Raw genomic sequence first — 1,115,079 nt, forward strand, 5'->3', positions numbered from 1 at the left:
TGTATCAGTTTCCCCTTCATGGCTCCACTTCTGGCACGATGGTGTGCAACTCAGAATCACTCCTCAAAAAAACTGATGAAAACTATTTTTAAAACACATTTAAAAATAGTTGGCCTTATGAGCATACACAAATGGAAATGCCGCTACAGATATACAGCAAATGAAGACACATTTACTAAAGAATATTTACTAAAGCTCCATAAAATGATGAGTCTTTAGTTTTTGAAGATCCACACTTTTCCCCTCTCCACTCATTGAGCTGGGAACTCCACCCAGACTTGTACAACCAAGAACACAAGTTTTTGACTCCCCCCAGGTCCTGGGTGGAGGGTTGTCTTCCTGGGAAGGACATGACATTAGCATTTCTCATACTGCCCCTAGATACTTGTTGCTGAGGCAAAGTTCTGTACTACTGCAGCCAACAGGTGGGGGCCCCTTTCTTCCACCACGTTTCCTCTCATGAGACAAAGGTTCTACCTTGGGCATGGTAGGACATTGAGGTCCCAAATGCTATTGACTCAGCTCATAAGACAGGGGATTGTGCCAAGGGAGACAAGCCAAGGACACCTGGGGCTCTTGCCCATATATCCACTGAGCACTTACTTCTTCAAACTGGGCTGTCACTTAGAATTGACCTATTGTTCCTTACTCCAGCACCAGAGTTTTGGCTCAGAGATTTTCCCTGGGAGGAAAGGCAGACCATAGAACACAGAGCTCAAATTATCTCCCCAAAGGAGCCAACTTTATTTGCAACAGCATATGAAGTTCAAATCTAAGTGTGCTTTCAAAAACAGTAGAAGTGTTGGTGAGAGGCAATGGGGAGGAGACTGATAAATTCATTGAAGATACAGGCTAAATGATAAGCCAACTAGTTGCTGGAGAAAAATAAGAAACCAGCTGCAAGAACTAGAGTCTGAATAAATTTCAAACTTTGACCATCAGGAAATGTCCCTTCATAGCAGCCTGAATTTGACTGTATTAGGGTGTAAATAATTTATTCTCCAGGGCATTGTTATGAACAATAGAGCTTTTAACCAGAAGTTAGTGGAGTTTCATAGGTTAGTGTGGTCAGGTAACTTGACAAACACTGCCTAAGTTCTGCTAAAACCTTGTTATCCCAAATTGGATGGGCATGTCCAAGGATGAATCCCTGAGGAAAAACATCAGAGGCTTTACCCTGTGTCTGTTTAGGGGATAGAGGAGGAAGAGAAGGGAATGTACAACACTAAAATAATCCAGTTAGTCTTTAAACAAGTAAACAAGCTAACAACAATGACAGGCACTGAAAGAGGGGAGAGATGAAGCCAGTACCCAAAGTTGCTGCAATATCTAAAATGTTCATTTTCCAAAAAAATATGAGACATGCAAAATAAGCAGGAAATTATGGCCTAGATACCAGAAGAATAGCAGGCAATAAAGCCACCTGCAGGAGAGACCAGATGTGAGAAAAGAAGCCATTATAAATATGTTCAAAGAAACAAAGAAAACCATGATTTTAGAAGTAAAGCATGATGATAGTGTCACATCACATAGAGAACATTAATAAAGACACAGAAATTATTAAAAATAACCAAATGGAAATTTTGGAACTGAAAGGAGCAATAACTGAAATTTAAAAATTCACTAGGTGGAATCAATATTACACTTAAACGGGCAGAAAGTAAAAGTACTTAAGAATAGATCAATAGAAATTATGCAATCCAAGAACAGAGTGAAAAAAGAATGAAGAAAAAATGAGCAAAGTCTCAGAGAAATGTGGGACACTAATGTATACCAACAGACATGTAAAGGCATCACCAGAAGAACAGAGAAGGAAAGGAGCAGAAAAATATTTGAAAAATTAGTGGCTAAAAAATTCCCATTTCCTAAAAAATTTAAATCTACATATCCAGAAGGTTCAACAAACTGCAAGTAGGATAAACTCAAAAAGACCCATGAATAGACACATAGTAAAAATGCCAAAGAAAATCTTGAAGGCAGCAAGAGGAAAATGACATCTTGCTTAAGAAAACTCGTATAAGATTAACAGTTGACTTATCATCAGAAACAATAGAGGGCTGAAGGCAATAGGATAACCTATTCTCAGCCCTCAAATTTTAAAAGCTCTTAATCAAGAATCATATATCCAGCAAAATTATCATTTAAAAGTGAAGATGAAATAAAAAGACATTTGGAAAACAAAATCTGAAAGAATCTGCTGCCAGTAGACCTACCTTACAAGACATACTAAAGTTAGTTCTTCAGGCTGAAAGCAAGTGACCCAAGACAGTAATTTGAATACACACACACACAAAACAAAGAACACTGATAAAGGTAATTATGCAATTATAAAGGAGTATAATTGCCTATTTCTTATCCTTTCTTATCTTGTTTAAATATCATAAAGCAGTATACATTTAATTGTATTTCTGGGAATATAACATACAGAAATGTAATATATTTTCCAATAGCAGGGCAAAGAGGTTGGTGAGAACAAACCAACATTGGGTTAAGAATTGACTCCAGATGTTTCACTTGAATCCAAAGGAACAAATGCATAGAACCTGAAATGGAAAGAAGGCTAATATGAGAAAAATTATACATATAACATAAAAATTGTGTTCTACACTGGAAACTGACACAACACTGGAAACTGACTATAACTCAATTTAAAAAAAAGAAAAATTATACGTATAAACTTGCTCTCTTTTCTCCTCTCAGCTTCTTTAAAAGACATAAAATTACATAAAGGAATAATAATTATAATGATGTACTGTCGGGCTTATAACATGCATAGAGATAATACCTATGACAAGAATACCACAGTAAGAAAGAAAAGAGAGTAGAGCTATATGGGAATGCTGTTTCTACATTCTCTGAAATTGCTGGTGTAATTGTGAAACTGTTTTTGATAAGACATATTTGGTAAGGCATAAAGCAATCACTAAGTAAATAACTAAATATATATAGCAAGAAAATCATTAAAGAAGTTAAAAAGTAATATTAGAAAATATTCAATTAATGAAAAAGAAAACAGTAATGCCAAAAAAAGACTTGTGGTGTAGAGAAAATAATAACTTAAATGAGAAATGTAAATCCTATTGTTTTGCTTAGTTTTGTTTTTATGAACTCTGGATACAAGTCCCTTATCAGATATATTATTTGTGAATATTTTCTACCATTTTGTGGGTTGTCTTTTCATTTTCTTAACATTACTTTTTCAATTAATGCTATGTCTCTCTCTCTCTCTCTTTTTTTTTTTTTACTTAAAATGAATCAGAGCAAACACAACATGTGTACAAATCTATAGATAAATCTGCTCTGGAAAAAGTGCATAAATACATGGCAAAGAAATGAGACTTGGCATTTTAATGCTGATCATGCCATCCTCAGTGCCATAACACCAAATCTGTGCTTGCAACACAGTAAACTATGTGTATCTGCTATACCCTACTTCTCAAATCCAGGACTTATAAACTCAAATCAGAATTTGCCATCAAAAACTCAAACTTGAATTTCTGTACTAGGAATGTCTCCAGTAGAGAGCACTAATGTTTTTTGAATATTCAATGTAAGTAGCTTTAATTGAGATAAGGCCTAGGAAGGAGTTACAACCATTTCCCATTCCCATATATCTGGGTACACAAGACATAGGCATTTATTCCATATCCATTAACAGTTTACAGAGCACCCACTGTCCCCAGGCACCACATTAGGCCTTGGGATCCTGAGGAGGAAAAGATACACTCTTACCCTCAAGGAATTTGGCCTAGTGAAGAAGACTGTCTCAATCCCCTAATAACATCTCCTTGCATCAATCAAGGAAAGCATTTACTAATCATGCACTTTCCTATCACAAACTACATACATATATGTAGAAAAGCACATGGACTGTAAGCATTTGCAAACAGTAGGTTCAGGAGGGCCTTAGAGAAAATCTAGTCAAAGTCTCTCATTTTATACCTGGAAACTTTAAACCCAGAGTGGATAAGTGACTTACCCACAATCACGACAAGAGCTAAGATTAATATGGCACTTCCTATACGCCTAGAACTGCTCTAACAGTATTGTTTATTTAATCCTCACCACAACTCATTTTTGAAATACAAAACTAAGGCACAGAGAAATTAATTAACAACAAAAATCAAACAGCTCACAAGGGCAAAGTCAGGATTTGAGTCTAAGTAGTCTTGCTCCAGAATCCATACTTTTAGTCACCATACTATATTTAAGTAGCTATGTCTAAAGGCAGTCATGATTTTCTGACTCATGTTTTTACACTGTCTTGTTATTTTATACTGTCAGGGTTTCCAGCATCTCTAGAACCCATTGGTCAAAAATTATCAAAGAAATCTCAAGATATTATGGTACTTCAAAGTCACAAGATCCTCGATTTGGGGAAAATGGCTCAATTCAACGTGGATGTATATGTTACCAGAAGGTGAAGATGAAGACATGCACAGACATGAGAAATATAATAAGTAATCTTGTAATAAGTATTCTTTTATCTTACTTTGACAAATGTTGCCACTTCTGTCTCATTTCCTTGTCTTCCTGAATCACTTCCATGTACTCCTTCTCACTTCCAAATCCCAGTCTTTAAGTGTGTTGATTCTTCAATCAAATAAGAACATGTTAATGTAGACAGAGCTAGGGATAAAATCTTGAGAGGACCCTGCACTATACAAGATAGAGAAAATGTGCATTTCAGAAGCCTCAGACTTCACTTCACCCATTCATTTATTATCTAACAAATATTTATTGGGTGCCTGCCATATGCACAACAATGCACTAGGTTCTGGGGATGTGCTAGTCTATGTGATGGATGTGACCTTTACCCTCCTGAGGTCCACAGTCTTACAGCATTCCTCCAGAGTAAGTTAGGGATCAATAGTTAAGCACTTGTCAATTCTCAACCTGTTGGGCCTCTGAATGATGCCTGAGGTACAGGAGGATGAAAAGAATGACTCAGCAAACTGGGGACTGCTAAGAGATGCTGTCACTCTCAGGTGTGCAGACTACAGAGGAGAGAGCATGTTATTTTGAAATGACAGTAATACACTGTTTGAGTGATATGCATGAACTATAAAATAGTTTATAAATAGAAATTATTTGCATTATGATTATGTTTTGTCAGAATGCACACATCTTTTTTTGTGTGTTTGTGTCCTTGAGGACCCTGAAGAACAAAATTTTGTATCTGATTATTGAATTGGTTAAGTAAATTAAGCAAATCCAGGCATTTTATTTGATAATCAAGTTCACACAAAGATGAAGGTAAAATTATAAAATTTACACCCACTTACATATTTGTTTCATCCTTTAGTATGCTTCCCCCCCTCATTTTTACTTGTAATCAATCTGTCTGTAACTCCCCCAGTTACACAGAGGCCTTTACCAGACACAAAAAGCTATTCTGCTCACAAAAACAACAGGCTTCCTTAAGCCTTAAGTTTTTTTTTTTTTAATTTGCCCTTTAGGTCTCAATTTCTCTGAGAAATCTGGGAAGTCCTCTCCACTTTAGCCCACTCTTTCATCTACCAATGTAAGACCCAACTACATTTGCCCTTCAATTTTGTAATGAGATAAAGGACGCCTGAGTTATTATCATACTGCTCTTTTTCATAAGGTGACCTGGTTACATTCAGCTATTATAAAGCATATTTGAGTCATAGGCTCTGAACCATGTCAATATCCTGTACTAGGAGATTTTAATCAGCCCTGAATTTGCTCATATATCCAGCTACATATTTGCCTCTATTTTTTTTTAAACTATAAGTTTCTTGAGGGCATATGTTTATTTGTTTTTAAATCCTCCAAAAACAATTTGGTGGAGAGACTGAATTGGAGATAAAGAAGTTAGCAGAGATAAATTAGTAGAATAAGTGGATAACTGGAAGGTGTGCCTGCATTTGGATACATAGCATTCAGGAGACAAAGACAAAGAGAACTGTGGTGTAGGGACACACTGGGGTTTGTTTAGTTAGTCCCCACTGATTTATCATGTCCAGCCTAACGGTCCCTGGAGGAATGCTTGGAGACTTGTGGACCCCAGGAGGGCAAAGGCCACATCCATCAAATGGACCAATGTATCCTCAGAAACCAGTCCAGTGTTTTGCACACAGTAGGCATAGAATAAACATTTGTTGGATGATAAATGAGTGGTAAGATGAAACGAAGTCTGAGATATCTGGAACATGAAATATTCCTATCTTCTTTTCTGATATAGTCCAGGATAGCTACATTAAACACATAGAAAACAGAAACTCCTGCCTAGACTGTTAGTGGCTTGCCCCAGATCTCACTGCCAGAAGAGCCACCAGCAGAAGCCAAGATACCAATTCTCATACACTTTCTGACTCATATCTTTTCCTCTATTTCTAAAATGTTCTGAATCTTGTTCTTTTACAATTTATATTGATTCTTAAAAATTCTTAACAAACTATATATATGTGTGTATATATACATACATACACACACACACACACACATACATATGCATACATATTATGTCCTAGTCTTAGAGAATCAGTTAAGATTAGAACTGAAGTTCAGTATTAAATGTGTATTACAATTAACAGATAGCCTAATATTAGGCCAAGAAACACATATGCACAAATACATACACGCACAGTCATTGAGGAATAAAAGATGGGAGGGTCATGGAATCAAGGCCTAGCTGGTATTAGACCTGGGTTACTTCAAATCAAAGAAATGAAAAAGTTGACTATGAGGAACCTCAGAAACCAGCTGTTTTCACAGTATCAGGAAAACTTTTGCCCAGATTTCAACATGGTCCAGGGAACACAGATTGAATTCTTACAGGGATCCCAGCAAGCACTGTCTCAGTCACTAGCAGAACCCATCAGGGCTTTTTTTATATCACTTCACAGGAGCTAAGGAGCACTAACTCTGCTTTAATTCTAAGCTTTCAGCCTGGCTTCACTTGCAAATATTTTCTTAGAAGTCTTCATTTTATGGATGGGAAAGAGACAATAGTCAATAACTGGCTGGCTCCTGTGTGGCAGATTCCAATATGGGACCCAGATGACAATACAAATTCTTTAAATGGGATGCATGGGAAACTTTCAAAGAAATATTTGGACATCTTCCCAGGAGACAGATTAGCTGGAGATGGCGGGCATCCTGCTGCAGGAAATCATGTTTTTCCCTTGAAGGAGAGCCTGGAAGATCACCTTCCTAACACTTGTCATAAAAGGAAGGGATGTCATATAGTTAAGACAGAGGGTCAATCAGCATAGTGGGCTGAGAACACAGAGTAATTGGTCATGAATATTTAAGACTGGGACCATGATAAGGGATCAGCTCACACAGAAGTGCACAGCTGGCCTTGCACAATTACAGTTTCTAGTCAACCTACCTTATTCCAAAAACACTTGCAATGTCGACCTCATCCTGTCCTTGGACTTCTCACCACTGAGCTCATTCTCAGGGGTCACTCTCAGAATTTCTCCCAGGCCCGAGGAGAGCTCACATTAAAACTCTGCAAACAGGAGATTGAAAAGTTCAGGAAAACATGGTGAAGTCTTTGATCAAAAATAAATAAAAATTCTTCATCAATGACAATATGCTCAATCATACACAGTTGAACCAGCAGGATGACTTTCTGAGAATGCAAAGCCATGAATGCCTTCTCACTTTTGTTCTTTTCTTCTGACCTGATGTCTCAGTAGGACTAACAAACTTGAACCCTGGTGTTGAGAAAATATTGCAAAGTAGTATTTCAATTGAGCACTGTAAAGCTAGCCAAACTTTCCCAGACCCATGTTCCTATGCTCCTCCTTCAACCCTGCATGGCCCACCAACCTCTCCTCCCCTTTCAGGTGCTGCATGCTTCCCCTGTAGATTACATACCTCTGAGAAAAGGAATAATGATTCCTGTTTAACTTCGTATTCTGCCTCTCCTCTCCAGAACTCCAGTGCTTTCTTTTATACACTGTAGAATTTCAATGTTTTAATTAATTGAAAGAAATAGAGAATTTTCCATTATCAGAAATAATTTTATAATACAGAATTGGAAAATAACTGTTAATACTGGATAATATTCTGTCTTCCATTAATCATAAAAATTTTCTCATGACACAGAGAAATCTGAACTCTTATCAAGGCAGCCACATGGAGCAGAGATGATGACACTCAGAGTCTCTCTTTTTTTAATTTTTTTTTTTGTTTTTTGGTTTGGTTTGGGTTTTATTGTTTTGTTTTGTTTTTCAGGGAATCAACTCATTAAGGCCCTGCCAAACCTAGGAGTGAGTTGATTGCTCCATGTAGGTCATGCAGTTCAATAACACAATTTGTAGTGATCCTTTCATTTCTGTTATTTGTGACTCTGCTTGTGCCATTGGGCAGAGGAAACGGCCACATTGCTGCTCACAGTCATCTCCTTTATCATATGAATGTGAGGAGCCTACCACTAGATATGTCCCCAAACCAATGGGATGCTGTAGAATACAGAGTATTTCTATGTCTTTTTCTTCTGGATTTTCTCAGGTTACCAGAAAGAGATTGACTGAGCCCTGAGGGTGGATTGGTCATTTTAAGACAATATTTGGGGCAGATAAGGCAAACATATAGAATTTAGGTCTTTCTAAATTTTACTTCTCTTTCATGAGTCTCTTTCTGATTATTAACACCTGCACTGATCCATCTCTTCATGTAAGTAGTACTTGGTTGTTTTCTATGAGTTCACCTAAGTTCTGAGCTGCTTGAGATCAGAAACCAATATTGATGCTTTTTGATATTGTTCTTGATATCTAGCATACTGATGGGCACAGAATGAGTGCTTAATAATTATGATGAGACTTCTAAACACAATTTTACACTTTGACAAATTTGGCTGTGGAAATAGTGACTGAGTCTTTTAGAATTTTCTATGAACAGAATAATAAATGTATATAGGAAATTTATAAAATATAGATGGGAAATAAAATACAGCAGCATCTTTCAGAGACACAGCTTCTCTTTCCTTTCTCTTTCCAGATCCATGGAGGTGACAGATCATTCTCTGTCCACCTCTGATGGAGACTATATTCTTTACTGTCCAGTAGCATATTCCCTTTGATTGTCTCTTAGGTATGCAGAATTGCGAGCATATTCGAACTTTCCTTCTTTCCTTCGGTCAAATTCTTGTCAGCAGTTTTACACACACACACACTCTTCCCCCACCACCAATCTTTTGCAGATTATAATCAGGAGTTCTTCAGGCTTCTGCCTAAGAGGGTGGACTTTGCAGACTGGTGGGCCTGGGTTTGAACCTTACATGATCACTTTGGATAAGTTTCTGGATTATTTAAAATTAGCTGCCAGTTACAGAGACTGCAAAGAACAGTGGCATAAACAAAGTGATGTTTGTTTCTCTTTCACATTAAAAAAATTTCTAGAGAGACAATCCAGAACTGGTATTATGATTTCAAAAATCTCCTGAGGCTTAGGCTGGTTCCACTTTTTAGGTTTGCTAAACATCAGATGAGGTCCTCAATCTCATAGCCCTAGATGGAGCTTTATCCATCACATGCAATGTAGAAAGGAGGAAGGAAGGAAGGGAAGGAGACAGAGGAAGGCAAGCATCTATGATCTCTTAAGGAAATTTCCCAGAGGCTGTCATACACTTCCTGTTACATTTCATTGACCAGAATTTAGTATTGTGACCTCACTAAGCTGGAATAGAGACTGGGGAATGTTGTCCTTATTCCAGACAATACTCAGCTGAAATGTGGGTGGTTCACATCGTTAGGAAGAAAGGGGGAAAGGAGCATTGGAGTAGCCAAATACCAGTTACTCTATACCACTTTTTTCTTGACTGTTATTAACCATCTCACAGGAGTCTTAGGATTAAAATAAATGTTACTATGAAAGCATCTAATACAGTATCTAGCATAAAACAAGCTTTCGGTTAATGTTAGTTAATATCCCTCCTTATTCCTTTTTTGTGAATTTTCTCATTTCCCTGATACCCCATCATTGGCATCCAAATTCTATTTTAAATACTTGCCCCAGTTGATGGTACTAAGCTGTAGTCTTGTACCTTTTCATAAGAGGGAGCAACAAATACATTATTATTCAATGTCAGCATTAATTTTTTAGCTTAAAGTTTGGCTTAGATTTAAGACAAAGCTCTTGGAATCAAATAGACCTAGATGTGAATCCTGGTTCTGCCACTTAGTCACTGTCTAACCCCAGCCTCTTGCTCCCTCCATTTCCTCATCTGTGACCTGGGGTAAGATTCAGATATGAGGATTAAATGAAAATAATAGAGAGAGAGCGCCTGACAAAGTAAGTGGTAGTTTTTCTTATCTTTTTAAATTTGGCCTAATCTGGGTGAAACTTTTTGAAAATGAACTCTTATTCCATTAAAAAAAAAGTTTTAAAATTGGTCATCTCCATACATATACAAATGAGTGTTGTTAAATTGTTAGTCAAACCTTTTGATAATTGTCTCCAAAATCAGTGTAAACCCAAATAGCAGCAAAGTCTTTCTTGTATTTTTTTTAAAGAAAAAAACAGCATAGCTGAGCCTTAACCTTATTTAGCCTTGATTTGAATGATTTTTGGCAGATCCACTCTTAGAAGCAGAAACATTTCCACCAATGAGTATATTTCATAACATCTTTCCCCCAGTGGCTAGTTGTTAAGCCCCTACTGTGTCCCAGAAGCTGTGCTAGTTTCTGGGGACATATTGGTAAGCAGAAATGCACATGGTCCCTGCTGCTGTGGAAGTCGCAGTTACTGAGGGAGACAGGTGAATCAATCACTGAAAATAAATGAAAAATTGCCATTATTAAAGTTGTTAGGAAGGAGACATACCGGTGCTGTGAAAGTATGTGTGAACATCTTATGATCCAAGGTTGAATGGTGATTTTAGGAACAAAAAATTGACCAGTCAGTTGAAGTAAAGAGATGTTATGAGCATATGGTTTGAAATGAGCTCAGACACAAGGTGAGCCTGCCCTTGGCATGGACCAAAACATGCCACAGTCTCCAGCACCACTCCAAAGAATGCATTTCATGGTTTGGGGCTGTATTTAAAATAAGTGCCCGTGATATATAACTTCTCAATGTGATACTCTGAAAGGGGCTACATAATTTAGGAATAATCTAATTATTTCATAATGTATTCATGCTATATTGATAAATATTAAATTCACATACTTTTTTTTTGATACACCAAGCAGAGATATCTGAGAAAATTGGCTGTAAAGTAGGATCTTTTCAGAGAGGGTTAGAGTGTTGATCTGCATTACCTGTAGTGAGAATTTGAATTTGAAGCCATTTGGCTGAATGGGGTGGCATAAGAAACACTGTTGGCAGAAGAATAGGTAGCCCACAAAGTAGCAGTGGAGGATGACCACAGGATGAGAGGTGTGAGCAGTGTGTTCCAGAGAGCAGGCAGGACTGTGCTTGTGATGGCCCATCTCAGAGCCAGCAGGCAGCCCCAATGTCCCATCTCTCCAAGGCATTCCAGGTTCACATAGACAAGAACCCAGCTTGGCACCTTGGCAGTGGGGTACCATTTCTCCTTGTCCTGTCCAGCTGAGCTAACGGGGCATCCTTTGGGGAAAATGTTGCCTCTCTGGTCTCTTTTAGGGGTTTGGAAGTTGGCTGGGAGGCTCTGTTCCCATGTAACATGTTAGGGCATGACTGATCCTCGGGGGAAGAGCTGCCTGCCATCGGACTGTAGGTGGTTTCTTGTTCTGAGCTGATAAATTTAAGATGAATTCCATTCATCTAAAGATTTTTAAGTTCATCTCTGTAGGCAAACCTAAATGAGTTTTAGTTAAATGAGGTATCAAAATAGGCAACTGAGCAAGGGCTTGTCTTCCAAAAGCATTTGTGAGTCATGATGCAGTTTCTAGAGGCATAGTGTTGTGCACGGTGGGCAGGTTCCCAGCCCTCCCCAAGAGTATTTGTGCTAGGTATTTACCCTAAGGCGTCACAAGCCTTTCACTTTCACCTTCCCAGGAATGCCATTGGAACTAGGAATTTCCCCAGCTCTTCAATTGCTCTGTAATTGGAATTCTACCCTCAGGGTGCAGCAAAGTTGTTTCGACCTCAGGGACTTCTCAATTGCTGTTCTCTGCCTAGAAAATTCTTCCCCTAAGAATCTGAATGACTGCTTCCTTCTCAACGGAAGGTCAGCTCCAGAGTGACCTCAGGGATACTTTCCCTAATATCTAGATAAAGTACCACTGCCTGCTACCATCATAGTCCTTCAGACCTGGGTTCATTGCTTGCTGACTTGTTCATATTCTGTTCCCCCCAACACAAACACAAGAATATAAGTTCTGTGAAAGCATGGTTCTTGTCTCCCTTGTTTACCTGTTCTTAAGCCTGGTAGAGAGTAAACTTCCCAACCTGCTGCATGTGATAGTAGGCAAAAAGTTTACCCCTTTGGACATAAAATAGGGATAACATAACCTGTGCTTCCTGCCTCATAGAAAAACTGAGGACCTGGAGTTAGGGTCCCGAAGATACTTTCTCTCCCAGAAACTTGTGACTAATTTTTTGATTCCATATATATATATATATATTGCAAATATCAATACCATTTACCCAATTACATAACCCCAAAAGTCTTAGAACACATTTTGTGCTTGTCTTTGCTTTGCTCCCCACTAAACTACTCCTTAAACAATAGTAATCAGTTTGTCCAGAGGCCATATCCTTAAGGTCCCTCCCTTCAGCACCCTTCCTTCACAGCTTCTTGATTGCCTTGAGTCTTTCCAGGACCACTGATAATTGTCTTCCAACCAGCAGTTCAGTTTGTATTATTTCCCCTCTTCCACCTCCCAAATTTGTCATCCACACTGCAGGAAAATAATTGTTGTGGAAGGCAAATTCCACACCAATACTGCTTAGTTTAATAATCATGTAATGACTTGCTTTGCCACAGGATCATGTCCAAATACCTTGAAGAACCATGTAAGGCAGTCTTCCTCTGTGTGCTTCTGCAACTCTCCAGCTTCACCACTTGCCCTTCTGTCATTTCTAAATCATCAGTGCACACAACATGGACAGAATGTGCACAGTCACGTGCCATATGCACCAACCATCCCAAACTGTTTGCAGTGCAGAGAGGAAGGATTCCAGGTGGCTTCGCTCCCCTCTATCTGTGGTGTTCACATTGCCTTGTCAAACACCTGCTCATCTTTTAAGAGTCAGTTCAAGTGTACCTATTCTTAAAGAACATTCCAAACACTTGCCCTCTGCCCACCACTTCCAAGAGCTCCTCATTTCTTCCTCTGCACTGCCTCTGAGCCTTGTAGTATGCCTATAATAATACCCATGCCAGAGATCATCTCTGCCTCCTCCTCAGTGCTCCTTCATGGTCAAGTTATTTGATTCATCTCCTGAGATTCCTGGGCCAGGCATTATACTTGGCATGTTAATCAGTATCTGGAAAAGAACAAAACAACAAAATTCAGTGTACTTATTATCTAGTAGAGGGCTTCATTCAATAACATACTTTTGACTGATATTTGAAAAATTGAAAGATCTCCTTGAAGGTTAGAGTTAGGAAGAAGGGATATTGTATTTATGCTGTTAATAGATATCAGTTGAATGGCCAAAATATTTTGTCAATGAGCTAGTGTTAACTGAACATTTACTGTGTTCAGAGTTCTGGATGTGGCCAATTGCAGGGGATGCTTGAAATAGCTTTTGGACATTTCTGAAATGACTCTGGCTTTATCATTTCACTGGGTCATAATGTTAAATGGTCAGCACAGGTTCTCAGATTCCAGGCAGTTTAGAACATAGTGCCTGAATGTTTTTTCATCCACTACCCTCTTAAAGGATTTTGAAACACTGTGTCCTTTCCTCATCCATTTAAAAAGATAATATGTAAAAATTTTATCTTGACTTTAAATCATTATAAAAGATGGTGCTTCTTACATTATAAATATTGATTTACAAATACCACTCTTTTTAATGTACACAATGGAAGCTAAATTAAATACCAAGGTGATTTTGTATCTACCATGTCATCCATATAAAAAAAAAAAACACACACATTATAAACAAACTGGTCTAGAAAAGCCAGGAATTTCACATAGTTGTTTCCCTTGCAGAACTCATTTCATTCCTCTTCTCCTATAAAACTTAATCCCCATATAACATTCTTGTGTTTGATATATTTTCTTGATTACAAGTGCATTCTTAGCTCACTCTCATCCATGTACACCCACCCCTTGGCTCAGGACACCTGCTGGACATTGGTTGAACATCAATTTCAACTTTTCTGTCTCTTACTTCAAGAGACAGAAAAGGTCCTCACAAAATTGGGAAGGAGGAAAAAGAAAAGTAGAAAAGGAAATCAGTGCAGGACCTGACTTTTGGTGAGGGAGCCAAAAAGGGGAAAACACTCTTTTACTGGGACACACACAGAGAGATCAGTTGGGATTGAAGGAGATCCAATGAGGGTGAGAGGAGTGCACAGCAGATGCCTGGCTGACAGAACTGAAAGAAACCAGCACAAAATATCCCTGTAATCAATCCCCAGACCTTGACTTGAGCTGTTGTTGCTGAGCTAGGAATGTCTGCTGAAGCTGAGGGAGAGAGCTGAGGCTGATGGCACAGACTGAGTCTCATGGGGTTGGAGTGTGTTGTTTTCTGTGATTGGTAGTGTCTATGGAACAGAACTGCCTGGGACCTGAATTCAAAAAGCAACATTGCTGATGCACATGGTGTGGATTATCTAGGTATCTCATGGACATATTCACTATCTCTGCAGGTCCAGGGCCCAATTTGGCATTTTTGCAATAGAAGAGAAGCACGGTTCTATCAGAATCATCATAATTTTGGTCTGAGAGACCCAGGGGAAGTTCGGGTTGAAATCAGAATCCATGGCCAAAGAACCTGCATATTTCATAGGCACAACTGTGATTTTTATTGGGTCCAAGGCAGAGGGTGTGGATATGCTCTGTGGTTGTCTTGGTGGTCCCATGCCACAAGGAAGAGAGAGCCAAGAGCAGAGATCTGGGTGCACAGAAGGGGAAGTTGAAGCCTTTCCATCAGCCTTGTCTACTACATGAAAATGTGACAATAGGGATGGCACTGACCTGATACTGCACTGAGGACCCAGCTGGGAGACTGAAGGATCATTACAGAAGGCCCTAGTGCATGACATCTTTAGATTTGTTTCCACTGGTGTTTCTGTGTAGAATTTGGACATTCCCATGGCAATAGAAAGGGCAAAGGAACTGTTATCAGTGTGTATTGGAAACATTCCAACACCACATACCACAGCCTGCACCCCAGAAATGGTTTGGAAGTCTCAATTCCAATAAAAGTAGAAGCCTTAGCCACTCTCCAATCTGTGATAAACACCTAATCAAAATGAGGTTCTGTTAAACAACAAAAGTAGATTGTGTTCACCACAACAAAAACCACATTGGCAATCATAGAAACAACAGGCAATGCACTCACAAGAATGACATGGCACCACACTATACCAAAAACAAATCTCACAGCAATATCATGGAAATGTGTGCAGCCAACATAGGAAAACTTCCACTTAAAAAAAGCCCTTCAAGTCTACAACAGATAACTGACAATCTTTAACCCATAAAGATAGCTATAATAAAATGAAAAAGAAGAACAATTCCCAGACCCAACCTCCAACACATTTGGAAACTGAACAAAAAATAAATTAAAAAAAGGCAGCATGTGAACACCCTTATCTACAGAACAGACTGAAATAAAAATTAGATTATGACTACTTCTTAAAAAAAAAGTTTTAGTTTTCTAAAATGTCTGAATTTTCAAAGCCACATTTTATATTCTCCACCACCTTTTTCTTGTCAATGAGCCTGAGTAAGGTGTTCACTCAGTGACCAAGAAGATCTCAGGTGTTGTCAGCAGGACCTAAAGCAAGCCTCCTCCTACTTGCTTCATCAAAAGAAAATCGACCTATAGTTCCTGCCACTGAGCCAAGAAAACAGGCAGTGAAAAGACATTCAGTGTTGTTAATCATCAGAGAAATGCAAATTAAAAGCACAGTGAGATATTACCTCGTGTCTACCAGGATGGCTATCATCAAATAGACCACAAAGCCACAAATATTCAGCAACAATGTGGAGAAAATTGAACCCATATACACTGTTGGTGTATAGTTTATACAGAGACTAGTGTGTGAGAGCTGAGTCCTGGAGGCCTGTGATTTATCCAGGAGGTCAAGTCATTGCAGGCAGCATGTGCTGCTTGAAGCCAGTTTTCAGCCCTGGCTGTCCATGCGCATCAGTCTCCTCAGGAGCTGAGTCCCCCAAAATCACAAACCCCCACCCAGAGATTCTGATATAATTGGCCCAGGCATCCTGATTTGAAAAGCTTCCCACTTGATTCAATGTGTAGTCACATTGAGAGACACTGTGAGCAACTAGTTCACTCTGGGTTTAGTCAGTATAATTTATACACACAAACTAGGAAAAGAAGGAACAATAGAAATGCAAACTATTACAACCACAATGGAAAACAGGACGGTGACTTCTCAAAAAACTAAAAATAGAACTAATATATGATCTAGCAATTCCACTTCTGGGTATTCATCCAAAGAAAATGAAAACATTAACCTAAAAATATATATGAACCCCAATGTTCATGGTAACCTTATTTACAATTGCCAAGATATGGAAGCAAACTAAGTGTCCATCAACAGATGACTGGATAAAGAAGTTATGGTATATATAAAATGGAATATTACTGAGCCATAAAAAAGAATGAAATGTTGCCATCTGCAACAATATAGATGGACTTGGGGAGTATTATGCTGAGTGAAATAAGTCAGACAGAAAAAACAAATACTGTAGAATATCACTTATATATGAACTCTGAAAAAGAAAACTAGTGAACATAACAACAACAACAACAACAACAACAAACAGACTCACAGGTATGGAGAACAAACTAATGGGTATCCATGGAGACAGGGAAGAGGGGAGGGCAAGACTGGGATAGGGAATTAAGAGGTACAAACTACTACTTATACAATAAATAAGCTACAAGGATATGTTATACAGCACAGGGAATATAGCTGATATCTTATAATAACTATAAATGGAGTATAACCTTTAAAAACTGCAACCTGGAACTTATATAATTTTGTACATCAAACCTACCTCAATTAGAAAAACGTCGAAGACCAGTTTGCCCCATGTGACCCAGGTCCCTCCAGTTTTGCCTCCTTTTCCTATCTGTAGGGCTCAGTGTCATCATCTGTTAAATAAGGTACTCAGGCTAGAAGGCCAGCTCTACTTCAAGAATCCTGTAAATCTATTGAAAGCAAACTAAATGATCAAATGAGAAAACTCAACCCCAGAATGAGCAATCCTTACTGCTGGCAGAAGTTCCATCTCCACCATGATTAAATGAGGACTAGATAGTGCACACTTGTTCCTTGCTTTCATGGACAGGAAGACACAGCTGATGTTATGTGAGATTTAAGAAGTAGGGAGAACAAGCCACATACTGCACTAAACTTAATACTCTCATCTGCCTTTGATTTCCCTTCCTTGCACATTTACTGGAGGTGAGATGTGTTTAATTAAGGTTATATACCAATAAAAACCAAATTATTATTTGCTTTTACCCATCAAATTTGTCTATATAGAAAATGTTTTCCAATAATAAAAATAACATTTATTAACCATAAAATTTCAAATAATTTTAAAACACAAAGAGTAGAAAGTAAGAGTTATCCATCTCTTGCCCAGATATATTTTATTTCCTTTAAGGAGTTTAACACATATCATTCAATACCTTTTCTTATATATATATATATATACATAAAGTATATTTTAAATAAAATGAAATAATACTATGTGTAAATTTTACAACTTGCTTTTTCATTTGACAATATATACTGTAGACATCTTTTCATTTGAATTTACATTGCTTTACCTCATTCTTTTTAAAGGCTGAATAGTATTCTACTGTCCAGATGAAATAAACTGTATTAAGCCCTCCCTACTGAGCCTGGTCCTCTCCCCCGTAAGGTGCAGGCCCCTGCATCTGTGAAGGGGAGACGTGGTCTTGGGGGAAGAGCAAGATGTGCAGACAGAGGTGAGCAGGCAGGGAAGCAGGGCCAGCTGACTGCCACTTTCTGCCCCTCCCCTCTGGCTTTCAGCAACGCTTCCTTCATCCTACAGTTACATGAACTGCCTTTTTCTCCTTTCAAGTTTCAAAATTCCCTGCACTCAAAGAATTTTGGAGAAACATTACATGAGCATTTTCTGATTGTTCATTTCAGATTCCTCCTTCTCTCTGACAACAACACATCTGGCACTAATCTAAATACTCATGAAGCAAGACCAGCAAACTCACAGAAAGCAAGAGGGGAAGGACCCCCTTGATCTTTCAGTCAACATGGAGGGTTAAAATTGTCCAATTTAAAAATACAGCTGGGCAGATAAGAATAAGAGATACTAGAATATTTAAATCAAATACTTCTGGCTAACTGAGTTATATTGCCAAGCATTTAAGTCACCCTCACTCCAAGAAAAATATTTTACCAGGAATCAGGCCCTTAACAAATCCTATAAAACAGAAGTTAAATAGGACTATCTGCAGACTGATGGTAAGGGTCTATTATTCTCAGAATGCTGGGCCTTTAATTTCAGAATGAAATCCAAGCATGTTACCCAAGCAGCTTATACCTTATATAGCAGATGGTGGACATCAATGGGACAGTTCTGTGTTACTTTGTCAACAACATCTGAGATGGATTGCATAAAATCCAGGTTGGTGAACAGAATTTTGTACAGATATAAAAGAAACAATACACATTTCTCTCAACAAACTTTTTTAAAATGTAACTTTAACAAATACAGAATTCACTATGACTTTTAAACCATCACATTGGAATGAATGTGTCAAATTAATCCAAGTGACTCTGTGCGTGGATTGATGGTGACATGTCCCTTCAAGAGATGAAATGTGTGGGTTTAGAGAGGGAAAAGAAATCAAACAGTAACAAAGAAAGTCCAGTCCTGCTTTAGAATACACAGTGACTCAAACTTTATATGAGATTGTAAAAAGCAAGTGCTCAGTGTATGTGGCATGTAATGAAAAATATTGTAGATAATGAGCATGTGATGTATAGACACTAATGTCATGAAAAAGTTAGCCAGGATATAAGAAAAAACCTAGTCAGTGACTCACACTGTAAATCTGAGCTAGAAGACTGGGAATGGGGAATGGTGGTGGCTTCTAGGTGAAACAATCAATATGGTAATAACCATGTTATTAACTAAAAAATCTTACATTCAATTCCATAAGTGAAATAAGCTAAAGTATAAGTAATTCAATTACAAAATTCTTAAAAATGCTTTAAAAATCATGAAAAGTGTCAATGTGCTCGAGGGAAGAAGAAGGCGCCATGCAGCTGTTCACTGGACTTTGCTGGTTTATGTCTATTTTAACTGAAGACTATCACGAGCGAATGAGTGCCGTGATATCAGGTACTGTCAGACATACATTGTGTGCCATTTCCCTGAACAGTCATACACATCGAAGAACAGGCAGTGGTTTGTATTTACCTATTAAATGTAAACTGAATGAGGCAGAAAAATATACCAAAATACAAATAAAGTCCATTTTACTTAAACCTTAAAATATTGCCTCTTAGTTACTGCTTTTACAAACGCAGTAATAATTCTTTGTGACTACTTGCTAAACTGATGATATCTTTAATTCTTCTTTCCAAGGCTGTCCTTAGACAGATGCTTTATATAACTTGCAGCAGGGAACACAGCAGGACCAGCTGTACTGGGTTAAATGTTGGACTGGGGATGGATCGTCATGTGTGATGGGAAGGTTATATGTACGCTATCGTACTCTTATACAGAGGCAAATTCCAATCAATCCTCGAGATTAACTAGTTTTCATATCAGTAGGAGATGAATTTCAAATCCATTCTCTTCTATTGCTCTTAAAGCTTCTTCCTAACCACTCTTGGTTTAACCAACCATTAACTGTTTAACAGATAGCCAGACCCAAAGAGGATCATGATGAAACACCCAGTCAAGTGCGTGGACCATGCAGGAGCCAGAGCAGCCACTGAAGCTGCAGCCTACACTCCCAAGGTCCTCCCTGAAAGGTGGCCACCTCACTTGGGAGCCCCACGGGTAGCCACTCTTGCACACACGAGGTGACAGCATTGCTCCACACACGTCATTCTCTGCACACTCAGAAAGCAAATGTCTTACCTCTGGGTGAAAGAAAATTTCAGGGCCTGGGAAACTTTCCTAGCCAACATCGATAATGAATTTCTTCTGGCTTATGGCATTGTTCCCTGTTTGCTGTTTGATCCACTTCCGCTGATCCACGTCATACTTGGCAAACTTCTTGACTATATTGGGGCAAATGTGACAGTACTTCTCCTGCAGACACACACACAGAGATGTCACCAGGCATTAGCGGCCACCCAGTCTGCCCTCCGGCAAACACCCAGTAACTCCAGCACCACAAACCCCCGACATCAGTCCTGCCCAATGCCACAGCTCCAAGGGACACTTACTGGGCTCAGTGATGTCTAACAGCTATGCTCTGGCCACGTACTCTGCTTTCTTTCCAGCTCTGATGTTAGTCCCAGCCTCACTGTGTCACATGTTGCTGCCTACTATCTGAGATGATGTCTGACGGTGCCTATCAAGTCCCTAGTCTCCATCTCCTCTCTTCTTACTCCTTGTATGCCCCCACGTGGCACCTGCCCAGGCACTCGCTGCCACCCACTGGGAAAAGTAGACCCGCATCGCAGCCCAACCCAGATCTGAAGGCAGCAGATCTGGCCCTGTGGTCACCACATCCGATTGTCAGGTGGTTAACCTGCTCTGCGGTCTGACACAGCACACTCAGTGGCTCCATGACAGAGAGTTAGTGAGTGCCTAGGCACGTGGGATGCACAAGTGAATAAAACACACACAGACCCCTGCCCACTGGCCCATACACTGGCTGAGACTCAGAGTAACAAGTGACAGTGATAAATAAGTAAATGGCAGAGCAATTTATAAGGTGCTGGGACCATGAACCAAAGGAAAGCCCGACTTTGACAGGATGGAGCTGCCACACATTGGGGCATGAGAACCCGCTCAGTGCCAGCCCCAGCCTGTGCTGTGCAAAGTGTTTCCTCAGCTGGTGATGCCTGACTGGGGGTCTCTGGGTTGATCATCTGTCCTTAGAGCTAACCTCACAAGAACAGCAGTTGGCCCCTGGGTACCGGATTCTGAAAGTCAGCTTCCTGTGGGCCAGGTGGGCTTTGTTCAATGCCTGCACTTTGTCAGGCCCAAAGCTGGTGCTCAGGAGGACCTCTGAAGGCATTTTCATGATACTAAGTTCAAAATTTCTTAGAATCCCTGAAATGAAACCTAATACCATCCTTGGTATACTCTGCACAACTGTAAGACTGATGGGCCAGACTTGCTACACACCCCTGTGCTCACTGATAACTGAGTGAGTGGGTCACCCCATACAACTTCAAATCTACCAGGCTGAGGGCAGAAACAGTAAGTTGTCCTAAGACACCAGGTCAATGTCTCGCAGCAACTCAGAGGCTTAACTGAAGGCAGGAAGTGCCTCCACAGTGTTGATGGTGTGCAGTGTGTCAGCCCCAAGTCCTGGACCACCACTGTCCCCACCAACAGAATCCACGCATCCACAGGCCCACTCCTGCCCACAGGGGCAACAAGACACAGGGTAACTCTGACCCACTCCCACAGAGGGAAGTGGGGCAAGAACTAACTGACAGCATGGATGGGGTGGCTGACCTGCAGGGAACACAAGGAGCTCTTCCACTGCCTACCTTCATGGCTGAGTGATACATTGTCACTGCCCAAATGGGCCAAACCTGGTTCAGGGTCAGAGATGGACCCCAGAGAGCCAGTGAGGAAGGTAAAGCCCACCACGAGGACTAGGAGAGCAGCCTCTGTCACAGTCAGCATACTCAGGGCCCTTCTCACCTGCATGGCCACCCCGACAGTCAGGAGCCAGAGGCTGTGAGACATATTGGTAACAGGAATGGGGAGGTGAGGGAACTTGGGTCAACTATCCAAATTTATTTCCTTGAAGAAACACAAGGAAAGGACTAGGGGAAGTTCTAGGAAATATTTTAACATAAAAAGAAAGTCATGCTACTTCTGTAAACCTTCCTCCAGGGGGAAAGGATTGACTCCCATGGGCTGCCCAGGACCACACACCCAAGCTGTGAAGTGACCCATCCCTGGAAACTCTAGTCCTGGGCACACCCGGGCACCCAGCCACCCTACTCACACCGGCTCTGACTCGCACCTGTGCACCCTGTCCTAAAAATACCTCTCCGTCCACCAAGAGTGTCATGCAAAATGTGGGACTCCCCCAGGCACTAACTTTCCTTCAACCAGCTTGTTACTGGGTGCAAAAGTGGGAGGGAAGGGAGGAGGCTAACCTCCCTTAAACTCCCCTGCAGCTCAGAAACTGTGTGTTCAAGGTCACATGTCACTTCCATGCTTAAATTTTTCTCCAAAAACAAAATCTTTGCTCTTTATATAATAATTATCCTTGTATTACTAAGAATCTCTTCATTTTGACTAAAACAAAACAAAAACAAAACAGTAATTTGTCCTGATTTTGCAACCTGAAGAGAAAATTGCTTTGAAAGGGGTCTGTCAACTGCTACCTACAGAGTGACACAAAGACCAAACCGATGGATCAGTCAAGTGGGCATTTTAAATAAGGACCAATGAGCCATTTTCCTCCGAATCTTACTGATTTAATTTTAGAGCTTCCTGTAACTCCTCCAGCATGGTAACAGAGTCTAGAAAACACAGGTGGACTCTGTTCAATGATTCACCCTAGAACAGCATCACTCTGAATGGTAATTCTCAGGGTACAGAACCACACACAGCAAGAGCTGGAAATGAGTTTGAATTCTGGCTGACTGCACAGGATTCCTCACAGTCACTGCTGCTGCTGTCTGCTCCTTACTCGGGAAATGAAGCCTGGAGGGAGAGGTGCAAGACACATTGGCTAATTGAAGGTTCTGTCTAATCAGGCTCCAATTAAATGACATCGTACTAGGCAGGATGCTCAATACCAGTTATCAAGCTGCTCTCATTTACAGCTGGAGAACTCCACAAGCATCCATGTTCAGAGAAGAGGCTAAGTTTTCAGCCCCTTAATTCAAGTGGTAAACAGATGGAGACCCACATTCATGGGGAGGGGAGGGAAGGCACAGTGGGAGCAGGGGTGGTGGCCACAAGGGGAAGTGTGCAAACACTATTTCTCTCTCACCACCAAACTGGCCCATTTCCCATCTGTTTTTACCTTAATGGCCTTTGTGGTCTCCAGTGGTTGCTCAGGAGGGATTCCCACCTCCCTCTCCCTTGGCAGCTGTTGAATGAAATACATATCTCTATCTGCAATAGGGATGTGTTTGATGCAGCTTCCAATTACCTAACCTTCCACCTGGGGAGACAGAGAGGCAAAACACCATGTGAGTAACTCCAGGAGGAAAGCCCTCCCTGGACTGTAAGTTAGACTCCTGCCCCCACCTGCCCTGGCAATGCAAGCATTTACTGAATCTCCACTCTGTGCAAAGCTCAGGACTGGGGGAGGGGGAATAAAATGACCATGCATGCAATTCCATTAGGAGAACCTGAGATGCTCTGTAAGAAAAGTGGCCTTTCCATTAGGAATGTGAAGAGAAAACCACAGAAGGCAGTTAATTTCCAAAATGCTGCTGTCTGTCCGAACAATGGGTCATTTTATTGTTCCTCTAACAAAAAGGAAAAAGTTTTAACTATTAATTTTATAAACATTTTTATTGAGTTATAGGCATTTTACAATGTTTAGTCAAATTCCAGTGTAGAGCACAATTTTTCAGTTATACATGAACATATATATATTCATTGTCACATTTTTTTTTTGCTGTTTAACTATTAATTTTTAAACCAACTACAAATTGGCTTGCACTTAAAAGTCAACCACCTGGTTAGCATGCAGGACTTAGAGTGTGACAACCTGGACTCAGATCCTGGTTCCACATCTGTGGGCAGAGTAACCATGGCCACATCTGTTAACACATATGTTTCAGCCTTGGCACCTTCACCCATCATATGCGGTGAGTGGGTGCACAGAAGAGACCCAGTGACAGACAGCGGGTCAAGTACACAGCATGGTTTAGGCATGCATTAAAGTCTCAATAACCGATCTGCTCACTCTAGTAAGAGCTGCACTTGATAGGAAGGAACAGTCTGGCAGGTACCCCTCAACCCTATGCTATGTGAGATCCATGCTGGGGGGAGTTTGGATCCACTCACCCAGCTGCCCTCCCGGACCAGTGACCAGGCTGTCAGCCATCACCAGCAGGAGAGGGCCAGGAGCTGCTGTGTGGTCCCAGGTCCTCACCAGCCCCCTGGGGTGCCACTCAACATGCAGGCCACAGGCTGGGAAGGTCCAGCTCATGCTGGTGGGAGTAGCTGTGCAGAGTGGACAATGTCCCCACCTGCACCAGGTAGAGGAGGCACTCTGAGCTCCCTGATGGCACTGGCTGCTTGTCACACACTCATGGAGACAGAAGGCTGGAGCAAATCCTCATCCATCTGACAGATGGATCAGTTCCACTATGTACAACACAGTTACCACTGAAGTTGCAAGAACAGTGACAGAATTCCTCTTATGTCTTCTGAGGTGCCCAACTTCTAGAAGTGAGAGAGTGTGTAGCCTTTCTCAGGAGCCCAAGCCAATTGTAAAATATTTAAGATCAAGATAAAAGATATGTACACATTATTAAAATAAAAAAAATCATAAGAACAGTAGCTCTCACAAACAGAAACTATTCACAATTTCTATACTCAATACATTACATATAACATTTTCTAAAATTAATTCAACCCATGTTGAGTATCAGCATCATCACAGATTAAATATATTAAAACAAACCACAGCCAATGGTAGGAAAACAAGTAAGTGAGTTGTGCTACACCCACATGATGGGCTGTCAGGTAGTTACTAAATATCTTTCCACAGAGTATTTAACCATAAAGATACATCAGGGATAAGTCAATATGCAAAATACAACCTCAGGAGCACATTGTACAATTAGAACATGAAATCAGATGGAGGGTATCCCAACTGTGCTTAAAATGTGTGTTGTTTGTCTAAGAAAAAGAGCTCAGTAGACTATACCAAAAAAGTGTGGCACAGTCCTCTGGGCAGGTTTGTGGGTCATTCTATTTTCTTCTTTACATTTCTCCATTTTACCTAAATTTTGTACAGTAAATGTAATTTTTATAAATAGGGGGAAAAAACTGCATTAAGAAACAGAGAAAAATTTGAACAACAACTTTCTCTGTGGGCCTGCACGTAGTGTGAAACTTGTTTCAGATGCACAGGGGAGGCCAGGAAGCAGACCCACAGGCACAGGCCCTGACCTTGGCCTGCACTGACCTCTGAGGACGTGACCTCAGAGAGGAGCCAGGCAGGACCACACAGCAAGTGGCACCTAAACACCTCACACCCAGGAGGGGGCAGTGTTCTGAGACTGGATGAAGGGGCTGCGAGCACAGAGCATGCTCTGCAGGCCTCCTGCCTCTCCTCACCCCCGGGCAAAGGGGACACTGGCAGGGTGCAATGACAGAGGGGAAAGATTTGGCTTTTTCCTCCTGACTGTAGACACATCAGCCTCCCCCTGCAGTGATTTCTGAACTTTGAGGTATTAAAGCACCAGCATATTAGTACATCATCTCTGCAATGTCCTGAAATAAAACAGTGACTATTTTTAAATGAAATAAATGAATTGTTTTTTAAAAAAAAACTAGTTTGCATTTTTTAAATTTGTCTTAGTTGATTTACAAAATTCTGTTAGTTTCCAGTGTATAGCATAGTGATTCATTTATTGCATTTTTAAATGGAGCTTAGCACATAAACACACAAACCTATATTTGCACAAAAGATACTTGTAATACACAAAATAACAAACATTAGTATCAGGGGTTGCCTCCAAGAAGGGACGTGGAGAAGGAAAGGCATGTCTGAATTCCCAATGTAACCCCCTCCAGATAGCTTCAATTTAAAAAAAAAAAAAAAACTTTAAATAATTCATTTAACTAGTCCATTGTACCAAATGTATATATATATATATATATATATATTATATATATAGTCTCTTGAAGCCTGAATTAGAAATCACTTCTGTTATATTTTGAAAATTAAAACCAAAAAGTGACATTGCAGAGCATCCTACAAGTCAAGGTGAACAATCTCTCCTTCTTGGCTCTTAAATAATTTTTAAAAAGCAAGAAACAAATCCTCTCCAGAGGATTGTCACAGAACACAAAATCATCCTCCAAATGTTCATGTGCCACACCCACTGATACCCAGATTACAGTTCAGAATGAAAGCCAGGAAAACCCTCCTGTCAAAGTGACACCGGGGCCAAGCAGAGCCCAGGGACATCAGACGACTGCTGAAACCAGACTGCACAAATCTGCTACTGCAAATTTCCAACTGCCAGTGCCACAGACACTAGGCATCTTCCACTTTCTCACACAACTGTGTTTAAAGGCTCTTGTTACCTTTGCTAAGTACAGGTATGTCTTCAAAAGTGGTGCTTTAATTAACAGAAGGGTTTTTTCTTTCACTGCTTCCTTCACCTCAAATCAGGTTAGGCCCACAGACAGAGCAGAACTCGGGGCCCTGCTGACCATTGGGATAGTGTGAGTGACCCCATCCCTGCTGTCAATGATGATTCCTGTTAATGTGTGTTCACCAACTTGTCATGATGTCCACTACACAGCTAAGGCCAGCACTGCCTTCACAAATACCACAGAGACCATCAGCATGGGGACTTTCTCAAGTGTTCCACAAGCCTATCTTCAGGTTGGAGCAATAAGCCCTTTCTTTCTTACTGAGACTGAATGAACTTTCCCTTTCCCTACCTTCCATCTTCCTCCCAAATCCAAATTCCAAAGTGGACAACTAACATGTAAATTCTGTGCACTTAATCTGGAGGAGTCAACTTCTCAGTAAGATAAATCAAAGCTTTGCAAAGAAAAGCCAGAGAGAAAGGAATCTTATTGTGGAATCAGGAGGTTTTAATTTCTAATCCACTGGTTCCCAGTGTGGGTCCACAGATGGATTGCAATAAGACTACTTGTGGGGACTTTAGAAAGACAAAATACTGGGCCTGGCACCCAGAAATTCTCATCTGGCAGAACCAGGATAGTGGTTCTCAACCAGGGGCAATTTTGCCCCCAAGGAGCACCTGGCAATATCTGGTGCCATTTCTCGCTGTCACACTTGAGGGAGGGGAGGCTGGTGGTGGTGCTTCCCCTGGTGGGTCAAGAACAGAGATGCTGCTAGACATCCAACACACAGCTCAGTAACCTCCCCTCCCCTGAGGACTGCCCGATCCAAAATTTTGAGGCTGGAAACCCGTGGTCTGATATAAATTCTGAGAATGTGTATTTTGAAAAAAACACTTTTGAGGAGACCTTGCTGCATAGATCACTTTGAGAACCACTGGGCCAGTGTTTCCTGAAGTGTCTCCTACTCCATGGAACAGAAACAGCTTAGGGGTGGGGGAATATTTCTGGTTAAATTTGGAAGTGGTGGAATAAACAGAGTTTCCTAATGTAGGCATTTTCAGAGCCTTTAAGACATCACTGTCTACTGAGAATCACCACACAGAGGACACAGCATGTGGAATCTTCCAAGTTAAACATCTATGCAACTCCTACTCTTTTTTCCTACAAGTAAGGGAATAGAATACGCAGGAAGCATTTTGGAAAACAATTTTATCATTTATTCCCCCAAATTTCAGTCAATTCCCTTATATAGAGGCAGATACATTACACCTAAAAACAACAAACCCCCCCACGAAGAACAAGCAGCTTCAGGGGAAGTTCTGCAAACTCATGGAACCACAGGAGCTCAGATCCACAAAGGGAAACCCTTGAAAGACATTTATTTTGTTTCATTTTGTTTTGTTTTAACAGATTCTATAGTATATTTTCTTTTTTATGATCAGAAGTAAAAGAAGCCAAAGAACCACACCTACATATTGATCTTGTCTTCCTGAGGATACCTTAGATTCTAATGAGTGTAAACAGACAAAAGCTGAACAAACTCTACACCAGCAGTAAAAACATAAATCACAGAAATTGCTCTGTACAGTGTTTGAGCTCAGACCTGAATGGGATGAATTCCTGTGAACTTGAGTGCATGGGAAAGGAAACCACATGACACAATCTTACAGAGGCCTCTAGAATCACCATTTCTTCCACATTAGACAACTAAGGTCACTTGGGAATCATGAAAGTCACTTGTCCTTACCTGAACTGCAATGTAGAGTCCCGGTACATTAAATAATTTGAACATAATTTCTGCAAGATATTCTTTATTTTCTGGTGTATTCAGAGGAGGTTCTGTCTGTAAGGAAATATTCACTATATTTAGTGTTCACCCAAATTTCATGTAATTACATCAGAACAGCAAAATGTTAATCTAAAAGCATGTTCATTAAGATGCTGTACAACTCCTTAATTTGACAGACAGAGTACACCCAGAGTGATTGATTAAACATATTTTGGCTGTGAGGTTTAAAATCTTTGAGAGAGTAAAGCCTCTCTAAACACTTCTGCTCTTACTAATCCACCCCAAAACAAGAAGAAGCTACAGAAAAGGAAACTCCACCTCGGATAACAGAACACCCAAACACCGTGAATCTGAAGAGACATGCACTGAGCTGCCAAGGGCAATAACAGCCCCACTGAGACCAGATGAGTGAGGACATAGAAAGAGAACACCAGTGACTTCAGATACCAGGCAATATCCAGTTCTCCAGAGAAGAGCAAAAGCAGAGAGCCCTTGCTTGGAGTCAGAGCAGTCTGAGCAGCACAGCTGCAGGAGCCTCGCTCCCCAGGCCCCTCCCCTCAGAGCACAGGTGGCAAGGTGAGAAGTTACACCTCCACCATCTGCTGTGAGAAAGACAAGCCTGGGACAGAATCTGCTTCAGCCAGACACTGCCCACCACCCAGCCTAAACCAGACACACAGCCAGTTAAGAAAGAGCTCCCCTCACTCAAAGATGAGGAAAGAACACAAAAAGACTAGCCAAACATCAAATAAAAACACTCATAGAAAAAGAGTGGAGAGAGAAAATAGGAAAAAACAAATGGCAGATAAAAAACATGTACCCAGAAAAATATAAAAATAAAGCAGATGAATATCATGACATAGATATCCGAGTTTTTTAAAATGTCTATTTAAAATAATAACTATTATCTAATAGGAGGAAATTAACAGGATTACAGAAAGATAAAAATAAATAAAACTGCTTTTTGTCATTCAGCAATATGTTGAACATTTTTCCATGTTAATAAATATGGATTTACATCACATATTTAAGATAGGGGAAAAAAGAGAGAGAAAAGGAGAAAAAAAAAAAACAAAGAAAGGGAAAAAAATCTAGGCCTTTTGGCAAAAAAATAAATAAATAAAAATCCACATTACCCTTTGTTATATACTGAGCTGTGTGTCCCAATACTCTTATGCTGAAGCTGCAACCCTCAGGTGACTCTGTTTGGAGATGAAGCCCCTAGAGGGGTAATCCAGGATCAGTGAGGTCACAGGACAGCACTAACATCTCTGCAGGATAAGGCAGAGGGATCAGGGAGCTCTCTCTCACTCACACACAGAGGAAGAGCCACACAAGGACCTGGTGAGAAGGAGGCCATCTGCAAGCCAGGAAGAGAGATCTGATCATAAACCAACCATGATGGCACCTTGATCTCAGACCTAAAGCCCCCAGAGCTGTGAGAAAACAACTGTCTGTTGTTGAAGCCACTCAGCCTATGGTGTTTTGTTAGGCTTATTGAGCAGAGCAACATACTCTTAAAGCAGAAAAAGGGCAGCCTGTCTTGGCCATTGGCACAGCTGCATGCAGGACACTGGGACACACAGGGCCACATTTACAGAGTTTTCTGGCAGGAAAATATGACCCCAGAATTCTATATCTGGCCACACTGCCAATCAAGTCTGTTGCAAAAACAAAATATCTTTAAACATACAACAACTTGAGAGAATTTGGTTTCTATGAACCCTTCATGAATTAACCATCAGACAATAAGCTTTAGCCAAATAATAAGAATGCATAAAGTACAGCCAAAGACTTACAGTGAGCAAGTAGTCCATTTAAGATGTAGGGATAAATTCTTTTCTTTTCTGGGAGAATCTATAGCTATAGAACAGAATGTAAATATTATAAATTAAAACAACAGGAGTAGTATCAAGTTGACAGGCACAGATGGAAAGGAGGAAAATATAAAGACACTGATGCCCTTGTGTCATGGAATCAAAAGATATTGTTTTCTTGGTAGAGCAGCAGAGACACCAGTAAACATAAAGTCACAAACATAAATATCAGAGTAAGTTCACTAACATAAACAATCAAAAGCAGGTGATAGAAGAAAGGAGGAGGAGGTAAGAAATGTGGCCATGTACCAACGTGGTCACTAAGCACAGTAGGAAGTAATCATCCCTAAACAAATACAGCTAAATATCTTATACAAATGTACAGTTATGTTAAAATATGTTTTACCAATTATCAGAACGAATATGCACCCAATAGAAACCAAAGAGAAAGCCAAGCCTGAGTTTTAAAATATCCATACATAAATAAAACACACTAAAACCAGAAAGCACAGCACCAGAAAAGCAGCAGTGACCACACACACCTGCCACACAGCCCAGGCCATTTCAGCACGGGCAACGGGAGAGCTCCAACTCCAATCAGCCCAGCTACACCCCACCTTCGATTTTACCAAGTTTGGAAAGTGATTTCCTCTCTCCATGCATAATTAGCACTGACTTCACAGGAGTCTAAACAAAGTGCTCATGGCAGCACCTGGCATGGGGAACGTACTCAGTGAAAGTGCATTATTATCACTAAAATCATCAGCATGTACCAGTGAGAAACTCACCTACTGAAGAGAAAGTCTCTGAACAAAGACTATGAGACAAAATCAAATTCCATTGTCAAGCCAAGGGACATCTAAAACAAGGTGCCTCAGAGAGGTGCACAGTTGTCACAGCTTCCAAGATCAGAAAAACATAACTGCACATAACAAGGAACTGATTACACAGATTAGGTCACATCCATAAAATGTAACACTTTGCAGCAATTAAAAAGGATGGGCAGTGTGTCTGCAGATATGAAACAATATCTACTATAAATTTGCTACATGAAAAGAGGCCTCTCCATACATACACATTCTTAAATATACTTCTGTATCTACAACATTTTTTTAAAAAAGCAAGGTGTATGAGGGAGAGAAATGAGGAGATGTTTATGGGCACAAAGTTTTGATCTTGCAAGATGGAAAAGTTCTAGAGTTCTGTTACATCACAATATCAATGTAGGTAACGTTACCAAATGATACATTTAAAACTGTGTTAAGTGGGTAAATTTCATATATTTCAAATTATAATTTCTAAAATTTTTAAAGTAAAAATCAAAATGTACCATAGTATGTCAATTTTGTTACCATTTTATGAATCAAGTTTATGTATAATCCATGTGCCTGCACATAATTATTGCTGGTTAAGCACCAGTAAAGTTGGTTTCCTCCAGGAAGGGGATCTGGAAGGCAACACAGAAGTGGGAAAGAGACACTCTTGCACTGGAAATCGTACTGCACCTTTTGAATTCTGTGCTGTGTGTATGCTAACTCTTCAAGCAAATAATCAAATCTGGCTATCAACTAGCTGGGGGCTTTAGTTTATACTCCTGTCTGATACAAAGCTCAAACATCATGCCCCAAGTAAGTTTTAATTACTCTGATTAGAATCAATACACTCCCTGAATGGGAGAGAGAAAGCAATCTTAAGACATAGACAAGAAATAATAAAGTCATCAAAAGCAGATTGTAAGTAAATGATCTAAACGTTATTTAACAACACATTACTTATTTTAATGTGCCTACCTCAAGGGGCTGAGATCAAATTAGTTAATACCTTAATGTTCCCAGTACACATTTAGCACTGTGTTAGTGATTACTATATCAGATTTTTTTTTTAGTTTTCTTTCATTTAAAGCACATGAAGAATAGCTGTGGATTCCAATATTTAGGTTACAATATATCTCCTTATGGCACCTCCTATCCAACGTGAAAAACAGGCGTAATAACTACCTACCCCACAATTGTCTGTGGGATTAAATAAGTGAGTTAATTCATGCAAATGCTTGGTGGGGAGAGGGCTGGGCCTTTAGCAAGTGCTGAATATATCAACAATCAACTGTAATATCAAGAATATATCTCAGGCCAGAAGAAATTGAATGTATTAACTCCAGAGACCTAGAGTCTTCTCTTACCTTGAAGAGGAATCCAAGCACCTTAATAAGTTAATTTTATAAACATAACATTTAAACTGATTAGAGGGGGGAATAGGATGAAGAGAGGAAGGCTAGAAAGGTATGCAAAGTGGGAGCATAGTCATGCAATGTTTCCTTCCTGCCTGGTTTAAAACAAAAATGTGAGCCTATAGAAGGCATTCCAACAAGAAGTAGATTAACCCTGGCTCTGGATTCTTCCTGGGTTTAATTTCAGTGTCAAGTGATGTTCCAAATAAATCCCAGATGAATGAAAAATATATATAAACATCAAAGGAAAGTAGGTTTACTTACATAAAAATTTACAATTATAGATGTTCAAAAACATAACCTACAAAAAATCAAGTGAGAAAAAGTATCTGCTTATGACAAAAAATTCTTATCTGTTATATGAAAGAGTTCACACCATAAACAGATTGTGGCCATACATACAACAGAATATTATTCAGCCCTAAAAAAGGAAGGAAATTCTGACACATGCTACAATGTGGCTGAACCCTGAAGACATTATACCAAGTGAAAAAAGCCAGTCATGAAAGGACTAATACTGGATGATTCCACTTATATGAGGACCCATAATAGTTACAGTCATAGAGACAGAGGGGGGATGGTGGGGGCTAGGGCTGGGAGAGGGGGAAAGAGAATTATTCTTTAATGTGGACAGAGTTTCAGTTTGGAAGATGAAGAAGTTCCTGAGATGGATGGTGGTGATGGTTGCACAACAATGTCAATGTACGCAACTCACCAAACTGTACATTCAGAAATGGTTAAAATGGTAATTTTTATGGTATATGCATTTTATCACAAAAGAAAAATTTAAGTAGAATAAAGTTCAAAGAAATCATAGCAACAATAAAAGCAATAAAACACTGATATGTACAAAACCCAGGACATGAATAGGCAATTCACAAAGGAGAAAATACAAATAATAAATACATGAAAAACTGTTTAAGATCAAAGGTATTCAAACTGCAAATTAAAAAGTCAAATAATCAAAAATGATATTAATCAATCCTGAGTTCAAATAATGTGGCTTCTTGTACATTGAAGATTTCAGTGTGAAATGGTATACCAGAGATTCAAAATTATTAACACATCTGGACCTCCAAATTATATATATATATATAATTTTTATATTCTTAATATAAAAATGCTCTAAATATAGAAAAAAAGTGCAAATATTAATTTATGTTATGTCTTACAAAACCAAGAGACTGGAAATAAAAGTAGACATCTAAAAATAGTGGGGCTGCTAAACAGACAGGAAACAACCACTGGATACATGATTGCATGACCATTAAAGCGAGGATTATGAAAACCGTGCAAGAAAATGGGGGAGAGGGATGGAGGACACAATATTGAATGCAAAATCATATAAAAACATGAGTGAAAAGATTAAGTATAGCTATACTAAATGTTAATATTTATGATAATGGGATAGGAGTGTGAAAAGCCCCACAAGAATCTTCCAAATTTTCTAAATCGCACTTATAGTTCTATAATAAGAAAAAAAAATTCATTACAAGAGTTGTGAAACCCTGAGTTACAGCCCGTGTGCGAAGGCCACAGAAACTCCCAATACAATTTCATGGTTTATTTCTCCACAGGCAGAGAAGCTAACAGAAGAAAGACTTCACCCCAGGGCAGAAGCCACAGCACATCCTGGTATGGCTTTTCCCTAGCCTGTTGGCTCTGTAACGTGGAAAACACTTTCCATATCCAACCACAGTTGTGAAGACAGCTGAATTCTTGATCTGCCACTGTCTTCATACCTGTAGTCACATCATTATGGCAGGCACTGCAATTTCCCTACCCAGTATCTATTCTGCCTTCTGCCTTAATGACAGACCACTGATCAATCACAGGCCCAGAAAACAGCATTTCCCAGACTTCCTGGTGTACAGGGATGGCTAAGTAAGTTCTGGCCAATAAGAAGCAAAAGTTGTTGGATGTGTCTTCTGGGAAAGCTCCTTACAAGGTTGAAGGTAGACTCATGTAGTAGGCCCACTTCTGCTCTTAACCCCTTCTTTCCTGGAATATGGAGGTGATGACTGGAGCTGCAGCAGCTAACTTGTGATCTAAGGCAATCTTAGAATGGAAGCCATATGCTAAATATACTAGAGCACACAGATCCCTAATGACACCAGAAACCTGACATACCAGCACTGCCCTCCCTGCTACAAATGACTTTAAGAAAAATAAAACCTTTAACTTGCTTAAATCACTGATTTTTACACTTTAGTACTTGCTGCCAAACAATTCACCATCTGTGAAGAACTAACATTAAAATCTATACACTTCCATTAAGAGAATGTTTACAATAAAATTAGGTTCTCCTGGCTCCTGAATCTAATTCAGCATTATTAAAGACACATTCTTCTGGGTTCTCAGAACCATAATCATAAATCTATGTTTTCCTCAATCCTCCTTTTCTCCTATGTTTACCACCAGTAATTGTTCCTTTAGAGGACTAATTTAAATAAAACCTTCCAAAAACCATTATTTATACATAACGAGATCTAAATTGGAGATATCAAGTTTTTCTTATTTTTTAAATACTGAAGTATATGATTAAAACTTCACATGAATGCAAGTTACATAAGCATTTTATTCATAATAATGGTAAAATATCATCAAGTATTAATTCAAAAATGAATAATTAGTCAGTACTATAAAAATCAATCCATATTTCTGGATAAAGAAAGCAAGCTGAACACATGCAACTAATATTGCTCCAGTCCCAAACCTCTCCATAACTGCAGTAAAGAAACATTTTTAAAACATAAATCCTCAATGAAGGGCAAGTAGGAGTGGAGATGACAATATACTGAAAATGGGAAGAACACGGGCCAGCAGTAACAGACTCAGCAGCGCCAAGGATGTCCAGCTCCACACCGGCCAGTGCTAGTGTACAGGACAGAGCAGGTCTGAGCCACCCTCATGAACCAGGAAGGGAGTTACTGCGGTAAGCCAGGACAAGCCACATGTCATGGTGATTATTATGTGTCAGCTTGACTGGGCTAAGGGGTACCCCGAGAGCTGGTAAACCATTCTTTCTGGGGTGTGCCTGAGAGGGTGTCTCTGGAAGAGCTTAGCATGCAGCAGACTGAGTAAGGAGACCTGCCCTTGCCAATGTGGGTGGGCAGCACACAGGCTACTGAGGACTTGATTGGAACAAAAGGATGAAGGAAGGATGATCCTCCATCCCTGAGCTGGGACACACATCTTTCCTGCTCTCAGGTGGATGGCAGAGCTCCTGGTTCCCAGCATCCTTGGGCAGCACTGCTTGTTCTTCCTCCCCTGATTCATATTCAAAAAGGTTTGCAAATCTCCTCTACAGTTACAATTCAATTACCCTTCAAGAGCACTGCAGTTCTTTAGAATATATGATTCTGTCTTGAACTCTGGGCAATTCAGTATTAGAGAAAAGAGTGTGGTTCACATTTGCTATCTGTTTAGTCCACGTGACCAACATGAGTTGAGTCTCTGAAACTTCTTGAAAAACATGAGCCCTACTGAGCTCATTCCCACCATGGATGTGCAGATGTCTGTCATGGCAGTCAGAAGGGACAATTTCATAGGCTACTGAGGGAACTTTAATTTAAAACTTTTAGACTCTTTTACACCAAGAAGCCATTAGCTGATGTAGTGGTTCAGTAAATGTCTTCAATGAATTTCTGGACATGGCCACAAATCCCTGTACCTGCTTCACTCCCCTTCAAATATCCCATTAACTGATGAGGAAGGACATAAGCCTGAGATAAAACCACCCTTCTCATAACTTCCTCTGTCACATCATGCAGCAAACACACCTCCTAACTTCAAAGTACAATAAATGTAACACAATATTTTCTTATGTTTAATGTAATAAACAATTATTTTTGAAAATTCTCTTCAGATACTCATTTTTGGCAAAGGACTTAAGCTTTTCCATATTCATACCAAGCACCTCCAGTTCGTTCCCAGCAATTGGTTTTATTGTACTGCGGTGTATATGCCAGCTAGAGCAGAAAAATTCCTGGTAGGAAAAATTTCCTGTGGGCTGTGTCCTGGTGATTGCATTTGCTCCACGGGCCTAAGACTCAGACTCCCTCTGAGCAGAGCGGGATGGGGCAGGCAGGGAGAGGAAGCTGGGCCCCAGGCCCATGCCTGCAGTCCTATCAACAGGTAGTTATGTGACATATGAGAGAAGGGAACATGCCAAGCATGGCAGGTGGGAGTCTGTAATTTGTTTTGGCTGTAAAGACAAAGCCACTCAGACATACAGTCAGTTTCCTGGCTCCATGTATTTTACATAAACCATCGTAGATACACAGGAGAGAAAATACACAGTGGCCTGTAAAACACATTACTTGGACGTGGCAATACCTAGTTGTAAAGATACAGCCAGGAAAAAGCTTAGAGCACTTTCAAGGACTTGATTTAATAGACACAAAATATATAGATTCCACTAACTACCATAACAGCCTTGTACTTAACATATTTTAAGCCAGATAATTCTAAAGAATATTCCATATTTAACATTAGGAAGAATTATATAATTGGATCAGGGACCATTTGACAATGCACTAGCATGGAAAAAATGCAAAGCTAAATTATGTAGGTTTTAATGTGCAGCTTATGTTACATGCAATTGCTCTCCTTAAAGTAAGTGTTTTATACATGTAATTAATTTTAACTTAAAAAGAACATAAAACAATGAAAACAGGCTCCACAACCAAGAGACACTTCTCTTCATTTCTCTGTATTGTTTTATTTCATCTGAACAAGATCAATTACATCCACAATATCAGGGCCTGTAACTCAGCTCAGTGTTAGTGTGAGATTTAACCTTGGCAAAACAGCACCTTGACTCAGCTCCCTCTGCTGTAAGAAGCAAAGGTCAGAGCCAACCAGTTATTTCAGGAGGACACCTAACTACACAGGTGGTTTCCTACCCAAACCCATTCCTCCCTCCTCATTCCTTGCTGCTGGAGGCCGGTTTAGGTACTTACCTCTTGGGGCCAGGTGATGAGATGTGGTCCCCTTACCAGCAAAAGGAGAGAATCTTGACTCATCAAAATGTACCAAAGTAATTTTGTTCCCCTCTAGGGCCCACACTGGGCATGGACAGACAGGGCAAATCTGCTAGGAAGGTTTCTGAGGATGAGAGTCTTAATTCTAAAACTCTGAAAGTAAATACACCAAAAGTCAGTACAGGAACTCGGGCAGCCACCCTGGGGCCTGAGGGGAACCAGCACAAGAGGCCAAACAGGTGAATTAGGCTGGGTTCTCACCTCCATCTCTGAGCTGCTCAAGTAACCAGTCCTGAGTGGCCTGACACTGGCATCCTGTTTTGTGGGATAATAAGCCCTCTTTGGTTTTGGACATTTTGGTTGAGCCTTCTGTTATTTGCCCCAAAAGCACTCCAACTCATACAAAGAGCTTTAGTGGGAATTAAAAACTCCCCAGGGAAGAATATCCTGGGTTTAAAATCTAAGCAACCAAGAATCCACAGGGCTCTTCTCTCAGTCCCAGTTACTCACCATCAAAAAGTGATGGCCCTAAGGTTCAGCTCAGGGAAAATTAAAAATAACTTGTTCCATGAACCTCTCCATTAGATCTCAGTCTTCAATTATTCCATGTCTTATTGGCCACTAAAGCAAGAGAAATCAAACTATGTCAAGCTTCAGTCCATGTCAGTAAGAGCAACAGTTTTAAAAACACTGGCCCAGAAGAGACTGAGTTATTAGAGAAAACAGGTCCTTTGCACTGGGTGAATGTTAATTTATGTAAAGAAATAACAGGCACTTTACCAGAAATATTAAGTTATATTATCATTTATATTCTACTTCACATCTCTAAGTACAAAGTATCATCTTAACAGTGGAGTATTAGATGCAAAAGTACAGCTAATCCGCCATACCATTCCATTTGGAGTTTGGAGGTTTTTAGAACAAATACCTAGTTAAACAATTTTAGTGCTTCTTTTTAATTAATCAGTCTACAGCTCTTCTGCATCTGACAGGTCAGTGAGTCAACCTGCAATTTTCCACAGAAGCAGATCTTGCTCTCACATGAAGCCCAGCATTCCCAGAGTCAATCCTGCATTCTGGGGTTTCTTAAATTCACTTGATTCCTCACATGAAAAATACCTTGTTCAACTAACACAACACTGTAAATCAACTATACTTCAATTTTGAAAAATACCCCATTCAAAACCAACAACAACAAAACCTCTTTTCCAACACAAGAATAAAATACACAGCTCACAAGTACAATTGCTATGAAATCTACCATTTTGCATGATTCATCCTACTCTCTGTTCTTGGTGATACACTTACAGAAGCAAATCCCGGTGGGGAGTTTACCTTTGTGGCATACGTGGGTTTATCTATGGCTTCATCCCCTATGAAAAAGTCCAGGTCATCAACTCCCCTCAGCACCCTCCTTTGGGCTTGGTCAACCACTTTTGCTGACTCTCTGATGGCAATACCTTAGGGAGAACAACGCAAAGATTTCTGTCTGCATCCATACTCATTTCAAGGGTCAAGGAAGCATAATATAACCCCTGTGTATGTACAAGTAAATTTTCAATGTCAAGGTCTTATTTGGAATTGAGAGTGTTCACAGAATAGACGCTATCACAGAGCACATAAAGTAATACAGAAACCTTTCTTATGTTCTGGTATTATGTTTAGTGCGGCACAAAGGAGCCTAGCTGGTCTGCTTTTAATACTGACAAAAGATGAATTACTAAATTTTTCAGTTTCATTTGAAAAAACATCCCTCATGATAGTGAAGTGAAAAGCACATATCAATCGGTTCCAAATTTTAGAATACAATGTAGAAGGACACAAAATTAAAAATATAATGTGAAAGAAGAAAATAAACTGAAAAATGCTCATACATTCTCAAGTCATTTTAATAAAACTGTGTCACACAGATTTAAAATATATTTTTATTCTTGTTACAAAATCACTAAAAGAAAAAACTGAGGTTGCTGACTAATATCTCACAAGAAAAATTCAATAATCAAACAACTGTATTATGTAAAAATATTAATGGCTTTATGATATATTATTTTAATAAAAGTTTAACCACGATATTTAGGAATATACTTATAGTTAATAATCATATGAAACTTCACTGTAGAATTTAACATCTAATGAAATGTGGAAAGCTTCATGAAGATTCAATTTTCCACTTAAATTCCTAACCCCTGGTCACACTTTGCTTTCCCATAAACTCATCTTCATCAAATTTATTCCAAAACAAATGAGTAAACATATACAACAATTTTTAAAAGTAGAGTATGTGTAGTTCCCAATTTATTAGAAATGAAGAATAACAGCAAAGCTAAGGGAGTGAATTTTAAACCTTGTCCTCAGAAAGGCATCTTGAAATAATAGCTTGAAAAGGTAGGAAAAAAAAGATGTACAGGACAGAAATCACTTTGCTCACCTCCTCTTCTGACTCCATCTCACTGCCGCACTTGGTCCAGAAGCTTTCAACTTACAGAAGGTGGCACAAATCCAAAGCGCAGGATTTCTGCAGGACTAAGGCAGCAGGCGTGACGTGGACGTGTTGGGGGCGGAGCCCAGAGGAAGCATCCGGGGCAGAAGCAGCGGGCATGCCAGGACCACGAGGCCGAGAGTGGGGCTGGGGAGGTCTGGAGGGCCGGGACGAACTGCGGCAACTGCAGCCACAAACACACCCGTCCCCGAACACAGACCCCGCCACGGGCGGCGCACTGACGGGCACCGCGCAGCCACCTGTGCACACGCAGCACGTCAGAGGTCCCTGACAGGACGGCCCGCAGCCGACACCAAACGCCTCGCGCGGCCGCGGCGCTGCTGCCGGGCCGGCGGGAGCCCCTGCAACCGTCTCCCCGCACCTCGCGCCCCGCTCCGCCCTGGGCGGCGGCGGCAGCGGCGGGAACCGGGGCGAGCGGGCGGCGGGCTCCGGGGAAAGCCGCAGATGCCCGGGCGGAGGCCGCGCTCCCTCCGCGGCGCCCGGGCTGCAGGGACCGGCGCTCGCGCCCCGCCCCGCATCGGAGCGGCCGCCGGCTCCGGGACTGAACGGCCGCGTCGCCCTTGGCCCAGACTCGCCCTCGCCCCCGAGCCCCGGCGGGGTGGCGGCCTCCGCAGGGGCCGCGGCAGCGAGAGCCCGCCTCTGCGATGAGGTCCAAGCCCCCCTAGGCCACGGACCTAGGACCGCGAGGGCTTCAAGAAGCGGGCGGCGTCCCTGTGCTTCCGGAGCGAGCAGGAGGACGAGGTGCTGCAGGTGGGCAGGCTTCGGTCCCGGACCAGTGGACTGGCTCAGGAGGAGGACTGGAGCCCCAGGAGGAGCCTGCCGGTGCTGCCGTGAGGAAGGCTTACCAAGAGGCTGGAGTCAAAGTAAAGTCAGGCAGACTCCTGGGCATATTTGAGAACCAAGACAGAAAGCACAGGGTATATGTCTATGTCCTTACTGTCACTGAAATATTAGAAGACTGGGAAGATTCTGTTAATACAGGAAGGAAGACAGAGTGGTTCAAAGTAAAGGATGCCATCAAAGTTCTCCAGTGTCATAAGCCTGTACATGCAGAGTATCTGGAAAAATTAAAGCTGGGTTGCTCGCCAACCAGTGGAAATTCCACAGTCCCTTCCCTTCCAGAGAGTAACACCTTGTTTGTAGCTGCTGCACAGCCAACCTCTGGGCTGCCATCCAGCATAAGATAGACAGGGTTGGAAGGACCTCTTCCACCATGTGCAATCTCATGGGCAGAGGCTTCTTTATTTTCCATGACAAATATCTGAATGACGCTTACAAACTGAATTTGCCATGCGGGATTTTTTTAACAGTCTGCTTGATTTGTAGGTGCTTTCAAATCTTCTTTAAAAAGAAAAAAGATAGTGTAAAATATTTTAATAAGCCAAAGCCGTGTGGAATTTTTTTTTTTAGATGCCTTAAATGTGCTCTCCCACCCAGCCCACCCACCTTGTTATTTTGGTTGGCATTTTCACTTTTTCCCCAGTATTTTTTTATCCATTTGATGTCAGTCTGTGGTTTTTGTCAGATCAACACACATGTGAGTATATTATCCTGGTGAATTGTCTTCTCATTCACAATATTAACATATTCAATGAATCCATTTCTCAACTCATTTATCTCAATTTTCACAACTGGTACTATGTCACTAGCTACCTGATATGGCCAATTCCCCTGTAACTCAATAGTCCTTTAATACAGAGTTTAACTCTATACAGCTGGTGAGTTTTAGGCAGTTACTGTAAGCAAAATGCATGTAGTAGATATCTTATCATGGAACCTGTATTCATGGAATTGAATTAGGGTGCTCAGTTGCCAATTCCCTTTATTCATAATCTCTCTTTACACAGAACACACAAGAACCATATTTCCCTCAATGTAAATTGCTGCTTTTAAATATATATTTTCAGTTTGAATTTAGTGACATCTCTTCAGTTAAACTTGCTGGTTACCAGTAAACACCTTAAATAGCAGTCAGTGGTGACTGCATCAGAATTGAGTAAAATGGCCTTCTTGTTCACCTGTTACTGACCTAGGTTTTTAGGGTGCCTCGGAATGTCTCATCTTTTATAGGTGGTCAGCAGGTAGGTACTATTTATCATGTAACTAATTACTGGGACACTGGAATGTACCTAAGAATTATTTTGTCTTATTTTTATATTCACATAAATCCAAGAATCCCATCTAAAACACATAAATACCTAATCTGAAATGCCTGTACTTCCTCAACCAAATCAGAGATGAGATGGGGCAAGTAAAAGATGGTTCTCTATGTAGATATTAGCTTTTTGTAAAGATCATAACTGTTGAGAATAAAGTAGGAAGAAGCATCGTTAGACATTTGTTGTACAAATTGTTAACCTTTAAAAATATAATTGCTGCTGAAAATAGTGCTGTTATAAGGAAAATCAGTGCCACCATTTTGAAACTGGGATCTTGTGCCATAAAAGCAGCTGAGCTAAATATGAGTATTAGTTCACAAATTAAGGCTGCCAAAGGAATAAGACAGAAAAACTTTAAACCACTGACATTTCATTCTAAATTATGTAGTGTGATCAGACATGATCTTCCAGAATTTTTATATTTTTCTTTGTACAGAGGTTATGTTTTCTGGGTGTTTTTTTTTTTTAAGGAAATACTTAAAAATCCCACAGATTGACACTTGTTACCAATCTTCAGTGGACTAAGTTTTTCCTCAGTAATCTCTGAAGTTTCTTTAAATTATATACTTAACACAGAAGATAAATTGATTGTTTTTGTACATAACACTGTGTCCACCTGAAATGTCACAATTACTGGGGCTGCCTGGGTATGTTGTACATTGATATTCTTAAAGGTAATAATGCATGAATTTCTTTTATACACTCTTGGACTATGTATTTGATGTGTAAAATATGTACAGTATTAATGTCAACCATTTCTTAAAGGTGAGCCTATAAATATGGTTGTATCATTTTCTTTGGTCAGTAACATTTGGACCAAGTAGTGCCACTTGGGTCAGGATTTTCTTCAGTGCCATTTAGCAAAACATCTGTCTTTGGTCTATGCAACTAGCAAAATTTTGTATAATGCATCAGAATACTTCAGAGTTGTCACACTTTAAATTTCACATGAGGGGTTCGTCACTATTCTTGAACTCAGCCCACTGAAGCTAGAGGAAAGGCCCTGAGGATATTTATTTCTGTTAAGAGAAAAAAGCCTACATTTGCAGGCTCAACAATTGAATCTACTACAGATAAAAAATAGTGTCTACTCTCTCAGTCCCTCAAAGTTTACAGAGTGTTGGGACTTTCATTTGTGCTGCTTTCTGTTGGGTAGTTGGATAAAACTGGGCAGCTAAAATTTTCAGTCCCAAGTGCCTACTAAATTAAAAAAAAAAAGATTGTAAATTGACTTGCAGACACAAAGTAGCAAGTATCCTACATGTTTGATTTTGTTTTCTTAATTTCTTCCTTTTTTTTTTTTTGTAAACAGGTGAAATTTTCCAACTAGGCACATGCAATTCAATTTTCTGTCTATCCCATAGTTGTATAAAGTAGCAAAACTGAAGGGGGGAATGATTGTTGTATACACTTTAAAATTGCTTTGTATGGTCTCATTTGAGATAACTGGTGTAAGAATCTTGATGTTTTATATATTTGGATATATCAAATTGAAAAATTGAAATTAAAAAAAAATCCTCACACAGTCTGTCAGTGCAAGTTCCAGTCTATCAGTGCAAGTTCCAGACTCCATCCTCTTTGCAAGATCAAACTTAATTATGCATGGATTTAGCATTAAACTGCCAAGAGAACATGAAAGACTATCAAGAGACAAAGGCAAAAAGGTTCTTCAATTCATGACTTTACTCAAGTTCACCAAGAATTTGAGGGCAATATTTCTACTCAAAAGAAAAAAATCACCACCCTAAAGAAAAAGTGCTAATTTAGTGAGAATGAAACTACCACGCTCAAAAATTTAAATGATAACAAATAAATCTCATCTTTCCCAAAAGGTAGATACAAGTACTCTGACCCCAAATCATAGTAGACCTGTGTTTTCATGCCCCTTAGAAATAACAACATCAAAGCACATACATTCTGTTAACTGTTATGTGGAAGCACCTAAACCCATGAAAGTGAATAAGGGTGTATAGAGCTTATACCCAAAATCTTTTGTTGACACCTATGAAAAGCAAGCTGTGGACCAAAGAGCCCTTGTGAACATGATGGAGAACCAAGTCTAGGAAAGCAGCTGTAATGAGTATCTCCAAATACTTATGGAGTATACATATGACTTATCATAGAATGAAGACTTCAGTCACCAGCACCTGTCTCCAACACACTTTAGCTTACACAGGACCCTGACTCAGGTGTACACAGAAAACACAAGAAATGTGCAGAAGACACTAAGATGGAAGGGAAAATAAATATATCAAGTAACAGGACCAACACCTAAACAGTGCAAGTGGTTACATACACATGGCATCTCCATGCACTGGAACAGCATGAGGCCATGAAAAATGGTAAAGAAGTTCTTCTTGTATGAATCTAGAAGGTTCACTAAAATGCAGTGTTATGAGAAAAAAAAACAGGATACGGTGTATGCAGTATGCCACCACCTGGGTAACAACGCATCTGTGTATGTCTGCTGGTATCTGTAAAGTTACCTCAGAAGGAAGCACAGTAACCAGAAGCACTGTTGCCATCTAAGAGGGGAAGTGGGTGGGAGAAAGTTAATTTCACTGTAACTTCTTTTTATATCACTCAACTTGTATGTCACATGAATGTATTACCCATTCAAAGTTAATTAAATTTGGACTTCTGCTTCTGGAAAGATGGATAAACATACTTTTCCCTGCTCTTCCCACTAAGCATGGCTAGACTCCCTAGGCTTTATATTTGAAAGAAACAAAAACATGCTGAGAGGTGAAGAGAATGTGGCAGACTGGCCAGGGATCAGGACCTGAGGAACTAAACAGTGGTGACTTCCTGAGTTTTCTTTTTGTCTCATGCATCCCACACTAGGTGCCAGGGAAGCCAACAACCCAGAAACGCCAATGGGAGCAAATAAAAAATGTCCCCAGAAAGTCTGCTCTCTCCAGCCAAAGGAGATGAAGGGACAGTGGAAACACAGAAAACTTACACAGTTACTGCCTGACTCCAGCCAAACATTACAGGAAAACAAGCCCCCACCTGCAATGTAGACACCACATGTGGAACGAGGACCTCCATTCCCCTCACTGCCTCCATGTTGGGGTTATGACAGGAGGCCCAGTGGAACATCAGGAATTCCACCAATGACAGTAGGGCACCCCTTGCCATCCCAGAAAGAAGGTACCTGCAGAGGTCTTGGGGGGAAGCCCGAACTCTGGTCCACAATCAGCAGTAACATGGATCCCCTCCCCAGATGAGTGTCAGCAAAGGCCAAGATTAAAATCTGAGCTTCAAATCCTAACTGGCATTATCCCCTTCTCCCTGCTGGAGCATTAACAGAAATGACTTACTAAAACATAATATATAAATAAGATCTGGAACCTCATAATATAATACCCAAAATGTCCAGCACTGAATAACAAAAATTCTCTCAACATAGCAAGAACCAGGAACATCTCAAGTGAAAGGAGAAAAGATAATCAATAGATAAGAACACTGGCATGACACAGGTAACAATTACCAAACAAGACTTTAAAAGCCATCACAGAATGAGCAACTACAAACACACCTGAAACAAATGAAAGACAAACAAACAAACAAAAAAGTCAGCAAAGAAACACAAAATCACAGCAAAGGTAAAAGGCCACATGGAAATTTTAGAACCAAATAACCTAATACCTGAAATAGAAATCTCAATACATGGACTCAACAGCAGAAAAGAACAGATGAATCACTGAACTTGAAGACACGACAATAGAAATTACCCAAATTGAAAAACAAAGAGAAAATAGACTGAAAAATGAACAGGGCCTCAGGGACAGATGGGCGCAATATCAATGAATATGACATTTATGCATTCTGAGTCCCAGAGAGGATAAAGCAGTAGGGCTAGAAAAGTATTCAAAGAAATAATGGCTAAAATTTTGCCAAATTTGTCATGAATGAATGAATAAATAAATAAATAAATAAATATAAATAAATAATCAAACCTAAATATTTAAGAATGAACAAATTCCAAACAGGATCTTAACCCAAAGAAATCCACTCTGACATATTATAGTTAAACACCTAAAAACTAAAGACCAAAGAAAAAATTCTGAATGCCTCCTGCAAATTTCTCATCAGAAATCAGGGAGCCCAAAAGGAAGATACATATTTTTCAAGTGTTGAGAGAACTGCCCACTCAGAATTCTGTATTCAGCAAAAATATCCTTCAAAAATGAAGAGCAAATCAACTAACTATTATCTATAAAATAGATAAACAACAAGGTCCTCCTGTACAGCATGGGAATTCAGTACCTCATAATGGCCTATATATATAAAGTTGAATCACTCTGTGGTACACCAGAAAGTAACGACATTATAGATGGACTGTACTTCAATAAAAGAAAATGTTTTTACTTTAAGTATGTATTTTTAACTGAAGTATAGTCAGCTTACAATGTTGTGTCAAAAAAAAAACTTTTTAAATAGCAAAATAAGGCATTCTCAGATGAACAAAACTAACAGAATTTGTCAACCAACATATCTACTCTAAAAGAATGGACAAAACAAAGAGAAAATGATAAAAGAAGGAATCCTGGAACATCAGGAAGGAAGGAAGAACAATAAAAATAGTACAAATATGGACAATTACACTTTCTTACTCCTTTGTGTTTGCTAAATTTTGTTTGGTAGTTGAAGCAAAAATTATAATGCTGATGCACTTCTCAGTATGTGAAGAGGAAACATACAAGACTATCATAACAAACTGGTAAGTGTTGACACCAGCAGACTAAGAAAAGTTATGTGTATATGATGTAATGGTTACAGCAACCACTTAAAAAGATACACAAAGAGCTGTAGCACAGGGAACTATATTCAATATCTTGTAGTAGCCTATAATGAAAAAGATATGAAAATGAATAAATCTGTATGACTGATCTACTATGCTGTACACCAGAAACTGACACAACATTGTAAACTGACTCAACTTCAATTTAAAAAAAAAATGATACACAAAGAGAAGCACTCAAAAACAACACAGATAAGTCAAAATTAAGTTCTAAAGCATTTTCAGGTAATCCACAAAAGTCACGTAAAGCAAAACAGAGAAGTGAAAAGCAGAACAAACAGAAAAAGGACCAATCAATAACCACAATAAATCTAAGTGGTCTAAACACACCAGCTAAATAACAGTCAATTTAAAAAAAATGACTGAGCTCTATGTTGTCTATAAGAAACACTTCAATTTAACAGTATACAAACATACTTGTTTTACTACACTTCAGTTTATTGAGTTTTACAAATTGAAGTTTTGTGGCAATTCAGAATCAAGCAAGTCTATCAGCTTCACTTTTCCAACAGCATTTGCTCACTTTGTGTCTCTGTGTCACCATTTGGTAATTCTCACACCACTTCAAACTGCTTTATTATTATTAATTTGTTTATGGAGATCTGTGATCAGAGATCTTTGATGTAACTACCACGACTCACTGAAGGCTCAGGTGATGGTTAGCATTTTTTAGCAATAAAATATTTTTAAATTAAGGTGCATACATTGTTGTTTTAGACATAATGCTATTGCACACTTAACAGACTACAGCACAGTATACACATAACTTTTAAATGGACTGGGAAACCAAAATTTCATATGACTGGCTTTCTTGTGATATTTGCTTTATTACAGTGGTCTGGAACCAAAACCACCACATCTCCAAGGTATGCCTATATGTAGGTTAAAACTAGACAGATGAAAAAAAGATATTCCACATAAACATTAATCAAAGAAAGTATGAGTGGACACATTGCTATCAGAAAAAGTAAAATTTATAGCAAAGAAAATTACCACTAACAGAGAGGGATACTAAATAATGATCAAAAGTCAATCCATCAAGAAGACATAGCAATTCTAAATGTGCATGTACCAAAGAAGAGTGCTGCACGATACATGAAGCAAAAACCGAAAGGAGAAGTAGAAGAGTGCACAGTTACAGCTGCAGACTTCAATCCCTTCTCTCAGCAACTGATGGCACAAGTAGAGGGGAACTCAGCAAGGATACAGGACTCAACAATACTATCAACCTGCAGGGTCTAACCAACACGAAGAGAGTACTCTGCCCAGCAGGAGCAGAACGCACATTGTTTTCAAGTGCACAGGGGACCAAAGTAAACTTAATACTGATCATAATACAAACCTCAAAACTTTAAAAGAACTGAAACCATACAGACAATGCTTTCTGACTACAATGGAAATAACCCAGAAAGCAGCAAGAGATGGGTAACGAGAAAATACCCCCAAACACTTGTAAACTAAACAACATGGTTCTAAATAATCTATGGATCAAAGAGGAAGGCTCAGGGAAACTAAAAACTATATGAACAGGATGAAAATAGAAAATACAAAATATTAAAATGTGTGGAACATAACTAAAGCAGTGCCAAAAGGAAAAATTTTAGAAAAGAGAAAAAGTCTCAAATCAATAATCTATGTTCTCACCTTAATAACCTAGAAGAAGATAAAAGTAAACCCAAAGCAAGCAAATGAAAGGAAATAAAAAGAGGAAATTAATGAAATGCAAAACAAAAAATAGAGAAAAGTCAATGAATCAAGAAGACAATTTATCAAAAGTTAAAATTTTGCTCAGCAAATGACCCTGGGAAGAAGGTGAAAAGGCAAGCTATGTGATAGGAGAAATTACACACATCTGACAAAGGACTCATATCTAGTATATACCAAGAATCCTCAAAATAACAAAATTATAGAGATGGAAACAGAAGAGTGGTTGTCAGAGGTCAGGAATGGTGGAGGGGACGGGGAGTGTGTAATTATAAAGAAATAGCGTAGGAAAGATCTTTGCGATTATGAGACAGTTCTGTATCTTGACTGTAGTGGTGATTACAGAAATCCACACACGGGATGAAATAACGGAGAACTGCACTTACATTGTACCAATGTCAAACCTCTGGTTATGATGTTGTACTATAGTTGTGTAAGATGTAACCTTTGGAGGAAACAGAAAGAAGAGTAAATAGAACTTTCTAAACTCTCTTTACAACTCCCTGTGGCTCTAAAGTTGTTTCAAAATAAAATATTTTAAAGACAAAAAAATAGTTTTAAATGATTTAAACAAATTAAAAATTAAAACACCTCAGTTAGCTGTAATGATGAATCAAAACTAATGAGATTAAACTCAATAAAGAACAATGTAAACATTTTGAAGATTTTTTTTTAAAAATAGAATGTGTGTAACCAGAAAAGACATGCTATTCTCCAAGTGCTAAAAAGTCATCTGAGGGCAATCTAAGGAAGATTATTAGGGACCATATATCTAAGGAAGATTTCATCTAAAGATTTAGATATAAATTCTGGATCTTAAGAACACCTGCTACAGCAGTTGACAATAGTAATTTTTAAAATATAAATATCCAATATGTTTCCCAAAAGAATGTCATATATTTTACTAAACCTTTACAGAATAAATAATTCCTACCTTATATAAACTGTTTCAAAGAATAGAAAAAGAAAGCTAAAAAATTAATTTTACAAAGCCAGTAAAATTCTGATATACAAACTGGATTAAACTAGTACAAGAAAGGAAAATTATCTCACTTTTGAATATTGATACAAAAATGCCAAATATATGCAAATACTATTTAGCATGTACTTGATATTTCATAATCAATTAGGGTTTACCTCAAGAATGAAATAAAAGACTGTTCAATATTTGAAAATGTATCAATGTAATTCACCATGTTAGGAGCTTAATTATAAAAGTTATATAATCATCTTTGCAGATATACAAAAAGCCTTAAATGTCAACATCTATTCATAATAAATTTTTTTTTAAAAAAACCTCTTGGTAAACTAGGAATGCAAAGGCACTGTATTAACCTGAAAAAGCATTTCTACAAAAACCTAATCACCAGTGAAACACTAAAATCATTATTTTTTAAGTCAGAAGTACAAAAGGGCCTGCTACTCCCAAGTTCTAGCAAGTGCCGCCAGGCAAAAAAAAAAAAAAAAAGTATTGGCATGAAAAGAGACACGATAACCATTATCTGCAGTACATCTTGGATGATTTTAATAGATATTGTTCAAAAAAAATTTACAGAGAGCACATAAAAAATAAGTACAGTAAAAAATGTCCAGCCTCATTAGTCATTAGGGAAATGAAAATAAAAATCACTATGAGATACAACTTCACACCTGCTAGGATGGCTAAAATGAAAAAAAAAAGGACAATAACAACTTTTGGAAGGATGTGGAAAAGTTGGAACCTTCAGCTTTGCTGGTGTGAATATTAAATGGTGTACCCACTCTAAATAACAGTTTGACAGTTCCTCAAAATTTAAACAAAGAGCTATTCTGTGTGTAACAATTGCATTCCTAGGCATATATCCAAAAGAATAAAAACATATGTCTACACACACACTATACACGAATGTTTATAGTAACCAAAAGTGAAAACAACTCAAAAAGCTATCAGTTGATGAATGGGCAAAAGCAAAATTGAATACCTATATACAATAGAATTTTTTTTTTTACCAATTAAAAGGAATAGAGTACTGATATATACTACAATATAAATGAATCTTGAAAACATTATGATAATGAAAACAGCCTCCAATTGTAGGGGTCAGTTTATATGAAAACGCCCAGAATGGCCTAATCTATTGAGACAGAAAATATGTTAGTCTTACCAGGAGCTGAGGGGGTGGGGTGCTAGAAATAACCACTAATAGCTATGGAATCCTATTATTCTAAAGTTTAATAGCTTTCATGACTGAATAATGTTGGGAATATACTAGGAACCACTAAATTGCACATTTATGGGGGTTAATTTCATCATATGAGAATTATATTTCAATAAAGTTGTTATTAAAAATAAGTTATGTATGGAGTACATAAAAATGAAAAATTAAGTTTATTAAAATAAAGCCATATATCACTTTGGCTAATGGAATCTTTATGAATTTTAAAAAATTAGAAATCTAGAAAGAATGATCAATATGTTTCTCTAAAGAAGAAACACTGAATTACAAAACACTGTAAGCTTGAAATATAATAACCCAAACTATGTATGCAAAATGAAAAAACAGATCATCAGTGCATTTGAATCCTACTTACATAGCAGCTATTATATGCCAGATACTTAATCTAAGTAATCCATACATATTGACATATTTGATCTTATAACAAACCAATGACAAGAGACTACTACAATCCTCCCATTTTAGAGCGGGGGATACTGAGAAGTCAAGTCATCTTCTTAGTTTCACTTGGCCCCTAGTAAACAGAGCTAGGCTCAGACACCAGTAAGTTTCCTCCAGAGGCCGGGCTTTTAAGCCCCTACACACACTGCTGACCTTGTCAATCATGAACTGAAATAGGAATAAAGACAGGAAAGGAGAACAAAGAAGCAAGCAGAGAGAAAAGTGCCCAAATCAAAGGAGGTCAAATATCCTGATAGGGCTGAAGACGAGAGGCTAGAAATACAGTGGAAATGCATGGGTAAAGGGAAGAAAAGTTGACAGATCTCCTGAGGTCAGGAAACAACAACCTGTAAACTAGAGTCAAAAGTGGTGTCTTCACTGTCTCAGCAGCAGAGAATGAGGATGACCAGGAGGGGATGATGCACCTGTCTTCTTAAGCTGTGATTTGCACATTTTCAGAATCTCTTACTATAGGTGTTATTTAAAGGTTTTTGTTCATATATTTGTTAATGATTAGGATGTACCCTCTAAGAATTCTTTATTATCTTTTCCAGTTTTTAAGTATTGAGTTTACTATTTTTCATGTTTGTTCTTCAATTTTACTTTTAATGTATTACTCATCTTTTAATTTTTGTGTAGAACATTTTTGATTGGGATTTTTTTCATTCTTTATGTCAACTTTATGATTAGAAAACCCTTTTTCATTCTAATTTAATACATTTCCCAATGCATTTCACTCATTCCCTTATTGTTGTAACAATTCCATCAAACCCTTTAACATTTCCTTTCAAATTTTTTTAAGGAAGTAAGTATCCATCTTTACTTCTTTTTCTAAACTGTAACTAATTGTGTCAGCATCATTTGTTTAAGAAAACTTTCCCTCATCTGTTATTTTTTATCCCTGTATCTTTAAAATATTGTAGTATTCAGGGACTTAGCAATATCCACAAAGCATGGCTCCAAAAATCTTCTCTATTGTGTTTCTGAATTTACCTGTATTCACAACATGTGCATTTCTGTTAAAAATGGCTTCCCTCCAACTGATAGACACAGATTGATGGCAATCAAGGAAATAAATTATTATGGGGCTGTTGAATCTAGGTCTCGAATGATGAAAATATTCTCTCCATCAAGAAAGTCAAAGAGAGGGTGAAGGGGAGGAGGGGCTGAAGAGAAAGGGAAACATCCTGTGTGTTCTGGCTTCCGTATTATTTAGCTCCAGAAGAATACATTCTTAATAACTATCAAACAAAATAAAATTTCTCAATGTCATATTATAGAAGATTATGCATATCATGTTTCTGCAGCTCCCAGGGGGAGCTTTTGTGGACTTACAGGAAAAGCCTCATGACCTGGACAATGGGAGAAGATCTGGGGCTTAGACCCTAACAAAGACATCGCCGTGTAATACTACTGTGTGATAACACCCCCAACACCACCGTAGGCTATCATGAAAAACAGGGTTCCTGGGCAAGCACTTAGGCAGTAGAACAGAGATTCCAAACAGAAAGGCCAGAGCCATCCCTCCAGTTAACACCAAGACAGGTAGTGGACACATGGCCGGGTATCATAAGGAAGAGGTCAAACTTCTGCAGATGCCAATTCAGGATGATTCAAGTTAAAAATATTTTGAAAAATCTCACAAGCCAAAAAGAATTCTCGATGACCTGAAGTGGAACAGTAAGATAACCAGTGTGTGTAAGATAGACAAGCACACAGGAATGCAAGTATGAGAAAGCTTTTTCACAAGCAGAACAGCTCAGGGGACCACATCAGAACAAAGATGAGCACCTTTGCTGGATGAGAATAACTGGAAACGATCATCCAAACACAAAGTATATCTGATATTTGTAATTACATTTATATATTATTTTATCCCAAACTGCATACATGTTTTTAAAGTCTATTTTCAAATAATCTTTTAAAAATAACCCTTAAAACCTGAAATAAACAAGTTTTCCACCGTTTTCCTATATGGCTATCTAGAAAGCACAGCCCTTCGCTATCTGCTATAATCAAGATCCCTTCACCCAGTGAAGTGAAAATTATCCAAGAATATAACCTTGAGAATGTTTATTAAAGTATCTTAATTTGCTGTGTCATTCTGCAACAGGAAATCCCTTTAATTTAGATATTGTCTCAATCAGAATATTGTGTGATCACTTCTAACTTATATATCTTTCCATGTTTTTTCCTCTTTCTTCTAAGTGGAAGCAGAATCTTCCAGACTCAACTTTACAATCACCATTCCAGACAGCATTTCTGAATAAGTCATATTTTAATATTGCCTCCCCACTTTGAATAAAGCATGGATCTTTTCACTACACTTAAAGTAAAACTCGATAAATATTTATTGATCACTTAAATATGTCAGGCACTGTGATTAAGAATTTAAATAAATAAACTTCATCCTTTAAACTATCTTTTTAAAATGCACTACTATTAGCCCCATGTTATATACAAGAAAACTGAAATATACTGATGTTAAATTAAGTTTGGGGGTCATTGACCGCTATGGGCTGAATGTGTGCCCCACCCCACAGTTCATCCATTGAAATCCTGGTGCCTGTGGGAGGTGATTAGGTTGTGAGGGTGAAGCCCCCAGGAATGGGTCAGTGCCCTTAGAAAAGAGACCCCACAGTGATCTCTCACCCATTCCATCATTTGAGAACACAGGAGAAGACTGGCTATGAGCCATAAGGTGAGGCCCTCACCCAGGACATTAACGTGCTCATACCTTGATCTTGGACTTAGCCTCAGATCTGTGAGAAAGACATTTTTGTTGTTTATGTCACTAATGTGGTAGGATTTTGTCACAGCAACCCAGCAGAATAAGACATACGTCAAAGCAATGGTCTAAGATTGGCATCCAACCAGTCAGACTCTAGAACTGACCTGCTCTTGTGATATTACAATTACTAACCCATCTTCCTCTTTCCCAATTCTCCACTACTTTAGCGAAACATCAAAATCATCTCTTGAGTTTTTCTTTAACACAGATACATCAGTTCTACTCTTTACCTCCATCCTGATTCAGCATTTCTGATCTTTTATTCTTTGATTTTCTCAGCATTCTCCCAATCTTAAACAGATGAAGTCAAATGTGTGATTGTGATGTTTAGTCACCAGGGAGAGCTACGGCCTTAGAACCGACACTTCTTATATTCAGGGACAAAATCTTGACTTATTCAGAACCCTTATTACGTCTGTATAGTCTTGCTGCTAATAGACACTCCATAAATATTTTCTCAGTGATTAAATCTTTATAGGCCTCAACACTATTAACAGTTGCCTCAGGGTGCTAATATCTGGAAAGTCAATAGGAAATACCTAAAATAATGTATTATACTGAGTTGATTGCTAATTTTATTTTCAAGACAGCACAGAAGGGAACTGGTGGGGGGGAAGAAAATTTGTAGTACATTTCTAAAATTTTGAAAATTGTATGGCTAGTGCTAATTGACTGTAATATATTGTGTGAGAATTATAATCACAAGTTTTGACAACCTGTAGGTGATGAGCACTTTTCAGTCAGAATGTACAAGGCAGTGAACATCAGGTGTGATTACACCAGACTCCAGCAGCTGAATTTCAGACCTGTATTTAACCATAGGCGTTTGTTACGATGTAAAAGATAAATTCTGTCTGTTACAATGTGGTCAATTGTAAATTTAAGTTTATTTTCCCATTTCATATTAGGTTTGTACTCACTGTTCTAAATTACATGGTCTCCACATATTAGTACACTTTAAATGCAGTTTTCTATGTAACATGCATTGCTTTCATATACAGTGACATTAAAGTCGTTTCCTTTCTAAGTTTGATTATGTCAGTATGCTTTTTACTTTGTAATATTGTGAAAACTATTTTCCTAGCTTTTAATGTGCACACAATATATGTTTATAAAATAGCAATAAAAGTAATTTAGGCAAGCTTCTAATTATTGAAGGTCACAGAAATACTATTATCTAAAAATTTATGTGATTTTCTAAAAATTATGGCAATTTTTTACTGGCGTATTTACTTAGATATTTAATCTTTCATCAATAAATAGCACAGTGAAATATAAATTAAATATATAAATTGAATTTGATAGATATATTACTCTTAACACCTTTCTTTCCTAAAGTAAAAAATTTCATGTATCAATTCAAAGAAACACAGCAGAAAACCAAATATACAGGAATTAAAATTCTTATTTCAAATTGGTAGCAAACAAAAAGTGAAGCAACTGCGTTATCTGGTAGAAAAGCTACCACCAGGCGGCGCAGCTGAGCCCCCAGCCAGGAGTGGCGGCGCGCTCCCGCTCGCGCGCGCCACGCTGGGTGACTGGGAGCCGGACCGCTGCCCTTTGCGCCTGGGCTGGCCGCCGTGGGGCTCCAGCTACCGGCTGGGGTGGGGGCTGGTTTTCTCGCAGGCCATCGGGGAAGGCCGCTGGAGAGAGGGGAGGGAGGACAGGGGGTGGGAGCGGCGGGAGGGCAGCCGGAGAGCAGGGCGAGGAGGTGGTAAGGGGAGGGGAGGGGCCGCGCGAAGCTGGGGCCAGGCCGGGAGGGGTGCGGGGAGGGTTGGGACCGAGAGAGAAAGTAACTCCAGGACGAGACCGGAGCTTCTCGCGCCGCGGGCACAGGCGGCGTGGCTGCGCCCGAGACCGCTCCGCCGCTCCCGCTCCAACGTAAGCCCGGCGCGGGCGCCACCGTTCAGCGATGCGCACCCCTGTCCCTAACGTGGCTGTGACGCCCAGAAAGTCGCCCAGCAGGGATTCGGACCTGGGCAGTGGCGGCGGGACACGCGGAGCGGGGACATCCAGCATCAAGGCCTGATGTGGAAGAGGGGACTGCCCACGTGGCCGGCCCTGGCCCCGGGTAGAACCTCTCCAGGCAGGTTGGGAGCTCAGGTCCTGCCACGCTGGCCTCAGTGCAGGGCTGGCGAGTATGCGGTGTCAAAGCCGGGCTCCCGAAGCTGGGGCTTTGGGCTGACTGGGCCCAGCTTTGTGTCCAAGTCAGAGAGAGAAAAGGTCTCCAGCGGGACAGATGTGCGTCCTCTGCCGCCCACCCGCGAGTCCGAATTGGAGCGGGAGGGGCTGGCGCGCTGCTGGTCGTGCCAAGCGCGTGGGATCTAGAGCCCCAGGGGGGCACCTGGGAGATGTGATCGCCCCTCGGGAACCCCGTTGCCTGCGGGCATCCCCGGATCTGGACCGCGCACCGCATACACTCGCAAACAGCCCCCTCCCCCGGAGCTGGAGCGTGCTTCCCTCCCTCGTCCCCAACCCCTGACTGCAGAAAGATAAGCTTCAAATTTTCATTCCGTGTCTCATATGTGCCTGAAGGTATTTAGCTGCACGAGTGAATAACAGCATTAGTTTCAATTTCTTTTTAATCCCTGCAACAATAAACTTTGAGAACAACAACAAAAGAAAACTAAAACCAAAAGTATGAAAATTCTATGTGACAATATTATTTGATGGTACATTTAATTAGTTAGATTAATTTTATTTCACTTAAGGAAACAATACTGTAAAAAATTTCTATTAACATGCATAAAAAAATACATAAAAATATCAGTCACTTTTACAGAACTATTATTCAGTGTTTTACATATGCGGAGTCAGACTTGCCATGAAGCTGATGGAATTTGTTTCCGAGCACCTCATTTGTACAAACCTTTCCAGGGACCTGGAAACAGTCCTAGAATGTGTTTATATGGTCAGTTATTTTTGTTACATTTAGAAATATATTTATAATTGTGATTTTTTTCTTATTGTAATTAATATTTTATTTTGTGACTGATAGTAATTTACAATTTGTCTTCTATTTCTTAAATAGAGCCGCTTCAAAATGAAGGGGGCTTTAAAAGTTAAAGGGTCATATAGCCTTGAGCTGTATTAGTTAGCTATATGAATCGACTGCATTAATTTGTTTAATTAATATGACAATATGCTTTACACACAAAGAAAAAGGACAGGAAAATTAAGGAACTTCTATATGAAGGCTGTAAAGTTAATGATATAATATTCAAAACAAGGCCTTCTGGCTCTTGAGTCCCTGTTCTGAAAGTCCACACTTATAGACATAGATATTAACACAGATGGATCTCCAGACTCTGTCATACATGTATGAGGTTTAGCTCAATTTATGTAAAATTCCAAACAAGCAAAAATAAATGGCATGTTTTACAGATACATACATTTACAGTAAAAATACAAAGACTAGCAAAGAACTGGTTAACATAGGACACATGGTAGGAGTTACCTCTAGAGCAAAAGGAGAATTTAGTGGGGAGGAGCCTCCAAGGGCTTCAAGTGTCTTTGCCATTGTATATTTTTAAATGATTATTAATTCTACAGTTATCAGAGTATTATTTTACTTTAAGTCATATGTAGCTTATAGATACCCTCATGTGTGCAATACGTATAAAAAATTCAATAAACATTGTCACATATTTCAAAGTACATAGGTTCCCCTAAGTATACATAGAAAATCCCACATCTCTTTCTTATTGCTTTAAATAGACAGGAACTGTATTTTTTAATTTAATGGAATAAAAATAAAACATTAGATTTTAAGCTATATTTTGGCATATTTCAAAGGAGAACACATCTTTATTTTGGTTTCATCATGAAATATTAATAACATAATAACCAAAAATACCTGGAATCTTGGTAACCATGAATAATTAGTGATTTAATCACATGTATTACAGAGACCTGGTTCCATCTAAGGATAGACACATGGAAAGAGTGTCATACTTATCAAACCATAAGAAGAAGCTGGGAAATCTGCAAAATCACACTGCTGCTGAACCCATCAGAGTGCTGACTTTGAATGGTTACCATCAGGGTAAAATTTGAGGAACGCTGTCATGAGCCTCCAGACAGACAAGACACTGGCAATCCGTCACCTGTCCCAGAGCACTGAAAGTGTTAGGTAGTTAGATAAGTGGGGGCACCAGGCAGACAGGTGGAGGAGAGAGAGGATGGTCTGGATGATGGTGGCATGCCTGCCTCCAGCATAAAGGGGCTTTACTTCTTCTAAGTGAGTGCCAGCAAGAAACCAGTTAGAACTAAAAGGCTGGAGCTTCATGGTAGTGACAAGGACCTAACCGGACATGACACAGTGCTCATTGTAATATAATTAGCATTGAGGTTCTGGCCCCTCCATGGGTTTTTCTGTGTTCATCATGGATAAGGGCATTCACAAAAGGGGACAAACATGACTGAGCACTCCAGGGGCAAGAGCCATCAATCAATCAAAAGACCACCTCTAAGTGAGGGTACAAGAGGAAGGAGCAAAGACCATTGCTGTGTGCACTTGGATCAGCCTGCCTCCTGTTCTTGGAGGGGTACTTCACCTTTCCTAATAAAATCTTTCACTGCACAATGCTTTCATCTCCCATGTGAATTCTTATCTTTTGAGTAAGTCAAGAACTGGGGCCTTTTCCTTCCCCCTTTTAGGGTAACAGAAGGAGACAAGGTGGGGATGCAAACAGATACAAAAGTATCAACTAACTCCTTAATGAACTGCTCAAAGCTGAGCACTCCCAGTTGGGAGAGTATGGAGTCCTGGGATCACAGATGGTCGCAGCCCCTTCTCCATGGACCTCACTGTTTGCTTGTGAAAAAGCCTGGGGGCAGGAAAGAGTGGAGAAAGCCTCCCACAGTTGGTGTGTTCCTGTTGCCCTGGGATGGCACTGCTGAGGGAGAAAACAATTCTTACCTGGATGCTTTCCCCAGTGGAATAATGTCTTAAGATGCTGAAAATAAAGGACAGTAAATCCTGTCAATTTCAGGGGGTTGAAAACTCAGAGTTTGGTTAATGGAGACAGGCAGACATCCTCCTAGTTTCAGAAAATTAAAGATTTCTTTTTACTATGGAGGGCAGGGCAGGATCACCAAGGAAACTTGGCTCCAATGACTCAGAGACACGTGAGCTACCTAAGACTGATGCTAAATAAGGAAAATGTGGAAAGCCTCTTTGTTTCTCACCACCTGGAGTAACCAGGACCAAGAAACAAGCAACAGCAGACCAACCCCCAGCAGAGGGATAAGAGCACACAGGGACCAAGATGCAGGGTCACAGGGAACATCTACAACTGAAGGTGGACCAAGCACATTCCAGAATAAAACTCAGATAGTCTATCAGTCTAGCTCCCGCCCTAACCACAAGGTGACACTGAAGGAACCTGAGGTTGGCCATGCATGGCAGGTAATTGAAACTACCAGCAAAACAGAAACACAGCTCAGTTCCTCAATGAAAGCCTACCAGGAAAAGAGGCGTGCCTATTTCCAGCCTTAAACATTATTTACTTAGGCTTCTGACCCCCTACATGGAATATGTAGATTTCAACTAAAAGTTATGAGACCTATGAAATGGAAAGAAAAAAGAATCCACTGTTGAAAGATAAAACAAATAATAGAAGTGAAAATCAGACAGGGAATATAAAATCACTATGATTAATACATCACACGCTCCAGTGAAAAGACATGAAGACATTCATGAATAGATGGGTCATTTCAGCAGAGAAATGGAAACAATAAGAAAATGTCAAAGAGCAGGCTAGGAATAAATTTAAACACATGCCCAGCAAAGGGAATGAAGAATGTCTTTGACAGGCTCATCAGTAGGCCTGACACATTCAAGGAAAGCCTTGGTGGACTTGAATATAGGTCAACAGACATTACTCAAATGAAAACAAAAGAGGAAATTCTTGGAAAATTTTAATAATTTAAATTTAAAAGAACAGAGTATCCAAGAGATGTAGGCCAATCAGTCTGAAATATATTTAATTGAAGTCCCAGAAGGAAAAAGAAAGTAAAAGAATGAGGGAAAAAAATTGCAAAATGAATGGTCAAGAATTTTCAACAAATAATGAATTAAAAAACAACCTAGAAATAAATTCATACTGCTAAAGGCCAAAGATGAAGGGAAGCATTAAACTCTGTCAGAGAAAATTACATGATCATCTTTAGGAAATGGGGTGTCTCCCAGGTGTTTGAGACCAGGTGGAACCAGAATAAAGTTATCAACGTGCCTAAAAAATTGATGTATAATTTAGAGGAGTGAATGATCCGCCAAAGGGGTTAAGAGAAATCAGAGAAGGGAGGTAACAAGGTCAGTTATCCTGTGTAAAGTATGCTTTTCCTGGCTAGAATTTGGATCACCCAGTCATATATAGTGTACAAATCAATGAATCAATTAATTAACTGTATGAACATATATAAATAACTAATAAAGACAATTTAAAATTATATTCTGATGCTATTATATATTCAAATGATAAAACAAAATATGTCTCGGTATTTGTACTCAAATAATATACATTTCTGATGTTTTTTTTTAATGTAAGTATAGTCAGTTTACAATGTATCAATTTCTGGTGTACAGCATAATATTTCAATCAGACATATACATACATATATCCCTTTTCATATTCTTTATTACAGGTCACTGAAAAATACTGAACATTGTTCCCTGTGCTAAACAGTATAAGCTTTTTGTTTATCTATCTTATACATAGTAGTGTCAGCAAATCTCAAACTCCCAATTTATTCCTTCCCACTCCCTTTTGATTTGCTTTTCAATAACATTTGCTTCTTTCTTTCAATGTAATTTCAATAATTACCTTTCCAATATCTCAGGTTGATTTTAATATTCTACTAAGTTGAGCTTAATATTCATTGACAGATATTTTAAATTTCATAGATTCAACTGACAAATAATACTATGCAAAATGCACCCAACTTTACTACTGTGAATCATGTCTTGAATCAGAAGAGCTCTGGGACCCTGAAGAAAGCAAGCACATCAGTCAAGCACTAATCCAGAGGCAGGAACCATGTGGTACCTTGAATGTGGACATTTTAATTAAAATTATTAACTATAACAGGGAAACATCTACTAGAATGTAAAGGGTCCTATAGAAAATCTAGAAATAACAGATGAAATAACAACCAGATCTCCTAGAGATGAGATCATGAACCACAGGGAGAGACTCATTTCCTGAAGTGTGGAGAACACCCAGACCTCTTTTTAGAGGGTGGGTATATCTATGGCTCATGAGAGAGTGGAGAAGTTCACCGAGGCCACAAGCCTCCCAGGGAGTACAGGAAGAAATTTTTAATAGGAGGTACCCTGCTGGAAAATCCCCACTAAGAAGCCACTGTGGAGTTGGTGGAGAAATCTACCCCCCAGGACAATCCTGAGCTGCTTATAAGTCAGGTACTTCTGGAGTCAAGGGACTGGAGGAGCTATGCCCTCTGCTGAGCTTGGAAGTTGACATGGTGCAGGAGCCTGCCTAGGAAAACACAGCAGACTTGGAAGAGAAACCCCTTTCTTACTCTAGTGTCTCTCTGGTACTCTCTACTAACAAAGCATGCCATCTGTCACAGGAGAAACATCTACAGGGTCCAAATATATTATTTCAGAGCAGTCATTTAAGGGTGGTTTGCAGCAGAGAGGCAATGCACTGATAACAAGTATATTACATTTTAATGTCTCTCAAGAAAAATGCATCTGGAAAAAAAAACATGGTCAGCTATCTGGTCTAGTTTGAGCCACAAATTTTTCACTACACGCACTTGCTATTCTAAGTATTTGCCAATAATAAGGGGAAAGAAAGAGACAACACAGAGAAAACATTCAAAAGCATCCCAGAGCTGGTTATGTCAGTGTTTTCAATTTGTGAAATCTCATCAAGCTTTAAAGTTAAGTTTTATGCACTTGTCTTATCATTTATGTATTTCAATAAAGACTTTTAGAGTAAAGCATATATGTGGCAAAGTTTAGTTTTTGATTATGTAGCACTCCATAGAATTCATGTATTTAGCTCTATTGGCACATGGATTTCTTTATATTTCAATTGTCAATTCAACTGCAAGGACTCTGAATTGAACATAACTGTATTTCCAGGCTCTTAATAAAGATTTTTTTTTTAAATTGAAGTATGAGTGTATTTTGGAAGGAAAGACTTGTCAATCATGCAAAATTTGTGTTTTCTTTGACTTCTTAGAGGTTCCTAGTTTGCCTCTAGCTGAAAGTTATAGTCATTATAAATGCCATCAGGAAGCTAGTAATTATTGTATGGTAATTATTTTATAGTAAAAAACCAAATGACCCTCATTTCATTCACTAAGTTCTTTTATTTTAAACTGAAGTATTTTTGACTTACAATATATTAGTTCTGGTGTACAGCATGGAAATTTTATATTTTTATAGATTATACTGCATACAAAGCTATTATAAAATAGTGACTATTTTCCTTGTGCTATCCATTAGGTCTTTTTGTATCTTGTTTTATGCATAGTAGCTTGTATTCCATAATCCTCTATAATAGCTTTGCCCCACCCCACACCCCTCTCTCCTGACAACCAACAGTCCATTCTCTGTATCTGTGAGTCTGTTTCTGCTTTGCTATATTTGTTCTAATTATTATTATTATTATTATTATTATTATTATTATTATTATTATTATTATTAAATTATTATTACTACTGTCTTCACCCTTCAATGGAGAATCAGTCCCTGTCTTAGAAGACAGGTCTTCAACAGTGTTATTAACAAGTGAATCACCTTTTGTGGTAGGCTAATTTCATTCATGGTCTCATTAATTCTTTTCTAAATCCTGTCATTTACTTTGTAATTTTCTGCTTTTCCCTTTGACAATGGACTTTTCTACATTGCAAGCTCTGGTCAAAGCAATGTTAACAATTGTGATATAAGCTGAAAATTAATTGAAGATAGAAGAGTGCACTTTTGATTGTCCTGTTCATGACATGACCTACTCTCTCTTGAATCCTCACCATCAACCTGAGAATGAGCTGAGACTAGCTTCCTGGCAGCTAAGAGACCCCATCAAGCTGGGTTAAGTCACCCCAGCTGAAGCCAGACAAGTCTGGTCAGTTCACTACAGACTCATAAGTGTATTATACAGGAGAAAGAACCTTCAGCAATGTCAGTCCAACTCAATTCAGATTAGCAAGACCTCCAAACTGAGTCAAAACCTTGCAAAAAAATAACAGGTAGATGTGATTTTAAGTCACTATATTTTGATATGTCATGGGAAAATATCTACATAGCAAAACTTTTCACTTCTGGCAGAAGTTTTCTCTCTCACTCAATGTTTTAAAATTTAAAAACAATGTTTTTTGTTCCTTAGGAAATATTATTCATAGCACTCCTCTCGAGTTTTATGCATTGACAGGGAATTAAGAACCAGAAAAAGCACTGATATTCTTATATGAGATGGTCATGTGAATTTATTATAGTTCAAAAATATTTTTCTTCAACCCAGCAAGAGAAATTGTGAATCTAAATTTCACTATAACTAAGATACAAAATATTACATACTATGAACTTGTAGGGTTCCTTGGGAAGAGTTAAAAGTTTAAAGTTAAAATCTACAAGTGTTGAGTCCACCAAATGAGAGAATTGATTAGAAACTAAGAATGGTTTTTATTAATTATTTTTGGATCTAGAAATTATCATATTATCTGAAGTCAGAGAAAATCAAATATCATATTACTTACATGCTGAATCTAAAAATGATACAAATGGACATATTTACAAAACTAAACCAGACTTACAGACATAGAAAACAAACTATGTTTACAAAAGGGGAAAAGGCAGTGGAGGGATAAATTAGGAGTCTGGGATCAACAGACGCACAAGGTATAGCACAGGGAACTATATTCAATCTCTTGTAATAACCAATAATGGGAAGGAGTCTGAAAAATAATATATATATACTAAATCACTATGCTGTACAGCTGAAATTAACACAACATTGTAAATCAACTACACTTTAATTTAAAAAAATAAAATAAAGCCAGCAACCTCTTGGTGCTGGTCATTGTCAAAACAAAAACAAGCAAACAAAAATAAAACAAAAAAGACAATACTGGTGATCTGATTCCCTCATTAACAGATGTTGCAAGAGTTAAGTGAATTTCTTTTCAAAATTATTTAGAAAAATTTTACAATAAAAAAGTGATAATTGAATAAGTGTAGGCTTAATCATTGTTACACTAAGTGTGTGTGAACCCATAGGTTATTAAAAAAACAGGGCAAATTTAATGACTGACAATCAGGCAATTATGAGAACAGCTGCCAAAACCAAACTGTCCCAAGTCCTGAATCATTGTGAAAACTCAGGGAAAGAACCTGTGACTTGACGAATAACCAATAAATATAATTTATGTGAGAAATGTATTACTATATTTTATGAAGATTTGTATGTGTGTCACTTGGTGATGCCATGTGTTGGGCTCAGCTGTGATTCATGAGTCAAGAGAGAATGGGGAGCGTTGCTCTGCTAATTGCACACACCACAGCTAAAACATACATCATATTCCAATACAATGACTTTTTTTTTTATTACTTTTAAACTGTCTGTCTGTTTTGGAGACAAGAATACACAAGAATTTTAAAAATGAAGAGCACTAAAAACATTCTGTAAGACTATATTTTTGAGAAATGTTTATTGAGCACCTCATCTTTACCAGCTAATATGAGTCACAGGCAAAGACTGCCTAACTCTCCTTTCAGAAGTTGAATGGGAAGAAATAATTTCCTTTTAACTAATCACAAAGGAAAAGATATAATTGATGTTGAGGACCTGAAAAAAGCCATCTGATTCTTATTCTACTTCTAATCTTAAATAATTTCAACTCTCCAATTTTATGTTTGCTTATATAGCTAAGAAGATACTTACAGTATTCTTGGATGATGATTATTTATCATCTCTAAATGTTTTTTCTTTTGACCTAACCTTTCTGCTTCTTTGAGCTACATTGGATGTTATTATCTACCCACATGTGTGCAATAATTTTCCCATGAAAATTAAGCTTCTTAGAGAAAATCTATTGTTGCTTGGGTTAACTTTACAGCCCTTCAGATCCAATTATTTATTTAGGCCATTAAGTGTTTGAACAATGAACACTTAGATTTGAAACCCAATTTGGTCACTGACTGGTTTCAAGAAATTGGAGAAAATTATTTCCTTTCTCTCTGTTTTGATTTCCATATGTACAAAATTGGAATTAAAACATTTGCTCACTTTATCTCACAGATAGGTGTAAGGAGAACATGAAATGCAGTTTCAGAAAGAACTTAGAAAATTACAATGAAATGTGAAGCATATTCTCTTAATGATAAGGAATTAAAAGTTCATAAATTGACATATTTGATTTCTCATGCACTGGAGATTTCTAAATGGGAGTAAACCTGTTAGGGTTGTAAGGATGAAAGTTTTATAATTACTTCTAGCCATTCATTCCAATATCACATCCCTGTATTCTTTGTGAGGTTGGTAAATTTAAGATGTTCTGGGTTCCCTTATAAGTGAAGCTGCATATTCTTGCTTTCTCAGGGAAGGACTACTTTTCTAAGGGTCTCTTTCATTTTGGCTGTGAGGGATCAGACAGCTTCATTGTTCAGATGATAGCTTCACATTCAGAGAAAAATAGGAAGGAAAAGAATAACTGGAAATCAAGCTATTTTCACAATTTGAAAAATTTAGACACATTTCTAAAATCATGAAAAATCATACAGTAAAAAGACATGACTATAAATCTTAAAAGAGCAATTCTAATGGGTTTCTAGACTGAATATATTATAATGCCTTTCTAGGAAATCATTAGTACATATCACTAAAAAATATTTCATATCTTTGGTTAACAGTTATAAGGGGGGAGACATATGGTACAATAAAAAAAATTTCATGAGTTTTTTTTTATTTTGAGAGTTTTAAATTTTATATCAGAAAAGAATATCTTATTGCCTCTCCAATTTTATCTCCTGCCATCAGACTTGGCCCAGGGAGGCCTCATTCAGACCCTCCAGCAGCCCAGGATCCTTGGTATCTTGTGGTCCACATATTTGTCACCTGGGATACACTTTTCAGAATATCTCCTACATATCCTTGAGACATTAACTCTCTTCTGGGATAACATAAATTAGGTCCCCTTTGTAAAATCTATCACTTGGCATGTTGTTAAATAATTAAAAAAAAAAAATTCCTGTGTTTGTGGTGAACATGAGGTTGTAATATTCTGCTGAATACAATCCTCACTGGTATATTTTTATAGTTGTATAATGGGTATATTTTTGCTGAATATCTTTCAGGTTAAGAAATATTATGTTGCTTTAATTTCCTTAAAGCTAACCACTTGTATATTAACACCTCTTCCTTATGTGGTGAGAAATATTTATTTATTCAGCCAAGTTACTCAATAGGGAGCTGTTTCCTCCTCACTGGCATTTTTATATTTGACCCTTGGGGACTTTCACTGGCTGGTAAGTTAGACAATGCTCTCCCCTACACACAGACTCCCTCCATGACATGATCTATTCAGCACATCAATCTTAGGTCTCTGCTCTTTTTGAAAGCATCCAAACTAGTTGGCTAATGTCCTATCACTACTATCATTCACATAGACAGAATTGAGTTTGTCAGGCTCCAGGCCAAAGGCCTATGTCTAATTTAAGTCCAACTATAGGCAATTGCAAAGGATTTACTTGAGGAAATTCACAGGGGAAAGCTGCTCAGCCCACCCAGACTCAGTGCCCAGCCAATGAATTGCAGTCTCAGAACCCAGGGACCCTAGTCATGCATGTCTTTATGCTTACCTCATTTCCTGGCCCAGGCCCTCCTCTTGGAGGCTTCATCATCAGTGTCTCACTGCAGAGGAGGCTCTCAGGCACCTCTGCCCTGATAACCTTATCAGGGACCCTTGAAAATATTTTTCTCTGTGGTATCCTAGCCCTTACCCTTTGGCTCCCCACAGACCTCAGATCCAACATGACAGGAGCATTTGGTTTGAGGGCTCCCTGGAAAGTAAGACAAATATTTTCATTGATCCACCTGACCATTGTCTTGGGCAATATCCTGGGGGAAAGTGAACCACCATGGGTGCTGGCACTTTCTCCTGTTTAACCTCTAACTGTGTCATCTCAACAAGTGATAGAAGGCTTGACTGTTACATTCATCTGGCCTTTTGTCTTGATCGACTACATCAACATCTGACAGCTTATCTCTCTTTAGATCAGCAGGCTCTGGGCAAGACCCAGAGATGGTGCACAGCAACAAATGCAGCATGTAGTAATAGAGCCAGAGCTTAGGAAAATATTCTATGAAAATCATCATTTGGGGCCAGGCAGCTGTCTTTCAGTTATACTCTTTTTGCGTTTACACATTTTGGAATACTCTAATTCTAAAATTTGAATATTCAAATTAGTTTCTCACCATTGTCCGTTTAAGTCCAGAATAGCCACAATTCCCAGGACACAATGCTTCTCTGACTTTGAGGAGGAGGGTTACCTTGGTCTCTCACTCTTTGCTGTGTAGGATACATTTGTAAGAATAAAACAGGAATTAACATGTATTAAACAATCCTGTCAAATCTGTGACAGGAAAATCTTCTTTCTGTGTTATCCTTTCAAGGCTTAATTTCTCCTGTATCTTAAGTCAATTGCTCTCTTTCTGGGTCACACCTGCTACATTGCTTCTGTTTCCTGTGTGTTAAATATTTATGCTAGTGGGTTTTTGACAGCATTCTCTCTTATGATCTTCCCCTCCCCTCTACTCCTCTTCTTTTTCCTTATTTTTTGGGGTTTGTGTTTTACAATTCTACTTTTTTGTTTGTTTGTTTATGCATGTATGCTTTCTGATGGAAAGGATAGTTCACCAACTTCTGGCCACTCTGCACTGTTACATAGTGTGAGAACTTAATGACAATACAATGGGGAAATGGAGAATGTGCACACAATCAGAAAAGTGAATCTTGTATCACTCTTGTTGTCATGCTTTATTCCTCTTGACACTATAATTTTTTATTCTGGAATTTGCCATGCATCAGTGTTTCATGCAGATTTATTGGGTGGGAGCGGTGCAGGGAAAAAGAAACCATTTGTACCCTTGACTCATAAAACATGGTTCCTTGACTCTGTTGAGAAATTTCAGATCCTTTTTTAAAATATAAAAATTTTTCCCTAAGGGAAAAATTAGATTTTGAAAGGAATAAAATCAGAAGAATATATGTCCTATGGAAAAACATGATTGGCAGATTCAGGTTTAAAACAAGAAAGAAAAGAAAATAGAAGAACAAAATGTATGGTTATCCATATTTTTTTCTAAAACTGAGTTTCATACTTGTTTCTATTTATTTACAATCCCCAAGTTTGAAATGGAGAATATAACTAGTCTCTTAAAGTATTAATTCTCAAACAGTATTTTAATATTTTAAAGAAGAAAATATTTTGAGTTTATTCCTTTAATAATCTTACAACAATTAATTTTTGAATGTCCTAAAAATAGCTTTAAATGCATCTGAAACTATATACATCAGATATGTTTTTAGGATCTGATAGACAGCATAATATCAATAGATGAGAAAGATCATCTGCAACCCTTCTTGTCTTCCTTTATGAGTATGGAAATGAGATACTGTCAAATATCTCTTTTCAATTATCTATTTTCAAATATCCATTGTCAATTGCTCAAAGTTTTGACATTGTCTGGGGTTTTATTGACTTGTAATAAATCACAATTGTAACAAATCCAAATTTTTTAAAAAGCAACTTCCTTAGAAAAAAGTGTTCCCAAATTTGTATTATAACCAAATAAACTGACTTTTTTATTTTCTTTGATGTAGGGCAGCTCTCAGATGGTATTATGCCCCTTTGGAGAATTACTGAGGAACAACACTGATAGAAAGTGAATACTGTTTGGAAGAAATCTGTGAGAATCAGATTTGTAAGAGGACAATAAAACATGTTTTACTATTGCATTATTCAGTAACCGTTTGGTTAAAAGTGACATTGATTCAAACTAGTTTAAGCCATAAAAAATTACTTATCAGTCCATACATTGAGAAGGATAGATACTGTGATAAGGGAAATAAGAATTATCATGGTTCTTAGTGAACTGAAAAAAAATTAATGAGAGACAGAAAGTGTGATATAAGCAAGGTTTTTATTAGTAAAGTAAAAAGGTACTAAAAGAGAGTACACTCCTGAGAATCGGGAGCAGGCCAACCGAGGGGAAAAATGCTTATTTCAGGTGAGAATGGATTCCAGGCTTCAAATATGTAACTAGCAACCTGTATAATTTTCTGCATCTCATTTCTGACTTCTTTCTGAGACACCCTCTCTTCATCATTATGAATGCTGCTCAGAGTTCCAGTTTAACAAAAAACTTATTTTTCAGGACCTCACATGCAGAGATATCCTCCTTTCCAAATTCCACATTGAAAACTCCACATATGTCTACTTCTACCACCCAGAAAAAAGAATCAATCAAGATAAATCAAATTAATCAAGCAATCAGGCAAGCAAGCAATCCCAATTCTGTCTTGCTTAGCTTAAACCACATAATCGTCCTTAAACCAATTGCAATCTGTGGAAGATACATTCTAACTGAAATGTTGGTCTCTGTGTTTTGCAGTGACTGCTTCTTGACAAATTATCAAAACTTTTGTTGTGAAAATTCATTTTGCTTGTTGGTTCTGTGGGTCAGTGTTTCAGACAGGGAATGGAGGGGAAGCCTTGTCTGCTTCACTTGACATCTGCCAGGGCATCTCAGAGGCAGGGGTCTGAAGTAATCTGAAGTCTCTCTCACTCATATGTCTGCAGGTTGAAGTTAGAGGGAGTTGGACAGCTTAGGGGCAGAATAGACAGGAATCCTATGGCATCTCTTCCTTACTCCATGTGGTCTCATCACCTGACATCAGTATGAAGCTTAGGGTAATCAGGCTTTTAATGTGTCAGCTCAAAAGTTCCAGAACAAGAGATCCAGGTGGAAGGAAGTTGCATTTCCTTTTTCTTAGAGTCACAAGTTATACAATGTAACTTCTGACACATTATATTCATTAGAAATGAGTCAATAAACCAGTCCATATTCCAAAGACTCATATATCTTGTGAGAATTTGAGAAGATGTTTGAAACAACCTCAATGTGCTTAATTTTGGGAATGGTAAATGACACATTTTGGTAGAAATTTCCACAAAGTAGAAGAATAGATAACCAAAAAAAGGGGGTGTATGTGTTTGTTACAACCATGTAAGAAATAAATACATAATAATCACAATCAGTTTTAGTTTTAATGGTCGAATATGCTATAGATATTATCTTATTAATTATAATTTGCTATTACAGTTGTAATAAAGTTAACAATTATTTATATCATCTCTGAATTATCATTAAGCCTTGTTCATTGTTCGACATTTTAATCAATCTTTCTATTTAAGAGTATTAATTTTCCTTTTTCTATCAATTGGTTAAAATAGATCTTTATTTATTTATTTATTTATTTATTTATTTTTTAGGCAAAGTAAACAGGTTTAAATTCTTCTTGAGTCCTGTTTAATTTAAGTGGATTTTATCTTGAAAAGGAATATCTGATCATGAGCTTTTATTTTCAGTATTAAAGTATGGATGATGCTGTGAGTTTATTTTTTCTTCTATCATTTTGTGTTTCAAAAGAAAATGTGAGGAATATGAGTTTGTTTATTTGCTATTTTTAGTATGAAGCTAACCTTTATCTTTGACTTTTCTGTTATATATTTTATGGGATGAATTTCCTTCCTCTCTCCTCTGTGTTTACATGTAGGTGTCTTAAGAATTATATTACATGTAACATAGGGAGCATTTCATTGCACATGCAATGATTTTTAAACATTTTTATTTGTCTAGAAAACATATCCACACTACAATTTTGGCTACCACTTCTTCCCTTTTTGTTCTGTTCTATCAGTAATCACCAGTAATCTGCATTTTAGAATCACCAGTTTGCAGCTTCTATAGATACTTGCATATTTTTTCTGTTAATTTTCATCTTGTCCTGTGAATTCAGGGAAACCTTTTCAAATTGTTCCCCATGTCACTTAATCAATAACATTCTTCTGAGAATTCAAAACAATTTCCCAAATATTTTCCAAACTATGGAACAGATCATTTTCAGAATTAATACCCTCCTTTAAGTGTTTTGTATTTTGTTCAATATATTTGATTCTGCACTATACTTTCATGGCTCACAAGTTGTTAGTAACTATGTTTTTCTTTTAATATCATTTGAATTGTAATCCCTCCAACATTGTTTATCAAGAGATGGGTTATGTTAACTTGATCTCTATCCTTCTGACAGTGCCACACCATCTTGAATAATGTAATTTATAGAAAGTTTTGAAATTGGGAAATGTGAGTCTTCTACCTTTGTTTTTCTTTTCCATTTTTGTGGTATCCTGGACCCTTGAATTTCCATATAAATTTTACAGTCAGCTTATCAATTTCTGTGAAAAATTTAGGTAGAATTTCAATAGGGAATTCACTGAATCTAAATCAGTCTGGGAACTACTGATCCCCCCAAAATATTGTTTGCCAATGTATGAATACAAGATTCCTTTCCACTTATGTAAGTTTATCTTAATTTCTTTAAAAGAGGTTTTACAGTTTTCAGTGTACAAGTCTTATAGTTCTTTTGATAAATAGATTTTAAACATTTTATTCTTTTATATGCAAGATCATAAGTGTGTGAAATTTGTCCACTGCTATTGTATAGAATTACAACTAATATTTTATACTGATTTGATATCCAACAATCTTGCTAAACTCATTTGTTACTTCTAATTGTGATTGAGTGTGTGTGAAATACTTTGTAATTTCTGTATCCACTCACATGTCATCTGTAAGTATATGGAAACATTTTTATATTTAGCAAGGCATAACTCTCATGTTTTCCTTTAGTTCATTAAACATGATTTAATTTGATTCTTGGGAGATATTTGTAGAAGTTGATATAAAGTCTTTGTAAAGTGTATCCCACATCTAAGTTTTCTCAGGGACAGTTTCTTTACTCTTTTTTCCCTATTGTGTAGCATAGTTCTGTGATTCTTTGCATGTCTCATAAATTTGTTTTTTTTTTTTTGAAAACTGAACATTTAAAGTAATATAATGCGGCAATTGTGGAAATAAGATTTTTGTTCTTACTGCTTTTTTTTTTTTTTTTGGTATATTTCCTGAACAAATCTGTAAAGTCTGTGTTCTATATCACTTGTCACCAGAACTACCTCTTTTATTAGCTTAGCAGTCACCTAATAAGTGCACACATTTTACTTAAATGTGATGTTCCAATAAGTCTCCTGGATATTGCTGAGGGGTTTTATGTGCATGTTAGACACATCTTTAATGCTCCTTCAGTTTACACTATGCTTCATCTCTCACTTTGAAGTTTCAATAACAGCCAGAAGTGAGATATTAAGACCTTCTTAGTTCCTCCTGGGCTTAAAAACTGCCCTATACATGACCTTCCACATTCTCAGGAATATATCAGAGCTATTTAAACCCCCCTATGGAGGTCCTATTTTCCAATTTTTCCTTTTAAGTCTTTTGGTCATCTTCCCATTTGCTCCAGGTGTTGTTATTGGCTCAAGCAGTTGTGGTACTAAACAATTATGGCTGATGGTTTTTAACACGTGTCCTGGGGTAAAAATTTCCACTCTACATGCTGACTCTTATCAAATAAAAAGCAGCTGTTGAATTTGGGTTTACAGGGGGCTGCCATGCCAAATAATAATAAAAGATATCTGTAGGAATAAGGCTCTATGGGGTAGTCCAAATCTATTCTACCCTATTGGGACACCAACTTCAGCAAGTGTTTATATTTGTTTATATTTAAATAGATACATGAAAGTACTTAAAGTATATTATCCTATTAATGCAATGAACAGAGGGTAGCTATTTTAAGTATGTAAATGATATATAACTTTCTGTAAAAGTTAAATGTACTAGAAAATTTTATATGGGTTTTTTTTGGTATTAGTTTCAGGTATGCAGCATAGTGATTCAGTATTTTTGCAGATTGTATTCCAGTATAAGTTATTACAAGACATTAGGTAAAATTCTCCATGTTATACAGTAAATCCTTATTGCTCATCTATTTTATATATTGTAATTTGCATTTGCTCATTCCATATTTTCTTAAGATTGACAATAAGACCAGGTCACCCACTATCACTACCCAAACCATCATAACTTCCATGAAGTTTAAATTATAATTCCTGACAAATTATTTTTAGTAAATACTCAACATACATACACAAGAGCATCTATTTAATGATAGTTCAATCATTTAAAAAAAAAAAAAGGACCTGGAAGACTTTTCCTACCTGAGAAGATGTCATATTTTAAAGAAACAAAACAATGTAGTATAAACATCACAGTAAACAAATCAGCTTCTTGGAATAAATTGGAAATTTTTAAAATAGAAATAAGACACATATGAATGAATCTATTCTGTGATAAAAGTATCACAAAAATTGGACAAAGTGCAGCTTGTTTAAGGGAAGGTATTTGAAAAACTGAATCATGGAGAAGATTATAACTTTGGATCTTTACATATCAATATACACAAAGAACTATATGGGAATAGTAAAATTGTAAAGGTAATAGAATAAAACCAAGGAAACTATATTCACCATTGTGTTCAGTAAGGGATTTTAATAAAGCATTTGAAAGCACATATACAAGGCCAAAAATTAAAAATTCTGGTTCAGTATTGGCAAATTTAATATTGTTGTTCAATCAAAGGCACAACTGAAAAATAAGCTGAGATAATAGAGAAATGAAGGTATTTGCAAAATTAGTATCTGAAAAATATTTCACATCTACACTATACAAGTTTATATCAACATAATATAAAAGAGTAGAGACCAAATGTGAAGAAGACAAAGCTCACTGATAAGCAAAGGAAAGAGGGGCCTCTGTATATGATATGTCCTTTAGTGTATATTTTCAAGACGTTTATTACAGCATTCTATGTGGAAGCAAACAATTGGAACCATCCTTGTTACTGATTACTAAAAATAACAATGTAAATGTAGGATATGTGTAATACATACGATGCCATAATAGGTAGCAAAACAAATATGTATAAACTAGAGGCCCTCAGAGCATTTTGATGGATCTTAAAACATGAAGTTGAGCACAAACAAGAAGAAAAATAAAATGTCATTGTATTATCATTTCTCAATCACATTTATGCATGTAAACAATGAAGATATGCAAGAAAAATGCATTATACTTAAAAGGATACATATATATCCAACATATGTGTGTAGACACATATATTCAATTATTCATGCCCAAAGCATTAGAATATCTCTGTTGGGGGAACTGGGGATATTGAAAGCATGTATAAAGTAGAATGGGGAAATATGTACTTAATTCTTGTACTACAAGTCTGCAATAGTGAGAGGAAAAACAAAAATAGAGCTATTCTAACCTAATGGGTAAAACTTAAATCTTAACCTGTGATACACTAGTTTTATACTTTACCTCCTACAATCTCTTTTCACAATCAACCTATTATTTATATAATAAATAAATGTTAATTTCCTAGATGCTGATGCCCAATATCTTAGATGTGTTTTCCTATAATATCAAGATAATAAAGAAATATAATTCATGGTGTTGTTTTCAAGATTACATGATTTAATATATGAAAATATTTAGAACAATGTTTGAGACATATTAAATGCTCAGCAAAATTGCCTTCTTGAAATATTTGATTGTTTATATATATATAAACAAAATTTTAAAATAAATAAAAATATATGTATACTATACTATGTACAAATTTTAGAATAAATGATATTGCAATGTTATTTCTTCATTATTAAGTGATTAGAAATCTGAATTCAGTATTGTTTCACTTACTTCTAAGGCTTATTGGTAGTCTCAATTTTGAACTTGGTCTTTGAAAAATTTAAGAGTTTTATAGTTAAATATAACTATATACATAATATATTCAATATATGAAGTATATGTAAATAAATGTATATATACTCATTTAAATAAAAAGGTAACTGTTTAGATCACAGAGCAGAAAAGCGTAAAAAGAGCCCTGGATTCTTTTGAATGTTAATTTCCACATTCACACATCCTCAGAAATTTTGCTTTATTTCTGTGTATTCTGTGATGTTTTGGGCACTTTTTTCCTCTGTGAGTCACTTTCACCATTAGGACAGCTCATCTGATGAGTAAAATATATAAAGGAGTTCCTAAAATCCCTATGCTACTCCAACCAGTCCAATATTCTGTTGTTCTCAAGGAGTTAGACAAAGCTTCTTTCCTTACTGCCTTAGCTAAGTGTTCTCAATGTCACATGACCTGGATTAGGTCTTGTGGTCATCTCAGAACTGAATTCTGTGGCTAGGAGAATAGGAGTCCTTCATGGAGCTTAAGATTAATCATTCCCATTGAACTCAAGGAGAGAGTGGAATGGGAATGCCATTTCACAAAAGAAAAACTGAGTGCTCTAGTTAGAATTCTAGGGAGTGAGTCTTAAGTACAAAACCAACAAATAGAACCTTTAAAATGAATACACAATAGTTCCATGCATTACCTCTAGAGTCTTTTTTTTTCTTTTTTTTTTCTTTTTTTTCTCTTATTATAAAGGATTATTCAAGATGTGTGTCTCCGTTTAATCTGTTTTCCTCATGTTTTTAAAGACTTTCCCAATATATCTAAGTTCTTGGCTTCTCCTTATGACAACATTTCAGATATTGACAAATCCATTGGTTACATTTGTTCATATTGTTTGTGGAGTATTTAGAGGCTCTGCTGTAAAAGGCAAAAAAAGAAGAAGAAGCACATATATTTTCCTGAAAAAAAAAATTGTCCTAGAAAGATATTCAATATTGTATTTCTTTGTTATCATTAGCTTTAGACGAACAAAACCAAGTGCGTATAGTTTGATGAAGTCTAACTGAAATTATCATGGTCAAGCTAAAGTATATAGGTTGGTTGCATCATCTAACTACATATTCAGTTTTCCCTACAGTGCAAGCATAAAATCACTGACGCTGACAATCTGAAAAGGCCCATCAACATGATGCTGAAGATGTGTCTGGTGAGGGAACCAGGATAATTTCAGAGGATGTACTATGCTTTTCTTTAGAGACATGATATATATTTGAGAATGCTTTCAGAGAATGTGTATAAAGAAAGAAATGAGTGTAGGGCTTTTCTCTCTCACCTATAGGTGTCAGATTGCAGAAAAAACACAAGCAAAAAACGTCACATTTGGGGGATTGAAAGATTGTTTAGATAAAATAAAACATAACAACATAAATAGCCATAATAAATTTATCTCTGACCACTGAATGGCAAGGATTATATTTTATCCAAGGAAACTTGGATTTTTTTTCATGATTAGTCTAAGCTGCAAGTGAATATTTTACTTGATGTTGCAACGTGTAACATGAAAATCACTAACTCAGCTTGTTTTGCTCCTTTCACTAAGTATTTAATAAATAAAGAAGGTACAAAAATTAGAGGAGCATATCTCAGTACTGCAAATTTTGCTGTTTGAAAATAAAAGTTAGAATACATTAAGGTACAGATTTTAAGCCTTAGGCCATAGTTTATAAAATTCAAGTGTTAGATACAAACCTTCTACATCCCAGAAACAATGTTGTAAGGCAATAAAGTCCATCAGGAAAATTTCTAGAGTATCAAGCACAACAGGCCGGTACATATTGTTAGATTTCAAATAACAGAAGACTCCAAAACAATTTGCATTTAACTGTATGTATATTATTTGAATACAAGACATTTAGAGGCAGGACATCATGAAACTGTATTTGTTGACATGCAGTGACATCAACAAAGACCCAGTTCTTCTCATCTTTCTTCTCTGCCATCCTGAGGGTGTTTGATTTTTCCAGCCCTCAGATGAGGCTAATGGCTGATGAACAGGAAGGAAGTTGCTGTATACTGATGTAGCCAAGGTGGGTAAATTCATCCTGCTGTAAAAATTTCTTTTTCTGAAGACAAAGTCATTGAATGTATCTAGAACAAAGTCCACAAGCTGGGATTTATAGCCCAGTGGCCTGCATTATCAAAAACTCATGAAAATTATCCCATAGTGCCTTGCAAAGCCAAATAAGCATAAGAAAGACTGGGCTAGACTAAGAATTTCAATGAGATTTGTGTCCTGAATGGATGAATTTTTTTCTGCACCCAGCAGGGATTCCTACAGAAGTGAGAATTTTCTTAATAAATCTGAACAAGAATAATAAGCTTTCTCATGTAGTGTGATACTGGAGGCCATGAATGTGGTCATTCTTTGATCCCTATGTGTTCAATTCTGCTTTACAGATTTTTTGGTTGGCAAATTTTTGAAGCTGGCTTCACTTGTTTTTGTCTGGGAATAATTTTTCAAATGTCAAATCTGTGAGTAAATTTTAATCTATTTTGCTGATAGAAAATTTTACTTATTTTATATGTCTTGATGATTTCATTAGAAATGTAGGAGACTAATCTTGTGGGGGGGAAAACACATCCGATTTCAATATGTTTTACCCTTTACATGATACCATGTGAGCGTTTCTATTTTATGCATATGGACATTAATACATTAAAAATATTTTGCATCAATATGAAAATTTTGATCAGCTGTTTTATCTTAAATTACTTTATAGAAAAAAAGAACTGTCATTGATGGTAGTACTATAGGATATGTAATTATTGCTATTCATATAATTCCTTAAGAGGAAAAGATAACAAATTATTTTAATGAGTCTCCCAGAGATAAATTTGTTTCAATCTACAAACTCACTTATGTTTTTGTGGTATATCCAAGTTAAATAGTCACTCTCTGATATTCTCAGAATTGTTCTTTCTTGTAAAGTAATAAATATAGCACATAGATCAAAACAATTTCTTTACTCAAGTGTTATAGCACTTTCAGGAAATTATTAACACTTCCGGCAAACCTTCTACTTATGATTTTAAAAAACAATATTATTAGTTTCCATTCAATATGGTAAACTCAGATATCACTATATAATAATGTGCAGTAGAACCATGAAAAGCCACTTATCTAAAGAATCTTATTTAAAATATTTCATAATTATTTTACCCAAACAATTGCAGCTATCACTACATAAATGTACAAATGTTTAAAATAGTAAACTCTAGAGTAAACTGCGTGGATTGGAATTCTGGCTCAGGTATGTTCTAGATATAATCAAGTAACTTAAAGCCTTTATGCTTTAGTTTCCTTATCTGTAAAACTAAGGATTAAAATAGTACTTTTCAAATGAGTGATTATGGCAATTGATATTACAATATAGGTAAAATGCTCATTTAAGGCATATTATTTTAATTATTAAATATATTTCCTTATCTTGAATATATGAATATATGTGAAACATAGGATATATATTTGGTCTTTGCTGCCAATTTCTGACACAGAGCTTCTAAATCTCTTGTAACTTCCTGGATGATGAGAATATCTTTTGTTCTAATGAGTAAATTCTTGGTGGGATTTTGGATACCTTCAGCATCAGAGCTGGTCACCAGAAAGACCAAGCCATTATCAGAAGTTTGGAACTTTCAGCCTCATCCCCTGTTCTCCAGGGAGGAGAGATAGGCCAAAAATTGAGTTAATAATCAGTCATTTCTACCTGTATCTCAGCAACTCCCTGTGTCTCAGGGCTGACAGCTTTTCCTTTTCTATGTGAAAAGAAGTGTTTCCTATGTTCTGTGCATTCTCTGAAAGGCAGAGAAGGGCTCCTTGTTTCCTTTTTTCTGGACCACTGCATATCATCTGCTTCTAAGCAAAGATCACTCATGCTATTTAAACTTGAAAAGATTCAGTGCTACTATCTTTAAGGTGTTAATAAGAAAGAAAAAAAAAAAGAAAAAAGACAAAGATGGAGAGGAAAAAATAGAAATAAGCAAAGAGAAGACAAGGAAGGAAAGGAAAGGAAGGAAGGAAGGAAGAATGATATAGGGAAAATAATAGGCAACAAAAATAACATTTAACACTGTTTTGTTAGCTAAACTATAGAATATAGGATGCAACAGAAACGTCAGTATTCTTTGATATGACCCTTTAACATCAGATGAGAAAACTGAAGAACTGCTGTGCTTGGTATCCTTGAGTTCATTCATCAGTGTTTATTTAGTGCTAATAAAAGTCAGGCTTTGATCTAGATGCTAGAACACAGCAGTAAATAAAAGAAAGTCCCTATTCTGGGGATATTCTTAGCAGAATTAAGATTCTTGTTCTAATTTCCCAATTCCCAATTACTATGCCTACCTCATTACAATCATGCCCTAGTGAAAGTGACCTCAATGATGCCATGAGCCTGGTGTGTATTTTTGGAAGAACTGGCTACATTTAGCATTTTAACATGCTAAGAATCTCTGGTCCTAAAAGTAATTATTTAAAACACCAAATTATTAATTAGAAAATTATTTCCATAACATGTATTCTACTGAATGTGTGCTGGCCTCACTAAAAAAAGAATAAATGACTTGTGGTTGGTAGATAAAAGCAGCAAAGGGATCATTCTTAGAAAGTTACATTATTCTTTGTTTATGTTTCCAGTCTTTTAGTGTGCCACTTATTCTGGCAAACAAACAAGCAGCCCTTAAATACTGTTACAACACAGAAAATTTGCTTAGGAAAAGATAAAGTCTATATTAGAGAGAATTTTAAAATATTTGGAAATATTGCATATGCAAAACAGATAGAGGAGTTGCAGAAAATGCTACATTTTTACTTGTCTTGATTGGCAGAGGTAGAGGAATGTAAATTGCTTGGGGTCCATCAAAACATGGCAGGTGACTCAAAGATGCCCCATGTGACATTGTACAAGCTAGACAATTTGTCACTAGAAACCTCTTTTCATTTTTGTGTGTGTCTTTGTTTGGAATCATATTGTTGAATTATCACATTTTACAGTGCATTCAGTATGCATTTATGTAAAAAATAAACATTATTCTGCAAAAAATGTTTTCTGAGAAGAGATTAAAAAAATGTTTAAGAGCTTTGTAGCAGGAAAGCATAAACTGAACAGTCCTATGTCAGGGAGGTCTACAACCTTCTCCTGGTTTTACCTTCTTTTCTTCTTTATCAGAGTCTCTGCCTTTTCTTTTCATTTTTTACCCCCATGGGGAAATGTCTGTCTCTTTATCAAGGTCAAATTTAAATGTCAGCACATTGTGAGGCTGGTCTCACCTCCAATTCTGTCTTTCTTTTGTCAATCTCTTCCTTTTCTGCCATTCTGAATCCTTCACATTTACTTCCTTTATAGTAGTTTAGAAAGATCAGTCCTGCAGTGTTGATAGGATTAGAGTAATGAGATGAGGAGGCAGGAACACTAGTTAAGAGTCTGATTGCATAATCCAAGTAAGAATTGATGCTGATCTGATATAAAGTAATGTGGTGGAGATGAACAGAAAACAATAAGACAGGTATTAGGAAATATAAAATAAAAATATGAAATTAAACAAAGTAAAGCACAAAACCAAAAAACAAAATAAAGGCAAAAACAGAAAACCAGATGAAATAAACTAACAAAAAAAACCCCTTGATTCATCAGACTAAAGAAAAACAGTAGAATAATTTGGGTGAATATATAATATATCATCTGAATCAGGAAAGAGTTTAGGGTGAAAGGGAACACTGTTGATAATTAAATCAAACAAGATGCTTCTAACTAGAGCAGACTTGTGAAAACCTGGGCATCTGGTCACCCTGAGGATAATGGCATCATTGCTGAATTATACATTGAAATGTATTTAAATCCTAATCTTAATTAATCACTAATTTTCTGGGAAAATTTTTTAAAATTAGCTAAATGATTTGAGGGTTAGTTTTATCTTGCCAAAATTGGTCTAGATGTACTGAAAGTGGTGAGTGAATAGGACTGAAATCTAAGCATCTAGCTATTTTTCTAAGATTGTATGAAAACAAAGAGGATAAAAGCTCTCCTTCCTCTCTCTTCCTTCCCCACCCATCCTCCAACTCCTGAACACAAGTAAGCAAACCAGACCTCCTCTGAAGAAGCCAGGTGCTCACCATGATCACATTGTCAACCCATGGGAAGATGTTACTCCTTGCTAACCACACTCTTTAATCAAATGATTAAGTTCCAAAGCTGCAACACTGTGTTTTTACTGATACTTTCAAAATGTGTATCTCCAATCTCAATGTCTCCAATTAATGGAAGACAATATATTTTATGGGGTACTCAACTCAAATTTTTGAAAACTAGCATGTATTTTACACTTAAAAGATATCCCAATTCAGATACTAGATTTTCATCAATTACTTGATCTGTATTTGGATTTTATAAAATTTGCAGCTCAGAAAGTACAGTCACAACCTAAGCTGATCCAAATACAAGGAAAATTTTTCAGTGAGTTGAGTAGCAGCTTTAAATTTAAGTTTAACTTCAGTAGATTAAATGAAATGTAAAATTTGGTCTCTGCTAAGTACCAGAGGCTACCACACAAAGCAATGTAGGAAAAACAGGTGTCTCAAAGTTACAGATTCACAAATTGCATGTTTACCCTACCCTCAAATCTGCTTCTCTCCTAGGCTTCCCGACTACAGTACCTGGCACTGTCATTTACCTGTGGGCTAAGGTCAAAAATCTTGAAGTCAGAATTAACTCTAGGCTATTTCCACCCCTCATATCCAGTGTCCAGGAAATTGTGATACAAATGTAAAAAAAAAAAAAAAAAAAAAAAAAAAAACTGACCGCCTTTCACCACCTCTGCTGTTAAAGCTCAAATATTTATTGATTCTTCTTTCACTTTTAGTGCCTATATGCTATTTCCCAGGCTAACTAATCCTTTTCATCTGAATGTGCTACTTAGTTGCTCAGAGTTCCTCAAAATATTTTCATTACTCATAAAAAAACATACTGCAATCAAAAGTCTGACATGATCTGGTCATTTCTCACTCTGTTGACCCATCCACCATCTGCAGATCATCCAAGGTGTTTTTTTGATTATGCCCTGAACACAGGAAGCACATCCCACAGTAAGGCTTTATCTTTGCAGACCCCTTTGAAGTTCTTTCTCATCTAGTTACTTGGCTAACTCCCTTATCTTCTCATTGAGGCTCTGCTATTTTTTTTTATTTTATTTCATTTTTTAATTGAAATACAGTCAGTTACAATGTATCAGTTTCTGGTGTACAGCATCATGTCCCAGTCATGCATATATACATAATTATATTCATTTTCATATACTTTTCCATTAAAAGTTATTGCAAAATATTGAATATACTTCCTTGTGCTATATAAAAGAAATCTGTTTTTAATCTATTTTTATATATAATTGTTAACATTTGCAAATCTCAGACTTCCAAATTTATCCCTTCCTAACCCATTTCCCCCAGTAATCATAAGATTGTTTACTATGTCTGAGAATCTGTTTCTGTTTTGTAGATGAGTCCATTAGTGCCCTCTTTTTCCTTTTTCTTTTCTTTTCTTTTTTTTTTTAGATTCCTCATATGAGTAATATCATATGGTATTTTTCTTTCTTTTTCTGGCTTACTTTACTTAGAATGACAATCTCCAGATCCATCCATGTTGCTGCAAATGGTATTATTTTATTCTTTTTTTTTTTAATCACTGAGTAGCATTCAATTGTATAAATATACCACAACTTCTTTATCCAGTCATCTATCAATGGACATTTAGGTTGCTTCCATGTCTTGGCTGTTGTATATATTGCTGCTATGAACATTGTGGTGCATGCATCTACTTCCTTAAATAAAAACTCTATCACCTTTCACACATTAATTCTATTTTCTCTTAACAAGTTACACTCTAATTTGTTTTCAGAACTCTTCTTCCATGGAGAACTGTCATAGCATAGTGGTTAGGAGTACAGACTTTTTGGATCCATATTTTCTGGGTTTTATTTCTTAGTAGTTATGTGACCTTGAGCAATTTTACCTTACCACTCTGTGCTCTGGTTTCCATAACCCTAAAAATGAGGCTAATATTAGTGCCTTGATAGTGATAATGTTACTTTATCTAAGGGGCTTAAAACAGTGCCTGGCACATGGAAAATACCCAATGTTAGGTTATATATTTATTTGTTATTATTTATTTCTCACATTAGAGTGAAAGATACATGAGAAGGGGCAATTTGTCTGTTTATTTACACAATCTTCCTAGATCCTAGAAAAAATGCCTGGCCTATACATGAATAGAAAGACCAGAGTTAAAAAATATACATACAGATGCAAGAAGACATCAACAAATAATTATAATTAAATAAGATAATGTCCAGAAGAAATATTCAAACAGGGAATTGGGAGAAGAGAGGATTAAAAAGAAAATCTATCTGTACTGTTTTGAATTAAATTAAATTGTTCTTTTAGCCTCATCCTTTTGTTAGCTCATTTCTGCATCCATCCTTCATTTAATATTTTACATAGGTAAGGCTACCTTGCCTTGGCTTATCAACAGGGCAAATCATGTGACATCCAAGATGCTCCATTTGAAAGCATGCCATGTAATGCAATTAAGAGAGGACCATGTCAGTAAATAGGAACCCGGATTCATTTCTTGACAATACCACCACAAGGGATTGATACTGCTTTGTGTCTCTCATATTAGTTTTCTTATTAATGGAACTGGATTAAGTAGTTACTATTAACCTTCTAGCTTTCTAATTTGTTGCACTTTTGTGGTATGCTCTGACTTTTTCCTGAATGTTTTCTATCTTTTTCCTCTTTCTGTCCTCAATTGGCACCAGTAGAAGGCATCAAAGTAATTTTAATGTCATGGTAAACAGAGCATAATTGCAAAGATAAACATAAGGCACAAAATTATATGCTATACATGTGTGCTCACTGATAGTTGAATGTTATGCTATTTGGATTAGCATGGGTAATAATTTCTTATCTTGCCCAACCAAATATGGTAATATGAATTGATGTCATTTGATAGGTTAAAGCACATGAAAATGAAGCAGTAAAATTAAGTGAAATAGAGAAAAGAAGGGTACCAGATAAAATTACAAGTGGACAAAATGAGGGCAAGCAGATACTATAGCCATCATAATTTGTATATTTCCTATGGCTCCAAATTCTTTCTGGTTTCACAAATTAACCAAAACTGATTCCTGGTGGAATAAGAGAATGGAGAAAATCAACAAATATGTGTAATCCTGAATCTGATTTCCAAGTGGGCATCTGATTCTGTGAGGATGTGTTGTCTTCAAGTTGCAGAAAATCTGAATAATTTTGGCTTCTACTGTAGGCACTTGTATGCTTTCCTTTAATAGAGATTCTAGAAAAAGAGAATCTCACAAAGGGTGCTCCAGTGATGGAATGATGGAATCCTTTTCAAGCATTCTGCTGAGTATTTGGGCTACTCCTCTATTCATCAGATGGTGCTGGGGTTTCAGTATCACATCCTCAGTTAACAACATCTGAAAGCAGCAAGGAAGGAGTGTGTAGAGGAGATCTTTCTTACAACTCTCCCTTTTCATCAGGAAGAAATAATGTTCCCTGAAACACCAAGTATTTTCTCTTATGTTCTCTTTGAAGACAATCCCCGGCAAACTAAGCCAATTGGGCTGAATATTGGTCATTTCCTGAGTTTAAGGTGTCATCTGAAAACACTGATATGCTTATTAAGTTTATTTGTGGTTTTTAACAGAGAAGTGGGAAGGAAAGACAGGCTGTTGGGATCAAAGGGTGTTTGTTTATTTGTAGTTGTTCTTGCTTTTCACACGTCCTTTAATAGGTAATAGTTCTAAACAAGGTCTATATTATTTTTGGCCTTGTATAAGGTTGTGCTCCATTTCTTTACCTTTTATTTTAATATGATTGGCCCCTCAGGCTGAATATCCCCACCGCCTTCCCAGGAGCAGGAGGTGAATATATGGAGTCCTTTTTTGGAGTTTTGCTGTAGGTTTTTGTATAAGTAAAGCTGATAAACACGCATGGGAACATTTCTGGACCTACTATGTGGTGGTGCACTTAATGCTTTTTAGATTTTTAAGTATCATAACTGCTGACTTCCATTGACCTTCACAAAATGAAAAAAACATTTAGAAATAAGTTGTGAACAAACCACTCATAAGCTCTTTAGCCACAGTTGAATCAATCACTTCCTTTTGATGGCATTTTGGGAAAAGAGGGTTACCAATAAAGCAAAGTCCCTACTGGGAGAGTTTCAACCACCAAAACAACAAAACAAGTGTTAGATATGGCACTGTCTTCTTAAGAAGGAGCCCTTAACATTGGCCAGTATAAGATTTTTTGTGTTAGTGTGTGAGTGTATGTGTGTCTGCATGTGTGTGTATGGACTAAATTATTAAATATCAGGGCTGCTGTTAATTCTTAGAATTATTTGTATTATTAGGAATAAAGAAGTATTCCATAAGGGCAAAGCATTTGCCATAATTTTTTGTGTCCTTTATTATAGTATTTTAATAATTTGTCAGAAAACTATATACCTATATATTTTTATTAATTATATAATTTATTGTAACTTCATAAACAGTAACTATATAATTTCTTACAATAACATTTATAATAACTTATTAGAACATTTTAAGGTGCTCAAATGTTTTATTATTTTGATATATAACAAATATGTGAGAAATTATCATTTAATATATTAAAAAATCAAATAAGGATAAAAATTAAAATAAATTCTTAAATGCTAAGTAGTACACAAATTTCATGTTGTCATGGTAACCTAAATATCAGAGATCAACTGGAGTATCAGACAGAATGGCAGACAGCTTTAATACATTTGTTTTAGAATTTTTGCCTAATGTAGTGATATTTTATGCATTTAACTACAATTTCATTCATGTATTATCATCTAATGAGTAGTATAAATGACTGTCAATGAACCAAATATGTTACTGTAGAAAATATATGTTTAAAGACATGAAATCAAAGTGAATATTGTACAAATACCATAAATGCAGACTTCCTTCTCATCGCACAGTAATTAAAATATTATTATTAAAATTCTCTCATTACAATGATTTTCAAACAGAATAACATATATTCAGCTCTTAAAATCATCTTTATATGAGTGTCCTGTTTTCCTGTGGAGTTTCAAGTTAAGTGACCATTTCTTCCTCTTTTGCTGTTGTCAATCAGGTGCATATTCAAAACATAGAGCTTACACAGTCATTGTCAAATGAAGAGCCAATCCGAAGGAAAATAAAGAAAAATAATTATCACGGACATCCTTTGAAAGCAGAATCTAAATAGCCAAAACTAATGCCAAGTAAATGCAAGGGTTATTTTTTATTTTTTTTTTCTCTCTCTCATTACTGCTGTGTTTCCTCTGGTAGCAAAATTCTTTCTAAAACTGCTATATAATTTTAGTTTTATTGAAAAGACTCCAATTGATTCTAAATACATGAGAATTTAAATCAACCTATCTGAGACAGGCCTTTGGGGGCAGGAAAATGGATATATCTGCCTCTTGAGGTCTTCAGGGTTTTTAAGAGTGACAAGATGACAAATGCTAATGTCATTGTCCTGGATGAGCATATCAGTGATTTGATATATGACATTCTGTTTTGAACCACTTGTTTGGGATATTGAGATTGAATGCTATTGCATGTATGTGATTGAAATTTTATTAAACTTTATTCTCCACTCCCCATATTCACAATCAAATAACAGGGGAAATATTAAATCAGTGGTTATAGATTATTTCATTATGTTTCACTGATGGATTTCAGACAAACACATAATCCTGATACTTATCACGATTAAGTCTCGATAAATGCTCTATCCTTGGTCACACTTTGGGGAAAAAATATCAAAGTATTGTGAGAGAAGTCCTTAGTGTTTATGAATACTAGCTTTACAATTGGTAGCCTCCACACCAGTGGTTGTGTTTTAGTGCCAGTCTAGCAGTTGTACGTTCTTAAATAATATCCTAGGATTTAAGTTTCCTAATGTCCAAAATTACTAATTTTTTGGCTTCAATCACCAAATATGTACTGATGCATCTCTCATCTTTATTTCCAGATTAAAGAATCTTTGCATTCATCTTCATTTAATGTTGTTAAAATAAATAGCACTGTGAGTTTTTAGATTTACCAAATTCTCTGTAACTCACAGGTTACTATTTTAGTGGGTCATTTTAGGATAAAGAATAAGAGACTTTGTTCCATTCTAAAGAATGTATTATTAACCCTTTAAAATAATAGAAAAATTTCAGTCTTTTCTCTTTAGGGCTTGAACTGAATGTAGGCATTAAGAAATAAAGAAATCGTGGTAACAATAGAAGTTACACATAGAAAAGTAAAGAAAATGATCACTTTTAATTCCTAATTTTAATGACTTTGATAATGATAATAACATAAAACTATAGTATAAAAGTCTAGATGTTCTAATAATTTAAAGTATTTTATCCTTTAAAGCCTCCCCGATAATTCCATGAGCTAGGTTTCACTATTAATACAATTTTACAATCAAGAAAACAGATAATAAGAATTTAAGTTACTTGTCCAAGATCACACTTCTTATAAATTACAAGCTTAGTATTAGAGCCAAAGGAGACCCAGCTTTTTAAACTAGGTTGATACTTCTTTCTCATAAATTTCAGACATCTTTGGTGTCCAAACATCACAAATTTCTCCCTGCTCCTTCTTAGTCTATACATTGCTTTTATCCTGCTACCTTTTGAATATATATGAACCAGAGTTTAGTTCTAAGATTTTATATTCTCACCTTGTACCTAGTTAACTTGTTAATGTAACTAGAGTAATTTACTTCACAAGGTAGCAATCTTCTGGAGATTAAGACATTTTTACTCCATATTATTCAGTGGCTGCTGGAGGCATCTTGCCAATGATATTAAATCTTAAATGCGATTGAGCTCTGCAGTCATCACATAAGTTAATACAGGCAGACTTCCAAGTTTTCATGCTGTTGGGTGTAAGCCTCCTGGGAACCATGTGATAGCTCTGCCCTGTTTGCCATCAAGTAGAATCTCATACAAATCAAACCCTTCTTGCATTTCATCCAAGAAAATTTGCAAAGACTTGTATACAAAAATTCTTCCCTTTAATGCATCAAGCTTGTAAATATCTTGTGAACATGTTTGATGGCAAACTGTTTTCCAAGGCAGGGCAAACTTCTTCCATGAGGAAAATTCTTTTTTCAAAAAAAAAAAAAGCATAAAGCAATAAAAAAGATCAACTTATATCACCTTTAACAAATGGAACTAGGGGACTTAAAGTTTTTCCTGAATGTTTTTCCTTTGATGAATGTGGTTAAATTGTATGTCATATATCTAAGGACAAAATGATGAGTTTTCATTCTTTGATTTACAAAGGCCTCTCATCGACTTCTGCTCTCCAACACACACTGCATTTTCCCCTTCATAGGACAGTAGGGAAGAGAGTTCTGGATTTAGAAATAAGAGATCATGGAGTAATAGTCCTATTTAAAAAAAAGGTCAACAATCGCTTAGGCTCCTACATATGGATATGTGTAATGCAGACTTTCTTATACGCAAAATGTGTTTTAAAAATAAGATACCACGTGCATAGTTCACACATAAAAAAGGAAGTCCTCTATATAAGTTTACAAATATATATAATGGATATTTTGTATGTTTGCTTGTGGGTGTGTGGATGTGAAACTAAATAAATGTATTCACATACACACACACACACATATATATATATATATATATATATATATATATATATATATATATATATACACATATATATACATACACACATACATATATATACACATATACATATATATATTTATATACACACATATACATATATATATTCAGTGCTGTTCCAGAAGGTACATTATTACCTACGTTTTTCAGACATACTGGAGGTACAAATACACCAATAAACATTTTTCAAAGACATTTATCCATGCATAAAGTCTCTATCAGTTTAGCTATTTGCTTAGTTTCATCATTTATATTATAGTGGGCCTCATGATGTTAGATATGAATGCTATATGGTCCATTATGTCAGGCCCCAGGTTGTTAAACACTCCCAGTGAGCTGGTAAACTTTTCAGAAAATTGCATTGTCATAATACTTGTCAACCGCAAGCAAATGTTAAGAACTTACTTTTTCATTGTGCATTACTAAATGCAGGATAATTAGTTGAAGGGTTTTGTGACTTACAGAAGCAAAGTCCGTGATCTCTCTGGTATCATAGACACAGTTACATAACAGCCTTAGGAAATAGAGATAGGAAATGTTAATTAAAAATGAATATTTGGATAAGTACTAGAACAATATAAAGCAGACATTCAGGAAGCTTTATATAGAAACACCAGAGAAGAATGCCATAGAGATTTGAAAGATTTGGAAAAAATTTGTAAGGTGAGCTGGGAATTAGACATATATTTTTAAAGGAGGAAGGGATATTGATTTGGAATTGGATCAAACATCTACCTTCTTTATGTGATTAAAAGGACTTTTCAAACATTTCTTCTTCAATGACTTGATGAACTTAACAACCAGAAAACTAGTTTTCAGTAATTCCTGTTAATCCACTGAAGAACTTCATTCTAACTCAACTATACACATATATATGTGTTTTAAGTTGTTATTAGCTTGTACTAGCAACCATCACCCATAGCTGAATAAATAATTGTACAACTATTTTGATGTCACAATTTACAATATTCTCACTCTTACATTTGAACCTCAATATAATGTGAGTTAAGGAGGACATGGTATATATTTTTTCAATTTTGCAGATGAGAAAAATGAGCATGGCATCTTGAATCAGATATACTTGATTTCAAATTCTGGCTTTATAACTTACCATCAGTTTGCATTTCCATGCAATCTTCAGTATTTTTTAAATAAAATTGTTTTGAACAGTTAAATTAAATAGGGGAGGTTAAGCTGTTAGTACAGTCTAACAGATTAAGAAATGGTAGTTATTTTGTTTTAAATTTAAAGCGAACATTTTCTCACTCTGTCAAGTTGAATGGTAAATCTCAATCATTGAGGTATTTTAGAATCTTTGTATACTAGACAGTGTATTCATAAATATTCATGCAATTTAACTTTTAAACCCTGAGCTGTATGTTTTGGCACATATTCTGTTCCCTATGTAATGACAAAGACATGAGAGTCCCAGTCATTAAGTGGAGTTAGGCGAGGCAGAAAGGAGAAATGACACTGATAAATAATTCCAGGCCATTTCTGTGAACCACAGATGTTTACATCAAGCTGATTAATATTTTCATAATTCACAACAGATTAATTTATTGTGGGTTGCCACCTCCAGCTCTTTTATAAATCAAATTATTAAAATTGTATTTAATAAATCATTTTCATTTTCTAAAAATATGTAAAAAATTTAGCTGTCATATTAACATATATTGTGAGTCCACAAAGGAAGATTTTTTGAACTCTAACTCCCATAATACAGAAAGAGATTTCATATATTGAAATACAGACAGCCTTTGAAAACATTTGTACATCATTATTAGATAATAAGTTTAAGGCAGGTGTCATCTTTTCATCTTTATCAATCTGATCAAGTTTGTCCAAATATTGGTCAAAAGAAGAATCTGAGTCTATAATCTTATTCCTGTCTCCTGCCCTGACAAAGGTCTAGTTTAGTTTCTTTAGAGACCTCTGTTGGAGGTACATATTTCTTGTTAACAACCCTCTTTCATCTCTCTATATATTTTCTTCTCTCACATTTTATGATTAGAGTTTTCATATTATCTTTAAAAATATGGGCAGATTATTCAGAATTATTTTGTAATCAAGGAAGTTAATTATTCATACATGACCCTAACTAGAAGCAAATCTATAAACTAAAAATGCTATTAAATAATTGATTTCCTGTCTTGTTTTAAGCAACCTGTTCAAACTGTGATTGTTAATTTTGCTGGAAATTTCAATTTAATCTCCTCTAAGATAGTATGCAGTTATTTTACTAGTTTCTTCTCTCCCCATCATAAGTTTTTAAAACAATTTTCTAAATGTATTATTGATGAAATTTACCTACCTATCTATCCATCTATCCCTTCCCTTCCTCAGGATTTAACTCATTTCTCATCTCCACCCTTCTGCTTATCTGTTGTGGACTGAATTGTGTCTTTCTAAAATTCATATGATGTCATATGATGTCCTAACCCCCAATGTGATTATGGCCATACATAGGACACTTATGAGGTAATTAGTTAAATTAAGTCATTAGGGTAGGACCCTAATCCCACAGGACTTCTGTCTTTATCAAAAGAGGAAAAGATACCGGTTCTCTCTCCATGTACATACAGAAAAGGGGACATATGAATACACAGAGAGCAGATCATCATCTACAAGGCAGAAAGAGAGGTCTCCCAGAGACCAACCTGTTGGCAACTAGATATCAGACTGTGAGCCTCCAGAATGCTATGGAAATAAGTGTGCCTGTTGTTTAAGCCACCCAGTCTGTGGTATCTTGTTATAGTAACATGAGCAGGCTCATCCTAAGCAACCAATTTCTACCACCCTTTCAGATTTCTGTATAAATATCACCTTTTCCAAAGCCCTTTCTATCACATCCATTTTCATCAACACCACGTTACTAGACTTGCTGCATTTTTATATGTTCTAGCTCATACTGTTTTGGATTTCTGTCACCTGTGACTGATTTAGAAGCTTCTTCAGTTTAGAGACTGTTTCCCACCAATTAAACATCCTTAAGACCTATCACAGGGAGTGGTGAATGTTAGGCTACAAGAAATATTTGTTGAAGTGCATTTTTGGAGACATATCAGTACCTGGAAGGCTAGCTACCATAAAGTTGTCAAACAATTGCACATGTTCAATTTAAGTTGAATTGAAATTCTAAAGACTTTTTTTATGTGATAAATTCATGAGGTTCTTCCCTCCAGTGAAGTAAAATACCTACCAATGAGAGTATTAATTATATTATGCTATATCAACTCAATAGACATTTAAGTGGCCTCTAAAAATAATGATTATGAACTCTGTGTAGCATTGTGGAAACATTATAACAAAATGTATGTGATTTGCATGTAACATAATAGAAACATTATAATAAAATGGAAAAGACAGGAGGTGAAATTGCTCATGAACTATGATTCCAAGTGTTAACAGGTTGAAACATGAGAATATTTAGAGAACAATAGTTATAACATGGTGTCAATATGAATATTTTCTCCATTTTCCAAATTTCTGTGTTGTTTTCTATTTTCACCATTAAAATATTAAATTTACTTAAAAACTCAAGGAAACATGTGAGTAGCATAGATAATACGTATTAGAAGAACATGTGTTAAAATGGTGAAATAGCATGGCAGCTGGACTTGTGGGCATGGGCAAACTGGATGGGGTTAAATCTCATATTTAATGCTTACTAGTTTGATGATCTTGAAGAAGTGATTTGCATGCTCTGAGACTTCATCTCCTTGTCCTTTGAATGAGAAATGATATTAACATAATGCCCACCAAAGAACTAAGACTGCTGGAGTATCAGGAGTGCTCTTAAATGCTAGCTAATTTCCAATACAGTGTAAACTCTGTGAGGCTAGGGACCTGTGATTCACTACTATAGATTAGTGCCTGGCATTTGGTAATTTTATAATACAACTTTACTTATAGATAAATGAATAAAAGGTTGAATGTAATGAAGCTAATAGAAAAGACTACATAGAAAGTCTAGGAATTTTGAAGAAAAGAAGAGCAGGACTTTATATACATATACGTGCATATCTATCTATAATTTGATTATATGCCTGATGTCTAAGCAGATAACTAAATAAACAAACACTTTCTGCTTCCTGAAGAGAATTAATCCAATTTTCCTTTAAGTTGTTTCCTGAGTAAGATAGATAGTTTTTTTCAGAAACTGCTTTTACCCATACCTTGTGATAATATACTGTGTCTCTGTTCAGAATGATTTCCTTGTGATAGGTTAACTCAGGTTCTAGTAGAATCAGCCATGGTAAATATGTAAAATAAAATTACTGTAAGAAAGATGAATAACATTGGTAAGATCATTTAATATTTTTGGAAGAGAAAAAAAGCAGAAACTGCCTAAAACTTAGAATGCCCCTAGGAACAAGCTGCATTCCCTGCTTTCAAAATCCTTCTTGCTACTTCTGCTCAGTGATGGCACTGAAATTCACTGATGTCTCTGCACACAGTTTTCTTTTTTCAACCTCAGGTCATATCACATTTACAGTTGACTGTCTTAAAAACACATCTGGAATGCACCCAGTTTATTGATTATCTCTCATATTTAAATTGAAAAATATAATGGACTTGGAAGGGAATAAACCAAGTGGTGGGCAATTTTCTCTATCACTTTTTCTGTGTGTAGCACAGCAGATATATCTAAACATTTTCAGGTTAAAAGGAGATTCGAGTGAGCCACTCAGTGATGTCATAATAAACTTCCTCCCCACGCACACATAGGAGTGTAACACTGACTTAGATGTGTTCCAGGAGATAAACCACTCACCCATTCTTTAGGAAATAATTATGAATGGAGTAAGTCAAAGTGTGTCTCCCTGTCCCCTCTCCAGCCCTTATTAACATATTCATACATCTATTGATTCAAAAGGTTAGTCATTCAAATATATATACTATGTATTCATCACATATTTTCTCTATACTAAAGGGCTGTGGAATTTTTGCATTCCAAGAACTTACATTCTAACTGGGAGAGAGACATTCTAAATGAAAAAAAATAAGTAAAGTAATTTCAGAATGCAAAAAATAAAAAAGTAAAGAAGAAATAAGGCGGCAGAGGTATAGAGTGAGGATGTTTTCATGGCTATTTTAGAGCTAGTGTTCTGAATGTCTTCTCTTAGGGAGTTACATTTCAAGCTGGGGTGTGACAAATGGACACTCAGCCACAACAGGATATTGGGAGAAGGGAATGTCAGGCTTAATTTCCAAAGAGGATAGTGGCTTGAGGTTTCCAAAGAATTGAAGAAGAAAGGGAAGGAAGGAAGAGGGAGAGAAAGAGAGAAAAAGATGAGAAAATGTTAGTGGGATTGAAGAAAACCATGACAAGTTTTATGGGGTGGATGTGAAGGAATAATATGTGCTCAATTTGGCCATGAAAAAGTCTTAGGTATTCTTCTAATTTCAATTGATCTTCAGTGGAGCATTTTCTCTAAGGCAGTGATATTATCTATTAGATAATTTATTAAAAAATTTACACACACACACACACTACTCCAACATCTTTTGTCTTATGAAAAAGTTGTCTAGACACAGAGATAGGACACCATGTACTGAAAGATGTCCAAAGGAATCAATGTGAGAACTGAATTGTGAAAGCTTTGAGTTCCAGTCCAGATGAACAAGAGGAAAATAGCACTTTTTAAGTATTTAAGTATTGGTGAATCAACTTTACACTAACATTTTTTAAACCATTGATTTTGTCAAAAAACATAAATATCAGCATGATGCAACTGAAATTTTTTGACATCCCTGAAGTTTTAAACAGTCTAGACGTGTTTACTTAAAGGTTGAGCAAAAGTTGAGAGGTTGACTTCTCAAGTATCTGCATATATTTTAATTACTACAAATATAAAAATTTCTTGTATAACAGAAACAGAATAGAAAGTGGTTCCTCAAAAATATATTGGTGTATATTTGTAAAAAATCTACCATTTATTGGACTATTACACTTTTCTGCACATATTTTAATTTTTCAAGAATTCAGATTTGAGGAGGAGGTTAGAGTTCAGTGGTAGAGTGCATGCCTAGCATGCACGAGGTCCTACGTTCAATCCCGGACCTCCATTATACAAACAAACAAACAGACCAAATTAGCTTGGCCCCCACTCACCTCAAAAAAGATTGTGTTAAAAAAAAATTCAAAATTTACATTGACACTAACAGGGAACTATTATCATGTTCAATTGCCTGTTGAAGAAAATGAGTTTCAGGGAGGCTTCCCCAGCTCATTTCAGATGGCAAATGTCAGGGTAGGACTAGATCTGAGCTCAGGTCCACCGAATTATTCTGCTGTCCCACACAGTTTAAACCATGGCTTCTTTCAAAGCATGCTTGAGTATTCAGCAGTAGAATGTGGGTTTCTTTTACTGTGTGGCTTACTCTGAAAACAGTAAAAGCACATAAAATTATGAAAAAGAGGAAAGAAAACATATACATTGCTTTTTTGTAATTTTTTTAAACTACTCTATATCATTCTCCTCCTCATCCTCTTTTCTATTGTCCTTTCTTACTTAATGGCTTCAAACTTTCTTATGTCCCTTCTTCATGTCCTTTTTCATACTGTGCTTTCTTTCTTTGTGGCATAAGCCTTTATTCTTAGATCTACAGTCTTATAGTACATTTGTGAATATATCTTATCTTTTTAAGAGAAAAATATGTAATATATATATGATCATAGAATAGCAAACTTTATACGACTCCTAAATCTATAATTTTATACAAATATTTTTGTCATTTTTAAGCTTATAAGCAAAATCTCCATGTGAATAGTATGTTTGCAAATACACAGACACCAAATATAAAATGATATAATTTAGAATTTTTATATATTAAAATCTATGGAAATAATCCGTAAGCAAAGTGCTTATAATTGTTGTCATGGCAGAGAGAAAGTTATGTAGTTTACATAGCCTCAGAGAATCTGTTATCTGAATATGAACCAAAAATACTCTTTAAAAGATCCTGGGCACATTAAAGGAATCATAATTTCCCCTAAAAGTAAATAAACCTATAGATTAATATTACAGGAAACTGTGTAAGAGGATATAGTAAAATATTTATTCCATGTTATTTAAATAAATACTACTTCTGTTCTACCACCTGAGGACATCCAAATATCAAGAATTTGAGTGGAAAGAACAAAGGAAGAAAAAGAAATAAGTAGAAAAAAGGCTTGCAGTCAATTTTCCTAGAAGCAGTACCTTTTTCCTGGGCTTGGCACTTTATAAAATACAATTGTCTATGCCTGCTCTTCAAATAGAATCATTTATAAACATTGTGCAAATCTATATTATAAATTTCATAGCTCCTGCCAAAATTAAGGATATTTTCTTACTTTGAAAAACACCTCATTTAATTGTTTTAACTGCAAAATTAATGAAATTCAGAACATCTAAGAAAAATTACAAAACAAATGACTAACATATTTTATAGAACCTCCTATTCAAGAGATGGAACCTGTATCTCAGTTCTGTGAATCTGGGCTTGTCTATGACTTGCTTTGACCTAGAGATCCTGACAGAAGTAATGGTTATCTTATTAAGTTGTTAAGTTTCCAGGTGTTTCTTTCATTCAACACAAAATAACTGATACAACACTGACCAACAAGAATTGGGCAAAATTATTTCAATAAATTTTCCCTGACAAATTAAATATCAAGTGATATCTAGATATTAAGTTCACTATTCATGCCCCCTGCCAGAATGTGGCTTTCTTCACCTGTCTAGAAATTCTAGAGATCCTGAGCTGCGGTTGTTTCTTTCTTAAGAGGATGGATGAGAGTGGACTAGCCTGCTTATTGACCTTGTCCTCTGTCAGCCACATCTGAAGGCAGCTGCTCATCTAAAGGTGGGATTCTGCACTGTTCCTATTTATTATTTTCTCCAGAGCAGAAACTGTGGACCTATGGTTACATGTGATCACAGTCCATGGAAGGACACATCACCATGGTCTTTTAAATAGATATAAAATGTCAACAGGCCTGGCTTATTAACACATACAGGTCCTTAATAAAGGCTTAGGTAAAGATTGATCTTTGAGCTTCAAAAAAGAAACAAAGAGCTATTGGAGGTCATCAATGAGAGGATGTGACTTCAGCTGACTCATGAGCTGGACCCACCAATCAGAGGCTCCTCAACCCCTCCCCTGCCCTTGCCATGTACCTTCTGACCACCTTTCCCACAGCTGGAGCTGTTTTCAAGGACACAGCCTTGAGAGAGCAATGTATGATGGAGACCATCTGGAAAGTACATGTGACTGAATCCAGTAAAGGCCTCCAAATAAACTTTTAAGATTCTGGTGGGCAGGTTCAGAAGTCTATTTGTCTCACAGCCACCCAAGACAAACCTCATATGTAGCTTCCCATGCTTATTAAACCTGCCACATACCAGTCTGGAGTGGTTTGCCTCTTTCTTCAGTCTCTCCTTGCACTCTATGTATGGGGTCCGTTTTTGAACCAACAAGAGCAGCTTCATTTCTCTAATGTGGCTATTGGCAGAAACCATAGATTGAATAAAGCACATCTGGTTACTACCTCCATCTACCTTAGAGGGTGGAGGAAGAGGGTAAAGGATAAAGGGCTCCTGAGTTGAGTCCATGATGTTTGTAGAGAGGAGATTGCTCAGTGCTTGGTAGTGAGTTCTTGAGTGCGGTATCTCAGCTTTACTACTTCAGACAAAGGCAGTGATTTTCGTAGGGAATGGGTGACAGCTGCGGCACTGTTTCCACCAGGTTTCCAAGGAAGAGAGGCTGAAGGATTTTGCTTTTAAGTGGCTAGGTGGGTTGCTCAGAGTTTTTTATGTGTTTATTTATTTTTTTAAGCAGTAGGTCTCCACCTGGAGTAATTCTTCCCTGGGACATTTGGTAAGATCTGGAAATATTTTTGATTGTCATTCTAGGAGTGCAATGCTATTGCAATCTCATCTAAGATGCTGCTAAATGTCATAAAATGTACAAGTCAGCATCCCTCCTCACTCCCCCCCTACCACAGACACACACATAAGCACAATCCCGTCCAAAATGGCAATAATGCCAAAGTCCAGAAATCCTGGTCTAGAGGAGCCAGGCCTTCCTTCCCAGATCAGGAGCACGCAGGTAGTTTTTGCTCTCAGTCTTTCAAATTGTGTAATTAAATCCCAGTGACACTTTTATAATTGAAACAGAATGGTTGTGCTTAAATTTAAACTACTCTATTATAACAAAATAATGTTATCCTATTTAAAATTTACAGGGAACAGATTTCAAACGATTTAGGGAAGAATCTGTTATTCAAAGGGAAATAATAGGCCCAGGTCCCCAGTGTGGGATTCCATGAAAAAATTTACATAATACATTTACCATTTACTAAATGGTATTATTTATTTTTATTATACAATTTTAGTTTTATGAAGAAGCTTTCATGTACCTTGTTATTAACAATAGCCCCAAATCACTGCTTAAAAAACTCATCTGTTACCCAAGTTGTAAATGAATCATTTCCTTGTGATGTCAGGGATCTTGGTGCCCATAAAAGGAATTTTTTTAGTGTCTATCAGAGTACACTACAAAACAGATATCATTAAGCATATGAAAAGCAATATAATGCCCTTGCTTTTTGAGAAGACTTAGAAGAAAACACTTATTTAATGAGATCCCCACACTGAACATTATACAAAGATATGTGTAGCTTAATTAGGATTAAATTTAAGCCTTGTTTAAGTTGTAATTTAAATTATGCTTATATGTTAACTTTTTAAAAAATCTATTTACGTGTATTTCTGAAATTTATTTGGATGGACATTTAGTTATATCATATTTACTCCTCTCATTCTTTCTAAAATACAATCTAAAATAGATTGAGGGTTGTTTATCATCTGAAAGTTAAAACTCAAACTATAGATGATTTTTAGCTCCTTACGCTGTTCATTTTTCCCTCCATTGTGAACTCGCCAAATGCTGTAGTTATTTAGGAGTCTTTTCCATTGTCTCCTGGAGAGAAGGAAAAGAAACAGAAATGGGATAGGAGAAATTAGCCTAATGCATTGACTTTAAGAAGAAATAAATGTGAAAGCTGTAATTGTACAGTTTTGCAGTTGGATAACTATTGTATGAAGTGACAGAAAACCAATTTTGATAGAAGTTTTATACCATTAAATGTATACTTAATTTTTTTGAAATTCTTCTTTTTGCCTTTGTTACTTACAGATCAAAGTTTAAAATGAGTGCTTTTTGTTACTTTTTCTTCTCCATGAAAGTCGTTTTGATAATTAGTCTCTTTATTATTGTGTTCCTTGATTTTAAATTATTTCTGCTTCTTCATTATCTTGATTACATTATCTTATACAGTTACCCAAAAAACTGCTGCTACCCCTTTTATTTACTGATTGATAAGGCAGTGAATATAGTTAGCAGAAATTTTGTAAAAACTGAAGTGTCTCATGTATGTGGAAGAATTTAATTTTATTTTTCTTGAATCTATATCCTGACATTGATGTTGTCATTCAAAACTGCTTTAAGCATTACTTTCTAAATTCTTACATTTATTCAACAAATATTGAATACATATAACACATTAGAATGTCCTTAGACAAAGGGATATGATGATTAAAACAAAATATGCTTGCCTCCACAAAGCTTGCATTATAGCATCCTTTATCCTTCTGATTATGCTGTTTCCCTTGATTCTTTCTCAATCTATACATTCATCTTTTAAACAAATATTTATGGTGTTCTTATGTGCTTGGCTTTGTTCTACATGTTTGGTACATAATGATGAGATGATTACTATCTTCGTGGTTTTTAAATTAGAGTGGGGAAATGAATATTATATAATAAAGGCAGACATGAATACAAAATAATGAGATTTTAAGTACTAAGAAAGAGACAAATGCTCTGTAAGAAAACAATCTGGGTAGCAGATTCTTGTATAGAATATGCAGCCCAGTTTTGTCCTTAAAGAAGTAAATCAACATGAGAGCTGAGTGAAGAGAAGGAAATAGACATGCCCAAGAATTCAAATTCATGTTTTTCTGATAGAATATCATCACATTTAAGTTCTGAGATGGGTAAAAGTCACAGTCTTCAGTACACCAGAGTCCAGTGCAACTGAAATTCAGTGAATAAAAGGAAAGATATTAGAAGATGCTGAGTGGTGGCCATGATATACAAAGTTCCATCTAACCAATCCATCTTGAGCAGATTTTCCCTTCATTCAGTGCAAGTTTAGAATGTATAAATTATTTTGATCAGAATTCAGCAATAAATCTTAACTCAAAAACAAAAACAACAGAAGTGTCTTGTTCACACAATGCCTGTGTGTCTTTGAAAAAAGAAAACTACCTGGAAGCAGTCCTTTCTGTACCTCTCTGCCAATTTTGATTAACAGATTCCCTCATCTTGACTTGGAGCAACTCTCTTAGAATCATAAATTGTGAAAATGAATTGCACATTAAAGGTTCTGGCACCCAAGAACCTTGAGTTTTCCAAATAATGTTTTCAAGACATTTAACTAAATGCAACTATTGTGTAAGGAGAAGGAAGTTGTCAATATGAACAATTCAATAGAGTAGAAGTAGTCATGTTGAATTTTTTGCATTGAATTATTCATTCTATGTTATGTGATAACATGTAATCTATCAATTATTTGTTAACTATCACAATTAAATTTGTCAGATTCTTTTGTTAAACCACTACCAAAACTAGCAATCACTAAACATGCTTTTATAAGTATCAAGCAACCAATGCAGTTTAACACATGATCCATTAGAACCTCACATTTCAAAGCCTGGAGTTCTTTGACAGGTGGAAAAAATGTACACACTGTATACATTACAGAAGAGATCTTACAAAATTCTATCAATAAATATCCACAAAACTATTGCATGTCACTGCTAAAATTCAATTTCACTATTCTGTTGAAAAAATTCCATTGGTTACGTATCTCATTTAATTGTTGGAATGAATACTCCGTGACTTCTAAGAAATGATGAACAATCTGAATTAAATAGCTAATCAACTTAAAATCAAAACTATAATAAGTTACATATTTGATAAAAGTAATCTATATGTGTGCTTATCACACTAATATAATGTAGAATAAGATGGCTATAATTGTGGATGACTAGATATACAAAGGTAGTAAAATGGTCCTGCTAGCTAGCAAATCTGATTATTAAAATCAGGACAGAATAAGAAGAAAGTAGGGAAGAGAGGGAGAGAGGAAGATGAGAGGGAGTGAAAGAGAAAAAGGAGGGAAGGAAGGAAGGAAGGATTTGTAGTCAAACTGTTACATGTCAGGCCCTAAAATAAATTATTTCCTTAATTCTCCAACACTGGTTCTATTATCCCCAGAATTTAGTTTAGCTTTTTTTTTTCCAAGGTGAAAACATCAAGGTTTAGGAAGATTAAATAAACTTTCTGTGAACACATAAATAATGAAGGAAGAAACAGGATTTTAAACTATTGACTTTTTATTACATATGGACAACACAGTTTACTTAAACATAGACTGATTAAACAAATATTTACTACTATTTATTTTTATCATTTATGTACTTTCCTATAACTGATAATCACCAGCAAAAACTCAGGATGTAATGTCTCTTTATTTCACCATTGTAACAGGAGAAATAGAAAAAATATTTTCTATACAAAACATTTGATTTTAAGATTTTTTTACTCAGCATGCTGAAGATAAATTCAATTAATGGTAGTTAAAATTAATCAGCAAGAAATTGAATGGGACAAAGGGCCTAATTGTTCCTTAAAACATTTATTTCACAGTCTGTTCTAGATGTCATTTTTTATGACATCTTGTTGGGACATCTCTTAATAATAAAAATAGTTACTTTTTTGAGATACACTTTTGAAAGTTTGTGATAATATAATACAAATAGAATAATACTGTTTTACTAAACTTGTGTAAATGCAAATTCCGAAACACAAGCATAAGGTCAGCTTTGTTTCTCAGTACAAAATTAAACTATACTAAATTAAACTATGCTAAAGGGAAGTGCTTGGCTAAGGGAGTTTGGCCATCTCAGTAAATAACCATCATTTATGCAGTTTGTTCATTTCCCTGCAATGCTTTTGCATGTTAAATAAAAATTGATATGAGTGAAATGATATGAAATCTCTACCAACAAAGTATAAAGAAAAAATAACACACTAACTTAAAATATACTTCAGCTACCTGTCATGAGCAAATTTTAAAAAGCATTTAATGAAAAGAAATGCAGTACTTGGCAATATCAGTACTTGCTTCTATAGATGATTCAGCTTATTTGAGTCTTAAAAAGGACTCAGATATATTCGTGTCTTCATATCTGAATGCTATGTGGTTTTCCTGTGGGATAAGGTGAATTATTTCCATTTAATAACTTTAGAAACAAAAGATAGGATATTTCCATAATAAATTTTAGATGTTGGTATTTAAAATAGCACCTTTGGCCATAGCTTGACCTCATATTTTGTTTCTCTTTATTTTATATTAATCTTGAGTCATCATTTGCAAAATTTTGTGCATCGTACTTCTTGTGAATAATTAAAATGGGTCAAACCAAGGAATTGTATTTGACTTCTTCAGGGCAGAAAACTGGGAGAAAAAAGTTAAGAAATTCTACCAATTTACCAGGGATTGCTCTGCAAGGCTGACTGCAGAAGACTTTCAACTGCTTACCCATGCAAGGGTTCATCAGTTAACTGGCAATTTCCACTGTCTGTATTTACAAGTTCCTGCTGTTCAACATCAATAAACTCACTGACTGAAATCATGCAATTCAGCCACACAGCCAAGCACTGACTGCAACTGCAAGGAATGCCTTTGAAAAATTGAGATCAAAGATTGAATACTTGCACTTTTAAGTGTAGATCCATTCACATTTTTTATGACTCTTTAGGGAAGCACAGCAGTGGACAGTCATATAACTGCTATGCACTTACAGTTGGTGTTATTTGTTAAGAAAATGTATGGCAGTTAGAAGACCAGAAAAGGGATTGCCAAGATGACAGAGTAGAAGGGCACATAGCTCACCCTATCCCATGAACACACCAAAAATTATATACAAATACAGAACAATTCACACAGAATAACTCCTGAAATTTGACATAATTTCTCTTACTTTGGAAATACAAGGAAAGCCCCACAAAACCAGGTAGAGGAAAAAAAGAAAGAAAAAGGAAATTGGTGCATGATATGCTTCACAGAGAGAGAGCAGCATAGAAAGAAAAGTGCCCTCACCCTGGGAAGCTCCCTCTCCAGCAAAGAGGTCCACAGGGACAGAACAGGAGCTTCAGAGGTTTAGAGGAGGAAGCAACAGCAGCTTAGCAGAAAGAACTAAGAGAAACCAGCAGTGAGAGTCACTGTGAACCCTAGCATAAGATGCATGCCAGTGGGGACAGGCTGGGCTGAGCTGCTGGAACTCAGGCTTCCATGGATGAGCCTGGGGAGGGGACTGGGGTTGACTGCACACAGGCAGCCTCAGGAGCGTGGAGTGTGGTGCGGGCTGTGGCTAGAAGAGAGTGCAAATCAATCTGGGTCCCTCCATAGAAAGCACCATTGCATGTGGGATGAGGGGTGAATTGCAACCTTCATAGCTGCCATCTCCACTAGTGCACAGGGTATTGCTCTGCACCAATGTTGGTGAGCATTCTTGTGAGAAGAGAGGTGGGGTTCAGTCACAGTCATCTTCTCAGCTTGCTCTGGAGGGGTACAACTGCTGGTGCTTTTCTCCTGGGCAGAGGAGGGGCTGAAAAATGAACCGTTACTCAGGGGCCCTGCAACATCACAGGCAAGACTGTCATTCTAGTCCCAGGCAGAGGTGGTTGATTTGCTCTTCTGGTGAATTTGTGGACCTGTGCCTCTAAGACAAATGAGTGGAGATTTGGTGCACATTGGGGATGGGTTTGGCATCAACCGTGGGTCTGTGTACCCTGCTTTTGATTTGTGGTTACCCTGTTTTTTAATTATGTTAGCCCATTAGTATATCTATTTGCTTTAGAATGGTAGTCATATAGGCTTTAACACATCCTCCGACGAATGCAAAGAAAATTTATATTTGGTTTCACTGGGCTATTCTACCAAACACAGAGAAGAACACATATTGATCCTTCTCAAACTCTTCCAAAAGATTGAAGAGGAGGAAATACTACCAAACTCATTCTACAAAGTCACCATCACCCCAATATCAAAACCAGGTAAATATACTACCAAAAAAGAAAATTATAGGCCAATATCATTGATAAACATAGATGCAAAAATCCCTCACTCCAACAACACATAAAAAAGATCATACACAATGATCAATTTGGATTCATCCCAGGGATGGTTCAATATACACAAATCAAACAATGTGATACACCACATCAACAAAAGAAAGGACAAAAATCACATGATCATCTCAATAGATGCAGACAAAGCATTTGATAAAATTCAAAACTCATTTATGATAAAAATTCTTACCTAAGTGGGCATAGAAGGAACATATCTCAACATAATGAAAGCTATTTATAACAAACCCACAGCCAGCATAATACTCAACAGCGAAAAGGTGAAAACCTTCCCTCTAAAATCTGGAACAAGACAAAGATGCCCATTCTCATCACTTCTATTCAACAGAGTAGTGGAAGTCCTGGCCACAGCAATCAGACAAGAAAAAGAAATAAAAGGAATCTAAATTCAAAGAGAAGAAGTAAAATTGTCACTAAATGTGGATTACATGATACTATATATAGAAAACCTTAAAGGCTCCACACAAAAACTAATAAATCTGATAAAAAAATTTGGCAAGATAGCAGGATACAAGATTAATATTGACAATTCAGTTGCATTTCTTCACACTAACAATGAAATATCAGAAAAGGAAAATAAAGAAACAATCTCTTTTAAAATCTCATCCAATTAAAAAAATTCTTTGGAATAAATCTGACCAAGGAGGAGAAAGATTTGTATCAGGAGGACTACAAAACATTAATTAAGGAAATTAAAGATAACTCAAAGAAATAGAAAGATATCCCATGGTCTTGGATTGGAGAAATTAATATTGTTAAAATGGCCACACTACCAAAAGCAATCATTAAAAAGTCCATGAATGATAAACGGAAGAGAGAGTGTGGAGAAAAGGGAGCCTTCACACACTGCTGGTGAGAATATAGTTTGGTACAGCTATTATGGAAAACAATATGGAGATTCCTTAACAGAAACTAAAAATAAACTTACAATATGATTCAGCAATCCCACTCCTGGGCATATATCTGGAGATAACTCTAATTGAAAAAGATACATGCACCCCAATATTCATAGCAGCACTATATACAATAGCCAAGATATGGAAGCAGCCTAAGTGTCCATTGACAGATGGCTGGATAAAGAAACTGTGGAATATTTATACAATGGAATGCTACTCAGCCATAAAAAGAATAAAAGAATGTCATTTGCAGCAATATGGATGGACCTGGAGGTTATCATTCTAAGTGAAGTAAGCCAGAAAGAAAAAGAAAATTATATATGATATCACTCATATGTGGAATCTAAAACAAATTAAAAATAAAGACACAAATGAACTTCTTTACAAAGCAGAAATAGACTCACAGACATAGAAAAAAACTTATGGTTACTAGGGTGAAAGGAGGTGGGAATGAATAAATTAGGAGTTTGTAGATATATGTACTATTATATATATAATATATAAGCAACAAGTTTCTTCTGTATAGCACAGGGAAGTATGTTCAGTATTTTGTAGTAACCTATAATGAAGAATAATATGAAAACAAATATATGTATGAATACATATATGACAGAAACATTATGCTGTGTACCAGAAATTGACACAACTTTGTAAACTGACTTTACTTCAATTGAAAGATAGAAAGAAAGAAAGAAAGAAAGAAAGAAAGAAAGAAAGAAAGAAAGAAAGAAAGAAAGAAAGAAAAAAAAAGAAAGAAAGAAAGAAACTAAAAAATTAAAAAAAAAAAGAAGGCCAACAAAAATAATAAACAAAAAGAGGAGAATTGGATTGGATTGTTCCAAAGTACCCCTTTATCTTATTATTTATAATTTAGTCAGTCCTCTATTCAACCATATATCAGTTGGTTATTGCCCCTGACCATCACTGACCTACTTTCTGTCTCTATCGTCCTACTTATTCTAAACATTTCATATAAATTGTATCCAATATGTGGCTTTTTGTGTATGACTCCTTTCACTTAGCATAATCAGAACTACATTCTTTTTATGGCCAAATAATATTGTATTCTATGGATGTACCATATTTTATTTACACAATTACTTGTTGATAGTCTTTGGCTTGTTTCCATTTTGGGGCTATCATGAATAATGATGCTGTGAATATTTGTGTACAAATTTTTGAATGTATTTTTAAAATTTTCTTGGGCATTGCAGTGGAGTTGCTGGATCATATGATAATTCTTTCTTTAACTTTTTGAAGAACTAGCTGCCTTACAAATTGGCTTCACCATTTTACATCTCCCCCGACTCCAAGAAATGTATGAATTTTCCAATTTCTTCACATTCTTTTCTGTTATTGCCTGTCTTTTTTTTTTTTTTTTAATGATAGCCATCCTGGTAGGTGTGAAGTGGTACCTCAAATTGTATTAACTTTCTTAGCATTTACAAACTAAGTGATATATGTGTAGATATGAAAGTAGATTCATAGGGACATAATTAGATACATGATAGAAGGAGGTATACAGGCATATCTCAAAGATATTTCATGTTCAATTCCAGACAACTACAATAAAGCACATATCACAGTAAAATGAACCACATAATGTTTTTGGTTTCCAAGTGCATATAAAATTTATGTTATACTACATTGTAGTCTATTTAGCTTGCAATACTATTATATCTAAAAAAGCAATACACATACCTCAATTAAAAATACTTTAAAAACTGTTAGCCATCATCTGAGCCTTCAGTGAGTCATAATTTTTTTACTGGTGAAGGGTCTTGCCTCGATGCTGACAGATCAGTCTAGCAGTTGCTGAAAGTTGAGATGTCTGGCAATTTCTTAAAATAACAATAAATAATAATTGATAGCAAAATATTGATTGATTCCTCTTTCACTTGAACACTTAGAGGCCATTGTAGGGTTATCAACTCATGTAATTTAAATATTATTGTGTCTCAGGGAATAGTGAGGCCCAAGGAAAGAAAGAGAGATGGGGGAACAGTCAAGTCAATGGAGCAGTCAGAACACACACAGCATCTGTGAATCTGGTTTTCATCTCATGTGAGTGGGGTTCATGGCACTCTGAAAGAATTACAATAGTAACATCAAAGATCACAGGTCACCATAACAAATATAATAATAATGAAAAAGTTTGAAATACTGGGAAAATTACCAAAGTGTGACAGAGAGATACAATGTGGAAAAATGGCAGTGATAGACTTGCCAGAGACCAGGTTGCCACAAACTTTCAATTTGTAAAGAAAAAACTCAATATCTGCAAAGTACAGTTAAGTGAAGCACAATAAAATAAGATATACCTGCATATAGAAACTGCCAAACAAATTATGCAAATTCATGATTCTTTTTTCTGAGAAAAAGCATACTCACAAGGTCAGATACACTTTTGTGAGAGGAATGACCCTTTAGAAGTCACTGGCATTGACTGGTTTTTGAAGGATGAACACTATTCACACAGAGTGAGAAGAGAGAGAAAACTCTTCAAATAGAATATTTAAAGTAACATTTTGGGAAGGCAAAATGTACAGGGTATCATTGTGAAACATTGGGTAGATCTACTTTGCTTGAGCAGACAGTTTTACAAGAGAAGAAAATAAACCTGGAAAAATATATAACCATCACAACTAAAATAAGGCAACATAAATAATTAGAGTAATTACATACATTCAATATTTTGAAACAATGCAAGATGATGATAAGTTTAAGTGGCATCATGAGTGAAACATCATAATTAACATGATGTGCACTGAAATTTTCATAAGAGTTTCAGAAAGGGATAGTATTTGAATGGACATAGACACATCCCAGGTTGGTCCAATAGCAGAAGGAACTATTGAGAATTAGATAAGAGATGGGCAAAGCTGTGCCTGCTATTCATTTCTCCCCACAATCCTTGTGCTGTACCATGATATCCCACTGAATCTGGGCTTTCTGAGGACCCTAGAGCTAAGGTTGCTTCTGATCTCCATGTATTTCCATTCTTTTGAACCCAATTTGGCTACTAGTTACATTATGTTTATATAAACAAAGTGTTTTATGTGAGGGTATTAATTAGCTATGTCAGCACTGGACTGCACCCTGCAGGTCTACAAGCCCTGTACTTGCCCAGCTTCAAGACCTGAGAAAGAGCCCAGAGTCAGCAACAGAGATAATCAATAGTTTAATGATTAGGGTGATCTTACACATCTGAAGCAAAGTCCTGGAGCAACATCCTGCCATGTGTGGGAGCTGGAGGGCAGGACATGATGGCAGTCTTTGCTCCTGGTGGGGAAGAAGAGGTTACCAGTCATAGGGGAGTTGATGTCAGGTTGGCTCATTGGTTACGAGGGTAATCAGCACAGGGTCATGCCTCTCACCACCCCTTGGATAAGCATAGTGGTGAGTTCTGATCTAAATCTAGAACAGTCATTAGCTGGGGCCTGGGGTGTATATGAAAGAAGATCAGTCTTATGAGTTGTGTGTAGGTGAAGCAGGCACCAGTCAAGCAGGAGATGTATAGAGAGAAGCCATCTTGAGTTGCCTGACCATACAGCCATCATCAGAGGTACATGTTATTTATTGACTGAAAATAAAGAATCACGGAGTAGTGACATCAGAATTCCCATACTCTCTTAAGGTTATAATTGCTTGTTCTCACTGTATGGGCAGAACCCTTGCCCCCAAGTTTCTGTTGAAACTCAGGTTTCAGGGAAGTGTCTTCCTGAATAATGTTCCTTATATACAGGAGGTGGAACTGGAAATTAAGAGAATGGTTAGGATATCAGAAAACTAGACAAAATGATGACAAAGGGATGGATATCCATTCAGAGGAGAACATGAGAAAAGAGAGGGGAGAATGGCAATCTGATAGTGGACACTTAAAATAACCAACGTCAGAAAACAACTTTGGGAGGACATTTTACTTTTCAACAGGAGGAGATCACCAAAAAGGAAATCATAAAGTTGGCTTGGAATGTGTGCCATCATCCTAAATAGTCTTAAGATGTGTGATGTGATATGTTGAGTTCTCTGGTGAGTGGAGTGATTAAGCTGTAATGACAGCTCCACAGGGCACAATGTCAGGAACCAGTCCCGTTGCTTTTCTGTTGAAGAGGGCAGTAGGGTGGAGGTGGTCTTCCATTTTCAAGTTCCTTCAATATGCTGGTCCTCAAGCAAGTGCATATGTATCTGGGGCAGCTGAAAAGAAGAAGGATGAAGAAGGGCATTGAAACCCTTTAAAATTGTACTCAAAGAACAAGTGACACTTACTTTTATATGTGACTGACTACAATTTAGTCACTAAATCTAGCTACAAGTCATGCTGGGAAATGTTCCCAGATAAGTACAAGTATCATTTCTACCCAGGAAAGGAGCAGTGGACATTGAATGATAGATAACTGGCAGTCTGGCCCACATCTCCTTTAATAAAGAATCAGTGTAAATCCTCTTATAAACCTGTAGTTTTATGACTCTCAACCCTTGTCTCACAGAAAAGAAAAGTGAGTTTCAGAATCAAGAGTAAGCATTTGTGTCCTGCCTTCCTCTGCTCTAACGTCACTTGCTCTCTGTAAGTCAGCTGCTCATTCAGAGGAGAAAATATTTCTCAGATGCCAAAAGCAAAATTGATCTATTGTGAAAGAGTTGAAGTGTGTTCTAAAGAATCTTTAGACACTGCTCAGTCCTCGACACTGAAGGCCTTCAGGATGTTTTGTGATTGTTATAATTATTTTTGGTTCCTTTAAGTTTGTGCTTAGAGCATGGGACAGGTAGCTGTATTTCATTTTAAATATATTTGGATGATACTATTCATTGAGTAAATGTTGGTCGGACTTAATGCATATCAAGATCTGTGTTAGTCCTGATAATTCCTTTAGAAGAGAACAAAATATAGATCAAATTGTGATGTGTTACAGACCCCCAGACACTCATAGTACAATGAGAAGATGACAAGTATTTCAACAGCCAGCATGAACAACTTTACCACACATACACATGCCACATATAGAATATGTTATGTTATACATGCTACAACATATATGCTACATATTATATTATACTATAGTGTATTATACTATACACTTTACTGTAGAGGTGAGTAATACATTCTTCCCATTTTCCAGGACATAAATCCTTAGTAATTTGCATTCAAAGGGAAAGTAGAAGAAGAAATGTTTCCACTTGTTTTGGGAAAGAAACAAGGTGTAAATATACTCAATCAATAAGACAAATTATTTGAGGGTACTTCCTTTTCTTATGTGTTCCTCAATACATGTACTTTCTTGCAGAAGTGTACTTGAGCATTTTGATCACTAACATATACATATCATGAAGATGCTGGGTGAAGATAAGTGTTTCAATAGGAAACTCCATAGCATACTCAACTGGAGAATTCTGCCACTGGCTAGAATGACAGATTCAGTGTAAATGTCTAAGCACAGCACTAAGACGATTTAAGTTTCCCTTTTGTATGTGAAACACTGAGGTCATGCTTCTTACATGCAGCATGCTTGCGGGGTAATTGGAGTAGGTGATCAGGGCAATCACACAACCTGTGGATGGCTGGAGGGGATGGTGGGCACAGAATGCTCTGGAATATGACACGATAGATTACTACTCCTCTTACAATGTGTACCCCCCCCAAAATAAGCTACTTTTTAGTATTATATATATAATAGTATTATAGATATATATAATATATCTCCTTAGATATTTAGTTTAATTCAATTAAACTTTTGGACAAATTATGCAGTGTTATAGTCTGTCAGAAACCCTGATGTTACAGGTAAATAGAATACAAATTTAACACATTTTAATTCCCTGTGTAGAAAAAATAGAACACTTTAACATGAGAAAATTCACAATTTCAAAATTTTCATATCAATCTTTAAAGGCCACTATCTGCTTTTAGCTTGGGGAAGCAAACAATGAGGGCTTTTGTGATTGAAACAACGTGGTTTCCCATTTTCTCTATGACATATTGTCATTACTCAAATCTAATTTAATCAATCCATCTTATTAGTGTTTTCTGATATTAAAAAGGATATAAAATTACATTTTATTGAATTATAAATGTGAGTAAAATAGCTATTAATATTTCCTTTGGGTTGATGTCCATCCACCAGAATGCAATTGTACTATTTTATTAAATTCAAAAATGTTTCTGTTTTTGCTGCCATTTGGTTTGCACATTCTGTGTCTTGAGTGATGTTCATAAAGTTCTCTTAAGATTTGTTTCTGCCATTGCCACAATACAACACATTTTTATAGTAATACATTCCTTTCTTATTTTATGACAAAAAGATGTAGTATTTTGGAAATATGGTTATGTTTCTAACAATCCTTCCTATGCTCTGGCAATCAGAGGAAGTCAAATTCTGCATTTTCTAAATGTTTATAAAAGCTTTATAGCTACCACAAATAATTTTAATATGAGGGAACATAAGACAGAATAAAATGATGCTGACAATATAAAAAATAGTATACACATATAATATTTTGATAAAAAGTGCATTTAGACAACATAATAATATTTAATTTTCATAAAATTCTGGTGCAGGAATGCTATTATCTACAATTGAAGAGAAGTGAGTCCGAGAGGTCAGTAAACATGTTCAAAGTTGCACATTTTAGATTTCAGATTCAGAACCACACAGTGAATCTAGTGACTCCAAATCTGTTACTTGTTCTGCTAGACCATGTTGCTTCCAGAAATAGATCCAGGCAGCCCAGATCTATCTCCACAGTTTACTTTCTCAAAAGAAATTTCAGGTAGGCCAAATTAATTAAAAAATTGAACATCTATTTTTTCTCATATTTAATTCAAGATCAAACTCCCTCTTCTAATTGTGTCTTTATATTTGACCTTCACTTCAAATCCAAGTGCCTTTTTAAATGAGTTTAAATTTATTGTCTCTAGTTTATCTTTTAAACTAAGTAAATAATTTTCAACATCAGCCTCTACTACCAATTGAAACTGGTTAGTAAAAATGACTTTCCTTGTGGTCATATTTTTTAAATTTTGTTTTGATGGGGAGGTATTTATCTATCTATCATCTATCTATCTATCTATCTATCTATTTATTATTTGTTTGTTTGTTTGTTTATTTAAATGAAGATATTGTGGATTGAACCCAGGATCCTGTGCATAGTAAGCATGCACTCTACCACTGAGCTACAATTTTGTTATAGAATGAACTGTGTCCCTGTATAATTTGTATGCTGAAGTCTAAAACTTGGCTGCCTCAGAATGTGACCTTATATGGAATAGAGCTGCTGAAGGTGTGATTAGTGAAGATGAAATCATGGTGGGCTAGTGTGGGTCTGTAACCTAATACGAACGGAGTCCCTGTGAAAAGGGAATATTAGAACATGGATAAACATGGACACAGGGAGAATGCCACCTGAAGATGAAGGTAGAGATCAGGGCAATGCTTCTTCACACCAAGGAATGCTAAGGACTGTCAGAAAAGCACCAGAAACTAGGGGAGAAACCCTAGAAGGAATCAGCCCCACTAACACCTAGATCTCAGACTTTTAGCATCCTAATCAATAAATCGCTGCTTAAGCCATCTAGTTTGTGGTATTATACAGGCCTCATCGGTTAATACATAGCCTTTTCTTTTCTTTATCAAATCCAGTATTCTTGTCAGGCTCTTTCATCTTTATTATGTCTCTAAAAAATTTGGATTTATCATCCCCTATAATGCCTAAAACGCTGGTCTTCTTAAGGATCGTCCTTTATATACAGTTTTGGAATAATATCAAAATCTGTGGTTTAAACTAGTACTCATTTATATACCAAAATTGCATATGTCTTCTAAAATCAGGCACAGACTACCCAACATATCTAAAACTGAATTCAGTACACTTGGTGCATTTCCCTATCTTCTTATCTCTTCCCCACTCTCTATTGCTGTAAGTCACTCCTTTGACTCAGTTACTCCAGCAAGAATCTTGAATGAAGGTCAATCTATATTTGCCGACTTCATGTCCTACTTTTAAATAGTACTTAAGCCCATCAATTCTATCTCCTTAATAATTCTTGAATAAATCCACCTTTTTATAACCCTTTACATTCTCTCCTGGTCAACTTCAGTACTTTCCTAACTAGCCTTTCTGACTTCTGCCTTGTGTACTTCCCCTAACTCATTGCTGTTCTGTTTAAAGACCCATTCTGTTCTGTAAGATATAATACAGTGTATTGTGACTTTTTAATTTTATTTTTGATTTAACTCAGGAATAATTGACAAATAAATTGAAATTGTGATTCTTTTTTTTTATTTATTTATTTTTTATTTTTACCAGTGTTCAGCACAATTTTTCAGTTATTCATGGACATATACACACTCATTGTCACATTTTTTTCTCTGTGAGTTATCATAACATTTTGTGTATATTTCCCTGTGCTATACAGTGTTGTCTATTCTACAATTTTGAAATCCCAGTCTATCCCTTCCCACCCTCCACCCCCCTGGTAACCACAAGTCTGTATTCTCTGTCTGTGAGTCTATTTCTGTCCTTTACTTATGCTTTGTTTTTGTTTGTTTGTTTGTTTTAGTTTAAAGCATTACTGAAGAGAAAGAAAGAGGCTGGAGGAATAACTCTCCCAGACTTCAGACAATACTATAGAGCTACAGTCATCAAGACACATGGTATTGGTACCAAAACAGACATATAGACCAATGGAACAGAATAGAGAGCCCAGAAATGAACCCACAAACTTTTGGTCAACTCATCTTTGACAAAGGAAGCAAGAATATACATTGGAATAACGACAGTCTCTTCAGCAAATGGTGTTGGGAAAACTGGACAGCAGCATGTAAAACAATGAAGCTAGAACACTCCCTTACACCATATACAAAAATCAACTCAAAATGGATTAAAGACTTAAACATAAGACAAGATACAATAAACCTCCTAGAGGAAAACATAGGCAAAACATTATCTGACATACATTTAAAAAATTTTCTCCTAGAAGAAATCAAAGCAAGAATAAACAAATGGGACCTAATGAAACTTACAAGCTTCTGCACAGCAAAGGAAACCAAAAATAAAACAAGAAGAAAACCTATGGAATGGGAGAAAATTTTTGCAAGTGAAACCGACAAAGGCTTGATCTCCAGGATATATAAGCAGCTCATATGACTCAATAAGAAAAAAATAAACAACCCAATCCAAAAATGGGCAGAATACCTAGACAAGCAATTCTCGAAGGAAGACATACAAATGATCAATATGCACATGAAAAAATGCTCAATATCACTAATTATCAGAGAAATGCAAATCAAAACTACAATGAGGTATCACCTCACACCAGTCAGAATGGCCGTCATTCAGAAATTGTGATTCTTAATACACATTAATGAGAATAACAGTTTTTAGATGCAGTTCATTTATGCAACACATCTTTCTATTTTTAGCATCTAGGTTTCTTTAACCTTAATGCATTTTGATTTCCATTCTTTGTAATGATGAAACATTGCAGATTTAAATAAATTTACATCAGTGTTTTTATTATCTGTTAAGTTTAAAACACCATAAACAAAGCCTCTTTTTTCCCTGTCTACTTCACCTTCATAACTCCTGCCCCTCCCCAAAAACATGCATACACATACACACACACACACATACAGACACACAGAGTCATCACTCTCTCTTTTTTTCTCAATTGTGTCAGCAACATGCCATGGATATAGCAAACATATTTCTTGGTTGGTCTTTTTGTGAGTCTGAATGAGGTTCTTATGCATCTGTAAGTGATTGATTAAAAAGAAATTTTTGATTTCATAGAAAAAGTGGTAAAATGCTTTGGAAAGTCTTTCAAAATAGCATTTCTATACTTGAAGTGGAATTTTGACATTTTGGCATTTAACATTTTAAGTTTTATCCATTTATTAAGCAATTTAATGTGTTTTTGTCACCTGGCCTTTTCTGTCTTATTCATATATTTCCAGATGGTACAAATTTCTTCCCCAAAGAAAGTTCATAATGACAAGAATCTTAGTTATATTCTTGATTTTTTGTTCTGTAAGATTTTATTGAACCATACAATTCTAATAGCATCTTTTTTCTTTTTTGGTGGAAATGGGAGAATAAAAAATCATTTGTATCTGTATAAGTCAAATACTACTTTCTTTCAATAATTAAATATTTTAAGTAAACTGACCTATTAACAGTTTAACTTTTTAATTTTTTCTTGTTCATTTCCCGCCATGAAAATCCCTAATTTTTAGCACAGTAAGCAAAATTTCCTTGGGTGACTAGATCTTAGAAATTGGAAAATGCATTTGCTCAGGCAATAAGGGCTTTACTATATCAACATATTTCTGCCATGCTTATAAAATCATTAAGCTGACACCTTTGGGAAGATTTTAATTAATTACAAAATGTCAATTAATTGATGGAGTAAAATGAACAAAGGTAACATGGAACAGATTTAGCAGTATACGAAAGAGTTGGATATCTTCAGTCTATGCTTGATAGAAAGTTCTAATTTCCCTATCTTGAGAACAAAGGACACTGGACTTAGACATCTGTTTCCAATTTTGCTGTTAAGGAGATTTGGGCCCAGGTAGGTCACTTAACTGATGGACATCTCTTTTCTCATAAATGAAAGGACAGGATCAGAGTAGGTAACTTCTAAAATTCTTTCCAGCTCTAATATTTTATTTTTTTGTCAAAATCTATCCGCCTCAGTGATACATGTTGTCAAAGACTAGAGATATAGAGAATGATGATGATGATAATGATGATTTTGATAATGTCTAATATTATTGAGTGTTATATGCCTGCATTTGATTCCCTAATTGTTCTAATAGGGGAATAGTACTGCCTTCCATTTTATTAATGAGAAAATTGAGGAAAAGATAATTTAACTAATATGACCAATATCATAAAGCCCTATGCCAAAGTCAATTATTTCAAATATTAAGCTTTATGGAAAGAATATTATCAGTGTTCATCAGTATCCTTTCTGTGCACCAGCAAGACTACATTATTTATCCACTTGAAGATCATTAAGGTCATGTGATTAGCTTTGTCCAATGGCCATGTGTCAAATTTACATGTTTAAGTTTTGGCACAAAACATGGAAAAACCACAATGGCTCTGCAGGTGCCTCTTTTTCTGAGATGCCCATCAGGAGGCAGTAAGCTCCATATGATGTTGCTTCAAGATGGTGGTACTTTCCTTGTATTCTGAATCACTGAGTTGCTGGTTGTGGGACAGTTCATCTTGCTTCTTACCTGGATACAGACTTTGCTAGAGTAAATTCTAAATCTTTGTTGTTTAATCCACTGAAATTTGGATTAAATCCACACACACACATATATGAGGACATTTAGCCTATATACAAAATCAGGACATTTTCATCTTCAATGAAAGTTAAGGGCATGAAGCTTTGAAAGTTTTCCATGTTATCAATTATACCAGTATTTCGTGATATAACCAGCCACCTGGTAGTTAGCATTGGCTACCATGAAAACATTCTTAAGCATGAATCATTCTCTCCTGCTAGATTATCTCCTTTTTTCTCACTTCTATCTCTCTTGAAACCTCTTATTTCTTGCTCCCAACTTCTTTTTTTAGTAACTACATACCTTAACGACTCCTCTTTTTTTTTTTTTTTTTTTTTGGAAATACTCTTTCTTTCAAGATTGAGAAATAGTATGAAATATTTGATTTTCAATACTGACGTTTAATAGCAGTGTGATCTCATCGAAGTTTTGTCTCAGTCAGATTCAATCTGAAAATGAAAACAAGTATGAGTATTATGTGAAAAGGGGTTAGATATGTGATAGCACTTCCCCAAATTGTGTGTATTGCTGGGGTCATAAATTTCTAAAAGGGAGAATTGGAGGCCCATGGAAAAGACAATAACCAACCCTTTGAAGTAAAGCAGTTTGGGCTGCCCAAGTGGGTCTGCAAAGGAGACCTGGTGCAAAAGATTATGGAAAGCTGCTGTCTCCACATATCTGCTGGGTCTCAGTGGCTCTTGATCAGCAAGATTTTCATTTGGGAAGATGATGTGGGTGTGGAGCCAAAGACAGCAAGAACTAGCTAGAATCCCCATGTATCTCTTTGTTACTCGTACCTCTAAATTAACAGATTTCAGATGAGCTGCTTTATTTTCCCCTTCCAAAATTTGTAAAAAGAATTTCTTATTTGGGCCAGTTAACAAACTATCATACATGATAGGGGATTCTTGTAAACTATTCTAGCTTAGCCAAGATGACAGTATAAAAAAATTGCTGCAAGTCAATTAATTTTCCTGTCCTTTAATTTCTTTATTTCTAAAATGTTTGATTTTGCTTCAGCAACTCAGTGTCATAGTTGTTGGAATCACATGTGAATATACACTGAAAATTACAATAATGATAAAAATTGTTGTTTCAAAGTAATTGTGACAAAATATTTTAAAATGATTTGCCTAAACACATCAATCTGTGAAAATAAATATTTAATACATTTTAAAAATAGAAGCCTCTTGAAACAGTGTGGGCTTAACTTGTCTTGTGTGTATCTGCTTGTTCTATAGTCTATGATTGTAGATTTCAAATTTTTGCAGTGCAGTATGCACAATTTACATAAAAAATTCAATAATCATCTGTTAACTAAATCCTTACTTGTGACTTATAAGATAATACATTAATAATTTAATGTTCATGACACATACAGACTAAGAGGTGGATAGCTTACAAAATCTATTACATGGAATTCTGAAGTTCTTGTACTACCAAGAAAATTATAAATATAGATTTGAATTTTATGTAACTGCTGCTCTGATAAAATTAGTTGGAAGGAAATTCAGTGCTTTGATTTTTTAATCGTTATGATATTTAATATTTATTTACTTCAATTTTAGCTAATGAACAGTGGAGACCAACACACATTTAAGCTGGTAATTTCTACTTCTGGCCAGAAACACATAGGAACTGTGTATAAATAAATGCAAATGCCATTAATGTATAGATTTTTAAAGTTCTACTATATTTTTCTTGGAAATGAAGAGAACTTTCAAAATTATCTTTCTTAATCCTATCATTTGATAGATAAAAAAAGAAAATTACCCAGATAAAGTAAGAAAAATTATATAGATCATAAATAAACTTTTTGTATAAGTTACTGAACTTTTCATGTGCCTGCTTTATTTTATTATTGCTTTTTGTAATACAACTGACTACTTACACCAACCACCAATTGGTATATATGTTACCAATTGTGCACATATTTCTATGATTCAGTCATACAAATGTTGATTATGGTTTGTTCCAAATTCATTTGGATTTGCAAACCTAATCATAACTAAAACAACTGAGGAATTAGAAATTCATTTTAAACAAAAATCAAAGGAGACCTTGCAAGATACTATCCCAATCAAACCTATGGCCCTATTGCAGAAAACAGATTTTAACAAATCTGGGCTAGGCCTTGTTATGTACATGGTATATAGACTGAGGTTCAAACCACAGTGCCTGATGTTGGGAGTATGTGGTCTTATTAAGATAGTGAAAGACATGTAGTCAGTAGTTACAGAGCAGTGCAAGTATTTGACAATGACTGTTTCATAGGAGAGGCAGTGAAGAATTCATTTCTGTGTTTTCATCAGAGACATAGAGTTCAAAACAATGACTTTGGTCCTAAACTTAGGAGATTTTATACTACAATAAATAGTAGTAAGGAGGATGTGTGGATACATTGTGTTGTGCATGTGGGGGCACACACACACATGCCTGTTGTGGGCAAAGGTATGTGTTATTGGCAGGGTTAGCTCGTTTAGTCAATACTAAAAACAAGGGGTGGGACATAGATCCCAAGTGACTTTGTGATTTTTACTATTAATAATTCTAAAGGAAAATCACTGGCAAAATAAGTAAAAATTACAGAGTTTTTCTAGTTTTTAAATCCAAAATCTGTTTATTTTTTCAAGCTACTGTTATTCTTAGTGAAGGGGAATAACAGTTCCTGCCTTTTACAGTGAAGGAATAAAGAGTATTCATGATGTGACTTTTCATTAAAATATGAAATTTTCCATCCTAAGGTCCTCAAAAATGAGTTATTCTACCCTGATCAGAAATGGTCCTCTGGACATTGGCTCATATGGGATAATTTAATGGAATTTCACATTCTGTAATTGAGACTATATGTTCATCTAATGATGCCAAGCATATTTTAAAAACCCCTCAATGCTGAAGTTTCAGTCTCCTGCCATGATTGTTCATACCTCTCAGTTGATTTGTAATTCTAAATGACAATGCAAATCAAAGTGAATTTTCATATTGTGTTTACACCATTAGTGAAAATCTAATTAAATATCTAATAATTAATGCAACTCCTTCCAGGAGAGTTAATACATTAGAGAATGTCAATGGGGAATATCCAGTGGGAATATTACCTTCATTGTTGTGTTTCATATTGTGAATTGAGTGAATTATAGTGTATATTATATTTTATATGCATATTTTTTAAAAACTGTGTGGGCAAGACAATCCAGTTCTTGGTACAGTAATGTAACTTTCTTTTAATTGGACATTATTACATTGATGTCTTACACCAAGTCACCCAGTCAGCTAGCCAGTAAACATTTAGAGAGTGCCTAATACGTGACCAGCACTGTGTTAAATGTTAGTGATATAGAAAGTGTTAATATAGAGACCTTTTTCTCAAAAGGATCTTTTCTTAAATTACTAACCATTATAATTAACTTAAGCTTCTAATTTTCAGTGGGTAACTTTTGAGTGGAATTCAGAGAAGGTTATGGTGTGTATTAGAATATCCTTTGGCATTCTATTTCCACATGAGGAGTATTTATCTTCTCCTACTTTTGGGCTTGAACTTGTAACTTGCTTTGGCCCGTAGGCTATCAGCAGATATGATGTGATGCAAGCCAAGGCTTGAAATGTGCTTATGCACTGGGCTTTCTGTCTTGTACTCTACCTCTACCATGAGGACATGCTGAGTAGACTGATTGGCCTCAAACAATTCAAAGGCACTTAAGATTAGACCTGAACTGAACCCATGTCCTGGAACTAAACCTAAGTGAGGGCATCAGAGTTCTCAGCAGAGCTGGCCCAGTGGGTCAGCAGTTTGAGTTAGAACCCCAGATGAACAATTAGTCAGTGCATAAGAATACTTAGCTTTATAAGCCTCTAAGCTTTGGGATGTTTTGTTGCAGACCCATAGCTGACAGACACAAATGAATCTGTGGTTTATAGTGATTGCAATAGCAGATCTGTTTTTCTTTTTAGATCTTGTATTTAAAAATATTTACAAGAGTATAAATATGTGTTCTCTGTTTTAAGGAAACAGAGGCTTCGTCATTATTTAACTACAATTTAAGAACCAAGCAACAAAGGCAGAAACAGTGAAAACATCAATGGTATAAATGTAATAATATGAATGATTCTATTCTGCCAAATGTATCCATGACAATTTCTTAAGTGATCATCAAAGTATAGGCAAATTATTCTCCTCGGAAGGCCCTGTAAGCTCCCTGTGTAGTTAACCAGCTTACATAAACATGGAAGACAGTGATGGAGTTGCTTCTTGATTTAAAAAAAAAGTTGTGTCAGCGTGTTTAGGTAATTTTTTAGAGTTGTGTTTGTGTTTCATCTGAGTTGGCTCAAAAAAATGACAAATAGGCAACATAAATATAAAAATTCAAGGACACTAAGAGAAAGAAATATGTGCTAGACTTAAAGCCATTAATATGCAATTGTTAACTCCTTAAAATAAAGCACACTCTTATTTTATATTATACACCTCTAGTCCTTAGAGCTATATCTTTCATGATGTTGGTATATCATGTATGAGCAATAAATAGTATTATGTGACTCAATTATCACACATAAATATATTACTAATGAAAAGTTAAATGTTTAGGGACCTTTGTATTGTTAGTCCTTGTATAAGTTACTAAATTTACTAAAACAACCTTTTCATGTACATATGTACATTAATAATAGAAAGTCATCTGGCATAAATTAACTGTATTTTCAGTGATTATAGTCACACCTCAAAACTCTGGAAGCAGTTATTTGGTACACTTTGACATGGACCTTTTAAAAACTAGATTAAATTATTAGTAGCTGTAAAATCTCTGACAAGAAAATGCTTCTTTCAGCACATTATATATAAATAAAAAATTGAAAGAAGGACGTACCCTCCTGTGAGAAAAGCAAATGTAAATATCCAGTTGTGTGGATTAGGTGAAGCAAGGCCCTAGCGTTCACTCTACATACTTTTATAGTGGGCGTTTTTTCACCGTGACTCTTTCACCTCAGGTTGACTAAATGTGACTTGTTCACAACTCAAAATTTAAATAGTTTGAGCTCATGTACGCCTTATGAAAAAAGCGAGATTCAGCATTGCATATTTAACTCTTAAAGTGTAAACAGTCTCATATTTACTATCACACAAAATAACAGAACAAAAATAGGTAAATACAGTAGAAAAATATAAATCTGTAGGCAAAATTGACCTGTAAAAATAAATGGGATTATTCCAACAATGCAAATTAGTTTGCCTGTATACAATAAATTAATGTAGTATGGCACATTAATAGATTACAAAACTACAAGGGGAAAAGCAATTGATCATTTCAGAAGATGCAGAGAAAATACGTGATTAAAGTCCAATACTGGTCCTAATAAAAAGCTCTTAGAAAACAAGAAATGAAAGAACTTCTTTATTCTGACAAAGAATACCTGAAAAAAAAAAAAACAACAAAGTAAACTATTGTGATGAATACAAAAAAGGTAAAAACATTAACTTCAAAATTAGAAACAAGTTAACAATAACCTCTATGACCTCTTCCATTCATCATTGTAAGGGAGGTACTTAAGACCTTAGTAAGAAACAGAATCAAGTGTATTATTTACTAGAATCTGAATGAAGTAATCTAAACTGTTTATGTTAAAAAAATCAAAAAGATAGGTATAAAAAGAGTAGTTTTCAGAGACTAAGTATCAGGTGTATTTCTATGCGTAGAAACAAAATGTTTGAAATGCAATAAACACATACAATTTTAACCACAGAAAAATATGAAGAAAAGAAATTCACCAAATAAAAGTCTTGCATGCCATCCGAAAAAAAAATATGACTGTGTGGAAATGCATTAAAGATACAAAAGTAACTGGATAAATATAGCTTCTTCATGAATATGGAAAGCCAACATCTTAACCATATAAAATCTTACCAAAGTGATTCAGATTTAATCTCTATGATTAAATTCTGGCAGAGGTTTGAATGGTACTCAACAAACTTACTCTAAAATTTATATGGAAAAAGACACAGCCAATACTAGTCAAGTTATTCTTGAAGAAAATTAGGTGAGTGTAAATTCCAGCCATAAATATTAGCCAGTAACACTTAGCAGAAAAGATAGAAAAACACACAAATGTGAAACTTTAAGTTTAAACTTTAAACTTTAAGTACAAGAGATGTGGTGTTGGGGCAAGGAATAGCGACTTTATTTGGAAAGCTGGCAGACCGAGAGGATGGCTGACTAATGTCTTGGAGAACCATCCAGATCCAGTCACAATACAGGCTTCTTTTATACAAAACAAAAACAAAAACAAAAACAAAAAACAAACAACAAAAACAAGGGAGGGTGTATGGTTGGTTGTTGCAAACTTCTTGCTGTAGAAATTCTTTGTTCTTACAGCTGTCCATGTGAGTCAGTTCATGGTGTCCCTGTAAACCTCCAACAAACAAGTGTTATTCTCTATTCTGCAGCTTCTTATCTTTATGTGAGTGCAGAGCTAGCAAGACTAAGCCTAGGAAACAGGGCACAGTGGTCAAAACAAAAGGAACAGATCTAATATAGAGTCAGATTTGTTCTCCTCTATTACATTAACTTCAGAAAATTATAATATCCTTATAAATTAAAGGTGTACACACACGAACTCCAGCAATTTTTTTCCTAAGTTACCTTCAACCTTCTGCATGTGTTCTGTGTTCACCAAGATAAATATACAAGTACGTTCATAACATCATTGCTTATAGTAATCAAACATTGTAAATAACTCAAATATCCACTTTTTGGAAAATGGATTAATGGAGTAATTTCTAAGTTGCATTCTAAAAATTTCAGTTTTATAAAAACTAATAATTCTAAATATAAAAATTGTAGTAAAGTGAATGTTTCGGGGGAAATTGAACAAAAATATAACATTTAATAAATATAAATGGCAACTTAAACTAAATGATATCATTTTATTGATATATATGTGTGTTCAAGAAATTATAAAGAAAAGCAGGAGAATGCATTTTAAAATCTCAGGATACCTCCATAGTGAAGAAAGAGAGGTAAATAGGATAAAAATAAAAGCACATTAGGGGCTTTAATAATAAAGTACATGCTTTAGTTAATTTCAAAAAGAAGGTTCATAAATTTCAGTTAGCCAGACAATTATCCACTTTTGTTGTTTAAATTTTATCTTACTTATTTTTGTGAAAATAGTACAACTTTAGCCTTAGGAAATTTGTGGACACTTCCTTTCTGACTTACTACATAGTTACTTCTTGTCATTTTTATATGTACCTTTAAAAATATATATTCTGTGAGGTGTACAAATTGTTAGACAAAAGTTGGAAACTCTATAAGAAAATCCTCTCTATAATTTTTTTGTCTAATTAATCTAGAAAGTTTCAAGGGATTTGTTTGTTTTTATTACTGTAAATCCTCTCACTTTAATTTTGAGTTTCTCAATATCCCGACATTCTTTTTTATCAGTCTACCCTATATCTACATATATGAGAGGACCAAGACCCTGATGCCACAATCATTCTTCCCAGAGGAAGCCCATGTCCTGGGATCTATAGGACCCAGCAGCATATATAAATATATATTTATCTACACTGGCACATTATAATCACTCACAATTACCTTTGGACTCACTTTTGGTGTTGAATACTCTATATGTCTGGAGAAGTGTACAATGGTATTTATCCATTATTACAGTACCACACACAATTGTTTCACTGCCCTAAAAATCCTCTGTGCTTTACCTAATCAATCTTCCCTTTCTCATAACACTTAGCAATTTTTCATCTTTTTATTATCTCCATAGTATTGTTTTTTCCAGAATATCATGAGGTTGGAACCATATAATACATAGCCTTTGTAGATTGGCTTCTTTCACTTATCATTATACATTTAAGGATCTATATTATCTTTCTATGGCTTAATAGCTCATTTCTTTTCAGCACTGAATAATAATCCATTGTCTGATTGTACTATGGTTTATCCATTCTCCTACTGAAGGATATTTTTGTTGCTTCCATGTTTTGATAATTACAAACAAACCTGATGTAAATATCCTTGTGTAGGTTTTCATGTGGACATAGTTTTCAGCTCCTTTATGTAAACTGCAAAGAGTTGACTTGAAGGATTTTATGGTAAGAGCACATTTAGTTCTGTAAGAAACTGCCAAACTATCTTCCAAACTGTTTTAATCATTTTGTATTTCCATCAGCAATAAATAAGAGTTCCTGTTGCTCTACATCTTGGCAGGATGTTTGGTGTTGTCAGTGTTCTAGATTTGGTTAGTCTAATAGGTATGTAGTAGTAACTTCTTGTTTTAATTTGTAGTTTCCTAATGACATATAATGCTGAACATATTTTCATATGTTTGCTTGCTATCTGTTATCTTCTTTGGTGAGGTGTCTGCTCAGGTAAATTGCTCATTTTTTAAATCAGGTTGTTTAATGTTCTATTGTTGAGCTTTTTAGAATTCTTTGTATATTCTGGCTAATAGTCTTTTATCAGATATATTTTTTGCAAATACATCCTCCCAATATGTGGCATGTCTTATCATCTTTTTGACAATGTCTTTTGCAAAGAAAACAAATTGTGATTTTTTTAAAAGTTCAGCTTTGAAATTATTCCTTTCGTTGATCATGCCTTTGGTGCTTTATCAAAAAGAAAAGTGAACAAAGTCAAAATATGGACTAGATAATCCTTTAAATAACAGAACCAAATTTCCAAAATACCATAATGTACCTATAATATAAAAACCAGTTAAAATGACTAGTTTCTTGATATAAAGTAGAAAATACATAAAAATATATAATTAGAAAAAATTTAACTACAGAATAATAACTATCAGGAAAAAACAACAAACAGGTTGTTTTTTATATAATATTGGCAAAACTGGATTAAAGAAGACAGCTTCTTGAAATTTATGTTTTGTAGAAAAGTCATCCTGAATTTTATATTCTAGAAATAGCCAAAATATTATACAAGTATGAAATAAATGAAGTTATCTTCAGTGATATAAAGAATGAGGGGTTTAATGCCTGAAAAACACATCTGAAGGAAAAACAAAAGAAAGTCACACAAAAAAATGAAACTAAATGAACAGTTTTATGTGGAAAACAAAATAGACACTCATAAATAAATTAGTCAATAATACATATGGATAAGCCTAAATTGAGTCAATTTTCCTATTAAAAGACATTAAAATGCATAGATTCTCAGATATTTGGGGGGAATCTCTATGATATTTGCAAGAGGAACACTTAAACATGCTACAAAAATTATTGAAAATAAAATATGGAAAAAGAAACACCAGAAAGAAATACCTATTACTATAAAAAGTAGTTATATCAGTTTTAGATTTAAGCAACATAAAAGAGCAATGGTAAATATATTGGAAATGTCATGTTTTATTTCTCAGTTTGGGTGGTAGAGTAATGGATATATATTTTATAATCATAACCTGTATGTATCAAATGTTTCATAATTTAGAAATGCAAATAAAAAATATAATCAAATCTTACTGTAATGTAACAAATAATTAAACATTTTTTTGCATGTAATTCCTGGGTATTAGTTATGTGTGTGTATGTTATATATATGAATGTTTTTGTCCTAGAATCAAATTATGCACACAATTTTGCTCTATGAACATTAGACATTCTATATTGAGAATCCCTTATGGTTTTAAAAGACTTTAAATATAATTAATAACAAAGTAAATTTTTATTTGTGAAAACCATAAGAAATATAATTACTCAGCTTTACTGATGCTGTTACATTGTTTTTAATGCTTCACACTGGCATTTTTCTATTAAAATAACCATTCTAATATCTCTTTATTTATGCATTTGAAACGACTTTAATTTTGTAATTAAATTCTCAAAAATCTTTAGTGAATAATATAGGTTATGAAATTTAGAGACAGAAAAAATATTACTCACAAGCCCATAATTAACTAAATTTAATCATTGATATAGAGACTTCCAGAACGGAATCATTAAAAATATACTCAATATTGTAATCATAAATTTTGCACAGAAATTTTAAAATGTTTTACATATTCAAGAAGTCATTAACTCTGTTTTCCTTTTCTTCTTTTTCCCCACTACTTATACCTGATATGGATCAGTCTTGAAGGGATCATCAAGAGGACATGACTGCTGGAATGTGTTTCACTTGCCTTCTCTGAAGAAGCCCCACCAAGTACTCAGCCTTGTGACAGTAATGTGCTTGTTGCCAAGACTACCTGGACAGTATTTTAAGGCTTTTATATAAACTTTTAAGATTCTGGTGGGGTTGCGAGGAGACTCTTGTGGCTGCTCAAGACAAGTCTCATAAGTAAGTTATCTTGCTGAAAAGACCTGCCACCCACTAAACTGCAGTGCTCTGCTTCTTCCTATGGTCTCTCCTTCCCCTCTGTGTTGGACCAGTTCGTGGATCATCAAGCAGACTGGGCTGAAGTACATCCTCCAGCAATTCTCTCTGTGAAGATGTCTGGGTGTAAATTTTTTGGCATCCTTTTTATTTCTAGAAGTATATTTGGTTATCACTCTCACAACTGCTAATTTGTCCAGATGCATAGTTTTAAGCTTAGAGTGATTTATCTTCCATTCATCATGATGAAAATGTCTCTCCTTACACAGATTCATTATCACGGTGGCCCAGTTTTTTTTTTTATTTCAATTCGAAATTATATAGGCAGAGGTATCTTTTCATCAATTGTGACATCAATGTTTTGAACAATTTTAATATACATGCTGTTTACTGAAATAAAATTGTATAACGTAAGAGTTGTGGGTTAAGTTTTATTTGGGGCTAAATGAGGACTATAATCTAGGAGACAGCACCTCAGGTGGCTCTGAGGAACTTTTCTGAAGAGGCAGGGGGAAACTCAGTATTATATATGTAATTTTAGTGAAGGGGAGTATGTGCAGTCAAACACACATTGAGTTCTTTTGCCAGTTATGAGGAGCAGACATCACTGTCAATGAATTTAGTGTTCTTCTAGATATAAGGAGATGCAAGAATTGGGGCTCATAAAATTTTCTCCTGAAAACATCTATCTGAATCTCTATTTTGTCAGGTTTCCCACAGCACAAAGTGCCCCATTCCTAATCTCCACCGTGAATTTTCAGGGAGTGTTGGAGGTCAGCGGCTACAGTGGCTCGTGATTGGTTACAGTAGCAAGCAGAGGTAGATGGCAGATGGTATAAATGATTATTCTTCTTAACATTTTTATTTGAATTATTTTTGATTACTTTTTTCTCCATTATAATTTTATATTTTACTTGAAAATATAAAGACTTATGATTGATAAAAATTCACTGTTAAATCTTTTATTTGTAAATATTAGAAAAGAAAGTTATTTTTGCTATCTCAACTTTTTTATACATTTTCTTTTAATTGTATCTGTGTTATTAACCATATAATAATCAATAATGCAAATTGATATAAAGTAACATGCATTTACAAAATCAAACAAGTTAGACTGAAATATCATTTTAAGAATTATTTTTATTTATTGGCATTTATTTTGAAATATTTTCAAAATAGACGTGATCCTCACTTTGTCTACCTGTAGATTCAATACCCTTTAACATAGCATTTATATAATCTTGTCTTACTTCTTACATTTTAAAAAATGTATCCTTTTCTTAGTACTTACAATTATTTTTTTAGGATAAATATATAGTTACCATTCCTTCTGATTCTTTGAATGTCTTAGTATTACTTTGGCTTAACTACAAACATAACAACCTTAGTGGTAACACAATTATAGAATTATAATATTTTCCTCAAAGCTTTATAGCTATTTCCATAATATATTGTGGCTAGTCAGTTTTTAATAGAAGAAGACAAGGCTATTCTTTGTTTTCTCTAGAGAAGTAATTTTGTTTATATTTTTTTCTGGTCCACTTTTAAATTTAACATTTTGAAATAGATATAGATAAATATCTATTTTGCATTATAATTAAGCTTTAAACATGGTATATTCTTTTACTTATGTTGATATGCCTATTTCCCTGCCCTGGGAACAGATCTGGGTATCCAACAGTTTGGCACATTTTCTTGGTTGTTCTCTGATTGCTAAGAGTCAGGTCATACCCATACTTTAGCAACTGCACTGGATGACTGAATTTCTAATGTTATTTCCTTCTTTTGAGCTGCAGTTTCATTAAATTTATGTATTATTTATTGTAGAAGCAAATAAAAGCTTATATTTATAGGTAAATGGCATAAGTTTTAGTGGAATGTGGAGGTCACAATACACATGTTTAGTTGATATAGATCTTTACTCTAAATAATGATGAAATTTTTTGATGTTAAATTGCCTTCCTGCTTTCCTTCCCTCTTCTTTTCTTTCTTTTTGATTGGTATTTTTTGCTCTAAAGTTTATTTTTTTGGCAAAATCTTATTTGAATTGATACAGAGATGAAGGATACACACACACACATAAATGTCTATATAAACTCTACTAAATAAATAATCATAAAATCCCTGTTTCTCAAATCAATTCAAAATATTTTAAGAATGCTGCTTTCCTTGAATTAAACTTAATTCTTCTCCTCACTTATTTATTAAGCAGCATTCCTTTGTCATGCAGTGACTATAGCCTTGTTCTTCCTGTAAGTAATTGTGTTTTATAAATTTGTAAGCAACCAGAGTGATTTCAGAATTTGTTAAAGATTTACAAAAAATTGACATGATCTTAACCACATGCTGCTATTGCCAATATGCCCTTTAGAGTGATGTTTTTACTAAAAGCAATGTCTGACTCCTTCACATTCCTACAATAATGGCCTTATTATTATACTACAAAAGATGACATCTTCAAACAAAAAATGTCTAACTCTATAACAATATTCCATGAATTCACTTATTACACAATATTAACAAACTGCTTAAAGAATGAATCAAAACCATATAAGATATTATTTCTCATGTATTGGAAAAAAATTATACGATGAAGTAAATTAAATCTAGTAGTGTGAAAACATTCTAAGCCTTTCTAATGATAAAAACTTTAAACATAAAATATTCTACTTCAAAAATGCTTTCAGAGATGTTATAAATGGTGAGAGGATGTATATATCATATATAGTTTTCTGTTTATGAATTTGATTATATTATAGCAATGGAACAGTGTAATATTAAATTTTAAAAAATGCATATCAATTGAAGATATAAATTAACCTCAAATTTGGGTTGTAAATAATTTTATATTTAGCTTTCAGTTTTCTTTATGTGTTTTTATATAATTTCAGGAAAATAATTATCATATATAAATGTACACATCTGAGTCTTTATCTAATATGTCTCAATCTCAAGAGTTCTAAAACCCCTCAATTTCCTTCTTTCCTTCCTTCCTCTTTCCTTCTTTCCTTTCTTCTTTTCTCCCTTCTTTCCTATTCCTTTATTGGTAATTTGGGGTATAAAAGTTAATTGTTGGCAATATTTTATCAGAACTTTTAATGTGAATGAAGGATGAGAGATATATACATATATACACACACACATATAGTGATGATCCAACTTGGAATAAATATTCCCATATTTCTATGAAAAATTATGAATGCATTTAACTATAGTATGTTATTCCTTAACATTTTTCATAATATACAGTATATGTACTTACAACTTTATACTGTGAACTTAATTGTTTAATATCTACCTTCATGCATGGAAGAGTTTTTATGTTATTATAACGTATACTTTAATAATGTGATAAAGGAGAATGACATGGTGTTAAGAAATTATGTTAATGTAATGGGCTTTATGAATTCACAAATTAGCTGAGCACTGAGAGTGATTGGAATTAGATAGGCAAATCTCTTGAGGGGAGTAGGGCATTGATGTGTAAAAGATTATTTCTGAGAGTGAGAATAGCATGTGTATGGCCCTGTAGCATGCGGGAACATAGTAAGTACGAGGATTGTAAGAAGTATATCTATGGTAATGATCATGAAGGTGAACAAGGAGTGATTTGAGGCAACTAACAAGGGTAAGGCCAAATATATAACAGTCAGCATATTACAGCAGGCTGTCCGGCGAGCCGGCCCTCCGCCCGCGCCGCGGGGTGGGCTAGCGCCCCGCGGGGGTCTCGGGCTCCCAGCCCACTGCCCCGCCTCCCCGCCACCCGCTAGGCGTCGTCCGGGGACCCCCCTTGCCGAGAGAGACCCTCAATCACAAGTCACCCCGCCCTCCCCACCCTCCTCGCCGTGCCACGCAACCCCGCCCCCGAACCGCCCTCCCGATCTCCGTGCAGTACCCCTCGCCCCTCGCCGGGAAGAAGTGACTCCAGCAGCCGTGGCGGCTCTTTGGGCCCAAGGGGCGGGCGCGGCAGCCATTGGCGGAGGCCGCTGCCTCCGGCTGTCAATCCCGCGGCCCGGCCCCGCCCCACCGGCGGAGCGTGGCAGGACGCAGGGCCGCGGGGGCTGTCGGGACGGCTCCAAGATGGCCGCGCGCTTGGGGTCCGCACCTGCTGGCGGCCTCGAGCCCCGTTAACTGCCACCGCTGCTGACCGGAGCCGCCAGTCGGCCTGGCGACTCCGTGGGCTGTCCCCGCGGGGCGGGAGGCCGCCATGGCGACCTTGGAAAAGCTGGCGAAGGCCTTCGAGTCCCTCAAGTCCTTCCAGCGGCCGCCGCCTCAGCCCCCTCAGCCGGCACCGCAGCCGCCACCGCCTCACCCGGTACCGCCGCCGCCTCAGCCCCCTCAGCCGGTACCGCCGCCGCCTCAGCCCCCTCAGCCGGTACCGCCGCCGCCGTCGCCTCAGCCGGCACCGCCGCCGCCGCCGCTTCAGCCCCCTCAGCCGGTACCGCCGCCGCCTCAGCCCCCTCAGCCGGCACCGCCGCCGCCGCTTCAGCCCCCTCAGCCGGTACCGCAGCCACCGCCGCCTCAGCCGGTACCGCCGCCGCCTCAGCCCCCTCAGCCGGTACCGCAGCCACCGCCGCCTCAGCCGGTACCGCCGCCGCCTCAGCCCCCTCAGCCGGTACCGCAGCCACCGCCGCCTCAGCCGGCACCGCCGCCGCTTCAGCCCCCTCAGCCGGCACCGCCGCCGCCTCAGCCCCCTCAGCCGTCACCGCAGCCGCCGCCGCCTCAGCCCCCTCAGCCAGCACCGCAGCCGCCGTCGCCTCAGCCGGCACCGCAGCCGCCGCCGCCTGAGCCCCCTCAGCCGGCACCGCAGCCGCCGCCGCTTCAGCCGGTACCGCCGCCGCCTCAGCCCCCTCAGCCGGCACCGCAGCCTCCACCGCAGCCGCCGCCGCTTAAGCCCCCTCAGCCAGCACCGCAGCCGCCGCCGCCGCCTCAGCCGGCACCGCAGCCTCAACCGCCGCCGCCGCCTCAGCCCCCTAAGCCGGTACCATCGCCGCCGCCGCCGCCTCAGCCGGCACCGCAGCCTCAACCGCCGCCGCCGCCGCCGCCGCCTCAGCCGGTACCGCCGCCGCCTCAGCCCCCTCTGCCAGCACCGCAGCCGCCGCCGCTTCAGCCCCCTCAGCCGGCACCGCAGCTGCCGCCGCCTCAGCCCCCTCAGCCGGCACCGCAGCCTCAACCGCCACCGCCGCCCGTCCACCGTGGGTCAGGAGCCGCTGCACAGACGGTGAGTCCCTGCGGGCCCCTCCCCAGCCCTGCGCGGGTCTCCGTCCCTCCCTCGGCCTCCCCCGAAGGGCTCGAGGCGGTCCGGGCCCCAGGCCTCTGCTTTCCCGGCTGCGAAAGTCGGGAAGGAACGGGGCTGTGTTGTGATCTGAGGCCGCACGTCCCGTTCGGCTTCCTCTGGGCCACTCCCCACCCCTCTCCTTCTCCGGGCCAGGTGTAACATTTTGTCTTCCCTTTTCAACTGAGGGTTTAAAACAGTGTTTCAGATAACTGTCAAAACGCTATGCATGCAAAACCCTAGGTTAACTTAAGGGAAGGAGTAGGAGAGAAGAGGGGAAGGAGCGAAGTTCACTGGTCACTTCTGTGGGGGTGGGTTAGATGGTCACAGTGGTGAACGCTTAACTGCTACATGGCCCCGTGCGCTTACCAGCATAGTCGTTACTGTTACTAACCCCGGACAGCACTGGTGTTAAGGAGGCATGACCACGGACCGTGTGCTCATTGAGCTTAATTTTACACAAACTAAGATTTCCACAGAATCAAGACAGGCAGTAAACGCCAGCTGCAGAGGACAGCTTGTGCAGGGTTGGGGAACAGCATGGCATGATCAGAACTTTCGTTTGACTGGCTTGAAATGTAGAGGGAAAGGGAAACTTCACACTGATGAATCAGAGAGGAGATAGCTGTTTTTATTAAACTAAAATGGTTAAATGAGCCTTGTTGGTTAATGATTTGCCTTAGCAATGTGAATTTGGATTCTGCAAGTATTGTATAAGTTCTGTAAGAAGCTTGTTTTAAAATTTCAAAACTCTTAAGATATTAGAAGTTCAGTTTTATTTTATAAGAATTTTTTAAAAAGTGTTTATTTAACTCAATTAGAACTGAGTTCCTTTAACATAGAATTTATTATCTCATGTATTAATACCCTCTAGAGGTACACAATGAAAAATGTGATTTATAAACAGACACATACAGACACAAGGAAAACAGAGTATGTAGCTTCAGTAACAGTTTAAGAGAAAAGTCAGAAACAGAAATTTTCCCTGGTCAAAATATCAAAAAAAGCATCTGGGGCTTATATCCTTTAATTGATTTGAGCTCTAAATGGACAAATACACAATTTTTTTTTTTAAATTGCTAAGAACAAGATTCTTTTTCACGTTGAATAATGATTTTGGAGTTTAAATAAATACCAACAATAGAGCTATGAGGGAGGAAAAATATAAAATACTGATTTTTTTTTTTTTAATCTCACCGTAAGGTGCATTCTTAAATACATAGGAGAGGACTGTCATGATTTGCGCAACTCGCTTGCAAATAGTTCAACAGTATTAACAATGATTGAATTTAGATGGTGGGCATATGGGAATTTATCATCCTATTAAACAGTTTTCTGTACTTCTGAGACTTAGAATAAAACATTGGAAGGAACCTGTTAGACATAATGCTCTATGTGAAGTAATTTGTTCCCTTTGTGAAATTCTAGGAAGGTTAAATTGCATGTTCATAACATCAAGAAAATCACAAGCATTTACGATGTAATCAGAACTACCTGAGGATCTGTGAAACTTGGTGAGTTGGTGGATTTTTTAAAATGTCTTAAAACATTTTGTTTTTACAAAGATTACAGGAGTAAGAGAAGATAAATTTTAATCAACTCTTAATATTTTTTTCCTGGTTGATGTGATATAATTAAATGTGGGGAAAAAAAGGTAAATTCTAAAAGGAGACACTACCTTGATGGTTTTCTATGGAGGAAACTCAAGCAGGAGGAAGTTTAATTTAAAAACATAAATTACTGCTCTTTATAATACATACTAAGTTGTCATTCTTTTGAATGCCTTCCTTTCCAAACAGGTGTGTTATTCTGGGAGATCATCAGGACTTCTGGGTATTTGGAGGTACTGACCTAACCAGTGGAACTGCTGATTTATAAGAAGTTGTCCAGAATTTTGGAAAACTGATTAGTAGAGGTAAATAATATTTCCTTGGCAAGTGATGACAGAAAGTGACTTGAGTGAATTTTCCTTTGTTTTTAGGCAGATGTACCTAACCATGTATGTTAACAATGATTACAGGCTGGAGACCGAGAAGAACTACCATTTTTGCCAGCTGGGATGCAGAAAAATTTGGACTTCTGGGTTCCACAAATGGGCTGAGGTAACTAAGACAGAAAACGTATCTTCTTGGTCAACATGTATCTCAGGGTAATCACAGATGTGTTCCATTACCTGATATTGTTTTAATTTGGATAAATACTCAAGAAAATTTAAGAAATAGAGTTTGCTTTTGCTTTTACATCAGTTTGGTAAAACAGAACAACCTCTTAATTACTAAGTACAAACCAAGTTTTTCATTATTTTAAAAATATTTTAGTTTCTATTTGTATTTGTTTTGTGATAAGTAAGTAAAATCTGTAAGCTCAGAAAATAGTCAAACCTAGGAAGCTGCTTCTGACAAGTGAATTAGCTTATTGAAAATCTGATATAGATCCTTGGCATTAATTTTCAAGTTTTTACAGTTTCCTTGGATTTCTTCTATCTAGGAAAACAACATGCTCTTTTAAGATGACTATACTCTGATTATAGTCTCTCCTTTATGGATTCCGTACTAAATTGTAACCATAGGTATATTTTACCATTTACAAAAGTGCCTGATTGGGAAGTATAATACAATCATTTTGTAAATTGAATTACTCTAAAATTTCAAGGATTTATTTTTAATTCAATTATGATTAGTTTTCATTTGTCACTGGCTCTTAATGCTTTATTTTAAAGTGTCTTTCATAGGCCCCCTTCTTTCGTCTTCTTCCCTTAGGCTCTCTGTCCAGTAACTCTAAGTTCTTACATGTTCATGGTAGGCTTGTGTGTTTTTTTTAAAGGCAGGTGCACCAAAAAGCACTTTCCTGTGACTACCCTCTGTTTTGTTCATCATTTATGAGTCCAAATTTTATAGAATTGATTTGAAGAATGTCATATCTTTCTTATCATTGTGTCTGGTTTTTAAAATGCTTTCCTTCTGACTCATTTCTGCATACTTTAAAATAATAATATGAATCAAATAAGTATGGGAATAAAATCACAGTTACTTGTATCACATTTGATTCCATTTATATTGCAAAGTCTTATTATTATGTTGGTGTTATGAACATGCATTTCATAATACACTTATTTAGATGAATCAGATCTTATTCATTAAGGTCATTTACTTTTAGAAATATGTAATTTCTTGTGAATACATGTATATAGAAATACATGTGTCTTTCTATAATTTAAGCAGCTTAGAATACAGATAAAATAAATCCAAGATACAAGATAATATGCCTTGCATTAATTTAAATTCACGTGAGTTAAAAGACAATTTGAATATTGTTTCCCATTTTCTACTAGCTTCTTGATCATATTCAGCAGCACATTTACCTTTACATATAGTTAAGGAATCTTTTTTATTTCTACTGTAGCTCTGTCATAATGGAAACTCTGCAGCAGAATCAGCTGTCATCTATCCCGTGTGGCCAAGTGCAGAGGTGAGAATTCTCATTTGTGGGATGACCACTCACAGCTTTAAATGTTTTTACTGTAACTGCTCTTATAAGGTAGCAAGCTAGAGAGAGAGAGAGAGAGAAACAGAGAGAAGAAAAGAGTTCTCTCTGCATATTCCCATGTGTGTGATGGCATTAGTCTTCTTCTGCTGTATTTTTCTAGAATGTGTGTGCGTGTGTGCATGTATGTGTGAGAGAGAAATGTCTTGTCTTTGTCCTAATAGCAACTCTTCTCTCCCTCTAGTTTTTTCTCTATCCTCCCCTCCTTTCTTTTTCTTTTTCATCAATACCTTCTCTTTCAAAAAATTCTTGATAAATCAAATTTCCAACTTCCTCACTTTTAATATGGTAAAGTTACTTGGATCCCCAATGTCAAGGGATCTCATACTTTAATGTCTGTAAGGATTGCCAGGGACACCTTTTAAAAGTACAGATTTCCAGGCCTTACTTTGAGCAGTTCTCTTCCAGTAGATCCAGGGTGAGGCTGAGCATCTCCGAGCCTTCCCCCTTCATATTATGGTGCAGGGGATCAGGGGCAGTTTTCCTCTGGGTCTCCGTGCTGTTGCTATGAAAAGTGGCTACAGCATCACTAATATTTTTCTTTCTTGTTTTAATTGCATTAATATTATCAAGCAGTTAATAGCATTTTCTTAAAATTATGGTCAAAGGCATAGGCATTTGATTTATAATGGTATCTGCAAACCACTCTTTTACTGAATTAATTTGTTTGTTTTGCTTGTATTTCCACAATTGTAAATGCTGTGAGTTAAGTGACTGCTTTGCTTCAACTACAGGAGAATGTGAAAACACTCCAGGAGAGAGAGGTTGCATATATCAATGCAGACTCATACACAGAAGGTAAATTTTATTTCAGATTGTCATTAAATAGTATACCAGTATTTAAGTCTATCAACTCCAACTCATAAACTAGGATTATCCTCTTTCTATGAGATGCCTCAATAATACCTCCATTTCTCCATTTTACCAGAGAGAACATTATTATGATTCAAATGAATCAATATGATTCATAACTAAGCTATTGATCCTAATTTCTTTAGAATATTTACCATTTGCCTATCTTGGATTACTACTTAAAACTTTAGTACTTTTGACATTCTTCCTGTGGAGCTATTTTTAAAAGTTGGGGTAAAATATTTCATACAGAAATAGTTCCTGTATGTATTGGACCAACTCTGAAATAAGCACCCACTACAGACTTCCTTTTGACCCTGACATGTGGCATGTGCATCTGTAGGCTTTCATCATATTATGGTTATTTCTAGGTAAGTGTCACAGGACACATGTTAGTTACTGACATGCTCTAGTCTAAAGTCTTGATATTGAATTGAATGAATGAATAAAAACATGAACATTATGGCCTTACCACTTCCTTTGCCAAAGACCCCTAGGTACTGCTGCCGTAATGAGCAATGGCCCTTACTGTTACTGCAGGAGCTGCGGCCTTAGCAGCAGAGTCCGCCTCTGTAGTCTTCTATCCCGAGTGTGTGCTGCAGCCTCTCTGGCTCCTGAAGAGTTATTTCCACCTTGTGTTTTAGTTTTAGCCAGACTGTTTGTCTGTCTGTCTATTTATCTACCTACCTATCTATCTATTCTAAAATCTTATTTATTTGTTTTTACTGAAGTACATTTGATTTATAATATGTTTCAGGTGTACAGCAAAGTTACACAGTTATATACATATACATATACATATACATATACATATACATATACATATACATATACATTTTTAGATTCTTTTCCATTATAGGTTATAATAAGATACTGAATATAATTCCCTGTGCTATACAGTAGGTCCTTGTTGTTTATCTGTTTCATATATAATAGTGTATATCTGTTAATCCTGAACTCCTAACATCTCTCTTCCCTTCCCCCTTTCTCCTTGGGTAACCGTAGTTTCTTTTCTATGTCGTGAATCTATTTCTGGTTTGTAAATAAGTTCATTTGTATCATTTTTTTGTTTGTTTACATTCCACATATAAGTGATATAATTTGATATTTGCCTTTCTCTGTCTGACATACTTCACTGAATATGATAATCTGTAGGTTCCACCCTATTTTTAATTCTCCAGGAATGATGCCTTCAATTTGAAATCTGTTATATCTTGTTTATAATTAGAAAATAAAGTTAGAATTAAATACAGGTTTGAAGTCCACTTGGAGGTATTAAAATACTCTCTTATTTATTTTGCAGGCAATTATACCCTCAGAGTTGACTGTACACCTCTTCTTTTCCAGTTGGTATATAAACTGACAAAAGAGGTATGTAAATAGATCTGTCATAATGTTTTCTGATGAGTAGATAAGTCAATAACTTTTGTTTTCTAAATTACTAATATTTAAACTGGTGACAGACATAGCTGATTTGTATAAATAACAAATCAGAACGAGCTTTAATACACTTCTTATGTGACATAACTATGAGAACAGTAGTGCTAGTCTCTGTTCTAATAATAGTTCCTAATAATTGTATACATTTGTTAAAATGTGCATGGTCTGTTGTTTCATGGGGCAGAGTCTCTTTGATGTAACAGAAAGAATACTGAGCTGGGATGGGGAAGCCTTGGCTGTGAAGATTGCCTTGGCTATTCATTCATTCATTCATTCAGCAAGTATTTATTGTGTGGTTACTATGTATCAGGTCTTATGAAATGAATTCTAGCAGCAACAGTGATAAAAGGACAAGGTTACTGAATCCAAATACTTTGTAATCTAGAGAGGCCACAGACCTGTAAATGAGGACTCATACTTCACTTGAATATTGGATACTATATACAGTGGAGGACAATTGCGGAAGAGAGAAGCTAAGACCCTGGGGTAGCTGGTGAGGTTGGAATGCATTAGAAGGTGTTTACAGAAGGATTAGTGGTTAGGCTGTGAAATGGAAGGATGTGAAAGTGGGGAGAAGGTTTCTCCTCAGAGGACACAAGAGCTAATAAAGACATGGATGTGTGAAAGAACATTTCCTGACCTCTGGGTAATGCAATATAACCTAAATGTAAGGTGTTGGTGAAAAAGCTGGTAAGAAACGGGGCCTGACACATAGGCCTAAATGTTCATAAATCTGGTGATGGAGAAATTAAAGAATCTTTAACAAGTTTGTACATTATCATTTTTATTCATTAGAAAAATTACTCTGTATCAGTGCAGTGAATAGGTTAAGCTGTAGTAAGTCTAAAAGCAAAATGGAAATAATTCCACATACTTATTTAGCACACAGGAATTTATAAATACTAGTTATTGATGTAAAAAGTACTCTGAAAATGCTAATGCACTCTGAATCTCTAAAGGTTATGTGATCTACTCTTTGAGAATATGTGTGCTTCATTTAAATAACCCCCCATTATAGAATTTAACTGTAGAAATGTTTCTTTCAAGTAGGTATCACTTAGATGACAGTGGGAAGTAGATGTCACATCTCTGTGGTCCTGTTTCCCAATTGCCCTTCATCTTGCCCTGTCCTTTTCACTGTTAGTGTCTTTAACATCTCATCCCAAGTGAGCATCCTCCCATGCCCATCACAACTCCCACCATACTGGGAAGCTTAGGTCCTTGATCCTTTTATTGAAATGTCCCATAAAAACATCTTATCTAAAAGCACGCTGTAAAGACAGCCCTTGTTGGGGAATCCTTCTCAGGAGATACATTTACACTCTGTCCTACAGAGGAGGCTCCTGCCTTTATAGGAGGGGTAGTAAGAATTTTAGGACCAAGAAGGAGAAGCTTAGGTCTATCCCCTTTGTACATTTATTTAATAAGTATTAAATGTGTAAGTGGTTACCATAATGACAGGATAAATCAAACAGAGATTCTGCTATTAGTGTGTTACCTGTGTAGCCAGGAGAGACTATGATCAAGAATTTTCAAATCCAAGATAGAGATTAAAATCACCAAAGTGAATACAGATAAAAGTGTGGGAAGCAAAAAATAAATATCTTAGTTTATTATTTTACATGTTGGAATTAAACAGCCTGCTTAATGGGAAATTGCAAATTTTTTTCCAATTTTAAAGCCTCTTTTATGTTAATTTGAATTTAATTTGCATGCCACTTGTATTAGATACAATATATTTGTCTTTCAGAGTTTTTGTTTTAGGTAGTTTTTTAACAGATTAACTGGGAAATTAAAATGTATCTTTAGAAGTTACATTATCAGGATGAACTAATTAATTGTCCAGAAGAGAAGAGTGAGATTTTATAATCTTTTTTGATTTGATTGTCAGTGGAGGAATCAGACATCATTCATCTGGAGAAATGCTGTTGGTTGCTGAGGGCTCAATCCCGAACTGGATGATTTGACTTAGAGACATTTGGCCCATTGGCTTCACCACCAATTTGTCCATCTCTGAGTGAAGGTGGGAATCCTTCTATTTTCTACAAATGTTCTTTGGTAAACACGTGAGCCTTGTTCCACCTTTGGAGCCTTGTGTAAGTCAGTTTACCTTTCTGCACCTGAATATTCTCATATATAAAATCAGTTTGACCAAGACAATCATTATGAAACTGTGCTCCAGTGCGGTGCCTCAGCATCTGGTGCAAGGTCAGGGTGGTGGACACTGAATAGGCAAAGCTCTAGCTTCCACACGTGACCTCACCTCTTCCTCAGCTGAGTAGTGTCTATTGTATTTCTTTTATATAGAAGAAGGTTCCACTGCTGTATCCTTCCCCCACCCTTAAAAAATTAAGAAACCACTGGACTAGACCATCTCTAAGGTCCCCACTTAGCTCTAAACTTTTCACTACTATATATATATATATATATTAAATGAGGTTTACAAGGAGTAGTTGTGGCTGATAATCACAAAAACTGTATTTGAAATCTGAAAGCTTGGGTTCTGCTTCTGATTCAGATCTTTTTAAAAAAATTTCTTACTTTTAGCAAGTCATTTAACTACTTCTTAGCTTCAATTTTCTGCTCTTTGAGGGCACAGAATTAGATTCTTGAAATAGACAGTCTGTATTCTTCAGGTTTCTAGTGTGTTTTAGTAATATTTGTTAGGGGAGCTAGAAGAGACAGGGCTTCCACTTCAGCAGTGCAGTTATGTTTTTACCTTTTTAGAATTAGAGATTGAGAAATCATTTCATTTGAAAACAAAATGATTCCATTTATTTTTTATGAAAAGTTTAAAAACCACAAGATTAGATTATAAATTGCCCTTTATTTCTGAAATTTAATATATTTATTTATACAGATTAAGTGGTACAATGAAGACTGCAGTACAGAATTTCTTTCTCTTATAATATAGTGTGTTAATTTTCTTTGCTTCATGAAGGAGTTGTATGAAGCTTGTTAATAACAACACAGTATATCTTTGATAGAGTTCAACTTTTCTTCTTCTTTTTTCTTTTTTCTTCTTAGTCTTTCCAAATTAGGATAATTGTGGTCTCTGACTTTTTTCCAGTTAAATTTTTAAAATATATTTTAATTTTTTACATTCTACAATCACTTTTGACTTTTGGAATTAATATAAGATAGAGACAGGTAGGCAGACAAAACCAAACACTAAATGATAGTATTTTCTTCTAGGAAGTTAAATTTTGGTTATAATTATTCCAGGGGGAAAAAAAAAACTTCCTAAGACAGTGGAAACTACTGATAACTTTTAAAAACTAAGTCAGTTTATGCGAGTCATGCCTCCTTTCATAAGCATGTCATTATTAACAGGAAGTTTGTTGGCTGTGATTTATTCTGTGTTCCTATTTTACAGGTTTATTTAATGCTTTTGGTGAAAATCATGACAGCCACATAGATTTTAAGGAGATATCCTGTGGGTTATCAGCTTGTTGCAGAGGACCTCTGGCTGAAAGACAGAAATGTAAGTGTGTTAAACATCACAAAATTTGGAAGCTATACAGAGAAAAAAATTAGCATCCATTCATGTAAAAAATCATCTGATTAAGGCTTGAATTTTCATCCCTTTGGCAAATAACAATCTCTTGCTGAGGTTTTACTGAGGTCAGTGTAAAGGTTCAATCATCTATTCTTTTTTATTGTGGAGTAATTTAAGATCTTTGTTATTAATAATGGTTGATTTTCCAGATGAATGTACAATTCATGATAAATGAACTACATCATTCATGATGTGTTTGAAAATGTTAAGCATATAGAAAATATTTTCTGGTAGTCTATATAGAAAATTTGTCTTGCTTAACTTGAATTCCAACTTATTTTCTAGCACTGTGTATATTGATATTAGCAAAATTAAATTTATGATAAAACAATTTTATTAAATACTAAATTTATCTTTTAAACCTAGCTAAAATATTATAGCGTAATTTATAAGCATATTACATTAATAAATCTTAACCATATTTGGTTAGGAAAATGCAGCAGTTTACATTTAATTGGAACCTAATTCTTATATATTCACTAGGGTCATTATCTCTGCATATTTCTAAAATACAACTTCACAAATACTGCGTATTTTGGGTATGATACTTATTAGTTCAATATTCTTTAGTAATGTTGTACTGTGATGTACTCAGTTAATTTAATAGCATAATTAATACATAATTATTACACACACGGGTGTGTGAAGTAGATAATTATTTAATCTTAAAAATTTAGATTTCTTTTATCTTCCCTGATAGTATACCATTACTCTAACCTGGCTTTGTGATAGATTATTTGTTCACATTAAAGTTCTGGTATTAAAGAGGCTGAAGTCTTTGTTTCTCAATTGAGGTTAATTATTGTCTTAAATTTTTTTTTAATTTATTTTTTGCCAGTGGACTAGTGGAAGTTAACCAACTAGACTAACTAGCAATTTTGCTGATATTGATGTTAATTAGCAAAGTGCTGATATTTCGGATTTTTAGCTTGTTGTATATAAACTTCATTGAAGATTTGAGATTGTTCTTAGGGAAAAATATTGGGTGCACATTAATTACACTGGAGAGGCAAAATCTTTATACAGTCATCTCTCATTATCTGCTGAGGATTGGTTCTGAGACTCCCTCAGATACCAAATCCATGGATGCTCAAGTCCTTATGTAAAATGGCATAGTATTTGCATATAACCTATGCACATCCTCCTGTATACTTTCAATCGTCTCTAGGTTACTTGTAATACCTAATACAATGTAATTATTTGTAAATACAATGTAAATGATATGTAAATAGTTGTCAGTGAATAGCAAATTCAAGTTTTGCTTTTGAGAACTTTCTGGGAAAATTTATATATATATATTAATATAATTTTTGACCTATTGTTTATACCTGTGAATGCAGAACCAATGGATACAGGGGGCTGACTGTACCAGCTTTTTGTTGATTCTTAATGTAGATGGAATATTTTCAACATTGTAAGAATCAGAAGTGATCAGTTTTAAATATTAGAAATTAATTTAAAAGCTTGAATTACCTTCTCAAAATCTGTGAGATATTGTATAGTAACTTGGCCCTTCTTTTTCAGTTTGCAAGAAATTTAACTTTAGATTTAGGTGAAGGATAGAGTTCTCTAAGCTGGCTAATGATATAAGGAGAGAGACTTGTGAAGTGTACAGGAATTCCTACAAGTTCAAAGGACTTTAATGACACAATCTCCTCCAAATAAGAACTTAATCCAGAATGTAATTGTTTGAGGAACTAAGTAATTTTACTAGGGCAGCTTGTAATAAAATGTATTATACTTCAGAATATGAAAGTAATTTCCCTCCATAAGAGTTTCTTTTCTTTAGTTTGCTTCAAGGTATTTGATGTTGACGGTGATGGAGTTCTCTCTAGGGTTGACATGAGAGACACGTGGTTGCACATTTAGAGGTCTGGAAGGACAACTGCACCGATGATACCCTGGTAAAGTCTGATTGTATACATCTTCTTGAATGTAAACTTCCAACAGGAACATAGAGTGAAGAATTTTTTAAAACAGGTTGAGAAAAAGATTTCTTACTACTTCTAGGTTCTATATTATGCTACTCAAAATATTCATAGCCAAAGATGCAAAATTGGGAAGAGAATTTGCCTTAGAAAATTTAATAAGCTGAATGTATTATATTAAAAAAATGAAACCACTGGAAAATTGTCATAAATTTTTAAGGCAAACAAGCAATCTATTTCTGTAATTAAAAAGAAAAAAAAAGTTGACTGAAAATACTTTATACTTCAGCTACTGGCTAATAAAAATGATACCTTCTCTATCCTAACTACTGATTTGGGTTTCTGGTTTTAAAGGAATTACATGTGGATGTATCCAACATTGTAGAAGACACATAGAATGCACATGACACCACAAAGGTGAGTCTAGCAGAGACTAATTTATTCTTTTCTAAAAATACATTATATTCTGAATTGGTATACATACCTTACATATACATACTTGAATCTCTTCTACATCATCCCTGCTAAATGCTTATTTGGACCTGTGGTTACAATACCTCCAAGTTGTCCCTAAGGAAAACCCATTCCACCTTTAAACAACTCCATTAAGTGTTATTTATATAAAAACATATTTTAAAAGCTAGGCATTTTATAAAAATTAAGTAGAGACAGCCCTTGACATCTGTAGTTTATAATCTTTACTTCTCCCATTTTAATACATTATGGTAAGACAAAGCTTATATTGAGCAAAAGAAGCCACAGAATAAAAGAACACATTGTACAATTCAATTTATATGAAGTTCTAGAACAGAGACAACTCATGTTAATAATTGTTACAATAGTGATTTTGGAGATGGGTCATTTAACTGGGAAGGACCATAGGATATCTGGGCTGATGGAAATTATTTTTTATCTCAATCTGGGTGGTGTATATAGTTTTAAAATTTTTTTTTTCAATAATATTGGTGAGGGTCTGTTCTAAGTTTTTTAATAGCAGCCAGAATAAGTGTATAATAGCAGAAACAAGCATGTACTTTACAAAGAATAAAGCCTTGAATTTTTTTTAGTTTCACAACATTTATTAAAGATATTATAATAGGTTTGCCTTAATGTCTATGTATCCCTGTGAAACTGAAGATAATCCATATATGTGAGACACATATGAGTTAATTTGACCCTTTCTATTCAAATGTTGACATGTACCAAGTAGCAGATGGTAGGATGTAGACCATAGTGGTCTTATACAGGCTTAGAAAAATAAGTAACTTTTTTTTTTCAATCACAAATCCAGAAGAAATCATCATAGTCTTATTAACTGACACTCAACAGAAATAAATAATAGAAATGAATTTTTCAGGGCTTGATCTTTGTTTGGCAACTCAGATAACCGTCTTCATTTACTTTTCTGCCCAAAACTAAGGTAGCCATTTCTATTTGGTATATATGAAAACAGAAACATAGGAAAGTTTCTGTTAGGAAATACCTTATGTAGAGATACAATTTCCATTGCCTTTTTTCTGGGTGTTTGATAAGTATGGAGGTTATCATCGCTGTCTATTTTTATGTAAGACCGTGTTTCTTCTTATGGCTGTACTTTTGAACATTAAAAAAAAAAGATCATTTAGCTGCTCCATCTCCGTGTAACCATAATAATGAAATGGTAAAAATTTAGAATAGAATTTGGACCTTTCAACCAAACCTATTACCCATATTCACTGGTGACTAGACTGTGACAATATTACCCATTATTTTGTACCATTACATTGGTATTAATATACTTTTATGGAAGTTGCATCATGAAAGCCAATAATTACCATCATAGTGCTTTAAAATCTTTTCTTATAATACATGGTATTATATATTGAATGAATACATGAATATCATTAACAATAAATATTAAATATCATTAAATAATAAATCATTAGTTAATAAAAATATAATTAAGTAATAAAAGCTAAGAACATTATTATTCATCTAGGATTGTTAAGGTGATTGTTCAAAACATGAAGTAAGAAGCATTTGGTTATATTTTTGCCTGCCAAGAAATATTGTCTACTGTATATAAATGTAATTTTTGGTACACTTTGACACTAAAAAAAAAAAAATACTGCTTTATTCAACTTGTGAAAGTAATGTTAAATTTTATTTTGAGGAAATGTTAATATAGATACTCATTTATTATATATATTTAGTTTTTTAAAATCTCTTAAGAAGTCTAATAATATTGCCAGATGTTTTAAAGAAGATCTTAGAAAATTGTTAGGGTCAAAGGGCATAATCCAGAGAGTTTGGAAAGATGCTTTCAAAGTTAGTAAATAGTCCTTTTTCTCTAACCAGAACCTTTTGTGGGTTCTGTTAGTAAACTTCACCTTGAACCAGAAGATACTGTGAGTTATTTCCCAGGTCTTACTGGAGGATGAAGATTTTTGGTGATAAATTGCCCACGTTGTGACTGACTACTTCAGAGTTTGGTTACTTTTGAACTTATTCTTGCTGGCCTACTTTCAGATGAACACATAGCATCTACGTTAAATCATTAGTTTTCTTTCAGACAAATGACCATTGCAAGTTTAATAAAACAGATTTTATTCAAATAATATAAGAAGATGAAGATTTAAGATATTCTTAAATATTGTTTCTCTTTCAGAATGGCCATCTTAACTCTAGAGGAATATCATATCTGGAGTGTGAAAAATGTTCTTGCCAATGAGTTTTTGAATCTACTTTTCCAGGTATGTTTAAGGTAAATGACAGAGACCGAGGGCAGTGGTACCAGTAGTTCTACATCTTTTCCATTATGTACTAGTTAGACAACTAGACTACAAAACCATATATTGTCAAAAGAACTGCATTAACCTGTACACCACCTGCAGATGGTAAGTTAGAGCGTGCATGCTTCTCAGAGTCACAATGTGCATGATAGGAAAGTAGAGTATAGCTGATAATGTTTATCTTAATAACTCATGATAGAGCAGATTGTAGACACATAGAAAAGAATTTAAAATGTAAAAGCCATTATAATTTGCTATTTTTCTTTACCTTTTTTTTTTTTTTTTAAGACCCTTCCTAACAAGTAAGGCAGTGTGGACAGAGACATAGATCATAAGTCGGCAGCTGTAAATTTTTCACAAAGTATACAATCTTTCCAGTTAGGAGGTTATTTTAGATGCAAATCTGTTTCTTAATTTTCTTTTATTCTTTCTTTCTTTCTTTTTTTTTCTTTTTTTTAATTTAATTCTTTAGAAGGTCCAAAAAAGATTGAAGGAGAAAGGAGGAAAAAAAGCTGTCAGGGGTGAACATGAAATCATAAAACTTGCGAGATTTTAACTATTTTCCAGTTAAAGTAGTTCTCTTTGCTCCAATTTAAAGAAACAACTTATAGTTTCCCATTTTTCATAGTTCTTCATAAATATATGTTGATTTAATAGTATTTTACAGGGTGTGAGTAGGGACAGACTGGAAGTTCAAGATTTGTAAATACTGACAGGTATATATAGAATAGATAAACAAGTTTATACTGTATAGCACAGGGAAATATATTCAAAATTTTGTAGTAGCTCATGGGGAAAAAATATGAAAACAAATATACGTATATTCGTAAAGTACTGAAAAATTGTGCTGTACACCAGAAATTGACACAACATTGTAAACGGACTATAACTCAGTAAAAAAATAAAAATAAGATAAAACTGTTAGAACACTATAAAAAAATAGTATTTTAGATTCTTCTTATTTTATTCTCCTTTTCTTATAAAAGCACCCCTATGAAGATCAATAAGACTTGATATCTTTATATCTATCATGATTCTCCATTGTAAATAGAGTAACCTGCCTGTGACACAGCTATGTTAGAATAAATGAAAATTGGACACTTCCTGACAGCTAATAATTAATGTATATTTAAAGCATATGAAATCTGATAAGTCTATGATACCCATTTAAATCAATCAGTTGCTCCACTGTCAGTTATCAGCCAGGATCTAAGTTGATGTCTTTATAAAATATAAATACATATAAAAATAATATAAACCTACTATAAACAGAAATGACTTGCTTAGTAATATGAAAATTGAGCAGCTATTTTTATCTCATTTAAAATGATGTCCTCAATTACTTTGTTATCATTAATTATATAAACATTTTGACCAGTTGTTTGTGTCTGAGTCACCTTGCAGCTCTTACATAGCAAAGCATTTTGAACTTTTATATTGCCTTTCCTATTTTCTCATGTTTATCAGGGACTTGCATAGGCACTATTTTTTCTAGGACTCTATAAACAGATGTATGCCTGAGATTTTCTTTTGTGTCTGTGTTTCTAGCATTATATTACTGACAGATTTTTTTGTTGGTTATCAATCTAATTTTTTTTCTTGGTATATATAGTCCTTTCAGCCCTTTCAAATATATATGTAGTCAGTTTACAATGTGTCAATTTCTGGTGTACAGCACAATGCTTCAGTCATACATGAACATACATATATTAATTTTCATACTCTTTTTCACCATAAGTTACTACAAAACAGTATTGGATATAGTTCCTTGTGCTATACAGTATGAACTTGTTTATAAATTGGGAGTTTGAGATTTGCAGGTACTAAATATTAACATTACATTTTATGATGCTTACTTTATCCCATATTCAGACATGCTTTTAAAACTTAATTTTCACTTAATATATAAGTAATCAGACTTACTCTAAATTGTTTTATTTTCTGTCTGTTTCTAAAATAGAATTAGCTAGTAAATTCAGTGATAAAAGCTTGAATTATACTTTTATTTTATTTGCCAAGATCCCACTCCTGGCTGACCATTTTGGGTATTTAAGTATAAAGTAAGTAAATGTCAGTAGAATTAGGAAACCATTCCTGTGGTAATATTATTTTCAGTCCTTTCAAATAAACTCAGTGCCCAATATTTTGCAGAGGAAGCATTCTAAACACGATCAGGATCTTCTATCTTGTATGTTTGTCAGAAAGCGTCAAATGTTAAACAGTTTGATAAACAGAATAGTGCACCACACTGACCCCTACCTATATCCATGCTCTAATCCTGAAATCTGTGAATATGTTATTTTACATGGCAAAGGGGATTTTGCAGATGTATCAGGTTAAGGACTCTGAGACAGGGAGATTAGCCTGGATTATCTACATGGGCCTAGTCTAACAATAGGAGTCCTTAAAAATTGAAAATCTTTCCCAGCTGTGGTCAGAAAGATATGACTTTGGAAGAAGGATTAGAAAGCTGTAAAGCTGTTAGCTTTGAAGATAGAGGAAGGGCCATGGGAAAAGAAATGTGGGTGAACTCTAGAAGCTGGAAAAGACAAGGAAATATATTCTTCCTTTGACCTACAGAAGGGCATACAGCCCTGCTGACATCTTGATTTTTAGCCAAATGATACCTGTTCCTGACTTGACCTACAGAACCATAAAATAATAAGTTTGTGTTGCTTTAAGCTGCAAAATTTGTGATAATTTGTTACAGCAGTGATAAAAATAAATATAGGTGAGGTAATCCAACTTTATGGATTGGAGGGCTCAGCATTTTAAAGATGTCAGTTCCCCTTCAACTGATTCAAAGATTTATATGTGCACATCAAAATCCCCAACAGTTAATTGTTGTTACTGTTTTTTTGTAGAACTTGACAAGCTGATTCTAAATACATAGAGAAGCGTGAAGGGCCAACAATAGCCAAGATGATATTAAAGAACAATGTTAAAGGACTTATAAAACAATATTAAGTCTATGTGATAACTACCTAAAGTTAGACATATAGACCAATGGAACAGCATTGAATTAAACCCTGTACCATACATGAACAGTAACTTTAGATAGACTATAAATCTAATATATTTGAAACATAAAGCAAAGCATCTGGGGGAGGGTAAAGCTCAGGTGGAATGTGTGCTTAGCATGCATAAGGTCTTGGGTTCAACTCCCAGTACCTCCATTAAAATAAATAACCTAAACCCCCACCAAAATAAAGCATCTACAAAATAGTGTAGGAGATATTTTAATGACTTTGAAGTGGCAAAGAGTTCTTAAACCGGACAAAGCATGAAACATAAAAGAAGAGTTTTAAGTTGGACTTCAGTAAAATTAAGAATTATTTTTATCAAGAGATACCATTAAGAAGGTGAAAAGCTAAGCCACACGGTGGGAAAATATATTTGCTATACCTATATCCAACAAAAGACTTGTATCTAGGGCATATAAAGAACAAAAACCAGTGGAGAAAAAGGCAGAACCTCAATATTAAAATATGCAAAATAATTGAACAGGTGCTTCACACACACACAAAAAAATCCACATAAGCTATGAAAAGGGGCTGACCTCTTTAGTAATAATGGAAATACGTACTAAAACCACACTTGGAACACCATTAGACATCCACTAGAATAGTTAGTTGTTAAGTGATATGAAGCATTGGTGAGGGCAACAAGCAATGGGGACTTACACATGGCCAGTGGGAATATAAATTCTTACAAATACTTTGGAAATAGGCTTTTTGAATGAAAGTTATATATGTGTGTGTGTGTGTGTGTGTATGTACACACACACACATACACATACACACACACCCACAACCTATTACCAAGGGTAAGCCATGTGTGTACCCTTCAGAAACTTCTACATCTGAGCACCAAAGGACATCCAGAAAATTCTCATAATCACTATTTGTTATACCCCCAAATAGAAAATGACCCAAACACTTGTCAACAATAAATACATAACCATAAGTGGTGGCACATGCATACAAGTTGTATACTTTAAAGCAATAAAAAATATACTAGTTTACAGAAAACACTAGTGGATGAATCTTACATAATGTTGAGTGGAAAGTACGGGACCAAAAATTTCAAAAGCAAAAAAACCAATCCATGGTGGCTGAATTTAGGATGGTGAGTCCATCAAAGGGGTGCCGTAGTAACTGGGAAGAAACCCAAAGTGGAACAGCAATGTCCTGTTTCTTGACTGGATGAAGGTTACATAGATGTGTTTACTTTGTGAAAAATCACTGAGCTGTATACTTAAGATGTGTTCACATATAAGCATGTATACTATATTTGCATTTTTTAAAAAAAAGTTTGCTTGCAAAAAAAGATATCCAAAGCCCAAGTATTTATCAGTAGGAGAATGGATAAAACAAATGATAGTATATTCAAACAATGGAATACTACTCAACAATAAAAAAGAACCAACTACTGATAGAAGGATGAACCTCAAAAGCCTAATTTATACATTTCATTGTTAGGTAAATTTTAACTCAGAAGGTAAACAAAACTGTAAACAGGCATGTGCCCTGGTGGGAGGGGTGCTGTAGCCTGTGTCTCCTCAGACCTGTGCCATTACTGGCACATCTCGCAAGAAGAGAGGCAGGGCTCAGCCACAGCTACCATCTCCTCCTGTGCATAGTGCCTGGGCGGGGGCGGGGCTGAGGCCTGAATCTGCACGTGGGGGCTCCACAACCTCCTAGGCAGGACTGAGACTTGTTTATAGCCCGAGGCAGAGAGGATCTTTCTACCCTGACACCTCAGAGAACTTGTGCTGCCAAGAGAAACAAGGAGCTCAGATTTGGCACAGAGCATAGGTGGGGCTGTTCCGCAGTCTTCCCCGAGCCCACCTACAGACCGCCTACCCGAGGCAGAGCAGGCAGCTGCACAGAGCAGCAGAGTGACCAGCACGAGGAGAGAGCAGGTGGGCAGCCACCCACCTTCCTGGCAGGAACACAGCACCTGACCACGGTGCTGGGACGGGGTGTGATCTGCCCACCTGCCTCCCCCTGATCACAGCATCTGACTGTGGCATCAGGAGGGGGAGTGACCTGCCCGCCCACCGGGTAAGAGCTCAGCTCCTGACCTAGTGTTAGGAGGGGACACAATCTGCTAGCCAACAGCCACTGAGAGCAGCACAGATGAGGGCGCCAACAGAAGGCCTATGAAACAGCAAGCTGAGTTCGCGAAGCAGGGTGAAGATACAAAGACCTGTCGATCAAATCATTAAGGGCACACCATCTCCAGGTTAAGTAGGTAACTGATACTCCTTAAGCCACGTTGCCAGAGAGATATGAGCAATGTGAAGAAGCAGAGAAACCACTCCCAATTAAAAGATCATGAGAAATCCCCTGAAAGCATGATCAAGGAAATAGACATTGATGGCCTACTAGATCAAGGTTTCAAAAAAAGAGTGATCAAAGTACTGAAGGAACTAAAAAAGATAGTGTTTAGGGATATAAAATATGTCAAAAATGAAATAGAAACTATAGAGAAGAACCAAGTAGAATTAGTAAACTCATTGTCTGAGATGAGAGCTGACCTAAAGGCTGTGCAAAGCAGACTAGAAAATACAGAAGAACAAGTATGTGATCTAGAAGACAGGACAACAGGAAGCACCCAATCAGAACAGCTGAGAGAAAAACAAATAAAAAACAATGAAAACAATATACGGGACCTATGGGGTAATATAAAGTGTGCCAATCTATGCATAATAGGAGTTCCAGAAGGGGAAAAAGAACAAAGGGGATTGAAAAGGTTTGGGAAGGACTCATGACTGAAAACTTCCCAAACCTAAAGAAGGAATCATATCCAAGCACAGGAGGCTCAGAGGGTCCCAAACAGGAAGAACCCAAACAGACCCACACCAAGGCACATCCTAATCAAGATAGCCAGAGTCAAGGATAAAGAAATGATCCTAAAGGAAGCAAGAGAAAAACAGAGTGAGTTACAAGGGAACCCCCATAAGGTTTTCAGCTGATTTCTCTACACTATTTACAACAGCTAAGACATGGAAACGACCTAAAATGTCCATCAACAGATGACTGGATAAAGATGTGGGATATTTATATGATGGGATACTATTCAGCCACAAAAACTGACAACATAACGCCATTTGCAGAGACATGGATGCTCCTGGAGAATGTTATTCTAGGTGGAGCAGAACAGAAAGAGAAAGAGGAATACCATATGAGATCACTCATGTGTGGAATCTTAAATATATGCAATGTCTTGTGGTAACTCACAGCAAAAAAAAAAGTGACAATGAATGTATGTACGTTCATGTATAAATGAAAAATTGTGCTCTACACTGGAATTTGTCATAACATTGTAAAATGACTATTACTCAATAAAAAATGTTTAAAAGTAAGTAAAATAAAATATAACCTTTAAAATACTGTATAATGAGAGGTGTGATGTTCTAGTATCTGTTCTAAGAAGTACGTTAGACACACATAAGAGTAACCAATGGTCAGAAAGATCACATGTTACCAGCTACCACCCCATGCAAATTAATGGCATTTAGGAGATATTCATATATGTGTGTACATATGTAAAATATGTATTAGTATATATGTAAATCAAATAAAATATAATCTAATGTAAAATCATATCAGCAAAAGCACTGTGCTGACATAAGTATCTTGGTGTAAATAGATTACAATTTTTTATTGAGTTGTCATAATGGGAATATTGTGAACCAAGTGGAAGTTGTAAAAAAAAAGTCATCCAAAAAAAAAAAAATCCTGACTACATGAAAAGATGCACAGTTACTATAAGGCCTCTCCCCTTATTTACTATCAGTGTGAGAAAGTCTCTTGGAATAAGTTAGGAGAATTAAAAACTCTTAACAAGACACAAAAATGCACTCTCTGTTAAAGAAAATAAACCAAAAGAAAAAACAAATGAATGGACAATTAAGATCCTACAGATAAAAATACCAATTTTTATGGGAAATATAGCCTTAAAATAAAAAATGAGATTATATTCTAATTTCACCTTTTGAATAAAGATATACAAAATTTAGCTGAATACCTTCGTATTTTGCACTTACGAAGAAAAAATGTAATTGCAATGAAAAAACAGCCATTATCCTGCCTTTTGAGTATTCTAAAGTTTTAGGTTTGAATATATTTCATCTTAAATGGTCTTAAGCACTATGCAGTGGTTGGTGTTTTAAAAATACCACTGTGTGTGGAACTTCTAAAAGTGATTCAAAAAATTTATATTTTTGTAATAATTTAGTAATGGCCCGGATATTATTTTTAACAAGACTACTCACCATGGAATGGTGCAAGATTTTTTCGATGAGTTTATATTCACACATGTTGAAGATTGTCACTATATTATGAGAAAATGTCAACCATGGCAGTATTTTGACTTGAAAACGAGATAAACTGAGAAGCATATTTTAAGTATAAAATAAATGATTGCATGCCTTTAAAGACAAGAAAGTAAAAGCACGATAAACTCTGACTTTGACACACTTAAAATATAAAAATTAACATAATGTGATTTACACACTTCTCTTTAACTCTTTCAGAACTTTCTCAGCCCCTTTCCCATTACACCTGCGTCCCTGCTCCTGACCCGCGCGGTGTACACACCCCTGTTCACACGGGGGAGGGGGACCCGGGCGGTAAGGACCAGGGACGAGGACACTCACCCGCTCCCTGCGGGCGAGGAGAATAGTCGAAGCGGGCCCGCCAGCGCACCCGTCCCCTCCTGCCCAGCCGGCCGGGGCCCCAGCTCGGTCAGGTCCACACACACCCCGGCAGGAAGCGGGCGCAGGCAGTGGGAAACCGGCGTAAGTTCAGACAGCGGGCGGGGAGCGTCCTCCTCCCGCGGACACGCAGGCAGCGCTGTCCTGGAGCCTCCATGGCGCCGCCCGCTCAGTCCTGAGGAAAACAAGCTCCGCCCCCAGGGAAGACGCTGGCTGCTTACGCGATCTGCGCATGCGCACCGCCACCTAAGACACGCTGGCTTCGCGCGCCCCCTGCAGGTCCTCGAGGGCGGTGCAGGATACTCAGAACTCCCTGTAGAACACATGACCCCTCCCAGCCAGGATGCTAAATCACCGGAAATCTCAGTGCCCTGGCCTCTTTGTTGATGGCACTGGCGATGCGCTCATCCAGCCATGCCTGCTCTCTTGCCTGGCACATGCCTCAGTCTTTGGAATCCCGCCTGAGTCAGATTCTGTTCTGGAGGAAGGACAGGTGCAGAAGAATCTCAAAATTCCAGACTTAGAAGATGATCAGGAACCCAAACTCAACTCTCTCAATTCCCTGGGGTCCCCTGAGGAGTGTGGTTTTCTCAGAACCATCTGCCCTGTGTCAGGAGCAGACCAAGCCTCAGGTAGCTTAGAGAGGCTATCATGCAGCACATGCTTTGGACGGTTCTCAGTTCTGACCTGCATGATCTTGAGACCCTTTTGTAACTCCTAACACTGTTTTCTCATACCTATAGTGATGGTTATTGATGACTGAGTTAATCGTCTTACAATGCTGAGGTGCTATTGTTCCTTGGAAAACAGAATATTTTGAAGGGATCAACTGTTTATCACTTCCCCCTAATTATGTTTTTAAAATTAGAAATGTTTCAGGGGGCACTCAGGTCCTCCTCTTGCACCAGTTCCTGGTGTTGGCAGTTTCTGCTCTGAGCTCCAGATCCTGATCCTGCCGGTGGTCTATGGTGATGCCAGTGTGTGCATGCTCTTCCTTGTGCACCGGTGTGGAAAGGAGACAGCCCTTCCCCTACATGAGGCTGCAACATTCTGACACTCAAAGCAGGCACAATGAAGAATCAGCTAGAGCCCCCAGTACCAGCTGTCCCAGGTAGAAACATCACCTTCACCACAGTGTTCCTGTGCTCCTATCAGGCCTTCACTACTCCCAGCAGGCCATGCATGAGCAGTGTGACAGGTGACTGCCTGTCCCAGCACAGCATGGTGGTGATGATCCCACCTTATCTGTTTGTCTTTGGAGTGTCCCCACACCTCTCTGAGCTTCACTTTGCTCTTCTCACAGGCAGGGTTGTACAGGCATGAACCTCACAGTGTTATGATAGGTAGTCATGGTAGCTGCTCACCCAGTGGCAGGCTCTGCCGAGAAGGCTGCTGGGAGTGCTGTGTGTCTTCACACTTGTCCTTCACTCTCCCCAGTGAAAACACTCTTGGCCTTATCCTTCCCTGGCCTGTGGCCTTTCTGTGTTTGCAAAAGAACATGGAAACAATCTGTTTGCAAAGAAGTTTTGAGGTTCTGTCCATCTGGTCCAGGAAATGCTGACTCTGCTAGATGTGCTGTTGGGTGGGCTCTCATGGGAGAGGCTTGGGCAGGACTTCCCTTGGCAATAAGCTGCCCCACCCAGGCCTTTCCATGATCCAGATTCCTGGGACCAGGGTGCAAATCCCCAGCTCCCCACTTGTCAACAATGTGACCTGGGCAACTTTCTCAAACCCAAGCTTTGTCCACCCAAGGTCATCAGAGATGGGGGATAACAGGATGTCCTGCACAGAGTGTCTGTGCAGATTAAGTGAGGTAGAACAGACAGAACAGTGGTGGGGCCTGGCCCATTGGTTGGCAGAAGGGAGCTCACCATGTGCAGCAATTTCCGCGAGTCACCCAGCAATCTGCCCAGAGGCTTAGCCACTCCATCACTATCATGTGTCTGAAGTCCACTTAACCACATGGGAGAGAAACAAACACATATTCTGAGTGTAGCTGCCACAGGGAAAAGTGTATCTGAGCGGGGAGTAATACCAGAGGGTGATCAGGATGGTGGAAGATGCCCCCTGAGGTTGAGCAGACTGGAGCTGCCCTCCAGAGCCTGGGGTTAGTGAGGATGGGCTTGTAGAAATGCCTCTCTCCTTTAACTATCAATGCTAGGTCCTGTGGGTACTGAGTCCCACAATCGGTGTGCTGCTAGTGCCCTCAGCACAGAGAAAAACCCAGGGGTTCCCACAAGGCTTCGGCCATGTCCTCTGCTTCCTGAACTCCCATTCTGGTGACCCCACCTGGGATTCAGAGATGAGGTGAGGCAGGGGCTTTTGCTGTCAACACCACTGCTCTACCCTGGGAATCTGACACACAGTAGGTGCTCGGTAAGTCATTGTTGAATGAACAGCAATACTGGGCCAAGTTTCTGTGGGTGTCTGTGCCCCCAGATCAGGGACCCCTCAGGGCCCACCTCACAAGTGACATGAAAATAATAATGCCACCAGGAGCAATAACAGTTCCTCAGAATAAGTGGGCTTTTCCAAGCACTCTCCACCTTTTGCAAAGGCCTCCCAGCAGGGAAGTGGGCTGTCAGGGGCAACACTGCACTCTCCACTGTAACAAGGAGAAAGCCAAGGGCCACAGAGAGGAGTGCCTTTCCAGTGTCACTGCTCACTTTCCCACCTTTTGGGAGACTGGGAGGCTTTTCTACTACATTCTGGCTCTGAAGCCCCAATACTGTTTGGACATGCCTCCCTCCCTGGAGCAGGGAACCACTAAGTGACCTGTCACTTGTCACCAAGCAGACAGGCTCATTTCAGCTCATTGTGCCACCTGCAGGTTGTACTAGTAGCAGGATCCTCTGGGAGACATCACACTCTCCCAACCTGAAAACAGGTAAACAGCTCACAGGTTTCCTGGAGAGGATGGTCACATGGCCTTGATCTGGCCAATCAGGATTTTCCATCCTCCCTGGCCACTGTGATTGTCTCAGGGCTGGGCACCAGCCCAATCAGGCTCCACGGAGGTCAGGCCTAGTTACTGGAATCCTGGGAGCAGAGAAGTTCTATTTCAGTTGGGAGTTGAGGGGTGATGATGTCAGCCTGTGGCAGTTGGTGACTATCTTGCTCTCATAAAGGCAGAGCCATGTGAAGATGACACCAGTGGCAGAGCCCAGAGGTGGGGAAGGATGACTTCTGCTGATGTCACTGAGCACCAGGTACAGCCCTGCCTGAAGCTATCTCCCTGTGGATGTCTCAGTTAGGTAAGTCATTCTCTCTTGCCCTATTTGCTTCTTTAAGCCACTTTGGTTTTCTGTCACTGGTTTTAAGAAAAAGATTGACTATTCCTTCAAGCTGGCTAAATGGAGACCCTGGAACGGCAACAGTGTGGTGACAGGCAACAATGTGGCTAGTAGACTCCAGAGGCCTCTGTTCAAACAGGGGATTATAAATGACAAGGGAGAGTACACATGGCCTCAGTGAACAGATTTGCTAGTGGTAGCTCGCAGTTCCTGGATATTAGAGTGCATGCACTCAGCCAAGTCTCAGCTCTGCTCTCACACCTGCTAACTCATACATCTCCTCTCCCACCTGCCCGGCCTAGAGGGGCTGGACACCCCCGGGCACCTGAAACAGCCCAGGGCTTTGTGTTTTAATTTACACAGGCTGCCCCCACTTCTGAGGGTGAGGGTGACTGGGTTCCAGTTTACAGAGAAAACAGACTAGACGGTCTCACTGGTGAGCTGTGGGGGTGGGACCCCAATCTACCATCTGACCTATGACTTCAGAGTGGACAGCCTCCCCACCCTCAGCCAGGATGCTTGCTAAGCCTAGGGGCTCAGGAGTCCTGCTCCCTCCAGCACCCCTCCTGGAGGTGAGAGTGGGGGGTGGCTCTTCCCTATACAACATTCACCACTGCAGGGGCACACGTGTGACCTCACAGTCTGTCATCCCTTCCTTATGACCTGGACCTCCTTGGCAGGGCATGAGAGGTGCCTTGATGTGTGAGAACTGCAATTCATGGGTGCATACGTGGGCAGGTGCACCATGACTGAGAGGACAGCACCCCAATTTAAGCCCCCTCCATGCTCAGATGATTACATCCTGGAATTGAGGGGTTCCCAGGTGTCAGGTGGCCAATTCTGGCCTTAGGGGCAAATTCTTATCACCCAGGGGGCTAATTTTTAAATTAAATTACACATTTACAATTCAATAGTCAAGCCCCTTTCTCAGCAGCCTTGTAGCCTCTCAGCTTTTACCCCTCGCTGTGACCATGTTCTTAGCTTCAAATTGAGTGCCATTATGGACATGAATATGTCCCTGTCATGTGTCACGTTCAGAGTAAGGGGCCACCCAAAACTCCCCTCCCTTCCCTTTGTCGATACCTCCACACAGGGAGTAGGGCCCTTTCGATGCAGTTGTGCAAATGTGTGAGCTAAGGGTTTAGAATGACCAGGCTAGGAGTGGTCTGCCCCACATGGCAGGGCAGGTGGGCTGGCAGGGGGTGATGTTTCACTTGTAAAACTCAGCTGGTGTCAGGCAGCGACAACAGACTGGCAGCCAAGGGCTCAGCTGGTGCAGAGTAAGCGGATTAAATGTGTTCACCCAGACACCTCGGGGATGGCAGCCCTAGAGTAAGACTACAAGTGAGGAAGGTGGAGGGTCCCCAGTGCCTGGACCTCCACCTTCTAAAAATCAGGACTGAGATGTGGCTTTGAAATCAGAACACTGAGGTTCAAAGCTTCCCCCACCACTTGGTCAATAATTCAAAGCAAATGAGCCTCAGTTTTCTCATGTGTAAAATCGGAACATTGAAGCCTCTCCCTCTGAGGGTGTGGAAGGAAGTAAATGCGGTGACAGCAGAGCACAGGAGCTGTCTGGGCTGAGCCTGCACACAGGCAGGCCGTTGTTGCTGCCATGACCACCGTCTTCCAGGGCAGGGTCTGCACACTCTCCCTGTGAAGGTCCAGACAGTAAACATTCTAGGCTTTGAGGGACCTACAGTCCCTGTCACAACTACCACCCTCTGCTGTTGGAGGGCAAAGGCAGCTCCTGCAGTAGGTAATCCAGGCTCGCACCCCCACTTCCTGGGATAAGTATTCCTGAGATACAATTGTCACATAACTTTGTTGGCTTTAGGTGTGCAGCATAATGACTTGTTACATGTGCATATTGTGAAATGATCACTGCATTAAGTTTACTTGACGTCTTTCATCACCCATAGTCACACACTATTTTCCTTGTGATCAGAAATTTTAAGAGGTACTCTCTTAACAACTATCAAATTCACAGCGCAGTATTGTTAACTACAGTCACCTTGCAGTACATTATGTCCCCAGGACTTGTTTATCTTCTAACTGGAAGTTTGTACATTTTGATTATCTTCCCGAATTTCAATCACCCCCTGACTCACCTCTGGCAACCACCAACCTGATCTCTGTTTCTATGGGTTTCGGTTTATTTTGTAGATTCCACATATAAATGAGATCATAGGTATTTGTCTTTCTCTGTCTTATTTATTTCACTTAGCATAATACCCTGAAGGTCCATCCAAGTTGTCACAAATGGCAGGATTTCATTTTTTTAATGTCTGAATAAGATTCCATTATATATACATATATATGCGTCACGTTTTCTGTATCCATTCATCTGTTGATGGACACTTAGGTTGTTTACATATCTTGGTTATTGTAAATTATGATACAGTGAACGTGAGGGTGCAGTTGTCTCATTGACATAGTGATTTCATTTCCTTTGGATATATTCCCAGCAGAGGACTTGCTGGATCATACGGAAGTTCTAATTTTAAATTTTGGGGGAGTCTTCTTACTCTTTTCCAGAGTGATGGCACCAATTTACATTCCCACCAACATTGCAGAAGTTTCCCTTTTCTTCACACCACCACCATCACTTGTTATCTCTTGTATTTTGATGACACCCACCCTGACAGGTGGGAGGGGATATCTCATTGTGGTTTTGATTTGCATTTCCCTGATGGTGAGTGATGTTGAGCACCTTTTCATGTACCTGTTAGACATCTGTGTGTCTTCTTTGGAAAAATGTCTATTCAGTTCCTCTGCCCACTTTTTAAATCAGATTGCTTGTTTTTTTGCTGTTGAATTGTAAGAGTTATTTATAAGTTTTGGGTGTTAACCCCTTATCAGATATATAGTATGAAAGTACTTTCTCCCCTTCTGTCTGTTACCCTAACCTCTGCTTTCTGGATGACAGGGGTCCAGGCACTTGGGAATCTCTGCTTCTCACATGTTTCCAATGGTGGGTGGGTGAGGGCTGTGTTGTGATAAAACTGCACAACCGTGGGTCACTACCCCTTCTTTTAGAAGGTGGGCTCTGAAGAGTGCAGTGTGGGCAGGGATGTTTCCCTGAAGTCATCATTTGGATGGTCATGTGCCCTGGAACTCACATCTTCTAGCCCGGATGTGATGGGGGAATTTGCAAAGGGAGGACCTTGCAGCTAAGAGACTTACCAGGTGCTCTTGTGTCTTGTTGGAAGGACCTGGAAACAAAGTTGTGTGGAACAGGGACTCCTCCAGGTCACAAGGATCAGTTCAGACTTCTGGGATGCAGAGACCTGCTCTGAGCCACTGTCACTGAGGAGGGAAGGGCCTCAGGCAGGAGGGAGGGGTTGCTGGATTTCACTTGCCCTGTTTGTCAAGTATCAGCTCTGGTGATGTGTGGCACATGGGCTTAGCTTTGGGCATGTAAGAGGAGAGGTTCCTGGGGAAGGGCTGGCTTTTTCCTCTGATTGAGGTCCTACTGTGTGCCAAGCACAGCAGTCCTCTGAGTCAGAGCTGGAAAGCCAGGCACAGAGAGGTCAGGGAGTTTCCAGGTCACACAACATTAGGGGCATCATTAGGGTCTGATGCAGACCTGACGCCCAGCCTACATTCTCTCTCCTTTCCCAGGACCATCATGATCCCACATGTCAGCATCACCCAGAGAGGCCCAGGTATGGGCGCTGGGACCTTTCCTGCCTAACATGCCAGGAGCCTTAAGAGGTAGGACAAGACACTTCCTGAGTCCATGATGCCCAGAGGCTGCTCTCAGCGAGAGGCCCAGCACACACTCTTGGATGAATCCTAGCTCTGTCCTGAGTCACTCTGTCCTCCCTGCCTCAGTCCTTCTGCCCACATGGGGCTGGAAACAGCAGCCACTTCACAAAGGTCTAAGGAAACTCCAGGATCCTGGAAGCAGCGCCCTCACACAGGGAACATGGTGGGGTCAGCCTCCATTGTCTACTTAACTTTTCCTCACCTCTTTGCTGGATGAGGAGTCCTAGCGGGGCCCTGGCTTGTCCCAATTCTCACCCCAGATCAGGGTCCAGCAGGGGGTGGTGTCCAGGCTGGACTCTGTCCTCTGCCCCTTCTGGGCACCCTCATTCCCTACACCTTGGCTGCCTGGACACTGTCTTCCAGGGGCCACTCTGTGCCTCCCACACCTACCTAGCATCCACCCACCCTGGGTTACTCCATCGCCCTCTGGCCCTTGGACACACACCTACTCCGTGTTGAGTGGAAATGAGGTGACGGACATGCTGGGCCTCCTGGACAGTCTGGGGGAGCCCGATATCCCCATCCTGCCCACCGCCCAAGAGCCCAAGTTGGGGAGAGGGTGTGCCTCCATTCATACTCTGATTTGCTCAGATTCTCAGCACCTACCTTGCTGTGTGGATATGGGGGCAGAGGGATGATGTAAAAGCAGGAGACCTGGACAGCAGAGCATGAGAAGGGGGCTAGCCCAGGCTGGTCTCATAACCCCCTTAGCCTTGGCTTTCTCATCTTTAAAGTGGGACAGACTATTGTGAGGTGAGCAGGATCCTGACCCATAGCCAGGCACTGTCCTACACGCATAAGAGAAGATCACTGACTCCTCATGAAAATCTGTGGGGCAGGGACAGGCGTTATCAACCATTTCTGCAGAAGAAGTAACTGAGGCACAGAGAGAACAGGGGAGGTGACCACCCCAGATTACAGAGCCCAGGCCATCTGGTTCCAGTGTCCAGGCTCATGGTCAGTGCCCACTCTGGGTTTCCTTCCTCCCTTCACCCTCCACTGGGACCCATGGCTGCAGCCTCATCTCAGTGTGATTGTTCAAGGGGAGCAGGATGGGGGCACTGAGGGCCCGTTTCTCTGAGCACTGCTTTCCCAGAAGGCTCAAGGGGTTGACTGTATTCACTATTGGACACCCAGGCCTGGGCCCAGGCCAGCCACACAGCAAGGCCTGAATCAATGATTGTTGAGTGAATACCTGGACCTCTGCATGTACATGCATTTTGCTCCCATTTCCTCATCTCCACAGCTGGCTACCCGGCCAACACCTTATGTCATCAGGCCTCTGCCAGGGACAGTCAAGGGGACCAGAGCTGCTCATCTGGGGACAGGGAGCCTCAGGGGCCCTGTGTCTGTCCCAAGCATCTCCTGGGCCAATTCACAGGGAAGCCCAGCCAGCTTCCAGGAACAGCAATCAGGTCCCAATCCCAGGGGTGTAGAGTAGGTCTTGAGGGGTGTTTCCTGAGACTGACTTTGTGTATGAAGGGGTCCTGGGGGTCAGGCTGCTTTCAACCTCCATTCCAGGCCCATACCCCTGCTGGCAGCATGGAGCTAGTCATAAAGTACACAGGCTGTGGGGCCAAGGCTATAGCAGGGCTCTGCTCCCTCTCTGTGGCTCAGTGTCCTCATATGTAACAGAGAACTAGTAACAGGGCAATGGGAGGGCTCACTGAGACCCTCCTCTGTGGCTTTGGTTGGACACTGCCCTCTCTCTGCTCAGTGCCCTTCTCTGTAATAGAGAACTAGTAACATTTTTCTTAGCCCCTTTTGGCCCCATTTTTCTGAGTCTCTTTCCACATTGAGCCCAGGGCTTTCACAGAGATCACAGACTTGGGAGGTAATCAGAGTGTGGTCTCAGCCCTAGTGGTCCCAACTGAGGCCAGAGGAACTTCAGGAGGGGTGGGAATCCAGAAGTGCTTCATGGAGGAAGTGAGATCTGAGCTGTGTCCCCACGGATGAGCTGTCATCCAGCTGAGGCCTGGCAGTGAGCAGGACCCATGTACATGGTGAATGAGGGTGTGAATGAATGAATGGGCACCCCTCTAACAGAGAGTGAGGGGGGAAGTCCCCCAGGCCAAAGCAGGAAACACAGGGCACCCTGGGGGAACAGAGGGCGGGGCTGCAGTGTGATGCCTGCCTCACCCTTTATGGGTGTCTTGCCCCCACTTTAGCCTGTGTTCTGGTGGATTGGGAGCCCTTGCCTCTCCTCTGCTTCAGGATCCTGCTCTTCATTCCCAGCAACACCCACCTGTGTCACCTCAGTGTCCCCAAGTGGACCTGGACCTGTCTTGTGGGAGATTGTGAAGAGGGATTTGGTGTGCAGCCCAAGACTGAAGTGGGAGGGAGAGGATAATAGGGACCTCCAAAGGGGATCATGGGCTGGGGGAAATCGGAGGGGTGGGGAAGGCAGAGACTCAGGGCTGAAGGATCCTGCTAGTGGTGGCTCCTTCTCAAGGGGCTTCACAGGGAGGAAGCATTCATGGGGTAAAGGCAGAGCTCAGTTTGGGGCTCGCTGACATGGAACAGCTCATCACAGAGACGTCCAGAGGAGCTGGATATAGGGAACAAAGGTGCCACTGATGTCAGGGTCAGAGCCTGAGACCCAGATGAGGTGGGGCGGTGGTGCAGGGTAAGGGGCTTGAGGATGTCAAGATGTTAATTCATTGGGGTCCTCAGGGTGGGGACCTTCATGTTCATTTCACATGGTGCCTGACAGAGCTAGACTTAGGGAGCTCACTGAGTAGACACGTGCTGGGAACCTAGAGTCTCCTGTTTCCATATAAAGTCCCTGGTGTGAAACCAGCTGTCACTCTTTAGAGTCATACACCCTCACCCCTGGGCTCTCTGTGTGCCTAGAGCCCAGTGGCACCTTACCTCCCACTCCCCACTGCAGGACACCTGCATTTCCACAAGCTATAAAACATCTTCTCTTGCTGTGTGTTTACCCTATTAAAACTCATTGCCCTAGGAAGAGAGGCCTCACAACCTGCCCTTATTAAAGTGGTAAAGCCTGTTGTTCAGAGAAGCCCCTGTCAGATCTCACAACCAACCAGGTACCTGTGCAAGAATTGATCATGCAGCCCCCTCCTCCTTGTGTGCACAGCACCCCCCCCAATAACAGACCCCACAAACTCAACCTTGGCCCTCGTGTAGGCACCTCTTGCCTGTGTGGCCTGATGTTGCCTATAGCAGTGTCCCTATTAAACTTTCCTAAACCCTTCTCAGACGCTGGTAATTCTTTACCAACCCAAGTAACTAGCCCGCCATTGTGCCCACAACACCTGAAACAGAATTGGCTAAATTATGCAGATTGATGATGCAGGTTAATTTGCTATAAAGTTGAAATCAAGGTTTACAAATAAAAGCAACATACATACTCACGGCAGGACTAAGAACTCACACGGATAACTAAGACCCTCCATGCGCATCCCACTGTGGCCTCAGGGCCTTTGCGCTGGCTGCTCTTTCAGCCAGGATCTCTCTCTGCCTGCTTCTTAAACACCTCCAGGTATCTGCTCAAATGTCCTCCCTGACCTTATTTTTCTCCATGGAACATATCACCTCCGGACACTGTGCATATTTTACTTAATTTTCTCTGTGTCCCCCACCAGGCTGTCTGCTGCATGAGAATGGAGACCTGCCTGCTTCACTACCTGCTGTGCCCGGCATCTGGAACCCGCCCAACACACAGTAGGACGTCAGCGAATGTGTGATGAGTGTGTGATCACTGTAGGCCACAGACAAAAGTCTTCCAGCAGTGATGGTAAGAGTCATTCATTCTCTACTTACTGAGCCCTACTGTGCACTGGATACTGACCTGGGTGGGAGGCATGCAGTGGATGAGACACAGTGAGCACACACAGCATGTTAGGAGGGACACGTGCTCTGGAGAGCACACAGGGCTGGGGGAAGTCAGGAGTGCAGGAGTGGAGGAGAAGAGGGCCAGGTGGAGACAGTGGTGGCAGAAGAGACAGAGAGTTGGGGCCCAGGTCTTGCAGGGCTTGATGGCTCCTGTGAGGGCTTTTCCTCAGGGCAGCGGAAACATGGCTGGGCGTGGAGCAGGGGCCCGGGTCCGAATGCTATGCAGGAAATGGAGAAGGTGTCTGCTGGGGAGATGTGCGTGGAGGAGGCTGTCCCTGTAGACTGTGCAGGCAGGGAAGGCTCCTCTGAGGGGGTGACATCTGAGCTGAGCCCTTGTATGGACCGTGTTTCCACCTTCTGTAGACTGGATGCTTTTGTCTGCCCTGCAGGCCTATGCAAGACACACCCTGTTCTCAGTCACCTGGACTTGGCCTCCTGCCTCCCTTGTGGGCCCTCCCACCCCAGAAGGAGTCCTTCTAGATCTAACGCACTACCTCCTCCACTGGACTTGGACTCACACTGAGCCACTGTCCACCTGCCCAACTCACCCAGAGTCAAGTCCAGACACTTGGGGGAGCCCCTCCACCCTAGAGCCCATGAACTTACTCAAATGGCCAGTCCTCAGCCTGCTCACATGCCTCACCCTCCCCTCCTGCAGAAACCCTGTGACAGATCCTGTCCACAGCACCCTGCTCCTCCGATCCTGACCCCAGGCTTTCCCATGGTGTGTGACCCTGCATGGGGTGCAGTCCCCTCCTCCAGTCTGGTGAGTAGAAACTACCTTTTCTTTTTTCTTTTGTTAATATATTTATTTTTTAATTTTTATTTTATTGAGTTATAGTCAGTTTGCATTGTTGTGTCAATTTCCAGCATACAGCATAATTTTGTCAATTGTGTTCACTTTTTCAAGAAACCATCTCTTGGCTTGATTTTTTCAAATGTTTCTAATATCTCTATTTTATTTATTTCCTCCCTGATCTTTATTATTTCCTTCCTTCTGCTTACTTTTGTTATTTTTTGCTCTTCTTTTTCTAATTCTTTTATGTGGTAAGTTTGATTGTTTATTGCACTTTTTCCTCTTTTTTGAGGTAGACCTGATTCTCTCGCTATAAACTTCCCTCTAAGCACTGCCTTTTCTGTATCCCATAGGTTCTGTGTGGTTGTGTTTTCATCATCATTTGTCTCACTGTGTTTTTTTATTTCTTCTTTGATTTCATCATCCACCCATTTTTTTTTTAAAGTAGTATGTTGTTTAATCTCCATGGTGTCATTTATTTCTCCTTTATTTTTCTGTAGTTAATTTCTAGTTTTATGGTATTGTGTTCAGAAAAAGTTGCTTCAAATATTTTCTATCTTCTTCAAATTGTTAATGCTTCTTTTGTGCCAAAGTATATGATCTATCCTAGAAAATGTGGTACGTGCGCTTGGGAAGAATGTATATTCTATTTTAGGGAAATATAATGTTCTGAAAATATTAACCAAGACAAATTGTTCTATTTTATCATTTAATTTCTATGTTGTCTTATTAATTTTATGTATGGAAGATCTGTCCAGTGATGTTAATGGATAGTTAAAGTCTTCTACCATGACTGTATTCTGATCAAATTTTCCCTTTTTATCTGTTATGTATTTAGGTGCTCCTATGTTGGGTTCATATATGTTAATGAGTGTAATATCTTCATCTATGACTCCTTTAATCATTATAAAATGTCCTTCTTAATCTTTCTTTATAATCTTTGTTTTAAAGTCTATTTTATTTGAAATCACTGTTGATATTCCTGCTTTCTTGTCATTTCCATTTTTGTGGAATATCTTTTTCAATCCTCTCACTTTCAATCTATGTGTGTCCTTCTCCCTAATGTGGGTCTCTTGTATACAGTGTATTGTAGATACTTGCTTTATTATCCACTCTGCACTCTATATCCTTTGATTAAAACATTTAGTCCATTGACATTTATAATAATTATTGATACATATGTGTTTATTATATTTTGAACTTTGTTTTGCAGTTGGTTTTGTATTTCCTCTTTGTTCCTTTCATTTTCTTTTTGTGGTTTGATAATTTTCCTTTTTATTATCTTGGTGTCTTCTTAGTTTTGTGACTCTATTGTAACTTTTTGGCTTGTGGTTACCCTACTTTGTACATATATTAACCCATTATTATATCTGTTTGTTTTAAACAGATAGTAATATAAGCTCAAACTCATCCTACCAAGAACAAAAGAGAGAGAGAGAGAGAAAGAAACCTGTGCATTTTCTTGTTCGCCTCCCCCACCCTTAATGATTTAGATGTCCTCTTTTATGATTTCATGTTTATTCTGTTGTAATTCATTGTAGCAATCACCTTTCCAATCATGGTTTTCTCCTTTTTGTACCATCCTGCTTCTTTTCTGTTTAGAGTAGGTCTTTCAATATTTCCTTTAGCATAGGTTTAGTGTTGCTAAATTCTTTTAGTTTTTGCTTGTCTGTGAAGTTCTTTATCTCTCCTTCTATTCTAAAGGATAGCCTTGCTGGATAAAGTATCGTAGGCTGCATCATTTTTTCATTCAGGACTTTGAATATTCCTTGCCCCTCCCTTCTGGCCTGTACTGTTTGTGTACAGAAATCAGCTGAATATCTTATGGGGGTTCCCTTGTATCTCATCCTTTGTTTTTCTCTTGCTGCCTTTAGAATCATTTCCTATTCTCAACCCTGGTCATCCTAAATGTAATATGTCTTGGTGTGGGTCTGTTTGGGACCTCCTTGTTTGGGACGCTCTGTGCTTCCTGTACTTGGATATCTGATTCCTTCTTTAGGTTTGGGAAGTTTTCAGTCATGATTTCTTCAAATACCTTTTCAATCCCCTTTGTTCTTTCTTCTCCTTCTGGGACCCCCATTATGAGTAGGTTGGCATGCTTTATGTTATTCCATAGGTCCCTTATATTGCTTTCATTGGTTTTTATTTGTTTTCTCTCAGCTGTTCTGTTGTCCTGTCTTCTAAGTCACATATTCATTCCTCTCAGTTATCTAGCCTACATTTTACAGCCTTTAGCTCAACTCTCATCTCAGCAAATGAGTTTTCCAATTTTCACTGGCTCCTCTTTAGAGTTTCAATTTCGTTTTTTGACATATTCTCTGTCTCTATAGACAATCTCTTTTAGTTTCTTCAGTACTTTGATCACTCCTTTCTTGAAATCATCTAGTAGACTATCAATGTCTATTTCATTGATTGTTCTTTCAGGGGATTTATCTTGTTCTTTTAATTGAGAGAGGTGGCTCTGCTTCTTCATCTTGCTTATATCTCTCTGGCACTATGGCTTATGGAGTATCAGTTATCTACTGTCGTCCTTTAGGAGTTTATTTATTTATATAAAGTGGATGCAGAAATAAAACTAAGCACAAAGAAATTAGTTTTAAAAGCAGTATAATCAATAACAGAAGAACATATTGAAACAAGATAACAATTGAGTTGGGATGAATTTTAAAACATTAAAGGAAGAAAAATATTTGAGAACAGAGTATCATCATAACAGAAGAACAAAACAAAGATAAAAATGAAATTGGACAAATTGAAAGATAATAATATTAGTATTTTAAAAGAAAATTTTAAAAGGGATTAAAAATAGAAATATAAAAATTATTTAAGAAGTAACATTTAAAAAGTAAAAGAAAATGGAACAGAAAAAGAAGAGAGGATGTTCCCGTGGAGATTGTGTGCCCTTAATAATTTTATCAAGAGGTCTTTCTTAAATAAGTGTGGTTGCCAAGTCTTACTTCTGTGCCTTTTGTCTGTTATCCCTTTGGTTACGGATGTGGCCGTTAACCTGTTAACCAGAGCCTACCCTGGCTATTGAATGGGGACTCCTATTTGTTTTGTGGTTGTCACAGCCCCTGCCCCTGCCTTGTTTCATGAACTCAGCTCATTGGTTCCAGAGACCCTCTGGTCACACCCTTGGTCTGTGCTGCTCCCAGTGCCTGTAGGTAGACATGTCACATCTCCTCAAAATGCTGCATCTTGGTGCTGCTCTCCTGCATGGTAGGTGGGCAGGGTGTGCCCCTTCCCAATGCCATGTCCAGGTGCAGCAGTCCTGCACAGTAGTTGGGTTGGTTGCTCCCCTGTTCAGTGCTACTCCCCACTCCACATCTGTTCCACACTCTGTAGGTGGGCTTGAGGCAAATGGCCACACCAGCCCTAGTCCCTGCTCTTTGCCAGAACTCTGCTCCTTGTTCATTTGTCTTAGAGGTGCGAGTTCATAGACGCACCAGGACAGAACCTTCCTATATGTCTGGGGATGTAAACAAGTCTCAGTCCCACCTATGAGGCTGCAGAACTGCCAGGTACATATTCAGGTTTCAACCCTGCCTCTGCCTGGGTGGGTATGATGGCTGTGGCTGAGCCTCATCTCTCTTCTTCTGAGAAATCACCAGTTATGTTGCTGTGGGTCAGCAGAGACAAAGGACAAATCTCCCCTTCCCTCAGGCAAGCCAGCAGTGTTGCTTTGCTTTATTTTTTTTTTCTTATTTTATGGGGGGCCCAGGCTGTTCTGATCTGTATACAATCCAAGCAGTTGTCCACAGCACACTGTAGTCCCCCAGGGTTACCTCTGTACAGTCAACCAGAATCTGCCTGGATCCAGCAGCCTGTCCCTTCCCATCCCTGATTCACTTCTAGGTTTGGGGGTTGTTGACACACTTTGTGCCCATGTAACTTAATTCTGTCAGTCAAGGGCGGTTCTGTACACATCTGAGCCTCAGAGGTTCCCTGTCCATCCTGCTGACTTCTCCGTTGGAAAGGGGGAGACCCAGTCAACCAGCACTATCCCTCCTTTGCTGCTCCCTCTTCAAAGGACCAACCCCAAGCCATTTTGCATTTCTTCCTTCTTTTTTCCGTTTCTCCTACCAGATTGGTGGCACATTTTGTCTCTTGAAAATGGCAATGTTTTATCAAAGTTCAGCAGATGTTCTGAGTGGATGGGTGTGTCTGTGAATGTCAGTCTTGGTGTATTTATTGGAGAGGATAAGAAACAAGTATCCTTCTACTCCACTATCTTGGCCTTTCTCCAAGAATATGCACTCTTAATAATTTTGTCATAAGGTTGTTTTTAATTATGGGTGGTTGCCAAGTCTTCCTTCCATGCCTTTTGCCTGTTATCCCCTTTGTTGGTGGTGTGGCTGGTGTTCTGGTGGCCTGAGTCTGCCCTGGCTATTGAGCAGGAGCTCCTTTTTTTCCTGTGGTTGTCACACTCCTGCCCATATCCTGCTGTGAAAACTCCACTTGCTGGTTCCAGAGGCCCTCCAGTCATGCTCCTGGTCTGTGTCCCAGCATCAGTTTGTGGGTGGTCTGCACCCCCACCAGATGCCTGGTCCCAGCACCACACTTGTGCAAGGTAGTTGGCAGGTAGCTCCCCTGCCGCATTAGGTCCATGCTTCATAGGTGGACTCAGAGATAACAGCTGCACTAGCCCTCACCCCTGCTCTGTTCCAGAACACTGCTTCTTGTCCATTTGTCTTAGAGAAGCCAATTCAGAGAGGCATCGGTGTGTAATGGTCCCCTCTGCTTGGGACTGTAAACAAATCTCAGTCCCACCTATGAGGTTGTGGAGCCCCTAGGTAGGGATTCAGCTTTTGACCCCTCCTTCACCTGGGAACCATGAACCAGAAAATATGGTGGCTATGGCTGAGCCTTGACACTCTTCTCCCAAGAAGTCTCCAATAATGGCACTGTGGGTCTGTGGACACAAAGGCTACGGATCCCCTTCCCCCCAGGGCACACCAGCAGTGTTGCTTTGCCTTTTTTTTTTTTTTTGGATTTTATTGGGGACCCAGGCTGTTCTAATATGTATACTCTCCCAGCCATGGCACACAGAACATTGCAGTCCCCCAAGGTTTCCTCTGTACAGTCAGCCCGAATCCTCTGCTCGACTCAGACAGCCTGTCCCATCCCACCTCTGCTGGTTCACGTCTAGGGCTGGGGATCATTGGGACTCTTTGTGCCCAATTAACTTAGTTCTGTCAGTCAAAGGCTATTCTGTACAGATCCGAGCCGCAGATGTTCCCTCTCCATCTTGCTGAACTCGCCATTGGAGTTGGGTAGACCCAGTGTATTAATGCTATTACTCTTTTGCAGCTCCCTCCTCATTGGAATGGTCCTGAACTATTTTCCTTTTTCTTCTTTTCTCCTACCAGATTTGTGGAAAATTTTATCTTTTGAAGAAGGCAATATTCTGTCAAAGTTCAGCAGGTGTTCTGGGTGGTGGGTGTGTCTGTGGATGTCACTCTTGGTGAATTTGTGGGAGAGGGTGAGCTCTGAGCATCTTTTTCACTCCACCATCTTTCCTCCTCCTTCACTTTTTCTTTTGATTGGAACACTTAGTCCATTGACATTTATAGTAGTTATTTTATAGATGTGGTTTTATTGCCATTTTGAAATTTGTTTTCCAGTTGATTTGGTATTTCTTATTTGTTTCTTTCTTTTAATTTTTTTTTCATTTTTGTCATATGATAAATTTCTTTTCTATAAGCTTGGTTTCTTTTTGGGTTTTATGACTCTTTATATACTTCTGATTTGTGGTTATCTTGTCTTTCAAGTATGGTAACCCCTTACTTCATCTGTTTGGTTTTAGTTGATAGTTATGTAGGCTCAAGTGCATCCTAAAAAGAAAGAAGAAAAAAAAAAAGAAAGGGAACAAAATCTATATTCTCTTGCTCTCCTCTTTCACCTTTTATGATTTTGCTATTCTCTCTTTCTTTCTTGCTTTCTTTATTGACTTACTGACTTATTTATATCTTCATGTTTTCCCTTGCAATTCACTGTATTTATTGCATTTCCAATTATGGTTTCCTAATTTCTATAGCTTCCTGTTTATGTTTTATTTAGATTAGACCTTTCAATTTTTTTTTAGCATAGATTTAGTACTGCTGAATTCTTTTAGTTTTGCTTGTCTGTGAAATTCTTTCTCTCTCTTTCTGTTCTAAAGGAGAGTCTTACTAGATAGAATATCCTAGTTTGCAGCCTTTTCTCATTCAGGTCTTTGAATATATCTTTCCACTCCCTTCTGGCCAGAAGTTTTTATGTAGAGAAATCTGCTGAATGCTTATGGGGCTCCCTTGTAACTAACATTTTGTTTTTCTCTCACTGCCTTTAGAATATTTTCTTTACCTTTAACTTTAACCATTTCAATTATAGTATGTCTTGGTGTAGGTCTGTTTGGTTTCTTCTTGTTTGGGACCCTCTGTGCCTCCTGTACTTGGATAATTCTTTCCTTCTTAAGGTTTGGAAAGTTTTCAGTCATGATTTCTTTAACTATATTTTCAATCCCCTTTTCTCTTTCTTCTCCTTCTGGGACCCACTATTATGCATAGGCTGGCGCACTTTATATTATCTTGCTTTAATTGGTTTTTATTGGCTTTTATGTCTGCTGTATTGGGTTATTTCTTTTATCTTGTCTCCTAAGTCATTTATTCATTCCTCTGCATTATCTAGTCTGTTTTTGATTGCCTGTAGTTGAATTTTCTATTTTTAACTAGCTCTTCTTTATAGTTTAAATTTTCTTTTCAAAGTTTTCTGTCTCTATTGATAGTCTCTTTTAGTTCTTTCAGTGTGTTGATCATTCCCTTTTTGAAGTTTAGTAGACTATCAGTCTATTTTACTGTTTGTTCTTTCAGGGGATTTCTCTTGTTCTTTTAATTGAAAGTGGTTCCTCGGCTTCTTTATTTACTTATATTTCTCTGGCTCTATATATTTCTTCTAGACCCGTTTCTGAGCTGTGGTGTGTAGTAGGCAGGGTGGGAGCACTTCAGTTGTGAAGAAAAATAGGCAGGAGATTTCCACTGGGGAGTTCCCTCTGTGGTGTTGTCTGTCACTTGTTATGCAGACTTACAAAGTACTATTTGTTGATGTTGGCTTTATCCCTGCTTTAGCTTTGGGAATGTCAGCCACCTACTCTGGTGCCCCTCAGGTTCTGAGCCCCAGGAAACATCAGTGCAGATCCAGCAGTGTCAGTCCCTTGGACCTGCCTTAGCAAGTGTGTAGTCACACACATGAATTTGTGGTCCACTACAGGTTCAGCTCAAACCCCAATCCCGCATCCACATATGGAACCATACACCACCCCGTTGTAAATACCCTCACTGGCCACCCTTCTTGAGTCAGAACTCCACTCACTGCCTGTAAGTCCCAGAGGTGTGGATCCACAAAGTGACCAGAGAGAACAAATCCACCCTCTCTGCCTGGGGCTGTAAAGAAATCTCAGTCCCGCCTGTGAAGTTGCAATGGCACAGGATATGGATTCAACATTCAGCTCTGCCTTTGTGCAGCAGTGTTGGCTATGACCAAGCCCCATTTCTCTTCTCATGAGAACACACCAACAATGGAGCCAAGTGGAGAAAGTGACTTTGGCACAGCCATGCGTCATTCCTCCCCCATTATACCAACATTGGTGCTTTTTTATGAGAGTTTCAGTCTGTTCTGTTCCACACACACACACACACACAGCCAGAGCTCACACTGCCCTCTAGTTTCCTGATGCTGCCTCTCTGCAGTGTGACCCAGCCCTCTGCCTGGGCTCTTCACTGACTCCAGTACCCAGTCCTGGCTCATCCCTGCTAGTTCATGTCTAGGGCTGGTCATCACAGGGACCCTCTGTGTCAGTATTCCCCAGTTCTGCCTGCCATGCAGTTGCCACTGTCTCCTCCAAACCTTGGAAGCTCTGCTTCTTTCCTAGCTGATCTCCCAGCTAGAGAGGTTGTGTCCCAGTGTGAGGGTGCCTTTCTTCCTATGCTACTTTTTCCCTGCAGGATCAGTCCTGCACTGAATTTGTCTTTCTTCTTTTTATTCCTTACCATATTTTGTGAGAATCTTCCTGTATTTCAAAATGAGAGACACTGTGCCAGAGTTCAGGAGGTTTCTGTGCAATTCAATGTTTTTGTAGATGTAATTCTTTGTGTATTTGTGGGAGAGGTCAAGCTGTGAGTCTGTCTACTCTGTCACTTTGGCTCCTTCAAATTTTAAAATAGGGCTAGGTCTTTCTTAATTACTCTCAACAAGCTGTTGTAGTTTCCAGCGTACATGTCTTGTAATTTTTCCTTGCCTCTATTGGATGCTGATTCAGAACATACACAACCTTCTAGAGAAACCTGTCCCACCCTGCCATTTGCTGCCAACTAGCTGGCCTGTGTCTGAGTCACCAAAAGGTTTTGTTCTTTATCTGATTCTTAATTCTTTAGAATTTATCATTTTACTCTCATAAATGCTGATTGTACTTGTAACAAATACTTTAAAATAAAAATAATAAACTTTATGCTGTGGATTCAATATGAATGAATCTCAAGTAACATATGCTTTAAATACCTTAGAATTAGTACATCAATATAGATACATTATGAACACTTGAAATGTTGCCTAAAGGAAAAGTGCAGAGATTTGCAAATCCCACCCCCAGAAGTGACCGTCATGAATGGCTTGGTGAACATCTCTCAGTCTCTCTCTCTTATTCTCTCTGCCTCTGTCTCTCACACACCACAAGATTCATTTACATCTATGATGATTTGACACATATGTGGTCATAGATGGCATCTGGGATGTAGATGATGGATTAACAAGCATCCAAACTGAGGGCTTCCTTGACATCAGGTAAAGACCTAGCACTCATTTTTCCAGCTGCACAACAATCATTCCTCCATGTGAACCGGAACTGATGAATCCCACCCCGTCTCCATGAACATTAGTGTTGCTTCCAATCTCCTACTAGTTAAACCAGAACTGTGATGAACATCCTTGAAAAGACGTCTTTGAAAAATTGTGCAAGAATTTTAGTATGATCAACACTAAGCATCAGCACTACTCGGAAAGGGGTGAACTTGTGGAACTGTAATTCATCCTGCAAACTGTTCTCCCAGAGAGGAGTATCTGCTCACTCTTCCCTCCAGGGGATCTACTGTGGCCTCTGCCTCCTCATGTTGTCACTAGAGCTGGTTGTCACCAGGCTAAAGTCCTGCCAGTGTGATGGTGACCAATGCTGTCTCCAAAGTGTGTACATCTGTGTGCATCCTCACTTGAGAGGTCAAGCACCTCTAATATACACTGGCCACCTGCATTGCCTCTTGTTGGAATTGCATGTGTTTGTTCTGTTTCTGTTTAGAACACAGTGTTTCAAGAAGTTTTTGGACCACAGGGATGTGAAACCTTTCTCTGACTTTAGGTTATGAAAAATGATTTTTCCAGGTTGTGGTTTGTCTTTCATGGCTTTTGAATATTATTATTTTTTATTTTGTAGGTTATGTTTTGCCACAGGAAGAGCTAAGCATCTCCCTTCTGGCTCTGGTTTCACATATAGAATAGCAGTGCCTATCTCGAGATTATGCACATAGTTACTAAAAATTTTCATTTTGTACATCTCATGTTTAATCCACCTGGGTTTCCCTTTCAAATAACCAAAATGCTACTTCAAGTAAAAAAAAAAACAGTCTCTTGTTAAAATATGAGAGCAGACACAAACAGCCACCTTTTGTATGATTTCATTGATAGGGAACATCCATGGTAGGGAAAGACACACAGAAAGAAATAGGATTAGGGCTTGTCAGGGGCTGGGGGAGGGAGAAAAGAGAATGTGTGCTTTGGATACAGGGTTTTATTATGAGGAAAGAAACAGTCTGAAACTAGACAGTGATGATGGTTACACAGAATTGTGAATGCAGTTAATGCTCCTGAATTGCACAATTTAAAATGGAAAAACATCTAAATTTTATTATTGTAAACTTAAAACATAAAAATAGATGATACTCTAAATGACATGAAAGAAAACAAGGAAATTACAGAAAAAAACAAACAAAAATGATGCCAGGAGAAGGGAAGTAAAGTTTGGGTCTGGGAGTGGGTTGATTCTGAGAATTAGATGGCAGTGTTGGTGTTTGCAGAGGCATCTCAGCCCGTAGGGGTGTTGATGCCTGAATTGGCTCTGGGTCTCATAGAAGTGTGTGTGTAGGTGCAGGAGGAGCTACAAGATCAGGCTCAGGGTCTCCCTGCAGGACTGGTAAAGTAACCTGTCTCTAGGTCTCCTGTAGGGCTAGTCTTACAGTCTCCCTGCAGAGCTGGTGGGATGTGACACGGTTCTGTGTTTTTTGCAGGTGCAGGTTCGGGTTCCCCTGCAGGGTTGGTAGAATGGGACCCAGTCCTGTGTCTCATGCAGGATCCAGCTCAGGATCTCATGCAAGACCAGGCTCAGGGTCTCCTTGTAGGGCTTGTGGAATGAGACCCCATCCTTTTTCTCCTGCAGCAGCAGATTCATGGTGTACCTGCAAGGTTTTGCAATTTCACCCTACTCTGTATCACCTGCAGGAGCAGGCTCAGACTGTCCCTGCTGGGTTGATGGAATATGACCCATCTCTGATTCTCTTGCAGAAACAGGCTCAGGGTCCCTCTACAGGGCTAGTCAATTTTGTTCCAGTCCTAGGTCCCTTGCAGGTGCAGGATTGGGGTCTTCTTTCAGGGCTGGTGAAATGTGACTCAGCTGTTGGTCTCCTGCAGAAACAGGCAGAGTTTCTCCCTGCAAGCCTTGTGGAATGTGACCCAGTGCTGGGTCTCCTACAGGAGCATGCTCGGGGTCTCTATGCAGGGCTAGTGGAATTGGACCTGGCTAATGGTCTCCCTGCAGTGCTGTTGGAATTGGTCCAATTCTTGGGTGTCTTGAAGGTGCAGGCTCTAAGTCTCCCTGCATTGCTGGTGAAATGTGAGCCAGTTGTGGTTCTCCTGAAGGAACAGTCTCAGGGTTTCCCTGCATGGCTGGTGAATGGGACATAGTCCTGGGTCTCCTGGAGGAGCAGGCTCTGGGTCATTTTAGAGCTGTTGCAATATGACCAATCTCAGGTTCTCCTGCAGGAGTAGGCTCGGGGCCTTCCTGCAGGGCTAGTGGAATTGGACACGGCTCATGGTCTCCCTGCAGTGCCATTGGAATTGGTCCAATTCTTGGGTCTTTTGAAGGTGTAGGTTCTAAGTCTCCCTGCATTGCTCATGGAATGTGACCTGGCTCTGGGTCTTCTGCAGGAGCAGGCTGATAAATTACCTGTAGGGCTGGTGGAATGTGACATGGCTCTTAGTCTCCTGCCAGAGCTGATTCAGTGTCTTTCCACAGGGCTGGTAGAATTGGCCCCAGGCCTGGGTCTCCTGCATGTGCAGGCTCAGGTATCCCTGCAGGGCTTGTGGAATGTGACTGGGTTTCTGTTTCCTTCAGGGGCAGGCTCAGACTCTCCTTGCAGTGTTGCTGGAATGGCACATGGCTCTGAGTTTCCTGTAACAGCAGTCTTATGTTCTTCCTACAGGGCTAGTGGAATATGACTCAGACCTTGGTCACTTGCAGGAGCAGGCTAGTTTTCTCCCTGCTGGGATGGTGGAATCAGACCCTGTCCTGGGTCTTCTGCAGAAGCAGGCTCCAGGTCTTCCTGCAGGGCTGTTGGAACATGACCCCATCACTTGTTCTGCTTCAGGAATAGGCACAGGGTCTCCTTGCAAGGATAGTGTAATTGGACCCAGCTCAGGGGTCACTACAGGGCTGATGGAATGTGACCTGGCTCTGTGGTTCCTGCAAGTGTAGGTTCTGTGTCTCCCTTCAGGGTTGGTTTAATGGGACCCATTCCTGGGTCTCCTGTAGAAGTAGGCTCAGAGTCTCCCTGCAGGGCTGATGGAATGGGACCCATCTCTGGGTCACCTGCCAGAACAGATTTGGACTCTACCTTCAGGCTGGAGGAATTGGGCCTGTTCTTGCATTTCCTGCAGGAACAGGCCTTGGGTCTTCCTGGAAGAATACTGTAATATGACCCATCTCTGGTTCTCTTGCAGGAGAGGCTCATGGTCTGCCTAGAAGGTTAGCAGAATTTGTCCCATTCCTTGGTCCAAGGCTCAGTGTATCCCTGCAAGGTTGGTGGAATGGGACCTAGTCCTGTGTCTCCTGCAGCAGCAGGTTCTGTTCTCTTTGCAGGGCTGGTGGAATGTGACTCCACTCTGTAGTATTTTTTGCAGATGCAGGCTTAGGGACCCCACCAGAACTGATGGCTCTTAGTCTCCTATGGGAGCAGGTGAGGGATTCCCTGCAGAGCTGGTGGAATTCGTCCCAGTCTTCGGTCTCTTGCAATTGCAGGCTCAGTGTCTCCCTGCAGGGTTTGTGGAATATGACTTGGCTGTGGGTATCCTGCAGGAGCAAGCTCAGTGTTTCCGTGCAGGGTTGGTGGAATGAGATCTAGTTCTGGCTCTTCTACAGGAGGAAGCTGGGATTCTCCCTGGAAAGGCTGATGGAATTGGACTGGGATGTCTGTCTCCTGCAGGAGCAAGCCTAGGGATTACCTGCAGAGCTGGTAGAATGTCACACAACTCTTGTTCTTCTGCAGGAGCTGGCTCATGTTCTCTGTGAAGGGCTTGGTGTCCCCCAGGAGCAGGTTTGTAGTCTCACTACAGGGCTGGTGTTATGTGACCCGCTCTGTGTTTTCTGCAGATGCAGTCCCAGTGTTTGACTGCAGGTTTGGTGGAATGGGACGAAGTCCTGGGTTTCCTGGAGTAGCAGGCTCACAGTCTCCCTTCTGGGGTATTGGAATGTGACCCAGTCATGTGTTTCCTGCTGAAGTGGCCTCAGGATATCCCTGCAGGGCTGTTGGAATTGTACCTCGCTCTGTATCACCTGCAGGATCAGGTTTGTGCTCTCCCAGCAAGGCTGGTGGATTTGGACCTATTCCTGGGTCTCCTGCAGGAGCAGGTTTTCAGTCTTCCTGCAGGGCTTCTGGAATATGACATATCTCTAATTTTCCTGCAGGATCAGGCTTGTGGGTCACCCAGCAAGGCTAGTGGAATTGGACCCACTTCAAGGTCTTAGTGCATGGTTGATGGAATGGGACCCAGTCCGGGGTCTCCTGCAGGAATTGGCTCAGAGTCTCCCTGCAGGACTGGTGAAATTGGACCCATTCCTGAGTCTCCTGCAGGAGGAGTCCCTGCATCTTCCTGGAGGGATGGTGGAATATGACAGAGATCTGGTTCTCCTGCAGGAATAGGCTCAAGGTCTCCCTACAAGGCTAGTGGAATTGGACACATTCCTGGATCCATTGCAAGTGAAGGCTTGGGGGTCTTCCTACACAGCTGGTGGAATGTGATTTGGCTCTGAGTCTCCTGCAGGAATAGGCTCAGGGTCTCCTTGAAAGATTGGTGAAATGGGACACAGTGGTGTGTCTCTTGCAGTAGCAGGCTCAGGTTCTCCCTACAGTGTTGGTAAAATTGGACCTGGCTCTAATTCAACTGCAGTAGCAGACTGAGGGTATACCTGCATGGCTGGTTTAGTGTGAAGGAACAGCAAGTCTTAATACATTGGACCACTACTGGGAAAAGTATAAACAGGGCTTGGTGCATGGTCTCTTGTATTGTCTGAAAAAGCCCCTTGAGATGTGTTGATTCTGATGACCTCTTCCAAGAACTTGAAAACTTTTAGAATCTCTGCCAACTCATCTTGTTTAGACTGAAGGAATCTGCCTTTCATCAGTTCTTGGAATAGAGATCAACACAAAATGAAAGAGGGAAGAAAAAATTACCAATCTATCTATTGAGAAATCAGCTGAAGACATTAGAAAGTTCTCTTGCAATGCACTTGTTTCTATTTTGGTGCATTTAGAATCATTTCTTTATTATCAACTTTGGCCATTTAAATTAGAATATATATTGTTGTAGGCCTACTGGGGTTCATTATGCTTGGACCCTCTGTGCTTCCTGTGTTGAGATAGCTGGTTCTATCTTTGGTTTAAGAAAATTTCAGTCTGATTTCTTCAAATATCTTTTCAAACCATTTGTCTTTCTTCTTTTCCATGTGGGATCCCTATGAGTCATAGACTGGTATGTTTTCTCTTATCCCAGGTTTCAGTTGCATTGCTTACATTGGTTTTCACTTGCTTTTCTATGTCGTGTTCTGACTGAGTGATTGCGGTTATCCTGCTTTCGAAGTCACTTATTTGTTCCTCTGCATTATCTAGTCCGATTTGGACTGTCTTTAGCTTAGCTATTCTCACCGTTGAGTTTTCTGATTCTATTTGGCTATCTAAAGTGTTTCTCTTTCCATTTATACTAGCCTGCATTTGTATTCATAGACTCAAGATTTCCTTCAGTGTTTTTATGTCCTCCCTTTTCAAGTCATGTTCTAGTAAATTTTGGTGGTCTAATACATTGGATGTTCTTTCAGGAGACTCCTGTCTTTTGAAAATTTGCAATGGTTCTTTTAACTTTATTATATCTCTCTATCGCTATGGGTTAAGGATTATCAGTTATCTATTATAGACTTGAACAGCTTTTGTAAGTGAAATCATTTCTGTGCACATTTAGTATTAATGCTGTGAGGATTGTTTTTGGTATGTAATGATGCCATGCATTCCTTCTGTGTCTTTTGCCTGTTATATCTATGATTGCTAGTGTGGTTTTTGTTGTGGTGAATACAACCTATTCTAGTAAAGTTAGCAGAGTGTTATTTTGGTTAAATGCTTATCATAGCTCTGACAGTGCAGGGACTAGTAATTTTTGCTGGAATAGAGGCTTCCAAATGGTTTCTGGGCTGCCGGCTGGATATGTGGATAGGGAATGTTTCCAATACACTCTCATGGAAGTGCATTCATACTTACTATTGCCACGGAAAAGTCAAAATTTTATAATGGGTTCCCTCAGGTTCTCTGCAAACAAAAACAAAAGTGGAAAAAAATCTTATGATGTCACACATTAGAACCTGTTGAAGCATGCAGTGCCACAGTTGGATCCTTAGTGTAGTACTGGGTCAGAACCACAACTATTGTTGCATTAGCATGTGGTAGTCAAGGCTGATGGAAAGGCTTCAAATTCACCTATTGTTCAGCAGATCTCTGCTCCAAGAACTCTTGCAATAAGGCATTGGAACTCAAAGGCAAGCATGAGGCATTTCAAAAACCTCTACTTTGGACAATAAGAAATTTCAATCCTCCCTATGAAAGTTGCAGATCCTTGGGCTATAGAATCTGATTTCAACAATAAATTGCCCTGGATTCTAGAAACTAGATGAAGATGGCTCTGAATGAGACCCATTTCTCCTTTATGGAGAAAATGAGCAATTATACCGTGGATGTGGAAAGACTGTGACTAAGGCCCTGGGTTACTAAGCTAATCCACAACACATATGCCAGCAGATTTAATATTAAGAGAGGACCCAGGCAGATCTGTTCTCTAGATAGTACCAACCACAGCCCAAAACAATCTCCAAACCCCTGGGAATAAATTTGTGACATCAGCCACAGCCCTAACACACAGATTCCACAGGCAGTCCTAGCTCAAAATTAACAGGTGGATTATTGGTCTGGGAATGAATTGCAGAGAAATTTTGTGATTATTGCTTTCAGATATGTCAACCAAACTTCCACTATGCACTCTTTTAACCCTCAGCACATTGTTTTCCATCTCAAATGGCCTGTCCACTTTAGAGTGTGCATTCCAGTAAAACACAGTTTCCCCTTTACTTTAGCAGATCCTAAAGCTTTTAATACTGATTTCAAACCCAAGGGCCACTGAATCCCTCAGACCAGATGCACGGCTTCTCTAGTTGAGCCCCACACGTGCTTTATTGGCAAAATGACAAATTGATCCTGGGCCTGCAAATGCATTGCATGTGGCCATGGCACATATCGAAAAACTCAACATCACATGCCAATGTGGTTGCTTTTTACTGGGGTAACAGGTCGGTTTGCTCTCTTCATGGAACCCACCACAACCCACAACACACTCCAGATCCCTGAGACTCAGCGTGTGCCATTATCTGTAGCTCTATACCTCATTTTCCACTGCCTCTGCTAGCTCAAATTTGGCAGATCGGATCTTGGTCTCAGAATCAATTGTGGGATATTTTGTGCTGCTTTCTATGAGTTATGTCAGCCAAGCATCTGCTGTGCACTCTTCTAACACTCAGCGCATTACCTACAATACCATGTGTGCTGTCCGCTTGAGAGTGTGCGTCCAAGTAAAACAGAGTTTCACCTTTGCTGCTCCATAAGCAGAGGTCATATCCTGCACAGATTTCCATTCTCTACTTTGCCTTCTCTTGCTTCCAGGTTTTCTGAGACCTCAGCCTGTCTTTGGAAGTAACAGACCACTCTTCGGGAAGTGTCCTGTGCCCAGGGCAGGGTGAGTGGAAGTTTACATTGCTGTGTACATGGGAGGGAGTGAGCACAGGTTGCACTGGTTCTCTGCCAACTGGGCATCGATAAATCAACACTTTCCAGATGTAATTCACAGAAATGTGATGTTTGTTTAGCTCTGTTTTCTATAAAGCCATGGTTGGAGGGATTGTCCGAAGACTCCAATTTTGACATTGTGTTGATAACAGAGTTGCAGATTTTAAGACGTTAAATAGAATTGATTTACATGTTTTGGGATGTATATGAAAATGAAGTTACTGTTTGAAACGTACTAAATTTACCTAGAAATCAGACTTGTCAATTTTTGTAACATATGACAGCTCTAAGTAAAATATAGACAGATAGAAAGTAAAATTGCAGTCCAAAATGTTGAAGGGGAAATATCAACTCTTTACTGTTGAAGCCTCCAACACCAACAGGAACCATGAAGTACCTATTGAAACCATGAAATAACCGAGAGCCAGGTTTTCCGTTGTGCATGTGGTGCCCTATAATCCCAATGACACATAGTGGCCAATGTTGGCATTTCAAGGGGTAACATTCCTCTCTAGGAAAGTACAAGAAAAACCAAACAAAATATATACATTTAGGCTTGATTCCAAAAGCACATACAGGCATTGTAGCTATGAGAACCCTGCTGCAGCTATGCTAGGCTATTGAAAAGCAGGTGTTCTTCTATCAGTGATGAGAACGCTTAATCATCCGATCATGTTGGGTAAAGCAATTTAACACAACCAAGTCTGCACCCCCAATATATAGTGCACCCGGTGCTTGGCTGAAGAGAAAGACGGTCCACAAAACCTGTGTCTTTAAAGGCTTTCACGACTTTTACAGTTCAGGTCACTATCTGACATAATATTTACCTATACTGTCTTGAAACACTGAGGCCTAGTACATATTCAAGTTCAGTCAAAGATTCCTCTCACATACCACACTCCCTTCACCCCAGACAAGACATAAACCCAGCATTTGCTGAATCTAGGGGAAGGTCATCATTTCTTTGTTTGAGCTAAGTATTCAATTCCTAACTAATTTAGGCGAGAGTATTTGACCTTTCAGGAGTTCACTGTTGTTCACAGAGTGTGAATATGGAGTAAATCTGATTCTAGGATGGGCTTGCTCTTCTCCTACTGGCTTCATTGCAGCTCAGGTTCTGATCTTTTAAAATGGATGCCTGAGTGGAGGGGAGGGATTAGCAAGTGCTTGATAGCAAGGCCCAAACCAGGGAAAAGGCTTACCTGGGCTTGGTGAATTTTGGTCTGAATAGTTTGTAAATGCCCCTTGGGACCTGTGGATTCTCATGACCTCTTCCAAGAACATGAGCGCTTTTATCATTTCTGCCATCTCTTCTCTTTTAGACGTCAGGAATCTTGGAGTCGTTCTTGGAGCAGAGAATGGAGTGACTTTCTCAAGTTCACGTTGACACTCCGAATGTTTCTGCCAGTATCACAGAGGTTCAGTAGGTCTCATGAATGTCTTTCGAGCCTGGTATTCTCTAGAGATGTCTCCATGCCGGTATTCTCCATTGTAGTGGAACAACTCTCATCAATATGTTCGCATCTCTCCTCAATCCGTGCAGCCAGCTTTTCTGCCAGCTTCTCTTCGTGTCTCCCATAAAGTCGACTTCAACAGGACTGGGCAAGTCTGAAGGTACCTTGGAGCCTCACCAGTAAGCTGATGACAGGCAGATCTTCCACTGTCTGCTCTCTCAGGTTCTGGAAACTTACCCGTGAACTTAGGTCTTTGGGCAGCAGCATTATCTCGAACTTACACAGTGTCCCGAAAAAAAGAATTAAGCCAATCTCCACAAAGGGCGGCAGCCACTCCATCACACTGATCCACCCACAGAATTCTGCCCAGTTACCTTGGATCCACCAGCCACAACAAGCCTCGCGGTACACACCAAGTTTCCACCTAGAATTCAACCTGTATCTGCCATCCCCTATGGTTGCTGAATATTGTCAGTGTTGGGGGAGGGGCTGCATCAAACGAGAGGTTCCTAAGTTAAATGTGATTCTATCCACTAGCGTGCCACTGTCCTTTTATCTTCCCTCTTACCTTTGGTTCAGATCTGTTTATACAGTACAAACGGAGGGAAGTGTGTCCATTTTTAGTTTATGGTTTCACACGTCTTGAAACTTTCTAACAGCTCACAGTACACAGAGACCCCACTAAAGGAAACTCATGTTTGTGTAATATTCATTCACCCAGAATACATATCCGTCTGTTGATTTCTGCTGAAAAACCCACGCTCTCAGAAAATGGATCCACTTTTATCATAGGGTCTGAAATTCCTAGAAATGAAACCAATAACAATGTGCACTTTACTGTCTGTGTCGTTTGCTCTTAGTACAGTTTTGCAGAGCTACTTGTCTTTGTTATAAGCTTATGCCGTTTCTTCTCTACTTAGGGTAGGATATGGCATTCATTCTTGCTGTTGGAAGAATTGTAAGTCTATATCACGGACTATGACTAAATCTTATGCAGAATCGTCATTTGGGTTAGGTCACGATATGCTTTTTTGAATCAATATTTATGAATATTAATACACGTGTCTGTGTTCTGAATACAAGTGTGTTGAGTACATTTAAACTGCGATACTGGTTCAGTGCGTGCTGAATGATCCTTGACATCTCTTTGAGTATTTTGTTTTGAATACTCATGGTTTCTGTGGTATATGTCAGCCAACCGTAAACTTTTGGTGTATTTTCTTTCTTTGATTGTTTGTTTGTTTGCTTGTTGTTGGTTTTGTAAACACATAAGTCCATGCATCACTCCGTTTGCTTCAATTGGAAAGTCATATATGTGAATCACTTAAGATATTGCTTAAAATCACCTATGATTTCCTGCAACCCTCTCCAATCTTATGTCTTTGATGTCCTCCTTGCCTTCTTCTTGTTTCTTGTTTGTAACTCATGCTCTTCTTGCATTTCCAATAATGGTTTTTCTTATTTCCATTTCATCTTGCTACTTTTCTATTCAGGGTAGAATTCTCAATCTTTCTTTTAGGATATGTTTTGAACTGCTGAATTCTTTTAAGCTTTGCTGGTCTGTGAATTTCCCTAGCTCTGCCGTTATTAGAAATGGCAGTCATGTGGCATAAGCTACCCATGATTACAGCTTTTTCTCATTCAGGATATGGACTATGTCCTTGCACTCCTCCCTGTTCTGCAACATTTCTGCCGAGATATGTGCTGAAACCCCTCTGGAGGTTCTGTTGTGACTAAATTGCTTTCCTCTAGATGCATTTTAAATCACTGGGGTGATCATGAACTTTGTTGATTTGAATTATACAGCTGCAAGTAGGTCTATTGGGATTCCACCTCCTTTGGACGCTGTGTACTTCCTGAAATCATATAGTTGTTTCTTTCTTCTCTTTCAGCAATTTTAAGTCTGAGTTTCCTAAAATTATCTTTTTGGGCTTTTTTTGTTAATCTTGATTTTCCATCTGGGACTCTTATGAATCTTACTCTTTCATGCTTTTTCTTACCCCAGGCTTCAACAGCAATGTTTGCATTGGTTTGCACTTGTTTTTCTATGTCTTTTTATGATCGAGGTATTTCTGTTCCCCTGTCTTCACAGTCTTTCACGTGTCCGTCTGCATTATCAAGTCTGCTTTGGACTGACTTTAGCCCTGGTATTGTCTCATCCTTGGGTTTTCTGATATTATTTGTCTCGTTTTTAGAGTTTCTCTTCCCCTTTCCCGGTATACTGCCTTTTGTGATTCTGAGACACAGTTGTACTTCATGTTTTCCTCACCTCAGTTTTCAATACTTGCTCTGGTAGCGTTTTGCAGTCTAGATGTTTGAAAGCTTATTTTTTGGGCCTTCAAACTCTTTGGAAATGAAAATGGAGCTTCCTGTTTGTTTTACTATACTTCTTTATCTCTACTGGTAATGTAATATCAGGTATCTAATATAGATTTATAGGGCTTTGTTAAGTGAAAATTTTAGACCATTTTGTGGACAAAGTTCCATGATATTTTTTTGAGAATAATTTTCCCTAGGCATTGATGCCATGTCCTTTTCCTGTGTGTGTTGTCTGGTACATCTCTAAATGCTGGTGTTGCCTTTGTTGTGATGAGCACACCATATTATTTCAATAATTAATACTTCGTTTTATTGCACTTACCTCACAATTCTGAAAGTGCAGAGTACACTTCCTCTTCTGGAACTGAAGCTTAAAGCTTTTCAGCTCGGCATTCTGCTGTACGTCATCTTGGAGTCTTTCCAAAAGAACAAGCTGAGAGTGTACTTGTGCTTTCAATTGCCATGGGAAAGTCCAAATGTTACCAGATCTTCCCAGAGATTCTCTGTCTACAGAAACAGCAGTGGAAACATATGTATGGATGTCATACATCAGGGCCTGCTGGAATGATCCCGCAGAACGATCTTTGTGTCCTCTGGGCAGTACCATGTCAGTGCCATCCAAAATGTGGCATCTGCATTTGGGAGATAATGCTGAAGAAATGCTTCAACTTCTCACATTGTTGACTTTGACCACTCTCCCTTGATCCCTCATCCTTGGGTCATGGGTGCATCAATGCAACCACAGAGCTGTACCGAATTCTCCTCCTCAAACCAATCCGTAAACCCTGTCCAGGTTACTTCTGTAGCAAATCCTAAAATTTTAATACTGATTTCAAACCCAAAGGCCACTGAATCCCTCAGACCAGATGCACGGCTTCTCTAATTGAGCCCCACACATGCTCTTTTTGCAAATTGCCAAATTGATCCTGGGCCTGCAAGATGCAGTGGATGTGGCCATGGCACATATCGAAAATCTCAACCACACACGCCAATGTGGTTGCATCCTTACTGGGGTAACAGGTCGGTTTGCTCTCTTGATTGAACCCACCACAACCCACAACGCACTCCAGATCCCTGAGACTCAGCGTGTGCCATTATCTGTAGCTCTATACCTCATTTTCCGCTGCCTCTACTAGCTCAAATTTGGCGGATCGCATCTTGGTCTCAGAATCAGTTGTGGGAATATTTTGTGCTGATTTCTAGGAGTTATGTCAGCCAAGCCTCTGCTGTGCACTCTTCTAACACTCAGCGCATTACCTACAGTCTCATGTGTGCTGTCCGCTTGAGAGTGTGCGTCCAAGTAAAACAGAGTTTCACCTTTGCTGCTCCATCAGAAGAGGTCAGATCCTGCACAGATTTCCATTCTCTACTTTGCCTTCTCCTGCTTCCAGGTTTTCTGAGGCCTCAGCCTGTCTTTGGAAGTAATAAACCACTCTTCGGAAATGTCCTGTTCCAAGGGCTGGGTGAGTGGAAGTTTATATTGCTGTGTACATGGGAGGGAGTGAGCGCAGTTTGCACTGGTTCTCTGACAACTGGGCATCGATAAATCAACACTTTCCTGATGTAATTCACAGAAATGTGATGTTTGTTTAGCTCTGTTTTCTATAAAGCCATGGTTGGAGGGATTTTCCGAAGACTCAAATTTTGACATTGTGTTGATAACACAGTTGCAGTTTTTAAGAAGGTCAATAGAATTGATTTACATGTTTTGGAATTTATATGAAAATGAAGTTAGTGTTTGAAACGTACTAAATTTACCTAGAAGTCAGACTTGTCAAGTTTTGTAACATTATTTCAGCTCTAAGAAATATGTAGACAGATAGAAAGTAAAATCACAGTCCAAAATGTTGAAGGGGACATGTCAACTCTTTACTGTTGAAGCCTCCAACACCAACAGGAACCATGAAATACCTATTGAAACCATGAAATAACCGAGAGCCTGGTTTTCCATTGTGCATGTGGTGCCCTATACTCCCAATGACACATACTGGCCAATGTTTGCATTTCAAGGGGTAACTTTCCTCTCTAGGAAAGTACAAGAAAAACCAAACAAAATATATATATTTAGGCTTGATTCCAAAAGCACATACAGGCATTTTAGCTATGAGTACCCTGCAGCAGCTTTGCTAGGCTATTGAAAAGCAGGTGTTCTTCTATCAGTGATGAGAACGCTTAATCATCCGAACATGTTGGGTAAAGCAATTTAACACAACCAAGTCTGCACCCCCAAAATATCGTGCACCCAGTGCTTGGCTGAAGAGAAAGACGGTCCACCAAACCTGTGTCTTTAAAGGCTTTCACGACTTTTACACTTCAGGTCACTATCTGACGTAATATTTACCTATACTGTCTTGAAACACTGAGGCCTAGTACATATTCAAGTTCAGTCAAAGATTCCTCTCACTTACCACACTCCCTTCACCCCAGACAAGATAAAAACCCAGCATTTGATGAATCTAGGGGAAGGTTATCATTTCTTGGTGTGAGCTAAGTATTCAAATCCCAACTATTTTAGGCGAGAGTATTTGATCTTTCAGGATTTCACTGTTGTTCACAGAGTGTGTAGATGGAGGAACTCTGATTCTAGGATGGGCTTGTAGTTCTCCTATTTTCTTCATTGCAGCTCAGGTTCTGATCCTTTAAAATGGATGCCTGAGTGGAGGGGAGGGAAGAACAAGTGCTTGATAGCAAGGCCCAAACCAGGGAAAAGGCTTACCTGGGCTTGGTGCATTTTGGTCTGAATGGTTTGTAAATGCCCCTTGGGACCTGTGGATTCTCATGACCTCTTCCAAGAACATGAGCGCTTTTATCATCTCTGCCATCTCTTCTCTTTTAGACGTCAGGAATCTTGGAGCCGTTCTTGGAGCAGAGAATGGAGTGACTTTCTCAAGTGCACGTTGACACTCCGAATGTTTCTGCCAGTATCACAGAGGTTCAGTAGGTCTCATGAAAGTCTTTCGAGCCTGGTATTCTCTAGAGATGTCTCCATGCCGGTATTCTCCATTGTAGCGGAACAGCTCTCATCAATATGTTCGCATCTCTCCTCAATCCGTGCAGCCAGCTTTTCTTCCAGCTTCTCTTCGTGTCTCCCATATAATCGACTTCAACAGGACTGGGCAAGTCTGAAGGTACCTCGGATCCTCACCAGTAAGCTGATGACAGGCAGATCGTCCACTGTCTGCCCTCTCAGGTTCTGGAAACTTACCCGTGAACTTAGGTTTTTGGGCAGCAGCATTATCTCGAACTTACACAGCGTCCCGAAAAAAAGAACTAAGCCAATCTCCACAAAGGTCGGCAGCCCCTCCATCAAACTGATCCACCCACAGAATTCTGCCCAGTTACCTTGGATCCACCAGCCACAACAAGCCTCGCGGTACACACCAAGATACCACCTAGAATCCAACTGGTAACTGCCATCCACAATGGTTGCTGAATATTGTCAGTGTTGGGGGAGGGGCTGCATCAAACGAGAGATTCCTAAGTTAAATGTGATTCTATCCACTAGCGTGCCATTGTCATTTTATCTGCCCTGTTCCCTTTGGTTCAGATCTGTATATACAGTACAAACGGTGGGAAGTGTGTCCATTTTTAATTTACGGTTTCACACGTCTTGAAACTTTCTTACACCTCAGAGTACATTGAGACCCCCTGAAAGGAACTCATGTTTGTGTAATATCCATTCACCCAGAATACATATCCGTCTGTTGCTTTCTGCTGAAACACCCACGCTCTAAGTAAATGGATCCACTTGTTTCATGTGGGCTGAAATTCCTAGAAATTAAACCAAACAAAATGTGCACTATACTGTCTGACTCTTTTGCTCTTAGTACAGTTTTGCAGAGCTACTTGTCTTTGTTATAGGCTTATGCCATTTCTTCTCTACTTAGGGTAGAATATGGCATTCATTCTTGCTGTTGGAAGAATTGTAAGTCTATATCACGGACTATGACCAAATCTTATTCAAAATCGGCATTTGGGTTAGGTCACGATATGCTCTTTTGAATCAATATTTATGAATATTAATACACGTGTCTGTGTTCTGAATACAATTGTGTTGAGTACATTTAAACTGCGATACTGGTTCAGTGCGTGCTGAATGATCCTTGACATCTCTTTGAGTATTTTGTTTTGAATACTCATGGTTTCTGTGGTATATGTCAGCCAACCGTACCCTTCTGGTGTCTCTCTGTTTGTTTGATTGTTTGTTTGTTTGCTTGTTGTTGGTTTTGCCAACACATTAGGCCATGCATCACTCCGTTTGCTTCAATCAGAGAGTCATATATGTGAGTCACTTAAGATAGTGCTTAAATTCACCTATGATTTCCAGGTAACCTCTCCCATCTTATGGCTTTGATGTCCTCCTTGCCTTCTTCTTGTTTCTTGTTTGTAACTCACGCTCTTCTTGCATTTCAAATGATGGATTTTCTTATTTCCATTTCATCTTGCTACTTTTCTCTTCAAGGTATAATTCTCAATCTTTCTTTTAGGATAAGTTTTGAACTGCTGAATTCTTTTAAGCTTTGCTGCTCTGTGAATTTCCCTAGCTCTGCTGTTATTAGAAATGGCAGTCATGTGGCATAGGCTACCCATGATTACAGCTTTTTCTGTTTCAGGATATGGCCTATATCCTTGCACTCCTTCCAGTTCTGCAATATTTCTGCCGAGATATGAGCAGAAACCCCTCTGGAGGTTCTGTTGTGACTAAGTTGCTTTCCTCTAGATGCATTTTAAATCACTGGGGTGATCATGAACTTTGTTGATTTGAATTATACAGCTGCAAGTAGGTCTATTGGGATTCCAACTCCTTTGGACACTGTGTAGTTCCTGAAATCGTATAGATGATTCTTTCTTGTCTTTCAGCATGTTTCAGTGTGACTTTTCTACAATTATCTTTGCAGGCTTTTTTTTGTTAATCTTGCATTTCCATCTGGGACTCTTACAAATCATACTCTTTCATGTTTTGTCTTACCCCAGGCTTCAACAGCAATGTTTGCATTGGTTTGCACTTCTTTTTCTATGTCTTCTTCTGATCGACGGATTTCTGTTCCCCTGACTTCACAGTCTTTCACGAGCCCGTCTGCATTATCAAGTCTGCTTTGAACTGACTTTAGCCCTGGTATTGTCTCATCCTTGTGTTTTCTGATATTATTTGGCTCGTTTTTAGAGTTTCTCTTCACCTTTCCCTGTTTAATGCCTTATGTAATTCTGAGACACTGTTGTACTTCATGTTTTCCTCACCTCAGTTTTCAATACTTGCTCTGGTAGATTTTTCTCTCTAGATGTTTGAAAGCTAATTTTACGGGCCTTTAAACTCTTTGGAACTGAAAATGGTACTTCCTGTTTCTTTTTCTATACTTCTTTTTCTCTACTGGTCAAATAATATCAGGTATCTAATATAGATGTATACGGCTTTGTTAAATGAAAATTTTAGACCATTCGGTGTACAAAGTTCCATGATATTTCTGTGAGGACAATTTTCCCAAGGCATTGATGCCAAGTCCTCTTCCTGTGTGTGTTGTCTGGTATATCTCTAATTGCTGGTGTTGCCTTTGTTGTGATGAGCACACAATATTATTTCAATTAGTAAAACTTCGTTTTATTGCACTTACCTCACAATTCTGAAAGTGCAGTGTACACTTCCTCTTCTGGAAATGAAGCTTAAAGCTTTTCAGCTCGGCATTCTGCTGTACGTCACCTTGGAGTCTTTCCAAAACAGCAAACTGAGAGTGCGCTTGTGCTTTCTATTGCCATGGGAATGTCACAATGTTACCAGTTCTTCCCAGAGATTCTCTGTATACAGGAACACCAGTGGAAAAATATGTATGGATGTCATACATCAGGGCCTGCTGGAATGATGCCGCAGACCGATCTTTGTGTCCTCTGGGCAGTACCATGTCAGTGCCATCCAAAATGAAGCATGTGCATTTGGGGGATAATGCTGAAGGAAATGCTTCAACTTCTCACGTTGTGGACTTTGAACACTCTCCCTTGATCCCTCATCCTTGGGTCATGGGTGCACCAATGCAACCACAGAGCTGTACCCAATTTTCCTCCTCAAACCAATCCGTAATCCCTGTCCAGGTTATGATGGTAGAAGATCCTAAAACTTTTAATACTGATTTCAAACCCAAGGGCCACTGAATCCCTCAGACAAGATGCATGGCTTCTCTAGGTGAGCCCCACATGTGATCTATTGGCAAAATGCCAAATTGATCCTGGGCCTGCAAGATGCAGTGGAAGTGGCCATGGCAGATATCGAAAAACTCAATCACAGACGCCAATGTGGTTGCTTGCTTACTGGGGTTACAGGTCGGTTTGCTCTCTTGATAGAACCCACCACAACCCACAACGCACTCCAGATACCTGAGATTCAGCGTGTGCCATTTTCTGTAGCTCTATACCTCATTTTCCAATGCCTCTGCTAGCTCAAATTTGGCAGATCGGATCTTGGTCTCAGAATCAATTGTGGGGATATTTTGTGCTGATTTCTAGGAGTTATGTCAGCCAAGCATCTGCTGTGCACTCTTCCAACACTCAGCGCATTACCTACAGTCCCATGTGTGCTGTCCGCTTGAGAGTGTGTGTCCAAGTAAAACAGAGTTTCACCTTTGCTGCTCCAACAGCAGAGGTCAGATCCTGCACAGATTTCCATTTTCTACTTTGCCTTCTCCTGCTTCCAGGTTTCCTGAGGCCTCAGCCTGTCTTTGGAAGTAACAGACCACTCTTCGGAAATTGTCCTGTGCCAAGGACTGTGTGAGTGGAAGTTTACATTGCTGTGTACATGGGAGGGAGTGAGCGCGGGTTGCACTGGTTCTCTGCCAACTGGGCATCGATAAATCATCACTTTCCTGATGTAATTCACAGAAATGTGATGTTTGTTTAGCTCTGTTTTCTATAAAGCCATGGTTGGAGGGATTGTCCGAAGACTCCAATTTTGACATTGTGTTGATAACACAGTTGCAGTTTTTAAGAACGTCAATAGAATAGATTTACATGTTTTGGGATTTATGTGAAAATGAAGTTAGTGTTTGAAACGTACTAAATTTTCCTAAAAGTAAGACTTGTCAATTTTTGTAACATTAAGTCTGCTTAAAAAAAATGTAGACTGATAGAAAGTAAAATCTCAGTCCATAATGTTGAAGGGGACATTTCAACTCTTTACTGTTGAAGCCTCCAACACCAACAGGAACCATGAAGTACCTATTGAAATCAAGAAATAACCGAGAACCTGGGTTTCCGTTGTGCATGGTGCCCTATAATCCCAATGACACATACTTGCCAATGTTGGCAATTCAAGGGGTAACAATTCTCTCTAGGAAAATACAAGAAAAACCAAAGAAAATATATACATTTAGGCTTGATTCCAAAAGCACATAAAGGCATTTTAGCTATAAGAACCCTGCTGCAGCTATGTTAGGCAATTGAAAACAGGTGTTCTTCTATCAGTGATGAGAACGCTTAATCATCCGATCATGTTGGGTAAAGCAATTTAACACAACCAATTGTGAACCCCCAATATATCTTGCACCCGGTGCTTGGCTGAAGAGAAAGAGGGTCGACCAAACCTGTGTCTTTAAATGCTTTCACGAATTTTACAGTTCAGGTGACTATCTGACATAATAATTGCCTATACTGTATTGAAACACTGAGGCCTAGTACATATTCAAGTTCACTCAAAGATACCTCTCACTTACAACACTCACTTCACCCCAGACAAGACATAAACCCAGCATTTGCTGAATCTAGGGGAAGGTCATCATTTCTTGGTGTGAGCTAAGTAATCAATTCCCAAATATTTTAGGCGAGAGTATTTGAACTTTCAGGGGTTGACTGTTGTTCATAGAGTGTGAAGATGGAGGAACTCTGATTCTAGGAGTTGCTCGCTCTTCTCCTACTGGCTTCATTGCAGCTCAGGTTCTGATCTTTTAAAATGGATGCCTGAGTGGAGGGTAAGGAAGAACAAGTGCTTGATAGCAAGGCCCAAACCTGGGAAAAGGCTTACCTGGGCTTGGTGCATTTTGGTCTGAATGGATTGTAAATGCCCCTTGGGACCTGTGGATTCTCATGACCTCTTCCAAGAACATGAGCGCTTTTATCATCTCTGCCATCTCTTCTCTTTTAGACGTCAGGAATCTTGGAGCCGTTCTTGGAGCAGAGAATGGAGTGACTTTCTCAAGTGCACGTTTACACTCCGAAAGTTTCTGCCAGTATCACAGAGGTTCAGTAAGTCTCATGAATGACTTTCGAGACTGGTATTCTCTAGAGATGTCTCCGTGCCGGTATTCACCATTGTAGCAGAACAACACTCATCAATATGTTCGCATCTCTCCTCAATCCGTGCAGCCAGCTTTTCTGCCAGCTTCTCTTCGTGTCTCCCATAAAGTCGACTTCAACAGGACTGGGCAAATCTGAAAGTACCTCGGAGCCTCACCAGTAAGCTGATGACAGGCAGATCGTCCACTCTCTGCCCTCTCAGTTTCTGGAAACTTACCCGTGAACTTAGGTCTTTGGGCAGCAGCATTATCTCGAACTTACAAAGCATCCCGAACAAACGACCTAAGCCAATCTCCACAAAGGGCGGCAGCCCCTCCATCACACTGATCCACCCACAGAATTCTGCCCAGTTACCTTGGATTCACCAGCAACAACAAGCCTCGCGGTACACACCATGATTCCACCTAGAATCCAACCGGTAACTGCCATCCCCAATGGTTGCAGAATATTGTCAGTGTTGGGGGAGGGGCTGCATCAAACGAGAGGTTCCTAAGTTAAATTTGATTCTATCCACTAGCGTTCCATTTTCCTTTTGTCTTCCCTCTTTCCTTTGGTTCAGATCTGTGTATACAGTACAAACGGTGGGAAGTGTGTCCATTTTTAGTTTATTGTTTCACACGTCTTGAAACTTTCTAACAGCTCACAGTACACAGAGACCCCACTAAAGAAACTCATGTTTGTGTAATATCCATTCACCCAGAATACATATCCGTCTGTTGCTTTCTGCTGAAACACCCACGCTCTCAGGAAATGGATCCACTTGTTTCATGGGGGCTGAAATTCCGAGAAATGAAACCAATCCCAATGTGCACTTTACTGTCTGTCTCGTTTGCTCTTAGTACACTTTTGCAGAGCTACTTGTTTTGTTATAGGCTTATGCCATTTCTTCTCTACTTAGGGTAGAATATGGCATTCATTCTTGCTGTTGGAAGAATTGTAAGTCTATATCACGGACTTTGACCAAATCTTACTCAAAATCTGCATTTGGGTTAGGTCACGATATGCTTTTTTGAATCAATATTTATGAATATTAATGCACGTGTCTGTGTTCTGAATACAAGTGTGTTGAGTACATTTAAGCTGTGATACTGCGTCTGTGCGTGCTGAATGATCCTTGACATCACTTTGAGTATTTTGTTTTGAATACTCATGGTTTCTTTGGTATATGTCAGCCAACTGTACCCTTTGGTGTCTCTCTGTTTGATTGTTTGTTTGTTTGCTTGTTGTTGGTTTTGCAAACACATTAGTCCATGCATCACTCCGTTTGCTTCAATCAGAGTTTCATATATGTGAATCACTTAAGATAGTGCTTAAAATCACCAATGATTTACAGCTAAACTCTCCCATCTTATGGCTTTGATGTCCTCCTTGACTTCTTCTTGTTTCTTCTTTGTAACTCACGCTCTTCTTGCATTTCCAATAGTGGTTTATCTTATTTCCATTTCATCTTGCTAATTTTCTATTCAGGGTAGAATTCTCAATCTTTCTTTTAGGATAAGTTTTGAACTGCTGAATTCTTTTAAGTTTTGCTGCTCTGTGAATTTCCCTAGCTCTGCCGTTATTAGAAATTGCAGTCATGTGGCATAGGCTACCCATGATTACAGCTTTTTCTCATTCAGGATATGGCCTATGTCCTTGCACTCCTCCCTGTTCTGCAACATTTCTGCAGAGATATGAGCTGAAACCCCTCTGGAGTTTCTGTTGTGACTAAATTGCTTTCCTCTGGATGCATTTTAAATCACAGGGGTGATCATGAACTTTGTTGATTTGAATTATACAGCTGCAAGTAGGTCTATTGGGATTCCACCTCTTTTGGACGCTGTGTAGTTCCTGAATTCGTGTAGATGATTCTTTCTTGTCTTTCAGCAAGTTTCAGTCTGACTTTTCTACAATTATCTTTTCAGGCTTTTTTTTTGTTAATCTTGCTTTTCCATCTGGGTATCTTACGAATCATACTCTTTCATGCTTCGCCTTATCCCAGGCTTTAACAGCAATGTTTGCATTGGTTTGCACTTCTTTTTCTATGTCTTCTTCTGATCGAGGGATTTCTGTTCCCCTGTCTTCACAGTCTTTCACGAGTCTGTCTGCATTATCAAGTCTGCTTTGGACTGACTTTAGCCCTGGTATTGTCTCATCCTTGGGTTTTCTGATATTGTTTGGCTCCTTTTTAGAATTTCTCTTCCCCTTTCCTGGTATACTGCCTTTTGTGTTTCTGAGACAATGTTGTACTTCATGTTTTCCTCACCTCAGTTTTCAATACTTGCTCTGGTAGCGTTTTGCGGTCTAGATGTTTGAAAGCTTAATTTTTGGGTCTTCAAATCCTTTGGAAGTTAAAATGATGCTTCCTGTTTTTTTACTATACTTCTTTACCTCTACTGGTCAAGTAATATCAGGTATCTAATATAGAATTATAGTTCTTCGTTAAGTGAAAATTTTAGAGCATTGTTTGTACAAAGATCCATGATATTTCTGTAAGGACCATTTTCCCTAGGCATTGATGCCATGTCCTGTTCCTGTGTGTGTTTTCTGGTATATCTCTAATTGCTGGTGTTGCCTTTGTTGTGATGAGCACACCATATTATTTCAATTAGTAAATCTTCGTTTTATTGCACTTACTTCACAATTCTGAAAGTGCAGAGTACACTTCCTCTTCTGTAAATGAAGCTTAAAGCTTTTGAGCTCTGCATTCGGCTGTACGTCATATTGGAGTCTTTCCAAAACTGCAAACTGAGAGTGCGCTTGTGCTTTCTTTTACCATGGGAATGTCCCAATGTTACCAGTAATTCCCAGAGTTTCTCTGTTTACAGAAACAGCAGTGGAAACTTATGTATGGATGTCATATATCAGGGCCTGCTGGAAAGATCCCGCAGACCGATCTTTGTGTTCTCTTGGCAGTACCATGTCAGTGCCATCCAAAATGTATCATCTGCATTTGGGAGATAATGCTGAAGGAAATGCTTGAACTTCTCACGTTGTGGACTTTGACCACTCTTCCTTGTTCCCTCATCCTTGGGTCATGGGTGCACGAATGCAACCACAGTGCTGTACTGAATTCTCTTCCTCAAACCAATCCGTAATCCCTGTCCAGGTTATGACTGTAGCAAATCCTGAAGCTTTTAATACTGATTTCAAACCCAAGGGACACTGAATCCTTCAGACCAGATGCACGACTTCTCTAGTTGAGCCCCACACGTGCTCTATTGGCAAAATGTCAAATTAATCCTGGGCCTGCAAGATGCAGTGGATTAGGCCATGGCACATATCGAAAAACTCAAACTCAACCGCCAATGTGGTTGCTTCCTTACTGGGGTAACAGGTCGATTTGCTCTATTGATAGAACCCACCACAAAAAACAACACACTCCAGATCCCTGAGACTCAGCGTGTGGCATTATCTGTAGCTCTATACCTCATTTTCCGCTGCCTCTGCTAGCTCAAATTTGGCGGATCGGATATTGGTCTCAGAATCAATTGTGGGGATATTTTGTGCTGATTTCTAGGAGTTATGTCAGCCAAGCATCTGCTGTGCACTCTTCTAACACTCAGCGCATTACCTACAGTCCCATGTGTGCTGTCCGCTTGAGAGTGTGCGTCCAAGTAAAACAGAATTTCACCTTTGCTGCTCCATCAGCAGAGGTCAGATCCTGCACAGATTTCCATTTACTACTTTGCCTTCTCCTCCTTCCAGGTTTCCTAAGGCCTCAGCCTGTCTTTGGAAGTAACAGACCACTCTTCAGAAAGTGTCCTGTGCCAAGGGCTGGGTGAGTGTTTGCTTACATTGCTTTGTACATGGGAGGGAGTGAGCACAGGTTGCACTGGTTCTCTGCCAACTGGGCATCGATAAATCAACATTTTCCAGTTGTAATTCACAGAAATGTGATGTTTGTTTAGCTCTGTTTTCTATAAAGCCATGGTTGGAGTGATTGCCCGAAGACTCCAATTTTGACATTGTGTTGATAACACAGTTGCAATTTTTTAGAAGGTTAATAGAATGGTTTTACATGTTTTGGGATTTATATGAAAATGAAGTTAGTGTTTGAAACGTACTAAATTTACCTAGAAGTCCGACTTGTCAAGTTTTGTAACATTATGTCAGCTCTAAGAAAAATTTAGACAGATAGAAAGTAAGATCGCAGTCCAAAATGTTGAAGGGGACATGTCAACTCCTTAATGTTGAAACCTCCAACACCAACAGGAACCATGAAGTACCTATTGAAACCATGAAATAACCAAGAACCTGGGTTACAGTTCTACATGTGGTGCCCTATATTCCCAGTGACACATACTGGCCAATGTTGGCATTTCAAGGGGTAACATTCCTCTCTAGGAAAGTAGAAGTTAAACGAAACAAAATATATACATTTAGTCTTGATTCCAAAAGCACATACAGACATTTTAGCTATGAGAACCCTGCTGCCGATATGCTAGGCTACTGAAAAGCAAGTGTTCTTCTATCAGTGATGAGAACGCTTAATCATACGATCATGTTGGGTAAAGCAATGTAACACAACCAAGTCTGCACCCCCAATATATCGTGCACCCGGTGCTTGACTGAAGACAACGACGGTCCACAAAACCTGTGTCTTTAAAGGCTTTCACGACTTTTACAGTTCAGGTCACTATCTGACATAATATTTACCTATATATACTGTCTTGAAATACTGAGGCCTAGTACATATTCAAGTTCAGTCAAAGATTCCTCTCACTTACCACACTCCCTTCACCCCAGACAAGACATAAACCCAGCATTTTCTGAATCTAGGGGAAGGTCAACATTTCTTGGTGTGAGCTAATTATTCAATTCCCAACTATTTTAGGCGAGAGTATTTGACATTTCAGGAGTTCACAGTTTTTCACAGAGTGTGAAGATGGAGGAACTCTGAATCTAGGAGGGGCTTGCTCTTCTCCTACTGGCTTCATTGCAGCTCAGGTTCTGATCCTTTAAAATGGATGCCTGAGTGGAGGGGATGGAAGAACATGTGCTTTATAGCAAGGCCCAAACCTGGGAAAAGGCTTACCTGGGCTTGGTGCATTTTGGCCTGAATGGTTTGTAAATGCCCCTTGGGACCTGTGGATTCTCATGACCTCTTCCAAGAATATGAGTGCTTTTATCATCTCTGCCATCTCTTCTCTTTTAGACGTCAGGAATCTTGGAGCCGTTCTTGGAGCAGAGAATGGAGTGACTTTCTCAAGTGCACGTTGACACTCCGAATGTTTCTGCCAGTATCTCAGAGGTTCAGTAGGTCCCATGAATGTCTTTCGAGCCTGGTATTCTCTAGAGATGTCTCCATGCCGGTATTCTCCATTGTAGCGGAACAACTCTCATCAATATGTTCGCATCTCTCCTCAATCCGTGCAGCCAGCTTTTCTGCCAGCTTCTCTTCGTGTCTCCCATAAAGTCGACTTCAACAGGACTGGGCAAATCTGAAAGTACCTCGGAGCCTCACCAGTAAGCTGATGACAGGCATATCGTCCACTGTCTGCCCTCTCAGGTTCTGGAAACTTACCCGTGAACTTAGGTCTTTGGGCAGCAGCATTATCTCGAACTTACACAGCGTCCCGAACAAAAGATATAAGCCAATCTCCACAAAGGGCGGCAGCCCCTCCATCACACTGATCCACCCACAGAATTCTGCCCAGTTACCTTGGATCCACCAGCCACAACAAGCCTCGCGGTACACACCAAGATTCCACCTAGAATCCAACCGGTAACTGCCATCCCCAAAGGTTGCTGAATATTGTCAGTTTTGGGGGAGGGGCTGCATCAAACGAGAGATTCCTAAGTTAAATGTGATTCTATCCACTAGCGTTCCATTGTCCTTTTGTCTTCCCTCTTTCCTTTGGTTCAGATCTGTGTATACAGTACAAACGGTGGGAAGTGTGTCCATTTTTAGTTTATGGTTTCACACGTCTTGAAACTTTCTAACAGCACACAGTACACAGAGACCCCACTAAAGAAACTCATGTTTGTGTAATATCCATTCACCCAAAATACATATCGGTCTGTTGCTTTCTGCTGAAACACCCACGCTCTCAGAAAATGGATCCACTTGTTTCATGGGGGCTGAAATTCCGAGAAATGAAACCAATCCCAATGTGCACTTTACTGTCTGTCTCTTTTGCTCTTAGTACACTTTTGCAGAACTACTTGTTTTGTTATAGGCTTATGCAATTTCTTCTCTACTTAGGGTAGAATATGGCATTCATTCTTGCTGTTGGAAGAATTGTAAATCTATATCACGGACTATGACCAAATCTTATTCAAAATCGGCATTTGGGTTAGGTCACGATATGCTCTTTTGAATCAATATTTATGAATATTAATGCACGTGTCTGTGTTCTGAATACAAGTGTGTTGAGTATATTTAAGCTGTGATACTGGGTCGGTGGGTGCTGAATGATCCTTGACATCACTTTGAGTATTTTGTTTGAATACTCATGGTTTCTTTGGTATATGTCAGCCAACCGTAACCTTTTGGTGTCTCTCTGTTTGTTTGTTTGTTTGTTTGTTTGCTTGTTGTTGGTTTTGCAAACACAATAGGCCATTCATCAGTCCGTTTGCATCAATCAGAGAGTCATATATGTGAATCACTTAAGATAGTGATTAAAATCACCTATGATTTCCTGCTACCCTCTCCCATATTATGGCTTTGATGTCCTCCTTGACTTCTTCTTGTTTCTTGTTTGTAACTCACGCTCTTTTTGCATTTCCAACAATGGTTTTTCTTATTTCCATTTCAGCTTGCTACTTTTCTATTCAGGGTAGAATTCTCAATCTTTCTTTTAGGATAAGATTTTTACTGCTGAATTCTTTAAGTTTTGTTGGTCTGTGAATTTCCCTAGCTCTGCCGTTATTAGAAATGGCAGTCATGTGGCATAGGCTACCCATGATTACAGCTGTTTCTCATTCAGGATATGGACTATGTCCTTGCACTCCTCCCTGTTCTGCAACATTTCTGCAGAGATATGGGCTGAAACCCCACTGGAGGTTCTCTTGTGACTAAATTGCTTTCTTCTCGATGCATTTTAAATCACTGGGGTGATCATGAACTTTGTTGATTTGAATTATACAGCTGCAAGTAGGTCTATTGGGATTCCAAGTCTTTTGGACGCTGTGTAGTTCCTGAATTCGTATAGATGATTCTTTCTTGTTTTTCAGCAAGTTTCAGTCTGACTTTTATACAATTATCTTTACAGGCTTTTTTTGTTAATCTTGCTTTTCCATCTGGGAATCTTACGAATCATACTCTTTCATGCTTCGCCTTACCCCAGGCTTCAACATCAATGTTTGCATTGTTTTGCACTTCTTTTTCTATGTCTTCTTCTGATCGAGGGATTTCTGTTCCCTTGTCTTCACAGTCTTTCACGAGTCCGTCTGCATTATCAAGTCTGCTTTGGACTGACTTTAGCCCTGGTATTGTCCCATCCTTGGGTTTTCTGATATTGTTTGGATCGTTTTTAGAATTTCTCTTCCCCTTTCCTGGTATACTGCCTTTTGTGATTCTGAGACAATGTTGTACTTCATGTTTTCCCCACCTCATTTTTCAATACTTGCTCTGGTAGCGTTTTGCAGTCTAGATGTTTGAAAGCTTATTTTTGGGGGCTTCAAACTCTTTGGAACTGAAAATGGTGCTTCCTGTTTCTTTTACTATACTTCTTTACATCTACTGGTCAAGTAATATCAGGTATCTATTATAGATTTATAGGGCTTTGTTATGTGAATATTTTAGACCATTGTGTGTACAAAGTTCCATGATATTTCTGTGAGGACAATTTTCCCTAGGCATTGATGCCATGTCCTGTTCCTGTGTGTGTTGTCTGTTAAATCTCTAAATGCTGGTGTTGCCTTTGTTGTGATGAGCACACCATATTATTTCAATTAATATAACTTCGTTTTATTGCACTTACCTCACAATTCTGAAAGTGCAGAATACACTTCCTCTTCTGAAAATGAAACTTAAAAGTTTTCAGCTCGGCATTTGAATGTACGTCATATTGGAGTCTTTCCAAAACAGCAGAGAGTGCACTTGTGCTTTCTTTTGCCATGGGAATTTCCCAATGTTACCAGTTCTTCCCAGAGTTTCTCTGTATACAGTAACACCAGTGGAAACATATGTATGGATGTCATACATCATGGACTGCTGGAATGATCCCGCAGCCTGATCTTTGTGTCCTCAGGGCAGTACCATGTCAGTGCCATCCAAAATGTATCATCTGCATTTGGGAGATAATGCTGAAGGTAATGATTGAACTTCTCACGTTGTGGACTTTGACCACTCTTCCTTGATCCCTCATCCTGGGGTCATGGGTGCACGAAAGCAACCACAGAGCTGTACTGAATTCTCTTCCTCAAACCAATCCGTAATCCCTGTCCAGGTTACGACTGTAGCAGATCCTGAAGCTTTTAATACTGATTTCAAACCCAAGGGACACTGAATCCCTCAGACCAGATGCACGAATTCTCTAGTTGAGCCCCACACGTGCTCTATTGGCAAAATGCCAAATTGATCCTGGGCCTGCAAGATGCAGTTAATGTGGCCATGGCACATATCGAAAAACTCAACCACAATCGCCAATGTGGTTGCTTTATTACTGTGGAAACAGTTCGGTTTGCTCTCTTGATAGAACACACCACAAACCACAGCACACTCCAGATCCCTGAGACTCAGCGTGTGCCATTATCTGTAGCTCTATACCTCATTTTCCGCTGCCTCTGCTAGCTCAAATTTGGCGGAACGGATATTGGTCTCAGAATCAATTGTGGGGATATTTTATGCTGATATCTAGGAGTTATGTCAGCCAAGCATCTGCTGTGCACTCTTCTAACACTCAGCACGTTACCTACAGTCCCATGTGTGCTGTCCGCTTGAGAGTGTGCGTCCAAGTAAAACAGAATTTCACCTTTGCTGCTCCATCAGCAGAGGTCAGATCCTGCACAGATTTCCATTTTCTACTTTGCCTTCTCCTGCTTCCAGGTTTCCTGAGGCCTCAGCCTGTCTTTGGAAGTAACAGACCACTCTTCAGAAAGTGTCCTGTGCCAAGGGCTTGGTGAGTGGAAGTTTACATTGCTTTGTACATGGGAGGGAGTGAGCACATGTTTCACTGGTTCTCTGCCAACTCGGCATCGATAAATCAACACTTTCCAGTTGTAATTCACAGAAATGTGATGTTTGTTTAGCTCTGTTTTCTATAAAGCCATGGTTGGATGGATTGTCCCAAGACTCCAATTTTGACATTGTGTTGATAACACAGTTGCAGTTTTTAAGAATGTTAATAGAATTGATTTACATGTTTTGGGATTTATATGAAAATGAAGTTAGTGTTTGAAACGTACTAAATTTACCTAGAATTCCGACTTGTCAATTTTTGTAACATTTTTTAAGCTATAAGAAAAATGTAGACAGATAGAAAGTAAAATCGCAGTCAAAATTGTTGAAGGGGACATGTCAACTCTTTACTGTTGATGCCTCCAACACCAACAGGAACCATAAAGTACCTATTGAGACCATGAAATAACCGAGAACCTGGGTTACCGTTGTGCATGTGGTGCCCTATACTCCCAATGACACATACTGGCCAATGTTGGCATTTCAAGGGTTAACATTCCTCTCTAGGAAAGTACAAGAAAAACCAAACAAAATATATACATTTAGGCTTGATTCCAAAAGCACATACAGGCAGTTTAGCTATGAGAACCCTGCTGCCGATATGCTAGGCTATTGAAAAGCAGGTGTTCTTCTATCAGTGATGAGATTGCTTAATCATCCGATCATGTTGGGTAAAGCAACTTAACACAACCAAGTCTGCACCCCCAATATATCGTGCACCCGGTGCTTGACTGAAGACAAAGACGGTCCACAAAACCTGTGTCTTTAAAGGCTTTCACGACTTTTACAGTTCAGGTCACTATCTGACATAATATTTACCTATATATACTGTCTTGAAAAACTGAGGCCTAGTACATATTCAAGTTCAGTCAAAGATTCCTCTCACTTACCACACTCCCTTCACCCCAGACAAGACATAAACCCAGCATTTTCTGAATCTAGGGGAAGGTCATCATTTCTTGGTGTGAGCTAATTATTCAATCCCCAACTATTTTAGGCGAGAGTATTTGACATTTCAGGAGTTCACAGTTTTTCACAGAGTTTGAAGATGGAGGAACTCTGAATCTAGGAGGGGCTTGCTCTTCTCCTACTGGCTTCATTGCAGCTCAGGTTCTGATCCTTTAAAATGGATGCCTGAGTGGAGGGGAGGGAAGAGCAAGTGCTTGATAGCAAGGCCCAAACCTGGGAAAAGGCTTACCTGGGCTTGGTGCATTTTGGTCTGAATGGTTTGTAAATGCCCCTTAGGACCTGTGGATTCTCATGACCTCTTCCAAGAACATGAGTCCTTTTATCATCTCTGCCATCTCTTCTCTTTTAGACGTCAGGAATCTTGGAGCCGTTCTTGGAGCAGAGAATGGAGTGACTTTCTCAAGTGCACGTTGACACTCCGAATGTTTCTGCCAGTATCTCAGAAGTTCAGTAGGTCCCATGAATGTCTTTCGAGCCTGGTATTCTCTAGAGATGTCTCCATGCCGGTATTCTCCATTGTAGCGGAACAACTCTCATCAATATGTTCGCATCTCTCCTCAATCCGTGCAGCCAGCTTTTCTGCCAGCTTCTCTTCGTGTCTCCCATAAAGTCGACTTCAACAGGACTGGGCAAATCTGAAAGAACCTCGGAGCCTCACCAGTAAGCTGATGACAGGCATATCGTCCACTGTCTGCCCTCTCAGGTTCTGGAAACTTACCCGTGAACTTAGGTCTTTGGGCAGCAGCATTATCTCGAACTTACACAGCGTCCCGAACAAAAGATATAAGCCAATCTCCACAAAGGGCGGCAGCCCCTCCATCACACTGATCCACCCACAGAATTCTGCCCAGTTACCTTGGATCCACCAGCCACAACAAGCCTCGCGGTACACACCAAGATTCCACCTAGAATCCAACCGGTAACTGCCATCCCCAAAGGTTGCTGAATATTGTCAGTTTTGGGGGAGGGGCTGCATCAAACGAGAGATTCCTAAGTTAAATGTGATTCTATCCACTAGCGTTCCATTGTCCTTTTGTCTTCCCTCTTTCCTTTGGTTCAGATCTGTGTATACAGTACAAACGGTGGGAAGTGTGTCCATTTTTAGTTTATGGTTTCACACGTCTTGAAACTTTCTAACAGCACACAGTACACAGAGACCCCACTAAAGAAACTCATGTTTGTGTAATATCCATTCACCCAAAATACATATCGGTCTGTTGCTTTCTGCTGAAACACCCACGCTCTCAGAAAATGGATCCACTTGTTTCATGGGGGCTGAAATTCCGAGAAATGAAACCAATCCCAATGTGCACTTTACTGTCTGTCTCTTTTGCTCTTAGTACACTTTTGCAGAACTACTTGTTTTGTTATAGGCTTATGCAATTTCTTCTCTACTTAGGGTAGAATATGGCATTCATTCTTGCTGTTGGAAGAATTGTAAATCTATATCACGGACTATGACCAAATCTTATTCAAAATCGGCATTTGGGTTAGGTCACGATATGCTCTTTTGAATCAATATTTATGAATATTAATGCACGTGTCTGTGTTCTGAATACAAGTGTGTTGAGTATATTTAAGCTGTGATACTGGGTCGGTGGGTGCTGAATGATCCTTGACATCACTTTGAGTATTTTGTTTGAATACTCATGGTTTCTTTGGTATATGTCAGCCAACCGTAACCTTTTGGTGTCTCTCTGTTTGTTTGTTTGTTTGTTTGTTTGCTTGTTGTTGGTTTTGCAAACACAATAGGCCATTCACCAGTCCGTTTGCATCAATCAGAGAGTCATATATGTGAATCACTTAAGATAGTGATTAAAATCACCTATGATTTCCTGCTACCCTCTCCCATATTATGGCTTTGATGTCCTCCTTGACTTCTTCTTGTTTCTTGTTTGTAACTCACGCTCTTTTTGCATTTCCAACAATGGTTTTTCTTATTTCCATTTCAGCTTGCTACTTTTCTATTCAGGGTAGAATTCTCAATCTTTCTTTTAGGATAAGATTTTTACTGCTGAATTCTTTAAGTTTTGTTGGTCTGTGAATTTCCCTAGCTCTGCCGTTATTAGAAATGGCAGTCATGTGGCATAGGCTACCCATGATTACAGCTGTTTCTCATTCAGGATATGGACTATGTCCTTGCACTCCTCCCTGTTCTGCAACATTTCTGCAGAGATATGGGCTGAAACCCCACTGGAGGTTCTCTTGTGACTAAATTGCTTTCTTCTCGATGCATTTTAAATCACTGGGGTGATCATGAACTTTGTTGATTTGAATTATACAGCTGCAAGTAGGTCTATTGGGATTCCACCTCTTTTGGACGCTGTGTAGTTCCTGAATTCGTGTAGATGATTCTTTCTTGTCTTTCAGCAAGTTTCAGTCTGACTTTTCTACAATTATCTTTTCAGGCTTTTTTTTTGTTAATCTTGCTTTTCCATCTGGGTATCTTACGAATCATACTCTTTCATGCTTCGCCTTATCCCAGGCTTTAACAGCAATGTTTGCATTGGTTTGCACTTCTTTTTCTATGTCTTCTTCTGATCGAGGGATTTCTGTTCCCCTGTCTTCACAGTCTTTCACGAGTCTGTCTGCATTATCAAGTCTGCTTTGGACTGACTTTAGCCCTGGTATTGTCTCATCCTTGGGTTTTCTGATATTGTTTGGCTCCTTTTTAGAATTTCTCTTCCCCTTTCCTGGTATACTGCCTTTTGTGTTTCTGAGACAATGTTGTACTTCATGTTTTCCTCACCTCAGTTTTCAATACTTGCTCTGGTAGCGTTTTGCGGTCTAGATGTTTGAAAGCTTAATTTTTGGGTCTTCAAATCCTTTGGAAGTTAAAATGATGCTTCCTGTTTTTTTACTATACTTCTTTACCTCTACTGGTCAAGTAATATCAGGTATCTAATATAGAATTATAGGGCTTCGTTAAGTGAAAATTTTAGAGCATTGTTTGTACAAAGATCCATGATATTTCTGTAAGGACCATTTTCCCTAGGCATTGATGCCATGTCCTGTTCCTGTGTGTGTTTTCTGGTATATCTCTAATTGCTGGTGTTGCCTTTGTTGTGATGAGCACACCATATTATTTCAATTAGTAAATCTTCGTTTTATTGCACTTACTTCACAATTCTGAAAGTGCAGAGTACACTTCCTCTTCTGTAAATGAAGCTTAAAGCTTTTGAGCTCTGCATTCGGCTGTACGTCATATTGGAGTCTTTCCAAAACTGCAAACTGAGAGTGCGCTTGTGCTTTCTTTTACCATGGGAATGTCCCAATGTTACCAGTAATTCCCAGAGTTTCTCTGTTTACAGAAACAGCAGTGGAAACTTATGTATGGATGTCATATATCAGGGCCTGCTGGAAAGATCCCGCAGACCGATCTTTGTGTTCTCTTGGCAGTACCATGTCAGTGCCATCCAAAATGTATCATCTGCATTTGGGAGATAATGCTGAAGGAAATGCTTGAACTTCTCACGTTGTGGACTTTGACCACTCTTCCTTGTTCCCTCATCCTTGGGTCATGGGTGCACGAATGCAACCACAGTGCTGTACTGAATTCTCTTCCTCAAACCAATCCGTAATCCCTGTCCAGGTTATGACTGTAGCAAATCCTGAAGCTTTTAATACTGATTTCAAACCCAAGGGACACTGAATCCTTCAGACCAGATGCACGACTTCTCTAGTTGAGCCCCACACGTGCTCTATTGGCAAAATGTCAAATTAATCCTGGGCCTGCAAGATGCAGTGGATTAGGCCATGGCACATATCGAAAAACTCAAACTCAACCGCCAATGTGGTTGCTTCCTTACTGGGGTAACAGGTCGATTTGCTCTATTGATAGAACCCACCACAAAAAACAACACACTCCAGATCCCTGAGACTCAGCGTGTGGCATTATCTGTAGCTCTATACCTCATTTTCCGCTGCCTCTGCTAGCTCAAATTTGGCGGATCGGATATTGGTCTCAGAATCAATTGTGGGGATATTTTGTGCTGATTTCTAGGAGTTATGTCAGCCAAGCATCTGCTGTGCACTCTTCTAACACTCAGCGCATTACCTACAGTCCCATGTGTGCTGTCCGCTTGAGAGTGTGCGTCCAAGTAAAACAGAATTTCACCTTTGCTGCTCCATCAGCAGAGGTCAGATCCTGCACAGATTTCCATTTACTACTTTGCCTTCTCCTCCTTCCAGGTTTCCTAAGGCCTCAGCCTGTCTTTGGAAGTAACAGACCACTCTTCAGAAAGTGTCCTGTGCCAAGGGCTGGGTGAGTGTTTGCTTACATTGCTTTGTACATGGGAGGGAGTGAGCACAGGTTGCACTGGTTCTCTGCCAACTGGGCATCGATAAATCAACATTTTCCAGTTGTAATTCACAGAAATGTGATGTTTGTTTAGCTCTGTTTTCTATAAAGCCATGGTTGGAGTGATTGCCCGAAGACTCCAATTTTGACATTGTGTTGATAACACAGTTGCAATTTTTTAGAAGGTTAATAGAATGGTTTTACATGTTTTGGGATTTATATGAAAATGAAGTTAGTGTTTGAAACGTACTAAATTTACCTAGAAGTCCGACTTGTCAAGTTTTGTAACATTATGTCAGCTCTAAGAAAAATTTAGACAGATAGAAAGTAAGATCGCAGTCCAAAATGTTGAAGGGGACATGTCAACTCCTTAATGTTGAAACCTCCAACACCAACAGGAACCATGAAGTACCTATTGAAACCATGAAATAACCAAGAACCTGGGTTACAGTTCTACATGTGGTGCCCTATATTCCCAGTGACACATACTGGCCAATGTTGGCATTTCAAGGGGTAACATTCCTCTCTAGGAAAGTAGAAGTTAAACGAAACAAAATATATACATTTAGTCTTGATTCCAAAAGCACATACAGACATTTTAGCTATGAGAACCCTGCTGCCGATATGCTAGGCTACTGAAAAGCAAGTGTTCTTCTATCAGTGATGAGAACGCTTAATCATACGATCATGTTGGGTAAAGCAATGTAACACAACCAAGTCTGCACCCCCAATATATCGTGCACCCGGTGCTTGACTGAAGACAACGACGGTCCACAAAACCTGTGTCTTTAAAGGCTTTCACGACTTTTACAGTTCAGGTCACTATCTGACATAATATTTACCTATATATACTGTCTTGAAATACTGAGGCCTAGTACATATTCAAGTTCAGTCAAAGATTCCTCTCACTTACCACACTCCCTTCACCCCAGACAAGACATAAACCCAGCATTTTCTGAATCTAGGGGAAGGTCAACATTTCTTGGTGTGAGCTAATTATTCAATTCCCAACTATTTTAGGCGAGAGTATTTGACATTTCAGGAGTTCACAGTTTTTCACAGAGTGTGAAGATGGAGGAACTCTGAATCTAGGAGGGGCTTGCTCTTCTCCTACTGGCTTCATTGCAGCTCAGGTTCTGATCCTTTAAAATGGATGCCTGAGTGGAGGAGATGGAAGAACATGTGCTTTATAGCAAGGCCCAAACCTGGGAAAAGGCTTACCTGGGCTTGGTGCATTTTGGCCTGAATGGTTTGTAAATGCCCCTTGGGACCTGTGGATTCTCATGACCTCTTCCAAGAACATGAGTGCTTTTATCATCTCTGCCATCTCTTCTCTTTTAGACGTCAGGAATCTTGGAGCCGTTCTTGGAGCAGAGAATGGAGTGACTTTCTCAAGTGCACGTTGACACTCCGAATGTTTCTGCCAGTATCTCAGAGGTTCAGTAGGTCCCATGAATGTCTTTCGAGCCTGGTATTCTCTAGAGATGTCTCCATGCCGGTATTCTCCATTGTAGCGGAACAACTCTCATCAATATGTTCGCATCTCTCCTCAATCCGTGCAGCCAGCTTTTCTGCCAGCTTCTCTTCGTGTCTCCCATAAAGTCGACTTCAACAGGACTGGGCAAATCTGAAAGTACCTCGGAGCCTCACCAGTAAGCTGATGACAGGCATATCGTCCACTGTCTGCCCTCTCAGGTTCTGGAAACTTACCCGTGAACTTAGGTCTTTGGGCAGCAGCATTATCTCGAACTTACACAGCGTCCCGAACAAAAGATATAAGCCAATCTCCACAAAGGGCGGCAGCCCCTCCATCACACTGATCCACCCACAGAATTCTGCCCAGTTACCTTGGATCCACCAGCCACAACAAGCCTCGCGGTACACACCAAGATTCCACCTAGAATCCAACCGGTAACTGCCATCCCCAAAGGTTGCTGAATATTGTCAGTTTTGGGGGAGGGGCTGCATCAAACGAGAGATTCCTAAGTTAAATGTGATTCTATCCACTAGCGTTCCATTGTCCTTTTGTCTTCCCTCTTTCCTTTGGTTCAGATCTGTGTATACAGTACAAACGGTGGGAAGTGTGTCCATTTTTAGTTTATGGTTTCACACGTCTTGAAACTTTCTAACAGCACACAGTACACAGAGACCCCACTAAAGAAACTCATGTTTGTGTAATATCCATTCACCCAAAATACATATCGGTCTGTTGCTTTCTGCTGAAACACCCACGCTCTCAGAAAATGGATCCACTTGTTTCATGGGGGCTGAAATTCCGAGAAATGAAACCAATCCCAATGTGCACTTTACTGTCTGTCTCTTTTGCTCTTAGTACACTTTTGCAGAACTACTTGTTTTGTTATAGGCTTATGCAATTTCTTCTCTACTTAGGGTAGAATATGGCATTCATTCTTGCTGTTGGAAGAATTGTAAATCTATATCACGGACTATGACCAAATCTTATTCAAAATCGGCATTTGGGTTAGGTCACGATATGCTCTTTTGAATCAATATTTATGAATATTAATGCACGTGTCTGTGTTCTGAATACAAGTGTGTTGAGTATATTTAAGCTGTGATACTGGGTCGGTGGGTGCTGAATGATCCTTGACATCACTTTGAGTATTTTGTTTGAATACTCATGGTTTCTTTGGTATATGTCAGCCAACCGTAACCTTTTGGTGTCTCTCTGTTTGTTTGTTTGTTTGTTTGTTTGCTTGTTGTTGGTTTTGCAAACACAATAGGCCATTCATCAGTCCGTTTGCATCAATCAGAGAGTCATATATGTGAATCACTTAAGATAGTGATTAAAATCACCTATGATTTCCTGCTACCCTCTCCCATATTATGGCTTTGATGTCCTCCTTGACTTCTTCTTGTTTCTTGTTTGTAACTCACGCTCTTTTTGCATTTCCAACAATGGTTTTTCTTATTTCCATTTCAGCTTGCTACTTTTCTATTCAGGGTAGAATTCTCAATCTTTCTTTTAGGATAAGATTTTTACTGCTGAATTCTTTAAGTTTTGTTGGTCTGTGAATTTCCCTAGCTCTGCCGTTATTAGAAATGGCAGTCATGTGGCATAGGCTACCCATGATTACAGCTGTTTCTCATTCAGGATATGGACTATGTCCTTGCACTCCTCCCTGTTCTGCAACATTTCTGCAGAGATATGGGCTGAAACCCCACTGGAGGTTCTCTTGTGACTAAATTGCTTTCTTCTCGATGCATTTTAAATCACTGGGGTGATCATGAACTTTGTTGATTTGAATTATACAGCTGCAAGTAGGTCTATTGGGATTCCAAGTCTTTTGGACGCTGTGTAGTTCCTGAATTCGTATAGATGATTCTTTCTTGTTTTTCAGCAAGTTTCAGTCTGACTTTTATACAATTATCTTTACAGGCTTTTTTTGTTAATCTTGCTTTTCCATCTGGGAATCTTACGAATCATACTCTTTCATGCTTCGCCTTACCCCAGGCTTCAACATCAATGTTTGCATTGTTTTGCACTTCTTTTTCTATGTCTTCTTCTGATCGAGGGATTTCTGTTCCCTTGTCTTCACAGTCTTTCACGAGTCCGTCTGCATTATCAAGTCTGCTTTGGACTGACTTTAGCCCTGGTATTGTCCCATCCTTGGGTTTTCTGATATTGTTTGGATCGTTTTTAGAATTTCTCTTCCCCTTTCCTGGTATACTGCCTTTTGTGATTCTGAGACAATGTTGTACTTCATGTTTTCCCCACCTCATTTTTCAATACTTGCTCTGGTAGCGTTTTGCAGTCTAGATGTTTGAAAGCTTATTTTTGGGGGCTTCAAACTCTTTGGAACTGAAAATGGTGCTTCCTGTTTCTTTTACTATACTTCTTTACATCTACTGGTCAAGTAATATCAGGTATCTATTATAGATTTATAGGGCTTTGTTATGTGAATATTTTAGACCATTGTGTGTACAAAGTTCCATGATATTTCTGTGAGGACAATTTTCCCTAGGCATTGATGCCATGTCCTGTTCCTGTGTGTGTTGTCTGTTAAATCTCTAAATGCTGGTGTTGCCTTTGTTGTGATGAGCACACCATATTATTTCAATTAATATAACTTCGTTTTATTGCACTTACCTCACAATTCTGAAAGTGCAGAATACACTTCCTCTTCTGAAAATGAAACTTAAAAGTTTTCAGCTCGGCATTTGAATGTACGTCATATTGGAGTCTTTCCAAAACAGCAGAGAGTGCACTTGTGCTTTCTTTTGCCATGGGAATTTCCCAATGTTACCAGTTCTTCCCAGAGTTTCTCTGTATACAGTAACACCAGTGGAAACATATGTATGGATGTCATACATCATGGACTGCTGGAATGATCCCGCAGCCTGATCTTTGTGTCCTCAGGGCAGTACCATGTCAGTGCCATCCAAAATGTATCATCTGCATTTGGGAGATAATGCTGAAGGTAATGATTGAACTTCTCACGTTGTGGACTTTGACCACTCTTCCTTGATCCCTCATCCTGGGGTCATGGGTGCACGAAAGCAACCACAGAGCTGTACTGAATTCTCTTCCTCAAACCAATCCGTAATCCCTGTCCAGGTTACGACTGTAGCAGATCCTGAAGCTTTTAATACTGATTTCAAACCCAAGGGACACTGAATCCCTCAGACCAGATGCACGAATTCTCTAGTTGAGCCCCACACGTGCTCTATTGGCAAAATGCCAAATTGATCCTGGGCCTGCAAGATGCAGTTAATGTGGCCATGGCACATATCGAAAAACTCAACCACAATCGCCAATGTGGTTGCTTTATTACTGTGGAAACAGTTCGGTTTGCTCTCTTGATAGAACACACCACAAACCACAGCACACTCCAGATCCCTGAGACTCAGCGTGTGCCATTATCTGTAGCTCTATACCTCATTTTCCGCTGCCTCTGCTAGCTCAAATTTGGCGGAACGGATATTGGTCTCAGAATCAATTGTGGGGATATTTTATGCTGATATCTAGGAGTTATGTCAGCCAAGCATCTGCTGTGCACTCTTCTAACACTCAGCACGTTACCTACAGTCCCATGTGTGCTGTCCGCTTGAGAGTGTGCGTCCAAGTAAAACAGAATTTCACCTTTGCTGCTCCATCAGCAGAGGTCAGATCCTGCACAGATTTCCATTTTCTACTTTGCCTTCTCCTGCTTCCAGGTTTCCTGAGGCCTCAGCCTGTCTTTGGAAGTAACAGACCACTCTTCAGAAAGTGTCCTGTGCCAAGGGCTTGGTGAGTGGAAGTTTACATTGCTTTGTACATGGGAGGGAGTGAGCACATGTTTCACTGGTTCTCTGCCAACTCGGCATCGATAAATCAACACTTTCCAGTTGTAATTCACAGAAATGTGATGTTTGTTTAGCTCTGTTTTCTATAAAGCCATGGTTGGATGGATTGTCCCAAGACTCCAATTTTGACATTGTGTTGATAACACAGTTGCAGTTTTTAAGAATGTTAATAGAATTGATTTACATGTTTTGGGATTTATATGAAAATGAAGTTAGTGTTTGAAACGTACTAAATTTACCTAGAATTCCGACTTGTCAATTTTTGTAACATTTTTTAAGCTATAAGAAAAATGTAGACAGATAGAAAGTAAAATCGCAGTCCAAATTGTTGAAGGGGACATGTCAACTCTTTACTGTTGATGCCTCCAACACCAACAGGAACCATAAAGTACCTATTGAGACCATGAAATAACCGAGAACCTGGGTTACCGTTGTGCATGTGGTGCCCTATACTCCCAATGACACATACTGGCCAATGTTGGCATTTCAAGGGTTAACATTCCTCTCTAGGAAAGTACAAGAAAAACCAAACAAAATATATACATTTAGGCTTGATTCCAAAAGCACATACAGGCAGTTTAGCTATGAGAACCCTGCTGCCGATATGCTAGGCTATTGAAAAGCAGGTGTTCTTCTATCAGTGATGAGATTGCTTAATCATCCGATCATGTTGGGTAAAGCAATTTAACACAACCAAGTCTGCACCCCCAATATATCGTGCACCCGGTGCTTGACTGAAGACAAAGACGGTCCACAAAACCTGTGTCTTTAAAGGCTTTCACGACTTTTACAGTTCAGGTCACTATCTGACATAATATTTACCTATATATACTGTCTTGAAAAACTGAGGCCTAGTACATATTCAAGTTCAGTCAAAGATTCCTCTCACTTACCACACTCCCTTCACCCCAGACAAGACATAAACCCAGCATTTTCTGAATCTAGGGGAAGGTCATCATTTCTTGGTGTGAGCTAATTATTCAATCCCCAACTATTTTAGGCGAGAGTATTTGACATTTCAGGAGTTCACAGTTTTTCACAGAGTGTGAAGATGGAGGAACTCTGAATCTAGGAGGGGCTTGCTCTTCTCCTACTGGCTTCATTGCAGCTCAGGTTCTGATCCTTTAAAATGGATGCCTGAGTGGAGGGGAGGGAAGAGCAAGTGCTTGATAGCAAGGCCCAAACCTGGGAAAAGGCTTACCTGGGCTTGGTGCATTTTGGTCTGAATGGTTTGTAAATGCCCCTTAGGACCTGTGGATTCTCATGACCTCTTCCAAGAACATGAGTCCTTTTATCATCTCTGCCATCTCTTCTCTTTTAGACGTCAGGAATCTTGGAGCCGTTCTTGGAGCAGAGAATGGAGTGACTTTCTCAAGTGCACGTTGACACTCCGAATGTTTCTGCCAGTATCTCAGAAGTTCAGTAGGTCCCATGAATGTCTTTCGAGCCTGGTATTCTCTAGAGATGTCTCCATGCCGGTATTCTCCATTGTAGCGGAACAACTCTCATCAATATGTTCGCATCTCTCCTCAATCCGTGCAGCCAGCTTTTCTGCCAGCTTCTCTTCGTGTCTCCCATAAAGTCGACTTCAACAGGACTGGGCAAATCTGAAAGAACCTCGGAGCCTCACCAGTAAGCTGATGACAGGCATATCGTCCACTGTCTGCCCTCTCAGGTTCTGGAAACTTACCCGTGAACTTAGGTCTTTGGGCAGCAGCATTATCTCGAACTTACACAGCGTCCCGAACAAAAGATATAAGCCAATCTCCACAAAGGGCGGCAGCCCCTCCATCACACTGATCCACCCACAGAATTCTGCCCAGTTACCTTGGATCCACCAGCCACAACAAGCCTCGCGGTACACACCAAGATTCCACCTAGAATCCAACCGGTAACTGCCATCCCCAAAGGTTGCTGAATATTGTCAGTTTTGGGGGAGGGGCTGCATCAAACGAGAGATTCCTAAGTTAAATGTGATTCTATCCACTAGCGTTCCATTGTCCTTTTGTCTTCCCTCTTTCCTTTGGTTCAGATCTGTGTATACAGTACAAACGGTGGGAAGTGTGTCCATTTTTAGTTTATGGTTTCACACGTCTTGAAACTTTCTAACAGCACACAGTACACAGAGACCCCACTAAAGAAACTCATGTTTGTGTAATATCCATTCACCCAAAATACATATCGGTCTGTTGCTTTCTGCTGAAACACCCACGCTCTCAGAAAATGGATCCACTTGTTTCATGGGGGCTGAAATTCCGAGAAATGAAACCAATCCCAATGTGCACTTTACTGTCTGTCTCTTTTGCTCTTAGTACACTTTTGCAGAACTACTTGTTTTGTTATAGGCTTATGCAATTTCTTCTCTACTTAGGGTAGAATATGGCATTCATTCTTGCTGTTGGAAGAATTGTAAATCTATATCACGGACTATGACCAAATCTTATTCAAAATCGGCATTTGGGTTAGGTCACGATATGCTCTTTTGAATCAATATTTATGAATATTAATGCACGTGTCTGTGTTCTGAATACAAGTGTGTTGAGTATATTTAAGCTGTGATACTGGGTCGGTGGGTGCTGAATGATCCTTGACATCACTTTGAGTATTTTGTTTGAATACTCATGGTTTCTTTGGTATATGTCAGCCAACCGTAACCTTTTGGTGTCTCTCTGTTTGTTTGTTTGTTTGTTTGTTTGCTTGTTGTTGGTTTTGCAAACACAATAGGCCATTCACCAGTCCGTTTGCATCAATCAGAGAGTCATATATGTGAATCACTTAAGATAGTGATTAAAATCACCTATGATTTCCTGCTACCCTCTCCCATATTATGGCTTTGATGTCCTCCTTGACTTCTTCTTGTTTCTTGTTTGTAACTCACGCTCTTTTTGCATTTCCAACAATGGTTTTTCTTATTTCCATTTCAGCTTGCTACTTTTCTATTCAGGGTAGAATTCTCAATCTTTCTTTTAGGATAAGATTTTTACTGCTGAATTCTTTAAGTTTTGTTGGTCTGTGAATTTCCCTAGCTCTGCCGTTATTAGAAATGGCAGTCATGTGGCATAGGCTACCCATGATTACAGCTGTTTCTCATTCAGGATATGGACTATGTCCTTGCACTCCTCCCTGTTCTGCAACATTTCTGCAGAGATATGGGCTGAAACCCCACTGGAGGTTCTCTTGTGACTAAATTGCTTTCTTCTCGATGCATTTTAAATCACTGGGGTGATCATGAACTTTGTTGATTTGAATTATACAGCTGCAAGTAGGTCTATTGGGATTCCAAGTCTTTTGGACGCTGTGTAGTTCCTGAATTCGTATAGATGATTCTTTCTTGTTTTTCAGCAAGTTTCAGTCTGACTTTTATACAATTATCTTTACAGGCTTTTTTTGTTAATCTTGCTTTTCCATCTGGGAATCTTACGAATCATACTCTTTCATGCTTCGCCTTACCCCAGGCTTCAACATCAATGTTTGCATTGTTTTGCACTTCTTTTTCTATGTCTTCTTCTGATCGAGGGATTTCTGTTCCCTTGTCTTCACAGTCTTTCACGAGTCCGTCTGCATTATCAAGTCTGCTTTGGACTGACTTTAGCCCTGGTATTGTCCCATCCTTGGGTTTTCTGATATTGTTTGGATCGTTTTTAGAATTTCTCTTCCCCTTTCCTGGTATACTGCCTTTTGTGATTCTGAGACAATGTTGTACTTCATGTTTTCCCCACCTCATTTTTCAATACTTGCTCTGGTAGCGTTTTGCAGTCTAGATGTTTGAAAGCTTATTTTTGGGGGCTTCAAACTCTTTGGAACTGAAAATGGTGCTTCCTGTTTCTTTTACTATACTTCTTTACATCTACTGGTCAAGTAATATCAGGTATCTATTATAGATTTATAGGGCTTTGTTATGTGAATATTTTAGACCATTGTGTGTACAAAGTTCCATGATATTTCTGTGAGGACAATTTTCCCTAGGCATTGATGCCATGTCCTGTTCCTGTGTGTGTTGTCTGTTAAATCTCTAAATGCTGGTGTTGCCTTTGTTGTGATGAGCACACCATATTATTTCAATTAATATAACTTCGTTTTATTGCACTTACCTCACAATTCTGAAAGTGCAGAATACACTTCCTCTTCTGAAAATGAAACTTAAAAGTTTTCAGCTCGGCATTTGAATGTACGTCATATTGGAGTCTTTCCAAAACAGCAGAGAGTGCACTTGTGCTTTCTTTTGCCATGGGAATTTCCCAATGTTACCAGTTCTTCCCAGAGTTTCTCTGTATACAGTAACACCAGTGGAAACATATGTATGGATGTCATACATCATGGACTGCTGGAATGATCCCGCAGCCTGATCTTTGTGTCCTCAGGGCAGTACCATGTCAGTGCCATCCAAAATGTATCATCTGCATTTGGGAGATAATGCTGAAGGTAATGATTGAACTTCTCACGTTGTGGACTTTGACCACTCTTCCTTGATCCCTCATCCTGGGGTCATGGGTGCACGAAAGCAACCACAGAGCTGTACTGAATTCTCTTCCTCAAACCAATCCGTAATCCCTGTCCAGGTTACGACTGTAGCAGATCCTGAAGCTTTTAATACTGATTTCAAACCCAAGGGACACTGAATCCCTCAGACCAGATGCACGAATTCTCTAGTTGAGCCCCACACGTGCTCTATTGGCAAAATGCCAAATTGATCCTGGGCCTGCAAGATGCAGTTAATGTGGCCATGGCACATATCGAAAAACTCAACCACAATCGCCAATGTGGTTGCTTTATTACTGTGGAAACAGTTCGGTTTGCTCTCTTGATAGAACACACCACAAACCACAGCACACTCCAGATCCCTGAGACTCAGCGTGTGCCATTATCTGTAGCTCTATACCTCATTTTCCGCTGCCTCTGCTAGCTCAAATTTGGCGGAACGGATATTGGTCTCAGAATCAATTGTGGGGATATTTTATGCTGATATCTAGGAGTTATGTCAGCCAAGCATCTGCTGTGCACTCTTCTAACACTCAGCACGTTACCTACAGTCCCATGTGTGCTGTCCGCTTGAGAGTGTGCGTCCAAGTAAAACAGAATTTCACCTTTGCTGCTCCATCAGCAGAGGTCAGATCCTGCACAGATTTCCATTTTCTACTTTGCCTTCTCCTGCTTCCAGGTTTCCTGAGGCCTCAGCCTGTCTTTGGAAGTAACAGACCACTCTTCAGAAAGTGTCCTGTGCCAAGGGCTTGGTGAGTGGAAGTTTACATTGCTTTGTACATGGGAGGGAGTGAGCACATGTTTCACTGGTTCTCTGCCAACTCGGCATCGATAAATCAACACTTTCCAGTTGTAATTCACAGAAATGTGATGTTTGTTTAGCTCTGTTTTCTATAAAGCCATGGTTGGATGGATTGTCCCAAGACTCCAATTTTGACATTGTGTTGATAACACAGTTGCAGTTTTTAAGAATGTTAATAGAATTGATTTACATGTTTTGGGATTTATATGAAAATGAAGTTAGTGTTTGAAACGTACTAAATTTACCTAGAATTCCGACTTGTCAATTTTTGTAACATTTTTTAAGCTATAAGAAAAATGTAGACAGATAGAAAGTAAAATCGCAGTCCAAATTGTTGAAGGGGACATGTCAACTCTTTACTGTTGATGCCTCCAACACCAACAGGAACCATAAAGTACCTATTGAGACCATGAAATAACCGAGAACCTGGGTTACCGTTGTGCATGTGGTGCCCTATACTCCCAATGACACATACTGGCCAATGTTGGCATTTCAAGGGTTAACATTCCTCTCTAGGAAAGTACAAGAAAAACCAAACAAAATATATACATTTAGGCTTGATTCCAAAAGCACATACAGGCAGTTTAGCTATGAGAACCCTGCTGCCGATATGCTAGGCTATTGAAAAGCAGGTGTTCTTCTATCAGTGATGAGATTGCTTAATCATCCGATCATGTTGGGTAAAGCAATTTAACACAACCAAGTCTGCACCCCCAATATATCGTGCACCCGGTGCTTGACTGAAGACAAAGACGGTCCACAAAACCTGTGTCTTTAAAGGCTTTCACGACTTTTACAGTTCAGGTCACTATCTGACATAATATTTACCTATATATACTGTCTTGAAAAACTGAGGCCTAGTACATATTCAAGTTCAGTCAAAGATTCCTCTCACTTACCACACTCCCTTCACCCCAGACAAGACATAAACCCAGCATTTTCTGAATCTAGGGGAAGGTCATCATTTCTTGGTGTGAGCTAATTATTCAATCCCCAACTATTTTAGGCGAGAGTATTTGACATTTCAGGAGTTCACAGTTTTTCACAGAGTGTGAAGATGGAGGAACTCTGAATCTAGGAGGGGCTTGCTCTTCTCCTACTGGCTTCATTGCAGCTCAGGTTCTGATCCTTTAAAATGGATGCCTGAGTGGAGGGGAGGGAAGAGCAAGTGCTTGATAGCAAGGCCCAAACCTGGGAAAAGGCTTACCTGGGCTTGGTGCATTTTGGTCTGAATGGTTTGTAAATGCCCCTTAGGACCTGTGGATTCTCATGACCTCTTCCAAGAACATGAGTCCTTTTATCATCTCTGCCATCTCTTCTCTTTTAGACGTCAGGAATCTTGGAGCCGTTCTTGGAGCAGAGAATGGAGTGACTTTCTCAAGTGCACGTTGACACTCCGAATGTTTCTGCCAGTATCTCAGAAGTTCAGTAGGTCCCATGAATGTCTTTCGAGCCTGGTATTCTCTAGAGATGTCTCCATGCCGGTATTCTCCATTGTAGCGGAACAACTCTCATCAATATGTTCGCATCTCTCCTCAATCCGTGCAGCCAGCTTTTCTGCCAGCTTCTCTTCGTGTCTCCCATAAAGTCGACTTCAACAGGACTGGGCAAATCTGAAAGAACCTCGGAGCCTCACCAGTAAGCTGATGACAGGCATATCGTCCACTGTCTGCCCTCTCAGGTTCTGGAAACTTACCCGTGAACTTAGGTCTTTGGGCAGCAGCATTATCTCGAACTTACACAGCGTCCCGAACAAAAGATATAAGCCAATCTCCACAAAGGGCGGCAGCCCCTCCATCACACTGATCCACCCACAGAATTCTGCCCAGTTACCTTGGATCCACCAGCCACAACAAGCCTCGCGGTACACACCAAGATTCCACCTAGAATCCAACCGGTAACTGCCATCCCCAAAGGTTGCTGAATATTGTCAGTTTTGGGGGAGGGGCTGCATCAAACGAGAGATTCCTAAGTTAAATGTGATTCTATCCACTAGCGTTCCATTGTCCTTTTGTCTTCCCTCTTTCCTTTGGTTCAGATCTGTGTATACAGTACAAACGGTGGGAAGTGTGTCCATTTTTAGTTTATGGTTTCACACGTCTTGAAACTTTCTAACAGCACACAGTACACAGAGACCCCACTAAAGAAACTCATGTTTGTGTAATATCCATTCACCCAAAATACATATCGGTCTGTTGCTTTCTGCTGAAACACCCACGCTCTCAGAAAATGGATCCACTTGTTTCATGGGGGCTGAAATTCCGAGAAATGAAACCAATCCCAATGTGCACTTTACTGTCTGTCTCTTTTGCTCTTAGTACACTTTTGCAGAACTACTTGTTTTGTTATAGGCTTATGCAATTTCTTCTCTACTTAGGGTAGAATATGGCATTCATTCTTGCTGTTGGAAGAATTGTAAATCTATATCACGGACTATGACCAAATCTTATTCAAAATCGGCATTTGGGTTAGGTCACGATATGCTCTTTTGAATCAATATTTATGAATATTAATGCACGTGTCTGTGTTCTGAATACAAGTGTGTTGAGTATATTTAAGCTGTGATACTGGGTCGGTGGGTGCTGAATGATCCTTGACATCACTTTGAGTATTTTGTTTGAATACTCATGGTTTCTTTGGTATATGTCAGCCAACCGTAACCTTTTGGTGTCTCTCTGTTTGTTTGTTTGTTTGTTTGTTTGCTTGTTGTTGGTTTTGCAAACACAATAGGCCATTCACCAGTCCGTTTGCATCAATCAGAGAGTCATATATGTGAATCACTTAAGATAGTGATTAAAATCACCTATGATTTCCTGCTACCCTCTCCCATATTATGGCTTTGATGTCCTCCTTGACTTCTTCTTGTTTCTTGTTTGTAACTCACGCTCTTTTTGCATTTCCAACAATGGTTTTTCTTATTTCCATTTCAGCTTGCTACTTTTCTATTCAGGGTAGAATTCTCAATCTTTCTTTTAGGATAAGATTTTTACTGCTGAATTCTTTAAGTTTTGTTGGTCTGTGAATTTCCCTAGCTCTGCCGTTATTAGAAATGGCAGTCATGTGGCATAGGCTACCCATGATTACAGCTGTTTCTCATTCAGGATATGGACTATGTCCTTGCACTCCTCCCTGTTCTGCAACATTTCTGCAGAGATATGGGCTGAAACCCCACTGGAGGTTCTGTTGTGACTAAATTGCTTTCTTCTCGATGCATTTTAAATCACTGGGGTGATCATGAACTTTGTTGATTTGAATTATACAGCTGCAAGTAGGTCTATTGGGATTCCAAGTCTTTTGGACGCTGTGTAGTTCCTGAATTCGTATAGATGATTCTTTCTTGTTTTTCAGCAAGTTTCAGTCTGACTTTTATACAATTATCTTTACAGGCTTTTTTTGTTAATCTTGCTTTTCCATCTGGGAATCTTACGAATCATACTCTTTCATGCTTTGCCTTACCCCAGGCTTCAACATCAATGTTTGCATTGTTTTGCACTTCTTTTTCTATGTCTTCTTCTGATCGAGGGATTTCTGTTCCCTTGTCTTCACAGTCTTTCACGAGTCCGTCTGCATTATCAAGTCTGCTTTGGACTGACTTTAGCCCTGGTATTGTCCCATCCTTGGGTTTTCTGATATTGTTTGGATCGTTTTTAGAATTTCTCTTCCCCTTTCCTGGTATACTGCCTTTTATGATTCTGAGACAATGTTGTACTTCATGTTTTCCCCACCTCATTTTTCAATACTTGCTCTGGTAGCGTTTTGCAGTCTAGATGTTTGAAAGCTTATTTTTGGGGGCTTCAAACTCTTTGGAACTGAAAATGGTGCTTCCTGTTTCTTTTACTATACTTCTTTACATCTACTGGTCAAGTAATATCAGGTATCTATTATAGATTTATAGGGCTTTGTTATGTGAATATTTTAGACCATTGTGTGTACAAAGTTCCATGATATTTCTGTGAGGACAATTTTCCCTAGGCATTGATGCCATGTCCTGTTCCTGTGTGTGTTGTCTGTTAAATCTCTAAATGCTGGTGTTGCCTTTGTTGTGATGAGCACACCATATTATTTCAATTAATATAACTTCGTTTTATTGCACTTACCTCACAATTCTGAAAGTGCAGAATACACTTCCTCTTCTGAAAATGAAACTTAAAAGTTTTCAGCTCGGCATTTGAATGTACGTCATATTGGAGTCTTTCCAAAACAGCAGAGAGTGCACTTGTGCTTTCTTTTGCCATGGGAATTTCCCAATGTTACCAGTTCTTCCCAGAGTTTCTCTGTATACAGTAACACCAGTGGAAACATATGTATGGATGTCATACATCATGGACTGCTGGAATGATCCCGCAGCCTGATCTTTGTGTCCTCAGGGCAGTACCATGTCAGTGCCATCCAAAATGTATCATCTGCATTTGGGAGATAATGCTGAAGGTAATGATTGAACTTCTCACGTTGTGGACTTTGACCACTCTTCCTTGATCCCTCATCCTGGGGTCATGGGTGCACGAAAGCAACCACAGAGCTGTACTGAATTCTCTTCCTCAAACCAATCCGTAATCCCTGTCCAGGTTACGACTGTAGCAGATCCTGAAGCTTTTAATACTGATTTCAAACCCAAGGGACACTGAATCCCTCAGACCAGATGCACGAATTCTCTAGTTGAGCCCCACACGTGCTCTATTGGCAAAATGCCAAATTGATCCTGGGCCTGCAAGATGCAGTTAATGTGGCCATGGCACATATCGAAAAACTCAACCACAATCGCCAATGTGGTTGCTTTATTACTGTGGAAACAGTTCGGTTTGCTCTCTTGATAGAACACACCACAAACCACAGCACACTCCAGATCCCTGAGACTCAGCGTGTGCCATTATCTGTAGCTCTATACCTCATTTTCCGCTGCCTCTGCTAGCTCAAATTTGGCGGAACGGATATTGGTCTCAGAATCAATTGTGGGGATATTTTATGCTGATATCTAGGAGTTATGTCAGCCAAGCATCTGCTGTGCACTCTTCTAACACTCAGCACGTTACCTACAGTCCCATGTGTGCTGTCCGCTTGAGAGTGTGCGTCCAAGTAAAACAGAATTTCACCTTTGCTTCTCCATCAGCAGAGGTCAGATCCTGCACAGATTTCCATTTTCTACTTTGCCTTCTCCTGCTTCCAGGTTTCCTGAGGCCTCAGCCTGTCTTTGGAAGTAACAGACCACTCTTCAGAAAGTGTCCTGTGCCAAGGGCTTGGTGAGTGGAAGTTTACATTGCTTTGTACATGGGAGGGAGTAAGCACATGTTTCACTGGTTCTCTGCCAACTCGGCATCGATAAATCAACACATTTTCCAGTTGTAATTCACAGAAATGTGATGTTTGTTTAGCTCTGTTTTCTATAAAGCCATGGTTGGATGGATTGTCCCAAGACTCCAATTTTGACATTGTGTTGATAACACAGTTGCAGTTTTTAAGAATGTTAATAGAATTGATTTACATGTTTTGGGATTTATATGAAAATGAAGTTAGTGTTTGAAACGTACTAAATTTACCTAGAATTCCGACTTGTCAATTTTTGTAACATTTTTTAAGCTATAAGAAAAATGTAGACAGATAGAAAGTAAAATCGCAGTCCAAATTGTTGAAGGGGACATGTCAACTGTTTACTGTTGATGCCTCCAACACCAACAGGAACCATAAAGTACCTATTGAAACCATGAAATAACCGAGAACCTGGGTTACCGTTGTGCATGTGGTGCCCTATACTCCCAATGACACATACTGGCCAATGTTGGCATTTCAAGGGTTAACATTCCTCTCTAGGAAAGTACAAGAAAAACCAAACAAAATATATACATTTAGGCTTGATTCCAAAAGCACATACAGGCAGTTTAGCTATGAGAACCCTGCTGCCGATATGCTAGGCTATTGAAAAGCAGGTGTTCTTCTATCAGTGATGAGATTGCTTAATCATCCGATCATGTTGGGTAAAGCAATTTAACACAACCAAGTCTGCACCCCCAATATATCGTGCACCCTGTGCTTGACTGAAGAGAAACACGGTTCTCAAAAACTGTGTCTTTAAAGGCTTTCATGACTTTTACCGTTCAGGTCACTATCTGACATAATATTTACCTATATATACTGTCTTGAAAAACTGAGGCCTAGTACATATTCAAGTTCAGTCAAAGATTCCTCTCACTTACCACACTCCCTTCACCCCAGACAAGACATAAACCCAGCATTTTCTGAATCTAGGGGAAGGTCATCATTTCTTGGTGTGAGCTAATTATTCAATTCCCAACTATTTTAGGCGAGAGTATTTGACCTTTCAGGAGTTCACAGTTTTTCACAGAGTGTGAAGATGGAGGAACTCTGAATCTAGGAGGGGCTTGCTCTTCTCCTACTGGCTTCATTGCAGCTCAGGTTCTGATCCTTTAAAATGGATGCCTGAGTGGAGGGGATGGAAGAACATGTGCTTTATAGCAAGGCCCAAACCTGGGAAAAGGCTTACCTGGGCTTGGTGCATTTTGGTCTGAATGGTTTGTAAATGCCCCTTGGGACCTGTGGATTTTCATGACCTCTTCCAAGAACATGAGTGCTTTTATCATCTCTGCCATCTCTTCTCTTTTAGACGTCAGGAATCTTGGAGCCGTTCTTGGAGCAGAGAATGGAGTGACTTTCTCAAGTGCACGTTGACACTCCGAATGTTTCTGCCAGTATCTCAGAGGTTCAGTAGGTCCCATGAATGTCTTTCGAGCCTGGTATTCTCTAGAGATGTCTCCATGCCGGTATTCTCCATTGTAGCGGAACAACTCTCATCAATATGTTCGCATCTCTCCTCAATCCGTGCAGCCAGCTTTTCTGCCAGCTTCTCTTCGTGTCTCCCATAAAGTCGACTTCAACAGGACTGGGCAAATCTGAAAGAACCTCGGAGCCTCACCAGTAAGCTGATGACAGGCATATCGTCCACTGTCTGCCCTCTCAGGTTCTGGAAACTTACCCGTGAACTTAGGTCTTTGGGCAGCAGCATTATCTCGAACTTACACAGCGTCCCGAACAAAAGATATAAGCCAATCTCCACAAAGGGCGGCAGCCCCTCCATCACACTGATCCACCCACAGAATTCTGCCCAGTTACCTTGGATCCACCAGCCACAACAAGCCTCGCGGTACACACCAAGATTCCACCTAGAATCCAACCGGTAACTGCCATCCCCAAAGGTTGCTGAATATTGTCAGTTTTGGGGGAGGGGCTGCATCAAACGAGAGATTCCTAAGTTAAATGTGATTCTATCCACTAGCGTTCCATTGTCCTTTTGTCTTCCCTCTTTCCTTTGGTTCAGATCTGTGTATACAGTACAAACGGTGGGAAGTGTGTCCATTTTTAGTTTATGGTTTCACACGTCTTGAAACTTTCTAACAGCACACAGTACACAGAGACCCCACTAAAGTAACTCATGTTTGTGTAATATCCATTCACCCAAAATACATATCGGTCTGTTGCTTTCTGCTGAAACACCCACGCTCTCAGAAAATGGATCCACTTGTTTCATGGGGGCTGAAATTCCGAGAAATGAAACCAATCCCAATGTGCACTTTACTGTCTGTCTCTTTTGCTCTTAGTACACTTTTGCAGAACTACTTGTTTTGTTATAGGCTTATGCAATTTCTTCTCTACTTAGGGTAGAATATGGCATTCATTCTTGCTGTTGGAAGAATTGTAAATCTATATCACGGACTATGACCAAATCTTATTCAAAATCGGCATTTGGGTTAGGTCACGATATGCTCTTTTGAATCAATATTTATGAATATTAATGCACGTGTCTGTGTTCTGAATACAAGTGTGTTGAGTATATTTAAGCTGTGATACTGGGTCGGTGGGTGCTGAATGATCCTTGACATCACTCTGAGTATTTTGTTTGAATACTCATGGTTTCTTTGGTATATGTCAGCCAACCGTAACCTTTTGGTGTCTCTCTGTTTGTTTGTTTGTTTGTTTGTTTGCTTGTTGTTGGTTTTGCAAACACAATAGGCCATTCACCAGTCCGTTTGCATCAATCAGAGAGTCATATATGTGAATCACTTAAGATAGTGATTAAAATCACCTATGATTTCCTGCTACCCTCTCCCATATTATGGCTTTGATGTCCTCCTTGACTTCTTCTTGTTTCTTGTTTGTAACTCACGCTCTTTTTGCATTTCCAACAATGGTTTTTCTTATTTCCATTTCAGCTTGCTACTTTTCTATTCAGGGTAGAATTCTCAATCTTTCTTTTAGGATAAGATTTTTACTGCTGAATTCTTTAAGTTTTGTTGGTCTGTGAATTTCCCTAGCTCTGCCGTTATTAGAAATGGCAGTCATGTGGCATAGGCTACCCATGATTACAGCTGTTTCTCATTCAGGATATGGACTATGTCCTTGCACTCCTCCCTGTTCTGCAACATTTCTGCAGAGATATGGGCTGAAACCCCACTGGAGGTTCTCTTGTGACTAAATTGCTTTCTTCTCGATGCATTTTAAATCACTGGGGTGATCATGAACTTTGTTGATTTGAATTATACAGCTGCAAGTAGGTCTATTGGGATTCCAAGTCTTTTGGACGCTGTGTAGTTCCTGAATTCGTATAGATGATTCTTTCTTGTTTTTCAGCAAGTTTCAGTCTGACTTTTATACAATTATCTTTACAGGCTTTTTTTGTTAATCTTGCTTTTCCATCTGGGAATCTTACGAATCATACTCTTTCATGCTTCGCCTTACCCCAGGCTTCAACATCAATGTTTGCATTGTTTTGCACTTCTTTTTCTATGTCTTCTTCTGATCGAGGGATTTCTGTTCCCTTGTCTTCACAGTCTTTCACGAGTCCGTCTGCATTATCAAGTCTGCTTTGGACTGACTTTAGCCCTGGTATTGTCCCATCCTTGGGTTTTCTGATATTGTTTGGATCGTTTTTAGAATTTCTCTTCCCCTTTCCTGGTATACTGCCTTTTGTGATTCTGAGACAATGTTGTACTTCATGTTTTCCCCACCTCATTTTTCAATACTTGCTCTGGTAGCGTTTTGCAGTCTAGATGTTTGAAAGCTTATTTTTGGGGGCTTCAAACTCTTTGGAACTGAAAATGGTGCTTCCTGTTTCTTTTACTATACTTCTTTACATCTACTGGTCAAGTAATATCAGGTATCTATTATAGATTTATAGGGCTTTGTTATGTGAATATTTTAGACCATTGTGTGTACAAAGTTCCATGATATTTCTGTGAGGACAATTTTCCCTAGGCATTGATGCCATGTCCTGTTCCTGTGTGTGTTGTCTGTTAAATCTCTAAATGCTGGTGTTGCCTTTGTTGTGATGAGCACACCATATTATTTCAATTAATATAACTTCGTTTTATTGCACTTACCTCACAATTCTGAAAGTGCAGAATACACTTCCTCTTCTGAAAATGAAACTTAAAAGTTTTCAGCTCGGCATTTGAATGTACGTCATATTGGAGTCTTTCCAAAACAGCAGAGAGTGCACTTGTGCTTTCTTTTGCCATGGGAATTTCCCAATGTTACCAGTTCTTCCCAGAGTTTCTCTGTATACAGTAACACCAGTGGAAACATATGTATGGATGTCATACATCATGGACTGCTGGAATGATCCCGCAGCCTGATCTTTGTGTCCTCAGGGCAGTACCATGTCAGTGCCATCCAAAATGTATCATCTGCATTTGGGAGATAATGCTGAAGGTAATGATTGAACTTCTCACGTTGTGGACTTTGACCACTCTTCCTTGATCCCTCATCCTGGGGTCATGGGTGCACGAAAGCAACCACAGAGCTGTACTGAATTCTCTTCCTCAAACCAATCCGTAATCCCTGTCCAGGTTACGACTGTAGCAGATCCTGAAGCTTTTAATACTGATTTCAAACCCAAGGGACACTGAATCCCTCAGACCAGATGCACGAATTCTCTAGTTGAGCCCCACACGTGCTCTATTGGCAAAATGCCAAATTGATCCTGGGCCTGCAAGATGCAGTTAATGTGGCCATGGCACATATCGAAAAACTCAACCACAATCGCCAATGTGGTTGCTTTATTACTGTGGAAACAGTTCGGTTTGCTCTCTTGATAGAACACACCACAAACCACAGCACACTCCAGATCCCTGAGACTCAGCGTGTGCCATTATCTGTAGCTCTATACCTCATTTTCCGCTGCCTCTGCTAGCTCAAATTTGGCGGAACGGATATTGGTCTCAGAATCAATTGTGGGGATATTTTATGCTGATATCTAGGAGTTATGTCAGCCAAGCATCTGCTGTGCACTCTTCTAACACTCAGCACGTTACCTACAGTCCCATGTGTGCTGTCCGCTTGAGAGTGTGCGTCCAAGTAAAACAGAATTTCACCTTTGCTTCTCCATCAGCAGAGGTCAGATCCTGCACAGATTTCCATTTTCTACTTTGCCTTCTCCTGCTTCCAGGTTTCCTGAGGCCTCAGCCTGTCTTTGGAAGTAACAGACCACTCTTCAGAAAGTGTCCTGTGCCAAGGGCTTGGTGAGTGGAAGTTTACATTGCTTTGTACATGGGAGGGAGTAAGCACATGTTTCACTGGTTCTCTGCCAACTCGGCATCGATAAATCAACACATTTTCCAGTTGTAATTCACAGAAATGTGATGTTTGTTTAGCTCTGTTTTCTATAAAGCCATGGTTGGATGGATTGTCCCAAGACTCCAATTTTGACATTGTGTTGATAACACAGTTGCAGTTTTTAAGAATGTTAATAGAATTGATTTACATGTTTTGGGATTTATATGAAAATGAAGTTAGTGTTTGAAACGTACTAAATTTACCTAGAATTCCGACTTGTCAATTTTTGTAACATTTTTTAAGCTATAAGAAAAATGTAGACAGATAGAAAGTAAAATCGCAGTCCAAATTGTTGAAGGGGACATGTCAACTGTTTACTGTTGATGCCTCCAACACCAACAGGAACCATAAAGTACCTATTGAAACCATGAAATAACCGAGAACCTGGGTTACCGTTGTGCATGTGGTGCCCTATACTCCCAATGACACATACTGGCCAATGTTGGCATTTCAAGGGTTAACATTCCTCTCTAGGAAAGTACAAGAAAAACCAAACAAAATATATACATTTAGGCTTGATTCCAAAAGCACATACAGGCAGTTTAGCTATGAGAACCCTGCTGCCGATATGCTAGGCTATTGAAAAGCAGGTGTTCTTCTATCAGTGATGAGATTGCTTAATCATCCGATCATGTTGGGTAAAGCAATTTAACACAACCAAGTCTGCACCCCCAATATATCGTGCACCCTGTGCTTGACTGAAGAGAAACACGGTTCTCAAAAACTGTGTCTTTAAAGGCTTTCATGACTTTTACCGTTCAGGTCACTATCTGACATAATATTTACCTATATATACTGTCTTGAAAAACTGAGGCCTAGTACATATTCAAGTTCAGTCAAAGATTCCTCTCACTTACCACACTCCCTTCACCCCAGACAAGACATAAACCCAGCATTTTCTGAATCTAGGGGAAGGTCATCATTTCTTGGTGTGAGCTAATTATTCAATTCCCAACTATTTTAGGCGAGAGTATTTGACCTTTCAGGAGTTCACAGTTTTTCACAGAGTGTGAAGATGGAGGAACTCTGAATCTAGGAGGGGCTTGCTCTTCTCCTACTGGCTTCATTGCAGCTCAGGTTCTGATCCTTTAAAATGGATGCCTGAGTGGAGGGGATGGAAGAACATGTGCTTTATAGCAAGGCCCAAACCTGGGAAAAGGCTTACCTGGGCTTGGTGCATTTTGGTCTGAATGGTTTGTAAATGCCCCTTGGGACCTGTGGATTTTCATGACCTCTTCCAAGAACATGAGTGCTTTTATCATCTCTGCCATCTCTTCTCTTTTAGACGTCAGGAATCTTGGAGCCGTTCTTGGAGCAGAGAATGGAGTGACTTTCTCAAGTGCACGTTGACACTCCGAATGTTTCTGCCAGTATCTCAGAGGTTCAGTAGGTCCCATGAATGTCTTTCGAGCCTGGTATTCTCTAGAGATGTCTCCATGCCGGTATTCTCCATTGTAGCGGAACAACTCTCATCAATATGTTCGCATCTCTCCTCAATCCGTGCAGCCAGCTTTTCTGCCAGCTTCTCTTCGTGTCTCCCATAAAGTCGACTTCAACAGGACTGGGCAAATCTGAAAGAACCTCGGAGCCTCACCAGTAAGCTGATGACAGGCATATCGTCCACTGTCTGCCCTCTCAGGTTCTGGAAACTTACCCGTGAACTTAGGTCTTTGGGCAGCAGCATTATCTCGAACTTACACAGCGTCCCGAACAAAAGATATAAGCCAATCTCCACAAAGGGCGGCAGCCCCTCCATCACACTGATCCACCCACAGAATTCTGCCCAGTTACCTTGGATCCACCAGCCACAACAAGCCTCGCGGTACACACCAAGATTCCACCTAGAATCCAACCGGTAACTGCCATCCCCAAAGGTTGCTGAATATTGTCAGTTTTGGGGGAGGGGCTGCATCAAACGAGAGATTCCTAAGTTAAATGTGATTCTATCCACTAGCGTTCCATTGTCCTTTTGTCTTCCCTCTTTCCTTTGGTTCAGATCTGTGTATACAGTACAAACGGTGGGAAGTGTGTCCATTTTTAGTTTATGGTTTCACACGTCTTGAAACTTTCTAACAGCACACAGTACACAGAGACCCCACTAAAGTAACTCATGTTTGTGTAATATCCATTCACCCAAAATACATATCGGTCTGTTGCTTTCTGCTGAAACACCCACGCTCTCAGAAAATGGATCCACTTGTTTCATGGGGGCTGAAATTCCGAGAAATGAAACCAATCCCAATGTGCACTTTACTGTCTGTCTCTTTTGCTCTTAGTACACTTTTGCAGAACTACTTGTTTTGTTATAGGCTTATGCAATTTCTTCTCTACTTAGGGTAGAATATGGCATTCATTCTTGCTGTTGGAAGAATTGTAAATCTATATCACGGACTATGACCAAATCTTATTCAAAATCGGCATTTGGGTTAGGTCACGATATGCTCTTTTGAATCAATATTTATGAATATTAATGCACGTGTCTGTGTTCTGAATACAAGTGTGTTGAGTATATTTAAGCTGTGATACTGGGTCGGTGGGTGCTGAATGATCCTTGACATCACTCTGAGTATTTTGTTTGAATACTCATGGTTTCTTTGGTATATGTCAGCCAACCGTAACCTTTTGGTGTCTCTCTGTTTGTTTGTTTGTTTGTTTGTTTGCTTGTTGTTGGTTTTGCAAACACAATAGGCCATTCACCAGTCCGTTTGCATCAATCAGAGAGTCATATATGTGAATCACTTAAGATAGTGATTAAAATCACCTATGATTTCCTGCTACCCTCTCCCATATTATGGCTTTGATGTCCTCCTTGACTTCTTCTTGTTTCTTGTTTGTAACTCACGCTCTTTTTGCATTTCCAACAATGGTTTTTCTTATTTCCATTTCAGCTTGCTACTTTTCTATTCAGGGTAGAATTCTCAATCTTTCTTTTAGGATAAGATTTTTACTGCTGAATTCTTTAAGTTTTGTTGGTCTGTGAATTTCCCTAGCTCTGCCGTTATTAGAAATGGCAGTCATGTGGCATAGGCTACCCATGATTACAGCTGTTTCTCATTCAGGATATGGACTATGTCCTTGCACTCCTCCCTGTTCTGCAACATTTCTGCAGAGATATGGGCTGAAACCCCACTGGAGGTTCTCTTGTGACTAAATTGCTTTCTTCTCGATGCATTTTAAATCACTGGGGTGATCATGAACTTTGTTGATTTGAATTATACAGCTGCAAGTAGGTCTATTGGGATTCCAAGTCTTTTGGACGCTGTGTAGTTCCTGAATTCGTATAGATGATTCTTTCTTGTTTTTCAGCAAGTTTCAGTCTGACTTTTATACAATTATCTTTACAGGCTTTTTTTGTTAATCTTGCTTTTCCATCTGGGAATCTTACGAATCATACTCTTTCATGCTTCGCCTTACCCCAGGCTTCAACATCAATGTTTGCATTGTTTTGCACTTCTTTTTCTATGTCTTCTTCTGATCGAGGGATTTCTGTTCCCTTGTCTTCACAGTCTTTCACGAGTCCGTCTGCATTATCAAGTCTGCTTTGGACTGACTTTAGCCCTGGTATTGTCCCATCCTTGGGTTTTCTGATATTGTTTGGATCGTTTTTAGAATTTCTCTTCCCCTTTCCTGGTATACTGCCTTTTGTGATTCTGAGACAATGTTGTACTTCATGTTTTCCCCACCTCATTTTTCAATACTTGCTCTGGTAGCGTTTTGCAGTCTAGATGTTTGAAAGCTTATTTTTGGGGGCTTCAAACTCTTTGGAACTGAAAATGGTGCTTCCTGTTTCTTTTACTATACTTCTTTACATCTACTGGTCAAGTAATATCAGGTATCTATTATAGATTTATAGGGCTTTGTTATGTGAATATTTTAGACCATTGTGTGTACAAAGTTCCATGATATTTCTGTGAGGACAATTTTCCCTAGGCATTGATGCCATGTCCTGTTCCTGTGTGTGTTGTCTGTTAAATCTCTAAATGCTGGTGTTGCCTTTGTTGTGATGAGCACACCATATTATTTCAATTAATATAACTTCGTTTTATTGCACTTACCTCACAATTCTGAAAGTGCAGAATACACTTCCTCTTCTGAAAATGAAACTTAAAAGTTTTCAGCTCGGCATTTGAATGTACGTCATATTGGAGTCTTTCCAAAACAGCAGAGAGTGCACTTGTGCTTTCTTTTGCCATGGGAATTTCCCAATGTTACCAGTTCTTCCCAGAGTTTCTCTGTATACAGTAACACCAGTGGAAACATATGTATGGATGTCATACATCATGGACTGCTGGAATGATCCCGCAGCCTGATCTTTGTGTCCTCAGGGCAGTACCATGTCAGTGCCATCCAAAATGTATCATCTGCATTTGGGAGATAATGCTGAAGGTAATGATTGAACTTCTCACGTTGTGGACTTTGACCACTCTTCCTTGATCCCTCATCCTGGGGTCATGGGTGCACGAAAGCAACCACAGAGCTGTACTGAATTCTCTTCCTCAAACCAATCCGTAATCCCTGTCCAGGTTACGACTGTAGCAGATCCTGAAGCTTTTAATACTGATTTCAAACCCAAGGGACACTGAATCCCTCAGACCAGATGCACGAATTCTCTAGTTGAGCCCCACACGTGCTCTATTGGCAAAATGCCAAATTGATCCTGGGCCTGCAAGATGCAGTTAATGTGGCCATGGCACATATCGAAAAACTCAACCACAATCGCCAATGTGGTTGCTTTATTACTGTGGAAACAGTTCGGTTTGCTCTCTTGATAGAACACACCACAAACCACAGCACACTCCAGATCCCTGAGACTCAGCGTGTGCCATTATCTGTAGCTCTATACCTCATTTTCCGCTGCCTCTGCTAGCTCAAATTTGGCGGAACGGATATTGGTCTCAGAATCAATTGTGGGGATATTTTATGCTGATATCTAGGAGTTATGTCAGCCAAGCATCTGCTGTGCACTCTTCTAACACTCAGCACGTTACCTACAGTCCCATGTGTGCTGTCCGCTTGAGAGTGTGCGTCCAAGTAAAACAGAATTTCACCTTTGCTTCTCCATCAGCAGAGGTCAGATCCTGCACAGATTTCCATTTTCTACTTTGCCTTCTCCTGCTTCCAGGTTTCCTGAGGCCTCAGCCTGTCTTTGGAAGTAACAGACCACTCTTCAGAAAGTGTCCTGTGCCAAGGGCTTGGTGAGTGGAAGTTTACATTGCTTTGTACATGGGAGGGAGTAAGCACATGTTTCACTGGTTCTCTGCCAACTCGGCATCGATAAATCAACACATTTTCCAGTTGTAATTCACAGAAATGTGATGTTTGTTTAGCTCTGTTTTCTATAAAGCCATGGTTGGATGGATTGTCCCAAGACTCCAATTTTGACATTGTGTTGATAACACAGTAGCAGTTTTTAAGAATGTTAATAGAATTGATTTACATGTTTTGGGATTTATATGAAAATGAAGTTAGTGTTTGAAACGTACTAAATTTACCTAGAAGTCCGACTTGTCAATTTTTGTAACATTTTTTAAGCTATAAGAAAAATGTAGACAGATAGAAAGTAAAATCGCAGTCCAAATTGTTGAAGGGGACATGTCAACTCTTTACTGTTGATGCCTCCAACACCAACAGGAACCATAAAGTACCTATTGAAACCATGAAATAACCGAGAACCTGGGTTACCGTTGTGCATGTGGTGCCCTATACTCCCAATGACACATACTGGCCAATGTTGGCATTTCAAGGGTTAACATTCCTCTCTAGGAAAGTACAAGAAAAACCAAACAAAATATATACATTTAGGCTTGATTCCAAAAGCACATACAGGCAGTTTAGCTATGAGAACCCTGCTGCCGATATGCTAGGCTATTGAAAAGCAGGTGTTCTTCTATCAGTGATGAGATTGCTTAATCATCCGATCATGTTGGGTAAAGCAATTTAACACAACCAAGTCTGCACCCCCAATATATCGTGCACCCGGTGCTTGACTGAAGACAAAGACGGTCCACAAAACCTGTGTCTTTAAAGGCTTTCACGACTTTTACAGTTCAGGTCACTATCTGACATAATATTTACCTATATATACTGTCTTGAAAAACTGAGGCCTAGTACATATTCAAGTTCAGTCAAAGATTCCTCTCACTTACCACACTCCCTTCACCCCAGACAAGACATAAACCCAGCATTTTCTGAATCTAGGGGAAGGTCATCATTTCTTGGTGTGAGCTAATTATTCAATTCCCAACTATTTTAGGCGAGAGTATTTGACATTTCAGGAGTTCACAGTTTTTCACAGAGTGTGAAGATGGAGGAACTCTGAATCTAGGAGGGGCTTGCTCTTCTCCTACTGGCTTCATTGCAGCTCAGGTTCTGATCCTTTAAAATGGATGCCTGAGTGGAGGGGATGGAAGAACATGTGCTTTATAGCAAGGCCCAAACCTGGGAAAAGGCTTACCTGGGCTTGGTGCATTTTGGTCTGAATGGTTTGTAAATGCCCCTTAGGACCTGTGGATTCTCATGACCTCTTCCAAGAACATGAGTCCTTTTATCATCTCTGCCATCTCTTCTCTTTTAGACGTCAGGAATCTTGGAGCCGTTCTTGGAGCAGAGAATGGAGTGACTTTCTCAAGTGCACGTTGACACTCCGAATGTTTCTGCCAGTATCTCAGAGGTTCAGTAGGTCCCATGAATGTCTTTCGAGCCTGGTATTCTCTAGAGATGTCTCCATGCCGGTATTCTCCATTGTAGCGGAACAACTCTCATCAATATGTTCGCATCTCTCCTCAATCCGTGCAGCCAGCTTTTCTGCCAGCTTCTCTTCGTGTCTCCCATAAAGTCGACTTCAACAGGACTGGGCAAATCTGAAAGTACCTCGGAGCCTCACCAGTAAGCTGATGACAGGCATATCGTCCACTGTCTGCCCTCTCAGGTTCTGGAAACTTACCCGTGAACTTAGGTCTTTGGGCAGCAGCATTATCTCGAACTTACACAGCGTCCCGAACAAAAGATATAAGCCAATCTCCACAAAGGGCAGCAGCCCCTCCATCACACTGATCCACCCACAGAATTCTGCCCAGTTACCTTGGATCCACCAGCCACAACAAGCCTCGCGGTACACACCAAGATTCCACCTAGAATCCAACCGGTAACTGCCATCCCCAAAGGTTGCTGAATATTGTCAGTTTTGGGGGAGGGGCTGCATCAAACGAGAGATTCCTAAGTTAAATGTGATTCTATCCACTAGCGTTCCATTGTCCTTTTGTCTTCCCTCTTTCCTTTGGTCCAGATCTGTGTATACAGTACAAAAGTTGGGAAGTGTGTCCATTTTTAGTTTATGGTTTAACACGTCTTGAACCTTTCTAACAGCTCACAGTACACAGAGACCCCACTAAAGGAAACTCATATTTGTGTATTATCCATTCTCCCAGAATACATATCCGTCTGTTGCTTTCTGCTGAAACACCCACACTCTCAGAAAATGGACCCAATTATTTCATGGGGGCTGAAATTCCGAGAAATGAAACCAATCCCAATGTGCACTTTACTGTCTGTCTCGTTTGCTCTTAGTACACTTTTGCAGAGCTACTTGTTTTGTTATAATCTTATGCCATTTCTTCTCTTCTTGGGCTAGAATATGGCATTCATTCTTGCTTTTGGAAGAATTGTAAATCTATACCAAGGACTATGACCAAATCTTATTCAAAATCGGCATTTGAGTTAGGTCACGATATGCTCTTTTGAATCAGTATTTATGAATATTAATGCACGTGTCTGTGTTCTGAATACAAGTGTGTTGATTACATTTAAGGTGTGATACTGGGTCGGTGCGTGTTGAATGAACCTTGACATCAATTTGAGTATTTTGTTTTGAATACTCATGGATTCTTTGGTAAATGTCAGCCAACCATACCCTTTTGGTGTCTCTCTGTTTGTTTGATTGTTTGTTTGTTTGCTTGTTGTTGGTTTTGCAAACACATTAGGCCATGCATCACTCCGTTTGCATCAATCAGAGAGTCATATATGTGAATCACTTAAGATAGTGCTTAAAATCACCTATGATTTCCTGCTACCCTCTCCCAACGTATGGCTTTGATGTCCTCCTTGAGTTCTTCTTGTTTCTTTTTTGTAACTCACGCTCTTCTTGCATTTCCAATAATGGTTTTTCTTATTTCCATTTCATCTTGCTACTTTTCTATTCAGGGTAGAATTCTCAATCTTTCTTTTAGGATAAGTTTTGAACTGCTGAATTCTTTTAAGCTTTGCTGCTCTGTGAATTTCCCTAGCTCTGCCATTATTAGAAATGGCAGTCATGTGGCATAGGCTACCCATGATTACAGCTTTTTCTCATTCAGGATATGGCCTATGTCCTTGCACTCTTCCCTGTTCTGCAACATTTCTGCCAAGATATGTGCTTAAACCCCTCTGGAGGTTCTGTTGTGACTAAATTGCTTTCCTCTGGATGCATTTTAAATCACTGGGGTGATCATGAACTTTGTTGATTTGAATTATACAGCTGCAAGTAGGTCTATTGGGATTCCACCTCTTTTGGACGCTGTGTAGTTCCTGAATTCGTATAGATGATTCTTTCTTGTCTTTCAGCAAGTTTCAGTCTGACTTTTCTACAATTATCTTTTCAGGCTTTTTTTGTTAATCTTGCTTTTCCATCTGGGAATCTTACGAATCATACTCTTTCATGCTTCGCCTTACCCCAGTCTTCAACAGCAATGTTTGCATTGGTTTGCACTTCTTTTTCTATGTCTTCTTCTGATCGAGGGATTTCTGTTCCCCTGTCTTCACAGTATTTCACGAGTCTGTCTGCATTATCAAGTCTGCTTTGGACTGACTTTAGCCCTGGTACTGTCTCATCCTTGGGTTTTCTGATATTGTTTGGCTCCTTTTTAGAATTTCTCTTCCCCTTTCCTGGTATACTGCCTTTTGTGTTTCTGAGACAATGTTGTACTTCATGTTTTCCTCACCTCAGTTTTCAATACTTGCTCTGGTAGAGTTTTGCAGTCTAGATGTTTGAAAGCTTAATTTTTGGGGCTTCAAACTCTTTGGAACTGAAAATGGTGCTTCCTGTTTCTTTTACTATACTTCTTTACCTCTACTGGTCAAGTAATATCATTTATCTAATATAGATTTATAGGGCTTTGTTAAGAGAAAATTTTAGACCATTGGGTGTACAAAGTTCCATGATATTTCTGTGAGGACAATTTTCCCTAGGCATTGATGCCATGTCCTGTTCCTGTGTGTTTTTTCTGGTATATCTCTAATTGCTGGTGTTGCCTTTGTTGTGATGAGCACACCATATTATTTCAATTAGTAAAACTTCGTTTTATTGCACTTACCTCACAATTCTGAAAGTGCAGAATACACTTCCTCTTCTGGAAATGAAAATTAAAAGATTTCAGCTCGGCATTCAGCTCTAGGTCCTATTGGAGTCTTACCAAAACAGCAAACTGAGAGTGCGCTTGTGCTTTCTATTGCCATGGCAATGTCCCAATGTTACCAGTTCTTCCCAGAGGTTCTCTGTCTACAGAAACACCATTGGAAACATATGTATGGATTTCATACATCAGGGCCTGCTGGAATGATCCCGCAGACCGATCTTTGTGTCCTCTGGGCAGTACCATGTCAGTGCCATTCAAAATGTAGCATCTGCATTTGGGAGATCATGCTGAAGGAAATACTTGAACTTCTCACGTTGTGGCTTTGACCACTCTTCCTTGATCCCTCATCCTTGTGTCATGGGTGCACGAATGCAACCACAGAGCTGTACCTAATTCTCTTCCTCAAACCAATCTGTAATCCCTGTCCAGGTTACGACTGTAGCAAATCCTGAATCTTTTAATACTGATTCAAACCCAAGGGCCACTGAATCCCTAAGAGCAGATGCACGACTTCTCTAGTTGAGCCTCACACGTGCTCTATTGGCAAAATTCCAAATTGATTCTGGGCCTGCAAGATGCAGTGAATGTGGCCATGGCACATATCGAAAATCTCAAACTCAACCGCCAATATTGTTGCTTTCTTACTGGGGTATCAGGTCGGATTGCTCCCTTGATAGAACACACCACAAACCACAGCACACTCCAGATCCCTGGGACACAGCGTGTGCCATTATCTGTAGCTCTATACCTCATTTTCCGCTGCCTCTGCTAGCTCAAATTTGGCGGAACGGATATTGGTCTCAGAATCAATTGTGGGGATATTTTGTGCTGATTTCTAGGAGTTATGTCAGCCAAGCATCTGCTGTGCACTCTTCTAACACTCAGCGCATTACCTACAGTCCCATGTGTGCTGTCCGCTTGAGAGTGTGCGTCCAACTAAAACAGAATTTCACCTTTGCTGCTCCATCAGCAGAGGTCAGATCCTGCACAGATTTCCATTTTCTACTTTGCCTTCTCCTGCTTCCAGGTTTCCTGAGGCCTCAGCCTGTCTTTGGAAGTAACAGACCACTCTTCAGAAAGTGTCCTGTGACAAGGCCTGGGTGAGTGGAAGTTTACAATGCTGTGTACATGGGAGGGAGTGAGCGCATGTTGCACTGGTTCTCTGCCAACTGGACATCGATAAATCAACACTTTCCAGTTGTAATTCACAGAAATGTGATGTTTGTTTAGCTCTGTTTTCTAAAAAGCCATGGTTGGAGGGATTGTCCGAAGACCCCATTTTTGACATTGTGTTGATAACACAGTTGCAGTTTTTAAGAAGGTTAATAGAATTGATTTACATGTTTTGGGATTTATATGAAAATGAAGTTAATGTTTGAAACGTACTAAATTTACCTAGAAGTCCGACTTGTCAATTTTTGTAACATTATGTCAGCTCTAAAATAAATGTAGACAGATAGAAAGTAAAATCGCAGTCCAAATTGTTGAAGGGGAAATGTCAACTCTTTACTGTTGAAGCCTCCAACACCAACAGGAACCATGAAGTACCTATTGAAACCATGAAATAACCGAGAACCTGGGTTTCCGTTATGCATTTTGTGCCCTAAACTCCCAATGACACATACTGGCTAATGTTGGCATTTCAAGGGGGAACATTCCTCTCTAGGAAAGTACAAGAAAAACCAAACAAAATATATACATTTAGGCTTGATTCCAAAAGCACATACAGGCATTTTACCTATGAGAACCCTGCTGCAGGTATGCTAGGCTATTGAAAATCAGGTGTTCTTCTATCAGTGATGAGAACGCTTAATCATCCGATCATGTTGGGTAAAGCAATTTAACACAACCAAGTCTGCACCCCCAATATGTCGTGCACCCGGTGCTTGACTGAAGGGAAAGACGGTCCACAATACTGTGTCTTTAAAGGCTTTCACGACTTTTACACTACAGGTCACTATCTGACATAATATTTACCAATATATACTGTCTTGAAAAGCTGAGGCCTAGTACATATTCAAGTTCAGTCAAAGATTCCTCTCTCTTACCACACTCCCTTCACCCCAGACAAGACATAAACCCAGCATTTGCTGAATCTAGGGGAAGGTCATCATTTCTTTGTGTGAAATAAGTATTCAATACCGAACTAATTTAGGCGAGAGTATTTGACCTTTCAGGAGTTCACTGTTGTTCACAGAGTGTGAAGATGGAGGAACTCTGATTCTAGGAGGGGCTTGCTCTTCTCCTACTGGCTTCATTGCAGCTCAGGTTCTGATCCTTTAAAATGGATGCCTGAGTGGAGGGGAGGGAAGAGCAAGTGCTTGATAGCAAGGCCCAAACCTGGGAAAAGACTTACCTGGGCTTGGTGCATTTTGGTCTGAATGGTTTGTAAATGCCCCTTGGGACCTGTGGATTCTCATGACCTCTTCGAAGAACATGAGTGCTTTTATCATCTCTGCCATCTCTTCTCTTTTAGACGTCAGGAATCTTGGAGCCATTCTTGGAGCAGTGAATGGAGTGACTTTCTCAAGTGCACGTTGACACTCCGAATGTTTCTGCCAGTATCACAGAGGTTCAGTAGGTCTCATGTATGTCTTTCGAGCCTGGTATTCTCTAGAGATGTCTCCATGCCGGTATTCTCCATTGTAGCGGAACAACTCTCATCAATATGTTCGCATCTCTCCTCAATCACTGCAGCCAGCTTTTCTGCCAGCTTCTCTTCGTGTCTCCCATAAAGTCGACTTCAACAGGACTGGGCAACTCTGAAAGTACCTCGGAGCCTCACCAGTAAGCTGATGACAGGCAGATCTTCCACTTTCTGCCCTCTCAGGTTCTGGAAACTTACCCGTGAACTTAGGTCTTTGGGCAGCAGGATTATCTCGAATTTACACAGCGTCCCGAACAAAAGACCTAAGCCAATCTCCACAAAGGGCGGCAGCCCCTCCATCAAACTGATCCACCCACAGAATTCTGCCCAGTTTCCTCGGATCCACCCGCCACAACAAGCCTCGTGGTACACACCAAGATTCCACCTAGAATCCAACCGGTAACTGCCATCCACAAAGGTTGCTGAATAGTGTCAGTGTTGGGGGATGGGCTGCATCAAACAAGAGGTTCCTAAGTTAAATGTGATTCTATCCACTAGCGTTCCATTGTCCTTTTTCTTCCCTCTTTCCTTTGGTTCAGATCTGTTTATACAGTACAAACGGTGGGAAGTGTGTCCATTTTTAGTTTATGGTTTCACACGTCTTGAAACTTTCTAACAGCTCACAGTACAGAGAGACCCCACTAAAGGAAACTCATGTTTGTGAAATATCCATTCACCCAGAATACATATCGGTCTATTGCTTTCTGCTGAAACACCCACGCTCTCAGAAAATGGATCCACTTGTTTCATGGGGGCTGAAATTCCGAGAAATGAAACCAATCCCAATGTGCACTTTACTGTCTGTCTCGTTTGCTCTTTGTACAGTTTTGCAGAGCTACTTGTCTTTGTTATAAGCTTATGCCATTTCTTCTCTACTTAGGGTAGAATATGGCATTCATTCTTGCTGTTGTAATAATTGTAAGTCTATATCACGGACTATGACCAAATCTTATTCAAAATCGGCATTTGTGTTAGGTCACGATATGCTCTTTTGAATCAATATTTATGAATATTAATGCACGCGTCTGTGTTCTGAATACAAGTGTGTTGAGTACATTTAAGCTGCGATACTGGGTCGATTCGTGCTGAATGATCCTTGACATCAATTTGAGTATTTTGTTTTGAATACTCATGGTTTCTTTGGTATATGTCAGCCAACCATACCCTTTAGGTTTCTCTCTGTTTGTTTGTTTGTTTGTTTGCTTGTTGTTGGTTTTGCAGACACATTAGTTCATGCATCACTCCGTTTGCTTCAATCAGAGAGTCAAATATGTGAATCACTTAAGATAGTGCTTAAAATCACCTATGATTTCCTGCTACCCTCTCCCATTTTATGGCTTTGATGTCCTCCTTGCCTTCTTCTTGTTTCTTGTTTGTAACTCACGCTCTTCTTACATTTCCAATAATGGTTTTTCTTATTTCCATTTCATCTTGCTACTTTACTATTCAGGGTAGAATTCTCAATCTTTCTTTTAGGATAAGTTTTGAACTGCTGAATTCTTTTAAGATTTGCTGGTCTGTGAATTTCCCTAGCTCTGCCGTTATTAGAAATGGCAGTAATGTGGCATAGGCTACCCATGATTACAGCTTTTTCTCATTCAGGATATGGCCTATGTCCTTGCACTCCTCCCTGTTCTGCAATATTTCGGCCGAGATATGAGCTGAAACCCCTCTGGAGGTTCTGTTGTGATTAAATTGCTTTCCTGTAGATGCATTTTAAATCACTGGGGTGATCATGAACTTTGTTGATTTGAATTATACAGCTGCAATTAGGTCTATTTACATTCCAACTCCTTTGGACGCTGTGTAGATACTGAATTCGTATAGATGATACTTTCTTGTCTTTCAGAAAGTATCAGTCTGAATGTTCTACAATTATCATTTCAGGCTTTTTTTGTTAATCTTGCTTTTCCATCTGGGTCTCTTACGAATCATACTCTTTCATGCTTTGTCTTACCCCAGGCTTCAACAGCATTGTTTGCATAGGTTTCCAATTCATTTTCCTATATCTTTTTCTGATCGAGGAATTTCTGTTCCCCTGTCTTCACAGACTTTCACGAATCCATCTGCATTATCAAGTCTGCTTTGGACTGACTTTAGCCATGGTATTGTCTCATCCTTGGGTTTTCTGATGTTGTTTGGCTCGTTTTTAGAGTTTCTCTTCCCTTTCCCGGTATACTGCCTTTTGTGATTCTGAGACACTCTTGTACTTCATGTTTTCTTCACCTCAGGTTTCAATACTTGCTCTGGTAGCGTTTTGCAGCCTAGATATTTGAAAGCTTATTTTTTAGGCCTTCAAAATCTTTGGAACTGAAAATGGTACTTCCTGTTTCTTTTACTATACTTCTTTATCTCTACTGGTCAAGTAATATCAGGTATCTAATATAGAATTATAGGGCTTTGATAAGTGAAAATTTTAGACAATTGGGTGTACAAAGTTCCATGATATTTCTGTGAGGACAATTTTCCCTAGGCATTGATGCCATGTCCTTTTCCTGTGTGTGTTGTCTGGTATATCTCTAATTGCTGGTGTTGCCTTTGTTGTGATGAGCACACCATATTATTTCAATTATTAAAAGTTCGTTTTACTGCACTTACCTCACAATTCTGAAAGTGCAGAGTACACTTCCTCTTCTGGAAATGAAGTTTAAAAATTTTCAGCTCGGCGTTCTGCTTTACATAATATTGGAGTCTTTCCAAAACAGCCAACTGAGAGTGCGCTTGTGCTTTCTATTGCCATGTGAATGTCCCAATGTTACCAGTTCTTCCCAGAGATTCTCGGTCTACAGAAACACCATTGGAAACATATGTATGGATGTCATATATCAGGGCCTGCAGGAATGATGCCGCAGACCGAACTTTGTGTCCTCTGGGCAGTAACATGTCAGTGCCATCCAAAATGTACCATCTGCATTTGGGAGATAATGCTGAAGGAAATGCTTCAACTTCTCACTTTGTGGACTTTGATCACTCTTCCTTGATCCCTCATCCTTGGGTCATGGGTGCACGAATGCAACAGCAGAGATGCACCGAATTCTCTTCCTCAAACCAATCCATAATCCCTGTCCAGGTTACGACTGTAGAAAAATCCTGAAGATTTTTGTACTGATTTCAAACCCAAGGGCCACTGAATCCCTCAAACCAGATGCACGGCTTCTGTAGTTGAGCCCCACACGTGCTCTTTTGACAAAATGCCAAATTGTTCCTGGGCCTGCAAGATGCAGTGAATGTGGCCATGGCGCATATCGAAATACTCAAACTCACACGCCAATGTGGTTGCTTTCTTACTGGGGTAACAAGTCTCTTTGCTCTCTTGATGGAACCCACCACAACCCACAACGCACTCCAGATCCCTGAGACTCTGCTTGTGCCATTATCTGTAGCTCTATACCTCATTTTTCGCTGCCTCTGCTAGCTCAAATTTGGCAGAACGTATCTTGGTCTCAGAATCAATTGTGGGGATAGTTTTTGCTGATTTCTATGAGTTATGTCAGCCAAGCATCTGCTGTGCACTCTTCAAACACTCAGCGCATTACCTACATTCCCATGTGTGCTGTTCGCTTCAGAGTATGCGTCCAAGTAAAACAGAGTTTCACCTTAGTTTCTCCATCAGCAGAGGTCAGATCCTGCACAGATTTCCATTTTCTAATTTGCCTTCTCCTGCTTCCAGGTTTCTTGAGGCCTCAGCCTGTCTTTTGAAGTAACAGACCACTCTTCAGAAAGTGTCCTGTGCCAAGGGCTGGGTGAGTGGAAGTTTATATTTCTGTGTACATGTGAAGGAGTGAGCGCATGTTGCACTGGTTCTCTGCCAACTGGGCATCGATAAATCAACACTTTCCAGAAGCAATTCACAGAAATGTGATGATTGTTTAGCTCTGTTTTCTATAAAGCCATGGTTGGAGGGATTGTCCGAAGACTGCAATTTTGACATTGTTTGATAACAGAGTTGCAGTTTTTAAGAATGTTAATAAAATTGATTTACATGTTTTGGGATTTATATGAAAATGAAGTTAGTGTTTGAAACGTACTAAATTTACCTAGAATTCCGACTTCTCAATTTTTCTAACATTATGTCAGCTCTAAGAAAAATGTAGACAGATAGAAAGTAAAATCGCTGTCCAAATTGTTGAAGGGGACATGTCAACTCTTTACTTTTGAAGCCTCCAACACCAACAGGAACCATGAAGTACCTATTGAAACCATGAAATAACCGAGAACCTGGATTTCCGTTGTGCATGTGGTGCGCTATACTCCCAATGACACATACTGGCCAATGTTGGCATTTCAAGGGTTAACATTCCTCTCTAGGAAAGTACAAGAAAAACCAAACAAAATATATACATTTAGGCTTGATTCCAAAAGCACATACAGGCATTTTAGCTATGAGAACCCTGCTGCAGGTATGCTAGGCTATTTAAAAGCAGGTGTTCTTCTATCAGTGATGAGAACGCTTAATCATCCGATCATGTTGGGTAAAGCAATTTAACACAACCAAGTCGGCACCCCCAATATATCGTGCACCCGGTGCTTGACTGAAGAGAAAGAAGGTCAACAATACCTGTGTCTTTAAAGGCTTTCATGACTTTTACAGTTCAGGTCACAATCTGATATAATATTTACCTATATATACTGTCTTGAAAAACTGAGGCCTAGTACATATTCAAGTTCAAAGTTTCCTCTCGCTAACCTCACTCCCTTCACCCCAGACAAGACATAAACCCAGCATTTGCTGAATCTAGGGGAAGGTCATCATTTCTTGGTGTGAGATAAGTATTAAATCCCCAACTATTTTAAGCGAGAGTATTTGACCTTTCAGGATTTCACTGTTGTTCACAGAGTGTGAAGATGGGGGAACTCTGATTCTAGGAGGGGCTTGCTCTTCTCCTACTGGCTTCATTGCAGCTCAGGTTCTGATCCTTTAAAATGGATGCCTGAGTGGTGGGGAGGGAAGAGCAAGTGCTTGATAGCAAGGCCCAACCCTGGGAAAAGGCTTACCTGTGCTTGGTGCATTTTGGTCTGAATGGATTGTAAATGCCCCTTGGGAACTGTGGATTCTAATGACCTCTTCCAAGAACATGAGCGCTTTTATCATCTCTGCCATCTCTTCTCTTTTAGACGTCAGGAATCTTGGAGCCGTTCTTGGAGCAGAGGATGGAGTGACTTTCTCAAGTGCACGTTGACACTCCGAATGTTTCTGCCAGTATCACACAGGTTCAGTAGGTCTCATGTATGTCTTTCGAGCCTGGTATTCTCTAGAGATGTCTCCATGCCGGTATTCTCCACTGTAGCGGAACAACTCTCATCAATATGTTCGCATCTCTCCTCAATCCGTGCAGCCAGCTTTTCTGCCAGCTTCTCTTCGTGTCTCCCATAAAGTCGACTTCAACAGGACTGGGCAAATCTGAAAGTACCTCGGAGCCTCACCAGTAAGCTGATGACAGGCAGATCTTCCACTGTCTGCCCTCTCAGGTTCTGGAAACTTACCCGTGAACTTAGGTCTTTGGGCAGCAGGATTATCTCGAACTTACACAGCGTCCCGAACAAAAGACCTTAGCCAATCTCCACAAAGGGCGGCAGCCCCTCCATCACACTGATCCACCCACAGAATTCTGCCCAGTTACCTTGGATCCACCAGCCACAACAAGCCTCGCGGTACACACCAAGATTCCACCTAGAATCCAACCGGTAACTGCCATCCCCAATGGTTGCTTAATATTGTCAGTGTTGGGGGAGGGGCTGCGTCAAACGAGAGGTTCCTAAGTTAAATGTGATTCTATCCACTAGCGTGCCACTGTACTTTTACCTTCCCTCTTTCCTTTGGTTCAGATCTGTGTATACAGTACAAACGGTGGGAATTGTGTCCATTTTTAGTTTATGGTTTCACACGTCTTGAAACTTTCTAACAGCTCACAGTACACAGAGACCCCACTAAAGGAAAGTCATGTTTTTGTAATATCCATTCACCCAGAATACGTATTCGTCTGTTGCTTTCTGCTGAAACACCCACGCTCTCAGAAAATGGATCCACTTGTTTCATGGGGGCTGAAATTCCGAGAAATGAAACCAATCCCAATGTGCACTTTACTGTCTGTCTCTTTTGCTCTTAGTACAGTTTTACAGATCTACTTGTATTTGTTATAGGCTTATGCCGTTTCTTCTCTACTTAGGGTAGAATATGGCATTCATTCTTGCTTTTGGAAGAATTGTAAGTCTATATCACGGACTATGACCAAATCTTATTCAAAATCGTCATTTGGGTTAGGTCACGATATGCTCTTTTTGATCAATATTTATGAATAATATTGCACGCGTCTGTGTTCTGAATACAAGTGTGTTGAGTACATTTAAGCTGCGATACTGGGTCGGTGCGTGCTGAATGATCTTTGACATCAATTTGAGTATTTTGTTTTGAATACTCATGGTTTCTTTGGTATATGTCAGCCAACCGTACCCTTTTGATGTCTCTCTGTTTGTTTGATTTTTTGTTTGTTTGCTTGTTGTTGGGTTTGCAAACACTTTAGGCCATGCATCACTCCGTTTGCTTCAATCAGAGAGTCATATAAGTGAATCACTTAAGATAGTGCTTAAAATCACCTATGATTTCCTGCTACCCTCTCCCATCTTATGGCTTTGATGTCCTCCTTGCCTTCTTCTTGTTTCTTGTTTGTAACTCATGCTCTTCTTGCTTTTCCAATAATGGTTTTTCTTATTTCCATTTCATCTTGCTACTTTTCTATTCAGGGTAGAATTGTCAATCTTTCTTTTAGGATAAGTTTTGAACTGCTGAATTCTTTTAAGCTTTGCTGGTCTGTGAATTTCCCTAGCTCTGCCGTTATAAGAAATGGCAGTCATGTGACATAGGCTACCCATGATTACAGCTTTTTCTCATTCATGTTATGGCCTATGTCCTTGCACTCCTCCCTTTTCTGCAATATTTCGGCTGAGATATGAGCTGAAACCCCTCTGGAGGTTCTGTTGTGACTAAAATGCTTTCCTGTAGATGCATTTTAAATCACTGGGGTGATCATGAACTTTGTTGATTTGAATTATACAGCTGCAAGTAGGTCTATTGGGATTCCAAATCCTTTGGACATTGTGTAGATACTGAATTCGTATAGATGATACTTTCTTGTCTTTCAGAAAGTATCAGTCTGAATGTTCTACAATTATCATTTCAGGCTTTTTTTTAATCTTGCTTTTCCATCTGGGACTCTTAAGAATCATACTCTTTCATGCTTTTTCTTACCCCTGGCTTCAACAGCATTGTTTGCATAGGTTTGCAATTCATTTTCCTATATCTTCTTCTGATCGAGGAATTTCTGTTCCCCTGTCTTCACAGACTTTCACGAGTCCATCTGCATTATCAAGTCTGCTTTGGACTGACTTTAGCCATGGTATTGTCTCATCCTTGGGTTTTCTGATGTTGTTTGGCTCGTTTTTAGAGTTTCTCTTCCCTTTCCGGGTATACGGCCTTTTGTGATTCTGAGACACTGTTGTACTTCATGTTTTCCTCACCTCAGGTTTCAATACTAGCTCTGGTAGCGTTTTGCAGCCTAGATATTTGAAAGCTTTTTTTTCAGACCTTCAAAATCTTTGGAACTGAAAATGGTACTTCCTGTTTCTTATACTATACTTCTTTATCTCTACTGGTCAAGTAATATCAGGTATCTAATATAGAATTATAGGGCTTTGATAAGTGAAAATTTTAGACCATTGGGTGTAAAAAGATCCATGATATTTCTGTGAGGACAATTTTCCCTAGGCATTGATGCCATGTCCTGTTCCTGTGTGTGTTGTCTGGTATATCTCTAATTGCTGGTGTTGCCTTTGTTGTGATGAGCACACCATATTATTTCAATTAGTAAAACTTCGTTTTATTGCACTTACCTCACAATTCTGAAAGTGCAGGGTACACTTCCTCTTCTGGAAATGAAGCTTAAAGGTTTTCAGCTCGGCGTTCTGCTTTACATAATATTGGAGTCTTTCGAAAACAGCAAACTGAGAGTGCGCTTGTGCTTTCTATTGCCATGGGAATGTCCAAATGTTACCAGTTCTTCCCAGAGCTTCTCTGTCTACAGAAACAACAGTGGAAACATATGTATGGATGTCATATATCAGGGCCTGCTGGAATGATGCCGCAGACCGATCTTTGTGTCCTCTGGGCAGTACCATGCCAGTGCCATCCAAATTGTAGCATCTGCATTTGGGAGATAATGCTGAAGGTAATGCTTCAACTTCTCACGTTGTGGACTTTGACCACTCTTCCTTGATCCCTCATCTTTGGGTCATGTGTGCATGTATGCAACCACAGATCTGTACCGATTCTCTTCCTCAAACCAATCCGTAATCCCTGTCCAGATTACGACTGTAGCAAATCCTGAAGCTTTTAATACTGATTTCAAACACAAGGGCCACTGAATCCTTCAGACCAGATTCACAGCTTCTCTAGTTGAGAACCACACGTGCTCTATTGGCAAAATGCCAAATTGATCCAGGGCCGGAAAGATGCACTGGATGTGGCCATGGCACATATCGAAAACTCAACCTCACATGCCAATGTGGTTGCTTTCTTACTGGGGTAACAGGTCGTTTTGCTCTCTTGATAGAACCCACCAGAACCCACAACACACTCCAGAGCCCTGAGACTCAGCGTGTGCCATTATCTGTAGATCTATATCTCATTTTCCGCTGCCTCTTCTAGCTAAACTTTGCAGGTCGGATCTTGGTCTCAGAATCATTTGTGGGGATATTTTGTGCTGATTTCTATGAGTTATGTCAGCCAAGCATCTGCTGTGCACTCTTCTAACTCTCAGCGCATTACCTACAGTCCCATGTGTTCTGTCCGCTTGAGAGTCTGCGTCCAAGTAAAACAGAGTTTCACCTTTGCAGCTACATCAGCAGAGGTCAGATCCTGCACAGATTTCCATTCTCTACTTTGCCTTCTCCTGATTCCAGGTTTCCTGAAGCCTCATCCTGTCCTTGGAAGTAACAGGCCACTCTTCATATAGTGTCCTGTGACATGGGCTGGGTGAGTGGATGTTTACATTGCTGTGTACATGCGAGGGAGTGAGCGCAGGTTGCACTGGTTCTCTGCCAACTGGGCATCGATAAATCAACACTTTCCAGATGTAATTCACAGAAATGTGATGTTTGTTTAGCTCTGTTTTCTATAAATCCATGGTTGGAGGGATTGTCCGAAGACTCCAATTTTGACATTGTGTTGATAACACAGTTGCAGTTTTTAAGAAGGTTAATAGAATTGATTTACATGTTTTGGGATTTATATGAAAATGAAGTTAGTGTTTAAAACGTACTAAATTTACCTAGAAGTCCGACTTGTCAATTTTTGTAACAATATTTCAGCTCTAAAAATAATGTAGACAGTTAGAAAGTAAGATCGCAGTCCAAAATGTTGAAGGGGACATGTCAACTCCTTACTGTTGAAGCCTCCAACACCAACAGGAACCATGAAGTACCTATTGAAACCATGAAATAACCGAGAACCTGGTTTTCCGTTGTGCATGTGGTGCCCTATACTCCCAATGACACATACTGGCCAATGTTGGCATTTCAAGGGATAACATTCCTCTCTAGGAAAGTACAAGAAAAACCAAACAAAATATATACATTTAGGCTTGATTCCAAAAGCACATACAGGCATTTTAGCTATGAGAACCCTGCTGCAGCTATGCTAGGCTATTGAAAACAGGTGTTCTTCTATCAGTGATGAGAAAGCTTAATCATCCGGTCATGTCGGGTAAAGCAATTTAACACACCCGTGTGCACTCCCAAGATTTCGTGTACCCGGGGCTTGATTGAAAAGTAAGATGTTCCAAATAACATGAGTCTTTAATGTCTTTCACTACTTTTACCGTTGAGTTCACTATCTGACTTACAATATTTGAGTATACTGTCTTGAAATACTGAGGCATAATACATATTCAAGTTCAGTAAAAGAGTCCCCTCACTTACAACACTCCCTTCACCCCAAAGAAGACATAAACAAAGCATTTGCTCAGTCTAGGGAAAGGTCATCATTTCTTTGTGTGAGATGATTACTCAATTCCTATCTATCTTAGTCAAAAATATTTGAACTTTCAGGAGTTCACTGTTGTTCACAGAGTGTGAAGATGGAGGAACTCTGATTCTTGGAGGGGCTTGCTCTTCTCCTACTGTCTTCATTGCAGCTCAGGTTCTGATCCTTTAAAATGGATGCCTGAGTGGTGGGGAGGGAAGAGCAAGTGCTTGATAGCAAGGCCCAAACCTGGGAAAAGGCTTACCTGGGCTTGGTGCATTTTGGTCTGAATGGTTTGTAAATGCCCCTTGGGACCTGTGGATTCTCATGACCTCTTCCAAGAACATGAGCACTTTATCATGTCTGCCATCTCTTCTCTTTTAGATGTCAGGAATCTTGGAGCCGTTCTTGGAGCAGAGAATGGAGTGACATTCTCAATGCACGTTGACACTCCGAATGTTTCTGCCAGTATCACAGAAGTTCAGAAGGTCTCATGAATGTCTTTCGAGCCTGGTATTCTCTAGAGATGTCTCCATGCCGGTATTCTCCATTGTAGCGGAACAACTCTCATCAATATGTTCGCATCTCTCCTCAATCCGTGCAGCCAGCTTTTCTGCCAGCTTCTCTTCGTGTCTCCCATAAAGTCGACTTCAACAGGACTGGGCAAGACTGAAAGTACCTCGGAGACTCACCAGTAAGCTGATGAAAGTCAGTTCTTCCACTGTCTGCCCTTTCAGCTTCTGGAAACTTACACGTGAACTTAGGTCTTTGGACAGCAGCATTATCTCGAACTTACACAGCTTCCTGATCAAAAGACCTAAGCCAATCTCCACAAAGGGCGGCAGCACCCCCATCACACTGATCCACCCACAGAATTCTGCCCAGTTACCTTGGATCCACCCGCCACAAAAGCCTCGCTGTACACACCAAGATTCCACCTGGAATCCAACCGGTAACTGCCATCCCCAATGGTTGCTGAATAGTGTCAGTGTTGGGGGAGGGGCTGCATCAAACGAGAGGTTCCTAATTTAAATGTGATTCTATCCACTAGCGTGCCATTGTCCTTTAAACTTCCCTCTTTCCTTTGGTACAGATCTGTATATACAGTACAAACGGAGGGAAGTGTGCCCATTTTTAGTTTATGGTTTAACACGTCTTGAAACTTTCTAACATTTAACAGTTCACAGACACCCCACTAAAGAAACTCATGTTTGTGTAATATCCATTCACCCAGAATACTTATCCGTCTGTTGTTTTCTGCTGAAAAACCCACGCTCTCAGAAAATGGATCCATTTGTTTCATGGGGGCTGAAATTCCGAGAAAAGAAACCAGTCCCATTGTGCACTTTATTGACTGTCTCGTTTGCTCTTAGTACAGTTTTGAAGAGCTATTTGCTTTGTTGTAGGCTTATGCCGTTTCTTCTCTACGTAGGGTAGAATATGGCATTCATTCTTGCTTTTGGAAGAATTGTAAGTCTATATCACGGACTATGACCAAATCTTATTCAAAATCGGCATTTGGGTTAGGTCACTATATGCTCTTTTGAATCAATATTTATGAATATTAATGCACACGTCTGTGTTCTGAATACAAGTGTGTTGAGTACATTTAAGCTGCGATACTGTGTCGATGTGTGCTGAAAGATCCTTGACACCCTTTTTAGTATTTTGTTTTGAATACTCATGGTTTCTTTGGTATATGTCAGCCAACCGTACCCATTTGTGTCTCTCTATTTGTTTGATTGTTTGTTTGTTTACTTGTTGTTGGTTTTGCAAACACATTAGGCCATGCATCACTCCGTTTGCTTCAATCAGAGAGTCATATATGTGAATCACTTAAGATAGTTCTTAAAATCACCTATGATTTCCTGCTACCCTCTCCCATCTTATGTCTTTGATGTCCTCCTAGCCTTCTTCTTGTTTCTTGTTTGTAACTCACGCTCTTCTTGCATTTCCAATAATGGTTTTTCTTATTTCCATTTCATCTTGCTACTTTTCTATTCAGGGTAGAATTCTCAATCTTTCTTTTAGGATATGTTTGGAACTGCTGAATTCTTTTAAGATTTGCTGGTCTGTGAATTTCCCTAGCTCTGCCATTATTAGAAATGGCAGTCATGTGGCATAGGCTACCCATGATTACAGCTTTTTCTCATTCAGGATATGGCCTATGTCCTTGCACTCCTCCCTGTTCTGCAATATTTCGGCCGAAATATGAGCTGAAACCCCTCTGGAGGTTCTTTTGTGGCTAAATTACTTTCCTCTGGATGCATTTTAAATCACTGGGGTGATCATGAACTTTGTTGATTTGAATTATACAGCTGCAAATAGGTGTATTGGGATTCCAACTCCTTTGGACGCTGTGTAGTTCCTGAAATCGTATAGATGAACCTTTCTTGGCTTTCAGCATGTTTCATTGTGATTTTTCTTCAAATACCTTTGCAGAATTTTTTTTTTATCTCTTGCTTTTCCATTTATGACACTTGTGAATACTATTCTTTCATTCTTTGTCTTACCCCAGGATTCAACCTCGATGTTTGCATTGGTTTGCACTTGCTTTTCTATGTCTTCTTCTGATCGAGGGATTTCTGTTCCCCTGTCTTCACAGTCATTCACGAGTCCCTCTGCATTATCTAGTCTGCTTAGGACTGACTTTAGCCCAGTTATTATCTCATCCATTGAGTTTTCTTATATTATTTGGTTCTTCTTTAGAGTTTCCCTTCCCCTTTTCATGTATTTTGACTTTTGTGATTCTGAGACACTGTTGTTCTTCAGTGTTTTCCTCACCTCCGTTTTCAATGCTTGCTCTGGTAGCATTTTTCCGTCTAGTTGCTTGAAACTTATTGTTTTGGCCTTCAAACTCTCTGGAACTGAAATGGTACTTCTGGTTTCTTTTCCTATACTTCTTTTTCTCTACATGTCAAGTACTATGTGTTAACTAATATACACTTACAAGGCTTGGTTAAGTGAAAACTTTAGACTTTGGTGTACGCAATTCCATGATATTTATGTGAAGACAATTTTCCCTAGACATTGATGCCATGTCCTGTTCCTGTGTGTGTTGTCTGGTATATCTCTAATAGCTGGTGATGCCTTTGTTGTGATGAACACAGCGTAATATTTCAATTAGTATATCCTCATTTGTATTATGCTAATCTCACATCTGAAAGTGCACAGGGCACTTCCTCTATTGGAAATGAAACTTCTGGAGGGTTTCAGCTCTGCATTCTTCTGTATGTCATATTGGTGTGTTTCAAACCCAGCCAACAGACAGTGTGCTTGTAATTTTTATTTTCATGGGATTGTCCCAATGTTACCAGTTCTTCCCAGAGCTTCCCTGTCTTCAGAAAAACAGGTGGAAACATATGTATGGATGTCATACTTCAGGGCCTGCTGGAATGATCCCGCAGACTGACCTATATGCCCTCTGTGCAGTACCATATCAGTGCCATCCAAAATGTAGCTTCTTCATTTGGTAGATAATGCTGAAGGATATGCTTCATCTTCTCACTCTGTGGAATTAGACCACTCTTCCTTGTTCTCTCATCCTTGTGTCATGGGTTCACGAAGGCAACCACAGAGCTTTTCCACATACTCTGCCTCAAACCAGACCATAATCCCAGTCCAGGTTACGAATGTAGCATATCCTAAATCTTTTAACAGTGATTTCAACCCCAACGCCTCTGTAAACCTCAGACTAGATGCATGATAACGCTGATTGAGCTGCACACGTTCTCTATTTGAAAAATGCCAAATTGGTCCCTTATACTGTGGATGCAGTGGATGAGGCTATAGGACATATTGATAAACTCAACCTCACACGCCAGTGTGGTTGATTTCTCACTGAGGTCACATTTCTGTTTGCTGTCTTGATAGGACCCACCATAACCCACAACGCACTCTAGATCCCTGAGTTCTCCGTGTGAAGTCATCCATAGCCCTATCCCCCTTTTTCCGCTGCGTCTGCTAGCTCAAATTTGGCAGTTCGGATCTTTGTCTCAGATTCAATTGTGGGGATATATTGTGCTGATTGCTTTGAGTTCTGTCAGCCAAGCATCTGCTGTGCACTCTTCTAACACTCAGCGCATCACCTTCAATCCCATGTGTGCTGCCCGCTTGAGAGTGTGCGTCCAAGTAAAACAAAGTTTCACCACTGATGCTCCATTACCAGAGGTCAGATCCTGCACTGGTTTCCATTCTCTACATTGCCTTTTCCTGCTTCCAGGTTTTCTGAGGCTTCATCCTGTCTTTCGATATAACAGACCATCCTTCGGCAAGTTTCCTGTGCCAAGGGCTGGGTGAGTGGATGTTTACATTTCTGTGTACATGGGAGGGAGTGAGCACAGGTTACACTTATTCTCTGCTAACTGAGCATTGATAAATCAACACATTCCTGATATAATTCAAAGAAATGTGATGTTTGATTAGCTCTGTTTTCTTTACAGCCATGGTGGGTGGGTTTGTTCGTAGACTTCAATTTTGACAAGTGTTGATAACTCAGTTGCTGTTTTTAAGAATGTTAATAGAATTGATTTACATGTTTTGGGATTTATAAGAAAATGAAGTTAGAATTTGAAACATACTAAATCCACCTAGATGCCAGACATGTCAATTTTGTAAGATTATGTCAACTCTAAGAAAAATATAGAAAGATATAAAGTAAAAATGCTGTCCAATATGTTGAAGGGGATATGTCAACTCTTTACTGTTGAAGCCTCCAACACCAACCGGAACCATGAAGTATCTATTGGAACCATGAAATAACCGAGAACCTGGGTTTCCCTTGTGCATGTGGTTCCCTATACTCCCAATGACACATACTGGCCAATGTTGGAATTTCAAGGGTAACATTATTCTTTAGGGAAATACAACAAAAACCAAACAATATATATACATTTAAGCTTGATTCCAAAAGCACCTACAGGCATTTTAGCTATGAGAATCCTGATGCACCTATGCTAGGCAATTGAGAACCAGGTGTTCTTGTATCATTGATGAGAACGTTTAATCATCCCATCATATTGTGTACAACAATTTAACTAAACCAAGTGTGGACCCCCATGATATCGTGCACCCGCGTCTTGACAGAAGTCTAAGACGCTCTACAATAACTGTGTCTTTAATGTCTTTCAAAACTTTTACATTTCAGTTCACTATCTGTCTTATAATATTCCTCTATACTTTATAAAAACATGAGGCCGAATACATATTCAAGTTCAGTCAAAGTTTCCCCTCACTTACCACACTCCCTTCACCCCAAAGAATACATAACCCCAGCATTTGCTGAATCTAGGTGTAGGTCATCATTTCTTTGTGTGAGCTAAGTATTCAATTCCTATCTATTTAATCGAGAGTATTTGACCTTTAAGGAGTTCACCGTTGTTCAAAGAGTGTGAATTTGGAGGAACTCTGATTCTAGGAGGGGCTTGCTCTTCTCCTACTGGCTTCATTGCAGCTCAGGTTCTGATCCTTTAAAATGGATGCCTGAGTGGAGGGGAGGGAAGAGCAAGTGCTTGATAGCAAGGCCCAAACCTGGGAAAAGGCTTACCTGGGCTTGGTGCATTTTGGTCTGAATGGTTTGTAAATGCCCCTTGGGACCTGTGGATTCTCATGACCTCTTCCAAGAACATGAGTGCTTTTATCATCTCTACTATCTCTTCTCTTTTAGACTTCAGGAATCTTGGACCCGTTCTTGGAGCAGGGAATTGAGTAAATTTCTCTAGTGCACGTTGACACTCCGTACATTTCTACCAGTATCACTGAGGTTCAGTAGGTCTCATGAAAGGCTTTCGAGCCTGTATTCTCTAGAGATGTCTCCATGCCGGTATTCTCCATTGTAGCAGAACAACTCTCATCAATATGTTCGCATCTCAGCTCAATCCGTCCAGCCAGCTTTTCTGCCAGGTTCTCTTCGTGTCTTCCATAAAGTTGACTTCAACAGGACTGGGATGTCTGAAAGTAACTCGGAGCCTCACCAGTAATCTGATGATAGGCAGATCTTTCACTGTCTGCCCTTTCAGTTTCTGGAAACTTACCCTTGAACTCCGGTCTTAGGGCAGCAGCAGTAACTCGAACTAACACAGATTCCTGAGAAAAAGACAAAAGCCAATCTCCACAGAGGGCAGCAACCCATCCATCACACTGATCCACCGACCGAATTCTGCCCAGTTACCTTGGATCCACCAGCCACAAAAAGCCTCGCTGTACACACCAACATTCCATCTGGAATTCCATCCGATAAATGCCTTCCCCAATGATTGCTGCACATTTACAGTGATGGGGAGGGGCTGCATTAAAATAGAGGTTCCTAAGTGATATGTGATTCAATCCACTAGCGTCCCATGGTCCTTTTTTCTTCCCTCTTTCCTTTGTCCCAATCTTTTTACTCTGTACAAACTGAAGGAATTGTGTTCATTTACAGTTTACGGTTTCACACATCTTGAAACATTCTAACAGTTCACAGTACAAAGAGACCCACTAAAGAAAACTCATGTTTGTGTAAAATCCACTCACCCAGAATACATATCCTTCTGTTGCTTTCTGCTGAAACACCCACACTCTCAGAACATGGATCCATTTTTTTCATGGGTGTGAAATTCCAAGAAGTGAAACCAATCCCAATGTGCACTTTACTGTCTGTCTCGTTTGCTCTTAGTACAGTTTTGCAGAGCTACTTGTCTTTGCTATACTCTTATGCCATTTCTTCTTTAAGTTGGGTAGAATATGGCCTTCGTTCATTCTGTTGGAAGACTTGTAAGCCTTTATCATGTTCTATGACCCAATATTATTCAAAACCGTCATTTGATTTGGGTCATGATGTGCACATATGAATCAATATTTATGAATATTAATGCACGCATCTGTTTTTGAATACAAGTGTGTTGAGTACATGCTAGCCGCCATACTGGGTTGATGCATGCTGAATGATACTTGACATCACTTTGAGTATTTTGTATTGAATATCTATGGTTATTTGGTATATGTCAGCAAACTTTAAACTTTTGGTGTTTGTTTGTTTGTTTGATTGTTTGTTTTGCAAACACATTAGGCCATGTATCTCTCCTTTTGCTTCAGACAGTCATATAAGATGATTCACTTAAGATAGTGCTTAAAATCACCTATGATTTCCTGCTAAAATCTCCCATGTTTAGGATTGTGATGTCCTCTTTGCCTTCTTCCTGTATCTTCTTTGCAACTCATGCTCTTCTTGCGTTTCCAATAATGGTTTTCTTATTTCCATTTCATCTTGCTACTTTTTTTTTCAGGGAAGGATTCTCAACTTGTTTTTTAGGATCAGTTTCAAACTGCTGTATTCTTTTAAGGTTTGCCAGTCAGTGAAATTCCCTAGCTCTGCCGTTCTTAGTAATGGCGATCATTTGGCATTGGCTACCCTAGATTGCAGCTTTTTCTCATTCAGGATATGGCCTATGTCCTGGCACTCCTCCCTGTTTTGCAAAATTTCTGCCGAGATATGAGCTGAAATGCCTCTGGTGGTTCTGTTGTGACTAAGTTGCTTTCCTCAAGGTGCATTTTAGATCACTGGGATGATCATGAACTTTGTTTATTTGAATTCTACAGCTGATTGTTTGTCTATTGCTATTTCACCTACTTTGGATAATTTGTAATTCCTGAATTCGTATAGATGATCCTTTCTTGGCTTTCAGCATGTTTCATTGTGATTTTTGTACAAATACCTTTTCAGAATTTTTTATTTCATCTATTTCTTTTCCACTTGGGACTCTTATGAATCCTATTCTTCCATTCATTTTCTTAACCCAGGATTCAACAGCGATGTTAGCGTTGGTTTGCACTTGGTTTTCTATGCCTTCTTCTGATCGAAGGATTTCTTTTCCCCTGTCTTCACAGTCATTCACGAGTCCCTCTGCATTATCTAGTCTGCTTAGGACTGACTTTAGCCCAGTTATTATCTCATCCATTGAGTTTTCTGATATTATTTGTTTCTTCTTTAGTGTTTCCCTTCCCCTTTTCGTGTATTCTGCCTTTTGTGATTCTGAGACACAGTTTTTTCTACTGTGTTTTCCTCACCTCCATTTTCAATGCTTGATCTGGTAGAATTTTGCCATCCAGATGCTTGAAAGCTTATTGTTTGGGCCTTCAGTCTCTTTGGAACTGAAATGGTACTTCCTGTTTCTTTTACTATACTTCTATTTCTCTACTGGTAAAGTACTATCAGGTATCTAATATAGACTTAAAAGGCTTGGATAAGTGAAAACTTTAGACTCTTTGGTGTACACAATTCCATGATATTTCTGTGAGGACAATTTTCCCTAGATATTGATGCCATGTCCTATTCCTCTGTGTGTTGTCTGGTATATCTCTAATTCCTGGTGTTGCATTTGTTGTGATGAACACACCATACTATTTCAATTAGTATAACCTCTGTTTTATTATGCTAATCTCACAGTTCAGAAAGTGCACATGGCACTTCCTCTAGTGGAAATGAAGCTTCTAAAGAGTTTCAGCTCTGCATTCTTCTGTGTGTCATATTGGTGTGTTTCCAACACAGCCAACAGACATTGCGCTTGTAAGTTTTATTTCCATGGGAATGTCCCAATGTTACCAGTTCTTCCCAGAGCTTCCCTGTCTTCAGAAACACCAGTGGAAACATATGTATGGATGTCATACTTCAGGGCCTGCTGGAATGATCCCACAGACCGACCTATGTTTCCTCTGTGCAGTACCATGTCAGTGCCATCCAAAATGTAGCTTCTGCATTTGGGAGATAATGCTGAAGGAAATGCTTCATCTTCTCACTCTGTGGAATTTGAACACACTTCCTTGTTCTCTCATCCTTGTGTCTTGGGTTCTCAAAGGCAACCACAGAGCTGTTCAGCATCGTCTGCCTGAAACCAGAATGTAATCCCAGTCCACGTTACGAATGTAGCTTATCCTAAATTATTTAATACTGATTTCAGTCCCAACGCCCCCTGGAACACTCAGATCAGATGCATGATATCTCTGATTGATCCCCACATGTGCTCTATTTGCAAAATGCAAAATTGGTCCCTGGTCATGCAGATGCAGTGGATGAGGCAATAGGACATATTGATAAACTCAACCTCATACGCCAGTGTGGTTGATTTGTCACTGAGGTCATAGTTCTGTTTGCTCTTTTTATAGGACCCACCATAAACCACAGTGCACTCTAGATCCCTGAGTTCTGCGTGTGCCATCATCCGTAGCCCTATCCCTCTTTTTCTGCTGCCTCTGCTAGCTCAAATTTGGCAGCTCGAATCTTGGTCTCAAATTCAATTCTGGGGATATTTTGTGTTGATTTCTTTGAGTTCTGTCAGCCAAGCATCTGCTGTGCACGCTTCTAACACTCAGGGCATCACCTTCAATCCCAAGTTTGCTGCCGGCTTGAGAGTGTGCGTCCGAGTAATACTGAGTATCACCTTTTATGCTCCATTACCAGAGGTCAGATCCTGCACTGGTTTGCATTCTCTACTTTGCCGTCTCCTGCTTCAATGTTTTCTCAGGCCTCATCCTGTCTTTGGATTTAACAGACCAATCTTCGGCAAGTTTCCTGTGCCAAGGGCTTGGTGAGTGGATGTTTACATTGCTGTGTACATGGGAGTGAGAGTGCACAGGTTACACTGGTACTCTGCCAAATGAGCATTGATAAATCAACACTTTCCTGATATAATTCACAGAAATGTGATGTTTGTTTAGCTCTGTTTTCTATACACCCATCATGGGAGGGTTTGTCCGTAGACCCCAGTTTTGATATTGTGTTGATAACTCAGTTGCAGTTTTTAAGAAGGTTAATAGAATTGATTTACATGTTTTGGGATTTATAAGAAAATGAAGTTAGTTTTTGTAACATACTAAATCCACCTAGATTCCAGACTTGTCAATTTGTAACATTTTGTCAACTCTAAGAAAAATATAGACAGTTAGAAAGTAAAATCGCAGTCCAAAATGTTGAAGGGGAAATGTCAAATCTTTACTGTTGAAACCTCCAACACCAATAGGAACCATGAAGTTCCTATAGGAACCATGAAATAGCAGAGAACCTGTGTTTCCCTTGTGCATGTGGTTCCCTTTATTCCCAATGACACATACTGGCCAACGTTGGCATTTCAAGGGGTAACATACCTCTTTAGGAAAATACAAGTAAAACCAACAAAATATACAAATTTAGGCTTGATTCCAAAAGCACATACAGGCATTTTAGCTATGAGAACCCTGATGCAGCTATGCTAGGCAATTGAGAACCAGGTGTTCTTCTATCATTGGTGAGAATGCTTAATCATCCGATCATATTGGGTAAAGCAATTTCACACAACCAAGTGTGCACCCCCATGATATCGTGCACCCGGGGATTGACAGAAGCATAAGACTTTCTATATAACCTGTGTCTTTAAAGTATTTCATGAATTTTACAGTTCAGTTCACTATCTGACTTATAATATTTGACTATACTGTCGTGAAAAACTGAAGGCCGAATACATATTCAAGTTCAGTCAAAGATTCCCCTCACTTATCACACTCCCTTCACCCCAAACTAGAAATAACCCCAGCATTTGCTGAATCTAGGGGAAGGTCATCATTTCTTTGTGTGAGCTAAGTATTCAATTCCTATCTATTTTAGTCGAGAGTATTTGACTTTAAGGAGTTCTCCGTTGTTCACACAGTGTGAATTTGGAGGAACTCTGATTCTTGGAGGGGCTTGCTCTTCTCCTACTGTCTTCATTGCAGCTCAGGATCTGATCCTTTAAAATGGATGCCTGAGTGGAGGGGAGGGAAGAGCAAGTGCTTGATAGCAAGGCCCAAACCTGGGAAAAGGCTTACCTGGGCTTGGTGCATTTTGGTCTGAATGGTTTGTAAATGCCCCTTGGGACCTGTGGACTCTCATGACCTCTTCCAAGAACATGAGCCGTTTATCATGTCTGCCATCTCTTCTCTTTTAGACGTCAGGAATCTTGGAGCCGTTCTTGGAGCAGAGAATGGAGTGACATTCTCAAGTGCACGTTGACACTCCGAATGTTTCTGCCAGTATCACAGAAGTTCAGAAGGTCTCATGAATGTCTTTCGAGCCTGGTATTCCCTAGAGATGTCTCCATGCCGGTATTCTCCATTGTAGCGGAACAACTCTCATCAATATGTTCGCATCTCTCCTCAATCCGTGCAGCCAGCTTTTCTGCCAGCTTCTCTTCGTGTCTCCCATAAAGTCGACTTCAACAGGACTGGGCAAGACTGAAAGTACCTCGGAGCCTCACCAGTAAGCTGATGAAAGGCAGTTCTTCCACTTTCTGCCCTTTCAGCTTCTGGAAACTTACCCGTGAACTTAGGTCTTTGGGCAGCAGCATTATCTCGAACTTACACAGCTTCCTGATCAAAAGACCAAAGCCAATCTCCACAAAGGGCGGCAGCACCCCCATCACACTGATCCACCCACAGAATTCTGCCCAGTTACCTTGGATCCACCCGCCACAAGTATCCTCGCTGTACACACCAAGATTCCACCTGGAATCCAACCGGTAACTGCCATCCCCAATGGTTGCTGAATAGTGTCAGTTTTGGGGGAGGGGCTGCATCAAACGAGAGGTTCCTAATTTAAATGTGATTCTATCCACTAGCATGCCATTGTCCTTTTTACTTCCCTCTTTCCCTTGGTACAGATCTGTATATACAGTACAAACGGAGGGAAGTGTGCCCATTTTTATTTTATGGTTTAACACGTCTTGAAACTTTCTAACAGTTCACAGTTCACAGACACCCCACTAAAGAAACTCATGTTTGTGTAATATCCATTCACCCAGAATACATATCCGTCTGTTGCTTTCTGCTGAAACACCCACGCTCTCAGAAAATGGATCCATTTGTTTCATGGGGGCTGAAATTCCGAGAAATGAAACCAGTCCCATTGTGCACTTTATTGTCTGTCTCGTTTGCTCTTAGTACAGTTTTGAAGAGCTATTTGCTTTGTTGTAGGCTTATGCCGTTTCTTCTCTACGTAGGGTAGAATATGGCATTCATTCTTGCAGTTGGAAAAATTGTAATTCTATATCACGGACTATGACCTAATGTTATTCAAAATCGCATTTGGGTTAGGTCACTATATGCCATTTTGAATCAATATTTATGAATATTAATGCACACGTCTGTGTTCTGAATACAAGTGTGTTGAGTACATTTAAGCTGCGATACTGGGTCGATGTGTGCTGAAAGATCCTTGACACCCTTTTTAGTATTTTGTTTTGAATACTCATGGTTTCTTTGGTATATGTCAGCCAACCGTACCATTTGGTGTCTCTCTGTTTGTTTGATTGTTTGTTTGTTTGCTTGTTGTTGGTTTTGCAAACACATTAGGCCATGCATCACTCCGTTTGCTTCAATCAGAGAGTCATATATGTGAATCAATTAAGATAGTTCTTAAAATCACCTATGATTTCCTGCTACCCTCTCCCATTTTATGGCTTTGATGTCCTCCTAGCCTTCTTCTTGTTTCTTGTTTGTAACTCACGCTCTTCTTGCATTTCCAATAATGGTTTTTCTTATTTCCATTTCATCTTGCTACTTTTCTATTCAGGGTATAATTCTCAATCTTTCTTTTAGGATATGTTTGGAACTGCTGAATTCTTTTAAGATTTGCTGGTCTGTGAATTTCCCTAGCTCTGCCGTTATTAGAAATGGCAGTCATGTGGCATAGGCTACCCATGATTACAGATTTTTCTCATTCAGGATATGGCCTATGTCCTTGCACTCCTCCCTGTTCTGCAATATTTCGGCCGAAATATGAGCTGAAACCCCTCTGGAGGTTCTGTTGTGGCTAAATTACTTTCCTCTAGATGCATTTTAAATCACTGGGGTGATCATGAACTTTGTTGATTTGAATTATACAGCTGCAAATAGGTGTATTGGGATTCCAACTCCTTTGGACGCTGTGTAGTTCCTGAAATCGTATAGATGAACCTTTCTTGGCTTTCAGCATGTTTCATTGTGATTTTTCTTCAAATACCTTTGCAGAATTTTTTTTTTTATCTCTTGCTTTTCCATTTATGACACTTGTGAATACTATTCTTTCATTCTTTTTCTTACCCCAGGATTCAACCTCGATGTTTGCATTGGTTTGCACTTGCTTTTCTATGTCTTCTTCTGATCGAGGGATTTCTGTTCCCCTGTCTTCACAGTCATTCACGAGTCCCTCTGCATTATCTAGTCTGCTTAGGACTGACTTTAGCCCAGTTATTATCTCATCCATTGAATTTTCTTATATTATTTGGTTCTTCTTTAGAGTTTCCCTTCCCCTTTTCATGTATTCTGCCTTTTGTGATTCTGAGACACTGTTGTTCTTCAGTGTTTTCCTCACCTCCGTTTTCAATGCTTGCTCTGGTAGCATTTTTCCGTCTAGTTGCTTGGAACTTATTGTTTTGGCCTTCAAACTCTCTGGAACTGAAATAGTACTTCTGGTTTCTTTTCCTATACTTCTTTTTCTCTACATGTCAAGTACTATGTGTTAACTAATATACACTTACAAGGCTTGGTTAAGTGAAAACTTTAGACTTTGGTGTACGCAATTCCATGATATTTATGTGAAGACAATTTTCCCTAGACATTGATGCCATGTCCTTTTCCTGTGTGTGTTGTCTGGTATATCTCTAATAGCTGGTGATGCCTTTGTTGTGATGAACACAGCATAATATTTCAATTAGTATATCCTCATTTGTATTATGCTAATCTCACATCTGAAAGTGCACAGGGCACTTCCTCTATTGGAAATGAAGCTTCTGGAGGGTTTCAGCTCTGCATTCTTCTGTATGTCATATTGGTGTGTTTCAAACCCAGCCAACAGACAGTGTGCTTGTAATTTTTATTTTCATGGGATTGTCCCAATGTTACCAGTTCTTCCCAGAGCTTCCCTGTCTTCAGAAAAACAAGTGGAATCATATGTATGGATGTCATACTTCAGGGCCTGCTGGAATGATCCCGCAGACTGACCTATGTGCCCTCTGTGCAGTACCATATCAGTGCCATCCAAAATGTAGCTTCTTCATTTGGTAGATAATGCTGAAGGATATGCTTCATCTTCTCACTCTGTGGAATTAGACCACTCTTCCTTGTTCTCTCATCCTTGTGTCATGGGTTCACGAAGGCAACCACAGAGCTTTTCCACATACTCTGCCTCAAACCAGACCATAATCCCAGTCCAGGTTACGAATGTAGCATATCCTAAATCTTTTAACAGTGATTTCAACCCCAACGCCTCTGTAAACCTCAGACTAGATGCATGATAACGCTGATTGAGCTGCACAAGTTCTCTATTTGAGAAATGCCAAATTGGTCCCTTATACTGTGGATGCAGTGGATGAGGCTATAGGACATATTGATAAACTCAACCTCACACGCCAGTGTGGTTGATTTCTCACTGAGGTCACAGTTCTTTTTGCTGTCTTGATAGGACCCACCATAACCCACAACGCACTCTAGATCCCTGAGTTCTCCATGTGAAGTCATCCATAGCCCTATCCCCCTTTTTCCGCTGCGTCTGCTAGCTCAAATTTGGCAGTTCGGATCTTGGTCTCAGATTCAATTGTGGGGATATATTGTGCTGATTGCTTTGAGTTCTGTCAGCCAAGCATCTGCTGTGCACTCTTCTAACACTCAGCGCATCACCTTCAATCCCATGTGTGCTGCCCGCTTGAGAGTGTGCGTCCAAGTAAAACAAAGTTTCACCACTGATGCTCCATTACCAGAGGTCAGATCCTGCACTGGTTTCCATTCTCTACATTGCCTTTTCCTTCTTCCAGGTTTTCTGAGGCTTCATCCTGTCTTTCGATATAACAGACCATCCTTCGGCAAGTTTCCTGTGCCAAGGGCTGGGTGAGTGGATGTTTACATTTCTGTGTACATGGGAGGGAGTGAGCACAGGTTACACTTGTTCTCTGCTAACTGAGCATTGATAAATCAACACATTCCTGATATAATTCAAAGAAATGTGATGTTTGATTAGCTCTGTTTTCTTTACAGCCATGGTGGGTGGGTTTGTTCGTAGACTTCAATTTTGACAAGTGTTGATAACTCAGTTGCTGTTTTTAAGAATGTTAATAGAATTGATTTACATGTTTTGGGATTTATAAGAAAATGAAGTTAGAATTTGAAACATACTAAATCCACCTAGATGCCAGACATGTCAATTTTGTAAGATTATGTCAACTCTAAGAAAAATATAGAAAGATATAAAGTAAAAATGCTGTCCAATATGTTGAAGGGGATATGTCAACTCTTTACTGTTGAAGCCTCCAACACCAACCGGAACCATGAAGTATCTATTGGAACCATGAAATAACCGAGAACCTGGGTTTCCCTTGTGCATGTGGTTCCCTATACTCCCAATGACACATACTGGCCAATGTTGGAATTTCAAGGGTAACATTATTCTTTAGGGAAATACAACAAAAACCAAACAATATATATACATTTAGGCTTGATTCCAAAAGCACCTACAGGCATTTTAGCTATGAGAATCCTGATGCACCTATGCTAGGCAATTGAGAACCAGGTGTTCTTGTATCATTGATGAGAACGTTTAAACATCCCATCATATTGCGTACAACAATTTAACTAAACCAAGTGTGGACCCCCATGATATCGTGCACACGGGTCTTGACAGAAGTCTAAGACGCTCTACAATAGCTGTGTCTTTAATGTCTTTCAAAACTTTTACAATTCAGTTCACTATCTGTCTTATAATATTCCTCTATACTTTATAAAAACATGAGGCCGAATACATATTCAAGTACAGTCAAAGTTTCCCCTCACTTACCACACTCCCTTCACCCCAAAGAATACATAACCCCAGCATTTGCTGAATCTAGGTGTAGGTCATCATTTCTTTGTGTGAGCTAAGTATTCAATTCCTATCTATTTAATCGAGAGTATTTGACCTTTAAGGAGTTCATCGTTGTTCAAAGAGTGTGAATTTGGAGGAACTCTGATTCTAGGAGGGGCTTGCTCTTCTCCTACTGGCTTCATTGCAGCTCAGGTTCTGATCCTTTAAAATGGATGCCTGAGTGGAGGGGAGGGAAGAGCAAGTGCTTGATAGCAAGGCCCAAACCTGGGAAAAGGCTTACCTGGGCTTGGTGCATTTTGGTCTGAATGGTTTGTAAATGCCCCTTGGGACCTGTGGATTCTCATGACCTCTTCCAAGAACATGAGTGCTTTTATCATCTCTACTATCTCTTCTCTTTTAGACTTCAGGAATCTTGGACCCGTTCTTGGAGCAGGGAATTGAATAAATTTCTCTAGTGCACGTTGACACTCCGTACATTTCTACCAGTATCACTGAGGTTCAGTAGGTCTCATGAAAGGCTTTCGAGCCTGTATTCTCTAGAGATGTCTCCATGCCGGTATTCTCCATTGTAGCAGAACAACTCTCATCAATATGTTCGCATCTCAGCTCAATCCGTCCAGCCAGCTTTTCTGCCAGGTTCTCTTCGTGTCTTCCATAAAGTTGACTTCAACAGGACTGGGATGTCTGAAAGTAACTCGGAGCCTCACCAGTAATCTGATGATAGGCAGATCTTTCACTGTCTGCCCTTTCAGTTTCTGGAAACTTACCCTTGAACTCCGGTCTTAGGGCAGCAGCAGTAACTCGAACTAACACAGATTCCTGAGAAAAAGACAAAAGCCAATCTCCACAGAGGGCAGCAACCCATCCATCACACTGATCCACCGACCGAATTCTGCCCAGTTACCTTGGATCCACCAGCCACAAAAAGCCTCGCTGTACACACCAACATTCCATCTGGAATTCCATCCGATAAATGCCTTCCCCAATGATTGCTGCACATTTACAGTGATGGGGGAGGGGCTGCATTAAAATAGAGGTTCCTAAGTGATATGTGATTCAATCCACTAGCGTCCCATGGTCCTTTTTTCTTCCCTCTTTCCTTTGTCCCAATCTTTTTACTCTGTACAAACTGAAGGAATTGTGTTCATTTACAGTTTACGGTTTCACACATCTTGAAACATTCTAACAGTTCACAGTACAAAGAGACCCACTAAAGAAAACTCATGTTTGTGTAAAATCCACTCACCCAGAATACATATCCTTCTGTTGCTTTCTGCTGAAACACCCACACTCTCAGAACATGGATCCATTTTTTTCATGGGTGTGAAATTCCAAGAAGTGAAACCAATCCCAATGTGCACTTTACTGTCTGTCTCGTTTGCTCTTAGTACAGTTTTGCAGAGCTACTTGTCTTTGCTATACTCTTATGCCATTTCTTCTTTAAGTTGGGTAGAATATGGCCTTCGTTCATTCTGTTGGAAGACTTGTAAGCCTTTATCATGTTCTATGACCCAATATTATTCAAAACCGTCATTTGATTTGGGTCATGATGTGCACATATGAATCAATATTTATGAATATTAATGCACGCATCTGTTTTTGAATACAAGTGTGTTGAGTACATGCTAGCCGCCATACTGGGTTGATGCATGCTGAATGATACTTGACATCACTTTGAGTATTTTGTATTGAATATCTATGGTTATTTGGTATATGTCAGCAAACTTTAACCTTTTGGTGTTTGTTTGTTTGTTTGATTGTTTGTTTTGCAAACACATTAGGCCATGTATCTCTCCTTTTGCTTCAGACAGTCATATAAGATGATTCACTTAAGATAGTGCTTAAAATCACCTATGATTTCCTGCTAAAATCTCCCATGTTTAGGATTGTGATGTCCTCTTTGCCTTCTTCCTGTATCTTCTTTGCAACTCATGCTCTTCTTGCGTTTCCAATAATGGTTTTCTTATTTCCATTTCATCTTGCTACTTTTTTTTTCAGGGAAGGATTCTCAACTTGTTTTTTAGGATCAGTTTCAAACTGCTGAATTCTTTTAAGGTTTGCCAGTCAGTGAAATTCCCTAGCTCTGCCGTTCTTAGTAATGGCGATCATTTGGCATTGGCTACCCTAGATTGCAGCTTTTTCTCATTCAGGATATGGCCTATGTCCTGGCACTCCTCCCTGTTTTGCAAAATTTCTGCCGAGATATGAGCTGAAATGCCTCTGGTGGTTCTGTTGTGACTAAGTTGCTTTCCTCAAGGTGCATTTTAGATCACTGGGATGATCATGAACTTTGTTTATTTGAATTCTACAGCTGATTGTTTGTCTATTGCTATTTCACCTACTTTGGATAATTTGTAATTCCTGAATTCGTATAGATGATCCTTTCTTGGCTTTCAGCATGTTTCATTGTGATTTTTGTACAAATACCTTTTCAGAATTTTTTATTTCATCTATTTCTTTTCCACTTGGGACTCTTATGAATCCTATTCTTCCATTCATTTTCTTAACCCAGGATTCAACAGCGATGTTAGCGTTGTTTTGCACTTGGTTTTCTATGCCTTCTTCTGATCGAAGGATTTCTTTTCCCCTGTCTTCACAGTCATTCACGAGTCCCTCTGCATTATCTAGTCTGCTTAGGACTGACTTTAGCCCAGTTATTATCTCATCCATTGAGTTTTCTGATATTATTTGGTTCTTCTTTAGAGTTTCCCTTCCCCTTTTCGTGTATTCTGCGTTTTGTGATTCTGAGACACAGTTTTTTCTACTGTGTTTTCCTCACCTCCATTTTCAATGCTTGATCTGGTAGCATTTTGCCATCCAGATGCTTGAAAGCTTATTGTTTGGGCCTTCAGTCTCTTTGGAACTGAAATTGTACTTCCTGTTTCTTTTACTATACTTCTATTTCTCTACTAGTCAAGTATTATCAGGTATCTAATATAGAGTTAAAAGGCTTGGATAAGTGAAACTTTAGACTCTTTGGTGTACACAATTCCATGATATTTCTGTGAGGACAATTTTCCCTAGATATTGATGCCATGTCCTATTCCTCTGTGTGTTGTCTGGTATATCTCTAATTCCTGGTGTTGCATTTGTTGTGATGAACACACCATACTATTTCAATTAGTATAACCTCTGTTTTATTATGCTAATCTCACAGTTCAGAAAGTGCACATGGCACTTCCTCTAGTGGAAATGAAGCTTCTAAAGAGTTTCAGCTCTGCATTCTTCTGTATGTCATATTGGTGTGTTTCCAACACAGCCAACAGACATTGCGCTTGTAAGTTTTATTTCCATGGGAATGTCCCAATGTTACCAGTTCTTCCCAGAGCTTCCCTGTCTTCAGAAACACCAGTGGAAACATATGTATGGATGTCATACTTCAGGGCCTGCTGGAATGATCCCACAGACCGACCTATGTTTCCTCTGTGCAGTACCATGTCAGTGCCATCCAAAATGTAGCTTCTGCATTTTGGAGATAATGCTGAAGGAAATGCTTCATCTTCTCACTCTGTGGAATTTGAACACACTTCCTTGTTCTCTCATCCTTGTGTCTTGGGTTCTCGAAGGCAACCACAGAGCTGTTCAGCATCGTCTGCCTGAAACCAGAATGTAATCCCAGTCCACGTTACGAATGTAGCTTATCCTAAATTATTTAATACTGATTTCAGTCCCAACGCCCCCTGGAACACTCAGATCAGATGCATGATATCTCTGATTGATCCCCACATGTGCTCTATTTGCAAAATGCAAAATTGGTCCCTGGTCATGCAGATGCAGTGGATGAGGCAATAGGACATATTGATAAACTCAACCTCATACGCCAGTGTGGTTGATTTGTCACTGAGGTCATAGTTCTGTTTGCTCTTTTTATAGGACCCACCATAAACCACAGTGCACTCTAGATCCCTGAGTTCTGCGTGTGCCATCATCCGTAGCCCTATCCCTCTTTTTCTGCTGCCTCTGCTAGCTCAAATTTGGCAGCTCGAATCTTGGTCTCAAATTCAATTCTGGGGATATTTTGTGTTGATTTCTTTGAGTTCTGTCAGCCAAGCATCTGCTGTGCACGCTTCTAACACTCAGGGCATCACCTTCAATCCCAAGTTTGCTGCCGGCTTGAGAGTGTGCGTCCGAGTAATACTGAGTATCACCTTTTATGCTCCATTACCAGAGGTCAGATCCTGCACTGGTTTACATTCTCTACTTTGCCGTCTACTGCTTCAATGTTTTCTCAGGCCTCATCCTGTCTTTGGATGTAACAGACCAATCTTCCGCAAGTTTCCTGTGCCAAGGGCTTAGTGAGTGGATGTTTACATTGCTGTGTACATGGGAGTGAGAGTGCACAGGTTACACTGGTACTCTGCCAAATGAGCATTGATAAATCAACACTTTCCTGATATAATTCACAGAAATGTGATGTTTGTTTAGCTCTGTTTTCTATACACCCATCATGGGAGGGTTTGTCCGTAGACCCCAGTTTTGATATTGTGTTGATAACTCAGTTGCAGTTTTTAAGAAGGTTAATAGAATTGATTTACATGTTTTGGGATTTATAAGAAAATGAAGTTAGTTTTTGTAACATACTAAATCCACCTAGATTCCAGACTTGTCAATTTGTAACATTTTGTCAACTCTAAGAAAAATATAGACAGTTAGAAAGTAAAATCGCAGTCCAAAATGTTGAAGGGGAAATGTCAACTCTTTACTGTTGAAACCTCCAACACCAACAGGAACCATGAAGTTCCTATAGGAACCATGAAATAGCCGAGAATCTGTGTTTCCCTTGTGCATGTTGTTCCCTTTATTCCCAATGACACATACTGGCCAACGTTGGCATTTCAAGGGGTAACATACCTCTTTAGGAAAATACAAGTAAAACCAACAAAATATACAAATTTAGGCTTGATTCCAAAAGCACATACAGGCATTTTAGCTATGAGAACCCTGATGCAGCTATGCTAGGCAATTGAGAACCAGGTGTTCTTCTATCATTGATGAGAATGCTTAATCATCCGATCATATTGGGTAAAGCAATTTCACACAACCAAGTGTGCACCCCCATGATATCGTGCACCCGGGGATTGACAGAAGCATAAGACTCTCTATATAACCTTTGTCTTTAAAGTATTTCATGAATTTTACAGTTCAGTTCACTATCTGACTTATAATATTTGACTATACTGTCGTGAAAAACTGAAGGCCGAATACATATTCAAGTTCAGTCAAAGATTCCCCTCACTTATCACACTCCCTTCACCCCAAACTAGACATAACCCCAGCATTTGCTGAATCTAGGGGAAGGTCATCATTTCTTTGTGTGAGATAAGTATTCAATTCCTATCTATTTTAGTCGAGAGTATTTGACTTTAAGGAGTTCTCCGTTGTTCACACAGTGTGAATTTGGAGGAACTCTGATTCTTGGAGGGGCTTGTTCTTCTCCTACTGGCTTCATTGCATCTCAGGTTCTGATCCTTTAAAATAGATGACTGAGTGGAGGGGAGGGAAGAGCAAGCGCTTGATAGCTATGCACAAAACTGGGAAAAGGCTTACCTGGGCTTGGTGCATTTTGGTCTGAATGGTTTGTAAATGCCCCTTGGGACCTGTGGATTCTCATGACCACTTCCAAGAACATGAGTTCTTTTATCATCTCTGCCGTCTCTTCTCTTTTAGACTTCAGGAATCTTGGACCCGTTCTTGGAGCAGGGAATTGAGTAAATTTCTCCAGTGCACGTTGACACTCTGTATATTTCTACCAGTATCACCGAGGTTTTGTAGGTCTCATGAAAGAATTTCGAGCCTGGTATCCTCTAGAGATGTCTCCATGCCGGTATTCTCCATTGTAGAAGAACAACTCTCATTAATATGTTCGCATCTCTGCTAAATCCATGCAGCCAGCTTTTCGGACAGGTTCTCTTCGTGTCTCCCATAAAGTCGACTTCAAAAAGACTGGGAAGTCTGAATGTACCTCGGAGCCTCACCAGTAATCTGATGACAGGCAGATCTTCCACTGTCTGCCCTTTCAGATTCTGGAAACTTACACTTGAACTCAGGTCTTAGGGCAGCATCTGTAACTCGAACTTATAAAGCTTCCCGAGCAAAAGACAAAAGCCAGTCTCCACAGAGTGTGGCAGCCCCTCCATCATACGGATCCACCCAGAGAATTCTGCCCAGTTACCTTGGATCCACCAGCCACAAGAAGCCTTATGGTACACACAAACTTTCCATCTGGAATTCCATCCGGTACCTGCCATCCCCAATGTTTGCTGCATTATTTCATTGATGGGGGGGTCTGCATTAAAACAGAGGTTCCTAAGGGAAATATGATTCAATCCACTAGCGTCCCATGGTCCTTTTTTCTTCCCTCTCTCCTTTGGTCCAGTTCTTTATACATAGAACAAACGGAGGGAACTGTGTCCATTTTTAGTTTACGGTTTCACACGTCTTGAAACTTTCTAACATTTCACAGTACACAGAGACCCACTAAATGAAACTCATGTTTGTGTAATATCCACTCACCCAGAATACATATCCTTCTGTTGCTTTCTGCTGAAACACCCACACTCTCAAAACATGCATCCATTTGTTTCATGGGGGTGAAAATCCAAGAAGTGAAACCAATCCCATTGTGCAGTTTCCTGTCTGTCTCTTTTTCTCTTAGTATAGTTTTGCAGAGCTACTTGTCTTTGCTATATTCTTATGCCGTTTCTTCTCTATGTAGGGCAGAGTATGGCATTCGTTCATCCTGTTGGAAGGCTTGTAAGTCTATATCACGTTCTATGACCCAATCTTATTTAAAACCGTCATTTGTTTTGGGTCACAATATGCACTTATTAATCAATATTTATGAATATTAATGCATGCATCTGTTTTCTGAATACAAGTGTGTTGGGTACATGCTAGCCGCCATACTGGGTAGATGCGTGCTGAATGATCCTTGACATCACTTTGAGTATGTTGTATTGAATAAACATGTTTCTTTGGTATATGTCAGCCAACTGTAACTTTTTCGTGTTTGTTTGTTTGTTTTGCAAACACATTAGGCCATACTTCTCTCCCTTTGCTTCAGACAGACAGTCATATAAGCTGATTCACTTAAGATAGTGCTTAAAATCTCCTATGATTTCCTGCTACCCTCTCCCATCTTAAGATTTTGATGTCCTCCTTTCCCTCTTCCTTTTTCTTCTTTGCAACTCATGCTCTTCTTGCATTTCCAATAATGGTTTTCTTATTTCCATTTCATCTAGCTACTTTTCTATTCAGGGAAGGATTCTCAACTTGTGTTTTAGGATCAGTTTCAAACTGCTGAATTCTTTTAAGATTTGCCGGTCAGTGAAATTCCCTAGCTCTGCCATTCTTAGAAATGGCAGACATTTGGCATTGGCTACCCTAGATTGCAGCTTTTTCTCATTCAGGATATGGCCTATGTCCTGGCACTCCTCCCCGTTTTGCAAAATTTCTGCCGAGATATGAGCTTAAACCCCTCTGGAGGTTCTGTTGTGACTAAGTTGCTATCCTCGAGGTGCATTTTAGAACCCTGGGATGTTCATGAACTTTGTTTATTTGAATTCTACAGCTGCTTGTTGTTCTATTGGATTTTCATCTACTTTGGATGCTGTGTACTTACTGAATTCGTATAGATGATTCTTTCTTGGCTTTCAACATTTTACATTGTGATTTTTCTACAAATACCTTTTCAGAATTTTTTATTTTATCTCTTGCTTTTCCATTTGGGACAATTATGATTCCTATTCTTTCATGCTTTGTCTTACCCCAGGATTCAACAACAATGATTGCGTTGGTTTGCACTTGCTTTTCTATGTCTTCTTCTGATCGAAGGATTTCTGTTCCCCTTTCTTCACATTCATTCACGAGTCCCTCTGCATTATTTAGTCTGCTTAGGACTGACTTTAGTCCAGTTATTATCTCATCCATTGAGTTTTCTGATATTATTTGATTCTTCTTTAGATTTTCCATTCCTCTTTTCTGGTATTCTGCGTTTTGTGTATCTGAGACACTGTTGTTCTTCAGAGATTTCCTCACCTCCGTTTTCAATGCCTGCTCTGGTAGCATTTTGCCATCTAGTTGCTTGAAAGCTTATTGTTTGGACCTTCAATCTCTCTGGAACTGAATTGGTACTTCCTGTTTCTTTTACTATACTGCTTTTTCTCTGCTTGTTAAGTACTATCAGGCAACTAATCTAGACTTATAAGGCTTGGTTTATTGAAAATTTTAGACTCTTTGGTGTACGCAATTCCATGACATTTCTGTGAGGACAATTTTCCCTAGACATTGATGCCATGTCCTGTTCCTGTGTGTGTTGTCTGGTATATCTCTACTTGCTGGTGTTGCCTTTGTTGTGATGAACACACCATAATATTTCAATTAGTATAACCTCATTTTTATTATTCTAATCTCACAATTCTGAAAGTGCACAGGGCATCTCATCTAGTGGAAATGATGCTTCTAAAGTTTTTCAGCTCTGCATTCTTCTGTATGTCATATTGGTGTGTTTACAACACAGACAACAGACAGTGAGCTTGTAAGTTTTATTTCCATGGGAATGTCCCAATGTTACCAGTTCTTCCCAGAGCTTCCCTGTCTTCAGGAACACCAGTGGAAACCTATGTATGGATGTCATACTTCAGGGCCTGCTGGAATGATCCCACAGACCGACCTATGTTTCCTCTGTGCAGTACCATGTCATTGCCATCCAAAATGTAGCTTCTACATTTGGGAGATAATGCTGAAGGAAATGCTTCATCTTCTTACACTGTGGAATTTGAACACACTTCCTTGTTCTCTCATCCTTGTGTCATGTTTTCACAAAGGCAACCACAGAGGTGTTCCGCATCCTCGGCCACAAAAAAGACAGTAATCCCAGTCCAGGTTACGAATGTAGCACAACCTAAAACTTTTAATGCTGATTTCATCCCCAACGTCCTTTGAACCCTCGGACCAGATGCATGATGTCTCAGATTGATCCCCACATGTGTTCTATTTGCAAAATACCAAATTGGTCCCTGGCGTGCAGATGCAGTGGATGTGGCCATAGGACATATCGATAAACTCAAGAACACACGCCAGTGTGGTTGCTTTCTCACTGAGGTCACAGTTCTGTTTTCTCTCTTGATATGACTCACCACAACCCAGAATGCACTCTAGATCCCTGAGTTCTGCGTGTGCCGTCATCAGTAGTCCTATCCCTATTTTTCCTCTGCCTCTGCTAGCTCAAATTTAGCAGCTCGGATCTTGTTCACCGATTCAATTGTGGGGGTATTTTGTGCTGATTTCTTTGAGTTCTGTCAGCCAAGCATCTGCTGTGCCCTCTTCTAACACTCAGCACATCACCTTCAATCCCATGTGTGCAGTCAGCTTGAGAGTGTGCGTCCAAGTAAAGCAGAGTTTCACCTTTGCTGCTCCATTAACAGAGGTCAGATCCTGTAGTGGTTTCCATTCTCTACACTGCCTTCTCCCCTTTCCTGGTTTCTGAGGCCTCATCCTGTCTTTGGAAATAACAGACCACTCTTCGGCAAGTGTCCTTTGCCAAGGGCTGGGTGAGTGGATGTTTACATTACTGTGTAAATGGGAGCAAGTGAGCGCATGTTGCACTGTTTCTCTGTCAACTGGGCATTGATAAATCATCACTTTACAGATATAATTCACAGAAATATGATGTTTACTTTGCTCTATTTTTTATACAGCCATGGTGGGAGTGTTGTCCGATGGCTCCAGTTTTGACATTGTGTTAATAACTCACATGCAGGTTTTAAATAGGTTAATAGAATAGATTTACATGTTTTGGGATCTTTATGAAAATGAAGTTAGTTTTTGAAACATACTAAATCTACCTAGAACCCGATTTGTCTATTTTTGTAAAATTTTGTCAGCCCTAAGGAAATAATAGAGAAATAGAATATAAAATAGCTGTCCAAATTTTAAACGGGACATGTCAACTCTTTACTCTTGAAGCCTCCAAAAGCAACAGGAACCAGGAAATACCTATTGGAACCGTGAAATTACCCGCAACATGGGTTTTCATTTTGAAAGTGTTACCCTTTATTTCCAATGTCTCATACTGGCCAATGTTGGCATTTAAAGATGTAACATTACTCTCTACTAAAATACAAGAAAATCCAAACAAAATATATACATTTAGGCTTGATTCCTAAAGCACCTAGAGGCATAATAGGTATGAGAATCCTGCTGCAGCTATGCTAGGCTGTTGAGAACCAGGTGTTTTTCTATCAGTGATGAGAATGCTTAATCTTCCGATCATGATGGGTAAAGCAATTTAACAAATCCAAGTCTGCACCCCCATGATATAGTGCACCCGGGGCTTGACTGAAGGGAAAGACGGTCCACATAACCTGTGTCCTTAATGTCTTTGGCGACTTTTACAGTTCAGTTCACTATTTGACTTCTAATATTTGACTATACTGTCTTGTGAAACTGAGGCCTAATACCTATTCAAGTTCAGTCAAAGATTCCCCTCACTTACCACACTCCCTTCACCCCAAAGAAGACATAACCCCAGCATTTGCTGAATCTAGGGGAATGTCATCATTTCTTTCTGTTAGCTAAGTATTCAATTCATATCTATTTTAGTCTAGAGTATTTGATCTTTGAGGATTTCACTGTTGTTCTCAGAGTTTGAATCTGTTGGAACCCTGATTCTAGGAGGGGCTTGCACTTCTCCTACAGGCTTCATTTCACCTCAGGTGCTGATCTTTAAAATGGATGCCTGAGTCGAGGGTAGGTTAGTGCAAGGGCTTCATAACAAGGGCGATAATGGGAAAAGTCTTACCTGGTCTTGGTGCATTTTGGTCTGAATTGTTTGTAAATGCCCATTGGGACGTGTGGATTCTAATGACCTCTTCCAAGAACATGAGCACTTTTATCATCTCTGCCATCTCTTCTCTAGTAGACGTCAGGAATCTTGGACCCGTTCTTGGAGCAGGGAATTGAGTAACTTCTTCAGGTGCACGTTGGCACTCCATATATTTCTGCCAGTATCAGCGAGGTTCAATATGTCTCATGAAGGTCTTTGGGCCTGGTATTCTCTAGAGATGTCTCCATGCCAGTATTTTCCATTGTAGCAGAACAACTCTCATGAATGTGTTCGCATCTCTCCTCAATCAGTACAGCTAGCTTTTCTGCCAGCTTCTCTTTGTGTCTCCCATAAAGTCGACTTCAAGAGGAATTGGCCATTTTTTAAGGACATTGGAGCCTCACCAGTAAGTTGATGAAAGACAGATCTTCCACTGTCTGCCCTTTCACGTTCTGGAAACTTACCCGAAATCTCATGTTTTTGGGCAGCAGCAGTATCTCGAACTTACACAGCTTCCCGAAAAAAAGACCTAAGACAAACTCCACAGAGGGCGGCAGCCCCTCCCTCACACTGATCCATCCACAGAATTCTGCCCAGTTTCCTTGGATCCACCAGCCACAACAAGCCTCGATGTACCCATCAGCTTTCCACCTGGAATCCAACAGGTAACTGCCATCTACAATGGTTGATACATCTTGTTATTGTTGTGGGAGGGGCTGCATCAGACGACAGATTCCTAAGGTTAATGTGATTCTATCCACTAGCGTCCCATGGTCCTTTTTTCTTCCCACTTTCCTTTGGTTCAGATCCGTATACACAGTACAAATGGAGGGAAATGTGTCCAGTTTTAGTTTATGGTTTCACACGACTTTAAACTTTCTAAAAGTACACAGTTCACAGAGACACACTAAAGAAATTATGTTTGTGTAATATCCATTTACCCAGAACACATATCCGTTTGTTGCTTTCTGCTGAAACACCCACACTCTCAGAGTATATATCTAATTGTTTATTGGGGGCTGAAATTCCAAGAAATGAAACCAACCCCTATGTGCACTTTACTGTCTTTCTCTTTAGCTCTTTGTATAGTTTTGCAGAGCTACTTGTCTTTGTTATAGGCTTATGCCATTTCGTCTCTACCTAGGGTAGTATAGGGCATTCATTCATCCTGTTGCAAACAATGTAAGTCTATATCATGGTCTATGAAAACATTTTATTCAAACTCGTCATTAGATTTGTGTTACGATGTACTCTTATGAATCAATACTTATGAATATTTATGCATGCATCATTTTTCTGAATACAAGTGTGTTGAGTACATGCAAGCACCGATACTGGGTCGATGCGTGCTGAATGATCCTTGACATCACTTTGAGTATTTTCTTTTGAATATTCATGGTTTCTTTGGTATATGTCAGCCAACCGTACCCTTTTTGTGTTTGATTGATTGATTGTTTGTTTGCTTGTTGTTTGTTTTGCAAATACATTAGGCCATGCATCTCTCCGGTTGCTTCAAACAGAGAGTCATAGGAGCTGATTCAGTTAAGACACTGCTTGAAATCACCTATGATTTAATGCTTCCCTCTCCCATCTCTAGGGTTTTGCTGTCCTACTTGCCTTCTTCTTTTTTATTCTTTGAATCTCAAGCTCTTCCTGCATTTCCAGTAATGGTTTTCTTATACCAATTACAACTTGCTACTGTCTATTCAGGGTAGAATTCTCAATTTTTCTTTTAGGGTTAGTTTCAAACTGCTGATTTCTTTTAAGTTTTGCCGGTCTGTGAAATTCTCTTGCTCTGCCATTATTATTAATGGCGGACATGTGGCATAGGCTAACCTAGATTGCAGCTTTATCTCATTCAGTTTATGGTCTATGTCCTGGCACTCCTCCCTGTCCTGCAATATTTCTGTCGAGATATATGCTGAAACCCCTCTGGAGGTTCTGTTGTGACTAAGTTGCTTTCGTCTAGGGGCATTTTAAATCAATGGGATAATCGTGAACTTTGTAGATATGAATTATACAGCTGCTTGTATGTCTATTGGGATTCCACCTCCTTTGGACGCTGTGCACTTCCTGAAATCTTATAGATGATTCTTTCTTGGCTTTCAGAAATTTTCAGTCTGATTTTTCTACAAATAAATTTTCAGGCTTCTTTTTTGTTTTTAATCTCTTGCATTCCTATCTGGGGCTCTTATGTATCATATTCTTTCATGCTTTGTCTTACCCCGTGATTCAACAGCAATGTTTGCATTGGTTTACACTTGCTTTTCTATGTCTTCTTCTGATCGTGGGATTTCTGTTCCCCTGTCTTCACAGTCATTCACAAGTCCCTCTGCATTATCTAGTCTGCTTAGGACTGACTTTAGCCCTGTTATTATCTCCTCATTTGAGTTTTCTGATATTATTTGGCTCATCTTTAGATATTCTCTTCCCCTTTTCTGGTATTCTGCCTTTTGTGAATCTGAGACTCTCTTTTTCTTCAGTGATTTCCTCTCCTCCATTTTCAATGCTTGCTCTGGTAGCATTATGCGGTTCCAAATCTGACCCAAAACCAACGAGTCTTTTCTTTTTTTAAGAACTTCACCATGGACAAAAGATGTCACTAAAGAAGGTGAGAAAAGAGCAGGTCCCCATCATTCAGAATCCCTCCCAAAGGGCCCACAGAAGTAAAGAGGAGATGAACGAGAGAAAAGGTTTATTTATACACATGCAGGAGCCAACCAGAAAAGTAACTACCATGTTAAATGGTGAAAGTTAAAGGCTTTTTATCAACCTAACTTAATAGGGCAAAGGGAGAGGAGAGAATTGGCTTCCATGACAGGTTTTATTCTACATCTGTTGAATCTCAGGTATCTTCAGCTTAAAGTGCTTTTGTATTAACCGTGGGTTCCATCTGACTTTCCTTTCCTCGAACTTTGTTCTTTTTCAAAATTCACTCATGTATTCTGAGCCCCTGGATTTTCCACGTGAATTTTAGATTGATTGTCAGTTCCTGCAAAACAGAAACTGGGATTTGGGTAGGCATTCTTTGAATCCTTAGATCTATTTGTGGACTATTGTCATCTTAGTAGAATGAAGCCTTCTGCTCCATGAATATGGGATTATTTTCTGTGAATGTAGGTCTTAATTTCTCTCAACAGAATCTCTCATCTATTGTAGTCTTCAGTGCCCAAGTTTGATACTTCTTCCTCACCTCTATTGGACGCTGATTCAGAAAAGACACGACCTCCTGGAGAACCTCTGCTGCCACGGAGCTGACATGGAACTGAGTCCTGAGGAGGCTTTAAATACTTTTAAAAACAGGATTAGTGTACTTTAATTACTCCATAGATGAGTAATGAATGGGTCACATTAACATAGGATTTTAATCCTTTTAGAATTAGTAGAGTAATAAAGACACATTACAAAAAATTGAAATATTGCCTAAAAGAGAAGAGATTTGTAATTCCCACCCACAGAGGTGACCGTCATGAATGATTTGTTGCTTATGTCTCAGTCTCTGTGTCTCTCAGTATGTCTCTTTCGATCTCTGCCTCTCACACACTCACAATCAGATCAATTTACATCTATATTGATTTCACACATATGTGGTAGTGCAGATGGGACCCTGGATGCAGACAGTGGGTCTGCATACTTCCATCCTGAGGCCTCCCTTGACATTGGATTGAGACCAGGCACCCACTTTTCCAACTGCACAGCATTCATTCATTCACATCAACCAGAACGAATGGACCCAATCCCCTCTCCATCAACATTAGTGTTGCCTTAATTCCGACTGTTTCAACCAGTGCTGTGATGAACACCCTTGAAAAGGCATCTTTGAATAGGTGTGTAAGGATTTTAGTGGGATGAACTGTAAGGATCAGAATTTCTGGGGAAGAGATGCATCTGTGGCCCTTTGATGCGTCCTGCACCCTGTTCTCCTGAAGAGGAGCGTCCCTTCACTCTTCCCTCCAGGGGATCTGCTGGAGACTCTGCCTGCTTACATTGTCGCCAGGGCTGGTTGTCACCTGACTAAAGACCCGCCAGTGTGATGGTGACCGGTGCTGTCTCTGCAGTGTTTCCGTCTGCCTGAGTTCTCAGCTGAGAGGTCAAGCCTCTCTAACACACACTGGCCACCTGCATTGCCTCTCATTGGAACTGCCCATTTCTGTTCTATTTCTGTTTAGAACACTGGGTTTTGAAAGGTTTTTGGACTACAGGGGTGGGAAACCCTTTGCCAACCTTGGGTTATGAAGAATGCTTTTTCCAGGTTGTGGTTTGTCTTTCCAGCTGTTTTTCTGGGCTTTTGCAAATTTTTTTTATTTGTTTGGTTTTGTTTTTGCCACAGGAAGAGCTAAGCATCTCCCTTATGTCTTCTGGCTGTGGTGTCTCAGGGGGAACAGCAGTGTCTACCCTGAGATTATGCACAGAGTTACTAAAAGTGCTTCAATTTGTACATCACATCTTTAATCCCCCTGGATATCCCCTTTAAATAATAAAAATGCTGTTTCAAGTGAAAACAAAAAAAAATCACCAGCCCCAGCTTAAAACATGTGGGCAGGGACAAAAAAAAACACCTTTTTTAAAGTTTCATTGACAGGGAACACCCAGGAGAGGTAAAGACACGCAGAGAGAAAGAGGACTTGGGGTTGTCAGGGGCTGGGTGAGGAGGGAGGGGAGTGCACGCTCTGGATCCATGGTTTCACTTTGAGGAAAGAAATAGTGTGAAACTAGATGGTAGTGATGGTCGCACAACATTGTGAATGCCCCTAATGCTCCTGAATTGCACAATTTAAGAGGAAATGTCTATATTTTATTACATGAAACTCTAAAAAGAAAAATAAAGGATGCCATAAATGATGAGAAACAAACAAAGAAAACTAAAGAAAACCAAACAAAAACATCTCCAGCGGAAGGGAAGTCGTTTGGGAGGGGAAGGGGACTGGCGGTGGGATTTTGGAGAACATTTTGGAGAAGAAGGTGTGGGTGGGTGCAGAGGGGGCTCTGCCCCAGGGGGTGGTGATGTCTGAACTGTTTCTCCATTGTCCAGCAGTCCAGCTGCAGATGCAGGTTCAGGAGGAGCTGCAGGAGATGCAGGGGGGAGCTCGGGGTCTACTGCTGGATCCAGATCATCCTTTTTTGGTCTCTGACATCTTCCTCTGCCCCTGCCTCCTGTGTAACTATTGGATGTGGAGAGAGTTTTAAGTCTTGTGGAAGTGCTCATGCTGTGAGAGAGGAAAAATTGACCCACCTGCCTCCCTTTCCATGTGCCTCTTCAAGGACAGAAACCTTACCAGAGCTTTCCAGACAGCTCCCACCCAGAAAGTGCCCACAGGATGTGTTCTGTGACAGAATTTTTCCAGACAGGTGGTCTGCCATTCTTTGCTCTGGTCAAAACAGTAGCCTCTGGGGACACCTCCCTGTGTGGCCCAGCACTTGCCCCTCCCTCACCTACACACATGCAACACACCTGCCTTTCTGACCTTCGGGCTCTGCTTCGGCGACCCCTGGTCCTCCACCTGACTTGCAGCGAGGTGGGCACGGTGCTCCATGTCAGAGCCGGGTGTGCTGAGCTACCCATCAGCCCCGGACAGGTCCCTGGGGAGAGCCCTGGGTGATGTATGGGTCGGAGGCCTGCCCCACTGATTTCTGGGCCATGGTGGTGGGTACCCCTCCATATCCAGACCCACCTGGAGCCTGCGCTGGCCCTCAGAATAGTGGCACACCAGCCCTTCAATTGGGGAGGGGGCGTTGGTGTTCTTATTCATCAGCTTCTGTTCAGTATGTGGTATCTGGCTCTGCAATGACAGTGACCAGCGGCTGACTCGGCCTGGAAGTCTCAGAGCCCTGCCCGGCCAGGAACACTCCTGATTCTGTCCACTCGACCCTCTGCTGCCAGGTCAGACTGGGACCTTGTTCAGCTCAGACACCCAGGAGGGAAAAGACATACCCAGAGAGCATGGGCTCCACCTCGGGCAGCAGGACCGTTCCCCGGCTCTCCACATCCCAGCCAGCCAGCTTTGACCTGGGCTGGGGATGTGACCGGCCCCCTAGGCCTCTGACCTGCTCTTGCTTGAGGCAGAAACCCATCCCCAACATGACTGCTCCATCTCCACCAGCCAGGAAAGGGCCATGGTTCTACCTGGGTGGGATCTGAGTGGTGGCCCGGCCTGGGCGGGCCTGCCCTGGGCCTCCCTGTTTTACCTTTGGGTGTCTCTCGCCAAAAGGCCAGAAGAGCCTTGAGTGAGACCTGACCCAGCGCCGGTAGTGTTGGTACAGCCCCTCGCTGCGGGCTTTCCGGGAGCTGCGGCCTCGGGATAATGGGATGCAGCAGAACATGCCTCTGTCTCCAACCAGGTGAGCTGAGTAGGGACTTCTCTACAGAGTGGGTGCCTGGTGACTTCGGTTCCAAGTTCTATTGGGCTCTATTGCCAGGGAAGTGAGGTCACTTACTGGGGTCCACTTATCAAAGCTTCCTCCTGACACAAAGCTCCCCAAGGGCCTTTCTGGGCTGCCGATCTCTCATTTCTCACTTCTTGCCATGTTCACACACAGTGATACCAACTCAGCCTCCCCCATAGCCCTGGGGAGTCCTGGATGCAGCCAGTGCCGCAGCTCTGAGGACACCTTGGGTCAGACCCGGCTCCCCCCACTCAGCAGTGCTGTCACCCTGGACAAGCCACGTGCCTCTCAGGGTCTCCCCAAACCCCCATCGGCACAGTGGGGATCATTCTGGCCACTGCTTCCTAGAGAAGCCATCCTGTCTCTAGACCTAGAAACACCTACTGCATCTGTCACCCCCACGGGCTGGCATCACAGGGAGCTCGTGCACAGACTCAGCAAAGGAAGGACCCCACAGAGGGCTGGCGGAGCACAGAGAACATGCCACACCAGCCGGGGTCTGCCCTGGGGTCTGGAGAAAGTCACTTTCCTTGCTACATGCTTCCCAGCTCCCAGTCGTGAGACTGAAATTAAATACAACTCTGACATCATCCGCTCTGGCATACAGCCACCTAGGTCATTCTGTCATGTTGACATACAGATCCAGTGTCTCATCTCGGCCTCTGTGGTGGGCTGCCCCACAATGGTTTCCTATTTTTTGCCTTCTGTTCCCACGCCATTGTGTGATCCCCACACCCTCCCCTGGAAGGTGGATGGACTTTGGGACCAGGTTCTGACATGTAGACTGACTTGTGAAAATGTGCGTGAGTTCCACTCATTACCAGCTCCAGTGTTCCTTCTCTCTGTCTCTGCCTCTCAGTGCCTCTCTCTCTGTCTTGTCTCTCTCTCTGTTTCTCTGTCTCCCCCTGCATTTCTGTGTTTCAGTCTGTCTCTTTTCCTGTATGTATGTGTATATATATTTATGTGCATATGTGTGTATTTATGTATGTATTTTTCTGGCCCACGGCAGGTCACTTCTGAAAATCCTTTGATGACATATTGATTATTTTGAATTCATTTTACTGAAGAAAAATTATCTTTGAAAATTGTGCAAGAACTTTAGTGGGTTCTCCTCTAAGGACCAGCACTGCTGGGGAAGGGATGCACCTTTGGCGCCTTGATGTATCCTGCACCTTGTTCTGCCGGAGAGGACGTCCATTTGCTTTTCCCTCCAGGGGACCTCCTGGGGCCTCTGCCTGCTCACGTTGTCACCAGGGTTGGTTGTCACCGGGCTAAAGTCCTACCAGTATGATGGTGGCCAAAGCTGTCTCTGCAGTCTGTCCGTCTGCCTGTGTCCTCACCTGAGAGGTCGAACATCTCTAGCAGACACTGGCCACCTGCACTGCCTCTCGTTGGAAATGCCTGTGTGTGTTTTGTTTCTTTTCAGAACACTGGGCTTCAAGAGGTTTTTGGACCACAGGGATGTGAAGCTTTTCTCCGACCTTGGGTCATGAGGAAAGGTTTTTCCAGGTTGTGGTTTGCCTTTCAATCTGTCTTTCTTGGCCTTTGTTTTCTCTTTTTGTATGCTTTTATTTTGCCACAAGAAGAGCTAAGCATCTCCCTTCTGGCTCTGGTTTCACAGTTAGAACAGCAGTGCCTACCCCGAGATTATGCCAGTTACTAAAAGAGATTCATTTGGTACGTCTCATCTTTAATCCAGCTGGTTTTCCTCTCCAAATACAAAAATGCTAATTCACGTGAAAACAAACAAACAAAAATTCACCCTTCCCTACTTAAGATATGTGGGCAGACAAAAAAATATTTAAAAAGCCACCTTTTATATGATTTCATTGATAGGGAACCTCCAGATAGGTAAAGACATAGAGAGAGAAAGGGGATTAGGGCTTGTCAAGGGCTGGGGGAGGTAGGATGTGGGGTTCACTTTGTATACAAGCTTTCACTTTGAGGAAGGAAATAGTCTGAAACCAGTGGTGTTGTTCTCACAGCATTGTGAATGCACTTCATGCTCCTGAAAACTGCACAATTGAAAATGGGAAAAGGCTAAACTTTATTCTTATAAACTTAAAACAAAAATAGAATATAGTATAATAGAAAAGAAAAAAATCTGACTACATAGACGATCTGTTCTTTTGGCTTTAACCCTGTGCCCTCTTTTCTAGGCTTAATCTTACTAGCTCTGCACATTTTGTAAAACAATGTTGCCTTTAGCCGGAAATATACAGGAGAGCTTATTTTCAAGGCTCTGATCTTTAATGATATTAACACTTTTGCACTTATATAAAGACAACAAGTTGCAGAAAATAAAATAACTTTTGTTTTGTTAGAGGATTTACAGAGGCACTATGACCTGGTCTACATAGACAGCTGCAGACCAAGATAATGGCAGACTTGGAGAACCATCTTCCCCAAGTCAGACTTCAGGCTCCTTTTCTACTAAAAAGGGGAGGGGCTGTGGTTGGTTGTTGCAAACTTGTTGGTGTAGGATTTCTTTGTTCTTGGAATCCTTTGCAGCTGTCCACGTGGGTCAGATCATGGTGTTCCTGTAAAACCTGCAACAAAACAAACTTTTTCTATTCTGCAAATTGTTATCTTTATAGGAGTGCAAAAGTGTTAATATCCTTAAAGTTCAGAGCCCTGAGAATAGGCTCTCCTCTTTATTTTAGGCTAAAGGCAACATTGTTTTACAAAAGAAGCAGAGCTAGCTAGACTAAGCCTAGAGAACACGGCAGAGGGTTAAAGGAAAATGAACAGATCCAATATGGAGTCAGATTTGTTCTTCTCTATTACAGTGACTTTTGGTGAGAGCTAACATGATGATTCCTGGGTGGGTCCTCCACTGTCCCAGGCTGGAGGTCAGGCAGGATCACTGCCAGATTCCCCATGACTTTGGACCCGATCTCCCGCAGAGAAAGTGACAATTATTGGATTAAAATTACCTGTCAAAATCCCTTCAATTGCCTGTAAACTATACCACAGCAGAGGATGTCTCATTGGTCAGTCAACTGCCAGTCTCCCCTGATGCAAGGGACCAGCGTCGAGGGGGGCCCCAAGGTGGCCTGGCCAATGCACCTGCCTACATTGCTCTCCAGCCTTGGCTTCCTAACTTTGATGCTTTAAAAGCTCCCGTCCCTCTTCCCTCTGGCCTGGTGTGAATGAACAAGATCCCTGCACCCACCTGGGCTGAGGCCAGGCCACACACACAGCCCCATGCACACAGCCCACCATCTGCTGTCTACCCCTGGGCTCAAGTGCACCCTCTGAACTCCCCCACCCCAAAGGTCTGCGTGCCCAATGCCTCTGCCCTATGGGTCCAGATCACCATCAGGACCATCAACCACCCAAGGCCCACAGGCCAGTGGCTGGCAGCCTGGGATCACCCTGATCCATCGGGTCAGATGAGACACAGGGTGCGGGGATCAGGGTGCCAGGGCGGGAATTGGAATCGCTTTCAGCCCAGCCTGCCTCGCCCTGTAGCATCAGACATTAACTATGAACGTGCACACTAGGCTGGATCCCCCACTGGTGGCAGTAGTCATCATTACTGGAGCCCGGATTTCCCCACCCCAACCACATGGTGAGGGGTGAGGGATTCAGCTCAGGGTAGGGTTGCAGTCAGAGTGAAAGGGATCCCATGGTGAGGGAGTATAGGTTGAGGAGCGTGGGGCCCGCTCAGAGTGGAACTGACCTGGCTGAGAGGTGAGGGGGATTGTTTCAGGATGTTGGGGGTCCTGTGGTTAGGCATGAGGGTGTAGGGGCCTTAGGTTAGGACCTAGCAGGACGGAGTGTCAGGGCACGGACCTCAGTGTGAGGAGAAGAAGCCCTGTCTTCAAGGTCTTGTGGGAGACTAGGCCTGGCCAGGGGTGGGAGGGTAGTAATAGGGAGGGGAAGGTGAGCAGGGGAAGTGGGGCTGGCGGGGTGTGGCCTGGCCCAGGACAGTCGTGGTTCTAGTTCAGTGCCAGGACCCAGTCAGTGGCGGGGTGAAGGCTCTGGGGATGGAGACCCGGCGGGAAGAGCAGGAGGGGCCCCACCTGGCCCCTCCCGGCCCCAGTGGCCAGGTCCGGTAAAGCAGGAGACCCACCCGGGCGGTTTGCGCTGCAGGCGGGAGGAGGAGGGGGGCGCACGCGCTGACGGACAGACTCGCAGACGCCAGAAGCCGCCCAGAACACGTGGAAGCTGGCGGGAGCCGGGTGCTCCTGGACCAGCTCCTGGAAGAGGAACACATCCTGGGGTCTGGGCCGCTGCTTGCCCACGGCTCGGCTGCCGCTGCTGGGCAGTTAAGGGGGCGCTGGTGGGGGCGCGCTGCTCGGGGAGCCGGTGGGTGAGGCGTGCGCTGTGCAGCTGAGGAGGCGCCCAGGGAGGGGTGCGGAGGTGAGGTCCCGGCCGTGCGTCCCGTTAGGACTCTTAAGCGGGACCCAGCCGCCGCTGTGGTTTGTGGTAACCCTGCTATTAGTAGTTCCTGAACCCCGCGTTTTTGCCGCCGCTTATACCCGGGTTTAGGAGAGCAGGTACAGCCCTGGGAGGTGGGAGGGCGCTGGACGGCTCCGGAGCATCTCTGACTGGTCCTCAGACCATGGCCTGCTCCTGGGAGGCGGGTGCGGTGCGGTCGCGGGGCCTCGGATGGAATGGAGGCTGCCCCATGAGAGCCCCTGGATTTGCTCCCATCTTTCCCACGGCCTGACCTTGGGGGTGGCCTGTAAAGCCCCAGGTTTGTGGGACTCATGTTACAAGTCAGTCTGCTCCTGGGAGGTGGGCTCGGTGCGATCAGTGTGCTGGGATGGCTGCAGAAGCAGTGGGAAATGGTCGCAACCCCCGCGCTCCATCAGGGCAGCCCCAATCCTGCCATCGCAGCCGCCGCCTTTCCCTGACAGCACAGCACCTGCCTTCCAGGAGCAGGCTGACCTGTAACCTGAGTTCCACAAAACTGGGGCAGCAGAGGCCAAGCTCAGGCCATGCGCTGGGGAGTTTGTAGCAAATCCACGGGCTCCCAATGGCAGACCCCAAACCTCGCCAATACCTTCGACCACACCGTGCCCTCCTACCAGAAGCAGGCTGACCTGCAGACCGTGCCTGGAGTAGCTGAGGACGAGCCCTGGACAGGCCGTGGGGGAGATGGGGACAAGTCGACCAGCTTGCCAGCTCTCTGCCCATCTCCCTGCCGCTGCCCCAGGTTCGTGGATCACTTGTTTTCAAGTCAGTCGGTTCCTGAGAGGCAGGCGCGGTGCAGTCAGGTGGTGGGGGCTGTGGGTAGGGGTGCTGCCCCAAGGGGAGCAGGTGGACTTGCTCCCATCTAACTCAGGGCCAGACCTGGGGACGGCCTCTGCTGCCCCAGGTTTGCAGGACACATGTCATGTCAGCCTGTCCCTGGGAGGAGGGCTCAGTGTCCTCGAGGCAGCCTCAGTGGCTGACAAGGAGTTTAGAAGTGGGCTCTAGCCCAGCATAACTAAATCCTTTCTTCTCTTGCTTCCTCAGTTGGTGGCTGTATCGGCTTTTCCATTATAGGTTATTGCTGGATAATGAACATAGGTTTCTGGGCTATACAGAAGAAACTTTATTTAAAATCTACTTTTCTATATAGTGGCTAACATTTGTAAATCTCAAACTCCCAAATTTATCCCTTCCCATCGCCTTTCCCTGGTAACCTTAAGATTGTTTACTAAGTCTGCAAGTCTGTTTCTGTTTTGTAGATGAGTTCACTGTCTTTCTCTTTCTTATTTTAGATTGCACATATGAGTGGTAGCACTTGGTATTTTTCTGTTTCTGGCTGCTTTCACTTAGAATGACGATCTCTAGCTCCATCCATGTTGCTGCAAATGGTTTTATTTTGTCTTATTCATGGTACAGTAGTATTCCACTGTATAAATATGCCACAACTTCTTTATCCAGTCATCTGTTGCTACATTTAGCTTGCCTCCATGTCTCGGCTATTGTATACAGTGGTGCTATGAATACTGGGGTGCAGGTATCTTTTCACATTGGAGTTCTTTCCAATTATATACCCAGATGTGATATTGCTGGGTCATAGGGTAAGTCTACTTCTAGTTTTTTGAGGGATTTCCATGCTTTCCATAATGACTACACCAAATTGGATTCCCACCAGCAGTGTAAGATGGTTCCCTTCCCTCTACAGCCTCTCTAGCATTTATCATTCATGAACTTCTGAGCGATGGCCATTCTGACTGGTGTGAGCTGATACCTCATTGTAGTTTTGATTTGAATTTCTCTGTTTATTAGTGATATCGAGCATTTTTTCATGTGCCTATTGGCCATTTGTGTCTTCATTGGAGAAATGTTTGTTTAGGTCTTCTACCTATTTTTGGATTGAGTTGTTTGTTTTTTTGTTATTAAGTTGTATGAGCTGTTTATATATTCTGAAAATTAAGGCTTTTTTAGTCGTATCATTTGCAAATATTTTCTCCCATTCGTAGGTTGTTGTTTCCTTTTGTTTTACTTATGGTTGCCTTTGCTGTGATGAAATTTATGAGTTTAATTATGTCCCATTTGTTTATTTTTTTCTCTTATTTCCATTGCCTGGGTAGATTGCCCTAGGAGAACATTGCTAAGTTTTATGTCAGATAATGTTTTGCCTATGTTTTCTTTTAGGAGATTTATCATGTCTTGTCCATCTGCATCTTAAGCCTGTACTCTAGATCTGTGCTTCAATTTTGAATTTGAGCTTCTTAGAGAACACCTACTCCTAGCTTATATGTCAGATTCAACATGTCTAAAGCTGATTTCATAATCTTTTTTCTTGCAGCGTCTCCACTTATTCAGTGGGATAATCATTTTTCCGGTCTTGAATACCCAAAGGCTTGGAATGATCTTTGATTTATATTTCTCCCACCACCCTCCACATATTTTCGGCTTCTGGAACTGTATGATTTTGGTTTCAAGTGTCTATTCTGATTGCTGATACTCTGATGAAGAGCTTTCATCCCTGATACATGAATTTTTCCTTCTGCTGAATTCTTGGATATTCTCTCCCCCCCTTTCAGTCAACCTACAGTTTTGAAACTCCAACATCTAGAGTCAAGTCAAAGACTTACCACAACCAGATCTCAGCCAGGTAGTCTCGACCCTCCATCATTTTAGACTTACCTTATGTGTTCCAATCATTATGTGACTTAGCCTCCTAGGGTAACCTGTGCCTTATTAAAAACCAGGAGTCACCAGCATTTTCCTATCCAGTCCTCAGTTAAAACAGCTTAGAATTGCCCTGAGAACTAGTTGGAGCCCCACCCACTTCATAGAGTCTTCCCTATTTACTCCAAATACTTCTAGCTCCTCTCTGTATTCCTGCAGTGTTTATGATCGGTAGCCTGTAATCTTGGCTTTGAGTACTGACTTGGTACCATTCCCGGGTGGTTTCCAATGTATCTCCTCACTTAGCTGGTAACTGGAGAAGACTCCCTTGTTCAGCCTCCTTTATACCCCTCACCCTGCTTAGCATCTGGCAATAGCAGGCATCCAGGCAGTGCTTACCAACTTTACTTATTTGCAGGGGTGGTGGTGTGGATTATAGCTAATAACTATTAATTCAGTGTTGCAATTAAAAAAGAAAGCCAAGAAAATCCATAAAACTTTATCTCCATGTTCAGTTTAGTGCTTTACCTCAACAGTTTCCTTAACTCTGTGTTTACATTCACATAGTGTTCAGTGCTTGTACGGTTCCCTGAGGCAAGCAGGTGAGATATCATTATGTTTGACTTTCGCATTACATTTCATATTGGATATATTTGTGCAATGACAAAACCTTCTTTTATAAGTAAACAGCCGGAAGCCCAGAGAGACTAACAGCCTAACCAGGGTCACCTGGTTAGTGTTTGGCACAGACCAGGACCACGGTTCACATCTTCCAGCTTCTCCTCTTCCAGTGCCTTTTCATTCCAGTGCTGGGAAATGTAGCCCCATCAGCCAAACGTTCAAGTCACATTGCTGCCCCTTTACCTGCCAGTGATGGCAGTGCTACAAAAAGTGGTAAAGGAAAGGTCAGAAATAGGAGTGATAAAAGACATGGAAGTGCTGGAAATGGATCCTCAACCTCCTCCTCCCTATTTGAGTGCCTCACAAGTGTCCTACTCTGACAGTGCTGTTCATTGTTTATGACATAGTCTTTAAAATCAGACTGATTTTTTATAGGACATGCTTTTATCCTGGTCCCTTTCCTGCTAGTAGTCACTGTCATGGGTAGAAAGTGCCTGACTGTGCTGTTTGTCACGTAGGTGGGAGGGAAAGTGGGAGAGGGAGCAGGTTGAACTGAAGCCGAGCTTTTTACAGCTCTGTTGTTCTAGGACCAGAGCAGTTCCACTCTTCCTTTCATCACCTTTCCACCTCCGAGTCCCAGCCACCCACTCCTGCCTGCTTCCCCACATGCCACATCCTGGGGGAGGACAGGGTGGTGGGCAATGCCCTCTCTGCCCTCCGCTTTGGGAGGTGAAGGAGTCTGCTTTAACTTTTGAGCTGTTTTGGTAATTGGGCTTTTCCAGCTTTTCTAGACATCTCCTATCTAGCTCTGAGAAATTGGAGATGTAACTTAACCATACATGGACTCTACTAATGTATTCAGTGACATTAATGTGATGTTGTCTGTAAGGTGTTCTGTGACTGGATAGGAGGTTTTTTATCTCACAGGATGCTTCACATCCAATTCTAAAGACCAACAGGCTGCAGGTGTAATTCAAGTTCTTACATGTCTGTAAGGCAGACATGAACATTATTTGGTAATATGACCATATGTTCATTGATTACGGTTAGTCCGCCGGCTCTGTATCTAATAAAAGTTTAAATTCCAAACGCTTGAAGAAAATTTGTGGAACATGTCTTTTTGCCTGTAAGTAGTTGCAAAAACTGAAATCACATCTCTACCACAGGCCACAGTGTTTTCCAGTAGAGAAAGCTCTCTACTTTTACAATCTGTAAGTAATGCAGTGGTTCTTTGGGTGAGTTGAGGGATACCAGAGTATTTTGTTGGAAAACTAGAGTGGCATGACAAGTGTTCTCGGACTGGTTACAGTTGAACCTCTACTTCCTATATCCTGGACTGATTACAGAGGCAATGTTAGTGCAGTAACCAGCTCCTGAATGCAAGTGTAGCTAGGAAGACAACAGAGAAAATACAAGGGATATAAAGTAATGGAGGGACTTCATAGCAGTACAAATGGTGACTTTGACACCACCAGCTGCTGACGTGGACTTGGCAGGAATTTGTGAGAAGTGGTGAGTGTCTTTGCAAGCAGGATTGTCCTGCATGTCCTGCAGCTTTTGGGGTGAACAGGCAAAGGGGAGAGCAGATATGGTGGCCACCCTGGGCTATTTGTGTCTTGAATGTGAAAATATCTGGTCCCTTGTTCAATTTTGCAGCCACAACTTCACATGACTCAGGGCATAATTTCCACCAGAAAACCATAAAAACATAAAGAACCTCTGTTTCCCAAAGTGTTTGTCCTCGATCTGAGATGATTGTCCTGTGGTGGGAGGTAAGTGGGCGGTGGGGCCTGTTACATCACCCCCTTTCACTAAAAGTCTACCTCACTGTTTTTCACCCCACTCCTAGTGTTGCTGTCATTCTATTACACCTAGACCTGTGAGACGGGCTTGCTTGAATCCTCACGTGAAGAGGGACGGTTATGTGCAGTTTTAAAAAATTGCTTGGGTCATGGGGTCCTTTGTTCTCTCCATTGGAAATCACTCTTCCAGAGCAAATAGTATGCATCTATAGAAACTACATTTTTTGTAAGATGTCTTCAGAAGTTTTGCAGTAGGTTTAAATATTTGCTTGGTGATGGCGTCTTGATTGTTTGAAGGTGCAACCCTCACTAGGGGCTTTGTTTGCTTCCTGTCTGAGATTTCCTTTACTGACAGTAGAGTGTTCGTAGGCAGAGTTAGAAAGTTACCTGGTCTGAGAAGCCGAATTTGCCCACAGCTGGGAATTGGCAGAAGAGTCAGTTATGGAAGGAAGGCTTTAGGATTATCTGGTAGCAGAGTTCTGGGATCCAAACCCTGGGAAACCTCAGCTTTTGTAGAGTATGTTCTGTAACAAAAGGCTATTGGATAATTTTAACACTTGTTATGGGATGTAGAGTTGGGGAAAGACTTAAAAGTGAAATAACCTTAAAAGAGAATCTCCAAATATTTTAAAGAAGACAGTTCTCAGAATGAGAGCTTTTCTGGAAAAGACTAGTTCTTCACTTCACAGGGGAAGCAGGGAGCAGGTGTAACTGCACTTACGGTAACTTAGAATGTAAACTTCACCCTCCCAATTAGCTGTGTCCTGGTGTCTGTTCATCTTCCACATCTGTAGTTTTAGACATGACGTGACATTTTCTGGTACTGCATTCTGATTCTGAGTGAGAGACTGACACAAAGTCACATAGCAACTGAAAAATTGCGCTAAGGGCTTTATTGTTAAAAATGTGGACCTGTGGCAGGGTGCTGCATTTGCAGGTGACTTTCGGTACAGAGAACACTTAAAATAATGCAGTGTTATTTCTTTTTTTATTCCTTTAAGCCTTTGAATAGAAGGTTTTCTTTGCAGAATTTCTGGAGTACATCAGAACAAGCAGGAACTAAAAATAGCTTTAAGAATGTACCAGTATAGACGTTGCTTATAGTATGGCATCTGTCTTAAAGTTAATTCTTTAAAGCAGGAAGTTGTAACTCTGAATTTCTTAAGCAAATATAAACATTCTTGACTCTTAATGACATTCTTTGTGCGGTGAAGCTGCTTTTGCTTCCATTCTGAACATTGAAAGGCCTTCTATGATACTTCTACCAGTCCTCAATATTTTATTTTCCCTCTGTTGTGAACTTGTTATTAAACTTGAAGCAGATATAAATACCATTAACTTGCTACATATGTAGATATTCAGTGTTACATAGTCAGAAAGTTTGTGTACATCACACGTATCTACATAATTCCCCCCTTTCCAACTGTGTTCCTTATGTAAGGATGGTGGGAAATGGCATTATGGGGATATGTCTTACACTACACAGTGTTTCCCCTGTTCCCTTTATCAGATCTGGATGTTCTTTCATCTTTCGGTTTCTAGACGTACTAGCTCTTTTTCTTAAGCGAGGTGTAACTCATCCCCCTGCACACACACACATGCGTGTACACACACACACACACACACATATTCTGCCGTAGGGAGTAGTGTGCACCATCCCATTCTCCCACTCCAGCTCTGATCCCACCCACTGGAGGCAGTGTCTTGCATGAATTCATTTGTAAGTTCCATTTTAAAACTCGAGTGGTCGGGAAATAGGACTGATATCCACACCTAGTAGGCAGGCCCTCAAGGATAACTTCTATGGTTAATGCCAGGTTATCTTAATGTTTGAGTACCTGGGTTTCATGTCTTCCTGTACCACCTGTTGACCCATGATTCCCACATTTCTGTCTCCCGCTAGACTTTTTCTCTCCAACTCTGGACTCTTGCAATCTTCTGTTGATTTGACATCTTCACTTGGAACTCTAATATGTTAAGACCAACATGTGTTAAAACAGCTCTTGGTCCTCCTACCCCCCAAACTGGTTCTTTCTGCAGCCTCCCCTATTCAGTTAGTGGGAAGTTAATCCTTCCAGATGCTTGGGTCAAAAATCTTGGAGTTATTCTGACTTTCACTGACATACCACTAGAATTCTGTCTATAGATCTGGTTTAACACTGCCTTTAAAACATACCCAGAGCCCAGCCACTTCTCACCATGGCTCCTGCCTCCACTGCTGCTTCCCTGCCCTGAGCCACTATCCTCTTCTCCTGCACAGCCCTTCTCAATGGCTTCCCTCTTTTAATCTCTGAACCATTTCGACTATTCTCACCTGGCACTCAAGTGAGCCTTGAATACCTAAGTTAGATTGTGTCGTCCTTCTGCAGTGCCTCCCCATTTCACTCCAGGTAAAAGCCACAGTCCTTACAACGTCCTCCAAGGCCGTACAGGATCTGCACTGACCCTTCTCCGCAGCTCCAGCTGTGCCCCCATTCTGGAACATGCAAGGTGCGTGCTGGCCTTGGTGATGGTTATTAAGTCCACCTGGGACTTCTCACCTCCTAGTCCTAGTCCTAACCTCAGTCCTCTGTGTGGCCTGCTCTGGTATTTAATACAGCATCACCCTTATCCCATACTCTCAACCCTATTTACCTTGCCCTTTTTTCTTTTTTCCATGGTTCCTCTTTCCTAACATGCCACTTCCTCTGCTGCTCTGTTGTGTGAATTGTCATCTCCAACCCCCACCCCAGCTAAACCCCAACCAAGCTCCATGAGGACAGGACTTTTGTTTTGTTTATTGATCTATTCCAACTGCCTAGACTAGTCCTGGGTACATAGTAGGCAGTCAAAAATTATTTGCTGAATAAATTAAAAGACTATTTTAAAACTGAATCATCCTTTCAGGAAAGGGTGAGGAAAGGAAGCTGCATGAAGGAAAATGGCGCAGTAAATAATGATATTTGCCTCTTGTTCTTTGTGTGATATATATGTGTTTTAGTCTTAATTTGGTATCCCAGTTTCTTAATTTAATAGCTGTATTAAGGTGCAATTTACAGGCCATAAAATTCACAAATTATAATTGTTCAAGTCAGCCATTTTAGCTATTTCTAGAGTTGTGCAAATGTGTCCCCAAAATGTCCCCTTGTGTCCATCCATATGCAGTTCGCCCTCCCCTCAGTGGTACCCTGATATTATATCTTTTTGTTTTTTTGGCAATCACATCTCAAAAGAATAATTTACACAGGAGTACTAATATAGCTTTGCACTTTTAGAAATGACACACTTAAATATGAAATCAGCAGTCATTGCTGAATGTAGGTAGCAGTATCAGACATTGGTGAGAAGAATGGACTTGAGTGTCACACTGGCTGCAGTCTTACCCAGCTCCACCATTTACCAAGTTACCCAAATTATTTTCTGCCCCAAGCTTTTTATCTGTTATATGGGGGTATTAATAGCAGCTTACAGAGTTGTGAGGATTAAGAAAACAGGGAAACAAAATTTAGTATAGTGGCCAGCTTATGTTAGTACTTAAAAAATAGCCTTGCAGGTAGACAGCAAAATTCAAATCAGTTTCTAAAGTATGTGTAAAATATGATCTAGTTCCTACCTGGTTTGTAAACACGTATGCTTACTGCAGAATGTAAAAGCAGGCTAATATCCAACAGAAAAGATCATTTCTCAGCATTTCTTTCAAAGGTAGTTGCAAAATCATTTTTACTAAATTTTCTGTGCCCATCTCTGACAGAGCTTTGACAGCAGGGAGGTAATTATCTACTTTTCTGTTAAAATCATGCTGACCATCAGAAAGTGTTCTGAATTATATTTTAGCCTTTATGTTGGGAAATACTGTGAGACTTCTTCAAAATTAATGGGGGGACGGGCATTCATTGTAGCTCTTGTAGTCTGATAAGCCTGCACTAAATTATCATTTTTAAACTTTTAATTAAAATTAGTTAATTAATTTTTTGCAGGGGGGTTGTAATTAGATTTTTATTTATTCATTTTATTTTTAGAAGAAGTACTGGGGATTGAACCCAGGCCCTTGTGCATGCTAAGAATATGATCTTTCACTTGAGCTATACCCTCCCCCCTAAATTATCTTTAATAAGGTCTTTTTCTCTGTTTTGTTATTTTCTTTTATGTACAGATGCACAAAGCAGGGTCATCAGAATCCTCTCAATTCCAAAGATGATAATAGTGAAAAATATTGCACAGTGACAGTGAATCCTTGGCATATGAAGAAAGATTGTAAAGTCCTGAATGAATTAAGAAGTTATTGTTAAATTAACATACATGTAACCATGGCTCTCTTACCTTTATTTTTCACCTTATAATGAAGATACTCCACACCCGTCAAAGTTGCTTTGTTTGATACAGGGAATATCTAAAGCTTTTTCTGCAAGTTTTTTAAATAAGTAAGAGCAGGTAATTTATCAGAAGTGGAAATGGTGTAATCTGCTCTGTCTAGTACGGTAGCCACCGACCACATGTGGCTATTGTGAATTGAGATGTTTTATAAGTGCAAAATATGTAATAGATTTTCAAGACTTCATGCAACAAAAATAATGTAAAATATTTTTTAATAAGTTTTAAAAGTGTTTATCACACTTTTTAAATGATAGTATATTGGATATTTTGAGATAAATATAATTATTACTGGAATTAATTTCACTTGTTCCTTTTTATTTTCCAAATGGGATTATTGGAAATTGTGATTTGCACTATGTTTCTATTGACAGTGCTGGCTTGTAAATTATTGCAAATAATACGAAAAGAAAACTTTGATTAAAAATTTTGTAATTGAGTAGTTGATTTACATCCTAGTATTTTCAGGTGTACAACACAGAGGCTCAACATTTTTATAGATTATATTCCATTTAAAGTCACCATAAAATAATGGCTATATTTCCCTGTGCTGTATGATGCAGCCCTGTAACCTATCCATTATATACGTAGTAATTTTTACCTCTCAATCCCCTACTCCCTTCCTGCCTCCCCTCTCCTCCTTCTCCCCATTGGTAACCACCAGTCTGTTCTGTGTACCTGTGAGTCTATTTCTGTTTTATTATAGTCATTAATTTGTTTTATTTTTTAGATATACATATAAGTTAATACATAGAATAATTGTTTTTCTTTCTCTGACTTATTTCACTTAGCATAATACCCTGTAGGTCCATCCATGTTATTGCAAATGGCATTATTTTATCTTTTATGGGTGAGCAGTATTCCACTGTGTGTGTGTGTGTGCGTGTGTATATATGTGTGTTTATATATATGTATATATACATATTTATATAATATACCACACCTTCATTATCCAGTCATCTGTCAGTGAACATTTGGGTTGTTTCAGTGTCTTGGCTATTGTAAATAGTGCTGCTGTGAACATTGGGGTGCATGTGTCTTTTTGAATTATATTCTTCTCCAGACATATACCCATGAATGGGATTGCTGGATGACATGGAAATCTATTTTTAGTTTCTTAAGGAACCTCTATACTGTCCTCCATAGTGGCTGCACCAATTTACATTCCCACCAACTGAGTAGGAGGGTTCCTTTTTCTCTTAAAAGGTCAAAAATTCTCTACATTTATATACTTTCCTTACAGTTTAGGACACAATTTGGCAAAAGCCAGATAGAATTTAATAGCAGTTAATACAGTATTTTTTTTAAATGGCCATGCATTATGGATAGATATGTTACTGATGAGTTGGTTCTCTATTTTTGTAGATGCAGAAGTTTTTATAGCTTCACAGACATTTCAGACTTGCAGAGAGAAAAATTTCTTTACATTTTGCTGAACTTGTCCGGGTGGCTTTATCGAATTTGGTCCAGGCCTGCAGAGGTAAATACATCCAAACCTGAACCATTTGAATGTCTGCAAGATTTTAAGAGTCTAGAATGTCAGATCTGGTCTATAACTCTGGTGAATGACATCAGTGAGTGGACTCAAGAAAACTCCATTTGAGTCCAAAACTTTTCAAAAGCCAAAAAAGGCTTTGAAATTGTGGCAAAGCCAGAGAGTTTTGTGCTCCACATATGACCACAAACACATGGGGACAACCACAGGCCTTCTGGAGTGCCAAGGGAATTCCATGTGGGAGTCCAGCACTCACAGGAATCCAACAAATCTCTGCCTGCCAGAGCACCTTCATTGCTACTGTGCTGTTTTGAGCAAATGTCTTTTCATCAGGTTCAAATTGGTTTGTTGTTATTTTTGCATAAAAAAATCAAACAACTTCTTGTTCCCTTGGTGAAAGTAAAAGCCTAACATTTTCTGGTTTCTTTTGACAGAGAAAACATGAGCCTATGAATCCAACATCATCTATGATGGTCTGCAGCTGGGAACAACCAGATCAGTGTCAGTCCCTTTGCAGCCATTGGTTGGGAGCATGCATATTACCTGGAATGGTATTTGAAACATGTCACACTAGCCGTGCCTTTGCTGTGGGCTGGGAGGTGAGTAAGTCAGAATCTGCATTATGGAATGTATGTTTCAGATCCAAAGCTAGGAGATCTTTTCTAATAGCCAGAGAATGTAGTCATAAATATATCTATTAATTATGCAAGAACCTTTTTAAAGAGTTTTTTATTATAAAAATTTACCCCCAGAAATTGAAAATGAAAGAACAGTGGAATTAAAAATCATCTGTACCTTAATTATACATTAAGAATCTTAAAATCCTTCTAAACTTTTTTTATTCAAATGTAGGTATTTTTCCCTTCCAAGAAGGAAAATTATTATTTCATATTTTTTTTGCTTTTTCCTTTTATTATATATTCCATATCAATAAATATAATTCTTTTAAATCCCTTTTAATGGCCGTTTAACACTATATTGAACAGATATGTATTTAGTCCTAGGTCTCAGAAATTTAAATATTTGTCATTACAATACCACTGCAAAGAATATTTTGGTGTTTCTATTTTTAGTTACTAATTTGGACTAAAAATTAAGAAGTTTGCTTTTCTTCATCTAAAACATTGGTTATTTTATGAATGAACTGGAAGAATTTTAAATAACTTTTCAGTAATTTCAACAAAGAAATTATCTTTAAGGCAAATATGTATGATTGTTTGCAAATCTACTTTTATTATATCTTCACTTTTACCAGTGTCATATGTGTGTGTGCTTGCACAAGTGCTTTAACTACCAGCAACGTAAGAAAAACCTGTGTACTAAAAATGTGAAAATAGTTTCCTGCTTTGTGTTTTCATTCTCCCAATATAGGTTTTGGATGACAAGCTTGTATTTGCAAAAGTACACACCCTGTGGGAGGTGCTCTGCACATACGTTGAGATACTGCACATAAAATTGCCTCTGAAGCCCAATGATCTGAAAACCCGGTCCTCAGCCTTTGATAATTTCAGCTGTTATCTGAAAGTCCCCCAAGTGGATGAAAGTATCATCAAGCTGGAGCAAGAGTTTTTCATTTCCCTATTTGAGAAGAGCTGCGTGAATGACTTTTATATTCAGGATAGAGATACATTCTTCAATCCAGCCACCAGAAGCTGCATTGTAAGTCTAAACCGAGTTTAGCACCTGTCTTGGGGGTGATTTAGAGCCTGCTGTTGAATTATCAGTGATTTGGTTTGGTTGGTTTGGTTTGGTTTTTAAAAGCTGCCCATAAAAAGAAAAAAAGAGAAAGAAAAGAAATATGCCTAGAGATTCCTGTTAGGATAATAAACAGTGGCTGGTTAGTTACCCTGTATAAACCACACACTCTCTTAGAATCTTTTTAGGTTTACTTCATCCTTTCTCAGATCAAGTACCAACTAAGGGATAGTGTTAAAAAAAATTCGGGATTAACAGGCTTGTGAGCTCTGGGATCTGCAAGGCAGCTTTCCCTCCCCATGGTGTAAGTCAAATGGCAGAAATGAAATAAAGCACGTCATGTATACTCCGGTGTTAACAGGAAAAGGCTAATATTCTTGACCTTGTTTCTTCCTGGGTAAAATGAAGACAATATGTCAGGAGGCGAGACGCTTACTTAGGGCAAGAACCATGTTGTTTTGTTCATTGCTAAATCCCAGGCACCGGGAAGGCTGAGTTTAATAAGTGAATGGATGAAGTGTAGTTCCCCCAGAGTTACCATGTGGGGCAGTGCGGATTAGCAGCTAAGAGCATAGACTCGAGAGGGGAGGGTACAGCTCAAGTGATGGTGTGCATGCTTAGCACGCATAAGGTCCTGGGTTCAGCCCCCAACACCTCCTCTAAAATAAACCAATAACCCTAATTACCTCCCCACCCCCACTATAATTACCTTATTATCTCCCCGCCCCCCCCAAAAAAAAAAGAGAAGTGGCCAAGAGCGCAGAGTCAGGCTGGAACACCTGTGCTGGTTTCTCGCTGTCGACCTTGTAAAAGTCATTTAGCCACTGTGTTTATCAAGTTCCTCATCAATAAAATGGGGCTAATAATAGTGCCCACCTCGTAGAGTTGCTATGGTGATTAATGAATCTGTGTCAATGTTAGAACAGCCCTGGCTAATATTAAATACTATGCATCTGTCAGCTCTTTTCATAATTATTGACAGATGTTATTATCAACCAAATAAGTATTAGTTCTTTGTAAGGGAAATGCATTTTAGACCATTTCATTTATCATTTTCTGTAATTCAGGCTTTTCCCTCTGAAATACCATTTTCTGTCTGTGAACTAGGAAGCCACAGGGCTTTCCAAATTTCATCTGTCTGGGTTCTTGTCATGATGGCAATACTGCAGAGTATTGACATTTTTTAGGTACTCCGTCTGAGATGACAGCAACCCCTCAAATTCAGGAGCACTTCTCTAATGGATAACATCTCGCATGAAATGAAGTTTTTAAAATGTAACAGCTTCAGACGCTTAATGATGCCATAAATGCAAGGATGTTATATCTAAGCTCTTTAAATAAATCCTGTCATTGAAATAATGGAAATACTGTATTACAGTGCTCTATGACTTTGTTATATTTGCTATCCATTTATCTGACTCTCTAAGACCAAAGAAAGCAAAGACTGAGATTGATCGTTACTACTGTGTGGTACACGTATTTGTGGATGAAGACAATACTGAAATGCACTGTTTAAGATATTAAAATGGACACTAAACAGCTGCTGATGCATATGCATGAACAGAACAGGGAGTTGGGTACAGGGAGCAGACACTGAGCTTCCTGGATCAGAGACCCAGCATAGCAGTCCAGCCCAGCCGTCCACATGTTTTATATTTATGTCCCAGCAAAATTAGCAGTGAGAGTCTTAAATGAACTTTGGGGACACTTGCAAACAGCTGTCATGATTACTAATGTGGGACACCAGGATCCTACAGTGTTTAGTTGGCGTCTGCGCACAGCCAGTTCTTTTCCACTAAAGCCTCTTGTACTTGCTGGTCCCACATCCAGGCTGAGGAATCATCTCATGTGGTGTTTGGGAGGGAGGTAAGTGGAGTCAGGACTCATGCTAAGGCTGGGTGGGTAATAATCTGGTTCTAGTACAGGAGAAAGGAACGTAGGTCAGGTGGGAAGGAGAATGACTGGATTTAAATTTTGTTTCTTGTGTAAGCTAAATATATAACATCATGTCAAGTTTCTTTGTTGTTTATATTCCATGTGCTGTCACCGAATATCTACTGAATTGTGGGGACAAAAAAGCCTGGGTTTTAGAATTGACCCTGCCCCTAACCAGCCAGAGTCCAGGTTCCTCTGGGGGTCCAAGGAGGGGGCTGAACCATCAGGTGTCCCTCCACTGCAGCAGTTTGGGCACTTGGGTGGCCTAGTTTTTTGGCTTTTGAAGACTGGCCCGCTTGTAGGACATTAAGCATCTGCAAGGCTCTCACCAGGTATCCACGGTGGTCCCAGGACTGTAACATCCAAGCGTTCCTTTCCACCCACCATTGCAAATGACCCTCAAGGGGTTAGTATTAATACTGGGTGAGAATTATGAAAAAGTATATGGTGCCTCCATCCCTCCTGGCAAGTGAGGGCCCCTTATTTACAAATGACCACGAAGTGTTAGCACCACATTTTAACAACAGAACATGTGAAAACGTGGTGACAGTGATGCTCACCTGTTTGCTTCTGCTTCCCAGTGCAACTTCAGCCTCCATCAGAGGACCTCAGCTGCCCCAGCAAACCGGGCCTTCTCTACAGGGAATGGGCTCCTCCTCAAAGCATAGACAAGAAGCAGCCCTTAGATCTCATCAGGTGAGCTGTTGTAGAGAGCACTCCAGTGGGAAGGGCTCAGGGTTGCCCTCATGGCATCTGAGTGTGACAGTCCTCCAAGAGTGTTACCAACCAGGAAGCTCACAGGAGCTCTGAGTTTTATTGCCCCAAGTCTTTTCTGGAGGCTTTATTACAAAGACATGATTTATTGGGTCACTACCGACATGGCTAACCCAAACCCTAACTGTAACTCAAACCTTTCCTTAGCCCTAACCATTGAGCCCATTCCTCTCCTGGTGGTCACTCATTTGTCACAAAGCTCAAAGCGCCACTCCTCTAATTACATGGTTGGTCTCTCTGGCTGGCCAGTCCCAATCCTGAGTCATCTCATGAACACAAGCCATCCAAGGGTCCACCATGAATAGAAAAGACACTCCTATCTTGGGAAATTTCAAGGCTTTAGGGGTTGCCATCCAGGAACTGGAACCAAAGACCTACCAAATTCTTCATTAAACAGGAGTAAATGTTAGATTTCACTTAAATTATAAAATAAGAGACGGAGGACGGAGAAGATGGCGGAGTACAGGGACGCTCGTGGCTCACCCTCTCCCACAGATACAACAAGACCTACATCTATGGACCCACTCAGCCAACCAGAGAACCTGCGGAACTCCGACAGAACATTGCCCTCTTCAAAAGATAAAGACGCCAAAAATCTGGTAGGAGAAAAGGAAAAAAGAAAGAACAAAAGGCAAAGCAGCTTGGGACGGGTCCTGTGGGGAGGGAGCGGCAAAGGAGGACTGGCGCTCGCTCGCTGGGTCTCCCCTCTCCAACTGAAAGGCCAGCTGGATGGAGGGGGAGCCTCCGAGGCTCTGATCTGTACAGAGCAGCCCTTGACTGACAGAACTAAGTTAAACGGGCACAGAGCGTCCCCCCGACACCCAGCCAGAGATGGGCTGGCAGCGGCAGGCAGGGCCAGGCTGCACAAGCCGGGTGGAGGACGGGGGCGGCTGCACGGAGGCAGCCCCAGTGGAACGCAAGGGGCTGCGCGCCGTGGCTGTGGGTGCACAGGGCAGAACAACCTGGGCCCTCCATAAAACAGCAAGGTTGATGTGCTCTCAGGGGAAGGGTGCATACCCCCATCTCTGAAAACCTGCAGAAAGTTTTCGGGGGAAGAGAGGCGAGGCTCAGGCACAGCCGCCATATCGCCATATCCTCCGGCACTTAGCACCCAGGTGGGGGCGGGGGGGAAACCTGCATCCACACCGAAGGGCTTAGCAGCCTCAAAGGCCAGACTGAGACTGGCCTACATACAGCCCGGGGCAGATAGGATCCTTTCATCCTGGTCCCTCAGAGAACTTGCTCCACAAAGACAAACAAGGAGCTGGGTTCTGGCTCGGAGCAGGGACAGGGCTGTCCCTCGGTCCTCCCCGAGCCCACCTGTGGAGCGCCGACCAGGGAGGAGCGTGCAGCCGCACAGAGCAGCAGAGCTACCAGCGGAGGCGCAGGTAGAGTGAGAGCAGCCCCCCGCCATTCGGGCAGGAACACAGCCCATGACCGAGGTCCTGGGAGTGGGCATGACCCACCCTCCTACCCGGCCAGTCTGCAACATCTGACTGCGGCATCCAGAGGGGCAGCGACCCGCCCGCCCACAGCAGAGAGCTGCACCTGACCCAGTGTTAGGAGGAGGAGTGATCTGCTTGCCGACAGGTGCTGGGAGCAGCACAGAAGAGGGCGCCAATGGAGGGCCTCTGAAAACAGCAAGCTGAGCTTCCAAAACAGGACGAAGACAGAAAGACTTCATATTAAAAGCACACAGACTCCAGGAGAACACCGACAACCCCCCTTTTTTTCTTCTTTTTTAAAATCTGTTTTTACCTGTTCTATTTTCTATTACTCTCTTAATTTTTACCTCTTAATACATTTCTATTTCTCTTGGGTTTTGATGTTCTGTTATTAATTAGACAGAGGTTTCAAATACATCTATTCATCTCCCCCCTTTTTTTTAAGGTTTTAAAAGGACGTCTCAACCCGATTAATACTCTGCTTCAACTCGCTCTTCTATTATTCATTATACAATGTTTTCAAACCCTCTTTCTCCCTTCTTTTAAAATTCTTTCTCTCTCTCTCTTATTTTTTTTTTCTTTTTTTCCTAAGATCTATTCCTAAATAGGCATTAGATAGATTAAACCTTAAGGACCATAATAGACAACTGATACTCCATAAACCACAGTGCCAGAGAGGTATGAGCAAGATGAAGCAGAGAAATGTTTCCCAATTAAAAGAACAAGAGAAATCCCCTGAAAGAAATATCAATGAAATAGACATCGATAGCCTACTAGATCAAAATTTCAAAAAAGGAGTGATCAAATTGCTGAAGGAATTAAAAGAGATAGTGTTTAGAGATATAAAATGTGTCAAAAATGAAATTGAAGCTATAAAGAAGAGCCAAGTAGAATGGGTAAACTCATTGACAGAGATGAGGAATTATCTAATAGCTGTGCAAAGTCAACTAGATAATGCAGAGGAATGAATTAGTGGTCTAGAAGACAGGGTGATAGAAAGCACCCATTCAGAAGAACTACAAGATAAGCAAATAAAAAATACTGAAAATAGCATAAGGGACCAATGGGATAACATAAAGCATCCCAATCTTCGCATAATAGGGGTCCCAGAAGGGGAAGAAAGATCAAAGGGGATTGAAAAGGTTTTTGAAGAAATCATGAATGAAAACTTCCCAAACTTAAAGAAGGAATCAGATATCCAAGTACAGTAAGCTCAGAGGGTCCCAAACAGGAAGAACCCAAATAGACTCACACCAAGACATATCATAATCAAGATGGCCAGAGTCAAGGATAAAGAAAGGATTCTAAAGGCAGCAAGAGGAAAGTAAAGAGTAAGTTACATGGGAACCCCCATAAGGCTCTCAGCTGATTTCTCTACACAAACACTACAGGCCAGAAGGAAGTGGCAAGATATATTCAAAGCCCTGAATGAAAAAAAAAAAAAAAAGATGCAGCCTAGGATATTTTATCCAGCAAGGCTATCCTTTAGGATAGAAGGAGAAATAAATAGTTTCACAGACAAAAAAACTGCAGGAGTTTAGCAACATTAAACCCATGCTAAAAGAAATATTGAAAGGGCTATTCTAAATAGAAAAGCAGCAGGATGCTGCAGAAAAGAGAAACTCACAACTGGAAAGGTGATAACTCATGAATTACAAATAAAGTAAACACGAAATTATAAAAGAAGACATACAAATCACTGAGAGTGGGAGAGGGAGGCAGGGAAATATAGAATATTTTTTTTCTTTTTTCTTTTTTTCAACAGTAGGATGGGTTTGAGATCATGTTACTATCAGTTTAATAAATACAGTTATAGTAATGGGTTAATAAATTTACAAAAAAGGGTAACCACAAGCCAAAAATTTACAAGGGAGTCACAAAAATTAAATAAAATCCATGATAATACAAAGGAAAATTACCAAACCACAAAAGGAAGAAGAAAGGAACAAAGAGGATATACCAATTCAACTGCAAAGATAAGTTCAAAATGGCAATAAACACACATCTATCAATAATTACTATAAATGTTAATGGACTAAATTCTCCAGTCAAAAGACACAGAGTGGCAGACTGGATAATAAAGCAAGAACCTTCAACATGCTGCATACAAGAGACCCACTTTAGGGAGAAGGACACATATAGATTGAGAGTGAAAGGAAGGAAAAGATATTCCATGCAAATGGAAAAGCCAAAAAAGCAGGTGTTGCAGTACTGATTTCAGACAAAATAGAGTTTAAAACAATGGCCATAAAGATAAAGAAGGACATTTTATAATGATGAAAGGAATGATACAAGATGAGGATATTACACTTGTTAATATATATGCACCCAATATAGGAGCACCTAAGTACATACAAGAACTACAAATAGAGATAAAGGGGGATATTGATGGGAATACAATCATAGTTGGAGATTTTAACACTGCATTAACATCACTAGACAGATCTTCCAGACAGAAAATAAACAAGGCAACAGAGAAATTAAATACTACAATAGAAAAACTAGATTTGGTGGATATTTTCAGAGCATTAGACACCCCCAAAATAGGATATACATTCTTTTCAAGTGCACATGGAACATTTTCCAGGATTCATCATGTACTTGGGCACAAAAGAAACATCAACAATTTTAAGAAGATAGAAATTATCTCAAGCATCTTTACTGACCACAATGCCATGAAACTGGAAATCAACAACAGAGAAACAAAGGAGAAAAAAAGGAAAGCATGGAGATTAAACAATATGTTATTGAAAAAACAATGGATCAATGAGGAAATCAAAGCTGAAATTAAAAAATACCTTGAGACAAATGATAATGAAAGCACAACCACTCAAAACCTATGGGACACAGCAAAGGCAGTGCTAAGAGGGAAGTTTATAGCGATACAGGCCTTCCTCAAAAAAGAAGAACAGTCTCAAATAAACAATTTAACCCACCACCTGAATGAATTAGAAAAAGAAGAACAAAAAGCCCCAAAAAGCAGCAGAAGGATGGAAATAATATAGATCAGAGGGGAATTAAATACAATAGAGATTAACAAGACCACAAAAAAAATCAACCAAACCAAAAGCTGGTATTTTGAAAAAGTAAATAAAATCGACAAACCTCTGGCCAAACTCACAAAGAAGAAAAAAGAGAGAGCACAAATTAGCAAAATAAGAAAGGAAAATGAAGAAATTACAACAAACAAAATAGAAATACAGAATATCAAACAAGAATATTATGAAAAACTATATGGAACCAAACTGGATAACCTAGAGGAGATGGACAAGTTTCTGGAAACATACTGTCCACCAAAGCTGAATCAAGAAGAATCTGAACACTTGAACAATCCGATCACTAGAAAGGAAATAGAAATAGCAATTAAAAACCTCCCAACAAATAAAAGTCCAGGACCGGACGGCTTCACCGGGGAATTCTACCAAACATACAAAGAAGAACTCATACCAGTCCTTCTCAAACTCTTCCAGACGATAGAAAAGGAGGGAATACTCCTAAACTCATTCTATGAAGCCACCATCACCCTGATACCAAAACCAGGCAAAGACACTAAAAAAAAAAGAGAATTATAGGCCAATATCACTGATGATGATGAACATAGACGCCAAAATCCTCACCAAAATTCTAGCAAATAGAATCCAACAACACATAAAAAAGATTATACATCATGACCAAGTGGGGTTCATCCCAGGGACACAAGGCTGGTTCAACATATGCAAATCAATCAGTGTAATACATCACATCAACAAGAGAAAGGACAAAAACCACATGATCATCTCAATCGATGCAGAAAAAGCATTTGATAAAATTCAACAGCTATATATGATAAAAAATCTCACCAAAGTGGGTATAGAGGGAACATATCTCAACATAATAAAAGCTATATATGACAAACCGACAGCCAGCATAGTACTCAACGGTGAAAAGCTCAAAAGCTTCCCACTAAAATCTGGGACAAGGATGCCCACTATCACCACTCCTATACAACATAGTCCTGGAAGTCCTAGCCACAGCAGTCAGGCAAGAGAAAGAAATAAAAGGGATCCAAATTGGAAAAGAAGAGGTAAAAGTGTCATTATATGCTGATGACATGTTACTCTATATAGAAAACCCTAAAAGGTCCACACAAAAGCTACTAGAGCTGATTGAAGAATTCAGCAAGGTAGCAGGTTACAAAATTAAAGTTCAAAAATCAGTTGCATTTCTTTACACTGACAATAAATCAACAGAAGAAGAAAGTAAAGAAACAATCCCCTTTCAAATATCACCCAAAGTAATAAAATATCTGGGAATAAATCTATCCAAGGAGGTGAAAGAATTATACACAGAAAACTATAAAGCATTGATGAAGGAAATTAAAGAAGACTTTAAAAAATGGAAAGATATTCCATGCTCTTGGATTGGAAGAATCAATATTGTTAAAATGGTCAAACTGCCCAAGGTAATCTACAGATTTAATGCAATCCCTATCCAATAACCCAGGACATATTTCACAGAACTAGAACAAATCATAATAAAATTTATATGGAACCATCAAAGACCTAGAATTGCCAAAGCAATACTGAAGAGAAAGAAGGAGGCTGGAGGAATAACTCTCCCAGACTTCAGACAGTACTATAGAGCTACAGTCAAGACAGCATGGTATTGGTACCAAAACAGACATATAGCCCAGAAATGAACACACAAACTTTTGGTCAACTCATCTTTGAGAAAGGAGGCAAGAATATACAATGGAATAAAGACAGTCTCTACAGCAAATGGTGTTGGGAAAACTGGACAGCAGCATGTAAAACAATGAAGCTAGAACACTCCCTTACACCATATACAAAAATCAACTCAAAATGGATTAAAGACTTAAACATAAGACAAGATACAATAAACCTCCTAGAGGAAAACATAGGCAAAACATTATCTGACATGCATTTCAAAAATTTTCTCCTAGAAGTAATAAAAGGAAGAATAAACAAATGGGACCTAATGAAACTTACAAGCTTCTGCACAGCAAAGGAAACCAGAAGTAAAACAAGAAGAAAACCTACGGAATGGGAGAAAATTTTTGCAAGTGAAACCGACAAAGGCTTGATCTCCAGAATATATAAGCAGCTCATACGACTCAATAAGAAAAAAATAAACAACCCAATCCAAAAATAGGCAGAAGACCTAAACAAGCAATTCTCCAAGGAAGACATACAAATGATCAAAAAGCACATGAAAAAATGCTCAATATCACTAATTATCAGAGAAATGCAAATCAAAACTACAATGAGGTATCACCTCACACCAGTCAGAATGGCCGTCATTCAAAAATCCACAAATGACAAATGCTGGAGAGGCTGTGGAGAAAGGGGAACCCTCCTACACTGCTGGTGGGAATGCAGTTTGGAGCAGCCACTATGGAAAACAGTGTGGAGATTCATCAAAAGACTAGGAATAGACTTACCATATGACCCAGGAATCCCACTCCTGGGCTTGTATCCAGAAGGAAATCTACTTCAGGATGACACCTGCACCCCAATGTTCATAGCAGCACTATTTACAATAGCCAAAACATGGAAACAGCCTAAATGTCCATCAACAGGTGACTGGATAAAGAAGAGGTGGTATATTTATACAATGGAATACTACTCAGCCATAAAAACTGACAACATAATGCCATTTGCAGCAACATGGATGCTCCTGGAGAATGTCATTCTAAGTGAAGTAAGCCAGAAAGGGAAAGAAAAATACCATATGAGATCGCTCATATGTGGAATCTAAAAAACAAAAACAAAAACAAACAAACAAAAACAAAGAGTAAATAAAGGACAGAAATAGACTCAGAGACAGAGAATACAGATTTGTGGTTAACGGGGGGTGGAAGGTGGGAAGGGATAGCCTGGGATTTCAAAATTGTAGAATAGATAAACAAGATTACACTGTATAGCACAGGGAAATATACACAAAATGTTAAGATAACTCACAGACAAAAAAATGTGACAATGAGTGTGTATATGTCGATGAATGACCGAAAAATTGTGCTGAACACTGGAATTTGACACATTGTAAAATGATTATAAATCAATAAAAAAAGCTAAAAAAAAAAAAAAAGAAAAAGAAAAATGCCATGAGTGTTGACAGGGGTTACATTGTATCTGTAGATTCCTTTGGGTAGATGGCCATTTTGATAATGTTGTTGCTTCCAACCCAAGAGCATAAGATATATTTCCATTTCTTTGTATCATCCTCAATTTCCTTCATCAGTGTTTTACAGTTTTCAGAATACACATAACCTCCTTGGTTAAGTTTATTTCTAGGTATTTTGTTGGTTTTGATGCAATGGAAATGTTTATGCCAGTTCTAAAATTCTGGGTTTTGAAGTTAAAAATGAATGAAGGCCAAAAAAGGAAAAATACACTTCTCTCTTATGGGTGAATTGTATTCCATTACCTACATATGGTGAATCTCCTTTATCCATTCATCTGTTGATATGTACTTGGGATGCTTTCATGTCTTGGCAATTGTAAATAGTGTTGCTGTTAATAGTGGGATGCGTGTATCTTTTTGAATTTTTATTGTGTTTGGTTTTATTCCTTTAATAACTACATAAGTTTAAAAAGCTAAAGCTCTAAACAGTCTTAGAGACAATGAACAGTACATACATGTAAATTTAAAAATTATGTGCAGTAAAGACAGCTGATAGACTCATGAGGGATTTCCTTTTCTGTGACACTTTCCTTTTTCCTTGCTGCCTTTAGAATTCTATCATTGTCTTTAAATTTTGCTTTTTGAATGATGGTATGTCTTGATGTGAGTCTGTCTCAGCTGATCCTGTTTGAGACTCTCTGATTCCTATGCCTTGATACTCGTTTCTTTCTTCAGATTAGGGAAGTTTTCAGCCTTAATTTTATCCAATGTTTTCTCAGCCTTTTTCTCTCTCCCTGCAGGGACTCCTGTAATGTGAGTGTTACTATGCTTGCTGCTGTCTCGGAAGTGCTTTAAACTCATGTAGCAGGCCTTTTCTTCTTGCTTTTTTGATTGGGTGTTTTTCATTCTGTCTTCCGGATTGCTAATGGATCATCTGCATTGCCTAATCTTCTGTACAACTTGCAGTTCTGCTCTGATTGGTCTTTTTTATATTTTCTAGTTCTTTTGACAGTTCTCCCGGTGCTCATCTCTTCTTTTTCCCAGTTCAGTTATCATTCTTGTTGCTATTGCTTTGAACTCTTTTTCAGGTAAAGTATTTATTTCTTTTCATTATGGTTATTTTGTTATTCTTTCATTTAAAATGTGTTCTTGTGTCTTCTCATTTTAACTTTCTGTATTTCTGTGAAATTAGGTGAAACAGTTGCCTGCCCCAGAATGAAAGGTGTCCTTGTGTGAGAGCATACCTGTGCAGTCTTCTGTGCCCAGTGGGTTTGTTGGGAACAGCTGGACCTGAAGTGATCCTGGGCTGCCCTCTTCCCCCGGGACGTGCTGGCAGCCACTGCAATGGGGGGGGCAGGGCTGGAGTCAGAGGGGCTGGAGCCAGTTCCAGGTTGAAGCAGAGGCTTCTCCTCTGCTCAGTGACTGTTCCAGCCCTATCAGGGTTGGCACGGGGTCCTGTGGGGCTGGAGCAGGATCTCTGTGGGAGTGGGGTTCTCCTGGGTGTGGTGGCAGTCTCTGGTTTGGGATGTGGCTGAGGCCTGAGGGCTTGCAGCAGCACTTCTGTACTGGTTTTACTTTTTCCCCAGTTTGCACACCTTGGCTAGAGGGTGGATTGGGGCCAGAGAAATTGGGGCTGCACCACTGAGTTGGCCCCACCCCATCAGGCGTGCACAGGAAAGTGAGTTCTGGTGATGGCAGGCCCTGCCCTGGTGCTGGTGCTGTTCCCTGCAGAGTGTGTGCGGGGACACTAGCTGGCCGTGACTGCCGGCCGTCTTTTCAGAGACAGGGCCACACCCACTCCAGCACCACTTTCTCCCACGGTGTGCACTCTCACTGGCAGTGGAGGCCTCCACCTGAGTGGGGAGCAGCACCAGAACACGGAGGGAGGGAGCAGGAGCCTGGGGGAGTCCGGGGGTCCCCCTGAGCCACCCCTGCCAGCCGGCCGGAGCCCCAGGCAGTGTTCAGCCTGCTTTGTCCCTGCCGTGACGGGGAGTCAGCGGATCTCTGCACAGGCTGTTCAAGAGCAGTAGCTCTGCATCTTACAGTGCCCCAGCAAGCTCGCTGGTTTTCACTCCAGCTGAGGGGACTGCTCGTCCTGGTGCTGAACCCCGTGCCTGGGTGCCTGACACGTGCTTCAGACCAGGACATAAGGCGTGGGTTGTTGTCAGGGCTGGAGCACCTCTGTGACATCATGCTGTCTGAGCACGGATGCCCACAGCTCCTACTGTCTGTGGCTGGTGGGGAGCCCTGTGGGAGTGGCTGTACATCTGTCTGGCACAGACAGATGGGGCTCGTTATGATCATTCTTTGTAAAGGTAATATAAGGACAGGATATGCCATCTGGTTTTCCAAGGGATTGAATATTATAATGTGTGATGTGCCCCAGCTGCCTCGTGTGAGCAGCATGACTGCAGGTGCTCTGGGTCCAGGAATGCAAACTCCAGTTAAGCCCTTGGGAACCAATGGAGCAGGTCCTAAAGGAGTCTGCTTACTCTAAATGCTCTTACTCATGCCAGTCATAGGGAAACACCAGATTAAGAAATGGATGCTGCCTGAGTTTAGTGTTGAATTATTATAAAATGTAAGGAACCTACAAGATTCTGGGTAAAAATTAATGCAGTGACAAGTGAAAATGATCCAAGGAGTACATACAGTAAGAAACAGAGTCCTGAATTTAATCATCTTGTCTGATTTTCTCAGTGGGTAGTAAATAATTAGGGTTTTGACTAATTTTGTTTTGATTAAACTATAGAATGTGGTCAGTTGTGAAGTGTGAAAGTCTAAGGATTTTTGTAGTAAGGGTACTTGTGATGACACAATTTTGGGGGTTAGTGATTGCTGGGATGGATGAAATCGGCTGGCTGTGTATGCTGGTGGAAGAAGAGACATTGTTGATGCAAGTGGAGGCACTAACAGAAAGGAGACTAGTGAAAAGTGGAGGCTGTGTCAGTTGATTCAGGAGCAATAAGCTGATAAGGCTGGTTACTAGGCCATAAGGTTTAGTGTTAATTCAGAGGATATAATTTTGGTAATCGTGTTAATTGTATTACTATAATGTTTGGAATAATGAGTTTTAGCCTTGAAGAAGGTTAAGATTTTGTACACAATCAGTACCGCAGGCGCTGGGTCCCACAGCTGTTATTGACGGTCCCGGTGCGGCCACACAGGCGGGGAGCACTGATGGCAGGTGTTATGCCAGCTCACGTAGAATGGGTGCTGAGCATGGTGACAGCGGCTGTAATGAAAAATGATGATATTGTGCCATCTAAGCATAGTAATTGGGGATGTTAAGTGTGATTTATATATTAGTATCCATATAGGGTACTGTAAATGCATAAAGGATAGTAAAATAGACTAATGCCATTTGATAATTATGAAGTTAACTACAGTTTTATTAGTCAAAATATTTTTGTTTAAAGTAATTATCATACATTCATTCTAATCCTTTTAAATTCATTCATAGGCTAACTTTATGGCTACTAGTAATGTGATTACAGTTTGTGCCATGAAGAGTTTAGTTTTTAGGTTACTCTTCTGAAATGCTCAGGGTAGGGGTAGGAGGAGGGCAACTTCTAGGTCAAATATAGGAAAGTAGTGATGACTGAGAGTAAGTAAATGAAAAAGGTGGGCGTGCTGGCCCTATAGAGTCACATCCACACGTGTGTGGGCTTGATTTTTCTGGACACTGACTAGAGGAGGTCAGAGTACGGTCAGGACAAGCTGTGAGTCTGGTAGTGTAGTGGTGAGTGATGTCGGTATAAGCTTTATTGTTTCTCCAGTTACAGGAAAAGCTGTAGACTGGAAGTCATTTGTTCTATTTAATACTAAAAGAATAAAATGCTCATCAATAGATAGCGATCTGTAGGAACAATCAAACTATCTACAAAATGCACTATCAGACCACTGACTGAAATCCAAAATAACGAGATGTATAGGGAAATTTTAGTTGGGACAGGAAGCACAGAACGAGAAAAGTAGAGCCAATAATTTTGTGTAGTCAGTGGAAACTTTTAACCATGAAAACTACTGAGCCAAAAACTCCATCTGAAATTGAATTTTATATTCTTCTGACACTTGCAATAATATAAGTTCTTAGAGGAACTGTAATGAATCAAACTTGAAGAATTGTTTATGAATTCTTTCTGTTAGATGATGGTGAGCACAAGTGAGGGGAACTTCAGAGGCTCATAGAACTGAAGTATTAAGAAGTTATTATGGGAACTGTGTGTGTGGTCAGTGTGTTGTTAGGTGATGTGAGCACATATCTTTATCTTTTTTCTGATCAGAAGGTAGATGGTCATTTTAGGATCTATGTACATTTGCCTGTGTGTGTGTGTGTGTGTGTGTGTGTGTGTGTGTGTGGTGAGAGTTTGGTCGTGGGGAGAAGCACTGTGAACTTACCCACCCTGTACTGAGAGCTGTAGGACATCCTTCCCTGCTAAAAATGACCCTGCTCTTGTCACCACATCCCCACCCATGACAGCACTTCTTTGTAATGAATGTAGGTAATGTCCTGTTTGTCATGGACCAATGCAATGCATCCATTTATAGTTCATAAAGTTATTTATAATTTAAATTAAAAGTACTTATATGTATGATGGATTTTATGTTGTTACTCTTATTTACCTTGGTGCCCGAATTAATGGTAATAGAAGACCCATTTCCTGAGACAAAGTTGACTTGCCGTTAAGAGTCAGGATCCCTCATGAACACATCCTCACCGTTTGTCCTGACTGATGCATGACTTAATGTCATTGCAAGAGGAATTTCCCAAGGAAAAGCCAACGGTCTTCCTCAGAACCTCAGGGAGCAGGTCACAGGATGGGCTCCAGGTGGAATCGCTTTCCAAGGTAGATCTTAGTTCAGGGTAAAGTTACAGCACTCGCCGCCCCGAGACCCTTAGGTGATTCACACCCCCTCTGTCTTCTCATCCATAAAATGGGTTATTGAGAATGTTGTGTAGTTGGAACACTGCACTTTGAATTTGGTCAGTTGGCACAGTTTATTGCTTAGTGTGAGACCTCAATACCTTTGTCCTGATGCTAATTGGTGATTTACAGGGTGTCCCGATTCCTGAGGGTTGGAAGGAATTCTGATTGACAGTAGGAGGAGACCCAGGATCCCTGAAGCCTGCTCACCCTGGATGGGACTCAGTCCCTCCAGGCCAGGGGATCCTGGAGCCAGCACAGCGCCTGAAGCCCGGCTGTGGGACCAGGAAGGCCCAGCAGTGTGGTTGGAAACGCAGCCCCACTGGGCCTGTGAGCAGTCGGGGTCAACTCCCCACAGGGCAGGAGTGTCTCTCTGACTCCTGAGACTGGCAGGCCCCATGTGCTCAGTATTTCTTGATTGAGTGAACACAACCACCCCCCATATCTAGACAACAAGTCTTCCCACCACCCCAAAAGGGTTTCTCAGGCCCCCTCACAGCCAGTACTGCCCCAAAGCACAACTTTGCTTCTGTCCCACCCAGGTAGTTTCTGCCTCCTTGAACCTGGGTGTAAGTGAATCACCCAAGGGCAGTGTAGGGGGTGTGACAATATATAATTATTTTTTATAATTTTATATATTTTTGGCAAAAACCATAGGGCTTATTTTTATGCATGTGACATACGTACTTAAAATTAATGTGTCACCTACAGGTGTACTACAGATAAGCACAGCCACATGGGTGTGGCGACGTGATTAAGATGGTGTGCTGTTAAGATCTCCGTCTTGTGGACGTTCTCTCTGCATTTTGTGTGCAGTGCTGAGCGAAGGGGAGAGAGGACCTCCCACCCTGCCGGTATATTTGATTCCTCCTGGTTCTGTCATTGTCTACCTAATATGATTTTCAGCCACTGCCCAAGGGAAATCCTGGGAATTTGGAAAAGGAGGAGGGAGCACCCAAGAAGTAGGGGGCAGGGGACATCAGTTGGGCAGGACCAGAAAGCATAAGGTCAGAAAAGTTTGCAGAGAGGACCCAGTGTTAGATGGCAGTTGGTGGTGGGGGATCAGTTAGGCGGGGCACATTGTAAAAGTGACGTCACCCTGAATGTCCACTGTGAGGTGCCAGGGGCAAAGGCAGGTGATTGGTCGAGAGAGGTCATAAAGCATGGGGCGTTGCTAAGCAGCGTTCAGACAGGAGAAGGCTTGGAGGGAGGTGTCTGGTCCCCTCCAGCTGCTCCTGAGAGTCCGCTTGCCTGCTGTTTGTTTTCCTGACCTGCTGACCTCCTGACCTGACTGAACCCTCCTTCCTCCCCTCAAGAGCTTGATTGGCCCTCATCCTTTCTGTGACCCCCTTCTCCTCCCAAGTGCCCAACCCCTCTTCCTGTCACACTCCCTACCCACCCCATACCCCACCCCTCCCCTCCCCTCCCCTCCCCTCCCCTGTCCCCTCCCCTGTCCCCTCCCCACCTGAGAGGACCAGGACATGTAGGTGATGGGGATGTTCTGGTCCCACGTGCTGGGGTGTACTGGATATGAATATACAACTGTGAGTAAATATCGGGCATCAGGTGTCCTCCTTTTTCCTGGGCTCTTTCACACTGTGGTTAAATAGATACTTTCTCATAGGGTCCTTGATGGGAATGCATCGTTGGTGAAGCCCTAGGCTCTCAGGACAGGTTTCTTGACCAGCCTAGAGTGGCTCTGGCCACCGGCGTCCTCAAGATCTGAGTCCTATCAGGACCTCTTGGACCAAACAGCAGGTTGACAGGATGAAACCTGAATTAGTTACTTTATTGCATCAAAGAAGGAAGTGTGAACATCCTAAAAGCCATTGAGTTGTATGCCTAAAATGGGGGAGTGGGTGAATTATATCTCAGTAAAGCAGTTTTTTAAAAAGCGAGAAACTCCTATTTACTAGAAGTCATAGTGAGACTGGCTCCCGGAAAGCTTGTCAGGATCCTGCTTCAAGTTGTGCGTGTTCCGGTTCTGTCCCTGTGCGGTGTGCTCTCCTGTGTTTGCACCCTTCCTGGTGGTGACGTCTGGCAGTCCTGGGAGCAGTGGGGTCTCAGCACTGGGTTGGTGCTGGTCTGTCAAACAGGGAAATGTCATCTCTGCTCTGTGCTTTCTGGTTTGTTAACTTACAGCAACTTTGTTTTTTCTTTGAAGTGTATTCTTTTCAGAAATTTTAATGTAACAAAAATATTAAATAGCCCTATAAATTTTAAAATATTTTTATTGAAGTATAGTCAGTTTACCATGTTGTCCATTTCTCATGTACAACAGAATGCTTCAGTCATATAGGAAAATACATATATTCATTTTCATATTCTTTTTTTTACCATAAATTATTACAAGATATTAAATAGAGTTCCCTGTGCTGTACAGTGTAAACTAGTTGTTGTCTACTTTATAGAGATTAGTATTCATGAATCTCAAACTTCCAATTTTTCCCTTCCCACTCCCTTTCCCTCTGGTAACCATAGTTTGTTTTCTATGCTCTAAGTCTGTTTCTGTTTTGTAAATAAGTTTGTCTTTTTTTTTTTTGATTCCAAATATAAGTGATATCATATGGTATTTTTCTTTTCCTTTATGACTACTTCACTTAGAATGACATTCTCCAGGTCCATCCATTCCCTGTTGCTGCAAATGGCATCATTTTATCATTTTTATGGCTGAGTAGTAGTCTATTGTGTAAAATATACCACAGCTTCTTTTTTTTTTTTACATTTTTATTGAGTTATAGTCATTTTACAATAGTGTGTCAAATTCTAGTGTAGAGCACAGTTTTTCAGTTATATATGAACATACATATTTTCATTGTCAGAATTTTTTTCTCTGTGAACTAGCATAAGATCTTGTATATATTTCCCTGTGATATACAGTATAATCTTGATTATCTATTCTGCATATGCCTGTCAGTATCTACAAATTTCAAACTCCCAATCTGTCCCTTCCCACCCCTCAGCCCCTTGGCAACCGCAAGTTTGTATTCTATGTCTGTGAGTCTGTTTCTGTTTTGTATTTATGCTCTTTTTTATTTATTTATTTTTTTGGATTCCACATGTGAGCAAACTCATATGGTATTTTTCTTTCTCTTTTTGGCTTACTTCACTTAGAATGACATTCTCTAGGGACATCCATGTTGCTGCAAATGGCATATTGGTTTTTTATGGCCAAATAGTATTTCATTGTATAAATATACCACCTCTTCTTTATCCAGTCATCTGTTGATGGACATTTAGGCTGTTTCCATGTCTTGGCTATTGTAAATAGTGCTGCTATGAACATTGGGGTGCAGGTGTCTTTTTGAAGTAGGGTTCCTTCTGGACATATGCCCAGGAGTGGGATTATTAGGTCATATGGTAAGTCTATTCTTAGTCTTTTGAGGAATCTACAAACTTTTGCACAGTGGCTGCACCAACCTGCATTCCCACCAGCAGTGTAGGAGAGTTCCCTTTTCTCCACAGCCTCTCCAACATTTGTCATTTGTGGACTTTGAATGATGGCCATTCTGACTTGTGTGAGGTGATACCTCATTGTAGTTTTGATTTGCAATTCTCTGATAATCAGTGATAATGAGCACTTTTTCATGTGCCTGTTAGCCATTTGTATGTCTTCACTGGACAATTGCTTGTTTAGGTCTTCTGCCCATTTTTGGATTGAGTTTTTTTTTTTTCTTATTTAGTTGTATGATTTGTTTCTATATTCTGGCTATTAAGCCCTTGTCAGTTTCATGTTTTGCAAAAATTTTCTCCCATTCTGTAGGTTGTATTTTTGTTTTGCTTATGGTTTCCATTGCTATGCAAAAGCTTCCAAGTTTAATTAGGTCCCATTTGTTTATTTTTGCTTTTATTTTTATTGGACTTCTAGCAAATTCTTAGTTATCCCTTTCCTTTTTATCTTGGAGGCTGCCCCCAGGGACTCTGTGTCCAGCTAGGTTGGTGGGGGAGCCCTGAGAGCCGAGCTGATGTGAAAATCAGTGGCTGCAAACTGCTGTGATGTTTACAGTGAGGAAATGCTCAGGAGGGATGTGACCAGGAGGTGGACGAGTTGTCTTTTTTTTTAGTGACGTGTCCTTGTGAAGAATGTTGATTTCCCCAAAGCAGAAAGTGTCCTTCATGTCTTTAGAATTGTCTAAATATAAAGAAAATTCAGATACATGCTGTGAAATTTTTACTGTGTCAGGATAAATCACCTCCACACCCTAAAAAAGAAAGACGGAGAACACCTCATGGATTTAAGTGGTTTGTTCTGATAGGCTTCCACCAGATTCTTACGGACCTGGAAAAACCGAGTGTCAGGAACAATCTTTGCACTGAAGCAGAATCAATGCCACATGAACACTCCACCCAAAGAAGAGTCTGTTCTGTTTCTTTTGAGCCTACTAAGGAGGGCGTTTCTAGGTCATCTTTGTTGGGATTTTTTCCCTCAAAGGGATTGAGGCTGAGTTCTCACAGGTTAGTCAGCCCTCTTTCCCTACCACATCTTTGAGCATTTGGATAAACTAACTTGTCCTTCTCCACCGTTGCTCATGGCTGCTGACAGAACCTGAGTCCATCGGCCCTGATGTATAGACTTTAGGTAGGAGGCAGCTGCTGACATCAGCACTCAGACAGTGCCCTGTGTAACAAGCATGCCCATGGTGGAGGGGGTTTTACCAGTTAGCGACTAGATGGTGTTTGTTTTTGTGCCTTTTATCTGCATGTCTCTCCTTTGTGCTGAGATCCACTGCTCTCTCAGATGGCAGCTATGCAAAGACAGTGCATGTTTTCCACCAGCACACATTTTACTGACCCCAACTGTGAGAGCTGACAATGACAGTGTTACTGATTTCAGAGGCTGCTTTCTAGAGGGGTTTTATTTGCACAAGACTGAAACTTGGTGTCTAGATAAAGTACAAATTACATTGTTCATTTATTCCCTCCTATAATACTTATAAATCTAGTTTTTACAAAACTATGTGTTTGGCTTTTGTTTTGTTGACTGTACATTCCAGAAATACAAATTAATTTTCTTGGTGGCTGTTAATGGACGTAGGTGCAGTACTGTGAAATATGCATGTAAATTATTTGTATTGATTATTTTGAGTTCTCTTTTTATGTAAATTCATTCTTTGAGTAATCTTGTATAATATGATTAAAACTCTATTATACAAATCCCTATTTATTTCAGAAGTCTGACATTACATGCTCTGGTTCAGAACCAAAGTGAATATTGAAGAAAACCTCCATGGTTTTTAGATAGTTGGGCTAAAATATATCATTAATTTTTGCTGGAATAGTAATTTTGACATTATTCTAAGAGCTGGTCTGCTTTCTTACTCATGTCCAGTCTATAAATGTAGAAATACATCTCTGTACATCTCTCTGTATTTTAACACATACCTTCATTGCTCTTTCCCCATACATGTTGGGTGTATTTTTGGAGACATTTCATAGGGGTTTGTCCAGGTACTTCATGAACATACAATAGAAGATGGAGGCATCCCATGCCCTGTAGGTTTGTGTTTGCTTATTTTCAATTTCAAGTTGGCTTCTACATTCATAAGTTAAGTTCTGTTAACTATTTTAAAAATATTTGCAATGTGCCTGTCAGCAAAGTCAAATCTCTAACATTTTGTGTATCAGGTATTTGACGTATGTGTGCAGCAGTGAAACTATTACCAAATCAAGGCAGAAAACATGCCCACACTCCCAAGAGCTCCTTTGAACTCAAGTGTCCCTTCTCGCCTCTCTGTGGAGCTATCTGAGGATGTGGTTGACGGTTTCTAAAGATGATTCTCTGTGACATATACACTGGGAATGTCTTTGAGGTTCCTCATTATATCTAATATCTTTTCAGATCCTTGACACTCTGATTCTCCTTTTCCATCTTGCGTCTGATGTTTATGAACTTCTGTGGAAGCTTATTCTTCTTGCTGCCTCCTGGGGAGTTTCTATTTTTCTCTTGTTCGTCTGGAGGACCTTCCTTGCTGTGAGTATTAATAAAGTACCTGACAGTGTCCTTTTAATCACACCTAATAGGAATTTTTATAGTCACTGGACATTTTATTTGCCTGCCTGGGCCAGAATCCAGGAGTCTTTTCTTTGTTTCCTTTTAGATTATTAACTTGAAAACAAATTAGTTTTGAAATGGAAATTTGTTGCAAAATCTTTATAGTAAGAACTCATTGAGCAAGACAACAGTATATTCTCAATGAGACAATGGCAATTTATAAACTCTTCTCTTCAATAACAAAACAGGAAGGTTAAGTATTTGGCGAGTCCATCTATCTCTCCACCTGCCCCTGCCTGTGTGTTGGGTGACAGGGGACAGGGAAGCTCAGTGTTCCTGAGCAAGTGTGAAGTTAAGGGAACATCTGTGGTTTTCTGTTTGCCCTCTGTGGATGCATTCTTCTACTGCCACATTATTGCCACTGGATCTTCGACACTGTGATGATTCTCCAATATCTTGGCAAGGTTAGGGGCTGGCCTCAGTCTCTGATCATCACTTAAAGTTTTGAATGAAGAAATATGTGTTAAGGGTCAGGGAAATGTGTCTTTACATGGTATTACAGTGGAGCCCTGCCTGGGTTTTACTGAACTATTACTCTTCATACGATGACTTGTATCTGAGTCAAGAAGCACGTTCGCTTCTTGAAAATGGTCGCTGTCCGTCCTGCTGCTGTGTGGGCTTTTACTACAGCCATTACTCACTTTCATTCTCGTCTGATGTCTCATTTGATGTCCGTTTGTTTTTAGTGGTCTTGACAAATCTTACGACCTCATATGTTACAATTGCTTATCAATTCAACAGTCAACTCTGTATAAGATTTCAGAAAACCTTTCATTGAATGAAAGGGGTGCATCTTAATCTTAGTATAAAGATTTTGCCTTTATTTTTCTTTTAGTTTTCTCCTCTCTGTCTCTCTCTCTCTTTTGAAGGTTACACAACTATCCAGGTTCTGGACTTAAGTGTGGATGTTTGGTTTGACAAAAAAATTAGATAAATGATGCATTGCAACAACATATCATGAAAATAATATAGTTCAGTGTTGTTAAATATGAATATGCGTTATGAAAATTGAATAGAGTGATGTTTATTTAATAGAATGTAAGCAGATCTTTTGTTCTAAAATAAGTTATTTACCATTGTGCTATCAGAAATGGTGAGTGAAAGATCATGCCTTAAGTAGGAAATTCTGATTTTTCCTGATTTTTAATCATATTAATTGTTATGCTGAACCAAAGTGATAATTGTGATTTCAATGGATTACTGTTTTGATAGTTTATTAGAAATTATAGATTTACTAATTATATGTTTTGACTTCAAATTTAATGTTTCTTCCTCTCCTAGGTAAAGCCTCCAGTGTGTCAAGGTAAGGTATTAGGGTTTAGTTTCCTTTGTAATATTTTCTCAATACCAGGATTTGATGTGGATTTTAATTCAACTAAGAGTAAACACAATGACTTCTGATGTCTAACTGACTTCTCAACTCTTGAAAATTTTACTCCTGCAATGGTGTCTAAATGACATCATAGAGGAAGTTGACATCTATTGAGCTAAGAGGCCAGGAGGGTCACAGGAGTAGGGAGACTAGGATGAGTTTAATTTTGCATAGCAACCTTGAGGAAGCAGGTGATGAGAAGAGTCTAATGTTCGGAGTGTGTCCCTAATATGAGCTGGCTCTTGGTGAAAATTAAAGATGCTGAAACACTACTAGAGCCTGTCAGGACTCTCCAGGCTGAGGGAGGGATGCAGATGTAGCCAGGCAGTGTGTGTCACAGCAGAGGGGAATCCATGGGCTGTGACTCATAAGTGAAAGGAGCCATTCATGGCAGTGGGGACTTAATGGAAGTGATTCAGCTTGAGGATGATGCTTTCTATGCAGGCTTCACACTCTGCTGACCGAGTGGGGCTGTGCGTGATGGGCAGGGTGGCTGCCCAGCGCTCAGTAGGCCCTCAAGGGCTGCTGTTGGTGACAGTTGATGCAGAAGGGCTGGTGCTGAGAAGAGGGATCTCAGCATCAGAGCATCCCCACTGGGCAGACAGAAGACGCATGTGCACTGTGTGGTCAGATGAGGGACTTAGATGCCTGAGAGAGGAGTCTGGTTCTGAGGGCTGCGTTCTAGAGCTTCACACGTGGAGTTGCCTGTGACTGGCTGTTTTACATGTGCTGCTTTCCTGAAGCAGTGATGGTAACATTCTCATCCTGGCGATAGAAAAGCTTGTCATTTAGGGCCTGTGTGTTATCCAGGTCCTCCAGTGACTAGGTGGGGAAGCCCACATGGTACCAAAGTGTTTAATTCCAGCGACCTTGTCCTTCAGGGCCCCCAACATGGTTTTCATGAAAGACGATCTTCCAGGCAGCAGGAAGACACTGGAGGCCTGTGCAGGCCCAGTCAGGCAACGTTTTGAACTTGCCTTCTGTGGTGTTGCATATAGGGCCTGGCTGTGGGGTGAACCTGCATGGAATAAGGGTTCTATTTTTTTAAGCAGGGGCATGTTTACTTACCTTAGTAATTGGAGGAGAGAATGTTAAGGGGACAGGATGCTTGGTTTTTCTTTTTCATCTCTGGTGATGTCAGAAGTATTTTAATGATTGAATTTTCTAAGAATGGTGCTTATAGCTGGGAGAGAATTTAGGGGAAGGCTTTTTATTGTGTTTCTGCATCTTTGAAAAAAATTAAACTAGGAATCTCAATGATCTCACATTTAGAATGCCACTAAGATTTTCTTCCTTTAGGCACAGTAGAAAAGCTAAAAGGCTAATTATACTCGTAGTGCCAGCCAGATATGTCTCTACTGCTAATAAATCATGATAATTCTATTCTACTGGGTTTTCTTGTCAATATGAGAAACTGCTTCATCTCCTTTTAGTTACTTTAAAGCAGATGACTGAGCAGAGCAAGAATTTGGAGAATGAAAACAGAGAACTTGCAGAAAATATATCTGCTTGGGTGCAGAAGTTATCCTTGTCCTTTTGCTTTTTTTTTTTTTTTGTGATTTTACCTTCAGTTCCTCCCCACTCTGGCAGTTCAGTTATTTGGCTCTCTTTTCCTTCATCCTACTGTCCTGTTCCATGTGTTCCATAAGAGGTCTAGGTTCAAAGCAAGTGTCCTAGATAAAAAAAAAAAAAACAAAAAAACCCAAAAAACAAATTTCTTCTGTAGAGCACAGGGAACACTACTTGATATCTTGTAATCTATAATGAAAAAGAATGTGAAGACAAACATAGGTGTATATATGTATGTGACTGAAACATGCTGTACACCAGAAAATTGACACATTGTAACTGACTATATATCAGTAAAAAAATAAACAAAACAAGTGTTGTAGATGTAAAGCACCACTTTCTGTATTAGTGGAAGGGGTCACACACAAGATAGGTTCAGCTAGCAGTGTAATTAGTATTTGTAATTCTGTTTCCTTCATTATATTTTTGCATAGACCAACAACACAAAGAAATGCTTAGAGGAGGCCATCAGGCAAAAGAAGCTGCCCTCTGAGAAAGCACTGAAGTTTAAGGTACGAACCTCTTGTTAGATTACATTCTGAAAATAGAAATGAAAGTAATGAGTAATTGTTACTAATTCAATGTTTCATTGAATGAGAGCTTGAAAGCCATTGAGAAGGTGAATGAAAATTTGAATGACATCATTCAGATTGTTCGAGCTAAGCTGCAGGCAGTGAGGGACCAGAACGCCAAGAGCCCACACCTGGTAAGAGCTGCCACGTTGACCATAGCCGGGCTTCTGAGGCTTTTTGTGCCCTGGGCGAGCTGCGTGCACCTGCTCCTCCTGCTTTTGACCACAGCAGAGTGTGAGAGCCCAGGAGCGGAAACTCCCTGTGAACAATGACCCAGAATTTCATGGACTAAAACCTCTGTGACTTTTTCTATTTCAGAGACTAGGAAATATGTCTTATTTTCACAACCTAGAGAGTTTTCTCACCACTCACACTGCCCTCCAAGATACACAGAAGATGCCAGGAAATACCTGAGAGGTTAAGGAAGTTACTAGACTAGGTGCACAGTTCCTTGCCCTGTTGATGTTAAACAGAGAATTTTCCATGTGAATTTGGGTAAACTTTCTTTATATTTCACCAGCAACACTCATTTGTGAGCTCTTTGACATGAGCAGTTTCCCACCCTTGCTTCCTCTTGTCGTCCAGTCGTGCCCTCCATTGTCCAGGGAGGAGGAAGCCTGTGGAGGTGAGGAAAAATCTGTGCCTGGAGGTCTTTTTTCCACATTTCTTTATGGGCTTGACATTTGTCCTGGGCCCAGCCTGGATCAGCTGCCATCACAGGAAATTTAGGGGTAGTTGTGGGTACTGGCTGAGAAGGGACAGGATTCCAAAAGGGTTGAAGAGAAGCAACTGCCCATCAGAACAAACCAAGACTTTCTGGAAGAGATTGGCCGGCTGGCAGTGGAAGAGGACCAGCTGAAGAAGGAAATGCAAGATGCAAAGGGTCAGAATGAGCTGCTAGGATGCCCGGAGCTAGAACTTGAAGGAAGAGGCCCTGTCTGCTGTAAACTCTCAAATGGAGCACTGTCTTCAGCCCCAAACCGAAATTCAGGGAAAGTCTCAGATGCTTTCAAGCATATGTAAGGGAACATATAACACTTGCTTTCCTTTCTTTATAAAATTTGTATGTTCAGAATCATTTCACTGCCTTAATATCTTCTGGAGAGAATGCTCACCAAAGTCTTTGGACATGTACCAGGGCTAATATATTTATTTTCTATGGTTTGTTTTGCAGTTAACAAAATACTTTGTTTCTGGGAAAAAAATTACACTTTTTAAACATATCACCCTGAGTTTTCATTGAAATCTTAGTACATACTTTATTTCTGTCCTGTGTGAAGATACTGGAAAAAGGAACATCTCCAGAGAACTTGAAAGGTGCTGTTTCAATGAACACTTCAGGAATTTGAGGTAAATGCCACCAGTTGCAGCAGGATTTCCACTGTACACATTAGCTTTCACAAGGAACAACAATCTCATGTCTTAGAAGATTAAATGTTGATATCTACTCAAATTATTTTTCTTGGGAATTTAGTCACCAATGAGAATGTTTTAAGTTGAAATTGCTCTTAATAAATCTCATGTCTGTGAAGCCACAGTGAAATCTGAAGAAATGCATGTGCAGGAGGACGTTCAGCTCAGCAGCAAGAAGAGATTAAGGATTGTTACTCACCCCCAGAGATGCTTACCTCAGAGAACCGAGCATCACTGTGTCAGTGTTTAATTGTGCTGAAACACACGGAAAGCAGATGGCCCATCTTAGCTGATTCCAAGCGTATGATTCCTCTCATGTTAAGTATGTGCACATTGCTGTGGATCAGTACTTCTTGAATGTCTTCTCATATCTATCTTACAGCCAGGTGTTTCAAAGACCAGATCTGAGGATTCGATGCAGCGAGCTGTGACAACAGGGGACTGCAGCCTGCAAGGTATGTTGCTTGTTGGGAAGAAAACCTTACATACAGGATTCCTGGGAGATGTTGTGGCTTCAGGTCTAGACCCCTAGAATAAAATAAATATAATAAAGAGAGTCAAATAACTTATTTTTTTGGGTTTTTTTTTTTTGGTTTTCCAGTGCAAAGAACAGTTAAGTTTACACTATACTGTAGTCTATTAAGTGAGCAATACCACTGTGTCTAAAAACCCCAATGTTCATAACTTAATGAAAATACTCTTTATTACTAAAAACTGCTAGCAATCATTGGAGCCTTTAGTGAGGTTTAATCTTTTTGTTGGTGGATGGTCTTTTTTTTTAACTTTTTTTTTTATTGAGTTACAGTCATTTTGGTGGATGGTCTTGAATTAACATTGGTGGCTGCTGACTGGTCACTGTGGCAGTTGCTGAAGATCAGTGTGGCTTTTGCAATTTCTTAACATAAGACCACAATGAAGTTTGTGACAGGATTCTCTCTTCCTTTCAGGAACAAGTCCTCTTTCACAGGCAATTTGACACATTTTACACACAGTAGAAATTCTTTCCAAATTGGAGTCATTCCTCTCAAACCCTGTGGTAATTTATCAGCTAAGTTCATACGCTCCTCTAAGTCCTTTGTTATTTCAACCTTCTTCACAGCATCTTCACCAGTAGACTCCATCTCAAGAAACCAATTTCTTTGCTTGTCCATAAGAAGCAGCTCCTCATTCATGCACATTTTATCATGAGGTTGCAGCCAATCAATCATATCTTCAGGCTCCACTTGTAACTCTAGTTCTCCTGCTATTTTCAGCACATCTGCAGCTCCTTCCTGCACTGAATTCTTGAGCCCCTCAAAGTCACACATCAGGATTGGAATCAATTCCTTCCAAACCCCAGTTCATGTTGATATTTTGACTTCTTCCCATGAATCACGAATGTTCTTAATGGCATGTAAAATGGTGAATCCTTTCCAGAAAATTTTCCATTCATTTGCCCAGACCCATCATTGGTGTCACTGTCTATGGCAGCTAAAGCCTTCCAAAATGTATTTCTTAAATAATAAGACTTGAAAGTCATAATTACTCCTGATTCATGGGCTGCAGAATAGATGTCATGTTAAGCATGGAAACAGCATTCATCTCATGCATCTCCATCAGAGCTCCTGGATGACTTGTGCATTGTCCATGAGCAGTAATATTTTGAAAGAATTTTTTTTGTGTGTTTTGTTTTGTTTTCTGAGCAGTAGGTCTCAACAATGGGCTAAAATATTCATGTTGTAAATAGATGTGCTGTCATTCAGGCTTTGTTCTATTTATAGAGCACAGAGTAGATTTCACTTGATTCTCATGGGACATAGGATTTTCATAATGTTAAATGAATATTGGCTTCGTTAGCCGCTAATGGGAAAATCAGCCTGTCCATTGAAGCCTTGATGCCAGGCACTGAATTCTCTCCAGCTGTGATGGTGCTGGGTGGCCTCCCCTTGCAGTTCTCTGCATTGAAAACCTGTTGTTTAGTGCAGCCACCTTCATTAGCTGCCTTAGCTTCATCTCCTGGAGCACTTGCAGCAGCCTCTGGGTCAGCTCTTCCCGCCTTACCTTGCACAGGTATGCAGTGGAGATGGAATCTTGCCTTAAACTTCATGGGCCAACCCCTGCTGGCTTCACACTTTTCTTCTGAAGCCTCTTCACCTCTCTCAGGGTTTATAGAATTGCTGAGAACTAGGGACTTCCGCTGGATTAGGCTTTGCCTTAAAGGAATGTCATGCCTGTTTTAATTAAAATGATAAAGAACCAAATATTTCAGAAACTACAAAAATGTGACACAGAGATAAGAAATGAGCAAATGCTGCCAGAAAAAAATGTCACCAATGGAATTGCTGTACTCAGGGTTGTTACAAATCTTCAATTGTTTAAAAATATGCATTACCAGGGAGGGCAATAAAATGAAACATGCCTGTAATAGCAATGAATTTGCACTGGGAAGGTAAAAAGGGGATTCCTGCCTTCAGAATTCTCTCCTTTCTCCACTCCCCAGCACAGCCAAGCTCTTGAGTGCACATGTGCACACACAAAGCCAGTTGTTTTATGTTTATAGAGGGTAAAAAGAAAATGCAAGACCACCATGCTGCATCGGGATCTCTGAAAGAACGTGAGGAAGACGGTTTCCAAAGGCAGGTGAAGAAAGTACGCGTCCTTGATGAAATCAGTGGACAGAGATCTATGGACACTGAAGGGTAAGACATTCCCGTGTTAATTATGACAATGTGTGAATGAATGTGTGGAGTTATGTGGATATTGTAATACGTTTCAGAATACTTACCACCATATTTTCTTTACCATATTCAATCAGTACAGATGTGCATTTATTTTTCGACCTTGATTTCTGTAATCTGCTGCTTCTGTTCATTCTAACTGGTTACCAGAGTCTTGTTTGTATTTAGTTTGAGATTTTAGCGGGTTCTTGGACCAGATTTAGTCACTTCATTATCTGGATCCCCCTAGGTCCATTTTTATTGTCCTTAGGTTTCAACCACATCAAAGTGTCATGACCTGCCATGTGTCTATCATTTTTAATAAACTCTAGACATTGGGTAGGAAATAAAGAAAATTTGAGGCCTCGTGTGAGGTTAACTTGCTGCAGAGAAGGTGGGCATTACAGCTGGCAGGTGGTCAGGGCGCCAGCAGCGCTACATCCTGTTAACCCGGTTAGCAGCTGAGATCAGTCAGTGCAGCCAGCTTTCGTGAGGCCCGTGTGTCTCCTGTCCACCTTTGTTTCTGGCATGTAGCTCTCATGGATCCCAGCTAAGTCCTGTGGGTCTCTCTAGGGATCACCTTCGCTGACGGACAGTGAGCTCCAGCTGCCTGACTGCGGTGCCTGTGCGTAGGGGGCACCGGCTGCCGGGCTGCTCTGCATCTCAGTGGTTTCCTCTGCAGTTACCGGATGACCCCCGGGGAAGGTGGGCCCAGTCCTGGGCTTTCTTCTTCTCCATCTTGGCCTCATGTCCCTTTCTGGCTTGTTAGCAATTTGGTACATTTGATCATGGATTTCATAATTTGTCCAGAGTTTCCTGTCATTCTCAGGGAGAGGTCATGGACATCACACCCATTAACCCGCTTTCAAAAACATTTCCTTATATTTCCTAAAGGATCAGGTTTTGCTCCAGGTTTTGACTGAAATCTGGGCTCTCTGTGGGAGAAATCAAACAAGTCATGAAAGCTTGCTTTACCCTAATGTGTTTGGTTGTGATGACTTGGTCAGATCCTGATTCCCACGTTGAAACACAGTGAGCTCGCGCTGTCCCAGGCACAGGAGCCTAAGCCTGGTGGGGCGGCGCAGAGCACACATCACGTGGGCTTTTCCTGTGTGTTTATGCATAAATGATTAAGGGTGGGGACGCTGAAGGGAAGCCCAGATACCAAACACTTGCCAGAGGCCTGAGTGTAGCTTTTTCATATTTATTAGTGGGGGTACTTTAATTCTTTCCTGTGTATTTATCAGCCTGAGCATTTATGGGGCAGGGCGAAAGGAACATGTAATTCTTCCCTTCCAGTTTCTGGGAGGGAAACTGGCAGAATTTCAGAGTTTCTTTCCCCTCTCAGGAAGGTGGACATGAATGGATGTGAGCTGGTGGGAAAGCAGCAGCTGTTGGCAGCAAAGGAGGAGGCAAAATTGGCTGAAGAGGAGACAAGATGGTACAAGTGAGTTCAGCTCCTCTGCACCTGCGGCTCTGAAAACACCTGTTGGATTTTTTGAAAACTTTTCTAAAATGTTTAGACACAATATCATAAACTGACCCAAACAAAAGACATTTGTATACATGGCTTCACACAGGAGGAAAAGTGTTAAGTTTTACATATGTTAAGTTAAACGTTTAACTTTAAAAAGTATTAAGTTACTAAGAATTTCCTGGTCCCAGTGCTGGCCAGACTGAGAGGAGAGACGGTTCACAGAGATGTTTCTGAAGGTGCTATAAACCGTTCTCACCCTGAGGATAGCAGTTTAGTGTAGCGTCAGTCGGACCAATACACATTCCCGTGCTGCTGGGGAGACCCAGGTGTAAGAAGTATGGTCAGGATGTAAGGAAAGGAAGAATCAAGCTTTGAGATGAAAGATGCTCAGCACAGGACACGTGAGGGAAATGCTGAGAACGGGAGGGGGAAATGTGTCAGCGCAGAACCGGGCAGGCGTTCAGTAACAGTGACGGAAGGAGTGGCTGCAGCGACAGCTTTGCAACTGCTGTGCTTCTGCAGCCGTGTGCAGTGTGTCTTGAGTGGTGAGATGATGTGTGTGAGTGTGCAATGCAGATAACATGGACTGGGGCAGATTATTTAACAGCATACCCAGCATTGTGTCTTCTATGATGGAACAATTTGTAACTCATAGGATAAGACTTGAAGAATGTCACGGGCAAATGCGGGAAGCAGAGATCATTTGGAGACACCAGGTAACCTGCCTTCCTCCTGACACACCGAGTCCTCAGCACCTGATGCAGACAGTTATTGTGGCCCTGAGAACCCCTAGCCATGGGGTGTTTCTTGATGTGTTGACTTTTTCAGGTCACTCTTGCCGAGAAGAAGGCCCAAGACAGCTCGGTAAGAATTTGTTTCCTTCCTTCCCTTTGTGCACAGTCGACCACAACTGAACGTGGATGAGTTTTTCTCCCACAGCTCAGGGCTCAGGAGCTGGAGAGGGAAATCTCTGAATTGAGAAGGGAAAACTCTGACCTGAGAAGGGAAAACTCTGACCTGAGAAGGGAAAAATCCTCTGAGCTGAGAAGGGAAGTTGCCCACCTGAAACAGAGGTACAGAATTTTGACACATTTTTACGGGTGTTTTGAGATTTTTAAGGACTGGTTGTTTTGTGCCTAGTAGAGGAATTGGTGGTGTAATTTGTATTGAAGCCATTCTTTATCTATAAGATTGGATGCAATCTGCAGATGGAGGCAGGCAGAGGAATACATGAGGCAGGAGCCCACCCCAGGAGGACCGTACAGGCTGCAACCTCCCCTGAGAGGTAAGGAGCGCACTGTGAAGTGCGGCAGCTCCATTTCTGCAGCAGGAGCCGCCCAGTGGGCTGCTTTTCCCCATGGGTAGTTGTCGGGTTTCCTGGACACCACACCACACACTCACTGTGGGGAACAGTTTCACAGCTGGGTGACAAGATGCTGTTTTCTTTACATGCCATCAGCCAGCAGGGCTCTGTCCCCTGTGAGCGGCGGAGCTCATGCCCCTCCAGGGACTGCGGGCTGCCCCCCAGTCTCTTGGTTGCCTGGCGTGGCTGGCATGGCTGGTTTCTATGCACTAGAAGACATGAGCATCAGCCCTCTCTTCCCGCCTGGGCACGGTTTTGAAGGCTGAATTTTCTTCTTATTTCAGGAAAATAACATGGATGACATTTTAGAATGAAGGCAGTATGTCATAACGAGAAAAATATTTTTCTTCATTTGCCTTGGTGGATAAATATTCTATTCAAGATCTGCTTTAAGGCAGCAGGCATTTCTTCACTAATTTTGCAGGTCCCTTCGTTCTTATAAAAAAGCTTGCACAGTGACCTAGAGTAGCCAGTTAGTAAGTGACATGACTACATATCCTCCTTCTCCCAGAGTTAAAGTGTAACTAAAGTCTCCCACCAGCTACTCCATGTAACTCACCATTCTTTTGCCAATTATTACAACATGAGTCATAGAGGCTTCTTTCATAAATGTTTACGTGACATCTGGTCAATTATACAAGACATGCGCTGTCAGAGAGAAGTCTTTTAACAGTTTACCAACAGGCTGAGGAGGAAGAGGTGGAGCTCACAGTCAGGGGTTGTTGATACTCTTCCTATGAAAGACCCTTCTTACTTTAATGTATAATCTGTATACAGACTGATTTGCCCTGAAATGTGATGTGAGTCCACTGTGTAAGTGTTGGTTGACAGGGATCTGGGCCCTGAGACCACATCCAGGGTGATTAGCTATGAAAACACCTGAATCAAGGCCCTGTGGTGTCCTCGTCATGGGACAGGGGTCCAGTCTCCCCTCGTCCTCGTGGACAACTGAGGTGAGAAGGAGACCTGCGGCCTCTGTGAAGAGACAAGGGCGTGGGCGGAAGTGAGAGCTCTTGGAGGAGGGCACGGAGGGCTCGGCTCGTGCTTCCCCCTCACGGCATCTGTCAGATAGAATACGCCTTCAGCGCTGTTCTCCCTTTACAGCTTCACAGAGGGATGGCAACCCTGTTAGGAATGGAACCGCCTTTCAGGCTTAGGAGGCAGAGGAAACCAAAGTAAGTAATTTTACTCAGTTGTGTTGTGGTGGTCATTTTGTATTGAATAATCTCTGGAACTAGCATTTTCTTTTTGAACAAACAATTCCTGGCTTTGCCTGTGGATTGGGAATTAGGGGAAAAGTATGCCCAGTCATCACAGTGAGGTTTGGTAAAAGTATTTTATCGCCAAACTTTACTGAGCACCCCAGGATGCAGGGAGGCCCAGGGCTGAAGGAGAGCATGCAGCGTAGCTGCCAATTGGGCACAAAGTGCAGGGGAGGGTACAAGGTGCCGACGAATGCTGCGTTGGGATTCAGGCTATTGTCGGTGTTGGCGCTTTTGTCTGTCATTCAACCAAGCCCTCCCTTCTGTCCTGCAGGTAACCCCATGGGACGGAGGGCCCCAAATTTCCGAGGACCAGCCTGCGTGGCCTGCCCCGGTTGCGGCCCATCGTCGCCAAACTGGGCACCTGCCCCTGGTCCCACTTGGTGCCCTGTGCAACCTTGCCACCCACCGCCAGCTGCTCCGCTCGGTAAGAGGAAAGCATAGTCCTCTGTTTCTTCCTTGAGTCACTGCAGAAGAAGGGCAGATCGCTCTCCGGGGATTCCCCGTGCACGGGCGGCCGTGACTGGGCTCACGGCCGTGTACCTCTGGTCCCTTAGCAGACGCACTTGATGGACCGCGTCTTCCCAGTCCTGACCTGGGGAGGGAGGTGTCTGTTGTAGAGGGAAAGAGGGTCCTCTGACGGAGGGCAGACGTGTCGGTTCTGCACACGGGCCTTCAACAGACACCACGATCCAGGCTCCCTGGAGGACAAGCCCGCCCCTGTCACTGTCTGCAGGGAGAGGAGCCCTGAAATTCCAAAGCCGATGATCGGTTATGGAAGAAACACCCGAACCCGGGGCCTGTGGTCTCTTCAGTCAAGGGTCCTGAGACCTGTCTCCCACTCGGTCTGATGTGAGACTTAGTGTGATACGGGGAATAAGGCCTCAAAGATCTTTTGCGCTTCAGCAAACTAACATGTTTTGTAAGGCAGTGAACCGTGAAAGAGTGTTTTGTAGTTTATTTTATCTATGCCGAGAAGCAAGTTTACTCGGGGAAGGACATAGGTTAGTGGTAAATAGAATGCTTGCTTAGCATGCCGAATTCCATGTGCTCATTCCCGGTACCTCCATTTAAAAACAGAAGAAAAGAAAAAAAAAAAACAAGAGCAAACTTCAAATGTTAGAAATACATAGTGCGCAAACCCAACTTCCATATCCATTCTTTTTACGTGTTTTCCTCTTACTACTTGGTTTGAAATATATCCCAACCGTGACTTAAGCATGTTTTTTCAGAAAATGCTCTAACTCTTTGAAAGTCTTTTCTGCCACTTTTGTTTTGAGACATTCACGAACGGAGATATACGCACATGGTGGTTTTAATATACATTCATGAATATTCTCATTAATGTACCTGTAACTACATTTTACAGATGGTGTGTCAGTGCACCACTTTACAGAAGAGAGAGGAAGAGAAACTTCCTGGGATGAGGTACAGTCTCTTGTTGTTAATATCCTTGTGTGACTATATAAGTACCAGGGGATTCTGAGACATAAACCGGGGGTTGGTGTGAGTGTGCATTTTCACGTTTGCATCTGCTGATGAGAATTTTTGACTTATGCTTTTAACTTACAGTTTAGGATGTGATTCTGTGCTTAATGCCGTAGGACTGGATAATGCACTTGTGTTCATTTTCCAGACTCACCTATTGAAACCAGTGTCTGTGTGGGCATTCTTCTTTTCAGGGTCTTTCCCTTACAGTTTATAAGAGGATATTGAAAAGAAATTCATCCCTGGGAAAGTTAGGTGTATCTTGGAGTTGGTTCTTGTTTTAGCAGTCCTCACTTGAAATTAATTAAGTGATGTTTCATTTTCAAGGCAGCATGTTTTGTCTTCCCATTCCACCGCCAGAAACAGTGGTCTAGTTCCCTTAATGCCTTACGATGTTTCCCACCTGATACTTTTACTCAGGCTGCCCTTCCACAAAGCACCTCCACATCCCCCCTCTGCGCTGGATTTCTCTTTTACGAAACAGTGCGGTCTTCCCAGCATTCCCTGAGCTATCCACGTGCAGCGGACTCTCCTGTCCTTTGTGGCGTTACTGTACCCGTTCACCTCAGTTGTAGAGCTGTTGAAACTTTTCTGTGCTGATATGTTTTCATGGATCCTGTGCCTCTGGCAGAACAGAGAGGAGAATCTGCCTTTTACTTGTAACGCCAGCTTCTCCCAGGATAGGTCTTATGTTCTGATAGCTTCGGTAAATAACTGTTATCTACCTGACTGATTAAGCGAATGCACATGATCTGAAGTTCGGTTCCTGATTTATCTTGTTTTGTGTTCTTAGTAAGGGGCGACTAAGCCCGAAATTACAAAACCGGAGTATGCTACTGGGACTGTAGAACTGGCTCCGCAGGAGCTGATGGATCATATAACACTGAGCTTTGTTGGTGGAGCACACGGAGCTTATTATACACTGGGTAAGTTAGTGAACGTGGCTGGCATTCCTTGTCCTCTGTGCCTAGAAACATGTGTGCTCTGGGGGGAAGGGTATATGTAGCTCAGCAGTAGAGAGAATGCGGGCTTTGCATGCAGGAGTTCCTGGGGTCAGTATCCAGTTCCTCCAAGAAACGAGTGTGATACCGGGAAGGAAGGAAGGAAGGAAGGCGCAAAGATTTTGTTTCGCTTCAGCAGTGTCTTCGCAGGAAAGCATAATCCTCCATCCTTTTCTGTGGTTTTTAGCTGACGCGGGACCTGGAACGGCTCCGGTGTGGCCCGGCAGCGCCCGCCCACATGCGGCGGCCCCGGAGGCCCAGGTAAGTGGGGTGGTCATGCTCTGTTGGACCTCGTCTTGGGAAAGGTGATCTTCCCGTTCTCCCGGCAGCCGTTCCTGGCCTCGTCTGCAGACTGTGTGTCCTGTGACGGGTCTGGCGTGGCGTGTCGCTGCCTTTTTCAGACTCAAAACTCTTGCCCAGGAGCCAGTGGGCTGCTTCTCCCGGGAGGCCGTAAACTTGGCTGGTGCCTGCAGGAGCCATGAGGGAGTGCTTAGGAGCCGGGGCCCGCAGACGTTGACTGTGGGTTTCTCGAAACAGCGTGAGGAGGGTGAGCCCTCACTCCACACTGACTTCTCCTGGCTTGGCTGACTCCTTCATGACCTCCTGCACCTGAGGTTGCTCCTGGGTCTCTGAGACAGATTTCTGTGTCGTCGTTCTTTTGACTGGTTTCCCGGCTCAGGCCAGGTGATTCTCCTTTTTAGAATGTCCATTCAGAACCTGGTAACTGGAAAAGGGGCAAAGCCCTCCCTCCAGCTTTGTACGGTGTGCTTTGTGCAACTTTGAGTCTTCCTGGGTGTGGTAAACGTCACAGCCGGTCACTGTCTTTTTTCGGGAGGTAAGTGTGTCTTGGCCGCTGCCTCCAGTTGTACTCTGGGCAAAAAAGCCTGGCTCTCGGAGATGGTGCGTTTGTAGTTGGGAATAGAGGCTGGAAGGGAAAGAGCCCGCCATGTAAATGCCTCCTTCCCTGCGGGGGAATTCCGATGCTCACCAGATTGCGTATATTGTGTTTGTCCACCACCCTGCGCCGGGTCGTGCCTGCCCTGGAAGCTGTCACAGCTGCTCGTCAGTCTCATGGCACACCGTGGGGTTTTGCGCTCGACCTGGTACAGTGCCTTTGGTGTCAGGTGTGGGGTTGAGACTCCCCACGTCACTCTCCCGTAGCATGCAGTTAGGGTGCGTTCTGTAGCGAACGTAATATCCAGAAGTCCCTGAGGATAGGGATGATTGTAGCGGAGCCTGAGTCCCATCTGAGGACAGCCTTGTCCCCTAAGGAGACCTTGGCCAGCTCCGCCACAGGACTCCGGGATGCCCAGCTCCCCAGGGCTCTTTGGGCCCAGGGGCAGCCCCTGCGGGGCGGAGGAGGGCCCTTTGTGAGGAGGGGGCTGAAAGGGCCAGGCAGGGTCCTGCAGGCAGAGCCCTGCTGGCAGAGCGGTGACCCTGGTGCGGCTCTGCTCGCTCGTGTGGAGAATGAGCTCTTCACTTCCGTCCCATCTCTGTGTTCCTGGTCCGAGCCGGGCAAGCTTGCGTGAAGCTGGGGAAGGTGGCGGGGAGGGCCGTCCAGCCCAGAGCGGCTGGCTGTTGGGAAGGCGCTAGTTTGCCCGTGTGCTGGAAGCTCTGTGTGCAGCCTCTCGTGCAGTAGGACAGTTGGCTTCCTCCAATTGGAGACAGCGGCGGCGGCGACGTGTGGCGTCAGGGTCGTATCCCCGTGTCCCCCTTTGCGGCCCAGGCTGCAGGCAGGCCCCAGAGGCCTGGGCGGAGCGTGTGGCACTGTGATGCTCTCTGGGCACCTGGTGGAGGGGAGGGTGCCCGGTGCCGACGGCTGCTGCTTTGGGTTTCTGTTCTTGTCGGTGTTGGCGATTTTGTCTGTCATCCAACACAGCCCTCCCTTCTGTCCTGCAGGTCACCCCGTGTGCCCGAGTTCCCCAAACTTTCCGAGGACCAGCCTGCGTTGCCTGCCCCGTGTGCGGCCCGTCGTCGCCCAGCACGGCACCTGTACCTGGTCCCCCTCGGTGCCCTGTGCAACCTTGCCCCCCACCGCCAGAAGCTCCGCTCGGTAAGAATAAATCATAGTCCTCTGTTTCTTCCTTGACTCACTGCAGAAGAAGGGCAGATCGCTCTCCGGGGATTCCCCATGCACGGGCGGCCGTGACTGGGCTCACGGCCGTGAAACTCTGGTCCCTTAGCAGACGCACTTGATGGACCGCGTCTTCCCCGTCCTGACCTGGGGAGGGAGGTGTCTGTTGTAGAGGGAAAGAGGGTCCTATAACGGAGGGCAGAAGTGTCGGTTCTGCACACGGGCCTTCAACAGACACCACGTTCCGGGCTCCCTGGAAGACAAGCCCGCCCCTGTTTCTGTCTGCAGCTAGGGGAGCCCTGACCTTCCACAGCCGATGATCGGTTATGGAAGAATCACCCGAACCCGGGGCCTGTGGTCTCTTCAGTCAAGGGTCCTGAGACCTGTCTCCCAATCGGTCTGATGTGAGACTTAGTGGGATACGGGGAAGAAGGCCTCAAAGATCTTTTGCACTTCAGCAAACTAACATGTTTTGTAAGGCAGTGAACCGTGAAAGAGTGTTTTGTATTTTGTTTTATCTATGCCGGGAAGCTAGTTGACTCGGGGAAGGACATAGGTTAGTGGTAAATAGAATGCTTGCTTAGCATGCCGAATTCCGTGTGCTCATTCCCGGTACCTCCATTTAAAAACAGAAGAAAAAAAAAACAAAAACAAGAGCAATCTTCAAATGTTTGAAATACATAGTGCGCAAACCCAACTTCCATATCCATTCTTTTTACGTGTTTTCCTCTTACTACTTGGTTTGAAATATATCCCAACAATGACTTAAGAATTTTTTTTCAGAAAATGCTCTAACTCTTTGAAAGTCTTTTCTGCCACTTTTGTTTTGACACATCCACGAACGGATATAGACGCACATGGTGGTTTTAATATACATTCGTGAATATTCTCATTAATGTACCTGTAACTACATTTTACAGATGGTGTGTCAGTGCGCCACTTTACAGAAGAGAGAGGAAGAGAATCTTCCTGGGATGAGTTACATTCTCTTGTTGTTAATGTCCTTGTGTGTCTATATGTACCAGGGGATTCTGAGACATAAACCGGGGGTTGGTGTGAGTGTGCATTTTCACCTTTGCATCTGCTGATGAGAATTTTTGACTCTTGCTTTTAACTTACATTTTAGGATGTGATTCTGTGCTTAATGCCGTAGGACTGGATAATGCACTTGTGTTCAATTTCCAGACTCACCTAGTGAAACCAGTGTCTGTGTGGGCATTTATTTTTCAGGGTCTTTCCCTTACAGTTTATTAGAGGATATTGAAAAGAAATTCATCCCTGGGAAAGATAGGTGTATCTTGGAGTTGGTTCTTGTTATAACCGTCCTCACTTGAACTTAACTAAGTGATGTTTCATTTTCAAGGCAGCATGATTTGTCTTCCCATTCCACCGCCAGTAACAGTGGTCTAGTTTCCTAAATGCCTTACGCTGTTTCCCACCTGCTCCTTTTACTCAGGCTGCCCTTCCACAAAGCCCCTCCACATAACCCCTCTGTGCTAGATCTCTCTTTTATGAAACAGTGCGGTCTTCCCAGCATTCCCTGAGCTATCCACGTGCAGCGGACTCTCCTGTCCTTTGTGGCGTTACTGTACCCGTTCACCTCAGTTGTAGAGCTGTTGAAACTTTTCTGTGCTGATTTGTTTTCATGGATCCTGTGCCTCTGGCAGAACAGAGAGAAGAATCTGCCTTTTACTTGTAACGCCAGCTTCTCCCAGGATAGGGCTTATGTTCTGATAGCTTCGGTAAATAACTGTTGTCTACCTGACTGACTAAGCGTATGCACATGATCTGAAGTTCGGTTCCAGATTTATCTTGATTTGTGTTCCTAGGAAGGGACGAATAAGCCCGAAATTACAAAACCGGAGTATGCTACTGGGACTGTAGAAGTGGCTCTGCAGGAGCTGACGGATCATAAAACACTGATCTCTGTTGGTGGAGCACACGGAGCTTATTATACACTGGGTAAGTTAGTGAACTTGGCTGGCATATCTTGTCCTATGTGCCTTGAAACTAGTGTGCTCTGGGGGGAAGGGTATATGTAGCTCAGCAGTAGAGAGAATGTGGGCTTAGCATGCAGGAGTTCCTGGGGTCAGTATCCAGTTCCTCCAAGAAACGAGTGTGATACGGGGAAGGAAGGAAGGAAGGAAGGCGCAAAGGTTTTGTTCGCTTCAGCAGTGTCTTCGAAGGAAAGCTTAATCCTCCATCCTTTTCTGTGGTTTTTAGCCGACGCGGGACCTGGCGCGGCTCCGGTGTGGCCCGGCAGCGCCCGCCCATCTGCGGCGGCCCCGGAGGCCCAGGTAAGTGGGGTGGTCATGATCTTTTGGACATCGTCCTGGGAAAGGTGATCTTCCCGTTCTCCCGGCAGCCGTTCCTGGCCTCGTCTGCAGACTTTGTGTCCTGTGACGGGTCTGGCGTGGCGTGTCGCTGCCTTTTTCAGACTCAAAATTCTTGCCCAGGAGCCAGTGGGCTGCCTTTCCCGGGAGCCCGTCGCCTTGGCTGGTGCCTGCAGGAGCCATGAGGGAGTGCTTAGGAGCCGGGGCCCGCAGACGTTGACTGTGGGTTTCTCGAAACAGCGTGAGGAGGGTGAGCCCTCACTCCACACTGACTTCTCCTGGCTCGGCTGACTCCTTCCTGACATCCTGCACCTGGGGTTGCTCCTGGGTCACTGAGACGGATTTCTGTGTCGTCGTTCTTTTGACTGGTTTCCCGGCTCAGGCCAGGTGATTCTCCTGTTTAGAATGTCCATTCAGATCCTGGTAACTGGAAAAGGGGCAAAGCCCTCCCTCCAGCTTTGTACGGTGTGCTTTGTGCAACTTTGAGTCTTCCTGGTTGTGGTAAAAGTCACAGCTCGTCACTGTCTTTCTCGGTAGGTAAGTGTGTCTTGGCCGCTGCCTCCAGTTGTACTCTGGGCAGAAAAGCCTAGCTCTCGGAGATGGTGCATTTGTAGTAGGGAATAGAGCCTGGAAGGGAAAGAGCACGCCGTGAAAATGCCTTCTTCCCTGCGGGGGAATTCCGATGCGCACCAGGGTGCGTACGTTGTGTTTGTCCCCCACCCTGCGCCGGGTCGGGCCTGCCCTGGAAGCTGTCAGAGCTGCTGGTCGGTCTCATGGCACACCGTGGTGTTTTGCGCACGAACTGGTATAGTCCCTTTGGTGTCAGGTGTGGGGTCAAACTCCCCACGTCACTCTCCCGTAGCACGCAGGTAGGGTGCGTTCCGTAGCGAACGTAAAATCCAGACGTCCCTGAGTATAGGGATGATTGTAGCAGAGCCTGAGTCCCTTCTGAGGACAGCCTTGTCCCCTCAGGAGCCCTTGGCCAGCTCCGCCGCAGGACTCCGGGATGCCCAGCTCCCCAGTGCTGTTTGGGCCCAGGGGCAGCCACTGCGGGGCGGAGGAGGGCCCTTTGTGAGGAGGGGGCCGAGATGGCCTGGCAGGGTCCTGCAGGCAGAGCCCTGCAGGCAGAGCGGTGACCCTGGTGCGGCTCTGCTTTCTCGTGTGGAAAATGAGCTCTTCACATCTTTCCCGTCTCCGTGTTACTGGTCCGCGACGGGCAAGCTTCCGTGGAGCTGGGTAAGGTGGCGTGGAGGGCCGTCCCGCCCAGAGAGGCTGGCTGTTGGGAAGGCGCTAGTTTGCCCGTGTGCTGGAAGCTCTCTGTGCAGCCTCTCGGGCAGGAGGACCCTTGGCTTCCTCCACTTAGAGACAGCGGCAGCGGCGACGTGCGGCGTCACGGTCGTTTCCCCGTGTCCCCCTGTGCGGCCCAGGCTGCAGGCAGGCCCCAGAGGGCTGGGCGGAGCGTGTGGCACCCTGCTGCTCTCTGGGCACCCGGTGGAGGTGAGGGTGCCCTGTGCCGACGGCTGCTGCCTTGCGGTTCGTCTCTTGTCGGTGTTGGTGCTTTTGTCTGTCACCCAACCCAGCCCTCCCTTCTGTCCTGCAGGTCACCCCGTGGGCCGGAGGGCCCAAACCTTTCCGAGGACCAGCCTGCGTGGCCTGCCCCGGGTGCGGCCCGTCGTCGCCCAGCTGGGCACCTGCACCTGGTCCCCCTTGGTGCCCTGTGCATACTCGCCCCCCAACTCCAGCTGCTCCGCTCGGTAAGAGGAAAGCATAGTCCTCTGTTTCTTCCTTGAGTCACTGCAGAAGAAGGGCAGATCGCTCTCCGGGGCTTCCCCGTGCACGGGCGGCCGTGACTGTGCTCACGGCCGTGTCCCTCTGGTCCCGTAGCAGACGCACTTGATGGACCGCGTCTTCCCCGTCCTGCCCTGGGGAGGGAGGTGTCTGTTGTAGAGGGAAAGACGGTCCTCTGATGGAGGGCAGACGTGTCGGTTCTGTACACGGGCCTTAAAACGGACACCACGTTCCGGGCTCCCTGGAGGACAAGCCCACCCCTGTCACTGTCTGCAGCGAGTGGAGCCCTGACCTTCCACAGCCGATGATCGGTTATGGAAAAAATACCCGAACCCGGGGCCTGTGGTCTCTTCAGTCAAGGGTCCTGAGACCTGTCTCCCACTCGGTCTGATGTGAGACTTAGTGTGATACGGGGAACAATGCCTCAAAGGTCTTTTGCGCTTCAGCAAACTAACATGTTTTGTAAGGCAGTGAACCGTGAAAGAGTGTATTGTATTTTATTTTATCTATGCCGAGAAGCTAGTTGACACGGGGAAGGACATAGGTTAGTGGTAAATAGAATGCTTGCTTAGCATGCCGAATTCCATGTGCTCATTCCCGGTACCTCCAATTAAAAACAGAAGAAAAGATAAAACAAAAACAAGAGCAAACTTCAAATGTTAGAAATACATAGTGCGCAAACCCAACTTCCATATCCATTCTTTTTACGTGTTTTCCTCTTACTACTTGGATTGAAATATATCCCAAACGTGACTTAAGCATTTATTTTCAGAAAATGCTCTAAATCTTTGAAAGTCTTTTCTGCCACTTTTGTTTTGACACATCCACTAACGGAGATAGACGCACATGGTGGTTTAAATATACATTTGTGAATATTCTCATTAATGTACCTGTAACTACATTTTACAGATGGTGTGTCAGTGCGCCACTTTACAGAAGAGAGAGGAAGAGAATCTTCCTGGGATGAGGTACAGTCTCTTGTTGTTAATGTCCTTGTGTGACTATATAAGTACCAGGGGATTCTGAGACATAAACCGGGGGTTGGTGTGAGTGTGCTTTTTCACGTTTGCATCTGCTGATGAGAATTTTTGACTTATGCTTTTAACTTATATTTTAGGATGTGATTCTGTGCTTAATGCCGTAGGACTGGATAATGCACTTGTGTTCATTTTCCAGACTCACCTAGTGAAACCAGTGTCTGTGTGGGCATTCTTTTTTTCAGGGTCTTTCCCTTACAGTTTATTAGAGGATATTGAAAAGAAATTCATCCCTGGGAAAGTTAGGTGTATCTTGGAGTTGGTTCTTGTTTTAGCCGTCCTCACTTGAAATTAATTAAGTGATGCTTCATTTTAAAGGCAACATGTTTTGTCTTCCCATTCCACCGCCAGTAACAGTGGTCTAGTTCCCTTAATGCCTTACGCTGTTTCACACCTGCTCCTTTTATTCAGGCTGCCCTTCCCCAAAGCCCCTCCACATCCCCCCTCTGCGCTGGATGTCTCTTTTACGAAACAATGCGGTCTTCCAAGCATTCCCTGAGCTATCCACGTGCAGCGGACACTCCTGTCCTTTGTGGCGTTACTGAACCAGTTCACCTCAGTTGTAGAGCTGTTGAAACTTTTCTGTGCTGATTTGTTTTCATGGATCCTGTGCCTCTGGCAGAACAGAGAGGAGAATCTGCCTTTTACTTGTACCGCCAGCTTCTCCCAGGCTAGGGCTTATGTTTTGATAGCTTATAAATAACTGTTGTCTACCTGACTGACTAAGCGTATGCACATGTTCTGAAGTTCGGTTCCTGATTTATCTTGTTTTGTGTTCCTAGGAAGGGGCGACTAAGCCCGAAATTACAAAACCGGAGAATGCTACTGGGACTGTAGAATTAGCTCTAAAGGAGCTGACGGATCACAAAACACTGAGCTCTGTTGGTGGAGCACACGGAGCTTATTATACACTGGGTATGTTAGTGAACGTGGCTGGCATTTCTTGTCCTATGTGCCTTGAAACTAGTGTGCTCTGGGGGGAATGGTATATGTAGCTTAGCAGTAGAGAGAATCTGGGCTTAGCATGCAGGAGTTCCTGGGGTCAGTATCCAGTTCCTCCAAGAAACGAGTGTGATACGGGGAAGGAAGGAAGGAAGGAATGCGCAAAGGTGTTGTTTCGCTTCAGCAGTGTCTTCGCAGGAAAGCTTAATCCTCCATTCTTTTCTGTGGTTTTTAGCCGACGCGGGACCTGGCGCGGCTCCGGTGTGGCCCGGCAGCGCCCGCCCACCTGCGGCGGCCCCGGAGGCCCAGGTAAGTGGGGTGGTCATGATCTTTAGGACCTCGTCCTGGGAAAGGTGATCTTCCCGTTCTCCCGGCAGCCGTTCCTGGCCTCGTTTGCAGACTTTGTGTCCTGTGAAGGGTCTGGCGTGGCGTGTCGCTGCCTTTTTCAGACTCAAAATTCTTGCCCAGGAGCCAGTGGGCTGCTTTTCCCGGGAGCCCGTCGCCTTGGCTGGTGCCTGCAGGAGCCATTAGGGAGTGCTTAGGAGCCGGGGCCCGCAGACGTTGACTGTGGGTTTCTCGAAACAGCGTGAGGAGCGTGAGCCCTCGATCCACACTGACTTCTCCTGGCTCGGCTGACTCCTTCCTGACCTCCTGCACCTGGGGTTGCTCCTGGGTCACTGAGACGGATTTCTGTGTCGTCGTTCTTTTGACTGGTTTCCCGGCTCAGGCCAGGTGATTCTCCTGTTTTGAATATCCATTCAGATCCTGGTAACTGGAAAAGGGGCAAAGCCCTCCCTCCAGCTTTGTACGGTGTGCTTTGTGCATCTTTGAGTCTTCCTGGTTGTGGTAAAAGTCACAGCCCGTCACTGTCTTTCTCGGTAGGTAAGTGTGTCTTGGCCGCTGCCTCCAGTTGTACTCTGGGCAGAAAATCCTGGCTCTCTGAGATGGTGCATTTGTAGTAGGGAATAGAGCCTGGAAGGGAAAGAGCCCGCCGTGAAAATGCCTCCTTCCCTTCGGGGGAATTCCGATGCGCACCAGAGTGCGTACATTGTGTTTGTCCCCCACCCTGCGCCGGGTCGGGCCTGCCCTGGAAGCTGTCAGAGCTGCTCGTCGGTCTCATGGCACACCGTGAGATTTTGCGCACGAGCTGGTACAATCCCTTTGGTGTCACGTGTGGGGTTGAGACTCCCCACGTCACTCTCCCATAGCACGCAGTTAGGGGGCGTTCCATAGCGAACGTAAAATCCAGACGTCCCTGAGGATAGGGATGATTGTAGCGGAGCCTGAGTCCCTTCTGAGGACAGCCTTGTCCCCTCAGGAACCCTTGGCCAGCTCCGCTGCAGGACTCCGAGATGCCCAGCTCCCCAGGGCTCTTTGCACCAAGGGGCAGCCCCTGCGGGGCTGAGGAGGGCCCTTTGTGAGGAGGGGGCCGAGAGGGCCTGGCAGGGTCCTGCAGGCAGAGCCCTGCAGGCAGAGCGGTGACCCTGGTGCGGCTCTGCTCGCTCGTGTGGAGAATGAGCTCTTCACGTCCGTCCCGTCTCCGTGTTCCTGGTCCTCGCCGGGCAAGCTTGCGTGGAGCTGGGTAAGGTGGCGGGGAGGGCCGTCCCGCCCAGTGTGGCTGGGTGTTGGGAAGGCGCTAGTTTGCCCGTGTGCTGGAAGCTCTGTGTGCAGCCTCTCGTGCAGGAGGACAGTTGGCTTCCTCCAATTGGAGACAGCGGCAGCGGCGACGTGCGGCGTCAGGGTCATATCCCCGTGTCCCCCTTTGCGGCCCAGGCTGCAGGCAGGCCCCAGAAGGCTGGGCGGAGCGTGTGGCACTGTGATGCTCTCTGGGCACCTGGTGGAGGGGAGGGTGCCCGGTGCCGACGGCTGCTGCTTTGGGTTTCGGTTCTTCTCGGTGTTGGCGATTTTGTCTGTCATCCAACCCAGCCCTCCCTTCTGTCCTGCAGGTCCCCCCGTGTGCCCGAGTGCCCCAACATTTCCGAGGACCAGCCTGCGTTACCTGCCTCGTGTGCGGCCCGTCGTCGCCCAGCTCGCCACCTACACCTTGTCAACATTGGTGCCCTGTGCAAACTTGCCCCCACCGCCAGCAGCTCCGCTCGGTATGAGGAAACCATAGTCCTTTGTTTCTTCCTTGACTCACTGCAGAAGAAGGGCAGATCGCTCTCCGGGGATTCCCCGTGCACGGGCGGCCGTGACTGGGCTCACGGCCGTGAACCTCTGGTCCCTTAGCAGACGCACTTGATTTACCGCGTCTTCCCCGTCCTGCCCTGGGGAGGGAGGTGTCTGTTGTAGAGGGAAAGAGGGTCCTCTGACGGAGGGCAGACATGTTGGTTCTGCACACGGGCCTTCAACAGACACCACGTTCCGGGCTCCCTGGAGGACAAGCCCGCCCCTGTCTCTGTCTGCAGCTAGGGGAGCCCTGAACTTCCACAGCCGATGATCGGTTATGGAAGAAACACCCGGACCCGGGGCCTGTGGTCTCTTCAGTCAAGGGTCCTGAGACCTGTCTCCCACTCGGTCTGATGTGAGACTTATTGGGATACGGGGAAGAAGGCCTCAAATTTCTTTTGCACTTCAGAAAACTAACATGTTTTGTAAGGCAGTGAACCGTGAAAGAGTGTTTTGTATTTTATTTTATCTATGCCGGGAAGCTAGTTGACTCGGGTAGGACACAGGTTAGTGGTAAAAAGAATGCTTGCTTAGCATGCCGAATTCCGTGTGCTCATTCCCGGTACCTCCACTTAAAAACAGAAGAAAAAAAAAACAAAAACAAGAGCAAACTTCAAATGTTTGAAATACATAGTGCGCAAACCCAACATCCATATCCATTCTTTTTACGTGTTTTCCTCTTACTACTTGGTTTGAAATATATCCCAACAATGACTTAAGAATTTTTTTTCAGAAAATGCTCTAACTCTTTGAAAGAATTTTCTGCCACTTTTGTTTTGACACATCCACGAACGGATATAGACGCACATGGTGGTTTTAATATACATTCGTAAATATTCTCATTAATGTACCTGTAACTACATTTTACAGATGGTGTGTCAGTGCGCCACTTTACAGAAGAGAGAGGAAGAGAATCTTCCTGGGATGAGGTACATTCTCTTGTTGTTAATGTCCTTGTGTGTCTATATAAGTACCAGGGGATTCTGAGACATAAACCGGGGGTTGGTGTGAGTGTGCATTTTCACCTTTGCATCTGCTGATGAGAATTTTTGACTCTTGCTTTTAACTTACAGTTTAGGATGTGATTCTGTGCTTAATGCCGTAGGACTGGATAATGCACTTGTGTTCAATTTCCAGACTCACCTAGTGAAACCAGTGTCTGTGTGGGCATTTATTTTTCAGGGTCTTTCCCTTACAGTTTATTAGAGGATATTGAAAAGAAATTCATCCCTGGGAAAGATAGGTGTATCTTGGAGTTGGTTCTTGTTATAACCGTCCTCACTTGAACTTAACTAAGTGATGTTTCATTTTCAAGGCAGCATGATTTGTCTTCCCATTCCACCGCCAGTAACAGTGGTCTAGTTTCCTAAATGCCTAACGCTGTTTCCCACCTGCTCCTTTTACTCAGGCTGCCCTTCCACAAAGCCCCTCCACATAAACCCTCTGCGCTGGATCTCTCTTTTATGAAACATTGCGGTCTTCCCAGCATTCCCTGAGCTATCCACGTGCAGCGGACTCTCCTGTCCTTTGTGGCGTTACTGTACCCGTTCACCTCAGTTGTAGAGCTGTTGAAACTTTTCTGTGCTGATTTGTTTTCATGGATCCTGTGCCTCTGGCAGAACAGAGAGGAGAATCTGCCTTTTACTTGTACCGCCAGCTTCTCCCAGGATAGGGCTTATGTTCTGATAGCTTCGGTAAATAACTGTTGTCTACCTGACTGACTAAGCGTATGCACATGATCTGAAGTTCGGTTCCTGATTTATCTTGTTTTGTGTTCCTAGGAAGGGGCGACTAAGCCCGAAATTACAAAACCGGAGTATGCTACTGGGACTGTAGAAGTGGCCCTGCAGGAGCTGACGGATCATAAAACACTGAGCTCTGTTGGTGGAGCACACGGAGCTTATTATACACTGGGTATGTTAGTGAACTTGGCTGGCATTCCTTGTCCTATGTGCCTTGAAATTAGTGTGCTCTGGGGGGAAGGGTATATGTAGCTCAGCAGTAGAGAGAATGTGGGCTTAGCATGCAGGAGTTCCTGGGGCCAGTATCCAGTTCCTCCAAGAAACGAGTGTGATACGGGGAAGGAAGGAAGGAAGGAAGGCGCAAAGGTGCTGTTTCGCTTCAGCAGTGTCTTCGCAGGAAAGCTTAATCCTCCATCCTTTTCTGTGGTTTTTAGCTGACGCGGGACCTGGCGCGGCTCCGGTGTGGCCCGGCAGCGCCCGCCCACCTGTGGCGGCCCCGGAGGCCCAGGTAAGTGGGGTGGTCATGATCTTTTGGACCTCGTCCTGGGAAAGGTGATCTTCCCGTTCTCCCGGCAGCCGTTCCTGGCCTCGTCTGCAGACTTTGTGTCCTGTGACGGGTCTGGCGTGGCGTGTCGCTGCCTTTTTCAGACTCAAAATTCTTGCCCAGGAGCCAGTGGGCTGCTTTTCCCGGGAGCCCGTCGCCTTGGCTGGTGCCTGCAGGAGCCATTAGGGAGTGCTTAGGAGCCGGGGCCCGCAGACGTTGACTGTGTGTTTCTCGAAACAGCGTGAGGAGGGTGAGCCCTCGCTCCACACTGACTTCTCCTGGCTCGGCTGACTCCTTCCTGACCTCCTGCACCTGGGGTTGCTCCTGGGTCACTGAGACGGATTTCTGTGTCGTCGTTCTTTTGACTGGTTTCCCGGCTCAGGCCAGGTAATTCTCCTGTTTAGAATGTCCATTCAGATCCTGGTAACTGGAAAAGGGGCAAAGCCCTCCCTCCAGCTTTGTACGGTGTGCTTTGTGCAACTTTGAGTCTTCCTGGTTGTGGTAAAAGTCACAGCCCGTCACTGTCTTTCTCGGTAGGTAAGTGTGTCTTGGCCGCTGCCTCCAGTTGTACTCTGGGCAGAAAAGCTTGGCTCTCTGAGATGGTGCATTTGTAGTAGGGAATAGAGCCTGGAAGGGAAAGAGCCCGCCGTGAAAATGCCTCCTTCCCTTCGGGGGAATTCCGATGCGCACCAGAGTGCGTACATTGTGTTTGTCCCCCACCCTGCGCCGGGTCGGGCCTGCCCTGGAAGCTGTCAGAGCTGCTCGTCGGTCTCATGGCACATCGTGGGATTTTGCGCACGAGCTGGTACAATCCCTTTGGTGTCACGTGTGGGGTTGAGACTCCCCACGTCACTCTCCCGTAGCACGCAGTTAGGGGGCGTTCCATAGCGAACGTAAAATCCAGACGTCCCTGAGGATAGGGATGATTGTAGCGGAGCCTGAGTCCCTTCTGAGGACAGCCTTGTCCCCTCAGGAACCCTTGGCCAGCTCCGCTGCAGGACTCCGTGATGCCCAGCTCCCCAGGGCTCTTTGCGCACAGGGGCAGCCCCTGCGGGGCTGAGGAGGGCCCTTTGTAAGGAGGGGGCCGAGAGGGCCTGGCAGGGTCCTGCAGGCAGAGCCCTGCAGGCAGAGCGGTGACCCTGGTGCGGCTCTGCTGGCTCGTGTGGAGAATGAGCTCTTCACGTCCGTCCCGTCTCCGTGTTCCTGGTCCTCGCCGGGCAAGCTTGCGTGGAGCTGGGTAAGGTGGCGGGGAGGGCCGTCCCGCCCAGAGTGGCTGGGTGTTGGGAAGGAGCTAGTTTGCCCGTGTGCTGGAAGCTCTGTGTGCAGCCTCTCGTGCAGGAGGACAGTTGGCTTCCTCCAATTGGAGACAGCGGCAGCGGCGACGTGCGGCGTCAGGGTCGTATCCCCGTGTCCCCCTTTGCGGCCCAGGCTGCAGGCAGGCCCCAGAGGGCTGGGCGGAGCGTGTGGCACCCTGCTGCTCTCTGGGCACCCGGTGGAGTTGAGGGTGCCCGGTGCCGACGGCTGCTGCTTTGGGTTTCGTCTCTTGTCGGTGTTGGTGCTTTTGTCTGTCACCCAACCTAGCCCTCCCTTCTGTCCTGCAGTTCACACCGTGGGCGGGAGGGCCCCAACCTTTCCGAGGACCAGCCTTCGTGGCCTGCCCCGGGTGCGGCCCGTCGTCGCCCAGCTGGGCACCTGCACCTGGTCCCCTTTGGTGCCCTGTGCAACCTCGCCCCCCAACTCCAGCTGCTCCGCTCGGTAAGAGGAAAGCATAATCCTCTGTTTCTTCCTTGAGTCACTGCAGAAGAAGGGCAGATCGCTCTCCGGGGCTTCCCCGTGCACGGGCGGCCGTGTCTATGCTCACGGCCGTGTCCCTCTGGTCCCGTAGCAGACGCACTTGATGGACCGCGTCTTCCCCGTCCTGCCCTGGGGAGGGAGGTGTCTGTTGTAGAGGGAAAGACGGTCCTCTGATGGAGGGCAGACGTGTCGGTTCTGTACACGGGCCTTAAAACAGACACCACGTTCCGGGCTCCCTGGAGGACAAGCCCACCCCTGTCACAGTCTGCAGCGAGTGGAGCCCTGACCTTCCACAGCCGATGATCGGTTATGGAAGAAATACCCGAACCCGGGGCCTGTGGTCTCTTCAGTCAAGGGTCCTGAGACCTGTCTCCCACTCGGTCTGATGTGAGACTTAGTGTGATACGGGGAACAATGCCTCAAAGGTCTTTTGCGCTTCAGCAAACTAACATGTTTTGTAAGGCAGTGAACCGTGAAAGAGTGTATTGTATTTTATTTTATCTATGCCGAGAAGCTAGTTGACAGGGGGAATTACATAGGTTAGTGGTAAATAGAATGCTTGCTTAGCATGCCGAATTCCGTGTGCTCATTCCCGGTACCTCCATTTAAAAACAGAAGAAAAGGAAAAACAAAAACAAGAGCAAACTTCAAATGTTAGAAATACATAGTGCGCAAACCCAACTTCCATATCCATTCTTTTTACGTGTTTTCCTCTTACTACTTGGTTTGAAATATATCCCAACCGTGACTTAAGCATATTTTTTCAGAAAATGCTCTAAATCTTTGAAAGTCTTTTCTGCCACTTTTGTTTTGACACATCCACTAACGGAGATAGACGCACATGGTGGTTTAAATATAGAATCGTGAATATTCTCATTAATGTACCTGTAACTACATTTTACAGATGGTGTGTCAGTGCGCCACTTTACAGAAGAGAGAGGAAGAGAATCTTCCTGGGATGAGGTACAGTCTTTTGTTGTTAATATACTTGTTTGACTATATAAGTACCAGGGGATTCTGAGACATAACCCGGGGATTGGTGTGAGTGGGCTTTTTCACGTATGCAACTGCTGATGAGAATTTTTGACTTATGTTTTTAACTTACATTTTAGGATGTGATTCTGTGCTTAATGCCATAGGACTGGATAATGCACTTGTGTTCATTTTCCAGACTCACCTAGAGAAACCAGTTTCTGTGTGGGCATTCTTTTTTTCAGGGTCTTTCCCTTAGAGTTTATTAGAGGATATTGAAAAGAAATTCATCCCTGGGAAAGTTAGGTGTATCTTGGAGTTGGTTCTTGTTTTAGCCGTCCTCACTTGAAATTAATTAAGTGATGTTTCATTTTCAAGGCAGCATGTTTTGTCTTTCCATTCCACCGCCAGTAACAGTGGTCTAGTTTCCTAAATGCCTAACGCTGTTTCCCACCTGCCCCTTTTACTCAGGCTGCCCTTCCACAAAGCCCCTCCACATAAACCCTCTGCGCTGGATCTCTCTTTTATGAAACAGTACGGTCTTCCCAGCATTCCCTGAGCTATCCACGTGCAGCGGACTCTCCTGTCCTTTGTGGCGTTACTGTACCCGTTCACCTCAGTTGTAGAGCTGTTGAAACTTTTCTGTGCTGAATTGTTTTCATGGATCCTGTGCCTCTGGCAGAACAGAGAGGAGAATCTGCCTTTTACTTGTACCGCCAGCTTCTCCCAGGATAGGGCTTATGTTCTGATAGCTTCGGTAAATAACTGTTGTCTACCTGACTGACTAAGCGTATGCACATGATCTGAAGTTCGGTTCCTGATTTATCTTGTTTTGTGTTCCTAGGAAGGGGCGACTAAGCCCGAAATTACAAAACCGGAGTATGCTACTGGGACTGTAGAAGTGGCTCTGCAGGAGCTGACGGATCATAAAACACTGAGCTCTGTTGGTGGAGCACACGGAGATTATTATACACTGGGTAAGTTAGTGAACTTGGCTGGCATTTCTTGTCCTATGTGCCTTGAAATTAGTGCGCTCTGGGGGGAAGGGTATATGTAGCTCAGCAGTAGAGAGAATGTGGGCTTAGCATGCAGGAGTTCCTGGGGTCAGTATCCAGTTCCTCCAAGAAACGAGTGTGATACGGGGAAGGAAGGAAGGAAGGAAGGCGCAAAGGTGCTGTTTCGCTTCAGCAGTGTCTTCGCAGGAAAGCTTAATCCTCCATCCTTTTCTGTGGTTTTTAGCCGACGCGGGACCTGGCGCGGCTCCGGTGTGGCCCGGCAGCGCCCGCCCACCTGCGGCGGCCCCGGAGGCCCAGGTAAGTGGGGTGGTCATGATCTTTTGGACCTCGTCCTGGGAAAGGTGATCTTCCCGTTCTCCCGGCAGCCGTTCCTGGCCTCGTCTGCAGACTGTGTGTCCTGTGACGGGTCTGGCGTGGCGTGTCGCTGCCTTTTTCAGACTCAAAATTCTTGCCCAGGAGCCAGTGGGCTGCTTTTCCCGGGAGCCCGTCGCCTTGGCTGGTGCCTGCAGGAGCCATTAGGGAGTGGTTAGGAGCCGGGGCCCGCAGACGTTGACTGTGTGTTTCTCGAAACAGCGTGAGGAGGGTGAGCCCTCGCTCCACACTGACTTCTCCTGGCTCGGCTGACTCCTTCCTGACCTCCTGCACCTGGGGTTGCTCCTGGGTCACTGAGACGGATTTCTGTGTCGTCGTTCTTTTGACTGGTTTCCCGGCTCAGGCCAGGTAATTCTCCTGTTTAGAATGTCCATTCAGATCCTGGTAACTGGAAAAGGGGCAAAGCCCTCCCTCCAGCTTTGTACGGTGTGCTTTGTGCAACTTTGAGTCTTCCTGGTTGTGGTAAAAGTCACAGCCCGTCACTGTCTTTCTCGGTAGGTAAGTGTGTCTTGGCCGCTGCCTCCAGTTGTACTCTGGGCAGAAAAGCTTGGCTCTCTGAGATGGTGCATTTGTAGTAGGGAATAGAGCCTGGAAGGGAAAGAGCCCGCCGTGAAAATGCCTCCTTCCCTTCGGGGGAATTCCGATGCGCACCAGAGTGGGTACATTGTGTTTGTCCCCCACCCTGCGCCGGGTCGGGCCTGCCCTGGAAGCTGTCAGAGCTGCTCGTCGGTCTCATGGCACACCGTGGGATTTTGCGCACGAGCTGGTACAATCCCTTTGGTGTCACGTGTGGGGTTGAGACTCCCCACGTCACTCTCCCATAGCACGCAGTTAGGGGGCGTTCCATAGCGAACGTAAAATCCAGACGTCCCTGAGGATAGGGATGATTGTAGCGGAGCCTGAGTCCCTTCTGAGGACAGCCTTGTCCCCTCAGGAACCCTTGGCCAGCTCCGCTGCAGGACTCCGTGATGCCCAGCTCCACAGGGCTCTTTGCGCCCAGGGGCAGCCCCTGCGGGGCTGAGGATGGCCCTTTGTGAGGAGGGGGCCGAGAGGGCCTGGCAGGGTCCTGCAGGCAGAGCCCTGCAGGCAGAGCGGTGACCCTGGTGCGGCTCTGCTCGCTCGTGTGGAGAATGAGCTCTTCACATCCGTCCCGTCTCCGTGTTACTGGTCCGCGCCGGGCAAGCTTGCGTGGAGCTGGGGAAGGTGGCGGGGAGGGCCGTCCCACCCAGAGCGGCTGGCTGTTGGGAAGGCGCTAGTTTGCCCGTGTGCTGGAAGCTCTGTGTGCAGCCTCTCGGGCAGGAGGACCCTTGGCTTCCTCCACTTGGAGACAGCGGCGGCGGTGACGTGCGGCGTCAGGGTCGTATCCCCGTTTCACCCTGTGCGGCCCAGGCTGCAGGCAGGCCCCAGAGGGCTGGGCGGAGCGTGTGGCACCCTGCTGCTCTCTGGGCACCCGGTGGAGGTGAGGGTGCCCGGTGCCGACGGCTGCTGCTTTGGGTTTCGTCTCTTGTCGGTGTTGGTGCTTTTGTCTGTCACCCAACCTAGCCCTCCCTTCTGTCCTGCAGTTCACCCCGTGGGCGGGAGGGCCCCAACCTTTCCGAGGACCAGCCTTCGTGGCCTGCCCCGGGTGCGGCCCGTCGTCGCCCAGCTGGGCACCTGCACCTGGTCCCCTTTGGTGCCCTGTGCAACCTCGCCCCCCACCTCCAGCTGCTCCGCTCGGTAAGAGGAAAGCATAATCCTCTGTTTCTTCCTTGAGTCACTGCAGAAGAAGGGCAGATCGCTCTCCGGGGCTTCCCCGTGCACGGGCGGCCGTGACTGTGCTCACGGCCGTGTCCCTCTGGTCCCGTAGCAGACGCATTTGATGGACCGCGTCTTCCCCGTCCTGCCCTGGGGAGGGAGGTGTCTGTTGTAGAGGGAAAGACGGTCCTCTGATGGAGGGCAGACGTGTCGGTTCTGTACACGGGCCTTAAAACAGACACCACGTTCCGGGCTCCCTGGAGGACAAGCCCACCCCTGTCACAGTCTGCAGCGAGTGGAGCCCTGACCTTCCACAGCCGATGATCGGTTATGGAAGAAATACCCGAACCCGGGGCCTGTGGTCTCTTCAGTCAAGGGTCCTGAGACCTGTCTCCCACTCGGTCTGATGTGAGACTTAGTGTGATACGGGGAACAATGCCTCAAAGGTCTTTTGCGCTTCAGCAAACTAACATGTTTTGTAAGGCAGTGAACCGTGAAAGAGTGTATTGTATTTTATTTTATCTATGCCGAGAAGCTAGTTGACACGGGGAAGGACATAGGTTAGTGGTAAATAGAATGCTTGCTTAGCATGCCGAATTCCGTGTGCTCATTCCCGGTACCTCCATTTAAAAACAGAAGAAAAGGAAAAACAAAAACAAGAGCAAACTTCAAATGTTAGAAATACATAGTGCGCAAACCCAACTTCCATATCCATTCTTTTTACGTGTTTTCCTCTTACTACTTGGTTTGAAATATATCCCAACCGTGACTTAAGCATATTTTTTCAGAAAATGCTCTAAATCTTTGAAAGTCTTTTCTGCCACTTTTGTTTTGACACATCCACTAACGGAGATAGACGCACATGGTGGTTTAAATATAGAATCGTGAATATTCTCATTAATGTACCTGTAACTACATTTTACAGATGGTGTGTCAGTGCGCCACTTTACAGAAGAGAGAGGAAGAGAATCTTCCTGGGATGAGGTACAGTCTTTTGTTGTTAATATACTTGTTTGACTATATAAGTACCAGGGGATTCTGAGACATAACCCGGGGATTGGTGTGAGTGGGCTTTTTCACGTATGCAACTGCTGATGAGAATTTTTGACTTATGTTTTTAACTTACATTTTAGGATGTGATTCTGTGCTTAATGCCATAGGACTGGATAATGCACTTGTGTTCATTTTCCAAACTCACCTAGAGAAACCAGTTTCTGTGTGGGCATTCTTTTTTTCAGGGTCTTTCCCTTAGAGTTTATTAGAGGATATTGAAAAGAAATTCATCCCTGGGAAAGTTAGGTGTATCTTGGAGTTGGTTCTTGTTTTAGCCGTCCTCACTTGAAATTAATTAAGTGATGTTTCATTTTCAAGGCAGCATGTTTTGTCTTTCCATTCCACCGCCAGTAACAGTGGTCTAGTTTCCTTAATGCCTTACGCTGTTTCCTACCTGCTCCTTTTACTCAGGCTGCCCTTCCCCAAAGCCCCTCCACATCCCCCCTCTGCGCTGGATCTCACTTTTATGAAACAGTGTGGTCTTCCCTGCATTCCCTTAGCTATCCACGTGCAGCGGACTCTCGTGTCCTTTGTGGCGTTATTGTACCCGTTCACCTCAGTTGTAGAGCTGTTGAAACTTTTCTGTGCTGATTTGTTTTCATGGATCCTGTGCCTCTGGCAGAACAGAGAGGAGAATCTGCCTTTTACTTGTACCGCCAGCTTCTCCCAGGATAGGGCTTATGTTCTGATAGCTTCGGTAAATAACTGTTGTCTACCTGACTGACTAAGCGTATGCACATGATCTGAAGTTCGGTTCCTGATTTATCTTGTTTTGTGTTCCTAGGAAGGGGCGACTAAGCCCGAAATTACAAAACCGGAGTATGCTACTGGGACTGTAGAAGTGGCTCTGCAGGAGCTGACGGATCATAAAACACTGAGCTCTGTTGGTGGAGCACACGGAGCTTATTATACACTGGGTAAGTTAGTGAACTTGGCTGGCATTTCTTGTCCTATGTGCCTTGAAATTAGTGTGCTCTGGGGGGAAGGGTATATGTAGCTCAGCAGTAGAGAGAATGTGGGCTTAGCATGCAGGAGTTCCTGGGGCCAGTATCCAGTTCCTCCAAGAAACGAGTGTGATACGGGGAAGGAAGGAAGGAAGGAAGGCGCAAAGGTGCTGTTTCGCTTCAGCAGTGTCTTCGCAGGAAAGCTTAATCCTCCATCCTTTTCTGTGGTTTTTAGCTGACGCGGGACCTGGCGCGGCTCCGGTGTGGCCCGGCAGCGCCCGCCCACCTGTGGCGGCCCCGGAGGCCCAGGTAAGTGGGGTGGTCATGATCTTTTGGACCTCGTCCTGGGAAAGGTGATCTTCCCGTTCTCCCGGCAGCCGTTCCTGGCCTCGTCTGCAGACTGTGTGTCCTGTGACGGGTCTGGCGTGGCGTGTCGCTGCCTTTTTCAGACTCAAAATTCTTGCCCAGGAGCCAGTGGGCTGCTTTTCCCGGGAGCCCGTCGCCTTGGCTGGTGCCTGCAGGAGCCATTAGGGAGTGCTTAGGAGCCGGGGCCCGCAGACGTTGACTGTGTGTTTCTCGAAACAGCGTGAGGAGGGTGAGCCCTCGCTCCACACTGACTTCTCCTGGCTCGGCTGACTCCTTCCTGACCTCCTGCACCTGGGGTTGCTCCTGGGTCACTGAGACGGATTTCTGTGTCGTCGTTCTTTTGACTGGTTTCCCGGCTCAGGCCAGGTAATTCTCCTGTTTAGAATGTCCATTCAGATCCTGGTAACTGGAAAAGGGGCAAAGCCCTCCCTCCAGCTTTGTACGGTGTGCTTTGTGCAACTTTGAGTCTTCCTGGTTGTGGTAAAAGTCACAGCCCGTCACTGTCTTTCTCGGTAGGTAAGTGTGTCTTGGCCGCTGCCTCCAGTTGTACTCTGGGCAGAAAAGCTTGGCTCTCTGAGATGGTGCATTTGTAGTAGGGAATAGAGCCTGGAAGGGAAAGAGCCCGCCGTGAAAATGCCTCCTTCCCTTCGGGGGAATTCCGATGCGCACCAGAGTGGGTACATTGTGTTTGTCCCCCACCCTGCGCCGGGTCGGGCCTGCCCTGGAAGCTGTCAGAGCTGCTCGTCGGTCTCATGGCACACCGTGGGATTTTGCGCACGAGCTGGTACAATCCCTTTGGTGTCACGTGTGGGGTTGAGACTCCCCACGTCACTCTCCCATAGCACGCAGTTAGGGGGCGTTCCATAGCGAACGTAAAATCCAGACGTCCCTGAGGATAGGGATGATTGTAGCGGAGCCTGAGTCCCTTCTGAGGACAGCCTTGTCCCCTCAGGAACCCTTGGCCAGCTCCGCTGCAGGACTCCGTGATGCCCAGCTCCACAGGGCTCTTTGCGCCCAGGGGCAGCCCCTGCGGGGCTGAGGATGGCCCTTTGTGAGGAGGGGGCCGAGAGGGCCTGGCAGGGTCCTGCAGGCAGAGCCCTGCAGGCAGAGCGGTGACCCTGGTGCGGCTCTGCTCGCTCGTGTGGAGAATGAGCTCTTCACATCCGTCCCGTCTCCGTGTTACTGGTCCGCGCCGGGCAAGCTTGCGTGGAGCTGGGGAAGGTGTCGGGGAGGGCCGTCCCGCCCAGAGCGGCTGGCTGTTGGGAAGGCGCTAGTTTGCCCGTGTGCTGGAAGCTCTGTGTGCAGCCTCTCGGGCAGGAGGACCCTTGGCTTCCTCCACTTGGAGACAGCGGCGGCGGTGACGTGCGGCGTCAGGGTCGTATCCCCGTTTCACCCTGTGCGGCCCAGGCTGCAGGCAGGCCCCAGAGGGCTGGGCGGAGCGTGTGGCACCCTGCTGCTCTCTGGGCACCCGGTGGAGGTGAGGGTGCCCGGTGCCGACGGCTGCTGCTTTGGGTTTCGTCTCTTGTCGGTGTTGGTGCTTTTGTCTGTCACCCAACCTAGCCCTCCCTTCTGTCCTGCAGTTCACCCCGTGGGCGGGAGGGCCCCAACCTTTCCGAGGACCAGCCTTCGTGGCCTGCCCCGGGTGCGGCCCGTCGTCGCCCAGCTGGGCACCTGCACCTGGTCCCCTTTGGTGCCCTGTGCAACCTCGCCCCCCACCTCCAGCTGCTCCGCTCGGTAAGAGGAAAGCATAATCCTCTGTTTCTTCCTTGAGTCACTGCAGAAGAAGGGCAGATCGCTCTCCGGGGCTTCCCCGTGCACGGGCGGCCGTGACTGTGCTCACGGCCGTGTCCCTCTGGTCCCGTAGCAGACGCATTTGATGGACCGCGTCTTCCCCGTCCTGCCCTGGGGAGGGAGGTGTCTGTTGTAGAGGGAAAGACGGTCCTCTGATGGAGGGCAGACGTGTCGGTTCTGTACACGGGCCTTAAAACAGACACCACGTTCCGGGCTCCCTGGAGGACAAGCCCACCCCTGTCACAGTCTGCAGCGAGTGGAGCCCTGACCTTCCACAGCCGATGATCGGTTATGGAAGAAATACCCGAACCCGGGGCCTGTGGTCTCTTCAGTCAAGGGTCCTGAGACCTGTCTCCCACTCGGTCTGATGTGAGACTTAGTGTGATACGGGGAACAATGCCTCAAAGGTCTTTTGCGCTTCAGCAAACTAACATGTTTTGTAAGGCAGTGAACCGTGAAAGAGTGTATTGTATTTTATTTTATCTATGCCGAGAAGCTAGTTGACACGGGGAAGGACATAGGTTAGTGGTAAATAGAATGCTTGCTTAGCATGCCGAATTCCGTGTGCTCATTCCCGGTACCTCCATTTAAAAACAGAAGAAAAGGAAAAACAAAAACAAGAGCAAACTTCAAATGTTAGAAATACATAGTGCGCAAACCCAACTTCCATATCCATTCTTTTTACGTGTTTTCCTCTTACTACTTGGTTTGAAATATATCCCAACCGTGACTTAAGCATATTTTTTCAGAAAATGCTCTAAATCTTTGAAAGTCTTTTCTGCCACTTTTGTTTTGACACATCCACTAACGGAGATAGACGCACATGGTGGTTTAAATATAGAATCGTGAATATTCTCATTAATGTACCTGTAACTACATTTTACAGATGGTGTGTCAGTGCGCCACTTTACAGAAGAGAGAGGAAGAGAATCTTCCTGGGATGAGGTACAGTCTTTTGTTGTTAATATACTTGTTTGACTATATAAGTACCAGGGGATTCTGAGACATAACCCGGGGATTGGTGTGAGTGGGCTTTTTCACGTATGCAACTGCTGATGAGAATTTTTGACTTATGTTTTTAACTTACATTTTAGGATGTGATTCTGTGCTTAATGCCATAGGACTGGATAATGCACTTGTGTTCATTTTCCAAACTCACCTAGAGAAACCAGTTTCTGTGTGGGCATTCTTTTTTTCAGGGTCTTTCCCTTAGAGTTTATTAGAGGATATTGAAAAGAAATTCATCCCTGGGAAAGTTAGGTGTATCTTGGAGTTGGTTCTTGTTTTAGCCGTCCTCACTTGAAATTAATTAAGTGATGTTTCATTTTCAAGGCAGCATGTTTTGTCTTTCCATTCCACCGCCAGTAACAGTGGTCTAGTTTCCTTAATGCCTTACGCTGTTTCCTACCTGCTCCTTTTACTCAGGCTGCCCTTCCCCAAAGCCCCTCCACATCCCCCCTCTGCGCTGGATCTCACTTTTATGAAACAGTGTGGTCTTCCCTGCATTCCCTTAGCTATCCACGTGCAGCGGACTCTCGTGTCCTTTGTGGCGTTATTGTACCCGTTCACCTCAGTTGTAGAGCTGTTGAAACTTTTCTGTGCTGATTTGTTTTCATGGATCCTGTGCCTCTGGCAGAACAGAGAGGAGAATCTGCCTTTTACTTGTACCGCCAGCTTCTCCCAGGATAGGGCTTATGTTCTGATAGCTTCGGTAAATAACTGTTGTCTACCTGACTGACTAAGCGTATGCACATGATCTGAAGTTCGGTTCCTGATTTATCTTGTTTTGTGTTCCTAGGAAGGGGCGACTAAGCCCGAAATTACAAAACCGGAGTATGCTACTGGGACTGTAGAAGTGGCTCTGCAGGAGCTGACGGATCATAAAACACTGAGCTCTGTTGGTGGAGCACACGGAGCTTATTATACACTGGGTAAGTTAGTGAACTTGGCTGGCATTTCTTGTCCTATGTGCCTTGAAATTAGTGTGCTCTGGGGGGAAGGGTATATGTAGCTCAGCAGTAGAGAGAATGTGGGCTTAGCATGCAGGAGTTCCTGGGGCCAGTATCCAGTTCCTCCAAGAAACGAGTGTGATACGGGGAAGGAAGGAAGGAAGGAAGGCGCAAAGGTGCTGTTTCGCTTCAGCAGTGTCTTCGCAGGAAAGCTTAATCCTCCATCCTTTTCTGTGGTTTTTAGCTGACGCGGGACCTGGCGCGGCTCCGGTGTGGCCCGGCAGCGCCCGCCCACCTGTGGCGGCCCCGGAGGCCCAGGTAAGTGGGGTGGTCATGATCTTTTGGACCTCGTCCTGGGAAAGGTGATCTTCCCGTTCTCCCGGCAGCCGTTCCTGGCCTCGTCTGCAGACTGTGTGTCCTGTGACGGGTCTGGCGTGGCGTGTCGCTGCCTTTTTCAGACTCAAAATTCTTGCCCAGGAGCCAGTGGGCTGCTTTTCCCGGGAGCCCGTCGCCTTGGCTGGTGCCTGCAGGAGCCATTAGGGAGTGCTTAGGAGCCGGGGCCCGCAGACGTTGACTGTGTGTTTCTCGAAACAGCGTGAGGAGGGTGAGCCCTCGCTCCACACTGACTTCTCCTGGCTCGGCTGACTCCTTCCTGACCTCCTGCACCTGGGGTTGCTCCTGGGTCACTGAGACGGATTTCTGTGTCGTCGTTCTTTTGACTGGTTTCCCGGCTCAGGCCAGGTAATTCTCCTGTTTAGAATGTCCATTCAGATCCTGGTAACTGGAAAAGGGGCAAAGCCCTCCCTCCAGCTTTGTACGGTGTGCTTTGTGCAACTTTGAGTCTTCCTGGTTGTGGTAAAAGTCACAGCCCGTCACTGTCTTTCTCGGTAGGTAAGTGTGTCTTGGCCGCTGCCTCCAGTTGTACTCTGGGCAGAAAAGCTTGGCTCTCTGAGATGGTGCATTTGTAGTAGGGAATAGAGCCTGGAAGGGAAAGAGCCCGCCGTGAAAATGCCTCCTTCCCTTCGGGGGAATTCCGATGCGCACCAGAGTGGGTACATTGTGTTTGTCCCCCACCCTGCGCCGGGTCGGGCCTGCCCTGGAAGCTGTCAGAGCTGCTCGTCGGTCTCATGGCACACCGTGGGATTTTGCGCACGAGCTGGTACAATCCCTTTGGTGTCACGTGTGGGGTTGAGACTCCCCACGTCACTCTCCCATAGCACGCAGTTAGGGGGCGTTCCATAGCGAACGTAAAATCCAGACGTCCCTGAGGATAGGGATGATTGTAGCGGAGCCTGAGTCCCTTCTGAGGACAGCCTTGTCCCCTCAGGAACCCTTGGCCAGCTCCGCTGCAGGACTCCGTGATGCCCAGCTCCACAGGGCTCTTTGCGCCCAGGGGCAGCCCCTGCGGGGCTGAGGATGGCCCTTTGTGAGGAGGGGGCCGAGAGGGCCTGGCAGGGTCCTGCAGGCAGAGCCCTGCAGGCAGAGCGGTGACCCTGGTGCGGCTCTGCTCGCTCGTGTGGAGAATGAGCTCTTCACATCCGTCCCGTCTCCGTGTTACTGGTCCGCGCCGGGCAAGCTTGCGTGGAGCTGGGGAAGGTGTCGGGGAGGGCCGTCCCGCCCAGAGCGGCTGGCTGTTGGGAAGGCGCTAGTTTGCCCGTGTGCTGGAAGCTCTGTGTGCAGCCTCTCGGGCAGGAGGACCCTTGGCTTCCTCCACTTGGAGACAGCGGCGGCGGTGACGTGCGGCGTCAGGGTCGTATCCCCGTTTCACCCTGTGCGGCCCAGGCTGCAGGCAGGCCCCAGAGGGCTGGGCGGAGCGTGTGGCACCCTGCTGCTCTCTGGGCACCCGGTGGAGGTGAGGGTGCCCGGTGCCGACGGCTGCTGCTTTGGGTTTCGTCTCTTGTCGGTGTTGGTGCTTTTGTCTGTCACCCAACCTAGCCCTCCCTTCTGTCCTGCAGTTCACCCCGTGGGCGGGAGGGCCCCAACCTTTCCGAGGACCAGCCTTCGTGGCCTGCCCCGGGTGCGGCCCGTCGTCGCCCAGCTGGGCACCTGCACCTGGTCCCCTTTGGTGCCCTGTGCAACCTCGCCCCCCACCTCCAGCTGCTCCGCTCGGTAAGAGGAAAGCATAATCCTCTGTTTCTTCCTTGAGTCACTGCAGAAGAAGGGCAGATCGCTCTCCGGGGCTTCCCCGTGCACGGGCGGCCGTGACTGTGCTCACGGCCGTGTCCCTCTGGTCCCGTAGCAGACGCATTTGATGGACCGCGTCTTCCCCGTCCTGCCCTGGGGAGGGAGGTGTCTGTTGTAGAGGGAAAGACGGTCCTCTGATGGAGGGCAGACGTGTCGGTTCTGTACACGGGCCTTAAAACAGACACCACGTTCCGGGCTCCCTGGAGGACAAGCCCACCCCTGTCACAGTCTGCAGCGAGTGGAGCCCTGACCTTCCACAGCCGATGATCGGTTATGGAAGAAATACCCGAACCCGGGGCCTGTGGTCTCTTCAGTCAAGGGTCCTGAGACCTGTCTCCCACTCGGTCTGATGTGAGACTTAGTGTGATACGGGGAACAATGCCTCAAAGGTCTTTTGCGCTTCAGCAAACTAACATGTTTTGTAAGGCAGTGAACCGTGAAAGAGTGTATTGTATTTTATTTTATCTATGCCGAGAAGCTAGTTGACACGGGGAAGGACATAGGTTAGTGGTAAATAGAATGCTTGCTTAGCATGCCGAATTCCGTGTGCTCATTCCCGGTACCTCCATTTAAAAACAGAAGAAAAGGAAAAACAAAAACAAGAGCAAACTTCAAATGTTAGAAATACATAGTGCGCAAACCCAACTTCCATATCCATTCTTTTTACGTGTTTTCCTCTTACTACTTGGTTTGAAATATATCCCAACCGTGACTTAAGCATATTTTTTCAGAAAATGCTCTAAATCTTTGAAAGTCTTTTCTGCCACTTTTGTTTTGACACATCCACTAACGGAGATAGACGCACATGGTGGTTTAAATATAGAATCGTGAATATTCTCATTAATGTGCCTGTAACTACATTTTACAGATGGTGTGTCAGTGCGCCACTTTACAGAAGAGAGAGGAAGAGAATCTTCCTGGGATGAGGTACAGTCTTTTGTTGTTAATATACTTGTTTGACTATATAAGTACCAGGGGATTCTGAGACATAACCCGGGGATTGGTGTGAGTGGGCTTTTTCACGTATGCAACTGCTGATGAGAATTTTTGACTTATGTTTTTAACTTACATTTTAGGATGTGATTCTGTGCTTAATGCCATAGGACTGGATAATGCACTTGTGTTCATTTTCCAGACTCACCTAGAGAAACCAGTTTCTGTGTGGGCATTCTTTTTTTCAGGGTCTTTCCCTTAGAGTTTATTAGAGGATATTGAAAAGAAATTCATCCCTGGGAAAGTTAGGTGTATCTTGGAGTTGGTTCTTGTTTTAGCCGTCCTCACTTGAAATTAATTAAGTGATGTTTCATTTTCAAGGCAGCATGTTTTGTCTTTCCATTCCACCGCCAGTAACAGTGGTCTAGTTTCCTAAATGCCTAACGCTGTTTCCCACCTGCCCCTTTTACTCAGGCTGCCCTTCCACAAAGCCCCTCCACATAAACCCTCTGCGCTGGATCTCTCTTTTATGAAACAGTACGGTCTTCCCAGCATTCCCTGAGCTATCCACGTGCAGCGGACTCTCCTGTCCTTTGTGGCGTTACTGTACCCGTTCACCTCAGTTGTAGAGCTGTTGAAACTTTTCTGTGCTGATTTGTTTTCATGGATCCTGTGCCTCTGGCAGAACAGAGAGGAGAATCTGCCTTTTACTTGTACCGCCAGCTTCTCCCAGGATAGGGCTTATGTTCTGATAGCTTCGGTAAATAACTGTTGTCTACCTGACTGACTAAGCGTATGCACATGATCTGAAGTTCGGTTCCTGATTTATCTTGTTTTGTGTTCCTAGGACGGGGCGACTAAGCCCGAAATTACAAAACCGGAGTATGCTACTGGGACTGTAGAAGTGGCTCTGCAGGAGCTGACGGATCATAAAACACTGAGCTCTGTTGGTGGAGCACACGGAGATTATTATACACTGGGTAAGTTAGTGAACTTGGCTGGCATTTCTTGTCCTATGTGCCTTGAAATTAGTGCGCTCTGGGGGGAAGGGTATATGTAGCTCAGCAGTAGAGAGAATGTGGGCTTAGCATGCAGGAGTTCCTGGGGTCAGTATCCAGTTCCTCCAAGAAACGAGTGTGATACGGGGAAGGAAGGAAGGAAGGAAGGCGCAAAGGTGCTGTTTCGCTTCAGCAGTGTCTTCGCAGGAAAGCTTAATCCTCCATCCTTTTCTGTGGTTTTTAGCCGACGCGGGACCTGGCGCGGCTCCGGTGTGGCCCGGCAGCGCCCGCCCACCTGCGGCGGCCCCGGAGGCCCAGGTAAGTGGGGTGGTCATGATCTTTTGGACCTCGTCCTGGGAAAGGTGATCTTCCCGTTCTCCCGGCAGCCGTTCCTGGCCTCGTCTGCAGACTGTGTGTCCTGTGACGGGTCTGGCGTGGCGTGTCGCTGCCTTTTTCAGACTCAAAATTCTTGCCCAGGAGCCAGTGGGCTGCTTTTCCCGGGAGCCCGTCGCCTTGGCTGGTGCCTGCAGGAGCCATTAGGGAGTGCTTAGGAGCCGGGGCCCGCAGCGTGAGGAGGGTGAGCCCTCGCTCCACACTGACTTCTCCTGGCTCGGCTGACTCCTTCCTGACCTCCTGCACCTGGGGTTGCTCCTGGGTCACTGAGACGGATTTCTGTGTCGTCGTTCTTTTGACTGGTTTCCCGGCTCAGGCCAGGTAATTCTCCTGTTTAGAATGTCCATTCAGATCCTGGTAACTGGAAAAGGGGCAAAGCCCTCCCTCCAGCTTTGTACGGTGTGCTTTGTGCAACTTTGAGTCTTCCTGGTTGTGGTAAAAGTCACAGCCCGTCACTGTCTTTCTCGGTAGGTAAGTGTGTCTTGGCCGCTGCCTCCAGTTGTACTCTGGGCAGAAAAGCTTGGCTCTCTGAGATGGTGCATTTGTAGTAGGGAATAGAGCCTGGAAGGGAAAGAGCCCGCCGTGAAAATGCCTCCTTCCCTTCGGGGGAATTCCGATGCGCACCAGAGTGGGTACATTGTGTTTGTCCCCCACCCTGCGCCGGGTCGGGCCTGCCCTGGAAGCTGTCAGAGCTGCTCGTCGGTCTCATGGCACACCGTGGGATTTTGCGCACGAGCTGGTACAATCCCTTTGGTGTCACGTGTGGGGTTGAGACTCCCCACGTCACTCTCCCATAGCACGCAGTTAGGGGGCGTTCCATAGCGAACGTAAAATCCAGACGTCCCTGAGGATAGGGATGATTGTAGCGGAGCCTGAGTCCCTTCTGAGGACAGCCTTGTCCCCTCAGGAACCCTTGGCCAGCTCCGCTGCAGGACTCCGTGATGCCCAGCTCCACAGGGCTCTTTGCGCCCAGGGGCAGCCCCTGCGGGGCTGAGGAGGGCCCTTTGTGAGGAGGGGGCCGAGAGGGCCTGGCAGGGTCCTGCAGGCAGAGCCCTGCAGGCAGAGCGGTGACCCTGGTGCGGCTCTGCTCGCTCGTGTGGAGAATGAGCTCTTCACATCCGTCCCGTCTCCGTGTTACTGGTCCGCGCCGGGCAAGCTTGCGTGGAGCTGGGGAAGGTGGCGGGGAGGGCCGTCCCGCCCAGAGCGGCTGGCTGTTGGGAAGGCGCTAGTTTGCCCGTGTGCTGGAAGCTCTGTGTGCAGCCTCTCGGGCAGGAGGACCCTTGGCTTCCTCCACTTGGAGACAGCGGCGGCGGTGACGTGCGGCGTCAGGGTCGTATCCCCGTTTCACCCTGTGCGGCCCAGGCTGCAGGCAGGCCCCAGAGGGCTGGGCGGAGCGTGTGGCACCCTGCTGCTCTCTGGGCACCCGGTGGAGGTGAGGGTGCCCGGTGCCGACGGCTGCTGCTTTGGGTTTCGTCTCTTGTCGGTGTTGGTGCTTTTGTCTGTCACCCAACCTAGCCCTCCCTTCTGTCCTGCAGTTCACCCCGTGGGCGGGAGGGCCCCAACCTTTCCGAGGACCAGCCTTCGTGGCCTGCCCCGGGTGCGGCCCGTCGTCGCCCAGCTGGGCACCTGCACCTGGTCCCCTTTGGTGCCCTGTGCAACCTCGCCCCCCACCTCCAGCTGCTCCGCTCGGTAAGAGGAAAGCATAATCCTCTGTTTCTTCCTTGAGTCACTGCAGAAGAAGGGCAGATCGCTCTCCGGGGCTTCCCCGTGCACGGGCGGCCGTGACTGTGCTCACGGCCGTGTCCCTCTGGTCCCGTAGCAGACGCATTTGATGGACCGCGTCTTCCCCGTCCTGCCCTGGGGAGGGAGGTGTCTGTTGTAGAGGGAAAGACGGTCCTCTGATGGAGGGCAGACGTGTCGGTTCTGTACACGGGCCTTAAAACAGACACCACGTTCCGGGCTCCCTGGAGGACAAGCCCACCCCTGTCACAGTCTGCAGCGAGTGGAGCCCTGACCTTCCACAGCCGATGATCGGTTATGGAAGAAATACCCGAACCCGGGGCCTGTGGTCTCTTCAGTCAAGGGTCCTGAGACCTGTCTCCCACTCGGTCTGATGTGAGACTTAGTGTGATACGGGGAACAATGCCTCAAAGGTCTTTTGCGCTTCAGCAAACTAACATGTTTTGTAAGGCAGTGAACCGTGAAAGAGTGTATTGTATTTTATTTTATCTATGCCGAGAAGCTAGTTGACACGGGGAAGGACATAGGTTAGTGGTAAATAGAATGCTTGCTTAGCATGCCGAATTCCGTGTGCTCATTCCCGGTACCTCCATTTAAAAACAGAAGAAAAGGAAAAACAAAAACAAGAGCAAACTTCAAATGTTAGAAATACATAGTGCGCAAACCCAACTTCCATATCCATTCTTTTTACGTGTTTTCCTCTTACTACTTGGTTTGAAATATATCCCAACCGTGACTTAAGCATATTTTTTCAGAAAATGCTCTAAATCTTTGAAAGTCTTTTCTGCCACTTTTGTTTTGACACATCCACTAACGGAGATAGACGCACATGGTGGTTTAAATATAGAATCGTGAATATTCTCATTAATGTACCTGTAACTACATTTTACAGATGGTGTGTCAGTGCGCCACTTTACAGAAGAGAGAGGAAGAGAATCTTCCTGGGATGAGGTACAGTCTTTTGTTGTTAATATACTTGTTTGACTATATAAGTACCAGGGGATTCTGAGACATAACCCGGGGATTGGTGTGAGTGGGCTTTTTCACGTATGCAACTGCTGATGAGAATTTTTGACTTATGTTTTTAACTTACATTTTAGGATGTGATTCTGTGCTTAATGCCATAGGACTGGATAATGCACTTGTGTTCATTTTCCAAACTCACCTAGAGAAACCAGTTTCTGTGTGGGCATTCTTTTTTTCAGGGTCTTTCCCTTAGAGTTTATTAGAGGATATTGAAAAGAAATTCATCCCTGGGAAAGTTAGGTGTATCTTGGAGTTGGTTCTTGTTTTAGCCGTCCTCACTTGAAATTAATTAAGTGATGTTTCATTTTCAAGGCAGCATGTTTTGTCTTTCCATTCCACCGCCAGTAACAGTGGTCTAGTTTCCTAAATGCCTTACGCTGTTTCCCACCTGCTCCTTTTACTCAGGCTGCCCTTCCACAAAGCCCCTCCACATCCCCCCTCTGCGCTGGATCTCACTTTTATGAAACAGTGTGGTCTTCCCTGCATTCCCTTAGCTATCCACGTGCAGCGGACTCTCGTGTCCTTTGTGGCGTTACTGTACCCGTTCACCTCATTTGTAGAGCTGTTGAAACTTTTCTGTGCTGATTTGTTTTCATGGATCCTGTGCCTCTGGCAGAACAGAGAGGAGAATCTGCCTTTTACTTGTACCGCCAGCTTCTCCCAGGATAGGGCTTATGTTCTGATAGCTTCGGTAAATAACTGTTGTCTACCTGACTGACTAAGCGTATGCACATGATCTGAAGTTTGGTTCCTGATTTATCTTGTTTTGTGTTCCTAGGAAGGGGCGACTAAGCCCGAAATTACAAAACCGGAGTATGCTACTGGGACTGTAGAAGTGGCTCTGCAGGAGCTGACGGATCATAAAACACTGAGCTCTGTTGGTGGAGCACACGGAGCTTATTATACACTGGGTAAGTTAGTGAACTTGGCTGGCATTTCTTGTCCTATGTGCCTTGAAATTAGTGCGCTCTGGGGGGAAGGGTATATGTAGCTCAGCAGTAGAGAGAATGTGGGCTTAGCATGCAGGAGTTCCTGGGGTCAGTATCCAGTTCCTCCAAGAAACGAGTGTGATACGGGGAAGGAAGGAAGGAAGGAAGGCGCAAAGGTGCTGTTTCGCTTCAGCAGTGTCTTCGCAGGAAAGCTTAATCCTCCATCCTTTTCTGTGGTTTTTAGCCGACGCGGGACCTGGCGCGGCTCCGGTGTGGCCCGGCAGCGCCCGCCCACCTGTGGCGGCCCCGGAGGCCCAGGTAAGTGGGGTGGTCATGATCTTTTGGACCTCGTCCTGGGAAAGGTGATCTTCCCGTTCTCCCGGCAGCCGTTCCTGGCCTCGTCTGCAGACTGTGTGTCCTGTGACGGGTCTGGCGTGGCGTGTCGCTGCCTTTTTCAGACTCAAAATTCTTGCCCAGGAGCCAGTGGGCTGCTTTTCCCGGGAGCCCGTCGCCTTGGCTGGTGCCTGCAGGAGCCATTAGGGAGTGCTTAGGAGCCGGGGCCCGCAGACGTTGACTGTGTGTTTCTCGAAACAGCGTGAGGAGGGTGAGCCCTCGCTCCACACTGACTTCTCCTGGCTCGGCTGACTCCTTCCTGACCTCCTGCACCTGGGGTTGCTCCTGGGTCACTGAGACGGATTTCTGTGTCGTCGTTCTTTTGACTGGTTTCCCGGCTCAGGCCAGGTAATTCTCCTGTTTAGAATGTCCATTCAGATCCTGGTAACTGGAAAAGGGGCAAAGCCCTCCCTCCAGCTTTGTACGGTGTGCTTTGTGCAACTTTGAGTCTTCCTGGTTGTGGTAAAAGTCACAGCCGGTCACTGTCTTTTTTCGGGAGGTAAGTGTGTCTTGGCCGCTGCCTCCAGTTGTACTCTGGGCAGAAAAGCTTGGCTCTCTGAGATGGTGCATTTGTAGTAGGGAATAGATCCTGGAAGGGAAAGAGCCCGCCGTGAAAATGCCTCCTTCCTTCGGGGGAGTTCCGATGTGCACCAGAGTGCGTACATTGTGTTTGTCCCCCACCCTGCGCCGGGTCGTGCCTGCCCTGGAAGCTGTCAGAGCTGCTCGTCAGTCTCATGGCATACCGTGGGATTTTGCGCTCGACCTGGTACAGTGCCTTTGGTGTCACGTGTGGGGTTGAGACTCCCCACGACACTCTCCCGTAGCACGCAGTTAGGGGGCGTTCCAAAGCGAACGTAAAATCCAGACGTCCCTGAGGATAGGGATGATTGTAGCGGAGCCTGAGTCCCTTCTGAGGACAGCCTTGTCCCCTACGGAGACCTTGGCCAGCTCCGCCACAGGACTCAGGGATGCCCAGCTCCCCAGGGCTCTTTGCGCCCAGGGGCAGCCCCTGCGGGGCGGAGGAGGGCCCTTTGTGAGGAGTGTTCAGAGAGGGCCTGGCAGGGTCCTGCAGGCAGAGCCCTGCAGGCAGAGCGGTGACCATTGTGCGGCTCTGCTCGCTCGTGTGGAGAATGAGCTCTTCACTTCCGTCCCATCTCTGTGTTCCTGGTCCGCGCCGGGCAAGCTTGCGTGGAGCTGGGGAAGGTGGCGGGGAGGGCCGTCCTGCCCAGAGCGGCTGACTGTTGGGAAGGCGCTAGTTTTCCCGTGTGCTGGAAGCTCTTTGTGCAGCCTCTCGGACAGGAGGACCCTTGGCTTCCTCCACTTGGATTCAGCGGCGGCGGCGACGTTCGGCATCAGGGTCGTATCCCCGTGTCCCCCTGTGCGGCCCAGGCTGCAGGCAGGCCCCAGAGGGCTGGGCGGAGCGTGTGGCACCCTGCTGCTCTCTGGGCACCCGGTGGAGGGGACTGTGCCCGGTGCCGACGGCTGCTGCTTTGGGTTTCGGCCCTTGTCGGTGTTGGAGCTTTTGTCTGTCATCCAACACAGCCCTCCCTTCTGTCCTGCAGGTCACCCCGTGGGCCGGAGGGCCCCAAACTTTCCGAGGACCAGCCTGCGTTGCCTGCCCCGGTTGCGGCCCATTGTCGCCCAGCTGGGCACCTGCACCTGGTCCACCTTGGTGCCCTGTGCAACCTCGCACCACACCTCCAGCTGCTCCGCTCGGTAAGAGGAAAGCATAGTCCTATGTTTCTTCCTTGAGTCACTGCAGAAGAAGGGCAGATCGCTCTCCGGGGCTTCCCCGTGCACGGGCGGCCGTGACTGGGCTCACGGCCGTGTACCTCTTGTCCCTTAGCAGACGCACTTGATGGACCGCGTCTTCCCCGTCCTGCCCTGGGGAGGGAGGTGTCTGTTGTAGAGGGAAAGAGGGTCCTCTGACGGAGGGCAGACGTGTCGGTTCTGCACACGGGCCTTCAACAGACACCACATTCCGGGCTCCCTGGAGGACAAGCCCGCCCCTGTCTCTGTCTGCAGCTAGGGGAGCCCTGACCTTCCACAGAAGATGATCTGTTATGGAAGAAACACCCGAACCCGGGGCCTGTGGTCTCTTCAGTCAAGGGTCCTGAGACCTGTCTCCCACTCGGTCTGATGTGAGACTTATTGGGATACGGGGAAGAAGGCCTTAAATATCTTTTGCACTTCAGCAAACTAACATGTTTTGTAAGGCAGTGAACCGTGAAAGAGTGTATTGTATTTTATTTTATCTATGCCGAGAAGCTAGTTGACACGGGGAAGGACATAGGTTAGTGGTAAATAGAATGCTTGCTTAGCATGCCGAATTCCGTGTGCTCATTCCCGGTACCTCCATTTAAAAACAGAAGAAAAAAAAACAAAAACAAGAGCAATCTTCAAATGTTTGAAATACATAGTGCGCAAACCCAACTTCCATATCCATTCTTTTTACGTGTTTTCTTCTTTCAACTTGGTTTGAAATATATCCCAACAATGACTTAAGAATTTTTTTTCAGAAAATGCTCTAACTCTTTGAAAGTCTTTTCTGCCACTTTTGTTTTGACACATCCACGAACGGATATAGACGCACATGGTGGTTTTAATATACATTCGTGAATATTCTCATTAATGTACCTGTAACTACATTTTACAGATGGTGTGTCAGTGCGCCACTTTACAGAAGAGAGAGGAAGAGAATCTTCCTGGGATGAGGTATATTCTCTTGTTGTTAATGTCCTTGTGTGTCTATATAAGTACCAGTGGATTCTGAGACATAAACCGGGGGTTGGTGTGAGTGTGCATTTTCACGTTTGCATCTGCTGATGAGAATTTTTGACTTATGCTTTTAACTTACAGTTTAGGATGTGATTCTGTGCTTAATGCCGTAGGACTGGATAATGCACTTGTGTTCAATTTCCAGACTCACCTAGTGAAACCAGTGTCTGTGTGGGCATTTATTTTTCAGTGTCTTTCCCTTACAGTTTATTAGAGGATATTGAAAAGAAATTCATCCCTGGGAAAGATAGGTGTATCTTGGAGTTGGTTCTTGTTATAACCATCCTCACTTGAACTTAACTAAGTGATGTTTCATTTTCAAGGCAGCATGATTTGTCTTCCCATTCCACCGCCAGTAACAGTGGTCTAGTTTCCTAAATGCCTTACGCTGTTTCCCACCTGCTCCTTTTACTCAGGCTGCCCTTCCACAAAGCCCCTCCACATAACCCCTCTGTGCTGGATCTCTCTTTTATGAAACAGTGCGGTCTTCCCAGCATTCCCTTAGCTATCCACGTGCAGCGGACTCTCCTGTCCTTTGTGGCGTTACTGTACCCGTTCACCTCAGTTGTAGAGCTGTTAAAACTTTTCTGTGCTGATTTGTTTTCATGGATCCTGTGCCTCTGGCAGAACAGAGAGGAGAATCTGCCTTTTACTTGTAACGCCAGCTTCTCCCAGGATAGGGCTTATGTTCTGATAGCTTCGGTAAATAACTGTTGTCTAGCTGACTGACTAAGCGTATGCACATGATCTGAAGTTCGGTTCCTGATTTATCTTGTTTTGTGTTCCTAGGAAGGGGCGACTAAGCCCGAAATTACAAAACCGGAGTATGCTACTGGGACTGTAGAAGTGGCTCTGCAGGAGCTGACGGATCATAAAACACTGAGCTCTGTTGGTGGAGCACACGGAGCTTATTATACACTGGGTAAGTTAGTGAACTTGGCTGGCATTTCTTGTCCTATGTGCCTTGAAACTAGTGTGCTCTGGGGGGAAGGGTATATGTAGCTCAGCAGTAGAGAGAATGTGGGCTTAGCATGCAGGAGTTCCTGGGGTCAGTATCCAGTTCCTCCAAGAAACGAGTGTGATACGGGGAAGGAAAGAAGGAAGGAAGGCGCAAAGCTTTTGTTTCGCTTCAGCAGTGTCTTCGCAGGAAAGCTTAATCCTCCATCCTTTTCTGTGGTTTTTACCCGACGCGGGACCTGGCGCGGCTCCGGTGTGGCCCGGCAGCGCCCGCCCACCTGTGGCGGCCCCGGAGGCCCAGGTAAGTGGGGTGGTCATGATCTTTTTGACATCGTCCTGGGAAATGTGATCTTCCCGTTCTCCCGGCAGCCGTTCCTGGCCTCGTCTGCAGACTTTGTGTCCTGTGACGGGTCTGGCGTGGCGTGTCGCTGCCTTTTTCAGACTCAAAATTCTTGCCCAGGAGCCAGTGGGCTGCTTTTCCCGGGAGCCCGTCGCCTTGGCTGGTGCCTGCAGGAGCCATGAGGGAGTGCTTAGGAGCCGGGGCCCGCAGATTTTGACTGTGGGTTTCTCGAAACAGCGTGAGGAGGGTGAGCCCTCGCTCCACACTGACTTCTCCTGGCTCGGCAGACTCCTTCCTGACATCCTGCACCTGGGGTTGCTGCTGGGTCACTGAGACTGATTTCTGTGTCGTCGTTCTTTTGACTGGTTTCCCGGCTCAGGCCAGGTGATTCTCCAGTTTAGAATGTCCATTCAGATCCTGGTAACTGGAAAAGGGGCAAAGCCCTCCCTCCAGCTTTGTACGGTGTGCTTTGTGCAACTTTGAGTCTTCCTGGTTGTGGTAAAAGTCACAGCCCGTCACTGTCTTTCTCGGTAGGTAAGTGTGTCTTGGCCGCTGCCTCCAGTTGTACTCTGGGCAGAAAAGCCTGGCTCTCGGAGATGGTGCATTTGTAGTAGGGAATAGAGCCTGGAAGGGAAAGAGCACGCCGTGAAAATGCCTCCTTCCCCGCGGGGGAATTCCGATGCGCACCAGGGTGCGTACGTTGTGTTTGTCCCCCACCCTGCGCCGGGTCGGGCCTGCCCTGGAAGCTGTCAGAGCTGCTCATCGGTCTCATGGCACAACGTGGGGTTTTGCGCACGAACTGGTATAGTCCCTTTGGTGTCAGGTGTGGGGTCAAACTCCCCACGTCACTCTCCCGTAGCACGCAGGTAGGGTGCGTTCCGTAGCGAACGTAAAATCCAGACGTCCCTGAGGATAGGGATGATTGTAGCAGAGCCTGAGTCCCTTCTGAGGACAGCCTTGTCCCCTCAGGAGCCCTTGGCCAGCTCCGCCGCAGGACTCCTGGATGCCCAGCTCCCCAGGGCTCTTTGGGCCCAGGGGCAGCCCCTGCGGGGCGGAGGAGGGCCCTTTGTGAGGAGGGGGCTGAAAGGGCCTTTCAGGGTCCTGCAGGCAGAGCCCTGCAGGCAGAGCGGTGACCCTGGTGCGGCTCTGCTCGCTCGTGTGGAGAATGAGCTCTTCACTTCCGTCCCATCTCTGTGTTCCTGGTCCGCGCCGGGCAAGCTTGCATGGAGCTGGGGAAGGTGGCGTGGAGGGCCGTCCCACCCAGAGCGGCTGGCTGTTGGGAAGGCGCTAGTTTGACCGTGTGCTGGAAGCTCTGTGTGCAGCCTCTCGTGCAGTAGGACAGTTGGCTTCCTCCAATTAGAGACAGCGGCGGCGGCGACGTGCGGCGTCAGGGTCGTATCCCCGTGTCCCCCTTTGCGGCCCAGGCTGCAGGCAGGCCCCAGAGGGCTGGGCGGAGCGTGTGGCACTGTGATGCTCTCTGGGCACCTGGTGGAGGGGAGGGTGCCCGGTGCCGACGGCTGCTGCTTTGGGTTTCGGTTCTTGTCGGTGTTGGCGATTTTGTCTGTCATCCAACCCAGCCCTCCCTTCTGTCCTGCAGGTCACCCCGTGGGCCGGAGGGCCCCAACCTTTCCGAGGACCAGCCTGCGTGGCCTGCCCCGGGTGCGGCCCGTCGTCGCCCAGCTGGGCACCTGCACCTGGTCCCCTTGGTGCCCTGTGCAACCTCGCCCCCCACCGCCAGCTGCTCCGCTCGGTAAGAGGAAAGCATAGTCCTCTGTTTCTTCCTTGAGTCACTGCAGAAGTAGGGCAGATCGCTCTCCGTGGCTTCCCCGTGCACGGGCGGCCGTGACTGTGCTCACGGCCGTGACCCTCTGGTCCCTTAGCAGACGCACTTGATGGACCGCGAATTCCCCGTCTTGCCCTGGGGAGGAAGGTGTCTGTTGTAGAGGGAAAGAGGGTCTCTGACGGAGGGCAGACGTGTCGGTTCTGCACACGGGCCTTCAAAAGACACCACTTTCCGGGCTCCCTGGAAGACAAGACCGCCCCTGTCACTGTCTGCAGCGAATGGAGCCCTGGCCTTCCACAGCCGATGATTGGTTATGAAAGAAACACCTGAACCCGGGGCCTGTGGTCTCTTCAGTCAAGGGTCCTGAGACCTGTCTCCCACTCGGTCTGATCTGAGACTTCGTGTGCCATGGGAAAAAGGCCTCAAAGATCTTTTGCTCTTCAGCAAACTAACATGTTTTGTAAGGCAGTGAACCGTGAAAGAGTGTTTTGTATTTTATTTTATCTATGCCGGGAAGCTACTTGACTCGGAGAAGGACATAGGTTAGTGGTAAATAGAATGCTTGCTTAGCATGCCGAATTCCGTGTGCTCATTCCCGGTACCTCCATTTAAAAACAGAAGAAAAAAAAAAAACAAACACAAGAGCAAACTTCTAATGTTAGAAATACATAGTGCGCAAACCCAACTTCCATATCCATTATTTTTACGTGTTTTCCTCTTACTACTTGGTTTGAAATATATCCCAACAGTGACTTAAGAATTTTTTTTTCAGAAAATGCTCTAACTCTTTGAAAGTCTTTTCTGCCACTTTTGTTTTGACACATCCACGAACGGATATAGACGCACATGGTGGTTTTAATATACATTCGTGAATATTCTCATTAATGTACCTGTAACTACATTTTACAGATGGTGTGTAAGTGCGCCACTTTACAGTAGAGAGAGGAAGAGATTCTTCCTGGGATGAGGTACAGTCTCTTGTTGTTAATGTCCTTGTGTGACTATATAACTACCAGGGGATTCAGAGACATAAACCGGGGGTTGCTGTGAGTGTGCTTTTTCACGTTTGCATCTGCTGATGAGAATTTTTGACTTATGATTTTAACTTATATTTTAGGATGTGATTCTGTGCTTAATGCCGTAGGACTGGATAATGCACTTGTGTCCATTTTCCAGACTCACCTAGTGAAACCAGTGTCTGTGTGGGCATTCTTTTTTTCAGGGTCTTTCCCTTACAGTTTATTAGAGGATATTGAAAAGAAATTCATCCCTGGGAAAGTTAGGTGTATCTTGGAGTTGGTTCTTGTTTTAGCCGTCCTCACTTGAAATTAATTAAGTGATGTTTCATTTTCAAGGCAACATGTTTTGTCTTCCCATTCCACCACCAGTAACAGTGGTCTAGTTCCCTTAATGCCTTACGCAGTTTCCCACCTGCTCCTTTTACTCAGGCTGCCCTTCCACAAAGCCCCTCCACATCCCCCCTCTGCGCTGGATCTCTCTTTTACGAAACAGTGCGGTCTTCCAAGCATTCCCTGAGCTATCCATGTGCAGCGGACTCTCCTGTCCTTTGTGGCGTTACTGTACCAGTTCACCTCTGTTGTAGAGCTGTTGAAACTTTTCTGTGATGATTTGTTTTCATGGATCCCGTGCCTCTGGCAGAACAGAGAGTAGAATCTGCCTTTTACTTGTACCGCCAGCTTCTCCCAGCATAGGGCTTATGTTTTGATAGCTTATAAATAACTGTTGTCTACTTGACTGACTAAGCGTGTGCACATGATCTGAAGTTCGGTTCCTGATTTATCTTGTTTGTGTTCCTAGGAAGGGGCGACTAAGCCCGAAATTACAAAACCGGAGTATATTACTGGGACTGTAGAAGTGGCTCCGCAGGAGCTGACGGATCATAAAACACTGAGCTCTGTTGGTGGAGCATACGGAGCTTATTATACCCTTGGTAAGTTAGTGAACGTGGCTGGCATTTCTTGTCCTCTGTGCCTAGAAACTCGTGTGCTCTGGGGGGAAGGGTATATGTAGCTCAGCAGTAGAAAGAATGCGGTCTTAGCATGCAGGAGTTCCTGGGGTCAGTATACACTTCCTCCAAGTAACGAGTGTCATACAGGGAAGGTAGGAAGGAAGGAAGGCGCAAAGTTTTTGTTTCACTTCAGCAGTGTCTTCGCAGGAAAGCCTAATCCTCCATTCTTTTCTGTGGTTTTTAGCCGACGCGGGACCAGGCGTGGCTCCGGTGTGGCCCGGCAGCGCCCGCCCACAAGCGGCGGCCCCGGAGACCCAGTTAAGTGGGGTGGTCATGCTCTGTTGGACCTCGTCCTGGGAAAGGTGATCTTCCCGTTCTCCCGGCAGCCGTTCCTGGCCTCGTCTGCAAACTGTGTGCCCTGTGACGGGTCTGGCGTGGCGTGTCGCTGCCTTTTTCAGACTCAAAACTTTTGCCCAGGAGCCAGTGGGCTGCTTCTTTCGGGAGCCCGTCGCATTGGCTGGAGCCTGTAGGAGTCATGAGGGAGTGCTTAGGAGCCGGAGAACGCAGACTTTGACTGTGGGTTTCTCGAAACAGCATGAAGAGGGTGAGCCCTCGCTCCACACTGACTTCTCCTGGCTCGGCTGACTCCTTCCTGACCTCCTGCACCTGGGGTTTATCCTTGGTCACTGAGAGGGATTTCTGTGTCGTCGTTCTTTTGACTGGTTTCCCGGCTCAGGCCAGGTGATTCTCCTGTTTAGAATGTCCATTCAGATCCTGGTAACTGGAAAAGGGGCAAAGCCCTCCCTCCAGCTTTGTACGGTGTGCTTTGTGCAACTTTGAGTCTTCCTGGGTGTGGTAAAAGTCACAGCCCGTCACTGTCTTTTCTCGGGAGGTAATTGTGTCTTGGCCGCTGCCTCTAGTTGTACTCTGGGCAGAAAAGCCTGGCTCTCGGAGATGGTGCATTTGTAGTAGGGAATAGAGGCTGGAAGGGAAAGAGCCCGCCGTGAAAATGCCTCCTTCCCTTCGGGGGAATTCCGATGCGAACCAGTGTGCGTACGTTGTGTTTGTCCCCCACCCTGCACAGGGTCGGGCCTGCCCTGGAAGCTGTCAGAGCTGTTCGTCGGTCTCATGGCACACCGTGGGGTTTTGCGCACGAGCTGGTACATTCCCTTTGGTGTCAGGTGTGGTGTTGAGACTCCCCACGTCACTCTCCAGTAGCACGCAGGTAGGGTGTGTTTCGTAGCGAACGTAAAATCCAGACGTCCCTGAGTATAGGGATGATTGTAGCAGAGCCTGAGTCCCTTCTGAGTACAGCCTTGTCCCCTCAGGAGCCCTTGGCCAGCTCCGCTGCAGGACTCCGGGATGCCCAGCTCCCCAGGGCTCTGTTCGCCCAGAGGCAGCCCCTGCGGGGTGGGGGAGGGCCCTTTGTGAGGAGGGGGCAGAGAGGGCCTGGCAGGGTCCTGCAGGCAGAGCCCTGCAGGCAGTGCGGTGACCCTTGTGCGGCTCTGCTTGCTCGTGTGGAGAATGGGCTCTTCACGTCCGTCCCGTCTCCGTGTTCCTGGTCCGCGCCGGGCAAGCTTGCGTGGAGCTGGGGAAGGTGTCGGGGAGGGCCGTCCCGCCCAGAGCGGCTGGCTGTTGGGAAGGCGCTAGTTTGCACGTGTGCTGGAAGCTCTGTGTGCAGCCTCTCGGGCAGGAGGACCCTTGGCTTCCTCCACTTGGTGACAGCGGCGGCGTCGACGTGCGGCTTCAGGGTCGTATCCCCGTGTCCCCCTGTGCGGCTCAGGCTGCAGGCAGGCCCCATAGGGCTGGGCGGAGCCTGTGGCACCATGCTGCTCTCTGGGCACCCGGTGGAGGGGAGGGTGCCCGGTGTCGACGGTTGCTGCATTATGTTCCGTCTCTTGTCGATGTTGGCGCTTTTGTCTTTCATCCAACCCAGCCCTCCCTTCTGTCCTGCAGGTCACCCCATGGGCCGGGGGGCCCAAACCTTTCCGAGGACCAGCCTGCGTGGCCTGCCCCGGGTGTGGCCCGTCGTCACCCAGCTGGGCACCTGCACCTGTTCCCGCTTGGTGCCCTGTGCAACCTCGCCCCCCACCGCCAGCTGCTCCGCTCGGTAAGAGGAAAGCATAGTCCTCTGTTTCTTCCTTGAGTCACTGCAGAAGAAGGGCAGATCGCTCTCCGGGGCTTCCCCGTGCACGGGCGGCCGTGACTGTGCTCACGGCCGTGAGCCTCTGGTCCCTTAGCAGACGCACTTGATGGACAGCGAATTCCCCGTCCTGCCCTGGGGAGGGAGGTGTCTGTTGTAGAGGGAAAGAGGGTCCTCTGACGGAGGGCAGACGTGTCGTTTCTGCACACGGGCCTTCAACAGACACCACGTTCCGGTCTCCCTGGAGGACAAGCCCGCCTCTGTCACTGTCTGCAGCGAGTGGAGCCCTGGCCTTCCACAGCCGATGATTGGATATGGAAGAAACACCTGAACCCGGGGCCTGTGGTCTCTTCAGTCAAGGGTCCTGAGACCTGTCTCCCACTCGGTCTGATGTGAGACTTCGTGAGCTATGGGATAGAAGGCCTCAAAGATCTTTTGCGCTTCAGCAAACTAACATGTTTTGAAAGGCAGTGAACCGTGAAAGAGTGTTTTGTATTTTATTTTATCTATGCCGAGAAGCTAGTTGACTCGGGGAAGGACATAGGTTAGTGGTAAATAGAATGCTTGCTTAGCATGCCGAATTCCGTGTGCTCATTCCCGGTACCTCCATTTAAAAACTGAAGAAAAGAAAAAAGAAAAACAAGAGCAAACGTCAAATTTTAGAAACACATAGTGCGCAAACCCAACTTCCATATTCATTCTTTTTACGTGATTTCCTCTTACTACTTGGTTTGAAATATATCCCAAACATGACTTAAGAATTTTTTTTCAGAAAATGCTCTAACTCTTTGAAAGTCTTTCCTGCCACATTTGTTTTGACACATCCACGAACGGAGATATACGCACATGGTGGTTTTAATATACATTCGTGAATATTCTCATTAATGTACCTGTAACTACATTTTACAGATGGTGTGTCAGTGCGCCACTTTACATAAGAGAGAGGAAGAGATTCTTCCTGGGATGAGGTACAGTCTCTTGTTTTTAATGTTCTTGTGTGACTATATAAGTACCAGGGGATTCTGAGACATAAACCGTGGGTTGGTGTTTGTGTGCATTTTCACGTTTGCATCTGCTGATGAGAATTTTTGACTTATGCTTTTAACTTACAGTTTAGGATGTGATTCTGTGCTTAATGCCGTAGGACTGGATAATGCACTTTTGTTCATTTTCCAGACTCACCTAGTGAAACCAGTTTCTGTGTGGGCATTCTTTTTTTCAGGGTCTTTCCCTTAGAGTTTATTAGAGGATATTGAAAAGAAATTCATCCCTGGGAAAGTTAGGTGTATCTTGGAGTTGGTTCTTGTTTTAGCCGTCCGCACTTGAAATTAATTAAGTGATGTTTCATTTTCAAGGCAGCATGTTTTGTCTTCCCATTCCACCGCCAGTAACAGTGGTCTAGTTCCCTTAATGCCTTACGCTGTTTCCCACCTGCTCCTTTAAGTCAGGCTGCCCTTCCCCAAAGCCCCTCCTCATGCCCCCTCTGCACTGGATCTTTCTTTTAGGAAACTCTGTGGTCTTCCCAGCATTAACTGAGCTATCCACGTGCAGCGGACTCTCCTGTCCTTTGTGGCGTTACTGTACCCGTTCACCTCAGTTGTAGAGCTGTTGAAACTTTTCTGTGCTGATTTGTTTTCATGGATCCTGTGCCTCTGGCAGTACAGAGAGGAGAATCTGCCTTTTACTTCTACATCCAGCTTCTCCCAGGATAGGGCTTATGTTCTGATAGCTTCGGTAAATAACTCTGGTCTACCTGACTGACTAAGCGTAGGCACATGATCTGAAGTTCGGTTCCTGATTTATCTTGTTTTGTGTTCTTAGGAAGGGGCGACTTAGCCCGAAATTACAAAACCGGAGTATGCTACTGGGACTGCAGAAGTGGCTCCGCAGGAGCTGACGGATCATAAAACACTGAGCTCTTTTGGTGGAGCAAACGGAGCTTATTATACACTGGGTATGTTAGTGAACGTGGCTGGCATTTCTTGTCCTCTGTGCCTAGAATCTAGTGTGCTCTGGGGGGAAGGGTATATGTAGCTCAGCAGTAGAGAGAATGCGGGCTTAGCATGCAGGTGTTCCTGGGGTCAGTATCCAGTTCCTCCAAGAAACGAGTGTGATACGTGGAAGGAAGGAAGGAAGGAAGGCACAAAGGTTTTGTTTCGCTTCAGCAGTGTCTTCGCAGGAAAGCCTAATCCTCCATTCTTTTCTGTGGTTTTCAGCCGACGCGGGACCTGGCACTGCTCCCGGGTGGCACGGCAGCGCCCGCCCACCTGCGGCGGCCCCGGAGGCCCAGGTAAGTGGGTTGGTAATGCTCTGTTTGGCCTCGTCATGGGAAAGGTGATATTCACGTTCTCCCGGCAGCCGTTCCTGGCCTCGTCTGCAGACTGTGTGCCCTGTGACGGGTCTGGTGTGGCGTGTCGCTGCCTATTTCAGATTCAAAACTTTTGCCCAGGAGCCAGTGGGCTGCTTCTCCCGGGAGCCCGTCGCCTTGGCTTGTGCCTGCAGGAGCCATGAGGGAGTGCTTAGGAGCCGGGGCCCGCAGATTTTGACTGTGGGTTTCTCGAAACAGCGTGAGAAATGTGAGCCCTCGCTGCACACTGACTTCTCCTGGCTCGGCTGACTCCTTCCTGACCTCATGCACCTGGGGTTGCTCCTGGGTCACTGAGACGGATTTCTGTGTCGTCTTTCTTTTGACGGGTTTCCCGGCTCAGGCCAGGTGATTCTCCTGTTTAGAATGTCTATTCAGATCCTGGTAACCTGAAAAGGGGCAAAGCCCTCCCTCCAGCTTTGTACGATGTGCTTTGTGCAACTTTGAGTCTTCCTGGGTGAGGTAAACTTCACAGCCCGTTACTGTTTTTTCTCGGGAGGAAAGTGTGTCTTGGCCGCAGCCTCCAGTTGTACTCTGGGCAGAAAAGCCTGGCTCTCGGAGATGGTGCGATTGTAGTAGGGAATAGAGGCTGGAAGGGAAAGAGCCCGCTGTGAAAATGCCTCCTTCCATGGGGGGGAATTCCGATGCGCACCAGAGTGCGTACGTTGTGTATTTTCCCCAAACCTGTGCCGGGTCGGGCCTGCCCTGGAAGCTGTCAGAGCTGCTCGTCGGTCTCATGGCACACCGTGGGGTTTTCCGCACGAGGTTGTACAGTACCTTTGGTGTCAGGTGTGGGGTTGAGACTCCCCACCTCACTCTCCCGTAGCACGCAGGTAGGGTGCGTTCCATAGTGAACGTAAAATCCAGACGTCTCTGAGGATAGGGATGATTGTAGTGGAGCCTGAGTCCCTTCTGAGGACAGCCTTGTCCACTCAGGAGCCCTTGGCCAGCTCCGCCACAGGACTCCGGGATGCCCAGCTCCCCAGTGCTCTTTGAGCCCAGGGGAGCCCCTGCGGGGCGGAGGAGTGCCCTTTGTGAGGAGGGGGCAGAGAGGGCCTGGCAGGGTCCTGCAGGCAGAGTCCTGCAGGCACATCGGTGACCCTGGTGTGGCTCTGCTTGCTCGTGTGTAGAATGAGCTCTTCACGTCCTTCCCATCTCCGTGTTCCTGGTCCGCGCCGGGCAAGCTTGCGTGGAGCTGGGGAAGGTGGCGGGGAGGGCCGTCCCGCCCAGAGCGGCTGGCTGTTGGGAAGGCGCTAGTTTGCCCGTGTGCTGGAAGCTCTGTGTGCAGCCTCTCGGGCAGGACGGCCCTTGGCTTCCTCCACTTGGAGACAGCGGCGGCGGTGACGTGCGGCTTCAGGGTCGTATCCCCGTGTCCCCCTGTGTGGCCCAGGCTGCAGGCAGGCCCCAGAGGTCTGGGTGGAGCGTGTGTCACCGTGCTGCTTTCTGGGCACCCGGTGGAGGGGAGGGTGCCCGGTGCCGACGGCTGCTGCTTTGGGTTTCGGCTCTTGTCGGTGTTGGCGCTTTTGTCTGTCATCCAAGCCAGCCCTCCCTTCTGTGCTGCAGGTCACCCCGTGGGCCGGAGTGCCCCAAACTTTCCAAGGACCAGCCGTTATGTCCTGCCCCGGGTGCGGCCCTTCGTCGCCCAGCTGGGCACCTGCATCTGGTCCCCCTTGGTGCCCTGTGCATCCTCGCCACTCAGCACCAGCTGCTCCGCTCGGTGAGAGGAAAGCATAGTCCTGTTTCTTCCTTGAGTCACTGCAGAAGAAGGGCAGATCGCTCTCCGGGGATTCCCCGTGCACGGGCGGCCGTGACTGGGCTCACGGCCTTGTCCCTCTGGTCCCTTAGCAGACGCACTTTATGGACTGCGTCTTCCCCGTCCTGCCCTGGGGAGGGAGGTGTCTGTTGTAGAGGGAAAGAGGGTCCTCTGACGGAGGGCAGACGTGTCGTTTCTGCACACGGGCCTTCAACAGACACCACGTTCCGGTCTCCCTGGAGGACAAGCCCGCCCCTGTCACTGTCTGCAGCGAGTGGAGCCCTGACCTTCCACAGCCGATGATCGGTTATGGAAGGAACACCTGAACCTGGGGCCTGTGGTCTCTTCAGTCAAGGGTCCTGAGACCTGTCTCCCACTCGGTGTGATATGAGAGCGATTGTCATATGGGAATGAAGGCTCAAATTTTTTTTTCCTTGAATATAGTCTGCTCTGATTAGCCTAATCCTCCATCTGTTCTGTGTTTGTTTCCGATTCAGTACCTCGTGTGTCTCCTGTGTTCCCCGGTAACTCCCACCCTCCTTAGGTGACCACGGAGGCCTAGATAAATTGGGAGGTCTTTTTCGGTGGATGTGTTTCTGGGATATTTATTCTTTTTGTTTTTTCAGCAGCCTCTTGTGGCCTCGTCTGTAGACTGTGTGTTCTGTTATGAGTCTGTCATGTCTTTTTTTTTCAAATTCAAACTCTTGCCCAGTTTCCATTGGCTTTTCCTCTCCCCCTGTCACCTTGAGTGTTACTTGCAGAAGCCATCAGCGAGGGAGTGCATGAGGGCTGAAGACCTCAATTTTTGACTCTGTTTTTCTTAAAATAGCATAAGAATGGTGAGCCCTTGCTCCATACTGACTTCTCCTGTCTCGGCTAATTCCTTTTTTCCTACTTCTCTTGGGATTGCTCCTGTTTCACTGAGACCGTTTCCTGTTGTCATTCTTTGAATGGTTTCCAGTCTCAAACTGTGGGATTCTCCTTTGTATAATGCCCATTCAATTCCTTGTAACTGAAAACTGATCTAAGCCACCCCTCCAGCCTTACACCGTGGTGTTTGTGCAACTTTGAGTCTTCCTGTGTGTGGTAATATCACAGGCCATCACTGTCTCTTCTGGGGAGGTAAAGGTGCCTTCCCCGCTGCCTCCAGTTGTACTCTTGGGCAGAAAAGCCTGACTCTCAGAGATGGTGCATTTGTAGTAGGGAATTGAGGCTAGAAGGGCAAGTGCCCGCCATGATAATGCCTACTTCCCTGCAGGACCAATTTGCACAAGAGTCCTGGCATCATGTTCTCCATCCCGCGGTGGGTCGGTTCTGCCCTGGAAGCTGTCAGAGCTTCTTCTCTGTCTCATCACACACCGTGGGATTTTCCACCTGAGCTAAAATCCTGTTGGTGTTATTTGCAGGATTGAGACTTCCCCCTTCCCTTTCCCATATGACAAACGTATTGTGCTTTTCCTAGCGAACTTAAAATCCAGACATCCCTTCGAATAAGGATGTTTGTAGTGGAGACTGACTCCCTTCTGAGGACAGCCTTGTCCCCTCAGAATCACTTTGCCAGCTCCCCCACAGGACTGCGGGATGCCCAGCTCCTCAGAGCTCATTGCACCCAGGGGAAGCTCCTGCTGGCGGAGGAGGGCCCTTTGTGATCTGGGAGTAGAGAGGGTCTGGCAGGGTCCTGCAGATAGAGCAAGTACCCAGGTGCGGCTCTGATTCTATGTGGAAAACCAGGCCTTCACTTCCTTTCTTTCTCTGTGTTTCTGGTTCATGCAGACCATGCTTCTGTGGAGCTGGGGAAGGTGTCAGGGTGGGTTGTCCTGCACAGAGAGGCTTCCAGTTTGGGAGGTCCTACTTTATCAATTTGCTGGAACCTCTGTACATCATCTCAGGCAGGACTCTCACCTTCCTCCACTTACAGACACCGGTGGTGTCATGTGGCAACAGTGTTTTATCCCCAAGGTCGAGTGTGTGGCCCTGTGCTGCTGTCTGGGCACCCGGTGGAGGGGAGGGTGCCCGGTGCTGACAGCTGCTGCATTGGGTTTCAGGTTCTGTAGGTGTTGTTCCTTTTGTCTGTCATCCAACACAGCTCTCTCTTCTGTTCTGCAGGTCACTGTGGATTCCCGATGTCCTGGTAATTGTGCAGGACCACTTGGTGTGCCTCACCTGATGGGACACCCAGCGTCACTTCTCAGAGGCTATTCATCACCACCACCCCCACCTCTGTTGTGGCCTATGCGGTCTCACCCACTGCCACCCCCACCACCACCGGTTACAGCACTCGGTAAGATGAGAGCATGTGCTTCTGCTCCCTTGTCGAGTCTTTGCAGAAGGGGAGATGGCACTCCAGGGCCTTGCGATGCCTGAGGAAATCTGACTTGGGACATTGTGACGTCTGTCTAGCTTCCCAGCACACACATCTGATGGACTGTGTCATTTCCCCATCCTGACCTGGGAAGCAGATGTCTCTTGTATAGAACAGAATAGACTTTTGACAGAATATCAAATGAATTTGAAGTCCCAGTTTGGCAGATGTGCCTCTTGCATGGACCATGTGATGTGCTCTGTGAGGGGTGAAGCACACCCCTAACTTCAGGGGCTCATGGGGTTGCCTTGAGGGGTAAGGGAGCGAGTGAGGGAGAGAGACATTCACAGCAGACAGCTTGTCACCATAGCAGATGTGCCCGTGCAGGGCCTCAGAGTGCAGAAGAGGGACACGTGAGCCACACAGGAGTGAATAAGAGGGTGTGGAGGGGAAGAAAGAAATTGAAGGGCTGCCCAGTGGGCATTTGTTGGGTTCACTCAGATGGAGCTGGAAGGTCACTCCTGGCAGGGCGGGCAGCTCAGGCGGGCCGTGTGAATGCGGCGTGAGGTCCACTCAGAGCCACTTGTGTGTGCAGGGGACTCAGTGCGGCCATGCACGTATCCCCTTCAGAACCCAGTGCCTTCAGAAGGCCCTCAGTTCACAACCTCATATAAAGATGATTGTTCTCTTGGGTTTATGAAAGTTCTGGGTCTGGATGAAATCTCTGGATATCAGAGAAACTGAAATTTAGCTTGTTTTTTTCAGGGTAATTTGTGTGGCTGAAGTTTTCTTTTGCCCCAGTGATTTGAAAAGTGCAGGCAGGATTTAGATCAGCTGAGCAGGTGCCTTGCCCTTCAGCATGAGGCAGGTTCTTTGGGGGAAGTCAGGGGTGATCAGGAGACACCCTGTAGGACCCCTGTCCCTACACCCCTGCTCCCTCCTGTCACCATGCCCACTGTCAGCTTGGCATCTCCACATTTATATCACAAGATCCAATTTCTGATTCTTTGAGTTCTTGCAGTTCATCCCCTAACACCAAGACTCAGTGGGGCCCCCACAGGGTCTCAGTGTTGTTCTCTGTGAGCCGGGGGGTAACGCTGGTCCCTGACATCATTGTGAGGAGGGTTGGGTCAAGCACACACATTGTTTTGCAAAATGACTGGGACATATTTCTCACTCAGCATTCTCATAGTTTAAAAGAAAGTGTCTGCACACAGAATTATCAAAAGAGACCTTAGGAAGTACATTAAATTAAACTGAAGATATAAGAGCTCAGGCCCAGAGCTTACCATTCTCTGCTTTAAACATAAGGCAAAAGGTCCCTTTCTTCTATTAAATATTAGGTCTTACTAGTTAAAGAAGGAAATATAATAATGAGAATGTGCACATTTTGAGATCTGTGTCTGAGATGTTAAAATAATTATTTTCATTCTGTATAGACAAGGAGATGCACACACAGACTACAGTGTCTGTCAGAGGCCATACATACATTAGAGAAGACAAAATCAGGAAAAAATAAGATCCTATTAAAATAAATAACTCCTTTTGCCTTACAGCACAGTCCATTTGCCAACTGAAGGGGCCCCTCAGCTGTGGCAATTATGTGTTTAGAGAAGATGTCAGAGGTGCATTACGGCCCGAATGTTTCCCTGCTCCAACCTGGCCCCTCTGCTGTTCTCTCCTATTGTCACCCCTAATGAAATTGTCACAGTTCTCTCTGTGTCAGTGTCTGCTTCCTGGAGGACTAGTGGTCACACCCTCTTGAGGGCATGCAGTGATTCACGGGCACACAACTCACAAACCAGCAGGAACTAAGATGACATGGCAGATGCAAGGTTACCCCTTCAGGGCAGCAGTGACCACAGGGGCCCCGGGGCTCCTCCTGGGTGGTGGGTACAGCCTGTGTCTAGATCTAGTGATGGCTGTGCTGCTTCAGTCGGTAAACACTCACTGGGCATGTGGGGCCTGTCAGTCACAGGGGTGTCCGGTCATGAGCTAGATGACCAGAATGAAGTGGCCGTGTCTCATGGTGAGGAACGGATGAGGTGCAGGGAGGCCATGGGCATCCAGCGAGAGGCCCTGCACTGACCAGGCCCGTGCCCCCGCCCTGCATCAGCTGCACAGCAGCCCCGGCTCCAGGCAGACCCTGAGGGGGGCTGAGGGCGGTAGTGCTCTCAGTGGGCCCCATGAGAGCCCTTCATCCTCCCACAGCCTCCCGACTCTGAGGTGGGAGGGGCAGGGTCAGTGGTTGGGGTGCCACCACTGCCAGGGAGAAGGTGTTGGGCATAAAAAGAGTCCACTCCACTCTGCACCAGCTGTCCCTGGAGCCCACGGGGCCCTCCCTCCTTCCAGGTGGGGGAGGCAGCCAGCCCTGCAGCAGCTCTGGGGTCCAGGCTGGGCCACAAACAGGTCAAGGTGAGACTGCTGCGCTGCCCAGGAAGTGGGGGGGATCAGCGATGCAGCAGCAAATGCCAGCAGGAGCAGCTCTGTAACCGGGCTCCTCCACTGTGAGCAGAGCTGGGGCTGGAACATCGCTGTGAGTGTGGGAGTGCTGGGAGAGATGTGGCCCTGTGGCTCTGTGGCCCTGGACAGGGCTAGACCTGAGCTCAGGGCCTGAGGGCCTGGGGGAGAGGCAGAGAAAGACACACGCAGGGAGAGACAGTGTGTGAGTGAGAGAGAGAAAGGTGGGGGTCAAGTCCTAGAGAGGGACAGGAGGTGACAAGAGAGGGACACCAGGTGGGGGGAAGCAGAGACAAGAGGAGGCAGGAAGGAAAGAGGGAGCCAGCCCAGGGTGCATGGTGGGGGACGATGGGCCAGGGTGCCTGGGAAGGGGAGTTGGCCCATCCTTCACTAAGCCGTGTAGCTGCCACTGTCAGGGCCGCAGGGACCAGCAGCCTGCCCAGCTAGACAGGCACCATCGGCCCTCAGGAAGGGCCCTCCGGCCACTTCCAAGGTAAGGAGGACCAGGAGGGCTCTCCCCAGCACCACAGCAGCACCATCTCTAGCTTCACAGAGACCCTGTGAGCAGGCGCCGTCCCGTCCCCTGTTCCACAGAGGGGAAACTGAGGCTCGGCCAGCCAGCCAACTTGGCCCTGTCTGCAGGGTTATTCACTTACCCGATGCTTCTTTCCCAGGCAGGCCTGTGCCCCTTTCCTAAGAAGGGGGCCTGTGACAAGCCCGAAGTCCTGGGTCCCACCTGACTGCCCTCCTGTGCTGGGTGACCTGGGCAGGTCTCTTCCCCTCCTTGGGCCTCGACTGTATGACCAGCGGCCCTTCTCCCCATCTTCCTGGGTAGTGGGACCCCAGCAGGGCCATCACTCCAGTCCTCCCAGTCCCCTGGGTGGGTGTGGGGTGAGCTCTGGCTCTCGGGGGAATTCCTTTCTGGGCGAGGCGATGGCTCATGTGCGCTCACCACTTTTTACGGGGTCACATCCTGCTATTTCGGTCTGGAATGGGACTTATCTACCATGGAGCCTGAAACTTGGTTTTCCACATTTTTCTAAATTGGCCCTTGTGCAGAAGAGTGGCTCCCTTGGCCGGGGTGACAAACTCAGTCCTGGTGAGGAGGCCCTTCTTACTCCCCTCACCTCACTGCTGATGGTCACCCACAAACTCCAGAGCCATGCTCACCCCCTTGGATTCCCTGCTCCCCCCTCCCCATGCCAAGCCCAGCCACCTCCTCCTGCCCCAGAGACCCCTCCTCCTGAGGGAAGTTGTGGGGCCCTTAGGGTCAGGACTCCAAGCCCTGTGTCATGGCAAGGGACACCCCAGCTGATTGGTGACAGGCCTGGAAGCAAGGGTGGGGCCCTGGGCCCCAAGATGGGCTGTGTGGCCTTGGTCAGTTCACAGCCTCTCAGCCCAGCATCACAGCCTCGCACACCCCTCCAGGCCCACGTGCCTGAGATGTCAGTCACACACACAGGCTCCAGCCCCACTCCCCACCCCCATGCAGGCGCATGGAGGGCACACATGTACACACAGGGACATGTACACACATACAGGAACATACACACATGCACAGGGACGCACACACAGGCTCATCCCCCAGCCACCAGGATGCCACTTTTTCATTCTTACATGTTGCTGCTGCAATAAAATAATTAAAGCATGAATATTCAAATGGTAAATGCTAGAGAGGGTGTGGAAAACAGTGAACCCTTGTACACTATCGGTGGGAATGTAGTTTGGTACAGCAGTTATGGAAAATGGTATGGAGAGTCCTCAAAAAACTAAAAATACACTTACTATAAGATACAATAATCCCAATCCTGGGCATATATCCAAAGGAAGCATTAATACAGAACGATACCAGCACCCTAATGTTCATAGCACTATTTACAATAGCCAAGACATGGAGACAGCTTAAATGTCCAGCAACAGATGACTGGATACAGAAGCCGTGTCATGTATACAATGAAATACTACTCAGCCATAAAAAATAATATCATGCCATTTGGAGCAACATGGATGGCCCTGGAAAACATCATTCTAAGTGAAGTAAGCCAGAAAGAAAGAAAAACACCATATGACAACACTCATGTGGAATCTAAAATTAAACAGGCTTAGAAAACAAACTCATGGTTATCAGAGGGGAACAGGGTGGGAAAGGATAGACTGGGAGTTCAAGATTTGCAGACAGTGAGTGGTAAATATAAAATAAAGCAACAAGTTTATACCACACAGCACAGGGAACCATAGTCAAAATCTTGTAGTAGCTCATGGTGAGAAAGGACATTAAAATGAATATACGAATGTTATTGTATGACTGAAGCATTGAGCTGTACACCAGAAATTGACACAAAATTGTAAACTGACTATAATTCCATAAAATAAAAATTTAAAAATCTGAATATTTAAAACGACCCTTGAGAGAAATGGCCCCATCTCACCAAAGGAAGGAAAACGCTGAGACACTATGGGGAGGAGGAGGGGAGATGGCGCTGAGAGGCCGGGAGAGCGGGAGGGCAGATATAGAGGGGCACCAGGCAGGGGGCAAACGTGGAGAAGCGGGGATAGATGCTCTACCCCAAGGAACGCTTGCCAGCCAGATGTATGACAGGGCCATATGGCATTTGGACAGGCCAGGGTGGAGCAGGGCTGAAAATGGGCCACAGGCTGACCTGGGCATCTTTCAAGCTTCCAGCTGAGCTGGGAAAGGAGGGAAAAGTGTGACCCAGCCTCCCCTAGCCTCAAAGCAGGAGTCTTCGAACAAAACCTCGGACCATGGCTGTATAGAAAACGGAGCAAAACAAACATCCAATTTCTGTGAATTATATGTGGAAAGTGTTGATTTACCGATGCCCAGTAGGCAGAGAATCAGTGCAAACTGCTCTCACTCGCTCCCATACACACAGCATTGTAAACATCCACTCACCCAGCCCTTGGCACAGGACACTTGACGAAGAGTGGTCTGTTATTCCAAAGACAGGATGAGGCCTCAGAAAACCTGGAAGAAGGAGAAGGCAAAGTAGAGAATGGAAACCAGTGCAAGATCTGTCCTCTGGTAATGGAGCATCAAAGGTGAAACACTGTTTATCTTGGAAGCACACTCTCAAGAAGGCAGCAAGCATGGGAATGAAGGTGATGTGCTGAGTGTTAGAAGAGTGCACAGCAGATGCTTGGCTGACAGAAATCAAAAAATTAGCACAAAATATCCCCACAATTGAATCTGAGACCAAGATCCGAGCTGCAAAATCTGAGCTAGCAGAGGTAGCGGAAAAAAAGGGATAGGGCTACGGATGATGGCCCACGCAGAACTCAGGGATCTAGAGTGCGTTGTGGGTATTGGTGGGTACATTCAAGAGAGCAAATAGAACTGTGACCTCAGTGAGACAGCAACCGCACTGGCGCGTGAGGTTGAGTTTATCGATATGTCCTATGGCCACATCCACTGCATCTGCAGGACCAGGGACCAATTTGATATTTTGCCAATACAGAACGTGTGGGGATCAATTAGAGATATCATGCATCTGGTCTTAGGGTTCCAGGGGACGTTGGGTTTGAAATCAGTATTAAAAGATTTAGGATCTGCTATATTCGTAACCTAGACTTGGATAACGATCTGGTTTGAGGCAGAGGATACGGAACAGCTCTATGTTTGCTTTCGTGAACCCATGACTCAAGGATGAGAGAACAAGGAAGAGTGGTCAAAGTCCACAGCATGAGAAGATGAAGCATTTCTTACGGCATTATCTCCCAAATGCAGATGCTAAATTTTGGACGACACTGACAGGGTACTGCACCGAGGACACATAGGTCGGTCTTCGGGATCATCCCAGCAGGCCCTGAAGTATGACATCCATACATATGCTTCCACTGGTGTTTCTGTAGACAGAGAAGCTCTGGGAAGAACTGGTAACATTGGGACATTCCCATGGCAGTAGAAAGTACAAGCGCACTCTCTGTAGGCACTTTTGGAGACACTCCAAAATGACATACAGAGGAATGCAGACCTGAAAACATATAGAAGCTTCATTTCCAGTAGAGGAAGTGCCTTGTGCCCTTTCAGAACTGTGAGATTAGCATAATAAAAATGAGGTTCTACTAACTGAAATAGTATGGTGTGTTCATCACAACAAAGGGAACACCAGCAATTGAAGATATACCAGACAACACACACAGGAAAAGGGCATGGCATCAAGGTCTAGGGAAAATTGTCCTCTCAGAAATGCCATGGAATTGCTTACACCAAATACTCTAAAGTTTTCATAAATCCTATCCCTATAAGTCTATACTACATACCTGCTAGTACTTGAAGAGTAGAGAAAAAGAAGTATAGAAAAAAACAACAGGAAGTGCCATTTTCTGTTCCAAAGTGATTGAAGGACCAAAAAATAAGCTTTCAAACAACTAGACGGCAAAACGCTACCAGAGAAAGCACTGAAAATGGAAGTGAGGAAAACACTGATGAACAGCAGGGCCTCTGAATAACAAAAGGCAGAATACCAGAAAAGGGGAAGAGAAAGTCTAAAGAAGAACCCAATAATGACAGAAAACTCAATGGGTGAGATAATAACTTGGCTAAAGTCAGTCCTAAGCAGACTACAAAATGCAGAGGGACTCGTGAATAACTGTGATGACAGGGGAACAGAAACCAATCTATCAGAAGAAGACACAGAAAAGCAAGTGCAAACCAATGCAAACATCGCTGTTGAATCATGGGTTAAGACAAAGCAGGAAAGAATAGGACTCATAGAATTCCCAAATGGAAAAGCAAGAGAAAAAATAAAAATTCTGAAAAGGAATTTGTACAAAAATCAGAATGAAACTTGCTGAAAGCCAAGAAAGGATCATCTATACGAATTCAGGAAGTACACAGCGTCCAAATGATGTGGAATACCTATAGACCAACAAGGAGCTGTAGAATTCAAATAAACAAATTTCATGATCATCCCAGTGATGTAAAATGCACCTCGAGGAAAGCAAATTAGTCACAACAGAACCTCCAGAGGGGTTTCAGCTGATATCTCGGCAGAAATTTTGCTGCACGGGGAGAAGTGCGAGGACATAGACCATATCCTGAATGAGAAAAAGCTGCAATCTAGGGTAGCCTATGCCAAATGACCGCCGTTTATAACAACGGCAGAGCTAGGGAATTTCACTGACAGGCAAACCTTAAAAGAATTCAGCAGTTTGAGACTGATCCTAAAACAAAAATTGAGAATCCTTCCCCGAGTAGCAAAGTAGCATGATGAAATGGAAATAACAAAACCATTATTGCAAATGAAAGAAGAGCCTGAGTTGCAAAGAAGTAAGAAGAAGAAGGCAAGGAGGACATCAAAATCCTAAAGATGGGAGAGGGTAGCAGGAAATCATAGGTGATTTTAAGCACTATCTTAAGTGAATCAGCTTACATGACTGTCTGTCTGAAGCAAAAGGAGAGATGCATGGCCTAATGTGTTTGCAAAATAAACAAACAATCAGAGAAACAAACAAACACCAAAATGTTACAGTTGGCTGACATATACCAACCAACCATGATTATTAAAAACAAAATACTCAAAGTGATGTCAAGGATCATTCAGCACGCAATGAACCAGTATCGCGGCTAGCATGTACTCAAAACACTTGTATTCAGAACACAGACGCGTGCATTAGTATTCATAGATACTGATCCAGAAGTGCATATCTTGACCCAAACCAAATGACGGTTTTCAACAACAGTGGGTCATAGAAAGGGATATACACTTTCAAGAATTCCAACAGGATGAATGACTGCCATATTCTAACCTAGGTAGAGAAGAAATGGCATAAGCTTATAGCAAAGACAAGTAGCTCTGCAAAACTGTACTAAGAGCAAAAGAGACATACAGGAAAGTGCACGTTGGGATTGGTTTCATTTCTAGGAATTTCAGCCCCCATGAAAAAAACGGATCCATGTTCTGAGAGTGTGGGTGTTTCAGCAGAAAGCAACAGACGGATATGTATTCTGGGTGAATGGATATTACACAAGCATGAGTTTCCTGGAGTGGGTCTCTTTGTACTGTGAACTGTTAGAAAGTTTATAGAGCTGTTAATCGATAAACTGAACATGGACACACTTCCCTCCGTTTTTACTGTGTATACAGATCTGAACAAAAGGAAAGAGGGAAGAGAAAAGACCATGGGACCCTTGTTGATATAATCACATTTCACTAAGGAACCTCTCGTCTAATGCAGCCTCTCCCCCAACACTGACTTAATGCATCAACCACTGTGAATCTCACTTACCGGTTGGATTCCAGGTAGAATGTTGGTGTGTACCATGAGGCTTGTTGCGGCTGGTGGATCCAATGTAACTGGGCAGAATTCTGTTGGTGGATCTGTGTGATGGAGGGGCTGCCGCCCTATGTGGAGATTGGCTTAAGTCTTTGGTTCGGGAAGCTGTGTAAGTTGGAGATGCTGTTGCTGCCCAAAGACCTGAGTTCACGGGTCAGTTTCCAGAATCTGACAGGGCATACAGTGGAAGAACTACCTGTCATCAGATTAATGCTGAGGCTCCGAGGTACGTTCAGACTTGCCCATTCTTGTTGACGTCGACTTTATGGGAGACAAGAAGAGAAGTTGGAAGAAAAGCTGGCTGCATGGATTGAGGAGATGTGCGAACACATTGATGAGAGTTGTTCTGCTACAGTGAAGAATATAGTCATGGAGACATCTCTAGAGTATACCAGGGTCGAAAGAAATTCATGAGAGCTAATGAACCACGCTGATACTGGCAGAAACATACTGAGTGTGAACTTGTACTTGAGAAATTTACTCGATTCTCTGCTCCAAGAACGGGTCCATGATTACTGATGTCTAAAAGAGAAGAGATGGCAGAGATGATAAAAGCGCTCATGTTATTGGAAAAGTTCATGAGAATCCACACATCCCAAGGGGCAGTTATGAATCATTCATACCAAAATGCACCAAGCCCAAGTAAGCCGATTCCCAGGTTTGTGCCTAGCTATCAATCACATGCTCTTCCCTCCACTCCACTCAGACATCCATTTCAAAGGATCAGAACCTGAGCTGCAATGAATCCAGTATTAGGAGAGCAATCCCCTCCTAGAATCAGAGTACCTCCTCTTTCACACTCGGTAAACAGTGAACTCCTTAAAGGTCAAATACTCTCGACTAAAATAGATAAGAAATGAACACTTAGCTCACACAAAGGAATGATGACCTTGCCGTAGATTCAGGAAATGCTGGGATTATGTATTCTCTGGGCTGAAAGGAGTGTGTTAAGTGAGTGGAATATTTGACTGAACTTGAACATGTATTAGGCCTCAGTTTTTCAAGACAGTACAGGAAAATATTAGAAGTCAGATAGTGAACTGAACTGTAAAATTCGCCAAACACATTAAAGACACATGTTATGTGGACCGTCTTTCACTTCCGTCAAGCCCCGGGTGCACTATATCTTGGATGTGCAGACTTGGTTGTGTTAAATTGCTTTATCCAACATGATCAGATGATTAAGCATTCTCAGCACTGATAGAAGAACACCTGGTTCTCTATAGCATAGCATAGCTACAGCAGGGTTCTCAAAGTTAAATGCCTCTAGGTGCTTTTGGAATCAAGCCTAAATATATATATTCTGTGCAGATTTTCTTGTATATTCCTAGAGAGGAATGTTACCCCTTGAAATGCTAACATTGCCTAGTATGTGTCATTGGGAGTAAAGGGCAGCAGGTGCACAAGGGAAACACAGGTTGGGGGTTATTTCATAGTTCCAATAGGTATTTAATGGTTCCTATTGTTGTTGGATTCTTAAAGAGAAAAGAGTTGGCATGTCCCCTTCAAACTTTTGGACTGCTATTTTACATTGAGTCTGCCTGGTTTTTCCTTAGAGCTGACAAAATGTTACAAAAATTGAAAAGTCTGGCTTCTAGGTTGATGAGGTAATTTTCAAAAAATAACTTCACTTTCATATAAATCCCAAAACACGTAAATTAATACTATTAACCTTCTTAAAGACTGCAACTGCCTTGTCAACATAATGTCAAAGCTGGAGTCATCGGACAATCCCTACGACCATGGCTGTAAAGAAAACGGAGCTAAACAAATACCCAATTCCTGTGAATTATTTGTGAAAAGTGTTGATATATCGATGTCCAGTAGGCAGAGAACCAGTGCAAACTGCTCTCACTAGCTCCCATACACAAAACTTTGTAAACATACACTCACCCAGGCCTTGGCATAGGACAATTGCCTAAGAGTGGTCTGTTAATTCCAAAGACAGGATGAGGCCTCAAAAAAAAGGAAGCAGGAAATGGCAAATTTGAGAATGGAAACCAGTGCAGGATCTGAACTCTGGTAATGGAGCATCAAAGGTGAAACTCTGTTTTCCTTGGAAGCACACTCTCAAGCGGGCAGCAGGCACGGGATTGAAGGTGATGCACTGAGTATTAGCAGAGTGCACAGAAGATGCCTGGCTGACAGAACTCAAAGAAATCAGCTCAAAATATCCCCACAATTGAATCTGAGACCAACATCCGAGCTGCCAAATCTGACCTAGCAGAGGCAGCGGTAAAAGAGGGATAGGGCTACGGATGATGGCACACGCAGAACTCATGGATTTAGAGTGCGTTGTGGGTATTGGTGGGTACTTTCAAGAGAGCAAACATAACTGTGATCTCAGTGAGACAGAAACCGCACTGGCGGGTGAGTTTGAGTTTATCGATATATCCTATGGCCACATCCACTGTATCTGCAGGACCAGGGTCCAATTTGACATTTTGCCAATAGAGAACGTGTGGGGCTCAATCAGAGGAATCATGCATCTGGACTGAGAGTTCCAGGGGGCGTTGGGTATGAAATCAGTATTAAAAGATTTAGGATCTGCTAAATTCATAACCTGGATTGGGAATACAATCTGGTTTGAGGCAGAGGATGCGGAACAGCTCTGTGGTTGCCTTCGTGAACCCATGACTCAAGAATGAGAGAACAAGGAAGAGTGGTCAAAGTCCACAGAATGAGAAGATGAAGCATTACTTACAGCATTATCACCCAAATGCGGAAGCTACATTTTGGACGGCACTGACAGAGTACTGCACCGAGGACATATAGGTCGGTCTGTGGGATCATCCCAGCAGGCCCTGAAGTGTGACATCCATACATATGCTTCCACTGGTGTTTCTGTAGACAGAGAAGCTCTGGGAAGAACTGGTAACATTGGGACACTCCCATGGCATTAGAAAGTACAAGTGCACTCTCTGTTGGCTCTTTTGGAGATATTTCAAAATGACATACAGAAGAATTCAGAGCTGAAAACTTATAGAAGCTTCATTTCCACTAGAGGAATTTCACTGTGCCCTTTCAGAATTGTGAGATTAGTGTAATAAAAATGAGGTTCTACTAACTGAAAGAGTATGGTGTATTCATCACAACAAAGGCAACACCAGGATTTAGAGATATACCAGACAACACACACAGGAACAGGGCAGGGATTCAAGGTCTAGGGAAAATTGTCCTCACAGAAATACCATGGATTTGCATACACCAAAGAGTCTAAAGTTTGCACTTAACCAAGCCCTATAAGTCTATAATAGATACATGAAGTTACTTGAAATGTAGAGTAAAACAAGTATAGTAAAATAAACAGGATGTACCATTTTCAGTTTCAAAGGGATTGAAGGCCCAAAAAATAAGCTTTCACACAACTAGACAGCAAAACGTTTCCAGAGCATGCTCTGAAAATAGAGGTGAGGAAAACACTGATGAACAACATTGCCTCAGAATCACAAAAGGCAGAATACCAGAAAAGGGGAAGAGAAAGTCTAAAGAAGAAAATAATAAAAAAGAAAAGGCAATGGATGCGATAAAAACTGGGCTAAGGTCAATCCTAAGCAGACTACATAATGCAGAGAGACTCGTGAATGACTGTGAGGACAGGGGAACAGAAATCCCTCGACCAGAAGAAGGAACAGAACAGCAAGTGCAAACCAAACCTAACATCACTGTTGAATCCTAGGTTAAGAGAAACAGGATTAGAATAGGACTCATAGGATTCCCAAATGGAAAAGCAAGTGATAAAATAAAAAATTCTGAAAAGGAATATGTAGAAAAATCAGAATGAAATTTGCTGAAAGCCAAGAAATTATCATCTATACGAATTCAGGAAGTAAACAGCGTCCAAAAGAGGTGGAATACCAATAGACCAATAAGCAGCTGTAAAATTCAAATAAAAAAAGTTCATGATCATCCCAGTGATGTAAAATGCACCTCGAGGAAAGCAACTTAGTCACAACAGAACCTCAAGAGGGGTTTCAGCTGATATCACGGCAGAAATTTTGCAGCACTGGGAGGAGTGCCAGGACATAGACCATATCCTGAATGAGAAAAAGCTGCAATCTAGGGTAGCCTATGCCAAATGACCGCCGTTTATTACAACGGCAGAACTAGGGAATTTCACTGACCAGCAAAGCTGAAAAGAATTCAGCAGTTTGTGACTGATCCTAAAACAAAAATTGAGAATCCTATCCTGAGTAGAAAAGTAGCAAGATGAAATTGAAATATCGAAACCATTATTGCAAATGCAAGAAGAGCCTGAGTTGCAAAGCAGTAAGAAGAAGAAGGCAAGGAGGACATCAAAATCCTAAAGATGGGAGAAGGTAGCAAGAAATCATAGGTGATTTTAAGCACTATCTTAAGTGAATCATCTTAAATGACTGTCTGTCTGAAGCAAAAGGAGAGATGCATGGCCTAATGTGTTTGCAAAACATACAAACAATCAGACAAACAAACAAAAACCAAAAGGTTACAGTTGGCTGACATATACCAAATAACCATGGATATTGAAAACAATATACTCAAAGTGATGTCAACGATCATTCAGCACGCATCGACCCAGTATCGCGGCTAGCATGTACTCAAAATATTTGTATTCAGAAAACAGACGCGTGCATTACTATTCATAGATACTGATCCAGAAGTGCATATCGTGACCCAACACAAATGACGGTTTTGAATAAGTGTGGGTCATAGAACGGGATATAGTATTATAAGTCTTCCAACAGGATGAATGAATGACATATTCTACGCTTCATAGGGAAGAAATGGCATAAGCCTTTAACAAAGATAAGTAGCTCTGCGAAATTGTACTAAGTGCAAAAGAGACAGACAGGAAAGTGCACGTTGGGATTGGTTAAAATTCTAGGAATTTCAGCCCCCATGAAACAAATGGATCCATGTTCTGAGAGTGTGGGTGTTTCAGCAGAAAGCAACAGACGGATATGTAATCTGGGTGAATGGATATTACACAAACATGAGTTTCCTTGAGTGGGTCTCTGTGTACTGTGAACCGTTAGAAAGTTTAAAGAGGTGTGAATCCATAAACTGAACATGGACACACTTCCCTCCGTTTGTACTGTGTATACAGATCTGAACAAAAGGAAACAGGGAAGAGAAAAGGACCATGGGACCCTTCTGGATAGAATCACATTTCCCTTAGGAAACTCTCGTCTAATGCAGCATCACCCCCAACACGGACTTGATGCATCAAACCCTGGGGATGGCAGTTACCTGTTGGATTCCAGGTGGAATGTTGGTGTGAACCACGAGGCTTATTGCGGCTGGTGGATCCAAGGAAACTGGGCAGAATTCTGTGGGTGGATCAGTTTGATGGTGGGTCTGCTGCCCTATGTGGAGATTGGCTTAGGTCTTTTGTTCGGGTAGCTGAGTAATTTCGAGATACTGCTGCTGCCCAAATACCTGAGTTCACGGGTCAGTTTCCAGAAACTGAAAGGGCAGAAAGTGGAAGAACTGCCTGTCATCAGCTTACTGTTGAGGCTCCGAGGTGTTTTCAGAATTGCCCAGTCCTGTTGATGTCGACTTTATGGGAGACACGAAGAGAAGCTGGCAGAAAAAATGGCTGCATGGATTGAGGAGATGTGCGAACACATTGATGAGAGTTCTTCTGCTACAGTGGAGAATATCTGCATGCAGACATCTCTAGAGCATACCAGGCTCGAAAGACCTTCATGAGAGCTACTGAACCTCTGTGATACTGGCAGAACCATTCGGAGTGTCAACGTGCACTTGAGAAAGTCACTCAATTCTCTGCTCCAAGAACGGGTCCAAGATTCCTGACGTCTAAAAGAGAAGAGATGGCAGAGATGATAAAAGCGCTCATGTTATTGGAAGAGGTCTTGAGAATCCACACATCCCAAGGGGCATTTACGAATCATTCAGACCGAAATGCACCTAGCCCAGGTAAGCATATTCCCACGTTTGTACCTAGCTATCAATCACATGCTCTTCCCTCCACTGCACTCAGGCATCCATTTCAAAGTATCAGAACCTGAGCTGCAATGAATCCAGTAGGAGGAGAGCAAGCCCCTACTAGAATCAGAGTTCCTCCTCCTTCACACTCGGTGAACAACAAGGAATTCATTAAAGGTCAAATACTCTCGACTAAAATAGATAGGAATTGAATACTTAGCTCACACAGTGAAATGATTACCTTCCCCTAGATCCAGCCAATCCTGGGTTTATGTATTCTTAGGGCTGAAAGGAGTGTAGGAAGTTTGAGGAATCTTTGACTGAACTTGTATATGTATTAGGCCTCAGTTTCTCAAGACAGTACATGAAAATATTAGAAGTCAGATAGTGAACTGAACTGTAAAATCGCCAAACACATTAAAGACACAAGTTTTGTGGACCGTCTTTCCTTCCTTCAAGCCCCGTGTTCAATATAACTTGGAGGTGCAGACATGGTTGTGTTAAATTGCTTTACCCAACATGATCGGATGATTAAGCCTTCTCAGCACTGATAGAAGAACACCTGGTTCTCAATAGCCTAGCATAGCTGCAGCAGGTTTCTCATAGTTAAATGCCTCTAGGTGCTTTTGGAATCAAGCCTAAATTTGTATATTCTATTTAGATATTCTTGTATAATCCTAGAGAATAATGTTACCCCTTGAAATGCCAACATTGCCTAGTATGTGTCATTGGGAATAAAGGGAACCACATGCACAAGGGAAACCCAGGTTGGGGGTTATTTCATGGTTCCAATAGTTATTTCATTGTTCCTTTTGTTGTTGGAGGCTTCAAGAGAAAAGTGTTGGCATGTCCCCTTCAAACTTTTGGACTGCTATTTTACATTGAATCTGTCTGTTTTTCCCTTAAAGCTGACAAAATGTAACAGATATTGTCAAGTCTGGCTTCTACGTTGATTTGGTAATTTTCAAAAACTAACTTCAATTTCATATAAATCCCAAAACACATAAATCGATACTATTAATCTCCTTAAAGCCTGCAACTGCCTTATCAACATAATGTCAATGCTGATGTCTTCGGACAAACTTTCCGACCATGGCTGTAAAGAAAACGAAGCAATACAAATATCCAATTTCTGTGAATTATTTGTGAAAGTGTTGATTTATTTATGCCCAGTAGGAAGAGAACAAGTGCAAACTGCTCTCACTAGCTACCATACACAAAATATTGTAAAAACAAACTCACCTAGCCCTTGGCACAGGACACTTGACTAAGAGTGGTCTGTTAATTCCAAAGACAGGATGAGGCCTCAGAAAAACCGGAAGCAGGAAAAGGCAAAGTAGAGAATGGAAACCAGTGCAGGATCTGACCTCTGGTAATGGAGCATCAAAGGTGAAACTCTGTTTCCCTTGGAAGCACACTCTCAAGCGGGCAGCAGACACGGGTTTCAAGGTGATGCGCTGAGTGTTAGAAGAGTGCACAGCAGATGCTTGGCTGACAGAACTCAAAGAAATCAGCTCAAAATATCCCCACAATTGAATCTGAGACCAAGATCCGAGCTGCCAAATCTGATCTAGCAAAGAAGGCGGAAAAAGTGGGAAAGGGCTACGGATGATGGCCCTCGCAGAACTTAGGGATCTAGAGCGCATTGTGGGTTTTGGTGGGTACTTTCAAGAGAGCAAAGAGAACTGTGACCTCAGGGAGACAGCAACAGCACTGGCGCGTTAGGTTGAGTTTATCGATATATCCTATGGCCACATCCACTGCATCTGCAGGACCAGAGTCCAATTTGATATTTTGCCAATAGAGCACATGTGGGGCTCAATCAGAGGTATCATTCATCTAGACTGAGTGTTCCAGGGGGTATTGGGTTTGAAATCTGTATTAGAAGATTTATAATCGGATATATTCAAAATCTGGATTGGGATTACAGTCTGGATTGAGGCAGAGGATGTGGAACAGTTCTGCGTTTGCCTTCGTGAACCCATTAATCAAGAATGAGGGAACCAAGAAGAGTGGTCAAAGTCCACAGCATGAGAAGATGAAGCATTTCTTACAGCATTATCACCCAAATGCAGATACTAAATTTTGGACGGCACTGACAGGGTACTGCACCGACGAAACATAGGTCGGTTTTCGGGATCATCCCAGCAGGCCCTGAAGTATGACATTATTACATATGCTTCAACTGGTGTTTCTGTAGACAGAGAAGCTCTGGGAAGAACTGGTAACTTTGGGACATTCCCATGGCAGTAGAAAGTACAAGCGCACTCTATGTTGGCTGTTTTGGAGACATTTCAAAATGTCATACAGAAGAATGCAGAGCTGAAAACCTATAGAAGCTTCATTTCCACTAGAGGAAGTGCCCTGTGCCCTTTCAGAATTGTGAGATTAGTGTAATAAAAATGAGGTTCTACTAACTGAAACAGTATGGTGTGTTCATCACAACAAAGGCAACACCAGGATTTAGAGATATACCAGACAACACACACAGGAACAGGGCATGGCATCAAGGTATAGGGAAAATTGTCTTCACAAAAATAACTTGGAATTGCGTACACCAAAGAGTCTAAAGTTTGCACTTAACAAAGCCCTATAAGTATATATTAAATACATGATAGTACCTGAACTGTAGAGTAAAAGAAGTACAGTAAAAGAAACAGGAAGTACCATTTTCAGTTCCAAAGAGATTGAAGGCCCAAAAAATAAGCTTTCAAACAACTTGACGGCAAAATGTTACCACAGCAAGCTCTGAAAATGGAGATGAGGAAAACAATGATGAACCAGAGTGCCTCAGAATCACATAAGGCAGAATACCAGAAAAGGGGAAGAGAAACTCTAAAGAAGAACCCAATAGTATCAGAAAACTCAATGCATGAGATAAAAACTGGGCTAAAGTCAATCCTAAGCAGACTACATAATGCAGAGGGACTCGTGAATGACTGTGAGGACAGGGGAACAGAAATCCCTCCATCAGAAGAAGACACAGAAAAGCAAGTGCAAACCAACGTTAACATCACTGTTGAATCCTTCGTTAAGAAAAAGCAGGTAAGAATAGGAATCATAGGATTCCCAAATGGAAAAGCAAGAGATAAAATAATAAATTCTGAAAAGGAATTTGTAGAAAAATCAGAACAAAACTTGCTGAGAGCCAAGAAAGTATCATCTATACGAATTCAGGAAGTACACAGCGTCCAAAATCGGTGGAATACCAATAGACCAACAAGCAGCTGTAGAATTCAAATAAACAAATTTCATGAACATCCCAGTGATGTAAAATGCACCTTGAGGAAAGAAATTTAGTCACAACAGAACCTCCAGAGGTGTTTCAGCAGATATCTCGGCAGAAATTTTGCAGCACGAGGAGGAGTACCAGGACATAGACCATAACCTGAATGAGAAAAAGCTGCAATCTAGGGTAGCCTATGCCAAATGACCGCCGTTTATAACAACGGCAGAGACAGGGAAATTCACTGACTGGCAAACCTGAAAAGAATTCAGCAGTTTGAGACTGATCCTAAAACAAAAATTGAGAATCCTACCCTGAGAAGAAAAGTAGCAAGATGAAATGGAAATAACAAAACCATTATTGCAAATGCAAGAAGAGCCTGATTTGCAAAGAAGTAAGAAGAAGAAGGTAAGGAGGACATCAAAATCCTAATGAAGGGAGAGGGTAGCTGGAAATCATAGGTGATTTTAAGCACTATCTTATGTGAATCAGCTTACATGACTGTCTGCTTGAAGCAAAAGTATTGATGCATGGCCTAATGTGTTTGCAAAACAATCAGACAAACAAACAAACACCAAAAGGTTACAGTTGGCTGACATATACCAAAAAACCATGATTATTCCAGACAAAATACTCAAAGTGATGTCAAGGATCATTCAGCACGCATCGACCCAGTATCGCTTTTAGCATGTACCCAACACACTTGTATTCAGAAAACAGACGCGTGAATTAATATTCATAGATACTGATCCAGAAGTACATATCATGAGCCAACCCTAATGACGGTTTTGAAAAAGTGTGGGTCATAGAAAGGGATATAGAATTACAAGTCTTCCAACAGGATGAACGAATGCCTAATTCTACCCTATGTAGAGAAGAATTGGCATAAGCCTATAACAAAGACAAGTAGCTCTGCAAAACTGAACTAAGTGCAAAAGAGACAGACAGGAAATTGCACGTTGGGTTTGGTTCCATTTCTAGGAATTTCAGCCCCATGAAACAAATGGATCCATGTTCTGAGAGTGTGGGTGTTTCAGCAGAAAGCAACAGACGGATATGTAATCTGGGTGAATGGATATTACACAAACATGAGTTTCCTTGAGTGGGTCTCTGTGTTCTGTGAACTGTTAGAAAGTTAAAATAGGTGTGAATCCATAAACTGATCATGGACACTCTTCCCTCCGTTTTACTGTGTGTACAGATCTGAACAAAAGGAAAGAGGGAAGAGAAAAGGAACATGGGACTCTTCTGGATAGAATCACATTTCCCTAAGGAAACTCTCGTCTAATGCAGCATCACCCCCAACATGGACTTGATGCATCAACCACTGGGGATGGCAGTTACCAGTTGGATTCCTGGTGGAATGTTGCTCTGTACCACGAGGCTTGTTGCGGCTGGTGGATCCAAGGAATCTGGGCAGAATTCTGTGGGTGGATCAGTTTGATGGTGGGTCTGCTGCCCTATGTGGAGATTGGCTTAGGTCTTTTGTTCGGGAAGCTGAGTAAGTTCGAGATACTGCTGCTGCCCAAAGACCTGTGTTCACGGGTCAGTTTCCAGAATCTGAAAGGGCAGACAGTGGAGGAACTGCCTGTCTTCAGCTTACTGGTGAGGCTCCGAGGAATTTTCAGACTTGCCCAGTGCTATTGACGTCGACTTTATGGGAGACACGAATATAAGCTGGCAAAAAAACTGGCTGCATGGATTGAGGAGATGTGCGAACACATTGATGAAAGTTGTTCCGCTAAAGTGGAGAATATCGGCATGGAGACATCTCTAGAGCATACCAGGCTAGAAAGACATTCATGAGACCTACTGAACATCGCTGATACTGGCAGAAACATACGGAGAGTCAACGTGCCCTTGAGAAAGTTACACGATTCTCAGCTCCAAGAACGGGTCCAAGATTCCTGACGTCTAAAAGAGAAGAAATGGCAGAGGTGATAAAAGCGCTCATGTTCTTGGAAGAGGTCGTGAGACTCCACACATTCCAAGGGGCATTTACGAATCATTCAGACCGAAATGAACCAAGCCCTGGTAAGCCTATTCCCACGTTTGTGCCTAGCTATCAATCACATGCTCTTCCCTCCACTCCACTCAGGCATCCATTTCAAAGGATCAGAACCTGAGCTGCAATGAATCCAGTAGGAGGAGAGCAAGCCCCTACTGGAATCAGAGTTCCTTCTCCTTCACACTCGGTGAACAGCAGTGAAGTCCTTAAATGTCAAATACTCTCGACTGAAATAGATAGGAATTGAATACTTAGCTCACACAAAGAAATGATGACCTTCCCCTAGATTCAGGAAATGCTGGGGTTATATATTCTTTGGGCTGAAAGGAGTGTGTGAAGTGAGGGGAATAATTGAATGAAATTGAATATGTATTAGGCCTCAGATTTTCAAGACAATACAGGAAAATATTAGAAGTCAGATAGTGAACTGAACTGTAAAAGTCGCCAAACACATTAAAGACACAGTTTATGTGGACAGTCATTCACTTCCGTCAAGCCCAGGGTGCACTATATCATGGAGGTGCAGACTGGGTTGTGTTGAATTGCTTTAACCAACATTATCGGATGATTAAGTCTTCTCAGCACTGATAGAAGAGCACCTGTTTCTCAATAGCCTAGCATATCTGCAGCAGGTTTCTCATAGTTAAATGCCTCTAGGTGCTTTTGGAATCAAGCCTAAATGTGTATATTCTGTTTAGATTTTCTTGTATATTCCTAGAGAGGAATGTTACCCCTTGAAATGCCAACATTGCCTAGTATGTGTCATTGGGAATAAAGAGCACCAGGTGCAGAAGGGAAACCCAGGATGGGGGTTATTTCATGGTTCCAATAGTTATTTCATTGTTCCTTTTGTTGTTGGAGGCTTCAAGAGAAAAGAGTTGGCATGTCCCTTCAAATATTTGCACTGCTATTTTACACTGAGTCTGTCTGTTTTTTCCTTAGATCTGACAAAACCTTACAGAAATTGTCAAGTCTGGCTTTTAGGTTGATTTGGTAATTTTCAAAAACTAACTTCACTTTCATATAAATCCCAAAACATGTAAATCGAGACTGTTAAATTTCTTAAAGTCTGCAACTGCCTTGTCAACATAAATTCACTGCTGGAGTCTTCGGAAAAATAATCCGACAATGGCTGTAAAAAAACGGAGCGAAACAAATATCCAATTTCTGTGAATTATTTGTGAATAGTGTTGATTTGTCAATGCCCAGTAGGAAGAGAACAAGTGCAAACTGCTCTCACTAGCTACCATACACAAAACATTGTAAACATCCACTCACCCAGCCCTTGGCAACGACACTTTCCTAAGAGTGGTCTGTTATTTCCAAAGACAAGATGAGGCCTCAGAAAAACCGGAAGCAGGAAAAGGCAAAGTAGAGAGTGGAAACCAGTGCAGGATCTGACCTCTGGTAATGGAGCACCAAAGGTGAAACTCTGTTTCCCTTGGAAGCACACTCTCAAGCGGGCACCAGGCATGGGATTGAAGGTGATGCGCAGAGTATTAGCAGAGTGCACAGTAGATGCTTGGCTGACAGAACTCAAAGAAATCAGCTCAAAATATCCCCACAATTGAATCTGAGACCAAGATCCGAGCTGCCAAATCTGAGCTAGCAGAGGCAGCGGAAAAAGTGGGATAGGGCTTCGGATGATGGCCCTCTCAGAACTCAGGGATCTAGACTGCGTTGTGGGTTTTGGTGGGTACTTTCAAGAGAGCAAAGAGAATTGTGACCTCAGGGAGACAGCAACAGCACTGGCACTTTAGGATGAGTTTATCGATATGTCCAATTGCCACATCCACTGCATCTGCAGGACCAGGGTCCAATTTGACTTTTTGCCAACAGAGCACATGTGGGGCTCAATCACACGTATCATGCACCTGGACTGAGTGTTCCTTTGGCAGTTGGGTTTGAAATCAGTATTAAAAGTTTTAGGATATTCTACATTCATAACCTGGATTGGGATTACAGTCTGGTTTGAGGCAGACGATGCGGAACAGTTCTGTGATTGCTTCGTGAACCCATTAATCAAGAATGAAAGAACTAGGAAGAGTGGTCAAAGTCCACAGCATGAGAAGATGAAGCATTTCTTACAGCATTATCACCCAAAAGCAGATGCTACATTTTGGACGGCACTGACATGTTACTGCACCGAGGAAACATTGGTCGGTCTGCGGGATCATCCCAGCAAGCCCTGAAGTATGACATCCATACATAAGCTTCCACTGGTGTTTCTGTAGACAGAGAAGCTCTGGGAAGAACTGGTAACTTTGGGACATTACCATGGCAGTAGAAAGTAAAAGCACACTCTAAATTGGCTGTTTTGGAGACACCTCAAAATGACATACAGAGGAATGCAGAGCTGAAAACCTATAGAAGCCTCATTTCCACTAGTGGAAGTGCCCTGTGCCCTTTCAGAATTGTGAGATTAGTGTAATAAAAATGAGGTTCTACTAACCGAAACAGTATGGTGGGTTCATCACAACAAAGGCAACACCAGGATTTAGAGATATACCAGACAACACACACAGGAACAGGGCATGGCATCAAGGTCTAGGGAAAATTGTTCTAACAGAAATAACATTGAATTGCGTACACCAAAGAGTCTAAAATTTGCAATTAACCAAGCCCAATAAGTGTATATTAGATATATGATAGTACCTGAACTGTAGAGTAAAAGAAGTATAGTAAAAGAAACAGGGAGTACCATTTTCAGTTCCAAAGAGACAGAAGGCCCAAAAAATAAGCTTTCAAACAACTCGACTGCAGAACGATACCAGAGCAAGCTCTGAAAATGGAGGTGAGGAAAACACTGATGAACCACAGTTCCTCAGAAGCACAAAAGTCAGTATACCAGAATAGGGGAAGTGAAACTCTAAAGAAGAACCCAATAGTATCAGAAAACTCAATGGATGAGATAAAAACTGGGCTAAAGTCAATCCTAAGCAGACTACATAATGCAGAGGGACTCGTGAATGACTGTGAGGACAGGGGAACAGAAATCCCTCCATCAGAAGAAGACACAGAAAAGCAAGTGCAAACCAACGCTAACATCACTTTTGAATCCTGGGTTAAGAAAATGCAGGTAAGAATAGGAATCATAGGATTTCCAAATGGAAACGCAAGAGATAAGATAATAATTTCTGAAAAGGAATTTGTAGAAAAATCAGAATGAAACTTGCTGAAAGCCAAGAAAGTATCATCTATACGTATTCAGGAAGTACACAGGGTCCAAAAGAGGTGGAATACCAATAGACCAACAAGCAGCTGTAGAATTCAAATAAACAAATTTCATGATCATCCAAGTGATGTAAAATGCACCTCGAGGAAAGCAACTTAGTCAAAACAGAACCTCCAGAGGTGTATCAGCAGATATCTCGGCAGAAATTTTACAGCACGGGGAGGAGTGCCAGAACATAGACCATATCCTGAATGAGAAAAAGCTGCAATTTAGAGTTAGCCTATGCCAAATGACCGCCGTTTATAACAACGGCAGAGATAGGGAATTTCACTGACCAGCAAACCTGAAAAGAATTCAGCAGTTTGATACTGATCCTAAAACAAAAATTGAGAATCCTACCCTGAGTAGAAAAGAAACAAGATGAAATGGAAATAACAAAACCATTATTGCAAATGAAAGAAGAGCCTGAGTTGCAAAGCAGTAAGAAGAAGAAGGCAAGGAGGACATCAAATTCCTAAAGATGGGAGAGGGTAGCAGGAAATCATAGGTGATTTTAAGCACTATCTTAAGTGAATCAGCTTACATGAGTGTCTGAACAAAAGGAGAGATGCATGGCCTAATGTGTTTGCAAAACAATCAGACAAACAAACAAACACCAAAAGGTTACAGTTGGCTGACTTATACCAAACAACCATGATTATTCCAGACAAAATACTCAAAGTGATGTCAAGGATCATTCAGCATGCATCGAACTATTATGGCTGTTAGCATGTACTCAACACACTTGTATTCAGAAAACAGACGCGTGCATTACTATTCATAGATACTGATACAGAAGTGCATATCGTGAGCCAACCAAAATGACGGTTTTGAATAAGAGTGGGTCATAGAACGCGATATAGACTTACAAGTCTTCCAACAGGATGAACGAATGCCTTATAATACCCTACGTAGTGAAGAAATGGCATAAGCCTATAACAAAGAAAAGTAGCTCTGCAAAACTGTACTAAGTGCAAAAGAGACAGACAGGAAAGTGCACGTTGGGATTGGTTTCATTTCTAGGAATTTCAGCCCCCATGAAACAAATGGATCCATGTTCTGAGAGTGTGGGTGTTTCAGCAGAAAGCAACAGACGGATATGTAATCTGGGTGAATGGATATTACACAAACATGAGTTTCCTTGAGTGGGTCTCTGTGTACTGTGAACTGTTAGAAAGTTTAAATAGGTGTGAATCCATAAACTGATCATGGACACTCTTCCCTCCATTTGTACTGTGTATACAGATATGAACAAAAGGAAAGAGGGAAGAGAAAAGGACCATGGGACCCTTCTGGATAGAATCACATTTCCCTTAGGAAACTCTCGTCTAATGCAGCATCACCCCCAACACGGTCTTGATGCATCAACCACTGTGGTTGGCAGTTACCGGTTGGATTCCAGGTGGAATGTTGGTGTGCACCACGAGGCTTGTTGCGGCTGGTGCATCCAAGGTAACTGGGCAGAATTCTGTGGGTGGATCAGTTTGATGGTGGGTCTGCTGCCCTATGTGGAGATTGGCTTAGGTCTTTTGTTCGGGAAGCTGAGTAAGTTCGAGATACTGCTGCTGCCCAAAGACCTGAGTTCACGGGTCAGTTTCCACAATCTGAACGTGCAGACAGTGGAAGATCTGCCTGTCATCAGCTTACTGGTGAGGCTTCAAGGTATTTTTAGACATGCCCAGTCCTGTTGACATCGACTTTATTGGAGACACGAAGAGAAGCTGGCAGAAAAACTGGCTGCATGGATTGAGGAGATGTGCGAACACATTGATGAAAGTTGTTCTGCTACAGTGGAGAATATCGGCATGGAGACATCTCTAGAGCATATCAGGCTCGAAAGACAGTCATGAGATCTACTGAACCTGGCTGATACTGGTAGAAACATACGGAGAGTCAACGTGCCTTTTAGAAAGATACTCGATTCTCTGCTCCAAGAACGGGTCCAAAATTCCTGACGTCTATAAGAGAAGAGATGGCAGAGATGATAAAAGCGCTCATGTTTTTGGAAGAGGTCATGAGAATCCACACATCCCAAGGGGCATTTACGAATCATTCAGACCGAAATGCACCAAGCCCAGGTAAGCCTATACCCACGTTTGTGCCTAGATATCAATCACATGCTCTTCCCGCCACTCCACTCAGTCATCCATTACAAAGGATCAGAACCTGAGCTGCAATGTATCCAGTAGGAGGAGAGCAAGCCCCTACTAGAATCAGAGTTCCTCCTCCTTCACACTCGGTTAACAGTGAACTCCTTAAAGCTCAAATACGCTCGTCTCAATTAGATAGGATTTGAATAATTAGCTCACACAAAGAAATGATGACCTTCACCTAGATTAAAGAAATGCTGGGGTTATGTATTCTTTGGGCTGAAAATAGTGTGGGATGTGAGGGGAATCCTTGAATGAACTTTATGTATTAGGCATCAGATTTTCAACACAGTACAGGAAAATATTAGAAGTCAGATAGTGAACTGAAGTGTAAAAGTCGCCAAACACATTAAAGACACAGTTTATGTGGACAGTCATTAACTTCCGTCAAGCCCTGGGTGCAGTATATCTTGCAAGTGCAGACTTGGTTGTGTTAAAAAGCTTTACCCAACATGATAGGATGATTAAGCCTTCTCAGCACTGATAGAAGAGCACAAGTTTCTCAATAGACTAGCATAGCTGCAGCAGGTTTCTCATAGTTAAATGACTCTAGGTGCTTTTGGAATCAAGCCAAAATGTATATATTCTGTTTAGATTTTCTTGTATATTCCTAGAGGGGAATGTTACCCCTTGAAATGCCAACATTGCCTAGTATGTGTCATTGGGAATAAAGAGCACCAGGTGCACAAGGGAAACCCAGGTTGGGGGTTATATCATGGTTCCAATAGGTATTTCATTGTTCCTTTTTTGTTGGAGGCATTAAGAGAAAAGAGTTGGCATGTCCCCTTCAAACTTTTGGACTGCTATTTTACATTGAGACTGTGTGTTTTTTCCTTACAGCTGACAAAATCTTACACAAATTGTCAAGTCTGGCTTCTAGGTTGTTTTGGTAATTTTCAAAATCTAACTTCACTTTCATATAAATCCCAAAACACGTAAATCGATACTATTAACCTTCTTAAAGACTACAACTGCCTTATCAACCTGTCAAACCTGGAGTCTTCGGACAAACCTTCCGAACATGGCTGTAAAGAATAAGGAGTGAAACAAATACCCAATTACTGTGAATTATTTGTGAAAAGTGTTGATTTATTTATGCCCAGTAGGAAGAGAACAAGTGCAAACTGCTCTCACTAGCTACCATACACAAAATATTGTAAAAACAAACTCACCTAGCCCTTGGCACAGGACACTTGACTAAGAGTGGTCTGTTAATTCCAAAGACAGGATGAGGCCTCAGAAAAACCGGAAGCAGGAAAAGGCAAAGTAGAGAATGGAAACCAGTGCAGGATCTGACCTCTGGTAATGGAGCATCAAAGGTGAAACTCTGTTTCCCTTGGAAGCACACTCTCAAGCGGGCAGCAGACACGGGTTTCAAGGTGATGCGCTGAGTGTTAGAAGAGTGCACAGCAGATGCTTGGCTGACAGAACTCAAAGAAATCAGCTCAAAATATCCCCACAATTGAATCTGACACCAAGATCCAAGCTGCCAAATCTGAGCTAGCAGAGGCAGCGGAAAGAGCGGGATAGGGCTACGGATAATGGCTCTCGCAGAACTCAGGGATCTAGAGTGCGTTGTGGGTTTTGGTGGGTACTTTCAAGAGAGCATAGAGAACTGTGATCTCAGTGAGATAGCAAACGCACTGGCGCATGAGGTTGAGTTTATCGATATGTCCTATGGCCACATCAACTGCATCTGCAGCACCAGGGTCCAATTTGACATTTTGCCAATAGAGCATGTGTGGGGCTAAATCAGAGGTATCATGCATCTGGACTGAGGGTTCCAGGGGGAGTTGGGTTTGAAATCAGTATTAAAAGTTTTAGGATATGCTACATTCATAACCTGGTTTGGGATTAGAGTCTGGTTTGAGGCAGAGAATGAGGAACAGCTCTGTGGTTGCATTCGTGAACCCATAACTCAAGAATGAGAGAACTAGGAAGAGTGGTCAAAGTCCACAGCATGAGAAGATGAAGCATTTCTTACAGCATTATCACTCAATTGCAGATGCTATATTTTGGACGGCACTGACATTGTACTGCACCGAGGAAACATTGGTCGGTCTGCGGGAACATCCCAGCAGGTCCTGAAGTATGACATCCATATATATGCTTCCACTGGTGTTTCTGTAGACAGAGAAGCTCTGGGAAGAACTGGTAACATTGGGACATTACCATGGCAGTAGAAAGTAAAAGCGCACTCTATGTTGGCTGTTTTGGAGACACTTCAAAATGACATACAGAAGAATGCAGAGCTGAAAACCTATAGAAGCTTCATTTCCACTAGAGGAAGTGCCCTGTGCCCTTTCAGAATTGTGAGATTAGTGTAATAAAAATGAGGTTCTACTAACTGAAACAGTATGGTGTGTTCATCCCAACAAATGCAACACCAGGATTTAGAGATATACCAGACAACACACACAGGAAGAGGGCATAGCATCAAGGTCTAGGGAAAATTGTCCTCACAGAAATAACATTGAATTGCGTACACAAAAGTGTCTAATGTTTGCATGTAACCAAGCCATATAAGTCTAAATTATTTACATGATTGTACTTGACCAATAGAGAAAAAGAAGTATTTTAAAAGAAACAGGAAGTACCATGTCAGTTCCAAACAGATTGAAGGCCCAAAAAATAAGCTTTCAAACAACTACACGGCAAAACCATAACAGAGCAAGCTCTGAAAATGGAGGTGAGGAAATCACTGATGAACCACAGTGCCTCAGAATCACAAAAGGCAGAATACCAGGAAAGGGAAAGAGAAACTCTAAAGAAGAACCCAATAGTATCAGAAAACTCAATGGATGAGATAAAAACTGGGCTAAAGTCAATCCTAAGCAGACTACATAATGCAGAGGGACTCGTGAATGACTGTGAGGACAGAGGAACAGAAATCCCTCCATCAGAAGAAGACACAGAAAAGCAAGTGCAAACCAACGCTAACATCACTTTTGAATCCTGGGTTAAGAAAATTCAGGTAAGAATAAGAATCATAGGATTCCCAAATGGAAAAGCAAGAGATAAAATAATAAATTCTGAAAAGGAATTTGTAGAATAATCACAATGAAACTTGCTGAAAGCCAAGAAAGTATCGTGTATACGAATTCAGGAAGTACACAGCGTCCAAAAGAGGTGGAATACCAATAGAACAACAAGCAGCTGTAGAATTCAAATAAACAAATTTCATGATCATCCCAGTGATGTAAAATGCACCTCGAGGAAAGCAACCAAGTCACAACAGAACCTCCAGAGGGGTTTCAGCTGATATATCGGCAGAAGTTTTGCAGCACAGGGAGGAGTGCCAGGACATAGACCATATCCTGAATGAGAAAAAGCTGCAATTTAGGGTAGCCTATGCCAAATGACTGCCGTTTATAACAACGGCAGAGCTAGAGTATTTCACTGTCTGGCAAAATTTAAAAGAATTCAGCAGTTTGAGACTGATCCTAAAACAAAAATTGAGAATCCTACCCTGAGAAGAAAAGTAGCAAGATGAAATGGAAATAACAAAACCATTATTGCAAATGCAAGAAGAGCCTGAGTTGCAAAGAAGTAAGAAGAAGAAGGCAAGGAGGACATCAAAATCCTAAAGATGGGAGAAGGTAGCAGGAAATCATAGGTGATTTTAAGCACTATCTTAAGTGAATCAGCTTACATGACTGTCTGTCTGAAGCAAAAGGATAGATGCATGCCCTTATGTGTTTGCAAAACAAACAATCAGACAAACAAACAAACACCAAAAAGTTACAGTTGGCTGACATATACCAAACAACCATGAATATTCAAGACAAATTACTCAAAGTGATGTCAAGGATCATTCAGCACGCATCGACCTATTATGGTTGTGAGCATGTACTCAACACACTTGTATTCAGAAAACAGACGCGTGCATTAATATTCATAGATACTGATCCAGAAGTGCATATCATGAGCCAACTCAAATTACGGTTTTGAATAAGAGTGGGTCATAGAACGGGATATAGACTTAGAATTCTTCCAAAGGATGAACGAATGCCTTATACTATCCTACGTAGAGAAGAAATGGCATAAGACTATAACAAAGACAAATAGGTCTGCAAAATTGTACTAAGAGCAAAAGAGTCAGACAGGAAAGTGCACGTTGGGATTGGTTTCATTTCTAGGAATTTCAGCACCCATGAAACAAATGGATCCATGTACTGAGAGTGTGAGTGTTTCAGCAGAAAGCAACAGACGGATATGTATTCTGGGTGAATGGATATTACACAAACATGAGTTTCCTTGAGTGGGTCTCTGTGTACTCTGAACTGTTAGAAAGATTAAATAGGTGTGAATCCATAAACTGATCATGGACACTCTTTCTTCCGTTTGTACTGTGTATACAGATCTGAACAAAAGGAAAGAGGGAAGAGAAAAGGACCATGGGACCCTTCTGGATAGAATCACATTTCCCTTAGGAAACTCTCGTCTAATGCAGCATAACCCCCAACACGGACTTGAAGCATCAACCACTGGGGATGGCAGTTACCTGTTGGATTCCAGGTGGAATGTTGTTGTGTACCACGAGGAATGTTGTGGCTGGTGGATCCAAGGTAACTGGGCAGAATTCTGTGGGTGGATCAGTTTGATGGTGGTTCTGCTGCCCTATGTGGGGATTGGCTTAAGTCTTTTGTTGGGGAAGCTGAGTAAGTTCGAGAAACTGCTGCTGCCCAGAGTCCTGAGTTCATGGGTCAGTTTCCAGAATCTGAACGTGCAGACAGTGGAAGATCTGCCTGTCATCAGCTTACTGGTGCGGCTCCAATGTATTTTCAGACTTGGTCAGTCCTTTTGATGTCGACTTTATGGGAGACACGAAGAGAAGCTGGCAGAAAACCTGGCTGCATGGATTGAGGAGATGTGCGAACACATTGATGAAAGTTGTTCTTCTGCACCGGAGAATATCAGCATGGAGACATCTCTAGAGCATACCAGGCTCGAAAGACATTCATGAGACCTACTGAACCTCGCTGAAACGAGCAGAAACATACGGAGAGTCAAGGTTCCCTTGAGAATGTTACTCGATTCTCTGCTCCAGGAATGGGTCCAAGTTTCCTGACGTCTAAAAGAGAAGAGATGGCAGAGATGATAACAGCGCTCATGTTCTTGGAAGAGGTCGTGAGAATCCACACATCCCAAGGGGCATTTAAGAAACATTCAGATGGAAATGCACCAAGCCCAAGTAAGCCTATTCCCACGTTTGTGCCTAGCTATCAATCACATGCTCTTCCCTCCACTCCACTCAGGCATCCATTTCAAAGTATCAGAACCTGAGCTGCAATGAATCCAGTAGGAGGAGGGCAAGCCCCTACTAGAATCAGAGTTCCTACTCCTTCACACTCAGTGAACAACAGTGAACTCCTTAAAGGTCAAATACTCTTGACTAAAATAGATAGGAATTGAATACTTAGCTCACACAAAGAAATGATGACCTTCCCCTAGATTCAGGACATGCTGGGTTTATGTATTCTTTGGGCTGAATGGAGTGTGGAAAGTGAGGGGAATCTTTGAATGAACTTGAATATGAATTAGGCCTCAGTTTTTCAAGACAGTACAGGAAAATCTTAGAAGTCAGATAGTGAACTGAACTGTAAAATTCGCCAAACACATTAAAGACACAGTTTATGTGGACAGTCATTCACTTCCGTCAAGCCCCAGGTGCACTATATCTTGGAGGTGCAGACTTGGTTGTTAAATTGCTTTCCCCAACATGATCGGATGATTAAGCCTTCTCAGCACTGATAGAAGAGCACATGGTTCTCAATAGCCTAGCATAGCTGCAGCAGGTTTCTCATAGTTAAATGCCTCTAGGTGCTTTTGGAATCAAGCCTAAATGTGTATATTATGTTTAGATATCCTTGTATATTCCTAGAGAGGAATGTTACCCCTTGAAATGCCAACATTGCCTAGTATGTGTCATTGGGAATAAAGGGCACCACGTGCACTAGGGAAACCAAGGATGGGCGTTAATTCATGGTTCCAATAGGTATTTCATTGTTCTTTTTGTTGTTGGAGGCTTCAAGAGAAAAGAGTTGGCATGTCCCCTTCAAACTTTTGGACTGCTATTTTACATTGAGACTGTCTGTTTTTTCCTTAGAGCTGACAAAGTCTTATAGAAATTGTCAAGTCTGGCTTTTAGGTTGATTTGGTAATTTTCAAAAACTAACTTCACTCTCATATAAATGCCAAAACACGTAAATAGATACTATTAACCTTCTTAAAGACTGCAACTGCCTTATCAACATAATGTCAAAGCTGGAGTCTTCGGACAAATCCTCCGACCATGGCTGTAAAGAAAATGGTGCGAAACAACTATCCACTTTCTGTGAATTATTTGTGAAAAGTGTTGATTTGTCGATGCCCATTAGGAAGAGAACAAGTGCAAACTGCTCTCACTAGCTACCATACACAAAATATTGTAAAAACAAACTCACCCAGCCCTTGGCACAGGACACTTGCCTAAGAGTGGTCTGTTAGTTCCAAAGACAGGATGAGGCCTCAGAAAAACCGGAAGCAGGAAAAGGCAAAGTAGAGAATGGAAACCAGTGCAGGATCTGACCTCTGGAATTAGAGCATTAAAGGTGAAACTCTGTTTTACTTGGAAGCACACTCTCAAGCCGGCAGCAGGAATGGATTGAAGGTGTTGCGCTGAGTGTTAGAAGAGTGCACAGCAGATGCTTGGCTGACAGAACTCAAAGAAATCAGCTCAAAATATCCCCACAATTGAATCTGAGACCAAGATCCAAGCTGCCAAATCTGAGCTAGCAGAGGCAGCGGAAAGGGAGGGATATGGCTACGGATGATGGCTCTCGCAGAACTCAGGGATCTAGAGTGCGTTGTGGGGTTTGGTGGGTAGTTTCATGAGAGCAAAGAGAACTGTAATCTCAGTGAGATAGCAAACGCACTGGCGCATGAGGTTGAGATTATCGATATGTCCTATTGCCACATCCACTGCATCTGGAGGACCAGGGTCCAATTTGACATTTTGCCAACAGAGCACATGTGGGGCTCAATCAGAGGTATCATGCATCTGGACTGAGGGTTCCAGTGGGCGTTGGGATTGAAATCAGTATTAAAAGATTTAGGATCTGCTACATTCATAACCTGGATTGGGATTACAGTCTGGCTTGAGGCAGAGGATGAAGAACAGCTCTGTGGTTGCCTTTGTGAACCCATTAATCAAGAATGAGAGAACTAGGAAGAGTGGTCAAAGTCCACAGCATGAGAAGATGAAGCATTACTTACAGCATTATCACACAAATGCAGATGCAACATTTTGGACGGCACTGTCAGTGTACTGCACCGAGGACACTTAGGTCGGTCTGCGGGATCATCCCAGTAAGCCCTGAAATATGACACCCATACATATGCTACCACTGGTGTTTCTGTAGACAGAGAAGCTCTGGGAAGAACTGGTAACATTGGGACATTCCCATGGTAGTAGAAAGTACAAGCGCACTCTATGTTGGCTGTTTTGGAGACACTACAAAATGACATACAGAAGAATGCAGAGCTGAAAACCTATAGAAGCTTCATTTCCACTAGAGGAAGTGCCCTGTGCCCATTCAGAATTGTGAGATTAGTGTAATAAAAATGAGGTTCTACTAACTGAAACAGTATGGTGTGTTCATCACATCAAAGGCAACACCAGGATTATAGAGATATACCAGACAACACAAACAGGAACAGGGCATGGCATCAAGGTCTAGGGAAAATTGTAATCACAGAAATACCATGGAATTGCATAAACCAAAGAGTCTAAATTTGCACTTAACCAAGCCTTATAAGTCTATATTAGATACATGATAGTACCTGAACTGTAGAGTAAAAGAAGTATAGTAAAAGAAACAGGAAGTACCATTTTCAGTTCCAAAGAGATTGAAGGCCAAAAAAAAAAAGGTATCAAACAACTAGACGGCAAAACGATACCAGAGCAAGCTCTGAAAATGGAGGTGAGGAAAACACTGATGAACCACAGTGCCTCAGAATCACAAAAGGCTGAATACCACAAAAGGGGAAGAGAAAATCTAAAGAAAAACCCAATATTATCAGAAAACTCAATGGATGAGATAAAAACTGGGCTAAAGTCAATCCTAAGCAGACTACATAATGCAGAGGGACTCGTGAATGACTGTGAGGACAGGGGAACAGAAATCCCTTCATCAGAATAAGACACAGAAAAGCAAGTGCAAACCAACGCTAACATCACTCATGAATCCTTCGTTAAGAAAAAGCAGGTAAGAATAGGATTCATAGCATTCCCAAATGGAAAAGCAAGAGATAAAATAATAAATTCTTAAAAGGAATTTGTAGAAAAATCAGAATGAAACTTGCTGAGAGCCAAGAAAGTATCATCTATACGAATTCAGGAAGTACACAGTGTCCAAAAGAGGTGGAAAAAAAAAGACCAACAAGCAGCTGTAGAATTCAAATAAACAAAGTTCATGATCATCCCAGTGATGTAAAATGCACCTCGAGGAAAACAACTTAGTCACAACAGTACCTCCAGAGGGGTTTCAGCTGATATCTCGGCAGAAATTTTCAGCACGGGGAAGAGTGCCCGGACATAGCCCATAATATGAATGAGAAAAAAATGAAATCTAGGGTAGCCTATGCCAAATGCCCGCCGTTTATAACAACGGCAGAGCTAGGGAATTTCACTGACCGGCAAACCTGAAAAGAATTCAGCGGTTTGAGACTAATCCTAAAACAAAAATTGAGAATCCTACCCTGAGAAGAAAAGTAGCAAGATGAAATTGAAATAACAAAACCATTATTGCAAATGCAAAAAGAGCCTGATTTGCAAAGAAGTAAGAAGAAGAAGGAAAGGAGGACATCAAAATCCTAAAGATGGGAAAGGGTAGCAGGAAATCATAGGTGATTTTAAGCAGTGTCTTAAGTGAATCAGCTTACATTGTTGTCTGTCTGAAGCAAAAGGAGAGATGCATTGCCTAATGTGTTTGCAAAACAAACAATCAGACAAACAAACAAACACCAAAAGTTTACAGTTTGCTGACATATACCAAACAACCATGAATATTCAAGACAATATACTCAAAGTGATGTCAAGGATCATTCAGCACGCAGCAACCTATTATCGCTGTTAGCATGTACTCAACACACTTGTATTCAGAAAACAGACGCGTGCATTACTATTCATAGACACTGATCCAGAAGTGCATATCATGAGCCAACACAAATGACGGTTTTGAATAAGAGTGGGTCATAGAACGGGATATAGTATTATAAGTCTTCCAACAGGATGAACAAATGCCTTATTCTACCCTACGTAGAGAAGGAATGGCATAAGCCTATAACAAAGAAAAGTAGCTCTGCAAAACTGTACTAAGGGCAAAAGAGACAGACAGGAAAGTGCACGTTGGGATTGGTTTCATTTCTAGGGATTTCAGCACCCATGAAACAAATGGATCCATTTTCTGAAAGTGTGGGTGTTTCAGCAGAAAGCAACAGACGGATATGTAATCTGGGTGAATGGATACTACACAAACATGAGTTTCCTTGAGTGGGTCTCTGTGTACTGTGAACTGTTAGAAAGTTTAAATAAGTGTGAATCCATAAACTGAACATGGACATACTTCCCTCTGTTTTTTACTGTGTATACAGATCTGAACAAAAGGAAAGAGGGAAGAGAAAAGGACCATGGGACTCTTCTGGATAGAATCACATTTCCCTTAGGAAACTCTCGTCTAATGCAGCATCACCCCCAACAAGGAATTGATGCATCAACCACTGGGGATGGCAGTTACCGGTTGGATTCCAGGTGGAATGTTGGTGTGCACCACGAGGCTTGTTGCGGCTGGTGGATCCAAGGTAACTGGGCAGAATTCTGTGGGTGGATCAGTTTGATGGTGGGTTTGCTGCCCTATGTGGGGATTGGCTTAGGTCTTTTTTTCGGGAACCTGAGTAATTTCGAGATACTGCTGCTGCCCAAAGACCTGAGTTCACGGGTCAGTTTCAAGAATCTGAAAGGGCAGACAGTGGAAGATCTGCCTGTCATCAGCTTACTGGTGAGGCTCCGAGGTATTTTAGGACTTGCCCAGTCCTGTTGACGTCGACTTTATGGGAGACACGAAGAGAAGCTGGCAGAAAAACTGGCTGCATGGATTGAGGAGATGTGAGAACACATTGATGGGAGTTGTTCTGCTACAGTGGGGAATAAAGGCATGGAGACATCTCAAGAGAATTCCAGGCTAGAAAGACATTCATGGGACCTACTGAACCTCGCTGAAATGGGCAGAAACATACGGAAATTCAAGGTTCCATTGAGAAAGTTACTCGATTCCCTGCTCCAAGAACGTGTCCAAGATTCCTGACGTCTAAAAGAGAAGAGATGGCAGAGATGATAAAAGCGCTCATGTTCTTGGAAGACGTCGTGAGGATCCACACATCCCAAGGGGCATTTACGAATCATTCAGACCGAAATTCACCAAGCCCAGGTAAGCCTATTCCCAGGTTTGTGCCTAGCTATCAATCACATGCTCTTCCCTCCACTCCACTCAGGCATCCATTTCAAAGTATCAGAACCTGAGCTGCAAGGAATCCAGTAGGAGGATAGCAAGCCCCTACTAGAATCAGAGTTCCTACTCCTTCACAATCGGTGAACAGCAGTGAACTACTTAAAGTTCAAATACTCTCGACTAAAATAGATAGGAATTGAATAATTAGCTCACTCAATGAAATGATGACTTTCCCCTAGATTCAGGAAATTTTGGGGTTATGTATTCTTTGGACTGAAAGGAGTGTGGGAAGTGAGGGAAATATTTGAAGGAAATTGAATATGTATTAGGCCTCAGTTTTACAAGACAATACAGGAAAATATTAAAAGTCAGATAGTGAACTGAACAGTAAAATTCGCCAAACACATTAAAGACACACTTTATGTGGACAGTCATTCACTTCCGTCAAGCCCCGGGTGCACTATATATTGGAGGTGCAGACTTGGTTGTTAAATTGCTTTCCCCAACATGATCGGATGATTAAGCCTTCTCAGCACTGATAGAACAGCACCTGGTTCTCATTAGCCTAGCATAGCTGCAGCAGGTTTCTCATAGTTAAATGCCTCTAGGTGCTTTTGGAATCAAGCCTAAAATTATATATTCTGTTTAGATTTTCTTGTATATTCCTAGAGAGGATTGTTACACCTTGAAATGCCAACATTGCCTAGTATGTGTCATTGGGAATAAAGGGCACCAGGTGCACAAGGGAAACCCAGGATGGGGGTTATTTCATGGTTCCAATAAGTATTTCATGGTTCCTTTTGTTGTTGGAGGCTTCAAGAGAAAAGGGTTGGCTTGTCCCCTTCAAAGTTTTGGACTGCTATTTTACATTGAGACTGTCTGTTTTTTCTTTACAGCTGACAAAATCTTACTGAAATTGACAACTCTTGCTTCTAGGTTGATTTGGTAATTTTCAAAAACTAACTTCACTTTCATATAAATCCCAAAACACGTAAATCGATACTGTTAACTTTCCTAAAGTCTGCAACGGCCTTGTCAACATAAGGTCAAAGCTGGAGTCTTCGGACAAACACTCCGACGATGGCTGTAAAAAAACAGAGCGAATCAAATATCCAATTTCGGTGAATTATATGTGGAAAATGTTGATTTATCAATGCTCAGTAGGAAGAGAGCCAGTGCAAACTGCTCTCACTAGCTACCATACACAAAATATTGTAAACACCCACTCAATCAGCCCTTGGCAAGGACACTTTCCTAAGAGTCGTCTGTTACTTCCAAAGACAGGATGAGGCCTCAGAAAACCTGTTAGCAGGAAAATGCAAATTAGAGAATGGAAACCAGTGCAGGATCTGACCTCTGGTAATGGAGCATCAAAGGTGAAAGTCTGTTTTCCTTGGAAGCACACTCTCAAGCCAGCAGCAGGCATGGGATTGAAGGTGATGCGCTGAGTGTTAGCAGAGAGAACAGCAGATGCTTGGCTGACAGAACTCAAAGAAATCAGCTCAATATATCCCCAAAATTGAATCTGAGACCAAGATCCGAGCTGCCAAATCTGAGCTAGCAGAGGCAGCGGAAAAGAGGGGTAGGGCTACGGATGATGGCTCTCGCAGGACTCAGGGATCTAGAGTGCGTTGTGGGTTTTGCTGTGTACTTTCAAGAGAGCAAAGAGAACTGTGACCTCAGTGAGACAGCAACCGCACTGGCGCGTGAGATTGAGTTTATCGATATGTCCTATGGCCACATCCACTGCATCTACAGGACCAGTGTCCAATTTGACATTTTGCCATTAGAGCACGTGTGGGGCTCAATCAGAGGTATCATGCAACTGGACTGAGGGTTCCTGGGGGCGTTGGATTTGAAATCAGTTTTAAAAGATTTAGGATCTGCTACATTCATAACCTGGATTGGGATTACAGTCTGGTTTGAGGCAGAGGATGTGGAACACCTCTGTGGTTGCCTTCGTGAACCCATTACTCAAGAATGAGAGAACTGGGAAGAGTGGTCAATGTCCACAGCATGAGAAGATGAAGCATTTCTTACAGCATTATCACCCAAATGCAGATGCTACATATTGGATGGCACTGACAGGGTACTGCACCGAGGACACATAGGTCGGTCGGCGGGATCATCCCAGCAGGCGCTGAAGTATGGCATCCATACATATGCTTCCACTGGTGTTTCTGTAGACAGAGAAGCTCTGGGAAGAACTGGTAACATTGGGACATTACCATGGCAGTAGAAAGTACAAGCACACTCTATGTTGGCTGTTTTGGAGACACTTCAAAATGACATACAGAAGAATGCAGAGCTGAAAACCTATAGAAGCTTCATTTCCACTAGAGGAAGTGCCCTGTGCCCTTTCAGAATTGTGAGATTAGTGTAATAAAAATGAGGTTCTACTAACTGAAACATTATGGTGTGTTCATCACAACAAATGCAACACCAGGATTTAGAGATATACCAGACAACACACACAGGAACAGGGCATGGCATCAACGTCTAGGGAAAATTGTCTTCACAGAAATAACTTGGAATTGCGTACACCAAAGAGTCTAATGTTTGCACTTAACTAAGCCCTATATGTCTATATTAGATACATGATAGTATCTGAACTGTAGAGTAAAAGAAGTATAGAAAAAGAAACAGGAAGTACCATTTTCAGTTCCAAAGAGATTGAAGGCCCAAAAAATAAGCTTTCAAACAACTAGACGCCAAAACGATACCAGAGCAAGCTCTGAAAATGGAGGTGAGGAAAACACTGATGAACCACAGTGCCTCAGAATCACAAAAGGCAGAATACCAGAAAAGGGGAAGAGAAACTTTAAGAAGAACACAATAGTATCAGAAAACTCAATGGATGAGATAAAAACTGGGCTAAAGTCAATCCTAAGCAGACTACATAATGCAGAGGGACTCGTGAATGACTGTGAGGACAGGGGAACAGAAATCCCTCCATCAGAAAAAGACACAGAAAATCAAGTGCAAACCAACGCTAACATCACTCTTGAATCCTTCGTTAAGAAAAAGCAGGTAAGAATAGGACTCATAGGATTCCCAAATGGAAAAGCAAGAGATAAAATAATAAATTCTTAAAAGGAATTTGTAGAAAAATCAGAATGAAACTTGCTGAGAGCCAAGAAAGTATCATCTATACGAATTCAGGAAGTACACAGTGTCCAAAAGAGGTGGAAAACAAAAAGACCAACAAGCAGCTGTAGAATTCAAATAAACAAAGTTCATGATCATCCCAGTGATGTAAAATGCACCTCGAGGAAAACAACTTAGTCACAACAGTACCTCCAGAGGGGTTTCAGCTGATATCTCGGCAGAAATTTTCAGCACGGGGAAGAGTGCCCGGACATAGCCCATAATATGAATGAGAAAAAAATGAAATTTGCGTAGCCTATGCCAAATGCCCGCCGTTTATAACAACGGCAGAGCTAGGGAATTTCACTGACCGGCAAACCTGAAAAGAATTCAGCGATTTGAGACTGATCCTAAAACAAAAATTGAGAATCCTACCCTGAGAAGAAAAGTAGCAAGATGAAATTGAAATAACAAAACCATTATTGCAAATGCAAAAAGAGCCTGACTTGCAAAGAAGTAAGAAGAAGAAGGCAAGGAGGACATCAAAATCCTAAAGATGGGAGAGGGTAGCAGGAAATCATAGGTGATTTTAAGCAGTGTCTTAAGTGAATCAGCTTACATTGTTGTCTGTCTGAAGCAAAAGGAGAGATGCATTGCCTAATGTGTTTGCAAAACAAACAATCAGACAAACAAACAAACACCAAAAGATTACAGTTTGCTGACATATACCAAAGAACCATGAATATTCAAGACAATATACTCAAAGTGATGTCAAGGATCATTCATCACGCAGCAACCTATTATCGCTGTTAGTATGTACTCAACACACTTGTATTCAGAAAACAGACGCGTGCATTACTATTCATAGACACTGATCCAGAAGTGCATATCATGAGCCAACACAAATGACGGTTTTGAATAAGAGTGGGTCATAGAACGGGATATAGTATTATAAGTCTTCCAACAGGATGAACAAATGCCTTATTCTACCCTACGTAGAGAAGGAATGGCATAAGCCTATAACAAAAAAAAGTAGCTCTGCAAAACTGTACTAAAAGCAAAAGAGACAGACAGGAAAGTGCACGTTGGGATTGGTTTCATTTCTAGGGATTTCAGCACCCATGAAAAAAAAATGGATCCATTTTCTGAAAGTGTGGGTGTTTCAGCAGAAAGCAACAGACGGATATGTAATCTGGGTGAATGGATACTACACAAACATGAGTTTCCTTGAGTGGGTCTCTGTGTACTGTGAACTGTTAGAAAGTTTAAATAAGTGTGAATCCATAAACTGAACATGGACATACTTCCCTCTGTTTTTTACTGTGTATACAGATCTGAACAAAAGGAAAGAGGGAAGAGAAAAGGACCATGGGACCCTTGTGGATAGAATCACATTTCCCTTAGGAAACTCTCGTCTAATGCAGCATCACACCAAAAAAGGAATTGATGCATCAACCACTGGGGATGGCAGTTACCGGTTGGATTCCAGGTGGAATGTTGGTGTGTACCGCGAGGCTTGTTGCGGCTGGTGGATCCAAGGTACCTGGGCAGAATTCTGTGGGTGCATCAGTGTGATGGTGGGTCTGCCGCCCTCTGTGGAGCTTGGCTTTGGTCTTTTGTTCGGGAAGCTGTGCAAGTTCGAGTTACTGCTGCTGCCCAAAAACCTGAGTTCACAGGTCAGTTTCCAGAATCTGAAAGGGCAGACAGTGGAAGATCTGCCTGTCATCAGCTTACAGGTGAGGCTCAGAGTTACTTCCAGCCTTGCCCAGTCCTGTTGACGTCGACTTTATGGGAGACGCGAAGAGAAGCTGGCAGAAAAGCTGGCTGCACGGATTGAGCTGAGATGCGAACATATTGATGAGAGTTGTTCTGCTACAATGGAGAATACCGGCATGGAGGCTTCTCTAGGAAATTCCAGGCTCGAAATTCTTTCATGAGACCTACTGAGCCTCGGTGATACTGGTAGAAATATAAGGAGTGTCAACGTGCACTTGAGAAAGTTACTCAATTCCCTGCTTCAAGAACGGGTCCAAGATTCCTGACGTCTATAAGAGAAGAGATGGCAGAGATGATAAAAGCGCTCATGTTCTTGGAAGAGGTCATGAGAATCTACAGGTCCCAAGGGGCAATTACAAACCATTCAGACCAAAATGCACCAAGCCCAGGTAAGCCTTTTCCCAGGTTTGGGCATAGCTATCAGGCACTTGCAATTCCCACCCCTCCACTCAGTCATCTATTTTAAAGAATCAGATCCTGAGCTGCAATGAAGCCAGTAGGAGAAGAGCAAGCCCCTCCTAGAATCAGAGTTCCTCCAACTTCACACTCTGTGAAGAATGGTGAATTCCTTAAAGGTCAAATACTCTCAACTAAAATAGATAGGAATTTAATACTCAGCTCACACAAAGAAATGATGACCTTCCCGTAGATTCAGCAAATGCTGTGGTTAAGTCTTTTTCGGGTGAAGGGAGTGTGGTAGGTGAGGGGAATCTTTGACTGAACTTGAATATGTATTAGGCCTCAGTATTTCAAGACAGTATAGTCAAATATTATAAGTCAGATAGTGAACTGAACTGTAAAAGTCGTGAAAGACATTAAAGACACAGGTTATGTGGGGCGTCTTTCCCTTCAGACAAGCCCCGGGTGCACGATATCATGGGGGTGCACACTTGGTTGTGTGAAATTTATTTACCCAATATGATCAGATGATTAAGCGTTCTCATCAATGATAGAAGAACACCTGGTTCTCAATTGCCTACCATAGCTGCAGCAGGGTTCTCAGAGCTAAAATGCCTCTAGGTGCTTTGGAATCAAGCCTAAATGTATAATTTTGTTTGGTTTTTCTTGTATTTTCCTAAAGAGGAATGTTACCCCTTGAAATGCCAACATTGGCCAGTATGTGTCATTGTGAGTAAAGGGAACCACATGCACAAGGGAAACCCAGGTTCTCGGTCATTTCGTGGTTCCAATAGGTACTTCATGGTTCCGGTTGGTGTTGGAGGCTTCAACAGTAAAGAGTTGACATATCACCTTCAACATATTGGACAGCGATTTTACTTTATAACTGTCTATATTTTTCTTATAGTTGACATAATGTTACAAAATTGACAGGTCTGGCATCTAGGTGGATTTGGTATGTTTCAAAATCTACCTTCATTTTCTTATAAATCCCAAAACATGTAAATCAATTCTATTAATCTTCTTAAAAACTGCAACTGAGTTATCAACACAATGTGAAAATTGGAGGCTAAGGACAAACCCTCCCACCATGGCTGCATATTAAACAGAGCTAAACAAACATCACAATTCTGTGAATTATATATGTAAAATGTTGTTTTATCGATGCCCAGTTGGCAGAGAACCAGTGCAACCTGCACTCACTCCCACCCATGTACACAGCAATGTAAACATCCACTCACCCAGCCCTTGGCACAGGACACTTTCCGAAGTGTGGTCTGTTACTTCCAAAGACAGGATGAGGCCTCAGAAAACCTGGAAGCAGGAGAAGGCAAAGTAGAGAATGGAAATCTGTGCAGGATCTGACCTCTGCTGATGGAGCAGCAAAGGTGAAACTCTGTTTTACTTGGATGCACACTCTCAAGCGGACAGCACACATGGGATTGTAGATAATGCGCTGAGTGTTAGAAGAGTGCACAGCAGATGCTTGGCTGACATAACTCTTAGAAATCAGCACAAAATATCCCCACAATTGATTCTGAGACAAAGATCCGATCTGCCAAATTTGAGCCAGCAGAGGCAGCGGAAAATGAGGTATAGAGCTACAGATAATGGCACACGCTGAGTCTCAGGGATCTGGAGTGCATTGTGGGTTGTGGTGGGTTCTATCAAGAGAGCAAACCGACCTGTTATCCCATTAAGAAAGCAACCACATTGGCGTGTGAGGTTGAGTTTTTCGATATGTGCCATGGCCACATCCACTGCATCTTGCAGGCCCAGGATCAATTTGACATTTTGCCAATAGAGCACGTGTGTGGCTCAATCAGAGATGTCGTGCATCTGGTCTGAGGGATTCAGTGGCCCTTGGGTTTGAAATCAGTATTAAAAGCTTTAGGATCTGCTACAGTCATAACATGGACAGGGATTATGGATTGGTTTGAGGAAGAGAATTCAGTACAGCTCTGTGGTTGCATTCGTGCACCCATGATCCAAGGATGAGGGATCAAGGAAGAGTGGTCAAAGTCCACAACGTGAGAAGTTGAAGCATTTCCTTCAGCATTATCTCCCAAATGCAGATGCTACATTTTGGATGGCACTGACATGGTACTGCCCAGAGGACACAAAGATCGTTCTGTGGGATCATTCCAGCAGGCCCTGATGTATGACATCCATACATATGTTTCCACTGGTGTTTCTGTAGATAGAGGAGCTCTGGGAAGAACTGGTAACGTTGGGACATTCCCATGGCAATAGAAAGCACAAGCGCACTCTCAGTTTGCTGTTTTGGAAAGACTCCAATATGACATACAGCAGAATGCCGAGCTGAAAACCTTTAAGCTTCATTTCCAGAACAGGAAGTTTACTCTGCACTTTCAGAATTGTGAAGTAAGTGCAATAAAACAAAGTTTTACTAATTGAAAAAATATTGTGTGTTCATCACAACAAAGGCAACACCAGCAATTAGAGGTATACCAGACAACACACACAGGAACAGGACATGGCATCAATGCCTAGGGAAAATTGTCCTCACAGAAATATCATGGAACTTTGTACACCGAATGGTCTAAAATTTTCACTTAACAAAGCCCTATAAATCTATATTAGATACCTGATATTACTTGACCAGTAGAGATAAAGAAGTATAGTAAAAGAAACAGGAAGTACCATTTTCAGTTCCAAAGAGTTTGAAGGCCCAAAAAATAAGCTTTCAAACATCTAGACTGCAAAACGCTACCAGAGCATGTATTGAAAATGGAGGTGAGGAAAACATGAAGTACAACAGTGTCTCAGAATCACAAAAGGTAGTTATCCAGGAAAGGGGAAGAGAAACTCTAAAAAAGAGCCAAATAATATCAGGAAACTCAAGGATGAGATAATATCAGTGCTAAAGTCAGTCCAAAGCAGACTTGATAATGCAGACGGACTCGTGAAAGACTGTGAAGACAGGGGAACAGAAATCCCTCGATGAGAAGAAGACATAGAAAAAGAAGTGCAACCCAATGCAAACATTGCTGTTGAAGCCTGGGGTAAGACAAAGCATGAAAGAGTATGATTCGTAAGAGTCCCAGATGGAAAAGCAAGATTAACAAAAAAAGTCTGAAAAGATATTTGTAGAAAAATCAGACTGTAACTTGCTGAAACACAAGAAAGAATGAGGTATACGAAATCAGAAAGTACACATACCAAAGTAGTTGGAAACCCAATACACCTACATTCAGCAGTATTATTCAAATCAACAAAGTTCATGATCAACCGAGTGATTTTAAATGCATCTAGAGGAAAACAACTTAGTCACAACACTACCTCCAGAGGGGTTTCAGCTTATATTTCGAGAGGAATATTGCAGGATAGAAGGAGTGACAGGACATAGACCAAATCCTGAATAAGAAAAAGCTGCAATCTATGGTAGCCTATGCTACAAGACTGACATTCCTATTAAAGGCAGATCTAGATCATTTCACAGACAGGCAAAACTTAGAAGAATTCAGCAGTTAGGAACTTATCCTTAAAGGAAGATTGAGAATTCCACCCTGAATCGAAAAGTAGCAAGTAGAAATGTAAATAAGGAAACCATTATTGGAAATGCAAGAAGAGCAATGAGTTGCAAAGAATAAACAAGAAGGCAATGAGGAAATCAAAATCCTGAAGATGGAAGTGGGGAGCAGGAAATCATAGGTGATTTTCAGCACTATACTAAGTAAATCAGCTTACATAACTCTGAAGCAAACGGAGAGATTCATGGCGTAATGTGTTTGCAAAACAAACAACAAGCAAACAATCAAACAAATAAACACAAAAAGAGTACGGTTGGCTGACATCTATCCAAAGGAAACATGATAATTCAAAATAAATTACTCAAAGTGATGTCAAGGATAATTCAGCCTGCATTGACCCAGTATCGAGGCTTGCATGTAATCAACACACATGTATTCAGAACACAGACGCGTGCATTAATATTCATAAATATTGATTCAAAAGAGCATATCGTGACCTAACCCAAATGCCGAATTTGAATAAGATGGAGTCATAGTCCGTGATATAGGATTACAAGTCTTCCAACAGGATCAATGAATGGCATATTCAACCCTACGTAGAGAATAAATGGCATACACCTATAACAAAGACAAGTAGCTCTGCAAAACTGTACTAAGAGCAAAAGAGACAGACAGGAAAGTGCACACTGGGATTGGTTTCACTTCTAGGAATTTCAGCCCCCATGAAACAAATGGATCCATGTTCTGAGAGAGTGTGTATTTCAGCAGAAAAGCAACAGACGGATATGCATTGTGGGTGAATGGATATTACACAAACAAAAGATTCTTATAGTGGGTCTCTGTGTACTGTGAACTGTTAGAAAGTTTAAATAGGTGTGAATCCATAAACTTAACATGGACAGAATTCTCTCCGTTTGTACTGTGTATACAGATCTATACAAAAGGATAGAGGGAAGAAAAAACTGATCATGGGACGCTAATGGAGAGAATCACATTTACCTTTGGAACCTCTCGTCTGATGCAGCCCCTCCCCCAACACTGACAAGATGCAGCAACCATTGGGGATGACAGTTACCGGTTGGATTCCAGGTGGAATCTTGGTGTGTTCCGCCAGGATTGTTGTGGCTGGTGGATCCAATGTAACTGGGCAGAATTCTGTGGGTGGATCAGTGTCATGGAGGCGGTACCGCCCTCTATGGAGCTTGGCTTAAGTCTCTTTTTCTGGAATCTGTGTAAGTTCGAGATACTCGTGCTGCGCAATGGCCTGAGTTCACGGGTCAGTTTCCAGAATCTGAAAGGGCAGATAGTGGAAGATCTGCCTGTCATCAGCTTACAGGTGAGGCTCCGAGGTACTTTCAGACTTGCCCTGTCCTTTAGAATTTGACTTTATAGGAGACATGAAGGAAGTTGGCAGAAAAGCTGGCTGCACGAATTGAGGTGAGATGCGAACACATTGATGAGAGTTGTTCTGCTACAATGGAGAATACTGGCATGGAGGCATCTCTAGAGAATACCAGGCTCAAAAGACATTCATGAGACATATTGAACCTCGCTGATACTGGCAGAGACATATGGAGTGTCAACGTGCACTTTAGGAAGGTACTCAATTCTCTGCTCCAAGAACGGGTCCAAGATTACTGACGTCTAAAAGAGAAGAGATGGCAGAGATGATAAAAGCGCTCATGTTCTTGGAAGAGGTCGTGAGAATCCACACGTCCCAAGGGGCATTTGTAAACCACTCAGACGACCAAGCACGAAGCACAGGTAAGCCTTTTCCCAGGGTTGGCCCTTGGTACCAAGCACTTGCTCTTCCCTCCCCTCCCCTCATGTATCCATTTCAAAGAATCAGCACTTGAGTTGCAATGAAGCCAGTAGGAGCTGAGCAAGCCCCTCCTTGTATCAGAGTTCCTCCTCCTTCACATTCTGTGCACAACAGTGAACTCCTCCATTGTCAACTACTCTCGACTAAAATAGATTGGTATTGAATTCTTCGCTCACACCTTGAAATGATGATTTTCCCCTAGATTCAGCAAATGCTGGGCTTATATCTACTTTGGTGTGAAGGGAGTTTTGTAAGTGAGTGAATTTTTTGCCTGAATTTGGATATTTATTTATCCTCATTTTTTCAAAACAGTATTTGTAACTATTATAATTCAGTTATTGAAATGAAGTGTAATTGTTGGGATAGATATGTAGTGACACTTTTTTGTGGACCGTCTTTTCCCTTTTGTCAAGTCCCAGGAGCAGGATATAATGTGATTGCTGTATTTTTTGGGTTAAATTGCTTTTCTCAACATAATTAGTCGATTAAACATTCTCATCTTTGATAGAAGAGCACATGATTGTCAATAGCCTAGCAAAGCTGCGGCAGTGTTCTCATATCTATAATATCTCTAAGTGCTATTGAAACCAAGCCTATGTAAAAATACATTGTTTGGGTTTCTTTGCGGTTTCCTAAATAATAATTTTTCCCCTTGAATCGCCAACATTGACCAGTATGTGTCATTATTAGGAAAGGGCACCACATGCACAATGGAAACCTAGGGTTGTGGTTGTTAATAGTTCTAAGAATTATTTCATTGTTTCTGTTAGTGCTGGAGGCACCAAGAGAAAACTGTTGACCTGCCTCCTTCATGACTTTTGGCTGCTAATTTATATTTTCTGTGCATTTTTCTTATTTGGATATTTCAAGCTGGTACCTAAATTGGCAACTCTGTCTTATAGTTAGATATAGTATGTTTCTAAAACTGTATTTATTTTGATACATTTCCCATGTATGTAATTTAATTCTGTTTATTATTTGAAAGTCTGCAATGAGGTATGAACACATTGTCAGACCTGGAGTTTTCGGACACATCCTCCCACAATTGATATACAGAAAAATAGCTAAACAAGAATCAAGTGTCTGTGAGTTATGACTAAATTGTGTTAATTTATCCATGCCAAACTGGCAGAGTATCAGTGCAAACTTTGCTCACTCTCTCCCATGTATACAGCAAGATAAACATACACTCTCCCAGCCCTTGGCTCAGGAACCCTGCTGAATAATGCCCAAACATCTCTTACTTCAAAAGTCAGAAAGAATTCTCACATAACCTGGAAAGAGTAGAAGGCAAATTAGAGAATGGAAATCAGTGCAGGACCTGATCTTTGGTGAGGGAGCAGTAAAGGGGAAACTGTGTTTTACTGGAATGCACACTCTAAAGTGGACAGGTCATTTGAGATGGAAGAAAATGTGCTGAGGGTTAAAAGAGTGCATAGTGGACGTTTGGTTGACATATCTGAAAGCAATAATCACAAAATTTCTCTGCAATTCATTCCCAGACCAATACTCCACCTGTTAATTTTGAGCTAGGAGTGCCTGTGGAATCTGTGTGTTAGGGCTGTGGCTGATGTCACAAATTTATTCCCAGGGGTTTGGAGATTGTTTTGGGCTGTGGTTGGTACTATCTAGAGAACAGATCTGCCTGGGTCCTCTCTTAATATTAAATCTGCTGGCATATGTGTTGTGGATTAGCTTAGTAACCCAGGGCCTTAGTCACAGTCTTTCCACATCCACGGTATAATTGCTCATTTTCTCCATAAAGGAGAAATGGGTCTCATTCAGAGCCATCTTCATCTAGTTTCTAGAATCCAGGGCAATTTATTGTTGAAATCAGATTCTATAGCCCAAGGATCTGCAACTTTCATAGGCAGGATTGAAATTTCTTATTGTCCAAAGCAGAGGTTTTTGACATGCCCCATGCTTGCCTTTGAGTTCCAATGCCTTATTGCAAGAGTTCTTGGAGCAGAGATCTGCTGAACAATAGGTGAATTTGAAGCCTTTCCATCAGACTTGACTACCACATGCTAATGCAACAATAGTTGTGGTGCTGACCCAGTACTACACTAAGGACCCAACTGTGGCACTGCACGCTTCAACAGGTTCTAATGTGTGACATCATTAGATTTGTTTCCACTTTTGTTTTTGTTTGCAGAGAACCTGAGGGAACCCATTATAAAATTTTGACTTTTCCGTGGCAATAGTAAGGATGAATGCACTTTCATGAGAGTGTATTGGAACCATTCCCTATCCACATATCCAGCCGGCAGCCCAGAAACCATTTGGAAGCCTCTATTCCAGCAAAAATTACTAGTCCCAGCACTGTCAGAGCTATGATAAGCATTTAACCAAAATGACACTCTGCTAACTTTACTAGAATAGGTTGTATTCACCACAACAAAAACCACACTAGCAATCATAGATATAACAGGCAACAGACACAGAAGGAATGCATGGCATCATTACATACCAAAAACAATCCTCACAGCATTAATACTAAATGTGCACAGAAATGATTTCACTTACAAAGTCTGTTCAAGTCTATAATAGATAACTGATAATCCTTAACCCATAGCGATAGAGAGATATAATAAAATTAAAAGAACCATTCCAAATTTTCAAAAGACAGGCGTCTCCTGAAAGAACATCCAATGTATTAGACCACCAAAATTTACTAGAACATGACTTGAAAAGGGAGGACATAAAAACACTGAAGGAAACCTTGAGTCTATGAATACAAATGCAGGCTAGTATAAATGGAAAGAGAAAAACTTTAGATGAGCCAAATAGAATCAGAAAACTCAACGGTGAGAATAGCTAAGCTAAAGACAGTCCAAATCGGACTAGATAATGCAGAGGAACAAATAAGTGACTTCGAAAGCAGGATAACCGCAATCACTCAGTCAGAACACGACATAGAAAAGCAAGTGAAAACTAATGCAAGCAATGCAACTGAAACCTGGGATAAGAGAAAACATACCAGTCTATGACTCATAGGGATCCCACATGGAAAAGAAGAAAGACAAATGCTTTGAAGAGATATTTGAAGAAATCAGACTGAAATTTTCTTAAACCAAAGATAGAACCAGCTATCTTAACACAGGAAGCACAGAGGGTCCAAGCATAATGAACCCCAGTAGGCCTACAACAATATATATTCTAATTTAAATGGCCAAAGTTGATAATAAAAAATGATTCTAAATGCACCAAAATAGAAACAAGTGCATTGCAAGAGAACTTTCTAATGTCTTCAGCTGATTTCTTAATAGATAGATTGGTAATTTTTTCTTCCCTCTTTCATTTTGTGTTGATCTCTATTCCAAGAACTGATGAAAGGCAGATTCCTTCAGTCTAAACAAGATGAGTTGGCAGAGATTCTATAAGTGTTCAAGTTCTTGGAAGAGGTCATCAGAATCAACACATCTCAAGGGGCTTTTTCAGACAATACAAGAGACCATGCACAAAGCCCTGTTTATACTTTTCCCAGGAGTGGGCCAATGTATTAAGACTTGCTGTTCCTTCACACTAAACCAGCCATGCAGGTATACCTTCAGTCTGCTACTGCAGTTGAATTGGAGCCAGGTCCAATTTTACCAACACTGTAGGGAGAACCTGAGCCTGCTACTGCAGGAGACACAGCACTGTGTCCCATTTCACCAATCTTTCAAGGAGGCCCTGAGCCTACTCCTGCAGGAGACTCAGAGCCAAATCACATTCCACCAGCTGTGTAGGAAGAACCCCAAGCCTTCACTTGCAATGGATCCAGGAATGTGTCCAATTCCACAAGCCTTGTAGGGAGACCTTGAGCCTATTCCTGCAGGAGAACCAGATCTCTGTCATATTCCACCATCCCTCCAGGAAGATGCAGGGCCTCCTCCTGCAGGAGACTCAGGAATGAGTCCAATTTCACCAGTCCTGCAGGGAGACTCTGAGCCAATTCCTGCAGGAGACCCAGGACTGGGTCCCATTCCATCAACCCTGCACTAAGACCTTGAAGTGGGTCCAATTCCACTAGCCTTGCTGGGTGACCCACAAGCCTGATCCTGCAGGAAAATTAGAGATATGTCATATTCCAGAAGCCCTGCAGGAAGACTGAAAACCTGCTCCTGCAGGAGACCCAGGAATAGGTCCAAATCCACCAGCCTTGCTGGGAGAGCACAAACCTGATCCTGCAGGTGATACAGAGCGAGGTACAATTCCAACAGCCCTGCAGGGATATCCTGAGGCCACTTCAGCAGGAAACACATGACTGGGTCACATTCCAATATCCCAGAAGGGAGACTGTAAGCCTGCTACTCCAGGAAACCCAGGACTTCGTCCCATTCCACCAAACCTGCAAACACTGAGACTGCATCTGCAGAAAACAGAGTGGGTCACATAACACCAGCCCTGTAGTGAGACTACAAACCTGCTCCTGGGGGAGACCAAGCCCTTCACAAAGAACATGAGCCAGCTCCTGCAGAAGAACAAGAGTTGTATGACATTCTACCAGCTCTGCAGGTAATACCTAGGCTTGCTCCTGCAGGAGACAGACATCCCAGTCCAATTCCATCAGCCTTTCCAGGGAGAATCCCAGCTTCCTCTTGTAGGAGAGCCAGAACTAGATCTCATTCCACCAACCCTGCACGGAAAAACTGAGCTTGCTCCTGCAGGATACCCACAGCCTAGTCATATTCCACAAACCCTGCAGGGAGACACTGAGTCTGCAATTGCAAGAGACCGAGGACTGGGACGAATTCCACCAGCTCTGCAGGGAATCCCTCACCTGCTCCCATAGGAGACTAAGAGCCATCAGTTCTGGTGGGGTCCCTAAGCCTGCATCTGCAAAAAATACTACAGAGTGGAGTCACATTCCACCAGCCCTGCAAAGAGAACAGAACTTGCTGCTGCAGGAGACATAGGACTAGGTCCCATTCCACCAAACTTTCAGGGATACCCTGAGCCTTAGACCAAGGAATGGGACAAATTCTGCTAACCTTCTAGGGAGACCATGAGCCTCTCCTGCAAGAGAACCAGAGATGGGTCATATTACAGTATTCTTCCAGGAAGACCCAAGGCCTGTTCCTGCAGGAAATGCAAGAACAGGCTCAATTCCTCCAACCTGAAGGTAGAGTCCAAATCTGTTCTGGCAGGTGACCCAGAGACGGGTCCCATTCCACCAGCCCTGCAGGGAGACTCTGAGCCTACTTCTACAGGAGACCCAGGAATGGGTCCCATTAAACCAACCCTGAAGGGAGACACAGAACCTACACTTGCAGGAACCACAGAGCCAGGTCACATTCCATCAGCCCTGTAGTGACCCCTGAGGTGGGTCCAATTACACTATCCTTGCAAGGAGACCATGTGCCTATTCCTGAAGCAGAACAAGTGATGAGGTCATGTTCCAACAGCCCTGCAGGAAGACCTGGAGCCTGCTTCTGCAGAAGACCCAGGACAGGGTCTGATTCCACCATCCCAGCAGGGAGAAAAATAGCCTGCTCCTGCAAGTGACCAAGGTCTGAGTCATATTCCACTAGCCCTGTAGGAAGAACATAAGACTGCTGTTACAGGAAACTCAGAGCCATGTGCCATTCCAGCAACACTGCAAGGAGACTCTGAACCTTCCCCTGCAGGAAACAGAAACCCAGTCACTTTCCACAAGCCCTGCAGGGATACCTGAGCCTTCACATGCAGGAGACCCAGGCCTGGGACCAATTCTAGCAGCCCTGTGGAAAGACCCTGAATAAGCTCTGGCAGGAGACTAAGAGCCATGTCACATTCCACCAGCCCTACAGGTAATTTATCAGCCTGCTCCTGCAGAAGACCCAGAGCCAGGTCACATTCCATGAGCAATGCAGGGAAACTTAGAACCTACACCTTCAAAAGATCCAAGATTTGGACCAATTCCAATGGCACTGCACGGAGACCATGAGCCGTGTCCAATTCCACTAGCCCTGCAGGAAGGCCCCGAGCCTACTCCTACAGGAGAACCTGAGATTGGTCATATTGCAACAGCTCTAGAATGACCCAGAGCCTGCTCCTCCAGGAGACACTGGACTATGTCCCATCCACCAGCCCTGCAGGGAAACCCTGAGACTGTTCCTTCAGGAGAACCACAACTGGCTCACATTTCACCAGCAATGCAGGGAGACTTAGAGCCTGCACCTTCAAGACACCCAAGAATTGGACCAATTCCAACAGCACTGCAGGGAGACCATTAGCCAGGTCCAATTCCACTAGCCCTGCCTAGAGACCCCGAGCATGCTCCTGTAGGAGACCCAGCACTGGGTCTCATTCCACAAGGCTTGCAGGGAGAAAGTCTGCCTGTTTATGCAGGAGACCAACAGCTGAGTCACATTTCACCAGCCCTGAAAGAAGACCCCAATCCTGCACCTGCAAGGGACCTAGGACTGGAACAAAATTGACTAGCCCTGTAGAGGGACCCTGAGCCTGGTTCTGCAAGAGAATCAGAGATGGGTCATATTCCAATAACCCAGCAGGGACAGTCTGAGCCTGCTCCTGCAGGTGATACAGAGTAGGGTGAAATTGCAAAACCTTGCAGGGACACCATGAATCTGCTGCTGCAGGAGAAAAAGGATGGGGTCTCATTCCACAAGCCTTACAAGGAGACCCTGAGCCTGGTCTTGCATGAGATCCTGAGCTGGATCCTGCAGGAGACACAGGACTGGGTCCCATTCTACCAACCCTGCAGGGGAACCCGAACCTGCACCTGCAAAAAACACAGAACCGTGTCACATCCCACCAGCTCTGCAGGGAGACTGTAAGACTAGCCCTACAGGAGACCTAGAGCCAGGTTACATTACCAGTCCTGCAGGGAGACCCTGAGCCTGATCTTGTAGCTCCTCCTGCACCTACACACACACTTCTATGAGACCCAGAGCCAATTCAGGCATCACCACCCCTACGGGCTGAGATGCCTCTGCAAACAACAACACTGTCATCTAATTCTCAGAATCAACCCACTCCCAGACTCGAACTTTACTTCCCTTCTCCTGGAATCACTTTTGTTTGTTTTTTTCTGTAATTTCCTTGTTTTCTTTCATGTCATTTAGAGTATCATCTATTTTTAAGTTTTAAGTTTACAATAATAAAATTTAGATGTTTTTCCATTTTAAATTGTGCAATTCAGGAGTATTAAGTGCATTCAAAATGCTGTGTAACCATCATCACTGTCTAGTTTCAGACTGTTTCTTTCCTCATAATAAAACCCTGTATCCAAACCACACATTCTCTTTTCTCCCTCCCCTAGCCCCTGACAAGCCCTAATCCTCTTTCTCTCTGTGTGTCTTTCCCTACCCTGGATGTTCCCTATCAATGAAATCATACAAAAGGTGGCTGTTTGTGTCTGCTCTCATATTTTAACAAGGGACTGGTGTTTTGTTTTTTTTTTTTTTTACTTGAAGTAGCATTTTGGTTATTTGAAAGGGAAACCCAGGTGGATTAAACATGAGATGTACAAAATGAAAATTTTTAGTAACTATGTGCATAATCTCGAGATAGGCACTGCTATTCTATGTGTGAAACCAGAGCCAGAAGGGAGATGCTTAGCTCTTCCTGTGGCAAAACATAACCTACAAAATAAAAAATAATAATATTCAAAAGCCATGAAAGTCAAACCACAACCTGGAAAAATCATTTTTCATAACCTAAAGTCAGAGAAATGTTTCACATCCCTGTGGTCCAAAAACTTCTTGAAACACTGTGTTCTAAACAGAAACAGAACAAACACATACAATTCCAACAAGAGGAAATGCAGGTGGCCAGTGTATATTAGAGGTGCTTGACCTCTCAAGTGAGGATGCACACAGATGTACACACTTTGGAGACAGCATTGGTCACCATCACACTAGCAGGACTTTAGCCTGGTGACAACCAGCTCTAGTGACAACATAAGGAGGCAGAGGCCACAGTAGATCCCCTGGAGGGAAGAGTGAGCAGACACTCCTCTCTGGGAGAACAGTATGCAGGGTGAATTACAGTTCCACAAGTTCACCCCTTTCCGAGTAGTGCTGATGCTTAGTGTTGATCATACTAAAATTCTTGCACAATTTTTCAAAGATGTCTTTTCAAGGATGTTCATCACAGTTCTGGTTTAACTAGTAGGAGATTGGAAGCAACACTAATGTTCATGGAGAGGGGGTGGGATTCATCAGTTCTGGTTCACATGGAGGAATGATTGTTGTGCAGCTGGAAAAATGACTGCTAGGTCTTCACCTGATGTCAAGGAAGCCCTCAGTTTGGATGCTTGTTAATCCATCATCTACATCCCAGATGCCATCTATGACCACATATGTGTCAAATCATCATAGATTTAAATGAATCTTGTGGTGTGTGAGAGACAGAGGCAGAGAGAATAAGAGAGATAGAGACTGAGAGATGTTCACCAAGCCATTCATGACGGTCACTTCTGGGGGTGGGATTTGCAAATCTCTGCACTTTTCCTTTAGGCAACATTTCAAGTGTTCATAATGTATCTATACTGCTTTACTAATTCTAAGGTATTTAAAGCATATGTTACTTGAGATTCATTCATATTGAATCCACAGCGTAAAGTTTATTATTTTTATTTTAAAGTATTTGTTACAAGTACAATCAGCATTTATGAGAGTAAAATGATAAATTCTAAAGAATGAAGAATCAGATAAAGAACAAAATCTTTTGGTGACTCAGACACAGGCCAGCTAGTTGGCAGCAAATGGCAGGGTGGGACAGGTTTCTCTAGAAGGTTGTGTATGTTCTGAATCAGCATCCAATAGAGGCAAAGAAAAATTACAAGACATGTACGCTGGAAACTACAACAGCTTGTTGAGAGTAATTAAGAAAGACCTAGCCCTATTTTAAAATTTGAAGGAGCCAAAGTGACAGAGTAGACAGACTCACAGCTTGAACTCTCCCACAAATACACAAAGAATTACATCTACAAAAACATTGAATTGCACAGAAACCTCCTGAACTCTGGCACAGGGTCTCTCATTTTGAAATACAGGAAGATTCTCACAAAATATGGTAAGGAATAAAAAGAAGAAAGACAAATTCAGTGCAGGACTTATCCTGCAGGGAAAAAGTAGCATAGGAAGAAAGGCACCCTCACACTGGGACACAACCTCTCTAGCTGGGAGATCAGCTAGGAAAGAAGCAGAGCTTCCAAGGTTTGGAGGAGACAGTGGCAACTGCATGGCAGGCAGAACTGGGGAATACTGACACAGAGGGTCCCTGTGATGACCAGCCCTAGACATGAACTAGCAGGGATGAGCCAGGACTGGCTACTGGAGTCAGTGAAGAGCCCAGGCAGAGGGCTGGGTCACACTGCAGAGAGGCAGCATCAGGAAACTAGAGGGCAGTGTGAGCTCTGGCTGTGTGTGTGTGTGTGTGTGGAACAGAACAGACTGAAACTCTCATAAAAAAGCACCAATGTTGGTATAATGGGGGAGGAATGATGCATGGCTGTGCCAAAGTCACTTTCTCCACTTGGCTCCATTGTTGGTGTGTTCTCATGAGAAGAGAAATGGGGCTTGGTCATAGCCAACACTGCTGCACAAAGGCAGAGCTGAATGTTGAATCCATATCCTGTGCCATTGCAACTTCACAGGCGGGACTGAGATTTGTTTACAGCCCCAGGCAGAGAGGGTGGATTTGCTCTCTCTGGTCACTTTGTGGATCCACACCTCTGGGACTTACAGGCAGTGAGTGGAGTTCTGACTCAAGAAGGGTGGCCAGTGAGGGTATTTACAACAGGGTGGTGTATGGTTCCATAAGTGGATGCGGGATTGGGGTTTGAGCTGAACCTGTAGTGGACCACAAATTCATGTGTGTGACTACACACTTGCTAAGGCAGGTCCAAGGGACTGACACTGCTGGATCTGCACTGATGTTTCCTGGGGCTCAGAACCTGAGGGGCACCAGAGTAGGTGGCTGACATTCCCATAGCTAAAGCAGGAATAAAGCCAACATCAACAAATAGTACTTTTTAAGTCTGCATAACAAGTGACAGACAACACCACAGAGGGAACTCCCCAGTGGAAATCTCCTGCTTATTTTTCTTCACAACTGAAGTGCTCCCACCCTGCCTACTACACACCACAGCTCAGAAACGGGTCTAGAAGAAATACATAGAGCCAGAGAAATATAAGTAAATAAAGAAGCCGAGGAACCACTTTCAATTAAAAGAACAAGAGAAATCCCCTGAAAGAACAAACAGTAAAATAGACTGATAGTCTACTAGACTTCAAAAAGGGAATGATCAACACACTGAAAGAACTAAAAGAGACTATCAATAGAGACAGAAAACTTTGAAAAGAAAATTTAAACTATAAAGAAGAGCTAGTTAAAAATAGAAAATTCAACTACAGGCAATCAAAAACAGACTAGATAATGCAGAGGAATGAATAAATGACTTAGGAGACAAGATAAAAGAAATAACCCAATACAGCAGACATAAAAGCCAATAAAAACCAATTAAAGCAAGATAATATAAAGTGCGCCAGCCTATGCATAATAGTGGGTCCCAGAAGGAGAAGAAAAAGAAAAGGGGATTGAAAATATAGTTAAAGAAATCATGACTGAAAACTTTCCAAACCTTAAGAAGGAAAGAATTATCCAAGTACAGGAGGCACAGAGGGTCCCAAACAAGAAGAAACCAAACAGACCTACACCAAGACATATTATATTTGAAATGGTTAAAGTTAAAGATAAAGAAAATATTCTAAAGGCAGTGAGAGAAAAACAAAATGTTAGTTACAAGGTAGCCCCATAAGCATTCAGCAGATTTCTCTACATAAAAACTTCTGGCCAGAAGGGAGTGGAAAGATATATTCAAAGTCCTGAATGAGAAAAGGCTGCAAACTAGGATATTCTATCTAGAAAGACTCTCCTTTAGAACAGAAAGAGAGAGAAAGAATTTCACAGACAAGCAAAACTAAAAGAATTCAGCAGTACTAAATCTATGCTAAAAAAAATTGAAAGTTCTAATCTAAATAAAACATAAACAGGAAGCTATAGAAATTAGGAAACCATAATTGGAAATGCAATAAATACAGTGAATTGCAAGGGAAAACATGAAGATATAAATAAGTCAGTAAGTCAATAAAGAAAGCAAGAAAGAAAGAGAGAATAGCAAAATCATAAAAGGTGAAAGAGGAGAGCAAGAGAATATAGATTTTGTTCCCTTTCTTTTTTTTTTCTTCTTTCTTTTTGTCTTCTTTCTTTTTAGGATGCACTTGAGCCTACATGACTATCAACTAAAACCAAACAGATGAAGTAAGGGGTTACCAGACTTGAAAGACAAGATAACCACAAATCAGAAGTATATAAAGAGTCATAAAACCCAAAAAGAAACCAAGCTTATAGAAAAGAAATTTATCATATGACAAAAATGAAAAAAAAATTAAAAGAAAGAAACAAATAAGAAATACCAAATCAACTGGAAAACAAATTTCAAAATGGCAATAAAACCACATCTATAAAATAACTACTATAAATGTCAATGGACTAAGTGTTCCAATCAAAAGAAAAAGTGAAGGAGGAGGAAAGATGGTGGAGTAAAAAAGATGCTCAGAGCTCACCCTCTCCCACAAATTCACCAAGAGTGACATCCACAGACACACCCACCACCCAGAACACCTGCTGAACTTTGACAGAATATTGCCTTCTTCAAAAGATAAAATTTTCCACAAATCTGGTAGGAGAAAAGAAGAAAAAGGAAAATAGTTCAGGACCATTCCAATGAGGAGGGAGCTGCAAAAGAGTAATAGCATTAATACACTGGGTCTACCCAACTCCAATGGCGAGTTCAGCAAGATGGAGAGGGAACATCTGCGGCTCGGATCTGTACAGAATAGCCTTTGACTGACAGAACTAAGTTAATTGGGCACAAAGAGTCCCAATGATCCCCAGCCCTAGACGTGAACCAGCAGAGGTGGGATGGGACAGGCTGTCTGAGTCGAGCAGAGGATTCGGGCTGACTGTACAGAGGAAACCTTGGGGGACTGCAATGTTCTGTGTGCCATGGCTGGGAGAGTATACAGATTAGAACAGCCTGGGTCCCCCATAAAATCCAAAAAAAAAAAAAAAAAGGCAAAGCAACACTGCTGGTGTGCCCTGGGGGGAAGGGGATCCGTAGCCTTTGTGTCCACAGACCCACAGTGCCATTATTGGAGACTTCTTGGGAGAAGAGAGTCAAGGCTCAGCCATAGCCACCATATTTTCTGGTTCATGGTTCCCAGGTGAAGGAGGGGTCAAAAGCCGAATCCCTACCTAGGGGCTCCACAACCTCATAGGTGGGACTGAGATTTGTTTACAGTCCCAAGCATAGGGGACCATTACACACCGATGCCTCTCTGAATTGGCTTTTCTAAGACAAATGGACAAGAAGCAGTGTTCTGGAACAGAGCAGGGGTGACGGCTAGTGCAGCTGTTTTCTCTGAGTCCACCTATGAAGCATGGACCTAATGCGGCAGGGGAGCTACCTGCCAACTACCTTGCACAAGTGTGGTGCTGGGACCAGGCATCTGGTGGGGGTGCAGACCACCCACAAACTGATGCTGGGACACAGACCAGGAGCACGACTGGAGGGCCTCTGGAACCAGCAAGTGGAGTTTTCACAGCAGGATATGGGCAGGAGTGTGACAACCACAGGAAAAAAAGGAGCTCCTGCTCAATAGCCAGGGCAGACTCAGGCCACCAGAACACCAGCCACACCACCAACAAAGGGGATAACAGGCAAAAGGCATGGAAGGAAGACTTGGCAACCACCCATAATTAAAAACAACCTTATGACAAAATTATTAAGAGTGCATATTCTTGGAGAAAGGCCAAGATAGTGGAGTAGAAGGATACTTGTATCTTATCCTCTCCAATAAATACACCAAGAGTGACATTCACAGACACACCCATCCACTCAGAACATCTGCTGAACTTTGATAAAACATTGCCATCTTCAAAAGACAAAATGTGCCACCAATCTGGTAGGAGAAACGGAAAAAAGAAGGAAGAAAATGCAAAATGGCTTGGGGTTGGTCCTTTGAAGAGGGAGCAGCAAAGGAGGGATAGTGCTGGTTGACTGGGTCTCCCCCTTTCCAACGGAGAGGTCAGCAGGATGGACAGGGAACCTCTGAGGCTCAGATGTGTACAGAACCGCCCTTGACTGACAGAATTAAGTTACATGGGCACAAAGTGTGTCAACAACCCCCAAACCTAGAAGTGAATTAGGGATGGGAAGGGACAGGCTGCTGGATCCAGGCAGACTCTGGTTGACTGTACAGAGGTAACCCTGGGGGACTACAGTGTGCTGTGGACAACTGCTTGGATTGTATACAGATCAGAACAGCCTGGGCCCCCCATAAAATAAGAAAAAAAAATAAAGCAAAGCAACATTGCTGGCTTGCCTGAGGGAAGGGGAGTTTTGTCCTTTGTCTCTGCTGACCCACAGCAACATAACTGGTGATTTCTCAGAAGAAGAGAGATGAGGCTCAGCCACAGCCATCATACCCACCCAGGCAGAGGCAGGGTTGAAACCTGAATATGTACCTGGCAGTTCTGCAGCCTCATAGGTGGGACTGAGACTTGTTTACATCCCCAGACATATAGGAAGGTTCTGTCCTGGTGCGTATATGAACTCGCACCTCTAAGACAAATGAACAAGGAGCAGAGTTCTGGCAAAGAGCAGGGACTAGGGCTGGTGTGGCCATTTGCCTCAAGCCCACCTACAGAGTGTGGAACAGATGTGGAGTGGGGAGTAGCACTGAACAGGGGAGCAACCAACCCAACTACTGTGCAGGACTGCTGCACCTGGACACGGCATTGGGAAGGGGCACACCCTGCCCACCTACCATGCAGGAGAGCAGCACCAAGATGCAGCATTGGGAGGAGATGTGACATGTCTACCTCCAGGCACTGGGAGCAGCACAGACCAAGGGTGTGACCAGAGGGTCTCTGGAACCAATGAGCTGAGTTCATGAAACAAGGCAGGGGCAGGAGCTGTGACAACCACAAAACAAATAGGAGTCCCCATTCAATAGCCAGGGTAGGCTCTGGTTAACAGGTTAATGGCCACATCCGTAACCAAAGGGATAACAGACAAAAGGCACAGAAGTAAGACTTGGCAACCACACTTATTTAAGAAAGACCTCTTGATAAAATTATTAAGGGCACACAATCTCCACGGGAACATCCTCTCTTCTTTTTCTGTTCCATTTTCTTTTACTTTTTAAATGTTACTTCTTAAATAATTTTTATATTTCTATTTTTAATCCCTTTTAAAATTTTCTTTTAAAATACTAATATTATTATCTTTCAATTTGTCCAATTTCATTTTTATCTTTGTTTTGTTCTTCTGTTATGATGATACTCTGTTCTCAAATATTTTTCTTCCTTTAATGTTTTAAAAATTCATCCCAACTCAATTGTTATCTTGTTTCAATATGTTCTTCTGTTATTGATTATACTGCTTTTAAAACTAATTTCTTTGTGCTTAGTTTTATTTCTGCATCCACTTTATATAAATAAATAAACTCCTAAAGGACGACAGTAGATAACTGATACTCCATAAGCCATAGTGCCAGAGAGATATAAGCAAGATGAAGAAGCAGAGCCACCTCTCTCAATTAAAAGAACAAGATAAATCCCCTGAAAGAACAATCAATGAAATAGACATTAATAGTCTACTAGATGATTTCAAGAAAGGAGTGATCAAAGTACTGAAGAAACTAAAAGAGATTGTCTATAGAGACAGAGAATATGTCAAAAAACGAAATTGAAACTCTAAAGAGGAGCCAGTGAAAATTGGAAAACTCATTTGCTGAGATGAGAGTTGAGCTAAAGGCTGTAAAATGTAGGCTAGATAATTGAGAGGAATGAATATGTGACTTAGAAGACAGGACAACAGAACAGCTGAGAGAAAACAAATAAAAACCAATGAAAGCAATATAAGGGACCTATGGAATAACATAAAGCATGCCAACCTACTCATAATGGGGGTCCCAGAAGGAGAAGAAAGAACAAAGGGGATTGAAAAGGTATTTGAAGAAATCATGACTGAAAACTTCCCAAACCTAAAGAAGGAATCAGATATCCAAGTACAGGAAGCACAGAGCGTCCCAAACAAGGAGGTCCCAAACAGACCCACACCAAGACATATTACATTTAGGATGACCAGGGTTGAGAATAGGAAATGATTCTAAAGGCAGCAAGAGAAAAACAAAGAATGAGATACAAGAGAACCCCCATAAGATTTTCAGCTGATTTCTCTACACAAACAGTACAGGCCAGAAGGGAGGGGCAAGGAATATTCAAAGTCCTGAATGAAAAAATGATGCAGCCTACGATACTTTATCCAGCAAGGCTATCCTTTAGAATAGAAGGAGAGATAAAGAACTTCACAGACAAGCAAAAACTAAAAGAATTTAGCAACACTAAACCTATGCTAAAGGAAATATTGAAAGACCTACTCTAAACAGAAAAGAAGCAGGATGCTACAAAAAGGAGAAAACCATGATTGGAAAGGTGATTGCTACAATGAATTACAACAGAATAAACATGAAATCATAAAAGAGGACATCTAAATCATTAAGGGTGGGGGAGGTGAACAAGAAAATGTACAGGTTTCTCTCTCTCTCTCTCTCTCTTTTATTCTTGGTAGGATGAGTTTGAGCTTATATTACTATCTGTTTAAAACAAACAGATATAGTAATGGGTTAATATATGTACAAAGTAGGGTAACCACAAGCCAAAAAGTTACAATAGAGTCACAAAACTAAGAAGACACCAAGATAATAAAAAGGAAAATTATCAAACCACAAAAAGAAAATGAAAGGAACAAAGAGGAAATACCAAATCAACTGCAAAACAAAGTTCAAAATATAATAAACACATATCTATCAATAATTATTATAAATGTCAATGGACTAAATGCTTTAATCAAAGGATATAGAGTGCAGAGTGGATAATAAAGCAAGTATCTACAATACACTGTATACAAGAGACCCACGTTAGGGAGAAGGACACACATAGATTGAAAGTGAGAGGATTGAAAAAGATATTCCACAAAAATGGAAATGACAAGAAAGCAGGAATATCAACAGTGATTTCAAATAAAATAGACTTTAAAACAAAGATTATAAAGAAAGATTAAGAAGGACATTTTATAATGATTAAAGGAGTCATAGATGAAGATATTACACTCATTAACATATATGAACCCAACATACGAGCACCTAAATACATAACAGATAAAAAGGGAAAATTTGATCGGAATACAGTCATGGTAGAAGACTTTAACTATCCATTAACATCACTGGACAGATCTTCCTTACATAAAATTAATAAGACAACATAGAAATTAAATGATAAAATAGAACAATTTGTCTTGGTTAATATTTTCAGAACATTATATTTCCCTAAAATAGAATATACATTCTTCCCAAGCACACGTACCACATTTTCTAGGATAGATCATATACTTTGGCACAAAAGAAGCATTAACAATTTGAAGAAGATAGAAAATATTTGAAGCAACTTTTTCTGAACACAATACCATAAAAGTAGAAATTAACTACAGAAAAATAAAGGAGAAATAAATGACAGCATGGAGATTTAACAACATACTACTTTAAAAAAAAAATGGGTGGATGATGAAATCAAAGAAGAAATAAAAAAACACAGTGAGACAAAAGATGATGAAAACACAACCACACAGAACCTATGGGATCCAGAAAAGGCAGTGCTTAGAGGGAAGTTTATAGCGAGAGAATCAGGTCTACCTCAAAAAAGAGGAAAAACTGCAATAAACAATCAAACTTACCACCTAAAAGAATTAGAAAAAGAAGAGCAAAAAATAACAAAAGTAAGCAGAAGGAAGGAAATAATAAAGACCAGGGAGGAAATAAATAAAATAGAGATATTAGAAACATTTGAAAAAATCAAGCCAAGAGATGGTTTCTTGAAAGAGTAAACACAATTGACAAAATTATGCTCTATGCTGGAAATTGACACAACAATGCAAACTGACTATAACTCAATAAAATAAAAATTAAAAAATAAATATATTAACAAAAGAAAAAAGAAAAGGTAGTTTCTACTCACCAGACTGGAGGAGGGGACTGCACCCCATGCGGGGTCACACTCCATGGGAAAGCCTGGGGTCAGGATCAGAGGAGCAGGGTGCTGTGGACAGGATCTGTCACAGAGTTTCTGCAGGAGGGGAGGGTGAGGCATGTGAGCAGCCTGAGGACTGGCCATTTGAGTAAGTTCATGGGCTCTGGGGTGGAGGGGCTCCCCCAAGTGTCTGGACTTGACTCTGGGTGAGTTGGGCAGGTGGACAGTGGCTCAGTGTGAGTCCAAGTCCAGTGAAGGGGTAGTGCGTTAGATCTAGAAGGACTCCTTCTGGGGTGGGAAGGCCCATAATGGAGGCAGGAGGCCCAGCCCAGGTGACTGAGAACAGGGTGTGTCCTGCATAGGCCTGCAGGGCAGACGAAAGCATCCAGTCTACAGAAGGTGGAAACATGGTCCATACAAGGGCTCAGCTCAGATGTCACCCCCTCAGAGGAGCCTTCCTTGCCTGCACAGTCTACAGGGACAGCCTCCTCCACGCACATCTCCCCAGCAGACACCTTCTCCATTTCCTGCATAGCATTCAGGACCCGGGCCCCTGCTCCACGCCCAGCCATGGTTCCGCTGCCCTGAGGAAAAGCCCTCACAGGAGCCATCAAGCCCTGCACGACCTGGGCCCCACCTCTCTGTCTCTTCTGCCACCACTGTCTCCACCTGGCCCTCTTCTCCTCCACTCCTGCACTCCCCCAGCCCTGTGTGCTCTCCAGAGCACGTGTCTCTCCTAACATGCTGTGTGTGCTCACTGTGTCTCATCCACTGCATGCCTCCCACCCAGGTCAGTATCCAGTGCACAGTAGGGCTCAGTAAGTAGAGAAAGAATGACTCTTACCATCACTGCTGGGAAGACCTTTTTCTGTGGCCTACAGTGATCACACACCCGTCACACATTCGCTGAGGTCCTACTGTGTGTTGGGCGGGTTCCATATACCGGGCACAGCAGGGAGTGAAGCAGGCAGGTCTCCATTCTCATGCAGCAGACAGCCTGGTGGGGGACACAGAGAAAATTAAGTATAATATACACAATGTCCGGAGGTGATATGTTCCATGGAGAAAAATAAGGTCAGGGAGGACATTTGAGCAGATTCCTGGAGGTGTTTAAGAAGCAGGCGGAGAGAGATCCTGGCTGAAAGAGCAGCCAGTGCAAAGGCCCTGAGGCCACAGTGGGATGTGCATGGAGGGTCTTAGTTATCCGTGTGAGTTCTTAGTCCTGCCTTGAGTACGTATGTTGCTTCTATTTGTAAACCTTGATTTCACCTTTAAAGCAAATTAAACTGCATCATCAATCTCCATAATTTAGCCAATTCTGTTTCAGGTGTTGTGGGCACAATGGCGGGCTAGTTACTTGGGTTGGTAAAGAATTACCAGCGTCTGAGAAGGGTCTAGGAAAGTTTAATAGGGACACTGCTATAGGCAACATCAGGCCACACAGGCAAGAGGTGCCTACACGAGTGCCAAGGTTGAGTGTGTGGGGTCTGTTATTGGGGGGGTGCTGTTCACACAAGGAGGAGGGGGCTGCATGATCAATTCATGCACAGGTACCTGGTTGGTTGTGAGATCTGTCAGGGGCTTCTCTGAACAACAGGCTTTACCACTTTAATAAGGGCAGGATGTGAGGCCTCTCTTCCTGGGGCAATGAGTTTTCATAGGGTAAACACACAGCAAGAGAAGATGCTTTATAGCTTGTGGAAATGCAGGTGTGCAAAGGGTCCTGCAGTGGGGAGTGGGAGGTAAGGTGCCACTGGGCTCTAGGCACACAGAGAGCCCAGGGGTGAGGGTGTATGACTCTAAAGAGTGCCACCTGGCTTCACACCAGGGACTTTATGTGAAAACAGGAGAATCTAGGTTGTCAGCACGTGTCTACTCAGTGACCTCCCTAAGCCTAGCTCTGTCAGGCACCAGGTGGCTGTGAAATGAACATGAAGGTCCCACCCTGAGGACCCCAATGAATGAACATCTTGACATCCTCAAGCCCCTTCCCCTGCACCACCACCCCACCTCATCTGGGTCTCAGGCTCTGACCCTGATATCAGTGGCACCTTTGTTCCCTATATCCAGCTCCTCTGGACGTCTCTGTGATGAGCTGTTCCATGTCAGCGAGCCCCAAACTGAGCTCTGCCTTTACCCCATGAATGCTTCCTCCCTGTGAAGCCCCTTGTGAAGGAGCCACCACAAGCAGGATCCTTCAGCCCTGAGTCTCTGCCTTCCCCAACCCTCCAATTTCCCCCAGCCCATGATCCCCTCTGGAGGTCCCTATTATCCTCTCCCTCCCACTTCAGTCTTGGGCTGCACACCAAATCCCTCTTCACAATCTCCCACAAGACAGGTCCAGGTCCACTTGGGGACACTGAGGTGACACAGGCGGGTGTTGCTGGGAATGAAGAGCAGGATACTGTAGCAGAGGAGAGGCAAGGGCTCCCAATCCACCAGAACACAGGCTAAAGTGGGGGCAAGACACCCATAAAGGGTGAGGCAGGCATCACACTGCAGCCCCACCCTCTGTTCCCCCAGGGTGCCCTGTGTTTCCTGCTTTGGCCTGGGGGACTTCCCCCCTCACTCTCTGTTAGAGGGGTGCCCATTCATTCATTCACACCCTCATTCACCATGTACATGGGTCCTGCTCAGTGCCAGGCCTCAGCTGGATGACAGCTCATCCTTGGGGACACAGCTCAGATCTCACCTCCTCCATGAAGCACTTCTGGATTCCCACCCCTCCTGAAGTTCCTCTGGCCTCAGTTCGGACCACTAGGGCTGAGACCACACTCTGATTACCTCCCAAGTCTGTGATCTCTGTGAAAGCCCTGGGCCCAATGTGGAAAGAGACTCAGAAAAATGGGGCCAAAAGGGGCTAAGAAAAATGTTACTAGTTCTCTATTACAGAGAAGGGCACTGAGCAGAGAGAGGGCAGTGTCTAACCAAAGCTACAGAGGAGGGTCTCAGTGAGCCCTCCCTTGGCCCTGTTACTTGTTCTCTGTTACAGATGAGGACACTGAGCCCCAGAGATGGAGCAGAGCCCTGCTATAGCCTTGGCCCCACGGCCTGTGTCCTTTATTACTAGCTCAATGCTACCAGCAGGGGTGTGGGCCTGGAATGGAAGTTGAAAGCAGCCTGACCCCCAGGACCCCTTCATACACAAAGTCAGTCTCAGGAAACACCCCTCAAGACCTACTCTACACCCCTGGGATTGGGACCTGATTGCTGTTCCTGGAAGCTGGCTGGGCTTCCCTGTGAATTGGCCCAGGAGATGCTTGGGACAGACACAGGGCCCCTGAGGCTCCCTGTCCCCAGATGAGCAGCTCTGGTCCCCTTGACTGTCCCTGGCAGAGGCCTGATGACACGAGGTGTTGGTCGGGTAGCCAGCTGTGGAGATGAGGAAATGGGAGCCACATGCAGGTACATGCAGAGGTTCAGGTATTCACTCAATAATCATTGATTCAGGCCTTGCAGTGTGGCTGGCCTGGGCCCAGGCCTGGGTGTCCTGTAGTGAATACAGTCAACCCATTGAGCCTTCTGGGAAAGCAGTGCTCAGAGAAACGGGCCCTCAGAGCCCCCATCTTGCTCCCCATGAACAATCACACTGAGATGAGGCTGCAGCTATGGGTCCCAGTGGAGGGTGAAGGGAGGAAGGAAACCCAGAGTGGGCACTGACCATGAGCCTGGACACTGGAAACAGATGGCCTGGGCTCTGTAATCTGGGGTGGTCACCTCCCCTGTTCTCTCTGTGCCTCAGTTACTTCTGCAGAAATGGGTGATAACGCCTGTCCCTGACCCACAGATTTTCATGAGGAGTCAGTGATCTCTTATGCGTGTAGGACAGTGCCTGGCTATGGGTCAGGATCCTGCTCACCTCACAATAGTCTGTCCCACTTTAAAGATGAGAAAGCCAAGGCTAAGGGGGTTATGAGACCAGCCTGGGCTAGCCTCCTTCTCATGCTCTGCTGTCCAGGTCTCCTGCTTTTACATCATCCCTCTGCCCCCATATCCACCCAGCAAAGTAGGTGCTGAGAATCTGAGCAAATCAGAGTATGAATGGAGACACACCCTCTCCCCAACTTGGGCTCTTGGGCGGTGGGCAGGATGGGGATATCGGGCTCCCCCAGACTGTCCAGGAGGCCCAGCATGTCCGTCACCTCATTTCCACTCAACACGGAGTAGGTGTGTGTCCAAGGGCCAGAGGGCGATGGAGTAACCCAGGGTGGGTGGATGCTAGGTAGGTGTGGGAGGCACAGAGTGGCCCCTGGAAGACAGTGTCCAGGCAGCCAAGGTGTAGGGAATGAGGGTGCCCAGAAGGGGCAGAGGACAGAGTCCAGCCTGGACACCACCCCCTGCTGGACCCTGATCTGGGGTGAGAATTGGGACAAGCCAGGGCCCCGCTAGGACTCCTCATCCAGCAAAGAGGTGAGGAAAAGTTAAGGAGACAATGGAGGCTGACCCCACCATGTTCCCTGTGTGAGAGCGCTGCTTCCAGGATCCTGGAGTTTCCTTAGACCTTTGTGAAGTGGCTGCTGTTTCCAGCCCCATGTGGGCAGAAGGACTGAGGCAGGGAGGACAGAGTGACTCAGGACAGAGCTAGGATTCATCCAAGAGTGTGTGCTGGGCCTCTCGCTGAGAGCAGCCTCTGGGCATCATGGACTCAGGAAGTGTCTTGTCCTCCCTCTTAAGGCTCCTGGCATGTTAGGCAGGAAAGGTCCCAGTGCCCATAACTGGGCCTCTCTGGGTGATGCTGACATGTGGGATCATGATGGTCCTGGGAAAGGAGAGAGAATGTAGGCTGGGCGTCAGGTCTGCATCAGACCCTAATGATGCCCCTAATGTTGTGTGACCTGGAAACTCCCTGACCTCTCTGTGCCTGGCTTTCCAGCTCTGACTCAGAGGACTGCTGTGCTTGGCACACAGTAGGACCTCAATCAGAGGAAAAAGCCAGCCCTTCCCCAGGAACCTCTCCTCTTACATGCCCAAAGCTAAACCCATGTGCCACACATCACCAGAGCTGATACTTGACAAACAGGGCAAGTGAAATCCAGCAACCCCTCCCTCCTGCCTGAGGCCCTTCCCTCCTCAGTGACAGTGGCTCAGAGCAGGTCTCTGCATCCCAGAAGTCTGAACTGAGCCTTGTGACCTGGAGGAGTCCCTGTTCCACACAACTTTGTTTCCAGGTCCTTCCAACAAGACACAAGAGCACCTGGTAAGTCTCTTAGCTGCAAGGTCCTCCCTTTGCAAATTCCCCCATCACATCCGGGCTAGAAGATGTGAGTTCCAGGGCACATGACCATCCAAATGATGACTTCAGGGAAACATCCCTGCCCACACTGCACTCTTCAGAGCCCACCTTCTAAAAGAAGGGGTAGTGACCCACGGTTGTGCACAGTTTTATCACAACACAGCCCTCACCCACCCACCATTGGAAACATGTGAGAAGCAGAGATTCCCAAGTGCCTGGACCCCTGTCATCCAGAAAGCAGAGGTTAGGGTAACAGACAGAAGGGGAGAAAGTACTTTCATACTATATATCTGATAAGGGGTTAACACCCAAAACATATAAATAACTCTTACAATTCAACAGCAAAAAAACAAGCAATCTGATTTAAAAAGTGGGCAGAGGAACTGAATAGACATTTTTCCAAAGAAGACACACAGATGTCTAACAGGTACATGAAAAGGTGCTCAACATCACTCACCATCAGGGAAATGCAAATCAAAACCACAATGAGATATCCCCTCCCACCTGTCAGGGTGGGTGTCATCAAAATACAAGAGATAACAAGTGATGGTGGTGATGTGAAGAAAAGGGAAACTTCTGCAATGTTGGTGGGAATGTAAATTGGTGCCATCACTCTGGAAAAGAGTAAGAAGACTCCCCCAAAATTTAAAATTAGAACTTCCGTATGATCCAGCAAATCCTCTGCTGGGAATATATCCAAAGGAAATGAAATCACTATGTCAATGAGACAACTGCACCCTCACGTTCACTGTATCATAATTTACAATAACCAAGATATGTAAACAACCTAAGTGTCCATCAACAGATGAATGGATACAGAAAACGTGACGCATATATATGTATATATAATGGAATCTTATTCAGACATTAAAAAAATGAAATCCTGCCATTTGTGACAACTTGGATGGACCTTCAGTGTATTATGCTAAGTGAAATAAATAAGACAGAGAAAGACAAATACCTATGATCTCATTTATATGTGGAATCTATAAAATAAACCGAAACCCATAGAAACAGAGATCAGGTTGGTGGTTGCCAGAGGTGAGTCAGGGGGTGATTGAAATTCGGGAAGATAATCAAAATGTACAAACTTCCAGTTAGAAGATAAACAAGTCCTGGGGACATAATGTACTGCAAGGTGACTGTAGTTAACAATACTGCGCTGTGCATTTGACAGTTGTTAAGAGAGTACCTCTTAAAATTTCTGATCACAAGGAAAATAGTGTGTGACTATGGGTGAAGACTGAAGACAGACATCAAGTAAACTTAATGCAGTGATCATTTCACAATATGCACATGTAACAAGTCATTATGCTGCACACCTAAAGCCAACAAAGTTATGTGACAATTGTATCTCAGGAATACTTATCCCAGGAAGCGGGGATGAGAGCCTGGATTACATACTGCAGGAGCTGCCTTTGTCCTCCAACAGCAGAGGGTGGTAGTTGTGACAGGGACTGTAGGTCCCTCAAAGCCTAGAATGTTTACTGTCTGGACCTTCACAGGGAGAGTGTGCAGACCCTGCCCTGGAAGACGGTGGTAATGGCAGCAACAACGTCCTGCTTGTGTGCAGGCTCAGCCCAGACAGCTCCTGTGCTCTGCTGTCACCGCATTTACTTCCCTCCACACCCTCAGAGGGAGAGACTTCAATGTTTTGATTTTACACATGAGAAAACTGAGGCTCATTTGCTTTGAATTATTGACCAAGTGGTGGGGGAAGCTTTGAACCCCAGTGTTCTGATTTCAAAGCCACATCTCAGTCCTGATTTTTAGAAGGTGGAGGTCCAGGCACTGGGGACCCTCCACCTTCCTCACTTGTAGTCTTACTCTAGGGCTGCCACCCCCGAGGCGTCTGGGTGAACACATTTAGTCCGCTTACTCTGCACCAGCTGAGCCCTTGGCTGCCAGTCTGTTGTCGCTGCCTGACACCAGCTGAGTTTTACAAGTGAACCATCACCCCCTGCCAACCCACCTGCCCTGCTATGTGGGGCAGACCCCTCCTAGCCTGGTCATTCTAAACCCTTAGCTCACACATTTGCATAACTGCATCGAAAGGGCCCTACTCCCTGTGTGGAGGTATCGACAAGGGGAAGGGAGGGGAGTTTTGGGTGGCCCCTTACTCTGAACGTGACACATGACAGGGACATGTTCATGTCCATAATGGCACTCAATTTGAAGCTAAGAACATGGTCACAACGAGGGGTAAAAGCTGAGAGGCTACAAGGCTGCTGAGAAGGGGGCTTGACTATTGAATTGTAAATGTGTAATTTAATTTAAAAATTAGCCCCCTGGGTGATAAGAATTTGCCCCTAAGGCCAGAATTGGCCACCTGTCCCCTGGGAACCCCTCAATTCCAGGATGTAATCATCTAGCATGGAGAGGGCTTTAATTGGGGTGCTGTCCTCTCAGTCATGGTGCACCTGCCCACGTATGCACCCATGAACTGCAGTTCTCACACATCAAGGCACCTCTCATGCCCTGCCAAGGAGGTCCAGGTCATAAGGAAGGGATGACAGACTGTGAGGTCACACGTGTGCCCCTGCAGGGGTGAATGTTGTATAGGGAAGAGCCACCCCCTACTCTCACCTCCAGGAGGGGTGCTGGAGGGAACAGGACTCCTGAGCCCCTAGGCTTAGCAAGCATCCTTGCTGAGGGTGGGGAGGCTGTCCACTCTGAAGTCATAGGTCAGATGGTAGATTGGGATCCCACCCCCACAGCTCACCAGTGAGACCGTCTAGTCTGTTTTCTCTGTAAACTGGAACCCAGTCACCCTCACCCTCAGAAGTGGGGGCAGCCTGTGTAAATTAAAACACAAAGCCCCGGGCTGTTTCAGGTGCCCGGGGGTGTCCAGCCCCCCTAGGCCGGGCAGGTGGGTGAGGAGATGTATGAGTTAGCAGGTGTGAGAGCAGAGCTGAGACTTGGCTGAGTGCATGCACTCTAATATCCAGGAACTGCGAGCTACCACTAGCAAATCTGTTCACTGAGGCCATGTGTACTCTCCCTTGTCATTTACAATCCCCTGTTTGAACAGAGGCCTCTGGAGTCTATTAGCCACATTGTTGCCTGTCACCACACTGTTGCAGTTCCAGGGTCTCCATTTAGCCAGCTTGAAGGAATAGTCAAACTTTTTCTTAAAACCAGTGACAGAAAACCAAAGTGGCTTAAAGAAGCAAACAGGGCAGGAGAGAATGACTTACCTAACTGAGACATCCACAGGGAGATTGCTTCAGGCAGGGCTGTACCTGGTGCTCAGTGACATCAGCAGAAGTCATCCTTCCCCACCTCTGGGCTCTGCCACTGGTGTCATCTTCACATGGCTCTGCCTTTATGAGAGCAAGATAGTCACCAACTGCCACAGGCTGACATCATCACCCCTCAACTCCCAACTGAAATAGAACTTCTCTGCTCCCAGGATTCCAGTAACTAGGCCTGACCTCCGTGGAGCCTGATTGGGCTGGTGCCCAGCCCTGAGCCAATCACAGTGGCCAGGGAGGATGGAAAATGCTGATTGGCCAGATCAAGGCCATGTGACCATCCTCTCCAGGAAACCTGTGAGCTTTTCACCTGTTTTCAGGTTGGGAGAGTGTGATGTCTCCCAGAGGATCCTGCTACTAGTACAACCTGCAGGTGGCACAATGAGCTGAAATGAGCCTGTCTGCTTGGTGACAAGTGACAGGTCACTTAGTGGTTCCCTGCTCCAGGGAGGGAGGCATGTCCAAACAGTATTGGGGCTTCAGAGCCAGAATGTAGTAGAAAAGCCTCCCAGTCTCCCAAAAGGTGGGAAATTGAGCAGTGACACTGGAAAGGCACTCCTCTCTGTGGCCCTTGGCTTTCTCCTTGTTACAGTGGAGAGTGCAATGTTGCCCCTGACAGCCCACTTCCCTGCTGGGAGCCTTTGCAAAAGGTGGAGAGTGCTTGGAAAAGCCCACTTATTCTGAGGAACTGTTATTGCTCCTGGTGGCATTATTATTTTCATGTCACTTGTGAGGTGGGCCCTGAGGGGTCCCTGATCTGGGGGCACAGACACCCACAGAAACTTGGCCCAGTATTGCTGTTCATTCAACAATGACTTACCGAGCACCTACTGTGTGTCAGATTCCCAGGGTAGAGTAGTGGTGTTGACAGCACAAGCCCCTGCCTCACCTCATCTCTGCATCCCAGGTGGGGTCACCAGAATGGGAGTTCAGGAAGCAGAGGACATGGCCGAAGCCTTGTGGGAACCCCTGGGTTTTTCTCTGTGCTGAGGGCACTAGCAGCACACCGATTGTGGGACTCAGTACCAGCAGGACCTAGCATTGATGGGTAAAGGAGAGAGGCATTTCTACAAGCCCATCCTCACTAACCCCAGGCTCTGGAGGGCAGCTCCAGTCTGCTCAACCTCAGGGGGCATCTTCCACCATCCTGATCACCCTCTGGTATTACTCCCCGCTCAGATACACTTTTCCCTGTGGCAGCTACACTCAGATTATGCGTTTGTTTCTCTCCCATGTGGTTAAGTGGACTTCAGACACATGATAGTGATGGAGTGGCTAAGCCTCTGGGCAGATTGCTGGGTGACTCGCGGAAATTGCTGAACATGGTGAGCTCCCTTCTGCCAACCAATGGGCCAGGCCCCACCACTGTTCTGTCTGTTCTACCTCACTTAATCTGCACAGACACTCTGTGCAGGACATCCTGTTATCCCCCATCTCTGATGACCTTGGGTGGACAAAGCTTGGGTTTGAGAAAGTTGCCCAGGTCACATTGTTGACAAGTGGGGAGCTGGGGATTTGCACCCTGGTCCCAGGAATCTGGATCATGGAAAGGCCTGGGTGGGGCAGCTTATTGCCAAGGGAAGTCCTGCCCAAGCCTCTCCCATGAGAGCCCACCCAACAGCACATCTAGCAGAGTCAGCATTTCCTGGACCAGATGGACAGAACCTCAAAACTTCTTTGCAAACAGATTGTTTCCATGTTCTTTTGCAAACACAGAAAGGCCACAGGCCAGGGAAGGATAAGGCCAAGAGTGTTTTCACTGGGGAGAGTGAAGGACAAGTGTGAAGACACACAGCACTCCCAGCAGCCTTCTCGGCAGAGCCTGCCACTGGGTGAGCAGCTACCATGACTACCTATCATAACACTGTGAGGTTCATGCCTGTACAACCCTGCCTGTGAGAAGAGCAAAGTGAAGCTCAGAGAGGTGTGGGGACACTCCAAAGACAAACAGATAAGGTGGGATCATCACCACCATGCTGTGCTGGGACAGGCAGTCACCTGTCACACTGCTCATGCATGGCCTGCTGGGAGTAATGAAGGCCTGATAGGAGCACAGGAACACTGTGGTGAAGGTGATGTTTCTACCTGGGACAGCTGGTACCGGGGGCTCTAGCTGATTCTTCATTGTGCCTGCTTTGAGTGTCAGAATGTTGCAGCCTCATGTAGGGGAAGGGCTGTCTCCTTTCCACACCGGTGCACAAGGAAGAGCATGCACACACTGGCATCACCATAGACCACCGGCAGGATCAGGATCTGGAGCTCAGAGCAGAAACTGCCAACACCAGGAACTGGTGCAAGAGGAGGACCTGAGTGCCCCCTGAAACATTTCTAATTTTAAAAACATAATTAGGGGGAAGTGATAAACAGTTGATCCCTTCAAAATATTCTGTTTTCCAAGGAACAACAGCACCTCAGCATTTTAAGAGGATTAACTCAGTCGTCAATAACCATCACTATAGGTATGAGAAAACAGTGTTAGGAGTTACAAAAGGGTCTCAAAATCATGCAGGTCAGAACTGAGAACCGTCCAAAGCATGTGCTGCATGATAGCCTCTCTAAGCTACCTGAGGCTTGGTCTGCTCCTGACACAGGGCAGATGGTTCTGAGAAAATCAGACTCCTCAGGGGACCCCAGGGAGTTGACAGAGTTGAGTTTGTGTTCCTGATCACCTTCTAAGTCTGGAATTTTGAGATTCTTCTGCACCTGTCCTTCCTCCAGAACAGAATCTGATTCAGGCGGGATTCCAAAGACTGAGGCATGCGCCAGGCAAGAGAGCAGGCATGGCTGGATGAGCGCATCGCCAGTGCCATCAACAAAGAGGCCAGGGCACTGAGATTTCCAGGGATTTAGCATCCTGGCTGGGAGGGGTCATGTGTTCTACAGTGAGTTCTGAGTATACTGCACCGCCCTCGAGGACCTGCAGGGGGCGCGCGAAGCCAGCGTGTCTTAGGTGGCGGTGCGCATACGCAGTCCGCGTCAGCAGCCAGCATCTTCCCTGGGGGCGGAGCTTGTTTTCCTCAGGACTGAGCGGGCGGCGCCATGGAGGCTCCAGGACAGCGCTGCCTGCGTGTCCGCGGGAGGAGGACGCTCCCCGCCCGCTATCTGAAGTTACGCCAGTTTCCCACTGCCTGCGCCCGCTCCCTGCCGGGGTGTGTGTGGACCTGACCGAGCTGGGGCCCCGGCCGGCTGGGCAGGAGGGGACGGGTGCGCTGGCGGGCCCGCTTCGACTATTCTCCTCGCCCGCAGGGAGCCGGTGAGTGTCCGCGCCCCTGGTCCTCACCGCAAGGGTCCACCTCCCCCGTGTGATCAGGGGTGTGTACACCGCGGGTCAGGAGCGGGGATGCAGGTGTGAGTGTCCCCGCTCCCCCGTGTGATCGGGGGTGTGTACACCGCGGGTCAGGAGCGGGGACGCAGGTGTAATGGGAAAGGGGCTGAGAAAGTACTGAAAGAGTTAAAGAGAAGTGTGTAAATCACATTATGTTAATTTTTATATTTTAAGTGTGTCAAAGTCAGAGTTTATCGTGCTTTTATTTTCTTGTCTTTAAAGGCATGCAATCATTTATTTTATACTTAAAATATGCTTCTCAGCTTATCTCGTTTTCAAGTCAAAATACTGCCATGGTTGACATTTTCTCATAATATAGTGACAATCTTCAACATGTGTGAATATAAACTCATCGAAAAAATCTTGCACCATTCCATGGTGAGTAGTCTTGTTAAAAATAATATCCGGGCCATTACTAAATTATTACAAAAATATAAATTTTTTGAATCACTTTTAGAAGTTCCACACACAGTGGTATTTTTAAAAAACCAACCACTGCATAGTGCTTAAGACCATTTAAGATGAAATATATTCAAACCTAAAACTTTAGAATACTCAAAAGGCAGGATAATGGCTGTTTTTTCATTGCAAATACATTTTTTCTTCGTAAGTGCAAAATACGAAGGTATTCAGCTAAATTTTGTATATCTTTATTCAAAAGGTGAAATTAGAATATAATCTCATTTTTTAAGGCTATACTTCCCATAAAAATTGGTATTTTTATCTGTAGGATCTTAATTGTCCATTCATTTGTTTTTTCTTTTGGTTTATTTTCTTTAACAGAGAGTGCATTTTTGTGTCTTGTTAAGAGTTTTTAATTCTCCTAACTTATTCAAAGAGACTTTCTCACACTGATAGTAAATAAGGGGAGAGGCCTTATAGTAACTGTGCATCTTTTCATGTAGTCAGGATTTTTTTTTTTTTTTGGATGACTTTTTTTTACAACTTCCACTTGGTTCACAATATTCCCATTATGACAACTCAATAAAAAATTGTAATCTATTTACACCAAGATACTTATGTCAGCACAGTGCTTTTGCTGATATGATTTTACATTAGATTATAATATTTTATTTGATTTACATATATACTAATACATATTTTACATATGTACACACATATATGAATATCTCCTAAATGCCATTAATTTGCATGGGGTGGTAGCTGGTAACATGTGATCTTTCTGACCATTGGTTATTCTTATGTGTGTCTAACGTACTTCTTAGAACAGATACTAGAACATCACACCTCTCATTATACAGTATTTTAAAGGTTATATTTTATTTTACTTATTTTTAAACATTTTTTATTGAGTAATAGTCATTTTACAATGTTATGACAAATTCCAGTGTAGAGCACAATTTTTCATTTATACATGAACGTACATACATTCGTCACTTTTTTTTTTTTTGCTGTGTTACCACAAGACATTGCATATATTTAAGATTCCACACATGAGTGATCTCATATGGTATTCCTCTTTCTCTTTCTGTTCTGCTCCACCTAGAATAACATTCTCCAGGAGCATCCATGTCTCTGCAAATGGCGTTATGTTGTCAGTTTTTGTGGCTGAATAGTATCCCATCATATAAATATCCCACATCTTTATCCAGTCATCTGTTGATGGACATTTTAGGTCATTTCCATGTCTTAGCTGTTGTAAATAGTGTAGAGAAATCAGCTGAAAACCTTATGGGGGTTCCCTTGTAACTCACTCTGTTTTTGTCTTGCTTCCTTTAGGATCATTTCTTTATCCTTGACTCTGGCTATCTTGATTAGGATGTGCCTTGGTGTGGGTCTGTTTGGGTTCTTCCTGTTTGGGACCCTCTGAGCCTCCTGTGCTTGGATATGATTCCTTCTTTAGGTTTGGGAAGTTTTCAGTCATGAGTCCTTCCCATACCTTTTCAATCCCCTTTGTTCTTTTTCCCCTTCTGGAACTCCTATTATGCATAGATTGGCACACTTTATATTACCCCATAGGTCCTGTATATTGTTTTCATTGTTTTTTATTTGTTTTTCTCTCAGCTGTTCTGATTGGGTGCTTCCTGTTGTCCTGTCTTCTAGATCACATACTTGTTCTTCTGTATTTTCTAGTCTGCTTTGCACAGCCTTTAGGTCAGCTCTCATCTCAGACAATGAGTTTACTAATTCTACTTGGTTCTTCTCTATAGTTTCTATTTCATTTTTGACATATTTTATATCCCTAAACACTATTTTTTTTTAGTTCCTTCAGTACTTTGATCACTCTTTTTTTGAAACCTTGATCTAGTAGGCCATCATTGTCTATTTCCTTGATCATGCTTTCAGGGGATTTCTCATGATCTTTTAATTGGGAGTGGTTTCTCTGCTTCTTCACATTGCTCATATCTCTCTGGCACCGTGGCTTAAGGAGTATCAGTTACCTACTTAACCTGGAGATGGTGTGCCCTTAATGATTTAATCGACAAGTCTTTGTATCTTCACCCTGCTTCGCGAACTCAGCTTGCTGTTTCATAGGCCTTCTGTTGGCGCCCTCATCTGTGCTGCTCTCAGTGGCTATTGGCTAGCAGATTGTGTCCCCTCCTAACACAAGGCCAGGAGCTGAGCTCTTACCCGGTGGGCGGGCAGGTCACTCCCCCTCCTGATGCCACAGTCAGATGCTGTGATCAGGGGGAGGCAGGTGGGCAGATCACACCCAGTCCCAGCACCGTGGTCAGGTGCTGTGTTCCTGCCAGGAAGGTGGGTGGCTGCCCACCTGCCCTCTCCTCGTGCTGGTCACTCTGCTGCTCTGTGCAGCTGCCTGCTCTGCCTTGGGTAGGCGGTCTGTAGGTGGGCTCGGGGAAGACTGCGGAACAGCCCCACCTATGCTCTGTGCCAAATCTTAGCTCCTTGTTTCTCTTGGCAGCACAAGTTCTCTGAGGTGTCAGGGTAGAAAGATCCTCTCTGCCTCGGGCTATAAACAAGTCTCAGTCCTGCCTAGGAGGTTGTGGAGCCCCCACGTGCAGATTCAGGCCTCAGCCCCACCCCCGCCCAGGCACTATGCACAGGAGGAGATGGTAGCTGTGGCTGAGCCCTGCCTCTCTTCTTGCGAGATGTGCCAGTAATGGCACAGGTCTGAGGAGACAAAGGCTACAGCACCCCTCCCCCCAGGGCACATGACTGTTTACAGTTTTGTTTACCTTCTGAGTTAAAATTTACCTGACAATGAAATGTATAAATTAGGCTTTTGAGGTTCATCCTTGTATCAGTAGTTGATTCTTTTTTATTGTTGAGTAGTATTCCATTGTTTGAATATACTATCATTTGTTTTATCCATTCTCCTACTGATAAATACTTGGGCTTTGGATATCTTTTTTTGCAAGCAAACTTTTTTTAAAAAAATGCAAATATAATATACATGCTTAAATGTGAACACATCTTAAGTATACAGCTCAATGATTTTTCACAAAGTAAACACATCTATGTAACCTTCATCCAGTCAAGAAACAGGACATTGCTGTTCCAATTTGGGTTTCTTCCCAGTTACTAAGGCACCCCTTTGATGGATTCACCATCCTAAATTCAGCCACCATGGATTGGTTTTTTTGCTTTTGAAATTTTTGGTCCCGTACTTTCCACTCAACATTATGTAAGATTCATCCACTAGTGTTTTCTGTAAACTAGTATATTTTTTATTGCTTTAAAGTATACAACTTGTATGCATGTGCCACCACTTATGGTTATGTATTTATTGTTGACAAGTGTTTGGGTCATTTTCTATTTGGGGGTATAACAAATAGTGATTATGGGAATTTTCTGGATGTCCTTTGGTGCTCAGATGTAGAAGTTTCTGAAGGGTACACATATGGGTTACCCTTGGTAATAGGGTGTGGGTGTGTGTGTATGTGTATGTGTGTACATATACACACACACACACACACATATAACTTTCATTCAAAAAGCCTATTTCCAAAGTATTTGTAAGAATTTATATTCCCACTGGCCATGTGTAAGAGTCCCCATTGCTTGTTGCCCTCACCAATGCTTCATATCACTTAACAACTAACTATTCTAGTGGATGTCTAATGGTGTTCCAAGTGTGGTTTTAGTACGTATTTCCATTATTACTAAAGAGGTCAGCCCCTTTTCATAGCTTATGTGGATTTTTTTGTGTGTGTGTGAAGCACCTTTTCAATTATTTTGCATATTTTAATATTGAGGTTCTGCCTTTTTCTCCACTGGTTTTTGTTCTTTATATGCCCTAGATACAAGTCTTTTGTTGGATATAGGTATAGCAAATATATTTTCCCACCGTGTGGCTTAGCTTTTCACTTTCTTAATGGTATCTCTTGATAAAAATAATTCTTAATTTTACTGAAGTCCAACTTAAAACTCTTCTTTTATGTTTCATGCTTTGTCCGGTTTAAGAACACTTTGCCACTTCAAAGTCATTAAAATATCTCCTACAGTATTTTCTAGATGCTTTATTTTGGTGGGGGATTAGGTTATTTATTTTAATGGAGGTACTGGGAGTTGAACCCAAGACCTTATGCATGTTAAGCACACATTCCACCTGAGCTTTACCCTCCCCCAGATGCTTTGCTTTATGTTTCAAATATATTAGATTTATAATCTATCTAAAGTTACTGTTCATGTATGGTACAGGGTTTAATTCAATGCTGTTCCATTTGTCTATATGTCTAACTTTAGGTAGTTATCACATAGACTTAATATTGTTTTATAAGTCCTTTAACATTGTTCTTTAATATCATCTTGGCTATTGTTGGCCCTTCACGCTTCTCTATGTATTTAGAATCAGCTTGTCAAGTTCTACAAAAAAACAGTTATAACAATTAACTGTTGGGGATTTTGATGTGCACATATAAATCTTTGAATCAATTGAAGGGGAACTGACATCTTTAAAATGCTGAGCCCTCCAATCCATAAATTTGGATTACCTCCCCTATATTTATTTTTATCACTGCTGTAACAAATTATCACAAATTTTGCAGCTTAAAGCAACACAAACTTATTATTTTATGGTTCTGTAGGTCAAGTCAGGAACAGGTATCATTTGGCTAAAAATCAAGATGTCAGCAGGGCTGTATGCCCTGTAGGTCAAAGGAAGAATATATTTCCTTGTCTTTTCCAGCTTCTAGAGTTCACCCACATTTCTTTACCCATGGCCCTTCCTCTATCTTCAAAGCTAACAGCTTTACAGCTTTCTAATCCTTCTTCCAAAGTCTTATCTTTCTGACCACAGCTGGGAAAGATTTTCAATTTTTAAGGACTCCTGTTGTTAGACTAGGCCCATGTAGATAATCCAGGCTAATCTCCCTGTCTCAGAGTCCTTAACCTGATACATCTGCAAAATCCCCTTTGCCATGTAAAATAACATATTCACAGATTTCAGGATTAGAGCATGGATATAGGTAGGGGTCAGTGTGGTGCACTATTCTGTTTATCAAACTGTTTAACATTTGACGCTTTCTGACAAACGTACAAGATAGAAGATCCTGATCATGTTTAGAATGCTTCCTCTGCAAAATATTGGGCACTGAGTTTATTTGAAAGGACTGAAAATAATATTACCACAGGAATGGTTTCCTAATTCTACTGACATTTACTTACTTTATACTTAAATACCCAAAATGGTCAGCCAGGAGTGGGATCTTGGCAAATAAAATAAAAGTATAATTCAAGCTTTTATCACTGAATTTACTAGCTAATTCTATTTTAGAAACAGACAGAAAATAAAACAATTTAGAGTAAGTCTGATTACTTATATATTTAGTGAAAATTAAGTTTTAAAAGCATGTCTGAATATGGGATAAAGTAAGCATCATAAAATATAATGTTAATATTTAGTACCTGCAAATCTCAAACTCCCAATTTATAAACAAGTTCATACTGTATAGCACAGGGAACTATATCCAATACTGTTTTGTAGTAACTTATGGTGAAAAAGAGTATGAAAATTAATATATGTATGTTCATGTATGACTGAAGCATTGTGCTGTACACCAGAAATTGACACATTGTAAACTGACTACATATATATATATTTGAAAGGGCTGAAAGGACTATATATACCAAGAAAAAAAATTAGATTGATAACCAACAAAAAAATCTGTCAGTAATATAATGCTAGAAACACAGACACAAAAGAAAATCTCAGGCATACATCTGTTTATAGAGTCCTAGAAAAAATAGTGCCTATGCAAGTCCCTGATAACATGAGAAAATAGGAAAGGCAATATAAAAGTTCAAAATGCTTTGCTATGTAAGAGCTGCAAGGTGACTCAGACACAAACTTAAGTGGTCAAAATGTTTATATAATTAATGATAACTTAAAGTAATTGAGGACATCATTTTAAATGAGATAAAAATAGCTGCTCAATTTTCATATTACTAAGCAAGTCATTTCTGTTTATAGTAGGTTTATATTATTTTTATATGTATTTATATTTTATAAAGACATCAACTTAGATCCTGGCTGATAACTGACAGTGGAGCAACTGATTGATTTAAATGGGTATCATAGACTTATCAGATTTCATATGCTTTAAATATACATTAATTATTAGCTGTCAGAAAGAGTTCAATTTTCATTTATTCTAACATAGCTGTGTCACAGGCAGGTTACTCTGTATTTACAATGGAGGATCATGATAGATATAAAGATATCAAGCCTTATTGATCTTCATAGGGGTGCTTTTATAAGAAAAGGAGAATAAAATAAGAAAAATCTAAAATACTACTTTTTTTATAGTGTTCTAACAGTTTTATCTTGTTTTTATTTTTTTACTGAGTTATAGTCTGTTTACAATGTTGTGTCAATTTCTGGTGTACAGCACAATTTTTCAGTACTTTACGAATATACGTGTATCTGTTTTCATATTTTTTCCCCATGAGCTACTACAAAATTTTGAATATATTTCCCTGTGCTATACAGTATAAACTTGTTTATCTATTCTATATATACCTGTCAGTATTTACAAATCTTGAACTTCCAGTCTGTCCCTACTCACACCCTGTAAAATACTATTAAATCAACATATATTTATGAAGAACTATGAAAAATGGGAAACTATAAGTTGTTTCTTTAAATTGGAGCAAAGAGAACTACTTTAACTGGAAAATAGTTAAAATCTGGCAAGTTTTATGATTTCATGTTCACCCCTGACAGCTTTTTTTCCTCCTTTCTCCTTCAATCTTTTTTGGACCTTCTAAAGAATTAAATTAAAAAAAAGAAAAAAAAAGAAAGAAAGAAAGAATAAAAGAAAATTAAGAAACAGATTTGCATCTAAAATAACCTCCTAACTGGAAAGATTGTATACTTTGTGAAAAATTTACAGCTGCCGACTTATGATCTTTGTCTCTGTCCACACTGCCTTACTTGTTAGGAAGGGTCTTAAAAAAAAAAAAAAGTAAAGAAAAATAGCAAATTATAATGGCTTTTACATTTTAAATTATTTTCTATGTGTCTACAATCTGCTCTATCATGAGTTATTAAGATAAACATTATCAGCTATACTCTACTTTCCTATCATGCACATTGTGACTCTGAGAAGCATGCACGCTCTAACTTACCATCTGCAGGTGGTGTACAGGTTAATGCAGTTCTTTTGACAGTATATGGTTTTGTAGTCTAGTTGTCTAACTACTACATAATGGAAAAGATGTAGAACTACTGGTACCACTGCCCTCGGTCTCTGTCATTTACCTTAAACATACCTGGAAAAGTAGATTCAAAAACTCATTGGCAAGAACATTTTTCACACTCCAGATATGATATTCCTCTAGAGTTAAGATGGCCATTCTGAAAGAGAAACAATATTTAAGAATATCTTAAATCTTCATCTTCTTATATTATTTGAATAAAATCTGTTTTATTAAACTTGCAATGGTCATTTGTCTGAAAGAAAAATAATGATTTAACGTAGATGCTATGTGTTCATCTGAAAGTAGGCCAGCAAGAATAAGTTCAAAAGTAACCAAACTCTGAAGTAGTCAGTCACAACGTGGGCAATTTATCACCAAAAATCTTCATCCTCCAGTAAGACCTGGGAAATAACTCACAGTATCTTCTGGTTCAAGGTGAAGTTTACTAACAGAACCCACTAAAGGTTCTGGTTAGAGAAAAAGGACTATTTACTAATTTTGAAAGCATCTTTCCAAACTCTCTGTATTATTCCCTTTGACCATAACAATTTTCTAAGATCTTCTTTAAAACATCTGGGAATATTATTAGACTTCTTAAGAGATTTAAAAAAACTAAATATATAAAATAAATGAGTATCTATATTAACATTTCCTCAAAATAAAATTTAACATTACTTTCACAAGTTGAATAAAGCAGTATTTTTTTTTTTTTGGTGTCAAAGTGTACCAAAAATTACATTTATATACAGTAGACAATATTTCTTGGCAGGCAAAAATATAACCAAATGCTTCTTACTTCATGTTTTGAACAATCACCTTAACAATCCTAGATGAATAATAATGTCCTTAGCTTTTATTACTTAATTATATTTTTATCTAATGATTTATTATTTAATGATATTTAATATTTATTATTAATGATATTCATGTATTCATTCAATATATAATATCATGTATTATAAGAAAAGATTTTAAAGCACTATGATGGTAATTATTGGCTTTCATGATGCAGCTTCCATAAAAGTATATTAATACCAATGTAATGGTACAAAATAATGGGTAATATTGTCACAGTCTATTCACCAGTGAATATGGGTAATAGGTTTGGTTGAAAGGTCCAAATTCTATTCTAAATTTTTACCATTTCATTATTATGGTTACACGGAGATGGAGCAGCTAAATGATCTTTTTTTTTAATGTTCAAAAGTACAGCCATAAGAAGAAACACGGTCTTACATAAAAATAGACAGCGATGATAACCTCCATACTTATCAAACACCCAGAAAAAAGGCAATGGAAATTGTATCTCTACATAAGGTATTTCCTAACAGAAACTTTCCTATGTTTCTGTTTTCATATATACCAAATAGAAATGGCTACCTTAGTTTTGGGCAGAAAAGTAAATGAAGACGGTTATCTGAGTTGCCAAACAAAGATCAAGCCCTGAAAAATTCATTTCTATTATTTATTTCTGTTGAGTGTCAGTTAATAAGACTATGATGATTTCTTCTGGATTTGTGATTGAAAAAAAAAGTTACTTATTTTTCTAAGCCTGTATAAGACCACTATGGTCTACATCCTACCATCTGCTACTTGGTACATGTCAACATTTGAATAGAAAGGGTCAAATTAACTCATATGTGTCTCACATATATGGATTATCTTCAGTTTCACAGGGATACATAGACATTAAGGCAAACCTATTATAATATCTTTAATAAATGTTGTGAAACTAAAAAAAATTCAAGGCTTTATTCTTTGTAAAGTACATGCTTGTTTCTGCTATTATACACTTATTCTGGCTGCTATTAAAAAACTTAGAATAGACCCTCACCAATAGTATTGAAAAAAAAAATTTTAAAACTATATACACCACCCAGATTGAGATTAAAAAATAATTTCCATCATCCCAGATATCCTATGGTCCTTCCCAGTTAAATGACACATCTCCAAAATCACTATTGTAACAATTATTAACATGAGTTGTCTCTGTTCTAGAACTTCAAATAAATTGAATTGTACAATGTGTTCTTTTATTCTGTGGCTTCTTTTGCTCAATATAAGCGTTGTCTTACCATAATGTATTAAAATGGGAGAAGTAAAGATTATAAACTACAGATGTCAAGGGCTGTCTCTACTTAATTTTTATAAAATGCCTAGCTTATAAAATATAATGTTTTTATGTAAATAACACTTAATGGAGTTGTTTAAAGGTGGAATGGGCTTTCCTTAGGGACAACTTGGAGGTATTGTAACCACAGGTCCAAATAAGCATTTAGCAGGGATGATGTAGAAGAGATTCAAGTATGTATACGTAAGGTATGTATAGCAATTCAGAATATAATGTATTTTTAGAAAAGAATTAGTCTCTGCTAGACTCACCTTTGTGGTGTCGTGCATTCTATGTGTCTTCTACAATGTTGGATACATCCACATGTAATTCCTTTAAAACCAGAAACCCAAATCAGTAGTTAGGATAGAGAAGGTATCATTTTTATTAGCCAGTAGCTGAAGTATAAAGTATTTTCGGTCAACTTTTTTTTTCTTTTTTTAATTACAGAAATAGATTGCTTGTTTGCCTTAAAAATTTATGACAATTTTCCAGTGGTTTCATTTTTTTAATATAATACATTCAGCTTATTAAATTTTCTAAGGCAAATTCTCTTCCCAATTTTGCATCTTTGGCTATGAATATTTTGAGTAGCATAATATAGAATCTAGAAGTAGTAAGAAATCTTTTTCTCAACCTGTTTTAAAAAATTCTTCACTCTATGTTCCTGTTGGAAGTTTACATTCAAGAAGATGTATACAATCAGACTTTACCAGGGTATCATCGGTGCAGTTGTCCTTCCAGACCTCTAAATGTGCAACCACGTGTCTCTCAGTTCAACCCTAGAGAGAACTCCATCACCGTCAACATCAAATACCTTGAAGCAAACTAAAGAAAAGAAACTCTTATGGAGGGAAATTACTTTCATATTCTGAAGTATAATACATTTTATTACAAGCTGCCCTAGTAAAATTACTTAGTTCCTCAAACAATTACATTCTGGATTAAGTTCTTATTTGGAGGAGATTGTGTCATTAAAGTCCTTTAAACTTGTAGGAATTCCTGTACACTTCACAAGTCTCTCTCCTTATATCATTAGCCAGCTTAGAGAACTCTATCCTTCACCTAAATCTAAAGTTAAATTTCTTGCAAACTGAAAAAGAAGGGCCAAGTTACTATACAATATCTCACAGATTTTGAGAAGGTAATTCAAGCTTTTAAATTAATTTCTAATATTTAAAACTGATCACTTCAGAGTTGATTCTTACAATGTTGAAAATATTCCATCTACATTAAGAATCAACAAAAAGCTGGTACAGTCAGCCCCCTGTATCCATTGGTTCTGCATTCACAGGTATAAACAATAGGTCAAAAATTATATAAATATATATATATAAATTTTCCCAGAAAGTTCTCAAAAGCAAAACTTGAATTTGCTATTCACTGACAACTATTTACATATCATTTACATTGTATTTACAAATAATTACATTGTATTAGGTATTACAAGTAACCTAGAGATGATTGAAAGTATACAGGAGGATGTGCATAGGTTATATGCAAACACTATGCCATTTTACATAAGGACTTGAGCATCCATGGATTTGGTATCTGAGGGGGTCTCAGAACCAATCCTCAGCAGATAATGAGAGATGACTGTATAAAGATTTTGCCTCTCCAGTGTAATTAATGTGCACCCAATATTTTTGCCTAAGAACAATCTCAAATCTTCAATGAAGTTTATATACAACAAGCTAAAAATCCGAAATATCAGCACTTTGCTAATTAACATCAATATCAGCAAAATTGCTAGTTAGTCTAGTTGGTTAACTTCCACTAGTCCACTGGCAAAAAATAAATTAAAAAAAAATTTAAGACAATAATTAACCTCAATTGAGAAACAAAGACTTCAGCCTCTTTAATACCAGAACTTTAATGTGAACAAATAATCTATCACAAAGCCAGGTTAGAGTAATGGTATACTATCAGGGAAGATAAAAGAAATCTAAATTTTTAAGATTAAATAATTATCTACTTCACACACCCGTGTGTGTAATAATTATGTATTAATTATGCTATTAAATTAACTGAGTACATCACAGTACAACATTACTAAAGAATATTGAACTAATAAGTATCATACCCAAAATACGCAGTATTTGTGAAGCTGTATTTTAGAAATATGCAGAGATAATGACCCTAGTGAATATATAAGAATTAGGTTCCAATTAAATGTAAACTGCTGCATTTTCCTAACCAAATATGGTTAAGATTTATTAATGTAATATGCTTACAAATTACGCTATAATATTTTAGCTAGGTTTAAAAGATAAATTTAGTATTTAATAAAATTGTTTTATCATAAATTTAATTTTGCTAATATCAATATACACAGTGCTAGAAAATAAGTTGGAATTCAAGTTAAGCAAGACAAATTTTCTATATAGACTACCAGAATATATTTTCTATATGCTTAACATTTTCAAACACATCATGAATGATGTAGTTCATTTATCATGAATTGTACATTCATCTGGAAAATCAACCATTATTAATAACAAAGATCTTAAATTACTCCACAGTAAAAAAGAATAGATGATTGAACCTTTACACTGACCTCAGTAAAACCTCAGCAAGAGATTGCTATTTGCCAAAGGGATGAAAATTCAAGCCTTAATCAGATGATTTTTTACATGAATGGATGCTAATTTTTTTCTCTGTATAGCTTCCAAATTTTGTGATGTTTAACACACTTACATTTCTGTCTTTCAGCCAGAGGTCCTCTGCAACAAGCTGATAACCCACAGGATATCTCCTTAAAATCTATGTGGCTGTCATGATTTTCACCAAAAGCATTAAATAAACCTGTAAAATAGGAACACAGAATAAATCACAGCCAACAAACTTCCTGTTAATAATGACATGCTTATGAAACGTGGCATGACTCGCATAAACTGACTTAGTTTTTAAAAGTTATCAGTAGTTTCCACTGTCTTAGGAAGTTTTTTTTTTTCCCCCTGGAATAATTATAACCAAAATTTAACTTCCTAGAAGAAAATACTATCATTTAGTGTTTGGTTTTGTCTGCCTACCTGTCTCTATCTTATATTAATTCCAAAAGTCAAAAGTGATTGTAGAATGTAAAAAATTAAAATATATTTTAAAAATTTAACTGGAAAAAAGTCGGAGACCACAATTATCCTAATTTGGAAAGACTAAGATGAAAAAAGAAAAAAGAAGAAGAAAAGTTGAACTCTATCAAAGATATACTGTGTTGTTATTAACAAGCTTCATACAACTCCTTCATGAAGCAAAGAAAACTAACACACTATATTATAAGAGAAAGAAATTCTGTACTGCAGTCTTCATTGTACCACTTAATCTGTATAAATAAATATATTAAATTTCAGAAATAAAGGGCAATTTATAATCTAATCTTGTGGTTTTTAAACTTTTCATAAAAAATAAATGGAATCATTTTGTTTTCAAATGAAATGATTTCTCAATCTCTAATTCTAAAAAGGTAAAAACATAACTGCACTGCTGAAGTGGAAGCCCTGTCTGTTCTAGCTCCCCTAACAAATATTACTAAAACACACTAGAAACCTGAAGAATACAGACTGTCTATTTCAAGAATCTAATTCTGTGCCCTCAAAGAGCAGAAAATTGAAGCTAAGAAGTAGTTAAATGACTTGCTAAAAGTAAGAAATTTTTTTAAAAAGGTCTGAATCACAAGCAGAACCCAAGCTTTCAGATTTCAAATACAGTTTTTGTGACTATCAGCCACAACTACTCCTTGTAAACCTCATTTAATATATATATATATATAGTAGTGAAAAGTTTAGAGCTAAGTGGGGACCTTAGAGATGGTCTAGTCCAGTGGTTTCTTAATTTTTTAAGGGTGGGGGAAGGATACAGCAGTGGAACCTTCTTCTATATAAAAGAAATACAATAGACACTACTCAGCTGAGGAAGAGGTGAGGTCACGTGTGGAAGCTAGAGCTTTGCCTATTCAGTGTCCACCACCCTGACCTTGCACCAGATGCTGAGGCACCGCACTGGAGCACAGTTTCATAATGATTGTCTTGGTCAAACTGATTTTATATATGAGAATATTCAGGTGCAGAAAGGTAAACCGACTTACACAAGGCTCCAAAGGTGGAACAAGGCTCACGTGTTTACCAAAGAACATTTGTAGAAAATAGAAGGATTCCCACCTTCACTCAGAGATGGACAAATTGGTGGTGAAGCCAATGGGCCAAATGTCTCTAAGTCAAATCATCCAGTTCGGGATTGAGCCCTCAGCAACCAACAGCATTTCTCCAGATGAATGATGTCTGATTCCTCCACTGACAATCAAATCAAAAAAGATTATAAAATCTCACTCTTCTCTTCTGGACAATTAATTAGTTCATCCTGATAATGTAACTTCTAAAGATACATTTTAATTTCCCAGTTAAACTGTTAAAAAACTACCTAAAACAAAAACTCTGAAAGACAAATATATTGTATCTAATACAAGTGGCATGCAAATTAAATTCAAATTAACATAAAAGAGGCTTTAAAATTGGAAAAAAAATTTGCAATTTCCCATTAAGCAGGCTGTTTAATTCCAACATGTAAAATAATAAACTAAGATATTTATTTTTTGCTTCCCACACTTTTATCTGTATTCACTTTGGTGATTTTAATCTCTATCTTGGATTTGAAAATTCTTGATCATAGTCTCTCCTGGCTACACAGGTAACACGCTAATAGCAGAATCTCTGTTTGAATTATCCTGTCATTATGGTAACCACTTACACATTTAATACTTATTAAATAAATGTACAAAGGGGATAGACCTAAGCTTCTCCTTCTTGGTCCTAAAATTTTTACTACCCCTCCTATAAAGGCAGGAGCCTCCTCTGTAAGACAGAGTGTAAATGTATCTCCTGAGAAGGATTCCCCAACAAGGGCTGTCTTTACAGCGTGTTTTTAGATAAGATGTTTTTATGGGACATTTCAATAAAAGGATCAAGGACCTAAGCTTCCCAGTATGGTGGGAGTTGTGATGGGCATGGGAGGATGCTAACTTTGGAGGATGAGATGTTAAAGACACTAACAGTGAAAAGGACAGGGCAAGATGAAGGGCGATTGGGAAACAGGACCACAGAGATGTGACATCTACTTCCCACTGTCATCTAAGTGATACCTACTTGAAAGAAACATTTCTACAGTTAAATTCTATAATGGGGGGTTATTTAAATGAAGCACACATATTCTCAATGAGTAGATCACATAATTTTTAGAGATTTAGAGTGCATTAACATTTTCAGAGTACTTTTTACATCAATAACAAGTATTTATAAATTCCTGTGTGCTAAATAAGTATGTGGAATTATTTCCATTTTGCTTTTAGACTTACTAGAGCTTAACCTATTCACTGCACTGATACAGAGTAATTTTTCTAATGAATAAAAATGATAATGTACAAACTTGTTAAAGATTCTTTAATTTCTCCATCACCAGATTTATGAACATTTAGGCCTATGTGTCAGGCCCCATTTCTTGCCAGCTTTTTCACCAACACCTTACATTTAGGTTATATTGCATTACCCAGAGGTCGGGAAATGTTCTTTCACACATCCATGTCTTTATTAGGTCCTGTGTCCTCTGAGGAGAAACCTTCTCCCCACTTTCACATCCTTCCATTTTACAGCCTAACCACTAATCCTTCTGTAAACACCTTCTAATGCTTTCCAACCTCACCAGCTACCCCAGGGTTTTAACTTCTCTCTTCCACAACTGTCCTCCACTGTGTATAGTATCCAATATTCAAGTGAAGTATGAGTCCTCATTTACAGGTCTGTGGCCTCTCTAGATTATAAAGTATTTGGATTCAGAAACCTTGTGCTTTTATCACTGTAGCTGCTAGAATTCATTTCATAGGACCTGATACATAGTAACCACACAATAAATACTTGCTGAATGAATGAATGAATGAATGAATGAATGAATGAATAGCCAAGGCAATCTTCACAGCCAAGGCTTCCCCATCCCAGCTCAGTATTCTTTCTGTTATATCAAAGAGACTCTGCCCCATGAAACAATAGACCCTGCACATTTTAACAAATGTATACAATTATTAGGAACTATTATTAGAACAGAGACTAGCACTACTGTTCTCATAGTTATGTCACATAAGTAGTGTATTAAAGCTCATTCTGATTTGTTATTTATACAAATCAGCTATGTCTGTCACCAGTTTAAATATTAGTAATTTAGAAAACAAAAGTTATTGATTTATCCACTCATCAAAAAACATTATGACAGATCTACTTACATACCTCTTTTGTCAGTTTATATACCAACTGGAAAAGAAGGGGTGTACAGTCAACTCTGAGAGTATAATTGCCTGCAAAATAAATAAGAGAGTATTTTAATACCTCCAAATGGACTTCAAACCTGTATTTAATTCTAACTTTATTTTCTAATTATAAACAAGTTATAACAGATTTCAAATTGAAGGCATCATTCCTGGAGAATTAAAAATAGGGTGGACCTTACAGATTATCATATTCAGTGAAGTATGTCAGACAGAGAAAGGCAAATATCAAATTATATCACTTATATGTGGAATGTAAACAAACAAAAAAATGATACAAATGAACTTATTTACAAACCAGAAATACATTCACGACATAGAAAAGAAACTATGGTTACCCAAGGGGAAAGGGGGAAGGGAAGAGAGATGTTAGGAGTTCAGGACTAACAGATATACACTATTATATATGAAACAGATAAACAACAAGGACCTACTGTATAGCACAGGGAATTATATTCAGTATCTTATTATAACCTATAATGGAAAAGAATCTAAAAATGTATATGTATATGTATATGTATATGTATATGTATATGTATATAACTGTGTAACTTTGCTGTACACCTGAAACTAATATTATAAATCAAATGTACTTCAGTAAAAACAAATAAATAAGATTTTAGAATAGATAGATAGGTAGGTAGATAAATAGACAGACAGACAAACAGTCTGGCTAAAACTAAAACACAAGGTGGAAATAACTCTTCAGGAGCCAGAGAGGCTGCAGCACACACTCGGGATAGGAGACTGCAGAGGCGGACTCTGCTGCTAAGGCCGCAGCTCCTGCAGTAACAGTAAGGGCCATTGCTCATTACGGCAGCAGTACCTAAGGGTCTTTGGCAAAGGAAGTGGTAAGGCCATAAGGTTCATGTTTTTATTCATTCATTCAATTCAATATCAAGACTTTAGACTAGAGCATGTCAGTAACTAACATGTGTCCTGTGACACTTACCTAGAAATAACCATAATATGATGAAAGCCTACAGATGCACATGCCACATGTCAGGGTCAAAAGGAAGTCTGTAGTGGGTGCTTATTTCAGAGTTGGTCCAATACATACAGGAACTATTTCTGTATGAAATATTTTACCCCAACTTTTAAAAATAGCTCCACAGGAAGAATGTTAAAAGTACTAAAGTTTTAAGTAGTAATCCAAGATAGGCAAATGGTAAATATTCTAAAGAAATTAGGATCAATAGCTTAGTTATGAATCATATTGATTCATTTGAATCATAATAATGTTCTCTCTGGTAAAATGGAGAAATGGAGGTATTATTGAGGCATCTCATAGAAAGAGGATAATCCTAGTTTATGAGTTGGAGTTGATAGACTTAAATACTGGTATACTATTTAATGACAATCTGAAATAAAATTTACCTTCTGTGTATGAGTCTGCATTGATATATGCAACCTCTCTCTCCTGGAGTGTTTTCACATTCTCCTGTAGTTGAAGCAAAGCAGTCACTTAACTCACAGCATTTACAATTGTGGAAATACAAGCAAAACAAACAAATTAATTCAGTAAAAGAGTGGTTTGCAGATACCATTATAAATCAAACGCCTATGCCTTTGACCATAATTTTAAGAAAATGCTATTAACTGCTTCATAATATTAATGCAATTAAAACAAGAAAAATATTAGTGATGCTGTAGCCACTTTTCATAGCAACAGCACGGAGACCCAGAGGAAAACTGCCCCTGATCCCCTGCACCATAATATGAAGGGGGAAGTCTCGGAGATGCTCAGCCACACCCTGGATCTACTGGAAGAGAACTGCTCAAAGTAAGGCCTGGAAATCTGTACTTTTAAAAGGTGTCCCTGGTAATCCTTACAGACATTAAAGTATGAGATCCCTTGACGTTGGGGATCCAAGTAACTTTACCATATTAAAAGTGAGGAAGTTGGAAATTTGATTTATCAAGAATTTTTTGAAAGAGAAGATATTGATGAAAAAGAAAAAGAAAGGAGGGGAGGATAGAGAAAAAACTAGAGGGAGAGAAGAGTGGCTATTAGGACAAAGACAAGACATTTCTCTCTCACACATACATGCACACACATTCTAGAAAAATACAGCAGAAGAAGACTAATGCCATCACACACATGGGAATATGCAGAGAGAACTCTTTTCTTCTCTCTGTTTCTCTCTCTCTCTCTCTCTAGCTTGCTACCTTATAAGAGCAGTTACAGTAAAAACATTTAAAGCTGTGAGTGGTCATCCCACAAATGAGAATTCTCACCTCTGCACTTGGCCACACGGGATAGATGACAGCTGATTCTGCTGCAGAGTTTCCATTATGACAGAGCTACAGTAGAAATAAAAAAGATTCCTTAAATACATGTAAAGGTAAATGTGCTGCTGAATATGATCAAGAAGCTACTAGAAAATGGGAAACAATATTCAAATTGTCTTTTAACTCACATGAATTTAAATTAATGTAAGGCATATTATCTTGTATCTTGGATTTATTTTATCTGTATTCTAAGCTGCTTAAATTATAGAAAGACACATGTATTTCTATATACATGTATTCACAAGAAATTACATATTTCTAAAAGTAAATGACCTTAATGAATAAGATCTGATTCATGTAAATAAGTGTATTATGAAATGCATGTTCATAACACCAACATAATAATAAGACTTTGCAATATAAATGGAATCAAATGTGATACAAGTAACTGTGATTTTATTCCCATACTTATTTGATTCATATTATTATTTTAAAGTATGCAGAAATGAGTCAGAAGGAAAGCATTTTAAAAACCAGACACAATGATAAGAAAGATATGACATTCTTCAAATCAATTCTATAAAATTTGGACTCATAAATGATGAACAAAACAGAGGATAGTCACAGGAAAGTGCTTTTTGGTGCACCTGCCTTTAAAAAAAACACACAAGCCTACCATGAACATGTAAGAACTTAGAGTTACTGGACAGAGAGCCTAAGGGAAGAAGATGAAAGAAGGGGGCCTATGAAAAACACTTTAAAATAAAGCATTAAGAGCCAGTGACAAATTAAAATTAATCATAATTGAATTAAAAATAAATCCTTGAAATTTTAGAGTAATTCAATTTACAAAATCATTGTATTATACTTCCCAATCAGGCACTTTTGTAAATGGTAAAATATACCTATGGTTACAATTTAGTACGGAATCCATAAAGGAGAGACTATAATCAGAGTATAGTCATCTTAAAAGAGCATGTTGTTTTCCTAGATAGAAGAAATCCAAGGAAACTTTAAAAACTTGAAAATTAATGCCAAGGATCTATATCAGATTTTCAATAAGCTAATTCACTTGTCAGAAGCAGCTTCCTAGGTTTGACTATTTTCTGAGCTTACAGATTTTACTTACTTATCACAAAACAAATACAAATAGAAACTAAAATATATTAAAAATAATGAAAAACTTGGTTTGTACTTAGTAATTAAGAGGTTGTTCTGTTTTACCAAACTGATGTAAAAGCAAAATCAAACTCTATTTCTTAAATTTTCTTGAGTATTTATCCAAATTAAAACAATATCAGGTAATGGAACACATCTGTGATTACCCTGAGATACATGTTGACCAAGAAGATACGTTTTCTGTCTTAGTTACCTCAGCCCATTTATGGAACCCAGAAGTCCAAATTTTTCTGCATCCCAGCTGGCAAAAATGGTAGTTCTTCTCGGTCTCCAGCCTGTAATCATTGTTAACATACATGGTTAGGTACATCTGCCTAAAAACAAAGGAAAATTCACTCAAGTCTCTTTCTGTCATCACTTGCCAAGGAAACATTATTTACCTCTACTAATCAGTTTTCCAAAATTCTGGACAACTTCTTATAAATCAGCAGTTCCACTGGTTAGGTCAGTACCTCCAAATACCCAGAAGTCCTGATGATCTCCCAGAATAACACACCTGTTTGGAAAGGAAGGCATTCAAAAGAATGACAACTTAGAATGTATTATAAAGAGCAGTAATTTATGTTTTTAAATTAAACTTCCTCCTGCTTGAGTTTCCTCCATAGAAAACCATCAAGGTAGTGTCTCCTTTTAGAATTTACCTTTTTTCCCCACATTTAATTATATCACATCAACCAGGAAAAAAATATTAAGAGTTGATTAAAATTTATCTTCTCTTACTCCTGTAATCTTTGTAAAAACAAAATGTTTTAAGACATTTTAAAAAATTCACCAACTCACCAAGTTTCACAGATCCTCAGGTAGTTCTGATTACATCGTAAATGCTTGTGATTTTCTTGATGTTATGAACATGCATTTTAACCTTCCTAGAATTTCACAAAGGGAACAAATTACTTCACATAGAGCATTATGTCTAACAGGTTCCTTCCAATGTTTTATTCTAAGTCTCAGAAGTACAGAAAACTGTTTAATAGGATGATAAATTCCCATATGCCCACCATCTAAATTCAATCATTGTTAATACTGTTGAACTATTTGCAAGCGAGTTGCGCAAATCATGACAGTTCTCTCCTATGTATTTAAGAATGCACCTTACGGTGAGATTAAAAAAAAAAATCAGTATTTTATATTTTTCCTCCCTCATAGCTCTATTGTTGGTATTTATTTAAACTTCAAAATCATTATTCAACGTGAAAAAGAATCTTGTTCTTAGCAATTAAAAAAAAAAATTGTGTATTTGTCCATTTAGAGCTCAAATCAATTAAAGGATATAAGCCCCAGATGCTTTTTTTGATATTTTGACCAGGGAAAATTTCTGTTTCTGACTTTTCTCTTAAACTGTTACTGAAGCTACATACTCTGTTTTCCTTGTGTCTGTATGTGTCTGTTTATAAATCACATTTTTCATTCTGTACCTCTAGAGGGTATTAATACATGAGATAATAAAGTCTATGTTAAAGGAACTCAGTTCTAATTGAGTTAAATAAACACTTTTTAAAAAATTCTTATAAAATAAAACTGAACTTCTAATATCTTAAGAGTTTTGAAATTTTAAAACAAGCTTCTTACAGAACTTATACAATACTTGCAGAATCCAAATTCACATTGCTAAGGCAAATCATTAACCAACAAGGCTCATTTAACCATTTTAGTTTAATAAAAACAGCTATCTCCTCTCTGATTCATCAGTGTGAAGTTTCCCTTTCCCTCTACATTTCAAGCCAGTCAAACGAAAGTTCTGATCATGCCATGCTGTTCCCCAACCCTGCACAAGCTGTCCTCTGCAGCTGGCGTTTACTGCCTGTCTTGATTCTGTGGAAATCTTAGTTTGTGTAAAATTAAGCTCAATGAGCACACGGTCCGTGGTCATGCCTCCTTAACACCAGTGCTGTCCGGGGTTAGTAACAGTAACGACTATGCTGGTAAGCGCACGGGGCCATGTAGCAGTTAAGCGTTCACCACTGTGACCATCTAACCCACCCCCACAGAAGTGACCAGTGAACTTCGCTCCTTCCCCTCTTCTCTCCTACTCCTTCCCTTAAGTTAACCTAGGGTTTTGCAGGCATAGCGTTTTGACAGTTATCTGAAACACTGTTTTAAACCCTCAGTTGAAAAGGGAAGACAAAATGTGACACCTGGCCCGGAGAAGGAGAGGGGTGGGGAGTGGCCCAGAGGAAGCCGAACGGGACGCGCGGCCTCGGATCACAACACAGCCCCGTTCCTTCCCGAGTTTCGCAGCCGGGAAAGCAGAGGCCTGGGGCCCGGACCGCCTCGGGCCCTTCGGGGGAGGCCGAGGGAGGGACGGAGACCCGCGCAGGGCTGGGGAGGGGCCCGCAGGGACTCACCGTCTGTGCAGCGGCTCCTGACCCACGGTGGACGGGCGGCGGTGGCGGTTGAGGCTGCGGTGCCGGCTGAGGGGGCTGAGGCGGCGGCAGCTGCGGTGCCGGCTGAAGCGGCGGCGGCTGCGGTGCCGGCTGAGGGGGCTGAGGCGGCGGCGGTACAGGCTGAGGCGGCGGCGGCTGCGGTGCCTGCTGAAGCGGCGGCGGCTGCGGTGCCGGCTGAGGGGGCTGAGGCGGCGGCGGCGGTTGAGGCTGCGGTGCCGGCTGAGGGGGCTGAGGCGGCGGCAGCTGCGGTGCCGGCTGAAGCGGCGGCGGCTGCGGTGCCGGCTGAGGGGGCTGAGGCGGCGGCGGCTGCGGTGCCGGCTGAGGGGGCTGAGGCGGCGGCGGTACAGGCTGAGGCGGCGGCGGCTGCGGTGCCGGCTGAAGCGGCGGCGGCTGCGGTGCCGGCTGAGGGGGCTGTGGCGGCGGCGGTACAGGCTGAGGCGGCGGCGGCTGCGGTGCCGGCTGAGGGGGCTGAAGCGGCGGCGGCACCGGCTGAGGCGGCGGCTGCGGTGCCGGATGAGGAGGCTGAGGCCGCGGCGGTACCGGCTGAGGGGGCTGAAGCGGCGGCGGCTGCGGTGCCGGCTGAGGCGACGGCGGCTGCGGTGCCGGCTGAGGGGGCTGAGGCGGCGGCGGTACCGGCTGAGGGGGCTGAGGCGGCGGCGGTACCGGGTGAGGCGGCGGCGGCTGCATTGCCGGCTGAGGGGGCTGAGGCGGCGGCCGCTGGAAGGACTTGAGGGACTCGAAGGCCTTCGCCAGCTCTTCCAGGGTCGCCATGGCGGCCTCCCGCCCCGCGGGGACAGCCCACGGATTCGCCAGGCCGACTGGCGGCTCCGGTTAGCAGCGGTGGCAGTTAACGGGGCTCGAGGCCGCCAGCAGGTGCGGACCCCAAGCGCGCGGCCATCTTGGAGCCGTCCCGACAGCCCCCGCGGCCCTGCGTCCTGCCACGCTCCGCCGGTGGGGCGGGGCCGGGCCGCGGGATTGACAGCCGGAGGCAGCGGCCTCCGCCAATGGCTGCCGCGCCCGCCCCTTGGGCCCAAAGAGCCGCCACGGCTGCTGGAGTCACTTCTTCCCGGCGAGGGGCGAGGGGTACTGCACGGAGATCGGGAGGGCGGTTCGGGGGCGGGGTTGCGTGGCACGGCGAGGAGGGTGGGGAGGGCGGGGTGACTTGTGATTGAGGGTCTCTCTCGGCACGGGGCGTCCCCGGACGACGCCTAGCGGGTGGCGGGGAGGCGGGGCAGTGGGCTGGGAGCCCGAGACCCCCGCGGGGCGCTAGCCCACCCCGCGGCGCGGGCGGAGGGCCGGCTCGCCGGACAGCCTGCTGTAATATGCTGACTGTTATATATTTGGCCTTACCCTTATTAGTTGCCTCAAATCACTCCTTGTTCACCTTCATGATCATTACCATAGATATACGTCTTACAATCCTCGTACTTACTATGTTCCCTCATACTACAGGGCCATACACATGCTATTCTCACTCTCAGAAATAATCTTTTACACATCAATGCCCTACTCCCCTCAAGAGATTTGCCTATCTAATTCCAATCACTCTCAGTGCTCAGCTAATTTGTGAATTCATAAAGCCCATTACATTAACATAATTTCTTAACACCATGTCATTCTCCTTTATCACATTATTAAAGTATACGTTATAATAACATAAAAACTCTTCCATGCATGAAGGTAGATATTAAACAATTAAGTTCACAGTATTTAGTTGTAAGTACATATACTGTATATTATGAAAAATGTTAAGGAATAACATACTATAGTTAAATGCATTCATAATTTTTCATAGAAATATGGGAATATTTATTCCAAGTTGGATCATCACTATATGTGTGTGTGTATATATGTATATATCTCTCATCCTTCATTCACATTAAAAGTTCTGATAAAATATTGCCAACAATTAACTTTTATACCCCAAAATACCAATAAAGGAATAGGAAAGAAGGGAGAAAAGAAGAAAGGAAAGAAGGAAAGAGGAAGGAAGGAAAGAAGGAAATTGAGGGGTTTTAGAACTCTTGAGATTGAGACATATTAGATAAAGACTCAGATGTGTACATTTATATATGATAATTATTTTCCTGAAATTATATAAAAACACATAAAGAAAACTGAAAGCTAAATATAAAATTATTTACAACCCAAATTTGAGGTTAATTTATATCTTCAATTGATATGCATTTTTTAAAATTTAATATTACACTGTTCCATTGCTATAATATAATCAAATTCATAAACAGAAAACTATATATGATATATACATCCTCTCACCATTTATAACATCTCTGAAAGCATTTTTGAAGTAGAATATTTTATGTTTAAAGTTTTTATCATTAGAAAGGCTTAGAATGTTTTCACACTACTAGATTTAATTTACTTCATCGTATAATTTTTTTCCAATACATGAGAAATAATATCTTATATGGTTTTGATTCATTCTTTAAGCAGTTTGTTAATATTGTGTAATAAGTGAATTCATGGAATATTGTTATAGAGTTAGACATTTTTTGTTTGAAGATGTCATCTTTTGTAGTATAATAATAAGGCCATTATTGTAGGAATGTGAAGGAGTCAGACATTGCTTTTAGTAAAAACATCACTCTAAAGGGCATATTGGCAATAGCAGCATGTGGTTAAGATCATGTCAATTTTTTGTAAATCTTTAACAAATTCTGAAATCACTCTGGTTGCTTACAAATTTATAAAACACAATTACTTACAGGAAGAACAAGGCTATAGTCACTGCATGACAAAGGAATGCTGCTTAATAAATAAGTGAGGAGAAGAATTAAGTTTAATTCAAGGAAAGCAGCATTCTTAAAATATTTTGAATTGATTTGAGAAACAGGGATTTTATGATTATTTATTTAGTAGAGTTTATATAGACATTTATGTGTGTGTGTGTATCCTTCATCTCTGTATCAATTCAAATAAGGTTTTGCCAAAAAAATAAACTTTAGAGCAAAAAATACCAATCAAAAAGAAAGAAAAGAAGAGGGAAGGAAAGCAGGAAGGCAATTTAACATCAAAAAATTTCATCATTATTTAGAGTAAAGATCTATATCAACTAAACATGTGTATTGTGACCTCCACATTCCACTAAAACTTATGCCATTTACCTATAAATATAAGCTTTTATTTGCTTCTACAATAAATAATACATAAATTTAATGAAACTGCAGCTCAAAAGAAGGAAATAACATTAGAAATTCAGTCATCCAGTGCAGTTGCTAAAGTATGGGTATGACCTGACTCTTAGCAATCAGAGAACAACCAAGAAAATGTGCCAAACTGTTGGATACCCAGATCTGTTCCCAGGGCAGGGAAATAGGCATATCAACATAAGTAAAAGAATATACCACGTTTAAAGCTTAATTATAATGCAAAATAGATATTTATCTATATCTATTTCAAAATGTTAAATTTAAAAGTGGACCAGAAAAAAATATAAACAAAATTACTTCTCTAGAGAAAACAAAGAATAGCCTTGTCTTCTTCTATTAAAGACTGACTAGCCACAATATATTATGGAAATAGCTATAAAGCTTTGAGGAAAATATTATAATTCTATAATTGTGTTACCACTAAGGTTGTTATGTTTGTAGTTAAGCCAAAGTAATACTAAGACATTCAAAGAATCAGAAGGAATGGTAACTATATATTTATCTTAAAAAAAAATAGTAAGTACTAAGAAAAGGATACATTTTTTAAAATGTAAGAAGTAAGACAAGATTATATAAATGCTATGTTAAAGGGTGTTGAATCTACAGGTAGACAAAGTGAGGATCACGTCTATTTTGAAAATATTTCAAAATAAATGCCAATAAATAAAAATAATTCTTAAAATGATATTTCAGTCTAACTTGTTTGATTTTGTAAATGCATGTTACTTTATATCAATTTGCATTATTGATTATTATATGGTTAATAACACAGATACAATTAAAAGAAAATGTATAAAAATGTTGAGATAGCAAAAATAACTTTCTTTTCTAATATTTACAAATAAAAGATTTAACAGTGAATTTTTATAAATCATAAGTCTTTATATTTTCAAGTAAAATATAAAATTATAATGGAGAAAAAAGTAATCAAAAATAATTCAAATAAAAATGTTAAGGAGAATAATCATTTATACCATTTGCCATCTACCTCTGCTTGCTACTGTAACCAATCACGAGCCACTGTAGCCGCTGACCTCCAACACTCCCTGAAAGTTCACGGTGGAGATTAGGAATGGGGCACTTTGTGCTGTGGGAAAACTGACAAAATAGGGATTCAGATAGATGTTTTCAGGAGAAAATTTTATGAGCCCCAATTCTTGCATCTCCTTATATCTAGAAGAGCACTAAATTCATTAACAGTGATGTCTGCTCCTCATAACTGGCAAAAGAACTCAATGTGTGTTTGACTGCACATACTCCCCTTCACTAAAATTACATATATAATACTGAGTTTCCCCCTGCCTCTTCAGAAAAGTTCCTCAGAGCCACCTGAGGTGCTGTCTCCTAGATTATAGTCCTCATTTAGCCCCAAATAAAACTTAACCCACAACTCTTACGTTATACAATTTTATTTCAGTAAACAGCATGTATATTAAAATTGTTCAAAACATTGATGTCACAATTGATGAAAAGTTACCTCTGCCTATATAATTTCGAATTGAAATAAAAAAAAAAAAACTGGGCCACCTTGATAATGAATCTGCGTAAGGAGAGACATTTTCATCATGATGAATGGAAGATAAATCACTCTAAGCTTAAAACTATGCATCTGGACAAATTAGCAGTTGTGAGAGTGATAACCAAATATACTTCTAGAAATAAAAAGGATGCCAAAAAATTTACACCCAGACATCTTCACAGAGAGAATTGCTGGAGGATGTACTTCAGCCCAGTCTGCTTGATGATCCACGAACTGGTCCAACACAGAGGGGAAGGAGAGACCATAGGAAGAAGCAGAGCACTGCAATTTAGTGGGTGGCAGGTCTTATCAGCAAGATAACTTACTTATGAGACTTGTCTTGAGCAGCCACAAGAGTCTCCTCGCAACCCCACCAGAATCTTAAAAGTTTATATAGAAGCCTTAAAATACTGTCCAGGTAGTCTTGGCAACAAGCACATTACTGTCACAAGGCTGAGTACTTGGTGGGGCTTCTTCAGAGAAGGCAAGTGAAACACATTCCAGCAGTCATGTCCTCTTGATGATCCCTTCAAGACTGATCCATATCAGGTATAAATAGTGGGGAAAAAGAAGAAAAGGAAAACAGAGTTAATGACTTCTTGGATATGTAAAACATTTTAAAATTTCTGTGCAAAATTTATGATTACAATATTGAGTATATTTTTAATGATTCCGTTCTGGAAGTCTCTATATCAAAGATTAAATTTAGTTAATTATGGGCTTGTGAGTAATATTTTTTCTGTCTCTAAATTTCATAACCTATATTATTCACTAAAGATTTTTGAGAATTTAATTACAAAGTTAAAGTCGTTTCAAATGCATAAATAAAGAGATATTAGAATGGTTATTTTAATAGAAAAATGCCAGTGTGAAGCATTAAAAACAATGTAACAGCATCAGTAAAGCTGAGTAATTATATTTCTTATGGTTTTCACAAATAAAAATTTACTTTGTTATTAATTATATTTAAAGTCTTTTAAAACCATAAGGGATTCTCAATATAGAATGTCTAATGTTCATAGAGCAAAATTGTGTGCATAATTTGATTCTAGCACAAAAACATTCATATATATAACATACACACACATAACTAATACCCAGGAATTACATGCAAAAAAAGTTTAATTATTTGTTACATTACAGTAAGATTGGATTATATATTTTTATTTGCATTTCTAAATTATGAAACATTTGATACATACAGGTTATGATTATAAAATATATATCCATTACTCTACCACCCAAACTGAGAAATAAAACATGACATATCCAATATATTTACCCTTGCTCTTTTATGTTGCTTAAATCTAAAACTGATATAAATACTTTTTATAGTAATAGGTATTTCTTTCTGGTGTTTCTTTTTCCATATTTTATTTTCAATAATTTTTGTAGCATGTTTAAGTGTTCCTCTTGCAAATATCATAGAGATTCCCCCCAAATATCTGAGAATCTATGCATTTTAATGTCTTTTAATAGGAAAATTGACTCAATTTAGGCTTATCCATATGTATTATTGACTAATTTATTTATGACTGTCTATTTTGTTTTCCTCATAAAACTTTGTTCATTTATTTTCATTTTTTTGTGTGACTTTCTTTTGTTTTTCCTTCAGATGTGTTTTTCAGGCATTAAACCCCTCATTCTTTATATCACTGAAGATAACTTCATTTATTTCATACTTGTATAATATTTTGGCTATTTCTAGAATATAAAATTCAGGATGACTTTTCTACAAAACATAAATTTCAAGAAGCTGTCTTCTTTAATCCAGTTTTGCCAATATTATATAAAAAACAACCTGTTTGTTGTTTTTTCCTGATAGTTATTATTCTGTAGTTAAATTTTTTCTGATTATATATTTTTATATATTTTCTACTTTATATCAAGAAACTAGTCATTTTAACTGGTTTTTATATTATAGGTACATTATGGTATTTTGCTCCATCTTTGGAAATTTGGTTCTGTTATTTAAAGGATTATCTAGTCCATATTTTGACTTTGTTCACTTTTCTTTTTGATAAAGCACCAAAGGCATGATCAACGAAAGGAATAATTTCAAAGCTGAACTTTTAAAAAAATCACAATTTGTTTTCTTTGCAAAAGACATTGTCAAAAGGATGATAAGACATGCCACAGATTGGGAGGATGTATTTGCAAAAAATATATCTGATAAAAGACTATTAGCCAAAATATACAAAGAATTCTAAAAAGCTCAACAATAGAACATTAAACAACCTGATTTAAAAAATGAGCAATTTACCTGAGCAGACACCTCACCAAAGAAGATAACAGATAGCAAGCAAACATATGAAAATATGTTCAGCATTATATGTCATTAGGAAACTACAAATTAAAACAAGAAGTTACTACTACATACCTATTAGACTAACCAAATCTAGAACACTGACAACACCAAACATCCTGCCAAGATGTAGAGCAACAGGAACTCTTATTTATTGCTGATGGAAATACAAAATGATTAAAACAGTTTGGAAGATAGTTTGGCAGTTTCTTACAGAACTAAATGTGCTCTTACCATAAAATCCTTCAAGTCAACTCTTTGCAGTTTACATAAAGGAGCTGAAAACTATGTCCACATGAAAACCTACACAAGGATATTTACATCAGGTTTGTTTGTAATTATCAAAACATGGAAGCAACAAAAATATCCTTCAGTAGGAGAATGGATAAACCATAGTACAATCAGACAATGGATTATTATTCAGTGCTGAAAAGAAATGAGCTATTAAGCCATAGAAAGATAATATAGATCCTTAAATGTATAATGATAAGTGAAAGAAGCCAATCTACAAAGGCTATGTATTATATGGTTCCAACCTCATGATATTCTGGAAAAAACAATACTATGGAGATAATAAAAAGATGAAAAATTGCTAAGTGTTATGAGAAAGGGAAGATTGATTAGGTAAAGCACAGAGGATTTTTAGGGCAGTGAAACAATTGTGTGTGGTACTGTAATAATGGATAAATACCATTGTACACTTGTCCAGACATATAGAGTATTCAACGCCAAAAGTGAGTCCAAAGGTATTTATGAGTGATTATAATTTGCCAGTGTAGATAAATATATATTTATATATGCTGCTGGGTCCTACAGATCCCAGGACATGGGCTTCCTCTGGGAAGAATGATTGTGGCATCAGGGTCTTGGTCCTCTCATATATGTAGATATAGGGTAGACTGATAAAAAAGAATGTCGGGATATTGAGAAACTCAAAATTAAAGTGAGAGGATTTACAGTAATAAAAACAAACAAATCCCTTGAAACTTTCTAGATTAATTAGACAAAAAAAGTATATAGAGGATTTTCTTATAGAGTTTCCAACTTTTGTCTAACAATTTGTACACCTCACAGAATATATATTTTTAAAGGTACATATAAAAATGACAAAAAATAACTATGTAGTAAGTCAGAAAGGAAGTGTCCACAAATTTCATAAGGCTAAAGTTGTACTATTTTCACAAAAATAAATAAGATAAAATTTAAACAACAAAAGTGGATAATTGTCTGGCTAACTGAAATTTATGAACCTTCTTTTTGAAATTAACTAAAGCATGTACTTTATTATTAAAGCCCCTAATGTGCTTTTATTTTTATCCTATTTACCTCTCTTTCTTCACTATGGAGGTATCCTGAGATTTTAAAATGCATTCTCCTGCTTTTCTTTATAATTTCTTGAACACACATATATATCAATAAAATGATATCATTTAGTTTAAGTTGCCATTTATATTTATTAAATGGTATATTTTTGTTCAATTTCCCCCGAAACATTCACTTTACTACAATTTTTATATTTAGAATTATTAGTTTTTATAAAACTGAAATTTTTAGAATGCAACTTAGAAATTACTCCATTAATCCATTTTCCAAAAAGTGGATATTTGAGTTATTTACAATGTTTGATTACTATAAGCAATGATGTTATGAACATACTTGTATATTTATCTTGGTGAACACAGAACACATGCAGAAGGTTGAAGGTAACTTAGGAAAAAAATTGCTGCAGTTCGTGTGTGTACACCTTTAATTTATAAGGATATTATAATTTTCTGAAGTTAATGTAATAGAGGAGAACAAATCTGACTCTATATTAGATCTGTTCCTTTAGTTTTGACCACTGTGCCCTGTTTCCTAGGCTTAGTCTTGCTAGCTCTGCACTCACATAAAGATAAGAAGCTGCAGAATAGAGAATAACACTTGTTTGTTGGAGGTTTACAGGGACACCATGAACTGACCCACATGGACAGCTGTAAGAACAAAGAATTTCTACAGCAAGAAGTTTGCAACAACCAACCATACACCCTCCCTTGTTTTTGTTGTTTGTTTTTTGTTTCTGTTTTTGTTTTTGTTTTGTATAAAAGAAGCCTGTATTGTGACTGGATCTGGATGGTTCTCCAAGACATTAGTCAGCCATCCTCTCGGTCTGCCAGCTTTCCAAATAAAGTCGCTATTCCTTGCCCCAACACCACATCTCTTGTACTTAAAGTTTAAAGTTTAAACTTAAAGTTTCACATTTGTGTGTTTTTCTATCTTTTCTGCTAAGTGTTACTGGCTAATATTTATGGCTGGAATTTACACTCACCTAATTTTCTTCAAGAATAACTTGACTATTATTGGCTGTGTCTTTTTCCATATAAATTTTAGAGTAAATTTGTTGAGTACCATTCAAACCTCTGCCAGAATTTAATCATAGAGATTAAATCTGAATCACTTTGGTAAGATTTTATATGGTTAAGATATTGGCTTTCCATATTCATGAAGAAGCTATATTTATCCAGTTACTTTTGTATCTTTAATGCATTTCCACACAGTCATATTTTTTTTTCGGATGGCATGCAAGACTTTTATTTGGTGAATTTCTTTTCTTCATATTTTTCTGTGGTTAAAATTGTATGTGTTTATTGCATTTCAAACATTTTGTTTCTAGGCATAGAAATACACCTGATACTTAGTCTCTGAAAACTACACTTTTTATACCTATCTTTTTGGGTTTTTTTAACATAAACAGTTTAGATTACTTCATTCAGATTCTAGTAAATAATACACTTGATTCTGTTTCTTACTAAGGTCTTAAGTACCTCCCTTACAATGATGAATGGAAGAGGTCATAGAGGTTATTGTTAACTTGTTTCTAATTTTGAAGTTAATGTTTTTACCTTTTTTGTATTCATCACAATAGTTTACTTTGTTGTTTTTTTTTTTCAGGTATTCTTTGTCAGAATAAAGAAGTTCTTTCATTTTTTGTTTTCTAAGAGCTTTTTATTAGGACCAGTATTGGACTTTAATCACGTATTTTCTCTGCATCTTCTGAAATGATCAATTGCTTTTCCCCTTGTAGTTTTGTAATCTATTAATGTGCCATACTACATTAATTTATTGTATACAGGCAAACTAATTTGCATTGTTGGAATAATCCCATTTATTTTTACAGGTCAATTTTGCCTACAGATTTATATTTTTCTACTGTATTTACCTATTTTTGTTCTGTTATTTTGTGTGATAGTAAATATGAGACAGTTTACACTTTAAGAGTTAAATATGCAATGCTGAATCTCGCTTTTTTCATAAGGCGTACATGAGCTCAAACTATTTAAATTTTGAGTTGTGAACAAGTCACATTTAGTCAACCTGAGGTGAAAGAGTCACGGTGAAAAAACGCCCACTATAAAAGTATGTAGAGTGAACGCTAGGGCCTTGCTTCACCTAATCCACACAACTGGATATTTACATTTGCTTTTCTCACAGGAGGGTAAGTCCTTCTTTCAATTTTATATTTATATATAACGTCCTGAAAGAAGCATTTTCTTGTCAGAGATTTTACAGTTACTACTAATTTAATCTAGTTTTTAAAAGGTCCATGTCAAAGTGTACCAAATAACTGCTTCCAGAGATTTGAGGTGTGACTATAATCACTGAAAATACAGTTAATTTATGCCAGATGACTTTCTATTATTAATGTACATATGTACATGAAAAGGTTGTTTTAGTAAATTTAGTAACTTATACAAGGACTAACAATACAAAGGTCCCTAAACATTTAACTTTTCATTAGTAATATATTTATGTGTGATCATTGTTTGAGTCACATAATACTATTTATTGCTCATACATGATATACCAACATCATGAAAGACATAGCTCTAAGGACTAGAGGTGTATAATATAAAATAAGTGTGTGCTTTATTTTAAGGAGTTAACAATTGCATATTAATGGCTTTAAGTCTATCACATAATTCTTTCTCTTAGTGGCCTTGAATTTTTATATTTATGTTGCCTATTTGTCATTTTTTGAGCCAACTCAGATGAAACACAAACACAACTCTAAAAAATTACCTAAACACGCTGACACAACTTTTTTTTAAAATCAAGAAGCAACTCCATCACTGTCTTCCATGTTTATGTAAACTGGTTAACTACACAAGGAGCTTACAGGGCCTTCCGAGGAGAATAATTTGCCTATACTTTGATGATCACTTAAGAAATTGTCATGGATACATTTGGCAGAATAGAATCATTCATATTATTACATTTACACCATTGATGTTTTCACTGTTTCTGCCTTTGTTGCTTGGTTCTTAAATTATAGTTAAATAATGATGAAGCCTCTGTTTCCTTAAAACAGAGAACACATATTTATACTCTTGTAAATATTTTTAAATACAAGATCTAAAAAGAAAAACAGATCTGTTATTGCAATCACTATAAACCACAGATTCATTTGTGTCTGTCAGCTATGGGTCTGCAACAAAACATCCCAAAGCTTAGAGGTTTATAAAGCTAAGTATTCTTATGCACTGACTAATTGTTCATCTGGGGTTCTACCTCAAACTGCTGACCCACTGGGCCAGCTCTGCTGAGAACTCTGATGCCCTCACTTAGGTTTAGTTCCAGGACATGGGTTCAGTTCAGGTCTAATCTTAAGTGCCTTTGAATTGTTTGAGGCCAATCAGTCTACTCAGCATGTCCTCATGGTAGAGGTAGAGTACAAGACAGAAAGCCCAGTGCATAAGCACATTTCAAGCCTTGGCTTGCATCACATCATATCTGCTGATAGCCTACGGGCCAAAGCAAGTTACAAGTTCAAGCCCAAAAGTAGGAGAAGATAAATACTCCTCATGTGGAAATAGAATGCCAAAGGATATTCTAATACACACCATAACCTTCTCTGAATTCCACTCAAAAGTTCCCCACTGAAAATTAGAAGCTTAAGTTAATTATAATGGTTAGTAATTTAAGAAAAGATCCTTTTGAGAAAAAGGTCTCTATATTAACACTTTCTATATCACTAACATTTAACACAGTGCTGGTCACGTATTAGGCACTCTCTAAATGTTTACTGGCTAGCTGACTGGGTGACCTGGTGTAAGACATCAATATAATAATGTCCAACTAAAAGAAAGTTACATTACTGTACCAAGAACTGGATTGTCTTGCCCACACAGTTTTTAAAAAATATGCATATAAAGTATAATATACACTATAATTCACACAATTCACAATATGAAACACAACAATGAAGGTAATATTCCCACTGGATATTCCCCATTGACATTCTCTAATGTATTAACTCTCCTGGAAGGAGTTGCATTAATTATTAGATATTTAATTAGATTTTCACTAATGGTGTAAACACAATATGAAAATTCACTTTGATTTGCATTGTCATTTAGAATTACTAATCAACTGAGAGGTATGAACAATCATGGCAGGAGACTGAAACTTCAGCATTGAGGGGTTTTTAAAGTATGCTTGGCATCATTAGATGAACATATAGTCTCAATTACAGAATGTGAAATTCCATTAAATTATCCCACATGAGCCAATGCCCAGAGGACCATTTCTGATCAGGGTAGAATAACTCATTTTTGAGGACCTTAGGATGGAAAATTTCATATTTTAATGAAAAGTCACATCATGAATACTCTTTATTCCTTCACTGTAAAAGGCAGGAACTGTTATTCCCCTTCACTAAGAATAACAGTAGCTTGAAAAAATAAACAGATTTTGGATTTAAAAACTAGAAAAACTCTGTAATTTTTACTTATTTTGCCAGTGATTTTCCTTTAGAATTATTAATAGTAAAAATCACAAAGTCACTTGGGATCTATGTCCCACCCCTTGTTTTTAGTATTGACTAAACGAGCTAACCCTGCCAATAACACATACCTTTGCCCACAACAGGCATGTGTGTGTGTGCCCCCACATGCACAACACAATGTATCCACACATCCTCCTTACTACTATTTATTGTAGTATAAAATCTCCTAAGTTTAGGACCAAAGTCATTGTTTTGAACTCTATGTCTCTGATGAAAACACAGAAATGAATTCTTCACTGCCTCTCCTATGAAACAGTCATTGTCAAATACTTGCACTGCTCTGTAACTACTGACTACATGTCTTTCACTCTATTAATAAGACCACATACTCCCAACATCAGGCACTGTGGTTTGAACCTCAGTCTATATACCATGTACATAACAAGGCCTAGCCCAGATTTGTTAAAATCTGTTTTCTGCAATAGGGCCATAGGTTTGATTGGGATAGTATCTTGCAAGGTCTCCTTTGATTTTTGTTTAAAATGAATTTCTAATTCCTCAGTTGTTTTAGTTATGATTAGGTTTGCAAATCCAAATGAATTTGGAACAAACCATAATCAACATTTGTACGACTGAATCATAGAAATATGTGCACAATTGGTAACATATATACCAATTGGTGGTTGGTGTAAGTAGTCAGTTGTATTACAAAAAGCAATAATAAAATAAAGCAGGCACATGAAAAGTTCAGTAACTTATACAAAAAGTTTATTTATGATCTATATAATTTTTCTTACTTTATCTGGGTAATTTTCTTTTTTTATCTATCAAATGATAGGATTAAGAAAGATAATTTTGAAAGTTCTCTTCATTTCCAAGAAAAATATAGTAGAACTTTAAAAATCTATACATTAATGGCATTTGCATTTATTTATACACAGTTCCTATGTGTTTCTGGCCAGAAGTAGAAATTACCAGCTTAAATGTGTGTTGGTCTCCACTCTTCATTAGCTAAAATTGAAGTAAATAAGTATTAAATATCATAACTATTAAAAACTCAAAGCACTGAATTTCCTTCCAACTAATTTTATCAGAGCAGCAGTTACATAAAATTCAAATCTATATTTATAATTTTCTTGGTAGTACAAGAACTTCAGAATTCCATGTAATAGAATTTGTAAGCTATCCACCTCTTTGTCTGTATGTGTCATGAACTTTAAATTATTAATGTATTATCTTATTAGTCACAAGTAAAGATTTAGTTAACAGATGATTATTGAATTTTTTATGTAAATTGTGCATACTGCACTGTAAAAATTTGAAATCTACAATCATATACTATAGAACAAGCAGATATACACAAGACAAGTTAAGCCCACACTGTTTCAAGAGGCTTCTATTTTTAAAATGTATGAAATATTTATTTTCACAGATTGATGTGTTTAGGCAAATCATTTTAAAATATGTTGTCACAATTACTTTGAAACAACAATAATTTTTATCATTATTGTAATTTTCAGTGTATATTCACATGTGATTCCAACAACTAAGACACTGAGTTGCTGAAGCAAAATCAAACATTTTAGAAATAAAGAAATTAAAGGACAGGAAAATTAATTGACTTGCAGCAATTTTTTTTATACTGTCATCTTGGCTAAGCTAGAATAGTTTACAAGAATCCCCTATCCTGTATGATAGTTTGTTAACTGGCCCAAATAAGAAATTCTTTTTACAAATTTTGGAAGGGGAAAATAAAGCAGCTCATCTGAAATCTGTTAATTTAGAGGTACGAGTAACAAAGAGATACATGTGGATTCTAGCTAGTTCTTGCTGTCTTTGGCTCCACACCCACATCATCTTCCCAAATGAAAATCTTGCTGACCAAGAGCCACTGAGACCCAACAGATATGTGGAGACAGCAGCTTTCCATAATCTTTTGCACCAGGTCTCCTTTGCAGACCCACTTGGGCAGCCCAAACTGCTTTACTTCAAAGGGTTGGTTATTGTCTTTTCCATGAGCCTCCAATTCTCCCTTTTAGAAATTTACGACCCCAGCAATACACACAATTTGGGGAAGTGCTATCACATATCTAACCCCTTTTCACATAATACTCATATTTGTTTTCATTTTCAGATTGAATCTGACTGAGACATAACTTCGATGAGATCACACTGCTATAAAACGTCAGTATTGAAAATCAAATATTTCATACTATTTCTCAATCTTGAAAGAAAGAGTATTTCCAAAAAAAAAAAAAAGAGGAGTTGTTAAGGTATGTATTTCCTAAAAATGAAGTTGGGAGCAAGGAATAAGAGGTTTCAAGAGAGATAGAAGTGAGAAAAAAGGAGATAATCTAGCAGGAGAGAATGATTCATGCTTAAGAATGTTTTCATGGTAGCAAATGCTAACTACCAGGTGGCTGATTATATCAGGAAATACTGGTATAATTGATAACATGGAAAAGTTTCAAAGCTTCATGCCCTTAACTTTCATTGAAGATGAAAATGTCCTGAATTGTATATAGGCTAAATGTCCTCATATATGTGTGTGTGTGGATTTAATCCAAATTTCAGTTTATTAAACAACAAAGATTTAGAATTTACTCTAGAAAAGTCTGTATCCAGATAAGAAGCAAGATGAACTGTCCCACAACCAGCAACTCAGTGATTCAGAATACAAGGAAAGTACCACCATCTTGAAGCAACATCATATGGAGCTTACTGCCTCCTGATGGGCATCTCAGAAAAAGAGGCACCTGCAGAGCCATTGCTGGTTTTTCCATGCTTTGTGCCAAAACTTATACATGTAAATTTGACTCATGGCCATTGGACAAAGCTAATCACATGACCTTAATGATCTTCAAGTGGATAAATAATGTAGTCTTGCTGGTGCACAGAAAGGATACTGATGAACACTGATAATATTCTTTCCATAAAGCTTAATATTTGAAATAATTGACTTTGGCATAGGGCTTTATGATATTGGTCATATTAGTTAAATTATATTTTCCTCAATTTTCTCATTAATAAAATGGAAGGCAGTAATATTCCCCTATTAGAACAATTAGGGAATCAAATGCAGGCATATAACACTCAATAATATTAGACATTATCAAAATCATCATTATCATCATCATCATTCTCTATATCTCTAATCTTTGACAACATGTATCACTAAGGCTGATAGATTTTGCCAAAAAATTAAAATATTAGAGCTGGAAAGAATTTTAGAAATTACCTACTCTGATCCTGTCCTTTCATTTATGAGAAAAGAGATGTCCATCAGTTAAGTGACCTACCTGGGCCCAAATCTCCTTAACAGCAAAATTGGAAACAGATGTCTAAGTCCAGTGTCCTTTGTTCTCAAGATAGGGAAATTAGAACTTTCTATCAAGCATAGACTGAAGATATCCAACTCTTTCGTATACTGCTAAATCTGTTCCATGTTACCTTTGTTCATTTTACTCCATCAATTAATTGACATTTTGTAATTAATTAAAATCTTCCCAAAGGTATCAGCTTAATGATTTTATAAGCATGGCAGAAATATGTTGATATAATAAAGCCCTTATTGCCTGAGCAAATGCATTTTCCAATTTCTAAGATCTAGTCACCCAAGGAAATTTTGCTTACTGTGCTAAAAATTAGGGATTTTCATGGCGGGAAATGAACAAGAAAAAATTAAAAAGTTAAACTGTTAATAGGTCAGTTTACTTAAAATATTTAATTATTGAAAGAAAGTAGTATTTGACTTACACTGATACAAATGATTTTTTATTCTCCCATTTCCACCAAAAAAGAAAAAAGATGATATTAGAATTGTATGGTTCAATAAAACCTTACAGAACACAAAATCAAGAATATAACTAAGATTCTTGCCATTATGAACTTTCTTTGGGGAAGAAATTTGTATCATCTGGAAATATATGAATAAGACAGAAAAGGCCAGGTGACAAAAACAGATTAAATTGTTTAATAAATGGATAAAACTTAAAATGTTAAATGCCAAAATGTCAAAATTCCACTTCAAGTTTAGAAATGCTATTTTGAAAGACTTTCCAAAGCATTTTACCACTTTTTCTATGAAATCAAAAATTTCTTTTTAATCAATCACTTACAGATGCATAAGAACCTCATTCAGACTCACAAAAAGACCAACCAAGAAATATGTTTGCTATATCCATGGCATGTTGCTGACACAATTGAGAAAAAAAGAGAGAGTGATGACTCTGTGTGTGTGTGTGTGTGTGTGTGTGTGTGTATGCATGTTTTCGGGGAGGGGCAGGAGGTTTGAAGGTGAAGTAGACAGGGAAAAAAGAGGCTTTGTTTATGGTGTTTTAAACTTAACAGATAATAAAAACACTGATGTAAATTTATTTAAATCTGCAATGTTTCATCATTACAAAGAATGGAAATCAAAATGCATTAAGTTTAAAGAAACCTAGATGCTAAAAATAGAAAGATGTGTTGCATAAATGAACTGCATCTAAAAACTGTTATTCTCATTAATGTGTATTAAGAATCACAATTTCTGAATGACGGCCATTCTGACTGGTGTGAGGTGATACCTCATTGTAGTTTTGATTTGCATTTCTCTGATAATTAGTGATATTGAGCATTTTTTCATGTGCATATTGATCATTTGTATGTCTTCCTTCGAGAATTGCTTGTCTAGGTATTCTGCCCATTTTTGGATTGGGTTGTTTATTTTTTTCTTATTGAGTCATATGAGCTGCTTATATATCCTGGAGATCAAGCCTTTGTCGGTTTCACTTGCAAAAATTTTCTCCCATTCCATAGGTTTTCTTCTTGTTTTATTTTTGGTTTCCTTTGCTGTGCAGAAGCTTGTAAGTTTCATTAGGTCCCATTTGTTTATTCTTGCTTTTATTTCTTCTAGGAGAAAAATTTTTAAATATATGTCAGATAATATTTTGCCTATGTTTTCCTCTAGGAGGTTTATTGTATCTTGTCTTATGTTTAAGTCTTTAATCCATTTTGAGTTGATTTTTGTATATGGTGTAAGGGAGTGTTCTAGCTTCATTGTTTTACATGCTGCTGTCCAGTTTTCCCAACACCATTTGCTGAAGAGACTGTCGTTATTCCAATGTATATTCTTGCCTCCTTTGTCAAAGATGAGTTGCCCAAAAGTGTGTGGGTTCATTTCTGGGCTCTCTATTGTGTTCCATTGGTCTATATGTCTGTTTTGGTACCAATACCATGTGTCTTGATGACTGTAGCTCTATAGTATTGTCTGAAGTCTGGGAGAGTTATTCCTCCAGCCTCTTTCTTTCTCTTCAGTAATGCTTTAAACAAAAACAAACAAACAAACAAAAACAAAGCGTAAGTAAAGGACAGAAATAGACTCACAGACAGAGAATACAGACTTGTGGTTACCAGGGGGGTGGAGGGTGGGAAGGGATAGACTGGGATTTCAAAATTGTAGAATAGACAACACTGTATAGCACAGGGAAATATACACAAAATGTTATGATAACTCACAGAGAAAAAAATGTGACAATGAGTGTGTATATGTCCATGAATAACTGAAAAATTGTGCTGAACACTGGTAAAAATAAAAAATAAATAAATAAAAATAAAGAATCACAATTTCAATTTATTTGTCAATTATTCCTGAGTTAAATGAAAAATAAAATTAAAAAGTCACAATACACTGTATTATATCTTACAGAACAGAATGGGTCTTTAAACAGAACAGCAATGAATTGGGGGAATACACAAGGCAGAAGTCAGAAAGGCTAGTTAGGAAAGTACTGAAGTTGACCAGGAGAGAATGTAAAGGGTTATAAAAAGGTGGATTTATTCAAGAATTATTAAGGATATAGAATTGATGGGCTTATGTACTATTTAAAAGTAGGACATGAAGTTGGCAAATATAGATTGACCTTCATTCAAGATTCTTGCTGGAGTAACTGAGTCAAAGGAGTGACTTACAGCAATAGAGAGTGGGGAAGAGATAAGAAGATAGGGAAATGCACCAAGTGTACTGAATTCAGTTTTAGATATGTTGGGTAGTCTGTGCCTGATTTTAGAAGACATATGCAATTTTGGTATATAAATGAGTACTAGTTTAAACCACAGCTTTTGATATTATTCCAAAACTGTATATAAAGGACGATCCTTAAGAAGACCAGCATTTTAGGCATTATAGGGGATGATAAATCCAAATTTTTTAGAGACATAATAAAGATGAAAGAGCCTGACAAGAATACTGGATTTGATAAAGAAAAGAAAAGGCTATGTATTAACCGATGAGGCCTGTATAATACCACAAACTAGATGGCTTAAGCAGCGATTTATTGATTAGGATGCTAAAAGTCTGAGATCTAGGTGTTAGTGGGGCTGATTCCTTCTAGGGTTTCTCCCCTAGTTTCTGGTACTTTTCTGGCAGTCCTTAGCGTTCCTTGGTGTGAAGAAGCATTGCCCTGATCTCTACCTTCATTTCCACGTGGCATTCTCCCTGCGTCCATGTGTATCCATGCTCTAATATTCCCTTTTCACAGGGACTCCGTTCGTATTAGGTTACAGACCCACACTAGCCCACCATGATTTCATCTTCACTAATCACACCTTCAACAGCTCTATTCCATATAAGGTCACATTCTGAGGCAGCCAAGTTTTAGACTTCAGCATACAAATTATACACGGACACAGTTCATTCTATAACAAAATACTAGCTCAGTGGTAGAGTGCATGCTTAGTATACACAGGATCCTGGGTTCAATCCCCAATATCTTCATTTAAATAAACAAACAAACAAACAAATAATAAATAGATAGATAGATAGATAGATAGATAGATAGATAGATAGATAGATAGATAAATACCTCCCCATCAAAACAAAATTTAATAAATATGACCACAAGGAAAGTCATTTTTACTAACCAGTTTCAATTGGTAGTAGAGGCTGATGTTGAAAATTATTTACTTAGTTTAAAAGATAAACTAGAGACAATAAATTTAAACTCATTTAAAAAGGCACTTGGATTTGAAGTGAAGGTCAAATATAAAGACACATATAGAAGAGGGAGTTTGATCTTGAATTAAATATGAGAAAAAAAAATAGATGTTCAATTTTTTATTTAATTTGGCCTACCTGAAATTTCTTTTGAGAAAGTAAACTGTGGAGATAGATCTGGGCTGCCTGGATCTATTTCTGGAAGTAACATGGTCTAGCAGAACGAGTAAGAGATTTGGAGTCACAAGATTCACTGTGTGGTTCTGAATCTGAAATCTAAACTGTGCAACTTTGAACATGTTTACTGACCTCTCGGACTCACTTCTCTTCAATTGTAGATAATAGCATTCCTGCACCAGAATGTTATGAAAATTAAATATTATTATGTTGTCTAAATGCACTTTTTATCAAAATATTATATGTGTATACTATTTTTTATATTGTCAGCATCATTTTATTCTGTCTTATGTTCCCTCATATTAAAATTATTTGTGGTAGCTATAAAGCTTTTATAAACATTTAGAAAATGCAGAATTTGACTTCCTCTGATTGCCAGAGCATAGGAAGGATTGTTAGAAACATAACCATATTTCCAAAATACTACATCTTTTTGTCTTAAATTACGAAAGGAATGTATTACTATAAAAATGTGTTGTATTGTGGCAATGGCAGAAACAAATCTTAAGAAAACTTTATGAACATCACTCAAGACACAGAATGTGCAAACCAAATGGCAGCAAAAACAGAAACATTTTTGAATTTAATAAAATAGTACAATTGCATTCTGGTGCATGGACATCAACCCACAGGAAATATTAATAGCTATTTTACTCACACTTATAATTCAATAAAATGTAATTTTATATCCTTTTTAATATCAGAAAACACTAATAAGATGGATTGATTAAATTAGATTTGAGTAATGACAATATGTCATAGAGAAAATGGGAAACCACGTTGTTTCAATCACAAAAGCCCTCATTGTTTGCTTCCCCAAGCTAAAAGCAGATAGTGGCCTTTAAAGATTGATATGAAAATTTTGAAATTGTGAATTTTCTCATGTTAAAGTGTTCTACTTTTTCTACACAGGGAATTAAAATGTGTTAAATTTGTATTCTATTTACCTGTAACATCAGGTTTTCTGACAGACTATAACACTGCACAATTTGTCCAAAAGTTTAATTGAATTAAACTAAATATCTAAGGAGATATATTATATATATCTATAATACTATTATATATATAATACTAAAAAGTAGCTTATTTTGGGGGGGTACACATTGTAAGAGGAGTAGTAATCTATCGTGTCATATTCCAGAGCATTCTGTGCCCACCATCCCCTCCAGCCATCCACAGGTAGTGTGATTGCCCTGATCACCTACTCCAATTACCCCACAAGCATGCTGCATGTAAGAAGCATGACCTCAGTGTTTCACATACAAAAGGGAAACTTAAATCGTCTTAGTGCTGTGCTTAGACATTTACACTGAATCTGTCATTCTAGCCAGTGGCAGAATTCTCCAGTTGAGTATGCTACGGAGTTTCCTATTGAAACACTTATCTTCACCCAGCATCTTCATGATATGTATATGTTAGTGATCAAAATGCTCAAGTACACTTCTGCAAGAAAGTACATGTATTGAGGAACACATAAAAAAAGGAAGTACCCTCAAATAATTTGTCCTATTGATTGAGTATATTTACACCTTGTCTCTTTCCCAAAACAAGTGGAAACATTTCTTCTTCTACTTTCTCTTTGAATGCAAATTACTAAGGATTTATCTCCTGGAAAATGGGAAGAATGTATTACTCACCTCTACAGTAAAGTGTATAGTATAATACACTATAGTATAATATAATATGTAGCATACATGTTGTAGCATGTATAACATAACATATTCTATATGTGGCATGTGTATGTGTGGTAAAGTTGTTCATGCTGGTTGTTGAAATACTTGTCATCTTCTCATTGTACTATGAGTGTCTGGGGTTCTGTAACACATCACAATTTTATCTATATTTTGTTCTCTTCTAAAGGATTTATCAGGACTAACACAGATCTTGATATGCATTAAGTCCGACCAACATTTACTCAATGAATAGCATCATCCAAATATATTTAAAATGAAATACAGCTACCTGTCCCATGCTCTAAGCACAAACTTAAAGGAACCAAAAATAATTATAACAATCACAAAACATCCTGAAGGCCTTCAGTGTCGAGGACTGAGCAGTGTCTAAAGTTTCTTTAGAACACACTTCAACTCTTTCACAATAGATCAATTTTGCTTTTGGCATCTGAGAAATATTTTCTCCTCTGAATGAGCAGCTGACTTACTGAGAGCAAGTGACGTTAGAGCAGAGGAAGGCAGGACACAAATGCCTAATCTTGATTCTGAAACTCACTTTTCTTTTCTGTGAGACAAGGGTTGAGAGTCATAAAACTACAGGTTTATAAGAGGATTTACACTGATTCTTTATTAAAGGAGATGTGGGCCAGACTGCCAGTTATCTGTCATTCAATGTCCACTGCTCCTTTCCTGGGTAGAAATGATACTTGTACTTATCTGGGAACATTTCCCAGCATGACTTGTAGCTAGATTTAGTGACTAAATTGTAGTCAGTCACATATAAAAGTAAGTGTCACTTGTTCTTTGAGTACAATTTTAAAGGGTTTCAATGCCCTTCTTCATCCTTCTTCTTTTCAGCTGCCCAAATACATATGCACTGGCTTGAGGACCAGCATATTGAAGGAACTTGAAAATGGAAGACCACCTCCACCCTACTGCCCTCTTCAACAGAAAAGCAATCGGGACTGGTTCCTGACATTGTGCCCTGTGGAGCTGTCATTACAGCTTAATCACTCCACTCACCAGAGAACTCGACATATCACATCACACGTCTTAAGACTATTTAGGATGATGGCACACATTCCAAGCCAACTTTATGATTTCCTTTTTGGTGATCTCCTCCTGTTGAAAAGTAAAATGTCCTCCCAAAGGTTGTTTTCTGACGTTGGTTATTTTAAGTGTCCCCTATCAGATTGCCATTCTCCCCTCTCTTTTCTCATGTTCTCCTCTGAATGGATATCCATCCCTTTGTCATCATTTTGTCTAGTTTTCTGATATCCTAACCATTCTCTTAATTTCCAGTTCCACCTCCTGTATACAAGGAACATTATTCTGGAAGACACTTCCCTGAAACCTGAGTTTCAACAGAAACTTGGGGGCAAGGGTTCTGCCCATACAGAGAGAACAAGCAATTATAACCTTAAGAGAGTATGGGAATTCTGATGTCACTACTCCGTGATTCTTTATTTTCAGTCAATAAATAACATGTACCTCTGATGATGGCTGTATGGTCAGGCAACTCAAGATGGCTTCTCTCTATACATCTCCTGCTTCACTGGTGCCTGCTTCACCTACACACAACTCATAAGACTGATCTTCCTTCATATTCACCCCAGGCCCCAGCTAATGACTGTTCTAGATTTAGATCAGAACTCACCACTATGCTTATCCAAGGGGTGGTGAGAGGCATGACCCTGTGCTGATTACCCTCGTAACCAATGAGCCAACCTGACATCAACTCCCCTATGACTGGTAACCTCTTCTTCCCCACCAGGAGCAAAGACTGCCATCATGTCTTGCCCTCCAGCTCCCACACATGGCAGGATGTTGCTCCAGGACTTTGCTTCAGATGTGTAAGATCACCCTAATCATTAAACTATTGATTATCTCTGTTGCTGACTCTGGGATCTTTCTCAGGTCTTGAAGCTGGGCAAGTACAGGGCTTGTAGACCTGCAGGGTGCAGTCCAGTGCTGACATAGCTAATTAATACCCTCACATAAAACACTTCATTTATATAAACATAATGTAACTAGTAGCCAAATTGGGTTCAAAAGAATGGAAATACATGGAGATCAGAAGCAACCTTAACTCTAGGGTCCTCAGAAAGCCCAGATTCAGTGGGATATCATGGTACAGCACAAGGCTTGTGGGGAGAAATGAATAGCAGGCACAGCTTTGCCCATCTCTTATCTAATTCTCAATAGTTCCTTCTGTATTGGACCAACCTGGGATGTGTCTATGTCCATTCAAATACTATCCCTTTCTGAAACTCTTATGAATATTTCAGTGCACATCATGTTAATTATGATGTTTCACTCATGATGCCACTTAAACTTATCATCATCTTGCATTGTTTCAAAATATTGAATGTATGTAATTACTCTAATTATTTATGTTGCCTTATTTTAGTTGTGATGGTTATATATTTTTCCAGGTTTATTTTCTTCTCTTGTAAAACTGTCTGCTCAAGCAAAGTAGATATACCCAATGTTTCACAATGATACCCTGTACATTTTGCCTTCCCAAATGTTACTTTAAATATTCTATTTGAGGAGTTTTCTCTCTCTTCTCACTCTGTGTGAATAGTGTTCATCCTTCAAAAACCAGTCAATGCCAGTGACTTCAAAAGGGTCATTCCTCTCACAAAAGTGTATCTGACCTTGTGAGTATTCTTTTTCTCAGAAAAAAAAATCATGAATTTGCATAATTTGTTTGGCAGTTTCTATATGCAGGTATATCTTATTTTATTGTGCTTCACTTAACTGTACTTTGCAGATACTGAGTTTTTTCTTTACAAATTGAAAGTTTGTGGCAACCTGGTCTCTGGCAAGTCTATCACTGCCATTTTTCCACATTGTATCTCTCTGTCACACTTTGGTAATTTTCCCAGTATTTCAAACTTTTTCATTATTTTTATATTTGTTATGGTGACCTGTGATCTTTGATGTTACTATTGTAATTGTTTCAGAGTGCCATGAACCCCACTCACATGAGATGAAAACCAGATTCACAGATGCTGTGTGTGTTCTGACTGCTCCATTGACTTGACTGTTCCCCCATCTCTCTTTCTTTCCTTGGGCCTCACTATTCCCTGAGACACAATAATATTTAAATTAGATGAGTTGATAACCCTACAATGGCCTCTAAGTGTTCAAGTGAAAGAGGAATCAATCAATATTTTGCTATCAATTATTATTTATTGTTATTTTAAGAAATTGCCAGACATCTCAAATTTCAGCAACTGCTAGCCTGATCTGTCAGCATCGAGGCAAGACCCTTCACAAGTAAAAGAATTATGACTCACTGAAGGCTCAGATGATGGCTAACAGTTTTTAAAGTATTTTTAATTGAGGTATGTGTATTGCTTTTTTAGATATAATAGTATTGCAAGCTAAATAGACTACAATGTAGTATAACATAAATTTTATATGCACTTGGAAACCAAAAACATTATGTGGCTCATTTTACTGTGATATGTGCTTTATCGTAGTTGTCTGGAATTGAACATGCAATATCTTTGAGATATGCCTGTATACTTCCTTCTATCATGTATCTAATTATGTCCCTATGAATCTACTTTCATATCTACACATATATCACTTAGTTTGTAAATGCTAAGAAAGTTAATACAATTTGAGGTACCACTTCACACCTACCAGGATGGCTATCATTAAAAAAAAAAAGACAGGCAATAACAGAAAAGAATGTGAAGAAATTGGAAAATTCATACATTGCTTGTAGTCGGGGGAGATGTAAAATGGTGAAGCCAATTTGTAAGGCAGCTAGTTCTTCAAAAAGTTAAAGAAAGAATTATCATATGATCCAGCAACTCCACTGTCATGCCCAAGAAAATTTTAAAAATACATTCAAAAATTTGTACACAAATATTCACAGCATCAGTATTCATGATAGCCCCAAAATGGAAACAAGCCAAAGACTATCAACAAGTAATTTTGTAAATAAAATATGGTACATCCATAGAATACAATATTATTTGGCCATAAAAAGAATGTAGTTCTGATTATGCTAAGTGAAAGGAGTCATACACAAAAAGCCACATATTGGATACAATTTATATGAAATGTTTAGAATAAGTAGGACGATAGAGACAGAAAGTAGGTCAGTGATGGTCAGGGGCAATAACCAACTGATATATGGTTGAATAGAGGACTGACTAAATTATAAATAATAAGATAAAGGGGTACTTTGAAACAATCCAATCCAATTTTCCTTTTTTTGTTTATTAATTTTGTTGGCCTTCTTTTTTCTTTTAAATTTTTTAGTTTCTTTCTTTCTTTTTTCTTTCTTTCTTTCTTTCTTTCTTTCTTTCTTTCTTTCTTTCTTTCTTTCTTTCTTTCTTTCTTTCTTTCTATCTTTCAATTGAAGTAAAGTCTACAAAGTTGTGTCAATTTCTGGTGCACAGCATAATGTTTCTGTCATATATGTATTCATACATATATTTGTTTTCATATTATTCTTCATTATAGGTTACTACAAAATACTGAACATACTTCCCTGTGCTATACAGAAGAAACTTGTTGCTTATATATTAAATATATAATAGTACATATATTTACAAACTCCTAATTTATTCATTCCCACCTCCTTTCACCCTAGTAAACATAAGTTTTTTTCTATGTCTGTGAGTCTATTTCTGCTTTGTAAAGAAGTTCATTTGTGTCTTTATTTTTAATTTGTTTTAGATTCCACATATGAGTGATATCATATATAATTTTCTTTTTCTTTCTGGCTTACTTCACTTAGAATGATAACCTCCAGGTCCATCCATATTGCTGCAAATGACATTCTTTTATTCTTTTTATGGCTGAGTAGCATTCCATTGTATAAATATTCCACAGTTTATTTATCCAGCCATCTGTCAATGGACACTTAGGCTGCTTCCATATCTTGGCTATTGTATATAGTGCTGCTATGAATATTGGGGTGCATGTATCGTTTTGAATTAGAGATATCTCCAGATATATGCCCAGGAGTGGGATTGCTGAATCATATTGTAACTTTATTTTTAGTTTCTGTTAAGGAATCTCCATATTGATTTCCATAATAGCTGTACCAAACTATATTCTCACCAGCAGTGTGTGAAGGCTCCCTTTTCTCCACACTCTCTCTTCCGTTTATCATTCATGGACTTTTTAATGATTGCTTTTGGTAGTGTGGCCATTTTAACAATATTAATTTCTCCAATCCAAGACCATGGGATATCTTTCTATTTCTCTGAGTTATCTTTAATTTCCTTAATTAATGTTTTGTAGTCCTCCTGATACAAATCTTTCTCCTCCTTGGTCAGATTTATTCCTAAGAATTTTTTTTTAATTCGATGAGATTTTAAAAGAGATTGTTTCTTTACTTTCCTTTTCTGATATTTCATTGTTAGTGTGAAGAAATGCAACTGAATTGTCAATGCTAATCTTGTATCCTGCTATCTTGCCAAATTTTTTTTATCAGATTTATTAGTTTTTGTGTGGAGCCTTTAAGGTTTTCTATATACAGTATCATGTAATCCACATTTAGTGACAATTTTACTTCTTCTCTTTGAATTTAGATTACTTTTATTTCTTTTTCTTGTCTGATTGCTGTGGCCAGGACTTCCACTACTCTGTTGAATAGAAGTGATGAGAATGGGCATCTTTGTCTTGTTCCAGATTTTAGAGGGAAGGTTTTCACCTTTTCACTGTTGAGTATTATGCTGGCTGTGGGTTTGTTATAAATAGCTTTCATTATGTTGAGATATGTTCCTTCTACGCCCACTTAGGTAAGAATTTTTATCATAAATGAGTTTTGAATTTTATCAAATGCTTTGTCTGCGTCTATTGAGATGATCATGTGATTTTTGTCCTTTCTTTTGTTGATGTGGTGTATCACATTGTTTGATTTGTGTATATTGAACCATCCCTGGGATGAATCCAAATTGATCTTTGTGTATGATCTTTTTTATGTGTTGTTGGAGTCTGTTTGCTAATATTTTGTGAGGGATTTTTGCATCTATGTTTATCAATGATATTGGCCTATAGTTTTCTTTTTTGGTAGTATATTTACCTGGTTTTGATATTGGGGTGGTGGTGACTTTGTAGAATGAGTTTGGTAGTATTTCCTCCTCTTCAATCTTTTGGAAGAGTTTGAGAAGGATCAATATGTGTTCTTCTCTGTATGTTTGGTAGAATTCCCCAGTGAAACCAAATGTAAATTTTCTTTGCATTCGTCATAGGATGTGTTAAAGCCTATATGACTACCATTCTAAAGGAAATAGATATACTAATGGGCTAACATAATTAAAAAACAGGGTAACCACAAATCAAAAGCAGGGTACACAGACCCACGGTTGATGCCAAACCCAACCCCAATGTGCACCAAATCTCCACTCATTTGTCTTAGAGGCACAGGTCCACAAATGCACCAGGAGAGCAAATCAACCACCTCTGCCTGGGACTAGAATGACAGTCTTGCCTGTGATGTTGCAGGGCCCCTGGGTAACAGTTCATGTTTCAGCCCCTCTTCTGCCCAGAAGACAAGCACCAGCAGTTGTACCCCTCCAGAGCAAGCTGAGAAGATGGCTGTGACTGAACCCCACCTCTCTTCTCACAAGAATGCTCATCAACATTGGTGCAGAGCAATACCCTGTGCACTAGTGGAGATGGCAGCTATGAAGGTTGCAATGCACCCCTCATCCCACATGCAATGGTGCTTTCTATGGAGGGACCCAGATTGATTTGCACTCTCTTCTAGCCACAGCCCGCACCACACTCCAGGCTCCTGAGGCTGCCTGTGTGCAGTCAACCCCAGTCCCCTCCCCAGGCTCATCCATGGAAGCCTGAGTTCCAGCAGCTCAGCCCAGCCTGTCCCCACTGGCATGCATCTTAGGCTAGGGTTCACAGTGACTCTCACTGCTGGTTTCTCTTAGTTCTTTCTGCTAAGCTGCTGTTGCTGCCTCCTCTAAACCTCTGAAGCTCCTGTTCTGTCCATGTGGATCTCTTTGCTGGAGAGGGAGCTTCCCAGGGTGAGGGCACTTTTCTTTCTATGCTGCTCTCTCTCTGTGAAGCATATCATGCACCAATTTCCTTTTTCTTTCTTTTTTTCCTCTACCTGGTTTTGTGGGGCTTTCCTTGTATTTCCAAAGTAAGAGAAATTATGTCAAATTTCAGGAGTTATTCTGTGTGAATTGTTCTGTATTTGTATATAATTTTTGGTGTGTTCATGGGACAGGGTGAGCTATGTGTCCTTCTACTCTGTCATCTTGGCAATCCCTTTTCTGGTCTTCAAACTGCCATACATTTTCTTAACAAATAACACCAACTGTAAGTGCATAGCAGTTATATGACTGTCCACTGCTGTGCTTCCCTAAAGAGTCATAAAGAATGTGAATGGATCTACACTTAAAAGTGCAAGTATTCAATCATTGATCTCAATTTTTCAAAGGCATTCCTTGCAGTTGCCGTCAGTGCTTGGCTGTGTGGCTGAATTGCATGAATTCAGTCAGTGAGTTTATTGATGTTGAACAGCAGGAACTTGTAAATACAGACAGTTGAAATTGCCAGTTTACTGATGAACCCTTGCATGGGTAAGCAGTTGAAAGTTTCCTGCAGTCAGCCTTGCTGAGCAATCCCTGGTAAATTAGTAGAATTTCTTAACTTTTTTCTCCCAGTTTTCTGCCCTAAAGAAGTCAAATACAATTCCTTGGTTTGACCCATTTTAATTATTCACAAGAAGTACGATGCACAAAATTTTGCAATTGATGACTCAAGATTAATATCAAATAAAGAGAAACAAAATATGAGGTCAAGCTATGGCCAAAGGTGCTATTTTAAATATCAACATCTAAAATTTAATATGGAAATATCCTATCTTTTGTTTCTAAAGTTATTAAATGGAAATAATTCACCTTATCCCACAGGAAAACCACATAGCATTCAGATATGAAGACACGAATATATCTGAGTCCTTTTTAAGACTCAAATAAGCTGAATCATCTATAGAAGCAAGTACTGATATTGCCAAGTACTGCACTTCTTTTCATTAAAGGCTTTTTAAAATTTGCTCATGACAGGTAGCTGAAGTATATTTTAAGTTAGTGTGTTATTTTTTCTTTATACTTTGTTAGTAGAGATTTCATATCCTTTCACTCATATCAATTTTTATTTAACATGCAAAAGAATTGCACGGAAATGAGCAAACTGCATAAATTATGGTTATTTACTGAGATGGCCAAACTCCCTTAGCCAAGCACTTCCCTTTAGCATAGTTTAATTTAGTATAGTTTAATTTTGTACTGAGAAACAAAGCTGAACTTATGCTTGTGTTTTGGAATTTGCATTTACACAAGTTTAGTAAAACAGTATTATTCTATTTGTATTATATTATCACAACCTTTCAAAAGTGTATCTCAAAAAAGTAACTATTTTTATTATTAAGAGATGTCCCAACAAGATGTCATAAAAAATGACATCTAGAACAGACTGTGAAATAAATATTTTAAGGAACAATTAGGCCCTTTGTCCCATTCAGTTTCTTGCTGATTAATTTTAACTACCATTAATTGAATTTATCTTCAGCATGCTGAGTAAAAAAATCTTAAAATCAAATGTTTTGTATAGAAAATATGTTTTCTATTTCTCCTGTTACAATGGTGAAATAAAGAGACATTACATCCTGAGTTTTTGCTGGTGATTATCAGTTATAGGAAAGTACATAAATGATAAAAACAAATAGTAGTAAATATTTGTTTAATCAGTCTATGTTTAAGTAAATTGTGTTGTCCAGATGTAATAAAAAGTCAATAGTTTAAAATCCTGTTTCTTCTTTCATTATTTATGTGTTCACAGAAAGTTTATTTAATCTTCCTAAACCTTGATGTTTTCACCTTGGGAAAAAAAAAAAAAAAGCTAAACTAAATTCTGGGGATAACAGAACCAGTGTTGGAGAATTAAAGAAATAATTTATTTTAGGGCCTGACATGTAACAGTTTGACTACAAATCCTTCCTTCCTTCCCACCTTTTTCTCTTTCACTCCCTCTCATCTTCCTCTCTCCCTCTCTTCCCTACTTTCTTCTTATTCTGTCCTGATTTTAATATTCAGATTTGCTAGCTAGCAGGACCATTTTACTACCTCTGTATACCTAGTCATCCACAATTATAGCCATCTTATTCTACATTATATTAGTGTGATAAGCACACATATAGATTACTTTTATCAAATATGTAAATTATTATAGTTTTGATTTTAAGTTAATTAGCTATTTAATTCAGATTGTCCATCATTTCTTAGAAGTCACTGAGTATTCGTTCCAACACTTAAATGAGATATGTAACCAATGGAATTTTTTCAACAGAATTGTGAAATTGAATTTTAGCAGTGACATGCAATAGTTTTGTGGATATTTATTGATAGAAGTTTGTAAGATCTCTTCTGTAATGTATACAGTGTGTACATTTTTTCCACCTGTCAAAGAACTCCAGGCTTTGAAATGTGAGGTTCTAATGGATCATGTGTTAAACTGCATTGGTTGCTTGATCCTTATAAAAGCATGTTTAGTCATTGCTATTTTTGGTAGTGGTTTTACCAAAAGAATCTGACAAATTTAATTGTGATAGTCAACAAATAATTGATAGATTACGTGTTATCACATAACATAGAATGAATAATTGAATGCAAAAAAATTACATGACTACTTCTACTCTATTGAAGTGTTCATATTGACAACTACCTTCTCCTTACACTATAGTTACATTTAGTTAAATGTCTTGAAAAACATTATTTGGAAAACTCAAGGTTATTGGGTGCCAGAACCTTTAATATGCAATTCATTTTCACAATTTATGATTCTAAGAGAGTGGCTCCAAGTCAAGATGAGGGAATCTGTTAATCAATATTCGCAGAAAGCTACAGAAAGGACTGCTTCCAGGTAGTTTTCTTTTTTCAAAGACACACAGGCATTGTGTGAACAAGACACTTCTGTTGTTTTTGTTTTTGAGTTAAGATTTTATTGCTGAATTCTGATCAAAATAATTTATACATTCTAAACTTGCACTGAATGAAGGGAAAATCTGCACAAGATGGATTGGTTAGATGGAACTTTGTATTCTCTTTTGAGAAGTGTGTGTCCCTATACTTTTGCATATAGATCAAGAACAATACTTCAAGGCATTCTCACCAACAGCAAGCAGATCTTCAATTTAGAGTGTCTTGTCTTGCTTTTAATGTGTATTTAGAGTGTACCTTATTCTAATTGGGAAGTTGTAGTCTCACTTCTGTAAGTGGAACAGTGAAGCTGTTTATGTCTGAACTTGTTACATGTTGGTATTATTGTGTCTGTTGGGGACTGGGAAATAAGTAAGCTTAATAAATTGATTCAATTTTGAGTGTGTTTGAATTTAATGAAACTTAAATTGTACTGATTGATTCTCAACACTTTAATTACAGGTTAATTTCAGATCACTGAATTGTTTTACTTACATCAGGGCATCACAGATAGGATAGAATATGTTGTAATATTTTGGATACTGTTATTTTGGTTTTCACACTATTTAAAAGTTTTACTTCCATCTCCACCAAGGACAAAGGGACAAGAATACAGTTGTTTAGAAAATGATACATTTGTAGACCATCAGCTCTTTGCATAGAACTGCATGAGCATTTGCTTATAAAAAGGAATTATGCTCCTCTTTTTAGTGTGCAGATTAAAGACAAGTCAGGAGAGAAAATGTTAATGCAGACAATGAGAGGGCAAAAGCAATATGATTTGTTAATTACTACAGGAATGTAAAATAAAGGTGGAAAGGTACATCAGTGAAGGTTAACCTAAATCTTGAATTGTGAAACAAGCTATAACCGTGTAATTAAGCTGAACTATTTACAATTGTTCAAATGCTTTGAATTTTTTAATCTCAAATCCTTTGCTCAGAATGTTCTTCCCTGTGTCCTATTAGCTTGTTATTTATTTTGAAGATTTTTCAGAATTGCTCCATATTATCCTTCTGTAACTCTCCTCTGAACTACCCTCAGTAGAATTAAATGTTTCCTCCATTGTGCTCCATTAGTAGCTAGTACATATCTTTATCATATAACTATTCAGATACATGTATATCTCTTCAACTTGACCTTAATCCCCTAGAAGTCAAAGCTTTGTTCCATTTTTTCTGTATCTCCATTTCCTAGTGCATGCTCCAAGATTTTATTCCTCTACTCAAACCTTACTATTGAATCTATACTGGAAGTATCTTCTCTAGACACTCTTTGGGGAACCTGTTTTTATGACTTGTAATTGCAGCCCAAGACACCTCTCATTGTACCTCTAACTTCAATCTGATCACCTCCTCTGAAGTTTGACCTATACTCAGCTTTCCACCTGACATCTCTGCTTTAGTGCCAGAAAAGGTGTCTCTAACACATTTTTCAAACTCATCTCACTCCTTCCATAAACTATGTCCCCTGTTTTGCTGCTTAAGCTCAGATTTTAGGGGTCATCCTTGATACTTCTGTATTCCTTAGTCCTCACATAAAAAATATCACCAATTCCTTATAATTATATTTCCAAAATACACCTTCTTGATCTTCAGCATCATGGCCACCACCCAGCATCTTCTAATATCTTTCTTTCCTTTTATTCACTGAATTTCAGTTGCACTGGACTCTGGTGTACTGAAGACTGTGACTTTTACCCATCTCAGTACTTAAATGTGATGATATTCTATCAGAAAAGCATGAATTTGAATTCTTGGGCATGGCTATTTCCTTCTCCTCACTCAGCTCTCATGTTGACTTACTTCTTTAAGGACAATACTGGGCTGCATATTCTATACAAGAATCTGCTACCCAGATTGTTTTCTTACAGAGCATTTGTCTCTTTCTTAGTACTTAAATTCTCATTATTTTGTATTCATGTCTGCCTTTATTATATAATATTCATTTCCCCATTCTAATTTAAAAACCACGAAGATAGTAATCATCTCACCATTATGTACCAAACATGTAGAACAAAGCCAAGCACATAAGAACACCATAAATATTTGTTTAAAAGATGAATGTATAGATTGAGAAAGAATCAAGAGAAACACCATAATCAGAAGGATAGAGGATGCTATAATGCAAGCTTCGTGGAGGCAAGCATATTTTGTTTTAATCATTATATCCCTTTGTCTAAGGATATTCTGATGTGTTATATGTATTCAATATTTGTTGAATAAATGTAAGAATTTAGAAAGTAATGCTTAAAGCAGTTTTGAATGACAACATCAATGTCAGGATATAGATTCAAGAAAAATAAAATTAAATTCTTCCACATACATGAGACACTTCAGTTTTTACAAAATTTCTGCTAACTATATTCACTGCCTTATCAATCAGTAAATAAAAGGGTTAACAGCAGTTTTTTGGGTCACTGTATAAGATAATGTAATCAAGATAATGAAGAAGCAGAAATAACTTAAAATCAAGGAACACATTAATAAACGGACTAATTATCAAAATGACTTTCATGGAGAAGAAAAAATAACAAAAAGCACTCATTTTAAATTTTGATCTGTAAGTAACAAAGGCAAAAACATGAATTTCAAAAAAATTGAGTATACTTTTAATGGTATAAAACTTCTATAAAAATTGGTTTTCTGTCACTTCATACAATAGTTATCCAACTGCAAAAGTGTACAATAACAGATTTCACATTTATTTCTTCTTAAAGTCAATGCATTAGGCTAATTTCTCCTATCACATTTCTTTTTCTTTTCACTCTCTCCAGGAGACAATGGAAAAGACTTCTAAATAACTACAGCATTTGGCCAGTTCACAATGGAGGAAATAATGAACAGCGTAAGGAGCTAAAAATCATCTATAGTTTGAGTTTTAACTTTCAGATGATAAACAACCTTCAACCTATTTTAGATTCTATTTTAGAAAGAATGAGAGGAGTAAATATGATATAACTAAATGTCCATCCAAATAAATTTCAGAAATACATGTAAATAGATTTTTAAAAAGTTAACATAAAAGCTTAATTTAAATTACAACTTAAAAAAGGCTTAAATTTAATCCTAATTAAGCTGCACATATCTTTGTATGATGTTCAGTGTGAGGATCTCATTAATTGTTTTCTTTTAAGTCTTCTCAAAAAATAAGGGCATTATATTGCTTTTCATATGCTTAATGATATTTGTTTTGTAGTGTACTCTGATAGACACTAAAAAAATTCCTTTTATGGGCCCCAAGATCCCTGACATCACAAGGAAATGATTCATTTACAACTTGGGTAACAGGTGAGTTTTTTAAGCAGTGATTTGGGGCTATTGTTAATAACAAGGTACATGAAAGCTTCTTTATAAAACTAAAATTGTATAATAATAATAAATAATACCATTTAGTAAATGGTAAATGTATTATGTAAGTTGTTTCATGGAATCCCACACTGGGGACCTGGGCCTATTGTTTCCCTTTGAATAACAGATTCTTCCCTAAATCATTTGAAATCTGTTCCCTGTAAATTTTAAATAGGATAACATTATTTTGCTATAATAGAGTAGGTTAAATTTAAGCACAACCATTCTGTTTCAATTATAGTAGTGTCATTGGGATTTAATTACACAATTTGAAAGACTGAGAGCAAAAACTACCTGCGTGCTCCTGATCTGGGAAGGAAGGCCTGGCTCCTCCAGACCAGGGTTTCTGGACTTTGGCATTATTGCCATTTTGGACAGGATTGTGCTTATGTGTGTGTCTGTGGTAGGGGGGGAGTGAGGAGGGATGCTGACTTGTACATTTTATGACCTTTAGCAGCATCTTAGACAAGATTGCAATAACAATGCACTCCTAGAATGACAATCAAAAATCTTTCCAGATCTTACCAAATGTCCCAGGGAAGAATTACTCCACGTGGAGACCTACTGCTTAAAAAAATAAATAAATACATAAAAAACTCTGAGCAACCCACCTAGCCACTTAAAAGCATAATCCTTCAGCCTCTCTTCCTTGGAAACCTGGTGGAATCAGTGCTGCAGCTGTCACCCATTCTCTACGAAAATCACTGCCTTTGTCTGAAGTAGTAAAGCTGAGATACTGCACTCAAGAACTCACTACCAAGCAGTGAGCAATCTCCTCTCTACAAACATCATGGACTCAACTCAGGAGCCCTTTAACCTTTACCCTCTTCCTCCACCCTCTAAGGTAGATGGAGGTAGTAACCAGATGTGCTTTATTCAATCTATGGTTTCTGCCAATAGCCACATTAGAGAAATGAAGATGCTCTTGTTGGTTCAAAAACGGACCCCATACATAGAGTGCAAAGAGAGACTGAAGAAAGAGGCAAACCACTCCAGACTGGTATGTGGCAGGTTTAATAAGCATGGGAAGTTACATATGAGGTTTGTCTTTGGTGGCTGTGAGACAAATAGACTTCTGAACCTGCTCAGCAGAATCTTAAAAGTTTATTTGGAGGCCTTTACTGGATTCAGTCACATGTACTTTCCAGATGGTCTCCATCATACATTGGTCTCTCAAGGCTGTGTCCTTGAAAACAGCTCCAGCTGTGGGAAAGGTGGTCAGAAGGTACATGGAAAGGGCAGTGGAGGGGTTGAGGAGCTCTGATTGGTGGGTCCAGCTCATGAGTCAGCTGAAGTCACATCCTCTCATTGATGACCTCCAATAGCTCTTTGTTTCTTTTTTGAAGCTCAAAGATCAATCTTTACCTAAGCCTGTATTAAGGACCTGTATGTGTTAATAAGCCAGGCCTGTTGACATTTTATATCTATTTAAAAGACCATGGTGATGTGTCCTTCCATGGACTGTGATCACATGTAACCATAGGTCCACAGTTTCTGCTCTGGAGAAAATGATAAATAGGAACAGTGCAGAATCCCACCTTTAGATGAGCAGCTACCTTCAGATGTGGCTGACAGAGGACAAGGTCAATAAGCAGGCTAGTCCACTCTCATCCATCCTCTCTAAGAAAGAAGCAACCGCAGCTCAGGGTCTCTAGAATTTCTAGACAGGTGAAGAAAGCCACATTCTGGCAGGGGGCATGAATAGTGAACTTAATATCTAGATATCACTTGATATTTAATTTGTCAGGGAAAATTTATTGAAATAATTTTGTCCAATTCATGTTGGTCAGTGTTGTATCAGTTATTTTGTGTTGAATGAAAGAAACACCTGGAAACTTAACAACTTAAAAAGATAACCATTACTTCTGTCAGGTTCTCTGGGTCAAAGCAAGTCATAGACAAGCCCAGATTCACAGAACTGAGATGCAGATTCCATCTCTTGAATAGGAGGTGCTATAAAATATGTTAGTCATTTGTTTTGTAATTTTTCTTAGATGTTCTGAATTTCATTAATTTTGCAGTTAAAACAATTAAATGAGGTGTTTTTCAAAGTAAGAAAATATCCTTAATTTTGGCAAGAGCTATGAAATTTATAATATAGATTTGCACAATGTTTATAAATGATTCTATTTGAAGAGCAGGCATAGACAATTGTATTTTATAAAGTGCCAAGCCTAGGAAAAATGTACTGCTTCTAGGAAAATTGACTGCAAGCCTTTTTTCTACTTATTTCTTTTTCTTCCTTTGTTCTTTCCACTCAAATTCTTGATAATTGGATGTCTTCACGTGGTAGAACAGAAGTAGTATTTTTTTAAATAACATTGAATAAATATTTTACTATATCCTCTTACACAGTTTCCTGTAATATTAATCTATAGGTTTATTTACTTTTAGGGGAAATCATGATTCCATTAATGTGCCCAGGATCTTTTAAAGAGTGTTTTTGGTTCATATTCAGATAACAGATGCTCTGAGGCTATGTAAACTACATAACTTTCTCTCTGCCATGACAACAATTATAAGCACTTTGCTTCTGGCTTATTTCCATAGCTTTTAATATATAAAAATTCCAAATTATATCATTTTATATTTGGTGTCTGTGTATTTGCAAACATACTATTCACATGGAGATTTTGCTTATAAGCTTAAAAATGACAAAAATATTTGTATAAAATTATAGATTTAGGAGTCGTATAAAGTTTGCTATTCTATGATCATATATATATTACATATTTTTCTCTTAAAAAGATAAGATATATTCACAAATGTACTATAAGACTGTAGATCTAAGAATAAAGGCTTATGCCACAGAGAAAGCACAGTACAAAAAAGGACATGAAGAAGGGACATAAGAAAGTTTGAAGCCATTAAGTAAGAAAGGACAATAGAAAAGAGGATGAGGAGGAGAATGATATAGAGCAGTTTAAAAAAATTACAAAAAAGCAATGTATATGTTTTCTTTCCTCTTTTTCATAATTTTATGTGCTTTTACTGTTTTCAGAGTAAGCCACACAGTAAAAGAAACCCACATTCTACTGCTGAATACTCAAGCATGCTTTGAAAGAAGCCATGGTTTAAACTGTGTGGGACAGCAGAATAATTCGGTGGACCTGAGCTCAGATCTAGTCCTACCCTGACATTTGCCATCTGAAATGAGCTGGGGAAGCCTCCCTGAAACTCATTTTCTTCAACAGGAAATTGAACATGATAATAGTTCCCTGTTAGTGTCAATGTAAATTTTGAATTTTTTTTAACACAATATTTTTTTGAGGTGAGTGGGGGCCAAGGTAATTTGGTCTGTTTGTTTGTTTGTATAATGGAGGTCCGGGATTGAACGTAGGACCTCGTGCATGCTAGGCATGCACTCTACCACTGAACTCTAACCCCCTCCTCAAATCTGAATTCTTGAAAAATTAAAATATGTGCAGAACAGTGTAATAGTCCAATAAATGGTAGATATTTTACAAATATACACCAACATATTCTGTTTCTGTTATACAATTTTTATATTTGTAGAAAATAAAATATATGCAGATACTTGAGAAGTCAACCTCTCAACCTTTGCTCAACCTTTAAGCAAACACGTCTAGACTGTTTAAAATTTTAGGGATGTTAAAAAATTTCAGTTGCATCTTGCTGATATTTATGTTTTTTGACAAAATCAAGGGTTTAAAAAATGTTAGTGTAAAGTTGATTCACCAATACTTAAATACTTAAAAAGTGCTTTTTTCCTCTTGTTTATCTGGACTGGAACTCAAAGCTTTCACAATTCAGTTCTCACATTGATTCCTTTGGACATCTTTCAGTACATGGTGTCCTATCTCTGTGTCTAGACAACTTTTTCATAAGACAAAAGATGTTGGAGTAGTGTGTGTGTGTGTGTGTGTGTGTGTGTGTGTGTAAATTTTTTAAGAAATTATCTAATAGATAATATCACTGCCTTAGAGAAAATGCTCCACTGAAGATCAATTGAAATTAGAAGAATACCTAAGACTTTTTCATGGCCAAATTGAGCCCATATTATTCCTTCACATCCACCCCATAAAACTTGTCATGGTTTTCTTCAATCCCACTAACATTTTCTCATCTTTTTCTCTCTTTCTCTCTCTCTCTCCCTCTTCCTTCCTTCCCTTTCTTCTTCAATTCTTTGGAAACCTCAAGCCACTATCCTCCTTGGAAATTAAGCCTGACATTCTCTTCTCCCAATATCCTGTTGTGGCTGAGTGTCCATTTGTCACACCCCAGCTTGAAATGTAACTCCCTAAGAGAAGACATTCAGAACACTAGCTCTAAAATAGCCATGAAAACATCCTCACTCTATACCTCTGCCCCCTTATTTCTTCTTTACATTTTTATTTTTTGCATTCTGAAATTACTTTACTTATTTTTTTTCATTTACAGTGTCTCTCTCCCAGTTAGAATGTAAGTTCTTGGAATACAAAAATTCCACAGCCCTTTAGTATAGAGAAAATGTGTGATGAATACATAGTATATATATTTGAATGACTAACCTTTTGAATCAATAGATGTATGAATATATTAATAAGGGCTGGAGAGGGGACAGGGAGACACACTTTGACTTACTCCATTCATAATTATTTCCTAAAAAATGGGTGAGTGGTTTATCTCCTGGAACACATGTAAGTCAGTGTTACACTCCTATGTGTGCGTGGGGAGGAAGTTTACTATGACATCACTGAGTGGCTCCCTTGAATCTCCTTTTATCCTGAAAATGTTTAGATATATCTGCTGTGCTACACACAGAAAAAGTGATAGAGAAAGCTGGCCACCACTTGGTTTATTCCTTTCCAAGTCCATTATATTTTTCAATTTAAATATGAGAGATAATCAATACACTGGGTGCATTCCAGATGTGTTTTTAAGACAGTAAACTGTAAATGTGATATGACCTGAGGTTGAAAAAAGAAAACTGTGTGCAGAGGCATCAGTGAATTTCAGTGCCATCACTGAGCAGAAGTAGCAAGAAGGATTTTGAAAGCAGGGAATGCAGCTTGTTCCTAGGGGCATTCTAAGTTTTAGGCAGTTTCTGCTTTTTTTCTCTTCCAAAAATATTAAATGATCTTACGAATGTTATTCATCTTTCTTACAGTAATTTTATTTTACATATTTACCATGGCTGATTCTACTAGAACCTGAGTTAACCTATCACAAGAAAATCATTCTGAACAGAGACACAGTAAATTATCACAAGGTATGGGTTAAAGCAGTTTATGAAAAAAACTATCTTACTCAGGAAACAACTTAAGGGAAAATTGGATTAATTCTCTTCAGGAAGCAAAAATTGTTTGTTTATTTAGTTATCTGCTTAGACATCAGGCATATAATGAAATTATAGATATATATGCACGTATATGTATATAAAGTCCTGCTCTTCTTTTCGTCAAAATTCCTAGACTTTCTATGAAGTCTTTTCTATATATTTTAGCTTCATTACATTCACCCTTTTATTCATTTATCTATAAGTAAAGTTGTATTATAAAATTACCAAATGCCAGGCACTAATCTATAGTAGTGAATTCACAGGTCCCTAGCCTCACAGAGTTTACACTATATTGGAAATTATTAGCTGGCGTTTAAGAGCACTCCTGATACTCCAGCAGTCTTAGTTCTTTGGTGGGCATTATGTTAATATCATTTCTCATTCAAAGGACAAGGAGATGAAGTCTCAGAGCATGCAAATCACTTCTTCAAGATCATCAAGCTAGTAAGCATTAAATATGAGATTTAACCCCATCCAGTTTGCCCATGCCCACGAGTCCAGCTGCCATGCTAATTCACCTTTTTAACACATATTCTTCTAATATGTATTATCTATGCTACTCACATGTTTCCTTGCATTTTTAACTAAATTTAATATTTTAATGGTGAAAATAGAAAACAACACAGAAATTTGGAAAATGGAGAAAATATTCATGTTGACACCATGTTATAACTATTATTCTCTAAATATTCTCATGTTTCAATCTGTTAACACTTGGAATCATAGTTCATGAGCAATTTCACCTCCTGTCTTTTCCATTTTATTATAATGTTTCTTTTATGTTACATGCAATTCATATACATTTTATTATAATGTTTCCAAAATGCTACACAGAGTTCATAATCATTATTTTTAGAGGCCACTTAAATGTATATTGAGTTGATATAGCATAATATAATTAAAACTCTCGTTGGTAGCTATTTTACTTCACTGGAGGGAAGAACCCCATGATTTTATCACATAAAAAAGGTCTTTAGAATTTCAATTCAAGTTAAATTGAACATGTGCAATTGTTTGACAACTTTATGATAGGTAGCCTTCCAGGTACTGATATGTCTCCAAAAATGCACTTCAACAAATATTTCTTGTAGCCTAACATTCACCACTCACTGTGATAGGTCTTAAGGATGTTTAATTGGTGGGAAACAGTCTCTAAACTGAAGAAGCTTCTAAATCAGTCACAGGTGACAGAAATCCAAAACAGTATTAGCTAGAACATATAAAAATGCAGCAAGTCTAGTAATGTGGTGTTGATGAAAATGGATGTGATAGAAAGGGCTTTGGAAAAGGTAATATTTACACAGAAATCTGAAAGGGTGGTAGAAATTGGTTGCTTAGGTTGAGACTGCTCAGGCTGCTATAACAAGATACCACAGACTGGGTGGATTAAACAACAGGCACACTTATTTCCATACCATTCTGGAGGCTGGCAGTCTGATATCTAGTTGCCAACAGGTTGGTCTCTGGGAGACCTCTCTTTCTGCCTTGTAGATGATGATCTGCTCTCTGTGTCTTCATATGTCCCCTTTTCTGTATGTACATGGAGAGAGAACCTGTATCTTTTCCTCTTTTGATAAAGGCAGAAGTCCTGTGGGATTAGGGTCCTACCCTAATGACTTAATTTAACTAATTACCTCATAAGTGTCCTATGTATGGCCACAATCACATTGGGGGTTAGGACATCATATGACATCATATGAATTTTAGAAAGACACAATTCAGTCCACAACAGATAAGCAGAAGGGTGGAGATGAGAAATGAGTTAAATCCTGAGGAAGGGAAGGGATAGATGGATAGATAGGTAGGTAAAGTTCATCAATAATACATTTAGAAAATTGTTTTAAAAACATGATGGGGAGAGAAGAAACTAGTAAAATAACTTCATGCTATCTTAGAGGAGATTAAATTGAAATTTCCAGCAAAATTAACAATCACAGTTTGAACAGGTCGCTTAAAACAAGACAGGAAATCAATTATTTAATAGCATTTTTAGTTTATAGATTTGCTTCTAGTTAGGGTCAAGTATGAATAATTAACTTACTTGATTACAAAATCATTCTGAATAATCTGCTTATAATTTTAAAGATAATATGAAAACTATAATCATAAAATGTGAGAGAAGAAAATATATAGAGAGATGAAAGAAGGTTGTTAACAAGAAATATGTACCTCCAACAGAGGTCTCTAAAGAAACTAAACTAAAACTTTGTCAGGACAGGAGACAGGAATAAGATTATAGACTCAGATTCTTCTTTTGACCAATATTTGGACAAACTTGATCCGATTGATAAAGATGGAAAGATGACACCTGCCTTAAACTTATTATCTAATAATGATGTTCAAATGTTTTCAAAGGCTGTCTGTATTTCAATATATGAAATCTCTTTCTGTATTATGAGAGTTAGAGTTCAAAAAATCTTCCTTTGTGGACTCACAATATATGTTAATATGACAGCTAAATTTTTTACATAACTTTAGAAAATGAAAATGATTTATTAAATACAATTTTAATAATTTGATTTATAAAAGAGCTGGAGGTGGCAACACACAATAAATTAATCTATTGTGAATTATGAAAATATTAATCAGCTTGATGTAAACATCTGTGGTTCACAGAAATGGCCTGGAATTATTTATCAGTGTCATTTCTCCTTTCTGCCTCACCTAACTCCACTTAATGACTGGGACTCGCATGTCTTTGTCATTACATAGGGAATAGAATATGTGCCAAAACATACAGCTCAGGGTTTAAAAGTTAAATTGCATGAATATTTATGAATACACTGTCTAGTATACAAAAATTCTAAAATACCTCAATGATTGAGATTTAGCATTCAACTTGACAGAGTGAGAAAATGTTCGCTTTAAATTTAAAACAAAATAACTACCATTTCTTAATCTGTTAGACTGTACTAACAGCTTTACCTCCCCTATTTAATTTAACTGTTCAAAACAATTTTATTTAAAAAATACTGAAGAATGCATGGGAATGCAAATTGATGGTAAGTTATAAAGCCAGAATTTGAAATCAAGTATATCTGATTCAAGATGCCATGCTCATTTTTCTCATCTGCAAAATTGAAAAAATATACACCATGTCCTCCTTAACTCACATTATATTCAGGTTCAAATGTAAGAGTGAGAATATTGTAAATTGTGACATCAAAATAGTTGTACAATTATTTATTCAGCTATGGGTGATGGTTGCTAGTACAAGCTAATAACAACATAAAACTCATATATATGTGGATAGTTGAGTTAGAATGAAGTTCTTCAGTGGATTAACAGGAATTACTGAAAATTTGTTTTGTGGTTGTTAAGTTCATCAAATCATTGAAGAAGAAATGTTCGAAAAGTCCTTTAAATCACATAAAGAAGGTAGATGTTTGATCCAATTCCAAATCAATATCCCTTCCTCCTTTAAAAACATATGTCTAATTTCCAGCTCACTGTACATATTTTTTCCAAATCTTTCAAACCTCAATGGCATTCTTCTCTGGTGTTTCTATATGAAAAGCTTCCTGGATGTCTGTTTTATATTGTTCTAGTACTTATCCAAATATTCATTTTTAATTAACATTTCCTATCTCTATTTCCTAAGGCTGTTATGTAACTGTGTATATGATACCAGAGAGATCACGGACTTTGCTTCTGTAAGTCACAAAACCCTTCAATTAATTGTCCTGCAATTAGCAATGCACAATGAAGAAGTAAGTTCTTAATATTTGCTTGTGGTTGACAAGTATTATGACAATGCAATTTTTTGAAAAGGTTACCAGCTCACTGGGAGTGTTTAACAACCTGGGGCCTGACATAATAGACCATATTGCATTCATATCTAACATCATGAGGCCCACTATAATATAAATGATGAAACTAAGCAAATAGCTAAACTGGTAGAGACTTTATGCATGGATTAATGTCTTTGAAAAATGTTTATTAGTGTATTTGTACCTCCAGTATGTCTGAAAAATGTAGGTAATAATCTACCTTCTGGAACAGCACTGAATATATATATGTATATGTGTGTATATATAAATATATATATGTATATGTGTATATATATGTATGTGTATATATATATATGTGTATATGAATACATTTACTTAGTTTCACATCCACACACCCACAAGCAAACATACAAAATATCCATTATATATATTTGTAAACTTATATAGAGGACTTCCTTTTTTATGTGTGAACTATGCACTTGGTATCTTATTTTTAAAACACATTATGCGTATAAGAAAGACTGCATTACACATATCCATATGTAGGAGCCTAAGCGATTGTTGATCTTTTTTTTAAATAGGACTATTACTCCATGATCTCTTATTTCTAAATCCAGAACTCTCTTCCCTACTGTCCTATGAAGGGGAAAGTGGCATGTGTGTTGAAGAGCAGAAGTAGATGAGAGGCCTTTGTAAATCAAAGAATGATAACTCATCATTTTGTCCTTAGATATGTGACATACAATTTAACCACATTCATCAAAGGAAAAACATTCAGGAAAAACTTTAAGTCCCCTAGTTCCATTTGTTAAAGGTGATATAAGTTGATCTTTTTTATTGCTTTATGCTTTTTTTTTTTTTGAAAAATGAATTTTCCTCATGGAAGAAGTTTGCCCTGCCTTGGAAAACAACTTGCCATCAAACAAGTTCACAAGATATTTACAAGCTTGATGCATTAAAGGGAAGAATTTTTGTATACAAGTCTTTGCAAATTTTCTTGGATGAAATGCAAGAAGGGTTTGATTTGTATGAGATTCTACTTGATGGCAAACAGGGCAGAGCTATCACATGGTTCCCAGGAGGCTTACACCCAACAGCATGAAAACTTGGAAGTCTGCCTGTATTACCTTATGTGATGACTGCAGAGCTCAATCGCATTTAAGATTTAATATCATTGGCAATATGCCTCCAGCAGCCACTGAATAATATGGAGTAAAAATGTCTTAATCTCCAAAAGATTGCTGCCTTGTGAAGTAAATTACTCTAGTTACGTTAACAAGTTAACTAGGTACAAGATGAGAATATAAAATCTTAGAACTAAACTCTGGTTCATATATATTCAAAAGGTAGCAGAATAAAAGCAATGTATAGACTAAGAAGAAGCAGGGAGAAATTTGTGATGTTTGGACACCAAAGATGTCTGAAATTTATGAGAAAGAAGTATCAACCTAGTGTAAAAAGCTGGGTCTCCTTTGGCTCTAATACTGTTTGTCATTTATAAGAAGTGTGATCTTGGACAAGTAACTTAAATTCTTAATATCTGTTTTCTTGTTTGTAAAATTGGATTAATAATGAAACCTAGCTCATGGAATTATCGGGGAGGCTTTAAAGGATAAAATACATTAAATTATTAGAACATCTAGACTTTTATACTATAGTTTTATGTTATTATCATTATCAAAGTCATTAAAATTAGGAATTAAAAGTGATCATTTTCTTTACTTTTCTATATGTAACTTCTATTGTTACCACAATTTCTTTATTTCTTAATGCCTACATTCAGTTCAAGCTCTAAAGAGAAAAGACTGAAATTTTTCTATTATTTTAAAGGGTTAGTAACACATTCTTTAGAATGGAACAAAGTCTCTTATTATGTATCCTAAAATGACCCACTAAAATAGTAACCTGTAAGTTACAGAGAATTTGGTAAATCTAAAAACTCACCTTGCTATTTATTTTAACATTAAATTAAGATGAATGCAAAGATTCTTTAATCTGGAAATAAAGATGAGAGATGCATCAGTACATATTTGGTGATTGAAGCCAAAAAATTAGTAATTTTGGACATTAGGAAATTTAAATCCTAGGACATTATTTAAGAATGTACAACTGCTAGACTGGCACCAAAACACAAACACTGGAGTGGAGGCTACCAATTGTAAAGCTAGTATTCATAAACACTAAGGACTTCTCTCAAAATACTTCGATATTTTTTCACCAAAGTGTGACCAAGGATAGAGCATTTATCGAGACATAATTGTGATAAGTATCAGGATTCTGTGTTTGTCTGAAATCCATCAATGAAACATAATGAAATAGTCTATAACCACGGATTTAATATTTCCCCTGTTATTTGATTGTGAATATGGGGAGTGGAGAATAAAGTTTAATAAAATTTCAATCACATAGATGCAATAGCATTCAATCTCAATATCCCAAACAAGTGGTTCAAAACAGAATGTCATATATCAAGTCACTAATATGCTCATCCAGGACAATGACATTAGCATTTGTCATCTTGTCACTCGTAAAAACCCTGAAGACCTCAAGAGGCAGAAATATCCATTTTCCTACCCCCAAAGGCCAGTCTCAGATAGGTTGATGTAAATTCTCATGTATTTAGAATCAATTGGAGACTTTTCAATAAAACTAAAATTATATAGCAGTTTTAAAAAGAATTTTACTCTCAGAGGAAACACAGCAGTAATGAGAGAGAGAAAAAAAATAAAAAATAAACCCTTGCATTTACTTGGCATTAGTTTTGGCTATTTAGATTCTGCTTTCAAAGGATGTCCGTGATAATTATTTTTCTTTATTTTCCTTCGGATTGGCCCTTCATTTGAGAATGACTGTGTAAGCTCTATGTTTTGAATATGCAGCTGATTGACAACAGCAAAAGAGGAAGAAATGGTCACTTAACTTGAAACTCCACAGGAAAACAGGACACTCATATAAAGATGATTTTAAGAGCTAAATATATGTTATTCTGTTTGAAAATCATTGTACTGAGAGAATTTTAATAATAATATTGTAATTAATGTGTGATGAGAAGGAAGTCTGCATTTATGGTACTTGTACAATATTCACTTTGATTTCATGTCTTTTAAAAATATATTTTCTACAGTAACATATCTGGTTCATTGACAGTCATTTATACTACTCATTAGATGATAATACATGAATGAAATTGTAGTTAAATGCATAAACTATCACTACAGGAGGCAAAGATTCTAAAACAAATGCATTAAAGCTGTCTGCCATTCTGCCTGATGCTCCAGTTGATCGCTGATATTTAGGTTGCCATGACAACATGAAATGTGTGTACTACTTAGCATTTAAGAATTTATTTTAATTTTTATCCTTATTTGATTTTTTAATATATTAAATGATAATTTCTCACATATTTCTGTTATATATCAAAATAATAAAACATTTGAGCACCTTAAACTGTTCTAATGTTATTATAAATATTATTGTAATAAATTATATAGTTACTGTTTATGAAGTTACAATAAATTATATAATTAATAAAAATATATAGGTATATAGTTTTCTGACAAATTATTAAAATACTATAATAAAGGACACAAAAAATTATGGCAAATGTTTTGCCCTTATGGAATACTTCTTTATTCCTAGTAATACAAATAATTCTAAGAATTAACAGCAGCCCTGATATTTAATAATTTAGTCCATACACACACATGCAGACACACATACACTGACACTAACACACAAAAATCATATACTGGCCAATGTTAAGGGCACCTTCTTAAGAAGAAAGTGTCATATCTAACACTTGTTTTGTTGTTTTGGTGGTTGAAACTCTCCCAGTAGGGACTTTGCTTTATTGGTAACCCTCTTTTCCCAAAATGCCATCACAAGGAAATGACTGATTCAACTGTGGCTAAAGAGTTTATGAGTGATTTGTTCACAACTTATTTCTATTTTTCATTTTGTGAAGATCAATGGAAGTCAGCAGTTATGATACTTACAAATCTAAAAAGCATTAAGTGCACCACCACATAGTAGGTCCAGGAATGTTCCCATGTGTGTTTATCAGCTTTACTTATACAAAAGCCTACAGCAAAACTCCAAAGAAGGACTCCATCTTTTCACCTCCTGCTCCTGGGAAGGCGGTGGGGATATTCAGCCTGAGGGGCCAATCATATTAAAATAAAAGGTAAAGAAATGGAGCACAACCTTATACAAGGCCAAAAATAATATAGACCTTGTTTAGAACTATTACCTATTAAAGGACGTGTGAAAAGCAAGAACAACTACAGATAAACAAACACCCTTTGATCCCAAAAGCCTGTCTTTCCTTCCCACTTCTCTGTTAAAAACCACAAATAAACTTAATAAGGTTATCAGTGTTTTCAGATGACACCTTAAACTCAGGAAATGACCAATATTCAGCCCAATTGGCTTAGTTTGTCAGGGATTGTCTTCAAAGAGAACATAAGAGAAAATACTTGGTGTTTCAGGGAACATTATTTCTTCCTGATGAAAAGGGAGAGTAGTAAGAAAGATCTCCTCTACACACTCCTTCCTTGCTGCTTTCAGATGTGTTAACTGAGGACGTGATACTGAAACCTCAGCACCATCTGATGAATGGGGGAGTAGCCCGAATACTCAGCAGAATGCTTGAAAAGGATTCCATCATTCTATCACTGGAACACCGTTTTTGATATTCTCTTTTTCTAGAATTTCTATTAAAGGAAAGCACACAAGTGCCTACAGTAGAAGCCAAAATTATTCAGATTTTCTGCAACTTGAAGACAACACATCCTCACTGAATCAGATGCCCACTTGGAAATCAGATTCAGGATTACACATATTTGTTGATTTTCTCCATTCTCTTATTCCACTAGGAAGCAGTTTTGGTTAATTTGTGAAAGCAGAAAGAATTTGAAGCCATAGGAAATATATAAATTATGATGGCTATAGAATCTGCTTGCCCTCATTTTGTTCACTTGTAATTTTATCTGGTACCCTTCTTTTCTCTATTTCACTTACTTTTACTGCTTCATTTTCATGTGCTTTATCCTATCAATTGACATCAATTCATATTACCATATTTGGTTGGGCAAGATAAGAAATTATTACCCATGCTAATCCAAATAGCATAACATTCAACTATCAGTGAGTACACATGTATAGCATATAATTTTGTGCCTTATTTTTATCTTTGCAATTATGCTCTGTTTACCATGATATCCAATTGAGGACAGAGAGAGGGCAAAGATAGAAAACATTCAGGAAAAAGTCAGAGCATACCACAAAAATGCAACAAATTAGAAAGCTAGAAGGTTAATAGTAACTACTTAATCCAGTTCCATTCATGATAAAACTAAGATGAGAGACACAAAGCAGTATCAATCCCTTGTGGTGGTATAGTCAAGAAATGAATCCAGGTTCCTATTTACTGACATGGTCCTCTCTTAATTGCATTACATGGCATGCATTCAAATGGAGCATCTTGGATGTCACATGATTTGCCCTGTTGATAAGCCAAGGCAAGTTAGTCTTACCTATGTAAAATATTAAATGAAGGATGGATTCAGAAATGAGCTAACAAGAGTGAAGCTAAAAGAACAATTTAATTTAATTCAAAACAGTACAGATAGATTTTCTTTTTAATCCTCTCTTCTCCCAATTCCCCTGTTTGAATATTTCTTCTGGGCATTATCTTGTTTAATTATAATTATTTGTTGATATCTTCTTGCATCTGTATGTATATTTTTTAACTCTGGTCTTTCTATTCATGTATAGGCCAGGCATTTTTTCTAGGATCTAGGAAGATTGTGTAAATAAACTGACAAATTGCCCCTTCTCATGTATCTTTCACTCTAATGTGAGAAATAAATAATAACAAATAAATATATAACCTAACATTGGGTATTTTCCATGTGCCAAGCACTGTTTTTAGCCCCTTAGATAAAGTAACATTATCACTATCAAGGTACTATTATTAGCCTCATTTTTAGGGTTATGGAAACCAGAGCACAGAGTGGTAGGTAAAATTGCTCAAGGTCACATAACTATTAAGAAGCAAATCTGAGGAAATATGGCTCCAAAATCTGTACTCTTAATCACTATGCTATGACAGTTCTCCATGTAAGAAGAGTTCTTAAAACAAATTAGAGTGTAACTTGTTAAGAGAAAATAGCATGAATGTGTGAAAGATGAGAGAGTTTTTAGTTAAGGAAATAGATACATGCACCCCAATGTACATAGCAGCAATATATACAACAGCCAAGACATGGAAGCAACCTAAATGTCCTTTGATAGATGACTAGATAAAGAAGTTGTGGTATATTTACACAATGGAATGCTACTCAGTGATTAAAAAAAAAAAGAATAAAATAATACCATTTGCAGCAACATGGATGGATCTGGAGGTTGTCATTCTAAGTGAAGTAAGCCAGAAAGAGAAAGAAAAATACCATATGATATTACTCATATGAGGAATCTAAAAAAAAAAAAAAGAAAAGAAAAGAAAAGAAAAAGAGGGCACTAATGGACTCATCTACAAAACAGAAACAGATTCTCAGACATAGTAAACAATCTTATGATTACTGGGGGAAATGGGTTAGGAAGGGATATATTTGGAAGTTTGAGACTTGCAAATGTTAACAATTATATATAAAGATAGATTAAAAACAAATTTCTTCTATATAGCACAAGGAACTATAGTCAATATTTTGCAATAACATTTAATGGAAAAGAATATGAAAATGAATATAGGTATGTATATATGCATGACTGGGACATGATGCTGTACACCAGAAACTGATACATTCTAACTGACTATACTTCAATTAAAAAAATGAAATAAAATAAAAAAATAATAGGAGAGCCTCAATGAGAAGATAAGGGAGTTAGCCAAGTAACTAGATGAGAAGGAACTTCAAAGGGGTCTGCAAAGGTAAAGCCTTACTGTGGGATGTGCTTCCTGTGGTCAGGGCATAATCAAGAAAACACCTTGGATGATCTGCAGATGGCGGATGAGTCAACAGAGTGAGAAATGACCAGATCATGTCAGACTTTTGATTGCAGTATGTTTTTTTATGATTAATGAAAACATTTTGAGGAACTCTGAGCAACTAAGTAGCACATTCAGATGAAAAGGATTAGTTAGCCTGGGAAATACCATATAGGCACTAAAAGTGAAAGAAGAAGAATCAATAAATATTTGAGCTTTAACAGCAGAGGTGGTGAATGGTGGTCAGTTTTTTTTTTTTTTTTTTACATTTGTATCACAATTTCCTGGACACTGGATATGAGGGGTGGAAATAGCCTAGAGTTAAGTCTGACTTCAAGTTTTTTGACCTTAGCCCACAGGCAAATGACAGTGCCAGGTACTGTAGTCAGGAAGCCTAGGAGAGAAGCAGATTTGAGGGTAGGGTAAACATGCAATTTGTGAATCTGTAACTTTGAGACACCTGTTTTTCCTACATTGTTTTATATGGTAGCCTCTGGTACTTAGCAGAGACCAAATTTTACATTTTATTTAATCTACTGAAGTTAAACTTAAATTTAAAGCTGCTACTCAACTCACTGAAAAATTTTCCTTGTATTTGGATCAACTTAGCTTGTGACTCTACTTTCTGAATTGCAAATTTTATAAAATCCAAATACAGATCAAGTAATTGATGAAAATCTAGTATCTGAATTGGGATATCTTTTAAGTGTAAAATACATGCTAATTTTCAAAGATTTGAGGTGAGTACCCCATTAAATATATTGTCTTCCATTCATTAGAGATATTGAGATTGGAGATACGCATTTTGAAAGCATCAGTAAAAACATGGTGTTGAAGCTTTGGAAATTAATGATTTGATTAAAGAGTGTGTTTGGTTAGCAAGGAGTAACATCTTCCTATGGGTTGACAATGTGACCATGGTGAGCACCTGGCTTCTTCAGAGGAGGTCTGGTTTGCTTATTTGTGTTCAGGAGTTGGAGGATGGGTGGGGAAGGAAGGGAGAGGAAGGAGAGCTTTTATCCTCTTTGTTTTCATACAATCTTAGAAAAATAGCTAGATGCTTAGATTTCAGTCCTTTTCACCCACAATTTTCAGTACATCTAGACCAATTTTGGCAAGATAAAACTAACCATCAAATCACTTAGCTAATTTTCAAAAATTTTCCCAGAAAAGTAGTGATTAATTAAGATTAGGATTTAATTACATTTCAATGTATAATTCAGCAATGATTCCATTATCCTCAGGGTGACCAGATGCCCAGGTTTTCACAGCCTGCTTTAGTTAGAAGTTTCTTGTTTGATTTAATTATCAATAGTGCTCCTTTTCACCCTAAACTCTTTCCTGATTCAGATGATAAATTATATATTCACCCAAATTATTCTACTGTTTTTCTTTAGTCTGATGAATCAAGGGGTTTTTTTTATTAGTTTATTTCATCTGGTTTTCTGTTTTTGCTTTTATTTTGTTTTTTGGTTTTGTGCTTTACTTTGTTTAATTTCATATTTTTATTTTATATTTCCTAATACCTGTCTTATTGTTTTCCATTCATCTCCACCACATTATTTTATATCAGGTCAGCATCAATTCTTACTTGGATTATGCAATCAGATTTTTAACTAGTGTTCCTGCCTCCTCATCTCATTACTCTAATCCTATCAACAATGCAGGACTGATCTTTCTAAACTACTATAAAGGAAGTAAATGTGAAGGATTCAGAATGGAAGAAAAGGAAGAGATTGATAAAAGAAAGACAGAATTGGAGGTGAGACCAGCCTCACAATGTGCTGACATTTAAATTTGACCTTGATAAAGAGACAGACATTTCCCCATGGGGGTAAAAAATGAAAAGAAAAGGCAGAGACTTTGATAAAGAAGAAAAGAAGGTAAAACCAGGAGAAGGTTGTAGACCTCCCTGACATAGGACTGTTCAGTTTATGCTTTCCTGCTACAAAGCTCTTAAACATTTTTTTATCTCTTCTCAGAAAACATTTTTTGCAGAATAATGTTTATTTTTTACATAAATGCATACTGAATGCACTATAAAATGTGATAACTCAACAATATGATTCCAAACAAAGACACACCCAAAAATGAAAAGAGGTTTCTAGTGACAAATTGTCTAGCTTGTACAATGTCACATGGGGCATTTTGAGTCACCTGCCATGTTTTGATGGACCCCAAGCAATTTACATTCCCCTACCTATGCCAATCAAGACAAGTAAAAATGTAGCATTTTCTGCAACTCCTCTATCTGTTTTGCACATGCAATATTTCCAAGTATTTTTAAATCCTCTCTAATATAGCCTTTATCTTTTCCTAAGCATGTTTTCTGTGTTGTAACAATATTTAAGGGCTGCTTGTTTGTTTGCCAGAATAACTGGCACACTAAAAGCCTGGAAACATAAACAAAGAATAAAGTAAGTTTCTAAGAATGATCCCTTTGCTGTTTTTATCTACCAACCACAAGTCATTTATTCTTTTTTTAGTGAGGCCAGCACACATTCAGTAGAATACATGTTATGGAAATAATTTTCTAATTAATAATTTGGTGTTTTAAATAATTACTTTTAGGACCAGAGATTCTTAGCATGTTAAAATGCTAAATGTAGCCACTTCTTCCAAAAATACACACCAGGCTCATGGCATCAGTGAGGTCACTTTCATTAGGGCATGGGTGAAATGAGGTAGGCAGAGTAATTAGGAATTGGGAAATCAGAACAAGAACCTTAATTCTGCTAAGAAAATCCCCAGACTTTCTTTTATTTACTGCGGTGTTCTAGCATCTAGACCAAAGCCTGACTTTCATTAGCACTAAATAAACACTGATGAATGAACTCAAGGATACCAAGCACAGCAGTTCTTCAGTTTTCTCATCTGATGTTAAAGGGTCATATCAAAGAATTCTGATGTTTCTGTTGCATCCTATATTCTATAGTTTAGCTAACAAAAAAATGTTAAATGTTATTTTTGTTGCCTATCATTTTCCATATATCATTCTTCCTTCCTTCCTTTCCTTTCCTTCCTTTTCTTCTCCTTGCTTATTTCTCTTTTGTCCTCTCCATCTTTGTCTTTTTTCTTTTTTTTCTTTCTTATTAACATCTTAAAGATAGTAGAATTGAATCTTTTCAAGTTTAAATAGCATGAGTTATCTTTGCTTAGAAGCAGATGATAAGTAGTGGTCCAGAAAAAAGGAAACAAGAAGCCCTTCTCTGTCTTTCAGAGAATGCACAGAACATAGGAAACACTTCTTTTCACATAGAAAAGGAAAAGCTGTCAGCCCTGAGACACAGGGAGGTGCTGAGGTACAGGTAGAAATTACTGATTATTAACTCAATTTTTGGCCTATCTCTCCTCCCTGGAGAACAGGGGATGAGGCTGAAAGTTCCAAACTTCTGATAATGGCTTGGTCTGGTGACCAGCTCTGATGCTGAAGCTATCCAAAAGCCCACCAAGAATTTACTCATTAGAACAAAAGATATTCTCATCATCCAGGAAGTTACAAGAGATTTAGAAGCTCTGTGTCAGAAATTGGTGGCAGAGACCAAATATATATCCTATGTTTCACATATATTCATATATTCAAGATAAGAAAATATATTTAATAATTAAAATAATATGCCTTCAATGAGCATTTTACTTATATTGTAGTATCAATTGCCATAATCACTCATTTGGAAAGTACTATTTTAATCCTTAGTTTTACAGATAAGGAAACTAAAGCATAAAGGCTTTAAGTTACTTGATTATATCTAGAACATGCCTGAGCCAGAATTCCAATCCACGCAGTTTACTCTAGAGTTTACTATTTTAAACATTTGTACATTTATGTAGTGATAGCTGCAATTGTTTGGATAAAATAATTTAGAAATATTTTAAATAAGATTCTTTAGATAAGTGGCTGTTCATGATTCTACTGCACATAATCATATAGTGATGTCTGAGTTTACCATATTGAATGGAAAATGATATTGTTTTTTAAAATCATAAGTAGAAGGTTTGCCAGAAGTGTTAATAATTTCCTGGAAGTGCTATAACACTTGAGTAAAGAAATTGTTTTGATCTATGTTCTATGTTTATTACTTTAAAAGAAAGAAGAATTCTGAGAATATCAGAGAGTGACAATTTAATTTGGATATACCACAAAACCATAAATGAGTTTGTAGATTGAAACAAATTTATGTCTGGGAGACTCATTAAACTAATTTGTTATCGTTTCCTGTTAATGAATTATATGAATAGCAATAATTACCTATCCTATAGTACTGCCATCAATGACAGTTCATTTTTTTCTATAAAGTAATTTAAGATAAAACAGCTGATCAAAATGTTCATAATGATGCAAAATATTTTTAATGTATTAATGTCCATATGCATAAAATAGAAACGCTCACATGGTATCATGTAAAGATTAAAACATATTGAAATCGGATGTGTTTCCCCCCCACAAGATTAGTCTCCAACATTTCTAATGAAATCATCAAGACATATAAAATAAGTAAAATTTTCTATCAGCAAAATAGATTAAAATTTACTCACAGATTTGACATTTGAAAAATTACTCCCAGACAAAAACAAGTAAAGCCAGCTTCAAAAATTTGCCAACCAAAAAATCTGTAAAGCAGAATTGAACACATAAGAATCAAAGAATGACCACATTCATGGGCTCCAGTATCACACTAGATGAGAAAGCTTATTATTCTTATTCAGATTTGTTAAGAAAATTCTCAATTCTGTAGGAATCCATGCTGGGGAAAAAAAAATTCATCCATTCAGGACACAAATCTCATTGAAATCCTTAGTCTAGCCCAGTCTTTCATATGCTTATTTGGCTGTGAAATGCACTATGGGATCATTTTCATGAGTTTTTGATAATGCAGGCCACTGGGCTATTAATCCCAGCTTGTGGACTTTGTTCTAGATAAATTCATTGACTTTGTCTTCAGAAAAAGAAATTCTTACTGCAGGATGAATTTACCCACCTTGGCTACATCAGTATGCAGCAACTTCCTTCCTGTTCATCAGCCATTAGCCTCATCTGAGGGCTGGACAAATCAAACACTCTGAGAATGGCAGAGAAGAAAGATGAGAAGAACTGGGTCTTTGTTGATGTCACTGCATGTCAACAAATACAGTTTCATAATGTCCTGTCTCTAAATGTCTTGTATACAAATAATATACATACGGTTAAATGCAAGTTGTTTTGGAGTCTTCTGTTATTTGAAATCTAACAATATGTACCAGCCTGTTGTGCTTGATTCTCTAGAAAATTTCCTGATGGAATTTATTGCCTTACAATGTTCTTTCTGGGATATAGAAGGTTTGTATCTAACACTTGAATTTTATAAACTATGGCCTAAGGCTTAAAATCTGTACCTTAATATATTCTAACTTTTATTTTCAAACAGCAAAATTTTCAGTACTGAGAAATGCTCCTCTAATTTTTGTACCTTCTTTATTTATTAAATACTTAGTGAAAGGAGCAAAACAAGCTGAGTTAGTGATTTTCATGTTACACGTTGCAACATCAAGTAAAATATTCACTTGCAGCTTAGACTAATCATGAAAAAAAATCCAAGTTTCTTGGATAAAATATAATCCTTGCCATTCAGTGGTCAGAGATAAATTTATTATGGTTATTTATGTTGTTATGTTTTATTTTATCTAAACAATCTTTCAATCCCCCAAATGTGAGGTTTTTTGCTTGTGTTTTTTCTGCAATCTGACACCTATAGGTGAGAGAGAAAAGCCCTACACTCATTTCTTTCTTTATACACATTCTCTGAAAGCATTCTCAAATATATATCATGTCTCTAAAGAAAAGCATAGTACATCCTCTGAAATTTTCCTGGCTCCCTCACTAGACACATCTCCAGCATCATGTTGATGGGCCTTTTCAGATTGTCAGCATCTGTGATTTTATGCTTGCACTGTAGGGAAAACTGAATATGTAGTTAGATGATGCAACCAACCTATATCCTTTAGCTTGACCATGATAATTTCAGTTAGACTTCATCAAAATATACGCACTTGGTTTTGTTCATCTAAAGCTAAAGAATAACAAAGAAATACAACATTGAATATCTTTGTAGGACAATTTTTTTTTCAGGAAAATATATGTGCTTCTTCTTCTTTTTTTGCCTTTTACAGCAGAGCCTTTAAATACTCCACAAACAATATGAACAAATGAAACCAATGGATTTGTCAATATCTGAAATGTTGTCATAAGGAGAAGCCAAGAACTTAGATATATTGGGAAAGTCTTTAAAAACATGAGGAAAACAGATTAAATGGAGACACACATCTTGAATAATCCTTTATAATAAGAAAAAAAAAGAAAAAAAAAGACTCTAGAGGGAATGCATGGAACTACTGTGTATTCATTTTAAAGGTTCTATTTGTTGGTTCTTTACTTAAGACTCACTCCCTAGAATTCTAACTAGAGCACTCAGTTTTTCTTTTGTGAAATGGCATTCCCATTCCACTCTCTCCTTGAGTTCGATGGGAATGATTAATCTTAAGCTCTGTGAAGGACTCCTATTCTCCTAGCCACAGAATTCAGTTCTGAGATGACCACAGGACCTAATCCGTGTCATGTGACATTGAGAACACTTAGCTAAGGCAGTAAGGAAAGAAGCTTTGTCTAACTCCTTGAGAACAACAGAATATTGGACTGGTTGGAGTAGCATAGGGATTTTAGGAACTCCTATATATATTTTACTCATCAGATGAGCTGTCCTAATGGTGAAAGTGACTCACAAAGGAAAAAAATGCCCAAAACATCACAGAATACACAGAAAGCAAAATTTCTGAGGATGTGTGAATGTGGAAATTAACATTCAAAAGAATCCAGGGCTCTTTTTAAGTTTTCTGCTCTGTGATCTAAACAGTTACCTTTTTATTTAAATGAGTATATATACATTTATTTACAAATATTTCATATATTAAATATATTATGTATATAGTTATATTTAACTATAAATCTCTTAAATTTTTCAAAGACCAAGTTCAAAATTGAGACTACCAATAAGCCTTAGAAGTAAGTGAAACAATACTGAATTCAGATTTCTAATCACTTAATAATGAAGAAATAACATTGCAATATCATTTATTCTAAAAATTGTACATATTATAGCATACATATATTTTTATTTATTTTAAAATTTTTTTATATATATAAACAATCAAATATTTCAAGAAGGCAATTTTGCTGAGCATTTAATATGTCTCAAACATTGTTCTAAATATTTTCACATATTAAATCATGTAATCTTTAAAACAACACCATGAATTAGGTTTCTGTATTATCTTGATATTATAGGAAAACACATCCAAGATATTGGGCATCAGCATCCAGGAAATTAACATTTATTTATTATATAAATAATAGGTTGATTGTGAAAAGAGATTGTAGGAGGTAAAGTATAAAACCAGTGTATCACAGGTTAAGATTTAAGTTTCACCCATTAGGTTAGAATAGCTCTATTTTTGTTTTTCCTCTCACTATTGCAGACTTGTAGTACAAGAATTAAGTACATATTTCCCCATTCTACTTTCTACATGCTTTCAATATCCCCAGTTCCCCCAACAGAGATATTCTAATGCTTTGGGCATGAATAATTGAATATATGTGTCTACACACATATGTTGAATATATATGTATCCTTTTAAGTATAATGTATTTTTCTTGCATATCTTCATTGTTTACATGCATAAATGTGATTGAGAAATGATAATACAATGACATTTTATTTTTATTCTTGTTTGTGCTCAACTTCATGTTTTAAGATCCATCAAAATGCTCTGAGGGCCTCTAGTTTATACATATTTGTTTTGCTACCTATTATGGCATCAAATGTATTACACATATCCTACATTTGTTACCTATTATGGCATCGTATGTATTACACATATCCTACATTTGCTACCTATTATGGCATCGTATGTATTACCCATATCCTACATTTACATTGTTATTTTTAGTAATCAGTAACAAGGATGGTTCCAATTGTTTGCTTCCACATAGAATGCTGTAATAAACATCTTGAAAATATACACTAAAGGACTTATCATGTACAGAGGCCCCTCTTTCCTTTGCTTATTAGTGAGCTTTGTCCTCTTCGCATTTGGTCTCTACTGTTTTTTATTATGTTGATATAAACTTGTATAGTGTAGATGTGAAATATTTTTCAGATACTAATTTTGCAAATACCTTCATATCTCTATTATCTCAGCTTATTTTTCAGTTGTGCCTTTGATTGAACAACAATATTAAATTTACCAATACTGAACCAGAATTTTTAATTTTTGGCCTTGTATATGTGCTTTCAAATGCTTTATTAAAATCCCTTACTGAACACAATGGTGAATATAGTTTCCTTGGTTTTATTCTATTACCTTTACAATTTTACTATTCCCATATAGTTCTTTGTGTATATTGATATGTAGAGATCCAAAGTTATAATCTTCTCCATGATTCAGTTTTTCCAATACCTTCCTTTAAACAAGCTGCACTTTGTCCAATTTTTGTGATACTTTTACCACAGAATAGATTCATTCATATGTGTTTTATTTCTATTTTAAAAATTTCCAATTTATTCCAAGAAGCTGATTTGTTTACTGTGATGTTTATACTACATTGTTTTGTTTCTTTAAAATATGACATCTTCTCAGGTAGGAAAAGTCTTCCAGGTTCTTTTTTTTTTTTTTTTGAAATGATTGAACTATTATTAAATAGATGCTCTTGTGTATGTATGTTGAGTATTTACTAAAAATAATTTGTCAGGAATTATAATTTAAACTTCACTGAAGTTATGATGGTTTGGGTAGTGATAGTGGGTGACCTGGTCTTATTGTCAATCTTAAGAAAATATGGAATGAGCAAATGCAAATTACAATATATAAAATAGATGAGCAATAAGGATTTACTGTATAACATGGAGAATTACACCTAATATCTTATAATAACACATACTGGAATAAAATCTGCAAAAATACTGAATCACTATGCTGCATACCTGAAACTAATACCAAAAAAACCCATATAAATTTTTCTAGTACATTTAACTTTTACAGAAAGTTATATATCATTTACAATCTTAAAATAGCTACCCTCTGTTCATTGCATTAATAGGATAATATTCTTTAAGTACTTTTATGTATCTATTTAAATATAAACAAATATAAAGCACTTCCTGAAGTTGGTGTCCCAATAGGGTAGAATAGATTTGGACTACCCCATAAAGCCTTATTCCTACAGATATATTTTATTATTATTTGGCATGGAAGCCCCCTGTAAACCCAAATTCAACAGCTGCTTTTTATTTGATACGAGTCAGCATGTAGAGTGGAAATTTTTACCCCAGGACACGTGTTAAAAACCATCAGCCATAATTGTTTAGTACCACAACTGCTTGAGCCAATAACAACACCTGGAGCAAATGGGAAGATGACCAAAAGACTTAAAAGGAAAAATTGGAAAATAGGACTTCCATAGGGGGTTTTAAATAGCTCTGATATATTCCTGAGAATGTGGAAGGTCATGTATAGGGCAGTTTTTAAGCCCAGGAAGAACTAAAAAGGTCTTAATATCTCACTTCTGGCTGATATTGAAACTTCAAAGTGAGAGATGAAGCATAGTGTAAACTGAAGGAGCATTAAAGATGTGTCTAACATGCACATAAAACCCCTCAGCAATATCCAGGAGACTTATTGGAACATCGCATTTAAGTAAAATATGTGCACTTATTAGGTGACCGCTAAGCTAATAAAAGTAGTTCTGGTGACAAGTGATATAGAACACAGACTTTACAGGTTTGTTCAGGAAATGTACCAAAAAAAAAAAAAAGCAGTAAGAACAAAAATCTTATTTCCACAATTGCCACATTATATTACTTTAAATGTTCAGTTTTAAAAAAAAAACAAACAAACAAATTTATGAGACATGCAAAGAATCACGAAACTATGCTACACAATAGGGAAAAAAGAGTACAGAAACTGTCCCTGAGAAAACTTAGATGTGGGATACACTTTACAAAGTCTTTATATCAACTTCTACAAATATCTCCCAAGAATCAAATTAAATCATGTTTAATGAACTAAAGGAAAACATGAGTTATGCCTTGCTAAAAATAAAAATGTTTCCATATACTTACAGATGACATGTGAGTGGATACAGAAATTACAAAGTATTTCACACACACTCAAACACAATTACAAGTAACAAATGAGTTTAGCAAGATTGTTGGATATCAAATCAGTATAAAATATTAGTTGTAATTCTATACAATAGCAGTGGACAAATTTCATACATTTATGATCTTGCATATAAAAGAATAAAATGTTTAAAATCTATTTATCAAAAGAACTATAAGACTTGTACACTGAAAACTGTAAAACCTCTTTTAAAGAAATTAAGATAAACTTACATAAGTGGAAAGGAATCTTGTATTCATACATTGGCAAAGAATATTTTGGGGGGATCAGTAGTTCCCAGACTGATTTAGATTCAGTGAATTCCCTATTGAAATTCTACCTAACTTTTTCACAGAAATTGATAAGCTGACTGTAAAATTTATATGGAAATTCAAGGGTCCAGGATACCACAAAAATGGAAAAGAAAAACAAAGGTAGAAGACTCACATTTCCCAATTTCAAAACTTTCTATAAATTACATTATTCAAGATGGTGTGGCACTGTCAGAAGGATAGAGATCAAGTTAACATAACCCACCTCTTGATAAACAATGTTGGAGGGATTACAATTCAAATGATATTAAAAGAAAAACATAGTTACTAACAACTTGTGAGCCATGAAAGTATAGTGCAGAATCAAATATATTGAACAAAATACAAAACACTTAAAGGAGGGTATTAATTCTGAAAATGATCTGTTCCATAATTTGGAAAATGTTTGGGAAATTGTTTTGAATTCTCAGAAGAATGTTATTGATTAAGTGACATGGGGAACAATTTGAAAAGGTTTCCCTGAATTCACAGGACAAGATGAAAATTAACAGAAAAAATATGCAAGTATCTATAGAAGCTGTAAACTGGTGATTCTAAAATGCAGATTACTGGTGATTACTGATAGAACAGAACAAAAAGGGAAGAAGTGGTAGCCAAAATTGTAGTGTGGATATGTTTTCTAGACAAATAAAAATGTTTAAAAATCATTGCATGTGCAATGAAATGCTCCCTATGTTACATGTAATATAATTCTTAAGACACCTACATGTAAACACAGAGGAGAGAGGAAGGAAATTCATCCCATAAAATATATAACAGAAAAGTCAAAGATAAAGGTTAGCTTCATACTAAAAATAGCAAATAAACTCATATTCCTCACATTTTCTTTTGAAACACAAAATGATAGAAGAAAAAATAAACTCACAACAACATCCATAGTTTAATATTGAAAATAAAAGCTCATGATCAGATATTCCTTTTCAAGATAAAATCCACTTAAATTAAACAGGAATCAAGAATAATTTAAACCTGTTTACTTTGCCTAAAAAAAATAAATAAATAAAGATCTATTTTAACCAATTGATAGAAAAAGGAAAATTAATACTCTTAAATAGAAAGATTGATTAAAATGTCTAACAATGAACAAGGCTTAATGATAATTCAGAGATGATATAAATAATTGTTAACTTTATTACAACTGTAACAGCAAATTATATTTAATAAGACAATATCTATAGCATATTGGACCTTTAAAACTAAAACTGATTGTGATTATTATGTATTTATTTCTTACATGGTTGTAACAAACACATACACCCCCTTTTTTTGGTTATCTATTCTTCTACTTTGTGGAAATTTCTACCAAAATGTGTCATTTACCATTCCCAAAATTAGGCACATTGAGGTTGTTTCAAACATGTTCTCAAATTCTCACAAGACATATGAGTCTTTGGAATATGGACTGGTTTATTGACTCATTTCTAATAAATATAATGTGTCAGAAGTTACATTGTATAACTTGTGACTCAAAGAAAAAGGAAACGCAACTTCCTTCCACCTGGATCTCTTGTTCTGGAACTTCTGAGCTGACACATTAAAAGCCTGATTACCCTAAGCTTCATACTGAGGTCAGGTGATGAGACCACATGGAGTAAGGAAGAGATGCCATAGGATTCCTGTCTATTCTGTCCCTAAGCTGTCCAACTCCCTCTAACTTCAACCTGCAGACATATGAGAGAGACTTCAGATTACTTCAGACCCCTGCCTCTGAGATGCCCTGGCAGATGTCAAGTGAAGCAGACAAGGCTTCCCCTCCATTCCCTGTCTGAAACACTGACCCACAGAACCAACCAGCAAAATGAATTTTCACAACAAAAGTTTTGATAATTTGTCAAAAAGCAGTCACTGCAAAACACAGAGACCAACATTTCAGTTCGAATGTATCTTCCACAGATTGCAATTGGTTTAAGTATGATTATGTGGTTTAAGCTAAGCAAGACAGAATTGGGATTGCTTGCTTGCCTGATTGCTTGATTAATTTGATTTATCTTGATTGATTCTTTTTTCTGGGTGGTAGAAGTAGACATATGTGGAGTTTTCAACGTGGAATTTGGAAAGGAGGATATCTCTGCATGTGAGGTCCTGAAAAATAAGTTCTTTGTTAAACTGGAACTCTGAGCAGCATTCATAATGATGAAGAGAGGGTGTCTCAGAAAGAAGTCAGAAATGAGATGCAGAAAATGATACAGGTTGCTAGTTACATATTTGAAGCCTGGAATCCATTCTCACCTGAAATAAGCATTTTTCCCCTCTGTTGGCCTGCTCCCGATTCTCAGGAGTGTACTCTCTTTTAGTACCTTTTTACTTTACTAATAAAAACCTTGCTTATATCACACTTTCTATCTCTCATTAATTTTTTTTCAGTTCACTAAGAACCATGATAATTCTTATTTCCCTTATCACAGTATCTATCCTTCTCAAAGTATGGACTGATAAGTAATTTTTTATGGCTTAAACTAGTTTGAATCAATGTCACTTTTAACCAAACGGTTACTGAATAATGCAATAGTACAACATGTTTTATTGTCCTCTTACAAATCTGATTCTCACAGATTTCTTCCAAACAGTATTCACTTTCTATCAGTGTTGTTCCTCAGTAATTGTCCACAGGGGCATAATACCCTCTGAGAGCTGCCCTACATCAAAGAAAATAAAAAAGTCAGTTTATTTGGTTATAATACAAATTTGGGAACACTTTTTTCTAAGGAAGTTGCTTTTTAAAAATTTGGATCTGTGACAATTGTGATTTATTACAAGTCAAAAAAACCCCAGACAATGTCAAAACTTTGAGCAATTGACAATGGATATTTGAAAATAGATAATTGAAAAGAGATATTTGACAGTATCTCATTTCCATACTCATAAAGGAAGACAAGAAGGGTTGCAGATGATCTTTCTCATCTATTGATATTATGCTGTCTATCAGATCCTAATAACATATCTGATGTATATAGTTTCAGATGCATTTAAAGCTATTTTTAGGACATTCAAAAATTAATTGTTGTAAGATTATTAAAGGAATAAACTCAAAATATTTTCTTCTTTAAAATATTAAAATACTGTTTGAGAATTAATATTTTAAGAGACTAGTTATATTCTCCATTTCAAACTTGGGGATTGTAAATAAATAGAAACAAGTATGAAACTCAGTTTTAGAAAAAAATATGGATAACCATACATTTTGCTCTACTATTTTCTTTTCTTTCTTGTTTTAAACCTGAAGCTGCCAATCATGTTTTTCCATAGGACATATATTCTTCTGATTTTATTCCTTTCAAAATCTAGTTTTTCCCTTAGGGAAAAATGTTTATATTTTAAAACAGGATCTGGAATTTCTCAACAGAGTCAAGGAACCATGTTGTATGAGTCAAGGGTACAAATGGTGTCTTTTTCCCTGCACCGCTCCCACCCAATCAATCTGCATGAAACACTGATGCATGGCAAATTCCAGAATAAAAAAATATAGTGTCAAAAGGAATAAAGCATGACAACAAGAGTGATACAAGATTCACTTTTCTGATTGTGTGCACATTCTCCATTTCCCCATTGTATTGTCATTAAGTTCTCACACTATGTAACAGTGCAGAGTGGCCAGAAGTTGGTGAACTATCCTTTCCATCAGAAAGCATACATGCATAAACAAACAAACAAACAAACAAAGTACAATTGTAAAACACAAACCCCAAAAAATAAGGAAAGAGAAGAGGAGTAGAGGGGAGGGGAAGAACATAAGAGAGAATGCTGTCAAAAACCCACTAGCATAAATATTTAACACACAGGAAACAGAAGCAATGTAGCAGGTGTGACCCAGAAAGAGAGCAATTGACTTAAGATACAGGAGAAATTAAGCCTTGGAAGGATAACACAGAAAGAAGATTTTCCTGTCACAGATTTGACAGGATTGTTTAATACATGTTAATTCCTGTTTTATTCTTACAACTGTATCCTACACAGCAAAGAGTGAGAGACCAAGGTAACCCTCCTCCTCAAAGTCAGAGAAGCATTGTGTCCTGGGAATTGTGGCTATTCTGGACTTAAACGGACAATGGTGAGAAACTAATTTGAATATTCAAATTTTAGAATTAGAGTATTCCAAAATGTGTAAACGCAAAAAGAGTATAACTGAAAGACAGCTGCATGGCCCCAAATGATGATTTTCATAGAGTATTTTCCTAAGCTCTGGCTCTATTACTACATGCTGCATTTGTTGCTGTGCACCATCTCTGGGTCTTGCCCAGAGCCTGCTGAGCTAAAGAGAGATAAGCTGTCAGATGTTGAAGTAGTTGATCAAGACAAAAGGCCAGATGAATGTAACAGTCAAGCCTTCTATCACTTGTTGAGATGACACAGTTAGAGGTTAAACAGGAGAAAGTGCCAGCACCCATGGTGGTTCACTTTCCCCCAGGATATTGCCCAAGACAATGGTCAGGTGGATCAATGAAAATATTTGTCTTACTTTCCAGGGAGCCCTCAAACCAAATGCTCCTGTCATGTTGGATCTGAGGTCTGTGGGGAGCCAAAGGGTAAGGGCTAGGATACCACAGAGAAAAATATTTTCAAGGGTCCCTGATAAGGTTATCAGGGCAGAGGTGCCTGAGAGCCTCCTCTGCAGTGAGACACTGATGATGAAGCCTCCAAGAGGAGGGCCTGGGCCAGGAAATGAGGTAAGCATAAAGACATGCATGACTAGGGTCCCTGGGTTCTGAGACTGCAATTCATTGGCTGGGCACTGAGTCTGGGTGGGCTGAGCAGCTTTCCCCTGTGAATTTCCTCAAGTGAATCCTTTGCAATTGCCTATAGTTGGACTTAAATTAGACATAGGCTTTTGTCCTGGAGCCTGGCAAACTCAATTCTGTCTATGTGAATGATAGTAGTGATAGGACATTAGCCAACTAGTTTGGATGCTTTCAAAAAGAGCAGAGACCTAAGATTGATGTGCTGAATAGATCATGTCAGGGAGGGAGTCTGTGTGTAGGGGAGAGCATTGTCTAACTTACCATCCAGTGAAAGTCCCCAAGGGTCAAATGTAAAAATGCCAGGGAGGAGGAAACAGCTCCCTATTGAGTAACTTGGCTGAAAAAATAAATATTTCTCACCACATAAGGAAGAGGTGTTAATATACAAGTGGTTTGATTTAAGGAAATTAAAACAACATAATATTTCTTAACCTGAAAGATATTCAGCAAAAATATACCCATTATACAACTATAAAAATATACCAGTCAGGATTGTATTCAGCAGAATATTACAACTTCATGTTCACCACAAACACAGGACTTTTTTATTTTTTAATTATTTAACAACATGCCAAGTGATAGATTTTACAAAGGGAACCTAATTTATGTTATCCCAGAAGAGACTTAATGTCTCAAGGATATGTAGGAGATATTCTGAAAAGTGTATCACAGGTGACAAATATGTGGACCACAAGGTACCAAGGATCCTGGGCTGCTGGATGGTCTGAATGAGGCCTCCCTGGGCCAAGTCTGATGGCAGGAGATAAAATTGGAGAGGCAATAAGATATTCTTTTCTGATATAAAATTTAAAATTCTCAAAAAAAAAAACACTCATGACATTTTCTTGTATTGTACCATATGTCTCCCCCCTTATAACTGTTAACCTAAGATATGAAATATTTTTTAGTGATATGTACTAATGATTTCCTAGAAAGGCATTATAATATATTCAGTCTAGAAACCCATTAGAATTGCTCTTTTAAGATTTATGGTCATGACTTTTTACTGTATGATTTTTCATGATTTTAGAAATGTGTATAAATTTTCCAAATTGTGAAAATAGCTTGATTTCCAGTTATTCTTTTCCTTCCTATTTTTCTCTGAATTTGAAACTATCATCTGAACAATGAAGCTGTCTGATCCCTCACAGCCAAAATGAAAGAGACCCTTAGAAATGTAGTCCTTCCCTTAGAAAGCAAGAATATGCAGCTTCACTTATAAGGGAACCCAGAACATCTTAAATTTACCAACCTCACAAAGAATACAGGGATGTGATATTGGAATGAATGGCTAGAAGTAATTATAAAACTTTCATCCTTACAACCCTAACAGGTTTACTCCCATTTAGAAATCTCCAGTGCATGAGAAATCAAATATGTCAATTTATGAACTTTTAATTCCTTATCATTAAGAGAATATGCTTCACATTTCATTGTAATTTTCTAAGTTCTTTCTGAAACTGCATTTCATGTTCTCCTTACACCTATCTGTGAGATAAAGTGAGCAAATGTTTTAATTCCAATTTTGTACATATGGAAATCAAAACAGAGAGAAAGGAAATAATTTTCTCCAATTTCTTGAAACCAGTCAGTGACCAAATTGGGTTTCAAATCTAAGTGTTCATTTTTCAAACACTTAATGGCCTAAATAAATAATTGGATCTGAAGGGCTGTAAAGTTAACCCAAGCAACAATAGATTTTCTCTAAGAAGCTTAATTTTCATGGGAAAATTATTGCACACATGTGGGTAGATAATATCATCCAATGTAGCTCAAAGAAGCAGAAAGGATAGGTCAAAAGAAAAAACATTTAGAGATGATAAATAATCATCATCCAAGAATACTGTAAGTATCTTCTTAGCTATATAAGCAAACATAAAATTGGAGAGTTGAAATTATTTAAGATTAGAAGTAGAATAAGAATCAGATGGCTTTTTTCAGGTCCTCAACATCAATTATATCTTTTCCTTTGTGATTAGTTAAAAGGAAATTATTTCTTCCCATTCAACTTCTGAAAGGAGAGTTAGGCAGTCTTTGCCTGTGACTCATATTAGCTGGTAAAGATGAGGTGCTCAATAAACATTTCTCAAAAATATAGCCTTACAGAATGTTTTTAGTGCTCTTCATTTTTAAAATTCTTGTTTATTCTTGTCTCCAAAACAGACAGACAGTTTAAAAGTAATAAAAAAAAAAAGAGTCATTGTATTGGAATATGATGTATGATTTAGCTGTGGTGTGTGCAATTAGCAGAGCAACGCTCCCCATTCTCTCTTGACTCATGAATCACAGCTGAGCCCAACACATGGCATCACCAAGTGACACACATACAAATCTTCATAAAATATAGTAATACATTTCTCACATAAATTATATTTATTGGTTATTCGTCAAGTCACAGGTTCTTTCCCTGAGTTTTCACAATGATTCAGGACTTGGGACAGTTTGGTTTTGGCAGCTGTTCTCATAATTGCCTGATTTTCAGTCATTAAATTTGCCCTGTTTTTTTAATAACCTATGGGTTCACACACACTTGGTGTAACAATGATTAAGCCTACACTTATTCAATTATCACTTTTTTATTGTAAAATTTTTCTAAATAATTTTGAAAAGAAATTCACTTAACTCTTGCAACATCTGTTAATGAGGGAATCAGATCACCAGTATTGTCTTTTTTGTTTTATTTTTGTTTGCTTGTTTTTGTTTTGACAATGACCAGCACCAAGAAGTTGCTGGCTTTATTTTATTTTTTTAAATTAAAGTGTAGTTGATTTAAAATGTTGTGTTAATTTCAGCTGTACAGCATAGTGATTTAGTATATATATATTATTTTTCAGACTCCTTCCCATTATTGGTTATTACAAGAGATTGAATATAGTTCCCTGTGCTATACCTTGTGCGTCTGTTGATCCCAGACTCCTAATTTATCCCTCCACTGCCTTTTCCCCTTTTGTAACCATAGTTTGTTTTCTATGTCTGTAAGTCTGGTTTAGTTTTGTAAATATGTCCATTTGTATCATTTTTAGATTCAGCATGTAAGTAATATGATATTTGATTTTCTCTGACATCAGATAATATGATAATCTCTAGATCCAAAAATAATTAATAAAAACCATTCTTAGTTTCTAATCAATTCTCTCATTTGGTGGACTCAACACTTGTAGATTTTAAGTTTAAACTTTTAACTCTTCCCAAGGAACCCTACAAGTTCATAGTATGTAATATTTTATATCTTAGTTATAGTGAAATTTAGATTCACAATTTCTCTTGCTGGGTTGAAGAAAATGTTTTTGAACTATAATAAATTCACATGACCATCTCATATAAGAATATCAGTGCTTTTTCTGGTTCTTAATTCCCTGTCAATGCATAAAACTCGAGAGGAGTGCTATGAATAATATTTCCTAAGGAACAAAAAACATTGTTTTTAAATTTTAAAACATTGAGTGAGAGAGAAAACTTCTGCCAGAAGTGAAAAGTTTTGCTATGTAGATATTTTCCCATGACTTATCAAAATATAGTGACTTAAAATCACATCTACCTGTTATTTTTTTGCAAGGTTTTGACTCAGTTTGGAGGTCTTGCTAATCTGAATTGAGTTGGACTGACATTGCTGAAGGTTCTTTCTCCTGTATAATACACTTATGAGTCTGTAGTGAACTGACCAGACTTGTCTGGCTTCAGCTGGGGTGACTTAACCCAGCTTGATGGGGTCTCTTAGCTGCCAGGAAGCTAGTCTCAGCTCATTCTCAGGTTGATGGTGAGGATTCAAGAGAGAGTAGGTCATGTCATGAACAGGACAATCAAAAGTGCACTCTTCTATCTTCAATTAATTTTCAGCTTATATCACAATTGTTAACATTGCTTTGACCAGAGCTTGCAATGTAGAAAAGTCCATTGTCAAAGGGAAAAGCAGAAAATTACAAAGTAAATGACAGGATTTAGAAAAGAATTAATGAGACCATGAATGAAATTAGCCTACCACAAAAGGTGATTCACTTGTTAATAACACTGTTGAAGACCTGTCTTCTAAGACAGGGACTGATTCTCCATTGAAGGGTGAAGACAGTAGTAATAATAATTAATAATAATAATAATAATAATAATAATAATAATAATAATAATAATAATAATAATAATAATTAGAACAGATATAGCAAAGCAGAAACAGACTCACAGATACAGAGAATGGACTGTTGGTTGTCAGGAGAGAGGGGTGTGGGGTGGGGCAAAGCTATTATAGAGGATTATGGAATACAAGCTACTATGCATAAAACAAGATACAAAAAGACCTAATGGATAACATAAGGAAAATAGTCACTATTTTATAATAGCTTTGTATGCAGTATAATCTATAAAAATATAAAATTTCCATGCTGTACACCAGAACTAATATATTGTAAGTCAAAAATACTTCAGTTTAAAATAAAAGAACTTAGTGAATGAAATGAGGGTCATTTGGTTTTTTACTATAAAATAATTACCATACAATAATTACTAGCTTCCTGATGGCATTTATAATGACTATAACTTTCAGCTAGAGGCAAACTAGGAACCTCTAAGAAGTCAAAGAAAACAAATATTTTGCATGATTGACAAGTCTTTCCTTCCAAAATACACTCATACTTCAATTTAAAAAAAAAATCTTTATTGAGAGCCTGGAAATACAATTATGTTCAATTCAGAGTCCTTGCAGTTGAATTGACAATTGAAATATAAAGAAATCCATGTGCCAATAGAGCTAAATACATGAATTCTATGGAGTGCTAGATAATCAAAAACTAAACTTTGCCACATATATGCTTTACTCTAAAAGTCTTTATTGAAATACATAAATGATAAGACAAGTGCATAAAACTTAACTTTAAAGCTTGATGAGATTTCACAAATTGAAAACACTGACATAACCAGCTCTGGGATGCTTTTGAATGTTTTCTCTGTGTTGTCTCTTTCTTTCCCCTTATTATTGGCAAATACTTAGAATAGCAAGTGCGTGTAGTGAAAAATTTGTGGCTCAAACTAGACCAGATAGCTGACCATGTTTTTTTTTCCAGATGCATTTTTCTTGAGAGACATTAAAATGTAATATACATGTTATCAGTGCGTTGCCTCTCTGCTGCAAACCACCCTTAAATGACTGCTCTGAAATAATATATTTGGACCCTGTAGATGTTTCTCCTGTGGCAGATGGCATGCTTTGTTAGTAGAGAGTACCAGAGAGACACTAGAGTAAGAAAGGGGTTTCCCTTCCAAGTCTGCTGTGTTTTCCTAGGCAGGCTCCTGCACCATGTCAACTTCCAAGCTCAGCAGAGGGCATAGCTCCTCCAGTCCCTTGACTCCAGAAGTACCTGACTTATAAGCAGCTCAGGATTGTCCTGGGGGGTAGATTTCTCCACCAACTCCACAGTGGCTTCTTAGTGGGGATTTTCCAGCAGGGTACCTCCTATTAAAAATTTCTTCCTGTACTCCCTGGGAGGCTTGTGGCCTCTGTGAACTTCTCCACTCTCTCATGAGCCATAGATATACCCACCCTCTAAAAAGAGGTCTGGGTGTTCTCCACACTTCAGGAAATGAGTCTCTCCCTGTGGTTCATGATCTCATCTCTAGGAGATCTGGTTGTTATTTTATCTGTTATTTCTAGATTTTCTATAGGACCCTTTACATTCTAGTAGATGTTTCCCTGTTATAGTTAATACTTTTAATTAAAATGTCCACATTCAAGGTACCACATGGTTCCTGCCTCTGGATTAGTGCTTGACTGATGTGCTTGCTTTCTTCAGGGTCCCAGAGCTCTTCTGATTCAAGACATGATTCACAGTAGTAAAGTTGGGTGCATTTTGCATAGTATTATTTGTCAGTTGAATCTATGAAATTTAAAATATCTGTCAATGAATATTAAGCTCAACTTAGTAGAATATTAAAATCAACCTGAGATATTGGAAAGGTAATTATTGAAATTACATTGAAAGAAAGAAGCAAATTCTATTGAAAAGCAAATCAAAAGGGAGTGGGAAGGAATAAATTGGGAGTTTGAGATTTGCTGACACTACTATGTATAAGATAGATAAACAACAAGCTTATACTGTTTAGCACAGGGAACAATGTTCAGTATTTTTCAGTGACCTGTAATAAAGAATATGAAAAGGGATATATGTATGTATATGTCTGATTGAAATATTATGCTGTACACCAGAAATTGATACATTGTAAACTGACTATACTTACATTAAAAAAAAACATCAGAAATGTATATTATTTGAGTACAAATACCGAGACATATTTTGTTTTATCATTTGAATATATAATAGCATCAGAATATAATTTTAAATTGTCTTTATTAGTTATTTATATATGTTCATACAGTTAATTAATTGATTCATTGATTTGTACACTATATATGACTGGGTGATCCAAATTCTAGCCAGGAAAAGCATACTTTACACAGGATAACTGACCTTGTTACCTCCCTTCTCTGATTTCTCTTAACCCCTTTGGCGGATCATTCACTCCTCTAAATTATACATCTTTTTTTAGGCACGTTGATAACTTTATTCTGGTTCCACCTGGTCTCAAACACCTGGGAGACACCCCATTTCCTAAAGATGATCATGTAATTTTCTCTGACAGAGTTTAATGCTTCCCTTCATCTTTGGCCTTTAGCAGTATGAATTTATTTCTAGGTTGTTTTTTAATTCATTATTTGTTGAAAATTCTTGACCATTCATTTTGCAATTTTTTTCCCTCATTCTTTTACTTTCTTTTTCCTTCTGGGACTTCAATTAAATATATTTCAGAATGATTGGCCTACATCTCTTGGATACTCTTTTCTTTTAAATTTAAATTATTAAAATTTTCCAAGAATTTCCTCTTTTGTTTTCATTTGAGTAATGTCTGTTGACCTATATTCAAGTCCACCAAGGCTTTCCTTGAATGTGTCAGGCCTACTGATGAGCCTGTCAAAGACATTCTTCATTCCCTTTGCTGGGCATGTGTTTAAACTTATTCCTAGCCTGCTCTTTGACATTTTCTTATTGTTTCCATTTCTCTGCTGAAATGACCCATCTATTCATGAATGTCTTCATGTCTTTTCACTGGAGCGTGTGATGTATTAATCATAGTGATTTTATATTCCCTGTCTGATTTTCACTTCTATTATTTGTTTTTATCTTTCAACAGTGGATTCTTTTTTCTTTCCATTTCATAGGTCTCATAACTTTTAGTTGAAATCTACATATTCCATGTAGGGGGTCAGAAGCCTAAGTAAATAATGTTTAAGGCTGGAAATAGGCACACCTCTTTTCCTGTTAGGCTTTCATTGAGGAACTGAGCTGTGTTTCTGTTTTGCTGGTAGTTTCAATTACCTGCCATGCATGGCCAACCTCAGGTTCCTTCAGTGTCACCTTGTGGTTAGGGCGGGAGCTAGACTGATAGACTATCTGAGTTTTATTCTGGAATGTGCTTGGTCCACCTTCAGTTGTAGATGTTCCCTGTGACCCTGCCTCTTGGTCCCTGTGTGCTCTTATCCCTCTGCTGGGGGTTGGTCTGCTGTTGCTTGTTTCTTGGTCCTGGTTACTCCAGGTGGTGAGAAACAAAGAGGCTTTCCACATTTTCCTCATTTAGCATCAGTCTTAGGTAGCTCACGTGTCTCTGAGTCATTGGAGCCAAGTTTCCTTGGTGATCCTGCCCTGCCCTCCATGGTAAAAAGAAATCTTTAATTTTCTGAAACTAGGAGGATGTCTGCCTGTCTCCATTAAGCAAACTCTGAGTTTTCAACCCCCTGAAATTGACAGGATTTACTGCCCTTTATTTTCAGCATCTTAAGACATTATTCCACTGGGGAAAGCATCCAGGTAAGAATTGATTTCTCCCTCAGCAGTGCCATCTCAGGGCAACAGGAACACACCAACTGTGGGAGGCTTTCTCCACTCTTTCCTGCCCCCAGGCTTTTTCACAAGGAAACAGTGAGGTCCATGGAGAAGGGGCTGCGACCATCTGTGATCCCAGGACTCCATACTCTCCCAACTGGGAGTGCTCAGCTTTGAGCAGTTCATTAAGGAGTTAGTTGATACTTTTGTATCTGTTTGCATCCCCACCTTGTCTCCTTCTGTTACCCTAAAAGGGGGAAGGAAAAGGCCCCAGTTCTTGACTTACTCAAAAGATAAGAATTCACATGGGAGATGAAAGCATTGTGCAGTGAAAGATTTTATTAGGAAAGGTGAAGTACCCCTCCAAGAACAGGAGGCAGGCTGATCCAAGTGCAGACAGCAATGGTCTTTGCTCCTTCCTCTTGTACCCTCACTTAGAGGTGGTCTTTTGATTGATTGATGGCTCTTGCCCCTGGAGTGCTCAGTCATGTTTGTCCCCTTTTGTGAATGCCCTTATCCATGATGAACACAGAAAAACCCATGGAGGGGCCAGAACCTCAATGCTAATTATATTACAATGAGCACTGTGTCATGTCCGGTTAGGTCCTTGTCACTACCATGAAGTTCCAGCCTTTTAGTTCTAACTGGTTTCTTGCTGGCACTCACTTAGAAGAAGTAAAGCCCCTTTATGCTGGAGGCAGGCATGACACCATCATCCAGACCATCCTGTCTCTCCTCCACCTGTCTGCCTGGTGCCCCCACTTATCTAACTACCTAACACTTTCAGTGCTCTGGGACAGGTGAGGGATTGCCAGTGTCTTGTCTGTCTGGAGGCTCATGCCAGCATTCCTCAAATTTTACCCTGATGGTAACCATTCAAAGTCAGCACTCTGATGGGTTCAGCAGCAGTGTGATTTTGCAGATTTCCCAGCTTCTTCTTATGGTTTGATAAGTATGACACTCTTTCCATGTGTCTATCCTTAGATGGAATCAGGTCTCTGTAATACATGTGATTAAATCACTAATTATTCATGGTTACCAAGATTCCAGGTATTTTTGGTTATTATGTTATTAATATTTCATGATGAAACCAAAATAAAGTTGTGTTCTCCTTTGAAATATGCCAAAATATAGCTTAAAATCTAAATGTTTTATTTTTATTCCATTAAATTAAAAAATACAGTTCCTGTCTATTTAAAGCAATAAGAAAGAGATGTGGGATTTTCTATGTATACTTAGGGGAACCTATGTACTTTGAAATATGTGACAATTTTTATTGAATTTTTTATACGTATTGCACACATGAGGGTATCTATAAGCTACATACGACTTAAAGTAAAATAATACTCTGATAACTGTAGAATTAATAATCATTTAAAAATATACAATGGCAAAGACACTTGAAGCCCTTGGAGGCTCCTCCCCAATAAATTCTCCTTTTTCTCTAGAGGTAACTCCTACCATGAGTCCTATGTTAACCAGTTCTTTGCTAGTCTTTGTATTTTTACTGTAAATGTATGTATCTGTAAAACATGCCATTTATTTTTGCCTGTTTGGAATTTTACATAAATTGAGCTATACCTCATACATGTATGACAGAGTCTGGAGTTCCATCTGTGTTAATATCTATGTCTATAAGTGTGGACTTTCAGAACAGGGACTCAAGAGCCAGAAGGCCTTGTTTTCAATATTATATCATTAACTTAACAGCCTTCATATAGAAGTTCCTTAATTTTCCTGTCCTGTTTCTTTGTGTGTAAAGCATATTGTCATATTAATTAAACAAATTAATGCAGTCGATTCATATAGCTAACTAATACAGCTCAAGGCTATATGACCCTTTAACTTTTAAAGCCCCTCCATTTTGAAGCGGCTCTATTTAAGAAATAGAAGACAAATTATAAATAACTATCAGTCACAAAATAAAATATTAATTACAATAAGAAAAAAAATCACAATTATAAATATATTTCTAAATGTAACAAAAATAACTGACCATATAAACACATTCTAGGACTGTTTTCAGGTCCCTGGAAAGGTTTGTACAAATGAGGTGCTCGGAAACAAATTCCATCAGCTTCATGGCAAGTCTGACTCCGCATATGTAAAACACTGAATAATAGTTCTGTAAAAGTGACTGATATTTTTATGTATTTTTATTATGCATGTTAATAGAAATTTTTTACAGTATTGTTTCCTTAAGTGAAATAAAATGAATCTAACTAATTAAATGTACCATCAAATAATATTGTCACATAGAATTTTCATACTTTTGGTTTTAGTTTTCTTTTGTTGTTGTTCTCAAAGTTTATTGTTGCAGGGATTAAAAAGAAATTGAAACTAATGCTGTTATTCACTCGTGCAGTTAAATACCTTCAGGCACATATGAGACACGGAGTGAAAATTTGAAGCTTATCTTTCTGCAGTCAGGGGTTGGGGACGAGGGAGGGAAGCACGCTCCAGCTCCGGGGGAGGGGGCTGTTTGCGAGTGTATGCGGTGCGCGGTCCAGATCCGGGGATGCCCGCGGGCAGCGGGGTTCCCGAGGGGCGATCATGTTTCCCAGGTGCCCCCCTGGGGCTCTAGATCCCACGCGCTTGGCACGACCAGCAGCGCGCCAGCCCCTCCCGCTCCAATTCGGACTCGCGGGTGGGCGGCAGAGGACGCACATCTGTCCCGCTGGAGACCTTTTCTCTCTCTGACTTGGACACCAAGCTGGGCCCAGTCAGCCCAAAGCCCCAGCTTCGGGAGCCCGGCTTTGACACCGGATACTCGCCAGCCCTGCACTGAGGCCAGCGTGCCAGGACCTGAGCCCCCAACCTGCCTGGAGAGGTTCTACCCGGGGCCAGGGCCGGCCACGTGGGCAGTCCCCTCTTCCACACCAGGCCTTGACGCTGGATGTCCCCGCTCCGCGTGTCCCGCCGCCCCTGCCCAGGTCCGAATCCCGGCTGGGCGACTTTCTGGGCGTCGCAGCCACGTTAGGGACAGGGGTGCGCATCGATGAACGGTGGCGCTCGCGCCGGGCTTACGTTGGAGCGGGAGCGGCGGAGCGGTCTCGGGCGCAGCCACGCCGCCTGTGCCCGCGGCGCGAGACGCTCCGGTCTCGTCCTGCAGTTACTTTCTCTCTCGGTCCCAATCCTCCCCGCACCCCTCCCGGCCTGGCCCCAGCTTCGCGCGGCCCCTCCCCTCCCCTTACCGCCTCCTCGCCCTGCTCTCCGGCTGCCCTCCCGCCTCTCCCACCCCCTGTCCTCCCTCCCCTCTCTCCAGCGGCCTTCCCCGATGGCCTGCGAGAAAACCAGCCCCCACCCCAGCCGGTAGCTGGCGCCCCACGGCGGCCAGCCCAGGCGCAAAGGGCAGTGGTCCGGCTCCCAGTCACCCAGCGTGGCGCGCGCGAGCGGGAGCGCGCCGCCACTCCTGGCTGGGGGCTCAGCTGCGCCGCCTGGTGGTAGCTTTTCTACCAGATAACGCAGTTGCTTCACTTTTTGTTTGCTACCAATTTGAAATAAGAATTTTTATTCCTGTACATTTCGTTTTCTGCTGTGTTTCTTTGAATTGATACATGAAATTTTTTACTTTAGGAAAGAAAGTTGTTAAGAGTAATGTATCTATCAAATTCAATTTATATATTTAATTTATATTTCACTGTGCTATTTATTGATGAAAGATTAAATATCTAAGTAAATAGGCCAGTAAGAAATTGCCATAATTTTTAGAAAATCACATAAATTTTTAGATAATAGTATTTCTGTGACCTTCAATAATTAGAAGCTTGCCTAAATTACTTTTATTGCTATTTTATAAACATATATTGTGTGCACATTAAAAGCTAGGAAAATAGTTTTCACAATATTACAAAGTAAAAAGCATACTGACATAATCAAACTTAGAAAGGAAACGACTTTAATTTCACTGTTTATGAAAGCAATGTATGTTACATAGAAAACTGCATTTAAAGTGTACTAATATGTGGAGACCATGTAATTTAGAACCGTGAGTACAAACCTAATATGAAATGGGAAAATAAACTTAAATTTACAATTGACCACATTGTAACAGACAGAATTTATCTTTTACATCGTAACAAATGCCTATGGTTAAATACAGGTCTGAAATTCAGCTGCTGGAGTCCGGTGTAATCACACCTGATGTTCACTGCCTTGTACATTCTGACTGAAAAGTGCTCATCACCTACAGGTTGTCAAACCTTGTGATTATTATTCTCACACAATATATTACAGTCAATTAGCACTAGCCATACAATTTTCAAAATTTTAGAAATGTACTACAAATTTTCTTCCCCCCATCAGTTCCCTTCTGTGCTGTCTTGAAAATAAAATTAGCAATCAACTCAGTATAATACATTATTTTAGGTATTTCCTATTGACTTTCCAGATATTAGCACCCTGAGGCAACTGTTTAATAGTGTTGAGGCCTATAAAGATTTAATCACTGAGAAAATATTTATGGAGTGTCTATTAGCAGCAAGACTATACAGACGTAATAAGGGTTCTGAATAAGTCAAGATTTTGTCCCTGAATATAAGAAGTGTCGGTTCTAAGGCCGTAGCTCTCCCTGGTGACTAAACATCACAATCACACATTTGACTTCATCTGTTTAAGATTGGGAGAATGCTAAGAAAATCAAAGAGTAAAAGATCAGAAATGCTGAATCAGGATGGAGGTAAAGAGTAGAACTGATGTATCTGTGTTAAAGAAAAACTCAACAGATGATTTTGATGTTTCGCTAAAGTAGTGGAGAATTGGGAAAGAGGAAGTTGGGTTAGTAATTGTAATATCACAAGAGCAGGTCAGTTCTAGAGTCTGACTGGTTGGATGCCAATCTTAGACCATTGCTTTGACGTATGTCTTATTCTGCTGGGCTGCTGTGACAAAATCCTACCACATTAGTGACATAAACAACAAAAATGTCTTTCTCACAGATCTGAGGCTAAGTCCAAGATCAAGGTATGAGCACGTTAATGTCCTGGGTGAGGGCCTCACCTTATGGCTCATAGCCAGTCTTCTCCTGTGTTCTCAAATGATGGAATGGGTGAGAGATCTCTGTGGGGTCTCTTTTCTAAGGGCACTGACCCATTTCAGGGGGCTTCACCCTCACAACCTAATCACCTCCCACAGGCACCAGGATTTCAACGGATGAACTGTGGGGTGGGGCACACATTCAGCCCATAGCGGTCGATGACCCCCAAACTTAATTTAACATCAGTATATTTCAGTTTTCTTGTATATAACATGGGGCTAATAGTAGTGCATTTTAAAAAGATAGTTTAAAGGATGAAGTTTATTTATTTAAATTATTAATCACAGTGCCTGACATATTTAAGTGATCAATAAATTTTTATCGAGTTTTACTTTAAGTGTAGTGAAAAGATCCATGCTTTATTCAAAGTGGGGAGGCAATATTAAAATATGACTTATTCAGAAATGCTGTCTGGAATGGTGATTGTAAAGTTGAGTCTGGAAGATTCTGCTTCCACTTAGAAGAAAGAGGAAAAAACATGGAAATATATATAAGTTAGAAGTGATCACACAATATTCTGATTGAGACAATATCTAAATTAAAGGGATTTCCTGTTGCAGAATGACACAGATAGCAAATTAAGATACTTTAATAAACATTCTCAAGGTTATATTCTTGGATAATTTTCACTTCACTGGGTGAAGGGATCTTGATTATAGCAGATAGCGAAGGGCTGTGCTTTCTAGATAGCCATATAGGAAAACGGTGGAAAACTTATTTATTTCAGGTTTTAAGGGTTATTTTTAAAAGATTATTTGAAAATAGACTTTAAAAACATGTATGCAGTTTGGGATAAAAGAATATATAAATGTAATTACAAATATCAGATATACTTTGTGTTTGGATGATCGTTTCCAGTTATTCCCATCCAGCAAAGGGGCTCATCTTTGTTCTGATGTGGTCCCCTGAGCTGTTCTGCTTGTGAAAAAGCTTTCTCATACTTGCATCCCTGTGTGCTTGTCTATCTTACACACACTGGTTATCTTACTGTTACACTTCAGGTCATCGAGAATTCTTTTTGGCTTGTGAGATTTTTCAAAATATTTTTAACTTGAATCATCCTGAATTGGTATCTGCAGAAGTTTGACCTCTTCCTTATGATACCCAGCCATGTGTGCACTAGCTGCCTTGGTGTTAACTGGAGGGATGGCTCTGGCCTTTCTGTTTGGAATCTCTGTTCTACTGCCTAAGTGCTTGCCCAGGAACCCTGTTTTTCATGATAGCCTACGGTGGTGTTGGGGGTGTTATCACACAGTAGTGTTACACGGTGATGTCTTTGTTAGGGTCTAAGCCCCAGATCTTCTCCCATTGTCCAGGTCATGAGGCTTTTCCTGTAAGTCCACAAAAGCTCCCCCTGGGAGCTGCAGAAACATGATATGCATAATCTTCTATAATATGACATTGAGAAATTTTATTTTGTTTGATAGTTATTAAGAATGTATTCTTCTTGAGCTAAATAATACGGAAGCCAGAACACACAGGATGTTTCCCTTTCTCTTCGGCCCCTCCTCCTCTTCACCCTCTCTTTGACTTTCTTGATGGAGAGAATATTTTCATCATTCGAGACCTAGATTCAACAGCCCCATAATAATTTTTTTCCTTGATTGCCATCAATCTGTGTCTATCAGTTGGAGGGAAGCCATTTTTAACAGAAATGCACATGTTGTGAATACAGGTAAATTCAGAAACACAATAGAGAAGATTTTTGGAGCCATGTTTTGTGGATATTGCTAAGTCCCTGAATACTACAATATTTTAAAGATACAGGGATAAAAAATAACAGATGAGGGAAAGTTTTCTTAAACAAATGATGCTGACACAATTAGTTACAGTTTAGAAAAAGAAGTAAAGATGGATACTTACTTCCTTAAAAAAATTTGAAAGGAAATATTAAAGGGTTTGATGGAATTGTTACAACAATAAGGGAATGAGTGAAATGTATTGGGAAATGTATTAAATTAGAATGAAAAAGGGTTTTCTAATCATAAAGTTGACATAAAGAATGAAAAAAATCCCAATCAAAAATGTTCTACACAAAAATTAAAAGATGAGTAATACATTAAAAGTAAAATTGAAGAACAAACATGAAAAATAGTAAACTCAATACTTAAAAACTGGAAAAGATAATAAAGAATTCTTAGAGGGTACATCCTAATCATTAACAAATATATGAACAAAAACCTTTAAATAACACCTATAGTAAGAGATTCTGAAAATGTGCAAATCACAGCTTAAGAAGACAGGTGCATCATCCCCTCCTGGTCATCCTCATTCTCTGCTGCTGAGACAGTGAAGACACCACTTTTGACTCTAGTTTACAGGTTGTTGTTTCCTGACCTCAGGAGATCTGTCAACTTTTCTTCCCTTTACCCATGCATTTCCACTGTATTTCTAGCCTCTCGTCTTCAGCCCTATCAGGATATTTGACCTCCTTTGATTTGGGCATTTTTCTCTCTGCTTGCTTCTTTGTTCTCCTTTCCTGTCTTTATTCCTATTTCAGTTCATGATTGACAAGGTCAGCAGTGTGTGTAGGGGCTTAAAAGCCCGGCCTCTGGAGGAAACTTACTGGTGTCTGAGCCTAGCTCTGCTAACTAGGGGCCAAGTGAAACTAAGAAGATGACTTGACTTCTCAGTATCCCCCGCTCTAAAATGGGAGGATTGTAGTAGTCTCTTGTCATTGGTTTTTTATAAGATCAAATATGTCAATATGTATGGATTAGTTAGATTATCTGGCATATAATATCTGCTATGTAAGTAGGATTCAAATGCACTGATGATCTGTTTTTTCATTTTGCATACATAGTTTGGGTTATTATATTTCAAGCTTACAGTGTTTTGTAATTCAGTGTTTCTTCTTTAGAGAAACATATTGATCATTCTTTCTAGATTTCTAATTTTTTAAAATTCATAAAGATTCCATTAGCCAAAGTGATATATGGCTTTATTTTAATAAACTTAATTTTTCATTTTTATGTACTCCATACATAACTTATTTTTAATAACAACTTTATTGAAATATAATTCTCATATGATGAAATTAACCCCCATAAATGTGCAATTTAGTGGTTCCTAGTATATTCCCAACATTATTCAGTCATGAAAGCTATTAAACTTTAGAATAATAGGATTCCATAGCTATTAGTGGTTATTTCTAGCACCCCACCCCCTCAGCTCCTGGTAAGACTAACATATTTTCTGTCTCAATAGATTAGGCCATTCTGGACATTTTCATATAAACTGACCCCTACAATTGGAGGCTGTTTTCATTATAATGTTTTCAAGATTCATTTATATTGTAGTATATATCAGTACTCTATTCCTTTTAATTGGTAAAAAAAAATTCTATTGTATATAGGTATTCAATTTTGCTTTTGCCCATTCATCAACTGATAGCTTTTTGAGTTGTTTTCACTTTTGGTTACTATAAACATTCGTGTATAGTGTGTGTGTAGACATATGTTTTTATTCTTTTGGATATATGCCTAGGAATGCAATTGTTACACACAGAATAACACTTTGTTTAAATTTTGAGGAACTGTCAAACTGTTATTTAGAGTGGGTACGCAATTTAATATTCACACCAGCAAAGCTGAAGTTTCCAACTTTTCCACATCCTTCCAAAAGTTGTTATTGTCCTTTTTTTTTTCATTTTAGCCATCCTAGCAGGTGTGAAGTTGTATCTCATAGTGATTTTTATTTTCATTTCCCTAATGACTAATGAGGCTGGACATTTTTTACTGTACTTATTTTTTATGTGCTCTCTGTAAATTTTTTTTGAACAATATCTATTAAAATCATCCAGGATGTACTGCAGATAATGGTTATCGTGTCTCTTTTCATGCCAATACTTTTTTTTTTTTTTTTTTTTGCCTGGCGGCACATGCTAGAACTTGGGAGTAGCAGGCCCTTTTGTATTTCTGACTTAAAAAATAACGATTTTAGTGTTTCACTGGTGATTACTATAGGTTTTTGTAGAAATGCTTTTTGAGGTTAATACAGTGCCTTTGCATTCCTAGTTTACCAAGAGGTTTTTTTAAAAAAAAATTTATTATGAATAGATGTTGACATTTAAGGCTTTTTGTATATCTGCAAAGATGATTATATAGCTTTTATAATTAAGCTCCTAACATGGTGAATTACATTGATACATTTTCAAATATTGAACAGTCTTTTATTTCATTCTTGAGGTAAACCCTAATTGGTTATGAAATATCAAGTACATGCTAAATTGTATTTGCATATATTTGGCATTTTTGTATCAATATTCAAAAGTGAGATAATTTTCCTTTCTTGTACTAGTTTAATCCAGTTTGTATATCAGAATTTTACTGGCTTTGTAAAATTAATTTTTTAGCTTTCTTTTTCTATTCTTTGAAACAGTTTATATAAGATAGGAATTATTAATTCTGTAAAGGTTTAGTAAAATATATGACATTCTTTTGGGAAACATATTGGATATTTTTATTTTAAAAATTACTATTGTCAACTGCTGTAGCAGGTGTTCTTAAGATCCAGAATTTATATCTAAATCTTTAGATGAAATCTTCCTTAGATATATGGTCCCTAATAGTCTTCTTTAGATTGCCCTCAGATGACTTTTTAGCACTTGGAGAATAGCATGTCTTTTCTGGTTACACACATTCTATTTTTTAAAAACAAATCTTCAAAATGTTTACATTGTTCTTTATTGAGTTTAATCTCATTAGTTTTGATTCATCATTACAGCTAACTGAGGTGTTTTAATTTTTAATTTGTTTAAATCATTTAAAACTATTTTTTGTCTTTAAAATATTTTATTTTGAAACAATTTTAGAGCCACAGGGAGTTGTAAAGAGAGTTTAGAAAGTTCTATTTACTCTTCTTTCTGTTTCCTCCAAAGGTTACATCTTACACAACATCATAACCAGAGGTTTGACGTTCGTACAATGTAAGAGAAGTTCTCCGTTATTTCATCACGTGTGTGGATTTCTGTAATCACCACTACAGTCAAGATACAGAACTGTCTCATAATCGCAAAGATCTTTCCTACGCTATTTCTTTATAATTACACACTCCCCCTCCCCTCCACCATTCCTGACCTCTGACAACCACTCATCTATTTCCATCTCTCTAATTTTGTTATTATGAGGATTCTTGGTATATACTAGATATGAGTCCTTTGTCAGATGTGTGTAATTTCTCCTATCACATAGCTTGCCTTTTCACCTTGTTCCCAGGGTCATTTGCTGAGCAAAAGTTTTAACTTTTGATGAATTGTCTTCTTGATTCATTGATTTTTCTCTATTTTTTGTTTTGCATTTCATTAATTTCCTCTTTTTATTTCCTTTCATTTGCTTGCTTTGGGTTTACTTTTATCTTCTTCCAGGTTATTAAGGTGAGAACATAGATTATTGATTTGAGACTTTTTCTCTTTTCTAAAATTTTTCCTTTCGGCACTGCTTTAGTTATGTTCCACGCATTTTAATATTTTGTATTTTCTATTTTCATCCTGTTCATATAGTTTTTAGTTTCCCTGAGCCTTCCTCTTTGATCCATAGATTATTTAGAACCATGTTGTTTAGTTTCCAAGTGTTTGGGGGTATTTTCTCGTTACCCATCTCTTGCTGATTTCTGGGTTAATTCCATTGTAGTCAGAAAGCATTGTCTGTATGGTTTCAGTTCTTTTAAAGTTTTGAGGTTTGTATTATGATCAGTATTAAGTTTACTTTGGTCCCCTGTGCACTTGAAAACAATGTGCATTCTGCTCCTGCTGGACGAAGTACTCTCTTCGTGTTGGTTAGACCCTGCATGTTGATAGTATTGCTGAGTCCTGTATCCTTGCTGAGTTCCCTTCTACTTGTGCCATCAGTTGCTGAGAGAAGGGATTGAAGTCTGCAGCTGTAACTGTGCACTCTTCTACTTCTCCTTTCGGTTTTTGCTTCATGTATCGTGCAGCACTCTTCTTTGGTACATGCACATTTAGAATTGCTATGTCTTCTTGATGGATTGACTTTTGATCATTATTTAGTATCCCTCTCTGTTAGTGGTAATTTTCTTTGCTATAAATTTTACTTTTTCTGATAGCAATGTGTCCACTCATACTTTCTTTGATTAATGTTTATGTGGAATATCTTTTTTCATCTGTCTAGTTTTAACCTACATATAGGCATACCTTGGAGATGTGGTGGTTTGGGTTCCAGACCACTGTAATAAAGCAAATATCACAAGAAAGCCAGTCATATGAAATTTTGGTTTCCCAGTCCATTTAAAAGTTATGTGTATACTGTGCTGTAGTCTGTTAAGTGTGCAATAGCATTATGTCTAAAACAACAATGTATGTACCTTAGTATAAAAATATTGCTAAAAAATGCTAACCATCAACTGAGCCTTCAGTGAGTCGTGGTAGTTACATCAAAGACCTCTGATCACAGATCTCCATAAACAAATTATTAATAATAAAGCAGTTTGAAGTGGTGTGAGAATTACCAAATGGTGACCCAGAGACACAAAGTGAGCAAATGCTGTTGGAAAAGTGATGCTGATAGACTTGCTTGATTCTGAATTGCCACAAACCTTCAATTTGTAAAACTCAATAAACTGAAGTGTAGTAAAACAAGTATGTTTCTATACTGTTAAATTGAAGTGTTTCTTATAGACAACATAGAGCTCAGTCATTTTTTTTAAATTGACTGTTATTTAACTGGTGTGTTTAGACCACTTAGATTTATTGTGGTTATTGATTGGTCCTTTTTCTGTTTGTTCTGCTTTTCACTTCTCTGTTTTGCTTTACGTGATTTCTTGTGGATTACCTGAAAATGTTTTAGAACTTAATTTTGACTTATCTGTGGTGTTTTTGAGTGCTTCTCTTTGTGTATCTTTTTTTTTTTTTAAATTGAAGTTGAGTCACTTTACAATGTTGTGTCAGTTTCTGGTGAACAGCATAGTAGTTCAGTCATACAGATTTATTCATTTTCATATTCTTTTTCATTATAGGCTACTAGAAGATATTGAATATAGTTCCCTGTGCTACAGCTATTTGTGTATCTTTTTAACTGGTTACTGTAACCATTACATCATATACACATAACTTTTCTTAGTCTGCTGGTGTCAACACTTACCAGTTTGTTATGATAGTCTTGTATGTTTCCTCTTCACACACTGAGAAGTGCATCAGCATTATAATTTTTGCTTCAACTACCAAACAAAATTTAGCAAACAGAAAGGAGTAAGAAAGTGTAATTGTCCATATTTTTACTATTTTTATTGTTCTTCCTTCCTTCCTGATGTTCCAGGATTCCTTCTTTTTTCATTTTCTCTTTGTTTTGTTCATTCTTTTAGAGTAGATATGTTGGTTGACAAATTCTGTTAGCTTTGTTCATCTGAGAATGCCTTATTTTGCTATTTAAAAAGTTTTTTTTTATTGACACAACATTGTAAGCTGACTATACTTCAGTTAAAAATACATACTTAAAGTAAAAACATTTTCTTTTGTTGAAGTACAGTCCATCTACAATGTTGTTACTTTCTGGTGTACCAGAGAGTGATTCAACTTTATATATATAGGCCATTATGAGGTACTGAATTCCCATGCTGTACAGGAGGACCTTGTTGTTTATCTATTTTATAGATAATAGTTAGTTGATTTGCTCTTCATTTTTGAAGGTTATTTTTGCAGAATACAGAATTCTGAGTGGGCAGTTCTCTCAACACTAGAAAAATATGTAACTTCCTTTTGGGCTCCCTGATTTCTGATGAGAAAGTTGCTGGAGGCATTCAGAATTTTTTCTTTGGTCTTTAGTTTTTAGGTGTTTAACTATAATATGTCAGAGTGGATTTCTTTGGGTTAAGATCCTGTTTGGAATTTGTTCAGCCTTAAATATTTAGGTTTGTTTATTTATTTATATTTATTTATTTATTCATTCATTCATGACAAATTTGGCAAAATTTTAGCCATTATTTCTTTGAATACTTTTCTAGCCCTACTGCTTTATCCTCTCTGGGACTCAGAATGCATAAATGTCATATTCATTGATATTGCGCCCATCTGTCCCTGAGGCCCTGTTCATTTTTCAGTCTATTTTCTCTTTGTTTTTCAGTTTGGGTAATTTCTATTGTCGTGTCTTCAAGTTCAGTGATTCATCTGTTCTTTTCTGCTGTTGAGTCCATGTATTGAGATTTTTATTTCAGGTATTAGGTTATTTGGTTCTAAATTTCCATGTGGCCTTTTACCTTTGCTGTGATTTTGTGTTTCTTTGCTGACTTTTTTGTTTGTTTGTTTGTCTTTCATTTGTTTCTGGTGTGTTTGTAGTTGCTCACTGAAGCATTCTGTGATGGCTTTTAAAGCCTTGTTTGGTAACTGTTACCTGTGTCATGCCAGTGTTCTTATCTATTGATTATCTTTTCTCCTTTCACTTGAGATGTTCCTGGTTCTTGCTATGTTGAGAGAATTTTTGTTATTCAGTGCTGGACATTTTGGGTATTATATTATGAGGTTCCAGATCTTATTTAAATATTATGTTTTAGTAAGTCATTTCTGTTAATGCTCCAGCAGGGAGAAGGGGATAATGCCAGTTAGGATTTGAAGCTCAGATTTTAATCTTGGCCTTTGCTGACACTCATCTGGGGAGGGGCTCCATGTTACTGCTGATTGTGGACCAGAGTTCGGGCTTCCCCCCAAGGCCTCTGCAGGTACCTTCTTTCTGGGATGGCAAGGGGTGCCCTACTGTCATTGGTGGAATTCCTGATGTTCCACTGGGCCTCCTGTCATAACCCAAACATGGAGGCAGTGAGGGGGATGGAGGTCCTCGTTCCGCATGTGGTGTCTACATTGCAGGTGGGGGCTTGTCTTCCTGTAATGTTTGGCTGGAGTCAGGCAGTAACTGTGTAAGTTTTCTGTGTTTCCACTGTCCCTTCATCTCCTTTGGCTGGAGAGAGCAGGTTTTCTGGGGACATTTTTTATTTGCTCCCATTGGCGTTTCTGGGTTGTTGGCTTCCCTGGCACCTAGTGTGGGATGCATGAGACAAAAATAAAACTCAGGAAGTCACCACTGTGTAGTTCCTCAGGTCCTGATCCCTGGCCAGTCTGCCACATTCTCTTCACCTCTCAGCATGTTTTTGTTTCTTTCAAATATAAAGCCTAGGGAGTCTAGCCATGCTTAGTGGGAAGAGCAGGGAAAAGTATGTTTATCCATCTTTCCAGAAGCAGAAGTCCAAATTTAATTAACTTTGAATGGGTAATACATTCATGTGACATACAAGTTGAGTGATATAAAAAGAAGTTACAGTGAAATTAACTTTCTCCCACCCACTTCCCCTCTTAGATTGCAACAGTGCTTCTGGTTACTGTGTTTCCTTCTGAGGTAACTTTACAGATACCAGCAGACATACACAGATGCGTTGTTACCCAGGTGGTGGCATACTGCATACACTGTATCCTGTTTTTTTTCTCATAACACTGCAATTTAGTGAACCTTCTGGATTCATACAAGAAGAACTTCTTTATCATTTTTCATGGCCTCATGCTGTTCCAGTGCATGGAGATGCCATGTGTATGTAACCACTTGCACTGTTTAGGTGTTGGTCCTGTTACCTGATATATTTATTTTCCCTTCCATCTTAGTGTCTTCTGCACATTTCTTGTGTTTTCTGTGTACACCTGAGTCAGAGTCCTGTGTAAGCTGAAGTGTGTTGGAGACAGGTGCTGGTGACTGAAGTCTTCATTTTATGATAAGTCTTATGTATACTCCATAAGTATTTGGAGATACTCATTACAGCTGCTTTCCTAGACTTGGTTCTCCATCATGTTCACAAGGGCTCTTTGGTCCACAGCTTGCTTTTCATAGGTGTCAACAAAAGATTATGGGTATAAGCTCTATATACCCTTATTCACTTTCATGGGTTTAGGTGCTTCCACATAACAGTTAACAGAATGTATGCGCTTTGTTGTTGTTATTTCTAAGGGGCATGAAAACACAGGTCTACTATTATTTGGGGTCAGAGTACTTGTATCTACCTTTTGGGAAAGATGAGATTGATTTTGTTATCATTTAAATTTTTGGGCATGGTAGTTTCATTCTCACTAAATTAGCACTTTTTCTTTAGGGTGGTGATTTTTTTCTTTTGAGTAGAAATATTGCCCTCAAATTCTTGGTGAACTTGAGTAAAGTCATGAATTGAAGAACCTTTTTGCCTTTGTCTCTTGATAGTCTTTCATGTTCTCTTGGCAGTTTAATGCTAAATCCATGCATAATTAAGTTTGATCTTGCACAGAGGATGGAGTCTGGAACTTGCACTGATAGACTGGAACTTGCACTGACAGACTGTGTAAGGATTTTTTTTTTTAATTTCAATTTTTTAATTTGATATTTCCAAATATATAAAACATCAAGATTCTTACACCAGTTATCTCAAATGAGACCATACAAAGCAATTTTAAAGTGTATACAACAATCATTCCCCCCTTCAGATTTGCTACTTTATACAACTATGGGATAGACAGAAAATTGAATGGCATGTGCCTAGTTGGAAAATTTCACCTGTTTACAAAAAAAAAAAAAAAAAGAAGAAATTAAGAAAACTCAAAATCAAACATGTAGGATACTTGCTACTTTGTGTCTGCAAGTTAATTTACAAACTTTTTTTTTTTTAATTTAGTAGGCACTTGGGACTGAAAATTTTAGCTGCCCAGTTTTATCCAACTACCCAACAGAAAGCAGCACAAATGAAAGTCCCAACACTCTGTAAACTTTGAGGGACTGAGAGAGTAGACACTATTTTTTATCTGTAGTAGATTCAATTGTTGAGCCTGCAAATGTAGGCTTTTTTCTCTTAACATAAATAAATATCCTCAGGGCCTTTCCTCTAGCTTCAGTGGGCTGAGTTCAAAAATAGTGAAGAACCCCTCATGTGAAATTTAAAGTGTGACAACTCTGAAGTATTCTGATGCATTTTACAAAATTTTGCTAGTTGCATAGACCAAAGTCAGATGTTTTGCTAAATGGCACTGAAGAAAATCCTGACCCAAGTGGCACTACTTGGTCCAAATGTTACTGACCAAAGAAAATGATACAACAGTATTTATAGGCTCACCTTTAAGAAATGGTTGACATTAATACTGTACATATTTTACACATCAAATACATAGTCCAAGAGTTTATAAAAGAAATTCATGCATTATTACCTTTAAGAATATCAATGTACAACATACCCAGGCCCCCCAGTAATTGTGACATTTCAGGTGGACACAGTGTTATGTACAAATACAATCAATTTATCTTCTGTGTTAAGTATATAATTTAAAGAAACTTCAGAGATTACTGAGGAAAAACTTAGTCCACTGAAGATTGATAACAAGTGTCAATCTCTGGGATTTTTAAGTATTTCCTTTAAAAAAAAAAACACCCAGAAAACATAACCTCTGTACAAAGAAAAATATAAAAATTCTGGAAGATCATGTCTGATCACACTACATAATTTAGAATGAAATGTCAGTGGTTTAAAGTTTTTCTGTTTTATTCCTTTGGCAGCCTTAATTTGTGAACTAATACTCGTATTTAGCTCAGCTGCTTTTATGGCACAAGAGCCCAGTTTCAAAATGGTGGCACTGATTTTCCTTATAACAGCACTATTTTCAGCAGCAATTATATTTTTAAAGGTTAACAATTTGTACAACAAATGTCTAACGATGCTTCTTCCTACTTTATACTCAACAGTTATGATCTTTACAAAAAGCTAATATCTACATAGAGAACCACCTTTTACTTGCCCCATCTCATCTCTGACTTGGTTGAGGAAGTACAGGCATTTCAGATTAGGTATTTATGTGTTTTAGATAGGATTCTTGGATTTATGTGAATATAAAAATAAGACAAAATAATTCTTAGGTACATTCCAGTGTCCCAGTAATTAGTTACATGATAAATAGTACCTACCTGCTGACCACCTATAAAAGATGAGACATTCCGAGGCACCCTAAAAACCTAGGTCTGTAACAGGTGAACAAGAAGGCCATTTTACTCAATTCTGATGCAGTCACCACTGACTGCTATTTAAGGTGTTTACTGGTAACCAGCAAGTTTAACTGAAGAGATGTCACTAAATTCAAACTGAAAATATATATTTAAAAGCAGCAATTTACATTGAGGGAAATATGGTTCTTGTGTGTTCTGTGTAAAGAGAGATTATGAATAAAGGGAATTGGCAACTGAGCACCCTAATTCAATTCCATGAATACAGGTTCCATGATAAGATATCTACTACATGCATTTTGCTTACAGTAACTGCCTAAAACTCACCAGCTCTATAGAGTTAAACTCTGTATTAAAGGACTATTGAGTTAAAGGGGAATTGGCCATATCAAGTAGCTAGTGACATAGTACCAGTTGTGAAAATTGAGATAAATGAGTTGACAAATGGATTCATTGAATATGTTAATATTGTGAATGAGAAGACAATTCACCAGGATAATATACCCACAAGTATGTTGATCTGACAAAAACCACAGACTGACATCAAATGGATAAAAAAATACTGGGGAAAAAGTGAAAATGCCAAACAAAATAACAAGGTGGGTGGGCTGGGTGGGAGAGCACATTTAAGGCATCTAAAAAAAAAAAATTCCACATGGCTTTGGCTTATTAAAATATTTTACACTATCTTTTTTCTTTTTAAAGAAGATTTGAAAGCACCTAAAAATCAAGCAGATTGTTAAAAAAATCCCGCATGGCAAATTCAGTTTGTAAGCGTCATTCAGATATTTGTCAAGGAAAATAAAGAAACCTCTGCCCATGAGATTGCACATGGTGGAAGAGGTCCTTCCAACCCTGTCTATCTTATGCTGGATGGCAGCCCAGAGGTTCTCTGTGCAGCAGCTACAAACAAGGTGCTACTTTCTGGAAGGGAAGGGACTGTGGAATTTCCACTGGTTGGCGAGCAACCCAGCTTTAATTTTTCCAGATACTCTGCATGTATAGGCTTATGACACTGGAGAAATTGATGGCATCCTTTACTTTTAACCACTCTGTCTTCCTTCCTGTATTAACAGGATCTTCCCAGTCTTCTAATATTTCAGTGACAGTAAGGACATAGACATATGTCCTGTGCTTTCTGTCTTGGTTCTCATATATGCCCAGGAGTCTGCCTGACTTTCCTTTGACTCCAGTCTCTTGGTAAGCCTCCCTCACGGCAGCACTGGCAGGCTCCTCCTGGGGCTCCAGTCCTCCTCCTGGGCCAGTCCACTGGTCCGGGACCGAAGCCTGCCCACCTGCAGCACCTCGTCATCCTGCTCTCTCCGGAAGGACAGGGACGCCGCCCGCTTCTTGAAGCCCTCGCTGTCCTAGGTCCGCGGCCTAGGGGGGCTTGGGCCTCATCGCAGAGGCGGGCTCTCGCTGCCGCGGCCCCTGCGGAGGCGGCCACCCCGCCGGGGCGCGGGGGTGAAGGCGAGTCGGGGCGCAGGGCGGCGCGGCCGGTCAGTCCCCGAGCCAGCCGCTCGCTCGCTCCGTTTCCCGCAGCTGCTGCCGCCGCCCAGGGCGGAGCGGGGCGCGAGGTGCGGGGAGACGGCTTCAGGGGCTCCCGCCGGCCCTGCAGCAGCGCCGCGGCTGCGCGAGGCGTTTGGGGTCGGCTGCGGGCCGTCCCGCCAGGGCCCTCTGACGTGCTGCGTATGCACAGGTGGCTGCGCGGTGCCCGTCAGTGCGCCGCCCGTCAGTGCGCCGCCCGTGGCGGGGTCTGTGTTCGGGGACGGGTGTGTTTGTGGCTGCAGTTGCCGCAGTGCGTCCCGGCCCTCCAGACTTCCCCAGCCCCACTCTCGGCCTCGTGGTCCTGGCACGCCCGCTGCTTCTGCCCCGGATGCTTCCTCTGGGCTCCGCCCCCAGCACGTCCACGTCACGCCTGCTGCCTTAGTCCTGCAGAAATCCTGCGCTTTGGATTTGTGCCACCTTCTGTAAGTTGAAAGCTTCTGGACCAAGTGCGGCAGTGAGATGGAGTCAGAAGAGGAGGTGAGCAAAGTGATTTCTGTCCTGTACCTCTTTTCTTTTTCCTACCTTTTCAAGCTATTATTTCAAGATGCCTTTCTGAGGGCAAGGTTTAAAATTCACTCCCTTAGCTTTGCTGTTATTCTTCATTTCTAATAAATTGGGAACTACAAATACTCTACTTTTAAAAATGGTTGTATATGTTTACTCATTTGTTTTGGAATAAATTTGATGAAGATGAGTTTATGGGAAAGCAAAGTTTGACCAGGGGTTAGGAATTTAAGTGGAAAATTGAATCTTCATGAAGCTTTCCACATTTCATTAGATGTTAAATTCTACAGTGAAGTTTCATATGATTATTAACTATAAGTATATTCCTAAATATCGTGGTTAAACTTTTATTAAAATAATATATCATAAAGCCATTAATATTTTTACATAATACAGTTGTTTGATTATTGAATTTTTCTTGTGAGATATTAGTCAGCAACCTCAGTTTTTTCTTTTAGTGATTTTGTAACAAGAATAAAAATATATTTTAAATCTGTGTGACACAGTTTTATTAAAATGACTTGAGAGTGTATGAGCATTTTTCAGTTTATTTTCTTCTTTCACATTATATTTTTAATTTTGTGTCCTTCTACATTGTATTCTAAAATTTGGAACCGATTGATATGTGCTTTTCACTTCACTATCATGAGGGATGTTTTTTCAGATGAAACTGAAAAATTTAGTAATTCATCTTTTGTCAGTATTAAAAGCAGACCAGCTAGGCTCCTTTGTGCCACACTAAAAATAATACCAGAACATAAGAAAGGTTTCTGTATTACTTTATGTGCTCTGTGATAGCGTCTTTTCTGTGAACACTCTCAACTCCAATGAGACCCTGACATTGAAAATTTACTTGTACATACACAGGGGTTATATTATGCTTCCTTGACCCTTGAAATGAGTATGGATGCTGACAGAAATCTTTGCGTTGTTCTCCCTAAGGTATTGCCATCAGAGAGTCAGCAAAAGTGGTTGACCAAGCCCAAAGGAGGGTGCTGAGGGGAGTTGATGACCTGGACTTTTTCATAAGGGTTGAAGCCATAGATAAACCCACGTATGCCACAAAGTTAAACTCCCCACCGGGATTTGCTTCTGTAAGTGTATCATCAAGAACAGAGAGTAGGATGAATCATGCAAAATGGTAGATTTCATAGCAATTGTACTTGTGAGCTGTGTATTTTATTCTTGTGTTGGAAAAGAGGTTTTGTTGTTGTTGGTTTTGAATGGGGTATTTTTCAAAATTGAAGTATAGTTGATTTACAGTGTTGTGTTAGTTGAACAAGGTATTTTTCATGTGGGGAATCAAGTGAATTTAAGAAACCCCAGAATGCAGGATTGACTCTGGGAATGCTGGGCTTCATGTGAGAGCAAGATCTGCTTCTGTGGAAAATTGCAGGTTGACTCACTGACCTGTCCGATGTAGAAGAGCTGTAGACTGATTAATTAAAAAGAAGCACTAAAATTGTTTAACTAGGTATTTGTTCTAAAAACCTCCAAACTCCAAATGGAATGGTATGGCCGATTAGCTGTACTTTTGCATCTATTACTCCACTGTTAAGATGATACTTTGTACTTAGAGATGTGAAGTAGAATATAAATGATAATATAACTTAATATTTCTGGTAAAGTGCCTGTTATTTCTTTACATAAATTAACATTCACCCAGTGCAAAGGACCTGTTTTCTCTAATAACTCAGTCTCTTCTGGGCCATTGTTTTTAAAACTGTTGCTCTTACTGACATGGACTGAAGCTTGACATAGTTTGATTTCTCTTGCTTTAGTGGCCAATAAGACATGGAATAATTGAAGACTGAGATCTAATGGAGAGGTTCATGGAACAAGTTATTTTTAATTTTCCCTGAGCTGAACCTGAGGGCCATCACTTTTTGATGGTGAGTAACTGGGACTGAGAGAAGAGCCCTGTGGATTCTTGGTTGCTTAGATTTTAAACCCAGGATATTCTTCCCTGGGGAGTTTTTAATTCCCACTAAAGCTCTTTGTATGAGTTGGAGTGCTATTTGGGCAAATAACAGAAGGCTCAACCAAAATGTCCAAAACCAAAGAGGGCTTATTATCCCACAAAACAGGATGCCAGTGTCAGGCCACTCAGGACTGGTTACTTGAGCAGCTCAGAGATGGAGGTGAGAACCCAGCCTAATTCACCTGTTTGGCCTCTTGTGCTGGTTCCCCTCAGGCCCCAGGGTGTCTGCCCGAGTTCCTGTACTGACTTTTGGTGTATTTACTTTCAGAGTTTTAGAATTAAGACTCTCATCCTCAGAAGCCTTCCTAGCAGATTTGCCCTGTCTGTCCGTGCCCAGTGTGGGCCCTAGAGGGGAACAAAATTACTTTGGTACATTTTGATGAGTCAAGATTCTCTCCTGTTGCTGGTGAGGGGACCACATCTCATCACCTGGCCCCAAGAGGTAAGTACCTAAACCGGCCTCCAGCAGCAAGGAATGAGGAGGGAGGAATGGGTTTGGGTAGGAAACCACCTGTGTAGTTAGGTGTCCTCCTGAAATAACTGGTTGGCTCTGACCTTTGCTTCTTACAGCAGAGGGAGCTGAGTCAAGGTGCTGTTTTGCCAAGGTTAAATCTCACACTAACACTGAGCTGAGTTACAGGCCCTGATATTGTGGATGTAATTGATCTTGTTCAGATGAAATAAAACAATACAGAGAAATGAAGAGAAATGTCTCTTGGTTGTGGAGCCTGTTTTCATTGTTTTATGTTCTTTTTAAGTTAAAATTAATTACATGTATAAAACACTTACTTTAAGGAGAGCAATTGCATGTAACATAGGCTGCACATTAAAACCTACATAATTTAGCTTTGCATTTTTTCCATGCTAGTGCATTGTCAAATGGTCCCTGATCCAATTATATAATTCTTCCTAATGTTAAATATGGAATATTCTTTAGAATTATCTGGCTTAAAATATGTTAAGTACAAGGCTGTTATGGTAGTTAGTGGAATCTATATATTTTGTGTGTATTAAATCAAGTCCTTGAAAGTGCTCTAAGCTTTTTCCTGGCTGTATCTCCACAAATAGGAATTGCCACGTCCAAGTACTGTGTTTTACAGGTCACTGTGTATTTTCTCTCCTGTGTATCTATGATGGTTTATGTAAAATACATGGAGCGAGGAAACTGACAGTATGTCTGAGTGGCTTTGTCTTTACAGCCAAAACAAATTACAGACTCCCACCTGCCATGCTTGGCATGTTCCCTTCTCTCATACGTCACATAATTACCTGTTGATAGGACTCCAGGCATGGGCCTGGGGCCCAGCTTCCTCTCCCTTCCTGCCCCATCCCGCTCTGCTCAGAGGGAGTCTGAGTCTTAGGCCCGTGGAGCAAATGCAATCACCAGGACACAGCCCACAGGAAATTTTTCCTACCAGGAATTTTTCTGCTCTAGCTGGCATATACACCGCAGTACAATAAAACCAATTGCTGGGAACGAACTGGAGGTGTTTGATATGAATATGGAAAAGCTTAAGTCCTTTGCCAAAAATGAGTATCTGAAGAGAATTTTCAAAAATAATTGTTTATTACATTAAACATAAGAAAATATTGTGCTACATTTATTGTACTTTGAAGTTAGGAGGTGTGTTTGCTGCATGATTTGACAGAGGAAGTTATGAGAAGGGTGGTTTTATCTCAGGCTTATGTCCTTCCTCATCAGTTAATGGGATAATTGAAGGGGAGTGAAGCAGGTACAGGGATTTGTGGCCATGTCCAGAAATTCATTGAAGACATTTACTGAACCACTACATCAGCTAATGGCTTCTTGGTGTAAAAGAGTCTAAAAGTTTTAAATTAAAGTTCCCTCAGTAGCCTATGAAATTGTCCCTTCTGACTGCCATGACAGACATCTGCACATCCATGGTGGGAATGAGCTCAGTAGGGCTCATGTTTTTCAAGAAGTTTCAGAGACTCAACTCATGTTGGTCACGTGGACTAAACAGATAGCAAATGGGAACCACACTCTTTTCTCTAATACTGAATTGCCCAGAGTTCAAGACAGAATCATATATTCTAAAGAACTGCAGTGCTCTTGAAGGGAAATTGAATTGTAACTGTAGAGGAGATTTGCAAACCTTTCTGAATATGAATCAGGGGAGGAAGAGCAAGCAGCAGTGCTGCCCAAGGATGCTGGGAACCAGGAGCTCTGCCATCCACCTGAGAGCAGGAAAGATGTGTGTCCCAGCTCAGGGATGGAGGATCACCCTTCCTTCATCCTTTTCCAATCAAGTCCTCAGTAGCCTGTGTGCTGCCCACCCACATTGGCAAGGGCAGGTCTCCTTACTCAGTCTGCTGCATGCTAAGCTCTTCCAGAGACACCCTCTCAGACACACCCCAGAAAGAATCGTTTACCAGCTCTCGGGGTACCCCTTAGCCCAGTCAAGATGACACATAATAATCACCATGACATGTGGCTTGTCCTGGCTTACCGCAGTAACTCCCTTCCTGGTTCATGAGGGTGGCTCAGACCTGCTCTGTCCTGTACACTAGCACTGGCTGGTGTGGAGCTGGACATCCTTGGTGCTGCTGAGTCTGTTACTGCTGGCCCGTGTTCTTCCCATTTTCAGTATATTGTCATCTCCACTCCTACTTGCCCTTCCTTGAGGATTTATGTTTTTAAAAATGTTTCTTTACTGCAGTTATGGAGAGGTTTGAGACTGGAGCAATATTAGTTGCATGTGTTCAGCTTGCTTTCTTTATCCAGAAATATGGATTGATTTTTATAGTACTGACTAATTATTCATTTTTGAATTAATACTTGATGATATTTTACCATTATTATGAATACAATGCTTATGTAACTTGCATTCATGTGAAGTTTTAATCATATACTTCAGTATTTAAAAAATAAGAAAAACTTGATATCTCCAATTTAGATCTCGTTATATATTAATAATGGTTTTTGGAAGGTTTTATTTAAATTAGTCCTCTAAAGGAACAATTACTGGTGGTAAACATAGGAGAAAAGGAGGATTGAGGAAAACATAGATTTATGATTATGGTTCTGAGAACCCAGAAGAATGTATCTTTAATAATGCTGAATTTGATTCAGGAGCCAGGAGAACCTAATTTTATTGTAAACATTCTCTTAATGGAAGTGTATAGATTTTAATGTTAGTTCTTCACAGATGGTGAATTGTTTGGCAGCAAGTACTAAAGTGTAAAAATCAGTGATTTAAGCAAGTTAAAGGTTTTATTTTTCTTAAAGTCATTTGTAGCAGGGAGGGCAGTGCTGGTATGTCAAGTTTCTGGTGTCATTAGGGATCTGTGTGCTCTAGTATATTTAGCATATGGCTTCCATTCTAAGATTGCCTTAGATCACAAGTTAGCTGCTGCAGCTCCAGTCATCACCTCCATATTCCAGGAAAGAAGGGGTTAAGAGCAGAATTGGGCCTACTACATGAGTCTACCTTCAACCTTGTAAGGAGCTTTCCCAGAAGACACATCCAATAACTTTTGCTTCTTATTGGCCAGAACTTACTTAGCCATCCCTGTACACCAGGAAGTCTGGGAAATGCTGTTTTCTGGGCCTGTGATTGATCAGTGGTCTGTCATTAAGGCAGAAGGCAGAATAGATACTGGGTAGGGAAATTGCAGTGCCTGCCATAATGATGTGACTACAGGTATGAAGACAGTGGCAGATCAAGAATTCAGCTGTCTTCACAACTGTGGTTGGATATGGAAAGTGTTTTCCACGTTACAGAGCCAACAGGCTAGGGAAAAGCCACACCAGGATGTGCTGTGGCTTCTGCCCTGGGGTGAAGTCTTTCTTCTGTTAGCTTCTCCGCCTGTGGAGAAATAAACCAGGAAGTTGTATTGGGAGTTTCTGTGGCCTTCACACACAGGCTGTAACTCAGGGCTTCACAACTCTTGTAATGAATTTTTTTTTTCTTATTATAGAACTATAAGTGCGATTTAGAAAATTTGGAAGATTCTTGTGGGGCTTTTCACACTCCTATCCCATTATCATAAATATTATCATTTAGTATAGCTATACTTAATCTTTTCACTCATGTTTTTATATGATTTTTCATTCTATATTGTGTCCTCCATCCCTCTCCCCCATTTTCTTGCATGGTTTTCATAATCCTCGCTTTAATGGTCATGCAATCATGTATCCAGTGGTTGTTTCCTGTCTGTTTAGCAGCCCCACTATTTTTAGATGTTTACTTTTGTTTCCAGTTCCTTGGTTTTGTAAGACATAACATAAATTAATATTTGCACATTATTTTCTATATTTAGAGCATTTTTATATTAAGAATATAAAAATTATATATATATATATATAATTTGGAGGTCCAGATGTGTTAATAATTTTGAATCTCTGGTATACCATTTCACACTGAAATCTTCAATGTACAAGAAGCCACATTATTTGAACTCTTAGGATTGATTAATATCATTTTTGATTATTTGACTTTTTAATTTGCAGTTTGAATACCTTTGATCTTAAACAGTTTTTCATGTATTTATTAGTTGTATTTTCTCCTTTGTGAATTGCCTATTCATGTCCTGGGTTTTGTACATATCAGTGTTTTATTGCTTTTATTGTTGCTATGATTTCTTTGAACTTTATTCTACTTAAATTTTTCTTTTGTGATAAAATGCACATACAATAAAATTTATCATTTTAACCATTTCTGAATGTACAGTTTGGTGAGTTGCGTACATTGACATTGTTGTGCAACCATCACCACCATCCATCTTAGGAACTTCTTCATCTTCCAAACTGAAACTCTGTCCACATTAAAGAATAACTCTCTTTCCCCCTCTCCCAGCCCTAGCCCCCACCATCCCCCCTCTGTCTCTATGACTGTAACTATTCTGGGTCCTCATATAAGTGGAATCATCCAGTATTAGTCTTTTCATGACTGGCTTATTTCACTTGGTATAAGGTCTTCAGGGTTCAGCCACATTGTAGCATGTGTCAGAATTTCCTTCCTTTTTTAGGGCTGAATAATATTCTGTTGTATGTATGGCCACAATCTGTTTATGGTGTGAGTTCTTTCATATAACAGATAAGAATTTTTTGTCATAAGCAGATACTTATTCTCACTTGATTTTTTGTAGGTTATGTTTTTGAACATCTATAATTGTAAATTTTTATGTAAGTAAACCTACTTTCCTTTGATGTTTATATATATTTTTCATTCATCTGGGATTTATTTGGAACATCACTTGACACTGAAATTAAACCCAGGAAGAATCCAGAGCCAGGGTTAATCTACTTCTTGTTGGAATGCCTTCTATAGGCTCACATTTTTTTTTAAACCAGGCAGGAAGGAAACATTGCATGACTATGCTCCCACTTTGCATACCTTTCTAGCCTTCCTCTCTTCATCCTATTCCCCCCTCTAATCAGTTTAAATGTTATGTTTATAAAATTAACTTATTAAGGTGCTTGGATTCCTCTTCAAGGTAAGAGAAGACTCTAGGTCTCTGGAGTTAATACATTCAATTTCTTCTGGCCTGAGATATATTCTTGATATTACAGTTGATTGTTGATATATTCAGCACTTGCTAAAGGCCCAGCCCTCTCCCCACCAAGCATTTGCATGAATTAACTCACTTATTTAATCCCACAGACAATTGTGGGGTAGGTAGTTATTAGGCCTGTTTTTCAGGTTGATAGGAGGTGCCATAAGGAGATATATTGTAACCTAAATATTGGAATCCACAGCTATTCTTCATGTGCTTTAAATGAAAGAAAACTAAAAAAAAAAATCTGATATAGTAATCACTAACACAGTGCTAAATGTGTACTGGGATCATTAAGGTATTAACTAATTTGATCTCAGCCCCTTGAGGTAGGCATATTAAAATAAGTAATGTGTTGTTGAATAACGTTTAGATCATTTACTTACAATCTGCTTTTGATGACTTTATTATTTCTTGTCTATGTCTTAAGATTGCTTTCTCTCTCCCATTCAGGGAGTGTATTGATTCTAATCAGAGTAATTAAAACTTACTTGGGGCATGATGTTTGAGCTTTGTATCAGACAGGAGTATAAACTAAAGCCCCCAGCTAGTTGATAGCCAGATTTGATTATTTGCTTGAAGAGTTAGCATACACACAGCACAGAATTCAAAAGGTGCAGTACGATTTCCAGTGCAAGAGTGTCTCTTTCCCACTTCTGTGTTGCCTTCCAGATCCCCTTCCTGGAGGAAACCAACTTTACTGGTGCTTAACCAGCAATAATTATGTGCAGGCACATGGATTATACATAAACTTGATTCATAAAATGGTAACAAAATTGACATACTATGGTACATTTTGATTTTTACTTTAAAAATTTTAGAAATTATAATTTGAAATATATGAAATTTACCCACTTAACACAGTTTTAAATGTATCATTTGGTAACGTTACCTACATTGATATTGTGATGTAACAGAACTCTAGAACTTTTCCATCTTGCAAGATCAAAACTTTGTGCCCATAAACAGCTCCTCATTTCTCTCCCTCATACACCTTGCTTTTTAAAAAAAATGTTGTAGATACAGAAGTATATTTAAGAATGTGTATGTATGGAGAGGCCTATTTTCATGTAGCAAATTTATAGTAGATATTGTTTCATATCTGCAGACACACTGCCCATCCTTTTTAATTGCTGCAAAGTGTTACATTTTATGGATGTGACCTAATCTGTGTAATCAGTTCCTTGTTATGTGCAGTTATGTTTTTTCTGATCTTGGAAGCTGTGACAACTGTGCACCTCTCTGAGGCACCTTGTTTTAGATGTCCCTTGGCTTGACAATGGAATTTGATTTTGTCTCATAGTCTTTGTTCAGAGACTTCCTCTTCAGTAGGTGAGTTTCTCACTGGTACATGCTGATGATTTTAGTGATAATAATGCACTTTCACTGAGTACGTTCCCCATGCCAGGTGCTGCCATGAGCACTTTGTTTAGACTCCTGTGAAGTCAGTGCTAATTATGCGTGGAGAGAGGAAATCACTTTCCAAACTTGGTAAAATCGAAGGTGGGGTGTAGCTGGGCTGATTGGAGTTGGAGCTCTCCCGTTGCCCGTGCTGAAATGGCCTGGGCTGTGTGGCAGGTGTGTGTGGTCACAGCTGCTTTTCTGGTGCTGTGCTTTCTGGTTTTAGTGTGTTTTATTTATGTATGGATATTTTAAAACTCAGGCTTGGCTTTCTCTTTGGTTTCTATTGGGTGCATATTCGTTCTGATAATTGGTAAAACATATTTTAACATAACTGTACTTTTGTATAAGATATTTACCTGTATTTGTTTAGGGATGATTACTTCCTACTGTGCTTAGTGACCACGTTGGTACATGGCCACATTTCTTACCTCCTCCTCCTTTCTTCTATCACCTGCTTTTGATTGTTTATGTTAGTGAACTTACTCTGATATTTATGTTTGTGACTTTATGTTTACTGGTGTCTCTGCTGCTCTACCAAGAAAACAATATCTTTTGATTCCATGACACAAGGGCATCAGCGTCTTTATATTTTCCTCCTTTCCATCTGTGCCTGTCAACTTGATACTACTCCTGTTGTTTTAATTTATAATATTTACATTCTGTTCTATAGCTATAGATTCTCCCAGAAAAGAAAAGCATTTATCCCTACATCTTAAATGGACTACTTGCTCACTGTAAGTCTTTGGCTGTACTTTATGCATTCTTATTATTTGGCTAAAGCTTATTGTCTGATGGTTAATTCATGAAGGGTTCATAGAAACCAAATTCTCTCAAGTTGTTGTATGTTTAAATATATTTTGTTTTTGCAACAGACTTGATTGGCAGTGTGGCCAGATATAGAATTCTGGGGTCATATTTTCCTGCCAGAAAAGTCTGTAAATGTGGCCCTGTGTGTCCCAGTGTCCTGCATGCAGCTGTGCCAATGGCCAAGACAGGCTGCCCTTTTCCTGCTTAAGAGTATGTTGCTCTGCTCAATAAGCCTAAAAAAACACCATAGGCTGAGTGGCTTCAACAACAGACAGTTGTTTTCTCACAGCTCTGGGGGCTTTAGGTCTGAGATCAAGGTGCCATCATGGTTGGTTTATGATCAGATCTCTCTTCCTGGCTTGTAGATGGCCTCCTCCTCACCAGGTCCTTGTGTGGCTCTTCCTCTGTGTGTGAGTGAGAGAGAGCTCCCTGATCCCTCTGCCTTATCCTGCAGAGATGTTAGTGCTGTCATGTGACCTCACTGATCCTGGATTACCCCTCTAGGGGCTTCATCTCCAAACACAGTCACCTGAGGTTTGCAGCTTCAGCATAAGAGTTTTGTGACACACAGCTCAGTATATAACAAAGGGTAATGTGGATTTTTATTTATTTATTTTTTTGCCAAAAGGCCTAGATTTTTTTTCCTTTCTTTGTTTTTTTTTTTTCTCCTTTTCTCTCTCTTTTTTTCCCTAGCTTAAATATGTGATGTAAATCCATATTTATTAACATGGAAAAATTTTCAACATATTGCTGAATGACAAAAAGCAGTTTTATTTATTTTTATCTTTCTGTAATCCTGTTAATTTCCTCCTATTAGATAATAGTTATTATTTTAAATAGACATTTTAAAAAACTCGGATATCTATGTCATGATATTCATCTGCATTATTTTTATATTTTTCTGGGTACATGTTTTTTATCTGCCATTTGTTTTTTCCTATTTTCTCTCTCCACTCTTTTTCTATGAGTGTTTTTATTTGATGTTTGGCTAGTCTTTTTGTGTTCTTTCCTCATCTTTGAGTGAGGGGAGCTCTTTCTGAACTGGCTGTGTGTCTGGTTTAGGCTGGGTGGTGGGCAGTGTCTGGCTGAAGCAGATTCTGTCCCAGGCTTGTCTTTCTCACAGCAGATGGTGGAGGTGTAACTTCTCACCTTGCCACCTGTGCTCTGAGGGGAGGGGCCTGGGGAGCGAGGCTCCTGCAGCTGTGCTGCTCAGACTGCTCTGACTCCAAGCAAGGGCTCTCTGCTTTTGCTCTTCTCTGGAGAACTGGATATTGCCTGGTATCTGAAGTCACTGGTGTTCTCTTTCTATGTCCTCACTCATCTGGTCTTAGTGGGGCTGTTATTGCCCTTGGCAGCTCAGTGCATGTCTCTTCAGATTCACGGTGTTTGGGTGTTCTGTTATCCGAGGTGGAGTTTCCTTTTCTGTAGCTTGTTCTTGTTTTGGGGTGGATTAGTAAGAGCAGAAGTGTTTAGAGAGGCTTTACTCTCTCAAAGATTTTAAACCTCACAGCCAAAATATGTTTAATCAATCACTCTGGGTGTACTCTGTCTGTCAAATTAAGGAGTTGTACAGCATCTTAATGAACATGCTTTTAGATTAACATTTTGCTGTTCTGATGTAATTACATGAAATTTGGGTGAACACTAAATATAGTGAATATTTCCTTACAGACAGAACCTCCTCTGAATACACCAGAAAATAAAGAATATCTTGCAGAAATTATGTTCAAATTATTTAATGTACCGGGACTCTACATTGCAGTTCAGGTAAGGACAAGTGACTTTCATGATTCCCAAGTGACCTTAGTTGTCTAATGTGGAAGAAATGGTGATTCTAGAGGCCTCTGTAAGATTGTGTCATGTGGTTTCCTTTCCCATGCACTCAAGTTCACAGGAATTCATCCCATTCAGGTCTGAGCTCAAACACTGTACAGAGCAATTTCTGTGATTTATGTTTTTACTGCTGGTGTAGAGTTTGTCCAGCTTTTGTCTGTTTACACTCATTAGAATCTAAGGTATCCTCAGGAAGACAAGATCAATATGTAGGTGTGGTTCTTTGGCTTCTTTTACTTCTGATCATAAAAAAGAAAATATACTATAGAATCTGTTAAAACAAAACAAAATGAAACAAAATAAATGTCTTTCAAGGGTTTCCCTTTGTGGATCTGAGCTCCTGTGGTTCCATGAGTTTGCAGAACTTCCCCTGAAGCTGCTTGTTCTTCGTGGGGGGGTTTGTTGTTTTTAGGTGTAATGTATCTGCCTCTATATAAGGGAATTGACTGAAATTTGGGGGAATAAATGATAAAATTGTTTTCCAAAATGCTTCCTGCGTATTCTATTCCCTTACTTGTAGGAAAAAAGAGTAGGAGTTGCATAGATGTTTAACTTGGAAGATTCCACATGCTGTGTCCTCTGTGTGGTGATTCTCAGTAGACAGTGATGTCTTAAAGGCTCTGAAAATGCCTACATTAGGAAACTCTGTTTATTCCACCACTTCCAAATTTAACCAGAAATATTCCCCCACCCCTAAGCTGTTTCTGTTCCATGGAGTAGGAGACACTTCAGGAAACACTGGCCCAGTGGTTCTCAAAGTGATCTATGCAGCAAGGTCTCCTCAAAAGTGTTTTTTTCAAAATACACATTCTCAGAATTTATATCAGACCACGGGTTTCCAGCCTCAAAATTTTGGATCGGGCAGTCCTCAGGGGAGGGGAGGTTACTGAGCTGTGTGTTGGATGTCTAGCAGCATCTCTGTTCTTGACCCACCAGGGGAAGCACCACCACCAGCCTCCCCTCCCTCAAGTGTGACAGCGAGAAATGGCACCAGATATTGCCAGGTGCTCCTTGGGGGCAAAATTGCCCCTGGTTGAGAACCACTATCCTGGTTCTGCCAGATGAGAATTTCTGGGTGCCAGGCCCAGTATTTTGTCTTTCTAAAGTCCCCACAAGTAGTCTTATTGCAATCCATCTGTGGACCCACACTGGGAACCAGTGGATTAGAAATTAAAACCTCCTGATTCCACAATAAGATTCCTTTCTCTCTGGCTTTTCTTTGCAAAGCTTTGATTTATCTTACTGAGAAGTTGACTCCTCCAGATTAAGTGCACAGAATTTACATGTTAGTTGTCCACTTTGGAATTTGGATTTGGGAGGAAGATGGAAGGTAGGGAAAGGGAAAGTTCATTCAGTCTCAGTAAGAAAGAAAGGGCTTATTGCTCCAACCTGAAGATAGGCTTGTGGAACACTTGAGAAAGTCCCCATGCTGATGGTCTCTGTGGTATTTGTGAAGGCAGTGCTGGCCTTAGCTGTGTAGTGGACATCATGACAAGTTGGTGAACACACATTAACAGGAATCATCATTGACAGCAGGGATGGGGTCACTCACACTATCCCAATGGTCAGCAGGGCCCCGAGTTCTGCTCTGTCTGTGGGCCTAACCTGATTTGAGGTGAAGGAAGCAGTGAAAGAAAAAACCCTTCTGTTAATTAAAGCACCACTTTTGAAGACATACCTGTACTTAGCAAAGGTAACAAGAGCCTTTAAACACAGTTGTGTGAGAAAGTGGAAGATGCCTAGTGTCTGTGGCACTGGCAGTTGGAAATTTGCAGTAGCAGATTTGTGCAGTCTGGTTTCAGCAGTCGTCTGATGTCCCTGGGCTCTGCTTGGCCCCGGTGTCACTTTGACAGGAGGGTTTTCCTGGCTTTCATTCTGAACTGTAATCTGGGTATCAGTGGGTGTGGCACATGAACATTTGGAGGATGATTTTGTGTTCTGTGACAATCCTCTGGAGAGGATTTGTTTCTTGCTTTTTAAAAATTATTTAAGAGCCAAGAAGGAGAGATTGTTCACCTTGACTTGTAGGATGCTCTGCAATGTCACTTTTTGGTTTTAATTTTCAAAATATAACAGAAGTGATTTCTAATTCAGGCTTCAAGAGACTATATATATAATATATATATATATATATATATACATTTGGTACAATGGACTAGTTAAATGAATTATTTAAAGTTTTTTTTTTTTTTAAATTGAAGCTATCTGGAGGGGGTTACATTGGGAATTCAGACATGCCTTTCCTTCTCCACGTCCCTTCTTGGAGGCAACCCCTGATACTAATGTTTGTTATTTTGTGTATTACAAGTATCTTTTGTGCAAATATAGGTTTGTGTGTTTATGTGCTAAGCTCCATTTAAAAATGCAATAAATGAATCACTATGCTATACACTGGAAACTAACAGAATTTTGTAAATCAACTAAGACAAATTTAAAAAATGCAAACTAGTTTTTTTTTAAAAAACAATTCATTTATTTCATTTAAAAATAGTCACTGTTTTATTTCAGGACATTGCAGAGATGATGTACTAATATGCTGGTGCTTTAATACCTCAAAGTTCAGAAATCACTGCAGGGGGAGGCTGATGTGTCTACAGTCAGGAGGAAAAAGCCAAATCTTTCCCCTCTGTCATTGCACCCTGCCAGTGTCCCCTTTGCCCGGGGGTGAGGAGAGGCAGGAGGCCTGCAGAGCATGCTCTGTGCTCGCAGCCCCTTCATCCAGTCTCAGAACACTGCCCCCTCCTGGGTGTGAGGTGTTTAGGTGCCACTTGCTGTGTGGTCCTGCCTGGCTCCTCTCTGAGGTCACGTCCTCAGAGGTCAGTGCAGGCCAAGGTCAGGGCCTGTGCCTGTGGGTCTGCTTCCTGGCCTCCCCTGTGCATCTGAAACAAGTTTCACACTACGTGCAGGCCCACAGAGAAAGTTGTTGTTCAAATTTTTCTCTGTTTCTTAATGCAGTTTTTTCCCCCTATTTATAAAAATTACATTTACTGTACAAAATTTAGGTAAAATGGAGAAATGTAAAGAAGAAAATAGAATGACCCACAAACCTGCCCAGAGGACTGTGCCACACTTTTTTGGTATAGTCTACTGAGCTCTTTTTCTTAGACAAACAACACACATTTTAAGCACAGTTGGGATACCCTCCATCTGATTTCATGTTCTAATTGTACAATGTGCTCCTGAGGTTGTATTTTGCATATTGACTTATCCCTGATGTATCTTTATGGTTAAATACTCTGTGGAAAGATATTTAGTAACTACCTGACAGCCCATCATGTGGGTGTAGCACAACTCACTTACTTGTTTTCCTACCATTGGCTGTGGTTTGTTTTAATATATTTAATCTGTGATGAAGCTGATACTCAACATGGGTTGAATTAATTTTAGAAAATGTTATATGTAATGTATTGAGTATAGAAATTGTGAATAGTTTCTGTTTGTGAGAGCTACTGTTCTTATGATTTTTTTATTTTAATAATGTGTACATATCTTTTATCTTGATCTTAAATATTTTACAATTGGCTTGGGCTCCTGAGAAAGGCTACACACTCTCTCACTTCTAGAAGTTGGGCACCTCAGAAGACATAAGAGGAATTCTGTCACTGTTCTTGCAACTTCAGTGGTAACTGTGTTGTACATAGTGGAACTGATCCATCTGTCAGATGGATGAGGATTTGCTCCAGCCTTCTGTCTCCATGAGTGTGTGACAAGCAGCCAGTGCCATCAGGGAGCTCAGAGTGCCTCCTCTACCTGGTGCAGGTGGGGACATTGTCCACTCTGCACAGCTACTCCCACCAGCATGAGCTGGACCTTCCCAGCCTGTGGCCTGCATGTTGAGTGGCACCCCAGGGGGCTGGTGAGGACCTGGGACCACACAGCAGCTCCTGGCCCTCTCCTGCTGGTGATGGCTGACAGCCTGGTCACTGGTCCGGGAGGGCAGCTGGGTGAGTGTATCCAAACTCCCCCCAGCATGGATCTCACATAGCATAGGGTTGAGGGGTACCTGCCAGACTGTTCCTTCCTACCAAGTGCAGCTCTTACTAGAGTGAGCAGATCGGTTATTGAGACTTTAATGCATGCCTAAACCATGCTGTGTACTTGACCCGCTGTCTGTCACTGGGTCTCTTCTGTGCACCCACTCACCGCATATGATGGGTGAAGGTGCCAAGGCTGAAACATATGTGTTAACAGATGTGGCCATGGTTACTCTGCCCACAGATGTGGAACCAGGATCTGAGTCCAGGTTGTCACACTCTAAGTCCTGCATGCTAACCAGGTGGTTGACTTTTAAGTGCAAGCCAATTTGTAGTTGGTTTAAAAATTAATAGTTAAACAGCAAAAAAAAAATGTGACAATGAATATATATATGTTCATGTATAACTGAAAAATTGTGCTCTACACTGGAATTTGACTAAACATTGTAAAATGCCTATAACTCAATAAAAGTGTTTATAAAATTAATAGTTAAAACTTTTTCCTTTTTGTTAGAGGAACAATAAAATGACCCATTGTTCGGACAGACAGCAGCATTTTGGAAATTAACTGCCTTCTGTGGTTTTCTCTTCACATTCCTAATGGAAAGGCCACTTTTCTTACAGAGCATCTCAGGTTCTCCTAATGGAATTGCATGCATGGTCATTTTATTCCCCCTCCCCCAGTCCTGAGCTTTGCACAGAGTGGAGATTCAGTAAATGCTTGCATTGCCAGGGCAGGTGGGGGCAGGAGTCTAACTTACAGTCCAGGGAGGGCTTTCCTCCTGGAGTTACTCACATGGTGTTTTGCCTCTCTGTCTCCCCAGGTGGAAGGTTAGGTAATTGGAAGCTGCATCAAACACATCCCTATTGCAGATAGAGATATGTATTTCATTCAACAGCTGCCAAGGGAGAGGGAGGTGGGAATCCCTCCTGAGCAACCACTGGAGACCACAAAGGCCATTAAGGTAAAAACAGATGGGAAATGGGCCAGTTTGGTGGTGAGAGAGAAATAGTGTTTGCACACTTCCCCTTGTGGCCACCACCCCTGCTCCCACTGTGCCTTCCCTCCCCTCCCCATGAATGTGGGTCTCCATCTGTTTACCACTTGAATTAAGGGGCTGAAAACTTAGCCTCTTCTCTGAACATGGATGCTTGTGGAGTTCTCCAGCTGTAAATGAGAGCAGCTTGATAACTGGTATTGAGCATCCTGCCTAGTACGATGTCATTTAATTGGAGCCTGATTAGACAGAACCTTCAATTAGCCAATGTGTCTTGCACCTCTCCCTCCAGGCTTCATTTCCCGAGTAAGGAGCAGACAGCAGCAGCAGTGACTGTGAGGAATCCTGTGCAGTCAGCCAGAATTCAAACTCATTTCCAGCTCTTGCTGTGTGTGGTTCTGTACCCTGAGAATTACCATTCAGAGTGATGCTGTTCTAGGGTGAATCATTGAACAGAGTCCACCTGTGTTTTCTAGACTCTGTTACCATGCTGGAGGAGTTACAGGAAGCTCTAAAATTAAATCAGTAAGATTCGGAGGAAAATGGCTCATTGGTCCTTATTTAAAATGCCCACTTGACTGATCCATCGGTTTGGTCTTTGTGTCACTCTGTAGGTAGCAGTTGACAGACCCCTTTCAAAGCAATTTTCTCTTCAGGTTGCAAAATCAGGACAAATTACTGTTTTGTTTTTGTTTTGTTTTAGTCAAAATGAAGAGATTCTTAGTAATACAAGGATAATTATTATATAAAGAGCAAAGATTTTGTTTTTGGAGAAAAATTTAAGCATGGAAGTGACATGTGACCTTGAACACACAGTTTCTGAGCTGCAGGGGAGTTTAAGGGAGGTTAGCCTCCTCCCTTCCCTCCCACTTTTGCACCCAGTAACAAGCTGGTTGAAGGAAAGTTAGTGCCTGGGGGAGTCCCACATTTTGCATGACACTCTTGGTGGACGGAGAGGTATTTTTAGGACAGGGTGCACAGGTGCGAGTCAGAGCCGGTGTGAGTAGGGTGGCTGGGTGCCCGGGTGTGCCCAGGACTAGAGTTTCCAGGGATGGGTCACTTCACAGCTTGGGTGTGTGGTCCTGGGCAGCCCATGGGAGTCAATCCTTTCCCCCTGGAGGAAGGTTTACAGAAGTAGCATGACTTTCTTTTTATGTTAAAATATTTCCTAGAACTTCCCCTAGTCCTTTCCTTGTGTTTCTTCAAGGAAATAAATTTGGATAGTTGACCCAAGTTCCCTCACCTCCCCATTCCTGTTACCAATATGTCTCACAGCCTCTGGCTCCTGACTGTCGGGGTGGCCATGCAGGTGAGAAGGGCCCTGAGTATGCTGACTGTGACAGAGGCTGCTCTCCTAGTCCTCGTGGTGGGCTTTACCTTCCTCACTGGCTCTCTGGGGTCCATCTCTGACCCTGAACCAGGTTTGGCCCATTTGGGCAGTGACAATGTATCACTCAGCCATGAAGGTAGGCAGTGGAAGAGCTCCTTGTGTTCCCTGCAGGTCAGCCACCCCATCCATGCTGTCAGTTAGTTCTTGCCCCACTTCCCTCTGTGGGAGTGGGTCAGAGTTACCCTGTGTCTTGTTGCCCCTGTGGGCAGGAGTGGGCCTGTGGATGCGTGGATTCTGTTGGTGGGGACAGTGGTGGTCCAGGACTTGGGGCTGACACACTGCACACCATCAACACTGTGGAGGCACTTCCTGCCTTCAGTTAAGCCTCTGAGTTGCTGCGAGACATTGACCTGGTGTCTTAGGGCAACTTACTGTTTCTGCCCTCAGCCTGGTAGATTTGAAGTTGTATGGGGTGACCCACTCACTCAGTTATCAGTGAGCACAGGGGTGTGTAGCAAGTCTGGCCCATCAGTCTTAAAGTTGTGCAGAGTATACCAAGGATGGTATTAGGTTTCATTTCAGGGATTCTAAGAAATTTTGAACTTAGTATCATGAAAATGCCTTCAGAGGTCCTCCTGAGCACCAGCTTTGGGCCTGACAGAGTGCAGGCATTGAACAAAGCCCACCTGGCCCACAGGAAGCTGACTTTCAGAATCCGGTACCCAGGGGCCAACTGCTGTTCTTGTGAGGTTAGCTCTAAGGACAGATGATCAACCCAGAGACCCCCAGTCAGGCATCACCAGCTGAGGAAACACTTTGCACAGCACAGGCTGGGGCTGGCACTGAGCGGGTTCTCATGCCCCAATGTGTGGCAGCTCCATCCTGTCAAAGTCGGGCTTTCCTTTGGTTCATGGTCCCAGCACCTTATAAAGTGCTCTGCCATTTACTTATTTATCACTGTCACTTGTTACTCTGACTCTCAGCCAGTGTATGGGCCAGTGGGCAGGGGTCTGTGTGTGTTTTATTCACTTGTGCATCCCACGTGCCTAGGCACTCACTAACTCTCTGTCATGGAGCCACTGAGTGTGCTGTGTCAGACCGCAGAGCAGGTTAACCACCTGCCAATCGGATGTGGTGACCACAGGGCCAGATCTGCTGCCTTCAGATCTGGGTTGGGCTGCGATGCGGGTCTGCTTGTCCCAGTAGGTGGCAGCGAGTGCCTGGGCAGGTGCCACGTGGGGGCATACAAGGAGTAAGAAGAGAGGAGATGGAGACTAGGGACTTGATAGGCACCGTCAGACATCATCTCAGATAGTAGGCAGCAGCATGTGACACAGTGAGGCTGGGACTAATAGCAGAGCTGGAAAGAAAGCAGAGTACGTGGCCAGAGCATAGCTGTTAGACATCACTGAGCCCAGTAAATGTCCCTTGGAGCTGTGGCATTGGGCAGGACTGATGTCGGGGGTTTGTGGTGCTGGAGTTACTGGGTGTTTGCCGGAGGGCAGACTGGGTGGCCGCTATTGCCTGGTGACATCTCTGTGTGTGTGTCTGCAGGAGAAGTACTGTCACATTTGCCCCAATGTAGTCAAGAAGTTTGCCAAGTATGACGTGGATCAGCGGAAGTGGATCAAACAGCAAACAGGGAAAAATGCCATAAGCCAGAAGAAATTCATTATCGATGTTGGCTAGGAAAGTTTCCCAGGCCCTGAAATTTTCTTTCACCCAGAGGTAAGACGTTTGCTTTCTGAGTGTGCAGAGAATGACGTGTGTGGAGCAATGCTGTCACCTCGTGTGTGCAAGAGTGGCTCCCCGTTGGGCTCCCAAGTGAGGTGGCCACCTTTCAGGGAGAACCTTGGGAGTGTAGGCTGCAGCTTCAGTGGCTGCTCTGGCTCCTGCATGGTCCACGCACTTGACTGGGTGTTTCATCATGCTCCTTTTTGGGTCTGGCTATCTGTTAAACAGTTAATGGTTGGTTAAACCAATAGTGGTTAGGAAGAAGCTTTAAGAGCAATAGAAGAGAATGGATTTGAAATTCATCTACTGATATGAAAACTAGTTAATCTCGAGGATTGATTGGAATTTGCCTCTGTATAAGAGTACGATAGCGTACATATAACCTTCCCATCACACATGACGATCCATCCCCAGTCCAACATTTAACCCAGTACAGCTGGTCCTGCTGTGTTCCCTGCTGCAAGTTAGATAAAGCTTCTGTCTGAGGACAGCCTTGGAAAGAAGAATTAAAGATATCATCAGTTTAGCAAGTAGTCACAAAAAATTATTACTGCTTTTGTAAAAGCAGTAACTAAGAGGCAATATTTTAAGGTTTAAGTAAAATGGACTTTATTTGTATTTTGGTATATTTTTCTGCCTCATTCAGTTTACATTTAATAGGTAAATACAAACCACTGCCTGTTCTTCGATGTGTATGACTGTTCAGGGAAATGGCACACAATGTATGTCTGACAGTACCTGATATCACGGCACTCATTCGCTCGTGATAGTCTTCAGTTAAAATAGACATAAACCAGCAAAGTCCAGTGAACAGCTGCATGGCGCCTTCTTCTTCCCTCGAGCACATTGACACTTTTCATGATTTTTAAAGCATTTTTAAGAATTTTGTAATTGAATTACTTATACTTTAGCTTATTTCACTTATGGAATTGAATGTAAGATTTTTTAGTTAATAACATGGTTATTACCATATTGATTGTTTCACCTAGAAGCCACCACCATCCCCCATTCCCAGTCTTCTAGCTCAGATTTACAGTGTGAGTCACTGACTAGGTTTTTTCTTATATCCTGGCTAAATTTTTCATGACATTAGTGTCTATATATCACATGCTCATTATCTACAATATTTTTCATTACATGCCACATACACTGAGCACTTGCTTTTTACAATCTCATATAAAGTTTGAGTCACTGTGTATTCTAACGCAGGGCTGGTCTGTCTTTGTTACTGTTTGATTTCTTTTCCCTCTCTAAACCCACACATTTCATGTCTTGAAGGGACATGTCACCATTACTCCATGCACAGAGTCACTTGGATTAATTTGACACATTCATTCCAATGTGATGGTTTAAAAGGCATAGTGAATTCTGTATTTGTTAAAGTTACATTTTAAAAAAGTTGTTGAGAGAAATGTGTATTGTTTCTTTTATATCTGTACAAAATTCTGTTCACCAACCTGGATTTTATGCAATCCATCTCAGATGTTGTTGACAAAGTAACACAGAACTGTCCCATTGATGTCCACCATCTGCTATATAAGGTATAAGCTGCTTGGGTAACATGCTTGGATTTCATTCTGAAATTAAAGGCCCAGCATTCTGAGAATAATAGACCCTTACCATCAGTCTGCAGATAGTCCTATTTGACTTCTGTTTTATAGGATTTGTTAAGGGCCTGATTCCTGGTAAAATATTTTTCTTGGAGTGAGGGTGACTTAAATGCTTGGCAATATAACTCAGTTAGCCAGAAGTATTTGATTTAAATATTCTAGTATCTCTTATTCTTATCTGCCCAGCTGTATTTTTAAATTGGACAATTTTAACCCTCCATGTTGACTGAAAGATCAAGGGGGTCCTTCCCCTCTTGCTTTCTGTGAGTTTGCTGGTCTTGCTTCATGAGTATTTAGATTAGTGCCAGATGTGTTATTGTCAGAGAGAAGGAGGAATCTGAAATGAACAATCAGAAAATGTTCATGTAATGTTTCTCCAAAATTCTTTGAGTGCAGGGAATTTTGAAACTTGAAAGGAGAAAAAGGCAGTTCATGTAACTGTAGGATGAAGGAAGTGTTACTGAAAGCCAGAGGGGAGGGGAAGAAAGTGGCAGTCAGCTGGCCCTGCTTCCCTGCCTGCTCACCTCTGTCTGCACATCCTGCTCTTCCCCCAAGACCACGTCTCCCCTTCACAGATGCAGGGGCCTGCACCTTAGGGGGGAGAGGACCAGGCTCAGTAGGGAGGGCTTAATACAGTTTATTTCATCTGGACAGTAGAATACTATTCAGCCTTTAAAAAGAATGAGGTAAAGCAATGTAAATTCAAATGAAAAGATGTCTACAGTATATATTGTCAAATGAAAAAGCAAGTTGTAAAATTTACACATAGTATTAATACATTTTATTTAAAATATACTTTATGTATATATATATATAAGAAAAGGTATTGAATGATATGTGTTAAACTCCTTAAAGGAAATAAAATATATCTGGGCAAGAGATGGATAACTCTTACTTTCTACTCTTTGTGTTTTAAAATTATTTGAAATTTTATGGTTAATAAATGTTATTTTTATTATTTGAAAACATTTTCTATATAGACAAATTTGATGGGTAAAAGCAAATAATAATTTGGTTTTTATTGGTATATAACCTTAATTAAACACATCTCACCTCCAGTAAGTGTGCAAGGAAGGGAAAGCAAAGGCAGATGAGAGTATTAAGTTTAGTGCAGTATGTGGCTTGTTCTCCCTACTTCTTAAATCTCACATAACATCAGCTGTGTCTTCCTGTCTATGAAAGCAAGGAACAAGTGTGCACTATCTAGTCCTCATTTCATCATGGTGGAGATGGAACTTCTGCCAGCAGTAAGGATTGCTCATGCTGGGATTGAGTTTTCTCATTTGATCATTTAGTTTGCTTTCAATAGATTTACAGGATTCTTGAAGTAGAGCTGGCCTTCTAGCCTGAGTACCTTATTTAACAGATGATGACACTGAGCCCTACAGATAGGAAAAGGAGGCAAAACTGGAGGGACCTCGGTCACATGGGGCAAACTGGTCTTCGACGTTTTTCTAATTGAGGTAGGGTTGATGTACAATATTATATAAGTTCCAGGTTGCAGTTTTTAAAGGTTATACTCCATTTATAGTTATTATAAGATATCAGCTATATTCCCTGTGCTGTATAACATATCCTTGTAGCTTATTTATTGTATAAGTAGTAGTTTGTACCTCTTAATTCCCTATCCCAGTCTTGCCTTCCCCTCTTCCCTGTCTCCATGGATACCCATTAGTTTGTTCTCCATACCTGTGAGTCTGTTTGTTGTTGTTGTTGTTGTTGTTGTTATGTTCACTAGTTTTCTTTTTCAGAGTTCATATATAAGTGATATTCTACAGTATTTGTTTTTTCTGTCTGACTTATTTCACTCAGCATAATACTCCCCAAGTCCATCTATATTGTTGCAGATGGCAACATTTCATTCTTTTTTATGGCTCAGTAATATTCCATTTTATATATACCACAACTTCTTTATCCAGTCATCTGTTGATGGACACTTAGTTTGCTTCCATATCTTGGCAATTGTAAATAAGGTTACCATGAACATTGGGGTTCATATATATTTTTAGGTTAATGTTTTCATTTTCTTTGGATGAATACCCAGAAGTGGAATTGCTAGATCATATATTAGTTCTATTTTTAGTTTTTTGAGAAGCCACCATCCTGTTTTCCATTGTGGTTGTAATAGTTTGCATTTCTATTGTTCCTTCTTTTCCTAGTTTGGGTGTATAAATTATACTGACTAAACCCAGAGTGAACTAGTTGCTCACAGTGTCTCTCAATGTGACTACACATTGAATCAAGTGGGAAGCTTTTCAAATCAGGATGCCTGGGCCAATTATATCAGAATCTCTGGGTGGGAGTTTGTGATTTTGGGGGACTCAGCTCCTGAGGAGACTGATGCGCATGGACAGCCAGGGCTGAAAACTGGCTTCAAGCAGCACATGCTGCCTGCAATGACTTGACCTCCTGGATAAATCACAGGCCTCCAGGACTCAGCTCTCACACACTAGTCTCTGTATAAACTATACACCAACAGTGTATATGGGTTCAATTTTCTCCACATTGTTGCTGAATGTTTGTGGTTTTGTGGTCTTTTTGATGATAGCCATCCTGGTAGACATGAGGTAATATCTCACTGTGGTTTTAATTTGCATTTCTCTGATGATTAACAACACTGAATGTGTTTTCACTGCCTGTTTTCTTGGCTCAGTGGCAGGAAATTTAGGTCGATTTTCTTTTGATGAAGCAAGTAGGAGGAGGCTTGCTTTAGGTCCTGCTGACAACACCTGAGATCTTCTTGGTCACTGAGTGAACACCTTACTCAGGCTCATTGACAAGAAAAAGGTGGTGGAGAATATAAAATGTGGCTTTGAAAATTCAGACATTTTAGAAAACTAAAACTTTTTTTTAAGAAGTAGTCATAATCTAATTTTTATTTCAGTCTGTTCTGTAGATAAGGATGTTCACATGCTGCCTTTTTTTAATTTATTTTTTGTTCAGTTTCCAAGTGTGTTGGAGGTTGGGTCTGGGAATGGTTCTTCTTTTTCATTTTATTATAGCTCTCTATCTTTATGGGTTAAAGATTGTCAGTTATCTGTTGTAGACTTGAAGGGCTTTTATTAAGTGGAAGATTTCCTGTGTTGGCTGCGCACATTTCCATGATATTGCTGTGAGATCTGTTTTTGGTATGGTGTGGTGCCATGTCATTCTTGTGAGTGCATTGCCTGTTATTTCTATGATTGTCAATGTGGTTTTTGTTGTGGTGAACACAATGTACTTTTGTTGTTTAACAGAGCCTCATTTTGATTAGGTGTTTATCACAGATTGGAGAGTGGCTAGGGTTTCTCCTTTTATTGGAATTGAGACTTCCAAACCATTTCTGGGGTGCAGGCTGTGGTATGTGGTGTTGGAATGTTTCCAATACACACTCATAACAGTTCCTTTGCCCTTTCTATTGCCATGGGAATGTCCAAATTCTACACAGAAACACCAGTGGAAACAAATCTAAAGATGTCATGCACTAGGGCCTCCTGTAATGATCCTTCAGTCCCCCAGCTGGGTCCTCAGTGCAGTATCAGGTCACTGCCATCCCTATTGTCACATTTTCATGTAGTAGACAAGGCTGATGGAAAGGCTTCAACTTCCCCTTCTGTGCACCCAGATCTCTGCTCTTGGCTCTCTCTTCCTTGTGGCATGGGACCACCAAGACAACCACAGAGCATATCCACACCCTCTGCCTTGGACCCAATAAAAATCACAGTTGTGCCAATGAAATATGCAGGTTCTTTGGCCATGGATTCTGATTTCAACCCGAACTTCCCCTGGGTCTCTCAGACCAAAATTATGATGATTCTGATAGAACCGTGCTTCTCTTCTATTGCAAAAATGCCAAATTGTGCCCTGGACCTGCAGAAATAGTGAATATGTCCATGAGATAACTAGATAATCCACACCATGTGCATCAGCAATGTTGCTTTTTGAATTCAGGTCCCAGGCAGTTCTGTTCCATAGACACTACCAATCACAGAAAACAACACACTCCAACCCCATGAGACTCAGTCTTTGCCATCAGCCTCAGCCCTCTCCCTCAGCTTCAGCAGACATTCCTAGCTCAGCATCAACTGCTCAAGTCAAGGTCTGGGGATTCATTACAGGGATATTTTGTGCTGGTTTCTTTCAGCTCTGTCAGCCAGGCATCTGCTGTGCACTCCTCTCACCCTCATTGGATCTCCTTCAATCCCAACTGATCTCTCTGTGTGTGTCCCAGTAAAAGAGTGTTTTCCCCTTTTTGGCTCCCTCACCAAAAGTCAGGTCCTGCACTGATTTCCTTTTCTACTTTTCTTTTTCCTCCTTCCCAATTTTGTGAGGACCTTTTCTGTCTCTTGAAGTAAGAGACAGAAAAGGTGAAATTGATGTTCAGCCAATGTCCAGCAGGTGTCCTGAGCCAAGGGGTGAGTGTACATGGATGAGAGTGAGCTAAGAATGCACTTGTAATCAAGAAAATATATCAAACACAAGAATGTTATATGGGGATTAAGTTTTATAGGAGAAGAGGAATGAAATGAGTTCTGCAAGGGAAACAACTATGTAAAATTCCTGGCTTTTCTAGAACAGTTTGTTTATAATGTGTGTTTTTTTTTTTTTATATGGATGACATGGTAGATACAAAATCACTTTGGTATTTAATTTAGCTTCCATTGTGTACATTAAAAAGAGTGGTTTTTGTAAATCAATATTTATAATGTAAGAAGCACCATCTTTTATAATGATTTAAAGTCAAGATAAAATTTTTACATATTATCTTTTTAAATGGATGAGGAAAGGACACAGTGTTTCAAAATCCTTTAAGAGGGTAGTGGATGAAAAAACATTCAGGCACTATGTTCTAAACTGCCTGGAAGCTGAAAACCTGTGCTGACCATTTAACATTTTGACCCAGTGAAATGATAAAGCCAGAGTCATTTCAGAAATGTCCAAAAGCTATTTCAAGCATCCCCTGCAATTGGCCACATCCAGAACTCTGAACACAGTAAATGTTCAGTTAACACTAGCTCATTGACAAAATATTTTGGCCATTCAACTGATATCTATTAACAGCATAAATACAATATCCCTTCTTCCTAACTCTAACCTTCAAGGAGATCTTTCAATTTTTCAAATATCAGTCAAAAGTATGTTATTGAATGAAGCCCTCTACTAGATAATAAGTACACTGAATTTGGTTGTTTTGTTCTTTTCCAGATACTGATTAACATGCAAAGTATAATGCCTGGCCCAGGAAGCTCAGGAGATGAATCAAATAACTTGACCATGAAGGAGCACTGAGGAGGAGGCAGAGATGATCTCTGGCATGGGTATTATAATAGGCATACTACAAGGCTCAGAGGCAGTGCAGAGGAAGAAATGAGGAGCTCTTGGAAGTGGTGGGCAGAGGGCAAGTGTTTGGAATGTTCTTTAAGAATAGGTACACTTGAACTGACTCTTAAAAGATGGGCAGGTGTTTGACAAGGCAATGTGAACACCACAGATAGAGGGGAGTGAAGCCACCTGGAATCCTTCCTCTCTGCACTGCAAACAGTTTGGGATGGTTGGTGCATATGGCACGTGACTGTGCACATTCTGTCAATGTTGTGTGCACTGATGATTTAGAAATGACAGAAGGGCAAGTGGTGAAGCTGGAGAGTTGCAGAAGCACACAGAGGAAGACTGCCTTACATGGTTCTTCAAGGTATTTGGACATGATCCTGTGGCAAAGCAAGTCATTACATGATTATTAAACTAAGCAGTATTGGTGTGGAATTTGCCTTCCACAACAATTTTTTCCTGCAGTGTGGATGACAAATTTGGGAGGTGGAAGAGGGGAAAGAATACATACTGAACTGCTGGTTGGAAGACAATTATCAGTGGTCCTGGAAAGACTCAAGGCAATCAAGAAGCTGTGAAGGAAGGGTGCTGAAGGGAGGGACCTTAAGGATATGGCCTCTGGACAAACTGATTACTATTGTTTAAGGAGTAGTTTAGTGGGGAGCAAAGCAAAGACAAGCACAAAATGTGTTCTAAGACTTTTGGGGTTATGTAATTGGGTAAATGGTATTGATATTTGCAATATATATATATATATATATATATATATATATATATATATATATATATATATATGGAATCAAAAAATTAGTCACAAGTTTCTGGGAGAGAAAGTATCTTCGGCACCCTAACTCCAGGTCCTCAGTTTTTCTATGAGGCAGGAAGCACAGGTGATGTTATCCCTATTTTATGTCCAAAGGGGTAAACTTTTTGCCTACTATCACATGCAGCAGGTTGGGAAGTTTACTCTCTACCAGGCTTAAGAACAGGTAAACAAGGGAGACAAGAACCATGCTTTCACAGAACTTATATTCTTGTGTTTGTGTTGGGGGGAACAGAATATGAACAAGTCAGCAAGCAATGAACCCAGGTCTGAAGGACTATGATGGTAGCAGGCAGTGGTACTTTATCTAGATATTAGGGAAAGTATCCCTGAGGTCACTCTGGAGCTGACCTTCCATTGAGAAGGAAGCAGTCATTCAGATTCTTAGGGGAAGAATTTTCTAGGCAGAGAACAGCAATTGAGATGTCCCTGAGGTCGAAACAAGTTTGCTGCACCCTGAGGGAGGAATTCCAATTACAGAGCAATTGAAGAGCTGGGGAAATTCCTAGTTCCAATGGCATTCCTGGGAAGGTGAAAGTGAAAGGCTTGTGACGCCTTTGGGTAAATACCTAGCACAAATACTCTTGGGGAGGGCTGGGAACCTGCCCACTGTGCACAAAACTATGCCTCTAGAAACTGCATCATGACTCACAAATGCTTTTGGAAGACAAGCCCTTGCTCAGTTGCCTATTTTGATACCTCATTTAACTAAAACTCATTTAGGTTTGCCTACAAAGATGAACTTAAAAATCTTTAGATGAATGGAATTCATCTTAAATTTATCAGCTCAGAACAAGAAACCACCTACAGTCCAATGTCAGGCAGCTCTTCCCCCGAGGCTCAGTCATGCCCTAACATGTTACATGGGAACAGAGCCTCCCAGCCAACTTCCAAACCCCTAAAAGAGACCAGAGAGGCAACATTTTCCCCAAAGGATGCCCCGTTAGCTCAGCTGGACAGGACAAGGAGAAATGGTACCCCACTGCCAAGGTGCCAAGCTGGGTTCTTGTCTATGTGAACCTGGAATGCCTTGGAGAGATGGGACATTGGTGCTGCCTGCTGGCTCTGAGATGGGCCATCCCAAGCACAGTCCTGCCTGCTCTCTGGAACACACTGCTCACACCTCTCATCCTGTGGTCATCCTCCACTGCTACTTTGTGGGCTACCTATTCTTCTGCCAACAGTGTTTCTTATGCCACCCCATTCAGCCAAATGGCTTCAAATTCATTCTCACTACAGGAAATGCAGATCAACACTCTGACCCTCTCTGAAAAGATCCTACTTTACAGCCAATTTTCTCAGATATCTCTGCTTGGTGTATCAAAAAAAAAAGTATGTGAATTTAATATTTATCAATATAGCATGAATACATTATGAAATAATTAGATTATTCCTAAGTTATGTAGCCCCTTTCAGAGTATCACATTGAGAAGTTATATATCACGGGCACTTATTTTAAATACAGCCCCAAACCATGAAATGCATTCTTTGGAGTGGTGCTGGAGACTGTGGCATGTTTTGGTCCATGCCAAGGGCAGGCTCACCTTGTGTCTGAGCTCATTTCAAACCATATGCTCATAACATCTCTTTACTTCAACTGACTGGTCAATTTTTTGTTCCTAAAATCACCATTCAACCTTGGATCATAAGATGTTCGCACATACTTTCACAGCACCGGTATGTCTCCTTCCTAACAACTTTAATAATGGCAATTTTTCATTTATTTTCAGTGATTGATTCACCTGTCTCCCTCAGTAACTGCGACTTCCACAGCAGCAGGGACCATGTGCATTTCTGCTTACCAATATGTCCCCAGAAACTAGCACAGCTTCTGGGACACAGTAGAGGCTTAACAACTAGCCACTGGGGGAAAGATGCTATGAAATATACTCATTGGTGGAAATGTTTCTGCTTCTAAGAGTGGATCTGCCAAAAATCATTCAAATCAAGGCTAAATAAGGTTAAGGCTCAGCTATGCTGTTTTTTTCTTTAAAAAAAATCACAAGAAAGACTTTGCTGCTATTTGGGTTTAAACTGATTTTGGAGACAATTATCAAAAGGTTTGACTAACAATTTAACAACACTCATTTGTATATGTATGGAGATGACCAATTTTAAAACTTTTTTTTTTTAATGGAATAAGAGTTCATTTTCAAAAAGGTTCACCCAGATTAGGCCAAATTTAAAAAGATAAGAAAAACTACCACTTACTTTGTCAGGTGCTCTCTCTCTATTATTTTCATTTAATCCTCATATCTGAATCTTACCCCAGGTCACAGATGAGGAAATGGAGGGAGCAAGAGGCTGGGGTTAGACACTGACTAAGCAGCAGAGCCGGGATTCACATCTAGGTCTATTTGATTCCAAGAGATATGTCTTAAATCTTAGCCAAACTTTAAGCTAAAAAATTAATGCTGACATTGAATAATAATGTATTTGTTGCTCCCTCTTATGAAAAGGTACAAGACTACAGCTTAGTACCATCAACTGGGGCAAGTATTTAAAATAGAATTTGGATGCCAATGATGGGATATCAGGGAAATGAGAAAATTCACAAAAAAGGAATAAGGAGGGATATTAACTAACATTAACTGAAAGCTTGTTTTATGCTAGATACTGTATTAGATGCTTTCATAGTAACATTTATTTTAATCCTAAGACTCCTGTGAGATGGATAATAACAGTCAAGAAAAAAGTGGTATAGAGTAACTGGTATTTGGCTACTCCGATGCTCCTTTCCCCCTTTCTTCCTAAGGATGTGAACCGCCCACATTTCAGCTGAGTATTGTCTGGAATAAGGACAACATTCCCCAGTCTCTATTCCAGCTTAGTGAGGTCACAATAGTAAATTCTGGTCAATGAAATGTAACAGGAAGTGTATGACAGCCTCTGGGAAATTTCCTTAAGAGAACATAGATGCTTGCCTTCCTCTGTCTCCTTCCCTTCCTTCCTTCCTCCTTTCTACATTGCATGTGATGGATAAAGCTCCATCTAGGGCTATGAGATTGAGGACCTCATCTGATGTTTAGCAAACCTAAAAAGTGGAACCAGCCTAAGCCTCAGGAGATTTGTGAAATCATAATACCAGTTCTGGATTGTCTCTCTAGAAATTTTTTTAATGTGAAAGAGAAACAAACATCACTTTGTTTATGCCACTGTTCTTTGCAGTCTCTGTAACTGGCAGCTAATTTTAACTAATCCAGAAACATCCAAAGTGATCATGTAAGGTTCAAACCCAGGCCCACCAGTCTGCAAAGTCCACCCTCTTAGGCAGAAGCCTGAAGAACTCCTGATTATAATCTGCAAAAGATTGGTGGTGCGGGAAGGGTGTGTGTGTGTGTAAAACTGCTGAAAAGAATTTGACAGAAGGAAAGAAGGAAAGTTCGAATATGCTCACAATTCTGCATACCTAAGAGACAATCAAAGGGAATATGCTACTGGACAGTAAAGAATATAGTCTCCATCAGAGGTGGACAGAGAAAGATCTGTCACCTGCATGGATCTGGAAAGAGAAAGGAAAGAGAAGCTGTGTCTCTGAAAGATGCTGCTGTATTTTATTTCCCATCTATATTTTATAAATTTCCTATATACATTTATTATTCTGTTCATAGAAAATTCTAAAAGACTCAGTCACTATTTCCACAGCCAAATTTGTCAAAGTGTAAAATTGTGTTTAGAAGTCTCATCATAATTATTAAGCATTCATTCTGTGCCCATCAGTATGCTAGATATCAAGAACAATATCAAAAAGCATCAATATTGGTTTCTGACCTCAAGCAGCTCAGAACTTAGGTGAACACATAGAAAACAACCAAGTACTACTTACATGAAGAGATGGATCAGTGCAGGTGATAATAATCAGAAAGAGACTCATGAAAGAGAAGTAAAATTTAGAAAGACCTAAATTCTATATGTTTGCCTTATCTGCCCCAAATATTGTCTTAAAAATGACCAATCCACCCTCAGGGCTCAGTCAATCTCTTTCTGGTAACCTGAGAAAATCCAGAAGAAAAAGACATAGAAATAATCTGTTTTCTACAGCATCCCATTGGTTTGGGGACATATCTAGTGGTAGGCTCCTCACATTCATATGATAAAGGAGATGACTGTGAGCAGCAATGTGGCCGGTTCCTCTGCCCAATGGCACAAGCAGAGTCACAAATAACAGAAATGAAAGGATCACTACAAATTGTGTTATTGAACTGCATGACCTACATGGAGCAATCAACTCACTCCTAGGTTTGGCAGGGCCTTTATGAGTTGATTCCCTGAAAAACAAAACAAAACAATAAAACCCAAACCAAACCAAAAAATAAAAAAAAAATTAAAAAAAGAGAGACTCTGAGTGTCATCATCTCTGCTCCATGTGGCTGCCTTGATAAGAGTTCAGATATCTCTGTGTCATGAGAAATTTTTATGATTAATGGAAGACAGAATATTATCAAGTATTAACAGTTATTTTCCAATTCTGTATTATAAAATTATTTCTGATAATGGAAAATTCTCTATTTCTTTCAATTAATTAAAACATTGAAAGTCTACAGTGTATAAAAGAAAGCACTGGAGTTCTGGAGAGGTGAGGCAGAATACGAAGGTAAACAGGAATCATTATTCCTTTTCTCAGAGGTATGTAATCTACAGGGGAAGCATGCAGCACCTGAAAGGGGAGGAGAGGTTGGTGGGCCATGCAGGGTTGAAGGAGGAGCATAGGAACATGGGTCTGGGAAAGTTTGGCTAGCTTTACAGTGCTCAATTGAAATACTACTTTGCAATATTTTCTCAACACCAGGGTTCAAGTTTGTTAGTCCTACTGAGACATCAGGTCAGAAGAAAAGAACAAAAGTGAGTAGGCATTCATGGCTTTGCATTCTCAGAAAGTCATCCTGCTGGTTCAACTGTGTATGATTGAGCATATTGTCATTGATGAAGAATTTTTATTTATTTTTGATCAAAGACTTCACCATGTTTTCCTGAACTTTTCAATCTCCTGTTTGCAGAGTTTTAATGTGAGCTCTCCTCGGGCCTGGGAGAAATTCTGAGAGTGACCCCTGAGAATGAGCTCAGTGGTGAGAAGTCCAAGGACAGGATGAGGTCGACATTGCAAGTGTTTTTGGAATAAGGTAGCTTGACTAGAAACTGTAATTGTGCAAGGCCAGCTGTGCACTTCTGTGTGAGCTGATCCCTTATCATGGTCCCAGTCTTAAATATTCATGACCAATTACTCTGTGTTCTCAGCCCACTATGCTGATTGACCCTCTGCCTTAACTATATGACATCCCTTCCTTTTATGACAAGTGTTAGGAAGGTGATCTTCCAGGCTCTCCTTCAAGGGAAAAACACGATTTCCTGCAGCAGGATGCCCGCCATCTCCAGCTAATCTGTCTTCTGGGAAGATGTCCAAATATTTCTTTGAAAGTTTCCCATGCATCCCATTTAAAGAATATGTACTGTCATCTGGGTCCCATATTGGAATCTGCCACACAGGAGCCAGCCAGTTATTGACTATTGTCTCTTTCCCATCCATAAAATGAAGACTTCTAAGAAAATATTTGCAAGTGAAGCCAGGCTGAAAGCTTAGAATGAAAGCAGAGTTAGTGCTCCTTAGCTCCTGTGAAGTGATATAAAAAAAGCCCTGATGGGTTCTGCTAGTGACTGAGACAGTGCTTGCTGGGATCCCTGTAAGAATTCAATCTGTGTTCCCTGGACCATGTTGAAATCTGGGCAAAAGTTTTCCTGATACTGTGAAAACAGCTGGTTTCTGAGGTTCCTCATAGTCAACTTTTTCATTTCTTTGATTTGAAGTAACCCAGGTCTAATACCAGCTAGGCCTTGATTCCATGCCCCTCCCATCTTTTTTTCCTCAATGACTGTGCGTGTATGTATTTGTGCATATGTGATTCTTGGCCTAATATTAGGCTATCTGTTAATTGTAATACACATTTAATACTGAACTTCAATTCTAATCTTAACTGATTCTCTAAGACTAGGACATAATATGTATGCATATATATGTGTGTATGTGTGTGTGTATGTATGTATATATACACACATATATATATAGTTTGTTAAGAATTTTTAAGAATCAATATAAATTGTAAAAGAACAAGATTCAGAACATTTTAGAAATAGAGGAAAAGATATGAGTCAGAAAGTGTATGAGAATTGGTATCTTGGCTTCTGCTGGTGGCTCTTCTGGCAGTGAGATCTGGGGCAAGCCACTAACAGTCTAGGCAGGAGTTTCTGTTTTCTGTGTTTAATGTAACTATCCTGGACTATATCAGAAAAGAAGATAGGAATATTTCATGTTCCAGATATCTCAGACTTCGTTTCATCTTACCACTCATTTATCATCCAACAAATGTTTATTCTATGCCTACTGTGTGCAAAACACTGGACTGGTTTCTGAGGATACATTGGTCCATTTGATGGATGTGGCCTTTGCCCTCCTGGGGTCCACAAGTCTCCAAGCATTCCTCCAGGGACCGTTAGGCTGGACATGATAAATCAGTGGGGACTAACTAAACAAACCCCAGTGTGTCCCTACACCACAGTTCTCTTTGTCTTTGTCTCCTGAATGCTATGTATCCAAATGCAGGCACACCTTCCAGTTATCCACTTATTCTACTAATTTATCTCTGCTAACTTCTTTATCTCCAATTCAGTCTCTCCACCAAATTGTTTTTGGAGGATTTAAAAACAAATAAACATGTGCCCTCAAGAAACTTATAGTTTAAAAAAAAATAGAGGCCAATATGTAGCTGGATATATGAGCAAATTCAGGGCTGATTAAAATCTCCTAGTACAGGATATTGACATGGTTCAGAGCCTATGACTCAAATATGCTTTATAATAGCTGAATGTAACCAGGTCACCTTATGAAAAAGAGCAGTATGATAATAAATCAGGCGTCCTTTATCTCATTACAAAATTGAAGGGCAAATGTAGTTGGGTCTTACATTGGTAGATGAAAGAGTGGGCTAAAGTGGAGAGGACTTCCCAGATTTCTCAGAGAAATTGAGACCTAAAGGGCAAATTAAAAAAAAAAAAACTTAAGGCTTAAGGAAGCCTGTTGTTTTTGTGAGCAGAATAGCTTTTTGTTTCTGGTAAAGGCCTCTGTGTAACTGGGGGAGTTACAGACAGATTGATTACAAGTAAAAATGAGGGGGGGAAGCATACTAAAGGATGAAACAAGTATGTAAGTGGGTGTAAATTTTATAATTTTACCTTCATCTTTGAGTGAACTTGATTATCAAATAAAATGCCTGGATTTGCTTAATTTACTTAACCAATTCAATAATCAGATACAAAATTTTGTTCTTCAGGGTCCTCAAGGACACAAACACACAAAAAAAGATGTGTGTATTCTGACAAAACATAATCATAATGCAAATAATTTCTATTTATAAACTATTTTATAGTTCATGCATATCACTCAGTGTATTACTGTCATTTCAAAATAACATGCTCTCTCCTCTGTAGTCTGCACACCTGAGAGTGACAGCATCTCTTAGCAGTCCCCAGTCTTGCTGAGTCATTCTGTTCATCCTCCTGTAGCTCAGGCATCATTCAGAGGCCCAACGGGTTGAGAATTGACAAGTGCTTAACTATTGATCCCTAACTTACTCTGGAGGAATGCTGTAAGACTGTGGACCTCAGGAGAGTAAAGGTCACATCCATCACATAGACTAGCACATCCCCAGAACCCAGTGCATTGTTGTGCATATGGCAGGCACCCAATAAATATTTGTTAGATAATAAATGAATGGGTGAAGTGAAGTCTGAGGCTTCTGAAATGCACATTTTCTCTATCTTGTATAGTGCAGGGTCCTCTCAAGATTTAATCCCTAGCTCTGTCTACATTAACATGTTCTTATTTGATTGAAGAATCAACACACTTAAAGACTGGGATTTGGAAGTGAGAAGGAGTACATGGAAGTGATTCAGGAAGACAAGGAAATGAGACAGAAGTGGCAACATTTCTCAAAGTAAGATAAAAGAATACTTATTACAAGATTACTTATTATATTTCTCATGTCTGTGCATGTCTTTATCTTCACCTTCTGGTAACATGTACATCCACGTTGAATTGAGCCATTTTCCCCAAATCGAGTATCTTGTGACTTTGAAGTACCATAATATCTTGAGATTTTTTGATAATTTTTGACCAATGGGTTCTAGAGATGCTGGAAACCCTGACAGTATAAAATAACAAGACAGTGTAAAAACATGAGTCAGAAAATCATGACTGCCTTTAGACATAGCTACTTAAATATAGCATGGTGACTAAAAGTATGGATTCTGGAGCAAGACTACTTAGATTCAAATCCTGACTTTGCCCTTGTGAGCTGTTTGATTTTTGTTGTTAATTAATTTTTCTGTGCCTTAGTTTTGTATTTCAAAAATGAGTTGTGGTGAGGATTAAATAAACAATACTGTTAGAGCAGTTCTAGGTGTATAGGAAGTGCCATATTAATCTTAGTTCTTGTCGTGATCGTGGGTAAGTCACTTATCCACTCTGGGTTTAGTTTCCAGGTATAAAATGAGAGATTTTGACTAGATTTTCTCTAAGGCCCTCCTGAACCTACTGTTTGCAAATGCTTACAGTCCATGTGCTTTTCTACATATATGTATGTAGTTTGTGATAGGAAAGTGCATGATTAGTAAATGCTTTCCTTGATTGATGCAAGGAGATGTTATTAGGGGATTGAGACAGTCTTCTTCACTAGGCCAAATTCCTTGAGGGTAAGAGTGTATCTTTTCCTCCTCAGGATCCCAAGGTCTAATGTGGTGCCTGGGGACAGTGGGTGCTCTGTAAACTGTTAATAGATATGGAATAAATGCCTATGTCTTGTGTACCCAAATATATGGGAATGGGAAATGGTTGTAACTCCTTCCTAGGCCTTATCTCAATTAAAGCTACTTACACCGAATATTCAAAAAACATTAGTGCTCTCTACTGGAGACATTCCTAGTACAGGAATTCAAGTTTGAGTTTTTGATGGCAAATTCTGATTTGAGTTCATAAGTCCTGGATTTGAGAAGTAGGGTATAGCAGATACACATATTTTACTGTGTTGCAAGCACAGATTTGGTGTTATGGCACTGAGGATGGCATGATCAGCATTAAAATGCCAAGTCTCATTTCTTTGCCATGTATTTATGCATTTTTTCCAGAGCAGCTTTATCTATAGGTTTGTACACATGTTGTGTTTGCTATGATTCATTTTAAGGAAAAAAAAAAAAAAAAGAGAGAGAGAGAGACATAGCATTAATTGAAAAAGTAATGTTAAGAAAATGAAAAGACAACCCACAAAATGGTAGAAAATATTCACAAATAATATATCTGATAAGGGACTTGTATCCAGAGTTCATAAAAACAAAACTAAGCAAAACAATAGGATTTACATTTCTCATTTAAGTTATTATTTTCTCTACACCTCAAGTCTTTTTTTGGCATTACTGTTTTCTTTTTCATTAATTGAATATTTTCTAATATTACTTTTTAACTTCTTTAATGATTTTCTTGCTATATATTTTTAGTTTTTACTTAGTGATTGCTTTAGGCCTTACCATATATGTCTTATCAAAAACAGTTTCACAATTACACCAGCAATTTCAGAGAATGTAGAAACAGCATTCACATATAGCTCTACTCTCTTTTATTTCTTACTGTGGTATTCTTGTCATAGGTATTATCTCTATGCATGTTATAAGCCCGACAGTACATCATTATAATTATTATTCCTTTATGTAATTTTATGTCTTTTAAAGAAGCTGAGAGGAGAAAAGAGAGCAAGTTTATACGTATAATTTTTCTTTTTTTTAAATTGAGTTATAGTCAGTTTCCAGTGTTGTGTCAGTTTCCAGTGTAGAACACAATTTTTATGTTATATGTATAATTTTTCTCATATTAGCCTTCTTTCCATTTCAGGTTCTATGCATTTGTTCCTTTGGATTCAAGTGAAACATCTGGAGTCAATTCTTAACCCAATGTTGGTTTGTTCTCACCAACCTCTTTGCCATGCTATTGGAAAATATATTACATTTCTGTATGTTATATGCCCACAAATACAATTAAATGTATACTGCCTTATGATTTTTAAACAAGATAAGAAAGGATAAGAAATAGGCAATTATACTCCTTTATAATTGCATAATTACCTTTATCAGTGTTCTTTGTTTTGTGTGTGTGTGTTTATTCAAATTACTGTCTTGGGTCACTTGCTTTCAGCCTGAAGAACTAACTTTAGTATGTCTTGTAAGGTAGGTCTACTGGCAGCAGATTCTTTCAGATTTTGTTTTCCAAATGTCTTTTTATTTCATCTTCACTTTTAAATGATAATTTTGCTGGATATATGATTCTTGATTAAGAGCTTTTAAAATTTGAGGGCTGAGAATAGATTATCCTATTGCCTTTAGCCCTCTATTGTTTCTGATGATAAGTCAACTGTTAATCTTATACGAGTTTTCTTAAGCAAGATGTCATTTTCCTCTTGCTGCCTTCAAGATTTTCTTTGGCATTTTTACTATGTGTCTATTCATGGGTCTTTTTGAGTTTATCCTACTTGCAGTTTGTTGAACCTCCTGGATATGTAGATTTAAATTTTTTAGGAAATGGGAATTTTTTAGCCACTAATTTTTCAAATATTTTTCTGCTCCTTTCCTTCTCTGTTCTTCTGGTGATGCTTTTACATGTCTGTTGGTATACATTAGTGTCCCACATTTCTCTGAGACTTTGCTCATTTTTTCTTCATTCTTTTTTTCACTCTGTTCTTGGATTGCATAATTTCTATTGATCTATTCTTAAGTACTTTTACTTTCTGCCCGTTTAAGTGTATTATTGATTCCATCTAGTGAATTTTTAAATTTCAGTTATTGCTCCTTTCAGTTCCAAAATTTCCATTTGGTTATTTTTAATAATTTCTGTGTCTTTATTAATGTTCTCTATGTGATGTGACACTGTCATCATGCTTTACTTCTAAAATCATGGTTTTCTTTGTTTCTTTGAACATATTTATAATGGCTTCTTTTCTCACATCTGGTCTCTCCTGCAGGTGGCTTTATTGCCTGCTATTCTTCTGGTATCTAGGCCATAATTTCCTGCTTATTTTGCATGTCTCATATTTTTTGGAAAATGAACATTTTAGATATTGCAGCAACTTTGGGTACTGGATTCATCTCTCCCCTCTTTCAGTGCTTGTCATTGTTGTTAGCTTGTTTACTTGTTTAAAGACTAACTGGATTATTTTAGTGTTGTCCATTCCCTTCTCTTCCTCCTCTATCCCCTAAACAGACACAGGGTAAAGCCTCTGATGTTTTTCCTCAGGGATTCATCCTTGGACATGCCCAGCCACTTTGGGATAACAAGGTTTTAGCAGGACTTAGGCAGTGTTTGTCTAGTTACCTGACCACACTAACCTATGAAACTCCAATAACTGCTGGTTAAAAGCTCTATTGTTCATAACAATGCCCTGGAGAATAAATTATTTACACCCTAATCCAGTCAAATTCAGGCTGCTATGAAGGGACAGTTCCTGATGGTCAATGTTTGAAATTTATTCAGACTCTAGTTCTTGCAGCTGGTTTCTTATTTTTCTCCAGCAACAAGTTGGCTTATCATTTAGCCTGTATCTTCAATGAATTTATCAGTCTTCTCCCCATTGCCTCTCACCAACACTTCTACTGTTTTTGAAAGCACACTTAGATTTGAACTTCATATGCTGTTGCAAATAAAGTTGGCTCCTTTGGGGAGATAATTTGAGCTCTCTGTTCTATGGTCTGCCTTTCCTCCGAGGGAAAATCTCTGAGCCACAACTCTGGTGCTGGAGTAAGGAACAATAGGTCAATTCTAAGTGACAGCCCAGTTTGAAGAAGTAAGTGCTCAATGGATATATGGGCAAGAGCCCCAGGTGTCCTTGGCTTGTCTCCCTTGGCACAATCCCCTGTCTTATGAGCTGAGTCAATAGCAATTGGGACCTCAATATCCTACCGTGCCCAAGGTAGAACCTTTGTCTCATGAGAGGAAATGTGGTGGAAGAATGGGGCCCCCACCTGTTGGCTGCAGTAGTACAGAACTTTGCCTCAGCAACAAGTATCTAGGGGCAGTATGAGAAATGCTAATGTCATGTCCTTCCCAGGAATACAACCCTCCAACCAGGACCTGGGGGGAGTCAAAAACTTGTGTTCTTGGTTGTACAAGTCTGGGTGGAGTTCCCAGCTCAATGAGTGGAGAGGGGAAAAGTGCGGATCTTCAAAAACTAAAGACTCATCATTTTATGGAGCTTTAGTAAATATTCTTTAGTAAATGTGTCTTCATTTGCTGTATATCTGTAGCGGCATTTCCATTTGTGGATGCTCATAAGGCCAACTATTTTTAAATGTGTTTTAAAAATAGTTTTCATCAGTTTTTTTGAGGAGTGATTCTGAGTTGCACACCATCGTGCCAGAAGTGGAGCCAGGAAGGGGAAACTGATACAGTATAGATTAGCATTCTCTTTAACTGAGGGCTTGCTGTATCTTTGGTTGCTAGTGGAAGGCCTAAGATATATTTGTAGTATTAAAAATAAAAATTAAAAAATAATTTTCTAATGTTAGTATGTTAGAAGCAAAGCATAAGATGGCAATTCCTGTAGATGATTTGTTGCTTGAATCCTCTGAGAAGAAATCTTTAGAGAAGTGGAGACATAGGAGGATGCAAGTTCCCAGGCATTTCTCAAGGGAGATCATGTAAGCATTTCTAGAAGCCAGCACTCAAAGCATCTTGGGATGGATACTCTGCTGTAAAGAGACTAAGAGAGTTCAATATCAGCTATCAAAATCAACCTCATAAAAATAATCATATTAAAGAGTATGTAGAGTAAAGAAACTCAGTGTAGAGTTTACTAACAGCTGCTCCAAGAACCCAAATCAACCACATAAACAAAATTGTAGCAACAGTAATAAAAACAATATAACAGCCACTCTTATTGGACACTTTCTACCTTTAAGGAATTACACTTACTATCTCTAATCCTCATGATCACACAGTAAATTAGATATTATTCCTACATTAATGCAAGTGAAGAGATTAGACTTAACATATTCTAGGTCACTTAGCTTGGTTCTAGATCTTAGTCTCAGATGCAAGCTCTCTGTCTCCAAGGCCTGTCCTCTGTCCATTACTTACACAAAACTGTCCAAAAAGGGGTGAAGAAATGAGAAAAGAAAGAAAAACAAAGGGTAAAAATAGATAAGAGAATAAAGTGGTAAGGAAAAATGTATGAAAGTATAGTCATGCATGGGAGTGCCAGGGCAGGATCAACAGGTTCCCCTGTAGCTCTTCATTAGCACAAATACCCTCCAATTTGGTCTAAGCCTTCTGAGGTGAGATTCATCAAGGCTCAACAATGCTGAACCCACAAATCCTTTCAATGTAGCCCTATTTCTACGTTGGGTTTTTGCTGAGAAGGCTGAGGAAAAACTCCCTTAAACTTTCCAGAAGCCCAATTGTTTGAGAGCATCTATGATACATACTGTATCTCCTCAGAGAGTCTTTTTCTGATTATGTCATACTCCAAGGATGCAACCGTAATGATTCTGAGGTTTAAGGAAAAGAATCTTCAGTCATGTCCTTCATTTCATATTTGACCCCTCCATCTTTTTTCTTTTCTTTTCTGGCAACACCCTGGATTTGTTCTTTGCTTGGAAACCATTTATGAATTTAATTTTAGGATCATTTCCCTTCCTGGGAACTGCTGCTTTGTGTCTTCTTATTCCCCTTCCCATAATTGAGTTTATGGTCTCCATAAGATTATATATCATGACAAAATTATCTTACAAGTCTCCTTCAACTTTCACTGCATTTTGCAAATTTTGATGAGTTGTATTTTTATTTTTATTTCATTGAATACATTTTAAAATCCCTCTTGAGACTTATTTGACCTATTTATAACGTAGAAGTGTGTTGTTTATTATCCAGGTATTTTAGGACTTTCCAGCTATCTTTCCATTGTTGATTTCTAGTTTAATTTCACTCTAGTCTGAGACATACATTATAACATTTCTGTTCCTTTCAATTTTTAAGGTGTGTTTAATGATACATAATGAGGTCTATCTTGGTGAATGTTTCATGTTAGCTTGAGGAACATATGTATTCTGTTGTTTTTGGTATTCTATAAATGTTGATTACATCCTGTAGATTCCAAATAGAAAAATCAATCAATATAATATACCACATTAAGAGAGCAAAGAAAAAAAATGGTCATCCAATTGATTCACAAAAATTCTTTGATCAAATTTAATAATTTTTCTGTTAAAAAAATACTAAAAAATTAGGAAAAGAAGAAAACTTCCACAACATGATAAAAACCATGCATGAAAAATCCACAGCTGCATCCTACTCAATGATGAAAGACTGAAATCTTCTCCCCTAAGATAACAAAAAAGACAGTAATGCCCATTTTTCCCTCCTCTATTTAACATAGTATTAGAGGTACTAGCCAGTGTAATAAAACAAGGGAAAGAAATAAAGAGATTTAAATTTGGAAATGAAGAAATAAATTCTCTCAACACACGACAAGATATTAAATATAGAAATATCAAAGATTTCACCAAAAAATAGAAAAAATAAACAAATTCAGCAAATTTGGAGGATACAAAATCAATAATTAAAAATCAGTTGCATTTCTATACACTAACATGACAATTCAAAAACTTAAGAAAGCAATCCCATTTAAAATAGGATCAAAGTGATTAATTAAAAATAAATTTAGCCTAGAAGAAGAATGATTTGCATACTGAAAACATTGCCAAAAGACATTAAATAAGACATAAAGAAATAGACATCCATGATCATAGGTGGGAAGTTTTAATATTGTTAAGCTGTCAGTATTACTCAACAGATTCTACAGATCTCATGCAATTCTTATCAACATTCCAATATTTTTTCCAGAAAATAAAAAGTTCTAAAATTCATAGGGAATTTCAAGAGATCCCAAATAAACAAATAAAAAATCTTGAAACAGAAGAACAAAGCGGGAGATATCATACTTCCTGGTTTCAAAACTTAGTACAAACTATTGTAATCCAAATAGACATATAGACGAATACAGTAAATAAATCTTCTCATATGTGGTCAAATGATTTGGTAAAGGTGTCAAGACCATTCAGTGGGAAAAGCACAATATTTTCAACAAGTGATACTGAGGAAATTCGATATTCACATGCAAAAGGATGAAGTTATACCCTTACCTTCCTCCATATTCAAAAATTTACTCAAAATAGAACAAAGATCTAAATGTAAAAGCTAAACAAAATCTCTTAGAAGAAAACGTAGGGGAAACTCTTCATTCTATTGGGTTTGGAAGTGATTTCTTGGATATACACCAAAGGTGTTTGTAGACAACAAATGAAAAAATAGATAAATTGGTTTTTACAAAAATTTAAAACTTTTGTGCATATCAAAGGACAATATCAAAAGAATAAAGGGTAACACACAGGATGGGAGAAAATGTTTACAAATCATACATTTGATAAGAAATTAATATACAGAATATATAAAGAACCCTTTAACTCAGCAACAACAAAAACAAAAACAAAGAGCTCATTTCAAAAATAGTCAAGGACTTGAAGACACCTTCCCCAAATAACAAAGATAATTGGCCAATAAGTACCTGAAAAGGTGCTCATCATCATTATTCATTAAGGAAATGAGATACATTTCACACACATTAATATGGTTGCCATTTCTTTAGAAACAGAAAACAAATTTTGGTAAGGATGTAGAGAAATTGAGAATCCTGTACATCATTGGTAGGAACAAATTGAACAGCTAATGTAGAAAACAGTATAACTATTCCTCAGAAAATTAAACGTAAAATTACCATTTGATTCAACAGTTCAACTTCTAGTTATATATCTCAAAAGAACTGAAAGTAAGAACTCAAATATATAGTTGTACACCAATGTTTATAATAGCATTATTCAAAACAGTACAAAAAAATGGAAACAATCTAGTTATCCACTAACGTATGAATGGGTAAATAAATTGTAGTGTATTTGCTGGTCAGAATGGCTGTCATCAAAAGAACACAAGCAACAAATATTGGCAATGATGTGGATAAAAGAAACCCTTGGTGGGCTCTTGGTGGGAAAGTAAATTCATGCAGCCACTGTGGAAAATAGTATGGAGATTTCTCCAAAAATCTCAAAATATAATTACTATATGACCCAGATTCCACCCCTGGGTATATAAAAGCAAAACCAAAACCAAAACCAAAAACACTAATTTCAAAATATACATGCATGTCAATGTTCATAGCATCATTATGTACAATTGCCAAGGTATGGAAGCAACCTAAGTGTCCATGAACAGGTGAATGGATAAAGAAGATATGATATACACACACACACAGATAGATAGATAGATATAGATAGATATAGTATGTATAGATATTTACTGTACACTACACACACACACACACGCACACACACACAATGGAATACTACTCAGCCATAAAAAATGAAATTTTGCCATTAACAGCAACATGGATGTACTTGGATGGCAAAATGCTAAGTGAAATAAGTCAGACAGAGAAAGACAAATACTATATGATATCACTTATATGTAGAATGTATAAAATACAACAAACTATTGAATATAACAAAAACAACAACAAAAAAAGAAGCAGGCTCACAAATATAGAGAACAAACCAGTGGTTACCAGTGGGAAGTGGGGCGGGCAATAAAGGTATGGAGGAGTGGGAGGAGTGGGAGTAACACACTATTGAGTATAAGACAGGTTACAAAGATGTACTGCACAACACAGGGAACATAGCCAGTATTTTGTAATAACTGCAAATTAAGTGGAAATGTAAAAGTTCTATAATAATTAAAAATTAAAAAAAATAAAATAGAGTGTAGTACATTCTTACCATGGAATGTTATTCAGCCTTAAAAAGAAGGATATTCTAACACATGTTACAGTCTAAATAAACCTGAGGACATTATGCTAACTGAAATAAGACAGTCACAAAAAGAAAAATACTATATGATGTCATTTTTATGAGGTATCCAGTGTAGTTAAATTCATAGAAACAGAAAGTTTACTCACACTTACCAGGAGCTTGGGGAGAGGGAAATGGAGACTTGTTTATTGGATACAGAGTTTCAGCTGAGCATGATGCAATGGGTTGGAGGTAGATAGTGAAGATGATTGTAACATCTATATGAATATACTTAATTCCACTATATTGTACACTTTAAGTAGTTAAAATAGTAAATAGTTGTGCATATTTCATCAAAATAAAATATTTAGGTACTTTAAGTGGGAGGGAAATAGAACTTGATTGTCTGCATTTTCTATATTAATGGACAGTCAGCAGGGGCAGAGAGAGATTGGGGCCTTAGACCAAATATATCAGGGGAGGAATTCATTACTCATGTTTTACCAGGGACTGTTTCCTGGGCTAAGAGTGAGCACCATATTCAATGCAGCCTGGGACCACTGTCCACAGAACAGTGGTTAAGGAATAAGATCACATTATCTGAAATAAAAGGAATTCCATCCAAATAACACTGTTGAGTTGCACAACCACACTTCCATGGAAAAAGAGACACAAGGAAGAATATTCCAGAGTTGTCATATCAGTCCTAGTACAGTCATAGAAACAGAATCCACTTTAGTTTGTTTAAACATAATAATTTGTACAGGTGATAAAGGAATAGAGATCAAAAAACACAAAATTCTAAACCAAAGCCTTTACTTTTTGGCCTATAGGTAATAAGAGGGATATTTATTACCCTTTGAAATAATAAACAAATGTCACACTTATTCATACGTCCAAACATTAATCTATTTATTCATTGTTTCAATCACCATGCACTCTAGGTTTTACCTTACTTTAAAGTTACCATATTTGGTCCTTAGGACTCTATAATACACAATTATATCTCCAGGGAAGATGCACTAGGTTGAAACCAAACTTAAAAAATGACTATTTGGTTGCAACTTAGATTCTTGATCACTAAACATAAAATATTTATATATATACACACACACATACACATACATACACATACACATATCTATATACACACACACATCTATATACACAAACACACACATATATATATATATACATGTATATAATTACAAGATTTATTTCTGCCTAAATAACATTATGTAAGGCCCTTACAAAGTGTAAGCTGCATGAGAACAAGATCTTTGCTTTTCTCTCTTTACATAATCCAGAACAATGGCAGGGAGGACATAAGAATTTAACAAACAATGTAAATAATTAGAACCAAGCATTCCTTAATGAGGATTAGAATAGATGTGTGAAAAAAATTTTAACTACTTTTTAAAGCCTTTTTATTTTTCTAAGTGACCATTGTCAGTTTTATTATTTTTTATTGAAAGAAAATAGAAACAGTATTTCAAAGAGATATCTGCACTCAAGTTTATTGCAGCATTAACCACAGTAGCCAAGAAATGAAAGCAACCTAAATGCCAACACATGAATGGATACAAAAGATGTGGCACATATACATATACACAAGGGAATATTATTCAGTCACAAGGAAGGAGGATATCCTGCCATTTGCAACATCAATGGACCTTGAGCACATTATGCTAAGTGAGATAGGTCAGAGAAAGACAAGTACAGTGTGATATCACTTGTATGTCGAATCTAAAAAGACATGGCTTCTCTTTGCTCTTCAATGCAGGGTGTGTCTAGTCCAAGGGATTAGAACATCTGCTTAAGTCAAGCTCTCAGTGGGAACAGATATACAGATATTTCTGTAGAATAGTTTACTTTTCCATTAAACCCCATGATGCATTGGTCACATATTCATTACTATATGGTTTCTTCTTTAAAAGGCAAAGCCATTCATTCTTCCTTCTGAACACTTGAAGCCACGACTAGACGGAGTCATTTAAATTCTCCAGTGGAGATGAGTTAACATCCTCGCAGAGATACTGAGACTGTGGTGAATAAGGTCACAGAGGGGGAAACTGTACCGAAAGAGTTTCTTCTGCTCCTCTGGTCCTTAAGTCAAATTAGAGACCTTAATCTAATATCTAAAATCCAAACAATCTATTATCTCAGAGGTTTGGTGTGATCATGGAATTCTGGCAATTGAAAACAATCACACATGTGTCAGCTTTTTGTTTTTACAGAAGTTTCTTACTAAGTACCCTCTGTGCCTAAACATACACTATGAAGATGTAAAGAAAATACATATATATATATATATATAAAATGGTGTCTGTCTTCAGACGAACTATACTTTTATTTGAAAAAAATACTAGACCAAGTTAGTTGCACCTGGGCCAAGACTGTGTTCATACCAGGATGTCATGTACCTCTAACAGGGAGACTGTGATGTCTTTTCAGGATCTGAGCATCACTCCTAGCTTGGATCCTGATTCTGAGAGTCCTTGAAGTGTTTGGGCATTCTCATTTCTCAGCATATGGATGAGGTCCCCTAGGAGAGGCACTGTGAAAATCATTATCATTTATCCTCATCCCAGAGTTGCAAGGTCCTCTCTCCTGGGATCCTGCCCTCCCCTCCAGGTGATAGTTCCATCATCTGAAATTGGTTTAGACCAAGGCTATGGATTATAACCTTTTATCAATGTTACCTCTCAGCTTCCTATAAATATCCTTGATTCCAATGGTTTCCTCCCCATTCTTTTTTTCTCTACAGACACCTTGTTTTATTTGCCATCTTCAGAATTTCCTCTGGTCAGGTCTGCTGGCTGCCACTCCAACCAAATTATAGACTGAATGTTTGAATGTGTCCTTCAAAATCCATTTGAGGAAACCCCAAATACCAATGTCCCAATGTGCTTGGAAATGGGGTTTGGGAGGGATTAGATAATGAGTGTGGGGCCTTCATGAATCTAATTAGTGCCTGTATAACAAAAAATCATTAGATTCTCTCCCTCTCTCTCTCTCTCCCTCCCTCTCTCTCTGTCTCTCTGTCTTCAACATGCTAGGACACAGTAAGAACCTTGTCATCTGTAAAGCTGTAAGAGGACCCTTACCAAGAAAATAACAATGCTGGCACAGTTCTTTTGGACTTTCAGCCTCCAGAACTGGGAGAAATAAATGTTTGTTTTGTAAGCCACACAGTCTATGGTAATTTGTTATAGCAGGCTGAGCTAAGACAAACCACGATGCTCATTACTCTCATTGTATGTACTTGAATTCTGATGTTTAAATGCCAACACCTGGCCTCTGTGTGTCTGGGTTTTTCATTCCCCATTACTATCAAGGCATCCATTTCTGCAGTGGTAGATCACAACTTCTGTACTTGACTACAGCAGAGATGACACCACTGAACTTAAGGATGATGGGAATTCCTCTCACCAGTGAATATTCTTAATGTTTAATAATTTGTTTCTAAACACTGTAAAAGTGTAATTGAAACCTATGAAGAAAAGGTTACTCTTGCTGAGATTTCAAGGGGTAACAGGAAATTTCACACCTTATTTTTGAAGCAAATATAAGGGATTAAAAACCAAGGCCAAAGCAAAAACAAGATTAGGATGCAAACGTTATTTTCTAGTATTCTGATCTTAGTCTTAGACCCCTTATTGAGCAGGCTAATGTCATTTCTAGAAGCAATGAGCAATTCCATTTATTCACATTCCATTTACTATTTTAATTATTAGTATTATACATTGTTTTCTTTGTTATTCGAGAAATGATAACACAAGTTATCTTTGCAAATTTGAAAAGATAGAGTATATAATGAAAAGCATGTGTCCTTTCCATCCCTGATGCCAAGCTGTCCTCTTCAGGAAGAACCAATGATACCAATTTCTAATGAATCTTCCGGAAATGTGCTATATATACATGTGTATGAGTGCCCATAATAATTGCATTTTTTTTTACGGTGAACACATTATACAAACTGTTTTGTGCCTCATTTTTTCACTCTACAATCTATCTTCCAGATTGTTCTATATTTATACAAATAGAGCTCAACTATCTATTTACTAGCAATCTAGTATTCTAGTATGTGTGCATGCAAAATATAAATTACCAAATTACATAAATGAGCATTAAGTGGTTTCCAATCTTTTGCCATTAGAAGTGAAGCCTCAGTGAAACTCTTGTATGTATGTATATACACATATATATGATTTTGCACACATATATATTTCCTAAAAGTGAACACACTAAATCAAATTGTCCATGCACTTATTCTATCTAATGTGGGCCAGGCATCAATATCCTCTAGAAATCACTTTTTATACTTAAAGCATTGCTGAATGAAAGTGAAAAGCATGCACATCAGAAATAGGCCAGAGAATATACATGTATAATATATTATATATCTAATTTCTTTACAAGGAAAGCTACATCTTTTTAAATAGTGAGCCCAATACTTTCATAACATTACCAAGAATGTTAGCTGGGGCAGGCAATAATGAATTGATTATTTTGCCAAGTTGACCAAGGCTTGTGCAAGCAAGGAACGATCATCATTTTTAGTGTCAACAATTCTCTTTCTCAAATGATTTATCTCTGTTTTCATCTTCTCACATTTATTTCTAAATCCTTAAGTACACAGATCTTCTTGGACCTAAAAAAAAAGTGAGGAAGGAAGTAAAACTTTTTAAATCCCCCATTTTTTTCAAGGATTACATTTTGTCAAACTTTAAAACTTTGTCAGACTATCTTTGTTTTATTCCTAAAATTGTTCTCTCTTAATCATGAAAGGAGACTCTTGTAACAAGGAATATTTCCTGGTTTGGAGCTAAATATTAAGAGAAAGTGTAGTTTACAGCCTTAATAATATTCATATACCTTAGGGTTTTGCCAGGAGGCTAAGCCTGGCATGAGGACAAATGAAATATTTTCCAGTCAAATAATGCAAATGAGAGGTAGCCTTGGTCTGACAGCACTAATTCTCAGTTCCACTCAGGATGGTACTGTCACCCATATTATAGAAATCTGTTATAAACACATGGTCCACAAATTATAGAAATCTCTTATAAATCATGTTCAGATGAACAATGAGAGAAATCCCTCCAAGCCACATGATAGCTTGGGGATCTATACAAACCTGGAGGCAATGCAGCAAGAGTAAAAGCTGCCACTTCCCTGTATTTTTAATTCTGGACATTTCTGGTAGTTTTATGTCAGCAGAGACCTACCTCAGGGCCTTGGGCTGAGCAGGGCTCCTGGTAATATGTAGTGATCTTGGTAAACCATACTATTTGTTGTTCATATTAAACACACATAGTTGGAATATCTGTTCAATCAAGCCCTGTGAGATCATTTTAAATTTCTCTAAGTGGCTATTCAACCTTATTTATATTCTCTGAGGGCTTGGAGTAGGGGGGGCATACTCATCCTGAACACTCCAAAGTCTACTTACAGAGACGAATTTAAAGGTTTTGGAAGGATTCAAAGGCTTCAGGGTTTTAATAAATCACAAGCAGTAGATGCACTTCTGATCTCTGCATGATCTTGCTGTAACCTTCACCCATCCCTTCCTGAGGTACCAGGGCAAAGCTATCCAGCTCTACTACTGCCACAGCCTGATTCACCTTCAGCTGATGCTCCAATATCTTGTTTGGCTCTCTCAGCAGGTTTTCTCTTTCCCTCACCAGCTTCTCCATCATCTGGACTATGTGTTTCTGAAGACTTCTCTTCTGAGCCTCCAAATGCTGCTGCTGCTCCTGCAGTTTCTGTTTCAGCAGCTCCTGTTCCTTATCAGCTCTCTCATTCCTGGTCCACTCCTCTGCCCCAGGGAGGCATTAGAGAGGGAAAAAATAGGCAACGATTGACCTCCACCCTCTTGAGCTCAGAGGCCAAACCAAATTGAAGAGAGGGGTAGGAAATCTCTGAAGTCTTCCCCCCCACCCCGTGTCCATACCATCAAGACCACACTTCAGAATGTGAGAGAAAAGGCTCTGTCTGTCTGGCATCCAATCACAGTTCCCTTTGCTGTTTCCAGACGCAGCAGGGTTGTTCCACAGACAGGAAGGAAGCTCCTGTATTGGGAAGGTTTTGCTCTCACACCTGTCAGAGGGCACTGCAAGAACCTACCCATCCCACTGTGAGACCAGCCCTACCCTGTACCTTCTATGGACTTCTCCCCATCAGTGAGGGCTTTATCTGCCTGCAGGATTTCTCTATTGCCACCTGGGACTGCAGAAATCTCTGGATGAACTCATTTCCCTGAGGAACCAAGGAGGAGCACAGAAATTAGATTTCGAATAAGTAAATTAGTGCTGCAAAGACAACTAATTCCATGTAACTTTTGCTTCATGTTTAAAGTTCCATAGTGGTTCCTTACAATGAGTCCAAGCTCCTTAGACTGACCTGTCTCCCTCCAGTCACTTGCCCAGTGCTACTTCCTTCTCCCCACTCTAGATTCCAGCCAGTCAGAACCATGTTCAGTTCTACAAATCCAAATCTCTGGTGCTTGTACATATCTGTTTTCCCAGTGTGAAATAGTGCCTCTAAATTTTGCTGCTGTTCTCCTCTGCCACTAGCTGGTTATAACTTTAGACAACTTATTTTAACCTGCCTATGCTTCTCAGTTCAGATCTTTAAAATGTTGATAATGTAGATGCTTCTTAATGTTATTTGAAAGATTAAACTAAAGAGTCTAGGGAAAGAGTTTAACATTTTGGCTATAGGAAACAACTGTTCAATATATATTAGTTGCATTAGTATTGTTGTTTTTTAATTATGATGATGATGATGATGATGATGATGATGATGATGTTTGTTTCTAACACCTAAGTAGCTCTTTCCTGTGTGTTATAACTTGTCTATGTAGTTGACTTCCTGTCTCAGTTGTGATCATCCTTGTGTACAAAGAAGGACTTGTAAATTGTCAGTGGTCAACACGTCAAATATGTTGTTGAGTAAAAAAAAAAAATGAATAATTTATGTTCTGTCTCTGGATTTAAGAAATCTGTACTCATGGTTGGGAGTTGACATTTGTACTCTCTTCAGGAATAAATAGCATGCAGTGAACCTTAAGAGCCAAACCTGTTTGAATGGCCCCATACTCTCTCTTTATGCATGCATGGAGCTGTTCTCTCAGATTTTCAGTATAGCCCTTTGACTATTCTGTAGGTTCCCCATGTTTCCCTTATTCCTCACCTTCACTCCTTTCATGGGCACTTGGTGATATTCCTTTTCAATAATTTCCTTTGCTTTCCTGTAGAGTTCATGACCTCCAGGAACAGAGAAAGTTCCTGCTGGGATACTTTTTATTAGTGTCTTTGAAAGCTGATCAAGTTTAGTCTGGCAATATTTGATTGATGTCTCTTCATTCTGCATCAAAAAATCATCTTTCTTATTCTTTATGATTTCCTAGAGGGAAGAAAGATAGAGGGCTGTCACCAGAAGTAAGGAACAGAGGAAGTAAATTTCCAAAGGATCTGGTAGAAGAATTGGTCTAACTGTGTTCCTCATGAGAAAAGTATTCTGTTGGAAGACATGTAATAAAACAGCAGTCACAAGATTTGATTTATTCACAGCTCTGAAAACTCTGGAAGACCATGGAGAAGTTCCCTAACCTCCTTTGGGTATTTCATCTGAGCTGTTGGAGTTGCATTACCTAATCTCTCTGGTTCCTTGAAGCTGCCACATTCAGTGATTCTGTCTGTATTCAATGATAGATACAACAAGGAGCAACCTAAGCTGAAAGTGGCCTGAGATGTGGATCTGAAAAGAGAAATTTTGGTTCCCAGCCATAGGAGTGTGTTCACAGAAAAAGAAGCCAGATAAAGAATGTCTTGGGTGTTCTGGACAGGCTTGGAATCCACAGAAGTATTTATTTCAAGAGGATATCTATACTGATTTTTCATTGAAGGTCAAAGGGAGTTCCAGATAAACTGCCTGAGTTCTGGCAGTCAAAAAAGAAGGAAATGTAGTCCTTTGAAACTCTGTCCCTCATGAGAACATGGACTACTTTATCCTTGAGTGAGAGATGAGTCATGGGACTGGTAACAACACTTCTAGGTTTCATTCTTCAAGGGGAGGCGACAAAAGGTAAATACTAAGACAGATTACCACAAGGTTACTCTGGAACTCCTGCTTGTCTTCCTTGAAGGAGTGCTCCATGAAGACTGCAGGGGCTTCCCTCTCACAGGCAGCGTGTGCCTCCAGCAGCTCCTGCAGCATGTCTGTGGGGAAGCTCACTCGCTGGGCTATCTGCTCGCTGTAGTGGTTGTCTGCCTTCTGAATGGCAGCTGAGTTCTCCAGCTGGGCCAGAGTTTTCACTGCGTTCTCCAAGCGAGGTACTGCTCCACTATTGATAGTATCCACATAGGTCACAACCAGAGTCCTCAGCCCTGAAGAAGCCAGGAAATTTAGGGGCTAAATATCAACTTATCAGTCAATGGCTCCAGGATTCTGAGACTATGCTTCTAGGGTCATATACACATGCACACAGACAAACACACACATGCACCCCTACCTCCCACTACTATTATCACCTTCATTTTCCTACTGACTCTTCATTTTTATGGTTTTCCAGGCCACAGGACTAAAAAAGTTAATATCTACTTCTATCTAACATACTAGGGTCTACCTGGAAAATACAGTTTCTCATTTTAAAAATTGAAAGCAATACAGATTACATAGATAGACAGATGAGGCAAAGTGTACCATGTTTAATTTATTCCTAATTCTGAGGCTTTGAATAGATTTTCAGTGATTTATGGGCTAATATTTATTTTTGGACCACTCTAAATTCTCAAAATATCTTTTGAATTCTCCTTGTGAAGAACATTTATTGTATAGGACTTCCTTTGAAAACATGCAGTATTCTGTTTTTACACCAAAAGAGTGATTATATTCTAAGTGGAGAATGTTTTCAGATAAGTGGGAGCCACCGATATCATTGACAAAAATTGAAATTTGAGGAAGGAATTTGTAAATCCCCCAAAGTGAGATAATTATAAAGTATACAGATTTATTCATGGAGAATAAATGTCTTTAAAATCAGAATTCTTTATAGAATCAAACAAAAATACTAGAAAGCACATTATATAAAATATTCAACATATACCAGTCCCCATGGAAATGGGAAAAAGAGACTCACCTTTCCCAGTGACCATGATTCCTTCTGTGAGGGTCTTGGTCCTTGCATCAATGAAGGTGTAAGAACAGAAATTTTTTGTTTGCTCCTGGAATTTAGGATCCAGTTGGTCTTCAGATACCATCCCAATATTGGCTAGAATTTTTTTTTCCTATGTTGGCCAGTCAAAGACAAAACACTTCCATCTTGGAAATAAATGCCTGATGCAGTCTCTGGGTAGATTGGATGTTTGGGCTTTGGGATTCTTCCCTGAGGGACAGAAAAACAGGGATTAGAGTGTGTAGAGTCTTGAGGTGAGGGGATTACAGGTGTTCATGGCAGGGATTTGTGTGTCTTTGCCATTTCTACTCATAGAACTCTTTTAACATAGACATTCAATACTTCTTTGCACATCAGACTTATACCAATGATATAACTGCAGAGAAATTTAGGGAGACATCTGATCCAGTAAAGGAAACCTATGGCTGGTCTCTCCAGACATGCACATAGTAGAGTGGTTGTCTATGATGTCTTTGCTTAACTAGCAGCTAAAAGAATGAAAGGTCACATGAAACTTTCTGCTCAACTCAACCTCATGTAGGAATTGAGCTGTGGAACCAAAAAGGAGAGCTACAAACAAGGGATCATGGACAGTAATTGGAATATTAAGAATGACATCATCATTATTTAAGAAAAACTGTTTTGATGCTAAAAATAATTGATGCAGTTTTATCTATTTTTTAGTAAAACCTCTGAAGTATAAATGTACCTGAAATGAAATTTTAAGGTATCACCAATAATCTATAAACTCTTTGAGGTAAATGATTATATCTGGTCCTCTCCTGCCAGCCAATTTCTTAATAGCTGTTTTGAGAAATCATAAATAGAAACGTGAAAAGAAGAATGAATAAATTGGGATTGATATTTCTCTCAAGGTTTCAATAGACACACATCCTTGGAAATGTAACCCATGAAAATAATTTATTACCTTGTAATTAATTCATGGGTAAACATGTGGGAATTAGGAGAAAGCTATGATGTGGAAGGTAAAATGAATGTTCTAATAATTGTCAGTATTATTGAAAAGGCATAGATTGTAAAGACAGTCACTTCCTCAGGTTTATTTAGAACATACAATCATTTTGTAGATGATATAATTATACAGGATTAGAAAGTTTTATATCCCTCTTTGAAAAGAATAATATGTGAAATCTACATTTTGTTCATTAGATAAGCTTTTCACTGCAGTTTCATGTCTAACAATTAGCTGATTAGTTGTTTTCTTCAACAGAGACAAATTGAAGGAATAGGAAACACAGCGTCCAGTCTTTAGAATGTTTCAGCACCCATTTAAATCTGGATGCTAAATTTAAAGATGTATAAAAAACAAATTGGTTTTGAGTAATTTCACTTTACTCTTCTTGAGTAAACTTAAACTGTAGCTCCTAGATCTTTGCAACCCACTTTCCAGCCACCATTTCCACAGACTTTGATTTAGTCTCAAATACAAATGCAATCACAGAGATGAGGGATATTGTTTAGTAGATCCCACACTCTATTGGACCGTACACTGCCCAGGCCATACTCTGATACCTGGAATCAGCTTCAGGGCATTCTCCAAGTACTCATCTTCTGTGATAGGCTGACCACATAACTGCAGCTCCAGGGTGAAATCCCATAGAGTCCAGATAAATTCTGGAAAGAAATTCACAAATTCTGTGGAATCTTCTACTCTATCAGGTGTTTGAGAGGACTTTGCCCTGATGTTTTGCAAGCTCTGTCACATAACTAAGATTTGGTTAGGGAAAAGAAACTCACTACCAACAATTCCCACATTTCTCTAGTATAAAAATATTATAAACACACTCTTTTGCCATGGGTCCCCTCTGCTCCACCCAAGAAAACTAAATGACAGGAAAGGAGAGACTTACTCTATCCTCATCCAATGAATTCAGTGAAACATGGTGGTTCAGGACCTGGAAGGATACTGCAGATGCTCCAGGGCCTGGTGGTTGATGGTGCTCATGCTGTTCTAGACAAAGCTACTGCAGAGTACCACGGCCAGGGCAAAGATCCATGAATCCTTCTTAGACTCATCCTAGAAAGCACATTAGAACAAGAGAGTTAGAAGTTTATCCCTACATTAGAAATTCATCTGTACACTTCTTCAATCATGGTTTCATTTATTATTTCAGCTAACATACTCACCATGCAAAGAAATTGAAGACAGATGTAAATGCAGATATCAACTTTGACAATTACAGAGACATTTCTTGTGTTTGCAAATTTTTCATATATAAAAGGATTCTAATGTTCACAGTAATTTCTTTTTCCTCAATAGGATAAAGTAAAATAACATATACAGAAAAACTAATACAGTACCTGTTGTGTAATTAGGAATTCAGTGATGAGTGTGGGCACTTATTCATTCTGCATATATTTATTAATCAGAGTCCATATAAAATACACCATAGTTGGCATAACTGTGTATTTAAATTACATCCAATCAATAAATAATTGCAGGAAGCTACTAAATATCCCCCACTGTTCTTAGATTTTAAAAAAGCAATGCTAAAATTGAAAATTATTTCTTTCAACATGACTATTTCAAAGCAGTGGACAAACATCCATAACAGTATTGCAACAAAGATAGAAGTATCTGTAAAAGGCTTACTCTCAGTAATGTATATAAGCAGTGAAACCTATAGCTATAACACTAAACTAAAATTTAGAAGTCTATCAAGAAAGAACAGAGCTATGAAATTTGGAGAAAGAATTTATAATCTGAAAGCTTCCTCAAAGTCTTTAGCTGAATATTAAATAACTGGTAAATGTGGAACTGAAGAAATGAAGGTGATCCCATAGACAGGAAAACCCAGAGAAACAAAATTAGAGATGGGAGAAGACAGGGGTCTTGTAGTTAGAGTCATTTCAGGGCAGAGGGCAAGTGGAGAAGATATGGTGAGCTTTCATGCAGCCTAATCAAGGGCCTTAAAGCCCAGGCTAATTTGTATAAATCATAGCATTGTCTAAATAATGGCATAAACTGGAAATTTTTTTTATTATAAATGGCATGTAAAGTTGCTTCCAGTGCAAATGCAAAAACTGGTTTATGTTGAGAAGATTCTAAATGGGAGTTTGGGGGGATAAGAGTCTATTCATTACTTTCTTTCCCCAAAACCCACTTTTTAAAAATAATCAATTAGGATAAGAAGCAGTAGCAGTTATGAGAAACAATTATTTCAACAAGAAGATTATATCATTATTTGATATATGGCTTTAAAAATAAGCACACACTTTCTAACTCCCATTTAGGAAAAAAAAGAGAGCTATAAAAATGTAGGTATTATTTCCATATAAATCTCAAAAAGGGGAAAGGAGGGATAGTTCATTTCACCCATTAGCAGAAAGCTAAAGCACCAAAACTCCATTTTAAAATGTTTCTTGTAGGACAAAAACTTACTTTTATAGAACTTGCACATTCAGAGGTGTCTCACAGATTTCCAGAACACTCTGTGAGTAGTTGATGAACTACATCATGGAAAATGTAAACCCGTCCCTTAAATCCAACCCTCAAATACACTCTTCACCTTGTAGCTAAGAAGGTGAATCAGAAATTTTTCCTCACTCACAGATTGATACTTCTCCTCTTTCTTAGTTATGCTTAACTGTAAGCTCTCAAAACCAGTCAGGTGCTGCCTGGATTGCCTTTCAAAACTGAAGGACTTATTCCCCCAGCTGTTGGGAGTGCTGGTGGAAGACAGTCTTCAGGTGTCAGCCCTCTTAATTAGAAAGGCTTCTGGAGCAGCTCTTCAAAAATGTATCAGCAACCCTGTCCCAAACTCAGGATAACTCAAAAAAGCCATTCCAGCCATGGAGCTCCCATGAAATTCCCAGAAATTGGGGATTGCAATGCAATGTAATTTCTACTTCCATCCAGCCTGCTTCTTTCCCAATTACATGGTACTAAATCTGACTGCAGATAATGTGGTCTTATCAATTGAACTAAAGACTCTTTTAGGGCAGGACCTTTACTTTGGTGACTGATATCTACAATTCTAAATCCAAAGGCCTGTAACTCAGCTGTTCAATAATGACTTACTAAATGTAATCAAGTCATCCACACAGTGCCAAGAAATAAAATTTATCTAAGACACCATGATATCTTACCTAGAAGTGAGATTCAAACAAATTATAGTTTGCCTTATTTACTATAATTGATTTCTATATTTTACAGATTAAAGCAGTAAAATTTCTAGGACCATGGAAAGATAAGGGGAAAATCCAGGAAAAAAGTATTTAACTGTGTATTTCTGCTTTACCATTCACTTATCCCCCAGGCACTAAGTGTCCAGAAGGACCACCAGAATACGATTTGGCTTGTGTGGGTGAGGCACACACCACATCCAGATGCCCTTGGTTTCAGATTGCACTGTAGAGCCTAGAGGAAAGCCTGTGAGGAGAGGGGAGAAAGCAGCATTCAGTTAGAGCAGATAATCTAAACAACCAAGGGGCTACAGAGTCAGATCTATTGGAATGTCAGTATCCCAGCATACGAGTTGGTGCTTTCTCCATTTCTTTAAGAATGTCCTACTTTGTGTGTCATGTGTTTCAAGGAGGAAGGAATATTAATTGTGATAAAGATACCAAGCAAGGGCTCAACATAGAGGCAAAGGGGAATCCATGAATCAGACAAAATGGAAATCACTGATAACCATAACAAGAGTATCTTGAAAGAACGGTGAGGTTCAAAGCCAGAGAGAAATGGACTGAAGACAGAAATGGGAAGAGAAAAAGGTGGAAAAAAAATCAAGATTATATTTTTTGTCAGAGAAATTTTTCAAAAGTGGGGAGAGGTGTTAGCCACAGTAGTATATAACATACAGGAAATATTTTTAAGATTATAGACATTTGAACACATTTATATGTAGATGAGAATAGTCCATAAAAACACAAAATGTGTTTCAAGAGCAAGTAGACACAATTGCAAGAGTGCAGTGCTTAAGCATGTAAAATAAGGTAGGATTGTGAGAATTGGTAGGAGAAATTTTGCTTTACATGAATAAAACATACAATATGATAATGAATTACAGTAAGACAGTGGTTTAGCAGTGAGAAATAGGAGTGGAAAGTTGATTTGTTAAGAGAAGTTTGGTTCTCCCTACACATGATCAGGACAAAAATTAAGAAGCTGAGGTATTAGCTAGAAGGAAGCAATTAGTCCTTGACCCAGTACAACACTCACCATGATTCTGACCTGCAAGATGGCTCATCAAGTAGGATTTGCCTGCATGATTGGTCCTACGATGGCCACCACCAGCACTGGCAAAGAAATCTCACCAAGAATCTGCAGAGATTTTTGGTTCACTGACATCACCTTGACAATTTCCAGCAGACAAATGGGGTTCATCATTTTGGGTCTGGATGCCATGGCAACCTGCCAACCTAGAAGAGCTTCTTAGTGGAAATCAGATTATAAAGTCATTCTCAAACTCAGACTTATACAAAGCATCTATCAACATAGGATAAGGTAAGTAAGAGTTCTGTGCTTTCCATTAGACAAAATGTAACCTAGAATTAGCATACTGTAGAGGTTTTCCCCCATCATTCCCTCAAGTCTCTCATGGTATTGGTAGTGAAATAATATAATATCACTCTCCAAACTGTTATTTCAAAATAATAATATAATTAAAGTTATTGTTATGATGCACTGAAGGCCTACAATATACCAAGCCCTTTGATAATAACTTACATATCCAGCTAAACTGATATTCACAAGAGACTGAAAGTTAGAAATTAATATAACTACTTTGGAAATGAGGTAAATGGTTCTCACAAAGGCTGAGTGAATGTCATTGAGAAAGGATTGAAAATCTACATACTTGAGCAAAAAGACTAGCAAACTCTAAGCTCTTGTTTCCCCACGGAGATATAAACAACAACCAAAATACTGGCTAGAATAACCTTACAGTAGTTCCATAAAACAGTCAAAGGTCCAAAGCAACCAACCAAATACCAAATCAAGAAACAGCCTCATTCAAAATGGTAGGAAATTCTGTGGTTTTTCTGTTGCCCTCGGTCCCCATTGTGGTAAGGTCTTTAAGGAAGTGGCAAATCATTTCCCAATTCCCTCCCCTGATTCAGAGAGAGGGAATTTTATAATGTTCTAACCTGTCAGGGCTGCCTCTTCAGGTCTCTCTTTCACCTCACATGAAACTCAGGGAAGGGTGGCAGAGGGGTAGGTGGTGGTAAAACTTGGATATCAGGTGGAAAGAAGCAGCAGGTATTTCTCAAGGAAAAATGTGGAGAGACAGCTCCACAGATGTCTAGAGCAATAGGTTACCAGTGAATATATAAAATAGACTATCTAAGGCATCAGTTGAGTTTCCAATTCCCTTTTTCAAAATAAACAGAGCAGAGCAGACTGCATTTACAATGTTCTGACATCTCATGGGCTGCCTGAAGGACTGTTATCTTTTCCCTTATTTGGATCTTAGGCAGGGAGAAGCAGTGGGCATTGCTTGGGAAAGCTGCAGGGAGAATGACCTGCAGACACCTATGACAAGATATTATGGGTGTGTGATATTGAGATGTATAATAAGAAATACAAATTTGATCATTGTCCTTATTCCTGGTATATAGCTCTTAAAACCCTATGTGATGAGAGAGATGAAATTATTTTTCTTGAAACTTTTGGTCTTTTGTCCTCAATTCCTAAAATAGCTCCAGACTGATAAAGATGAAAGGAGAGTCTTTTGATATTTATAACAAGCACCTTTCAACAACAACTGAGTTTATGTTAATGAGGTGATTTTTTTGAAGCCCCTAGATCAATACAATGGAGTTGGTTCCTAGAGGAATCAATGTAATTAGAAAGTTGCAACATTTAGCCTGATGCTCCAACCACTGGGGAGCAGAGAAGAGTTGAAAGTTGAGTTAATCACCATTGACCAATAGTTTACTCAACCATATCTACCTAAGAAGTCCTCCATTAAAAAAATAAATAAAACCTAACTGAAATGGTTCAGAGAGTTTCTGGCTTGATGAATATGTGGATGTTGTTAGAAGGTGGCACATCCAAAGGGGTCATGGAAGCTCCACATGCTTTTCTTGATATCTTTCCCTTTGCATCTCCTATTTTGCTGTTTATAGGCTGTATCCTTTTTTAAAATAAACCAGTAATGTAGTAAGCAAATTATCCTTCCTGAGTTCTTAAGCCATCCTAGCAAATCATTGAACCTGGGGAAGAGATGGGAAACCCCAATGTACAGCCAGTTAGTCAGAAGCACAGGTGACAACCTGGATTTGTAATTGCATCTGAACTGAGGAGAAGTCTTGTGGGTCTGAGCCCTTAATCTGTAGGGTATAAACTAACTCTTGGAAGTTAGTGTCAGAATTGATTATTGTGAAAAAATGCTCACGTATGTGGTGACCAGAAATAAATATAGAGAATAGAAAGTTGAGAAGAGAAACTGAATTTTTCTTTTTCTTTTCAGGGTGGAGACACACAATAGACAATCAAAAGTTCAAAGGAGACATCCTTTGGGAAATTAATATACTTAAAAGGAGCACATATATGGAAAAACTGAAAAAGCAAAACACAGGCCCAGGGAAGATGCATGCTCAAAAAAGCCTAAAAAGACTTTACAACTTCTCTTAAGCTTAATCCCATGTTTCAAAATCAAGAGCCAGCTTAGGAAAAGACTCCCTTGTCAAAAGGCCAGTATGCAAAGAATGGGAAAGGTGACTGTTTTCATAAATGGTCAATTTTCAGGGGATGGGAGGGTAATAACTCAGTAGTAGAGCATGTACTTAACATGTCCAAGATCCTGGGTTAAATACTGAGTACCTTCATTTAAAATAAATAAATAGATAAATAAATATCCAATTTTTCAACAACAACAACAAAAATCACAAGGCATACAAAATAAATGAAAATATGGCCCTTCCAAAGGAAGAATATAAAGTGGTAAAAAAAAAAAAAACCCTGAGGAAACATGTGCATTAGATGTTTTAGGCAAAGACTTTAAAGTAACTTTTTAAAAATATGCTTAAAAAGCTAAAGGAAAACTCAGAAAAATAACTAAATAAAATCAGAAAAACAATATATGAACAAAATTAGAAAATGAACAAGGAGATAAAAATAATTAAAAAAGGAACCAAACTGAAATTCTGAGGCTGGAAAATACAATGAATGAATTTAGACATTTTCTACAGGGAATTAGCCTTGGTGGTAAAGCTCAGGGGAAGAGCATTTGAATACATATAAATGGGATTAGACATGCACAGGCAAAAAGACTCAGCAAACTTGAAGACAGGACATTTGAAATTATCAAGTCTCAGGAGCAGAAGGAAGAAATAATTTTTTTAAAGTGAATACAGCCTAACAAACTTACGGAATACTGTCACATAGACAGGTATATACATTATGAAAGTCCCTAAAGCAGAAGGGAGAGGCAGGGCAGAGAGATTATTTGAGGAAATAATGGCTAAAAAGTTCCCAATGCAATGAAATATATAAATCTACAAATGCAAGATATTCAACAAACTCCAGTAGGATAAATAATCAGAGACCAATGCTGAGGCATATTATAATCAAACAGTCAAAAGACAAAGAGAGAATCTTGAAAGCGACAAAAAGCAGTAACTCATCACATCCAATAAGATTGTCAGTCAATTTATCAACAAAATATTTGTAGGCAAGAAGGCAGTGGATTGATATGTTTAAATTGCTAAAAACTGAGTGATGGGGTAGGGGCGAACCTACCAATCAAGAACACTGTTTCCAGAGGAGGGGGGTCAAGATGAGGGATAATAACTTCTCACAGAAATGTGACTGAAAACTGGCAGAACTCCGATACAAACAAGATTTCAAGAGATATTTCCACATAATTAGGGAGGAGTAAAAATTTCAGGTTGGGACCTGTGCACCTAGGGAAGGACTAAGAGGAAAAGGAAGACTGTGCAAATAGGCCCTAACCCTGAGGAGTGAGTAGGTCAATCCACAGACTTGGCATCCCAGTCCTGGGGTCCTGCACAGAGGAGACAAATCCCCTTGGCTACTTGGAGAAAGACTGAAACAGATAGAAAGGCTGGAGAAGCCTAGACTTGAAGGAGTGAATGGGTGCTGGTTTGCCACCAGACAGGTTGGAGACAGGTCAGCCTGAGCAACTACCACCTTACTGTACACCCCAGGAAGATTTTCTATTCAAATAACAACAAAAAGAGTACTGTTGTGGTTATATCTATATGAGATAAAAAAGTTATTTCAAGCACTGTTAAAAGAGACAAAGAAGGACATTATGTTAAAAGAGTCAAGTTTATCTAGAAGATAAACAATTCTAAATATGTATACCTGAACCTCAGAGTTCCAAATTATGTGAAATAAACATTGACAATATTGAGCAACAGATCACTTAACAATAATACAATAGTTTAATACCTTACTTGCAATAATAGGTAGAAAAAACAGAGTACTTGAATAACACTATAAATTAATTGAACCTAACAGACATATACAGAACACTCTCATCCAACAACAAGAGAAAACACGTTTTCCCAGATGGGCATGGAATATTTCCTAGGATAGACCATATTTTAGGCCACAAAACAAGTCAACAAATTTTAAAAGGTTAAACTCATACAAAGTATCTTTTCTGAACCCAATGAAATGAAACTGGAAATTAATAGATGGAATAAAACTGCAAAGTCTACAAATATGTGAAAACTAAACAAAATACATTTAAGAATAAAAATAAATTACCTGAACATAATGAAGTCTATGTAAGGAAAAACGCACAGGTAACATCATCCTCATAGGTAAACTACTGAAGACTTCCCACCCTCCTGCCTCCCCTTTTTGAGAAGGAGACTGCACACTTTAGGTCAATGTTCCCATACAGTTGCTCCTTCTCCCGCTTGCCACTCTTCTTCTGTTTCAGGAGGATGTCCTGTATCTTGAGAGATTTAGGCCAAGGTACTTAGCTGAGAAGGGTCAGGATTTTTGCAACTTAATCCCATAAATGAAAATAAGAATGAAAATGCAAATATTGTTTTATATTATATTGAGAGACATATACATATATTTAGAGAGAGGAAGCAAATCTAGGAAAATGCCACCAGTGGGTAAATCTAGGTGAAAAGGATATGAGATTCCCTTGTAATTGTTTTCCAAGGCAAATTTGATTTTAAAAATTAAGTACTAAAAACACAATTATACCATGGTTCTTCTGGCATATTTCTGATTGGCATTATAATAAAAGTTCCCTATAATATCTATGCATATTTCATAATCAGACTATATAAACATGATATTATATTCAAATATCTAAACTATTCAGTTCCATATTTATAGGTCAAGTATTCAAGATGCCTCAAATACTATCAAAAATATTTTTAAAAAATACCAGCTTTATCAGTTACTACCTGTGTGGCCTTAAACAAGAAGCCTCACCTAGCTAAACCTAAGTTTTTAAGAATAATTATAGGGGTAATATGAAAAAATGGTAAGTGCAGTCTGGAGGATGTTTTGATAATAAAATCAGATAAGTAAAACTTATATATGAGCATAGAATGCAGCACAAAAAGGGATTTCAGTGCATGCTTACTGAATTAGATGGAGATTTATCCGCAATAATTGCACTAAACAAATTGGGTTACATATTTGAACACAATCTGCAAACTTCAGGTTACTAAGAAACAAGGTCTATAATTTTTTTTTTTCAGAGCAAAGCAGCAAGAAAATTCAAACACTGCTCCTGTACCATCTCCTTTTTTCTGATTCTTCATTGTGGGAGAAAAGAATACAAAGGTAAAACAGGATCCTCTAACAGCTACATTATAATGACCAGAGTTGTCCAGTCCCCCTCTTTAAATGGAAAACTTAAAGGAAGCTGCAGGAAAATGTGAGAGAAATAACTTTATAAAAACCAGGTCTGCAGAATAGAATAGAAAGCCCAGAAATGATCCCACAGGCTTTTGGTCAACTAATCTTCAACAAAGGAGGCAAGAATATACAATGGAATAAAGATAGTCTATTCAGCAAATGATTTTGGGAAAACTGGACAGCAGCATGTAAATCAATGAAGCTAGAACATTCCCTTACACCATACACAAAAATAAACTCAAAATGGATCAAATGTTTAAACATAACACAAGATAAAATAAACCTCCTAGAAGAAAACATAGGTAAAACATTATCTGACATACAGCTCAAAAATGTTCTCCTAGGGCAGTCTAACCAAGCAGTATAACTAAAAGCAAGAATAAACAAATGGGGCCTAACTAAGCTTACAAGCTTCTGCTCAGCAAAGGAAACCATAAGTAAAACAAAACAAAAATATAAGGAATGGGAAAAAATTTTTGCAAATGATGAAACCAACAAAGGCTTGATCTCCAGAATATATAAGTAGCTCATACTACATAATAAGAAAAAACCAACAGCCCAATTCAAAAATGGGCAGAAGATCTAAACAAGCAATTCTCCAAGGAAGACATACAAATGATCAATAGGAACAAGAAAAAATGCTCAATATCACTAATTATCAGAGAATTGCAAATCAAAACTACAGTGAGGTATCAGCTCACAACAGCCAGAATGGCCATCATTCAAATGTCCACAAATGACAAATGCTGGAGAGGCTGTGGAGAAAAGGGAACCCTCTTACACTGCTGGTGGGAATGCAGTTTGGTGCAGCCACTGTGGAAAACAGTATGGAGATTCCTCAAAAGACTAGGAATAGACATAACATATGACCCAGTGATCCCACTCCTGGGCATATATCAAGAAGGAACTCTACTTCAAAAAGACACCTGCACCCCAATGTTCATAGCAGCACTATTTACAATAGCCAAGAGATGTCAACAGCCTAAATGTCCATCAACAGATGACTTGATGAAGAAGAAGTGGTATATTTGTACAATGGAATACTATTCAGCCATAAAAACTGACAACATAACGCCATTTGCAGCAATACGGATGCTCCTGGAGAATGTCATTCTAAGTGAAGTAAGCCAGAAAGAGAAAGAAAAATACCATATGAGATCTCTCATATGTGGAATCTCAAAAAATTTTAAAATGTATATAAATACAAAACAGAAACTTACTCATAGACATAGAATACATACTTGTGGTTGCCAAGGGGACAGGGCGGGGGGGAGGGAAAGACTGGGAGTTCAAAACTTGTAGATACTGACAGGCATATGCAGAATAGATAAACAAGATTATACTGTATAGCACAGGGAAATATATACAAGATCTTGTGTTACCTCACAGTGAAATCTGTGACAATGAATATATGTATGTTCATGTATAACTGAAAAATTGTGCTTTACAGTGGAATTTGACACAACATTGTAAAATGACTATAACTCAATAAAAAATGTTTTAAAGAAACAGACCTGTGATTTCTTAGCTGTGAATAAGCCACCTTATTTTTAACATAAAATTAACAAACTGCAGCTATTCAATCCTGTTCCAGGTTGGTTTTCAAAATGTGATCTACAGAAAAAAAATCACCCAGAGGGATTGTTAAACCTATTTTGTGTATGTATAAAATATGTTACAAATGATTCCAATGTTCTTATGAAAAACAAACCCACAAATTTGGGGGCGGGGTTTGGGGGACAGGGGAAGAGAGAGAATAAGAGGGAGGAAGAGGGAGCCAGAGAGACAGAAAGAGAAAGATAGTTTTGATGTGATCGTAATGTTTAACTAATAAAGGTCAGGGGTGAGGGGACTAAATTTATCTCTACATAGAGATTTACAGAGCTCTCACTGTGAGCTTTCTTAAATTGACTAATAGAAACATTAAAAAGAAACAATTTCTATAGATGACAGTTCCCTATAACCTCCTTGCCAGGGACGGTCTTATTCTCTGAATTCTAATGCCAGCCCACAGAGCTTGACAGAGGAAGACAGGCAGGCCCCCAGGAGGACTCTCTCAAGGAGAAGAACATCGAGGGGGACACAGTGTGTCTGGATGTCACTTTGCAGCTGCTACTGGTCCATACAGAGAAGCTGAGCTTCCTTTGAACTAAAGCCAGCCACAGACCCCTGCATGCCAGACAGCAGGCCACTTGCCCTTCCTCAGGTGTCACTTTGAATCTGAAATCAATCTTGCTAACTACTACATACAGAATAGATAAGCAACAAAGTCCTATTGAACTATATTCAGCATCTTGTAATAACCTATAATGAGAAAGAATATATATATATCAATCACTGTGTTGTACACAAGAAACTAACACAGCATTGTAAATCGACTCTATTTCAATAAAAACAGAAAAGACATCAACTTTGCACTCCATGTAAAAGACAAGGACATACCTGCTCTACACACTGGGGATAAAAGAACGGTTCTCAGTGCCTCTCACACCTTTCTCACTAGCTCCTCCTACCAGTCTGACTCTCCTTCATGAAAGCTAAAAAAGAGCGAGGAGGTTCATCTTTTCTTGGTCCATCTAGTATGATGGTAATAAAACTGAAGCTGAAAGCAAAAGTAATTCATGCTGTTTTTAAGTTAGCAGAGTCATGCTAGATCCACTGATTACCTTTCGAATATGGGTGTGTAGTTCATGGTGAGAGGAGATTAGAAAAAGCTATTTAATAGTCACATCTTAACACATGCCACCGCTTTCTGTGGGCTGCCCTGCACTGGAAGGCCTTCATAGCCCCCCTTCTTGATACATCTCTCCCCCCCTGTAAAGTTGCCAAAGGCGGCTTAAGTTTCCTTAGCAAACAAGAAAAATAGAAAATCCATGGCACAAATGTAAGCAAGGCTGTATACAACAAGTATATTTCAAGCATTTTCCTCTTGGCGGGGATTCCTGGGTATTTTTGTTAGTAAAGGGCTTTTAACATTTTACATCTGTTCCATAATATATATGTTTAGTTAAATGAAAATCTTTCATCATAATTAGAAAATAAAGATTAAAGATGGAAATGAACAACCCTTCATTGTATTATCTGGAGATGCTCACTATTGGCATTTTGCTCAGCATGCCTGTACTTCCCTAACACATGGACCCTCTCCTAACATAGATACCCTCTTTCCACAGGAATTTAGCCAATTGGACCAGTTCCAAAGGGATGTATTTGGTCAGATAAGAAAGTGACTGGGGGCACACATTTGTGAGAAAGAAAATGGAGCAGCGTATAAGGGAAAGATGAGAAGTGCAGAAGGGAGATGTCCAAGGAAGCCAGACTGTGAGGGTATAGGGAGTACTTCTCCTTCCTCCTCTTCTCCACCTTCCTCAGCATTCTCCGTGTCTATGGTTACTTCTTCATAAAAGGCCAGATAGTAAATATTTTAGGTTTTTTGAGATATAGGGTCTCTGTCACAACTATTCAGTGAAAGCATCCATGCAATAGGTAAACAAATGGGCATAACTATGTTCCAGTAAGACATTGTTTACAAAGGTGGACAATGGGAAGTCATCCTGGTTTAAGTAAATGTGGTGCTACGATATACCAGGGGTTGTCATCAGCTCATATATGTATCATTGTCTTACAAGCCAAGTAAAATGGTCCAAGTCCAGAATCTCAGGCTGAGTGTCTGCTTCTAGTGCCATTTGGGTTAAACAGTGTCTAACTATCCTCATTGTCTTGGAGCAGAGATGCAGAAAAGGAATCTGTGTACTGTCCATGTGTCTATGCATCATCCACATGGGTTCCTGCCAGGTCCCCAAGCCATGCATCCACACATCTATGCCAGTAATTGTCTCACTCCCAACAACATAGCACTGCCAGTAACTCCTAGATCAGCCAAAGAGAAACAAAACGTGATGGAATACACTCAGTGGTAGTGAGGAAGAGTCTGGTTTGGTGTGTGACATCTGCCCAGGTCTGCAGGCCTCTGTGAGTGTGGGAGGAAGCCTGACATCTGGATAAGTGTCAAGGTGACTGTAAACTCAGTTTTTGAATGGGGACTAGGAAGACACCAAGCAGCTATCTGGGTATTTTTCAAATTCATTTGAGTTGGTAAAATATCCACTCTGTTTTCAACTAGTCTTTTCCACATGTGGTATTTGCTTTTAGGGTCCCTACATTTCCAAAAATCCACAGAAGGGAAAAAGAAGCCTAAAGCTGAGTGATTATAGAGAGTTTAAGGCTAGAGTGGGAAGGGGAAATTCTGATAAGGGTGGATTGAGGGTTGAAGTATATAGTTATGGGAACATTTAAATAGACCTCAGGATAGAGTTCTATTAGATTTGAAGGGGAACATGTTAGCATCTCCAGTCTTGGAATAGCCAGTATCCTTTCCATTTGGCTTTTAAACAGCCAGAATGAAAGTGTTGCATGGGATACAAGTAGGAACCAGGAGTACCTTATCTAATAATTCTTGAACTATTAGCACCCATCAAGTTTCTCTTGTGTTATATTATATTGGGGGATCTTGGGGGGGTGGGCATGGACAGAACTAATTCTACTTACCATAGCATTCTATTATGGGGTTCTCCACCTCATACATGCCCAATTTCAGTTAAATTCCTTGTCTAGAAAGAAGAGAACTCCTGTCCACTAATTGACTTAAGTCCACAGTAAGATTGGTACTAGGTTGAAGAGGACAGAGAAGGTTAAGGAAGTCAGGTAAAGCCATTAGAGGTAACAAAATTGAAAGAAATGAATAGGAGACCTGTGAAAGGAGTCCTGCAGTATCACAATGAAGTATAATACCCCAATCCATGAAGTTATTGGAGTAGTTGGTCTAAGAGGAAAATTGGGTTGACACAGAATGGATCTTATAGATATACTAAGGGACTGGGAGGCAAACTATGAGGGAAATTATCAAAACCCACCACTGGCAGTTTGGTGACTTTGAAGAAGGTTCCAGAAAAGGAAGCAGTGTTAAAAGTGAAATAGGTCACTCCAAAATTAAAGAGAAATGTGTTAGGGTGCCCTTCAACTCATAAAGGTAACCTCACCCTGTGAATTTAGTGGGAACTGTGGTCAAAGAATGCTTGCTTCCTCAGAGCTAAGTTAGTATTCCTCCTGTGTGTTTTGGGGGCTTTTCTTTCTATTTGGAGTCTAGACAGTCCAAAATCCAGTGAAATTTTCTTTGTAATGCCAGCAAGTATTCTGTTCAATGGAAGCCCTTATTTTGGGGTCCTGTCTTTGTTCAGATTTTTGTAATTGTTTTAATTGTAAAGCCATGTGATTTGATAGTGAATTTTCTATTTTTTAGAAATGTTACCCTCACAATGCTGAGCTGATGTCTGAAATTCAGGCATCTCAGCATTTTAACAGCAGACTTTTTTCTGTCATAAAGCTCAAGTCTTATGTCATTCAGAAAGCTGTGGCTAGAGCAAAGGCTACTTTTGTAATTCAGTTCAAGCCTTGACTGATCTTTCCAAATAGTTTCTAATTGCTGGTGTTAATTTGCCACATTTCATCCTTCAGTTGTTTACAATTTTGAACACAGGACCAAACGATTTTAACAAGATAAAAGTTGGAATGGCTTCTAACCCTTTTTCTCTAACTCTTACTTTCTGACTGAACTCAGCAGTAATTTGAGACCCCTCCAGGTCTTCCAAGATAGTGGTCCATTTAGCTTTCTGAAGCCAAAGAAAAGTATCACCACAAAAAAGTTTATAAGTTGATATAAGTTTGGGGAATCTCAGAGAGTAAGCAGCCAAGGCTTCTTGACTTTTTGCATAGTTTCCCTCTTTCCTTTTGGGACTTGGGGAAATCACTCGCCATGCAATTTAATTGAAGACAAAGGTTTAAATGCTACTTTCTCAGTTTGTTTATGGTTGGGAGTAGGTGGCATGAGTGGTTTGAGCATTGTCTCCAGAAGGTGGAGATCCAACAGATTTATTCTCCACAGTAAGCTGAAAAGCAGGAGATCATTTTGAGGGGGGAACTAAAAGAGAGGGTGAAGAGGGAAGAATGGAGGCCCTGGAGGATAGGGCATATGGGATTGTGTTTGAGCAAGCAAACTCCTCTGCTGCCCTCTTGTGGATATCTGTGGCTGAGCAGCCAATCATCAGGCTCCCACTAAGGAGCAACTGGTAGGTTGCTTTCCTCCTTGGCAGTAACCAAGATGCTAAATCAGTCATAGCCACACTTTAAAAAGATTAAACAGGGAGGCCGAGGGTGGGAAGGGATAGACTGGGATTTCAAAATTGTACAATAGAAAAACAAGATTATACTTTATAGCACAGGGTAATATACACAAAATGTTATGGTAGCTCACAGAGAAAAAATGTGACAATGAGTGTGTGTATGTCCATGTATGACTGAAAAATTGTGCTGAACACTGGAATTTGACACAACAGTGTAAAATGATTATAAATCAATAAAAAATATTAAAAAATTAATTAATTGCTTTGTTTGTTTGTTTGTTTAGGCTCAGCTAGTCTTCTGTTGTTGGTAGCTTATGAGAAGTTTCCCCTATTTTCTGTCCTAGTCCCAAGGTTTAGAGTCAAGGAAGAAAGCAAAGCATTTCACAAATGTATGAAGCTGTTCCCTGCAAAGAGCTCCTGGATTGTGACTAGGTGGGATCAGAATGGTCCTTCTCAAGTGTCCAGATTGAACTTCATTCAGGGTGCCAGGGAGTTACTGAGCTATTTCTGCTGTTTTTTTTTCCCTCCAGGAGGGTGTTAAGCATTTAAAATATCTATATCTATATCTATGTCTATATCTATATCTATATCTATATAAAAGTCACATGTTCATTTGTACTTTGGGAAAAACAGATAGTGAGAGAAAGAGAAAGGTCTCCTGTGATGTCAACACAGTGACAAGCTGTTGGTGGTTTGCATTGTATCATCCTGTGTGTACATGTATCTTTGAAGAGTTGTATCCTATTAGAGAAGATGTTCTAGACCCCTCTTCTCACACAGCACCATAATTGCAAACATGTTCCTCAGCCATGCTCATCTTTTTCACCTGTGTAGCCGTCCTCATGCTCACATCAGTGCCTTTACACTCTGCTATCACTTGTGAGGATGGGAAGATTTAAGAGGTGTCCCCCGTGGAAGCTCCTTGTTGTCACTCAAGCCTCAGCTCCAATACTGCCACCCCAATGTAACCTTCCCTCTCCCTCAATCTAGGGAAACTCCTCTGTCGTTTATTATTTCCTTCATGCCATGCACCAGTCCTATCGGTAATGAATTTGTTCATTTATTTGTTGGCTTGTTTTTGGCTCTCCCCTGAGAGCAGAAGCCTTCTCTATTTTCTTTATCACTCTGTCCTCAGGGCTTAGGGTAGTATTGATGCCGAGAACTTGCCTGGGTGGTAACTGTTCACTGATTGGCTGAATTCATTCTGTGGCTGGACCATCTGTACTAAATGTGTTTAAGTGATTTATTTTTGCAGGGCATTTAGATTGTACCCTGAGTTATAATATTTTTAACAGCATTGCAAGAATGCCTTTCTACACTTGGACAGTTCTTTTCTCTCTCCAAACATTAAATTGATACATTTTAAACATACAGAAAAGTGGAAAAGATAGTGCAATGAACACCCATATACCTTCCATTAAGATTTAAAATTTGTTAATATTTTGTCACGTTTACTTTCTCTCTCTACATACTTTTTTCGATGAACCATTTAAAACTTGTTTCATGACAATTCACAATACCCCTAAGTATTTCAGCATGCATCTCCCATGAATAAGTATTTTTTCCTGAATAAACATTTGTTATTAGTGTAACTGGGAAAGAATGGTAATTTATAATTCTCTAATATAACCTGATAGCCAATATTTGAATTTCCCCAATTGCGTCTAACATACCTTTTTAGCTGTATCATTTATTTATATCTTTGAATCAGGGTCAAACCAAGTATCATGTCCTATATTTATTTGTTATATCTGTTTATATAAACCTAGAAGTATCATTTTGTGTTTTTAATGTGTTATTCATTTTAAAAACAGCATTGATTTTTAAAAGAAACTAGTTTTCATATAGAATATCCCACCTGTTTATTTTCTCATGGTGTCTTTTATCTTGGTTTTCTTTCCCTGTGTTTCCTATTACTGAAGTTATATCTGGATACCGGCTTAGGTTATGTGAATATAATCACTTATAGTCATGAGTCTTTTTGATATTAAAATTATCCCAAACTTGCCCATGATATGTCCATTTGGCATATTTGATATGACCTATTTGATATGACCTCATTAATCTTTGAGTGTACTTTTGTTTTCTGGCACCAAACTATATCATAGCCACATGTTGTGTTTTTCCCCTACACCTGCAATCAATGTGTGATTTCTCTAAGGAACATTGTTTGCTACATTTTTTTAAGTGAACAAAAATTTGAAAACAAAAATCTGGGTGTTGCATTTATTCATTATTTCTGCAGTACTGTTGCTTCAAAAACATTTTAGTGGGCCAAACTGCTATATATATATATATTATATATATTTACATATATATAATATGTATACACATACACACACTTTTTAATTTAATTTTTATTAAAGTTTAGTCAGTTTACAATGTTGCATCCATTTCTGATACACAGAATAATGTTTCAGTCATAAACACATACATATATTCATTTTCATCTTTTTCTTTATATGTTACTACAAGATACTGAATATAGTTTCCTGTGTTATACAGTATAAACTTGTTTATCTATTTTATATATCTTAACAAGTTTTTAAGTGTGTAGTGCAGTATTGTTAACTGTAGGCATAGTACCATACTGCAGCTCTCTGGAACATACACATCTTGTGCAACTGACAACCTAATGAGCAACCAATCTCCCTTTCATCCTCTTCATAGCTCCTGGCAACCAGCATTTTATTCACTACATCTATGACTTTGACAATATTTAGGCACCTCATGTAAGTAGAATCATGCAGTATTTGTCCTCTGTGACCAACTTAATTCGCTTATATAACGTCTTCCGGTTTCATTCATGTTGTGTTAAATGGTGGGAATTCCTTACCTTTTTAAAGCCGAGTAATATTCCATTGTATGATTAGACCACATTTTCTTAATCTACTCATTTGTTGCTGGACATTAACTGTTTATAGCTTTGTCTATCTTATAGTTCTTTGTTCCTCTTTTCCTTTCTTGCTGTCTTCCTTTGTGTTTTGTTGATTTTTGTTACTTTTTGATTGTTTTCTCTTTTCCTTCTGTCTTCTCTGTTGGTATTTTCATGTCATGTGGTTACCATGAGGCTTGCATAAAATATCTTAGAGTTATGTCTCTTTTTAAACTGACAATAACTTGACTTCAATCACATACAAATACTCTACTCTTTTACTTCTCCAACTTTATATTTGTTGTCACATTTTACATATTTTTATATTGTGCATCCATTCATAACTTTTTATACTTATGTTTATTTTTAACACTTTTGTCTTTTAACTCTTATACTAAAATAAGCTGTGATTTACACACTACTATCACAGTGTACAATATTCCATATTTGTTTATATATTTATATTTATCAGTGAGTTTTATACTTTGGTATACTTTCCTGTTGCTATTTAGTGTCTTTTCTTTTCAACTTGAATAACTCCCTTTAATATTTCTTGGTGATGAACTCCTTCAGCTTTTGTTTGTCTGAGAATGTCTTTATCTCTCCTTCACTTTTGAATACCAATTTTGTGGGATATAATAGTCTTATTTTACAGTTTTTCTTCTATCAGCATTTTGAATATATCATTTTACTCCTTTCTAGCCTATAAGATTTATGCTGAGAAATTCTCTCATTTCTGGGCTCACTATCCTGTTCCATTGGTCCATATGTCTGTTTTTGTACCAATACAATGCTGTCTTGATGACTGTAGCTCTGTAGTATTGTCTGAAGTCTGGGAGTTATTTCTCCAGCCTCTATCTTTCTCTTCAGTAATGCTTTGGTAATTCTAGATCTTTGATGGTTCCATATAATTTTATAATGATTTGTTCTAGTTCTCTGAAATATGTCCTGGGTAATTTGATAGGGATTGCATGAAATCTGTACACTGCCTTGGGTAGTGTGACCATTTTAACAATATTGATTCTTCCAATCCAAGAACATGGGATATCTTTCCATTTTTTAAAGTCTTCTTTAATTTCCTTCAGCAGTGTTTTATAGTTTTCTGTATAATTCTTTCACCTCCTTGGTTAGATTTATTCCTAGGTATTTTATTATTTTGGGTGCTATTTTAAAGGGGATTGTTTCTTTACTTTCTTTTTCTGTTGATTCATCATTAGTGTAAAGGAATGCAACTGATTTTTGAACATTAACCTTGTGACCTGCTACCTTGCTGAATTCTTTAAACAGATCTCGTAGTTTTTGTGTGGACCTTTTAGGGTCTTCTATATATAGTAACATGTCATTGGCATATAGTGACACTTTTACCTCTTCTCTTCCAATTTGGATCCCTTTTCTCTCTCTTGCTTGATTGCTGTGTCTAGGACTTCCAAGACGATGTTGAATATGAGTGGTGATATTGGGCATCCTTGTCTTCTCCCAGATTTTAGTGGGAAGCTGCTGAGTTTTTCACCATTGAGTACTATGCTGGCTGTAGGTTTGTCATATATAGCTTTTATTATGTTGAGATATGTTCCATCTATATCCACTTTGGTAAGAATTTTTATCACAAATGGGTGTTGAATTTTATCAAATGCTTTTTACACATCTATTGAGATGAGCATGTGTTTTTTGTCCTTTCTCTTGTTGATGTGATGTATTATATTGATTGATTTGCATATGTTGAACCATCCTTGTGTCCCTGGGATGAACGCCACTTGGTCATGATGTATAATCTTTTTTATGTGTTGTTGGATTCTATTTGCTAATATTTTGGTGAGGACTTTGGCATGTATGTTCATCAGTGATACCGGCATATAATTTTCTTTTTTGGTGGTGTCTTTGCCTGGTTTTGGTATCAGGATGATGATGGCTTCATAGAATGAGTTTGGGAGTATTCCCTCCTGTTCAGTCTTCTGGAAGAGTTTGAGAATGACTGGTATGATTGAACCCACAAACTTTTGGTCAACTCATCTTCAACAAAGGAGGCAAGAGTATACAATGGAATAAAGACAGTCTCTTCAGCAAATGGTATGCAGGAAACTGGACAGAACATGTAAAGCAATGAAGCTAGAACACTCCCTTACACCATACACAAAAATAAACTCAAAATGGATCAAAGACTTAAACATAAGACAAGATACAATAAACCTCCTGGAAGAAAATATAGGCAAAATATTATCTGACATACATCTCAAGAATGTTCTCCTAGAATAGTCTACTCAAGCAATAGAAGTAAAAGCAAGAATAAATAAATGGGACCTAATGAAACTTACAAGATTCTGCACAGCAGAGGAAACCATAAGTAAAACAAAAAGACAACCTATGGAATGGGAGAAAATGTTTGTAAATGAAACCGACAAAGGCTTGATCTCCAGAATATATAAGCAGCTCATATGACTTAATAAAAGAAAAAACCCAATCCAAAAATGGGCAGAAGAGCTAAACAACAATTCTCCAAGGAAGACATACAAATGATCAATAGGCAGATGAAAAAATGCTCAATATCACTAATTATCAGAGAAATGCAAATCAAAACTACAATGAGGTTTCACCTCACATCATTCAGAATGGCCATAACTTAAAAATCCACAAATGACAAGTGCTGGAGAGGCTGTCGAGAAAAGGGAACCCTCCTTCACTGCTGGTGGGAATGCAGTTTGGTGCAGCCACTGTGGAAAACAGTATGGAGATTTCTCAAAAGACTAGGAACAGACTTAATATATGACCCAGGAACCCCACTCCTGGGCATATATAGGGAAGGAGCCCTACTTCAGGATGACACCTTCACCCCAATGTTCATAGCAGCACTATTTACAATAGCCAAGACATGGAAACAGCCTAAATGTCCATCAACAGATGACTGGATAAAGAAGAAGTGGTATAGTTATACAATGGAATACTATTCAGCCATAAAAATCAACAACATAATGCCATTTGCAGCAACATGGATGTTCCTGGAGAATGTCATTCTAAGTGAAGTAAGCTAGAAAGAGAAAGAAAATACCATATGAGTTCGCTCATATGTGGAATCTAAAAATAAAAACAAAACAAAAACAAAAGCATAAATACAAAACAGAAATAGACTTATAGACGTAGAATACAAGCTTGTGGTTGCCAAGGGGGTGGAGGGTGGGAAGGGATAGACTGGGATTTCAAAATTGTAGAACTGATAAACAAGATTATACTGTATAGCATGGAGAAAGAAATACAAGGTCTTATGGTAGCTCACAGAAAAATATATGTGACAATGAATTTATATATGTTCATGTATAACTGAATAATTATGCTCTACACTAGAATTTGACACAACATTGTAAAGTGATTATAAATTAATAAAAACGTTAAAAAAAGGAAATTCTCTCATAGTTATGGGTTCTCTTGTATGTGACAAGTTATTTTTTTAATGACTCTTTGTAAATTCTGTCTTCATCTTTTATTTGACAATTGCTTATAATGTGTCTCAGTGTCGACTTTGAATCCATTCCCTTTGGATTATGCTGTATGAATATGGATATTTATTTCCCTCCATAAATTTGGGAAGATTTCAACCATTATTTCTTTCTAATAAACTTTCTGTCCCTTCTCTCTCTCTCCTCCTCCACTCATACTGTTCTAGTATTTCCTTCCTTCTACTCACTTTGGGCTTTCTTTGTTTATTTGTTTGTTTGCTTTAGTTTGTTTTGGTGTAAGGTTAGATTGTTTACTTGCTTTCTTGTTTCCCAAGATAGGCCTTTATAACTATACATTTTTGTCTTAGAATGATTTTTGCAGTGTCCTACAGATTTTGGAATGCTCTATTTCTATTTTAATTTGTTTCAAGGTATTTTTTAATTTCCTCTTTGATTTCTTTGTTGACTCATTTACTTTTTTAGAACCTTGATCTTAAGCCTCCATGTGTTTGTGGCTTTTTTTTTTTCCAGTTTTCTTATTATAATTGATTTCTAATTTTATACCGTTTTGGTCAGAAAAGATGCTTAATATAATTTCACTCTTCTTAAATTTATTGAGTTTTGTTTTGTGGCCTCACATGTGATCTATCTTGTATAATGCTTTATGTGCATTCGAAAGGAATATGTATCTGCTGCTTCTGGGTGGAATGTTCTGTGTTTATCTATTATGTTCATCTGGTCTAAAGTACTGTTTTAGGTCATTGTTTCCTTTCTGCTTTTCTGTGATCTAGCCATTGATGTAAGTGAGGTGTTAAAATCCTCAAATATTATTGTATTTTTGTCATTACTATTATTATCTTACTGTCTCCCTTTGTGTCTGTTAATATTTGCTTTGTGTATTTCGGTACTCCTATGTTGGATGCATAGATTTTACAAGTCTTGTGTACTCTTTTAAAAAAATATTTTATTTATTATTGTATGATTTAATTATTTAATCTTGGGGGCAAGGTAATTGGGTTTGTCTATTTTTAGAGGAGCTACTGGGGATTGAACCCAGGACCTCATGCATGCTAAGCAAGAACTCTACCAATTGAACTTTACCTTTCCCCCATACAATTGTTATATCCTCTTGTTAAATTGATCCCTTTATTATTATGTAATGCTCTTCTTTGTCTCTTTTTACAGTCTCTGTTTTAAATCTATTTTGTCTGATGTAAGTATTGCTACCCCAGCTTTCTTTTTGTCTCCCTTTGTATAGGATATATTTTGCCATTCCTTCACTTTCAGTCAGTGTGTATCTTGATCCAAAGTGAGGCTTTTGTAGGCAACATATATATCGATCTTGTTTTTCATATGTTCAGTCACTCTATGTCTTCTGTTTGGAGACTTTAGTCCATCTACATTTAGAGTAATTATTGATAGGTTTTCAATTATTGCCATTTTGTTAATTTCTTTCTGGTTGTTGATATTTCTTTAAAACTGATTCTGCATTAATCTCAATTTGGTTCTGGAACACCCATTTCATATAGTTTAGATTTTCTTGCCTTATCCTCTAAGATGCCTCACTTCTCTTCCATAGCTTCTTCTCCTTCTCCTCCTACATCCTCTTCTGTATTGCACTCAGGATATTGTATTCTGATTTGTCTCCCAGAACAGCAGTTCTCTTGTCAGATGTCTCTAATCTGCTTTTAATAATATATTTTGGGTTTTTAATTTCAGCTATTCCATTTTTCATTTAAAGACTTTTCCATTCCTTTTGAAATTTGCTGTCACTATATAATTTTCTATTACTTGCAAATATTTTAAAGTTTGTCTTTTATTTGTTTAAACAGAGAAAGCTTATGAGTTTGTAATCTGTATTCAATAATTTTCAACATTTAAATTTTTTTAGTCACTTTATTCTTTTTTTTTTTTTTTTGGAGGGGTGTTTGCTCATTGTTTCCGTTTGAGCTTGGCAATTTTTAAATTGTTATTGTTATTTAATTTCTTTTAAAATTTCTTGTTGGAATTGTAAGATGAATAGGGTAAAATTATCTTCCATTGTGAAGGATTCATATTTAATTTTTTAAGGTGCCTGTGGATATTACCAGTCCAGAGTCATCCTAAACCAAAATTTTGTCTTGAGTTCCTGGACCATCCAAGAGATGCAACCCTGTAGTAACTATATTTACTAGCTTCTGTATTTAATGGTTTGGCATCTTGGGACTTTGCAGTCCCTGAAGAGACTGATCAATCTGGGGTTAGCCAATTCTTAGAAATAGTAAAGGACTCCCTTGCAAGTGTGCCTTTTGTAAAAAACCAACCAATCAATAGGCTATATTCCAGCCGCCTCCTCTATCAGCCTTAACACTCTGGGCCACTATCCAACTGCTCTAATCACCTGAGGATCAGATATCAGTCAACTATGGACACCCACATACCATACAGCCTGCTGAAATTATTCAAACTAACCAATCTTAACCTGACTACTTTGCTTCACCTCTTCCCTTTCCCCTTCCAGCAGCAGCCACAATAAAGCTCTTGCCCAGGTTTCACCTTGTTCACTCTGCTCCTTACTGACACTGGTACTTTCTTGTGTTGCCCCACATTGTCATGGCATGCCCTCTCCTCTTGGGAGCTGTGAATAACAAACCATCTTTTCCATGACAATCATCTCCTTATCTGTTGGCCTCACCATATTTGAATAATAACAAAACATACACTTAAAAACAAACCCCTGGCTGCAAATAAATATGATAGCCATGAATCTTTTTTTGCTACTCTTCTCTCTCCTTTCCATACTGTATCAAATCAACATTGAATATAATGCATTGGGAGTGAGGGAAGGCAGATTCCCTTCAAGTTCACACTTTCTTTGTAGGTGTACTCCAGTTGTTTTCATCCTTGGCTTGCAATTAAAATCACTTGGGGAGGAGGCCTTAAAAAAACACTCATGCTTAGCTCCAAGTCCAGCTCTGTTAAATCAGACACTCTGGTGATGGTCCAAAGGTCAAGTGTGAGCATTTTTAAGAGCATCCCTGTTGATGCTTATGTACAGAAAATGTTAAGAATAACTAGTTTATTCTTTCAATATCTAAAGGAGGTCTCCCACTAGACCGTGTCTGTCCTCTTAACACCTTCTACTGACAAAGCTGAACTTTGCCATTTTGCCAAGGAAAAATACTTGAGGAGTTAAGCTCTATTTTTTCAGAATAGAGAATAAAGAGTAGACTTGGAGTTGGGAAGTCAATGAATTGACAAATAGCACAATCACATTGAGAATCACACAAGGTGTATAGTTATCACATTTAATTTATTAACATTGAGCAAGTTTATCACTGTTCCAGGAATACAATAAGTGATTAATATATATTTTACTGTTATTATATTTTCTAATATAACATATAGTTTTATGTATAATAAAACCCATTCTAGTTTTATTATCAAATAATGCTGGAATTATAATTAACGACTCTAGGAGGTGTGAAATAATGGATAATCTTCAGGAGAGATGAGATAGCATCTATTCCTTTTAAGCTGAAAAAAAAAACAAACAATGCACAGTTATTCATTTGCCTCATATAGTTTAGGGAGTATTCTGATCTGAAGTTATTTTTTGAAGTGAAAGTTTAAGCCCCTCAAACTGCAGCAAGAATTCTTTAGTAGGGCTCTACTATGGGAATTTCAAGCTTGGAATTTTTAATGTTCAAGCAAAACATATTTCTTCATTAATAAAGACACTTTGCCATTGAAGCTTCATCACATTTTGTGTTGAATGGAACTGTGTTGTCATTGCATTAATCTTCAGTGTTCTTGAGAGGCAAGAATATAGAATTATACATCCCATTTTATATTGCTTTTATTTCTCATAATTGGTTAATATCATGTTATTAAAACCTAAGTCCTTTACCTTTATTTTTCTTCTTTTCTCCTTTGATATTTTAGTTCATGCATTTTTACATTATTTTTAAATTGAGATATAACTGGCATATAATATTATATTACTTTCAGGTACACAAAATCATGGATTTGAAATAGATATATTATATATATATATATATATATATCATATTTATGTATTTGATACAAATGATCACAATAAGTCTAGTTAACATCCATTGCCACAAATAGCTATATATATTTTTTCCTATGATGAGAACGTTTAATATCTACTCTCTTAGCAACTTTCAAATATATGATACAGTATTATTAACCATGGTCATCAAGTACAATGCATCCCCATAGACTCTTTGGGTGAGCTCTGGCTTTGAACTCTGTCCCCTTATCTCACACCTTCAAAATTGATGGCACATTCCTTTGTTTGACAACAGCTTCCATGCTCCACTTACCTCACTGAATTCCCACTTTCCCTTGAAATTTGGCCTAATGATGTCATTCAGTACTAGTTTAACATTTTTATTGCTTTTGAAAAGATATATTTCCTTAATCCAGAAGCTTAAATTATTTTCAGTACAAGGCTTTGTCTGAAAGTATTATTCAGATTTCGTCACTCTATTTTGCAATTCTTAGGCTTCAGTTATTTCCAATTCTCATTGCTCATCCTCTTGCCTCTGTTCTCAAACGTACTGTAGCAGAGCATTCCTGGTACGAGTAAGCTTACGTCTATGTCCTGCCTCGAGTGCCTTTCATCTATTCTGTCTCAGGATTTTCTTTAAACTGAAAGGCAGCTCATTTTGCACAAGCACAGCCTGAAAGTTTAGGGGTGTTAAAGACATCTACAAAAACTCTCAATCAATGGGAAATGTGAGTTGTTGGATAAATCTCCACATTGCCCTTCAAAGGGATACTTCTGAAGTGCATTCTATGTAGTTCTTCAGAATATCCATTTTGGGATTGACCTCATTTCCCAGAAGGGGAACCAGTCCCATAACTCGCCTTTCTTGACTTTTCCATTTTCCCTGTCTTACTGTCCCTTTTTGCCATCTACACCTCTCTGGATTCCTGTCATCACTTCCCAAATAAGCCACATATATCCAAATATCTTTTGCTGTGAAATTGTCTCTCTATAGGAGCTTAAGATCTTACTACTTCTCTCTTCATTTCAATTAACCTTTAAAGAAACTACATTATAGCTCTTTATGTTAGGAAACATATGATGGCAAAATTATTATTGCATGCATGGGATATATATGTATATGTGGATTTCTACTTCACTATAATTGAATTTCTATAAAATCTACATTGAATTTATATTGAATTCTGTAAAGCACTTTTCTCAGGAAAATTCACACATTACTGGATGGATGATGGTTTTGAGTTACCACACGATGGCAGGGTCAGTAAGCCATTACACCTTAGGTTTGGCCTTGTGCAGCACCCGTGGGAACTGTGTTGTTCTCTAATCTGTGCTGGGGATGAACAGACCATGTTGCACAAGTGTAGGCAGAAGTACCCCTGAAAAGTCTGTTATAACCTTCACCAATGCCCCACACTCTCAGCCCAGCTGAGGTCACCTTGACATGTACCCAGATATCAGGCTTCCTCGCTCACTCACAGAGGCCTGCAAACCTAGGAAGATGCCACATGTCCAAACCAGCCTCTCCCAAACCACTACCACTGACTATATCCCATCGAGTTCTTTTTCTCTTTGTCTGGTCTAGGAGCTACTGGCAGTGCTATGTTGTTGGGAGTGAGACAGTTACTTGCATAGACATGTGGATGCATGGCTTGGGGACCCAGGCAGGAACTCACATGGATGATGCTTAGACAGAATGGCAGTACATCTGCACCTCTGCAGATGCAAGACAATAAGGATGTTTAGATACTGTTTAACCTTGATGGCTACTTGTATACTCCTCCCACAGTACCTCTTAATAGCAAGTGGATTTCTACAAGGGCAATTATCATCACAACTTTAGATGACCTTGGTCTGGATAAGTATTGGCCTCTATATCAACATTTGATATCTGTCTTATCCACTTTTCTGCCATGGTATTGATATGGTTGCTTTGAAAATATTGGACTTTCCAATAAATTTTGTAATGATAAAAAGTCCTCATAGTTGGCACTTTGCACCAGATACTGTAGTCCGCTTTCCCCAAAGCAGGGACACTCTCCTGAAGAACCACCATATAATGTGCAAATGAGGAAGTGATATGCTTTCCACATTATTTTTTAATCCGTAGGATCACTTCAACTTTCACCAGTAGGTCTAACTGCTTGTTTTCTTTTTTTTTTCTTTTTCTAGAATTGTTACTGAGATTCTCTCCTTTTTACAACCTTGATGGATTTAAAGCATACACGATAATCACTTCATCTGGGAGAACTTTTCTTTATGGCTTTTTTCACTAGGGGTCTTTTTAGTGTGTATTACTATCATGCATTGTATCAGTACTACATTCCTGATTATTTTGATTGTGATTAAAAATACATAATATGACACTTAAAACATTTTAAATCATAACATTTAAATCATTTTAAGTACACACTTTTGTGGTATTAGCTGTCTATAGATAATTGTATAAACAAACTTAGCAACATTAGTACCACCTTTAAGCATGGGAGATACCAAGAAAATTGAGTAATTCCCTGAAATGGCCCAATACATCACTTGAAATACCATCTTCACCTAAAACCAAAAGAAACAAAGGGTATGTTCATTGTAAAGATTTAAATCTTAGCCTTCTCCATTAATAATAGTGTTTTGTTGTTGTTGTTGTTGTTGTTGTTGTTGTTGTTGTTGTTTGAGATTTAGTCATTTTTCTATTCCTGGCACAGAGGGGGACACAACCTTTCAAATGGAGATTTCCATTATAAATATAAAATTGCCTCAAAAAGGCAAAATTGACTTGGGTTTCAGAGAACCTCATGGTTCTTTTTTAAGAAATCTGTCCATTGTAATCTTCAAGCAAAAGAGATCTATATTACAGTGTAATTTGCCATCCTTCACATGGATTCATGCATGGAAGGATATCCTCATATTTTAAAGATTTTAGGCATTATGAGTAGAGTTGTGCGTAATTGCAGGCTAGGTTTTGTTTGGACACTTTCAAAGCAGTTGTCTAAATACTAAAGACACACTATTGGGTCCTCAGGTGAACTTTGAATAGCTTTGGAAAAAACTGCCAAACTGTCTTTCAAAGTAGCAACACATGGATTCCTCCAGCAGTGAGGGAGAGTTCCTGTTTTTCTTCATTCTCTATAAATCACAGGTAATGTCATTTCTTTGGAGTTTAGTGGTTCTAATAAGTGTGCATTTCTATATCATCATTTTAGTTTGTAATTCCTTAATGGTATATGATTTTCTTTGGAAAGGTGTTTGTTAAGATCTTTGCCAGTTTTTATTTGGGTTGTTTGTTATAAAATTTTTGATGTAATTGTGTCCAAATCCTTAATCAGTTATGTGTTGTGTAGATTTATTTTTCTCAGTGTGTGGTTTGTCTTTATGTTTTCTGAATAAGATCATAAACAATGTTTAAATTTTTATTTTTTTAAATTCCATGATACAAATTTTACTTTTGTGGATAGATTTGGGGATTTTTTTAAAAAAGTTCATCACTTAGACAAGGTTATGTAGATTTTCTTACATGTTTTCCTTTAGAATATTTATAGATGTGCATTTTTATAATTGTATGGACAATTTAGAGTACACTTGGTAAACACTGAGTGGTTGCACCTGCAGTTCCCAGCTGGTCAGAAGGTGGCTCCATGCCCACTCTCTGACCCTTGAGGTGCACGTTTCTCACTGAGGGGCTTGGCTCCTTGTGGAGCTAGTGGAGGCTGGGCCTCTTCAGGACACGTCGTGGTTTCAACTTCAGGACAATGCTCAGGTAAGTACACACAGGCAGGAGCCAGACTTCTTCAGGAACCAACAGGAGGCAACATCATGAGAGTAAAAGATGTGGAAAAAGTGGGCAGAAGCTTTCTCCAAGTGGTTACAGCCAAGGGTTTCCATTTTCAGAGGATCCAGCAGAGAAGGGGCTTTATATGGGAACTTGTGGAGTTTACTCTTAATTTTGTGTGTGATGTTGACAGTGTCTCGTGTCATTTTGGGGGGATATGGTTTCCGGTGTTCTTGGCACCATTTATTGAGGATAATGTCTTTCCCCATTATGTATCCTTAGCTCTTTTGTTGTGAATTACCTGACAACATAAACTGGGTTTATTCCTGTGCTCTCTATTCTATCACTCTGGTTCATGTGCTTGTTTTTGTGCCAGTACCACACTGCTTAGGTGACTGTAGCTTCATCATGTTCTGTGAAGTCAGTGAGAAAGATGCCTCTAGCTGTTTTCTCCTTTCTTAGGATCATTTAGGTTATTCCAGGTTCTTTGTTCTACACAAATGCTAGGATTTCTTGGTTTTTGTGTCCATGAAAAAAAAGCTATTTGAATTTGATAGAGTTTGCAATTAATGTGTACACTGCTTTGGCTTGATGAATGTTATACCAATGTTCTTCTAATGTATGAGCCCAAATTTTGTGGATGTGTGTTCTGTATCAATTTCTTTATCACTGTTTTATAAGTTTCCATGTGCAGGCCTTTCACATCCTTTATAATTTATTTCTAGGCATTTTGGTTATTTTTTGGTACAATTGTGAAATAAGTTTGTTTTAGTAATTTATCTTTCTGGAACTTATTAGCATATAGAAAGTCAACTCATTTTTCTTTTTTTAACATTTTTTATTGCTTTATAATCATTTTACAATGTGTCAAATTCCAGTGAAGAGCACAATTTTTCAGTTACACATGTACATATATATATATATATATACTCATTGTCAAATTTTTCTCTCTGTTTGCTACCATAAGATCTTGTATTTATTTCCCTGTGCTATACAGTATAATCTTGTTTATCTATTCTACAATTTTGAAATCCCAGTCTATCCCTTCCCACCGTCTGCCCCCTTGGCAACCACAAGATTTTATTCTATGTCTATGTGTCTATTTCTGATTTGTATTTATGCTGTTTGTTTGTTTGTTTGTTTGTTTTAGGTTCCACATATAAGTGATCTCATATGGTATTTTTCTTTCTTCTTCTGGCTTACTCCCCTTAGAAAGACATTCTCCAGGAGCATCCATGTTGTGCAAATGACGTTATGTTGTCGATTTATATGGCTGAATAGTATTCAATTGTATAATTATACCACTTCTTATTTATCCAGTCATCTGTTGATGGACATTTAGGCTGTTTCCATGTCTTGGCTACTGGAAATATTGCTGCTATAAACATTGGGACACAAGTGTCTTTTTGAAGTAGGGTTCCTTCTGGACAGAGGCCCAGGAGTGGGATTCCTGGGTCATATGATAAGTCTATTCCTAGTCTTTTGAGTAATCTCCATACTGTTTTCCACAGTGGCTGCACCAAGCTGCATTCCCACCAACAGTGTAGGAGAGTTCCATTTCTCCACAGCCTCTCCAGCATTTGTCATTTGTGGATTTTTGTATGATGGCCATTCTGACTGGTGTGAGGTGATACCTCATTGTAGTTTTGGTTTGCATTTCTCTGATAATTAGTGATATTGTGTATATTTTAAGAATTGATTTTTCTGTATTGATATTTTATCATACAACTTTTCTAAACACATTTATTTTTTCAGTTTTTTTTTTTTTGGTGGTTTGTCTCTGTAACAGCATCTTCAGTATACCCACAAAAGGAGCCGTCATAATCATAATGATTAGATATAAAAATGTCAGGTCTAAGAGTAAACTATTGGATGGCAAGTCAAAGGAAAACTTGAGTACAAAATAATATATACAAAATTGTTAAGAAATACCAAAGGAGAACATAGTTGTAAATTAAGAATTGTGACAAATACAATCAGGACATGAAGCAGGCACACTCATGCCATCACTCTACTCTAACAGTGATAACTTTTTATAGCCCATTAGCAAGTACAAGTAATTAACGAGGAGGTGATTCATGACAATGTGAGCACACCAGAGAGTGTGCTTTGATGCATTAAAGTGTAGTTGAAAGAAAAGCACCTGGTTTACACCCAGTAGATTCCATACTTCATGAAAAATTTGAACTAAAGCCAGCCCCAGCTTCCTACCATATTCAACTATCATAATAAATTAGAGATTTGTTTAACAGTTAATATATTGAAGATAGAAAATTAAATCTAGTAGTATAAAGTACCATTAGGGAAAGATGAAATAAGTTAAATACCTTGAAACCAGATGATGTATTTATGAACAGTTTACTGGAACAAATTCATCTATATGGTATAATAGAAGATTTATGAGTAGAGGTAATAAGCCCAACAAGTCTGATGATAACAGGTTGTTCAGAAAATAATTTTAGTTCAATTTTAATTATTAATTAAAAACAAAACTGTTAATACAATTTAATATACTTTTAAAAGGTACAGGTTTTATGTAGATGCAGGATATAAGTTTCTCTAGAGAATAAGCATAAACAATGCTGTAGTTTGCTTAAAAGCAGCCACCAATTAAGAAAGTATTCAAGGTTAAGAACACATTCATCTCAATATCAATAGCAAAATAATAAACCTCATAATTTAATACTGGACTAATCTATTAGTTAGTAAAAGCAATACTATTCATATTGGTAGCAAGAAATATTTATCCTTGTATAAGCTTATATCAGGATGAATCACTTACTGATGGTTAACAGCAAAATAAACCCTAACCAATATTTAATTATTTTTAAAAAACTGTTAGTCCAACACAGGTTTGCATTTAAGGAATGACTTTGTAAAAGGAAAAGGAACTTTGTAATCACATGTCCTGCATGTTTACCAGGAAGGTTACCTCTAGCACTTCTAATCTTAGAGGCACTGCCTAACAAAGGACATATTTAATGACCATGGTTTCCTGACACTGAAAATGTAGAATAATCACTTGTTTTCTAAATAAGCAGCTGGGAGAATGGCACAAGGTTTTTACTATCTCTTTTCATCAGTGAAATTGACCTTCCCAATAAGAGGTGGGAGCCATATAAAATGAGAAGATCCTTTGGTGCTTTATGTGTTTAATCTATAAAATAAATTACTGAATCTTAACAGATAGCATAGCTTTTAATGGGTTAATAATTTTGGTTGTGGTGGCCCCAATGAATATAACAAGCTCCAAGTGATTAAAATTTAGACCAGCTTTTCAAAATGCTGTAGCATGTATTGATCCAATACATTGATTAACAGAAAAAAGTACTCTAAGAATAATAGCTCAATTCAAAAGTAGAATTCATTTCAGCAATAGATTTTATACCCTCAGAATTGGATCAGAAGATCCCAGTGTTGTAACTGCTGAAAATGCTTCATTTAATGATTAAAGTTCTGTGAGATATGAGTTCAGACTGGATTGATCCCAATAAGTTTGTATGTATTACACACTTGTCCCAGTATGAGAGGACAAGAGAATTAAGGGTCACTTTATAAAAGCACCATCAAATTAATTGGTGATACAGTAAAATTTTAATAATTTATACATACCCTAGTGTAGAACATAGTTTGCTACGGTAGCAGAACACAACAATTGCATCAAACATAAATCTTTATTTCCTCAAGGTTAAGTCCTCTTCCTAAGAACAGGTTTATAATCTACATTCTTTTACTAAGTATTACAGGTTTGCTCACTGTGTCACTTTTCACATTAATTAAAGGGAATTCCTAGGTTCTGGAAATTTAGAGAGGCCCAAATATCATCAATTTATGTATATTATTGCACCAATGCTGGCCTTAACCATGGCTTTCACATTAGCAGTTCCTCTTAACATAACTTATCCACTATCCACTGATGTAAACTTAGGCACACTTCTCATACTGGCTGTATGAAGCCTAGCTTCTTATTCCATGCTCTGATCTGGATGAGTATAATATTAAAAATACACACTAATCAGAACTTTATGGGCAAGAGTACAATCTCAAATAATGTAAAGTAGCAATTATTGGTTTATCATTCCTGCTGATAAATGGATCATTTATACTCTCAGTTATTAAACAAGAATACATATGATTAATTTTCCCCTCCCAAACCCTAGCTAGATTTTTTTTATTTTTACCTCTACTGTAGCAGAAATCAACAGAGCCCCATTTTGATTTAACAGGAGAATCAAAACTTGTATATACCTTCCATGTAGAATATGTAGCAGGTCTATTTTCTCTGATTTTTATAGCTGAATATGTCAGTATCACTATAATAAATGGTTTCAAAATTATTCTATTTTTAAGGGCATTTCAAAATCCCTAGATAACAGAATTATATACAGCCAAATTACATACAGCCCATGTTATTTTTCAAACATGCCTCCTAACAATATCCTTTCTATGAATTTGAATATCCTACACACAATTTTGAGATGATCATCTTATACATCTCTTATTTTTTAACATTTTTATTGAGTTATAGTCATTTTACAATGTTGTGTCAAATTCCAGTGTAGAGCATAATTTTTCAGACATACATGAACATATATATGTATTTATTGTTACATTATTTTCCCTGTGAACTACCACAAGATCTTGTATATATTTCCCTGTGCTATACAGTACAATCTTGTTTATCTATTCTGCATATGCCTGTCAGTATCTACAAATTTTGAACTCCCAGTTTATCCCTTCCCATTCCTCTCTCCCTTGGTAACCACAAGTTTGTATTCTATGTCTATGAATCTATTTCTGTTTTGGATTTATGTTCTCTTTTTAGATTTCTTTTTTATACATCCATTATTTATGAAAAAAATTAACACAAAGACTAGCTCTATGTATATGTTTCAGTACCTGTCAGTGCATCAGGCATCCCACTACAAACATAAGAAGTATGTCTGACCAAAGAGTTTTTGTTTGTTTGTTTTGCTTTGCTTTTAGGGGGGAAGTAAGTAGGTTTATTTATGCATGTTTAAATTTATTATTATTATTATTATTGTTATTTAAAATATTTAATATATTATTATTATTATTATTATTATTATTATTATTATTATTATTATTATTATTAATTATTATTATTATTATTATTATTATTATTATTATCATCATCATCATCTAAGCATACACTCTACCACTGAGCTATATCCTCCCCCAAAAGAGCTCTTTTAAAATAGTAAATAAAAGAGGTTTAATCAGTTCCTAGAATCATAGGAATTGATCCTACCCCTAAGAATTTTAAAATGTTCATGCTACCACATTATGCCACATTCTATGGTGAATATAGTCTGTTAAATAAACTATCAGGTACATACCCTAAGAGTATTGTTTTATATCTTTAGTATACTAGTAAACCCTATTTTTACTGTCACTCTGCTGACCATTATCTCAGGAATCATTATTTTAATAAAAAGCTCACATGGTACTAGTATTTCCATTCTAAAAGAAAATTAAATGCACAAGTTATAGAAGCATCCAACAAGTCTTTTCTAACAATAAACACCACATCAATACTATTTATATTGGATATTATTATTAATCTAGTATACTCCAGTCAATGAACAAGTACAAAATTCTTTAATCTAAGAGCATCCACCATTTTAACAATAGCCCTAGACATAAAATTGAACTTCCCCCATTTCTTTTCTGAGTGATTGAATTTATACAGGGCATACATCATACAATAGAGCCAATCTTATTAATGTGACAGATGTACACCCCTATGTGTTACACCAAATCTCACTGCCCACTAAACATACTATTCTTCAAAGCTGTATTATGAAGTATCATCAGAAGCTGAGACAGTCTAACAAAACCCACTACAAAATTTATAGCCTGCTCATCAACTGTCCATATAAGATGAATAAAAGCTATTACAATGTGTAATCCAATCATGACAACCCTAAATGCACTAATTTGTATCAAAAACACTGTCAACTTACTATTTATGCCCTGTGCATGGACTGCAACAGTATCATTATCACACACATAAAATAAAACTCTTCTGATCATAATTTTTATCCCCATCATCATATTGTCTAAGGTGGTCTGCCACCAGTATAAGGGTTTTTCCTCAAATGAGTAATAACCCAAGATATAACAAAATTCATTAATATCAATCTACAAACATTAATATTCCTTGCAGCATTATTCAACATATATTTGTACTTCTGGCTAAAATCCTCCATAGCACTACCTATATTTTTAACAATAAATTATGAAAAAAAATGAGATTTTAAACATAGAAAACAACACTCTGATTATTACTAATCCTAACAGTCACAGGATTGCTGCCCTTAATAACAACTGTATCAGTGCTTAAGTATGGATTCAGGTTATACACACCAACAGTTTTCAAATGTTTAAGGAAGTACAATTTCCTTTCTGAAAATATGGATTACAAGTTTGTACTACATCAATTGAAGCCAATCAAACACTTTAATAAAGGGAAATACTTAGTAGATTGGTGGGCTTCCACTACAGGAAGTTTCAGTCAGCAGATAAATCTTCTAGTAAACTGGCTTCAGTCTATTTCTCTCTAGATCGCTTTGGGCACTCCTTCCATGTTTAGTTTTGTTATCAACATGGGATGTCTTCTTTTTATAAGGTTTTATTTTATTTCTTTTGGTACTGTCTTTTCCATTTCAATTTACTAGTCTTACACCTTGATAAAATTGATTCTTAAGTATTCTAGTAATATTGATATTATGTAAAATAAAATTCTGTTAAATTATTCTTGATATTATTCATTGTTAGTGTGTACAAGAAAGAAATTCTGATACATTGACAATTTGTATTGTCTACTTGCTGAAGTATTTGAGTCGCTTACAGCTTAAAAGTTAAGCTACTCAGTGAATTGTTCATGATTTCAAGACTTATATATATATATATGATGTCATCTGATTGGTGAATAGATTTGTTTTTAGTGTAACAATTTTATTTGTTGATACTCTTACTGTCTTTCACCCTGGCTTTTTGTGGAAGTTCCAGGAAATTAGTGAATAAAAGTGTTGAAAGGAAACCTCTGGGCTTTATTCCAGATTTTTATTTACTGTTTCTTATAATGCTGTGTATCATACTAAGATAATTTGTTTCTACCCCTATTTTCAAGAGTGTTTATTCCATGAAGTAAGAGTGGAGTTTTTTTTTAACGTTTCTTGTGATCAATTGAATCAGATTATGTAATTTCTCCTGCTGTAATATTGTTGTTTATTATACCATTTAGTTTTATGTTAAAATTTATGATATTGTTTGGTTTAAAATGTTAAAAAAGTGTAAAATCTTCTGTGGAGACATTTGCTTAAGGTGCATAATCTTTTTATTGTGTGGTTAAATTAAGGTAAGTAGTACTTTAGGTAAGTGGAGGAATCGAATTTAATAGGCAAGTTGATTGTTTTTGTGATGTTTTTGTGGGATTTTATTCCATCAAGATAGTCTTAGGTTATTCCAAGAAAATAGGATTAAGGGATGAGGGGTAGAGAGAGGGTGAAAGTAAAATAGTCAGTGGTAAGGGTTAGGCGAAGTGTGTTAGGGGTCAGTGCTAGGGAACAGGGGCCTGGGGAAGTATTGGATGTTTATGTCATGTTTATGGGCTGTGGTTGGGTCTATGGGTAAAAGCTGGGTTAGGCATTATGGCCTAGGGTCAGGGCAAAGGTCAAGGTCTGGGTCATGGTCTAGGTCAGGGTCTAGGGTTTAGGGTCTAGGGTCAGATTCAGGGTTTTAGTGTTCGGGTTTGGGTTCAGGCTTGGGTTGGGGTTCGATTCGGTGTTGGGGCTGGGGTTGGAATCAGGTTAGGGTTAAGGTTAGGGTCAGGGTTCAGGCTTATGGTCAGGATTCAGGCTTAGGGTCAGGGTTCAGGTTCAGGGTCAGTGTTTTGGTTCAGGGTCAGGGTTAGGGCTAGGGCTCTGTCTATGGCTAGGGTTAGGGTAAAGGCTTGGTTTCAGGTTAGGGTTTAGGGTTAGGGTTAGGGTAGGGTTAAGGTAAGGTTAGGGTTAGTGTTAATGGTAGGGTTAAGGTAAGGTCGTGTTCAGCATCTGGGTCTGGGTCAGAGTCTGGGTCAGGGTCAAGTTCAGGGGTCAGCATTAGGGTCTGGATATGAGTCAGTGTTCAGTGTTAAGATCAGTGTTTTTGGTGTGGGGACAAGTTTCAGGGACTGGTTCTGGGTCAATGTCAGTCAGGGTCATGTTCAGGTACAGGGTTTATGGTCAGGGTCAGCAGATGGGGTCAGGGCTTCTGGGTCATAGCTATGGATTGGGCTAGTGTTATGACTAGGGTTATTACTAGAGCCAGGGCCAGGGTTAGGGCTTGGGCAGAGTCAGGGCTAGGGTCAGTGTCAGGGTCAATTTCATGGGTAGTGCTGGGTATATGGCTAGGGGTCAGGGTACAAGTTTAGGGCACGGGTAAGTAGGATGCGGGCTCAGGTGATAGGGTACATGTTCGTGTTTAGTATGAGGGAGAGGGTGAGGTTGAGGGAGAGGATGAGGGTGAGGATCAGGATGAGAGTGAGGCTCATGTTCAGGTTAGGGGTCAGGGACAAGTTTCTGGTTGGGGTTGGGGCAAGGTTAGGGTTGGGGCTGGGGCTGGGGCAGTTTCAGTGCCAGGGTTTAGGGATAGGAGAAGTGTTCATGGTGAGGGTCAGAGTTCAAGGTTAGGGCCTGGATCCCAGAATGGAACATGTGGAGAAGCATACATTCAGCTAGCGTAATGGGCAAGGGTAAATATAGAATCACTTACCCTGAGTTCTCACCACGTTTCCTAGAGCCGGTTTCAAGGTAAAGGCCGTTTGTGATAGAAAATCGAGTTGGAGAGATTGCCTCCCCATATATATACATAGGTATGACTGTGTCCAAATCAATGAAACTCAGTGTTCGCAAAAAGGTAGGTGATGGATGGCTTCCACACACATTCAGTTCCGAGATTTATTTTTTAAAATTTTTATTGATTTATAGTCATTTTACAATGTTGTGTCAATTTCCTATTTAGAGCACAATTTTTCAGTTATACATGAACATATACTTCACATTTTTCTCTCTGTGAGCTACCATAAGATCTTGTATATATTTCCCTGTGCTATACAGTATAATCTTGTTTAACTATTATACAATTTTGAAATCCCGATCTATCTCTTCCCACCCCCCGTCCCCTTGGCAGCCACAAGTTTGTATTCTATGTCTATGAGTCAGTTTCTGTTTTGTATTTATGCTTTTTTTTTTTTGATTCCACTTATGAGTGATCTCTTATGGCATTTTTTTTCTCTTTCTGGCTTACTTAACTTGGAATGACATTCTCCAGGAACATCCATGTTGCTGCAAATGGCATTATATTGTCGGGTTTTATGGCTGAATATTATTCCATTGTATAAATATACCACTTCTTCTTTATCCAGTCATCTGTTGGACATTTAGGCTGTTACCATGTCTTGGCTACTGTAAAGCTGCTATGAACATTGGGGTGCATGTATCATCCTGAAGTAGGGGTCCTTCTGGATATATGCCCAGGAGTGGGATTCCTGGATCATATGGTAAGTCTATTCCTAGTCTTTTGAGGAATCTCCATACTGTTTTCCACAGTGGCTGCACCAAACTGCATTCCCACTAGCAGTGTAAGAGAGTTCCCTTTTCTCCACAGCCTCTCCAGCATTTGTCATTTGTGGACTATTGAACGATGGCCATTCTGACTGGTGTGAGGTGATACCTCATTGTAGTTTTGATTTGCATTTTTCTGATAATTAGTGATATTGAACATTTTTTCATGTGTCTATTGATCATTTATATGTCTTCCTTGGAGAATTGCTTGTTTAGATCTTCTGCCCATTTTTGGATTGTGTCGTTTATTTTTTTCTTTTTGAGTCATATGAGCTGCTTATATATTCTGGAGATCAAGCCTTTATCGATTTCATTTGCAAATTTTTTCTCCCATTCCATAGGTTGTCTTTTTATTTTTCTTATGGTTTCTTTTGCTGTGCAGAAGCTTGTAAGTTTCATTAGGTCCCATTTATTTATTCTTGCTTTTATTTCTACTAGGAGAAAACTTTTGATATGTATGTCAGATAATGTTTTGCCTATGTTTCCCTCTTATTTTATCTTGTCTTATATTTAAGTCTTTGATACATTTTGAGTTTATTTTTGTGTATGTTGTAAGGGAGTGTTCTAGCTTCAATGAGGAATTGTACAAAGCATGCAAAGAAGAACCGATACCAGTCCTTCTCAAACTCTTCCAGAAGATTGAAAAGTAAGGAATGCTCCCAAACTCATTCTATAAAGCCACCATCATCCTGATACCACAACCAGGCTAAGACACTACCAAAAAAGAAAATTATAGGCCAATATCACTGATGAACATAGATGCCAAAATCCTCATCAAAATATTAGCAAATAGAATCTAACAACACATAAAAAAGATTATACTTCATGACCAAGTGGCGTTCATCCCAGGGACACAAGGGTGGTTCAACATATGCAAATCAATCAATGTAATACATCTCATCAACAAGAGAAAAGACAAAAACCACATGATCATCTCAATAGATGCAGAAAAAGTATTTGATTTTTATTTATAGTCCTGGATTTTTATTTATAGGGAGGTTTCTTATTGCAAATTTGGTTTCATTACTAGTGATTGGTTTGTTCAAGTGGTCAGTTTTTATTGATTCAGTCTTGGTGGACAGCATGTTTCCAGAAATTTGTCCATCTCCTCTAGGTTATCCAGTTTGGTTACATATAGTTTTTCAAAATATTCTCAAATGATATTCTGTATTTCTATTTTATTTGTTGCAATTTCTCCATTTCTTTTCTTTTTTTGCTAATTTGTGCTCTCTCTTTTTTCTTCTTTGTGAGTTTGGCCAGAGGTTTGTCGATTTTATTTACTTTTTCAAAAAACCAGATTTTGGTTTGGTTGATTTTACCTATGGTCTTGTTAATCTCTATTTTCTTTATTTCCTCCATAATCTTTATAATTTCCTTCCTTCTGCTGCCTTTTGGGGTTCTTTGGTCTTCTTTTTCTAGTTCATTCAGCTGGTGGGTTAAATTGTTTATTTGAGGTTTTTCTTCTTTTTAGAGGAAGGGCTGTATCGCTATAAACTTCCCTCTTAGCACTGCCTTTGCTGTGTCCCATAAATTTTGTGTGGTTATGCTTTCATTGTCATTTGTCTCAAGGTATTTTTTAATTTCAGCTTTCACTTCCTCATTGACCCATTGTTTTTTTTTAATAACATTTTTTTTTAATCTCCAAGCTTTCCTTATCTTCTTCTTTGTTTCTCTGTTGTTGATTTCTAGTTTCATGGCATTGTTGTCAGTAAAGATGCTTGAGATAATTACTATCTTCTTAAAATTGTTGAGGTTTCTTTTGTGCCCAAGTACATGATCAATCCTGGAAAATGTTCCATGTGCACTTGAAAAGAATGTATATCCTATTTTTGGGGAGTGTAATTCTCTGAAAATATCCACCAAATGTAATTTTTCTATTGTATTATTTAATTTCTCTGTTGCATTATTTAATTTCCCTCTGGAAGATCTGTCTAGTGATGTTAATGTGGTGTTAAAATCTCCAACTATGATTGTATTCCCATCAATATCCCCCTTTATCTCTGTTAGTAATGGTCTTATGTACTTAGGTGCTCCTATATTGGGTGCATATATATTAATGTGTGTAATATCCTCATCTTGTATCACTCCTTTAATCATTATAAAACGTCGTTCTTTATGGCCTTTGTTTTAATGTCTATTTTATCTGAAATCAGTACTGCAACACCTGCTTTTTTGGCTTTTCCGTTTGCATGGATTATCCTTTTCCAACCTTTCACTCTCAATCTATATGTGTCCTTCTCCCTGAAGTGGGTCTCTTGTATGCAGTATATTGAAGGTTTTGCTTTATTATCCAGTCTGCCACTCAGTGTCTTTAGACTGGAGCATTAGTCCATTAACATTTACAGTAATTAATGACAGATGAGTGTTTATTGCCATTTTGAACTTATCTTTGCAGTTGATTTGGTATTTCCTCTTTGTTCCTTTCTTCTTCCTTTTGTGGTTTGGTAATTTTCCTTTGTATTATCATGAATTTTACTTAGTTTTAGTGACTCCCTTGTAAGTTTTTGGCTCGTGGTTACCCTTTTTTTTTAAGTCTATTTACCCATTACTATAACTGTTTTTATTAAACTGATAGTAACATGATCTCAAACTCATTCTACTGAGAACAAGAAATTAAAAAAAAATTCTGTATTTTCCTGCCTCCCTCTCCCACTCTCAATTATTTATATGCCTTCTTTTATAATTTTGTGTTTATTTTATTTGTAATTCATGAGTTATCACCTTTCCAGTTGTGAGTTTCTCATTTATGTAGAATCCTGCTTCTTTTCTATTTAGAGTAGAACTTTCAATATTTCTTTTAGCATGGGCTTAGTGTTGCTAATCTTTGTAGTTTTTTCTTGTCTGTGAAATTCTTTGTCTCTCCTTCTATCCTAAAGGATAGCCTTGCTGGATAAAGTATACTAGTCTGCATCTTTTTTTCATTCAGGGCTTTGAATATATTTTGCCACTCCCTTCTGGCCTGTAGTGTTTGTGTAGAGAAATCAGCTGAAAGTCTTATGGCGGTTCCCTTGTAACTCCCTCTTTGCTTTTCTCTTGCTGACTTTAGGATCATTTCTTTATCCTTGATTCTGGCCATCATGATTATGATATGTGTTGGTGTGGGTCTTTTTGGGTTCTTCCTGTTTGGGACCCTCTGAGCTTCCTATACTTGGATATCTGATTCCTTCTTTACGTTTGGGAAGTTTTCAGTCATGATTTCTTCAAAAACCTTTTCAATCCCCTTTGATCTTTCTCCCCCTTCTGGGACCCCTATTATGGGTAGATTGGGATGCTTTATATTATCCCATAGGTCCCTTATGTCATTTTAATTTATTTTAATTTGTTTATCTTGTAGCTTTTCTCATTGGGTGCTTTCTATTGTCCTGTCTTCTAGGTCACTAATTTGTTCCTCTGCATTTTCTAGTCTGGTTTGCTCAGCCATTAGATCACTCCTCATCTAAGTCAATGAGTTTATCAATTCTACTTGGCTCTTCTTTATAGCTTCAATTTCATTTTTGGCATGTTTTATTTCTCTAAACACTATCTCTTTTAGTTCCCTCAATATTTTGATAACTCCTTTTTTGAAATGTTGATCAATTAGTCTATCAATGTCTATTTCATTGATTTTCTTTCAGGATATTTCTCTTTGTCTTTTAATTAGGGATGCTTTCTCTGCTTCTTCATCATGCTCATGCCTCTCTGGCACTGTGTTTTATGGAGTATCAGTTATCTATTGTGGTCCTTAAGGAGTTTATCTAATGCCTATGTAGGAATAAGACTTAGAAAAAAAAGAGAGAAAGAATTTTAAAAGAATGAAAAAAAGTTTTGAAAAGAGTGTATAATGAATGATAGAACAGGAAGTTGAAGCAGAATAGCAATCGGGTTGAGATGTCATTTAAAAACCTTTAAAAAAGGAGAAAAGTGGAAAAGATGTATCTGAAACCTGTGTGTAATCAATAACAGGACACCAAAGCCAAGAGAAATAAAAATGAATTAAGAAGTAAATATTAAAAGGGTGATAGAAAATAGAACAGTTAAAAACAGATTTAAAAAAACAAAAAAGGAGGGGCTCTGTGTTCTCCTGTAGACTGTGTGCTTTTGATGTGAGATCTTTCTGTCTTTATCCTGTTTTGGAAGCTCAGCTTGCTGTTTCCAGAGGCCCTCCATTGGCACCCTTGTCTGTGCTGCTCCCAGTGCCTGTCAGCAAGCAGATTATGCCTCCTCCCAACACTGAGTCAGGTGCAGCTCTCCTTTGCTATGGGTGGGCATGTCACTGCCCCTCCCAATGCCACAGTCAGATTTTGCAGACTGGCCAGGTAGAAGGGTGGGTCACTGCCCCTCCCAGCACTGTGGTCAGGGGCTGCATTCCTGCCCAAAAGTCAGGGGCCACCCTCCTTCTCCTGGTGCCAGTCACTTTGCTGCTTTCTGCTGCTGTGCTCTCCACCTGGGTCGGTGCTCCACAGGTGGGCTCAGGGAAGACTGAGGAACATCCCTGTCCCTGCATTGGTATATCTAGAAACAATTATTCTGATTTCTCAGCATGTTTCCTAGAGCTGGTTTCAAGGGCAAGGAGCTTTGCCCTGTAAAAATTGTGTTAGAGCGAGTGTCTCCCCTTAGATATGTAGGTAGCATAATTCCCTTAACACAGAATTCCAGTGTTCCCATCAAGCTCGGTAAAGGATGGCTTTCACACACATTAACATCCCAGAATGGAGTATGTGGAAAGGCATTCTTTCATTTACCAGAAATGGAAATTTTACATCTAGAAACACTTACTCAGATTTCTAAGCATGTTGCCTAGAGCCAGTTTAAAGGGAAAGTCTGTTTGCACTGGAAAACCGAGTTGGAACCTGTGACTACCAATAGATGTGTAAGTAGTGTTGTTCCCCTAACACAGTAACAATGTGTTACCAACAAGCTAGTTGAAGGACGGCTTCACACACATTCGGATCCCAGAATGGAGCATTTGGAGATGCATTCTTTCTTCTAGCTGAATCGGCATTGGTATATCTAAAAAACACTTTCTCTGATTTCTCAGAATGTTTGCTAGATCTGATATCAAAGGAAAGGAGTTTTTGCTGGAAAACAGAGTTGGAGCGATTGCCTCCTCATAGATATGTAAGTAGTGTAGTTCTCCTAACACAGAAACACTGTGATTCATTAAAGCTAGGTGAAGGACACCATCCACACATTCACATCCCAGAATGGATCATGTGGAGAGGAGTTCTTTCATTTAGCGTAAAAGGTAAGGTTACATCAACAAAAACTTACTCTCTTTCCTTAACATGTTTCCTAGAGCCGGTTTCAAGGTAAAGGCAGTTTGAACTGTTAAACAGACTTGGAGCCACTGCCACCCCATAGATACCTATGTAGATTACTTTGGCTAACCCAGAAACCATCTTCTCCCAACAAATTATTTGAAGGACGGCTTCCACACACATTCAGATCCCTATATGGAGCATGTGGAGAGGCACTCTTTCATCTAGCATAAAGGGCATAGGTACATCTAGAAACACTTACCTGATAACTCAGCATGTTTCCTAGAGCCAATTTTAAGAGAAAGGCAGTTCGCACTGAAAAACAGATTTGGAGCGAGTGCCTCCAGATAGGTCAGTTGCATAGTTCCTCTAACACAGAACACCTGTTTTCCCAACAAGCTATTTGAAGGAAGACTTCCAGACACATTCGGATCCCAGAGTGGAGCATGTAGGGAGGAGTTCTTTCACCTAACATAAAGGGCATGGGTACATCTAGAAACACTTACTCTGTTTTCTCAGCATGTTTCCTAGGGGCGGTTTCAAGGGACAGGCAGTTTGTGCTGGAAAACCGAGCTGGAGACAGGGCTTCCCCAAAGATATGTAAGTAGCATTGTTCTGCTAACCTTAAAACCCTGTGTTACCCACTAGCTAGGGGAAGGATGTCTTATATGAACACTTACTCTGCTTTCTCAGCATGTTTCCTAGAGTTGGTTTCAAGGGAAAGTCACTTTGCACTGGAAATCCAATTTGGAGCGATTGTCTCCTGAAAGATAGGTAAGTTGCATAGTTCCCCTAACACAGAATTCCTGTGTTCCAAACAAGCAAGTTGAAGGCCGACTTCCACACACATTCGGATCCCACAATGAAGCATGTGGAGAGGAGTTCTTTCATTTAGCATAAAGAGTATGGGTACATCTAGCAATAAATTTTCTGTTTTCACAGCATGTTTCCTACAGCCGGTTTCAAAGGAAAGGCAGTTTGCTCCAGAAAACTGATTAGAAGCAAGTGCCTCCCCATGGATATATAAGTAGTGTAGTTCTCATGCCACAGAAACCCTGTGTTCAAAGCAAGCTAGATGAAGGATGGCTTTCACACACATTAGGATCCCAGAATGGAGCATGTGGAGATTCGTTCTTTCTTCTAAAATAAAGGGCATAGGTATCTAAAGATACAGTTAGTCTTAATTCTCCACATATTTCCTAGAAGCTGTTTCAAGGGAAAGAAGATAGCACTGGAAAACCGAGTTGGACTGAGTGCCTCCATATGGATTTGTAAATAGAGTATTCCCCTAACACAGAAACTCTGTGTTCCCAACAAACTAGTTGAAGAATAGCTTACATACACATTTGGATCTCAGAATGAAACATGTAGAGAGGCATTAAGTTCATCTAGCATTTAGAGGATTGGTACATTTAGAAACAATGACTCTGAATTCTTAGCATGTTTCATAGAGCCTGTTTCAAGAGAAAGGTAGTTTGTGCAGGAAAACAGTTTTGGAGCGAGTGCCTCCCATCAATCTGTAGGTAGCGAGTTCCTCCATCACAGAAACAATGTGTTCCCATCAAACTTGGTTAAAGATATCTTCCACACATATTCAGATAACAGAATGGAACGTGTGGAGAAGAGTTCTTTCGTCTAGCTCAAAGGGCATGGGTACGTCTAGAAACAATTACCCTGATTTCTCAGCATGTTTCCCAGAGCCGGGTTAAAAGGAAAGGCAGTTTACTCTGGAAAAGCAAGTTGCAATGTGTGATTCCCCATATGCTTGTAAGTTGTAAAGCTCCACTAACACAGAAAATATGTGTTCCCAACAAGCTAAGTGAAGGACAGCTTCCACACACACTCGGATCCCAGATAGGAACATGTGGAGAGGCGTTCATTCATGTAGCATAAAGGGCATGATTAGATTTAAAAACCATTACTCTGATTTCCCAGCAAGTTTCCTTGAGCTGGTTTCAAGGGAAAGGAATTTTGATCCGGAAAACTGTGTAGGAGTGATTGCCTCCCAATTGGTCTCTAAGTAACATTGTTCCCTTAATACAGTAACTATGGTTTTCCACCAAGCTAGATTAAGGAAGTCTTCCCAACATTCGGTTCCCAGAATGGAACATGTGGAGAAGCGTTCATTCAACTAGCCGAAAGGCATGTGTACATTTAGAAACACTTACTCTGAATTCTCAGCATGTTTTCTGGAGCCGGTTTCAAGGAAAAGGCTGTTTTCCCTGGAAAACCGAGTTGGAGCTATTGCCTCCCCATACGTATGTAACTTGTGTAGTTCCCCTAACTCAGAATCTCTGTGTTCCCAGCCAGAGAGTTGATGGACGGCTTCCACATACATTCATATTCCAGAATGGAACATGTGGTGAGGTGTTAATTCATCTAGCAGAAAGGGAATGTATACATCTAGATACACTTTGATTTCTTAGAATGTTTCCTAGAACAGGTTTCGAGGGAAAGGCAGTTTGCCTGGAAAACAGAGTTGGAGCAAGTGCCTATATATAGGTTTGTAAGTAGAGTAGTTCCCACAATGCAGGAACTCTGTCTTCATAAGAAGCTAGGTGAAGGAGGCCTTACACCCACATTTGGATCCCAGAATAGAACTTGTGGAGAAGTGTTCATTCATCTTGCACAAAGGGCTTGGGTACATCTTACACAAATACTCAGATTTCTCAGCATGTTTCCTAGAGCCGGGTTCAATGGAACCGCAGTTTGTGCTGGAAAACATAGTTGGAGCTCCTGCACCCCCATATGTATTAATGTAATGTAGTTACTTTAACACAGAAGCTATGTGTTAAGAACAAACTATGTGAAGGATGGCTTGCACACATATTCCGAACCAAATATGGAACTCATGGACTGGCATTCTTTCATCTAGCACAAAGGGCATCTGTACAGCTATAAACACTCTGAATTCTCAGCCTGTTTCCTAGAACCAGTTTTAAAGGAAAGGCAGTTTGCACTTCAAAACCGAGTTGGAGTAATTGCCACGACATACATATGTAAGTAGCGTAGTTCGGCAAACTTCAAAACACTGTGTTCCCAAAAAAATATTTGAAGGAAGGCTTCCACAAATATTCATATCCCAGAATGGAGCTGTGGAGAAGCATTCTTTCATCTAGCATAAAGGTCATGGGTATATCTAAGAACACTTACTCTGATTTCTCAGCATGTTTCTCACAGCCGGTCTCAAGGGAAAGGCAGTTTGCAATTCAAAACCGAGTTCGAGCGAGTGTATCCCAATAGAAATGTAAGTAGCTTAGTTCCCCTAACACAGAACACCTGTGTTTCCAACAAGCTAGTTGAAGGGCGGCTTCCACACACATTCGGATCCCAGTATGGAGCAAATGGAGAGGCTTTCTTTCATCTAGCATAAAGGGCATGATTACATCTAGAAATACTTACACTTATTTCTCAGCATCTTTTCTACAGTTGGTTCCACGGGAAAGGCAGTTTGCCTGGAAAACCATCTTGGAGCAAGTGACTCCTCATAGATAGGTAAGTAGTGTAGTTCCCATAAAACAAGACACATGTGTTCCAAACAAACTAATTTAGCAGGACATCCATGCAGATTTAGATCACAGAATGGAGAATGTGGAGAGGCATTCTTTCATCTACTATAAAGAGCTTGGGTATATCTAGAAACAAATTTTCTGATGTTTCACCATGTTTCCTAGAGTCGGTTTCAACAGAAAGGCAGTTTGCGATGGAAAACAGTATTGGAGCTAGTGCCTCCCCATAGATAATTAAGTAGAATACTTCCCCTAACATAAAAACCTGGTATTCCCAAAAAGCTGGATGAAGGACGACTTCCACACACATTAGGATTCCAGAATGGAGCATGGGGATAGCCATTCTCTCATCTAGCATAAAGAGCATGGGTATATCTAGAAACACGTACTCTGATTTCTCAGCATGTTTCCTAGGGCCGTTTTCAAGGGAAAGGAAGCTTGTGCAGGAAAAACTAGTTGGAGCAAGTCACTCCCCATAAATAGGTAAGTAGCATAACTCCTTTAACACAGAACACCTGTGTGACCAACAAACTTTTGAGAGCAGCTTCCACACACATTCAGATCCCAAATGGAGCATGTGGAGAGGCGCTATTTCATCTAGCATAAAGAGCATGGTTACATCTAGAAAAACTTACTGTGATTTCTCAGCATGTTTCCTAGAGCCTTTTTAAAGGGAATGGCTGTTTGCTCTGGATATATGAGTTGAAGTAAATGCCTCCCCATAGATATTTAAGTTGTGCAGTTCCCAGAACACAGATCAACTCTGTTCCCAACAAGCTATATGAAGGAAGGCTTCCACACTCATTTGGATCCCAGAATGGAGCATGTGGAATGTCGTTCTTTCATCTAGCATAAAAGGCATGGGTATACATAGAAACACTTAGTCTGATTTCTCAGCATATTTCCTAGAGCTGTTTCAAGGGATAGGCCATTTGCATTAGAAAACCTAGTTGGAGCGAGTGCCTCCCAATATATAGGTAAGTAGCGTAATTCCCGTAACTCAGAATACCTATGTTCCCAACAAATTAGTTGAAGGACGGCTTCCACACACATTCAGATGCCAAAATGGAGCATGTGGAGAGTCGTTCTTTCTTCTATCATAAAGGGCATGTGTAAATCTAGTAATACTTACTCTGATCCCTCATGTTTCCTAGAGTCGGTTTGCAGGGAAAGGCAGTTTGCGATGGAAAATTGAGTACAATCACAGATATTTATGTAGCGTAGTTCAGTTAACCCAGGAACACTGTGTTAACAATAAACAACCTGAAGGACAGCTTCCACACACATTGAGATCTCAGATATGAGCATGTGGAGAATGGCATATTCATCCAGCATAAAGGACCTGGCTACAAGTAGAAACAATGACACTGATTTAATAAAATGTTTCCTTCAGCCGGTTTCCAAGTAAAGTCAGTGTGCACTGGAAAGCCGAGCTGGAGTGCCTCCCCATAGATATGTAAGTAGCATAGTACCCCCTCATCAAAAACTCGGTTTTCCAAACAAGGTAGGTGAAGGATGGCTTCCACACACATTCAGATCTGAGAATGGGACAAGAACAGAGGCATTGCTGCACCTAGCATCAAGGGCTGGGCATCATCTATAAACACTGACTGTGATTTCTCAGATGTTTCCTAGTGTCACTTTGGAAGGAAAGGCAGTTTGTTCTGGGAAAATGAGTAGGAGGAGCTGCTTCCCGTAGAAATGTAAGTTGCTTTGTTCCCCTCAAGCATAAGTTATGTGTTCCCAACAAGGTAGGATAAGGACGATTTCCACACATATTCAGATCTGAGAATGGAACAAGAAGAGAGGCGTTGCTACATGTAGTATCAATGGCTGGGGAATATCTGGACACACATACTGTGATTTCTCAGCATGTTTCCTAGAGCCAGATTGTAAGGAAAGGCAGTTTTCCCTGGAAAACCGAGTTGGAGTGAGGGCCTCCCCATGGATATTTAACTAGCGTAGTTCCCCTCAAGCAGAAACTCTGTTTTCCCAAGAAGGTAGGTGAAGGACTGCTTCCACACACATTCAGATCTGAGAATCTAATAAGGCAAGTGGTGTTGCTGCATATAGCATCAATGCCTGGGGACATCTAAAAACACTGACTGTGTTATCTCAGCATGTTTCGTAGAGTCGGTTTGCAGGGAAAGGCTGTTTGCGTGGGAAAACTGAGTAGGAGCGAGTGCCTCCCAATTGATATGTAAGTAGTATAGTTCACCTCAAGCAGAATGTCTGTATTCCCAACAAGGTATTTGTAGGATGGCTTCCAAACACATTTAGATCTGAAAATTGAATAAGAAGAGAGGTATGCTACATCTAGCATCGAGGTTTGCAGGACATATAGAAACACTTACTGTGATCTCTCAGCATGTTTCTTAGAGCTGGTTTGCAAGGAAAGGTTCTTTGCACTGGAAAATCAAGTTGCAGCAAGGGCTTGTCCATAGAGATTTAAGTCACATAGTTCCCCTCAAGCAGAAACGCTGTGTTCCAACAATTTATTTGAAGGAGAGCTTCCACACACATTCAGATCTGAGAATGGAACAAGGAGAGAGGTTTTGCTGCATCGAGCATCAAGGTTGGGGAACTTCTAGAAACACTGTCTTTGATATACCAGCATGTTTCCTAGAGTCATTTTGCAAGGAAAGGCAGTTTCCACTGGAAAAGAGAGTTGGAATGAGGGCCTCCCCCTAGATATGTAAGTCACATAGTTCCCCTCAAGCAGAAACTCTGTGTTCCCGACAAGTTAGTGAAGACGGCTTTCTCTTACATTCAAATCTGAGACCCGAACAAGGAGACAGGCATTACTGCATCTAGCATCATGTGGTGGGGAACATATAGAAACACTGACTGTGATTTCTCAGCATGTTTCCTGGAGCCGGTTTGCAAGAAAAAGTAATTTCCAATGGAAAGCCAGTTGGAGCAAGTGTCTCCCAATCAATATGGTAGTAGTGTCAAGCAGAAACTTTGTGTTCTCAACAAGGAAGGTCAAGGATGGCTTCCTCACACATTAAGATCTGAGAATGGAACAATGAGAGAGGCGTTGCTGCATCTAGAATCGAGGGCTGCGGGATATCTAGAAACACTGACTCTGATAAATCAGCATGTTTCTTAGAGCCAGATTACAAGGAAAGGTAGTTTGGACTGAAAATCGATTTCCAGTGATGGCTTCCACATAGATATTTAAGTCACATATTTTCCCTCAAGCAGAAACTTTTGTTCCCTACAAGGTAGCTGAAGGAAGGCTTCCTCACACACTCAAACCTGAGAATGGAAAAAGGAGAGAGGTGTTTCTGCATTTAACATCAAGGGCTGGAGGACAGCAAGAAACACTGACTTTGACTCTCAGCATGTATCCTGGATCTGGATTGCAAGGAAAGTATTTTGCGCTGGAAAACCAGGTGGGAGTGAGTCCCTTTGAATAGCTATGCAAGTCACATAGTTTCCTGCAAACTGAAAATCTGTGTTCCCAACAAGGAAGGTGAAAGAAGGCTTCAAACACATTCAGATCTGAGAATGGAACAAGGCGAGAGGCGTTGCTGCATCTAGATCAAAGATTGGGGGACATCTAGAAACATTGACTCAGATATATCAGCATGCTTCCTAGATCCCCTTTGCAAGGAAAGGCCACTTGCATGGGAAAGCTGAGTATGAGCGAGTGCCTACCAAGAGATATGTAAGTCGCATAGTTCCCCTTAAGCAGAAACACTGTGTTCTCAACAAGGTAAATGAAGTACGGCTTCCATACACATTCAGATCTGAGAATGGAACAAGGAGAGAGGCATTGCTGCATCAAGCATCAAGGGCTGTGGGACATGTAGGAAGAATGACTGTCATTTCTCAGCATGTTTCCTAGTGCCAGTTTACAAGGAAAGACAGTTTTCACTGGAAAACCGAGTTGGAGCGAGTGCCTCCCCATATATATGTAAATAGTACAGTTCACCTCAAGCAGAATGTCTATGTTCCCAACAAGGTAGGTGAAGGGCTGCTTCCATACACATTCAGATTTGAGAATGGAACAAGGACAGAGGCGTTGTTGCATCTAGCATTAAGGGCTGGGTGACACCAAGTAAGAATGACTGTGATCTCTCAACATTTTTCCTAGAACATGTTGGCAACATAAGACAGTTTGCAATGGAAAGCCGAGTTGGAGTGAAAGCCTCCCAATAGATATGTAATTAGCATGTTTCATCTCAAACAGTAAGTCTGGGTTCCCAACAAGCTAGTTGAAGGAAAGCTGCAACACACATTCATATCTGAGAATGGAACAGGGAGAGTGGCATTGCTGCATCTAGAATTAAGGGCTGGGGGACATCTAGAAACACTGACTGTGATCTCTCAGCATGTTTCATAGAGCTGGTTTGCAAGAAAAGGCAGTTTCTGCTGTAAAAGCAGTTAGAGCATGTATCTCCCAAAACACATGGAAGTAGTGTACTTCCCCACAAAGAGAAACTCTGTGTTCCCAACAAGGATGGTCAAGGATGGCTTCCTCACACATTCAGATCTGAGAATGGAACAAGGATAGAGGCGTTGCTGCATTTAGCATCAGGGGCTGGGTACATCTCACAACAATTACTTTGATTTCTCCACATGTTACCAAGAGCCAGTTTGCAAGGAAATGCATTTTGCATTAGAAAACCGAGTTGGAGAGAGTGCCTCCCAATAGATATGGAAGTAGTGTTATATCCCTGAAGGAGAAACTGTGTTCCCAACAAGTATTTGAAGAAAGGCTTCCACACACATTCAGATCTGAGAATGGAAGAAGTAGAGAGGCTTTGCTGCATCTATATGCATCTGTAAGCTAGATGAAACAATGCCTCTCCACATGCTTCATTTTAGAATCTGCATTTTTGTGGAAGCCATCCTTCTCTTAGCTTGTTGGCAACATGGAGATTCCGGTTATGAAAACTAAGCTACTTATATATCTATAGGCATGCACTGACCAATCTCAGTTTTACAGCCAAAGTGCCTTTCCCTTATAACGTGTTCTAGAAAACATACTGAAAATTCATTGTAAGTGATTCTACATGTACCCATGCTGTTTATGCTAGATGATTCAATGGCTCTCCCCATGCTCCATTCTGGGATGCGTATGAATGTGGAAGACCTCCTTCACCTAGCTTGTTTGGCACTCAGAGTTTCTGTGTTAGGAGAACTAAGCTACATTCCTATCAATGATGAGGCACTGACACCAAGTCTGTTTTCCAGCATAAAACTCCTTTCTTGGAAATCGGGCCTAGGAAACATGCGGAGAAATCTGAGTAATTGTTTCTAGAAATACTCGTGCCCTGTATGCTAGATGTAAGAACGCATTTCCACATGCTCCGTAATGGGACCCAAATGTGTTTGGAAGCCATAGTTCACCTAGCTTTTTGAGAACAAAGATTTTCTGTGTTACAGGAAAAATGCCACCTAAATATCTATGGGGAAGCACTTGCTCGAACTCAGTTTTCCAGGGCAAACTGCCTGTCCTTTAAGAAAGGCACTAGGAAACATGCGGAGAAATCAGTGTATATGTTTCTAGATATACCCAAGAAATGTATGCTTAATGAGTGAATGCCTCTCTGCATGTTTCTTTCTGCAATCCGAATGTGTGTAGAAGCCATTCTTTACCTGTCTTGTAGGGAAAAGAGAGTTTCTGTGTTAGGGGACTGAACCACTTACATATATATGGGGAGGCACTCACTCTAACTCGGTATTCCTGCACAAACTGCCTTAAACTTGAAAACTGCTCTAGGAAACATGCTGAGAAATCAGAGTATGTGTCTTAGAGATAACCATTTCCTGTAGGTTAGATTAATGAACGCCTGTCCACATGCTCCATTCTGGGATCAGAAACTGTGTGGACACCATCTTTCACCTAGCTTGTTGGGAACACAGAGTTACTGGGCTAGGGCATCTATGCTACTTACACACCTATGGGCATGCACTCACTCCAGCTTGGTTTTCCAATGAAAATTGTCTTTCCCTTGAAACTGGCTCAAGGAAACATGCTGAGAAATCAGAGTAAGGGTTTCTGGATGTGCCCATGCCCTGTATGCTAGATGTAAGAACACATCTCCACATGCTCCATTGTGGGATCTGAATGTGTGTGGATGCTGTCCTCCACCTAGATTGTTGGTAACACAGAGTTTCTGGGCTAGGGGATCTACAATACTTGCATACCTATGGGTATTCACTCGCCCCAACTTGGTGTTCCAGCACAAAATGCTTTTCCCTTTAAACTGACACTAGGGAACATGCTGAGAAGTCATAGTAAGTGTTTCTAGATGTACACATTCCATATACACTGGATGAATGAACACCTCTCCACATGCTCCATTATGGTATCCGAGTATTTGAAGAAGCCATCCTTCACCTAGCTTGTTGGGAAAACATAGATTCTGGGTTAGGGGAACTACGCTACTTACATACCATTGTGTAGGCAGCCCTCAACTATTTTTCCCAGAAAAAACTGTCTTTCTCTTAACCCAGCACAACGAAACATGCTGAGATTTCAAGGTAATTGTTCCTACTTGTACCCATGCCCTGTATCCTAGATGAATGAAGGTCTCTCCACATGCTCTCTTCTGCGATCTGAATGTGTGTGGAAGCCATCCTTCACCTAACTTGTTGGTAACACAGAGTTTCTGTGTTAGGGGTACTACGCTACTTACATACCAATAGGGAGGCAGTTGCTTCAACTCGGTTTTCCAGCACAAAGTGTCTTTCCCTTCGAACCGGCTCTAGGACAGATGCATAGGAATCAGAGTGTTTCTATATATAACCATGCCATGTATGCTATTTGAATGAATGCCTCCCCACATCCTCTATTCTTAGATTGCAATAGGTTTGGAAACAATCCTTCACCTAACTTGTTGGGAACACAGAGTTTCTATGTTAGGGTAACAACGCCACTTACATATCTGTGGGCAGGAACTCGTTCGAACTCAGATTTCCAGGGCAAACGGCCTTTCCTTTGACATCGGCCCTAAGAAGCATCTTGAGTTATCAGAGTATGTGTTTCTAGATATAACAATTAAATGTATGATAGACGAATGAACGCCTCTCTACATGCTCCATTCTGGGATCTGAATATGTGTGGCAGCTGTTCTTCATCTAAATTATTGAGAACTCTAAGTTCCTGTGTTAGGGGATCTACTCTGCTTACATATCAATGGGGAGATAATTACTCCAACTCGCTTTTCCAAGGCAAACTTTCTTTCCTTTGAAACCGGCTCTTGGAAACATGCTGAGAAATCAGTATTTCTAGATGTACCCATGCCCTGTATACTAGATGAATGAACGCTTTTGCACATGCTCCATTTTGGGATCCGAATGTGTGTGGAAGCTGTCCTTCACCTAGCTTGTTGTGAACACATACTTTCTGTGTTTTGGGAAATAGACTACTTATATACCTATGGGCATGCAATTGATCCAACCAGGTTTTCCAATGCAAACAGCCTTTCCTTTGAAACCTGTTTTAGAAAACATGATGAACGGTCAGAGTAAGTGTTCCTACATGTCCCCATGATCTGTATGCTAGATGAATGAATTGATCTTGCCGTGCTCCATTCTGGGATCTGTATGGCTGTGGAAGACTTCCTTCACTGAGCTTGTTGGGAACACAGAATTTCTGTGTTAGGAGAACTCAGCTATATTCATACCTATGGGGAGGCACTGGCTCCACATCAGTTTTCCAGTGCAAAATGCCTTTCCTTTAAAATCGGGTTCAGGAATCATGCTGGTAAATCAGAGTAAGTGTTTCTAGATATATTCATACTTTGAATGCTACATAAATGAATGCCTTTCCACATGCTCCATTCTGGGATCTGAACGTGTGTGGAAGCCATCCTTCACCTAGCTTGTTTGCAATACAGAGTTTCTATCTTAGGGGAACTCCACTACTTACATACCTATGGAGAGGCACTCCCTCCACTCAGTTTTCCATTGCAAACCACCTTTCCCTTGAAAACGGCTCTATGAAAGATGCTGAGAAATGAGAGTAAGTGTTTCTAGATATATCCATGTGATGTATGCTAGTTGAATGAATGCCTCCCCACATATTCCATTCTTAGATCCCTATGTATTTGGAAGCTGTCCTTCACCTAGCTTGTTGGTAACACAGAGATTCTGTATTAGGGGAACTGTGCTACTTACATACCTATGTGGAGGCACCCGCTATAACTCAGTTTTCCAGTGCAAACTGCATTTCCCCTGATCCCAGCTCTAGGGAACATGCTGACTGTTTCTAGATGTACCCATGCCCTGTATGCTAGATGAATGAACGCCTCTCCACATACTACATTCTGGGATCAGAATGTGTGTGGAAGCCATCCTTCACCTAGATTGCTGGGATCACATTTTCTGTTCTAGGGAAAGTAACCTACCTACATATCTATGGGAAGGAACTGGCTCCAACTGTGTTTTCCAGCACAAAATACATTTTGCTTGAAACTGGCTGTATGAAACTTGCAGAGATATCAGAGTAAGTGTTTCTAGACATATTCATGCCCTGTATCCTAGATGAAGGAGTGTCTCTCCACATACTACACTCTGGGATCCGAATGTATGTGGAAGAAATCCTTCACCTAGCTTGTTGGGGACATGGAGTTTCTGTCTTAGGGGAATTACACTACTTAAATATTTATGGGTAGGCACACGCTGCAACTCGTTTTTTCAGCACAAACTGTCTTTCCATTACTACCGGCTTTAGGATAAACGCTGAGAATTCAGAGAGTGTTTCTACATGGACTCATGCCCTGTATGCTAGATGAATGAAGGCATCTCCACATGGTTCATTCTGGGATCTGAATGTTTGTGGAAGATGTCCTTCATCTGGATTGTTGGGAACACAGATTTCTGTGTTCAGGGATTTACACTTCTTACAAATCTATATGAAGGCACATACTCCAACTTGGTTTTCCTGTGCAAATTGCCTTTCCCTTGAAAACGGCTCTAGGAAAGATGCTGAGAAATCAGATAAGTGTTTCTAGATATACCCATGCCACGTATGCTAGTTGAAATAACTCATACCCACATACTCCAATGTTAGTTCCCAACATGTTTTGAAGCAATCCTTCAACTAGCCTGTTGGGAACCCAGAGTTTCTGGTTAAGGAGAGCAACACCATTTACATATATGTGGGCAGGCACTGGACCGAAGTCAGTTTTCCAGCACAAATGGACATTCCTTTGATATCGGCTCTATGAAACATATTGAGAAATCAGAGTATGTGTTTGTAGATATAACCATTACCTGTACGATAGATGAATGAACGCATCTCCACATGCTCCACTCTGGAATATAATGTGTGTGTATGCAATCTATGACTTGCTTGTTGGGAACACTGAGATTCTGCGTTAGGGGAACTACACTACTTACATACCTGTTTGGAGTCACTCATTCCTTCTCTGTTTTCCAGCACAAACTGCCTTTCCCTTGGAAATGTCACTAGGCAACATGCTGAGAAATCGTAGTTAGTGTTTCTAGTTATACATATGCCCTGTATGCTAGACAAATGAACACCTCTTCACATGATCCATTCTAGGATCCGAATGTGTTTGGAAGCCATCCTTCACCTAGCTTGTTCGGAACACAGACTGTCTGTGGTTGGGGAAAAACTCTACTTACATACCTATGAGTATGCACTCTCTCCAACTCGGTTTTCCAGCACAAATTGCCTTTCTCTTGAAACTTGCTCCAGGAAACATGCTGAGCAATCAGGATAAGGGTTTCTAGATGTACACCTGCCCCTTGTGCTAGATGAATGAACACTCCTTCACATTTTCCATTTTGAGTTTCTAATCTGTGTGGAAGCAGTCCTTCACCTACCATGTTGTTAACATGGATTTTCTGGGATAGGGGCACTGGCCAAACTGTATATATAAGGGAAGGCTCTCGATCCAACTCGACTTACCAGCACAAACTGCCTTTACATTGAAACCGGCTCAAAGAACCATTCCGAGAAGCAGGGTATGTATTTCAAGATACATCTTACCATTTTGAGCTACGTTAGAGAATGCTTCTCGTCATGTTCCATTCTGGGATCCGAATGTGTGCGTAAGCTAACCTTCACAAACCTTGTTGTGAACACAGAGTTACTGGGTTAGAGTCACTGGCCTACCTATATATATTAGGGGAGAGCCTCACTCCAAGTCATTTATTAGCACAAACTGCCTTTACCTTGAAACTGACTATAGGAAACATGCTGAGAAATCAGGGTAATTGTTTCTAGATGTACACTTGCTCTCTGTGCTAGATAAATGAATGTTTCTCCACATTTTCCATTCTGACATTCGAATGTGTGTGCAAGCCCTCCTCACATACCTTGTTCAGAACACGGAGTTTCTGTATTAAGGGCACTAGGCTACTTATATATATGAGGAGGCACTCACTCCAATTCAATTTTCCAGCGCAAACAACCTCTACCTTGAAACTGGCTCGATGAAACATGCTGAGAAATCAGGCAAAGTATTTCCACGTGTAACCTTGCCCACTCTACTAGAATGAAAGAATGCTTCTGTGATCCTAATGTGTGCAGAAACCGTGATTCACATACCTTGATCCGAACACAGAGTTTCTGGTTTTGGGGCACTGGCTTCCCTATATATATTAGGGGAGGCACATACTCCAACTTAGTTTTCCATTGCAAACTGCCTTTACCTTGATACCTACTCTAGGCAACATGCTTAGAAATGAGGGTAAGTGTTTCCAGATGTACACTTGCCCTTTGTGCTAGATGAATGAATGCTTCTCCACATGTTCCATTCTGGGAACTGAATATGTGTGGAAGATGTCCTTTACCTAGCTTGTTGGGAACACAGAGGTTCCCGGTTAGGGGCACTGGCCAACCTATGTATATTGTGGGAGGTACTTATTCCAACTCAGTATTCCATTGCAAACTGCCTGTACCTTGAAACTGACTGTAGAAAGCATGTTGAGAAATCAGGGTAACTCTTTCTAGATGTACCATTTGCCTTTGTGCTAGATGAATGTACGATTCACCTAATGTTCCATTTTGGGATCCAAATGTGTGTGGAAGTCATTCTTCACCTGTGTTGTTTGTAGCTCACAGTTTTTTGGTTAGTGACACTGGCCTACCTATATATGTAAGGGGAGACAATTGCTCCAACTTGATTTTCCAGTGCAAAAGCCTTTACCTTGAAACCTGCTCTAGGAAATTTGCTGAGAAATCATGGTTAGTATTTTCAGAAGTATTCTTGCCCTTTGTGCTAGCTCAATGAATGCTTCTCCACGTGTCACATTCTGGGATACAAATGTATGTGTAAGCCACCCTTCACCTACCTTGTTGGGAAAAAAGGGTTTCTGGGTTAGGGGTAATGGTCTACCTGTAATAAAAGTGGAGTGAATCACTCCAACTCGGTTTTCCAGCACAAACTGTGTTTACATTGAAACCATCCCTAGAAATCATGCTGAAAAATCAGGGTAGGCTTTTCTAGAGGTACTCTTTCACTTTCTGCTTGATGAATGAACACTTCTGCACATCTTTAGTTCTGGGGTCAGACTGTGTTTGGAAGCAGCCTTTCACCTACTTTATTCTAAATGCAGTGTTTTTCGGTTAGTTGCATTGGCCTACCTATTTATAGAAGGGGAGGCACTCACTCTAACTTGGTTTTCCAGAGCAAACTGCCTTTACATTGAAACCCACTCTAGGAAGCATGCTGAGAAGTCAAGGTACTTGTTTCTAGATGTATATTTGCCCTTTGTGCTAGCTGAAAGAAAGCTTCTCCACATGTTCCATTCTAGCATCCGAATGTGTGTGTGTAAGGCAACCTTCACCTACCTTGTTCAGAACACAGAGTTTCTGGTTTAGAGGCACTGGCCTACCTCTGTATGTAAAAAGGGGAGTGACTCTCTCCAACTTAGTTTTCCAGCAAAATTGCGTTTACTTTGAAACCCTCTCTAGGAACCATGTTGAGAATTGAGGGTGTTTCTAGGTATGTCCACGCCCTTTCTGCTGCAAGAATGAACGCTTCTCCACTTGTTCCATTCTGGGATCTGAAAGTGTGTAGAAGCAGTCTTTCACCTACACTTTTGTGAAAATAGTTTCTGGGTTAGTGGAACTAGCCAAACTTTATATATAAGTGAAGAACACACTCCAACTCGGTATTCCAGCACAAACTGCCTTTACCTTGAAACCAGCTCAAGGAACATGATGAGAAAGGGTAAGTGTTTCTAGATGTAATCTTGCCTTTTGTGCTCGGTGAATGAACGCTTCCCTACATGATTCATTCTGGTATCCAAATGTGTGTCGAATCCTTCATTCACATACCTTGTTCTGAGCACAGAATTTCTCGGTTAGTGGCACTGGCCTGCCTATATATAAAAGGGGAGTCACTTGCTCCAACTCGGCTTTACAGAGCAAACTGGCTTTACTTTGAAACCAGCTTCAGGAAACATGCTGAGAAATGAGGGTAATTGCTTCTAGATGTACCCTTTTCTTTTGTGCTACGTGAATGAACGCTTCTTCACATGTAACATTCTGAGATTCATCTGTGTGTGGAAGCCTTCCTTCAACTACATTTTTATGAACACAAAGTTTCTCGGTTAGTGGCACTGGCCCACCTGTACATATAAGGGAGGCACTCTCTCCAACTGTTATCCAAAGCAAACGGCCTTTACTTTGAAATCGGCTGGAGGAAACATGCAGAGAAACCAGGGTATGTGTTTCTAGATGAACCCTTGTCCTTTGTGCTAGATAAATGAACACATCTCAACATGTTGCATTCCGACATCCCAATGTGTGTGGATGCTGTCATGTAACTACCATGTTGGGAAAACAGTTTCTGGGTTAGGGGGTCTGTCCTACCTTTATATATAATGGGAGGCACATGCTCCAACTTAGTTTTCCAGAGCAATCTGCCTTTACCTTGAAACGGCTTGAGGAAACATGATGAGAATTCAGGGTAAGTGTTTGTAGATGTACCCTTGTCCTTTGTGCTAGATGAATGAACGTTTCCACATGTTCCATTCTGGTATCCAAATGTGTGTGGAAGCCATCCTTCAACAACCTTGTTGGGAACACAGTGTTTCTGGGTTAGGGGCACTTGCCTGCCTATATATATATAAGCAGATTCACTTGCTCCAACATGGTTTTTGAGCACAAACTGCCTTTACATTGAAACCATCACTAGGAAACATGCTGAGAAATCTGGATAAGTGTTTCTAGATATATCCTTGCCCTTTGTGCTAGATGAATAAACTCTTCAGCATATGTTCCATTCTGGGATCTGAATGTGTTTAGAAACCGTCCTTCAACTACCTTGTTTGGAACACACTGTTCCTAGGTTGTGGACACAAGCCTATATATATATATATATGGCAGGACATATTCCAGCTCTGTTTTCCAGGGCATACTGCCTTTTCCTTGAAACCTGCTCTAGGAAACATGCTGAGAAATCAAGGCAAGTGTTCTCAATGTACTTTTGCCCTTTCTGCTAGATTACAGAATGCTCCTGCATATGTTCCATTATGGGATCCTAATGTGTGTGGAAGCTGTCCTTCACCTACCTTGTTGAGAACACAGAGTTTCTGGGTTAGGTGCACTGGCCTACCTGTATATAAAAGTGGAGTCACTCGCTCCAACACGGTTTTCAAGCACAAACTGCCATTACCTTGAAACTGTCTTTAGGAAACATGCTGATAAATCAGGGTAAGTGTTTCTAGATATACCCTAGTCCTTTGTGCTAGATGAATGATCGGTTCTACACATGTTCCATTCTGGGATCTGATTGTCTGTGGAAGCCGTCCTTCAACTACCCTGTTGGTAACACCTAGTTTATGGGTTAGTGACACTGGCCTACCTATATATATAAGGGGAGACACTCACTCCATCTTGGTTTTTCAGCACAAATTTCCTCTCCCTTGAAACCAGCTCTTGGAAACTTGCTGAGAATTCACATTGTTTATACTTGTACCCTTCACTTTCAGTCTAGCTGAATGAAGGCTTTCCCACATGTTCCATTTTTTGATCCAAATGTGTGTGCAAGCTGTTATTCACCTATCATGTTGGGAACAAAAATTTGTTGTGTTATGTTGACAGGCCTTCCTAAATACATAATGAGAGGCACTCTAACTCGGTTTTCCAGCTCAAACCTCCTTTAGCTTCAAACCATCTCTACAGAACTTGATTTTTATTTCAGGGTAATTGTTTCTAGATATACCATGCCTATTCTGGCTAGCTGAATGAACTCTTCTCCACATGTTCCAATCTGGGATCTGAATGTGTTGGAAGCTGTCCTTCAACTACCTTGTTGGAAACAGACTTTCTTTGTTAGGATGACAGGCTTACGTATGTACATAGGGGAGCAATCACTCCAAATCAACTTTCCAGCACAAACTGCCTTAATTTGAAACTTTCTCTAGGAAACATGCTGAGAAATCAGAGTATGTGTTTCTAGATATATTTATGTTTTACATGAAGTTCTATGATTCATTTTGAGTTATTTTTACATAAGGTGTAAGACTTAGGTCAAGGTTCATTTTTTTCTATGCATATCCAATTGTCCCAGTACCTTTGGTTGAAAAGACTTCAAAAGTTGCTTTTTGTATCTTTGTCAAAAATCAGTTTCCTGTTCTTGGGTGGGGGCTATTTCTGGGTTTTCTATTCTGTTCCATTGACTTATGTGTCTATTGACTAATATAAATTTTATGTAATGGTTCTAAATATTTCCTACTATACAATCTAGTCGCCTGTCTACTGTAGTCTCCTGTTCATTGCTGTCCTCAACCAGGGACTCTTATCATTATGTTCCTGGTGTAAGTTTTTTGCTTTGGGGTTTGTTTTTCATTTTTGGTCTATAAAGAAGATATAGAGAATCTTGAATATTATTCTATTTAATGGTATTTTGTGAATTTCCTTGTGAAGAATTTGGTCTCTTTATTAAGCTTTCTTAGAGGGAAAGCCCTCAGCCTCACCACTGAGTATATTAGCTGTGGGCTTTTCATATGTATCATTTATTATGTTGAGGTAGTTATCTTTTATTCCTAGTTTGTTAAGGGTTTACATAATTAAAAGGTGTTAAATTTTGTCAAATGCTCTTTCTGCATAAATTGAGATGATCATGGGTTCCCTTCATCTTTATTCTGCTACTGTGGTATATTAAATTGATTAATATTTGTATGTGGAACCATTCTTGCATTCCAGGAATAAATTCCACTTGGTCACAGTGTATAATACTTACAAACGTGTTGTTAAATTGTCTGCTGATATTTTCTTGAGAATTTTCATCAGGGATATTGGTGTGCAATTTTTATAATGTCCTTGTCAGGATTTGGTATCAGTGTAATGCTGACAGCATAAAATGAGTCTGGAAATGCTCCATCCTCTTCAAATTTTTGGAAGAGTTTGGGGGAGAATTAATGTTAATTCCTCTGTAAATGTTTGGTAGACTTCACAAGTGAAGTCTTCTGGCCCTGAGCTTTTATTTGTTGGAAGATTTTGATGATTGATTCAATCTCCTAAATAGTTTTGGATGTTTAGATTTTCTATTTCTTTATGGTTCAGTCTTGGTAGGTTTTGTGATTCTAGGAATTTGTCCATTTCATCTGAGATATCCAAATTTTTGGTGTACAATTTTTCATAATGCTTTTATAACACTTTTTATTTCTGTAAAATTTATTGTTATATCCCTTTTTCATTTATGATTTTAGTTATTTGAGTCTGTTTCTTTTTTCCATAGTCAACTTAGCAAAAAGTTTGTCAATTTTGTTTATGTTTTCAATAAAGCAACTCTTGGTTTTATTGATTTTTCTCTGTAGCTTTTCTATTCTCATTTTGAGTATCTCTGCTTGAATCTTTATTATTAAATTTCTGCCACTAGTTTTGCATTTAGTTTGTTCTTTTTTAGTTTTTAAGTTGTAAAGTGTTTATTTGGGAATTGTTCTTTTTTTAATATAAGCATTTGCAGGTATAAATTTCCTTCTTAGTACTACTTTTGCAGAATCCCTAAGTTCTGTATGCTAAGTTTTCATTTTCATTTGACTCAGTTTTCCTAAATTTTCTTATGGTTCCTTGTCTGACCCATGGGTTGTTTAAGGGTGTTAATTCCTCACATTAGTGGATCTTCCCAGTTTTTCTCTGCTACTGATATCTAGTTTCATTCCATTTTGATTTAAAAGATTATTTGTATGGTTTCAACCTTTTTAAATTTATTGAGACATTTTTGTGGCCTGACATATAGTGTAACCTGGAGAATATTTCATATGTATTAGTGAACAATGTGTTTTGTTGTTTTGTGAAGTGAAGTTTTCTATATATATTTCTCTTAGATTCAACTGATGTATAATGTGGTTCAAGCCACCTATTTCCTTATTGACCTTCTGTCTTGTTGTTCTACCTATTATTGAAAGTGTGTTATTGATGTCTCCTACTATTATTGTAGAGCTGTCTACTTCTCCCTGCAATTTTGTCAATGTTTTCTTCATATATTTAGGAGCTTTTATGTTTGTTACATATATCATTATAAATTATATTTGTATAACAACTCAATTGAAAAATAGGCAGGAGACCTGAATAGACATTTTGCCAAATAAGACATACAGATGGCCAACAAGCACATGCAAAGATGCTCACCACCACTAATAATCAGAGAAATGCAAATCAAACCCACAATGTGGCATCACCTTTCACCTGTCAGAATGGTCATCTAAAAGAACCCAAATAACAAATGTTGGCAGGGATATGGAGAAAAGTAATCCCTCATATGCTGTCGGTGAGAATGTAAATTGGTGTAGCCGTTGTAGAAAACAGTATGGAGGTTCCTCAAAAAGCTAAAAATGGAACTACCATTTGATCTTTGGTGTATATATATACATACATATATACACACACACATACATAGAATGGAATACTAATCAGCCTTAAAAAATGAAAATTTGCCATTTACAACAACATGGATGGACTTGCAGGGTATTATGCTTGGTGAAATGAGGCAGACAGAGAAAGACAAATACTATATGATATCACTTATACGTGGAATCTAAAAAATACAACAAATTATAAACTAGTGAATATAACAAAAGAAACAGACTTGTAGAGAACAAACTAGTGGTTACCAGGTTACATTGTTTGTCTTTGTGTTGCTTTGTTAAGTGACTGTGCTAGTTTGTCATCATTCAGGATCATCAGGGTGTGCTTAAATAACACATTACTCATAATAATTGAATCATCTTACTTTTTGGAACTCTTAAGAGTTTCTTCATTTCTAACATATGAGAGTTTTCTCCTGCACAGTGAAAAAAAAGTGACAATGAATATATGTATGTTCATGTATAACTGAAACTTGTTTTCTAAACTGGAATTTGACACAACACTGTAAAATGACTATTACTCAGTAAAAAAAATTTAAAAAGAGAAAAAGAAAAAAAAAAGAAACTTTTTTAATACAAAATAAAGCACTAAAATATAAAATAGAGAAAAAAAAAGAGTTTTCTCCTGGATCCATCTCCCTGTACTCACTTGAAACTCTCATTTTAAAATGTTGCTTTATGGTTTGGTTTGAAGTTTCTAACCCTAGTCTGTATTAACTTTTATATCTTTTCCTTTTTAAAGTTTATCTGAAAAGAAAACTAGAAAAAAAACCCCTCTTGCAGCTGTGATATCAAACAGAATTATATTACAATAAAAGTCTTACAAAAGATGAAATACGTTTTTAAACACCTGTAAACAGAACTTACCTGCATGAGGTATGGTTACTAAGCCTAATGTATGGATTTTCCTTGCTTCTGCTTTGAAGTCCATGATGCTGAACCAGCAGAGGGTGTTGTTGTTTTGTCCCTCCATGGTGTCATGCAGGTGGTCCCCCTATGGTGGTACAAAGAATGACCAGCAATACACCAGACAGGAGATCGAGTCTGGTGTGAAAGTGATGACAATGGCCTGTGCTGGGAAGAAAACAGTAAAGGTAGGTTTAATTTAGAGCCCTTTTATTTATGGTCAACAGACAAGCCAGAATTTCTATTTCAGCAGTAGATTTTTTTTTAAGATTCAGAAAACTTAATTATTTCCTGTAAACAGAATATAGATAGTGAATGTCTTAAAATCTTTGAGCAACTGCTTTAAAGTAGAATAGTTACTTTGCTTTTGGTCTTTAACTTAAGGGAATATCCAGAAGTCCAGTGGCATTTCAAAAGCAAGGGCTTGATCCTTGCCTATTACATTTTTTAAGCACAGTAAGAATAAATGTAGACTAGGATACTGTGGATAACTCAAGAGCTACTTGTATATGTTATATGAAATTTATATTATCAAAAATTAGAAATATCATGAAAATCAATCAACCTTGGAGATCAATTTTGTATAATTTATTCTATAATAATGTAGATTTAGATAGCCCTTTGGTATTTGTAACACTTATGAAGATAAGTTGGCTTTATATAGCTCCTTTGTAGATAAATGATTAAAAATTTGATTTTTTTTATCATTTGCTTCTTAAAAATATAATATTAATTGCATAAAATATATTTTCCTTCAAATTCATAATTTTTCCCTATACTATCTTCACTTGTTTAGATAATTGAACCCACAATCTGATTTATTTTAAACACTCAGTATTGCTTCTGTCAGTTGCTTTATTAGATAGCAAGAATTCTTTCTTATTTTTAATAAAATGCACTAGCAGGAAACTATACTGGGATTCTTCCATTCACAGAGTCAAGCAATGATACCTGTTTTGTTAGATCAAGTGTCTAAGCCTCTCAAATTCCAAAAGATTACATGGACAATGTTAAAAAAGTCATAAGTGATCAACTAACAAAATTTAACATGTTCCTTGATTAAAAGTATAAATATGGGTCAATCTTAAATTCGGATGTAAAGCTTTTATCAATTACATGAGTTTTCTCCAAAATTCTTTAATTTGGGCTTTAAACCCTCCAGTAAAAAACTGGTTTGAAGGAAGAAGAAAGTCGAAAATAGATTCAATCCAAATTCTATGGCAATAAACAAAGCTAAATGTTTCAGTCATTTTTTGAAGCAGAACAGATATGTTTTCTGCACCATATGATTTTAATAGTATTCATCTTACATACAGTTTAGACACCATGAGACCACAAGCCAACAAACAAGATCTCAGGCAAATCAAGAAAAACAACTAAGGGGATTTTCTATTGCAAAATTTCCCCCAACTAGAACTGTAATAGAGGAGAACGAATCTGACGCCATATTGGATCTGTTCCTTTACTTTGAAGCACTGTGCCCTGTTTTCCAGGCTTAATCATGCTGGCTCTGCATCTTTTGTAAAACAACGTTGCCTTTAGCCTAAAACCTACAGGAAAGCCTATTCTCGGGGCTCTGACCTTTAAGGATGTTAGCACTTCTGCACTTAGGCAGAGATGGCAAGTTGCAAAATAGAGAATAACCATTGTTTTGTTGGAGGTTTACAGGGACACCATAGCCTGACCCACATGGAAGGCTACAAGAACAAAGAATGCCTGCAGCAAGAAGTTTGCACAATCAACCACACCCCCTCTCCTTTTTAGTTTAAAAGGAGCCTGAATTCTGACGGGCAAGATGGTTCTCCAGGACATTTGTCCCCCATCTTCTTGGTCTGCCAGCTTTCTGAATAAAGTTACTATTCCTTGCCCCAAAACCTCATCTCCTGATTTATTTATTTATCACTGTTGGGCAGTGAGCAGAACAAGTTTGACCTCGGTAACAGAACCAGCTTTGTCATTTCCTCTGATGTGAAATCTCTCTGGGTGTACACGTGCTTGCCTTGTGGTTGTGGTGGTGGTGGTGATGGTGTTGGTGGTGGTGGTAAGCAAAAATATTTCACTTCTCCTAGATTTCAATAGGCTAAAATTTCCTGTTATTTAATTCAACTCTAGACTTTTACATAATCACCTGCAGATGTGCTTCTGGAAGCTACAAAAATTCCAACAAGGAAAACAATTCTATTGTCTCCTGACAAGATACTTTTCCTCAAAACTGAGCAGCTCTGAAATACACTGCGGGAGTACAGATAGATGAAGTGTGCTTCATTTCCCATGCTGTTCCAACACAATTTTCCACTTATATCAAAGTAAATTAAAATCAGCCTTCAATAGCAGATGCTCTAGCATGATACAATAATGTCAATTTCACTTATTTATTGAGCCAGAGCAGCTTTAGAATAAATTATTTGATACCAAACTCCTGCTTGATGCCCTGTCTTCTCCCTGGTGGCTAATTTCTTCTTCTTACTTCCTTAAAGTTCTACTGTTATGGGAAGTTAGCCTTTACTATGCACATTTGATTGGGAAGGCACAAATTAAATATGTGAGGGGATGACATACATGTTTAATTCTTACTTATACATATATACAAGCACACAGGACCTGTGTCTTGGAAGATGTCATTTCCTAATGTGGGCAAGAGGATGGTCTATAGTACAATCAATGATCTAAAGGCAGTTTTCTAGGGTATAATAAAGCAATGCCTGAGTTATAAGGCAGAACAACTACTGGATATGGATCAGTGGCACCAATCAGTGGGTGCACGTGTGTACACAAACACGCCCATGCACATGGAGCAGCCTTGGAGACAATCCATCTGTGTTGATGGAGCAAAGCCATGCTAGGTTGATGAGGAAAAAGTGCCTAATACAATCACACCAGGACACCTGAGTAATGGGTAATAGGAGTCAATTGAATTTTCTGGTTATCTGAAGTCAAACAAAAACACTTTTAGTTACAAATGTCATTGCTAAAAATTTCCTTAAAGCACGGGAGCCCGCTTTCCTGCCTTGCTTAGTGTCATATGACATATTAAACATGACAGATTCATACTTCTCTGAATGTGGAACTGGAAAGGCCTCGCTGTCATATTTCTGAACATTAGTCTATGATTTGCAGCACAGTGGATACTGAAAATGGGGCAATTTGAGTGAATGGAAATGGACATAATCTAGCAGTCATTGTCTGTGTGTGATTTGCCAACTTTCTCCAAAAAGTAGGGGTAGCAAGCAAATCAGATAAAGTGAGTGTTTTTGGGGTGGGGAGTCAGGTGGGCTGACAGTTAAGTGGTCCCAGGAATCTTGTTTTACTGTGTAAAATTGTGACTATGATCTAGACAGTGACACATTGTCAAATTCTTGTGCCTGTAGCTTTGATACCTGGCCAAGTCTGTGCAGCCAATTTTATCGATGGTGCATAATGAAGATAACTAACAATCCCTGAGGACCAGGTTGTGTGACTTCCATGCATTGACACACTGAATTCCCTAAGCACACTTTGTTTTACATAACAGTCAAAATATGCGGCAGGGAATTATTCTGTTTACAGATGATAAAATGAAGTTGTGAACAGTTGAAGCCTGGCCCGAAATCATGCAGATGTGAATCTGCCATGCTGGGAGATGAGCTCGGGCCAGACTCTAAAACCTGAAGTGCCCAGCAAGTCCCCTAACCCAGGAACCTGGCCCACAGCCACTGCCAGGCCCTGTTCTGTTTCTATGAATGCTCATGGGAAAATGCCAGGGACTCAGGGCCAGTGTGACTTGATTAAGAAATTCAAACTGCAACAGCCTTTTGTTGGGGACTGTAATCTGGGAGTGAAATTGGCAGTGTAGTAAGGGAGGAAACAGCCCTGGTTGTAAGGGTATTTCTAGGGAAGGAGGTTCCCTGATGGGCTGGCATGGGAATCTGTGGTTGTGAGCCCCCAGTTGCCCTGTGGGAGTGGAGGCAGGGAAGGAGAGAGATTCTTCAGACTGGTCATAGTCAATACAGTTTGTAAACAGCTGAGTTCTGTTCCCTCACAGCTCAGACACATTCAGGGCATGAGGATGCTTAGCTAATGAACAACAGTGTGTAGTAAAGGCCAAGAGTGTGGTGGGGAGGAGATATGTGACCACCCCCTGGAAGGATCTCTGCCCCAGGGGACCAGGATGTTAATGAATGTTTGGGGATGCACAAAGTGTTTATATGGCCTCATCAGGTAGTTCCCACTTTAAACTGATAGTCTGGACTATATGGTAAAATACGGTGGAATGACTGCTCTTATTTTAGGTTCTACAAACTCTTAAACAGATAGATTTGTATCTCCATTATACAAGCACTGCTGGGTAACCTTTATATTCATGTTAGGATCAAAAGAGTGAGTACTTATTAATATTATTATCATGCTTCTACTGAATTAACACTCCAGCAACAGTATAATGGTCCCACTTCTTAACAACTGCCTCTGTAAGAGCCCTTGTAAGTCACAAAAAATAATTATAAAGAAAATATATTAAAAATAATAATTACAGTTACAACAACTATGTTATTTTTAACGATGATAGTGTTAGCTTCTCCCTCTCATATTAAACAATACCCAACACTGGATTCCTTAGGAAGGACCGCTAATGCATTTTTGGACTTTTCAAGGTCTTCACCGTGTGAAGCCTTTTTACTCACATTGGTCCACCACAGCCAGAATTGCTGGTCCTTGCATGATGGGCAGCCACGATCTGATGTCCTGGCCTTTTTCTGGCACCATGCATCTCTACTGGGTAGTCAACTTTCCACGTGTCCACTCTGATTTCCAATATATTGTTCCCCAGAGCCAACAGTGGGGCCAGTGGAAAAGAGGCCACAAATAAGGTGGTGAATCTAAATTGAATAACTGTGAAGGAATGGACACTCATCATGGAGTGGTGGATGGATGGAAGGACAACATATATTCCTTTACTCCTGTAAAGAGAGGGAGGCATATGGTGAACAAAATCCCAAAGAGAAAAGACAGTCATGGTAATAATAATGTTCAATAGTGAAAGAATCCAATCAAAAGACAAATATAAAATCTCTGGGAAGAAGACTAATTACAACCTGTTTCTTTCACTTATATACCCTTAATAGGAGTAACATACTTAAAAATCTTTAACCAACCATAGTTATTTGCTGATAATAAACTTGGGAATCTTGAAGCATATTATTCATTCTCAGTGTTGAAATAATACAATCTTGGAAGATTATTTGTAATTGAGGATTAAAAAAAGAATATTGTGGAAGTATCTAACAATTTAAATAGAAATAAGAAATGTACCTTTGGGAAAGCTATGCATAAAGAATGTTGGAGGAAATATGCTGCAAATAGGCAAGTGAGCAAGCTCCCTTGAGTCTGGGAAGGTGAGTGCAGCACATCCAAAGAGTCTATGAAGTTGTTACAAGTCACAGAAAGGTATGCAATTAAAGTGTCTTCATAAGCAAAATATCCTTCTTCAGGAATGTTTATATTGATATTTCTATTTTCTGTGTGGTCACAGGAAGTGAAAATTATGGTGGTGGCTTGGAAGTTCTTTTCTCTTTGTCTGTAATTTACACGGCATTGTTACAGATGGGGCAACAGAGACCTGTGGTAAGCTGTTCCATGAGGTGGGGGAGCAGTTAGAAATGATAAGGCCAGAGATCTAAAAGACTTTTAGACCTTCCCTTCCTAACTGGCAGACCTTTAAAGTAAACTAGCAAATGTATGTAACTAAGACAGTGGATGAGAGGCAAATTTATGATCCCTTTATGGTTACTGCTCAGTCAAGGGATAGGGACTTCTCGTGCCAGGAACGGCAAGACCGTGGATGGGGTGGATGGGTAGGAGGAGCTGACATTTGCTTCTGAACTGAGAGGCAGGGGTGCGTTGCAGAAAAGCAGACAGTGTTGGAAAGATGCAGCAGCTCCACAGCCCAGAAGGAGCTGTCATATTCAGGGAGGTCAGAGAGGCAAGAACCAGAGTTAGTGATGCCACAAAGTCAGCAGCGTGGCAGCAGTGATATCAGTATCTGTGTCCATAACCCACCCAACCCTACATGAACTCATCTGCCTACAGGGACCAGGTAAGTAACAGAAATGTGTGAAGTTGGTGCAGTTACTGGCAAATTGGCAAGTGGATATCCTAATGAAATGCACTGCTCACAATCACCATATTGGAAAGTGGGCCCCACACTCTCAGATCTCTTTCTCATTCAAGAGAAACTAGAAATTAAGACTTTATTAGAAATCAACCCAGTTCATATCCAAGAAATCATTTATAATGGAAACAAAAGCACAGACTATTTAGAAATAAATTAGTGAAAAATGTTAAGATGGTTCTGATAAATGAGTTAAAAAAAAAAGAAAAAAAAGATGATTGAATGAACAGTAGAATGCACCATACTCTTCATTGGGCAGACTCAAATTTGGGAGACATAGCACACTTTTTCTCCAAAATATATTTAGAATCTGAATGCAAATTTAGTTAATAATCCCAAATGGATTTAAGAAAAAAAGCTGAAAGGTGATGCTAAAGTTCTTCCAGAAAAATACACAAATATACAAGTAAAATAATGAGGAGGGATGGTTGAATTGGTAATATTAGGGACCTTCTGGAAAAGGATAAAGTAGGACCAACTCTAGGAGGTATTAATCTATGGTCATGGAAACAGTTTAGAAATAGTGCACTGAGATTATGAATGAAATAGAATACATTTCAAGAACAGATGTGGATATTTATGAGATTTCAGTAATATTATAAAACTGACACTTCAAATCTGTGGATAAACTATTGGAGTAATTAGCTAAATCATTGGAAGTCCTGGTAGAGTGTCCTCACTTTTGACATTAAAATAAATTCCAGATAGCTTTTTTTAATTAAAAACTAGAACACCAGAAAAAAAAACCCCAACATGATTTAATCTGTTCAGATATTCAAGCGAGAAGAACTTTCTAAAAAGCTTTTGGAACAAAGACCAACAACAACAAAGGCCTAGCAACTCAGCAAGGCCAGAAAAGCCCACTGTAAAACAAAACTAACCCTCACCTGACCTTCTTTCACGGCCCTGTATTGCTCTCTGATACTTTATACACTTTATACTTCCCTTTAAATTCCAGTTTCTTGGGGAAGTACATGCGCTGATAACTCCTCCAAGGCTCAGAGCCCTGCATCCCCCACGGCCCTCACCACGGCACTGAGAAGGAGTTGCACATTTGGTGGCTGTGAGTTCCAAACCAGTGGGCGTTTTCAGTAACTGTTTATTTAATTACCAGGTAGCTTTTGCTGTGGACAAATATTTTCCTCTCTGTGGAATGTTCTTTCCCCTTAAATTTTGTTTTACTTAAATAAAATTAAAAAGCCCAGGCAGATATACACAGATCAGTTTTTTAAAGGCTACCTAAGTATAGTTCTCCTCCTCCATTTCCCCAGTCTTGGCAATTAAATGTGGGCTTTAGCTCTTGCTTTTTTCCCCACACACCCACCTTTATCACTATGCTTCTTTTAGTCAGTGTTCAAATCCCTCTTAAGCCAGGTTACAGTCTTCCCTGTGTTGCTTCAAATAGTTTTCTCCCAAATACTCTGCTATTCTTCTTTCTCTTGGTGGATTTCTCTTCTCCCATTTGCCATGTACATGGCCATTTTCCCCAGGGCCTCTTCTTCAATCTTCTGCCTGGGAGGACTGAATCACCCCCATGGCCTCACCCACAGCACCTCTGAGATCCTGACTGGTGAATCCAGCTTAACAATGGACATCACCCCTCAGATGTCCAATAGACACTTCACACTCAAAATGCCACACACAGAACCACCTCCTCAAAACCAGCTTCTCCTCTTGTACTCCCCCTGCAGACCCACTCTCCGGATGGGTCGCTGGAAAGTCATCTCAGCAGCTCTGTGCCCTGCCGCCATGCAGTTACCTCTACAGCAGTTACCACTTCTGCCGCCCATGTCACTATCACTCTGCCCAGGGCCTCTCTGCACGTGTGTGCCACTTCTTGTCAGGGTTACCTGGGGTGGCCCCCTGAAGTATCATTTCCCCCAAATATGGGCCTCCCCCCAAAATAGTATCTTCCATTCTGCTGCCACAATAACCAGAACTTCTCTAACATAAACATTATGCAATTCTCTTGCTTACAAATATTCCAATTTATACCTGTTTCTTTAAGGATACATAAGGTATACTCATCATGACAGAGGCCTTGTGTACCTTATATTTCCACCTGTGGATACTTTGTTCTAGCCCTACTTGTTCTTCATTCTGGCCAAGCTGCTTCATGCCCGTGTACTCTTATATGTCTCCACCTCTCTGCATGAAGTGTCCACTTTCTCTACCACATGTTAGAGAACTAACTTCCATTCATCTTTCAAAATTCAGTTCAAATATCTCCAGGTCTAGGAAGTCCAATTTGCATTCACCTGCTTAGTAATCCATCAACTACTCGCCATGCCTCACCTGGCCTGGGGAGTGCAGACACCAAGTCTAACCTGTCTTGGTCTCCCCAGCAGTTGATACAGTTTTTGGCATAGCAGGTGCTCAATGTTTGTTGGGTGGATAAATGAATGAGTGAGTAAAGAGATGAGCGGTCTACAATCCCCCCAGTTACTCAGCTGCCATTTTGGAAAGTTCATTCTGCAGAGACAAGGAAATCTTAGTGCAGGTGGTGGGCAGACAGAGCAGAGGTGAGGGCGTGGGGGAGACAGGCCTGGTCCTGGAGAGCGCAGAAGAGGTGTGGATGGGATAGCACTGGAGAGAGGTGGAATGAAGGGGGCAGGTGCAAGGAGATGTTGAAAACAACTGATATTAACTGTAGTAAATTAAAAGGAGAACATATTATATGAAGGGAAGATCAAGTTAACACAGCACAGGTGGAAGAGGCAGTAACAGAGACAAAGATGTCTCACTTCATCATTCACTGCATTTCACTTATGGCACCTGCCCTCTGGGAAGGCATCACCAAATTCTTGACAGACTGGTGTTTGTGTTGTGGGTGTTCTAAGTACAAAAAGGTATCTTATGGCTTCCAGATTTTAAGAATGATAGATTATTTCTCTTATGTCCCATGTCTGAGTTCTCAGACAGCAGGATCATTTGCTGGTGGGGGGAGAGCTATTGTGGTTAACAACTCATGGTTACTCTAATAATCTCAAAGAATGGTAGGGAATTCACTAAAACAACTAAAAGAGAAATTTCACTCAGAAAAAAACATATGCCATATAGAAACTTGTGGGGGCCTTGAGGGCAATGTTACCACCAACTCATCTAAGAGTTGTACATGAGTGTGTTGAAACTCCAAGCTCAAGTCACTTAAACATGTATGAGAACCAGGGTCCAGGCTGTGGTGCTCTGGACATGGACAGGAAGATGCAAAGCCTTACTACTGCCTCCAACAGGATCAGTCCAGCCGAGGAGCACAATGGACACGGACACAATCACACACCATCAAGAGAAGAATCAAGTGCAATTCATGCCTAGAGAGGAGAGCAGAAAATCTCAAAATAGTGGAGGGGTTCCTGCCAAGGCTTGGCAAGAATCCTTCCAGGTAGAAAAGCAGAGAAAGGTACTTCAGGAGAAGGAGAATAGGGTTGATGTCTGGGTGCGAGGCCTAATGAAGCACAGGTGGAGGGCTCCAGGATCACCTCTCAGAAGCTGTTCCCCTTCAGCAGCTAAGAGGTATAACTAAAAAGGCAGGTGGGGTGTCATTAATGATCATGGGGAAAACTGGGAGGAGGAAACTGAGGTCAGGAGATCATCACCAAAGGCACTTTATTTTAGAGGAACAAAAATAATTCAAAAAGCATTTGGAAATTCTATCTCCCATGAACCAAAAGAACAAAAAATAGGTTTCACTCCAGCGTTGAAAACAGAATAACAGACTGCCTACTCTCAGAAATGGATTGAATTTTCTAATTCATTATGGATTATTTAGATAATAGGAAAACTAATAAATCTGAAAAATCTCTCTAGAATTGATGTTACTCCATCCTGTTTTGCAGGGTAGGGGGAGGCTGAATTATTTATTTGGTATTTTAATGAGACTATAAAGTTCTAAAAATCCTATCAATTTCTCCCGAAAGCCTACAACTTTTCCTTTCAATTCCCTTTATTTGACTTAACTAGAACAATAAATTTTTTCTAAGGATTTTTCTGTGTGTGTTAAAACAATAAATGCTTTGCTGCCCCCAGAATGTTGTTGTTATTATTAATGCTGATAATAGCTCCAATAAGAAATATTTACAATTATGACTCATTTTGGAATAACAAGTCATTGTCTTATAGTCCTTTTGAAAATAAGCAAAATAAACGAACATAACTTCTACACCAGGGACTGCAGCTGCACCTTTAATGGAACCTGGTCATGAAACACAGCAAAAGCAAAAATGTAACACAAATCAGTCCCCAGGCCACAAAGCATCACTGACTGAGGATGCCAAAAGCTGACCTTTCACTCACTGAGGAAACCAGATGCATTTCCATGTATAATCTATATTTTTAAAAGCAATTATTTTATATATAGAATGTGATTTAGGAAATAAAACCTTCCTCTATCTCTAGACTTATAAACAGGAAGCACAAAATGGTGCCTTTGCAGACATGAACCCTCATGCATAAATGCAAAGCTTATTGGCCAAAATCCTTTTCTGTCTCCTAAGCTTTAAAAAAAAAAACTAATTCAAGGCAGTGGTGAGCTGAAAGGGCTCAGATAGAAAACGTGCACATCATCAGCTTTCTAGTAGATAAAAGCGTCCCATGTATAATAGAAAAGATGGCTTTTCCTATGGAAATTATTTTAAGATACAACCATTTAAAGGCAACTGAGATCTCAAAACCAAGCTCAACCAAAGAGAAACAGAGCCCAAGCAAATGTACAGAAATGGACAAAGACATTGGAGAAGGAGGGGATCTGTGCTTAGCCGATATTTGAGATCAGCAAGTTCATCCTGAATTCAAGCCAGTGATGTGCCATGAGGTCACTCAAGGAACCAGGCAGAAACCATCGGTCAGAAGAATGTGAAAAGGAACAATGTGAAAGGCAGGTGTGAGATGTTTAAGGGGTGACACTGTGAACCTTGCTGCCATGACGCAGGATGCTCTTGCGGGCTTTCTGCACAGGCTGGCGGGCTCACATGACTCTGTTTAGAAGGATATCAGCCAACAGCTGTGCCACACGGGCTACATGAATATTCCATTTCATTCCTTGGCAGTAAATCTTCAGCTTTGTACAACATAAATATTGACAAATATACACAGAGGCACCCTGTGTTTGAAAGCCTGACTGCATAATTGCATCTAATGGAGAAAAGCGGGCTCCGTTTCGGTATGATGGTCATTGTTTGGCTCAGTAACCGATGCTTCTGAGACCCAAAACATACTCTAGTATAACTGAGAGCACCGAAATCTCCACTGATGACTTACTCATTTCAAGGTATTCATAAAATAACCCCAGTTTGCCCATGGGCTGCAGATGGCAGTACCGTTCCCATCGTGGGGTGGTCTGTTCTGCTTCTGAAACTGCGTCACCATTAGATTCATGACCCAGATGCCAAACAGATCAAATTATAAAGCAGAATATTATCAGAACAAGATCATAAAAGTATTACTGACAGTTCAAGCTGAACACATCATCTTCCCAAGAATTTAATTTCTTGTTTTCAGGATAAATTTCTTTTTATTGCTGCCACCCTACCCACAAACATTGTGAAAACTAGTCCTGACTACGTATCTGTGTTTACCAAAACTGTAATGACTGCTAATTTATCTCCTACCTCCTTTTCAGGTGGGCATTTTAGCTTTTAGAAGATACCTTCCCTCATTTGTCTTTTTTCCAATATTTCTCTACTATTATCCACCATGGCCTTTCCAGTCTGAAAATCATCAGAGAAAATAAGTAAAAGAAAGAAAGACAGGGTCTGTGAGCTGGTGATAAGTGCTGTGGAGGAAAATAAAGGAGGACGAGGAATTTGTGGTAGGGAGGATTGGGGATGGTGCAGTGACCTTTGAATAAGGCAAAGAATGAGGCAAAGGGGTGGGCAGACAGAACAGTGATCACGGGCCTGGAGGTCCCTCACGCTGGACAGACAGCATGGAGACTGGTGTGGGCCAGAGCAAACAGGAAATCAGTGGTGGTTTTGGGGGTGGAGCCTAAGAGACCACAGTGAGGATGTGGGCATTATTCCCTCTGTAAGAATTGGAGAGCCATGGAGGGTCACCGAGTAGAAAAGTGTTACTCTAACTTTGGATCAAACAGGTCCAAGGCCCTAATTTAAGCAGAATAAATCAAGGGTCAGAGAAGTGACATGCCGCCTCAAAGTCAGTGCAGAGCTTAAAAGAAACACAGCCTCGACTTACAGCCCAGTGCTCTGCCCCCTCCTGGATGCTGTCCCACAGAGCTGTCTCTAAGGTTACCTTTTTTCCTCACTCAGAGGCTTGTGGGCCAACTGAATGCTTCCCCCTATTTCAAATGGCAATTTGTCCTGAAATGAAATCGGGGTTGGCAGTGAAACAAGGCATGGGCCTGTAGCCTACAGAGCTGTTGTCCCTGAAAGCAACAGCTGGCACATGGCTTACTCATGGAATTCAGGAGAAGAGACAGAGCAACAACAGACAACTTAGCATCTGGCAAAGCTTCGGCTGACTGCACTGCACGTTTGGATGGATTTCAAATTTGGACAGAGAGGCAGCTTCAAACGAAAGGCCGGTGTATACACCGTACATGCACACACGTCTATATGCACACACACACGGACACACACAGAGTATGTGATGTGACTTGTAAAGAGCTGCCCCTGCTAGGTTTCCCACTGCCTCTGATCTCAGCGTTAACCTTTCCCTGGTCATGCTCTCAGGTTTGCTACGAGATTTCTTTGCAATGGAACATGCCCTTCGCTTCACAAACTTTCCCCACTGCTTTCAATGACATTAGGGGAAGAGCAGGGAGCTCTGGGAAGTGGTGGGGATATGGACTGAAGATACCCCTGAAACTGAATCCACACTTCATGGCTTATTTGTTATTTAACTTTATTTACATTCAAAATGCAATTGTTGCAGATTTCAGAAGATGATTTACACTCACTGCTATGGCAGAAAGTTGCGGTTAGTAGACCCACCACTGGATCCTCTTATTCAACACGTTCTTCCAATAATCCAGATATTACTGTATCACAAATGTCCATTTCTATATTTTAATATCTGCTTTTCAGTATAATTATCTTCCTTCTTTATTCTCTAAATCTTAAGATTTTAAAACATTTTTCTGAGAAGTGGTCCACATGCTCTTTAATTATGATAAGTATATAAAGAGATCCTGGAGATCAAAACCACATTTAAATCCTGAGATAAACTCAACTCTGTCATATACATGGCTAGGTTTAGTCTGCAAATACCTTGTTTAGTAATTTTTGCATCAAACAACAAGGTCCTACTGTATAGCACAGGGAACTACATTCAAAAAATTTTAATAGCCGATAGTGAAAAAGAATATGACAAGGAATATATATATATATGTATGTATAACTGAATCACTATGCTGTACACCAAGAATTAACACAATATTGTAAACCAACTATACTTTCAACAAAAAAAGTTGAAATAAAATTGGGAGATGAAACTTCCACTGCCCAGGCTGCTGTCAGGATGAAACGATTCAGAGCAGGCCAGGTATTAGCAACCCCCCTAACACATTAAAATGTGGGATCTTCCTTTTGAGCAGCACAGGCTAACTGGCTGTGGCCACCTGTAAATAAGGCTGAAGTCAGTTAGACCCTTGGTTTGGGGACACCGTGGCCACATGGTTGGGGGTCACTGCAGAACCTACGAGAATGACGGGGACAGCCTGCTGCTGAAGCTGCTCCCCACTATGCAGCCCAGAGTGCTGCAGTCAGGTCTGAGGTTCGACCAGGAGCACGCAGCTCCACAGCCACTTGGCGCCCTGCGGTGCAGGTGGCGCTGGGACCGCGCTCGTCCATCACCCTTCCTGGCACCCAGACTCGGGAGTCTCTTGGGGGAATTTTTCTCTGCTTCATACCTCCTGTCTCAGCCTCTTGTGGAATCCGGTCCATGTCCCACGGAAACAGGGCTTTTACCCTCCAGGACCTAAATCCATCATGGTTTGGATCCAGGATTTAACTTCCATGCTAAGTCATCTGGCAATAACTTCTTGTGCTGAATTGCTCTCCCCCGCCGATGGTATTAGGTCATATTAGAAGTCCCGACTTGCTTGTCCTTATCTAAGACTCTGACCCTCTTTCTCAGTCTTCCTGAGTGGAACCACTCATCTGTCGCAGAAAATCTTGGGCTGTCGTCTACCCATCATTGTCCTCGGTCTTTTGGGTTTTCTGTTGAGTTATGGTTCTTGTGCAGGGATATCAATTTGTACATGCGAAGCACCTGTAGACATTTTAAAAAATACAGGCACTGGATCCTCCCCCATCTCTGGCCAAGGCTGGAAGCTTTCTCCCTCTAGCAGGGGTTACACAATCATTTGCTTGGGAATTGACCACAGATTGGCATAATCATAGTAAATTGCCCTTTACTCAGTGCTTGCCACGTGGCACTTTCTACTTCATGTTGTCTTTGTACCTTCATTATCACATTTAATCTCTGCATTATAGATAATCACCATTTCTGTTGAGGACACTCCCACTTGCTAATCTTGAATACAAGTATCTTTGATTCTCTGAACCTATTTCATTCCTGAGTTTCCTGTTCCTCAATTTAAAGAGTGAATTACACACACATGGATTTAAGATTCTCTTATTATATGTCTCTGCCACATCCTCTAACCAAATCATATCTGGAGAAGAGAGATTTTCTTATTATATAGTAGTGCATACCCACGGTGGAAAATGTAGAAAACTTAAAGTAAGAAAATTACAGCCATACATTTCTAAACACCAAAGGACAATGCTATGCCATTTTGGGCATTTAACTATTTTTCTTAATATTTTATCCTAAAATTCCTCCAGGGCAAGTTGCTTAACCCTGGAGTCATACTAGCCTTTTGTCAAGTACAGAATAACATTCCCAGAAATGATCCCAATATCAAAATAGTATGTGAGGCTGGGAAGGCCACAGGGCTCTCAGCTTATTCTCTGCGTCCTACAAATAATGCTGTTAATTCACTGATGTTATGCATTCGATGCCTGTGAGTCACTCACTCATCAGCTGGCTTGGACTGAGACCTACTATATACCAGGTGCTGATCCAAGTGCTGGGGAGACCCCAGTGGGAGCCTGGATCATGGCTTCACTGTCCTTCTTCATTTGCTCCCAGAATCCTACTCAAGAACCCCACATGGAATTGGGGGGTGTAGGCAGGTGAGTTATTTCATTTCATTATGTTCCTTTGGACATATTTAAATAGCATGAAAATAGTCGCTAACTTTGATAAGTTTTCTTTTCCCTTCCTATGTATATTTGATGATGGGTGTAGTTTTGGCATAGCAAGAATTACTGATAGATATTTGGTATGTTAGGATTTAATATGAAAAAGTAAGAAGGAGACTGGCACCTTATACAAAGAGAAGAGGCAGTGAGGAAAACAAAGGCCACCCTCGAACTTGGCTACCACTCAGCATTCCTGGTTTTCAAACAAGGGAATTATAATTCAAAACATATTCCCTAAATATTTTAGCCCATAGTAGAAATACATGGAGGCAAAGTTCAGCTCACTGGAACCTACAACAATGATCTTACTTAAGCGAAAGAATAAACAGACCACAGATACTATAATGCATCCTTTACTTTAAACTAGTTCATGTGAGCAAGTTTCATTTCACATGAATTTCTCAGTACCAATTTAGGAAATATATCCTTCTCCTTGATTGGTTAAAATAGCTCACTGACAACAAGGTTCAACAAAAGTTAGTGTTAAATAATTAACCTATTTCCTTAAGGAAATTCTTTTGAGTAACCTGAGTTTAGTATTTCCTCTATCTGATCTATTTCTTTTCACAGAGAAAAATAGTATTATTTGCACATGAGCTACATTTACTCCTCTGGAAAAATCTGACTGTGGGCTCAGTGTAAGAGTTGTGCACTGCACAGTAGGGAAAAAAAAGATTCATTTCACAGCAAAGATCAGAATCTTTTTTTTGAGGGGTGTTGTGAGCTGGGGGACAAGGGAAATGCCTTTGTTTAGAGACAGGCCCCAGTAATCCATACTGAACCTGAAAGATGAAGCCCTTGTGAAGAAATGTGGAAGGACACACTGACACCCAAAGTTGTTCACTCTGCAAAAACAGAAAGAAAGAAAGAAAAAATAATTTAACTGCCCTATAAAGAGAATGGACAGAAACTTGGTATTAAGGGAGAGAGAAGGATGGTTTAGGGAAGGGAGGAGAAACAATGAAAGGGAAGTTGGATGTGGTGGGCAGAATAGCAGGTTTCTGGAGCTTACAATGAAGGATGATAAGAAAAAAAGTAAAGTTTTAAAAAAGTAACAAAGTTTAAAATAGTTTAAAAATTAAAAAAAGAAGTTAAAAAATAAATTTTTTATAGTGGCATGGAAGATTTTAAAATGATTGATGTTTTTTATTTCGAAATTCAAGTTGTTTGAGTTTCTCCTCCATGCTCCAAACATCAGTAAGGCTTGCTTATTAAGTGGTTTTGGGGGACACCACAGAGAGGGGTGAGCTCTACAGTTAGGTTGACCAGGAGAACAATGCTGTTGTGGAAGGCAAGACAGAAGAGAGATCAACAGTTTTGTGAGAACAGAAACTGAAAGCCAAACATTATCCTAAAAAGGTTAGCATGGTAGGCAGGAAAATGGTCCCCCCCAAAGATGTCCATGTCCTAATCCCCAGAACATATGAAGAGGTCAGGGTCCCTGGCAAAGGGGGACTATGGTTGCAGATGCAGTTAAGGTTGCTAACCAGCCAAATTTAAGAGAGAGGTGGGCCCAGTGTACTCGCCAGGGTCATTAAAGGAGGAAGAGGGAGGCAGAAGAGGGGAGAGAGGAGAGGAGATATGACCACAGAATCAGAGTCAGAGGCACACCGTGCTGACCTTGAGAGAGAGAAAATAGGTCACAGGCCAAGAGACACAGGTGGCCTCTGGAAGCCAGCAGAGGCAAAGATACAGGTTCCCCTGGGGCCTTCAGAAACAGCCCTGCCAACACCTTGACTTCAGCAGGCTTCTGCATTCAAGAACCCTAGGAGGTTTAATTTGTGTTGTTTAGTGGAGACTTTTTCTTTTTTCTTCCTACTACCATGACGCTTGGGGATACTTGTTACATCAGCAACAGAAAGTGAATACAGTAAGCTCCTTGAATTGTGCAGAAATTGCAGATAACAGTGGACTGTCCACCTTGATATGGGATTGGGCTTATGTGAAAATCTAAAGGACAGTGTGACCTTAGCTAATATCTGCTTTTCTCATTTTTAGGAAGAGAACAGTAAGTCAAAACCTCTGTAGTTATTATTTTAGACAAGTGTCTCTTAAAACTTTATGTAAACCTGTGCCTTAGGACCCCAAGAGAGCCTCTGTTCTTAGAAGAACATGGATTCAGAGAGATAGGGTCTTACGTCTGAGTCCCACAGTGGTCTCTTATTGGCAATGAGAGCTTGGGCAAATCACTTACCCTCTTTAAGCCACAGGATCTTCATTTGCAAAAGGGAGATAAGAATAAGGATAGTTTGGGTGATTAAATTATACACACACATGCACACACACACATATGTACAACACTTAATACAGTTACTAGCACATACTAGGCACTCAACAAATTCCTGTTATGGATTTTTAAATGCATGTATAAAAGGAGGAGAAAGTTGTGGGAAGTTGTGGGAAATCTTAGCTCACGGCCCCAACAAGGGCCATCTCTCAAAGGGCTCTGATCAGTCAGCCCCCAGTGATGGGCTAATAAGCAGAAATTATAACACTTGGGGATTTAAGTTAAACATAAAAAGAAGGTATTTAAGCATAATTATTAAACAGCAGGTACGTTTACACTGTTGGATGGATCTTCTTATCTGGAGACCTTTAATAAGCAGAGTCTCCCCTGTTTTAGAGATGGGCATGCAGGAAAATGACTTGGATGGGTGGGCCATTCTCAATCCAAGATCACATGACTTAGTATTCACGGAAGTAACACCTCTTGTGTGTTATTCCAGATTGACTGTCCTCCCATGATTATTGTCAGCTGTGTCATCAGTTCAAGGAGACAGCCACCTGGGTCACACTGGAATATTAGAAAGAAAATATCATTTAAATTTTAGATAGCTATAACATGAAATAAAGTCATTATTTTATGGCTAAAAAAATCTAAGGAACAGACAGTAAAGACACTCTTCTTTGAGCAACTAGGGGAAAACATGAACCAGGTTAGACTGTCAGAACACAAAGCTGTATTCACAGCACTTCATTTCTGTATTTTCACAGCCAATACATCGGATCTCCTGGATAAGTCACAAATCTGCCCTTAAAGAATGTGATGTAGAAACACGAAGAGTAGTAGTTGACAAACTGGAACAAGAACACCTCCATGGCTAGGTTGTTCTCATAGTCATTCTGGTCCTTGGGAGCTCTGCAGCTAGAATAAAGAAAAGTTAAGTCTCTAAAGCTGTGAACAGCTTTGAGACTAATCAAATCCACGGATACATGAGTTAACACTGTAAAAATATATATATATACACAATTCACACTGTTTTCATTTAAGCTGTTTTGAATTCCTTAACATAGCTACTATGTTAATTCCAAGTGTACACACTGTTGTAAGAGTTTCTCACACTATGAACACAATAACCCACAAGGCAAAAAAAATAGTCAGCTGTTCCTTAAAATTTGTAAGCACAACAGTATCCAATGGGCAAGAACTGTCCTCTGTCAGGTGTAAGTTGATAGAAAACTACTTCTGAACATCCTGCTAAATGATATTCTCTTGTCTCCCTGAACGGCAGGAAGGTAGGACTATTGAAGAAAACAAACAATACACGGGGAAACTTGCTAGAAGAATTTGGGGAACATAAAACAGGTCATCCTCCTAGTTTAGAATTTAAATTGGTCTTAGTGTTTTCAGAAGATGACTACTGAGCAGACCACTGGGAGAACGACCCAGCCACATGCAGCTTGTGGGAAGCACTTGGGCCGCTAAGCCACTGGCTGGGATAAAAGACAGAGAGAAGAAACATTTATTATAGAAGCTATAGATGATGAGAATGGAGCTACACTAACAGGAACAGCATCGGGGAAAGACACATAACACTGTGATTATTTGTCCTCTCCGTAACACATGAGCAAATCTGCCACTGGAACCATGACCCTCTTCCACTTATTTGCAATAAAGAGACTATTTACTTTCAACAATAGGGTACATGATCTAATGTAATTGAAAATACTATTCAGCACTGACCTCTTTACACAGAGCTTGGACATTCTAATGCTTGCTTTGTCGCTTTAACTAATGCAAAGCCGGAGCTAATTCACTTCTCATATAGGCTAGAGAAAATACGTTTACACTTGACGTTTTCTAAAGACTGTAATGTACTGGAATTGAAGTGCCCAAAAGATACAGTTTCTGTTTTGACCTGGTTCTAAAAGCGGTGTAGAAATGACCTCAGCTGCAGTAGGAGCTTACCAGAGTCAGTCCTCATGATTGCCACTTTCTCATATACTGCCTTCAGGGTCACAATGATGATAAAACTGATGAGAGAAGCAGTGATGTGCGTGGCCCCTCTGCACAGTCAGCTACTTCTGGATTGGGTCTCTTCCATGCAGGTTCTTGGGAAGTTTTGCAGAAAACATAATGAACACTGAGAGTCCGTATGCAATGATCCCAATAACTGAAGCAATGGTGAACAGGACCTGACAACCCAAAAACCCAGCAGCATGAGACTCACTAATGATCATATTTTTACACAGAATACTTGCCCCAACCCACGCTTAAACAGACAACATGCATGTGCTCTAAACCTCAAATAAACGTGAGAAGTGATGTAAATCACACATAAATGCCACAAGAGATGTGAATATCAGGTACGTTAATCTTTAGGGTAGGAGGAATGAAGGATGTCAAAAAGAATGAGTGCATCCACTAATGTAACATGCTGACAGCAGGAGCAGCTGTGTGCAGAGCATAGGGAATATATGGGAACTCCACTTTCTGTGAATTTTTCTGTAAACCTAAAACTGCACTAAAGAAGGAAGCCTGTTAAGTATATCTTTAAATGGGTGAAAATGGAGTAACTTGTGACATGTTCTTTTGGAGACAAGTCTGTGATAGCAGAACCAATGAAAATATCCCTTCTACATCTATAGAATTACGTAGGTTATGAACTAGTTGTAACCCGTGAAGGGGATATGCTTCCTTTAAAGGGAGAACCTATCACTGATTCAGGGGCCAGCAGGTGCTAGCTGTCGTCTTCATTCTGAATAGGACCAGTGAAGCTGTGGACATGTCCTGAGGGAAACACTGGAAGTGACAGCAGATCTCTGTTGATGAAAGCTTCACATGCTTTTCATACTCCTTGAGATTTTAAAATGGCAGGTATTCATACTCCCTGCATTTGCACAAGATTCATGTCCCTGATCCATTGTAGTTCTGACTGTGTGGACCCAAGGGCAACGGGGGTGTGAAGCATAATTTGCACGTGGCTGATAGGGTTTCAGTTCCTCACTAGGCAGGTTTTTTTCTGGCCACTGAAGAATGCACATTAAAGATCCCATTTTTAAACTGTTTTCCTTCCATCTATCTTCTTGGTCATAGTCCAGAAGCATGTCTCAGTGTCCCTGGCTGCTCCTGATGGCTTCCCCAGAGAGAAAGCTCCAAAGAATGTGAATTTCAAGACTAAGTAAACTACATCATGTTATTTACAGTAATAGCGGGAGGCTGGCTTGCACCTGCAGGAGAGAGCAGAGGGAGTGTTTACAAGCCCCTCCTGGAGCCACACTCCTTCATCTGGATCCCAGCTCTGATGCTAGCTGTGGGGCCTTGTGCAAATTTCTTAACCTCTAGGGGCTTCAATCTCCTCACACATATAATGGGGGGATAATAATAGCAATTTATAGGATTATTGTGATGAGTCAATGATTTACTAATTGTGAAAACAATTAGAACGTTAATCACAGGCATGTGAAAAAATCCACCTAATTATTAGCTATGAATATGGTGACCAAAGTCTTAAAAAGGTGTTTTTTTTCTTAGTTTTTAAGCCATCAGTTTTTAGAGAAAGCATTTTATTTCCTCCTCTACCCTCTTTCATTATCCTTTTCTTCACAGTTAAGGCTTCATGCTTGTGAAAGGAATAACATTTTGGTGTGTGTGTGATTAAATGTGAAAATTAGTTAAGGCTAAAAAACATGTATTATAGAAGGTATATTAAGCCTTCCTCTCTTGTACAGCACATATAGGCCATTTAAATAGTATGCATTTTTAAAAATTCTGCATAATAAATTTTTTAATTATGTATTAAGTAATCAAAATAGTTAAATTCTTTAAATGCTTACTATTGCTTCAGCACAGATGTATTTTTCTAAATCCTCACAATCACCCTGTGGTAAAGGTAATATTATATCTCTTTTACAGATGAGGAAATAGATCCAAGTGGAGATGATGCAATTTTCCCCAAATGAAACAACTATTAAGTGAAAGAACTGAAATACTCAAAGAGCCCAAAGACACACTAACCGTATAGCACTGCCTCCTACATGGACTGTGAAATCAATTCTAATTCATTTCAGAACTTAAACAAACTTGACACATTTCCATTTTTCTTCCAAGAACTTAATGGGTTCAATATTTCTTAAGAAACAGGAAAGCTTTCCATTCTCCTTCCTCAAGTTTCTTCTTACTTATCATCTTTTCTGATCATAACTTTAATATTTGCTCATTAATGAAAATTTGAAAGCACTCAGTAGTGGACAGAACTGCTGTCCTGGAGCTGTCCCCAGTCTTAGAAGAGGACCCAGATTTTGCTTTAGGATAAATAACTTCCCTCTATCTTTAGTCCTGTGATTTAAGCTTGATTGACACACTCTTTCTGAAGCACCAGAGGTAGATCTCAGTTGGTTTAAGACAAATAATACCCCTCATTCTATTGGTCTCACACATGATTTGAGAATTGGCAAATAACACAGTAAAAGTCACTGTTATGTGAGGAGATAAGTGCTGGTGCCCATGTGAATGATGAGCTTCCTCTATCAAGAGAGGAAGCTTCCAAAAGAGACCTCTCTTGGCTTGGATGGATGTGTGATCTGTGATGCTGAGTGCCTAGAAGCAGCATGCTGAGACATCCTTGGACATAGGATGAAGAGAGGACAAAAGCAGCCCTTGACATTATCTGGGCTACAGTATCTCTCCTTGACTGAAGCCAGACCTCAGACCTGAGGTTTTCATTTACAGGAACCAATAAATCCCATGCATCCCCATTTTTCGGTTGTTGTTTAAACACATTGGAGATTGATTTTGTCACCTACAATCAAAAGACTCCAACTCTGAAAATGAATAAAAAATAAAAAAAGAAAAATGCTTCTACCTATAGACATAATTCCTTCAGAACTGTGCATTGTTTGTATATTAAAAATCATTTTATATATTAATTTTATTCTCAAGCCTATCATAAGCATAACACTTTGACATGTCATAAAATATATTCATGGACACACTTTTTCATGACTGCAAAATATTCTACTATGTGAAGTGTTGGAAGAATATTTTGGCTGAGATTTTATATATATATATACATATAAAAGTATGTCTGTGACTTTCATTAATACTGACTTTTCCCTGCCATTTTGAAATACTTCCTTATTAAAAGTTTTTCAAAGCTGAATTAGTGGATTAAAGCATATGAATATTTTTGACTCTTGATATGAACTGCCAGACTGCTCTCTAAGAAGGCTGGAGGAGTACACCGGAAACTAACACAGCATTGTAAATCAACCATACTTCACAAAAACTATCCAGTAGCCTAGGCATGGGATTGGTGATCACTGGCTCTTCATCCTCATAAACAGAGCTGTGTCACTTGAGAGGTGGAAAACTATTTCATTCTGATGTGCACTGACTGAATTACTATTGGAGTGTGACATCTATTTTTTCCTTTGTGAATATGTATTCATGTTCTCTGCCTTCTACGCTCCTGAGATTTTTTGGTGTTACGTTTGAAGTGATCTGAACTCTCTGTGTATTGAAGGAATTAGCCCCTTGTCGGATTTGTAAACAAATAACATCCTCTGGTGTTTTGTTTAAAATTAGGATGCTTCTGATGCATGGAAATCTTTATATATTTTCCTCTGAAACTTACTGCTCATCTAGAGGTTGTATATTCATCCATATTTATTTCTAGTTTTTTTCTAATTGTGTTACTTTTTTAAATATTTCTGGAATTTCTCACAATATATGGTTCACTGTTTTATTTCAATCTTTTCTTTTCCCCTCAAGTAGCTATCATATGTTCCATTTATTGAATAACCTTTATTTATCTCCCTGATTTGTAATGCCTTCCATCTCATATATTAAATTATTATTGATATCAGAAACCATATCTGGACTTCCTGTCCTATTTTCTAATCTGGCTATTCTTGAGCTAGTAAAACTCTCATTGTCTTATTAATTATTATATTAGTAATCTGATTTTATTCACAATAAACCACAAATCAATTTTATAACTTCTGATATTTTGGAGATATGATCTTTTAATCTAGAATCATGTGATTAAAGCTTCTTTTATGTCTTTCAGTAGTTTTTATTTATTTATTTTTTTTTGACAGTTCCTACTATCCTTTTGTTAGGCTATTCTTAGACATTTTACCTTGGTTGTTACTCTTGGAAAATTTTAGAATTCTTAATGCCTCCATCTGGTCTCTTAATCAGAACCTGGAGAATCCTAAAGCACTGATCTGATTTGAACAAATGAGTTGAAAAGAACTGGGGGAAGCACTGTGAGCAGAAGAGACTCTGGAACCTCCAGATTGGAGCCCTGCATTGGCTGAGGTGTTCTCTGGAAACAGTTTTCTCTATGAGACTACATATTCCCCATCTTGACTTTCAGTTTCCTCAGCATTTCACATTAGATTTTAAGAAGTCTGTGGCAGATTCTTACCCAGAAAAAGAGCACTTGCACAAAGGGTTATATGTATACACTTTCCCCAGGTGGTAAAAGGAACACGCTCTTCTTCCTAATTAAAAAAAATGTTTAGTCAATCAAGGGATTACACCAATGAAATGATTTTTCTCCTAACTCGTCACTAAATTCTAAGCATAATTTAAAAAAAAAATAATTTTCAGACATAGCCTCCTTATTTTTTAACTGCATGGGTTTTTTTCCTTTTTTTTTTCTTTTCTTTTCTTTTCTGTTAATGATGTCAAACACACAACAAAATACGTACAGTGTTCATTTTAATATTATTTTTTGAAAATGCACATGTGAACAGCAAACTGTTTCCCTGCCATGGTCTGAGCTTAGGGGTCTGGGTACCTGACGAGGCCAAGCTGTAAAGCTCTATTCCTGAGCTTGCCTTAGATTTCAGAAGTGACTGAAGTGACAGCTTAGAGTCCATGCAGGACAGAAAGTTTCACAGGTGTCTGCAGCTAACTGGTCTCCACTGTGTGTTTCTTGGTTGGGCTTTGTGTGTTAATTAGCTACAACTATGAAGTTTTAGAGTTTCCATTTTAGAGTTTATATTTAGATGTTTTTTAGAGATGATATCAGTAAGACTCAAGGTTTACCTGGATTATAAAAGCAGCAGGAGTATAATAATACCTGTAACTAAGTACATGGCCCCTCCTCTGTGCCAGGAAGTCTTCCAAGTAGATTCTGTACATTAATTCGACCCGTCCTTACCACAGTCATGAGGAACTCTCCTATCCTTATTTTATAGGAAACTATGGTACAGAGAAGTTAAGTTGTCCAAGATCACTCAGGAAGCAAGCTGCTGTGCTCAAATATGAATTTAGGCAACTTCATTCCCAAGGTCTCACTACCACAATGCTGGCCTCTCTAAAAAATGGAGCATGCATTTGCAATTAAAATAAAATACTTCAATTAAAAAACTAAAAAAAAATTAAAAATTTTTTTAAATAAGGAAGAATGATAAAGTGAAATGAATCTTCATCTTCAATTTTTCATCAAGCATGTTCCAATGAAAATTTAAACTTATTAGTTGGCAATTTTAAATTTAAAATTGGCAGTTTAAATGACCAAAAAACTTTTCTTCAGTATTTTTTGTATTCTGCCAATATGATACGTTTTTGTTTTTCAGGACTCAAAAACATTATGAACATCTAATTTTGTCGAAGTTTCAGCTTTCATCTCTGAATTTACAGTCTTTCACAAACATATGCTTTGACCGCCATCTTCAGTTGTAAACAATGGGAACTATTCATAATGGGGATTATTAGAAGCTTATTACATTTTAAAAGGCAAATGTCACTTTCTATTGGTAGCTGAACCTCATTTTTTTCCATTTATAAAAAGAGGAGTTTGACCTGCTCCCTCCAGACCTTTTCAGTGCCAACGTTCTGTAGATCTGTGATTCAATTTATAAAACCTATAGTTGGAGACATTTTCAGATGCTCCTAGTAAAAGCATTTTATTTCCAAGAGTTATTCATGCTCACAACCTGCTGTCCTGCTGCTGCTGACTGCAAGTACCATCAGCTCTAAATTATCTCAGCTGATGGAAAGAAGCAATAATACAGATGACTCGAAAAATCATCATTTCATAGCTCTGGATGGTTGATACAAAGATATATAGTTTTATTTTTTTAAATTTTGCAGCAGGAGTGGCAGCAATAAATTTACATTTCCAATTATATAAAATGCCTAGCTCAGTGCACAAACACTGATGGCACCTCAACAAAGGTTTCCCTGCTTCTTCTACCCTTTCTCTGACTTTAGGATGAGAGCCACGCTGCTTTGTGCACATCCCAAAAGGAAGGGGGAGCAGTGACCAGGACTTAGTTCAAGCAAAAGTGCACCTAGTCTATGATGAAAAGGAGGCCGCAATAATGAAGGCACATGTGAAAAAATGGGAGTCAACTATAAAAACCAATGTGTCTTTCTTCCTACATCTATGTCATAGCGGCTAATTTATATTTTGCATTTTTTTTATTGGTGTTATGAAAGGATACAATTCAATGCTTCTTTTCTTATACAATTACCAGCCTTTTCCTTTTCCCCCTTTTTACTGTTATTATGAAGGAAGGACCACACTTCTCTTCTGTGTCCACCATTCCAGGCAGTGCTCCTTCACCTTGGCTGCACATTAGAATAACCAGAGGAGCTTTAAAAACTTCCCTATGCCAGAATGCACCCCAGGACACTAAGTACCATCGGAGTTTGCAGTGATGGAATCCAAGCACCAATATTTTTTAAGGTCCCCTGGTGATTCCAACATGCAGCCAAGGCGGACAACTCCAAAAGTAAACAGACTAAAGTGCATCTAATCAGCGCCTGCTTTTCCTGGGTAATCTCATCTATCTCCACGTGGGGACACCACACCTCCTATTCTGACCAGACTTGTTCTTCCTGCTCAACCCTGTCCCATTTGTACTCAAGTTCTGCCTGGCGCTGCTTCCAGAACTCCAGAAGTATGGTGACTAACAAAGAGAGAGAACAGCAGAATGTGGATCTTCAGTGAAGACTGATGCTTCAGAAATCTGTACTTAATATTTATTACACTTAACACTTTGGTAAATGATTAATAAAATCACATTTTATTTATAGGTGATACTAAAGAGAAACATGAGTTAATGCCTTTCTTTTAAGAAAAAGGAAAATGTAGATAATTTATTGAACTTGTGAAAACAGAATATCTAGCTCTCTAGCTCAGGGGAAACGTATTAACGTGATGGTCAGAGGCAGGTGACTGTGTCTGATGCTAAAGTACCTGCTACAAGCACATTATGCCCACTAAAAACACAAATATCGGGGGGAAGGGTGGGTATAGCTCAGTGGTAGAGCACGTGCTTAGCATGTACAAGGTCCTGGGTTCAAACCACAGTACCTCCATTACAAAAGAATGTTAAAAAAAAGTGCAAGTAACTGTCATAATTTAAAAGCAGTGCATGGTCCACCCTCCAAGTCTTCTCCTCACATCACTCTGTCTCTTCTGTCCGAAGGACCTGAGGGTAGGGAAGGGGATGAGAATGCTTTAGTAGCCCCTGCATTTCTATTCCACAACCCCAGTCACACAAAATTTAAATAATATTCTTAAATATGGAAAACTGCCATTTTCCTCAATCTTCGGTAAAGTAATTTTTTGAAATCGTCATTCGGTTTTAAGACTCAACACTTCAAATAGTAGACAAAAACAACATGAAATGTTAATTGAAAATGTGGCTTCAGGGTAAATCACCTAAGCCCTTCTTCCAACCAGACTGTTACCCCTAGGCCCCAACTACAGAGAAATTTCAGAATAACCACAGTTCCCTCCACCATTATACCTGAGTCTCTACCATGCCCTGAGAATAAAGAGAAAAGAGACACAGTCCCTGCCTCCGGGAGCTCCTAGGTGCACAGAAGTCATCATGAAATGAAGGCTGAGGAGGCGTGTTAAGAGGTCTTGGATAACAGTCAGCAGAGGGTGCTCGGGGCAGAGAGCCAGAACTGTAGCCAAGGCTTTCCCAGAGGAGGGAACCACTGTGGTGAGTTCTGAGATGCCCTAGAAGTGATCAGGTGAAGGTATAATGTTAAGGCAATTTCTCCCTGGGGAGCTGCACATGCAAAGGTGGGAAGCCAAAGAGAGCCAGGTCCCTTCCAGGAACTCCAAATAGTCTAGAAGTGAGCATAGGGTGTGGGAAGCAGGTGAGGCAACCAGGTGGAGAGATCACAGGTGCACATCACAAAGGACTCTGTGTGACTCCAAAGTAGAGGGGACATGCAAAGTGATCAAGAAAGAGAAAAGATAGAGGCAGGGAGACCTATTGGCAGGTTCATGTGAAGGCCTGCTGAGGCCCCGCCAGGAGGAGAGAGAAGAAAACATTTAAGCAGGTGGACGGATTGGCCACAGGTGTGATGGAAGGGAAGGAAGTGGTCAAAGATGCCGGGCAGCTTCCTTGCTTTGGCAGTGTCTTAAATTATAGTGCCATTCCCTAAAATAAGAAGGGCAGGAAGAGGGGCAAGCCATGAGAGGAGACAACTGATTCAGTTCTGGGTGGGTGCCTGTGGGCTCCAGGAGAGATGTCCAGTAGGCAAATCAATGTCTAGAAATCAGGAGAAAGCCCTAGGCTGAGACAAGTAGTTTTCCTCTTTCAAGAGGCTAAAGGGTGTGAGTGGACAAGCTCAAGAGAAGAGGTGTGGAGGGGTAGCTCTCACCCTCCTGCACAGGGGAAGCATCTGGGAGCCTTTAAAAAATAGTGTGCCTCAGCCTGGAGTGCGGACTTTGTACTGTTTATTGTTTTTTAAATACGTCTTTCCGTTTTTGGGAGGTAGTCAGTTTTATTTATTTTAATGGAGGTACTGGGAATTGAACCCAGGACCTCTTGCATGCTAAGCACGGGCTCTACCACTGAGCTGTACCCTCCCCACCTTTTTTTGTTTTTAGACATTAGCTCTACTGAGCAGTCAGGGTTGAGACTCAACCTGTAGATAGCAGAGAACCTTGGGGTAGAGATCAAGGAGAAGCTGCCCAGATCCCTGCAGACCCCACCAGGGGCAGCCAGAGACACAGGGAGCCTCAGACGGGCTGTGAGGAACATGAACTCAACACTTCCCAATGGCGAAGACGACAAACATGTTTCAAGCACCCACTTCCCATCAGTGTTTGTTCCGACTTTACTAGATTTCCAGTAATACTGAGTGAGAATAGAAATAATCTGGACACAGGGATCAAATTCAAATGCCGGCTCTGACCATTCTTAACTGCGTGATTACTAATTAAAAAGCTACCCATCTGCCACGTGTAAAATGGGGGACCTAGAACCGTGCTTGTGGGCTGCTGTGAGAGTAATGAAATGACATCTATAAATGCCCTCCTGATTCTCAGAGGTAATTGCTACTATTGTCCCCATTTGGGACACCAAGAAACAGAGGCACAGAAAGCTTCAAACACTTGCCCAAGATGAGGGTTGTGGTCAGGAATCAAGCCAATGACTTCTTGGATCCAGAGCCCAGGATCTTCTTATGAACAACACATCACTGCCCAGGCTCCCTGCTCCAAAACCCGCCTCCCTTTGGCTCAGTTCCATGGCACCTGCGCTGCACAGATGTCATCAATGCCTGTCTGCCTTCCTGGTGTCTGATCCTGGCACTCCTCCCTCCATCCCACACAGCACTTCCTTGGGCACACCAATCCTCACAAGGCCATTGCTGTGGCTACTCGGATGTTTACATGGAAACGCAGGTGGCAGCCCAGCTTTTTGCTATAGATGCTGCTGTCAGTGGAGGCAAAGAGCTCACAGTTTGTGGGGGAGGCCAATTCTGGTCTCCTCTTTGGCTGGAGAGCTGGATGGAATCTAGTTTCCCTCTGCAACTTAGACATCCAGCATGAGAGATATGTAAGGCCATCTGGCCTCTCAACATAGAAATGATGCCCCCACAGTTGTACTTAACATTGTAATCTCCTGGCTCCACCAGAGAGCAGAGGCCATGGCCTGTTGTCCACCAAGTTTTGTTTCCTTGCATGACAGCTACAATGGGGTGAGTTAACACTGGACCAGAAAATCTACAAAGCCCTCGTGTACTATTTCTTGACACCTGCAGGTCACCCAAATATCCCAGATCCTCCAAGTAAACAACTAGTAAGAGGAACTGAGCTGGCTCATCTCTCAGACCCCTGATGGCAGGACTGATTTGGCCTATCCTGCTCTTGGGATGATCTGTTCTCCTTCTATGTGCTCTATCCCGATTGAAAGAGACTGTGCTTTGTTTATGGGCTAGGGAGTATTTGTGGCTTTCTGACCAGAACCTTCAAAAGTAGAGCTCTTAGTTTGAATGGAAGCATGGCACCCACATCTCATGAGATCAGCTACCCAACAGCCTCATCTAGCCAAGACTGTGGCCAAAACCAGGGGTCCATGCTGTTGAGTGTTGGGTCTGGAGAGCAATGCCTCCACCACTGAGAAGCTGCCCCGCCACTTGTGCCCTTGTCCCCATCCAGGGGGAGGTGACACATCCATGGGATGAAAGACTTGAGGGCACTAGGTGACTGTGGACCAAGCTGTGACTGGCTGGTCCTTCTCCCAGTGTGACCCATGGTAGCCTCACATGCAGAAAATCCCCAAAGAGACCCCTGCTTGAGTGAATGGGTCACGTATCAGGTAACTGTCCTTGGGCCACCTAAGAAGCAACACAGTATACACAGTGAGCCACCAACTCACTGAATTCCCCAAGGCTCACAGCTCCCTAATTTGACACCAGGTACCCCCAGCAAAAAGAATACCCTTACTTTATAATTGAGTTGAGAATTCTACTGCCAATGCTGCCTTCACCTTCCACTTATGAAATTCTTTCCACTCTGTCCCCTGCTCTGCAATTGTGCAATCAGTCCAGAGCTCCTTCATGAGACAGGAGGGAAGGGGGCTGGGCAGAGCCATTAAAAGAATGGCACAGCCATTAGCACAAAGACGGTGGAAAAGTCAACTCCCAGTAGATTTTGAGCTTCAACACACACTCACCGAAATACAGCAGGATGCTAAATGGCACTCCCACAGGTGCCAGGACAGGTTCAAGGCTGACCATAAGAGGTCAAAGGGTCAGTGGTGGCCCAATTTCTGGGAATCCCAACACCTTCCCCAAAACGGTTGGAATATTCCTCCCACTTATTAGCATATGAAGATACTGAGTGCATAATAACTAACCCCACACCTCGTGGCTGCTCTCTCTGCTGAGGGAGACAGCCCACACTCTGTCTGTGGAGTGTGTATCTACTTTTACTTTAAACTGGAGCACCCAACTCCCACGCCTCATGGCCTTTCTCTTGCCTTCTGAAACAGCCCAGTCTGTCTATGGAGTATATATCTCTCTGAATAAATCTACTTTTACTGAACTGTGTCTCTCTCTTGAATTCATTCCTGTGCAAACCAAGGACCCACACTTGGGAAGGTGCATCCCAGGGATCCAAATAAGACCTGGGATACGGCCATCCTCTCCCCCCCATTTTCCTGTATCATACATTCCTTCCCAAAGGATCTCACATTGTGCACTCCAAAATAGAGAGCACTCATGTGTCCTGACCTGGATCTGCTTCTGCATGTATCATTCTCATGTCCACTAGAATGTCACCTTCATGAGGACAGGGATTTGGTTCTGTTCACAATGGAAGCACAAGCACATCACAGGTGCTGGAGAAGTATTAACTGTTTGAATGAGCTGTGGGAAGTCCTGGGAATTCCACCTGCAACTCCTAGCCTCTTGGGTCCCAGCTGACTCCAGTTGCTCCCGGCTACTCATGGCTGACCTCTTGCCACCACTCTCAACTCTGCCACCACCTGAGCCGGGATGAGCTTAGATGAGCACACACCCCAGAGAGCATGGCGGCTGGTTCATGAGGTTGCAACACACTCGCCCCTTGACTGCTAGGGGTTACTTAGGATGGACAAACTGAAGGAAGCACCATGTGCACCGCCCTACCCCACAAATCACTTGAAGCACCAGGACTGCACACAGGGGAAACGCTGGCCCTTTCCAACCTAAGGAGAGGGGCTATGGGTGAGAAGAGGGTCTCTGTCAAGTAACAGTCTCTTTACAAGCCCAGTCTTAGAAAAGTTCTTTAAAGACACTTTTGGTATCTTCCTTGTGTTTCTGTAATCCCTCTAGATTTTGTCATTTTCATCTACACATCAGAAATACAGATGCTCTTGAAATCTCTATTGATTTTCAATGAAGAAAATCCTCAATTTCCTTCTCTGTTAAGAAAATTACTGCACTTTATATTAAAAAAAAAAGCAGCTTCCTTTCATGAGTTTCTATCTTCAAACACCTAATTTCACAAGAATCAGTGAAGCAGGACATGAAAATCATGCTGTGCTTTACCACCTACTGTTGGGCAGGAATGAAATGAATGAGTACTGATCTCATGAGATGGGAAGGCTGGGGCTGTCTTATTCCTGCTACAGATGGAAGGGTCCATAACTGTAAGGGTGAGGAAGGACCAAGGATGAGAAACCAAAATTTTCTAACCCATTTCCCTTTTTCAGAGTCCCAGACAAAACAGGGTGATTGTATCAACAAAAACAAGAACATCTGCACCCTTCTAAAAGCATGTTATGAATTTACTACTACACACGGCACTCTGTCACTGACGTAAAGGCTGATAACAGCCAAGAAATTTGCAGGGATCTTATTCTGTGCTCATCCCTTTTTTGTCTTTGGAACCTCAGGAAATTTGCCTCCTCTCCATGAATGTCATTTTCCTCATCCTTCAAATGGGAGTGTAACAGTCATTCATTTGCTCAGTGTCTATTCGACAACAGGAGACGGCTTATGAAAACAACAACAAAAAAAAAGCAAAACAGCTATTCTGATCTGTGCTGTCTTCCTCCTCCTCCCTGAACATGAACTTACAGGGTAAAATGGTATCTTTCACTAAATCCCGAACTTAAGGAGCACTTCTGATAAGGAAGTCACAGGACTGCCGTGTAACCGAGAAATGACCTGGTGCAAAAGAATGAGTTGCCAGCAAATCCTCAAAACCCGTAAGGGTGCAAACCCTGGGAGTTACAGGCATGGGTGGGAGTTCCTTAATTCCCCATTTCACAAAGCCGAGAACTTTGCAGGGTCCATGAAAGACAAAGATAGCCCAGTACAACCACACCATGTTTTGGAGTACACCAGGGCCACATCACTGCTGGCCTGCACTTCTTTGTGTCCCAGAGCAAGAGCCCTGGGCGGGGGTGACTGTGTTTGAGGATGGACAAGAAATTCCTCTTCTGTCTCTTTTGCTCTCTCTCTTCCTGCAATAAAACAACTGGTAGGACTCTGGTGGGGAGCACTGCACCCACATTCTCTGGCAAATCACACACCAGGCAGCTCTAGCTGATCTGAGAGAGGACTCTTCAATGAACATATATACACCAAAGTCAGGCAGAAGGCTGCCTGTGACCTTGGGAATCCAAACCAGCTTGCCCTGTTAATCAGGATGTTAGACATTTAAAGAAAGTGTGCACCAGATGAAGACGATGCCTTAGACAGCGTTGGTGGTTATGGCCCGCAGTATCTAAGGACAAGTCATGCTCTGGCAGATGGGAGCATTTTGGTTTCTTTAAGAGTTTGATACTGAAGGGCTGTGATATTTAATTGGGCCTTGAAACTCCAGACCTCTTTACCCACAAAGGCAGACAAGTTACGTAAGCCAGCTCAGTCTTTATTCCAACTTCCTAACCAAAAGTCTATGAGGTTGAAAATATATTTCTCAGGCTCTTCTGCAGCAAGGGTTCCAGATGTGGCTTTAAAAATGCCCATCAGAGATTGAGATTTGAAAATATCAACTACTATATAAAAAAATAGGTAAAAAAAACTAAATTTCTTCTGTATAGCACAAGGAACTATATTTAATATCTTGTAATAACTTTAATGAAAAAGAATATGAAAAGGAATTCATACATATATATGTGTATATGAATGACTGGAACATTGTGCTGTATATTAGAAATTGACACATTGTAACTGACCATACTTCAATTAAAAATATATATATATATATAATGCCCATCAGCAGCATCTGAGTGTCACTAAAATCAGAAACCCAGATGAATAGAGGCAGAGGTGGTTGGAGGAGCTACGTTATTTTGCTGGGGTGGATGCAGCCGGCATGGCAGAGATATAGAAGTAATGGTCACAACAGCCACTCACTGATCTGCAATTGAGTTATGGTAACAGCTTCCTGAAATCCTCCCCACCCCTCCTGATGAGCCAGGTGTTTGGCGTTTCTCTGGAAGTCACTAGGCGCAGCCTGGAACTCAAAGGTAAAAATTAAAAACTGCAGTCAGGCTGCAAATGGCCTGGCAGGACACATTGGACAAAAGTAGTTCAGAAAGAACAAGGAATGGGGAGGGGATAGAACGTGTGCTGAGGACCCTGACTTCAGTGGTGGATTGTCTGTGTTGAGGAATCTGAGTCAGTATGAGTAGATGGATTGGTGTGGACTAAAATGGTGGCCATTCTTCAGATAAGTGTGTGATTTGGATGATATTTATTAGAGGAGGGTTTTTTTTCCCCCTTCAACATTGATCATTTCTAGGGAGCAGAAAAATACTCTGCCACACAACATCTAATTGCAAAAGAGATGCTATGGGATGATAGTGATATGAAAAATTTCAGTTCTGCAGTTCCAAGGTTTCTTTAATGAGGTTCACAGCAGTAGGTACTTAAAATAAAGACATCATCATATGTACAGATCCTTAAAGATACACATATGGTGCTATAAGTGGGCCTAAAATGTGTTCTGCATTCTAAAATCCAATGAAATAAAATCAGTAGCTCAATATGCCTGTCGGCTCTATAAACATGATGTAGCTAATGATCACAGAAAGCAAGATCAGCTAGCAAATTTGAGATTTGTCTTTTCTAGGGTCAAAGATAATATGTTTTGCTTTACTTAAAAAGCATTTTTTTTAATTAGGGCTCTCAGCATCCATTGGTGTACGGGGTTTAGTAAATGTGTTCAGATGTTCTAGACAGTGAATCAGAGCAAAGACTGAGGTTTAGACAGTAGTTAAATGTCTCACCCGTGTGATCAGCATCCACATATTGCTATACTGAAAATCCTTAAAAGTGAGAACTTCATTAAAGCAACGAAAAGAGACGGAAAAAAATAGCCACAGACTAGTGGAAGTTTTTTATCATGTAAAAATGACAAAGGGCTATTCATGAGCATATTTTTAAAAACTCTACACTTTAATACGAAAAACAATAAACTGACAACAGATTGCACACTGCTCCCTGTAGGAGAAGCCATGCAGAAGGACTCTTATGTGAATGGGGCTGGAGCTGTAGAATTAGTTAGTCTTGCATTTAATTCAGTTAAAAACAAATGCACATGGGATACACTTCTAGAATATCTGAGTAAAAATCTTGGAAAACTTACTCCTCTATGAAGCAATGACAATGGCAAAATTTGTCAAAATTAACCTCTGCAGAACTCTGGAAATTAAACAGAGGCTTCCAGCAGTCCAGGGAGTGTTTATTTGAGGGGAAAAAAACCAGCTAAATCTCCATAAAGATAGTGAGTTTTGTGGCATTGTAATTTGATCTACCCCCATCCCCGTATCCTCACCTAAATGGTGGCCTTTAAAAGCAACAGTCTCACAATCAAGGTAGGGGCAGAAGTGATTTGAAGTTACCCAAAAAATCCGTACCCAGAGAGCTGTCACTATTTGACCTATCTCAAACTCATGCTGTGCAAACAGCCTGTCCCCAGAGTGTGTGTGGAAAACAATCAGCAGTGAGTATTTAACATTACAACTGCCTGAGGCAGTGGTACCAGTAGAGGCTAACTAGATGCTGACTAGGAAACTTAGAAGGCAAAATTGAGTAATGAGACATTCTGGGGGTGGAGGTACTGTTAAAAATCTCCAAAAAAATTCTGAGAATTGTAGAAGGCCGTACACATGTGTGGCACATGGCAAGGAAAGATCTGAGAAAATCTTAAACCTTCAACTCTGGCTGAAATTGAGGTTCTGCATAAGCAAGAACTAAAGGCTTTGGAAGAGCTGGAGACTGCCTGCTGGTGCTGAGGGCATCCCTCAGCATGCAGCATCCCTCACACAGCCACCTGGCAACAGCTCAAACTATTGGCTCGAGACATTGAAAGAAGTCACTGTCCAATCATTATTACAGTGATGACAACTAGGCTTTCTGCACACACACTGATCTCATGGCCATGCATGATAAAGAATACAGATTTTACAGAATTTGTTCAGAAAAGTAACTAAATAAATAGCTGCAGCAGCAATGACAATGGAAGCAACGATAAAACCTGGAGATGAGGAAAATCTGGCTTTCAGATTTGCCACATTGTAATATTTTAAATGTCCAGTTTTCAACAGAAAATTACAAGATGTACAAAGAAACAGAAAAATTTGGCCATAACACAGGGGAAAAAGTAGTCAATAGAAACTCCCTGAGGAAACCCAGACACTGGACTTACTAGACAAAGACATAAATAAGCAATTACACATATATTCAAAGAGCTAACAGAAACCATGCCTAAAGAATTAAATTATGTGAACATCTCATTGTACAGAGAATATCAATAGGTAAAATTTATATTAAAAACCAACTAGAAGTTCTAGAGATACAAATATAATGACTAAAATGAAAAATTCAATAAGAGATTTCTTTGTAGATATGAACTTGTTGAAGAAAAAGTCAGTTAACTTAAAACTACTGAGATTATCCAGTCTGTGGAGCAGAAAGGAAAAGGAATGAAAAAAAAAAAAAAAGAACACTGTGTCAGAGATAGGTGGGACACCATCAACAATACCAATAAACACATAATGGGAGCGCCAGAAGGAAGGAGAGAAAAAAAGGGTTAGAAAGATTATATAAAGTATAATGGCTGTAAACTTCCCAAATTTGATGAAAACATTAATTTGTACATCCCAGCAGCTCAACAACCTCCACGTGGTATAAACATAGAGACATCAAAAATAGGCACATCAGACTTAGTGTGTCAAAAGACAAGAACAAAGAACCTTGACAGCAGAAAGAGAAAAGTGGCTCAACATATACAAAGGCTCCTCAGTAAGACAGTTGATTTCTCATCAAAAACCATGGAGACCAGAAGGCAGTGGGATGGTATTGTCAAAGTGATAAAAGGAAAAGACTGTCACCAAGTATTTTATAGCCAGCAAAGTGATTCTTCAAAAAAATTAAAGGAGAAATTAAGACCCTCCTACAAAAACAAAATCTGAAAGAATTCATTGCTAGCAGACCTGCCCTACAAGAAATACTAAGGATAGTCCAGCAGGTGTAAATGAAAGGACACTCACCTGAAAAATAAAGAGCACTAGTAGAGGTAACTACATGAGTAAAAAAAGAAAAAAACACAGTATAAATATAGTATTACATGTAAGTGTTTTCTTCTATTTGATTTAAAAGACAACTGCATAAAACAATACTTATGAAACTCTATAAATGTGCTTATAAATGCATAAAGGTGTAATTTGTATGACAGTGACAGCATGAGGAGGGGCAGGGAAAAGATTTATACCAAAGCCAAGTTTTTGTGTACTATTGAAATTAAGTTGGCATTCATGTGAACTAGATTGCTTTAAAACAAGATGTTAATTATAATCTCCAGGGCAATGGAGGAGAAGGAGGAGGAGTAGGAGGAGGAGAAGGAGAAGAAAAAGATAAAACAACAAATTAAAATGGCACACTGGAAAATGCCTCCTTTTACCAAAAAGTGTAGTAATAGAGGAATGGGGAGAAAAAAGACATATAGAAAGCAGATAGCAGAGTTAACTTCAACCTGATAAGAAATTACATTTATGTAAATGAATTAAACATTCTAATCAAAATACTAATGGCAGAAATAAATGGAATAGAGAATTGATGAACAACAGAGAATAACCAACAAGAAGAAAAGTTGGTTCTTTGAAAAGATCAACAAAGTTGACAAAGTTTAAATACTACTGAAGAAAAAAAGAGAGAAGATTCAAATTACTAAAAAGAAATGAAAGAAGGATGTCACTACTGCCCTTACAAAAATAACAAGGAATATAAGGGAATACCATGAATAATTATACAGCCAATAAATTAGATAATCTAGATGAAATGGATAAATTCCTAGAAGGACGTAAATGACTGAAGCTAATTCAAGGAGAAATAGAAAACTCAAATAATCCTACAATAAGTAGTGACTGAAATAGTAAGCCAAAACATTCCCACGAGGAAATGCTAGGCCCCTATGGCTTTGCTGGTGAATTCCATCAACTACTTAAAGAAAAAACAAACAAGCAAACAAACAAAAAAGAAAAATAAACAATGCTTCACAAACTCGTCTAAAAAAAAGAGGTGGGCACACTTCCAAATTCATTCAATGAGACTAGTATCACACTGATACCAAAACCAGACAAAGGCATCACAAGAAACTAAAGACTGTCTCTTATGATTATAAAGGCAAAAATCCTCAACAGAATACAAGCAAATCCAATCCAGTAACATATAAAATAGGCCAAAATTAAGTGGGATATATCCAGGTATGCAAAGGCAGTTCAACTTACAAAAGTCAATTCATGTAATATGCCATATTAATAGAATAATGGATAAAAACTAGGAATAGAAGACAACTTCCTCAAATTGACAGACAACATCTATGAAAAACCTGGAGCAAAGATCATACATAATGGTGAAAGACTGAATTATTTCCTCCCAAAATCAACATTGTACTACAGGTTCTAGTCAAAGCAACCAGACAAAGAAAATAAAGCCTCTAGATTAGAAAGAAAGAAATAAAACTATTTCAATTCCACATGACATGATATTATATATTGAAATCCCAAGGAATCCACAAAGAAAAAGAGAGAGAGAGAAAAGAAAAAAAAACTTATTAGAATTAAAAACCCAGTCTGACCAAAATTGTAAGACACAAATCAATATATAAAAAAGTAATCATACTTCTATACAACAGCAGTGAATGATCTAAAAATAAAATGAAGGAAACATTTTCATTTACAATAGCATCCAAAAGAATAAAATACTTAGGAATATTAAGAAAAATATGTGGAATACTGAGAAAAATATCTGAAACTTGTATATTGAAAAGTAAAGTACTACTGATAGAAGTTAAAAATGACCTGAAATAAATGGAAAGCTCTTCTGTGTTCATGGATAAGAAGCCTTATTTTTAGGATGGCAATTGTCCTCAAAATGACCTATAGATTCAATGCAACTCTGGCTTTTTGGCAGAAATGAACAAGCTGATCCTAAAACTAATATGGAAATGCAAGATACCCAGAATTTTCAAAAAAATCTTGAAAAAGAACAAAGTTTTGAATTTTCCACATTCAAAACTCACTAACAAAACTGTAATCCATACAGTGTGGTACTTGCATAAAAGACAGACAAATAGATTGAGAGAAAAGAACTGAGAGTCCATAAACAAATTCTTACACGTAGCCAGTTAATTTTTGACAAAGTTGCCATGACAATCCAATGGGGAAAAATAATCTTTACAAAAATGATGCTGGGACACCTGAACATACACCTGGAAAGAAAGAAAACTGAACTTTTATCTTAACACCATTTATGAAAATTAACTCAAAGTAAATCACAGACCTGAAATTATAAACTTTTACAAAATGAACAATGAGAAAATCTTCAGGACATTGGATTACAAATACTTCTAAGATATGACACCAAAAGCACAAACAACAAAAGAAATAAAATCAAGTAAACTGGACTTCCGTAAAATTAAAAACTTCTGTGCTTCAAAGGACTTCATCAAGAAAGTAAGAAGACAATCCACAGAATGGGTGAAAATATTTCCAATATTTTCCCTGATAAGGGAATTTTTTCCAGAATAGACAAAGAAGACTTAAAACATGACAATACAAAGACAAATACAATTAAAATGGGCAAAGAATTTGAATAGATGTTTCTCCAGAGAAGACATACAAATGGGAAATAAGCACATAAAAAGATGTTCAACATCAGTAGGCATTAGGGAAACAGAAATCAAAAGCACAATGTCATGCCACTTCATACCAACTAGGATGACAAATATATATGATATATGATATATGATATATAAATATGTATGTATAAACCCGGTAGTAAAAAGTGTTGATGAGGATGTGGAGAAACTGGACTCCTCATACATTACTACTGGAAATATAAAATGGTGCAGTCACTTTAAAAACTACTTTAGCAATTCCTCAAAATGTTAAAAGTAGAATACATCCCAGTAATTCCATTTTTTGATATATCCTCAAGAGAACTGAAAATATGTGTTCACACAAAAACTTGTCCATGAGCATTTACAGCAGAATTATTCATCATCAACAGATGGATGGATAAGCAATGTGGTGTATTTATAAAAATGGCAAATTATTTCAACACAAAAAGGAATTTGGGTACTTATATATGCTACACCATGGATGAGCCTTGACAACGTCACACTAAATGAAAGAAAACAATCAAAAAAGGCAGCATACTGTATGTTTCTTCTTATATGAAATGCCCAGAACAGGCAAATCCATAGAGGCATAAAGTAGAGTGGTGGCTGCTGGGGGCTAAGAGAAAGGAAGGTTAGGAAGTGACTTACTAAAGGGTACTGCTTCTTTTGGGGGTGATGGCTACACAACCCTGAAATATACTTAAAACCCTAATGCACACTTTCAAAGGCTGCATTTTATGGTATGTGAATTATGTCTCCATAAAGTTGTTATTCTTGAGGCTGAGCCCACCTATGGAGCAACTGGCACAGCACTGACTGCGGCATCTGGAAAGGGAGTGACCCACCCGCCCACCGCGAAGGAGAGCAGCATCTGATCCAGTGCTGGAGGGGCGCGATCTTCTTGCCGACAGACACTGTGAGCAGCACAGACGAGGGTATCAACACAGCAAGCTGAGTTCGTGAAACAGGGCAAAGACACAAAGACCTCTCAATAAAACCATTAAGAGCGCAGTCTTTAGGAGAACACATCTTTGTTCTTTAAATCTTTTTATATCTTTTTTATTTTCTATTACCTTTTTAACCTTTACTTTTTAAACATTTCTATATGTTTACAGTTCTCATTTCATTTTTAATTCTCTTGGTTTTGATCTGTTATTGATTATTCACAGGTTTCAAATATTGTGTTTTGATTTATTCTTCTTTTTATTAACATTTTTAAAAGACATCTCAACTCGATTCCTATTCTGCTTCAACTTGCTCTTCTATTATTTATGATACACTGTTTTCAAACCTTCTTTTCCTCCATTCTTTTAAAATTCTCTCTCTCTCTCTCGTTTTTAAGTTTTATTCCTGCATATGCTTTAGATATATAAATAAATAAACTCCTTTAAGTACCACAATAGATAACTGATACTCCTTAAGCCACAGTGCCAGAGATATGAGCAGCATGAAGAAGCAGAGGAAGCACTCCCAATTAAAAGAGCAAGAGAAATCCCCTGAAAGAACGGTCAATAAAATAGGCATTGATTTCCTACTAGATCAAGATTTCAAAAAAGAAGTGATCAAATTACTGAAGGAACTAAAAGAGATAGTGTTTAGAGACATAAAATATGCCAAAAACAAAATAGAAGCTATAAAGAAGAGCCAAGTAGGATTGGTAAATTCGTTGACTGAAATGAGATCTCACCTAAAGCCTATACAAAGCAGGCTAGATAATGCAGAGGAACGAATAAGTGACCTTGAAGACAGAACCACAGAAAGCTCCCAATCAGAACAGATGAGAGATAAACAAATAAAAAACAATGAAAACAATATAAGGAACCTATTGGATAATATAAAGCATGCCAATCTATGCATAATATGGGTTCCAGAAGGGGAAGAAAAAACAAAGGGGATGGGAAAGGTATTTAAAGAAATCATGACTGAAAACTTCCCAAACCTAAAGAAGGAATCAGACACCCAAGTACAGGAGGCTCAGAGGTTCCCAAACAGGAAGAGTCCAAAGAGAACCACACCAAGACATATCATAATCAAGATGGCCAGACTGAAGGATAAAGAAATGATCCTAAATGCAGCAAGAGAAAAAAAAAGAGTCAGTTACAAGAGAAGACTCTCAGCTGATTTCTCTACAGAAACACCACAGGCCAGAAGGGGGTGGCAAGATATATTCAAAGTCCAGAATGAAAAAAAAAAAAAAAAGCAGCCAAGGATACTTCTCCAGCAAGGCTATCCTTTAGAATAGAAAGAGAGATAAAGAATTTCACAGAGAAGTAAAAACTAAAAGACTTTAGCAACACTAAAGCCATGCTAAAAGAAATATTGAAAGGTCTACTCTAAATAGAAAAGAAGCAGGATGCTACAGAAATGAGAACTCATAAATGGAAAGGTGATAACTACCATGAATTACAAATAGAATAACCATGAAATTGTAAAAGAAGACATCTAAACCATTGAGTGGGAGAGGGAAACAAGAAAATATAGAGTATTTTTTTCTTTCTTCTTTTTTTTTTTAAATGTTTTATTCTCGGTAGGATGGGTTTGACATTACATTACTATCTGTTTAGTACACACAGTTATAGTAATTGTTTAACAGACTTAAAAAAAGTGAAACCACAAGCCAAAAACTTACAAGTGAGTCACAAAAACTAAATACAATCCAAGATAATACAAAGGAAAATTAACATACCACAAAAGGATGAAGAAAGGAACAAAGAAGAAATACCAAATCAACTGCAAAAATAAGTTCAAAATAGCAATAAACACTCATCTATCATTAATTACTGTAAATGTTAATGGACTAAATGCTCCAGTCAAAAGACAGAGTGGCAGACTGGATAATAAAGCAGGAAACTTCAGTACACTGCATACAAGAGACACACTTTAGGAAGAAGGATACATATAGATTGAGAGTGAATGGAGTGAAAAGGATATTCCATGCAAATGGAAATGCCAGAAAAGCAGGTGTAACAGTACTGATTTCAGTCAAAATAGACTTTAAAACAAGGGTCATAAAGAAAGATAAATAAAGACATTTTATAATGATTAAAGGAGCAATACAAGATGAGGATATTACAATCATTAATATATATGCACCCAACATGAGCACCTAAGTACATAAAACAACTACTAACAGAGATAAAGGGGGAAATTGATGGGAATACAATCATTGTCAGAAATTTTAACAACACATTAAGATCACTAGGTAGATCTTCCAGACAGAAAATAAATAAGGCAACAGAGAAATTAAATGATACAATAGAAAAATTAGATTTAGTAGATATTTTCAGAACATTACAACCCCCCAAAATAGGATATACATTCTTTTCAAGTGTGCATGGAACATTTTCTGGGATTGATCATGCACTTGGTCACAAAAGAAGCCTCAACAATTTTAAGAAGATAGAAATTATCTCAAGCATCTTTACTGACCATAATGCCATTGAAACTAGAAATCAACTACAGAGAAACAAAGGAGAAAAAAGGAAAGCATAGAGATTAAACAACATGGTATTAAAAAACCAATGGGTCAATGATGAAATCAAAGTTGAAATTAAAGAATACCTTGAGACAAATGAAAATGAAAACACAAACACACAAAACTTATGGGATGCAGCAAAAGCAGTGCTAAGAGGAAAGTTTAGGGTGATACAGGCCTTCCTCAAAAAAGAAGAACAATATCAAACAAACAATCTAACCCACCAGCTAAAAGAACTAGAAACAGAAGAGCAAAAACACCCAAAAGTCAGCAGAAGGAAGGAAATAATAAAGATCAGGGAGGAAATAAATAAAATAGAGATTAAAAAAAAATAAAGAAAATAATCAGTCAAACCAAAAGCTAGTTTTTTGAAAGAGTAAATAAAATCGACAAACCTCTGGCCAAACTCACAAAGAAGAAAAAGAGAGAGCACAAATAAGCAAAATAAGAAAGGAAAATGGAGAAATTACAACAAATAACAAAGAAATACAGAATATCATATGAGAATATCATGAAAAACTACATGGAAAATAATGGATAACCTAGAGGAGATGGACAAGTTTCTGGAAACATACAGTCCACCAAGACTGAATCAAGAAGAAACTGACCACTTGAACAAACCGATCACAAGGAATGAAATCGAATTAACAATAAAAAAACCTCCCTACAAATAAAAGTCCAGGACTGGACAGCTTCACCAGGGAATTCTACCACACATACAAAGAAGAACTCATACAAGTCCTTCTCAAACTCTTCCAGAAGTTTGAAAAGAAGGAATATTCCCAAACTCATTCTATGAAGCCACCATCACTCTTATAACAAAAGCAGGCAAAGACACCAACAAAAAAGAGAATTACAGACCAATATCACTGATGAACACAGATGAAAATGTCCTTACCAAAATACTAGCAAATAGACTCCAACAGCACATAAAAAAGATTATACAACATGCCCAAGAGGGGTTCATCCCAGGGACACAAGGGTGGTTCAACATATGCAAATAAATCAATGTAATACTTCACATCAACAAGAGAAAGGACAAAAACCATATGATCACCTCAATAGATGGAGAAAAGGTTTTGATAAAATTCAACACCAATTTATGATAAAAATTCTCACCAAAGTGGGTATTAAGGGAAAATATTTCAACATCATAAAAGCTATATATGACAAACCTACAGCCAGCATAGCACTCAACAGTGAAAAACTCAAAACCTTCCCACTAAAATCTGGGACAGGACAAGGATGCCCACTAACACCACTCCAATTCAACATAGTCTTGGAAACCCTGGCCACAGCAATCAGGCAAGAAAGAGAAGTAAAAGGGGTCTAAATTGGAAAAGAAGAGGTAAAAGTGTCACTATATGCAGATGACATGATACTATATATAGAAAACCATAAAAGTTCCACACAAAACGACTAGAGCTGATTGAAGAATTTAGCAAGGTAGCAGGTTAAAAGATTAATGTTAAAAATCACTTGCATTTCTTTACACAAATGATGAATCAAAGGAAAAAGAAAGTAAAGAAACAAACAATCAAACAAAAAAACAAACACCAAAGAGTACGATTGGCTGACATATATCCAAAGGAACCATGATAATTCAAAAGAAAATACTCAAAGTGATGTCAAGGATCATTAAGCACGCATCAACACAGTATCGCTGCTTGCATGTACTCAACACACTTGTAATCAGAAAACAGATGCGTGCCTTAATATTCATAAATATTGATTCATAAGAGCACAGAGTGACTTAACCCAAATGCTTACTTTAAATAAAATGGTTTCATAGTCCGTGATATAGGCTTACGGGTCTTCCAAAAGGATGAATGAATGTCTTATTCAAACCTACGTAGAGAATACATGGCATACGCATATAACAAAGACAAATAGCTCTAGAAAACTGTACTAAGAGCAAAAGAGACAGGAAGTAAAGTGTACACTGGGATTAGCCTCATATCTAGGAAATTCAGCCACCATGAAACAAATGGATCCATGTTCTGAGAGTGTGGGTGTTTCAGCAGAAAAGCAAAAGACGGATATGTATTCTGGGTGAATGGATATTACACAAACATAAGATTACTATAGTGGGTCTCTGTGTACTGTTAACTGTTAGAAAGATTAAAGAAGTGAGAAACCATAAAACTAACATGGACTCATAACCCTCCGTTTGTAATTTGTATAGAGATCTGTACAAAAGGAAAGAGGGAAGGAAAAAAAGGACAATCAGACACTAATGGAGAGAATCACATTAACCTTAGGAACCTCTCGACTGATGCAGCCCCTTCCCCAACAATGACAAGATGCAGCCAACATTGGGGATGGCAGTTACCGGTTGGATTCCAGGTGGAATGTTGGTGTGTTCCACGAGGCTTGTTGTGGCTGGTGGAGCCAAGGTAACTGGGCAGAGCTCTGTGGGTGGATCAGTGTCATGGAGGGGCTGCCGACCTCTGTGGAGCTTGGCTTAGGTCTCCTGTACGGGAAGCTGTGTAAGTTAGAGATACTGCTTCTGACCATGGCCTGAGTTCATGGGTCAGTTTCCATACCTGAAAGGGCAGACAGTGGGAGATCTGCCAGTCATCAGCTTACTGTTGAGGCTTTGAAGTAATTTCAGGACTGCCCCGTCCTGTAGAAGTCGACTTTATGGAAGACATGAAGAGAAGCCAGCAGAAAAGCTGGCTGCACATACTGAGGTGAGATGCGAATACACTGATAAGAGTTGTTCTGCTACAATGGAGACTACTGACATGGATACTTCTGTAGATAATCAGGCTTGAAAGGCTTTCAAGAGACATATTGAGCGTTGCTGATACTGTAAGAAACCTGTGGAGGGTCAACATGCACTTGAGGAAGGTACTCAATTCACTGCTGCAAGAACGGGTCCAAGATTCCTGATGTATAAAACAGAAGAGATGGCAGAGATGTTCAAACCACTCATGTTCTTGGAAGAAGTCGTGAGGATCCACACGTCCCAAGGGGCATTTACAAACCATTCAGACCACAATGCACCAAGGCCTGGTAAGCCTTTTCCCAGGTTTGGGCCTATCTATCAAGCACTTGCTCTTCCCTCCCCTCCACTCAGGCATCCATTTCAAATGATCAGCACCTGAGCTGCAATGAAGGAAGTAGGACAAGGGCAAGCCCCTACTAGAATCAGAGTTCCTCCTCCTTCACAGTCTGTGCACAACAGTGAAATCCTCTAGGGTCAAATAGTCTCGACTAAAATAGATAGGAATGGAATACTTAGCCCACACAAAGAAATGATGACCTTCCCCTAGATTTAGCAAATGCTGGGGTTATGTCTTCTTTGGTGTGAAGGGAGTGTGGTAAATGAGGGGAATATTTGACTGAACTTGAATATATATTAGGCCTCAGTTTTTTAAGACATTATAGGTAACTATTGTAAGGCAGTTTGTGAAGATATCAGTATAAGTCGCCATAAACATGTAAAGACACATGTTATGTGGACCGACTTTTCCCTTGATTGAAGCCCCGGGTGCAGTATATCATGGGGTGTGCAGACTTGGTTGGGTTAAGTTGATTTACCCAACATGATTGGAAGATTAAGTGTTCTCATTGTTGATAGAAGAGCACATGATTCTCAATAGCCTAGAAAATCTTCAGCAGTTTTCTCATAGATATGTCTCTAGTTGCTTTTGGCACCAAGCCTACATTTAAATATGCTGTTTTTATTTCCTTGAGATTTCCTTGAGAGAAATGTTACCCCTTGAATTGGCAACAATTGCCTTTATGTATCACTGGGGAGAAAGGGCACCACATTCTCAAGGGAAACACAGGGTGGGTGTTAATTCACGGTTCCAATACATATTTCATGGTTCCTGTTGGTGTTGGGGCATCAACAGTAAAAAGTTGACCTGTCCCCTTCATCATTTTAGACTGCTATATTACATTCTATCTGTCTAATTTTCCCTTAGGGCTGACAAAATGGTACCTGAATTTGACAAGTCTGGCTTGTAAGTAGATTTAGTATGTTTCAAAACCTAACTTCATTTTCATATAAATCCCAAAATATGTAAATAAATTCTATTAAGCTTTTGAAAGACTGCAACTGAGGAATCAACACAATATCAAAGCTGGTGTCTTCGGGCAATCCCTCCCACCAGGGCAGTATAGAACAAAGAGATAAACAAGAATCAAATTTTTGTGAGTTATATATGGAATGTGTCGATTTATCAAAGCCCAGTTGGCAGAGTACCAGTGCAACATATGCTCACTCGCTCCCAATGAACACAGCAATATAAGCATCCACTCACCCAGCCCGTGGTCCAGGCCAAATGCTGAAGAGTGGTCTCTAACAACCAAAGACAGAATGAGGCCTCAGAAAACTGGAAGGAGGAGAAGGGAAAGTAGAGAAGAAAAATCAGTGCAGGACCTGAACTCATGATGGAGCAGCAAAGGTGAAACTCTGTTTTAATTGGATGCACACTCTGAAGTTGACAGCACACATGGGGTTGAAAGGGATGTGCTGAGTGTTAGTAGAGTGCACAGCACATGTTTGGTTGACAGAACTGAAAGAAACAGCACAAATTATCCCCACAATTGATTCTGAGACCAAGATCTGAGCTGCCAAATTTGAGCTAGTAGTGGCTGTGGAAAATGAGATATTGGTCTATGGATCATGGCACACACTGAGTGTCAGCGATCTGGAGTGTGTTTTGGATGGTGGTTGGCCCTATCAAGAGAGGAAACTGACCTTAGACCCCAATAAGAATGCAACCACACTGGCGGGCAAAGTTGAGTTTTTTGAAATATCCCATGGCCACATCCACTGCATCTGCAAGCCCAGGGACCAATTTGGCAATTTGCCAATAGAGCACATGTGGGGATCAATCAGAGAAATCATGCATCTTGTCTGAGATATCCAGGGGGCCTTTGGGATGAAATCAGTTTCAAAAGCCTTAGGATCAGCTACATTCATAGCCTGGTCTGGGATTAGAGTTTGGTATGAGGCAGAGGATGTGGGACAGCTCTGTGGTTCCCTTCATGGTCCAAAGCCACAAGGATGAGTGAACAAAGAATAGTGGTATATTCCACAGTGTGAGAAGATGAAGCATTTCCTTCACCATTATCTCCCAAAAGCAGAAACCATATTTTGAATGGCATGACATTATACGGCACCGAGGAAGACTAGGTGGGGCTGCGTGATAATGGCAGAAGGCCCTGATGCATGACATCCTTAGATATGTTTCCACAGGTTTATCTGCAGAGAGAGAAGCTCTGGGAAGAATTGTTAACATTGGGACATTCCTATGGAAATAGAAAGGACAAGTGCACTGACACGATGCTGTTTTGGAAACACTCCAAAATGACATACAACAGCCTGCAGAGCTGAAAACATTTAGATGCTACGTTTCCACTAGAGCAAGGGTCCTGTAGACTTTCAGAACAGTGATATAAGCATAATAAAAATGAGGTTATACTGAACGATGAGAGTATGGTGTGTTCATCACAACGAAGGCATCACCAGCAGTTACATATATACCAGATATTACACAAGGAGAACTGCATGGCATCAAAGTCTAGGAAAAATTGTCCTCAAAGAAATATCATGGAATTGCATACAACCAAGAGACTGAAATTTTCACTTAACAAAGCCCTAGAAGTCTACATAGATACCTGACAGTACTTGACCAGTAGAGATAAAGAAGTATAGTAAAATAAACAGGAAGTACCATTTTCAGTTAAAAAGAAATTGAAGGCCCCCCAAAATCTTTCAAACATCTAGACTGTGAAACACTACCAGAGCAATTATTGAAAACGGAGGTGAGGGAAATACTGAAGAACAACAGTGTCTCAGAATCACAAAAGGAAGAATACAGAAAAGGGGAGGAGAACCTCTAAAGAGGAGCCAAATAAAATCAGAAAACTCAATGGATGGGATAATAGCAGGGCTAAAGTCAGTCCTAAGCAGAATAAATAATGCAGAGGGACTCGTGAATGACTGTGAACACAGGGGAACAGAAATACATCTATCAGAAGATGACATAGAAAAGCAAGTGAAAACCAATGCAAATATTGCTGTTGAACCCTGGGGTAGGACAAAGCATGAAAGACTAGGACTCATAAGAGTCCCAGAGGGTAAAGCAAGATATATAAAAAAAAAAAAAATCTGGAAATTAATTTGTAGAAAAACCAGTCAGAAAATTACTAAAATCCAAGAAACAATCATCTATAAGAAACCAGGAGCAAACAGCATCTAAATTATTTGGAATACCAATAGACATACAAGAAGCTGTTATATCATTCAAATAATTAAAGTTCATGATCAACCCAGATATTTTAAATGAACCTAGAGGAAAGCAACTTAGTCACAACAGAATCTACAGACGGGTATCAGCTGATATTTTGACAGGACTATTGCAGGAAAGGAAAGAGTGCCAGTACATAGTCCAAAATCTGAATGAGAAAAAGCTGCAATTTAGGGCAGCATAAGCCACAAGACAGCCATCTCTAAAAACAGAAGAACTAGGCAATTTCCAGATCAGCAAAATGTAAAAGAATTCAGCAGTTCAAAACTAATCCTAAAAGAAATATTTAGAATTCTACCCTGAATAGTAAAGAAGCAAGATGAAATAGAAATAAGAAAACCGTCATTGGAAAGGCAAGAAGAGTCATGAGTTGCAGAGAATAAACAAGAAGAAGGCAAGGAGGACATCAAAACCCTAAAGATGGGAGAGGGAAGAAGGAAAACATAGATGATTTTCAGCACTATACTAACTGAATAATCTTATATGAATCTCTGTTTAAAGAAAATGGAGAGATGTATGGCCTAATGTGTTTCAAAAACAAACAAAAGCAAACAATCAAAATATCAAACAAACAAACAAACAAACACCAAAGAGTACTGTTGGCTGACATATATGCAAAGGAACCATGATAATTCAAAAGAAAATACTCAAAGGGGTGTCAAGTATCATTCAGCATGAACAGTATTGCTGCTTGCATGTAATCAACACACATGTATTCAGAAAACAGATGCGAGCAAAAAGATTGAAAAATGTTCATTCATAAGAGCATATCGTGACCAAACCCAAAAGCCTATTTTGTATAAAATAGATCCATATTCGGTTCTATAGTTTGACTCTACTTCCAACAGAAAGAATGAATGTGATATCCATCCCGACATGGAGAATAAATGGCATATGCCCTTAACAAAGACAAGTAGTTCTACAAAACTGTACTAAGAGCAAAAAAGACAGACTGTAATGCATACATAGGGATGGGCTTCATTTCTAGGAATTTCAGCCCCCAAGAAACAAATGGATCCATGTCCTGAGAGTGTGGGTGTATCAGCAGAAAAGCAAAAGACGGATATGAATTCTGGGGGAATGGCTATTACACAAACATAAGATTGCTATAGTGGGGTCTTTGTGAACTGTTAACTCTTAGAAAGGTTAAAGACATGTGGAAAAATAAACATAACATTCACACACTTCCCTCTGTTTTGTGTATAGACATCTGAACTAAAGGAAAGATGGTCGGAAAAAAAGGACCATGGGATGCTAATGGAGAGAATCACTTTTAACTTAGGAAACTCTCATCTGATGCAGTCCCTCCCCCAACACTGAAAAGATGCTGCAACCTTTGTGGATGGCAGTTACCGTTTGCATACCAGGTGGAATGTTGGTGTGTTCCACGAGGCTTGTTGTGGCTGCTGGATCCAAGGTAACTCGGCAGAGCTCTGTGGGTGGATCAGAGTCACGTAGGGGCTGACACCCTCCAAGGAGCTTGGCTAAGGTCTATTGTATGGGGAGTTCTATAAGTTCGAGATACTGTTGCTGCCCTAAGATTTAAGATCATGGGTCAGTTTCTAGGAACTGAAAAGACAGACAGTGGAAGATCTGCCCGTCATCAGCATACTGGTGAGGCTCCGAGGAACTTTCAGACTTCCTCAGTAATGTAGAAGTCGACTTTATGGGAGACACAAAGAGAAGCCTGCAGAAAAGCTGGCTGCACAGATTGAGGGGAGATGCGAACATATTGATGAGACTTGTTCTGCTACAATGGAGAATACTGGCGTGGATATTTCTTTACATAATTCCAGGCTCAGAAAACATTCATAAGACATGTTGAGCCTGGCTGATACTAGCAGAAACCTATGGAGGGTCAATGTGAAATTGAAGAAGGTACTAAATTCTCTGCTCCAAGAAGTGGCCCAAAATTCCTGACGTCTAAAAGAGAAGAGATGTTCAGACTTGATAAAACCGCCCATGGTCTTGAAAGAGGTCGTGAGAATCCACATGTCTCAAGGGGCATTTAAAGTCACACAGACCACAGGGCATGAAGTCCTGGTAAACATTTACCCAGGGTTGGGAATACCTATCAAGCATTTGCCCTTCCCTCCCATCCAGTCAGGCATCCATTTCAGAGGATCAGAACTTGAGCTGCAATGAAGCCAATAGGAGAAGAGCAAGCCCCTCCTAGAACCAGATTTCCTGCAACTTCACACTATGTGCACAACATTGAAATCCTCAAAGGTCAAATACTCTCTACTATAATAGATAGAAATTAAATAGTTAGCTCACACAAAGAAATGATGGCGTTCTCCTATATTCAGCAAATTCTGGGGTTACGTCATCTTTGGGGTGAAGGGAGTGTGGTAAGTGAGGGGATTCTTTGACTGAACTTGAATATATATTAGGCCTCTGCTTTTCTAGACACTTTAGGTAACTATTATAAGTCAGTTAGTGAAGTGAAGAGTAAAAGTCGCCATAGACATGTAAGGACTTTTTTTAATGTGGACCGTCTTTTCCCTTCATTCAAGCCCGTGTGCAGTATATCATGTGGGTGCAGACTTGGTTGTGTTAAACAGCTTTACCCAAATGTTCGGACGTTTAAGAGTTCTCATGGTTGATAGAAGAGCACCTGGTTCTCAATAGACTAGTAAAGCTGCAGCAGGATTCTCATTGCTCTAAAGCCCCTAGTTCCTTTTTGAACCAAGCCTACATATAAATATCTTGTTTCTGATTCCTTGTGTTTTCCTGGAGAGAAATGTTACTGCTTGAAATGACAACATTGGTCAGTATGTGTCATTGGGTGGAAAGGGCACCACATGCACAAGGGAAACCAAGTGTGGGGGTAATTTCATGCTTACAACAATTATTTCATTGTACCTGTTGGTGTTGGAGGCATCAAAAGTAAAGAGTTACCTGTCCCCTTCATCATTTTCTAGTGGTATTTTACATTTTATGTTTCAATTTTTTCCTTAATGCTGACAACATGGTACCTGAATTTGACAAGTGTGGATTGTAAGTAGATTTAGTATGTTTCAAAAACTAACTTCATTTTCATATAAATCCCAAAATATGTAAATCAAGTTTATTAAATTATTGAAAGGCTGCAACTGAGGTATCAACAAAATGACAAAAAAGTAGTCTTCGGACAAACACTAAAATCATGACTGTATAGAAAAAGAGATAGACAAGAATCCATTTTGGCGAGTTAAATATGGAAAGTGTTGACTTTTTGATGCCCAGGTGGTAGTGTACCAGTGCATCGTATGCTAACTCACTCCCAATTACACAGAAATTTAAACATCCACTCACCAAGCCCTTGGTTCAGGAGACTAGCCGAAGCCTGGTCCCTTAGTTCCAAAGACAGTATGATGCCTCAGAAAACGTGGACGGAGGAGGAGCAAAGTAGAGAATGGAAATCAGTGCAGTACCTGACCTCTGGTAATGGAGCAGCAAAGGTGAAACTCTGTTTCAATTGGACGCACACTCTTAAGAGGACCAGACACATGGGATTCAAAGCGATGCGCTGAGTGTTAGAAGAATCCACAGCAGATGCTAAGCTGACAGAACTAAAATAAATCAGCACAAATTTTCCCCACCATTGATTCTGAGGCCAAGAAACGAGCAGGCGAATTTGACCAACAGTGGCTGCGTAAAATGTGGTATAGGACTATGGATGATGTAACATGCATTGTCTCAGTGATCTGGAGTGTGCTGTGGATTGTGGTTGGCCCTAAAAAGAGAGAAAACTGAACTTGAACCACAAAGAGAATGCACCACTCCGGTGTGCAAAGTTGACTTTATCGAAATGTCCCATGGCCACATGCACTGCATCTGCAGGCCCAGGGACCAATTTGGCATTTTGCCAATAGAGCACGTGGGGGCTCAATCAGAGAAATCATGCATCTGGTCTGAGGAATCCAGGGGGCCTTGGGGTTGAAATCAATTTCAAAAGCCTTTGGATAAGCTAAAGTCCTAGCCTGGAGTGGGATTAGGGCTTGGTATGAGGCAGAGGATGCAGGAGAGTTGGGTTTCCATTCGTGGTCATAAGCCACAAGGATGAGAGAACAAAGAGCATTTGTCTACGTCCGCAACGTGAGAAGATGAAGCATTTCCTTCACCATTATCTCCCAAATGCAGATGCTACATTTTGGATGGCCTTGATATTGGAAAACCCCGAGGACATCTAGGTGGGTTGAGCAATAAAGGCAGCAGGCCCTGATGCATGACATGCATAGATATGTTTCCACAGGTTTTTCCGTGGACAGAGAAGCTCTGGGAAGTACTGGTAAGATTGGAACATTCTTATGGAAGTAGAAAGGACAAGCGCACTGTCAATGTGCTCTTTAGAAAACACTTCAAAATGACATACAAGAGCCTGCAAAGCTGAAAATATTTAGATGCTCCGTTTCCACAATGGGAAGGGTCCTCTGAACTTTCAGAAAATTGACATAAGCATAATAAAAATGAGATTGTTCTAAACGATGAGGGTATGGTGCGTTCATCACATCAAAGGCAACACCAGCAGATAGAGATATACAAGACAACACACACAGGAAAACGACATGGAATCAATGTGCAGGAAAATCTGTCCTCACAGAAATATCATGGAATTGCCTACACCTAAGAGACTAAAATTATCACGTTAGAAAGCCCTACAATTCTACACTAGATACCTGAGAGTTCTAGACCAGTATGCATAAAAAAGTATAGTACAAGGAACAGGAAGAACAATTTTCTGTTTCAAAGTGATTGAAGGTCCAAAAAAATGCTTTCAAACAACGAGATTATGAAACATTATCAGAGCATTTATTGGAAATCGAGGTGAGAGAAACACTGAAGTAAAACAGTGTCTCAGAATCACAAAAGGCACAATACCATAAATGGGGAAGAGAATTATTTTGACGAGAAAAATAAAATCAGAATACTCAATGTATGAGATAATAGCAGGGCCAAATTCAGTCCTAAGCAGACTAGATAATGCAGAGGGACTTGTGAATGTCCGTGAACACAAGGGAAAAGAAATCCCTGTATCAGAAGATGGCATAGAAAACCAAGTGTAAAGCAATGCAAATATTGCTGTTGAAACCTGGGGTAAGGCAAAGCATGAAAGACTAGGATTCATAAGAGCCCCATAGGGAAAAGCTAGATATAAATATCAAACTCTGAATAGGTATTTGGAGAAAAATCAGACTGAAACTTGCTGAAAGCCAACAAACAATCTCCTATACGAAACCAGGATCAAACAGCATCCACATAATGTGGAATCCCAATAGACATACAAGCCGCTATACTTTCATTCAAATCATCAATTTTCATGATCAACTCTGTGATTTTCGATGCACGTAGAGTACAGCAACTCAGTCACAACAGAACCCCCACAGGTGTTTCAGCTGATAACTAGACTAAATATTGCAGTACAGGAAGGAGTACCAAGACATAGACCAAATCATGAATGAGACAAAGCTGCATTATACGGTAGCCTATGCCACAAGACAGCCATTACCATTAACGACAGAGCTTGGCAAATTCACAGATCGGCAAAGTGTAAAATAATTCCGCAGTTAAAATTTATCCTAAAAGAAAGATTGAGAATTCTACTCTGAATAGAAAAGTAGTCACAACAGAAACTCCGGAAGTGTTTCAGCTGATAACTCGACACGAATATTGCAGGACAGGAAGGAGTGCCAAGACATACACCAAAAGCTGAATTAGAAAAAGCTGCATTCTAGAGAAGCCTATGCCACAAGAACGCCATATATGATAACGGCACATCTAGACAATTTCACAGACTGGCATAACTGAATAGAATTCAACAGTTCAAACTTATCCTTAAACAAAGATTGAGAATTCTACCCTGAAGAGAAAAGTAGCAACATGAAATGGAAATAAGAAAAACATCAATGGAAATGCATGAAGAGCCATGAGTTGAAGAGAGTAAACAAGTAGAAGGCAAGCAGGACAACAAATCCCTAAAGTTGGGAGAGGGAAGCAGGAAAACATAGGAGATTATCAGCAATATACTAACTGAATCTGCTTAATGCAAATGGAGAGATTCATTGAAAAATGTGTTTGCAAAACAAACAACAAGCAAACAATCAAAATATCAAACAAAAACCAAAGAGTACTGTTGGCTGACATATATGCAAAGAACCATGAAAATTCAAAAGAAAATACTCAAAAGAGTGTCAAGTATCATTCAGCACGCACCGACCCCATATTGCTCCTTGCATGTACTCAACACACATGTATTCAGAAAACAGAGGCGAGCAAAAAGATTGAAAACTGTTCATTCATAAGAGCATATCGTGACCAAACCCAAATGCCTATTTTGTATAAAATCGATTCATATTCCTTTATATAGATTGAGTCTACTTCCAACAAAAAGAATGAATGTGATATCCATCCCTACATGGAGAAAAAATAGCATACGCCCATAACAAAGACAAATAGTTCTACAAAACTGTACTAAGAGCAAAAAAGACAGACAGTAATTAGTACATTGGGATGGGCTTCATTTCTAGGAATTTCAGCCCCCATGAAACAAATGGATCCATGTCTTGAGAGTGTGGGTGTTTCAGCAGAAAATCAACAGACGGATATGTATTCTGGATGAATGGCTAATACACAAACATTAGATTTCTATAGTGGGCTCTTTGTTAACTGTTAACTGTTAGAAAGGTTAAAGACCTGTGGAAAAATAAACTTAACATGCACACACTTCCCTCTGTATTGTGTATAGAGATCGGAACTAAAGGAAAGAGGGTCGAAAAAAAGGACCATGGGATGCTAATGGAGAGAATCACTTTTAACTGAGGAAACACTCATCTGATGCAGTCCCTCCCCCAACAGTGAAAATATGCTGCAACCTTTGTGGATGGCAGTTACTGGTTGGATTCCAGGTGGAAAGTTGATGTGTTCCACGAGGCTTGTTGTGGCTGCCCTATCCAAGGTAACTCGGCAGAGCTCTGTGGGTGGATCAGAGTAATGTAGGGGCTGACACCTTCCGTGGAGATTGGCTTAGGTGTATTGTATGGGGAGCTCTTTAAGTTCGAGATACTGTTGCTTCCCAATGAACTTAGAACACTGGTCTGTTTCTAGGAACTGAAAAGTCAGACATTGGAAGATCTGGCCGTCATCAGCATCCTGGTGAGTCTCCGAGGAACTTCCAGACTTGCTCAGTAATGTAGAAGTCGACTTTATGGGAGACACGAAGAGAAGCCTGCAGAAAAGCTGGCTGCACAGATTGAGGGGAGATGCGAACACATTGATGAGACTTGTTCTGCTACAATGGAGAATACTGGCATGGAGACTTCTTTACAGAATACCAGGCTCAGAAGACATTCATGAGACATGTTGAGCCTGGCTGATACTAGCAGAAACCTGTGGAGGGTCAACTTGACCTTGAAGAAGGTACTCTATTCTCTGCTCCAAGAAGTGGCCCAATATTCCTGACGTCTGAAAGAGAAGAGATGTCAGAGTTGAAAAAACTGCCCATGGTCATGAAAGAGGCCGTGAGAATCTACATGTCCCAAGGGGCATTTTAAAATCACACAGACCACAGGGCATGAAGTCCTGGTAAGCATTAACCCGGGGTTGGGAATAGCTATCGAGCACTTGCCCTTCACTCCTATCCACTCAGGCATCCATTTCAGAGGATCAGAATTTGAGCTGCAATGAAGCCAATAGGAGAAGAGCAAGCCCCTCCTAGAACCAGTTTTCCTACAACTTCACACTCTGTGCACAACACTGAAATCCTCAATGGTCAAATAATCTCGACTATAATAGATAGAATTTAAATAGATAGCACACACAAAGAAATGATGATGTTCCCCTAGATTCAGCAAATTCTGGGGTTACGTCATCTTTGGGTTGAAGGGAGTGTGGTAAGGGAGGGGATTCTTTGACTGAACTTGAATATGTATTAGGCCTCCGGTTTTCTAGACAGTATAAGTAACTATTATAAGCCAGTTATTGAAGTGAACGTTAAAAGTCGCCATAGACATTTAAGGACATTTTTTTTTATATGGACCGTCTTTTCCGTTCATTCAAGCCCGGGTGCTGTAAATCATGTGGGTTCAGACTTCGTTGTGTAAAATTGCTTTACTCAACATGATCGGAAGTTTAAGCGTTCTCATGGTTGATAGAAGAGCACATGGTTCTCTAGAGACTAGCAAAGCTGCAGCAGGCTTCTCATTGTTCTAATAACCCTAGTTCCTTTTTGAACCAAGACTACCTGTAAATATCTTGTTTCAGATTCCTTGTGTTTTCCTGGAGAGGAATGTTACTGCTTGAAATGACAACATTGCTCAGTATGTGTCTTTGGGTGGAAAGGGCACCACATGAACAAGGGAAACCAAGTGTGGGGGTAATTTCATGCTAACAATAATTATTTTATGGTTCCTGTTGGTGTTGGAGGCATCAAAAGTAAAGAGTTTACCTATCCCTTTCATCAATTACGAGTGGAATTTTACATTTTATCTGTCTAGTTTTCCTTAGAGCTGACAAAATGGTACCTGAATTTGACAACTGTGGATTGTAAGTAAATTTAGTATGTTTCAAAAACTAACTTCATTTTCCTGTAAATCCCAATATATGTAAATCAATTGTATTACACTATTGAAAGGCTGCAACTGAGGTATCAACACAATGACAAAAATGGAGTCTTCGGAGAAACACATAACATCATGACTGTATAGAAAAAAGAGATAAACAAGGATCCCATTTTGGCGAGTTATATATGGAAAGTGTTGATTTATTAATGCCCAGGTGGCAGTGTACCAGTGCATCATACGCTAACTCGCTCCCAATTACACAGAATTTTAAACTATCTCTCACCAAGCCCTTGGATATGGAGACTTGCCAAAGAGTGGTCCCTTAATTCCAAAGACAGTATGATGCCTCAGAAAACGTGGATGGAGGAGAAGCAAAGTAGAGAATGGGAATAAGTGCAGTATCTGAACTCTGGTAATGGAGCAGCAAAGGTGAAACTCTGCTTCAATTGGACGCACACTCTTAAGGGGTGCGGACACATGGGTTTCAAAGCGATGCGCTGAGTGTTAGAAGAGTGCACAGCAGATGCTAAGCTGACAGAACTGAAATAAATCAGCACAAATTGTCCCCACAATTGATTCTGTGGCCAAGAAACTAGCAGCCAAATTTGAGCTAGCAGTGGATGCGTAAAATCAGGTATAGGAATATGGATGATGTCACAAGCTTTGTCTCAGTGATCTGGAGTGTGTTGTGGATTGTGGTTGTCCCTACACAGAGAGAAAACTGGCCTTTAACCCCCAAAGAGAAAGCAAAAACTCCGGTGTGCAAAGGTGAATTTATCAAAATGTCCCATGCCCACATTCGCTGCATCTGCTGGCCCAGGGAACAATTTGGCATTTTGCAAATAGAGTACGTGGGGGCTCAATCAGAGAAATCATGGATCTGGTCTGAGGAATCCAGGGGGCCTTGGGGTTGAAATCAGTTTCCAAATCCATTGGATCATCTAAACTCCTAGCCTGAACTGGGATTAGGGTTTGGTATGAGGCAGAGAATGCAGGACAGCTGGGTTTCCTTTCATGGTCCCAAGCCACAAGATGAGAGAACAAAGAGCATTTGTCTTGGTCCACAGCGTGAGAAGATGAAGCTTATCCTTCACCATTATCACCCAATTGCAGATGCTATATTTTGGATGGCTTTGATATTGCACAGACCCGAGGACAACTATGTGGGTTGAGCAATAATGGCAGCAGGCCCTGATGCATGACATCCATAATTATGTTTCCACAGGTTTTTCTGTTGACAGAGAAGCTCTGGGAAGAACTGGTAAGATTGGAACATTCTTATGGAAGTAGAAAGGACAAGCGCACTGTCAATGTGCTCTTTAGAAAACACTTCAAAATGACATACAATAGCCTGCAAAGCTGAAAATATATAGATGCTCCGTTTCCACAAGTGGAAGTGTCCTCTGAACTTTCTAGAAATGTGACATAAAAATAATAAAATTGAGATTGTTCTATACGAAGAGAGTATGGTGCGTTCAACACATCAAAGGCAACACCACCAGTTAGAGATATACAAGACAACACACACACGAAAACGACATGGAATCAATGTGCAGGAAATTTGTCCTCACAGAAATATCATGGAATTGCCTTCACCTAAGAGACTAAAATTTTCACTTTACCAAGCCCTACAATTCTACATTTGATACCTGATATTACTAGACCAGTAGAGTTAAAGAAGTATAGTACAAGAAACAGGAAGTACCATTTTCTATTTCAAAGAGATTGAAGGTCCAAAATAAAGCTTTCAAACACCTAGAATATGAAAAATTTTCAGAGCATGTATTGAAAACCGAGGTGAGAGAAACACTGGAGTAAAAGTGTCTCAGATTAACAAAAGGCACAATACAAGAAATGGGGAAGAGAATCATTCAGACGAGCCAAATAAATTCAGAATACTCCATGTATGAGATAATAGCAGGGCCAAATTCAGTCCTAAGCAGACTAGATAATGCAGAGGGACTCGTGAATGTCCGTGAACACAAGGGAAAAGAAATCCCTGTATCAGAAGATGGCATAGAAAAGCAAGTGTAAACCAATGCAAATATTGCTGTTGTATCTTTGGGTAAGACAAAGCATGAAAGACTAAAATTCATAAGAGCCCCATAGGGAAAAGCTGGTATAAAAATCAAACTCTGAATAGGTATTTGGTGAAAAAGCAGACTGAAACTTACTGAAATCAAGAAACAAGCATCTATATGAAACCAGGAACAAACAGCATCCAAATAATGTGGAATCCCAATAGACCTACAAGCAGCTATATTTTCATTCAAATCATCAAAATCATGATAAGTTATGTGATTTTCGATGTACCTAGAGGACAGCAACTCAGTCACAACAGAACCCCCACTGGTGTTTCAGCTGATACCTAGACAGAAATATCACAGTATAGGAATGAGTGCCAAGACATACACCAAATCATGAATGAGACAAAGCTGCATTATACGGTAGCCTATGCCACAAGACATCCATTAACATTAACGACAGATTTTGGCAATTTCACAGATCGGCAAAGTGTAAAATAATTCAGCAGTTAAATACTTATCCTAAAAGAAAGATTGAGAATTCTACCCTGAATAGAAAAGTAGTCACAACAGAAACTCCGGAAGTGTTTCAGCTGATAACTCGACACAAATATTGCAGGACAGGAAGGAGTGCTAAGATATAAACCAAAACCTGAATGAGAAAAAGCTGCAGTCTAGAGTAGCCTATGCCACAAGAACGCCATATCTGATAACAGCAGATCTAGACAAATTTACAGACCGGCAAATCTGAATAGAATTCAGCACTTCAAAATTTATCTTTAGACAAAGACTGACAATTCTACCCTGAAGGGAAAAGTAGCAAAATGAAATTGAAATAAGAAAACATTCATTGGAAATGCAAGAAGAGCCATGAGTTGCAGAGAATTAACAAGTAGAAGGCAAGGAGGACATCAAATCCCTAGAGATGGGAGAGGGAAGCAGGAATAGATAGGTGATTTTCAGCACTATACTAACTGAATCATCCTATATGGCTCTCTGTTTAAAGCAAATGGAGAGATGCATGGCCTAATGTGTTTGCAAAACAAACAACAAGCAAACAATCAAAATATCAAACAAACAAACAAACACCAAAGAGTACTGTTGGCAGACATATAAGCAAAGGAACCATGAGATTTCAAAAGAAAATACTCAAAGGGCTGTCAAGTATCATTCAGCACACACCGAACCAGTATCGCTGCTTGCGTGTACTCAACACACTTGTATTCAGAAAGCAGATGCGAGCAATAAGATTGAAAAATGTTCATTTTTAAGAGCATATCGTGACTAAACCCAAATGCCTATTTTGTATAAATTCGATTCAAATTCCGTTATATAGATTGACTCTTATTCCAACAGGAAGATTGAATGTGATATTCATCCCTAGTTAGAGAACTAATGGCATACGAATCTAACAAAGACAAGTAGTTCTAAAAAACTCTACTAAAAGCAAAAGAGACAGACAGTAATGCTTTCATTGTGATGGGCTTCATTTCTAGGAATTTCAGCCCCCATGAAACAAATGGATCCATGTCTTGAGACTGTGGGTGTTTCAGCAGAAAAGCAACAGACGGACATGTATTCTGAGTGAATGGCTATTACACAAACATAAGATTCCTATAGTGGGGTCTTTGTGAACTGTTAACTGTTAGAAAGTTTAAAGACGTGTGGAAAAATAAACATATCTTGCACACACTTCCCACTCTATTGTGTATTGAGATCTGAACTAAAGGAAAGAGAGTCAAAAAAAGACCATGTGATGCTAATGGAGAGAATCACTTTTAACTTAGGAAACTCTCATCTGATGAATTCCCTCCCCCAAAAATGAAAAGATGCTGCGAACTTTGTGGATGGCTGTTACAAGTTGGAATCAAGGAGGAATTTTGGTGTGTTCCACGAGGCTTGTTGTGGCTGCTGGATCCAAGGTAACTCGGCAGAGCTCTGTGGGTGGATAAGAGTCATGTAGGGGCTGACACCCTCCGTGGAGCTTGGCTTAGGTCTATAGTATGGGGAGCTCTTTAAGTTCGAGATACTGTTGCTGCCCAATGACCTTAGATCACGGGTCAGTTTCTAGGAACTGAAAAGTCAGACTTTGGAAGATCTGGCCGTCATCAGCATCCTGGTGAGTCTCCGAGGAACTTCCAGACTTGCTCAGGAATGTAGAAGTCGACTTTATGGGAGACACGAAGAGAAGCCTGCAGAAAAGCTGGCTGCACAGGTTGAGGGGAGATGCGAACACATTGATGAGACTTGTTCTCCTACAATGGAGAATACTGGCATGGAGACTTCTTTACAGAATACCAGGCTCAGAAGACATTCATGAGACATGTTGAGCCTGGCTGAAACTAGCAGAAACCTGTGGAGGGTCAACGTGAAATTGAAGAAGGTACTCTATTCTCTGCTCCAAGAAGTGGCCCAATATTCCTGACGTCTAAAAGAGAAGAGATGTCAGAGTTGATAAAACTGCCCATGGTCATGAAAGAGGCCGTGAGAATCCACACGTCAAAAGGGGCATTTAAAAATCACACAGACCACAGGGCATGAAGTCCTGGAAAGCACTTACCCAGGGTTGGGAATACCTATCGTGCACTTGCCCTTCACTCCTATCCACTCAGGCATCCATTTCAGAGGATCAGAATTTGAGCTGCAATGAAGCCAATAGGAGAAGAGCAAGCCCCTCCTAGAACCAGTTTTCCTACAACTTCACACTCTGTGCACAACACTGAAATCCTCAATGGTCAAATAATCTCGACTATAATAGATAGAATTTAAATAGATAGCACACACAAAGAAATGATGATGTTCCCCTAGATTCAGCAAATTCTGGGGTTACGTCATCTTTGGGTTGAAGGGAGTGTGGTAAGGGAGGGGATTCTTTGACTGAACTTGAATATGTATTAGGCCTCCGGTTTTCTAGACAGTATAAGTAACTATTATAAGCCAGTTATTGAAGTGAACGTTAAAAGTCGCCATAGACATTTAAGGACATTTTTTTTTATATGGACCGTCTTTTCCGTTCACTCAAGCCCGGGTGCTGTAAATCATGTGGGTTCAGACTTCGTTGTGTAAAATTGCTTTACTCAACATGATCGGAAGTTTAAGCGTTCTCATGGTTGATAGAAGAGCACATGGTTCTCTAGAGACTAGCAAAGCTGCAGCAGGCTTCTCATTGTTCTAATAACCCTAGTTCCTTTTTGAACCAAGACTACCTGTAAATATCTTGTTTCAGATTCCTTGTGTTTTCCTGGAGAGGAATGTTACTGCTTGAAATGACAACATTGCTCAGTATGTGTCTTTGGGTGGAAAGGGCACCACATGAACAAGGGAAACCAAGTGTGGGGGTAATTTCATGCTAACAATAATTATTTTATGGTTCCTGTTGGTGTTGGAGGCATCAAAAGTAAAGAGTTTACCTATCCCTTTCATCAATTACGAGTGGAATTTTACATTTTATCTGTCTAGTTTTCCTTAGAGCTGACAAAATGGTACCTGAATTTGACAACTGTGGATTGTAAGTAAATTTAGTATGTTTCAAAAACTAACTTCATTTTCCTGTAAATCCCAATATATGTAAATCAATTGTATTACACTATTGAAAGGCTGCAACTGAGGTATCAACACAATGACAAAAATGGAGTCTTCGGAGAAACACATAACATCATGACTGTATAGAAAAAAGAGATAAACAAGGATCCCATTTTGGCGAGTTATATATGGAAAGTGTTGATTTATTAATGCCCAGGTGGCAGTGTACCAGTGCATCATACGCTAACTCGCTCCCAATTACACAGAATTTTAAACTATCTCTCACCAAGCCCTTGGATATGGAGACTTGCCAAAGAGTGGTCCCTTAATTCCAAAGACAGTATGATGCCTCAGAAAACGTGGATGGAGGAGAAGCAAAGTAGAGAATGGGAATAAGTGCAGTATCTGAACTCTGGTAATGGAGCAGCAAAGGTGAAACTCTGCTTCAATTGGACGCACACTCTTAAGGGGTGCGGACACATGGGTTTCAAAGCGATGCGCTGAGTGTTAGAAGAGTGCACAGCAGATGCTAAGCTGACAGAACTGAAATAAATCAGCACAAATTGTCCCCACAATTGATTCTGTGGCCAAGAAACTAGCAGCCAAATTTGAGCTAGCAGTGGATGCGTAAAATCAGGTATAGGAATATGGATGATGTCACAAGCTTTGTCTCAGTGATCTGGAGTGTGTTGTGGATTGTGGTTGTCCCTACACAGAGAGAAAACTGGCCTTTAACCCCCAAAGAGAAAGCAAAAACTCCGGTGTGCAAAGGTGAATTTATCAAAATGTCCCATGCCCACATTCGCTGCATCTGCTGGCCCAGGGAACAATTTGGCATTTTGCAAATAGAGTACGTGGGGGCTCAATCAGAGAAATCATGGATCTGGTCTGAGGAATCCAGGGGGCCTTGGGGTTGAAATCAGTTTCCAAATCCATTGGATCATCTAAACTCCTAGCCTGAACTGGGATTAGGGTTTGGTATGAGGCAGAGAATGCAGGACAGCTGGGTTTCCTTTCATGGTCCCAAGCCACAAGATGAGAGAACAAAGAGCATTTGTCTTGGTCCACAGCGTGAGAAGATGAAGCTTATCCTTCACCATTATCACCCAATTGCAGATGCTATATTTTGGATGGCTTTGATATTGCACAGACCCGAGGACAACTATGTGGGTTGAGCAATAATGGCAGCAGGCCCTGATGCATGACATCCATAATTATGTTTCCACAGGTTTTTCTGTTGACAGAGAAGCTCTGGGAAGAACTGGTAAGATTGGAACATTCTTATGGAAGTAGAAAGGACAAGCGCACTGTCAATGTGCTCTTTAGAAAACACTTCAAAATGACATACAATAGCCTGCAAAGCTGAAAATATATAGATGCTCCGTTTCCACAAGTGGAAGTGTCCTCTGAACTTTCTAGAAATGTGACATAAAAATAATAAAATTGAGATTGTTCTATACGAAGAGAGTATGGTGCGTTCAACACATCAAAGGCAACACCACCAGTTAGAGATATACAAGACAACACACACACGAAAACGACATGGAATCAATGTGCAGGAAATTTGTCCTCACAGAAATATCATGGAATTGCCTTCACCTAAGAGACTAAAATTTTCACTTTACCAAGCCCTACAATTCTACATTTGATACCTGATATTACTAGACCAGTAGAGTTAAAGAAGTATAGTACAAGAAACAGGAAGTACCATTTTCTATTTCAAAGAGATTGAAGGTCCAAAATAAAGCTTTCAAACACCTAGAATATGAAAAATTTTCAGAGCATGTATTGAAAACCGAGGTGAGAGAAACACTGGAGTAAAAGTGTCTCAGATTAACAAAAGGCACAATACAAGAAATGGGGAAGAGAATCATTCAGACGAGCCAAATAAATTCAGAATACTCCATGTATGAGATAATAGCAGGGCCAAATTCAGTCCTAAGCAGACTAGATAATGCAGAGGGACTCGTGAATGTCCGTGAACACAAGGGAAAAGAAATCCCTGTATCAGAAGATGGCATAGAAAAGCAAGTGTAAACCAATGCAAATATTGCTGTTGTATCTTTGGGTAAGACAAAGCATGAAAGACTAAAATTCATAAGAGCCCCATAGGGAAAAGCTGGTATAAAAATCAAACTCTGAATAGGTATTTGGTGAAAAAGCAGACTGAAACTTACTGAAATCAAGAAACAAGCATCTATATGAAACCAGGAACAAACAGCATCCAAATAATGTGGAATCCCAATAGACCTACAAGCAGCTATATTTTCATTCAAATCATCAAAATCATGATAAGTTATGTGATTTTCGATGTACCTAGAGGACAGCAACTCAGTCACAACAGAACCCCCACTGGTGTTTCAGCTGATACCTAGACAGAAATATCACAGTATAGGAATGAGTGCCAAGACATACACCAAATCATGAATGAGACAAAGCTGCATTATACGGTAGCCTATGCCACAAGACATCCATTAACATTAACGACAGATTTTGGCAATTTCACAGATCGGCAAAGTGTAAAATAATTCAGCAGTTAAATACTTATCCTAAAAGAAAGATTGAGAATTCTACCCTGAATAGAAAAGTAGTCACAACAGAAACTCCGGAAGTGTTTCAGCTGATAACTCGACACAAATATTGCAGGACAGGAAGGAGTGCTAAGATATAAACCAAAACCTGAATGAGAAAAAGCTGCAGTCTAGAGTAGCCTATGCCACAAGAACGCCATATCTGATAACAGCAGATCTAGACAAATTTACAGACCGGCAAATCTGAATAGAATTCAGCACTTCAAAATTTATCTTTAGACAAAGACTGACAATTCTACCCTGAAGGGAAAAGTAGCAAAATGAAATTGAAATAAGAAAACATTCATTGGAAATGCAAGAAGAGCCATGAGTTGCAGAGAATTAACAAGTAGAAGGCAAGGAGGACATCAAATCCCTAGAGATGGGAGAGGGAAGCAGGAATAGATAGGTGATTTTCAGCACTATACTAACTGAATCATCCTATATGGCTCTCTGTTTAAAGCAAATGGAGAGATGCATGGCCTAATGTGTTTGCAAAACAAACAACAAGCAAACAATCAAAATATCAAACAAACAAACAAACACCAAAGAGTACTGTTGGCAGACATATAAGCAAAGGAACCATGAGATTTCAAAAGAAAATACTCAAAGGGCTGTCAAGTATCATTCAGCACACACCGAACCAGTATCGCTGCTTGCGTGTACTCAACACACTTGTATTCAGAAAGCAGATGCGAGCAATAAGATTGAAAAATGTTCATTTTTAAGAGCATATCGTGACTAAACCCAAATGCCTATTTTGTATAAATTCGATTCAAATTCCGTTATATAGATTGACTCTTATTCCAACAGGAAGATTGAATGTGATATTCATCCCTAGTTAGAGAACTAATGGCATACGAATCTAACAAAGACAAGTAGTTCTAAAAAACTCTACTAAAAGCAAAAGAGACAGACAGTAATGCTTTCATTGTGATGGGCTTCATTTCTAGGAATTTCAGCCCCCATGAAACAAATGGATCCATGTCTTGAGACTGTGGGTGTTTCAGCAGAAAAGCAACAGACGGACATGTATTCTGAGTGAATGGCTATTACACAAACATAAGATTCCTATAGTGGGGTCTTTGTGAACTGTTAACTGTTAGAAAGTTTAAAGACGTGTGGAAAAATAAACATATCTTGCACACACTTCCCACTCTATTGTGTATTGAGATCTGAACTAAAGGAAAGAGAGTCAAAAAAAGACCATGTGATGCTAATGGAGAGAATCACTTTTAACTTAGGAAACTCTCATCTGATGAATTCCCTCCCCCAAAAATGAAAAGATGCTGCGAACTTTGTGGATGGCTGTTACAAGTTGGAATAAAGGAGGAATTTTGGTGTGTTCCACGAGGCTTGTTGTGGCTGCTGGATCCAAGGTAACTCGGCAGAGCTCTGTGGGTGGATAAGAGTCATGTAGGGGCTGACACCCTCCGTGGAGCTTGGCTTAGGTCTATAGTATGGGGAGCTCTTTAAGTTCGAGATACTGTTGCTGCCCAATGACCTTAGATCACGGGTCAGTTTCTAGGAACTGAAAAGTCAGACTTTGGAAGATCTGGCCGTCATCAGCATCCTGGTGAGTCTCCGAGGAACTTCCAGACTTGCTCAGGAATGTAGAAGTCGACTTTATGGGAGACACGAAGAGAAGCCTGCAGAAAAGCTGGCTGCACAGGTTGAGGGGAGATGCGAACACATTGATGAGACTTGTTCTCCTACAATGGAGAATACTGGCATGGAGACTTCTTTACAGAATACCAGGCTCAGAAGACATTCATGAGACATGTTGAGCCTGGCTGAAACTAGCAGAAACCTGTGGAGGGTCAACGTGAAATTGAAGAAGGTACTCTATTCTCTGCTCCAAGAAGTGGCCCAATATTCCTGACGTCTAAAAGAGAAGAGATGTCAGAGTTGATAAAACTGCCCATGGTCATGAAAGAGGCCGTGAGAATCCACACGTCAAAAGGGGCATTTAAAAATCACACAGACCACAGGGCATGAAGTCCTGGAAAGCACTTACCCAGGGTTGGGAATACCTATCGTGCACTTGCCCTTCACTCCTATCCACTCAGGCATCCATTTCAGAGGATCAGAATTTGAGCTGCAATGAAGCCAATAGGAGAAGAGCAAGCCCCTCCTAGAACCAGTTTTCCTACAACTTCACACTCTGTGCACAACACTGAAATCCTCAATGGTCAAATAATCTCGACTATAATAGATAGAATTTAAATAGATAGCACACACAAAGAAATGATGATGTTCCCCTAGATTCAGCAAATTCTGGGGTTACGTCATCTTTGGGTTGAAGGGAGTGTGGTAAGGGAGGGGATTCTTTGACTGAACTTGAATATGTATTAGGCCTCCGGTTTTCTAGACAGTATAAGTAACTATTATAAGCCAGTTATTGAAGTGAACGTTAAAAGTCGCCATAGACATTTAAGGACATTTTTTTTTATATGGACCGTCTTTTCCGTTCATTCAAGCCCGGGTGCTGTAAATCATGTGGGTTCAGACTTCGTTGTGTAAAATTGCTTTACTCAACATGATCGGAAGTTTAAGCGTTCTCATGGTTGATAGAAGAGCACATGGTTCTCTAGAGACTAGCAAAGCTGCAGCAGGCTTCTCATTGTTCTAATAACCCTAGTTCCTTTTTGAACCAAGACTACCTGTAAATATCTTGTTTCAGATTCCTTGTGTTTTCCTGGAGAGGAATGTTACTGCTTAAAATGACAACATTGGCCAGTATGTGTCATTGCGTGTAAAGCGCACTACATGCACAAGGGAAACCAAGTGTGGCGGTAATTTCATGCTAACAATAATTATTTTATGGTTCCTGTTGGTGTTGGAGGCATCAAAAGTAAAGAGTTTACCTATCCCCTTCATCATTTTAGAGTGGTATTTTACATTTTATCTGTCTAGTTTTCCCTTAGAGCTGACAAAATGGTACCTGAATTTGACAAGTGTGGATTGTAAGTAGATTTAGTATGTTTCAAAAACTAACTTCATTTTCATATAAATCCCAATATATGTAAATCAATTGTATTACACTATAGAAAGTCTGCAACTGAGGTATCAACACAATGACAAAAATGGAGTCTTCGGACAAACACATAACATCATGACTGTATAGGAAAAAGAGATAAACAAGATTCCCATTTCGGCGACTTATATATGGAAAGTGTTGATTTATTGATGCCCAGGTGGCAGTGTACCAGTGCATCATACGCTAACTCGCTTCAAATTACTCAGAATTTTAAACATGCACTCAACAAGCCCTTGGATCAGGAGACTTGCCAAAGAGTGGTCCCTTAATTCCAAAGAGAGTATGATGCCACAATAAAGGTGGATGGAGGAGAAACAAAGTAGAGTATGGAAATCAGTGCAGTACCTGACCTCTGGTAATGGAGCAGCAAAGGTGAAACTCTGCTTCAATTGGTAGCACATTCTTAAGTGGAGCAGACACATAGGATTCAATGCGAAGCGCTGAGTGTTAGAAGAGTGCACAGCAGATGCTAAGCAGACAGAACTGAAATAAATCAGCACAAATTGTCCCCACAATTGATTCTGAGGCCAAGAAACTAGCAGCCAAATTTGAGCTAGCAGTGGATGCGTAAAATCAGTATAGGACTATGGATGATGTCACAAGCTTTGTCTCAGTGATCTGGAGTGTGTTGTGGATTGTGGTTGGCCCTACCAAGAGAGAAAACTGGCCTTTAACCTCCAAAGAGAAAGCAAACACTCCGGTGTGCAAAGTTGAATTTATCGAAATATACCATGGCCACATTCTCTGCACCATCAGGCCCAGGGAACAATTTGGCATTTTGCCAATAGAGCACGTGGGGGCTCAATCAGAGAAATCATGCATCTGGTCTGCGGAATCCAGGTGGCCTTTTGATTTAAACCAGTTTCCAAGTCATTGGATCGGCTAAACTCTTAGCCTGGACTGTGATTAGGGTTTGGTATGAGGCAGAGGATGTGGGACAGCTGAGTTTCCTATAATGGTCCCAAGCCACAAGATGAGAGATCAAAGAGCATTTGTCTTGGTCCGCAGCGTGAGAAGATGAAGTTTATCCTTCACCATTATCTCCCAAATGCAGATGCTATATTTTGGATGGCCTTGATATTGCACAGACCCGAGGACACCAAGGCGGGGTGAGCAATAATGGCAGCAGGCCCTGATGCATGACATCCATAGATATGTTTCCACAGGTTTTTCTGTTGAAAGAGAAGCTCTGGGAAGTACTGGTAAGATTGGAACATTCTTATGGAAGTAGAAAGGACAAGCGCACTGTCAATGTGCTCTTTAGAAAACACTTCAAAATGACATACAACAGCCTGCAAAGCTGAAAATATATACATGCTCCGTTTCCACAAGGGGAAGGGACCTGTGAACTTTCAGAAATTTGACGTAAGCATAATAAAAATGACATTGTTCTATACGAAGAGAGTATGGTGCGTTCATCACATCAAAGGCAACACCAGCAGTTAGAGTTATACAAGACAACACACACAAGAAACGACATGGAATCAATGTGCAGGAAAATTTGTCCTCACAGAAATATCATGGAATGGCCTTCACCCAAGAGACTAAAATTTTCACTTTACAAAACCCTACAATTCTACATTTGATACCTGATATTTCTAGACAAGTAGAGATAAAGAAGTATAGTACAAGAAACAGGAAGTACCATTTTCTATTTCAAAGAGATTGAAAGTCCAAAATAAAGCTTTCAAACACCTAGAATATGAAACATTTTCAGAGCATGTATTGAAAACCGAGGTGAGAGTAACACTGGAGTAAAAGTGTCTCAGAATAACAAAAGGCACAATACCAGAAATGGGGAAGAGAATCATTCAGACGAGCCAAATAAATTCAGAATACTGAATGTATGAGATAATAGCAGGGCCAAATTCAGTCCTAAGCAGACTTGATAATGCAGAGAGACTCGTGAATGTCCGTGAACACAAGGGAAAAGAAATCCCTGTATCAGAAGATGGCATAGAAAAGCAAGTGTAAACAAATGCAAATATTGCTGTTGAATCCTTGGGTAAGACAAAGCATGAAAGACTAGGATTCATAAGAGCCCCATAGGGAAAAGCTAGATATAAAAATCAAACTCTGAATAGGTATTTGGTGAAAAAGCAGACTGAAACTTACTGAAAGCCAAGAAACAAGCATCTATATGAAACCAGGAACAAACAGCATCCAAATAATGTGGAATCCCAATAGACCTACAAGCAGGTATATTTTCATTCAAATCATCAAAGATCATGATGAGCTCTTTGATATTCGATGTACCAAGAAGACAGCAACTCAGTCAAAACAGAACCCCCACATGTGTCTCAGCTTATACCTAGACAGAAATATCACAGTACAGGAATGAGTGCCATGACATACACCAAATCATGAATGAGACAAAGCTGCATTTTACGGTAGCCTATGCCACAAGAGAGCCATTACCATTAACGACAGATTTTGGCAATTTCACAGATCGGCAAAGTGTAAAATAATTCAGCAGTTAAATACTTATCCTAAAAGAAAGATTGAGAATTCTACCCTGAATAGAAAAGTAGTCGCAACAGAAAATCCGGAAGTGTTTCAGCTGATAACTCGACACAAATATTGCAGGACAGGAAGCAGTGCCAGGATATAAACCAAAACTTGAATGAGAAAAAGCTTCAGTCTAGAGTAGCCTATGCCAGAATACGCCATATGTGATAACAGCAGATCTAGACAATTTTACAGACCGGCAAAACTGAATAGAATTCAGCACTTCAAAATTTATCTTTAGACAAAGACTGACAATACTACCCTGAAGAGAAAAACAGCAAAATGAAATTGAAATAAGAAAACATTCATTGGAAATGCAAGAAGAGCCATGAGTTGCAGAGAATTAACAAGTAGAAGTCAAGGAGGACATCAAATCCCTACAGATGGGAGAGGGAAGCAGGAACACATAGGTGATTTTCAGCACTATACTAACTGAATCATCCTATATGGCTCTCTGTTTAATGCAAATGGAGAGATGCATGGCCTAATGTGTTTGCAAAACAAACAACAAGCAAACAATCAAAATATCAAACAAACAAACACAAAGAGTACTGTTGCCTGACATATATGCAAAGGAACCATGAGATTTCAAAAGAAAGTACTCAAAGGGGTGTGAAGTGTCATTCAGCACACACCAAACCAGTATCGCTGCTTGCGTGTACTCAACAAACTTGTATTCAGAAACCAGATGCGAGCAATAAGATTGAAAAATGTTCATTCATAAGAGCATATCGTGACTAAACCCAAATGCCTATGTTGTATAAAATCGATTCAAATTCCGTTATATAGATTGACTCTTCTTCCAACAGGAAGATTGAATGTGATATTCATCCCTAGTTAGAGAACTAATGGCATACAACTCTAACAAAGACAAGTAGTTCTACAAAACACTACTAAGAGCAAAAGAGACAGACAGTAATGTGTACATTGGGATGGGCTTCATTTCTAGGAATTTCAGCCCCCATGAAACAAATGGATCCATGTCTTCAGACTGTGGGTGTTTCAGCAGAAAAGCAACAGACTGATATGTATTCTGAGTGAATGGCTATTACACAACGATAAGATTCCTTTGGGTGGTCTTTGTGATTTGTTAAATTTTAGAAAGTTTAAAGCCCTTGGAAATATACACTTAACATGCACACACTTACCTCTCTTTGTAATGTGTCTTGAGAACTGAACTAATGGAAAGAGGGTTGGAAAAACAGGACCATGGGTTGCTAATGGAGAGAATTATTTTTAACTTAGGAATCTCTCGTCTGATGCATTCACTCCCCCAACACTGAAAAGATGCTGCAACCTTTGTGGATGGCAGTTACCAGTTGGATTCCAGGTGGAACGTTGGTGTGTTCCACGAGGCTTGTTGTGGCTTCCAGATCCAAGGTAACTTGGCAGAGCTCTGTGGGTGGATCAGAGTCATGTAGGGGCTGACACCTTCTGTGGAGCTTGGCTTAGGTCTATTATATGGGGAGCTGTTTCTGTACGTGATACTGCTGCTGCCCAATCACCTGAGATCACGGGTCAGTTTCTAGAAACTGAAAAGTCAGACAGTGGAAGATCTGCCCGTCATCAGCATACTGGTGAGTCTCTGAGGTACTTTCAGACTTGCCCAGTACTGTAGAAGTCGACTTTATGGGAGACACGAAGAGAAGCATGCAGAAAATCTGGCTGCACAGATTGAGGAGAGATGTGAACACATTGATGAGAGTTGTTCTGCTACAATGGAGAATAATGGCATGGAGACTTCTTTCCAGAACACCACACTCCAAAGAAATTCATGAGACATGTTGAGCCTGGCTGATACTAGCAGAAAGCTGTGGAGGGTCAACGTGAACTTGAAGAAGGTACTCTATTCTCTGCTCCAAGGAGAGGTCCAATATTCCTGACGTCTAAAATAGAAGAGATGGCAGACTTGACAAAAAAGCTCATGTTCTTGAAAGAGGCCGTGAGAATCCACACGTCCCAAGGAGCATTTAAAATTTCAAACAGACCACAGAGCACGAAGTCCTGGTAAGTTTTACGCGGGTTTGGTCATACATATCAAGCAGTTGCCCTTCCCTCCCATTCACTCACTCATCCATTCCAGAGGATCAGCACTTGAGCTGCAATGAAGCCAATAGAGAAGAGCTAGCCCCTCCTAGAACCAGTTTTCCTACAACTTCACACTCTGCGCACAACACTGAATTCCTCAAAGTTCAAATAGTCTCGGGTATCATAGAAATTAAATAATTAGCTCACACAAAGAAATGATGATGTTCCAATAGTTTCAGCAAATTCTGGGGTTAAGTCTTCTTTGGGGTGAATGGAGTGTGGTAAGTGAGGGGATTCTTTGACTGAACTTGAATATATATTAGTCCTTTGTTTTTCTAGACAGTATAGGTAACTCTTATAAATCAGTTATTGAAGTGGACTGTAAAAGTCGCCATAGACATGTAAGGAAATATTATTATGTGGACCGTCTTTTCCCTTCATTCAAGACCGGGTGCAGTATATCATGTGGGTGCAGACTTGGTTGTGTTAAGATGCTTTACCCAACATGTTCAGACTTTTAAGCGTTCTCATGGTTGATAGAAGAGCACCTGGTTCTCAATAGACTAGCAAAGCTGCAGCAGGTTTCTCATTACTCTAATGCCCCTAGTTCCTTTTTGAACCAAACCTACATATTAAAATCTTGTTTCAGATACCTTGTGTTTTCCTGGAGAGAAATCTTACTGCTTGAAATGACAACATTGGCCAGTATGTGTCTTTGGGTGGATAAGGCACCACATTCACAAGGGAAACCAAGTGTGGGGGTAATTTCATGCTTACAATAATTATTTCATGGTTCCTGTTGGTGTTGGAGGCATCAAAAGTAAAGAGTTTACCTGTCCCCTTCATCATTTTCGAGTGGTATTTTACATTTTATCTGTCTAGATTTTCCTTAGAGCTGACAAATTGGTACCTGAATTTGACAAGTTTGATTGTAAGTATAATTTGTATGTTTCAAAAACTAACTTCATTTTCATATAAATCCAAAAATATGTAAATCAATTGTATTAAACTTTTGAAAGGCTGCAACTGAGGTATCAACACAATGACAAAAATGGATTCTTCGGAAAAACACTAACATCATGACTGTATAGAAATAAGAGATATACAAGAATCCCATTTCGATGAGATATATATGCAAAGTGTTGATTTATTGATGCCCTGGTGGCAGTGTACCAGTGCATCATACGCTAACTCGCACCAAATTACACAGAAATTTAAACATCCACTCACCAATCCCTTGGTTCAGGAGACTTGCCGAAGAGTGCTCCCTTACTTGCAAAGACATTATGATGCCTCAGAAAACGTGGATGGAGGAGAAGCAAAGTAGAGAATGGAAATTAATGCAGTACCTGACCTCTGGTAATGGAGCAGCAAAGGTGAAACTCTGTTTCAGTTGTTTGCACACTTTTAAGCGGACCAGACACATGGGATTCAAAGCGAAGCGCTGAGTGTTAGAAGAGTGCACAGCAGATTCTAAGCTGACCCAACTGAAATAAATCAGCACAAATTGTCCCCACAATTGATTCTGAGGCCAAGAAACTATCAGCCAGATTTGAGCTAGCAGTGCCTGCGTAAAATGAGTTATAGGATTATGGATGATGTCACATGCTTTGTATCAGGTATCTGGTGTGTGTTGTGGATTGTGGTTGGCCCTACCAAGAGAGAAAATTATCCTTGAACCCCAATGAGAAAGCAAACACTCCAGTGTGCAAAGTTGACTTTATCGAAATTTCTCATGGCCACATGCACTGCATCTGCAGGCAAAGGGACCAATTTGGCATTTTGCCAATAGAGAATGTGGGGGCACAATCAGAGAAATCATGCATCTTGTCTGCGGATTCCAGGGGGCCTTGTGTTTGAAATCAGTTTCCAAAGCCTTTGGATCAGCTAAACTCTAGCCTGGACTGGGATTAGGGTTTGGTATGAGGCTGAGGATGCGGGACAGCTGGGTTTCCTTTCGTGGTTGCAAGCCACAAGATGAGAGAACAAAGAGCATTTGTCAAGGTCTGCAGCGTGAGAAGAAGAAGCATTTCCTTCACCATTATCTCCCAAATGCAGATGCTACATTTTGGATGGCCTTGACATTGAACAGACCCGAGGACACCAAGGCGGGGTGAGCAATAATGGCAGCAGGCCCTGATGCATGACATGCATAGTTATGTTTCCACAGGTTTTTCTGTTGACACAGAAGCTCTGGGAAGAACTGTTAAGATTGGAACTTTCTTATGGAAGTAGAAAAGACAAGCGCAATGTCAATGTGCTCTTTAGAAAACACTTCAAAATGACATACAACAGCCTGCAAAACTGAAAATATATATATGCTCCGTTTCCACAAGGGAAAGGGTCCTCTGAACTTTCAGAAATGTGACATAAGCATAATAAAAATGAGATTGTTCTATACGATGAGAGTATGGTGCGTTCATCACATCAAATGCAACACCAGCAGTTAGAGATATACAAGACAACACACACAGGAAAACGACATGGAATCAATGTGCATGAAAATTTGTCCTCATAGAAATATCATGAAATTGCCTACACCTAAGTGACTAATATTTTCACTTTACAAAACCCTACAATTCTAAATTAGCTACCTGAGAGTACTAGAGAAGTAGAGATAAAGACATATAGTACAAGATACAGGAAGTACCATTTTCTGTTTCAAAGAGATTGAAGGTCCAAAAAAAGCTTTCAAATACCTAGATTATGAAACATTATCAGATCATGTATTGAAAACCTAAGTGAGAGAAACACTGAAATAAAACCGTGTCTCAGAATCACAAAAGGCATAATACCAGAATTGTGGAAGAGAATCATTGAGACGAGCCAAATAAAATCAGAATACTCAATGTATGAGATAATAGCAGGGCCAAATTCAGTCCTAAGCAGACTAGATAATGCAGAGGGACTCGTGAATGTCCGTGAACACAAGGGAAAAGAAATCAAAGAAATCCCTGTATCAGAAAATGGCATAGAAAAGCAAGTGTAAACCAATGCAAATATTGCTGTTGAATCCTTGGGTAAGACAAAGCATGAAAGACTAGGATTCATAAGAGCCCCATAGGGAAAAGCTAGATATAAAAATCAAACTCTGAATAGGTATTTGGTGAAAAAGCAGACTGAAATTTACTGAAAGCCAAGAAACAATCATCTATATGATACCAGGAGCAAACAGCATCCAAATTATGTGGAATCCCAATAGACTTACAAGCAGCTATATTTTCATTCAAATCATCAATATCATGATAAGCTCTGTGATTTTCAATGCACCTAGAGGAAAGCAACGCAGTCACAACAGAACCCCCACAGGCGTTTCAGCTAATACTTAGACAGAAATATCACAGTACAGGAATGAGTGCCAAGACATACACCAAATCATGAATGAGACAAAGCTGCATTATACGGTAGCCTATGCCATAAGACAGCCATTACCATTAACGACAGATTTTGGCAATTTCACAGATCGGCAAAGTGTAAAATTATTCAGCAGTTAAATACTTATCCTAAAAGAAAGATTGAGAATTCTACCCTGAATAGAAAAGCAGTCACAACAGAATCTCTGGAAGTGTTTCAGCTGATAAGTCGACACATATATTGCAGTATAGGAAGGAGTGCCAGACATACACTGAAACCTGAATGAGAAAAAGCTGCAATCTAGAGTAGCCTATGCCACAAGAATGCCATATCTGATAACAGCAGATCTAGAAAATTTCACAGAGCGGCAAAACTGAATAGAATTCAGCAGTTTAAAACTTATCCTTAGACAAAGATTGACAATTCTTCCCTGAAGAGAAAAGTAGTAAGATGAAATGGAAATAAGAAAACCATCATTAGAAATGCAAGAAGCACCATGAGATGCATAGAATTAACAAGAAGAAGGCAAGGAGGACATCAAAACCTACAAATGGGAGAGGGTAGCAGGAAAACATAGGTGATTTTCAGCAATATACTAACTGAATCATCATATATGGCTCTCTGTTTAATGCAAATGGAGAGATGCATGGCCTAATGTGTTTGCAAAACAAACAACAAACAAGCAATCAAAATATAAAACAAACAAACAACAAACACCAAAGAGTACTGTTGGCTGACATATAGGCAAAGGAAGCATGAGAATTCAAACGAAAATACTCAAAGGGCTGTCAAGTATCATTCAGCACACACCGAACCAGTATTGCTGCTTGCATGTAATCAACACACTTGTATTCAGAAATCAGATGCGAGCAAAATGATTGAAATATGTTCATTCATAAGAGCATATCGTGACCTAACCCAAATGCCTTTTTTTGTATAAATTCGATTCATATTCCATTATATAGTTTGACTCTTCTTCCAACAGGAAGATTGAATGTGATATTCATCCCTAGTTAGAGAATTAATGGCATACAACTCTAACAAAGACAAGTAGTTCTACAAAACAGTACTAAGTGTAAAAGAGACAGACTGTAAAGTGTACATTGGAATGGGCTTCATTTCTAGGAATTTCAGCCCCCATAAAACAAATGGATCCTTGTCTTGAGACTGTGGGTGTTTCAGCAGAAAAGCAACAGACGGATATGTATTCTGAGTGAATGGCTATTATACAAACATAAGATTCCTTTGGGTGGTCTTTGTGAATTGTTAACTTTTAGAAAGGTGAAAGTCGTTGGAAATATAAACTTAACATGCACACACTTCCCTCTCTGTGTAATGTGTATTGAGATCTGAACTAAAGGAAAGAGGGTCTGAAAAACAGGACCATTGAATGCTAATGGAGAGAATTACTTTTTACTTAGGAAACTCTCGTCTGATGCATTCCCTCCCCCATCACTGAAAAAATGCTGCAATCTTTGTGGATGGCAGTTACCGGTTGGAATCCAGGTGGAACTTTTGTTTGTTCCACGAGGCTTGTTGTGGCTGCTGGATCCACATATCTTTTAGCATGTTTAGTGTTGCTAAAGTCTTTTAGTTTTTGCTTCTCTGTGAAATTCTTTATCTCTCCTTCTATTCTAAAGGGTAGCCTTGCTGGAGAAAGTATCCTAGGCTGCTTTTTTTTTTTTTTTTTCATTCTGGACTTTGAATATATCTATTCACTCCATTCTGGCCGGTTGTGTTTCTGTAGAGAAATCAGCTGAGAGTCTTCTCTTGTAACTCACTCTTTTTTTTTCTCTTGCTGCCTTTAGGCTCATTTCTTTATCTTTCAGTCGGCCCATCTTGATTATGATATGTCTTGGTGTGGGTCTCTTTGGGCTCTTCCTGTTTGGGAACCTCTGAGTCTCCTGTATTTGGGTGTCTGATTCCTTCTTTAGATTTGGGAATTTTTCAGTCATGATTTCTTTAAATACCTTTTCCATCCCCTTTGTTTTTTCTTCCCCTTACGGAATCCATATTATGCATAGATTGGCATGCTTTATATTATCCCATAGGTTCCTTATATTGTTTTCATTGTTTTTATTTGTTTATCTCTCATCTGTTCTGATTGGGTGCATTCTGTTGTCCTGTCTTCTAGGTCACTTATTCGTTCCTCTGCATTATCTAGCCTGCTTTGTATAGGCTTTAGGTGAGATCTCATTTCAGCCAATGAATTTACCAATCCTACTTGGCTCTTCTTTATAGCTTCTATTTTGTTTTTGGCATATTTTATGTCTCTAAACACTATCTCTTTTAGTTCCTTCAGTAAATTGATACTTCTTTTTTTGAAATCTTGATCTAGTAGGAAATCAATGCCTATTTTATTGACCATTATTTCAGGGGATTTCTCTTGCTCTTTTAATTGGGAGTGCTTCCTCTGCTTCTTCATGCTGCTCATATCTCTCTGTCACTGTGGTTTAAGGAGTATCAGTTATCTATTGTGGCCCTTAAAGGATGTTTATTTATTTATCTATCTAAAGCCTATGTGGGAATAAAACTTAAAAACGAGAGAGAGAGAGAGAATTTTAAAAGAATGGAGGAAAAGAAGGTTTGAAAACAGTGTATAATCAATAATAGAAGAGCAAGTTGAAGCAGAATAGGAATCGAGTTGAGATGTCTTTTATAAATGTTAATAAAAGAAGAAAAAATCAAAACACAATATTTGAAACCTGTGAATAATCAATAACAGATCAAAACCAAGAGAATTAAAAATGAAATGAGAACTGTATACATATAGAAATGTTTAAAAAGTAAAGGTTAAAAAGGTAATAGAAAATAAAACAGATATAAAAAGATTTAAAAAACAAAGATGTGTTCTCCTAGAGACTGCGCTCTTAATGGTTTTATTGAGAGGTCTTTGTGTCTTTGCCCTGTTTCACGAACTCAGCTTGCTCTGTTGATACCCTCGTCTGTGCTGCTCACAGTGTCTGTCGGCAAGAAGATCGCACCCCTCCAGCACTGGATCAGATGCTGCTCTCCTTCGCGGTGGGCGGGTGGGTCACTCCCCCTCCAGATGCCGCAGTCAGTGCTGTGCCAGTTGCTCCATAGGTGGGCTCAGCTTCAAGAATAACAACTTTATGGAGATATAATTCACATGCCATAAAATGCAGCCTTTGAAAGTGTGCATTAGGGTTTTAAGTACATTTCAGGTTTGTGTAGCCATCACCCCCAAAAGGAAGCACTACCCTTTAGTAAGTCACTTCCTAACCTTCCTTTCTCTTAGCCCCCAGCAGCCACCACTCTACTTTCTGCCTCTATGGATTTGCCTGTTCTGGGCATTTCATATAAGTAGAACCATACAGTATGCTGCCTTTTTTGATTGTTGTCTTTCATTTAGTGTGACGTTGTCAAGGCTCATCCATGGTGTAGCATATATCAGTACCCAAATTCCTTTTTGTGTTCAAATAATATGCCATTTTTATAAATACACCACATTGCTTATCCATCCATCTGTTGATGATGAATAATTCTGCTGTAAATGCTCATGGACAAGTTTTTGTGTGAACACATATTTTCAGTTCTCTTGAGGATATATCAAAAAATGGAATTGCTGGGATGTATTCTACTTTTAACATTTTGAGGAATTGCTAAAGTAGTTTTTAAAGTGACTGCACCATTTTATATTTCCAGTAGTAACGTATGAGGAGTCCAGTTTCTCCACATCCTCATCAACACTTTTTATTACCGGGTTTATACATACATATTTATATATCATATATCATATATATTTGTCAACCTAGTTGGTATGAAGTGGCATGGCATTGTGCTTTTGATTTCTGTTTCCCTAATGCCTACTGATGTTGAACATCTTTTTATGTGCTTATTTCCCATTCGATTGTCTTCTTTGGAGAAACATCTATTCAAATTCTTTGCCCATTTTAATTGTATTTGTCTTTGTATTATCACGTTTTAAGTCTTCTTTGTCTATTCTGGATAAATGTCCCTTATCATATTGGAAATATTTTCACCCATTCTGTGGATTGTCTTCTTACTTTCTTGATGAAGTCCTTTGAAGCACAGAAGTTTTTAATTTTACAGAAGTCCAGTTTACTTGATTTTTTTTCTTTTGTTTTTTGTGCTTTTGGTGTCATATCTTAGAAGTATTTGTAATCCAATGTCCTGAAGATTTTCTCATTGTTCATTTTGTAAAAGTTTTATAGTATCATTTCTGTGATTTATTTTGAGTTAATTTTCATAAATGGTGTTAAGATAAAAGTTCAGTTTTCTTTCTTTCCAGGTGTATGTTCAGGTGTCCCAGCATCATTTTTGTAAAGGTTATTTTTCCCCATTGGATTGTCATGGCACCTTTGTCAAAAATTAACTGGCTACGTGTAAGAGTTTGTTTATGGACTCTCAGTTCTTTTCTCTCAATCTATTTGTCTATCCTTTATGCAAGTACCACACTGTATGGATTACAGTTTTGTTAGTGAGTTTTGAATGTGGAAAATTCAAAACTTTGTTCTTTTTCAAGATTGTTTTGACCATTCTGGGTATCTTGCATTTCCATATTAGTTTTAGGATCAGCTTGTTCATTTCTGCCAAAAAGCCAGAGTTGCATTGAATCTATAGGTCATTTTGAGGACAATTGCCATCCTAAAAATAAGGCTTCTTATCCATGAACACAGAAGAGCTTTCCATTTATTTTAGGTCATTTTTAACTTCTATCAGTAGTATTTTACTTTTCAATATACAAGTTTCAGACATTTTTCTCAGTATTCCACATATTTTTCTTAATATTCCTAAGTATTTTATTCTTTTGGATGCTATTGTAAATGAAAATGTTTCCCTCATTTTATTTTTAGATTATTCACTGCTGTTGTATAGAAATATAATTATTTTTTTATATATTGATTTGTGTCTTACAATTTTGGTCAGACTGGGTTATTAATTCTAATAAGTTTTTTTTTTCTTTTCTCTCTCTCTCTTTTTCTTTGTGGATTCCTTGGGATTTCAATAGATAATATCATGTCATGTGGAATCGAAATTGTTTTATTTCTTTCTTTCTAACCTAGAGGCTTTATTTTCTTTGTCTGGTTGCTTTGACTAGAACCTCTAGTACAATGTTGATTTTGGGAGGAAATCAGTCTTTCACCATTATGTATGATCTTTGCTCCAGGTTTTTCATAGATGTTGTCTGTCAATTTGAGGAAGTTCTCTTCTATTCCTAGTTTTTATCCATTATTCTATTAATATGGCATATTACATGAATTGACTTTTGTATGTTGAAGTGCCTTTGCATACCTCGATACATCCCACTTAATTGTGGCCTATTTTATATGTTACTGGATTGGATTTGCTTGTATTCTGTTGAGGATTTTTGCCTTTATATTCATAAGAGACAGTCTTTAGTTTTCTTGTGATGCCTTTGTCTGGTTTTGGTATCAGTGTGATACTAGTCTCATTGAATGAATTGGGAATTGTGCCCACCTCTTTTTTTTAGACAAGTTTGTGAAGCATTGTTTATTTTTGTTTGTTGTTGTTTGTTTGTTTGTTTTTTCTTTAAGTAGTTGATGTAATTCACCAGCAAAGCCATAGGGGCCTAGCATTTCCTCGTGGGAAAGTTTTGGATTACTATTTCAGTCACTAATTATTGTAGGAATATTTGAGTTTTCTATTTCTCATTGAATTAGCTTCAGTCATTTATGTCCTTCTAGGAATTTATCCATTTCATCTAGATTATCTCATTTATTGGCTATATAATTATTCATGGTATTCCCTTATATTCCTTGTTATTTTTGTAAGGGCAGTAGTGACATCCTTCCTTTCATTTCTTTTTAGTAATTTGAATCTCCTCTCTTTTTTTCTTCAGTACTAGTTAAACTTTGTCAATTTTGTTGATCTTTTCAAAGAACCAACTTTTCTTCTTGTTGGTTATTCTCTGTTGTTCATCAATTCTCTATTCCATTTATTTCTGCCTTTAGGATTTTGATTAGAAAGTTTAATTCATTTACATTAATGTAATTTCTTATCAGGTTGAAATTACCTCTGCTATCTGCTTTCTATATGTCTTTTTCTCCCCATTCCTCTATTACTACACATTTTTGGTACAAAGTAGGCAATTTCCAGTGTGCCATTTTAATTTGTTGTTTTAACTTTTTCTTCTCTTCTCCTCCTCCTACTCCTCCTCCTTCTCCTCCATTGCCCTGGAGATTATAATTAACATCTTGTTTTAAAGCAATCTAGTTCACATGAATGCCAACTTAAATTCAATAGTACACAAAAACTTGGCTTTGGTATCAATCTTTTCCCTCCCCCTCCTCATGCTGTCACTGTCATACAAATTACACCTTTATGCATTTTTAAGCACATTTATACAGTTTCATAAGTATTGTTTTATGCAGTTGTCTTTTACATCAAATAGAAAAAACACTTACATGTAATACTATATTTATACTGTGTTTTGTTTTTTTTTTTTACTCATGCAGTTGCCTCTACTAGTGCTCTTTATTTTTCAGGTGAATATCCTTTCATTTACACCTGCTGGACTATCCTTAGTATTTCTTGTAGGGCAGGCCTGCTAACAATGAATTCTTTCAGATTTTGTTTTTGTAGGAGGGTCTTAATTTCTCCTTTAATTTTTTTGAAGAATCACTTTGCTGGCTATAAAATATTTGGTGACAGTCTTTTCCTTTTATCACTTTGACAATACCATCCCACTGCCTTCTGGTCTCCATGGTTTTTGATGAGAAATCAACTGTCTTACTGAGGAGCCTTTGTATATGTTGAGCCACTTTTCACTTTCTGCTGTCAAGTTTCTTTGTTCTTGTCTTTTGACATACTGAGTCTGATGTGCCTATTTTAGATGTCTCTATGCTTATACCACGTGGAGTTTGTTGAGCTGCTGGGATGTACAAATTAATGTTTTCATCAAATTTGGGAAGTTTACAGCCATTATTTCTTTATATAATCTTTCTAACCCTTTTTTTCTCTCCTTCCTTCTGGCGCCCCCATTATATGTTTATTGGTATTGTTGATGGTGTCCCACCTATCTCTGATACAGTGTTCTTTTTTTTTTTTTTCATTCCTTTTTCTTTCTGTTCCACAGACTGGATAATCTCAGTATTTTTAAGTTAACTGACTTTTTCTTCAACAAGTTCATATCTACAGAGAAATCTTTTATTGAATTTTTCATTTTAGTCATTATATTTGTATGTCTAGAATTTCTAGTTGGTTTTTAATATAAATTTTTACCTATTGATATTCTCTGTAAAATGAGATGTTCACATAATTTAATTCTTTAGGCATGGTTTCTGTTAGCTCTTTGAATATATGTGTAATTGCTTATTTATGTCTTTGTCTATTAATTCCAGTGTCTGGGCTTCCTCAGGGAGTTTCTATTGACTACTTTTTCCCCTGTGTTATGGCTAAATTTTTCTGTTTCTTTGTACATCTTGTAATTTCCTGTTGAAAACTGGACATTTAAAATATTACAATGTGCCAGATCTGATAGCCATATTTTCCTCATCTCCAGGGTTTATCGTTGCTTCCATTGTCATTGCTGCTGCAGCTATTTATTTAGTTAATTTCCTGAACAAATTCTGTAAAGTCTGTATTCTTTATCATGCATGGCCATGAGATCAGTGTGTGTGCAGAAAGCCTAGTTGTCATCACTGTAATAATGATTGGACAGTGATTTCTTTCAATGCCTGGAGCCAATAGTTTGAGCTGTTGCCAGGTGGCTGTGTGTCTGCATGCTGAGGGATGCCCTCAGCACCAGCAGGCAGTCTGCAGCTCTTCCATAGCCTTTAGTTCTTGCTTATGCAGAACCTCAATTTCAGCCAGAGTTGAAGGCTTAAGATTTTCTCAGATCTTTCCTTGCCAAGTGCCACACATGTGTACGGCCTTCTACAATTCTCAGATATTTTTGGAGATTTTTAACAGTACCTCCACCCCCAGAAAGTCTCATTATTCAATTTTGCCTTCTAAGTTTCCTAGTCAGCATCTAGTTAGCCTCTACTGGTACCACTGCCTCAGGCAGTTGTAATGTTAAATACTCACTGCTGATTGTTTTCCACACACACTCTGGGGACAGGCTGTTTGCACAGCATGAGTTTGAGATAGGTCAAATAGTGATAGCTCTCTGGGGACGGATTTTTTGGGTAACTTCAAATCACTTCTGCCCCTACCTTGATTGTGAGACTGTTGCTTTTAAAGGCCACCATTTAGGTGAGGATACGGGGATGGGGGTAGATCAAGTTACAATGCCACAAAACTCACTATCTTTATGGAGATTTAGCTGGTATTTTTCCCTCAAATAAACACTCCCTGGACTGCTGGAAGCCTTTGTTTAATTTCCAGAGTTCTGCAGAGGTTAATTTTGACAAATTTTGCCATTGTCATTGCTTCATAGAGGAGTAAGTTTTCCAAGATATTTACTCAGATATTCTAGAAGTGTATCCCATGTGCATTTGTTTTTAACTGAATTACTTGCAAGACTAACTAATTCTACAGCTCCAGCCCCATTCACATAAGAGTCCTTCTGCATGGCTTCTCGTTCATGGAGCAGTGTGCAATCTGTTGTCAGTTTTTTGTTTTTCTTATTGAAGTGTAGAGTTTTTAAAAATATGCTCATGAATAGCCCTTTGTCATTTTTACACGATAAAAAACTTCCACTAGTCTGTGGCTATTTTCTTCCGTCTCTTTTCGTTGCTTTAATGAAGTTCTCACTTTTATGGGTTTTCAGTGTAGCAATATGTGGATGCAGATCACACGGGTGAGACATTTAACTACTGTCTAAACCTCAGTCTTTGCTCTGATTCACTGTCTAGAACATCTGAACACATCTACTAAACCCCTTACACCAATGGATGCTGAGAACCCTAATTAAAAAAAATGCTTTTTAACTAAAGCAAAAAATTTTATCTTTGACACTAGAAAAGACAAATCTCAAGTTTCCTAGCTGATCTTGCTTTCTGTGATCATTAGCTACATCATGTTTATAGAGCCGACAGGCATATTGAGCTATTGATTTATTTCATTGGATTTTAGAATGCAGAACACATTTCAGGCCCACTTATAGCACCATATGTGTATCTTTAAGGATATGTACATATGATGATGTCTTTATTTTACGTACCTTATTTTATTTTAAGAACCTACTGCTGTGAACCTCATTAAAGAATCCTTGGAACTGCAGAACTGAAATTTTTCATATCACTATCATCCCGTAGCATCTCTTTTGCAATTAGATGTTGTGTGGCAGAGTATTTTTCTGCTCCTGAGAAATGATCAATTTTGAAGGGGGAAAAAATAACCCTCCTCTAATAATTATCGTCTGAATCACACACTTATCTGAAGAATGGACACCATTTTAGTCCACACCTATCCTTCTACTCATACTGACTCAGATTCCTCAACACAGACAATCCACCACTGAAGTAAGGGTCCTCAGCACACCTTCTATCCCCTCCCCATTCCTTGTTCTTTCTGACCTAGTTTTGTCCAACATGTCCTGCCAGTCCCTTTGCAGCCTGACTGCAGTTTTTAATTTTTACCTTTGAGTTTCAGGCTGCGCCTAGTGACTTCCAGAGAAACACCAAACACCTGGCTCATCAGGAGTGGCGGGGAGGATTTCAGGAAGCTGTTACCCTAACTCACTTGCAGATCAGTGTGTGGCTGTTGTGACCATTGCTTCTATATCTCTGACATGCTGGCTGCAGCCACCCCAGCAAAATAATGTAGCTCCTCCAACCACCTCTGCCTCTATTCATCTGGGTTTCTGCTTTTAGTGACACTCAGATGCTGCTGATGGGCATTATATATATATATATATATTTTTAATTGAAGTATAGTCAGTTACAATGTGTCAATTTCTAATATACAACACAATGTTCCAGTCATTCATATACACATATATATGTATGAATTCCTTTTCATATTCTTTTTCATTAAAGTTATTACAAGATATTAAATATAGTTCCTTGTGCTATACAGAAGAAATTTAGTGTTTTTAGCTATTTTTATATATAGTAGTTAATATTTTCAAATCTCAATCTCTGATGGGCATTTTTAAAGCCACATCTGGAACCCTTGCTGCAGAAGAGTCTGAGAAATATATTTTCAACCTCATAGCCTTTTGGTTAGGAAGTTGGAATAAAGACTGAGCTGGCTTACCTAACTTGTCTGCCTTTGTGAGTAAAGAGGTCTGGAGTTTCAAGGCCCAATTAAATATCCCAGCCCTTCAGTAGCAAACTCTTAAAGCAACCAAAATGCTCCCATCTACCAGAGCATGACTTGCCCTTAGACACTGCTGAACATAACCACCAATGCTGTTTAAGGCATCGTCTTCACCTGGTGCACACTTTCTTTAGATGTCTAACATCCTGATTAACAGGACAAGCTGGTTTGGATTCCCAAGGTCACAGGCAGCCTTCTGCCTGACTTTGGTGTATATATGTTCATTGAAGAGTCCTCTCTCAGATCAGCTAGTGCTGCCTGGTGTGTGGTTTGCTGGAGAATGTGGGTGCAGTGCTCCCCACCAGAGTCCTACCAGTTGTTTTACTGCAGGAAGAGAGAGAGCAAAAGAGACAGAACAGGAATTTCTTGTCCATCCTCAATCACAGTCACCCCCACCCAGGGCTCTTGCTCTGGGACACAAAGAAGTACAGGTCAGCAGTGATGTGGTACCAGTGTACTCCAAAACATGGTGTGGCTGTACTGGGCTGTCTTTGTCTTTCATGGACCCTGCAAAGTTCTCGGCTTTGTGAAGTGGGGAACTAAGGAACTCCCACCCATGCCTGTAACTCCCAGGGTTTGCACCCTTACGGGTTTTGAGGATTTGCTGGCAACTCATTCTATTTCACCAGGTCATTTCTCGGTTACATGGCAGTCCTTTGACTTCCTTATCAGAAGTGCTCCTTAAGTTCGGGATTTAGTGAAAGATACCATTTTACCCTGTAAGTTCATGTTCAGGGAGGAGGAGGAAGAGAGCACAGATCAGAATAGCTGTTTTGCTTTTTTTTGTTGTTGTTTTCATAAGCCGTCTCCTGTTGTCAAATAGACACTGAGCAAATGAATGACTGTTACACTCCCATTTGAAGGATGAGGAAAATGACATTCATGGAGAGGAGGCAAATTTCCTGAGGTCCCAAAGACAAAAAGGGATGAGCACAGAATAAGATCCCTGCAAATTTCTTGGCTGTCATCAGCCTTTAGGTCAGTGACAGAGTGCTGTGTGTAGTAGTAAATTCGTAGCATGCTTTTAGAAGGGTGCAGATGTTCTTGTTTTTGCTGATACAATCACACTGTTTGTCTGGGAATCTGAAAAAGGGAAATGGGTTAGAAAATTTTGGTTTCTCATCCTTGGTCCTTCCTCACCCTTACAGATATGGACCCTTCCATCTGTAGCAGGAATAAGACAGCCCCAGCCTTCCCGTCTCATGAGATCAGTACTCATTCATTTCATTCCTGCCCACCAGTAGGTGGTAAAGCACAGCATGATTTTCATGTCCTGCTTCACTGATTCTTGTGAAATTAGGTGTTTGAAGATAGAAACTCATGAAAGGAAGCTGCTTTTTTTTTTAATATAAAGTGCAGTAATTTTCTTAGCAGAGAAGGAAATTGAGGATTTTCTTCATTGAAAATCAATAGAGATTTCAAGAGCATCTGTATTTCTGATGTGTAGATGAGAATGACAAAATCTAGAGGGATTAAAGAAACACAAGGAAGATACCAAAAGTGTCTTTAAAGAGCTTTTCTAAGACTGGGCTTGTAAAGAAACTATTAGTTGACAGAGACCCTCTTCTCACCCATAGTCCCTCTCCTTAGGTTGGAAAGGGCCAGCGTTTCCCCTGTGTGCAGTCCTGGTGCTTCAAGTGATTTGTGGGGTAGGGCGGTGCACATGGTGCTTCCTTCAGTTTGTCCATCCTAAGTAACCCCTAGCAGTCAAGGGGCGAGTGTGTTGCAACCTCATGAACCAGCCGCCATGCTCTCTGGGGTGTGTGCTCATCTAAGCTCATCCCGGCTCAGGTGGTGGCAGAGTTGAGAGTGGTGGCAAGAGGTCAGCCATGAGTAGCCGGGAGCAACTGGAGTCAGCTGGAACCCAAGAGGCTAGGAGTTGCAGGTGGAATTCCCAGGACTTCCCACAGCTCATTCAATCAGTTAATACTTCTCCAGCACCTGTGATGTGCTGGTGCTTCCATTGTGAACAGAACCAAATCCCTGTCCTCATGAAGGTGACATTCTAGTGGACATGAGAATGATACATGCAGAAGCAGATCCAGGTCAGGACACATGAGTGCTGTCTATTTTGGAGTGCACAATGTGAGATCCTTTGGGAAGGAATGTATGATACAGGAAAATGGGGGGGAGAGGATGGCCGTATCCCAGGTCTTATTTGGATCCCTGGGATGCACCTTGCCAAGTGTGGGTCCTTGGTTTGCACAGGAACGAATTCAAGAGAGAGACACAGTTCAGTAAAAGTAGATTTATTCAGAGAGATATATACTCCATAGACAGACTGGGCTGTTTCAGAAGGCAAGAGAAAGGCCATGAAGCGTGGGAGTTGGCTGCTCCAGTTTAAAGTAAAAGTAGATACACACTCCACAGACAGAGTGTGGGCTGTCTCCCTCAGCAGAGAAAGCAGCCACGAGGTGTGGGGTTAGTTTTTATGCACTCAGTATCTTCATATGCTAATAAGTGGGAGGAATATTCCAACTGCTTTGGAGAAGGTGTTGGGATTCCCAGAAATTGGGCCACCACTCACCCTTTGACATTTTATGGTCAGCCTTGAACCTGTCCTGGCACCTGTGGGAGTGCCATTTAGCATCCTGCTGTATTTCGGTGAGTGTGTGTTGAAGCTCAAAATCTACTGGGAGTTCTTTTCCACCGTCTTGGTGCTAATGGCTGTGCCATTCTTTTAATGGCTCTGCCCAGCCCCCTTCCCTCCTGTCTCATGAAGGAGCTCTGGACTGATTGCACAATTGCAGTGCAGGGGACAGAGTGGAAAGAACTTCATAAGTGGAAGGTGAAGGCAGCATTGGCAGTAGAATTCTCAAGTCAATTATAAAGTAAGGGTCTTCTTTTTGCTGGGGGTACCTGGTGTCACATTAGGGAGATGTGAGCCTTGGGGACATCAGTGTGTCGGTGGCTCACTGTGTATACTGTGTTGCTTCTTAGGTGGCCCGAGGACAGTTGGCTTATAGGTGACCCATTCACTCAAGCAGGGGTCTCTTTGGGGATTTTCTTCATGTGAGGCTAACATGGGTCACATTGGGAGAAGGACCAGCCAGTCACAGCTTGTTCCACAGTCACCTAGTGCCCTCAAGGCTGTCATCACATGGATGCATCACCTCCCCCTGGATGGGGACAAGGGCACAAGTGGTGGGGCAGCTTCTCAGTGGTGGAGGCATTGCTCTCCAGACCCAACACTCAACAGCATGGACCCCTGGTTTTGGCCACAGTCTTGGCTAGATGAGGCTGTTGGGTAGCTGATCTCATGAGATGTGGGTGCCATGCTTCCATTCTCACCAAGAGCTCTACTTTTGAAGGTTCTGGTCAGAGAGCCACAAATACTCCCTAGCCCATAAACAAAGAACAGTCTCTTTCACTCAGGGAAGGGCACATAGAAGGAGAACAGATCATCCCAAGAGCAGGAGAGGCCAAATCAGTCCTGCCATCAGGGGTCTGACAGACAAGCCAGCTCAGTTCCTCTTACTAGTTGTTTACTTGGAGGATCTGGGATATTTGGGTGACCTGCAGGTGTCAAGAAATAGTACACGATGGCTTTGTAGATTTTCTGGTCCAGTGTTAACTCACCCCATTGTAGCTGTTGTGCAAGGAAACAAAACTTGGTGGACAACAGGCCATGGCCTCTGCTCTCTGGTGGAGCCAGGAGATTACAATGTTAAGTACAACTGTGGGGGCATCATTTCTATGTTGAGAGGCCAGATGGCCTTACATATCTCTCATGCTGGATGTCTAAGTTGCAGAGGGAAACTAGATTCCATCCAGCTCTCCAGCCAAAGAGGAGACCAGAATTGGCCTCCCCCACAAACTGTGAGCTCTTTGCCTCCACTGACAGCAGCATCTATAGCAAAAAGCTGGGCTGCCACCTGCGTTTCCATGTAAACATCCGAGTAGCCACAGCAATGGCCTTGTGAGGATTGGTGTGCCCAAGGAAGTGCTGTGTGGGATGGAGGGAGGAGTGCCGAGATCAGACACCAGGCAGGCAGGCAGGCAGTGACATCTGTGCAGCGCAGGTGCCATGGAACTGAGCCAAAGGGAGGCGGGTTTTGGAGCAGGGAGCCTGGGCAGTGATGTGTTGTTCATAAGAAGATCCTGGGCTCTGGATCCAAGAAGTCATTGGCTTGATTCCTGACCCCAACCCTCATCTTGGGCAAGTGTTTGAAGCTTTCTGTGCCTCTGTTTCTTGGTGTCCCAAATGGGGACAATAGTAGCAATTACCTCTGAGAGTCAGGAGGGCATTTATAGATGTCATTTCATTACGCTCACAGCAGCCCACAAGCACGGTTCTAGGTCCCCCATTTTACACGTGGCAGATGGGTAGCTTTTTAATCAGTAATCACGCAGTTAAGAATGGTCAGAGCCGGCATTTGAATTTGATCCCTGTGTCCAGATTATTTCTATTCTCACTCAGTATTACTGGAAATCTAGTAAAGTCGGAAAAAACACTGCTGGGAAGTGGGTGCTTGAAACATGTTTGTCGTCTTCGCCATTGGGAAGTGTTGAGTTCACGTTCCTCACAGCCCATCTGAGGCTCCCTGTGTCTCTGGCTGCCCCTGGTGGGGTCTGCAGGGATCTGGGCAGCTTCTTCTTGATCTCTACCCCAAGGTTCTCTGCTCTCTACAGGTTGAGTCTCAACCCTGACTGCTCAGTAGAGCTAATGTCTAAAAACAAAAAAAGTTGGGGAGGGTACAGCTCAGTGGTAGAGCCCGTGCTTAGCATGCAAGAGGTCCTGGGTTCAATTCCCAGTACCTCCATTAAAATAAATAATACTAACTACCCCCAAAAAAAGGAAAGAAGTATTTAAAAAACAATAAACAGTACAAAGTCCCCACTCCAGGCTGGGGCACACTATTTTTTAAAGGCTCCCAGATGCTTCCCATGTGCAGGAGGGTGAGAGCTACCCCTCCACACCTCTTCTCTTGAGCTTGTCCACTCACACCCATTATCCTCTTGAAACAGGAAAACTACTTGTCTCAGCCTAGAACTTTCTCCTGATTTCTAGACTTTGATTTGCCTACTGGACATCTCTCCTGGAGCCCACAGGCACCCACCCAGAACTGAATCAGTTGTCTCCTCTCATGGCTTGCCCCTCTTCCTGCCCTTCTTATTTCAGGGAATGGCACTATAATTTAAGACACTGCCAAAGCCAGAAAGCTGCCCGGCATCTTTGACCTCTTTCTTCCCTTCCATCACACCTGTGGCCAATCCGTCCACCTGCTTAAATGTTTTCGTCTCTCTCCTCCTGGCGGGGCCTCAGCAGGCCTTCACATGAACCTGCCAATAGGTCTCCCTGCCTCTATCTTGTCTCTTTCTTGATCACTTTGCATGTCTCCTCTACTTTGGAGGCACACAGAGTCCTTTGTGATGTGCACCTGTGATCTCTCCACCTGGTTGCCTCACCTGCTTCCCACACCCTGTGCTCACTTCTAGACTATTTGGAGTTCCTGGAAGGGACCTGGCTCTCTTTGGCCTCCCACCTTTGCATGTGCAGCTCCCCAGGGAGAAATTGCCTTAACATTATACCTTCACCTGATCACTTCTAGGGCATCTCAGAACTCACCACAGTGGTTCTCTCCTCTGGGAAAGCCTTGGCTACAGTTCTGGCTCTCTGTCCTGAGCACCCTCTGCTGACTCTTATCCAAGCCCTCTTAACACGCCTCCTCAGCCTTCATTTCATGATGACTTCTGTGCACCTAGGAGCTCCCGGAAGCAGGGACTGTGTCTCTTTTCTCTTTATTCTCAGGGCATGGTAGAGACTCAGGTATAATGGTGGAGGGAACAGTGGTTATTCTGAAATTTCTCTGTAGTTGGGGCCTAGGGGTAACAGTCTGGTTGGAAGAAGGGCTTAGGTGATTTACCCTGAAGCCACATTTTCAATTAACATTTCATGTTGTTTTTGTCTACTATTTGAACTGTTGAGTCTTAAAACAGAATGACGATTTCTAAAAATTACTTTATCGAAGATTGAGGAAAATGGCAGTTTTCCATATTTAAGAATATTATTTAAATTTTGTGTGACTGGGGTTGTGGAATAGAAATGCAAGGGCTACTAGAGCATTCTCATCCCCTTCCCTACCCTCAGGTCCTTCGGACAGAAGAGACAGAGGGATGTGAGGAGAAGACTTGGAGGGTGGACCATGCACTGCTTTTAAATTATGACAGTTACTTGTGCTTTTTTTTAACTTTCTTTTGTAATGGAGGTACAGGGGTTTGAACCCAGGACCTTGTACATGCTAAGCACGTGCTCTACCACTGAGCTATACCCACCCTTCCCCCCGATATTTGTGTTTTTAGTGGGCATAATGTGCTTGTAGCAGGTACTTTAGCATCAGACACAGTCACCTGCCTCTGACCATCACGTTAATACGTTTCCCCTGAGCTAGAGAGCTAGATATTCTGTTTTCACAAGTTCAATAAATTATCTACATTTTCCTTTTTCTTAAAAGAAAGGCATTAACTCATGTTTCTCTTTAGTATCGCCTATAAATAAAATGTGATTTTATTAATCATTTACCAAAGTGTTAAGGGTAATAAATATTAAGTACAGATTTCTGAAGCATCAGTCTTCACTGAAGATCCACATTCTGCTGTTCTCTCTCTGTGATAGTCACCATACTTCTGGAGTTCTGGAAGCGGCGCCAGGCAGAACTTGAGTACAAATGGGACAGGTTTGAGCAGGAAGAACAAGTCTGGTCAGAATAGGAGGTGTGCTGTCCCCACGTGGAGATAGATGAGATTACCCAGGAAAAGCAGGCTCTGATTAGATGCACTTTAGTCTGTTTACTTTTGGAGTTGTCCGCCTTGGCTGCATGATGGAATCACCAGGGGACCTTAAAAAATGTTGGTGCTTGGATTCCATCACTGCAAACTCCGATGGTACTTAGTGGCCTGGGGTGCATTCTGGCATAGGGAAGTTTTTAAAGCTCCTCTGGTTATTCTAATGTGCAGCCAAGGTGAAGGAGCACTGCCTGGAATGGTGGACACAGAAGAGAAGTGTGGTCCTTCCTTCATAATAACAGTAAAAAGGGGGAAAAGGAAAAGGCTGGTAATTGTATAAGAAAAGAGGCATTGAATTGTATCCTTTCATAACACCAATAAAAAAAATGCAAAATATAAATAGCCGCTATGACATAGATGTAGAAAGAAAGACACATTGATTTTATAGCTGACTCCCATTTTTTCACATGTGCATTCATTATTGCGGCCTCCTTTTCATCATAGACTAGGTGCCCTTTTTTCTTGAACTAAGTCCTGGTCACTGCTCCCCCTTCCTTTTGGGATGTGCACAAAGCAGCGTGGCTCTCATCCTAAAGTCAGAGAAAGGGTAGAAGAAGCAGGGAAACCTTTGTTGAGGTGCCATCAGTGTTTGTGCACTGAGCTAGGCATTTTATATAATTGGAAATGTAAATTTATTGCTGCCACTCCTGCTGCAAAATTTAAAAAAATAAAACTATATATCTTTGTATCAACCTTCCAGAGCTATGAAAAGATGATTTTTTGAGTCATCTGTATTATTGCTTCTTTCCATCAGCTGAGATAATTTAGAGCTGATGGTACTTGCAGTCAGCAGCAGCAGGACAGCAGGTTGTGAGCATGAATAACTCTTGGAAATAAAATGCTTTTACTAGGAGCATCTGAAAATGTCTCCAACTATAGGTTTTATAAATTGAATCACAGATCTACAGAACGTTGGCACTGAAAAGGTCTGGAGGGAGCAGGTCAAACTCCTCTTTTTATAAATGGAAAAAAATGAGGTTCAGCTACCAATAGAAAGTGACATTTGCCTTTTAAAATGTAATAAGCTTCTAATAATCCCCATTATGAATAGTTCCCATTGTTTACAACTGAAGATGGCGGTCAAAGCATATGTTGGTGAAAGACTGTACATTCAGAGATGAAAGTTGAAACTTAGACAAAATTAGATGTTCATAATGTTTTTGAGTCCTGAAAAACAAAAACGTATCATATTGGCAGAATACAAAAAATACTGAAGAAAAGTTTTTTGGTCATTTAAACTGCCAATTTTAAATTTAAAATTGTCAACTAATAAGTTTAAATTTTCATTGGAACATGCTTGTTGAAAAATTGAAGATGAAGATTAATTTCACTTTATCATTCTTCCTTATTTAAAAATTTTTATATACTTTTTTAGTTTTTTAATTGAAGTGTTTTATTTTAATTGCGAATGCATGCTCCATTTTTTAGAGAGGCCAGCATTGTTGTAGTGAGACCTTGGGAATGAAGTTGCCTAAATTCATATTTGAGCACAACAGCTTGCTTCCTGAGTGATCTTGGACAACTTAACTTCTCTGTGCCATAGTTTCCTATAAAATAAGAATAGGAGAGTTCCTCATGACTGTGGTAAGGACGGGTCGAATTAATGTACAGAATCTACTTGGAAGACTTCCTGGCACAGAGGAGCGGCCATGTACTTAGGTACAGGTATTATTATACTCCTGCTGCTTTTATAATCCAGGTAAACCTTGAGTCTTACTGATATCATCTCTAAAAAACATCTAAATATAAACTCTAAAATGGAAACTCTAAAACATCATAGTTGTAGCTAATTAACATATAAAGCCCAACCAAGAAACACACAGTGGAGACCAGTTAGCTGCAGACACCTGTGAAACTTTCTGTCCTGCATGGACTCTAAGCTGTCACTTCAGTCACTTCTGAAATCTAAGGCAAGCTCAGGAATAGAGCTTTACAGCTTGGCCTCGTCAGGTACCCAGACCCATAAGCTGAGACCATGGCAGGGAAACAGTTTGCTGTTCACATGTGCATTTTCAAAAAATAATATTAAAATGAACACTGTACGTATTTTGTTGTGTGTTTGACATCATTAACAGAAAATAAAAGAAAAGAAAAATAAAAGGAAAAAAACCCATGCAGTTAAAAAATAAGGAGGCTATGTCTGAAAATTATTTTTTTTTTAAATTATGCTTAGGATTTAGTGACCAGTTAGGAGAAAAATCATTTCATTGGTGTAATCCCTTGATTGACTAAATATTTTTTTAATTAGGAAGAAGAGCGTGTTCCTTTTACCACCTGGGGAAAGTGTATACATATAACCCTTGGTGCAAGTGCTCTTTTTCTGGGTAAGAATCTGCCACAGACTTCTTAAAATCTAATGTGAAATGCTGAGGAAACTGAAAGTCAAGCTGGGGAATATGTAGTCTCATAGGGAAAACTGTTTCCAGAGAACACCTCAGCCAATGCATGGCTCCAATCTGGAGGTTCCAGAGTCTCTTCTGCTCACAGTGCTTCCCCCAGTTTTTTTCAACTCATTTGTTCAAATCAGATCCGTGCTTTAGGATTCTCCAGGTTCTGATTGAGACCAGATGGAGGCATTAAGAATTCTAAAATTTTCCAAGAGTAACAACCAAGGTAAAATGCCTAAGAATAGCCTAACAAAAGGATAGTAGGAACTGTCAAAAAAATTAAATAAATAAAAACTACTGAAAGACATAAAAGAAGCTTTAATCACATGATTCTAGATTAAAAGATCATATCTCCAAAATATCAGAAGTTATAAAATTGATTTGTGGTTTATTGTGAATAAAATCATATTACTAATATAATAATTAATAAGACAATGAGAGTTTTACTAGCTAAAGAATAGCCAGATTAGAAAATAGGACAGGAAGTCCAGATATGGTTTCTGATATCAATAATAATTTAATATATGAGATGGAAGGCATTACAAATCAGGGAGATAAATAAAGGTTATTCAATAAATGGAACATATGATAGCTACTTGAGGGGAAAAGAAAAAATTGAAATAAAACAGTGAACCATATATTGTGAGAAATTCCAGAAATATTTAAAAAAGTAACACAATTAGAAAAAAACTAGAAATAAATATGGATGAATATACAACCTCTAGATGAGCAGTAAGTTTCAGAGGAAAATATATAAAGATTTCCATGCATCAGAAGCATCCTAATTTTAAACAAAACACCAGAGGATGTTGTTTACAAATCTGACAAGGGGCTAATTCCTTCAATACACAGAGAGTTCAGATCACTTCAAACGTAACACCAAAAAATCTCAGGAGCGTAGAAGGCAGAGAAGATGAACACATATTCACAAAGGAAAAAATAGATGTCACACTCCAATAGTAATTCAGTCAGTGCACATCAGAATGAAATAGTTTTCCACCTCTCAAGTGACACAGCTCTGTTTATGAGGATGAAGAGCCAGTGATCACCAATCCCATGCCTAGGCTACTGGATAGTTTTTGTGAAGTATGGTTGATTTACAATGCTGTGTTAGTTTCCAGTGTACTCCTCCAGCCTTCTTAGAGAGCAGTCTGGCAGTTCATATCAAGAGTCAAACATATTCATATGCTTTAATCCACTAATTCAGCTTTGAAAAACTTTTAATAAGGAAGTATTTCAAAATGGCAGGGAAAAGTCAGTGTGGATGAAAGTCACAGACATACTTTTATATGTATATATATATATAAAATCTCAGCCAAAATATTCTTCCAACACTTCACATAGTAGAATATTTTGCAGTCATGAAAAAGTGTGTCCATGAATATATTTTATGACATGTCAAAGTGTTATGCTTATGATAGGCTTGAGAATAAAATTAATATATAAAATGATTTTTAATATACAAACAATGCACAGTTCTGAAGGAATTATGTCTATAGGTAGAAGCATTTTTCTTTTTTTATTTTTTATTCATTTTCAGAGTTGGAGTCTTTTGATTGTAGGTGACAAAATCAATCTCCAATGTGTTTAAACAACAACCAAAAAATGGGGATGCATGGGATTTATTGGTTCCTGTAAATGAAAACCTCAGGTCTGAGGTCTGGCTTCAGTCAAGGAGAGATACTGTAGCCCAGATAATGTCAAGGGCTGCTTTTGTCCTCTCTTCATCCTATGTCCAAGGATGTCTCAGCATGCTGCATCTAGGCACTCAGCATCACAGATCACACATCCATCCAAGCCAAGAGAGGTCTCTTTTGGAAGCTTCCTCTCTTGATAGAGGAAGCTCATCATTCACATGGGCACCAGCACTTATCTCCTCACATAACAGTGACTTTTACTGTGTTATTTGCCAATTCTCAAATCATGTGTGAGACCAATAGAATGAGGGGTATTATTTGTCTTAAACCAACTGAGATCTACCTCTGGTGCTTCAGAAAGAGTGTGTCAATCAAGCTTAAATCACAGGACTAATGATAGAAGGGAAGTTATTTATCCTAAAGCAAAATCTGGGTCCTCTTCTAAGACTGGGGACAGCTCCAGGACAGCAGTTCTGTCCACTACTGAGTACTTTCAAATTTTCATTAATGAGCAAATATTAAAGTTATGATCAGAAAAGATGATAAGTAAGAAGAAACTTGAGGAAGGAGAATGGAAAGCTTTCCTCTTTCTTAAGAAATATTGAACCCATTAAGTTCTTGGAAGAAAAATGGAAATGTGTCAAGTTTGTATAAGTTCTGAAATGAATTAGAATTGATTTCACAGACCATGTAGGAGGCAGTGCTATACGGTTAGTGTGTCTTTGGGCTCTTTGAGTATTTCAGTTCTTTCACTTAATAGTTGTTTCATTTGGGGCAAATTGCATCATCTCCACGTGGATCTATTTCCTCATCTGTAAAAGAGATATAATATTACCTTTCCCACAGGGTGATTGTGAGGATTTAGAAAAATAGATCTGTGCTGAAGCAATAGTAAGCATTTAAAGAATCTTAACTATTTTGATTATTTAATACATAATTAAAAAAATTATTATGCAGAGTTTTTAAAAATGCATACTATTTAAATGGCCTATATGTGTTGTACAAGAGAGGAAGGCTTAATATACCTTCTATAATACATTTTTCTCAGCCTTAACTAATTTTCACATTTAATCACACACGCACACCAAAATGTTATTCCTTTCACAAGCATGAAGCCTTAACTGTGAAGAAAAGGATAATGAAAGAGAGTAGAGGAGGAAATAAAATGCTTTCTCTACAAACTGATGGCTTAAAAACTAAGAAAAAAACAACTTTTTAAGACTTTGGTCACCATATTCATAGCTAATAATTAGGTAGAGTTTTTCACATGACTGTGATTAACGTTCTAATTGTTTTCACAATTAGTAAATCATTGACTCATCACAATAATCCTATAAATTGCTATTATTATCCCCCCATTATATGGGTGAGGAGATTGAAGCCCCTAGAGGTTAAGAAATTTGCACAAGGCCCCACAGCTAGCATCAGAGCTGGGATCCAGATGCAGGAGTGTGGCTCCAGGACGGGCTTGTAAGCACTCCCTCTGCTCTCCCCTGCAGGTGCAAGCCAGCCTCCCGCTATTACTGTAAATAACATGATGTGGTTTACTTAGTCTTGAAATTCACATTCTTTGGAGCTTTCTCTCTGGGGAAGCCATCAGGAGCAGCCAGGGACACTGAGACATGCTTCTGGACTATGACCAAGAAGATAGATGGAAGGAAAACAGTTTAAAAATGGGATCTTTAATGTGCATTCTTCAGTGGCCAGAAAAAAACCTGCCTAGTGAGGAACTGAAACCCTATCAGCCACGTGCAAATTATGCTTCACACCCCCGTTGCCCTTGGGTCCACACAGTCAGAACTACAATGGATCAGGGACATGAATCTTGTGCAAATGCAGGGAGTATGAATACCTGCCATTTTAAAATCTCAAGGAGTATGAAAAGCATGTGAAGCTTTCATCAACAGAGATCTGCTGTCACTTCCAGTGTTTCCCTCAGGACATGTCCACAGCTTCACTGGTCCTATTCAGAATGAAGACGACAGCTAGCACCTGCTGGCCCCTGAATCAGTGATAGGTTCTCCCTTTAAAGGAAGCATATCCCCTTCACGGGTTACAACTAGTTCATAACCTACGTAATTCTATAGATGTAGAAGGGATATTTTCATTGGTTCTGCTATCACAGACTTGTCTCCAAAAGAACATGTCACCAGTTACTCCATTTTCACCCATTTAAAGATATACTTAACAGGCTTCCTTCTTTAGTGCAGTTTTAGGTTTACAGAAAAATTCACAGAAAGTGGAGTTCCCATATATTCCCTATGCCCTGCACACAGCTGCTCCTGCTGCCAGCATGTTACATTAGTGGATGCACTCATTCTTTTTGACATCCTTCATTCCTCCTACCCTAGAAATTAACGTACCTGATATTCACGTCTCTTGTGGCATTTATGTGCGATTTACATCACTTCTCACGTGTATGTGAGGTTTAGAGCACATGCATGTTGTCTGTTTAAGCGTGGGTTGGGGCAAGTTTTCTGTGTAAAAATATGATCATTGGTGAGTCTCATGCTGCTGGGTTTTTGGGTTGTCAGGTCCTGTTCACCATTGCTTCAGTTATTGGGATCATTGTCTACGAACTCTCAGTGTTCATTGTATTTTCTGCAAAACTTCCCAAGAACCTGCATGGAAGAGACCCAATCCAGAAGTAGCTGACTGTGCAGATGGGCCACGCACATCACTGCTTCTCTCATCAGTTTTATCATCATTGTGACCCTGAAGGCAGTATATGAGAAAGTGGCAATCATGAGGACTGACTGGTAAGCTCCTACTGTAGCTGAGGTCATTTCTACACCACTTTTAGAACCAGGTCAAAACAGAAACTGTATCTTTTGGGCACTTCAATTCCAGAACTTTACAGTCTTTAGAAAACGTCAAGGGTAAACGTATTTTCTCTAGCCTATATGAGAAGTGAATTAGCTCCGGCTTTGCATTAGTTAAAGGGACAAAGCAAGCATTAGAATATCCAAGCTCTGTGTAAAGATGTCAGTACTGAATAGTATTTTCAATTACATTAGATCATGTACCCTATTGTTGAAAGTAAATAGTCTCTTTATTGCAAATAAGTGGAAGAGAGTCATGGTTCCAGTGGCAGATTTGCTCGTGTGTTACGGAGAGGACAAGTAATCACAGTGTTATGTGTCTTTCCCCGATGCTGTTCCTGTTAGTGTAGCTCCATTCTCATCATCTATAGCTTCTATAATAAATGTTTCTTCTCTCTGGCTTTTATCCCAGCCAGCGGCTTAGCGGCCCAAGTGCTTCCCACAAGCTGCATGTGGCTGGGTCGTTCTCCCAGTGGTCTGCTCAGTAGTCATCTTCTGAAAACATTAATACCAATTTAAATTCTAAACTAGGAGGATGACCTGTTTTATGTTCCCCAAATTCTTCTAGCAAGTTTCCCCGTGTATTGTTTGTTTTATTCAATAGTCCTACCTTCCTGCCGTTCAGGGAGACAAGAGAATATCATTTAGCAGGATGTTCAGAAGTAGTTTTCTATCAACTTACACCTGACAGAGGACAGTTCTTGCCCATTGGATACTGTTGTGCTTACAAATTTTAAGGAACAGCTGACTATTTTTTTTGCCTTGTGGGTTATTGTGTTCATAGTGTGAGAAACTCTTACAACAGTGTGTACACTTGGAATTAACATAGTAGCTATGTTAAGGAATTCAAAACAGCTTAAATGAAAACAGTGTGAATTGTGTATATATATATATTTTTACAGTGTTAACTCATGTATCCGTGGATTTGATTAGTCTCAAAGCTGTTCACAGCTTTAGAGACTTAACTTTTCTTTATTCTAGCTGCAGAGCTCCCAAGGACCAGAATGACTATGAGAACAACCTAGCCATGGAGGTGTTCTTGTTCCAGTTTGCCAACTACTACTCTTCGTGTTTCTACATCACATTCTTTAAGGGCAGATTTGTGACTTATCCAGGAGATCCGATGTATTGGCTGTGAAAATACAGAAATGAAGTGCTGTGAATACAGCTTTGTGTTCTGACAGTCTAACCTGGTTCAAGTTTTCCCCTAGTTGCTCAAAGAAGAGTGTCTTTACTGTCTGTTTCTTAGATTTTTTTAGTCATAAAATAATGACTTTATTTCATGTTATAGCTATCTAAAATTTAAATGATATTTTCTTTCTAATATTCCAGTGTGACCCAGGTGGCTGTTTCCTTGAACTGATGACACAGCTGACAATAATCATGGGAGGACAGTCAATCTGGAATAACACACAAGAGGTGTTACTTCCGTGAATACTAAGTCATGTGATCTTGGATTGAGAACTGCCCACCCATCCAAGTCATTTTCCTGCATGCCCATCTCTAAAACAGGGGAGACTCTGCTTATTAAAGTCTCCAGATAAGATGATCCATCCAACAGTGTAAACGTACCTGCTGTTTAATAATTATGCTTAAATACCTTCTTTTTATGTTTAACTTAAATCCCCAAGAGCTATAATTTCTGCTTATTAGCCCATCACTGGGGGCTGACTGATCAGAGCACTTTGAGAGATGGCCCTTGTTGGGGCCGTGAGCTAATATTTCCCACAACTTCCCACAACTTTCTCCTCCTTTTTTACATGCATTTAAAAATCCATAACAGGAATTTGTTGAGTGCCTAGTATGTGCTAGTCACTGTATTAAGTGTTGTACATATATGTGTGTGTGCGTGTGTGTGTATAATTTAATCACCCAAACAATCCTTATTCTTATCTCCCTTTTGCAAATGAAGATCCTGTGGCTTAAAGAGGGTAAGTGATTTGCCCAAGCTCTCATTGCCAATAAGAGACCACTGTGGGACTCAGATGTAAGACCCTATCTCTCTGAATCCATGTTCTTCTAAGAACAGAGGCTCTCTTGGGGTCCTATTGCACAAGGTTACATAATGTCTTAAGAGACACTTGTCTAAAATAATAACTACAGAGGTTTTGACTTACTGTTCTCTTCTTAAAAATGAGAAAAGCAGATATTAGCTAAGGTCACACTGTCCTTTAGATTTTCACATAAGCCCAATCCCATATCAAGGTGGACAGTCCAGTGTTATCTGCATTTTCTGCACAATTCAAGGAGCTTACTGTGTTCACTTTCTGTTGCTGCTGTAACAAGTATCCCCAAGCGTCATGGTAGTAGGAAGAAAAAAGAAAAAGTCTCCACTAAACAACACAAATTATACCTCCTAGGGTTCTTGAATGCAGAAGCCTGCTGAAGTCAAGGTGTTGGCAGGGCTGTTTCTGAAGCTCCTAGGGGAACCTGTATCTTTGCCTCTTCTGGCTTCCAGAGGCCACCTGTGTCTCTTGGCCTGTGACCTATTTTCTCTCTCTCAAGGTCAGCACGGTGTGCCTCTGACTCTGATTCTGTGGTCATATCTCCTCTCCTCTCTCCCCTCTTCTGCCTCCCTCTTCCTCCTTTAATGACCCTGGTGATTACACTGGGCCCACCTCTCTCTTAGAGTTGGCTGGTTAGCAACCTTAATTGCATCTTCAACCATAGTCCCCCTTTGCCAGGGACCCTGACCTCTTCATATATTCTGGGGATTAGGACATGGACATCTTTGGGGGGGACCATTTTTCTGCCTACCATGCTAACCTTTTTAGGATAATGTTTGGCTTTCAGTTTCTGTTCTCACAAAACTGTTGATCTCTCTTCTGTCTTGCCTTTCACACCAGCATTCTTCTCCTGGCCAACCTAACTGCAGAGCTCACCCCTCTCTGTGGTGTCCCCCAAAACCACTTACACAAGCAAGCCTTACTGATGTTTGGAGCATGGAGGAGAAACTCAAACAACTTTAATTTTGAAATAAAAAACATCCATCATTTTAAAATCTTCCATGCCACTATAAAAAATTTATTTTTTAACTTCTTTTCTTAATTTTTAAACTATTTTAAACTTTGTTACTTTTTTAAAACTTTACTTTATTTCTTATCATCCTTCATTGTAAGCTCCAGAAACCTGCTATTCTGCCCACCACATCCAACTTCCCTTTCATTGTTTCTCCTCCCTTCCCTAAACCTTCCTCCTCTCTCCCTTATTACCAAGTTTCTGTCCATTCTCTTTATAGGGCAGTTAAATTATTTTTTCTTTCTTTCTTTCTGTTTTTGCAGAGTGAACACCATTGGGTGTCAGTGTGTCCTTCCACATTTCTTCACAAGGGCTTCATCTTTCAGGTTCAGTATGGATTACTGGGGCCTGTCTCTAAACAAATGCATTTCCCTTGTCCCCCAGCTCACCACACCCCTCAAAAAAAAGATTCTGATCTTTGCTGTGAAATGAATCTTTTTTTCCCTACTGTGCAGTGCACAACTCTTACACTGAGCCCACAGTCAGATTTTTCCAGAGGAGTAAATGTAGCTCATGTGCAAATAATACTATTTTTCTCTGTGAAAAGAAATAGATCAGATAGAGGAAATACTAAACTCAGGTTACTCAAAAGCATTTCCTAAAGGAAATAGGTTAATTATTTAACACTAAATTTTGTTGAATCTGGTTGTCAGTGAGCTATTTTAACCAATGAAGGAGAAGGATATATCTCCTAAATTGGTACTGAGAAATTCATGTGAAATGAAACTTGCTCACATGAACTAGTTTAAAGTAAAGGATGCATTATAGTATCTGTGGTCTGTTTATTCTTTCGCTTAAGTAAGCTCATTGTTGTAGGTTCCAGTGAGCTGAACTTTGCCTCCATGTATTTCTACTATGGGCTAAAATATTTAGGGAATATGTTTTGAATTATAATTCCCTTGTTTGAAAACCAGGAATGCTGAGTGGTAGCCAAGTTCGAGGGTGGCTTGTGTTTTCCTCACTGCCTCTTCTCTTTGTATAAGGTGCCAGTTTCCTTCTTACTTTTTCATATTAAATCCTAACATACCAAATATCTATCAGTAATTCTTGCTATGCCAAAACTGCACCCATCATCAAAAATACATAGGAAGGGAAAAGAAAACTTATCAAAGTTAGCGACTATTTTCATGCTATTTAAATATGTCCAAAGGAACATAATGAAATGAAATAACTCACCTGCCTACACCCCCCAATTCCATGTGGGGCTCTTGAGTAGGATTCTGGGAGCAAATGAAGAAGGACAGTGAAGCCATGATCCAGGCTCCCTCTGGGGTCTCCCCAGCACTTGGATCAGCACCTGGTATATAGTAGGTCTCAGTCCAAGCCAGCTGATGAGTGAGTGACTCACAGGCATCGAATGCATAACATCAGTGAATTAACAGCATTATTTGTAGGACGCAGAGAATAAGCTGAGAGCCCTGTGGCCTTCCCAGCCTCACATACTATTTTGATATTGGGATCATTTCTGGGAATGTTATTCTGTACTTGACAAAAGGCTAGTATGACTCCAGGGTTAAGCAACTTGCCCTGGAGAAATTTTAGGATAAAATATTAAGAAAAATAGTTAAATGCCCAAAATGGCATAGCATTGTCCTTTGGTGTTTAGATAATGTATGGCTGTAATTTTCTTACTTTATGTTTTCTACATTTTCCACCGCGGGTATGCACTACTATATAATAAGAAAATCTCTCTTCTCCAGATATGATTTGGTTAGAGGATGAGGCAGAGACATATAATAAGAGAATCTTAAATACATGTGTCTGTAATTCACTCTTTAAATTCAGGAACAGGAAACTCAGGAATGAAATAGATTCAGAGAATCAAAGATACTTGTATTCAAGATTAGCAAGTGGGAGTGTCCTCAACAGAAATGGTGATTATCTATAATGCAGAGATTAAATGTGATAATGAAGGTACAAAGACAACATGAAGTAGAAAGTGCCACTGTGGCAAGCACTGAGTAAAGGGCAATTTACTATGATTATGCTAATCTGTGGTCAATTCCCAAGCAAATGATTGTGTAACCCCTGCTAGAGGGAGAAAGCTTCCAGCCTTGGCCAGAGAGGGGGGAGGATCCAGTGCCTGTATTTTTTAAAATGTCTACAGGTGCTTCGCATGTGCAAATTGATATCCCTGCACAAGAACCATAACCCAACAGAAAACCCAAAAGACCGAGGACAATGATGGGTAGACGACAGCCCAAGATTTTCTGCGACAGATGAGTGGTTCCACTCAGGAAGACTGAGAAAGAGGGTCAGAGTCTTAGCTAAGGACAAGCAAGTCGGGACTTCTAATATGACCTAATACCATCGGCGGGGGAGAGCATTTCAGCACAAGAAGTTATTGCCAGATGAGTTAGCATGGAAGTTTCATCCTGGATCCAAACCGTGATGGATTTAGGTCCTGGAGGGTAAAAGCCCTGTTTCCGTGGGACATGGACCGGATTCCACAAGAGGCTGAGACAGGAAGTATGAGGCAGAGAAAAATTCCCCCAAGAGACTCCCGAGTCTGGGTGCCAGGAAGGGTGATGGACGAGCGCGGTCCCAGGGCCACCCGCACCGCAGGGCTCCAAGTGGCTGTGGAGCTGCGTGCTCCTGGCCGAACCTCAGACCTGACTGCAGCACTCTGGGCTGCATACTGGGGAGCAGCTTCAGCAGCAGGCTGTCCCCGTCATTCTCGTAGGTGCTGCAGTGACCCCCAACCCTGTGGCCACGGTGTCCCCAAACCAAGGGTCTAACTGACTTCAGCCTTATTTACAGGTGGCCACAGCCAGTTAGCCTGTGCTGCTCAAAAGGAAGATCCCGCATTTTGATGTGTTAGGGGGGTTGCTAATACCTGGCCTGCTCTGAATCGTTTCATCCTGACAGCAGCCTGGGCAGTGGAAGTTTCATCTCCCAATTTTATTTCAACTTTTTTTGTTGAAAGTACAGTTGGTTTACAATATTGTGTTAATTCTTGGTGTACAGCATAGCGATTCAGTTATACGTACATATATATATATATATATATTCCTTGTCATATTCTTTTTCACTATCGGCTATTAAAATTTTTTGAATGTAGTTCCCTGTGCTATACAGTAGGACCTTGTTGTTTGATGCAAAACTTACTAAACAAGGTATTTGCAGACTAAACCTAGCCATGTATATGACAGAGTTGAGTTTATCTCAGGATTTAAATGTGGTTTTGATCTCCAGGATCTCTTTATCTACTTATCATAATTAAAGAGCATGTGGACCACTTCTCAGAAAAATGTTTTAAAATCTTAAGATTTAGAGAATAAAGAAGGAAGATAATTATACTGAAAAGCAGATATCAAAATATAGAAATGGACATTTGTGATACAGTAATATCTGAATTATTGGAAGAACGTGTTGAATAAGAGGATCCAGTGGTGGGTCTACTAACCGCAACTTTCTGCCATAGCAGTGAGTGTAAATCATCTTCTGAGATCTGCAACAATTGCATTTTGAATGTAAATAAAGTTAAATAACAAATAAGCCATGAAGTGTGAATTCAGATTCAGGGGTATCTTCAGTCCATATCCCCACCACTTCCCAGAGCTCCCTGCTCTTCCCCTAATGTCATTGAAAGCAGTGGGGAAAGTTTGTGAAGCGAAGGGCATGTTCCATTGCAAAGAAATCTCGTAGCAAACCTGGGAGCATGGCCAGGGAAAGGTTAACGCTGAGATCAGAGGCAGTGGGAAACCTAGCAGGGGCAGCTCCTTACAAGTCACATCACATACTCTGTGTGTGTCCGTGTGTGTGTGCATATAGACGTGTGGGCATGTACGGTGTATACACCGGCCTTTCGTGTGAAGCTGCCTCTCTGTCCAAATTTGAAATCCATCCAAACGTGCAGTGCAGTCAGCCGAAGCTTTGCCAGACGCTAAGTTGTCTGTTGTTGCTCTGTCTCTTCTCCTGAACTCCACGAGTAAGCCACGTGCCAGCTGTTGCTTTCAGGGACAACAGCTCTGTAGGCTACAGGCCCATGCCTTGTTTCACTGCCAACCCCGATTTCATTTCAGGACAAATTGCCATTTGAAATAGGGAGAAGCATTCAGTTGGCCCACAAGCCTCTGAGTGAGGAAAAAAGGTAACCTTAGAGACAGCTCTGTGGGACAGCATCCAGGAGGGAGCAGAGCACTGGGCTGTAAGTCGAGGCTGTGTTTCTTTTAAGCTCTGCACTGACTTTGAGGCGGCATGTCACTTCTCTGACCCTTGATTTATTCTGCTTAAATTAGGGCCTTGGACCTGTTTGATCCAAAGTTAGAGTAACACTTTTTCTTCTCGGTGACCCTCCATGGCTCTCCAATTCCTACAGAGGGAAAAATGCCCACATCCTCACTGTGGTCTCTTAGGCTCCACCCCCAAAACCACCACTGATTTCCTGTTTGCTCTGGCCCACACCAGTCTCCATGCTGTCTGTCCAGCGTGAGGGACCTCCAGGCCTGTGATCACTGTTCTCTCTGCCCACCCCTTTGCCTCCTTCTTTGCCTTATTCAAAGGTCACTGCACCATCCCCAATTCCTCCCTACCACAAATTCCTCGTCCTCCTTTATTTTCCTCCACAGCACTTATCACCAGCTCACAGACCCTGTGTTTCTTTCTTTTACTTATTTTCTCTGATGATTTTCAGACTGGAAAGGCCATGGTGGATAATAGCAGAGAAATGGGGGAAAAAACAAATGAGGGAAGGTATCTTCTAAAAGCTAAAATGCCCACCTGAAAAGGAGGTAGGAGATAAATTAGCAGTCATTACAGTTTTGGTAAACCCAGATACGTAGTCAGGACTAGTTTTCACAATGTTTGGGGGTAGGGTGGCAGCAATAAAAAGAAATTTATCCTGAAAACAAGAAATTAAATTCTTGGGAAGATGATGTGTTCAGCTTGAACTGTCAGTAATACTTTTATTACCTTGGTCTGATAATATCCTGCTTTATAATTTGATCTGTTTGGCATCCGGGTCATGAATCTAATGGTGCCACAGTTTCGGAAGCAGAACAGACCACCCCACGATGGGAATGGTACTGCCATCTGCAGCCCATGGGCAAACTGGGGTTATTTTATGAATACCTTGAAATGAGTAAGTCATCAGTGGAGATTTCGGTGCTGTCAGTTATACTAGAGTATGTTTTGGGTCTCAGAAGCATCGGTTACTGAGTCAAACAATGACCATCATACCGAAACGGAGCCCGCTTTTCTCCATTAGATGCAATTATGCAGTCAGGCTTTCAAATAGGGTGCCTCCGTGTATCTTTGTCAATATTTATGTTGTACAAAGCTGAAGATTTACTGCCAAGGAATGAAATGGAATATTCATGTAGCCCGTGTGGCACAGCTGTTGGCTGATATCCTTCTAAACAGAGTCATGTGAGCCCGCCAGCCTGTGCAGAAAGCCCGCAAGAGCATCCTGCGTCATGGCAGCAAGGTTCACAGTGTCACCCCTTAAACATCTCACACCTGCCTTTCACATTGTTCCTTTTCACATTCTTCTGACCGATGGTTTCTGCCTGGTTCCTTGAGTGACCTCATGGCACATCACTGGCTTGAATTCAGGATGAACTTGCTGATCTCAAATATCGGCTAAGCACAGATCCCCTCCTTCTCCAATGTCTTTGTCCATTTCTGTACATTTGCTTGGGCTCTGTTTCTCTTTGGTTGAGCTTGGTTTTGAGATCTCAGTTGCCTTTAAATGGTTGTATCTTAAAATAGATTTCCATACGAAAAGCCATCTTTTCTATTATGCATGGGACACTTTTATCTACTAGAAAGCTGATGATGTGCACGTTTTCTATCTGAGCCCTTTCAGCTCACCACTGCCTTGAATTAGTTTTTTTTTTAAGCTTAGGAGACAGAAAAGGATTTTGGCCAATAGGATTTGCATTTATGCATGAGGGTTCATGTCAGCAAAGGCACCCATTTGTGCTTCCTGTTTATAAGTCTAGAGATAGAGGAAGGGTTTTTTTTTCCTAAATCACATTCTATATATAAAATAATTGCTTTTAAAAATATAGATTATACATGGAAATGCATCTGGTTCCCTCAGTGAGTGAAAGGTCATCTTGTGGCATCTTCAGTCAGTGATGCTTGTGGCCTGGGGTCTGATTTGAGTTACATTTTTGCTTTTGCTGTGTTTCATGACCAGGTTCCATTAAAGGTGCAGCTGCAGTCCCTGGTGTAGAAGTTATGTTCATTTATTTTGCTTATTTTCAAAAGGACTATAAGACATTGACCTGTTATTTCAAAATGAGTCATAATTGTTAATATTTCTTATTGGAGCTATTATCAGCATTAATAATAACAACAACATTCTGGGGGCAGCATAGCATTTATTATTTTAACACACACAGAAAAAGCCTTGGAAAAAATTTATTGTTCTAGTTAAGTCAAATAAAGGGAATTGAAAGGAAAAGTTGTAGGCTTTTGGGAGAAATTGATAGGATTTTTAGAACTTTATAGTCTCATTAAAATACCAATTAAATAATTCAGCCTCCCCCTACCCTGCAAAACAGGATGGAGTAACATCAATTCTAGAGAGATTTTTCAGATTTATTAGTTTTCCTATTATCTAAATAATCCCTAATGAATTAGAAAATTCAATCCATTTCTGAGAGTAGGCAGTCTGTTATTCTGTATTCAACGCTGGAGTGAAACCTATTTTTTGTTCTTTTGGTTCATGGGAGATAGCATTTCCAATTGCTTTTTGAATTATTTTTGTTCCTCTAAAATAAAGTGCCTTTGGTGATGATCTCCTGACCTCAGTTTCCTCCTCCCAGTTTTCCCCATGATCATTAATGACACCCCACCTGCCTTTTTAGTTATACCTCTTAGCTGCTGAAGGGGAACAGCTTCTGAGAGGTGATCCTGGAGCCCTCCACCCATGCTTCATTAGGCCTCGCACCCAGACACCAACCCTATTCTCCTTCGCCTGAAGTACCTTTCTCTGCTTTTCTGCCTGGAAGGATTCTTGCCAAGCCTTGGCAGGAACCCCTCCACTTTTTAGAGATTTTCTGCTCTCCTCTCTAGGCATGAATTGCACTTGATTCTTCTCCTGATGGTGTGTGATTGTGTCCGTGTCCATTGTGCTCCTCGGCTGGACTGATCCTGTTGGAGGCAGTAGTCAGGCTTTGCATCTTCCTGTCCATGTCCAGAGCACCACAGCCTGGACCCTGGTTCTCATACGTGTTTAAGTGACTTGAGCTTGGAATTTCAACACACTCATGTACAACTCTTAGATGAGTTGGTGGTAACATTGCCCTCAAGGCCCCCACAAGATTCTATATGGCATATGTTTTTTTCTGAGTGAAGTTTCTCTTTTAGTTGTTTTAGTGAATTCCCTACCATCCTTTGAGATTATTAGAGTAACCATGAGTTGTTAACCACAATAGCTCTCCCCCCACCAGCAAATGATCCTGCTCTCTGAGAACTCAGACATGGGACATAAGAGAAATAATCTATCATTCTTAAAATCTGGAAGCCATAAGATACCTTTTTGTACTTAGAGCACCCACAACACAAACACCAGTCTGTCAAGAATTTGGTGATGCCTTCCAAGAGGGCAGGTGCCATAAGTGAAATGCAGTGAATGATGAAGTGAGACCTCTTTGTCTCTGTTACTGCCTCTTCCACCTGTGCTGTGTTAACTTGATCTTCCCTTCATATAATATGTTCTCCTTTTAATTTACTACAGTTAATATCAGTTGTTCTTCAACATCTCCTTGCACCCACCCCCTTCATTCCCCCTCTCTCCAGTGCTATCCCATCCACACCTCTTCTGCACCCTCCAGGACCAGGCCTGTCTCCCCCACGCCCTCAACTCTGCTCTGTCTGCCCACCACCTGCACTGAGATTTCCTTGTCTCTGCAGAATGAACTTTCCAAAATGGCAGTTGAGTAACTGGGGGGAATGTAGACCGCTCATCTCTTTACTCACTCATTCATTTATCCACCCAACAAACATTGAGCACCTGCTATGCCAAAAACTGTATCAACTGCTGGGGAGACCAAGACAGGTAAAACTTGGTGTCTGCACTCCCCAGGCCAGGTGAGGCATGGCGAGTAGTTGATGTATTACTAAGAAGGTGAACGCAAATTGGACTTGCTAGACCTGGAGATATTTGAACTGAATTTTGAAAGATGAATGGAAGTTAGTTCTCTAACATGTGGTAGAGAAAGTGGACACTTCATGCAGAGAGGTGGAGACATATAAGAGTACACGGGCATGAAGCAGCTTGGCCAGACTGAAGAACAAGTAGGGCTAGAACAAAGTATCCACAGGTGGGAATATAAGGTACACAAGGCCTCTGTCATGATGAGTATACCTTATGTATCCTTAAAGAAACAAGTATAAATTGGAATATTTGTAAGCAAGAGAATTGCATAATGTTTATGTTAGAGAAGATCTGGTTATTCTGGCAGCAGAATGGAAGATACTATTTTGGGGGGAGGCCCATATTTGGGGGAAATGATACTTCAGGGGGCCAGCACAGGTAACCCTGACAACAAGTGGCACACACGTGCAGAGAGGCCCTGGGCAGAGTGATAGTGACATGGGCGGCAGAAGTGGTAACTGCTGTAGAGGTGACTGCATGGCGGCGGGGCACAGAGCTGCTGAGATGACTTTCCAGCGACCCATCCGGAGAGTGGGTCTGCAGGGGGAGTACAAGAGGAGAAGCTGGTTTTGAGGAGGTGGCTCTGTGTGTGGCATTTTGAGTGTGAAGTGTCTATGGGACATCTGAGGGGTGCTGTCCATTGTTAAGCTGGATTCACCAGTCAGGATCTCAGAGGTGCTGTGGGTAAGGCCATGGGGGTGATTCAGTCCTCCCAGACAGAGGATTGAAGACGAGGCCCTGGGGAAAATGGCCATGTACATGGCAAATGGGAGAAGAGAAATCCACCAAGAGAAAGAAGAATAGCAGAGCAGTTGGGAGAAAACTAGTTGAAGCAACACAGGGAAGACTGTAACCTGGCTTAAGAGGGATTTGTACAGTGACTAAAAGAAGCATAGTGAGAAAGGTGGGTGTGTGGGGCAAAAAAGCAAGAGCTAAAGCCCACCTTTAATTGCCAAGACTGGGGAAATGGAGGAGAACTATACTTAGGTAGCCTTTAAAAAACAGATCTGTGTATATCTGCCTGGGCTTTTTAATTTTATTTAAGTAAAACAAAAATCAAGGGGAAAGAACATTCCACAGAGAGGAAAATATTTGTCCACAGCAAAAGCTACCTGGTAATCAAATAAACAGTTACTGAAAACGCTCGCTGGTTTGGAACCCACAGCCACCAACAGTGCAACTCATTCTCAGTGCCGTGGTGAGGGCCGTGGGGGATGCAGGGCTCTGAGCCCTGGAGGAGTTATCAGCACATGTACTTCCCCAAGAAACTGGAATTTAAAGGGAAGAATAAAGTGTATAAAGTATCAGAGAGCAATACAGGGCCGTGAGAGAAGGTCAGGTGAGGGTTAGTTTTGTTTTACAGTGGGCTTTTCTGGCCTTGCTGAGTTGCTAGGCCTTTGTTGTTGTTGGTCTTTGTTCCAAAAGCTTTTTAGAAATTTCTTCTTGCTTGAATATCTGAACAGATTAAATCATGTTGGGGTTTTTTTTCTGGTGTTCTATTTTTTAATTAAAAAAAGTTATCTGGAATTTATTTTAATGTCAAAAGTGAGGACAGTCTACCAGGACTTCCAATGATTTAGCTAATTACTCCAATAGTTTATCCACTGATTTGAAGTGTCAGTTTTATAATATTACTGAAATCTCATAAATATCCACATCTGTTCTTGAAATGTATTCTATTTCATTCATAATCTCAGTGCACTATTTCTAAACTGTTTCCATGACCATAGATTAATACCTCCTAGATTTGGTCCTACTTTATCCTTTTCCAGAAGGTCCCTAATATTACCAATTCAAACATCCCTCCTCATTATTTTACTTGTATATTTGTGTATTTTTCTGGAAGAACTTTAGGATCACCTTTCAGCTTTTTTTCTTAAATCCATTTGGGATTATTAACTAAATTTGCATTCAGATTCTAAATTTATTTTGGAGAAAAAGTGTGCTATGTCCCCCAAATTTGAGTCTGCCCAATGAAGATTATGGTGTATTCTACTGTTCATTCAATCATCTTTTTTTTTTTCTTTTTTTAACTCATTTATCAGAACCATCTTAACTTTTTTCACTAATTTATTTCTAAATACTCTGTGCCTTTGTTTTCATTATAAATGATTTCTGGGATTTGAACTGGGTTGATTTCTAATAAAGTCTTAATTTCTAGCTTCTCTTGAATGAGAAAGAGATCTGACAGTGTGGGGCCCACTTTCCAATATGGTGATTGTGAGCAGTGCATTTCATTAGGATATCCACTTTCCAATTTGCCAGTAACTGCACCCACTTCACACATTTCTGTTACTTACCAGGCCCCTGTAGGCAGATGAGTTCATGTAGGGTTTGGTGGGTTATGGACACAGATACTGACATCACTGCTGCCACGCTGCTGACATTGTGGCATCACTAACTCTGGTTCTTGCCTCTCTGACCTCCCTGAATATGACAGCTCCTTCTGGGCTATGGAGCTGCTGCATCTTTCCAACACTGTCTGCTTTTCTGCAACCCACCCCTGCCTCTCAGGTCAGAAGCAAATGTCAGCTCCTCCAACCCATCCACCCCATCCACGGTCTTGCCGTTCCTGGCACGAGAGGTCCCTATCCCTTGACTGAGCAGTAACCCTAAAGGGACCATAAATTTGCCTCTCATCCACTTTCTTAGTTACTTACCTGTGCTAGTTTACTTTAAAGGTCTGCCAGTTAGGAGGGGAGGGTCTAAAAGTCTTTTAGATCTCTGGCCTTATCATTTCTAACTGCTCCCCCACCCCATGGAACAGCTTACCACAGGTCTCTGTTGCCCCATCTGTAACAACGCCGTGTAAATTACAGACAAAGAGAAAAGAACTTCCAAGCCACCACCATAATTTTCACTTCCTGTGACCACACAGACCATAGAAATATCAATATAAAAATTCCTGAAGAAGGATATTTTGCTTATGAAGACACTTTAATTGCATACCTTTCTGTGACTTGTAACAACTTCATAGACTCTCTGGATGTGCTGCACTCACCTTCCCAGACTCAAGGGAGCTTGCTCACTTGCCTATTTGCAGCATATTTCCTCCAACATTCTCTATGCATAGCTTTCCCAAAGGTACATTTCTTATTTCTATTTAAATTGTTAGATACTTCCAAAATATTCTTTTTTTAATCCTCAATTACAAATCATCTTCCAAGATTGTATTATTCAACACTGAGAATGAATAATATGCTTCAAGATTCCCAAGTTTATTATCAGCAAATAACTATGGTTGGTTAAAGATTTTTAAGTATGTTATTCCTATTAAGGTTATATACGTGAAAGAAACAGGTTGTAATTAGTCTTCTTCCCAGAGATTTTATATTTGTCTTTTGATTGGATTCTTTCACTATTGAACATTATTATTACCATGACTGTCTTTTCTCTTTGGGATTTTGTTCACCATATGCCTCCCTCTCTTTACAGGAGTAAAGGAATATATGTTGTCCTTCCATCCATCCACCACTCCATGATGTGTGTCTATTCCTTCAACAGTTATTCAACTTGGATTCACCACCTTATTTGTGGCCTCTTTTCCACTGGCCCCTCTGTTGGCTCTGGGGAACAATATATTGGAAATCAGAGTGGACACGTGGAAAGTTGACTACCCAGTAGAGATGCATGGTGCCAGAAAAAGTCCAGGACATCAGATCGTGGCTGCCCATCATGCAAGGAACAGCAATTCTGGCTGTGGTGGACCACTGTGAGTAAAAAGGCTTCACACATTGAAGACCTTGAAAAGTCCAAACATGCATTAGCGGTCCTTCCTAAGGAATCCAGTGTTGGGTATTGTTTAATATGAGAGGGAGAAGCTAACACTATCATCGTTAAAAATAACATAGTTGTTGTAACTGTAATTATTATTTTTAATATATTTTCTTTATAATTATTTTTTGTGACTTACAAGGGCTCTTACAGAGGCAGTTGTTAAGAAGTGGGACCATTATACTGTTGCTGGAGTGTTAATTCAGTAGAAGCATGATAATAATATTAATAAGTACTCACTCTTTTGATCCTAACATGAATATAAAGTTTACCCAGCAGTGCTTGTATAATGGAGATACAAATCTATCTGTTTAAGAGTTTGTAGAACCTAAAATAAGAGCAGTCATTCCACCGTATTTTACCATATAGTCCAGATTATCAGTTTAAAGTGGGAACTACCTGATGAGGCCATATAAACACTTTGTGCATCCCCAAACATTCATTACATTCCTGGTCCCCTGGGGCAGAGGTTCTTCCAGGGGGTGTTCACATATCTCCTCCACACCCCACTCTTGGCCTTTACTACCCACTGTTGTTCATTAGCTAAGCATCCTCATGCCCTGAATGTGTCTGAGCTGTGAGGGAACAGAACTCAGCTGTTTACAAACTGTATTGACTATGGCCAGTCTGAAGAATCTCTCTCATTCCCTGCCTCCACTCCCACAGGGCAACTGGGGGCTCACAACCACAGATTCCCATGCCAGCCCATCAGGGAACCTCCTTCCCTAGAAATACCCTTACAACCAGGGCTGTTTCCTCCCTTACTACACTGCCAATTTCACTCCCAGATTACAGTCCCCAACAAAAGGCTGTTGCAGTTTGAATTTCTTAATCAAGTCACACTGGCCCTGAGTCCCTGGCATTTTACCATGAGCATTCATAGAAACAGAACAGGGCCTGGCAGTGGCTGTGGGCCAGGTTCCTGGATTAGGGGACTTGCTGGGCACTTAGGTTTTAGATTCTGGCCCAAGCTCAGCTCCCAGCATGGCAGATTCCCATCTGCATGATTTCGGGCAAGGCTTCAACTGTTCACAGCTTCATTTTATCATCTGTAAACAGAATAATTCCCTGCCTCATATTTTAAGACTGTTACGTACCACAAAGAGTGCTTAGGGAATTCAGTGAGTCAATGCATGGAAGTCACACAACCTGGTCCTCAGGGAATGTTAGTTATCATCATTATGCACCATCGATAAAATTGGCTGCACAGACTTGGCCAGGTATCAAAGCTACAGGCACAAGAATTTGACAATGTGTCACTGTCTGGATCATAGTCACAATTTTACACAGTAAAACAAGATTCCTGGGGCCACTAAACTGTCAGACCACCTGACTCCCCACCCCAAGAACACTCAATTTATCTGATTTGCTTGCTACCCCTACTTTTTGGAGAAAGTTGGCAAATCACACACAGATAATGACTGCTAGTTTATGTCCATTTCCATTCACTCAAATTGCCCCATTTTCAGTATCCACTGTGCTGCAAAACATAGACTAATGTTCAGAAATATGACAGCGAGGCCTTTCCAGTTCCACATTCAGAGAAGTATGAATCTGTCATGTTTAATATGTCATATGACACTAAGCAAGGCAGGAAAGCGGGCTCCTGTGCTTTAAGAAAATTTTTAGCAATGGCTTTTAAAATTAAAAGTGTTTTTGTTTGACCTTCAGCTAACCAGAAAATTCAATTGACTCCTATTACCCATTACTCAGGTGTCCTGGTTTGATTGTATTAGGCACTTTTTCCTCATCACCCTAGCATGGCTTTGCTCCATCAACACAGATGGATTGTCTCCAAGGCTGCTCCATGTGCATGGGCGTGTTTGTGTACTCACGTGCACACACTGATTGGTGCCACTGATCCATATCCAGTAGTTTTTCTGCCTTATAACTCAGGCATTGCTTTATTATACCCTAGAAAACTGCTTTTAGATCATTGATTGTACTATAGACCATCCTCTTGCCCACATTAGGAAATGACATCTTCCAAGACACAGGTCCTGTGTGCTTGTATATATGTATAAGTAAGAATTAAACATGCATGTCATCCCCTCACATATTTAATTTGTGCCTTCCCAATCAAATGTGCATAGTAAAGGCTAACTTCCCATAACGGTAGAACTTTAAGGAAGTAAGAAGAAGAAATTAGCCACCAGGGAGAAGACAGGGCATCAAGCAGGAGTTTGGTATCAAATAATTTATTCTAAAGCTGCTCTGGCTCAATAAATAAGTGAAATTGACATTATTGTATCATGCTAGAGCATCTGCTATTGAAGGCTGATTTTAATTTACTTTGATATAAGTGGAAAATTGTGTTGGAACAGCATGGGAAATGAAGCACACTTCATCTATCTGTACTCCCGCAGTGTATTTCAGAGCTGCTCAGTTTTGAGGAAAAGTATCTTGTCAGGAGACAATAGAATTGTTTTCCTTGTTGGAATTTTTGTAGCTTCCAGAAGCACATCTGCAGGTGATTATGTAAAAGTCTAGAGTTGAATTAAATAACAGGAAATTTTAGCCTATTGAAATCTAGGAGAAGTGAAATATTTTTGCTTACCACCACCACCAAACACCATCACCACCACCACCACAACCACCAGGCAAGCACGTGTACACCCAGAGAGATTTCACATCAGAGGAAATGACAAAGCTGGTTCTGTTACCGAGGCCAAACTTGTTCTGCTCACTGCCCAACAGTGATAAATAAATAAATCAGGAGATGAGGTTTTGGGGCAAGGAATAGTAACTTTATTCAGAAAGCTGGCAGACCAAGAAGATGGGGGACAAATGTCCTGGAGAACCATCTTGCCCGTCAGAATTCAGGCTCCTTTTAAACTAAAAAGGAGAGGGGGTGTGGTTGATTGTGCAAACTTCTTGCTGCAGGCATTCTTTGTTCTTGTAGCCATCCATGTGGGTCAGGCTATGGTGTCCCTGTAAACCTCCAACAAAACAACGGTTATTCTCTATTTTGCAACTTGCCATCTCTGCCTAAGTGCAGAAATGCTAACATCCTTAAAGGTCAGAGCCCCGAGAATAGGCTTTCCTGTAGGTTTTAGCCTAAAGGCAACGTTGTTTTATGAAAGATGCAGAGCCAGCAAGATTAACCCTGGAAAACAGGACACAGTGCTTCAAAGTAAAGGAACAGATCCAATATGGCGTCAGATTAATTCTCCTCTATTACAGTTCTAGTTGGGGGAAATTTTGCAATAGAAAATCCCCTTAGTTGTTTTTCTTGATTTGCCTGAGATCTTGTTTGTTGGCTTGTGGTCTCATGGTGTCTAAACTCTATGTTAAGATGAATACTATTAAAATCATATGGTGCAGAAAACATATCTGTTCTGCTTCAAAAAATGACTGAAACATTTAGCTTTGTTTATTCCCATAGAATTTGGATTGAATCTATTTTCGACTTTCTTCTTCCTTCAAACCAGTTTTTTACTGGAGGGTTTAAAGCCCAAATTAAAGAATTTTGGAGAAAACTCATGTAATTCATAAAAGCTTTACATCCGAATTTAAGATTGACCCATATTTATACTTTTAATCAAGGAACATGTTAAATTTTGTTAGTTGATCACTTATGACTTTTTTAACTTTGTCCATGTAATCTTTTGGAAGTTGAGAGGCTTAGACACTTGATCTAACAAAACAGGTATCATTGCTTGACTCTGTGAATGGAAGAATCCCAGTATAGTTTCCTGCTAGTGCATTTTATTAAAAATAATAAAGAATTCTTGCTATCTAATAAAGCAACTGACAGAAGCAATACTGAGTGTTTAAAATAAATCAGATTGTGGGTTCAATTATATAAACAAGTGAAGATAGTATAGGGAAAAATTATGAATTTGAAGGAAAATATATTTTATGCAATTAATATTCTATTTTTAAGAAGCAAATGATAAAAAAATCAAATTTTTAATCGTTTATCTACAAAGGAGTTATATAAAGCCAACTTATCTTCATAAGTGTTACATATACAAAAGGGCTATCTAAATCTACATTATTAAAGAATAAATTATACCAAATTGATCTCCAAGGTTGATTGATTTTCATGATATTTCTAATTTTTGATAATATAACTTTCATATAACATATCCCAGTAGCTCTTGAGTTATCCACAGTACCTTAGTCTACAGTTATTCTTACTGTACTTAAAAAATGTAATAGGCAAGGATCAAGCCCTTGCTTTTGAAATGCCACTGGACTTCTGGATATTCCCTTAAGTTAAAGACCAAAAGCAAAGTAACTATTCTACTTTAAAGCAGTTGCTCAAAGATTTTAAGACATTCACTATCTATATTCAGTTTACAGGAAAGAATTAAGTTTTCTGAATCTTAAAAAAAATCTACTGCTGAAAGTGAAATTCTGGTTTGCCTGTTGACCATAAATAAAAAGTCTCTAAATTAATGCTCCCTTTACTGTTTTCTTCCCAGCATAGGCCATGATCATCACTTTCACACCAGACACGATCTCCTGTCTGGTGTATTACTGGTCATTCTCTGTACCACCATAGGGGGACCACCTGCATGACACCATGGAGGGACAAAACAACAACACCCTCTGCTGGTTCAGCATCATGGACTTCAAAGCAGAAGCAAGGAAAATCCATACATTAGGCTTAGTAACCATACCTCATGCAGGTAAGTTCTGTTTACAGGTGTTTAAAAATGCATTTCATCTTTTGTAAGACTTTTGTTGTAATATAATTCTGTTTGATATCACAGCTGCAAGAGGGTTATTTTTTTCTAATTTTCTTTTCAGATAAACTTTAAAAAGGAAAAGATATAAAAGTTAATACAGACTAGGGTTAGAAACTTCAAACCAAACCATAAAGCAACATTTTAAAATGAGAGTTTCAAGTGAGTACAGGGAGATGGATCCAGGAGAAAACTCTTTTTTTTCTCTATTTTATATTTTAGTGCTTTATTTTGTATTAAAAAAGTTTCTTTTTTTCTTCTTTTTCTCTTTTTAAATTTTTTTTACTGAGTAATATTCATTTTACAGTGTTGTGTCAAATTCCAGTTTAGAACACAAGTTTCAGTTATACATGAACATACATATATTCATTGTCACTTTTTTTCACTGTGCAGGAGAAAACTCTCATATGTTAGAAATGAAGAAACTCTTAAGAGTTCCAAAAAGTAAGATGATTCAATTATTATGAGTAATGTGTTATTTAAGCACACCCTGATGATCCTGAATGATGACAAACTAGCACAGTCACTTAACAAAGCAACACAAAGACAAACAATGTAACCTGGTAACCACTAGTTTGTTCTCTATAAGTCTGTTTCTTTTGTTATATTCACTAGTTTATAATTTGTTGTATTTTTTAGATTCCACGTATAAGTGATATCATACAGTATTTGTCTTTCTCTGTCTGCCTCATTTCACCAAGCATAATACCCTGCAAGTCCATCCATGTTGTTGTAAGTGGCAAATTTTCATTTTTTATGGCTGATTAGTATTCCATTGTATGTATGTGTGTGTGTATATATGTATCTATATATATACACCAAGGATCAAATGGTAGTTCCATTTTTAGCTTTTTGAGGAAACTCCATACTGTTTTCTACAATGGCTACACCAATTTACATTCTCACCAACAGCATATGAGGGATTACTTTTCTCCATATCCCTGCCAACATTTGTTACTTGGGTTCTTTTAGATGACCATTCTGACAGGTGAAAGGTGATGCCTCATTGTGGGTTTGATTTGCATTTCTCTGATTATTAGTGGTGGTGAGCATCTTTCCATGTGCTTGTTGGCCATCTGTGTCTTATTTGGCAAAATGTCTATTCAGGTCTCCTGCCTATTTTTCAATTGAGTTGTTATACAAATATAATTTTTAATGATATATGTAACAAACATAAAACCTCCTAAATATATGAAGAAAACATTGACAAAATTGCAGGGAGAAGTAGACAGCTCTACAATAATAGTAGGAGACATCAATAACACACTTTCAATAATAGGTAGAACAACAAGGCAGAAGGTCAATAAGGAAATAGGTGGCTTGAACAACATTATAGATCAGTTGAATCTAAGATATATATATATATATAGAAAACTTCAATTCACAAAACAACAAAACACATTGTTCACTAATACATATGGAATATTCTCCAGGTGACACTATATGTCAGGCCACAAAAATGTCTCAATAAATTTAAAAAGATTGAAACCATACAAATAATCTTTTAAATCAAAATGGAATGAAACTAGTTATCAGTAGCAGAAAAAAACTGGGAAGATCCACTAATGTGAGGAATTAACACCCTTAAACAACCCATGGGTCAGAGAAGCAACCATAAGAAAATTTAGGAAATCTGAGTCAAATGAAAATGAAAACTTAGCATACAGAACTTAGGGATTCTGCAAAAGTAGTACTAAGAAGGAAATTTATACCTGCAAATGCTTATATTAAAAAAGAACAATTCCCAAATCAACAATTTACAACTTAAAAACTAAAAAAGAACAAACTAAATGCAAAATTAGTGGCAGAAATTTAATAATAAAGATTCAAGCAGAGATACTCAAAATGAGAATAGAAAAGCTACAGAGAAAAATCAATAAAACCAAGAGTTGCTTTATTGAAAACATAAACAAAATTGACAAACTTTTTGCTAAGTTGACTATGGAAAAAGGAAACAGACTCAAATAACTAAAATCATAAATGAAAGAAGGGATATTACAATAAATTTTACAGAAATAAAAAGTATTATAAAAGCATTATGAAAAACTGTACACCAAAAATTTGGATATCTCAGATGAAATGGACAAATTCCTAGAATCACAAAACCTACCAAGACTGAACCATAAAGAAATAGAAAATCTAAACATCCAAAACTAGTTAGGAGATTGAATCAATCATCAAAAAACTTCCAACAAATAAAAGCTCAGGGACAGAAGACTTCACTTGTGAAGTCTACCAAACATTTACAGAGGAATTAACACCAATTCTCCCCCAAACTCTTCCAAAAATTTGAAGAGGAGGGAGCATTTCCAGACTCATTTTATGCTGTCAGCATTACACTGATAGCAAATACTGACAAGGACACTATAAAAATTGCAGACCAATATCCCTGATGAAAATTCTCAAGAAAATATCAGCAGACAATTTAACAGCACGTTTGTAAGTATTATACACTGTGACCAAGTGGAATTTATTCCTGGAATGCAAGAATGGTTCAACATACAAATATTAATCAATTTAATATACCACAGTAGCAGAATAAAGATGAAGGGAACCCATGATAATCTCAATTTATGCAGAAAGAGCATTTGACAAAATTTAACACCTTTTAATTATGTAAACCCTTAACAAACAAGGAATAAAAGATAACTACCTCAACATAATAAATGATACATATGAAAAGCCCACAGCTAATATACTCAATGGTGAGGCTGAGGGCTTTCCCTCTAAGAAAGCTTAATAAAGAGACTAAATTCTTCACAAGGAAATTCACAAAATACCATTAAATAGAATAATATTCAAGATTCTCTATATCTTCTTTATAGACCAAAAATAAAAAACAAACCCCAAAGCAAAAAACTTACACCAGGAACATAATGATAAGAGTCCCTGGTTGAGGACAGCAATGAACAGGAGACTACAGTAGACAGGCGACTAGATTGTATAGTAGGAAATATTTAGAACCATTACATAAAATTTATATTAGCCAATAGACACATAAGTCAATGGAACAGAATAGAAAACCCAGAAATAGCCCCCACCCAAGAACAGGAAACTGATTTTTGACAAAGATACAAAAACAACTTTTGAAAAGTCTTTTCAACCAAAGGTACTGGGACAATTGGATATGCATAGAAAAAAATGAACCTTGACCTAAGTCTTACACGTTATGTAAAAATAACTCAAAATGAATCATAGAACTTCATGTAAAACATAAATATATCTAGAAACACATACTCTGATTTCTCAGCATGTTTCCTAGAGAAAGTTTCAAATTAAGGCAGTTTGTGCTGGAAAGTTGATTTGGAGTGATTGCTCCCCTTATGTACATAGGTAAGCCTGTCATCCTAACAAAGAAAGTCTGTTTCCAACAAGGTAGTTGAAGGACAGCTTCCAACACATTCAGATCCCAGATTGGAACATGTGGAGAAGCGTTCATTCAGCTAGCCAGAATAGGCATGGTATATGTAGAAACAATTACCCTGAAATAAAAATCAAGTTCTGTAGAGATGGTTTGAAGCTAAAGGAGGTTTGAGCTGGAAAACCGAGTTAGATAGAGTGCCTCTCATTATGTATTTAGGAAGGCCTGTCAACATAACACAAAATAATTTTGTTCCCAACATGGTAGGTGAATAGCGGCTTGCACACACATTTGGATCAAAAAATGGAACATGTGGGAAAGCCTTCATTCAGCTAGACTGAAAGTGAAGGGTACAAGTATAAACAATGTGAATTCTCAGCAAGTTTCCAAGAGCTGGTTTCAAGGGAGAGGAAGTTTGTGCTGAAAAACCAAAATGGAATGAGTGACTCCCCTTATATATATAGGTAGGCCAGTGTCACTAACCCATAAACTAGGTGTTACCAACAGGGTAGTTGAAGGACGGCTTCCACAGACAATCAGATCCCAGAATGGAACATGTGTAGAACCGATCATTCATCTAGCACAAAGGACAAGGGTACATCTAGAAACACTTACCCTGATTTCTCAGCAAGCTTCCTAAAGACAGTTTCAAGGTAATGGCAGTTTGTGCTTGAAAACCGTGTTGGAGCGAGTGACTCCACTTTTATATACAGGTAGGCCAGTGCACCTAACCCAGAAACTCTGTGTTCTAAACAAGGTAGGTGAAGGACAGCTTCCACACACATTAGGATCCCATAATGGAACATATGCAGGAGCATTCTGTAATCTAGCAGAAAGGGCAAAATTACATTGAGAACACTTGCCTTGATTTCTCAGCATGTTTCCTAGAGCAGGTTTCAAGGAAAAGGCAGTATGCCCTGAAAAACAGAGCTGGAATATGTCCTGCCATATATATATAGGCTTGTGTCCACAACCTAGGAACAGTGTGTTCCAAACAAGGTAGTTGAAGGACGGTTTCTAAACACATTCAGATCCCAGAATGGAACATATGCTGAAGAGTTTATTCATGTAGCACAAAGGGCAAGGATATATCTAGAAACACTTATCCTGATTTCTCAGCATGTTTCCTATTGATGGTTTCAATGTAAAGGCAGTTTGTGCTCAAAAACCATGTTGGAGCAAGTGAATCTGCTTATATATATATAGGCAGGCAAGTGCCCCTATACCAGAAACTCTGTGTTCCCAACAAGGTTGTTGAAGGACGGCTTCCACACACATTTGGATACCAGAATGGAACATGTGGAAACGTTCATTCATCTAGCACAAAGGACAAGGGTACATCTACAAACACTTACCCTGAATTCTCATCATGTTTCCTCAAGCCGTTTCAAGGTAAAGGCAGATTGCTCTGGAAAACTAAGTTGGAGCATGTGCCTCCCATTATATATAAAGGTAGGACAGACCCCCTAACCCAGAAACTGTTTTCCCAACATGGTAGTTACATGACAGCATCCACACACATTGGGATGTCGGAATGCAACATGTTGAGATGTGTTCATTTATCTAGCACAAAGGACAAGGGTTCATCTAGAAACACATACCCTGGTTTCTCTGCATGTTTCCTCCAGCCGATTTCAAAGTAAAGGCCGTTTGCTTTGGATAACAGTTGGAGAGAGTGCCTCCCTTATATGTACAGGTGGGCCAGTGCCACTAACCGAGAAACTTTGTGTTCATAAAAATGTAGTTGAAGGAAGGCTTCCACACACAGATGAATCTCAGAATGTTACATGTGAAGAAGCGTTCATTCACGTAGCACAAAAGAAAAGGGTACATCTAGAAGCAATTACCCTCATTTCTCAGCATGTTTCCTGAAGCTGGTTTCAAAGTAAAGCCAGTTTGCTCTGTAAAGCCGAGTTGGAGCAAGTGACTCCCCTTTTATATATAGGCAGGCCAGTGCCACTAACCGAGAAATTCTGTGCTCAGAACAAGGTATGTGAATGAAGGATTCGACACACATTTGGATACCAGAATGAATCATGTAGGGAAGCGTTCATTCACCGAGCACAAAAGGCAAGATTACATCTAGAAACACTTACCCTTTCTCATCATGTTCCTTGAGCTGGTTTCAAGGTAAAGGCAGTTTGTGCTGGAATACCGAGTTGGAGTGTGTTCTTCACTTATATATAAAGTTTGGCTAGTTCCACTAACCCAGAAACTATTTTCACAAAAGTGTAGGTGAAAGACTGCTTCTACACACTTTCAGATCCCAGAATGGAACAAGTGGAGAAGCGTTCATTCTTGCAGCAGAAAGGGCGTGGACATACCTAGAAACACCCTCAATTCTCAACATGGTTCCTAGAGAGGGTTTCAAAGTAAACGCAATTTTGCTGGAAAACTAAGTTGGAGAGAGTCACTCCCCTTTTTACATACAGAGGTAGGCCAGTGCCTCTAAACCAGAAACTCTGTGTTCTGAACAAGGTAGGTGAAGGTTGCCTTACACACACACATTCGGATGCTAGAATGGAACATGTGGAGAAGCTTTCTTTCAGCTAGCACAAAGGGCAAATATACATCTAGAAACAAGTACCTTGACTTCTCAGCATGCTTCCTAGAGTGGGTTTCAATGTAAAGGCAGTTTGCTCTGGAAAACCAAGTTAGAGTGAGTGCCTCCCCTTCTATAAATAGGTAGGCCAATGCAACTAACTGAAAAACACTGCATTCAGAATAAAGTAGGTGAAAGGCTGCTTCCAAACACAGTCTGATCCCAGAACTAAAGATGTGCAGAAGTGTTCATTCATCAAGCAGAAAGTGCAAGAGTACCTCTAGAAACACCTACCCTGATTTTTCAGCATGATTTCTAGGGATGGTTTCAATGTAAACACAGTTTGTGCTGGAAAACCGAGTTGGAGTGATTCACTCCACTTTTATTACAGGTAGACCATTACCCCTAACCCAGAAACCCTTTTTTCCCAACAAGGTAGGTGAAGGGTGGCTTACACATACATTTGGATCCCAGAATGTGACAGGTGGAGAAGCATTCATTGAGCTAGCACAAAGGGCAAGAGTACTTCTGAAAATACTAACCATGATTTCTCAGCATATTTCCTAGAGCAGGTTTCAAGGTAAAGGCTTTTGCGCTGGAAAACCAAGTTGGAGCGATTGTCTCCCCTTACATATATAGGTAGGCCAGTGTCACTAACCGAAAAACTGTTTGCTACAAACAACACAGGTGAAGAATGACTTCCACACACATTTGGATCCCAAAATGGAACATTAGGGGAATCGTTCATTCATCTAGCACAAAGGGAAATGGTACATATAGAAAGAGTTACCCTGATTTCTCAGCATGCTTTCTACACTCAGTTTCAAGGTACAGGCAGTTTGCAATGGAAAACTGAGTTGGAGTGATTACCTCCCATAATATACATAGGTTGGCTAGTGCCCCTAACCGAGAACCTCTGTGTTCCCAACAAGCTAGGTAAAGGACAGCTTCCACACACATTCAGTTCCCAGAATGGAACATGTGGAGAAGCATTCATTCATCTAGCACAAAGGGCAAGTGTACATCTGGAAACACTTACCCTCATTTCTAAGCATGTTGTCTAGAGTAGGTTTCAAGGTAAAGGCAGTTTGCACTGGAAAACTGAGTTGGAGCATGTGCCTCCCCTAATATATATAGGTAGGCCAGTGCCCCTAAACCAGGAACTCTGTGTTCGGATCAAGGTATGTGAATCACGGTTTCTGCACACATTAGGATCACAGAAGCATTCTTTCATTCTAGTAGAGTGGGCAAGGTTACACGTGGAAATACTTTGCCTGATTTCTCAGCATGTTTCATCGAGCCAGTTTCAAGGTAGGGGCTGTTTGCGCTGGAAAATTGAGTTGGAGTGAGTGCCTCCTCATATATATAAGTAGCCTAGTGCCCTTAATACAGAAACTCCGTGTTCTGAACAAGGTATGTGAGGAGGGCTTGCACACACATTCGAATGTCAGAATGGAAAATGTGGAGAAACATTCATTTATCTAGCACAGAGAGCAAGTGTACATCTAGAAACAATTACCCTGAATTCTCAGCATGTTTCCTATAGTCAGTTTCAAGGTAAAGGCAGTTTGTGCTAATAAATGTCTTGGAGTGAGGCTCTCCCCTAATATATATAGGTAGGCCATTGGCTCTAACCCAGTAACTCTGTGTTCACAACAAGGTTTGTGAAGGTTGGCTTACGCACACATTCAGATCCCAGAATGGAACATGACGAGAAGCATTGTCTAACGTAGCTCAAAATGGAAAGTATATCTTGAAATACATACCCTGCTTCTCGGAATGGTTCCTTGAGCCGGTTTCAATGTAAAGGCAGTTTGTGCTGGTAAGTCGAGTTGGATCGAGGGCCTTCCCTTATATATACCGTTTGGCCAGTGCCCCTATCCCAGAAACTCCATGTTAACAACAAGGTAGGTGAAGGACTGCTTCCACACAGATTAGAAACTCAAAATGGAACATGTGAAGAAGCGTTCATTCATCTAGCACAAGGGGCAGGTGTACATCTAGAAACCCTTATCCTGATTGCTCAGCATGTTTCCTGGAGCAGGTTTCAAGAGAAAGGCAATTTGTGCTGGAAAACCGATTTGGAGAGAGTGCATACTCATAGGTATGTAAGTAGAGCTTTTCCCCAACCACAGAGAGTCTGTGTTCCCAACAAGCTAGGTGAAGGATGGCTTCCAAACACATTCGGATCCTAGAATGGATCATGTGAAGAGGTGTTCATTTGTCTAGCATACAGGGCATAGGTATAACTAGAAACACTTACTATGATTTCTCAGCATTTTGCCTAGTGACATTTCCAAGGGAAAGGCAGTTTGTGCTGGAAAACAGAGAAGGAATTAGTGACTCCAAACAGGTATGTAAGTAGTGTAGTTCCCCTATCACAGAAACTCTGTTCCCAACAAGCAAGTCGTAGATGGCATTCACACACATTCAAATTCCAGAGTGGAGCATGTGGAGATGCGTTCATTCATCTATCGTACAGGTAATGGTTATATCTAGAAACACATACTCTGATTTCTCAATATGTTTCATAGAGCCGATATCAAAGGAATGCCCATTTGTCCTGGAAAACTGACTTCGGTCCAGTGCCTGCCCACATATATGTAAATGGCTTTGCTCTCCTTACCCAGAAACTCTGGGTTCCCAACAGGCTAGTTGAAGGATTGCTTCAAATCATGTTGGGAACTAACATTGGAGTATGTGGGTATGAGTTAATTCAACTAGCATACATGGCATGGGTATATCTAGAAACACTTATCTGATTTCTCAGCATCTTTCCTAAAGCCGTTTTCAAGGGAAAGGCAATTTGCACAGGAAAACCGAGTTGGAGTATGTGCATTCATATAGATTTGTAAGAAGTGTAAATCCCTGAACACAGAAATCTGTGTTCCCAACAATCCAGATGAAGGACGTCTTCCACAAACATTCAGATCCCAGAATGAACCATGTGGAGATGCCTTCATTCATCTAGCATACAGGGCATGAGTCCATGTAGAAACACTCTCTGAATTCTCAGCGTTTATCCTAAAGCCGGTATTAATGGAAAGACAGTTTGCACTGAAAAACCGAGTTGCAGCTTGTGCCTACCCATAAATATATAAGTAGTGTAATTCCCCTAAGACAGAAACTCCATGTCCCCAACAAGCTAGGTGAAGGACGGCTTCCACATACATTCGGATCCGAGTGGAATATGTGGAGAGAGACTCCTTCATCTAGCACTCAGGGCATGAATATGTCTAGAAACACTTACTCTGATATCTCTGCAAGTTTCATACAGCCAGTTTCAAGCGAAATGTATTTTGTGCTGGAAAACACAGTTGGAGCCAGTTCCTTCCCATAGATATGTAGGTAGATTACTTCCCCTAGAACAGAAACTGTGATCCCAGCAATCTAGGTGAAGGATGGCTTCCACACACATTCTGATCCCAGAATGTAGTATGTGAAGAGGCGTTCATTCATCTAGCATACAGGGCATGGGTATATCTAGAAACACTCAGCATGTTCCCTAGAGCTGGGTTCAGGGGAAATGCAGTTTGCACTGGAAAACTGAGTTGTAGTGGGTGCCTCCACATAGGTATGTAAGTAGCACAGTTCCCCTAATACAGAATCTCTGTGTTACCAACAAGCTAGGTGAAGGACAGCTTCCAAATACATAGGGATCTAAGAATGGAATATGTGGGGAGGCATTCATTCAACTAGCATACATCACATGGGTATATCTAGAAACACTTACTCTCATTTCTCAGCATCTTTCATAGAGCCGTTTTCAAGGGAAAGGTGGTTTGCAATGGAAAACTGAGTGGAGCGAGTGCCTTTCCATACTAATATAAGTAGTGTAGATATCCTAACCAATAAACTATATGTTACCAACAACCTAGGTAAAGAACTACTACCACACACTTTCGAATCCCAGAATGGAGCATGTGGAAAGGCATTCATTCATCTAGCATACAGGGTATGAGAACGTCTAGAAACACTTACTCTGATTTCTCAGCATGTTTCTTAGAGCCAGTTTCAAGGGAAAGATAGTTTGCACTGGAAAACCGAGTTGGAGTGAGTGCTTCCCCATAGATATGTAAGTAGCATAGTTTCCCTAAGCCAGAAACTCTGTGTTCCCAACAAGCTAGGTGAAGGATGGCTTCCAATTATATAGGGATCTAAGAATGAAGTATGTGGGGAGGCGTTTATTCAACTAGCATACATCACATGGGTATATCTAGAAACACTTACTCTCATTTCTCAGCATCCTTCATAGAGCCGTTTTCAAGGGAAAGGCAGTTTGTGATGGAAAACTGAGTGGAGGGAGTGCCTCTCCATAGGTATGTAAGTAGTGGAGTTCCCCTAAGATAGAAACTCTGTATTGCAAACAAGCTAGGTGAAGGATGGCTTCCACACACGTTCAGATCCCAGAATGGAGCATGTGGAAAGGCATTCATTTATGTAGCATTCAAAGTATGAATATATCTAGAAACACTTACTCTGATTTACCAGCATGATTCCTAAACCCGATTTCAAAGGAAAGGCATTTTGCACTGGAAAACTGATGTGGAGCCAGTGTCTCCCCATAGGTATGAATATAGCTGAGTTCTCCTAACACAGAAACTCTGTGTTCCCAACAAGCTCAGTGAAGGAAGTCTTCCACAGCCATACAGATCCCAGAATGGAGCACGGCAAGATCAATTCATTCATCTAGCATACAGGTCATGGGGACATGTAGGAACACTTACTCTGACCGTTCATCATGTTTTCTAAAACAGGTTTCAAGGGAAAGGCTGTTTGCATTGGAAAACCTGGTTGGATCAAGTGCATGCCCATAGGTATATAAGTAGCCTAGTTCCCATAACACAGAATGTATATGTTCACAACAAGCTAGGTGAAGGACAGCTTCCACACACATTCGGATCCCAAAATGGAGCATGTGGAGAAGCGTTCATTCATCTAGTATACAGGGCATGGGTACATCTAGAAACACTGATTTCTCAGCATGTTTCCAAGAGCCGGTTTAAAAGGAAGGGAAGTTTGCCCTGGAAAAACGAGTTGGAGTAATTTTCTCCCCATTGATATGTAAGCAGAGTAGATCCCCTAACACAGGAACTTAGAGTTCTCAATAATTTAGATGAAGAACAGCTGCCACACATATTCGGATCCCAGAATGGAGCATGTAGAGAGGCGTTCATTCATCTATCATACATTTAATTGTTATATCTAGAAACACATACTCTGATAACTCAAGATGCTTCTTAGAGCCGATGTCAAAGGAAAGGTCGTTTGCCCTGGAAAACTGAGTTCGAACGAGTTCCTGCCCACAGATATGTAAGTGGCGTTGTTACCCTAACACAGAAACTCTGTGTTCCCAACAAGTTAGGTGCAGGGTTGTTTCCAAACATATTGCAATCTAAGAATAGAGGATGTGGGGAGGCATTCATTCAAATAGCATACATGGCATAGTTATATATACAAACAATTACTCTGATTTCTGTGCATCTGTCCTAGAGCCAGTTTCAAGGGAAAGACACTTTGTGCTGGAAAACCGAGTTGAAGCAACTGCCTCTCTATAGGTATGTAAGTAGCATAGTAACCCTAACACATAAACTCTGTGTTACCAACAAGTTAGGTGAAGGATGGCTTCCACACACATTCAGATCGCAGAAGAGAGCATGTGGAGAGACCTTCATTCATCTAGGATACAGGGCATGGGTACAAGTAGGAACAATTACCTTGAAATCTCAGCATGTTTCCTTATGCTGGGTTAAGAGAAAGACAGTTTGCGCTGGGAAAAATAGTTGCGGGGTGCCTAAACAATGGTATGTAAGTAGCGTAGTTCCCCTAACCCAGAATCTATGTTTTCCCAACAAGCTAGGTGAAGGATGGCTTCTTCAAATACTCGGATACCATAATGGAGCATGTGGAGAGGTGTTCATTCATCCAGTGTATAGGGAATGTGTACATCTAGAAACACTTACTATGACTTCTCAGCATGTTCCCTAGTGTCAGTTTTAAGAGAAAAGCATTTTGTGCTGGAACACCAAGTTGGGGCGAGTGAATACCCATAGGTATGCAAGTAGTGTAGATCCCCTAGCCCAGAAACTCTGTGTTACCAACAATCTAGGTGGAGGACAGCATCCACACACATTCAGATCCCACAATGGAGCATGTGGAGGTGTGTTCTTACATCTAGCATACAGGGCATGGGCACATCCAGAAACCCTTACTCTGATTTCTCAGCATGTTTCCTGGAGCCAGTTTCAAGGGAAAGGCAATTTCCATTGGAAAACCAAGCTGGAGTGAGTGCATGCCCATAGGTGTGTAAGTAGCATAGATGCCCTAGCCCAGTAACTCTGTGTTCCCAACAAGCTAGGTGAAAGATGGCGTCCACACACTTTCAGATCCCAGAATGGAGCATGTGGACAGGCGTTCATTAATCTAACCTACAGGAAATGGTTATCTCTAAGACACATACTCTGATTTCTCAGCATGTTTCCTAGAGCAGTTTTCAAGTTTAAGGCAGTTTGTGCAGGAATACCGAGTTAGAGTGAGTGCCTCCCCATATATATGTAAGTAGTTCAGTCCCCTAACACAGAAACTCTCTGTTCCCTACAAGACAGGTGAAGAATGGCTTCTACACACATTCGGATTGCAGAAAGAAACATGCAGAGAGGCATTCACTCATTAAGCATACATTTCTTGGGTATATCTAGAAACATATACACTGATTTCTCCGCATGTTTCCTAGTGCCTTTCTTAAAGGACAGGCAGTTTGCCCTGGAAAACTGAGTTCGAGCAAGTGCTTCCCCATAGATATTTATGTGGCATTTTTCCTGTAACACAGAAAATCTTTGTTCTCAAAAAGCTAGGTGAACTATGGCTTCCAAACACATTTGGGTCCCATTACGGAGCATGTGGAAATGCGTTCTTACATCTAGCATACAGGGCACGAGTATTTCTAGAAACAATTACTCAGATTTCTCCGCATGTTTCCTAGGCCCGATTTCCAAGAAAGGAGTTTTATGCTGGAAAACAGACTTGGTGTCAGTGCCTCATCATTGATAGGAATGTAGCTTAGTTCTCCTAACACAGAAACTCTGTGTTCCCAACAAGCTAGGTGAAGGAGGTCTTCCACATTCATACACATCCCAGAATGGAGCATGGGGAGAGCCAGTGAATCATCTAGCATAAACAGCATGGGTACATGTAGAATCACTTACAATGAATTTTCAGTATGTTTTCTAGAACAGGTTATAAGGGAAAGGCACTTTGGCTGTAAAACTGAGATTGGTCAGTGCATGCCTATAGATATATAAGTAGCATAGTTTTCATAACCGGAATCTCCATGTTGCCAACAAGCTAAGAGAAGGATGGCTTCCACAAACATGCAGATTCTAAAATGAAGCATGTGGAGAGGCATTGTTTCATCTAGCTTACAGATGCATATAGATGCAGCAAAGCCTCTCTACTTCTTCCATTCTCAGATCTGAATGTGTGTGGAAGCCTTTCTTCAAATACTTGTTGGGAACACAGTTTCTCCTTCAGGGATATAACACTACTTCCATATCTATTGGGAGGCACTCTCTCCAACTCGGTTTTCTAATGCAAAATGCATTTCCTTGCAAACTGGCTCTTGGTAACATGTGGAGAAATCAAAGTAAGTGTTGTGAGATGTACCCAGCCCCTGATGCTAGATGCAGCAACGCCTCTATCCTTGTTCCATTCTCAGATCTGAATGTGTGAGGAAGCCGTCCTTGACCTTCCTTGTTGGGAACACAGAGTTTCTGTTTGCGGGGAAGTACACTACTTCCATGTGTATTGGGGGATACATGCTCTAACTGCTTTTACAGCAGAAACTGCCTTTTCTTGCAAACCAGCTCTATGAAACATGCTGAGAGATCACAGTCAGTGTTTCTAGATGTCCCCCAGCCCTTAATTCTAGATGCAGCAATGCCACTCTCCCTGTTCCATTCTCAGATATGAATGTGTGTTGCAGCTGTCCTTCAACTAGCTTGTTGGGAACACAGACTTACTGTTTGAGAGGAAACATGCTAATTACATATCTATTGGGAGGCATTCGCTCCAACTCGGCTTTCCATTGCAAACTGCCTTTTGTTGCCAACATGTTCTAGGAAAAATTTTGAGAGATCACAGTCATTCTTACTTGGTGTCTCCCAGCCCTTAATGCTAGATGCAACAACGCCTCTGTCCTTGTTCCATTCTCAAATCTGAATGTGTATGGAAGCAGCCCTTCACCTACCTTGTTGGGAACATAGACATTCTGCTTCAGGTGAGCTATGCTACTTACATAGCTATGGGGAGGCCCTCGCTCCAACTCATGTTTCCAGTAGAAACTTCCTTTCCTTACAAACCAGCTCTAGAATACATGCTGGTAGATCACATACATTGTTTCTAGATGTTCCCCAACCCTTGATTCTAGATGCAGCAAAGACTCTCTCCTTGTTCCATTCTCACATCTGAATGTGTGTGGAAGCCGTCCTTCACCTATCTTGTTGGGAACATAGATATTTTGCTTAAGGTGAACTACACTATTTACATATATATGGGGAGGCACTCGCTCCAACTCGGTTTTCCAGTGAAAACAGTCTTTCCTTGTAAACTGGCACTAGGAAACATGCTGAGAAATGACAGTCATTCTTCCTACATGTCCCACAGCCCTTGATGCTTGATGCAGCAATGCCTCTCTCCTTGTTCCATTCTCAGATCTGAATGTGTATGGAAGCCGTCCTTCACTTACCTTGTTGGGAACACAGAGTTTCTGCTTAAGGGGAACTATGCAACTTACATATCTCTTGATAGGCACTCGCTCATACTCGGCTTTCCCATGCAAGTGGCCTTTCCTTGTAAAGCGGATCTAGGAAAAATGCTAGAAGATCACAGTCAGTGTTTCTAGATGTTCCCAATCCCTTGATGCTAGATGCAGCAACGTCTCTCTCCTTGTTGCATTCTCAGATCTGAATGTGTGTGGAAGTCATCTTTCACATACTTGTTGGAAACAGAGAGTTTCTGCTTGAGAGGAACTACACTACTTACATAGCTATGGGGAGGCACTCTATCCAACACAGTTTTCCAGCAAACTGCCTTTCCTTGCAAACCGGCTCTAGGAAACATGCTGATATATCTGAGTCAATGTTTCTAGATGTCCCCCAATCCTTGGTCTAGATGCAGCAACGCCTCTCTCCTTGTTCCATTCTCAGATCTGAATGTGTTGGAAGCCTTCCTTCAACTTCCTTGTTGGGAATGCAGATTTTCGGTTTGCAGGAAACTATGTGACTTACGTAACTATTCAAAGGGACTCACTCCTACCTGGTTTTCCAGCACAAAATACTTTCCTTGCAATCCAGATCCAGGATACATGCTGAGAGTCAAAGTCAGTATTTCTTGCTGTCCTCCAGCCCTTGATGTTAAATGCAGAAACACCTCTCTTCTTGTTCATTCTCGGGTTTGAGTGTGTGAGGAAGCCTTCCTTCAGCTACCTTGTAGGGAACAAAAGTTTCTGCTTTAGGGAAAATATGTGACTTAATTATCTATGGGGAAGCCATCACTGGAAATCGATTTTCAGTCCAAACTACCTTTCCTTGCAAACTGGCTCTAAGAAACATGCTGATATATCAGAGTCAGTGTTTCTAGATGTCCTGCAGCCCTCGAAGCTAGATGCAGCAACGCCTGTTTTCTTGTTCCATTCTCAGATCTGAATGTGTGTGGAAGCCAGCCTTCACATACTTTGTGGGAACACAGAGTTTCTGCTTCAGGGGAACTACGTGACTTACATACCTATCGGGAAGCCCTCACTGCAACTCGATTTTTCACTGAAAACTGCCTTTCCTCTTAAACCAGCTCTAGGAAACATGATAGATCACAGATAATGTTTCTAGATGTCCCTAAGCCCTTGATGCTAGATGCAGCAACACCTCTCTCTGTTCCATTCTCTGACCTGAATGTGTTTTGTAGCTGTCCTTCAGCTATCTAGTTGGGAACACAGAGTTTCTACTTGAGGGGGACTACATGACATACATATCTAGAGGGAGACCTTCGCTCAAACTTGCATTTCCAACGGAAACTGCCTTTCCTTCCAAACCGGCTCTAGGAAACATGCTGAGAGATCGCAGTCAGTGTTTCTACATGTCCCTCAGCCCTTGATGCTAGATGCTGCAATGCCTCCCTCCTTGTTCCATTCTCAGATCTGAATGTGTGCGGAAGCTGTCCTTCACCTACCTTTTTTGGAACACAGAGTTTCTGCAAGAGGGGAAGTACTCCACTTAAATATTTGTTGTGAGGTTCTGGCTGCAACTTTGTTTCCTTGTGCAAACTGCCTTTCTTGGAAACAGGCTCTAGGAAACATGCAGAAAGATCACAATCAGTGTTTCTAGATGTCTTTCAGCCCTTGATGCTAGATGCAGCATTGCCTCTCTCCTTGTTCCATTCTCAGATCTGAATCTGTGTGGAAGCCGTCCTTCCCTTACCTTTTGTGAACACTGAGTTTCTGTTTGAGGGGAACTATGCTACTTACATACGTATGGGGAGGCACTTGCTCAAACTCGCTGTTCTAGAGTATACTGCCTTTAATTGGCAACCGGCATTAGGAAATAAATTGAGAAATCACAATCAGTGATTCTGGATATCCACTCGCCCTTGATGTTAGATGGAGCAAAGCCTCTCTCCTTGTTCAATTCTGAGATCTGAATGTGTGTGGAAGCCGTCCTTCACCTACCTTGTTGGGAATATCAACTTTCTTTTTGAGGTGAACTACACTACTTTAATATCTATGGGGAGGCACTCGCTCCAACTCAGTTTTCCATTGCAAACTGCCTTTTCTTGAAAACCAGGTTTAAGTAATATGCTGAGAAATCACAGTCAGTGTTTCTAGATGTCTCCCAGTCCTTGATTCTAGATGCAGCAATGCCTCTCTCCTTGTTCCATTTTCAGCTCTGAGTGTGATTGGAGTCCTTCCTTCACCTACCTTGTTGGGAACAGCGAGATTCTGCCTGAGGGGTACTATTCTACTTACAAATCTATTGGAAGACACTCGCTCCAACTCTGCTTTCCATTGCAAACTGCCTTTCCTTGCAAACAGGCTCTAGGGAAATTGCTGAGCATTCACAGTCATTGTTTCTTGGTGTCACCAAGCACTTAATGCTACATGCAGCAATGCCTCTCTCCTTGTTCTATTTTCAGATCAGAATGTGTGTGGAAGTCGTTCTTCCCCTACCTTGTTGGGAACACAGAGTTTCTGATTGAGGTAATCTGCGCTACTTATGTATCAAAAGGGAGGCAATCTCTCCAACACCGTTTTCAAGCAAACTGCCTTTCCTTGCAAGCTGGCTCTAGGAAACATGCTGAGATATCACAGTCAGTGTTTCTAGATGTCCCCAAGCCCTTGATGCTAGATGCAGCAATGCCTCTCTCCTTGTTCCATTCTCAGATCACAGTGTGTGTGGAAGCCATCCTTCACCTACCTTCTTTGGAACACAGAGTTTCTGCATGAGGGGAAGTATGCTAACTACATATCTATGGGGAGTCACTCACTCCAGCTCGTTTTTCCAATGCAAACTGCCTTTCTTTGAAAACCGTCTCTAGAAAACATGCAGAGAAATTACAGTCAGTGTTTCTAGATGTCCCCTAGCCTTTGAAGCAAGATACAGCAACGCCTCCCTCCTTTTTCCATTGTTAGAGATAAATATATGTGAAAGCCATTGATCAACTACCTTGTTGGGATCACTGAGTGTTTGCTGGAGTGGAGCAATGCTACTTACATATCAATGGTGAAGCACTCTCTCCAAGTTAGATTTCAAGTGCAAACTGCCTTTCCTTGCTAACTGGCTCAAGGAAACATGTAGAGATATCACAATCAGAGTTCCAGATGTCCCCTAGCACTTGGTGCTAGATGCAGTAACACCTCCCTCCTTGTTCCATTCTCAGATCTCAATGTGTGTGGAAGTCGTCCTTCACCTACCTTGTTGGGAACAAAGATTTTCTGCTTTAGGGGCACTAGAATTCTTGCATATATATGGGAAGACACTCACTCCAAATTAGTTGTCATTGCAAACTGCCTTTCTTTACAAACCAGCTCAAGGAAATATGCAGAGATCACAGCCACTGTTTCTAGCTATCTGCCAGCCCTTGATGCTTGATGCAGCAACAGCTCTTTTCTTTTATCATTCTCAGATCGGAATGTGTGTGGAAGCTGGCCTTTCCATACTTTGTTGGGAACACAGAGGTTCTGTTTGAGGGGAACTACGTGACTTACATATCTATGGGGAAGCCCTTGCTGCAACTCGATTTTTCACTGCAAACTGCCTTTCCTTGCAAACCGGCTCTAGGAAACATGGTGATATATCAGACAGTGTTTCTAGATGTCCCTAAGACCTTGATGCTAGATGCAGCAACACCACTCTCCTTATTAGATTCTCAGATCTGAATTTGTGTGGAAGACGTCCTTCCCTTACCTTGTTTCGAACACTGAGCTTCTGCTTGAGGCGATCTATGCTACTTACATATGTATGGGCAGGCACTTGCTCAAACTCGTTGTTCTGGCATATACTGCCTTTCCTTGGGAACCGGCATTAGGAAACATATTTAGAAATCACAGTCAGTGATTCTTAATATCTGCTCGCACTTGATGCTAGATGGAGCAATGCCTCTTTCAATGTTCCATTCTCAGATCTGTGTGTGTGGAAGTCGTCCTTCACCTTCCTTTTAGGGAACATTGTGTTTTGGCTTGCGTGGAACTATTCTACTTACATATCTACTCAAATGGATTCACGTCTACTCTTTTTTCCAGCACAAAATGCCTTTCCTTGCAATCCAGCTCAAGGATACATGCTGAGAAATCACAGTCATTATTTCTAGATATCCCCCATCCCTGATGTTAGATGTAACAACGTCTCTCTCCTTGTTCCATTATCAGATCTGATTGTGTGTGGAAACCGTCCTTCACCTACCTTGTTTGGAACACAGAGTTTCTACCTGAGGGGAAGTATGCTACTTACATGTTTATAGGGAGGTTCTAGCTCCAACTTAGTTTTCTTGCACAAACTGCCTTTTCTTGGAAACAGGCTCAAGGAAACATGCTGATAGATCACAGTCAGTGTTTCTAGATGACCTCCAGCCCTTGGTGCTAAATGCAGCAAAGCCTCTCTCACTGTTCCATTCTCAGATTTGAGTGTGTGAGGAAGCCATCCTTCATCTAACTTGTTGGGAACACAGAGTTTCTGTTTGAGTGGAAGAACATGGTTTACATATCTATGGGGAGGCCCTCGCTTCAACTTAGTTTTTTAGCACAAACTGCCTTTCCTTCCAAACCAGCTCTAGTAAACATGATGAGAAATCACAGTGAGTGTTTCCAGATGTCCCGCAGCCCTTGATGCTGGATGGAGCAACACCTCGCTCCTTGTTTAATTCTCAGATCAGAATGTGTGTTGAAGCAGTCCTTCACCTACCTTCTTGGGAACACAGAGTTTCTGCTTGAGGGGAACTATGCTAGTTACATATCCATGGGGAGGCCCTCACTCCAACTCGGTTTTCCAGTGCAAACTGCCTTTCCTTACAATCCAGCTCTAGGAAATATGCTGAGAAATCACAGTATGTGTGTCCAGATATTCCCCAGCCATTGATACTACATGCAGCAATGCCTCTCTTCTTGTTCCATTCTCAGATCTGAATATGTGTGGAAATCGTCCTTATCCAACCTTGTTGGGAACATATAGTTTCTGCTTGAGGGGAACAAAGCAACTTACATTTCTACAGGAAGAAGCTCCTCCTACTTGTTTTCCCAGCACAAACTGCCTTTCCTTGCAAAGTGACTCTAAGAAACATCTGAGAAATCACAGTCAGTGTTTATAGATGATGCCCAGCCCTTGATGCTAGGTGCAGCAATGCCTCTGTTCTTGTTCCATTCTCAGATCTGAATGTGTGTGGAAGCCATCCTTCACCTACCTTGTTTGTAATACCGAATTTTTGATGAGAGGGAACTATGCTACTTACATATCTATAGGGAGGCACTCCAGCTCGGCTTTCCAGTGCACACTGACTTTACTTGGAAACCGGCTGAAGGAAACACTTTATTAAATCAGTGTCATTGTTTCTACATGTACCCAGGTCCTTTATGCTGAATGAATATGCCACTCTCCACATTCTCATATCTGAGATCTCAATGTGTGTGGAAGCTGTCCTTCAGGTTGTTTATTTTTAACACAGTGCTCCTGGGTTAACTGAACTACGCTACATAAATATCTGTGAGTAGGCACTTGCTGGTACTCAGTTTTTCCAGCACAAACTGCCTTTCCCTGCAAACCAACTCTAGGAAACATGTTGAGGGATCAGAGTAACTATTACTAGATGTACACATGCCCTTTATGATAGAAGAAAGAAAGACTCTCCACATGCTCCATTTTGGCATCTGAATATGTGTGGAAGCCGTCCTTCAACTACTTTGTTGGGAACATAGGTGTTCTGAGTTAGGGGAATTACACTACTTACCTATATTTTGGGAGGCACTCGCTCCAACTAGGTTTTCTAATGCAAATGGCCTATCCCTTGAAACAGCTGTAGGAAATATGCTGAGAAATCAGGCTAAGTGTTTCTAGTATACCCATGCCTTTTATGCTAGATGAAAGAACGACATTCCACATGCTCCATTCTGGGATCCAAATGAGTGTGGAAGCCTTCCTTCATATAGCTTGTTGGGAACAGAGTTGTTCTGTGTTTTGGGAACTGCACAACTTAAATATCTATGGGGAGGCATTTACTTCAACTCGTATATCCAGAGCAAACAGCCATTCCCTTTAAAAAGGCTCTAGGAAACATGCTGAGAAATCACAGTAAGTTTTTCTAGATGTAACCATGCTCTTTATGCTAGATGAAATAGCGCCTCTCCACATGCTCCATTTGGGATCTGAATGTGTGTGGAAGCTGCTCTCAAAAGATTGTTGGTCACACAGGTGTTCTGTGTTAAAGGAACTATGCTACTTACTTATTTATGGGGAGGGACTTGCTCCAACTATTTTTTCCTGCACAAGCTTCCTTTCCCTTGAAAACAGCCCTAGGAAACATGCTGAGAAATCAGAGTACGTTTTTCTAGATATACCCATGCTTTTTATGCTAGATGAGAGAATGGATATCCCCATGCTCCATTCTCGAATCCTAATGTGTGTGGAAGTCTTCCTTCATCCAGCTTTTTGGGAATACCAGGTTTTTATGTTAGAGGAAGTATTCTACTTAATTATCTATGGGGAGGCACTAGCTCCAATACTGTTTTCCATTGCCAACTGCCTTTCCGTTGAAACTGACTCTAGGAAACATGATGAAATATCAGAGAATTTGTTTCTAGTTGTACCCAAGTGCTTTATACTAGATGAAAGAATGCCTCTCCACATTCTCCATTCTGTGATCTGAATCTGCGTGGATGTCCTGCTAAATTAGTTTGTTTGGAACACATGTGTTTTGTTTTATGGGAATTACACTACTTACCTATCGATGAGGAGGCACTTGCTCCAAGACGGTTTTCCAGGCAAACTGCCTTTCCCGTGGAAACAACTGTAGGAAAGATGCTGAGAAATAAGTGTAAGTATTTCTAGATGTAACTATGCCCTTTATGCTAGATGAAAGAAAGCCTCTCCATTTGCTCCATACTGGGATCCGAATGTGTGTGGAAGACACCCTTCAACTAGCTTGTTGGAAAAACAGGTGTTCTGTGTTAGGGGAACTAAGCTACTTGCATATCTATTGGGAGACACTCGCTCCAACTCGGTTTTGAATTGCAAACTGCCTTTCCCTTGAGACCGGCTGTGAGAAACATGCTGAGAAATCAGATTAAGTGTTCATAGATATATTCATGACCTTTATGCTAGATGAAAGAATGCTTCTCCACAGCTCCATTCTGGGATATGAATATGTGTGGAAGCCTTCCTTCAAATAGTTTGTTGGGAACACAGTGTTTTGAAGTTTGCCGAACTATGCTACTTACATATGTATGGCGTGGCAATCACTCCAACTTGGTTTTGAAGTGCAAACTGCCTTTCCTTTAAAACTGGTTCTAGGAAACAGGCTGAGAATTCAGAGTGTTTATAGCTGTACAGATGCCCTTTGTGCTAGATGAAATAATGCCAGTCCACAAGTTCCATATTTGGTTCAGAATATGTGTGCAAGCCGTCCTTCACATAGCTTGTTCAGAACACATAGTTTCTGTGTTAAAGTAACTACATTACATTAATACATATGGGGATGCAGGAGCTCCAACTGTTTTCCAGCACAAACTGCTGTTCCATTGAACCCTGCTCTAGGAAACTTGCTGAGAAATCTGAGTGTTTGTGTTAGATGTACCCAAGCCCTTTGTGCAAGATGAATGAACACTTCTCCACAAGTTCTATTCTGGGATCCAAATGTGGGTGTAAGGCCTCCTTCACCCAGCTTGTTATGAAAACATAGTTCCTGTGTTGTGGGAACTACTCTACTTACAAACCTATATGGAGGAACTTACTCCAACTCTGTTTTCCAGGCAAACTGCCTTTCCCTCGAAACCTGCTCTAGGAAACATGCTGAGAAATAAAAGTGTTTCTAGATGTATACATTCCCTTTCTGCTAGATGAATTAACGACTCACCACATGTTCCATTCTGGAATACGAATGTCTGTGGAAGCTGTCCGTCAACTATCTGGTTGGGAACACAGAGATTCTGAGTTAGGGGAACTACACAAGTTATATACGTATGGGGAGGCAATAGCTCCAACTCAGTTTTCCAGGAAAAACTGCCTTTCCCTTGAAACCAGCTCCAGGAAACTTGCTGAGAATTCAGAGTGTTTCTAAATGTACATATGCCTTTCAGCTAGATGAATGAACGCTTCTCCACATGTTCCATTCTGGGAACCGAATGTTGGGAAGATTTCCTTAATCTAACTTGTTGGAAAACCATAGTTACTATATTAAGGGAACAATGTTACTTAGAGACCAATTGGGAGGCAATCACTCCTACATAGTTTTCCAGGTCAAAATTCCTTTCCCTTGAAACCGGCTCAAGGAAACATGCTGGGAAATCAGAGTAATGGTTTTTAAATCTAATCATGCCCTTTATGCTACATGAATGAACGCCTCTCCACATGTTCCTATCTGGGATCCGAGTGTGTGTGGAAGCTGTCCTTCACTTAGCTTGTTGGGAACACATATTTTCTGTGTTAGTGGAGCTTCGCAACTTACAAACATATGGGGAATCACACATTCCAGCTTGGTTTTCCAGAGTAAACTGCCTGTCCTTTTAACCCGGCTCTGGGAAACACGCTGAGAAATCAGAGTAATTGTTTCTAGCCGTACCCATGCCCTTTGAGCTAGAAGAAAGAACTCTTCTCCACATGTTCCATTCTGATATCTGAATATGTGTGGAAGACTTCTTTAACCAAGCTTGATGGGAACACATTGTTTCTGTGTTGGAGGAACTCTCTACCTACAAATGGATGGGAGGCACTCGCTCCAAAATAGTTTTCCTGCGCAAACTACCTTTGTCTTGAAACAGGCCCTATGAAACATGCTAAGAATTCAGAGTCATTGTTTCTAAATGTACCAATCCTCTAAATGCTAGATGAACTTAATGCCTCTCTACATGTTTCATTCTGAGATCCAAATGTGTATGTAAGCTATTCTTCAACTAGTTTGTTGGGAACACTGAGTTTCTGTGTTAGAGGAATACTCTATTTACAAATCAATACGGAGGCACTCAGTCCAACTCAGTTTTCCAGCGCTATTTTCTTTCCCTTGAAACTGCTTCGAGGAAACATGTGGAGAGTTAAGACTAACTATCTTTAGATACCTATGCCCTTTATGCTAGAAGAAAGAACGAATCTCCACATGCTCCATTCTGGGATCCTAATGTGTGTGAAAGCGATCCTTCATCTAGCTTGCTTTGAACACAGGGTTTCTGTGGCATGAGAACTACACTACTTACATATCCATGGGGAGGCATTGTTCCTACTCGGTTTTCCAGTGCAAACTGCCTTTCCCTTGAAACTGGCTGTAGTAAACATGCTGAGAAATCCGAAGAATTATTTCTAGATGTACTCATTCCCTTTATGCAAGCTGAAAGAACACCTGTCCCCATGCTCCATTCTGGGATCCAAATGTGTGTGGAAGCCATCCCTCAGAGTTTTGGGAACACTGGGTTTCTGTGTTAGGGGAATTATTCTAGTTACATATCTATGGGGATGCAATCACTCTAACACAATTTTCCAGGGCAAAGTGCCATTCCCTTGAAACTGGCTCTAGGAAACATGCTGAGAAATCACAGAAAGTTTTTCTAGATGTACCCATGCCCTTTATGCTCCATGAAAGAACACCTCCCCACATTGTCCATTTGGGATCCTAATGTATATGCAAGCTGTCCTTCATCTAGCTTGCTTTGGACACAGGGTTTCTGTTTGATGAGAACTATGCTATTTACATATCCATCAAGAGGCGCTTGCTTCTAATCAGTTTTCTGGAGCAAACTGCCTTTCCTTTGAAACCGGCTGTAGGAAACATGCTGAGAAATCAGAGAATTTATTGCTAGATGTACCCATACTCTTTATGCTAAATGAAAGAACTCCTCTCCACATGCTTCATTGTGGGATCCGAATGTGTGTGGAAGTTGGCCTTAAACTAGCTTGTTTGGAACACAGGAATTCTGTGTTAGGGGAACTATGAAACTTACCTATCTTTCGGGAGGCAATTGCTCCAAATTGGATTTCCAGTGCAAAGTGACTTTCCCTTGAAACCAACTCTAGGAAACATGCTGAGAAAGCAGAGTAAGTGTTCATATAAGACATCCTTCCCCTAGCTAGTGGGTAACATGGGGTTTTTGGGTTACCAGAAAAATGCTACTTACATATCTTTGGGGAAGCACTGTTTCCAGCTCAGTTTTCCAGCACAAACTGCCAGTGCCTTGAAACCGCCTCTAGGAAACATGCTGAGAAAACAGAGTAAGTGTTTCTAGATGTACCCATGCCCTTTATGTTAGGTGAAAGAATGCCTCTCTGCATGCTCCATTCTGGGATCTGAATGTGTCTGGAAGTCTTCCTTCAAATAGCTTGTTGGGAACACAGGTGTCCTGTGTTAGAGGAACTATGCAAGTGACCTATCTGGAGGCACTCACTCCAAATCTGTTTTTCAGTGCGAACTGCCTTTCTCTTAAAATTGGCTCTAGGAAACATGCTGAGTTATCAGATAAGTGTTTCTAGATGTACCTATGCCTTTTATGCTAGATGAAAGAGTGCCTCTCCATATGCTCCATACAGGGATCCGAATGTGTGTGGCTATAGGAAAAAAAGCTGAGAAATATGGGTAAGTGTTAGAAACACTTGCCCTTTAGGCTACCTGAATGAATTCTTCTCCACATATCCATTCTGGGATCCAATGTGTGTGCACTCCGTCCTTCATCTAACTTGTAGGGAACACAGATTCTGTGTTAGGGAGACAGGCCTACCCATATATATAAGGGGAAGCACTAGCTCCAACTCGGTTTTCCAATGCAAGCTACCTTTAATTGAAACTGGACCTATAAACATGCTGAAAAATCTGGGTCCGTGTTTCTACATGTACCCTTGTACTTTAGGCTAGCTCAAGGAATGTTTCTCAACATGTTCTATTCTGGGATTTGAATGTGTGTGGAAACCTTCCTTCACCTACCTTGTGTGCAGAGAGATTCTGTTTTATGGAGACAGGCTTACCTATATATATAAGGGGTGGCACATGCTCCAACTCCGTTTTCTATTGCAAACTTCCTTTACCTTGAAATAGGCCCCAAGAAACATGGTTAGAAATGAGAGTAACTGTTTGTAGATGTACCTTTGCCCTTTAGGCTAGTTGAATGTATGCCTCTTCCCATATTAAAATCTTGGAACTGAGGAAGCCAAGATGGTGGAGTAGAAGGATACTCATAGCTCACCCTCTCCCACAAATGCACCAACACTCACATCCACAGTCCCACTCAGCCAAGCAGAGCACCTGCAGAACTCCAACAGAATATTGTCCTCTTCAAAAGATAGAGACTCCAAAAATCTAGCAGGAGAAAAGGAAAAAAGAAAGAAGAAAAGGCAAAGCAGAGTGGGATGGGTCCTGGGGGAGGGAGCAGAAAAGAATGACTGGAGCTAGTTTGGTGGGTCTCCCCTCTCCAACTGAGAGACTGGCAGGAGAGAGGGGGAGCCTCTGAGGCTCGGATCTGTACAGAGCAGCCCTTGACCAACATAACTAAGTTAAACAGGCACAGGGGCTCCCTGCAACACCCAGCCAGAGACACGGGCCAGCAGCCAGGGCCAGGACCAGACTGCCCAAGGCAGGTGGAGGATGGGGGCAGCTGCACTGAGGCAGCCCCAGGGGGCTGCAGAGGGCTGTGCAACATGGGTGTGGGTGCACAGGGCAGAAAAACCTGGGCCCTCCATAAAACAACATGGTTGACATGCCCTGGGGGAAGGATGCATAACCTTATATATGAAAACCCATGGAAAGTTTTCAGGTGAAGAGAGGCTGGCCTCAGGCACAGCCACCATATCCTCCGGTGCTTAGCACCCAAGTGGGGTTGGGGGCAAATCCTGCATCCGCACCTAAGGACTTAGACTCAAGGGCCAGGCAGAGACTTGACAACTGCCTGAGGCAGATAGGATCTTTCCGTCCTGGTCCCTCAGAAAACTTACTCTGCCAGGACAAACAAGGAGCTGAAATTTGGCCTTCGGCAGGGACAGGGATGTTCCTCAGTCTTCCCTGAGACCACCTGTGGAGCATGGACCCAGGCAGAGAGCACAGCAGCACAAAGCAGCAAAGCGACTGGCACCAGGAGAAGGAGGGTGGCCCCAGATTTTTGGGCAGGAATGCAGCCCCTGACCACAGTGCTGGGAGGGGGAGTGACCCACCCTTCTACCTGGCCAGTCTGCAAAATCTGACTGTGGCATCGGGAGGGGCAGTGACATGCCCGCCCATAGCAAAGGAGAGCTGCACCTGACTCAGTGTTGGGAGGAGGCACAATCTGCTTGCTGACAGGCACTGGGAGCAGCACAGACAAGGGTGCCAATGGACGGCCTCTGGAAACAGCAAGCTGAGCTTCCAAAACAGGATAAACACAGAAAGATCTCACATCAAAAGCACACAGTCTACAGGAGAACACTGAGCCCCTCCTTTTTTGTTTTTTTAAATCTGTTTTTACCTGTTATATTTTCTATCACCCTTTTAATTTTTACTTCTTAATTCATTTTTATTTCTCTTGGCTTTGATGTCCTGTTATTGATTACACACAAGTTTCAGATACATCTTTTCCACTTTTCTCCTTTTTTAAAGGTTTTTAAAAGACATCTCAACTGGATTGCTGTTCTGCTTCAACTTGCTCTTCTATCATTCATTATACACTCTTTTCAAACCTTCTTTTCTCCATTCTTTTAAAAATCTTTCTCTCTTTTTTTCTAAGTCTTATTCCTACATAGGCATTAGATAGATACATTTCTTAAGGAGAAAAATAGATAACTGATACTCCATAAACCACAGTTCCAGAGAGGCATGAGCATGATGAAGAAGCAGAGAAAGCATCCCCAATTAAAAGACCAAGAGAAATACCCTGAAAGAAAATCAATGAAATAGACATTGATAGCCTACTAGATCAACATTTCAAAAAAGGAGTGATCAAAGTATTGAGGGAACTAAAAGAGATAGTGTTTAGAGAAATAAAATATGCCAAAAATGAAATTGAAGCTATAAAGAAGAGCCAAGTAGAATTGATAAACTCATTGACTTAGATGAGGAGTGATCTAATGGCTGAGCAAACCAGACTAGAAAATGCAGAGGAACAAATTAGTGACCTAGAAGACAGGACAATAGAAAGCACCCAATGAGAAGAGCTACAAGATAAACAAATTAAAATAAATGAAAATGACATAAGGGACCTATGGGATAATACAAAGCATCCCAATCTTCGCATAATAGGGGTCCCAGAAGGGGGAGAAAGATCAAAGGGGATTGAAAAGGTTTTTGAAGAAATCATGACTGAAAACTTCCCAAACTAAGAAGGAATCAGATATCCAAGTATAGGAAGCTCAGAGGGTCCCAAACAGGCAGAACCCAAAAAGACCCACACCAACACATATCATAATCATGATGGCCAGAGTCAAGGATAAAGAAATGATCCTAAAGTCAGCAAGAGAAAAGCAAAGAGGGAGTTACAAGGGAACCGCCATAAGACTTTCAGCTGATTTCTCTACACAAACACTACAGGCCAGAAGGGAGTGGCAAAATATATTCAAAGCTCTGAATGAAAAAAAGATGCAGCCTAGTATACTTTATCCAGCAAGGCTATCATTTAGGATAGAAGGAGAGACAAAAAATTTCACAGACAAGGAAAAACTACAAGAGTTTAGCAACACTAAACCCATGCTAAAAGAAATATTGAAAAGTCTATTCTATATAGAAAAGCAGCAGGATGCTACATAAATGAGAAACTCACAACTGGAAAGGTGATAACTCATGAATTACAAATAAAATAAACACAAAATTATAAAAGAAGGCATATAAATCATTGAGAGTGGGAGAGGGAGGAAGGAAAATATAGAATTTTTTTCTTTTTTAAATTTCTTGTTCTCAGTAGAACATGTACTTGGGCACAAAAGAAACCTCAACAATTTTAAGAAGATAGAAATTATCTCAAGCATATATACTGACAACAATGCCATGAAACTAGAAATCAACAACAGAGAAACAAAGAAGAAGAAAAGGAAAGCTTGGGGATTAAACAAAATGTTATTAAAAAAAAAAAGAATGAGTCAATGAGGAAGTGAAAGCTGAAATTAAAAAATACCTTGAGACAAATGACAATGAATGCATAACCACACAAAATTTATGGGACACAGCAAAGGCAGTGCTAAGAGGGAAGTTTATAGCAATACAGCCCTTCCTCTAAAAAGAAGAAAAACCTCAAATAAACAATTTAACCCACCAGCTGAATGAACTAGAAAAAGAAGACCAAAAAACCCCAAAAGGCAGCAGAAGGAAGGAAATTATAAAGATTAGGGAGGAAATAAAGAAAATAGAGATTAACAAGACCATAGGTAAAATCAACCAAACCAAAATCTGGTTGTTTGAAAAAGTAAATAAAATCGACAAAACTCTGGCCAAACTCACAAAGAAGAAAAAAGAGAGAGCACAAATTAGCCAAAAAAAAGAAAGGAAATGGAGAAATTGCAACAAACAAAATAGAAATACAGACTACCATTTGAGAATATTATGAAAAACTATATGTAACAAAACTGGATAACCTACAGGAGATGGACAAGTTTCTGGAAACATTCTGTCCACCAAGACTGAATCAATAAAAACTGACCACTTGAACAAACTGATCACTAGAAATGAAATCTAATTTGCAATAAAAAACCTCCCTATAAATAAAATTCCAGGACCTGATGGCTTCACCGGGGAATTGTACAAAGCATGCAAAGAAGAACTGATACCAGTCCTTCTCAAACTCTTCCAGAAGATTGAAAAGTAGGGAATGCTCCCAAACTCATTCTATAAAGCCACCATCACCCTGATACCACAACCAGGCAAAGACACTACCAAAAAATAAAATTATAGGCCAATATCACTGATGAACATAGATGCCAAAATCTTCATCAAAATATTAGCAAATAGAATCCAACAACACATAAAAAAGATTATACTTCATGACCAAGTGGTGTTCATCCCAGGGACACAAGGGTGTTTCAACATATGCAAATCAATCAATGTAATACATCACATCAACAAGAGAAAAGACAAAAACCACATGATCATCTCAATAGATGCAGAAAAAGCATTTGATAAAATTCAACACCAATTTATGATAAAAACTGTCACCAAAGTATGTATAGAAGGAACATATCAACATATAAAAGCTATATATGACAAACCTACAGCCACAATAGTACAAAATGGTGAAAAACTCAAAATCTTCCCACTAAAATCTGGGACAAGGATGCCCACTATCACCACTCCTATTCAACACAGTGTTGGAAGTCCTAGCCACAGCAATCAGACAAGAGAGAGAAATAAAAGGATCCAAGTTGGAAAAAAAGTGATAAAAGTGTCACTATATGCCGACAACAAGTTACTATATATAGAAAACCCTAAAAGGTCCACACAAAAACTACTAGAGCTGATCAAAGAATTCAGCAAGTTAGCAGGTTACAAGATTAACGTTCAAATATCTGTTGCATTTCTTTACACTGATTATGAATCAACAGAAATAGAAAGTAAGGAAACAATCCCCTTTAAAATAGCACCCAAAGTAATAAAATAACAAGGAACAAATCTAACCAAGGAGGTGAAAGAATTATACACAGAAAACTATGAACCAATGATGAAGGATGTTTCCATGTCTTGACTATTGTAGGTAATGCTGCTATGAACATTGGGGTGCAGGTGTCACCTACAGCCTAAATGTCCATTAACAAATGACTGGATAAAGAAGAAGTGGTATATATAAACTATGGAATACTACTCAGCAACACAACCTGACAATATAATGCCATTTGCAGCAACATGGATGTTCGTGGAGAATGTCATTAAAGTGAAGTAAGCCAGAAAGAGAAAGAAAAATACCATATGAGATTGCTCATCTGTGGAATCTAAAAAAACAAAACAAAACATAACAAAACCAACAAACAAAAAACCCAAAAAACAAAACAAAACAAAAAAACAAATCATAAATACAAACAGAAGTAGACTCATAGACATAGAATACAAACTTGTGGTTGTCAAGGGGGCAGGGGGTGGGAAGAGATAGACTGGGATTTCAGAGTTTTAGAATAGATAAACAAGATTACACTGTACAGCACAGGGAAATATATACAAGATCTTATGGTAGCTCACAGAGAAAAAAATGTGACAATCAATATATATATGTTCTTGTATAACTGAAAAAATTGTACTCTACACTGGAAATTGACACAACATTGTAAACAGAAACGAACCCACAAGCTTTTGGTCAACTAATCTTTGATGAAGGAAGCAAGAATATACAATGGAATAAAGACTGACTCTTCAGCAAATGGTATTGGGAAAACTGGACAGCAGCATGTAAAACAATGAAGCTAAAACACTCCTTAACAACATACACAAAAATAAACTCAAAATGTATCAAAGACTTAAATATAAGACAAGATACAATAAGAGGCAAACATAGGCAAAATATTATCTGCCATACATATCACAATTTTTCTCCTAGAAGAAGTAAAAGCAAGAATAAATAAATGGGACCTAATGAAATTTACAAGATTCTGCACAGCAAAGGAAACCATAAGTAAAATAAAAAGACAACCTACGGAATGGGAGAAAATTTTGCAAATGAAATCGATAAAGGCTTGATCTCCAGAATATATAAGCAGCTCATATGACTCAAAAAGAAAAAAATAAATGACACAATCCAAAAATGGGCAGAAGATCTAAACAAGCAATTCTCCAAGGAAGACATACAAATGATCAATAGACACATGAAAAAATGTTCAATATCACTAATTATCAGAAAAATGCAAATCAAAACTACAATGATGTATCACCTCACACCAGTCAGAATGGCCATCATTCAAAAGTCCACAAATGACAAATGCTGGAGAGGCTGTGGAGAAAAGGGAACTCTCCTACACTGCTGGTAGGAATGCAGTTTGGTGCAGCCACTGTGGAAAACAGTATGGAGATTCCTCAAAAGACTAGGAATAGACTTACCATATGACCCAGGAATCCCACTCCTGGGCATATATCCAGAAGGACCCCTACTTCAGGATGACACATGCACCCCAATGTTCATAGCAGCTTTACAATAGCCAAGACATGGTAACAGCCTAAATGTCCAACAGATGACTGGTTAAAGAAGAAGTGGTATATTTATACAATGGAATAATATTCAGCCATAAAACCCGACAACATAACGCCATTTGCAGTAACATGGATGTTCCTGGAGAATGTCATTCTAAGTGAAGTAAGACAGAAAGAGAAAGAAAAATGCCATAAGAGATCACTCATATGTGGAATCAAAAAAAAAAATAAAAGCATAAATACAAAACCGAAATAGACTCAGAGACACAGAATAAAAACTTGTGGCTGCCAAGGGGGAAGGGGGTGGGAAGAGATAGATTGAGATTTCAAAATTGTAGAATAGCTAAACAAGATTATATTGTATAGCACAGGGAAATATATACAAGATCTTATGGTAGCTCACAGAGAGAAAAATGTGAAATATATGTTCATATATAACTGAAAAATTGTGCTCTAAAGAGGAAATTGACACAACATTGTAAAATGACTATAAATCAATAAAAAATGTTAAAAAATAAATCTCGGAACTGAATGTGTGTGGAAGCCATCCATCACTTACCTTTTTGCGAACACTGAGTTTCATTGATTTGGACACAGTCATACCTATGTGTATATATGGGGAGGCACTCTCTCCAACTCGATTTTCCATCGCAAACTGCCTTTACCTTGAAACCGGCTCTAGGAAACATGGTGAGAACTCAGGGTAAGTGATTCTATATTTATCCTTGCCCTTTAGGCTAGCTGAATGTATGCTTCTCCACATGTTCCATTCTGGGATCCAGACCCTAACCTTGAACCCTGACCCTAACCATGAACACTTCTCCTATCCCTCAACCCTGACCCTGAACCTGCCCCAGCCCCAGCCCCAGCTCCAACCCTAACCTTGTCCCAACCCCAACCACAATCCCAAACCTAACCCCAACCCAAACACTAACCCTAAACACAATCCTAACCCTAACCCCAACCCCAAACACAAACACAAACCCAACCCCAACCACAATCTTGTCCCGGAACTCTAACCTGACCCCGAACCTCACTCTCATCCTGACCCTCACCCTTATCCTCTCCCTCAACCTCACCCTCTCCCTCAACCTCATACTAAACATGAACATGTACCCTAACCATCACCTGAGCCAGCATCCTACTTACCTGTGCCCTAAACTTGTACCCTGAGCCCTAGCCTATCACAGCACTAGCACTGAACTTGACCCTTACCCTGACCCTAGCCCTGACTCTGGCCCAAACCCTAACCCTGGCCCTGGTTTTAGTCCTAGCCCTGGTCCTAACACTAGTCCTCTCCAAGCCCTGACCCAGAAGCCCTGACCCCATCTGCTGACCCTGACCATAAACACTGTACCTGAACATGACCCTGACCAACATTGACCATGGAACTGTCCCTGAACCTTGTCCCCACACCAAAAATACTGACCTTAACACTGACCACTGCCTCCTATCCAGACCCTAATGCTGACCCCTGAACTTGACCCTGACCCAGACCCTGACCCAGACCCAGATGCTGAACTGGACCTTACCCTAACCCTACCCTTAACACTAACCCTAATCCTACCTTAACCCTACCCTAACCCTAAACCTAAACCCTAACCTGAAACCAAGCCTTTACCATAACCCTAGCCATAGACAGAGCCCTAGCCCTAACCCTGACCCTGAACCAAAACACTGACCCTGAACCTGAACCCTGACCCTAAGCCTGAACACTGACCATAAGCCTGAACCCTGACCCTAACCTTAACCCTAACCTGATTACAACACCAACCCCAACCCCGAATCAAACCCCAACTCAAGCCTGAACCCAAACCCGAACCCTCACACCCTAACCTGAACCCTAAAACCCTGACCATGACCCTTACCCAGACCCAGACCCTGACTCTGACCTTAGACCCTAAACCCTAGACCCTGACCTAGACCATAACCCAGACCTTGACCTTTGCCCTGACCCATAATGCCTAACCCAGCTCTTGCCCATAGACCCAACCACAGCCCATACTCATGACATAAACATCCACTACTTCCCCAGACCCCTGTTCCCTAGCACTGACCCCTAACACCCTTTGCCTAACACTTACCACTGACTATTTTACTTTCACCCTGTCTCTACCCCTCATCCCTTAATCCTATTTTCTTGGAATAAACTAAGACTATCTTGATGGAATAAAATCCCACAGAAACATCACAAAAACAATCAATTTGCCTATTAAATTCGATTCCTCCACTTACCTAAAGTACTACTTACCTTAATTTAACCACACAATAAAAAGATTATGCACCTTAAGCAAATGTCTCCACAGAAGATTTTATAATTTTTTAACATTTTAAACCAAACAATGTCTTAAATTTTAACATAAAACTAAATGGTATAATAAACAACAATATTACAGCAGGAGAAATCACATAATCTGATTCAACTGATCACAAGAAACTTTAAAAAACTCCACTCTTACTTCATGGTATAAACACTCTTGAAAATAGGGGTAGAAACAAATTATCTTAGTATGATACACAGCATTATAAGAAACAGTAAATAAAAATCTGGAATAAAGCCCAGAGGTTTCCTTTCAACACTTTTATTCACTATTTTCCTGGAACTTCCACAAAAAGCCAGGGTGAAAGACAGTAAAAGTATCAACAAATAAAATTGTTACACTAAAAACAAATCTATTCACCAATCAGATGACATCATCATATATATATATATATATATATATATAAATCTTGAAATCATGAACAATTCTTTAAGTAGCTCAACTTTTAAGCTGTAAGCAACTCAAATACTTCAAGTAGACAATACAAATTGTCAATGTATCAGAATTTCTTTCTTGTACACAGTAACAATGAATAATATCAAGAATAATTTAACAGAATTATATTTTACATAATATCAATATTACTAGAATACTTAAGAATCAATTTTATCAAGGTGTAAGACTAGTAAATTGAAATGGAAAATACATTACCAAAAGAAATAAAATAAAACCTTAAAAAAAGAAGACATCCCATGTTGATAACAAAACTAAACATGGAAGGAGTGCCCAAAGCAATCTAGAGAGAAATAGACTGAAGCCAGTTTACCAGAAGATTTATCTGCTGACTGAAACTTCCTGTAGTGGAAGCCCACCAATCTACTAAGTATTTTCCTTAATTAAAGTGTTTGATTGGCTTCAATTGATGTAGTGCAAACTCTTGTAATCTGTATTTTCAGAAATGAAATTGTACTTCCTTAAACATTTGAAAACTGTTGGTGTGTACAACCTGAATCCATGCTTAAGCACTGATACCGTTGATATTAAGGCAGTAATCCTGTGACTGCTAGGATTAGTAATAATCAGAGTGTTGTTTTCTATGTTTAAAATCTCATTTTTTTTATAATTTATTGATAAAAATATAGGTAGTGCCTTGGAGGATTTTAGCCAGAAGTACAAATATATGTTGAATAATGCTGCAAGGAATATTAATGTTTGTAGGTTGATGTTAATGAATTTTGTTATATCTTGAGTTATTACTCATTTGAGGAAAAACCCTTATACTGGTGGCAGACCACCTAAGACAATATGATGATGGGGATAAAAATTGTGATCAGAAGAGTTTTATTTTATGTGTGTGATAATGATACTGTTGCAGTCCATGCACAGGGCATAAATAGTAAGTTGACAGAGTTTTTGATACAAATTAGTGCATTTAGGGTTGTCATGATTGGATTACACATTGTAATAGCTTTTATTCATCTTATATGGACAGTTGATGAGCAGGCTATACATTTTGTAGTGGGTTTTGTTAGTCTGTCTCAGCTGCTGATGATACTTCATAATACAGCTTTGATGAATAGTATGTTTAGTGGGCAGTGAGATTTGGTGTAACACATAGGGGTGTACATTTGTCACATTAATAAGATTGGCTCTATTGTATGACGTATGCCCTGTATAAATTCAATCACTCAGAAAAGAAATGGGGGAAGTTCAATTTTATGTCTAGGGCTATTGTTAAAATGGTGGATGCTCTTAGATTAAAGAATTTTGTACTTGTTCATTGACTGGAGTATACTAGATTAATAATAATATCCAATATAAATAGTATTGATGTGGTGTTTTTTGTTAGAAAATACTTGTTGGTTGCTTCTATAACTTGTGCAATTAATTTTCTTTTAGAATGGAAATACTAGTACCATGTGAGCTTTTTATTAAAATAATGATTCCTGAGATAATGTTCAGTAGAATGACAGTAAAAATAGGGTTTACTAGTATACTAAACATATAAAACAATACTCTTAGGCTATGTGCCTGATAGTTTATTTAACAGACTATATTCACCATAGAATGTGGTATAATGTGGTAGCATGAACATTTTAAAATTCTTAGGGGTAGGATCAATTCCTATGATTCTAGGAACTGATTAGACCTCTTTTATTTACTATTTTAAAAGAACTATTTTGGGGGAGGGTATAGATCAGTGGTAAATTGTATGCTTAGATGATGATGATAATAATAATAATAATATATTAAATATTTTAAATGATTATAATAATAATAATAATAAATTTAAACATACATAAATAAACCTACTTACTTCCTCTTTAAAAGCAGAGCAAAACAAACAAACAAAATCTCTTTGGTCAGACATAATTCTTATGTTTGTAGTGGGATGCCTGATGCACTGACAGGTACTGAAACATATACATAGAGCTAGTCTTTGTGTTAATTTTTTTCATAAATAAGGGATGTATAAAAAAGAAATCTAAAAAGAGAACATAAATCCAAAACAGAAATAGATTCATAGACATAGAATACAAACTTGTGGTTACCAAGGGAGAGAGGGATGGGAAGGGATAAACTGGGAGTTCAAAATTTGTAGATACTGACAGGCATATGCAGAATAGATAAACAAGATTGTACTGTATAGCACAGGGAAATATATACAAGATACTGTGGTAGCTCACAGGGAAAATAATGTAACAATGAATATATATATATGTTCATGTATGTCTGAAAAATTTTGCTCTACACTGGAATTTGACACAACATTGTAAAATTACTATAACTCAATAAAAATGTTAAAAAATAAGAGATGTATAAGATGATCATCTCAAAATTGTGTGTAGGATATTCAAATTCATAGAAAGGATATTGTTAGGAGACATGTTTGATTAATAACATTGGCTGTATGTAATTTGGCTGTATATAATTCTGTTATCTAGGGATTTTGAAATGCCCTTAAAAATAGAATAATTTTGAAACCATTTATTATAGTGATACTGACATTTTCAGCTATAAAGATCAGAGAAAATAGACCTGCTACATATTCTACATGGAAGGTATATACAAGTTTTGATTCTCCTGTTAAATCAAAATGGGGCTCTGTTGATTTCTGCTACAGTAGAAGTAAATATAAAAAAAATCTAGCTAGGGTTTGGGAGGGGAAAATTAATCATAGGTATTCTTGTTTAATAACTGAGAGTATAATTGATCCATTTATCAGTAGGAATGATAAACCAATAATTGCTAGTTTACTTTATTTGAGATTGTGCTCTTGCCCATAAAGCTCTGATTAGTGTGTATTTTTAATATTATACTCATCCAGATCAGAGCATGGAATAAGAAGCTAGGCTTCATACAGCCAGTAAAAGAAGTGTGCCTAAGTTTACATCAGTGGATAGTGGATAAGTTATGTTAAGAGGAACTGCTAATGTGAAAGCCATGGTTAAGGCCAGCATTGGTGCAATAATATACATAAATTGATGATATTTGGGCCTCTCTAAATTTCCAGAACCTAGGAATTCCCTTTAATTAATGTGAAAAGTGACACAGTGAGCAAACCTGTAATACTTAGTAAAAGAATGTAGATTATAAACCTGTTCTTAGGAAGAGGACTTAACCTTGAGGAAATAAAGATTTATGTTTGATGCAATTGTTGTGTTCTGCTACCGTAGCAAACTATGTTCTACACTAGGGTATGTATAAATTATTAAAATTTTACTGTATCACCAATTAATTTGATGGTGCTTTTATAAAGTGACCCTTAATTCTCTTGTCCTCTCATACTGGGACAAGTGTGTAATACATACAAACTTATTGGGATCAATCCAGTCTGAACTCATATCTCACAGAATTTTAATCATTAAATGAAGCATTTTCAGCAGTTACAACACTGGGATCTTCTGATCCAATTCTGAGGGTATAAAATCTATTGCTGAAATGAATTCTAAATTTGAATTGAGCTATTATACTTAGAGTACTTTTTTCTGTAAATCAATGTATTGGATCAATACATGCTACAGCATTTTGAAAAGCTGGTCTAAATTTTAATCACTTGGAGCTTGTTATATTCATTGGGGCCACCACAACCAAAATTATTAACCCATTAAAAGCTATGCTATCCGTTAAGATTCAGTTATTTATTTTATAGATTAAACACATAAAGCACCAAAGGATCTTCTCATTTTATATGGCTCCCACCTCTTATTGGGAAGGTCAATTTCACTGATGAAAAGAGATAGTAAAAACCTTATGCCATTCTCCCAGCTGCTTATTTAGAAAACAAGTGATTATTCTCCATTTTTAGTGTCAGGAAACCATGGCCATTAAATATGTCCTTTGTTAGGCAGTGCCTCTAAGATTAGAAGTGCTAGAGGTAATCTTCCTGGTAAACATGCAGGACATGTGATTACAAAGTTCCTTTTCCTTTTACAAAGTCATTCCTTAAATGCAAACCTGTGTTGGACTAACAGTTTTTTAAAAATAATTAAGTATTGCTTAGGGTTTATTTTGCTGTTAACCATCAGTAAGTGATTCATACTGATATAAGCTTATGCAAGGATAAATATTTCTTGCTACCAATATGAATAGTATTGCTTTTACTAACTAATAGATTAGTCCAGTATTAAATTATGAGGTTTATTATTTTGCTATTGATATTGAGATGAATGTGTTCTTAACCTTGAATACTTTCTTAATTGGTGGCTGCTTTTAAGCAAACTACAGCATTGTTTATGCTTATTCTCTAGAGAAACTTATATCCTGCATCTACATACCTGTACATTTTAAAATTATACTAAATTGTATTAACAGTTTTGTTTTTAATTAATAATTAAAATTGAACTAAAATTATTTTCTGAACAACCTGTTATCATCAGACTTGTTGGGCTTATTACCTCTACTCATAAATCTTCTATTATACCATATAGATGAATTTGTTCCAGTAAACTGTTCATAAATACATCCTCTGGTTTCAAGGTATTTAACTTATTTCATCTTTCCCTAATGGTACTTTATACTACTAGATTTAATTTTCTATCTTCAATATATTAAGTGTTAAACAAATCTCTAATTTACTTATGATAGTTGAATATGGTAGGAAGCCTGGTCTGGCTTTAGTTCAAATTTTTCATGAGGTATGGAATCTACTGGGTGTAAACCAGGTACTTTTCTTTCAACTACACTTTAATGCATCAAAGCACACTCTCTGGTGTGCTCACCTTGTCATGAATCACCTCCTCGTTAATTACTTGTACTTGCTAATGGGCTATAAAAAGTTATCACTATTAGAGTAGAGTGATGGCATGAGTGTGCCTGCTTCATGTCCTGATTGTATTTGTCACACTTCTTAATTTACAACTATGTTCTCCTTTGGTATTTCTTAACAATTTTGTATATATTATTTTGTACTCAAGTTTTCCCTTGACTTGCCATCCAATAGTTTACACTTAGACCTGACATTTTTATATCTAATCATTATGATTATGACTGCTCCTTTTGTGGGTATTCTGAAGATGCTGTTACAGAGACAAACCACCAAAAAAAAAAAAACTGATAAACTAAATGAGTTTAGAAAAGTTGTATGATAAAATATCAATACAGAAAAATCAATTCTTAAAATATACACAATATCACTAATTATCAGAGAAATGCAAACCAAAACTACAATGAGGTATCACCTCACACCAGTCAGAATGGCCATCATCCAAAAATCCACAAATGACAAATGCTGGAGTGGCTGTGGAGTAATGGAACTCTCCTACACTGTTGGTGGGAATGCAGCTTGGTGCAGCCACTGTGGAAAATAGTATGGAGATTCCTCAAAAGACTAGGAATAGACTTATCATATGACCCATGAATCCCACTCCAGGGGCTCTGTCCAGAAGGAACCCTACTTCAAAAAGACACTTGTGTCCCAATGTTTATAGCAGCAATATTTCCAGTAGCCAAGACATGGAAACAGCCTAAATGTCCATCAACAGATGACTGGATAAATAAGAAGTGGTATAATTATACAATTGAATACTATTCAGCCATATAAATCGACAACATAACGTCATTTGCGCATCATGGATGCTCCTGGAGAATGTCATTCTAAGTGGAGTAAGCCAGAAGAAGAAAGAAAAATACCATATGAGATCACTTATATGTGGAACCTAAAACAAACAAACAAACAAACAAACAGCATAAATACAAATCAGAAATAGACACATAGACATAGAAAACAATCTTGTGGTTGCCAAGGGGGCAGACAGTGGGAAGGGATAGACTGGGATTTCAAAATTGTAGAATAGATAAACAAGATTATACTGTATATCACAGGGAAATAAATACAAGATCTCATGGTAGCTCACACAGAGGAAAATTTGACAATGAGTATATATATATATATGTTCATGTGTAACTGAAAAATTGTGCTCTTCACTGGAATTTGACACATTGTAAAATGATTATAAAGCAATAAAAATATTAAAAAAAGAAAAATGAGTTGACTTTCTATATGCTAATAAGTTCCAGAAAGATAAATTACTAAAACAAACTTATTTCACAATTGTACCAAAAAATAACCAAAATGCCTAGAAATAAATTATAAAGGATATGAAAGGCCTGCACATGGAAACTTATAAAACAGTGATAAAGAAATTGATACAGGACACACATCCACAAAATTTGTGCTCATACATTAGAAGAACATTGGTATAACATTCATCAAGCAAAAGCAGTGTACACATTAATTGCGAACTCTATCAAATTCAAATAGCTTTTTTTTCATGGACACAAAAACCAAGAAATCCTAGCATTTGTGTAGAACAAAGAACCCCGAATAACCTAAATGATCCTAAGAAAGGAGAAAACAGCTAGAGGCAACTTTCTCACTGACTTCACAGAACATGATGAAGCTACAGTCACCTAAGCAGTGTGGTACTGGCACAAAAACAGGCACATGAACCAGAGTGATAGAATAGAGAGCACAGGAATAAACCCAGTTTATGTTGTCAGTTAATTCACAACAAAAGAACTAAGGACACACAATGGGGAAAGACATTATCCTCAATAAATGGTGCCAAGAACACCGGAAACCATATCCCCCCAAAATGACACGAGACACTGTCAACATCACACACAAAATTAAGAGTAAACTCCACAAGTTCCCATATAAAGCCCCTTCTCTTCTGGATCCTCTGAAAATGGAAACCCTTGGCTGTAAACACATGGAGAAAGCTTCTGCCCACTTTTTCCACATCTTTTACTCTCATGATGTTGCCTCCTGTTGGTTCCTGAAGAAGTCTGGCTCCTGCCTGTGTGTACTTACCTGAGCATTGTCCTGAAGTTGAAACCACGACGGGTCCTGAAGAGGCCCAGACTCCACTAGCTCCACAAGGAGCCAAACCCCTCAGTGAGAAACGTGCACCTCAAGGGTCAGAGAGTGGGCATGGAGCCACCTTCTGACCAGCTGGGAACTGCAGTTGCAACAACTCAGTGTTTACCAAGTGTACTCTAAATTGTCCATACAATTATAAAAATGCACATCTATAAATATTCTAAAGGAAAACATGTAAGAAAATCTACATAACCTTGTCTAAGTGATGAACTTTTTAAAAAAAATCCCCAAATCTATCCACAAAAGTAAAATTTGTATCATGGAATTAAAAAAAAATAAAAATTTAAACATTGTTTATGATCTTATTCAGAAAACCTAAAGACAAACCACACACTGAGAAAAATAAATCTAGACAACACATACCTGATTAAGGATTTGGACACAATTACATCAAAAATTTTATAACAAACAACCCAAATAAAAACTGGCAAAGATCTTAACAAACACCTTTCCAAAGAAAATCATATACCATTAAGGAATTACAAACTAAAATGATGATATAGAAATGCACACTTATTAGAACCACTAAACTCCAAAGAAATGACATTACCTGTGATTTATAGAGAATGAAGAAAAACAGGAACTCTCCCTCACTGCTGGAGGAATCCATGTGTGGCTACTTTGAAAGACAGTTTGGCAGTTTTTTCCAAAGCTATTCAAAGTTCACCTGAGGACACAACAGTGTGTCTTTAGTATTTAGACAACTGCTTTGAAAGTGTCTAAACAAAACCTAGCCTGCAATTATGCACAACAACTCTACTCATAATGCCTAAAATCTTTAAAATATGAGGATATCCTTCCATGCATGAATACATAAGATAATTAGGGTATACCCTTGTGAAGGATGGCAAATTACACTCTAACATAGATCTCTTTAGCTTGAAGATTACAATGGACAGATTTCTTAAAAAAGAACCATGAGATTCTCTGAAACCCAAGTCAATTTTGCCTTTTTGAGGCAATTTTATATTTATAATGGAAATCTCCATTTGAAAGGTTGTGTCCACCTCTGTGCCAGGAATAGAAAAATGACTAAATCTCAAACAAAAACAACAACAACAACAACAACAACAACAACAACAACAACAACAAAACACTTTTATTAATGGAGAAGGCTAAGATTTAAATCTGTACAATGAACATACCCTTCGTTTCTTTTGGTTTTAGATGAAGATGGTATTTCAAGTGATGTCTTGGGCCATTTCAGGGAATTACTCAATTTTCTTGGTATCTCCCATGCTTAAAGGAGGTACGCATGTTACTAAGTTTGTTTATACAATTATCTATAGACAGCTAATACCACAAAAGTGTGTACTTAAAATGATTTAAATGTTATGATTTAAAATGATTTAAGTGTCATATTATGTATTTTTAATCACAATCAAAATAATCAGGAATGTAGTACTGATACAATGCATGATAGTAATACACACTAAAAAGATCCCTAGTGAAAAAAACCATAAAGAAAAGTTCTCCCAGATTAAGTGATTATCGTGTATGTTTTAAACCCATCAAGGTTGTAAAAAGGAGAGAATCTCAGTAACAATTCTAGAAAAAGAAAAAAAAAAGAAAACAAGCAGTTAGACCTACTGTTGAAAGTTGAAGTGAGCCTATGGATTAAATAATAATGTGGAAAGCATATCACTTCCTCATTTGCACATTATATGGCGGTTCTTCAGGAGAGTGTCCCTGCTTTGGGGAAAGCAGACTACATTATTTGGTGCAAAGTGCCAACTTTGAGGACATTTTATCATTAAAATAATTATTGGAAAGTCCAATATATTCAAAGCAACCATATCAATACCATGGCAGAAAAGTGGATAAGACAGATATTAAATGTCAATATAGAGGCCAATACTTATCCAGACCAAGGTCATCTAAAGTTGTGATGATAATTGCCCTTGTAGAAATCCACTTGCTATTAAGAGGTACTGTGGGAGGAGTATACAAGTAGCCATCAAGGTTAAACAGTATCTAAATACCCTTATTGTCTTGCATCAGAGGTGCAGATGTACAGTCATTCTGTCTAAGCATCATCCATGTGAGTTCCTGCCTGGGTCCCCAAGCCATGCATCCACACGTCTATGCAAGTAACTGTCTCACTCCCAACAACATAGCACTGCCAGTAGCTCCTAGACCAGTCAAAGAGAAACAGAAAGTGATGTGATATAGTCAGTGGTAGTGGTTTGGAAGAGGCTGGTTTGGCCGTGTGTCATCTTCCTAGGCTTGCAGGCATCTGTGAGTGAGTGAGGAAGCCTGATATCTGGGTACATGACAAGGTGACCTCAGCTGGGCTGAGAGTGTGGGGCATTGGTGAAGGTTATAACAGACTTTTCAGGGGTACTTCTGCCTACACTTGTGCAACATGGTCTGTTCATCCCCAGCACAGATTAGAGAACAACACAGTTCCCACAGGTGCTGCACAAGGCCAAATCTAAGGTGTAATGGCTTACTTACCCTGCCATCATGTGGTAACTCAAAACCATCATCCATCCAGTAATGTGTGAATTTTCCTGAGAAAAGTGCTTTACAGAATTCAATATAAATTCAATGTAGATTTTATAGAAATTCAATTATAGTGAAGTAGAAATCCACATATACAAGTATATCCCATGCATGCAATAATAATTTTGCCATCATATGTTTCCTAACATAAAGAGCTATAATGTAGTTTCTTTAAAGGTTAATTGAAATGAAGAGAGAAGTAGTAAGATCTTAAGCTCCTATAGAGAGACAATTTCACAGCAAAAATATTTGGATGTATGTGGCTTATTTGGGAAGTGATGACAGGAATCCAGAGAGGTGTAGATGGCAAAAAGGGACAGTAAGACAGGGAAAATGGAAAAGTCAAGAAAGGCGAGTTATGGGACTGGTTCCCCTTCTGGGAAATGAGGTCAATCCCAAAATGGATATTCTGAAGAACTACATAGAATGCACTTCAGAAGTATCCCTTTGAAGGGCAATGTGGAGATTTATCCAACAACTCACATTTCCCATTGATTGAGAGTTTTTGTAGATGTCTTTAACACCCCTAAACTTTCAGGCTGTGCTTGTGCAAAATGAGCTGCCTTTCACAGTTTGAAGAAAAGCCTGAGACAGAATAGATGAAAGGCACTCGAGGCAGGACATAGACGTAAGCTTACTGGTACCAGGAATGCTCTGCTACAGTACATTGAGAAAAGAGGCAAGAGGATGAGCAATGAGAATTGGAAATAACTGAAGCCTAAGAATTGGGAAATAGAGTGACCAAATCTGAATAATACTTTCAGACAAAGCCTTGTACTGAAAATAATTTAAGCTTCTGGATTAAGGAAATGTATCTTTACAAAAGCAATAAAAATGTTAAACTAGTACTGAATGACATCATTAGGCCAAATTTCAAGGGAAAGTGGGAACTCAGTGAGGTAAGTGGAGCATGGAAGCTGTTGTCAAACAAAGGAATGTGCCATCAATTTTGAAGGTGTGAGATAAGGGGACAGAGTTCAAAGCCAGAGCTCACCCAAAGAGTCTATGGGGATGCATTGTACTTGATGACTATAGTTAATAATACTGTATCATATATTTGAAAGTTGCTAAGAGAGTAGATATTAAACGTTCTCATCATAGGAAAAAATATATATAGCTATTTGTGGCAATGTATGTTAACTAGACTTATTGTGATCATTTGTATCAAATATATAAATATGATATATATATAATACATCTATTTCAAATCCATGATTTTGAGCACCTGAAAGTAATATAATATTATATGCCAGTTATATCTCAATTTAAAAATAATGTAAAAATGCATGAACTAAAATATCAAAGGAGAAAAGGAGAAAAAGAAAGGTAAAGGACTTAGGTTTTAATAACATGATATTAACCAATTATTGGAAATAAAAGCAATATAAAATGGGATGTATAATTCTATAGTCTTGCCTCTCAAGTACACTGAAGATTAATGCAATGACAACACAGTTCCATTCAACACAAAATGTGATGAAGCTTCAATGGCAAAGTGTCTTTATTAATGAAGAAATATGTTTTGCTTGAACATTAAAAATTCCAAGCCTGAAATTCCCATAGTAGAGCCCTAGTAAAGCATTCTTGCTGCAGTTTGAGGGGCTTAAACTTTCGCTTCAAAAAATAACTTCAGATCGGAATACTCCCTAAACTATATGAGGCAAATGAATAACTGTGCATTGTTTGGTTTTTTCAGCTTAAAGGGAATAGATGCTATTTCTTCTCTCCTGAAAATTATCCATTATTTCACACCTCCTAGAGTCGTTAATTATAATTCCAGCATTATTTGATAATAAAACTAGAATGGGTTTTATTATACATAAAACTATATGTTATATTAGAAAATATAATAACAGTATAATATATATTAATCACTTATTGTATTCCTGGAACTGTGCTAAACTTGCTCAATGTTAATAAATTAAATGTGATCACTATACACCTTGTGTGATTCTCAATGTGATTGTGCTATTTGTCAATTCATGGACTTCTCAACTCAAAGTCTACTCTTTATTCTCTATTCTGAAAAAATAGAGCTTAACTCCTCAAGTATTTTTCCTTGGCAAAATGGCAAAGTTCAGCTTTGTCAGTAGAAGGTGTTAGGAGGACAGACACAGTCTAGTGGGAGACTTCCTTTAGATATTGAAAGAATAAACTAGTTATTCTTAACATTTTCTGTACATAAGCATCAACAGGGATGCTCTTAAAAATGCTCACACTTGACCTTTGGACCATCACCAGAGTGTCTGATTTAACAGAGCTGGACTTGGAGCTAAGCATGAGTGTTTTTTTAAGGCCTCCACCCCAAGTGATTTTAATTGCAAGCCAAGGATGAAAACAACTGGAGTACATCTACAAAGAAAGTGTGAACTTGAAGGGAATCTGCCTTCCCTCACTCCCAATGCATTATATTCAATATTGATTTGATACAGTATGGAAAGGAGAGAGAAGAGTAGCAAAAAAAGATTCATGGCTATCATATTTATTTGCAGCCAGGGGTTTGTTTTTAAGTGTATGTTTTGTTATTATTCAAATATGGTGAGGCCAACAGATAAGGAGATGATTGTCATGGAAAAGATGGTTTGTTATTCACAGCTCCCAAGAGGAGAGGGCATGCCATGACAATGTGGGGCAACACAAGAAAGTACCAGGGTCAGTAAGGAGCAGAGTGAGCAAGGTGAAACCTGGGCAAGAGCTTTATTGTGGCTGCTGCTGGAAGGGGAAAGGGAAGGGGTGAAGCAAAGTAGTCAGGTTAAGATTGGTTAGTTTGAATAACTTCAGCAGGCTGTATGGTATGGGGGTGTTCATAGTTGACTGATATCTGATCCTCAGGTGATTAGAGCAGTTGGATAGTGGCCCAGAGTGTGAAGGCTGATAGAGGAGGTGGCTGGAATATAGCCTATTGATTGGTTGGTTTTTTACAAAAGGCACACTTGCAAGGAAGTCCTTTACTATTTCTAAGAATTGGCTAACCCCAGATTGATCAGTCTCTTCAGGGACTGCAAAGTCCCAAGATGCCAAACCATTAAATACAGAAGCTAGTAAATATAGTTACTACAGGGTTGCATCTCTTGGATGGTCCAGGAACTCAAGCCAAAATTTTGGTTTAGGATGACTCTGGACTGGTAATATCCACAGGCACCTTAAAGAATTAAATATGAATCCTTCACAATGGAAGATAATTTTACCCTATTCATCTTACAATTCCAACAAGAAATTTTAAAAGAAATTAAATAGCAATAAGAATTTAAAAATTGCCAAGCTCAAAAGGAAGCAATGAGTAAACACCCTTCCAAAAAAAAAAAAAAAAAAACATTAATAAAGTGACTAAAAAAATTTAAATGTTGAAAATTATTGAATACAGATTACAAACTCATAAGCTTTCTCTGTTTAAACAAATAAAAGACAAACTTTAAAATATTTGCAAGTAATAGAAAATTATATAGTGACAGCAAATTTCAAAAGGAATGGAAAAGTCTTTAAATGAAAAATGGAATAGCTGAAATTAAAAACCCAAAATATATTATTAAAAGCAGATTAGAGACATCTGACAAGAGAACTGCTGTTCTGGGAGACAAATCAGAATACAATATCCTGAGTGCAACACAGAAGAGGAAGTAGGAGGAGAAGAAGAAGATATGGAAGAGAACTGAGGCATCTTAGAGGATAAGGCAAGAAAATCTTAACTATGTGAAATGGGTGTTCCAGAACCAAATTGAGATTAATGCAGAAGAAGTTTTAAAGAAATATCAACAACCAGAAAGAAATTAACAAAATGGCAATAATTGCATACCTATCAATAATTACTCTAAATGTAGATGGACTAAAGTCTCCAAACAGAAGACATAGAGTGACTGAACATATGAAAAACAAGATCGATATATATGTTGCCTACAAAAGCCTCACTTTGGATCAAGATACACACTGACTGAAAGTGAAGGAATGGCAAAATATATCCTATGCTAAGGGAGACAAAAAGAAAGCTGGGGTAGCAATACTTACATCAAACAAAATAGATTTAAAACAGAGACTGTAAAAAGAGACAAAGAAGAGCATTACATAATGATAAAGGGATCAATTTAACAAGAGGATATAACAATTTTATGGGGGAAAGGTATAGTTCAAGTGGTAGAGTTCTTGCTTAGCATGCATGAGGTCCTGGGTTCAATCCTCAGTAGCTCCTCTAAAAATAGACAAACCCAATTACCTTGCCCCCAAGATTAAATAATTAAATCATACAATAATAAATAAAATATTTTTTAAAAGAGTACACAAGACTTGTAAATATCTATGCATCCAACATAGGATTACCTAAATACACAAAGCAAATATTAACAGACACAAAGGGAGACAGTAAGATAATAATAGTAATGACAATAATACAATAATATTTGAGGACTTTAACACCTCACTTACATCAATGGCTAGATCACAGAAAAGCAGAAAGGAAACAATGACCTTAAACAGTACTTTAGACCAGATGAACATAATAGATAAACACAGAACATTCCACCCAGAAGCAGCAGATACATATTCCTTTCAAATGCACATAAAGCATTATACAAGATAGATCACATGTGAGGCCACAAAACAAAACTCAATAAATTTAAGAAGAGTGAAATTATATTAAGCATATTTTCTGACCAAAACGGTATAAAATTAGAAATCAATTATAATAAGAAAACTGGAAAAAAAAAAAGCCACAAACACATGGAGGCTAAAGATCAAGGTTATAAAAAAGTAAATGGGTCAACAAAGAAATCAAAGAGGAAATTAAAAAATTCCTTGAAACAAATTAAAATAGAAATAAAGCATTCCAAAATCTATAGGACACAGCAAAAATCATTCTAAGACAAAAATGTATAGTTATAAAGGCCTATCTTGGGAAACAAGAAAGCAAATAAACAATCTAACCTTACACCAAAAGAAACTAAAGCAAACAAACAAATAAACAAAGAAACCCCAAAGTGAGTAGAAGGAAGGAAATACTAGAACAGTATGAGGGGAGGAGGAGAGAGAGAGAAGGGACAGAAAGTTTATTAGAAAGAAATAATGGTTGAAATCTTCCCAAATTTTTGAAGGGAAATAAATATCCATATTCATACAGCATAATCCAAAGGGAATGGTTTTAAACTCGACACTGAGACACATCATAAGCAATTGTCAAATCAAAGATGAAGACAGACTTTACAAAGAGTCATTAAAAAAAATAACTTGTCACATACAAGAGAACCCATAACTATGAGAGAATTTCCTTTTTTTAACGTTTTTATTAATTTATAATCACTTTACAATGTTGTGTCAAATTCTAGTGTAGAGCATAATTTTTCAGTTATACATGAACATATATATATTCATTGTCACATATATTTTTCTGTGAGCTACCATAAGACCTTTATTTAATTCTCCATGCTATACAGTATAATCTTGTTTATCAGTTCTACAATTTTGAAATCCCAGTCTATCCCTTCCCAACCTCCAGCCCCTTGGCAACCACAAGCTTGTATTCTATGTCTATAAGTCTATTTCTGTTTTGTATTTATGCTTTTTTTTGTTAGTTTTTATTTTTAGATTCCACATATGAGCGAACTCATAGGGTATTTTTCTTTCTCTTTCTAGCTTACTTCACTTAGAATGACATTCTCCAGGAACATACATGTTGCTGCAAATGGCATTATGTTGTTGGTTTTTATGGCTGAATAGTATTCCATTGTATAACTATACCACTTCTTATTTATCCAGTCATCTGTTGATGGACATTTAGGCTGTTTCCATGTCTTGGCTATTGTAAATAGTGCTGCTATGAACATTGGGGTGAAGGTGTCATTCTGAAGTAGGGCTCCTTCTCTATATATGTCCAGGAGTGGGGTTCCTGGGTCATATATTAAGTCTGTTCCTAGTCTTTTGAGAAATCTCCATACTGTTTTCCACAGTGGCTGCACCAACCTGCATTCCCACCAGCAGTGAAGGAGGGTACCCTTTTCTTGACAGCCTCTCCAGCACTTGTCATTTGTGGATTTTTAAATTATGGCCATTCTGAATGATGTGAGGTGAAACCTCATTGTAGTTTTGATTTGCATTTCTCTGATAATTAGTGATATTGAGCATTTTTTCTTCTGCCTATTGATCATTTGTATGTCTTCCTTGGAGAATTGCTTGTTTAGCTCTTCTGCCCATTTTTGGATTGGGTTTTTTCTTTTATTAAGTCATATGAGCTCCTTATATATTCTGGAGATCAAGCCTTTGTCAGTTTCATTTACAAACATTTTCTCCCATTCCATAGGTTGTCTTTCTGTTTTACTTATGGTTTCCTCTGCTGTGCAGAAGCTTGTAAGTTTCATAAGGTCCCATTTCTTTATTCTTGCCTTTACTTCTATTGCTTGAGTAGACTATTCTAGGAGAACATTCTTGAGATGTATGTCAGATAATATTTTGCCTATATTTTCTTCCAGGAGGTTTATTTTATCTTGTCTTATGTTTAAGTCTTTGATCCATTTTGAGTTTATTTTTGTGTATGGTGTAAGGGAGTGTTCTAGCTTCATTGCTTTACATGTTCTGTCCAGTTTCCTCCATACCATTTGCTGAAGAGACTGTCTTTATTCCATTGTATACTCTTGCCTCCTTTGTTGAAGATGAGTTGACCAAAAGTTTGTGGGTTCACTCATACCAGTCATTCTCAAACTCTTCCAGAAGACTGAACAGGAGGGAATACTCCCAAACTCATTCTATGAAGCCATCATCATCCTGATACCAAAACCAGTCAAAGACACTACCAAAAAAGAAAATTATATGCCAGTATCACTGATGAACATACATGAGAAAATCCTCACCAAAAGATTAGCAAATAGAATCCAACAACACATAAAAAAGATTATACATCATGACCAAGTGGCGTTCATCCCAGGGACACAAGGATGGTTCAACATATGCAAATCAATCAATGTAATACATCACAACAACAAGAGAAAGGACAAAAACCACATGCTCATCTCAATAGATGTGGAAAAACATTTGATAAAATTCAACACCCATTTGTGATAAAAATTCTTACCAAAGTGGATATAGATGGAACATATCTCAACATAATAAAAGCTATATATGACAAACCTACAGCCAGCATAGTACTCAATGTTGAAAAACTCAGCAGCTTCCCACTAAAATCTGGGAGAAGACAAGGATGCCCAATATCACCACTCATATTCAACATCGTCTTGGAAGTCCTAGACACAGCAATCAAGCAAGAGAGAGAAAAGGGATCCAAATTGGAAGAGAAGAGGTAAAAGTGTCACTATATGCCAACGACATGTTACTATATATAGAAGACCCTAAAAGGTCCACACAAAAACTACCAGATCTGTTTAAAGAATTCAGCAAGGTAGCAGGTCACAAAGTTAATGTTCAAAAATCAGTTGCATTCCTTTACACTAATGATGAATCAACAGAAAAAGAAAGTAAAGAAACAATCCCCTTTAAAATAGCACCCAAAATAATAAAATACCTAGGAATAAATCTAACCAAGGAGGTGAAAAAATTATACAGAAAACTATAAAACACTGCTGAAGGAAATTAAAGAAGACTTTAAAAAATGGAAAGATATCCCATGTTCTTGGATTGGAAGAATCAATATTGTTAAAATGGTCACACTACCCAAGGCAGTGTACAGATTTCATGCAATCCCTATCAAATTATCCAGGACATATTTAACAGAACTAGAACAAATCATTATAAAATTATATGGAACCATCAAAGACCTAGAATTACCAAAGCATTACTGAAGAGAAAGAAAGAGGCTGGAGAAATAACTCTCCCAGACTTCAGACAATACTACAGAGCTACAGTCATCAAGACAGCATTGTATTGGTACAAAAACAGACATATGGACCAATGGAACAGGATAGTGAGCCCAGAAATGAGAGAATTTCTCAGCATAAATCTTATAGGCTAGAAAGGAGTAGAATGATATACTCAAAATGCTGATAGAAGAAAAACTGTAAAATAAGACTACTATATCCCACAAAATTGGTATTCAAAAGTGAAGGAGAGATAAAGACATTCTCAGACAAACAAAAGCTGAAGGAGTTCATCACCAAGAAATATTAAAGGGAGTTATTCAAGTTGAAAAGAAAAGACACTAAATAGCAACAGGAAAGTATACCAAAGTATAAAACTCACTGATAAATACAAATATATAAACAAATATGGAATATTGTACACTGTGATAGTAGTGTGTAAATCACAGCTTATTTTGGTATAAGAGTTAAAAGACAAAAGTGTTAAAAATAAACATAAGTATAAAAAGTTATGAATGGATGCACAATATAAAAATATGTAAAATGTGACAACAAATATAAAGTTGGAGAAGTAAAAGAGTAGAGTTTTTTATGTGATTGAAGTCAAGTTATTGTCAGTTTAAAAAGAGACATAACTCTAAGATATTTTATGCAAACCTCATGGTAACCACATGACATGAAAATACCAACAGAGAAGAAAAAAGAAAAAGAGAAAACAATCAAAAAGTAGCAAAAATCAACAAAACACAAAGGAAGACAGCAAGAAAGGAAAAGAGGAACAAAGAACTATAAGATAGACAAAGCTATAAACAGTTAATGTCCAGCAACAAATGAGTAGATTAAGAAAATGTGGTCTAATCATACAATGGAATATTACTCGGCTTTAAAAAGGTAAGGAATTCCCACCATTTAACACAACATGAATGAAACCGGAAGATGTTATTTAAGCGAATTAAGTTGGTCACAGAGGACAAATACTGCATGATTCTACTTACATGAGGTGCCTAAATATTGTCAAAGTCATAGATGTAGTGAATAAAATGCTGGTTGCCAGGAGCTATGAAGAGGATGAAAGGGAGATTGGTAGCTCATTAGGTTGTCAGTTGCACAAGATGTGTATGTTCTAGAAAGCTGCAGTATGGTACTATGCCTACAGTTAACAATATTGCACTACACACTTAAAAACTTGTTAAGATATATAAAATAGATAAACAAGTTTATACTGTATAACACAGGAAACTATATTCAGTATCTTGTAGTAACATAAAGAAAAAGATATGAAAATGAATATATGTATGTTTATATGACTGAAACATTATTCTGTGTATCAGAAATGGATGCAACATTGTAAACTGACTAAACTTTAATAAAAATTAAATTAAAAAGTGTGTGTGTATACATATTATATATATATAAATATATATAATATATATATATAGCAGTTTGGCCCACTAAAATGTTTTTGAAGCAACAGTACTGCAGAAATAATGAATAAATGCAACACCCAGATTTTTGTTTTCAAATTTTTGTTCACTTAAAAAAATGTAGCAAACAATGTTCTTTAGAGAAATCACAGATTGATTGCAGGTGTAGGGGAAAAACACAACATGTGGCTATGATACAGTTTGGTGCCAGAAAACAAAAGTACACTCAAAGATTAATGAGGTCATATCAAATAGGTCATATCAAATATGCCAAATGGACATATCATGGGCAAGTTTGGGATAATTTTAATATCAAAAAGACTCATGAGTATAAGTGATTATATTCACATAACCTAAGCCGGTATCCAGATATAACTTCAGTAATAGGAAACATAGGGAAAGAAAACCAAGATAAAAGACACCATGAGAAAATAAACAGGTGGGATATTCTATATGAAAACTAGTTTCTTTTAAAATTCAACGCTGTTTTTAAAATGAATAACACATTAAAAACACAAAATGATACTTCTAGGTTTATATAAACAGATATAACAAATAAATATAGGACATGATACTTGGCTTGACCCTGATTCAAAGATATAAATAAATGATAGAGCTAAAAAAGTATGTTAGACACAATTGGGGAAATTCAAATATTGGCTATCAGGTTATATTAGAGAATTATTAATTACCATTCTTTCCCAGTTACACTAATAACAAATGTTTATTTAGGAAAAGATACTTATTCTTGGGAGATGCATGCTGAAATACTTAGGGGTATTGTGAAGTGTCATGAAACAAGTTTTAAATGGTTCATCGAAAAAAGTATGTAGAGAGAGAAAGTAAAAGTGACAAAATTTTAACAAATTTTAAATCTTAATGGAAGGTATATGGGTGTTCATTGCACTATCTTTTCCACTTTTCTGTATGTTTAAAATGTATCAATTTAATGTTTGGAGAGAGAAAAGAACTGTCCAAGTGTAGAAAGGCATTCTTACAATGCTGTTAAAAATATTATAACTCAGGGTACAACCTAAATGCACTGCAAAAATAAATCACTTAAACACATTTAGTACAGTTGGTCCAGCCACAGAATGAATTCAGCCAATCAGTGAACAGTTACCACCCAGGCAAATTCTTGGCATCAATACTACCCTAAGCCCTGAGGACAGAGTGATAAAGAAAATAGAGAAGGCTTCTGCTCTCAGGGGAGAGCCAAAAATAAGCCAACAAATAAATGAACAAATTCATTACCAATAGGACTGGTGCATAGCATGAAGAAAATAATAAATGACAGAGGAGTTTCCTTAGATTGAGGGAGAGGGAAGGTTACATTGGGGTGGCAGTATTTGAGCTGAGGCTTGAGTGACAACAAGGAGCTTCCACGGGGGACACCTCTTAAATCTTCCCATCCTCACAATTGATAGCAGAGTGTAAAGGCACTGATGTGAGCTTGAGGACGGCTACACAGGTGAAAAAGATGAGCATGGCTGAGGAACATGTTTGCAATTATGGTGCTGTGTGAGAAGAGGGGTCTAGAACATCTTCTCTAATAGGATACAACTCTTCAAAGATACATGTACACACAGGATGATACAATGCAAACCACCAACAGCTTGTCACTGTGTTGACATCACAGGAGACCTTTCTCTTTCTCTCACTATCTGTTTTTCCCAATGTACAAATGAACATGTGACTTTTATATAGATATAGATATAGACATAGATATAGATATAGATATAGATATAGATATAGATATAGATATTTTAAAGGCTTATGCACCCTCCTGGAGGGAAAAAAAGAGCAGCAGAAATAGCTCAGTAACTCCCTAGCACTCTGAATGCAGTTCAATCTGGACACTTGAGAAGGACCATTCTGATCCCAACTAGTCACAAACCAGGAGCTGCACACTGCCTGTCCAAAGGCATCCACTCTTTGCAGGGAACAGCTTCATACATTTGTGAAATGCTTTGCTTTCTTCCTTGACTCTAAACCTTGGGACTAGGACAGAAAATAGGGGAAACTTCTCATAAGCTACCAACAACAGAAGACTAGCTGAGCCTAAACAAACAAACAAAGCAATTAATTAATTTTTTAACATTTTTATTGATTTATAATCATTTTAAAATGTTGTATCAAATTCCAGTGTTCAGCACAATTTTTCAGTCATACATGGACATACACACACTCATTGTCACATTTTTTTCTCTGTGAGCTACCATAACATTTTGTGTACATTTCCCTGTGCTATACAGTATAATCTTGTTTATCTATTGTACAATTTTGAAATCACAGTCTATCCCTTCCCACCCTCCGCCTTCCTGGTTAATCTTTCTGAAGTGTGGCTATGACTGATTCAGCATCTTGGTTACTGCCACGGAGGAAAGCAACCTACCAGTTGCTCCTTAGTGGGAGCCTGATGATTGGCTGCTCAGCCACAGATATCCACAAGAGGGCAGCAGAGGAGTTTGCTTGCTCAAACACAATCCCGTATGCCCTATCCTCCAGGGCCTCCATTCTTCCCTCTTCACCCTCTCTTTTTGATCCCCCCTCAAAATGATCTCCTGCTTTTCAGCTTACTGTGGAGAATAAATCTGTTGGATCTCCACCTTCTGTAGACAATGCTCAAACCACTCCTGCGACCTACTCCCAACCATAAACAAACTGAGAAAGTAGCATTTAAACATTTGTCTTCAATTAAATTGCATGGCGAATGATTTCCCCAAGTCCCAAAAGGAAAGAGGGAAACTATGCAAAAAGTCAAGAAGCCTTGGCTGCTTACTCTCTGAGATTCCCCCAACTTATATCAACTTATCCACTTATTTGTGGTAATACTTTTCTTTGGTTTTAGAAAGCTAAATGGACCACTATCTTGGAAGACCTGGAGGGGTCTCAAATTACTGCTGAGTTCAATCAGAAAGTAAGAGTTAGAGAAAAAGGGTTAGAAGCCATTCTAAGTTTTATCTTGTTAAAATCGTTTGGTCATGTGTTCAAAATTGTAAACAACTGAAGGATGAAATGTGGCAAATTAACACCAGCAATTAGAAACTATTTGGAAAGATCAGTCAAGGCTTGAACTGAATTACAGAAGTAGCCTTTGCTCTAGCTGCAGCTTTCTGAATGATATAAGACTTGAGCTTTATGACAGAAAAAAGTCTACTGTTAAAATGCTGAGATGCCTGAATTTCAGACATCAGCTCAGCATTGTGAGGGTAACGTTTCCAAAAAATAGAAAATTCACTATTAAATCACGTGGCTTTACAACCAAAACAATTACAAAAATCTGAACAAAGACAGGACCCCAAATTAAGGGCTTCAATTGAACAGAAAATTTGCTGGCATTACAAAGAAAAAGTTCACTGGATTTTGGACTGTCTAGACTCCAAATAGAAAGAAAAGCCTCCAAAACACACAGGAGGAATACTAACTTAGCTCTGAGGAAGCAAGCATTCTTTGACCACAGTTCCCACTAAATTCACAGGGTGAGGTTACCCTTATGAGTTGAAGGGCACCCTACCACATTTCTCTTTAATTTTGGAGTGACATATTTCACTTTTAACACTGCTTTCTTTTCTGGCACCTTCTTCAAAGTCACCAAACTGCCAGTGGTGGGTTTTGATAATTTCCGTCATATTTTGCCTCCCAGTCCCTCAGTATATCTATAAGATCCCTTCTGTGTCAACATAATTTTCCTCTTAGACCAACTACTCCAATAACTTCATGGATTGGGGTATTATACTTCATTGTGATACTGCAGGACTTCTTTCACAGCTCTCCTATTCATTTCATTCACTTTTGTTTCCTCTAATGGCTTTACCAGACTTCCTTAAGCTTCTCTGTCCTCTTCAACCTAGTACCAATCTTACTGTGGACTTAAGTCAATTAGTGGACAGGACTTCTCTTCTTTCTAGACAAGGAATTTAACTGAAATTGGGCATGTATGAGGTGGAGAACCCCATAATAGAATGCTATGATAAGGAGAAGTAGTTCTGTCCATGCTCACCCCCCCAAGATCCCCCAATATAACATAACACAAGAGAAATTTGATTGGTGCTGTCTAATAGTTCAAGAATTATTAGATAAGGTACTCCTGGTTCCTACTTCTATCCCATGCAGCACTTTCATTCTGGCTATTTAAAAGCCGAATGGAAAGGATACTGGCTATTACAAGACTGGAGATACTACCATATTCCCCTTCAAATCTAATAGAACTCTATCCTGAGGTCTATTTAAATGTTCCCATAACTGTATACTTCAACCCTCAATCCACCCTTATCAGAATTTCCCCTTCCCACTCTAGCCCTTAAACTCTCTATAATCACTCAGCTTTAGGCTTCTTTTGCCTTCTGGGGCTCTTTGGAAATGTAGGGGCCCTAAAAGCAACTACCACATGTGGAAAAGTCTAATTGGAAACAGAGTGGATATTTTATCCACTCAGATGAATTTGAAAAATACCCAGATAGCTGCTTGGTGTCTTCCTATTCCCCATTCCAAAATTGAGTCTACAGTCACCTTGACACGTATCCAGATGTCAGGCTTCCTCCCTCACTCACAGAGGCCTGCAGACGTGGGCAGATGTCACACACCAAACCAGCCTCTTCCTCACTACCACTGAGTGTATTCCATCACGTTTTATTTCTCTTTGGCTGATCTAGGAGCTACTGGCAGTGCTATGTTGTTGGGAGTGAGACAGTTACTGGCATAGACGTGTGGATGCATGGCTTGGGGACCAGGCAGGAACCCATGTGGATGATGCATAGACACATGGACAGTACACAGATTCCTTTTCTGCATCTCTGCTCCAAGACAATGAGGTTAGTTAGTCACTGTTTAACCCAAATGACACCAGAAGCAGACACTCAGCCTGAGATACTGGACTTGGACAATTTTACGTGGCTTGTAAGACAATGATACATATATGAGCTGATGACAACCCCTGGTATATCGTAGCACCACATTTACTTAAACCAGGGTGACTTCCCATTGTCCACCTTTGTAAACAATGTCTTACTGGAACATAGTTATGCCCATTTGTTTACCTATTGCAGGGATGCTTTCACTGAATAGTTGTGACAGAGACCCTATATCTCAAAAAGCCTAAAATATTTACTATCTGGCCTTTTATGAAGAAGTTTCCATAGACACAGAGAATGCTGAGGAAGGTGGAGAAGAGGAGGAAGGAGAAGTACTCCTTATACCCTCACAGTCTGGCTTCCTTGGACATCTCCCTGCTGCACTTCCCATCTTTCCCTTATACGCTGCTCCATTTTTTTCTCACAAATGTGTGCACCCAGTCACTTTCTTATCTGGCCAAATACATCCCTTTGGAACTGGTCCAATTGGCTAAATTCCTGTGGAAAGGTGGTATCTATGTAGGGAGAGGGCCCATGTGTTAGGGAAGTACAGGCATGCTGAGCAAAATGCCAATAGTGAGCATCTCCAGATAATACAATGAAGGGTTGTTCATTTCCATCTTTAATCTTTATTTTCTAATTATGATAAAAGATTTTCATTTAACTAAACATATATATTAAGGAACAGATGTAAAATGTTAAAAGCCCCTTACTAACAAAAATACCCAGGAATCCCCGCCAAGAGGAAAATGCTTGAAATATACTTGTTGTATACAGCCTTGCTTACATTTGTGCCATGGATTTTCTATTTTTCTTGTTTGCTAAAGAAACTTAAGCCGCCTTTAGCAACTTTACACGGGGGGAGAGATGTATCAAGAAGGGGGTCTATGAAGGCCTTCCAGTGCAGGGCAGCCCACAGAAAGTGGTGGCATGTGTTAAGATGTGACTATTAAATAGCTTTTTCTAATCTCCTCTCACCACGAACTACACACCCATATTCGTACTGTAATCAGTGGATCTAGCATGACTCTGCTAAATGAAAAACAGCATGAATTACTTTTGGTTTCAGCTTCAGTTTTATTACCATCATACTAGATGGACCAAGAAAAGATGAACCTCCTCACTCTTTTTTAGCTTTCATGAAGGAGAGTCAGACTGGTAGGAGGAGCTAGTGAGCAAGGTGTGAGAGGCACTGAGAACCGTTCTCGTATCCCCAGTGTGTGGAGCAGGTATGTCCTTGTCTTTTACATGCAGTGCAAAATTGATTTCTTTTCTGTTTTTATTGAAATAGAGTCGATTTACAATGCTGTGTTAGTTTCTTGTGTACAACACAGTGATATAAATATATATAATATATATATGTAATATATATATTACAAGATGCTGAATATAGTTCAATAGGACTTTGTTGCTTATCTATTCTGTATGTAGTAGTTAGCAAGATTGATTTCAGATTCAAAGTGACACCTGAGGAAGGGCAAGTGGCCTGCTGTCTGGCATGCAGGGGTCTGTGGCTGGCTTTAGTTCAAAGGAACTAGCTTCTCTGTATGGACCAGTAGCAGCTGCAAAGTGACAGCAAGACACACTGTGTTCACCTCGATGTGCTGCTCCTTGAGAGAGTCCTCCTGGGAGCCTGCCTGTCTTACTCTGTCAAGGTCTGTGGGCTGGCGTTAGAATTCAGAGAATAAGGCAATCTCTGGCAAGGAGGTTATAGGGAACTGTCATCTATAGAAATTGTTCCTTTTTAATGTTTCTATTAGTCAATTTAAGAAAGCTCACAGTGAGAGCTCTGTAAATCTCTATGTAGAGATAAATTTAGTCCCCTCACTCCTGATCTTTATTAATTAAACATTACGATCACATCAAAACTATCTTTCTTTTTCTGTCTCTCTGGCTCCCTCTTCCTCCCTCTTATTCTCTCTCTTCCCCTGTCCCCCAACCCCCACCCCCGCATTTTATGGGTTTGTTTTTCATAAGAACATTGGAATCATTTGTAGCATGTTTTATACATACACAACCTAGGTTTAACAATCCCTCTGGGTAGTTTTTTTTCTGTAGATCACATTTTGAAAACCAACCTGGAACAGGATTGAATAGCTGCAGTTTGTTAATTTGATGTTAAGAATTATGTGACTTATTCACAGCTAAGAAATCACAGGTCTGTTTCTTTAAAACATTTTTTATTGAGTTATAGTCATTTTACAATATTGTGTCAAATTCCACTGTAAACCACAATTTTTCAATTATATATGAACATACATACATTCATTGTCACACATTTCACTGTGAGGTACCACAAGATCTTGTATATATTTCCCTGTGCTATACAGTATAATCTTGTTTATCTATTCTGCATATGCCTGTCAGTATCTACAAGTTTTGAACAACCAGTCTGTCCCTCCCCCCGCCCTGCCCCCTTGGCAACCACAAGTTTGTATTCTATGTCTATGAGTCAGTTTCTGTTTTGTATTTATATTCATTTTAAAATTTTTTGAGATTCCACATATGAGAGATCTCATATGGTATTTTTCTTTCTCTTTCTGGCTTACTTCACTTAGAATGACATTCCCCAGGAGCATCCATATTGCTGCAAATGGCTTTATGTTGTCAGTTTTTATGGCTGAATAGTATTCCATTGTACAAATATACGACTTCTTCTTCATCAAGTCATCTGTTGATGGACATTTAGGCTGTTGACATCTCTTGGCTATTGTAAATAGTGCTGCTATGAACATTGGGGTGCAGGTGTCTTTTTGAAGTAGAGTTCCTTCTTGATATATGCCCAGGAGTGGGATCACTGGGTCATATGTTATGTCTATTCCTAGTCTTTTGAGGAATCTCCATACTGTTTTCCACAGTGGCTGCACCTAACTGCATTCCCACCAGCAGTGTAAGAGGGTTCCATTTTCTCCACAGCCTCTCCAGCATTTGTCATTTGTGGATATTTGAATGATGGCCATTCTGGCTGTTGTGAGGTGATACCTCACTGTAGTTTTGATTTGCATTTCTCTGATAATTAGTGATATTGAGCATTTTTTCTTGTTCCAATTGATCATTTGTATGTCTTCCTTGGAGAATTTCTTGTTTAGATCTTCTGCCCATTTTTGAATTGGGCTGTTGGTTTTTTCTTATTATGTAGTATGAGCTACTTATATATTCTGGAGATCAAGCCTTTGTTGGTTTCATCATTTGCAAAAATTTTTTCCCATTCCTTATATTTTTGTTTTGTTTTACTTATGGTTTCCTTTGCTGTGCAGAAGCTTGTAAGCTTAGTTAGGCCCTATTTGTTTATTCTTGCTTTTAGTTATACTGCTTGGTTAGACTGCCCTAGGAGAACATTTTTGAGCTGTATGTCAGATAATGTTTTACCTATGTTTTCTTCTAGGAGGTTTATTGTATCTTGTGTTATGTTTAAACATTTGATCCATTTTGAGTTTATTTTTGTGTATGGTGTAAGGGAATGTTCTAGCTTCATTGATTTACATGCTGCTGTCCAGTTTTCCCAACATCATTTCCTGAATAGAATATCTTTATTCCATTGTATATTCTTGCCTCCTTTGTCGAAGATTAGTTGACCAAAAGCCTGTGGGTTCATTTCTGGGCTTTCTATTCTATTCTGCAGACCTGGTTTTTATAAAGTTGTTTCTCTCACATTTTCCTGCAGCTTCCTTTAAGTTTTCCATTTAAAGAGGGGGACTGGACAACTCTGGTCATTATAATGTAGCTGTTAGAGGATCCTGTTTTCCTTTGTATTCTTTTCTCCCACAATGAAGAATCAGAAAAAAGGAGATGGTACAGGAGCAGTGTTTGAATTTTCTTGCTGCTTTGTTCTGAAAAAAAAAAATTATAGACCTTGTTTCTTAGTAACCTGAAGTTTGCAGATTGTGTTCAAATATGTAACCCAATTTGTTTAGTGCAATTATTGCGGATAAATCTCCATCTAATTCAGTAAGCATGCACTGAAATCCCATTTTGTGCTGCATTCTATGCTCATATATAAGCTTTTACTTATCTGATTTTATTATCAAAACATCCTCCAGACTGGACTTACCATTTTTTTCATATTACCCCTATAATTATTCTTAAAAACTTAGGTTTAGCTAGGTGAGGCTTCTTGTTTAAGGCCACACAAGTAGTAACTGATAAAGCTGGTATTTTTTAAAAATATTTTTGATAGTATTTGAGGCATCTTGAATACTTGACCTATAAATATGGAACTGAATAGTTGAGACATTTGAATATAATATCATGTTTATATAGTCTGATTATGAAATATGCATAGATATTATAGGGAACTTTTAATATAATGCCAATCAGAAATATGCCAGAAGAAACATGGTACAATTGTTTTTAATACTTAATTTTTAAAATCAAATTTGCCTTGGAAAACAATTACAAGGGAATCTCATATCCTTTTCACCTAGATTTACCCACTGGTGGCATTTTCCTAGATTTGCTTCCTCTCTATGTCTCTCAATATAATATAAAATATGTATATGTATATGTCTCTCAATATAATATAAAACAATATTTGCATTTTCATTCTTCTTTTCATTTATGGGATTAAGTTGCAAAAATCCTGACCCTTCTCAGCTAAGTACCTTGGCCTTAATCTCTCAAGATTCAGGACATCCTCCTGAAACAGAAGAAGAGTGGCAAGTGGGAGAAGGAGCAACTGTGTGGGAACATTGACCTAAAGTGTGCAGTCTCCTTCTCAAAAAGGGGAGGCAGGAGGGTGGGAAAAGTCTTCAGTAGTTTACCTATGAGGATGATGTTACCTGTGCATTTTTCCATACATAGACTTCATTATGTTCAGGGAGTTTATTTTTATTCTTAATTGTATTTTGTTTAGTTTTCACATATTTGTAGACTTTGCAGTTTTATTCCATCTATTAATTTCCAGTTTCATTTCATTGGGTTCAGAAAAGATACTTTGTATGAGTTTAACCTTTTAAAATTTGTTGGCTTGTTTTGTGGCCTAAAATAGGGTCTATCCTTGGAAATATTCCATGCCCATCTGGGAAAACGTGTTTTCTCTTGTTGTTGGATGAGAGTGTTCTGTATATGTCTGTTAGGTTCAATTAATTTATAGTGTTATACAAGTACTCTGTTTTTTCTACCTATTATTGCAAGTAAGGTATTAAACTATTGTATTATTGTTAAGTGATCTGTTGCTCAATATTGTCAATGTTTATTTCACATATTTTGGAACTCTGAGGTTCAGGTATACATATTTAGAATTGTTTATCTTCTACATAAACTTGACTCTTTTAACATAATGTCCTTCTTTGTCTCTTTTAACAGTGCTTGAAATAACTTTTTTATCTCATATAGATATAACCACAACAGTACTCTTTTTGTTGTTATTTGAATAGAAAATCTTCCTGGGGTGTACAGTAAGGTGGTAGTTGCTCAGGCTGACCTGTCTCCAACCTGTCTGGTGGCAAACCAGCACCCATTCACTCCTTCAAGTCTAGGCTTCTCCAGCCTTTCTATCTGTTTCAGTCTTTCTCCAAGTAGCCAAGGGGATTTGTCTCCTCTGTGCAGGACCCCAGGACTGGGATGCCAAGTCTGTGGCTTGACCTACTCACTCCTCAGGGTTAGGGTCTATTTGCACAGTCTTCCTTTTCCTCTTAGTCCTTCCCTAGGTGCACAGGTCCCAACCTGAAGTTTTTACTCCTCCCTAATTATGTGGAAATATCTCTTGAAATCTTGTTTGTATAGGAGTTCTGCCAGTTTTCAGTCACTTTTCTGTGAGAAGTTATTATCCCTCATCTTGACCCCCCTTCTCTGGAAACAGTATTCTTGATTGGTAGGTTCCCCCCTACCCCATCACTCAGTTTTTAGCAATTTGAACATATCATTCCACTGCCTTCTGGCCTACAAATATTTTGTTGATAAATTGACTGACAATCTTATTGGATGTGATGAGTTACTGCTTTTTGTCGCTTTCAAGATTTTCTCTTTGTCTTTTGACAGTTTGATTATAATATGCCTCAGCATTGGTCTCTGATTATTTATCCTACTGGAGTTTGTTGAATATCTTGCATTTGTAAATTTATATATTTCATTGCATTGGGAATTTTTTAGCCATTATTTCCTCAAATAATCTCTCTGCCCTGCCTCTCCCTTCTGCTTCAGGGACTTTCATAATGTATATACCTGTCTATATGACAGTATTCCATAAGTTTGTTAGGCTGTATTCACTTTAAAAAAAATATTTCTTCCTTCTGCTCCTGAGAATTGATAATTTCAAATGTCCTGTCTTCAAGTTTGCTGAGTCTTTTTGCCTGTGCAAGTCTAAACCCCTTTATATGTATTCAAATGCTCTTCCCCTGAGCTTTACCCCCAAGGCTAATTCCCTGTAGAAAATGTGTAAATTCATTCATTGTATTTTCCAGCCTCAGAATTTCAGTTTGGTTCCTTTTTTAATTATTTTTATCTCCTTGTTCATTTTCTAATTTTGTTCATATATTGTTTTTCTGATTTTCTTTAGTTATTTTTCTGAGTTTTCCTTTAGCTTTTTAAGCATATTTTTAAAAAGTTATTTTAAAGTCTTTGCCTAATACATCTAATGCACATGTTTCCTCAGGGTTTGTTTTTGTTTTTTTTTTTTTTTACCACTATATATTCTTCCTTTGGAAGGGCCATATTTTCATTTATTTTGTATGCCTTGTGATTTTTGTTGTTGTTGTTGAAAAATTGGATATTTATTTATCTATTTATTTATTTTAAATGAAGGTACTCAGTACTTAACCCAGGATTTTGGACATGTTAAATACATGCTTTCCTACTGAGTTATTACCCTCCCACCCCCTGGAAATTGAGCATTTATGAAAGCAGTCACCTTTCCCATTCTTTGCATACTGGCCTTTTGACAAGGAAGTCTTTTCCTAAGCTGGGTCTTGATTTTGAAACTTTGGATTAAACTTAAGAGAAGTTCTAAAGTCTTTTTAGGCTTTTTTGAGCATGCATCTTCCCTGGGCCTGTGTTTTGCTTTTTCAGTTTTCCCATATATGTGCTACTTTTAAGTATATTAATTTCCCAAAGGATGCCTCCTTTGAACTTTTGATTGTCTATTGTGTGTCTCCACCCTGAAAAGAAAAAGAAAAATTCAGTTTCTTTTCTCAACTTTCTATTCTCTATACTTATTTCTGGTCACCACATACGTGAGAATTTTTTCACAATAAGCAATTCTGACACTAACTTCCAAGAGTTAGTTTATACCCTAAAGATTAAGGGCTCAGTCCCACAAGACTTCTCCTCAGTTCAGATGCAATTTCAAATCCAGGTTGTCACCTGTGCTTCTGACTAACTGGCTGTACATTGAGTTACCCATCTCTTCCCCAGGTTCAATGATTTGCTAGGATGGCTTAAGAACTCAGGAAGGATAGTTTGCTTACTAGATTACTGGTTTATTTTAAAAAAGGATACAGCCTATAAACAGCAAAATAGGAGATGGAAAGGGAAAGATATCAAGAAAAGCATGTGGAGCTTCCATGACCCCTTTGGATGTGCCACCTTCTAACAACATCCACATATTCATCAAGCCAGAAACTCTCTGAACCATTTCAGTTAGGTTTTATTTATTTTTTAATGGAGGACTTCTTAGATAGATATGGTTGAGTAAACTATTGGTCATTGGTGATTAACTCAACTTTCATCTCTTCTCTGCTCCCCAGTGGTTGGAGCATCAGGCTAAATGTTGCAACTTTCTAATAACATTGATTCCTCAAGCAAACAACTCCATTGTAGTGATCTAGGGGCTTTACAAAATCACCTCATTAACATAAACTCGGTTGTTGTTAAAAGGTGCTTGTTATAAATATCAAAAGACTCTCCTTTCATCTTTATCAGTCTGGAGCTATTTTAGGAATTGAGGACAAAAGACCAAAAGTTACAAGAAAAATAATTTCATCTCTCTCATCACATAGGGTTTTAAGAGCTATATACCAGGAATAAGGACAATGATCAAATTTGTGTTTCTTATTATACATCTCAATATCACACACCCATAATAACTTGTCATAGGTGTCTGCAGGTCATTCTCCCTGCAGCTTTCCCAAGCAATGCCCACTGCTTCTCCCTGCCTAAGATCCAAATAAGGGAAAAGATAACAGTCCTTCAGGCAGCCCATGAGATGTCAGAACATTGTAAATGCAGTCTGCTCTGCTCTGTTTATTTTGAAAAAGGGAATTGGAAACTCAATTGATGCCTTAGATAGTCTATTTTATATATTCACTGGTAACCTCTTGCTCTAGGCATCTGTGGAGCTGTCTCTCCACATTTTTCCTTGAGAAATACCTGCTGCTTCTTTCCACCTGATATCCAAGTTTTACCACCACCTACCCCTCTGCCACCCTTCCCTGAGTTTCATGTGAGGTGAAACAGAGACCTGAAGAGGCAGCCCTGACAGGTTAGAACATTATAAAATTCCCTCTCTCTGAATCAGGGGAGGGAATTGGGAAATGATTTGCCACTTCCTTAAAGACCTTACCACAATGGGGACCGAGGGCAACAGAAAAACCACAGAATTTCCTACCATTTTGAATGAGGCTGTTTCTTGATTTGGTATTTGGTTGGTTGCTTTGGACCTTTGACTGTTTTATGGAACTACTGTAAGGTTATTCTAGCTAGTATTTTGGTTGTTGTTTATATCTCCTTGGGGAAACAAGAGCTAAGAATTTGCTAGTCTGTCATTTTGCTCAAGTATGTAGATTTTCAATCCTTTCTCAATGACATTCACTCAGCCTTTGTGAGAACCATTTACCTCATTTCCAAAGTAGTTATGTTAATATCTAACTTTCAGTCTCTTGTGAATATCAGTTTAGCTGGATATGTAAGTTATTATCAAAGGGCTTGGTATATTGTAGGCCTTCAGTGCATCATAACAATAACTTTAATTATATTATTATTTTGAAATAACAGTTTGGAGAGTGATATTACATTATTTCACTACAAATATCATGAGAGACTTGAGGGAATGATGGGGGAAAACCTCTGCAGTATGCTAATTCTTGGTTACATTTTGTCTCATGGAAAGCACAGAACTCTTACTTACCTTATCCTAAGTTGATAGATGCTTTGTATAAGTCTGAGTTAGAGAATGACTTTATAATCTGATTTCCACTAAGAAGCTCTTCTAGGTTGGCAGGTTGCCATGGCATCCAGACCCAAAATGATGGACCCCATTTGTCTGCTGGAAAGTGTCAAGGTGCTTTCAGTGAACCAAAAATCTCTGCAGATTCTTGGTGAGATTTCTTTGCCAGTGCTGGTGGTGGCCATTGTAGGGCCGTATCATTCAGGCAAATCCTACTTGATGAACCATCTTGCAGGTCAGAATCATGGTGAGTGTTGTACTGGGTCAAGGACCAATTGCTTGATTCTAGCTAATACCTCAGCTTCTTAATTTTTGTCCTGATCTTGTGTAGGGAGAACCAAACTTCTCTTAACAAATCAACTTTCCACTCCTTTTTCTCACTGCTAAACCACTGTCTTACTGTAATTCATTATCATATTGTATGTTTTATTCCTGTAAATCAAAATTTCTCCTACCAATTCTCACAATCCTACCTTATTTTACATGCTTAAGCACTGGACTCTTGCAATTGTGTCTACTCGCTCTTGAAACACATTTTGCTTTTTTATGGACTATACTCATCAACATATAAATGTGTTCAAATGTCTATAATCTTAAAAATATTTCCTGTATGTCATATACTACTGTGGCTAACACCTCTCCCCACTTTTGAAAAATTTGTCTGACAAAAAATATAATCTTGATTTTTTTTTCCCACCTTTTTCTCTTCCCATGTCTGTCTTCAGTCCATTTCTCTCTGGCTTTGAACCTCACCATTCTTTCAAGATACTCTTGTTATGGTTATCAGTGACTTCCATTTTGTCTGATTCATGGATTCCCCTTTGCCTCTATGTTGAGCCCTTGCTTGGTATCTTTATCACAATTAATGTTCCTTCCTCCTTGAAACAGATGACACACAAAGTAGGACATTCTTGAGGAAATGGAGAAAGCACCAACTTGTATGCTGGGATACTGACGTTCCAATAGATCTGACTCTGTAGCCCCTTGGTTGTTTAGATTATCTGCTCTAACTGAATGCTGCTTTCTCCCCTCTCCTCACAGGCTTTCCTCTAGGCTCTACAGTGCAGTCTGAAACCAAGGGCATCTGGATGTGGTGTGTGCCTCACCCACGCAAGCCCAATCGTACTCTGGTGGTCCTTCTGCACAATTAGAGCCTGGGGGATATGTGAATGGTAAAGCAGAAATTCACAATTAAATCCTTTTTATTCTGGATTTTCCCCTTATCTCTCCATGGTCCTAGAAATTTTACTGATTTAATCTGTAAAATCTAGAAATCAATTATAGTAAATAAGGCAAACTATGTTTTGTTTGAATCTCACTTCTAGGTAAGTTATCATAGTGTCTTAGATAAATTCTTTTATTTCTTGGCACTGTGTGGATGACTTAATTACATTTAGTAAGTCATTATTGAACGGCTGAGTTCCAGGCCTTTGGACTTAGAATTGTAGATATCAGTGACCAAAGTAAATGTCCTGCCCTAAAAGAGTCTTTAGTTCTATTGACAAGACATTATCTGCAGTCAGATTTAATACCATGTAATTGGGAAAGAAGCAGGCTGGAGAGAAGAATAAATTACATTGCATTGCAATCCCCAATTTCTGGGAATTTCATGGGAGCTCCATGGCTGGATTGGCTTTTTTGAGTTATCCAGAGTTTGGGACAGGGGTGCTGATACATTTTTGAAGAGCTGCTCCAGAACCCTTTCTAATTAAGAGGGCTGACACCTGAAGACTGTCTTCCACCAGCACTCCCAACAGCTGGGGGAATAAGTCCTTCAGTTTTGAAAGGCAATCCAGGCAGCACCTGACTGGTTTTGAGAACTTACAGTTAAGCATAACTAAGAAAGAGAAGTATCAATCTGTGAGTGAGGAAAAATTTCTGATTCACCTTCTTAGCTACAAGGTGAAGAGTGTATTTGAGGGTTGGATTTAAGAGACGGGTTTACATTTTCTATGATGAAGTTCATCAACTACTCACAGAGTGTTCTGGAAATCTGTGAGACAACTCTGAATGTGCAAGTTCTATAAAAGTAAGTTTTTGTCCTACAAGGAACATTTTAAAATGGATTTTTGGTGTTTTAGCTTTCTGCTAATGGGTGAAATGAACTATCCCTCCTTTCCCCGTTTTGAGATTTATTTGGAAATAGTACCTACATTTTTATAGCTCTGTCTTTTTTCTCAACAGGAGTTAGAAAGTCTGCTTATTTTTAAAGCCATACATCAAACAATGATATAATCTTGCTGTTGAAATAATTGCTTGTCATAACTGCTACTTCTTCTTATCCTAATTGATTATTTTTAAAAACTGGGTTTTGGGGAAAGAAAGTAATGAATAGACTCTTATCCCCCCAAACTCCCATTTAGAATCTTCTCAACATAAACCACAGTTTTTGCATTTGCACTGGGAGCAACTTTACATGCCATTTATAATAAAAAAAAACCTATTTCCAGTTTATGCCATCATTTAGACAATGCTATGATTTATACAACTTAGCCTGGGCTTTAGGGCCCTTGATTAGGCTGCATGAAACTCACCTTAACTTCTCCACTTGCCCTCTGCCCTCAAATGACTCTGTTCTAACTACAAGACCCCTGTCTTCTCCCATCTCTAATTTTGTTTCTCTGGGTTTTCCTGTCTATGGGATCACCTTCATTTCTTCAGTTCCACATTTACCAGTTCTTTAATATTCAGCTCAAGATATTGAGGAAGCTTTCAGATCACATATTCTTTCTCCAAATTTCATAGCCCTGTTCTTCCTTGATAGACTTCTAAATTTTAGTTTAGTGTTATAGCTATAGGTTTCACTGCTTATATACATTACTGAGAGTAAGCCTTTTACAGATACTTCTATCTTTGTTGCACTTACTGTTATGGATGTTTGTCCACTGCTTTGAAATTATCATGTTGAAAGAAAATTTTCATTTTTAGCATTGCTTTTTTAAAATCTAAGAACAGTGGGGGATATTTAGTAGCTTCCTGCAAGTATTTATTGATTGCATATAATTTAAATACCCAGTTATGCCAACTATGGTATATTTTATATGGACTCTGATTAATAAATATATGCAGAATGAATAAGTGCCCACACTCATCACTGAATTCCTAATTACACAACAGGTACTGTATTAGTTTTTCTGTATATGTTATTTTACTTTAACCAATTGAGGAAAAAGAAAGCACTGTGAACACTAGAATCCTTTTATATATGAAAAATTTGCAAACACAAGAAATGTCTCTGTAATTGTCAAAGTTGATATCTGCATTTACATCTGTCTTCAATTTCTTTGCATGGTGAGTATGTTAGCTGAAATAATAAATGAAACCATGATTGAAGAAGTGTACAGATGAATTTCTAATGTAGGGGTAAACTTCTAACTCTCTTGTTCTAATGTGCTTTCTAGGATGAGTCTAAGAATGATTCATGGATCTTTGCCCTGGCTGTGGTTCTCTGCAGTAGCTTTGTCTAGAACAGCATGAGCACCATTAACCACCAGGCCCTGGAGCATCTGCAGTATCCTTCCAGGTCCTGAACCACCATGTTTCAATGAATTCATGGGGATGAGGATAGAGTCAGTCTCTCCCTTCCTGTCATTTAGTTTCTTGGGTGGAACAGAGGGGACCCATGGCAAAAGAGTGTGTTTATAATATTTTTATACTAGAGAAATGTGGGAATTGTTGGTAGTGAGTTTCTTTTCCCTAACCAAATGTTAGTTATGCGACAGAGCTTGCAAAACATCAGGGCAAAGTCCTCTCAAACACCTGATAGAGTAGAAGATTCCACAGAATTTGTGAATTTCTTTCCAGACTTTATCTGGACTGTATGGTATTTCACCATGGAGCTGCAGTTATGTGGTCAGCCTATCACAGAAGATGAGTACTTGGAGAATGCCCTGAAGCTGATTCCAGGTATCAGAGTATGGCCTGGGCAGTGTACGGTCCAATAGAGTGTGGGATCTACTAAACAATATCCCTCATCTCTGTGATTGCATTTGTATTTGAGACTAAATCAAAGTCTGTGGAAATGGTGGCTGGAAAGTGGGTTGCAAAGATCTAGGGGCTACAGTTGAAGTTTACTCAAGAAAAGTAAAGTGTAAAGTGAAATTACTCAAAACCAATTTGTTTTTTATACATCTTTAAATTTAGCATCCAGATTTACATGGGTGATGAAACATTCTAAAGACTGGACACTGTGTTTCCTGTTCCATCAATTTTTCTCTGTTGAAGAAAACAACTAATCAGCTAATTGTTAGACATGAAACTGCAGTGAAAAGCTTACCTAATGAACAAAATATAGATTTCACGTATTATTCTTTTCAAAGAGGGCTAGAAAACTTTCTAATCATGTATAATTATATCATCTACAAAATGACTGTATGTTCTAAATAAACCTGAAGAAGTGACTGTCTTTACAATCTATGCCTTTTCAATAATACTGACAATTATTAGAATATTCATTTTACCTTCCACATCATAGCTTTCTCCTAATTCCCACATGTTTACCCATGAATTAATTACAAGGTAAAAAATTATTTTCATGGGTTACATTTCCAAGGATGTGTGTCTATTGAAACCTTGAGAGAAATATCAATCCCAATTTAGTCATTCTTCCTTTCATGTTTCTATTTATGATTTCTCAAAACAGCTATTAAGAAATTGGCTGGCAGGAGAGGACCAGATATAAACATTTACCTCAAAGAGTTTATAGATTAGAGGTGATACCTTAAAATTATATTTCAGGTACATTTATACTTCAGAGGTTTTTACTAATAAATACATAACACTGCATCAAATATTTTTAGCATCAAAACAGTTTTTCTTAAATAATGAGGATGTCATTCCTAATATTCCAATTACTGTCCATGATCCCTTGTTTGTAGCTCTCCTTTTTGGTTCCACAGCTCAATTCCTACATGAGGTTGAATTGAGCAGAAAGTTTCATGTGACCTTTCATCCTTTTAGCTGCTAGTTAAGCAAACACATCATAGACAACCACTCTACTATGTGCATGTCTGGAGAGACCAGCCATAGGTTTCCTTTACTGGGTCAGATGTCTCCCTAAATTTCTCTGCAGTTATATCATTGGTATAAGTCTGATGTGCAAAGAAGTATTGAATGTCTATGTTAAAACAGTTCTATGTGTAGAAATGGCAAAGACACACAAATCCCTGCCATGAACACCTGTAACCCCCTCGCCTCAAGACTCTACACACTCTAATCCCTGTTTTTCTGTCCCTCAGGGAAGAATCCCAAAGCCCAAACATCCAATCTACCCAGAGACTGCATCAGGCATTTATTTCCAAGATGGAAGTGTTTTGTCTTTGACTGGCCAACATAGGAAAAAAAATTCTAGCCAATATTGGGATGGCATCTGAAGACCAACTGGATCCTAAATTCCAGGAGCAAACAAAAAATTTCTGTTCTTACATCTTCACTGAAGCAAGGACCAAGACCCTCACAGAAGGAATCATGGTCACTGGGAAAGGTGAGTCTCTTTTTCCCATTTCCATGGGGACTGCTATGTGTTGAATATTTTATATAATGTGCTTTCTAGTATTTTTGTTTGATTCTATAAAGGATTCTGATTTTACAGACTTTTATACTCCATGAAGAAATCTGTATACTTTATAATTATCTCACTTTGGGGGATTTACAAATTCCTTCCCCAAATTTCAACTTTTGTCAATGATATCGGTGACTCCCACTTATCTGAAAACATCCTCCACTTAGAATATATTCACTCTCTTGGTGTAAAAACAGAATACTGCATGTTTTCAAAAAAGTCCTATACAATAATTGTTCTTCACAAGGAGAATTCAAAAGATAATTTGAGAATTTAGAGTGGTCCAAAAATAAATATTAGCCCATAAATCTCTGAAAATCCATTCAAAGCCTCAGAATTAGGAATAAATTAAACATAGTACACTTTGCCTCATCTGTCTATCTATGTAATCTGTATTGCTTTCAATTTTTAAAATGAGAAACTGTATTTTCCAGGTAGCCCCTAGTATGTTAGATAGAAGTAGATATTAACCTTTTTAGTCCTGTGGCCTGGAAAACCATAAAAATGAAGAGTCAGTAGGAAAATGAAGGTGATAATAGTAGAAGGAGTTAGGGGTGCGTGTGTGTGTTTGTGTGTGTGCATGTGTATATGACCCTAGAAGCATAGTCTCAGAATCCTGGAGCCATTGATTGATAACTTGATATTTAGCCCCTAAATTTCCTGGCTTCTTCAGGGCTGAGGACTCTGGTTGTGACCTACCTGGATACTATCAATAGTGGAGAAGTACCTCTCTTGGAGAACGCAGTGACAACTCTGGCCCAGCTGGAGAACTCAGCTGCCATTCAGAAGGCAGACAACCACTACAGCGAGCAGATAGCCCAGCGAGTGTGCTTCCCCACAGACATGCTGCAGGAGCTGCTGGAGGAGCATGCTGCCTGTGAGAGGGAAGCCCCTGCAGTCTTCATGGAGCACTCCTTCAAGGAAGACAAGCAGGAGTTCCAGAGGAACCTTGTGGTAATCTGTCTTAGTATTTACTTTATGTCGCCTCCCCTTGAAGAATGAAGCCTAGAAGTGTTGTTACCGGTCCCACGGCTCATCTCTCACTCAAGGATAAAGTAGTCCATGTTCTCATGAGGGACAGAGTTTCAAAGGACTACATTTCCTTCTTTTTTGACTGCCAGAACTCAGGCAGTTTATCTGGAACTCCCTTTGACCTTCAATGAAAAATCAGTATAGATATCCTCTTGAAATAAATACTTCTGTGGATTCCAAGCCTGTCCAGAACACCCAAGACATTCTTTAGCTGGCTTCTTTTCTGTGAACACACTCCTATGGCTGGGAACCAAAATTTCTCTTTTCAGATCCACATCTCAGGCCACTTTCAGCTTTGGTTGCTCCTTGTTGTATCTATCATTGAAGACAGAATCACTGAATGTGGCAGCTTCAAGGAACAAGAGAGATTAGGTAATGCAACTCCAACAGCTCAGATGAAATACCCAAAGGAGGTTAGGGAACTTCCCCATGGTCTTCCAGAGTTTTCAGAGCTGTGAATAAATCAAATCTTGTGACTGCTGTTTTATTACATGTCTTCCAACAGAATACTTTTCTCATGAGGAACACAGTTAGACCAATTCTTCTACCAGATCCTTTGGAAATTTACTTCCTCTGTTCCTTGCTTCTGGTGACAGCCCTCTATCTTTCTTCCCTCTAGGAAATCATAAAGAATAGGAAAGATGATTTCTTGATGCAGAATGAAGAGACATCAATCAAATATTGCCAGACTAAACTTGATCAGCTTTCACAGGCACTAATAAAAAGTATCTCAGCAGGAACTTTCTCTGTTCCTGGAGGTCATGAACTCTACAGGAAAGCAAAGGAAATTATTGAAAAGGAATATTACCAATTGCCCATGAAAGGAGTGAAGGTGAGGAATAAGGGAAACATGGGGAACCTACAGAATACTCAAAGGGGCCTCCTGAAAATCTGAGAGTGCAGCTCCATGCATGCATAAAGAGAGGGTATGGGGCCATTCAAACAGCTGTGGCTTTTAAGGTTCACTGCATGCTATTTATTCCTGAAGAGAGTACAAATGTCAACTCCCAACCATGAGTAAAGATTTCTTAAATCCACAAGAGACAGAACAGAAATTATTCATTTTTTTTACTCAACAACATATTTGACGTGTTGAGCACTGATAATTTACAAGTCAGTCTTTGTACACAAGGATGATCACAAGTGAGACAGGAAGTCAACTACATAGGCAAGCTATAACACTCTGGAAAGAGCTACTTAGGTGTTAGAAACAAATATAATAATAATAATAATAATAATAATAATAATAATAATAATAATAATAATAATAATAATAATAATAAAACAATAATAATGCAACTAATATATATTGAACTGTTGTTTCCTATAGCCAAAATGTTAAGCTCTTTCCCTGGACTCTTTAACTTAATCTTTCAAATAGCATTAATAAGCATCTACATTATCAACATTTTAAAGATCTCAACTGAGAAGCATAGGAAGGTTAAAATAAGTTGTCTAAAGTTATAACCAGCTAGTGGCAGAGGAGAACAGCAGCACAATTTAGAGGCACTATTTCACACTGGTAAAGCAGATATGTAAAAGCACCAGAGATTTGGGGTTTGTAGAACTGAACATGATTCTGACTGGCTGGATTCTAGAGTGGGGAGAAGGAAGTAGCACTGGGCAAGAGACTGGAGAGAGACAGGTCACTCTAAGGAGCTTGGACTCATTGTAAGGAACCACTATGGAACTTTAAACTTGAAGCAAAAGTTACATGGACTTAGTTGTCTTTGCATCACTAATTTCCCTATTGGAAATCTAATTTCTGTGCTCCTCCTTGGTTCCTCAGTCAAATGGGTTCCTCCAGAGGTTTCTGCAGTCCCAGATGGCACTAGAGAAATCCTGCAGGCAGATAAAGCCCTCACTGATGGGGAGAAGCCCATAGCAGGTACAGGGTAGGGCTGGGCTCACAGTGGGATGTGTATGTTCTTGCAGTGCCCTCTGACAGTTGTGAGAGCAAAACCTTCCCAATACTGGAGCTTCCTTCCTTTCTGTGGAACAACCCTGCTGCATCTGGAAACATCAAAGGGAACTGTGGTTGGACCCCAGACAGGCAGAGCCTTTTCTCTCACATTCTGAAGTGTGTTCTCGATGGTGTGGACATGGGGTTTTGGGGGAGGACTTCAGAGATTTCCTACCTCTCTCTTTAATTTGGATTGGCCTCTGAACTCAGGAGGGTGGAGGTCAATCCTTGCCTATTTTTCCCTCTGTAATACCTTCCTGGTGCAGAAGAGTGGACCTGGAAGGAGACAGCTGAGAAGGAACAGGAGCTGCTGAAACAGAAACTGCAGGAGCAGCAGCAGCAGGTGGAGGCTCAGAAGAGAAGTCTCCAGAAACACATAGTTCAGATAATGGAGAAGACGGTGAGAGAAAGAGAAAACCTGCTGAGAGAGCCAAACAAGATATTGGAGCATCACCTGAAGGTGAATCAGGCTGTGGCAGTAGTAGAGCTTGATAGATTTGCCCTGGTACCCCATGAAGGGATGGGTGAAGGTTACAGCATGGTCATGCAGAGATCACAAGTGCATCTACTGCTTGTGATTTATTAAAACCCTGAAGCCTTTGAATCCTTCCAAAACCTTTAAATTTGGCTCTGTAAGTAGACTTTGGAGAGTTCAGGATGAGTATTCCCCCCTCTACTCCAAGCCCTCAGAGAATATAAATAGGGTTGAATAGCCATTTAGAGAATTTTAAAATGACCTCACAGGGCTTCATTGAACAGATATTCCAATTATGTGTGTTTAATATGAACAACAACTAGTACGCTCTACCAAGGTCACTACCTTTTACCAGGAGACATGCTCAGCCCAAGGCCCTGAGGTAGATCTGTTCTGACATAAGACTACCAGAAATGTCCAGACTTAAAAACACATAGAAATGATAGATTTTACACTTGCTGCATTGCCTCCAGGTGTGGACAGATCCCCAAGCTATCATGTGGCTTGGAGGGATTTCTCTCATTGTTCATCTGAACATGATTTATAAGAGATTTCTATAATTTAGGGGCCATGTGTTTATAACAGATTTCTATAATATGGGTGACAGTGTCATCCTGAGTGGGACTGAGAATTAGTGCAGTCAGACCAAGGCTACCTCTCATTTGCATTTTTTGACTGGAAAATATTACATTTGTCCTCATGCCAGGCTTAGCCTCCTGGCAAAACCCTAAGGTATATGAATATTATTAAGGCTGTAAACTGCACTTCTTCTTAATATTTCGGTCCAAACCAGGAAATATTCCTTGTTACAAGAGTCTCCTTTCATGATTAAGAGAGAACAATTTTAGGAATAAAACAAAGATAGTCTGACAAAGTTTCAAAGTTTGACAAAATGTAATCCTTGAAAAACTGGGGGATTTAAAAAGTTTTACTTTCTTCCTCATTCCTCATTTATTTTTTTTAGGTCCAAGAAGATCTGTGTACTGAAGGATTTAGAAAGAAATGTGAGTAGATGAGTACAGAGATAAATCATTTGGGAGAGAGAATTGTTGATACTAAAAATGATGATAGTTCCTTGCTTGCACAAGCCTTGGACAAACTTGGCAAAAGAATCGCTTCGTTATTGCCTGCCCCAGCTAATATTCTTGGTAATGTTATGAAAGTAGTGAGCTCACTATTTAAAAAGAAGTAGCTCTCCTTGTAAAGAAATCAGATATATAATATAATATACATGTATGTTCTCTGGCCTATTTCTGATATGCATGCTTTTCACTTTCATCCAGCAATGCTTTAAATATAAAAAGTGATTTCTAGAGAATACTGATGCCTGGCCCACATTAGATAGAATAAATGCATGGACACTTTGATATAGTGTGTTCAGTTTTAGGAAATATATATGTGTGCAAAATCATATATATGTGTATGTACATATATACAAGAGTTTAACTGAGGCTTCACTTCTAATGGCAAAAGATTGGAAACCACTTAATGCTCATTTATGTAATTTGGTAATATATATTTTGCATGTATTTATACTAGAATTCTATGTTGCTAGTAAATAGATAGTGGAGCTCTATTTGTATAAATATAGAACAATCTGGAAGATAGAATGTAGAGTGAAAAAATGAGGCACAAAACAGTTTGTATAATGTGTTCACCGTAAAAAAAAAAAAAGGCAATTATTTTGGGCACTCATAAACATGTATGTATAGTACATTTCTGGAAGATTCATTAGAAATTGGTATCATTGGTTCTTCCTGGAGAAGACAGCTTGGCATCAGGGATGGAAAGGACACATTCCTTTCATCATATACTCTATATTTTCAATTTTGCAAAGTTAGCTTGTGTTATTTCTCGAATAACAAAGAAAACAAACTACAATACTAATAATTAAAATAGTAAATGGAATGTGAATAAATGGAATTGCTCATTGCTTCCAGAAATGACATTAGCCTGCTAAATGAGGGGTATAAGACTAAGATCAGAATACTAGAAAATAACGTTTGCATCCTAATCTTGTTTTTGCTTTGGCCTTGGTTTTTAATCCCTTATATTTGCTTCAAAAATAAGGTATGAACTTTCCTGTTACCCCTTGAAATCTCAACAACAGTAACCTTTATTTCATAGGTTTCAATTACACTTTTACAGTGTTTAGAAACAAATTACTAAACACTAAGAATAGTCACTGGTGAGAGGAATTCCCATCATCCTTAAGTTCAGTGGTGGCGTCTCTGCTGTTGGCAAGTACAGAAGGGGTGATGCACCACTGCAGAAATGGATGCCTTGATAGTAATGGGGAATGAAAAACCCAGACACACAGAGGCCAGGTGTTGGCATTTAAACATCAGAATTCAAGTACATACAATAAGAGTAATGAGCATCGTGGTTTGTCTTAGCTCAGGCTGCTATAACAAATTACCATAGAATGTGTGGCTTACAAAACAAACATTTATTTCTCCCAGTCCTGGAGGCTGTAAGTCCAAAAGCACTGTGCCAGCATTGTTATTTTCTTGGTAAGGGTCCTCTTACAGCTTTACAGATGACAAGGTTCTTACTGAGTCCTAGCATGGTGAAGAGAGAGAGACAGAGAGAGAGAGAGAGAGAATGAATCTCATGATTCTTTGTTATACAGGCACTAATTAGATTCATGAAGGCCCCACACTCATTATCTAATCCCTCCCAAACCCCATTTCCAAGCACATTGGGACATTGGTATTTGGGGTTTCCTCAAATGGATTTTGGAGAACACATTCAAACATTCAGTCCATAATTTGGTTGGAGTGGCAGCCAGCAGACCTGACCAGAGGAAATTCTGAAGATGGCAAATAAAACAAGGTGTCTGTAGAGAAAAAAAGAATGGGGAGGAAACCATTGGAATCAAGGATATTTATAGGAAGCTGAGAGGTAACATTGATAAAAGGTTATAATCCGTAGCCTTGGTCTAAACCAATTTCAGATGATGGAACTATCACCTGGAGGGGAGGGCAGGATCCCAGGAGAGAGGACCTTGCAACTCTGGGATGAGGATAAATGATAATGATTTTCACAGTTCCTCTCCTAGGGGACCTCTGGAAATGTACTTGGATCCATATGCTGGGAAATGAGAATGCCCAAACACTTCAAGGACTCTCAGAATCAGGATCCAAGCTAGGAGTGATGCTCAGATCCTGAAAAGACATCACAGTCTCCCTGTTAGAGGTACATGACATCCTGGTATGAACACAGTCTTGGCCCAGGTGCAACTAACTTGTTCTACTATTTTTTTCAAATAAAAGTATAGTTCGTCTGAAGACAGACACCATTTTATATATATATATATATGTATTTTCTTTACATCTTCATAGTGTATGTTTAGGCACAGAGGGTACTTAGTAAGAAACTTCTGTAAAAACAAAAAGCTGACACATGTGTGATTGTTTTCAATTGCCAGAATTCCATGATCACACCAAACCTCTGAGATAATAGATTGTTTGGATTTTAGATATTAGATTAAGGTCTCTAATTTGACTTAAGGACCAGAGGAGCAGAAGAAACTCTTTTGGTACAGTTTCCCTCTCTGTGACCTTATTCACCACAGTCTCAGTATCTCTGCGAGGATGTTAACTCATCTCCACTGGAGAATTTAAATGACTCCGTCTAGTCGTGGCTTCAAGTGTTCAGAAGGAAGAATGAATGGCTTTGCCTTTTAAAGAAGAAACCATATAGTAATGAATATGTGAACAATGTATCATGGGGTTTAATGCAAAAGTAAACGATTCTACAGAAATATCTGTATATCTGTTCCCACTGAGAGCTTGACTTAAGCAGATGTTCTAATCCCTTGGACTAGACACACCCTGCATTGAAGAGCAAAGAGAAGCCTTGTCTCTTTTAGATTCGACATACAAGTGATATCACACTGTACTTGTCTTTCTCTGACCTATCTCACTTAGCATAATGTGCTCAAGGTCCATTGATGTTGCAAATGGCAGGATATCCACCTTCCTTGTGACTGAATCATATTCCCTTGTGTATATGTATATGTGCCACATCTTTTGTATCCATTCATGTGTTGGCATTTAGGTTGCTTTCATTTCTTGGCTAATGTGGTTAATGCTGCAATAAACTTGAGTGCAGATATCTCTTTGAAATACTGTTTCTATTTTCTTTCAATAAAAAATAATAAAACTGACAATGGTCACTTAGAAAAATAAAAAGGCTTTAAAAAGTAGTTAACAATTTATTCACACATCTATTCTAATCCTCATTAAGGAATGCTTGGTTCTAATTATTTACATTGTTTCTTAAATTCTTATGTCCTCCCTGCCATTGTTCTGGATTATGTAAAGAGAGAAAAGCAAAGATCTTGTCCTCATGCAGCTTACACTGTGTATGGACCTTACATAATGTTATTTAGGCAGAAATAAATATTGTAATTATATACATGTATATATATATATGTGTGTGTATATAGATGTGTGTGTGTATATAGATATGTGTATGTGTATGTATGTGTATGTGTGTGTGTATATATATAAATATTTTATGTTTAGTGATCAAGAATCTAAGTTGCAACCAAATAGTCATTTTTAAAGTTTGGTTTCAACCTAGTGCATCTTCCCTGGAGATATAATTGTGTATTATAGAGCCCTAAGGACCAAATATGTTAACTTTAAAGTAAGGTAAAACCTAGAGTGCATGGTGATTGAAACAATGAATAAATAGATTAATGTTTGGACGTATGAATAAGTGTGACATTTGTTTATTATTTCAAAGGGTAATAAATATCCCTCTTATTACCTATAGGCCAAAAAGTAAAGGCTTTGGTGAAGAATTTTGTGTTTTTTGATCTCTATTCCTTTATCACCTGTACAAATTATTATGTTTAAACAAACTAAAGTGGATTCTGTTTCTATGACTGTACTAGGACTGATATGACAACTCTGGAATATTCTTCCTTGTGTCTCTTTTTCCATGGAAGTGTGGTTGTGCCACTCAACAGTGTTATTTGGATGGAATTCCTTTTACTTCAGATAATGTGATCTTATTCCTTAACCACTGTTCTGTGGACAGTGGTCCCAGGCTGCATTGAATATGGTGCTCACTCTTAGCCCAGGAAACAGTCCCTGATAAAACATGAGTAATGAATTCCTCCCCTGATATATTTGGTCTAAGGCCCCAATCTCTCTCTGCCCCTGCTGACTGTCCATTAATATAGAAAATGCAGACAATCAAGTTCTATTTCCCTCCCACTTAAAGTACCTAATTATTTTATTTTGATGAAATATGCACAACTATTTACTATTTTAACTATTTAAAGTGTACAATATAGTGGAATTAAGTATATTCACATAGATGTTACAATCATCATCACTATCTACCTCCAACCCATTGCATCATGCTCAGCTGAAACTCTGTATCCAATAAACAAGTCTCCATTTCCCTCTCCCCAAGCTCCTGGTAAGTGTGAGTAAACTTTCTGTTTCTATGAATTTAACTACCCTGGATACCTCATAAAAATTACATCATATAGTATTTTTCTTTTTGTGACTGTCTTATTTCAGTTAGCATAATGTCCTCAGGTTTATTTAGACTGTAACATGTGTTAGAATATCCTTCTTTTTAAGGCTGAATAACATTCCATGGTAAGAATGTACTACACTCTATTTTATTTTTTTAATTTTTAATTATTATAGAACTTTTATATTTCCGCTTAATTTGCAGTTATTACAAAATACTGGCTATGTTCCCTTTGTTGTGCAGTACATCTTTGTAGCCTGTCTTATACTCAATAGTGTGTTACTCCCACTCCTCCCACTCCTCCATACCTTTATTGCCCACCCCACTTCCCACTGGTAACCACTGGTTTGTTCTCTATATTTGTGAGCCTGCTTCATTTTTTGTTGTTGTTTTTGTTATATTCAATAGTTTGTTGTATTTTATACATTCTACATATAAGTGATATCATATAGTATTTGTCTTTCTCTGTCTGACTTATTTCACTTAGCATAATGCCATCCAAGTCCATCTATGTTGCTGTTAATGGCAAAATTTCATTTTTTATGGCTGAGTAGTATTCTACTGTGTGTGTGTGTGTGTAGTGTACAATAAATATCTATACATACTATATCTATCTATATCTATCTATCTGTGTGTGTGTGCATATCATATCTTCTTTATCCATTCACATGTTCATGGACACTTAGGTTGCTTCCATACCTTGGTAATTGTACATAATGATGCTATGAACATTGATATGCATGTATATTTTCAAATTAGTGTTTTTGGTTTTGGTTTTGGTTTTGCTTTTATATACCCAGGGGTGGAATCTGGGTCATATAGTAATTATATTTTGAGATTTTTGGAGAAATCTCCATACTATTTTCCACAGTGGCTGCATGAATTTACTTTCCCACCAAGAGCCCACCAAGGGTTTCTTCTCTCCACATCATTGCCAATATTTGTTGCTTGTATTTTTTTGATGACAGCCATTCTGACCAGCAAATACACTACAATTTATTTACCCATTCATACGTTAGTGGATAACTAGATTGTTTCCATTTTTTTCTACTGTTTTGAATAATGCTATTATAAACATTGGTGTACAACTATATATTTGAGTTCTTACTTTCAGTTCTTTTGAGATATATAACTAGAAGTTGAACTGTTGAATCAAATGGTAATTTTACGTTTAATTTTCTGAGGAATAGTTATACTGTTTTCTACATTAGCTGTTCAATTTGTTCCTACCAATGATGTACAGGATTCTCAATTTCTCTACATCCTTACCAAAATTTGTTTTCTGTTTCTAAAGAAATGGCAACCATATTAATGTGTGTTAAATGTATCTCATTTCCTTAATGAATAATGATGATGAGCACCTTTTCAGGTACTTATTGGCCATTTATCTTTGTTATTTGGGGAAGGTGTCTTCAAGTCCTTGACTATTTTTGAAATGAGCTCTTTGTTTTTGTTTTTGTTGTTGCTGAGTTAAAGGGTTCTTTATATATTCTGTATATTAATTTCTTATCAAATGTATGATTTGTAAACATTTTCTCCCATCCTGTGAGTTACCCTTTATTCTTTTGATATTGTCCTTTGATATGCACAAAAGTTTTAAATTTTTGTAAAAACCAATTTATCTATTTTTTCATTTGTTGTCTACAAACACCTTTGTGTATATCCAAGAAATCACTGCCAAACCCAATAGAATGAAGAGTTTCCCCTACGTTTTCTTCTAAGAGATTTTGTTTAGCTTTTACATTTAGATCTTTGTTCTATTTTGAGTAAATTTTTGAATATGGAGGAAGGTAAGGGTATAACTTCATCCTTTTGCATGTGAATATCGAATTTCCTCAGTATCACTTGTTGAAAATATTGTGCTTTTCCCACTGAATGGTCTTGACACCTTTACCAAATCATTTGACCACATATGAGAAGATTTATTTACTGTATTCGTCTATATGTCTATTTGGATTACAATAGTTTGTACTAAGTTTTGAAATCAGGAAGTATGTTATCTCCCACTTTGTTCTTCTGTTTGAAGATTTTTTATTTGATTATTTGGAATCTCTTGAAATTCCCTATGAATTTTAGAACTTTTTATTTTCTGGAAAAAATATTGGAATGTTGATAAGAATTGCATGAGATCTGTAGAATCTGTTGAGTAGTACTGACAGCATAACAATATTAAAACTTCCCACCTATGAACATGGATGTCTATTTCTTTATGTCTTATTTAATGTCTTTTGGCAATGTTTTCAGTATGCAAATCCTTCTTCTAGGCTAAATTTATTTTTAATTAATCACTTTGATCCTATTTTAAATGGGATTGCTTTCTTAATTTTTTTAATTGTCATGTTAGTGTATAGAAATGCAACTGATTTTTAATTGTTGATTTTGTATCCTCCAAATTTGCTGAATTCATTTATTTTTTCTATTTTTTGGTGAAATCTTTGATATTTCTATATTTAATATCTTGTCGTGTGTTGAGAGAATATATTTCTTCATTTCCAATTTTAAATCTCTTTATTTCTTTCCCTTGTTTTATTACACTGGCTAGTACCTCTAATACTATGTTAAATAGAGGAGGGAAAAATGGGCATTACTGTCTTTTTTGTTATCTTAGGGGAGAAGATTTCAGTCTTTCATCATTGAGTAGGATGTAGCTGTGGATTTTTCATGCATGGTTTTTATCATGTTGAGGAAGTTTTCTTCTATTCCTAATTTTTTAGTATTTTTTTAACAGAAAAATTATTAAATTTGATCAAAGGATTTTTGTGAATCAATTGGATGACCATTTTTTTTCTTTGCTCTCTTAATGTGGTATATTATATTGATTGATTTTTCTATTTGGAATCTACAGGATATAATCAACATTTATAGAATACCAAAAACATCAGAATACATATTTTCCTCAAGCTAACATGAAACATTCTCCAAGATAGACCTCATTATGTATCATTAAACACACCATAAAAATTGAAAGGAACAGAAATGTTATAATGTATGTCTCAGACTAGAGTGAAATTAAACTAGAAATCAACAATGGAAAGATAGCTGGAAAGTCCTAAAATACCTGGATAGTAAACAACAAACTTCTACATTATACATAGGTCAAATAAGTCTCAAGAGGGATTTTAAAATGTATTCAATGAAATAAAAATAAAAATACAACTCATCAAAATTTGCAAAATGCAGTGAAAGTTGAAGGAGACTTGTAAGATACTTTTGTCATGATATATAATCTTATGGAGACCATAAACTCAATTTTGGGAAGGGGAATAGGAAGACACAAAGCAGCAGTTCCCAGGAAGGGAAATGATCCTAAAATTAAATTCATAAATGGTTTCCAAGCAAAGAACAAATCCAGGGTGTTGCCAGAAAAGAAAAGAAAAAAGATGGAGGGGTCAAATATGAAATGAAGGACATGACTGAAGATTCTTTTCCTTAAACCTCAGAATCATTACGGTTGCATTCTTGGAGTATGGCATAATCAGAAAAAGACTCTCTGAGGAGATACAGTATGTATCATAAATGCTCTCAAACAATTGGGCTTCTGGAAAGTTTAAGGGAGTTTTTCCTCAGACTTCTCAGCAAAAACCCAACGTAGAAATAGGGCTACATTGAAAGGATTTGTGGGTTCAGCATTGTTGAGCCTTGATGAAGCTCACCTCAGAAGGCTTAGACCAAATTGGAGGGTATTTGTGCTAATGAAGAGCTACAGGGGAACCTGTTGTTCCTGCCCTGGCACTCCCATGCATGACTATACTTTCATACATTTTTCCTTACCACTTTATTCTCTTATCTATTTTTACCCTTTGTTTTTCTTTCTTTTCTCATTTCTTCACCCCTTTTTGGACAGTTTTGTGTAAGTAATGGACAGAGGACAGGCCTTGGAGTCAGAGAGCTTGCATCTGAGACTAAGCTCTAGAACCAAGCTAAGTGACCTAGAATATGTTAAGTCTAATCTCTTCACTTGCATAAATGTAGGAATAATATCTAATTTACTGTGTGATCATGAGGATTAGAGATAGTAAGTGTACTTCCTTAAAGGTAGAAAGTGTCCAATAAGAGTGGCTTTTATATTGTTTTTATTACTGTTGCTACAATTTTGTTTATGTGGTTGATTTGGGTTCTTGGAGCAGCTGTTAGTAAACTCTACACTGAGTTTCTTTACTCTACATACTCTTTAATATGATTATTTTTATGAGGTTGATTTTGATAGCTGATATTGAACTCTCTTAGTCTCTTTACAGCAGAGTATCCATCACAAGATGCTTTGAGTGTTGGCTTCTAGAAATGCTTACATGATCTCCCTTGAGAAATGCCTGGGAACTTGCATCCTCCTATGTCTCCACTTCTCTAAAGATTTCTTCTCAGAGGATTCAAGCAACAAATCATCTACAGGAATTGCCATCTTATGCTTTGCTTCTAACATACTAACATTAGAAAATTATTTTTTAATTTTTATTTTTAATACTACAAATATATCTTAGGCCTTCCACTAGCAACCAAAGATACAGCAAGCCCTCAGTTAAAGAGAATGCTAATCTATACTGTATCAGTTTCCCCTTCCTGGCTCCACTTCTGGCACGATGGTTTGCAACTCAGAATCACTCCTCAAAAAAACTGATGAAAACAATTTTTAAAACACATTTAAAAATAGTTGGCCTTATGAGCATACACAAATGGAAATGCCGCTACAGATATACAGCAAATGAAGACACATTTACTAAAGAATATTTACTAAAGCTCCATAAAATGATGAGTCTTTAGTATTTGAAGATCCGCACTTTTCCCCTCGCCACTCATTGAGCTGGGAACTCCAACCAGACTTGTACAACCAAGAACACAAGTTTTTGACTCCCCCCAGGTCCTGGTTGGAGGGTTGTCTTCCTGGGAAGACATGACATTAGCATTTCTCATACTGCCCCTAGATAATTGTTGCTGAGGCAAAGTTCTGTACTACTGCAGCCAACAGGTGGGGGCCCCATTCTTCCACCACGTTTCCTCTCATGAGACAAAGGTTCTACCTTGGGCATGGTAGGACACTGAGGTCCCAATTGCTATTGACTCAACTCATAGGACAGGGGATTGTGCCAAGGGAGACAAGCCAAGGACACCTGGGGCTCTTGCCCATATATCCACTGAGCACTTACTTCTTCAAACTGGGCTGTCACTTAGAATTGACCTATTGTTCCTTACTCCAGCACCAGAGTTGTGGCTCAGAGATTTTCCCTCGGAGGAAAGGCAGACCATAGAACAGAGAGCTCAAATTATCTCCCCAAAGGAGCCAACTTTATTTGCAACAGCATATGAAGTTCAAATATAAGTTTGCTTTCAAAAACAGTAGAAGTGTTGGTGAGAGGCAATGTGGAGGAGACTGATAAATTCATTGAAGATACAGGATAAATGATAAGCCAACTATTTGCTGGAGAAAAATAAGAAACCTGCTGCAAGAACTAGAGTCTGAATAAATTTCAAACTTTGACCATCAGGAACTGTCCCTTCATAGCAGTCTGAATTTGACTGGATTAGGGTGTAAATAATTTATTCTCCAGAGCATTGTTATGAAAAATAGAGCTTTTAACCAGCAGTTAGTGGAGTTTCATAGGTTAGTGTGGTCAGGTAACTAGACAAACACTGCCTAAGTCCTGCTAAAACCTTGTTATCCCAAAGTGGCTGGGCATGTCCAAGGATGAATCCCTGAGGAAAAACATCAGAGGCTTTACCCTGTGTCTGTTTAGGGGATAGAGGAGGAAGAGAAGGGAATGGACAACACTAAAATAATCCAGTTAGTCTTTAAACAAGTAAACAATCTAACAACAATGACAAGCACTGAAAGAGGGGAGAGATGAAGCCAGTACCCAAACTTGGTGCAATATCTAAAATGTTCATTTTCCAAAAAATATGAGACATGCAAAATAAGCAGGAAATTATGGCCTAGATACCAGAAGAATAGCAGGCAATAAAGCCACCTGCAGGAGAGACCAGATGTGAGAAAAGAAGCCATTATAAATATGTTCAAAGAAACAAAGAAAACCGTGATTTTAGAAGTAAAGCATGATGACAGTGTCACATCTCATAGAGAACATTAATAAAGAGACAGAAATTATTAAAAATAACCAAATGGAAATTTTGGAACTGAAAGGAGCAATAACTGAAATTTAAAAATTCACTAGATGGAATCAATAATACACTTAAACGGGCAGAAATTAAAAGTACTTAAGAATAGATCAATAGAAATTATGCAATCCAAGAACAGAGTGAAAAAAGAATGAAGAAAAAATGAGCAAAGTTTCAGAGAAATGTGGGACACTAATGTATACAAACAGACATGTAAAGGCAGCACCAGAAGAACAGAGAAGGAAAGGAGCAGAAAAATATTTGAAAAATTATTGGCTAAAAAATTTCCATTTCCTAAAAAATTTAAATCTACATATCCAGGAGGTTCAACAAACTGCAAGTAGGATAAACTCAAAAAGACCCATAAATAGACACATAGTAAAAATGCCAAAGAAAATCTTGAAGGCAGCAAGAGGAAAATGACATCTTGCTTAAGAAAACTCGTATAAGATTAACAGTTGATTTATCATCAGAAACAATAGAGGGCTGAAGGCAATAGGATAACCTATTCTCAGCCCTCAAATTTTAAAAGCTCTTAATCAAGAATCATATATCCAGCAAAATTATCATTTAAAAGTGAAGATGAAATAAAAAGACATTTGGAAAACAAAATCTGAAAGAATCTGCTGCCAGTAGACCTACCTTACAAGACATACTAAAGTTAGTCCTTCAGGCTGAAAGCAAGTGACCCAAGACAGTAATTTGAATACACACACACAAAAAACAAAGAACACTGATAAAGGTAATTATGCAATTATAAAGGAGTATAATTGCCTATTTCTTATCCTTTCTTATCTTGTTTAAAAATCATAAAGCAGTATACATTTAATTGTATTTGTGGGCATATAACATACAGAAATGTAATATATTTACCAATAGCAGGGCAAAGAGGTTGGTGAGAACAAACCAACATTGGGTTAAGAATTGACTCCAGATGTTTCACTTGAATCCAAAGGAACAAATGCATCGAACCTGAAATGGAAAGAAGGCTAATATGAGAAAAATTATACATATAACATAAAAATTGTGTTCTACACTGGAAACTGACACAACACTGGAAACTGACTATAACTCAATTTAAAAAAAAGAAAAAAGTTATACGTATAAACTTGCTCTCTTTTCTCCTCTCAGCTTCTTTAAAAGACATAAAATTACATAAAGGAATAATAATTATAATGATGTACTGTCGGGCTTATAACATGCATAGAGATAATACCTATGACAAGAATACCACAGTAAGAAAGAAAAGAGAGTAGAGCTATATGGGAATGCTGTTTCTACATTCTCTGAAATTGCTGGTGTAATTGTGAAACTGTTTTTGATAAGACATATATGGTAAGGCCTAAAGCAATCACTAAGTAAATAACTAAAAATATATAGCAAGAAAATCATTAAAGAAGTTAAAAAGTAATATTAGAAAATATTCAATTAATGAAAAAGTAAACAGTAATGCCAAAAAAAGACTTGTGGTGTAGAGAAAATAATAACTTAAATGAGAAATGTAAATCCTATTGTTTTGCTTAGTTTTGTTTTTATGAACTCTGGATACAAGTCCCTTATCAGATATATTATTTGTGAATATTTTCTACCATTTTGTGGGTTGTCTTTTCATTTTCTTAACATTACTTTTTCAATTAATGCTATGTCTCTCTCTCTTTTTTTTTTTTTTTTTACTTAAAATGAATCAGAGCAAAAACAACATGTGTACAAATCTATAGATAAAGCTGCTCTGGAAAAAATGCATAAATACATGGCAAAGAAATGAGGCTTGGCATTTTAATGCTGATCATGCCAAACTCAGTGCCATAACACCAAATCTGTGCTTGCAACACAGTGAACTATGTGTATCTGCTATACCCTAGTTCTCAAATCCAGGACTTATGAACTCAAATCAGAATTTGCCATCAAAAACTCAAACTTGAATTCCTGTACTAGGAATGTCTCCAGTAGAGAGCACTAATGTTTTTTGAATATTCGGTGTAAGTAGCTTTAATTGAGATAAGGCCTAGGAAGGAGTTACAACCATTTCCCATTCCCATATATCTGGGTACACAAGGCATAGGCATTTATTCCATATCTATTAACAGTTTACAGAGCACCCATTGTCCCCAGGCACCACATTAGGCCTTGGGATCCTGAGGAGGAAAAGATACACTCTTACCCTCAAGGAATTTGGCCTAGTGAAGAAGACTGTCTCAATCCCCTAATAACATCTCCTTGCATCAATCAAGGAAAGCATTTACTAATCATGCACTTTCCTATCACAAACTACATACATATATGTAGAAAAGCACATGGACTGTAAGCATTTGCAAACAGTAGGTTCAGGAGGGCCTTAGAGAAAATCTAGTCAAAGTCTCTCATTTTATACCTGGAAACTTTAAACCCAGAGTGGATAAGTGACTTACCCATGATCACGACAAGAGCTAAGATTAATATGGCACTTCCTATATGCATAGAACTGCTCTAACAGTATTGTTTATTTAATCCTCACCACAACTCATTTTTGAAATACAAAACTAAGGCACAGAGAAATTAATTAACAACAAAAATCAAACAGCTCACAAGGGCAAAGTCAGGATTTGAATCTAAGTAGTCTTGCTCCAGAATCCATAATTTTAGTCACCATGCTATATTTAAGTAGCTATGTCTAAAGGCAGTCATGATTTTCTGACTCATGTTTTTACACTGTCTTGTTATTTTATACTGTCAGGGTTTTCAGCAACTCTAGAACCCATTGGTCAAAAATTATCAAAGAAATCTCAAGATATTATGGTACTTCAAAGTCACAAGATCCTCGATTTGGGGAAAATGGCTCAATTCAACGTGGATGTATATGTTACCAGAAGGTGAAGATGAAGACATGCACAGATATGAGAAATATAATAAGTAATCTTGTAATAAGTATTTTTTTATCTTACTTTGACAAATGTTGCCACTTGTGTCTCATTTCCTTGTCTTCCTGAATCACTTCCATGTACTCCTTCTCACTTCCAAATCCCAGTCTTTAAGTGTGTTGATTCTTCAATCAAATAAGAACATGTTAATGTAGACAGAGCTAGGGATTAAATCTTGAGGGGACCCTGCACTATACAAGATAGAGAAAATGTGCATTTCAGAAGCCTCAGACTTCACTTCACCCATTCATTTATTATCTAACAAGTATTTATTGGGTGCCTGCCATATGCACAACAATGCACTGGGTTCTGGGGATGTGCTAGTCTATGTGATGGATGTGACCTTTACCCTCCTGAGGTCCACAGTCTTACAGCATTCCTCCAGAGTAAGTTAGGGATCAATAGTTAAGCACTTGTCAATTCTCAACCTGTTGGGCCTCTGAATGATGCCTGAGGTACAGGAGGATGAAAAGAATGACTCAGCAAGACTGGGGACTGCTAAGAGATGCTGTCACTCTCAGGTGTGCAGACTACAGAGGAGAGAGCATGTTATTTTGAAATGACAGTAATACACTGTTTGAGTGATATGCATGAACTATAAAATAGTTTATAAATAGAAATTATTTGCATTATGATTATGTTTTGTCAGAATGCACACATCTTTTTTTGTGTGTTTGTGTCCTTGAGAACCCTGAAGAACAAAATTTTGTATCTGATTATTGAATTGGTTAAGTAAATTAAGCAAATCCAGGCATTTTATTTGATAATCAAGTTCACTCAAAGATGAAGGTAAAATTATAAAATTTACACCCACTTACATATTTGTTTCATCCTTTAGTATGCTTCCCCCCTTATTTTTACTTGTAATCAATCTGTCTGTAACTCCCCCAGTTACACAGAGGCCTTTACCAGACACATAAAGCTATTCTGCTCACAAAAACAACAGACTTCCTTAAGCCTTAAGTTTTTTTTTTTTAATTTGCCCTTAAGGTCTCAATTTCTCTGAGAAATCTGGGAAGTCTTCTCCACTTTAGCCCACTCTTTCATCTACCAATGTAAGACCCAACTACTTTTGCCCTTCAATTTTGTAATGAGACAAAGGACGCCTGATTTATTATCATACTGCTCTTTTTCATAAGGTGACCTGGTTACATTCAGCTATTATAAAGCATATTTGAGTCATAGGCTCTGAACCATGTCAATATCCTGTACTAGGAGATTTTAATCAGCCCTGAATTTGCTCATATATCCAGCTACATATTTGCCTCTTTTTTTTTTTTAAATTATAAGTTTCTTGAGGGCACATGTTTATTTGTTTTTAAATCCTCCAAAAACAATTTGGTGGAGAGACTGAATTGGAGATAAAGAAGTTAGCAGAGATAAATTAGTAGAATAAGTGGATAATTGGAAGGTATGCCTGCATTTGGATACATAGGATTCAGGAGACAAAGACAAAGAGAACTGTGGTGTGGGGACACACTGGTGTTTGGTTAGTTAGTCCCCACTGATTTATCATGTCCAGCCTAACGGTCCCTGGAGGAATGCTTGGAGACTTGTGGACCCCAGGAGGGCAAAGGCCACATCCATCAAATGGACCAATGTATCCTCAGAAACCAGTCCAGTGTTTTGCACACAGTAGGCATAGAATAAACATTTGTTGGATGATAAATGAGTGGTAAGATGAAACGAAGTCTGAGATATCTGGAACATGAAATATTCCTATCTTCTTTTCTGATATAGTCCAGGATAGTTACATTAAACACAGAAAACAGAAACTCCTGCCTAGACTGTTAGTGGCTTGCCCCAGATCTCACTGACAGAAAAGCCACAAGCAGAAGCCAAGATACCAATTCTCATACACTTTCTGACTCATATCTCTTTTCCTCTATTTCTAAAATGTTCTGAATCTTGTTCTTTTACAATTTATATTGATTCTTAAAAATTCTTAACAAACTATATATATGTGTGTATATATACATACATACACACACACACACAAACACACATACATATGCATACATATTATGTCCTAGTCTTAGAGAATCAGTTAAGATTAGAATTGAAGTTCAGTATTAAATGTGTATTACAATTAACAGCCTAATATTAGGCCAAGAAACACATATGCACAAATACATACACGCACAGTCATTGAGGAAAATAAGATGGGAGGGGCATGGAATCAAGGCCTAGCTGGTATTAGACCTGGGTTACTTCAAATCAAAGAAATGAAAAAGTTGACTATGAGGAACCTCAGAAACCAGCTGCTTTCACAGTATCAGGAAAACTTTTGCCCAGATTTCAACATGGTCCAGGGAACACAGATTGAATTCTTACAGGGATCCCAGCAAGCACTGTCTCAGTCACTAGCAGAACCCATCAGGGCTTTTTTTATATCACTTCACAGGAGCTAAAGAGCACTAACTCTGCTTTAATTCTAAGCTTTCAGCCTGGCTTCACTTGCAAATATTTTCTTAGAACTCTTCATTTTATGGATGGGAAAGAGACAATAGTCAATAACTGGCTGGCTCCTGTGTGGCAGATTCCAATATGGGACCCAGATGACAGTACCTATTTTTTAAATGGGATGCATGGGAAACTTTCAAAGAAATATTTGGACATCTTCCAAGAAGACAGATTAGCTGGAGATGGCGGGCATCCTGCTGCAGGAAATCGTGTTTTTCCCTTGAAGGAGAGCCTGGAAGATCACCTTCCTAACACTTGTCATAAAAGGAAGGGATGTCATATAGTTAAGGCAGAGGGTCAATCAGCATAGTGGGCTGAGAACACAGAGTAATTGGTCGTGAATATTTAAGACTGGGACCATGATAAAGTATCAGCTCACACAGAAGTGCACAGCTGGCCTTGCACAATTACAGATTCTAGTCAACCTACCTTATTCCAAAAACACTTGCAATGTCGACCTCATCCTGTCCTTGGACTTCTCACCACTGAGCTCATTCTCAGGGGTCATTCTCAGAATTTCTCCCAGGCCCGAGGAGAGCTCACGTTAAAACTCTGCAAACAGGAGATTGAAAAGTTCAGGAAAACATGGTGAAGTCTTTGATCAAAAATAAATAAAAATTCTTCATCAATGACAATATGCTCAATCATACAGAGTTGAACCAGCAGGATGACTTTCTGAGAATGCAAAGCCATGAATGCCTTCTCACTTTTGTTCTTTTCTTCTGACCTGATGTATCAGTAAGACTAACAAACTTGAACCCTGGTGTTGAGAAAATATTCCAAAGTAGTATTTCAATTGAGCACTGTAAAGCTAGCCAAACTTTCCCAGACCCATGTTCCTATGCTCCTCCTTCAACCCTGCGTGGCCCACAAACCTCTCCTCCCCTTTCAGGTGCTGCATGCTTCCCCTGTAGATTACATACCTCTGAGAAAAGGAATAATGATTCCTGTTTACCTTCGTATTCTGCCTCACCTCTCCAGAACTCCAGTGCTTTCTTTTATACACTGTAGAATTTCAATGTTTTAATTAATTGAAGGAAATAGAGAATTTTCCATTATCAGAAATAATTTTAAAATAGAGAATTGGAAAATAACTGTTAATACTGGATAATATTCTGTCTTCCATTAATCATAAAAATTTTCTCATGACACAGAGAAATCTGAACTCTTATCAAGGCAGCCACATGGAGCAGAGATGATGACACTCAGAGTCTCTCTTTTTTTAATTTTTTTTTTTTTATTTTTTGGTTTGGATTGGGTTTTATTGTTTTGTTTTGTTTTTCAGGGAATCAACTAATAATGGCCCTGCCAAACCTAGGAGTGAGTTGATTGCTCCATGTAGGTCATGCAGTTCAATAACACAATTTGTAGTGATCCTTTCATTTCTGTTATTTGTGACTCTGCTTGTGCCATTGGGCAGAGGAACCGGCCACATTGCTGCTCACAGTCATCTCCTTTATCATATGAATGTGAGGAGCCTACCACTAGATATGTCCCCAAACCAATGGGATGCTGTAGAAAACAGAGTATTTCTATGTCTTTTTCTTCTGGATTTTCTCAGGTTACCAGAAAGAGATTGACTGAGCCCTGAGGGTGGATTGGTCATTTTTAAGACAATATTTGGGGCAGATAAGGCAAACATATAGAATTTAGGTCTTTCTAAATTTTACTTGTCTTTCATGAGTCTCTTTCTGATTATTATCACCTGCACTGATCCATCTCTTCATGTAAATAGTACTTGGTTGTTTTCTATGTGTTCACCTAAGTTCTGAGCTGCTTGAGGTCAGAAACCAATATTGATGCTTTTTGATATTGTTCTTGATATCTAGCATACTGATGGGCACAGAATGAGTGCTTAATAATTATGATGAGACTTCTAAACACAATTTTACACTTTGACAAATTTGGCTGTGGAAATAGTGACTGAGTCTTTTAGAATTTTCTATGAACAGAATAATAAATGCATATAGGAAATTTATAAAATATAGATGGGAAATAAAATACAGCAGCATCTTTCAGAGACACAGCTTCTCTTTCCTTTCTCTTTCCAGATCCATGCAGGTGACAGATCTTTCTCTGTCCACCTCTGATGGAGACTATATTCTTTACTGTCCAGTAGCATATTCCCTTTGATTGTCTCTTAGGTATGCAGAATTGCGAGCATATTCGAACTTTCCTTCTTTCCTTCGGTCAAATTCTTGTCAGCAGTTTTACACACACACACACCCTTCCCGCACCACCAATCTTTTGCAGATTATAATCAGGAGTTCTTCAGGCTTCTGCCTAAGAGGGTGGACTTTGCAGACTGGTGGGCCTGGGTTTGAACCTTACATGATCACTTTGGATAAGTTTCTGGATTAGTTAAAATTAGCTGCCAGTTACAGAGACTGCAAAGAACAGTGGCATAAACAAAGTGATGTTTGTTTCTCTTTCACATTAAAAAAATTTCTAGAGAGACAATCCAGAACTGGTATTATGATTTCACAAATCTCCTGAGGCTTAGGCTGGTTCCACTTTTTAGGTTTGCTAAACATCAGATGAGGTCCTCAATCTCATAGCCCTAGATGGAGCTTTATCCATCACATGCAATGTAGAAAGGAGGAAGGAAGGAAGGGAAGGAGACAGAGGAAGGCAAGCATCTATGATCTCTTAAGGAAATTTCCCAGAGGCAGTCATACACTTCCTGTTACATTTCATTGACCAGAATTTAGTATTGTGACCTCACTAAGCTGGAATAGAGACTGGGGAATTTTGTCCTTATTCCAGACAATACTCAGCTGAAATGTGGGTGGTTCACATCCTTAGAAAGAAAGGGGGAAAGGAGCATCGGAGTAGCCAAATACCAGTTACCCTATACCACTTTTTTCTTGACTGTTATTACCCATCTCACAGGAGTCTTAGGATTAAAATAAATGTTACTATGAAAGCATCTAATACAGTATCTAGCATAAAACAAGCTTTCGGTTAATGTTAGTTAATATCCCTCCTTATTCCTTTTTTGTGAATTTTCTCATTTCCCTGATACCCCATCATTGGCATCCAAATTCTATTTTAAATACTTGCCCCAGTTGATGGTACTAAGCTGTAGTCTTGTACCTTTTCATAAGAGGGAGCAACAAATACATTATTATTCAATGTCAGCATTAATTTTTTAGCTTAAAGTTTGGCTTAGATTTAAGACATAGCTCTTGGAATCAAATAGACCTAGATGTGAATCCTGGCTCTGCCACTTAGTCAGTGTCTAACCCCAGCCTCTTGCTCCCTCCATTTCCTCATCTGTGACCTGGGGTTAGATTCAGATATGAGGATTAAATGAAAATAATAGAGAGAGAGCGCCTGACAAAGTAAGTGGTAGTTTTTCTTATCTTTTTAAATTTGGCCGAATCTGGGTGAACCTTTTTGAAAATGAACGCTTATTCCATTAAAAAAAAAAAGTTTTAAAATTGGTCATCTCCATACATATACAAATGAGTGTTGTCTCCAAAATCAGTTTAAACCCAAATAGCAGCAAAGTCTTTCTTGTATTTTTTTTAAAGAAAAAAACAGCATAGCTGAGCCTTAACCTTATTTAGCCTTGATTTGAATGATTTTTGGCAGATCCACTCTTAGAAGCAGAAACATTTCCACCAATGAGTATATTTCATAGCATCTTTCCCCCAGTGGCTAGTTGTTAAGCCCCTACTGTGTCCCAGAAGCTGTGCTAGTTTCTGGGGACATTTTGGCAAGCAGAAATGCACATGGTCCCTGCTGCTGTGGAAGTCGCAGTTACTGAGGGAGACAGGTGAATCAATCACTGAAAATAAGTGAAAAATTGCCATTATTAAAGTTGTTAGGAAGGAGACATACCGGTGCTGTGAAAGTATGTGTGAACATCTTATGATCCAAGGTTGAATGGTGATTTTAGGAACAAAAAATTGACCAGTCAGTTGAAGTAAATAGATGTTATGAGCATATGGTTTGAAATGAGCTCAGACACAAGGTGAGCCTGCCCTTGGCATGGACCAAAACATGCCACAGCCTCCAGCACCACTCCAAAGAATGCATTTCATGGTTTGGGGCTGTATTTAAAATAAGTGCCCGTGATATATAACTTCTCAATGTGATACTCTGAAAGGGGCTACATAATTTAGGAAGAATCTAATTATTTCATAATGTATTCATGCTATATTGATAAATATTAAATTCACATACTTTTTTTTTTTTGATACACCAAGCAGAGATATCTGAGAAAATTGGCTGTAAAGTAGGATCTTTTCAGAGAGTGTCAGAGTGTTGATCTGCATTACCTGTAGTGAGAATTTGAATTTGAAGCCATTTGGCTGAATGGGGTGGCATAAGAAACACTGTTGGCAGAAGAATAGGTAGCCCACAAAGTAGCAGTGGAGGATGACCACAGGATGAGAGGTGTGAGCAGTGTGTTCCAGAGAGCAGGCAGGACTGTGCTTGGGATGGCCCATCTCAGAGCCAGCAGGCAGCCCCAATGTCCCATCTCTCCAAGGCATTCCAGGTTCACATAGACAAGAACCCAGCTTGGCACCTTGGCAGTGGGGTACCATTTCTAATTGTCCTGTCCAGCTGAGCTAACGGGGCATTCTTTGGGGAAAATGTTGCCTCTCTGGTCTCTTTTAGGGGTTTGGAAGTTGGCTGGGAGGCTCTGTTCCCATGTAACATGTTAGGGCATGACTGAGCCTCGGGGGAAGAGCTGCCTGACATTGGACTGTAGGTGGTTTCTTGTTCTGAGCTGATAAATTTAAGATGAATTCCATTCATCTAAAGATTTTTAAGTTCATCTCTGTAGGCAAACCTAAATGAGTTTTAGTTAAATGAGGTACCAAAATAGGCAACTGAGCAAGGGCTTGTCTTCCAAAAGCATTTGTGAGTCATGATGCAGTTTCTAGAGGCATAGTGTTGTGCACGGTGGGCAGGTTCCCAGCCCTCCCCAAGAGTATTTGTGCTAGGTATTTACCCTAAGGCATCACAAGCCTTTCACTTTCACCTTCCCAGGAATGCCACTGGAACTAGGAATTTCCCCAGCTCTTCAATTGCTCTGTAATTGGAATTCCTCCCTCAGGGTGCAGCAAACTTGTTTCGACCTCAGGGACTTCTCAATTGCTGTTCTCTGCCTAGAAAATTCTTCCCCTAAGAATCTGAATGACTGCTTCCTTCTCAATGGAAGGTCAGCTCCAGAGTGACCTCAGGGATACTTTCCCTAATATCTAGATAAAGTACCACTGCCTGCTACCATCATAGTCCTTCAGACCTGGGTTCATTGCTTGCTGACTTGTTCATATTCTGTTCCCCCCAACACAAACACAAGAATATAAGTTCTGTGAAAGCATGGTTCTTGTCTCCCTTGTTTACCTGTCCTTAAGCTTGGTAGAGAGTAAACTTCCCAACCTGCTGCATGTGATAGTAGGCAAAAAGTTTACCCCTTTGGACATAAAATAGGGATAACATAACCTGTGCTTCCTGCCTCATAGAAAAACTGGGGACCTGGAGTTAGGGTGCCGAAGATACTTTCTCTCCCAGAAACTTGTGACTAATTTTTTGATTCCATATATATAATATATATATATATTGCAAATATCAATACCATTTACCCAATTACATAACCCCAAAAGTCTTAGAACACATTTTGTGCTTGTCTTTGCTTTGCTCCCCACTAAACTACTCCTTAAACAATAGTAATCAGTTTGTCCAGAGGCCATATCCTTAAGGTCCCTCCCTTCAGCACCCTTCCTTCACAGCTCCTTGATTGCCTTGAGTCTTTCCAGGACCACTGATAATTGTCTTCCAACCAGCAGTTCAGTTTGTATTCTTTCCCCTCTTCCACCTCCCAAATTTGTCATCCACACTGCAGGAAAATAATTGTTGTGGAAGGCAAATTCCACACCAATACTGCTTAGTTTAATAATCATGTAATGACTTGCTTTGCCACAGGATCATGTACAAATACCTTGAAGAACCATGTAAGGCAGTCTTCCTCTGTGTGCTTCTGCAACTCTCCAGCTTCACCACTTGCCCTTCTGTCATTTCTAAATCATCAGTGCACACAACATGGACAGAATGTGCACAGTCACGTGCCATATGCACCAACCATCCCAAACTGTTTGCAGTGCAGAGAGGAAGGATTCCAGGTGGCTTCACTCCCCTCTATCTGTGGTGTTCACATTGCCTTGTCAAACACCTGCCCATCTTTTAAGAGTCAGTTCAAGTGTACCTATTCTTAAAGAACATTCCAAACACTTGCCCTCTGCCCACCACTTCCAAGAGCTCCTCATTTCTTCCTCTGCACTGCCTCTGAGCCTTGTAGTATGCCTATTATAATACCCATGCCAGAGATCATCTCTGCCTCCTCCTCAGTGCTCCTTCATGGTCAAGTTATTTGATTCATCTCCTGAGCTTCCTGGGCCAGGCATTATACTTGGCATGTTAATCAGTATCTGGAAAAGAACAAAACAAACAAATTCAGTGTACTTATTATCTAGTAGAGGGCTTCATTCAATAACATACTTTTGACTGATATTTGAAAAATTGAAAGATCTCCTTGAAGGTTAGAGTTAGGAAGAAGGGATATTGTATTTATGCTGTTAATAGATATCAGTTGAATGGCCAAAATATTTTGTCAATGAGCTAGTGTTAACTGAACATTTACTGTGTTCAGAGTTCTGGATGTGGCCAATTGCAGGGGATGCTTGAAATAGCTTTTGGACATTTCTGAAATGACTCTGGCTTTATCATTTCACTGGGTCAAAATGTTAAATGGTCAGCACAGGTTCTAAGCTTCCAGGCAGTTTAGAACATAGTGCCTGAATGTTTTTTCATCCACTACCCTCTTAAAGGATTTTGAAACACTGTGTCCTTTCCTCATCCATTTAAAAAGATAATATGTAAAAATTTTATCTTGACTTTAAATCATTATAAAAGATGGTGCTTCTTACATTATAAATATTGATTTACAAAAACCACTCTTTTTAATGTACACAATGGAAGCTAAATTAAATACCAAAGTGATTTTGTATCTACCATGTCATCCATATAAAAAAAAAAAAACACACATTATAAACAAACTGTTCTAGAAAAGCCAGGAATTTTACATAGTTGTTTCCCTTGCAGAACTCATTTCATTCCTCTTCTCCTATAAAACTTAATCCCCATATAACATTCTTGTGTTTGATATATTTTCTTGATTACAAGTGCATTCTTAGCTCACTCTCATCCATGTACACTCACCCCTTGGCTCAGGACACCTGCTGGACATTGGTTGAACATCAATTTCACCTTTTCTGTCTCTTACTTCAAGAGACAGAAAAGGTCCTCACAAAATTGGGAAGGAGGAAAAAGAAAAGTAGAAAAGGAAATCAGTGCAGGATCTGACTTTTGGTGAGAGAGCCAAAAAGGGGAAAACACTCTTTTACTTGGACACACACAGAGAGATCAGTTGGGATTGAAGGAGATCCAATGAGGGTGAGAGGAGTGCACAGCAGATGCCTGGCTGACAGAACTGAAAGAAACCAGCACAAAATATCCCTGTAATCAATCCCCAGACCTTGACTTGAGCTGTTGATGCTGAGCTAGGAATGTCTGCTGAAGCTGAGGGAGAGGGCTGAGGCTGATGGCACAGACTGAGTCTCATGGGGTTGGAGTGTGTTGTTTTCTGTGATTGGTAGTGTCTATGGAACAGAACTGCCTGGGACCTGAATTCAAAAAGCAACATTGCTGATGCACATGGTGTGGATTATCTAGGTATCTCATGGACATATTCACTATCTCTGCAGGTCCAGGGCCCAATTTGGCATTTTTGCAATAGAAGAGAAGCACGGTTCTATCAGAATCATCATAATTTTGGTCTGAGAGACCCAGGGGAAGTTCGGGTTGAAATCAGAATCCATGGCCAAAGAACCTGCATATTTCATAGGCACAACTGTGATTTTTATTGGGTCCAAGGCAGAGGGTGTGGATATGCTCTGTGGTTGTCTTGGTGGTCCCATGCCACAAGGAAGAGAGAGCCAAGAGCAGAGATCTGGGTGCACAGAAGGGGAAGTTGAAGCCTTTCCATCAGCCTTGTCTACTACATGAAAATGTGACAATAGGGATGGCACTGACCTGATACTGCACTGAGGACCCAGCTGGGGGACTGAAGGATCATTACAGGAGGCCCTAGTGCATGACATCTTTAGATTTGTTTCCACTGGTGTTTCTGTGTAGAATTTGGACATTCCCATGGCAATAGAAAGGGCAAAGGAACTGTTATGAGTGTGTATTGGAAACATTCCAACACCACATACCACAGCCTGCACCCCAGAAATGGTTTGGAAGTCTCAATTCCAATAAAAGGAGAAGCCCTAGCCACTCTCCAATCTGTGATAAACACCTAATCAAAATGAGGCTCTGTTAAACAACAAAAGTAGATTGTGTTCACCACAACAAAAACCACATTGGCAATCATAGAAATAACAGGCAATGCACTCACAAGAATGACATGGAACCACACCATACCAAAAACAGATCTCACAGCAATATCATGGAAATGTGCACAGCCAACATAGGAAATCTTCCACTTAAAAAAAGCCCTTCAAGTCTACAACAGATAACTGACAATCTTTAACCCATAAAGATAGAGAGCTATAATAAAATGAAAAAGAAGAACCATTCCCAGACCCAACCTCCAACACACTTGGAAACTGAACAAAAAATAAATTAAAAAAAGGCAGCATGTGAACACCCTTATCTACAGAACAGACTGAAATAAAAATTAGATTATGACTACTTCTTAAAAAAAAAGTTTTAGTTTTCTAAAATGTCTAAATTTTCAAAGCCACATTTTATATTCTCCACCACCTTTTTCTTGTCAATGAGCCTGAGTAAGGTGTTCACTCAGTGACCAAGAAGATCTCAGGTGTTGTCAGCAGGACCTAAAGCAAGCCTCCTCCTACTTGCTTCATCAAAAGAAAATCGACCTATAGTTCCTGCCACTGAGCCAAGAAAACAGGCAGTGAAAAGACATTCAGTGTTGTTAATCATCAGAGAAATGCAAATTAAAACCACAGTGAGATATTACCTCGTGTCTACAAGGATGGCTATCATCAAAAAGACCACAAAACCACAAATATTCAGCAACAATGTGGAGAAAATTGAACCCATATACACTGTTGGTTTATAGTTTATACAGAGACTAGTGTGTGAGTGCTGAGTCCTGGAGGCCTGTGATTTATCCAGGAGGTCAAGTCATTGCAGGCAGCATGTGCTGCTTGAAGCCAGTTTTCAGCCCTGGCTGTCCATGCGCATCAGTCTCCTCAGGAGCTGAGTCCCCCAAAATCACAAACCCCCACCCAGAGATTCTGATATAATTGGCCCAGGCATCCTGATTTGAAAAGCTTCCCACTTGATTCAATGTGTAGTCACATTGAGAGACACTGTGAGCAACTAGTTCACTCTGGGTTTAGTCAGTATAATTTATACACCCAAACTAGGAAAAGAAGGAACAATAGAAATGCAAACTATTACAACCACAATGGAAAACAGGACGGTGGCTTCTCAAAAAACTAAAAATAGAACTAATATATGATCTAGCAATTCCACTTCTGGGTATTCATCCAAAGAAAATGAAAACATTAACCTAAAAATATATATGAACCCCAATGTTCATGGTAACCTTATTTACAATTGCCAAGATATGGAAGCAAACTAAGTGTCCATCAACAGATGACTGGATAAAGAAGTTGTGGTATATATAAAATGGAATATTACTGAGCCATAAAAAAGAATGAAATGTTGCCATCTGCAGCAATATAGATGGACTTGGGGAGTATTATGCTGAGTGAAATAAGTCAGACAGAAAAAACAAATACTGTAGAATATCACTTATATATGAACTCTGAAAAAGAAAACTAGTGAACATAACAACAACAACAACAACAACAAAAAACAGACTCACAGGTATGGAGAACAAACTAATGGGTATCCATGGAGACAGGGAAGAGGGGAGGGCAAGACTGGGATAGGGAATTAAGAGGTACAAACTACTACTTATACAATAAATAAGCTACAAGGATATGTTATACAGCACAGGGAATATAGCTGATATAATAACTATAAATGGAGTATAACCTTTAAAAACTGCAACCTGGAACTTATATAATATTGTACATCAACCCTACCTCAATTAGAAAAACGTCGAAGACCAGTTTGCCCCATGTGACCCAGGTCCCTCCAGTTTTGCCTCCTTTTCCTATCTGTAGGGCTCAGTGTCATCATCTGTTAAATAAGGTACTCAGGCTAGAAGGCCAGCTCTACTTCAAGAATCCTGTAAATCTATTGAAAGCAAACTAAATGATCAAATGAGAAAACTCAACCCCAGCATGAGCAATCCTTACTGCTGGCAGAAGTTCCATCTCCACCATGATGAAATGAGGACTAGATAGTGCACACTTGTTCCTTGCTTTCATGGACAGGAAGACACAGCTGATGTTATGTGAGATTTAAGAAGTAGGGAGAACAAGCCACATACTGCACTAAACTTAATACTCTCATCTGCCTTTGCTTTCCCTTCCTTGCACATTTACTGGAGGTGAGATGTGTTTAATTAAGGTTATATACCAATAAAAACCAAATTATTATTTGCTTTTACCCATCAAATTTGTCTATATAGAAAATGTTTTCCAATAATAAAAATAACATGTAGTAACCATAAAATTTAAAATAATTTTAAAACACAAAGAGTAGAAAGTAAGAGTTATCCATCTCTTGCCCAGATATATTTTATTTCCTTTAAGGAGTTTAACACATATCATTCAATACCTTTTCTTATATATATATATACATAAAGTATATTTTAAATAAAATGAAATAATACTATGTGTAAATTTTACAACTTGCTTTTTCATTTGACAATATATACTGTAGACATCTTTTCATTTGAATTTACATTGCTTTACCTCATTCTTTTTAAAGGCTGACTAGTATTCTACTGTCCAGATGAAATAAACTGTATTAAGCCCTCCCTAATGAGCCTGGTCCTCTCCCCCCTAAGGTGCAGGCCCCTGCATATGTGAAGGGGAGACGTGGTCTTGGGGGAAGAGCAGGATGTGCAGACAGAGGTGAGCAGGCAGGGAAGCAGGGCCAGCTGACTGCCACTTTCTGCCCCTCCCCTCTGGCTTTCAGCAACACTTCCTTCATCCTACAGTTAAATGAAATGCCTTTTTCTCCTTTCAAGTTTCAAAATTCCCTGCACTCAAAGAATTTTGGAGAAACATTACATGAGCATTTTCTGATTGTTCATTTCAGATTCCTCCTTCTCTTTGACAACAACACATCTGGCACTAATCTAAATACTCATGAAGCAAGACCAGCAAACTCACAGAAAGCAAGAGGGGAAGGACCCCCTTGATCTTTCAGTCAACATGGAGGGATAAAATTGTCCAATTTAAAAATACAGCTGGGCAGATAAGAATAAGAGATACTAGAATATTTAAATCAAATACTTCTGGCTAACTGAGTTATATTGCCAAGCATTTAAGTCACCCTCACTCCAAGAAAAATATTTTACCAGGAATCAGGCCCTTAACAAATCTTATAAAACAGAAGTCAAATAGGACTATCTGCAGACTGATGGTAAGGGTCTATTATTCTCAGAATGCTGGGCCTTTAATTTCAGAATGAAATCCAAGCATGTTACCCAAGCAGCTTATACCTTATATAGCAGATGGTGGACATCAATGGGACAGTTCTGTGTTACTTTGTCAACAACATCTGAGATGGATTGCATAAAATCCAGGTTGGTGAACAGAATTTTGTACAGATATAAAAGAAACAATACACATTTCTCTCAACAACTTTTTTAAAATGTAACTTTAACAAATACAGAATTCACTATGCCTTTTAAACCATCACATTGGAATGAATGTGTCAAATTAATCCAAGTGACTCTGTGCATGGAGTGATGGTGACATGTCCCTTCAAGAGATGAAATGTGTGGGTTTAGAGAGGGAAAAGAAATCAAACAGTAACAAAGACAGGCCAGCCCTGCGTTAGAATACACAGTGACTCAAACTTTATATGAGATTGTAAAAAGCAAGTGCTCAGTGTATGTGGCATGTAATGAAAAATATTGTAGATAATGAGCATGTGATGTATAGACACTAATGTCATGAAAAAGTTAGCCAGGATATAAGAAAAAACCTAGTCAGTGACTCACACTGTAAATCTGAACTAGAAGACTGGGAATGGGGAATGGTGGTGGCTTCTAGGTGAAACAATCAATATGGTAATAACCATGTTATTAACTAAAAAATCTTACATTCAATTCCATAAGTGAAATAAGCTAAAGTATAAGTAATTCAATTACAAAATTCTTAAAAATGCTTTAAAAATCATGAAAAGTGTCAATGTGCTCGAGGGAAGAAGAAGGCGCCATGCAGCTGTTCACTGGACTTTGCTGGTTTATGTCTATTTTAACTGAAGACTATCACGAGCGAATGAGTGCCGTGATATCAGGTACTGTCAGACATACATTGTGTGCCATTTCCCTGAACAGTCATACACATCGAAGAACAGGCAGTGGTTTGTATTTACCTATTAAATGTAAACTGAATGAGGCAGAAAAATATACCAAAATACAAATAAAGTCCATTTTACTTAAACCTTAAAATATTGCCTCTTAGTTACTGCTTTTACAAACGCAGTAATAATTCTTTGTGACTACTTGCTAAACTGATGATATCTTTAATTCTTCTTTCCAAGGCTGTCCTCAGACAGAAGCTTTATCTAACTTGCAGCAGGGAACACAGCAGGACCAGCTGTACTGGGTTAAATGTTGGACTGGGGATGGATCGTCATGTCTGATGGGAAGGTTATATGTACGCTATCGTACTCTTATACAGAGGCAAATTCCAATCAATCCTCGAGATTAACTAGTTTTCATATCAGTAGGAGATGAATTTCAAATCCATTCTCTTCTATTGCTCTTAAAGCTTCTTCCTAACCACTCTTGGTTTAACCAACCATTAACTGTTTAACAGATAGCCAGACCCAAAGAGGAGCACGATGAAACACCCAGTCAAGTGCGTGGACCATGCAGGAGCCAGAGCAGCCACTGAAGCTGCAGCCTACACTCCCAAGGTCCTCCCTGAAAGGTGGCCACCTCACTTGGGAGCCCAACGGGGAGCCACTCTTGCACACACGAGGTGACAGCATTGCTCCACACACGTCATTCTCTGCACACTCAGAAAACAAATGTCTTACCTCTGGGTGAAAGAAAATTTCAGGGCCTGGGAAACTTTCCTAGCCAACATCGATAATGAACTTCTTCTGGCTTATGGCACTGTTCCCTGTTTGCTGTTTGATCCACTTCCGCTGATCCACGTCATACTTGGCAAACTTCTTGACTATATTGGGGCAAATGTGACAGTACTTCTCCTGCAGACACACACACACAGATGTCACCAGGCATTAGCGGCCACCCAGTCTGCCCTCCGGCAAGCACCCAGTAACTCCAGCACCACAAACCCCCGACATCAGTCCTGCCCAAGGCCACAGCTACAAGGGACACTTACTGGGCTCAGTGATGTCTAACAGCTATGCTCTGGCCATGTACTCTGCTTTCTTTCCAGCTCTGCTATTAGTCCCAGCCTCACTGTGTCACATGTTGCTGCCTACTATCTGAGATGATGTCTGACGGTGCCTATCAAGTCCCTAGTCTCCATCTCCTCTCTTCTTACTCCTTGTATGCCCCCACGTGGCACCTGCCCAGGCACTCGCTGCCACCCACTGGGACAAGCAGACCTGCATCGCAGCCCAACCCAGATCTGAAGGCAGCAGATCTGGCCCTGTGGTCACCACATCCGATTGTCAGGTGGTTAACCTGCTCTGTGGTCTGACACAGCACACTCAGTGGCTCCATGACAGAGTTAGTGAGTGCTTAGGCACGTGGGATGCACAAGTGAATAAAACACACACAGACCCCTGCCCACTGGCCCATACACTGGCTGAGAGTCAGAGTAACAAGTGACAGTGATAAATAAGTAAATGGCACAGCACTTTATAAAGTGCTGGGACCATGAGCCAAAGGAAAAGCCCGACTTTGATAGGATGGAGCTGCCACACATTGGGGCATGGGAACCCGCTCAGTGCCAGCCCCAGCCTGTGCTGTGCAAAGTGTTTCCTCAGCTGGTGATGCCTGACTGGGGGTCTCTGGGTTGATCATCTGTCCTTAGAGATAACCTCACAAGAACAGCAGTTGGCCCCTGGGTACCGGATTCTGAAAGTCAGCTTCCTGTGGGCCAGGTGGGCTTTGTTCAATGCCTGCACTTTGTCAGGCCCAAAGTTGGTGCTCAGGAGGACCTCTGAAGGCATTTTCATGATACTAAGTTCAAAATTTCTTAGAATCCCTGAAATGAAACCTAATACCATCCTTGGTATACTCTGCACAACTGTAAGACTGATGGGCCAGACTTGCTACACACCCCTGTGCTCACTGATAACTGAGTGAGTGGGTCAGTCCATACAACTTCAAATCTACCAGGCTGAGGGCAGAAACAGTAAGTTGTCCTAAGACACCAGGTCAATGTCTCACAGCAACTCAGAGGCTTAACTGAAGGCAGGAAGTGCCTCCACAGAGTTGATGGTATGCAGTGTGTCAGCCCCAAGTCCTGGACCACCACTGCCCCCACCAACAGAATCCACGCATCCACAGGCCCACTCCTGCCCACAGGGGCAACGAGACACAGGGTAACTCTGACCCACTCCCACAGAGAGAAGTGGGGCAAGAACTAACTGACAGCAGGGTTGGGGTGGCTGACCTGCAGGGAACACAAGGAGCTCTTCCACTGCCTACCTTCATGGCTGAGTGATACATTGTCACTGCCCAAATGGGCCAAACCTGGTTCAGGGTCAGAGATGGACCTCAGAGAGCCAGTGAGGAAGGTAAAGCCCACCACGAGGACTAGGAGAGCAGCCTCTGTCACAGTCAGCATACTCAGGGCCCTTCTCACCTGCATGGCCACCCCGACAGTGAGGAGCCAGAGGCTGTGAGACATATTGGTAACAGGAATGGGGAGGTGAGGGAACTTGGGTCAACTATCCAAATTTATTTCCTTGAAGAAACACAAGGAAAGGACTACGGGAAGTTCTAGGAAATATTTTAACATAAAAAGAAAGTCTTATGCTACTTCTGTAAACCTTCCCCCAGGGGGAAAGGATTGACTCCCATGGGCTGCCCAGGACCACACACCCAAGCTGTGAAGTGACCCATCCCTGGAAACTCTAGTCCTGGGCACACCCGGGCACCCAGCCACCCTACTCACAGGGGCCCTGACTCACACCTGTGCACCCTGTCCTAAAAATACCTCTCCATCCACCAAGAGTGTCATGCAAAATGTGGGACTCCCCCCAGGCACTAGCTTTCCTTCAACCAGCTTGTTACTGGGTGCAAAAGTGGGAGGGAAGGGAGGAGGCTAACCTCCCTTAAACTCCCCTGCAGCTCAGAAACTGTGTGTTCAAGTTCACATGTCACTTCCATGCTTAAATTTTTCTCCAAAAACAAAATCTTTGCTCTTTATATAATAATTATCCTTGTATTACTAAAAATCTCTTCATTTTGACTAAAACAAAACAAAAACAAAACAGTAATTTGTCCTGATTTTGCAACCTGAAGAGAAAATTGCTTTGAAAGGGGTCTGTCAACTGCTACCTACAGAGTGACACAATGACCAAACTGATGGATCAGTCAAGTGGGCATTTTAAATAAGGACCAATGAGCCATTTTCCTCCGAATCTTACTGATTTAATTTTAGAGCTTCCTGTAACTCCTCCAGCATGGTAATGGAGTCTAGAAAACACAGGTGGACTCTATTCAATGATTCACCCTAGAACAGCGTCACTCTGAATGGTAATTCTCAGGGTACAGAACCACACACAGCAAGAGCTGGAAATGAGTTTGAATTCTGGCTGCCTGCACAGGATTCCTCACAGTCACTGCTGCTACTGTCTGCTTCTTACTCAGGAAATGAAGCCTGGAGGGAGAGGTGCAAGACACTTTGGCTAATTGAAGGTTCTGTCTAATCAGGCTCCAATTAAATGACATCGTACTAGGCAGGATGCTCAATAACAGTTATCAAGCTGCTCTCATTTACAGCTGGAGAACTCCACAAGCATCCATGTTCAGAGAAGAGGCTAAGCTTTCAGCCCCTTAATTCAAGTGGTAAACAGATGGAGACCCACATTCATGGGGAGGGGAAGGAAGGCACAGTGGGAGCAGGGGTGGTGGCCACAAGGGGAAGTGTGCAAACACTATTTCTCTCTCACAACCAAACTGGCCCATTTCCCATCTGTTTTTACCTTAATGGCCTTTGTGGTCTCCAGTGGTTGCTCAGGAGGGATTCCCACCTCCCTCTCACTTGGCGGCTGTTGAATGAAATACATATCTCTACCTGCAATAGGGATGTGTTTGATGCAGCTTCCAATTACCTAACCTTCCACCTGGGGAGACAGAGAAGCAAAACACCATGTGAGTAACTCCAGGAGGAAAGCCCTCCCTGCACTGTAAGTTAGACTCCTGCCCCCACCTGCCCTGGCAATGCAAGCATTTACTGAATCTCCACTCTGTGCAAAGCTCAGGACTGGGGGAGGGGGAATAAAATGACCATGTATGCAATTCCATTAGGAGAACCTGAGATGCTCTGTAAGCAAACAAAGTGGCCTTTCCATTAGGAATGTGAAGAGAAAACCACAGAAGGCAGTTAATTTCCAAAATGCTGCTGTCTGTCCGAACAATGGGTCATTTTATTGTTCCTCTAACAAAAAGGAAAAAGTTTCAACTATTAATTTTATAAACATTTTTGTTGAGTTATAGGCATTTTACAATGTTTTGTCAAATTCCAGTGTAGAGCACAATTTTTCAGTTATACATGAACATATATATATTCATTGTCACATTTTTTTTTTTGCTGTTTAACTATTAATTTTTAAACCAACTACAAATTGGCTTGCATTTAAAAGTCAACCACCTGGTTAGCATGCAGGACTTAAAGTGTGACAACCTGGACTCAGATCCTGGTTCCACATCTGTGGGCAGAGTAACCATGGCCACATCTGTTAACACATATGTTTCAGCCTTGGCACCTTCACCCATCATATGCGGTGAGTGGGTGCACAGAAGAGACCCAGTGACAGGCAGCAGGTCAAGTACACAGCATGGTTTAGGCATGCATTAAAGACTCAATAACCGATCTGCTCACTCTAGTAAGAGCTGCACTTGGTAGGAAGGAACAGTCTGGCAGGTTCCCCTCAACCCTATGCTATGTGAGATCCATGCTGGGGGGAGTTTGGATCCGTTCACCCAGCTGCCCTCCCGGACCAGTGACCAGGCTGTCAGCCATCACCAGCAGGAGAGGGCCAGGAGCTGCTGTGTGGTCCCAGGTCCTCACCAGCCCCCTGGGGTGCCACTCAACATGCAGGCCACCGGCTGGGAAGGTCCAGCTCATGCTGGTGGGAGTAGCTGTGCAGAGTGGACAATGTCCCCACCTGCACCAGGTAGAGGAGGCACTCTGAGCTCCCTGATGGCACTGGCTGCTTGTCACACACTCATGGAGACAGAAGGCTGGAGCAAATCCTCATCCATCTGACAGATGGATCAGTTCCACTATGTACAATCACAGTTACCACTGAAGTTGCAAGAACAGGTGACTGAATTCCTCTTATGTCTTCTGAGGTGCCCAACTTCTAGAAGTGAGAGAGTGTGTAGCCTTTCTCAGCAGCCCAAGCCAATTGTAAAATATTTAATATCAAGATAAAAGATATGTACACATTATTAAAATAAAAAAATCATAAGGACAGTAGCTCTCACAAACAGAAACTATTCACAATTTCTATACTCAATACATTACATATAACAATTTCTAAAATTAATTCAAACCATGTTGAGTATCAGCTTCATCACAGATTAAATATATTAAAACAACCCACAGCCAATGGTAGGAAAACAAGTAAGTGAGTTGTGCTACACCCACATGATGGGCTGTCAGGTAGTTACTAAATATCTTTCCACAGAGTATTTAACCATAAAGATACATCAGGGATAAGTCAATATGCAAAATACAACCTCAGGAGCACACTGTACAAATAGAACATGAAATCAGATGGAGGGTATCCCAACTGTGCTTAAAATGTGTGTCGTTTGTCTAAGAAAAAGAGCTCAGTAGACTATACCAAAAAAGTGTGGCACAGTCCTCTGGGCAGGTTTGTGGGTCACTCTATTTTCTTCTTTACATTTCTCCATTTTACCTAAATTTTGTACAGTAAATGTAATTTTTATAAATAGGGGGAAAAAAGCTGCATTAAGAAACAGAGAAAAATTTGAACAACAACTTTCTCTGTGGGCCTGCACGTAGTGTGAAACTTGTTTCAGATGCACAGGGGAGGCCAGGAAGCAGACCCACAGGCACAGGCCCTGACCTTGGCCTGCACTGACCTCTGAGGACATGACCTGAGAGAGGAGCCAGGCAGGACCACACAGCAAGTGGCACCTAAACACCTCACACCCAGGAGGGGGCAGTGTTCCGAGACTGGATGAAGGGGCTGCGAGCACAGAGCATGCTCTGCAGGCCTCCTGCCTCTCCTCACCCCCGGGCAAAGGGGACACTGGCAGGGTGCAATGACAGAGGGGAAATATTTGGCTTTTTCCTCCTGACTGTATACACATCAGCCTCCCCCTGCAGTGATTTCTGAACTTTGAGGTATTAAAGCACCAGCATATTAGTACATCATCTCTGCAACGTCCTGAAATAAAGCAGTGACTATTTTTAAATGAAATAAATGAATTGTTTTTTAAAAAAAAACTAGTTTGCATTTTTTAAATTTGTCTTAGTTGATTTACAAAATTCTGTTAGTTTCCAGTGTATAGCATAGTGATTCATTTATCGCATTTTTAAAAGGAGCTTAGCACATAAACACACAAACCTATATTTGCACAAAAGATACTTGTAATACACAAAATAACAAACATTAGTATCAGGGGTTGCCTCCAAGAAGGGACGTGGAGGAGGAAAGGCAGGTCTGAATTCCCAATGTAACCCCTTCCAGATAGCTTCAATTTATTAAAAAAAAAACTTTAAATAATTCATTTAACTAGTCCATTGTACCAAATATATATGTATATATATATATATATATATATATATATATATATATATATATATATATATAGTCTCTTGAAACCTGAATTAGAAATCACTTCTGTTATATTTTGAAAATTAAAACCAAAAAGTGACATTGCAGAGCATCCTGCAAGTCAAGGTGAACAATCTCTCCTTCTTGGCTCTTAAAAAATTTTTAAAAAGCAAGAAACAAATCCTCTCCAGAGGATTGTCACAGAACACAAAATCATCCTCCAAATGTTCATGTGCCGCACCCACTGATATCCAGATTACAGTTCAGAATGAAAGCCAGGAAAACCCTCCTGGCAAAGTGACACCGGGGCCAAGCAGAGCCCAGGGACATCAGACGACTGCTGACACCAGACTGCACAAATCTGCTACTGCAAATTTCCAACTGCCAGTGCCACAGACACTAGGCATCTTCAACTTTCTCACACAACTGTGTTTAAAGGCTCTTGTTACCTTTGCTAAGTACAGGTATGTCTTCAAAAGTGGTGCTTTAACAGAAGGGTTTTTTCTTTCACTGCTTCCTTCACCTCAAATCAGGTTAGGCCCACAGACAGAGCAGAACTCGGTGCCCTGCTGACCATTGGGATATCGTGAGTGACCCCATCCCTGCTGTCAATGATGATTCCTGTTAATGTGTGTTCACCAACTTGTCGATGTCCACTACACAGCTAAGGCCAGCACTGCCTTCACAAATACCACAGAGACCATCAGCATGGGGACTTTCTCAAGTGTTCCACAAGCATGTCTTCAGGTTGGAGCAATAGGCCCTTTCTTTCTTACTGAGTCTGAATGACCTTTCCCTTCCCTACCTTCCATCTTCCTCCCAAATCCAAATTCCAAAGTGGACAACTAACATGTAAATTCTGTGCACTTAATCTGGAGGAGTCAACTTCTCAGTAAGATAAATCAAAGCTTTGCAAAGAAAAGCCAGAGAGAAAGGAATTTTATTGTGGAATCAGGAGGTTTTAATTTCTAATCCACTGGTTCCCAGTGTGGGTCCACAGATGGATTGCAATAAGACTACTTGTGGGGACTTTAGAAAGACAAAATACTGGGCCTGGCACCCAGAAATTCTCATCTGGCAGAACCAGGATAGTGGTTCTCAACCAGGGGCAATTTTGCCCCCAAGGAGCACCTGGCAATACCTGGTGCCATTTCTCGCTGTCACACTTGAGGGAGGGGAGGCTGGTGGTGGTGCTTCCCCTGGTGGGTCAAGACCAGAGATGCTGCTAGACATCCAACACACAGCTCAGTAACCTCCCCTCCCCTGAGGACTGCCCAATCCAAAATTTTGAGGCTGGAAACCCGTGGTCTGATATAAATTCTGAGAATGTGTATTTTGAAAAAAACACTTTTGAGGAGACCTTGCTGCATAGATCACTTTGAGAACCACTGGGCCAGTGTTTCCTGAAGTGTCTCCTACTCCATGGAACAGAAACAGCTTAGGGGTGGGGGAATATTTCTGGTTAACTTTGGAAGTGGTGGAATAAACAGAGTTTCCTAATGTAGGCATTTTCAGAGCCTTTAAGACATCACTGTCTACTGAGAATCACCACACAGAGGACACAGCATGTGGAATCTTCCAAGTTAAACATCTATGCAACTCCTCCTCTTTTTTCCTACAAGTAAGGGAATAGAATATGCAGGAAGCATTTTGGAAAACAATTTTATCATTTATTCCCCCAAATTTCAGTCAATTCCCTTATATAGAGTGGCAGATACATTACACCTAAAAACAACAAACCCCCCCACGAAGAACAAGCAGCTTCAGGAGAAGTTCTGCAAACTCATGGAACCACAGGAGCTCAGATCCACAAAGGGAAACCCTTGAAAGACATTTATTTTGTTTCATTTTGTTTTGTTTTAACAGATTCTATAGTATATTTTCTTTTTTATGATCAGAAGTAAAAAAAGCCAAAGAACCACACCTACATCTTGATCTTGTCTTCCTGAGGATACCTTAGATTTTAATGAATGTAAACAGACAAAAGCTGGACAAACTCTACACCAGCAGTAAAAACATAAATCACAGAAATTGCTCTGTACAGTGTTTGAGCTCAGACCTGAATGGGATGAGTTCATGTGCACTTGAGTGCATGGGAAAGGAAACCACACCACACAATCTTACAGAGGCCTCTAGAATCACCATTTCTTCCACATTAGACAACTAAGGTCACTTGGGAATCATGAAAGTCACTTGTCCTTACCTGAACTGCAATGTAGAGTCCCGGTACATTAAATAATTTGAACATAATTTCTGCAAGATATTCTTTATTTTCTGGTGTATTCAGAGGAGGTTCTGTCTGTAAGGAAATATTCACTATATTTAGTGTTCACCCAAATTTCATGTAATTACATCAGAACAGCAAAATGTTAATCTAAAAGCATGTTCATTAAGATGCTGTACAACTCCTTAATTTGACAGACAGAGTACACCCAGAGTGATTGATTAAACATATTTTGGCTGTGAGGTTTAAAATCTTTGAGAGAGTAAAGCCTCTCTAAACACTTCTGCTCTTACTAATCCACCCCATAACAAGAACAAGCTACAGAAAAGGAAACTCCACCTCGGATAACAGAACACCCAAACACCGTGAATCTGAAGAGACGTGCACTGAGCTGCCAAGGGCAATAACAGCCCCACTGAGACCAGATGAGTGAGGACATGGAAAGAAAACACCTGTGACTTCAGATACCAGGCAATATCCAGTTCTCCAGAGAAGAGCAAAAGCAGAGAGCCCTTGCTTGGAGTCAGAGCAGTCTGAGCAGCACAGCTGCAGGAGCCTCGCTCCCCAGGCCCCTCCCCTCAGAGCACAGGCAGCAAGGTGAGAAGTTACACCTCCACCATCAGCTGTGAGAAAGACAAGCCTGGGACAGAAGCTGCTTCACCCAGACACTGCCCACCACCCAGCCTAAACCCGACACACAGCCAGTTCAGAAAGAGATCCCCTCACTCAAAGATGAGGAAAGAACACAAAGAGACTAGCCAAACACCATATAAAAACACTCAAAGAAGAAGAGAAGGGAGAGAGAAAATAGGAAAAAACAAATGGCAGATAAAAAACATGTACCCAGAAAAATATAAAAATAAAGCAGATGAATATCATGACATAGATATCCGAGTTTTTTAAAATGTCTATTTAAAATAATAACTATTATCTAATAGGAGGAAATTAACAGGATTACAGAAAGATAAAAATAAATAAAACTGCTTTTTGTCATTCAGCAATATGTTGAACATTTTTCCATGTTAATAAATATGGATTTACATCACATATTTAAGCTAGGGGAAAAAAGAGAGAGAAAAGGAGAAAAAAAAAAAACAAAGAAAGGGAAAAAAATCTAGGCCTTTTGGCAAAAAAATAAATAAATAAAAATCCACATTACCCTTTGTTATATACTGAGCTGTGTGTCCCAAAACTCTTATGCTGAAGCTGCAACCCTCAGGTGACTGTGTTTGGAGATGAAGCCCCTAGAGGGGTAATCCAGGATCAGTGAGGTCACAGGACAGCACTAACATCTCTGCAGGATAAGGCAGAGGGATCAGGGAGCTCTCTCTCACTCACACACAGAGGAAGAGCCACACAAGGACCTGGTGAGAAGGAGGCCATCTACAAGCCAGGAAGAGAGATCTCACCATAAACCAACCATGATGGCACCTTGATCTCAGACCTAAAGCCCCCAGAGCTGTGAGAAAACAACTGTCTGTTGTTGAAGCCGCTCAGCCTATGGTGTTTTGTTAGGCTTATTGAGTAGAGCAACATACTCTTAAAGCAGGAAAAGGGCAGCCTGTCTTGGCCATTGGCACAGCTGCATGCAGGACACTGGGACACACAGGGCCACATTTACAGAGTTTTCTGGCAGGAAAATATGACCCCAGAATTCTATATCTGGCCACACTGCCAATCAAGTCTGTTGCAAAAACAAAATATCTTTAAACATACAACAACTTGAGAGAATTTGGTTTCTATGAACCCTTCATGAATTAACCATCAGACAATAAGCTTTAGCCAAATAATAAGAATGCATAAAGTACAGCCAAAGACTTACAGTGAGCAAGTAGTCCATTTAAGATGTAGGGATAAATGCTTTTCTTTTCTGGGAGAATCTATAGCTATAGAACAGAATGTAAATATTATAAATTAAAACAACAGGAGTAGTATCAAGTTGACAGGCACAGATGGAAAGGAGGAAAATATAAAGACACTGTTGCCCTTGTGTCATGGAATCAAAAGATATTGTTTTCTTGGTAGAGCATCAGAGACACCACTAAACATAAAGTCACAAACATAAATATCAGAGTAAGTACACTAACATAAACAATCAAAAGCAGGTGATAGAAGAAAGGAGGAGGAGGTAAGAAATGTGGCCATGTACCAACGTGGTCACTAAGCACAGTTGGAAGTAATCATCCCTAAACAAATACAGGTAAATATCTTATACAAAAGTACAGTTATGTTAAAATATGTTTTACCAATTATCAGAACGAATATGCACCCAATAGAAACCAAAGAGAAAGCCAAGCCTGAGTTTTAAAATATCCATACATAAATAAAACACACTAAAACCAGAAAGCACAGCACCAGAAAAGCAGCTGTGACCACACACACCTGCCACACAGCCCAGGCCATTTCAGCACGGGCAACGGGAGAGCTCCAACTCCAATCAGCCCAGCTACACCCCACCTTCGATTTTACCAAGTTTGGAAAGTGATTTCCTCTCTCCACGCATAATTAGCACTGACTTCACAGGAGTCTAAACAAAGTGCTCATGGCAGCACCTGGCATGGGGAATGTACTCAGTGAAAGTGCATTATTATCACTAAAATCATCAGCATGTACCAGTGAGAAACTCACCTACTGAAGAGAAAGTCTCTGAACAAAGTCTATGAGACAAAATCAAATTCCATTGTCAAGCCAAGGGACATCTAAAACAAGGTGCCTCAGAGAGGTGCACAGTTGTCACAGCTTCCAAGATCAGAAACTACATAACTGCACATAACAAGGAACTGATTACACAGATTAGGTCACATCCATAAAATGTAACACTTTGCAGCAATTAAAAAGGATGGGCAGTGTGTCTGCAGATATGAAACAATATCTACTATAAATTTGCTACATGAAAATAGGCCTCTCCATACATACACATTCTTAAATATACTTCTGTATCTACAACATTTTTTTAAAAAGCAAGGTGTATGAGGAAGAGAAATGAGGAGATGTTTATGGGCACAAAGTTATATCTTGCAAGATGGAAAAGTTCTAGAGTTCTGTTACACCACAATATCAATGTAGGTAACGTTAACAAATGATATATTTAAAACTGTGTTTAGTGGGTAAATTTCATATATTTCAAATTATAATTTCTAAAATTTTTAAAGTAAAAATCAAAATGTACCATAGTACTTCAATTTTGTTACCATTTTATGAAGCAAGTTTATGTATAATCCATGTGCCTTCACATAATTATTGCTGGTTAAGCACCAGTAAAGTTGGTTTCCTCCAGGAAGGGGATCTGGAAGGCAACACAGAAGTGGGAAGGAGACACTCTTGCACTGGAAATCCTACTGCACCTTTTGAATTCTGTGCTGTGTGTATGCTAACTATTCAAGCAAATAATCAAATCTGGCTATCAACTAGCTGGGGGCTTTAGTTTATACTCCTGTCTGATACAAAGCTCAAACATCATGCCCCAAGTAAGTTTTAATTACTCTGATTAGAATCAACACACTCCCTGAATGGGAGAGAGAAAGCAATCTTAAGACATAGACAAGAAATAATAAAGTCATCAAAAGCAGATTGTAAGTAAGTGATCTAAACATTATTCAACAACACATTACTTATTTTAATGTGCCTACCTCAAGGGGCTGAGATCAAATTAGTTAATACCTTAATGTTCCCAGTACACATTTAGCACTGTGTTAGTGATTACTATATCAGATTTTTTTTTTTAGTTTTCTTTCATTTAAAGCACATGAAGAATAGCTGTGGATTCCAATATTTAGGTTACAATATATCTCCTTATGGCACCTCCTATCAACCTGAAAAACAGGCGTAATAACTACCTACCCCACAATTGTCTGTGGGATTAAATAAGTGAGTTAATTCATGCAAATGCTTGGTGGGGAGAGGGCTGGGCCTTTAGCAAGTGCTGAATATATCAACAATCAACTGTAATATCAAGAATATATCTCAGGCCAGAAGAAATTGAATGAATTAACTCCAGAGACCTAGAGTCTTCTCTTACCTTGAAGAGGAATCCAAGCACCTTAATAAGTTAATTTTATAAACAAAACATTTAAACTGATTAGAGGGGGGAATAGGATGAAGAGAGGAAGGCTAGAAAGGTATGCAAAGTGGGAGCATAGTCATGCAATGTTTCCTTCCTGCCTGGTTTAAAAAAAAATGTGAGCCTATAGAAGGCATTCCAACAAGAAGTAGATTAACCCTGGCTCTGGATTCTTCCTGGGTTTAATTTCAGTGTCAAGTGATGTTCCAAATAAATCCCAGATGAATGAAAAATATATATAAACATCAAAGGAAAGTAGGTTTACTTACATAAAAATTTACAATTATAGATGTTCAAAAACATAACCTACAAAAAATCAAGTGAGAAAAAGTATCTGCTTATGACAAAAAATTCTTATCTGTTATATGAAAGAGTTCACACCATAAACAGATTGTGGCCATACATACAACAGAATATTATTCAGCCCTAAAAAAGGAAGGAAATTCTGACACATGCTACAAGGTTGCTGAACCATGAAGACCTTATACCAAGTGAAATAAGCCAGTCATGAAAGGACTAATACTGGATGTTTCCACTTATATGAGGACCCAGAATAGTTACAGTCATAGAGACAGAGGGGGGATGGTGGGGGCTAGGGCTGGGAGAGGGGGAAAGAGAGTTATTCTTTAATGTGGACAGAGTTTCAGTTTGGAAGATGAAGAAGTTCCTCAGATGAATGGTGGTGATGGTTGCACAACAATGTCAATGTACACAACTCACCAAACTGTACATTCAGAAACGGTTAAAATGATAAATTTTATGGTATGTGCATTTTATCACAAAAGAAAAATTTAAGTAGAATAAAGTTCAAAGAAATCATAGCAACAATAAAAGCAATAAAACACTGATATGTACAACACCCAGGACATGAATAGGCAATTCACAAAGGAGAAAATAGAACTAATAAATACATGAAAAACTGCTTAAGATCAAAGGTATTCAAACTGCAAATTAAAAAGTCAAATAATCAAAAATGATATTAATCAATCCTAAGAGTTCAAATAATGTGGCTTCTTGTACATTGAAGATTTCAGTGTGAAATTGTATACCAGAGATTCAAAATTATTAACACATCTGGACCTCCAAATTATATATATATATAACTTTTATATTCTTAATATAAAAATTCTCTAAATATAGAAAAAATGTGCAAAGATTACTTTATGTTATGTCTTACAAAACCAAGAAACTGGAAACAAAAGTAAACATCTAAAAATAGTGGGGCTGCTAAACAGACAGGAAACAACCACTGGATACATGATTGCATGACCATTAAAGCGAGGATTATGAAAACCGTGCAAGAAAATGGGGGAGAGGGATGGAGGACACAATATTGAATGCAAATCATATAAAAACATGAGTGAAAAGATTAAGTATATCTATACTAAATGTTAATATTTATGATAATGGGATAGGAGTGTGAAAAGCCCCACAAGCATCTTCCAAATTTTCTAAATCGCACTTATAGTTCTATAATAAGAAAAAAAAATTCATTACAAGAGTTGTGAAACCCTGAGTTACAGCCTGTGTGCGAAGGCCACAGAAACTCCCAATACAACTTCCTGGTTTATTTCTCCACAGGCGGAGAAGCTAACAGAAGAAAGACTTCACCCCAGGGCAGAAGCCACAGCACATCCTGGTGTGTCTTTTCCCTAGCCTGTTGGCTCTGTAACGTGGAAAACACTTTCCATATCCAACCACAGTTGTGAAGACAGCTGAATTCTTGATCTGCCACTGTCTTCATACCTGTAGTCACATCATTATGGCAGGCACTGCAATTTCCCTACCCAGTATCTATTCTGCCTTCTGCCTTAATGACAGACCACTGATCAATCACAGGCCCAGAAAACAGCATTTCCCAGACTTCCTGGTGTACAGGGATGGCTAAGTAAGTTCTGGCCAATAAGAAGCAAAAGTTATTGGATGTGTCTTCTGGGAAAGCTCCTTACAAGGTTGAAGGTAGACTCATGTAGTAGGCCCACTTCTGCTCTTAACCCCTTCTTTCCTGGAATATGGAGGTGATGACTGGAGCTGCAGCAGCTAACTTGTGATCTAAGGCAATCTTAGAATGGAAGCCATATGCTAAATATACTAGAGCACACAGATCCCTAATGACACCAGAAACCTGACCTACCAGCACTGCCCTCCCTGCTACAAATGACTTTAAGAAAAATAAAACCTTTAACTTGCTTAAATCACTGATTTTTACACTTTAGTACTTGCTGCCAAACAATTCACCATCTGTGAAGAACTAACATTAAAATCTATACACTTCCATTAAGAGAATGTTTACAATAAAATTAGGTTCTCCTGGTTCCTGAATCAAATTCAGCATTATTAAAGACACATTCTTCTGGGTTCTCAGAACCATAATCATAAATCTATGTTTTCCTCAATCCTCCTTTTCTCCTATGTTTACCACCAGTAATTGTTCCTTTAGAGGACTAATTTAAATAAAACCTTCCAAAAACCATTATTTATACATAACGAGATCTAAATTGGAGATATCAAGTTTTTCTTATTTTTTAAATACTGAAGTATATGATTAAATCTTCACATGAATATAAGTTACATAAGCATTTTATTCATAATAATAGTAAAATATCATCAAATATTAATTCAAAAATGAATAATTAGTCAGTAATATAAAAATCAATCCATATTTCTGGATAAAGAAAGCAAGCTGAACACATGCAACTAATATTGCTCCAGTCCCAAACCTCTCCATAACTGCAGTAAAGAAATATTTTTAAAAACATAAATCCTCAAGGAAGGGCAAGTAGGAGTGGAGATGACAATATACTGAAAATGGGAAGAACACGGGCCAGCAGTAACAGACTCAGCAGTGCCAAGGATGTCCAGCTCCACACCGGCCAGTGCTAGTGTACAGGACAGAGCAGGTCTGAGCCACCCTCATGAACCAGGAAGGGAGTTACTGCGGTAAGCCAGGACAAGCCACATGTCATGGTGAATATTATGTGTCAGCTTGACTGGGCTAAGGGGTACCCCGAGAGCTGGTAAACCGTTCTTTCTGGGGTGTGTCTGAGAGGGTGTCTCTGGAAGAGCTTAGCATGCAGCAGACTGAGTTTGGAGACCTGCCCTTGCCAATGTGGGTGGGCAGCACACAGGCTACTGAGGACTTGATTGGAACAAAAGGATAAAGGAAGGGTGACCCTCCATCCCTGAGCTGGGACACACATCTTTCCTGCTCTCAAGTGGATGGCAGAGCTCCTGGTTCCCAGCATCCTTGGGCAGCACTGCTGCTTGCTCTTTCTCCCCTGATTCATATTCAAAAAGGTTTGCAAATCTCCTCTACAGTTACAATTCAATTTCCCTTCAAGAGCACTGCAGTTCTTTAGAATATATGATTCTGTCTTGAACTCTGGGCAATTCAGTATTAGAGAAAAGAGTGTGGTTCCCATTTGCTATCTGTTTAGTCCACGTGACCAACATGAGTTGAGTCTCTGAAACTTCTTGAAAAACATGAGCCGTACTGAGCTCATTCCCACCATGGATGTGCAGATGTCTGTCATGGCAGTCAGAAGGGACAATTTCATAGGCTACTGAGGGAACTTTAATTTAAAACTTTTAGACTCTTTTACACCAAGAAGCCATTAGCTGATGTAGTGGTTCAGTAAATGTCTTCAATGAATTTCTGGACATGGCCACAAATCCCTGTACCTGCTTCACTCCCCTTCAATTATCCCATTAACTGATGAGGAAGGACATAAGCCTGAGATAAAACCACCGTTCTCATAACTTCCTCTGTCACATCATGCAGCAAACACACCTGCTAACTTCAATGTACAATAAATGTAACACAATATTTTCTTATGTTTAATGTAATAAACAATTATTTTTGAACATTCACTTCAGATACTCATTTTTGGCAAAGGATTTAAGCTTTTCCATATTCATACCAAACACCTCCAGTTCGTTCCCAGCAATTGGTTTTATTGTACTGCGGTGTATATGCCAGCTAGAGCAGAAAAATTCCTGGTAGGAAAAATTTCCTGTGGGCTGTGTCCTGGTGATTGCATTTGCTCCACAGGCCTAAGACTCAGACTCCCTCTGAGCAGAGCAGGATGGGGCAGGCAGGGAGAGGAAGCTGGGCCCCAGGCCCATGCCTGGAGTCCTACCAACAGGTAGTTATGTGACGTACAAGAGAAGGGAACATGCCAAGCATGGCAGGTGGGAGTCTGTAATTTGTTTTGGCTGTAAAGACAAAGCCACTCAGACATACTGTCAGTTTCCTGGCTCCATGTATTTTACATAAACCATCGTAGATACACAGGAGAGAAAATACACAGTGGCCTGTAAAACACAGTACTTGGATGTGGCAATTCCTAGTTGTGAAGATACAGCCAGGAAAAAGCTTAGAGCACTTTCAAGGACTTGATTTTATAGACACAAAATATATAGATTCCACTAACTACCATAACAGCCTTGTACTTAACATATTTTAAGCCAGATAATTCTAAAGAATATTCCATATTTAACATTAGGAAGAATTATATAATTGGATCAGGGACCATTTGACAATGCACTAGCATGGAAAAAATGCAAAGCTAAATTATGTAGGTTTTAATGTGCAGCTTATGTTACATGCAATTGCTCTCCTTAAAGTAAGTGTTTTATACATGTAATTAATTTTAACTTAAAAAGAACATAAAACAATGAAAACAGGCTCCACAACCAAGAGACACTTCTCTTCATTTCTCTGTATTGTTTTATTTCATCTGAACAAGATCAATTACATCCACAATATCAGGGCCCATAACTCAGCTCAGTGTTAGAGTGAGATTTAACCTTGGCAAAACAGCACCTTGACTCAGCTCCCTCTGCTGTAAGAAGCAAAGGTCAGAGCCATCCAGTTATTTCAGGAGGACACCTAACTACACAGGTGGTTTCCTACTCAAACCCATTCCTCCCTCCTCATTCCTTGCTGCTGGAGGCCGGTTTAGGTACTTACCTCTTGGGGCCAGGTGATGAGATGTGGTCCCCTCACCAGCAACAGGAGAGAATCTTGACTCATCAAAATGTACCAAAGTAATTTTGTTCCCCTCTAGGGCCCACACTGGGCACGGACAGACAGGGCAAATCTGCTAGGAAGGTTTCTGAGGAAGAGAGTCTTAATTCTAAAACTCTAAAAGTAAATACACCAAGAGTCAGTACAGGAACTCGGGCAGCCACCCTGGGGCCTGAGGGGAACCAGCACAAGAGGCCAAACAAGTGAATTAGGCTGGGTTCTCACCTCCATCTCTCAGCTGCTCAAGTAACCAGCCCTGAGTGGCCTGACCCTGGCATCCTGTTTTGTGGGATAATAAGCCCTCTTTGGTTTTGGACATTTTGGTTGAACCTTCTGTTATTTGCCTAAAAAGCACTCCAACTCATACAAAGAGTTTAGCGGGAATTAAAAACTCCCCAGAGAAGAATATCCTGGGTTTAATATCTAAGCAACCCAGAATCCACAGGGCTCTTCTCTCAGTCCCAGTTACTCACCATCAAAAAGTGATGGCCCTCAGGTTCAGCTCAGGGAAAATTAAAAATAACTTGTTCAATGAACCTCTCCATTAGATCTCAGTCTTCAATTATTCCATGTCTTATTGGCCACTAAAGGAAGAGAAAACAAACTATGTCAAGCTTCAGTCCATGTCAGTAAAAGCAACAGTTTTAAAAGCACTGGCCCAGAAGAGACTGAGTTATTAGAGAAAACAGGTCCTTTGCACTGGGTGAATGTTAGTTTATGTAAAGAAATAACAGACACTTTACCAGAAATATTAAGTTATATTATCATTTATATTCTACTTCGCATCTCTAAGTACAAAGTATCATCTTAACAGTGGAGTAACAGATGGAAAAGTACAGCTAATCTGCCATACCATTCCATTTGGAGTTTGGAGGTTTTTAGAACAAATACCTAGTTAAACAATTTTAGTGCTTCTTTTTAATTAATCAGTCTACAGCTCTTCTACATCTGACAGGTTAGTGAGTCAACCTGCAATTTTCCACAGAAGCAGGTCTTGCTCTCACATGAAGCCCAGCATTCCCAGAGTCAATCCTGCATTCCGGGGTTTTGTAAATTCACTTGATTTCCCCACATGAAAAATACCTTGTTCAACTAACACAACACTGTAAATCAACTATACTTCAATTTTGAAAAATACCCCATACAAAACCAACAACAACAAAACCTCTTTTCCAACACAAGAATAAAATACACAGCTCACAAGTACAATTGCTATGAAATCTACCATTTTCCATGATTCATCCTACTGCTCTGTTCTTGGTGATACACTTACAGAAGCAAATCCCGGTGGGGAGTTTACCTTTATGGCATACGTGGGTTTATCTATGGCTTCATCCCCTATGAAAAAGTCCAGGTCATCAACTCCCCTCAGCACCCTCCTTTGGGCTTGGTCAACCACCTTTGCTGACTCTCTGATGGCAATACCTTTGGGAGAACAGCACAAAGATTTCTGTCAGCATCCATACTCATTTCAAGGATCAAGGAAGCATAATATAACCCTGTGTATGTACAAGTAAATTTTCAATGCCAGGGTCTTATTAGGAGTTGAGTGTGTTCACAGAAAAGACGCTATCACAGAGCACATAAAGTAATACAGAAACCTTTCTTATGTTCTGGTATTATTTTTAGTGCGGCACAAAGGAGCCTAGCTGGTCTGCTTTTAATACTGACAAAAGATGAATTACTAAATTTTTCAGTTTCATCTGAAAAAACATCCCTCATGATAGTGAAGTGAAAAGCACATATCAATCGGTTCCAAATTTTAGAATACAATGTAGAAGGACACAAAATTAAAAATATAATGTGAAAGAAGAAAATAAACTGAAAAATGCTCATACACTCTCAAGTCATTTTAATAAAACTGTGTCAAAAAAAAACAAAAATATATTTTTATTCTTGTTACAAAATCAATAAAAGAAAAAACTGAGGTTGCTGACTAATATCTCACAAGAAAAATTCAATAATCAAACAACTGTATTATGTAAAAATATTAATGGCTTTATGATATATTATTTTAATAACAGTTTAACCACGATATTTAGGAATATACTTATATTTAATAATCATATGAAACTTCACTGTAGAATTTAACATCTAATGAAATGTGGAAAGCTTCATGAAGATTCAATTTTCCACTTAAATTCCTAACCCCTGGTCACATTTTGCTTTCCCATAAACTGATCTTCATCAAATTTATTCCAAAACAAATGAGTAAACATATACAACCATTTTTAAAAGTAGAGTATTTGTAGTTCCCAATTTATTAGAAATGAAGAATAACAGCAAAGCTAAGGGAGTGAATTTTAAACCTTGCCCTCAGAAAGGCATCTTGAAATAATAGCTTGAAAAGGTAGGAAAAAGAAAAGAGGTACAGGACAGAAATCACTTTGCTCACCTCCTCTTCTGACTCCATCTCACTGCCGCACTTGGTCCAGAAGCTTTCAACTTACAGAAGGTGGCACAAATCCAAAGCGCAGGATTTCTGCAGGACTAAGGCAGCAGGCGTGACGTGGACGTGCTGGGGGCGGAGCCCAGAGGAAGCATCCGGGGCAGAAGCAGCGGGCGTGCCAGGACCACGAGGCCGAGAGTGGGGCTGGGGAAGTCTGGAGGGCCGGGACGAACTGCGGCAACTGCAGCCACAAACACACCCGTCCCCGAACACAGACCCCGCCACGGGCGGCGCACTGACGGGCACCGCGCAGCCACCTGTGCACACGCAGCACGTCAGAGGGCCCTGGCGGGACGGCCCGCAGCCGACACCAAACGCCTCGCGCGGCCGCGGCGCTGCTGCCGGGCCGGCGGGAGCCCCTGCAGCCGTCTCCCCGCACCTCGCGCCCCGCTCCGCCCTGGGCGGCGGCGGCAGCGGCGGGAACCGGGGCGAGCGGGCGGCGGGCTCCGGGGAGAGCCGCAGACGCCCGGGCGGAGGCCGCGCTCCCTCCAGGGCGCCCGGGCTGCAGGGACCGGCGCTCGCTCCTCGCCCCGCGTCGGAGCGGCCGCCGGCTCTGGGACTGACCGGCCGCGTCGCCCTGGGCCCCGACTTGCCCTCGCCCCCGCGCCCCGGCGGGGTGGCGGCCTCCGCAGGGGCCGCGGCAGCGAGAGCCCGCCTCTGGGATGAGGTCCAAGCCCCCCTAGGCCGCGGACCTAGGACCGCGAGGGCTTCAAGAAGCGGGCGGCGTCCCTGTGCTTCCGGAGCGAGCAGGAGGACGAGGTGCTGCAGGTGGGCAGGCATCGGTCCCGGACCAGTGGACTGGCCCAGGAGGAGGACTGGAGCCCCAGGAGGAGCCTGCCGGTGCTGCCGTGAGGGAGGCTTACCAAGAGGCTGGATTCAAAGGAAAGTCAGGCAGACTCCTGGGCATATATGAGAACCAAGACAGAAAGCACAGGACATATGTCTATGTCCTTACTGTCACTGAAATATTAGAAGACTGGGAAGATTCTATTAATACAGGAAGGGAGATAGAGTGGTTCAAAGTAAAGGATGCCATCAAGTTCTCCAGTGTCATAAGCCTGTACATGCAGAGTATCTGGAAAAATTAAAGCTGGGTTGCTCGACAACCAGTGGAAATTCCACAGTCCCTTCCCTTCCAGAGTGTAACACCTTGTTTGTAGCTGCTGCACAGCGAACCTCTGGGCTGCCATCCAGCATAAGATAGACAGGGTTGGAAGGACCTCTTCCACCATGTGCAATCTCATGGGCAGAGGCTTCTTTATTTTCCTTGACAAATATCTGAAGGACGCTTACAAACTGAATTTGCCATGCGGGATTTTTTTTAACAATCTGCTTGATTTTTAGGTGCTTTCAAATCTTCTTTAAAAAGAAAAAAGATAGTGTAAAATATTTTAATAAGCCAAAGCCATGTGGATTTTTTTTTTTTAGATGCCTTAAATGTGCTCTTCCACCCAGCCCACCCACCTTGTTATTTTGGTTGGCATTTTCACTTTTTCCCCAGTATTTTTTTATCCATTTGATGTCAGTCTGTGGTTTTTGTCAGATCAACATACTTGTGGGTATATTATCCCGGTGAATTGTCTTCTCATTCACAATATTAACATATTCAATGAATCCATTTGTCAACTCGTTTATCTCAATTTTCACAACTGGTACTATGTCACTAGCTACGTGATATGGCCAATTCCCCTGTAACTCAATAGTCCCTTAATACAGAGTTTAACTCTATGTAGCTGGTGAGTTTTAGGCAGTTACTGTAAGCAAAATGCATGTAGTAGATATCTTATCATGGAACCTGTATTCATGGAATTGAATTAGGGTGCTCAGTTGCCAATTCCCTTTATTCATAATCTCTCTTTACACAGAACACACAAGAACCATATTTCCCTCAATGTAAATTGCTACTTTTAAATATATATTTTCAGTTTAAATTTAGTGACATCTCTTCAGTTAAACTTGCTGGTTACCAGTAAACACCTTAAATAGCAGTCAGTGGTGACTGCATCAGAATTGAGTAAAATGGCCTTCTTGTTCACCTGTTACAGACCTAGTTTTTTAGGGTGCCTCAGAATGTCTCATCTTTTATAGGTGGTCAGCAGGTAGGTACTATTTATCATGTAACTAATTACTGGGACACTGGAATGTACCTAAGAATTATTTTGTCTTATTTTTATATTCACATAAATCCAAGAATCCCATCTAAAACACATAAATACCTAATCTGAAATGCCTGTACTTCCTCAACCAAGTCAGAGATGAGATGGGGCAAGTAAAAGATGGTTCTCTATGTAGATATTAGCTTTTTGTAAAGATCATAACTGTTGAGTATAAAGTAGGAATAAGCATAGTTAGACATTTGTTGTACAAATTGTTAACCTTTAAAAATATAATTGCTGCTGAAAATAGTGCTGTTATAAGGAAAATCAGTGCCACCATTTTAAAACTGGGCTCTTGTGCCATAAAAGCAGCTGAGCTAAATACGAGTATTAGTTCACAAATTAAGGCTTCCAAAGGAATAAGACAGAAAAACTTTAATCCACTGACATTTCATTCTAAGTTATGTAGTGTGATCAGACATGATCTTCCAGAATTTTTATATTTTTCTTTGTACAGAGGTTATGTTTTCTGGGTGTTTTTTTTTTTTAAAGGAAATACTTAAAAATCCCACAGATTGACACTTGTTATCAATCTTCAGTGGACTAAGTTTTTCCTCAGTAATCTCTGAAGTTTCTTTAAATTATATACTTAACACAGAAGATAAATTGATTGTTTTTGTACATAACACTGTGTCCACCTGAAATGTCACAAGTACTGGGGGGCCTGGGTATGTTGTACATTGATATTCTTAAAGGTAATAATGCATGAATTTCTTTTATAAACTCTTGGACTATGTATTTGATGTGTAAAATATGTACAGTATTAATGTCAACCATTTCTTAAAGGTGAGCCTATAAATATTGTTGTATCATTTTCTTTGGTCAGTAACATTTGGACCAAGTAGTGCCACTTGGGTCAGGATTTTCTTCAGTGCCATTTAGCAAAACATCTGTCTTTGGTCTATGCAACTAGGAAAATTTTGTATAATGCATCAGAATACTTCAGAGTTGTCACACTTTAAATTTCACATGAGGGGTTCTTCACTATTCTTGAACTCAGCCCACTGAAGCTAGAGGAAAGGCCCTGAGGATATTTATTTCTGTTAAGAGAAAAAAGCCTACATTTGCAGGCTCAACAATTGAATCTACTACAGATAAAAAATAGTGTCTACTCTCTCAGTCCCTCAAAGTTTACAGAGTGTTGGGACTTTCATTTGTGCTGCTTTCTGTTGGGTAGTTGGATAAAACTGGGCGGCTAAAATTTTCAGTCCCAAGTGCCTACTAAATTAAAAAAAAAAAGTTTGTAAATTGACTTGCAGACACAAAGTAGCAAGTATCCTACATGTTTGATTTTGAGTTTTCTTAATTTCTTCCTTTTTGTTTTTTTTTTGTAAACAGGTGAAATTTTCCAACTAGGCACATGCCATTCAATTTTCTGTCTATCCCATAGTTGTATAAAGTAGCAAAACTGAAGGGGGGAATGATTGTTGTATACACTTTAAAATTGCTTTTTATGGTCTCATTTGAGATAACTGGTGTAAGAATCTTGATGTTTTATATATTTGGAAATATCAAATTAAAAAATTGAAATTAAAAAAAAAAATCCTCACACAGTCTGTCAGTGCAAGTTCCAGTCTATCAGTGCAAGTTCCAGACTCCATCCTCTGTGCAAGATCAAACTTAATTCTGCATGGATTTAGCATTAAACTGCCAAGAGAACATGAAAGACTATCAAGAGACAAAGGCAAAAAGGTTCTTCAATTCATGACTTTACTCAAGTTCACCAAGAATTTGAGGGCAATATTTCTACTCAAAAGAAAAAAATCACCACCCTAAAGAAAAAGTGCTAATTTAGTGAGAATGAAACTACCATGCCCAAAAATTTAAATGATAACAAAATCAATCTCATCTTTCCCAAAAGGTAGATACAAGTACTCTGACCCCAAATCATAGTAGACCTGTGTTTTCTTGCCCCTTAGAAATAACAACAAAGTGCATACATTCTGTTAACTGTTATGTGGAAGCACCTAAACCCATGAAAGTGAATAAGGGTATATAGAACTTATACCCAAAATCTTTTATTGACACCTATGAAAAGCAAGCTGTGGACCAAAGAGCCCTTGTGAACATGATGGAGAACCAAGTCTAGGAAAGCAGCTGTAATGAGTATCTCCAAATACTTATGGAGTATACATATGACTTATCATAAAATGAAGACTTCAGTCACCAGCACCTGTCTCCAACACACTTCAGCTTACACAGGACCCTGACTCAGGTGTACACAGAAAACACAAGAAATGTGCAGAAGACACTAAGATAGAAGGGAAAATAAATATATCAGGTAACAGGACCAACACCTAAACAGTGCAAGTGGTTACATACACATGGCATCTCCATGCACTGGAACAGCATGAGGCCATGAAAAATGATAAAGAAGTTCTTCTTGTATGAATCCAGAAGGTTCACTAAATTGCAGTGTTATGAGAAAAAAAACAGGATACAGTGTATGCAGTATGCCACCATCTGGGTAACAACGCATCTGTGTATGTCTGCTGGTATCTGTAAAGTTACCTCAGAAGGAAGCACAGTAACCAGAAGCACTGTTGCCAACTAAGAGGGGAAGTGGGTGGGAGAAAGTTAATTTCACTGTAACTTCTTTTTATATCACTCAACTTGTATGTCACATGAATGTATTACCCATTCAAAGTTAATTAAATTTGGACTTCTGCTTCTGGAAAGATGGATAAACATACTTTTCCCTGCTCTTCCCACTAAGCATGGCTAGACTCCCTAGGCTTTATATTTGAAAGAAACAAAAACATGCTGAGAGGTGAAGAGAATGTGGCAGACTGGCCAGGGATCAGGACCTGAGGAACTACACAGTGGTGACTTCCTGAGTTTTCTTTTTGTCTCATGCATCCCACACTAGGTGCCAGGGAAGCCAACAACCCAGAAACACCAATGGGAGCAAATAAAAAATGTCCCCAGAAAGCCTGCTCTCTCCAGCCAAAGGAGATGAAGGGACAGTGGAAACACAGAAAACTTACACAGTTACTGCCTGTCTCCAGCCAAACATTACAGGAAGACAAGCCCCCACCTGCAATGTAGACACCACATGCGGAACGAGGACCTCCATCCCCCTCACTGCCTCCATGTTTGGGTTATGACAGGAGGCCCAGTGGAACATCAGGAATTCCACCAATGACAGTAGGGCACCCCTTGCCATCCCAGAAAGAAGGTACCTGCAGAGGCCTTGGGGGGAAGCCCGAACTCTGGTCCACAATCAGCAGTAACATGGAGCCCCTCCCCAGATGAGTGTCAGCAAAGGCCAAGATTAAAATCTGAGCTTCAAATCCTAACTGGCATTATCCCCTTCTCCCTGCTGGAGCATTAACAGAAATGACTTACTAAAACATAATATTTAAATAAGATCTGGAACCTCATAATATAATACCCAAAATGTCCAGCACTGAATAACAAAAATTCTCTCAACATAGCAAGAACCAGGAACATCTCAAGTGAAAGGAGAAAAGATAATCAATAGATAAGAACACTGGCATGACACAGGTATCAGTTACCAAACAAGACTTTAAAAGCCATCACAGAATGCTTCAGTGAGCAACTACAAACACACCTGAAACAAATGAAAGACAAACAAACAAACAAAAAAGTCAGCAAAGAAACACAAAATCACAGCAAAGGTAAAAGGCCACATGGAAATTTAGAACCAAATAACCTAATACCTGAAATAAAAATCTCAATACATGGACTCAACTGCAGAAAAGAACAGATGAATCACTGAACTTGAAGACACGACAATAGAAATTACCCAAACTGAAAAACAAAGAGAAAATAGACTGAAAAATGAACAGGGCCTCAGGGACAGATGGGCGCAATATCAATGAATATGACATTTATGCATTCTGAGTCCCAGAGAGGATAAAGCAGTAGGGCTAGAAAAGTATTCAAAGATATAATGGCTAAAATTTTGCCATATTTGTTATGAATGAATGAATGAATGAATAAATAAATAAATATAAATAAATAAACAAACCTAAATATTTAAGACTGAACAAATTCCAAACAGGATCTTAACCCAAAGAAATCCACTCTGACATATTATAGCTAAACACCTAAAAACTAAAGACCAAAGAAAAAATTCTGAATGCCTCCAGCAAATTTCTCATGAGAAATCAGGGAGCCCAAAAGGAAGTTACATATTTTTCAAGTGTTGAGAAAACTGCCCACTCAGAATTCTGTATTCTGCAAAAATAACCTTCAAAAATGAAGAGCAAATCAACTAACTATTATCTATAAAATAGATAAACAACAAGGTCCTCCTGTACAGCATGGGAATTCAGTACCTCATAATGGCCTATATATATAAAGTTGAATCACTCTGTGGTACACCAGAAAGTAACAACATTGTAGATGGACTGTACTTCAACAAAAGAAAATGTTTTTACTTTAAGTATGTATTTTTAACTGAAGTATAGTCAGCTTACAATGTTGTGTCAATTAAAAAAACACTTTTTAAATAGCAAAATAAGGCATTCTCAGATGAACAAAACTAACAGAATTTGTCAACCAACATATCTACTCTAAAAGAATGAACAAAACAAAGAGAAAATGAAAAAAGAAGGAATCCTGGAACATCAGGAAGGAAGGAAGAACAATAAAAATAGTACAAATATGGACAATTACACTTTCTTACTCCTTTGTGTTTGCTAAATTTTGTTTGGTAGTTGAAGCAAAAATTATAATGCTGATGCACTTCTCAGTGTGTGAAGAGGAAACATACAAGACTATCATAACAAACTGGTAAGTGTTGACACCAGCAGACTAAGAAAAGTTATGTGTATATGATGTAATGGTTACAGTAACCACTTAAAAAGATACACAAATAGCTGTAGCACAGGGAACTATATTCAATATCTTGTAGTAGCCTATAATGAAAAGGATATGAAAATGAATAAATCTGTATGACTGAACTACTATGCTGTTCACCAGAAACTGACACAACATTGTAATCTGACTCAACTTCAATTTAAAAAAAAATGATACACAAAGAGAAGCACTCAAAAACACCACAGATAAGTCAAAATTAAGTTCTAAAACATTTTCAGGTAATCCACAAGAAGTTACGTAAAGCAAAACAGAGAAGTGAAAAGCAGAACAAACAGAAAAAGGACCAATCAATAACCACAATAAATCTAAGTGGTCTAAACACACCAGTTAAATAACAGTCAATTTAAAAAAAATGACTGAGCTCTATGTTGTCTATAAGAAACACTTCAATTTAACAGTATAGAAACATACTTGTTTTACTCCACTTCAGTTTATTGAGTTTTACAAATTGAAGGTTTGTGGCAATTCAGAATCAAGCAAGTCTATCAGCATCACTTTTCCAACAGCATTTGCTCACTTTGTGTCTCTGGGTCACCATTTGGTAATTCTCACACCACTTCAAACTGCTTTATTATTATTAATTTGTTTATGGAGATCTGTGATCAGAGATCTTTGATGTAACTACCACGACTCACTGAAGGCTCAGGTGATGGTTAGCATTTTTTAGCAATAAAATATTTTTAAACTAAGGTACATACATTGTTGTTTTAGACATAATGCTATTGCACACTTAACAGACTACAGCACAGTATACACATAACTTTTAAATGGACTGGGAAACCAAAATTTCATATGACTGGCTTTCTTGTGATATTTGCTTTATTACAGTGGTCTGGAACCAAAACCACCACATCTCCAAGGTATGCCTATATGTAGGTTAAAACTAGACAGATGAAAAAAGATATTCCACATAAACATTAATCAAAGAAAGTATGAGTGGACACATTGCTATCAGAAAAAGTAAAATTTATAGCAAAGAAAATTACCACTAACAGAGAGGGATACTAAATAATGATCAAAAGTCAATCCATCAAGAAGACATAGCAATTCTAAATGTTCATGTACCAAAGAAGAGTGCTGCACGATACATGAAGCAAAAACCGAAAGGAGAAGTAGAAGAGTGCACAGTTACAGCTGCAGACTTCAATCCCTTCTCTCAGCAACTGATGGCACAAGTAGAGGGGAATTCAGCAAGGATACAGGACTCAACAATACTCTCAACCTGCAGGGTCTAACCAACACGAAGAGAGTACTCCACCCAGCAGGAGCAGAACGCACATTGTTTTCAAGTGCACAGGGGACCAAAGTAAACTTAATACTGATCATAATACAAACCTCAAAACTTTAAAAGAACTGAAACCATACAGACAATGCTTTCTGACTACAATGGAATTAACCCAGAAATCAGCAAGAGATGGGTAACGAGAAAATACCCCCAAACACTTGGAAACTAAACAACATGGTTCTAAATAATCTATGGATCAAAGAGGAAGGCTCAGGGAAACTAAAAACTATATGAACAGGATGAAAATAGAAAATACAAAATATTAAAATGCGTGGAACATAACTAAAGCAGTGCCAAAAGGAAAAATTTTAGAAAAGAGAAAAAGTCTCAAATCAATAATCTATGTTCTCACCTTAATAACCTAGAAGAAGATAAAAGTAAACTCAAAGCAAGCAAATGAAAGGAAATAAAAAGAGGAAATTAATGAAATGCAAAACAAAAAATAGAGAAAAATCAATGAATCAAGAAGACAATTCATCAAAAGTTAAAACTTTTACTCAGCAAATGACCCTGGGAAGAAGGTGAAAAGGCAAGCTATGTGATAGGAGAAATTACACACATCTGACAAAGGACTCATATCTAGTATATACCAAGAATCCTCAAAATAACAAAATTAGAGAGATGGAAACAGATGAGTGGTTGTCAGAGGTCAGGAATGGTGGAGGGGAGGGGGAGTGTGTAATTATAAAGAAATAGCGTAGGAAAGATCTTTGCGATTATGAGACAGTTCTGTATCTTGACTGTAGTGGTGATTACAGAAATCCACACACGGGATGAAATAACGGAGAACTGCACTTACATTGTACCAATGTCAAACCTCTGGTTATGATGTTGTACTATAGTTGTGTAAGATGTAACCTTTGGAGGAAACAGAAAGAAGAGTAAATAGAACTTTCTAAACTCCCTTTACAACTCCCTGTGGCTCTAAAATTGTTTCAAAATAAAATATTTTAAAGACAAAAAATAGTTTTAAATGATTTAAACAAATTAAAAATTAAAACACCTCAGTTAGTTGTAATGATGAATCAAAACTAATGAGATTAAACTCAATAAATAACAATGTAAACATTTTGAAGATTTTTTTTTAAAAAATAGAATGTTTGTAACCAGAAAAGACATACTATTCTCCAAGTGCTAAAAAGTCATCTGAGGGCAATCTAAAGAAGATTATTAGGGACCATATATCTAAGGAAGATTTCATCTAAAGATTTAGATATAAATTCTGGATCTTAAGAACACCTGCTACAGCAGTTGACAATAGTAATTTTTAAAATAAAAATATCCAATATGTTTCCCAAAAAAATGTCATATATTTTACTAAACCTTTACAGAATTAATAATTCTTATCTTATATAAACTGTTTCAAAGAATAGAAAAAGAAAGCTAAAAAATTAATTTTACAAAGCCAGTAAAATTCTGATATACAAACTGGATTAAACTAGTACAAGAAAGGAAAATTATCTCACTTTTGAATATTGATACAAAAATGCCAAATATATGCAAATACAATTTAGCATGTACTTGATATTTCATAACCAATTAAGGTTTACCTCAAAAATGAAATAAAAGACTGTTCAATATTTGAAAATGTATCAATGTAATTCACCATGTTAGGAGCTTAATTATAAAAGCTATATAATCATCTTTGCAGATATACAAAAAGCCTTAAATGTCAACATCTATTCATAATAAATTTTTTTTTAAAAAAACCTCTTGGTAAACTAGGAATGCAAAGGCACTGTATTAACCTGAAAAAGCATTTCTACAAAAACCTATAGTAATCACCAGTTAAACACTAAAATCTTTATTTTTTAAGTCAGAAATACAAAAGGGCCTGCTACTCCCAAGTTCTAGCAAGTGCCGCCAGGCAAAAAAAAAAAAAGTATTGGCATGAAAAGAGACACGATAACCATTATCTGCAGTACATCTTGGATGATTTTAATAGATATTTTTCAAAAAAAATTTACAGAGAGCACATAAAAAATAAGTACAGTAAAAATTGTCCAGCCTCATTAGTCATTAGGGAAATGAAAATAAAAATCACTATAAGATACAACTTCACACCTGCTAGGATGGCTAAAATGAAAAAAAAAAGGACAATAACAACTTTTGGAAGGATGTGGAAAAGTTGGAACCTTCAGCTTTGCTGGTGTGAGTATTAAATGGTGTACCCACTCTAAATAACAGTTTGACAGTTCCTCAAAATTTAAACAAAGAGCTATTCTGTGTGTAACAATTGCAATCCTAGGCATATATCCAAAAGAATAAAAACATATGTCTACACACACACTATACACGAATGTTTATAGTAACCAAAAGTGAAAACAACTCAAAAAGCTATCAGTTGATGAATGGGCAAAAGCAAAATTGAATACCTATATACAATAGAATTTTTTTTTACCAATTAAAAGGAATAGAGTACTGATATATACTACAATATAAATGAATCTTGAAAACATTATGATAATGAAAACAGCCTCCAATTGTAGGGGTCAGTTTATATGAAAACGTCCAGAATGGCCTAATCTATTGAGACAGAAAATATGTTAGTCTTACCAGGAGCTGAGGGGGTGGGGTGCTAGAAATAACCACTAATAGCTATAGAATCCTATTATTCTAAAGTTTAATAGCTTTCATGACTGAATAATGTTGGGAATATACTAGGAACCACTAAATTGCACATTTATGGGGGTTAATTTTATCATATGAGAATTATATTTCAATAAAGTTGTTATTAAAAATAAGTTATGTATGGAGTACATAAAAATGAAAAATTAAGTTTATTAAAATAAAGCCATATATCACTTTGGCTAATGGAATCTTTATGAATTTTAAAAAATTAGAAATCTAGAAAGAATGATCAATATGTTTCTCTAAAGAAGAAACACTGAATTACAAAACACTGTAAGCTTGAAATATAATAACCCAAACTATGTATGCAAAATGAAAAAACAGATCATCAGTGCATTTGAATCCTACTTACATAGCAGCTATTATATGCCAGATACTTAATCTAAGTAATCCATACATATTGACATATTTGATCTTATAACAAACCAATGACAAGAGACTACTACAATCCTCCCATTTTAGAGCGGGGGATATTGAGAGGTCAAGTCATCTTCTTAGTTTCACTTGGCCCCTAGTTAGCAGAGCTAGGCTCAGACACCAGTAAATTTCCTCCAGAGGCCGGGCTTTTAAGCCCCTACACACACTGCTGACCTTGTCAATCATGAACTGAAATAGGAATAAAGACAGGAAAGGAGAACAAAGAAGCAAGCAGAGAGAAAAATGCCCAAATCAAAGGAGGTCAAATATCCTGATAGGGCTGAAGACGAGAGGCTAGAAATACAGTGGAAATGCATGGGTAAAGGGAAGAAAAGTTGACAGATCTCCTGAGGTCAGGAAACAACAACCTGTAAACTAGAGTCAAAAGTGGTGTCTTCACTGTCTCAGCAGCAGAGAATGAGGACGACCAGGAGGGGATGATGCACCTGTCTTCTTAAGCTGTGATTTGCACATTTTCAGAATCTCTTACTATAGGTGTTATTTAAAGGTTTTTGTTCATATATTTGTTAATGATTAGGATGTACCCTCTAAGAATTCTTTATTATCTTTTCCAGTTTTTAAGTATTGAGTTTACTATTTTTCATGTTAGTTCTTCAATTTTACTTTTAATGTATTACTCATCTTTTAATTTTTGTGTAGAACATTTTTGATTGGGATTTTTTTCATTCTTTATGTCAACTTTATGATTAGAAAACCCTTTTTCATTCTAATTTAATACATTTCCCAATACATTTCACTCATTCCCTTATTGTTGTAACAATTCCATCAAACCCTTTAACATTTCCTTTCAAATTTTTTTTAAGGAAGTAAGTATCCATCTTTACTTCTTTTTCTAAACTGTAACTAATTGTGTCAGCATCATTTGTTTAAGAAAACTTTCCCTCATCTGTTATTTTTTATCCCTGTATCTTTAAAATATTGTAGTATTCAGGGACTTAGCAATATCCACAAAGCATGGCTCCAAAAATCTTCTCTATTGTGTTTCTGAATTTACCTGTATTCACAACATGTGCATTTCTGTTAAAAATGGCTTCCCTCCAACTGATAGACACAGATTGACGGCAATCAAGGAAAACAATTATTATGGGGCTGTTGAATCTAGGTCTCGAATGATGAAAATATTCTCTCCATCAAGAAAGTCAAAGAGAGGGTGAAGAGGAGGAGGGGCTGAAGAGAAAGGGAAACATCCTGTGTGTTCTGGCTTCCGTATTATTTAGCTCAAGAAGAATACATTCTTAATAACTATCAAACAAAATAAAATTTCTCAATGTCATATTATAGAAGATTATGCATATCATGTTTCTGCAGCTCCCAGGGGGAGCTTTTGTGGACTTACAGGAAAAGCCTCATGACCTGGACAATGGGAGAAGATCTGGGGCTTAGACCCTAATAAAGACATCACCGTGTAACACTACTGTGTGATAACAACCCCAACACCACCGTAGGCTATCATGAAAAACAGGGTTCCTGGGTGAGCACTTAGGCAGTAGAACAGAGATTCCAAACAGAAAGGCCAGAGCCATCCCTCCAGTTAACACCAAGACAGGTAGTGGACACATGGCTGGGTATCATAAGGAAGAGGTCAAACTTCTGCAGATACCAATTCAGGATGATTCAAGTTAAAAATATTTTGAAAAATCTCACAAACCAAAAAGAATTCTCGATGACCTGAAGTGTAACAGTCAGATAACCAGTGTGTGTAAGATAGACAAGCACACAGGGATGCAAGTATGAGAAAGCTTTTTCACAAGCAGAACAGCTCAGGGGGACCACATCAGAACAAAGATGAGCCCCTTTGCTGGATGAGAATAACTGGAAACGATCATCCAAACACAAAGTATATCTGATATTTGTAATTACATTTGTATATTCTTTTATCCCAAACTGCATACATGTTTTTAAAGTCTATTTTCAAATAATCTTTTAAAAATAAGCCTTAAATCCTGAAATAAACAAGTTTTCCACCGTTTTCCTATATGGCTATCTAGAAAGCACAGCCCTTCGCTATCTGCTATAATCAAGATCCCTTCACCCAGTGAAGTGAAAATTATCCAAGAATATAACCTTGAGAATATTTATTAAAGTATCTTAATTTGCTATCTGTGTCATTCTGCAACAGGAAATCCCTTTAATTTAGATATTGTCTCAATCAGAATATTGTGTGATCACTTCTAACTTATATATCTTTCCATGTTTTTTCCTCTTTCTTCTAAGTGGAAGCAGAATCTTCCAGACTCAACTTTACAATCACCATTCCAGACAGCATTTCTGAATAAGTCATATTTTAATATTGCCTCCCCACTTTGAATAAAGCATGGATCTTTTCACTACACTTAAAGTAAAACTCGATAAATATTTATTGATCACTTAAATATGTCAGGCACTGTGATTAAGAATTTAAATAAATAAACTTCATCCTTTAAACTATCTTTTTAAAATGCACTACTATTAGCCCCATGCTATATACAAGAAAACTGAAATATACTGATGTTAAATTAAGTTTGGGGGTCATCGACCGCTATGGGCTGAATGTGTGCCCCACCCCACAGTTCATCCGTTGAAATCCTGGTGCCTGTGGGAGGTGATTAGGTTGTGAGGGTGAAGCCCCCAGGAATGGGTCAGTGCCCTTAGAAAAGAGACCCCACAGAGATCTCTCACCCATTCCATCATTTGAGAACACAGGAGAAGACTGGCTATGAGCCATAAGGTGAGGCCCTCACCCAGGACATTAACATGCTCATACCTTGATCTTGGACTTAGCCTCAGATCTGTGAGAAAGACATTTTTGTTGTTTATGTCACTAATGTGGTAGGATTTTGTCACAGCAGCCCAGCAGAATAAGACATACGTCAAAGCAATGGTCTAAGATTGGCATCCAACCAGTCAGACTCTAGAACTGACCTGCTTTTGTGATATTACAATTACTAACCCATCTTCCTCTTTCCCAATTCTCCACTACTTTAGCGAAACATCAAAATCATCTGTTGAGTTTTTCTTTAACACAGATACATCAGTTCTACTCTTTACCTCCATCCTGATTCAGCATTTCTGATCTTTTACTCTTTGATTTTCTCAGTATTCTCCCAATCTTAAACAGATGAAGTCAAATGTGTGATTGTGATGTTTAGTCACCAGGGAGAGCTACGGCCTTAGAACCGACACTTCTTATATTCAGGGACAAAATCTTCACTTATTCAGAACCCTTATTACGTCTCTATAGTCTTGCTGCTAATAGACACTCCATAAATATTTTCTCAGTGATTAAATCTTTATAGGCCTCAACACTATTAAACAGTTGCCTCAGGGTGCTAATATCTGGAAAGTCAATAGGAAATACTTAAAATAATGTATTATACTGAGTTGATTGCTAATTTTATTTTCAAGACAGCACAGAAGGGAACTGGTGGGGGGAGAAGAAAATTTGTAGTACATTTCTAAAATTTTGAAAATTGTATGGCTAGTGCTAATTGACTGTAATATATTGTGTGAGAATAATAATCACAAGGTTTGACAACCTGTAGGTGATGAGCACTTTTCAGTCAGAATGTACAAGGCAGTGAACATCAGGTGTGATTACACCAGACTCCAGCAGCTGAATTTCAGACCTGTATTTAACCATAGGCGTTTGTTACGATGTAAAAGATAAATTCTGTCTGTTACAATGTGGTCAATTGTAAATTTAAGTTTATTTTCCCATTTCATATTAGGTTTGTACTCACGGTTCTAAATTACATGGTCTCCACATATTAGTACACTTTAAATGCAGTTTTCTATGTAACATACATTGCTTTCATATACAGTGACATTAAAGTCGTTTCCTTTCTAAGTTTGATTATGTCAGTATGCTTTTTACTTTGTAATATTGTGAAAACTATTTTCCTAGCTTTTAATGTGCACACAATATATGTTTATAAAATAGCAATAAAAGTAATTTAGGCAAGCTTCTAATTATTGAAGGTCACAGAATTACTATTATCTAAAAATTTATGTGATTTTCTAAAAATTATGGCAATTTCTTACTGGCCTATTTACTTAGAAATTTAATCTTTCATCAATAAATAGCACAGTGAAATATAAATTAAATATATAAATTGAATTTGATAGATACATTACTCTTAACAACTTTCTTTCCTAAAGTAAAAAATTTCATGTATCAATTCAAAGAAACACAGCAGAAAACGAAATGTACAGGAATTAAAATTCTTATTTCAAATTGGTAGCAAACAAAAAGTGAAGCAACTGCGTTATCTGGTAGAAAAGCTACCACCAGGCGGCGCAGCTGAGCCCCCAGCCAGGAGTGGCGGCGCGCTCCCGCTCGCGAGCGCCGCGCTGGGTGACTGGGAGCCGGACCTCCGCCATCTGCGCCTGGGCTGGCCGCCGTGGGGCGCCAGCTACCGGCTGGGGTGGGGGCTGGTTTTCTCGCAGGCCATCGGGGAAGGCCGCTGGAGAGAGGGGAGGGAGGACAGGGGGTGGGAGCGGCGGGAGGGCAGCCGGAGAGCAGGGCGAGGAGGCGGTAAGGGGAGGGGAGGGGCCGCGCGAAGCTGGGGCCAAGCCGGGAGGGGTGCGGGGAGGGTTGGGACCGAGAGAGAAGGTAACTCCAGGACGAGACCGGAGCGTCTCGCGCCGCGGGCACAGGCGGCGTGGCTGCGCCCGAGACCGCTCCGCCGCTCCCGCTCCAACGTAAGCCAGGCGCGGGCGCCACCGTTCATCGATGCGCACCCCTGTCCCTAACGTGGCTGCGACGCCCAGAAAGTCGCCCAGCCGGGATTCGGACCTGGGCAGGGGCGGCGGGACACGCGGAGCGGGGACATCCAGCGTCAAGGCCTGGTGTGGAAGAGGGGACTGCCCACGTGGCCGGCCCTGGCCCCGGGTAGAACCTCTCCAGGCAGGTTGGGGGCTCAGGTCCTGGCACGCTGGCCTCAGTGCAGGGCTGGCGAGTATCCGGTGTCAAAGCCGGGCTCCCGGAGCTGGGGCTTTGGGCTGACTGGGCCCAGCTTGGTGTCCAAGTCAGAGAGAGAAAAGGTCTCCAGCGGGACAGATGTGCGTCCTCTGCCGCCCACCCGCGAGTCCGAATTGGAGCGGGAGGGGCTGGCGCGCTGCTGGTCGTGCCAAGCGCGCGGGATCTAGAGCCCCAGGGGGGCACCTGGGAGACGTGATCGCCCCTCGGGAACCCCGCTGCCCGCGGGCATCCCCGGATCTGGACCGCTCACTGCATACACTCGCAAACAGCCCCCTCCCCTGGAGCTGGAGCGTGCTTCCCTCCCTCGTCCCCAACCCCTGACTGCAGAAAGATAAGCTTCAAATTTTCACTCCGTGTCTCATATGTGCCTGAAGGTATTTAACTGCACGAGTGAATAACAGCATTAGTTTCAATTTCTTTTTAATCCCTGCAACAATAAACTTTGAGAACAACAACAAAAGAAAACTAAAACCAAAAGTATGAAAATTCTATGTGACAATATTATTTGATGGTACATTTAATTAGTTAGATTAATTTTATTTCACTTAAGGAAACAATACTGTAAAAAATTTCTATTAACATGCATAATAAAAATACATAAAAATATCAGTCACTTTTACAGAACTATTATTCAGTGTTTTACATATGCGGAGTCAGACTTGCCATGAAGCTGATGGAATTTGTTTCCGAGCACCTCATTTGTACAAACCTTTCCAGGGACCTGGAAACAGTCCTAGAATGTGTTTATATGGTCAGTTATTTTTGTTACATTTAGAAATATATTTATAATTGTGATTTTTTTCTTATTGTAATTAATATTTTATTTTGTGACTGATAGTTATTTATAATTTGTCTTCTATTTCTTAAATAGAGCCGCTTCAAAATGAAGGGGCTTTAAAAGTTAAAGGGTCATATAGCCTTGAGCTGTATTAGTTAGCTATATGAATCGACTGCATTAATTTGTTTAATTAATATGACAATATGCTTTACACACAAAGAAACAGGACAGGAAAATTAAGGAACTTCTATATGAAGGCTGTTAAGTTAATGATATAATATTCAAAACAAGGCCTTCTGGCTCTTGAGTCCCTGTTCTGAAAGTCCACACTTATAGACATAGATATTAACACAGATGGAACTCCAGACTCTGTCATACATGTATGAGGTATAGCTCAATTTATGTAAAATTCCAAACAGGCAAAAATAAATGGCATGTTTTACAGATACATACATTTACAGTAAAAATACAAAGACTAGCAAAGAACTGGTTAACATAGGACTCATGGTAGGAGTTACCTCTAGAGAAAAAGGAGAATTTAGTGGGGAGGAGCCTCCAAGGGCTTCAAGTGTCTTTGCCATTGTATATTTTTAAATGATTATTAATTCTACAGTTATCAGAGTATTATTTTACTTTAAGTCATATGTAGCTTATAGATACCCTCATGTGTTCAATACGTATAAAAAATTCAATAAAAATTGTCACATATTTCAAAGTACATAGGTTCCCCTAAGTATACATAGAAAATCCCACATCTCTTTCTTATTGCTTTAAATAGACAGGAATTGTATTTTTTAATTTAATGGAATAAAAATAAAACATTAGATTTTAAGCTATATTTTGGCATATTTCAAAGGAGAACACATCTTTATTTTGGTTTCATCATGAAATATTAATAACATAATAACCAAAAATTCCTGGAATCTTGGTAACCATGAATAATTAGTGATTTAATCACATGTATTACAGAGACCTGATTCCATCTAAGGATAGACACATGGAAAGAGTGTCATACTTATCAAACCATAAGAAGAAGCTGGGAAATCTGCAAAATCACACTGCTGCTGAACCCATCAGAGTGCTGACTTTGAATGGTTACCATCAGGGTAAAATTTGAGGAACGCTGGCATGAGCCTCCAGACAGACAAGACACTGGCAATCCGTCACCTGTCCCAGAGCACTGAAAGTGTTAGGTAGTTAGATAAGTGGGGGCACCAGGCAGACATGTGGAGGAGAGAGAGGATGGTCTGTATGATGGTGGCATGCCTGCCTCCAGCATAAAGGGGCTTTACTTCTTCTAAGTGAGTGCCAGCAAGAAACCAGTTAGAACTAAAAGGCTGGAACTTCATGGTAGTGACAAGGACCTAACCGGACATGACACAGTGCTCATTGTAATATAATTAGCATTGAGGTTCTGGCCCCTCCATGGGTTTTTCTGTGTTCATCATGGATAAGGGCATTCACAAAAGGGGACAAACATGACTGAGCACTCCAGGGGCAAGAGCCATCAATCAATCAAAAGACCACCTCTAAGTGAGGGTACAAGAGGAAGGAGCAAAGACCATTGCTGTGTGCACTTGGATCAGCCTGCCTCCTGTTCTTGGAGGGGTACTTCACCTTTCCTAATAAAATCTTTCACTGCACAATGCTTTCATCTCCCATGTGAATTTTTATCTTTTGAGTAAGTCAAGAACTGGGGCCTTTTCCTTCCCCCTTTTAGGGTAACAGAAGGAGACAAGGTGGGGATGCAAACAGATACAAAAGTATCAACTAACTCCTTAATGAACTGCTCAAAGCTGAGCACTCCCAGTTGGGAGAGTATGGAGTCCTGGGATCACAGATGGTCGCAGCCCCTTCTCCATGGACCTCACTGTTTGCTTGTGAAAAAGCCTGGGGGCAGGAAAGAGTGGAGAAAGCCTCCCACAATTGGTGTGTTCCTGTTGCCCTGGGATGGCACTGCTGAGGGAGAAAACAATTCTTACCTGGATGCTTTCCCCAGTGGAATAATGTCTTAAGATGCTGAAAATAAAGGGCAGTAAATCCTGTCAATTTCAGGGGGTTGAAAACTCAGAGTTTGGTTAATGGAGACAGGCAGACATCCTCCTAGTTTCAGAAAATTAAAGATTTCTTTTTACCATGGAGGGCAGGGCAGGATCACCAAGGAAACTTGGCTCCAATGACTCAGAGACACGTGAGCTACCTAAGACTGATGCTAAATGAGGAAAATGTGGAAAGCCTCATTGTTCCTCACCACCTGGAGTAACCAGGACCAAGAAACAAGCAACAGCAGACCAACCCCCAGCAGAGGGATAAGAGCACACAGGGACCAAGATGCAGGGTCACAGGGAACATCTACAACTGAAGGTGGACCAAGCACATTCCAGAATAAAACTCAGATAGTCTATCAGTCTAGCTCCCGCCCTAACCACAAGGTGACACTGAAGGAACCTGAGGTTGGCCATGCATGGCAGGTAATTGAAACTACCAGCAAAACAGAAACACAGCTCAGTTCCTCAATGAAAGCCTAGCAGGAAAAGAGGTGTGCCTATTTCCAGCCTTAAGCATTATTTACTTAGGCTTCTGACCCCCTACATGGAATATGTATATTTCAACTAAAAGTTATGAGACCTATGAAATGGAAAGAAAAAAGAATCCACTGTTGAAAGATAAAACAAATAATAGAAGTGAAAATCAGACAGGGAATATAAAATCACTATGATTAATACATCACACGCTCCAGTGAAAAGACTTGAAGACATTCATGAATAGATGGGTCATTTCAGCAGAGAAATGGAAACAATAAGAAAATGTCAAAGAGCAGGCTAGGAATAAATTTAAACACATGCCCAGCAAAGGGAATGAAGAATGTCTTTGACAGGCTCATCAGTAGGCCTGACACATTCAAGGAAAGCCTTGGTGGACTTGAATATAGGTCAACAGACATTACTCAAATGAAAACAAAAGAGGAAATTCTTGGAAAATTTTAATAATTTAAATTTAAAAGAACAGTGTATCCAAGAGATGTAGGCCAATCAGTCTGAAATATATTTAATTGAAGTCCCAGAAGGAAAAAGAAAGTAAAAGAATGAGGGAAAAAAATTGCAAAATGAATGGTCAAGAATTTTCAACAAATAATGAATTAAAAAACAACCTAGAAATAAATTCATACTGCTAAAGGCCAAAGATGAAGGGAAGCATTAAACTCTGTCAGAGAAAATTACATGATCATCTTTAGGAAATGGGGTGTCTCCCAGGTGTTTGAGACCAGGTGGAACCAGAATAAAGTTATCAACGTGCCTAAAAAATTGATGTATAATTTAGAGGAGTGAATGATCCTCCAAAGGGGTTAAGAGAAATCAGAGAAGGGAGGTAGCAAAGTCAGTTATCCTGTGTAAAGTATGCTTTTCCTGGCTAGAAGTTGGATCACCCAGTCATATATAGTGTACAAATCAATGAATCAATTAATTAACTGTATGAACATATATAAATAACTAATAAAGACAATTTAAAATTATATTCTGATGCTATTATATATTCAAATGATAAAACAAAATATGTCTCGGTATTTGTACTCAAATAATATACATTTCTGATGTTTTTTTTTAATGTAAGTATAGTCAGTTTACAATGTATCAATTTCTGGTGTACAGCACAATATTTCAATCAGACATATACATACATATATCCCTTTTCATATTCTTTATTACAGGTCACTGAAAAATACTGAACATTGTTCCCTGTGCTAAACATTATAAGCTTGTTGTTTATCTATCTTATACATAGTAGTATCAGCAAATCTCAAACTCCCAATTTATTCCTTCCCACTCCCTTTTGATTTGCTTTTCAATAACATTTGCTTCTTTCTTTCAATGTAATTTCAATAATTACCTTTCCAATATCTCAGGTTGATTTTAATATTCTACTAAGTTGAGCTTAATATTCATTGACAGATATTTTAAATTTCATAGATTCAACTGACAAATAATACTATGCAAAATGCACCCAACTTTACTACTGTGAATCATGTCTTGAATCAGAAGAGCTCTGGGACCCTGAAGAAAGCAATCACATCAGTCAAGCACTAATCCAGAGGCAGGAACCATGTGGTACCTTGAATGTGGACATTTTAATTAAAAGTATTATCTATAACAGGGAAACATCTACTAGAATGTAAAGGGTCCTATAGAAAATCTAGAAATAACAGATGAAATAACAACCAGATCTCCTAGAGATGAGATCATGAACCACAGGGAGAGACTCATTTCCTGAAGTGTGGAGAACACCCAGACCTCTTTTTAGAGGGTGGGTATATCTATGGCTCATGAGAGAGTGGAGAAGTTCACCGAGGCCACAAGCCTCCCAGGGAGTACAGGAAGAAATTTTTAATAGGAGGTACCCTGCTGGAAAATCCCCACTAAGAAGCCACTGTGGAGTTGGTGGAGAAATCTACCCCCCAGGAATATCCTGAGCTGCTTATAAGTCAGGTACTTCTGGAGTCAAGGGACTGGAGGAGCTATGCCCTCTGCTGAGCTTGGAAGTTGACATGGTGCAGGAGCCTGCCTAGGAAAACACAGCAGACTTGGAAGAGAAACCCCTTTCTTACTCTAGTGTCTCTCTGGTAATCTCTACTAACAAAGCATGCCATCTGCCACAGGAGAAACATCTACAGGGTCCAAATATATTATTTCAGAGCAGTCATTTAAGGGTGGTTTGCAGCAGAGAGGCAATGCACTGATAACAAGTATATTACATTTTAATGTCTCTCAAGAAAAATGCATCTGGAAAAAAAAACATGGTCAGCTATCTGGTCTAGTTTGAGCCACAAATTTTGCACTACACGCACTTGCTATTCTAAGTATTTGCCAATAATAAGGGGAAAGAAAGAGACAACACAGAGAAAACATTCAAAAGCATCCCAGAGCTGGTTATGTCAGTGTTTTCAATTTGTGAAATCTCATCAAGCTTTAAAGTTAAGTTTTATGCACTTGTCTTATCATTTATATATTTCAATAAAGACTTTTAGAGTAAAGCATATATGTGGCAAAGTTTAGTTTTTGATTATGTAGCACTCCATAGAATTCATGTATTTAGCTCTATTGGCACATGGATTTCTTTATATTTCAATTGTCAATTCAACTGCAAGGACTCTGAATTGAACATAACTGTATTTCCAGGCTCTCAATAAAGATTTTTTTTTTAAATTGAAGTATGAGTGTATTTTGGAAGGAAAGACTTGTCAATCATGCAAAATATGTGTTTTCTTTGACTTCTTAGAGGTTCCTAGTTTGCCTCTAACTGAAAGTTATAGTCATTATAAATGCCATCAGGAAGCTAGTAATTATTGTATGGTAATTATTTTATAGTAAAAAACCAAATGACCCTCATTTCATTCACTAAGTTCTTTTATTTTAAACTGAAGTATTTTTGACTTACAATATATTAGTTCTGGTGTACAGCATGGAAATTTTATATTTTTATAGATTATACTGCATACAAAGCTATTATAAAATAGTGACTATTTTCTTTGTGCTATCCATTAGGTCTTTTTGTATCTTGTTTTATGCATAGTAGCTTGTATTCCATAATCCTCTATAATAGCTTTGCCCCACCCCACACCCCTCTCTCCTGACAACCAACAGTCCATTCTCTGTATCTGTGAGTCTGTTTCTGCTTTGCTATATCTGTTCTAATTATTATTATTATTATTATTATTATTATTATTATTATTATTATTATTATTATTATTACTACTGTCTTCACCCTTCAATGGAGAATCAGTCCCTGTCTTAGAAGACAGGTCTTCAACAGTGTTATTAACAAGTGAATCACCTTTTGTGGTAGGCTAATTTCATTCATGGTCTCATTAATTCTTTTCTAAATCCTGTCATTTACTTTGTAATTTTCTGCTTTTCCCTTTGAGAATGGACTTTTCTACATTGCAAGCTCTGGTCAAAGCAATGTTAACAATTGTGATATAAGCTGAAAATTAATTGAAGATAGAAGAGTGCACTTTTGATTGTCCTGTTCATGACATGACCTACTCTCTCTTGAATCCTCACCATCAACCTGAGAATGAGCTGAGACTAGCTTCCTGGCAGCTAAGAGACCCCATCAAGCTGGGTTAAGTCACCCCTGCTGAAGCCAGCCAAGTCTGGTCAGTTCACTACTGACTCATAAGTTTATTATACAGGAGAAAGAACCTTCAGCAATGTTAGTCCAACTCAATTCAGATTAGCAAGACCTCCAAACTGAGTCAAAACCTTGAAAAAAAATAACAGGTAGATGTGATTTTAAGTCACTATATTTTGATATGTCATGGGAAAATATCTACATAGCAAAACTTTTCACTTCTGGCAGAAGTTTTCTCTCTCACTCAATGTTTTAAAATTTATAAACAATGTTTTTTGTTCCTTAGGAAATATTATTCATAGCACTCCTCTCGAGTTTTATGCATTGACAGGGAATTAAGAACCAGAAAAAGCACTGATATTCTTATATGAGATGGTCATGTGAATTTATTATAGTTCAAAAACATTTTTCTTCAACCCAGCAAGAGAACTTGTGAATCTAAATTTCACTATAACTAAGATACAAAATATTACATACTGTGAACTTGTAGGGTTCCTTGGGAAGAGTTAAAAGTTTAAAGTTAAAATCTACAAGTGTTGAGTCCACCAAATGAGAGAATTGATTAGAAACTAAGAATGGTTTTTATTAATTATTTTTGGATCTAGAGATTATCATATTATCTGAAGTCAGAGAAAATCAAATATCATATTACTTGCATGCTGAATCTAAAAATGATACAAATGGACATATTTACAAAACTAAACCAGACTTTCAGACATAGAAAACAAACTATGGTTACAAAAGGGGAAAAGGCAGTGGAGGGATAAATTAGGAGTCTGGGATCAACAGACGCACAAGGTATAGCACAGGGAACTATATTCAATCTCTTGTAATAACCAATAATGGGAAGGAGTCTGAAAAATAATATATATATACTAAATCACTATGCTGTACAGCTGAAATTAACACAACATTGTAAATCAACTATACTTTAATTTAAAAAAATAAAATAAAGCCAGCAACCTCTTGGTGCTGGTCATTGTCAAAACAAAAAAAAGCAAACAAAAATAAAACAAAAAAGACAATACTGGTGATCTGATTCCCTCATTAAGAGATGTTGCAAGAGTTAAGTGAATTTCTTTTCAAAATTATTTAGAAATATTTTACAATAAAAAAGTGATAATTGAATAAGTGTAGGCTTAATCATTGTTACACCAAGTGTGTGTGAACCCATATTTTATTAAAAAAACAGGGCAAATTTAATGACTGACAATCAGGCAATTATGAGAACAGCTGCCAAAACCAAACTGTCCCAAGTCCTGAATCATTGTGAAAACTCAGGGAAAGAACCTGTGACTTGACGAATAGCCAATAAATATAATTTATGTGAGAAATGTATTACTATATTTTATGAAGTATTGTATGTGTGTCACTTGGTGATGCCTTGTGTTGGGCTCAGCTGTGATTCATGAGTCAAGAGAGAATGGGGAGCGTTGCTCTGCTAATTGCACACACCACAGCTAAAACATATATCATATTCGAAAACAATGACTTTTTTTTTTATTACTTTTAAACTGTCTGTCTGTTTTGGAGACAAGAATAAACAAGAATTTTAAAAATGAAGAGCACTAAAAACATTCTGTAAGACTATATTTTTGAGAAATGTTTATTGAGCACCTCATCTTTACCAGCTAATATGAGTCACAGGCAAAGACTGCCTAACTCTCCTTTCAGAAGTTGAATGGGAAGAAATAATTTCCTTTTAACTAATCACAAAGGAAAAGATATAATTGATGTTGAGGACCTGAAAAAAGCCATCTGATTCTTATTCTACTTCTAATCTTAAATAATTTCAACTCTCCAATTTTATGTTTGCTTATATAGCTAAGAAGATACTTACAGTATTCTTGGATGATGATTATTTATCATCTCTAAATGTTTTTTATTTTGACCTATCCTTTCTGCTTCTTTGAGCTACATTGGATGATATTATCTACCCACATGTGTGCAATAATTTTCCCATGAAAATTAAGCTTCTTAGAGAAAATCTATTGTTGCTTGGGTTAACTTTACAGCCCTTCAGATCCAACTATTTATTTAGGCCATTAAGTGTTTGAAAAATGAAGACTTAGATTTGAAACCCAATTTGGTCACTGACTGGTTTCAAGAAATTGGAGAAAATTATTTCCTTTCTCTCTGTTTTGATTTCCATATGTACAAAATTGGAATTAAAACATTTGCTCACTTTATCTCACAGATAGGTGTAAGGAGAACATGAAATGCAGTTTCAGAAAGAACTTAGTAAATTACAGTGAAACGTGAAGCATATTCTCTTAATGATAAGGAATTAAAAGTTCATAAATTGACATATTTGATTTCTCATGCACTGGAGATTTTTAAATGGGAGTAAACCTGTTAGGGTTGTAAGGATGAAAGTTTTATAATTACTTCTAGCCATTCATTCCAATATCACATCCCTGTATTCTTTGTGAGGTTGGTAAATTTAAGATGTTCTGGGTTCCCTTATAAGTGAAGCTGCATATTCTTGCTTTCTCAGGGAAGGACTACTTTTCTAAGGGTCTCTTTCATTTTGGCTGTGAGGGATCAGACAGCTTCATTGTTCAGATGATAGCGTCACATTCAGAGAAAAATAGGAAGGAAAAGAATAACTGGAAATCAAGCTATTTTCACAATTTGGAAAATTTATACACATTTCTAAAATCATGAAAAATCATACAGTAAAAAGTCATGACTATAAATCTTAAAAGAGCAATTCTAATGGGTTTCTAGACTGAATATATTATAATGCCTTTCTAGGAAATCATTAGTACATATCACTAAAAAATATTTCATATCTTAGGTTAACAGTTATAAGGGGGGAGACATATGGTACAATAAAAGAAAATGTCATGAGTGGTTTTTATTTTTTTTGAGAGTTTTAAATTTTATATCAGAAAAGAATATCTTATTGCCACTCCAATTTTATCTCCTGCCATCAGACTTGGCCAAGGGAGGCCTCATTCAGACCCTCCAGCAGCCCAGGATCCTTGGTATCTTGTGGTCCACATATTTGTCACCTGGGATACACTTTTCAGAATATCTCCTACATAACCTTGAGACATTAAGTCTCTTCTGGGATAACATAAATTAGGTCCCCTTTGTAAAATCTATCACTTGGCATGTTGTTAAATAATTTAAAAAAAAAAGTCCTGTGTTTGTGGTGAACATGAGGTTGTAATATTCTGCTGAATACAATCCTCACTGGTATATTTTTATAGTTGTATAATGGGTATATTTTTGCTGAATATCTTTCAGGTTAAGAAATATTATGTTGCTTTAATTTCCTTAAATCAAACCACTTGCATATTAACACCTCTTCCTTATGTGGTGAGAAATATTTATTCTATTCAGCCAAGTTACTCAATAGGGAGCTGTTTCCTCCTCACTGGCATTTTTACATTTGACCCTTGGGGACTTTCACTGGCTGGTAAGTTAGACAATGCTCTCCCCTACACACAGACTCCCTCCCTGACATGATCTATTCAGCACATCAATCTTAGGTCTCTGCTCTTTTTGAAAGCATCCAAACTAGTTGGCTAATATCACTACTATCATTCACATAGACAGAATTGAGTTTGCCAGGCTCCAGGACAAAAGCCTATGTCTAATTTAAGTCCAACTATAGGCAATTGCAAAGGATTTACTTGAGGAAATTCACAGGGGAAAGCTGCTCAGCCCACCCAGACTCAGTGCCCAGCCAATGAATTGCAGTCTCAGAACCCAGGGACCCTAGTCATGCATGTCTTTATGCTTACCTCATTTCCTGGCCCAGGCCCTCCTCTTGGAGGCTTCCTCATCAGTGTCTCACTGCAGAGGAGGCTCTCAGGCACCTCTGCCCTGATAACCTTATCAGGGACCCTTGAAAATATTTTTCTCTGTGGTATCCTAGCCCTTACCCTTTGGCTCCCCACAGACCTCAGATCCAACATGACAGGAGCATTTGGTTTGGGGGCTCCCTGGAAAGTAAGACAAATATTTTCATTGATCCACCTGACCATTGTCTTGGGCAATATCCTGGTGGAAAGTGAACCACCATGGGTGCTGGCACTTTCTCCTGTTTAACCTCTAACTGTGTCATCTCAACAAGTGATAGAAGGCTTGACTGTTACATTCATCTGGCCTTTTGTCTTGATCAACTACTTCAACATCTGACAGCTTATCTCTCTTTAGCTCAGCAGGCTCTGGGCAAGACCCAGAGATGGTGCACAGCAACAAATGCAGCATGTAGTAATAGAGCCAGAGCTTAGGAAAATACTCTATGAAAATCATCATTTGGGGCCATGCAGCTGTCTTTCAGTTATACTCTTTTTGCTTTTACACATTTTGGAATACTCTAATTCTAAAATTTGAATATTCAAATTAGTTTCTCACCATTGTCCGTTTAAGTCCAGAATAGCCACAATTCCCAGGACACAATGCTTCTCTGACTTTGAGGAGGAGGGTTACCTTGGTCTCTCACTCTTTGCTGTGTAGGATACAGTTGTAAGAATAAAACAGGAATTAACATGTATTAAACAATCCTGTCAAATCTGTGACAGGAAAATCTTCTTTCTGTGTTATCCTTCCAAGGCTTAATTTCTCCTGTATCTTAAGTCAATTGCTCTCTTTCTGGGTCACACCTGCTACATTGCTTCGGTTTCCTGTGTGTTAAATATTTATGCTAGTGGGTTTTTGACAGCATTCTCTCTTATGACCTTCCCCTCCCCTCTACTCCTCTTCTCTTTCCTTATTTTTTGGGGTTTGTGTTTTACAATTGTACTTTGTTTGTTTGTTTATGCATGTATGCTTTCTGATGGAAAGGATAGTTCACCAACTTCTGGCCACTCTGCACTGTTACATAGTGTGAGAACTTAATGACAATACAATGGGGAAATGGAGAATGTGCACACAATCAGAAAAGTGAATCTTGTATCACTCTTGTTGTCATGCTTTATTCCTCTTGACACTATATTTTTTTATTCTGGAATTTGCCATGCATCAGTTTTGCATGCAGATTGATTGGGTGGGAGCGGTGCAGGGAAAAAGACACCATTTGTACCCTTGACTCATACAACATGGTTCCTTGACTCTGTTGAGAAATTCCAGATCATTTTTTAAAATATAAACATTTTTCCCTAAGGGAAAAACTAGATTTTGAAAGGAATAAAATCAGAAGAATATATGTCCTATGGAAAAACATGATTGGCAGATTCAGGTTTAAAACAAGAAAGAAAAGAAAATAGTAGAACAAAATGTATGGTTATCCATATTTTTTTCTAAAACTGAGTTTCATACTTGTTTCTATTTATTTACAATCGCCAAGTTTGAAATGGAGAATATAACTAGTCTCTTAAAATATTAATTCTCAAACAGTATTTTAATATTTTAAAGAAGAAAATATTTTGAGTTTATTCCTTTAATAATCTTACAACAATTAATTTTTGAATGTCCTAAAAATAGCTTTAAATGCATCTGAAACTATATACATCAGATATGTTTTTAGGATCTGATAGACAGCATAATATCAATAGATGAGAAAGATCATCTGCAACCCTTCTTGTCTTCCTTTATGAGTATGGAAATGAGATACTGTCAAATATCTCTTTTCAATTATCTATTTTCAAATATCCATTGTCAATTGCTCAAAGTTTTGACATTGTCTGGGGTTTTTTTGACTTGTAATAAATCACAATTGTCACAGATCCAAATTTTTTAAAAAGCAACTTCCTTAGAAAAAAGTGTTCCCAAATTTGTATTATAACCAAATAAACTGACTTTTTTATTTTCTTTGATGTAGGGCAGCTCTCAGAGGGTATTATGCCCCTTTGGAGAATTACTGAGGAACAACACTGATAGAAAGTGAATACTGTTTGGAAGAAATCTGTGAGAATCAGATTTGTAAGAGGACAATAAAACATGTTTTACTATTGCATTATTCAGTAACCATTTGGTTAAAAGTGACATTGATTCAAACTAGTTTAAGCCATAAAAAATTACTTATCAGTCCATACTTTGAGAAGGATAGATACTGTGATAAGGGAAATAAGAATTATCATGGTTCTTAGTGAACTGAAAAGAAATTAATGAGAGATAGAAAGTGTGATATAAGCAAGGTTTTTATTAGTAAAGTAAAAAGGTACTAAAAGAGAGTACACTCCTGAGAATCGGGAGCAGGCCAACCGAGGGGAAAAATGCTTATTTCAGGTGAGAATGGATTCCAGGCTTCAAATATGTAACTAGCAACCTGTATCATTTTCTGCATCTCATTTCTGACTTCTTTCTGAGACACCCTCTCTTCATCATTATGAATGCTGCTCAGAGTTCCAGTTTAACAAGGAACTTATTTTTCAGGACCTCACATGCAGAGATATCCTCCTTTCCAAATTCCACGTTGAAAACTCCACATATGTCTACTTCTACCACCCAGAAAAAAGAATCAATCAAGATAAATCAAATTAATCAAGCAATCAGGCAAGCAAGCAATCCCAATTCTGTCTTGCTTAGCTTAAACCACATAATCATCCTTAAACCAATTGCAATCTGTGGAAGATACATTCGAACTGAAATGTTGGTCTCTGTGTTTTGCAGTGACTGCTTCTTGACAAATTATCAAAACTTTTGTTGTGAAAATTCATTTTGCTGGTTGGTTCTGTGGGTCTGTGTTTCAGACAGGGAATGGAGGGGAAGCCTTGTCTGCTTCACTTGACATCTGCCAGGGCATCTCAGAGGCAGGGGTCTGAAGTAATCTGAAGTCTCTCTCACTCATATGTCTGCAGGTTGAAGTTAGAGGGAGTTGGACAGCTTAGGGACAGAATAGACAGGAATCCTATGGCATCTCTTCCTTACTCCATGTGGTCTCATCACCTGACCTCAGTATGAAGCTTAGGGTAATCAGGCTTTAAAATGTGTCAGCTCAAAAGTTCCAGAACAAGAGATCCAGGTGGAAGGAAGTTGCGTTTCCTTTTTCTTTGAGTCACAAGTTATACAATGTAACTTCTGACACATTATATTCATTAGAAATGAGTCAATAAACCAGTCCATATTCCAAAGACTCATATATCTTGTGAGAATTTGAGAACATGTTTGAAACAACCTCAATGTGCCTAATTTTGGGAATGGTAAATGACACATTTTGGTAGAAATTTCCACAAAGTAGAAGAATAGATAACCAAAAAAAGGGGGTGTATGTGTTTGTTACAACCATGTAAGAAATAAATACATAATAATCACAATCAGTTTTAGTTTTAATGGTCCAATATGCTATAGATATTATCTTATTAATTATAATTTGCTGTTACATTTGTAATAAAGTTAACAATTATTTATATCATCTCTGAAATATCATTAAGCCTTTTTCATTGTTAGACATTTTAATCAATCTTTCTATTTAAGAGTATTAATTTTCCTTTTTCTATCAATTGGTTAAAATAGATCTTTATTTATTTATTTTTTTTTAGGCAAAGTAAACAGGTTTAAATTATTCTTGAGTCCTGTTTACTTTAAGTGGATTTTATCTTGAAAAGGAATATCTGATCATGAGCTTTTATTTTCAATATTAAACTATGGATGATGCTGTGAGTTTATTTTTTCTTCTATCATTTTGTGTTTCAAAAGAAAATGTGAGGAATATGAGTTTGTTTATTTGCTATTTTTAGTATGAAGCTAACCTTTATCTTTGACTTTTCTGTTATATATTTTATGGGATGAATTTCCTTCCTCTCTCCTCTGTGTTTACATGTAGGTGTCTTAAGAATTATATTACATGTAACATAGGGAGCATTTCATTGCACGTGCAATGATTTTTAAACATTTTTATTTGTCTAGAAAACATATCCACACTACAATTTTGGCTACCACTTCTTCCCTTTTTGTTCTGTTCTATCAGTAATCACCAGTAATCTGCATTTTAGAATCACCAGTTTACAGCTTCTATAGATACTTGCATATTTTTTCTGTTAATTTTCATCTTGTCCTGTGAATTCAGGGAAACCTTTTCAAATTGTTCCCCATGTCACTTAATCAATAACATTCTTCTGAGAAATCAAAACAATTTCCCAAACATTTTCCAAATTATGGAACAGATCATTTTCAGAATTAATACCCTCCTTTAAGTGTTTTGTATTTTGTTCAATATATTTGATTCTGCACTAAACTTTCATGGCTCACAAGTTGTTAGTAACTATGTTTTTCTTTTAATATCATTTGAATTTTAATCCCTCCAACATTGTTTATCAAGAGGTGGGTTATGTTAACTTGATCTCTATCCTTCTGACAGTGCCACACCATCTTGAATAATGTAATTTATAGAAAGTTTTGAAATTGGGAATTGTGAGTCTTCTACCTTTGTTTTTCTTTTCCATTTTTGTGGTATCCTGTACCCTTGAATTTCCATATAAATTTTACAGTCAGCTTATCAATTTCTGTGAAAAAGTTAGGTAGAATTTCAATAGGGAATTCACTGAATCTAAATCAGTCTGGGAACTACTGATCCCCCCAAAATATTGTTTGCCAATGTATGAATACAAGATTCCTTTCCACTTATGTAAGTTTACCTTAATTTCTTTAAAAGAGGTTTTACAGTTTTCAGTGTACAAGTCTTATAGTTCTTTTGATAAATAGATTTTAAACATTTTATTCTTTTATATGCAAGATCATAAATTTATGAAATTTGTCCACTGCTATTGTATAGAATTACAACTAATATTTTATACTGATTTGATATCCAACAATCTTGCTAAACTCATTTGTTACTTGTAATTGTGTTTGAGTGTGTGTGAAATACTTTATAATTTCTGTATCCACTCACATGTCATCTGTAAGTATATGGAAACATTTTTATATTTAGCAAGGCATAACTCTTATGTTTTCCTTTAGTTCATTAAACATGATTTAATTTGATTCTTGGGAGATATTTGTAGAAGTTGACATAAAGTCTTTGTAAAGTGTATCCCACATCTAATTTTCTCAGGGACAGTTTCTTTACTCTTTTTTCCCTATTGTGTAGCATAGTTTCGTGATTCTTTGCATGTCTCATAAATTTGTTTGTTTTTTTTTTTTTTTGAAAACTTAACATTTAAAGTAATATAATGTGGCAATTGTGGAAATAAGATTTTTGTTCTTACTGCTTTTTTTTTTTTTGGGGTACATTTCCTGAACAAACTTGTAAAGTCTGTGTTCTATATCACTTGTCACCAGAACTACCTCTTTTATTAGCTTAGCGGTCACCTAATAAGTGCACATATTTTACTTAAATGCGATGTTCCAATAAGTCTCCTGGATATTGCTGAGGGGTTTTATGTGCATGTTAGACACATCTTTAATGCTCCTTCAGTTTACACTATGCTTCATCTCTCACTTTGAAGTTTCAATATCAGCCAGAAGTGAGATATTAAGACCTTCTTAGTTCCTCCTGGGCATAAAAACTGCCCTATACATGACCTTCCACATTCTCAGGAATATATCAGAGCTATTTAAAACCCCCTATGGATGTCCTATTTTCCAATTTTTCCCTTTAAGTCTTTTGGTCATCTTCCCATTTGCTCCAGGTGTTGTTATTGGCTCAAGCAGTTGTGGTACTAAACAATTATGGCTGATGGTTTTTAACACGTGTCCTGGGGTAAAAATTTCCACTCTACATGCTGACTCGTATCAAATAAAAAGCAGCTGTTGAATTTGGGTTTACAGGGGGCTGCCATGCCAAATAATAATAAAAGATATCTGTAGGAATGAGGCTCTATGGGGTAGTCCAAATCTATTCTACCCTATTGGGACACCAACTTCAGGAAGTGCTTTATATTTGTTTATATTTAAATAGATACATAAAAGTACTTAAAGAATATTATCCTATTAATGCAATGAACAGAGGGTAGCTATTTTAAGATTGTAAATGATATATAACTTTCTGTAAAAGTTAAATGTACTAGAAAAATTTATATGGGTTTTTTTGGTATTAGTTTCAGGTATGCAGCATAGTGATTCAGTATTTTTGCAGATTTTATTCCAGTATGTGTTATTATAAGATATTAGGTGTAATTCTCCATGTTATACAGTAAATCCTTATTGCTCATCTATTTTATATATTGTAATTTGCATTTGCTCATTCCATATTTTCTTCAGATTGACAATAAGACCAGGTCACCCACTATCACTACCCAAACCATCATAACTTCAGTGAAGTTTAAATTATAATTCCTGACAAATTATTTTTAGTAAATACTCAACATACATACACAAGAGCATCTATTTAATAATAGTTCAATCATTTCAAAAAAAAAAAAAAAAAAGAACCTGGAAGACTTTTCCTACCTGAGAAGATGTCATATTTTAAAGAAACAAAACAATGTAGTATAAACATCACAGTAAACAAATCAGCTTCTTGGAATAAATTGGAAATTTTTAAAATAGAAATAAAACACATATGAATGAATCTATTCTGTGGTAAAAGTATCACAAAAATTGGACAAAGTGCAGCTTGTTTAAAGGAAGGTATTGGAAAAACTGAATCATGGAGAAGATTATAACTTTGGATCTCTACATATCAATATACACAAAGAACTATATGGGAATAGTAAAATTGTAAAGGTAATAGAATAAAACCAAGGAAACTATATTCACCATTGTGTTCAGTAAGGGATTTTAATAAAGCATTTGAAAGCACATATACAAGGCCAAAAATTAAAAATTCTGGTTCAGTATTGGCAAATTTAATATTGTTGTTCAATCAAAGGCACAACTGAAAAATAAGCTGAGATAATAGAGATATGAAGGTATTTGCAAAATTAGTGTCTGAAAAATATTTCACATCTACACTATACAAGTTTATATCAACATAATAAAAAACAGTAGAGACCAAATGCGAAGAGGACAAAGCTCACTAATAAGCAAAGGAAAGAGGGGCCTCTGTACATGATATGTCCTTTAGTGTATATTTTCAAGATGTTTATTACAGCATTCTATGTGGAAGCAAACAATTGGAACCATCCTTGTTACTGATTACTAAAAATAACAATGTAAATGTAGGATATGTGTAATACATATGATGCCATAATAGGTAGCAAAACAAATATGTATAAACTAGAGGCCCTCAGAGCATTTTGATGGATCTTAAAACATGAAGTTGAGCACAAACAAGAAGAAAAATAAAATGTCATTGTATTATCATTTCTCAATCACATTTATGCATGTAAACAATGAAGATATGCAAGAAAAATACATTATACTTAAAAGGATACATATATATTCAACATATGTGTGTAGACAGATATATTCAATTATTCATGCCCAAAGCATTAGAATATCTCTGTTGGGGGATCTGGGGATATTGAAAGCATGTAGAAAGTAGAATGTGGAAATATGTACTTAATTCTTGTACTACAAGTCTGCAATAGTGAGAGGAAAAACAAAAATAGAGCTATTCTAACCTAATGGGTGAAACTTAAATCTTAACCTGTGATACACTGGTTTTATACTTTACCTCCTACAATCTCTTTTCACAATCAACCTATTATTTATATAATAAATAAGTGTTAAGTTCCTGGATGCTGATGCCCAATATCTTGGATGTGTTTTCCTATAATATCAAGATAATACAGAAACCTAATTCATGGTGTTGTTTTAAAGATTACATGATTTAATATGTGAAAATATTTAGAACAATGTTTGAGACATATTAAATGCTCAGCAAAATTGCCTTCTTGAAATATTTGATTGTTTATATATATATATAAAAATTTTAAAATAAATAAAAATATATGTATGCTATAATATGTACAATTTTTAGAATAAATGATATTGCAATGTTATTTCTTCATTATTAAGTGATTAGAAATCTGAATTCAGCATTGTTTCACTTACTTCTAAGGCTTATTGGTAGTCTCAATTTTGAACTTGGTCTTTGAAAAATTTAAGAGATTTATAGTTAAATATAACTATATACATAATATATTTAATATATGAAATATTTGTAAATAAATGTATATATACTCATTTAAATAAAAAGGTAACTGTTTAGATCACAGAGCAGAAAACTTAAAAAGAGCCCTGGATTCTTTTGAATGTTAATTTCCACATTCACACATCCTCAGAAATTTTGCTTTATTTCTGTGTATTCTGTGATGTTTTGGGCATTTTTTTCCTCTGTGAGTCACTTTCACCATTAGGACAGCTCATCTGATGAGTAAAATACATATAGGAGTTCCTAAAATCCCTATGCTACTCCAACCAGTCCAATATTCTGTTGTTCTCAAGGAGTTAGACAAAGCTTCTTTCCTTACTGCCTTAGCTAAGTGTTCAGAATGTCACATGACATGGATTAGGTCTTGTGGTCATCTCAGAACTGAATTCTGTGGCTAGGAGAATAGGAGTCCTTCACGGAGCTTAAGATTAATCATTCCCATCGAACTCAAGGAGAGAGTGGAATGGGAATGCCATTTCACAAAAGAAAAACTGAGTGCTCTAGTTAGAATTCTAGGGAGTGAGTCTTAAGTAAAGAACCAACCAATAGAACCTTTAAAATTAATACACAGTAGTTCCATGCATTCCCTCTAGAGTCTTTTTTTTTCTTATTATAAAGGATTATTCAAGATGTGTGTCTCCATTTAATCTGTTTTCCTCATGTTTTTAAAGACTTTCCCAATATATCTAAGTTCTTGACTTATCCTTATGACAACATTTCAGATATTGACAAATCCATTGGTTTCATTTGTTCATATTGTTTGTGGAGTATTTAAAGGCTCTGCTGTAAAAGGCAAAAAAAGAAGCAGCAGCACATATATTTTCCTGAAAAAAAAATTGTCCTACAAAGATATTCAATGCTGTATTTCTTTGTTATTCTTTAGCTTTAGATGAACAAAACCAAGTGCGTATAGTTTGATGAAGTCTAACTGAAATTATCATGGTCAAGCTAAAGGATATAGGTTGGTTGCATCATCTAACTACATATTCAGTTTTCCCTACAGTGCAAGCATAAAATCACAGATGCTGACAATCTGAAAAGGCCCATCAACATGATGCTGGAGATGTGCCTAGTGAGGGAGCCAGGAATATTTCAGAGGATGTACTATGCTTTTCTTTAGAGACATGATATATATTTGAGAATGCTTTCAGAGAATGTGTATAAAGAAAGAAATGAGTGTAGGGCTTTTCTCTCTCACCTATAGGTGTCAGATTGCAGAAAAAACACAAGCAAAAAACCTCACATTTGGGTGATTGAAAGATTGTTTAGATAAAATAAAACATAATAACATAAATAACCATAATAAATTTAACTCTGACCACTGAATGGCAAGGATTATATTTTATCCAAGGAAACTTGGATTTTTTTTCATGATTAGTCTAAGCTGCAAGTGAATATTTTACTTGATGTTGCAACGTGTAACATGAAAATCACTAACTCAGCTTGTTTTGCTCCTTTCACTAAGTATTTAATAAATAAAGAAGGTACAAAAATTAGAGGAGCATTTCTCAGTACTGAATATTTTGCTGTTTGAAAATAAAAGTTAGAATATATTAAGGTACAGATTTTAAGCCTTAGGCCATAGTTTATAAAATTCAAGTGTTAGATACAAACCTTCTACATCCCAGAAACAACATTGTAAGGCAATAAAGTCCATCAGGAAATTTTCTAGAGAATCAAGCACAACAGGCTGGTACATATTGTTAGATTTCAAATAACAGAAGACTCCAAAACAACTTGCATTTAACTGTATGTATATTATTTGTATACAAGACATTTAGAGACAGGACATTATGAAACTGTATTTGTTGACATGCAGTGACATCAACAAAGACCCAGTTCTTCTCATCTTTCTTCTCTGCCATTCTCAGAGTGTTTGATTTGTCCAGCCCTCAGATGAGGCTAATGGCTGATGAACAGGAAGGAAGTTGTTGCATACTGATGTAGCCAAGGTGGGTAAATTCATCCTGCAGTAAGAATTTCTTTTTCTGAAGACAAAGTCAATGAATTTATCTAGAACAAAGTCCACAAGCTGGGATTAATAGCCCAGTGGCCTGCATTATCAAAAACTCATGAAAATGATCCCATAGTGCATTTCACAGCCAAATAAGCATATGAAAGACTGGGCTAGACTAAGAATTTCAATGAGATTTGTGTCCTGAATGGATGATTTTTTTTTTCCCCAGCAGGGATTCCTACAGAATTGAGAATTTTCTTAACAAATCTGAATAAGAATAATAAGCTTTCTCATCTAGTGTGATACTGGAGGCCATGAATGTGGTCATTCTTTGATTCTTATGTGTTCAATTCTGCTTTACAGATTTTTTGGTTGGCAAATTTTTGAAGCAGGCTTTACTTGTTTTTGTCTGGGAGTAATTTTTCAAATGTCAAATCTGTGAGTAAATTTTAATCTATTTTGCTGATAGAAAATTTTACTTATTTTATATGTCTTGATGATTTCATTAGAAATGTCGGAGACTAATCTTGTGGGGGGGGAACACATCCGATTTCAATATGTTTTAATCTTTACATGATACCATGTGAGCGTTTCTATTTTATGCATATGGACATTAATACATTAAAAATATTTTGCATCATTATGAACATTTGATCAGCTGTTTTATCTTAAATTACTTTATAGAAAAAAATGAACTGTCATTGATGGCAGTACTATAGGATAGGTAATTATTACTATTCATATAATTCATTAACAGGAAAAGATAACAAATTAGTTTAATGAGTCTCCCAGACATAAATTTGTTTCAATCTACAAACTCATTTATGGTTTTGTGGTATATCCAAATTAAATTGTCACTCTCTGATATTCTCAGAATTGTTCTTTCTTGTAAAGTAATAAACATAGAAAATAGATCAAAACAATTTCTTTACTCAAGTGTTATAGCACTTCCAGGAAATTATTAACACTTCTGGCAAACCTTCTACTTATGATTTTAAAAAACAATATCATTTTCCATTCAATATGGTAAACTCAGACATCACTATATGATTATGTGCAGTAGAACCATGAAAAGCCACTTATCTAAAGAATCATATTTAAAATATTTCTAAATTATTTTATCCAAACAATTGCAGCTATCACTACATAAATGTACAAATGTTTAAAATAGTAAACTCTAGAGTAAACTGTGTGGATTGGAATTCTGGCTTAGGCATGTTCTAGATATAATCAAGTAACTTAAAGCCTTTATGCTTTAGTTTCCTTATCTGTAAAACTAAGGATTAAAATAGTACTTTCCAAATGAGTGACTATGGCAATTGATACTACAATATAAGTAAAATGCTCATTGAAGGCATATTATTTTAATTATTAAATATATTTTCTTATCTTGAATATATGAATATATGTGAAACATAGGATATGTATTTGGTCTCTGCCACCAATTTCTGACACAAAGCTTCTAAATCTCTTGTAACTTCCTGGATGATGAGAATATCTTTTGTTCTAATGAGTAAATTCTTGGTGGGCTTTTGGATAGCTTCAGCATCAGAGCTGGTCACCAGACCAAGCCATTATCAGAAGTTTGGAACTTTCAGCCTCATCCCCTGTTCTCCAGGGAGGAGAGATAGGCCAAAAATTGAGTTAATAATCAGTGATTTCTACCTGTACCTCAGCACCTCCCTGTGTCTCAGGGCTGACAGCTTTTCCTTTTCTATGTGAAAAGAAGTGTTTCCTATGTTCTGTGCATTCTCAGAAAGGCAGAGAAGGGCTTATTGTTTCCTTTTTTTGGACCACTACTTATCTTCTGCTTCTAAGCAAATATAACTCATGCTATTTAAACTTGAAAAGATTCAGTTCTACTATCTTTAAGATGTTAATAAGAAAGAAAAAAAAGAAAAAAGACAAAGATGGAGAGGACAAAAGAGAAATAAGCAAAGAGAAGAAAAGGAAGGAAAGGAAAGGAAAGGAAGGAAGGAAGAATGATATATGGAAAATGATAGGCAACAAAAATAACACTTAACATTGTTTTGTTAGCTAAACTATAGAATATAGGATGCAACAGAAACATCAGAATTCTTTGATATGACCCTTTAACATCAGATGAGAAAACTGAAGAACTGCTGTGCTTGGTATCCTTGAGTTCATTCATCAGTGTTTATTTAGTGCTAATGAAAGTCAGGCTTTGGTCTAGATGCTAGAACACCGCAGTAAATAAAAGAAAGTCTGGGGATTTTCTTAGCAGTATTAAGGTTCTTGTTCTGATTTCCCAATTCCTAATTACTCTGCCTACCTCATTTCACCCATGCCCTAATGAAAGTGACCTCACTGATGCCATGAGCCTGGTGTGTATTTTTGGAAGAAGTGGCTACATTTAGCATTTTAACATGCTAAGAATCTCTGGTCCTAAAAGTAATTATTTAAAACACCAAATTATTAATTAGAAAATCATTTCCATAACATGTGTTCTACTGAATGTGTGCTGGCCTCACTAAAAAAAGAATAAATGACTTGTGGTTGGTAGATAAAAACAGCAAAGGGATCATTCTTAGAAAGTTACTTTATTCTTTGTTTATGTTTCCAGGCTTTTAGTGTGCCAGTTATTCTGGCAAACAAACAAGCAGCCCTTAAATATTGTTACAACACAGAAAACATGCTTAGGAAAAGATAAAGGCTATATTAGAGAGGATTTAAAAATACTTGGAAATATTGCATATGCAAAACAGATAGAGGAGTTGCAGAAAATGCTACATTTTTACTTGTCTTGATTGGCATAGGTAGGGGAATGTAAATTGCTTGGGGTCCATCAAAACATGGCAGGTGACTCAAAGATGCCCAATGTGACATTGTACAAGCTAGACAATTTGTCACTAGAAACCTCTTTTCATTTTTGGGTGTGTCTTTGTTTGGAATCATATTGTTGTGTTATCACATTTTATAGTGCATTCAGTATGCATTTATGTAAAAAATAAACATTATTCTGCAAAAAATGTTTTCTGACAAGAGATAAAAAAATGTTTAAGAGCTTTGTAGCAGGAAAGCATAAACTGAACCGTCCTATGTCAGGGAGGTCTACAACCTTCTCCTGGTTTTACCTTCTTTTCTTCTTTATGAAAGTCTCTGCCTTTTCTTTTCATTTTTTACCCCCATGGGGAAATGCCTGTCTCTTTATCAAGGTCAAATTTAAATGTCAGCACATTGTGAGGCTGGTCTCACCTCCAGTTCTGTCTTTCTTTTGTCAATCTCTTCCTTTTCTGCCATTCTGAATCCTTCACATTTACTTCCTTTATAGTAGTTTAGAAAGATCAGTCCTGCAGTGTTGATAGGATTAGAGTAATGAGATGAGGAGGCAGGAACACTAGTTAAAAATCTGATTGCATAATCCAAGTAAGAATTGATGCTGACCTGATATAAAATAATGTGGTGGAGATGAACGGAAAACAATAAGACAGGTATTAGGAAATATAAAATAAAAATATGAAATTAAACAAAGTAAAGCACAAAACCAAAAAACAAAATAAAAGCAAAAACAGAAAACCAGATGAAATAAACTAATAAAAAAAAAACCTTGATTCATCAGACTAAAGAAAAACAGTAGAATAATTTGGGTGAATATATAATTTATCATCTGAATCAGGAAAGAGTTTAGGGTGAAAAGGAGCACTATTGATAATTAAATCAAACAAGAAACTTCTAACTAAAGCAGGCTGTGAAAACCTGGGCATCTGGTCACCCTGAGGATAATGGAATCATTGCTGAATTATATATTGAAATGTATTTAAATCCTAATCTTAATTAATCACTACTTTTCTGGGAAAATTTTTGAAAATTAGCTAAATGATTTGATGGTTAGTTTTATCTTGCCAAAATTGGTCTAGATGTACTGAAAATTGTGGGTGAAAAGGACTGAAATCTAAGCATCTAGCTATTTTTCTAAGATTGTATGAAAACAAAGAGGATAAAAGCTCTCCTTCCTCTCCCTTCCTTCCCCACCCATCCTCCAATTCCTGAACACAAATAAGCAAACCAGACCTCCTCTGAAGAAGCCAGGTGCTCACCATGGTCACATTGTCAACCCATAGGAAGATGTTACTCCTTGCTAACTAAACACACTCTTTAATCAAATCATTAATTTCAAAAGCTTCAACACCATGTTTTTACTGATGCTTTCAAAATGCGTATCTCCAATCTCAATATCTCTAATGAATGGAAGACAATATATTTAATGGGGTACTCACCTCAAATCTTTGAAAACTAGCATGTATTTTACACTTAAAAGATATCCCAATTCAGATACTAGATTTTCATCAATTACTTGATCTGTATTTGGATTTTATAAAATTTGCAATTCAGAAAGTAGAGTCACAAGCTAAGTTGATCCAAATACAAGGAAAATTTTTTCAGTGAGTTGAGTAGCAGCTTTAAATTTAAGTTTAACTTCAGTAGATTAAATAAAATGTAAAATTTGGTCTCTGCTAAATACCAGAGGCTACCATATAAAACAATGTAGGAAAAACAGGTGTCTCAAAGTTACAGATTCACAAATTGCATGTTTACCCTACCCTCAAATCTGCTTCTCTCCTAGGCTTCCTGACTACAGTACCTGGCACTGTCATTTGCCTGTGGGCTAAGGTAAAAATACTTGAAGTCAGACTTAACTCTAGGCTATTTCCACCCCTCATATCCAGTGTCCAGGAAATTGTGATACAAATGTAAAAAAAAAAAAAACTGGCCACCATTCACCACCTCTGCTGTTAAAGCTCAAATATTTATTGATTCTTCTTCTTTCACTTTTAGTGCCTATATGGTATTTCCCAGGCTAACTAATCCTTTTCATCTGAATGTGCTACTTAGTTGCTCAGAGTTCCTCAAAATGTTTTCATTACTCATAAAAAACATACTGCAATCAAAAGTCTGACATGATCTGGTCATTTCTCGCTCTGTTGTCTCATCCGCCATCTGCAGATCATCCCAGGTGTTTTCTTGATTATGCCCTGACCACAGGAAGCACATCCCACAGTAAGGCTTTACCTTTGCAGACCCCTTTGAAGTTCCTTCTCATCTAGTTACTTGGCTAACTCCCTTATCTTCTCATTGAGGCTCTCCTATTATTTTTTTATTTTATTTCATTTTTTTAATTGAAGTATAGTCAGTTAGAATGTATCAGTTTCTGGTGTACAGCATCATGTCCCAGTCATGCATATATATATACCTATATTCATTTTCATATTCTTTTCCATTAAAGGTTATTGCAAAATATTGACTATAGTTCCTTGTGCTATATAGAAGAAATTTGTTTTTAATCTATCTTTATATATAATTGTTAACATTTGCAAGTCTCAAACTTCCAAATATATCCCTTCCTAACCCATTTCCCCCAGTAATCATAAGATTGTTTACTATGTCTGAGAATCTGTTTCTGTTTTGTAGATGAGTCCATTAGTGCCCTCTTTTTCTTTTCTTTTCTTTTCTTTTTTTTTTTTTAGATTCCTCATATGAGTAATATCATATGGTATTTTTCTTTCTCTTTCTGGCTTACTTCACTTAGAATGACAACCTCCAGATCCATCCATGTTGCTGCAAATGATATTATTTTATTCTTTATTTTTAATCACTGAGTAGCATTCCATTGTGTAAATATACCACAACTTCTTTATCTAGTCATCTATTAATGGACATTTAGGTTGCTTCCATGTCTTGGCTGTTGTATATATTGCTGCTATGTACATTGGGGTGCATGTATCTATTTCCTTAACTAAAAACTCTCTCATTTTTCACACGTTCATGCTATTTTCTCTTAACAAGTTACACTCTAATTTGTTTTCAGAACTCTTCTTACATGGAGAACTGTCATAGCATAGTGATTAAGAGTACAGATTTTGGAGCCATATTTCCTCAGTTTTATTTCTTAGTAGTTATGTGAGCTTGAGCAATTTTACCTACCATTCTGTGCTCTGGTTTCCATAACCCTAAAAATGAGGCTAATAATAGTACCTTGATAGTGATAATGTTACTTTATCTAAGGGGCTAAAAACAGTGCCTGGCACATGGAAAATACCCAATGTTAGGTTATATATTTATTTGTTATTATTTATTTCTCACATTAGAGTGAAAGATACATGAGAAGGGGCAATTTGTCAGTTTATTTACACAATCTTCCTAGATCCTAGAAAAAATGCCTGGCCTATACATGAATAGAAAGACCAGAGTTAAAAAATATACATACAGATGCAAGAAGATATCAACAAATAATTATAATTAAATAAGATAATGCCCAGAAGAAATATTCAAACAGGGGAATTGGGAGAAGAGAGGATTAAAAAGAAAATCTATCTGTACTGTTTTGAATTAAATTAAATTGTTCTTTTAGCTTCACTCTTGTTAGCTCATTTCTGAATCCATCATTCATTTAATATTTTACATAGGTAAGGCTAACTTGCCTTGGCTTATCAACAGGGCAAATCATGTGACATCCAAGATGCTCCATTTGAAAGCATGCCATGTAATGCAATTAAGAGAGGACCATGTCAGTAAATAGGAACCTGGATTCATTTCTTGACTATACCACCACAAGGGATTGATACTGCTTTGTGTCTCTCATCTTAGTTTTATCATGAATGGAACTGGATTAAGTAGTTACTATTAACCTTCTAGCTTTCTAATTTGTTGCATTTTTGTGGTATGCTCTGACTTTTTCCTGAATGTTTTCTATCTTTGCCCTCTCTCTGTCCTCAATTGGAAATCATGGTAAACAGAGCATAATTGCAAAGATAAACATAAGGCACAAAATTATATGCTATACATGTGTACTCACTGATAGTTGAATGTTATGCTATTTGGATTAGCATGGGTAATAATTTCTTATCTTGCCCAACCAAATATGGTAATATGAATTGATGTCAATTGATAGGATAAAGCATATGAAAATGAAGCAGTAAAAGTAAGTGAAATAGAGAAAAGAAGGGTACCAGATAAAATTACAAGTGGACAAAATGAGGGCAAGCAGATTCTATAGCCATCATAATTTATATATTTCCTATGGCTTCAAATTCTTTCTGGTTTCACAAATTAACCAAAACTGCTTCCTAGTGGAATAAGAGAATGGAGAAAATCAACAAATGTGTGTAATCCTGAATCTGATTTCCAAGTGGGCATCTGATTCAGTGAGGATGTGTTGTCTTCAAGTTGCAGAAAATCTGAATAATTTTGGCTTCTACTGTAGGCACTTTTGTGCTTTCCTTTAATAGAAATTCTAGAAAAAGAGAATATCAAAAACGGTGTTCCAGTGATGGAATGATGGAATCCTTTTCAAGCATTCTGCTGAGTATTCGGTCTACTCCCCCATTCATCAGATGGTGCTGGGGTTTCAGTATCACATCCTCAGTTAACAACATCTGAAAGCAGCAAGGAAGAAGTGTGTGGAGGAGATCTTTCTTACTACTCTCCTTTTTCATCAGGAAGAAATAATGCTCCCTGAAACACCAAGTATTTTCTCTTATGTTCTCTTTGAAGACAATCCCTGACAAACTAAGCCAATTGGGCTGAATATTGGTCATTTCCTGAGTTTAAGGTGTCATCTGAAAACACTGATAACCTTATTAAGTTTATTTGTGGTTTTTAACAGAGAAGTGGGAAGGAAAGACAGGCTTTTGGGATCAAAGGGTGTTTGTTTATCTGTAGTTGTTCTTGCTTTTCACACGTCCTTTAATGGGTAATAGTTCTAAACAAGGTCTATATTTTTTTTGGCCTTGTATAATGTTGTGCTCCATTTCTTTACCTTTTATTTTAATATGATTGGCCCCTCAGGCTGAATATCCCCACCGCCTTCCCAGGAGCAGGAGGTGAAAAGATGGAGTCCTTCTTTGGAGTTTTGCTGTAGGCTTTTGTATAAGTAAAGCTGATAAACACACATGGGAACATTCCTGGACCTACTATGTGGTGGTGCACTTAATGCTTTTTAGATTTGTAAGTATCATAACTGCTGACTTCCATTGATTTTCACAAAATGAAAAATAGAAATAAGTTGTGAACAAATCACTCATAAACTCTTTAGCCACAGTTGAATCAGTCATTTCCTTGCGATGGCATTTTGGGAAGAGAGGGTTACCAATAAAGCAAAGTCCCTACTGGGAGAGTTTCAACCACCAAAACAACAAAACAAGTGTTAGATATGACACTTTCTTCTTAAGAAGGTGCCCTTAACATTGGCCAGTATATGATTTTTGTGTGTTAGTGTCAGTGTAAGTGTGTCTGCATGTGTGTGTATGGACTAAATTATTAAATATCAGGGCTGCTGTTAATTCTTAGAATTATTTGTATTACTAGGAATAAAGAAGTATTCCATAAGGGCAAAGCATTTGCCATAATTTTTTGTGTCCTTTATTATAGTATTTTAATAATTTGTCAGAAAACTATATACCTATATATTTTTATTAATTATATAATTTATTGTAACTTCATAAACAGTAACTATATAATTTATTACAATAATATTTATAATAACATTAGAACAGTTTAGGTGCTCAAATGTTTTATTATTTTGATATATAACAGAAATATATGAGAAATTATCATTTAATATTTTAAAAAATCAAATAAGGATAAAAATTAAAATAAATTCTTAAATGCTAAGTAGTACACACATTTCATGTTGTCATGGCAACCTAAATATCAGCGATCAACTGGAGCATCAGGCAGAATGGCAGACAGCTTTAATGCATTTGTTTTAGAATCTTTGCCTCCTGTAGTGATAGTTTATGCATTTAACTACAATTTCATTCATGTATTATCATCTAATGAGTAGTATAAATGACTGTCAATGAACCAGATATGTTACTGTAGAAAATATATTTTTAAAAGACATGAAATCAAAGTGAATATTGTACAAGTACCATAAATGCAGACTTCCTTCTCATCACACATTAATTACAATATTATTATTAAAATTCTCTCAGTACAATGATTTTCAAACAGAATAACATATATTCAGCTCTTAAAATCATCTTTATATGAGTGTCCTGTTTTCCTGTGGAGTTTCAAGTTAAGTGACCATTTCTTCCTCTTTTGCTGTTGTCAATCAGCCACATATTCAAAACATAGAGCTTACACAGTCATTGTCAAATGAAGGGCCAATCCGAAGGAAAATAAAGAAAAATAATTATCATGGACATCCTTTGAAAGCAGAATCTAAATAGCCAAAACTAATGCCAAGTAAATGCAAGGGTTTTTTTTTATTTTTTTTCTCTCTCTCATTACTGCTGTGTTTCCTCTGAGAGTAAAATTCTTTTTAAAACTGCTGTATAATTTTAGTTTTATTGAAAAGTCTCCAATTGATTCTAAATACATGAGAATTTACATCAACCTATCTGAGACTGGCCTTTGGGGGCAGGAAAATGGATATTTCAGCCTCTTGAGGTCTTCAGGGTTTTTACGAGTGACAAGATGACAAATGCTAATGTCATTGTCCTGGATGAGCATATCAGTGATTTGATATATGACATTCTGTTTTGAACCACTTGTTTGGGATATTGAGATTGAATGCTATTGCATCTATGTGATTGAAATTTTATTAAACTTTATTCTCCACCCCCCATATTCACAATCAAATAACAGGGGAAATATTAAATCCATGGTTATAGACTATTTCATTATGTTTCATTGATGGATTTCAGACAAACACATAATCCTGATACTTATCGCAATTAAGTCTCGATAAATGCTCTATCCTTGGTCACACTTTGGGGAAAAAATATCAAAGTATTTTGAGAGAAGTCCTTAGTGTTTATGAATACTAGCTTTACAATTGGTAGCCTCCACTCCAGTGTTTGTGTTTTGGTGCCAGTCTAGCAGTTGTACATTCTTAAATAATGTCCTAGGATTTAAATTTCCTAATGTCCAAAATTACTAATTTTTTGGCTTCAATCACCAAATATGTACTGATGCATCTCTCATCTTTATTTCCAGATTAAAGAATCTTTGCATTCATCTTAATTTAATGTTAAAATAAATAGCAAGGTGAGTTTTTAGATTTACCAAATTCTCTGTAACTTACAGGTTACTATTTTAGTGGGTCATTTTAGGATACATAATAAGAGACTTTGTTCCATTCTAAAGAGTGTGTTACTAACCCTTTAAAATAATAGAAAAATTTCAGTCTTTTCTCTTTAGAGCTTGAACTGAATGTAGGCATTAAGAAATAAAGAAATTGTGGTAACAATAGAAGTTACATATAGAAAAGTAAAGAAAATGATCACTTTTAATTCCTAATTTTAATGACTTTGATAATGATAATAACATAAAACTATAGTATAAAAGTCTAGATGTTCTAATAATTTAATGTATTTTATCCTTTAAAGCCTCCCTGATAATTCCATGAGCTAGGTTTCATTATTAATCCAATTTTACAATCAAGAAAACAGATATTAAGAATTTAAGTTACTTGTCCAAGATCACACTACTTAGAAATGACAAACTTAGTATTAGAGCCAAAGGAGACCCGGCTTTTTACACTAGGTTGATACTTCTTTCTCATAAATTTCAGACATCTTTGGTGTCCAAACATCACAAATTTCTCCCTGCTTCTTCTTAGTCTATACATTGCTTTTATCGTGCTACCTTTTGAATATATATGAACCAGAGTTTAGTTCTAAGATTTTATATTCTCACCTTGTACCTAGTTAACTTGTTAATGTAACTAGAGTAATTTACTTCACAAGGCAGCAATCTTTTGGAGATTAAGACATTTTTACTCCATATTATTCAGTGGCTGCTGGAGGCATATTGCCAATGATATTAAATCTTAAATGCGATTGAGCTCTGCAGTCATCACATAAGGTAATACAGGCAGACTTCCAAGTTTTCATGCTGTTGGGAGTAAGCCTCCTGGGAACCATGTGATAGCTCTGCCCTGTTTGCCATCAAGTAGAATCTCATACAAATCAAACCCTTCTTGCATTTCATCCAAGAAAATTTGCAAAGACTTGTATACAAAAATTCTTCCCTTTAATGCATCAAGCTTGTAAATATCTTGTGAACTTGTTTGATGGCAAGTTGTTTTCCAAGGCAGGGCAAACTTCTTCAGTGAGGAAAATTCATTTTTCAAAAAAAAAAAAGCATAAAGCAATAAAAAAGATCAACTTATATCACCTTTAACAAATGGAACTAGGGGACTTAAAGTTTTTCCTGAATGTTTTTCCTTTGATGAATGTGGTTAAATTGTATGTCACATTTCTAAGGACAAAATGATGAGTTTTCATTCTTTGATTTACAAAGGCCTCTCATCTACTTCTGCTCTTCAACACACATGCCACTTTCCCATTCATAGGACAGTAGGGAAGAGAGTTCTGGATTTAGAAATAAGAGATCATGGAGTAATAGTCCTATTTAAAAAAAGATCAACAATCGCTTAGGCTCCTACATATGGATATGTGTAATGCAGTCTTTCTTATACGCATAATGTGTTTTAAAAATAAGATACCAAGTGCATAGTTCACACATAAAAAAGGAAGTCCTCTATATAAGTTTACAAATATATATAATGGATATTTTGTATGTTTGCTTGTGGGTGTGTGGATGTGAAACTAAGTAAATGTATTCATATACACATATATATATATACACATACATATATATACACATATACATATATATATTTATATACACACATATACATATATATATATTCAGTGCTGTTCCAGAAGGTAGATTATTACCTACATTTTTCAGACATACTGGAGGTACAAATACACTAATAAACATTTTTCAAAGACATTAATCCATGCATAAAGTCTCTACCAGTTTAGCTATTTGCTTAGTTTCATCATTTATATTATAGTGGGCCTCATGATGTTAGATATGAATGCAATATGGTCTATTATGTCAGGCCCCAGGTTGTTAAACACTCCCAGTGAGCTTGTAACCTTTTCAGAAAATTGCATTCTCATAATACTTGTCAACCACAAGCAAATATTAAGAACTTGCTTCTTCATTGTGCATTGCTAATTGCAGGACAATTAATTGAAGGGTTTTGTGACTTACAGAAGCAAAGTCCGTGATCTCTCTGGTATCATAGACACAGTTACATAACAGCCTTAGGAAATAGAGATAGGAAATGTTAATTAAAAATGAATATTTGGATAAGTACTAGAACAATATAAAACAGACATCCAGGAAGCTTTTCATATAGAAACACCAGAGAAGAATGCCATAGAGGTTTGAAAGATTTGGAAAAAATTTGTAAAGTGAGCTGGAAATTAGACATATGTTTTTAAAGGAGGAAGGGATATTGATTTGGAATTGGATCAAACATCTACCTTCTTTATGTGATTTAAAGGACTTTTCAAACATTTCTTCTTCAATGATTTGATGAACTTAACAACCACAAGACAAGTTTTCAGTAATTCCTGTTAATCCACTGAAGAACTTCATTCTAACTCAACTATCCACATATATATGAGTTTTATGTTGTTATTAGCTTGTACTAGCAACCATCACCCATAGCTGAATAAATAATTGTACAACTATTTTGATGTCACAATTTACAATATTCTCACTCTTACATTTGAACCTCAATATAATGTGAGTTAAGGAGGACATGGTATATATTTTTTCAATTTTGCAGATGAGAAAAATGAGCATGGCATCCTGAATCAGATATACTTGATTTCAAATTCTGGCTTTATAACTTACCATCAATTTGCATTCCCATGCATTCTTCAGTATTTTTTAAATAAAATTGTTTTGAACAGTTAAATTAAATAGGGGAGGTAAAGCTGTTAGTACAGTCTAACAGATTAAGAAATGGTAGTTATTTTGTTTTAAATTTAAAGCGAACATTTTCTCACTCTGTCAAGTTGAATGCTAAATCTCAATCATTGAGGTATTTTAGAATTTTTGTATACTAGACAGTGTATTCATAAATATTCATGCAACTTAACTTTTAAACCCTGAGCTGTATGTTTTGGCACATATTCTATTCCCTATGTAGTGACAAAGACATGCGAGTCCCAGTCATTAAGTGGAGTTAGGTGAGGCAGAAAGGAGAAATGACACTGATAAATAATTCCAGGCCATTTCTGTGAACCACAGATGTTTACATCAAGCTGATTAATATTTTCATAATTCACAATAGATTAATTTATTGTGGGTTGCCACCTCCAGCTCTTTTATAAATCAAATTATTAAAATTGTATTTAATAAATCATTTTCATTTTCTAAAAATATGTAAAAAATTTAGCTGTCATATTAACATATATTGTGAGTCCACAAAGGAAGATTTTTTGAACTCTAACTCTCATAATACAGAAAGAGATTTAATATATTGAAAAACAGACAGCCTTTGAAAATATTTGAACTTCATTATTAGATAATAAGTTTAAGGCAGGTGTCATTTTTTCATCTTTATCAATCTGATCAAGTTTGTCCAAATATTGGTCAAAAGAAGAATCTGAGTCTATAATCTTATTCCTGTCTCCTGCCCTGACAAAGTTTTAGTTTAGTTTCTTTAGAGACCTCTGTTGGAGGTACATATTTCTTGTTAACAACCTTCTTTCATCTCTCTATATATTTTCTTCTCTCACATTTTATGATTATAGTTTTCATATTATCTTTAAAATTATAAGCAGATTATTCAGAATGATTTTGTAATCAAGTAAGTTAATTATTCATACTTGACCCTAACTAGAAGCAAATCTATAAACTAAAAATGCTATTAAATAATTGATTTCCTGTCTTGTTTTAAGCGACCTGTTCAAACTGTGATTGTTAATTTTGCTGGAAATTTCAATTTAATCTCCTCTAAGATAGCATGAAGTTATTTTACTAGTTTCTTCTCTCCCCATCATGTTTTTAAAACAATTTTCTAAATGTATTATTGATGAACTTTACCTACCTATCTATCCATCTATCCCTTCCCTTCCTCAGGATTTAACTCATTTCTCATCTCCACCCTTCTGCTTATCTGTTGTGGACTGAATTGTGTCTTTCTAAAATTCATATGATGTCATATGATGTCCTAACCCCCAATGTGATTGTGGCCATACATAGGACACTTATGAGGTAATTAGTTAAATTAAGTCATTAGGGTAGGACCCTAATCCCACAGGACTTCTGTCTTTATCAAAAGAGGAAAAGATACAGGTTCTCTCTCCATGTACATACAAAAAAGGGGACATATGAAGACACAGAGAGCAGATCATCATCTACAAGGCAGAAAGAGAGGTCTCCCAGAGACCAACCTGTTGGCAACTATATATCAGACTGCCAGCCTCCAGAATGGTATGGAAATAAGTGTGCCTGTTGTTTAATCCACCCAGTCTGTGGTATCTTGTTATAGCAGCCTGAGCAGTCTCAAACTAAGCAACCAATTTCTAACACCCTTTCAGATTTCTGTGTAAATATTACCTTTTCCAAAGCCCTTTCTATCACATCCATTTTCATCAACACCACATTACTAGACTTGCTGCATTTTTATATGTTCTAGCTAATACTGTTTTGGATTTCTGTCACCTGTGACTGGTTTAGAAGCTTCTTCAGTTTAGAGACTGTTTCCCACCAATTAAACATCCTTAAGACCTATCACAGTGAGTGGTGAATGTTAGGCTACAAGAAATATTTGTTGAAGTGCATTTTTGGAGACATATCAGTACCTGGAAGGCTACCTATCATAAAGTTGTCAAACAATTGCACATGTTCAATTTAACTTGAATTGAAATTCTAAAGACCTTTTTTATGTGATAAAATCATGGGGTTCTTCCCTCCAGTGAAGTAAAATAGCTACCAACGAGAGTATTAATTATATTATGCTATATCAACTCAATATACATTTAAGTGGCCTCTAAAAATAATGATTATGAACTCTGTGTAGCATTGTGGAAACATTATAATAAAATGTATGTGAATTGCATGTAACATAATAGAAACATTATAATAAAATGGAAAAGACAGGAGGTGAAATTGCTCATGAACTATGATTCCAAGTGTTAACAGATTGAAACATGAGAATATTTAGAGAATAATAGTTATAACATGGTGTCAATATGAATATTTTCTCCATTTTCCAAATTTCTGTGTTGTTTTCTATTTTCACCATTAAAATATTAAATTTACTTAAAAACGCAAGGAAACATGTGAGTAGCATAGATAATACGTATTAGAAGAATATGTGTTTAAAAGGTGAAATAGCATGGCAGCTGGACTCGTGGGCATGGGCAAACTGGATGGGGTTAAATCTCATATTTAATGCTTACTAGCTTGATGATCTTGAAGAAGTGATTTGCATGCTCTGAGACTTCATCTCCTTGTCCTTTGAATGAGAAATGATATTAACATAATGCCCACCAAAGAACTAAGACTGCTGGAGTATCAGGAGTGCTCTTAAACGCCAGCTAATAATTTCCAATATAGTGTAAACTCTGTGAGGCTAGGGACCTGTGAATTCACTACTATAGATTAGTGCCTGGCATTTGGTAATTTTATAATACAACTTTACTTATAGATAAATGAATAAAAGGGTGAATGTAATGAAGCTAATAGAAAAGACTTCATAGAAATTCTCGGAATTTTGAAGAAAAGAAGAGCAGGACTTTATATACATATACGTGCATATCTATCTATAATTTCATTATATGCCTGATGTCTAAGCAGATAACTAAATAAACAAACACTTTTTGCTTCCTGAAGAGAATTAATCCAATTTTCCTTTAAGTTGTTTCCTGAGTAAGATAGTTTTTTTCATAAACTGCTTTAACCCATACCTTGTGATAATTTACTGTGTCTCTGTTCAGAATGATTTTCTTGTGATAGGTTAACTCAGGTTCTAGTAGAATCAGCCATGGTAAATATGTAAAATAAAATTACTGTAAGAAAGATGAATAACATTGGTAAGATCATTTAATATTTTTGGAAGAGAAAAAAAGCAGAAACTGCCTAAAACTTAGAATGCTCCTAGGAACAAGCTGCATTCCCTGCTTTCACAATCCTTCTTGCTACTTCTGCTCAGTGATGGCACTGAAATTCACTGATGCCTCTGCACACAGTTTTCTTTTTTCAACCTCAGGTCATATCACATTTACAGTTGACTGTCTTAAAAACACATCTGGAATGCACCCAGTTGATTGATTATCTCTCATATTTAAATTGAAAAATATAATGGACTTGGAAGGGAATAAACCAAGTGGTGGCCAGCTTTCTCTATCACTTTTTCTGTGTGTAGCACAGCAGATATATCTAAACATTTTCAGGATAAAAGGAGATTCAAGTGAGCCACTCAGTGATGTCATAATAAACTTCCTCCCCACGCACACATAGGAGTGTAACACTGACTTACATGTGTTCCAGGAGATAAACCACTCACCCATTCTTTAGGCAATAATTATGAATGGAGTAAGTCAAAGTGTGTCTCCCTGTCCCCTCTCCAGCCCTTATTAATATATTCATACATCTATTGATTCAATAGGTTAGTCATTCAAATATATATACTATGTATTCATCACACATTTTCTCTATACTAAAGGGCTGTGGAACTTTTGCATTCCAAGAACTTACATTCTAACTGGGAGAGAGACACAGTAAATGAAAAAAAAATAAGTAAAGTAATTTCAGAATGCAAAAAATAAAAATGTAAAGAAGAAATAAGGGGGCAGAGGTATAGAGTGAGGATGTTTTCATGGCTATTTTAGAGCTAGTGTTCTGAATGTCTTCTCTTAGGGAGTTACATTTCAAGCTGGGGTGTGACAAATGGACACTCAGCCACAACAGGATATTGGGAGAAGGGAATGTCAGGCTTAATTTCCAAGGAGGATAGTGGCTTGAGGTTTCCAAAGAATTGAAGAAGAAAGGGAAGGAAGGAAGAGGGAGAGAGAGAAAGAAAGAGAGAAAAAGATGAGAAAATGTTAGTGGGATTGAAGAAAACCATGACAAGTTTTATGGGGTGGATGTGAAGGAATAATATGGGCTCAATTTGGCCATGAAAAAGTCTTAGGTATTCTTCTAATTTCAATTGATCTTCAGTGGAGCATTTTCTCTAAGGCAGTGATATTATCTATTAGATAATTTCTTAAAAAATTTACACACACACACACACACACACACACACACACACACACACACACACTACTCCAACATCTTTTGTCTTATGAAAAAGTTGTCTAGACACAGAGATAGGACACCATGTACTGAAAGATGTCCAAAGGAATCAATGTGAGAACTGAATTGTGAAAGCTTTGAGTTCCAGTCCAGATGAACAAGAGGAAAAAAGCACTTTTTAAGTATTTAAGTATTGGTGAATCAACTTTACACTAACATTTTTTAAACCCTTGATTTTGTCAAAAATCATAAATATCAGCAAGATGCAACTGAAATTTTTTGACATCCCTAAAATTTTAAACAGTCTAGACGTGTTTGCTTAAAGATTGAGCAAAGGTTGAGAGGTTGACTTCTCAAGTATCTGCATATATTTTATTTTCTACAAATATAAAAATTGTATAACAGAAACAGAATAGAAAGTGGTTCCTCAAAAATATGTTCGTGTATATTTGTAAAATAACTACCATTTATTGGACTATTACACTGTTCTGCACATATTTTAATTTTTCAAGAATTCAGATTTGAGGAGGAGGTTAGAGTTCAGTGGTAGAGTGCATGCCTAGCATGCACGAGGTCCTACATTCAATCCCGGACCTCCATTATAGAAACAAACAAACAGACCAAATTACCTTGGCCCCCACTCACCTCAAAAAAAGATTGTGTTAAAAAAAAATTCAAAATTTACATTGACACTTACAGGGAACTATTATCATGTTCAATTTCCTGTTGAAGAAAATGAGTTTCAGGGAGGCTTCCCCAGCCCATTTCAGATGGCAAATGTCAGGGTAGGACTAGATCTGAGCTCAGGTCCACCGAATTATTCTGCTGTCCCACACAGTTTAAACCATGGCTTCTTTCAAAGCATGCTTCAATATTCAGCAGTAGAATGTGGGTTTCTTTTACTGTGTGCCTTACTCTGAAAACAGTAAAAGCACATAAAATTATGAAAAAGAGGAAAGAAAACATATACATTGCTTTTTTGTAATTTTTTTAAACTATTCTATATCATTCTCCTCCTCATCCTCTTTTCTATTGTCCTTTCTTACTTAATGGCTTCAAACTTTCTTATGTCCCTTCTTCATGTCCTTTTTTGTACTGTGCTTTCTTTGTGGCATAAGCCTTTATTCTTAGATCTACAGTCTTATAGTACATTTTTGAATATATCTTATCTTTTTAAGAGAAAAATATGTAATATATATGATCATAGAATAGCAAACTTTATAGGACTCCTAAATCTATAATTTTATACAAATATTTTTGTCATTTTTAAGCTTATAAGCAAAATCTCCATGTGAATAGTATGTTTGCAAATACACAGACACGAAATATAAAATGATATAATTTGGAATTTTTATATATTAAAAGCTATGGAAATAAGCCAGAAGCAAAGTGCTTATACTTGTTGTCATGGCAGAGAGAAAGTTATGTAGTTTACATAGCCTCAGAGCATCTGTTATCTGAATATGAACCAAAAACACTCTTTAAAAGATCCTGAGCACATTAATGGAATCATGATTTCCCCTAAAAATAAATAAACCTATAGATTAATATTACAGGAAACTGTGTAAGAGGATATAGTAAAATATTTATTCAATGTTATTTAAAAAAATACTACTTCTGTTCTACCACGTGAGGACATCCAAGTATCAAGAATTTGAGTGGAAAGAACAAAGGAAGAAAAAGAAATAAGTAGAAAAAAGGCTTGCAGTCAATTTTCCTAGAAGCAGTACATTTTTCCTGGGCTTGGCACTTTATAAAATACAATTGTCTATGCCTGCTCTTCAAATAGAATCATTTATAAACATTGTGCAAATCTATATTATAAATTTCATAGCTCCTGCCAAAATTAAGGATATTTTCTTACTTTGAAAAACACCTCATTTAATTGTTTTAACTGCAAAATTAATGAAATTCAGAACATCTGAGAAAAATTACAAAACAAATGACTAACATATTTTATAGCACCTCCTATTCAAGAGATGGAATCTGCATCTCAGTTCTGTGAATCTGGGCCTGTCTATGACTTGCTTTGACCCAGAGAACCTGACAGAAGTAATTGTTATCTTTTTAAGTTGTTAAGTTTCCAGGTGTTTCTTTCATTCAACACAAAATAACTGATACAACACTGACCAACAGGAATTGGACAAAATTATTTCAATAAATTTTCCCTGACAAATTAAATATCAAGTGATATCTAGATATTAAGTTCACTATTCATGCCCCCTGCCAGAATGTGGCTTTCTTCACCTGTCTAGAAATTATAGAGACACTGAGCTGTGGTTGCTTCTTTCTTAGAAAGGATGGATGAGAGTGGACTAGCCTGCTTATTGGCCTTGTCCTCTGTCAGCCACATCTGAAGGTAGCTGCTCATCTAAAGGTGGGATTCTGCACTGTTCCTATTTATTATTTTCTCCAGAGCAGAAACTGTGGACCTATGGTTACATCTGATCACAATCCATGGAAGGACACATCACCATGGTCTTTTAAATAGATATAAAATGTCAACAGGCCTGGCTTATTAACACATACAGGTCCTTAATAAAGGCTTAGGTAAAGATTGATCTTTGAGCTTCAAAAATGAAACAAAGAGCTATTGGAGGTCATCAATGAGAGGATATGACTTCAGCTGACTCATGAGCTGGACCCACCAATCAGAGATCCTCAACCCCTCCCCTGCCCTTTCAATGTACCTTCTGACCACCTTTCCCACAGCTGGAGCTGTTTTCAAGGACACAGCCTTGAGAGAGCAATGTATGATGCAGACCATCTGGAAAGTACATGTGACTGAATCCAGTAAAGGCCTCCAAATAAACTTTTAAGATTCTGGTGGGCAGGTTCAGAAGTCTATTTGTCCCACAGCCACCCAAGACAAACCTCATATGTAACTTCCCATGCTTATTAAACCTGCCACCTACCAGTCTGGAGTGGTTTACCTCTTTCTTCAGGCTCTCTTTGCCCTCCATGCATGGGGTCAGTTTTTAAACCAACAAAAGCAGCTTCATTTCTCTAATGTGGCTATTAGCAGAAACCATAGATTGAATAAAGCACATCTGGTTACTACCTCCATCTACCTTAGAGGGTGGAGGAAGAGGGTAAAGGATAAAGGGCTCCTGACTTGAGTCCATGATATTTGTAGAGAGGAGATTGCTCACTGCTTGGTAGTGAGTTCTTGAGTGCAGTATCTCAGCTTTACTACTTCAGACAAAGGCAGTGATTTTCGTAGGGAATGGGTGACAGCTGCGGCACTGATTCCACCAGGTATCCAAGGAAGAGAGGCTGAAGGATTATGCTTTTAAGTGGCCAGGTGGGTTGCTCAGAGTTTTTTATGTATTTATTTATTTTTTTAAGCAGTAGGTCTCCACCTGGAGTAATTCTTCCCTGGGACATTTGGTAAGATCTGCAAAGATTTTTGATTGTCATACTAGGAGTGCAATGCTATTGCGATCTCATCTAAGATGCTGCTAAATGTCATAAAATGTACAAGTCAGCATCCCTCCTCACTCCCCCCTACCACAGACACACACACAAGCACAATCCCGTCCAAAATGGCAATAATGCCAAAGTCCAGAAACCCTGGTCTAGAGGAGCCAGGCCTTCCTTCCCAGATCAGGAGCACACAGGTAGTTTTTGCTCTCAGTCTTTCAAATTGTGTAATTAAATCCCAATGACACTTCTATAATTGAAACAGAATGGTTGTGCTTAAATTTAAACTACTCTATTATAACGAAATAATGTTATCCTATTTAAAATTTACAGGGAACAGATTTCAAATGATTTAGGGAAGAATCTGTTATTCAAAGGGAAACAATAGGCCCAGGTCCCCAGTGTGGGATTCCATGAAACAATTTACATAATACATTTACCATTTAATATAATAAACCCTCCCTTATTATACAATTTTAGTTTTATAAAGAAGCTTTCATGTACCTTGTTATTAACAATAGCCCCAAATCACTGCTTAAAAAACTCATGTTACCGAAGTTGTAAATGAATCATTTCCTTGTGATGTCAGGGATCTTGGGGCCCATAAAAGGAATTTTTTTAGTGTCTATCAGAGTACACTACAAAACAGATATCATTAAGCATATGAAAAGCAATATAATGCCCTTGCTTTTTGAGAAGACTTAGAAGAAAACACTTATTTAATGAGATCCTCACACTGAACATTATACAAAGAAATGTGCAGCTTAATTAGGATTAAATTTAAGCCTTGTTTAAGTTGTAATTTAAATTATGCTTTTATGTTAACTTTTTAAAAAATCTATTTATGTGTATTTCTGAAATTTATTTGGATGGATATTTAGTTATATCATATTTACTCCTCTCATTCTTTCTAAAATAGAATCTAAAATAGATTGACGGTTGTTTATCATCTGAAAGTTAACACTCAAACTATAGATGATTTTTAGCTCCTTACGCCGTTCATTTTTCCCTCCATTGTGAACTGGCCAAATGCTGTAGTTATTTAGAAGTCTTTTCCATTGTCTCCTGGAGAGAGTGAAAAGAAACAGAAATGGGATAGGAGAAATTAGCCTAATGCATTGACTTTTGAAGAAATAAATGTGAAAGCTGTTATTGTACAGTTTTGCAGTTGGATAACTATTGTATAAAGTGACAGAAAACCAATTTTTATAGAAGTTTTATACCATTAAATGTATACTTAATTTTTTTTTGAAATTCTTGTTTTTCCCTTTGTTACTTACAGATCAAAATTTATAATGAGTGCTTTTTGTTATTTTTTCTTCTCCATGAAAGTCATTTTGATAATTAGTCAGTTTATTACTGTGTTCCTTGATTTTAAGTTATTTCTGCTTCTTCATTACCTTGATTACATTATCTTATACAGTGACCCAAAAAACTGCTCTTACCCCTTTTATTTACTGATTGATAAGGCAGTGAATATAGTTAGCAGAAATTTTGTAAAAACTGAAGTGTGTCATGCATGTGGAAGGATTTAATTTTATTTTTCTTGAATCTATATCCTGACATTGATGTTGTCATTCAAAACTGCTTTAAGCATTGCTTTCTAAATTCTTACATTTATTCAACAAATATTGAATACATGTAACACATCAGAATGTCCTTAGACAAAGGGATATAATGATTAAAACAAAATATGCCTGCCTCCATGAAACTTGCATTATAGCATCCTCTATCCTTCTGATTATGGTGTTTCTCTTGATTCTTTCTCAATCTATGCATTCATCTTTTTAACAAATATTTATGGTGTTCTTATGTGCTTGGCTTTGTTCTACATGTTTGGTACATAATGGTGAGATGATTACTATCTTCGTGGTTTTTAAATTAGAATGGGGAAATGAATATTATATAATAAAGGCAGACATGAATACAAAATAATGACATTTTAAGTACTAAGAAAGAGATAAGTGCTTTGTAAGGAAACAATCTGGGTAGCAGATACTTGTATAGAATATGCAGCCCAATATTGTCCTTAAAGAAGTAAGTCAACCTGAGAGCTGAGTGAAGAGAAGGAAATAGCCATGCCCAAGAATTCAAATTCATGTTTTTCTGATAGAATATCATCACATTTAAGTACTGAGATGGGTAAAAGTCACAGTCTTCAGTACACCAGAGTCCAGTGCAACTGAAATTCAGTGAATAAAAGGAGAGAAAGATATTAGAAGATGCTGGGTGGTGGCCCTGATGCTGAAGATCAAGAAGGTGTTTTTTGGAAATATAATTATCAGGAATTGGTGATTTTTTGTATGTGAGGACTAAGGAATACAGAAGTATCAAGGATGGCCCCTAAAATCTGAGCTTAAGCAGCAAAATAGGGGACATAGTTTATGGAAGGAGTAAGATGAGTTTGCAAAATGTGTTAGAGACACCCTTTCTGGCATTAAAGCAGAGATGTCAGGTGGAAAGCTGAGTATAGGTCAAACTTCAGAGGAGGTGATCAGATTGAAGTTAGAGGTATAATGAGAGATATCTTGGGCTGCAATTATAAGTCATAAAAACAGGTTCCCCAAAGAGTGTCTAGAGAAGATACTTCCAGTATAGATTTAATAGTAAGGTTTGAGTAGAGGAATAAAATCTGGGAGCATGCACTAGGAAATGGAGATACAGAAAAAATAGAACAAAGCTTTGACTTCTAGGGGATTAAGGTCAAGCTGAAGAGATATACAAGTATCTGAATAGTTATATGATAAAGGTAAGTACTAGCTACTAATGGAGCACAATGGAGGAAACATTTAATTCTACTGAGGGTAGTTCAGAGGAGTTACAGAAGGATAATATGGAGCAATTCTGAAAAATCTTCAAAATAAATAACAAGCTAATAGGACACAGAGAAGAACATTCTGAGCAAAGGATTTGAGATTAAAAAATTCAAAGCATTTGAACAATTGTAAATAGTTCAGCTTAATTACACGGTTATAGCTTGTTTCACAATTCAAGATTTAGGTTAACCTTCACTGATGTACCTTTCCACCTGCATTTTACATTCCTGTAGTAATTAACAAATCATATTGCTTTTGCCCTCTCATTGTCTGCATTAGTATTTTCTCTCCTGGCTTGTCTTTAATATGCACACTAAAAAGAGGAGCGTAATTCCTTTTTATAAGCAAATGCTCATGCAGTTCTATGCAAAGAGCAGATGGCCTACAAATGTATCATTTTCTAAACAACTGTATTCTTGTCCCTTTGTCCTTGGTGGAGATGGATGTAAAACTTTTAATTAGTGTGAAAACCAAAATAACTGTATCCAAAATATTACAACATATCATTCTATCCTATCTGTGATGCCCTGATGTAAATAAAACAATTCAGTGATCTGAAATTAACCTGTAATTAAAGTGTTGAGAATCAATCAGTACAATTTAAGTTTCATTAAATTCAAACACACTCAAAATTGAATCAATTTATTAAGCTTACTTATTTCCCAGCCCCCAACAGACACAATAATACCAACATGTAACAAGTTCACATATAAACAGCTTCACTATTCCACTTACAGAAGTGAGACTACAACTTCCCAAGTAGAATAAGGTACACTCTAAATGCAAATTAAAAGCAAGACAAGACACTCTAAATTGGAGATCTGCTTGCTGTTGGTGAGAATGCCTTGAAGTATTGTTTTTGATCTATATGCAAAAGTATAGGGACACACACTTGTCAAAAGAGAATACAAAGTTCAATCTAACTGATCCATCTTGTGCAGATTTTCCCTTCATTCAGTGCAAATTTAAAATGTATAAATTATTTTGATCAGAATTCAGCAATAAAATCTTAACTCAAAAACAAAAACAACAGAAGTGTCTTGTTCACACAATGCCTGTGTGTCTTTGAAAAAAGAAAACTACCTGGAAGCAATCGTCTCTGTACCTCTCTGCCAATTTTGATTAACAGATTCCCTCTTCTTGAGTTGGAGCAACTCTCTTAGAATCATAAATTGTGAAAATGAATTGCACATTAAAGGTTCTGGCACCCGAGGACCTTGAGTTTTCCAAATTATGTTTTTCAAGACATTTAACTAAATGCAACTATTGTGTAAGGGGACGGTAGTTGTCAATATGAACACTTCAATAGAGTAGAAGTTGTCATGTTGAATTTTTTGCATTCAATTATTCATTCTTTTTTATGTGATAACACATAATCTATGAATTATTTGTTAACTATCACAATTAAATTTGTCAGTTTTTTTTTTTGGTAAAACCACTACCAAAAACAGCAATGACTAAACATGCTTTTATAAGGATCAATCAACCAATGCAGTTTAACACATGATCCATTAGAACCTCTCTTTTCAAAGTCTGGAGTTCTTTGACAGGTGGAAAAAATGTACATACTGTATACATTACAGAAGAGATCTTACAAAATTCTATCAATAAATATCCACAAAACTATTGCATGTCACTGCTAAAATTCAGTTTCACTATTCTGTTGAAAAAATTCCATTGGTTACATATCTCATTTAAGTGTTGGAAAGAATACTCCATGACTTCTAAGAAATGATGGACAATCTGAATTAAATAGCTAATTAACTTAAAATCAAAACTATAAGTTACATATTTGATAAAAGTAATCTATATGTGTGCTTATCACACTAATATAATGTAGAATAAGATGGCTGTAATTGTGGAAGACTAGATCTACAGAGGTAGTAAAATGGTCCTGCTAGCTAGTAAATCTGATTATTAAAATCAGGAAAGAATAAGAAGAAAGTAGGGAAGAGAGGGAGAGAGGAAGATGAGAGGGAGTGAAAGAGAAAAAGGAGGGAAGGAAGGAAGGAAGGATTTGTAGTCAAACTGTTACATGTCAGGCCCTAAAATAAATTCTTTCCTTAATTCCATGAATTCACTTATTACACAATATTAACAAATTACTTAAAGAATGAATCAAAACCATATAAGATATTATTTCTCATGTAATGGAAAAAATAATACGATGAAGCAAATTAAATCTAATAGTGTTAAAATATTCAAAGCCTTTCTAATGATAAAAACTTTAAATATAAAGTATTCTACTTCAAAAATGCTTTCAGAGATGTTATCAATGGTGAGAGGATGTATATATCATATATAGTTTTCTGTTTATGAATTTGATTATATTATAGCAATGGAACAGTGTAATATTAAATTTAAAAAATGCATATCAATTGAAGATATAAATTAACCTCAAATTTGGGTTGTAAATAATTTTATATTTAGCTTTCAGTTTTCTTTGTTTTTATATAATTTTAGGAAAATAATTATCATACATAAATGTGCAGATCTGAGTCTTTATCTAATATGTCTCAATCTCAAGAGTTCTAAAACCCCTCAATTTCCTTCTTTCCTTTCTTATTTTCTCCCTTCTTTCCTATTCCTTTATTGGTAATTTAGGGTATAAAAGTTAATTGTTGGCAATATTTTATCAGAACTTATAATGTGAATGAAGGATGAAAGATATATACATATATACACACACACATATAGTGATGATCCAACTTGGAATAAATATTTCCATATTTCTATGAAAAATTGTGAATGAATTTAACGATAGTATGTTATTCCTTAACATTTTTCATAATATACAGTATATGTACTTACAACTTTATATTGTGAACTTAATTGTTTAATATCTACCTTCATGCATGGAAGAGTTTTTATGTTATTATAAAGCATACTTTAATAATGTGATAAAGGAGAATTACATGGTGTTAAGAAATTATGTTAATGTAATGGGCTTTATGAATTCACAAATTAGCTGAGCACTGAGAGTGATTGGAATTAGATAGGCAAATCTCTTGAGGGGAGTAGGGCATTGATGTGTAAAAGATTATTTCTGAGAGTGAGAATAGCATGTGTATGGCCCTGTAGCATGAGGGAACATAGTAAGTACGAGGATTGTAAGAAGTATATCTATGGTAATGATCATGAAGGTGAACAAGGAGTGATTTGAGGCAACTAACAAGGGTAAGGCCAAATATATAACAGTCAGCATATTACAGCAGGCTGTCCGGCGAGCCGGCCCTCAGCCCGCGCCGCGGGGTGGGCAAGCGCCCCGCGGGCGTCTCGGGCTCCCAGCCCACTGCCCCGCCTCCCTGCCACCCGCTAGGCGTCGTCCGGGAACGCCCCTCGCTGAGAGAGACCCTCAATCACAAGTCACCCCGCCCTCCCCACCCTCCTCGCCGTGCCACGCAACCCCGCCCCTGAACCGCCCTCCCGATCTCCGTGCAGTACCCCTCGCCCCTCGCCGGGAAGAACGCAGTGACTCCAGCAGCCCTGGCGGCTCTTTGGGCCCAAGGGGCGGGCGCGGCAGCCATTGGCGGAGGCGGCTGCCTCCGGCTGTCAATCCGACGGCCCGGCCCCGCCCCACCGGCGGAGCGTGGCAGGACGCAGGGCCGCGGGGGCTGTCGGGACGGCTCCAAGATGGCCGCGCGCTTGGGGTCCGCACCTGCTGGCGGCCCCGAGCCCCGTTCACTGCCACCGCTGCTGACCAGAGCCGCCGGTCGGCCCGGCGACTCCGGGGGCTGACCCCGCGGGGCGGGAGGCCTCCATGGCGACCCTGGAAAAGCTGGCGAAGGCCTTCGAGTCCCTCAAGTCCTTCCAGCGGCCGCCACCGCCGCCGCCGCTGCCTCAGCCGGCACCGCAACCGCCGCCGCCTCAGCCCCCTCAGCCGGACCCGCGGCCTTAACCGCCGCCGCCGCCGCCTCAGCCCCCTCAGCCGCCACCGCAGCCGACGCCGCCTCAGCCGGTACCGCCGCCGCCGCCGCCTCAGCCCCCTCAGCCGGCACCGCGGCCTCAACCGCCGCCGCCGCCGCCTCAGCCCCCTCAGCCGGCACCGCAGCCGCCGCCGCCTCAGCCCTCTCAGCCGGTACCGCCGCCTCAGCCGGTACCGCAGACGTTGCCGCCGCCTCAGCCCCTTCAGCCGGTACCGCCGCCGCCTCAGCCGTCTCAGCCGCCGCCGACTCAGCCGTTACCGCCGCCGCCTCAGCCCTCTCAGCCGGTACCGCCGCGTCAGCCGGTACCGCCGCCGCCTCAGCCCTCTCAGCCGGTACCGCCGCCTCCGCCGGTACCGCAGCCTCAACCGCCACCGCCGCCTGCCCAGCCGTGGGTCAGGAGCCGCTGCACAGACGGTGAGTCCCTGCTGGCCCCTCCCCAGCCCTGCGCGGGTCTCCGTCCCTCCCTTGGCCTCCCCTGAATGCCCCTGAAGGCCCCGAGGTGGTCCGGGCCCCAGGCCTCTGCTTTCCCAGCTGCGAAACTCGGGAAGGAACGGTGCTGTGTTGTGATCCGAGGCCGCGCGTCCCGTTCGGCTTCTTCTGGGCCACTCCCACCCCTCTCCTCCTCCGGGCCAGGTGTAACATTTTGTCTTCCCTTTTCAACTGACGGTTTAAAACAGTGTTTCAGATAACTGTCAAAACACTATGCATGCAAAACCCTAGGTTAACTTAAGGGAAGGAGTAGGAGAGAAGGGGGAAAGGAGAGAAGTTCACCGGTCACTTCTGTGGGGGTGGGTTAGATGGTCACAGTGGTGAACGCTTAACTGCTACATGGCCCCCTGCGCTTACCATCATAGTCGTTACTGTTACTAACCCCGGACAGCACTGGTGTTAAGGAGGCATGACTACGGAACAGGTGCTCATTGAGCTTAATTTTACACAAACAGTAAGATTTCCAAGGAATCAAGACAGGCAGTAAACGCCAGCTGCAGAGGACAGCTTGTGCAGGGTTGGGAAACAGCATGGCATGATCAGAACTTTAGTTTGACTGGCTTGAAATGTAGAGGGAAAGGGAAACTTCACACTGATGAATCAGAGAGGAGATAGCTGTTTTTATTAAACTAAAATGGTTAAATGAGCCTTGTTGGTTAATGATTTGCCTTAGCAATGTGAATTTGGATTCTGCAAGTATTTTATAAGTTCTGTAAGAAGCTTGTTTTAAAATTTCAAAACTCTTGATACTAGAAGTTCAGTTTTATTTTATAAGAATTTTTTAAAAAGTGTTTATTTAACTCAATTAGAACTGAGTTCCTTTAACATAGACATTATTATCTCATGTATTAATACCCTCTAGAGGTACACAATGAAAAATGTGATTTATAAACAGACACATACAGACACAAGGAAAACAGAGTATGTAGCTTCAGTAACAGTTTAAGAGAAAAGTCAAACAGAAATTTTCCCTGGTCAAAATATCAAAAAAAGCACCTGGGGCTTATATCCTTTAATTGATTTGATCTCTAAATGGACAAATACACAATTTTTTTTTTTAAATTGCTAAGAACAAGATTCTTTTTCACGTTGAATAATGATTTTGAAGTTTAAATAAATACCAACAATAGAGCTATGAGGGAGGAAAAATATAAAATACTGATTTTTTTTTTTTAATCTCACGGTAAGGTGCATTCTTAAATACATAGGAGAGAACTGTCATGATTTGCGCAACTTGCTTGCAAATTGTTCAACAGTATTAACAATGATTGAATTTAGATGGTGGGCATATGGGAATTTATCATCCTATTAAACAGTTTTCTGTACTTCTGAGACTTAGAATAAAACATTGGAAGGATCCTGTTAGACATAATGCTCTATGTGAAGTAATTTGTTCCCTTTGTGAAATTCTAGGAAGGTTAAATTGCATGTTCATAACATCAAGAAAATCACAAGCATTTACGATGTAATCAGAACTAACTGAGGATCTGTGAAACTTGGTGAGTTGGTGGATTTTTTAAAATGTCTTAAAACATTTTGTTTTTACAAAGATTACAGGAGTAAGAGAAGATAAATTTTAATCAACTATTAATATTTTTTTCCTGGTTGATGTGATATAATTAAATGTGGGGAAAAAAGGTAAATTCTAAAAGGAGACACTACCTTGATGGTTTTCTATGGAGGAAACTCAAGCAGGAGGAAGTTTAATTTAAAAACATAAATTACTGCTCTTTATAATACATTCTAAGTTGTCATTCTTTTGAATGCCTTCCTTTCCAAACAGGTGTGTTATTCTGGGAGATCATCAGGACTTCTGGGTATTTGGAGGTACTGACCTAACCAGTGGAACTGCTGATTTATAAGAAGTTGTCCAGAATTTTGGAAAACTGATTAGTAGAGGTAAATAATGTTTCCTTGGCAAGTGATGACAGAAAGTGACTTGAGTGAATTTTCCTTTGTTTTTAGGCAGATGTACCTAACCATGTATGTTAACAATGATTACAGGCTGGAGACCGAGAAGAACTACCATTTTTGCCAGCTGGGATGCAGAAAAATTTGGACTTCTGGGTTCCACAAATGGGCTGAGGTAACTAAGACAGAAAACGTATCTTCTTGGTCAACATTTATCTCAGGGTAATCACAGATGTGTTCCATTACCTGATATTGTTTTAATTTGGATAAATACTCAAGAAAATTTAAGAAATAGAGTTTGCTTTTGCTTTTACATCAGTTTGGTAAAACAGAACAACCTCTTAATTACTAAGTACAAACCAAGTTTTTCATTATTTTTAAAATATTTTAGTTTCTATTTGTATTTGTTTTGTGAGAAGTAAGTAAAATCTGTAAGCTCAGAAAATAGTCAAACCTAGGAAGCTGCTTCTGACAAGTGAATTAGCTTATTGAAAATCTGATATAGATCTTTGGCATTAATTTTCAAGTTTTTACAGTTTCCTTGGATTTCTTCTATCTAGGAAAACAACATGCTCTTTTAAGATGACTATACTCTGATTATAGTCTCTCCTTTATGGATTCTGTACTAAATTGTAACCATAGGTGTATTTTACCATTTACAAAAGTGCCTGATTGGGAAGTATAATACAATGATTTTGTAAATTGAATTACTCTAAAATTTCAAGGATTTATTTTTAATTCAATTATGATTAATTTTCATTTGTCACTGGCTCTTAATGCTTTATTTTAAAGTGTCTTTCATAGGCCCCCTTCTTTCGTCTTCTTCCCTTAGGCTCTCTGTCCAATAACTCTAAGTTCTTACATGTTCAAGGTAGGCTTGTGTGTTTTTTTTAAAGGCAGGTGCACCAAAAAGCACTTTCCTGTGACTATCCTCTGTTTTGTTCATCATTTATGAGTCCAAATTTTATAGAATTGATTTGAAGAATGTCATATCTTTCTTATCATTGTGTCTGGTTTTTAAAATGCTTTCCTTCTGACTCATTTCTGCATACTTTAAAATAATAATATGAATTAAATAAGTATGGGAATAAAATCACAGTTACTTGTATCACATTTGATTCCATTTATATTGCAAAGTCTTATTATTATGTTGGTGTTATGAACATGCATTTCATAATACACTTATTTAGATGAATCAGATCTTATTCATTAAGGTCATTTACTTTTAGAAATATGTAATTTCTTGTGAATACATGTATATAGAAATACATGTGTTTTTCTATAATTTAATCAGCTTAGAATACAGATAAAATAAATCCAAGATACAAGATAATATGCCTTGCATTAATTTAAATTCATGTGAGTTAAAAGACAATTTGAATATTGTTTCCCATTTTCTACTAGCTTCTTGATCATATTCAGGAGCACATTTACCTTTACATATAGTTAAGGCATCTTTTTTAATTCTACTGTAGCTCTGTCATAATGGAAACTCTGCAGCAGAATCAGCTGTCATCTATCCCGTGTGGCCAAGTGCAGAGGTGAGAATTCTCATTTGTGGGATGACCAGTCACAGCTTTAAATGTTTTTACTGTAACTGCTCTTATAAGGTAGCAAGCTAGAGAGAGAGAGAGAGAGAAACAGAGAGAAGAAGAGTTCTCTCTGCATATTCCCATGTGTGTGATGGCATTAGTCGTCTTCTGTATTTTTCTAGAATGTGTGTGCATGTGTGCATGTATGTGTGAGAGAGAAATGTCTTGTCTTTGTCCTAATAGCCACTCTTCTCTCCCTCTAGTTTTTTCTCTATCCTCCCCTCCTTTCTTTTTCTTTTTCATCAATATCTTCTCTTTCAAAAAATTCTTGATAAATCAAATTTCCAACTTCCTCAGTTTTAATATGGTAAAGTTACTTGGATCCCCAACGTCAAGGGATCTCATACTTTAATGTCTGTAAGGATTGCCAGGGACACCTTTTAAAAGTACAGATTTCCAGGCCTTACTTTGAGCAGTTCTCTTCCAGTAGATCCAGGGTGAGGCTGAGCATCTCCGAGCCTTCCCCCTTCATATTATGGTGCAGGGGATCAGAGGCAGTTTTCCTCTGGGTCTCTGTGCTGTTGCTATGAAAAGTGGCTACAGCATCACTAATATTTTTCTTTCTTGTTTTAATTGCATTAATATTATCAAGCAATTAATAGCATTTTCTTAAAATTATGGTCAAAGGCATAGGCGTTTGATTTATAATGGTATCTGCAAACCACTCTTTTACTGAATTAATTTGTTTGTTTTGCTTGTATTTCCACAATTGTAAATGCCGTGAGTTAAGTGACTGCTTTGCTTCAACTACAGGAGAATGTGAAAACACTCCAGGAGAGAGAGGTTGCATATATCAATGCAGACTCATACACAGAAGGTAAATTTTATTTCAGATTGTCATTAAATAGTATACCAGTATTTAAGTCTATCAACTCCAACTCATAAACTAGGATTATCCTCTTTCTATGAGATGCCTCAATAATACCTCCATTTCTCCATTTTACCAGAGAGAACATTATTATGATTCAAATGAATCAATATGATTCATAACTAAGCTATTGATCCTAATTTCTTTAGTATATTTACCATTGGCCTATCTTGGATTACTACTTAAAACTTTAGTACTTTTGACATTCTTCCTGTGGAGCTATTTTTAAAAGTTGGGGTAAAGTATTTCATACAGAAATAGTTCCTGTATGTATTGGACCAACTCTGAAATAAGCACCCACTACAGACTTCCTTTTGACCCTGACATGTGGCATGTGCATCTGTAGGCTTTCATCATATTATGGTTATTTCTAGGTAAGTGTCACAGGACACATGTTAGTTACTGACATGCTCTAGTCTAAAGTCTTGATATTGAATTGAATGAATGAATAAAAACATGAACATTATGGCCTTACCACTTCCTTTGCCAAAGACCCCTAGGTACTGCTGCCGTAATGAGCAATGGCCCTTACTGTTACTGAAGGAGCTGCGGCCTTAGCAGCAGAGTCTGCCTCTGCAGTCTCCTACCCCGAGTGTGTGCTGCAGCCTCTCTGGCTCCTGAAGAGTTATTTCCACCTTGTGTTTTAGTTTTAGCCAGACTGTTTGTCTGTCTGTCTATTTATCTACCTACCTATCTATCTATTCTAAAATCTTATTTATTTGTTTATACTGAAGTACATTTGATTTATAATGTTAGTTTCAGGTGTACAGCAAAGTTACACAGTTATATACATATACATATACATATACATATACATATACATATATTTTTAGATTCTTTTCCATTATAGGTTATATAAATACTGAATATAATTCCCTGTGCTATACAGTAGGTCCTTGTTGTTTATCTGTTTCATATATAATAGTGTATATCTGTTAATCCTGAACTCCTAACATCTCTCTTCCCTTCCCCCTTTCCCCTTGGGTAACCATAGTTTCTTTTCTATGTCGTGAATCTATTTCTGGTTTGTAAATAAGTTCATTTGTATCATTTTTTTGTTTGTTTACATTCCACATATAAGTGATATAATTTGATATTTGCCTTTCTCTGTCTGACATACTTCACTGAATATGATAATCTGTAGGGTCCACCCTATTTTTAATTCTCCAGGAATGATGCCTTCAATTTGAAATCTGTTATATCTTGTTTATAATTAGAAAATAAAGTTAGAATTAAATACAGGTTTGAAGTCCATTTGGAGGTATTAAAATACTCTCTTATTTATTTTGCAGGCAATTATACCCTCAGAGTTGACTGTACACCTCTTCTTTTCCAGTTGGTATATAAACTGACAAAAGAGGTATGTAAATAGATCTGTCATAATGTTTTCTGTTGAGTAGATAAGTCAATAACTTTTGTTTTCTAAATTACTAATATTTAAACTGGTGACAGACATAGCTGATTTGTATAAATAACAAATCAGAACGGGCTTTAATACACTTCTTATGTGACATAACTATGAGAACAGTAGTGCTAGTCTCTGTTCTAATAATAGTTCCTAATAATTGTATACATTTGTTAAAATGTGCAGGGTCTGTTGTTTCATGGGGCAGAGTCTCTTTGATGTAACAGAAAGAATACTGAGCTGGGGTGGGGAAGCCTTGGCTGTGAAGATTGCCTTGGCTATTCATTCATTCATTCATTCAGCAAGTATTTATTATGTGGTTACTATGTATCAGGTCCTATGAAATGAATTCTAGAAGCAACAGTGATAAAAGGACAAGGTTACTGAATCCAAATACTTTGTAATCTAGAGAGGCCACAGACCTGTAAATGAGGACTCATACTTCACTTGAATATTGGATACTATATACAGTGGAGAACAATTGCGGAAGAGAGAAGCTAAGACCCTGGGGTAGCTGGTGAGGTTGGAAAGCATTAGAAGGTGTTCACAGAAGGATTAGTGGTTAGGCTGTAAAATGGAAGGATGTGAAAGTGGGGAGAAGGTTTCTCCTCAGAGGACACAAGAGCTAATAAAGACATGGATGTGTGAAAGAACATTTCCTGACCTCTGGGTAATGCAATATAACCTAAATGTAAGGTTTTGGTGAAAAAGCTGGTAAGAAACTGACACATAGGCCTAAATGTTCATAAATCTGGTGATGGAGAAATTAAAGAATCTTTAACAAGTTTGTACATTATCATTTTTATTCATTAGAAAAATTACTCTGTATCAGTGCAGTGAATAGGTTAAGCTGTAGTAAGCCTAAAAGCAAAATGGAAATAATTCCACATACTTACTTAGCGCACAGGAATTTATAAATACTAGTTATTGATGTAAAAAGTACTCTGAAAATGCTAATGCACTCTGAATCTCTAAAAATTATGTGATCTACTCATTGAGAATATGTGTGCTTCATTTAAATAACCCCCCATTATAGAATTTAACTGTAGAAATGTTTCTTTCAAGTAGGTATCACTTAGATGACAGTGGGAAGTAGATGTCACATCTCTGTGGTCCTGTTTCCCAATCGCCCTTCATCTTGCCCTGTCCTTTTCACTGTTAGTGTCTTTAACATCTCATCCTCCCAAGTGAGCATCCTCCCATGCCCATCACAACTCCCACCATACTGGGAAGCTTAGGTCCTTGATCCTTTTATTGAAATGTCCCATAAAAACATCTTATCTAAAAGCACGCTGTAAAGACAGCCCTTGTTGGGGAATCCTTCTCAGGAGATACATTTACACTCTGTCCTACAGAGGAGGCTCCTGCCTTTATAGGAGGGGTAGTAAGAATTTTAGGACCAAGAAGGAGAAGCTTAGGTCTATCCCCTTTGTACATTTATTTAATAAGTATTAAATGTGTAAGTGGTTACCATAATGACAGGATAAATCAAACAGAGATTCTGCTATTAGTGTGTTACCTGTGTAGCCAGGAGAGACTATGATCAAGAATTTTCAAATCTAAGATAGAGATTAAAATCACCAAAGTGAATACAGATAAAAGTGTGGGAAGCAAAAAATAAATATCTTAGTTTATTATTTTACATGTTGGAATTAAACAGCCTGCTTAATGGGAAATTGCAAGTTTTTTTCCCATTTTAAAGCCTCTTTTATGTTAATTTGAATTTAATTTGCATGCCACTATATATACAATATATTTGTCTTTCAGAGTTTTTGTTTTAGGTAGTTTTTTAACAGTTTAACTGGGAAATTAAAATGTATCTTTAGAAGTTACATTATCAGGATGAACTAATTAATTGTCCAGAAGAGAAGAGTGAGATTTTATAATCTTTTTTGATTTGATTGTCAGTGGAGGAATCAGACATCATTCATCTGGAGAAATGCTGTTGGTTGCTGAGGGCTCAATCCCGAACTGGATGATTTGATTTAGAGACATTTGGCCCATTGGCTTCACCACCAGTTTGTCCATCTCTGAGTGAAGGTGGGAATCCTTCTATTTTCTACAAATGTTCTTTGGTAAACACGTGAGCCTTTTTCCACCTTTGGAGCCTTGTGTAAGTCGGTTTACCTTTCTGCACCTGAATATTCTCATATATAAAATCAGTTTGACCAAGACAATCATTATGAAACTGTGCTCCAGTGCGGTGCCTCAGCATCTGGTGCAAGGTCAGGGTGGTGGACACTGAATAGGCAAAGCTGTAGCTTCCACACGTGACCTCACCTCTTCCTCAGCTGAGTAGTGTCTATTGTATTTCTTTTATATAGAAGAAGGTTCCACTGCTGTATCCTTCCCCCACCCTTAAAAAATTAAGAAACCACTGGACTAGACCATCTCTAAGGTCCCCACTTAACTCTAAACTTTCCACTACTATATTTATATATGTATAGTATATATATATATATATTAAATGAGGTTTACAAGGAGTAGTTGTGGCTGATAATCACAAAAACTGTATTTGAAATCTGAAAGCTTGGGTTCTGCTTCTGATTCAGACCTTTTTAAAAAAATTTCTTACTTTTAGCAAGTCATTTAACTACTTCTTAGCTTCAATTTTCTGCTCTTTGAGGGCACAGAATTAGATTCTTGAAATAGACAGTCTGTATTCTTCAGGTTTCTAGTGTGTTTTAGTAATATTTGTTAGGGGAGCTAGAACAGACAGGGCTTCCACTTCAGCAGTGCAGTTATGTTTTTACCTTTTTAGAATTAGAGATTGAGAAATCATTTCATTTGAAAACAAAATGATTCCATTTATTTTTTATGAAAAGTTTAAAAACCACACGATTAGATTATAAATTGCCCTTTATTTCTGAAATTTAATATATTTATTTATACAGATTAAGTGGTATAATGAAGACTGCAGTACAGAATTTCTTTCTCTTATAATATAGTGTGTTAGTTTTCTTTGCTTCATGAAGGAGTTGTATGAAGCTTGTTAATAACAACACAGTATATCTTTGATAGAGTTCAACTTTTCTTCTTCTTTTTTCTTTTTTCTTCTTAGTCTTTCCAAATTAGGATAATTGTGGTCTCTGACTTTTTTCCAGTTAAATTTTTAAAATATATTTTTATTTTTTACATTCTACAATCGCTTTTGACTTTTGGAATTAATATAAGATAGAGACAGGTAGGCAGACAAAACCAAACACTAAATGATAGTATTTTCTTCTAGGAAGTTAAATTTTGGTTATAATTATTCCAGGGGAAAAAAAAAACTTCCTAAGACAGTGGAAACTACTGATAACTTTTAAAAACTAAGTCAGTTTATGCGAGTCATGCCTCCTTTCATAAGCATGTCATTATTAACAGGAAGGTTGTTGGCTGTGATTTATTCTGTTTTCCTATTTTACAGGTTTATTTAATGCTTTTGGTGAAAATCATGACAGCCACATAGATTTTAAGGAGATATCCTGTGGGTTTTCAGCTTGTTGCAGAGGACCTCTGGCTGAAAGACAGAAATGTAAGTGTGTTAAACATCACAAAATTTGGAAGCTATACAGAGAAAAAAATTAGCATCCATTCATGTAAAAAATCATCTGATTAAGGCTTGAATTTTCATCCCTTTGGCAAATAGCAATCTCTTGCTGAGGTTTTACTGAGGTCAGTGTAAAGGTTCAATCATCTATTCTTTTTTACTGTAGAGTAATTTAAGATCTTTGTTATTAATAATGGTTGATTTTCCAGATGAATGTACAATTCATGATAAATGAACTACATCATTCATGATGTGTTTGAAAATGTTAAGCATATAGAAAATATTTTCTGGTAGTCTATATAGAAAATTTGTCTTGCTTAACTTGAATTCCAACTTATTTTCTAGCACTGTGTATATTGATATTAGCAAAATTAAATTTATGATAAAACAATTTTATTAAATACTAAATTTATCTTTTAAACCTAGCTAAAATATTATAGCGTAATTTATAAGCATATTACATTAATAAATCTTAACCATATTTGGTTAGGAAAATGCAGCAGTTTACATTTAATTGGAACCTAATTCTTATATATTCACTAGGGTCATTATCTCTGCATATTTCTAAAATACAGCTTCACAAATACTGCGTATTTTGGGTATGATACTTATTAGTTCAATATTCTTTTGTAATGTTGTACTGTGATGCACTCAGTTAATTACTAGCATAATTGTTACACGGGTGTGTGAAGTAGATAATTATTTAATCTTAAAACTTTAGATTTCTTTTATCTTCCCTGATAGTATACCATTACTCTAACCTGGCTTTGTGATAGATTATTTGTTCACATTAAAGTTCTGGTATTAAAGAGGCTGAAGTCTTTGTTTCTCAATTGAGGTTAATTATTGTCTTAAATTTTTTTTAATTTATTTTTTGCCAGTGGACTAGTGGAAGTTAACCAACTAGACTAACTAGCAATTTTGCTGATATTGATGTTAATTAGCAAAGTGCTGATATTTTGGATTTTTAGCTTGTTGTATATAAACTTCATTGAAGATTTGAGATTGTTCTTAGGCAAAAATATTGGGTGCACATTAATTACACTGGAGAGGCAAAATCTTTATACAGTCATCTCTCATTATCTGCTGAGGATTGGTTCTGAGACCCCCTCAGATACCAAATCCATGGATGCTCAAGTCCTTATGTAAAATGGCATAGTATTTGCATATAACCTATGCACATCCTCCTGTATACTTTCAATCATCTCTAGGTTACTTGTAATACCTAATACAATGTAATTATTTGTAAATACAATGTAAATGATATGTAAATAGTTGTCAGTGAATAGCAAATTCAAGTTTTGCTTTTGAGAACTTTCTGGGAAAATTTATATATATATATATATATATAATTTTTGATCTATTGTTTATACCTGTGAATGCAGAACCAATGGATACAGGGGGCTGACTGTACCAGCTTTTTGTTGATTCTTAATATAGATGGAATATTTTCAACATTGTAAGAATCAACTCTGAAGTGATCAGTTTTAAATATTAGAAATTAATTTAAAAGTTTGAATTACCTTCTCAAAAACTGTGAGATATTGTATAGTAACTTGGCCCTTCTTTTTCAGTTTGCAAGAAATTTAACTTTAGATTTAGGTGAAGGATAGAGTTCTCTAAGCTGGCTAATGATATAAGGAGAGAGACTTGTGAAGTGTACAGGAATTCCTACAAGTTCAAAGGACTTTAATGACACAATCTCCTCCAAATAAGAACTTAATCCAGAATGTAATTGTTTGAGGAACTAAGTAATTTTACTAGGGCAGCTTGTAATAAAATGTATTATACTTCAGAATATGAAAGTAATTTCCCTCCATAAGAGTTTCTTTTCTTTAGTTTGCTTCAAGGTATTTGATGTTGACGGTGATGGAGTTCTCTCTAGGGTTGAACTGAGAGGCACGTGGTTGCACATTTAGAGGTCTGGAAGGACAACTGCACCGATGATACCCTGGTAAAGTCTGATTGTATACATCTTCTTGAATGTAAACTTCCAACAGGAACATAGAGTGAAGAATTTTTTAAAAGAGGTTGAGAAAAAGTAGTAAGAAATCTTCTAGGTTCTATATTATGCTACTCAAAATATTCATAGCCAAAGATGCAAAATTGGGAAGAGAATTTGCCTTAGAAAATTTAATAAGCTGAATGTATTATATTAAAAAAATGAAACCACTGGAAAATTGTCATAAATTTTTAAGGCAAACAAGCAATCTATTTCTGTAATTAAAAAAAGAAAAAAAAGTTGACCGAAAATACTTTATACTTCAGCTACTGGCTAATTAAATTATACCTTCTCTATCCTAACTACTGATTTGGGTTTCTGGTTTTAAAGGAATTACATGTGGATGTATCCAACATTGTAGAAGATACATAGAATGCACATGACACCACAAAGGTGAGTGTAGCAGAAACTAATTTATTCTTTTCTAAAAATACATTATATTCTGAATTGTTATACATACCTTACATGTACATACTTGAATCTCTTCTACATCATCCCTGCTAAAAGCTTATTTGGACCTGTGGTTACAATTCCTCCAAGTTGTCCCTAAGGAAAGCCCATTCCACCTTTAAACAACTCCATTAAGTGTTATTTACATAAAAACATTATATTTTATAAGCTAGGCATTTTATAAAAATTAAGTAGAGACAGCCCTTGCCATCTGTAGTTTATAATCTTTACTTCTCCCATTTTAATACATTATGGTAAGACAAAGCCTATATTGAGCAAAAGAAGCCATAGAATAAAAGAACACATTGTACAATTCAATTTATATGAATTTCTAGAACAGAGACAACTCATGTTAATAAGTGTTACAATAGTGATTTTGGAGATGGGTGATTTAACTGGGAAGGACCATAGGATATCTGGGATGATGGGAATTATTTTTTATCTCAATCTGGGTGGTGTATATAGTTTTAAAATTTTTTTTTCAATAATATTGGTGAGGGTCTGTTCTAAGTTTTTTAATAGCAGCCAGAATAAGTGTATAATAGCAGAAACAAGCATGTACTTTACTAAGAATAAAGCCTAGAACTTTTTTTAGTTTCACAACATTTATTAAAGATATTATAATAGGTTTGCCTTAATGTCTATGTATCCCTGTGAAACTGAAGATAATCCATATATGTGAGACACATATGAGTTAATTTGACCCTTTCTATTCAAATGTTGACATGTATCAAGTAGCAGATGGTAGGATGTAGACCATAGTGGTCTTATACAGGCTTAGAAAAATAAGTAACTTTTTTTTTCAATCACAAATCCAGAAGAAATCATCATAGTCTTATTAACTGACACTCAACAGAAATAAATAATAGAAATGAATTTTTCAGGGCTTGATCTTTGTTTGGCAATTCAGATAACTGTCTTCATTTACTTTTCTGCCCAAACCTAAGGTAGCCATTTCTATTTGGTATATATGAAAACAGAAACATAGGAAAGTTTCTGTTAGGAAATACCTTATGTAGAGATACAATTTCCATTGCCTTTTTTCTGGGTGTTTGATAAGTATGGAAGTTATCATCGCTGTCTATTTTTATGTAAGACCGTGTTTCTTCTTATGGCTGTACTTTTGAACATTAAAAAGAAAGATCATTTAGCTGCTCCATCTCCGTGTAACCATAATAATGAAATGGTAAAAATTTAGAATAGAATTTGGACCTTTCAACCAAACCTATTACCCATATTCACTGGTGACTAGACTGTGACAATATTACCCATTATTTTGTACCATTACATTGGTATTAATATACTTTAATGGAAGTTGCATCATGAAAGCCAATAATTACCATCATAGTGCTTTAAAATCTTTTCTTATAATAAATGGTATTATATATTGAATGAATACATGAATATCATTAATAATAAATATTAAATATCATTAAATAATAAATCATTAGATAATAAAAATATAATTAATTAATAAAAGCTAAGAACATTATTATTCATCTAGGATTGTTAAGGTGATTGTTCAAAACATGAAGTAAGAAGCATTTGGTTATATTTTTGCCTACCAAGAAATATTGTCTACTGTATATAAATGTAATTTTTGGTACACTTTGACACCAAAAAAAAAAAAATACTGCTTTATTCAACTTGTGAAAGTAATGTTAAATTTTATTTTGAGGAAATGTTAATATAGATACTCATTTATTATATATATTTAGTTCTTTTAAATCTCTTAAGAAGTCAAATAATATTGCCAGATGTTTTAAAGAAGATCTTAGAAAATTGTTAGGGTCAAAGGGCATAATCCAGAGAGTTTGGAAAGATGCTTTCAAAGTTAGTAAATAGTCCTTTTTCTCTAACCAGAACCTTTCGTGGGTTCTGTTAGTAAACTTCACCTTGAACCAGAAGATACTGTGAGTTATTTCCCAGGTCTTACTGGAGGAAGATTTTTGGTGATAAATTGCCCACGTTATGACTCACTACTTCAGAGTTTGGTTACTTTTGAACTTATTTTTGCTGGCCTACTTTTAGATGAACACATAGCATCTACATTAAATCATTAGTTTTCTTTCAGGCAAATGACCATTGCAAGTTTAATAAAACAGATTTTATTCAAATAATATAAGAAAATGAAGATTTAAGATATTCTTAAATATTGTTTCTCTTTCAGAATGGCCATCTTAACTCTAGAGGAATATCATATCTGGAGTGTGAAAAATGTTCTTGCCAATGAGTTTTTGAATCTACTTTTCCAGGTATGTTTAAGGTAAATGACAGAGACCGAGGGCAGTGGTACCAGTAGTTCTACATCTTTTCCATTATGTAGTAGTTAGACAACTAGACTACAAAACCATATATTGTCAAAAGAACTGCATTAACCTGTACACCACCTGCAGATGGTAAGTTAGAGCGTGCATGCTTCTCAGAGTCACAATGTGCATGATAGGAAAGTAGAGTATAGCTGATAATGTTTATCTTAATAACTCATGATAGAGCAGATTGTAGACACATAGAAAATAATTTAAAATGTAAAAGCCATTATAATTTGCTATTTTTCTTTACTTTTTTTTTTTTTTAAGACCCTTCCTAACAAGTAAGGCAGTGTGGACAGAGACATATATCATAAGTCGGCAGCTGTAAATTTTTCACAAAGTATACAATCTTTCCAGTTAGGAGGTTATTTTAGATGCAAATCTGTTTCTTAATTTTCTTTTATTCTTTCTTTCTTTCTTTTTTTTTCTTTTTTTTAATTTAATTCTTTAGAAGGTCCAAAAAAGATTGAAGGAGAAAGGAGGAATAAAAGCTGTCAGGGGTGAACATGAAATCATAAAACTTGCCAGATTTTAACTATTTTCCAGTTAAAGTAGTTCTCTTTGCTCCAATTTAAAGAAACAACTTATAGTTTCCCATTTTTCATAGTTCTTCATAAATATATGTTGATTTAATAGTATTTTACAGGGTGTGAGTAGGGACAGACTGGAAGTTCAAGATTTGTAAATACTGACAGGTATATATAGAATAGATAAACAAGTTTATACTGTATAGCACAGGGAAATATATTCAAAATTTTGTAGTAGCTCATGGGGAAAAAATATGAAAACTAATATACGTATATTCGTAAAGTACTGAAAAATTGTGCTGTACACCAGAAATTGACACAACATTGTAAACGGAGTATAACTCAGTAAAAAAATAAAAATAAGATAAAACTGTTAGAACACTATAAAAAAAGTAGTATTTTAGATTTTTCTTATTTTATTCTCCTTTTCTTATAAAAGCACCCCTATGAAGTTAAATAAGGCTTGATATCTTTATATCTATCATGATTCTCCATTGTAAATACAGAGTAACCTGCCTGTGACACAGCTGTGTTAGAATAAATGAAAATTGAACTCTTCCTGACAGCTAATAATTAATGTATATTTAAAGCATATGAAATCTGATAAGTCTATGATACCCATTTAAATCAATCAGTTGCTCCACTGTCAGTTATCAGCCAGGATCTAAGTTGATGTCTTTATAAAATATAAATACATATAAAAATAATATAAACCTACTATAAACAGAAATGACTTGCTTAGTAATATGGAAATTAAGCAGCTATTTTTATCTCATTTAAAATGATGTCCTCAATTACTTTATCATTAATTATATAAACATTTTGACCACTTAAGTTTCTGTCTGAGTCACCTTGCAGCTCTTACATAGCAAAGCGTTTTGAACTTTTATATTGCCTTTCCTATTTTCTCATGTTATTCAGGGGTTTGCATAGGCACTATTTTTTCTAGGACTCTATAAACAGATGTATGCCTGAGATTTTCTTTTGTGTCTGTGTTTCTAGCATTATATTACTGACAGATTTTTTTGTTGGTTATCAATCTAATTTTTTTTCTTGGTATATATAGTCCTTTCAGCCCTTTCAAATATATATATATGTAGTCAGTTTACAATGTGTCAATTTCTGGTGTACAGCACAATGCTTCAGTCATACATGAACATACATATATTAATTTTCATACTCTTTTTCACCATAAGTTACTACAAAACATTATTGGATATAGTTCCTTGTGCTATACAGTATGAACTTGTTTATAAATTGGGAGTTTGAGATTTGCAGGTACTAAATATTAACATTAAATTTTATGATGCTTACTTTATCCCATATTCAGACATGCTTTTAAAACTTAATTTTCACTTAATATATAAGTAATCAGACTTACTCTAAATTGTTTTAATTTCTGTCTGTTTCTAAAATAGAATTAGCTAGTAAATTCAGTGATAAAAGCTTGAATTATACTTTTATTTTATTTGCCAAGATCCCACTCCTGGCTGACCATTTTGGGTATTTAAGTATAAAGTAAGTAAATGTCAGTAGAATTAGGAAACCATTCCTGTGGTAATATTGTTTTCAGTCCTTTCAAATAAACTCAGTGCCCAATATTTTGCAGAGGAAGCACTCTAAACATGATCAGGATCTTCTATCTTGTACGTTTGTCAGAAAGCGTCAAATGTTAAACAGTTTGATAAACAGAATAGTGCACCACACTGACCCCTACCTATATCCATGCTCTAATCCTGAAATCTGTGAATATGTTATTTTACATGGCAAAGGGGATTTTGCAGATGTATCAGGTTAAGGACTCTGAGACAGGGAGATTAGCCTGGATTATCTACATGGGCCTAGTCTAACAACAGGAGTCCTTAAAAATTGAAAATCTTTCCCAGCTGTGGTCAGAAAGATATGACTTTGGAAGAAGGATTAGAAAGCTGTAAAGCTGTTAGCTTTGAAGATAGAGGAAGGGCCATGGGTAAAGAAATGTGGGTGAACTCTAGAAGCTGGAAAAGACAAGGAAATATATTCTTCCTTTGACCTACAGAAGGGCATACAGCCCTGCTGACATCTTAATTTTTAGCCAAATGATACCTGTTCCTGACTTGACCTACAGAACCATAAAATAATAAGCTTGTGTTGCTTTAAGCTGCAAAATTTGTGATAATTTGTTACAGCAGTGATAAAAATAAATATAGGGGAGGTAATCCAACTTTATGGATTGGAGGGCTCAGCATTTTAAAGATGTCAGTTCCCCTTCAACTGATTCAAAGTTTTATATGTGCACATCAAAATCCCCAACAGTTAATTGTTGTTACTGTTTTTCTGTAGAACTTGACAAGCTGATTCTAAATACATAGAGAAGCGTGAAGGGCCAACAATAGCCAAGATGATATTAAAGAACAATGTTAAAGGACTTATAAAACAATATTAAGTCTATGTGATAACTACCTAAAGTTAGACATATAGACCAATGGAACAGCATTGAATTAAACCCTGTACCATACATGAACAGTAACTTTAGATAGATTATAAATCTAATATATTTGAAACATAAAGCAAAGCATCTGGGGGAGGGTAAAGCTCAGGTGGAATGTGTGCTTAGCATGCATAAGGTCTTGGGTTCAACTCCCAGTACCTCCATAAAAATAAATAACCTAATCCCCCACCAAAATAAAGCATCTAGAAAATAGTGTAGGAGATATTTTAATGACTTTGAAGTGGCAAAGAGTTCTTAAACCAGACAAAGCATGAAACATAAAAGAAGAGTATTAAGTTGGACTTCAGTAAAATTAAGAATTATTTTTATCAAGAGATACCATTAAGAAAGTGAAAAGCTAAGCCACACGGTGGGAAAATATATTTACTATACCTATATCCAACAAAAGACTTGTATCTAGGGCATATAAAGAACAAAAACCAGTGGAGTAAAAGGCAGAACCTCAATATTAAAATATGCAAAATAATTGAACAGGTGCTTCACAAACACACAAAAAAATCCACATAAACTATGAAAAGGGGCTGACCTCTTTAGTAATAATGGAAATACATACTAAAAAAACACTTGGAACACCATTAGACATCCACTAGAATAGTTAGTTGTTAAGGATATGAAGCATTGGTGAGGGCAACAAGCAATGGGGACTCTTACACATGGCCAGTGGGAATATAGATTCTTACAAATACTTTGGAAATAGGCTTTTTGAATGAAAGTTATATATGTGTGTGTGTGTGTATATATATGTACACACACACACATACACATACACACACACCCACACCCTATTACCAAGGGTAACCCATGTGTGTACCCTTCAGAAACTTCTACATCTGAGCACCAAAGGACATCCAGAAAATTCTCATAATCACTATTTGTTATACCCCCAAATAGAAAATGACCCAAACACTTGTCAACAATAAATACATAACCATAAGTGGTGGCACATGCATACAATTTGTATACTTTAAAGCAATAAAAAATATACTAGTTTACAGAAAACACTAGTGGATGAATCTTACATAATGTTGAGTGGAAAGTACGGGACCAAAAATTTCAAAAGCAAAAAAACCAATCCATGGTGGCTGAATTTAGGATGGTGAGTCCATCAAAGGGGTGCCTTAGTAATTGGGAAGAAACCCAAAGTGGAACAGCAATGTCCTGTTTCTTGACTGGATGAAGGTTACATAGATGTGTTTACTTTGTGAAAAATCACTGAGCTGTATATTTAAGATGTGTTCACATTTAAGCATGTATACTATATTTGCATTTTTTAAAAAAAAGTTTGCTTGCAAAAAAAGATATCCAAAGCCCAAGTATTTATCAGTAGGAGAATGGATAAAACAAATGATAGTATATTCAAACAATGGAATACTACTCAACAATAAAAAAGAATCAACTACTGATACAAGGATGAACCTCAAAAGCCTAATTTATACATTTCATTGTCAGGTAAATTTTAACTCAGAAGGTAAACAAAACTGTAAACAGGCATGTGCCCTGGGGGGAGGGGTGCTGTAGCCTTTGTCTCCTCAGACCTGTGCCATTACTGGCACATCTCGCAAGAAGAGAGGCAGGGCTCAGCCACAGCTACCATCTCCTCCTGTGCATAGTGCCTGGGCGGGGGCGGGGCTGAGGCCTGAATCTGCACGTGGGGGCTCCACAACCTCCTAGGCAGGACTGAGACTTGTTTATAGCCCGAGGCAGAGATGATCTTTCTACCCTGACACCTCAGAGAACTTGTGCTGCCAAGAGAAACAAGGAGCTCAGATTTGGCACAGAGCATAGTTGGGGCTGTTCCGCAGTCTTCCCCGAGCCCACCTACAGACCACCTACCCGAGGCAGAGCAGGCAGCTGCACAGAGCAGCAGAGTGACCAGCACGAGGAGAGGGCAGGTGGGCAGCCACCCACCTTCCTGGGAGGAACACAGCACCTGAACACGGTGCTGGGACGGGGTGTAATCTGCCCACCTGCCTCCCCCTGATCACAGCATCTGACTGTGGCATCAGGAGGGGGAGTGACCTGCCCGCCCACCGGGTAAGAGCTCAGCTCCTGACCTAGTGTTAGGAGGGGACACAATCTGCTAGCCAACAGCCACTGAGAGCACAGCACAGATGAGGGCGCCAACAGAAGGCCTATGAAACAGCAAGCTGAGTTCACGAAGCAGGGCGAAGACACAAAGACCTCTCGATCAAATCATTAAGGGCACACCATCTCCAGGTTAAGTAGGTAACTGATACTCCTTAAGCCACGTTGCCAGAGAGATATGAGCAATGTGAAGAAGCAGAGAAACCACTCCCAATTAAAAGATCAAGAGAAATCCCCTGAAAGCATGATCAAGGAAAAAGACATTGATGGCCTACTAGATCAAGGTTTCAAAAAAAGAGTGATCAAAGTACTGAAGGAACTAAAAAAAATAGTGTTTAGGGATATAAAATATGTCAAAAATGAAATAGAAACTATAAAGAAGAACCAAGTAGAATTAGTAAACTCATTGTGTGAGATGAGAGCTGACCTAAAGGCTGTGCAAAGCAGACTAGAAAATACAGAAGAACAAATATGTGATCTAGAAGACAGGACAACAGGAAGCACCCAATCAGAACAGCTGAGAGAAAAACAAATAAAAAACAATGAAAACAATATACGGGACCTATGGTGTAATATAAAGTGTGCCAATCTATGCATAATAGGAGTTCCAGAAGGGGAAAAAGAACAAAGGGGATTGAAAAGGTATGGGAAGGACTCATGACTGAAAACTTCCCAGACCTAAAGAAGGAATCATATCCAAGCACAGGAGGCTCAGAGGTTCCCAAACAGGAAGAACCCAAACATACCCACACCAAGGCATATCCTAATCAAGATAGCCAGGGTCAAGGATAAAGAAATGATCCTAAAGGAAGCGAGAGAAAAAGAAAGAGTGAGTTACAAGGGAACACCCATAAGGTTTTCAGCTGATTTCTCTACACTATTTACAACAGCTAAGACATGGAAACAGCCTAAAATGTCCATCAACAGATGACTGGATAAAGATGTGGGATATTTATATGATGGGATACTATTCAGCCACAAAAACTGACAACATAACGCCATTTGCAGAGACATGGATGCTCCTGGAGAATGTTATTCTAGGTGGAGCAGAACAGAAAGAGAAAGAGGAATACCATATGAGATCACTCATGTGTGGAATCTTAAATATATGCAAGATCTTGTGGTAACTCACAGCAAAAAAAAAAAAGTGACAATGAATGTATGTACATTCATGTATAACTGAAAAATTGTGCTCTACACTGGAATTTGTCATAACATTGTAAAATGACTATTCCTCAATAAAAAATGTTTAAAAATAATTAAAATAAAATATAACCTTTAAAATATTGTATAATGAGAGGTGTGATGTTCTAGTATCTGTTCTAAGAAGTACGTTAGACACACATAAGAATAACCAATGGTCAGAAAGATCACATGTTACCAGCTACCACCCCATGCAAATTAATGGCATTTAGGAGATATTCATATATGTGTGTACATATGTAAAATATGTATTAGTATATATGTAAATCAAATAAAATATTATAATCTAATGTAAATCATATCAGCAAAAGCACTGTGCTGACATAAGTATCTTGGTGTAAATAGATTACAATTTTTTATTGAGTTGTCATAATGGGAATATTGTGAACCTAGTGGAAGTTGTAAAAAAAAAGTCATCCAAAAAAAAAAAAAATCCTGACTACATGAAAAGATGCACAGTTACTATAAGGGCTCTCCCCTTATTTACTATCAGTATGAGAAAGTCTCTTGGAATAAGTTAGGAGAATTAAAAACTCTTAACAAGACACAAAAATGCACTCTCTGTTAAAGAAAATAAACCAAAAGAAAAAACAAATGAATGGACAATTAAGATCCTACAGATAAAAATACCAATTTTTATGGGAAATATAGCCTTAAAATAAAAAATGAGATTATATTCTAATTTCACCTTTTAAATAAAGATATACAAAATTTAGCTGAATACCTTCGTATTTTGCACTTACGAAGAAAAAATGTATTTGCAATGAAAAAACAGCCATTATCCTGCCTTTTGAGTATTCTAAAGTTTTAGGTTTGAATATATTTCATCTTAAATGGTCTTAAGCACTATGCAGTGGTTGGTGTTTTAAAAATACCACTGTGTGTGGAACTTCTAAAAGTGATTCAAAAAATTTATATTTTTTTAATAATTTAGTAATGGCCCGGATATTTTTAACAAGACTACTCACCATGGAATGGTGCAAGATTTTTTCGATGAGTTTATATTCACACATGTTGAAGATTGTCACTATATTATGAGAAAATGTCAACCATGGCAGAATTTTGACTTGAAAACGAGATAAGCTGGGAAGCATATTTTAAGTATAAAATAAATGATTGCATGCCTTTAAAGACAAGAAAGTAAAAGCATGATAATCTCTGACTTTGACACACTTAAAATATAAAAATTAACATAATGTGATTTACACACTTCTCTTTAACTCTTTCAGTACTTTCTCAGCCCCTTTCCCATTACACCTGCGTCCCCGCTCCTGACCCGCGGTGTACACACCTCCAATCACACGGGGGAAGGGAGACCCGGGCGGTGAGGACCAGGGGCGCGGACAATCACACCCGCATCCCGGCGGGCGAGAATAGTCGAAGCAGGCCCGCCAGCACACCCGTCCCCTCCTGCCCAGCCGGCCGGGGCCCTAGCTCGGTCAGGTCCACACACACCCCGGCAGGAAGCGGGCGCAGGCAGTGGGAAACCGGAGTAACTTCAGACAGCGGGCGGGGAGCGTCCTCCTCCCGCGGACACGCAGGCAGCGCTGTCCTGGGGCCTCCATGGCGCCGCCCGCTCAGTCCTGAGGAAAACAAGCTCCGCCCCCAGGGAAGATGCTGGCTGCTGACACGGATTGCGCATGCGCACCGCCACCTAAGACACGCTGGCTTCGCGCGCCCCCTGCAGGTCCTCGAGGTCGGTGCAGTATACTCAGAACTCACTGTAGAACACATGACCCCTCCCAGCCAGGATGCTAAATCACTGGAAATCTCAGTGCCCTGGCCTCTTTGTTGGTGGCACTGGCGATGCGCTCATCCAGCCACGCCTGCTCTCTTGCCTGGCACATGCCTCAGTCTTTGGAATCCCGCCTGAATCATATTCTGTTCTGGAGGAAGGACAGGTGCAGAAGAATCTCAAAATTCCAGACTTAGAAGATGATCAGGAACCCAAACTCAACTCTGTCAACTCCCTGGGGTCCCCTGAGGAGTGTGGTTTTCTCAGAACCATCTGCCCTGTGTCAGGAGCAGACCAAGCCTCAGGTAGCTTAGAGAGGCTATCATGCAGCACATGCTTTGGACGGTTCTCAGTTATGACCTGCATGATCTTGAGACCCTTTTGTAACTCCTAACACTGTTTTCTCATACCTATAGTGATGGTTATTGACGACTGAGTTAATCCTCTTATAATGCTGAGGTGCTATTGTTCCTTGGAAAACAGAATATTTTGAGGGGATCAACTGTTTATCACTTCCCCCTAATTAAGTATGTTTTTAAAATTAGAAATGTTTCAGGGGGCACTCAGGTCCTCCTCTTGCACCAGTTCCTGGTGTTGGCAGTTTCTGCTCTGAGCTCCAGATCCTGATCCTGCCGGTGGTCTATGGTGATGCCAGTGTGTGCATGCTCTTCCTTGTGCACCGGTGTGGAAAGGAGACAGCCCTTCTCCTACATGAGGCTGCAACATTCTGACACTCAAAGCAGGCACAATGAAGAATCAGCTAGAGCCCCCGGTACCAGCTGTCCCAGGTAGAAACATCACCTTCACCACAGTGTTCCTGTGCTCCTATCAGGCCTTCACTACTCCCAGCAGGCCATGCATGAGCAGTGTGACAGGTGACTGCCTGTCCCAGCACAGCATGGTGGTGATGATCCCACCTTATCTGTTTGTCTTTGGAGGGTCCCCACACCTCTCTGAGCTTCACTTTGCTCTTCTCACAGGCAGGGTTGTACAGGCATGAACATCACAGTGTTATGATAGGTAGTCATGGTAGCTGCTCACCCACTGGCAGGCTCTGCCGAGAAGGCTGCTGGGAGTGCTGTGTGTCTTCACACTTGTCCTTCACTCTCCCCAATGAAAACACTCTTGGCCTTATCCTTCCCTGGCCTGTGGCCTTTCTGTTTTTGCAAAAGAACATGGAAACAATCTGCAAAGAAGTTTTGAGGTTCTGTCCATCTGGTCCAGGAAATGCTGACTCTGCTAGATGTGCTGTTGGGTGGGCTCTCATGGGAGAGGCTTGGGCAGGACTTCCCTTGGCAATAAGCTGCCCCACCCAGGCCTTTCCATGATCCAGAATCCTGGGACCAGAGTGCAAATCCCCAGCTCCCCACTTGTCAACAATGTGACATGGGCAACTTTCTCAAACCCAAGCTTTGTCCACCCAAGGTCATCAGAGATGGGGGATAACAGGATGTCCTGCACAGAGTGTCTGTGCAGATTAAGTGAGGTAGAACAGACAGAAGTGGTGGGGCCTGGCCCATTGGTTGGCAGAAGGGAGCTCACCATGTGCAGCAATTTCCGCGGGTCACCCAGCAATGTGCCCAGAGGCTTAGCCACTCCATCACTATCATGTGTCTGAAGTCCACTTAACCACATGGGAGAGAAACAAACACATATTCTGAGTGTAGCTGCCACAGGGAAAATTGTATCTGAGCGGGGAGTAATACCAGAGGGTGATCAGGATGATGGAAGATGCCCCCTGGGGTTGAGCAGAGTGGAGCTGCCCTCTGGAGCCTGGGGTTAGTGAGGATGGGCTTGTAGAAATGCCCCTCTCCTTTACCCATCAATGCTAGGTCCTGCGGGTACTGAGTCCCACAATCGGTGTGCTGCTAGTGCCCTCAGCACAGAGAAAAACCCAGGGGTTCCCACAAGGCTTCGGCCACGACCTCTGCTTCCTGAACTCCCATTCTGGTGACCCCACCTGGGATGCAGAGATGAGGTGAGGCAGGGGCTTGTGCTGTCAACACCACTGCTCTATCCTGGGAATCTGACACACAGTAGGTGCTCGGTAAGTCATTGTTGAATGAACAGCAATACTGGGCCAAGTTTCTGTGGGTGTCTGTGCCCCCAGATCAGGGACCCCTCAGGGCCCACCTCACAAGTGACATGAAAATAATAATGCCACCAGGAGCAATAACAGTTCCTCAGAATAAGTGGGCTTTTCCAAGCACTCTCCACCTGTTGCAAAGGCCTCCCAGCAGGGAAGTGGGCTGTCAGGGGCAACACTGCACTCTCCACTGTAACAAGGAGAAAGCCAAGGGCCACAGAGAGGAGTGCCTTTCCAGTGTCACTGCTCACTTTCCCACCTTTTGGGAGACTGGGAGGCTTTTCTACTACATTCTGGCTCTGAAGCCCCAATACTGTTTGGACATGCCTCCCTCCCTGGAGCAGGGAACCACTAAGTGACCTGTCACTTGTCACCAAGCAGACAGGCTCATTTCAGCTCATTGTGCCACCTGCAGGTTGTACTAGTAGCAGGATCCTCTGGGAGACATCACACTCTCCCAACCTGAAAACAGGTGAACAGCTCACAGGTTTCCTGGAGAGGATGGTCACATGGCCTTGATCTGGCCAATCAGCATTTTCCATCCTCCCTGGCCACTGTGATTGGCTCAGGGCTGGGCACCAGCCCAATCAGGCTCCACGGAGGTCAGGCCTAGTTACTGGAATCCTGGGAGCAGAGAAGTTCTATTTCAGTTGGGAGTTGAGGGGTGATGATGTCAGCCTGTGGCAGTTGGTGACTATCTTGCTCTCATAAAGGCAGAGCCATGTGAAGATGACACCAGTGGCAGAGCCCAGAGGTGGGGAAGGATGACTTCTGCTGATGTCACTGAGCACCAGGTACAGCCCTGCCTGAAGCTATCTCCCTTTGGATGTCTCAGTTAGGTAAGTCATTCTCTCCTGCCCTGTTTGCTTCTTTAAGCCACTTTGGTTTTCTGTCACTGGTTTTAAGAAAAAGTTTGACTATTCCTTCAAGCTGGCTAAATGGAGACCCTGGAACTGCAACAGTGTGGTGACAGGCAACAATGTGGCTAATAGACTCCAGAGGCCTCTGTTCAAACAGGGGATTGTAAATTACAAGGGAGAGTACACATGGCCTCAGTGAACAGATTTGCTAGTTGTAGCTCGCAGTTCCTGGATATTAGAGTGCATGCATTCAGCCAAGTCTCAACTCTGCTCTCACACCTGCTAACTCATACATCTCCTCTCCCACCTGCCCGGCCTAGTGGGGCTGGACACCCCCGAGCACCTGAAACAGCCCAGGGCTTTGTGTTGTTATTTACACAGGCTGCCCCCACTTCTGAGGGTGAGGGTGACTGGGTTCCAGTTTACAGAGAAAACAGACTAGACGGTCTCACTGGTGAGCTGTGGGGGTGGGACCCCAATCTACCATCTGACCTATGACTTCAGAGTGGACAGCCTCCCCACCCTCAGCCAGGATGCTTGCTAAGCCTAGGGGCTCAGGAGTCCTCCCTCCAGCACCCCTCCTGGAGGTGATTGTGGGGGGTGGCTCTTCCCTATACAACATTCACCCCTGCAGGGGCACACGTGTGACCTCACAGTCTGTCATCCCTTCCTTATGACCTGGACCTCCTTGGCAGGGCATGAGAGGTGCCTTGATGTGTGAGAACTGCAGTTCATGGGTGCATACGTGGGCAGGTGCACCATGACTGAGAGGACAGCACCCCAATTTAAGCCCCCTCCATGCTCAGATGATTACATCCTGGAATTGAGGGGTTCCCAGGGGTCAGGTGGCCAATTTTGGCCTTAGGGGCAAATTCTTATCACCCAGGGGGCTAATTTTTAAATTAAATTACACATTTACAATTCAATAGTCAAGCCCCTTTCTCAGCAGCCTTGTAGCCTCTCAGCTTTTACCCCTCGCTGTGACCATGTTCTTAGCTTCAAATTGAGTGCCATTATGGACATGAACATGTCCTGTCATGTATCACCTTCAGAGTAAGGGGCCACCCAAAACTCCCCTCCCTTCCCCTTGTCGATACCTCCACACAGGGAGTAGGGCCCTTTCGATGCAGTTGTGCAAATGTGTGAGCTAAGGGTTTAGAATGACCAGGCTAGGAGGGGTCTGCCCCACATGGCAGGGCAGGTGGGCTGGCAGGGGGTGATGGTTCACTTGTAAAACTCAGCTGGTGTCAGGCAGCGACAACAGACTGGCAGCCAAGGGCTGAGCTGGTGCAGAGTAAGCGGATTAAATGTGTTCACCCAGACGCCTCGGGTATGGCAGCCCTGGAGTAAGATTACAAGTGAGGAAGGTGGAGGGTCCCCAGTGCCTGGACCTCCACCTTCTAAAAATCAGGACTGAGATGTGGCTTTGAAATCAGAACACTGGGGTTCAAAGCTTCCCCCACCACTTGGTCAATAATTCAAAGCAAATGAGCCTCAGTTTTCTCATGTGTAAAATCGGAACATTGAAGCCTCTCCCTCTGAGGGTGTGGAGGGAAGTAAATGCGGTGACAGCAGAGCACAGGAGGTGTCTGGGCTGAGCCTGCACACAGGCAGGCCGTTGTTGCTGCCATGACCACCGTCTTCCAGGGCACGGTCTGCACACTCTCCCTGTGAAGGTCCAGAGAGTAAACATTCTAGGCTTTCAGGGACCTACAGTCCCTGTCACAACTACCACCCTCTGCTGTTGGAGGGCAAAGGCAGCTCCTGCAGTAGGTAATCCAGGCTCGCACCCCCGCTTCCTGGGATAATTATTCCTGAGATACAATTGTCACATAACTTTGTTGGCTTTAGGTGTGCAGCATAATGACTTGTTACATGTGCATATTGTGAAATAATCACTGCATTAAGTTTACTTGACGTCTGTCATCACCCATAGTCACACACTATTTTCCTTGTGATCAGAAATTTTAAGAGGTACTCTCTTAACAACTATCAAATGCACAGCGCAGTGTTGTTAACTACAGTCACCTTGCAGTACATTATGTCCCCAGGACTTGTTTATCTTTTAACTGGAAGTTTGTACATTTTGATTATCTTCCCGAATTTCAATCACCCCCTGACTCACCTCTGGCAACCACCAACCTGATCTCTGTTTCTATGGGTTTCGGTTTATTTTGTAGATTCCACATGTAAATTAGATCATAGGTATTTGTCTTTCTCTGTCTTATTTATTTCACTTAGCATAATACCCTGAAGGTCCATCCAAGTTGTCACAAATGGCAGGATTTCATTTTTTTAATGTCTGAATAAGATTCCATTATATATACATATATATGCGTCAAGTTTTCTGTATCCATTCATCTGTTGATGGACACTTAGGTTGTTTACATATCTTGGTTATTGTAAATAATGATACAGTGAACGTGAGGGTGCAGTTGTCTCATTGACATAGTGATTTCATTTCCTTTGGATATATTCCCAGCAGTGGACTTGCTGGATCATATGGAAGTTCTAATTTTAAATTTTGGGGGAGTCTTCTTACTCTTTTCCAGAGTGATGGCACCAATTTACATTCCCACCAACATTGCAGAAGTTTCCCTTTTCTTCACACCACCACCATCACTTGTTATCTCTTGTATTTTGATGACACCCACCCTGCCAGGTGGGAGGGGATATCTCATTGTGGTTTTGATTTGCATTTCCCTGATGGTGAGTGATGTTGAGCACCTTTTCATGTACCTGTTAGACATCTGTGTGTCTTCTTTGGAAAAATGTCTATTCAGTTCCTCTGCCCACTTTTTAAATCAGATTGCTTGTTTTTTGCTGTTGAATTGTAAGAGTTATTTATATGTTTTGGGTGTTAACCCCTTATCAGATATATAGTATGAAAGTACTTTCTCCCCTTCTGTCTGTTACCCTAATCTCTGCTTTCTGGATGACAGGGGTCCAGGCACTTGGGAATCTCTGCTTCTCACATGTTTCCAATGGTGGGTGGGTGAGGGCTGTGTTGTGATAAAACTGTGCACAACCGTGGGTCACTACCCCTTCTTTTAGAAGGTGGGCTCTGAAGAGTGCAGTGTGGGCAGGGATGTTTCCCTGAAGTCATCATTTGGATGGTCATGTGCCCTGGAACTCACATCTTCTAGCCCGGATGTGATGGGGGAATTTGCAAAGGGAGGACCTTGCAGCTAAGAGACTGACCAGGTGCTCTTTTGTCTTGTTGGAAGGACCTGGAAACAAAGTTGTGTGGAACAGGGACTCCTCCAGGTCACAAGGCTCAGTTCAGACTTCTGGGATGCAGAGACCTGCTCTGAGCCACTGTCACTGAGGAGGGAAGGGCCTCAGGCAGGAGGGAGGGGTTGCTGGATTTCACTTGCCCTGTTTGTCACGTATCAGCTCTGGTGATGTGTGGCAAATGGGCTTAGCTTTGGGCATGTAAGAGGAGAGGTTCCTGGGGAAGGGCTGGCTTTTTCCTCTGATTGAGGTCCAACTGTGTGCCAAGCACAGCAGTCCTCTGAGTCAGAGCTGGAAAGCCAGGCACAGAGAGGTCAGGGAGTTTCCAGGTCACACAACATTAGGGGCATCATTAGGGTCTGATGCAGACCTGACGCCCAGCCTACATTCTCTCTCCTTTCCCAGGACAATCATGATCCCACATGTCAGCATCACCCAGAGAGGCCCAGGTATGGGCACTGGGATCTTTCCTGCCTAACATGCCAGGAGCCTTAAGAGGGAGGACAAGACACTTCCTGAGTCCATGATGCCCAGAGGCTGCTCTCAGCGAGAGGCCCAGCACACACTCTTGGATGAATCCTAGCTCTGTCCTGAGTCACTCTGTCCTCCCTGCCTCAGTTCTTCTGCCCACATGGGGCTGGAAACAGCAGCCACTTCACAAGGGTCTAAGGAACCTCCAGGATCCTGGAAGCAGTGCCCTCACACAGGGAGCATGGTGGGGTCAGCCTCCATTGTCTCCTTAACTTTTCCTCACCTCTTTGCTGGATGAGGAGTCCTAGCGGGGCCCTGGCTTGTCCCAATTCTCACCCCAGATCAGGGTCCAGCAGGGGGTGGTGTCCAGGCTGGACTCTGTCCTCTGCCCCTTCTGGGCACCCTCATTCCCTACACCTTGGCTGCCTGGACACTGTCTTCCAGGGGCCACTCTATGCCTCCCACACCTACCTAGCATCCACCCACCCTGGGTTACTCCATCGCCCTCTGGCCCTTGGACACACACCTACTCCGTGTTGAGTGGAAATGAGGTGACAGACATGCTGGGCCTCCTGGACAGTCTGGGGGAGCCCGATATCCCCATCCTGCCCACCGCCCCAAGAGCCCAAGTTGGGGAGAGGGTGTGCCTCCATTCATACTCTGATTTGCTCAGATTCTCAGCACCTACTTTGCTGGGTGGATATGGGGGCAGAGGGATGATGTGAAAGCAGGAGAGCTGGACAGCAGAGCATGAGAAGGGGGCTAGCCCAGGCTGGTCTCATAACCCCCTTAGCCTTGGCTTTCTCATCTTTAAAGTGGGACAGACTTTTGTGAGGTGAGCAGGATCCTGACCCATAGCCAGGCACTGTCCTACACGCATAAGAGAAGATCACTGGCTCCTCATGAAAATCTGTGGGGCAGGGACAGGCATTATCACACATTTCTGCAGAAGAAGTAACTGAGGCACAGAGAGAACAGGGGAGGTGACCACCCCAGATTACAGAGCCCAGGTCATCTGGTTCCAGTGTCCAGGCTCATGGGCAGTGCCCACTCTGGGTTTCCTTCCTCCCTTCACCCTCCACTGGGACCCATGGCTGCAGCCTCATCTCAGTGTGATTGTTCAAGGGGAGCAGGATGGGGGCACTGAGGGCCCGTTTCTCTGAGCACTGCTTTCCCAGAAGTCTCAAGGGGTTGACTTTATTCACTACTGGACACCCAGGCCTGGGCCCAGGCCAGCCACACTGCAAGGCCTGAATCAATGATTGTTGAGTGAATACCTGAACCTCTGCATGTACCTGCATGTTGCTCCCATTTCCTCATCTCCACAGCTGGCTACCCGGCCAAAACCTTATGTCATCAGGCCTCTGCCAGTGACAGTCAAGGGGACCAGAGCTGCTCATCTGGGGACAGGGAGCCTCAGGGGCCCTGTGTCTGTCCCAAGCATCTCCTGGGCCAATTCAGAGGGAAGCCCAGCCAGCTTCCAGGAACAGCAATCAGGTCCCAATCCCAGGGGTGTAGAGTAGGTCTTGAGGGGTGTTTCCTGAGACTGACTTTGTGTATGAAGGGGTCCTGGGGGTCAGGCTGTTTTCAACCTCCATTCCAGGCCCATACCCCTGCTGGCAGCATGGAGCTAGTCATAAAGGGCACAGGCTGTGGGGCCAAGGATATAGCAGGGCTCTGCTCCCTCTCTGTGGCTCAGTGTCCTCATCTATAACAGAGAACTAGTAACAGGGCAATGGGAGGGCTCACTGAGACCCTCCTCTGTGGCTTTGGTTGGACACTGCCCTCTCTCTGCTCAGTGCCCTTCTCTGTAATAGAGAACTAGTAACATTTTTCTTAGCCCCTTTTGGCCCCATTTTTCTGAGTCACTTTCCACATTGAGCCCAGGGCTTTCACAGAGATCACAGACTTGGGAGGTAATCAGAGTGTGGTCTCAGCCCTAGTGGTCCCAACTGAGGCCAGAGGAACTTCAGGAGGGGTGGGAATCCAGAAGTGCTTCATGGAGGAGGTGAGATCTAAGCTGTGTCCCCAAGGATGAGCTGTCATCCAGCTGAGGCCTGGCACTGAGCAGGACCCATGTACATGGTGAATGAGGGTGTGAATGAATGAATGGGCACCCCTCTAACAGAGAGTGAGGGGGGAAGTCCCCCAGGCCAAAGCAGGAAACACAGGGCACCCTGGGGGAACAGAGGGCGGGGCTGCAGTGTGATGCCTGCCTCACCCTTTATGGGTGTCTTGCCCCCACTTTAGCCTGTGTTCTGGTGGATTGGGAGCCCTTGCCTCTCCTCTGCTCCAGGATCCTGCTCTTCATTCCCAGCCACACCCACCTGTGTCACCTCAGTGTCCCCAAGTGGACCTGGACCTGTCTTGTGGGAGATTGTGAAGAGGGATTTGGTGTGCAGCCCAAGACTGAAGTGGGAGGGAAAGGATAATAGGGACCTTCAGAGGGGATCATGGGCTGGGGGAAATCGGAGGGGTGGGGAAGGCAGAGACTCAGGGCTGAAAGATCCTGCTAGTGGTGGCTCCTTCACAAGGGGCTTCACAGGGAGGAAGCATTCATGGGGTAAAGGCAGAGCTCAGTTTGGGGCTCGCTGACATGGAACAGCTCATCACAGAGACGTCCAGAGGAGCTGGATATAGGGAACAAAGTTGCCACTGATGTCAGGGTCAGAGCCTGAGACCCAGATGAGGTGGGGCGGTGGTGCAGGGTAAGGGGCTTGAGGATGTCAAGATGTTCATTCATTGGGGTCCTCAGGGTGGGGACCTTCATGTTCATTTCACATGGTGCCTGACAGAGCTAGACTTAGGGAGCTCACTGAGTAGACACGTGCTGACAACCTAGAGTCTCCTGTTTCCACATAAAGTCCCTGGTGTGAAGCCAGCTGGCACTCTTTAGAGTCATACACCCTCACCCCTGGGCTCTCTGTGTGCCTAGAGCCCAGTGGCACTTTACCTCCCACTCCCCACTGCAGGACCCTTTGCACACCTGCATTTCCACAAGCTATAAAACATCTTCTCTTGCTGTGTGTTTCCCCTATGAAAACTCATTGCCCTAGGAAGAGAGGCCTCACATCCTGCCCTTATTAAAGTGGTAAAGCCTGTTGTTCAGAGAAGCCCCTGTCAGATCTCACAACCAACCAGGTACCTGTGCAAGAATTGATCATGCAGCCCCCTCCTCCTTGTGTGCACAGCACCCCCCCAATAACAGACCCCACAAACTCAACCTTGGCCCTCGTGTAGGCAACTCTTTCCTGTGTGGCTTGATGTTGCCTATAGCAGTGTCCCTATTAAACTTTCCTAAACCCTTCTCAGATGCTGGTAATTCTTTACCAACCCAAGTAACTAGCCCGCCATTGTGCCCACAACACCTGAAACAGAATTGGATAAATTATGCAGATTGATGATGCAGGTTAATTTGCTATAAAGGTGAAATCAAGGTTTACAAATAAAAGCAACATACATACTCACGGCAGGACTAAGAACTCACACGGATAACTAAGACCCTCCACTCGCATCCCACTGTGGCCTCAGGGCCTTTGCGCTGGCTGCTCTTTCAACCAGGATCTCTCTCTGCCTGCTTCTTAAACACCTCCAGGAATCTGCTCAAATGTCCTCCCTGACCTTATTTTTCTCCATGGAACATATCACCTCCGGACACTGTGCATATTTTACTTAATTTTCTCTGTGTCCCCCACCAGGCTGTCTGCTGCATGAGAATGGAGACCTGCCTGCTTCACTACCTGCTGTGCCCGGTATCTGGAACCCGCCCAACACACAGTAGGACGTCAGCGAATGTGTGACGGGTGTGTGATCACTGTAGGCCACAGACAAAAGTCTTCCCAGCAGTGAAGGTAAGAGTCATTCATTCTCTACTTACTGAGCCCTACTCTGCACTGGATACTGACCTGGGTGGGAGGCATGCAGTGGATGAGACACAGTGAGCACACACAGCATGTTAGGAGGGACACGTGCTCTGGAGAGCACACAGGGCTGGGGGAAGTCAGGAGTGCAGGAGTGGAGGAGAAGTGGGCGAGGTGGAGACAGTGGTGGCAGAAGAGACAGAGTTGGGGCCCAGGTCTTGCAGGGCTTGATGGCTCCTGTGAGGGCTTTTCCTCAGGGCAGTGGAACCATAGCTGGGCGTGGAGCAGGGGCCTGGGTCCTGAATGCTATGCAGGAAATGGAGAAGTTGTCTGCTGGGGAGATGTGCGTGGAGGAGGCTGTCCCTGTAGACTGTGCAGGCAGGGAAGGCTCCTCTGAGGGGGTGACATCTGAGCTGAGCCCTTGTATGGACCGTGTTTCCACCTTCTGTAGACTGGATGCTTTCGTCTGCCCTGCAGGCCTATGCAGGACACACCCTGTTCTCAGTCACCTGGACTTGGCCTCCTGCCTCCCTTGTGGGCCCTCCCACCCCAGAAGGAGTCCTTCTAGATCTAACACACTACCTCCTCCACTGGACTTGGACTCACACTGAGCCACTGTCCACCTGCCCAACTCACCCAGAGTCAAGTCCAGACACTTGGGGGAGCCCCTCCACCCTAGAGCCCATGAACTTACTCAAATGGCCAGTCCTCAGCCTGCTCACATGCCTCACCCTCCCCTCCTGCAGAAACCCTGTGACAGATCCTGTCCACAGCACCCTGCTCCTCCGATCCTGACCCCAGGCTTTCCCATGGGGTGTGACCCCGCATGGGGTGCAGTCCCCTCCTCCAGTCTGGTGAGTAGAAACTACCTTTTCTTTTTTCTTTTGTTAATATATTTATTTTTTAATTTTTATTTTATTGAGTTATAGTCAGTTTGCATTGTTGTGTCAATTTACAGCATAGAGCATAATTTTGTCAATTGTGTTTACTCTTTCAAGAAACCATCTCTTGGCTTGATTTTTTCAAATGTTTCTAATATCTCTATTTTATTTATTTCCTCCCTGATCTTTATTATTTCCTTCCTTCTGCTTACTTTTGTTATTTTTTGCTCTTCTTTTTCTAATTCTTTTAGGTGGTAAGTTTGATTGTTTATTGCAGTTTTTCCTCTTTTTTGAGGTAGACCTGATTCTCTCGCTATAAACTTCCCTCTAAGCACTGCCTTTTCTGGATCCCATAGGTTCTGTGTGGTTGTGTTTTCATCATCATTTGTCTCACTGTGTTTTTTTATTTCTTCTTTGATTTCATCATCCACCCATTTTTTTTTAAGTAGTATGTTGTTTAATCTCCATGCTGTCATTTATTTCTCCTTTATTTTTCTGTAGTTAATTTCTACTTTTATGGTATTGTGTTCAGAAAAAGTTGCTTCAAATATTTTCTATCTTCTTCAAATTGTTAATGCTTCTTTTGTGCCAAAGTATATGATCTATCCTAGAAAATGTGGTACGTGCGCTTGGGAAGAATGTATATTCTATTTTAGGGAAATATAATGTTCTCAAAATATTAACCAAGACAAATTGTTCTATTTTATCATTTAATTTCTATGTTGTCTTATTAATTTTATGTATGGAAGATCTGTCCAGTGATGTTAATGGATAGTTAAAGTCTTCTACCATGACTGTATTCTGATCAAATTTTCCCTTTTTATCTGTTATGTATTTAGGTGATCCTATGTTGGGTTCATATATGTTAATGAGTGTAATATCTTCATCTATGACTCCTTTAATCATTATAAAATATCCTTCTTAATCTTTCTTTATAATCTTTGTTTTAAAGTCTATTTTATTTGAAATCACTGTTGATATTCCTGCTTTCTTGTCATTTCCATTTTTGTGGAATATCTTTTTCAATCCTCTCACTTTCAATCTATGTGTGTCCTTCTCCCTAACGTGGGTCTTTTGTATAAAGTGTATTGTAGATACTTGCTTTATTATCCACTCTGCACTCTATGTCCTTTGATTAAAGCATTTAGTCCATTGACATTTATAATAATTATTGATAGATATGTGTTTATTATATTTTGAACTTTGTTTTTCAGTTGATTTTGCATTTCCTCTTTGTTCCTTTCTTTATCTTTTTGTGGTTTGATAATTTTCCTTTTTATTATCTTGGTGTCTTCTTAGTTTTGTGACTCTATTGTAACTTTTTGGCTTGTGGTTACCCTACTTTGTACATATATTAACCCATTACTATATCTGTTTGTTTTAAACAGATAGTAATATAAGCTCAAACTCATCCTACCAAGAACAAAAGAGAGAGAGAGAGAGAGAGAGAGAGAGAGAGAGAGAAACCTGTACATTTTCTTGTTCTCCTCCCCCACCTTTAATGATTTAGATGTCCTCTTTTATGATTTCATGTTTATTCTGTTGTAATTCATTGTAGCAATCACCTTTCCAATCATGGTTTTCTCCTTTTTGTAGCATCCTGCTTCTTTTCTGTTTAGAGTAGGTCTTTCAATATTTCCTTTAGCATAGGTTTAGTGTTGCTAAATTCTTTTAGTTTTTGCTTGTCTGTGAAGTTCTTTATCTCTCCTTCTATTCTAAAGGATAGCCTTGCTGGATAAAGTATCGTAGGCTGCATCATTTTTTCATTCAGGACTTTGAATATTCCTTGCCCCTCCCTTCTGGCCTGTACTGTTTGTGTAGAGAAATCAGCTGAAAATCTTATGGGGGTTCCCTTGTATCTCATTCTTTGTTTTTCTCTTGCTGCCTTTAGAATCATTTCCTATTCTCAACCCTGGTCATCCTAATTGTAATATGTCTTGGTGTGGGTCTGTTTGGGACCTCCTTGTTTGGGACGCTCTGTGCTTCCTGTACTTGGATATCTGATTCCTTCTTTAGGTTTGGGAAGTTTTCAGTCATGATTTCTTCAAATACCTTTTCAATCCCCTTTGTTCTTTCTTCTCCTTCTGGGACCCCCATTATGAGTAGGTTGGCATGCTTTATGTTATTCCATAGGCCCCTTATATTGCTTTCATTGGTTTTTATTTGTTTTCTCTCAGCTGTTCTGTTGTCCTGTCTTCTAAGTCACATACTCATTCCTCTCAATTATCTAGCCTACATTTTACAGCCTTTAGCTCAACTCTCATCTCAGCAAATGAGTTTTCCAATTTTCACTGGCTCCTCTTTAGAGTTTCAATTTCGTTTTTTGACATATTCTCTGTCTCTATAGACAATCTCTTTTAGTTTCTTCAGTACTTTAATCACTCCTTTCTTGATATCATCTAGTAGACTATCAATGTCTATTTCATTGATTGTTCTTTCAGGGGATTTATCTTGTTCTTTTAATTGAGAGAGGTGGCTCTGCTTCTTCATCTTGCTTATATCTCTCTGGCACTATGGCTTATGGAGTATCAGTTATCTACTGTCGTCCTTTAGGAGTTTATTTATTTATATAAAGTGGATGCAGAAATAAAACTAAGAACAAAGAAATTAGTTTTAAAAGCAGTATAATCAATAACAGAAGAACATATTGAAACAAGATAACAATTGAGTTGGGATGAATTTTTAAAACATTAAAGGAAGAAAAATATTTGAGAACAGAGTATAATCATAACAGAAGAACAAAACAAAGATAAAAATGAAATTGGACAAATTGAAAGATAATAATATTAGTATTTTAAAAGAAAATTTTAAAAGGGATTAAAAATAGAAATATAAAAATTATTTAAGAAGTAACATTTAAAAAGTAAAAGAAAATGGAACAGAAAAAGAAGAGAGGATGTTCCCGTGGAGATTGTGTGCCCTTAATAATTTTATCAAGAGGTCTTTCTTAAATAAGTGTGGTTGCCAAGTCTTACTTCTGTGCCTTTTGTCTGTTATCCCTTTGGTTATGGATGTGGCCGTTAACCTGTTAACCAGAGCCTACCCTGGCTATTGAATGGGGACTCCTATTTGTTTTGTGGTTGTCACAGCTCCTGCCCCTGCCTTGTTTCATGAACTCAGCTCATTGGTTCCAGAGACCCTCTGGTCACACCCTTGGTCTGTGCTGCTCCCAGTGCCTGTAGGTAGACATGTCACATCTTCTCCCAATGCTGCATCTTGGTGCTGCTCTCCTGCATGGTAGGTGGGCAGGGTGTGCCCCTTCCCAATGCCGTGTCCAGGTGCAGCAGTCCTGCACAGTATTTGGTTTGGTTGCTCCCTTGTTCAGTGCTACTCCCCACTCCACATCTGTTCCACACTCTGTAGGTGGTCTTGAGGCAAATGGCCACACCAGCCCTAGTCCCTGCTCTTTGTCAGAACTCTGCTCCTTGTTCATTTGTCTTAGAGGTGCGAGTTCATAGACGCACTAGGACAGAACCTTCCTATATGTCTGGGGATGTAAACAAGTCTCAGTCCCACCTATGAGGCTGCAGAACTGCCAGGTACATATTCAGGTTTCAACCCTGCCTCTGCCTGGGTGGGTATGATGGCTGTGGCTGAGCCTCATCACTCTTCTTCTGAGAAATCACCACTTATGTTGCTGTGGGTCAGCAGAGACAAAGGACAAAACTCTCCTTCCCTCAGGCAAGCCAGCAATGTTGCTTTGCTTTATTTATTTTTTCTTATTTTATGGGGGGCCCAGGCTGTTCTGATCTGTATACAATCCAAGCAGTTGTCCACAGCACACTGTAGTCCCCCAGGGTTACCTCTGTACAGTCAACCAGAGTCTGCTTGGATCCAGCAGTCTGTCCCTTCCCATCCCTGATTCACTTCTAGGTTTGGGGGTTGTTGACACACTTTGTGCCCATGTAACTTAATTGTGTCAGTCAAGGGCGGTTGTGTACACATCTGAGCCTCAGAGGTTCCCTGTCCATTCTGCTGACCTCTCCGTTGGAAAGGGGGAGACCCAGTCAACCAGCACTATCCCTCCTTTGCTGCTCCCTCTTCAAAGGACCAACCCCAAGCCATTTTGCATTTCTTCCTTCTTTTTTCCGTTTCTCCTACCAGATTGGAGGCACATTTTGTCTTTTGAAGATGGCAATGTTTTATCAAAGTTCAGCAGATGTTCTGAGTGGATGGGTGTGTCTGTGAATGTCAGTCTTGGTTTATTTATTGGAGAGGATAAGATACAAGTATCCTTCTACTCCACTATCTTGGCCTTTCTCCAAGAATATGCACTCTTAATAATTTTGTCATAAGGTTGTTTTTAATTATGGGTGGTTGCCAAGTCTTCCTTCCATGCCTTTTGCCTGTTATCCCCTTTGTTGGTGGTGTGGCTGGTGTTCTGGTGGCCTGAGTCTGCCCTGGCTATTGAGCAGGAGCTCCTTTTTTTCCTGTGGTTGTCACACTCCTGCCCATATCCTGCTGTGAAAACTCCACTTGCTGGTTCCAGAGGCCCTCCAGTCGTGCTCCTGGTCTGTGTCCCAGCATCAGTTTGTGGGTGGTCTGCACCCCCACCAGATGCCTGGTCCCAGCACCACACTTGTGCAAGGTAGTTGGCAGGTAGCTCCCCTGCCGCATTAGGTCCATGCTTCATAGGTGGACTCAGAGAAAACAGCTGCACTAGCCATCACCCCTGCTCTGTTCCAGAACACTGCTTCTTGTCCATTTGTCTTAGAAAAGCCAATTCAGAGAGGCATTGGTGTGTAATGGTCCCCTCTGCTTGGGACTGTAAACAAATCTCAGTCCCACCTATGAGGTTGTGGAGCCCCTAGGTAGGGATTCGGCTTTTGACCCCTCCTTCACCTGGGAACCATGAACCAGAAAATATGGTGGCTATGGCTGAGCCTTGACACTCTTCTCCCAAGAAGTCTCCAATAATGGCACTGTGGGTCTGTGGACACAAAGGCTACGGATCCCCTTCCCCCCAGGGCACACCAGCAGTGTTGCTTTGCCTTTTTTTTTTTTTTTGGATTTTATGGGGTACCCAGGCTGTTCTAATCTGTATACTCTCCCAGCCATGGCACACAGAACATTGCAGTCCCCCAAGGTTTCCTCTGTACAGTCAGCCTGAGTCCTCTGCTCGACTCAGACAGCCTGTCCCATCCCACCTCTGCTGGTTCACGTCTAGGGCTGGGGATCGTTGGGGCTCTTTGTGCCCAATTAACTTAGTTCTGTCAGTCAAAGGCTATTGTGTACAGATCCGAGCCGCAGATGTTCCCTCTCCATCTTGCTGAACTCGCCATTGGAGTTGGGTAGGCCCAGTGTATTAATGCTATTACTCCTTTGCAGCTCCCTCCTCATAGGAATGGTCCTGAACTATTTTCCTTTTTCTTCTTTTCTTCTACCAAATTTGTGGAAAATTTTATCTTTTGAAGAAGGCAATATTCTGTCAAAGTTCAGCAGGTGTTCTGGGTGGTGGGTGTGTCTGTGGATGTCACTCTTGGTGAATTTGTGGGAGAGGGTGAGCTCTGAGCATCTTTTTTACTCCACCATCTTTCCTCCTCCTTCACTTTTTCTTTTGATTGGAACACTTAGTCCATTGACATTTATAGTAGTTATTTTATAGATGTGGTTTTATTGTCATTTTGAAATTTGTTTTCCAGTTGATTTGGTATTTCTTATTTGTTTCTTTCTTTTAATTTTTTTTTTCATTTTTGTCATATGATAAATTTCTTTTCTATAAGCTTGGTTTCTTTTTGGGTTTTATGACTCTTTATATACTTCTGATTTGTGGTTATCTTGTCTTTCAAGTATGGTAACCCCTTACTTCATCTGTTTGGTTTTAGTTGATAGTCATTTAGGCTCAAGTGCATCCTAAAAAGAAAGAAGACAAAAAGAAAGAAGAAAAAAAAAAAGGGAACAAAATCTATATTCTCTTGCTCTCCTCTTTCACCTTTTATGATTTTGCTATTCTCTCTTTCTTTCTTGCTTTCTTTATTGACTTACTGACTTATTTATATCTTCATGTTTTCCCTTGCAATTCACTGTATTTATTGCATTTCCAATTATGGTTTCCTAATTTCTATAGCTTCCTGTTTATGTTTTATTTAGATTAGAACTTTCAATTTTTTTTTTAGCATAGATTTAGTACTGCTGAATTCTTTTAGTTTTGCTTGTCTGTGAAATTCTTTCTCTCTCTTTCTGTTCTAAAGGAGAGTCTTTCTAGATAGAATATCCTAGTTTGCAGCCTTTTCTCATTCAGGACTTTGAATATATATTGCCACTCACTTCTGGCCAGAAGTTTTTATGTAGAGAAATCTGCTGAATGCTTATGGGGCTCCCTTGTAACTAACATTTTGTTTTTCTCTCACTGCCTTTAGAATATTTTCTTTATCTTTAACTTTAACCATTTTAATTATAATATGTCTTGGTGTAGGTCTGTTTGGTTTCTTCTTGTTTGGGACCCTCTGTGCCTCCTGTACTTGGATAATTCTTTCCTTCTTAAGGTTTGGAAAGTTTTCAGTCATGATTTCTTTAACTATCTTTTCAATCCCCTTTTCTCTTTCTTCTCCTTCTGGTACCCACTATTATGCATAGGCTGGCGCACTTTATATTATCTTGCTTTAATTGGTTTTTATTGGCTTTTATGTCTGCTGTATTGGGTTATTTCTTTTATCTTGTCTCCTAAGTCATTTATTCATTCCTCTGCATTATCTAGTCTGTTTTTGATTGCCTGTAGTTGAATTTTCTATTTTTAACTAGCTCTTCTTTATAGTTTAAATTTTCTTTTCAAAGTTTTCTGTCTCTATTGATAGTCTCTTTTAGTTCTTTCAGTGTGTTGATCATTCCCTTTTTGAAGTCTACTAGACTATCAGTCTATTTTACTGTTTGTTCTTTCAGGGGATTTCTCTTGTTCTTTTAATTGAAAGTGGTTCCTCGGCTTCTTTATTTACTTATATTTCTCTGGCTCTATGTATTTCTTCTAGACCCGTTTCTGAGCTGTGGTGTGTAGTAGGCAAGGTGGGAGCACTTCAGTTGTGAAGAAAAATAGGCAGGAGATTTCCACTGGGGAGTTCCCTCTGTGGTGTTGTCTGTCACTTGTTATGCAGACTTACAAAGTACTATTTGTTGATGTTGGCTTTATCCCTGCTTTAGCTATGGGAATGTCAGCCACCTACTCTGGTGCCCCTCAGGTTCTGAGCCCCAGGAAACATCAGTGCAGATCCAGCAGTGTCAGTCCCTTGGACCTGCCTTAGCAAGTGTGTAGTCACACACATGAATTTGTGGTCCACTACAGGTTCAGCTCAAACCCCAATCCCGCATCCACATATGGAACCATACACCACCCTGTTGTAAATACCCTCACTGGCCACCCTTCTTGAGTCAGAACTCCACTCACTGCCTGTAAGTCCCAGAGGTATGGATCCACAAAGTGACCAGAGAGAGCAAATCCACCCTCTCTGCCTGGGGCTGTAAACAAATCTCAGTCCCGCCTGTGAAGTTGCAATTGCACAGGATATGGATTCAACATTCAGCTCTGCTTTTGTGCAGCAGTGTTGGCTATGACCAAGCCCCATTTCTCTTCTCATGAGAACACACCAACAATGGAGCCAAGTGGAGAAAGTGACTTTGGCACAGCCATGCATCATTCCTCCCCCATTATACCAACATTGGTGCTTTTTTATGAGAGTTTCAGTCTGTTCTGTTCCACACACACACACACACACAGCCAGAGCTCACAATGCCCTCTAGTTTCCTGATGCTGCCTCTCTGCAGTGTGACCCAGCCCTCTGCCTGGGCTCTTCACTGACTCCAGTAGCCAGTCCTGGCTCATCCCTGCTAGTTCATGTCTAGGGCTGGTCATCACAGGGACCCTCTGTGTCAGTATTCCCCAGTTCTGCCTGCCATGCAGTTGCCACTGTCTCCTCCAAACCTTGGAAGCTCTGCTTCTTTTCTAGCTGATCTCCCAGCTGGAGAGGTTGTGTCCCAGTGTGAGGGTGCCTTTCTTCCTATGCTACTTTTTCCCTGCAGGATCAGTCCTGCACAGAATTTGTCTTTATTCTTTTTATTCCTTACCATATTTTGTGAGAATCTTCCTGTATTTCAAAATGAGAGACACTCTGCCAGATTTCAGGAGGCTTCTGTGCAATTCAATGTTTTTGTAGATGTAATTCTTTGTGTATTTGTGGGAGAGGTCAAGCTGTGAGTCTGTCTACTCTGTCACTTTGGCTCCTTCAAATTTTAAAATAGGGCTAGGTCTTTCTTAATTACTCTCAACAAGCTGTTGTAGTTTCCAGCGTACATGTCTTGTAATTTTTCCTTGCCTCTATTGGATGCTGATTCAGAACATACACAACCTTCTAGAGAAACCTGTCCCACCCTGCCATTTGCTGCCAACTAGCTGGCCTGTGTCTGAGTCACCAAAAGGTTTTGTTCTTTATCTGATTCTTAATTCTTTAGAATTTATCATTTTACTCTCATAAATGTTGATTGTACTTGTAACAAATACTTTAAAATAAAAATAATAAACTTTATGCTGTGGATGCAATATGAATGAATCTCAAGTAACATATGCTTTAAATACCTTAGAATTAGTAAAGCAATATAGATACATTATGAACACTTGAAATGTTGCCTAAAGGAAAAGTGCAGAGATTGGCAAATCCCACCCCCAGAAGTGACCATCATGAATGGCTTGGTGAACATCTCTCAGTCTCTATCTCTCTTATTCTCTCTGCCTCTGTCTCTCACACACCACAAGATTCATTTACATCTATGATGATTTGACACATATGTGGTCATAGATGGCATCTGGGATGTAGATGATGGATTAACAAGCATCCAAACTGAGGGTTTCCTTGACATCAGGTAAAGTCCTAGCACTCATTTTTCCAGCTGCACAACAATCATTCCTCCATGTGAACCAGAACTGATGAATCCCACCCCCTCTCCATGAACATTAGTGTTGCTTCCAATCTCCTACTAGTTAAACCAGAACTTTGATGAACATCCTTGAAAAGACGTCTTTGAAAAATTGTGCAAGAATTTTAGTATGATCAACACTAAGCATCAGCACTACTCGGAAAGGGGTGAACTTGTGGAACTGTAATTCATCCTGCATACTGTTCTCCCAGAGACGAGTGTCTGCTCACTCTTCGCTCCAGGGGATCTACTGTGGCCTCTGCCTCCTCATGTCACTAGAGCTGGTTGTCACCAGGCTAAGTCCTGCCAGTGTGATGGTGACCAATGCTGTCTCCAAAGTGTGTACATCTGTGTGCATCCTCACTTGAGAAGTCAAGCACCTCTAATATACACTGGCCACCTGCATTGCCTCTTGTTGGAATTGCATGTGTTTGTTCTGTTTCTGTTTAGAACACAGTGTTTCAAGAAGTTTTTGGACCACAGGGATGTGAAACCTTTCTCTGACTTTAGGTTATGAAAAATGATTTTTCCAGGTTGTGGTTTGTCTTTCATGGCTTTTGAATATTATTATTTTTTATTTTGTAGGTTATGTTTTGCCACAGGAAGAGGTAAGCATCTCCCTTCTGGCTCTGGTTTCACACATAGAATAGCAGTGCCTATCTCGAGATTATGCACATAGTTACTAAAAATTTTCATTTTGTACATCTCATGTTTAATCCCCCTGGGTTTCCCTTTCAAATAACCAAAATGCTACTTCAAGTTAAAAAAAAAAAAAACCAGTCCCTTGTTAAAATATGAGAGCAGACACAAACAGCCACCTTTTGTATGATTTCATTGATAGGGAACATCCAGGGTAGGGAAAGACACACAGAAAGAAATGGGATTAGGGCTTGTCAGGGGCTGGGGGAGGGAGAAAAGAGAATGTGTGCTTTGGATAAAGGGTTTTATTATGAGGAAAGAAACAGTCTGAAACTAGACAGTGATGATGGTTACACAGCATTGTGAATGCACTTAATGCTCCTGAATTGCACAATTTAAAATGGAAAAACATCTAAATTTTATTATTGTAAACTTAAAACATAAAAATAGATGATACTCTAAATGACATGAAAGAAAACAAGGAAATTACAAGAAAAAACAAACAAAAATGATTCCAGGAGAAGGGAAGTAAAGTTCGGGTCTGGGAGTGGGTTGATTCTGAGAATTAGATGACAGTGTTGGTGTTTGCAGAGGCATCTCAGCCCGTAGGGGTGGTGATGCCTGAATTGGCTCTGGGTCTCTTAGAACTGTGTGTGTAAATGCAGGAGGAGCTACAAGATCAGGCTCAGGGTCTCCCTGCAGGACTGGTAAAGTAACCTGTCTCTAGGTCTCCTGTAGGGCTAGTCTTACAGTCTCCCTGCAGAGCTGGTGTAATGTGACACGGTTCTGTGTTTTTTGCAGGTGCAGGTTCGGGTTCCCCTGCAGGGTTGGTAGAATGGGACCCAGTCCTGTGTCTCATGCAGGATCCAGCTCAGGATCTAATGCAAGACCAGGCTCAGGGTCTCCTTGTAAGGCTTGTGGAATGAGACCCCATCCTTTTTCTCCTGCAGCAGCAGATTCATGGTGTCCCTGCAAGGTTTTGCAATTTCACCCTACTGTGTATCACCTGCAGGAGCAGGCTCAGACTGTCCCTGCTGGGTTGATGGAATATGACCCATCTCTGATTCTCTTGCAGAAGCAGGCTCAGGGTCCCTCTACAGGGCTAGTCAATTTTGTTCCAGTCCTAGGTCCCTTGCAGGTGCAGGATTGGGGTCTTCTTTCAGGGCTGGTGAAAAGTGACTCAGCTGCTGGTCTCCTGCAGAAACAGGCAGAGTTTCTCCCTGCAAGCCTTGTGGAATGAGACCCAGTGCTGGGTCCCCTACAGGAGCATGCTCGGGGTCTCTGTGCAGGGCTAGTGGAATTGGACCTGGCTAATGGTCTCCCTGCAGTGCTGTTGGAATTGGTCCAATTCTTGGGTCTTTTGAAGGTGTAGGTTCTAAGTCTCCCTTCATTGCTCATGGAATGTGACCTGGCTCTGGGTCTTCTGCAGGAGCAGGCTGATAAATTACCTGTAGGGCTGGTGGAATGTGACATGGCTCTTAGTCTCCTGCCAGAGCTGATTCAGGGTCTTTCCACAGGGCTGGTAGAATTGGCCCCAGGCCTGGGTCTCCTGCATGTTCAGGCTCAGGTATCCCTGCAGGGCTTGTGGAATGTGACTGGGTTTCTGTTTCCTTCAGGGGCAGGCTCAGACTCTCCTTGCAGTGTTGCTGGAATGGCACATGGCTCTGAGTTTCCTATAACAGCAGTCTTATGTTCTTCCTACAGGGCTAGTGGAATATGACTCAGACCTTGGTCACTTGCAGGAGCAGGCTAGTTTTCTCCCTGCTGGGATGGTTGAATCAGACCCTGTCCTGGGTCTTCTGCAGAAGCAGGCTCCAGGTCTTCCTGCAGGGCTGTTGGAACATGACCCCATCACTTGTTCTGCTTCAGGAATAGGCACAGGGTCTCCTTGCAAGGATAGTGTAATTGGACCCAGCTCAGGGGTCACTACAGGGCTGATGGAATGTGACCTGGCTCTGTGGTTCCTGCAAGTGTAGGTTCTGTGTCTCCCTTCAGGGTTGGTTTAATGGGACCCATTCCTGGGTCTCCTGTAGAAGTAGGCTCAGAGTCTCCCTGCAGGGCTGATGGAATGGGACCCATCTCTGGGTCACCTGCCAGAACAGATTTGGACTCTACCTTCAGGCTGGAGGAATTGGGCCTGTTCTTGCATTTCCTGCAGGAACAGGCCTTGGGTCTTCCTGGAAGAATACTGTAATATGACCCATCTCTGGTTCTCTTGCAGGAGAGGCTCATGGTCTCCCTAGAAGGTTAGCAGAATTTGTCCCATTCCTTGGTCCAAGGCTCAGGGTATCCCTGCAAGGTTGGTGGAATGGGACCTAGTCCTGTGTCTCCTGCAGCAGCAGGTTCTGTTCTCTTTGCAGGGCTGGTGGAATGTGACTCCACTCTGTAGTATTTTTTGCAGATGCAGGCTTAGGGACCCCACCAGAACTGATGGCTCTTAGTCTCCTATGGGAGCAGGTGAGGGATTCCCTGCAGAGCTGGTGGAATTCGTCCCAGTCCTCAGTCTCTTGCAATTGCAGGCTCAGTGTCTCCCTGCAGGGTTTGTGGAATATGACTTGGCTGTGGGTATCCTGCAGGAGCAAGCTCAGTGTTTCCGTGCAGGGTTGGTGGAATGAGATCTAGTTCTGGCTCTTCTACAGGAGTAAGCTGGGGTTCTCCCTGGAAAGGCTGATGGAATTGGACTGGGATGTCTGTCTCCTGCAGGAGCAAGCCTAGGGATTACCTGCAGAGCTGGTAGAATGTCACACAACTCTTGTTCTTCTGTAGGAGCTGGCTCATGTTCTCTGTGAAGGGCTTGGTCTCCCCCAGGAGCAGGTTTGTAGTCTCACTACAGGGCTGGTGTTATGTGACCCGCTCTGTGTTTTCTGCAGATGCAGTCTCAGTGTTTGACTGCAGGTTTGGTGGAATGGGACGAAGTCCTAGTTTTCCTGGAGTAGCAGGCTTACAGTCTCCCTTCTGGGATATTGGAATGTGACCCAGTCATGTGTTTCCTGCTGAAGTGGCCTCAGGATATCCCTGCAGGGCTGTTGGAATTGTACCTTGCTCTGTATCACCTGCAGGATCAGGTTTGTGCTCTCCCAGCAAGGCTGGTGGATTTGGACCCATTCCTGGGTCTCCTGCAGGAGCAGGTTTTCAGTCTTCCTGCAGGGCTTCTGGAATATGACATATCTCTAATTTTCCTGCAGGATCAGGCTTGTGGGTCACCCAGCAAGGCTAGTGGAATTGGACCCACTTCAAGGTCTTAGTGCAGGGTTGATGGAATGGGACCCAGTCCTGGGTCTCCTGCAGGAATTGGCTCAGATTCTCCCTGCAGGACTGGTGAAATTGGACCCATTCCTGAGTCTCCTGCAGGAGGAGGCCCTGCATCTTCCTGGAGGGATGGTGGAATATGACAGAGATCTGGTTCTCCTGCAGGAATAGGCTCAAGGTCTCCCTACAAGGCTAGTGGAATTGGACACATTCCTGGATCCATTGCAAGTGAAGGCTTGGGGTTCTTCCTACACAGCTGGTGGAATGTGATTTGGCTCTGAGTCTCCTGCAGGAATAGGCTCAGGGTCTCCTTGAAAGATTGGTGAAATGGGACACAGTGCTGTGTCTCTTGCAGTAGCAGGCTCAGGTTCTCCCTACAGTGTTGGTAAAATTGGACCTGGCTCTAATTCAACTGCAGTAGCAGACTGAGGGTATACCTGCATGGCTGGTTTAGTGTGAAGGAACAGCAAGTCTTAATACATTGGCCCACTCCTGGGAAAAGTATAAACAGGGCTTGGTGCATGGTCTCTTGTATTGTCTGAAAAAGCCCCTTGAGAAGTGTTGACTCTGATGATCTCTTCCAAGAACTTGAACACTTTTAGAATCTCTGCCAACTCATCTTGTTTAGACTGAAGGAATCTGCCTTTCATCAGTTCTTGGAATAGAGATCAACACAAAATGAAAGAGGGAAGAAAAAATTACCAATCTATCTATTGAGAAATCAGCTGAAGACATTAGAAAGTTCTCTTGCAATGCACTTGTTTCTATTTTGGTGCATTTAGAATCATTTCTTTATTATCAACTTTGGCCATTTAAATTAGAATATATATTGTTGTAGGCCTACTGGGGTTCATTATGCTTGGACCCTCTGTGCTTCCTGTGTTGAGATAGCTGGTTCTATCTTTGGTTTAAGAAAATTTCAGTCTGATTTCTTCAAATATCTCTTCAAAGCATTTGTCTTTCTTCTTTTCCATGTGGGATCCCTATGAGTCATAGACTGGTATGTTTTCTCTTATCCCAGGTTTCAGTTGCATTGCTTGCATTAGTTTTCACTTGCTTTTCTATGTCGTGTTCTGACTGAGTGATTGCGGTTATCCTGCTTTCGAAGTCACTTATTTGTTCCTCTGCATTATCTAGTCCGATTTGGACTGTCTTTAGCTTAGCTATTCTCACCGTTGAGTTTTCTGATCCTATTTGGCTCATCTAAAGTGTTTCTCTTTCCATTTATAGTAGCCTGCATTTGTATTCATAGACTCAAGATTTCCTTCAGTGTTTTTATGTCCTCCCTTTTCAAGTCATGTTCTAGTAAATTTTGGTGGTCTAATACATTGGATGTTCTTTCAGGAGACTCCTGTCTTTTGAAAATTTGGAATGGTTCTTTTAACTTTATTATATCTCTCTATCGCTATGGGTTAAGGATTATCAGTTATCTATTATAGACGAACAGCTTTTGTAAGTGAAATCATTTCTGTGCACATTTAGTATTAATGCTGTGAGGATTGTTTTTGGTATGTAATGATGCCATGCATTCCTTCTGTGTCTGTTGCCTGTTATATCTATGATTGCTAGTGTGGTTTTTGTTGTGGTGAATACAACCTATTCTAGTAAAGTTAGCAGAGTGTCATTTTGGTTAAATGCTTATCATAGCTCTGACAGTGCTGGGACTAGTAATTTTTGCTGGAATAGAGGCTTCCAAATGGTTTCTGGGCTGCCGGCTGGATATGTGGATAGGGAATGGTTCCAATACGCTCTCATGAAAGTGCATTCGTCCTTACTATTGCCACGGAAAAGTCAAAATTTTATAATGGGTTCCCTCAGGTTCTCTGCAAACAAAAACAAAAGTGGAAACAAATCTAATGATTTCACACATTAGAACCTGTTGAAGCATGCAGTGCCACAGTTGGGTCCTTAGTGTAGTACTGGGTCAGCACCACAACTATTGTAGCATTAGCATGTGGTAGTCAAGGCTGATGGAAAGGCTTAAAATTCACTTATTGTTCAGCAGATCTCTGCTCCAAGAACTCTTGCAATAAGGCATTGGAACTCAAAGGCAAGCATGAGGCATTTCAAAAACCTCTGCTTTGGACAATAAGAAATTTCAATCCTGCCTATGAAAGTTGCAGATCCTTGGGCTATAGAATCTGATTTCAACAATAAATTGCCCTGGATTCTAGAAACTAGATGAAGATGGCTCTGAATGAGACCCATTTCTCCTTTATGGAGAAAATGAGCAATTATACCGTGGATGTGGAAAGACTGTGACTAAGGCCCTGGGTTACTAAGCTAATCCACAACACATATGCCAGCAGATTTAATATTAAGAGAGGACCCAGGCAGATCTGTTCTCTAGATAGTACCAACCACAGCCCAAAACAATCTCCAAACCCCTGGGAATAAATTTGTGACATCAGCCACAGCCCTAACACACAGATTCCACAGGCACTCCTAGCTCAAAATTAACGGGTGGAGTATTGGTCTGGGAATGAATTGCAGAGAAATTTTGTGATTATTGCTTTCAGATATGTCAACCAAACGTCCACTATGCACTCTTTTAACCCTCAGCACATTGTCTTCCATCTCAAATGACCTGTCCACTTTAGAGTGTGCATTCCAGTAAAACACAGTTTCCCCTTTACTGCTCCCTCAACAAAGGTCAGGTCCTGCACTGATTTCCATTCTCTAATTTGCCTTCTACTCTTTCCAGGTTATGTGAGAATTTTCTGACTTTTGAAGTAAGAGATGTTTGGGCATTTTTCAGCAGGGTTCCTGAGCCAAGGGCTGGGAGAGTGTATGTTTATCTTGCTGTATACATGGGAGAGAGTGAGCGAAGTTTGCACTGGTACTCTGCCAGTTTGGCATGGATAAATTAACACAATTTAGTCATAACTCACAGCTATTGATTCTTGTTTAGCTATTTTTCTGTATATCAGTTGTGGGAGGATGTGTCCGAAAACTCCATGTCTGACAATGTGTTCATACCTCAGTTGCAGACTTTCAAATAATAAACAGAATTGAATTACATACATGGGAAATGTATCAAAATAAAGACAGTTTTAGAAACATACTAAATCTAACTATAAGGCAGTGTTGCCAAATTTAGGTACCAGCTTGAAATATCCAAATAAGAAAAATGCACAGGAAATATAATTTAGCAGCCAAAAGTCAAGAAGGAGGCAGGTCAACAGTTTTCTCTTGGTGCCTCCAGCACTAACAGAAACAATGAAATAATTCTTAGAACCATTAACAACCACAACCCTAGGTTTCCATTGTGCATGTGGTGCCCTTTCCTAATAATGACACATACTGGTCAATGTTGGCGATTCAACGGGAAAAATTATTATTTAGGAAACCACAAAGAAACCCAAACAATGCATTTTTACATAGGCTTGGTTTCAATAGCACTTAGAGATATTATAGATATGAGAACACTGCCGCAGCTTTGCTAGGCTATTGAGAATCATGTGCTCGTCTATCAAAGATGAGAATGTTTAATCGACTAATTATGTTGAGAAAAGCAATTTAACCCAAAAAATACAGCAATCACATTATATCCTGCTCCTGGGACTTGACAGAAGGGAAAAGATGGTCCACAAAAAAAGTGTCACTACATATCTATCCCAACAATTACACTTCATTTCAATAACTGAATTATAATAGTTACAAATACTGTTTTGAAAAACTTAGGATAAATAAATATCCAAATTCAGGCAAAAAATTCACTCACTTACAAAACTCCCTTCACACCAAAGTAGACATAAGCCCAGCATTTGCTGAATCTAGGGGAAGATCATCATTTCAAGGTGTGAGTGAAGAATTCAATACCAATCTATTTTAGTCGAGAGTAGTTGACAAAGGAGGAGTTCACTGTTGTGCACAGAATGTGAAGGAGGAGGAACTCTGATACTAGGAGGGGCTTGCTCAGCTCCTACTGGCTTCATTGCAACTCAAGTGCTGATTCTTTGAAATGGATACATGAAGGGAGGGGAGGGAAGAGTAAGTGATTGATACCAAGGGCCATCCCTGGGGAAAGGCTTACCTGTGCCTTGTGCTTGGTCGTCTGAGTGGTGTATAAATGCCCCTTGGGACGTGTGGATTCTCACGACCTCTTCCAAGAACATGAGCGCTTTTATCATCTCTGCCATTTCTTCTCTTTTAGATGTCAGGAATCTTGGACCAGTTCTTGGAGCAGAGAATTGAGTGACTTTCTCAAGTTCACGTTGACACTCCATATGTTTCTGCCAGTATCAGCGAGGTTCAATTTGTCTCTCATGAATGTCTTTCGAGCCTGGTATTCTCAACAGAAGTCTCCATGCCAGTATTCTCCATTGTAGCAGAACAACTCTCATCAATGTGTTTGCATCTCACCTCAATTCGTGCAGCCACCTTTTCTGCCAGCTTCCTTCATGTCTCCTATAAAGTCAAATTCTAAAGGACAGGGCAAGTCTGAAAGTACCTCAGAGCCTCACCTGTAAGCTGATGACAGGCAGATCTTCCACTGTATGCCCTTTCAGGTTCTGGAAACTGACCCGTGAACTCAGGCAATTGCGCAGCACGAGTATCTCGAACTTACACAGATTCCCGAAAAAGAGACTTAAGCCAAGCTCCATAGAGGGTGGTACCACCTCCATGACACTGATCCACCCACAGAATTCTACCCAGTTACCTTGGATCCACCAACCACAACAATCCTGGTGGAACACACCAAGATACCACCTGGAATCCAACCGGTAACTACCATCACCAATGGTTACTGCATCTTGTCAGTGTTGGGGGAGGGGCTGCATCAGACGAGAGGTTCCAAAGGTAAATGTGATTCTCTCCATTAGTGTCCCATGATCCGTTTTTTCTTCCCTCTATCCTTTTGTACAGATCTGTATACACAGTACAAATGGAGGGAATTCTGTCCATGTTAAGTTTATGGTTTCACACGTCTTTAAACTTTCTAACAGTTAACATTACACAAAGACCCACTATAAGAATCTTTTGTTTGTGTAATATCCATTCACCCACAATGCATATCCTTCTGTTGCTTTTCTGCTGAAATACACACACTCCCAGAACATGGATCCATTTTTTTCATGGGGGCTGAAATTCCTAGAAGTGAAACCAATCCCAATGTGCACTTTCCTGTCTGTCTCTTTTGCTCTTAGTACAGTTTTGCAGAGCTACTTGTCTTTGTTATAGGTGTATGCCATTTATTCCCTACGTAGGGTTGAATATGCCATTCATTGATCCTGTTGGAAGTCTTGTAATACTATATCACGGAGTATGACTCCATCTTATTCAAAATCGGCATTTGGGTTAGGTTACGATATGCTCTTACGAATCAATATTTATGAAAATTAATTCATGCATCTGTTTTCTGAATACATGTGTGTTGATTACATGCAAGCCTCGATACTGGGTCAATGCAGGCTGAATGATCCTTGACATCAATTTGAGTAATTTATTTTGAATTATCATGTTTCATTTGGATAGATGTCAGACAACTGTACACTTTTTGTGTTTATTTGTTTCATTGTTTGTTTGCTTGTTGTTTGTTTTGCAAACATATTAAGCCATGCATCTCTACGTTTGCTTCAGAGAGTCATGTAAGCTGATTAACTTACTATAGTGCTGAAAATCACCTATGATTTCCTGCTCCCCACTCCCATCTTCAGGATTTTCATTTCCTCATTGCCTTCTTGTTTATTCTTTGCAACTCATTGCTCTTCTTGCATTTCCAATAATGGTTTTCTTATTTATATTTCTACTTGCTACTTTTCGATTCAGGGTGGAATTCTCAATATTCCTTTAAGGATAAATTCCTAACTGCTGAATTCTTCTAAGATTTGCTGGTCTGAGAAATTATCTAGCTCTGCGTATAATAGGAATGGCAATCTTGTAGCATAGGCTACCATAGATTGCAGCTTTTTCTTATTCAGGATTTGGTATAAGTCCTGTCACTCCTTCCTATACTGCAATATTCCTCTCGACATATAAGATGAAACCCATTTGGAGGTAGTGTTGTGAATAAGTTAACTTCCTCTAGGTGCATTTAAAATCACTGGGTTGATCATGAACTTTGTTGATTTGAATAATACTGCTGAATGAAGATGTATTGGGTTTCCAACTATTTAGTATGTGTACTATCTGAATTCGTATACCTCATTATTTCTTGTCTTTCAGCAAGTTTCAGTCTGACTTTTCTACAATTATCTTTTCAGGCTTTTTTTTGTTAATCTTGCTTTTCCATCTGGGACTCTTACGAATCATACTCTTTCATGCTTTGTCTTATCCCAGGCTTCAACAGCAATGTTTGCATTGGTTTGCACTTCTTTTTCTATGTCTTCTTCTGATGGAGGGATTTCTGTTCCCCTGTCTTCATAGTTTTTCACGAGTCCGTCTGCATTATCAAGTCTGCTTTGGACTGACTTTAGCCCTGGTATTGTCTCATCCTTGGGTTTTCTAATATTATTTGGCTCGTTTTTAGAGTTTCTCTTCGCCTTTCCTGGTATACTGCCTTTTGTGATTCTGAGACACTGTTGAAATTCATGTTTTCCTCACGTCAGTTTTCAATACTTGCTCTGGTAGCGTTTTGCAGTCTAGGTGTTTGAAAGCTTATTTTTTGGGCCTTCAAACTCTTTGGAACTGAAAATGGTACTTCCTGTTTCTTTTACTCTACTTCTTTATCTCTACTGGTCAAGTAATATCAGGTATCTAATGTAGATTTATAGGGCTTTGTTAAGTGAAAATTTTAGACCATTGGGTGTACAAAGTTCCATGATATTTCTGTGAGGACAATTATCCCTAGGCATTGATGCCATGTCCTGTTCCTGTGTGTGTTGTCTGGTATATCTCTAATTGCTGGTGTTGCCTTTGTTGTGATGAGCACACCATATTGTTTCAATTAGTAAAACTTCGTTTTATTGCACTTACCTCACAATTCTGAAAGTGCAGAGTACCACTTCCTCTTCTGGAAATGAAGCTTAAAGGTTTTCAGCTCGGCATTCTGCTGTACGTCATATTGGAGTCTTTCCAAAACAGCAAACTGAGAGTGCGCTTGTGCTTTCTATTGCCATGGGAATGTCCCAATGTTACCAGTTCTTCCCAGAGCTTCTCTGTCTACAGAAACACCAGTGGAAACATATGTATGGATGTCATACATCAGGGCCTGCTGGAATGATCCCGCAGACCGATCTTTGTGTCCTCTGGGCAGTACCATGTCAGTGCCATCCAAAATGTAGCATCTGCATTTGGGAGATAATGCTGAAGGAAATGCTTCAACTTCTCACGTTGTGGACTTTGACCACTCTTCCTTGATCCCTCATCCTTGGGTCATGGGTGCACGAATGCAACCACAGAGCTGTACCGAATTCTCTTCCTCAAACCAATCCGTAATCCCTGTCCAGGTTCTGACTGTAGAAGATCCTAAAGCTTTTAATACTGATTTCAAACCAAAGGGCCACTGAATCCCTCAGACCAGATGCACGGCTTCTCTAGTTGAGCCCCACACGTGCTCTATTGGCAAAATGCCAAATTGATCCTGGGCCTGCAAGATGCAGTGGATGTGGCCATGGCGCATATCAAAAATCTCAACCTCACACGCCAATGTGGTTGCTTTCTTACTGGGGTAACAGGTCGGTTTGCTCTCTTGATAGAACCCACCAGAACCCACAACGCACTCCAGATCCCTGAGACTCAGCGTGTGCCAATATCTGTAGCTCTATACCTCATTTTCTGCTGCCTCTGCTAGCTCAAATTTGGCAGAGCGGATCTTGGTCACAGAATCAATTGTGGGGATATTTTGTGCTGATTTCTATGAGTTATGTCAGCCAAGCATCTGCTGTGCACTCTTCTAACACTCAGCGCATTACCTACAGTCCCATGTGTGCTGTCGGCTTGAGAGTGTGCGTCCAAGTAAAACAGAGTTTCAACTTTGCTGCTCCATCAGCTGAGGTCAGATCCTGCACAGTTTTCCATTCTCTACATTGCCTTTTCCTGCTTCCAGTATTTCTGAGGCTTCAGCCTGTCTTTGGAAGTAACAGACCACTCTTCGGAAAATATCCTGTGCCAAGGGCTGGGTGAGTGGAATTTTACATTGCTGTGTACATGGGAGGGAGTGAGCACATGTTGCACTGGTTCTCTGCCAACTGGGCATCGATAAATCAACAATTTCCAGATGTAATTCACAGAAATGTGATGTTTGTTTAGCTCTGTTTTCTATAGAGCCATGGTTGGAGGGATTGTCTGAAGACTCCAATTTTGACATTGTGTCCATAACACAGTTGCAGTTTTTAGGAAGGTTAATAGAATTGATTTACATGTTTTGGGATTTATATGAAAATGAAGTTAGTGTTTGAAACGTACTAAATTTACCTAGAAGTCAGACTTGTCAAATTCTGTAACATCATGTCAGCTCTAAGAAAAATGTAGACAGAGAGAATGTAAAATCGCTGTCCAAAATGTTGAAGGGGACATGTCAAACCTGTATTGTTGAAGCCTCCAACAACAACAGGAACCATGAAGTAAATATTGAAACCATGAAATAACCGAGAACCTGGGTTTCCATTGTGCATGTGGTGCCCTATACTCCCAATGACACATACTGGCCAATGTTGGCATTTCAAGGGGTAACATTCCTCTCTAGGAAAGTACAAGAAAAACCAAACAAAATGTATACATTTAGGCTTGATTCCAAAAGCACATACAGGCATTTGTGCTATGAGAAACCTGCAGCAGCTATGCTAGGCTATTGAAAAACAGGTGTTCTTCTATCAGTGATGAGAACGCTTAATCATCCGATCATGTTGGGTAAAGCAATTTAACACAACCAAGTCTGCACCCCCAATATATCGTGCACCCGGTGCTTGACTGAAGAGAAAGACGGTCCACAAAAACTGAGTCTTTAAAATCTTTCACGACTTTTAGCGTTCAGGTCACTATCTGACATAATATTTACCTATACTCTCTTGAAAAACCGAGGCCTACTACATATTCGAGTTCAACAAAGATTACTCTAACTTACCACACTCCCTTCATCCCAGACAAGTCATAAACCCAGCATATGCTGCATCTAGGGGAAGGTCATCATTTCTTTGTGTGAGCTAAGTATCCAATTCCTAACTCTTTTAGGCGAGAGTATTTGACCTTTAGGGATTTCCCTGTTGTTCACAGAGGGTGAAGATGGAGGAACTCTGTTTCTAGGAGGGGCTTGCTCTTCTCATACTGGCTTCATTGTAGCTCAGGTTCTGATCCTTTAAAATGGATGCCTGAGTGGAGGGGAGGGAAGAGCAAGTGCTTGATAGCAAGGCCCAAACCTGGGAAAAGGCTTACCTGGGCTTGGTGCATTTTGGTCTGAATGGTTTGTAAATGCCCCTTGGGACCTGTGGATTCTCATGACCTCTTCCAAGAACATGAGCGCTTTTATCATCTCTGCAATCTCTTCTCTTTTAGACGTCAGGAATCGTGGAGCCGTTCTTGGAGCAGGGAATTGAGTGACTTTCTCAAGTGCACGTTGACACTCCGAATGTTTCTGCCAGGATCACAGAGGTTCAGTAGGTCTCATGAATGTCTTTCGAGCCTGGTATTCTCTAGAGATGTCTCCATGCCGGTATTCTCCATTGTAGCGGAACAACTCTCATCAATATGTTCGCATCTCTCCTCAATCTGTGCAGCCAGCTTTTCTGCCAGCTTCTCTTCGTGTCGCCCATAAAGTCGACTACAAGAGGACTGGGCAAGCCTGAAAGTACCTCGGAGCCTCACCAGTAAGCTGATGACAGGCAGATCTTCCACTGTCTGTCCTTTCAGTTTCTGGAAACTTACCCGTGAACTTAGGTCTTTGGGCAGCAGCATTATCTCGAACTTACACAGCGTCCCGAACAAAAGACCTAAGCCAAACTCCACAAAGGGCGGCAGCCCCACCATCACACTGATCCACCCACAGAATTCTGCCCAGTTACCTTGGATCCACCAGCCACAACAAGCCTCGCGGTACACACCAAGATTCCACCTAGAATCCAACCGGTAACTGCCATCCCCAATGGTTGCTGAATATTGTCAGTGTTGGGGGAGGGGCTGCATCAAATGAGAGGTTCCTAAGTTAAATGTGATTCTATCCACTAGCGTGCCATTGTCCTTTTATCTTCCCTCTTTCCTTTGGTTCAGATCTGTATATACAGTACAAACGGAGGGAAGTGTGTCCAGTTTTAGTTTATGGTTTCACACGTCTTGAAACTTTCTAACAGCTCAAAGTACACAGAGACCCCACTAAAGGAAACTCATGTTTCTTTAATATCCATTCACCCAGAATACATATCCGTCAGTTGCTTTCTGCTGAAACACCCACGTTCTCAGATAATGGATCCATTTGTTTCATGGGGGCTGAAATTCCGAAAAATGAATCCAATCCCAATGTGCATTTTACAGTCTGTCTTGTTTGCTCTTAGTACAGTTTTGCAGAGCTTCTTGTCTTTGTTTTAGGCTTATGCCGTTTCTTCTCTACTTAGGGTAGAATATGTCAATCATTCTAGCTTTTGGTAGAATTGTAAGACTATATCACGGACTATGACGAAATTTTTTTCAAAATCGGCATTTGGGTTAGGTCACGATATGCTTTTTGTATCAATATTTATGAATATTAATGCACGCGCCTATGTTATGAATATAAGTTTGTTGAGTACATTTAAGCTGCGATAGTGGGTCGATGCGTGCTGAATGATCCTTGACATCACTTTGAGTATTTTGTTTTGACTATTCATGTTTTCTTTGGTATATGTCAGCCAACCGTACCCTTTTGGTGTCTGTTTGTTTGTTTGATTGTTTGTTTGTTTGCTTGTGGTTGATTTTGCAAACACATTAGGCCATACATCACTCCGTTTGCTTCAATCAGAGATTCATATATGTGAATCACTTAAGTTAGAGCTAAAAATCACCAATGATTTCCTGCTATCCTCTCCCATCTTATTGCTTTGATGTCCTAATTGCCTTCTTCTTGTTTCTTGTTTGTAACTCACGCTCTTCATGCACTTCCAATAATGGTTTTTCTTATTTCCATTTCATCTTGCTACTTTACTATTCAGGGTAGAATTCTCAAACTTTCTTTTAGGATAAGTTTTGAACTGCTGAATTCTTTTAAGCTTTGCTGGTCTGTGAATTTCCCTAGCTCTGCCGTTATTAGAAATGGCAGTCATGTGGCATAGGCTACCCATGATTACAGCTTTTTCTCATTCAGGATATGGCCTATGTCCTTGCACTCCTCCCTGTTCTGCAATATTTCTGCCGAGATATGAGCTGAAAGCCCACTGGAGGTTCTGTTGTGACTAAATTGCTTTCCTCTAGATGCATTTTAAATCACTGGGGTGATCATGAACTTTGTTGATTTGAATTATACAGCTGCAACTATGTCTATTGGAATTCCACCTCCTTTGGACGCTGTGTAGTTCCTGAAATCGTATAGATGATTCTTTCTTGTCTTTCAGCAAGTTTCAGTCTGACTTTTCTACAATTGTCTTTTCAGGCTTTTTTTGTTAATCTTGCTTTTCCTTCTGGGACTCTTACGAATCATACTCTTTCATGCTTTGTCTTACCCCAGGCTTCAACAGCAATGTTTGCATTGGTTTGCACTTGTTTTTCTATGTCTTCTTCTGATCGAGGGATTTCTGTTCCCCTGTCTCCACAGTCTGTCACGAGTCCTTCTGCATTATCAAGTCTGCTTTGGACTGACTTTAGCCCTGGTATTGTATCATTCTTGGGTTTTCTGATAATATTTGGCTCGTTTTTAGAGTTTCTCTTCCACTTTCCTGGTATACTGCCTTTTGTGATTCTGAGACACTGTTGTACTTCATGTTTTCCTCACCTCAGTTTTCAATACATGCTCCGGTAGCTTTTTGCAGTCTAGATGTTTGAAAGCTTATTTTTTGGGCCTTCAAACTCTTTGGAACTGAAAATGGTACTTCCTGTTTCTTTTACTCTACTTCTTTATCTCTACTGGTCAAGTAATAACAGGTATCTAATATAGATTTATAGGGCTTTGTTAAGTGAAAATTTTAGACCATTGGGTGTACAAAGTTCCATGATATTTCTGTGAGGACAATTTTCCCTAGGCATTGATGCCATGTCCTGTTCCTGTGTGTGTTGTCTGGTATATCTCTAATTGCTGGTGTTGCCTTTGTTGTGATGAGCACACCATAGTATTTCAATTAGTAAAATTTCGTTTTATTGCACTTACCTAACAATTCTGAATGTGCAGAATGCACTTCCTCTTCTGGAAATGAAGCTTAAAGATTTTCAGCTCAGCATTCTGCTGTACGTCAAATTGGAGTCTTCCAAAACAGCAAACTGAGAGTGCGCTTGTTCTTTCTATTGCCATGGGAATGTCCCAATGTTACCAGTTCTTCCCAGAGCTTCTCTGTCTACAGAAACACCAGTGGAAACATATGTATGGATGTCATATATCAGGGCCTGCTGGAATGATCCCGCAGACCGATCTTTGTGTCCTCTGGGCAGTACCATGTCAGTGCCATCCAAAATGTAGCATCTGCATTTGGGAGATAATGCTGAAGGAAATGCTTCAACTTCTCACTTTGTGGACTTTGACCACTCTTCCTTGATCCCTCATCCTTGGGTCATGTTTGCACGAATGCAACCACAGAGCTGTACCGAATTCTCTTCCTCAAACCAATCCGTAATCCCTGTCCAGGTTCTGACTGTAGCAGATCCTAAAGCTTTTAATACTGATTTCAAACCAAAGGGCCACTGAATCCCTCAGACCAGATGCACGGCTTCTCTAGTTGAGCCCCACACGTGCTCTATTGGTAAAATGCCAAATTGATCCTGGGCCTTCAAGATGCAGTGGATGTGGCCATGGCACATATCAAAAATCTCAACCTCACACGCCAATGTGGTTCCTTTCTTCCTGGGGTAACAGGTCGGTTTGCTCTCTTGATGGAACCCACCACACCCCACAATGCACTCCAGATCCCTGAGACTCAGCCTGTGCCATTATCTGTAGCTCTATACCTCATTTTCCGCTGCCTCTGCTAGCTCAAATTTGGCAGAGCGGATCTTGGTCTCAGAATCAATTGTGGGGATATTTTGTGCTGATTTCTATGAGTTATGTCAGCCAAGCATCTGCTGTGCACTCTTCTAACACTCAGCGCATTACCCACAGTCCCATGTGTGCTGTCGGCTTGAGAGTGTGCGTCCAAGTATAACAGAGTTTCACCTTTGCTGCTCCATCAGCTGAGGTCAGATCCTCCACAGATTTCCATTCTCTACATTGCCTTCTCCTGCTTCCAGGTTTTCTGAGGCCTCAGCCTGTCTTTGGAAGTAACAGACCACTCTTCGGAAAGTGTCCTGTGCCGAGGGCTGGGTGAGTGGAAGTTTACATTGCTGTTTACATGGGAGGGAGTGAGCGCAGGTGGCACTGGTTCTCTGCCAAATGGGCATCGATAAATCAACACTTTCCAGATGTAATTCACAGAAATGTGATGTTTTTTTAGCTCTGTTTTACATAAAGCCATGTTTGGAGGGATTGTCCGAAGACTCCAATATTGACATTGTGTTGATAACACAGTTGCAATTTTTAGGAAGGTTATTAGAATTGATTTACATGTTTTGGGATTATATGAAAATGAAGTTAGTGTTTGAAACGTACTAAATTTACCTAGAAGTCAGACTTGTCAATTTTTGTAACATCATGTCAGCTCTAAGAAAAATGTAGACAGATTGAAAGTAAAATCGCAGTCCAAAATGTTGAAGGGGACATGTCCACTATTTACTGTTGAAGCCTCCAACACCAACATTAAACCTGAAGTACCTATTGAAACCATGAAATAACCGAGAACCTGGATTTCCATTGTGCATGTGGTGCCCTATACTCCCAATGAAACATACTGGCCAATGTTGGCATTTCAAGGGGTAACATTCCTCTCTAGGATAGTACAAGAAAAACCAAACAAAATGTATACATTTAGGCTTGATTCCAAAAGCACATACAGGCATTTTAGCTATGAGAACCCTGCTGCAGCTATGATAGGCTCTTGAAAAGCAGGTGTTCTACTATCAGTGATGAGAACGCTTAATCTTCCGATTATTTTGGCTAAAGCAATTTAACACAACCAAGTCTGCACCCCCAAAATATCGTGCACCCGGTGCTTGACTGAAGAGAAAGACGGTCCACAAAACCTGTGTCTTTAAATACTTTCAGTACTTTTAGAGTTCAGGTCACTATCTGACATAATATTTACATATACTCTCTTGAAATACTGAGGGCTAGTACATATTCAGGTTCAGTCAAAGATTCCTCTCACTTACCACACTCCCTTCACCCCAGACAAGACATAAACCCAGCATATGCTGCATATAGGGGAAGGTCATCATTTCTTTGTGTGAGCTAATTATCCAATTCCTAACTATTTTAGGCGAGAGTATTTGACCTTTAAGGAGTTCACTGTTGTTCACAGAGAGTGAAGATGGAGGAACTCTGATTCTAGGAGGGGCTTGTTCTTCTCCTACTGGCTTCAATTCAGCTCAATTTCTGATCTTTAAAATGGATGCCTGAGTTGAGGGGAAGGAAGAGCTAGTGCTTGATTGCAAGACCCAAACCTGGGAAAAGGCTTACCTGGGCTTGGTGCATTTTGGTCTGAATGGTATGTAAATGCCCCTTGGGAACTCTGGATTCTCATGACCTCTTCCAAGAACATGAGCGCTTTTATCATCTCTGCCATCTCTTCTCTTTTAGATGTCAGGAATCGTGGAGCCGTTCTTGGAGCAGAGAATTGAGTGACTATCTCAAGTGCACTTTGACACTCCGAATGTTTCTGCCAGTATCTCAGAGGTTCTGTAGGACTCATGAATGTCTTTCGAGCCTTGTATTCTCTAGAGAGGTCTCCATGCCGGTATTCTCCATTGTAGCGGAGCAACTCTCATCAATATGTTCGCATCTCTCTTCAATCCGTGCAGCCAACTTTTCTGCCAGCTTCTCTTCGTGTCTCCAATATATTGTCGACTTCAACAGGACTGGGCAATTCTGAAAGTACCTCGGAGCCTCACCAGTAAGCTGATGACAGGCAGATCTTCCACTGTCTGCCCTGTCAGGTTCTGGAAACTTACCCGTGAACTTAGGTCTTTGGGCAGCAGCATTATCTCGAACTTACACAGCGTCCCGAACAAAATACCTAAGCCAAACTCCACAAAGGGTGGCAGCCCCTCCATCACACTGATCCACCCACAGAATTCTGCCCAGTTAAATTGGATCCACCAGCCACAACAAGCCTCGCGGTACACATCAAGATTCCACCTAGAATCCAACCGGTAACTGCCATCCCCAAAGGTTGCTGAATATTTTCAGTGTTGGGGGAGGGGCTGCATCAAACGAGAGGTTCCTAAGTTAAATGTGATTCTATCAATTAGCGTGCCATTGTCCTTTTAACTTCCCTCTTTACTTAGGTTCAGATCTGTATATACAGTACAAACGGAGGGAAGTGTGTCCAGTTTTATTTTATGGTTTCACACGTCTGGAAACTTTCTAACACCTCAGAGTACACAGAGACCCCACTAAAGGAAACTCATGTTTGTGTAATATCCTTTCAACCAGAATACATATCCGTCAGTTGATTTCTGCTGAAACACCCACGCTCTCAGAAAATGGATACATTTTTTTCATGGGGGCTGAAATTCCGAGAAATGAAACCAATCCCAATGTGCACTTTACTGTCTGTCCCGTTTGCCCTTAGTACAGTTTTGCAGAGCTACTTGTCTTTGTTATAGGCTTATGCCGTTACTTCTCTACTTAGGGTAGAATATAGCATTCATTCTTGCTTTTGGAAGAATTGTAAGACTTCATCACGGACTATGACCAAATCTTATTCAAAATCGGCATTTGGGTTAGGTCACGATATGCTCTTTTGAATCAATATTTATGAATATTAATGCACGCGTCTGTGTTCTGAATACAAGTGTGTTGAGTACATTTAAGCTGCGATACTGTGTCGATGCGTGCTGAATGATCCTTGACATCACTTTGAGTATTTTGTTTTGAATACTCATGGTTTCTCTGGTATATGTCGGCCAACCGTACCGTTTTGGTGTCCGTTGTTTTGTTTGATTGTTTTTAGTTTGCTTGTGGTTGGTTTTGCAAACACATTAGGCCATGCATCACTCCGTTTGCTTCAATCAGAGTTTCATATATGTGAATCACTTAAGATAGTGCTTAAAATCACCTATGATTTCCTGCTACCCTCTCCCATCTTATGGCTTTGATGTCCTCCTTGCCTTCTTCTTGTTTCTTGTTTGTAACGAACGCTCTTCGTGCACTTCCAATAATGGTTTTTCTTATTTCCATTTCATCTTGCTACTTTTCTATTCAGGGTAGAATTCTCAATCTTTCTTTTAGGATAAGTTTTGAACTGCTGAATTCTTTTAAGATTTGCTGGTCTGTGAATTTCCCTAGCTCTGCCGTTATTAGAAATGGCAGTCATGTGGCATAGGCTACCCATAATTACAGCTTTTTCTCTTTCAGGATATGGCCTATGTCCTTGCACTCCTCCCTGTTCTGCAATATTTCTGCCGAGATATGAGCTGAAAGCCCACTGGAGGTTCTGTTGTGACTAAATTGCTTTCCTCTAGATGCATTTTAAATCACTGGGGTGATCATGAACTTTGTTGATTTGAATTATACAGCTGCAAGTAGGTCTATTGGGATTCCACCTCCTTTGGACGCTGTGTAGTTCCTGAAATCGTATAGATGATTCTTTCTTGTCTTTCAGCAAGTTTCAGTCTGACTTTTCTACAATTATCTTTTCAGCCTTTTTTTGTTAATCTTGCTTTTCCATCTGGGACTCTTACGAATCATACTCTTTCATGCTTTGTCTTACCCCAGGCTTCAACAGCAATTTTTGCATTGGTTTGCACTACTTTTTCTATGTATTTTTTTGATAGAGGGTTTTTGTTCCCCTGTCTTCCCAGTCTTTCACAAGTCCATCTGCATTATCAAGTCTGCTTTGGACTGACTTTAGCCCTGATATTTTCTTATCCTTGTGTTTTCTGATATTATTTGCTCGTTTTTAGGATATCTCTTCCCCTTTCCTGGTATATTGCCTTTTGTGATTCTGAGACACTGTTGTTCTTCATGTTTTCCTCAACTCAGTTTTCAATACTTGTTCTGGTAACGTTTTGCAGTCTAGATGTTTGAAAGCTTATTTTTTGGGCCTTCAAATTCTTTGGAACTGAAAATGGTACTTCCTGTTTATTTTACTCTACTTCTTTATCTCTACTGGTCAAGTAATATCAGGTATCTAATGTAGATTTATAGGGCTTTGTTAAGTGAAAATTTTAGTCCATTGGGTGTACAAAGTTCCATGATATTTCTGTGAGGACAATTTTCCCTAGGCATTGATGCCATGTCCTGTACCTGTGTGTGTTGACTGGTATATCTTTAATTTCTGGTGTTGCCTTTATTGTGATGAGCACACCATATTATTTCAAATAGTTAAACTTCGTTTTATTGCACTTACCTCACAATTCTGAAAGTGCAGTGTACACTTCCTCTTCTGGAAATGAAACTTAAAGTTTTTCAGCTCGGCATTCTGCTGTACGTCATATAGGAGTCTTTCCAAAACAGCAAACTGAGAGTGCGCTTGTGCTTTCGATTGCCATGGGAATGTCCCAATGTTACCAGTTCTTCCCAGAGCTTCTCTGTCTACAGAAACACCAGTGGAAACCTATGTATGGATGTCATATATCAGGGCCTGCTGGAATGATCCCGCAGACCGATCTTTGTGTCCTCTGGGCAGTACCATGTCTGTGCCATCCAAAATGTAGCATCTGCATTTGGGAGATAATGCTGAAGGAAATGCTTCAACTTCTCATGTTGTGGACTTTGACCACTCTTCCTTGATCCCTCATCCTTGGGTCACGGGTGCACGAATGCAACCACAGGGTTGTACCGAATTCTCTTCCTCAAACCAATCCATAATCCCTGTCCAGGTTCTGACTGTAGCAGATCCTAAAGCTTTTAATACTGATTTCAAACACAAGGGCCACTGAATCCCTCAGACCAGATGCACGGATTTTCTAGTTGAGCCCCACACGTGCTCTATTGGCAAAATGCCAAATTGATAATGCGCCTGCAAGATGCAGGGGATGTGGCCATGGCACATATCGAAAAACTCAACCTCACACGCCAATGTGGTTGCTTTCTTACTGGGGTAACAAGTCGGTTGGCTCTCTTGATAGAACCCACCACACCCCACAATGTACTCCAGATCCCTGAGACTCAACGTGTGCCATTATCTGTAGCTCTATACCTCATTTTCCGCTGCCTCTTCTAGCTCAAATTTGGCAGATCGGATCTTGGTCTCAGAATCAATTGTGGGGATATTTTGTGCTGATATCTATGAGTTATGTCAGCCAAGCATCTGCTGTGCACTCTTCTAACACTCAGCGCATTACCTACAGTCCCATGTGTGCTGTCCGCTTGAGAGTGTGCGTCCAAGTAAAATAGAGTTTCACCTTTGCTGCTCCATTAGCAGAGGTCAGATCCTGCAAAGATTTCCATTTTCTACTTTGCCTTCTCCTGCTTCCAGGTTATCTGAGGCCTCAGCCTGTCTTTGGAAGTAACAGACCACTCTTCGGAAAGTGTCCTGTGCCAAGGGCTGGGTGAGTGGAAGTTTACATTGCTGTGTACATGGGAGGGAGTGAGCGCAGGTTGCACTGGTTCTCTGCCAAATGGGCATCGATAAATCAACACTTTCCAGATGTAATTCACAGAAATGTGATGTTTGTTTAGCTCTGTATTACATAAAGCCATGGTTGGAGGGATTGTCCGAAGACTCCAATTTTGACATTGTGTTGATAACACAGTTGCAATTTTTAGGAAGGTTATTAGAATTGATTTATATCTTTTGGGATTATATGAAAATGAAGTTAGTGTTTGAAACGTACTAAATTTACCTAGAAGTCAGACTTGTCAATTTTTGTAACATCATGTCAGCTCTAAGAAAAATGTAGTCAGATAGAAAGTAAAATCGCAGTCCAAACTGTTGAAGGGGACATGTCCACTCTTTACTGTTGAAGCCTCCAACAACAACATTAAACCTGAAGTACCTATTGAAACGATGAAATAACCGAGAACCTGGAATTCCATTGTGCATGTGGTGCCCTATACTCCCAATGACACATATTGGCCAATGTTGGCATTTCAAGGGGTAACATTCCTCTCTAGGAAAGTACAAGAAAAACCAAATAAAATGTATACATTTAGGCTTGATTCCAGAAGCACATACAGGCATTTTAGCTATGAGAACCCTGCTGCAGCTATGATAGGCTCTTGAAAAGCAGGTGTTCTTCTATCAGTGATGAGAACGCTTAAACTTCCGATCATTTTGGCTAAAGCAATTTAACACAACCAAGTCTGCACCCCCAAAATATCGTGCACCCGGTGCTTGACTGAAGAGAAAGACGGTCCACAAAACCTGTGTCTTTAAATACTTTCAGGACTTTTAGTGTTCAGGTCACTATCTGACATAATTTTTACATATACTCTCTTGAAATACTGAGGGATAGTACATATTCAAGTTCAGTCAAAGATTCCTCTGACTTACCACACTCCCTTCACCCCAGACAAGACATAAACCCAGCATATGCTGCATCTAGGGGAAGGTCATCATTTCTTTGTGTGAGCTAAGTATCCAATTCCTAACTATTTTAGGCGAGAGTATTTGACCTTTAAGGAATTCACTGTTTTTCACAGAGTGTGGAGATGGAGGAACTCTGATTCTAGGAGGGGCTTGTTCTTCTCATACTGGCTTCAATTCAGCTCAAGTTCTGATCTTTAAAATGGATGCCTGAGTTGATTGGAAGGAAGAGCTAGTCCTTGATAGCAAGGCCCAAACCGGGGAAAAGGCTTACCAGGGCTTGGTGCATTTTGGTCTGAATGGTTTGTGAATGCCCCTTGGGACCTGTGGATTCTCATGACCTCTTCCAAGAACATGAGCGCTTTTATCATCTCTGCCATCTCTTCTCTTTAAGAAGTCAGGAACCGTGGAGACGTTCTTGGAGCAGAGAATTGAGTGAATTTCTCAAGTGCACGTTGACACTCCGAATGTTTCTGCCAGTATCACTGAGGTTCAGTAGGTCTCATGAATGTCTTTGGAGCCTGGTATTCTCTAGAGATGTCTCCATGCCGGTATTCTCCATTGTAGCGGAGCAACTCTCATCAATATGTTCGCATCTCTCTTCAATCCGTGCAGCCAACTTTTCTGCCAGCTTCTCTTCGTGTCTCCCATATAGTCGACTTCAACAGGACTGGGCAATTCTGAAAGTACCTCGGAGCCTCACCAGTAAGCTGATGACAGGCAGATATTCCACTGTCTGCCCTTTCAGGTTCTGGAAACTTACCCTTGAACTTAGGTCTTTGGGCAGCAGCATTATCTCGAACTGACACAGCGTCCCGAACAAAAGACCTAAGCCAAACACCACAAAGGGCGGCACCCCTCCATCACACTGATCCACCCACAGAATTCTGCCCAGTTACATTGGATCCACCAGCCACAACAAGCCTCGAGGTACACACCAAGATTCCACCTAGAATCCAACCGGTAACTGCCATCCCCTATGGTTGCTGAATATTGTCATTGTTGGGGGAGGGGCTGCATCAAATGAGAGGTTCCTAAGTTAAATGTGATTCTATCCACTAGCGTGCCATTGTCCTTTTATCTTCCCTCTTTCCTTTGGTTCAGATCTTTATATACAGTAAAAACGGAGGGAAGTGTGTCCAGTTTTAGTTTATGGTTTCACACGTCTGGAAACTTTCTAACAGCTCAAAGTACACAGAGACCCCACTAAAGGAAACTCATGTTTCTTTAATATCCATTCACCCAGAATACATATCTACTCAGTTGCTTTCTACTGAAACACCCACGCTCTCAGAAAATGGATCCATTTTTTTCATGGGGGCTGAAATTCCGAGAAATGAAACCAATCCCAATGTGCACTTTACTGTCTGTCTCGTTTGCTCTTAGTACAGTTTTGCAGAGCTACTTGTCTTTGTTATAGGCTTATGCCGTTTCTTCTCTACTTAGGGTAGAATATGGCATTCATTCTTGCTGTTGGAAGAATTGCAAGACTATATCACGGACCATGACCAAAACATTCAAAATCGGCATTTGGGTTAGGTCACGATATGCCATTTTGAATCAATATTTATGAATATAAATGCACGCGTCTGTGTTCTGAATACAAGTGTGTTGTGTACATTTAAGCTGCGATACTGGGTCGATGCGTGCTGAATGATCCTTGACATCACTTTGAGTATTTTGTTTTGAATACTCATGGTTTCTCTGGTATATGTCAGCCAACCGTACCGTTTTGGTGTCGGTTTTTTTGTTTGATTGTTTGTTTGTTTGCTTGTGGTTGGTTTTGCAAACACATTAGGCCATGCATCACTCCGTTTGCTTCAATCAGAGAGTCATATATGTGAATCACTTAAGATAGTGCTTAAAATCACCTATGATTTCCTGCTACCCTCTCCCATCTTATGGCTTTGATGTCCTCCTTGCCTTCTTCTTGTTTCTTGTTTGTAACGAACGCTATTCGTGCACTTCCAAAAATGGTTTTTCTTATTTCCATTTCAACTTGCTACTTTTCTATTCAGGGTAGAATTCTCAATCTTTCTTTTAGGATAAGTTTTGAACTGCTGAATTCTTTTAAGCTTGGCTGGTCTGTGAATTTCCCTAGCTCTGCCGTTATAAGAAATGGCAGTCATGTGGCATAGGCTACCCTTGATTACAGCTTTTTCTCATTCAGGATATGGCCTATGTCCTTGCACTCCTCCCTGTTCTGCAATATTTCTGCCGAGATATGAGCTGAAAGCCCTCTGGAGGTTCTGTTGTGACTAAATTGCTTTCCTCTAGATGCATTTTAAATCACTGGGGTGATCATGAACTTTGTTGATCTGAATTATACAGCTGCAAGTAGGTCTATTGGGATTCCACCTCCTTTGGACGCTGTGTAGTTCCTGAAATCGTATAGATGATCCTTTCTTGTTTTTCAGGAAGTTTCAGTCTGACTTTTCTACAATTGTCTTTTCAGGCTTTTTTTGTTAATCTTGTTTTCCTTCTGGGACTCTTGCGAATCATACTCTTTCATGCTTTGTCTTACCCCAGGCTTCAACAGCAATGTTTGCATTGGTTTGCACTACTTTTTCTATGTATTTTTTGATCGAGGGTTTTTTTTCCCCTGTCTTCCCAGTCTTTCACGAGTCCATCTTCATTATCAAGTCTGCTTTGGACTGACTTTAGCCCTTGTATTGTCTCATTCTTGGGTTTTCTGATATTTTTTGTTCGTTTTTAGGATATCTCTTCGCCTTTCCTGGTATACTGCATTTTGTGATTCTGAGACACTGTTGAAATTCATGTTTTCCTCACCTCAGTTTTCAATACTTGCTCTGGTAGCGTTTTGCAGTCTAGATGTATGAAAGCTTATTTTTTGGGCCTTCAAATTCTTTGGAAATGAAAATGGTACTTCCTGTTTTTTTTACTCTACTTCTTTATCTCTACTGGTCAAGTAATATCAGGTATCTAATGTAGATTTATAGGGCTTTGTTAAGTGAAAATTTTAGACCATTCGGTGTACAAAGTTCCATGATATTTCTGTGAGGACAATTTTCCCTAGGCATTGATGCCATGTCCTGTTCCTGTGTGTGTTTTCTGGTATATCTTTAATTTCTGGTGTTGCCTTTGTGTGATGAGCACACCATATTATTTCAATTAGTAAAACTTCGTTTTATTGCACTTACCTCACAATTCTGAAAGTGCAGTGTACACTTCCTCTTCTGGAAATGAAGCTTAAAGTTTTTCAGCTCGGCATTCTGCTGTACGTCATATTGGAGTCTTTCCAAAACATCAAACTGAGAGTGTGCTTGTGCTTTCTATTGCCATGGTAATGTCCCAATGTTACCAGTTCTTCCCAGAGTTTCTCTGTCTAAAGAAACACCATTGGAAACATATGTATGGATGTCATATATCAGGGCCTGCTGGAATGATACCGCAGACCGATCTTTGTGTCCTCTGGGCAGTACCATGTCAGTGCCATCCAAAATGTAGCTTCTGCATTTGGGAGATAATGCTGAAGGAAATGCTTCAACTTCTCACGTTGTGGACTTTGACCACTCTTCCTTAATCCCTCATCCTTGGGTCACGGTTGCACGAATGCAACCACAGAGCTGTACCGAATTCTCTTCCTCAAACCAATCCGTAATCCCTGTCCAGGTTCTGACTGTAGCAGATCCTTAAGCTTTTAATACTGATTTCAAACCCAAGGGCCACTGAATCCCTCAGACCAGATGCACGGCTTCTCTAGTTGAGCCCCACACGTGCTCTATTGGCAAAATGCCAAATTGATCCTGGGCCTGCAAGATGCAGGGGATGTGGCCATGGCACATATCGAAAAACTCAACCTCACACGCCAATGTGTTTGCTTTCTTACTGGGGTAACAGGTAGGTTTGCTCTCTTGATAGAACCCACCACACCCCACAATGCACTCCAGATCCCTGAGACTCAGCGTGTGCCATTATCTGTAGCTCTGTACCTCATTTTCCGCTGCCTCTGCTAGCTCAAATTTGGCAGAGCGGATCTTGGTCTCAGAATCAATTGTGGGGATATTTTGTGCTGATTTCTATGAGTTATGTCAGCCAAGCATCTGCTGTGCACTCTTCTAGCACTCAGCGCATTACCTAGAGTCCCATGTGTGCTGTCCGCTTGAGAGTGTGCGTCCAAGTAAAACAGAGTTTCACCTTTGCTGCTCCATCAGCAGAGGTCAGATCCTGCAAAGATTTCCATTCTCTACTTTGCCTTCTCCTGCTTCCAGGTTATCTGATGCCTCAGCCTGTCTTTGGAAGTAACAGACCACTCTTCGGAAAGTGTCCTGTGCCAAGGGCTGGGTGAGTGGAAGTTTACATTTGTGTGTACATGGGAGGGAGTGAGCGCAGGTTGCACTGGTTCTCTGCCAAATGGGCATCGATAAATCAACACTTTCCAGATGTAATTCACAGAAATGTGATGTTTGTTTAGCTCTGTTTTACATAAAGCCATGGTTGGAGGGATTGTCCGAAGACTCCAAATGTGACATTGTGTTGATAACACAGTTGCAGTTTTTAGGAAGTTTATTAGAATTGATTTACATGTTTTGGGATTTATATGAAAATGAAGTTAGTGTTTGAAACGTACTAAATTTACCTAGAAGTCAGACTTGTCAATTTTTGTAACATTATGTCAGCACTAAGAAAAATGTTGTCAGATAGAAAGTAAAATCGCAGTCCAAACTGTTGAAGGGGACATGTCAACCCTTTACTGTTGAAGCCTCCAACACCAACATTAAACATGAAATACCTATTGATACCACGAAATTACCGAGAACCTGGATTTCCATTGTGCATGTGGTACCCTATACTCCCAATGACACATACTGGCCAATGTTGGCATTTCAAGGGGAAACATTCCTTTCTAGGAAAGTACAAGAAAAACCAAACAAAATGTATACATTTAGGCTTGATTCCAAAAGCACATACAGGCATTTTATCTATGAGAACCCTGCTGCAGCTATGCTAGGCTCTAGAAAAGCAGGTGTTCTTCTATCAGTGATGAGAACGCTTAAACTTCCGATCATGTTTGGTAAAGCAATTTAACACAACCAAGTCTGCACCCCCAAAATATCGTGCACCCGGTGCTTGACTGAAGAGAAAGACAGTCCACAAAACCTGTGTCTTTAAATTCTTTCACGACTTTTAGAGTTCAGGTCAATATCTGACATAATATTTACATATACTCTCTTGAAATACTGTGGGCTAGTACATATTCAAGTTCAGTCAAAGATTCCTCTCACTTACCACACTCCCTTCACCCCAGACAAGACATAAACCCAGCATATTCTGCATCTAGGGGAAGGTCATCATTTCTTTGTGTGAGCTAAGTATCCAATTCCTAACTGTTTTAGGCGAGAGTATTTGACCTTTAAAGAGTTCACTGTTGTTCACAGAGTGTGAAGATGGAGGAACACTGATTCTAGGAGGGGCTTGCTCTTCTCCTACTGGCTTCATTGCAGCTCAGGTTCTGATCCTTTAAAATGGATGCCTGAGTGGAGGGGAGGGAAGAACATGTGCTTGATAGCAAGGCCCAAACATGGGAAAAGGCTTACCTGCGCTTGGTGCATTTTGGTCTGAATGGTTTGTAAATGCCCATTGGGACCTGTGGATTCTCATGACCTCTTCCAAGAACATGAGCGCTTTTATCATCTCTGCCATCTCTTCTCTTTTAGACGTCAGGAATCGTGGAGCCGTTCTTGGAGTAGAGAATTGAGTGACTTTCTCAAGTGCACGTTGACACTCCGAATGTTTCTGCCAGTATCAGTGAGGTTCAGTAGGACTCATGAATGTCTTTCGAGCCTGGTATTCTCTAGAAGTGTCTCCATGCCAGTATTCTCCATTGTAGCGGAACAACTCTCATCAATATGTTCGCATCTCTCTTCAATTCGTGCAGCCAACTTTTCTGCCAGCTTCTCTTCGTGTCTCCCATAAAGTCGACTTCAACTGGACTGGGGAAATCTGAAAGTACCTCGGAGCATCACCAGTAAGCTGATGACAGGCAGATCTTCCACTGTCTGCCCTTTCAGGTTCTGGAAACTTACCCGTGAACTTAGGTCTTTGGGCAGCAGCATTATCTCGAACTTACACAGCGTCCCGAACAAAACACCTAAGCCAAACTCCACAAAGGGCGGCAGCCCCTCCATCACACTGATCCACCCACAGAATTCTGCCCAGTTACCTTGGATCCACCAGCCACAACAAGCCTCGCGGTACACACCAAGATTCCACCTACAATCCAACCGGTAACTGCCATCCCCAATGGTTGCTGAATATTGTCAGTGTTGGGGGGGGTCTGCATCAAACGAGAGGTTCCTAAGATAATGTGATTCTATCCACTAGCGTGCCATTGTCGTTTTATATTCCCTCTTTCCTTTGGTTCAGATCTGTATATACAGTAAAAACGGAGGGAAGTGTGTCCAGTTTTAGTTTATTGTTTCACACGTCTGGAAAATTTCTAAGAGCTCACAGTACACAGAGACCCCACTAAAGGAAACTCATGTTTGTGTAATATCCATTCACCCAGAATACATATCCGTCAGTTGCTTTCTGCTGAAACACCCACGCTGTCAGAAAATGGATCCATTTTTTTCATGGGGGCTGAAATTCCGAGAAATGAAACCAATCCCAATGTGCACTTTACTGTCTGTCTCGTTTGCTCTTAGTACAATTTTGCAGAGCTACTTGTTTTTGTTATAGGCTTATGCCATTTCTTCTCTACTTAGGGTAGAATATGGCATTCATTCTTGCTGTTGGAAGAATTGTAAGTCTATATCACGGACTATAACGAAACCTTATTCAAAATCAGCATTTGGGTTAGGTCACTATATGCCATTTTGAATCAATATTTATGAATATTAATGCACGCGTCTGTGTTCTGAATACAAGTGTGTTGAGTACATTTAAGCTGCGATACTGGGTCGATGCATGCTGAATGATCCTTGACATCACTTTGAGTATTTTGTTTTGAATACTCATGGTTTCTCTGTTATATGTCAGCCAACCGTACAGTATTGGTGTCGGTTTTTTTGTTTAATTTTTTGTTTGTTTGCTTGTGGTTGGTTTTGCAAACACATTAGGCCATGCATCACTCCGTTTGCTTCAATCAGAGAGTCATATATGTGAATCACTTAAGATAGTGCTTAAAATCACCTATGATTTCCTGCTACCCTCTTCCATCTTATGGCTTTGATGTCCTCCTTGCCTTCTTCTTGTTTCTTGTTTGTAACGAACGCTCTTCGTGCACTTCCAATAATGGTTTTTCTTATTTCCATTTCATCTTGCTACTTTTTTATTCAGGGTAGAATTCTCAATCTTTCTTTTAGGATAAGTTTTGAACTGCTGAATTCTTTTAAGTTTGCTGGTCTGTGAATTTCCCTAGCTCTGCCGTTATTAGAAATGGCAGTCATGTGGCATAGGCTACCCTTGATTACAGCTTTTTCTCATTCAGGATATGGTCTATGTCCTTGCACTCCTCCCTGTTCTGCAATATTTCTGCCGAGATATGAGCTGAAAGCCCACTGGATGTTCTGTTGTGACTAAATTGCTTTCCTCTAGATGCATTTTAAATCACTTTGGTGATCATGAACTTTGTTGATTTGAATTATACAGCTGCAAGTAGGTCTATTGGGATTCCACCTCCTTTGGACGCTGTGTAGTTCCTGAAATCGTATAGATGATTCTTTCTTGTCTTTCAGCAAGTTTCAGTCTGACTTTTCTACAATTATCTTTTCAGGCTTTTTTTGTTAATCTTGCTTTTCCATCTGGGACTCTTACGAATCATACTCTTTCATGCTTTGTCTTACCCCAGGCTTCAACAGCAATGTTTGCATTGCTTTGCACTACTTTTCTATGTTTTTTTTGATCGAGGGTTTTTGGTTCCCCTGTCTTCACAGACTTTCACGAGTCCATCTGCATTATGAAGTCTGCTTTGGACTGACTTTAGCCCTGGTATTGTCTCATCCTTGGGTTTTCTGATATTATTTGCTCGTTTTTAGAATATCTCTTCCCCTTTCCTGGTATACTGCCTTTTGTGATTCTGAGACACTGTTGTACTTCATGTTTCCCTCACCTCAGTTTTCAATACTTGCTCTGGTAGAGTTTTGCAGTCTAGGTGTTTGAAAGCTTATTTTTTGGGCCCTCAAACTCTTTGGAACTGAAAATAGTAATTCCTGTTTCTTTTACTCTACTTCTTTATCTGTACTGGTCAAGTAATATCAGGTATCTTATGTAGATTTATAGGGCTTTGTTAAGTGAAAATTTTAGACCATTGGGTGTACAAAGTTCCATGATATTTCTGTGAGGACAATTTTCCCTAGGCATTGATGCCATGTCCTGTTCCTGTGTGTGTTGTCTGGTATATCTTTAATTGCTGGTGTTGCCTTTTTGTGATGAGCACACCATATTATTTCAATTAGTAAAACTTCGTTTTATTGCACTTACCTCACAATTCTGAAAGTGCAGTGTACACTTCCTCTTCTGGAAATGAAGCTTAAAGTTTTTCAGCTCGGCATTCTGCTGTACGTCATATTGGAGTCTTTCCAAAACAGCAAACTGAGAGTGCGCTTGTGCTTTCTATTGCCATGGGAATGTCCCAATGTTACGAGTACTTCCCAGAACTTCTCTGTCTACAGAAACACCAGTGGAAATATATGTATGGATGTCATATATCAGGGCCTGCTGGAATGATCCCGCAGACCGATCTTTGTGTCCTCTGGGCAGTACCATGTCAGTGCCATCCAAAATGTAGCATCTGCATTTGAGAGATAATGCTGAAGGAAATGCTTCAACTTCTCACGTTGTGGACTTTGACCACTCTTCCTTGATCCCTCATCCTTGGGTCACGGGTGCACGAATGCAACCACAGAGCTGTACCGAATTCTCTTCCTCAAACCAATCCGTAATCCCTGTCCAGGTTCTGACTGTAGCAGATCCTAAAGCTTTTAATACTGATTTCACACCCAAGGGCCACTGAATCCCTCAGACCAGATGCACGGCTTCTCTAGTTGAGCCCCACACGTGCTCTATTGGCAAAATGCCAAATTGATCCTGGGCCTGCAAAAAGCAGTGTATGTGGCCATGGCACATATCGAAAAACTCAACCTCACACGCCAATTTGGTTGCTTCCTTACTGGGGTAACAGGTCGGTTTGCTCTCTTGATAGAACCCACCACACCCCACAATGCACTCCAGATCCCTGAGACTCAGCGTGTGCCTTTATCTCTAGCTCTATAACTCATTTTCCGCTGCCTCTGCTAGCTCAAATTTGGCAGATCGCATCTTGGTCTCAGAATCAATTGTGGGGATATTTTGTGCTGATTTCTATGAGTTATGTCAGCCAAGCATCTGCTGTGCACTCTTCTAACACTCAGCGCATTACCTACAGTCCCAAGTGTGCTGTCCGCTTGAGAGTGTGCGTCCAAGTAAAACAGAGTTTCACCTTTGCTGCTCCATCAGCAGAGGTCAGATCCTGCACAGATTTCCATTCTCTACTTTGCCTTCTCCTTCTTCCAGGTTATCTGAGGCCTCAGCCTGTCTTTGGAAGTAACAGACCACTCTTCGGAAAGTGTCCTGTGCCAAGGGCTGGGTGAGTGGAAGTTTACATTGCTATGTACATGGGAGGGAGTGAGCGCAGGTTGCACTGGTTCTCTGCCAACTGGGCATCGATAAATCAACACTTTCCAGATGTAATTCACAGAAATGTGATGTTTGTTTAGCTCTGTTTTACATAAAGCCATGGTTGGAGGGATTGTCCGAAGACTCCAATTTTGACATTGTGTTGATAACACAGTTGCAGTTTTTAGGAAGGTTAATAGAATTGAATTACATGTTTTGGGATTTATATGAAAATGAAGTTTAGTGTTTGAAACGTACTAAATTTACCTAGAAGTCAGACTTGTCAATTTTTGTAACATCATGTCAGGTCTAAGAAAAATGTAGACAGATAGAAAGTAAAATCGCAGTCCTAAATGTTCAAGGGTACATGTCAACTCTTTACTTTTGAAGCCTCCTACACCAACAGGAACCATGAAGTACCTATTGAAACCATGAAATAACCGAGATCCTGGATTTCCATTGTGCATGTGGTGCCCTATAATGCCAAAGACACATACTGGCCAATGTTGGCATTTCAAGGTGTAACATTCCTCTCTAGGAAAGAACAAGATAAACCAAACAAAATGTATACATTTAGGCTTGATTTCAGAAGCACATACAGGCATTTTAGCTATGAGAACCCTGCTGAAGCTATGGTAGGCTACTGAAAAGTTGGTGTTCTTCTATCAGGGATGAGAACGCTTAATCATCCGATCATGTTTGGTAAAGCAATTTAACACATCCAAGTCTGCACCCCCATAATATCGTGCAACCGGTGCTTGACTGAAGAGAAAGACGGTCCACAAAACCTGTGTCTTTAAAGTCTTTCACGACTTTTAGAGTTCAGGTCATTATCTGACATAATATTTACCTATACTCTCTTGAAAAACTGAGGGCTAGTACATATTCGAGTTCAGTCAAAGATTCCTCTCACTTACCACACTCCCTTCACCCCAGACAAGACATAAACCCAGCATATGCTGCATCTAGGGGAAGGTCATCATTTCTTTGTGTGAGCTAAGTATCCAATACCTAACTAATTTAGGCGAGAGTATTTGACGTTTAAGGAGTTCACTGTTGTTCACAGAGAGTGAAGATGGAGGAACTCTGATTCTAGGAGGGGCTTGCTCTTCTCCTACTGGCTTCATTGCAGCTCAGGTTCTGATCCTTTAAAATGGATGCCTGAGTGGAGGGGAGGGAAGAACATGTGCTTGATAGCAAGGCCCAAACATGGGAAAATGCTTACCTGGGCTTGGTGCATTTTGGTCTGAATGGTTTGTAAATGCCCCTTGGGACCTGTGGATTCTCATGACCTCTTCCAAGTACATGAGCGCTTTTATCATCTCTGCCATCTCTTCTCTTTTAGACGTCAGGAATCGTGGAGCCGTTCTTGGAGTAGAGAATTGAGTGACTTTCTCAAGTGCACGTTGACACTCCGAATGTTTCTGCAGGAACACAGAGGTTCAGTAGGTCTCATGAATGTCTTTCGAGCCTGGTATTCTCTAGAAGTGTCTCCATGCCAGTATTCTCCATTGTAGCGGAACAACTCTCATCAATATTTTCGCATCTCTCTTCAATGCGTGCAGCCAACTTTTCTGCCAGCTTCTCTTCGTGTCTCCCATAAAGTCGACTTCAACAGGACTGGGCAAGTCTGAAAGTACCTCGGAGCCTCACCAGTAAACTGATGACAGGCAGATCTTCCACTGTCTGCCCTTTCAGGTTCTGGAAACTTACCCGTGAACTTAGGTCTTTGGGCAGCAGCATTATCTCGAACTTACACAGCGTCCCGAACAAAAGACCTAAGCCAAACTCCACAAAGGGCGGCAGCCCCTCCATCACACTGATCCACCCACAGAATTCTGCCCAGTTACCTTGGATCCACCAGCCACAACACGCCTCGCGGTACACACCAAGATTCCACCTAGAATCCAACCGGAACTGCCATCCCAATTGTTTGCTGAATATTGTCAATGTTGGGGGAGGGGCTGCATCAAACGATAGGTTCCTAAGTTATATGAGATTCTATCCACTAGCATGCCATTGTCCTTTTATCTTCCCTCTTTCCTTTGGTTCAGATCTGTATATACAGTACAAACGGAGGGAAGTGTGTCAAGTTTTAGTTTATGGATTCACACGTCATGAAACTTTCTAACAGCTCACAGTACACAGAGACCCCACTAAAGGAAACTTCTGTTTGTGTAATATCAATTCACCCAGAATACATATCCGTCAGTTGCTTTCTGCTGAAACACCCACGCTCTCAGGAAATGGAACCATTTTTTTCATGGGGGCTGAAATTCCGAGAAATGAAACCAATCCCAATGTGCACATTACTGTCTGCCTCGTTTGCTCTTAGTACAGTTTTGCAGAGCTACTTGTGTTTGTTATTTACTTATGCCGTTTCTTCTCTACTTAGGGTAGAATATGGCATTCATTCTTGCTGTTGGAAGTATTGTAAGATTATATCACGGACTATGACCAAATCTTATTCAAAATCGGCATTTGGGTTAGGTAACGATATGCTCTTTGAATCAATATTTATGAATATTAATGCACGCGTCTGTGTTCTGAATACAAGTTTGTTGAGTACATTTAAGCTGCGATACTGGGTCGATGCGTGCTGAATGATCCTTGACATCACTTTGAGTATTTTGTTTTGAATACTCATGGTTTCTCTGGTATATGTCAGCCAACCGTACCGTTTTGGTGCCGGTTTTTTTGTTTGATTGTTTGTTTGTTTGCTTGTGGTTTGTTTTGCAAACACATTAGGCCATGCATCACTCCGTTAGCTTCAATCAGAGAGTCATATATATGAATCACTTAAGATAGTGCATAAAATCACCTATGATTTCCTGCTACCCTCTCCCATCTTATGGCTTTGATGTCCTCCTTGCCTTCTTCTTGTTTCTTCTTTATAACTAACGCTCTTCGTGCACTTCCAATAATGGTTTTTCTTATTTCCATTTCATCTTGCTACTTTTCTATTCAGGGTAGAATTCTCAATCTTTCTTTTAGGATAAGTTTTGAACTGCTGAATTCTTTTAAGCCTTGCTGGTCTGTGAATTTCACTAGCTCTACCGTTATTAGAAATGGAAGTCATGTGGCATAGGCTACCCATGATTACAGCTTTTTCTCATTCAGGATATGGCCTATGTCCTTGCACTCCTCCCTGTTCTGCAATATTTCTGCCGAGATATGAGCTGAACGCCCACTGGAGGTTCTGTTGTGACTAAATTGCTTTCCTCTAGATGCATTTTAAATCACTGGGGTGATCATGAACTTTGTTGATTTGAATTATACAGCTGCAATTAGGTCTATTGGTATTCCAACTCCTTTGGACACTGTGTAGTTCCTGAAATCGTATAGATGATTCTTTCTTGTCTTTCAGCAATTTTCAGTCTGGCTTTTCTACAATTATCTTTTCAGGCTTTTGTTGTTAATCGTGCTTTTCCATCTGGGACTCTTACGAATCATACTCTTTCATGCTTTGTCTTACCCCAGGCTTCAACAGCAATGTTTGCATTGGTTTGCACTACTTTTTCTATGTATTTTTTTGATCGAGGGTTTTTGGTTCCCCTGTCTTCACAGTATTTCACGAGTCCATCTGCATTATCAAGTCTGCTTTGGACTGACTTTAGCCCTGGTATTGTCTCATCCTTGGGATTTCTGATATTATTTGCACGTTTTTAGGATATCTCTTCCCCTTTCCTGGTATACTGCCTTTTGTGATTCTGAGACAGTGTTGTACTTCATGTTTTCCTCACCTCAGTTTTTAATACTTACTCTGGTAGCGTTTTGCAGTCTAGATATTTGAAAGCTTATTTTTTGGGCCTTCAAACTCTTTGGAACTGAAAATGGTACTTCCTGTTTATTTTACTCTAATTCTTTCTCTCTACTGGTCAAGTAATATCAGGTATCTAATGTAGATTTATAGGGTTTGTTAAGTGAAAATTTTAGACCATTGGGTGTACAAAGTTCCATGATATTTCTGTGAGGACAATGTTCCCTAGGCATTGATGCCATGTCCTGTTCCTGTGTGTGTTGTCTGGTATATCATTAATTGCTGGTGTTGCCTTTTTTGTGATGAGCACACCATATTATTTCAATTAGTAAAACTTCGTTTTAAAGCACTTACCTCACAATTCTGAAAGTGCAGTGTACACTTCCTCTTCTGGAAATGAAGCTTAAAATTTTTCAGCTCGGCATTCTGCTGTACGTCATATTGGAATCTTTCAAAAACACCAAACTGAGAGGGCGCTTGTGCTTTCTATTGCCATGGGAATGTCCCAATGTTACCAGTTCTTCCCAGAGCTTCTCTGTCTACAGAAACACCAGTGGAAACATATGTATGGATGTCATATATCAGGGACTGCTAGAATGATCCCACAGACCGATCTTTGTGTCCTCTGGCCAGTACCACGTCAGTGCCATCCAAAAGGTAGCATCTGCATTTGGGAGATAATGCTGAAGGAAATGCTTCAACTTCTCACGTTGTGGACTTGGACAACTCTTCCTTGATCCCTCATCCTTGGGTCATGGGTGCACGAATGCAACCACAGAGCTGTACCGAATTCTCTTCCTCAAACCAATCCGTAATCCCTGTCCAGGTTCTGACTGTAGCAGATCCTAAAGCTTTTAATTCTGATTTCAAACCCAAGGGCCACTTAATCCCTCAGACCAGATGCACGGCTTCTCTAGTTGAGCCCCACACGTGCTCTATTGGCAAAATGCCAAATTGATCCTGGGCCTGCAAGATGCAGTGGATGTGGCCATGGCACATGTCGAAAAACTCAACCTCACACGCCAATGTGGTTGCTTTCTTACTGGGTTAACAGGTCGGTTTGCTCTCTTGATAGAACCCACCACACCCCACAGAGCACTCCAGATCCCTGAGACTCAGCGTGTGCCATTATCTGTAGCTCTATACCTCATTTTCCGCTGCCTCTGCTAGCTCAAATTTGGCAGATGGTATCTTGGTCTCAGAATCAATTGTGGGGATATTTTGTGCTGATTTCTATGAGTTATGTCAGCCAAGCATCTGCTGTGCACTCTTCTAACACTCAGCGCATTACCTACAGTCCCATGTGTGCTGTACGCTTGAGAGTGTGTGTCCAAGTAAAACAGAGTTTCACCTTTGCTGCTCCATCAGCAGAGGTCAGATCCTGCACAGATTTCCATTCTCTACTTTGCCTTCTCCTGCTTCCTGGTTATCTGAGGCCTCAGCCTGTCTTTGGAAGTAACAGACCACACTTCGGATAGTGTCCTTTGCCAAGGGCTGGGTAAGTGGAAGTTTACAATTCTGTGTACATGGGAGGGAGTGAGAGCAGGTTGCTCTGGTTCTCTGCCAACTGGGCATCGATAAATCAACACTTTCCAGATGTAATTCACGGTAATGTGATGTTTGTTTAGCTCTGTTTTACATAAAGCCATGGTTGGAGGGATTGTCCGAAGACTCCAATTTTGACATTGTGTTGATAACACAGTTGCAGTTTTTAGGAAGGTTAATAGAATTGATTTACATGTTTTGGGATTTATATGAAAATGAATTTAGTGTTTGAAACGTACTAAATTTACCTACAAGTCAGACTTGTCAATTTTTGTAACATCATGTCAGCTCTAAGAAAAATGTTGACAGATAGAAAGTAAAATCGCAGTCCAAATTTTTGAAGGGGACATGTCAAATATTTAATGTTGAAGCCTCCAACACCAACAGGAAACTTGAAGTAGCTATTGAAACCATGAAATAACCGAGAACCTGGGTTTACATTGTGCATGTGGTGCCCTATATTCCCAATGACACATACTGGCCAATGTTGGCATTTCAAGGGGTAACATTACTCTCTAGGAAAGTACAAGAAAAACCAAACAATATGTATACATTCAGGCTTGATTCCAAAAGCACATACAGGCATTTTAGCTATGAGAACCCTGCTGCAGCTATGCTAGGCTATTGAAAAGCAGGTGTTCTTCTATCAGTGATGAGAACGCTTAATCATCCGATCATGTTGGGTAAAGCAATTTAACACAACCAAGTCTGCACCCCCAAAATATCGTGCACGTGGTGTTTGACTGAAGAGAAAGACGGTCCACAAAATCTATGTCTTTAAAGTCTTTCACGACTTTTAGAGTTCAGGTCAATGTCTGACATAATATTTACCTATACTGTCTTGAGAAACTGAGGGCTAGTACATATTCAAGTTCAGTCAAAGTTTCCTCTCACTTACCACACTCCCTTCACCCCAGACAAGACATAAACCCAGCAAATGCTGCATCTAGCGGAAGGTCATCATTTCTTTGTGTGACCAAAGTATCCAATTCCTAACTATTTTAGGCCAGAGTATTTGACCTTTAAGTAGTTCACAGTTGTTCACAGATGGTGAAGATGGAGGAACTCTGATTCTAGGAGGGGCTTGCTCTTCTCCTACTGGCTTCATTGCAGCTCAGGTTCTCATCATTTAAAATGGATGACTGAGTGGTGGGGAGGGAAGAGCATGTGCTTGATAGCAAGGCCCAAACCTGGGAAAAGGCTTACTGGGCTTGGTGCATTTTGGTCTGAATGGTTTGTAAATGCCCCTTGGGACCTGTGGATTCTCATGACCTGTTCCTAGAACATGAGCGCATTTATCATCTCTGCCATCTCTTCTCTTTTAGACGTCAGGAATCGTGGAGCCGTTCTTGGAGCAGAGAATTGAGTGACTTTCTCAAGTGCACGTTGACACTCCGAAAGTTTCTGCAAGTATCACAGAGGTTCAGTAGGTCTCATGAATGTCTTTCGAGCCTGGTATTCTCTAGAATTGTCTCCATGCTGGTATTCTCCATTGTAGCGGAACAACTCTCATCAATATGTTCGCATCTCTCTTCAATCCGTGCAGCCAACTTTTCTGCCAGCTTCTCTTCGTGTCTCCCATAAAGTCGACGTCAACAGGACTGGGCAAGTCTGAAAGTACCTCGGAGCCTCCCCAGTAAGCTGATGACAGGCAGATCTTCCACTGTCTGCCCTGTCAGGTTCTGGAAACTTACCCGTGAACTTAGGTCTTTGGGCAGCAGCATTATCTCGAACTTACACAGCGTCCCGAACAAAAGACCTAAGCCAAACTCCACAAAGGGCGGCAGCCACTCCATCACACTGATCCACCCACAGAATTCTGCCCAGTTACCTTGGATCCACCAGCCACAACAAGCCTCGCGGTACACACCAAGATTCCACCTAGAATCCAACCGGTAACTGCCATCCCCAATGGTTGCTGAATATTGTCAGTGTTGGGGGAGGGGCTGCATCAAACGAGAGGTTCCTAAGTTAAATGTGATTCTATCCACTAGCGTGCCATTGTCCTTTTATCTTCCCTCTTTCCTTTGGTTCAGATCTGTATATATAGTACAAACGGAGGGAAGTGTGTCCAGTTTTAGTTTATGGTTTCACACGTCTGGAAACTTTCTAACAGCTCACAGTACACAGAGACCCCACTAAAGGAAACTCATATTTGTGTAATATCCATTCACCCAGAATACATATCCATCAGTTGCTTTCTGCTGAAACACCCACGCTCTCAGAAAATTTATCCATTTGTTTCATGGGGGCTGAAATTCCGAGAAATGAAACCAATCCCAATGTGCACTTTACTGTCTGTCTCGTTTGCTCTTAGTACAGTTTTGCAGAGCTACTTGTCTTTGTTATAGGCTTATGCCGTTTCTTCTCTACTTAGGGTAGAATATGGCATTCATTCTTGCTGTTGGAAGAATTGTAAGTCTACATCACGGACTATGACCAAACCTTATTCAAAATCGGCATTTGGGTTAGGTCACGATATGCTCATTTGTATCAATATTTATGAATGTTAATGCACGCGTTTGTGTTCTGAATACAAGTGTGTTGAGTACATTTAAGCTGCGATACTGGGTCGATGCGTGCTGAATGATCCTTGACATCACTTTGAGTATTTTGTTTTGAATACTCATGGTTTCTCTGGTATATGTCAGCCAACCGTACCGTTTTGGTGTCGGTTTTTTTGTTTGATTGTTTGTTTGTTTGCTTGTGGTTGGTTTTGCAAACACATTAATCCATGCATCACTCCGTTTGCTTCAATCAGAGAGTCATATATGTGAATCACTTAAGATAGTGCTTAAAATCACTTATGATTTCCTGCTACCCTCTCCCATCTTATGGCTTTGATGTCCTCCTTGCCTTCTTCTTGTTTCTTGTTTGTAACGAATGCTCTTCGTGCACTTCCAATAATGGTTTTTCTTATTTCCATTTCATCTTGCTACTTTTCTATTCAGGGTAGAATTCTCAATCTATCTTTTAGGATAAGTTTTGAACTGCTGAATTCTTTTAAGCTTTGCTGGTCTGTGAATTTCCCTAGCTCTGCCGTTATTAGAAATGGCAGTCATGTGGCATAGGCTACCCATGATTACAGCTTTTTCTCATTCAGGATATGGCCTATGTCCCTGAACTCCTCCCTGTTCTGCAATATTTCTGCCGAGATATGAGCTGAAAGCCCTCTGGAGGTTCTGTTGTGAATAAATTGCTTTCCTCTAGATGCATTTTAAATCACTGGGGTGATCATGAACTTTGTTGATTTGAATTATACAGCTGCAAGTAGGTCTATTGGGATTCCACCTCCTTTGGACGCTGTGTAGTTCCTGAAATCGTATAGATGATTCTTTCTTGTCTTTCAGCAAGTTTCAGTCTGACTTTTCTACAATTATCTTTTCAGGCTTTTTTTTTGTTAATCTTGCTTTTCCATCTGGGACTCTTACGAATCATACTCTTTCATGCTTTGTCTTACCCCAGGCTTCAACAGCAATGTTTGCATTGGTTTGCACTTCTTTCTCTATGTCTTCTTCTGATCGAGGGATTTCTGTTCCCCTGACTTCACAGTCTTTCACGAGTCCGTCTGCATTATCAAGTCTGCTTTGGACTGACTTTAGCCCTGGTATTGTCTCATCCTTGGGTTTTCTGATTTTTTTGGCTCGTTTTTAGAGTTTCTCTTCCCCTTTCCTGGTATACTGCCTTTTGTGATTCTGAGATACTGTTGTACTTCATGTTTTCCTCACCTCAGTTTTCAATACTTGCTCTGGTAGCGTTTTGCAGTCTAGATGTTTGAAAGCTTAATTTTGGGCCTTCAGAATCTTTGGAACTGAAAATGGTACTTCCTGTTTCTTTTCCTTTACTTCTTTATATCTACTGGTCAAGTAATATCAGGTATCTAATATAGATTTATAGGGCTTTGTTAAGTGAAAATTTTAGACCATTGGGTGTACAAAGTTCCATGATATTTCTGTGAGGACAATTTTCCCTAGGCATTGATGCCATGTCCTGTTCCTGTGTGTGTTGTCTGGTATACCTCTAATTGCTGGTGTTGCCTTTGTTGTGATGAGCACACCATATTATTTCAATTAGTAAAACTTCGTTTTATTGCACTTACCTCACAATTCTGAAAGTGCAGTGTACACTTCCTCTTCTGGAAATGAAGCTTAAAGTTTTTCAGCTCGGCATTCTGCTGTACGTCATTTTGGAGTCTTTCCAAAACAGCAAACTGAGAGTGCGCTTGTGCTTTCTATTGCCATGGGAATGTCCCAATGTTACCAGTGCTTCCCAGAGCTTCTCTGTCTAAAGAAACAGCAGTGGAAACATGTATGGATGTCATACATCAGGGCCTGCTGGAATGATCCCGCAGACCGATCTTTGTGTCCTCTGGGCAGTACCATGTCAGTGCCATCCAAAATGTAGCATCTGCATTTGGGAGATAATGCTGAAGGAAATGCTTCAACTTCTCACGTTGTGGATGTTGACCACTCTTCCTTGATCCCTCATCCTTGGGTCATGGGTGCACGAATGCATCCACAGAGCTGTACTGAATTCTCTTCCTCAAGCCAATCCTTAATCCCTGTCCAGGTTCTGACTGTAGCAGATCCTAAAGCTTTTAATACTGATTTCACACCCAAGGGCCACTGAATCCCTCAGACCAGATGCACGGCTTCTCTAGTTGAGCCCCACACGTGCTCTATTGGCAAAATGCCAAATTGATCCTGGGCCTGCAAGATGCAGTGGATGTGGCCATGGCACATATCGAAAAACTCAACCTCACACGCCAATGTGGTTGCTTTCTTCCTGGGGTAACAAGTCGGTTTGCTCTCTTGATAGAACCCACCACACCCCACAATGCACTCCAGATCCCTGAGACTCAGCGTGTGCCATTATCTGTAGCTCTATACCTCATTTTCCGCTGCCTCTGCTAGCTCAAATTTGGCAGATCGGATCTTGGTCTCAGAATCAATTGTGGGGATATTTTGTGCTGATTTCTATGAGTTATGTCAGCCAAGCATCTGCTGTGCACTCTTCTAACACTCAGCGCATTACCTACAGTCCCATGTGTGCTGTCCGCTTGAGAGTGTGTGTCCAAGTAAAACAGAGTTTCACCTTTGCTGCTCCATCAGCAGAGGTCAGATCCTGCACAGATTTCCATTCTCTACTTTGCCTTCTCCTGCTTCCTGGTTATCTGAGGCCTCAGCCTGTCTTTGGAAGTAACAGACCACTCTTCGGATAGTGTCCTTTGCCAAGGGCTGGGTGAGTGGAAGTTTACAATTCTGTGTACATGGGAGGGAGTGAGCGCAGGTTGCACTGGTTCTCTGCCAACTGGGTATCGATAAATCAACACTTTCCAGATGTAATTCACAGAAATGTGATGTTTGTTTAGCTCTGTTTTACATAAAGCCATGGTTGGAGGGATTGTCCGAAGACTCCAATTTTGACATTGTGTTGATAACACAGTTGCAGTTTTTAGGAAGGTTAATAGAATTGATTTACATGTTTTGGGATTTATATGAAAATGAAGTTAGTGTTTGAAACGTACTAAATTTACCTAGAAGTCAGACTTGTCAATTTTTGTAACATCATGTCAGCTCTAAGAATAATGTAGACAGATAGAAAGTAAAATCGCAGTCCAAAATGTTGAAGGGGACATGTCAACTCTTTACTGTTGAAGCCTCCAACACCAACAGGAAACGTGAAGTACCTATTGAAACCATGAAATAACCGAGAACCTGGGTTTCCATTGTGCATTTGGTGCCCTATACTCCCAATGACACATACTGGCCAATGTTGGCATTTCAAGGGGTAACATTCCTCTCTAGGAAAGTACAAGAAAAACCAAACAAAATGTATACATTTAGGCTTGATTCCAAAAGCACATACAGGCATTTTAGCTATGAGAACCCTGCTGCAGCTATGCTAGGCTATTGAAAAGCAGGTGTTCTTCTATCAGTGATGAGAACGCTTAATCATCCGATCATGTTGGGTAAAGCAATTTAACACAACCAAGTGTGCACCCCCAAAATATCATGCACCCGGTGCTTGACTGAAGAGAAAGACGGTCCACAAAACCTGTGTCTTTAAAGTCTTTCACAACTTTTAGAGTTCAGGTCACTGTCTGACATAATATTTACCAATACTGTCTTGAAAAACTGAGGGCTAGTACATATTCGAGTTCAGTCAAAGATTCCTCTCACTTACCACAATCCCTTCACCCCAGACAAGACATAAACCCAGCATATGCTGCATCTAGGGGAAGGTCATCATTTCTTTGTGTGAGCTAAGTATCCAATACCTAACTAATTTAGGCGAGAGTATTTGACGTTTAAGGAGTTCACTGTTGTTCACAGAGAGTGAAGATGGAGGAACTCTGATTCTAGGAGGGGCTTGCTCTTCTCCTACTGGCTTCATTGCAGCTCAGGTTCTGATCTTTTAAAATGGATGCCTGAGTGGAGGGGAGGGAAGAGCAAGTGCTTGATAGCAAGGCCCAAACCTGGGAAAAGGCTTACCTGGGCTTGGTGCATTTTGGTCTGAATGGTTTGTAAATGCCCCTTGGGACCTGTGGATTCTCATGACCTCTTCCAAGAACATGAGCGCTTTTATCATCTCTGCCATCTCTTCTCTTTTAGACGTCAGGAATCGTGGAGCCGTTCTTGGAGCAGAGAATTGAGTGACTTTCTCAAGTGCACGTTGACACTCCGAATGTTTCTGCAGGAACACAGAGGTTCAGTAGGTCTCATGAATGTCTTTCGAGCCTGGTATTTTCTAGAGATGTCTCCATGCCGGTATTCTCCATTGTAGCGGAACAACTCTCATCAATATGTTCGCATCTCTCCTCAATCCATGCAGCCAGCTTTTCTGCCAGCTTCTCTTCGTGTCTCCCATAAAGTCGACGTCAACAGGACTGGGCAACTCTGAAAGTACCTCGGAGCCTCTCCAGTAAGCTGATGACAGGCAGATCTTCCACTCTCTGCCCTGTCAGGTTCTGGAAACTTACCCGTGAACTTAGGTCTTTGGGCAGCAGCATTATCTCGAACTTACACAGCGTCCCGAACAAAAGACCTAAGCCAAACTCCACAAAGGGCGGCAGCCCCTCCATCACACTGATCCACCCACAGAATTCTGCCCAGTTACCTTGGATCCACCAGCCACAACAAGCCTCGCGGTACACACCAAGATTCCACCTAGAATCCAACCGGTAACTGCCATCCCCAATGGTTGCTGAATATTGTCAGTGTTGGGGGAGGGGCTGCATCAAACGAGAGGTTCCTAAGTTAAATGTGATTCTATCCACTAGCGTGCCATTGTCCTTTTATCTTCCCTCTTTCCTTTGGTTCAGATCTGTATATATAGTACAAACGGAGGGAAGTGTGTCCAGTTTTAGTTTATGGTTTCACACGTCTGGAAACTTTCTAACAGCTCACAGTACACAGAGACCCCACTAAAGGAAACTCATATTTGTGTAATATCCATTCACCCAGAATACATATCCATCAGTTGCTTTCTGCTGAAACACCCACGCTCTCAGAAAATTTATCCATTTGTTTCATGGGGGCTGAAATTCCGAGAAATGAAACCAATCCCAATGTGCACTTTACTGTCTGTCTCGTTTGCTCTTAGTACAGTTTTGCAGAGCTACTTGTCTTTGTTATAGGCTTATGCCGTTTCTTCTCTACTTAGGGTAGAATATGGCATTCATTCTTGCTGTTGGAAGAATTGTAAGTCTACATCACGGACTATGACCAAACCTTATTCAAAATCGGCATTTGGGTTAGGTCACGATATGCTCATTTGTATCAATATTTATGAATGTTAATGCACGCGTTTGTGTTCTGAATACAAGTGTGTTGAGTACATTTAAGCTGCGATACTGGGTCGATGCGTGCTGAATGATCCTTGACATCACTTTGAGTATTTTGTTTTGAATACTCATGGTTTCTCTGGTATATGTCAGCCAACCGTACCGTTTTGGTGTCGGTTTTTTTGTTTGATTGTTTGTTTGTTTGCTTGTGGTTGGTTTTGCAAACACATTAATCCATGCATCACTCCGTTTGCTTCAATCAGAGAGTCATATATGTGAATCACTTAAGATAGTGCTTAAAATCACTTATGATTTCCTGCTACCCTCTCCCATCTTATGGCTTTGATGTCCTCCTTGCCTTCTTCTTGTTTCTTGTTTGTAACGAATGCTCTTCGTGCACTTCCAATAATGGTTTTTCTTATTTCCATTTCATCTTGCTACTTTTCTATTCAGGGTAGAATTCTCAATCTTTCTTTTAGGATAAGTTTTGAACTGCTGAATTCTTTTAAGCTTTGCTGGTCTGTGAATTTCCCTAGCTCTGCCGTTATTAGAAATGGCAGTCATGTGGCATAGGCTACCCATGATTACAGCTTTTTCTCATTCAGGATATGGCCTATGTCCCTGAACTCCTCCCTGTTCTGCAATATTTCTGCCGAGATATGAGCTGAAAGCCCTCTGGAGGTTCTGTTGTGAATAAATTGCTTTCCTCTAGATGCATTTTAAATCACTGGGGTGATCATGAACTTTGTTGATTTGAATTATACAGCTGCAAGTAGGTCTATTGGGATTCCACCTCCTTTGGACGCTGTGTAGTTCCTGAAATCGTATAGATGATTCTTTCTTGTCTTTCAGCAAGTTTCAGTCTGACTTTTCTACAATTATCTTTTCAGGCTTTTTTTTTGTTAATCTTGCTTTTCCATCTGGGACTCTTACGAATCATACTCTTTCATGCTTTGTCTTACCCCAGGCTTCAACAGCAATGTTTGCATTGGTTTGCACTTCTTTCTCTATGTCTTCTTCTGATCGAGGGATTTCTGTTCCCCTGACTTCACAGTCTTTCACGAGTCCGTCTGCATTATCAAGTCTGCTTTGGACTGACTTTAGCCCTGGTATTGTCTCATCCTTGGGTTTTCTGATTTTTTTGGCTCGTTTTTAGAGTTTCTCTTCCCCTTTCCTGGTATACTGCCTTTTGTGATTCTGAGATACTGTTGTACTTCATGTTTTCCTCACCTCAGTTTTCAATACTTGCTCTGGTAGCGTTTTGCAGTCTAGATGTTTGAAAGCTTAATTTTGGGCCTTCAGAATCTTTGGAACTGAAAATGGTACTTCCTGTTTCTTTTCCTTTACTTCTTTATATCTACTGGTCAAGTAATATCAGGTATCTAATATAGATTTATAGGGCTTTGTTAAGTGAAAATTTTAGACCATTGGGTGTACAAAGTTCCATGATATTTCTGTGAGGACAATTTTCCCTAGGCATTGATGCCATGTCCTGTTCCTGTGTGTGTTGTCTGGTATACCTCTAATTGCTGGTGTTGCCTTTGTTGTGATGAGCACACCATATTATTTCAATTAGTAAAACTTCGTTTTATTGCACTTACCTCACAATTCTGAAAGTGCAGTGTACACTTCCTCTTCTGGAAATGAAGCTTAAAGTTTTTCAGCTCGGCATTCTGCTGTACGTCATTTTGGAGTCTTTCCAAAACAGCAAACTGAGAGTGCGCTTGTGCTTTCTATTGCCATGGGAATGTCCCAATGTTACCAGTGCTTCCCAGAGCTTCTCTGTCTAAAGAAACAGCAGTGGAAACATGTATGGATGTCATACATCAGGGCCTGCTGGAATGATCCCGCAGACCGATCTTTGTGTCCTCTGGGCAGTACCATGTCAGTGCCATCCAAAATGTAGCATCTGCATTTGGGAGATAATGCTGAAGGAAATGCTTCAACTTCTCACGTTGTGGATGTTGACCACTCTTCCTTGATCCCTCATCCTTGGGTCATGGGTGCACGAATGCATCCACAGAGCTGTACTGAATTCTCTTCCTCAAGCCAATCCTTAATCCCTGTCCAGGTTCTGACTGTAGCAGATCCTAAAGCTTTTAATACTGATTTCACACCCAAGGGCCACTGAATCCCTCAGACCAGATGCACGGCTTCTCTAGTTGAGCCCCACACGTGCTCTATTGGCAAAATGCCAAATTGATCCTGGGCCTGCAAGATGCAGTGGATGTGGCCATGGCACATATCGAAAAACTCAACCTCACACGCCAATGTGGTTGCTTTCTTCCTGGGGTAACAAGTCGGTTTGCTCTCTTGATAGAACCCACCACACCCCACAATGCACTCCAGATCCCTGAGACTCAGCGTGTGCCATTATCTGTAGCTCTATACCTCATTTTCCGCTGCCTCTGCTAGCTCAAATTTGGCAGATCGGATCTTGGTCTCAGAATCAATTGTGGGGATATTTTGTGCTGATTTCTATGAGTTATGTCAGCCAAGCATCTGCTGTGCACTCTTCTAACACTCAGCGCATTACCTACAGTCCCATGTGTGCTGTCCGCTTGAGAGTGTGTGTCCAAGTAAAACAGAGTTTCACCTTTGCTGCTCCATCAGCAGAGGTCAGATCCTGCACAGATTTCCATTCTCTACTTTGCCTTCTCCTGCTTCCTGGTTATCTGAGGCCTCAGCCTGTCTTTGGAAGTAACAGACCACTCTTCGGATAGTGTCCTTTGCCAAGGGCTGGGTGAGTGGAAGTTTACAATTCTGTGTACATGGGAGGGAGTGAGCGCAGGTTGCACTGGTTCTCTGCCAACTGGGTATCGATAAATCAACACTTTCCAGATGTAATTCACAGAAATGTGATGTTTGTTTAGCTCTGTTTTACATAAAGCCATGGTTGGAGGGATTGTCCGAAGACTCCAATTTTGACATTGTGTTGATAACACAGTTGCAGTTTTTAGGAAGGTTAATAGAATTGATTTACATGTTTTGGGATTTATATGAAAATGAAGTTAGTGTTTGAAACGTACTAAATTTACCTAGAAGTCAGACTTGTCAATTTTTGTAACATCATGTCAGCTCTAAGAATAATGTAGACAGATAGAAAGTAAAATCGCAGTCCAAAATGTTGAAGGGGACATGTCAACTCTTTACTGTTGAAGCCTCCAACACCAACAGGAAACGTGAAGTACCTATTGAAACCATGAAATAACCGAGAACCTGGGTTTCCATTGTGCATTTGGTGCCCTATACTCCCAATGACACATACTGGCCAATGTTGGCATTTCAAGGGGTAACATTCCTCTCTAGGAAAGTACAAGAAAAACCAAACAAAATGTATACATTTAGGCTTGATTCCAAAAGCACATACAGGCATTTTAGCTATGAGAACCCTGCTGCAGCTATGCTAGGCTATTGAAAAGCAGGTGTTCTTCTATCAGTGATGAGAACGCTTAATCATCCGATCATGTTGGGTAAAGCAATTTAACACAACCAAGTGTGCACCCCCAAAATATCATGCACCCGGTGCTTGACTGAAGAGAAAGACGGTCCACAAAACCTGTGTCTTTAAAGTCTTTCACAACTTTTAGAGTTCAGGTCACTGTCTGACATAATATTTACCAATACTGTCTTGAAAAACTGAGGGCTAGTACATATTCGAGTTCAGTCAAAGATTCCTCTCACTTACCACAATCCCTTCACCCCAGACAAGACATAAACCCAGCATATGCTGCATCTAGGGGAAGGTCATCATTTCTTTGTGTGAGCTAAGTATCCAATACCTAACTAATTTAGGCGAGAGTATTTGACGTTTAAGGAGTTCACTGTTGTTCACAGAGAGTGAAGATGGAGGAACTCTGATTCTAGGAGGGGCTTGCTCTTCTCCTACTGGCTTCATTGCAGCTCAGGTTCTGATCTTTTAAAATGGATGCCTGAGTGGAGGGGAGGGAAGAGCAAGTGCTTGATAGCAAGGCCCAAACCTGGGAAAAGGCTTACCTGGGCTTGGTGCATTTTGGTCTGAATGGTTTGTAAATGCCCCTTGGGACCTGTGGATTCTCATGACCTCTTCCAAGAACATGAGCGCTTTTATCATCTCTGCCATCTCTTCTCTTTTAGACGTCAGGAATCGTGGAGCCGTTCTTGGAGCAGAGAATTGAGTGACTTTCTCAAGTGCACGTTGACACTCCGAATGTTTCTGCAGGAACACAGAGGTTCAGTAGGTCTCATGAATGTCTTTCGAGCCTGGTATTTTCTAGAGATGTCTCCATGCCGGTATTCTCCATTGTAGCGGAACAACTCTCATCAATATGTTCGCATCTCTCCTCAATCCATGCAGCCAGCTTTTCTGCCAGCTTCTCTTCGTGTCTCCCATAAAGTCGACGTCAACAGGACTGGGCAAGTCTGAAAGTACCTCGGAGCCTCTCCAGTAAGCTGATGACAGGCAGATCTTCCACTCTCTGCCCTGTCAGGTTCTGGAAACTTACCCGTGAACTTAGGTCTTTGGGCAGCAGCATTATCTCGAACTTACACAGCGTCCCGAACAAAAGACCTAAGCCAAACTCCACAAAGGGCGGCAGCCCCTCCATCACACTGATCCACCCACAGAATTCTGCCCAGTTACCTTGGATCCACCAGCCACAACAAGCCTCGCGGTACACACCAAGATTCCACCTAGAATCCAACCGGTAACTGCCATCCCCAATGGTTGCTGAATATTGTCAGTGTTGGGGGAGGGGCTGCATCAAACGAGAGGTTCCTAAGTTAAATGTGATTCTATCCACTAGCGTGCCATTGTCCTTTTATCTTCCCTCTTTCCTTTGGTTCAGATCTGTATATATAGTACAAACGGAGGGAAGTGTGTCCAGTTTTAGTTTATGGTTTCACACGTCTGGAAACTTTCTAACAGCTCACAGTACACAGAGACCCCACTAAAGGAAACTCATATTTGTGTAATATCCATTCACCCAGAATACATATCCATCAGTTGCTTTCTGCTGAAACACCCACGCTCTCAGAAAATTTATCCATTTGTTTCATGGGGGCTGAAATTCCGAGAAATGAAACCAATCCCAATGTGCACTTTACTGTCTGTCTCGTTTGCTCTTAGTACAGTTTTGCAGAGCTACTTGTCTTTGTTATAGGCTTATGCCGTTTCTTCTCTACTTAGGGTAGAATATGGCATTCATTCTTGCTGTTGGAAGAATTGTAAGTCTACATCACGGACTATGACCAAACCTTATTCAAAATCGGCATTTGGGTTAGGTCACGATATGCTCATTTGTATCAATATTTATGAATGTTAATGCACGCGTTTGTGTTCTGAATACAAGTGTGTTGAGTACATTTAAGCTGCGATACTGGGTCGATGCGTGCTGAATGATCCTTGACATCACTTTGAGTATTTTGTTTTGAATACTCATGGTTTCTCTGGTATATGTCAGCCAACCGTACCGTTTTGGTGTCGGTTTTTTTGTTTGATTGTTTGTTTGTTTGCTTGTGGTTGGTTTTGCAAACACATTAATCCATGCATCACTCCGTTTGCTTCAATCAGAGAGTCATATATGTGAATCACTTAAGATAGTGCTTAAAATCACTTATGATTTCCTGCTACCCTCTCCCATCTTATGGCTTTGATGTCCTCCTTGCCTTCTTCTTGTTTCTTGTTTGTAACGAATGCTCTTCGTGCACTTCCAATAATGGTTTTTCTTATTTCCATTTCATCTTGCTACTTTTCTATTCAGGGTAGAATTCTCAATCTTTCTTTTAGGATAAGTTTTGAACTGCTGAATTCTTTTAAGCTTTGCTGGTCTGTGAATTTCCCTAGCTCTGCCGTTATTAGAAATGGCAGTCATGTGGCATAGGCTACCCATGATTACAGCTTTTTCTCATTCAGGATATGGCCTATGTCCCTGAACTCCTCCCTGTTCTGCAATATTTCTGCCGAGATATGAGCTGAAAGCCCTCTGGAGGTTCTGTTGTGAATAAATTGCTTTCCTCTAGATGCATTTTAAATCACTGGGGTGATCATGAACTTTGTTGATTTGAATTATACAGCTGCAAGTAGGTCTATTGGGATTCCACCTCCTTTGGACGCTGTGTAGTTCCTGAAATCGTATAGATGATTCTTTCTTGTCTTTCAGCAAGTTTCAGTCTGACTTTTCTACAATTATCTTTTCAGGCTTTTTTTTTGTTAATCTTGCTTTTCCATCTGGGACTCTTACGAATCATACTCTTTCATGCTTTGTCTTACCCCAGGCTTCAACAGCAATGTTTGCATTGGTTTGCACTTCTTTCTCTATGTCTTCTTCTGATCGAGGGATTTCTGTTCCCCTGACTTCACAGTCTTTCACGAGTCCGTCTGCATTATCAAGTCTGCTTTGGACTGACTTTAGCCCTGGTATTGTCTCATCCTTGGGTTTTCTGATTTTTTTGGCTCGTTTTTAGAGTTTCTCTTCCCCTTTCCTGGTATACTGCCTTTTGTGATTCTGAGATACTGTTGTACTTCATGTTTTCCTCACCTCAGTTTTCAATACTTGCTCTGGTAGCGTTTTGCAGTCTAGATGTTTGAAAGCTTAATTTTGGGCCTTCAGAATCTTTGGAACTGAAAATGGTACTTCCTGTTTCTTTTCCTTTACTTCTTTATATCTACTGGTCAAGTAATATCAGGTATCTAATATAGATTTATAGGGCTTTGTTAAGTGAAAATTTTAGACCATTGGGTGTACAAAGTTCCATGATATTTCTGTGAGGACAATTTTCCCTAGGCATTGATGCCATGTCCTGTTCCTGTGTGTGTTGTCTGGTATACCTCTAATTGCTGGTGTTGCCTTTGTTGTGATGAGCACACCATATTATTTCAATTAGTAAAACTTCGTTTTATTGCACTTACCTCACAATTCTGAAAGTGCAGTGTACACTTCCTCTTCTGGAAATGAAGCTTAAAGTTTTTCAGCTCGGCATTCTGCTGTACGTCATTTTGGAGTCTTTCCAAAACAGCAAACTGAGAGTGCGCTTGTGCTTTCTATTGCCATGGGAATGTCCCAATGTTACCAGTGCTTCCCAGAGCTTCTCTGTCTAAAGAAACAGCAGTGGAAACATGTATGGATGTCATACATCAGGGCCTGCTGGAATGATCCCGCAGACCGATCTTTGTGTCCTCTGGGCAGTACCATGTCAGTGCCATCCAAAATGTAGCATCTGCATTTGGGAGATAATGCTGAAGGAAATGCTTCAACTTCTCACGTTGTGGATGTTGACCACTCTTCCTTGATCCCTCATCCTTGGGTCATGGGTGCACGAATGCATCCACAGAGCTGTACTGAATTCTCTTCCTCAAGCCAATCCTTAATCCCTGTCCAGGTTCTGACTGTAGCAGATCCTAAAGCTTTTAATACTGATTTCACACCCAAGGGCCACTGAATCCCTCAGACCAGATGCACGGCTTCTCTAGTTGAGCCCCACACGTGCTCTATTGGCAAAATGCCAAATTGATCCTGGGCCTGCAAGATGCAGTGGATGTGGCCATGGCACATATCGAAAAACTCAACCTCACACGCCAATGTGGTTGCTTTCTTCCTGGGGTAACAAGTCGGTTTGCTCTCTTGATAGAACCCACCACACCCCACAATGCACTCCAGATCCCTGAGACTCAGCGTGTGCCATTATCTGTAGCTCTATACCTCATTTTCCGCTGCCTCTGCTAGCTCAAATTTGGCAGATCGGATCTTGGTCTCAGAATCAATTGTGGGGATATTTTGTGCTGATTTCTATGAGTTATGTCAGCCAAGCATCTGCTGTGCACTCTTCTAACACTCAGCGCATTACCTACAGTCCCATGTGTGCTGTCCGCTTGAGAGTGTGTGTCCAAGTAAAACAGAGTTTCACCTTTGCTGCTCCATCAGCAGAGGTCAGATCCTGCACAGATTTCCATTCTCTACTTTGCCTTCTCCTGCTTCCTGGTTATCTGAGGCCTCAGCCTGTCTTTGGAAGTAACAGACCACTCTTCGGATAGTGTCCTTTGCCAAGGGCTGGGTGAGTGGAAGTTTACAATTCTGTGTACATGGGAGGGAGTGAGCGCAGGTTGCACTGGTTCTCTGCCAACTGGGTATCGATAAATCAACACTTTCCAGATGTAATTCACAGAAATGTGATGTTTGTTTAGCTCTGTTTTACATAAAGCCATGGTTGGAGGGATTGTCCGAAGACTCCAATTTTGACATTGTGTTGATAACACAGTTGCAGTTTTTAGGAAGGTTAATAGAATTGATTTACATGTTTTGGGATTTATATGAAAATGAAGTTAGTGTTTGAAACGTACTAAATTTACCTAGAAGTCAGACTTGTCAATTTTTGTAACATCATGTCAGCTCTAAGAATAATGTAGACAGATAGAAAGTAAAATCGCAGTCCAAAATGTTGAAGGGGACATGTCAACTCTTTACTGTTGAAGCCTCCAACACCAACAGGAAACGTGAAGTACCTATTGAAACCATGAAATAACCGAGAACCTGGGTTTCCATTGTGCATTTGGTGCCCTATACTCCCAATGACACATACTGGCCAATGTTGGCATTTCAAGGGGTAACATTCCTCTCTAGGAAAGTACAAGAAAAACCAAACAAAATGTATACATTTAGGCTTGATTCCAAAAGCACATACAGGCATTTTAGCTATGAGAACCCTGCTGCAGCTATGCTAGGCTATTGAAAAGCAGGTGTTCTTCTATCAGTGATGAGAACGCTTAATCATCCGATCATGTTGGGTAAAGCAATTTAACACAACCAAGTGTGCACCCCCAAAATATCATGCACCCGGTGCTTGACTGAAGAGAAAGACGGTCCACAAAACCTGTGTCTTTAAAGTCTTTCACAACTTTTAGAGTTCAGGTCACTGTCTGACATAATATTTACCAATACTGTCTTGAAAAACTGAGGGCTAGTACATATTCGAGTTCAGTCAAAGATTCCTCTCACTTACCACAATCCCTTCACCCCAGACAAGACATAAACCCAGCATATGCTGCATCTAGGGGAAGGTCATCATTTCTTTGTGTGAGCTAAGTATCCAATACCTAACTAATTTAGGCGAGAGTATTTGACGTTTAAGGAGTTCACTGTTGTTCACAGAGAGTGAAGATGGAGGAACTCTGATTCTAGGAGGGGCTTGCTCTTCTCCTACTGGCTTCATTGCAGCTCAGGTTCTGATCTTTTAAAATGGATGCCTGAGTGGAGGGGAGGGAAGAGCAAGTGCTTGATAGCAAGGCCCAAACCTGGGAAAAGGCTTACCTGGGCTTGGTGCATTTTGGTCTGAATGGTTTGTAAATGCCCCTTGGGACCTGTGGATTCTCATGACCTCTTCCAAGAACATGAGCGCTTTTATCATCTCTGCCATCTCTTCTCTTTTAGACGTCAGGAATCGTGGAGCCGTTCTTGGAGCAGAGAATTGAGTGACTTTCTCAAGTGCACGTTGACACTCCGAATGTTTCTGCAGGAACACAGAGGTTCAGTAGGTCTCATGAATGTCTTTCGAGCCTGGTATTTTCTAGAGATGTCTCCATGCCGGTATTCTCCATTGTAGCGGAACAACTCTCATCAATATGTTCGCATCTCTCCTCAATCCATGCAGCCAGCTTTTCTGCCAGCTTCTCTTCGTGTCTCCCATAAAGTCGACGTCAACAGGACTGGGCAAGTCTGAAAGTACCTCGGAGCCTCTCCAGTAAGCTGATGACAGGCAGATCTTCCACTCTCTGCCCTGTCAGGTTCTGGAAACTTACCCGTGAACTTAGGTCTTTGGGCAGCAGCATTATCTCGAACTTAGACAGCGTCCCGAACAAAAGACCTAAGCCAAACTCCACAAAGGGCGGCAGCCCCTCCATCACACTGATCCACCCACAGAATTCTGCCCAGTTACTTTGGATCCACCAGCCACAACAAGCCTCGCGGTACACACCAAGATTCCACCTAGAATCCAACCGGTAACTGCCATCCCCAATGGTTGCTGAATATTGTCAGTGTTGGGGGAGGGGCTGCATCATACGGGAGGTTCCTAAGTTAAATGTGATTCTATCCACTAGCGTGCCATTGTCCTTTTATCTTCCCTCTTTCCTTTGGTTCAGATCTGTATATACAGTACAAACGGAGGGAAGTGTGTCCAGTTTTAGTTTATGGTTTCACACGTCTTGAAACTTTCTAACAGCTCACAGTACACAGAGACCCCACTAAAGGAAACTCATGTTTGTGTAATATCCATTCACCCAGAATACATATCCATCAGTTGCTTTCTGCTGAAACACCCACGCTCTCAGAAAATGGATCCATTTGTTTCATGGGGGCTGAAATTCCGAGAAATGAAACCAATCCCAATGTGCACTTTACTGTCTGTCTCGTTTGCTCTTAGTACAGTTTTGCAGAGCTACTTGTCTTTGTTATAGGCTTATGCCGTTTCTTCTCTACTTAGGGTAGAATATGGCATTCATTCTTGCTGTTGGAAGAATTGTAAGTCTACATCACGGACTATGACCAAACCTTATTCAAAATCGGCATTTGGGTTAGGTCACGATATGCTCATTTGTATCAATATTTATGAATATTAATGCACGCGTCTGTGTTCTGAATACAAGTGTGTTGAGTACATTTAAGCTGCGATACTGGGTCGATGCGTGCTGAATGATCCTTGACATCACTTTGAGTATTTTGTTTTGAATACTCATGGTTTCTCTGGTATATGTCAGCCAACCGTACCGTTTTGGTGTCGGTTTTTTTGTTTGATTGTTTGTTTGTTTGCTTGTGGTTGGTTTTGCAAACACATTAATCCATGCATCACTCCGTTTGCTTCAATCAGAGAGTCATATATGTGAATCACTTAAGATAGTGCTTAAAATCACCTATGATTTCCTGCTACCCTCTCCCATCTTATGGCTTTGATGTCCTCCTTGCCTTCTTCTTGTTTCTTGTTTGTAACGAATGCTCTTCGTGCACTTCCAATAATGGTTTTTCTTATTTCCATTTCATCTTGCTACTTTTCTATTCAGGGTAGAATTCTCAATCTTTCTTTTAGGATAAGTTTTGAACTGCTGAATTCTTTTAAGCTTTGCTGGTCTGTGAATTTCCCTAGCTCTGCCGTTATTAGAAATGGCAGTCATGTGGCATAGGCTACCCATGATTACAGCTTTTTCTCATTCAGGATATGGCCTATGTCCCTGCACTCCTCCCTGTTCTGCAATATTTCTGCCGAGATATGAGCTGAAAGCCCTCTGGAGGTTCTGTTGTGAATAAATTGCTTTCCTCTAGATGCATTTTAAATCACTGGGGTGATCATGAACTTTGTTGATTTGAATTATACAGCTGCAAGTAGGTCTATTGGGATTCCACCTCCTTTGGACGCTGTGTAGTTCCTGAAATCGTATAGATGATTCTTTCTTGTCTTTCAGCAAGTTTCAGTCTGACTTTTCTACAATTATCTTTTCAGGCTTTTTTTTTGTTAATCTTACTTTTCCATCTGGGACTCTTACGAATCATACTCTTTCATGCTTTGTCTTACCCCAGGCTTCAACAGCAATGTTTGCATTGGTTTGCACTTCTTTCTCTATGTCTTCTTCTGATCGAGGGATTTCTGTTCCCCTGACTTCACAGTCTTTCACGAGTCCGTCTGCATTATCAAGTCTGCTTTGGACTGACTTTAGCCCTGGTATTGTCTCATCCTTGGGTTTTCTGATTTTTTTGGCTCGTTTTTAGAGTTTCTCTTCCCCTTTCCTGGTATACTGCCTTTTGTGATTCTGAGACACTGTTGTACTTCATGTTTTCCTCACCTCAGTTTTCAATACTTGCTCTGGTAGCGTTTTGCAGTCTAGATGTTTGAAAGCTTAATTTTGGGCCTTCAGAATCTTTGGAACTGAAAATGGTACTTCCTGTTTCTTTTCCTTTACTTCTTTATATTTACTGGTCAAGTAATATCAGGTATCTAATATAGATTTATAGGGCTTTGTTAAGTGAAAATTTTAGACCATTGGGTGTACAAAGTTCCATGATATTTCTGTGAGGACAATTTTCCCTAGGCATTGATGCCATGTCCTGTTCCTGTGTGTGTTGTCTGGTATACCTCTAATTGCTGGTGTTGCCTTTGTTGTGATGAGCACACCATATTATTTCAATTAGTAAAACTTCGTTTTATTGCACTTACCTCACAATTCTGAAAGTGCAGTGTACACTTCCTCTTCTGGAAATGAAGCTTAAAGTTTTTCAGCTCGGCATTCTGCTGTACGTCATATTGCAGTCTTTCCAAAACAGCAAACTGAGAGTGCGCTTGTGCTTTCTATTGCCATGGGAATGTCCCAATGTTACCAGTGCTTCCCAGAGCTTCTCTGTCTAAAGAAACAGCAGTGGAAACATGTATGTATGTCATACATCAGGGCCTGCTGGAATGATCCCACAGACCGATCTTTGTGTCCTCTGGGCAGTACCATGTCAGTGCCATCCAAAATGTAGCATCTGCATTTGGGAGATAATGCTGAAGGAAATGCTTCAACTTCTCACGTTGTGGATTTTGACCACTCTTCCTTGATCCCTCATCCTTGGGTCATGGGTGCACGAATGCATCCACAGAGCTGTACTGAATTCTCTTCCTCAAGCCAATCCTTAATCCCTGTCCAGGTTCTGACTGTAGCAGATCCTAAAGCTTTTAATACTGATTTCACACCCAAGGGCCACTGAATCCCTCAGACCAGATGCACGGCTTCTCTAGTTGAGCCCCACACGTGCTCTATTGGCAAAATGCCAAATTGATCCTGGGCCTGCAAGATGCAGTGGATGTGGCCATGGCACATATCGAAAAACTCAACCTCACACGCCAATGTGGTTGCTTTCTTCCTGGGGTAACAAGTCGGTTTGCTCTCTTGATAGAACCCACCACACCCCACAATGCACTCCAGATCCCTGAGACTCAGCGTGTGCCATTATCTGTAGCTCTATACCTCATTTTCCGCTGCCTCTGCTAGCTCAAATTTGGCAGATCGGATCTTGGTCTCAGAATCAATTGTGGGGATATTTTGTGCTGATTTCTATGAGTTATGTCAGCCAAGCATCTGCTGTGCACTCTTCTAACACTCAGCGCATTACCTACAGTCCCATGTGTGCTGTCCGCTTGAGAGTGTGTGTCCAAGTAAAACAGAGTTTCACCTTTGCTGCTCCATCAGCAGAGGTCAGATCCTGCACAGATTTCCATTCTCTACTTTGCCTTCTCCTGCTTCCTGGTTATCTGAGGCCTCAGCCTGTCTTTGGAAGTAACAGACCACTCTTCGGATAGTGTCCTTTGCCAAGGGCTGGGTGAGTGGAAGTTTACAATTCTGTGTACATGGGAGGGAGTGAGCGCAGGTTGCACTGGTTCTCTGCCAACTGGGCATCGATAAATCAACACTTTCCAGATGTAATTCACAGAAATGTGATGTTTGTTTAGCTCTGTTTTACATAAAGCCATGGTTGGAGGGATTGTCCGAAGACTCCAATTTTGACATTGTGTTGATAACACAGTTGCAGTTTTTAGGAAGGTTAATAGAATTGATTTACATGTTTTGGGATTTATATGAAAATGAAGTTAGTGTTTGAAACGTACTAAATTTACCTAGAAGTCAGACTTGTCAATTTTTGTAACATCATGTCAGCTCTAAGAATAATGTAGACAGATAGAAAGTAAAATCGCAGTCCAAAATGTTGAAGGGGACATGTCAACTCTTTACTGTTGAAGCCTCCAACACCAACAGGAAACGTGAAGTACCTATTGAAACCATGAAATAACCGAGAACCTGGGTTTCCATTGTGCATTTGGTGCCCTATACTCCCAATGACACATACTGGCCAATGTTGGCATTTCAAGGGGTAACATTCCTCTCTAGGAAAGTACAAGAAAAACCAAACAAAATGTATACATTTAGGCTTGATTCCAAAAGCACATACAGGCATTTTAGCTATGAGAACCCTGCTGCAGCTATGCTAGGCTATTGAAAAGCAGGTGTTCTTCTATCAGTGATGAGAACGCTTAATCATCCGATCATGTTGGGTAAAGCAATTTAACACAACCAAGTGTGCACCCCCAAAATATCATGCACCCGGTGCTTGACTGAAGAGAAAGACGGTCCACAAAACCTGTGTCTTTAAAGTCTTTCACAACTTTTAGAGTTCAGGTCACTGTCTGACATAATATTTACCAATACTGTCTTGAAAAACTGAGGGCTAGTACATATTCGAGTTCAGTCAAAGATTCCTCTCACTTACCACAATCCCTTCACCCCAGACAAGACATAAACCCAGCATATGCTGCATCTAGGGGAAGGTCATCATTTCTTTGTGTGAGCTAAGTATCCAATACCTAACTAATTTAGGCGAGAGTATTTGACGTTTAAGGAGTTCACTGTTGTTCACAGAGAGTGAAGATGGAGGAACTCTGATTCTAGGAGGGGCTTGCTCTTCTCCTACTGGCTTCATTGCAGCTCAGGTTCTGATCCTTTAAAATGGATGCCTGAGTGGAGGGGAGGGAAGAGCAAGTGCTTGATAGCAAGGCCCAAACCTGGGAAAAGGCTTACCTGGGCTTGGTGCATTTTGGTCTGAATGGTTTGTAAATGCCCCTTGGGACCTGTGGATTCTCATGACCTCTTCCAAGAACATGAGCGCTTTTATCATCTCTGCCATCTCTTCTCTTTTAGACGTCAGGAATCGTGGAGCCGTTCTTGGAGCAGAGAATTGAGTGACTTTCTCAAGTGCACGTTGACACTCCGAATGTTTCTGCAGGAACACAGAGGTTCAGTAGGTCTCATGAATGTCTTTCGAGCCTGGTATTCTCTAGAGATGTCTCCATGCCGGTATTCTCCATTGTAGCGGAACAACTCTCATCAATATGTTCGCATCTCTCCTCAATCCGTGCAGCCAGCTTTTCTGCCAGCTTCTCTTCGTGTCTCCCATAAAGTCGACGTCAACAGGACTGGGCAACTCTGAAAGTACCTCGGAGCCTCTCCAGTAAGCTGATGACAGGCAGATCTTCCACTCTCTGCCCTGTCAGGTTCTGGAAACTTACCCGTGAACTTAGGTCTTTGGGCAGCAGCATTATCTCGAACTTACACAGCGTCCCGAACAAAAGACCTAAGCCAAACTCCACAAAGGGCGGCAGCCCCTCCATCACACTGATCCACCCACAGAATTCTGCCCAGTTACCTTGGATCCACCAGCCACAACAAGTCTCGCTGTACACACCAAGATTCCACCTAGAATCCAACCGGTAACTGCCATCCCCAATGGTTGCTGAATATTGTCAGTGTTGGGGGAGGGGCTGCATCAAACGAGAGGTTCCTAAGTTAAATGTGATTCTATCCACTAGCGTGCCATTGTCCTTTTATCTTCCCTCTTTCCTTTGGTTCAGATCTGTATATACAGTACAAACGGAAGGAAGTGTGTCCAGTTTTAGTTTATGGTTTCACACGTCTTGAAACTTTCTAACAGCTCACAGTACACAGAGACCCCACTAAAGGAAACTCATGTTTTTGTAATATCCATTCACCCAGAATACATATCCGTCAGTTGCTTTCTGCTGAAACACCCACGCTCTCAGAAAATGGATCCATTTGTTTCATGGGGGCTGAAATTCCGAGAAATGAAACCAATCCCAATGTGCACTTTACTGTCTGTCTCGTTTGCTCTTAGTACAGTTTTGCAGAGCTACTTGTCTTTGTTATAGGCTTATGCCGTTTCTTCTCTACTTAGGGTAGAATATGGCATTCATTCTTGCTGTTGGAAGAATTGTAAGTCTACATCACGGACTATGACCAAACCTTATTCAAAATCGGCATTTGGGTTAGGTCACGATATGCTCATTTGTATCAATATTTATGAATATTAATGCACGCGTCTGTGTTCTGAATACAAGTGTGTTGAGTACATTTAAGCTGCGATACTGGGTCGATGCGTGCTGAATGATCCTTGACATCACTTTGAGTATTTTGTTTTGAATACTCATGGTTTCTCTGGTATATGTCAGCCAACCGTACCGTTTTGGTGTCGGTTTTTTTGTTTGATTGTTTGTTTGTTTGCTTGTGGTTGGTTTTGCAAACACATTAATCCATGCATCACTCCGTTTGCTTCAATCAGAGAGTCATATATGTGAATCACTTAAGATAGTGCTTAAAATCACCTATGATTTCCTGCTACCCTCTCCCATCTTATGGCTTTGATGTCCTCCTTGCCTTCTTCTTGTTTCTTGTTTGTAACGAATGCTCTTCGTGCACTTCCAATAATGGTTTTTCTTATTTCCATTTCATCTTGCTACTTTTCTATTCAGGGTAGAATTCTCAATCTTTCTTTTAGGATAAGTTTTGAACTGCTGAATTCTTTTAAGCTTTGCTGGTCTGTGAATTTCCCTAGCTCTGCCGTTATTAGAAATGGCAGTCATGTGGCATAGGCTACCCATGATTACAGCTTTTTCTCATTCAGGATATGGCCTATGTCCCTGAACTCCTCCCTGTTCTGCAATATTTCTGCCGAGATATGAGCTGAAAGCCCTCTGGAGGTTCTGTTGTGAATAAATTGCTTTCCTCTAGATGCATTTTAAATCACTGGGGTGATCATGAACTTTGTTGATTTGAATTATACAGCTGCAAGTAGGTCTATTGGGATTCCACCTCCTTTGGATGCTGTGTAGTTCCTGAAATCGTATAGATGATTCTTTCTTGTCTTTCAGCAAGTTTCAGTCTGACTTTTCTACAATTATCTTTTCAGGCTTTTTTTTTGTTAATCTTGCTTTTCCATCTGGGACTCTTACGAATCATACTCTTTCATGCTTTGTCTTACCCCAGGCTTCAACAGCAATGTTTGCATTGGTTTGCACTTCTTTCTCTGTGTCTTCTTCTGATCGAGGGATTTCTGTTCCCCTGACTTCACAGTCTTTCACGAGTCCGTCTGCATTATCAAGTCTGCTTTGGACTGACTTTAGCCCTGGTATTGTCTCATCCTTGGGTTTTCTGATTTTTTTGGCTCGTTTTTAGAGTTTCTCTTCCCCTTTCCTGGTATACTGCCTTTTGTGATTCTGAGACACTGTTGTACTTCATGTTTTCCTCACCTCAGTTTTCAATACTTGCTCTGGTAGCGTTTTGCAGTCTAGATGTTTGAAAGCTTAATTTTGGGCCTTCAGAATCTTTGGAACTGAAAATGGTACTTCCTGTTTCTTTTCCTCTACTTCTTTATATCTACTGGTCAAGTAATATCAGCTATCTAATATAGATTTCTAGGGCTTTGTTAAGTGAAAATTTTAGACAATTGGGTGTACAAAGTTCCATGATATTTCTGTGAGGACAATTTTCCCTAGGCATTGATGCCATGTCCTGTTCCTGTGTGTGTTGTCTGGTATACCTCTAATTGCTGGTGTTGCCTTTGTTGTGATGAGCACACCATATTATTTCAATTAGTAAAACTTCATTTTATTGCACTTACCTCACAATTCTGAAAGTGCAGTGTACACTTCCTCTTCTGGAAATGAAGCTTAAAGTTTTTCAGCTCGGCATTCTGCTGTACGTCATATTGGAGTCTTTCCAAAACAGCAAACTGAGAGTGCGCTTGTGCTTTCTATTGCCATGGGAATGTCCCAATGTTACCAGTGCTTCCCAGAGCTTCTCTGTCTAAAGAAACAGCAGTGGAAACATGTATGGATGTCATACATCAGGGCCTGCTGGAATGATCCCGCAGACCGATCTTTGTGTCCTCTGGGCAGTACCATGTCAGTGCCATCCAAAATGTAGCATCTGCATTTGGGAGATAATGCTGAAGGAAATGCTTCAACTTCTCACGTTGTGGATGTTGACCACTCTTCCTTGATCCCTCATCCTTGGGTCATGGGTGCACGAATGCAACCACAGAGCTGTACCGAATTCTCTTCCTCAAGCCAATCCTTAATCCCTGTCCAGGTTCTGACTGTAGCAGATCCTAAAGCTTTTAATACTGATTTCACACCCAAGGGCCACTGAATCCCTCAGACCAGATGCACGGCTTCTCTAGTTGAGCCCCACACGTGCTCTATTGGCAAAATGCCAAATTGATCCTGGGCCTGCAAGATGCAGTGGATGTGGCCATGGCACATATCGAAAAACTCAACCTCACACGCCAATGTGGTTGCTTTCTTCCTGGGGTAACAAG

The 1,115,079-nt window shown here is 39.8% G+C and overlaps 2 protein-coding genes, 10 long non-coding RNA genes and 3 pseudogenes across 21 annotated transcripts; 11 read left to right on the forward strand and 4 right to left on the reverse strand.

Moving 5' to 3' along the window:
* Positions 1–2,392: 2,392 nt before the first annotated feature.
* On the reverse strand, positions 2,393–943,838 carry LOC135321558 (uncharacterized). Of its 7 annotated transcripts, XR_010381412.1 has the most exons (17): positions 943,393–943,838; positions 942,298–942,422; positions 941,471–941,581; positions 940,941–941,114; positions 931,888–931,983; positions 928,041–928,261; positions 926,856–926,996; positions 923,763–923,936; positions 916,851–916,963; positions 28,300–28,395; positions 24,285–24,688; positions 23,290–23,430; positions 20,199–20,372; positions 13,280–13,392; positions 7,361–7,936; positions 4,493–4,593; positions 2,393–2,543 (listed from the first exon to the last, which is right to left on the reverse strand). It is a non-coding gene; the product is annotated as an uncharacterized LOC135321558 (long non-coding RNA). The 7 variants fall into 7 exon arrangements; XR_010381414.1 differs by lacking the exons at positions 2,393–2,543; positions 4,493–4,593; positions 7,361–7,936; ... (4 more) ...; positions 28,300–28,395; positions 928,041–928,261 and adding exons at positions 878,752–879,253; positions 890,783–891,730; positions 895,992–896,114; ... (2 more) ...; positions 910,950–911,072; positions 911,171–911,525 and having other exon boundaries at positions 916,477–916,963; positions 943,393–943,828; XR_010381417.1 differs by lacking the exons at positions 2,393–2,543; positions 4,493–4,593; positions 7,361–7,936; ... (4 more) ...; positions 28,300–28,395; positions 928,041–928,261 and adding exons at positions 887,427–891,730; positions 895,992–896,114; positions 906,034–906,132; ... (1 more) ...; positions 910,950–911,072; positions 911,171–911,525 and having other exon boundaries at positions 943,393–943,830.
* LOC135321619 (diphosphoinositol polyphosphate phosphohydrolase 2-like) lies at positions 40,546–41,385 on the forward strand (annotated as a pseudogene).
* LOC135321620 (uncharacterized) lies at positions 156,581–165,260 on the forward strand. Its single transcript, XR_010381492.1, has 3 exons — positions 156,581–156,838; positions 164,257–164,408; positions 165,165–165,260. It is a non-coding gene; the product is annotated as an uncharacterized LOC135321620 (long non-coding RNA).
* LOC135321621 (uncharacterized) lies at positions 246,939–261,316 on the forward strand. Its single transcript, XR_010381493.1, has 4 exons — positions 246,939–247,044; positions 251,759–252,326; positions 255,597–255,669; positions 260,808–261,316. It is a non-coding gene; the product is annotated as an uncharacterized LOC135321621 (long non-coding RNA).
* Positions 323,992–334,325, forward strand: LOC135321552 (melanoma inhibitory activity protein 2-like). The gene is made up of 10 exons (XM_064487102.1): positions 323,992–324,000; positions 326,073–326,150; positions 328,006–328,078; positions 330,163–330,301; positions 331,668–331,766; positions 332,452–332,512; positions 332,625–332,660; positions 332,736–332,869; positions 332,987–333,081; positions 334,264–334,325. The coding sequence occupies exons 3-10, from the start codon at positions 328,039–328,041 to the stop codon at positions 334,314–334,316; spliced, it is 657 nt and encodes a 218-aa protein (XP_064343172.1). The 5' UTR covers positions 323,992–324,000; positions 326,073–326,150; positions 328,006–328,038; the 3' UTR covers positions 334,317–334,325.
* On the forward strand, positions 366,235–388,386 carry LOC135321553 (uncharacterized). Its single transcript, XR_010381409.1, has 4 exons — positions 366,235–366,359; positions 367,574–367,727; positions 386,321–386,495; positions 388,073–388,386. It is a non-coding gene; the product is annotated as an uncharacterized LOC135321553 (long non-coding RNA).
* LOC135321622 (uncharacterized) lies at positions 391,833–400,954 on the reverse strand. Its single transcript, XR_010381494.1, has 3 exons — positions 400,503–400,954; positions 395,226–395,795; positions 391,833–391,962 (listed from the first exon to the last, which is right to left on the reverse strand). It is a non-coding gene; the product is annotated as an uncharacterized LOC135321622 (long non-coding RNA).
* On the reverse strand, positions 432,160–458,737 carry LOC135321554 (uncharacterized). The gene is made up of 4 exons (XR_010381410.1): positions 458,386–458,737; positions 450,800–450,952; positions 449,944–450,051; positions 432,160–432,689 (listed from the first exon to the last, which is right to left on the reverse strand). It is a non-coding gene; the product is annotated as an uncharacterized LOC135321554 (long non-coding RNA).
* On the forward strand, positions 461,316–520,567 carry LOC135321559 (uncharacterized). Its single transcript, XR_010381419.1, has 5 exons — positions 461,316–461,695; positions 498,492–498,630; positions 517,934–518,004; positions 518,356–518,447; positions 519,026–520,567. It is a non-coding gene; the product is annotated as an uncharacterized LOC135321559 (long non-coding RNA).
* On the reverse strand, positions 572,722–575,978 carry LOC135321555 (diphosphoinositol polyphosphate phosphohydrolase 2-like; annotated as a pseudogene).
* Positions 608,408–614,180, forward strand: LOC135321556 (uncharacterized). The gene is made up of 3 exons (XR_010381411.1): positions 608,408–609,101; positions 611,866–611,966; positions 613,913–614,180. It is a non-coding gene; the product is annotated as an uncharacterized LOC135321556 (long non-coding RNA).
* A 301-nt stretch (positions 943,839–944,139) lies between the features above and the next one.
* LOC135321557 (diphosphoinositol polyphosphate phosphohydrolase 2-like) lies at positions 944,140–947,192 on the forward strand (annotated as a pseudogene).
* Positions 947,193–1,006,963: 59,771 nt separating this feature from the next.
* LOC135321461 (serine/arginine repetitive matrix protein 1-like) lies at positions 1,006,964–1,024,524 on the forward strand. The gene is made up of 12 exons (XM_064486434.1): positions 1,006,964–1,006,991; positions 1,007,080–1,008,221; positions 1,009,710–1,010,195; positions 1,010,301–1,010,382; positions 1,011,683–1,011,748; positions 1,012,553–1,012,616; positions 1,013,960–1,014,027; positions 1,015,981–1,016,112; positions 1,017,482–1,017,589; positions 1,019,444–1,019,558; positions 1,019,937–1,019,999; positions 1,022,227–1,024,524. Exons 1-3 carry the CDS (start codon positions 1,006,964–1,006,966, stop codon positions 1,009,716–1,009,718), a joined length of 1,179 nt encoding a protein of 392 aa, XP_064342504.1. The 3' UTR covers positions 1,009,719–1,010,195; positions 1,010,301–1,010,382; positions 1,011,683–1,011,748; positions 1,012,553–1,012,616; positions 1,013,960–1,014,027; positions 1,015,981–1,016,112; positions 1,017,482–1,017,589; positions 1,019,444–1,019,558; positions 1,019,937–1,019,999; positions 1,022,227–1,024,524.
* A 7,063-nt stretch (positions 1,024,525–1,031,587) lies between these two features.
* LOC135321560 (uncharacterized) lies at positions 1,031,588–1,069,982 on the forward strand. Of its 4 annotated transcripts, XR_010381420.1 has the most exons (7): positions 1,031,588–1,033,334; positions 1,040,759–1,040,911; positions 1,041,667–1,041,774; positions 1,051,288–1,051,310; positions 1,058,747–1,059,317; positions 1,067,869–1,067,941; positions 1,069,313–1,069,982. It is a non-coding gene; the product is annotated as an uncharacterized LOC135321560 (long non-coding RNA). The 4 variants fall into 4 exon arrangements; XR_010381422.1 differs by lacking the exon at positions 1,051,288–1,051,310; XR_010381423.1 differs by lacking the exons at positions 1,067,869–1,067,941; positions 1,069,313–1,069,982 and adding an exon at positions 1,064,026–1,064,060 and having other exon boundaries at positions 1,031,589–1,033,334.
* A 5,124-nt stretch (positions 1,069,983–1,075,106) lies between these two features.
* Positions 1,075,107–1,080,836, forward strand: LOC135321623 (uncharacterized). Its single transcript, XR_010381495.1, has 3 exons — positions 1,075,107–1,075,169; positions 1,078,439–1,078,511; positions 1,079,885–1,080,836. It is a non-coding gene; the product is annotated as an uncharacterized LOC135321623 (long non-coding RNA).
* The last annotated feature ends 34,243 nt before the right edge of the window (positions 1,080,837–1,115,079 follow it).

Source organism: Camelus dromedarius, chromosome 6, assembly GCF_036321535.1.
Source record: "Camelus dromedarius isolate mCamDro1 chromosome 6, mCamDro1.pat, whole genome shotgun sequence".
Classification (NCBI taxonomy): Eukaryota; Metazoa; Chordata; class Mammalia; order Artiodactyla; family Camelidae; genus Camelus; species Camelus dromedarius.

What these genes read in the sequence shown, in the direction of transcription:
- LOC135321461 (XM_064486434.1), top strand. Translation starts at nt 1,006,964, where the DNA reads ATGAGGGAACATAGTAAGTACGAGGATT. An exon ending in ACATAGTAAGTACGAGGATT is followed by an intron (nt 1,006,992 to 1,007,079) that starts GTAAGAAGTATA and finishes AATATATAACAG; the next exon opens with TCAGCATATTACAGCAGGCT.
- LOC135321552 (XM_064487102.1), top strand. Translation starts at nt 328,039, where the DNA reads ATGCAGCGAGCTGTGACAACAGGGGACTGCAGCCTGCAAG. An exon ending in GTTGCCCACCTGAAACAGAG is followed by an intron (nt 332,870 to 332,986) that starts GTACAGAATTTT and finishes TTTATCTATAAG; the next exon opens with ATTGGATGCAATCTGCAGAT. An exon ending in GCTGCAACCTCCCCTGAGAG is followed by an intron (nt 333,082 to 334,263) that starts GTAAGGAGCGCA and finishes CTCCCTTTACAG; the next exon opens with CTTCACAGAGGGATGGCAAC.